At 42.8% G+C, this 933,264-nt stretch overlaps 3 protein-coding genes and 3 long non-coding RNA genes across 16 annotated transcripts; 3 read left to right on the top strand and 3 right to left on the bottom strand.

The window, feature by feature from the left end:
* Positions 1-209,617: 209,617 nt before the first annotated feature.
* CREB5 (cAMP responsive element binding protein 5) lies at positions 209,618-622,359 on the top strand. Of its 3 annotated transcripts, none has more exons than XM_047763738.1 (11): positions 209,618-209,691; positions 286,309-286,380; positions 292,128-292,221; positions 302,507-302,628; positions 370,278-370,450; positions 522,181-522,307; positions 528,185-528,295; positions 608,913-609,236; positions 613,798-614,025; positions 620,495-620,603; positions 621,494-622,359. In XM_047763738.1, exons 2-11 carry the CDS (start codon positions 286,327-286,329, stop codon positions 621,655-621,657), a joined length of 1,506 nt encoding a protein of 501 aa, XP_047619694.1. In that variant the 5' UTR covers positions 209,618-209,691; positions 286,309-286,326; the 3' UTR covers positions 621,658-622,359. The 3 variants fall into 3 exon arrangements, with proteins under 3 accessions (XP_047619694.1, XP_047619692.1, XP_047619693.1); XM_047763736.1 differs by having other exon boundaries at positions 613,795-614,025; XM_047763737.1 differs by lacking the exons at positions 209,618-209,691; positions 286,309-286,380; positions 292,128-292,221; positions 302,507-302,628; positions 370,278-370,450 and adding an exon at positions 492,713-492,924.
* Positions 613,863-742,985, bottom strand: TRIL (TLR4 interactor with leucine rich repeats). Of its 2 annotated transcripts, XM_047763727.1 has the most exons (6): positions 740,522-742,985; positions 726,701-726,803; positions 638,015-638,096; positions 636,958-637,114; positions 635,700-635,751; positions 613,863-613,977 (listed from the first exon to the last, which is right to left on the bottom strand). In XM_047763727.1, the coding sequence occupies exon 1, from the start codon at positions 742,949-742,951 to the stop codon at positions 740,522-740,524; it is 2,430 nt and encodes an 809-aa protein (XP_047619683.1). In that variant the 5' UTR covers positions 742,952-742,985; the 3' UTR covers positions 613,863-613,977; positions 635,700-635,751; positions 636,958-637,114; positions 638,015-638,096; positions 726,701-726,803. The 2 variants fall into 2 exon arrangements, with proteins under 2 accessions (XP_047619683.1, XP_047619684.1); XM_047763728.1 differs by lacking the exons at positions 613,863-613,977; positions 635,700-635,751; positions 636,958-637,114; positions 638,015-638,096 and adding an exon at positions 690,267-690,374.
* Positions 740,920-802,533, top strand: LOC125117690 (uncharacterized). Of its 2 annotated transcripts, none has more exons than XR_007132686.1 (4): positions 740,920-740,986; positions 795,301-795,531; positions 799,695-799,871; positions 801,330-802,533. It is a non-coding gene; the product is annotated as an uncharacterized LOC125117690 (long non-coding RNA). The 2 variants fall into 2 exon arrangements; XR_007132687.1 differs by lacking the exon at positions 740,920-740,986 and adding an exon at positions 778,121-778,144.
* LOC125117691 (uncharacterized) lies at positions 767,050-771,850 on the bottom strand. Of its 2 annotated transcripts, none has more exons than XR_007132688.1 (4): positions 771,546-771,850; positions 770,953-771,069; positions 767,960-768,055; positions 767,050-767,833 (listed from the first exon to the last, which is right to left on the bottom strand). It is a non-coding gene; the product is annotated as an uncharacterized LOC125117691 (long non-coding RNA). The 2 variants fall into 2 exon arrangements; XR_007132689.1 differs by having other exon boundaries at positions 767,960-768,052.
* On the bottom strand, positions 777,287-906,672 carry CPVL (carboxypeptidase vitellogenic like). 6 transcript variants are annotated; one of them, XM_047763730.1, is made up of 14 exons: positions 906,363-906,669; positions 895,010-895,134; positions 888,993-889,181; positions 880,746-880,864; positions 865,842-865,956; positions 864,815-864,873; positions 862,770-862,849; positions 857,634-857,700; positions 842,553-842,675; positions 841,325-841,456; positions 837,251-837,349; positions 835,489-835,662; positions 812,731-812,913; positions 777,287-777,444 (listed from the first exon to the last, which is right to left on the bottom strand). In XM_047763730.1, exons 2-14 carry the CDS (start codon positions 895,101-895,103, stop codon positions 777,424-777,426), a joined length of 1,455 nt encoding a protein of 484 aa, XP_047619686.1. In that variant the 5' UTR covers positions 895,104-895,134; positions 906,363-906,669; the 3' UTR covers positions 777,287-777,423. The 6 variants fall into 6 exon arrangements, with proteins under 6 accessions (XP_047619686.1, XP_047619685.1, XP_047619689.1 ...); XM_047763729.1 differs by lacking the exon at positions 777,287-777,444 and adding an exon at positions 779,968-780,211 and having other exon boundaries at positions 906,363-906,668; XM_047763733.1 differs by lacking the exons at positions 777,287-777,444; positions 812,731-812,913 and adding an exon at positions 779,968-780,211.
* Positions 906,673-910,861: 4,189 nt separating this feature from the next.
* Positions 910,862-920,568, top strand: LOC125117721 (uncharacterized). Its single transcript, XR_007132697.1, has 3 exons — positions 910,862-911,010; positions 915,043-915,194; positions 919,732-920,568. It is a non-coding gene; the product is annotated as an uncharacterized LOC125117721 (long non-coding RNA).
* The last annotated feature ends 12,696 nt before the right edge of the window (positions 920,569-933,264 follow it).

The following is a 933,264-nucleotide window of genomic DNA, read 5'->3' as shown; positions in this document are numbered from 1 at the left end:
AGAATAGTTTCCTGCGCCCACTTGGGGGTGGAGACAGGGCCCGGGTGGGCCTGATAATGAGCCAGGGACCCAGTGGCAGGAGACTGGAGCCAGGGCCAGACAAGGGTCTAGAGAGCAGGAGTAAGAATTCTAGCTCTTGAATTAGAATTTTGGCAGCTGTGCAGTGCATTCAGCTGCCCAGTCTGGGAAGGCCTTCAGCTAAAAGCAGGCGGAATACACATCACATGGAGTAATAGGACAGGGAAATGCAAAGCAAAAGCTCCAGCCCCAGTGGTGCCAAAACAGCTTCCCCCAAAAGGAAGCGCCAAGAGCTTTGGAGAAGCAGCAACTCTGTCTTCTGGAGGAGAAACCGTCCAGGTGGAATCATTAACTCAAGAGAGAGTGGGGAAAGGAACAGAGGTGGCACAGGCAAGAGAGCTCAGAGATGGAAACTGCCAGAAACGTGCAGATGAAAGATGAAGGAAGTATGGGGACTGGGTTTCACGAATGTCTAAGTCTCTACTACCTGCTGTCAGTTTCAGTATTCCTAAAATAAAACCTTGATAGGCCACATGAAATAAATAGCATTTTAAAAATGAAACAAGCCAAAATAATCTTAAAATGAATCAAGATTTTGATTTTTAAGATTAAAATTCTTTATCTTGGGCAATTATGAATATTTTGTAAGGACTCAGGTTATTTTGCGTAAGGTAACCCACTCTAACTTTTCATCCATGAACTGAAACTCGTATATGCTTATGTGACACTCTTTGCCTCCCGTTTTTTAAAAATCTGCACACTTGAGGCATTTCTGGCCTTTATATTAGCTACCTAGTCTTTTAGACCTGAAGGATACTCTGGCCATCAGACCCACTGATTTTGTAGACACAGTAAACTGGGAGGCCAGAGGCATGGAGTATGTGCTCTCCAGAGACACATAGCCAACTCTCCTCTCTGTATCCACAGTGCATCTCATAAGGCATCAATAGACAAGAGAAGGACAAAGATATAGTAACCACAGGCGGATTTTTAGAAAAATTGCTTTACAGTGTCATGCTTACCATTATGAACATGCATTTATAAAAATGTTTGTTTCAAGGGCATCCCTTTGAAACAAATCAACGTGGAATTCCCATCGTGGCTCAGTGGAAACGAATCTGACTAGCATCCGTGAGGACGCTGGTTCAATCCCTGGCCTCGATCAGTGGGTTAAGGATCCAGCATTGCCGTGAGCTGTGGTATAGGTTGCAGACACAGCTCGGATCCCGAGTTGCTGTGGCTGTGCCGCAGGCCAGCAGCTACAGCTCTGATTTGACAATTTGACACCTAGCCTGGGAACCTCCGTATGCCGTGGGTACAGCACACACACACCACCCCCACCCCCCGAAAAAAAAAAAAGAAAAAGAAACAAGTCAACTTGAGGCTATAAAAATATATAGAACAAATATTTCAACCAACTATGTCCCAGAGAAAGTGATGGCTGACTTGAGTAGTAAAATTATCTCAAAGGAAAGGGTCAGTGAAAGAACTGAGGAGGCCAAAGGAGATGATGTGGTTGTGGGCTAGAAGTGCTCTCTGGGTTTAAGAGCCTTTTCTTGGGAGTTCCCATTGTGGCTCAGTGGGTTAAGGACCTGACATTGTCTCTGTGAGGATGCCAATTCAATCCCTCACCTTGGTCTGTGGGTAAAGGATCCAGTGTGGCTGCAAGCTGCGGCCAAGGTGGCAGATGCGGCTCTGATCCAGTGGGCTGCTGTGGCTGTGGTGTAGGCCACAGCTGCAGCTTCAATTTGACTCCTGGCCCAGGAAGCTCCACACCCTACAGATGCAGCTGTTTTTGTTTTTTGGGGTTTTTTTTTTGGTTTTTTTTTAAAAAGGCCCTTTTCAGGAGAAGCCATTTGCCTCTCCTGAAATCACTGTGCCTCCCAACGTGTCAGCCCACCCAACAGGGAGGATAGTGGTCCCATAGCTTGTGCTTAGCATTACAATGCTTTGCGTTGCAGTAGCAGTCTCCAAAATCCACCAGAGCCACCGCCCACAAAATGGGTCAGCTGCCAGGCAAGTGTGAATCCATTGATCTAAGGGAGTCAGTCAAAACCACCAAAGGATTCTGCTTCGTGTCTGGCCTCCACATACAGGATTTGGTTAATTTAGGGAGGCACTGATCATCAAAAGCATGCACTTCCTGTGCCCTGCAGGGACATCTATTAGGACCACAAGGTCATGTGTATGAACCCTGCATTCTATTAACTCTCCATGCTGCCTTTCTCAAGTTTTCTGGGTCATTTCCCAGGTCCCTCTTAAGGTGCTTTTCAAGTTTACTGGATGTAAACAGGCTCTCACAAAGCTTGAAGCATTCGTTTTAGTGCCACCACTATGTAGACCGAGTAGATCATGAACCCAGGTAGGTCTGCGTCAGCTCATGCCAGTCAACGGCCACATAAGAATGTCTGACACTCTTAGCTCTTGAAGACTCAGGCTGCCATTTCTGCCAACAAACCACCTTTGCCTCCACGGAATGTTTTCTTTAGGGTTCACCTTCTTCCAAGGAGGACGATGTCTATTCCAGATTTTCTCGTTTACTATTTCTGCAACCCAGTCTTCAAGTTCTTTGTACGGCTTTTATTCCAGCTCAGAAATGAATCAGCATTATCTGCTTTTGGGTGATTAATTCTCATTTTGGCCCCCAGTCTCATTATGCCTAGAATGAAGCATTGGCTCAGAATGAGTAACGGGGGTTCTCTAGCTGGATGCTAGTAGTGGTCACTCCTCATGGTTGTTACCCTTAGCTCTCGACTCTCCTGCTTCCACTTACTGCCTATATACATCCTTATGCCATTACCTGTCTAGTTTCTTGCAAGGTTTCTCCAGAATAACAGTGAAATGACTGTAGTTCTAATTGAGCTCCCGTGTTTACTTCCCTAATGGCAGGCCCCACACTGCCGTCCAGAGGATGCTCCAGCCCCACATCTGATGGGATTTGCCCAGCCCAGCCAGAGGTTTAAGTAAGGTCATGAGAGCAGCGCATCAATCACTGTTTCATCCGTTCCTCTGACAAATCTTGATTGACTGTCTATGCCAGGCTTCTTTTGCACAACTCCCAATGGTATATTTGTACCGGAACTGCCTGGACAGTGACCTCAGGATTTGTACAACCGTGGAGCCTGACCCACTGTGCAACCTATGAAGGATACAACTTGAATAAGACTACTGCAGCCTCTCCTCATGAGGGAATGCCAAATGCTTTGCAGGTCCTCCAGAGTCGTGTCTTTAGGCACTGTTGGTGCTCAACCAGCAATACCCAGTGTGGAGGATTTTCTATCCCTTCCAAGGCTGTTAGCACCTTTTTTCTGTTCTGGCCTTCTGAGGTTGTCTCAGCTCCCATGGGCGCAATCCTTTTTTTTTCTAGGACTCAGAGAAGTATCAACGGAGATTGGACGAGAGGAACAAGTTGGGAACACTGCTGCATGAACTCCCCTCCCCTGCTAGAATCCCTCTGCACCATCCTTCACCATCAGAATAAGCTTCCCAGGAGTTCCCGTTGTGGCTCAGCAGTAACGAACCCAACTAGTCTCCGTGAGGATGCAGGTTCGGTCTCTGGCCTTGCTCAGTGGGTTAAGGATCCAGCATTGCCATGAGCTGTGGTGTAGGTTGCAGACACTACTCTGATCTGGCGTTGCTGTGGCTGGGGCATAGGCCTTCAGCTACAGCTCTGATTCGACCCCTAGCCTGGGAACGTCCATATGCCTTAGGTACAGCCCTAAAAAGACAGGAGGAAAAAAAATAAGCTCTCCATTCAATGACCTTCAATAACTGGATGTCTGCAGAAGCCTCCCAGCCCTACCTCCAGCAGTTCCTTCACATGTACTGACAATTCAAGATGAATCAAATTATTTTCATTTTCAAAATGCATTCACTATCCATGCACAGGCCACTCTGCCTTTGCATGTGTTGTGTAACCTGCCCCCACCAAACACACTTCAGAAGCTCATCCTGTCACCTCCTCCAGGAAGCCTTCCCTGCATCCTGTCTCCTCTTCCTTCCCTGCTGAGCAAATGCTCATCATCTGTGCTCCACTCAAGCTCCCTCAGCATTTGATTTTTTTTTTTTTTTTGTCTTTTTGCTATTTCTTTGGGCCGGTCCCGTGGCATATGGAGGTTCCCAGGCCAGGGGTCGAATCGGAGCTGTAGCCACTGGCCTACGCCAGAGCCACAGCAACGCGGGATCCGAGCCGCATCTGCAACCTACACCACAGCTCACGGCCACGCCGGATCGTTACCCCACTGAGCAAGGGCAGGGACTGAACCCGCAACCTCATGGTTCCTAGTCGGATTCGTTAACCACTGCGCCACGACGGGAACTCCCAGCATTTGATTTTGATTGTCGGCTTACTGGTCTTCCTTCCCCTCTAGATCAGTAGTTCCCCAATCTTTTGAATCAAGGACCCCATCAATTCAAAAATTTAAACCTTGATCATATGAGTATTTTTATTTATAAATTATATACAGACACTACTATTCACATATATACATGTAAAATAATTCAGGTGCTTTCAGAAGATGATATTTTAAAAAACAGAAGTGGAAGGTCCAATATCTTCATCCCACACCCCAGAGTATTATCTGGTCCCCATCCCGGGTGAATGCATTCCATCTTAGGAATCCTGATCCTAGCCCCTGTGAGAAAGGAGAGCATCTTTCACTGTGCCTGCACATAGGGCTCAATAAACGTTGTATGGGGGTATAGCTCAGCACTGTGATAAACAATGCATTTCAGTTTTGCTTGGTTTTTTTTTGTTTGTTTGTTTTGCTTCTTGTCTTAAGGGAGGCACCTCTGGCATATGGAAGTTCCCAGGCTAGGGGTCCAATGGGAGCTATGGCTGCTACCCACAGCCACAGCCACATGGAATCCAGGCTGCACCTGTGACCTATACCACAGCTCACAGCAATGCTGGATCCTTGACCCACTGAGCAACGCCAGGCATACTCCTCGTTACTGCTGAGCCACAAGGGGAACTTCCTGCATTTTAGTTTTTAATGCCGAAGTAATTTCCAACAATTTGTCACTGTTCTCTCTTTTTAAAATTTACTCATTAAAGTTTTTGTTTGTTTGTTTGTTTGTTTGGTCTTTTTTCTTGCTATTTCTTTGGGCCGCACCCGCGGCATATGGAGGTTCCCAGGCTAGGGGTCGAATCAGAGCTGTAGCCACTGGCCTACGCCAGAGCCACAGCAACGCAGGATCCGAGCCGCGTCTGCAACCTACACCACAGCTCACGGCAACGCCGGATCGTTACCCCACTGAGCAAGGGCAGGGACCGAACCCGCGACCTCATGGTTCCTAGTCGGAACCATGACGGGAACTCCCTAAGTTTTTTTAAATTAAAGTATGGTTATTTGGTTACTGTTCTTCTCTTGGGCAGCACCAGTGAAAGACAGGTTTCAGTCATCTCTCAGCTTGGATAGAGTACAACAGTTCTGTCTTCCCAGGATCATGGCCCAACCTTTGGAGAGACCTCTTTTCAGGTCTAGCCCAGTGTCACTGCCCTGTGCCCCTAACAGGCACTTATGAAATGCTTGTCTCATTGGTTTTCATAGCACTGGTTTCCTAGTCTCTGCTGAGGCAGACAGAGCTGCTCAGTTGGACAGAGATAAGCAGGGAGGCGCTGAGCCATGACATGCGATCTGGCACTAGCTCTTCTTTAATTTCACCGACTAGGACCCTTTCACAGATGTTCAAGTTCCTTCTGATTATTTTAAATAACAATTACCAGCATTTATTGAGGGCCTACCACCGGGTCAGGCACTGTTGGACTAGATGGCTTAACACAGATCTGGGTTTTTGCTTTGTTTTGTTTTGTTTTGCTTTTCTTTTTAGGGCTGCACCCATGGCATGTGGAAGTTCCCAGGCTAGGGGTCAAATTGGAGCTACAGCTGCCAGCCTATGCCACAGCCACATCCAAGCCGGATCCAAGCCATGTCTGCGACTACAACACAGCTCATGGCAACACCAGATCCTTAACCCATTGCGAGAGGCCAGGGATTGAAAGCATCTTGATGGATACCAGTTGGGCTCGCCAATGCTGAGCCATGACGGGAACGCTCACAGATCTGTTTTTAAACCCTATGAGAGAGACACATATTTGCCCAAATCATGGATGAGAAGAAACAAGACCCAGGGAAATGAAGTGACTTACTAAGGTCTGTGGAGCTAACAAGCGCTAGAGCTAGGATCTGAACTTAGGCCTGTCCGACTCCAGAGACCTGGCACTTAACGTAACATCCCTACCTGAGTCTGGGTGCTCCCCAGCATCTCCTCCTCTCCCCTTGAGTCTGAGGGACAAGTTGGGCTCTTGGCAGGACCAGGCTCAAGTACATCACAGACACTGAGATTTAGAGGCAAAAGTGTCCTACTTTGCCAAATGCACTTAGGAGTGGGTCCTCAGGATGGGTCACTGATGATAGAGAGGGGCTTGCAGTCTCCAACAGGTACTGAGGATCTTGGTGGAATTCCCATCGTGGCTCAGCAGTGAAGCATCTGACGATTATCCATGAGGACTCGGGTTCGATTATCCCCGGCCTCTCTCAGTGGGTCAGGGATCCAGCGTTGCTGTGAGTTGTGGTGTAGGTCGGAAGACTCGGCTTGGATTCCGTGTTGCTGTGGCTGTGGTGTGAGCTGGCAGCTATCCCTCTGACTTGACCCTTAGCCTGGGAACTTCCATTTGCCTCTGCTGTGGCCCTAAAATGACAAAAAAAAAAGAGCTAGAGAGAGAATCTTGGCCTGTCTTTTCCCTTTTCCTCCCTTTTGGAAAGTCCTTTCATTGCTGTTGCCAAGTTGTTGACAGGTCTTAAATACCTGGTTTTAAAATTGAACTTGATAGAGAAGTAAGACTTTGAAAAAATACCATTATTTTGTTCTTCAGCCAGTTCCTGACTCACCCCTCCATTGTGTACCTTCCTACTGTTGATTTTGGGGTGGGGTGGGGAACACAGCCATTCCCCATCACGTGGAAAGGTGCCTCTTTCTGCTTTTGTCACGCTCTTTGTCTCCTATCTGTAATGACTCTAATTACGTTGCTTTTCAGCCAATTGTTTGGCCTAATCATATTTTCTGCTGCAGTCTTCGTTCCTGGAACCGTAGTACAGACAACCTGCTGAATGCCATCCTGAAAGGCTCTGTCCCTTCTCTTCCAGCACTAGACCTGTGTGGAAGCTACTGCTGCCTTTCACAAAATGGACCCAGATTCTGGTAACTTCTCCAGGAAACACGTTCATCTTGATTTTATAACTAAATTTACCTTTCTAGAATTTCCATCTCATGATGCTTTTGCCACCATAAATGATTTCCTCTTCTCTTGGAGTGCCTCATATATGGAATGACTTTTGTTATCTTAAAGGCGTCCAACGTAGAAACTCTAAGGGCCAGGAAGGGGAAGCAAGGAGAGAAGAGGGTGGTGTGGGGGTGCACATGTGCGGATTGTATGTGCTGAACTGGAGAGCACTCTTCTCTTAAAACACTGGAAGGCAAACAAGTTCCATCTCGGCTCCTGCGCCCAACTGTTTGCAACCTGTTTTTCCCTCCAAACTGCCATATAAAATTAGATTCCTTTTATTGTCACAACAGCCCAAGAGTATCCATATCATTTCTAAATTTCTTACCATTAGGAAATTAGATGCAATCTAATTCTTGGGGCAAAAAATTTAAAAAGAACCCTTTGTGCCTAAACAGCTCCCCAAGGTGATGTAAGAGCTGCCCAAGGACTGGTTAGAGGAGACAGAAGAAAGAGTTGGTCAGGGCTTCTCCCAGGCACTAACACTTCTTGGTTCTCAATTCTCTTCCATGTTTCCCAACGCAGATCAGAGTCTTAAAATTAATTTTCAACAAACTGAATATGTAAATACTCCAAATTTATCTAAAATGAATGCTGTTTATAAAGAGAATGTTTTATAATTCATGACTGGTGTCCAGATACACTTTAAAGTAATTAATAAAACCCTTCAGTTGGTAGGTTTGGCTTTTCCAGTCTTTGAGTGTCCCCACTCCTGGGTCTATAGGTCAAGGTTATATTGCCTTGAAGGTATTACTTCTCTTAAAAAATGTATGAAGTAATCTGAACTTTTTTTTTTTTGTCTTTTTAGGCCCACACCCTCGGCATTTGGAGGTTCCCAGGCTAGGGGTCGAATCCTGGAGTTGTAGCTGCCAGCCTACACCACAGCCACAGCAACACGGGATCCAAGCCGAGTCTGCGACCTACACCACAGCTCAAGGCAATGCCGGATTCTTAACCCACTGAGTGAAGCCAGGGATAGAACCCGCATCCTCATGGGTACTAGTAAGATTTGTTCCTGCTGAGCCACAACGGGAACTCCTTATTTTTTGTTTTTTAACCTGAACATTTGGGGGTTTTTTATTTATTTTATTTTATAATGATTTTTATTTTTTCCATTCTAGCTGGTTTACAGTGTTCTGTCAATTCTCTACTATACAGCAAGGTGACCCAGTTACGCATACATGTATACATTCTTTTTTCTCACATTATCATGCTCCATCCTAAGGGACTAGACATAGTTCCCAGTGCTACACAGCAGGATCTCATTTCTTATAATCTGAACATTTTATTTATCTATTTATTTTTGCCTTTTGTCTTTTTAGGGCCACACCCGTGGCATATGGAGGTTCCCAGGCTGGGGGTCTAATTGGAGCTTATAGCCGCCGGCCTACACTAGAGCCATAGCAATGCCAGATCTGAGCTGCGACTGTGACCTACACCACAGCTCACGGCAATGCCGGATCCTGAACCCACAGAGCAAGGCCAGGGATCGAACTCACAACGTCACGGTTCCTAGTCAGATTCATTTCCACTATGCCACGACGGGAACTCCATAATCTGAACATTTTAGTTTACAGGTAATCTTTGGTGTCAGAGTCAACTCATGATTCCAATTTCTTTCTCTTTTCTCTTTCTTCTGCCATCCCATTCTTACCCACCTTCCCAATCCTATAAACCTTCCTCCATCCTGACCCATCCCCTCACCCCTGGCCCCAGAATTTCTATTCAGAATTGATTTTTGGGGGGGGGAGGGGGGGGGTCACACCCACAGCATGCAGAAGTTCCCAGGCCAAGGATCAAAAGCTGTGCCACAGTGATGACCTGAGCCATAGCAGCAAAAACACGGAGTGCTTCACTGCTAGGCCACCAGGGAACTCCAGGATTGATTCTTTTTTTTTTTTTTTTTGTCTTTTTGCCATTTCTGGGGCTGCTCCCGCAGCATATGGAAGTTCCCAGGCTAGGGGTCGAATCAGAGCTGTAGCTGACAGCCTACGCCAGAGCCACAGCAACTCGGGATCCGAGCCGTGTCTGCAACCTACACCACAGCTCACAGCAACGCCAGATCCTTGACCCACTGAGCAAGGGCAGGGATTGAACCCACAACCTCATGGTTCCTTGTCAGATTCGTTAACCACTGCGCCACAATGGGAACTCCCAGGATTGATTCTTGAATCGGGCCTGGGCATGGAAAGTATTTGGTATAGTATTTCAGAAAGTTGTACCATAGAAGAGATTTTGAAAAAAAACCAAAAGAAAAAGGAAATTGGGAAAGAAAACCAAAAAAGGGCCAAAGCAAAGGTTGAAAAGAACACTTCTAGCTTCTCTTTCATGGTTATCAAAGGCCTGCAAGAGAGGAATCCTCCTTTCCAACCACCCCTACTCAGTCTTACACAAACTTACATCTTTCTTATCTTTCTCACTCTGTACCCTGGTCTAAAATACTAATCAGAAGAAAGGTCTCCAGGAAAGTTTAGCATCACAGAGTCCTAGATTCCAGGGCCAGCTCTATCACTGGCAAGCCCTTGACCTTGGCAAAGTCAGTCATTCGTTCTCGCTGAGATTTCCTTATCTACAAGCTAGATATAGCAGCGCAGATCCTACCCAGCTCCCAGGGGTGAAATGAGACGCAGCATGTGAAACGCATTAGAAACTGTAAAATGCTAATCAAAGATGAAGCATTCCTATTGTTATCATCCTCATCACCCTGGGTCCAGTGCTGCAGGTGCTATGGCATGTGGTCATCTCTTCTCACCAAATACCCCTGGATTTCTTGAGAAGAGGGGGGAGCGTTACAGTCTGGGACAGCAGAGAGGCAGAACTTCATGTTTTCAAAGGGAAGTTAACATTTCGAATTGCCAACCTTTTCAGTTATGCAGACATAGTAAGAGGAAGCTCCCATTCTGGGAGAAGGTGCTACAGGAGTCGTTTTTTTGTTTGTTTATTTTGTTTGCTTCGTTGGGACTTGGGGCTTCAACTCTGTAGGCAGATGGAGTTTCGCTAACAAAATGACTGGTTCAGGAGGTGGACCCTGAAGGTCCCAAGAGTTGCACTCAGAGCTTTTAGTCAGGGGTTATCTGGGTGAAGGTCTGCTTCTCCTGGGAACAAGGAGGCAGGTTGGCAAGCTGATGCCAGCAGAGGTCTTACAACCAGGAGGGACTTCTGCCTGAGGATAAAACCAACCTGGCAGAGAAACTGAAGGGGAGCTCTGATAGAACTATGCCTGAAGCCCACATTCGTCTTTGCAGTTCTATAAGCCAAGGACTCACATTTATTGCCTGAGCCCGTTTGTGTTGGGCTCTGTAGTACCAGATGCGAGGGGTGAGGTCATCCTAAATGGTAGGAAGTTTGAAGGTTTCTGGAGCCGGGGTGGAAATGTCACATAGTGTAAGGAGCTTCTGAGAGCAAGCTACTCAAGTCTCCTAATCATTCCCAGATAGGTTTCCAGGCATAAGCTTGCTTCTGCTGGGCGGAGGTGGGCCGCCTAACATCAGTCGATGGTTAGGACAGGGCTGGACGGGGGTGTCAACAACGAGGCCTGCGTTGTCATGGGGGAGGCAGGCAGGAGTGGGTGCTAGCGTGGGGAGATGGGTAAAGCAGTGTCAGTAGGTTGATGGACAGGAAAATGTGGGGTGTGACTATGCCTATGTTCTGTGTTAGGAGATGCTGCCAAGCCGTTTTCCAGAGTCGATTTACCAGTTCGCATCCCCAGCATCAATGTTTGAGAGTTCCCAGAGCCTTTGACTTTCACTTTGACCACAGGCTGACAAATGAGGTGTTCTGGTTTCACCAGAGCACAGCAGTTTCCAAACAGCAAGTTCAAAAGTTGCTGCTAGAATAAGACATACACACACACACACACACATCTACACGATCACACAAAAGCGTAAGAATTCAAGTAGCATAGTAATTTGGAGCGATGATTTAGAGGTAAATACATTTTCATTATGTTAGTGAAGTTATAAAAAAATGCAGTGTAACCCAAGTGCCTGAGAACCTGCTGGTTATAAATTGTCTACCATGAAATGGGGACACTTCACCACTTTGTCAACATCTCCCATCCTTATATTTAGCAGTGGAGTTGGGAAGGGAGTGTGTGGGGCGTGTGTGTATGTGTGTGTGTGGCAGATGGTGAACAGTTGGAAAATAGTAAGAAAGGTGGTTTTCCACACAAGAAGCAGCCAGACGAAAATGTAAAATTATAGCATATTATTCAATATATGTTGATAAAACAGGCAGTAAGATATCATATCATCTCTACTAATACTTGGAAGCAATATGTTCATGTTAAACCCAATATTTCCCAGCCTCCCTTGCAGGATGGGTAGCCATATGACTGAGTTCTGGCCAGTGAGGTGTAAGTGAAAGTTGTTGGATGGGGTTTCTGGGAAGGCTTCTTAAAAACCATATTGACTGGACTGCCAGGAACCCATTTTCCCTTGGCCTTTCTTTCCACTTCCAAGAAGAACATGGTGTGATAGCTGGAGTTACGGCAGCTATCTCATGAACATGAAGATAAAAGCCACACTCCAGAATAACGCCCTAGAACTGCCACATTAGCCCTGGCTGCCTACCTCTGGAATTCTTATTCTGGGAGAAAAATTAATCCTTGTCTTATTTAAACCACTGCGTCTCAGATTTCTATTACTCATAGTCAAGTGCAACTCTGGTATTCAAAATATTCATTCATTTGTAATCCTTCATGTGATTTGTTCAACATTTTATAATTGCCTTTGAACAGAAGACATACAGCAGAGATGCATCCAGCTCATTTAGATTCCTGGCCTGGATCATCAAAGATTAAGCCTTAAAGGCTCCACCCAGCTGAATGATCCACTATGAAACCAGGGACTAGGTGGCAGGGCAAGTCCTTCCATTCCCGGGCAGTATGAGGAAGTCTGCAGGGCAGAAGCAAAGGCTGAGGTCTGAGAGCTGTCATACAGAGCTCTCAGCCTGTTGTCATGGCAGCAAAGCGAGATCCATGGCAATATGTTGGAACAAATAGGAGACTTCCTCCTCTCTTTACACTGAGTTGTAGGCCTTTCTGTTTAATCAAGACGCCTGATTAAATGTTAGGTAGGATCTTGTGGAAGGTATAAAATAATTCTGTAAAATAATTCTGTAATCAGCCCATGGACACCTTCTCTCTGGAGTTGCCTTCCTTCGCCTGGCCTTGGGCTAGCCTCCATGCCAACACCACCACCCGTGGAAATAATCCCTGCAGTCAGCAATGAACCTGATCCCTGGGGTCGGCACCAGTTCTACTCAGTCTCTATCCCTCCCTCCGTTTTCCTCCTTTTTTTTTTTTTTTCATTTCGTTTTCCCAAATCATCATTAGATGCAGAAAAATAAAGTTTTGCCAATAGAAAATGTTTACAGAAACCAACAAACAAAAAAGGTCAACCGCATTCTGAAATATTTTTATGAAGTACAACTTCCAAAAAAGCAATTTATAGGTGCACGAACCAAAGCAAACTGAGGATTAAGGCAGGAAAAGAAGAGCAGAAAAAAGACACGAGTTCAGACTTAAGCCTGTAGAGACAGCCATCAGATTTGTGATACCAGCTGTGGGGCGTTGGGTGGGGGAGGAACTGGGGAAGATTTTTCCGAAGGCACAAACTTCCAGTTTTAAGACAATGTCTGTGGATGGCTAGAGTGAACAATACTGTTATTGGAAAGCACCTGAGAGAATAGATTTTAAAAGTTCTCATCACAAGGGGGAAAAAATAAAACCTCTTTGGGACTCTGCCAGGGGTTGGATGTTAACTAAATTTATTGTGATCATTTCACAACATGCACATGTATCGAATCATCATAACATTATATAACCGTTCTTCCTCAAGAAAACAGGGAAAACAACCCCAGCGAAAGCAAGCCTGACCTACGAGTTTGGCAAATAGATGAGCCCGTTTCCAAAATAAGAACGTCACCTCCAGTCTGAAACTAAGGACCCGAGCCATCTCCCGTCACACTAGTAATGGTGCAGCTTTAAACTTTTCACTCTCCTGTGGTTTCTGAAGCTGAGCTGGAGACAGTTTTCAAACGACATTTAACTCAAAACCGCGTTAGAGCCCACCAGGCTAGAGGCTAAGGGATGATGGGGACCGCAAGTCACCTTCTGAGTCCCAGCTCCCAGGCGCCTCCTCCTGACCCGGCTGAGACAGCGGGTCACTGAGGGCCCTGTAACAGCTTCCATTCCCGCCACCGTCAATGGCCACTCCTGGCAGGGTCTCTGGACTACCAGAGTGCCCCACTGCTCTGGCTCCTGCCCTGGAGCCATGCCAGGGCCACCCTGGCCGCCTTCACTCTGGGAACATGGGTGAGAAGTCCCAGCATCCTAGGGTGCCTCAGGGTGACCCTGGACCTGACTCCTCCCCACAACTGCCACTTTTCCCCATTCACTACAGCAAGTGCAGGACCTCAAACCTGCCCCTGCAACTGCTGAATTCCTAGACAACCACGCCAAGCTGCTGGAGTGCTTTGTCCCTCAGTTGCTCCATCTGTAAAAAGGGAACAATGAGCCTGCCATGCAGGGCTGTTGCGGAGCTCATAGCATACTGTCTACACAACACAGTGCCACAGAGTTTGGGAAACTCAGTGACAAGCTCTGTTAACCCTCCCCATGTAAGTAAGAAAAATTATTTATTCTCATCGAACAGATAAATAAACTGTAGTTGAGAAGGATGCAATGATTCAAATGTTAAGCGACTGCGCATTTCAGGACCTCAGGGGCTTCTCTCCTTTTCTCCTCTGCTTTGAGAAGCCCTCGATCCCACGGCAGAGGGGTCATGGCCTTACATCCCCAGTTGTGTGGGGCCTTTCAAGCTGTTTCTTCACACCTCAAACCTAACCTGCAAATCCATTCCCTCACCTTGTCCCAAAGCCAACTCCCATCATCGCCCCCAGCCAGGTTCCTCCTCTCTCCCGGGGCCTCCTGCGTCAGAGTCTCCCCCGGGCCTTGCCGTCACGTCCCTGGGATGATGGGAGGTGCCTCATGCAGCATCTGCTCAGATGCTGTGCGCTGTTCCCCGGACCGGTGACACGTGCGTTGGGTGGTGACGACACCAGGTCGCAGGAGTGGCTGGTTTCCTCTCCTCCCGGTTCACACTTAATCAGCTGTGGCCTCACCACGGTTTAGGTGTCCTGTCCTGGGTTCCCAGCTCACAGAACTCACATCCTCCTCTGACACTTCCTTCGTGGCACACCTCTGGGGAAAAGTGCAGCCTTGTCCTTCTGAAAGGTCTGATGCTCCACGTGGAGTTAATGTCCCTTTCTTCACAATGACCTTGGGGCTTTTCCTCTCTGCTTCCATCTGACCTTCAAGTCTGGCTGCTCTGGAGCACACATAGCTGTCCTCACACCCAGCAGCTCATTGCTCATGTCAGGAGTGTCATTTATCTACTCTTTCCCGAAGTTCAGAACCATACATCTGCAAAAGGCCTCGGGCACTTAGGGTTTTTTGTTTTGTTTGTCATTTTTTTTTTTTTTTGGTTGCACCCACGGCATACAAAAGTTCCCAGGCCAGGGATCAAACCCAAGGCACTGCAGTGACAACATGGGATCCTTAACCATTATGCCACCAGGGAACTCCCAAGGGTGGTTTCTCTATCTGCCTCCCAAAGAATTTGATGTGAAAATTGATTTTCTACAAGTGGCAGTTCTCAAACTGTATTACAGTGTTGAGCAGCCTGCTGCGAAAAGTAAGTCTCCCTTCTGACACTGACACCCTTTCCTCAGGGTACCCCTTCCCAGAGGCAGTCGCTAATATTCATTTTTTGTTTTGCCTTCCAGAAATACATGGGCCTGTGTGTGTATCCTTCGGGTTTTTTTGTTTCTGGCTTTGTTTGTTTTGCTTTTTAGGGCCGCACCAATGGCATATGGAAATTCCCAGGCTAGGGGTCGATTGGGAGCTACCCTACATCCCAGCCACAGCAATACCAGATCCAAGCCACATTTGCAACCTACACCACAGCTCATGGCGACGCTGGCTCCTTAACCCACTGAGCGAGGCCAGGGATCGAACCTGCATCCTCATGGATACTGGCCAGGTTTGTTACCACTGAGCCACAGCAGGAACTCCTAGCCTTTGTAACTGAGAAGGTGCCACGATATCACGTTGCTTTGGACTTTTTTCCCTTTATTTAGGTCTATGTCTTGGAGAGCATTTCATCTGAAAATATACAGGTGTTCTTCGTGCTCTTCACTTTTTTTTTAAACGGCCACACCTGCGGCACCTGGAATTTCCCAGACCAGGGGTCGAATCAAAGCTGCAGCTGCCGGCCTGCGCCACGGCCACAGCAACGCCGGATCGGAGCTGCATCTGCAACCTACACTGCAGCTTGTGGCAACACCAGATCCTTAACCCCCTGAGCAAGGCCAGAAGTTGAACTGGCATTGTCACAGAGACAACACTGGGTTTTAACCTGCTGTGCCATGACGGGAACGCCTGTCCTTCACTCTTTTTAATGGTCACATAGCATTTCACCATACCTATGGAGAGTACGCACATAGTTTCCTACTGCTGGAGTAACAAATGACCCCAAATTTAGTGGCTCAAAACAACATAAATTAATATTCAGTTCTGGAGCCCAGAAGTCCAACTCGGTCTTACTGGACTAAAGTCAAGGTATTGTCAAGACTGTGTTCCTTCTGGAGGCTCTAGGGGAATTTCCTTTTGTGTCTTTTCCACATTCTGGAGGCCACCCCGTTCCTTGGCTTGCGGCCCTAGCCAGCAAGTGTCTCACTCTGACCTCTGTCTGTCAGCACGTTTTCTGACACTTCTGCCTCCCGCTACAAAGACCCTTGTGGTTACATTAGGCCCATCTTGATAATCCAGGATACTCTCCTCATCTCAAGATCCTTAGTAAATTCATTCCAGGTTCACGGATTCCAGGGATTGGGAGGTAGAGATCTCTGGAGGGCCGCTGTTGTGTCTACCACAGCACTGTGGTTTATGTAATTTGCTTCCTCCACATGGACTTTTAGACGGTCATTTGCTATTATTACTTTAATGACTATCCTTGTACGTATGCCTTACAGCGTGTGTCAGAATAGAAGCAATTCCTAGAAGATGAGCTGCAAGTTCAAAGGGGATATACATTTGAAATGTTGATATCTCTTTGATACAGTAATTTAAAAACTGCATTTTACTTGAGATACTCTGAATGCACAGTTATCCTAAAATCGTTTAAAAGGTAAAATAATTTCACTCTCTGTGGCCTCTTATCTGGAACTGCTAGGTCGAGGTCCTTGGCTTTAATAACGGCTTTGAATTTCAGTCAGGCAACGGTTTTAGAAATAGGAACGCAAATCAATTTGTTTGGCTGAACACCTAATACTATAAAGCTATGGCTATTTAAATTTAAAGTTAATTAAATTTAAGGACAATTAAATATTTAGTTCCTCAGGCACACTGGCCACATTTCAGGGCCCAATGGCCCCATGTGGCTAGTGGCTCCCACATTAGACAGCACAGATATAGAATAATTCCTTCATTGTAGAAGGTTCTATGGGACAATATTACTACAGTGATTTTTTTCATCTCCTACCAGATTGGAACCAACCTACTGCCTGAACTGTATTTGACTCCATTAATTTCATTGAACATGTAGTGAATGGCTACATTATACAAGGCATAAGATGATGATTTTTTTCTAAAGATTCCTGGCTCAGGTAGGTCAGAAACCAATAGAGGAAAACAGGTGTTTTCTGGACTCACTGCCTATAACTGAGAAAACAACAAGTACAATCGTTACGTTCCAAGGCAATTTAGAAGCACAAAAGAAGAACGTACAGTGTGTGTGGGTGATCCTGAAGATGATGACACAGAAATTATTCTCCCATCTTTCAAAATAGCTTGCTCATTGTCCATTTTTCTACTGCTATTGAAAGGCTGGAATGTTCTTTGGTATTTTATTTGTAAATCACAAAACGAGAAAGCATTTCAAAGCGTCTTGATAAGGCCTTATAGAGATTATAACACAGACTCTGGAGCCAGTATGCATAGGGCTCAAATCCAGACTCTGCTATTGACTAGCTGTGTGACCTTGGGCACGGTACTTAACCCCTCTGAGCCTCAGTTTTCTTATCCCTTAAATAAGTATTTATTGTGATGATTACATGGAGTTTATGTCTGTAAGTGCTTAAGACAGGGCCTGGTCCTTATTGAGCAGCAAGTGCCAGCCATTATTTTTATCTGAACATGAGTAACTATAATGCTGGAATTTCAGACACCCAGAAAGACTCGAAACATTTCAGCTGGTTCTGAACAGACCATGGAGGAGTTCAGTGGTTTTGCAGGCATCCACCCAAGTCTGACCGATCAGTGAGGCAGATGTGACATACATCTGGCTGTCCTGGCTCAGGTTCACTGCCTGCCCTCCGTGGACCCTGCATGGCACAGTGGCTCTAAGAGAAAGTGCAACCAGACAGCCTGGATTTCCTTTCTGACACTGCTGGAATTCTACATTCTCACGGTAGTTAGTTCCGGCCTGGTCATTCATCCATTTGGCCAAATCCATTTCATAAATTTGGCTAAGAACCACCTCTCGCCGCTTGCCGTGCTTACTTACAAGCCGGACAGACAATATGTCCTGTTATTGATTCTGACACCCCCTCGCAGACTCTGTGCAAGATGTCCCCTCCTCTCCACCGCCTAGAAATTCAGCTTTCTGTGGTGATCACAACTGCAGCCGTTTCCGCGTGCCTTCCTTTGGATTTCGCCTATTTTCCTGCTCCTTTGAGTCTGTCCTTCTACAGCATTCCCCTCTTCCTGCCTCTTCCTCCTTCCTGGTAACCTCTCCCTCTTCCTCCCCATCTTCAAAAGGATGCTAATACCCAGGATCTGGCCTCATCAGATCATGAAAAGATAATTAAAGGCTAGAGGACACCCAGCAGATACAAAGTGATACAAAAATGTGAATAATGCTTTGAACTATAAAAACGTACATTCCACCGCTTTTATTACAATATGGGTTACCTGACTCATTTGTATTTTCAAAGCCCACCTCTTCAGTACTGAATTCATCATGCAGCATTTGGAACTATGCATCATCAAAGCCATTTGGTGTCCCGACTAACCACTTAGCATCTGCTTTGAAGTGTCTAGGAGTGTTGTTTATCTTTTTGCAACTGTCAACTTCAATCTTAAAGCCAAACTGCAGAACTTTAGGTTGTGTTCACCAAAGAAAAAGTTAGAAAATACATGTAAGAGAATAAAACACACCATACTGCTTCAAGTTTCTGTATTGCAAATTAGCTACAGTGCTCTTCAGAAACGCAGGAAAGATGAAGCAATTTGCAGGTGGTCCTACTGCACTCAGTACCACCTCTGCTCTGAGGCAGGTGCACCCGAAAGCGAATGACACTTCCGTTTCAGGGCCCTGGAAGTTGCAAGGGTCTTTGCCAAGTCCCTGTGTCTAACCAATGCAGGATTTTCTTTCTCAAAGAGCTCCCCCTTCCACGTGTATAAGCAGCAAGCTCCACAAAACTTAACATCCCCTGTCAGTGCCCTAGTAGTTATCACACATGGCCACTGGCACCGGGCAGCTGCAATGTGTTGTGTGCCGAGCGATGGTCTCTGTCTTCCTGGAGATTGCGCACAGTCTGGTTCAAGCGTTCACGGACTTGCGGACCTGGGGCCCAGGTCACTGTCTCCATCTCTCTGTGGGCTGAGAAATCACTCTCCGAACTCCACTCCAAACTTGTTCTTTAGAATCTTGCAGATTTGAGAAAAGTAGCTCAGGAAAGCACGAGAGAAGAGAACATTAATGAGAAGCTATTCCTTTAACCCAATCTCAGCACTACTGACGTTTTGTGCCAGATAACTCTTGGTTGGAGGGTGAAGTGGGTGGCTGTCCTGTGTGTTATAGCATGTTTACCAGCATCCCCTGGCTTCTCTGTATGACGAGAGTATCATCATCTCCCCACCCCACCCCTCCCCAACCCAGTTGTGAAGACTAAAAGTGTCTTCAGAGTTTGCCATTGTCCCCTGGGGCAAAAATCTCCTCCATTCAAGAACAGCTGCTTAATCGAACATTCCAGCAAAACCCTAAGATGAAAACTTTCCTTTTGTCTTAAATAACAAGATTGGCACTTTGCAGCTCACTGGCAAGCCTTCCTGGACTCCAGTGCAGGCAGGACTTTTGACTGGCAAATTTAACATTCAAAAGCCAATTGTTTATTCACAGATGACATGATCTCATACATAGAAAATCTGAAGGAATTCCAACACACACACACACACACACACACACACACACACACACACACACACACACATCTATTAGAACTAATAAATGAGTTCAGCAAGATTGCCAGACACTGGATCAATATATAAAAATCAATTGTATTTCTATATACTAGCAGTGAATAACTAAAAATGAAATTAAGAAAACAATCCCATTTGTAATAGCATCAAAAAGAAACAAAATCCCTAGGAATACATTTAACAAGGGAAGTACAAGGTGTGGACACATAAAACTGTAAAATAAAACACTATTGAAAGAAATTAAAGGCGTAGCTAAATGAAAAGACATGTCACTTAATATTGAGGTGGCAATTTTCCCCAAGTTGATCTCTAGCAATACAACCCAAATCTATCGGCCTAATTCCTAACAAAACCCCAGCTGCCATTTTTTTTGGTAGGAGCAGGAATTTACAAGTTGATCCTAAAATTCATATGGAAGTTCAGAAGACCTAGAATAGTCAAAACAATCCTGAAAAAGAAGAAAGCCGGAGAACTAATACTTCCTAACCCTAAAACTTACTACAAAATTACACTAATCAAGCCAAAGTAGTAGCGGCCTAAGGACAAATATATAGATCACTGGAATAGAACTGAGAGTGTAGAAATAAACTCCTACATTTATGGTCAAATGATTTTCAACAATGGTACCAAGGTGATTCATTAAGGGAAATAATAGACTTTTCAACAAATGGTGTTGGGATAATTGCCCAACAAGAGCCATGTGAAAAGAATGGAGTTGGACCCCTTCCTCATACCATATACAAACATTAGTTTTAGAATTAAAGACCTAAATGTAAGAAATAAACATATAAAACTCTTAGAAAAAAAACATAGAAGTAAATCTTAGATTAGACAGTGGTTTCTTAGATTGACTCCAAAAGCACAGGCCACAAAAGAAAAAAATAGATAAACTGGACTTAACTGAAACTAAAATTTAAGATTTTATACTCCAGAGGACACCTCAAGAAAACAAAAAGGTCAGCCACAAAATGGGAGAAAATGTTTGCAAATTATGTAACTGATAAGGGACTTGTATCCAGAATATGTAAAGAACTCTTACAACTCAACAATAGAAAGACAAATAATCCAATTTTAAAAGAAGCAAAAGATTTGAATTGATATTTCCCCCAAAGAAATGGTATCCTATGAAAAGATACCCAACATCACTGATTATCAGAACATGCAAATCAAAACCACAATGAGATGTACCATTTAACACTCAAAAAAACAAAACAGTACAAAGTGTTGGCAAAGATGTGGAAAATTTGGACTCTTCATACATTGTTGGCGGGAAAGTAAAATGATATAGTCGCTTTGGAAAATAGTATGATAGTTCCTCAAATTCTTTTTTTTTTTTTGTCTTTTTGCCTTTTCTAGGGCTGCTCCCGCAGCATATGGACGTTCTCAGGCTAGGGGTCTAATTGGAGCTATAGCTGCCGGCCTGTGCCACAGCCACAGCAACATGTGATCCAAGCCACATCTGCAACCTACACCACAGCTCACGGCAATCCCAGATCCTCAACCCACTGAGCAAGGGCAGGGATCCAATCTGCAACCTCATGGTCCCTTGTCGGATTTGTCAACCACTGTGCCATGACGGGAAATCCTCAAATTCTTAAACATAGAGTTATAATAACCCAGAAATTCCACTTGTAGGTACTGAATTGAAGTACAAGAATGTAAGTTCCCATCGTGGCTCAACAGTAATAAACCCAACCAATATCCATGAGGATGTGGGTTCAATCCCTGGCCTCACTCAGTGGGTTAAGGAGCTAGCATTGCCATGAGCTGAGGTGTAGGTCGCAGACACGACTCAGATCTGGCATTACTGTGGCTGTGGCATAGGCCAGTGGTTACAGCTCCAATTCAACCCCTAGCCTGAAAACTTCCATATGCCACGGGTGCAGCACTAAAAAGACAAAAAGAAAAGAAATGAAAGGAATAATATTCATGAGAATGAATATTATTATTTGGGTCCTGTTCAAACAAGTTTATTTTTTTTCATGCATTTGAAGTCATTTGGGCTCCAAGAGGAGACAACAGCCAAGCTGGCGGCAGCCAGTGTGACCCATGACCACAGATTACCTGAGACCAGGAGGTTTCCCGGGAGATGAGACTTCCAGTGATAAATCTGGGAAATCCTGGGCAAATTGGAATGAGTTGGTTGCCCTAGGGGCAGCCCATCTCTCTCTCCTGCAGAGAATCTGACTGCAGGCTTGTTCCTGGCTCAGGAGTGTCACTTCCCTGGCAGGTCCAGAGGAGGCATCAGTGAGGGATTCAGGTTGTTTTGTGACAGAGTGACAGGATGCAGGAAGTGTGCAATTTAGGGAAGGAAGCGTATATGGTATGATTTGTGTTAACAGTGTAAGAACAGATGAGAGGATCCATCATTACCTACCTCTGTGTGGTACCATGTTGCTCAGAATGTCTTGAAGAGTTTTCAGAGGAGAACCAATAGCTTTCATTAAATTTGATAGCTAATTCATATGACTCAAAGATTACTGAACCATGTAAATACATATGCCCCCCCAAAATCTTCCTCCACTCCTAGCCCCTAGCCAGTCAGCTCCTGACACACAGAGGTCACCCTTCAGAGTTTCTTTAGCCACCGACCAGAAAATATAAATATACATACTCATTGCACCTTCATTCAAGCATCAGATGACTTTAAAAGTGGATGCAAGCATGCTGGTCATGGAAGAAACTATACTTTATAACAAATGGAAAACCGAAAGCCAATCTCAAAAGGGCAGTTCACTTTGGGACCACTGACAAATTGGAGTTTGGGACCTGCAGAACTGAAAGTCAAACCTAGAGAAGTGGCAATAGCATGGCCCAGCCACCTCTTAGGGTACAGTGACATGCCAGCCAGCCTTCACAGATGACGTCTTTATGTCTTCACTCTCTCATTTCCATATAAAGACTGCAGGTTTTGTTTTTTACTTATTTGTCATCACCATTTACAACCACTTTTATATAGATTGGTTCCACTGCTTTCAATATTGTTGGTGTTCATTTCACTTTTTTTTTGTCTTTTTGCCTTTTTCTTGAGCTGCTCCCGTGGCATATGGAGGTTCCCAGGCTAGGGGTCCAATTGGAGCTGTAGCCACCGGCCTACGCCAGAGCCACAGCACTGTGGGATCCGAGCCGCGTCTGCAACCTACACCACAGCTCACGGCAATGCCGGATCGTTAACCCACTGAGCAAGGGCGGGGACCCGAACCTACAACCTCATGGTTCCTAGTCGGATTCGTTAACCACTGTGCCATGACGGGAACTCCTCATTTCATTTTTATTCCCTTTGTCACAGTATCAGTTCAGGATGTTTGACAACCACCCCCTCCCTTGCCTACCTATGAATGTCACTGTCTCTGGTTATCTTGGTTTTCAATGGGTGGTTTTAGTTTTGTGATGACTAATCATGTTTTTAGGTATTTGTCAATTCTGCTCCAAAAGTTGCGAGGGAGGAAGAAGACGCTGTAGATGTGGGAGAGCTTTACCCAAACACTTCGTCCAACCCTCTTGCTTCACCCTCTTATGTCATCACCCCTCCTTACCTTTTCACTTTCATTCTTTTTTTTTCCCCTAGGGCCACACCTGCAGCATATGGAGGTTCCCAGGCTAGGGGTCTAAAACATAGGATCTGAGCCACATCTTCGACCTACACCACAGCTCATGGCAACGTCGGATCCTGAACCCACTGATCGAGGCCAGGGATCAAACCCGCAACCTCATGGTCCCTAGTTGGGGTCGTTAACCACTGAGCCACGACGGGAATGCCTTCACTTCTATTCTTATGTCCTCTCTCTTTATTTTTTATGGTTAACTCCTTACATTGCAAACCTTCCATCCAAGTTCCCTTACATTCTGACTGCAGTACCTTCTTTAGAATTCCTGTGAATGAGCTAGTAAGAAATTATCTGCTTTTGTTTCTTTCAAAGGTCTTTATTGCCCTTTTTATTGAAAGCCATTTTAACTACAAAATAAATAAAATGTTACATTGGTGGCTATTTTCTTTCAGCACATGGAAAATATCATTTTTATTACATGTATATTAGACCTTAAGGCTCTATAGTCCATGCTTTTTCATCTCTCTTCCATTTTTTCCCCATCTTGTTTTACGCTGGCTGTTCCCAGATAGTTTTCTTCTTTTTCTTTTTGTCTTTTTGCTGTTTCTTGGGCCGCTCCCGCGGCATATGGAGGTTCTCAGGCTAGGGGTCAAATCGGAGCTGTAGCCTCCGGCCTATGCCAGAACCACAGCAACGCGGGATCCGAGCTGTGTCTGCAACCTACACCACAGCTCACGGCAATGCCAGATCGTTAACCCACTGAGCAAGGGCAGGGACCAAACCTGCAACCTCGTGGTTCCTAGTCGGATTTGTTAACCACTGCGCCACAACGGGAACTCCTAGTTTTCTTCTAATATTACTGTTGACTACGTTAAGTTTTTGAGTTACTCGTTTCATTTCAAAACATTCAGTTTAGTTCTTTTCCAAATACGCTAGGTCACTTTTTATATTTTCTATATCTGTAGCTTGTGCCTTTTTTTTTTTTTTTTTCTTTTTTGGCCGCCCTGTGGCATATGGAGGTCATGGGCCAGGGATCAGATTCCAGCCACAGCTGCGACCTATGCCAGAGCTGTGGCAATGCTGGATCCTTAACCCACTGTGCTGGTCCCAGGAACCAATTGCATCCTGTTGTGCCATAGCAAGAGTTCCAGCTTGAGCCTAAAAATTCCAATACTTCAATTACTTGTGGGTCTGTGTCTACTTTCCGGTGTTTCTGCCGTTCTCACATGTGATGCCTAATTTCCCTGGGCGCTTGGTTATTTTTGACTATGTGCTTCTCACTGCCTTTGGAAAGTTATACGTAGGGATTCTCTGAAGCCAAGAATAAAAGTGGTCCTTCTAGAAAGAATGTGTCCTCATTGTTGCCACATGAATAACTACTGTCAGTCTGGGATTACTTTAAATTCATGTTCCCCCACACCCCCGTTCAGCCCGGCATGAAGGTAACTTCCTTGTTTTCCCTGGGCTGGGGTCAGTGTTGGTTTTACTTCTGTTAGGTCTTACTGTGGGGTCCCTTTTTTTTTTTTTTTTTGCTTTTTAGGGCCACAACTGCAGCATATGGAAGTTCCCAGCCCTGGGGTCAAATTGGAGCTACAGCAACGCCAGATCTGAGCCATGTCTGTGACCTACACCACAGCTCACAGCAACTCGGGATCCCTGATCCACTGAGCGAGGTCAGGGTGGGATCCAGCCCATGTCCTCATGGATACTAGTCGGATTCATTTCTGCTGAGCCACAACGGGAACTCCTACCTTTTTATTCTGGGTTTTGTTGTTGTTGTTATATTTCCAGTTTGGGATGAGCTTAGGGCTTCGATTTCTCTTCTTTCTTTCACTCCAACAAACACAAGTTCAGTTGCTGGGTTTGATAAATGATCTCAGGGCACAAGCGGCCGCTATGCTCACTTCCCTCAGTTTCCTGCTTTTGCTTAGATATTTTTTCATTTGTCAGATTTTCCTTGTCTTAAGGGATATGGCTTTTTTAAAAAATGTTTTTCTCCCAGCATTTGTAATTGCTTCCAGTGGGAGGGTTGATCTGAATAACTTAGCTTGCCATTAGCAAAAATGGCAGTATAGGAGGTCACTGAGTTGTCACTGCAGCAGCTTGGTTTGTGGCTGTGGCATGGGTTTGATCCTTGGCCTGGGAACTTCTGCATGTCAAGAGGAGGCCAAAAAGGAGTTCCCGTCATGGCACAGTGGTTAACGAATCCGACTAGGAACCATGAGGTTGCGGGTTCGGTCCCTGGCCTTGCTCAGTGGATTCAGGATCCGGTGTTGCCATGAGTTGTGGTGTAGGTCACAGACGCGGCTCAGATCCCACGTTGCTGTGGCTCTGGCGTAGGCCGGTGGCTACGGCTCCGATTAGACCCCTAGCCTGGGAATCTCCATATGCCTCGGGAGCAGCCCTAGAAAAGGCAAAAAGACCAAAAATATAGCAGTATAATCATCTATTTTTTTTAACAACTGCATAATTTTCTTTTATATGCATAAGAGAGTAATTAATCACTCTCTTATGAGGGATACTTTTTCTAATCTTTTGATTTTATAAATAATATTACAGTGAATGAATCTTCACATCTACTGCTTATACAGACACATACATTTTTCTGTAGAGTAAATGCTCAGAAGTGGATTTCAGGACCAAAATGTATCATATATTTTTACTTTTGATAGTTATCACTCAGTTACATTCTAATGCACCAGTAATTAAGAGAGTTTTACCACCGCCTTCCTAGCATTATAATACTCTTGGACCTAGGAGAAGGCAACTCATAAAGCTGTGTTCTCAAATGCTGTCTTGGCTTCTCTAGAAATCGTGGCCAGGAGATTGTGATCAAGGTGGGGACTTGGACTGGATCACAGTTGCTTTTAAAACCCATCATAAGATGAATACTAATTGAGCGTTCAGTCATATCCTTGAGCCCCATGTGTCTTGACTTAAAAAACAAACAAACCGTTAAGCCCATGAAGGACAGAGATCATGTTGGAATTTAATGATAATGCTGATTTCCCTAAGATTAAGTGCAGAGAGATCTGATTGGAATCTGAATTGGGAAGCTGGGAAACATGACTTCCCCAACACTGTAGTTGTCCATACGGTTCTGAAATTTTTCTAGAAACTCATTATGATATGAACTTTATCTCTTTTGAAAAGGTGCCTATTATTGATAAAAGCTCTAAGCCAGGCAACAGGAACAATTCTTAACCAACATTTAGTGTTATGGACTGAGTTGTGTGTGTGTGTGTGTCCCCCCCCCACACCTATTCATATGTTGAAGTCCTAGCCCTCCCCCCACTCCACCTCACCCCCCCCCCCCACCTCTCCACCCCATTATCTCAGAATGCATTTGGAGATATGCCTTTAAAGAGGTAGTTAAAGTGAAATGAAGTCATTAGAGTGAGCCTTAAATCTTTTGGTGTCCCTAAAAGAAGAGATTAGATAGACATGAACATATACAGAGGGAACCCCTTGTGAAGAAACAGGGAGAAGACAGCCACCTGCAAGCTAAGGAGACCTTGGAAGGAAGCAACACTGCTGACACCTTGATCTTAGACTTCTAGCCTCCAGAACTATGAGAAAATAAATTTCTGTTGTTCAAGCCATGCTGTCTTTTATGACAAACTTAGCACATGAATACAGCTGGGGATGGCCAAGAAGTTGTACGTAATGTCTGACTTTAAATAACCTACAGCTTGGAGATCAAGAAAATATGGTGGATGGAAACTTACTTGCCCGTCTCTGCTCTGTTTATTTTAATACACTTCTTAAAGAGTCCACAAATTCATTCAATTTTGAGATAAATGGAAAATCTTTTCTGAAACTTTCAGAACTGTGGTATTTTCTTGTTCTGATTTTTTTGTTGTTGTTGTTCCATAAAAACTTATGGAAGCAGTATTATATGAAATTGCATAATATATATTGATAACTAGAACTGCTTTTCAATGTAGTTGTAAGTCAGGCAGGGGCAGGACTTCAGTTCCCTTTATACTGTGTTCCCCTGTAATGAATAAAGAGTCCAGCTTGGTCCTGGGTCCCTGGCACAGGTAGAAATTTAATATAAATGCCTCACGGGATGACTGGGGGTTACAGTGGAATGGACTGTATGTACTTTGTGGATGAAGGCAAGTGAAGGCTCGCTCAGAGGCCAGCCCTAGACAGTAAGCTAAGATTTGAAACCCCTGTTGTCTCCTTCGGTATATGAGGTTAGAATTTGGCCTAGAAGCTGTCGGGAGATGCATGTTGGGATTGTCAACAGGATACCTGTTTGCTAGCAAATTGAAGAGCAGCCTTTGGAGGCATGATCTGCAAACTATGATGTTTACTGAGATAGAAAAATAGCTTTTTTCATTAATAAATTCTTCTAATGTTTATTTTATAGATTGCTTATGACACAAAATATTTTGCTTTTTTTTTAGGAGAATTTTCAAAAAATCTTCATTTGATATCCTCTGGCCAAATGAAATTTCTTATGTTTAGCATGCAGAAAAAGCTCAATGCTTGCAATCTATTTTTCTTTTCTATATTGAATTTAATAAGCTCTTCAGTCATATTTTTTTGGTGTATGCTATGCTCTGCGTAGCCATTCACGTTACTAAAGACCTGGATGAAAATAATTTCTTGGTAAATCCGTTGTATTATACACATGCCTAATTGCTCAACCCATATTCCCCTAGAATCCATCCCTGTGCTGAAAGCATTAAGTGATTTGCAAACTTAAGTGAGGATGAACTTAATTCCTTACTTATTTACGATCCCTAACCTCAGGTACTTTGTTAAAAAAGGTGGGGAGGGGCATAAAACACATCATAGCTGAACCGAATAATTAGGGGGTTCCTGCAAACTTCCTACATCGATTCACTTTATATGTAAGCCTGACTAGGAAGTCTATAGAAGCATTTCACATTGCAACAATATTAATACCTTTTACTTTTGAAATAATTTCAAAAGCACAGAAAAGTGGTAGGAATAGTTCAAAGAACCCTTATTATCCATCAATCGGAAACCCTAGTCAGGTTTCACCAATTATCCTGCAATGTCCTTCAGAGCAAAAGGATCCAATACAGCGTCATCTGTTGCCTTCACTTGTCAACCCTCTTCAGTCTCTTTCAATCCAGAACAATTCCACAGTCCTTCTTTGGCTTTCAAGACTACAACTCCCCCCCCCTTTTTTTTTTTAACACAACAAGCAAGTTATTTTACAGAATGTTCCTCAGTGTAGGGTTGTCTGAGGTTTCCTTATGTTTAGGTTCAGGTTATGTGTGCATTTTTGCCGGGAATATCACCAAAGCAATGCTAATTCCTCCTTGCCTCCTGTCAGGTGGCACATGATTTCAATCAGCTGATGTTACGTTTGATGTGAACACTTGGATAAGGTAGTGTCTGCCAGCTTAATTCACTGGAAAGCTTTTCTTTTCCCCTTTATAATTGTTAAGCAGGCAGATACTCTGAGACTATGTAAATATTCTATTTGTCATCTTTTACCTGCAAGTTATAGCATTCATTGATATTTCTTGCCTGGACTAATGATTACTAAGATCGTTGCTAATGGTGATTTTCTATTTTATTTCTCTCACATTTAATAGTTGGCAATCTACTAAATGGAAAAGCTTTTCCCTCTCCCATTTATTTGTTTGTTTAAATCTGCATGGATTAAAAGGATATTTTGTTCAATGGGGGGTATAATCCATTCCAATCGCTTTTGATTTTGATGCTTAGATTGTCCCAGAGTTGCCCAGTGGCTGGCTCTTCACACTGGCTTCTGCATCTTTTTCATGTGTCCCTGTCATTTTTCAAGTAATTCATTCCTTCCTGACATTAAATTACCTTTTACACTCATCTTTTGCTTTTGCTGCCCCAGTTCTGAAATCGGTCCTTTTTTCTAAGACTTCTGCAAAATGGGTTTTAGAAATAAAAGGTCTGCATCTGAGTGTTTTTACAGCTATGGGCTGCTGCAGCTTCCAGGATCTCTCAGTGGACCCAACTACAATAGAACATAAATACATCTATATTCATGTTACTGTCTGTCTATCTATCTATTTATACAGACACAGACACACACACACAAAATGAGTTCACAACAGTACTTCCAATTCAGTTCAAACACAGCACAGCACCGCAAGGTTCATTATCCTTCTTCCTTTTTATACTTATAATTTCCTTATCTAACAGCAAGAAATCTGGCTCCATAATCCCCAATATATTTACTTATTTGCTCAATCCCCATATATGCAACAAATCCTCTAACCTGCTGGGCCACCAGTGATTCAACAGCTTTCTCACCGTCCTTGCTTGGGCCTCCCTAGTGACTTCCTAAATTAACTATTAAGGAGGGAAGGAAGGAAACGAGGAAGGAGGGACAGTCATTCATTGTAACACTCATCATGGATAAATATATGAGTAGAAAATCTGTGAATCAGAGAAAGAAAATAGAAAAATAGGGATCCACCCGACTGAGAAGGTCGCATAAGTCAGGTGAGACTAGGTCATGCTGCAGCAATAAACAATCCTAACGTCTTAGCCCCTTAAATCAACAAGTATTTCTTTCTTGAGCCTGCAATGTCCACTGCAAGCCTGTATGGCTCTGCAAGGTGACTACTCTTTGTCTGCTGGCTCAGCCCTCAAGACTGCTTTGACTTCATTGTCTGGGCATCATCATCTCCTTTTTTTGAGCGGGGGGGCACACCTGCTACACATGGAAGTTTCCAGTCTAGGGGTCAAATTGGAGCTGCAGCTGCTGTGCTTCAGCACAGCCATAGCCATGCCAGATCCGAGCTATGTCTGTGACCTACACCACAGCTCAGAGCAACGCTGGAGCCTTAACCCACTGAGTGAGGCCAGGGATGGAACCCTCGTCCTCATGGATACTAGTTGGGCTTGATACCGCTGAGCCACGATGGGAGCACCATCTCTGCATCTTCCGACCCTCCCATGTCAACAGTGGTTTTCAGGGACCTCTGAGGCAGGGGAAGAGAGCATAAACTGAAAGTTCTGAAGCACTTACCCATGGAAGGGACACGTGTCAATTCTGCCTGCATATTATTGGTTAAAGAAAGTCCCATGACCACTCATAATTTCAAAGGCTCAAAGAAGAACAGTTTTCCACATTGCCCGTGAGAGGAGAGCAGACAATACTGGTAATCACAAGGATGATTACTACAAAGCATTTTTTCTCCCCACTGTTGGGAAGTCTACCAACAGACTATTTAGATTCATCTATTTTTTTGGTAAAGAATATTTATTATCTCCCTGCAGCCATAAATATTTTTGAATTCCAAGATAATTAAGATAAAGGTCACATGATACAAAGAAAACCATTTTAAAATGATTACCTCTCAATTTACATGAGACTTAAATCTGAATTTAGAGATGGTTCATGTAGTTTCCATTCTGAAAAACTTTTTAGTAACTATTTAAGTCTCAAATCTGGCCATGCATTAGAATCCTCTGGGGAGGTTTATAAAAGTTGTTGCTGGGCCCTCACTTGCAGAGATTCAGATTGAATTGGCATGGGCGGGGTCTGGAGCACAGTTGCTGAAAAAATTCCCCAGGCAAGTCTAACGCAAAGCCAGGATTAGAATTCCTGCATGCAGCCCGGGCACTGTTGTACTCAGTCCTTCGGCCTTTAAACCACCTCCCAGGAAAACCTCCCCACCCCCTAGGTCCCAATTGTGTGCTCCTGAGCATCTCTGTATTTCCTCTGTGATAGCCTTTATCACCTGACACTATTTGCCTGGATACTTTCCTGTATCTGGCTGTAAGCTCTAGCATGATGGGGCATGTCATCTTCATTTATTAAATGCTCAACTCCTATGATGCCCAACACATACAGTAGGCGCTCCTTTAATGTGTGTGAAATATATTAGTAAACTGGTACATAAAACTGGCCTTAAACCTTTTTGTCATAATGCTTTCTATTCCAGTATAAAACTTAAAGGTGCAGACACACAGTTAGGAAAGGAGCTTGTTTGTATCCTTTGTTAATGACTAAAAACGACCTCTGGCAGAAAGATCCTGGCCTGACTGCATGATGAACGTTTGTAAAACTGGATAAAAACAGCAAGTGAAAGAGTTGATGTTATTATGATGCTCTGAACCCATTTGAGGGTTCTAATGACATATACTCAGGAACTTTTCTCAGGAGCATCAGAAAGGGCTAATCTATTTGTCCAAGCATATTGAACCTGCAAGCATTTGGATAAGATAAAAATAATAATCATATTGCCTGCCGTGTAAAGTATAAACTTATCTGCAGTTCAGGGACCTCCATAACTTCTCCCCAGCCTGCCTTTCTAACCTCTCCTGGTTGAATATCAGTGGAAAGAATGCTTGTGCATTTTGAATCCAGAAACGTTGGAGCCAAATCGCTGTACCATGATATTCTGTCTGAGGATCCTGAGCTGGTTTCTTAATTCCTCTGGACTCCGGATTCCCTATCTGTAAAATGGGGGGAGAGGACCCACCCCTCAGGGTAGATCTGAGGGTTAAGACATTCACTGGGAAGCCTATTAATGTCGCCTGTTGTTACTTGCCAACGAGCTGCTGAGAGAGGCCACCCTCAACAAAAGTTTCTCGACTCGGTGACTTCCTCAGCATAGAGTATTCTTTCTCCATATTTCTGTCCATCCAGTTATTATGCTCAGTAACTGTGAGTCTCCATCCCTTTCCTCTTAAATTATTATCACTGGAATTCCAGTTGTGGCTCAGTGAGTTAAGACCCTGACACAGGGGAGTTCCGATTGTGGCTCAGCAGGTTATGAACCCGACTAGCATCCATGGGGATGTGGGTTCAATCTCTGGCCTCACTCAGTGGGTTAAGGATCTGGCCTTGCCATGAGCTGTGGTGTAGGTTGCAGACGCAGCTTAGATCTGGTGTCATTGTGGCTGTAGTGTAGACCGGCAGCTGCAACTCTGATTCGACCCGTAGCCCAGGAACTTCCATATGCCGCAGGTGTGGCTGTAAAAAGAAAAAAAAAAAAAAGCTATTTCTAAATAAGTCTGAGCAATGGAACCCAAGCAGAGAAGAGGGGGAGCTGTAGCTAGGACAACTGTGTTTTCTGTTGTGCCTTCAGTAGGGAACAACGGGGTAGAAAGAAAAGAATAATGCCTCCACAATTTGCTCACTAATTTCAAATGTGCCACTCACTTTTAATTATTATTTTAGTACTTCAAAGCCTATTCTGTCACATTAATAAAGCCCGAATAATTTTGGAACGGCTCCCATTTAGCCTGCCAGTACCTCTAGGCTGAGAAGTGCCATCAGTGGAATTCTGAGAGAATGACTTCATCTATGGGTCGGGGACAGAAGGATTACTGAGGAGTTTTATTTGTTCTTAGAGTGCCTTTCTATTTCAGGAGGAAAATAATACAAATTCCATTTCTCAGGGGCGAGTGGCGTTATACCGGAGAATTACCTATTTAGTAAAGGAGGGAATTTTTACTCTAAGCCAAGCTCACCATGTTTATAGGTAGCAACCACAGAATGAAAAGAGTTTAGAAAGCAAGAACTTTGCGACTGAACTTTTAAAAAATGAATGCAGGTGAGTAATTGAAAATATTTCAACTGGGTGAAGGCCTGTATTAATTTTACATTGCTACGCTCGTTTCCAGGGTTTCCTGTTGAGATTACAGACTTAACCAGCCTTTACCAGCATAAAGTCATGGAAGACTGATTCGGCACGATGCTCTGTGACGAAAGCTTTCAAGATTAAACCAGTCTGGTAAACCATGCATGCTCGTATTCCCCTCTTGGAGATTCACAATGCATGTCAGCGTATTGAAACTGAGCACTCCAACAGCAAAGATCCTATTTAAATTTAACCCCAAAATGCTTGACTGTGAAACCTTCTAAAAAATAATTATTATGCCTCTTAGCCGCTGAAAACCTAGTATCCTCTGGGGTGCCCACAGGGAACCTCTGAATTGCATACATGGATTAAATGTATTCACTTGCCCACCTAACCCACAGGGTATCCTTTCTGGTAAAGAGTTGCAATAAAAATTATGCGAACAATTTTTAAATTTATTTTTATTCAACTACAGTTGATTTACAAAGTTGTGTGAGTTTCAGATGAACAGCAAAGTGATTCAGCTACATACATATATTCTTTTCCAGATTCTTTTCCATTATAGTTATTACAAGATATTAAATACAGTTCCCTGTGTTATACAGTGAGTCCATGTTGTTTATTTGCAGTAGTGTGTGTTAATCAAGTCCCAAACTTCCAACTTATCCCTCTTCCCTTTTCCTCTTCGGTAACCATATGTTTGTTATCTATGTCTGTAGGTCTATTTCTGTTTTGCATATAAGTTCATTTGTATCATTTTTTTAGATTTCACATATAAGTGATATAAAATTTGTCTTTTTCTGACCTACTTCACTTAGTATGATAATCCCTAGATCCATTCATGTTGCTGCAAATGGCATTATTTCATTCTTTTTTACGGCTGAGTAATATTCCAGTGTGTGTGTGTGTGTGTGTGTGTGTGTGTGTGTGTGTACCACATCTTGTTTATCTATTCATCTGTCAGTGCACACTTAGGTTGCTTCTATGTCTTGGTTACTGTAAAGAGTGCTGCTATGAACACTAGGGTGTATGTATCTTTTCAAATTAGAGTTTTCTCTGGATAGATGCCCAGGAGTGGGATTACTGAATCATATAGTAGTTCTATTTTTAGTTTTTTAAGAAATTTCTGGAGTTCCTGTTATGGTTCTGACTAGGAACCATGAGGTTGCAGGCTCAATCCCTGGCCTTGCTCTGTGGGATAAGGATCTGGCGTTGCCATGAGCTGTGCTGTAGGTCGCAGGTATGGCTCAGATCTGGTGTTGCTGTGGCTGTGGCGTAGGCTGACAGCTGTAGCTCTGATTTGACCCCTAGCCTGGGAACCTCCATATGGGTGCGGCCTTAAAAAGAAAAAAGAAAAAAAAAAAAGAAATTTCCACACTGTTTTCCTTAGGGGCTTCACCAATTTGCATGCTTACCAACAGTGCTAGAAGGTTCCTTTTTTCCACACCTACTCCAGCACTTACTGTTTATAGATTTTTTTGATGATGGTCATTCTAACCTCACTGTGGTTTTTTTTTTGTCTTTTGTCTTTTTTTTTTTTGTGGTTGTTGTTGTTGCTATTTCTTGGGCCGCTCCTGCGGCATATGGAGGTTCCCAGGCCAGGGGTTGAATCGGAGCTGCAGCCACCGGCCTACTCCAGAGCCACAGCAACGCGGGATCCGAGCCGCGTCTGCAACCTACACCACAGCTCACGGCAACGCCGGATCGTTAACCCACTGAGCAAGGGCAGGGACCGAACCCGCAACCTCATGGTTCCTAGTCGGATTCGTTAACCACTGCGCCACGACGGGAACTCCTCACTGTGGTTTTGATTTGCCTTTCTCCAGTAATTAGCGACACTGAGCATCTTTTCACATGCCTGATGCTCATCCCAATGTCTTCTTTGGAGAAATGTCTATTTGGGTCTTTTGCCCATTTTTTGATTGGGTTACTTGGTTTTCTGATATTAAGCTGTATGAGCTGTTTCTATAGTTTGGAAATTAGTCCCTTGTTGGTAGCATCATTTGGGAATATTTTCTCCCATTCTGTAGGTTGTCTTTTAGTTTTGTTTATGGTTTCCTTTGCTGTGCAAAAGTTTTTAAGTTTGATTAGGTCCCATTTTTTAATTTTTGATTTTGTTTCCATTACTCTAGGAGACATATAAAAATTGCTCTGGATGTTTGGGATCTTTGGCATTTGCATACAAATTAAAAAATTTTTCATTCTAGCTCTAAGGAAAATTCCATTGGTAATTTGATAGGGATTGCATTGACCCTGAAGATTGCCTTGGGTAGTATGGTCATATTTGACAATATTGATTCTTCCAATCCAAGAACACAGTATACCTTTCCTTCCGATGGTGTCAGCTTCAATTTATTTCATCAGCATCTTATAGTTTTCAGAGTACAGGCCTTTTGCCTGCTTAGGTTTATTCCTAGGTATTTTATTCTTTTTGATGCAGTAATAAATAGGATTTGTTTCCTTGATATCTCTTTCTGATATTACACTGTTTTTACATGAAGAATAATATGATTTAAAACTAGCCTTAGGGAGTTCCCTTCATGGCTCAGCAGTTAACGAACCCGACTAGGATCTGGGAGGATGCACGTTCAATCCCTGGCCTCACTCTGTGCGTTAAGGATCCGGAGTTGCTGTAAACTGTGCTGTAGGTTGCAGATGCAGCTCAGATCCTGCAATGCTGTGGCTGTGGCTGTGGCTGTGGCTCTGGCTGTGGCTGGCAGCTACAGCTCCAATTCTTCCCCTAGCCTGAGAACTTCCATATGCTGTGGGTGTGGCCCTAAAAAGCAAAAAAATACTAGCCATAATGTTTTGTTTTTATTTTTGTTTTCTGGTAATAGCTTTTTTTTTTTTTTTGTCTTTTTGCTATTTCTTGGGCTGCTCCCGCGGCATATGGAGGTCTAGGGGTTTAATCGGAGCTGTAATCTCTGGCCTACACCAGAGCCACAGCAACGTGGGATCCGAGCCGTGTCTGCGACCTACATGACAGCTCACGGCAACACCAGATCCTTAACCCACTGAGTGAGGCCAGGGATCAAACCTGCAATCTCATGGTTCCTAGTCGGATATGTTAACCACTGAGCAACAATGGGAACTCTGGTAATAGCTTTCATGAGACACAATTCACATACCATACAAGTCGCTCACTCAACGTGTACAATTCAATGGTTTTGGATGTTCACAGAGTTGTACAAACATCATCATAGTTAATCTTAGATTATTTGCATCATGTCAGTAAGAAACTCCATATCCTGTAGCTAACAATCCTTCTTTCCTCCATCCCCCCACCCCAGCCATAAGTAACCATGAATCCACCTTCTATTTCCATAGATTTGCCTGTTCTGGATACTTCATATAAATGCATCATATAATGTGTGACCTTTTGTACCAGGTTTCTTTTACTCCACATAATGTTTTCAAGGTTCATCCATGCTGAAGGATGTGTCAGCCCTTCATTCCTTTAATAATAAAGGAATGAAGGTTGAGAGAAGCCTAGGAAAGTAAGCCAGTAAGCAAAGGGCAAGACTAATGAGTTGTCAGGTTGAGAACTCTTTACTGGTGGGTGCTGTGGGAGTAAGCTCCCTGGCCCTCCCTCTCAGGTCCCCCCGGCCTATCCTGGTTAGGAAAGCATATGCCCTACCAGGGAGAGGAAGGCCATCCTTTTTTTTTTTTGTCTTTTTGCCTTTTCTAGGGCCGCTCCCGCGGCATATGGAGATTCCCAGGCTAGGGGTCCAATCGGAGCTGTAGCTGCCAGCCCACGCCAGAGCCACAGCAACGCGGGATCCGAGCCGCATCTGCAAACTACACCACAGCTCACGGCAACGCTGGATCCTTAACCCACTGAGCAAGGGCAGGGATCGAACATGCAGCCTCATGGTTCCTAGTCGGATTGGTTAACCACTGAGCCACGACAGGAACTCCAGCTGTTTCCAGCTTATTCACTGACTTTAGGAGGGAATTTCCAGAGCGACTGCATGGGAGCCTCAGTGAAAACTTTTAAAATGTATAAAGAGTCAGGGGAGAGAATGCTGCTTCTCTCCTGAGGCATCTACTAGGATCACATAGGGATATTATATTTTCTAATGGGTCTCATAGCAATTTTAAGTAATTAGCTCATTGGAGCTCTGGGGGTGAGAGGAGTTTTTTCTTAGCAGAGCAGGTAAAGCAGGATCTGGGCACAGAATTTATCTCCCAGTCATACTCTCCCCCCAGAGAGAAAAAAAGAAAGGAAGCCTTCATCTCTCCCGGGTACCCGGGATTTAAGTTGGTTTCACACAGGTTGTCTCTGCTTTGCCATGATGTGACTTTCACTGGCATCCCATTGCCTGCTGCTTATTTTATTTTTCTTTTTTGGCCATACTCGCAGCATGTGGAAGTTTCTGGGCTAGGGATCGAATCCAAGTTGGAGCTGTGACCGACACCACAGGGCAGCAATGTCAGATCATCCTTAACCCACTGATTGGGGCTGGGGATCAAACTGGCACCTCCACAGAGACAAGCTGGATCATTAAGCCATCGCGCCACAGCAGGAACTCCAACCCGCTGCTTATCATTGACGGCTGAGCATCATGACCTTCTTTTAGGTTGCAGAGATTAAGGATCCTGAAACAGCTACAGAGGGCATTTTGGAGGTTGCTCTGGCATTGGCCTAAGGAGATCCTAATATAGGTGTGACTGATCAGCTCACCTGTAACACTGGCCTATGTTTAGTGTGGGTTACATTCAGGGGAATACTGGTTTTGGGCATTGGGGCCATGGAACTTACCATGCTTTCATGAATTCATTCAGCCAACATGCCTTGCCAGTAGAAATACAGCAATAAATAAGACAGCCTCTGCCCTCATGGGATTTATAATCTTGCTTAAGTTCTTCTAAATCACAGTTGTCTCCTGTGGATTCTATGAAATACCCAAGGATGTCTCAACTAGTTTCTAAACTGATCTCCCTAGAGAAACCTCAAATGAGCAGGAAGAAGCATCTATATGCTAGGTGCCAGCTTCTCCTCTGTATACTTCACATGCTCCATCTCTTCTCATCTTCCTAGTTAGCCTGGGGTAGGTTTTGTTATGACCCTTTAGCTCAAGAAGTTGGAGCTCAGCAAAGTTTATTAAGAGACAGAGCAAGGACTGACTATAAGATGGTCTGACTACTTCAAGAGACTGGGAAACTTTGGCACCAACCCCCAAGTTCTGGGGACGCTTATACACGAACAAGTGACAACAAAAAGTGTGCTAAATTCAACAGTCATGACAGAGGCATTGATGTACCTCGAATTCTGTAATGTAGTGGAAAGTGAATGGACTTTCATAAATCAGTGAGGATTAATCGCAGAGTAATTGAAATTGCAAAAATAGTAGCTTAAAATTTAGAAGCATATTTATCTTTCACGTAAAAGGTGGTAGGAAAGTCACTGGGGTCCCCTGAAGGGTGAGAGAGGCCCTTCCAACTTTCTGCCTCTTTTTTCTCATTGTTCAAGTTGGCTGCTAGAGCTCCAGATATCACATCCTAGTTCCAGGCATCAGGATAAAAAGGGTATGGCCCTTTCCCTTTGGGAAGACTTCAGCTGTTCTATGTATTACTTCCACTTCCATCTCAGTTGGAATTTAGTCTCATGGCCAACTACTACAAGGGAGAGTTGGAAGTATGCTCTTTTAGCTGGATGGCAATGTGTCCAAATGTGAATTAAGGTTCTATTACCAAGAAGAGGTATCTGGATGTGAGGAGATAACCAGCACTGTTTGCAATAATTTATTCTATGCTTCTTTATTATATGGTAGAAATCTTAGCTATAGCCTATTAACTAAATTGAATTTTTTCTTTCATTTGACAAATACAGGTTGATGTCTGCTCTATGCTTGGCACTGTGTTAAGTGTTTGGAGTACAAAGACCAATAAGACACAATTTAACTGGACTTCATCAAAATTTTTAAAAAATGGTGCATTAAAGAACACCATTAGGAAAGGGATTCCTAGGGAACTCCTGCCATAGCTCAGAATGTTAAGACCCCAACTACTAATCATGAGGATGTGGGTTAGATCCCTGGCCATGCTCAGTGGGTTAAGGATCCGGCGTTGCTGTGAGCTGTGGTGTAAGTCGCAGAAGCAGCTCAGATCTGGCGTTGCTGTACCTGTGGCGTAGGCCAGCAGCTGCAGCTCCGATTTGACCCCTAGCCTGGGAACTTCCAAATGCTGCAGGTGTGGCCCAAAAAACCAAAAATAACTAATGAAATAAATAGAAGTATATTCATCTTTCATGTAAAAGGTGGTAGGGCATATTAATGTCACAGGGCTGAGGTGAAAGGGATGGGGAAATCAGGGTGATGGCTATAAGGGATGTGGGGTAACTTTCACAATTCCAGAGTTGACTGAGGTGATGTGTACACAACACTGTGACTATATTAAAAGTGATTGAACTGTATACTTCAGTGTATATAATTATGGTATATGTATTATATCTCAATAAAGCTATTTTAAAACAGACACAATTTGTGTCCGATTATGATTGATCCTTTATGCTGATGCTTAGGGGTGCTTAGGAGGGGAAACAGAGCAGTGGTTCTCAAAGTGGGGCCCTGGACCAGCAGCATCAGCCTCACTTGGGAAGTGGTAAGAAATGCACATTTTCAGGCTTCAGTCCGCATTTACTAAATCAGAAACGCTGGGAGTGGGGCCCAGCAATCTGTGTTCAAACAGTCAGCTAAGTGATTCTGGTGCCGGCTCAAAACTGAGAGCCAGTGGATTTAAAGGGACGGAGGGGAAACATTTAGGATGCTACTTCACTAATCTAGGTCAGAAATGATGGTGGGGGTTGGCGGCTTGAAGCAGGGTAATAGAAATTGGGGTATACAGATGGATGGGGATTGCCTGGGTTGGGGGAGAGGAGTGAAAATAACTCCCTCTCCCGCCTCAAATGATCCTGCTCTTAAAATTATTTTTTATCGAGGTGTATCTGGGAATACTTCTAAAAGGGTCCTAATGTACTTATCTATTTCAGCAGTGAGTCAAGAGGTCATGGTTAAAACTGATGTGAAAAAACTCGAACGTTTATTTAAATGGCTATTGGACCTTATAAAAAGAGCTAAAGAAACAGTCATCAACATTGTGGAGGGAGAAAAAGAATAATGAATATTAATTTGGTCTCCATCTTAAATCTTTTTAAAAATATTATATTATCTTGTGTGATTATCATTCTAATACATTTAACATTTTTTTTGGCTGTCCTTGCAGCATGTAGAAATTCCCAGGCCAGGGATGGAACCTGTACCACAGCCGCGACCCAAGCCCCGGCAGTGACAACGACAGATCCTTAACCCGCTGCACCTCAAGAGAACTCCTGATCTTGAATATTTTTTAAAAACTTTTATTGAAGTATAGTTGATTTACAAGGTTGTGATAATTTCTGCTCTACAACAAAGTGACTCAGTTTTACATGTCTGATCTTGAATCTTTTGAATGATAATCTCTTAAACTGACGATGAAAATTTTGAAAAGAAACATAAGCCTGTTATGTAAAAATAACCAAACCCAGAAATGATTAGAAGACATTTCCTCTGATGAGATGGTCTAGGTGGGGCTTTTTACTATATGTTTTTCTGTACTTAAAAAAAGGTACAAAAATAAAGTGCTTATTTTTTAAAAAACCCACAGCCTTCTAATGAGGCAGATTATACTTTCTATTAATCTCACTAATCTGATCCTTCTTAAGGTATCAGCTACAGTTTATGCATAAATCTGAAAAACCAAAAGTTTTAAGAGGAAATGCCAGAGAATTAAATATGAGGAAAATTCATCTAACAATAACACAAATAATCCAGTGTTTCCAGAGCCTCAGTAATTGATATATTTTCAATGTGAGTTAATAACTGCAGCATCGTTGATTTTCTTGCTATTTTCTTTGCCTAATTTTGAGGTGCTTTTGCCCTGTCTCCCAGGTATGAAACGTATCTCTCTATAGACTTGTTTCACTAGGTCCACCCAAATCAATAACATCTATTGGTTCCGTCAATGCTCATGTGACCTGTGACGTCACATTTCATCAATGTGACATGTGAAAACAGTTCTGTGCTTTCACATTTCATCAATGTGACATGTAAAAACAGTTCTGTGTTTTCACATGTCACAGGGGTAACCAGGCAGCCCAGGAAGCTCGAGACACATTCTGGTCAGGCTGTCAGCTCCATCACCCCTCTAAAACCTCTCTCTTCGAGGCTCAGTGACCTTCACGTTTCCAGACTCGGGGGTCCCTTTATGGTGCACACCTGTGCTATCTATCAACCCCAGCTGATCATTTACTCATTATCTTTCCTTGGCTCCCATGACCCCACCATCTTGCTTTTCAGACTTTGCTGATTGCTTCTTTCCAGTTCTCCTTTTTTGGTTCTGCCTCTAACCACTGGTTCTTCAAGGATGAGTCCCTCAGACCTCCTCTCTAGATACACTCACCTACTCAGTCCCTAAATGATCCTGTCCAAGCCTCAAGGCTTTAAATGGCATCTATAAGCTGATAGATAGCACTCTGCTTTATACAAACTGCTACCTTGCACTTCCAGCTGCCTAAAAAGTGTCTCCATTTGCATGATGAATAAGTAGTCATTTCAAATTTAACATGTTCCAAACCCCCACCCCCCGCCAACCCTTATTCTTTTGCAGGCTTTCCCAGCTCAATAAATGGAGACATGCTTCTTCCAGTTGCCTAGCCCAAGTCACATGGATTTATCCTGGTTCCTCTCCTACCCCAGGTGGCTCTTTTGGCAACAGTGCAGGCTTCCCTTTGAGTATTTTCAGAAAACCTTTCTCAACATCTCCATTGCCAGAATCCCGGGCTGAGCAGCCAGCCTGGATTATTTGCAATAAATGGTCTTCCTCTATCCACCATTGTACCTTTCCAGTTAATTCTCCACAGAGGCAGAGCAAGACTCTTAAAGCACGCAGTGGATCATCTTACTCCCCTGCTCAAGCCCTCCAATGGCCACCATCTCACTCAGAGAAGAAGGCAGTCTTTATATTCCCCCCCAGGTGTGACCTTAACTAGCAAACAATACTGTGGTTCTCTTTCTTTTATTAGGATTTGTTTAGGTTTTGTTTCACTCTGTTCTGCTTGAATCCTTTTCCCGCAGCTAGCTGTCTTGAAAACAGAGGCCACTGAACACAGAAAATATGAAGTGAGAGTAAGTGGCTGAATCAGAGTATTTCTGCTCAAAAATAAAGAATAAAGTAAAAAAGAATAGTGTTGAATATGCCCCAATAATGAATGTTTATGATATGTGTAACAAGTGACAAGGCCAGTCTATAAAGTAGGTGCTCCAGGGATATACTTTATTTTTCTATAATTCAATTTATATCTAGAACCAGTGCTGTCCTGGAACACTTTCTAAGATGTTGGAAATGTTCTATATTGCCATTGTCAAATATAGTAGCCATCTGCCATCTTGAAAAGGACAGGAGTTCCCATTGTGGGTTAAGGATCTGGCATTGTCTCTACAGCAGCTCAGGCTGCTGCTGGGGTGCAGGTTCCATCCCCATACTTCCATATGCCACCAGAGGGAAAAAAAAAAAAAGGCACAGACCCAGAGGTTGAAAACACAACCAATGTTGAACAAACTCGCTCAAGGGAAAGATTTCTTGGTCAGTTCAGCAGACCCTTGTGCTCCCTTAATCCCATCAGTGGCACCTCAGTTTCATAAGGCTCCTTGAAGGACTAGTTCTCGGTCTCCCAGTTGTCATTTGCTGAGATGTCTGAGTTCTTATTTGGTCTCGGGGCATATGGTCTCTCAGGAGTCTATAGCTTCTGGTTTGCTGGTTAACCCCTAAGTATTACTTGTGACTTTGTGTGTGTATGTGTGTGTGGGGGGAATATGTGTGCAATAGGTGAATATGCATTTGCTCTAATATTTGAGAACATTCAATTCTGCTGCAGAAAAAAAATAACACTCATTAAATGTGCTAAATACAGATAAGGTAACTAGTAACTTATAAGTCATGCCAAACAGATAAAATAAGTAAGGCTTATGTGTACTGAACACAGAAGGGAAGAACAAAGAAGCCTATTTTTCACAAAACACAAAGTGTACATGGGGCACCAGAGGCGCCTAATCTTCAGATACATTAAATACACCGGAGGTATGAAGCACTTGGTATTTATAAGGTCTTAAAGCAGCCAGTCATTGGTGACACCCATTCTGGCCCCAAGTGTCCTCTGCCAGGTAAGACCACAGCTGCTCATCAGGCTATCTGGTGAGCCACAGCTCTGGCCAGGCTTACACATCCCTGTGGCTCTCCTACGAACAAGTGTCTGTGTTGGACCCAGGCATCTTCTGTCTCTTGGTCCTCTTTGCTCAAACCTTATCTTTGGTTCTTGTAGCCACACCATTAGCAGGAAAGGCTGATGAGCCAGGGAGAGGGGTCCTATGAGCATCACATAATCCAGGTTTCAGGTAGTGTAATCCTTCTACCGTTAGTATCACAGTACTAACACACCCTGTCCTTGGTATGTTACCTGACCCGGCCGGCTCTTTCTCTTTGTCTCTGGGTGCATGTTTTAAACTGATTTAATAAATTGGGTGATTTGCACATCTTAATTTGGCCTTTCTGATCCAGAACCTCTGGGGTAACTTGCTTGCTGGTGTACTTAGAGACTATCATGGCATCAAGGTAACTTCCCTCATGACTGTAGGACAAAATCAAAGACTTCCAAATACTTTCCTGAGTGACCTGGGGAGTGAGGCTGCTGAAAGCTTTCTCTGCCTAGACAGACTGTCCTTTGTCTCTTGCTTCTGTCCTACTATGCTAGTGTGGGGGACTGCGGCAAGATTTGCTACTTCTCTGTGCCCCACCTAAGGAATAGACACAGCCATTGCCTGCTCTCAGATCCCCAAATTTATCAGAAGGCTCTACCTACGTGACTCCCTCTTTGGAACACCCACCAATGTCTACGTAGCTTTCTTTCTCCTCCTCTCTCAGTTTGAAAGGTCTGTATCTGCTTTGGAAAACATTCTTTCCCCAAATCTGCGAATAACAATATAAACTTTATGCCTCTAGTCCTTAAGGATCTTGGTGTTGATTCTGATAATCCAGCCTTTTGAAACTTCCAAAAATGCTTTATCTCAAACTATTGTCTCTTGTTTCAAAAGTCCAATTTGACAGGCAATGTCTCTTTATCACTTTGCATTTCTGTTACGGCAACCCCACTCTGAGGGAGAGCAATGGGAACACGTGCAGACACAGGTGCACACCCTGCTGCCTGAATGGGGACGGATGGGGGAGCTTGGGAGACTGGGGAAAGCAGCCGCACAGGTCAGTATTTCAAAGTACCCTTCTTCCCCATTTGTGAAGGATCACACACAGCCTTTCCAGCTTTAGTAAAGCAGGTCCAAGGGATGTCCGCACCCAGGGTTTGGATGATTTCGCAGGCTGCTCCTCTCTGTGTCATAGTCCACTCTTCAGCTTGTCTTTTTGCAATAACAAGATGGTTCTGGCAGTTCTACAACATTATCAGTAGAGTTCAAAGGATGCTATGCTATCTCTTCTGAAAATATTTTGCTTACCCTCTATCTCATTTTATTTTTTTTTCTTTTTTGGCCACCCTGCAGCATATGGAGTTCCCAGGCCAGGAATCAGATCTGAGCCACAGTTGCAACCTGAGCTGCAGCTGCAGGCAAGGCCAGGTCCTTAAACCCACTATGCTGGGCCAAGGACGGAACCTGTGTCCCAGCACTCCCAAGGTGCTGCTGATTCCGCTGCACCACCCGGGAACTCCTCTAATTTTACTTTTAAAGTCTCCTGACTTTGGTTCTTCAAGGGAATGGAGATAACACTTACTGATTACCTTCCACATGCTGGGCACTGCTTTCCAAGAGTTCCCTTTTTAAAATGTAAATTCCCTCTGGCATGGAAAACCCCCTAAGCTCTCATTATCTAACCCCTAGAATTAACTTATTAGAACCATTTCCATCTGTCAGGGCCAGCTGTGATCAAGGCCACATGAGGCTGGGGTTGGGACAGCCATCCTGGGAGGGTGTAGGGTAAAAAGCCTTGAGAAAGAGGAATGGGCAATGAAAGGGGGCAACGGGGGTGGATTTCCAAATCAAAGTTGGCCTGCTCCACAAACTGTGCCCTCTGGTGGCTCTGAAGTAAGTGATGTGCTAATTGAAATCCCTGTGGATTCATTAAAGTAGCCCCGAGAAGAAAATCTCTGCTTTGCACTAAGGGTAGCTACGAGTTCAGGTATAAATATGAAAGGAATGAAATTCATTGCTTTAAAAAAAAATTCTCTCCTTTTGGCTTTTTTTTTATCAGTCCAAATTATAGAGTTTTAACATCAGCTTAATGATTCCAAATGCAAAATATTGATCATCCGTTGAAAGAAGAAGCGTAGGTCATATAAACAGGCTGGCCTGTTTGTATGAGGTAGACTAGTCATGCATAATTGATTCACATGCATAAAATGAGTTATGCATACAACAGTATACTACTCAGCAATGAAAAGGAGGAAATTACTTACTGATATATGCAAACATGTAGATGAATCTCAAAAACTCAAAAGCTATTGAGCAAAAGAAGCTAGGCACAAAAGGATATATCCTGTATGATTCCATTTACACAATGTTTTTGAACAGGCAAAATTCATCTAAGCTGAAGACAGTCTAAATGGGGGTTACCTTGGCAGAAGTCAGAGGGGAGGAATAAAGCATGAGGGAATTTTCTGGGGGGATGGAATTGGCTATCTTGATTCCGATTTTGGTCACCTGGACACACACGTGTCAAACCCCAAGAACTGTACAGTTCAGATAGGTGCATTTTACCATCTAAAAATATATCACAATGAAAACAAGTTCAAAAAACATTTCCTGGTATTCTGTTGGGCTAGCCTTCGCCAGAATTGGCTGACTGCACCTTGGTGGGCTGGCTGGGGTAGCTGACAATGTAGGTAGATCCAAGTGCAGAGCCTAAAGGGCAAACTGTGCAACATGCAACCTGTACTACGTAGAAGTGCCACACCTGTAGGGTTGCTGACATGCCATGTCATCAATCACTTTACTCTGGACTACTTGCTCTAAAATACAGATGACACAAGCACATTCCATCGATAACTGTTTTGGATTTTTTATTAATCCAAAACGGTTTTTAATGGAAAAAGTGCAGACTAAATTAATCCCCACTTTATTTAAAGAAATTATTCGAATGGCTTATTTTTCTCTGTCCTACTCTCCATGAATTCCTTTTGTTCTAGAAAAAAAAGTAGATTAAGAAATAAAGTAGTTCAGCTCTGCTCCTATAGTGTACTTACTATACCTATACATATTTTTCTTTCTTTCTTTCTTTGTCTTTTGCCTTTAGGGCCACACTCGCGGCATATGGAGGTTCCCAGGCTAGGGGTCTAATTGGAGATACAGCTGCCGGCCTACGCCAGAGCCACAGCAATGCCAGATCCAAGCTGTGTCTGCGACCTACACCACAGCTCATGGCAACGCTGGATCCTTAACCCATGGAGTGAGGCCAGGGATTGAACCTGTGTCCTCATGGATACTAGTTGGGTTCATTAACCACTGAGCCACACGATTAGAACTCCCATATCTTTCCAATACATAACAGTAAGTTAAAGTGTGATGGAGACTTTATTAGGCTTCCCTCCTCCATCCTTCTTTAAGGCACATAGTGGACTGTGATATAGGAGGAACTGCCTCCTAGAATAACTACTGCCTCCTGGAAAACTGAGCTGAAGTCGTTTTTTTAAGGCTGAAATAATTCTGAAAGATCTATAACATATTTTCTCATTCTAGCATTTTTCTATTCTTATTGAGAATAAGAATCATGATTATTTTCATTATTCATTCTCTCCTGTTGTTTATTCCTTTCCTGAAGTCATAATTTTCTTCTTGAGACATCCCAGTTGGTTGCTATGGAAATGATTATTTTGCTACAAACATAAAATTATGACACGCAGTAAAGAATAAGCATCATGAGCAAAAGAACTCTTGGAAAAAAAAAACTTATCTTGTTAAAGCCAAAATAACACTGAAAATTGTTAATCTGTGAGAGAAGTTGTCCCAAGTTTTTCCTGAGGCAATAATTTACCTTGACATTTTCTTGAATGGTTATTCAACCCACAGATGAAGAATTTAGGGTTTGAACACATTTGTGGGCACTCACACTTCCAGAAGTAAAAGTCTATCCGAAGTTTTGAACTTAAATGTTCAAATGACTCGATATTGGTATAATCATTTAATTCTTCTACCTATCATACCTCAGAAATATAATTCTGTTCAAACTGAGCCTTTTAAATTCCGGTGGAGTCATACTAACTGTATCTATATGCACAATTACAATTAAGTTTTATGTTTCGCTTTTATTACATATGTTATTTCTCCTGTTTCCACATCATCTCAATATTTACTGTTTTTAATTACATTTGAGAAACTGCTTACCCTGGTTCCCTATAGTTAAATACTGAGGTTGTATCACGTCTTTTTGTCATTATGAATGAAACTGCTATGTACATATATGTGTGCATGAGTGTGTACATGTATCTTGATAGTAGGTCTTGAAAGCAATTCTCAGAGTTAACTCAGAGAAGTGGGGTTTCAGGGTAAAGAGTAGGCGGATTTTAACGTCTAACACTGCCCTACATACACACCCCCATAAGACGTTTGTTACATCGGGGTCCTTGCCATCTCCACTACCTTTATGGCAGGTGCTGTGGATGGCTCTTGCAGGTGAGGGAAACCAGGACAAATGGAAGCTCCAAAGAACTTTGCGAAGAAAGCAAACCTTCTATACACTGAGGTCAGGGAAGCGACGCCCCTTGACTCAGGCCTCTCTTAGAGAAGGGCATGTTTGGAAGCTGGTCTTCCTTTGTCCCCTTACTTCTTCCTATTGCACTGAGCTGTGCTTCGCAGGGAGCTCCCAGAGTCCTGGGAAGCTGAGGGAGCTCAGTGTGTTCCTGTTTCCGTTTAATTTGTTGGGTTTTGTGTCCTTTCTCTTCCAAAATGATTTCAGGCAGATTATATAAAGAGACCTAAAGTACAGTAGAAAAATGCCAAAACCAAAAAGATAATCAGGTCAAAGAGAAACAATGAGCAAGCAAAATACATATTCCTTAGATAGATACTTTAAGATCACATGGAGCTGGAAAAGCTGTGACATGAATTTCACTCTGAGGAAGGAGGGAAATAAAACCCAGCTCCTGATAAACTAGTTGCCCAAGAGAACTCTCAGTGAATTCTGTCACTGAATCCGTGTCTTAGCACCTCTTGAACTTCAGGACATTGCCACATCATACTTTCATTTCAGCCATGTGGTTGTCAAGTTTCTCTGGGGTGGCCAATGCCGCCACTGAAATAGCTGGATTTACAAAGCCTGGTCCCAGAAGCTCCTTGTACTTGATGACCAAATTTTGATGACAGCCACCAGGTGGGTAGTCATATAGGCTGAAGGGGGAGAACTTAGGCATACATACCTGAGAGCCTCAAGGTGTTTCATTCCATTTGAATTTGATTTTAAATACTTTCCTGATGATGGAAGTAATATATAATGCAGCTTTATTGTAGGAAACGGAAAAATTACAAAGAAGAAAATAAATGTCGCTAAAATTTACTGCATAGAATTTTTTAACCTTTATATATATTTCCTTCCATGGTTATGGTTTTGTAGGCATGTATGTTTCTATGCATGCATACGTGTGTATGTACATGTACGTCTATATAAATACACACACATGTCTAGAAACTCCATACAAAGCAAACAGGAAAGAAACAAATGGAAAAGATTCTCTGAAGCACTGTGGTGTGACTGCTGGGTGTTTAAAAGAGTCTCTTTCACTTTATCATGGTTAGAAATGGAATGAGGTTGAGGACCAAGTCCGTTCACATGGCAGTCCCTCCAGTTTTCCTAAGACTTATATCCCTCAGGAAAACTTGGCAGTTTTTGAGATATGGGTACCACACATTTCCTGTTGGGGTTAACAAAATTACATTTTTTTTTTTTTTTTTTGCTTTTTAGGGCTTCATCTGCAGCATATGGAAGTTACCAAGCTAGGGGTTGAACTGGAGCTGCAGCTGCCGGCCTACACCACAGGCACAGCAATGCAGGATCCGAGCCGTGTCTGCGACCCACACCACAGCTCATGGCAACGCCGGATCCCTAACCCACTGAGCAAAGCCAGGGATTGAACCCACAACCTCATGGTTCCTAGTCAGATTCATTTCCGCTGAGTCACAATGGGAACTCTTCTGTGTGTTTTGTTTTGTTTTTAACATGGCAAACAAAAATATTTGTTGTATTATATATTCCCCTTACCATTTCTAATATCTATAGACTTTTATTCTTTTCTTTTGTATCTGGATGTTTACCTAAATTCTCTTTTAACTACAAGATTGTTTTCCTGCAGAGGTTTTCCTCAGAATGAAACATTTCCTGAAAATCATGATGATGTTATCACCTTCCTGCCAACTGGTAAGTTTTAAATCACTATATTTACTGATTATCTTTCTAAATGTGAATGGTATGCTGATATTCTTTTTTCATTATTCCATCTGTGAATCATAGCTTTCATATCTATAATTACTATTTCTATTATCCTTTAATGAATACGAATATGTGACCAGTGACTGGAATTAAACAAAAGTTAAGCCAACAAGAAAAATAAAGAAAAATTATCTATTCCATTAATTCTTGCTTTTCTGGTCACAGTTTTTTCCCCTTGTCCTATGGATTGGCTTCTTTCCAGCCTTACAGGAGAACAGGACCAGCAGTCATGGAGAAAAACAAATGTCAGCCCTGGAGGCAGCTAGATCTTCCTGAATAGTATAATGTGCTCCACTTTACAGGGACCCTATCATGATATATAGAATTTGCCAAGAATTTTAAATTATACTTATTTTCCTTTAAATTACCTAAATGACACAACTGATATAAGAAACTGAGAACATTAAAAAGTACAAATTAAAAAATCCAAACTACTCAGAATGGTCATATCTTTAAAGAACTTCTGTTTTACCTTGGCTTTCCCCAGAAAGAGCCTTGGACAAGGGCTCTTGAGCAGGTTGTTTCTTTGGGGAAGTGATCTCGGGGAACAAGAGTGGAGGGCTGAGGAGAGGGAAGTAGGGAAGCACGGACAGGCAATCAAAGGTGTACTGTCAAATTGCTGACCACTCTGGGCAAGATGAGCTCAATCACTGGGTACCGTTGGAGGAGAGGAGACACATAGAAGGTGCTGTAGATTGTTCACTCAAGAGATGGAAGAGGTGGGTGTTATTCAGTGGTGTGTTGGGCCCTGCGTGTCCCAGCTTGGCCCAGTCTACAGTGCACATCTCTTGCCAACTTTGTGTTCGATGACATCAAGTTGGTGGTTTGAAACTGACCACAGAGGGAGTATTTCCAACAAGGAAACTGGTGAATGCCCCAAATCAGGCCTCTTTTTGGCAGCAAGCTGGATGTTAAACATTGGCCAGCACGTGACTTGAAATATTTATTCACTGGCTTCCATCTTCCCTCAGTCAAGCGTCATTGTACGGGGCACGAACTCTCTTGTTCTTCCAAATCTGCACAGAAGGCCAAGAGGGTTTCTGCAGATGAATCATGAGGGTGAGAAAACCTTCTCTCAGCAGCAGCAGCAGCAGCAGCAGCAAGCTACTGTCAGGTTACACCTGCTCACCTGGTTTCAACAGCAATGACTGAAGTGAAAAGTCTAAGTAAGGGGATGTGAGGCTTAAGAAGCATTCAATCCAGTGCTATCAACGTTTAGATGGTTCTCTTCCCATTTTTAACGGGTACCCCCATGTTCACACACACATAAAGGCAGTTTTGAACTCACCAAAATGGCACCATACCAGCCATCCTCTGTCTCCTTCTCAGCTTTTTTTGGTCTTTTTGTCTTTATAGGGCCACACCCGAGGCCTATGGAGGTTACCAGGCTAGGGGTCAAATTGAAGCTCTAGCCCCCAGCCTATACCACAGGGACAGCAACATCAGATCCAAGCCACGTCTGTGACCTACACTGCAGCTCACGGCAACGCCAGATCCTCGACCCACTGAGCGAGGACAGGGATTGAACCCGCAACCTCATCGTTCCAAGTCGGATTCGTTTCGGCTGTGCCATGATGGGAACTCCCTCCTTCTCAGCTCTTGGTTACTTGACAATAGTTGGCAAACAACTATTGACTTTTAGTGGCTGCAAATTATTAGTGGTACCATAAAGTATGTTACTAATCTTCCACTGTTGCATAACTAGGCTGTTTCCAATTTCATGCTACTACAAATAGGAATATAATGTATATATTTGTATCATTATGCATATTCTGATAAATTCTTTGAAGCAGAATTACTGGATCAGAGGTCATGCATATTTTTAAGACTTTTTACCACATTGCTTAGCCCCAAATATATGTGTCAATAAAGCCCCTACCTTATGAGATTTTGAAGTCTTTTCTAACTTTGTTATGTTAGAATTCTCTCATTCTAACATGGAAGTATAATGATTCTTGTAGGATTAGCGTGTCCCCGATAAGTAAATAGATAGATTGCCAACAACTCTATGTCCAATAGCCCTGAATAGTATATACTTTTGAAAACAAAGCCATTTTACTTTAAGAGCTATACCTGCATAAAGAAATCATATATTTTCTATATTTATGATCCTTAGGAACAAACTTGGAGCAACCTACAGATTGATTCATTTTAGGCTTTAAAACTTAAGTACGACATTCCTATAACTGCGATTAATCACTACTCAAATAATTATTCTAACATGTCTTTAGACTCAAAAAGGCTTTTGTCTATAAATCCACTCTACGTAGCTATTTTATTTGGAAAAGAGCATAATGCGGATGACAAGTGATTCATTGTTCCTGGAGCCAAGTAACATCATTCTGGAACAAAAGGAAAGAGAAAAATAGTAACAAACATTGTTGTGATATTTTGAATTTGTATTTAGTTGATTCTTCAACACTGTTCTAATCTATCATACTTTGTTTTAGTTCATTTTTCTAGTTAGATCTCTAGTAACAAAAAAGAATATTTGAAATCTTACATATGGGCTCAGATATTTAACAACTCAAGGCACTGTCATCGGGTTCAATTCTATCACTCTATAAGAGGTAAGAAAAAAAATCACTGTAACAAAGTCGACTGTAGTGTTTTCTGAAAGGCTTCAAATATGGCATTCATCACAAATGTTTAGTGAACCAGCCAGACGCCTTTCCCAAACTCACAGAGCTTGGAATTAAATAACACTCTCATGAAAATAATGAAATTAAGGACCAAAGGCCTAAACTTCTACAGGATCCCTCCCCACTTCCATTGCCTTTTCAGATGCTGAACCTTATCTTTGGAGTCATTTCCTTTCTAAACCAATGAAGGGCCAGGTACTGGCCTAACGTTAAGGAAAAGCTCAGAAATGTGATTTGCCAGGTTGAATCACACCCCCAACTGCATCCATTTTTATACCAGAGATCAACCAAGCAGCAGCATAAATAACAATCATACCTATTTTAATTGATATCAACCGTATTCTCAGCCTGTCTCCAGGTGGTTAACATCTCCTCGCTTTTCATACACACACACACAGAGAGATCCTCTGAAAATCTCAGTTATTGGGGGAACAGGACTGTCCTCAGTGACCATGAAACTTAGGAGGCCAATACTGGCTTCCCGTGCAAGCTGGTCCTGGTAGAGTTGTGAGGATAACAGCCACTTATCAGTGGTGCTCTCTTCTCAGCGTGGCCAGAGGCCTTCTTCCTACCCCTTACATACAACCTCTTACATTTCTGCCACCCATTTTCCTTTCTTTTCTTGCGTTTTGGGGCCACACCTGCAGCATATGGAAGTTCCCAGGCTAGGAGTTGAATAGGAGCTGCACCTGCCGGCCTACGCCACAGCCACAGCAATGCAGGATCTGAGCTGTGTCTACAACCTACACCACAGCTCACGGCAATGCCAGATCCTTAGCCCACTGAGTGAGGCCAGGGATCGAACCCACACCCTCATAGATACAGTCAGGTGTATTACTGCTGAGCCACAATAGGAACTTCCAGCTAATATGATATTAATCTGAGTGTAATAAAATGCAAATTTTAGCAAAAAATAAAGCTTTACGTCAACGGGATAGCTCTGAATAGTAACTGAAGGTACTGGAGAGACTATAGAATATATTCAGGCAGAACAAAAGAAAACTCGGGGTGGGCGCAGGCACCAGGCCACAGCAAGAAAAGCTCACATTTCAGATGACAAAATACACCTGGGTTCAAATTCTTTCTGTCAGTTTCTTCGAAATGGGGATAAAGGCAGTTCCTTTGTGAGATTTTATCTTTTTATAGTGTGGATTATGCATGATAATGTCTGTACAGTACACGGACCACTGTGCTTGATAAATATTGGCTATTATCGTTACGCCTTTGAAGTCAGATGCCTTTGAAGTTGTGAATTCTGTATAAGACCACGTCTTCAATCCCTTTTCCTATATGTAAAGTGGGATACAGAAGGGTTCTTGAACTGAGTCCAAACTCCAATAATTTGAAATATAGAGAAAAACATCGGAAGGGAGAGTGGAAAGAGCGGTTTATAAAACTTTAGTTTATTTTTCTAGAGAAAATAGTGGCTCTTACACTTTAGTTTGCATTAGAATCACTAGGAAACTTTCCCTCTTTCTATGTTAATTTATTCAGCACATTTTAACTGCCAACATACTGTGAACCACATATATTCTTTCCTCAGGAAATCTGCTTTTAAATGCAATGTCTGGGGCCCATTTCTAAGAAATTCTGATTTGGAAGATCTTGAGCAGGACTCAGGGACTCCGCATTAAAAAAAACAAAAAAACAAAAAACAAAAACCTAGTCTTTCTGAGACTGGACAACTGTGGACAAACTTGGAGAAACAGGGCTGGAGAAAGTGTGCCTTGATTTCCACTTGGCAAATACACCGGGGAGAGTCTCTTTCATGAGACTTTTGGTAATTCGAAGGAAAAACAAATCCTTTCAGAAGTGCAAAGATTTAAGATGATGAAAGCTAAATAGATCGGGAAAGGAAACTAAAGGCCATCTTCATTGTGAGTGAGATGAAATCTTGGCAGACTGTTACTTGTAGGAAATGCTTCTTTGTTCTTAATATAGATTTAGACTCCTATGAATCTGGACATTATTTTGCTCCCCAAAGAGTTACCAAATAGTTTCACCAGGAGAGCTGGCACAGAGGCAGACGGGAGCAGAAGGAAAGTCTAGATGGCCTTTGTGGGTGTGATGCCTTCCAGAAGGGTGGAACTGGGCCGGGAGGGAGTGGCTCAGCATCTTTAGCTCTGTGCATGACTCCCTTTGGTGTTCCTTTAGACAAAATGTCCCAGACTTGGGAAAAGGTACCATGTCAGGTTGGATGCTGAAGTCAGGGCTTCTTGGGTAGTCCGCCATCCCAGAAGGTAGAAGATCCTCAACCACAAAGTCCTCATTCAAGCGCTGGTGGGGGCCTGGGCTCTGGGAGAAGAAATCTGGTCTGAGGTGCTCTTGCTGGGGAAGGCGCCAGCCGTTGCAAGATGGTGGCTGCAGGCCAGGGACTAAAGAGGAGAGCTAGCCGGTGACTCCAATTTGGAGAGGCTCTTCTTATGGTTCAGCTTGAAGGTTTTGCTTTTATTTTGATCTTTCATTTGCTGCTTTTTGTTATTTCTAACCCTTCAGTGAAAGTGGGTGCATTTGGCAGATTTTTCAATTCCCAAATATTGAGTCAGTACCATATTCTTTTTTTTTTTAAAGCATTTTTGTTTATTACTCAAATGGATTTATCACATCTGTAGTTGTATAATGATCATAACAATCTGATTTCACAGGATTTCCATCCCACAGCCCAAGCACACCCCTCCACCCCCCAAACTGTCTCCTCCAGAGACCAAAAGTTTTTCAATGTCTGTGAGTCAGCATCTTTTCTGCAAAGAAGTTCAGTCTGTCCTTTTTTCAGATTCCACATGTCAGTGAAAGCATTTGATGTTGGTGTCTCATTGTATGGCTGAATTCACTTAGCATGATAATTTCTAGGTCCATCCATGTTGCTAAAAAATGCTGGTATTTCGTTCTTTTTAATGGCTAATATTCCATTGTGTATATGTACCAAGCCTTCTTGATCCACTCCTCTGTCGATGGACATTTAGGTTGTTTCCATGTTTCGGCTATTGACAATAGTGCCGCAATGGACATCAGAGTACATGTGTCTTTTCGAGTTGTGGTTTTCTCTGGTTAGATGCCCAGGAGTGGGATTGCTGGATCAAATGGTAGTTCTATGTTTAGTTTTCTGAGGAAACTCGATACAGTATTCCACAGTGGTTGCACCAATTTACAATCCCACCAACAGTGTACTAGTGTTCCTTTTTCTCCACACCCTCTCCAGCACTTTTTGTTTGTAGACTTTTGGATGATGGCCATTCTGGCTGGTGTAAGGTGGTACCTCATAGTGGTTTTGATTTGCATTTCTCTATTAATGAGTGATGTTGAACATCTTTTCATGTGTTTTCTGGCCATCTGTATGTCTTCTTTGGAGAATCATCTCTTTAGGTCTTCTGCCCATTTTTTGATGGGGTTGTTTGCTTTTTTTTGGTATGGAGCTGCAGAAGGTGTTTATAAATTTTGGAGATTAATCCCTTGTCAGTTGATTCACTTGCGAAGATTTTTCTCCCATTCTGTGGGTTGTCTTTTCGTTTTGTTTAGGGTTTCCTTTGCTGTGCAGAAACTTTTCAGTTTGATTAGGTCCCATTTGTTCATTTTTGTTTTTACTGTCAATACTCGAAGAGATGGATCTGCCATTTATGTCAGAGAGTGTTTGGCCTATGTTTTCCTCTAAGAGTTTGATAGTGTCTGGTACTTATATCTAGGTCTTTAATCGGTACCATATTCTAAGACAGAACAGTGAACTTGCCATTCTACCTCCATGGGCCTTTCTTTTTAAATTTTAGACTGGAGATGTCAGGGGAATTAAGGAGTGAGCTGGTGTCCAAATTGGACCAGGCTGTATGGGGAGGGGGGGCGCTACAAAAAAGACCAGCACTTTTCCTGAGCGCCTGGCAGGATCTGCTTCAGACCTTGAAAGATCTGACTGTTAATCCCTGTTGAGGCTATGCAATAGAAATTCCAATAAAAAATCCTTTTTAAATAATGACTTAACAAGAGAGAAAAATATTTTAAAAGTCAAATGAAACCTGGCTTGTCAAATAGTCATTTTGGCAGAATGTACCGTAATGGAATGCATGTATCATTGATAAAAATTTGGGGAGCTGTTACTTTGGAACTTTATTGAAGATTAGTGTTTAAACTACCCAAGATCATGAAGAAGATGAATAGAAAATTCATTTTTTTTTGTCTTTTTGCTATTTCCATGTGCCACTCCCACGGCATATGGAGATTCCCAGGCTAGGGGTCGAATTGGAGCCGTAGCCACTGGCCTAGACCAGAGCCACAGCAACGTGGGATCCAAGCCGCATCTGCAACCTATACCACAGCTCACGGCAACGCCGGATTGTCAACCCACTGAGCAAGGGCAGGGACTGAACCCGCAACCTCATGGTTCCCAGCCGGATTCATTAGCCACTGTGCCACGACGGGAACTCCAATGAATAGAAAATTCAAACTGAAAGATTAGCAGAGGAAATGAAGCAGATTAAAGGAAGATGCTAAAGCAAATATCTTCAAGTATGGTCTTGGGACAAAGTATGAATTGTCAGCATCACTCTTACCCCACTCTTCTCCCTCCTCTAACAGTTCCACTTGCCCCAGACCAGGAGACAAGAGAAATAATAAATTCTTGCTAAAATGAAATAATTACTAAAATTATATGTATGAAAGAACAGAGAACCTGTTCAAGTTAAAAAGCTAGGTGCTTTTCCATTGTTCAGACTGACCAAACCTCAATAAAAACTCATATCTGCTCAATTCCGCCAAATGACACTCAATGAATTACAACCACAGAATGGCCAACGACTTGAATATCTCTCTTTGAAATGAAGCCATGTAAAATAAATGATTTTAAAATTAGAAAAAAAAAATACTTTTTAAAAATATGTACTTACTCCATTCAACTTTTTACTATGCTCTTGAAAAGCTTATGTGAGCAGTTTGAACTCTAAAATATTTATAATATTTGCTCTTTCCAGCTAAAAACATTGGCTTCTACTAGAAGTATAAGTAGATGATGAAATGATCATTTGATGAAAATGAGAATTGTTTGTAATTAGCAATTACTTTTTTGGCATCCATGTAACATCCACAGAGCAATCTGTTTGCTCTCTTTAAGAAGGCTCAAATCACTCACCATTTTATTTTAAGAAAAAAAATTTTGAGGAGTTCCTGTCTTGGTTCAGTGGTAACAAACCTGACTAGTATTCATGGGAATGAAGGTTCAATCCCTGGCCTTGCTCAGTGGGTTAAGGATTCGGTGTTGCTGTGGGCTGCAGTATAGGTTGCAGACGTGGCTTGGATCCCACTTAGTTGTGGCTATGGCGTAGGGTGGCAGCTGCAGCTCCTATTTGACCCCTAGTCTGGGAACTTCCTTATGCCATGGTTGTGGCCCTCAAAAGACAAAAATAAATAAACAAATAAATAAATAAAAAGAAAGCAAAAATTCCATTACAGACATCATACCTGCTCTTTTTGAAATTTTATAAATAAAATAGAAGGAAAAATGTCCAACTAGTCTCACAAACACTTTGTGATGTATTTTCTTCTTGAATACATTTTTACATAGTTGCAATTACATGGTATACATAAAATTGCAAATACTGGTTTCTTTAAAAATATGCTTTAAAAATATCGGCTAACTACCTAAGTGCTCGTCAACAGATGAATGAATAAAGAAGATATTCCATCACACACACAATGGAAGATTACTCAATCATAAAAAAGAATGAAATACTGCCATTTGCAGCAACATAGATGGACCTAGAGATTATCATACTAAGTGAAGTCAGACAAAGACAAGTATTATATGATATCACTTACATGTGGAATCTAAAAACAATGATGTAAATGAACTTATTTACAAAACAGAAACAGACTCACAGACATAGAAAACAAACTTATGGTTACCCAAAGGGATAAATTAGGAGTTTGGGAATTAACATATACACAGCACAGTAGTATATGTAAAACGGATAAACAACAAGGATCAACTGTATAGCACAGGGAACTATAGTCACTATCTATAATATAATAATAATAATCTAATCTAATAATAATCTATAACGGAAAAGAAGTTGAAAGAGAACTTTGCTGTATACCTGAAACTAACACAATGTTGTAAATGAACTATACTTCAATTAAAAAATGAACACCAAAAAAATGATCAATTATGTAAAAAAAAAAAAAATCTGCTAACTCTATGAAGCAGGAAGAAAACATTTCTTAGAAGCCCACTGCCCATACATATTGTCCCTTATTTTAATCTCTGTGTGCTTTTCTTTGTAATTCCTTTTCCATACTTTCTCCCCCCTCCACATGATTGTGATTATGTTGGAAATAAGATTGTTAACTCAGGAACATTTGCAGATCCTGTAAGAAAGAGGGTATGAAGAGGTTCAGTGACTTATCTGATCTGTTACTTGGTGGTTTACTGGTCTTTCCCAATCCAACGTCATGACTCAGGACTCTCACTACGACTTTTAAAGGTACAGAAAATCATCATTCATGTTCCATGACAGAAAAAAAAAAAAAAAGCAGCCATTATGTTGCACTATATTATTCTACTTTTGTGCAGGGAAAGCACCTTTAAAAAGCAATTCTTCTGGTTCAGTTTCTTCACACAGTGACCAGTATAGCCACTGTTAGCAAGTGCTGGGAGAGAACATGACCCGTTACTATTGTCAGTGACCATTAAGCATGCAGAAGATTTCTTCTGAACTGAAAGTTTTAGGATATGACTCAATGGGCCCATTTCCTGGAACTGGAAAGTAGAAAGAGCAGCCACAGGAGAGGCCATGTTGAGGGCCAAGTGGGCTGAGTGGGGTAGGGCCAAATTTTGCCCCAGCACTCAGACCCCCACTGGAGCTCCTGATTTCAGGTCTTGACCTGAGTAGATGAGAATCTTCTGACCTTTTAGCTACAGCTTCCTCTTTCTGCAGTTCTTAAGTTTTGTTGATATAATGGTCACCTGAATGTCTTCTAGAAATTTCCTCAAGTAAGACAGTAAGACAAAGAAATGATTTATGTTCTTTTTTTGGTGGGGGGAGGGGTGGTGCACCTGTGGCATATGGAAGTTCCCAGGCTAGGGGTCAAATTGGAGCTGCAGCTGCCAGCTACAGACACAGCAACACCAGATCTGAGCTGCTTCTGCGACTACATCACAGCTCATGGCAATGCCTTGTCCTTAACCCACTTGGCAAGGCCAGGGATGGAACTCACATCCTCATGGATACTAGTTGGGTTGGTAACGTACTGAGCCACAATGGGAACTCCCTGATTCATGTCCTAAGATGTCACATACTTGAGAATAACTTAGGCAATTACATGTATATGTGAAATTCTGGTGTCACAACCCTTTTCCTAAAGTCTGTAGACACAACTTTATTGTCTTCTAGAATTTGCTATCATAGAGGTCAGGTCTGAGGCAAGGTGATTTGTATCCCCCCCTTTTTTCTTTGTCTTTTGTCTTTTTAGGGCTGCATGTGTGGCATATGGAGGTTCCCAGGCCAGGGGTCAAATCGGAGCTGTAGCTGCAGGCCTACGCCACAGCCACAGCAACTCAGGATCTGAGCTGCATCTCTAACCTACACCACAGCTCACGGCAACGCTGGATCTTTAACCCACCAAGCAAGGCCGGAGATGGAACCTGCATCCTCGTGGATACCAGTCAGGTTCATTAACCACTGAGCCATGACGGGAACCCCGTTTTTTTTTTTCTTTATATCCTTTTGTAAGTAAACTTTTATTCTCTCTGCCTGTCTGGATTGTTCTTTGCTTTTAATTTAATAATTTTCCTAGACTATGCATAATGTAAATATGATTTTTATGAACCTCCTAGATATACTTTCCTCTGTGTCACCCATTTTATTATTATTTTTTCTTTTTTCTTGAAAGCTGCATCCCCAGGGACGGAGAGGTCGGGACTGAAGAGGTTCTGGAGCACAGGAGGAGGGTGATACGTTGTAGATATGCTGTTGACAGCAACAGCCGGGCCTTGACTAAACTGAAGGGACGTACCACGAGTCACTCAGAGCCCGGACGTGGAGGCTGGCGCTCACACACAGGCTGGGACTCTTCTTCCACAGACACCTGCATGGCTCGCTTCCTCACTTCCTTCAGGCTCTGCTCACATGTCACCTCCTCGGAGAGGCCTCGCTGACTGCCCTCTCCCCACTTCCACCTCTGTCCCTGCATTCCTGTCCCCTCACCCTGCTTTTGCTCTTCTCCACAACACTTACCCCACCTGATGGAGAACAGTTCACTTCCATGCTGTCTAGTGGCTTCTTTCGGGTTCTGCTTTGCTGGGCAGCATTAGGCCCACTTCCCAGTCTTCATCACTCTGAATGGATGGAACACAAGCAAAACTTCTTCTTCTTCTTCTTTTTTTTTTTTTGTCTTTCTGTCTTTTCTAGGGTCGAACCCGTGGCACATGGAGGTTCCCAGGCTAGGGGTCATATCGGAGCTCTAGCTGATGGCCTACACCACAGCTCACGGCAACGCTGGATCCTTAACCCACTGATTGAGGCCTGGGATCAAACCCACAACCTGATGGTTCCTAGTCGGATTTGTTAACCACTGAGCCATGACGGGAACTTCAAGAAAAACTTGTGATTTCCGTGTTCCCCCCACTTTTTCCTCGGGGCCACACCTCCCAGGACGCACTGTCACTCCTGTTTCTCTCTTACTTCCTGCTGAGTTTTCTGAGTGTCAGTCTGTAAATGGACATAAAATTGATGTTTTGCTTAATGGAAGCTCCACAAGAGCTTCCTTATTTTTGTTCATTCCTGTATCCCTAGCTTCTAGAACAGTGCTGGGCATGGCACATTGTAGGCACACAATAAATAACTGTTGAGTAAATTTATGAACGTATCTAATGGACAAGTTTGAGAGAAGAGGGTTAGTTTTGAAATGAGAGTGTAGCAGAAGAGACAGCGCCTTGACGGCCTCAAAAAGCAGCCATCATGTAACAGGACAGAAGTCCTTCTTTATCACTTGGCCTAGGCCTATATTTGTGGGGCAAGATGGTGGTGAAAGGACAAATTCATTTCTTCCCAGATAGACAATCTCATCTTCCAGAGGCAAGAACTGGCGAGGCCTGCCCTGCCTGTGGGTTGACTGTCCTTCTTTTTTCAGCATTGTAAATTTTTGTTTCCTGGGTCTTCATATGAATTTTAGCAGGAATGTGGGAGATGCTGTTTCAGGGTTTCTACCCATATTTGCCATTTCAAACTGGACATGGAGTTACACTTTTAATTTACTTAATGAACACCTCACAGAGAATGAAAAGGTGAACTAGAGGCAGCTCAGTTCATTCCCCAAAGGGCGTGCCAGAGACTGCAGGTCTATGCTGTGTCTGTGCTACAGAATCCTTTACAAGAATATTTTGTTATTCTACTGTACAGCCCAGGGATCTATATCTAATATCTTGGGATAGACCATGATGGAGGATAAAATAAGAAAAGGAATGTACATATGTGTATGATTGGGTCACAAAGCTGTAGAGCAGAAATTGGCGCAACATTGTTAAATCAACTATACTTTAATATAAAAACTTAAAAGAATATTTTGTTATTGCTCCCAAGTACATACCAATACTTTTATTAATTTATATTGGCCACATTTATTACTCTTGCTTGGTGTACATTATTGAGTTTTTACTGTTTTAAAGAAAAGGAACCTAAATGATTAACTAAACCATTTGGATCGAGATTGTACATCGGTTTTATCTACTTACAAAATGCAAGAAGTGAAGATTAAAAGAAAAGTAGCATCAAAACCCACAGAAACAAATGAAAGTACTTAATTGATCAGTACTTTGGCAGTTTACTGATACTGAGACTCCTCTTTTTTTCTATTAAAAAAAATAGGAAATTTCCCTTTTATCTTCCCTGAAGCATGTCAGAATAAATTGGTGACTGCATAATTAATATCAGGTATTTTGTGATATTTCGATAATGGGCTCCCCCCTTCCTCCAATCTTTTTATATTTCAGACCACACATTCTCAGTTTGTTGATAATGCGTGTGGTTGCAGCCTGAGAGATTTCCAGGTCTAAAGCCAGGTTCACATTTTTGCTTTGAAGAGGCAGAAATTCCAAACAAATACAGATGGTCAAAGCATAAACTTAATTAAAATTTCAACTTTACTGGATGCTACATTAAATATGGCCATAATGCCAAGAGAAATACATGAAAAATCCATTTGTATCGACATGCTGCTGCTTCCACATAGGATAAAATAACAGAATGCTAAGTATGTGTTTGTGTATGTGTGACGGAGCATGCGTGCCTTAATCGAGCTCTCTCTTTTGGCTTGGCTGTCGTGTGAGTCATGTTTTGACCAATAAAAGATGGGTTTTAATTAAAATCTGGGATTGGCCAACTGTACATCTGTTAACTTTTACTATGTAATTCTGAAGCGCTAATTTAGATACTTTCTAAGGGACTGTGATTTTCTTTTTGGTGCAAGTCTGGAACATTTTCATCTTCCTAATTAGCTCAGAGTATGTATTTATTTTAAAATTATATGGAGATAATCACTCATTTCAGGAGGTTCATTCACAGGAAGGTGAAACTGAGCTTTCTTATAGCACGTGAAGGGGAGGAAGAGACTCACCTCTGCTATCTGAAGATGAGGATTCTGTCCTGGGGAGGACAAGTGAGAAGGCAGAGTCCAGGGTGGCTAGGTCACGCTGAGCCCTCTGCAGGCTGGGCAAGGAGGGTTGAAAGGACAGCTGAGGTCACATCTGCCCAATCTGATTGGCCCTCTGGTGCTTCCACCAGGTGTCTTAGGCCGATTTCTCCAGAGAGATGAGACTGAGGCCAAGGCTTATGTGTAAGAACTTCATTGGTAATCCCAAAGAGCAGCAGAGATGCAAAGCAGGGAGAAGGGGATACTTCAAATTGGCCACTGCTGTGGTCAACTTGGTACCCTATCCCATAGGAGCATCTGAGGAGCCTAATAAAATATGTCTTAGTACCACCGTTATGGGCTGAATTGTGTTCGCCCAAATTTACATGCTGAAAGCCAATACTTCAGGACGTGGCTGTATTTGGAGATGGTCTTTAAAAAGTGGTTAAGTTAAAATGAGACTGTTAGGTGAGCTCTAATCCAATCTGACTGATGTCTTTTTAAGAGGAGGAAACTTAGGGGGAGGGAGTGGGATGGCCTGGGAATCTGGGGTTAAGAGACACAAACTACTGCGTTTGGAATGGATAAGCAATACGATCCTGCTGTATAGCACTGGAAACTATATCTAGTCACTTGTGATGGAACATGATGGAGGATAATATGAGAAAAAGAATGTGCATGTGTGTGTGTGTGAGAGAGAGAGACTGGGTCACTTTGCTGTACAGTAGAAAATTGACAGAACTGAAAAACACTCTCAACCAACTATAATAGAAAAAATAAAAATCATTAAAAAAAAAAAAAAAGGAGTTCCTATCATGGTGCAGTGGAAATCAATCTGACTAGGAACCATGAGGTTGCAGGTTCAATCCCTAGCCACGTTCAGTAAGTTAAGGATCTGGCCTTGCTGTGGATGTGGTGTAGGCCAGCAGCTGTACCTCCAATTCAACCCCTAGCCTTGGAACCTCCATATGCTGTAGGTGCGGCCCTAAAAAAGAAAAAAAAAAGAGAGAGAGAGAGAGAGAGGAAATTTGGAAACACAGAGTCACCAGGGAGATATAAGCACAGAAGAAAGAGCATGTGAAGACACAGGGAGAAGGTGGCTGTCTCCACCAAGGAGAGGTTTCAGGAGAAACCAATCCTGCCCACACTTTAATCATCTCGAACTTCTGGCCTCCAAAATGGTGAAATAATACATTTCCCTTTTTTGGAGGGAAGGGGCATGCCCACGGCATGTGGAAGTTCCTGGGCCAGGGATGGAATCCACACGTCAGCAGCAACTTGAGCCACTGCAGTAAAAACGCCAGATCCTTAACCTGTTGCACCACAAGGGAACTCCCAATACATTTCTGTTGGTCAAGCCACTCAGCCTGCGGTGCTGTGCTATGCCACCCTAGCAAACAAACAGATCCTCTGACAGGGAAGAAGAAAGGGTCAAAGTTTTGCCCAGGAGGGTTCACCGCCAGTACATTTGGCTTGCATACACTCAGATGTCAAGCAGTTTCCCATGGAGTCGCATGCATTGATATCAACAGGGATGTCTTAGGGCAGGAAGTGACGGGGCATAGGTGGGTTTAAGGTGAGACCCTGGTAGGTAGCGGACGGGAGAAATGGATTAGAACCTGTGCAGGACTGGGCTGCAGGGGGTGAAAGGCCAGTAAGGGAGGAGGCTGGAATGAGGGAAAGGTAAGGCTGAGAGTAGCTGAAACAGAGCTGAAGTGTGTCTGATACACAGGGTGATAATAATATTGATATTAATAATGACAACGAGTGATAATTCTTGAGAACATTCTATGTCCCAGACACTGGGATATGTACTTCACATAAACTATCTCATTTACCCTCAGCATCGCTCTAGGATTTAAGTAACATTTTTATCCCTGTTTTACAGATGAAGAAACTGAGGCACAGAGAAAGGTTCAGGAATGTGTCCAAGGTCTTAACAGCCCATCACCGAACTCAAGTTCTATTGAACCTGGCTCCAAAGCGTGCATCCTCACTCATGTAATTTTGCTCTCTTTTGACGCTGCGATTGAAACAGTGTTTTAGAAAGATAAATTTGAGCAGATATCTTAACCTTTTAATTTTATAGACAAGTTACTTAAGAACACATAAGACATTCTATGTAGAAGATTACCATTAGGTCTAGCAGAGTGGTTAAGCATTCAGACTACAGAGCCAATATGCCTAGGTGCAAATCCTAGTCTGTTCATTGGCTGAATGTGAGAGTTACACAACCTCTCTGTGTCTCACTGCAAACCTCCGGGGTTATTCTGCGATTGAGTTATTTAATATACATAAAGTACTCTTTGTGCCAGATGTTTTATTATGACGTTTATAATTACAATGTTTAAAAATATTGACCAGATATGGTTTGTTTCGTATCTCCTTATTCATACAAAATCACTGAACATTACATGTACACCTCTAAATTTCCGTAGCATTTCTGTTGCAATTAAGCTAAGGGATAATTTTTAAAAAGCAGTCAAATGTCAGCTGTTAAACATCACATGGCCAACATCATAAATGAAGTCACCATTTGGCAAATAATTTCTTGGCAGGAATGGTTCTCACCAACAGGGAAAATGAAAGCAATTAAAGTCCCCACTGTGATTTGTTAAGCATTTCAGACACAAGGTTAGCAATTTTTCCAACTGCAAAATTCTTTCCCTCCCGTCTTAGAACTCAGAAGGCTGAGTTGTGTGGAGGAGGTGGACTCTTTGGTAAATTCCTTTTCTCCCCCTGTAGTTGTCATAAGGCTGTTCACAACGGGGAGAAGAAAGCATATTATTCAGACAGGGGCATGGTTCTGGCTTAGAGGCCATAGTTTATTATCTACTTGCACTAATTTAATGTGGGGACCCTCGCTGAATGGCTGCAATAGTCGTTCTTATCTCATTTCCTCCCTTTCAAGGGTAGACAGAGCAAGTTTCCTCATCTATGAAATAAGCGAGTTGGACCAGATATCCTCCAAGGTCATTTTTGGCTCTGACATTCTGTGGCTTCAGATTCTCTTCTTCTTGGGTAATATTCTTTGTTTTCCAGTGCACTGAATGGGCCCAAACATTTCTACATGCTTATTCCAGTTTTGGTTGCTAGGAGAGCAAAAGGCAACATCTTATATTTCAGTAAAGCTTTACAATTTATAATGTAAATTCACATATGCATCCTTTATAAAATCTTCACCAAAACCAGCAAGGAATTTAGATGAGTAAAATGAGACCCAAGGAAGTGAAATGATTTGATCAAGGTCACACAGCTAGTAGGTAACAGGACCTTAAAACAAGTCCTTCTGTCAGTGGAATGGTATTTGCAGTCTGCCACAGTGCCCTACAACCCAAGAGGATGAAGACATTATAAAGACTCTTTTAGTTCCATCAGGGAATGGTCCAAAGGTGATGCCATTGGTTCTGAGTAGGTCATGTGTACAATCCTGAACCAATCATTATGGCCAGGAGAGGATAAAGCTTCTTCTTCTTCTTTTTTTTTTTTGTTTTTTTGTCTTTTTGACATTTCTTGGGCCGCTCCCACAGCATATGGAGTTTCCCAGGCTAGGGGTCTAATCGGAGCTGTAGCTGCCAGCCTATGCCAGAGCCACAGCAATGCGGGATCCGAGCCACGTCTGCAACCTACACCACAGCTCATGGCAACACCAGATCGTTAACCCACTGAGCAAGGGCATGGATCGAACCTGCAAGCTCATGGTTCCTAGTTGGATTCGTTAGCCACTGCGCCATGACGGGAACTCCAGGATAAAGCTTCTGATTTGGCCAAGCCTAGTCACAGCATCTTCCTGAAACTTAGATGGAATCAATCCCTTGAATCATACAACTCAAAATGGGTGATGGAAAACCAGGGGCACTTATCAGATAAAGTGAGGATAGGTGATGCACAGAAAAATAAGAAAAATTCCCATTATACACAGAGAAAGAATTTCTCCCAGAATATACTTCAAAAATAAGTTGTTTTCAAATGTTTTATTTTCTATTTTGTCTTAATTGGATTTAATGTTTGCAAAAGCAGTTCTCCCCTAGAACTTAAATCAAATTCTACCTCTAGGGTGGTTAAGGAAACACAGCAGAAAAGTTTAGTGATTTCAAGTACTGGGATTTCTGGAAATTCGTTTCTGTTGAGTATGTTCGGGTCTCAGCTCAAATGACACAAGTTCATTCTTCTTTGGGACGTGAAATAAGGATTTGGAGTCCAATCAAATTAAACCAACAAACATTTCTTAGATATTTTACGCATAAGATGCCCAAAGTAAAGAGGTGTTTGGACAACCACGCTTCTTGCTTTGTCCATCTGACTTCGCCATCTAGTTTTTGTTTCTTGCTCCATGACCCCCAGATTTTATACCTGTGAGACATTATGCTTTTGGGGTATCATTTGAATCCCCCTTGGCTTAAAAAAAGTTGCTCAAAGGGTTTTTTAAAATTGTTTTTTGATTATACTATGTTGACCAAAACTTCTCCTCAGTTGTCATGGCAACTTTCATGTTGCAAAAGCTAGATGTTAGCTTAGAGGTTTGACAAGCAGATGACTTCCAGACAGAGGGGCTGATTTAGGACTTTGGGGCTGAGACACAGGGATTTTACTGTGCCTTTTAACATAATTTTTAAATCATTTCAATTCAAATACATTAACCTCTGAAGTGTCCACAGAGTGTTTGGTTCCATCCCAAGTACCTACAAGGCACTATTTAACTTATGCATTTATATTCTCCAAGTTTCAACAAGTAACTGGCAAGTTGCCTGTCATTTTGCAGTTGCTGTTAGCAAGTTGAATACTACTGTACTTTTGCCTCCCATCCCATCCTCAAGGTATGCTGGCTTCCAAGGACACAAACTGATCCCATTGCTAATCCTCTGCCCCCAAGCCTGGCCCCTGTGTGTGATGGAATATGATTGGCAAATCACAGTTTGCTCAGTGAAAGTAAAATGTTTCTGTTTAATTTAGGAACTTTTTTTTTTTTTTTTTTTTTTTGCTTTTTAGGGCTGCACCCCTGGCGCATGGAAATTTCCAGGCTAGGGGTTGAATTGGAGTCACAGCTGCCGGCCTATGCCACAGCCATACGGAATCTGATCTGTGTCTGCGACCTACACTACAGCTCATGGCAACACAGGATCCCAGACCCACTGAGAGAGGCCAGGGATCAAACCTGCATCCTCATGGATACTAGTCAGATTCGTTTCTGCTGTGCCACAACAGGCACTCCTTACGAACTTTTTTTCAAAGACTCTTTGCTCCATATTCTCACTCAAATTTGCCTTTTAGTTATTCTACTTCTTCAATAAGAGTTTGTGTATTTATTTTATTGTTGTCAGTGTTTGCATTGTTATTGGAGGAGTTATCTGTGGTTCCAGTTCTTGAAACTAAAGCTTATTTCTTTAAATTGTCATGTAAAAGAAGAATGGGTTTTTTAAAGCATTTTATTGAGGGTATGTATAATTATTTAAAATTCACGATTTTTAAGTATATAATTCAATGAGTTTTAGCAAATTACAGACTGGTATAACTGCAACCACAACCCAATTTTAGAGCATTTCTAACCACCAACCCCCACCCCCCCAAACATCCCAGTGATTTCTGCTTTCCACTCCCAACCCAGGCAACCAATAAGGAAGAATGTTTCATCCTTTTCTACTTGGCTTTACTACTAACTCTTGGAAGCTCCTTTGAGATTTTTTGAATGGCTATTGTTCTAGGAAAAAAAAATGAAACAAAAGCCTTTGTTACTTTTTTTTTCTGACTACAAAATAAGACATGTTCCTTGTGAAAAAAAAATTCAGAATTTAAGTAAAAGTTTTGAAAAATATGTGTGTTGTAACAGAAATAACCACTGTTAGTCATTTCATATGAAAAAATCCCAGATTATTTTTAAAATTATCAATAAGTAGAGAATTATAGAAAAACTGGAAAATATTTTAAAGTACAAAGAAGGGGAAAAATTACTCAATCTCACCATCCAGAGAGAAGCTTCTGTGTATCAGTTTTTCTTTTCAGTGTAACAAATGGCCTCAAAAAGCTCACTGGTGCATAGCTACTAGCAATTACTTCTTGATCACAATTCTATGGGTCAGCTCCCACGGCTGCTTCAGGCAACAAGACAACTTTAGCTCTGTTCTACAGTTGTCCTTTTGTGGCTCAGGCTCAATGGATACCTGCAGCAAGTCTGTGTAGATGATGAGTGGAAACATGGGATGGCTCTAAGACTTGAGCTCAGACCTGGCATGCTGCTGCTTCTGTCCATGCTCCACTAGTAGCCAAAACAAGGAAGGGGAAGTCCAAGTTCAGTGGGTGGGGAAGTATATCCTCCCGTGGTGATGCTAGGGAAGAGAGTCAATATTTGCTGGACAGTATTTCAGCACACTGATAATATTTTGAGGTTTATATTTTCTTTTTTCCTCTCCTATATAATAGGTTTTTATAGAAAAGTTTATTTCTTTCATAAAAGTGGTTTCTTTCCAAGATGCCCATGAAAAGGTGTTCAATATCATTCATCATTAGGGCAATGCAAATCAAAACCACAATGAGATACTGCTACACACCCATCAGGATGACTATTACTAAAAACAACAACAACAACAAAGACAAGGACAAAATGTTAGCAAGGATGTGGAGAAACTGGAACACTTGTGCACTGCCAGTAGGAAAGAAAAATGGCATAGCAGCTATGGAAAACACTATGATGGTTCCTCAAAAAATTAAAATTAGAGCTGCCATATGATCCAGCAATTCTACTTCTGGGTGTATACCCAAAAGAATTTAAAGCAGAGACTCAAACAGGTATCTGCAAACCAATGTTCTTAGCATATTTCACAATGGCCACAAGGTTGAAACAACACGATTGTCTATCAGTGGATGAATGCATTTAAAAAATGTGATATGGCCATCATTCGGAATATTATTCAGCTATAAAAGGAAGGAAATTCTGACACATGCTATGGTATGGATGAATCTGGAAGATACTATGTGAAATGAAATAAACCCCTCACAAAAGGACAAATACTTTCTAATTCATGGAGTCAAATTCATGGAGACGGAAAGTATTATGGTGGTTTCCAGGAGATGGAGGGATGGAGGAATGAGAAGTTGTTGCTTAATGGGAATAGAATTTGTTTTTCAAGATGAAGAAAGTTCTGGAGATGGATGATAGTGATGGTTGCAATGACACTGTGACTGTACTTAATGCCACAGCCACAGAACTGTTCTTTGATGTTTGTTTGCTTGGGTTTTGTATGCTTTCTTCTTTTGTAGTCATTACGTATTTTAGATACTAATCTCTTGCTAATTATATGTGTTTGCAAATATCATTTGGGGCTTCACTTTTTACTTTGGGATCTTTGACAAATAGATGTGATCAAAGATACCATCTTTTCTTATATTAGGTTTTATTTTAAAAGTTCTTCCTTAAGATTTTAAAAGATCTTCCCCCCATGTTGGCTATTAACAGTCTTATTTTGCCTTTTATAGTTTAATCCTTAATTTCTGAATTATGAAATAGAATCCAATCCAACTTTTTTCACTGAGATAAATTTACATTGGTAAAATTGACATTTTGTAGTTCTATGAGTTTTGACAAATGTAGTTGTGGAACCACCACTGTCAAAATATAGAATAGTTCCTTCACCCCTACAAGTTCACCTATGTTCTTTTGTAATCAATTTCTTCCTCTACAATCAGTCCCTGGACACCACTGATCTATTTTTTGTCTCTCTAGTTTTGCCTTTTAAGAGCCTATGAATGGAATCATAGAGTCTAGAGTATCTTGAGTCTGGCTTATTCTGCTTTCTCAAATGATTTGAGATCCATAAATGGTGTATGAATCATTCATTCATTCCTTTTTAATCGGTGAATAGTATTCCACAGAGTGACTATACTAGAGTTTGATTATCCCTTCATACACTGAAGGATATTTAGGTTGTTTCCAGTTTTGGGTGATTCCTACCAGCAATAGAGGAAGATTTCTGGTGTTGGGCATCCTCAACAGCACTATATATTGTCTTTTTTGGGGAGGGGGTGCTGTGTGCCCAGGGCATACAGAAGTTCCTGGACTAGGGATTGGACCTGAGCCACTGCAGTGACAAGAAGATCCTTCACCCTCTGCACCACCAGGGGAAATCCTTTGATACTGTCTCTCTCTCTCTCTTTTTTTTTTTTTTGGGCCACCCCATGGCATTATGGAGTTCCCTGGCTAGGGATCAGATCTCAGCCTCATTTGCAACCTACGCCACAACTGTGGCAATGCGTAATCCTTAACCCACTCTGCTGGGCAGGGATTGAACCTGTGTCCTGGTGCAGCAGAGACATCATTAACCCATCTGAGCCCTAGTGGGAACTCTGATACTTTTTTTTTTTTAAAGTTTTATTGAAGTATAGTTGATTTACAAGGTTGTGATAATTTCTCCTGTACAACACAGTGATTCAGTCATGCATATACACATTCTCTTTCAGATTCCTTCCCCGCATAGATTATCACAGAATACTGGGCAGAGTTCTCTGTGCTATACAGCATGACCACGTCTCCCAGTCATTCCATACACTTCAGTGTGCATATGTCATTTCCAAACCCTCAGTCTATCCCTCCCACCCTCACCTGTTCCTTTGGGTAACCGTAAGTTTTTCCACAGTCTGGGAGTCTGTTTCTCTTTTGCAGATAAGTTCATTTGTATCTTCTCGTTTTGATTCCACATATAGGTGATATCATATGATGTTTGTCTTTCACTGTCTAACTTCACTCAGTATGATAGTTTCTAGGTCTATCCATATTGCTACAAGTGGCATTATTTCATTCTTTTTTATGGCTGAGGAATATTCCATTGTATATATGTACCACAGCTTCTTTATTCCTCTGTTGATGGACATTTAGGTTGCTTCCATGCCTTGGCCAGTGAAAATAGTGCTGCAGTGAATACTGGGGTGCACGTATTTTTTTGAATTACAGTTTTTCTCCAGATAGATGCCCAGGAGTGGGATTGCTGGATTGTATGGTAGTTCTGTTTTTAGTTTTTTGAGGAATCTCCATACTGTTTTACATAGTGGTTTCAGCTAGTTGATTCAAACTTTTTAAGTGATGACTAAAGAGAAGATGGGTATTTCCCTCCACTTACTATGGACTTTATTTTTTTTTAAACCAGGATAACATGCTAAAGTCCAAATCAAATAATCTACGCATTAGCCAACTTCTCTTGTAGCATGCGAACTATCAGAAGGAGTATTTCCAAGTGTGCAGAACATTTTTATTCTAAATATAAAAACCCTTGATATAATTAAGTTGAAAATATGTCTCAGAAATATCTAAGGCTTGCTTTACTTTTTAAATTTCAATGGAAATATTCTTTTCATTACTTCCTTTCCCTTAAAATTCCTATTTTCTCAGTAAATTCACTTTAAACCCTCAAGAAAGATTTTGTAATAAGGTTCATTTTGATGTAGGCTCAGAAAGAAGCTTCTCTTTAGCAAGATCTACCTGCTGGTTTGATGATGGCAAGGCTAGCTGACAGAGCAGTGGACTGCACATGGGCCTTAACTCTTCCCATCAACCCTCATCTTTTGAAGACGGTTATTAACATACGTGTGTGTTTGTGGGCGCATGTACATGGGCGTGTCTGCGTGTGTGTGCCTGAAGAGGCCTAATGGAAATGAGAAGTTCTTTCACTTTAAGCGCATGGGGAGCCAGCCCTTTGAGTAGTGACTGTGGTTGAAGAGGCTGCTAACAAAAAGGCCTCTTGCTGCTTATACTGCCTCTTGGTCTCACCATTGGCCTGAAGCCTTTGTCCACAAATAGCAACTCCATTCAGTGCTGCTAAAACTGTAGCTATGGTCCGCCTTTCCTGGGAAGTTTCTTCAAAGTATAGTGTGACTTACACTTTGAAATGATAACCCTTGCAGGTGGCAAGCAGCATTCAACACACTCTTCGCAGAATCCCGCAAGTAAACATTCCCATGGAAAAGTGGTATTTTCTACCCTTTACATATTGGATCTAATAAGGGGTTAGTGTCAAAGTCACACACAGAACAGAGGGAAGGATGTTATTGAATGCTCGGCATGGTATCCTCAGAAATTGTCTGCTGAAAGCAGCAGATTCTTTCTCAGAGCTGATGAAAGCCAAAACGGGCCAGAATGCTGATATGAAGGGGAAACCTATACACTCACATTTTGGCTTTGGGACCGATTCTCTTTAAACTACATCTTCTTTTGAGAGTCATGGGGAACAAGGATCAGATATGGGTCATTCACATCTCTTACTTCTACCAGTGTGGGCCTGCCACAACTATTGGTGACCAGGAATTCATGAAAAGAAAAGACTCTCTTTGAATTTCCATGATACTGTAACCCAATGAGAGAATGGCTAGGATCTTAATGTCCTTGAAAAACTAAAGAGAAGCTGAATCTTTATGTTCAGCTCTGTAATTTAGTTAACTTATCAAAATAAATATTGTATATTAAAAAACTAGATGGGGAGTTCCCATCGTGGCGCAGTGGTTAACGAATCCGACTAGGAACCATGAGGTTGCGGGTTCGGTCCCTGCCCTTGCTCAGTGGGTTAACGATCCGGCGTTGCCGTGAGCTGTGGTGTAGGTTGCAGACGCGGCTCGGATCCCGCGTTGCTGTGGCTCTGGCTTAGACCAGTGGCTACAGCTCCGATTTGACCCCTAGCCTGGGAACCTCCATATGCCGTGGGAGCGGCCCAAAGAAATAGCAAAAAAAAAAAAGACCAAAAAAAAAAAAACTAGATGGAATTAAGTAAAGCTTCTCCTTTTAAAATTTATCTGGTTTGTCTGTCCCTGAGAGCATCTAGGTGAATTCTTTACATCTCTGATTTCCTGATTTCCATGTGCAATGAACTTTGACTCTTGCCAGTTCTGTAGGTACAAGCCTGCCTCATTTGCAGGAGAGTGAACTTGAGGTCACAACTTGAGTTTATCCTAGTAAGTGGCATATGTGACTGGGTGCCTTTAAAATACCAGGATTACAACAGGAGAGAGATAAATTAGGAGTTTGGGATTAACATACACACACCAATACATAAACCTGGTAATCAACAAGGGCCTACTGTTTAGCACTGGGAACTATACTCAATATTTTGTAATAACCTATAAGGGGAAAAGAATTTGCAAAAGTTATAAACATATAACTGAGTCACTTTGCTCTACTCCTGAAACTGACACAACATTGTAAATCAACTATATGTCAAATGAAAAAAAAAAATCAGGATTACAGAAACGCTCCAGAAGGAACAATGGCTATTGGCTATTAGGGGATTGTATCTGTTTTTTTGAGTGATTAAGATTTCAGATGTTAATGGGTAGTTTCTAAGAAATTGTTGCAATAATTTTATTATTTTATTAACTGAATTACAGAAATATATGCATATATATATGGTAAAATCATTGTCATAAGTTCATTTTTGGATGTCACCTCTTAGAATTGAGGATTCCAAAGAAAAAAGCTTAAGTGGTACCATTGCCTTGCATTGCATGAAAAGCCTTGCAGATAAAATTTTAAATTATTAAATATATATTGCAATAAGGCAATACATAACAAATGCAGGTTCTTTTAAACCCACATTTGAAATATCCTTTCCAGTAATTCAACTTCTGAGGATGTTTTAAGGACATAATCCAAAAGAAGAAAAAGCAGTATGCAGTTATATTTTCATAGCCAGGTTATTTATTACAGAGGAAAAAAAAAAGAAAAGACATGTCTCATGAACAGTAGATGCTTAAGTCAATTGTTAAAAACCCAATGGACTATTATGGAGTTGTAAAAGTGACATTTATTATTTCTATTTATAGATTTATAAAATGCATGTGATTCAGTATTAACTGAAAAAGCAGAAGTATGTGTACCATATGACTGAAACTACGTAAGGATATATATGCACAGGAACAAAGAACGGAAGGCTATTAAAATAAAAGTGTAGTAGTGATTGGATTATAGACTATTTGTAAAATATTGAGTCTTTTAAATTTTTTTTTGCAAAAAAGGATATTAGAGTATCTTTAAATTACTAAACCACAAAAATTGTATCAAATTTACATAATCTTAAACTCCTTCAATATTCTTTATATATTTCTGCAAAATTAAAAAAAGAACATGTGCCATAAGAGAAACAATCATTTAAGCGCACTGTTCAGTTCACCTTTTTTTTTTTTTTTTTTGGAGCAAAGCTTCTGTGAAGAAGGAACGGTGCTTGGATTTGCACGGTGGCACAAATTCCACCTGTGCTTGCAGACAACTCTCTGAGCAGCCCTGTTTTAGCCACACACACCTTCCATTTCTCAAGCATGCCAACCCCCTTTCTGTTTCCAACAGACTGTTTCTTCTGTCTGGAGCGCTCTTGCCAGATTGCCCTGTTCCCGAGTCCTCCTCAACACGTCTCCGTTCAAATGGTACCATTCGAACAAGGTCTTCATTAACCTACCCCAGCAAAGGCCGAGCCATGAAATTCCCTTTTCCTTTTCCTAGAACTCTTCAGCAAGATCCCCATCATTTGTAGTTTTTGGGGTTTTTTAACGTCTTAATTCTCTTTTATAGTTATTTTTTATTAGTAAAGTATAGTTGATATACAATGTTTCATCAAGTTCTGGTGTACAACAAAGTGGCCCAATCACACACAGTTCCCTGTGCTGTACAGTAGGATGCCATTGCCCATCCATTCCAGATATAACAGTTTGCAGCCAAAAAGCCCCCCAATGCCCGTTCCCATCATTTGTTTGTTATTTTGGAGGTGGATTGTGGGTAATTTTTTGGATCTAATAATAACGTGCTCAGATTGTATCCCAGGTGCCACCAGGGCAGGAGCAGGCAGGGCCCTAGAAAGTCAAGTCACACGGCAGTTTCCAGTGTGGGGGAGAATGTGTATTTTTTATTTGCAGTAGGAGGACTCCAGAGATCTCACCATGAATCTGGGAAAGGTCCACACTTAGGACAGAGGACGAAGCTCCTACTCAAGAAAACAGAGTAAGTCATGTGTTTCCAGAGGTGCTTTACTTTCTAAGCCCAGCAAATGACTTGTATTATCATCCTTCTTCCAAAGCAGCTGATCACCTGTGTTTTATATGTATCAAGAAGCCCCAAGTACTTGGGATAGACCATGACAGAAGATAAGAATGGGAATGGAAACATATGTATGACTGCGTCACTCTGCTGTCTAGAAGAAATTGACACAATATTATAAATCAACTAGACTTTAATAACAAAAAAGAAGTCCCATATAGAGTGGTGGTGGTGGAGGTGGTGCCTGTACAAAGAAGACACTCCCACTGTGTGAAAGAGAGACAATTTTTAAGTGTATTCTTGATACATCTTTCTTTTCGCACAGAACAAAATCCCAACACACTATTCTGGACACCGAGAGATGTCCTCTGAGGTTGCCTGGGCCTATTCTGCTCGCTATCCACCCACATGCTATCCTAGCCTTCCCTCTCCTCCTCAGTCACTCAAAAACTAAACTCTTGTACAAAGCATCAACAATGAAACTTTTCAGGTTTCAGAGGGTACAGGACAACCAGCTTTTACCCTAGAATGAGTTGAAGCCACAGAAAGTCCATGGAGTAGAGAGGGACCAATGCAGAGCTTTTCAATTTTGAATTCACAACCCCTGTCATTGCATGTGTTTAGTTAACTACATACATGCTGGTAAATCAATAATTAATATTCATAGAGAGTGAGTAAGCCAGCTAACCAGAAAGGGTCTGAAAAAAACCATAATTAACATTGAAAATAAAAATCATGGAACTTGTAGTAAAATCTTTCTTTCCACTTATTATGTTCACTCTCTGGGTCAAAATATGACAAAACAAATGGGGTAGATGTTTGATCAACTGGTGCAATATGCCTTCTGGTGCAGTTTTTTATTACACTTGGGGATAAATGCACTACTCCAAGGGGAAGATCATAGCATCATTTGGAGATAGGAGAAAAAAAAGAAATTGCTTCAGAAATAGCCTCATCAAGTCTTAAAATTAGTAGATACATGAAATCATCTAAGCCTGACATCTCCTCCAAATCTCCCAAGAACAAATGAAAGTTTCTGAAGACTCTGAGTGTCATGATAATATATTTAGAAGGACTGATATTTGCCTCTTATAGATTGACTGGCTTGACAGAAAGGATTAAAATTCTTCAAACTTCTTGGGTAATTTTTTTTTTTCCCTAAGAATACTCCCTTAAATAGATTTCCTTTGAAAAGTTTTTGTCTGCAAGATAGTCTTACAGTTAGAAACTTGGACTCTGGACTCAAGTAACCTGGATGCAAATTTCATTCAGTGACTTGGGCAGGTTTCCTAACCTCTCTTAGCCTCAATGGCTTTATTGACACAAAGAGAAGGAATAGCACACATCTTACAGATGGTTATGAAGACTAAATGAGTTAATCAATTTAAGACACTTAGAACAGCATCTGGCACATAGTAAGTCCTTGCCAGGTCGCAACTGTTATTTTATTTTTTAATTTTTTTATTTTTTGTCTTTTGTCTTGTTGTTGTTGTTGCTATTTCTTGGGCCGCTCCCGCGGCATATGGAGGTTCCCAGGCTAGGGGTTGAATCGGAGCTGTAGCCACCAGCCTACGCCAGAGCCACAGCAACGCGGGATCCGAGCCGCGTCTGCAACCTACACCACAGCTCACGGCAACACCGGATCGTTAACCCACTGAGCAAGGGCAGGGACCGAACCCGCAACCTCATGGTTCCTAGTCGGATTCGTTAACCACTGCGCCATGACGGGAACTCCAGCAACTGTTATTTTAAACCTAGTGGATCAAAGCATTAGGTTAGGCACCAAAGCATTTGGCTAAACTGGAGGAACACTCTTAAATTTATTAAGATTAATGTGCCATGAAGATAGGTCCGACATTTAAACAAGCAAATCTCATTTGTAATAAGTTATGTTGATCAGAGTTCCTAGCAGTGGAGAAAATAAACTCTGAAACAGTGGGTCCCAAACTGGAGCTTGCACCGGAATCACCCGGAGGGCTTGCTAAAGTGCAGGTTGCTGGGCCTCACTCCAGACTTTGTAATTCATCAGCTCTGGAGTAGGGCCTTAGAGCTTTCCCTTCTAACAAGCTCTCAGAGGCTGCTGGTACTGTTGTTCCAGGGCCCGCACTCCGAGAACCACGGCTCTAAGGGCTTGTGCCGGTCACGGTAATTACATGGAGGAAAAACCCTCCCTTCTCCTCTCTCTGTGAGGAACCCAGCCTTCCTGTGGTTTCCTGGGAACTGCAGTGTTCTTTGCAAACCACTCGATCCCTTTGATTGAATTTAAATCTCCCTTGATGACTTTGCTTCATCTCTGCAAGTATTTCCCAGACAGCTCAGCTCTGGTTTAGAGACCTGGGGTTTTGTTTTTGTTTTTTAAAATTTGGTTAGGAACATTGACTGTAATTAAGACAGACGACTTTTTGTTTCCTGGTGGTGGTTACTTACATCAGTTACCACAGGAAGACCCCGGGCAGGTTTCCTAACCTATCTCGGAGTCTTTCATGGGCTAAGTGGGTATCACCTCCCGCTTCACAAGGGCACCGGGAGAATTCAGTGAAAACATGTAGGCAACTCTCAGTGTAGGGTCTGGCCCAGAGCAATGGCTCAGTAAGTATGAGTTATTAGCATTTAATAAACAAACCAGGAAGCTGAGACCTCAAGACATGAGCAAAGAGTAACAGACCAGACAACAGTGCCATTTCTAAAGAAAAGGGATAGGAGTGAGGAGGATTTTAATTTACATCAGATTAAGGCAGCCACATCACCAATTACTTCACTTCAGCACCTAATAATGTCACACATGAGTTAAGGCCAATTTACTGGAGTATTTTGACTTGTTTCGACTTGAGGGACTAGAAAAATTTTGCTGGGATTTACCATCATGTTGTTGTAGAAGTTTTACTGATTTTCTACATAACCTCTAGATAAAGAAAACACTCATTTGTCTTCCATCTTTTCATAGCGTGAGTGCAATGTTTTCTCTCTCAATTAGTTTATTTCCTTGGAGCACACATTTCCCAAACAACTTTCAGAAACATCACAACTTGACAAATTTGGCAGGGGTTACCACCAAGGCTAAATCGCACTTTTGCAAATGTTTAGGATTCTTTGGAAGAAATTCTTCATCTCACTTTTGCCTGATAATATTAAGTTTATTCTTTTCATACATACACATTTATCTTCTGGTGGCACCAGACAGTGTAAGCATATGTCTACAAAAGTGGATCTCTGCAGTAGATATATTACAATTCTAAACAAGTCTCCCCAAACTCGCTTTTAGTATAGGAAAAAAGAGGCTATTATTGTTGACATTAGCATTGTTGCAAAACAATTTCTAAATGTATGTTGTACAGGAGGCCCCATAGAAAGAAGGGAATTTTGATAAATAGAATCTTTTGTGGAGAAAATTTTATATAAAGATCTTCTTTTATAGGGAGGCTGTACAAAGCATTCAATGACATGAATGAAATGGTAAACTTTAACTCTGGGGGAAAATCTGAACTCAAGGGTTTTCCTTTTCCTTCTTAGCTTAAATATTCAAAATATGCATGTAGTTCCCAAAATACAAACACTTAAAATGACTCACCAAACTCTGTTATGGCTCCTCATATTTTTCATTACTGGAGTCCTGCTCATGAGAGTTTTTCAGGGAAGAGTCTAAAAAAGAAACAACAAAAAAATCCAGTTGGAACCTTTTAAGCAATGGTCCTTAAACTTTAGCCTGCATCAGAATCACCTGCAGGGCTTGTTGAGACACAAATATCTCTCATGACTGAATGAGTAAATGCACAGTAGGATACTACTCAACCTTAAAAAGGAAATTCTGTCATATGCTACTACATGGATGAAACTTGAGGAAATTAAGTTAAATCTGCCAGTCACAACAAGGCAAATATTGCATGATTCCACTTGTATGAAATATCAAGAGGAGACAAATTCAAAGAGACCGAATGTAGGATGGTGGTAGCCAGGGACTGGGGGAGGGACAAAGAAGAGTTGTTTCATGTGTATGAGTTTCAGTTCGGGAGGTGGAAAAAGTTCTGGAAATTGGCTACATAATACTGTGAATATACTTGACACTATAGGACTGGTTAAGATGGTAAATTTTTATCTAACACAATTTAAAAAAATTTTTAATTAAAAGGAGAGAGACTGGGGAAGAGAAATTAGAGGCAGCAAGTAGAGAAACTTCCAAGGAGTTTTCCTGTGATTGGAAGGTGAAAATGGGGCACACTTGGAGGGAGAAGTCAGGCCAAGAGTTTTGTTCTTGCGTTGTGATCCTAAGTTGTTCATATTATGAAGAATTAAGGTTTTTTTTCAGTCATCATTTTTTTTTTTGGCCATGCCCACAGGTTGCGGAAGTTCCCGGGGCCACAGCAGTTGATAATCCCAGCTCCTTAATCTGCTGGGCCATCAGGGAACTCCCAAATTGTTTGTTAAAAAAGCTTACATAGGAGTTCCCACCGTGGCGCAGTGGTTAACGAATCCGACTAGGAACCATGAGGTTGCGGGTTCGGTCCCTGGCCTTGCTCAGTGGGTTAACGATCTGGCGTTGCCGTGAGCTGTGGTGTAGGTTGCAGACGCGGCTCGGATCCTGTGTTGCTGTGGCTCTGGCGTAGGCCGGTGGCTACAGCTCCGATTTGACCCCTAGCCTGGGAATCTCCATATGCCGCGGGAGCGGCCCAAAGAAATAGCAAAAAGACAAAAAAAAAAAAAAAAAAAGAAAGCTTACATAGTCTTTCTCTTTCAGTGGAAAGCCTGCCAGAGCAGAATGTGTTGAGAAACAAACCTGAATTTAGCAATGTCTGGGTAAGAAACAGGTAGATGAGGTTTTTGCATTTATAAAAAAGGGAAAAATAGTATTATCTACACTTATGTTCATGGTGATTATTTTATTTTGTCTTTTTGCCTTTTCTAGGGCCGCTCCCACAGCACATGGAAGTTCCCAGGCTAGGGGTCAAATCAGAGCTGTAGCTGCCGGCCTACGCCACAGTAACACAGGATCCAAGCCACATCTGCAACCTACACCACAGCTCACGGCAACGCCAGATCCTTAATCCACTGAGCAAGGCCAAGGATCGAACCTGAAACCTCATGGTTCCTAGTTGGATTCATTAACCACTGTGCCACAACGGGAACTCCATGGTGATTATTTTAAAACATGTGAAAAGTACTCGGCATAACACGTGGCACTTAGTTCTGAAAACGCGTTAGGTACAGTTACCATTAGCTGTTAATTATTTGCTACTTGGTCAAGGCAAAACCTAAATTTTAATCTTTATTCTAAATTTGAGAATTAGTATATTAGAAAAACTCAGGTTTCCACTTATGTGTTTCCTTTGCTCCTCACATAGAGCCCTTCATTTTTGGTCACCAAATGTGTGGGTTTCTTCCCTCCACAGCAAGCAACCTGGGGGTCCTACAGTTCAGCTCAACTCTGCCAGGCCCAGAGCCAGCGTCAGATCTCCCAGCTTAAGTGCTCAGTCCTACAAGAGTGTCTCCATCCCCACTGCAGGCGCCAGTCGCAAGCCCAGATTTTCACCAGTGCTTCTGATGGACCTGCTATAGATTGGAAGTTCCAAAGACCCCCAATCGAGTTCAGTGAATTTGCTAAAATGGCTCATAGAACTCAGAGAAATATTTTACTTACTGGATTACTGGTTTATTACAAAAGGCTATAACTCAGGAACAGTCAGATGGAGGAGAAGCACAGGACAAGGCACGGGTAAAGGACATAGAGCTTCCACTCTCCTTCCAAAAGCTGCCCTCCACAAGCCTGCACTTGTGAACCAGGAAGCTCTCCAAAGCCCTGCCTTTATTGGTTTTTAAGGAGGTGGGCATTACGTAAGCATGACTGATGAAATCATTGGCCATTGGTAACTGAACTCTCTAGCCCCTCCCCCAAACCTCCAAACCTCTAGTCACTTGGTTGGCCCCACTGGTAACCAGCTCCCATCCTCAGGTGTTTCCCCCTAATCACTCATCAACATACCAAAAAACACCTTTACCACTCTCATCACTCAGGAAATTCTAAGGGTTTTAGGAGCTCTGTGCCAGAAACAGGAGCAAGACCAAATATGTATTCCTCATTGTCGATCACAATATCACACTCAGGAACCACATTAGGATACTTTATTAGAATAACTCATATGGTTAAACAGTTATAGGTTAAATAATTTAGATGGCTAATGTAGTTAAATAACTATAATGTAAAATAGTATATATATAATATATATAAAATAGTATAGATGCAGTTAAATAAATCTGAGCTAAAAAACTTATATGGTTAAATGTAATTCCTTTGTCTATATCTCTAGCACTTCGGTTGATTACAAGATTTTTTTTCTTGGGGGGGGAGTTGTAAAAACATGAATTTCTTTTCCCCTTAAATTCGACTTGGTTGACTTGCCACATGTGAAAAAATGAAAAAGATTATCCTTGTAAAGCAGTGGGTGCTTGGAGCTAGAACAAATCCGTTTGGGAAGGAAAATGTGTCAAATTTCCAGAACCATTACTTTGGATTCTGAGGAAAAAAAAAACAAACAATTTGCCTTGGCCTTTTTGAAAGACCCTAGGAAAAGGCACATTCAGTTTTGAGAATTACCGTTTCATGTGAACAAATCAAAGTCTTTATACTGTTCTTAATTTGGTTTCTGAAAGGGATTTAGATAATTGGGGCAATTTGCAGAAGGGTATGTTCTTTTAGGGGCCAAGCCCGCTTTCTCTTTGGGTTGCAGGTTCTCTGCCCCCTTGTGGCCTTCCGCTGGGTTTTTTCCTATTGTGGTTCACATTTCCAGGCTGGTTTGAGGAGCAGCAAGACTGCCCGGTTCCCTGAACACCAGATGCGATTGCTAATCACATTTGCCCAAACGGGGGAAGGGGCCCCTCAGTCTACGGGACTTAATTTCCGAAATTTACTTTCAGAGTGAAGTGAGAGGATTGCTTTCCAAATATGAAGGGAATTATGTTACAGGCATTTGATTGTGTGAGGAGGCCGAATCCCAGAACAGGAAGGAAATCTTCAGAAGTTTCTTAATTCGATTTGGACTCCTGAAGACATTCAGGACAGATGGGCAGGAGCTTAATCTCCACGTTCTATCTCCCTGTCTCTCTTCTCGCGGGCAGTGAAATTATTGCTTTAAAAACGTTATTTATCCGAAATACACATTTATTGTAAAAATTTGGAAAATGCTGAAAAATTAAATAAAAATCACTCGTAACTCTATCACCCAAACATAGTCAGTATTCATATTTTGATTTAACCCCTCCTCGTATTTTTTGATAGAGAGAAGTTATGTATACACTTCTGCACTGTATCTACAATAAGGTAAGTGTTTTTACTTGGCCTTATTATAATAAGACAGTGTAGAAAAACACGGCCAGGGGGTCAAATCTAGCCCATCGCCTGTTTTGGCATGGCCTACAGCGTAAGAATGATTTTACATTTTTAAAAAGTTGAAAAGAATAAAAAAAAAATCATTTCCTGGCACGTGAAAATTATATGCAATTCAGACTTCAGTGTCCATAATAAAGTTTGATTGGAATACAGCTGCCCGTATTGTCTACAGCTGTTTTTACAGTGTTTTACAGTGGTAGAACTGAGTAGTTAGAGCAGAGACTATAGACTATACAAAGTTTAAAATATTTACTACCCAGCCCTTTACAGAAAACATTTGCCAATCCCTGATATAGAGGAAGCATCTTCCAATACTCTTAAATATTTTCCAAAAATAAGACAGCAAAGTGATCATATAGTTTGGTGGGATGGGTGCTACTTTCTTTTCCTCCCTCATTCTCCTGCCCTTAAAAATATTTTTCTTACAGTGGTCTTTTAAAAAACATTTATTATAAAGAATTTAAACATACACAAACGTAGAGAGTACAATATGGCCATATTCTACCCCCTGCCCCCTTCAGTTTCAATGATTATCAAGATTTTGCCACGTTTATTTTCTCCTTATATTTTTTTGCTGGAATATTTTATTTTTATTTATTTTTTTATGAAATCTTTTATTTTATTACTCAAATGAATTTATCACATCTGTAGTTGTATAATGATCATAACAATCTGATTTCACAGGATTTCCATCCCACAGCCCATTTGCTGGAATATTTTAAAGCAAATTATTGAAACCATGTAATTTTATCCCAGAAACTTGAGCAGTGGTTTTTAATTATAAAAATTGTACCTGCTCAGATTTCCTGCTGTGGCACAGTGGGTTGAGGGTCCAGCTGCAGAAGCTTGAGTTGCTGCAGTGGCCTGGGTTCGAAACCCAGCCCAGCATAGTAGGTTGACGATCCGGCATTGTTGGAGATATGGTGTGAGTCATGGCTGCAGCCCAGATCCAATCCCTGGCCTAGAACTTCCATATGCTGCAGGTGTGGCCATTAAAAAAAAAAAAAGTAGTACCGGCTGATGATGAATACTAAAGTAAGTGAAAACAATATAGATGTATGTAAATACATGAACTATGGTGAAAATCCCTTTTTACTTCACTCCACTCCCTCCTCTGCCAGGTTAGTGGGTATCCTTTTCTTATGTATACATTTTTTAATACATAAAAATACATTTTTATAATATAAAAATATAAAATACATATATAAAAATAAATATAAAAATATAAAATACAATATAATGTAAAATACATTTTTTATAATATAGCTTAACAACTTCAAAATAAATTGGAATAAAGAAACAGAAGAAGAAACCCAGATGAAAGCGCATGTGACAGTACTCCAGACTGGTGCCTTGACCAGCTAAGACTGATGACTGGGATGCTCTTAGGTTACTGGTTGGGGCAGGATATGCTTTCTTCCTCAAATGCCACCCATCACTAAGAAGCCTACGCCATAAACCAAGATCAGGAAGGTGGCATGGTGGGGACATTCTTTTTTACTGCCCTTCGCCACCACCCCCATCTAATTTTTCAGTTAAAAGAGGAGTGTACACAATAAATTTTAGGGACCTTGTGTTAGGTCCCCCAAATAAGAGTTGTATTTAGTTTACCTCATTATTTTTTTAAACAATTTATTTTGAAAACAAAACTCCAATTTAGAGGAAAGTTGCATGAATTGTATAAGGAACTACTATGTATCCTTAACATGGGCTCGTCAGTTATTATTCCTGTGTTTTCTTTATCTGTCCCTGTGTGTTTCTACTGATTGCTGTCATTATTATTATTGCTGAACATTTTGCGAGTAGGTTGTACATCTCATGATTCTACATTCCTAAATTTTCGGGGTGTAGGCACACGTTTTTGAGAAGCATTTTCGAGTGTGTACTGAAGCCTCATGCAAGAGCCATAGAATTCACTTGAGTGAATTGTTTATGGAATTATCTAACCATTTTTGAACTATAAATGGATAAGTTAAGCATTTTTTTTTAGCTTTTTCATTCTTCTGAAGGAAAAATATTTACAGGAAAAGTTTGGGGTGTTAGGATTTGAGGCGAATTTTTTCCATCCATTCTGTTCTTTTTCTGAAATGGATGTAATTTTTTTTAAAATAATAGCTTTCTGAGATATTCACATAACATAAAACTCATCCCTTTAAAGTATACAATTGTAATATGATAAATACAATTAACGCTACTATTTGTTATATATGAAACTTGTTAAGAGTGTAGATCCTGAAATCTCATCATGAGGAAAAAGCTTTTCTTTAATTTTTTGTCTAAATGAGATGACGGATGTTCACTAAACTCACCATGGTCATTATTCCATGAGTATGCAAGTCACATCGTCATGCTATACACCTTCGACTTAAAACAGTGCTGTATGTCAACTATATCTCAATAAAACTGGAAGGAAAATTAAAAAATGAAGTGTACAATTCAATCTTTTTACCCTATTCACATAGTTGTGCGATTATCACGTTACCTAATTATCGGACATTTTCATTACTCCCCAAAGACCTAGTACCCAGGAGCAATCTCCCATTCTCTCCTCTCTCTAGTCTTGGCAATCGCTAAATCTACTTTCTGGCTCTATGGATTTGCTAATTCTGGACATTTCATAGACACAGAATCATACAATACAATGTGGCTTTTTATGTCTGTCTTCTTGTACTGAACATAATGTTTACAATGTATGTGGCAGCAGGTACCAATTCTTCATTTTTAGGGCCAAATAATATTTCATCATTCAGACACAGTACCTTTTTTTGATGAGTTTATGAGTAGGTGGTTTCCATTTCTTGGGTATTATGAATAATGTTGCTATGAACAAGTTTTTGTGTAGAAGTATAGTAGTAGTTCTCTTGAGGATATACTTAGGAGTGGAATGGGTCTTATGGTAACTCTATATTTAATCTTTTGAAGAGTTTTTTTTGAGGAACTACTGGACGGATTTTTCAAATGGCAGCACCATTTTGCAATCCCACTAGCATTATATAAGGATTCTTATTTTTCACATCCTTACCAACACTGGTTATTACCCATCTTTTTGGTTATAGCCATCCTAGTGCATGTAAAGTGGTATCTCACTGCAGTTTTTTTTCTCTTTTTATAGCCACACCTGAGTCATATGGAAGTTCCCAGGCCAGGGGTCGAATTGGAGCTGCAGCTGCCTGTCTACATCTGAGCTGCATCTGCAGCCTACCTTGCAGCTTGCAGCAATGCTGGGCCCTTAAACCACCGAGGGATGCCAGGACTGAACTCGCATCCTCACAGAGACAATGACAGGTCCTAAACCCCCTGAGCCACAACGGGAACTCCTCACTGTAGTTTTGATTTGTATTTCTCTAACGGCTAATATGATATTGAGCATCTTTTCATTAACTTATTGGCCATCTGCATACTTCTTTAAAGAAATGTCTATTCAAATTCTTGGCTCATTTTTTATATGAGTTACTTGTTTTTATTGTTATGAGTACTTTATATATTCTGAATACAAGTCCTTTATCAGATATATGACTTGAAATATTTCTCCCTTTTTATAGGTTGTCTTTTCATTTTAATGGAGTACTTTGAAGTACAAAATTTTTTAACTTTAATGAAGTCTAATTTATTTTTTCTTCTGTTACCTCTGCTTTGGGGATCATCTTTAAGAAATCACTATCAAATCTAAGGTTACAGAGATTTATGCTTACGTTTCTTCTGGAAAAGTTTGGGTTTTTTGCTTGTTTAATTTTCAGGGTCATTCCTGCTGCAATAGAAGTTCCCAGGCTAGGGGTGGAAAGGGAGCTGCAGCTGCCGGCCTACACCACAGCCACAGCAACGTGGGATCCAAGCCGCATCTGTGACAATGCCAGATCCTTAATCCACTGAGCAGGGCCAGGGATCGAACCCATGTCCTCATGGATATTAGTCGGGTTCATTACTGCTGAGCCACAATGGGAACTCCTGGAAGAGTTTTTAAATTTTAACTCTTACATTTAGATCTATAATCCACATTGAGTTAATTTTTGTACATGGTGTATGTATACAGAGAGGCATATGATTTTTTTAGGAATAAAAAATTTTTTAAATATTTTGGAAATAAGTTTATACTCACAATGAGCTAACATCTTGCAAACTCCTAAAATGTGTTGCTTCAAGATTTGTATGCCTATAGACTAGAATTGATCATCATTAGACTAAATTAGAAAAAGAAATATGAAAACAAAGGGAGCATTTCCCTTAGTAAAAAGATCTGGGGATGGATTTGTCAGATGGCTTCTGCCTGTGACATTTTGCATGGCAAAGCATTCCATATCCCCATTGTTCTACTAACTGTTTTGTTTTGTTTTATTTTGGCCAAAAGACCTCACTTATTTGTAAGCTAAAAACTGTCACAAAAGTCTAGAAATAACAAAATAACAGAAGAATAACAAAATTTGAAATATCCAACTAAAAACATATTCAATAAATAGCCTATGAACCCCAGAATAACTTTTATGCACCTTCTATGCAGATGAGTGGATTTTAAACTTTCTAGTTCCCATTTTCATAGGTCACAAGAAACTTGAGCTTTCTCCTAGATGAGTTTTCCTAGCTACTTATTTTTACATCAAGGTCTAAGTCCTTAAATATAGGCACCTTGTCTTAACCGCCTTTGTTTTCCCCCAGCCCCAGCAGTGTGTGCCGGTCTGGATGGCACAGTTCATTTTAAAGGTGCCCAGAGTGAGGTCGTGTCTAACTGTCCGGATGGTCATGGAGGATTTACACTGTTCAATAAATTGTAGGCAGCAAATCTCACTATTTCCTTGTTGAGCTGAAATGAATTCTCAGAAGTTCCCTCTAAAATCAGTGGCAAGTTCTTAGTGGGCAGAATATATAGAGGCAGGCAGTAAGAAGGGGCCAGATGACAGTGTGTATTGAATGCCTCTGTCAAATCTTTTTAAGATGGACTCTAGTCTTTGTTCTACTAAAACTATAACCGAGTTAAGCTAGGAAATGCCCCCTGAAGAGTGCCAGGAGGCTGGCTTCAGACATGTTCAATGTTTTGCAAGGAACATTTTCTATCGGGAGGCTGCAGTATCTGACACCCGCATCCTAGTCATCCACCTTGTGTCCCTTCCTTTTCATCACAGAATTGAACTTGGCTTTTGAGTGATCCAGCAGCTGTTACACTTTAGTGAGAACGTTCTGCTCTCCCCATCACTTTCTCCTCTATCCCCAACTCCTCCGGCTTACTATACCCAATTACCACACCAGAAACCGCTCCTGTCTCTCTCTTTTCCCCAAAGAGACGCTTCCTTTATTCAACTGCTTAAACAAATAAAACAAAGTTTCCCCTTTCCCTGAACCACCTGCTCAAAATACAAGCGGGAGACCAATTATAAGCGAGGAGACAAATCCCCTTTGAACAGCTGATCCAGGGCATGGATTTGGAGGCTTATCTTCGGTCTGAATCACAGGGTCATGCCAGGGTCATCCCTGGAGCAAATCGTCCCCTTGGCTTCACTGAGCTTACCCTGAAATGTGCAAACTGGGTCTCTTTTCCCATGGATTATAGAGCTATTTGGTGAAGGCTGCTCATTTGATGTACTAATCAGCATCTTGACATAACACATGGGAAGAGTTTAAAAGTTTGCCTTTGTATTGCAAGGCTTCTAGGGTAGTTTCTAATTATGTCCTTACAATTGCAGACAGAGGCCTGTGACTGTGAACCTGAAAAAATAACTTCCAGAGAAGAGGGCGGTACTTCTCAAACTTTCATGTGTGTACAAATCATGCAGGGATGGGGCTTAAAGGCAGACTTTGATTCAGTTGCGCTGGGCTGGGGATTCTGCATTTCCTACAGGCTCCCAGGTGATGCTGCTGCTGTGGTCCACGGGGCACACTTTGCAAAGACTATGCACAGCTGGCCAGGAACCTTACTGTTTGAGGCATAATTAGTGAAATTTGGTATTCCTTAACTACTACACAAGGACCTCCTCTGTGTAGTGTCCCCAGCTGCCAAAACTCAGCTGGATATTTCCTCATTTTTACCACTTTCTACTTAGTTCAAATCTCTGTTACTGCAGTAGTCATACTGAATTATATTTGTTTGCATGTCTGCCTCCTAGACTGAGCACACAGGGATGAGGGACCCACTCTCATTCGCCTTACTGAGGGCATTTAGAACAGCACCAGGGAAACAGAAGGCACTGAACTGATATTTACTGAAGAAAGACTGATAGATTAAATTCTTGAAATAAAATTTAAACCACCTCTATCCCAAATACTATAAAATAGGAGTTTTCATTGTGGCTCAGCAGAAGTGAATCAGACTAGTATCCGTGAGGATGCAGGTTCAATCCCTGGCCTCGCTCAGTGGGTTAAGGATCCAGTGTTGCTGTGAGCTATGGTATAGGTCGGCAGCTGTAGCTCTGATCTGACTCCTAGCCTGGGGACTTCCATATGCCACACTTGTGGCCCTACAAAAACAAAAACAAAATCATAAAATAGATAAAAAGGCAAACGACACACTAAGAAGAATATCTGCAGCGTGTAAAGATCTCTTATGAGCTGTTATGGGTTGAATTGTGTCCCCTAGAAAGATATTTCAAAGTCCTAGCCCCAGAACCTCAGAATGTGGCCTTATTTGGAAGTAAGGTCACTGCCAATGTAATTAGTTAAAAAATTGTATCCAAGTAGGACCCTGGGAGGCCTCCCCAGAGTGGACCCCCCCCACTCATGTCCTCAACCTGCGTTTTTAGATATAGAAAAACTTTAGTCAAAGAACCAGTTTAACTGGACAAGCGTAAAAAATACAGAGAAAAAAGGAAGCAATATTAATAATTCAGCCATTCAACAAAATCAAGGACCTTCAGTTCTTCAAAGACTATAGATAATATTCTGGCCCATGTCCTTGAAGCTGTTTTGCAGGTGCTGAAGCCCCCACTGGTGGAAGAAATCAACTGTATGCCTGCCCACAGGCATGTTGACGCCAGACCCAGTTGGAACCAGAAGGCTGATGACGCTAACTCCCAGTGACCTCACCACCTACCAATCCAGAACATGCCCATGAACTGACCATACCCTGCTCCTCAAACACGGCAGGACTCCTCACTACCCCCTCTAAGGGGTAGGGGGGCACAGTCTTTGAGGCACTAGCCTGCTGTGTTCCCCTCTTTGCCTGGCAACTAAAGCAACTTTTTGTTTCCTCCAACTCTGCCTCCACGTTTCTCTTTGGCGTCGGTGCACAGAGGCAGCCGATATTTCAGCAACAAGATGAGGTTTAGCCTAGCGTGGGCTGTAAATCCAATATGACTGGTGTCCTTAAGGGGGTGTGGGGGGAGATACAGACAGACACACAGGGAGAAACTCACGTGGAGATAGAAGAAGGGGAAGCGATACGTCCACAAGCCAAGGCACACGTGGGCTGCCAGGAGCCGGAAGGGACAAGACAGCGCTTCTCCTGGAAGCTCGGGAAGGAGGACAGTCATGCCAACACCTTGATCTTGCCCTTCAGGCTCCAGACTGTGAGAGAATAAACTCCTGTTATTTAAGCCACCTAGGTTGTAGTACTTTGTTCCAGCCGCCCTAGGAAACAAATACATGAACAACCAGAAAGAGAACCAGTTAGTAGCAAAGGGAAAATAAAAAAACCTAGGCAGGGCACAAAAGAATACAGTCAAATTGCCATAAACAGGTAAGTGTTCAGGGGTTAATGATCAACACAATACAAGTGGAAGCGGCACTGAAATTCTATTTAAATTGTTTAATCCCTATTTTTGTACTTAGTATTTTATTGATTTTAATTATTTTTTAAAATAAAAATAGTATAGTAGTATGAGGGCCCTGGAAAACTGTCCCTCTCGTGCACTAGAGCCCCCATTGTCTGTGAGTGTGACCTCCAAATGCATCTCAAATCCATTCGTGTCTTCTGTCTTCTGCCACGGGCTCCTTCAAGATAGCGTCACTGACCTTCTCAGCAGCAGCCTCACTGTGTTACATCCTTGGCAAGCCTCCTCCAGCCCTGTCGAGGGGAGGCTTTCTCACATGCTCTCTTCTTGTCCCTCAAGATTCATTTTTTTTTTTAATTTTTAGGGCCACATCCATGGCATATGGAGGTTCCCCGGCTAGGGGTTGAATGGGAACTGTAAGCACTGGCCAACACCACAGCCAAAGCCACATGGGATCTGAGCCTCATCTGCAACCTACACCACAGCTCACGGCAACGCCGGATCCTTAACCCACTGATTAGAGGCCAGGGATCGGACCCGCAACCTCATGGTTCCTATTCGGATTCGTTAACCACTGAGCCATGATGGGAACTCCTCCCCCGAGATTTGTTACAGGTGGGTGTTCGTGTAATACCTCACTCTGTCTAGACTGTAAATTTTGTAAAAGTGAGTACCCTTCCTATTTCAGTCCCCACTGTAACCCAGACTCCGTATGGAACTGAACCACACAGCAGATACTCTCTGTACGGGTGCTGACCGAATCAATGGAGCTAAATTTGTCAAAATAGACCACAGGACTTAGAAATGAATATATCCTTTTTAATTAGCAATCTCATTGATGGGAATGTATTTCAGGAAAAATAATTAGGAATATGTGTTAAGACTAGTTACATTGCAACTTAAGAGCACAATAAATAATAGCAGTAAAGTAAGAAAAATGTCTAAAAATGGCAAGGTTAAAAACTTATGGCTTATACATTATACTAATGGTATGCAGGTTCTCAAACTGATGTTGCAGAGATATAGTAGTGGACATCATTTCTGTGATCATCTGTTTCTGGAAAAATAAAATGTATGTGATATGTATGTTTGCATTGTTCTCTAAGGCAGAGGAGAACTTTTGGAAAGGTTCATAGCAAAATGTTAATCATGGTTCCCTTTTCAATTCGTTTCAATTTATTTAAAAAAATTCTCATATGTATATTTAAAAAGTTGTATAACAATCATATTTCTTTTTTTTTTGCTTTTTTTTTTAGAGCTTCACATGCAGCATATGGAAGTGCCCAGGCTAGGGGTCAAATCGGAGCTACAGTTGCCAGCCTACACCACAGCCACAGCACCATGCCATCCGAGCCACGTCTGCAACCTATACCACAGCTCACGGCAACGCTGGATCCTTAATCCACTGAGCAGGGCCAGGGATCGAACCCATGTCCTCATGGATACTAGCTGGGTTTGTTACTGCTGAGCCACATGGGGAGCTCCTCCTATTTCTTATACAATTAAAAATAATAAAAATTGGAGTTCCTATCATGGCTTGGATCCCTCAGTGCTGTGGCTGTGGCATAGGCCGGCAGCTGCAGCTCTGATTCGACCCCTAGCTTGGGAACTTCCGTATGCTACAGGAGGTGCAGCCCTAAAAAAGGGAAAAAACATAATAAAAATTACATTTTTTGTTGAATGAGAGTTAGCCAAACATTTGTTTCTACAAAACATAAACTAATTCATATAAGCAGAAACAGTATCATAAGATACACCACATATCTCAGATAACGTTAGTCATTTCCACACAAGCTTGTGCTACGAAGGGAAAAAGTCCCAAGTGCAGCTAAGTCCCAGATCATCCACTGTTTTTCATGGTTGAAAGATTGTTCTGTATCTTTTGTTGGCTGAACTCTTTCTTTTTTTTATCTGTACAGGAGTTTTTGTTTTTTCTGTCTTTGATTTTGGTTAAGAATTGAATGCAGAAATTTGCCATATCTCCCATCAAAGGAATTCTAGTACTTTGGTAGGGATCCAACAACAAATCCTATTGTGTAGACCAAATATTGTGCAGAAAAAATTGGACCCTGAATCACATTTATGAAAACATATGAATAAGCTTTCATTTGAAAATTTTCAGAGACAAAATTACATGGAACCTTCAACCTTTATTTCCGGAACTATCTTTCCATCAGGAATTTGATGACCTTGGGTTCTCTGGAAACTCCTGTTCCAACTCGGCAGAGGTGAGCTGTGTCACTTCTCTATCTTCTCCTCTGGCCTGGTCCTCAGTTATATGCAGACAGAGCACCTTTCATATTCATGGGACAGCACAATATTGGTTTGTTTCCAGTTTTATGTCACTCAAAATCTCCAGATTTGACTGTGTGACACTGTTTTTCAACAGAAACAACAAGTTAAAGGAACATATAATTTTGTTTATTTACTTGTGTGTGTATATACATATACATAACATATACAAATTTACGTATTAATAATGAATCAATAACATGTAAAATTAGGACAATTTTAAATCAAGGTCCTGCAGATAATGATGCTGTAAAAATGTAGCAAAAAATTAAAGGTGTTTAGAAACCAAACCTAGACCCATCTTGTTCCAGGGCACACAAATCTCTCCCTCCTTTCTCTGAGTCTGGAAAGTTATTATTTTGGAGGGTGGAGGAAGGAAGTAGCAGGGGTGTAATTTAGAGGAAATAAAGAGGAGTATAGGAGTGAGCGCATTAGGAGAAAATTCTTACATATGCTCCCAAGTTCAAACTAACCAACCAAATTAGTAAAATAATGACCCCTCCCCGCTTTGGAATGGCACCTCCTCTGTATCCCCAGATTACTTACTTCTTTTTCTTTTTCTAAATTTTATGATTTTTATTTTTTCCATTATAGTTGATTTATAGTGGTCTGTCAATTTCTACTATACAGCAAAGTGACCCAGTCATACATACGTATATATATGCATTCTTTTTCTCACATTATCCTCCATCATGTTCCATCACAATTGACTGGATATAGTTCCCTGTGCTATACAGCAGGATTTCATTGTTTATCCATTCCAAATGCAATAGTTGGCATCTATTAACTCCAGATTCCCAGTCTATCCCACTGTCTCTCTCTCCCCCTTGGCAACCACAGGTCTGTTCTCCAAGTCCATGAGTTTCTTTTCTGTGGAGAGGTTCATTTGTACCATATGTTAGATTCCTTATAAGTGACATCATATGGTATTTGTCCTTCTCTTTCTGACTTCACTTAGTATGAGAGTCTCTAGTTCCATCCATGTTGCTACAAATGGCAGTATTTTGTTTTTTATGGCTGAGTAGTATTCCATTGTGTGTATGTGTACCACATCTTAATCCATTCATCTGTCAATGGACATTTAGATTGTTTCCATGTCTTGGCTGTTGTGAATAGTGCTGCAATGAACATATGGATGCATGTATCTTTTTCAAGGAAAGTTTTGTCCAGATATATGCCCAAAAGTGGGATTGCTAGGTCATATGGTAGTTCTATATGTAGTTTTCTGAGATACCTCCATACTGTTATCCACAGTGGTTGTACCAATTTACATTCCCACCAACAGTGTAGGAGGGTTCCCTTTTCTCCACGCCCTCTCCAGCATTTGTTATTTGTTGACTTGTTAATGACGGCTATTCTGACAGGTGTGAGGTGGTACCTCATAGTAATTTTGATTTGCATTTCTCTAATAAGCAGTTCAGATCATTTACTTCTGTGGGTAGTTACCAGCTCTCACCTCACTGCTGTAATAAACTTCACATCCCACACTTACTACCAATGAGACTTCTAGGTCTCAGTGGCCTCATAGAAGTTTTGGGTGAGAGTTAAAAGTATAACTTGGTATGATGGATACTAGCTATTAATAACTTACTGTTTTGCATTTCTGTGTTTGTCTTCATTAGGGGTTATGTCTATTCCTCTGCATCCTCCTGGGTACCTAGCAAAGTGATCAGAACATCACAGATGCTCAACGAATGTTTGTACAATTTAAAAGAAATTCATCAAGATTTCTTTTTACTGGAGTTTCCCGTCATGGCGCAGTGGTTAATGAATCCAACTAGGAACCATGAGGTTGCGGGTTCGACCCCTGGCCTTGTTCAGTGGGTTCCTTAATGTTGCTGTGAGCTGTGATGTAGGTCGCAGACTCGGGTTGGATCCTGCTTTGCTGTGGCTCTGGAGTAGGTTGGAGGCTACAGCTCCAATTAGACTCCTAGCCTGGGAACCTCTGTATGCTGAGGGTGCAGCCCTAGAAAAAGGCAAAAAGACAAAATAAATAAATAAATAAATAAAGATTTATTTTTACTAACATATGTTCAAATTCAGGTTAACTTGATAGGAAGTTCAGCCACTTCTTAATTCTCAATCAACATATTTTGGGATTTGGGTGAATGGGAAAAAACTTAACATCCCCTATCTTTTTTTTTTGTCTTTTTGCCTTTTTCTAGGGCTGTTCCTGCCACATATGGCGATTCCCAGGCTAGGGGTCTAATCGGAGCTGTAGCTGCCAGCCTACGCAAGAGCCACAGCAACACGGGATCCAAGCCGCGTCTGTGACCTACACCACAGCTCACAACAACGCCAGATCCTTAACCCACTGAGCAAGGGCAGGGATGGAACCCACAGCCTCATGGTTCCTAGTCGGATTCGTTAACCATTGAGCCACGACAGGAACTTTCCCTATCTTTTTTGACATGACTCCTTTCATCATTTTCTTTCCATTAAAAAAAAAAGGAAAACATTTACATTTATGTGCATTTTGATTTCAGTCCTTCACTATTTATACATTTCCTTAGCTATTAGCTCCAGATCCTGCTTATTTTGATAATAGCAATTATGTCTCAAGTTTTCCAGTTTAAGTACATAGTTGTTTTTCTCTATAATTTATTTCAATGTTTTCTTTTTTTGATTTTAATTTTTTCTATTATAGTTGATTTACAATGTTCTGTCAATTTCTGCTGTACAGCAAAGCGACCCAGTCATACATATATACATTCTTTTTCTCACATTATCATCCATCATGTTCCATCACAAGTGATTATTGGATAGAGTTCCCTATGCTATACAGCAGGATCAGATCTTTTCTTTGCTTTTCTTTTCTTTTTTTCTTTTTTTTTTTTTTTTTTTAGGGCCACACCTGTGGCATATGGAGATTCCCAGGCCAGGGGTTGAATCAGAGCTACAGCTGCCGGCCTATGTCACTGCAACAGAGGATCAGAGCAGTACCTGCAACCTACACCACAGCCCACTGCAACACACGGATCCTTAACCCACTGAGCGAGGCCAGGGATCGAACCTGCAACCTGATGGATCCTAGCAGGGTTTGTTAACCTCTGAGCCACGAAGGGAACGCCTGATCTTTTCTTTTTTAACAAAGCTAGCCCTGAGCATCCCTGGAAAGAGTCACAAGAGACAGGTAACTGGGATAACCCTCAGGGAAAGGGTTTGGACTGGGGAAGAGAAGAGGGACAGGGGAGATGTACTTTTCTCTGTATCCCCCCTTTATGTCTTTGAAGTTTGTATTACACGTAGGTATTACTGTTCAAAAAAACAATAGATAGTTCATTTTTTTTCACAAGATTAATATCTAGATTCTTAAGTCAGTCAACATATACATTCTAAAAATTTCTTTAAAAAATTACTGGCTTCCTCTGACCTTTTTCTTGAAACAATGGTCTTGGTTAGTCCATGATTGCTTGTCTTTGAAGGTAGTGTTCACCTTCCCTCGAATATATAACTTCTTCATGTCCCTACACAACAGGCCACCACCTCAGTCCTTCAAACCCAAGCATATAACATACCCAGTGACTTTGGAAAGAAAAGTACTGCTCACAGCATTGAGCCTCCTAGAGAGTGGCCAGTTTTTTAAAAGCCCTCCCCACTGCTAAATTGTTCCTGCATTTTGTCCATCCTGACAAAATGTGCTCTGAAGGCCCTTCTATTCTTTCCTCTTCAGTCGTTAGCCGAGACTCTAATTTTAACCTGGAGAGACGGTCTGGTGCCTGTGTTCCGGACTATTATGTGTCCCTGCCCATGGCTGAATAGAGGTTTGCATCTGGGAGGTGAAAGCCATTAGCAAATTTGTGAATTAGAACTCAGATATTTTGGGGAAGGACAAATCTTTGTAAACTTAACTTTTTCTGAGATACTTGTGCAAATTCAAGCACATCCAAAGAATACCAGTGAGGGATACAAAAGCAGAAGCATTTAGTTTAGTGTTTTTTTTAAACCCAAATAATTAAAGAAGATAACATAAAATTAGGAGCTCCTGTCATGGCTCAGAGCTAATGAACCTGACCGTATCTACGAGGATGCGGGTTCGATCCCTGGCCTCACTCAGTGGGTTAAGGATCTGCTGTCACCATGAGCTGTGGTATAGGCTGCAAAGAGAGTTCGGATCCCATGTTGCTGTGGTTGTGGCGTAGGCTGGCAGCTGCAGCTGTGATTTGACCCCAGCCTGGGAACTTCCATATGGCACTGGTGCAGCCCTAAAAAGCAAAAAAAAAAAAGTTACATTCTTAAGGAATAATTTTACTAATCAGTATTCCCTATCCTGGATCAACTACATAAGTTCTAGGCCCAATTAAAAATGGAAATGTAGGGTTCCTTGTTCAAAATCACTAAGAATTTTAAGACAGTGACAGCACTAAACCAAGCATGGGCCCTTCTGAGCCCAGGGCCCTGTGCCTTGCACAGGTGTAAGCCCATGAGGCAGGTCCATGAAGCAAGCCCTGTCCCTAGCAAAGAAATTGCCTCTGTCCAGCATGAATATTAAGAGGACAGATTTTAGAGGCCGAAGGTCTGAATTTCAATCCCTGCTTTGTTACTAGCTGAGAGGTCTAGGGCAAATCATTTACTTCTTCTGGGTCTTCATTTCCTCACCTGGGTAACTGGGAAAATAATATCACAGGGAGGAGTATTAAAGGAGTGAATACATTTAAAGCGCTTTGAGTAATGCCTGATATAGTATATGCTCAATAAACGTTTGCTCTGAGCACACACACACATACAGTATGTGGGCAGCATTCACATCTTTAAGTTTCAAGGCCACAGCATTTTCCCTTTTATTTATTGAAACAATGTCTGTGTGTGATCACAGTCCTGTCAAATTTTTTTCTGTTCCTTTTCAATTCCAAGAATTTGAAACTCTGTCAAATCGTCATCATTTGCAAACTTGAGGAAAAATCAAGCGTGTTGCTTTGTCTGCATCTTGTAGTTAGAACACAGCAGGTGGGAAAGGGCACAGAACTCAGATCAGCCTGTTTGTTATTTCTCGCTCCATTATCTGGTCAGGGTGGCCTCAGATAAAATCCTTCTCTAGGCTTTCCTTCCACTGCACAATTTATGCTATTAGTGCCTACTAAAGTCCCAAGTAAACATTTCTACACCTGGTTCTAGTTTGATATGCTATTTATTTAGTTATAGGTGCCATAGAAACAACACAGATCACAGCAGTTACCACATCTCCAAACATGGGGCCAAGGCTACAAGAGGTCCGGCCAACTTACAAATTGAACTCATCTCTGGAAGGGTTTTCCTGATGGGAAGAACGGCCCATGGCCCACTGGAAGTGCTTCCAGAAACTACTGAGAAGAGCTGAGAGCACAAGGCTTGGAGAGAAGCCTGAGCACCACTGACCAACCAAATCCCTTCCCTGGGCCTTTTCTCATCACCTACAAAGTCAGGACACTGTCCCCTCCTGGGACGGTTGTTGTCACGACCGAGAAGACATAGGGGAAAATGTGTTGTGAGTGTATTCACATCTCCTCTCTTGTGAAATTTCAAGAGAACAGGTAAGGAATATGCATCTGGCTGGTGAACAAAAGCCACTGCCTGTTAGGATTCTTCTTCCTGCAGTAGCTGCAGGGTTTAGATATTTGCATACAAAGACAACAAGCCATTCCACAATGTAGAATATTTACACAAAGAAACAAAAGCTTGTGCACTGCCATCAGATGGACCAGGATTTGGGTCCTGGCCTGGCTACTCGCCAGGTAACTGGGTGACTTAGTGTAAATAAATCCTCTTGGCCTCAGCTTCCCCCCCTGTAAATTGGGACTAAGAACAGTGCCTCAGGTAGTCCTAGGGTTGTTATTTTATAATTGAGATCATGCAAAGCAGAACACATGGTGCTATGCTATTGCTGTTGAAGGATTACATTTTGAGTAGAAGAGACTAAATTACAGTGACAGTGGCAAGCTCCAGCCTGTCACAACCAGCCCAGCGAGCATTTTGCCAGGAATGATTGGGAACTGTCCCGTTATCCTGTGGAACACTCACGATGGCTCAGAGAGTCAGAGGAAATTTTCTAACTTTATTCCTTCACAAAACAAATCAAAATCAGTACCCACTGATCATTTCCAGGGGGGAATGGAAAAGGCTTTGAAGTCTTTCTGAAAGAGAGCTCTAGTTAGCATGGTTTAAGGCAGCATTATCAGGCAGTATCGTGAGTTTTATCGATACTCTAACCTCTAAAAACCAACTTATGAATCTATGAAAATTGCAATCAAATTAGATATATTTAAAAATGACTGGAGTCAGAAGTAGCTTTTTAAACATTTCTTGGACCATCACAGCACTGGATTATGAAAGAACACTGTGATTGTGCAATTGAGGCCTTGTAGCAGTTAATTCTAAAGACAGCCAAGCTCAGTCTTTATGACCAAGACCTTGAAACAGTCGAAACTCCTCTCTCCTGACAGCAGGCGCTGTGGTGTTTTGCTTAGAGTTTCCTTCAAGACTGAGAAGCTCATTCGCCCGATGCCAGGAGCACAGGTCACAGCTGGGTCCTCCTGGGGCACTACCCTGGATGGAACAGAGCCTTGACAAAGTCATGTCCTAGGCGACCAATTGGAGAAGGGAAGACTCAGCCCCTTGCCTGGATCTGGGACAACCCCAAATGGCCCCAGAGTTCATTGCACATTGTAATTGCAACCGCATCTCTGTTCAGCATTTCCCTCTGCCCAGTCTCGCTTCCTCCACCCCCTTCAGGTGCTGTTTCCAGGAGGACTCCCAGCACACTTCCTGTACAGGAAACAGGACCCACGACACTTCTCTAGGACTGTCTTTTGGGACTTTCAATAATCTTGCAGCAATGGTCTCAGCTGGGGGTGATTTTGCCCCCCAGGGGGACATTTAGAAAGGTCTGGAGACTTTATGGTTGTCCTGACCTGGCAGGGCTGCAGACATCTAGTGCATGGAGGTGAAGAATGCTGCTAAACATCCTACATAAATGCATAAGACAGCTCCCCACAACAAAGCATTATCTGGTCCCCCGTGTCAGTCATGTGGAGGTTGCAGTACCTGGATTAGAGGTATTTGGGGGGCATGGCTCTATTTCGGGTATGAGAATGATGATGGAGAGTAAGTGCTGTAGTTCAGACCATCAGATGTTGCTTCAGGTGAGCATGTCCATTTCCATGAGCCCAGCTTCCCGCCCCCAACCTCATTTCTTCTTCCTCTGCGCTTACTGAGTCTTGACTCTGATTTGTTCTGGAAACGCCTCCTGTGCCAGAGCCTCAGCTCTGCTCCTATCATCAATTACACACAGCAGAGGACACTAGAAAACATGAAGCAGCACTTTCCGCTGACAGGGTTTTAGTTTTTTGGGGTTTTTTTTTGTTTTTTGGGGTTTTTTTTTGTCTTTTTAGGGCCACACCTGTGGCATATGGAGGTTCCCAGGCTAGGGATGGAATCAGAGCTTCTGCTGCCAGGCTACGCTACAGCCAGAGCAACATGGGATCTGAGCTTCATCTGTGACCTACACCACAGCTCACGGCAACGCCAGATCCTTAACCCATTGAGCGAGGCTAGGGATTGAATCCACATCCTCAAGGATACTCGTCAGGCTCGTTGCCACTGAGCCAGGACGGGAACTCCGCACAGCCAGTGTTCTTAAATGATGCTTCTTCCTCTGAGAGCCTTCTGCTTTTCCCTCCCACTTGCACGTCACAAGTAACACTACTCACCTATTGCTTTTCTGGAAGGAATCTTTCATTAACTACGAAATAGCTTCTTGGCTCTCGTGAACTAAAGCTCTTTCTCAACCCATATCAGGCAAGACTGAGTTTATGTTACAAATGTGCCACATTCATCAATGGTTGGCTGTGTAGACTGTGCCTTTAAAACCCACTGAGACTCCCCAAGGAATCAAAGCCTTCACCCCACTAGGGCCCAGGCAGCTGGTCATGTCTGTAAGCTCCCCCTCCTCTCTGCTAAGAATGAGATACACTGGGGGTATAGCACATGGTTCCCAGAGGCGTTCTTAGTCCTAAAGTTGTTCTCACTGTGAGGGCTTGCCCAAGTTAAAGATGTGAGAGAGCCTGAACTTTCATGTGTTATTACTGGAAAATAACTAGAATCCAAGCCAAATTCCAACAAATACAGTCCATGGAGATGTTAAAAAAAAGAAAACAAAGTAAGTCAAGTATGTTATTAGAAATTTGTTCTACAATCCTAACAGGACATAACCATTTACTTATGGCTTGGAGGTGGGGCAGGATATGAGGGGAAGGATATATTCTCCACAACTCTCACATCTATCCTGGAAGGATCTTTGATGATAACCAGCAAACATCAAACAAAAATAATCCTAATTTTTCAGTCATTGGTCGCTAAACTGATACTTTGCCCACTCTGAAATCGCCTGCAGGCTTTGGAGGCGATTAGTATTGGCCAGTATTTGTAACTGGAAAATAAGAAACAGACATTACCCGGAGTTTCAAGATAAGTGATTTGTTTACATTGCCATTGCAACTAAGTGGCAACCTCCCCTGCTGACATAGGAAATCATGGAATCTAAGCTCTGCTTCAAATGTGGGACCTTCTCTTTTTGGCCTTTATGCCTATACTATGGAATCAGTGATGACTTATTCTTTTTTTTTTTTTTTGGTCTTTTTTGCCATTTCTTGGGCTGCTTCCGCAGCATATGGAGGTTCCCAGGCTAGGGGTTGAACTGGAGCTGCAGCTGCCGGCCTACGCCACAGGCACAGCAATGCAGGATCCAAGCCACGTCTGCAACCTACACCACAGCTCACGGCAACACCAGATCCTGAACCCACTGAGCAAGGCCAGGGATCGAACCCATGGTTCCTAGTCGGATTCATTAACCACTGAGCCACGATGGGAACTCCTGTGATGACTTATTCTTAACCTCAATTAAAAGATTAAAAAGTATTCATCGTGAGATGTCTCCTACTACCTCTAGAGAGTGACTGGGGTTCCAGAGCAATGGCATGAAGAATAATAGTAAGAATAGTTTTACAGCTCTTATACTCAGATGGATATTATGATTATGTATCATTTTTGCATTCATTCAACAAATGAATGACTGCGCCAATATTACCTTCTGGCACTAGAGATCAACAGAGTGCCAAACAACATGAAAAGCTGTCCTGCCTTCATGGAGCTTACATTCTACTGGAGAAAAGGTGTATTAAGAAATAAATGGACAAGAAAATTCCAGATTATGAAAACTGCTCAGAAGAAAGTAAAATACTGTAACATGACAGTGAGAGAAGATCCCTCTGAGGAGGTGGATTTGAGCTATGACTTAAATGGTCAAGACCTGCCTCTGTGAAGTAGCAGAGGAAGTATTTTTCAGGTAGAGGGAAGAGCATGCAAAGGCCTTAGATGGGGATGAATTGGCTTCTGGGTTCCCCTAGGAGCAGAAAGGGGGTAGGTTTGTCTGGAAGCCAAAAATGAGCAGGGGAGGAGACAGAACCATGTAGAACCAGATTTCACCAGGCTTCGGGAGTCTGCGGAAGGAATTTAGATTTTATTCTGAGAGTAATGGGAAACCACTGGCATTCTGTGACACGATCTAGTTTGCATTTTAGAGATTCCTCCGCTGTTTTGCGGAAAACAGAGGATGGGCAAGAAGGAAAGCCCCCGATCTAGTTTGAGAGAAGGATGGATTAGACAAGGGCAGTAGCAGGGAGGCAGAACAGCTTCCAGATGTACTTTACGTAAAGGCAACAGGATTTACTTATGGTTTGGATGTGGGGCAGGATATGAGGGGAAGGAAAAAACTATGGATGATTCCTAGGTTTTTGGTTTGAGGAGCTGAATAGAAGATAATGGATTTTACTAAGGTCGGGGGAAAGACAGGGTGCGAGATGGAGTTAAGTTCTGCAGCGGGGAAAAGTAAATCATGAGTGCTTTCATGGACACGTGGAGCACAAAATACTTCTCAGCCATTAAGTGGAGAGCAGGTCAGAGGAAAGAAGAGATGGGGGTGAGAGAGAAAATCTGATTGCGAAGCCCTTGCCCAAGAGAGGAAAGGAAACTAGTAGATTGTAGGGTTGAGGAAGCAGAGAGGGAAGGCGTCTTAAGCAGGAGAGAATGGCCAGCTGTGTCCAGCGCTGAAGAGACGTCTAGTAAAGTGAGGGCAGAGAATGGAAGACGGATTCCAAAATTCAGAACATCTGAGTGACAAGGGAACAGGAGCCCAGCACCTTTGGCGTAATGATGCAAGGGGTCTGCACCTGGGTTGCAAGCTGTTGAGACGGTCCCTAAAGGTGATAAGGAACATCCTCTGCCAGTGGCATCTTCCTCCACCTCCCTCTTCAACTCGCTGCAATTGCAAAGCCCTGTGATTTCCGCCATCCAAAGAGTGTTTAACACCCTCTCCCAATCAAGAGGATTTCCCCAAGAGAATTAGTAAGGGAAGGCTGACAGGTCCATGGTCTTGCTCTATGTTGATGGTCCCTTGAGCTGCCTCCTTTCTACATCATCCCCTCATGCATGGACAGAGCTGCTAGACGTGGCGGAAAGACAGAGTGTTGGCATGCAGTCACGTCACTTCTTTGAGCCCCAGTTTATGGCAAGTGAGAGTTTAGAACTGGAGGATCTTTAAGGCTTAAGTTCCAGTATTGTCTAGATCTGAAGTGGTCCGATTTCATTTCCCAGCAGTGAAAAGAACCATGCCAACCAGTTGTGTAGCCAATTTAGTCAAAGCAATCAAATTCCCCTTCTTGAATTTGCCTTAAACAGAGTGGAGAAATATAGGCTGTGTATTCCTAGCACATGGAGGCTCAGTCAGAGAGTTTTAGTATTGCAAGGTACATGTATGTCTTGCTAATGATCCCTGAGACTGATTTTGGTTTTAATTGTGTGAGCCTAGCAAAGCTTAGACACTGGGGTTTGTAATAATGACTGTGAAATCGATACAGAGAAACCTTGGGTTATATGAAACTGCTACCACTCAGTGAATCATACTATGTAATATTTCCTAAAAGATAATGGGTTTCAAAACCAAACATAAATCTTCAGTGACATGTTGGCTATTTGTCATGTTTTCTGGCGGTGGAATTACAGCAGCTTCAATAAAATCCACTTGGTGGTTGAGTTGCAGATTAATATCTGATACAATCGTGGTTTTAGGACCACAAGGAGTAACGCACAGCGGGAAGAGAGCAAGTTTGCAATTATTCTAGGGCTTTAGTAACCCTGGTGCCAAACCTTGGCTCAGAAATTGCTCAAAAATTGCAAAAAAGCAATAATAATGTGGGCCTTTGAATATTAAGCACTGTAAAGTGATACTACGTTCTTGAAATAGTAAACACGACTTCCATATGGGGCCAAGTGTGCTCAACACTGCCAACTGTAATGCAAAGCAAATCGATTTGCATCTGTTTTGTTCACACCATTTAACTCCTGGCTTCCCATCTGAATCCTTGATACTGTATAATCACCTCTGCATATTTCTCGACTTAGCAGAAATAGTTTCCTCATGACAAGGAAAATGAAATTGATTTTCTGATTAAATGACTTTGGTTAGTCCTTCTGAGTTAATATTGCTTCTCTGTGACAGATGAGTCAGCAACATTTATTGAGCCCCCACTGGGCAAGAAGTATTTACAAGGTGTTACATGAATCTATAAGAACAGTAACTTTGCAGCCTTCCTGACCCATCCACGCTTGGAATTAAGCTGCTAGTTCTGTCCAGATGCCAGGTTAACACCTAATTTTCTCAGTGTTGTGGAGAAAGGGAAGGTTGTCTTGACAACAGTTTGGAAAAAGTCAACCAGAAGAATTTATTTAACCTAAAACTGCTGTCTTAGCAATTGAATATGGATGCAAGTTCTCTCGGTAATTTAGGTCACGATCTAGGCAGATACTTCTTTTTAAAAAAGTTAATTAAAAATCAGTAATGTTGCAAAAGCCAGAAAGGTACAAAGAGTATGAAGTAAAGTTTCTCCTTTCCACCCTAGTCCCTTGTGCACCACTTCCAGCACTAAAGCTCTCCACCGTCTCTAGTTGCCTATGTGTCCTACAGAGATATTAAATGCATTAAAAGCAAAAACACATGTATGTTTTCTCTCTCTTTAAAACCACAAATGGTGGCACATTTATTTTTCTCATCGTGTTTTTCAAATAATAATGTTTCTTGGAGATTCTTGCATATCAGCACAAAGAAAAATGCCCCCATTGCACCTTTTTTTTTCAACTGAGATATAACTGACAAACAATATTGTATTAACCCAAGGTATACAACATAATGACATAATGATATATGCATATATTATGAAATGATCACCACAAATTTAGTTAACATTCATTGCCATCCAGTTACACCTTTGTGTGTGTGTGTATGTGTGATGAGAACTTTAAAGATCTACTTTTCTTTTTTCGTTGTGCCTGTGGCATGCAGAAATTCCTGGCCCAGGGATCGAACTTGCATCACAGCAGTGACCTGAGCCTCTACAGTGCCGCCAGATCCTTAACCTGCTGCAACACAAGGGAACTCCAAGATCTGCTCTCTTTACTTTCAAGTATACAATACGGTATTGTTAACTACAGTCACCATGTTGTACATTACACCCCCAGGACTTATTTCTTATAACTGGAAGTCTGTATCTTTTGACTTGCTTCACCCATCTAGCCTCCCTGCTTCTACCCTATCCACCTCTGGCAATCTGTTCTTTGTATTTTTTCTTCTTCTTCTTTGAGCCACACCTGCTGCACATGGGGTTGAATATGCAGGCCAGGGGTTGAATTGGAGCTACAGCTGCCGGCCTACACCACAATCACAGCAACGTGGGGTCTTGAGCCGTGTCTGTGACCCTCACCACAGCTCATGGCAACGCCAGATCCTTAACCGACTGAGCGGGGCCAGGGATCCAACCCGCATCCCCATGGATACTAGTCGGATTTGTTTCCACTGCACCACAACAGGAACTCCTGTTCTCTGTATTTATGACTTTGTTGGGTTTTTTTTTTAATATTCTACATATGAAGTGAGATCATCGCATTTTTTAAATGACTCCCAAGTAGTCTACTGTGATGATGTACTGTAATTTATTTAACCAGTGCCATATCAATGGGTTTGTTTCCTATCTTTATTATTACAAACAATGTACAACGGATAACTCTGAGTAAATGTAAAAAGACATTATGCACGATTATATTGATAGGGATAAATTATTAGAATTGGAATCACTGAGTCAGAAAGTAGGGTAGGTTTTTAGTCTTAATCAACATTGCCAAGTTGTCCTCCACAGAAGCTGTATGACTGTAATTTTCCACCAACAGTATATGCGGGTATCTATTTCTCCATACCCACTCTAACACACTCCATAACTTCCTCTCTGTAGTATGTTATTCTAACAGCCTTTTTGAGTTTTGGCAATCTGAGAAGGGAAAATTGTATCTCAAGGATTTCGGGTGGGTAGGGGAGCTAGATCTAGAAAGAACCCAGGTTCTACCTGACTATATTTCAGTCCAGAGCTCTTTGCTTCTGAGCCTCACACAGTGTGCAAAACCAACACGTAGTAGGCATGCAGTACATGTCTCCTGGATAAATGAAGAGATGGATGCATGGACAGATAAGGGTCAACTTGATGTAGATGGAATGGTTAGTCTTATTTTAATTTACATTCCTCTTATTATAATTGTGCTTAAACCTTGTTTTGTGTTTCGTGTCTTCATGTTTCATCTTTTTCTTTCTTCTACATCCTGTGCAATCATATTTTTCCAACTGGTGGCTGTTATATATGTCAAAGTTGTATCCAGCTAACTTACTGAGTTCTCTTATTGTTTATGATAGTTCTTTAACTGATTCTCTTGGGTTTTCCAGGCACATATTCTATATCATCTGGAAATAATGGTTATCTGATTTCTTTCTGTCCAATTATCATACTTCTTATTCCTTTCTCTTGTCACATTGTGTTGGCTAGTAGCTCCAAAACAATATTATGTGACAATAGTGATAGTGGATATCTTGGTCTTGGTCCTGGCACTGATGTAAATATTTTTACTTTCTCCATTAAGCATGATGCTGGCTTCTGAGTTGACATGAAATATGCTGTGATAGAAAGGAAGTATTCATCTATTCTGTTTCCTCTCATTAAGAGGGCTTATAAAATAAGATGAAGAGTGGATACTTATCTTTTAAAATTAAACATATTATTACCTCATGATCCAACAATTTCACTTCTGGGTATATACTCAAAAGAATTTAAAGTAAGAACTTGAACAAATATTTGTATACCTCTGTTCAGAGTAGCTTTACTCACAACAGCCAAAAGATGGAAGTCACCCAATGTCTATAGACAGATAAATGGAAAAGCAAAATGTGGTATATACGTATGATAGAATATTGTTCAGCCTTAAAAAGGAAGGAAATTCTGGAGTTCTCATTGTGGCTCAGCAGTAATGAAGCTGACTAGTATTCACGAGGATGCGGGTCCAGTTCCTGGCCTCACTTGGTGGGTTAAGTATTTGGTGTTGCTGTGAGCTGTGGTATAGGTTGTACATGTGGCTTGGATCCTGCATTGCTCTGATTCAACCTCTAGCCTGGGAACTTCCAGACTTCCATATGCCTCAGGTACAGCCCTAAAAAGAAAAAAAAAGGGAAGAAAATTCTGACACATAACTGTAACATAGATGTATCTTGAAGACATTATACTAAGTGAAATAAGTCACAAAAAGGCAAATACTGTATGATTTCATTTTTATGGGGTACCTGGGGGAGTCAGATTCATAGAGACAGTAAGTAAGTGATTCATAGAGACAGAAAGTGATTATGATGTCGCTGAGTCAGAGAAAAACAATCCAGCTAGTAAGGAGAATTCATGAGAAAAACATACAATACCTAGCACAAAAGAAGGGAATAAAGAAAAGAAGGGAAAGAGGAAAGGAAGGAGGAAAAGAGAGGAGGAGGAAATAAGAAAGGGGTGAAAGGCAAAGCAATATCATTTATGGACTTCAATTTTTTAAAATCCAGAATATAATACTAACAAACAGGGAGTTCCTATCATGGCGCAGCAGAAACAAATCCGACTAGGAACCATGAGGTTGTGGGTTTGATCCCTGGCCTTGCTCAGTGGGTTAAGGATCTGGCATTGCTGTGAGCTGTGGTGTAGGTCGCAGATGTGGCTCAGATCTGGTGTTACTGAGACTGTGGCGCAGGCCAGCAGCTATAGCTGTGATTAGACCACTAGCCTGGGAACCTTCATATGCCACAGGTGTGGCCCTAAAAAACAAAAGAACAACAACAACAAAAAAACAAACCAAAAATCCTAACAAATAGAATCCAGCAGCCTGTTTAAGAACAAAGCTGGAGGACTCACACTTCCTGATTTCAAAATTTACTACAAACCTGCAGCAATCAAAACATTGTGGTACAGGTATAGCGATAGATGTATAGCTCAGTGGAATTGAATAGAGAGCTCAGAAATAAACCCTCCCATATATGGTCAAATGACTCTTGAGAAGGGTTCTAGGACTATTCAGTGGAGAAATTATAGTCTTTGTAACTAATCACGCTAGGAAAACTGAATATCCGCATGCAAAAGAATGAAGTTGGACCTTTACCTAATACCATATGGAAAAATTAACTCAAAATAGATCAAAGACCTAAATTCAAGGCCTAAAACAATAAAATTCTTAGAAGAAAATATACGACAAATATTTCATAACACTGGATTTGGCAATGATTTCTTGGATATGACACCAAAGGCATAGTAACAAAAGAAAAAATAGACTAACTAGACTTCATGAAAATTTAAAAATTTTGTGCATCAAAATACACTATCAGGAATTCCCTGATAGTCTAGTGTTAAGACTCAGTGCTTTTATCACTGTGGCCTGGGTTCAAACCCTGGTCTAGAGACTAAGATCCCACATCAAGCCACTGCAAGCCACAGCTGGGGGTGGGGGAGGAAGACATGGAAAATATACTATCAACAGAGTGAAAAGGCAATTCACAGAATGGAAGAAAATATTTGTAAATCATGTATATGATAAAGACTTAATATCTAGAATATATGAAGAAATTTAAAATTCAACAACAAAACAAATAACTTAACAGTGGGCAAAGGACCTGAATAGACATTTCTCTAAAGAAGATAACAAATGGCCAACACGCACATGAAAAGATGTTCAACATCAGTAATCATTGGGGAACACAAGTCAAAACTACAGTGAAATACCACCTCACCCCCATTATGATGTCTGCTATCAAAAACTAGAAAACAACAAGTGTTGACCAGGATATGGAGTGACTGGAACTCTTGTACACTGTTGGTGGGAATGAAAGATGGAATAGCCACCATGGATTGACAATACATTGTTGATTCCTAGTGCCAAGAAACAAATTTGCCAAGTTCCCACAACTTTCCTCTTCACACTGGAAATTTTTAAGGCTTCCTGTGTTCAGTCAGTCTTTATCTTTCTGCTAAAAGTGCCAAAAAAAGTGTCAACCCATGGCAACTGGGCCAATGTTAAATTCATGCTATTTTTCTTATGTTTATGCTCATTCTTGCTCTGCATTTGTTCCAGGGAAGATTTGTAGCTTTTGTCACTTTAAAATGTCTTCTGGGGTTATATTTTGTGAGATCCTGATTACCAGCACAATTCTGTGCTAAACATAGTGGGCTCAGGCCCTCTGAGTCACGGAGACCAAAGGTGTGCCATTTGCCTATCTGACAATGGTAATAAATGCTGCATGATGTCGACTATTTTCAGTTATTTAAAATTTTTGCCCCTTAGACATTTGCTTCTTAGAATTTACATCTATAGGACACTTACCTGTATTTCATACTGAGCATTTTTTCCCATTTGGGGGAATTCTAAATTGAAAAAAACAACTAATCCCACACACGATTCTATAACAGTGTATTCTAAGTAAAATGCAATATTAGAATGCCATTCAAAGGATTAACTACAATAGCCAGATGAGAGCAGTATCACCCTGATACCAAAACCAGACAATGATGTCACAAAAAGGAAAATTAAAGGCCAATATCACTGATGAATATAGATGCAAACATCCTCAACAAAAGACTAGCAAACCAAATCCAACAATACATTAAAAGGATTATAAATCATGATCAAGTGGGATTTATCCCAGGGATGCAAGGATTTTTCAATATCCACAAAACAATGTGATACACCACATTAACAAATAGAAGAATAAAAACAATATGATCATTTCAATTAATGCAGAAAAAGCTTTTGATAAAATTCAACATTCATTTATGATTAAAAACTCTCCAGAAAGCTAGCAGAGGGAACCACCTCAACATAATAAAGGCCATATATGACAAACCGACAGCTAACATCACACTCAATGGTGAAAAGCTGAAAGCATTTCCTCTAAGATCAGGAACAAGACAAAAATGCCCAGTCTCACCATTCTATTCACCATAGCATTGGAAGTCCTAGCCATAGCAATTAGAGAAGAAAAAGAAATAGAGTCCAAATTGGAAAGGAAGAAGTAAAACTGTCAATTTGCAGGTGACATGATACTATACATAGAAAATCCTAAAGATACCACCAGAACTACCAGAGCTCATCAATGAATTTGGTAAAGTTGTAGGATACAAAATAGATATACAGAAATCTGTTGCATTTCCATACAGTGGCCAGAGATTAATGTGACTTTTAGAATACCTGTTTAGTATAATTATAAAAGTACACAAGTTGATGATTCATGAACTCTCAAGTTATACATCCGCATTTAATTTTATGTTGAAGTGTTTTAAAACCCTCGGAAAAAGATATTACCAAGTGTTTCCGGCTAAATATTGTATTTTAAAAAATTCTTAATCAGAGATGAAGACCCATCCAATATCTTCATGTAAAATATGATGAATAAGAAATAAATATATTTTTAAATTGAGTTATAATTAACAAACAATATTATATTAGTTTCAGGTGTACAACATAGTGATTTGATAATTTAATATATTACAAAATGACCACACTAATACCAGTCTTATATATATGTCTGTTTATATATGTGTGTATATATATATACACACACACATACGTGCGTACACATACCATATCTTTATTCATTTATCTATGGATGGACACTGAGATTGCTTCCAATCTTGGCTATTGTAAATAGTTTTGTGGTAAACAAAAGTGCATATATTTTTTTCTAATTAGTGTTTTTGTTTTCTTCAAATAAATGTCCAGAAGTGGAACTGCTGCATAGTGTGGTAGCTCTATTTTTAGTTTTTTTTAGGGAACCTCCACACTGTTTTCCATAGTGACTGCACCAATTTATATTACCACCACTAATGTGTGAGGGTTCCCCTTTCTCCACATCCTCATCAATACTTGTTATGTGTTGTCTTTTTAATAATAGCTATTCTGATAGGTATGAGGTGGTATCTCATTGTTTTGACTTGTATTTCCTGACAACTAGTGATGTTGAGCGCCCTTCCATGTGCCTGTTGGCCATCTGTATATCCTCTTTGGAAAGGTATCTATTCAGGTCCTCTGCCCATTTTTTTTTGTCTTTTTGTTGTTGTTGTTGCTGTTGTTGTTGTTGCTATTTCTTGGGCCGCTCCCGTGGCATATGGAGGTTCCCAGGCTAGGGGTCGAATCGGAGCTGTAGCCACCGGCCTATGCCAGAGCCACAGCAATGCGGGATCCGAGCCGCATCTGCAACCTACACCACAGCTTATGGCAACGCCGGATCATTAACCCACTGAGCAAGGGCAGGGACCGAACCTGCAACCTCATGGTTCCTAGTGGGATTCGTTAACCACTGCCCCACGACGGGAACTCCCTCTGCCCATTTTTAAATCAGATTTTTTTTTTGATACTGAGTTGTATAAGTTTTTAAAAATACATTTTGAATATCAACCCCTTACTGGATATATCATTTGCAACTATTTTCTCCTACTCAGTAGGTTGCCTTTTCATTTTGTTGGTGGTTTCCTTCCTTGTGCAAAAGCTTTTAAATTTGATGTATTCTCAATTGTTTGTTTTTGCTTTTGTGGTGCTTGCTTGAGGAGACATATTCAAAAAAATATTGCTATAAAATACCTAAGAATAAACCTACCTAAAGAGGCAAAGACTTGTACTCTGAAAACTATAAGACACTGATGAAAGAAAATGAAGATGACACAAACAGATGGAACGATATGCCATGTTCTTGGACTGGAAGAACGAACATTGTCAAAGTGACTATACTACCCAAGGAAATCTATAGATTCAGCACAATCCCTATCAAATGACCAATGGCATTATTTATTTCACAGAACTGGAACAAAAAAAGTTTAATTTGTATGAAAATACAAAAGAACCCAAAGAGCCAAAACAATTTCGAGGAAGAAAAATGGAGCTGAAGGAATCAGGCTCTCTGACTTCAGAATATACTACAAAGCTACAGTCATCAAAACAGCATGGTACTGGCACAAAAACAGAAATATAGATCAGTGGAACAGCATAGAAAACCCAGAAATAAACCCATACATTTATGGTCAATTTATGACAAAGGAAGAAAAAACATACAATGGAAGAAAGATAGCCTCTTCAATGAGTAGTGATGGGAAAACAGGAGAGTTACATGTAAAAGAATGAAATTAGAACACTGTCTAACACCATACACAAAAATAAGCTCAAAATGGATTACAGACCTAAACATAAGACCAGATACTATAAAACTCTTAGAGGAAAACATAAGCAGAACACTGATCTGCAATCACAGAACACACAGTAATATCTTTTTGGACTCACCTCCTAAAGTAATAGAAATAAAAACAAAAATAAACAAATGGGACCTATTAAGTTTAAAAGCTTTTGCACAGCAAAGAAAACCATAAACAAAATGAAAAGACAGCCGACAGAATGGGAGAAAATATTTGCAAACGAAGTGCCCAACCAGGTCACTCATGCAGCTCTGTTTCAAAAAAAATAAACAACCCAATCAAAAAATGAGCAGAAAATCTAAATAGACACTTCTCTAAAGAAGACATACAGCTGGTCAAAAAGCACATGAAAAGATGCTCACCATCACTAATTATTGGAGAAATGCAAATCAAAACTACAGTGAGGTATCACCTCATACCAGTCAGAATAGCCATCATAAAAAGTTTACAAAAAAATAGGAGTTCCCATCATGGCTCAGGGGAAATGAATCTGACTATTATCCACGAGGATGCAGTTTCAATCCCTGGCCTCATTCAGTGGGTTAAGGACCTGGCGTTGCCATGAGCTGTGGTGTAGGTTGCAGACACGGCTCAGATCTGGTGTTGCTGTGGCTGTGGTGTAGGCCAGCAGCTGCAGCTCCAATTCAACCCCTAGCCTGGGAACTTCCATATGCTATGGGTGCGGCCATAAGAAGACAACAAACAAACAAACAAACAAAAAGCCTACAAAAAATAAATGCTGGAGAGGGTGTTGGTGGGAATGAAAGCTGGTGCAACCACTATGGAGAACAGTATGGAGGTTCATTAAAAAACTAAATTTACAACTACCATATGATCCAACAACTCCATTCCTAGGCATATATCTGGAGAAAATTATAATTAAAAAAGATACATGCATCCCAATGTTCATTGCAGCAATAGCCAAGACATAGAAGTAACATAAATATTCATCCACAGAGAAATGGATAAAGAAGATGCGGTACGTATATACAATGTACTATTACTCAGCCATAAAAAAGAATGAAATAATGCCATTTGCAGCAATATGGGTGGGCCTAAAAATTATCATACCAAGTGAAGTCAGTCAGACAGAGAAAGACAAATATCATGAGATCACTAATATGTGGAATCTAATGAACAATTATACAAAAGAACTTACAAAACAGAAACAAACTCAAAGATTTTGAAACCAAATTTATGGTTGCTAAAGGGGAAACACGTGGCAGGGGAAGGGTTAAAATAGGAGGTTGGGATTGACATATACACACTACTATATATAAAATGGATAGGTAACAAGGACCTACTGTGTAGCACAGGGAAACTACTCAATTCTGTGTAATAACCGATATGGGACAAGAATCTGAAAAGGAATGGATATATGTATATGTATAACTGATTTACTCTGCTGTACACCTAAAAACGAAGAATCTTTGTAAGTCACCTATACTCCAATAAAATTTATTTAAAAAATTTTTAAAAAATCACACAAAAAGTTGCTAAGACTGATATGGAGGAGGTTGGCTTATGTTATCTTCCAGGAATTTTATGCTTTCAGGTCTTTCATTTAAGTCTTCAATCCATTTGGAGTTTATTTTTGTATATGGTATAAGAAAGTTGTCCAGCGTCACTTTTTTTTTTTTTGCATTTAGCTGGCCAGTGGAAAATAAATTTCTTTTAATGTAAATACTTTGGGGTGAGAGAATTCTGAGAAAAAACTCTTCTTGAATAATTCCTATTTTTGTATTTCTTAAGAAAGGCTACAAAGTGAAGCCTTGATTAAGATGGAAATAAATGTAACAGAATTATGGCGTGAATGGAGGGGAGGTCACCCATGCCATCATCCTTTCCCATCTCAGCCCGCTCCACTTAGCATCCTGATCTGATCAGGCAGGATTCTTCTCTTGCTAGAAAGGATCCTGTTGGAATCAGAAATTCAACCAAGCATACTGCCACTGGGTGGCACAATTGGAAGTCTGTATAGAGTCCTGGGCTTTAAAAAGAGCACTTTCCCCTCCCTCCCAAGGGCTGGGATTTATAAACACAAAAGCTGCTGCCCATTGTGATTGCTTTTTCTTAGGGACTGTTTATAAAAGGGAAGGAGTCTGTGGCCTTTCAAAGAGTGTGGATTTCACATGGGAAGTCTTTGTGTTGTTATTCTATATGAAGTTAACTGGAGTATTTTTTAAGAGTTGTCTTCTTTTTTTTTTGATCTGGTAAATGCAAGGAGTGAAGTAAAAGGCACATTTTGAACTTGGTTATAAGCTTATTTGCAGAGGAAGTGGCTACGGCTTTTATGCTCTGGCATGATTCTTTTTTTTTTTTAGGGCTGTACCCACAGAACATGGAAATTCCCAGGCTAGAGGTCGAATTGGAGCTGCAGCTGCCTGCCTACGCCACAGTCACAGCAGTGCCGGATCCGAGTCACATCTGTGAACTATATCACAGTTTATGGCAATGCCGGATCCTTAACCCACTGAGTGAGACTGGGGATCGAACCCATGTCTTCAGGGATACTAGTCAGGTTCCTTACTGTTGAGCCACAGCAGGAACTCCTTGGCATGATTCTTTATATGTGGTTGTCTAGTATGGTAGATGACAATTGTGTGTAGCTACTTCAATTAAAACTCAAATTCATTTAAATAGAATATTAAAAAGGCAGGCCCTTAGTCATATTTCATCACTCAACAGCCTTGTGTGACTAGTGGCTACCATAATCCACAGTGCAGGCAGAGAATGTTTCTACCATCACAAAAAGTTCTGTTGGGCAGGGCTGCTAATCCTTTTCTTATTGTCCCCTAAAGAGTAGAGAAAAAAATGGATGTTTTTTGTTCTTGCAGAGTAACTCTTTGGGAGAGCACTGTTTGTGCAATTTGAACCAATACACATTTGCTTAACATTTAACTAATATTAAATAGATATTTGTTTATCTGCACAATTCTGCAACACTGTGTTACCAAAATTTAGGAGTGAGGATAGATTAATATACATACTGGATAGCATGTTTGATTGATATAAAAATTATCTTAAAATTAAATTCCATAGTGCATATTGTAAGAATCAGTTCAGAATCTGTATCACCAAGATTTTGATAGTTAAGTATAATTATTCCTTGATTTCTAATCTCTCCAGGTCCATTTTCATTAATTTATTATTATTATATTATTATTACTATTTTTGTCTTTTTGCCATTTCTAGGGCCACTCCTGTAGCATATGAGGTTCCCAGGCTAGGGATCTAATTGGAGCTGTAACCGCCAGCCTACACCAGAGCCACAGCAACGCGGGATCCGCGCTGCATCTGCAACCTACACCACAGCTCACAGCAATGCTGGATCCTTAACCCACTGAGCTAGGCCACGGATCTGCAACCTCACAGTTCCTAGTCAGATTCATTAACCACTGAGCCATGATGGAAACTCCATTTTTTGCTTTTTTTTAAGGGCCACACCCATGGTATATGGAGTTTCCCAGGCTAGGGGTCAAATTGGAAAAGTAGCTGCCAGCCTACACCACAGCCACAGCAACGTAGGATCCAAGCTGTGTCTGTAACCTACACCATAGCTCATGACAACACCAGATCCTTAACCCACTGAGCGAGGCCAGGGATCGAACCTGCATCCTCATGGATGCTAGTCAGATTGGTTTCCGCTGACCCACGACAGGAACTCCTCCAGGTTTGTTTTTATATTACATGTTGTCTTTTTTTTAATGTTGTCTTTTTGATCCTTGTCATATTTCCTATTCATTTTGTCCTTTATACTGCCTTTCTTTTTTTCCCCCCAAACCTTAGGTGTTTCATTTCAGTCATGTAGAAAGGGCTTGCTCCCCTTCCTCATCCCCAGACTCTCCATTACCTGGAAGGGGACTGCTCAAACTACGCCTCCACCTTCCCCACCAAATGCTGGCTTTTAAGCTCTGGCTCCTATTGAGAATATCATGTTGATATGCTGACTACACAGGCTGTGAGAAGATAATTTGCTTGTCCAATATTTGTGGCAACATTTAGAAGTTTTGCTTATGTTTATATGCTTTTGGTGAAAAATGAAAATTTCAGGCAATTGTGTCCTTTTCTTGATGGAGCCTATGCCCATCTCTGGGTAACTGATAGATGCAACTTGTAAACAATTACTGAACATGTCTTTTGAGCCAGGCGTCATGCTTCTTAGTACTTAGGGGTAAGAAGGTATATTCAAGACATAATCCTTGCTTTTGAGGATATACTCGCAGTAGAAAGACAGTTTTTAAAAAACATCACTGAATATTTTATTTTGCCAAGAAGTTTTGGAACTGTGGATAGTTGGTCCTGAAATTGGTCCAGTGTTAGGCTGAGATCTAATATGATGAAACACGTTTTACAAAATGTGTGGGAAACCAGTCTCATTTTTTAATACTCATCTTTCCCTAGGACAGTGGTTATCAAACTTGACAGCAGGTTGGAATCTTATGAAGAGCTTTTAAAAAATACTGAAACTTGGGCCTGACTTCTTGAGCAATGGTTCTAAGAGTGTTCCAGAGACAAACGGCAATAGCATAACCTGGGAACTTGTTAAAATGCAGATTCTCAGGCCTTGCCCCAGGCCTACGGCATCAGACTGGGTTTGGGGCCCAACAACCTGTGTTTTAACAAGCTCTTTGGTGATGCAGATGCTGTTAAATTTTAGAATATTGGAGCATGGTCTAAGCTTTGGTCTTTTTAAAAAGGTCTCTCAGATGATTGTTAGGTTTGGACAGATTTGAGCACCACTGCTCTAGGAGAAAAGTTGGTCAGACTTTCTTTTTGATTTGGAACTGTGCAGGTTTCCTGACATCAGAGAGCCAGTTGTTCCAGCTGTCTTTAGACTGTGGTCAAACCTTCAGAAAGGGACTTTCATGTTTTTAAAGGGAAGAATCTACTCACTCTAGACTAGGGTGTGTGGGAGCCAAGTTCAGAATCAACCAAAGCCCGCTGGGAAATAATCCCCTAATAAACTGGGCTGGGCCTGAGATTCTGCATTTCCAACAAATTCCCAAGAGGTGATGCCGGTGCTGGTGGCTTGGAAGTGTTGAGTAGTAAGTTAGAAACGAAGACTGAGGTCCGTCTTCAGATCTACTGAATCAAGATCTCCACTTTAATGAGATTCTTATTGTCGCAAGGTACTCTGTACCTAGAAGGAAAGAAAGCATTCTAATTTCTAGAAGCTACAGCCTTGGGATGAATTTTTGTTGTGCGAGGATTTGTTTTGCATCCCTTAGAAGAGAAGGATGCATAAGGTGCAGTGACATGACTGGGGATTTGCTGGCTAATGTGACAGAAACTACTGTTAAGAAACACTTGCTTTAAAAAAAAAAAGAAAGAAAAAAAGAGTGGAGTTCCCGTCGTGGCGCAGTGGTTAACGAATCCGACTAGGAACCATGAGGTTGCGGGTTCGACCCCTGGCCTTGCTCAGTGGGTTCTGTAATGTTGCTGTGAGCTGTGGTGTAGGTTGCAGACACGGCTCGGATCCCGCGTTGCTGTGGCTCTGGCGTAGGCCGGTGGCTACAGCTCCGATTCGACCCCTAGCCTGGGAACCTCCATATGCCGCGGAAGCGGCCCAAAGAAATAGCAAAAAGACAAAAAAAAAAAAAAAAGAATTAACTATATGAGGTGATAGATGCGTTAATTATCTTGATCTCAGTAATCATTCTACAATGTACATGTATATATAACCATCATATTTTGTATCTTAAATATATATTTGTCAGTTATTTGTCAGTGAAGCTTTTGAAAAAGTTTCTTTGGATTTGTTGTTTACTCTTTAAAATTTTCACCTTGAGACAAAATCCCTTGGAGATTTGCTAAACAGGAAAAGCGAATGAATGGAGTTAGATTTTGATTTTTTTTTTTTGGAAATTGCTTCAGAAAATAATGTGCCTGGGGAGCTCCCATTGTGACTCAGTGGAAATGAACCCCACTAGTATCCATGAGGATGTGGGTTTGACCCCTGGCCCCGCCTCAATGGGTTAGATATGGTGTTGCCATGAGCTGCAGCATAGGCTGGCAACTGCAGCTCTAATTCAACCCCTAGCCTGGGAACTTCCATATGCTGCGGGCATGGCCCTAAAAAGAAAAATAATGATAATGATGATGATAATAATAATAATAATAATAATGTGACTGGGTTGGAAATTAAAAAAAAAACCCAGAGAATATTTGGTAGTGAATTAGAAAATTTACTTTCTCTTATAATAAGTGTGGTATATTATTTAAGCTAAATGAAGTGTGATATTTCAATATCCCATATACAACATGAAAATATTAATCTTCTAGTTTTAAAGCAGCAAATAAAAAAACTGCTTATTTCACATTACATTAAGTACTTCATTAATAATTTGAGGGTTTAGGGGATTGATTTTTAGCTTCTACCGAGAAGAAATACTAATGCCAAATTATTGTAGAGACAAACATATCATACATGATTCTCTGGAGTGAGTATCACAAGTTGAAAATCTGTCTTAGTTTGATTGAGTCATCTGTAGTAAGGCTAAAATTTACAGTGAACTTAATGTGCTTTTATTATATAGAATATAATTATCTACGCCATGGGATTTTAACAACTTTATAGCATTTAGAGCTGGGAGAGATCTTAGGTGTTGAATCCAATCCCCTCATTTTATAGACGAATCCCCTGGGAGCCAGAACGTTTTCATGCCTCTTCCAAAGCCCCAGACAGCTGGGATCTCAGTGGAGTGGGCTGGGGACTAAGGGAGCAGGAAGGGCCTTGACTGTCCTGCTAGAGTGTAAGGTACGACCTTCTACCTTCCATGGAGAGCCCACCCCCCTTTCCAGAAGAAGGCGGGCTGTGAAGCACCACCTTTAATGATGAATGTGGAAAATCACATTGGAACAGAAAACCACATCTGCTTGGCTTTGGAACCATAAGAATTACGGAAATCACTTCTTTGCCCATGAATTATGGTGGTTAAATTACTATAAAAATCAAACTTGAAAGAAAGGGAAAGCTGTTTATGCTGTTTTACAAGATGATGGCAGAATGTAGAGCTGCTCTCCCATCTTCTCACACTGATTTTTTTCTTTTTTTAATTTGGAGCAAAAATCTAATTTGCTAGTCTAGTCTTGGAATTATTTGCAGCTTGTCTAATCCCAAATGTTTGTACAATATCTATTTAGTAAGTAGACTTATCATGAACCTTATCTATTTGGGTTAAGTGCTGTTGGCCCTTAGAAATATAATGATTGACTGGCCCAACTCATAGGCACAATTTTTGAGGCCAGCTGAAAATTTAGGCCCTCACTTACATGTTGGCACAGTTAACTAAAAACCCAATAGAGAAACAGTAACATACGATTACAGTTTCATTTTACTACAAGAAAAAAGCTATAAAACATTCTTTAAAAATACTGGAACAATAATCAAGAGGGAGGAGTTATTCAGCCCTTATCAAGTTAACCCTGAAGCATTTTCACATAGAGAGACTGTTCTCTTTGGTTTCCTAACTTTGCCATATGTAAAAATATAAGAAGACCTAATAAGTATATACATGCCTTCTGATTAGGCTGTTTGACACAAATATTTGCATGGTTGTTGAAGATGAATAGGAATTGTATATTGCGTTGGAACTTCTATGAATCAGTAAAAGAATAGGATTGATATAAATATCCAGTTTTGCCTTTCTCACTAAAAATTTATGGAAACAGTCCAAAGTATACACATACACATACATATTTAACTTACTGCAAATAAGAATTTGAGAAATGTGGACCTGATTAATGTTAACTGGATTTTATAATATCTTATGCACAAGTGTTCAAAAATAAAGTTTAAATAAATGCAAAGAAAAATACCCATTTAATTTACATTGGCAATAAAAGTGAAATAAAATAAATATAGTTTTAATATAAAAATCAGCCAATCTTGTTAATAAGAGAATAAACAGCTCAAAAGAACAGCTGCCTTTTTATGGGTCCAATATTGGCATTCAAAATGCTATAATCCAGCTCAAATACACAAATGAAATAAGTGTTATTATAGTACATAATCATAGCAAGAATAAACAGAGGGCTTAATCCTATTTTATCTAAAAGTCTTCTATTAAAGATGTGATCTCAGTGTCAACCTAAGTTAAGAGGTAAACTGAGGCAAGCTCGAATTACCAGAAAGTAAGTTTATTCAGGAAGAGCAGAGGAAATGCCATTTGGAAAATGCAAACTGTAGCAAGCTACTTTTGAAAGTTTGGGACTGGCCGTATTCATGGGTCAGGAGTACAAAGAGGGAGAAGTCCAGCCAGAGCCGGAGAAGTAAGTTCATTGGCTTGAGGATGGGAGAGATTCTTGGCAGATGTTCATTGATCAGGAGACCAGTCAAGGTCTTCTGTAAATAAGATATTTCCGCGATCAGCCTTCAGTAACTACGTTTGTTCTTCTGGAGGGCACATGAGTGAGATTTTCTGCTTCCTATCCTTGGGTTCCATGTTACACTAAAATTCTTTTCTCCCTATTAAATTGCTCTTCTTTATCTCCTTCCTCTCTCCATCATCCCCGAACCCAAAGCAAATGCTAATACTCAATTTTGATGAGTTTGGAAGGATGGAAGGCAAAGCACTTTCCTACCCCTGGTGGTAGAAGTGCCTACTGGTTCTTTTCTGAAGTACAACTGGGCAAGTTGATGGAAAACTGCAAACCTGTTCATACCTCATTCACCTAGGAAATCTCTAAGAAAACAAGAGGCATGTGTGAACATTAATAGTATTAATAAATTTAAAAAGAGAGAAATAAATATCCAATAATGGGGAACTAGCAGATAAATTATAATATACCTATATCATGGAATACTACATAGTTATTAAAACTCACACTGTAGATGATTTACTTGAATAGAAATATTTTCATGATGTATTATTACATCGGGGAAAAAAGGTAGTAAGACAGTAAATACTGTATCACTCTGATAACAACATGTACACATTTATAAAAATAAAAGGCTGGAAGTATACCCACCAAAGTTGTGTACAGTGATTACCTCTGGGCAGTATATTTATGTATTATTTCCTTCAATGAGTTTTTTTTTTTCGTATCTCCTAAATTTGCAACATGCTTGTTCAATTACACAGGAAAAATAAATTTTCTTAAGAAGTTTTTCTCCTCCAGTCTCCTGTTCTAAGTCACAAAGCTATGAGTTTCATCTCATCCTAAAACATAACCTGGGAATATTTAGCATTCCTCTTTTAGTGAAGTTCAAGTCCCCTTCTTTTACAATTCACTTCAGAGCCTCTCCTGCTTTTCTTCCTGGGGGAACACAATTCTGAATCCACGTGTTGGCTTTCTTATCTCCAATCTTTTGGGCTTCTCTTTTGCAGCCTTCAGCTCCTTCCTTCTTCTCCAAGTGTCCTCAGACAACATCCCAGAAAAACCTGCTTCCCACTACTGAGCAAAGTCTGGAAGACAACCCTGTGTCTCCTTCTATATCCAGGCAGGTGTTAGAGTAACCAGTGCCCCTTGGGAATTCTCTCTGTGGCTCAGTGGAGCTGCCTCAGTGGTTCCGAGAAGGAGTGAGCATTAAACCCAAAGCTGTTGTCTTCCTTTTGGGCTTTCCTGGTGACACAGAGAAGAATGTAACCACAGGCATGAACTTGCTGACACTCCAAGGCCTCCTGAAGCGACTTCATTGAGTTTTGGGTGACTCATCCATTCATATCTCCCAGTAGCAACACTTTTCCATCCTCGCCTGGCTTCCTCAGTGTTAGCCTCCTTGGTGAATAGCTACTGTCTCTTCATTTATTTTAAGATTTCATTCTTTTAATTGACTTTTTAACTGTGATATGGTGATTTATAATAAGAAATATATATTTGGTCCTCATCCTATTTCTGGCACAAAGCTCCTAAAACACCTGGAATTGCCTAAGTGATGAGAATGATGGTGTCTTTTTTCCTGCTAATGAGTGACTTTTGGAAGGCCCCTAGGTCACATAAGGATGGGGCTGGTTGCCAGCGGAGTCCATCTTGTGGATATTATTAATTTATTACTTTTTGGTCATGCCCACAGCAGGTGAAAGTTCCTGTATTGAACCTGTGCCACAGCAGCGACCTGAGCTGCTGCAATGACAATGAGAGGTCCTTAACCCACTGTGCATAAGAGAACTCCCTGGAGCCCATCTTGGGATTAGAAGTTTGGAACTTTCTGTTCCATTTCCTGAGCTCTGAGGAGAGAGGGGTTGATACTGAGTTCAATGATTTATCAATGTCTAAGTAATGAAGCCTCCATAAACCCCCAAATAGATGGAGTTCAGAGAAGTTCTGGGCTGATGAACAGGTGGAAGTCTGGTGAGGTTCACCTGATCAGAGAGAGCATGGAAGCTCAGCAACCTTTCCCCATATCTTGCTCTATGTCTCTCTGGCTCTTCCTGAGTTAGATCCTTTTATAATACACTGGTAATCTAGTGAGTACAACAGTTCTTTGAGTTCTGTGAGCTCCTCTAGCAAAAAAGAAAAAAATGAACTCAAGGAGGGGGCGGTTGGAACCTCCAGTCTATAGTCAATGGGTCAAAAAAGCACACATAACAACCTGGCCTTGCAGTTGGCATCTGAAGGGTGGGAACTGTCTTGTAGGACTGAGCCCTTAATCTGTGGGATCTGATATTATCTCTAGGTAGATGGTGTCAGAATCGTGTTGATGACAGGACATCCAGCTGGTGTTGGAGAACTGCTTGGTGGTGTGGAAAAACTACCCCTACACATTAGAAATGGGTGCAGAACAATTATTCATTCATTTATTCATTTACTTATTGGCTGATTGATTTACAAATGAATACATTAAATTGTTACCAATTCAAATGAAACAAAAGTATATAAGCTTCGTCAGAAGTCGCAACTATTGGAGTTCCTGTCGTGGCTCAGTGGTTAATGAATCCGACTAGGAACCATGAGATTGCGGGTTTGATCCTTGGCCTTGCTCGGTGGGTTAAGGATCTGGTGTTGCTGTGAGCTGTGGTGTAGGTTGCAGACGCGGCTCGGATCCCCATACTGCTGCATCTCTGGCATAGGCCGGTGGCTATAGGCCGGTGGCTATGGCTCCGATTCAACCCCTAGCCTGGGAACCTCCATATGCCGTGGGAGTGGCCCAAGAAATGGCAAAAAGAAAAAAAAAGAAGTCATAACCATTGTTATATTATGTGGGAATCTACCTAGGTATTTGTCTAAACATCTAAAGCATTGTATGTGTGTGCGTGTGCACCTGCACCTGTGTGTAAATGAACATGACAATGTTTTTTTTTTTTTTCTCCAAAAAAAAAAAAAGATCATTCTTTTCTACAACTTGCTTTTATTTAGTTATTCTGGTGCTCTTAGCAATTTAGGTTAATTGCAGTTTTCCATTATTACAACCAATGATACAGTGACTATCCCTGTATGATACCTTTGTACTACCTGTTGGAGAAAGCCAGACTCTTTCCTGGGCTCTAGCTGTGGCCAAGTGAAGTGTAATTAATTGTAGCAGTTACTGCTTGTGTCTATGGCCAGCAGAAATTCACCGACTGTCAAACTGGATACTAGCTATAACAGTTATCATTTATCAAGTACTCTCCATGTGCCTGCAGTACTCTTCTTTTTGATGTCCCATTTTGAAGAGGAGAACGCTGAAGCTGGGAAGGGATAGAGCCATGCCTTAGGTCCAGCACCTGCCCCCCCAGTCAATTCTCTCCCGACCATGGGAGTATCACATCAGGACCTGCACCTTCATCCAGGTATAAGGCCTATCATCAGTCTTCCAGTTCCTGAAGTTAGTTGAGACTTTCCCTGTTTACTATTTTTGATGGTTAATTTTATATATCAACTTGGGTGGGCCACCAGATATTTGGTTAAATATTATTCTGTGTATTTCCTTGAGTGTGTTTTTATTTATTTATTTATTTAGGTTCACTACATTTATTTTAAAAATCATAAAACGTTTCTTACAAAAGAGCATTACATTCTGCACACTGCTCTGAATAGATGCCAGGGACATATGGACTATCGCTACTTTTTTCCCCTGTCCCCCGACCCCCCGGCCAAATGTTACAGTGACCACAAAGCAAAGTGTTCACAATAATTACATGGGGGGAATTTTTTTTTTTCTTTTTAGGGCCACACCTGTGGTATATGGATGGAAGTTCTCAGGCTAGGGGTCGAATTGGAGCTGTGGCTGCCAGCCTATGCCACAGCCACAGCAACTCAGGATCTGAGCCATGTCTTCGACCTACACCACAACTCATGGCAACACCAGATCCTTAACCCGCTGAGCAAGGCCAGGGATTGAACCCATATCCTCATGGATACTAGTTGGATTGTTTCTGCTGTACCACAGTGGGAACTCCAGGAATATTTTTTAAACCACCAACAATGAACATAAATTAAAATTCACTCACTCTGCTGCTGTTTCATAATTTCAACGTTAGTTTTTGCTTGACCTCCCCTACCCACCAACCCTGTCTGTAAGAACTAAAACATTACATCTGGTGAACAGCAAAGATTTCACTACACCTCAAATGCAGAACACCTATGAAGCAGAGGAATGCTGGCTTTTTAAACAAAAGCAGATTTAAAAAAAAAAAAAGATGCAGGACTCCTTCAGTTCTTCACTAGTCTTAGAAAAACTTTCCAGAAGACTGCTTCACACTGTTCTGCAGCAAATACTCTGCATTCTGTATCAGTCCTGTGCTCCTGTAATGGTAATTATCCAAGCTTCCGACCCTTCTAAACAGGTAGGAACTTGTCCTTGACCCAGACCTCTTAGCTGACGTCCTGCTTAGCCCTCTCCAGCTTCCCAGTTTGAGGGCCTGGTAGGTGTTGCCCTGCCGCCCAATTACTGAGCTACCTGATTTGATTCTATCAATGCTAGGAAAGCTCGCCTACTGGCCTTTCCACCTCCAAAGCTGGTTTCTCTCAGATCCTTATCTTCCTGCTAGAAAAAGCTCTGTCTTCTTCACCCATTGGAAATTACATTTGGATTTTGGCCCAAAGCTCTACATCCCTCACTTGCCATATCCTGGGGATAGTTTCTGGCTCTACACAGGCCTCTTTGGTCCTGGCTCCCTTCTTTCCCCTCTGATTTCTGCCACTACAGTTTCAGCATACCTGACACAAGACGGTCAGAAGGTAGGATAGACATGAGCCTAACCTGAAAGAAGGAAGGCAGTGTGGACTACAACAGAGGCTCAAACCAAGGGCTGGGGGTGTCCATAGAAGGGAGAAAACACCTTCCACTGGAAGGGGTAGGAAGACTTCATGAAGGTGGCTGAATTGTGCTGAGCTTTGAAACCACGCCAGATTTCAGCTGGCAGAGCTAAGTACTGGAGATTGGACACAGATGCCTCAACAATGTGGCATGAGTTCCAAACCTGCAAAAGATGCAAAGAGGTTGGACAACGGGGGTCCTGGGGCCTAAAGGAAGAATGGAAGCTAATGGGGTGGGTAAGCCTGGGGAGAATGGCAGAGACTCATTTAATGCAAAAATTTACTCAGAATGAGAAAGGAGGTGTTCCTGGGTCCCTTCAACAGATTCACTTCTGCAAAATAATTGCAGTGAGGTACCTTGTCCCAGAGTTAATAACTCAAGGATATAAAAGCAATGTTTGTTTGTTTTTGTATTTTTAGGGCCACATCCATGGCATATGGAGGTTCCCAGGCTAGGGGTCAAATGGAGCTGTAGCTGCCGGCCTACACCACAGCCACAGCCACACCAGATCTGAGCCATGTCTGTGACCTACACAGACCCAGCTCACGGCAACACTGGATCCTTAACCCACCAAGCAAGGCCAGGGATGGAAACTGCGTCCTCATGGATGCTAGTCAGATTCGTTTCCACTGAGCCACGATGGGAACTCCTGTTTTTGTTTTTTTGGTTGTGCCCACAGCATGTGGAAGTTCCCTGGCCAGGGATTAAACTCAAGCCACAGTAGTGAGCCAAGCCACAGCAATGATAACACTGGATCCCTAACCCGCCGCGCCACAAGAGAACTTGAAAGCAATGTTTTTACACTTTTGGTGGTGGTTTGGTGTAGAAGCGCTAGTCTAAGAGTCTGAAGGACCCAAATTTTAGTCCTGGCTAAGCCACTAAAGGACTGGAAGAGCTTTGCTGCGATCACAGAGCCCTGGTCTGGGAAACAGGGATGGGTGGAGTGAACTGGATAAGGTCTAACATGCTTTTCGCATATGAAACTTTTGATATCAACTTTGTTCTAAGGAGTAATTATAAGAGCAGGGTTACATGTTTACACGTATTTGCATAAGGATTTATAATTTAGAAAATTTCTAACATACACAAAAGTCTGTTTACCCAGTTAAGATCTTACCATATTTGCTTGAGCTCTTCCTTTTCCCTCCCCTCTTTCTTTTTGGCTGAATTACTTTAAAACATTGACATCATGTCATTTTACTTCTACCTCTATAAGCTTCTAAAATATTTGGACATTTAAAAAAAATAACTACAAAGTCATTATTACATTTAACAAAAAGGAAAAAGAACCTTTGTATCATCTAAAATTCAGACCATAATAGAATTTTTCCCAATTGTCTCAAAAATAAATGTTTACTCAATCAGGATAAATGTTATTTGAATCAGGATACACATGTGACATGGTTGCTATGTCTTTTAATCTCTTTTAAAGAACAGATAGTTCAAATGCAGGCAAAACGTGTTCCTGTGAGACCAGTGAGGGGGGGCCTAAGCAGCATTTAAGGAGACACTGCAAATAGCTCTGTGACCCTGCACTCCTTGCTTGGGAAAGCAGGCACTGTTTCTCTTTCTGTATCTTTTTCATGGACTCTTGGGCCCTCAGGACCCGTTCAAAGAAATACAGAGTTTTAGCAGTTGGCTACATCATTAAAATGGATGGGAACCAAGCAGTTAAACCTTGTACAGTTCTTTGAAAATATCCTGTGGTCTCTTTGTCACTCGTCTTTTGATAAGAAACAGACCTTTGGAACTATCTTCCTCTTAAATTAAAAAAAAAATTTTGGTCACATAGAATGTACTTTATATTCTATCCCAGCAAATTAGTGTAGCCACTGATGTGCGTGGCCTCTTTCTTTAATTTTCCTCAGTTTCCCACTGACTTTGGTCCGGTTCCATGTCAAGGCACATTCCTTTAGAAAAGCAAGACGTCTGGGAGCTGGTCTGGCTCTGCCAATGCCTGCTCAGTGTGATCTTGGGCAAGCTGCCTCACCTCTCTGGACCCCTGCTGCCTGCAAGTGAAGACCCAGGGTAAACAGCCAGAGCGTGGGGGAACTGCCCAGGGTGGGATTCCCTCAGCACATCCTCTATTGGCAGGTTCTGTCTCTGCTGTCATCCCTCCCTTCTCAGTGACGGCTTCCATGCTCGTGGGGCCCCCTCCACAGGCCCTCTGTACTTCCCATGGTGCTCTGGGCTGTTCCCTCCATCCCTGCGCCTCCTTCAAAGCCAGTCCTCCTCGCTTGCTTGGTACCCCTTTGTTCCTCGACCTCACACAGAGACCTGTTTCGAGTTGAAGAAGATCTAATTCGTGAATTCAGACTCTTAAGACATCATTGGCTGTGACCAACTTAATGTGCACCTCCTTTAGGGCCACTTTCATTTTCAGGGATGAAAACAGCTAATTGAGAGAAGAGTAGGATTTTAGTTATCAGTGCCCAGGCGGCTTCTAAGAGCCTTCTGGCTGCCCTCATATCACAACCCAAATAGAGCCTCTTATTTTTGCTCATGGAGGGTGGGCTGGAGGATAGCCAATGGAAAGCATCTTTGTGAGGGATTAAAACACCCAACTCCAGGATTTCATATAGGAGAGGGTACAGAGAGGCGGAGAGCTGCAGAAATGGTGAGCATGAGCTGGGGGCTGCTGTGACAAGACCTGTGTGGTCAGAGGGCAGCATGGGGGCTTGGGGGACCACATGCATCAGGAAAGTCTCTGAAGTGGGAAGGAGGAGAGATGTGTGTGGAGGAGAAAAAGTGTGGGTATTGAGATCTGGGTTTGAATCCCAGTCCAGGCACTTCCTGGCTCTGTGAAAATGGACAAGTCACTCAATCACTTACAGCTTCAGTTTTCATCTGTAAACAGGGGGAATTTATTACATAGTAATAATATCTGTCTCACATGACTATGGTGGACGCTAAGTGAGATAATTAATGTGAAAGCACCTGGTAAAGGCAGACCTGGGGCCCTGTCTCTAGAGATTCTGGGGGGCCAGGCATTGACACTTTTAAAAAGCTCTTTAGGAGATTTGACTGTCAGGGTTTACGACAGCTGTGATAATAAATTTCAGCTCCTTTACATAATTCAGTGTTGCCCAAGGGTTCAGTGCTGCCTGAGTGTTGGGAGGCCATTGATGTTGGGAGGCCACTGGTTCCTCATTTCTAAAAAGAAATCGTGCAGGCCAAAGAACGTTATTAGGCTCGTGAAATTACAGGGTTGAATGGTCATCCAGTCTAATCACTCATCTCTTGGTTATATCCTCTTTGTATTATTCCTGCCAAGTGATAGTTTAAGTCAGTTTCTCCAACTTTAGCGGACATCAGAATCACCTGGAAGGCTTGTTAAAACCCAGACTGCTGAGCATCAGCCCTAGTGTCTCTGAATCCATAGGGCTAGATGGGGCCCAAGGATTTTCATTTCTAACAGGTCCCCAGGGGATGGTGATGCTGCTGGTCTGGGTGTCACACTCGGAGAAGCACTGATCTGGACAATGCTTGAATACCTCCAGAGCCAAAGAACTCCCTACCCCATGAACCTATCTTCTGAGATCCTGTTGCACTGACAAACAACCTGCTAGGAAGTTCTTTCTGAGGTTAATCTGAAACCTGTCTCCCTCCCCTTTTAACCTACAGGCTCTTTGTTTTGCCTCTTTAACAGTAGAGTTAAAAATTATTCATTTTAGACTCTCAAAAATCATTTTCATTAGTTTTGGTTTATGATTCACTATTCTAAGGGCAAAAGACAACTTGACTATTGATAATCTGGAGATATGGTAAGAAACAAACAAACAAAACGGAGGAGTTCCTGTCGTGGCGCAGTGGTTAACGAATCTGAGTAAGAACCATGAGGTTGTGGGTTTGATTCCTGGCCTTGTTCAGTGGGTTAAGGGCCCAGCGTTGCCATGAGCTGTGGTGTAAATTGCAGATGCAGTTCAGATCTGGTATTGCTGTGGCTGTGGTGTAGGATGGAAGCTATAGCTCCAATTAGACCTCTAGCCTGGGAATTTCCACATGCTGCAGGTGTGGTCCTAAAAAGCAAAAAGAAAAGAAAACAAAACAAAACAAAAAAACCCAAAAAACCCAAAGAACAAAAAACCAAAACAACCTTTGGTCATTCTAAGGAGAAAAAATTCTGATTTTCTATTCCTGGGATAACAGCTTCAACTGAATAAATGCATTTTGAATGCCTAGTGTGTTTCAGAAGCAGGGGATACCCAGATTAACAGCCACATCAGAATTCCTTTTTAGTGATTTGTCCATCACTAAACATCCAAACCCATCACCCAGGACCATCCGGTTTTCTTTTCCTTGGGGAAAGTGATGGATGTGGATGTTTAGTGATGGACAAATCAGTGCTCCTTGATGGTTCCACTACAGCTTTGTGGACTTAGACCATTCTAGCAATGAAATGCATATTTTGGCACCCATGCAACTTGCTCAAGAAATAAAATTTTAATAGACATATATCTGAAAGTTTCTAGCACTTGAGGGAGATTTTGAGATTTATTCTAGCATACCATACAATGAGTTTTATTGGGAACTGCAAAAATATATAATTTTAATAGGAATAGGTAAGCACAAAACCTTGACACCACTGAAAAAATACTGGCCATGCCAAAGCAACCCCCATAAAAAGTTTGCAGAATGTTTCAGAAAAGAATTATTAGGGACTGATTTTTAGTGGAGTTTCAACCAGGACCTCATTTTTAAGGAAACGTCTATGTTTCCAAGGAAAGAGTAAGTATTTGCTGTCTTTGAAGTGTGGCTATCCTGCTGATTCTTGCAGCTATGTGAGGAAAGATCCTGGATATTGTCTTCTGCATATCTGGTGAAAAGGCCTAGTTAATAAGCAGAGGTACAGCAGCCTTATTAAATCAGGCATGTTTTGGGGAAATACTTTAGGGTGAAATGACCGTGCTCTTTTGCATTCAAAGTATGGAAATTTAAGTATCAGGCAACTAGGCATTTTTCTCTTGGAGACGGCTTGGTCTTCACGGCTCATCTTGAGCACGGGGCCAAGGAAAGATGGTTGACTTCTTGCTGTTGATTGCAGGGTGCGAATCTTTGTCCCTCGAGGTACAGACTTCGAAAGCACCATTTCTTTGTGAGGTTAACATCTCTGAGCTTCACTTTTACTGTCCTTCAAAAACAGGAGAGTGATAACTGCCCCCAAAGGTTGTTATGAGATATGATGAGGCTGTGCATGACTCACTCAGGTGCTCACCCTGGTGACCAACAAATGTTCCGGTAATAGTTCACACACTTTGGGATAAGGGTCAATGAGCAGTGACACACTTTCCCCAAGGGAAAGAAAACCGGATGGTCCCTTTCGGAAAAGGACTATGGCCCTAGGTCTCCACCATCTCTTTTCTGAGAGCCTAGAGCAGTTCTTACCAGACTCTGTGCCTTGGATCACTGGGGTCCAATTAAATCTTAAGAACTATGTTGTAAGAAAAAAAGAGCTCTAGGGTAGAGAAACTGGCAAATGCTGCTAACAAATGTATTAGCATATTAAGTTCTGTGAAGAGCCCAACAGTAATGAAGCTTGTTCCACTTTGTTTAAGGTAGCATTTTTTTCCAAATGATTTTTATTTTTTCCATTATTGCTGGTTTACGGTATTCTTTCAATTTTCTACTGTACAGCAAAGTGACCCAGTCACACATACATGATGCATTCTTTTTCTCACATTATCCTCTATCATGCTCCATCATAAGTGACCAGATATAGTTCCCAGTGCTATACAGCAGGATCTCATTGCTTATCCATTCCAAAGGCAATAGTTTGTATCTATTCATCCCAGATTCCCAGTCCATCCCACTCCCTCCCCCTTGGTGACCACAAGTCTGTTCTCCAAGTAAGGAAGCATTTTCTAAGCTTATTTAAGTGGTAGGAACCTATCTTTATGACAAGATGATAAACACCCTGTGTGACACTGGTACTCCCCAGGGCACAGTTTGCTTGCTGCTGATCAAAGGTAGGTAAGACTGTCCTTGGTGCTTTGTGGAGTCCCAGCCCAGAGAAGGTGTAGAACGTGCTTGGGTTGTATGTGCATGTCAATTTCCTGACGATTCTGGCCAAAACAATGACTTCCTGGGCCCACAATTTGTTTGCAATGTCATCATGAACAGGGATTAGAACACGAATCTTCCTCCCATGAGCCCTGTTCCTACAATTCTGCCAGGTTAAAGAACTTCATTGAACAGACTCTGGACTAACCAAGGTCTCAGTCTGACCAATCTGTCTGGAGAAGTCATGGTGAGGGCTGTTTGTCCAAAGTCATGAAGAGGTGGCTGCCACTTGTTAATCACTCCTCTAGGTCAGACCTGAGTCGTAGCCAGGTGCCAGAGAATCCTGAGGAAGAAGATGCTTCCAGCAGGGCTCTGCAGAAAACTTGTTCGCCAAAGGCAAGCGGGAGACACTGAATAAAGGGTTCTGTTCTCAACAGCCCATTTCATCACTGCAAGGTTCACACGGGGTGTGTTTTTATTTTGTTTTCCCCTGCAGTTTCAATCCTCTTTCCTCTGAGAAAGGAATCTTTTGTGTCTGGCCCTGTCTGGAGGCTTTGGTAAACTTCCTGCCTTCGCCAGCTCTCGATTCCCGTTCGTGCGCTGACTTGCCATGGTGAGGGCACACTCACTCACACGTTTTCCCTCCCTGGGCTCTGCACAGCACCGGGCTACACATCTTCAAACATGTTCCCTTCAGAGGAGAAATGAGCTGTTGCCAGAGCCAGGCTTGGTGACACGGAGGGCTGGCTAACTGGCTGGCTGCCCTGAATGATAATCTGGAAGCGATCAGTGGAGGAAAAAGATAACACAGCTGTGATTTTCAAGGAGACAGGTCCCGGTTTTTCTACCTGCCAACCGCGTTTCCTCTGAGGAGTTTTTCCGAGAGTGCTACAAAAGAGAGCTTTTAATCTTGTTTCAAAAGCCTGGAGACCCAACTCTTTCCAGATCTTGGGAGGAAACCGGGCCAGGGGAACGTGTGTTGCTGAGGAGCCCAGGTTTATGAGGAAACACAGCAGAGGGAGAGCAGGCAGGCAGGGTGCCACTGCAACTCATGGCTTAGCTTTGCATGTGCTTGAGAGGACCTCAAGCGCTTTCAGCCACAAGTGTGATACAGTTTGGGAGTGGGGGTGGAGGATGGTTCAGAGGATGATGACAGCCATAAATCTGTCAGTGGGTGCTTTTCAGACATCTGCCTGGAGCAATTGCAGACAAACACAAGAGTTACTGGAGCCACAGATACAGCTGATGATGCCTGGGAAAACCAGAGCTGAGCAGATCACCTGGGAGACTGCTGGGCTGGGGAATAAGGGCTGTCAGTAATAAATAGGTTATCATTTAACGCTGGATCACAAAGCAGATACAAAAAGAGAAAAATCAATCAGGAGCAGGAGCTTGGCAGTTAAATGCCATTTCTATTAGGAGCCAAGACGAATGCTATAGGGACACAGCCACATCCTGGCAGCGTCTGCATATACGGGACATCTCAAGTTGTTCCTGTCCCACCAGGCCAGCTTTAGCTCAGCAACAAGGCCTGAGATGTCCCCAGGATGTGGTTTCAGAGATTGACTCAACCAGGGTATTTCATCTTTCTTAGGAGGTAAATGTAAATGGCAGTTACTATTTTATAGAAGATATTTCTGCTGCTTATTACAGTACAGTTGATTCAATAGCTATTGCTATGGTTACACTTAAAAATACTTTAAATAATCACTGTTGATTCATAACAGTAGAAGGCAGCTGGGTGCCTGGGGCTTCTCCAAGCCTTAATATTCTAATTTTTAAAATGAGGATAAAAAGACTTGTTTTGCGAAGTGGTTGAAAGAGCTGGCCCATAGTAGGGCCAGCAATAAATATGACTTTGCCTCTCATTTGGTGTCAACTTTTCATTCTGAAGATAAGTCATGACTTAAGAGGCTGGCATACTTATGGCCTTGATATCCATATAGGTATTTGGCAGGAACAGAAGAAGACTCTGTGTTTTGTGAGATCCATTCTGTCTCTTCCCCTGACAGTGCTTCTACCTGGTGATTATCTGCTTTCTATTGCCTATGTCTGTTTTCAACGAGTTTCTTCTCGTTGCACAGTGCTACATTGCCATTTCATAGGAAAAGGTTGAGAAATGCTGTGTACAGGTTCAGATTTCCCTCCAAGAGTATTATGGGGAGGAATCCCCACCAGCATGAAACCAGAGTGGCACAGCAGCGACAGCTCCTGAAACAGAGATGGATTTCTGGCTGTTTCCCAATTGTCAAAGAGCAAACAGCTGGTTTCTCCCTTATTCCACTCTGGGCATCCCATAAACTTCAAATCTCAAAACATAAAACTTCAAAAAACACTTTGGGTGGGGTAAGGAGAAAAGGCATCTTCCTCGTGTCCTTGACTTCCTGCCCCTCTGAATCCCTGCAGCACCAAGAGCTGATGCTGTGCTATGTGCATTAAGAGGCAGAACACAGGAGCTAAAAGCAGTAGCTTTGTGCTTATTTGCAGACATGTCTGAAGCTCAGCTTCACCATCCACAAGTATGTGGTATGGGCACATTTGTTTATTTTCCTGACTCCTAGTTTCTGTATCCTCCTCCTTCACTACCACATGCAAGGATTAAATTAGGTGATTCATGAAAATATTTTGCATAGTGCATTGCACATGAGTAAATCTTAGATATATGTTTATTAATAATAATGTACAGTGTGTTTTAGATCATTGTTCCATATGTGTTGCTCTAATTTCATTTCAGTTTTAAGTACCTTTAGGAGAATCGCGTCTCATGTTTCTTGAGTCCCACGTGGGGTCACCGCAGCACTGACTGAACATGCAATGCAGATGGTCTTTGCTATTTGAGACATTGGTCTCTAATAACAAGGCAAAGTCAGCCCTTAGCATAGAAGGACTGGATCCAGAACCTATTTAAGAGACATTTTTTTAAAAGTTCTAAATACAATTCTGGAATTTTCCAGTAATACCATAATAGTGGTTTTTCTAATAAATCCTTAATATTCCCAGCCAATTTTTTTCCAGATAAATGAAGTTATCTAGTTTTAAAACCTGCCAGACATTCCTAGTATTCAGCCTTAGGATTTTTTTTTTTTAAGTTTGGAATGGTTCTGACATTGCAATTACCACAGTCTGTATTTCTTTTCCATAAATTCTCTGATATTCAGCTAGTTCCCTTAGTTCAGATGACCACATAGGGATGTCCAATATGATATGCAAAGGTTGTATTACCAACAGAGCCAATCTTCGATGTACTGGTTCCAAGAACAGGCGGCAATAATGATGCCGCAGCAAACAAGATGCAGATGTTCTAGAAATAGCTGTTCCAGCAAAATGTGTGTTGCAAAAATAAGTGCTATTATAAGCGTATGTGAAATTCTTTTTTAAGTTTCAAAGTAGGTTTACTACACACCTTGAGGTATTAGTGGGCTAAATAAAAAATACAGCTATTATTTATTTCAAGAAATGATTAACAAAACAAGTATTTTCAATCACACTGACTCTCCATAAGGCCTCTTTCTCCAACTTGCTCTAGAGAAGAGCTGGACCACTTGGCTTGACTTAGGGGATACATTCAGGCTGGAAGAGACTGAGAAGCAAAGCCAGTTTCTGGTCCAGGGATGATGCCAAAAATGTCCTATATTTAATTGCACAGAGTTAAATACTGGACTCTTAGAAAAGAAACATGATACCATTTTAAATTCTAAGTCATTATGCTGGAGAGGGAGGAATTTTGTAGTTCATGAAAATCTAATTGCTTTGGCTTTTGCAGATTGATAACACCTTGAAATGATTATGTGAAGAAAAATGAAAAGTGTCAGACAAGTCCTTCCAAACATCCTCTAGTCAACTGATTCTGATTCTGGGCTGACATTCTTATCTGCAGCATTTCAATCAATTCAACTAAAGGAAGGGGCTTATCTGTATGTAAAACGTGCTAATTCAGTTGGCAGACTGACACATGAGGTCATTCCTATCCTCATTTCTAGTTTCTGTGAGGTCAGGGGCTAGAGCATACTTCAAGTCCTGAGCCCTAGCTTGGAAAGGACGAGGAGCTCTAGGGTAAAACCTTAGGGGAGGGAATGGAAGAAAAAAGCATCCCTTATTAGGTCTGCCATATTACCTGGTTCATAGAGAAGGCCTCTGGGTCAAAGGCAACTGAACAATGACCTCTAGGTTTTGCTCATTGGTGAGGCCAAGAGGGATTGTGCGACTTAGGTATTAATCCCTGTGTGCCTTATTGATTCTTCACTTATATGACTCATTTACATAGGATACTTTTACCCATAAGTTGGATTATTTTTACCAATGTTAATAAGTTACAGGGTAGCCTTGAGTAAAGAGTGAAGGTGTGATTTGCAATATTCTTAATAGAGGGTAGAGAGCATTTTCTTTGTTACTCTCTGATCAAAGGACAAAAGAGGAGGCTGGACCTTCAGATGTTCCTGGAAAAGCCACTTCTGGCTCTCAATCTGCATGTGGTCTCCTGTGTATTTGGAGTTGACAGAGGTGGATATGGCTGAACCCTCCACTATACTCTTCTCCACTGCTCAATCCACCACCCACGTGGAAACACTTCACAATTTTTTTCATTTTCAGGACTAGCACCATAAAGAGTAGAGGCATCAGTTGGGAGCTTGCTTCCTCAGTTATTATTTACATAGTCTATCCCAAGCGTTATCCCATGTGTTTGGAGACAGTATTAATTGATCAAAGCTTTTGAGTGGCAGGGGTCTAGTATGGTAGCTACACTTTTTAATATTTATCTTAATGGAAATAATTCTCCTCTACAAGGCTTTACTACATTTCTTCCCCTCTAACGTAATCTTGATATAACCAACCCCATATACCCAGCACGGATTATAAAGAGTGTTGATGTCTGATGAGGAAATGATTCCCTTCTCAAAGAGAAGGAAATGCCATAATAGGGAATCCAGAAGTCTTAAATACCAGAGGGTCTCAGGAAAGCTGGTGGTTGCAGAGATAAAAGCCAGGAGTTTGGAAAAGAAACCTAGACAAAAACATTGGCCACATAGGAGTCTAGTGCCATAGATTTCCTTGTTAGGCTTCTCTCTTTCTCTGCTGAATTCTAGCTCTGGATCCTGCCTGAATCCTAAGGGCCTTATTTGCATAAAGATTTTTTTTTTTCTTCTATTTTAGAGCCACACCCAAGGCATATGGAGGTTTCCAGGCTAGGGGTCAAATCAGAGCTACAGCTGCAGGCCTACACCACAGCCACAGCCATGCCAGATCCAAGCCCTGTCTGAGACCTACACAACAGCTCATGGCAACACTGGATCCTTAACCCACTGAGCAAGGCCAGGGATCGAACCCGAATTCTCATGGATCCTAGTAGGGTTTGTTAACAGCTGAACCACGGAGGGAACTCTCAATATTTCTATCTTGAGTAAATACCTAGTTTCAGGATTTAGGAAATGGCATGACAACTGTTCTACATTAAGGTTTCAGGCTAAGTGCAGGCCCATATTCTCAACATAGTCTATGGTGAATTACTGGTGAGTGAATAAATTATGCTTGCCTATATCTGTAAAGACAACGTTTTAAAAATTAGAACTCTCACTTTACACGGCAGAGCCAAGATTATTCAGCACTTTCATTAGGTGTGGGTTACTAAAGCAGATGACAGTCCTTACGTGAAGTAGGAAATAATTAGAAAAATAAAGATTTATGTGTAGGAGGGCAAACATAAGCAAAATGAATTCATATTCTGGAAGTTTTATATAAAAATAACATATTTAAAGGTTAATAAAGATGCAAGTACTAGTATCTATAATTGATTAAAAAACCCAGAGAGGTGGAATGGGAAAAGCATAGATAACACGGACCCTGGGTCTGAATCCTGGCACTACCACTTACCACCTGGGACCCCCTGGGCAAGTTACTTAACCTCTCTGGGCTGCGCTTTCACCTCATCTGTGAAATGAAACAATTACAGAACTTATCTCAAAGGGCTGTTGAGAGGCTTAAATAAAGCACTTGGAACACTGCCTTACAGTTAGTGCTATAAAAGCATTAACTTTTTAGTAAAAGCATTCGTCTTCTTCCTCTTTTCTCTTATCCCTTTCCTCCCCCCGTTTTTCTTCTTCTCCTCCTCCTCCCCTCCTTCACCACCATTGTCTCCATCATCATCATATGCAATGGCCAGGGCTGGCTACATAATTTGTAGGCACACTGCAAAATGAAATTGCAGGGCCTCTTGTCCAAAAGTCAGGAGAAAAGCCTTCTCCTTTCTTTTGTGGCCTCTCTATCATGGTGTTCTTTACTTGCTACCTAATAACACACACAAACGCAAGGATATTCCTGTAGTGAGTGTAGACCCTCACAAAGGCCTGGGGCCTTTGTAAATGGGCCCCTAACTCGAACCCATCCTCTCTGCAGGATGGCAGAGAGCCCTTTCTGGGGAGGCAGAATAGTGGGAGGGGAAGGAGGGGCTGCACATGAGCAGAGGTTCCAAACTCTGGCGAATGCTTCATTGTCCCACAGGACCTCACTTACAAAAAAAAAAAAAAAAGTATTAAAAGACAAATTATTAAGATTTTTTAAAGATAGTGACCACAGAACATTAAAGCCTCAAGTGTGGGCCCCCTTCTGAGCTTAGAGCCCTGCGTCACAGGTCCATGAAGCCAGCCCTGAAAATAGAAGAGCCGTGGAACTCCTTAGCAGTGAGTTAAAGCCTCGTTTTGATTATCAAGGGATTGGTTTAAGAGGTAGAAACTGGATTTTGCTCTCAGTTGTGGTGAGGCCAACACAAACTGGGTAAGTCATTTTATCCATTTGTGAAACGCAGGGCAGGTTAAAAGGTACTATTCACCAACTGGTCTACCCCAGAGATATAGTTATAAAGTAACTTTCACCAAGATCTTTATGCTCTCCTAACCAAAAGCATTAGGTCAACATTTTCCACAGTGTGTTCCCTGAGAAAAGGATTCTGAAGGGAAATATTGGGTCACTGGGTAACACAAAATTAACTGATTTTAAAAATCAGATCAAATCAGCACTACTTCCTTAGTAGAAATAATTTTTTTTCAGACCATTTACCTTGTATTTCACTCTTTTCTAAATATTCTTCTTAGTCTTAGGAAGGATCAGGGGAACATGGAAAAAGAGAGTCCATTTGGCAAACTGAGATATTACTGAATTTCAAAATGAGTTTATCTTGTAATTAAACTTGGTCTCACAGTTCTTCAACCAATGATCTGGTCTTTCATCGTCCACGGCCGTTCACTACCAAGACCACATTCCTTCTGTCCTTTAGCTCACCTAGTTTAGCACTCACTAGCAGTTTATTGACCTTGCTGAGTTTTCCAAAGCATTTACCATCACTTTCAGTCGCCTCCCCTGGTGCCCTCACTTCTCTCCACAGTCATGTTTCATTATTATGGACGTCATTAACCTCCTTAATTCTTGCTTATTCATCCCCACTGAACATGGCTAGTAGGGTCCAATTCTGGTTAAAAACATAACTGTGCTAGCACTCGGCTGGAGGAAAACTCACACCTGTGCTGACTGTTGTCACTTTAAACTCTTGGTCTCAAATCTCAAATGGACAGGTTGATAGCATAGCAGCATTTACTTCACTTTCCCACTCTTCAAAGTTACTATTTTATACCTTCTCCTCCTCACCTTCTGCCTATTCTTACCCTGTGACCTGTTTCATTCTTCATTGAAAAAACAGAAGCAGCCAGGTAGGAGTTCTCTTGTTTTTCCCATCAGCTAATCTATGCATACTCCTTCCCTTCCCACCTTGTATCATAATAAAGTGTCTCTGCTCCATCCTATCAAGACTGATTTGTACTCAGCAGCTGTTGCTTTACTTTTCAGTTCATTGACTTGACATATCTCCTCTCTTGTAACACTGCATCACAAATGTCTAGGGGATACACAACTAGATAAAAAAACGTGCTCTAATATTAGTATCTCCTGCCTAAACAATAAAATAAAAAACCTTCCTCGACTCCATTTATCTTTCTGATCCATTTAATTTAGCTTCTGCTCCATTTCTTTGCTTCCCTTCCTAGCAAGTTCTTAAAGAGTTGCCTACAGCTACTGACTCCACTTTCTTGTCTCACAATCTCTGCTTAGCTCACTCCAGTTGGGTTTCTGTCCCCATTACTCCTCCTGAGACTGCTCTTGTCAAGGACATGGTTACCTCCATGTTACCAAACATATGGTCTTACATTATATGGCTGTTCTTCCTTTTAAAAATCCCTTTAAAATACATCTTGACTTCTGATGCCACGTACTCCTGGTCTTCCTCTTACTTACTGGCTATTCCTTCTCTGTCTCCTTCATTGCTCCTTCTCCTTCCTAGACAATCTCTAAGTGCTAGAGGTTTCTGGAGCACATTTTTGGGTTCTCATCTAATCCCTAGCGATATTTTTTCCTGTGGGTGATCTTATCTAACTTCAAGGTCTTCAATATAGCCTACTCACCAATGATTCCCAAGTCTGTGTCAATAGCTCTGAACTTTACTGAGAATTTCAGGGTTTCTATAGCCAACTGTCCATATGACATCATCACATGGATCTTTGATAGGAAGTTGAAACTTATCATGGCTATCGGAACAGAACCGCAGATATTCTTCTTGCCTCCAAGATCTGCTTCTTTCCAAACCATCCCAGCTCAGTAAGCAGCCCTGACATCCACCTAGCTGCTGAAGCCCAAAATCCAGGAATTATCTTGATTTTCTCTTCTTTACTTTCATGTCAAATCTATCAGCAAGAACTGTCAACACTTCCTTCAGAATACATCCCTAAACTGCCTGCTTTTTCCACTTCCAATACCACTGCTCTACCATGTGCCATCCTCCTCTCTAGACCGCAACTGCAATAACTTCCCAATTAATTTCTTTCCTTCCACTCTTGTACCATCATAATCCTTTCTTTACATAGCAGCCAGAGAGCTGTGTATCTAAAAAAGAAAGAAAAAACTAGGAGTTCTCGTCGTGGCACAGAGGAAATGAATCTGACTAGGAACCATGAGGTTGCAGGTTTGATCCCTAGCCTCGCTTAGTGGGTTAAGGATCAGGTGTTGCCATGAGCTGTGGTGTAGGTCACAGATGTGGCCTGGATTCTGCGTTGCTGTGGCTGTGGCGTAGGCTGGCAGCTGTAGCTTCGATTAGACCCCTAGCCTGGGAACCTCCATATGCCGAGGGTGCAGCCCTGAAAAAAAAAATCTAAATCAGAGCATGCTTAAAAAATTCCAAAGTCTTCCTCTGACACTGCAAGTAAAAACCAAACTTCTTGTGCTGACTATGAACTCTTCCTGCTCTAGACACCTCTCAAGGTCTCCACTGACCTCACAAAGCTCTTCATGTGCCCATCTGCATACTTTAGCCACACTGATTTTCTCTCTTCCTCAAACATGCCAAGGTCATCTTAACCAAGGCACCCTTGTCATAGTTGTTTCCCCTGCCCAGAATTCTCATGATGGATCTCATTCAGTTGCTTCTTCTCATTCAGATATTGGCTTAAATGCTACATTTATTATTTATATCACTACGGAATCATGAATTCCTATTTTATTTGATGTTTTATAATCAATTGCTAGCATTATTCATTTTGCTGCTCAAATTGTTCCAGACTTGGTCATCAGGAGTCCCTTCAAGTCGCTTCCTCTGTCCTTTAGAGATGCCTCTGTTATACTTTGCATACATTATTATGTTCTGGCACAAAAAGATGTTTCAGGCTCATTTTATTTATTTATTTATTTATTTATTTATTTATTTATTTATTTATTTATCTTTTTCTAGGGCCGCATCCACGGCATGTGGAGGTTCCCAGGCTAGGGGTCTAATAGGAGCTGTAGCTGCCAGCCTATGCCAGAGCCACAGCAACGCAGAATCCGAGCCGCATCTGCCACCTACACCATAGCTTATGGCAACACCTGATCCTTAACCCACTGAGCGAGTCTAGGGATCAAACCTGCAACCTCATAGTTCCTAGTCGGATTCGTTAACCACTGAGCCACGACGCGAACTCCTCATTTTATTTATTTTTAATCAATTTTTTTTTTTTTTAAAAAACAGCCACACCTGCTGTATATGGAAGTTCTCGGGCTAGGGGCCAAACTGGAGCTGCAGGTGCCAGCCTATGCCACAGTCACAGCAACGCCAGATCCAAGCCACATCTGCAGCCTACATCACAGTTTGCAGCAACACCAGATCCTTAACCTACTGAGTGAGGTTAGGGATTGAAACCTACATCCACACAGAAACTATGTCAGGTTCTTAACCTGCTGAGCCACAACAGGAACTCCCAGGCTCATTTTATACTTCATTTTATACTCTGGAATCAGTCATTTCTTCAAGAACTTTCATTCCTTCTAGTAAAGAATGGTGTCTTGTAAACAAGATATGGGTTTGAGATGTGCTCATCGATCCTGGCCAATCTCCTGGCACACAGAGTGTCTCTGTGGCCACACTAAATTCACTCGAGAATCCATGCAACCAGCCCTAGTGTTGTTCCAAAGTAACCACTTACAGCTTTCCAGTAGATATTCATCCATTTGTGGTCATTCTTTCATTTGTTCATCTAGCAAATGTTTACTGAGTATCTAGGCTATGTCAGGCACAATGCTGAAATGCTGTGGATACACCAATGACCAGAATATCTGACCTCATGGCTATTATCCTAGATCACGTGTCTCTGCTCTAGACATATTTGTTTTCATTAAACTTTAGAGTGTGTTATATGTCAGTGTATCTATGTACCTGTACTATGTATAATTCTTATTCTAGAATTAGGGCTCAGTCATTTTCATATACCCTTTTGAAGTCTCCACGCAGTCCCAAGTTAAACAATGTTCTAGGTAGATATATGTGGATAAACGTATAGACACCGTATTTGGTAGACTTTGTCTGACTCTGATTCTGAAATACAGAGTAGGCATAATCAAGTAAGCAACGCTTACTTCTCTCTGGCATGTTATGTGATAACCACACCAAGAGTTATACATTTCGGCTTTAAGAAAAGCTTCAAATCTGTGAATCTGCATTTTGTCATGTATCTCAGAGTGACTTAATGACCTGGTTCATTTTACTGTCATAAAACACAATGGTGCTTAAAAAGAAATGAAATTTAAATATATAGCCTTAAAACTCATCTATAAGTCAGCAGTGTCCCTTGAACATGGTAGGTTTTTGATAACAATTGGTTACTATAATTAAAAGTTTACATGTATATATATATACACATATATACACACACATACATATTTACACATATATACATATATATTGCATATATACTGCTGTAGTATGTGTTAAGACACATTAACAGTTATTTCTCTTTTGTCTCGGCTCTTCCCAGTTCTTTCATGTTTGGCATTTCTGTTGCTTTTGTAGTGCAACCTTTAGAGAACTTTTAATTTTTTCTTTCATTTTCCTATTTACGGTGGCCACACATCCTGCTGAAGAGTCCTGCAAAAACATTCTTCCAGTTTTTAACATCTATAAGCATAGGTTTGCAGAATTTCACTGGAATAACTTTTACTCCTTCCCCTGAGAGAGGAAATGCTAACACAGGTATTAGAAATTGTTTATGAGGCCTGATTTGTGGCAGATAAGATGGCTTCTTAGAGGCTCGATCTGAGGATGAGTTACTTTATATTCCATTTCCTTTTCTAAAAAAAAATGAGTCTGGTTTTGTTCAGACCCCTTATTACATTTAGCTTCTGTTCTCATAATCCATCATAATAACCAGCTTAAAGATCAAAAAATAAAAGTATAAGTGTTCCTGTTTTGAAGGATACTGTTTAAATAACTCTGACACCCTTCAAACATGTAGACCCGCCTCCTATCTGCTTCTTGGATTTCCTGCAAACCAGAGTCAGTTGTCTGCTATATCCAGTGAACTCTGAGGAGGGGATGAGGGCAAGCCATTCTTTGGATGGCAGCTTTCTGTAACTGTCTTCAATATAAGCCTGATGTCCTCAATGGTTTTAGCTTCCTTTTTAATAAGATTCAATTTACAAACTTTATTTTTATTACATGCCATGCCTATGGTTGGCCACAAAAAAGGAACTAAGAAACACAGAGCAATTAGAACAGACAAAAGGTTATGACTAAGCCTCCTTTGTATTTTTGGTGAGGTGCAGACCTCACTTTCAAATAGTTTCAAGTATCCACGGCAAGAGAAAAGTCTTCAGCCAAAGTGTGAGAGTGCCTAAATGCTATGTATTTTTAAGGTGTGGCTGGGTTTCCACCTGGCTTTTTTTCTTTTCCATTCAGATGCCCTTACTGGAGCTCCCGTTGTGGTACAGTGGGAATGAATCTGACTAGTATCCACGAGGATTCGGGTTCTATCCTTGGCCTTGCTCAGTGGGTCGAGGATCTGGAGTTGCCATAAACCATGGTGTAGGTCGCAGATGCGGCTCGGATCCCGCATTGCTGTGGCTGTGTTGTTGGTTGGTAGCTATAGCTCCGATTCGATCCCTAGCCTGGGAACTTCCATATGCTGCACCTGCAGCCCTAAGAAAGAAATAAAAAATAAATAAATAAATTTTAAAAAGGCAAAAAAAAAATGCCCTTACTGCCAAAAGGCTCTTAAATACTTGTTTCCAATGACAATAAGATTTGCTGAGTGTTTATTGTCTGTACAGATTCGCCCAAGTTGAGGCAAAGTCCTTCTGAATGTACCGCATATACTACCAGCAGACGCTCCGCTTTCGGAAGTGCTTCGCAAACTTTATCAAAATTAATCACCTGGCAGAGTGTTTGAAAGGGTATACTTCTGTAATCCACACTTTGAAAAACACTGCTTAGGGTATTGACGGGACTCTTGGCTGTCACCACATCCATCGTAATGTGATGAGTGACATTCCTAGAGAGCTATATGCAAATACATTTTTGGTGAAGCCAGTAGAATTCTGTCTGTGACTGACACTAGCCTTTCTGAGGTATTTTTGATTTGATGTCTGGAAACACTTGAGTGTAACCAGCGAAGCTCTCTGTTCAAAGGAATATCTTAGCGGTTTATTTTCTAAGGTCCAGGATATATTTCTTATGTGAATACATATTCCCCTTCTAATGGATTAATACGGATTAGCACATGGGAAAGTTTCTCGCAGAAAAGGAGCAATCATCCTTGTATCACGAAATAATGATGACTGTTGAATCTACTGGCTAAAATCACTATGTCTCCCTTTTCTGTGTCATTTTCTGTTCTTCATTATGGAGATGGTTGTAGTTGTGCTGCTAACAGGTCATAAGCTGGAGAGGGGGCTGAATTTGTGATTGTGTTTCCAGAAGCGTCGGTCCGTGGGGAGTTCACCCTCCCCTTGGCCTTCCAGCTACAAGATGGGGTGACATTGGGGAGAAGAGACTTTGAATTGGGGCTGTTGATTCTCAAGTTGGCTCTGGGCCCAAGGCTCCTACACTCAGAAAACAAACCCAGATTCAAATTTTAAACATTCATAAAAATCAGAATGGTGATATTTTTGACCTACTGCCAACTTGTTTAACTTTTTCTTTTTTTTTTTCAAAATCAAATTGCTGGAATATGGTGTGTGAGATTTTGGAGCCAATTTTTTCCCTCCTCCTGTTGGATAAAGTTCCCCAGAGTGAGAAATCTTGTGTCAGGTTTTAGCCATGAAAGGGTGCAGCTCTTTGTCAATGATAAAACTGCAATTCTCTGCATTTAATGTGACGATTTATGCCCTTGGCATCTTACGGTGTTAACAGGGCTGAGGGGCATAAATTCTCCTGTTAAGGCAGGCGGAGACCTCACTACTTTGGCTGTGCCATCCCATGCGGCTCTGGTCGGAGAAGTAAAACCAAACCAAACACATTCAATAAGAGCAGATGCTTAAGTACTTTTTAAACCGATGGCTTTGTGAGCTGTTTTCGCTTAAGGAGAGACTAATTTGAAACACCTTTCTCACCAGTTCATCCTGTTCGGGCAGCAGCTAAGCAACTCCATGGGGCTGCTCCTGCTCTGGGTGCCTGCAAGATTAGGTCCAGGGAAGGCTGAGCATGGCCCAAGCCGCCCGCTCTTGGCCACAGGTTTCAGAAGACATCTGCAAATCATTGTGCAAAACCAAAAAGTACAAATTCACCACAGCCTGACTCTCTAGAGTTGAGTCTGATATTTCCTGTTTTGAAGGTTTCCTTGGTATCTTACACATCGACTGTGAAACACCAGCTGCTTTAAGTGACTTAAATTTATAGACTCTTTGATCAATTATCTTACCCAGTTTCTCAATAATTGAGAGGAGAGTTGAACCATCTCCTTATGTAAATATGACTTAATTTTTTAAAAAATCTAGTCTTTCAGCAAATGCTATAGACAGAACCTTGCCTTTGTTTTCCTTAATTTGCTTTAGCAGTGGGATCTTTTCTAATGATATTAACGCCCTAACCCGGCCCCGCCCCAGCGCTTTCCAGCTAAATCGGATTGGAAATGTTGTCAATGGCAGATTGAAGGGAAAAATTTGCCTTATCGCTGATTCTCACTCTTCGCTAATTCATTGAATTTGTAGTATCCTTAGGGTTATTTTTTGCAAAATAGAATAGTGAAAGTGAAGCAGCAAAAGAAACCACCCCAGACAATGGGCTAGATCTCCTAGCTGAAGGACAAGTTGAAAGCAACAGTACCAGTTTTCATTAGGCCGCTGTATTTCCTTTCTAGGTGGGCTAAAGTGATGGCTATGGCTTACATCTGGTCAGTCATTGACATGGAGAACCACAATAACCAAACTTGGCTTGTCTAGAAGCCAAAGCAGCTGAGCAAATACCCCATGGTCTTTATGGTATTGTGACATTTGTGTGTCATGTACTGATGAAGCTTACCAAATACTTCTATACTCATTCAGACATTTATCAGATGAAAATCCTCACTTATCTCTACTTGAATACTTCCAAGGAAAGAGTACTTAACATTCCTGGGGCAGCTCTAGTTCACTACTAGTCAGTTTTCTCTGTAGAATGCTTCTCCTCACTAAGAAGGCCAAATTTGTTTCCCTAAAGCTTCATCCATTTGTTCGTTTAATCAACTAACAGTTACTAAGTACTTTGTCTACAGGTTGATGGCTATGAGATGGTCTTTGGTTTTGTCGTGGTTCTGGTCTAGTTCAAGATTCCTCAACCTTTTTTCCTCATTATTATTCTCTTAAGAAGTCTTTTCAGACATTTTTTTTCTTAAGTGGCAGCCTCCATGAAATTTAATATCATAGATAAGAAACTATCCCAGAGGATGAGCTAGGTCTCCTAGCTGAAGGATATGAAATTTTAACATAATAGATATACTATATATCTAATTATATACCATATGTATATTTGTGTTTTTAAAATAAAAAAGGTCCTTTTGCTTTTCCAGAATGAATTTCTGCCCTGTGGGAAGAAAAGCACCCCTACTGAGAATGCATGGTCTAGTGGGGTTGCAGATACATAAGCAAATATCTAAATCCCAATATATCCGCCTAAGCACCCTTTCCTCTACTTTATTCTCTGCCCCTTCTTGCACAGACATCCAGAAAGACTATATATTTCAAGTACTTGTTTAGCCATTTGTAGTGGGTTGAATGATTGCCCTCTGCCCCCCCCCCAAAAAAAAGTTGTCCACCAGGAACCTGTGAATATAATCTTCTTTGGTGATATTGGTCTTTGTATATATAACTAAGGATTTCAGAGTGAGATCATCCTGGATTACTTGGATGGGTCCTAAATCCAATGACAAGTGTCCTTAGAAGAGAGAGGCAGAAGGAGATTTGATACAGACACAGAAGAGAAGGCCACGTGAGATGAGACAGACTGGGGCGGAGGAATGCCAACAGCCACCAGAAGCTGGGAGAGAGTCTCCCCTTTAGCCTTTGCAGGGGGTATGGCCTGATCCAAACCTTGATCTCAGACTTGATCAAGATCAAGATCTTGGCTTTTAAAACTGTGAGAAAGTAAAATTCTGTTGTTTATAGCTACCAAGATTGTAGTCATTTGTTATGACAGCCACAGGAAACAAATAAGCCGTCTCTCCTCCTCTTCCTAGAGGCACACACACAGCGCCTTGCTCACCTGTATGGTCTTAGTGCATCGCCTGGTGATGGACGCAAAGCCAGTGTTCAGTTTACATTGCACAGTGGGAACAGTGAGTAGGCGGCAACTCTAAGCCTACTGCCTCCTCTGCTAGATGGAGTTATCTGAGGGTTACAGCCACGCACTCCTTCCCGTCTGCCTGCCCTCTCCAACAATCTTTTGTGGAGGCAGAATAGTCCTGTCTCTCAAATTTTCATGTTAAGAAATATGCACTTTTAAAATTTATTCATTTATTTTGGCCATACCCACGGCATGTAGAAGTTCCTGGGCCCAGGAATCAAACCAGAGGCACAGCCATAACCAGAGCCACAACACTGACAACGCTGGATCCTTAATCTGCTTAGCCATGAGAGAACTGCTCAAACATGCATTTTAAAAATTCAAGAATGTTAAAAAATATAGACACGCATTAACTTTACATAAACTGGATGATATTATACAGGTTCTCCTGTAACCCGCTTTCCCCTCTCATTAAATAACATGTCATGGGCATCTCTCCATGTTGGTAAGTGTAGCTACACATGATCACTTTAACAGCAACTGGGTTTCCATTGTGGGGATTACTATAACTGATTTAACGAATCTCTTCCTGATGGGTGCTAATGTCCTCTTAAAATCGAATAGCCTTTTTGACACAGGGTAAATCTGGCCACGCCAATAGAGTGAACTATCATTACTTTTTTTTTTTTGTCTTTTTGTTGTTGTTGCTGTTGTTGTTGTTGCTATTTCTTGGGCCGCTCCCGCGGCATATGGAGGTTCCCAGGCTAGGGGTCGAATTGGAGCTGTAGCCACCGGCCTACGCCAGAGCCACAGCAACGTGGGATCCGAGCCGCGTCTGCAACCTACACCACAGCTCACGGCAACGCCGGATCGTTAACCCACTGAGCAAGGGCAGGGACGGAACCCGCAACCTCATGGTTCCTAGTCGGATTCGTTAACCACTGCGCCACGACGGGAACTCCCATATCATTACTTTTGATTTGAACGCTATACTTAATGTGGCAGATAGTTTCATTAGTTTTGTGAGCTAGTTGCTACCTTTTCATGGGACAGCATATTGCTATCTTCTTTTGACCCTGTGATTAACTAAAACCCCTATAAACTGTTTTTAACCTGAACAGTTATGAAGTGCTCCTAATTTGTGTTGGAGCAATTGATTATACATACTCAAAAATAATCCATGTGGGAGTTTTATATACACTTAATCATAGCTTAGGCATGCAGGTTTCTGCTTTTAAATTGAACTCCACATCATAAACATTCTTCTGGTACACTACTGATTTTTCATTAAACTTTTAAGATTTTACATTTATTTCTGTTTATTATTGAGAAAAATGGATTTTCTTCTGTCATTTCAATCCACTGAGATAGTTCTGGAACTACACTTTGTGCTCCATTATACAAGTCATTCACACCTAATAAGCAGGTACAGGCAGACCTCAGAGATATTTTGGGTTCGGTTCCAGATCACTGCAATAAAGCAAATATCACAATGAAGTGAGTCATGAATTTTCTGGCTTCCCAGTGCATATAAAAGTTATATTTATACTATACTGTAGTCTATTGAGTGTGCAATAGCATTTTGTCTTAAAAAACAATGTATATAACTTAATTTAAAAATATTACATCACTAAAAAATGCTATCACCTGAGCCTTCAACAAATCATGGCAGTAACATCAAATATCGCTAATCACAGATCACCATAACAAATACAGTAGTAATGAAGTTCGCAATACCGTGAGAATTACCAAAATGTGACACAGAGACATGAAGTGAGCGAATTCTGTTGGAAAAATGATGCTGATAGACTTGACACTGGGGTGCCACAAACCTTCAATTTGTAAAAAAATGCAATTATCTCTGAAGTACCATTGAATGAGGTATGGCTGTATTTTATTTTCTCCTCTCTGTTAGGGATTGCAGTGTTGAGTAATACTAGGTAAGAGAAGGAACTCTCTTACCTCAAAAGGCTTTCCCCCCTGGTTGATATTAAACTCCTAATGGAATCTGGTCTTCCATTATTTTCCTCTCATATAATATCTCTATCAGATCGTACTGGCTTTCGTCTTGTCCTGTATTCTCCAGAATGCTTAATACAGTGCCTGGTGTGCAACATGAGAAATACCCATTAACATTCATTGTTTTAAATTGAACTGTCCCCAAGAATATAATGAATTCAATGCGGTGGATCTACACAACCTCTTAGCAATCAGCACTTTCTTTTGCACTTGCTCATTAATCATCTATTCAATAATCCATTTCTGGAATTCACGAGGGACGGATGCCAAGCTCACTGGATTCCAGCCACCTTTACCCCTTTCTTGAAAGTCAGGAGCTGGGAAAGCTTTGTGCAGGAAGTGGGGCTCTGAGTTGGCGTTGACGGACAGGCATGATTTGAATAGAGGGAAAAGGAGAGGCCATTTGGAAATGAGAATCTCTTCGCAGTACATGTGGTTGGAAGACAGAATTGTTCACAGACACAGAGAACAGTTTTATGTTAGTGAAATCTTGGTTAAGTGAGCACAAGGATAATCTGGAAAAAAAAGACTGTGGCGTTGGAAGCAGAAAACAGCCTATGCCCCCTGGGGACAAAGATGGAGAGAGGCAGAGGAAGCCAGGCCCTTCTCTGCTTCCTACACCACATTCCCTCTGCAAGGCTGTTCTGGTGCTTGCTTGGCCAAGACTTTGCTAATCCCACCATCTTTAAATGTAAAAACCTCAAATATGTAAAAATGTATCATCAGCACACTTGTGTTCTCTTTTATTTCTAGACGTGGCTGTAAATGCCTCAGTGTGGAAGCATAGGGAGGGTTGAGTAGGAAGACCAAAGTGGGACAGAAGCCCCTTTCTGTCATGAGCTGGGAATGGTTAAGAAAGCAACTATCTGGGATATAAACCTCACTGATTCAGACTACTTAGGGGTAATACAAGTAGGAGTGCAAATTCTGAATTACTAAATACTTAGGAAAAGAAAGGTGAGCTGTAGCTGTTCGGTAACTCTAAGTAACGAATGTTTGCGCCAGCAGCGTTCCTCACAATGCAGCATTGCTGGTGCCGAGTTAAAATGGCGAGATCACAAACATTAAGATTTCTTGAGTTTCAAACTTCTGTAAAGTTTTTATTTTATTTTTTATATCATACCACTTTATTTTTTATTTTCTTTATATAATGATTTTTATTTTTTTCCATTACAGCTGGTTTACGGCTGTAACGTTTTAAGAGCCAAAAAAGAGCAGTTTACTCCATTAATATCACCCCCCGTGCATCTGCAACCCCTCTGTCCCACCTTCTGCCAGACCTACAAAGACTTGAAAATCACAGGTTACAAAGGAGCAAAACAATATGTGAGTTTCAGTCGTCACTTCTGAGATCCCACCGAGCCCTCTGCGTCATCTGTTGCAAAACAGGGGTGTTTGTTGAGATGGGGGTCAAGTGGTGCTGGAAGGAGAAAGGCTGGGTCTCAATTCACCCTTTAGAGCAGGACAGGCCTTGTTCATTGCAGAGGCTCAGCCAGTGGGTGAACCAGGCACGCACAGTGGTTCAAGGGGGCAGGAGGTAGCAAAGGCCTGTCTGGCATCGGGCAGATGCCCAGCACAGGGCCAACGGGGAGGTGAAGGCGTTGCCTACTGGGAAGGTAGGAACTGCTGATGTGCCATGCAGATCCAGCTATTGACCATGGCCTTGTGCAGCAGTGGTGCAGCTTAACCCTCAGTGGAGGGCAGACCATCTCAGCATAGTTCCCCAAGCAGAAGCCTGGCTCTACAAAGTGCAGAGACAGGGATGGGATAAAGTGGGGTCTCGGTTAAACTCAAGATTTAGGTACAGACACCACCTTACCACAAGGGGGCCAGTATGAGAATGGGTGACACAGGGTGGGTTCCCCAGGAAGCAGATTCTGTGACTCAAATCAGAATACAGGAGGTATACTCAGGAATGCTCTTGGGATCAACTTTTCTGTGAAAGGAAGAGATGGGAATGGGACTGAAAAGAGAGATGGGAGCTGAGATGCTATCCCAGCAAAGGCCATGGCTGACTTGGGAGAATTCCTCAGCACTGTCCTGAGTTGCAGGATGAGACCTGAGGGGGTCAGGCCTTTATATTCCCATATTGATTGGTCATCGGATGCCAGTTGCTGCTGGAAGGAGGTGTGGATTTGGGCCAGACCTTTTTCTCCAACAGAAGCAAGTCTCAAAAATGGTAAATAGCTGAGGGCCATCTTCTGGCTGCACTCCCAGCAGCTGGGGGATTAAGTTCTTCTGACCTGAAAGGGGATTTGGGGAGCACATCACAACACCCACCTCAGTTAGTTACAGCCTGGGGGACAAAGTATCCTCAATAGCCATGAGTGACAGAATGGGGATATTAGAACTCTGAGCAACATGAAAAGGAAGACATAATATTATACTAAACCCCACTGCATTGACCTTGATGGGAGGGGAGCCAGAGGGAGGGAGGGGGTTATGAAGGAGTGGGAGGAACAGTCCATTACTATTTGCATACTTTCTCTCTCTGAACCCAGTTGCTCTGGACCCTTGGATGGGACGGCGGGGAGGGTGGGCAATGGTGGCTCAGTTTATATAGGTTAAGGGATCAGTGATCCCGTCTATGAGAAACGGGGAAGTAAAAGGACCTCTGTGGGACATTTCTCCCTCTTCATTCTAGCAAATCTTGTACATCATGACCCTGGGGCTTATAATGCCATAAAAATATTCACACAGTCAAATCTAGTCACCATGTGCAAACATGCAATTTTAATTTTAAGAAGTATTTGTCAAGGCATTGATGCAATTTTGTTCCTTAGGCCTAAATTAATAGTCTTTTATTGTAAGATTTCCATTGTGTTGTTCCAGCCATTCTGAGTTTTAAGGCCAGAGCAGGAGATTTTTTTTTAATTAATTAATTAATTTTTAGAGAGACTTATCCCCTCTCTGCACAGCTCAAAGTGGTCTTTGATTTAATACCACTTGGAAGGCAGGAAGGAGGGAAAATTATTTAGATTGAGTCCAAGAATAGAAAATTCTTATACCCCCCCCCCCAAAATTTCCCCTTTAAAAAAACGAAGTGAGTAAGCCATGGGGAACTCATAATAGAGCATGTTTCAATGTCAGCATTTAATATGTCACAACATTTGGCTCATCTTGGCAAATTACGAGATTTTTCTAATTCCTAAGGTATCATTAAACAGCTGTTGTTTCTTTTCTAAATAATATTAACTCTGCCCCCTCCCCAATCAGGATTTTCTAGGTTTCAATAGCCTGAATTTCCAATGCAATAGTGTCCATTTCACTTTGGACTCCTTTCTCAGATCATGGATGTCCACTGCTCATGCAGGGGTGCGACTCCACAAGAAGTGGTCAGGAGTCTGCTGTTCGTGAAAAGACTCAGCTGTAGCAGCATCTGGACAACACACTTTCAAAATGGGTTATTTCATAATTGCATCGACTCTGTCCAAGAAAAGAGAACACATTCAAATTCCCTATAATTCAAACCATTTGTTAGCGGAGCTCTCCGTCCTGAGCTAGAGAGGACTGGTATCCTGGAGAGACTGTGGTGTTCCAAGTGTCCATCTCCACTGGGTTTCAAAATCTCATCCTGGACTTGGTGCTCCGACCAGAGAAAGTGTGGGAAGAGATGCTTTCCGAGTGAGAACAATGAAATGCTGCCCTGGGTTGGGCATGGGCTACGTCCATGTGCTGAGATCTGTGTGTTATCCAACCCAGCACCCCCAGGGGTCCATCCAGAGGCTGGTGTTCATAGGAGCATCTGTTATTTATGCGGCTTTTTACTCTGCTCGGGCAGAACCCTGCCGTGGCAGGAGACAGCATGACTTAGGGAGAAAAGCACAGGCTTGGGAGCCCGAAGAAAACTAGGTCTGATCTCCTCTGTGGGACATTCCTAGCCTTAGGCAAGTCATTTAACTTCTCTGAACATCAGCTGCCTTGTTTATAATGATCACACACACACACCCTCACTCACCTTACACGGCAGTGATGAGAATTAGACATAATATATCTAAGTTGCTCAGCATACCGCCTGGCACATAGAAGACACTCAATACCTGGAAGTTATTATAATTGTTAGCTATTACAAAATAAAGTCTACAAAAAGGGTCTTTCTGTATAATCTAAATCCCCATTATGCTCATCTTATGCCCAATCTGGCAGCAAAAAAGGGCCTCTGACAACATCCATCTTTCCATTCACAAGTCACACGAAATATATGGCCTTCTTCTTAATGGGTTCCCAAAGGTCTGCTAGGTTTCCTGGCAATGAGTCAGCAATTCAAATCGGTCCAGGTACAGAACAAAATTGTGCCAATAGCCACATTCCGTGCACAGAACACTCCCCAACTGGGCCATACATGTAGCAGCCGTGTGTGCCAGTCTCTTAGGCCTGGCTCACCAGGCAGCTGCATAAATTGCTTCGAACATGAGGTTATTTATGGCATAACCAACCTTGCCTTTGGCCTAACTCTTTTCTCATTTCTTAAATGATAGTATTAGTGCTGGGGTAAGACATGCAACGTAGGAACCCGAATTCCACAGACAAACGCTGCCAGGTGCAGACTTCCTGACTCCGACTGCGCTGGACCTTGTCAGTGTATTGTTGGCTCTACAATTCTAGGCTCTAAGGTGGCAAGAACTGCCCTAAGTGGAGACAGTCCACAGCACATCAGTGACAGCCAGGCCGAGAGCAAGAGTAGGATCTTTCTGTCGTTTTGCAGTTGGGAGAGCTCTCAGCAGGGTATCCTGGCAGGGGTTATAACCTTAGAAGTAAAGTTAAAGGAAACTACAAACAAAAGATTACCTAGGACTATTTCCAACTTTTGCCTTTCACTTTACCCTTCATCTGAATAAACTTTAGATGGAATGCTTTTTTATTCTTAGCTTTCCCTAATTTTCATGTCAAATTAGCAACTTACTGGAGCCACACTTGAAATGTAATGGGTTTTACAGATTTTTTTTCTGATCCAAATTCTCCCCATCCCTCATCAGTCCAGTGTCCTTTTGCAGCAGGAAAAGCGAAAGAGGGGTGTAAGCCTTGGCACTGATTTTAGGAGGAAGGGCCAATAGGAGAGGTGTGAATTTTTACAATTTTGCTTTTGCTCCAAGTCCTTATGCCCTACGAACCAACTGAGAAAGTAGGTCCAATTATAACTGGCCTACTGGGACTAAAATGAGATATTTTTTAAAGCCATGTCCATGTGAATGGTCACCAGCTTCATCAGGGACCGCAGCTCCAGTGATGCAAAGGTACCAGGAGGTGATGTACAACTTGGGATTGTGACCAAGTCTCTTTTCACTTTGACACCTGCATTTTTACCTTATTCAATCATTCATTCAAAGGAATAGTCATTTCAAAGGAATATGTGTTCAAATATTTATTCACATTGTACTATGTGACACACCTTGTGCCAAACACTGGAGAAATCACTGTGAATTTTGTTTCCTGTGTGCTCTGGGGAAAGGGTGCTATGATGCCCATCAAAAAAAAAAATCAATTCTTACTTTATTTGTGGGTGAATTAGTTAATGAAATTATTGCTGTTGGTTATAGTAAAGGCCTTTTAAATCATATACTTGGTGTTATACAGAGGCAATTAGAGAGGAAAGTTAACACCCTGAATATCCTGTAGGGATTCTGGCATTTTACCATCCATGGTGAGATGCAGGGTAAAGTGCTGCCTTTTGTCCTTCAGAGTCACGAAGGTTAACCTAAGGAATATACTAAGGAAATATATCTATATCCACGTTCATATATATAATATCTGTATCTACATCCTTCTAAGGATATTTCATTGCCTTTTCTGACACCTCCAAAGAGTGACATTCCATGACATCTCTGAGATGGAGAAGAGTGCCACTTGTTGAGGGTAAGCTACCTGGGTAGATATGGTGCTACCACTAGCTGTTTAGCACACTTGGCTTCTACTCCTTCAAATTTCCTTTGAGAAAGTGCCCTTCCTCCACTTCTACCACGTGGTGTGGGTGGAATTTTACTCTCCTAAAATTTCATGTGATTGGCTGAAGCCAATCACATCACCTGTTTCCTCTGGCTCTGGTATTGCTTTAAGGAGAGACCATTAATTCAACAATATCCATTGAGATGACAGGGAAAAAACCCCACACCTTTGCTAGAACTTCTAGAAAAGAGATTCCTTTCTCTCCTCCACGGGATTTACCAGATGGTGTGGTGTAGTGTGTGAGGATGGACACAGACATTCACTTGTCATTCCAGGAAGAGCCCTCAACTTCGGGGGTGATGCAGGGCGCGGAGGACACTGTGGAAAGCTCGACGATAAAGCCCAACTCACAAGGAAGAGCACAGACATGGAGAGAAGCCTACTCTTTTGTCATATGAGTTTTTAAAAAAATTGCAGTAGAGCTGACTTACAATTTCATATTAATATCAGGTGTACAACAGTGATTTCTAGATTATACCCCGTTTAAAGTTATCACAAAATAATGGCTATATTTCCCTGTATATATTCTTCTTATTTATTTTATACCTAGTGGTGCGTGTCTTTTCATCCCCTACCCCTATCTTGTCTGTCTCCCCTTCTCTCTTCCTACTGGTAACCCTCTATATCTGTGAGTCTGTTTCTGTTTTGTCATATACATTCATTTGTTTTATTTTTTAGATTCCACATATAGGTGACAACACAAGGTGTCTGCCATTCTTTGATTTATTTCACTAAGTAATACCCTGTAGGTCTATGTATGTTGCTCCAAAAGGCTGAATTTCATTCTTTTTTATGGCTGAGTAATATTCTAGTGTGTGTGTGTGTGTGTGTGTGTGCACGCGCGTATGTGTGTGTGTGTGTATATACACACATCTTCTTTATTCATCTGTTGATGGAACACTTAGATGCTTCCATATTTATATAAACAGTGCTGCTATGAACACTGGGGTGCATGCATTCTTCAAATGAGTGCTTTCATTTTCTTCGGATATACACCCAGCAGTGGATCATATGGTAGTTCTACTTTTAGTTTTTCGAGGAATCTCCATACTGTTTTCGACAGTGGCTGCATGAATTTGTAATCCAACCAATAGCGTACTAGATAGAGTTCCCCTTTTTCCACATCCTTGCCAACATTTGTGTTCTTTTTGATGAGAGCCTTATTGACAGGTGTGAGGTGATATCTCACTGTGGTTTTGATTTGCATTTCTCTGACGATTAGTGATACTGAGCTTTTTTTTTTCTTTTTTTTTTTCATGTGCCTATTGGCCACTGATACTGTTTTGAGCCTCTAGATGAAAGCCTTACCTGAAGTTAGCTTTATCTCTGGCCTTTCCAATCATGTGAGCCACTATATTCCCTTTTTTGGCTTGAGTCAATTTGAACTGGACTTTGTGTCAGTTATGACATATAGACACAAATATGACATAAAGAGTCCCAATAGGTACCATGAATTTTGAACTCTTCCTGAACTCCCATCAGACACCTTTATATAATGATAGGAGTAAAATGCATTCCAAAGACACTCATCAATGCATCCAGAGGTAGATTATATATATCTCTGCTTAGGCAAATTAAGAGCTAACTGTGCTAAGTGGCTGGGGTGGCAGGGTGAAGTGGGAATAGAAACTATGACTGCAAAAAAGCATTTGAGATTTTTTTGGGGGGTAACATATGATTTTATGGAATAGCTTTCATCTCCTAAATATTTTCATGAAACATATGCCCTAGAAAAACAATCTTAGGACCGCATAGTTCCTAATGTTAGGTTTCCCAGTGTTCTCCGTGGTCTTTCCTACTCAGAGGAATTAGTTCCCATTCGGGACACACACCCAGTGGCTTCAGGTCCACATCACTGGGCTGCATGAAGGAGGAAGAAAGATGTTTGTGAAGGAGCCAGGAAGAAGACAGGCTGCCTCTGCCAAGAATGGAGTGTCTTTTATGTTCTTTGATAACTTTGAGATTTCCCTTTCCTATTCCTTTCTCCTCATCTATTAATGAGCATGAACTACATCCTGGCCTTTAATCATTGATATCATTTCATATACACTTTTTCATTATCCTCATCTCTCTTTTGCTCCTACGAACATCTGTTTCCCAGACCCACTCTTAAGGATTGAGTGTATACATGGCAGCTTTCCCCATCTCTGAGCCACGGAGCTAAATTTCCTATGCACCTTCAAGCATTAAATTGAAAATTAAGCTAAATGTACCATATTTTGTTATAATTACAGTTTAGAAGAAAATCCTTGTTAATTAGGTATCCAAGAAAGTTATGTGGTCCATATGCTGTGCAGGAATTTATAGTCCACAGTAATAAAGTTTGGTAATAAAGGGATAGTGATGAGTGAAAGGGACAAATGTAAATTAACATTCCCCCCAAATAAATCAAACAGTTTAGAAAACTGGGCCATTCATGGCAACCACATGCAACTAGTTATAATTGCCAGTTTCCAAGTGTTTTCCAAGATTTTTCTTTAAAAATATTTTTTAAAAAACAGACATGATTTGAAGCTTAATATTCTGGTATCATTTGATAGTCATAGAGCTGATGAGACTGCCACATTGTAATCAGAAATCATTCTAATTATTCTTCATAGAGTCTTTGGCATTGGCCTGGATAATGATAGGAATTAGTGACTTTGACACAGACAAGGTTCCTTCCTTCGAGGAATGCATCCTCCAGAACTATCTGCCCTGGCGTGAGCTGCACTGGGAACAATCTCTCTTCACTGACCCAGAAGAGCCATTGGTTGATGACGATGACTGACATCATGTTTCAAGGGCCTTCTCTGCGCCAGGTCCTGCACTGAGCTCTTTATATGCATTAGTTCTTTTTATTCGCACAGTCTTTAGAGGGAGCACATTACCTAAGACTTCTTTCCGTTGTAAGTATGAAAAATGCCAACTAGAAATGACTTCTTAAGTGATAAAGAAATGAATTATCTCTAGGAATAAAAGGTCGAAAGGTAGGGCAGCTTTAATATTGGTCAATTCATCATTTGATACCATTAAGAACCTGGATTCTTTTTGTCTTTTTGCTCTGTTTCCAGTATGTGACTTTGTCCTGGAGTTGACTCCCTTCGGGGTCATAAGGTAACTGCCATGATATTTCAGCGTTTGTGTTCTTTATGTCTAGCCCCAGAGGAAGCAAAGGGGACTCACTTTTCCTTGCATCTCATTTTCTTTAGGGCCACCTGTGCTTTTTGCAGAAGATGCTCATGGTGGGGGGAAGAGATGTTGAGTAGACAGCCAATCACATCTAGTTTAGGTAAACCCTACCATTACCCCATCTGACAGATAAGGAAACTGAACCTGAGAAAGGTTAAGCAATGTACCCAGCATCTCTCCACTAATAAGTGATGAAGCAGGGGTCTGAACTAAGGCATTTTGACTTTCAGCACATGTTCTTACCCACTGCACTAAACTGCTTGGCCATGGTAAATACCTTCCCAACTCTGAATGGGGACTTGGGGTCAGTTTAAGTGAAAGAAATAGATAAAAACTGTTTTTCATTTTTCTCATCCACATTCTTTCCCTTAGAAGTGCCTCTTTTTCTCCCCAGAGTCCAGTCCTAGATCCCACATGCTGATAGAGTAGTATGGGATGGGAGAGTCTATGGGAGGGGCAATGAACTTGCCATTGGAGTGAGGGTAGCTTCCCAGAAAGAATGAGTTACAATTATTTCTACTGAGATCTGAAGGATCAGCCACATGAAGAAGTCCTGGGGATGTAACCTATAGCATGGTGACTATGGTTAATAATACTGTATTGTATACATAAAAGTTGCTAATGGAATAGATCTTAAATGTTCTCATCAGATTAAAAAAAATTTTAACTGTGTGGGGTGATGAATGTTAACTAGATTCACTGTGGTGATTATTTCACAATACATACACACATTGAATCATTATGTTATATACTGGAAACTAATACAATGTTTTATGTTAATCATATCTTTTAAAAAAAGAAAAATTAGCCAGGTGGAATAGTGTGTATGTGTGCATGTCTGCAGGATAAAATGTTTCAGGCAGAGGGAGCAGCATACAAAAATGGGAGATTGGGGTACAATTGGAAAACTCGAAGTAGGTCAGAATAACTTGCGTCAAACTCAAAGGGTGGTAGTGTTGAGAGATAAGGCTCTAGAAGTAAGAAGTGAACCATTAAAGATAGTGTTAAGCACATTAAGGCATTTGAACTGTACCCTGAGATCAGTGGTAAGTGTTTAAGAATTTGTAGCAGAAGAGGGTCTTGATCAGAATAAAACTTTAGCAAGATCTCTCTGACTGCAAGGTGGAGAGTGGATTCCTGCAGTACTAAGGCCGTGCTTCTAAGTTTATTAAGTGGAGGAGGAAGGCCACTATCTGGCTAATTCAAGTGCCCTCCCCCCCCTCCCTGACTGGCCCCCTGCATGACCTGGGGTCTTTCAGTGGCTGATTTTGCTGGTTGACTCATCAGCCATTCCCAATTCCTTTCTCCTCTGTGCACATCTCACTTCAGACTGAAAAATCTAATTATCTGCTTTCTAGATACTTTCCTGTGATCCAGTTAGACTGTGGGCTTCTGGAAGAGTTTAACTTCTTGCCTGGAGCCATCTTTTGACCCTGAAAAGCCATGACTAAGGATGAATGTGTACATAGAGCAGAAGGATGGAAAGGGCCTAGGTCCCTGATGACATCCAAATTCTTCAATGGGACCGAGCTACATCATTCAGCAAGACATAAATGTGCCTTGATTTAAGCCAGTGCTGCTGACCTCTTCTGTTACCCACAGGAAAAAGCATTCCTAGGAAAGTGGCATGTATTAATCCAGTACAAGAGATTTTCACTTCTCTGTTTCATTTTGATTGTGTATACACATCTTAAACTCTTCAAGCAAGAGAAGGAAGTTTCTATATTGTGCTTATTACACTAGCAGGTTGGAAGGCAGCTCTGTAAAGCTTCTGCTTCCTTGGGGACAAAATTTCGTGTGCAATGTAGTACCTACTTGGACAGCCCGGAGGAGGCCTGGTGAATTCCATCAGCCATGTCTCCATTTCTTGCTGCCCACACTTGGCGTGGCATTGGAATGAAGTCCATTTGGCCTGTGACTGAATCTGAAGAACCAAAAGCAACAGAAGAGAGAATCATGATGATTTAAAAAAAAATCTTGAAGTTTTAATAAGGCTTCATGTTTGGAGAAAAATATTACTTACAACATGCTTTTCCTTCAAGCAATTTATGTTAATAGAAAAGTGTCCTAAAGAAAAATTAAACACAGCCGTGGAGCATTTTTCTCAGACACGGCACTTTTATTAGAATCCTAATGAAATGTATACCCATAAAAAATGCTTTCCCCACCTCCTGCCCCCACAACTTAAACATGGCTGACAGTAGTCACAAGCATAGAACACCCAAGCCAACTCCACTGATTAACGTGTCGTCTGAGGTCTGCCATCACCTGACAGGATAAAGCTAATCCGAATTGACTGCACGCCTTGTTTTTATGACATGGAGCTATTGAAAAGTACAAGAATAATTAACTGGAAATGTAACAGAGGAAGCTCTCTCTGAGCTCAGGCTGTCACAGAGTATAACACCTGATATGGCTTCCCTGAGCACCAGACTCACAGCAATAACACTTTTTATGCTACTTTCTGAAGAAACTGGTGACTCAAGTCGTCCATCAGTGCAATTCGTTCTGAAGACAGCATGACAGCTGTGGCAGGTACAAAACAGAGGTGCCTTGTTTCACTGAGTGACACTAATTATGGGTAAGGGCTTTGTAAACATGCCTCTCTGTTCGGGGGAAGTGAACAACATATAGTAAAGCACCGGCATAACCAAAATGACGTCTATAAATAAATAGAAAATAAGGGCACTTTTCTAATTGAATGCAGATAGGTAAATAAATCAGGGGCACTTAAGCCTGCTTTGGATACAATGAGTCATTTTCTACTCTCTGACAAAGTGAAAAAGGCAATTGGCTCTTGGAGTTTACCCAGATGTGGCATGCTGGAAAGAAGGCTTTCCACCTATACAGCTGCTATCTCAATGAAAGTACGTATATGTTATAACACACACGTGTGTGTGCTTACATGGGTCTGTGTGCAAGGCTCTCTCAGAAATAAATTTTATGTTACAACATCATGTTAGGCAATGTTAGGGGCACTCTGGCATTTAACTAGAGAAAAGCGATAAACATGACGATTATTTAACCAGGCTAGCCCACCAAGCATGAGCTGAACTTAAGTACAAATAAGCACGACGGGCAATCAATAGGATTAGTTAGTGAGCTTTAGTTAAGCTGAGACATTACACTTATCTGTTGTAGGCTTGTTGGCAGGCTTGCATTCAGCTTTAAGAGCGAGGAACACCCCCCCCCACACACACACCCCCAAATAGCTTGGAGAGAAGCTTCTTTCCGTCTATTTTAAAACTGTAGGCAGATGGTTCAGGGCAGCTATGATCTCAGGGGGCCAGGCATCCAGGGAACCAGGCTCTCTCTACTGCACTGCTTCACCATGGATGACCCACACCCCAGGGTCAACACAGTGAGTGCTGTGTTTCAGCAATAGGATGAAGAAGCCTTGACAAGGGCACAGGTGGAACGTGACACTGGCACATGACACTTCTTATTGGCCAGAGCTAAGTCACATGACCCTAGCTAGCTGCAAGGGGGCTGATGATGTGTCTCCACCCCTGGAGGTCAAGAACCGGTGAGCGTGGATACTGAGAGGTCTACTGGTGAGCTCTGCATACTTGTTTCTATCGAGGAGGAAAGCTGTTTTGTAGCATGTTATAAGACAAAACCTCCTGCAGCCTGGACCATTCCCATCTTCCTCATTCTTTCCCTAAATCCCTGACTAAAACCCAGAAAGAGATATTTATTGCAAGCCAAGAAGCAAATCCTAAATGGAAGAATATTTCCTACTCTCCAGGGAGGGGTAATGGGAAGTCTGCCCTCCCAAATCTCACTTTGCTGACGTCCAAACTCCACAGCACAACTTTCTTCAGCATGAGTCTACTTTCTTGATCAAACAGCAACTTCCTCTAGGAAAAACTTTCACTATCAGCTTTTTATGCCTTAATTTGAATGGGTTTCTGACTTTCCTATCTTGAGAGAAGTCTTTACTAGGAGAAAATGAGATTGGGACTGCCCATATAATTTACCGGAGATGAAAGGAGATACAGTAAATCAGATATTTGTATGAATTTTTTTAGGATTTTGCTTAAAATTGGTTAAGAATTTCATTAACCTGGGTTTTTTAAAAGAAGAGTCTCCCCCCACGGGATCTTTTTTCATCTAAGCAATTAAAAAATAAAGAAGAAAACACTGTCCCCAAACCTTCTTTTACTTTCCTGCTGAGTTTTTAATCTCTCTTGTTTAGAAATGTATGACTTTGTGTTCATCAGTATATCAGTGAGGACAGGAACTTTGGGGGCCTGGAGTGTATGCATTAGAATTATTCTGTGCATGACAAGAAACTGTCAATACAGTGTTGTGCCAGGAGTTCACTGTGGAAACAACTGCTTGAAATAGCATTTAGTGCCACTCTATCCAAGTCAGAGCCTTCACTGAGGAATTCTCAGAAGTGGCTCTAAAGGAAAAGGCGAGGGCATCTGGGGATGGGGGGTGATGACTGAGCAAGGGGCAGGAGCAGAAGTGAAACTCACTTCACCACATTCAGTGTGTACTGACTGACAGCAGAGAAGGAGGCTGTGTGGAGGAAACCCAAGTTGGGTTCTACAGTAAAGGAGTTGAAAACCTTAACTGAGCATCTATTGTATGACACGCATTTCTCCTAGATGTCTTGCAAACAGACCTTCATTAAGTTGTCACAACAAGTCTGGGAAACAAGTACAACCATCTAGTTTTACAGACAAAGGAACAGAGACCAAAAGAAAGTAAAGACTGAAAGTCAAAGCTGGGGCTTGAATATAGTCTGCTGCCCTCACAGGCTCTGTCTACTGTACCACACTGGGTTGACATACGAGGCAGAAAAGAAGAGCTGGGAAGCTGGTTTAAGCTCATACAGCCCTCACATCTCCCTCTCCCCCAAAGCCACACTTTCATCAAAGCTGGGCCAGATGCTGTGTCTCCAGGACTTGCCATGGCCTCTAGCAGCTGGGGAGGTCAGTGGTGATGGTGGATGGTGAGCAGCAGGACCCTTAGCGGTTCTTAGATATCATTGCTGGTCACCACTTCCCAGCAGATGGGACCAGGTTTGGGAGCTCTGGCGGTTAACCAAGGCCTGTTGTTTCCTTTTTAGGCATTGTCTTGGTTCCCAATTAGCCAGGAGTTTTGTTTTGCTTTTAAGTCACGAACATCTCAGCTATCAAAGTCTTTCCTTACCAACCATCTGCAGCCATTCTGCCTTGGGCCATGAACTCATCTGATCTCTTACTCCAAGCTTCCTCGAATTAGACCTGGTCTTGGCCATGAGACTTTCAATGAAAGGTTAAGTGGTAACGTGGTATTTGTGAGTCAGTCTTCCCTCTGAGTCAGAAATAAAACAGTGCCTGAGCATGTCAGATGGAGTATGGGGCCATTCTGCAAGGAAACCCAAAGGAGTCTTTCCCTTTAGTTCTTCTAGGGTACAAAGTGACTTGTGATGTATATCGAGAGTCTGTTTTTGGTGAGAGAGGATAAAACCTTGGGGCAGCGAGATGAACTTATTTTCCCTTCTTTCTTTCCTCTCTCCTCCTTCATTCTTTTTGACTTTTTACTTGTTTCAAAACAGTAAAACTTCGTCATTCAAGGGGAATTTATATTTCTCCTTAACATCTGATCAAAGAAGTTATTCCTAATATTTTTTTGCAGTGAAAATTGGATTTTTAAATTTTTTTACAATGATTTTTTTTTCCATTATAGTTGGTTTACAGTGTCCCGTCAATTTTCTACTGTACAGCAAAGTGACCCAGTCACACACACATATATATACACATTCTTTTTCTCACATTATCCTTCATCATGCTCCATCATAAGTGACTGGATATAGTTCCCAGTGCCATTCAGTGGGATCTCATTGCTTATCCATTCCAAAGGCAATAGTTTGCATCTATTAATCCCTGATTCCCAGTCCATTTCACTCCCTCCCCCTCGGCAACCACAATTCTGTTCTCCAGGTCCAAGTTTCTTTTCCGTGGTATTCCTAATACTAATTCTCTTGTTTAGTAAAACTGTGGCAGAATGGAAAAAAAATCCTGGGTTAGAGGTAAAGAAAACCAAACAAACTAAAAGCCAAACAACCTAAAAAGAGGTTTTTTGAGTGGTGGCTTGACAAACTGAGAACTGAGAGATCTCAGTGAAGCTTCATTTCCCCAAAGGAAACAGGAAGACAACCAAACCTGTCTCACCTCCCCTATAGGAGTGTTAACAGATACTAGAGAAATAATCTGTGTGAAGATGCTCTGTATGTGGGTAATGGGGGTCAAGAACACGGTTGGCAGTTTAGGTTCTGGTTTCAGACACATCTGAGAGAAATCCTTATGGGGTGTGACTTGGGAAAATGACTTTATATCAGTAGGTTCTCAACTGAGGACAATTTTGTGCTGCCCCAGGCATATTTAGCAATGTCTGGAAACATGTTTAGTTGTCACAAGTGGGAGGTGGGGTAAAACAGTGTCTAGTGTGTAGAGGCCAGGCTGTGGAACATCCTACAGTGCACAGGCCAGCCCCCCATAACAAAGGATCAACTGGCTCCAACGTCAATGCTGTCCGCATTAATAAACCATTTTATCTTTATAAACCTTAGGTTGTTTTTTGTTTTTGTTTTTCATCTCAAGGTAAGACAGAAATAACAGGAAGAGTACTTACAGCATAGAGTTGTCATGCAGGTTGAATAAAGTGACACAACTAAATCACAGCTGAGTGCCTAGCCAATGTCAAAGACTCAGGGAAGCTGTTTCGTGCTCAGTGTCCCTGCAGCTGCTCTCCCCAGCATCCTTGCTATTTGTTGGCAACTCTTATCAATCCTTCCTCAACTTACAGTAGTAAATATCCATACAGTTGTAGCTGGCTGGTATTTATTCATTGCTCTTCTTCAAGAGTATACCAGTTTCCTTTCTGAGAATTTCTTTTCCCTAGTTATATAAGTTCTTGGTGGGAACCTAAGTCCAGACACTTCTCTCTAAGGACATGAATGAGGCTGTGTTCTCCTCCTCTCTGCCCTGGCCTAGCCCATGAGTGGTCATGCAACCTGACCTTGGCCAATCAAACAATCTCTTCCAGGAGGTTGACTCCTGAGCCTAAGAAGTGATGAAAATTTGCAGTAGCACGCTGGCCTTGGGGTTTCTGCTCCTACAGGTGTGTCTGCTTCTCCATGCCACAGAGTCCCTTGGTTCCTGTCTTTCCAGTAATTGTTCTTCAGACTTTGGTGGACCCACTAGTGTTCCCACAGCCTTCCAACCCATTACAGTTGCATAGCTGGTTCTGTCTGTGGCAACCAAAACCCTTGGCTGATCACTTACTTATCAGTGATCAATGAATACAAACATAGGACTATATGTATGGTGTGTGTTGGCAGAGGCGATCAGGATGGGTGAGTGGGTCTGTAGCTTAGATGAAAGCAAAACAGGGAAGAGCTTTTAATTGTATTTTTTCCAAGTAGTACCGCAGCAATATTCAGTTCCAAGTTCTAACGCTCACATTCTTTATCGAAGTAAAAGCTGAATCTTCCTCCTCCAGCCAAGTCCTTATCAATAAACATAAATTAGCAAAGTGTATTAACTCTGTCCTGTGGTGAACCTTTTACATTTGGCAAATAGAACTGGGCAACAATATGACTTAAAAATATTGATTTAAGCAAATTCTCAGAAGTACATGGTACATTTATTGTAAAATACACATTTGAAGTTATCCTTTTTTTCACTTCATCCTTTGTCTTTGCCAGATCCTATTTTAATATCTGTGCAGAATAGAAATTCACATTTTGTGTACATTTGGGAACAGTCTGGCCAAGCAATGACAATGGCTAGTGATAAGCACAAGGAAGAACAATTAAGACATTCATTAACTGTTATTTTTAGATTATTTTTCTGGACTGGAAGTATGAATGTTTAGAAAAGAATTTAGATGAGTTTCACTTTCTGATTTGAAAGAATAGCTTAATAGTAAATTATATTTGTTCAGTGGCTTAAAATTTGTCAAACATTTTTAAGTTAATAAAAATAGTATGCATGTATCTTTTCTCATTAGAAATATAACCTATGAAATTCAAGGGTATGAGAAATTAAAGCAGCTTTTCTTAAAATTTTTTTTTTAGGGCCACGCTTGTGGCTTATGGAAGTTCCCAGGCTAGGGTTCGAATTGGAGCTGCAGCTGGCAGCCTACACCACAGCCACAGCAGCACAGAATCCAAGCCACATCTGTGACCTACACCACAGCTCACGGCGACATCGGATCCTTAACCCACTGAGCGAGGCCAGGGATCGAACCTGCATCCTCATGGATGCTTGTGAGCCACAATGGGAACTCCCTAAAAATTTATTTTGTTAAAATATAGTTGATTTATAATGTTGTTAATTTTTGCTGTATAGAAAAGTGACTTGATTTCATATATATATTCTTTTCCATTATGGTTTATACAGGATATTGAAAATAGTTCCCTGTGCTGTACAGCAGGACCTTGTTGTTTACCCAATCTATATATGATAGTTTGCATCTGCTAATCCCAAACCCCCAATCTATCCTTCCTTTACTCCCCCTTGGCAACCACATGTCTGTTCTGTGTCTGTGAGTCTGTTTCTGTTTCTCAGAGAAATTCATTTGTGTCATATTTTAGATTCTACATAAAAGTGATATCATATGGTATTTGTCTTTCTCCGCCTTACTTCACTTAGTATGGTAATCTCTAGGTCCATTCATGTTGCTGCGAATGCCATTATTTCATTTTTTTTTTTTTATGGAAGCAGTTTTTATTTTCTAAGGGCACAGAGGACAATACTTGAAACCGAAATGCAGAGTTGCAATTCCTGAATTTGTCGATCATCCTCAGTACGAGAAGTTATTCTGAGTTTAGATTGGATAGCAAGACTGTATTAATATGCATTTGTAAAGTCAAATTATGTGTTTACATCTGCCGGTGGTGTTACTTACCATCTGCATGATCACTGAGTAGAGGCATAAAAAGGAAAACTTGATAAACTTTGCTAATTAAAAAAAAAAAATCATTAAGTCCCTGATGAATCTAGTTAGAAGTTCAAGACCTCTGAGGCTCAGTTTTCTCATCTCTAAAGTGGGAATAATAAGAGTAATTATCTCAGCTGGTTGTCTGGATGATCAAATGAGATCATGTGTGCACAGAGTTTTAAATTTATTTTAAGAGTTTGTTTATAGACAAAAATTTTACAATTTCAGATACTTCATATCTGACTTCATGTCTGACTTCATGTCTCAAATAACAGAGTTTATAGTAAAGGCATATTCTAATTAAAAGCTGTACACCAAATCAGGTTTAGAACTAAAGTTTAAGTAAGCTGAAATGGAAAAGTAAAAATCTATTTTATTGCTTATTTTTCTAATATTCTCAGTCTTATCTGTATATGGTTTAATGATTAATATTTTTAGTGCTCATAATGAATTTATGTTTCCTCAATTGGAAGTTAAAGCTTTATGTCAGGAAACTGAAGAGGCTTGAGCAGAAAGATCCCTGAAATAAAAGAGAAAATGCGTCTTTTAAGATCACATATTTGTGGCACGACTGCTCCCTAGAGGTAACATATCCTAATTGCAGGAACATCAGAAAACAAATCCAGTCCTTTGAGGATGCGATATAAGACTGCTCACGGAGTTCCTGCTGTGGCATAATGGGATCAGCGGCGTCTTGGGAGCGCTGGGACGCAGGTTCAATCCCCAGCCTGGCACAATGGGTTAAGGATCTGGCATGGCCGCAGCTGTGGCTTAGGTCCCAACTGTGGATTGGATCTGATCCCTGGCCCAGGAACTCCATATGCTGTGGGGCCGTCAAAAAAAAAAAAAAAAAAAAGACTGCTCACAAGTACAGTTTCTCCTTGACCAACTCCCCCTCATCTATTGGTTTTCCTATTAGTGAAAAATTGGGTTGAATGTACACTTGCCCACATATCTTGCAGCTAAGTCCTCTGGACTTTTGAATGCACTGATGGCATGTCTTGCCAAAAGGGAAAATTCCGTCATTACTGATATTGTCCATAGAAGCACAAGCCTTCTGGGCCATCCAGCATCATTCAGACTCCCTCCTAGGTCCTTCTAATGTTCATGTGCTCACTCTCTATCATCACCAAACTTCCTCGAATTTTCACCTTCTTCTCTGAATAGCCCTTGACCCTTGTGCTCCACCTGCATCTACCTCCCTGACATCTGCCTTAAGTGATGGCGGCTTTTACTCTTTTGCTTCGTATACATCAGGACATTGACATAGGATAGATGTCTTTCTGGTTACCTGTTACCCACTAGAAATTACTTGTCTTCCTTCATCTTTCAAAACCCAAATCTTTTAAAGTTTGTGACATTATTACTATTCCACCCAACACATTTTCTTAGAGCCCTCTTCCACTAGCCTCCCAGTTAAGCCCTTTATTTATAAGGTTGGTACCTCATTCACTGTCTTATTCTTCATTCTATTCCTCTTATTATTCCTGGTGGCTTCAACATTCATGTGGGTGATCCATCTAATAGCCTGGGCTCTCAGTTCCTTAACTTCATCTGATGACCTTTTCCTCAACTCTTCCTCTCCACCAATTACTGGGTCAAACCAGTAACTGCATCTCCTCTAAAGTGTCAGTTTAGGACATTTTTCTCTCTAGTACTTTTTCTTCTCATTTATTCTATTATCTTCACTCCAATAATTTTTGACCTTATCAAGACATCCAATCTTTTGATGTTATAACATTTTTCACTACCTATCACCCTCTTTATCTATAAAAATAACAGCACTGGTTTCTACAACCACATCCTATGCCTTCTTTTCTTCAACAATGGAAGATATGCCCACGTTTCACTGTGCTCCAGATCCCAATCTCTCACTTTTGCTCCTGTTACCTCCTTTCCCTCATGCATTATCAGTTTTTTCCTCTCTATTTGGATTCTGCCCATCAGCATATAAACATATTCTGGTATCTCCTTTTTTTAATCTACTTTCTCTTGATTCCTCCATCCCTCTAGCTAAGAATCCCTTTCTCTGCTCTCCTTCACAGCAAAATTTATTGACAGTTGTCTTTAACTGCGGTCTCTATTTCCTCACCTACTACTGTCACTTCAACCTACCCCAACTAGGTTTCTAGCCCCTTCACTGTACTGAAACTGCTCCAATCAAGGTCACTGATACCTGTTGCCAGTCCAATTGTATTCTCTTCTTTATTCCTATGGCATTCAAACAGCTGACCATTTTCTCTTTGAAACCTTTTTTCCTCTTGCCTTACCTGTGTTGTTTTCAAATATTTTTCCTCATGTAGCCCCTAAAAGAATTTTGCAAAACTTTCTAGACCGTTGCACATTTTTAGAGTTGACATCTTTGTTTTTCATCATAAGTTTAAATAGTTGCTAGGGATAGAATTTCCACTCTGTTACAAATACTAGCATCTTAAAATAAAACTGTTATATTGTTATTAAATGTGCCCAGTGGAATCTAAACACCATAGAAATTTGATATTCACTCTCAACCATTTAGAAAATACACAGACTTCTTTGACAGTTAGATATTGTACACTATTCCCATTTCCCCTCGAATTTACATTTTAATTCAACTTGCTACACTAAAAAATTTCCCAATGTAATGTTTTATCATTCTACCAACTTTTTTGTAACTAAACTAAGTATATAAATTAATTTTAAAATTTCCTATATTTTTATAGGAAGGCTATAAGGCTTCTATCAGGCTCTATAAATTAAAACATTTTAGATTCTGTTATCTAAAATTAAATAATTATCTAAAATTAAAGAATTAAATAATACAATTAGTATTTATACACTTGATCAAAATAACCTAAGTACGTATGATACAAATTTTGATGAAAAAGTATTAACCTAAAAAGAAAAATTTATTATAAATACAAATTCTTATGAGTTGGCTAGAGCTTCTTTCCCAATTAGTTCATACTTCTATAGATATTACAACTTATAATTGTCGAGACAGAATTCAGCATCAATTCCTTATTTTTCCTTTTCAAAAGATTTATGCTCTGAGAAAACCTCTTTATATACATAAGTAGATGGAATACTGTCTTAGAACTGTATGCAACTCTTTGAACTCCTGCATTATATGCCAAAAATCACAGAGTAATTTATCATAACATTTTAAAAATAATCCACCAGTTCTCAACTCAATTAGATTCTTCTCCAGTTTTGTGGAAAGCAAAATACTGGACATCACCTGACTTGCATAAGGCTTTGTTACCCAGATATTACAGTCATGAAGTTCATCGAACTGACACTGGTATTTCTGTTTATTTTTGTGTGTGTGTGCCTAGGATGTCTGTAACACTGCTGGGCACCACACTCTAGTAAGATTTGGGAGAGATGAAAGTGGGAGACAGGTGCCTGTGAGAGGAAGTAGGCTGGAGAAGCTCTTCCTTTCACTAGGCATATTCTCAGGCATGTAAGCTTTTGGAGAGAATGGATATGAAGTTGAGGGTCTAGAAATCATCCTCCTTAGAACTATCTATGCCTGTATTCCCCTCAAACTTTGCATACTCTGAAAACCTCCGGTTTTCCTCCTATCTCACAGCCTTTACTTCTCAGTCTCTTGGCTGAATATTTCTCCTCTGCTCACCTCTGTTGAGTGCCCTGGGCATCATTCCTGGGCTCCCTTTATTCCTTTTTTTGGGGGCCATCTCTTTCCCTGGGTGATCTTAGTCCCAGTGCTTCAAATAATGTCAATAAACTGAGGATCTCAAACGTATACCCCCAACCATGACCCCTCCCTCCCGGCAAGCTCTAATTCACACATCCAACTTCTGAGTTGCTTTCTCTGAGCAGATGTTTGATTAGCATCCCCAATGACCACGCCTAAAGGAGAACTCATCATTCTCCATGACCCTTCTGGCATCCAGACTTCCACAACCTTCCACACCTGAGAAAATGGTAACATCATTCTCCTAGTTGCTAAATATAAAAACTTAAAGAGTTTTCTTGATTTCTTTTATCTAACTCCCCCACCCCCCACAGCAAACTATCAATGCTACCTATAAAACATATCCCCAGTCATCTCAACAGAGATGACACCTCTTTGTCATCTTCACTGTTCTCTCCCTAGCTGGAGACACCATCATCAGGGCTCACCTGGAAGTCTGTGATATCCCTTTGCTGGTCTTCCTGCCCTCACTCTGCCACCTCCCACCTCTCACCAAAGGATGCATGCTCCACAGCACAGCCACGCTGCTTCACTGACTGATGCACTGTATGAAAAATAATCCCAGTTCTTTGTCTGGGTCTTCAGGAGCTATGTGGTTTTCACCCTGCCCACTTTTCTAAGCCCAGCTCCATGTGCGTGTCTCCCTTAGTCACCAAACTCCAGCCACACAGATGCTCTTTCTTTCCTGAACATGCTGAGCTTCCTCTTCTCTTCAGGGCCTTGCGTTTGCTGGGTCCTTAGTCTAGAATTCTCTTTTCCTCCACTCCCATTGCTATCTAATTTTCCTTCCTCAGACCTCAGCTTCATCACATCTCCTTTTAGAGGCCTTCTCTTACTACTTTTCTCTCTATCCTATTGCCCTATTTTTAAAATAGGATCCTATTATATCCTATTTCTAGTAGGATCCTCTAATGTACCCTATTAGAAACAGGTTATTTCTGCTGTTATGTATGTAAGCTTCCTGAAAGCAGAGGTCTTGTGTCATACTTATCTCTGTATCTCAAATTTCAAAAGTGTGTAAAACATACAGTTAGTCCTCAATCTGTATTTGCTGAATGTATGCAGAATTTTTCAGTGTTTGCTACATTTTTTCAAGTACAGAAGCATGTCTCAGTGCTGTTTCTAGTTAGGAATGTAGGACCAGATAGTAACTACCATCTCATCCCACTGCTGACCTAGAACTGGAGCTGGTATCACAGAAGAGCAAACAGTCATGGGCTTCAGAGTCAGGTAAGGATTTATAAGGATTTAACCCTAGAACTGCCAGTGTCCAGCTTTAGACCTCAGACAAGTCACATCATTCATTATACCTCAGTTTCTTCATATATAAAACATCACAACTGTTGTAAGAATTAGTAAGCAACCCACATAGTAGACACTCAACTAATGGTATTTGTTGAATTATTGTTGTTATCATTATCACCCATTCTACTTCCTCTGGAATTTCTTTAACTGGTCTGTCCCATGGCCAGTGGCAGACTGGAGGGGATTACAAAATCCTGCTCCCTTGCTTCAGACTGGGGAGCCCTGTAGCAGTGGGGTAGGCCTTCAGTATTAGCAGATCTCCCTACAGTTCAGGCTAATGCTAGTTTTCACCAGACGCCACATCTTCCCCATCCTGATTCCTTCACGCATTATCAGTTTTTCCCAGGAGCAATGCCTCAATAAACATGTGCATGAATCCCCATCTCAGGCTCTGTACCTCTGGAACCTGACTAGGGCAGTGGTTATCACCTTTTGTTCTACTAGAAGACATTTATAGGGTTTATAACCCTGGCAGATATTTTTTTTTCTCGTCATGCCAAATCTATTAGTTGTATTTGCCTGCTCATAGTAGAAACCTTATTTAGAAGTGAGAATTATCACAATGTCTTTGCATTAGTTTAATAATGGTTGGAGGAGTGCTCTATTACTAGAAGAAGAAAGAATGGAAAGAAGTCATTACATTTCTCACGAGAGGAATAAGGGGCAAGGCCCTAGAGCTTAAAAAGTATGGTCTTTCTATCCTCTGACATTTAAAATAATACTAGCATGTGCCCTAGTCTGAGCCTTAGCAATGTGCATTCATGAGGCCACTGCCCCTCACAGCCTCGCTGGGGAAAAATGCTCAACATCTCTCTGCCCCACTTTTGTCAATTCTAAAATGAGAAAAAATAATACGGAGCTGTTGAAAGAAGTAAATGAAATCTCGTATGTGAAAGAGGTTAGTAATTATAAAACACATCATAAAGGTGAGGTGTTTGAGGTATAAAAGTGACATTCTGGTTAGTTCAGGAATTGGAAGTGAAGGCATTAAGATACTGCACAAATGTGAGCTTCTTTAAATATGTATAAATAGGGGAAATATGTTAGAGTCACATACATTGTGTTTTAAAGAAAGTATTTTTGTGGTACACGTGTTTCCCTTACTTAAATAAAAGCAGAGTAAGGTAGAAGTGCTTTGTAAATGATAAAATATATACACACTGCGGGTTCAGTGACTTCTGAGAATGATTTAGGGGAGCTAAATTAATTGTATTTCATAGAGATTTATCTCCAAAATATATAAACAGCTTATGCAGTTCTATATTAAAAAAATAAGCAACCTAATCAAAAAATGGTCAGAAGATCGAAATAGACATTTCTCCAAAGAAGACATACAGATGGCCACAAAGCACATGAAAAGATGCTCAACATGACTAATTATTAGAGAAATGCAAATCAAAACTATAGTGAGGTATTACCTCACATTGGTCAGAATGGCCATCATCAAAAAACTATACATAATGAATGCTTGAGAGAGTGTGAAGAAAAGGGAACCCTCCCACACTTTTGGTGGGAATATAAATTGGTACAACTACCACGGAGAACAGTACGGAGGTTCCTTAAAAGACTGAAAATAAAACTACCATGTGATTTAGCAATCCCACTCCTGCGCTCCTATCTGGAGAAGACCATAATTCAAAAAGATACATGCACTCACTTCAGTGTTCACTGCAGCACTATTTACAGTAGCCAAGACATGAATGCAACCTAAATGTCCATAGACAAATGGATGGTTAAAGATGATATGGTGATATACACAAAGGAATATTACTCAGCCATAAAAAAGAATGAAATAATGCCATTTGTAGCAACATGAATGGACCTAGAGATTATCATACCAAGTGAAATCAGATAAAAGACAAATACCATATGATATCACTTATATGTGGAATCTAATGAAAAATGATACAAATGAACCTATTTACAAAATAGAAACAGTCTCTCAGACTTTGAAAACAAACTTATGGTTACCAAAGGGGAAATGTGGAAGGGTACAAATTAAAACTTTATGTATGTATAAAATAAATAATCAACAAGGACCCACTGTACAGCACAGGGAACTCTGCTCAATGTCTGTAATAATCTACATGGGAAAAGAATCTATAAAATAAGGAATATGTGCATATGTATAATTAAATCACGTTGCTGTACACCTGAAACTAACACAGCATTGTAAATCAACTATACCCCAATAAAAAATAAAAATTAAATTAAAAATAAAACAACATTTCATAGGATTTATTAGTCATAAAATGTCCCCCAGAGCTGCCTACATAAGGCTTTAGTTATTCAAAGATTGCACTTTGGCACCTTAAATATTGCCAAACTCAGAAATAAGAAAAATGAACACTTTTCTTGGTGGCAAAGAGAGACATTTTTGCATAGGAAGCAGTAATGAAAATGAGAATCCCAAAGTTCGAGGAACCCACAACTTGAAGGTAACTTAGATACCTGGTACTGAATTATTCCTTAGCAAAAAGGAGGGAAGCACTTCAAAGGGATTGGGAAAAAGCCAAGAGGCAAAAAAAAAAAAAAAAAAACAGGAGACAGAAAAGATAAGACAGGCAAAGGAAAGCTGTTGGAGCAGAAAGGTTAAGAAAGTGGCAGACAGTGATGACTGAGGAAACCAGAAGAGGCAGACGGATGCTGGCAGTCGAAAACATTCAAGCAGAACCAAGAAATGCTGGGAAGCCAAGCCTGAAGCTGGTACAGGTCCTCCATTCCTGTAAGCCACACTCCTTGGTGCCCCCTGCAGGCAGCACAGTGCCAGTAAAACGTCCTTCCATGCCCGCCCTATCCACATAGGTGCCACACATGAAAATAAATGACCTTGTTTCTCTGTTTTCATTAGAGAAAGTAATTTACTGTTATTTGTCCGCTGGGGCTTGGAACACCCTCCCCTGGCACCACCTTCAACATTCAGGACAAAGGCTGCTGTTTAAAGTGATTTTGTTTCCTCCAGATAGAGTTGCACGCCACTTTTCTCTGCTTCTGCACTTCTTTCCTCACTGTGGTTCCAAGACACGGTACTCATTTGTTTCTCCAGTATTTGCCTACGAGCTCTTTGAGGGCACTTAAGACTTGGTCTGGTTCACACCATTTCTAGTGAAAATCTGATTCAGAAGGTAAGGAGAATCTTCCTCTGAGACTGTACAATGTTAATGGCTCAGAACTTAGATGGTTATGACACCAGATATTCTAAGGAACCACATATCCATCTATTTTTGAGTGTGCCAGATTCTGTTCTGGGCAGCAGTGAGCATTTAAAGTCAATAATAAAGATGATGATAACAGCAGGTAATATCAGGTCATGCTTGCTCTGTGCCAGGAGCTGTGCTAAGTGCATTACATATACTGTTAGTTAATCCTCAAGCAAACTCTGCCCTCAAGGAAGGCAGATGAACGATTTAATAAGAGAGGCAGATAAATACATTACTAATAAATAACAAATAAATGGTAATTCAATGCAGCAGGTAATATAAAAGCTTTGGAACTAGGAATTGGGGGTAACTTTACTTCCTTGCATTTGGGAAGGAGCAACTAGGTAATAATAGAGGTGTCCCTGTAATTTTAAAGTTATTTCTTTCTCAAGCAGACAAATAGTCCAAATAGACCAGGAAAAGTCCCTCTCTGAGTGTCAGCCTTGCAAAAAAACAAAATAAAGCTCAGTAATATATTTTATCCCACTGAAAAACAAAAGCTCCATGTTACAATCTTATTATTTGGGAAGGATATATGAATTGCTTAAAGGCGCAAATATTATTTATGGTGCTTATATTTAACTAGGACGATAGTAAGTATTATTGCTCTTATTTCTCCTATTTATTATAGATTGGTATTAAGGCATGACTATAAAGCTCTTTGAATAAATCATTTTAATTGCCTAGTAATATGAGTGTTCATGTTGATTAAGTGGATATTTTGCACATGGCTAAGAGAATTCTTTTGAGCTTTTTCTCTGGAAAGACAGCCTCATAAAGTGCCCTTTGTGGAATAAATGACTTTCCTATTATCAAACCGAGTACCATGCAACAATTTAAAAAATTATATTTAAGCATTTAATTTTGATCTTAAAATAGAGAGATGCCTAGCAGAAAGTGGGCTCCAAATTAGCTAGAATGCACAAGGTTGAATCATGCTGTATGAAGCAGTGGGGTGAGCTGGGAGGGTGCTTAGGTGGGCAAGGTTACAGCAATAAGTCCTGCTGAATGGTTGATCATAGGGAAGTCGCTCTCTTCTCTGGGCTCCAGTTTCCCCATCTGTTAAGTGCAGGATGGGGACTCCAATAGTTTTTTATCTGCTACTAAGCCCTATCCTAGGACTTGATTCCTATTTCCTCTCAAGGAGTCTATCCAGACTCATGATGTCCCTTCCTGAATGGGCATCATGATAGTAGGGCCATATCCCTTCTAGGACAGCCAGGAGAGTAGGAAAACAGGCAAGGAAAAAAGATTTCAGAGATTTCAAGGAAAGTTCCTCTTTGTTATTTGGATTTTAGAGAGTATCAGAAAGTGATTTTTTAAAAAATATGTCCATATGTCCATTACATCAAAAAATATATGTAGATAGAACTTCCATATGACCCCACAATCCCACTCTTGGGCATCTATCCGGATAAAACTCTACTTCAAAGAGACACGTGCACCCGCATGTTCATTGCAGCACTATTCACAATAGCCAAGACATGGAAACAACCCAAATGTCCATTGACAGAGGATTGGATTCAGAAGATGTGGTATATATACACAATGGAATACTACTCAGCCATAAAAAAGAATGACATAATGCCATTTGCAGCAACATGGATGGAGCTAGAGAATCTCATACTGAGTGAAATGAGCCAGAAAGACAAAGACAAATACCATATAATATCATTTATAACTGGAATCTAATATCCAGCACAAATGAACATCTCCTCAGAAAAGAAAATCATGGACTTGGAGAAGAGACTTGTGGCTGCCTGATGGGAGGGGGAGGGAGTGGGAGGGATCGGGAGCTTGGGCTTATCAGACACAACTTAGAATAGATTTACAAGGAGATCCTGCTGAATAGCATTGAGAACTTTGTCTAGATACTCATGTTGCAACAGAAGAAAGGCTGGGGGAAAAATGTAATTGTAATGTATATATGTAAGGATAACCTGACCCCCTTGCTGTACAGTGGGAAAAAAATAATAATAAATAATTAAAAAAATATATATATATGTAGAAGTGACAAAATGTTAAAGAGTAGTTTGCTCTGCATGGTAAGAGAGTGGAGTCATTTAAACTTTCTTCTAAATATTTTTCTACATTTTCCGAACTTTCTGTAATGGATGTATATCACATGCATATGCATATTCATATATTCCATATATTCAGGAAAAATAACAGCAATTAGAAGTCTCAGAAATGTTAATCACCAGTGAACCAAACTCTACCAAATACTTGTTTTTAACTCCATGGATGACTTTTTAGTTTTATAAACACTAAAATAATTGGCAGGGAGAGATCAGTACCTCAGGTGAAAGGGTGAATTCCAGGTTACCAAGGTTACAGAGGTTAACTGCCTAAGACCATATAGCTAGTGAGAGGCACAAGTGGGGCTTGAACTCAGCTAGTCGGCTTCCAGAGCTCATCCTTTTCCCCCATGTTTTTTCCAGCTTCTCTAGACTGCAGTCGCATGTGGATTGCAAAAATCCTGGGGCAGGCTCCTCAAACACTGGCTGCGTATCCAATTTGGTTCAGAGTGCCAATCATCAGCTGTTGCAGACCTTGAAGGCTGGGACTGTGACTTGTTAAGCACAAGCAAATGGCCTTTCTTTATGAGCTGCTTTCATTTTGAAAAACACTTCGGAATTCTCTCCAGAGAAGTACCTGTATGTTCTTAACACAGCTACACATTTAATTTTCCATTAATGAGCTTAATGTAAAACTGGAACTAAAGGTGAGCTGGTTAGATGAGTGCAAAAATTAAGTGAGTGTGTTAGACACATGTTTGGGGTAGGTTATTTCCAGGCTGAGCTTAGCTCAGTGATGTGATAATGGTCTCTCTTCAGCTGCATGTCAGAGCCTGAGCCAAGCATATGGACTGTCTTTATAGATAACTTAGGCTGCAGCTCCACAACAGAAGGGGCAGATGCACACTGGCTCTGTTGCTGTGACCTGGCATGTATTTGCATAATTAAGATTGGCAAGATCTTCTTAGGAAAGGCTGGCTGCCCACTTGTCCCAGAATATCATGAAGTTGATGGTCAAATAACCTCAATTCTCAAACCTGACAGTCACAGAATGAAAGCCTCAGAATGAGAATGAACTTCAAGATTATCCATTCCAGCTCCCATCCTATGCAGCCTAAGTAACTCCTGACAGGTGGTCACCCAGTCTGAATTAGAACATATCCAATGACAGAGACCTCACTGCTCTACAAGCGCACTCTTTCCATCTGGAGGGAAGTTCTTTTAGAAAATTCTTCCTCTCGAACACCTCTTAATTGACTCTCTCCTGCCCTGGGAAGCTAAAGAGTTAGGCCATCCAATACAGTTGCTACTAGCCACATGCGGCTACAGAGCACTTGAAGTGTGGGTCATACTAATAGAAATGTGCTCTAAATGTAAAATACACACTGGATTTCAAAAACTCAATACAAAAAAGTTTTACATTGATTACATGTTGAAATGATACTCTTTGGTATACTGGGTTAAATGCAATATATTAATAAAATTAATTTCACCTGTTTCTTGTACTTTTAAATGTGGTGACCAATTTTAAATTATGTATGTGACTGGTTTTATATTTCTACCGGGTAGCACTGCTACAGAATATTTTAAGTTGGCAGCCTCTTACAAATGGCAGCCTTCAGATTTTGCAAGACTGCTATTGCGTTCCCCTAATTAAAAAAATTTTTTTTTTGTCTTTTTTATTTCTCCTAGGGCCACACCCACAGCATATGGCGGTTCCCAGGCTAGGGGTCTAATTGGAGCTGTAGCCGCTGGCCTATACCACAGCCACAGCAACACCAGATCCGAGTGGCATCTGCAACCTACACCACAGCTCACGGCAACACGGGGTGAGGCCAGGGATCGAACCCGCAACCTCATGGTTCCTAGTCAGATTCGTTAACCAAGACAGGAACTCCTATTTCTTACTTTTTTGGGTGTGTCTTTTTAGAGCCGCACCCATGGCATATGGAAGTTCCCAGGAAAGGTGCTGAATTGGAGGCAGCTACTGGCCTATGCCACAGCCATAGCAAATGCCAGCTTCATCTGCGAACTACACCTTAGCTGATGGCAATGCTGGGTCCTTAACCCACTGAGCAAGGCCAGGGATCGAACCCGAATCCTCATGTATTTGTTACTGTTGAGCCACAACGGGAACATCCTCCTCCAATTTTTTTTTTTAAAGAGTAAATGTCCCTGAAGTTCCTGTTGTGGCGCAGTGGTTAACAAATCCAACCAGGAACCATGAGGTTGCGGGTTCAGTCCCTGCCCTTGTTCAGTGGGTTAACGATCCGGCGTTGCCATGAGCTGTGGTGTAGGTTGCAGACTCGGCTCGGATCCTGCTTTGCTGTGGCTCTGGTGTAGGCTGGTGGCTACAGCTCCGATTAGACCCCTAGCCTGGGAACCTCCATATGCTGCGGGAGTGGCCCAAAAAGATTAAAAAAAAAAAAAAAAAAGAGAGTAAATGTCCCAGGTTCTTTCAGTGCTCTTTATTTAACATAATTTCTAGACCTTTCAGCATTTATTATATTCCAGCTTTTTTTCAGTCTCTACATTCAGCTGAATACTGTGGACTGAAGACTATAATGAAGATGAGCAAGCCCTTTGGGGCTATCATCGCCATTGTTTTGATAGTACACTTTTGTAAAAGCACATAGTTTGCTGTAGTTTTTATGCGGCCCAATTATACTATTCAAGGATTCTTATCTTGGGGTCTGTGACCCCTGGTGGTCACAGATGGGCTTCAGGTGAAATTGTAAACAAAATATCATAACCATGGGCATGTGTTTATGAGATAGTCTTTAGCTTTTGTCGACTGAAAAGACAAAACAAAATTGCACAACCTAAATGTTGTGACATCCAGGAAGCTCACTGAGGACTACAGCCTGGGAAACAGGTCTCTCAGCTCTGAGGAACTGTTTCAAAGAGGCAAGGGAGGAACCAGGATATACAGGAAAACAAATATGTAGTTGAACTTACTGCTGATCATAAAAGACAGACATCGCAAGTTAATGATTTTAGTGCTTTTCTCTGTATGAGAAGATGCAAGAATCTAGGATCATTGAAATTATTCATTTGATATGCATTTTCATTAACTTGGGCCAGATTCCTGTTTTTCTCCATTATGAATTCCCCTCAGGGTGCAGCATCTGTGGGGGTTGGGGGGAGGGCAGCTGCAGTGGTTGATGCCTTGATGTCGGGCATCATTCTTTGTTTACTGAAATGGCAGGCAGTATTTTTCGTCTACACATTCACAGATTTTCAAAGAGATCTAAGACCTACTAGATTGTACCAACGCCATGGTAACTCAAAAATCCTGGGATTTCTTCTCATAAAACCATTTTTAATCTCAATCTCCCGTCACTCAATCTTAACCTCCCACACTTTTGTGCTTGATTTTTTTAATGGTTTTATATTTATCCCTTTTAAGTTTATTCTTATACATGTTAGTCTGTCCTTTGAGTTTATTGAGATCTTTTGCTGCTCTCAGTTCATTTGACATTTACTGAATTAGGATTCTCTCCCAGCTTTGTCATATTTGCAGTTTTGATAAGCATGTCCTTTGTGTCTTCATCCATAATTAATTGAAATTTTGGACTGGATAAACCATAGATTGTGCTTGGGCGTCTGTCATTGTGACTGCCCTTCAGGGAGGCAGCGATTCATTAAGCAGTCAACATTCCTTGGGTAAAGTTGTTCAACTAGCTACAAATCTACTCAACTGTACTGTCATTCATGTCATTCTTGTCCACAGGATGTCAAATTCTTTGCTGAAATTAAGATATATTTTTGTCTATGATATTCCCCTGATCGCCATGACCTGTAAACCTGTCAAAAAGGGACATGCGACTGGTTTGGTGAAAGACGGACTTCGGGAACCTATACTGGCTCCCATCAATCCCTTCTCATGTCTTTAAATAGTTTGTTCCAGAATTTTGCTAGAGATTTAACATCAAACCCACAGGGCTGCAGTTTTTGGAATCTACTTCCTCCATTCTCTAACATCTTTCTGAAAACTGGAACAATTGTCTTAACAAAGGCTTTGCTGAAAATTAAATTTACATTGGATTGAAAATGAGAGATAACACAGGCTTTTAAGTAAGCTGAGCCACAGTAATAAAAGGTGATGATGAATAATGATGCATGAAGTTAAAGGATAAAGTTATGTGACGCCAGGGGCCTGGATAAGACACAACCTTCCCCCCTAATATGTTCTGTCCACCAATTTAACCATTTGCCCCCCCCCCCTCAAGCAACTGAATTTATTACATTTTGTTCCCTGTTGACTCTTAATGTTCTTTAAGATTCTGGAAGCTATTATCTTTAAGATAGCTACAGTTTATTTTGTTTTTAAGTCTAGAACAGCTAAATGCTTTTCTACTAAGAATCATAAACATTTTCTCTTCTGTTAGAAAAAGCAGATGTCAGGATGCTTCCTCTGCTCAACCCTTAGGGGTTATCCAGAAGGACAAGGCTTGGCTCTCAAACATTCCAAGCCTATGGTTCCCAAACTGAAATCACCTGGAAGTTTTAAAATCCTGGTGTCCAGATATTATCCTCAGAAACATGGATTACTAGCTTGGGTGTGGATGGGTGTCAGGATTTTTTAAAGCTCTATAGGGAATTCTAGTGTAGCCGATATCAAGACACTGATCTCTGCAAACAGTTCTCAAAGTGGAGTCCAGACGAGCAGCATCAGCATCACCTGGAACTTGTTAAAATGCAAATTCTCATCCCCCACCCTACTTCTCTCAACTCTGAAGCCTCCAATCAGCTCCAATACGCCAATCTACTGAATCAGAAACCCTAAAGGAAAATCCCAGGAATCTTGTGTTTTAACAGACCCTCCAGGTGAGTTTGATATATTCTAAGGTTTGAAATCCACTGCTTTAGGCTTTCATTTCTCTTGGAAAAAAAGATTGCCCTGTCAAGTGCTATTGACCCTGAAAATGTCTGGTCTGAAGCCAGTTAAAGCTCTCTAAAGCTGCAGGAGTTGGCAGGTAAGCTATGCAGAAAGCTTTGAGCCCTCTACTCCCCCTCAGACAGTGAGCAGGCCTGCAGAACAGACCATGAATGCCTTCAAGCCAGGATGGCTCATACAAGGGTTACTTTTAACAGTGCTAGGTTGCTACAAAAGAACCAAGGAAGAATACCACTCTGGAGGTTAAAACGCAAATTTCACAGCCATTTCTGGCACTTGGAAGAAACAGAACTCAAACATCATCAGGCAGTCAGAAACTAGTGGAACATCTTGGGCATCATGCCTTGGGGTGGGGTGGGGAATGGACTGTTCGGAGGAAACTTTGGCCTGGAGCTGTGCTGTCTGCAGCTGCAGAGCCACTTGTTTTAGCAGGAGCTGGCACTGGAGGAACAGTAGCCATTTTTGGATCTTCTTTCTGGCAGTGTGATTTTGGCTCACATAATTTCTTTGAATCTCAGTTACCTCTGATAAAATCAGGGAACGATGATACCTACCTCATGGGGTTGCTATGAGGATTGAGATCATATTTGTGAAAATGCCCAATACTAGTAAGTGGTGGTTATTCAATAAGCCTCTTATGCACCTGCCACGAAGTCAGTTTGGCTTTTAGTTAGATTTTCAGAACTAGGCTTTAGCAAAACTATAGAGCAGAATGTTTGTCTGTAGAGCCTCATCTCACCCTGGTTCCAAAAACTTCCTTTTTTTCCCATGGCATCCTTTTTCTCAAGCTAGAATCTTGGCCTGTCTTTATTCTCTTGAAGTTCACTTTCACTTACCAGTTGGAATAGAGGAACATGCTAATTGAGATGAGGGTGTCCAGGGCTTAGAATTACTGCTGTTATTACCCCATTTTAATGGTGAGGAAAGCAACAGTAGAATTTAAGACAACTTGCAGATGGTTGGGAAGTGGAGTATTTTCCCCAGAGCGCCTCAAAACATGACAGAGGTTTCAGACTTTGATTTCCCATACAGTTGATATAGGATATTGGCAGAATTAATAGACGAAAACTTAGTTTTCAAACCCATGCTGTGTATCTGCCTAGTTGCAGAGCGATGTAAAACTACCGGGAACTTTCCTCTACGTGTGGTTGAAAACCATATATACCGCAGCAGAATGAGCTGCACGGGGGTGCTGACCGTTCCAAATCAATCTGACTCTTTCCTAGCCCACCTATAACCTACTCTTAAGTAATAATTACACCTAAGTACAAAACAGAACTGTACCAAAGTGAGTATTTTCTCCCAGGGAGGAAACCGGTGGTGGTCGTATTTTGCCTACCTCTTTTATGACTGGTAAAGCCCATCGGGGGTCCCCAGAAAAAGCCAGATGGAATCCAGGTGATTAGGCCTAACCTCTTTTTCTGTGCCTGGTCTACTTCCACTAGCTCACAGGCGGCCGCCTATAGAGGCCTCGCACCAGGCCCTTCAGGCCAGAGGGCCCAGCAAGAAACCGCCAAGGGCCCAGACGCGCGGCAACCCAAGATGGCGGCGGGCAGGCGGGCCGTGCGCAGAGACGCTGCGGGCGGCCTGTCAGTCTCGCGAGAGCTCCGCCCTCCTCTTCACAGCTGAGACCCTTAAGCGGCAGCCCCTTCCCTGCGGCCTGTGCCCGAGCGTGTGTCTGCAGTGCTGGCTTGCACAGCTCTACTCTGCGATCAAAGAATAAAACTTTCCTTTGCTTCTGAACCAAACCCGGTGTTGTGCTACTGGCGTGGTGAGTGACACTGGGCGGGAGGACCCTAACCGGGGCCTGACTCGAAAGGGTTGGTAGCCTTATTATATTACTCGCATGAACACTGACAGAGTCTGCTGCTCATTGCAGGATGTTCTGGGAAATAGCCACTTCTCAGAATGACAACTCATTTTTCATTTTTCTATCATCTGCTCTCCAAAGCTTTTCCAACCCTGCTCCCCCTGAAGAATCAATCCCTTAGCCCCTGTTGGTGTGCTCACAGCTCTTGTTTGTAACAGCACCTGAAACGCCGATTAGCTTATTTGGCTCCCCACACCCCATCCCCACGAAGCTACACTTGTCAAAGAAAGGAGTCAAAGTCTTATTCAGCCTAGTTCCTTTCTCCTGGGTTACCAAGCAGAAAACGAAATTTTATGAATCACTGGGAAGTGCCTGGCGGTACGGAAGAGGGAAGGAATGTTGAGAGTTGTGGAGAACAACGCTGGGTAGTTAGGCTTTGAAAACTAAGCAGAAGGATTTATACTTAAGGTTGAAGCAGCAGAAGGCTGTTGTAGAGGGTGGAGTGAGTGGTGTGGTGAGGAAGGCAGAAAGAGGCACAGACTGTATAGTGTGAATCCAAGAGAGAGAGGCTTGCAAGCCTGCCACTGGAAACAGACATGGGCACCAGGAGTTGTTTCAGGTGCATGCATATTAATGGTGAGAAAGAGGAAGCCAGAGAAAATGAGGACAAGATGAGAATGTCTCCTAAGGGCTGCACCAAAGGGAGAAAAAAATATATCACTCCCAAACTTCCAGATCAGATAATTAGCAGAAGAATGGAAACGGCTGGAAAAGGGTAGCAATTTGGGGAGTACGGAAGCTGAGGGAGGAAGTTAGGATCTATTTCATCAGTTGGATTTCTCTTTCTTTGCAGTGTCAAGTGGGCCTACAGATCTCTTAAGATTTAAATTTTGCTTTTTCCTGAAAGCATAACTTAAGAGTGAAATAACCTCATCACTCTTTACATTTTATAGTGTCCTTATTTTATATGCTATCAATGTAGGCTTTACTTCTCTTTGGAAAATGAATACTTTCCTGGGTCCCATGGGAGATGTTCCTTGTGGCATTTGCACAGACGACCATCTGAGCTGAGTGCTTGTTAGATGGGATGAAATATTGTTTAAGGTTAGCAGAGGGACATCACAGGCCACCCACTGGACACCTTGGGAATGAAAAAGGGGCCAAAGGTCCACCGTCTTTAACTGGAAAAGTACGATTGCAGGATTAACAATGGTAACCCCAGTGTGCATTACTGCTAGTGGAAACAAGGGTATGATATCATAACAGAGGAAGAAAAGGCAGCAAATTTGCTTTCAAAGCCCAGACTTGTGACAGCTTTACAGTCGTCTTTTGAGTGGTGTCTGTATTGGTTTCCTATTGCTGCCGTAACAGATTACCACCAATTTAGGGGCTTAAAATTACATTGCCTATCCCAGTATTGCAGCAGTAGGCTTCCAGGGAGAGTGTTCCCATCCTTACCCTACAGATAACCAGGCATGAATAAGCATTATTAGCATCTTCATATTTGCAAATGGATCATTTAATTTCAAAAAAGAACCCAGGAGTTCCTGTCAAGGCTCAGACTAGCATCCACAAGGACACAGATTGGAGACCTGGCCTCGCTCAGTGGGTTAAGGATCCGGCGTTGCTGTGAGCTGTGGTGTAGGTCTCAGATGTGGCTTGGATCCCACATGGCTGTGGCTGTGGTGTAGGCCAGTGGCTACAGTTCTGATTCAACTCCTAGCCTGGGAACCTCCATGTGCCACAGGTGTGGCCCTAAAAAAAAAAAAAAAAAAAAAATCACCAACAAAAAAGAACCCAAACTGCTAGTTACTTATCCTAAGCTAAAATACAAAAGGTAGACTATTCATTTAATTAGTATCCTGGGAACATATGAATGAACATATGTTCTCTTTAATAGCTATTGTCTGACAAGGAGATAAGTTTGACACAGTATAGCAATCATTTGAGAGCCACAGCATACTTGGTGCAAAGAGAAAAAGAGGCCATCAAAACAAGGCCACTTTGGAAGTATTTTCCAGTTTTTATGTTTCCTACTGAAGTAAATCAAAAGAGTTAATCTGAGTCCCTGCTCCCAGGTAAGAATTGCTTTCAGAGGACATCAGTACCCTTTGCTAGTGACTGCTGTGATCAATTTAAATTCAAGTTTGCAAATTTCCTTCTTGTTAAAACTAAAATAATCTCTCTTTAAGAAATAATAAAAATATTAACATTTATTTTCTTTGAGAAGGGTCTTTCACTAATTATATACACCTGTATTTTTTAAAAAATAAACATATATAACTCAAAGTTTAAAAGAACGATAAGACAGCACCACAGCATATATGTGCACTTAGTTTTAAATTGCATGAATGTGTCTTAAGTAGTTGAAAGACGAAGAGTACTGATGTCCTCTGAAAGCAGTTCTTACCTGGGAGCAGTTGTTTTGTTTGTTTTTTCCTGTTTTTCTTTTTTACTTTTGTCTGCATCCGTGGCATGAAGAAGTTTCTGGGCAAGGGATCAAAGCCACTACAGTGACAACAATGGATCCTTAACTCGCTGTGCCACAAGGGAACTCCCAGAGTTGTATTTCTAAGTTAGATTAAAAAGAGAGAGAGAGGAGTTCCTTCTGTGGCACAGTGGGTTAAGACTAACTGCAGCAGCTTGGGTCAATGCAGAGGCTCAGGTTTGATCCTTGGCCCAGTGCAGTGGGTTAAAGGATCTAGCACTGCTGCAGCTGCAGCATAGGTATGACCATATGCACAGATACGATTCCTGTGCAGCTTTGTTAAATTCAATTGTTCTCCTTTGAAGTCAGTGGAAGAAGATTTACGCATGAGAGTGAAAAAAAAGAGTTCAAGAGTAGATAGGGAGTTCCCATTGTGGCTCAGTGGGTTAAGAACTCAACGTAGCGTCTGTGAAGATGTGAGTTCCACCCTTCACTCAGTGGGTTAAGAATCTGGCCTTGCCACAAAACTGTGGCATAGGTCACAGATGCAGCTTGGATTCAGTGCTGCTGCATGGCTGTGGTGTGGGCTGGCAAGCTGCAGCTCTGACTCAACCCTTGGACAAGGAACTTCTATATGCCGCAGGTGTGGCTATAAAAAGAAAAAAAAAAGTAGATAGGTTCTTATAATTTTTAGAATAAAAATGTGAATATTACAAAAACAATTACAAAAAAAAACAAAGAGGTACAGAATATGAGCATTACAAAAGATATAATATGGCTTAGTGAGTTTCCAGCTCATTCTTTTGAGACTTATGGCTTCATGGTCAAAGCTCCTGGGTAAAATGGGTGCTGTCTTATCGTTCTTTTAAACTTTTTTTTAATACATATTCCTTTCTCTCTCTCTCTCTCTTTTTTTTTTTTTGGCTGCAGCATGCAGGGGCTTGAGGTGGGATCTCAGTTCCTAGAACCCAGGCTGCAGGGGTAAAAGTGCCAGGTCCTAACTGCTAGACCACCAGGGAACTCCCCAAATATTCTTTCACAAATACCATTTCCTTTTTTTTTTTGTCTTTTTGCTATTTCTTGGGCCGCGGCATATGGAGGTTCCCAGGCTAGGGGTCGAATCGGAGCTGTAGCCCCCGGCCTACGCCAGAGCCACAGCAACGCGGGATCTGAGCCATGTCTGCAACCTATACCACAGCTCACGGCAACGCTGGATCGTTAACCCACTGAGCAAGGGCAGGGACCGAACCCGCAACCTCATGGTTCCTAGTCGGATTCATTAACCACTGCGCCACGACGGGAACTCCCACAAATACCATCTTTGTCTTCCCTCCTTCACAGCTACCAGAAGAGCACCATTCAAAATGACTTCTATATTTATATACACATATGTATGTATCTAGGTATCTGCTAAGTCTGATCACTCCTCTTTCATCTAACTTAACAGTGTTGTCCACTATTGTGGGGCCACGTTTTTCTACTTTACTGATTTAAACATTATTGCTTTATGCTGTCAATGTTTGTTAAGATTCACCCACTTATCTGTATTTTTTGTCTATTTTTCATCCTGGCTTCTCAGACCTTCCTTCTACAATCATTATCCTTTCTGACAGTTACCCTTCAGATTTCCTGAATTGAAGATCCTCTGGTTATATACTGGATGCTTTTAGAAATGTCTGTTTTACCTTTGTATTTTCACCAGTCGTAAAATTCTAGTTTGATTATTTCTCTAAACATTTTGTAGATTTGATTCCACTACAGTCTGGTCTTTGTTGTGGCTGTGAAGAAGTCTGCTGCTACTTTAATTATTCTTTTATGGATAATGTCCTTTTTTCCTCCAGATGCTTTCAATACTGTCTTTATGTCTTTGCTGTTTTGCAGCTATACTGTGATGGGTCTTAGTGTGAGTTTCTTATTATCCTTTTTGGGACTTGTGCTTTCTGAATCTGAACATTCATGTCTTTCATCTGTTTTCCAAATTTCTATGTCATTATTACTGGCATGTTCTCTGAAATCATCTTGAACTTCGCTGAGACATTCATCAAATGTCTTATTGTATTCTCCATTTTTTAAATACATATTCCTTTCTCTCTTTTTTTTTTTGGCTGCAGCATGCAGGGGCTTGAGGTGGGATCTCAGTTCCTAGAACCCAGGCTGCAGGGGTGAAAGTGCCAGGTCCTAACTGCTAGACCACCAGGAAACTCCCCAAATATTCTTTCACAAATACCATTTCTTTGTCTCTTTCTCCTGAGTTCTGGTCAATTTCTTGAGTGATATCCTCCATTTTGCCAATTTGTTTTTCAATTCTAACCTATAAAGTTAAACATTTTGCTTTTAAATTATCAGTTTTAAAAATATTTGGTTCTTTTTCAAATCTGCCTAGTGTTTTAAAGTATATTATTACTTTATTTGAGTTTTTTTTTATTCTGTATTTATTTCATTAACATTTCATACCTGGTTATTTTATATTCTGTACCATCCATTCCAATATTCAAAATTCTTGGTGGTCTAATTCAGCTGTTATTGCTTCTGCTGACTCACTCATGGGACCTGTTACCCCAGGTACTCCATAATTTTGGATTTTGAGAGACTATTCAGCTTTATCTGTAGGAGTCCTGCATGACCTGCGTTGAGGGGGAGCCCTCCGAGGGAATCTGTGTTTATCTTTGCCAGGCCCTGCAGGTCACACTACTCATCTGGGTCCACACTGGGTTAACTTCTCTTTCTTTCTTTCTTTTTTGCTTTTAAGGGCCACACTTGCGGCATATGGAGGTTCCCAGGCTAGGGGTTGAACTGGAGCTGCAGCTGCTGGCCTACACCACAACCACAGCAACTCGGGATCTGAGCTGCGTCTGCAGCCTACATACACTCCAGGTCATGGCAACGCCAAATGTCCAACCCACCAAGGGAGGCCAGGAATCAAACCCTCGTCCTTATGGATCCTAGTCAGGTTCGTTAACTGCTGAGCCACGAAGGGAACTCCTGGGTTAACTTCTTGACTTGAAGTTTCCTGAATTGCACAGGTAACATAAATTTAACCCCAAATCTTCTAAGGACAGACTTGTGGTTCTGCATTTTCAGGGAAGATGTAATATTCCAACCTACAACCTAGGCTGAGATGGAGGACTTCCTTGTTATTTCCTTTTACAAGGTTTAATTTGGAAAGTGCATCCCTTCACTATTTTGGTTTTCTATGAAGGCTCAGTTTCAAGTCTGCATCTTGCTTAGGCTTCAGATGGCCATTAAAATTCCAGTCTCTTGGTTAGAAAGATTGGCAAATTCCCTAAAAAAAAAAAAAAAAGATTGGCAAATGCCTACAGGATACCCTCGGATTCAGCTAACACCTGTTCTCCGGCTCTCTTCAGTTTAACTATTTGTTTATCCTTCCTTCCTTAATAGCTCGACTATGAAAGAGATGTTTGTGATATTTCATCTGGCATTTCTAGGTATCCAGTTCTAAATACTTCCCCAAACAGGAGTTTCTAATATTTTTTTTTTTTCTGATGAAGAAACTAAGTGCAGAAAAGTTCATCGATTTTAAAAAGGCACAGCAAAGCGGAAACTAAAACTCAGCCTCCGAACTCCTTATTCATGTGCCTTCATGGATCACACAAAATAACTGCTGCTGCTTTTAGAGCTGGCATTTGTTGTGTCACTCCTAGTAACTCTCAAGATAACTCTGAAATCAGAAATCAATTTCCTCCCAATTGTGATAACTTGCTAAAGTAAGGTGAGATTAAATCATTGTCACAAGGTCATTATTACAGCTGTGAGATAAGAAGCCTGGATCTCTGCCTTCCAAGGCTATAGTAGAGATTTTAGCTGTAACAACTTTTTCAAGCAAGTTCTGGCTTCTGAATCTGGATTTGAAAGCAGGGATCACGGAGAGGAATGATCTGTAGTTATGAAACAGCCACTTTTTCAGATTCATACAGGCCTATCTTACCAGCATCAAGACTTTCTCATGTGCAAAAACCCAAAGTTAAGCATCTTTAACGCATACTAGGAAAATAAGCATAATCTGAAAGGTATGTATACTTATCAATGTATTCCCCCAAAGTAAACTATTAAAAGGAATCTGATTGACATTGTAGAGTACTGCAACTAGCAAATCTTGGAATAGGGAAAGCAGTATGTTTTTAAGGTTTCAATATAAAGAAAAAAAGACACCTTAGGATTTCAGTGTTAGTCTCAAATGACTACATGTTAACAAACCACCACTGCCAATATATATACACACACCCCAATATAGAATAACCTAAGGCTTCCAGCTGTGGTTTTGTTTTGTTTCATTCCAAGTTCCTAAATATGCCATGAAATGAAGACATCATAAGTATTTCACATTTTTCTTCAATTTTTATCAATTTTTATCTTGTTCTCAGATGGTGTTCACCTTACTTAGCCTTTTTCAAATTTAAGAAAACTCAAATTGTGGGTCTGAAACTTCCTGTAGAGGGCGCTATTGATATTGTCAACTATATACCAAATATTAAAAAAAAATACATGGTTCATAAACTATAGTCTCTGCTTAGAAGTTGTTAGGTTGATATTTGGGAGAGTTGAATTAAACCAAAACCCTAAGCACACTAATAACTCTTAAACTCTTTAATACTTGTGATACCAGCGTGCCACTGCTGCAGGCTTTTTAACGCTGGAGTCTGAGCATTCCCTCCCCTCCCCCTTTATTATTTAATGAACAATTCCTCTTCTGGTCTGTATTAACAATGGTGCTTGGAACTCGGCATCGATAACACACTGTATGCCCTGTTGTGCTACATGTTGAATGATTTGTGTGTCTTTGAGAAAGTCCAGCTTCTCTTCTTAATCTGGTATCCTGGAGGCTCTGTAATTTACTCCCACAGTTCCCTGCCATAACATATTTCATGTCAAGTGGGAGTTTTTTTTTTTTTTTTAAACTCTTAATAGAGATATTTTCAAACAAAGACAGAGGGCAAAGAGGATCTTTTTAGGATATTAAATGAGAACATAACCATAGCTTATTTTTCTTTTGTATTGTTATGAGGCAATTGATGGTTGCCTGGGGCTTTGTGGATGAATCAGACTTTTAATAAGTTTCAGTGAGAACAGTGTTCACCGAGATAAGTTAATTAATTGCTCTGCTGTGTGAAAGCTCATGTAGATAGTGTTTTATTCTACTGTGTAGACTGTTCATAAAAAAAGCACACAATTCTTTACTACATGAACGCTTATCGGCCAAACTTCACAGAAAATGTTACTTTGCTTTTTTAAAAAAAGAAATTGTTAATAACCTTATTAAACCAGAAATGAAATACATTCCTGATCACTCTTCAAAGGTGGCACTGAAAAGAAATCTTGTCTTTTAGAGGCTCTGATGTCTTGCAACTATTGTTTACAAAACTATTTTGGATGGTGACAGATACCTCTCCTTAATACATTTAATCTTGGAATTTTGGCAAAATGCTTCTTTTTCTTCTGCATCACTTGGGTGATTTCAAACCAGAAGAATTCTCTGTCCCATCTTTATTCTGTCTCTGTGGCAGCATTGTAAGGGACTGGAAGAAAATGACTTCGAAAGCATCACTTGTTAATACAGTGGGCTTTTCTCCTGATGGCTACAATTTACATGCCAGGGGTCCTATAAGCCCTCCAGCATTTTCTTGATGCTATGAAGAGAAAAAAAAAAAAAAATCAAAGTTTCTTAGAGTCTGGAATGCTTTCCCTGCCAATTGACAACAGAGTTCAAGTCGAGTTTATGATTTGGAGTCAAACCCAGACTTTCCTTATGCATTTTTAACTCTTTGAAAGATAGGTTGAAGATAGTATAGTATGCATTGCATGCCTCCTGCCACATTCGCTTTATTACTGATTGGATTTTTAAAGTCTTTGTTGATAACTTTGTTTTTTAGTTTTTTTTAATAGACAAAAAAACCCCACACATCAGTTCACTCGGAGGCTCATTTAGCACCTTAATGCACTTGCTTTAATTTTTTTAATTAAAAATTATAGGATAAAACTATATTTATATCATCACTTGATTTTTCTGTTCTAATTTGGTGTTCTGTTCAAATGTAGTATTATATAATAATTTTATCATAATTTTTCATAGGTGTTGGTATAGACTTTAGACCTCTTAGGGATTTCAATAAGTGCAATTTACATGTGGCTTAGGAAATCAGGCACTGTTCTCTCATCTAAGAGAGTAATCACATCTCTCTCAAAGAGCAATGGGAGGATTAAATGACCTCATCTGAATAGCCTAGCACAGTGCCTGACACATAAGCACTCAACAATATTTTTCCTTTTTCTCCTTCTTCACTCCCTCATCTTAGTGGGATTCTGTTTGTCACTACTAATATGCTGTTACCTATTATAGAATGAATCTTTTGAAACACAATTATGTGAGCAAAAAAAATGTGTATTTAAAATATTTTGGGGGGTTCCCATTGTGTGGCTTTGTGGGTTAAGGACCTGACATTGTCTCTGTGAGGATATGGGTTTGATCTCTGGCCTTATTCAGTGGGTTACAGGTCTGGTGAAGCCATGGTTGTGGCATAGGCCAGGGAAAGGAGGCTGTGAGTGCCTAAGAGATTTTCTAGGTACAGGTAACACCTCAGTCCTGTAACTCAGACCTTGTCTGTCTCATGGCACAATTTCAGCTTTCATGAATTCAGGCTTAATGCGGTTTCTTTGTTCACTCACTTATTCGTTTAAAATATAGCCATCTTGGAGTTCCCATCATGGCTCAGTGGTTAACAAATCTGACCAGGAACCATGAGGTTGTGGGTTCGATCCCTGGCCTTGCTCAGTGGGTTAAGGCGTTGCCGTGAGCTGTGGTGTAGGTTGCAGACGAGGCTTGGATCCCGAGTTGTTGTGGCTGTGGTGGAGGCCAGCAGCTACAGCTCCGATTAGACCCCTAGCCTGGGAACCTCCATATGCCACTGGAGCAGCCCTGGAAACGTCAAAAAAAAAAAAAAAAAAAAAAACAAATAAATAAATAAATAAATAAAATATAGCCATCTTAAGCCACAAAGGAGTGGTGTCTTTAGCCAAGAAATACCAACTATTTCTATTGGCTCTGACTCTCTTCTCAGAAACCTTGTTTCCTCAGACTCTGCATTTCATAAAGAAAGCAACAAGCTTAAAGTTTTAGATTTTCAAACATCTCTCCCCATCCCTTCTCTCCACGATATTTCCCCTACCTCCCCACTTGTTTCAACTTTTTTTAGTTATTCTGATAGTCTATTGATTGATGATGGATTCTGGTCTCATTACTATTTCTGCTAGATCCTAATTACCTGTTCTCTCTTAGTCTTGTAAATATGATATAAATTAAGGTCAACTTTGGGCTTTTGGTCCAACATGTAAAGAACTTGGAAGTCATCAATCCCACATCCACAATTGAAAATAAGCAACTATCTGAGAGAAAACAGTTTGTTCAAAATAATAACAGCCAAGATACACTGAGTAACTATAGCTTATGGATAAGAGAAAGGAAAGCAAAGTTATAAGGGATGGGAAGGAAGAACTGGGAATTCTGTTCCAAGGTGCCTGTACTACCCATGAAGTGGTTTAGTGTTAATGTGGAACTTGAATTAAGAGGTGAACACATATTGCACATTCTAGGGAAACCACTCATTGTTTGTCTTAAAAGTGTAACTGATTGCTGTACAACTATAAATGTAATAAAATTCGAGTAATTAAAATAAAAAATTTTTAAAAGTGTAATTGATAATGAAAGAGAAAAGAAAAGATGGAATCATATAAAATAGTTAAAAGTAGAGAAAGCAGGAGCTCCCACTGTGGTGCAACAGGATCAGCATCTTGGGAGCGTTTGGGATGTGGTTTCCATCCCTGGCCTGGCACACTGGGTTAAGGATCCAGCATTGCAGCAGCTGCGGCTTAGGTTGCAGCTATGGCTCGGATCTGATCCCTGGCCTGGGAGCTCCATATGCTGTGGTGTGACCAAAAATAAAAAGGGGGGGGGGGAGAGAAAGCAGAAAAAGAGTGGAAGGCAAAAAAAAAAAAACAGAACAAGAGCAACAAATAAAACACTTGCAAATATGGCAGATATAATTCCAACTACATTAATAATCACTTTAAATGTGAATGGTCCAAATGCACCAATTAAGAGAGAAACTGTCAGAGTGGATAAAAGGGACAAGACCTAACTACATGATGTCTACAAGAAATGTACTTTAAATATGGAGACACTAAATGGGGAAAGATATACCGTGCTAACACTAACCAAAAAAAAGCTAGAGTAGCTATATTAATTTTCAGATAAACTACTCCTTAACACAAATCATGCAGTCTTATATAGTCAGATATTCTTTAGAAGCTAGCCCTTGCTTGCCTCCTTTTCATATAACTCATATGAAGAGAGTTCCCCATCTTTTTTTTTTTTTTGTCTTTTGTTGTTGTTGTTGTTGCTATTTCTTGGGCCGCTCCCGCGGCATATGGAGGTTCCCAGGCTAGGGGTTGAATCGGAGCTGTAGCCACCGGCCTACGCCAGAGCCACAGCCAACACGGGATCCGAGCCGCGTCTGCAACCTACACCACAGCTCACGGCAATGCCGGATCATTAACCCACTGAGCAAGGGCAGGGACTGAACCCGCAACCTCATGGTTCCTAGTTGGATTCGTTAACCACTGTGCCATGACAGGAACTCCCCCCATCTTTTAATATTGGGCACAAACTTCACCTGCTTTTTACTGTGCCTCCTGTAATTTAGTGATATGCTGTGCTAGTTGAGTGTTCAGAACTGATTTGGTTTCACCTAGGATTGAGAATTATTGCTCAAAATTTTGTCATGAAAAGAAGTCTGGTTGGGTATTCATCCTCTAACCCTTCAATTTTTATTTGTTTATGTAGAGGAAGACTAAAAGAATTATCAAACATTCCTGTTTTGTTTTAGCACACTTGGTTTTATACCTTTTTTTGAATTGGAGTGACTTTTATGTATTTGGCAATATTCATCAAAGTTATCTTTCTTCTCCTTTGAAAGGATAGAGCTTCCCTCTTTTCTGAAAGAGTAAAGGACTGCAATTACTTCCCTGGGGGACAGGGAGTTATGAAAAAACTATTTGGAGGTTTTCAGGTGAAATTCACTGTATACCTAGAAACATTCTCTAAATTTCCCTTCAAAAAGGGCCTGTATTAGACTTTTCTCATGGAAGACAAACACAAACCCTTTTCAGTGATGTCTGTGGATCTCATCATAATCTCAGATTCCAAGATTCAACTAGCTTGGGGTACTCACCTATTCTCAAGGGGAACAAGCCCATTCCAAAGCAGGATATGGCCGTTTCCATTAGTGGTCAAGGGCAATTTCTCTCCACACTGGCTTTGCAGTATGAACTTCATACTTTTATATAGTCTTCATTCAAGTGACATGATTTAGAGAGGGTGAAGATGAACATTTGTTAGGAACAAAGTAAAGGAAGGAGAGGCCCTGCCTTCTCACTGATCTTCCTGATGTTTCTGTTTTCAATTTTCCTTCCTGCTGTAGGCCTTGGTGCATGTCAGGACAAGGCTGGTGTTAACCCAGGTTCCCCCCACCCTTGTCTTTCTCCAACTGGCTCTGTTGGGGAGCAAATATCTGACTTGCACTCCAGGTTGCAACAGGTTGGTCTACATTGTGTACCACATGCAGCAGGATGTGCTCCAACTGCAGAGAGCATCCTCCACATCTTCATTTCCATGAAGACAGAAAACTCTCTTTTCCGCCGGGGCCAAGAACGTCAAGTCAAAGGAGGTATTCGATGAAATGGCCTGCAAAGTAGGGCGAGGAGTTCCTTTTCTATTTTTTTCTTTTTTCCTGTAACAACTCTAGGCAAATTCCTCAGAAATCAGATTGGCAAGGGCAAGGAAGGGGTGGGCTGGGAGTCGGGAATTTGGGCTTGCTGACTGCATGCCATTCCCTTGCCACGTAGCACAAACTGATGCCAACTGCCGAAAATAAAGATCTAAGTCAGAAAAGCAATGTAGGCACAAGGCAATCATCAGCTCAATTAAACTGGTTATTCCACAAATAACCTAGAAACAGCAAGATTGCCAAACAATCTCCAGCCCCTGAGACATTTGCAAATGAGCATGACAAACTGAGATTTTTTTCTTTCTTTGTAGCCATACACTGTCACATTTTAATGATGGATTATAGACATGGGCTTTTGGCAGCAGACTGTGGCAAACATGATTCTACCCTTATTTTCTTTTAATCAGAAGATACAAAAGCTTATGGGTATATGGCACTGTGCCCAAGAAAGAGTTAGATAAAGCTCTAGAAAGAGGAATGTGAGATGATGGGAATATACATATATTTACCCTTCTTTTTGAATGCAGGGCAGATATGCTTTTATTGCTATAAGACACATTATCTTCTGTTTTATTTTAGGTGGTATTTTTGCACCTGTTGGTGATGTTTATAATAAAGTATAAAACTAGCTGGTACAGCATATGTATGTAATTCTATAACATATACTAATCTATAGCAATGTCATTTTAAAATGGCAAATTAAACATTTTTTCATAAGCGAGTAATATAATCTCGTAATGTCATAAATATGAAAGTAACATGTTATTTCTATAGTCAGGATGTCAGGAAGATATTATTTAAGCATTTAATGGGATCAGAGGCTTAGTGCGCAGAAAATATATTTTTTCTGTAATGTTTCCTGTGTCTGTTTTACTTAGTTTAATCATTTTAATTGCAATTTATTTTTATTTTAAAAACAGAGCCATAACTCTTGGGTTCTAGTATTTTTTTATTTTTGGCAAGTTGAAGAATACCAGGTAACACTGTAAGAATGAAACCATAACTTCTGTATTCTTCTGTTTTGTCCCCGTCTCGGTCTCTCTCTCCTCCTCCTTCTCCTCATATTCCTCTCCTCCTCCTCATGTTCCTTTCCTTTCCTCCTTCTCCTTATATTCTGGACTATTTACCTTTATTAATTTCACTGGGCTATGAGTAGAAAAAAGAGGAAAAAATCTGGGTCTCTTTTTATGAAGACAGACAACCTTATAATACATTTTTTTTCTTTTTTTTTGGCTGCGCCCACAGCATATGAAAGTTCCTGGGCCAGGGATTGAACCTGTATCACAGCAGTAATCTGAGCTACAGCAGTGACAATGTCACAGATCCTTAACCTGCTAGGCCACCAGGGAACTCCTGTAATACGTTTGAAATGCCACGATGGTATACATTTTCTTGCAAAGTTTTCTTGTCTTGGATGGGAGGGTTAAACAATATATGGAAAATGATTTCCCCAAAAGAACTTACTCTTAAACAGTAATGTAATAAATCAAAAACACGGAGAAAAACATCTAAAATGTGGACTGGAAAAAAACCCCACAGCTTTGGTTTAGGTCCCATATGTGTGGATGTGTGACATCCATCAGTGGGATAAACAGTGCCTGGTGGCTGATTTACAGAGTGAGATTCCTCTCCAAAAAGGCAGCCATTTAGCCCTTGACAATGCAATGAGTGATGGCTGCTGTATTCCAGAAGGATCTACTCAGGGAAGCAAAATTTGGCACAGGGTGGGACCCACATAAAGAGGTGGGGAGACGAAAGAACCCCATCTGTCTGGACCTCGGGTTGGAGCCAGCCTCTGGAGGATACTTCACCTCCCTCTCCTTCCATTTGTGGGATACTGAGGATTTGCCCTAAGGGGGCCCATACCTGCCACAGCTGCCCCTTGACAGGTTCTTCGGATTAGTGAATCAGGATAGAAATGGTTCCTCTTTAAAAACAACAGCCAAAAACAAACAAAAAAAACCCCTGATTCATCAGCCTAGGTTTAAAACCCTGGTCTTCATGTTTGGCAATTAGAATGACCACGGGTGAGTTCAGTAACGCTAACTCAGCAGTGCTAAGGCTTGACTTGAGCCCTCACAATCCCACCTTTGCCACAGAGCTTCCCATTATTCTGGAAATATTCTATGGCTACCATTCCTTTATCACACAAGGCCCTACCCACAAAAAGAAAGCACTAAAATCCAAGTTTAATTCAAATGCCCCAGTGAAGGAGAATATGGTAGGACCATCAAAGCAGTTAGACTCTGGTATTTAAGTCTTGGGCTTTCATGAATTCAAATCCCAGTTCCAGAAGGAGAGGTAATGAGGAGTTATTGTCTATTATACATAGGGTTTCCTTTGGGGATGATGAAAAAGTTCTGGAAATACATGACAGTGATCATTACACAACAGTGTAGATGTACTTAACGCTACCAGATTGTACACTTAAAATGACGAAAAAGGTAAGTAATTTTTATGTTCTATGTATTAACCACAAAAATTAACCACAAATAAATGTTGGAGAGGACGTGGAGAAAAGGGAACCCTCCTACACTCTTAGTAGGAATGTAAATTGGTGCAGCCACTTTGGAAAACAGTATGGAGATATCTCAAAAAACTGAAAATAGAAGTACCATATGATCCAGCAATTCCACTCCTGAGTCTTTATCAAACAAAACAAAACCACTAACCCAAAAAGGTACATGCACCCCAGTGTTCATAACAGCATTATTTACAATTGCAAAGATAGGGAAATGACCTAAATGTCGATCCACGGATGAATGGATACATAAGATGTGATATAATATATACAGACACACACACTCACAATGGAATACCACTCAGCCATAAAAAAGAATGAAAATTTGCCATTTGAAACAACATGGATGGACTCGGAGGGTATTATGATAAGTGAAATACATATCAGAGAGAAAGACGAATACTGTATGATATCACTTATATGTGGAATCTAAAAGGTAAAACAAACTAGTGAACATAACAAAACAGAACCAGACTTTCAGATATAGAGAACAAACTAGTGGTTTTCAGTGGGGAGAGGGGAGAAGGGAGAGGCAGGACAAGGGTAGGTACAAACTACTAGGTATCAAATAAGCTACAAGGATATATACTACATGGAGTTCCCATTGTGGCTCAACAGGTTAAGAAGCCAACACAGTGTCCATGACGATGTGGGTTAGCTCCCCGGCCTTGCTCAGTGGGTTAAGGATCTGGGGTTGCCACAAACTGCGACACAAGTTGCAGGTGTAACTCCAATTTGGTGTTGCAGTAGCTATGGCATAGGCCTGCAGCTGCAGCTCCAATTCAACCCCTAGCCCAGGAACTTCCATATGCCACAGGTGCAGCCATGAAAAGAAAACAAAAAAAAGATATATAGTACAACACAAAGAACATAGCCAATATTTTATAATACCTACAGATGGAATATAACCTTCAAAAATTGTGAATAACTGTGTTGTACACCTGAAATGTATATGATATTGTACACCAACTATATCTCAATTTAAAAAAATGAAAAAAAAAAAAAAGAATCCCAATTCCACCTCTTGTCAGTCATTTAGGCAAGTTGCTGCACCTCTCTGTAATTCAGTTTCCTCTGTAGAATAGAGGATGATAATAATAATACTAACTTCACAGGGTTATCCTAATTGAATGAGATGTGTAGGACAGACTTACACTGATTGCTGACAAAGTTAGCTGTTGTTATGATTTATAGTATGAATTCTGTCACTAAAATATCTTGCATTTGTGATATAGTCCTTTATTTGCAGGTTTCTTTGTAGAAACCACTAATTTCAGTTTTGCTTATAAGACAGACTTGCATCTGTTTGATATCTCATGTAAGAATTTAATTACTCTTAAAAGGTGCTCTATGCGTAAAGGTGTGGGGACAGGGGATACTCCTGCTCATTGCGGGTTGGACAGTAAATTGGTGCTACCATTCTGGAAGGCTATCAAGCTATAGATAACATTTAAAACATGCATAGCCTGTGACCCTGCAATATCATTTCTGTGAAAAGTACTTATATATGTGTGAACAAGTACGTGAACAGGTGTCCACTATAGCACTGATTATAATAGCAACAAATTGGAAACTACAGGAATATCCATTCAAAGTGAACTGAGTGACTGCACCCAAACAAAAGAATCTTATATAACCATGAAAAAGGATCATGCCATATTATAACATTCCTATGGACAGATGTCACAATACATTGTAAAACTGAACACTAAATTATGGGAAAAAGCAGTTTGAGAATAGAATATGTAGTCTGACCACATTCAGGCAATTTCTGTTTATAGTATAATATAATCTCTAGAAGGATATTCATCAAAATTTTTAGTAGTTATCTTTAGATGGGATTATAGATAGAAATTTTCTATTTTAAACCCTTTGTGTTACTTAAGGTTTTTACAAGCATATATTAATTTTATAACCTGCAGAAACAATAAAACATTTCCATTAAAAAAAAAAAAAGATCATAAGGGACCTCTTTGGCTATGGAGAGAAAGAGAAGAGAAAGCTCTCATATTTCTCAAGACATTATTCTAATGTAAAACTAGATATTTATTTATTTTTGTTGTACTCAGGGCATGCAGAAGTTCCTGGGCCTGGGATTGAACCACAGCAGTGACAATGCCAGACCCTTAACTGCTAGGCCATTGGGGAACTCCCCAATTGAAACCTTTTATTTTTATGTAGCATGCCCCCAGATCTGAGTCCATAAAAAGAAAGCAGATGAGTGACTATTGAAAGGAAAGCCATAAATAGGGTTCCAGAAATCTTAACTATCTTTGCATCTGTCTTCTTCTGGCAAATTTAGTGTTTTGAGTATCCCTTCAGCCACCACGCCAGTGACCCCCACCTTCTCTGCCTTTGCTCATTTGTCTTCTCAGTGGGGCTAAGGTCAAAGTCATGTTTGGAAGCCCTCTGTCGTAATAAATACTCAGGGCAGCTATTGGTTCTCTTGACCACAATCCCCCCAAACACAAATGGGACTTTTATATGCCTGGATCACCTATGATGGCCAGGACTTGTGATACAGGGTCCTCCGGTTTTCATCAAACAGGTTTACTGCTCCTCTCTACAAACACAGGATTCAGCTTATGAAAGGTTACAGCTCCCACAAAAAGATGATGGAGAGGCCAACAGCTTTCAGCCTCTGCTGTACATATGTGTGCATGGGTTGCTCAACAAAACAAAATAATGTTATGCGGAGAATGAGAGAGATGGGAGTGTCTTGAAATAAAGGCCACTGTAGCAGGATATGATGGACAACGGGGATTCTAGAGTTAGAACTGGATTTGAAACCTAGCTGCCTTACTTATTAGCTGTGTAACCTTGTCAAATTACTTAGCCTCTCTGAGCTTTAATACTTCCACCAATAAAACAGGAGTAATAACATCTTTCACTCAGAGCTGTCAGGATTCAATGAGATAACATATACAATGGGCTTGAAGCACAGTTTGTGCTCACAGGTAGTAGTGTTTTTTGCTTCCCCTCAGACTTTGGTGTAGCATTAAATAGCAATAGCAGCCCTGAAAATAGATGGTTTTTTCTAAACAGCACAATGTTCCAGGGTACTGTCTGTGTTGCATTCTCATGTAAGGGCACTGTTGTGAAAGCTATAGAGAGAATATTTTAAAACCAGGGTGGGGGATGGGGAAGCTTTATATTTTCTGACTCTCTCAGTGGGCAATTTTCAGGATTCAAATGAGGTTGAGAATCACTTTCCAGGTTTTTAAATATTCTCTATCATGTAAGAATGAGGAGGAATCGCTGATCAATTAGGTTTAAAAGCTACTGAGATTCTCAAGAATCATTTAAATAAGGTACTTATAAATGCCCCTAAAGAGATGAGAATAACCTTTCATGTCAGCAGTACATGAGTTAAACATGTGGTTAACGATGATATAAAAAGAGGTTCCATGTGAAGTATCAGTTCATATGAGGCGACACTCAATATTAATTTATGTGATATCAATAATGTTTTAGTCTAAATGAACCTTCCCTAGATATAAAACACTCCTAATTATAGTAAAACCGTTACTTTCCACTTACCATTGATCTTAAGGAAATGACTAAAATTTTTGGAGTGTGCTGACACAGCGCTTCTCTTCTGGGTCATTATTCAGAGCAGGTGTCAATCTCTTTCACTTAATCCCCAGGCAGGAGAGAAAAAGAGAGAAGTTTTTTGTTTAATCAGGTCTCTCTTTAAAAAAATAAAAAGAAACATATTAAGATAAGTAACTTTTATAGGAATGTTAACACTTTAATATTCTTTGGGATAGGTGAAGCTTTTGATTTCCAGCCCAGTTCAAGAGAAAACATTACATTTTATAAGGTGATGAATACAATAATCCCCTAAAGGAACAGGTCAAGCCATCAGCAACTGATGGCTTTCCAGATGAGGTCTCCCAAGCTCGCCAAGTGACCAGGCTCCCCTTTGTTCAACAACACTGCAGACCTGACATGAACTCTCACCTCCACCGCAAGAGTATGGCATTTTCAAGCTATACCTGCTGGGATTTTAAGAAGTGATTCCAGAAAACCTAAACCACACAAGAGTTAATACACAACTGCTGGTGTAAAAATGCATTTATATGTCAAGACTGGAAGAGATCATTGTGATGGTTTCAACTTGAACAGGAGCCAGTGTAAAACTGCTTTGTTGCCCACATCTGCCCAAATTTAGGGCAGATGTGTTCATCTAACTCCTTCAAATGCAAGTGGCATATACAAAGGCCCTTAATTTGAGGTCAGATTGGATTGATTCCTCCATTCGAATCCATAGAACTTCAGTATTACCGCTTACCTGCAATTACATGTAATGGACATTTGCTGCGAACGTTCTAGGTGACACGCCTACATGCTAAGCCTTGACATGGATTCTTTTATGAAATTCTCCCCTAAACCTCATTAAGGCATCACAGGCTCTAACATTTTTTTGCAATATTCCAGGCATTGTTTTAAGCACTTTACATATATTAACTTATTGAGTCCTTGCAATATCCTGGCAGGTTGATGCTGATAGTAGCTCCATTTTACAGATGAAGAATCTGAAGTTCAGAGAGGTTAAAAACTGGCCAGGGTCACACACTTCGTAAGTGACAAAGCTGAAGCTGCTAGACCTCCTGCTGTGCTTGCCCTTATTCTCAGCCTGTTGAGTGTGGCTCCAGGGGCACGGTGGCTTGCATCAATCATTTGTCTGTACTTAAGGATGGCTACATAATTCTTGGACCTGGTGCCAACTGAAGTTGCAGGGCCCCTTGTTCAAAAGACTGGCGAAAAGTGCCATTAAAGATATTAAATAGAAAGGTTCTCCTCTCTCCCACAGTCAATCTCTCAACTTGTCACAGTTTTTAATTTGCTATTTAACGTTCAAGGCAACAAAAAAACTAAAATATTATTAGCACTCATTTTACCACTCATCTTTATACTGTGCAATACCAGTTTTGAATGTGAACATGTTAGCTCGTCCGTGGCATCAGTGAAGTCACACAATTTGTATTTCCCGGCTCCTATGTGCGTATGTATTTCGTTCTTATCCGCGCAGGGGAAATGCTACACAAAATGAACTCAGCTGTCTTTATCTCATTTCTCCGTGTGCACACACTACCAATACTCTGCCTTCTGTGTACTCATGAGTAAAGAAAGACTGAAAGGAAAAGAGCTGCTCTGTCTTTCCCTTTCCTTCTGTGGCATCATTTTCAATGTAAATGGTTAGTTGTCCGATACAGAGACCAACACCAGTAAGACAGGGCTGCTTCGTTTTTCGTGTGTCTTTGAGCGCCTCTGCCTTTTTTCTGAGTTCCAAAAATGTTCTGGTCTGAAAGGAAAACAGGACTTCTCAGGGCTGTCCGCTCCCGCCTCACCACCATCCCACCTGCCGCACAGGGGAAAAAGGCTTACCTGGTAGCGGCTTCGCAACCCTCCGAACTCCCTGGCATCTTGGGTCCCCCAGACCTTTGCGCACGGGAAGCCTCAGGAGCGCTGAATGCAAATGAGATGGGAGGATACAGTGGGCACGCTTGGCGCTCTGCACAAGCGCCTGGGTTCCACGCATGCTCTATGTCCCATTGGACTTCCGGGAGGCCCTGGTACTGGCGCCTGTGGTCTGGGTGGTGCTGTGGCGTAGGTGTGCTCTCTTGGGTAAGCTCTGCGCTGCTCTAAGACTCGATCTCTTCATTGCAAATGAGAACAGGTCCAACCACCTCCTAGAATTATTGTGAAAAGTAACTGAAAGAACACATTTAAAGCTCTTAGCCCAAGCCTTGGCCCAGAGAAAATGAAATGCTTGGTAAGTGTTAGCTAGCCTTGCTGTAGTTGTTGCTGTGTTAAGATGCATTTTGCAATTCCATTTATTTGGAACTCTTTATCCGTTAAAATAAAATAATGAAGACACTGGGGGAAGATTCCTCTTAGAAGAGAGAGAAACTTCCCAGTGGTCCCATAGCAAGGGATTTAACCAGAAACCTAGCAAGTGTTAACTCAGTTAAGAAAAGCCTTGCTGGAGTTCCCATTGTTGCCAGGCAGAAAGGAATCCAACTAGTATCCATGAGGATGTGGGTTTGATCCCTGGCCTGGCTCAGTGGGTTAAGGATCCCACATTGCTGTGAGCTGTGGTGTAGGTCGAAGATGCCACTGGGATCCTGTGTTGCTGTGGCTGGTGTAGGCCAGCAGCTGCAGCTCCGATTCCACCCCCTATGTTGGGAATTTCCATATGCCTTGGGTGTGGCCCTAAAAAAAAAAAAAAAAAAAAGTAAAGAAAAGCAAAAAGCCTGGAATGACAGAAAAAAGGGGAAAGGTGCCTCTGAGTGGTGCACATAGGAGGGACAGGGAAGCCTTCTCAGGGATATATGTGTCTTTAGGGGAAGTAGCTAGAGGGTTTGTCTTAGGCATGTGAGCCCAGGGTCATGTTTTTTTGTTTTTTTTTTTTTTCTTTTTCAATGTGGCAGGCAGCATCCTCTCAGGTCACTGCCCATCTGTGAATTCACTTGACCAGAGTCACTTGAAGTGGGGTCCCCAGACACATGCGTCAGAATCACAAATGCAGAATCCTGGGCCCAATGCCAGATGTTCGGACTGGGGAAGTCTGACTCAAGAAACCGTCTTAACAATTTGCCCGAGTACTTGTTTTGCCGCCAAGTTTGAGAACTTCTGCAGGAACCTAGGAGCTGGGAAGGAGACCTTTTTTTTTCTCCCCAGTACTGGGCAGACCTTTGTTGAATGTTGGCGAAATGACTGGATCCAAAGCATGATGATTTCTCCTCATCCAAGGATCCTTAGGATCGTTCTCCTCAGGCCTCACATTCCGTAGGAAAATACTGGTAAGGCTGTAAATTGGTTAAAATATTAAAATTCTTCCATGGCGGTTAGTAAATAATCCCTGCTTTGACCTCTGTGCTATTCTACTGGCCCAGCTGCCTGGGCCTCTTCCTTGGGCTGCCATGTGATCCAGTGACTAAAGGGTTAACCTCTGCTCTCCCAGGGGGTCAGTGTAGGTGCAAGGTAGCTCTTTCTAGGTCCAACCATTGTGGTGCCTTATGGTTAGCCTTGTGCTTCACCTGTTCTCCTACTCTGTGGAGGGTGGTGAGGAAGGTAGGAAGGGCCCTGGGTGGGTGGTACCCCAGCTAGTTTACCTTGACTCTAGGGTCCCTGTCTCCACATATCTCTCAGGCCCTAATGGACAGAGTCCTACTAGGTAATGTGGCATTGCTGGAGGTGGTGCTGGCACACCAGCAGGCAAATGCCCCAGGTTATGGCTGCCACTTGCTAAGGTACTCCTTGAGATGCTCTTGCATGGCTGCTTCTAGGAATTGCAGCCTCCATGGGACTTTGGCTCCGAGAGATCCTGACAGACGTGGTGAGCACGAGGCCTGCAGAGATTCACACCCACAAACCTGAGGGCTCTGTTGGCATGGTTTGGCAGATGAGAGCCTGCTTGGTACAGATGGTGCATGTAGGGGTTAGTGTGGGGCTGGGATGGGTCTGGGGACACAGGTTCTTTTTGCATTTATTTGGTTAAGTTTGCTAAAATCACTGGCTCTCCTTCTGTCATGGCATTGGCCACATTAATTTCATTGATAAAAGTGAGGGTAAGTACTTATTTGTCCTGTGCCAGCCTCACTTTGGAGTCCACATTCATAAATACCACCTGTCTTTTTCATTTTACATTTAAAAAATTGTATGTATGGGTGATTTATTTGGTAACAGAGATCTGAAATATACAGAAAACTGTAATGCAATGGCTAGAAACATTGTGAATGAAATTGCTGTCAGTTCAGCAGAAGCTAAGAGATGAGTCAGCACCACAAACAATATGGCTGATGTGGAGAAATTATCTGTCCATTGAGACTCCAAGTAACCTAATGATTATCAAGTTTTTGGGGAAGTCATTGGAAGAGTCCCATGTGTATTTTCTTGTCAACCGTGGTGTAGACAGGGTGATGTTTACCTGGTAACAGCACATCAAACAAAAGATCAGCAACAATTTTCAAGGATGGACAACTGATGATGAGCTACTTGCTTTAAAACTCAAATATATGCTTCTGTTTAGAGAATATTGGGAATTAAATGTTTTAAATTTATATGTTGATTAACTAATTACAGGTTTTAAACTCTTTTGATCATCATCTCAGTTTTGCTTATTCAATTCTCCATTCTATTCCTTTGGTCCACACCTGTCAGCCGGAAGAAGAGATGAGCTCTCTGACTGAGCATTGATAAATTAGGCTGTCTGCCTTTTCTGTCTCAAGGTTGCTCCTTGTCTGGTTCACGCTTTTTCTTTAAGGGAGAAGGAGGTAGATCCTTGCTTTAGGTGGAAAAGGATGTCCAGCTAATTGAGTAGGAATGTGGGCAAGGAGGCTGTTCCTCAGGAGGCTGTTGCTTTCTTCTGTAAACACAGGTAATTGAGCTGTCATTTTAAAAGTTTTATTAGTTAAGATTCAAGTTAGGACTGGAGCCCTTCTTTTGCAATTCCTTCAGGGCTACATGTGGAAGAGAACAAATAGGAAACGCAGTGATGAGTTCTGAATCAAGCTGTGGGAAAGGAATAGTCAGCAGTCCCTGTGGTCTCAAGAAACACCGAGAAAGAGAGTTGTTTAAACACTTAAAAAATAGAAAGGAAACACAGAGCTCTTCCATTTAGTATGGCAAAACCAGCTCAGAAGTATGTGACGATCCAGGCAAAGCACGACAGTTTCTAGCCAGTCCAGTCATGATTCTCTGGCAAACTGCACAGTCATGGTTATGATGCATTGGGATGAGAGATGCTATATAAATGTCAGATGTTACATAAATGTCAGGAATGATTATTGTTTGTTAATGGGGGCTAAACTGTTCCTAAGCAAAGCTTGGACTCCCAGCCAACACGTCCTCAGCAAAGGTCCTAACCATCAATAACCCATGAGAATGGAAAGCTCCGCCCTGGTTCTAGAAAGGAGCCCAGTTAGGATTTGGAGTTTTAAAACAGGGGCGGTAGTTATCCAGTGGCTTCAGGCCAGCCCCCTAAGCTTCTGGAATTTGCCTTGGCTCCCTGTAAAATGGGGATAATTATAACACCTGCCCTACTTCTCCTTGTGCTGGGTTGTTGTGAGAATCAGGGGAGTTCCACGTGGGTTCCAGTGCTTTGCAAAGTGTGAGCTGCTGCAAGGATGACCGTGGTGCTCTGAGATGTCTGGCATCTCCTGGATTTAGCCTATGCCTTCCCTTTGAGTCCGACTCACAGAGAGAACATCCGAATGGAAATTAAGCTGGGGATGGCCACGGTGACCTGGCTGATGCTGAAAACACCAGGCTCCTTCTCTCACTGAACTGTCAGGAACGTACTGCAGACCAGGGCCCCGAATCCTGCATGCCGGCTCTGGCTCTGCCACTTGCCAGCTTATGAGCTTGGGCAAGTAACAGAGGAGGCTCTGGAAGTGAGCGCCAAGGGCCCTTCCGGATCTGACGCTGAGTCTAAATCAGGCTCATCATTTGGCTCTAGCTGTAATTCACCTTTCGCCTGCAGGAACAACGCTCCTTCCAGCTTCTCACACTCATGAAGCAGGGGTCTTGGGAAGGACAGGGGCATCACATTCCAAACGAGTGCGCACAATAAAGAAGTTATTCCTTTGGAGGTGAAATGGGGCGCGGCGGGGGGGGGGGGAGGGCACTGAAAAGGGGTGTCGAGTGAATGCTCTGAGAAGCCAGGATGCAGGGAACACTGTAATGAGGTCACGACTGTCGCAGGCAAAAAGGAGCTGGACATCTGCTGGTGGGGGAAGGGGGAGCGTCCCTCATTTCTGTTTGTAGAAAGTCTCTTCCCGCATTCGTCTGCACCCCCTCCCCACCCTTCCTCTACTCCCCATTCCCACCCTTCCCCTACTCCCCGTCCCCACACCTTTCAAATGCCACCAGGCCCTCCTCACGGGAGAGCCCAGGTCCCTGCCTCCTCCGTGGTCCCGTCTGAAACCGTGACGATTGTTTCCAAGCTGACTCACACCACTAATGTCAGGGAGCCGTGTCACACGGCGCTGGCCTTTGCAAGCTGTTGCTCGCGCGGTCGCCGCTGCCGCCGCCGCTCCCCCGCGGGTGCACCCGAGTCGGCTGGTGGGGCGGTGCGCGGGCGGGGCCCGCCCCCTCGGCGCGCCGGCCCCGCCCCTCCCTCCTCCCCCCACCCCCCCCACGGGCCGCAATGATTTAGAAGTTCAGGAATCCCACGTGACGTCACCGGGGGGGTGATGTAATGCACTCTAAATAGAATGTATTGTAATCTTTGCTCAGTCCAACGTGGTCCCTTCACCCGGGCTCCGCTCTTGCCTTCTCCACACTTGTTTGGTAAGTTCCTAAAAATACGGCTCGGCCACTTCTGGGGCTTTTGCATTTAGCCACTTTTGTTGCACTTGCCGCGGGAGCCATCTCGGGAACGTACTTGTTTGCAGGGGCTGGTTCTCGGCAGCAGCCGCGAGGTTACTTGGTCTAGTGGGCAGGTCACAGGGCAAGAAGTAGGGGAAGATGCGATGCATTTTTTTTTTTTTTGGAGGGTGATCTGTGTTTGTAAACACTCTGGCGGACCAGAGGGAAGTCCGTCCCCCAATGCTGGTGGACCGTGGAATTCGGCTGTGTCCTGAGGCTACCCCAGAGACCCCACGCCGAGTCCGTCCCGGAGCGCGTCTCGGTGGCCGCCGCGCCGTGCGACTGGAGGGATGCTAACGTGGAGCGAGCGCCGTGTCAGCCCCGGCGTGCGTGCGTGTGTGGGAGCGCGCGTGTGTTTCCCTAACACGGGGAACAGTTATGAATCGGGGGTGTGTGTTTGCCTCCAGAGACCTGGCAAGGTGCGGAACCCTCCAGAAGTGCGGTCAAGCGGCGTCAGCGGTGGCGGCAGCGGAGACGGCGAGCCAGGAACCGCCCCCCGCGTCCCCAACTTCCCGGTGATGCGGCGGAACCCCCGGAAAAAGTTTGCAAACTTCCAGCGGGCGCGGCGAGGACGCCGGGTCACCTAGGGGGCGGATGGACGGGCGCGCGGGGGGCTCGCTCCCTCCCCGGTGCTGAGCCTGCTGCTGCCACCTCTCCCGCAGGGCTGCCCGCCCCAGGTGGTGGGCGCGCGCGCCCTGGAAGGGGACGTCGCTCTTGGAGGGCACTTTGCTTTCACTCCGGGCGCGGAGGGCTGGAGAGTGGCGAGGCTCCTCTCGCCTTCATTCCTCCAGCCACCTCTTGCCTCCGTCCGGTTCTCGTCGGCATCATTACCTCTTCTCCGCTGCTGCCCCAAATGACAGCTCCCGCTTTTGCCGCGGCGGCGCGGTGGCAGTTCCCAGGATACGGCGGCGGCGAAGCCCTCTTCTCCAGGCAGATTCTTCAAGGAATCGCTTAAAACTTTTCACGACGGTCTTAGAGGGGCAAGACGCACGAAGCAACCAAAGAGATGTTTTTTCCCCGTCGGCTGCATTTCGCTTTTCTTTTGCTATAGGTTTATTGGGGGGGGGGAATGCTAATCTGGTAGATGAAGCCCCCGATCTTGATCTTGTCCACTCCTCCCTAACTTTCCTTGAACGGGTGCCGCCCCCACTTGAGGCTGGTACAGGGCCGGGAACTCAAGTGGGTCTCTTGTATATTTCGTTGTCAGAGCCCGCAGAGTGTATGATTTTTATTTTTCCCTCCCTCTCTGACATGTGTCAAGGAATAAAGGCTGGAGACAGGTCCATTACGTCATTCTGCAGGCCAGTAAGTGTTTGATTAACAGCTTCAGATACTCAAGGGTTAGGGGCTTAGAAGTGCTGACAAAGCAACTATGCTTTCCATCCCCAGCCCCCAACATACTCGTACAATCGCCGATTCCCTGGGCATCTTTATTACCCTCTCCCTCTGGACCCCTCCTTCTCCACCCGCTCTCTCCCGCCCATACCGTTATCACTCTGGCCCCGCCTCCGCCTTTTACTGCTTTCCCTGGGGCGGTCACAGTCCCTGGAGTGTGGGTGAGAGCTTCTGGTGGCTGAGGGGGGCACAGTACCTGATCTGCGGGCACACAAGCTGCCCTTTTCTATTATTTAAGAAAGGCGCTAGCGAGCCCTCTCCTCTAGGGCAAAAATAACTTAGTCCTGATAGAAAAGGCATCTCAGGAAATGTTTAGAGACGCTACGATGGATAATACCACGTCCCAGTGTTGACTTAGGAAAACAACACACCCACAGCAAACAAAGTACTTAATTTTACATAACGCCTTCCTCTTTCCTTCCAGCAGTTAGCCGGAGGGGGATGACGAGGTTATGCTGACTAAATCAAATTTATCCGAAAGGCTCAAGATTAAATGTTTCATTTCCAAAGTGAGGGAATGTGAGTCTTGGAACCCGAAGTACTATACAATAAATTGGGGCGTGTGTTACTTTCTTAATCTTAACCTTAAGTTTCTTTATTTAAAGAGGAAGTTAAGTATGTAAGTCACTGAATCGAGCCAGAATCTCCGTATCTGGCAGTTGAAATAAAAATACTGTTTGTGACACGTTTAAGGGATAAAAGTAAAAAGATCTCCGAGGGGTGGGGGTGCGGGGGTGCAGCAGGAGTCAAATAAAAGATTTCCTAACAGGATTTTGGATGGAGGAGGGCAGAGAGTTTCAGTGCTCTCTGATTTGATTTGGAGTTGGTGAAAGTTAAATAAAGGAAAATTTATATTCTGAGTATGTGGGAATTTCTTGAAGCATGCATGTCTTGTTATAATCAAATCTACTTTCTTCAAAGTGAAAGCCGTGCTGTAGAGTAGGCATTTGTGAAACTCCTGTCTGGGGTCTAATTGACATCTCCTTCCCCAAGTTTGTGGCAGTGTTTATTATTTATTCACATCTAGAGATGAAATAGTATAACCCCCACACAATACACGTGCATCTAAAATGTTAAACTTCTTGTTTGTGATGCATACATAGACCCAAAGGGAAAAATGGCCCGGGTCACCAGCACTGGAGAGTGTGATTAATGATCAGTGATTTAGTGATCAGTGATTAGTGGTTTTATTCAAACTGTTACCTCTGACCAGAAGCACACATCAGAGGATTAACAGGCTCTTTAGATAAATGCTCATTAGTGGAAGGGGGAAAGCAAAGATAATAGGCATGCACCCAGGGACAACTTTCGAAGAAAATCATTCCCCGTCTTCAGAATAATAAGCTCTATTAACAGAAAGCCCTTTTAATTTAAAACTTGCTTTTATCTTGTAAATCAAAGTTAGATGTAAAAGTTTGTAGTGCCATTATAACCTAAATTTTCCCATATCCACTTGATGTGGATTATCTCAGTAGCGATATTTTTTTTTTATTTAAATAAACAATTGGACCTTTAAAGCAGCTGGACCCTGACAAGTCCTTAACTCCCAGGGTTTGAAGGTGTCCCCCCTTCTAGAAGGGAGAGTGCAGCTTGCTAACTAGATGGCGCACTGCTATTTGGTGTGCTGTGCTGTGTCCTGCAGGAGTCCAAAGGAGCAAGTAGCTGCTTGCGAGGTGTTCTCCCACACTCACAACAAAGTTGATTCTGTGCAGGGTTGGAGGCTAGACAGTTCTACAAGTTTTTAGTCACATTTTCCATGTCAGTTGAATCTAGGGAGTTCAAGGCTTCTGGAAAAATTGGTCTCATTACTAAAAGAAACGTAGAACCCAGGAGGAGAGGAGGTACGGGGAGACCAGGAGGTACCTCTGGGTGCAGCAGTGATTGTAAAATACCAGACCTGTTCTTTTTTTTTTTTTTTTTTTTTTTTTTGGCTAAGAGCTAGCTTCACAGTCTTGTGATCTGAACTACTGAGGCAAGCACTCAAAGCTTTATTTTCTTCCTAATCTTGCTGGTGAAAAAGAAGTTACTAGAAAGACAGGAAGAAAAAAAAATCTTGATTGGGTGACTGCAGGAAGCAACACGTTGCTGATTTTATTCTACAGATAATGGTAAGATGATGTTTGCTCCGCTTATTAAGCAGAAAGGGAACTTTGTGGTTGGCTAAATGAGAACAATCTTGTATTTTCATAGGTGAAATTCACAAATGGAATTCTTATTTTACGTTGACTTTGAATGTGGCTTTTGCCAGTTTCCTGGATCTTGATAGCATTTTTTGTGTGGAAGGTTTTATGTGTATTTGTGTGTGTGTGTGTGTATCTGTGAATAAGACCATTACTTTCTGGGTAAAATAATTTTCATGAGCATGGGAACTGCAGTGGCGGAGCTACAAAGCGTGTTAAATAACGTGGCAGGTAAGAATTCCCTTTTCCACAAGCTTTTGTGAATCACTTCAGTAAGTACTTAAGTGCTGATGACAAAGGAGTTCCTTATAAAGAAACTTAAAAATTAAAACAAACCAAAAAACCATCCTAGATGTGGGTTCCTCTGAGGAGAGATGCTGTTGATTGAATAGTAGCTATTACTTTAGTTATAAAACTTAAAAAGAAAACAATAAAAGAACTCAGTCGTGCCTCCCTACAAGTTTTCTCATTTTTCTTCGCTTGTAGCATTTTATATAGTTCGGTTAGTTTTAAATCCTGACTGATTCATAGTGATTTTTATTGTTCGACTTGACTCAGGCTAAACATGTTTATTCAGATATGTTCTGTGAACAGGTTTTGAATGTCAATTACTGATATCTAGAAACTGCTTGTCAATTAGAAGTCAGTTGTAACCTTATACAGTTTATATATGAGAAGACAGTTTATTAGAACATTCCCAGAAAAAAGTGGAAATGGGTGCCTTTATTTTTTATCTCTGGGCTGTTGCAGTTTCTATTTGAATAGGGATTAAGTGAATGGTAGTTTGTCAGAGAGATTTTTCCTGTATGGATTTTCAGTTACAGTAGGTTGAAGATTTCGGTTACAATTATTTGTCGATTTCTTACACCTGTGGATTCAAAAACTCATCCGTCATGGACTTTCCATGGCTATTTGTACTAATGTCAGGCTCTTGATCTCCTGATTTCTTACCATAATTTGTTTTTTAGCAATGATGCATCACTATCCTGTCGTATTTCCTTAGCATTGCTTTGCTTTTTATTATGCTGAAAATTATTTTGTGGGTTGTGATGTTCACTGGATCACAAAGATGTGAACTTTGTGTCTGTACTTGGCTTTCTTCTGGTTGTGCTATTAGATTAAAATTGGGGATTTGAGTGGACGAATTATTTTTGTCATCTTTTTCTTCTTCTTCTTCACTTCAAAGCAGTGCTGTTAGCCACAAAATTAATGTGATCATGGCTGGTGTTTCCCATCTATATGCTTCTTTTGCCTCTTACAAATTGGATTTCTACAGCAATTTAAGATCTTTTTTTAGCGGCAGCTTTCTTGGATGAAGATGGAACAATGATCTCAGTCAATTCATTATCTTGTGCAGTTTGACTACCAGCTGTATTATGGGAATCAACCAATGCTTTTATAAATTAGTGTTTAAAAATTTAAATCTCGGACTCTTTCCCTGAATCCTATTTAAGAAAATTATACAATTGAGATAAGGAAATAAACTGGGCAGGGGGTGTGTGGGTAGGACAATAGCCCCAAATATTAAAATGTGAGAAAGAAGCACGTTAAGATATGCTGAACAGACTTCAAGAACCTTTTTGTGTTGCTATTTGTAAGCTAAAGAAGCTATCTATTTTATGGCATTGCTTTAAATAGAAACTCTGGCACTTTAAAAATGACATCATGTTTAATGTTTTCACTAAAGTGTTCTTACATTTTGTAATTAGGAAAAAAATGGGCAATTAGTGTTTTTTGAGGATCCATTAGTATTCCATTGTTGGGAATCACAAATCATGGATTTAATATAAGAAAAGAGAAGAGAAAGAGAAAGCTTTTGCAGATTTCCAGGTAGTGATAATATATTACAGAAACAAAAGTAAAAAGCTCTCGTTGAGACGCTGGGACTTTCAAACTAAAACTTTAAAAGTTAAGGATAAATTCCTGAATGCGTAAGATGTTACAGTCACATTTCCGTACTTTGCTCCTCTAAACTGACTCTGTTGCCCATTATCTTTTCTGAGAAACAGAACAGAATCAACTTAACACTTTAAAAATACATATTTTAGTTGCTTCCTTTTACTTCCTCAAGGTTCGCCTTTGTAATCTCTACCCTAAAATTAACAAGGGTTGAAAACTACCATGTTGGCATTTGGCTTGAACTAATCTTAGGAAGAGTTCCTTTTGGCCTAGAGGTTCTGTTATGAGATAGAAAGATTTGTGTGGTAGCGATAGGCAGAACTGGAGCTGGGGGAGGTCTTCTCCTTGATAGACCTACCTCGTTACATGACAGAGGAGAGCCTAGGACCCGCGGGTTCTCCTGGCTCACCAAGGCCCCGAGCTGGAGAGTGCCAGACTGAGCCTAGAAGCAGGTCCCTGTCTCCAGGTCGGGTTGTCTTTCCAGGAGTCAGACCACCGTAAATGCCCTCGGCACGAATGCAGCATAACCCATGGCTTTGGACGCTTTGCTCTTTTCAAGCCTTTTGTTCACTAACCTTTCAATGACAAACTTTTTTTTTATCAGATCTTTTGAATGAATGCCCTGACAGTATAAACCATAGTTTCTATTCTAGTTATTTGTACATATCTTTCGTGTTAATTTTTCTAATATTGGCCTCCTTATTTGAAGGCCACTCTTCTTCCCTGTTATTACTAGACATGCCCTGTAAAATGATACCATTCAGATTTCACTGGAGACTAAAAGCCAGGCAGCACTAAAAATTGTAAGACCGTCTCAGAATAAAGCTGTAACTCTCTTTACTTTCTGTCTTTTCGTCTTTGAGGAAGGGATCTCCCCGAATTAGCTAAAGTTGAAATAAATACTCTTTCTTGTTGTTGAGTAGAATAGCAAGTGCTGTTTTCACCCTGGCAGATGTGCCTTTGCCCAGATCTGTCTGTAAGATAGTCTCTTTGCAGGTTGGTGTCTATGAGAGTGTTTAGAAGTGAATATCACTACACGAGCAGTGAGTTGAGTCTGGAAGTATGCTCTTTGAGGTGTGACTGGCAAAACTTGACTGCTCTTAGCTAGTAGAAATCATGCATGCAACATAGGGGGCTCCAGAGCACCAAACATTTGATTTAAGATGACATTTAGGTTATGCTGTATTTAGGATGGAGCACAAGAATGTCTCAACAGAAATCTTGAATGCATCTACTGTATGTGTAGTTTGGCCTGATACATAGGTTTCCTTTCCAGCTCTTTACGTGAACACTTTATATCAGAATTCAAGTCTCTTTTATTCTTTGATTACACCGAGCAGCCCCTGTGTTGCATGATTTCTCAAATATAACACATTTTAGCCAGTTCTAGCAATTCTCTCTCTGCTGACTTCCCAAGAGGGGAAAACCCACACACAACAAAAACAGCTTTGTTTTTGTTTGAAATAGCTGATTATTAGGAGAAATACATTTTATCTCCATTTGCCAGATCTGATGGTACCATTTTACTTTATCAAAACAAGATTTTCTTCTTTAACTCAGCAATGATGCAGTTTGGCTTCTGAAGGACCAGGTACTAATCCATGCACCAGAGGGTAGAAGGCTTTGAGGATAACGTTTACTTCCAGCAGGGTACCTAGCTATGACGTAGTGTGCCATTATGAAGAACCCGATGTGCCTCACTGCAGTGACAACATTGTCCAGAAAAACACTGCCTCCTGGGAGGAAAGAAAATAGTATGGGCTCAGACTTCTAAATTCTGAGCTAGGGCTGATGCTGTGCCAGAGATGGTGCTCAGAATGCTGAGGATCGCCAGGGTTATTTATTAAACTCATGGGCAACACTCATGGGCGAGGCCTTGCCCAGCTACACCGTAAAAGCCTTAATAGCCCTCTTCATCCATTCTCTGCATTTTCCTTATGTCAGTATTTTTCCAGATTTATTTGTAAACATCCGTTCTAGTTGCTGTGCTTTCATGAGTGACCCTACAATAACACCATCACAAGTGTGTGCACAGACAGAGCGAGGCCATTTTTCCATAAGGGAAATAGATTTCAGTATCAAATCCTAGAAGAAACGATGAGCAGAAGGAAAAAGAGAAAGACTTGAAATCTGATTGGTGGCAGGTGGGGCTCTGCCATTCCTAGCTCTGCAGCCTTGTGGGTTAAGGCAGCAGGAGAAGCCTCACACTGGAAGAGGGCATCCCCAAAGTGCTGTTTTGAACGCATTATGCTTCTCTTGCCAAGATCAACAAAAGAGTGTTGGTCTTGACCAGCACTGTCCAATAGTGGGAACCACAAGTGTGAGCTGCATATATAATTTTAAATGTTCCAGTAGCCATGTTAAAAAGATTAAAAAAAAAAAAAACCAACAAACTGGTGATGTTAATTTGAATAACATATTTTATTTAACCTAATGCGAAATATTATCATTTCAACATGTAATCTACATAAAAATGCTGACGAAATACGTTGCGATGGGGGGGGTTACTAAATCTTTGAAATCTGGTATGTATTTATAATTACTGCACATTTCAGTTCAGAGTCGTCACATGTTTAAGTGCTCAGTGGCCGCAGGTACCATAACCTGTCGGTGGCATCAGGCAGTATAAATCTATACACTGTATCGATAGTTCTAATCCTGGCAGCCCGATAGAACTACCTGTGGAGTTTATAATAAAATATGAATACCTCCCTCCCTTCCATTCTGATTTAATTGGTTTGGGGTAGGGACCCGGGCCTCTCTCTCTCTCTTTTTTTTTTTTTTTTTTTTTTAAAGCAGCAGAAATATTTCTAAAGTTTAGCCAGGGTTGAGACTTGCAATTCTAACTGATCTCTAAGGAATCTTCTACTCTAATATCCCATGATTCTATTTAAGGAAAGGGATTGCAGTAAAGCATTTAGAGTTCAAAGGGCAGCAAGTGGTTGCTTATCGGTGTGCTGCATGCTGCCAAACATGTTTCAGAGAATGCAATTAATAAAAATTACAATGTACAGGTTACATCTTTTAGAAGATAATTCTTTGTGCCACGGATGAGCTCGGTTTTGTGTTAAGTTTCCAATATGAATTGTGTAAAGTGGCTTGCTTCCTGGGAAGTCTTAATTTATGATTTGGTTCACATGCAAACTCTTCGAAAGCCTCTGTTTTGGAAAAAGTCAAGATCACCACATTTCAGTTGTTTGCTAGCTTACCGCTTTGCCCCAGATACGACTTGCCTTTAGCTGGTCTTGGAGGGAAACTCTGAACTCTATTTGAGACATCTGGATCCCTTTGTGTGTCTTTCTTCTAAGCTTTGTCTCATTGCAGCGACCAAACTTGTTCTCTGCTCACCTTAAGATGTTAGTTATAACCCCCCAGACCTGAGGTGCTCATTCTCTTTGTCATCCTTTCAGTGTTAGAAGAATCAATATTTCTCAGTGTGCACCAGAATCTTTTCCTTTCACAATTTTTAAAAAACAGTGTACTAGCCTGTGCAATCAGTAAATGATGTGAAGAACCAAAAAATAAAAAGAATGAAGAATTTCTAAACTCCTCACCCCTCTTCTCTTGAAGTCAGCAAACAGCATTGTTTGTGGCAGGGAGGAGCGATCTCAGGGACGGTCCCTGGTGACTTCATTCTGCTGAGCGCCTCTGCATTCCCGCCTTCGTGAGTCATTTCACCCTGAGCCTCTCTCCTTATCCCCTGCATAGCAGTCGGCTTCCAAGTACATGTCTCCCTGACCACGTGCTTTGAAAACATGACTTTAAACCGTTTTTAGGTACAAAATCACACGTTTCTCTACACTTTGTGGGGATAGTATTGGCGTTTTCTGTAATGTCGTTCATCCAAAGAATTTTAACCTCCCTTTTTAAACACACAGTTTTAATTCCCATTTTAAGGGTGGAGAAACTGAGGGACTGACAAAGCCAGGCATCTTGTTCATTAATTAGAAGGGTGGTCAGTGTGAGCAAAAACTCACACTTCTTAGCGCCTAAACACTCTAGATGGCTTCCAGGTGGGGGTTTCTCACCTGTGTATACTGTTGCGTTCGTCTTTGACTTATAAATAATGTTCTTTCTGATGCTTTTCTGTGCATTATTTTCCTGTCACTTTCTCTGCTAATAACTCTTACTTCCTAGCTTTAGGTTACATGTCCAGACCTAGATGGATTAACAAATCAATATGGGTATATCAGCCTCTTAACATGGAATGTGTTGTAACAGTTGCATGGAGGCATCTGCTACAAACCTGTGTTTTGGGTGGTATCTAGGGAAACTTTCTTCAGGCTACTTCGTGAGTGACTCTTAGAGGTCTTTGTGGAGATACCATGAGATTAAAGATATAAGTTTTCAACTCTTCTGGGTATCAAAAGGAGAAGGTTTTAGGTATTGGTTTTTTGAACAGAAAGCCTGTAGGCTTAGCTTCTGAACCATCTTTAATAAAACATTTTAACTCTTGTTTACCAATGTCCTGTCTTCACACTTGACCTGGAGCCATCTGCTTCGGAGTATTTGGTTTTTGTTTTCTCCTAATAATGACTAGGGTTGAGCTTGGCCATTTGCAGTTTCTCTCTGCACCTCGGCCTCTTCAATGGCTGAGAAACAAGCTGCGATTAATTGTGCAATCTGTGACCAGTGCCTGGGAGGGGTTATTTTGAGTCCCTTTCTAAGCATTATACTGCAGTTAAAGCAATTTTAGTGTCCACACATGTATGTGGTTATGGTGGTTAAACTTGTATGTAAATAAAATCCTTAGCTAATAAAGACCAGAGTGTCACAAGCATGTATACCGGTAAATGGAGTGGTCATCTTTTTGTCAGGAGGCCCACGGGTAAATTGTTCCTCCTTTTGAGCAGGTATCTATTTGTCACGTTGATTTAGATGCACATATTGTTGATTAAAAGATATTGCTAGATTAAAAAAAAATGAAACCATCTTTAAGACACTCTTCTAATAAGGCCTGTCGAAGCACACGCTGTTTACAATCTCATCTTCCAGCTTTGCGAAGCCAGATGACTAACCACCACCGTCCTCAGGGCTGGGTTGGTGGACGTCATCAAAGATGACGGTGGACAGTGTTTTGGCACCACGAGGCAGCCTGTAATTTGAAATCGTACTTTTTGCTAAATACCCATGCTAATCTCCAAACCCTTCAAAACATTAAACACAAAAACAAAACAAAACAGTGATGTCTGCCTATTGGATGGAGGCAGCACTGGCAGGGAAGCGCAGTTATCTTGTGCCTCAGAAACACTCACAAAAATCAGGGAGGAAAAAAACATTACACGTAAATTCCTTGATATGCCTTTTGGAAGGGATAGTCTTAAAACAGACAGGTTAACCCTTTCACCCAAGATGCATTTTTACTCTTTCTGGGACATATGCTTTTTTTTTTTTTTTGCTCCTGAAGCACAAAAACTATAATATCTTTAAAAGGAAGGCTGTAAATGGATGTCTCATCTTTGTTTAACATTTAGCAGATATTTTAGGAGGTATATTTAGGAAATCTTACATTCCTCTACAGAATTCTAGTTAATGTTTGTTTAAAAAATGGGTGATTCTGGAGATTGGTTGCACAACAGTGTGGATACACTTAACGCTATTGAACTGAGTGCTTAAAAATTGTTAACATGGTACATTTTGTTATGTGTCTTTTGCAGTGATTAAAAAAAGGAGGGATGGGAGTTCCCGTCGTGGCGCAGTGGTTAATGAATCCGACTAGGAACCATGAGGTGGCAGGTTCGATCCCTGCCCTTGCTCAGTGGGTTAAGGATCCGGCGTTGCCGTGAGCTGTGGTGTAGGTCGCAGACGCGGCTCGGATCCTGGGTTGCTGTGGCTGTGGCATAGGCTGGCGTCAACAGCTCCGATTAGACCCCAGGCCTGGGCACCTCCATATGCCGCGGGAGCGGCCCAACAAATGGCAAAAGACAAAAAAAAAAAAAAAGGAGGGATAAGGTTTGCTTGTACCCATTCCCAGGATGGAAGAATAGAATGCATAGACTACCAGTTCACAGTTAGGTCTAGCAGCTTTAGTATCTTTTAAATTTTTTTTTTTAAATTAAAGTATAGTTGATTTACAGTGTCACATCAATTTCTGCTATACAGCAAAGTGGCCCAATCATACATATATATATTAAAAATATTTTTTATTAAAATATAGTTAATTTATAATGTTGTGTCAATTTCTGTCACTTCAGTGTCTTAATGAAAGGAACAAAAATCTAAAGAGGACTTCTGTACTTCAGGCCAATGCAGAGAGGTGACAGATGTGTGATATGATTCTGACATATTAGAGAATCCAGGAAGGACAACAGCTAGGCACATGTAGCACAAATTGCCTCTTTTCTGGAGACGGGCTTGGATCTAGATGGGACCTGTATATAGAGAGCTAGATCATTTAATTTGAAAAGCACACCATTTGGCATTGTTTGAACATCTCTGCTTGTACTGACTTGATTGGCTTTCTCAGTACAAGGATACGCTCAACCGAGAGCAATGAAAAAATATAGCCTTTAGTTATGTAAAGGAATATAAATCTCCAGTTTCCTCCCTTCCTTCCTTCACCAGCTATTTACTGAGCCTCTATTATGTGCCAGGTACTAGAGATGCATGATCAAAAGAAGACAGAGTCTCTCCTCCCAGATCTTACTGGTAGGAGAGACAGCACATAGATCATTGAAAGAGAAGGTTGTGGGAGGGTGGGGGGGGGGTGCAGATCTGGAGACAGAAGAGCCCAGCGAGGGTGCTAGTGTGGTTGTCCAGGCAAGAAGTGAGAGTGGCTTGGGCAACGATGGTGCCAGATTTAAAAGCCATTTGTGAAATAGGATTGATATGACTGGGGGATTGATTCACTAGGATATAAGGAAATGGACAGGGGTTTCGTCATGCAAAGGGAAGAGGGAGCCAGGCACGATAAGCCTGACCCAGTAACGAAGTCTGGGCTGTCCTTTGGGATGGCAGAGTGGGGGAGGCCTTCTGGCCCAGTACCCCACGTGGCTTGTGTCTGAGTGCTTGGAAGAAAAGAGAAAACAACTGAACAAAAACTCAAAGAGCAGCCAGAACTAAAAACTGCAGCACAGTTGTTGGGCTGTAAGGCAGTGCAGTTTCCACCTTTTGTGTCAGAGAGGGGTACGCACCCCCTAGGGCAGCCCCAGCTCTAGCACTTGTGGGGTTCAGTACAAGGCCAGGGGTGTTGGGTTGCTAGGCTGCTATAACAAGGTACTATAGACTCTGTGACTTGAGCATTTGAGATTTATTCTCTCACAGTTTGGGGGCAGAAGTCCAAAATCAAGGTGTCAGGAGAGTTGGTTCCTTCCGAGGGCTGTGAGGGAAAATTGTCCCAAGTCCTCTCTATGGCTTGTTAGGTGGCTGTCTTCTTCCTGTGTCTCTTCGCATTGTCTTCCTCAGGTGCGTGGCTGTCTCTGTGTCCACATTTCCCCTTTTAATAAAGAGGCCAATCATTTTAACTCGACTACCTCTGTAAAGACTTTATCTCCTCTTTGTCACATTCTGGGGTACTGGAGATTTGGACAATTTGGATTTCATCTCATAACAAGAAGTATGCCCATCAAGAAGGCAGCACCCAGGACAAGTAGTAGTGGGCTCCTCCACGGGCTGGCAGACTGGGAGTTGTGTGAATCATGGTCAGACATTTTTTAGCACGAGTTAAAAATAAATGTCAGAAGGACCCCCACAAAAACTTAGAAAAAGTCTCCAAAGTTGGGGGTTTATACATGACCAGGAATGGATGAAGCCAACAAAAGAAGCCTATTCTTTAAAACAGATGTGTATGTACGACACTGATGAATGGATTTGCTGATGTGGTCATTGTCCTTGGTTTGGCCTTGAATTTGTCTCCAAAGTTTGTGAAAGAGCAGTGCCAAAAGGGCAACACCAACTTTTAACCTTGAGAACAGAGAATGAAATACAACTGCAGTTTGTCACCCTGCCAGGCTTAACAACCATTGTTTTGATGTGCTAATATTTACTGACGAGGACAAAAGCCACTCATTCCTATAAACAAGAGACACACCAAGTTGAACATAGATGATTTGATGCAGGAGGAAAAGTAATTCTGCTTTTCTAACTGTTGATAGACAGTTTATGCCTATGTGCTACCTCTCTTTTACACAGTGGCAGCACAGAAGAGAAAATTCCATACTTTAAAAACATATCAGGTGTTCCTGTCATGGCTTAGTGGAAATGAACCCGATCAGTATCCATGAGGACAAGGGTTTGATCCCTGGCCCCGCTCAGTGGGTTAAGGATCCAGCATTGCCGTGAGCTGTGGTGTAAGTCGTAGACGAGGCTCAGATCTGGCGTTGCTGTGGCTGTGGTATAGGCCATCAGCTTTAGCTCTGATTCGATCCCTAGCCTGGGAACTTCCATATGCCGCAGGTGCAGCCCTAAAAAGCAAAACAATAAAAAAATAAAATATAAACATACCATAATAAAAAACAAATAACCAATTTAGAAATGGGTAAAGAATCTGAATAGACAGTTCTACAAAGAAGATACACAGATGGTCAATAAGCACACGAAAAGTTGTTCAGCATCCTTAGTTATCAGGGAAATGCAAATTAAAACCACAGTGAGATGCCACTCCTTACCCACTAGGGTGGCTATAGTAACAACAACAAAAAGACAGACAATAGCAAGTATTGATGAGGATGTGAAGGAAACAGGAGCACTCATCCGCTGCTGGTAGGATGGTCAGATGGCACAGCCACTTTGGAAAACAGTTTGGCAGTTCCTCAAAAAATTAAACATAAACCTTATGACCCAGCAATTCCACTCCTAGGTATACTTCCAACAGAAATGAAAACATATGTCCACACAAAAACTTGTACATGGATATTCACAGCAGGGTTATTCGTAATAGCCCAAACATGGAAATCACCCAAAGCCTATCAGCTGATGAGCGGATAAACAAAATGTGGTCTATCCATATGTTGGAAAATTATTTGGTCATAAAAAGAAATGAAGTCATGCTGCATGCTACAACATGCATAGATCTTGAAAACATTTGTGCTGAGAAACAGAAGCCAGACACAAAGGACTCCATATTATATGATTCATTTACATGAAAGGTCCAGAATAGCCAAATGTATGGAGACAAGTAGATTAGCGCTTGCCTAGAGCTGAGGGTGGGGCTGGGGACTTGAGGGTGACTGCCGGCTACATCGGTGGGGAGGTGGGTGTGGGGGAAGTGTGGTTTCTTCTTGAGACAATGAAGATGTTCTAAAACTGATTATGTTGATGCTTGTGTGAATCTGTGAATATTCGAAGGCCATTGGATTGTAAACTTTAAGTGGTGAATGGTATGATATGTGAATTATATAAGTCCATAAACTGCTAAAAAAAGATAACACATAGAGAAAAATATAGGATGCTCAATTTAGTTAGCAAATATGCCAGGTAGGGTGTTTTGATCCAACAGCTTCTCTATGTATTTGAGATATGTTAAGATGAGCTGTGGAGAAAGGCCGAGAAGAGCATTTAGACTTTGGTGACAGGAGTGGTCAACTATTGAACATCTTGTAGATCATGTCATGTGTCTCCAGCCCATACCTCTCTCCCAGGTGAGTCCTGACCTCCACTTCACCTCGGTCTTTTTTTCCTAGGTGGATGGCTGCTGTTCCTTAATGTGCAAGTTGTTTGAACATGAGCGAGTCCTATACCATTTCTCCTTCTTTTTTTTTTTGTTTGTTTTTTTTGTCTTTTTGTCTTTTTTTGTTGTTGTAGTTGTTGTTGTTGCTGTTGCTATTTCTTGGGCCGCTCCCGCGGCATATGGAGGTTCCCAGGCTAGGGGTTGAATCGGAGCTGTAGCCACCGGCCTACGCCAGAGCCACAGCAACGCAGGATCCGAGCCGCGTCTGCAACCTACACCACAGCTCACGGCAACGCCGGATCGTCAACCCACTGAGCAAGGGCAGGGACCGAACCCGCAACCTCATGGTTCCTAGTCGGATTCGTTAACCACTGCGCCACGACGGGAACTCCGCATTTCTCCTTCTGACTCACCCATTTCAGTGAGGGCTACCATCGTTCTCTGAGCCCCCAGCTCAAACTGTCATGGTGGTTGCTGACTTTGCCTTTTCCCTTGGCCGTCATGAGATGTCATGCCGAGTCTTCTAGATCCCACGTGAACAGTGTCTTTGGTTTTGTCCTTCTACCCTCTCTTCTTAACCAGTTCCTTCTCCGAACTGAGAATGAAGGGGACCAGAATTATCTATTGAATCTTTATTGCGCCTACTCTCTTGCTCTACCATGTCAACCTCCATGACAAATCTACCAAGAAGCTGAAGTTATCCTTTTTTATAGATAAGGAAAGTGAGGCTCAGAGGTTAAGTGACAAACCAGATAATGTGGTAAAACCTGTAGATGGAGGAGTTGGGGTTTGGAACCATTTTGTTTGGTTGCTGAGCTCAGACTGTTCCCATTCTGGGTACTAAATGAATTGTTTCACTCTAGGGCTCTGAACATCTCATTTCTCTGCTCAAGAGCCTTCACCAGCATTTGTTTTGAGACCTCTTGGTCAGCTCCAACCACCATCCCTGTGGTACACCCTATATTCAGGTCAGACCCATAATTAACTCTTGCTTGTGTTGACTGCCTCTTTGCCCTGTTCAGACTCTCATCTCCTCTGGAACATCTGTTCTTTCCCCCCCAACCCCTCACTCACCTTCTGCCTAGGGGAATACTCATCTCTAGATCTCTCAAACCAAAAACTGGATGCAAAATTACTTAATTCCTTAGTGCTGTGTCAACATTTTTTCCTATGATTTAAAAAAAAATCTTATATCGTGGTTATTTTGAGGTTTGTCATAACTTTTGTCTGCTGGATCATAGGTTCCATGACAGCAAGAATTGACTCTTGCTCAGTTTCAATTTCCCTCTTAGAACTTAGCACATAGTCCTTTACATAGAGTAGATGGTTAATTACTCCTGAGTGAATTGACTGTAGGAGGACTCAAACATTATTGTTTGTCATGAATTTCCTCTTATCAGCATGAGCTGTTTAATGTCTGGCGAGTGCTCCTGGGAGGACCAGCCTTGGGAGATTCTTCAGGTATATTGATGGATAGTCCCATAGCTTAAGAACTATTGTAATAGTATTTTAGAACTCCAGAGATGGGGTGAGATGAGTAAATCACAGGTTTTCACAACCCTAAGGAATCACTGATTTTTCATTTTTATAGTCTCTTCCATACCTTGTCCAGAGGTGAATATGATTTTTAAATGGTTTCAATCGGAACATAGACACATTTAAAAATTCTGCTTCCTTCACTTAAAACTGTACCACAGACATTTTTTTCATGTTGCTACATAGTTTTCAAAACTATGATTATGCATCATATTCCATTGAGTTGCTATACCATAATTTCCTAACCATCCCCTATTGTTTGACATTTAAGTTTGCTGTGGATTTTTTTTTTTATGATTATAAAAAACACATGACCAGTCTTTTGGCAAGAGAAATATATACTCTGAAGACCTTAATCCCCTTCCCCTTCTGCTGGCAGAAAATCTTCCTTTGGAGTTGGAGTTGAGCATAGACAACAGAGATTATGACAGAGACCACGTTTGCCTTGGGCAGCCTCTCACTCCTTTTATTCCTCTTATTTCTGCCCCCTCTTCATCTCAGCACATTCTGTTCCACTTCACTGCCTGTCATAGAGCCTCGGCTGCCCTCCTCCCCCAGACCCTGACCTATTTATCACAAACCATGCCTTCCTTCCTCCTCCTGATCAGATTTCTCTCTCCTTCTCTTACTTCTCCAGAACTTCAAGCTTAGGAAGGTATTTGACACAATCTGTTTCCTAGGAGTGTGACATTTTATATAATCTGGCCATGGCCATGTAATAGACCAACCAAGTACATTAGTAAAGGTATAACTTCGTGCTTGCTGTTTAGGTAGAATTCTTCCAGCTTCTAAGGGTATGGTGGTGCATCAACAGACAACTTCTCTACACAGAGATACACTTTACAGCAGTTAAAGAAACTGCTAAAAAGAAAGATGGAGCCAAGTGAATACAGTGTGTGCTTTCATCTTTCCAGATGGAGTAGTCGCAGAATGCGACAAGTAGAGGACTGCTGAAGGGAGGGCACAATTCCTGCTAAGATCTGCAGAAAGAGCTCTCAGGCCAAGCGAGCTTCTCAGACTAAGGCTTTGGTGCATAGGCAGAAATGGAAACAACAAGGAGGGAGTGGACGGCCAGATCATGTCGGGGAGTGTGGACCATGTTATGAATGTTGGATGTTAATCTCAGTAATAAAGGAAGCCATTGGGGAGTTTCTAGAGGAGAATCCATCACTTCTAAAGACCTCTCTTGTTGTGGCTGGAGGACAGACCGTATAGGGTGTAGGGGGGCAGCAAGGAGACCTGTTGGGGGAAGAGGCCCTGGCAGCTTGGACTAGAGGATGGTGGAAGAGGTGGTGAGAAGGAGTTTGGCTTATTTTGAAGGTAAAAGCAAAAGGACTTGCTGACAGATTGGGTGTGGGAAGAAGTAAGAAGTCAGGGAGGGTGCTAAGGTTTTTGATCCGAGACAGTGGGAGGATGGAGTTGCCATCAACTGAGATGGGGAAGATGGTATGTGGAGGTTTGGTGGGGAGGACGCAGAACTCAATTTGGGGCATGTTACGTGTGAAGAGCTGTACAGTAGACAGTGGGATGCTGAGTCTGCTGTTCAGGGGAGGAGTTGGGTCAGGATCCCTGTCTTTGGCACCACATAGGCTTGCCTCATCTCATAACATACAGCCCCAGCTTCATTGGAATTTTAGGTGCTTGAAAGCACCAAGTCCTTCTCAGCCACAGGGCCTTTGCATGTGCTGTGCCTTCTGCCTGGATTACTGCTGCTTTTCCCTGGTTCTGTAATCTAAATTAGGTCCCCTGTTGAATACTCACGCTACCCTCAACTTTTCCTTCACAGCATTTATCAGTTTTCAAATGTATATTTCTTTAAGTGATTTTTAATTTTTAAAACTTTAAGATCCATATGTCTCAGTAGTATCTAAATTCCGGAATGTCAGCGATCATACACGATTGGTTCATCACCATTTTCCCAACACCTAGTGCAGGCACATTGCAGACACTTCTTCAGTATTTGCTGCATGGGTGGATGGCTGTTATTAATTTATTACCATATATGTGATACGCTGCATTTCTTCCATTTGTAATCCTGCAGTTCCAAGGATAATTGTACCTAATGATTTTCTTATCTTCTTAAAGTGTAGACTAATTTATCCTTTAATAGCTCCACATGGTTTTTGTGAACACTTTTTTTTTTATTAGGTAATAGTGAGTAGAGACTGGACTATGATTGAAGATTGAATGATCACTTGACTGTGAAACTTTGAAAAGAAAAGGAATTTAAGGCTTATATAAACTTCCTAATCAAAATCCCCCCACCTCCTGTTTCCTTGTCAGCAGTTTCATTGCATTTCCATGGACTTCTCTGTCTAACATTGCCCGAGGTTATTTTATAGAGACCTTTGGCGAGACCTATTACTTGCTACTCACCTCGTTTATCGGGGGAACAAAGGCCAGGTGTGGCAGAGGAAAGGTGGGAGTGTCACCAGGGAATGGGGGGCTCTGAGCCAACTAATGACCTCCTTTGGTGGCTCTTAGGAAGGTCTGTTGTCTACAGCTTCATCCTGGAAGATTGTAGGAAGTGATATGAGAGGGAAGAGATTTGATTTACTGAGAAAGGGTTGTTTGCTCATAAAAGAGCTCTGGGTCTCTGTCGGTGTAGAACTGTATGAAAAACAGGATTAAATTAGAGATTTATCTCTTTACTGTCTTTAAAGCTAGAGAGAGCTTTCAGAGGAGCCTGTGTTGTTTGGGAAACACAGATGCTGGTTCCATGAATATTAATTTTGTGTTACACATATTATATATAGAAATTGATTGGTTGATTGATAGATGTATGTCCACTGGAGAACTTCGTGAAAAAAAGTCACCAGCTCTATAGATAATGTTGTGGAAGACATCCACTCTACAAATATGTATTGTGCAATGACAGAGCTAGGCATTGGGGAAAAGAGATGTTCCAGAGAGAAAAGGTCCTTGCCTTCATGGAAGTCATGAAATCTACTGAGTCTCAGGCTCCTCTTCTGTAAGATAAAGGTCATAATAATACCTACTTCTTAACCTTTTCAAGGGTAGTAGATGGTCCTGAATGTGAAAACACCAGTTAAATTTTAAAATGCTATATACATTATGAATGGCTATTATAATTAGTGCACCGAATATAGTTATTATTCCCTTTGAGAATAAATCCTGATTGATTATTTCTAACTCTGAATATCCTACATCCTCCTACGACCTTATTTTATCCTTATAATTTGGGAAGCTGAATTTCCTTTCATTACAATCCTGACAATAAGAAAAGAACATGTCAAATATATAGTTTGGGTTGTAAACAGTTGTATTAGTTAGCTGCTGCTGTGTAACAAATTAGCCCCCCCATGTATTTATTAACTCATAGTTTCTGTGGGTCAGGAATCTGGGGGTGGCTTAGCTGGGTCCTCTGGTTCTGGGTCTCTCCTAAGGCTGTAATCAAGATGTTTGGCCAGGGCTGTAATCACCTTAAGCCTCAACTAGGGGAGGATCTACTGCCAAACTCACATGGCTGTTACAGGCCTCTAAAGATCCACATGCAAGCTTATTTGTATGGCTGTTGGCAGTCTAAGAGTAAGCCGTGGTTCTAAGGGGGAGAAAATAAGAGATGGAAATCACGGTCTTTTTTTTTTTTTTAAATCTAATTTCAGACATAACATCCCATCACATTTGCTATATTCTATTTGTTAGAAACAAATCAGTAGGCCAAGCCTGTACTCAGGGGAGATTACACACGTGTATACCATAAGACTGGGATTGTTAGGAGACATTTCAAAGACAGTCTGCTGCAGCAGTACTTATAAATAATACTATGAGTTAATGCTATAGCTATGCCATTAATAATGTTACACTTTTCAAAATAGGAGAAATAAAGGAAATAAACACCATCATTCCCCTAAGACACAACAGTGAAGGCAGACAGGGGAGGCTGGTGTTAGAGCCTTCTAGATTTTGAGTTGCAACCTGTAAAGAATCCTGGTTCATTCTTTTGCTTCTGCCATTGGCTCATGCTCGGACATTTACAACCTCTGTATTTTTCAGGAAAGCATTTGAAAGGTGCCTTCCAAATATTGGAAATAAACAAATGTCAGTCTTTCCTAAGTAAGAATACTGAATTAAAAATATGTTCATTGTAATTTGCCATTTCACAGGATTACTAAGCCATCCGTTCCCTTGATTACCTTACCCCCCCCCACCTGAAAACAAAGTTGGTCTAATCATTTGGAGATTAAAGGAAAGAACAGTCTCTTAAAGCATAGAGGAGACCTTGTGCTATGGGAACGAGCTTGCCAGGGTTGAGAAAAAGAAAAAAGACCAGTATGGCCAGAGTGTAGGGGGAAAGGGAGTAGATGCAATGAGATGACCCCGGAGGTGAGGTGTAGTAAGCCAGGTTAGGGGTTTAGATTTCAGGCTAATGCAGTGGGGAGCCATTGCAGGGCTTGGGGTAACTGCAAACAGCGATAACTTTTTCTGAGTGTGTGATTCTCATTGCATTAGTTATTGCATTGAACTGTTCTTGAAAGAAAGATTCTGAAGTCTATTAACTAAAAGCCATGCTTGGGCAAAGATAAAATAAGCACTGAAACTTTATAATAGGATGTTTGAATTCAGCAATGCATTGAACACAGAGTTGAAGTGTTGTCTATTTCGACCAGCCAAATGGCAAAGGCAATGTGGTAGATGCACTTGGAATGAGGTCCTCATATCATAGGGGATTCCTAGTATTACATTAGTTTCATGTGACAGGACTTACAAGAAATTCATTCAGAAAAACATCCAGTGTAGGAGTCTTTTTGGCATATTCTCTGCATATTTTCTCAAACAAGTGGCAATCATTTTTCGGCTGTGTCATTTATGGCTGCTGCCTGTATGTATGCGGGTGGCCCTTTTCTAAGCCGGCCGGCATCAAGGCAGCTTGGCGGTGTCATCTAGCTTGTAAAATTAGAGCACTCCATTTAAAATAGTGGTCTAGGTAACTTCTCTTTCGCCCACATTTCCCCCAAAGTTGACCTTGTGAGAAAAATACCCCAAAGAGGAACAATAGGGCATCTCTTTCCTGAAAAGGTTACTAGGAAAGGAAAGTTGCAAAGTTTTAACACAGGAAACCAGCCAATCCTGATGCTAAAATCTACTGGCTGGTGCGTTCCTTTCTGCATTAAGACAAATTTTAGCTGGCTTGGACAAAAATGGCAAAAAGATTGTCAATTAGATCTGAAGTTCAAGGATTCCCTTACTTGCCTTTTTAAAAAAGAAATTTAGAGATAAATGTACTGTTTTCAAATTTAAGAAAAAAACTCATAGAAAATACAGAAACATGTAAATAAGAAAATTCTAACCAAAAATAATCCCTGTTGGTGACTTTGATGATGCATATCCATCATATGATCTTTATTTTTATCCATCCATATCATGTAGCCTATAATTCATAGAGTATTTGCACTTTTGTGTTTGGATTTGTTTTTTGTTTAACATTATTTTGTGATAATTTCTCCAAGATCATGATTTATTTTTGAAAATACGATTTTAATGACCATGTCACCTTGTATTTGTCATAATTTACTTAAGCCATTCTGCTTATTTTTAGATGCTTAGTTTGTTTTGAATTTTTCCTTGGTAATGCACAATATTTGATGACTGTTCTTGCACACAACTATTCATCTGCATCTCTCATTTTTCCAAAGGAATTATTCCAACAAATGCATTTTAATACATTTTATTAAATTGCTTTCAAACAGCCTGTACCAATTGCCTCATCATCAAGGCTGTACAGAGCACCTATCAAACTTGACCTCTACCCAGGATTTAGTCACTAAAATAGGGGTATTTGCCAATTTATTAGATCAAAAGTGTTTTAATTTGCTTTTATTTGATTAAAAGGGACAGCAAACATTATTTCCATTTATCTGCTGGTGTCTGTTTATGCCTTTTGGCCATTTTTCTTTCATAGTCTTTATGTTTTGCTTATTGAAATTTACATCTCTTGATATGGCAAGGGTATGTACTCTTTATCTTAAACATTTAGAGGCATAAATATAGCCATAGACTTTTTGCTTTCAGAGTAAGGTCACTCCTGCTTGTTACAGATTCAGTTACATGAAATCTTCCTTCTATTTTTTCTGCTTGTTTCCCTCTTCCTTCGCCTGTAATAAAATTTGTTTTTTTTTTTTTTTTTAAAGATTCAGACTTCTACTTATCTCACTTTCTTCAACTACACTTTTAGGTGGCAGCTTGCCGAGGAAACCAGAATCTGAAAAGAATCTCACATGAGAACCGAAGGGGGTCAGCAGCTCTAGGGAGAAAAATAGTTGAGACAAGAAAAAAGACAGCTTCTTGTTTATGCCATGTAAAAATGAGCTTCCTGATGCCAGCTCAGAGTGAGCAGGCTTAGTTAGGAGGCCTGGGGCTCAGGAATTTCAGGTATCTGACAACCCATGGCCAGAGGCAACAGGTCCATCACGGCTCCATCTCCGCTCCTGGCTTTATAATGGAGATAATAATACCTCAAAGGTATGTGCTAATTAATTATTCTTAGAGCCTCTGAAAATATAATTGCTAATTACTACAACTATTAGATCATTAATTCTTCATTCCTTGTATGGAATTTCATTCAAATGCCCCAAATTCAACACCCAGATTCAGTTGTTTGTGGAGGCTTTGTTGCCTAGTAGTTTCACAGCTTCTTGTGTATTTTACCCCATGCTAAGTGAATTCTTTAACATGTAGAAATTTGAAAGTCTGTCGAAAATATTTAGGAATTTTGAAGGTCCAAGAAGAGGAAATGCCAAAAAAAAAATGGTATCATTTTATATCTCCACAGATCAGTGTAACTCACTAATAAAAACAGCTAAATATTTGAGACTGTTGGTTTTTAAACCACAGTAACTTTTTCCCTTCAATGTGAGCCATATAATACGGTCACTGGTAAATAATTATACCTAAGTCTATTACAGTCTATCTCAATATTCAACAGGAAAGCCTTTAGTAATTTAACAAATGACATGTTCCCATCAGTGGCCCTCTTCTCTTACTGTGTTGTTTTAAGTTTGAAACCGTATGTTGATGACCAAGAATCTTCTTGTTAATTTCATAAATTCAGAAAATTTGGAGTTCCTGTCATAGCGCAGCGGAAATGGATCTGACTAGGAACCACGAGGTTCGATCCCTGGCCTCGCTCAGTGGGTTAAGGATCCTGTGTTGCTGTGAGCTGTGATGTAGGTCGCAGACATGGCTCAGATCTCGTGTTGCTGTGGCTCTGGCACAGGCTAGTAGCAACAGCTCCGATTAGACCCCTAGCCTGGGAACCTCCATATGCGGCGGGAGCAGCCCTCAAAGACAAAAGACAAAAAAAAAAAGAAGAAAGAAAATTAATGTGGCTTTTCCAAGAGTCAAAAGAGGGTATCTTAGCATTGGTGGTTTTTCTTCAATGGCATCATTTGATTTAGCGTGTGAATCTCTTATTTTTCTAATTCGGTCACATGCACCATAAGAATAAAGACCATGTGTTGTGATTCCTCTAAAATCAGAGGGGTGGAATGAATGCTGGAATTATCACCTCGGCCACCTGGCTTTTTTTCACCTTGATGCCACCGATAACCAGCTGTGAGCCTTTGCATGCTGCCTCAGTTTCCCAGTCTCTAAAATGAGATATACCTTCTCTAATTTAAAAGGCTTATCGTGAAGTTCAAGTGATGAAAGTAACTGCACAGGAGGGAGTGGATGCTTAAAAGCTTGGTGTAGCCTCGTCAAAATTCAGTGTCATTGTGTCAGGTGGTTTTATTTCCAGATGTATGATTGTCAGCGGAGATGTGTGTTTGACCTCTTCCCCTCCATTTTTGCCTGGGAGATTCTGCATGCTGGTAAGAGCGGAGGCTTGATGCAGCAGTGTTATTATCAGATGTTTCCAGCTCTCCAGGCCTCTAGCTTCTCCTGGGTTGGCCTTCCTATGAACGAGGGCCGTCGTACCACCGGCCTCTTAAATTTAAGTGTCAGCTGCCTCATCTTCATCAGGAGAAACATCTCAAACATTTATTTTCTTTGCAGAAGGCACGTTTTAGTGGGGGAGTCAATTTATTTCTGAAACGATCTCATTTACCTGAATGAGGAGTGCATATTTATTTTCAGGGTAAGTGGTGAGGGTGTGTAATTCTCGTGTGACAGATGAACCAAACACTCCGCTGTAAATTACATTTGGCCGGGAGAAGACGCTCTGGTATGAAACCACATCTCTGCCTCGCTTGCTTGCTCTTCTTGGGTTGGGGCTGAGAGCTGGAAGATTGGTGACTCTTTGATGTACCAAGAGAAGGAAAACCATTCCTTAGAGAAACCAGGAAGGGGTGAGTAACACCATCTATACTTATTTGTATAAAAAAGAGGATTTGGGTTTGTGACCTGAGTCCAGCCTTTCTCTTGCCAGGAGACTAAAAGTGTCACAGAACATGTCTGAGCGGCTTGTGGCATTACGGTTTATTTTCAAAGGGCTTTTGATAACACAATCAAGCCTTTCCCTTTGTTTTATTTTAAAGTTGCCCTTCCTGGCTACATTAATGGGTCACAAAGTGGGAATTTTTTTGTTGTTGTTTCTGGGAGCCTTCAGTCTCATAAAAATTAAATGTGTGCATTCCTGTAACCTGATCTGCCCTCTCCAGTGAAAATCAATGCTTCGTGCCCTTGCTGCTCAAGCTGCAGAGGTCTTATTATGTAGCCTGTGTCCGCTGTGTGCATTTGCGCATATGGCCTTTCATCACCCATGTTTTCTGATGTTTCTGAAACGTATCTGAGACCTCAGCCCCACTACAGACAATCTGTCGGCTTATGTTTTTTCTAGCAGAGGATGGTTTTGTTTTGGTTTTTTTCTCCCAGCATTTGCCCTGGGGAGTGGCCACGGAACGTGACCCGTTTCCTACTTGTCTATGTATTTTTCCTTCAGTTGGGGGTGTCGAGAACATCTGAAGAAGATTGCTTTCCGGAGGGGGTAGCAGAATTTAAAACCATTTCGTTCCCCTTCAGACTCGAATTATACCATCTTAAATATGCCAAGTACGAAGAGTCTAAGACTCACGATGACCAGTTATTTGCCGGTGCTTAGGTGCAGTTAACATTTTTCTCTACCCAGTGGAGTTTCCATTGCATCTTTCTTCTAGGAACTAATCCAGTGTTGAATTGTAGGACTGGGTTCCAAAGTAGAGGGAACACTCTGAGATTCTGTCAGATTCTCCTTGAACTAATCTGATGAGTTGGACCAGTCCAACCTTTCCCGGCATTTGGCGCTGAGATTTAAGGAAGTGTTACCAAGATGATGCCATTTGGGGGAATAGGCTGCATTTATTCTGCTGCATAAAAGTCCCTGGAGGAATTGTGTCGTCTGCTTTTGATGTAACTCAAAGGTTGTATTAGAACAAATACTAAAGGGTCCCTAATTGTCCTTTCCCCAGTTTTAGAAGGAGAGGAAGCCTCAAAAAGGCTTTGGTTTGGTGCAATCCGGTCATGACTGTGTCTGATGCCACTTACTCAATAGGACAGTGTCCCACAGAGAACTCCGCTCTTACTCACAAGGTCCCTCTTACTCAATCAGTCAAAAGGATTCTTAGGGGCATGGTTAGAGACTTCATACTATTGCTCATGATTAATGAGTTAATTTGATCAATGCCTACTGTATGCTGGGCACCATGTTAAATCCTTTCATTACATTGTTTTATGTAGTCAGTGTTGTTCTCTCTCTTCTGATGAGGAAACCAAAGTTCAGAGAGACTGAAAATTTTCCCCAAGACCAGCTAGCTATTAAGTGGCAGAGTAGCATCCACTCTGCCTATGCATGCTTCGTGTACACTGTATGGTACAGTATTAGGAGCACAAGGAGGACTCTGTGAAGCTTGCCTAGAGAGACCACCATTCCATCTTCTTCAGATAAACCTATCTGTATGGCAAAATTCTACCCAAGTCTTGAGTCCATAGATCTTCCTTCCATCACTTTCTACGAAGACAAGATACTTTTTAGTTTGTCACCAGATATGTTACTGCATGCCTCCAAAATCCTAATTTATATGGCCGTTGATTTCAAGAAACACAATAAAAGCACAGCTCATTTCACATAACTACGGGTAACTTAAGGTGTAGTTGGTGCTATCATCTAACTAACTGGAATTGCAGCTGCTGTTATTAGCAGTCATAGTATTAATAGCTGTGTTTAAAGATACAGTCCTACTAACTGTAAGCAGTGTCATATCATCCCCCACTTTTTTTTTTTTGTCTCCATATCCCCACGGCATATGGAGGTTCCCAGGCTAGGGGTCTAATCGGAGCTGTTGCTGCCAGCATACACCACAGCCACAGCCACGCCAGACCCGAGCCACGTCTGCGACCTACACCACAGCTCACAGCAACGCCAGATCCTTAAGCCACTGAGCAAGGCCAGGGATTGAACCCGAAACCTCATTCATCCCACTTCTTAAATGCAGTCCCTCAATGATTAACATGTTCTGTGTTCTCTGTGTGATGGTTTTTGGAATTACAGTTCTAAATCTGTTCTGGAACAGAAGAGCAAAGAGACGTTGGTGGGATTAGAATCTGATAATGTTCAGGCTTTATAAACACTGGCATTCATCCTTGCATGATAGTTCCCAGTTATCCAAAAAGGCTTTTATTCAGGAACCATTTGTGGTCGGGATGCATCGCGATGCATCATTTATGCAGTGCCTTAAGTGTTTACTGGGTAGAGTGGGCAAGAGACAAAGCACAAGAATCTGCCCAAAGCCCTTACTGTCTAGAGACACGCTGACTGTTATGTAATAGAATTTCATCCGGGAGTAGCGACTGCTTAACTCATTCATGTCTTGAGAGCTGAAGTTCAGGTTTCCTTTAAGGTTTAGACAGCTCTGCACCCAGTGATTTATATTTCCAGCAGACAGTCACACTAAAGAGTATGCTTTGCACTCAAAATAGAGGCAGGAGGTGGGGTGGGAAAGAGGATGTGAACTCCGCCAGCAAGTTATTGTGAAGTGGGTGTTGGGACAGGACAGCTGAGGGTGAACCGGAGACCACTGATTCTCAACTTTAGACCGTAAACGAATAAACGACCTCTTTGATTTTTACTTTTATATTTGAAAGGTTTTTTTTTTACTTGATAAAAATTAGTTTTCTTGAAAATTAAAGACATTCATAATTGTCCATCAGAAACTGTGATAATCACGAGGTGACTGTTGTTACCATGCTGAATCAGAAAGTTTCCAGCCAGAAGTACAGAAAGTTGACATTTTACTTGGCATGTGAGAGTGTTCTTTTGTGAATCACGAAATGTTTAAATATATGTTAAGCTTTTGGAAATACTGAAAATAGAACCGATCTCTGTTATTACTTTCACAGGCTGCTCAGGAATCCAGAGACCCCCACGTGGGGAGCAATTGGTTTTAGCAATTGCCATAAATTCCCTTGTACTTCTAACATTCTATGATTTGTGAACACCATTAAAGCTAATAAAATCGGCCAGTTGCAAATGTACTCCCAGCAGCGAGTTTTGAAACCCAGGTCTGACATTTTGTGGGGTGAGGGAAGAGGCAAAGTTAGATACCCCCAAAATGTGGAGAGCAGGATAAGTGTGTGGGAATAGCTGTGCGTTGGGTGTACCCCGTAGTTTTTCTTGGTCAGCAACCAAAAGTAGCAGTGCCTACTTTGTCACTGCTGACCACAGACAGTTCTTCTTGTGATAGAAAATAAATAAAACCCAAACCCAACCAGACCCTTCATCTGATGCTTCCTCTCCACATGTGCAGTGGACCTCATACAACCCTTTAGACTGGACCCCACATTGCAGGTAGAATGATCTGGAAAACCAGAGCTGACTGTATCAAACCTCTCTTGGGTCTCAACTGCCCATGGGCTAAAATATAACCTCCTTGGCTTGAGGTATAAGGTCTTTGACAATATGATCCCAACCCACACCTGATTCCTCTCCACCTATACATTATGAACGTGCGACACTGAATTTTTCATCATTCTTGCAGCTACCAGACCTTTTATTAACCCTTACCTTTACACATTGCTGTTTTGCTAACTGGAATATTTTTTTCTGCTCAATCTCTGTTGGATAAGTTCCTATAATATGCAGCTAAGATAACACTTATTACGTACCAGGCACTCCTTTCAGCTTTACAGTGAAGTGGTTGCCATCATCGGTATGATTTTGCCGAGGAGGAATTGGCCCAGAGAGGTTAAGTAAACTTCCCAAAGTCACATAGCCAATAAATGGTGGAGCTGAGATTTGAACCTCTACAGCCTATCACTGCCGGATCTGTACTCTCACCCCCCCCATGCCACACTGCTCCTCCCCTAAGATTCCCTAAGATCCTAAATCCTTCAAATGGAATAATCTCTTTCATTCTTAGGATTCCCAAGGTGCTTTCTAAAGTAGCCTCGTAACAGAATTTAGCAAGTTGCATTATTTTGGTCTTTCTGTGCTTTTGCTATTTGTGAGTAATTTTGAGTATCATTTAGCTCGTGTGCCCCAGGCTTAGCAAAATGCCTGCCACCGGGTAAGCACCTCGTAGATTTATGTCTTCAGTGAGAGAATGAATGAGTGAATGAACAGAAGCCCTTGTCTGTGTTCAGGTGGGTCAGGATCATCTTTCCTTCTACGGCATGCTTCTGGGATGTCTGTTGAAAAATACTTCCTTCCAGTAGACTTTACCTGTCTCAAGGGTGTAGAACATTCCAACAGGAAAACTTCGAGCTCTCAGCTGTCATCTTCACGTGACAGTAAATCACTTCCAAATCTTGCAAAGATGCCTGTGAATTCTGCTGAGTAGCCATGTAGCACTCCAGTCCGACAATGTTGATTTATTTAAGTATAGGCTTGGTCTCTGTGAGAGCAAGCCATCTGCTTAAGTTGTGTTTACTTTAAGTACCAGTCAGCGTTTTCCCGACGAGTTATAGAAAAACGGTAGTTCAACTTCATTTTTAAGCTAAGTCTGTTTAAGAATAATTTGTTAATTACCAGTTGGTTGATCCCGTTTCCTTAAATTAAGGGCTTCAGTTAATATCACATGCTTATTGCCAGTTTGCTGGAAGCCACTGCAGTGGTGCCCATAGTCGCATGATCTATTGGAGTCCTGTTCTCCTATGCCAGCCCCTGCCCCAGCTTTTAAATTCATCTTTAGCTAATTTTACAAGACTGGAGAGTAACCTGATGGTTTACTTGCTTTAGGATTGCAAGTGGGAAGCGTAATTTAATAGCCACTTATAAAAACCGTTTAGGCAGAAATTGGTTATTAGGCCTTTAGAATGATGGGTGCACAGAGCCATTTCATCAGGGCCGATGATTCAAAATACAGGAGAATTGGAGTTTGTACCCTTTGGACTGAAGGTGTTTCATCAACCGCACCAAAGACAGGATCCAAACCTTGCTGGTGGTTTAGAGTCCAGTGATTTTTTGGCAAAAAAGGAAATATTTGGCAGCCTATTACTGGGGAGGCCCAAGGAGGCTGGCCAAGGCAGTTAAAGAGGGCATACTGGGGTTGGGGGCATCTGGATGTGTAATGGTTTTGTAAATGTTTTGTTTTCAGTGAAATCCCAAGTGCATTTTATCAATGTGTTTCCCCCCCTTAATTTTCAGACGTTTGTGTATTTCAAAGGCTATTTACTCCATATGTTTTCGATTCATTTATACTCAACTCATTATCAAAATGTTCTTTTCTAAGAGTTATTTGATGTTCACGAAGACCTTAGAACTTGATTTAAATGCCCTCCAATGTTCTCCTCCCTCCTTTTTAAAAACAGAAAGCTGTCTACTACTCTTGGCAAAACCTAAAAGCACACACACCAAAACTTTGCATTTGGTTGAAAGGTCTAAGCCCATAAGACTGTAAAGCTGGGCCAAGTGCATTCTCCAGCTCCTGGTAACATGTGACTCAAAAGGGCAGAGACATCTTTACCTTTTGATAAGCTCTGGTGGCTGTGCATGTGGAAAGAAACTAAAAAATAAAATGCCTGCCATTTTCTAAATCTTTGATCTTGGGAAAGCCACTTAACCTCTCTTAGCTTCAGTTTTCCCATCTGTAAATTCGGGCTAGGAGCTCCCTGGGTTAAGGATCTGGCATTCTTGATCCCTGGCCTGGGAACTTCTGCCTGCTGCAGGTATGGCCAAAAAGGGGGAAAAAAAAAAAAAAAGTCGGTTTATCTTTGTCTTGCCTATCTCCCAGAACTATTGAGAGGATTAAAAAAGCTTTTATGAAAATAACTTTGGAAAACACAAATAGCTCCACAAATAGAATCCCATCTCTTTTCTTGATATTATTATTCTTTAAATAAAATAATAGATATTCAACCTATAGTTAATGTTGGTCATGTGCCAGGTACTGTTAGACATTGTACAAATTACTATCTTGTTTAATCCTCATAGTATCTGGTAGATGCTTTTAACTTCTGCATTTCGGAAGATAAAACTCCTCTACATGATTTACCAAAAGTCTTATGGTTTGTGAAAGAGCTAGAATGTAAATCTAGCCCTTTACAAGTTTTAACTGTTAAGTTGTATAGTGTATGGTATATGATATATAGTATCATGGTAATGTTGACTCAATATCAGAGCTTATCTTGAGTTATAACTGAGTCTCTCCGTATGGTTAAGAGCTGACACTTTCTATTATGCTCTCTTATTGAATAGAGTGAATACATATAAAATATTATGCTGTTTGATTATGTACATATTAAAAGATCATTCCTTACATCTAGTACCAGAGAAGCTAATTTTAAATGAAAATCTACTTTGGACCAGACACTGCAGAGCTCACTATCTACGCCCATCTCCTTTAATTCTCATAACAACTCTATGATGTAGAAACTGGGTCAGAAATAAAGTTATTGCTGGAGTTCCATTGTGGCTTGCCTAGTTTCCATGAGGATGAGGGTTCGGTCCCTGGCCTCGCTCAGTGGGTTAAGGATCCAGTATTGCCGGAAGCTGTGTCATAGGTCACAGATGCAACTTGGATCCTGTGTTGCTGGGGCTGTGGTTTAGGTTGGCAGCTACACCTCTGATTTGACCTCTAGCCCAGGAACTTCCATAGGCCACAGGTGTAGCCCCCTCCCCTGACCCCCCCAAAAAAAGAAAGAAAGAAAAAACATAAAGTTAGTACAGCCAGCGAGCAGCATCAGCTTTATCTCTGCATCAGTTGCCCTTATCCCCTAGGTCCTACCAGGGTGTTGTGAACTGGCTCGAATGGGTGCTGCATGCACAGCGGGCTTAGGTTATGGCTGAAGAGCCAAATCAAAGCTTCAAAAAACAGACATTATTATACTGGCCAGTAAGCACACCTATCCTCTGCTCCCAATGTACACGTTAAGTCTGTCTTCCTCTTCGCTATACAAACATGTTTGAAAAGATGCCAGCCATCAGTGCCTCTGCTTCTGAAACGTACGTAATGGCAGGAGAGTTGTCTCCCAACCATCATTATCTTCATTTTATGGACAAGGAATCTGGGCTCAGAGAGGTTTAGTCATTCATTCTTTTTATCGAGCACCTGTGTGTGTTAAGGTCACACAGCTAAACAGTAGAGGAGGGGGAGCCAGTGCAGACCGTAAGCCACTAACTTATCCCCTGACCCACTTACCCCTCACCTCCTCGGTCGTTATCCATCTTGCCTCCCCGTCTAATGACCAATGATAAAAACAGTCATTAACTTAAGAGGATGATGACTCTTTGGGACACGTGCATCTCTTGCCATCAGGTGCTCCCTCTGCAGCTTGACCCAGCCCTGGATGCCCAGATGCAGCAGGGTTGCCTGAGATGTGGGTATGGAATTGGCAGCCCTGGAGAGGTCAGAGGTCACATTTAGCAGCACAAGGAAGATGGTGGTGCTTGGCGATCGGAACGTTAAATGTGAATAATTTTGAAATGGAAAATTGAGGTTTGGGACTTGGGAATAATTTGGTCTCTGTACAAAATTCAGAAGGTTCCCCCCCCCCGCCGCCGCCCCCGCCGTTGATCCCTCTACCAGTTAATCAGCATTATTTTAGGTTTGTATAATGATGCCACGAAATGACTTCAAGGTTGTGGTTGTGCCCATGCTAGCTTGTGGGATCCCTCTTGGCATGTGCCTGAGTCAGTCTGTCAGGAAATATTAAGTGATTATGAACTTGGAATCTGGGGAGAGGAAAAAAGTTTTGGCATCAATCTGACCAGAAGCATCCTTTCCAAGCAAAGAGGTCTCCTCCACTCCAAAGGGGGGCCTCCTAGGCTGTAACTTCTCTCCTCTGTCAGCACAGGCTCCCCTGAGAGAGCTAGTTTGCCAGTTTTCCTAGGAAAAGAATAAAAGCGGACACAGAATAATGAAGAGGGCTGGTATCTAACTTTGAACTGTGTTGAAGAAACCAAGTAAAACTTAACCAGTCAAACTTTGCCTTTTTCAACCAAGAGACTTCAGGGGGAAAAGTTCTGCTGGCATCTCTCTCTGTCAGAGGGGAATCTGTACCTTAAAAAACCAAATGAGTGGGAGTTCCCAGCATGGCTCAGCAGAAATGAATCTAACTAGCATCCATAATGACGCAGGTTCGATCCCTGGCCTCGATCAGTGGGTCAAGGATGCGGCATTGCTGTGAGCTGTGGTGTAGGTCACAGATGCATCTCAGATCTGGCATTGCTGGGGCTGTGGTATAGGCCATTGGCTATAGCTCTGATTTGACCCCTAGCCTGGGAACTTCCATATGCCAAGTAGCCCTAAGTAAGTAAGTAAGTAAATAAATAAATACTGTGGCGTCTCTGTTGTGGCTCAGCAGGTTAAGAACCTAACATAGTGTCCATGAGGATGCGGGTTTGATTCCTGGCCTCTCTCAGTGGATTAAGGATCTGGCGTTGCCGCAACCTGCAGTATAGGTCGAAGATGTGGCTTGGATCTGGCCTGCTGTGGGTGTGGCATAGGCGAGCAGCTGCAGCTCTGATCTGACCCCTAGCCTGGGAACTTCCCAGGTGCACCATAAAAAAAGGAAAAAAAAAAAAAAAGAAAGAAAGAAAGAAAGAAGCCTTCACCGATGCTCATTTAGCCCCGCCACTGTGCTCACATATTAGCATAACACAGTGAGAAATTTTCTCCTGCTGGCCTATTCCTCAGCACCTGGAGCTATTGGCCTTGTTTCCTGAGCTTATTTCAACTCCCTGTGATGCCAGAGAAAATCTAATTAGTGAAGAATTTGAAGGAAGGAGTCTTAGAGAGAACTCTGCCACCCCAGAACCTCAGCAGAGCGGGGCCATGACTCTTCCTTGTGAAGCCGTCACAGTCAAGCGTGGCTTCCTCGTCTGAAATGCTGAGGGGAAGGTTATACCCTAACTCTGTAGTGGAGCTGGGCCTCCTTCAGAGCACCTGATTCCAGAGCCATTCACCTTGCAAAAGGATTCTCTCTTCAGACAGGCTCTGTCTATCTAGTTCTTGCAGAAAGAGGAAATTCCTCTGTACACCTCAACAGCGAAGTCAAGGAGAGGAAGAAAACAAGAATCTTTGGAACCGGGTTTTATTTAAGAATAGAAGTGGCCCTGGGAGCTAATATTCTGTGCATATACTTGATGGGGTGAGGAGTGAACATTTGCTGCTTTGCTCTGAGTACCTGAGGCCTGTTCATGGCCGTGGCAAAGCAACCTCAACAAACAAAACCCGACAAAAACCCTGACCCTGTGTTGTTACTTTCCTAATTACTTGGTTCTGCTCCTTTTCCCTTAGAGGAGCCAGGGTGCCTTACCTTGAGGGAACCACGCAAGATGCCCCTGAATCACACAGCTCCCAAGGAACCTTCAGTGCAGCCCATCGTCCCTCCCATTTTCTTCCTCCTGATGGTTTCGCCCACAGTCTCTTTGTTGTTGTTTTCGGTTGATCTGTTTGTTTTGGGTCCCCCACCCTACCCCCCAGCTCTGGGAGGCTGTACACACACTGGAGCATTTGGGGCTGACTTGGCAGGATAATGTGACTGCTGGCAGCTTCCAAAACAATGACACCAGTGAAAATATGAACCAAATGTTCCTTGTATGCTGGGGTGTGAAGTCTTCATCATGCCTCTCTCTGAGAGCAGAGAGCATGAAAAGAACTAGACAGTTTTGGGTCTTGGTCCTGGCTCTGTCCCTTAATAGCTGGGTGACATCTCTGAACCCAGCTCTGTGTTATAGAATAGCAGTCTTCTCACCTGTTTTGTCAGGGTGCCATTGGGGTTAAACAGAGTCATTTATTGAGTGCCTGTTATGTGCCAGAGAGTGTGTGCTGCAGTAGCTCCTCTCCTGCAGCATGAGCACCTCAAAGGCAAGGCCATTTCTTACTCCCATTCGGCTGGACATGGAGAGTCTGACAGGCTGGGCTTGGATCTTGACTCTCTTCCTTTCTAGCCTCGTGACCATGGGCAAGCTACTAACCTCTCACCCCGCAAGTGACAAGCACAACAGCACCTACTTCAGAGAGTTCTTCTAAGAATGAAATAGGCTATTACCCAGAGCCCGGGGTTTTAGAAGGCGCTCCGTGAATGTCAGCAGTGGTTATTACTTAGAAGCCCGGTGCCTGGCACATATCTGCCTTTTAAACTATGGTAAACAGTAAATGCTTAACAAATGCTAGTTCCATTTTCCATAATCCTTCTTCAACAAGTCTTCCCCTTCACATCTGACAGGCTACGGTGTTGTGTTTCATTGGGGTTGATCCCAAGAAAGGACGATAATCTTTTAGGATTTTCCAGAGGGAGTTTAACCCTGAAAATGGTCTTCATCCATGCGTTCTTTAGTTGCTGCAAACCTACAAAGGGAGCGATGTGGACCAGCCAGCTCAGTGTCTTAGGGTGTTTGTCCCCTTCATGGAGCCGTTTGCTTCGGTTGAGCCTGACCTCAGGGATCCTCGGCCGTGTTTGCAGTGGAGAGAAACCAGTGCCAGAGAACGTCCACTCAGTGTGTGGCTAGGCCGTGGGCCCCACACAGGCACCTGCTGGGGGTGGGGGGTGGAGGGTTGTATGTATTGGTGGTGGGGGTGGGGTGGGTGGTGCATCCATGGCTGGGAGAGCAAAATAAAGACGCTGATGTCTCTTATTTTCCCTGGCATTTCCAAAAGGTGGCTTCTGATTACAAAACTGTTCCACAATCCCTGGCAACCCTGGGTGCACCTCAGGCCTTCTTTTCTTCCCATTGGCTTCTCCCTTTGACATGGAGCCGGTATTTATTAAGATTGGAATCTACTAAGGAAAGGGACAAGAAGGAGAAGAAACCACTTCAGCGGGTGACCTTATTTTGTGTGTGGGGGGAGGTGTATGTGTGGTTTCATTTTTATCCCTTCCATTTTTTTTTTTTTAGAAAAAAAATTTACCATTGGACACTTCAGAGGCGTTTGGCTCTGACCAGATCCCTGACCCCAAGGCCCTTCTTTCTTCAGATTCCATTTCCCTTCTCAACTCAGGAGCCCTCGGTGTTAGTGATAAGGAGCTGGCAGGTTTGCCATAATCTTCATGGCTCTTCCTGGGGCCTCTGCAGATCCTGGAATGGGCCTCTAACCTCCTAAATTCTGTGGGTGGCTTGACTGATCACCAGCTGTGACTGCCAGAACATGCATGCCCTGAATCTTTTGGTCCCTGAGGGATTGACTGCTTCAGAGGAAGGGGGAACTGGTCAACCACTAGGGTTTATCGCTGCATTTGCTTTCAAATCCTGAAAACATAAACCAAACAAAACCCCAACAAATAACATGTGAAGTGTTACTTTCATAAATACTTGGTTAAAGGCAAATGCAGTTATATGAGCCCTGCAAGCAGGCGGCATTCGAGATGATTCAGTCCAACCTTTTCATTTCACACATGTGGAAACTGAGGCCCAGGGAGGTTAAGTAAATAGCTTGCCTCTGGTCATAGTGCCAGGAGCAGAGCCATGGCTAGGAACGCAGGCCTTGTGATTCCTTCTTCTGGGTTCTTTCTGTTCTCCGCTCACACCCCTATCCTTGGTCGAGGTGGTGATAAAACTCTGCTCTGCCTTCTTAACCAATTCTTCTCCCCTTCCCTCCCCCGCCCCCTTCTTCTTCTCCTTCTTCTTCTAATGGCTGCACCCATGGCACATGCAAGTTCCTGGGCCAGGAACTGAATCCAAGCTGCAGCTGTGACCTATGCGATAGCTGCGGCACTGCTGGATCCTTAACCTACTGCACTGGGCTGGGGATCAAACCCGCACCTCTGCAGCAACCCAAGCCACTGCAGTTGGATTCTTAACTCATTGCACTACAGAGGGAACTCCTTAACCAATTCTTAGCCATTCACCAAACCCTCCTACCTTTTTAAAAATGGCCTTTTTCTGCTCTTCCTCTTGACCAGGTTTCTTGTCCTTCTCCTTCACTCCTGTAGCTCGTCTGATGTGCACATGGAAGCAAAGTAAATCACATGCAAAGGAACTGAAGTTAAAAAACCATCCTTTCCCCTTGGTCACTCATCAAAGGTGATTTTTTTTTCTGGGTGGTTCTGTTTTTTGTTTTTTGTTTTTTTTTTTGCTGCAAGTGATTGTCAGGCTCTAAATCATACACTCTTATGTATGTTTCTTTCTTAACCCTGTGTTGATAGCATCTACTGTTTACAAATGGGGTTTTAGTCCACTTGCCCTGCTTCTTCTCTAGCCCTTGCCTTCGCTCAGTGCTTCTTCGCTGCTTTCATTCCTTCCGTTGTTGCCTGTGCCTTTGCATTGTAACTTGCCCCTTTGCTTTCTATTCTGTCAGTTTTCAGTGAAGTGTCCTAAGATGGAGCTCTGAGTCCTTTGAGGACCCATTCTGTACCCCACACTCTTTCACACTCTACCTTTTCTCAGCTCTGTAGGTATTTTCACCTTGTTCAGGTGGTTTACCTCAACCATTCCGTCTTCAACCACAACCATGTCTTCTGTGCTTTGATTATCTCTAAAAGTTGGAAATCAATGGGTAGCATTTCTATATTGAGACAATGCAATTTTTGTTGGTTGGTTGGCCAAATCATGTATTAGGATTTTCTCTAGGGAACTTAATGTCATAACTTGAGGGCCTGCCAAAGAGGACTAGTCTTAACTTCAAGGTCATGATTGGCTTTTTAATGTTTCATTGGTTGCTTGAAATTGTTTGACCAAGATTGATAACGCTGTCGCTTTCTCCTGAGAAGAGCCCAATTGGGCTTCCCTCTCATTTTTTGTCTCATTCTTTCTCCTAGCCCCCTCTCACCCTTAACAGTAAAAGAGAGGCAAATACCACTGAGTTTTCTTAGGTTGAGAAACTCAGAATTTGAAGATGCACTCTATGAGGTATGCTTAGTCAACAATGAGATTGAATCTTTGGCCTTCTTTTGGACAACTAGAATGAAATCATAGGTGCCCTATAGTAATCAGAGAAGCTGTAATTTTGGAGAATCAATTGGTATTGCTGATGAGTTTAACTTTCTTTGTCTATTTATTTTTGGTCTTTTCTTCCCAAAGGAGGATGTCGGTATAATAGATGCTGTTTGTTTGATGGATCCTGTTGTGATTGATAATAATGATTCTGATGCTTTCTGTTGGACCAAGATAATAAAAAGCCTAAGGGTATTTATAATATGCCTAACTGGGTTTTGAATCAATTAGCGGGTATCTGAAGGCTTTTTATAATACGTCACTAGAAACAGCCACTTAAGGAAGAGCCTGGAAAAATCTCAAAAATTATCCCAGTTCGAAAGTGTGATACCTGCTGTTCTAAACTACCATTCTGATACTTGATTTGTATATTATGTGAAATATTGAAATAGATAATTTACCAAGCATGCAATTTCTCATGCTGAAGAAAATATGCAATTAGGAAACACCCAACATAGATTTAGAAAAGAGTATTTGCAGCAACTCAAATGGTTGATGGTAAACCATAATTTTCCCCAGATAATGGATTACCACAGGAGCTGAATCTGCTTGGCCAGATGCTCCACCTCATCGTGGCTTTGTATACCCCTTCTCTCTCTGTGGGTCTTGAATGCGAGAAGAGAACATGGAATAGCAGGAGACGAAAGCTGACTTTCTAGATTTGTGTCGAGTCTTGACAAAATCTTAAAAATAGGTTAGAACATGTGTTCTCTGCAATTCATAAGTCCTTTTTTCCACACTCTAAATAATGCTTTAAAATTTTAATTTTTATTGACAGAGAGTTGATTTACAGTGTTGGGTTAGTTTTAGGTGTACAGAAAAGTGATCCAGTAACACATACGCATATATCCATTCTTTTTCAAATTCTTTCCCATTATGGATTATTACAAGATATTGAACATAGTTCCCTGTGCTACACAATAGCCTTAAGGGTATGCATCTACCACATCAGAGATGACTCCATACACTGCACCATTTACCCGTTTTATATGTAGTAGTATGTTAATGCCAAGGTCCTAATTTATCCCCCTCTTTCCCCTTTGGTAACCATAGGTTTGTTTTCTATGTCTATGAGTCTGTTTCTGTTTTGTAAATACATTCATTGGTATCATTTTTTTTTAGATTCCACACATGACCGATATTATATGATATTTGTCTTTCTCTGTCTGCCTTACTTCACATAGTATGACAATCTCTAGGTTCATCCATGCTGCTGCAAATGGCATTATTTCATTCTTCTTATGGCCGAGTACTATTCCATTGGGCATATACACCACATCTTCTTTATCCATTCATCTGTTGATGGACATACAGGTTGCTTTCTCATAAGACCTTTTGAAACAGTAATTTTCTTTTTGATAAGGTGCAGTGTTTGGAGTCATTTCTGATGAGGTTGGGTGCATGTCCTTAAGGCGTTATAAACCTGGGAGCAGAGGAGACATTGCTATGTGTGCATATCTGCCATTTGTAGGAATGTAAGGAGTTCCGAATCTACAAGGGAGAACCAAACTCTTTCTTTGTGCCTCCAGTCAAAGTGATTTTGTAGAAAGAAAAAGAGCTTCTGATGTGCTTCCTAAGTACCCTAGCACTAGTTATAATCTGGTGAATGATAGGGGTCTTTGGCGTGTGTGTGTGTGTGTGTGTGTGTGTGTGTGTATGGAGTGGGTGTGGGGTGCACTAAGGCAGCAGAAGGAAGAATACCATTGGGAGGGTCCCTGCTCGAGAAGCCTCTCTGGAGGGAAATATCATGATTAGAAAGTAGCTAGTCTACATTGTGGCTGGCATCTAACATGCCTCAGACTTCAAGTGAACAGCAACTCTGTTAGGCTGTGTAAGCCTTTCTGTGGTTTGGGTATAACAAGTAGGGCCCGGGCTCTTCTGGTCATTCAAGGCTGGTCTGGATTCCACTTTCCTGGGATGCTATTCTGTCCTTCTGCCAAGTGTTTGTGCGTGTATGTGTGTATACCCCCTGGAAAAGTAGTCTTAGGTAAAGCCAGTTGTGGGGCTATAACTTAAAAAGGGTGGAATCTGAATCTACCTAGAGGTGGCATGGTGTGTGTGTGCGTGTGTGTGTGTGTGTGTGTGTGTGCACATGTTGTGGATATACAGCGAGGTGAGACAAGGAAGATCCAGGTTGTTTGTGCACAGAAGTAGAGGACTCCTAAGGAGCATCCCTACTCGGGTACCCCTCTCGAGAGAATGCTGCTAGTAACCTGGACTTTCTAGCTTGGGTCCTGGGAACTTGAATATAAATATGGGTTGGGTTTCTATACAGTAGAGTTGGCTCACTTTTAGAAAAGCGGATGGGTTTATGGGGATCCCTGAGCTCACGTTCTTGACCACCTTCCATAGGGTTTCCCAAACAGGTCATGTGTTTTCAAGTGTGTACATACACAATGGACATACATTTATAGCAATTGCAAGTTGTGTGTAGGTGTCACTGCTACATGTTCTGGCATGAGCTGCCAGCTCCTCCTGGCAAGGAAATAGGTCCCAGCCCCCACCCTCTGTTTTTCCCGCGTCATCTGTCAGCCCATCTCCGACCACTCCAGCCCATCTTGGACTGGTGAGTTCTTTCTATCATGGACCTTAACATCACCACACAACCCTGGTTCTTTGCCTGAAGTCACTCAATGTTATGTTTCCCTATTTCCTGTGTCCTCATTATCTATGGGGCCATCAGATACAATGATTTCTCTATATGACAAACATTTTACAGTAGACTGTTACATAATCTTGCAGTAAGTCTTATAGATAAAACTCTGCCACGTGCTTACCAAAAATGCCCTAAATATATCCTAAAGAAATAAAAAGGTAATTTTAATAAAATAATATGTATTTCTATCAGTCAAGGTCCTGACAGGAAAGAGCCCAGTAACAAAGGGACTTTTTTTTTTTTAAACCAAAAAGACTTGAATAAATGTGAGGTTCAGGGTTAAGGGAACCAATCAAAGATAGAAAGAGACGCAGAGACCAGGGACCAGCTGAAAGCTCTTGTGACCTCTAGGCTTGCTCGAGCCCCACAAGAGCTGGAGCTAGAAGAGGGGAGGCAGCCACCCCCAGGGTTAGGAGGAAGGGAGACTCTACCCAGTGAATACCCCAGCCTCTTCTTCCTGTCACTCATGGCTCTCTTGCTGCTGAAATGCTAGAAGCCAGAGGGTCAGGGAGCTTGAGGGTTGCAGTCCCCGGAACTCAGCCTCCTGAGGCAGAAAGGACAAAGCCAGGCAGAGAATGGATCAAGGTCGGGTGGGGCAGATGGAGAATCCAGCACAGTATCTCAGTCTGCACCTGCCAGGTGCTGCTGCACTAGAAGACTTACCGAAGGGTCCAGTCCTTGCATCTTGGTGTAGGATTTCCCCAGGAAGACAGCAAACGTATAACCTTGCGTTGGTACTTCTGTTCTCGGATGGTGAACAACTTTCTATAAAGTTCCAAATTAAACCAAATACAGTTTTCTCTTTCCAGGTTGCTTTTCTAGCAAAAAATATCAGCGTCTATTAAAATCATGCCAGAATTCATTATGTTTATACATACAAAGCTGCGTTAGTTTCTTGGATAATTTTAAGTGTATTTTTCTTCTAGGTGCATGGCATTTGAGTTTGATGTAGGGGTGCAGAGCAAGGATCCGTTCAGCAGCAGAGTCTTTTCTATTACAGGTCGATTGGCATCCCTGATGCCCACCCACTAAATAAATGCTCAGAGCACCCCTTCCAATCATGGTAAAGAGCAAAATGAGGCACCCAAGAGTTTTCAGAATGCCCTTAGTGTAGGGCCCCTCCTGCTATCAGCCACTGCTCTGGCTATTCCTGGTGCATTTACTGGGTCATCACCCATGAAATTGCTAGAAGTGCATGTTTTCTCCAGTGCAGTTGCGGAGAAACAAAAGGAAATCTCTGTAAATTGAGATACTGGCTTCTTCCCCTTGCTGGGTTGAGAGAGGTTTTGTAAATCTTTTTGCTGGGAGAGGACGCGGTCCAGGCCAGCTATTCTCTGAAAGACACTCTCCTGCAAGTCTCATTCCTGCAAAAGTTTCCTCATCACTTCTCTCCTAACATGTTCCCACTCCACACACCCTCCCCTGCCGGAGCTGTGTATTTAGAGCTGCAGGGGCCCAGTCACTGCTTCCTGGGACATCGGGTCAGCCTGAATGTGGGCTCCTGAGGCACCTGTGGTGACAGGGGTCAGCATCTGAGCCCCTGCGCTCTGCCATCTATCACTTCTTCCGCCAGGACATCTCTCTCCCAGTTCCCTCCTCATCTCATGCTGCCTCCCACTGCCCCCTCACAGCCTCTGTGGAGACCGCATCTCCACCTGAGCCCAGTAAGCCGGGCCATTTTATGTCATGATTGGTCTGATGGGTCTACCTGGGGCTCCACCCTCCCCTTACTACTACGAGACTTGCCTGGCAGTGTCTGTGTCTCAGGGCCCCAAATCCCACTGGAGTAAATATTATTCCTAGACTATGCTAGTAAACACCTAAACTCCCTTTCTAAAGGGCTTTCTAAAGGGCTGCCATGCTGTGTTACAATTGGAAAGAGCTGGCGTTCCATCTCAACAGTATTTTCATCCCTTGCAGGATCTGGCCTATTGTAATAGAATGCGTTTTTATCACAGGGCTGGTCAGCCATGGAGGGTTATGTGTACTGGTTCCCGCTGCCGCATCCCTTTCTGTCCGGGTTGCTGAACGGATGCCTTTATGGTGGCTTTGGCATACCACCTCACTTTTCCTCAAGTGAGGCTCCCTCCTAAGTGTGCAGTGGCATCTGACACCTGCTCCACCCCTGCGCCCCCCAGCATACATTGAGGCAGTACTTCTGGAAGGTGGGACAGCTTGGCTCGCTCCTGTGGCACTGGTTTGATCCCTGGCCTGGAAACTTCCACATTCTGTGGACACAGCCAGAAAAAGGGCAGTACTTCTGTCACCTTCAGTTCTTTTAATCAGGTGATGAACAGAAGCTTTAAACATAGCGTTTGGCAAAAGTGGGTGAGAGGCTGCCCATGAAGCCTGTTCAAGTCGTCAGTCACATGTGTTGAGGCATTAGAATGGTTCACTTATTAATGGGCATATGTCAATCCCCAGACAGTCTTTGCAGTGTAGGCGATGTGGAACGCTCTAGGCTAAACTCCACAGCGCTGCAGAGATGGACATGACTGCGAGCTCTCCCTGACTGGGGAGGAAACAGGCAAGCAGACAGAGCCGTTCAGGATGCTTTGGGAGTAGACAGAGGGGACAAGGGGGAACATCCGTGCTTTTTAATGGGGGCGTTTGAACCACGTCTTGAAGGTAGTGCAGGATTTTAATGAACAAAGAGGGGTGGAGGGGTGCTGTTGACTTAGCATGAGAAACATGCTGTTTGTCAATTAAATGCTAAGCTTGTGTGGTTGGCCTGCGCAGTGGCAAGAGATTCAGGATGGTGGAGCCGTAGGACTGATGGAGCCCTGAGCCTGGTGGGGGCAAACGCTGGGGTGCACAGCAGAGCGCCCTGACCGACCTGCCAAGAAGTGTAGATGGCACTTGGGGGCTTTGATGTTTCAGATGGGAATTCAGAAGGGGGCAGACGCAGTAAAACCAGGATTCTAGGAAGATGGCCCTGGGACAATATGAAGGCGGGATTGGAGAGGTAAGAAAGCAGGAAGGAGATGGTTAATAGGCGATTTAATAGCTCTGGCCAGGATGATATGGACAAAAGGTTTGCGTATGCTCGTCTCAGATATGGATGGAGAGCTGCATGCATTTTACTTCTTGGTCACATTGGAGGAATGACTGATACCTTTATTGCTTTCCTTACTGTGTAAGAAGTGTTACTGACCTGGTCAGCTTTTAACCTCTCCGTCTCACAGAGGCCAGACCACATTTGGGAATGATCGCATATCTTTTTTTTTTTTTTTTCCTATGCTCTCACTGGTGTTGGGAAGAGAATGGGATATGATCTGATAGTGTGAAATCATAAATGGAATTCAGATTATTCTCAGGCAGGCCGCTGACTTAATGTTCCTAAGCAATAGCTAGAGTTTACATCCTCGTCTTGAGGGAAAAAAAATGTTCCCTCTGAAGCATGTACTAAAGAGAGAGGCTGAGAGGATTGATTTTTTTTTTCCCAAAGAATCCATAAATATTTACATAAGTGCAAGTTACAAATCTGTGGCTTGGAGATTATCGAATTTCACTGCTTTTACACTCGCAGCATATAAATTTCCAGCCGGCATTTGCTGGGTTGTGAATGCTCAGTCTTTGGAGAATTGTCTCCTAGTTTGTTTCCTTTGCTCTTGGAAAACAAATCTCTCATGTGCTGTTTTTAATGCTCTCACTTATGGGTATGGATTTGTCACTGGCGGACACGTGACGATGGTCCTTGGCCGAGGGGTTTCATTGTGATGGACTGCCTGCTGATGGAGGCTTTTAAAGACCCTTTTGGTTACACAATCATTCTCTCCAGAAGAGAGCCCTAGTTGATGGTATAGTTGCAGGGTCTTTATACAGTTCTCAGGTAAATGAAAAAACCTCTAAAGATCATGTCCCTTTAGCAGAGAGACAGGTCAGCAGGGCTTCCTTAAATATGAGTGTCCTGGGAGTTCCCGTCGTGGCTTAGTGGTTAATGAATCCGACTGGGAACCATGGGGTTACAGGTTCGATCCCTGGCCTTGCTCAGTGGGTTAAGGATCCAGCATTGCCGTGAGCTGTGGTGTAGGTTGCAGACTTGGCTCAGATCCTGCGTTGCTGTGTCTCTGGTGTAGGCCAGTGGCTACAGCTACGATTCGACCCCTAGCCTGGGAACCTCCACATGGCACAGGAGCGGCCCAAAAAATGGCAAAAAAAGACAAAAAAAAAAAAGAGTGTCCCAGCCGCCATTTTGCACATGGACAGACCTCTGCTGTTTTATTACAGAACTGGGCCTGGGTACATTCTCTTCTTCTTTGGCTGCTCAGAACGATCGTTGCCCAGTAAGGCTTTGCACTAAGATTCTGACTGCTTACAGTTGCTAGATTTTGGACTGGCCTGTTAATCTCAGGGATCTAAGTCTGTATAGGCTGGGTGGCACATTTCTTCCACAAGCAAGGGACAAGGTCCTCCCCTGCATCCTGCCTGCGGCAGGCAGTTCATACACATTTGTGGAAGTGGGGAGTAGTTGACTGGAAAGTAGTTCCCATCTGTCTTCTTTCAACATAATTTTAACATTTGTTTTGAAATTTGAGAAGGTGCTACACAAAAAGTAAACAACACGAATTTAAAGTTCCTGCCAGTGGACCATGCCAGGGGGATGGCTTTTATGTGGATGTGCTTAGGCAGAAAAACTTAAGTGTGTAGAAGATTGGCTTTCTGGCTGAGAAACAAAGGGACCATTTCTGTCTTGTCTTGGGATTCAACTGGGTAAGCTTGGTCACTTCCAAAAGTGAGATTGTTGGTAGGTGGCCTTGGAACCTGGTTTACGTGTGCCTCAGAACAGAACATGGCTGGCCTGGGGAATTCTAGTTGTGGCTCAGCAGTAATGAACCTGACTAGTATCCGTGAGGTTGCAGGTTTGATCTCTGGCCTCACTCAGTGGGTTAAGGATCCAGTGTTGCCGTAATCTATAGTGTAGGTTGCAGACTTGGCTTGGATCCCTCATTGCTGCGGCTGTGGTATAGGCTGGCATCTATAGCACTGATTCAGCCCCTAGCCCGGGAACTTCTGTATGTCACAGGTGCAGCCCTAAAAGGACAAAAAAAAAAAAAAAATTAGGACACATTAGCCATGAGGAAAATAATCCATGTCTTAGATTTAGGTACTAACTCCTTAATGAACCCCTTCATGAGATCAGGCTTAGTTTGGGGTCTTGAGGAAGGGCCTGAGACTGTGTCTTATTAATGTGTATGTTTTGGGGTCTAGCAAGATGCCTGACAGTATCGTCCTCCCTAAGTAATGGGCTGCAATGTAAGCGGCATGGGTGACGCTTTAAGAATGTAAAAAGGCAATGAAAGATTATGTAAAGTTGCATTTAGGTCTACAGCACTGTTTTTTTAAAAGTCTTACTAATACTGAGTTTAGGCAGGTGGTAAGGGGCTGTGTCAAGAGAGGGACCCTGGAGTTCCCGTCGTGGCGCAGTGGTTAACGAATCCCACTAGGAACCATGAGGTTGCGGGTTCGGTCCCTGCCCTTGCTCAGTGGGTTGACGATCCGGCGTTGCCGTGAGCTGTGGTGTAGGTTGCAGACGCGGCTCGGATCCTGCGTTGCTGTGGCTCTGGCGTAGGCCGGTGGCTACAGCTCCGATTCGACCCCTAGCCTGGGAACCTCCATATGCCGCGGGAGCGGCCCAAGAAATAGCAACAACAACAACAACTAAATAAAATAAAAAAAAAAAAAAAGAGAGGGATCCTGAACCTACTCTGGAAGCTGTATCTTCTGGTGAAAAAAGAAAAACAACAATAACATGGGTTGTGGTTTCTGACAGATCTGAGTTTGAATCTCAGCTTTGCTAAACACCAATTGTGTGATCATGGCCCATAATTTCACCTCTCTGAGTCCAACTTAGTCACCAGTAAAATATGGATGCTTTTGCATTCTTGGAAGGAGTGTTGGGGGAATAAAATGTTTTAAGATGAGTTAAGTATGTAGGTGGTGCCTGAGACCCAGGGGGCCATGGGAATGGCAGTTCCCATCGAGAGTCTTAAAAGAACCATGAAGGCGAGAGGCGAGAGGCTTTTAATGCCTTGCTATGGGATTTGATGACCCTGATGGGCCTTGTCCTTCTGCTCCCGAGTGATGTGATTCTTGCTGATGTAATGGGCTGGGTCAATGTCCTGCAGATCTGATGACAGGACACCCACACCCTGTCACCCTTCCTGCCAAGATGGACTGTACTCCTTGGAGTCTCCACTCCCTCACTGACCCCTCCACATGAGTTGGGCTTCACGCACGTCCTCCTGGAAAATTCAGCCTGGGTGCTTTGCAGTGGTCACGTGCTTACAGGAGGACCACCTTTCAACCACTTCTGCAAACCCCACCCCTCTCATCTGTCATCCAGTCATCCAGTTTTGCTGTTTTATCCATCAGGCTTTGCATTTGCATCATAACCATCCTTTCATCTGGTTTGGAGGAGTGGGAGAGCACTGAAAATAAGAATCAGGAAAAACTGTCTTTTTCCTCTATTGTCAGGACTCTCAGAAAACCAAGGTTGGTTGTTGGATCGGAGTCAGGTAGCTTTTTCATTAGGTCGCCCATAGAGGTGGGGCCCATGGAGCGATTTTAGATTCTGGAATCCTGTCATATGGGATGCATTAAATTCCCTCTTCTGTACTCCAGCCCTGCCCCATCCCTCTGTTTTTCTCCCAGGTGAAGCAGAGAGCAGGCAGGATACAACTTTATAGATGACTGACTTGTTCTACTAAAAACATGACCGGGCTCTGTTCGTGAAAAGGTGGGCTGACGTGGTAGAAGGCGTATAGTCCAATGTGGGCTTGTGCTGGCCTTGCCTTTGCCAGTGACCTTGTCCTTGTCAGATGTGGTTGTCACTGTCTAATATTTACTGAGTGTTTAGTATATTCCCCGCATTGAACAGATGCTTCCGGTATGCTGTCTTGTTTGATATTCACTATGATCTTCTGTATGTGTCATTATCCCCATTTTATACATGAATAAATGAATAATATGTGCCATCATCCCCATTTTATACGTGAATAAATGAAGCTCAGAGAAGTAAATGAGTGGCATGGCGAGAACTTTGAAACCAATGATTTTCCTCCAACTACAGTTCCTGCTCCTACTGTTGTATCTTCTACTGCTTTTGCTCTCACTAAACCCATCTTCCCCTTGCAACTTGCCCCCTGCAGTCATGCAACATATGAAGATATTTGATATCTCTATAAAATGATTTGTCCTATCTACTTCACAGAATTGCTTCAAGGAAAAAGAATTTTGAAGAGGACTAAATCTTTTACAAATATAAGGACACACTTTTACAAATATATGAAGTTTATATAAAGAAAATGAAAGTTGGCAGGAGTAGCATAGAGAGAAATAAAAAAGGATGAATGAGAGAAGGTAAAAGGAAATCTTTACATATGAATACATACGTGCTTACCGTATCTAATTGCTTCACATGTGTTATTTAAACTTCATAACAACTCAACAAGGTACATGCTAGTGCGATTATTATTCCTGATTTACAGATGAGGAAACTGAGACACAAAGAGGTTAAGTATGTTGCACAAGATCATTCACCTGGTAAACAGCAGATGGGAATTGGAGCCTAACAGTCTGCCTCGGAAGCCTGCAGTTTTAACGCTGATGAGCTGGTGTTCTGCCGCCCAGTGGCTTTCACAGGAGTAAGGGCATGGGGACTGGGAAACCCATGGGAGGGTCTCCTAACTAATTTTTTAGGTGTGGTATCTATCATGGAGGTGGTGACAACTAAGGTGATTGCTGAAGGACTCTTGGGAATTGGCAGTAAGTAAGACAGGAGGGTTTAAGCAAGAACAACATCAGGCAGAACCTTATTAAGGGTCTGTAATTTACCCTGGAGGGCAGTGAAGGATTGTATGCAGGGAGTACCGTGTTCAGCTGTGCGTTTTAGAAATACCACCCTGGGAGTTCCCGTCATGGCGCAGTGGAAACGAATACGACTAGGAACCATGAAGTTGCAGGTTCGATCCCTGGCCTTGCTCAGTGGGTTAGGCATCCCAGTGTTGCCATGAGCTGTGGTGCAGGTCAAAGATGCAGTTTGGATCCTGCATTGCTGTGTCTGTGGTTTAGGCCCGCAGCTGTAGCTCCGATTCGACCCCTAGCCTGGAACCTCCGTATGCCACAGGCGCAGCCCTAAAAAGCAAACAAAACAAAACAAAACAAAAACACACAAAAAGTCTCACCCTGGCAGCCACACTGGCCATGTGGAGGGGCTGGGAGCAGGATGGTGTGACAGGCGAGAATGAAGGCTTTGGGGTCCAACAGACTCAATTGTCAATACACGAGGGACAGGTGACTTAGCCTGTCTGATCCTGATTTCCTCATTTTAAAAACAAAGAATAATGACAGCGCATGCCTAGGAGGGCTACTGCGAAGATGAGGTGGGAGCTACTTTGCACGGTGAGGGCTTCAGAAAGGGCTGCTGTTCGTATTGTGAGCCGCTCCAAGAGAGCAGTTGAGGATGAAGATGGTTTCTCTGGGACGGGGACAGTGGAAATGGAGGAAGCGGGACATATTTAAGAGAAGCGGAGTTTGACCACATGTGGGGGTAAGAGAGGAGAGAAAGAGGGAGCTGTGAGAGGAGAGGAGTGGCAGGAAAAGGGGAAGAGAGCACAGAAAGGGAAGGAGAGGTGGAAGGGATATCAAAGAGATTTTGAGTCTATGAAAATACCCAGTGTTTGCAAAGGTGTCATCACAGGAGGAGGCAGACAAAGGAAAACACCAGTAAGGAAATACAGCTGTGATTTGATGAGGGGACCATCCATGTATTCATTCAACCATTGTTTATGGAGCACCTCTTATAGTGGACAGCAATCAACAGCACAATATATTCTGGTTACTGCTTTTTTGGGGATGGGTATTTGTGCTCATTAAATGTTCATATTGTGAGTTTAGAGTAGATAATGGGTGATACGTATTTTCCTGCATAAATGCCTTTTGGTAGTCACAATTTTCCATGAACTCATCATGATTAAAGCCTCGAAATTAGTGTGTATTTTCTGGACTAATGGCTGACATGAGGCTGTACTAGGGTTTTCTGTGACAGCTCCATTTCCATGTCATTGTAACACTTTCCCAACAGATGATTTGTAAAATGACTCATTGTGATTCAATGTGTAGATATTTTCATTTAAACAAATTAAAAAGAAGAAACCTCTAGCATCAGAATGTGTCCTGATTTTGTTTCAGAAGATATGGGCCTTATAGCCTTAGAGAAAGCTTAACTTTTAAATCCATTGCCATTTTCAAACTGGGGTTGAAAAATGGAATAAAATGTAGTGAACCCACTTGTAGACTTTTAAGTGGATATAAAACAGGTTTTTTTGAGATATAATTCACATACTATAAAATTCCCTGTTTTAAAGCATACAGTTTAGTGTTTTTTTAAAAATATATTCATAGAGTTGTGTAACCATCACACTCTCTAATTTTAGAACATTACCCCGGAAAGAGACTTAGCAGTCACTGCATATTTTTCCTTTCTCCCCTGGCAACCATGAATCTTTATTCTGTCAATATGGATTTGCCTATTCTGGATATTTCATGTAAACGGAATTGTACAATGTGTGGTCTTTTGTGTCTGTCTTCTTTCACTTAGTATAATGTTTTTAAGGTTCATCCATGCTGTAGCACATATCAGTACTTTCTTCCTTTTTTTGGCCAAATAATGCCTTAACATAAGGGTAGACTACATTTTGTTTATCTAATTGTTAGCTGTGGACACAATGCTGCTCTGAACATTTATGTGTATGTGGACTTAAGTTTTCATTTCTCTCAGGTGTAGATTCAAGAGTGGAATTGCTGGATCATATGGTAACTCTATGTTTAACATTTTGAGAAACAACCAAATTGTTTTCAAAAGTAGCTGCCTCACTTTACAATCCCACTGAGAATGTACGAGGGACTATAATTTCTTCACCTTACCAACACTTGTTATGTGTCTTTTTGATTTTAGCTGTATTAGTGGGTGTGACATATCTCAGTGTGTTTTTGCTTTGCATTTCTCTAGTGACAAATAATGTTGAACACTTTTTTAATGTGCCTTTTGGCCATTTGGATACCTTTAGAGAAATGTGTATTCAAATCATTTGTCTTTTTTCTAATTAGGCTGTCTTTTTATTGTTGAGTTGTAGGTTCTTTATATATATGTGCTGGATCCTAGATCCTTTTGAGAGATATGACTTGCACATGTTTTCTCCCACTGTGTGAGTTGTCTTCACTTTCTTGATGGTGTCCTTTGCAGCACAAAAATTTTAAATTTTAATGAAGTCCGATTTACTTATTTTCTCTTTTGTTGCTTGTGCTTTTGGTGTCATATCTAAAAACCTATTGACCAATTCAAGATCATGAGGATTTACACCAATATTTTCTTCTGAGTTTTATAGTTTTAGTTCTTCTATTTAGTTTTATGATTCATTTTGAGTTAGTTTTTGTATATGATATGAAGTAGGGGTCCAACCTTATTCTTTCACATGTAAATATCCACGTGTCCCAGTACCATTTGTTAAAAGGACATTTTTTTTTTTTCTCCATTGATCAGTTTTGGTATCCTTCTTGAAAATCAATTGACCATAAATGTAAGGGTTTATTTCTAGACTCTTAACTCTATTCCACTGATCTATGTGTCTTGGTTACTACTGCTTTGTAGTAAGTTTTGAAATCAAGACGTGTAAATCCTCCAACTTGGTTCTTCTTTTTTGTGATTGTTTAGGCTATTCTGAGTCTCTTGCATTTCCATATGAATTTTAGGATCAGCCTGTTAATATCTGCAAAAAAGACACTTGGCATCATGATTGGGAATGCATTGAATCTGAAGATCAGTTTGGGTAGTATTGCCATTTCACAAAATTAATCCTCACAATTCTCAAACTTGGATTTCCATATATTTAGGTATTCTTTACTTTCTTTCAATGATATTTTGATGTTTTCAGCACACTAGTCTTGTACCTCTTTTGTTATATTTATTACTAAGTATTTTTTTTATTCTGATGCTATTTGAAGTGAAATTTTTTTCTTCATTTTATTTTCTGATCATTGCTAATACATAGAAATACAAAGGAGTTTTGTATACTAACTTGTATAGTACAAGCCTGTTGAACATGTTTATTAGTTCTAATAGTTTTTTTTAGTTGATGAGTTCTTCAGTATTTCCATATATATGATTATGTCATTTGTAATTAGAGACCATTTTATTTGTTTCTTTCCAATATGGATGATTTTTATTTCATTTTCTTGTCTAAATATCCTGGCTAGACCTCTAGTGAGATAGACGTGGTAAGATCTGATATCCTTCTCTTGTTCCTGTTCCTAGGGGTAAAGCATTCAGTCTTTCACCATCACATATGATATCAACTATGAGCTCTTGTGGGTAAATTTCCTTTATCAGGCAGAGGAAGTTCCCTTCTATTCCTAGATTTTTGAGTGTTTTATCATGGAAGGGTGTTGTATTTTGTCAAATGCTTTTTTTTTTTTTTTCTTTTTAGGGTCACACCTGCAGCATATGGAAGTTCCCAGGCTAGGGACTGAATCAAAGCTACATCTTCCAGCCTATGCCACAGCTACAGCAACACCAGATCCGAGCCTCATCTGCGACCTACACCATAGCTCACAGCAACGCTGGATCCCCAGTGAGGCCAGGGATTGAACCTGCATCCTCATGGATAATAGTCAGATTCATTTACACTGTGTCACAACGGGAACTCCATCAAATGCTTTTTCTGTGTCTATAGAGCTATATATATTTTTTGCTTATTCTGTTACCTTGATGTGTTATTGTGATTGATTTTTCAAATGCCAAGCCAACCTTGCGTTCCTTGGGTAAATTCCAGTTGGTCATGGTGTTTAGTCCTTTTTATATGTTGTTTGATTTGGTTGGCTGGTATTTTGTTGAGGATTTTTGCATCTGTATAAGAAGCATTGGTGCATAGGGGTTTTTTGTTGTTGTTGTTGTTTGTTTGTTTGTTTTTTCCCTTTCTTGTGATCTCCTTGTCTGGTTTTGGTATCAGAGTAATAACAGCTTCATAGAGTAAGCTGGAAAATATCCCCTCTTCTTTATTTTTTGAAAGATTTTTGAGAAGGATTGGTATTAATTCTTTAAACATTTGGTAGAATTCATCACTGAATTCATGCAGGCCTGAACTTTTCTTTCCGGAAAGTTTTTTTTTTTAAATTAATAATTTAATTCTTTTACTTTTTATAGATTTACTCAGGTTTTCTGTTTTCTCTTCAGTCATTTTTGGTAGTTTGTGTCTTAAGAATTCATCCATTTCATGTAGATTATATAACCTGTTCACAGTTCTTCATAACACATGTACTTTGTTTCAAGTTATGAAAAAATGTTATACTTTTTATACTAAGGGCTTCTGCAAGACAGATCTATGTAGCTCCAGAGTGTAGGCCTGTGATAATAACTGTTATGGAGTGCTTACTATGTGCTGGGTGTTTTGCTAACTACTTTGCATATGTAGTTTCATGCGCTTCAACAGTTTGAGGTAGGTACTATGTTATTGGAAGACAGGCTTATAATGGGTATGCAGTTGGTATGTGGTGGGGTTGGTAACCACACCCAGATAACCTGGGCACTTAGAGTAGAATCCATTGAGCAGAGGTACTTAGTCCTGTCTGCACCAAGTCTTATGTTGGGAGAGGAGGAATTCTTAAGCCACCTTTTTGTTTCATTTATTTATTTTTTTCTTTTTAGGGCTGCACCCGTGGCATATGGAAGTTCCCTGGCTAGGGGTTGAATTGGAGCTGCAGTTGCCAGTCTACACCACAGCCACAGCAATGCAGGATCTGAGCTGCATCTGTGACCTATACCACAGCTCACAGCAGCACCAGATCCTTAACCCACTGAGCGAGGCCAGGGATTGAACCCTCGTCCTCATGGATTCTAGTCAGATTCATTATTGCCAAGCCTCAACAGGAGCTCCTTAAGCCACCTTTTTATATAGAATGTCAGGAGGTCCTGAGGATAGGCTGCCAAGTGGAGAGATGTCAGGATTCCTGCAGCTTCAGGGGAGCTCTGGGAACCAAGATTGTAGTAGGTGCTGCCAAGGTAGGGAGCAGGACAGAAGGATCCTTTGAATTGACACAAATCATTTTCCAGAGGCTGCCTTAGGCTATGTCTAGGGGGGTATACGAGGAGCTTGGAATGGGGACACAGCATGGAGAGTCTTGCAGCTTGATCCAGGGCAGAGGATGCTGGAAAGCTTCACGATATAGTTTCTCCAGCTTCCAAGGTAAAGGGACAACTTGCACCCCATCTTTGGGAACACCCCACAGGGCCTAGAGCTTTGTAGAACCATACTTGTGTCTTTGTGTCATAGAAGTATTTTCAGGACTCACTGGCAGTTAGATTAATCCCCCAGGGGCAGAAACATCCCAAAGCCCCGGCACATTGCTTGTTCTGCTCTGTTCTAAGAATATCGTAATATTTCAGGGGCAGAGGGTTTGAATTCGAGTCCTAGCTTTGCTTTTCACTGGTGGTGTGACCTCAGTCCTATTACTTTCCCTCTCTAAATCTCAGATTCATCATCTGCAAAATGAGAAAAAAAAATACATCCATCTCATAAATCAGTCTAAGAACCAAATTAAATTAATGTATGGAAAATGGCTTTGTAAACTGTTAAACCCTGCAAAGGTTAACGAATGGCTCTTTTTTCCCCCCATATGGAAAAAGCCACTGAATGAATAATCTGTTGCATGAGTGTCCATTTATGTCAGCCCGCTGAGGTCATATGGTGTGGCTTTGAAGTGGAGAAAGTGTGACTGTCGGGTTTTAAAAAGGAAGCAGAGAGACTGTATTTCTCTGGCCTCCCTACAAGGTAGCAAGCACAGCTGTAACGGCAATGACTTCACAGAACCTGCAGCACCTTGCTGGGGCAGAAACAGTCAAAATAAGGACAACCGAGAAACCAGACTTGGGCAGGTTGGAGAAATGAAATAAAAACAGACCTGAAGGCCATAATAGCACCTTCATTTATACAAAGCGTTTAAATAAATAGGTTCTTATGTTTTCTTTTGTGGTCTTTCTAGTAAATTCCATCTCGTTATTACCTGATCACTTTTATCCTGATTATATTTTGCAAAACAAAAGCTCTGAAGTTTTTAGCTTGGTCCCTCATGAAAATTGAGAATGATAATGTTTCTCAAGATCATGCTGTATTAGAGTTCCCTAGTGGCCTAGTGGTTAAGGATCTGGCATTGTTACTGCTGTCTCTTGGGTTCAGTCTCTGGCCTTGGGAGCTTCTGCATGCCAAGGGCATGGGAATTTGGACTGATGATTTTGGAAAAGTTTCAATCAGGCTTGAAAGAAAAAAAGCGCTTAGGGTGGAGGAAAGACTTCAGGCGTTTGGGTTGGCAGATATGTATGTGTTTGGTTCCTGGCTCCCCTTTTTCTTGCTGGGTCCTTGGGGAAGTTATTAACCTCAGATTTTCTCATCCGTAAACTAGGGAGAATAAAATACCTTTTCAAACAGGGTGTGATGAAGACTAAATATACAGCAATAAATCTTGGTTGCCTTCCCTGCCTTCATTTTGATTTAGCTTTTCGTATCATAAGACTGACATCACTTAATCAGAAAACATTTCCAAACATTTCCAAACATTCCACCTTGTTCCAAATATGCCCTGAATGGTCTGACTTTTCTTTGTCCAGGATTCTGGGAGCTGCCCTAACAGGGTAGTCAGATGACATTTATCTGGTCCATTGACTCTTCCAGAGAATCCTGAAATCCCCTGGGTCCCCAGGTCGAGACCTTGCAAATCTGGGCTCTGGTCTAAGAGAATGCATGGTCACGGTGGTTGTAGGCATATGAGCATGATTAAATATTCCTCAAACACCAACCGCTCTATCTTTGTCAGGGTCTTTTCAGGAACAGATGGCACTCTTCTAGGAATAATGAAAGAAAATCTAGTAAAGGGACTATCTCAGAGCTGTGGTCGGGCTAACAGGGGGCTAACGGGGGGCCTGAAGGGCCAAAGGGGTCCAGGGAAAGCCCACTGGGAAGGGCTTAGCTGTGGGAAAGGGGCTGCCTGCCATACATGGACACACACAGTCCCTGCCACCCGAACCCCAGCAGAGAGGCAGTGCCAGGAGTGGATGCCTCTCCTCTTCCTCCCTCCAGTCAAGGAGTTTAGGGGGCAATTGGTAGAGGGCAGCCTCCTAAGACACAGGAATGGGGGGCAGAGAATAGATCTATAGGGACAGAGGAAGACCCCCCAGCAGAACTGTCCTCTCATTGAAGGAGGGTCCTTAGGGCTGGCTCTGGCATTCTGCAGACCAACTCCAGTCCTGGAACCACAGGGCACGGGTCACACACACAAAGACAACCTTTTATTCAACGTTTTGTTTGTTTGTTTGTTTGTTTTTCCTATCCTTCTGTACATCTAGAAAGGAAAAGACATAATATTACCCAGGTTTGGTTCTGAGAAGTCCTGTCTACTGTTTGCAACACATTTGTGGCCACAACTCTGGTGACACATAGTTTAGATCTAGCACCTATTTGCAAGACCCTGTTGAGGATTTATGAAAATGGGTTATTGCTCCTGGTGATGCTTGCAAGCCTTCCTTTTCTTTCTGTAGACAGATGACGAATTGCTCTTATGAGGCAATAGAAAGTGTGCAGAAGTCACCCCAGATTGCATCAGCAGCCTAACCATTGGGCAAATTCTGCCCACATTGCTAACTTCTGGGGCTTCTTACTGTGTTGAAACCACCTCAAATGCAAATATTCCCTAGGAGGGATGACAGATAAAAGCCATCATCAGCCTCATGCCTGTATCAAGTTGACCAGGGTGGCATCTTGAGAGAACATCTCAAAGGCAGCATCAGAAGCAACCTGGAGATGTTAGGTCTGTCTAAGAGAAGAGGAGAGCGGCAGGCAGTTTGCCACTGTAAAGGTTTGAAACTCTTCCATGTTAAAGAAAGTTCCTGTCATGGTACAGCGGAAACAAATCCAACTAGGAACCATAAAATTGCCTGATCAATCCCTGGCCTCACTCAGTGGGTTAAGGATCTGGTGTTGCTGTGAGCTGTGTGTAGGTTGCAGACACGGCTCAGATCTGGCGTTGCTGTGGCTGTGGTGTAGGCCAGCAACTGTGGCTCCGATTGGACCCCTAGCCTGGGAACTGCCATATGCCATGGGTGTGTCCCTAAAAAGCAAAAAAAAAGAAGAAGAAAGAAGAAAGATTATATTTCTTCAGGATGACCCCTAGGCTGAGAAAAGCCCAGTGGTGGCAGGTTATAGGGAGATGGGGTTGGAAGTTCTTAAGCAATGAGAGCACGTAAAGATGGGTAGGTGGCCTTAGAAGGTCACTACATGCTTCTGCCAGGAGCGGTGTAATTCAGAGGTCAGAACTCAGGAAACTGTGGCAGAGAGTAGACTGGGGCACAGAGCCTAGGAACAGAGCATGAGGCAGTGTCCAATGCCCTGAACAGAAGAGCTTACTGAGCAGGAGAGCTTAGCTGCAGAATAGACATGGGGTCCTTGCTGTGGCAGACAAGGCTTGGGCATGGGGTGCTGAGCTCATTTCTGGGATGGAGTTTATCTGTCTCAGGCTGCTTCAGAGACCTGGGTCAAGACCTGTGTGCTGATGCTGCCCAGCCTCTTAACGACGGTGTCTAGTCCCTCATGGAGACAAGGTCATTATCACTTGCAGGTCCTCCGGCTGCATCTGGTTGATGAGTTCTTTGGGATGTTATTGAATAGGACTTCAGCATCAAATGCATGGTTGAACAAGATAACCTTGACCTTCCCGTTCATTGAGGATGAGAGTAAGCTTTGATTGGGTCTGGGATGAGAGTGTGGAGAATGGGGCCGTGTTTGTCTGAGACAGGGCAGATCTGCCCAACTAAGGATCGTGGTCATCGGGTTGGGACGGCACCAGAGTAGGGAATAGGAGATGCTAAGAAGAGTCATTTAATTCCCTTGTCCTAAGTCCTGACATCTACTGGTAAATTGAGTCACTCCCTCTTCTGTGCTCTCATAGTCTTCTTTGAAACACTTTTCACCTAAGCATGCAGTTATCAGCTTGTGCCTGTCGCCCTTGAAGACCACATGACAATAGTCAATATTTACTGAAAGTTACCATGTGCTGAATGGATCACAGGCAGCTTTTCATTCAGTCTTTACAACAAACCAGTGAGGTGGTAGTAGTAGCAGTAGTTGTTGTTGTTACTGTTACCCCTGTTTTGTGTATGAGGATAGATCAGAGCGATGGGGAGAGGATGAAACTTGGTTCTATTATTCCGAACTTTGACCACTATGTTATCTCTTGGGGACTAAGTCATTTTTCATCTAGGTCTCCCCAGTGCCTAGGGTTCTGGAGAAGTTAGGCTTTCAATAAAAAACGTTTTTGATAAGTAAGTGGACCACATAAGTCGTCTTTGTGCTTTGCCGCACTATGGGATTACAAACCCCAACAAATATACATGCAGACGTACTGAATCCTGTTCTGTGCTGGTGGAACAATGTAAAGACAGAGTGATGGTAAAGAAAACGCTCATTGGAGAAATTAGCTCAGGGAATTAAGTTTGCTAGGTAGTCCTGAAATTATAGGTTGTGTTTAATACATGGAAACAAATAAAAAATTAGGACTTCGTTTTTTTTTTTCCTTGTCATATAAACGTAACAAGTTTATACATGAATAAAAATTAGTGTCTCTGCCAGTGAATGATACTAAAATGCCATGCTATTCTTGCTTGTTATTTTTGTCACCATAAAATAAACCATATTTACATGATTATGTAACCGTATGCTTTTCAGAAGTTTTAGATTTAGATTTCATAATAGTAATAAGAACTGGCAGTTACATAGCACTTACCATGTGCCAGGCACTGTTCCAAATTGTTTACATATGTTGACTCCTTTAATCCTCATATACTTTTGTATCCCCCGATGAGGTAAGTGCCATTGTTAGACGACAGGAGGAAACTGAGGCCCAGAGAGGCTGAGTGACTTGTATAAGGTCACACAGGTAATTAATGAAAGAAAAAAGGTTTGAAATCAGATACTCTTAAAGACTATACTGTACTATGGAGCTGTGGTTTATTGAGTAATCACTATGTACTGAGAGTAACTCTTTTGTCCATTTAACAAATAAACTAAAATTTAGGGAGGTTTAGAAATTTGTTGAGGATGAAACAGACAGCCGCCAAGGGCTAATAAGGCAGTTTCACGGACTCTTATAGCGTCCTTGCCATTATCACATGCTTTTGGATATGTTTCTTTTTATCTTACATTGAGTTTTTGATTTATTTTGCACATGATCAGTGTTCATGATAGAAAGAAAAAGAAAATAGAGATACACAAAAAATGCGTACCTAGCTGCAGCCACTGTAAACCTGTTAATGTTTTGGTGTATATCCTTCAAAATTTCCTCTGTACATAAAATCGCAACTTGAGATAAAAACATGATTTGTCAATTACCAAAGTTTTCTCTACCAACTTTCAGTGGATAAACTGTCTTTACATTTGAAATCATTATTTAATCCCATAAAAACCAAACCAAACAAATACAGCCTATTGAGAAATAAATATTATATGCTTAGTGCCCTTTCTCCTTTTATTGAGGAAACATTGCTTTGTAACATTACATACGTTTCATGTGTACAGCATTCTATTTCTGCTTCTGTACATACTACATACAGCGTGCTCACCATCAAATTTTCAGTGCCCAGCTATCACCACACGGTTTATCCATGGTGATAGATGGGCCCGCCCCACTTCCCCTCTGGTAACCACTGCTCTGATCTCGTTATCTACTTGTTTGTTTTGTTCATTAATTTTGTTTTTTTTTAATATTTACATATAAATGAAATCATATGGTATTTGTCATTCTGCATATGACATTTCACTTAATGTAATACCCTCAAGGTCCATCCATGTTGCAAATGGCAAGATTTCATTTTTTAATGGCTGAGTAGTATTCCACTGTGTATGTGTGTGTGTTTGTACGTATGTATGTATGTATCTCTCTCTCTCTCTATATATATATATATATCCATTCATTCACCCATTGACACTTAGATTGTTTCCACATCTTAGCTATTGTAAATAATGTTGCAATGGACATAGGAGTGCACATATCTTTTCAAATTAGTGTTTCAGTATTCTTTGGGTAAGTACCCAGAAATGGAGTTTTTGAATCACCTGGTAGTTAATTTTTTGAGGACTCTTGCATACTGTTTTCCATAGTGGCTGCACCGCTTTACGTTCCCACCCACAGGATGTAAGGGTTCCCTTTTCGCTACATCTTCACCAACACCTGTTATCTCTTCCCTTTTTGATAATAGCCATACTAACAGGCTACAATACATGAAATTTTGTTGTGGTTTTGATTTGCATTTTCCTAATAATTAGTGATGTTAAGCATCTTTTCATTGTACCTGTATGTCTTCTTTGGAAAAACATCTGTTCAATTCTGCCAGTTTTTAACTTGGGATTTTTTTGTTGTTGAGTTGTATGAGTACTTTATATGTTTTAGATAGTAACCGCTTATTGGATATATGATTTTTCAAATATATTATCCTGTTCAGTAGGTTGTCTTTTTATGTTGTTGGTAGTTTCATTTGCTGTGCAGGTGCTTTTTACTTTGATGTCAAAAATGTCCTTTTAACCAAAATATGGTATTTAACAGTCAAAGCAAAAGAAAAAATAATTAGTAGTTGAAATTGTCCTAAATTTGGTTATATGAGATTGAAAAGACTTTGGTGTATTGTTTGAAAGGCAAATCAGTGTCTCTTCTGATAGAAAAAAAAGCAATTATTACTATGATTATACCTAATATGTATTGTATATTCACTGTGTTCCAGAGACTGGCCTCTCTCTCTATTCTGTGTATTGATTTTCTCCATATTCTCTATATAATAAGATTAATATACATTTATATATCTATATATAAGTCCTCAAAATAAGCCTAGGAAATACCATTCTCTCTATTTATAGAAGAAACATGCACAGAGACCTTGTTACCTCCCCAAGGTCACATCCATGGTTTGAAACCAGGCAGTGTGACCTTAAGCTACAACTAGAGTGGTGACTGAGAGAATTAATCCCAGGGCCAGTGTTTAGACTTTCATATTGTCGGCTTGTGTTAGTCATGTCACAGGGACTGTTCATTCTTTCTTGTTTTCTCTCTACCTCTCACTCCTTAGCAGCATTCTTACTTTTGGGGGGTGGGGGAGTCTAAATATTTGTTTATGCGTGAGACAGGCTATGTTGTTGAATTCATGAGAGGGTGAGGGTCTGCCTTCTGTTCCAGCCTCTGTCCTAATTTTGGGATGCCTTTAACCCTCACAACAGCCCCAAAGTAAGTTATTATGAGCCTCGTGTTTCCTATGAAGACTGAGAACAGAAAAGTTAGCTGCTCCAAGGTCCTTTCTCTCCAGCCTGGAATTCTGTAGCGCTTTTCCTTACTTAGAGTAAATCCTCCTCTTGGATGATTTGAAGTCAGCTTGCTTCTCAGAGACCGTGGGACTCTCTGTCCCTCACCTGCCACACTCCAGGCCCACTGACTCCCCCTTCAGTCCCACAGACACCCCAGCCCCTTGCTTCTGCGGTCCCCGCCCCTGGACCACCGGCGTTTGTTCATCAGCATCGTTGCGCTCGTTGGCATCCTTCAGGCTGACCTCTCCCTTGAAAAAGTTCCCTTGGCCACCTTTTTCTCGAGCACTTCACCCTCTTTATCTCTTGCAGTGAGTGGACTTTCCAAAACGTGCGGTTGTTTTTCTTGGTCACTCCCTTGCCGTGGGTGCCGCTGGCTTTCCCTTACTCTGCGTGGCGTCGGCGTGCTTGCCTCGCTGTTTTCCGTGAGCCCAGGGACCTCCTCCGTCTCCTTCCCCCACGCGCACGCGCACCCCACGAGGGCCTCCAGAGACAGGTCTTCTGGAGGCAGACGGGGACAGGAGGGCAGAGAATGACGCTTCAGTCACCCGAAAACCTGCATCCTGCGTGGGGCTCGGGTGCGCCAGGGCGGTGCGGGGGCGGCCAGCGCAGGGCTGCGGCGATGCGGGCGGCCGAGGCTGCTGCCCACCATCTGGAAGGGCCCGGCCCCCCGCTTATCGGGCCGGCTGTTCTTGGGAGTGCCTCATTGTCCCCTTTGGGTCCGGGACCCTGGCCAGAGCAGGGGCGCCTCCCTTGTACCTTGAGGCTTTGCGATGAACGCTTTGGGGTGCGTCTTAACGCGGCTGGGGTGCGCTCTGTGGAACTGGGCTCCCCAGAGCCGCATTTTTTAAGGGACTCCCTGAAGCCCGGTTTTGTTGCTTGTTTTCCTTTCTTTTTCTTCCCTTAGTTCATCGAATCGCCTGTTTTTGGGGGGACATTCAGATACCAACTTGACTCAGCGTCCAGCGCTGACAGCGAGCAATTTCTCTCCTTCTGAGAAGTCCGCTGGGTGCTGGGCCGCTGGACGATGAGGTTGGAGAGAAGTTGTTTCTCCGCCTCCTCCTCTCTGAGTTTTATTAGCCCCAAACTCTCTGTGAGTTTTACTAGCGGGAGACGCCTTACAGGGATGGCTTGGATGTGAGTCCTGGTCTGGGTGGGAGATCTCGAGACTCAGGGTGCAGGCTGGCGAATCCTGACCTCAGTTTCCACAGGCGTTGCCGGGTAACTATTGGTTTCCAGTGAGAGAGGGGAGCCTTAATCTCACCATGTGTGGGATGTGCCCCGTGGGGCTGTGTTTTGTAGGCAGTGAAGTTAAGGCTTGCCCAGAAAAATAACATGTTTTTCTCGCCCGGTGCTTGAGCTGTTTGCCCGGTGACTGGCTGATTGGCGGTTTGGGAAGAAAGGAGACATTGGTTAACTTGGGTGTCCGGAGGATTTGTGTGTGTGTGTGTGTGTGTGTGTGTGTGTGTGTGTGCGCGCGCGCGCGCGCGCAAGTGGTTGTTTCTGTTTCTTTGGAAACAGTAGAGGGCAGATGAAGAAATAACGATGGCCTCACTGCTTTCAACTTGTGTTCAAGGGCCTTGAAGCATCTTACAAACGTTAGCTGGATGTCACTCTTTAAATAATCCCGTCACTTCAAGAGTTCCAGAACTCCTTTGATGTGGGTAGCGCAAAAGGTGGATAGGAAAACTGAAGGTTTAGGAAATTACTGAGAATTCTGCCTTCCTACCTCATATTCGAACTGCTTTATCCGGCTGTGTTTCCTGCAGAGGCACTTAGTGGAGAAGATAAATCAGGGCTGTATCTAATCAAGGCTTGCTTTCAGCCTTGACGGAAAATGCTTCTCAGAGATTAAAAATGGCTGACACATAAGATGTGGTGGTACATGGAAGAGATATGTTCACCAAATAAAATTTTCACTGCTTCTAAGCATTAGAGACACTCAAAATGGGTCAAGCTTTCTGTATATACAGGCCTTTCCGTCTTGGGAGAGTGATCTGCTTTCAGGGACAGAGGGCTCAGGCTGATCATCACGAACAACCCAGTTTCTTGGATTAGGAAATGCTGCTTTTATTGAAATATCACCTCCCCTTTTTTCCAAGGGCTTGAATTGACCAGATCTTTGTGCTATGACTTCCTTTTTTTTTTTTTTTCCACAGCCAACTAACTCTTACTGCCTTATTCAAAGTATTTTTTATTAAATATCACATGAGATATTCTGGTAATGAAAAGGAGAAGGAAGAAAAGGAAAAATAAGGAAAAGCATGAACAGGAATAAGCATTAAGATGGCAAAGGAAAATGTAAGGTGCTAAAGAAAGTTGAACAGTGAAAGGAAGATTTGATTTCTTTTCCGATAGTCCAGGTGGAGAGTGGAGATAAACAAATGTCATAATCTCTATTAGTCTTTTTTCTTTTTTTTCAGAGTTTATTCATTTTCGCATAATATAAACACATATCTGTAAAATCTATATTTTGAATATGATCAAAATTTCTATGTCTGTTTTATATCAACTGCATTTTTTTTTTGTCTCTGCCATTTCTAGGGCTGCTCCCGCAGCATATGGAGGTTCCCAGGCTAGGGGTCTAATTGGAGCTGTAGCCGCCAGCCTATACCACAGCCACAGCAATGCCAGATCCGAGCCGTGTCTGCAACCTACACCACAGCTCATGGCAACACTGGATCCATAACCCACTGAGCAAGGCCAGGGATCGAACCCACAACCTCATGGTTCCTAGTCAGATTCGTCAACCACTGAGCCACGACTGGAACTCCCTCAACTGCATTTTTTTTTAACCTTCTTCTCCCCTTTACCCACTAGTCATATACGAACCTTATTAGTCTGCATTAGTCCCGTTTCTAATGACTCCAGGTGAGCCTAAAAGCACCCACTGATGAGAAGGCCCCGAGTTTCTCAGTTTATCCCAGGTGCCTCCCAAACTCTACTCTTCTTCTGCCACAACGTGACTGGGGTCTGGAGGGTAAGGACAGCGTAGCCAGGCACGGATGTTGGGGTGGACTTTCCTAGCAAAGAGCTTTCTTTGAATTTCTGTGGTCGAGAGCGATGCTCCAGGAAGGCAAACAGATTCATGTGCCTTTCCAGCTCTGGCTCCTCCGAGTCCAGGGCGAGGTGTCTGGTGCTCCCTGGCTTGCTCAACCAGCAACAGCCAAATTTATCCCTGGGTCACGTGACCCATTACCCAAGCTTATAGTTCAGCTGGTATATCACAGAGCGAGCGTTTGAACACAGACTGGACTCCAGAGCATTTCTTGACATCACATCTCAACTGGAGGACAAAGGAAATAATTCTACTTGGGAGCTTACAAGTAAAAAGCTGGTAGAGAAGGTTTGGCTTGGTAACTGCACGATTATCAGAAAAGTGTAGCAGGTCAGGATCTTTTTAAATATCACCCCTTCCAACGTCTTTCAGAATCTTTAATCTCTCTGCCTATGCTGTCAAGTATAGACATAACTCTTTGTACCATGCAGTACTTTAGCAATTCCGTGTGCTTATTGCAAGGTGACTATATGATAAAAACAGCAACCAATATTTCATAGCACTTCGCAGTTTATGTAGTAGGGTTTTAATATCATACATTTGATCATCCCAATTTTCCCAGAGGCAGATAATGCCCATATTGTCTACAGTCTCTTTTTGTAGTGAGGAAAATAATGTTCAGAGAAGTTAAGTAACTTGCCCAAGATCACACAGCCAGTAAGCAAGATTGCTGAGGGTTTTTTTTTTTTAACCTTTCCTTTTCTTTTCTTCCTTTTTCTTTTCCCCCCATGGCCACACCCACAGCATTTGGAAGTTCCCAGGCTAGGGATTGAATCCAAGCTGCAACTGTGACCTATGCTGCAGCTGCAGCAACACCAGATTCTTTAACCCACTGTGCTGGGCCAGGGAACAAACCTGCACCTCTGCAGTGACCTGAGTCACTGCTGTTGAATTCTTTTTTTTTTTTTTTGTCTTTTTGCCATTTCTTGGGCCGCTCCCGCGGCATATGGAGGTTCCCAGGCTAGGGGTTGAATCGGAGCTGTAGCCACCGGCCTACGCCAGAGCCACAGCAACGCGGGATCTGAGCCGCGTCTGCAACCTACACCACAGCTCACGGCAACGCCGGATCGTTAACCCACTGAGCAAGGGCAGGGATCGAACCCAGAACCTCATGGTTCCTAGTCGGATTCGTTAACCACTGCGCCACGACGGGAACTCCTGCTGTTGAATTCTTAACCCACGATACCACAGCAGGAACTTCAGGAACTGAGATTTAATGATTGATTTTCTAATATAAAATCTGCTCCCCTGGCTACAGTGTTAGGTTTATTGCAAATAATGTAGTCTTAGGATTAAAAGCCAAATTAAAACAAACAAAAAAACCCTTACTTCTAGTACCACGGAAAGAGAGCCTGGAGGTGTGTGGGGGGTGTGTGTGTGAGAGAAATGTTTAGCTGTGAAAGGAGATTATATGGTATTTGATGTCGTTAATGAAACAGCCTTGCTTTCTCCTGGCCTCCGACCTCTCCTAGCACTTTGCTGAAACGACTTTATGGCCTTTGAAGTTCTATTCCGCCGTGGACATCTGTCCATGCCTCGCCTCCCTACTGGATGGTCAGTGCTTAGAGGACAGGGCATATTTCTGTGGCACCTTCAGGCCTCTGGCATGGGACTTAATGCTTGGGAGGTGCCCAGTGACTCTGTGAGGAAAGAATGCATGAAAGAGACCAGGCCTCTGAGTCTGATCCCACCCCAGTGCACGCCGAGGTTGAATTGCTTTGGAACAAGTTCTGGGTGACAGGTAATCAATCACTGTCCACAGGCCACTTTCCCCGAAGCGGCCAGCGAACAATGCCCTATGAAGATCCTAGAAGTCGCTTGTCGGACAGCTGCAATGCGCCCGTGTGGACCTGGGGGCTCGTCCCTTTGCTTGTACCCAGCCTTACAGTGGGAACATCGGAAGGCCTCCCCCAAGTCCCCTCTGGGTGTCACGGGCACCCTGTCTCTGCTCACTTTCCCTCTCGGAAGAGTCCGGGTTCAGGGTGTTTCCCAGGACCTGACCTGCAGCCCCCGAGCAGAGAGCCCAGTCAAGCTCAGGGAAAGGTCCTAAGTTTCGGAGAGCAGGGGCGTTAAAAACAAAGTCCCTTTCCCTTTCCGTGCTGATTTGTCGTGTTGACTGAAAAATGGAGCTGTTGTCTGGGGGCCGAGCCCTGGGGATGGAAGGAGCTGGCCCCTCGTCTGTTTGTTAATGGCTTGGACCTTTTGATGAATTGGAGTCTGGTACAGTATAACCTCTCGTGGGTGGTGGTTCAAGGAAAAGGCCTTTTCTTTCCATGTCCTTTTTTTCCAGGGTGTTTCAGTGGGTTTATAGGCTTTAGTGAGTGACTCTTTTGTTTAATAGGAAGTTGAGAAAGACACGAAGGACTTTCTAGTCTGTGGAAACAACCTAGTGGCTCTCGAAAATACATCTGACTTCTGCACTTTTGAAATGCAAGGTTAATGGTCTTCAACTGTATGAACTTGTGCTGGGAGGCAGACCTGGATTTTCTTATTCTGCCTCCTTGGGAGCTCAGTAGCCTCCTCTGGGTTACATTTAGGACTAGGCTTTGGTTCTGAGGCTTGGGCTGGTTTGTGGAGATGAGATAATCTCGGTAATATGGGTGTGACTAGATACATACACACACACACACAGCCCAGCTTCTCAATAAGAAAACTGAAGCCAAAAGAGAAAAGAAATTAAATGCATATATGTGTGTCTGTGCCTATGTATTTATGTATGTATATATATGTGTGTGTGTGTGTGCATTTGTGTGTGTACATATATGTATGTATGTATGTCTGTATATATACACGTGTGTGTGTGTGTGTGTGTGTGTGTGTATGCCTACATAAGTTTTTGGGCTATTAATAAGTTTCGATCCTGGTTAGGAGGCCAGTGTTCCCCTAATAAGAATTCTCTGAGCTGATGGCTGATGGTACCAATCATATTAAAACAGTTTAGAAGCTTGCGACATTCTCTACTTAAATTTTAAAACCAAAACAAAACATGTCTTTTTTGATGGAGCTATCCTCAGCAATAATATAAAATAAACAAGACAATTATCAGGAGTGAAAGGGCATCTGAACAAGAGCCATTCCCACCTTGGGCCAAGGCTTTCTGTTGCTACTGTTGAGTCAACACAGCTAGGACCATGTGGTAAGTGAACTGGAGCGTGGGGCTTTTGGTATCCAAATGGGGTAATGCACTTAAAAAACCTGCTCTAGTTTACTCATCTGTCTCCTCTATGGATTGAACCTGAAAGGGGATGCTTATGCTTAGTTAAATTTTGGCAACCGTCCCCAGCCCGCCTTCACACTGAGAGGGAATGATAATTTCACATACTTTTTTGAATATTCATAAAGTTTTTATTGGCATCGAATCTAGCCTCGTCCGAAGCTTAACTTTGCCTGCGTTTTCCAGCGCTGTTTGAAAATTATAAAGAGGTGGGTATGTGTTTAGTCTCTTATTTTCATTTCCTCTGCTGTATGCTGACTTTGTTTTTATTGTCTCACGCTTACTATTTTCTTACTCTTATCTGCTTTCTACCTCTAAACCGGGGGGCAGTGGGACTCATGTTATTATTGCTCTTGTAAAATCTGCAATCTTGGCTTTTGGGTCAGGAAGCTTTAGCGTTGCCCGGGGCAGCCCATCCTGCATATCACAGAGGATTTCATCTCCCTGACCCCACCTATTAAATGACAGTGGTGACCCCCAGTAACAGTGGCAATGAAAAACCGGCTTCACTTATTTGCAAGTCCCTTGACTGGGCTGTGCAAGGAACTTGTGCCTTCCCTAGGAAGGTGGATGAGAATGTGCTTTTTGCTGGTATTTGGAATGGGAACTTTATTAGAATGATGACAGAATCTTCAGATGACTTCAGATTTTTGCCTTAACATGGCCTTTAAATGACCTGCTGGTGCTGTCAGATGCTTGACATTTGAAGCATAGTGTAGTAGGAATCTGAATCAACGCTTCAAGTGTATTTTTACCTTGCCTTCAACTGACATGGTGAGAAGGGGCAGGCTCTGAACAGGACTGCTGGCTGCTTTAGATAGAACTTGGGAATGCCTAGCTTTCTTCTGGGGTCCAGGGGGGAAAAGCACCCCATTTGATACCGTCTTTCTCAACTGTCTTTTACTAGTGAGTCAGTGATGGTAACTGTAAGATTTAATGCTGAGATGAGCTAGTCTCTTCCCAAGTCTTACAGAAAGCAGAGAGGTCTGGCATGATCACCACTGTGTTTCATACACAGGGTCACGTTTTGTAGCTCTGATTCACGCCCAAGAAGGAAACTTCTCAGATAGTTTGTTCAAGATGATTTCAGTCCATACATTGGATGGACCAAACATATAGTGTTGCTGGTGATGCAAGGATCCTTATATAGAAGAAAGATATGAAGCCATCAGTTCTAGCCAATACAAATCATTTGAATGTGTGACAAGCAAGCTAAGACGAGAGAGTTGTGATTTTGCAGAATATTTTAAAATGTTCATTTTACCTGAAAACAGTTTAAAAACCAAATGTGCTCAAAATGTCTTTAAAATTATCCAGAGGCACGATAGTCCCATTTGGGAACATGTTACAACTTTAAAGTCACATTGTACATTGTAGAGCAAGAATGGAAAAGAAAGAACTTTTTCTTTCTACTGCTACCTTTTTCCTGAGTTTCTAAAGGCAAGCAGCGCTTGACCAGAATGAAGAATATACCCAGTTTTGCACAGAATTTCTTTGCTAACATAGTTTTTCCTCTCAGGGTTTCATGGAGCAATTATGTTAAATTGCAATGGGAGACTTTCTGGAAAGGTACAGATGACAAGGTCTGCTGAACCCCTGGTCACCTCATGTTCCAATTTTTTTCTTTTCTTTTCTCTTTGTTTTGTTTAGTGGGAGTAGGTGAAAAGGAAGAGTTTGCCTCTCAGCCTGTCATCTGAGAGTGGGTTCAGCCTCATTAGAAACAAGCCGCGTGATTTCATTACGATCAGTATTTCCTTCAAAACCTGAGAATCTCGATGCGAGTGTTTTGTTAACCACATGCACATCCAATAAACGTTTCATAGAAACGGGGTGTGTCCTGCAAAAAATATATTGTGCTAGGTGCGAGCAGGAAGAGCAACACCACAGACTTCAGTATACAGCCTCAGGCCCAGACACACACTCTGCAGAGACTGACACGCTGCACCTTGCATGCCCCGCACTGTTGTTTAACAAATATGTTCCTGAACTACTGAAGCCAGCGATAGGAAGGCTGCGAGACAGGGCTGCATGAAACAGAAGTAGAAATTAGAAGTTGCAAAGAGGCCTCATGTCCAAAGAAACATATGGAAAACTTAAAAAAAAAAAAAGAGAAAAAAGAGAAAGGAATCTAACATATGAAAATTCAATCCCACTGGAATGTTTTTTCATACACAGTATAAATGCCACATAAATAAAACCACAAACCTCTGCTAAAGTACACGAGAGGATGGGAGCCCTCAGCACTCTCTTCTGGGAGGGCCCGGAAGCAAGGGGCCTGGTGAGTTTCCAGAGACAAAAGCTCTTTGGCGGTCCTTCCTCCTGGAAACCTTGGGTCTGGTTCAGCGGGAACCCCGGACAGTCCCTTAAGCGGGATGCAGCGTGTGAAACGACCCTGAAGAGGTCTCTGGGTCAGGCTGTGAGACCCTGAACTTTAGGGATACCAGTGGAGGGCGAACATCTTTTATGGACAGTAATGTTCTGGTTTGACTAGGACGGCCCATTTAACCACACACGGTGTGGGTAACATTGAGGACTTTCAAGGGAAGAGTTGTGGCTGAAAGATGCCCTGCGACATACCCGACATACCCCATTCTCGCCAAGTTCAGCTGAAATTTTCACTTAGAACGTATAGTCCCCCACTTGGTCTTGGACCCTGTGTAAATCTCCGGTTTGAAAACTTTGCAGCATTCAAGGCGTTTCAAGCTTCAGGGCTGAAATGTCACTTTAAAAGCAGGGTTAAAAAGGTCACACAGCTGCAAATAATAATAGCCCAATGAAATTCAGATTCTACTGCAGCCCACTTCAAGAATAACACTGAAACAGGAAACAAGCCTACTAGATCTTTTTACCAGTAAGGCTACTAAGAACACATCTGATAAAATGAGTGTATGTGTGTGTGTCTGTGTGTGTGTGTGCAAGAGAGACAGACAGACAGAGACAAAGATATACCTAACAAGACAAAGACAGAGAAACAGACAGAGAGATGTAGGTTTTTGGTTTTTCTTTTCTTTTTTTTTGAGCTTTTTATGGCCTCACACATAGCATATGGAGGTTCCCAGGCTAGGGGTTGAATCGGAGCTAGAGCTGGCCCACACCACAGCCACAGCAACTCCAGATCCTTAACCCACTGAGCAAGGCCAGGGATCGAACCCACATCCTCATGATTCCTAGTTGGGTTCATTAACCCACTGCACCACAACAGGAACTCTGAGATGCTGGATTTTTGAGAGAGAAGAAAAGGATACTGTATCAGAAAGGCATACTGAGACATACCCACAACATAATTGGTTTTCTTGGCCTGAGATTCAAGGGAGTTTATTTTTCTATTGGAAGTTATGATATTAAAATAATTACTGTTCAATAATTTAAAATTAATTTAAAAAGTAAGTATTTTTTCAAAACATACCTCTGTAAATGGTCTTACGTTACAATGTGTTACTGAAATGGTCCTGCTTCACAGATGAGCCAATAAAATAGTGAAAGGTACCATATCTTTTGAAACAAAGAAAGCCGTAATCTCACATTAGTTATATGATTCCTGTCCAACAGCTAGCCACGTGTTGGGGGAGCCATCCTGCATCCTAGCTTTCATAGTAGAATCAGGTCTCTTAGAATAATGTACTTGAGTGAGTGTTTTTGATGCATGTGTATTGTGACTCTTTGCCATTCTGACCAACTCATTGAGAGAAATATTTGCTTCCCACCCCCCACACATTGAGAGAAGTATTTGCTTCCCACCACAAAGTACAAATTGGCTATGCCCTTAACTAGTTGACTTAATAAACAACCTTTGTTCCCAGAAACAAAGACGGACTGATCTAGACTCGCAGGCAGTGTGGTGAGCTCAAGATGTTGATCCGCTAACCTTGGCGCTTGGGAAGGACCCGTTTCCTCCTCTAGAACCCTTTCTGCAGTCTCGTGAGCTCTGCAGGTTGGCAAGATCTGCTTCACACAAGTCCTGCGAGGAAGACCCAAGTCTACGCTCATGTAGGGCCACAAAGGCTGAGGTTGTTAATATCACTATTAAGATGCAAGCCCCCCTTTCCGATCTGTAATGCACTCGCCTCCAGACTAACAAGCCAAGCTGATGAGGACGATCAATATTATTATTAGTGCTCCTTTATATTTACAGTTTGTAGCTTTGAAGTTCCCAGAACTTTGGGAGTTGATAAAAGTACATGCCAGATTTTCAGATTGAAACAACATCTGTAGTGTCTTACTACTCCAATTCCCATATCACTTTCTGCTGTTATTGGGGGAAATTGGGTCCATTCCACTGAGACTGGGGTTTGCCGTTAACTAAGAATCAGCAGTGGTTTATTATGATGTAGACAGGGAAGTCTCGCTCTTGGCTGAGTCCAGCAAAGAAGATGATGTAGGGTTTTTTCCCCCCCCCTTTGGGCTCATTTGCTACTCTTCAGTTTAAAATACATATTTACAGTATTTTGTGTAGACTCTCCAAGTTTTCTGTAACTTTTTTTTTTTTTTGCATCATGTGTGCCCTTCATGAAGGGATAATTCCAAGTATATCCCTAAATGCCTGGCAAAGCATTTGAATGGATTGCATCAGCCATTGTGGAAGATTTCCCGTTTTAGACCAGGAGGAATTTGTGGGGTCAAACGCTGAACAATGAAAGAGATTCTTGCTCATTGGGAGGCCAGAGGAGCCCAGTGGCAGTTTAGGGTTTGAATTGTAAATCAAGGCTGTCATCTCCTTGTCAACCTCGGGGGTGGGGAGGACCTCTCCTCGCTGCGTACACCATTAGGGTTTGTTATTAGGGTTTTGTATTGTTTTCCAAAAATTTGAAGGGAAATTAGACTCTTGAGGCATTTGTTCTAAGTGAACACTGAGTCTGAACTTAGGAAAAAAGGAACAGAAAATAGTACTATTTTTTAAAGACATTCTTAAATGATTAGACAACTCCTGCCACAATTATAACTGTATTTAACTTAAGATATGGAGTCATTCAGTGTTACTCAAAGGGCCCTTTCTGGAGTGGGGGGATATACATAGTCCTCCAGGGGTTAATAGACTGGACTCCAGTGGTTTCAATGTCTATAATACTATTAGCAGACTGAATTCATAGCTAATACATTTGCATGTGAAATTTAACGAAAACTAGCCTATTGTTTTTCGCCAAAGCAACTTTAACTTTTTCCCATTAAATCTGGAAAGATTTCTTCTCTGGTCCTAACTGGGAACAGGTGGAATGATTGGTCTGCACAACCTCTTGCCTTGTTGAAAACTTGGCTGTGGGCCAAAAAGTTTGAGAACCACTGCCTCAGGAGTAGGAAAAAAAAGCAAGCTGTTTGAGACGGTTTATTGTGATGATTCAGGATTCATTATCCATTCCACAAATATTTATTGAACGCCTACTAAGGCAGCTCTGTGTGGTGGAGTCTGGGGTAGGGCGGTTGCCAAGCAAAATCTGGTTCATTAAAACATCCCAGCTAGTAAAACAACTGAATGGGAAATGAGAAGATGAGGCCTGACTTCTGAGGACCAAATGCAGCACAACCTGGGTAAAATCATGTCTGAGTAATTTGCCTCCTGCTTGATGGATGATAAAAGAATATACACAGGGCTTTAGTCGAAGTCTGTTTGAGGGAATAATTATTACAATATGTGCTAGAAAAGAACCTTAATAATAGGCCATAAAAATAGACCCCGGCTCTTGACTAATACATCAGACCAGATCATGCCGGCTGATAAAAGCAATGAAGCCTGTGTGGTAGAGTAGTGGTACTATTCAGTAAAACTACCACCAACACCCACACGGAAAGGGATGAGCAAGGGTGTGCTGTTTACAGAGGGCTGCATGCAGGACTGCAGAGCATCAAAATAAAGCAGTTGTGGTTCACACACGTCTATATCTACACCCACTCAGACCTTATTAATCACTTTAAACTTACTTTATTTTAGCAACTGCTGTTTTACCTTAGGTCTCTTATTCCAGTAGTATGCTGCCAAAACATTTGGTCCATGGGATCCATGGCATGTAATGAATTGATACAGATTCATTTATGTTTTAGTAATAAAATAATACAATGACTAGTAACTCAGTTGAACGTAATGGGCTGAACTCAAAACTATTTGAGGGCAGACTCAGTAGTTTTCTGATTGATCCTATTCCTCTAAATGTGGCATCCAGACTCTGAAGACTCAATAACACAGTGTAAATCTATACGAGCCATTTTTTGTTTGTTTTGGGTTTTTTTTTTTTGACTGAACCTTGTCCTGTATCCTATCGCTAGCACAGAAGTAAAATTCCATGGTGTTTGCTGCAGCTCATATACAATTATAACCAACAATTAAGATAAGGTAGCTCATGTTGATATTAAGAAGAATTACTAACCTGTTACCATTATAAGCCTGAATGTAAAGGGAAAGGCAGTACTTTGTTAGACTTAGTTTTGGGATAGTCATGAATGAATATGATAGAAAAATACTTCCTGCTCATACTTACGTGGCAAGGCTTGGTCAGTCTCTTTCTTCACTCTGGCTTGTTAATGAATCCCCCTTACCTTAAGCATTAGCAGTCCAATCTTGATCATTTCTATTGGTTAGACATTTATTTAATTATTATCACTAATTGCTACTTACATTCTTTTTTTTTTTTTTCCTTTTTATGGCTGCACCTGAAGCATATGGAAGTTCCCAGGCTAGGGGTCGAATCAGAGTTGCAGTTGCTGGCCTATGCCACAGCCACAGCAAACGCCAGGTCCAAGCTGAGTCTGTGAGCTACACCACAACTCACATCAATGCTGGATCCTTAACCCACTGAGCAAGGCCAGGGATCAAACCTGCATCCTCATGGATACTAGTCGGGTTCATTACTGCTGAGCTGAGCGGCAATGGGAACTCTTCTAATTACTACTTTCAGATGTAGGCTATGCAGGTATTTATGTGGAACTTTTGCATTTTACCATCATGTCATCTTAATGTTGGTTAGTAACATGACTAATGTTGGCATTCCTTGGTTACTTAGCAACTGAAACTCTTAGGTGATGTCCAAAAAGACTTACCTTATAGCAAATTCCCTTTTATACGTAAGGGGTTATTAAGATTAGCGTGAGGCTCCAGTAACGCTTGTCCATAAATCCTCCTCCCAGCTCCAAACACACGTGCTTAAATACACAGACCCAATTTTGTAATTTGGAAATAGTACAGGCCCCCAAAATGACCGGTGCAGTTACAGGAATGAAGGAGCTGGAGAGTGATATTCATACCCCGCCATTGTAAAGGAGAAGGAATTGAGGCGTGAAGCAATCTAGGGACCTGGTAATGGTCAGGCAGATCAGGGACACAGAGACAGGAAAGTTCCAGGAAAGGATTTTTAAAAAATCTACTAGGAAAAACAAGGCATATTTAATAGTAACGAATATTAACGGGTAACCCAGTTACTCTGCTGTTTGTTCTATCTTGGACCAAAATCATTTTCTCAGCTTTAAAGTGACCCTTTATGCGGAGGCTTAGAAATAAGTTGTCAGCACTCACAGGGGAGAGGAAGGATGCTCTGTGACAAGCGATGGCAAACACCAGTGAATAAGGAGATACGAGAGGTCATTTTGGTTGCTCATGACTTTCCGCAGACAGGGGCAAGTGGAAAGCTTCTAATGATATCTGCATGTTTCTCCTTCTTCTAAGTATAATAGAGTAAAAAAGTTTAAACCACGTGCCTGATACAGGAAAGCTGTAAAAGGATGCTCCATTACAGCCTCGCTAGGCTGCCGGTCATTCCGAATGGAGCATGAAAAGGGCATTACTCGGTGAAAATTACATGAGGAGGAGGAAGAGTGGTGCGAAGAGAGTTTACATTTTTATATTTGTTTTGTTTTTAAGGTCTGAATGGGGAGTGTTACCTCAGACAAATCTTTTCACTCTGTGTTTCAGAAAAGCGAAAATATGCCTCTCTTTCTCCAAGACTATACATGGATGTATTAGTGTTTGGGGGAGGGGTGTAATGACATACACATTGCAATTGTATTTTCTTTTTTTTGTCCAAGATGATAGAAGTTTTCTTGGATGAAGGGTAGCTATTCTAGGAATGAAGCAGAGTTCCCTCCTTCGAGGGCGAAGGCGATTGGACTCCTTTGGGATAACTTACAAGTAGCATTTTAAGGAAGCAAATCATTTCTTTCATTCAGAGACAAAGCAGTAGGTTTTAGTTCTGTAATGAACCCATGTCCCACCAGCAGCACATGGAGCTTATTTAAACTCAATTCCAAAATCAATGAAAAGAAAAGTATGATTTAGAAAACTAAATTGTTCAACTTCAGTTGTCTCATACTTCTTGTGATATTTCAGGCAAAGTTTGTTTCTGTATAGATTAGAAACCACACAATCATGTATACTGTACTTTTATCAGCTTTGGGGGGGATTTGCAAAGGTAATTTTGATTACACTCAATTTTTGCTTATTGAACTTATGTTAGAACCTAACTCCGACAGAAAGCAAAAGAAACTCCCACAGAAAGAAAAGACCACGCTATAATTTAACATATGTCTGCGATCATAACATAAGGTTTTTCCCTATGCAACTACCTTATTCCAGATAACTTATCTAGATCAGAGGGGCAGTTGCCTTAATGTAATTTTAATTTCAAATCCTCGTAGTAAACCAAATTAAGGAAATACTTAAGGTAATGCTTTTTTTTTTCGCGTTTTCTGATTCCTCGTTACTGTTCCCTAACTTGGATAATTTTTGTTGAAGCATCATTAAATACCTGAGATGAAAGGGAATTTAAGACCGTGGCTTGTCACCAGGGTCATTTGCTGAGCTGGCTGTAGGGCTACCTTGTGTCCCTTGTTCAGACTGAAGCAGCATGGGCGAAGCATTTGACCTGATGCTCAGGGTTGGTCCTCACACTGAAAATTGTCCAGTAACTGCCCCTTCTCTTACTCTCGTACATAGCCAACCCCAAAGGACGGGCGCCAACTTCACCTTGGAATCTTCCTGCACAGGTGGGGGTCTTACCTGGTAGCAACACCCACCAAGTGTTATTTCCACAGGCAGAATTTCTGCTGCAACAGAAATTTTTCATGGCATTTAGTAGGCATTTTTCTTCAGAGTACGGAAGATATCGCTCAAGAACACATCATAGGAACTTGGACTGCAGGGGGCCTAATGAACTTCAGCAAAGCAAGACCTGTTTTTCATGTTAATGTTTTTCTTCTTTAATTTGGGAATTGGCATAGGAGGGGGCTCTGAGCCATTGCCTTTCTTGTGTTTCTCAGATAGAGGCAGGAGATATTCATGGATGTCTGTTTTCCTTCCTCCCTCTTCCCCTGACCCTTCAGATTTATGAGGAATCCAAGATGAATTTGGAGCAGGAGAGGCCGTTTGTTTGCAGTGCGCCCGGCTGCTCCCAGGTGAGTGTGTGTGTGTGTTGGGGGGGCGGGGGGGGGGGCTCTGCTCTGGCCTGCAGGGGGCGCACCTGCCTTCCTACAGGGAGGCAACTCTCCCTTGGCGGTCATGCCTGCCGCTGGCTGTTCTTCTTCACCAAGACATCCTCAAAGTCCCGCTCACTGTCATCAGCATCATCACCATCTTCCACTTGGAATGGGACACCTTCCCTCACAGCCTCTGAAATTCGGCGCTGGCCGTTTCCACCTATAACTTTCCCCTGGAAGTCAGCCAGCCGCATCCTGCCCGCCAGATGTTCAGGACTGTTATTTCAGACAGAGGGGCAGAGGGTGCCTGCTTTGACAAGAGCCACTTGAATCCTAGGCCATTGGATTGCTGGTAAAATAGTTCACCATCAGAGACAGAATTCGATTTTGTTTTGTTTTCCCATTTGTGTAAAATAACCCTCCTATAACTCTTCTGGAGCCTACAGTTTTTCATTTATCTAAACTTGAGAGGAAATTGGCCTGCTGTGCTGGATTAACCCTCTCTTAGCCTCCGATGGCTTCCATCAAGTGGATTAGATGAGGTGCTGTGTATGTAGTGTTTAGACTAGGACCTGCGCATTGTGCTCAACTGAGGTCCACTGTTGCTGTGACGACGGCTGCCACAACTGTTGTACTAGAACCCATCTCTTTGAAAGAAATTGGAAATATCCACCACCTAAAGTCAGAATTTGGCATTTTCCCTTTGGAACTTGCTGGTGACTTTTTTCTGTACTTGACCCTTTAGGTATCTCCAAGTTGTAGCCATGGGAAAAGGTCCTCAACATGGTTGTTGCTCTCCTGCCAGGATCTTTGTTTTATGGGATGTAGGACAAGCTTAGAACTCAGAGTGCAGCCATGTGGGTAGTGATGCTCTCTTCCCCTAAAGTGTCTCGTAGTTTTAAGTGGAACGAAGCCCCACTCTTTGACCTGTTTACTCGGTAGGGTTGGAGGCACAGCATGGAGCAAAATCTGGGAGTCAGTGAGAGGTGATGTCCACTGAGGATCCTTTTTATTCTGTCTCTCCTCAGAGTTTGAGGAGGGTTCTGGAAGCCTCCTGGAAGGAAAATGCCATGGAAACATGAAATATTATTGCTAGTGCCACTGGTGACATTAGCCACCTGCTGAGAAACCAGTCCTTTGCTTGGGTTTTGGCCGATTCTGCTGGGGGTTTTCATGTGAATGTTGGTTTTCAACCTATAAATAAGAAAAGCAGTAGAGAAAATGCTTTTGAATTTCAACTGTTTTTTGGCAACCTGGTTTTGGAGGTCATTTTGAAATAGAAAACACTGGGAAAATACAGGTTGAAGTCCTGGCAAAACTTCTGCTAGACCAAGACCCTTCATTGTGAATGCAGAAAATTGCCTTATCTAAGTTAAAACTGATTTCCACTTCGTTTCCTTAAGGAGGAGTCTAAATAGCCAGAAAGAATCTGACCATTTGTGCAGTTGGCTTTGCTTTGGCTGTGTGAATGTGACATTAAGTTTTGTTCAGTTTGAGTCACTCAGCACATTTTTGGCGGGGGGCGGGGTTCTGCTCTGTGCATAAAACACCTGTATCCCTGCTTTCACAGAGCTTCTAGCCCAGGCATCACATGTGTAACCATGTGATCCATTCATCAATTAATGAATTGCAGTTTTCCATGATGGAAGAGCACAGGCCGTCTTGAAGAATATCATAGGAGGATTTACTTTGCTTGGGGAGGATAATGGGGGTCCCTCTGTGGAAGGGACGTTTAAGGGAATGGGACCCTCAAGAGACTTACCAAAGGCCAAAGAGAGTTCATGGTGAGCTCCGATTCCAGGTCCAGGGTCATGAATGATGGTAGAGGAGAGCCTTTTGAGGAGCAGGGTCTTCAGCCGCATCCAACCTTTAGATAAGTCAGAGCAGCATCCCTGGCCTCTTCCTATTAGTTCCCCATAGCACTCCCCTTGGGGAAAATCGTGTACGTATCCAGGCAATGTCCCCTTGGGAAGCAGCTTGTCTCCGGTTGAGAATGACTGCCCAGTGGCCTGCATTTTGGCTTTTGTCTTGTTGCTTTTGGGATCCCTTCCCTTGTGGGCATTACTTCTAAATGATGCTCTCCCACTCTGGTTCAGGCATTGCTTTAAGCCGTCTTGTCTCCTTGTTGGAATCAGGCAGGGTATAAATAAATAAATGCTACAGACGCACAGTCACTGGTGTCGGATGCTGCTCGAGCTGGGACAGCAAGAGGCCTGAGCTGGGGCAGCTGGGTTTGGCAGTTGGGCACTTGCCGGCGACCTATGAGAGGAGTCCAGACGGGGGCCAGATTGGAAGGGATTACGGAGGGAGTGGGTGGTGAGGAAGTGGAGGTGGCCAGCATAGAGGTCTCTTTCAAGAGTGCTAGGGAGTGACGGGAAGCAGAGTCATATAATGGTGGCCTGAGAAGGAAGCAGCTTGAAAGAGCTTCTTTTTAGAATAAAGGCTTGCCAGGGTGGATTTCGTTAAGGGCAGGGAGGAGGGAGCATGCTGGCTTAAAGGACCACAGTTGGAGCCAAACCCTCGAAGATCTGGGCTGTAGAGGATTCTGCTGAGGCGGTGGGGGAGCTTATTCCTCTGAGACAGGAGGCGACGGGCATGGAACCTATGAAGTTAACGCCAGTTCTGTGATGGAGGAGATAACCAAGGTTGAAGGGGTGCATTTCGAATGACCTTGAATTTTAGTGAGGGAGCAGGACATTTCCTTGAGGAGGCTGCCTGGCCTGAAGAAAGATTTGGACAAACATGAGATTTAAGAATTTACATAGTTTCTTGGTTTCAAAGTGAATTCTAAGCCTCTTCCCTCAACCCCCACTAAATTCAAATGTAAAGATGTTTCTAAAATTTTATGTCGTTATTTAATGCAGACCTGTTTCTTTTCTTTTTGCTTTTTTCTTGTTTTGTTTGTTTGTTTGTTTGCTTTTTAGGGCCAGACCTGTGGCATATGGAAGTTCCCAGGCTAGGGATCGAATCAGAGCTATAGCTGCCAGCCTATACCACAGCCACAGCATGGCAGTTTCTTTTCCTTGACAAGCTATTATAAAAATATGAGCATCTTTCGCTTGAAGAGGTATTAAAATTGAGAGGATTGTAGTAGTTGGCCAGTGATTTCCCTGGTCTCCTGGTAGGGTGTTAGGGAATCAGAGTGAATCCTGGCGTTTACCGTAGTGACGTTCCATAGCCTGGAAATCAGCATGGAGAAGGAAGGATGGCTGGGAATTGGATGGGGAGTAAATATGGATTATGAGTGTTTGTGCTGTGTTGAAGGTGATGGATGGATTTCCCACCCCCACCCCCGCCTTTTCCCCTCATTATAAAGAACCTTTGATCTATCCAGAATCACCTATAGGGAGTCCCCGTCATGGCTCAGTGGAAATGAATCTGACGAGTATCCATGAGGACACAGGTTTGATCCCTGGCCTTGCTCTGTGGGTTAAGGCTCTTGCGTTGCTGTGAGTTGTGATGTAGGTCTCAGATGCGGTTCTTACCCTGTGGCTATAGCTCCCATTTGACCCCTGGCCTGGGAACCTCCACGTTCTGTCAGAGTGGCCCTAAAAAGACTAAAAAATAAAATAAAATAAATTTTAAAAAGAGTGAAATGAGCCAGAAAGACAAATACCATATGATATCACTTATAACTGGAATCTAATATCCAGCCCAAATGAACATCTCCTCAGAAAAGAAAATCACGGACTTGGAGAAGAGACTTGTGGCTGCCTGATGGGAGGGGGAGGGAGTGGGAGGGATCAGGAGCTTGGGCTTATCAGACCCAACTTAGAATAGATTTACAAGGAGATCCTGCTGAATAGCATTGAGAACTTTGTCTAGATACTCATGTTGCAACAGGACAAAGGGTGGGGGAAAAATGTAATTGTAATGTATACATGTAAGGATAACTTGATCCCCTTGCTGTACAGTGGGAAAAAAAAAAAAAAAAGAGTCGCCTATAATACCTGGGAGGTTTTTTGTTTGTATGTTACAGCTCCTTATATATTAGCTTTGTCCCAGAAATAAAGACAAACTTCTCTTGCTCTTTCTGATCTCACAAAGTCCACTGTTAATTTCACCGTTCCTTTGCGCTCTGTATTAACCACGTGTTAAGTTCCAAGTGGCCTCTCTCAGCTCTACTGTACATTTGGCTTATTTACAATTTGTTGCTGTTTTCCTACCAAATTAAAAAAAAATCGCAGATACATTATGTCTTTTGGAAGGTAATTGTAGTTAACATGAGATATTATGGAAATTATTGTTAGTATAAAAAAGTATTCTTGTTTATATTCTATTTTAGGCTATTATTTTATGGAGCCCACAATGGCAGCAAATGAAGGCTATTACCGTGTTCTTTTTTGATTATGTATTACGCAAAAAATTATAAGGCTTTTGACAGAAAGACTAAGAAATTTAACCTATGTGTCTAAGCCACACATGGTATCACCTATTTGATGTAGTCATTCTACTACAGTATTACAGAGGACCAAGAGAATAGGTGATACTTCAGTAAAAACCTACATGTATGAAGACTTCAGAAATAAGGCATAATCACCAAGCTTTACAACTTCTGTACTCTCCACCTTGTAGTATACAAATGATAAAGAGATAAGTGATATTTATTTGAATAACTGCATTTAGAATATTCCAGAGGATTTCGTCCAGTGAATTCCCTCGTTTGCATGCAAATCATTTGCAGAAAAGATTTCTGCCTTAATATACAATGGTAATTGAAATTTATAATAGCTATCCTGAGGTCCTAGGACACTGATTTTCTAGATTGGAAACAAAAAGTGACAAAAACAAAAAGCGACAAAATTTTTTGTCAAAGATTCAGAAATATTCAGCAGATTTTGTGTCTTTTGTTATATTTTCATTTGAGTTTGATAAAGCAGATACTCTGTGACATTTAATTATTAAAATGTGCTAGTCTGAGTCAGGATAGGCTGGGATCTGCAACAGTAACACATTACTCTGAAGCTTCAGTGATTTTAAACAACAAAGGCTCATTTCAGTTATCCAAGCATACATTTTAGATTGGCAGGGAGGACTTCATAATCCTTCAGAATTCAGAGATGCTCTTCATAATCCTTCAGAGATTCATGCCAAAGCGGAGAGGGTCTTGCACCTGGAAACAGATGTTCACATTTGTGTAACATGTCACTTCCATTCATGACTCAATGGGCAGAACTACTCACATGGCCCCACCCAACCACAAGAGGGCTAGGAAATCCAATCTCACTGTATGACCGCAAGCCAGACAGCTGAAAATATTGGGGTGCAGCATTTTTGACAACAGTAATATCATTCTCTGAAAATCAAAAATAAAATGTTGGTTTAATACACTGTACACAGTAAGAACACTAAAAATAATTTGTCACATTACTATAAATCATACGTATAATTATAATTAAGCAGATGATCAGTGTGCTAGGTCTTCATAAACGGAAACATACTATGTAAATGCCACGGTGTACATTTGTAGATATATATGTCAAATAAGCATGACATGTAATTCTTTCCAGGAGTCTGACATGAACATATATGTGCTTGCATTAAATAATTTGTCATTTTATTTACCATACTTTCACACTTTTTTAGAGCTAGTTTTTTGTTTTGCCTGTTATGGTTTTTTTTGCAATGCTGATTGAATCTTTTTCTCTATAATGGCAAATATATATTACAAAACTGAATGGATCCTCTCCTCTCTCCCTTTTTTTTTTTTTCTGTTTGATTGACAGCGCTTCCCAACAGAGGACCATCTGATGATTCATAGGCACAAGCATGAAATGACTTTGAAGTTTCCCTCAATAAAAACAGACAATATGTTATCAGGTAAGGAGCCATCAGGCAAAGAGGCTTTGGGTGGTCACATTAGCCACCTGTGAGATACTTATTCTACATGATGGGGTGATCTCCACTGGCAAATTCAGCACTTTGAAAATATACATTTCCAAGGTATAGCGGAGGCTTAAAATAATGGTAAGCAGAAAAGTAATCAGCTAATGGAGTGTTCGCTCAAATAATTAGAGAGCTAAGACTTCTTATTTTCTGGAATGTGAAATATTTATTACTATGAAACTTAGCTCCATATAAATAGTCTTTAAAATCACACACCTGTAACCACTTAAGCAACAAATATTGATTGAGCACCTAGCAGGCACACTGCATTCTTCTGAGTGCCATGGAGGCGCAAAGACTGTTGTGATTCCTGGTGTTTTTGAGGACATTGCCGTGTAATGTGTGTGTGCAGACCTAGCTAGAATAGAGGGCTGCCTGTCATGTATATCAAATGAACATTGTAAGGAAAAAGGCTGTGTGACTTCAGTGGGAGGAATTTTCTTTCTGGACTCAGGTGCAGGTTTCTTTAAGAATCAGTACCTGCTTCATCTTGGGAGGTTAAATGAGATAATACATGGAAGTATTGCAAGTGCTCAGCAAATGTGCGTAGGAATAAATATAATGATAATCCTTCAATTAATTGCCATTTCTTCCCATTTTAGGAGGTAGTGTGGTAAATTAGAAAGAGTGCAAGGAGGAGTTCCCACTGTGGAGTAGTGGGTCAAGGGTCTAGCTTTGCCGCAGCTGTGGTGTAGGTTGCAGATGCAACTTGGAGTCCATCCCTGGCCCTGGGAACTTGCGTATGCCACAGTGTGGCTAAAAAAGCAGAAAAAAAATTTTTTTAAAGAAAGAAATTTACCTTAAAAAAGAAAGAAAGAGTGCAAAGAGTGAGGAAACGTGAACTCTAGCCTGGTCGGATGACCTTGAGCAAAATGGTGCATGCTTTTGGGCTTCAGTTTCTTTTTCCATAAAGTGAGGATGATTTTATTTGTCCGGTCTCTTTCACAGCCTTCTTGTGACCCAATGAAAGAATTTTAGAAAGAGTGTTTCATACACCCTAGCAGGGTAATTGAAGCATTTTCTGTTGCCCTTCTTGAGCTGGAGATACTTTACCCAAGCCACTCTCTCCCTGCCATTATCAAAGAGATAATATGCCCCTAAACATGTTTTAAATGATATCAGGAGAGAACCTGACTGCCAGGCAAAACTGGCTCATATACTTGAGCATTTCTATGGCAGTTAAATTTTGAAAGTATTTTATTATCGCTGTTATTAGCAAAGCCTCTAAGAGTTTTGTGGACAGGGTATTATGAAAGCCCACATTTTACCGATAGAGGTGGAGAGGCATCGGTGAGGGAGCAGCTTTCCCAAGCTCACCAAGAGGCCAGATATAGGGCCTTTGATCCTACAGTCCTAACCCTCTGACGTGCACCAGCTACTGCATTGTCAGGCCTCATCAGTTTGTGTATAGGATCAAATACTCTCAGTGATGGGACCGTCCATCCCTCTTCACAATCCAGCCCGTGACTTGTTCATAGTGCAGATAGATCCCCTGTGGTTTCGAAGACTCTCAAGTTCAAAGGCGGCCTCTTTCCTCCCCTCTCCCCCGGCCCACCACCACAGATCTCTTGCTCTGTTTTTATTGAACTAGCTGGCTCTTCAGAAACAGTTTTTGTCTTTCCTTAAGTGTAGAAACAGAGATAGAGGAAGTCAAATTTCTAAGAATTACAAAAGCCCAGAAGGGTTAGGAAGGGCGGTCTGTTCTTTGGTTTTTGTCATCATGTTCTATAGAATCCGCATATAAGGTAACCTTACAGTTCCGTCACGAACATGCATATGCAAGTAGCAAGGCTGTAGACGTTGGAATTCCCAATATTAAAACAGTAAGTTCACCCTTCTTTTCCTCCAAACAGGATCCCTAAAATAGGCTGCCTGGTGGTGGAGCGGGAGGTGAGGGTGAGGAGAAGTAGACTGTGCCGTCTACTGAGGCGGGCTGCCGGGATGGCCCTACAAGGAGCCCCATCTAAAGGTCTGAACAAAAGTAGCTGAGGATATGCGGACGTTTCTATAGATTTCCTGTGAACAGGCTTTTCATGAAGCTCTTGCAGCTTTTCAGTTGTTCCTACCAGACTCTTGTTAGTTTGCGGCTGTTGGAGCCAATAACTGGCAGTGCCAGGTGGAGAATTATTGAGAGAAAAGTCACTCCAGTTTTTATTATGTCAAACTTGGAATAAGAAAATGGAGGGAGAAATAAATGAGGAAAAACAGCATGAATAATACAAGAGCATATTTTCTTTTGCTTTCTCAGGTTTTCTGTTGAAGCTGGTATGAGGCCATTTCATACTCCCAGTGAAATTAAGTGCTAAATTTTTTAACTTGCTACCCTCTCTACATGTCTGTAGTCTTGCAGAATTTTCTTGCTGGGACAGAATACTGAGCTATCCAGTCCAGCTCCAGGGGCTGAGGTCAACTGCATGTCCTATGCCAAGACTGTCCACACCAAATTGTAATAGGCTACTTGCTGGGTATTTTTGCTTTGCTATTTTTGTTTGTTTGTTTGTTTACAGTCAAGTCTTTAATATGTATTTATGTTTGGACATAAATCCAACCTGTTTTTTCCTTGTATTATTGGATTACCCCTTCAATGTCATGAAATGGAAAAAAAACAGTCAAATGTTTTTAGAAGGAGATTATAACACACTAGCATTTAGAGGAATGAAGAGTTGTGTTTTTAAATCAGGCTTTTTTCATTCATCATGACAAGTGGCTATTGACATTGAGGACATGTCAGCTTCTCATTCCTGTTTTTAGTTGGTCAAGCAAAACAGAATTTTGAAAATTTGCCTGAGTACATCAGAGGTCCTCTTCTATATGAAAAACTGGCTTCCAGGTTATTTAATCTGGGAGCCAGTCCCTTCTGACCAAGAGCATAGGAGACCTCAGGCAATTAGTGATGAATTGGAAATGTTAAGCTTTAGGCTTCCACTATTTAGGCCAGGTTTTGAGCCTTTCGTTCACATGGCCAGCAGAGACATGATTTCACAGGGTTTACAAACCATTTTACCAGCTCAGCTCCTCTAAAGAGAATTGAAATTGAAGCTTGATTGCTGTTGGAACACTTGGGGGTGGGCCATGGCTGATAGTATGTTGGTGTGGAATATATACTTGTATAATTTAAATCCGTATCTGTGTCTTCTGGAGCCATGTGCCTGCCATAAGAAAGGCCCTCGTCAGAACATTTTCCAGTGGACTCACAGCCTCTCCAAGGGTCCACCAGCTCTCCACCTTGACAATAAGTGGATTCCAGCACGTGACCCAAGAGTATATGTGAGAGTGTGTTTCACTTCTCACGGACCTGGATCACGATCCCAGTCCGGGGTCAGTTTTCAAGCACTCCACAGCTATTGTTTAAAAATCAGATTTGCCTTGGTCTGTCCCATGGTAGCCCTGCCTCTTGGGACAGATGTTAGGGAGATAAAAAGTGAGTGTTAGGGAGAGGACGCTATTCCTCCTATTGTATATTCACACTCAATAAAAGGCACATTTATTGCAAAGAAGCCTGTCTAGAATTCCATGGAATTCTGTCAGTTGTTGCTGATGATTGCTTTTATAAAGGATGATGTACTTTAAAATCCATTTAATGTTAACTCTCTTAAATAGGACTTCATTAAAAATTCATGTAGGGACTAAGGATATTTTAAAGAAAGCTTTTGCTAAACAATGCATGGGGTAAATAAGACCGTAAAAAGTAATAGAAGTCTCCAAGAAAAAGCCTTTTCTGAGTACCCCAACCTTACGAAAAAATATAGGCCAATTCCAATACTGTTCACTATTGATTTGGTGGCACTGGTGAGGAATTTTATTTAGCCGCATTTTGTTGGCCAAATTTGAGTCATGCACATAATCAAACTGCATTGCCTTTTACAATAATACCCTGTAGTTAGTTCAAACTGACCTTTCTTATAACTGGTCTGAATAGTGAGGCTTTTATAGTATTACTAGCTACCATCGATTTAATACTAAGTGATGTAATATTACTTTACTTAATCCTTTAGTAATACCATAGAGGAGAATATCAGACCAATAGGGAAAAAACTTGCTTAGAGGAATCATATTTCTCCCCCTTGGTATATGATGAGAACTCTGCTTTTCTTTCTTTTTAGATTGATGACTTGTCACCTTACCTTTTTTTTATCACTGAGGAAGATGAAACAGACAAACATATAACTCAAACACAGCTCTGAAACCGAATAAGACAGCAACCTATTATTAAATGTAGAGCAGACTAAACACTTTTAAAAAGAAGAATCAGGTTTCATGCTTGAGCTTTGTGCTTGTCATTTAGGCTTTGGCATAATCATACTTGCTGGAGCTGAAGCACTTGATGCTCGACAGACTAGGGACTGATTGGAAAACTTAGTGAGTTGCTTTTACTTCCAAGTCATTCTAGCCATACACGTGTGGTCCTTCCCAGATGTAATGTAATGCAGGATTTCCCAGCATATAAATAGTGGATGAATTCCTAGCTCATGCCAAATTTGTGCCTCTTTTAGGCAGATATACAAGTAGGGTCTCTGCATGGCCGATGTCCTCTATTTACAGAGATGGTGATTCTATGGAAAGATGCTCCTGTTTTCAAGAAACAGACTCATCATTCCAGGAAAGACACCAGGTATTGAACCATGAAAAACTATACAAAGGATACTTTATCCCTTTTAGTGCAAATCGTTCACATCTGATTGGTAAAGAAATACCCAAGGACATATGAGAGAGGTACCCAAGGAGATAACGATTTCTTCCTTGCATTGGCCCTGGGTGTCCGGGTCTCCTGAGAACCTGCTGTGCTCTTTGCAAAATCCTTTTGAGAAGGTAACACGCAGGTGTTTCTGTAGCACCAATGCAGATCTACAGAGGTAATAACAACAAAATACTTTCAACTCGGGTCAAGTTCAAACTCAAAAGCTACCAACTTTTAGCTTGAGATTTGGGGTTATCTCCTTCTCTCATGTAGGTGGTCCTCCCTGGAGTGGAAGCGCTGAAAGAAAGGGAGGCAAAAGTCCTTAAAGGATATCTCAGCTCTGAGTTCCCAGTGGAACCAGTTCATGTAAGTCCTTGGAGTGTGGCCTGTCACTACTGAGCACACCTTAGATATTATGCACCGAAAGAGCATCAGTCACTGCTATTCAGGACATAGAAATTGCTGCTGCCATAGCTTACGGGTGCATGCCTTTGGTTCTAAATCAGGTGCCTTTTACAAGAATTTTAATTTACGGCCATGGATATTACCCACCTACTTCAGGTCTAATTTCAGCTGAAATCGTTATTTGACAAGGCATTCATGTGGCCGAGGAACTCTGCCTCTTTTAGTTAAGCTGCTGATAGATTTAGCTGTCCCCCCTTTTGAAGATTTGCACATTTCCTGGCTTACTTGGAACTGGTACCATGTGGGATCAAAGATGACTAGAGTCCCTGTATTAATTCTAATAAATGTTAAAACAAAAGTTAAGCTCCATTTTCTGGTTCCTGTTGTAACTGGAAAGAATAGCTCATTCACAAGAAAAAAATGCATTAAATATTAGGAACAGTGTGCCTTATCTGTTCCAAATGTGGATGTAGATAACTGTTTTGCTTTTCCCTCACTCTGCATCATACAGCAAAGTTACATTGGGTTACAATTCTGGGGCCCACTTCTGGGTCTTCTGCTCTGGGGATCTGAGGGAACCAGCTGTCCTTACTGCCCATGGCTCCCCTTGTCTGCTAGCTTTTGTCTCCCTGTTGCTGCAGAGAGGCTCATTGTGATGGACAGTGCCCTTATATCCTTGTGCCATGCTGCTTTAGCATCCTTTGCTGATATCTGTGGGTGTAGGCTGGTGTCTGGGAATAATTTTGCTTTCAAGGAGACAGAAAACATCTCTCAGCTTTGCTTGGGGCTTGAGCCCTCAAATGCCAGCCTGAATTCAATTTCATGGACCATCTCATGAACTTGTCTCAGAGTTCAGAACTCTTATGGAGCCTCTGGGATTACTGTTCTCTCTACCCGGAATCGTGGCCTGCAACGTGTAAATCTCCAACATAGAAGTATAGAGGCATAAAAGGAAAATTAAAACCTGGCAAACTAAATTCCTGTTGATGACAAGTGGTCTAATATTTCAGTTCTGTTATGTGATATTTTCTCAGGTTTTTTTGGTCACAAAAATGTTCCTGCCGGGTAGTAGAGAGTCTGTAGATTTGTAGGGCAGTTCTATTGTGTGATGGATATGAATGATTCCAAGATTTTTCAGAAGAACCAAGCATTGTTAGGATTGTTAATTACTGATACAGTGCTTCAACTCAATTTCTAAATGGTGCCCAAGGCGAGTTTCAGCTTTCCTTAAGTAAAATGGGGAATATAGTTTTTACCCAATGTGGGTTGGTTTGAAAATCAATGAGATGATGCATGCAAAGAACTTACTTAGCATTATGCCTGGCATGGAATAAGCACCCAACACACACACACACACACACACACGCATTCTTTCTCTCTTTCTTTTATTTCCATTCTCTGGCCTTGTCTGTTTATACCTTCAGTTCATAAAACTCCTTTATCTATACATCTAGCCCTTACCTATGCCCTAATTTCTGGTGTCTAACCAGCTGTTTGTTACCTGTGTTCCCATTCAGCTGTCCTTTACATGGTTGTATGTTTCTTTGGTCTACTGACAAAGACTTTTGAGGGGAACCCAGTTAAGCCAGTGATTTTAGAATTCACAGAATCGTATAACTTTAGAACTTTATTTGAAAGATGAGTATGAGGTCCAGAGAATATAGGTAAATTCCCCCAAGTCACACAATTTTAAATCTAAATTTCTGAGTTGTTTATGTTGTCTTTTATACATACACCAGAGACCTTTGGACCTGGGAGGAGAGTCTGAGCACAGCATAGGATTTAGGTGGAGAAGGGATTACATCTGAAAATGAGAGCAAAGACCTAATAGTGATAAGGTGGTTACAAATCATGTGACTTTGTGCAAAGCACTTATTTCTCCAGTTCCAAAATAATAGACATCTTGGAGTTCCTGTTGTGGCATAGCGGAAATGAATCTGACCAGTAATAATGAGGGATGGGGGTTCAATCTCTGGCCTCACTCAGTGGGAAGGGGATCTGGTATTGCCGTGAGCTGTGGCGCAGGTCTCAGATGGGGCTTGGATCCTGCGTTGCTGTGGCTGTGGTGTAGGCTAGCAGCTGTAGCTCCCATTTGACCCCTAGCCTGGGAACTTCTACATGCTGTGGATGCAGCCCTAAATAATAATAATAATAATAATAATAATAATAATAATAATAATATACACCTTGCTTACCTCATAGGATCTTGTGAGATCTAGATTCTAGATCATGTGGGTGAAAATGTTTGTAAACTGTAAAATGCTGCATAAATACTAATTTTATATTTTATAAGCACATAACACATACCTGATATAGGTATGTATTGGGTGTATAGGCATATATGTGTATCTTAGTAAATTAATTAATGTTCTAATAAAACCATCTTTAGTAAAACTCAATCTTCTGCATATATTCTATCTGCAATGTCCAATTTATGATTGCCTGTGGTGGGCTTTCTATATACTGCAAAGAGAGATCAGTATCTTGGAGATCAGGCTAAGAATGGGGGGAGATGCAGGTGGGTATTTTGTGGCACTGGAATCCAAGTCAACCATCTGAGTGCTTAACAGGTAGGGAAAGCCCGTTGCCCATGGGGTATCAGCAGACAGCCCTGGAAAGGCTGATTAAATGGAGATATCGAGTCATTTTCAGCTTTGTGTGTGTTAAAATATTCTTTGACTCTCTGTAGATAATTTACTGGGATTTACTGCTCTCCTCGTGACTTAGAAAAGTAAGTAGGGGGAGTTCCCATTGTGGTGCAACAAATCTGACCAGTGTTCATGAGGATGTGGGTTCAATCCCTGGCCTTGCTCAGTGGGTTAAGGATTCGACATTGCCAGGAGCTGTGCTGTAGGTCACAGACTTGGCTCAGATCCCACATGGCTGTGGCTGTGGTGTAGGCTGGCAGTGGTAGCTCTGATTCGCCCCCTAGCCTGGGAACTTCCACATGCCATGGGTGCGGCACTTAAAAAAGGTAAATAGGATTCTGGTTTCTTGTCATATGGGAAATTATAAAGAGAATACAGACATTGCAAATTAATTTCAACTCGAGAGCACTTTTCAATTGACTGGTGGTGACGGCTTAGAGGACTGGGCGGAAGGAGATTTGAGACTGAGTTTGGCTTGAGCTGGACAAGTGTCAATCAATCTAGCAGTGTCTGCCATAGGCTCAGGTGGGAAAAATGCATGTACTTAATGGAAGTAGCACCAAGCCCTGCATTATAATTCTGGTCTTGCTGCATCTGCCTGGGAAACCTTGAGCAAGACCTTTCCTCATTTGGGGCTTTGTTTTTCTTCACTTGCAAAATAATTGGCAGGGCCAGACTTCTCCGGTCGAAAGTGGTCCTCTCTGGTTCTTTTCATCTTCTGTTTCCGAGAAATAGCAGTTTATAGTTTTGTTCAGGTTCACCTTTACCAGGGAAGATGACTGTCTGTAATGATTACAAAGGTTGGAATTCCTGTCGTGGCACAGCAGAAACAAGTCCGACTAGGAACCATGAGGTTTTGGCTTTGATCCCCGGACCTTGCTCAGTGGGTTATGGATCTAGTGTTGCCATGAGCTGTGGTGTAGGTCACAGACGCGGCTCAGAGCTTGCGTTGTGTCTGCGGTGTAGGCTGGCAGCTGTAACTCCGATCAGACCCCTAGCCTGGGAACCTCCATATGCTGCAAGTGCAGCCCTAAAAAGCTAAAAAAAAAAAAAAATTATCGCAAAGGTGTAATTGTGCCCTACTTACCTTACAGGATCTTATGAGATCTAGATTCTGGAGAAGGTGTGTGAAACTATTTTATAAACTGCAAATGCTGCATAAATATTAAGCCACAAATGGTGGCTTCACATCGTCCAGTTTTTTAAGTAGTTAGCTCTCCAGACCATCAAGACTATGAAAGAAATTCTATTCCTTTTAAAGAGTCTTCTCAGAACATTCTTTTGGCTATAGCAAAGGAAAACAAAATTAATAATTATATTTTCAAGGGATGGAAACTGAATGTGTTTGACTTGGAACCTTGCAGCATCCTCCTGTGACCTCAAAATGAGAGAGAGAATTGCTAAGTGTTTATTCCCCATTAAGAAAAAGAAATCAAATGCTTGTTTCTCTCTTTCTGTTTGATATAAAAATTTACAAAATTGTTTTTCCTCTCAGCCGTCTAAAATCAGCCTTCACATCGACTCTGTAGATTTTTTTGGCCTTGTTTTAGCTAATCCATTTATTTTCCAGTTAAAAAAAGTTATTTTAGGGAGTTCCCGTTGTGGCTCAGCGGTAATGAATTTGACTAGTGTCCATGAAGACTCCGGTTCAATCCCTGGCCTCACTCAGAGGGTTAATGATCCGGCGTTGCCTTGAGCTGTGGTGTAGGTTGCAGATGTGGCTTGGATCTGGCGTTGCTGTGGCTGTGGTGTAGGCTGATGGCTACAGCTCTGATTCGACCCCTAGCCTGGGAAGTTCCATATGATGCGGGTGCAGCCCTTAAAAGCAAACACACACACACACACACACACACACACACACACTCACACACACAAGTTATTTCACATGTTGCAAAGTATAGAAAAACCATTCAGACCCCGACGGCTGTTGGTGGGACCAACTCACCTAACGTCGCCCAGAGGGAGGCTTGGCAAAGCCCTCCCTTCCCTTTTCTTTTTTTTTTTTTTGTCTTTGCTATTTCTTTGGGCCGCTCCTGCGGCATATGGAGGTTCCCAGGCTAGGGGTCGAATCGGAGCTGTAGCCACCAGCCTACGCCAGAGCCACAGCAACGCGGGATCCGAGCTGCAGCTGTGTCTGCAACCTACACCACAGCTCAGGGCAAGGCCGGATTGTTAACCTGCTGAGCAAGGGCAGGGATCGAACCCGAAACCTCATGGTTCCTAGTCGGATTCGTTAACCACTGAGCCACGACGACGGGAACTCCCCTCCCTTCCCTTTTCTACACGTCATATTCAGCCTCTGGGATTCATGGTTTCATTCTCTCCCATAGTCTCGTTTTCTTTCAAGGGCTGGAAGATGATGGAGGAGGGCCCGTCGGCATGGCAGTCAAGGCGAGGGGAGGGGATTAGTAAATTTAGCTCCTATTTGCCACTGACAAAGTGGCAAAGGGAAGGATCCTGTTTCTGATCCCTTGGTCTCTGCTTACAGATCAGACTCCGACCCCAACGAGATTCCTGAAGAACTGCGAGGAAGTGGGGCTGTTCAGTGAGCTGGACTGCTCCCTGGAGCACGAGTTCAGGAAGGCTCAGGAGGAAGAGAGCAGCAAGCGGGTAGGTTCACCTGCGCAGGCGCCTGCTCTAACGCCTGCTGGGAACGTCCTCTTGGGAAGGTGGCACTGCCATTGTGCTGATGCGACCCGCACATGGCCTTTTATCCAGTTGCAAGTGTTTGTTGTCTTCTTCTTCTTCTTTTTTTTTTTTTTTTTTTGAAGACTTCTTGGTTGTGGTAGAATCCTGAGCTAGGAAGATCATGAGAAAAGCAGATATCTGAAATATGAAATTCAAACACCCCGCCCCAAAAGTTACCTGATTCTTGAGCTTGAGTCAGATAAACTCCCAGAGTTTTTTTTTCTATTCCAAACTAGTTGTTTGACTTTTGCTAAATAATAGCAAGCCTTTCACGAGTGGTGAGTGTGGAAAGCAAGGGTCAAGTGGTAAGGCGACAAGCGATGGAATGATGCTAGTCATAGGACAGGTGATTTCATCTGATTTTTGGCCCAGGTTGTCACCGTCTGATTTCCACAGCCACCTGGTATCTCTCCACCAGGTTCACAGTTCCTTCCTGGTTGTATTGTTGAACATCTGTTGTTGCTGAAACAAATAGGTTAACTGAAAGTGTGGGTTACTTGTCCTTTCAAATGTAGAAAATCCACTTTATGACTCCCTCCAAAATGTAGTCAGTTTTTATTGCAATGTTGTGCTGGTATTTAAAACTCACTTTGGGTTCCCATTGTGGCTCAGTGGATTAAGAAGCTGACTCATATGAGGATGCAGGTTCGATCCCTGGCCTTGCGCAGTGGGTTAAAGGATCTGACGTTGCCCCAAGCTGAGGTCAAAGATGTAGCTTGGATCCCACATTGCTGTGGCTGTGGCTGTGGCTGTGGCTGGCAGCTATAGCTCCAATTAGACCCCTAGCCTAGGAACCTCTTTGCTGAGGGTGCAGCTCTATGAAAATAAATAAAGAATAAATAAATGGTTAAATAAATAAATAAAAATTAAAAAAATAAAAGGGAGTTCCTGTTGTGGCTCAGTGGGTTAAGAACCTGACTAGTGTCTATGAGGATGCGGGTTCCATCCCTGGCCTTGCTCAGTGGGTTAAGGATCTAGTGTGGCCCCAAGATATGGTGTAGGTTGCAGATGAAGCTCAGATCTGGTGCTGCTGTGGCTGTGGTGTAGACTGGTAGCTGCACTTCCAGTTCAACACCTGGCCTAGGAACTTCTTTATGCCACAGGTACAGACATAAAAAGAAAACAAAATAAAATTTTAAAAAATTAAAAAAAAATCACTTTGCCAGATTAAGGAAAGGAAATGGGGTCACAAATAGGAATGATACTGAAGATTTTCGTGTTTTTTAAAATTGTTTTGATAGATCATTATCGAACGCCCAATAATGTACTAAATGTACAACTTAGATACATTCCATGAACAGAGAGTTAAACTGTGAAAGTCAGTTGAAAGGAAGCACCAGCTACAGCCTAATGGATTCTGAAGTTCCAGCTGTCCCATCCGGAAAAGCGTTTTAAAAGGCTTTGATATTTCTCTAAGTGTTTCAAAACCTTTGAATCTTCCTCCATGTGAAATTATAATAATCCCCTCCACCAGATTTTTCATGTCACATTCTCACGTCAAAATTGCCAAGGGCTTGTAGTCAGTCTGTGCGGCTTTAGGAAAAATCCTGACAATAGGTGAAGGTTATAAGAGGGGTATAACATCTTAATCAACTCATTTGATTTATAAGTAGTCATTCAGAGGTGATGCCCCACCCCATCCCCCTCGCCCAGTGACACGAAGGGCCTTTTGTTCTTTTTTAAAACAGATCCTTACGTAGCACTTATTTGCCAGACACTGTTTTGAGCACTTAACATTTTTACCTAAATAACAATGCTACATTCTCTATCTCATTGCAATAGCATTAGATTTTCAGAAATTCTCTCGTGGTACCATGGGCTAAGGAGCTGGTGTCATCCCTCTAGTGGCTTGAGTCGCTGCTGTGACGCTGATTCGATCCCTGGCTGGGAAACTTCCACATGCAGCAGATATGGCCACACACACACACACACACACACACACACACACACAAAATAAAATAAAAAAAGGAAGGAAAGAAAGAAATTTTTAAAAACTGGGAAAAATAGCAAAGGAGAGAGGAAACCAAAAGATCTAGTAGGTTTCCTCTGGTCGAGTCATAAATTTAGCTCTCCCGGTAGATGTGACATATGTAGCAAGAGAATAAGTTCATTCAATCCTCAAGATACTCAAGCTTGGCGTCTTAAACTGAACTCCAAGAAAGGCATGTCCTTGGACCCTATCGTCCTCATTTCTGATAGGATTCTTTTAGTGGAAGTGGATGCCCTTGATTTTTCTGAAGACATTTTCCAAGAACAGCTTTAGGAGCCCATGGTATGGGCGTAGTTTCAGATCTTCTCCTTGGCATCGTGCTCATGGTCTCCTACATGAAGCCCCATTGGAGGATATTCTTGCAGATCTAAATTCCAGGAAATAGTTTTCTTCCCCTGAGGAACTGAAATATTTTCTCCTCATGGACATGAGAAGCCTGTGACTGGTTCTGTTTCTCTTTTCACTTTGACTGCTTGGCTAACACGAAGCCAAGGAGATGCCAATGCTGAGAACTTTTTAGAACACTCTAATGAGCATTTTACTTCTCCCACAGACTAGACGTTCAGTTCTAGTTTATCTTTCTTCTGGTCCTGATTTTTAATTAAAAAAAAAACACACATTTTCATGCTATGCATTTTTTGTGAGTTGCTTTTGATCCCTTGTGGGTTGAAAAGAGTATGAATAATTAGATGTTAAAAATTAAAATAGTCAGGCAAGCGGAATTGAGGAGGCCTATTGTTGTTGTCACAGAAATTTGTATTTTTCTCTTTCAAGTGTTGTTCTTAGCCATGTGATGACTTTGTGACGGGTATGTGTGGGGATCCTGCAGCCAGCTTCCCCCATAGTCTGGGAGTGGGCCCTTCAGGTCACACCCCAACCTCACTTGCAGGCACTAGAAGCATTCCTAGTAAATGGACAGCATTCAGACTGGTGAGGTCTATCCTCTTCCATTGCCTCACTCAAACCAGAGGGGCCATATCCAGCCTCGGTGGCCATGGCTACCCAAGAGGGCACCTTCTTGAGGTCTAATGCATGGTGACGCATCCAGCAGCCAGAGGGGCCGTGTTGGTGGCTTCTGCTCTAGCATTTCCTTGAAAGCCGCGGGGTGGGGAGGTAGGAATGAAGAGTAGGAGGTGCTCTTTGGTCTGCCATCAGACTTTTACTCATCCCTTTGACCACATTTCTCCGACTCCCAACATCCCCGACACACTGCCACCACCAGCTCATACTTCCTTTATTTGTTCCCTGCTTGAAAAGGAGGAATACAGGTTCTTTGTTCCGCGCATGCCTTGTCATCACTGACGTCTGTCTTCTCCTTCTTCCCTTTCGCTCTACATTTTGATAACGATTTCATTTTAATTCTATGTTCCAATTCTCTTCTAATTTATTTTCCTCTGAGTCTTTTAAGAGCAAACTTGCATGAGATCCCTCAGCAAGTTTTAGTAAAGTGGGAGATGGGTTAGTTTACCTGGAGAATTTGGTTTAAAAAGGTTCTTGCTTGAACTTTCCAAGTATTTTATACAAAAACCCATTAGAAGGACTGGGCTGGTCCTTCCCTCCACCTTTAAATTTCTAGCTGAAGTTTAGTCTAAAAAATTGTATTAAAGAGCAATTAGAGAATTCATCCTTGTTTATCCCGTTTGGCTATCCGTTGGGAGAAAAAAATCTGTTCTATAGACTGTCTCTAATCCTGACACCCTTTTCCAAAAGCATCCCAATGTGTGTATAGAATGAGGACGGGCCGGAGGCAGGTCATGACCAATCAAAAAAAGCCCCGGGAGTTCCCGCTGTGGCGCAGTGGTTAACGAATCCGACTAGGAACCAAGAGGTTGTGGGTTTGATCCCTGGCCTTGCTCGTGGGTTAAGGATCCACCATTGCTGTGAGCTGTGGTGTAGGTTGCAGACGCGGCTCGGATCCCAAGTTGCTGTGGCTATGGCTGTGGCTGGCAGCTACAGCTCCGATTAGACCCCTAGCCTGGGAACCTCCATGTGCAGTGGGTGCAGCCCTGGAAAGGGCAAAAAAAAAAAAAAAAAACCCACACCCAATGTCTGTACCCTTAGCATATATGGCAGACAACACATGCCATAATTACCTCCATCTTCCACCTTAGTATAAACTCATAGCTTCAAAAATCTTTAATAAGAGATTTTTTTTCCCCCTTGGAAAAGAACCCCTCACTAGCAGCATCACAAATGTCAGCTTGCCTGTGGCTTAGAAGTCAGGCTAGTATATGTCCTGAAATACTAAACACTTTTGTTCATCATTTATTCATGCAATAAGTACTTTCAAGAGCCTGCCATGTGCCAGGCCCTGTCCAAGGCGTGGGCTAAAATTGACTGAAAAAACAAAAACAAAACTCTGCCTTCAGGTCGATTACTTCTTATGGGCAAGACAAACAGTATGCAAGTAAAAACAATAAAATGTGTAACGTGTCAGAAGGTGATAAGTGCAGCAGAGACCTGAAGGAGGAGAAGGTGTGTGCTGGGGAACAGGGTGGAGAGAGCAGTAAGTGCAGAGCCCTGACGCCCGAGGGTGCTCTGTGGGCTGAGGGGCACAGAGAGGAGGGTAGGTGGTGCTGTAAAGAGTGGGCATGTGAGAGCACATCCAGGAAGGCTTTATTCTGAGTGAGATGGGGAACCCTAGTTGTCAGCAGAGGTGTGATGGGATCTGACTTATATTGGAAGGATCACCTAGGCTGCTGAGTTGAAAGTAAGCTGTTGCAGGATAGTAACAAAGAGAGACCAGGTAGGAGGGTATTCAAAGACTCTAGGTGAGAAATGAAATTGGATATGTAATAAGAACACTCCCTACAACAAAAGTCCAGGACCAGACGGCTTCACAGGCGAATTCTACCAAACATACAAAGAGGAACTTATACCCATTCTCCTTAAACTTTTCCAAACATACAAAGAGAAACTTATACCCATTCTCCTTAAACTTTTCCAAAAGGTTTAAGAAGAAAGAACACTCCCAAAGATGTTCTATGAAGCCACCATCACCCTAATACCAAAACCAGACAAAGATACTACCAAAAAAGAAAATTGTAGGCCAATATCTTTGATGAATATAGATGTAAAAATTTTCAGCAAAATTTTAGCCAATCGAATCCAACAACATATAAAAAAGATCATTCACCACGACTAGGTGGGATTCATCCCAGGTTCACAAGGATAGTTCAACATATGCAATTCAATCAATATCATACACCACATTAACAAAAGTCAAAAACCACATGATCATCTCAATAGATGCAGAAAAAGCATTTGACAAAGTCCAACATCCATTCATGATACAAACTCTTACCAAAATGGGTATAGAGGGAATGTACCTTATCATAATCAAAGCCATTTATGACAAACCCACAGCCAATGTAATACTCAATGGAGAAAAGCTGAAAGCCTTCCTGCTAAAATCTGGAACAAAACAAGGATGCCCACTCTCACCACTTTTATTCAACAAGACTCTAGATTAAAGATGAGAGCAGGAGTTCCTGTTGTGGCCCCAAGGTAACAAACCCAACGCATGAGGGTGTGCGTTCGATCCCTGGCCTCGCTCAGTGGGTTAAGGATCTGGTGTTGCTGTGAGCTGTGGTGTAGGTCGCAGGCTTGGCTCAGATCTGGTGTGGCTGTGGCTGTGGCTGTGGTTGGCAGCTGCAGCTCTGATTCAACCCCTAGCCTGGGATTTTCTGTATGCTGCAGGTATGGCCCTAAAAAGCCAAAAAAAAAAAAAAAAAAAGGACAGCAGGTTGGAGGGAGTGGTTAGATTCTGTATCTAATTTGAATAGAGCCCATAGGAATTGCTGATGGATTAGATCTGGGGAGTAAATTAAGCATGAATCCAGGTTTTTGGCCTAAGCAATTAGAAGGGTAGAATGGCTTATGGGAGAAGCAGTTTCAAGGGGAAAATTGAGGAGTTTATTTGCAGACTTGTTACGGAGATATTGAATTGGCAGATGGATATTTGGTCTGTAATTTCGGACTTGTGTGGCGATATAAACTGGGGCCGAGGGGAGTTTAAATGTATGAGACTCCTTGGGCTCACCTGGGGCCAGGAGTGGATGGAGATGAGGTAGAGCAGAGGGCTGAGCAGGGAACGAGGCGGAACCCTCCGGGATCCTCCAAGACAGAGCCTTCAGCTCTCCTCAGTGGCCAGAGACGACACAGAAGACCGACCAGGAGGCGGGAAGACCCAAGTCAAATACGGGACCCCTCACAGTAATGCTGAATGGATTCCAGCAGCTGATAGTCAGCGTGCTGATTCCATCCTTCATGTCAGAGGAAAACACAAAAACAAACCCAAAAGTTGTTTTATTTATTTACTTATTTTTAAAGGAAGCAAATTGACTTTTTTTTTTGGTCTTTTTAGGGCCACACCCATAGCTGCATATGGATGTTCCCAGGCTAGGGGTTGAATCAGAGCTGTAGCTGCCCCCCTGCACCACAGCCACAGCAGGGTAGGATCTGAGCCGCTTCTGCAACCTACACTGCAGCTCACGGCAGTGTAGGATCCTTAACCCACTGAATGAGACCATGGATCGAACCCACGTCCTCATGGATACCAGTCGGGTTCGTGACTGCTGAGCCACAATGGGAACTCCTGACGTTTCACATTTGATGTCTTAAAAAAATAAATAAATAAAATAAGAGAGCGATCCAACAGTGCATATCTCGGAGGCGGGAGAGAGCTTCACCCTATGCTAGCAGCTGCGTGCGAGTGTCTGTGTAAGAAGGGGAGTGGAAAGGACTAGAAATGACCTCCTTTGTCTTGCTAAGAGAAATAGAACATTGCTGCCTAAGGTGGTGAAGGCCCCTGAAGATGAAAAGCGTGGTGTATAAGTGCTAAGTGTTGTTATTCTCCCCTAGGACCTAAATCTGACTCTTAATGCTGATGCAGCAATAGCAAATTAGGACATTTCCATGCTCTAGAATTCCTACCCAAATGATGAAAAGTGCACTCTATTCCCAGAGGGTGTTGACTGTTTAACACATGGGAACGAGGGACAAGCTATACTCTTAAGATCTTGGATCCCAGCTCAACAGGAGTCTTGGAACAGGGCACTGCCAGGTCAGCCTCCACTCAGAAACGTCAGCCGCGCAATCTGATTAAATTCTGTACCTGGACATCGTGTTATCTGACACCACCAGTTACTCCGGGAGCGAGGGGGGCGCTTTGCTGTCGTCCCCTGGTCTTGCTCTGTCAGCCACTGGCTGGCACGGCTGCTCTCTGGGGAAGGTGTGGGTGGTGCCGGGTGGAAAATAAAAGATACCAGGTTGAGCAAACTTGCAACAGCTGCATGTTTCCGGTTATGTTAACATGTTTCTTCTATGATATTTGTGTAATACAACCCCTCCCCCAGCCCCAGAAGTCTAAAGAAAAAGAATATTCTGAAATATAAAGTTGGTTTTATCCAGGTTTTGCAAATGTTACCATGTTTGCTAAATCCTTCTCAATGAGACAGTGTTTGATGTGTTTGGCTTTTTTTTTTTCTTCTTTTTAAAATCAGCGTGACTGAAAGGAAACACCCATTGGCAACATTATGAAAGATGACAACCTATTTCTTCCCCCACCCCGATAACTGGAAAACTGAACCCTTATATCATAAGAATTCTCCCCCCCTCCCCATTTCAGTACATTACGAATGTGACGCCCTTTCCGCTTTCTCCTTATAGGTTTAAATTATGCCCTCAGCTTAGGTGGAATTTGAAGCTGGAAGCGAAGTAGGCTTGGTCTTTGCATCCCACTCAGGGGAATGACTAAACCAGTGGATAAACTGGAAGCCATTTCATGAGTTTTGGTTCCCTGGGATTTAGGATTAATGAGGACAATCTTAAGAGATTATTAACAGTCGGTATCCACTTCCGCATATGTCAGTGAATCATGATGTGATCTCAGACTCAGACTCAATTTTGAAGTGGAGTCCAAAAGAAAAAAAACAAAACTCATGGCGTTGTCTATTTTTTTGGTCTTTTGAGGGCTGCATTTGTGGCCTATGAAAGTTCCCAGGCTAGGGGTCCAATTGGAGCTGCAGCTGCCGGCCTACACCACAGCCACAGCCACGCCAGATCCTTGACCCAGTGAGTGAGGCCAGGATCAAACCTGTATCCTCATGGATACTCGCTGGGTTTGTTACTGCTCAGCCATGAGGGGAACTCCTTGTTTTTTGTTTATTTGTTTGTTTGTTTTATGGAAAGTCATTGTATCCGCAGAGTCACACAGTGTATCATTGTCTGTGGCCTTGCAAAGAGCGAGCACACAAAATCAGGTGCGTTCAGTGTGGATGCTGAGGGTGGGAGGGCCCTGAGTCTTGGAGGATTACTGACCTGGGGAGGGGCCGGGTGTTTGTTCATTTCCTCTCTTGGACAGTTTTTATATTTGGCTGATTCCTAACCTTTGCAGATGAGTCTTTACAACCTAACGTTCACATTAAAGAAAAAACTTTTATCTAGTGAGGCTGAGGATTTAGTTTCTAATGCTAAACCATCTGGCAGTTCATGGCCCTGCCTTCAGCCAGTCTTAGGAGCCAAATTAAAGGGGGGTGATAGTAGTGGCTGTAATGGCAGATGAATGTCTCTTCGCCTCTGAGTGGCAGGTTTTATTATTCTCTGAGTTCATTATGAAGTGTTTTAGTTTTTCGGTCATAGTTTAATTTATATTTGCTATCACAGGGAATCTGTTCTGCCTGAGGTCTTTTGGAGAACCGATTACAAGGTTTCAGAGGCTAAGTTTGAATTAGAAAGTTTTGCATTCATTTTTTGCTGTGATAGGTATTCAGTTATGAACTACTGATGTTTCCATTTGAAGCTATGGAGTAGAAGAGATCGGGAGGATTGGGTCCTACTTAAGATACAACATGAAAATTGCTAGAGGAAACTTGGCGTTGATTTTGGGGACCTCTACAAGTGTTGGAAGCATTGCAGAATAGAATCGTATTTTCTTGCACAGTATTTTCTTCTGTTCAGTTGTGATTGGGTATGGTAATAAAGCATTTATATATCAGGAGGCATATTCAGGCTCCCATCTGATATTTTGAACATGTTATTAATAACAGTTTGCAAAGTTCCCGTCATGGCACAGTGGAAACAAATCCGACTAGGAACCATGAGGTTGCAGGTTCGATCACTGGCCTCACTCAGTGAGTTAAAGATCGGTGTTGCCGTGAGCTGTGGTATAGGTCGCAGACGTGGCTCGGATCCCACGTTGCTGTGGCTCTGGCATAGGCTGGCAGCTACAGCTCCGATTCGACCCCTAGCCTGGGAACCCCCATATGCCATGGATGTGGCCCTAAAAAGCAAAAACAACAACAACAAAAAGTTTGATTTTGGTCTCTTTAGTTAACAGGGAATAATTATAGGCAGTGATGGCAATGTTATGTTCCCCATTTTAAATTCAGAAGAATAAGCTGTTGAGAGAGACCAAAGGAATTGATAGGCGTTCACTAAGGAGGAGCAGTGGTGGGGGTCAAAGTTCTGGCTCTTCTCCTGCCTCTCTGACTGTGCTCTTTCTGCCTCCTCCTCTTTGGCTCTATCCACTCTCAGGTATTTTCTGTTTACACCTTCTCTTCAGCAAACTCAGACATTCTCATGGCTTAACCATCAGCACCACTCCGAGAGTTCCTTCATCTGTGCATCTAGTCTTTACCGTGAAGAGTAGGCTCTGATCTCCAGCTGTTGCCAGCATTCTCATTTGAGTGTACTTGGAGCTACCATTTCTGACGCAGCCTGCTCACAACTGTGCTCAAGGCTTTCCTGTACAAAGTCACGGCCAAGGCGGCCTCCCCTGGTCTGTCGGAGGCGTCATTCCTCCCCCACAGGAGCTGTGCCTCCCTCCTCTCTTCTCCCCACTCACTGCGTCCCATCAACGTCCTTAGGATGGAGTCCTCATGTCATCTCTTTATTTCCATTTCTATCCCCTCAAGTCCAGCCCATCATCACTTCCTAGGGAGTTATTGCCATGAATTCCAAGCAAATGTTTTGTCCACTAACCCAACTTCAAGAGTCTCATGCTCTACCGATGGAGCTAGCCAGGCGGGGGTTAACCCAACTTTAAAGAAAGTACTATTATTGCAGAATTTTAATCTTACTACGTAAAAATAAACTGTTTACATGTAAACAAACAAAAAAAATTGTTCTCAGAGTTCCCATCGTGGCTCAGCGGTAATGAACCTGACTAATATCCATGAGAACTCCCGTTCAATCCCTGGCCTTGCTCAGTGGGTTAAGGATCCAGCGTTGCCGTGAGCTGTGGTGTAGGTCGAAGACGTGGCTCGGATCTGACATTGCTGTGGCTGAGGTGTAGGCCGGCAGTTACAGCTCTGATTTGACCTCTGGCGTGGGAATTTCCATACGCTGATGGTGTGGCCCTAAAAAGACCAAAAAAAAAAAAAAAAAATTGTTCTTGAATGTGTTTACCTCTCACTTGTGGTTAAGTTGAATGATCTTCCAAACATCGTCAGTGTTAAAAGGTAGAGGGGTTCACGTGGGATATTATAGGTAGAAAGGGGTGGGGGGTGCACTGGGAGCTGTTAAACATGGTCTTGATTCTAGGATATTCTGTGCATAGAATGCATCTGAAAGATCCAAAGCAGGGATGGGGGTGGGATGGGGAGTGGCCCTAAAAAAAAAAAAAATAACTGAGAAACAAAAAATAGCTAAAAACACAGTGGTGCTCTGGAGTTCCCCAGCCACTGTAGCCAACCCAGACTGGAGTTGTGAGGATGGCTTCTTTGGTCGCTTTCCTGTCAGGTGGTCCTACTTGTAGCTAAAAATTAGCCTGATTGAATGATTTGGCCAGGAGGCCCCTCCTCGCTAAACCGGTTACAAAGCTCAGCTTTAAGGGCTGAGAAAAGGGCGGCTTTTCCCAGCTGGAGACTTTCTCTTAGGGGTGATTTTTCTGTGCACTCCTTACCTGTCCCGAGGCAGGCAAGCCAGGCTGGGATTTCAAGGCATTAACAAGCGGGATCTGAGCAGCGAAGGGACACTCTCTGAAGGCGTCCATTTCCAGCTGTGAGTAATTCAGGACCCGACAGGGCAGCGTGTACCTGGGGCAGGAGGCTTTGGCATCTGCAGAGGAGCACGTCCTGTCCTCCTTGAGGCCCTACATTAATGCTCCTGAAGGCAGAGCAGGAAAACAGATCTATTTTCTGGGCCAGCTTAAAACAAAATGACTAAAAGATGAAGCTTCCGTTCTGGGCAAACAACCACACTCGCATTTAGAAAATTGGTCCAAATGTTCAAGGCGCTGAGCATCTGCAGCTGAGAATCACTTACCTGGGCCCCTCACAGTGAGAAAAAAACAGTGACATGGTGGAAAGAGAAAAGGAAAATAGTAATTGCAAGAGTCCCTGCTTCCATCATCTCGTAAATCCAGGTGAATGTTAAGTATGGTTGGGAGCAGGTATGGGAGTGATTTACTCTGAGAACCTCACTTTAGCATTTGTGTGTTGTTAAGTTATTTCCATATTGATAAGGCTGCGGGCAGGAACTGGGATTCCAAGCATTCCTCCTGGCCTTATTTCCAGCATGTTGGCTATTGACTCAAACCTGGGGTGCGGTGACTGATTTTAGCACCAGGATCTTGGAGGGACACTTGCCTTGTTCTTAACCCAAATACCACCCAAACTCCAAAGCCTAGGAAAGCTTCTGCAATGGCAGACTCCCCCCACCCATACTGCATTCCTACACTTTGGAGAACTGGCTGTCCTGCTGACCAGGAGAGGCTGATAAGCTGATTGGATTGGAGATGGGATCAGACCCTTTCCGGGCACATTGTCACCTGTGGGCTCCTCACTGGTGCTCTGCGATCACCCTCGCATCTCAGGTGGGACGGGATGTGGGCTGCAGACTTCTCCAGAACACCGTCTGGTTTTGCTTTGTTCTTTGCCTCCTGGGATATTAAAGGCTATTTTTAGCCTGTTTGAACCTGTGCCTCTTCTACATGATGGGGCCAGTTTCTCATTTTGGACTGGAGAGTGAAATGGAACGGCCAAAGGGCTTTATGCTCAGCATCCCCTCTGAGCACATATTTCCCAATAAAACTCAGCAGTGTTGGCAGCATCAGATTGTTGTGTATGTAGATGATATTTTGACTTTTGACCTGAAGGTGAATGTGAGCTGTTTTATTGGACAGTGTTGCAGCTAGAAGGACGGATTGTCCCACCTGCAACTCTCCCTTATTGTCTGGTACCATGGGGGCGGCCCCAGTCTTTGTGAAGTGGGGCAAACCCCACATTGGGGGTTTCATGTGGGTGCAGCCGCAGGCATCCCTGGGATCTGAGTTGTGGGCTGAGTGCACCATCTGTTACCGGAAAACTTTGAAAGTTGATCACAGTGCAGACTGAATCCTGCCTGAGTCGGGGCCGGGCGCCACCTTTCTCTGTGGCTTTGTGGTTGGGTGGGGGCTTATTTGGGCTCTGTCAGCAGTCCTGTCCCCAAAGAAGAAAAGCGTTCCTGTTTTGTGTGCTGGTCGGGTTGATTGACTGCAGATGATGCCTTGCCAGGCATTTGAATCACAGCCGCTCTCAAAGATGTCTTCCCCTTCCTGCCTTCACCCCGTGCGATTAGTTATGCGCCGAGAGCTTGGAAACCTGGAGGATTTGTGAACTTGAGGCTATTGCTGGATTCTTTGGCACAGTTGGTCCAGGCATCCCTGTCTTTTCCGGGGCGAGCCCGGAACCCGCAGTGCTCTCAAATGTAGAACGGGCGTGAGCCCCACTTTCCAGCCCCATTGGGTTGGTCCCCACATGGCCAGAAGGGAACAAGATGGCCCAGTGTTCTGGCGGCCCCTTTTGTGGTGAGTTGTGTCAAAGTATGACGTGCACTGTCAGGTGTCTGTGCCGTGGGCCTCCTGAAAGTGGCCTTCCCGCACTTCCTAGGCTAATCACGACAGCCCTGGCGTGGATCGAGAAGTAGCACAGAGCGTTGTCTGAATTCAGAATGAGAGCAAGAAATCCAGACTGCATCCCATCACTCCCTAAAAGCCATGCGTGACTTTTCATCTTCTCGCTGGTAACTACCGTAGAGTTATAAACATACACGTTTGTTCAATTACACTGAGATCCGGAGCATGGATAGTAAAGCTAAGTCCTAGGTAGACGGCGTCAGATTCACGTATCACTGCGGTATCCCACCTGGAATGTTCTTTCTGATGGTGACCGAAAGAAATGTCCTTAAAGGGTCCTGGGAACAGAAACCCAAGTCCAGTTTTACAGAGACAGTGAGACAGTGGTGACCTCACTGCCTGCAAAAGCGTCTCTCCCCTGCCCAGCAGCGGGAGAGGAATAGCTCCTTGTTCCAGGTCTCTGCTAGATGTTTCCCTTTATTTGCATCAGAGTCATGCACACGGCCATGAGTACAGGTTTTAGGCAAAGCGGCCATCAGGCTTTGTGAATAATTCCTCGCCTTCCTGACCTTTGCTAGCACTGCCTACAGAGTCCCCTTCACCACCAGCTTGACAGACATTCGATGTTCAAGTATAGCTACCTGCTGCCCTCTGGTAGCGAAGGCGACACGCCCGATGTGCCCAGCAGCTGGGTGTGAACCTAGGGGTGATTTTCCATTAGCGGTGATGGATTCACCCAGATCCAAACACACACCCCCTCCCATGGACCCCCTTGTGACCAGAAGCACATATTGCCAGACAGCTGGCCAGGCCCAGGGATGCAGCCGGTGATCACGAGAGAGGAGCTGCTTTGAGCTCCTTCCTGCCATTCTTCTGATGGAGTCTAACACTCAGACTACAGCTACCCGTGCTGCTACCCCTGATACAAATGACTGGTGTAGTTTACAGAAAAAATAGCATGGATGGAATAACCCAAGCACTGTTTCCTCTTCAGAGAGTTTGCATTTTATCCTTCCCGACATCTTCTGCCTTTTGACAGACTCTCACAATGCCGCAGCAAACTTGCCTCTCGATTGGGTAACAGTGGTTTGCTGCCTTTAAAGAACCCGAAATCGCACATTTCTGTCTCAAACTGCAAGTAGACATGTAGAGAAAAGCCCGAGATGCTCCCGTAGAGCAGGGGACATCCTCCGTGCCTCTGATCATTGCGTGCGGGTACAGGTGGGCGTTAGAAGGGAGGCTCTGCATGGGGCTGCGTGTGTATGTCAGGAATGGCTAGAAAGGAAGTTAGCCACTAAAAGACTTTCCTTTGATGCTTCATGAGACTTGTTCAGCTCATCCTCCTGGATGTACTGGCTTTTAATCAAAGAGTAAACACGACTCCAGCAGAGCCGTGCCCTCTGAGCATGAAATGGTTGGCTCGGCGTCCTGTTATGGCTCCCTGCACTCACCCTCCTTCACCCAGTTCCTCCTCTGCTTTTGGAAGTCCCGCCCCAACTTCCTCATCCCCCGCCCAGGGTGTTGGTGAAGCGCCTTTCATGTGTGCCGCTGAGACCATTGGACATAGCCAGTCGGAGAATGAAGTCTCGACCAAAATGACTAATACTTGCATTCATCTTGCCTTTCCATGGAAAAGAAGAAAGGCCAATGCTGATTCTTAAAGTGGTCCCCCTTTTCCACACCCCCCTGGCAGAGGTAACCTGCTCTTTGTGCCAGATGCCTTGCCCAACAGCTGTTTGGTGATTCTGTGTCACTGGGCTCGCTGTAAAATCAGGCATATCCTTTTAATGACCTGTTCATATTTCAGCAGTGCCGAGCTCCATGGCACAGAGAGAGGGGATAAACCTTCATTGTAATGGATTTTTAGTAAGACTATCGCGGAGATAAGAGTCCTAAATCTTGGCAGTCTCTTTAGAGCACACACTCTGTGATTACACACAAATACTTGGCTCCCCAGAGCCGCGTTGTAAGTAGAATGCCCTGCGCAGGGCTGGGTAATAAGATACTGCAGATACATTTGAGAGCAAGGTACACTCTTGCTTTATTTATGAAGATAGACATGCTGGTTGAGGGCTTAATCACAGCTGATAAATCATTTTAAGAAAGCCTATTAGAACCATATGCTGATTTTTTTTTTTTTTGCATTAATATAGTGTGTCTGTTTCCAGTCTAATAAGACAGGGTTTTCTCTCATGCTCTCTGTGTCTCTCCAGTATGGACTATTTATCTGTTTAAGTGGTATCACTTGTGTGGGAGCATTTATCTCTCTAAGAGGTACCATTAATAAAAGAAGGTGAAAGGAAAGGGGGAAGGAAAAAAGAAATGAAGGCACCCATTGCAAAATGCCTCTGTGTGTGTGTGTGTGTGTGTGTGTGTGTTATGGCATTACAATGGAAAGAGTCAAAAAGCTGAGAACAGGAAACATCTCAATTAGACTTTCGGAAGACCGTGGATTGGTCTTCCCTCGGCATAAGGTAGTCATTTCAGGCCAGGTGGTTACAATACTATAGTAAAAGATTATCTGAATATGGGGGGGGGGTGCACTGACATTTTGGTTACCTCACTTCTCCCCAAGCTAGCAGAGGTCTGCCCCAGGAACAGGTCCCAAGGCTCTTTAATGAGAGCCATATTGGGGCTTCAACTCGGAGCCAAGTTCTGTTTATCACTAATTGCAGGGGTGCCTTGCAGATCTTTTCTATTATTTCCTGATTATACCCCTGTTCTTTTTATTATCTTGCCAAAATTCAAACAGTAATAATTGCATGATTTATTGTTTATTTGTAGCCCCTTCTACTGTGTCAATCACTGTATTTAATAGCTTTTTAAAACAGCAATAGCCTTTACCAAATGACTGGATTTCTTTTACCTTCCACAGAGAAGTCATGCATTTGTGACTCTCCTTTGGCATTCTTCAGAGCACGCCCATGGTCCTCCCTCTCCAGAATCCTGTCTTTCTGACCATATAAATAAGGGCTGGTTTGGGGACACAGAGAGAGCTTGAGTGCCAGGAAGATGTTTCAGGAAAGGACATTCATTTATCCTTTAGGATGACATCCATGTTGGGTTATATGGCACCTAAATTTCTTTCCAACTCACGGTCTCCATGATTCTCTGGAAACTGAGTTTGGAATATCTGAAGAGCCCATTTTATACAAATTTAGACCAAACTGTGAGACACTGAGATTGTGAACTAGTAAGAATAAAATTCACTCCCTTCCATTTATAGGTTTCTACTCTACTATCTGTCAGACATGATGCTAGAAGTTTTGTTTACATTATTCCCTCATCATTGTAATGATCTTATGTGGTAAGTGTTCTTACCTTCATTTAACATAATAAGATAAAGCTTAAGAGTCTTAAGAGTTTAAATAATTTGCTGAAGGCCACAAAGCTAGGAAGTTACAGATTCAGTATTGGTACATAGGACTATCAGCTGGAAAATTCATATGCCTCCCACAACTTCAGACTGTCTCTTCCCATCTTTTTTTCCTTATGATACATGTATATTTTAATATACATGGTAATTTACTAAAAAAAAAAAAAAAAAAGGTCAGTGGAAGCTTTGCTAAATATCATACTGTGCGTGATCTGCCCAGATGCATGAAAGAAAGCTTGACTACATCACTCTATCCTGGTCTTTAAAAATTCTTCTAACAGCCTCCAGTCTCAGCCTCAGATTCTTCCATGTTCTATAGCTGTGGCTGCAGCAGCACCGCTGGTCCTGAAACCTCAGGGAACAAAGCAGCTTCTCTCCATAATGCATTTTCCAACGTCACCAAGACCATGCAATCCACCACCACTGCCCTACTCCCCAAAATACGTAATTCTTGGTCCAAACCAGACCTGGGGCCATCCTCTCATCTCTGGTGTTTTGTGAGTAAGATCCTCCTGCTATAGGAAATGTCCTTCCATGCCTGGTCCTAGTGACCACTGCTTTCCTTGAGTGAAATGAACATTCGCCGAGTGGAGTTGCACTTGGAGCTTACATTAGATTCTAATGGAGCAATGCCTGCTTGAATGACTGGCCATGGGGAGAACTCACTTAGGAGAAGGCTGCTAGGGTTTCTGAAGGCACTGCCTTGGGATTCAGGGGGGTTGCCATGCCATTATCTTTGGGGGGTCATAGGAGTTTGAGCAGGAGGATAAGGAGTAATGGCTTGTATATAGGCTGTGGTCAGGTTCTATATTTAAACTTTGGATTTAATTAATTAATTCTTTTTATGGCTGCACCTATGGCATATGGAAGTTCCTGGGCTAGGGGTCAAATTGGAGCTGCAGCTGCTGGCCTGCACCACAGCAGTGTAGGGTCTGAGCCACATTTATGACTTATGCTGTAGCTTGTGGCAACACTGGATCCTTAACCCACTGAGTGAGACCAGGGATCCACCCTACTTCCTCATGGATACTAGTCAGATTCTTAACCTGCTGAGCCACAACAGGACCTCCTAAACTTTGGATTTTAAAGGAAAGCTTTGCCATGTACTTTCCCTCCACCCTCAACTTTCACCGCTGGAAATGTTTCTATTATATCCTCCCAATTCAAGCAAACAAACTTTTATTGAGGCTTAATATGTCCCAGGTGCTGTGCTCAGTGGGCCAGGTGCTAAGACTATGTTCTCGTAGGGGAGCTGCTAGCCTAAGAGTATGAGGGGAAGTTAGGCTTTCTTGAGGGGTCTGAGCTCCTCCAGGATCGCATGTACAGTGGAACCAGCAAGGGCTGTGGCTGCTCCATTTAGCTGTCTGTTCTCCATGACCTGACCTTGACCTAATTTACCAGTTTTCTCTTTTGCGTTATTTTCTCTCGTGTCCTTTCTGCTTCAGGAAAATAAAGCTCCCTTCCCTGAGCCTGTCTGTGGCTTCGCCACCTCACCGTGCTTTTGCCCACACAGCCATCTTCACAGGGAGGTTTCCCCCACCCCCGTCTTTGACCAAACCCAACCCACCCCTGAAGCCTTTGCTGATTTCCCTTCCCGTGATGCAGTCCTGCCCTCCCCTGAATCCCCCCCTTGCTCTTCAAGCACTTTTTATGGCACTTCTGCCTGTCCCGTTCATGCTCTTCAATTTGCTGCATCCTCTCTCTCCCTGGATGGTCCGCCAAGTTGTGGCAAGGCATTGCCCACCCCCTCCCATCACTCGGGCGCCGTTACCTCACACGTGGGAGAAACCACATGAAGAATTACTGGACCGGGTGAATGAATGAACATAAACACATGAGCGAATGTCTTCATGCAGCAAGATTACGTTACCTGGTTTATCCAAGGCAAGGAGAGCTGAAGTGCCTTCAATGGCACTTTAAGAGCGAGATCTCTTAACGAGTTTCAGTATCCATTTTCTTTCAAGGAATTTGCTAATTCCTTGGGGATCTAGGATGATGAAGGATGAAAAATACCCAATAGCATAGTTATTGGTTAATAGCCATACTATGTAGAGAATCATGAATTCAGAGCAAGAAAGCTTTGGGAGGGAGTTCCTGCTGTGGATAATGGGTTAAGGATCTGGCATTGTCTTTGCAGGAGCTCGATTGCTGCTGAGGCGTGAGTGTAATCCCCGGCCCAGCTCAGTGGGTTGAGGATCTGGTGTTGCTGCAGCTGTGGTGTAGGTTGCAGCTGTGGCTTGGATTCTTTTCTTTTTTTTTGGCTGCCTGATTTATTTTATATAAATCCAAAATCCCAGGGTTTCCCCAATGTTTCCTTTCACGACCCAGGTAGTGAGTATACCCACTTTGCAGTAACCCAAACCTCTGCAGTCAGATCCTTAACCCATTATGCCACAGCAGGAACCCCCTGGAAGCTACATTTTGATCTCTCTCTCTCCTTTTTTTTTTAAGCTGCACCTCTGCAGCAATCCAAGTGCAGCTTAGATTTTATCCTTTACCCAGGAACTTCCATATGCTGCAGCTTTGGCTGAAAAAGGAAAAAAAAAAAAAAAGCAAGACGGCTTTGAATGAGAAATTCGGCTATTCATTCAGCAAAGTTTTATATGTGTAACTCATTGGGATTCAATAAGATATCACTTAAAATGCTAGCAAGTGTTTTGTGCCATAATAGTATAATAGGGCTAAGCTAGGGATTTCCTAGTGCAGTACTTTGTATGTGTGTGTGTGTGTGAGATGGGGAGAGTGGTAGGTTTGGTAGATTAAGTAGCCTAACATTGTGAGACTCAGTCTTCTCACCTGTAAAATGGTGATAATTATTTATCACATAAGGTGTTATTGATGATAAATGAAATTTCCTATGTTAGGCTCTGTAATGTGTATGCAGTGCTGCTTGTAATTCTTCACTAGACATATACTCAGGGATCAGAGGCTGCTGAGACTTTAGTGCCAAATCTGGGATGGGAAATTAAGCAAATGCTCTAGGCCCATAATTTTTCCTGGACTTTAGGTGGTAGTTGTGACTCAGAGGTCCCTTCCATCACTGCAGTTGGGCCAACAGACTAAAACCTTCCGAAGGCTTTACTCAAAACTCAGAGGTGGGTCTGGTGTCTACGGTCCATACCTGGCAGGAGATAGTCATCTGTTGTTACAGGTGATTCTTATATAAATCCACAATCTCAGGGCTTCCCCAGTGTTTCCTTTCACAACCCAGGTAGTGAGTATCTCCACTGTTTATTTTTAGGGAGGTTTGGCAGATGTTGGCAAGGCTGACTTCCAGGTCCGAAAAAATGTTCAAGGATGCTCCCTTCTGAGCAATGGAATAGAAGTTCCCATGGGATGAATTGATATTAAACCTTAACATCTTTAGAACATGTTCACCTATTCCTCAGTTACTTATCCACAAAATTGCTTATCCCACCAGATTCCATCTCCCCTCGTCTTCCTTGGCATTTGAGTAGCTTCTTGGAAAGATGAACTTCCTCTGGCATCTGCGTGTTGAGAGTCACCAGTTCTTCAGTTCTTTCTGAAGAACATTGTTGGTAGAGAAAAATGAACCTTCTTTTGGGCAGATCAAGCATCAAGGTTGAGTTCATGGTTTAGGCAAGTTTGGAGTGATTGGAGAGAACAGTCCGCGTGGCTGTGCGGGCTGGCCGTGCTGGACATTTCAAGGCCCGATGTACACAAAAGAGGTGCTGCTTGCCGGCCAGTCCCAGTCCTTCTGGAATAGGGCTCTGGGAGGCAATATGAGTGTGTGCACAAGTCCACGCCAGCTTGGAGCACAGGCCCTGAACCACACAGTTCACTCATTCTTGTTTTCTTTTTTGTTATGGATATCACAGACCTAGTGAAGCCCTCCATTATCTCCTTGTGGCGTCTAATTTATCCATACTTCATTACTTACGTGACAGCTGTTGCTTAACATCTGGACACAGGCTCTACGCAACACCCCCAAGGATGGGAAAGCTGGGAAATGTTAGATCCGTGATGGAGGCAGAATATTGGCTCTTTCACCTTGTATCGAAAGAGGGCAACTCGGAATTCCCGTTGTGGCGCAGTGGTTAACGAATCCGACTGGGTACCATGAGGTTGTGGGTTCGATCCCTGGCCTTGCTCAGTGGGTTAAGGATCTGGCATTGCCATGAGCTGTGGTGTAGGTCACAGACAAGGCTCAGATCCTGTGTTGCTATGGCTCTGGCCTAGGCCAGTGGCTACAGCTCTGATTGGACCCCTCCATATGCAGGGGGAGCGACCCTAAAAAAGACAAAAAGACAAAAAAAAAAAAAAGAGGGCAACTCATTAGGGAGTTAGAGCTGAGACTTGTCATATACCTTGGCCAGTTGCCTTGAGGCATGCTGAAATGGGCTTTTCCAGCTTCTTCCAGAAACTAGTTTGAAACCATCACAACCACAGCTACTGTTATCCCTTCCTAAGTAAGAGCTAAAAAAGCAACCTTCTGCCCCCAGTGGAAACCTGTCCCTCTGTTTTTCCCTTTGCTACTGGAACCAAATAGCCAAAGGTCAGTGGCACACAAGTACTTCTATTCCCGGGTTTACGGAAATGCCTTTCCTGGGAAACTACTCCTGAGGACATATGCGGCCTCAGAATCACCCACATCACCGGCATCACCTGGGGACTTGCTAAAAGGACAAATTCTGGGGCCCCACTCCAGACTGATTTGCTAAGTCTGGGTGTGGCGAGTCCCAAAGTAATGCTGATGCTGCTGGCCTGGGGACTGAACTTTGAAAACCACTGTTCTCTGAGAATTCCTCTGTCGTGACATTCACTTATCTTTTAATCTTACCAGCTTCTCTTGGGGATTCACAATGTGCATTGGCATTTTAAAGCCTTCAAGGGGTCCTGCGTGAAAGAAACTTTGTTCATCCCCCCTTTTTTCTAACTTAGTATTTGACCCCAGAATGCTTTTCTTTCTGTGGAAAAGCTGTTAACATCCCATGGAGCCATAATCCTTTGGAACTGACTTTGCATGAATGCAATGGAAAGAGCTGGAGATACCTTGACTTATTGGTTTTGTGACTTTACCAAGTCACCCAGCTTTTCTGAGCCTCCCTTTCTATCTACCTTTTATGGTGAAATTTAGGCATAATTATAGGTAAAGGGCCTAGAAAGTTGCCTTGCATTCAGAATATACTATTTATTTATTTATTTACTTACTTATTTTTGCTTTTTTTTTTAGGACCGCACTCACTGCACATGGAGGTTCCCAGGCTAGGGGTCCAATTGGGGCTGTAGCTGCTGGCTACACCATAGCCACAGCGACACGGGATCCAAGCCACGTCTGCGACCGACAGCACAGCTCATAGCAACACCAGATCCTTAACCCACTGAGCAAGGCCAGGGATCGAACCCACGAACTTATGGATACTAGTTGGGTTTGTTAACTGCTGAGCCATGAAGGGAACTCTGAGAATATACTTAACAAACAGAAAGTATGTTTTGTCTATTCATGTCAGAGCTGTGTTGACTTTTGTTCCACTCTTTCTCTCTTTGTTTTTTGTCTGCACTCGTGGCCTGCACTCCCAGGCCAGGGCTCCCATCTGAGCTTCAGCTGTGCCCTATGCCACAGTTGCAGCAATGCTGGATCCTTAACCCACGGCACCACAGCGGGAACTCTCTACCCCTACTCTCTTTGAACGTACTGTCACTTCAGGATATTTTGAATGTGTCCAAAGATTTCTTGAAACTCGGGCCCACAGTTTCTGTCTTCAGGTGAGCAGGTCTTCCTGCTATGGGCTTTAATTGAGTCAGCACCAGTTGTTCTGCAGTTGTCAAAGGGAATATTTCCATGACGCAAAAAATTAGCCAGCGGGATGGTTTCTGAGGATACTGTGACATCTAGAGTACATAGCATTTTGATGCTATGTGAAAGTAGTGCATCAGCTTCAGAGTGCTATAAAAGTGGTTGTGATTGTAATTATTATTACCTTAACAAATGTCTTTGGTTAAAAAAAAGCCTTGCTATTGCAGAATCGGTGCGTTTCTCTGGAAAGGATGAAAATGCTATTTCTCTCCCTTCTTTGGCCCTCCTCTGACCATTATCCAGCTCAGAACCTCTTTGGGGGAACCTGTACAACTCTATAGGTTATATATGGGCCTTTCACTTCGAGGCTGGATCTCAGAGAGGCGATGAGAGGGGAGAGCATCAAGTGTCTTTTCAGTCAGTCCCCATAACCAAGGAAACAGCTTAGTCCTTTTGATGTAACCCACGTGGAGGCAGGGGAATGGGATTGATAAGAAAAGGCCACAGATTCCTGATTCTTCTGTGGGAGCCCCTGGAAGACTCTGGTCTGAAGCATGCAGCTGGTTTCCCTAACCTCAGTGTGTGCCCAGCTGGCCCCCTGGAAGGAGAGGGGTTCCAGTATTCCCAGAATGCAGGGAAGAGGTTGATTGTGAGGCTCGGCAAAACCTGAGGCCCAGGGAGTCAGGCCGCCAGCAGGAAGGGAGCCTCCTCAGCATGCCTCTCTGCAGGGAGCCCTGCTGGCAGCCGAAAAGGGTGGATCAGGAGAGTAGGAAAGGAGTGAGGCGAGGAAGAAAAAAAAATCAGATGTCCCAAGTTTCCACAATTTTATCAAAAATTTTTCCATGACTCATCTTGTGACTCTTCCCCAAATTTAATATGATAAAACCACTGCCCTAAGTATAATTAAACTGCAATTATCCCAGACCAAGAGGGTGGTGCATGTTAATCAACCTCTCCCTTCCCTCAACCCACCCAGTCCAAGGTGGCAAGAATCAAGAACACACATTTGTCTCTCTCCCTTCTTCCATCCTGATTCCCTTTGTGCTGTGACCCTCTCAAAGGGAGAACAAAATGGAAAGCATTCCAGAATAATTTCCTCCCACTCAAAAGCAGTGAAATAAAGTGAAAGCTGCATAGAGGGAGCTGGAGGACTGTGGTTTGTGCTTGTTTGTTAACTCGGCCCAACTTCAGGATATCGGCTCCAACGCGCTTTGTATTACCTTTCTGTAGAGTAATCCACCAGGGAAGTTGCCTTGAGGGTGGGGGTGTGTGGGACACTGGGTCACAGCGCTGGCTACTTCTTGCTTAGCACTACACGACCTGCCAGGTGTCCTACAGACATTATCTCTTACCCTGATAAGAGGTCCATAAGGCGGGTATCGCTTAACAGTTTTGCCGCTAAGAAAGGAAGCTCAGAAATTCAGCTACTTGTTCTTAGTCACCCAGTGGCAGAGCTGGGATTTGAAAACTCAAGGCAGTCCGATTCCAGAAAGCCTCTCTGACACTGGAAGGAGCAATGGGGAACAGAACAGGAACAAGAGCAGTTCAGAGTCGCTGTTCCTGCTTTTGAATGCCTCCAGACTCTTTGTCACAAGCTCCCAGTCCACCCGACCCTTGTCTTCCGCATGACAACCGGGTAAGGAGAGTCATGCTTGACCTGGAAGGTGTTGAAAGACCTGCCGCTGAGTGCAGCTCATCAAAGGGGACCAGGTTCGCCATAGCCATGACCTGGGAAGGTGCTGTGGTCCAGCTGGACCCCTCTCCAGCTGCTCTGAGGTGGCTTGGGCTGCTGTCCAGACTGCACGAAGCCACAGCCAATGTCAAGGGCTCCTCACGTCCAAGCAGGAAACTGTGACTGAAAAGCTGAAAAAACATATGATCCCATAAAAAGCCGCCTCTGGGGAAACAAGCCATTAGTCAGCCTTATTTATTTATTTTTCCTTCTTGGGGCAGAGTTCAATACAGACGAAGGGGCTGTGATTATCATATAAAAGGCTATGCAAAGTTGCCCTCCCTGTAAGATGCTGAAAAAAGCCTCACCCTGGCCCTTCCTTTACCCTGGCCCTTTGCCACAGTTAACTTTGTTTGTGTTCTTCAGAGTCCTAATGCTTTGACCACGATTGTGATGGCCCATGTCGGAGCACAAGTGTGTCTCAAAATAAACAAGCAGGGTTGGAACTCTCCAGAGCCCCCCTCTCATCTCCACCAGCCTTTCATCCTGCCTGATGACTGAGGCCGGAGGAATGGGGTGTCGGTGGCCTTATTAAGACAAGATCTTGTGCAGGAAAAATGTGCTTAATGAGCTTAGGAAATACCTTGTGGTCATGAAAGAGTAATACAATTTCTGCTTTCTTGGGCGAGAACAGGAAACCTTGACTGTCCACTCTGAGTTCTTGCCAGTTTTACTTGGGAGTGTACTTTTGGAAGGTCAAATGGGTTTTTTGGTTTTTTTGTTTTTCGTTTTTTTTTTTAATGGGTGGCAGGAAAAAGACACAATATAATCTTTTGAGCAAAGCCCCATGGTCAACCCAGGGATGCAAGATAACCATGCCTCCTGTCCTTTAAAGATCTCTTGGTACCAAAGATGTCCAGTTTTGGAATTTTTTCCCCTTTACCCTCTATATTAATTTCCTAGGGCTTCTGTTAACAAAATACCATAAACTAGATGGCTTAGAACAACGGAGATGTATTTTGTCTCCCAGTTTTAAAGGCTGGAAGTCCAAGATCAAGGTGCCAGCAGGGTTGATTCCTTCTGAGAGCTATGAGGAAGGATTGGTTCCATGCCCTTCTCCTAGGTTCTGGTGGTTTGCCCCAATCTTAGAGTGTTCCTGGGCCTGCAGAAGTATTGCCCTGAGGTCTGCCTTCATATTCATGTGGTGTGCTCCATGTGAGTGTGTCTCCGTCCAAATTCCCCCTTTTTATAAGGACACTGTTAGGTTTGCCGAGGAAGGAATGCCCAAAGCCAAGTTGGTAAAGCAAGAGAGATTTTTAAGGCATCAAAGGGGCACTGGCTGAGCTCAAGATGGCACCAGCCCTGACTGTGAGGAGGTGCTAGGCTTATAAAGGATCCGTGGTAGAATCTGTGGCCGGAGTTCATGGTGGGAACTTGTGGCAGGAACAATGAAGAAGGAGGAGGAGAAGGTCAAGGGAGGGGCAGGGGGTTGAGTCCCATGGCAGAGAGCAGTTAGTCCTTGTAGGAGGTTGATCTGTGCGGGCAGTTGTTTTCCATAGGCCATGGTTTCTTGCTGCCCAACTTGAGCCTTCACATTCCAGCAGAGGGTGTCCACAGCAGGTCTCCAAGGGGAACAGACCCATTTGGGGTTTGAGGAGGGGGTCTCTCTCCATTCAAACATTCGTCGTATTGGTCAGGGCCCCACTCTACCCTATCTTACTTACATAGTTACACACATCTGCAGCAACCCTGTTTCCTAATAAGGCCACATTCTGAGATACTAGGAGTGAGGACTTTAACCAGTGACTATGGGGAGGAGTGCAATTCAACACATAACACCATCTGTTGGACTTTTCCAAGTTCTCTTTTACAGAGGAATTCGGGAAGTCAGCCAATAGAGAGGAGTGTCGAGACCCTAACTAAAAACTGAAGTTGAAACTTTATCAGTGGGAAATTATTCATTGCATTTGAGACTCCAACATTTGCTTGTGAAGCGGGGTTTTGTAGGGTTTGACAGCAGCCTGTGCCCTCTTGGAAGGACACTTGCACAGCCCCGTGGAGAGGTCCATGTGGCCAGGAAATGAGGCCACCTGCCCAAACAGCTATATGGGGGACATCTTGGAAACAGACCTTCCCCAGTCAATCCATTGGATGAGTGTGGCCCCAGTTCACGTCTTGATGGAATCTCATGAGAGACCCTGAGCCAGAGTCACTCAAGTTAAACTGCTACTGCATTCCTGACTTAGAGAAACTGTGAGATTATAAATGTTTCCTGTTTCATGAAATCTGAATTTGGGGTAGTTTCTTTTGCAGCAATAAGATCTAATACAGTTCTCCTGCTCCCCAACCCGGGAAAAGCAAATCTGTATCTACTTGGTGAAACAGGATTAGCCTGACAACATCAAGGGGAAGAGTCCCAGACATCAAGAGGGACACAGGCTTAGGGTAAGGAGGGCTTCTGGTTTTATTTGCTTGTTTTTTGTTTCTTAAAGAAATGAAGGATATATACTTCCAAAGCAATTGCAAATAGATATATTTTATCAATGGTGAGCACTTCCAGCTAAACTGGTGATTCTGTCCACTTGAGCCTCAGGATGGTATCATGGTCAGAGCACAGAGTTCTGAGCCAAGCTGTCTGTGCTCAAATCCCAGCTTTCCCCAGCTGGGCAGCCATGGGGAAATTACTGTACTCTCAGCCTTGTTTTTTTTTGGTTTTTGTTTGTTTGTTTTTGCTTTTTAGGGCCGCACCTGTGGCATATGGAAGTTCCCAGGCTAGGGGTCCAATCGGAGCTACAGCTGCCGGCCTACACCACAGCCGTAGCAATCCTGGATCCTTAACCCACTGAGTGAGGCTAGGGATGGAAACCGCATCCTCATGGATCCTAGTTGGATTCATTTCTGCTGTGCCACGACAGGGACTCCTCAGCCTCGGTTTTCTCATCAGTAAAATGAAATAACAATAATAGTACCCACCTCATAGAAAATAGTTAACAAAAGATACTAACTTGGAATTGTGTTTGGCACACAGTAAGATTAAGTTCCTACTTTTGAGAACACAGGGCTAGGGCGATAATGTGGCATGTCCCGTGGTTGAATTAGGGCACAGGTTGAGAGAGGCAGCCTCTTAGGAAGTGGGAACTCGGAACTTGTGTGATGAAGGTAAGACTGTGCTTTCCTAACCGAGCTTCCTCAACCTTAGACATACATGAACATAATAAACCTCAGGAGGAAAAGTAACTGTCCCCTGTTACGAAAGGGACACTAAGACCAGAACTTGTTCGGGGCCCAAAGACGCATAGAAACTATGGTCATGGCTACGTCCCTTCCAGCAGAGCTGCTCTCCTTCTTTCATCTACACCTGCACTGTACGTGGCAATGGTGACCTAAGTCACAGTGTCAAGAAGTCACGTCAGAAAGTGCCACACGGATTTCCTGGGGATGTCGTGATTTAAAATCTGCTTGATAAGAAACTCATAATTTCTAAAAGGCTAAAGGACATTTTTGTAGGCTTTTGAACTCGGCATTTTATGACATTTTCTAAGAAGCCTTCGATGGGCTTAGGGCTGCATTAGGCAACGACAACCTTCTGTTCTAAAGGAGCTTGAAATTCCAGTGCCTATTTTTACTTCCTGGTACAATAACCCAACCTGAGCACATTGTGGGGTGTCCATGCTGAGCCAAAGCCCTGAGAGGTTGGTTCTTGTCCCTCCTTCCTCCCCTCCCCCTCTCCTCCTCTCCCCCCCTTCCACCCCTCTCTCCTTCCTCCTCCTCCTTCCCCCCCCTTCTTCTCCTAAAGGGTGTTACATGGGCTGGGTCAGTATCTCTTTTTTAAAAAAAAACCAAGTGCAAACATTTATAAATGCCAATGGCAGGTCAAATTTGGGACGCCAACATTTGCTGTTGGTATGGAGTTTTTAAGTTACATTCTGGGGACCCAGCTCCTGTTCCTCAACCCTGGAACAGCAAATCTGTATCTGCTTTGTGAACAGTATTATCCTGACAACTTCTGGTGAAAAGAATGCCAGACCAGCAGTGCCTCTGGCCTAAGGGACAGGAATTTCTAGAAGAGAAAAAAGAGAGAGGCGTTTTGATCCAGTCGCCCTTCGCATTGTTGTCTCCCTGTCCCATTTGCTAGAGAATTTCCCACTGGCTCTTGGCTCTTTCTCAAATTGGAAGGCAGTCTTTCAGAGATTACTCTGTATGCTGAGAGACAAGGACCTCTTTATTACACAGAATGGGGAGGCCCTGGCTTCTAGGAAGGGCAGATGGAGGCTCTGCCCTCTGCATCTTAGCCCCGCCCCTCCCTCCAGGGCCCTCCGGGCTCCTCCCTCTCCCAGTGGATGGAGGGTAGGGGGGACCGCCTGGACTCTTTTACTTAGGCTGGAGGGAGAACACCATTTAAACGAAGTAGCAATTAAGGCAATCTCTCCCCCAACTGCGGTGGGGGCTCTCAAACAATAGATGACACTTCCAACTGGGCATTTCAGTGGCAGTGGGGGGGGCACTCCTTTTTTATCCACTTTTCTCAAAATATGCAAATTTTCAAACAGGAGGAGCCGTTTCAGATAATATTTTCCTGTCTTTGTGTCGTCCACTTCTCTTTTCCTTTATCCTGCTTTCCTTCGTTTATGCTTATTCAGACGGCCTGGATTTCCAGACACCTCCTTTGTGGTTATCATAACCAACATTTATGTGGTGCGTCCATATTCAATCATTTAGACCTCAAGACAACCCTCTGAGGCAGGCACTATATTGCCCCCATTTTAGAGATCAGAAAACTGAGGCACACAGAGATGAAGCGACTGACCCAGGGTCACAAAGCCCCAAATTGAATCCAACTGGTTGGACTGTGAAGTCTTGAGTTCTCAAAGTCCTGGTGACCCACATCACTTCCCTCGCATTTCTTATTGCTTTGTAGAAATTGATTCGGCCCCACGATTTTTTTTTAAATCTTTTTAGGGCTGCACCTCTGAAAGATGGAGGTTCCCAGGCTAGGGGTCGAAGAGGAGCTGTAGCCATTGGCCTACACCACAGCTACAACACAGCCTACCACACAGGATCCAAGCTGCATCTGCGACCTACACCACAGCTCATGGCAACGCCGGATCCTTAACCCCCTTGAGCGAGGCCAGGGATTGAACCCATGCCCTCATGGATTCTAGTCGTGTTCGTTAACCTCTGAGCCACGAAGGAAACTCCACAGTTTGCCTTTAGAGAAGGCTTCTGCGCCGTAGCTCCCACCGTAGGTTCCTCCCAGTCCTTGGTGAATTATTCAGTGAAATAAGGTGAAGCCTCTGCCAATAATGTGATCCTTGCTAGGAATGCTAGATTGGGCCTGATCTGATAACAAATTAACACTTTCTGAAGGACTAGAGCCCTTCCTCAGTATCTGTAGGGGATTCGTTCTAGGACCTCTGAGGATTCCCCAATCTGAAGTGGCTCAAATCCTTTATGTAGATTATATTTGCACATAACCTGAGCACATCCTCCATATTCTTTAAATCATCTCATTATTTATAAGACCTCATACAATGTAAATATTGTATAAATTGTTGTCAGTACACCATAGATACTATGTAAATAGTTGGCAGTATGTGGCAAATTCAAGGTTTTGCTTTTTTGGAACTTTTTGGTGTTCTCTGCTTCTCCTCTCCACATACTCGCCCTCCCCCCCCCCACCCCCCCCACCAGCACCGTAACTTCTATTTGCAGATCATTGAATCTGTGGATGTGGATATGAATCTCCAGATACAGAAATAGAGGCTCTGTCCTCTGCTGGCTGCAAATATCAAAACCCTTCAGACTTAGGTTAAGCTATTTGCTTTAGGAAAAGTGGACAGAGGGAGGGAGAGAAGAGAAGGATGGAAGGAAAGACGATGAGAAGGAAAGAAGGGAAGACTAGAAGGAAGGAAGAAGGCAAAAAGGAAAGGAGGGAGGGAGAGAGAGAAGGGAATGGGGAAGAGAAAGAAGCAAGAAGAAAGAGTGTGAATTGGAGCTCCTGTTGTGGCGCAGCAGAAACGAATCCAACTAGGATCCATGAAGGTGCAGGTTTGATCGCTGGCCTCACTCAGTGGGTTAAAGATCCAGTGTTGCTGCGAGCTGTGGTGTAGGTCGCACGCCTGGCTCGGATCTGGTGTTGCTGTGGCTGTGGTGTAGGCTGGCAGGTGCAGCTCCAATTCGACTACTAGCCTGGGAACTTCCATATGCCGTGGGTGCGGCCCTAAAAAGCAAAAAAAAAAAAAAAAAGAGTGTGAAGTCATGAAAAGAAGAAGGCAGAAAGACAGGAAAGTAAATGTCTTGGCATGGCAACCATGGGTTTCCCAGGGAAGGTACTCTTGCAGCCTCAGGAAGCCCGACCACTTCTGCAGCACGCTTCTTTTTCCCTTTGTGGGACCTACTATCTTTTGTCCCACCATTTGGAAGTCTGGTTATGGTCTTCGTGTTTCTTCTCTAACAAAAGAGGGAATAAAAGAAATTGTTGCAACTTAATTGAAACACGTCAGATCAGATCATGGTTCCAAGCCCAGAGCCATAAACGGGTTTCCTCGGAGACCCGGAGACTTTGAGGGGAAACTGCCAAAGTGTTTATCGTGGAAAGTCACTCCTCGTAGGGTGTTTTCCCATCTGGGTAACAGGCAGTGGCCTGAGAAACCAGCAGACCAGTGCTCGAAAAGCTCCTGGAACCCAGAGGGCACATGAGGGACTCTTTCTAGCTTGCTCTATTCCAAAGATGTGGAACCATCTCAAGAGAACAGTAGGAAATGCAGGCCTTTAGACCTTGCAAAGGCTCTAGGTCATGGTCTCTGTAACTCCGTCCTTTCTTGGGGTCTGTTTCTCCTCTTTTTGCTCCTTTTCTTCTACTCCATCGAGGAGTGTGTTTCCCTGGAATGTCATCTTTGCTGCCCCCCCCCCGCCACCTGCCACGTACAGAATTACCTCCCAGTTCTGAAACTCAGTGGTGGGAATGCTGTCTCTGCTGTCCAGGCCTGATCCAGCTCCCATCTCGAGCTCCTTGCAGTAACATTTGACACCTTCAGGAGGCAGCATTGTGTTGGCCTGACCAGCCAGGGGTCTGTGGAATCACGTAATGAGTAAGGCTCAGTTCCAGCCTAGTCCAGGGTCCAGGGTCCAGGGTCCAGGGTCCAGGATCCGTCATCAATTCTAAATTATTAACATTATTTACAGCATCAGGACCATTTCACCTGGTCCCTACCGCTGGTTACCGGACATTCATCAGGTGCTGAGTATATACTAATTGCTTGTGAGTATTACTTGTCCATTCAGGAGTATTTATGCACTTGATCTTATTTAGTTTCACTTAATCCTTATACCACCCTAAAAGGTGGCAGTCTGATGCCCATTTTACAGATGAGGAGCCTGAAGCCCAGGGTGGTTAAGTAACTTGCTTGAGGTCACCCTACCCGTAAGTGGAGGTATCCGAAGTCTAACTAAGCCTGATTTGTTTTCCTCCAAAGCCAGTACTACTGTTTGACTACGTTATTATACCTCCAACAGTACCAGCTATCATGTATTACACATGTCCCATGTCCCATAACTACACTGTAAGTTTGTTGTGTGCAGGTGGGTGATTTAATCTTCATAATCATCTTGTGAGATGGGAGGATTGATGCCGTTTTCAGATAAGGAAAATGAGGTCTTGAGAGATTGAAAATGGCCACTCTGGTAAATAAACCAAAGTCCAATACGTGTTTAGAACAGCTCTGAACTTCACTGCCAAAACACAAAGGAAGTTTCTATAACGTGCATTTAAAGACTTTTTGGTTTTCAACATAGCTGAGTGCCTGCATTTATTTTGAGCACATGGTCGTTTAAAATTACACCCTGCGGTGGCTCACGTGATGGGGGTGCCTCGGGATGGCGTGGAGAAAGGTGCAGACTGCTGGGATGACCGGAGGCAGTGGAGTAACAGTCTAGGTAGATGCGTTTGGGGGAGCTACCTGGGGCAGCAATGGGAGGCTGCTGGATGCTCCTGGGAGTGAAAAGAAGGCGAGATTAGCAAGAGAAACATGAACTTTCAACAAGATTTCAAAATTTGTTCACAGGTCTTGCAAATTCTTCAACTGATTTGTTGGAGGCCAAAAGTAAAGAACCGAATCTCAGGTTCAAACCGTCTGCGTCACACTTGATGTATATGCATACCCTTCTTTTTCTCATTCAGTCTTCGTTTTATGTTGAGCCGTTTGGGATTCTAACCACAGACTTACCGGACCTTCCCTACGGCGGCGTACCTTTCACTGATAAATCTTTGTAAAGGAATATGACCAAGCTCAAGTGAAATATTTTAAAACGTCACTTACAAAAATATTGGGGGAAAAAATCTATACGTTTCCTCCATGGCTTCTTAATTCACTTCAGCTAGGCACATGGACCCTGTCCTAGGCTGAAATCTCCCACGTCGCCGTTTCCTGAAAGTATTTGTAGTGGAGCTAACATCATTTGCTCAGCTGTAAATCCTCTATTCTGGGTACTATGTAAGTCTTCAGAGGGACATTTTGGTTCAGATGCCAATGTTTTGCTTTAAAGAACAGTGAGCAAAAATAGACTTTGATTTTTAAAATTTAAAGCCAAGGTAAAGTTAGAAGTGATGATGGACTGGAAGAAGAAAGCTGCCTGACAGGTGCGTCTTGTTTTTTCAAGAGCTTATCCATGTGCCAGTTCCTGTTCTAAGTGCTTTTGTGTTTCTTCTCATAAAAAGCTCCCCCCCCCGCCCCCAAACAACAGAGAACACCTATAAGACAGGTGCTACTCTCATTCCCATTTTACAACTAAGGAAACTGAGAAAGAGAAAAATTAGGCAGCCAGGTCCAAATTCATAGAACTGGTTCATGATAGAGCTGGCATTGGAACCCAGGAGAGCCTAACTCCAGACGAGACACTGTCTTTATCATATACCGCACTGTAAGGACAGGAGACCCCTGTATCACACCATTCACTGAAGAAAATTTTATTTCACAGAAACCCATAGGAAATAAGCAATCTTTAGGACCAGCTTCCCACAGCCTCTGCTGATGGATAGCTATGCTTGCACCAACAATCTAATAGACTTTGTGCTGTGAATAGGTTAAAAATTCATAGCAGAGGCTGGCTGCATTTTGGGCTCTCTAACAATGAGTCAGAGAAATGGAAGGAGCACAGAATCTGGAGTCGGAAGCTTTGTGCTCAGATTCTAGGTGCATCCATCCACCAGATGCCACTGGAACCTTGGACAAATCACTTAAATTGTTCAGTATCAATAAAATGGACAATAACCTTTCTGTCTACTTCAACTCTAACCGCCCCCCCCCACCATCTATAGAGACTGAGAGAAGGGAGTAAAATCCAGCATCATTATGATTTTGAGACCTTCAAACTTTAGATGAAAGGAATCTAGATGCCGTGTCTTTCCCAGACATCGGAAGAATGGATTTTAATTTCCTTTTAAGTAAAATCCTAGTATTCAAAAGTGGGTGATTTTGCCACAGACAGAGGCACTGGAAGTGTTCTTGCCTTCCTGAAAATGCTTGTAACTACTTCAAATATGATTCTACAATAATATTTTAGCTGTGGTCAACACATATTTCCACCCCTCCTTTGCAAAACAGCACCTTAAAACACTGGGGAAAGAATATATCTTTTCTCTCCTTCTATCAAGATGTTCTATTTATTTATTTATTTACTTATTTATTTACTTATTTTGTCTTTTTAGGGCTGCCCCTCAGCATATGGAAGTTCCCAGGCTACGGGTTGAATCAGAGCTGTAGCCACTGACCTACACCACAGCCACAGCAACGTCAGATCCAAACCAAGTTCTCTGTTTACGCGGGATCCTTAACCCATTGAATGAGGCCACGGATCGAACCTGCCTACTCATGGGTGCTAGTCAGATTCATTTCCACTGAGCCACGACGGAAACTCCAAGATGTTCTGTTTCTTTTAGTGTCAATTTTATAAATTGAATGTGTCTAGAAACTTATCCTTTTAAATAAAATTCCAAACTTATTGGCCTGAAGTTTTAGAAAAATATCCTCATTATCTTTTTGCTGTCTGTGGCACATGTAGCAATAGGCCTTTTTTCATTCCTGATATAATGTATGCCTCCTTTCTTTTTTCCCTTGACTAGTCTTGATGGAGGTCGATCAGCTTTATCAGTGTTTTCCACTGATAAAGCTTTGGCTTTGTCAGTTTTCTTGATTGTCTATGTATTTCCTATTTCCTTGATGTCTACTTTTATTTTTCATAATTTTCTTCTACTTTGGGCATAATTTGCCCTTCTTTCTGTAACTTCTTGAGGTGGATACTTAGCTCAATTGAGACTTCAGCCATTCTTCTTTTCTAACATATACGTTTAAAGCTATACATTTCCTTCTAAACACAACTTTAGCTGTATCCCACAAGTTGTTTTTTTTTTTTTTTTGTCTTTTTGCTATTTCTTTGGGCTGCTCCCGCGGCATATGGAGGTTCCCAGGCTAGGGGTCGAATCGGAGCTGTAGCCACCGGCCTACACCAGAGCCACAGCAATGCGGGATCCGAGCCGCGTCTGCAACCTACACCACAGCTCACGGCAACGCCGGATTGTTAACCACTGAGCAAGGGCAGGGACCGAACCCGCAACCTCATGGTTCCTAGTCGGATTCGTTAACCACTGCGCCACGACGGGAACTCCCCACAAGTTTTGATATATTTATTTTGATGATCCTTCAATGAAAAATATTTTCTCATTTTCACTGTGATTTCATCTTTAACCCATGAGTTATTTAGAAGCATAGTGTTTCAATTCCAAACATTTGGGAATTTCCTAATTATTCTTCTGTTACTGAGTCTAGTTTAATTTCATTGTGATCAGAGAATGTATCCGGCATGATTTTAATTCCTTGAAATTTGCTGAAACTTGATGGTATGCAACACTGGCAAGTTACTTAACCTCTCTGTGCCTTGGTCTATAAAATGGAGCTAATAGCAGTGTCTTCCTCAAAGAAGTCTTGTGAGCATGAAGTCTGGGAATATGTTAAAAAACAGTACCTGGCACATAGTAAGTACTCAGGAAATGTTAGCTATTATTAATTACTAATTAATGATATTATTACTGGTTATTGTGTTGGATCTAATATCAACATCCACTTGCCTGTCTGCTCTCATTTGCTATTAAACTATAAGGCATGGGTCTTAAATAGCAGGTCTCACGGTGTTCCCAAGAGGTAGGTACCATTAATCTGTGTTCTACCAATGGATTAAGGTACAAACTAGATAAGGAACTTGAATGGAAGACTCTGTTTCTCGAGATATTAGCAACTGCTTGTCCTCTAGTTCACTTCTGCATTCCCAATTCATATTTTATTCATATCTTATTTGAATGGAATAAAATAATACTTTTAGCAATAAAGTAATACTTTTAGCAATCAAGTGTTTTTAAGGTTGTTCCCTGTGGATGTATACACCCTTCAGGCTAGGGGAACGTTTGTTCCCCCAACCAGTGGTTCAGCTTCCCCTCAGCCCCTCAATTTCAGTCTGAAAAAAGGCAAGAGTCCTGGAGAGCTGAAAATATGTCCAGGTTTCCAGCCTTTAACACCCTCCAAAGACAAAAATCTATCGTCGTCACCTCGTGGGAACTCAACAAATGGTGGTTGAGAGATCGTCATGGTGTCAGTTCTGAAAATAAGCACAGACATTTTTGGTTACCAGCCCACCATCACCCAAGTCGTAAAGCAAAGTGAAATCAACATTCTTTCCCATTCATTGGGCATAAATTGTTATGGCTGTTTCCAAGGATGCATGATACACGTGTAATGTGGGGGGCTTTCAGGGAAATTTGACATCAAGCCTAGAGTCTTGAGAGACCAGTTTGTATTTTCAAGGAACATTGAAGACTTTAACATATTTTATAAACGGCATTTCCAAAATCATATTGGTTTAGTTTCTCAACCTATTTTACAACAGGGAGCACCTGATCTCTTGCTTAGGGTGATTTCAAAGGGGCTGGTATAATTCTTCTGTGTGTCCTTAGTCTCCCTAGATGTCCTGTAATCGCAGTTTTATTCCCTTATTCCTTGAACATGTCACCTTGCTACTTTGTTTATTGGTTCTAGTATACAAGCCCTTGAGAAAGAGAGCGTTACATTTCATTAATTGTTCATACTGTGCGTGAGTGAGTTTATTACCTGGGCTCCTAAGAGTGCGTTGAGGTTTGGCCTGAGGAGAGGCAGGGCAGAAGGAGGAGAATACAGGTATAGCAGGTATCTGCGTTTGGGGGTGCTAGGTGAAAGAGCCCTGTCTTCTGAGGGCAGGCATGTGATAGCCGAGGAAGCTTCAAGTTTTGCTTGAGGCTGCCTCTGCCCACATCCTCTAACTGCACATCCAAATGCCATTTAATTAGATAATTGTTCTCTGCCTTTAGCATAACAACATTAATGTTATGTCACAATATTCTGTGTTTATATTAAAAATTGCTCATTCTCGGCAATTTTTAATATATCTTTCTGTTTGGTGCACATTTGTATTCGTTCTTGAAGCTTTTTTTTTTTCCCCCCCACTGTACAGCAAGGGGATCAAGTTATCCTTACATGTATACATTACAATTACTTTTTTTCCCCCCACCCTTTGTTCTGTTGCAACACTTGGGTTGCTTTCAGTGTTGATGACAAAGAAAGGTTGGAAACGGGAAAGTGAGGGGATTTGAAGTAACCTTGAATGCTCATAACTGCCAACTCTTTAGTGCTTACCAAATGGCAGTTGTATTTATTTCCAAACCCGACAATGCTGGTTAAACCTATTATTAGATCTCCATAACTTAATTAAATAATGTGTACATGAATAAAATATGAGCGTGAAAGGAAAGCCCTAATTTGGATGCTTGCAAAGACTTAATACAGGAGACTCTCTTAGAAAAGCTATCAAATTAAGATTGGACCAGAACTGTAAATGACTGGGAATGTATTTGTGGAAATGCACTTCTATGCTCAGGCTGCTTCTCTGTGCTAAGTTCTTGCTCTTCTGTTAAAAATCCAAAACTAGAAATCACTGAGTATACATTCAGGGTGTAGTCTTTGACAGAAAGAACAAGCAGAACTCAGTCAGCCAACCCACACTTAGTAAAGGCATTGGTCCCCATCAGAAGATGGACAGTGCCCTTGCTTTTAAACATTTTTTTTTTCGTCTTTTTGCTATTTCTTGGGCTGCTCCCATGGCATATGGAGGTTCCCAGGCTAAGGGTCTAATCGGAGCTGTAGCCGCCAGCCTATGCCAGAGCCACAGCAATACGGGATCCGAGCCGCGTCTGCAACCTACACAGCTCATGGCAAGGCCGGAATCGTCAACCCACTGAGCAAGGGCAGGGACCGAACCCGCAACCTCATGGTTCCTAGTCGGATTCGTTAACCACTGCGCCAAGATGGGAACCCCGCTTTTAAACATTTTAAGTTAACAAATGTTTAAAGTATACACCTATTATGTTTTTGCTCCTCTCTTTATTCACCTTTTCAGTTAATCAACTAACTCCTTTGTCTCAGTGTCTTCTGCTGTAGTTAAAAAGGTCCCCGATAGTTTTCTTTATGTCGAACTCAAAGGTTGATGGTATCCTGGCCATTCTTTCTAGTTTTTTCCTCAGAGTCCTATTATATATCATACTTGTACAAAAATCATCCATGATTCTTAAATTCATTTGTGTCTTTCTTGAGACGTTAAAGTTTTAGCTTGTATTATTATCAAGGAGGCTGCGAAATGAAGATACCAATGCTGCTGATGCTCTGACAGTAGTAACATGTGGCAAGGGGCTTACTTTGTATCTAGACTCTGTACTAATGATTTAACCAATATTATCTCCCGCAATCTCACACAACCAAGTGGGCTTCATTACTGTCTCCATTTTACAGATGGAGACACAGAAAGAGAAAGTATGTTGCCCAAAATAACACAGTAGATGGTAGAGCCAGATTCTAACCCAGACCTACCCTCTGCTCATAACCTTGGTGCTATTTATTTTTCAACATCTTAAGTTATTTTTACAGATTATTATGTTTGTGGCTCCTTTTGGGGGGCAGGGATGCTAGGGAGCAAAATCGACTCTGGTCAACATTCCTTTATGTCCAGAAGGGGACGAAACACTGGTTGTTTCAGACACCGTGTTCTCTGAGAACAATTCTGTTCAATCTTGCCAAGGAGACCATGCGGAAGACGCAGCCCCTTTGCACCTCAGACCAGTCATCATGAATGCAGACAGCTCCAAGCGCGCACGCACTTGTGCGTGCGTGTGCATGTGCGTGTGTGTGTGTGTGTGTGTGTGTGTGTGTGTGTCCGCACGTGCACACATGTGTGCTCGCCCCCTGTGGCTCACTAATGAGGAACTGGTATTTTAGTGCCCTTTTGTGCCACTGTGCTTTTAACTGCTGTTAAGATAAGGAGTAATGTCCCTCCAGCTGTACATAATAGTGTTGTAATTCCATCAAGGGGCTTTGATAACTTCATAAACCCTGACAGAAAAGCTTGAGTGGATTTTCATGTCACCATAACACCAAGATGGAATTACAGCCTTAATTTACTGGGTGTGCATTTTGGGGGGTACATTACTTAATGTTAAATCCTGTTAAAAACAAATCAGCTGATGCCATCTGGCTCTATCTATTTCATAGTGACATCCCAGCCTCCCCGCAATTTTGGATCTTTGTTCTCCTTCATCCTGCGTCTTCTGGTTATGATTTTCTTCATCAGCCTAATCACCCCGCTCATCCTCATGACGCAGCTCTTCCATCCATAAGACCTTTCTTTTTAGTTTATAGAGCGCTTTTGCTTCACTTTCTCCATCCCATTCGCCTTATAGGAACCTCAGAACATGCTTTTTTCCTCTTCCCTGGAACATCTGAAATTTTGGTTATTTGTATTATATGGAACAAATGTCCGCTGGCCATTTTTTAAGGATAAAAGCAACATGTGCATGTGAGGAATTTCAGACAGTGCAGGAAGGCATAAAATGAGAAATAAAGTTCCTTTTCCTCCTGGCTTCCCAGTGTGCCTCTCCCCACAGGTGATCCCTGTTAATAGTTTCTTTTATATCAGTCCAGAAAAATTATTCATATACCATAATTTATAGCATCCCCAAAAAAATAGTATGCATTTCTTTGCCTGTCTATTCATTTATCTGTCCATCTCCCCTCTTCTGTTTATCCAAATGAGAGATGATCTGGCCTATGTCATTTTAACATACTTAATTATACATCCTAGGCATCTTTCCATATCATTACCAGTAGCTTTCCGTCATTCTTTGTAGCCACCACATAACAATGTCGGCCACTTAAAAGTCTGTTTTCCAGATATTATTTTAGGTCATAAAATGTGTGAGTCAAGGGTACCTGAGGTTGAAGAGATGGGTTTACATTAGCCGGGTCTTGTCAGGACAGAATCCAATCCAATCCACTGGAGAAAAAAGGGAATTCATTTTTTTGTTTTGTAAATGATTTCCTGTATTTCGTGTTTAATATAAAAGTAGAGGAGGTCCCATCATAGCGCAGTGGTTAACGAATCTGACTAGGAACCATGAGGTTGCAGGTTCGATCCCTTGCCTTGCTCAGTGGGTTAACAATCCGGCGTTGCTGTGAGCTATGGTGTAGGTCACAGACACAGCTCGGATCTGGCGTCGCTGTGGCTCTGGCGTAGGCTGGCAGCTACAGCTCCAATTCGACCCCTAGCCTGGGAACCTCCATATGCCGAGGGAGTGGCCCTAGAAAAGGCAAAAAGACAAACAAATAAAAAAATAAAAGTAGAACCTCCTGAAAATGTCATCCAGTGCCAGATTCCTATTTGCTGAGAGGAGTTCAGACAGAGAGGCATTCTGGACCAGGTGCCTGGAGATTAGCCATATAACCCTGCATCTTTGGGGGATTCCGTTTTGTTTTTTGGGGAGTGGGGGAATACATTTATCTAGGCCTCAGTTTCTCTATCTGCAAAATAGGGCTGTTTGATAGATCTAATAAAGGCTGAATGAACGTTACGAGTGTGGGCTCATTTTGAATTCCACCGCCATCATGGATTCACCATGTTGGGCAGGTTACTTAGCCCCTCTGAGCTCAGTTTTCCCACCTGTAAAATGGGATTAATCGTATCTACCTCATGAGTGCTGTGGTTGTTCAAAGGGATTCTTATTTTTGCCTTGCTAAGTGGAGAGTTTTATGAGTGTTCTAAGTTGGCGTCACAGTTTATAACTGATGAAGTAGCTTTCCACAGAGAAAGATGGCTTCTTTAACAGCTATCGTCTTTCCATAACTTAACATTTATTGTTGTCCCATAGATTGTAAATTTCTAATGTAATGAAGTTGGTTTCGAAATGCAGCCCATAGGAGCTGGTCTCATTGCCTTAGAGGTACATTATTGTTTGTTATTTTCCCACTCACAGCCTGGCACATGGCACGTGGTTGCTTTGTAATCCTGGTTGGTCTGGAGATTTGTGAACTTTGGATCTTGTGTTGAGAGACACTGGCTATAGGAGGCTTTCCATGAATTCCTGACTTAGGGAGAAGAGTCTACACTCTCAGATGTGTGTTCCAAACCAAAACTCTAGTACCTTCTGTTTTTTGGTTTTTTTTTGGTCTCTTTTTGTCTTTTTAGGGCCACGCCTGTGGCATGTGGAGGTTCCCAGGCTAGGGGTCTAATCGGAGCTGTAGCTGCCGGCCTATGCCACAGCCATAGCCATGCCAGATCCGAGCCACATCTGTGACCTACACCACAGCTCACGGCAGTGCCAGATCCTTAACCCACTGAGGGAGGCCAGGGATCGAACCTGCAACCTCATGGTTCCTAGTCGGATTCGTTTCCTCTGCGCCACGGCTCAGAGGAACTCCTAGTACCTTCTGTTTTTAACAGGGAAGAATCATAGTCTGATGTGGATTTCCTAGTCTGCATGACTTTTTAATTTAACTTTTACTCTAATAGACTTCCTGCGGGCTGATGTGTGCTCTGTAAAGCACAGATGCTTTAGCCGGTGACACACTCGCCTAGTACTTTGCGTTATGTTAAAAGAGAAAAAAAAAAGGCAGCAGTATATTTACTTAGGAAAACAAGTTTCTCTGGAGGACAGGTATCCTAAGATAAACAGTGCATTCTGGAGGGACACACAGGATAATGCCTAGGCTCGGCCCTGCACAGCCCTGAATCTGCAGAGCTGTCATTTGCAAAACACACTGTTGTCTCTGGTAGAGACTGCCCGCGTCTTGCATCTTGAGCTGGAGGCAGGGGAGGGAATGTGGGGGCAGGGCGGAGAGATCCATTAACCGGCTTGGTGTGCAGAGGAGGCCAGAGACAATATAAATCTGGGAACTGCTCTGTGCGGTGAATGCCCCTGCAGGAGTCAGAGTAACAGACAGATTAGCATAATGTAATTGGCTGGCAGGGTCAGGCCCTCTCTGTGAGCAGGAGCTGTGGGGATGGTAGGGAGAGGCAGAAAAAGGATGGCAGGGGGTGTGTGCAGCATAGTGTCTGTCACTATGAAGAAGGGGTTTTCAGTTCAGCACTGCATAGATCAATATGACAGTCCTGGAGACAGCCCTCTCCAAGTTAGTAATGTTCTCATTTTTGAAAAATTCCTTTCTTCAAAATCTCAGAAGTCCGCTTCATTCCCCCTGCCCCCCAAACCCAAAGCAAACAAAATAAAAGAAATAAGTAAAAATGAATAGAATAAGATTTTCTTTTTTCTCTCTTCACCTACCTTCTCCATCAACTTTTGGAAGCTCCTTCTGGAACTTTGAGGACTGTGTGCTCTCTTCTAACTAGTGTGTCTCTGGGTGATTAACTTGTCTCAATGACTTCACTCACTGCCTTACTTGTACAAACACTCTCTTTTCCTTTCTGCAGGGAAGCTAAGATACAGGTCTTTTCTTCTGGCCTAAGTGCTCCACTGTCCTGTGTAGAAAAGGGTGCAGACACACTTCCCTGCTCTACAGGGGTGTTTGCCCTGTGCCATTGTGTTGCTCACGTTGTTTTTGCAAACTTTCAGAAACTTGGGAGAAGACAGTCTGCTGCAGCCGCCTTGTATTTTTAAAAACTTCTTTTGCTTTCTTTATCTTTCCTAAATTTTCTTTCAAACTTTGGGTGCTGGGTTGAGTTAATCCCCATTATTGACTGACTTCTCAGGTCAAGGCACCTTGTCACCACTGGTCTGGGACGATCCCCACTCTCGTTCTGTCCGTAGTCTCCTCTGTCTTCGAGTCCCATTTCCCTCTCCTTCCATAGTCACCCATTGCCATGTACTCATTGTATATTGCTAGGTCTCCGTGTCTCCTTATAAAAATAGAGTTGCATGTGTCTGTGAGGGTGTGGGCATGTGCTAATTGAATGGCGCCATGCTGTAGATCTTCTGCTGTTGCTCTTTCCTGCAACACCCTTTTAAAGATTCATCCTTGTCGTGTACTTCTTCATTGCTTCTAACTGCTCTATGGCGTTTCATGATACGGAGCCACTCATTTTATTCCTCTATGACCACCATCCATTGAGAACATTTTCATCCCCCCAGGAAGAAACCTCACGTCTGTTAGGCATTGCTCCCCAGCCTCTAGCCTCCATCCCTCTGGTCCTAGGCAACCATAATCTACTTTCTGTTTCTGTGGATTTGTTGATTCTGGACATTTCACGTAAGTGGAATTATATAATACATGGGCTTTTGTGATTGACTTTCATTTACCGTAATGTATCATGTATCAGTACTTTTTATGGCCAAATAATAGTTCATTGTATGGAACTACTGGGATAATCCACATCATGCTTCATAAACTATTGTCCAAAAATGAGTGCACAGAAAAAGCGGCTTTTTGAAAATAACATCAAAGTAAATATTTGGAGTTAAGAATTGATCTTTGGTATTTTGTATTATCTTTCTTTTTACGCCCACACTCCCACCCAAGTTACAAACCAAAAGACTTCAAGAAACCCTCCACACAATTTTTGACTAGAATTTTAGTAGGGTCATTTTTTTTTTTGGCCAGGCAAGCAGATACGTTCCCTTCTCCGGTATCAGCTTGAGTTTAAACTCTGACACTAGCTTATGAGTCTGATGCTCTTCTCTTGGTCTTTTCTAAACCTGAAACACTTGGCTGTTGGTGAAACATTCTGTGTCTTGAAGGTTCCTTTTGATTCTTGCAGATCCATCTTTTCCTATTCCATGTCCTAGATGATTAAATGCATCATGCCCCAATATATTGCGGAAGGTTGGATCCCAACTTTGGTGACCTGCAGTAGAGCTCTGTGACTTTCCTCGTCATTGGCAAAATGTCTCTTATGATGTATTAAACTGTCTCAAGCTTATGCAATAGAATGAGTGTTGTTAATGATAGATGACATTCCTGGTACCACCCTAAAAGCAAAGAATCATTCCAGTCAGAAAAGAAAATGCCAAGGCATTGGCGAAGCCAAATGGATGTAGAGAGAACTAAGCTTACAGAAATGTCCGATTCTAGGTCTCATGTGTGTTGGGAACTTTAGAAAATTCAGATCACAGAAATCTCCATGCATGTTAGCTAGCTCAGTGGATAAAGTTTCCAGAACATCCGAATCTTTACTGCCCTTTGAAAAACATAGCAGATTCTTTTACCCATATGGCCAGCTGTCCTGAGGGCTAATTAACTCAAATCATGTTGCCTTTTTTTCCCTGACTACTTCTGTGTTAAATTTTACCACACGTTATTTTCTCTGTCAGTTTTCCCTAGGCCAGAGACACCCAAACTTTCTCAGATCCAGGCACTCTTAGTGTTTTAATGATTTTTTCATGGCACACCTTGGCCAAAAGAAATAGCATATCATTCTGCTTATTAAATAATTAGGTCCAAACAACTTCCTAAAAATACAAACATCTCAGTAGCTATTTGAAATAAATAACACAGAGGTATTTTTTAAAAAAGAATATTTTTATTTCAGTCTGAAATAACTCTAAGTACTAATGGAGTATTTGCACCTGTTGGGCTTCCCACAACTTCTCAAACCCTTGAGTCAAATTGTTTGCTGTTCCACATTTTTTTCTTTTGTCTTTTTGGCCGCATCCACAGCATATGGAAGTTCCCAGAGTAGGCGTTGAATTGGAGCTGCAGCTGCCGGCCACAGCCACAACCACAGCCACACCAGGTCCAAGCTGCATTTGCAACCTACACTGAAGTTCTTGGCAATGCCGGATTCTTAACCCACTGATTGAGCCTGGGGATCAAACCCACATCCTTATGGATACTAGTTGGGTCCCCCCTCTTTTTTTTTGTCCTTTGTCTTTTCAGGGCCGCACCTGTGGCACATGGAGGTTCTCAACAGCTAATTGGAGCTTTTGCTGCTGGCCTAGGCCAGAGCCACAGCAACACCTGATCCAAGCCGTGTCTGCAATCTACACCACAGCTCATGGCAACACCGGATCCTTAACCCACTGAGTGAGACCAGGGATCGAACCCGCAACCTCATCATCCCTAGTCAGATTTGTTTCTGCTGCGCCATGACAGGAACTCCACTAGTCAGGTTCTTAACCCACCAAACCACAACAGGAACTCCCCACATTTGTTTTTTGTGTGATATTTACTTTTTATCATGGCGATCACCAGAATCTGGCTTTGGAAAATGTGATATAATCAAAGGAATGTAGCGTGATCTAATGTTGAAACACAGACAGCCTCAAGCTTGAACAGCGTCCAGAAGACTGCCGTGTTCCCCTCAAACTATACAAGATCCGGCAACAACTTTGAGCATTCAGTGTGGCATCCTGGGGCACCTCGGTGCACGGTTTGGGAAATGCAACCCTAGGCATTAAATATGAGTTATTAGAGCAGGCATTAAAATTCGTTCAATCTAGGAGTAACGGGACTTTCTGATTTGTCCTTAAGACCACAATTTCTCTTCAAGGAATCATATTCTGAAATGTTCACCAGTACACCTAGCTGATTCTCATTTTCATAGGAAACGCTATGCTCATGTTCAGGACAGCATTTCTCCCCCTCTCCCTTTGAATCCTTTATCTTTAGAAATACACACAACTGGCTCTTTCCCACCCTTATTCCTTGTCAACAATCACATGAGCCCAAACGACCTGGTGAGCAGTGGTGTTTATCTTATTGGATGCCTGTTGTTTTTGGACTGTCAACTTTCTGTTTTATTTTGGCTTGCGGTTATTATTAAGTATCCTAAGCATGAGGAGCCTAGTGCAGAAGCTACATGTGGGGAAAGAGGAAAGGCTGTTTTCTCACAGAGGTTACCCATTCTGATACTTGTCATTTCTGATGCTTTGCTTCAAAACCCTTAGTCCCATTTATGAGCCGGCAGATGTCACCTGAACTAAGACCCTAGAGTGCATCAGCCGCTTGCTTGGTTTCACAAGCCTGCGCTCCAGCCTCTGCAGTGGGTTTTAATACCTTGGCCTTTGGCTGCTTTTCTGAAAAAGGCTCATGACATCACTAAGCTTCGGGCTCAATGATATTTTAGCCTTATTTTCTGTCTCTCTTTATTCTAATAAAGATTCTGCTCCTGCTGCTTCTGCTATTGCTGCTGCTGCGATTGTTTTTCTTCCTCCTTCATATCTTTTTCCTCTTCCTTTCTCCTCCTCCTCTTCCCACTTCTTTATCATCACCTCCTCCTTCCCTTTATGTTTCTTTTGAGCATGTCCTCTACTTCCCTTGCAGTATCTGGGCCACTGAAGGGCTAAACACCAAACCCATTGGATGAGTGGCGACAGCAGCTGGAAGGCCATGGCATCTCTCAGGTCTCTGCACCCCAAACATCTTTCTAGCAGCCAGGGAGACGGGGGATCACTGCCCAGTTGTGGAAGTGGCTTCAATCCACGTTGGAATGACAATGGCCATCGGTGGCAAATTGTGTTGCTTTACACCTAAATAAGTGGCTCTACCAGAGGCTGACCCTGCTTGCCTCTGTCCCTTCTGCCTTTCCCCCAGCTCTGCCTCCTCTTCCAACTCTCTCAACCGTCCTTTCCTGCCTGCCTCCACCTCTCCGCTCCAATTGTATATTCCCCCTCCGACTCCAGCCCATAAAGTGTTCTTGCCGCTGTCCCCAGTCAGGTGGAGGCCACCATAACTCCTGTGTGATATCAATAACCCATGCTGGTGAAGCCAATGAGGTAATTTTCCCCGAAGCTCTAAATATAATTTAACAAGTTAAACACTGTAGCATTGTGGTGAACGCGCTATTAAGGGACTGTAAATTGCTTACATTGCATCAATAAACACAGTGCCCCAAAGCGAGGGGCTGTTAAGACTTTATAATCTAAAGCAGCACTAGGAGTATCACCCCAAGGCTTTAACTTCACGTCAGATAAAAACAAAGCGGCTCAAGTCTTTAGTTGATGCCAAATGTACACAGGAACCTAACCAGCTTTAGGGGGTAATTACTTTCTGAGCGCTTGATGTGGATTCACTAAGAAACACATCTGTTATCGAATTTGCCAATGATTAATTCGATTCTTCCATTTCCCCAGAAAATGGGGGAAGTAAAGTTGGTGGTAACAAGTGCCAAGCCCATTGGTATAAGGCCCCCAGAGAATAACGTATCATTTTCTGGGGATGAGAACAAAAGTTTCAGTATAATCTACTCTCACACTTTGGTTATACCCCGTAGAATTATGTGTATAGAAAAAGGTTTTATGTAATTAAGTTATCTCTGGTGGTGTTGAGAGGTGCAGAGTTTTGAAAGTTAATGGCCTCTTTTGCAAGTGAAGTAATTCATGTTTCAGATTTTTGCAAGCCCTAGAGCTTCTTTGCCCTTCTTCTCCCTTCCCCTGATGTCCACCCAGCCCTAGTCAAATCCTTTCACAAAACACACTCCTGCTGCAATTTCTTCCCAGGTTCGTATCCTCAGCCAATTGGTGACTAACCCTTTTTGTGCTTTAACTATTATCCAGAGTATTTGGTCTAAAGTATTTGCATTCAAGTTCTGGAAAGCTCTTAGCATTTTACAAATGTTACCTCATTAATCACCACGACCATCAGACTGACAGTGTTTGCCTTATATTAAAAGTGGTGGAAAAAAGAAAGCTCAGAGTGGCCTGGAGACCTGACCGAGGTTTCTCGCTGGGTCAGGGTGGGGAGAGAGAGAGAACTTGCCATCTCAGGCTCTGTTCCATCTCCCAGACCTGGCATCCTCTCACTGTTGAGCCCTCTGGGGCAAGGCCGTCAGGTCTGCAGGATCTCAGGGTCACCTTTGTGATTTCCGAGTATTTTTCTTTTCTTTTTTTTTTCTAACTGGCTGTCTGAGTTACAGTTTAAACCTGATCCACAGCTCCTGAGTCGGATGAAAAAGTTCCTTTACTTTGGTTATAATCAGGCCCATCTTAGTATGGTGGGGACTTTCCACCTGTGCCTCTAGGCTCTAGTGCAAGGTACCATGGCAGGCGGTAACTATGAGAGAAGGATGGATCGCTGGGATTCGGGAGGACAAGCAAAATGTCCTCAGCTCATTTTCTGCCCTCAGCAGTAGCCACTCCCCTCTCAACTGGGCGGTCCTGAGTCCGCCCCTCTGCCTTTTCAGCCCCATCCTTTGGGCCGTGTGGCGTGTTGTCTTGAGACTGTGCCTCAGGGTTCCTCTACCTGAGTTCATCAGCAGAAAGGCATGAGCAGAGATGCTTGAAGGAAGGAGATGGCAGCATTGTTTGACCTGAGCCTGGCCTTGGTTCTGGGGCAGGGTTGAAATTCACCCTCTGTTGTGAAGTATGAAGAAGGCAAGATCCAGGAGAGAATTTTTTATACATAGATGACCAAAACCACTTCCAGGTGGTCCAGGCCCCTCTGCTGGGAAACAGGCCACTCTCCAGGCGATGTTTCCATTGATGCCAGCCCTCCAGGCTTACTGTGCATTATCTAAGCATGGTGTCAGGATTGTTTTCTCTCCCAGCTTTCTTCATGACAATAAAATACACTCCAAGTGGGCTACTTATGTCTTGATGATAAATTATAAAAATCCCAAGATTGAAAAAAAAATGTCTAAACAAGAACGACTTCATCTTACTTCTTCTGAGCGGCTTTAGTGGATTTCCAAATTCTGTGGCGCTGCAGGCCTCCCCTCCACCCCCTGCCCACCCATTGCTGATTTATTTCTTAAAACACAATCTAAATCTATCAGGGGAGATGCACCATCACTTTCCCTTCTTTCGAGTAATGCATTTTTGTGTAAACATGTTGTTTATGACAGAACCTTTTACGGATGCTTTGTGTTGCCTTTGCTCAAGAAAATACATTTTAAAAGAATTCTCTCCAGCCTGGCATGTGATGTTTCATTAGCCAACATAACCTTGTTTATTTGCTTTTGAAAATTTTATTTGGGAAAGGAAATCAATTTGCACCCCTGACATGCTGCCAGGTTCCTGTTTATAAGCACACAATAGGCAGCTTGGAGGGGGCAAAAATAGATAGTTTATGATTTCAGCATTAAGCATGACACAATCTGTATATGAAACCATAGAGGCAAGAATGTTTTCCTGTCCCCCAGCCACACTCTGCAGTTGAAGCTTTTTATCAGAGCATTATCTAAGTGACCATGGCATCAAAGGCCCCAGTTGTGCCCAGCACTTTACGTGTAAGGAAGCGTTGTCAGAACAAAAGGAGCTCTTTGCTGGTTTTTGTTGTTGTTGAATTTTAGAAACTGCTTGAAGCAACTGGCTGGGACACAGCCTTATCACTAGGCTGTGCTCTGAGGAGGCTGAAAGTATCGCTGCAACATAATTCAGAGTGTCCTCAGACCCTGTGCAGTCAGAGGGCCTGCGGGGAGAGGGCAGGACCTGAAGGTCAGTGTGTCTGTTGTCAGAGAGAATCCCTCCCCCCTCCCTCTGGACCCTCCTGGTGATGCTGATGTCATCCTCTGGACTTGGCCTTCATTCCTGCCTCCTCTGAGTGTCTGTCGGCCTTTCTCTTCCCCAAGATGAAACCGTTACCTTGCTGGTCCAACATGTTCAGGTCCAAAGATGGCCCTGAGATAAAGTTACTCTCTCTGCCTCTCAGAAATGAACCTCTCTGCACGCATCCATTCTAGCAGAAAGAGCACTGAATTAGGAGGCCAGAGTTCTAGATCCTAGACCCGTCTCTGCCTCCATTCAGAGGCCTCTGGACTGGTTGCATGTCCTTCTCTGGCTTCCATTTTCTTCTCTATAATATCAAGGAGCTGGACTCAAGACTCCCTGCGGTGGCTTTCAGATCTAAAGTTCTGAGAGCAGGTGCTAATCAGCGCCATGAAATCTTCTCCTTGAACTCCAAGTTTCTTCCTTTCTGTCCTCCCAGCCCGCATCCAAGCTGGACCCTGTTTGGGGTTTATCCATCCGCAGGCAAAGATAACGTCATCCTTCCTTTTCACTCTCCCCACTTCCACTGTGTCAGTAATTATTTTATCTTCCCGTGCATTTTCTTTGTTCCTTTTCATGTGCCTAAGTTACCTTTGAAATCAACAATGAACTCTGACGTTTTTCTGCTGGCCAACATCTTTTTGGTTACAGACACGGTGCCTGGAGGCAGGACAGGGTCCCTTGCTGTCCCACCCTGCCAATTGCAGGGTCAGCCTGTAGCCACAACCTCTTATTAAAGCCCTGACGTTCTTTTCAAATTTCCCTCTAAGTGACTCTGCTTGGCTGAGCATGCCGCAAGCTCTAGGTATGCTCTGTGTGTGAATCGAGAACACTCACACAAGTGAGTGTTGGAGGGAAGCCCACTCGGGGGGCGGGGGGCGGGGGGAAGGCTTGAATACAAGGGGTATCTTTCATGGTTCATCTCTGCTAGTAATTAGAGGGCACTATTGGATAGATGTAATTGGATCATATCACCAAAATGAAGATAAAAGACCATAAGCATTTCACTCTCCCCCTTCCACCCTGGCTGAGCGTCCCTCCCCTACCACTCCTCAGCTTCCACTTGAATTTTGTTCAGCCCGTGCTAGGGCTCAAGGTACCCAAGTTGTTTTAGAAAGAGTTAGCAGCACTGTGTGTGTGTGTGTGTGTGTGTGTGTGTGTACACAAAGCTTCTCCAAAGATCCTCAGCTGCCATTAGAACTGCACTAAACACTGTGGGAAGAGTTCTTGAGGGCTTTAATGCCAGGAAAGGAGAGGGAAGAGAGAAAACGGGAAGTGGTACCTTTTCACCTGGTCAGCACATCTTCGGACATTGGAGCCTAAGCCTCTATCAAAGGTAGAGATGTGAAAGGCTGTTTAAATAAATGGAGCAAGGGACAGGACAAGACTTTGGGGAGTGGCCTCTTCTTTTGCCAGCAGATGATTAGATTTGAAGCCTAAACATTGTCATTGTTCCATGAAAAAGGGGCTGGAGAGTTAGTTAGCGACCCAGAGAAACCCAGTATTATGTATAAGTGCAGAACTTACTTACAGGCAAGGCTGCTTAACCAGGGTAAAGTAATACAAGCGAGTCAGACACTTTGTCCTTCCTCTTTTGCCCTGACTATGCCCTTTACTGACAATTACAATCCTTTGAAATGGCTTTTTGTACTGAGATTCTGTGTGACTTTTTTTCTCTTTTTTTTAAAATTATTTTTATTGTTATTTCCCCAATGCAGTTTTTTTCTACTGTACAGCATAGTGGCCCAGTTACACATACATATATATACATTCTTTTTTCTCACATTATCATGTTCCATCATAAGTGACTAGATAGTTCCCAGTGCTACACAGCAGGATCTTATTGCTAATCCATTCCAAAAGCAACAGTTTGCATCTATTAACTCTAGGCTCCCAATCTGTCTCACTCCCTCCCCCTCCCCCTTGGCAACCAAAAGTCTATTCTCCAAGTCCATGATTTTCTTTTCTGTGGAATGGTTCATTTGTGCCATATGTTAGATTCCAGGTGTAAGTGATATCGTATGGTATTTCTCTTTCTGACTTACTTCACTCAGTATGAGAGTCTCTAGCTCCACCCATGTTGCTATAAATGACATTATTTTGTTCTTTTTTATGGCTGAGTAGTATTCTGTTGTGTATATATACCACATCTTCCTTATCCAATCATCTGTCGATGGACATTTGGGTTGTTTCCCTGTCTTGGCTATTGTGAATAATGCTGCAATGAACATGTGGATGCATGTGTCTTTTTTAAGGAAAGTTTTGTCCAGATATATGCACAAGAGTGGGGCTTCTGGGTCATATGTTCTATGTATAGTTTTCTAAGGTACCTCCATACTGTTCTCCATAGTGGTTGTACCAGCTTACATTCCCACTAACAGTGCAAGAGGCTTCCTTTTTCTCCACACCCCCTCTAGCACTTGTTATTTGTGGACTTATTAATGATGGCCATTCTGACTGGTGTGAGGTGGTATCTCATGGTAGTTTTGATTTGCATTTCTCTAATAATCAGGGGTGTTGAGCATTGTTTCATGTGCTTGTTGGCCATCTGTTTATCTTCCTTGGAGAAATGTCTCTTCATGTCTTTGGCCCATTTTTCCATTGGGTCATTGGCTTTTTTGCTGTTGAGTTGTAGAAGTTGCTTGTATAAGTTAGAGATTAAGCCCTTGTCAGTTGCATTTTCTCCCATTCTGTAAGTTGTCTTTTTGTTTTCTTTTAGGTTTCCTTTGCTGTGCAAAAGTCTGTCAATTCAATTAGGTTCCATTGGTTTATTTTTGCTTTTATTTCTGTTGCTTTGGGAGACTGACCTGAGAAAACATTTGTAAGGTTGATGTCTGAGAATGTTTTGCATATGTTCTCTTCCAGGAGTTTGATGGTGTCTTGTCTTATATTTAAGTCTTTAAGCCATTTTGAGTTTATTTTTGTGCATGGTCTGAGCGTGTGTTCCAGTTTCATTGATTTGCATGTAGCTGTCCAGGTTTCCCAGCAATTCTTGCTGAAAAGACTGTCTTTTCCCCATTTTATGTTCTTGCCTCCTTTGTCAAAGAGTAATTAACCATAGGTGCCTGGGTTTACTTCTGGGTTCTCTATTCTGTTCCATCGGTCTGTATGTCTGTTTTGGTACCAGTACCACACTGTCTTGATGACTATGGCTCTGTAATATTGCCTGAAGTCTGGGAGAGTTATGCCTCCTGCTTGGTTTTGGTTCCTCAGAATTGCTTTGGCAATTCTGGGTCTTTTGTGGTTCCATATAAATTTTTAGATCATTTGTTCTAGTTGTGTGAAAAATGTCAATCTCCAGATTCAATGCAATCCCTGTTTGACTTTTAAGAGCAGACTTAAGTTTCTAAATTCATCTATCAAAGTTTGACACCATTTCATAAAGTGGCTGGTAAACAATATAGGTATGAAAAGACATGAAAAAAATTTTTGTACCTAGATCTCCAGGTTTCTTTAAAAGTAACCAGACACCACTCAAATATATATACATATGTGTACAAATTTACATATATTTGTTTGTGGACCAAAAAGCAAACAAATGCACATATAACATCAGCTTAAATATATAAGCATCAGTGCAGCAGGAGAGATATAGGCTTTTTGTCTGATGACTCACTAAAACTCCTGCAATTTGAATGTATTTCTTTTCCTTCTTTCTTTCTTTCTGGAATAAGAATGGCTTTATATGTGGGTGTCACAAAAGGCAGAATTTGGCATCTGGTGTCTCTCTCTCTCTTTCTTTCTTTTGGCTTTTTTTCTTTTTTGCTGCATGGGGCTGAGAATCAAACCCAGGCTTCCCAGGTGTCACATGAGAATTCTACCACTAAACCACCCATGCACCTGGGTGGGTTCCTTATGTTGGGTCCCTGACTGCCCTGAGATCTCCTCTTTGTTAAGGGGTTAGAAATACTGTTTGTATATGTATGTGTGACTAGGTCACCTTTCTGTATGGTAGAAAATTGACAGAACACTGTAAATCAGCTATAATGGAAAAAAATAAAAATCATTAAAATTTAAAAAAAAGGAAATACTGTTTCTTAGCCTATGAACTAATCAGTAAATTTGTTCCACCTTAAAGTTAATAGATGCAAACTATTGCCTTTGGAATGGATTAGCAGTGAGATTCTGTGGTGTAGCACTGGGAATGATGTCTAGTCATTTGTGATGGAGCATGATAATGTGACAAAAAAAGAATGTATGCATGTATGTGTAACTGGGTCACCATGCTGTACAGGAGAAAAAAAATTGTATTGGGGAAATAATTTAAAAAATTAAAAAAATTAAATTAAACAAAACAGACACTCCCTCCCAACACACACACACACACACACACACACACACACACGCACACACAAAGTTGTCAGTAGAGAAGTGGCACAATAGGATGAAACTGAGCTCACGGTGGCAAATCATAGAATGTTCAAGTTGCCAAAGACCAGGGCCCTGTAGATTTGGCATCCTAACACAAAGAGTGAGAGGTTACAGACGGAGATCATCTAAATACAAATATTTCATTGGCCTTTGTGCTTCTGCTTAGCAAGCCAGGCCCGTAAATTCTGAGTGTCTAGGGTAGAAAAATGCAGCTTCTAAATGTATTTACTTTCCTTCCAGCCACCAACTGGCAGAAAGGAGAGTTGAGCTCAGCGCCGTGATGGCTTTGTGGTACATAGACACCAGGTGCCAAATTCTTCCTTTTGTGACGCCCACATGTAAAGCCATTCTTATTCCAGGCCCATTGGTTTCTCCAGGAGGAATGTTGACACATGGGAAGCTGTGGCCTAAAAGTCAGACCTTGTTTTGAGGCTGTGTAACTGGGTTCAGAAGAGCCATGCCTGTCCTGGCTCATCTCTGTGGGATGGAGCTGGGTTACCTGGGCACAGCATGGGATGGGTGCATCTCAGCTCTGCCTTCTATTGTTTTTATTTGTCCAATCTTAGGCACATGGGTAAATACAGAGCAAGTTCAGTTAGTGAAGTCCTGCCCTTAGATGTTTCAAATTAAAGATAAGGAAATAAAGATACAGATAACATTTTTAAAAAATTATAGTAGGTGGGGTAGAATGAAAAATGTCACTGGGTCCTAAACTGGGGGTTCTGATCTTTTGAGTCCCTTGGATAGCATAAGGTATATATAAATATATAAAATATATATAGTGTATATACACACACTCTTCTTTGTGTGTTTATGCACACAAAGAAGAACTATCTAAAGAAATATAGTAAAAGATTAGTCTTTTCTGCATGTTAGGATAATGGGTAATTTTGTTCCCACTTTTTTTATTGGTATACATTTTCTCTAGTAAACAAGTATGTCATTAAATACATTGCTTGTCAAATAAAATAATGCAAGTTTAATCAATATAGTCATACTGCATATTTTCTGATTATCCTTTCAGGTCCATTTTCCCCCTTTCTGGTCCGCTGTCTGTCCTGCAAAGCTGACCTGTTTACATCATGTGAATGTGTACCTTTATTAACCTGTGTTCTCCCACTGGATCTGGACCAGTGGCCACAGGGTTGCCCCAGCAGGTTCCAGGGAGAGAGGAAGGGGCTCTGAGGGTCTCTCCTCTCAGCTTCTTTGGTTATTTGCTTCTTTTGACCAAGGGTCACAGTTGTGACCAGATGCCTCTCCACATAGCTCTCTCTACCCACCCTGGTCCCACTAACCTCCTGTCTCCCCTGAGTCCTGGTAGCCTCTCCCTTCTCTTACTCCTGGAAGCCTCAGGATGCTAATAGCTCTCTGCTGAAACTGACCCCAGGGTCCTGCACTATGCCTTATGCTTTGCAGCACTCTGCCCACAACTTCACAACTAGTTCTTTATTAATCACTCCTCAAATTATCCATTTCAAGCATGCTGTCTGTTTCCTACTGGGACCCCTGTGATACAGTAGTCAAGCTCACTAATTGAAATTGCCCATTTAACTCGTAAGTCTGCCAGATTAACTAATGCATCTGTTTCCTTCTGTTTGACTAGAATCTTTTCAGCATTGTGCAACAGGAGGTCTGATGTTACAGGACAGTGAAATGAAATTTTAAAAATTAAGGAATGTGAAAACTTCAAAAGACAAGAAATGGATAGGAAAAATGAAGGCATGACTTTTAAGGAAATGTTTTTAAAACATGAGATCCAAAGGAGGGAATTCATAAAAGAGATCCTTGGTGGTTAAAAAAAAAAAAAAAATAGAGCCACGGGATTTTTTGTGTATTTTTCTTTTGTTGAATTCTTGTTTTAAGTCTAAGGATCAGAAATGGTCTGGTGCTTTTGGATTGGAATAAGTGAGGTAGGAGTGGGTATTATGAATGGGAACAGCTGGGCTAGGTAAGGGACGTGCGGACTCAAGGAGGCAGAGTTGTAACATCAAGCAGAGTGGCCTGGCTGGGACCTCAGACACGGACTCCCAGGGAGGTAACCTCTGAGCAAACATTTGGAAGATGGGAGGGAGGGAGCTGGAGGCTAAGAGGAAGGAGCCAAAGCTCCACATGTTAGCAGAATTCTGGGAGGTCAGTGCAAGCCTGGAGCAGAGTGAATGCGTAAGGGGGGTAGGAAATGAGGTCCAGTGATGGGTGTTCCCATGTAGGCTTTGGGATGCACCTTGCAGGCACTAAAAATGTGCAAACTATCTCATCGATCCCTATTGCACTTTTCTGGAAACCTAAGGATCCTGACAACCCAAGTTACTGCTAGGAAAATTTTTAAAAATTGACTCCTAATATTCAGACAGGAGGTCCCGTCGTAGCTCAGTGGAAATGAATCTGACTAGTATCCACAAGGACGCAGGTTCAATCCCTGGCCTCGATCAGTGGGTTAAGGACCGACTGTTGCCATGAGCGTCGGTGTAGGTCACAGGCGCCGCTCGGATTTGGCGTTGCTGTGGCTGTGGCACGGGCCAGTGGCTACAGCTCTGACTCTACCCCTTGTCTGAGAACCTCCATATGCTATGGGTGCAGCCCTAAAAAGACCAAAAAAAAAAAAAATCAGGACTTCCAGAAGCTTCTTTGGGGACTGCCATGTCCAGTTGTGGCCAGTTCTCCTGTGCCACACAAGTGCTGTTTGGTTTGCTATGGTCTAGAGAAAAATGTTCTCTCTTTATGTTCGGATTCATCAAATAAAACAGACCGAATCTCTCACCAATTTCCTCTATTGCGTTGTGTCATTTGGGGTTTGCTCTAAGACTTCAATACCGGTAGCTCTGATTCAGTTTCCTTGGAAGCAGTGGCAATTCAAGGGTACTTATTCAACAGCCACTTCCCAGGATAGAAATATGCTACTTAATTAACATCGATCATTAGAACAGCCTCACAGTAACTCATGTTTGTGAAGCACTGAACAATTTACAAAGCAAAGCCACACACAGTTCCACCAGCATCGAAGTGAAGTGCAGGCTCTTCGTTCTCCATTGTTGCAGAGGGAAGTCCGTCTTGTTGCCCATTTTCTTGCCACTGAAGGTCCCATTTCCATTTTATGTTCAGAGCATAATGTTGCCAGATATTCAGGAAGGCAGATGCCCAGCCAGTGCCCCAGGCAGGGGAGTTTTCCAGCAAATTCATTTTAGGGGCCAGCCCCTACCTTCCAGCGCTTTGTGCCAGGAGAGCATAGCTGGGAGAGGGGGCCTGGCAAAGAGTCTCTCCTGAGACCTGGGACGTATCATTAGCAGCTTTCAAGAGAGCGCTCCGTTCTCTTTCTGGCCGTTAAGTAAGGCTTTGATTTTCCTTGAAATGCTGAAGGAATAGACCTTCAGCACTCCCTGTGGTAGTTTTGAGCGCACTCTTATTTTTAGCAATTTGACATTTTCTGGTAAGGAAGGGAGCGAGATGTGTTCAGTCATTCTAGAATGGGCTGCTTGCCTCTTGCACAGCCATACAGGTGCTCAGTGTGGCTTCTCAGCATCTGCCTGTATGCTCGGCGCTGCTCTCCTGACACGAAAGCCGCTTTTCTTCCCTGTGCCACACAGAAGTGCGAGCCTGGCAATGCCATCCGTGCCGTCTACTTACCCTTCCTGTACCTGCCTCAGGACCCCCAGTTTTTTGCTGGTTTCTCATCATTTCGCATTGGTTTTTCCTGTTTTCCGATTGCTGAGAAAGGCCCGTCTGGTGCTCGGGTTTGAGTTGACTGGACCCGTGGTCCATTCGAGGAGCCTGCTGAGTGTGTTCTGGGCTCTGTGTGTTGCCTTACCAGACTCAAACCAGCACATAGTCTCTCTTTATGTCTTGGGCTTCAGATGACTGTGTGCCCAGCCACGACAAGAGGAGACTGTAGATTGATGGCTCATTACTCCCATATCGTCACCTCAGAGATTGTAATTCATTTGTCCTTTCAGTCATCAGTCACTGAGTCATGTGCCAGGCACGGGGCTAGGCCGTAGTGATAAGAAGAGGACACGGGACGAGCACCGTCCCTGCCTGCCTGGAATTTATAACATGGTGAATGGACCTAGGAAGCTGCTGTGGGGTCAGGATAAGCAGTGCGAAAGCTCTCTTGTGAGAAATCAAGAGAAGCCGGCTGTGGGACTCGTGATGGAGGCAGCATCAACAGACTGAAGAAGTTAAGCAAGATCATGTGCTTAATGGTGGATCAGACGGAAACCCGGACCTGTTGCCCAGCCCTTTGGCCTCCAGACTGGAGTCTGGTCGGCTCTAGATGATGTGTCCTTTCCTCCTTCTATAGCGTGTGTGTAAAGGAATTTTTCAGATTCATTTGTTTTTCATCCCCTTCGTTCCCCTAAATTTCCATATTCCCTCCCAGTGGTTGGTCCTCTAAGAGAGGTCTTAATTTTTCTTTTTTCTCTTTCCACAGCCTGAGCTACATGTACTGTGTACTCAGTCAGTAAACATCTATGTGACAGGTGATAGGCATTGTATTAAGCCCTGAGGACAATGATATGAAATCAGACTCCGTCCCTGTCACCGAAGGGTTCACAGCTAGAAGGGGAAAACTGACCTTAAGCGTATAAGCAAATGGACCAGTGTGTGGTAGGAGCTTGGGAAGAAGTATGTGTGGTACGGGGTGGAGGGCAAAGGAGTGGTTAGTTGATTATGATACGGCAACCTGGAAATAGTACTGACCACAGTTGCACGTTGTGACAAGGCTCTAAGGGAGAGGATTGGGGTGCTGCGGTAGAAAGTAGCAAGGGAGGGTGTCTTTAGTTAGGGCGGTGGTATCAGCACTGGCCGTCGTCATGATCCTCCTCCTGAGGGTGGTAATGGCTGCGAACGTTTATTGGACATTTAATGTGCCCAGCATTGTACTCAGCTCTCTGCGTATATTACCTAATTTAACCTTTATAAAAATCTTACGAGGTAGGGGTGTTCCTATGGGACAGATGAGAAAACTGAAGCAAAGAGAAGCTATAAACGTACTCAAGATCACCCAGAACTCGTTTATTCCCCGAATAATTGAATTTATTGCACATCACGAAGTGCGTGTCATGGAGCAGACACTGGCTCTTCTCAGATAAACATGGAATGTTCCCTTTTTCAAGTGTCCTGGAGGAAGTATTCTTGGAAATACATCAGGCCTTCTAATGGAGGCGTGGACCAGGTGCTGTGGGAGAGCAGAGCAAGGAACAACCAAGGGGGCCAGAAGGCGGGGGGCGGGGGGGGGCAGGCTCCACAGAGGAGGGGGCATCGGAGCTGGATCTTGATGAATGAACTGACTGCCCAGAGGAAGTATTATGTGCAAAGGTGAAAAAGAGACATGACGCAACTAGTCAGGAGGCATTAAGGTCTGTGTGTGAGAGTGGGAGGCGAGGGGATGGGGAGGATGGGTTGCCAGGAGGTGATGTGGGGAAGATCGATTGGGACTAGATTGGAAAAGGCTGAAGTCGAGGCAAAAGTACAGGTGGGAGGTAACGGATGGCCTGCAGAAGGGTTTAAGAAGGCTGGTGCCAGGCTGGAATGCACAGCTTTCTGCAAGAAGATGCTTGAGAAATGAGGAAGCTTTTACCAGCGACCAGTGCATTCCATATCTTTTTCAGTGTGTTAGACTAGTTTCTAACTTCCAGGCTATCTGTAGATACAGCAACTCCAGAAATTTGCTCCACTGTAGTTCTAAGTAACCCAAATGAAATACTTGCATCCTTCTGTCCCTTGTATCCCACATGATTACATTTAGCAGAAGCTACCAAGCCTGTAACACGGAGATGAAGGTGGAGGCCCGGACGGTCTAAGACCCTGAGAATCTTAATAGGAAGGAGCAGGATCTTTGAGAGACACCCCAGAACTGTTTCTCACAGTCAAGGGTGGCACCTGAGAAGACATTTATTGTCTTGAGCATTTTTTACTACAGTACTAAATGAATAGCTATAAAATGCTTACAAGGGATGGTTCAGGGCTCCATTGCCTCAAACCCAGTATTAGAAAGGAGGGTTGGGATTGGAGAAGAGCATAGACCAGTCAGACGGGATCTTACTGCTTGTATCCTGCAGACTGAAGTCTAGAGCCCCCACCCCCCATCCCCTGGCCTGGGCGGGGAGTTGGGGGGCTGCCTGCTCCCTGGGGGAGTGGACTAGGGCCACCGAGGGATACAGCCGTGTGCAGGCTGCCTTTCTACCCATTGCAAGGGATGTTGCCTTAGAGGTTGAACTTGACCCAGACATCAGGGAAACAGTCTTTCTCAGGCTTTTTCTGAGTTTGGAACTCTTACCAATGAGTGAGCTCAGGACAGTTGTTTGTTTGTTTTGGTAGTTTGATAGAAGTGTTGTTCAACCCTATTTTTTTTTTGACAGCTTCCCTCCCCTAATCCTAATCTGCACTATTCATTGTAAAGCAGTTTAGAAATGCCTTTGCCAGAAACATGACCTTCAGACAAGGGCTGCTAATCAATCACTTTGAAATGAATTAATGGTGTATTCCCAGGCTTTTCTAGGTGTGAAGACAGTGGTGATGACATTGATCCAGATTAGTGGTATGACAGACTGCAATTCTCAGGTTCACATGCCAGCATCAGTTCATAACTTCTTTTAATATCCATAGAAAGGATATCAGGTACACTTTATTTTTTACCGTGTCACCTTCCACCAGAAAATATTTTTACAGAGAGACTGTAGAGTCAGCATGGCTTAGTGGATAACAACATGGATTCTGCAGCCACACTGCCTCATTCCAAGCTCCTCCACTTATTGGCTGCGTGACTTTGAGCAAGTCTCTTAACCTCAGTTTCTTCATCTGTAAAGTGGGAATAATAATCCTACCAAACTCCTAGCCTGATGATAAGGATTAAATCAGTTTTCTGACATGGTCATGCTGTGTCAATGTTAGCCATTGCTTATAATATTTGTTAATATCAGTCATAGGGAGTAGCCAACCCAGAATGAACCATCACTCTCTGAGCCTCACATTCTGAACGTTATGAAAAGGAAAGAAGTACACATTTGCTGTCAGGCACTGTGATGGAACATCTGTTATCTCATGCGAAGCACACTGCAATCCTGTCCATTAGATGGTTATGTCCATCTTAAAGATGAGGAAGGTATGGCTCAGAGAACTTAAACAACATGCCCTAGATGATACAGGGCTGAAGGGCACTTGAGCTGGAGGCCAGTGCTCATGTTTTCTTCCTGTACCTTTCTTCTTTTCGAATTCTCCAGAGATAAGTGGCAAACTCTGGAAGAAAGAAAGAAAGAAAGAAGGAAAGAAGGAAGGAAGGAGGAAGGAAGGAAGAAGGAAGAAGAAGGAAGGAAAGAAGGAAGGAAAGAAAGAAAAGGAAGGAAGGAAGAGGAAGGAAGGAAGGAAGGAAGGAAGGAAGGAAGGAAGGAAGGAAAGAAAGGATTTAAATGTGCATGTCCAGGCTGGAGTTTTCCCAGTGCTCTGTGCTCTCCTTTCTTGTGGAGCTTGTTTGAGATGGCTTCTTATGTGGTCCATCTTGCACTGTGTGACTATGCTTAGGAGAGAGAGGCAGGCTGTATGGCCCCTGGGCTCACCCACCCCCTGCCTAGCCTCTTCTAATACCTCACTGTCTCCTCTGTCATGGAGCAGCCCACCCTCTCAGTAGGATGCAAAACACTCATACTATTCCAGCTCCTGAGAGCACCAGCAAGGAGGAGTCAAGACCCTCCAGAATCCCTCCTGCACCTCCAGAAAGCCTAGGATCTTCCAGAATGTCAGAACCTTGGTGATTCCGTGACTGTGTCAGACATCCTTTGGATGCAGTTCAGGGATGTTTACATCTGGGAAGTTCTGAAAGTCTTCCTAACTGCCCGGGCCTCATTAAGATGCAGACAATTCCAAGATTGCACAACTCAACTTGTAAACGCCTGTCAGGATGACCCTGGCTCTTTGTGGAGAAACTTACAAAGTCTCCACACTTTGGCAGTTGGAAAGAATATAGATTTGAAGATAACATTTGGGGACTCTATGGGAATCAACATCGTTTTTCCGGGTATGCTCCAACCTTCACTTTCATTTGTGGTCCACATCCCTTCATCCTTCATTACCACACCCTGAAATTATAGTTATTTGTAAGAGCATGGACTTATATTCCTATACATCAGGTTGTTTTTTTGCATATTGTATTCCAAGCCCATGCATGCACAAGGACAATTACCACTCTACCTCAAGCTCCCTGACTGTGCAATCAAGACTCATTATTACCCTTAAGGTTCTCATCCCATTCACACCCTTTATGTCTCAGAACAACAGTGAATGGAGAGTAGGGTATAGTGCAGGGCATGAAGGGAAGGAGAAAGCCAGGGACATGCGGAGAAATTTGAACCACAGGGGATGAAAACTTAGGTGAAGATGGTTTGTATGAGAAGCTTTCTCACCTTTGATGTTTGAGAAATTTTACTTTTTGTTGGATCTGTTTCTTGACTCGGGATCCCTTGGGTCTGGTGGAAAGCTATAATTTTCAGGAAGGCTCATTTCTGCAAAGGCGTATGGTTATAGAGAAAAATCAATGTTTGTAGGCCCATGAATCAGAGTCTAAAAAGTCTGTTTGGATATTTAGTGTCTCATAAAATGTAACACAGAAAGACTTGTGGTGTATCAGAGCTGGAAAATATCATGGAGCCCATGTGGTCCAACCCCCTCCTTTTAGTGATGAGGCAGTGGAGCCAAGGGAAGCAGAATGATTTATGCAGGTTACATGGCTACAAGAAGAGGTAGAGAGACTGGACTACAAGCGACCTCCTAACTCCTAAGCCAGTGTATTTTCAATATTATCACACATTACTAATCATTTGGAAGCATTTGAGCCAAAGTATGAACTATGTACTACAAAAGCGAGAATCTTAGCAAGAAGAGACCTTGGAGGTTACCTAGTGCCATCACCTTCCTGCCACCAGGAATCCTCTTGGTGGCATCCTTGACAGAGGGCTACTAGTCCCTACTGGCTTCAATCTAATGCTAGGAAGCTTAGTATTTTATAAGGCAACTTGTTTTGTCTTTGGCTCTCCCTGCATATTGGTAAATTGATGACAAAAGAAGGTCGAATTTCTTCTTTTAAAGCATCCGTCCAGAAGGAGGGAGTGTGGCCAGAGGTGCATGGAATGGTATTAGTGATGGTATAGAGTTTTACTCTTTTTTTTTTAAATCTTAAAATTAGGAAAATAATGCCTATCTTACAGGGTCATTGTGAAGATTAGAGGTGCAGTTTATAAAACATCTACCATAATAGCTGCTTCAATAGGTGCTTAAATTGTAGTTATTGTTGGCTTTTGTCGTTATGATCCCATTTTTTGAAATTATGCCCTCTGGAGCAACATAGACTGTGTCTAATCCCACAAATATTTGAAGGCAGTTAGCATGACCTCTAAGTCTTCTTTTATTCAGACTAAATTTTCCCTGATTCCTCTACCATGCTTCCTGCCATGCATTTTGGATGCCTCCATTGCTTTCCTTCCCTCCTATTTGTCAATTTCCCCCTCAAAATGTGGTGCCCAAATGTAGTCAGCCCGATATGCTCAACAGTGAAATAATTACTTCCCTTGATCTGGACATTGCCCTTCTCCTACAACAACCTAGATTTATGTTAGCATTTTTGGAGGCCAGATCACACATTTGGCCCAAGTCAAACCTTGTTCTACTCTCCAGAATCTTAGTGGTGGCTCCCAACATTGTGTCAACTGCAGATTTGACAAGCATGATTTTTACATCTTCATCCAAGCTGTTGATAAAAATGTTGAACCAGAAAAGGCCAAAGGCTGAGCCTCCAGCAACAACTTCAGATCCTTCCCTGTGTATTGACATCAATCCATCGATTTGGTGACACTGTTTCACCAGCTCCAAGTCGAAGCACCTATACTCACAAAAATAGCTCAGCGAGATATAGTCACTCTTTGTGTTTTTGAAATTGGATATTTAATTTGTCTAAAGATAAAATGCCATTCTTTTATCAAGGAAGACAGGTTTTGAACCCATAATTGGGAAAATGTGAAAATAATTTCATGTTTGAGTTACTATGTAATGTTTAAAGAAAAAAAAAATCATCTTCTCTCAAAGTGGAATGATAATGCTTGCCTAAATTGTTTATTTTTCCAAAATGTTTTAAAATTACTTTCTGGGTCTGGGGGAAAGGAGCCTGGAGACTTTGCAGATTGCATGTGTAAGGGAGAAAGGAGATTTTTGAAAAATTAGAATCTAATTTTCAGAAGCCTTTTCCATCTCAGATGGAAATCACAGAGACAAAGAGATATCCTAAAAATGCTGGTGGGGGAGAGGGGGAAGTGTGCCCCTGACGGTCTTTTTAAAATTAATTTTAATGATTCTCAAAGATGATTTTTAAAACTTTTGGAGAGGAGACATACTTCTTTCTCTCATTTAACACGCTTTACTCTGAAGAACTCACACCAGTTTTTTTGCACCAAGTTTTAAAACTTTGAACCAAGTTTTTCTTGGTTTTCCTGGTGGAGATAAAGAATGGTTATGGACACCGCTTGAGCCAGAGTGCTCAAAGACTTGAAGCTCATTTCTTGTTATCTTCCTTCAGGGTCTCATTTAATATTTTCTCAAAGGCTCTACTTGAACAAATGCTGTTGGAAAATGTTTTAAAAAAAGACTTTACTGTCTAATCTTTGTTCCATGTTTGTGGCTGGCTTTCTTTCTTTCTTTCCTCCTTTCTTTCTTTTCTGGCCACTCCCAAGCATATGGAAGTTCTTGGAGCAGGGATCGAATCCAAGCCCCAGCTGCGACCTATGCCACAGCTGCGGCAGCACTGGATCCTTCACCTGTTGCCCTTCCCTGGAGATCGAACCCACGATGCCTCAGTAGGAACTCCAAGTGGCTTTCTTCTTAATTTTGGTCTTCTCTATCTCTCTAGACCATAATGAAACAAGTATCTTAACATCTAACATATCTTTTTTTTTTTTTTTTTTGCTTTTTAGGGCTGCACCGCAACATATGGAAGTTCCCAGGCTAGAGGTCAAATTGAGCTGCAGCTGCCAGCCTACACCACAGCTCACGGCAGTGCCAGATCCCCAACCCACTGAGCGAGGCCAGGGATCAACCCAAACCCTCATGGACACTAGTGGTGTTTGTTTCTACTGCACCACAACAGGAGCTCCCAGCATCTAACATATCTTAACATCTATTATTGTGAGCATACTTTGAGATTTCAAGGTAAATAAATGAGAAAGTTAGCATTCTCAAAAACTACCCAGGGAATACAAGATAGGATTTCATCATACTGAGTATTCTAGCAATGTCATTTTATCGCTCACTCGTTGTCTCGATATTCACTGTGTGCCTGCTCAGTGCCAGGCACTGACCTGGGCAATGGAAACTCAATGGGGAGTAAAGTCAGATTTAGTCCCTTATCTCGTTGTGCTTATATCGATCAAATCATTGAAAACAATTGTAAGCTTGTGAAAAGTGCTGTGAAGGAGGGGCGATGGTTCCTATTCTTGGAGCTGCTGGGGGAGGCTTTCTCACATGATGCTTCATTTGAGATTTGAAGATGGAGTCGGGGAAGAGCACGGGGAGCAGAAAACAGCACATTTAGCTCTGTGCTGAAATGCAGCATGTTCAGTATGAGAGGAGGAAAATTCCAGTCGGTGGCATGAATCACAGAGAGCAAGAGTGAAGTGGTGTGAGATGAGCTGAGGAGGTGGCAAGGATCTCACACAGACTTTGGAGATCACACAAAAGAGTGCTGGCAGTGTCTAGTGAACTGTGAGAAACCATCTAAGAAGCAAGGCAAGGGTGGCCAAGGTAGGGGGTTTGTGCGCAGTGTGATGAGTTGGGCCTTTTGAAAACGTGACTGTGGCTGTGGTACGGGAAAAAGGAGGAAGGGATGTGAAAGTCAGTGACAGGAGACCAGTTAGGAGATCCCTTGTCCAGTCCAGGAAAGAAGATGACAGTAGTTGGGTGGAAGAAGAGATGGAAAGATAGAAAGAGAAGAAGGATGCTTACAGTGAATTCATAGAAAGTGGGGACCACGTATGGGGATGATAAGAAAGAGGTGCCAGGGAGTTCCCATCATGGCTCAGTGGTTAACGAATCCAACTGGGGACCATGAGGTTGTGGGTTCGATCCCTGGCCTCGCTCAGTAGGTTAAGGATCCGACGTTGCTGTAAGCTGTGGTGTAGGTCACAGACACGGCTCGGATCCCGAGTTGCTGTGGCTCTGCCGTAGGCCAGTAGCTACAGCTCTGATTTGACCTCTAGCCTGGGAACCTCCATATGCTGTGGGAGCGGCCCTAGAAATGGCAAAAGAAAAAGAAAAAAATTAAAATTAAAAAAAAGAAAGAGGCGCCAAAAGGTAACTTAAGGAGGTTTCAGACATTTTATATCATTGTTCACGAACTTAAAGAGATTATTATTTTAAAAACTGTCAGACTCACAGCCATGGAAAACAGATTTGTGGGTTGCCAAGGAGGGGGGAAGTGGGATGGACTGACAGTTTGGGTTCTATTACATTAAAATGGATAAGCAGTGAAGTCCTACTGTACAGCACAGGGAACTATATCCAATCTATTGGGATAAACCATGATGGAAGGTAACATAAAAAATATATATGTGTGTGTGTGTGTGTGCGTGTGTGTTTATGACTGGGTCACTTTGCTGTACAGCAGAAATTGGCACCACGTTGTAAATCAACTACACTTTAATTAAAAAATATGTACATCAAAAAAAAAGAATAATAAAAAGTTATAATAACAAAAAAAGAAATTATCAAAGCTAAGAGTTGCCTAAGGAGACTTGACAAATAAATGTACCGTGATATCCTAGATGGGATCCTGGACAGTTAAGTGAAAAATAAGCATGAATAAAGCATGGGCTTTAGATAATTTTTTAAAAATGTTTATCTCCGTCGATAACTTTCGCTAGCACAGCATTGCAGAAGTAATTCCAAAGAGAGAGCCAGAGATCCTTCTGTGCCTCAGATCTGTTATTGTTAAAGTAAGTGATCATGAGCCAGATATTGAACATTTTTCAATATCTTTAAGGATCTAAACAATGGCAAAAATAATACTTATAATTGTTTACATCATTACAACCTCCTTAAGACCTAGGAAAATAAGTTCGTTAAGCTTCACTTTTCAAAGAAACCGCAATTATCCTTACTTGCGCTATTATTTTTTGTGTGGTTCTCTATGCCTCTTGAGCCTATAAAAAGAACCCAAGCATATCCCTGCCCTGCCACCCCAATACAAGTCACCATTTCCTTTCATCTTACTTTAACCAACCACAATATTTTCCCATGTCAGAAAGCCCTGCCAGGATATAAGAGGAGCCTTTGGGTCGTGTATATATGTGCCTGTTCGTGCCTCTGGACTCCCACGACAGCACGGTCGGCTCACAGTCCAAGCCAGGTGCCCAGTTTCCATCTGGACTCCTGAGAGATTGTGTGGTCAGGATTTAGAAATCAGAAACCAGGGAAAGGTGCAATGTGATGGATACAACCACCCCAAATACCCTATATGTTATCACCATCACTTAACACGTAGTGCAGGAAATCCTGTTCTTTGCAGAAGAACTTCAAAGCGCCACTTCTTGTACTCCTGGGTAACATTTGTTTATTTTTTTCCTTGGCTAATCCCAAAGCGCAGACAGATACATATTTTTCCTCTAGGAAATTACTAGTGACACTCCATTTCTTTCCTGTCATCCTCAACCCATTGTCCAACTGACCTCTCAGATTTCGCTACCCTTCTGGGCTGAAGAGCTGTACCTGGCTGTTTACAGAGGCCCGTTCACTTATGGTGCTTTGCCTTGCACCTTTTTTTTTTCCCCTCCAGGTTCTGAATTTCTCACATTTCAGCCCTCTTCTGCCTCAATGTGAATCCTCTCTTGTTGTCCCAGTGACATTCATTTCTGGGAAGAACTGTCCTTTAAGCAGCTTTATCATGCCTATTGTACCTTACTTTTGACTTTTAAACAAAGAAGGCTTCATTCAAGCCACTGGCAATAAACACATGAAGTTAGGTCTCTCAAGTTGTCTCATTTTTCTCTTCACTACGTTCTGCAGGCAATGCGTGTTTACTTGCTCTTCTCCAAGCACCATGGGATAGAGCGATGAACACAGCGTTCTATGTTCTAGAGGAAAAGGCAGTAAACAAGTAAACAGACAAGCAATCGTCTGTATTCCATTATTCCGTAAAATCGTTAGGGATTGATCTTATAGACGTACAGCCGAGAGTCGTCACTCTCGCTCTTGTCACTGGATCCTAGACCCCATGTCATCTGTTCAAGTCATTCATCCTCTTTCCCTGAGTTGTTGACTTGGGTCACGAGGACCTGGATTATGGTTTGGGAAAGTAGTTTCCCGGAAAAAAATAAGGAGGTGGTTGACCACTCTTACAGGACTGAAAAAAAATGGCAAGTGTGCTTGCCATTCAAAGCAGGGTGCTGAATGGCTCTTGACTCAATCACAGTATTATGGACTTATCACAGAAATCATTTTCAAATGCAGTATATACCACACCAAGTCAGAGCAGGTATACACTAAACATCCCTGATGTAAACCTCACACCAGGATGGCGGCAGGGCGATTAGTGAACTTCCAGGTATTTTCTTATGTGCTTTGCTCTTAAGGTGAATAGTTATTTTTCATCTCCTCATATCTGTAAGTTAAACAAGATAAATGGACCCATGGCTTGCCAGAAGCCATAACTCTGTATTTAGCTGACATGGCCAGATTTCCCATTTTGGCCTTTGAGAGCTTGAAAGTAGAATAAAGCATTAATCTCTTCTGACCCTTTCCCCTCTGTCTTCTCTGGGCAGAATATCTCGATGCATAACGCGGTTGGTGGGGCCATGGCGGGGCCTGGAGCTCACCAGCTCGGCAGCACCCGGATGCCCAGCCATGACACCAGCGTTGTGATTCAGCAAGCCATGCCGTCACCCCAGTCCAGCTCTGTCATCACACAGGCACCTTCCACCAACCGCCAGATCGGGTAAGGAGACCTCCTCGGCTGTCTCTGGGTCCTGGCTGGAGCTCCAGGAATGTTCTGGTCTTTCTCCTGGTTTCTAGTACCGAGGTTGGCTGAGACAGACGTTGGTTTTCCTGGCTGGTGTGATACTGCCTAGAGCGCAGAGTGGTGATTTTCATGGGAAAAGGGAGGAGGGAGTCTTATGTTTGGTGGACACTCTCTGACCCCCACTTTGGGGAGAAAAGCAAGTCATTGGGTCATTGTTTCTTCAAATAAGATTCTTGAATTTTTTTAAATGATCACGGGGAAACCCCATGGAGAGCAGAGCACTGTTCTCAGGACACATGGTTGGGGATGGCAAAGGGAAGTTTCACCCAGCCTCCTCCCCAGCAGAGTGAGTCCCTCCATTCCTAAGACCTAAGCCCATCACCTGTGTCTTTGGTATGTTTCCACAGTCCCCCTTCCCTCGAACATTCCTCTTTGCTTCTCTTCCTTGTTAATACCACCTGTTGGCTCTCATTTCTCTGCTCAGGTCCATATTCATTCCTGGAGTAGACAACACAAAGAAAGCAGACCCTATCTCTCTCATTTATGTAAAAAAATACCGTACGGAGGCTTTGAGAAAAATTGGTAGAATGGTCCCAGACACTGCGTGTTCTGAGATGGAAAGGGCACTCGGTCCTGAGTATCGTCTTGTTACTCTAGCCCTTGTCACTCAGAGTGTGGTCTGAGGCCCAGCGTCACCCAGGAGCTCCTTAGACATGCAGAATCTCTAGCCCAGCTTTCCTCTCTCCAGAATGAGGGTGGTGTCTCTACTTTTCACCCTCACAAGGGTCGAGGAAAAAAGACATAAAAGATTTAACAGTGCTTGGGATCTTAGGAAGAAAAGATAGTAACTTAAGCCAAAGAGCTATGATAAATTTATATCGCTGGATGCTGAGAACTGCTTGCTCTTTGTTCCCAGAATTCTCTGTTTAAAATAGGAAAGGGAACTTGCTGTGTTTGATATATGCATCAGAATTAAGTTTGAATACTCCGTTGAATGTTATTTATGGTGATTTTAAGAAAAAAAATTAGAAGCTGTCCCTATTTATAGCCAGTGTGTCTTTTCCCTTCCTTGTTTTAAATGCCTGTAAGAATTCCCTCCTTAGAATGTTCTAGAAAGGGCACCTTGTCACTCACACTTCTCAGCCCCTCAGGATGGGTTGTGACGTATGGCAATAAACCTTAACAAATGATAATTGTGGGTAACGACCGTTTTTTGTGAGTTTGCCACGGGTGCTTTTGGTTTCCCATTCAAGAAACAGAAAATTTCATCTGGTCATTTGAATGCTCGGCTTTGTTGGAAGAAGCCAGTGCCAAATTCACTGTGTCTCTGTTAAAGATGTCCCTTCTTTTCAAATGACTGTGGGAGCAAATGTTGCCACCATCGAATGCAAGAACCTGTAGTATACTAAGAGGGCGGGGTGGTTAAAGACAGCATCGCAATCTCAAGGGACTCCTTCACACTGATGGCCTGGCTTTGGGCAAGCAATTCACAGTTAGGCCAGCTAATTATAATTATTTTATTTTTCTTTCAAGGGGGAGAAAAACATAAAAATGTGCTGGAGTTTACTAGCGGTTTTACAGCATTCTTTCCCCCCAGAGTTCTGCCTCCTGCCCACCTCTGCCCCCGGAAGGCCCTCAGTGTTTTGGCCATTGTTGTCATGGCCATTGTCATGATGGTTTTCCTAAAGCAATCTTTTAGAGGTCAGCACTCAATTCTAAGACGGGTGTTGACTCTGTCAATAATTTCCCCAGCTAGCCCCGGGCTGTCCAGTTGGGTGACATTTCCAGGCTGTGTCACTGTGCCCAGACAGGTGGGGCTGTTTCTCTGGTTCTTGGGACCCACTCCGTCTTCCGTTTACTCCCAGTCCTGGAAGCGTGATGTGCCTTTCCTGGTGGGTTCTAGGAGATAATTGTCACTGCTAGGACCTGTCTCAGTGCCAAGCTTGAGGGAGGCTCTTTGCTTCAGCTCCTTCCCTGTCGTGCTCACCATGTTGGTTCCAACTCACACAGCCTGTCATTTCCATTTTCTCCACGTGACCCATCTCAGACCTTGCCCGGATGATCATGGGGCTCAGCACGGAACAACCCAACCCATCTCGTCAGTGGATTCAGAATGAAACTCTAGGTGGTAACATTTGGGGATGGTTGCCTCTTTTATTTCTCTCAGCAAAGAGGAAATGAGTACTTATTTTAAAACATGCGTTCCCTCTGGAGACTGTGTCTTTAAATGAGCATTTGAAATTGCAGATAGTTTTCTTTCTTTCTTTCTTTCTTTTTTTTCCTGAGGCTGCACAGAACCATATTGTAGTAATATTCTGATTTTTATCACAACCTCAAATATTTAAGTGTCAAAATCTGGCCAAGCCACCTGCAAATGTTTGCCATGGCTACTGGCCAACAAAAACAGCAAACAGCAATGAAAGTCTTCATTCAGGCTCAGCGCTTAAGCTGCATCCAGCCAGAGAGGCTGGGACCCACCTGTGCCCACGCACAGGGCTCCTTTGCTGCGGCCAGTGGGTGTGTTCAGGACTGGAACTTGGTGGGAGGGGGAGGGGACCTCTAGTCTCTGGCTCTCGCTTCTCTTTCCCTTCCACCGGGACCCGTGCTCAGCTTCTGCCCCTTTCTGCCCCTTCCTTTCTGCCTCCTTTCTGCCCCCTCCTCTCATGCTGTACTTAAACTTCGAGGTTTGAACGGATTGGGAGTGGCATTGACACGAAGGACTGGGAAATGGAAGCAGTGCCTGTTCTCAGGGAAATTGGAGGACAGAGTGTGGGCATCCTTGCGAGCATTTGGTTTTCCTACTTTTGGAGCAGGCACGGAGCCAAAGGAGAACACAACAGGTAGAAATGCAAAAAAGCCGCAGAAACCAGGTTAAAAGGAGGTAGCCAAACAACACGGGCAACTTTCAATCCTTCCCATATCATCCCTACTGTGCCGGTGCCCAGTGCTGTCCAAGGAGCACTTTTATCCCAATAGAATCTGGACGTATGTATAAATATCCCAAATTGCACTCGTGTGGTTAGGCAGGCTAGAAAAACACCCAGCGCTCGAGAGTGTGGGAGGCATCCCCAAACTAGTGACTACTTGTGCTTAGTCAGACTGGCAGACGCTCTGTCGGGAAGAACGTCTTTGGCTGATTGATGGTAGCATTTTAGGAGATAAGTTTTCCAGATGGAAACAAAACAAAACAAAACAAAAAAGAGTGAGCCACGGGCTGTGTGGGAGACAAGTGAGACAGAAAACAAGCATGTGTTAAATATAGATGAAATCAATTCAGCCTTGGACCAAATATGCGGCAGATTCCAAGCAGTGTCTCTACACCAGTCATTTTTATTGGATATCGTGTAACAGGCTCTTTAATTCAGGATCAAGTTTGCAAAACCTGGGAAAATGGGGGATGAGCAAGCATTAAAAAAAAAAGAGAAGTCAAAGGAGGAAGTCAATGGAAATTCCCTCTTTCTCTGTCTCTTCTTGTCTTTCTCTGTCTCTCTGTCTGTCTCTGTCTCTGTCTCTCTCTCTTGGCGCACATGAGACATTTTTGTAGAAGCCAACAATCAGTTGAGTAGGTGGCTGTAATTTTAAGAGATCCCAGCTTTCCGAAAGAAACCTATTTCTCTTTCTGGAGTAAATGGGATTAGAGAATTCATGCTCGGTAATTCTTCAGGAGAACAATGATGATAATACAGAGCGTGAAGCTTTACAAGAATGGATAGCAGTACAGAGTCTGACAGCTTATGGGAGGCAGTGCCAAAATACTCCACCAGCTTTCTTCTCGTACTCATAATGTCCTATCGATTTAGTTCTCTGCGTGCAATTGGGCAAATACATAAGCTTGTTAGATTATTGGTGAAAATTACTTGACAGCAATTGTTTGCAATGGAGGTGTGATACAGCTAACATCAGAACAAATGTTCCTACCCAAGGCTGATACTTGAACAGAAGGTATTTGGTCCATTGTGAAACATAAAAAATATGTTCAACTTGAACCAAATACATATACATGGATATATATGAAACTTCTCCCTGATTTTATGCCAGTTTTCATCCTGGCACATATAAGTTTGTGTGATGTGTAGCTATACTAGCTGTTCGGTCATAAACCCTATTTGCCTGAAGCTGTACTTTATATAGATCTACGACTTAGCCAGAAGCTTATATAAAATATTGTAGAAGCAAATCTTGTTTTGTGTAAAAATAAAAAGGAGCTGATACTCATCATAAATTGTATTTCTCTTACCCTTCCCGTGCTTGTTTTTATTATTATTATTATATAATGATTATAATTAATAATAACAATAGTAATAAAATGCTTATTCCATCTCAGAACTTATTGGTGTAAAAAGCAATGCCACCTTGCCTATCGGGGAGAATCATGTGGCTTTGTTGCAGGAAGTGCTGTTGCTGCTTGAGGTGTCCATTGAGATGGGAATGTCAGTTGATTCAAGGGTTTTTGTGTCATTGTTGCTCTGAAAAAATAAAAGGAGAGAAGTCCATAAATGATGCCATCACGGAAAGGCACAGCTTAAAGTACGTAATGAAGCAGCTTACCGTTGAAGAATGTGCTTGCTCTGTAAATGCATATGTGAATAAATCCATTATTAGGAGTTTTCCTAAACTCCACAAACCAAAGGGCCATAATTAAGACTGTCACTGCCCACCACAGGCTGGTGCTAGCAGCGTTCAGGCCAGCCTCCTTCCTGCTGGAGCAGCAGCTAGCGGTCCTGGGTTATCACTCCCTCCCCTCGTCCCCTCCCCTTCTTCAGGACAGCTCGACCCCCCCCCGAGTAATTCCGACCAGAAGCCATTATTTCCTGCTTTGTGTTTTGCTGAATATCATGGCTATGAACATTGCTTTATTGTTAGAAATTTGCTGGATCTTTCACAGCCCTGAGAACATTTACGAGGGCTCTTCAGGGGGATGCTTTCTGGGAGGGTTGACAGACTTAACCATATGGCTCCCGTTAAATCCCAGGCAGAGCCTTGAGAAATTACCTCTGACAAGGGGGCCAGCAGCCTTCCACTCACAGAGTTTTATGTGTGGAACGAAACATTAAGTACTGATACTTGAGGAAATATAAGGTTTCTTAACATCCAAAAGTTGTAATACCACATGGTATTGTGGCCACAGGAAGGGGGCAGAGCCAGAACGCCAGAGCACATGGCCACGTATTCCAAGAAGCAGAAAACACCTCTGCTCTCTGCTCTGAATCTGGTCCTTGCCTGGGATGCCTCAGGCCAGCCTTGTGCCCCTAAGTGTCTCGGCTCCTCACCCAAAGTACTGCAAGGCTGGTACCTTAGCTCAGTCTGCTATGGAAAAATACCATGGACCTAGGGGCTTAAACAATAGACATTTATTTCTCATGGTTCTGGAGGCTGGAAAAATCCAAGGTCAAGGTGCTGGCAGATTTGGTACACCGAGAGGGCCCTCTGTCTGCCTCACAGATGGCTGTTGTCTCACTGTGGGCTCACCTGACCTCTTCTTTGTGCTTGTACAGAGAGAAACAGAAAGACAGAGGAACAAGAGACAGATAGGGTGAGACCTCTGGTGTCTCTTTCTCTTCTTATAAGGACACTAATCCCGTTATGGTGGCTCTGACCCCATCTAAACCTCATTATCCCCTCAAATGTCCCACCTCCTGTTACCATCACATGGGATTTAAGGCTTCAGCATATGAATTTGGGAGAGACACAAACATTCAGTCCATGACAGCTAGTCTTCTTGGGAGAGAAAATTGGAAGTCACTTCAATGGCTCAAGCCCTTTGTTAGAAAAGCCTGTGATTAGCAGGCTGATACCAAAGAGAAGAAAGGAAGCCAACATTTATCCCACATCCCCTATGTGCCAGACACTGCTCTAGCTTCTGTGTTGTTTTCCATTATTTTCCAAAAGCCTGGAGCAGTAGACATGAGTTGTGCTAGTTTTTTTGCTTAAGGAAGAGAAGTAACTTCTCCAAGGTCACTTAGCCGGTGGGATGAGAGGGCTTTTGAACATCAGTCTGTTGGACTTTGCACACATGCTTTTGGTGTGCTCCTGCCCATCGCAATCCCAGTGCCGTGGAAGATGCAGAGCGAGTCTGACCATTTGGGAGAGTCATCTACCCACAAGAGTTGGCTAATGCTCAGTCTCTGGTTACAGTGTGAAGAGCTTCTGGCTTTCACACACCTGCAGGGTGGTCGAGGGCGGGGGTAGACACACTGAGTTGCCAGCAGCTGCTTTCGTCCTTCAAGAGAAACATACAGGCGCTCCCTGGCCCTCAAGGAGGGAAGATGACAGGCTGTTTGAACACATGGATGTAGAGAGAGGGCCTGTTCCTGGGAGATCTCCTGGCCGGAGTCCCTGCTTTGTAAGAAAACTAGAGTCACCACTGAGAGGGACTGCCCTTTCTCCAGCCATTTGTTGGTTGCTCTACATTTGGTCTTGTGGTGTGCCGAAAGACCCCCATCTCCTGCCCAGATGAAGTGTGACTTCCAGGCTCATTCTCATTCTTGTGTGGTTAAGTGACTTTGTCTGTGACATCCTCTTGGGGGAGAATTTCATTGCTAGATCTTATAAACGGCAGCCCTGCTCTCAAAGTTCTAGAACCTTCCATATGAGTGTCTCTGTTCCCCCCCACCACCCCCCGCCCGGCACCATTTTTAGAGCAGATAGACCAGGTTAGGGTCAGTTTCTAGAGCCAATGGCCCAGGATCATTGTCTGCCATAAACCTAGACACTTGGTCCTTCATGCAGCATATTGAAAAGATATGCCTGGAAAAGAACTTGCTGAGAGCCAAGCCATGTCAGGTCAGAGGGAAGTCTTGGAAAAGTATAGGCTGTGGGTTCAGAGCTCATGGCTTTAGGCTCTGCCCCTTACAAGGTTTACAACCTCGGCCAAGTGCACAACTGCCCTCACCCTAACAACTGCCCTGGGCCTCAGTTCCTTCAACTATACACAGAAAGGTTAACCAGCTGATTACAAGCCACTGTCAGCAACATAGTCCTCATTCAGTGCTTCTTTTCTGTCTCAAATTTATTTTCCATTTCAGGCTGTTTCCCTCCTGGAGCTGAGGTTGGTAGAGACTCTAGATTTTCTGAGTTCCAGGGTGAGTTCACATACCCCCATGTGTAAGAGCAGGATAAGACTTGGGAAGAGGAGACCAGGGAGGCAAGAGAAGGGTCCTAACACATGGAACCAGAGAGACCTGACGTCTCTCTGATTAATGGCAGGTCATACTGATCAAGGGCAGGAGACAGAATGAGAAGCCAGGCCACCTACACTGCATTGTCCCATGAGTCCAAATGAACTTGACTTCAGATTTTGGCTTCCTCATGTGTAAAATGAGGAGGTATCACCAGAAAATTCTCAAAGTCTTGCCCAGCACTAGAAGGCTAATGATTTTCATAACAAATTTAATTTTGAAAACTACTTGGAAGGTATTGTTGGGGCCAATGACTCACTGCCCCTTTCTGTACTTGTCAGAGTGCCTACATGGGCATTGGCTCAGTATTTTCTGTTTTCAGGGCCAGAAGCATAAATGTCTAGCTGGCTCACCAGTGTAGGTTTACATGAGTCCCAGTGTTGTGTTTAGAAAGAATCCCAGGACTGAGCGTACCCATTTCTTAAAGAACACCAAAAGAGGTTGTAACATGGGAAAATGATTGGCGTGTGCCGCACTTCTCAAGGTGAGCATGTTAGGAGAAATGAACTTGGTAAAGCAGAGCTGGTCCTTTTCAACTGGGATTAAGTACACTTTGCTTTTTTGAAGGCTGAGCATGTGCAAGTAACACGGTGGTATCCCGGTGGGCATTTCTGATTATTTGTAACTTTCACGTTCTTAAAGACTATATGTCTCATAAAGTATCAATGGCTCTTGTCTGAATTGATGGATATAAGTCATTTCTGAGTGGAAAGAGAAGAACTACCTATGGTGCCCATTACCCATACTGTGTATTCATATAATTTGACATTTTAGGATTTCAATGATAGGCTATTTACTAGGTTCTCTTATATGTATTTTTCAGTAATATTAGACCAAATGGATTTTTGTTATGGTCATTTTTTTATATCCTTTCTATGGTGGATTTAGTTAAAGGTAGTACAAACTCTGGGGACCTTTTACCTTTGATTGGATGAGAATGTCACCTAACTATCCAATTTGGTCTCAGATTTTGGATCTAAAGGGAATCCTTTACATGGAGTTTCAGTTACATACCCATGGACTCCTGTTTCAACGAGGCAGTGCAGTCACTGCTAGAGACTGAAAGCCATGGCCGGTGGTCCTGACTCCACCACTCACAGGTTCTGTGGTGTCGACCTCTTGACCTCTCTGGGCCCTACATTTCCATCTTATAAAATGAAGGACTGAAACTAGACTGTCACCCACGTGCCCTTTCCTAGCTCTTAGGAACACATTGGTTTCCTTAGACTTGGCTGATGGGAATTAGGGAAGAAGAAATCTCCTGAAACAGATCCATCACCTTTAGCAGACAATCTGGTCATCTCTTCACCAAGTATGCCGTGCTTTTGGTAAACATCAACTGTAAAATTTCTATGGAGTAATAAACGTTCTTAATGGTACCAGACACATTTAAAAGAATCTGGAGTTTTATAGTGTTCCCTCCTTTTGCAAAGTGCATTTCGGCTGGTGAATAGGCCGGTAAAGGCTGTAAAATGATAGGACCCTTGTGAGTGTGGGGTAGAGACATGCCGGAATGTGCTCGGGTTGCTTTCGCAGAGTTGCAGATCTTTGCGGCGAACAGATGGCCCCAGACATCTTTGAAATGCCAGAAATGACTTCCTGAGTGTGCTCCTCATGCACCGCTTCAGATATGGTAATTCCTAAGCCAAAGGCATAGCACTTTACAGCTGACTTCCAATCTATTCTTTTCGGTCCATACAACCCCTAACCATTTTCTACACAATCATAATGAGAGCTGCCTCAACAAGCACCCATCCCCAAGTTACCAAGCCCCTGAACACTTGTCAGATGCAAAACGGTGTCCCCAGCGTCCGTAGGGGCTGGGGGCCAAGTGTTTGGCAGACTCTTGGGGATCACTGCTTCGTGTGACATTTCTTGTCACTTTTGCCAGAGTCTTGTTCAAATTGAGTACCTGAAGAGATAAGCAGTAAAGTGTGATATTAGAGAGAGCTAGAGGCTGCTTCCACCTCAGTACTGTTTGGGTTGTATGAGTGGTGCCATTTTGATGAACTTGCAAACTCAGCGAAACCAAAGTCTAGCCCTGAAGTCTTTCTGTAACCCCGTGTTGAGTCTGGGTACATTTTTAATGGCAAAACTGAGCGAAAATGCAACTTTACAGATGCATATTTCAAATCGCAGCCTCTCTAAAACATTGAAAGAATGAATTTAAAAATAATCTGAACTAAACTGTATATTATTAAAGGAGACTGGGAATTTTAATGTCCAGTTGCATTCAAATGAAAATTATCTGTGTGTGCATATATGTGTATGTATACACACATTTCATAATATTTTGCTTTTCTAGGACATAATTTAGGCCATTTGACGTATCTATAACCTTGTTCAAAACCCCTGAAGAAATGTTCCAGGTGTATTCTGTGTATTCCACACAGCATGGTTTTTCACAATGCCTCGAATATCCCTTTTAATCCCCCTCTCACATGGCAGTAAACTGTACCTTGGAACCACTTTTAAAGAGGAATCACAGTGACCGACAAGCCGTAATAAGATTAGAAAAGAAAAAAAATCTCATGTAGATTCACATTCGCTCCTTAACCTAATTTTGAGAAAATTGAAACAAGTCCTCATTATCTAGCAAATGACCATTTGATTGATGGATTATGTTTTCAGAAGGAGCCACTTTTTATTTCTCTGACACCTTGACATCACTGGCATGTGGGATGAGATACTTAGGTGCTAATGCAGACATCCTGGGAGGGTGGTGACAGCCAAGCCCTAGAGTAGGGGAGGGAGCAGCAGCTCAGGGGGCGAGTCCCTCCCCTCCGTGTAGGGAGCAGAGTGACTGTCTCATCGCAAACCGGCCGTGGCCCTAACCCTGAGCTGGGGGCTTCGCCTGAGAAGGCCTTGATCTTCGGGGAGATTCCCATGTAGAGCTGGAGTGGACTAGGGAGGCGGGGTACCATCTAGAGCCCTGACTTGCCTTTCTTCCTCTAGCCTGCCCTCCCTCCCATCTCCTCTAGAAGGAAAGGGTGAGTACATCAAATTATTCATGTCTGCCGTTTGGCCATGGCTCTGGCTAAAAGTCTGGAGTTGGAGAAAATTTAAAACTTTTAACTAAAAGGAAAATGAGAGATTGTGTAGGTGTGTGTGTGTGTGTGTGTCAATGACTCTCCATGTCCCAGTGCCCCTTCAGTGTGTGGATAGCTGCTATTTATTGCATTTAGCTCTGTAGTCCAGCACTTTGCAGGAAACCAGAGGAGTGAGTTTGTCCAGATATCTTTTGGCAAGTGTGTGTGTGTGTGTGTGTGTGTGTATGTGCATGTGTGTGTGTGTGTGTGAGAGAGAGAGAGGCTGATTTGTATAAAAACGAGTGTGTGAAGCTTTGGCTGCCCCACCAAAGCCACAGACAATCAGCCTTGTATTGGGTCCGCCCCGTTCTGCCATTAGGACTAATTATTATTTGCCTTGTTGAGCTGGCAGTTTGGAGCCTGCCTGAGACAGAGGCGTCTCATGGGAGCCTCGGCAGGCACAGGCCCCCCAGGGGCTTCAGCGTGTTCGGACGACACCCTCCCCTTGGTTCCCTTCACTGTGGTTCAGGCAGTCGAGCTTCCAATTGAATGAAAAGTTGACCAGATGCAAAACCGGCCTGAATGAGCGCACGCGCCCTCGGAAAGCTTCTGGGTGTGGATGCTGGAATTCTTGGCTCTTCTCAAGTCTGGAGATGAGTGTCCTTTTCACGCCACTGTATTCCTTTAATGAAAGGTAGAAAAATAACTCATAAATGCATCTTCAGTTAGAGGCTGGGCTTGAAGCGGTAGGAGAGGATGGGACGGGTCGGACACACCCAGAAGAAGGGCAGCAGCTTGTTTGCAAGGCAGAATTGATACCACCTTAATGTGACTTTTTCCTGATTGGTTTGGCCTCCTGGCCCGCAAACCCTCCAGATTCCAGATTCTGTCTTGTTTCCCTGTCCTTTCGCCTTATCATTTTGAAATAACTGTGTCACGAGTGTCCCCTCCGCCCTCCTTGGGAACCTCAGGTAGAGTGTGACCAGGTATTTTGGACAGTGAGTGCTCACAACAGAAGCTGTCCCTGGCGGGAAGGCTCAGGAGTGATTCAGGAAAAAAGAGCATGACCAGATGTTCTTCCAGAGGTGATTCTTCCTGTTCGCCTTCACTGGTTTCTTGCCAAAGTCTGTACCAGTCACAGGCCCGCGAGTGCTTCAAGAGCACACGGCCTCCACTGTGGGGGTCTGTCCCTTCCCTTTAACCTCTTCCTCCCAGACGGGAGTTTGCAGCAAAAGTTGCTGAATCAGCCTCCTCGAAACTGCTGAATCAGAAGAAGGACAAAAACCCCAGCAGCCTCCATTCCACGCGTCAGGCCCAACCCACAGACTCCCAAAGGATCTGCCCTCCATCCCGAAGCCCAAAGCCAACTGCGATTCCTAGACAAGGTCAGCGAGGACCAGGGCCACCGGGGGGCCACCATGTCTTCATAATAAATGCCCCTGCGTCAGGCAGGAATGGAAGCACCTGGGCACCTTCCTGCTCCCAGATATGGTGCCCGGATGGGGTGAGTGACCAGAACCCCTCACCTGTCCTAGGCATTGAAAAAGGACGTCTTTTGTTATGACACTTCATTAAATGAGTTCCTTCCCTGCATATCTCTGTACAAGTGAGATGCAAACGATGGGTTTCACTGCAGCGATTTCCAGGGATTTGTGGTCCTGGATAACATACGTAGGAAAACTGCTTAGCAGGGAAAGTATTATGGAGGAGCGTTCCTGTCTGGCTTTTTATAAAAGATGGCAAAATCGTGCTGGAGAAAAAAAGAAATCCAGCACTTTCTCAGCAGTACTAAAGCCTGTCTTCAGGTAAGATTTCCTGAGCGTGCAGAATTGCTGCTTTTTCGTTTTTCATTTGTTCTAGGAATTTAGAGGTAGAGGAAGGCCAGGGAAATGGGCTCCATCTGCATGGAGTTTAATAAAGATGGAACCTTACCTTGTTCATTTTCAGTGATAACCTTCACAAGGAACCACATGTTTACAAAGCCTAGTGGAGTGCATTGTTTTTATCAGTCCTTAATAACTCCCAAAGCTGCTTTTTTATTCAAAGATCCGGTTGTACCAAGTCCTTTTTAGTCTTACAATAGGAAGTAAGGGTATTTCTTTCTATAGAAAGCATCTGATCCTTCATGCTTTCATAATGAATTTCTCGGGAAAGCTGGGAGTTTTCCAGAGTCTAGTTGTTGTTACACTGTTTCTTTATAGTAGTGGGTCTGATGTTTCTTCTAGTAAATTATCAGAGAGCATTGTCTCTCCGCGAATTGACAATTTTAAGTCCTTTTCTACAGCCAAGCAGTGAGGAAAAGAGCTTGAAAACTGTGTTAATTGTTCCGAATGAGGGAGGTGGTGGGTTTGGGGGGAGCTCCCAAACAGAACTGGGTACCGTCAGAGGCTAAAGTCACATTAGATGGCAGACCCCAAGGGAAAGAGGTGACAACAGAGTCTGCCATATGACAACATTAGGGAAACAGTTGTTTTCTCAGCTGCACAGAAATTTCTCCTTTAAAAAAAAAAAAAAGACTGCTTGGTATAAAAGATGAGCAGGTAGACCCCAACACATTATAATGTGATGCCTATGTGCCACTTATTAGAATATTAAACAACTAGAATCCACTCAGCTGGGCTGTTCCGGGGCTGCCCACATGAAGGGATGTGGAGATGGACCAGGTAGTTAGGGTACCCCATTTCCTAGGTACCTCCTTACCCAGAGCAGTTCCACATTTATTTATTTAGTTGAGTTTCTACATAAGCATTTCTTTGAATAAAGAGTTCTATAGTCAGAAAGAAAAAGTTTGAAAACAGCAGGATTTCTTTTCTCTCTCTGAGAAAAATGAATTCTTGGGTATGCTGATGCAGGCGCCACCTTGAAGACAATTCGCCGGAGAAGTCATGATACCCTGGCCGTTGCGGAAGGTAAATGAGATTGGAGAAACAAGCTGTGGCTTCTGAAGTGACGTGGGGCGAGGGGAATAAAACATGAAAGAGCTTTTATGTGCATGGGAAGGAAGAAGATTGTCCAAAGGAGAAGATGAAGACTTCAGGGGAGTCCAGCCATTTGAATCTCTCGGGAAAAGGTAGATCAACAGCCAAGGAAGTTGTACTGTTTTCCATTGACTCTTTCAGGCAGAGGCACCAACGCTTGGGATTACAAGGTCTCAGATGCTGAGACTCAGGGGGGCCAGGGAGGCAGGGTTCATGGCCCGAGGACCCCAGACACCCTTGTGTCACCCCATCCGCCTTCTGCCCTCAGGCCTCCTCTCTTTTTCTGATTCAGTCGAGCCCTCCAGGACTTCACCGTTGCCTTTTCTCTCTTCACAACTGCCACCCCCCCCCCCGCCCCCACCCTCCTGAACTCTGCCTCTCAGCACACCTAGAGGAATACCAGCGTGGCATCGACTTCCCGGAAAGCCCAGCCCCCGGGGCTCAGCGCCTAGGACAGTCCTCGGCAGGCTCAGCCATGTCTGGTCTCCTAGGCAAGACTCAGCTAATACATGTGTTGTCGTGAATCAAAGTGTGTCCCCCCAGAAAAATCTAATCCCCGGTGCCTCAGAATGTGACCTTATTTGAAATAGAGTCTTGGCAGGTGTAATCAAGTTACAATGAAGTCGTGCTGGTTTTGCGTGGGCGTTAAACCCAATGATGAGTGTCCTTGTGAGAAGGCCGTGGGGAGTCACCAGAGGATGCCGTGAGATGGCACAGGCAGAGGCTGGAGTGATGGCAGCATCAAGCCAAGAGAAGAAATTTGCCAGCAGCTTCAAGAGAGCCGTGGAACAGATTCTCCTGAGAGACTCCGGAAGGGACCATCCCACTGACACCCTAACTTCTGACTCCTCACCTTCGCAACTGTGAGAGAATACGTTTCTGTTGTTTTTAAACCACCCAGTTTGTGGTAATTTGTTACGACAGCCCTAGGAAACTAATACATGTGTCTTCGTGTAATTATGGACCTATCTGTTTTGCCAACAGAATTGTGGTAAAAAAAAAAAAAAAGTCTATTACTCCCTTCTTTTATTCAACTGTAGCAGACGTATGGATAAAAACATTAAGAGAAAAAAGTTAACTAAGAATAAAAGTAAAACTCCTCTCCGGAGAACTGGGATCTTAGAGTTGGGAACTGTTTGGGGGGACACCCCCAATTCTCCATCTGTACAGAAAGGGAGTGAAGAGGACTGCTCTCCATCAAAGAGACCCCCCGTTAATATCTCCTGATGAAAGATATTATTAGAGATGCATTTTACCTGGGCTTCAAACATGCACTGCCATAAAAATCCACTTCGAGGGGAACCAGGGAGAGTTTTTCTTTAGCCTTGCATCCTATGCTCAGTGGTACCTGCTGGATTCTGAAGCACACACTTTTTGTTGATGAAGCTGCCTGCTCTATAATTTGCAACGGAGGGAAAAGCAGCATTGCGCTTCGGTTATGGGGGGTTTAAACTCAGGCTTCTGGACGTTTTTAGCAGCTAATTGATACTCCTTGAATATGGAGGCAAGGGGCAACCATGACTGGTCTGAGGATAGACAGTCCAGGGTGATGGGTTTTTTACTTTTGTTTTCGTGTGTGTGTGTGTGTGTGTGTGTGTGTGAGAGAGAGAGAGAGAGAGAGAGAGAGAGAGAGAGAGAGAGAAAGAGAGAGTGAGAGAGAGAGTTTCTTTAGACAGTGAGCTTAATCACCAAGAGATTTCTTTTTAGGTGGTGCCTAATTCCTTTCAGCCCCTCAGCCCTCGGGCTGGTGCTCATTTTTGTGACTGATCAGGGTTTTAGCTGCTGTTCTCCTAATACATGGTTTTGAAAAAAGGAAATAGCTTATGTAGCAGTGCTGTTCTTTTGATCTATTAACTTTTCTTAATTCTTTTTGAAGCATCCTTCTGCCTCCTTCTCTGGCTCTGAGTGATTTAAAGGAAAAATCCTGGAGTTTATATGCTCCCAGAAACCTAATGCTCCGAGAAATCCAATAAAGCCCACTGCCAGAATTGTGTCCGGAGGCGAGGGGGTATGAGATGACCACCCAGAGTGAGAGCCTGGGCGGGAGGGCATTAAAAGCAAGGAGACAGAGACCTCTGTGGGTACCCACTGAGTAGGGTTTTCGGCCTGTGGATACCTAGGGATAAGATTAACACTAGACATTAGCAAATATGTGGGGTTTTTTGGTTTTTGGGTTTTTTTAAGGGCCGCATCTGCGGCACGTGGAAATTCCCAGGCTAGGGATCTAATCTGAGCTGTACCTGCCGGCCTATACCACAGCCACAGCAACTTGGGATCCAAGCCATGTCTGCGACCTACACCACAGCTCATGGCAATGCTGGTACCTTAACCCACTGAGTGAGGTCAGGGATCAGACCTGCATCCTTATGAATATTAGTTGATTCGCCACCGCTGAGCCATGGTGGGAACTCCAGCAAATGTCTTTTTTTAAAAATATATATATTTTTAATTTTATTTTATGGCTGCACGCATGGCATATGGAGGTTCTCAGGCTACAGATTGAATCTGAGACACAGCTGTGACCTATGCTACAGCAGCGGCTATGTTGTATCCTTTAACCGGCTGCATTGGGCCAGGGATCGAACTTGAGCCTCCATAGCGACCCCAGCCGCTGCCGTTGATTCTTAACCCACTGTACCACAGCAGGAGTTTCTTGCAAAAGCCTTATTTGCAATTATGGAGGTTTGTTGGCTTCTTAGTGTAAAGATTCAAGGGCTCTTTTTGCCCCCCTCCCCCCAATCCCCTTAGCAGCTTTGTTTGCATTCTCACGCCTTAAGAACTTTGAATTTTTTGGATCCAGCATGATCCTGACCTTTTTTTTTTCTCAATGGGCTCATCAAATCACTGTGTCACTTGATTCCCTTAATATTTTTAATAAACCTGAACACTGAAGCAACTCCCCTGGCCAAACCACAGAGGTGAGGTGTTGTCACATCCCCCTAAGCTCATGCTGTTTGTGTCCTCATCCTCAGTGGTCAGAACTCTGGCTGGGTGTCTTCCAGAGGTGGGTTCCTCTCTGGGTCCTGATGAAAACCCAACAGGTGAGTGGGGTGGCTGCTATGGCAGCAGAGGGGAGGAAGCAGAGAGATCCCCAGAGCTGCTCAGAACTCTGGGAGGGATCCAGGATGTTCTGGTAATTTTCATCAAATAATAATAACTGGAAAGAAACTTCCTGCAATTCAGACTAGTAAAAGAATGGGGTAAGTGTCCCTTTCAGCCCTCTGACAACTCCTCCTTCTCCCAGCTGATATCCATCATTGAACCCTTCTCAGGTCTTACTCTACGCTTTCGTGCTTTATAACTTCCATCAGAAGTAGAGAATAATAAGAGTGAAGGACGGGGCAGGAAGACTTGATCACTTTCACCAGCAAGCATTTTTCTTTGGCATGATAAATAGAATCACAAAGGCATTATAAATCTCCGACTTTGAAATGATTAAAAAAAAATTCCAACCTAAATACAAAATAAGTTTTCATTTACTAAGTCTTCTAAAAAGTGGTTTGTAAGCAAACTTCAGTAATAATCACACTCGGGCTGGTAGCAACAAGTGGGAGGGAATGGGACAGCCCCGTGTGGCCTCAGGGCATGCTTGTCCATCCCACAAAACTACCTTCTGGTCTGGCATCCCTGTTCTTACCTGGCAACTGCCTGGCTCGGAAGGGCTGCAGCCTGGAGTGTCCTGGCAGCACCCCACAGGGCATTTCTGATGGCAGAAACCCAGACCCAAAGTGGAGAGAGTGGTCCAGCCAGGGCTTCTGGCAGCGAGCCTCTTACTATGTGACCATTATTCATAAAATCACCTCGAATGTGATTGTAAGAGGTGGACTGTTAAATATATAGGATTCTAAATAGTTCTGTTATCTATCTAAGCTTGACTTTATTCCAAAAAGGGATTCAAGGAGACATACAGAAAGTACAACAATATTAAAAAGACATTAAAAAAAAAAAAAGAAAACAACCCACTATGGAACAAAGGAAAGCAGTGTGAGAAAATTCTAAATGAGTTCCCGCAGTGGCGCAATGGGATCGGCTGAGTCTCTGCAGTGCCAGGATGCAGGTTCGGTCCCCAGACAGCACAGTGGGTTAAGGATCCAGTGTTGCTGCAGCTTCGGCGTAGGTTGCACCTGTGGCTCAGATCGGATCCCTGGCCTGGGAATTCCATATACCCTCGGGGGTGGCCAAAGAAGAAAAAAAGAAAGAAAGAAAATTCTAAATGCGACCAAAAGCCGCTGGGATGGTTGCTGCGAATGGCCTTTGTCGTGATTGCGGTCATCTTCTAAGTAAGTTCAGTGTCTGAGTCGCCGGCACAAAGGGCTGCTTCCAGGAGGCATCAACTTTCAGGAGAGAAATGAAGCTTGGTTTTGGCCTTGCCGTGGTTTTTCAGGTGTAGGTTCAGCTTCATCTAACCACGGACGCTGTGCGTCATCAGCGCACTGTTTTGGTACATGTGTTTGTGAGCGCTGAAAGAGCAGGCCAAAGGTAGCAGGATTCTTTGGGAATTAAAAAAATAAGTTTTGTAAAACTAAGCAGGCCATTGTGGAGGTGGACCCGGGGGCGTGAGGCGGGGGGGAGGGCAGACTCATATTAAACTCCTGATATAAAGTTCTAAGCAACGAATAAGAGGCTTAAATACATAAAGAGTGAGGCTAAATTTGGACCAATTTCCTGTGAAATCTCTTGTGTAATATTTTCAATTTGTGCTTGTTTAATGTGGTTTATTTTCCTAAGGTTCACGGTATAGGTTTTAAATTCAGCCTTGACTACACACATGTGTCGAGAGGTTATAAAACGAGAACCAGCTTAGACCAGTCTCCAACTGGATGCCCTTAGGTGGAAAACATTACCTCTCTTGCAATACTTACAATTTCTTCATGAGCACTGACTTAGTCTTTTCCCTATCCAGTTCATGACTGTTTTTCCATCACCAGGTTGCCCTGGCACCTGTCCAGTGGCATTAGTTAGTGCAGCTAAGGATGCTACAAGGCCCCTTTACTCCAGCTCAGGACTCCTGACCCCTCTGTGAAATCTCAAGTTCTTGGAGTTCCCGTTGTGGCTCAGTAGTAACAAACCCGACTAGTATCCCTGAGGATGCAGTTTCGATCCCAGGCCTCCCTCAGTGGGTTAAGGATCGGGCCTTGCTGTGAGCTATGGTGTGGGTCGCCAACACAGCTTGGATCTGGCATTGCTGTGGCTGTGGTGTAGGCCTGTGGCTGCAGCTCCAGTTTGACCCCTAGCCCGGGGAACTTCCATATGCCATGGGTGCAGCCCTAAAAAGACAAAAAGCAGAAAAGCCCTCAAGTTCTCTTCACAAAGGGATAATTCCACCCTTCCAGTTAAAATAAAGAAACCGCCTCAGGCCTCCAGAGGGCTCTGATTTGCATCACCCTGTTCTAATTTTGGCCTCTGATGTCCTGGATCACACCTTCTCTAGGATGGGGCCATTTCCTTTATAGAGCAGTTAGTTTCAGTGACTTGAATACTGTGTGTAAGACCTAGATTGTGAGTCAGACTTCAACAAAACTAGATGGGCTCTCTCTGTTGTTTGTGGCACTTACTGTATCAGACTTTGTATTAGAGTTACCTGGTGTATGTCGCTCCCTCTAGGCTTTAAGTCCTTAAAACAAAGATCATGGTGTGTTTATTTCTGTACCTCCTGCAACACATAAGGAGGAAAGCCAGCACCGGCCAAGAATTAGGAAGATAGCGGCTTGGAGAGTAAGTCCTTGACCACTACGTTGTTTACGTAGCCACTTGGAGGATTGTACGGTTGAAGATGCGCTTATACGTGTGGGTATAAAAGGGTCGAAAAGAGACATCATATATTTGCAGAATTCCTTAATTTAAACAGTAAAAGAGATAAATGAGTTGCCGGAGTGCTTTCCTCTTGTTTACTACCATTCAACAAAATAGTCATCGTTTAGTCCCTCATTAAACATTTGTCAGGAACCAGTGTTTTTTTTGAGGTTTCGTTTTTGTTTTTCTGTAGATACACAAGCCTTCCAAGTCTAGGTCACAACCCCCCACCCCCCCAAAAAAAATACTGCTTACATTTCCAGTTTCCTTTCCAGCCCTACCTGTGACACAGGGCGCAGTGTATGTTGAAATCCAGCATCTTCTTGCCTCTGCTGTATTTTCTTTTGACTTTTGTTTGGAATGAGAGTCTTTCTCAAGACTCTGGATCTGGGCACCAAGCAGTGGTCAAGGAATTCCTCTCCAAGCCGCTGTTTTCCCTGGAAGGGACAACCTGATACTTGGCCGATGCTGGCTTTCTTCCTGGGGATGTCGGCTCTCTCTCTTCTTACCTGACTGCCCAGCTTTCTAAATAACTCAAGTGTGGTGTCAGGAAACTAGCAGCCTAGAAATGTGAGCCTCACTTTATGGTCACTTTCTCCCTTGACATTCTATCATGAGACTTTTCAGACATAAGAAGCGTCAAGAATTGTTTGTTTACCGCCTATATTCTACAATAACCATTCCATTATATGTGCTTTAGCATATATTTATGCATATCTCTCTCTCTGTATCCATCCATAAATCCATCTAATTTTTTGGATGCATTTCAAAGTAAGTTGCAGTCATCAGTCATTTTAGCCTTAACCACTTCAGCATCTGTATCACTAAATAGAATTCATTATTTAGCTATGGTTCTTTTTTTTTTTTTTGTCATTGATGTTTATAAAGAGTGAAACACACAAATGCCAAGTATCATATATTAATGTTCCCCATTAATGTAGAATATCCTTTTCTGACTTTTCATATTTATCAATAGCTAATCATGAAAATATTTTTTTTAAAAAGATTCTGTAATAGCCAAGATTAGCATGTGTAGGTGGTGAGTATTCACCTACTTTTTTCTTCTCTGGCCATGTCTGCTCTAGTCGGGAAGGAGTGGGAAGAGAGAAGGAATGTGCGAGGCTTACACTTTGCAGACAGACTCACAGCTCCTTCTACCATCTCTGGGTCCCCTTCCCTTGTCTTTGATCCCTTGTTGCTGCCATGATAGGAAAGGCCATGGACGTGGAGGTAGAGAACACTAGCTTTGGCATCAGAGAGCTACGTGGAAACTCAAGTCACACTGACCTTGAGCAAATGATATTTCATCATTACTCGCTGCCTCTGTCCCCTCTTCTCTTAAAAGGAGGCTAATATTGTCATCTAAGGTTGTGATGGTTCAATGCATAGTGGATGAAAGTTACCTGGCATGTGGTATGTGCTCAATGACATTAACGAGTATCGTTATTACCACCTAAATACCAGCTCAGTGTGTGGAGAGAGGTCAGCGCTTATGTGTAGAGTCGACTTAGAAAGACTTGAACATTTTTCAGATTACCAAAGTGAATCTGTTGTGGGATCAAGAAACTTTTGAGGAAATCCCGAAAATGTATTTTCCCCACTGTTTTAATGGAAGGGAGCACTGCTTAGTGTCAACCGAGACGTCTGCTTTAACTTCAGTTGCTTCTTCCTCAGTCTCTCCCTCCCACATGCCCAGAGTCCTGTCTTATCTAGGAAGGGAAGGGCAGTGGGCAAGGGACATCCATCGCGTTTCCTCCACTGGGTCCCCAGGGCTGCCTTTGCACAGGGTCACAGGGAGGTTTCTTTTGCGCTCACAGTATTTCTTCCAGCGCGGGGCTTAAAACCCGGGGAGTCTCCTTGGCTTCTCCTCCCCGTTGCCCTTCATCTCAGATCAGCTACATGTTTGATTGAATTTTCTGCCTACTTCCCTCCCAAGCCTCGTGCGTTGTGGTGGCTTGTGGGCTAACGCTCAGAAAATATCTGCTGGTTTGCTTAGGTCATGGGGCTACTTCTCAGAATTCTACGTGGGGAAAGTTCAGCTCTTCATCAGAACTGAACCACAGTTCATTGTGGCTTCCACCTGACCTCATCAGTGATAAGGGGAGACCAGTTTAGGAAAAGTTAGAAGCTGTGAAAGCTGTTCCAGAAGGTGGTCACAGAACAAGGAAGACTGGCCAGAGAGTGCCAGCAAGGGACCCGAGAAGGGGCAATCTGAGCCTAAAGCCTTCTTTTCTATTGAGTCAGAAAAGGACAGGAGCTGGGCACTGCTGACTCCAATGTGGAGCATGGAGGGAGGTGGCACCTCTGACGTCTGGTTAGCAATACTACATAAGCAATTTCCCGGCACTCTGTGTGGGGAACCTGTGTGCTCTGGGTGTGCCAGACACTTGCTAGCCCAGCAAGTGAAGATGCCCTGAGGGAGTATGCTACAATTTCCAACCGAGCCGAGTTTGGATAGTCACAAATGGGCTGGAGCTGTAGTATGATCAGCCTTGGTTCTGAAACTAGAGTTGAAGCAATTCAGATCCTTCAGTCCCTTTAAGTCTTATCAGATCGGGCCGTCATGGAGCAGATAGACAGGTAAGTCTCCGAGACCTCTGAACCCAATTAAAGTTATACCACAAAGAAATCAAACTCATGTGGTTTGCATTTCAGAAAGCTACATTTGGTGGGCTGTTCCTGTTTTAATTCGGTAACCTAATGCAGACCATGTGAACATTTGAAACGCTTTTAACAGTTAAACCAGCTCAAATAACACAAAACCAGAGCAGCAATAAAGAATGAATTAAAGCTGATTGCAACTGTGGCCAACATAATTTTTTTCCCTTGCAAGGAACTTGGGGGTGGGGGGGGATAGAATGCAGGACCAGTGGGGGAAGAGACTGGTATCTCCATTTTCAACTTTGAGTGAAGCAGCAGGCACTTTGACTTCTTTTACTTCTTAAGCAAATGTTTGAAACAGATGAACTTAGAAGGTATACTTAAATCTTGAAGGGATTTGGGATGAGGGAGCAAAGGGGACTGATAGAACGGATAGCTTGGTAGTTAGCAGCCCTGCATCGCCTCCCCCCACCCCTGCCCCCGTTAAGACGGTCAGCGAGCAAGGGCACAGGGCTAAGCTTACAGAGGTCAAGAGTTCAATCCTGCATGGGTCACTTAGCCTCATGCTGGACGAGGGGAAGTGAAACCCATTTGGGTGCTAAAGCCTGGACTTCCCAAGTATCTGTCAAGGGTTGCCCAGGAATGGGAACCTGAAGTAACAATAGTGATCAGTTGACGTGTTCTATGTACCAGGTACTAGTCTAGGTGCACCCATTGCCTCATATGTAATCTAGCTACTAAATCCCTCTGTTTTTCTTTTCTTTCTTTCTTTCTTTTTTTTTTTTTTTTTTGGCTCTACCTGTGGCACATGGAAGTTCCCAGGCTAGGGATCGAATCAGAGGCACAGCTGCGGCCTTATGCCATAGCCACAGCAATGCCGGACCTGAGCCACGTCTGCAACCTACACCACAACTCATGGCAGTGCCAGATCCTTAACGCATTGAGCGAGGCCAGGGATTGAACCTACATCCTCATGGATACTAGTCTGGGAACTTCCTGTGCCTCAGTTTTCTTATCTGGAAAATGGGGATATAATTATGATTCCTATGTTATAGATGAGGGGATGAGGTACAGAGAAGTTAAATTACTTTCCTAAGGAGTTCCTGCTGTGGTAGAGTGAGTTAAGAGTCTCACTGCAGTGGCTTGGGTTGCTGCAGAGGCACAGGTTCTATTTCCGGCTGGAGAACTTCCATATGCTGTAGGTGCAGCCATAAAAAAATTGCTTTTGTAGGGTTGCATAGACAATAAATGGCAGACCAGGATTCAAATGCAGGTGGTCTGGTATGAAGAGCTTTGGTACAACCGTGATATACCTCTCTAGAGCAAGTTAGGCACCTGGAAGACAGATCTGGTTGTGGATAATAGGAGCAAATGGCATAAACCTCAACCTAAGTTGTTAGCCTCTCACCCAAAGAGAATTGACTACCCTGATAACCACACCCAGACATCGCAGTGTGTGTGTGTGTGCTCCACAATAATTGCTCCATTTGTATTGGTTGAATTGAATTTTATACACACATAGAAAATGCCTTTGGAAAAAAAATGGGTGACATACTCCATCCATAGATGAAGAGATGTCTATGAAGAAAATCTGGAAGAGATGGTGAATGTGCACTGAATTTATTTCCATGTAATTCCAGGCACCTGGTGGGAGAGCCATGGGGTGTGATGAGGGAGGCTTGGGCCCTGCCCTGTGACATGTGCCATAGGTGATAACTAACTGCCTGCCCCATTTCCCAGAGTGCTGACTCTGTCAGAGATCCAAGGGAGTAAGGGGAAAGGACCCATTAATTTCAGATCCATTAGCAACAGAGAGCCTGCCAAGTGGGAAAGAGTAAAACTCCAGGAAGAAACTTTATTTGCAAACTCCTGAGAGGTTATCACTGGCAGCAGGGAGCCGAGTAACCACTGGCAGGGGAGGGGACGCTGCTCAGCCCATGAACTTCGTTCCTTCCACAGCAATGGGAAGTCGGCCGTCAGTCTCTTCCACAGGCAAGTGCATCTGCCTGGTTTCATAAACGCTCCTCTCCAAAGATGAGAAATCTACCTCCTTTCTCCTTTTTTATTGAAAATTGGGGAGTTCCCTCCATGGCTCAGCAGAAATGAATCTGACTAGCATCCATGAGGATGCAGGTTCGATCCCTGGCCTTGCTCAGTGGGTTAAGGATCCGGCGTTGCCGTGAGCTGTGGTGGTCGCAGACACAGCTCAGATCTGGCATTGCTGTGGCCGTGGCTGTGGCCGTGGCCGGCAGCTGCAGCTCCGATTAGACCCCTGGCCTAAGAACCTCCATATGCCGTGGGTGTAGCCCTAAAAAGACAAAAGACAAAAAAATGAAAATATAAATAAAATGAAAATTGGGGGTCTATGTTGCCGGCTGGACCCCCTGAACAAAACAGAATTATGAGGTATAAATAAAAAGGTAAAACTTTCTTAACCTCATAGATAAAGTCAAATGGTTAATTAAAGTGTCTTAGCCTAGGTAACTGTTTTCATAGCCCTGTTCTGTTATTAGAAGGGAGGAGTGGATTCAGATACCTGATGAATATGATGTGTGTTTGACTTGAACTTAAAGGAAATCTAGTTTACCTCCCTCTACAACTCTGGTTTCAAGGATTACAGCCCACTTAACTCTCTTTAAGGCCTGGATAAACATAGGCTGCCTTGGCTCCTAAACATTCCTCGGGTTATTAGTCTAGTTACAATTAACTTTCTAGAAAAGCTGAAGGTCCTCCTGACACCCCCAGTCGACCCTGCCCGCTCCATGTGGTGATGCCTGTGTGACTTTAGCATGTCACTTACCCAGCCTGACGGCTCATATCACATGCCTGGAGCTCTGTAGGCAATAATTAAATAATCATTGAAGAGTACATGGTATAGGAGCAGCCAGGATAGGACTCTGATTACCATTAAGGATAAACATTCATTTTCTCTATAATAAAGATTTTTTTTCATATCAAACTCTTGAGCACCTGCTTTCAGAGAACTCAACCTATGACAGGCTCTTTCATAAGTATGAGGCCCAGATAACCAAACCCCTTGACTTCCAGAGAGTTTTAAATTAATTCTTTCTCCTCATTCAATCTTCCCTGCTAGAATGTAAAATTTCAGTTCAGGAGGCTCTATAAGTGCCTCTAGCTATATAAAGACACAATAGTCTTTGAAACTTCATGTGGTTCAGGAACATGAGTTGCCAAAAGATCTCCTTACACCCTGCTTGGGTCCCTGAGCATCCTTAAGTTATTTCTTTTTCTTTTTTTTTTTTCTTTTTGTCTTTTTTGTTGTTGTTGTTGTTGTTGTTGTTGTTGTTGTTGCTATTTCTTGGGCGGCTCCCGCGGCATATGGAGGTTCCCAGGCCAGGGGTTGAATCGGAGCTGTAGCCACCGGCCTACGCCAGAGCCACAGCCACGCGGGATCCGAGCCGCGTCTGCAACCTACACCACAGCTCACGGCAACGCCGGATCGTTAACCCACTGAGCAAGGGCAGGGACCGAACCCGCAACCTCATGGTTCCTAGTCGGATTCGTTAACCACTGCGCCACGACGGGAACTCCCCTTAAGTTATTTCTAACTCAAGTCCTTCAATAAATATTTCCTGAGCATCCCCAACCTCCAACCCCCCTCACAGCTAATATCTGTGTTCTCCTCTATGGACAAAAAATATTCTACATATTATGCATGTATTTTTTCACATATATTTTATATATACAGTTGACCTTTGAAAAATGCAGGGGTAGGGCTCCTGAACCATGCTCCCCTCCCCGACCCTGCACAGTCAAAAATCTGTACGTAACTTTGACACAACAAAAACTTTTAACTGCTGGATTTCCCATCATGGCTCAGCACCTACGAATCCAACTAGGATCCATGAGGATGTGGGTTCTATCCCTGGCCTCACTCAGTGGTTAAGGATCTGGCAGTGCTGTGAGCTGTGGTGTAGGTCACAGGTGCGTCTTGGATCTGGTGCTGCTGTGGCTGTGGTGCAGGCTGGCAGCTGTAGCTCTGATATGACCCCTAGCCTGGGAACTTCCTTATGCTATGGATGTGGCCCTAAAAAGCAAAAAACAAAACAAAACAAAACAAAACTACTAATAGCTTACTGTTGACTAGAAGCCTTGTTGAAAACATAAAGTCAACTGACACATATTTTGTATGTTGTGTGTACATCTACATATATTTTGCACATTCATGACATACCATTTTCTTAATTTTTTTCCATATTTCTAGGCTATGTGGTTTGTCTGAAAATTCTTTCAAATTGTGGCACATCTCCAAAATTTTTTCCAGTGTGTTTATTGAAAAATATCTGTGTATAAGCGGACCCAGGCAGTTCAAACCTGTGTTGTTCAAGGGTCAATTGTATACACAAATAATAAAATAGATAATATAGATCATATGTTTTAATATATATTTTATATCTTTTTATAGTTGTATCATATTATATGCTAGGTACTGTGAAAATAATGGAGGGAAAAATAAACAGACATAATCATGGAACACATAGTCTAGGGAGGGTGGTGGACACTCATTGAAGATTTATACAAATACCTATAAAATTGTAACTCTCTGAAGCACAAATGCATGTTGCTATGAAAACAGCTAGTAGAAGAGCTTGATTTTGTTAAGAAGGTCAGGGAAAGATTTTTCTGAAAAATTTTGCAATTTGAGGTATCACCATACCATAGTAAATTCACCCAAACTTTATAGTCTATGTCTATAACTATATATCTGTATCTATGTGTTTTATGAATCTATATCTATGTATCTATATTTATATACCTATATCAATGTGGCTCCAATCAAGAGTCTAATCTGAAACAGTTTTCATAGTTTGACCTTTCTTTCTGCTTCTACCTCAAATCCCATGGTATACCCACTGTCTTCAGTGGGTTCTGTGTATATCTCCCATTCTATACAGCAAGCACCCAGCAGTGTAAAAAAGAATACGTCACTTTTAACCTTAGCCAAAGGCTGGGCAAAAAGAGGCCTCCTCTTTCTACATCTCAACCTTCCCACCAACATGGTCTTAATTTCAAAGCTGGGGATGAAGATTGAACGTGCAAAAGGGTCTGGCTCATGGCTCTTTCTTTTGGCAGCAGCAACCTTGGGAATAGTTTAGAGATCATGTTTCAGACCCATTTTGCACACCATCAAAGCAAAGGGGATAGGAACCGATGCTTTTGAAATTGGAGGGGCCAGGCCAGTTTTCATGTTTCTCCAGTGGAAGTTCTCTGGCGTCACAAGTTCAGCAGACGGATATCATACGCCTACCTCTGGTATGGTGTTCTGGGTTCCTTGGGAAATTTGATCCTCGGCCTCCCTTTCATCATGCCTACCACAGCGCTTTAGGCTGAGACCTCCTAAATCACAGAGTCACACAACTGTCTCCACCCAGTGGACCTGAATGTTGGGATTTCAATGACCCTTCCCAAAGAGACCACCATTCTGACTGGAAGAGTCCTCTCAGAGACGATATGGGACTTAGGAGTGGCAGCTCCACAGATATCATGAATGCATATTTCCCCAAGTCAAACATGATGAGTGAATACTCCCCCAAATTGCTTCTACTAAAGATTTAGGCAGCCAGGCCAGTGGGACAGAGATAAAGGTGGTCACTTCAAAGTTCGAGATGCTTTAAATAAACTGAAATTTCACTTTTCCCAAAGGGCAAAGAAAGGAGCCAACTGCCCTCAATATCTCAGAACTGAAATTTCTTGTTGTTGCATATATTTGAAGAAACGTATGATCTACACTGCAGCTTATTTCCATAACGGCACTCTGGGATTCAAAAGAAGTGAGTCATAGATGCTCCGAGAAGCATCTCAGTTGCTCACTTTGAACAGTTCATATGAAACTATTGAAAGAGGAGTTTGTTAGAATTGTCTTTCCTATTCTTCTATCTAAATAAAACAGTTCTTTTAGCCATGTGTGAAGTTTTGAATGGGCTAAGAGCATGAACTTCTAGCTAGATAGACCTATGTCCAAATCCTAGCCTGAGCAATTAATGCTCTGTGACCTTGGACATGCTTACATTCTGTATGCCTCGGTTACATCATCCCTAAAAGGTGGATATTAGTGGTCAACTCACATAGCTGTCATCAGAAATAAGTGAGATAATACACATGTAAAGTATTGAGCATTGTCTTCATTATGAGGACACAAAGGTATTCATTATTATTGCTGTTGCTATTGTTATTAGCATGTGATAGTGATTTTCAGCAGTGAAAAGGATCCCAGTTGTCTAATGCCTTGTGAGCCTTGGGGCTAGGACAGTGCCATATGATTCTGGTCTCAACACACCCACTAATCTGGGACCAAGATTGTGATTTAGTATGGAACCTGAAATGCATGGTGTTCTAGCCTGAACCCAAGAATGTGTTTAATGGATAGATAAACCTTCCTGAGGCAAACTCAGAAATTACCCAGATCTTTTATGTCCTTGGCAGGATAAGCGGTACAGCTCTGTTCCTTCCCAGCTACAAAATGCATGTTGACAGGACAATCTGGAACCCAAGGGTTGGCTAAGTATGCGTTGCATGAGGCCTTCCATTTGATCCCTGGTTATTCTGATGAAGTGTAGACACTTGGCCACCAGGAGCAGATGTTCTCTCTGGAGCAATACAGAAGAGCATACCTCTTTGCGGATGGAGAGCTTATCCTTGGTTCGGCTTACTCTAGCACAAGGGTTTTAAGATGTCCACTGGGGACTCTGAATAATGTCATTTCCAGTGCATTCTCCACCAATAAAATGTGATAACAATACCCTTGGAAATGTTTAGAGAGACCTGATTCCAGATCAGGAAAGATAAACAGTGGACCTGGAAAGTCTGGCCTAGATGCAAGTCATATTCCATGCAACTAATCCTTGGAAGGATCCAACTTCAGATCAGATGTTTCTTTTAATTTGACATCGGACCAGATTAAGGGGGAATGAATAACCTGTCATCATTCCAATCCTAGGACCACATCCACCCCTACCTCAACTCTAGAGCTTCTTCCTCAGTCTCCTAACTTTGGGAATCCTGATGAGCCACAGCTTAGCTGAAGCCTTGTGGTTCTCCTTGGCGAGGATTTCCAGCCTGTGTGGGAGGAGGGATGGTCTCCAAGGCATGGGAGAGCGAGACAGGGAGTGAAGAAGCAGTATGCCTCCTTGGACTGCCTTCTATCAGAGGGAAAAGAGACAAGACTTGATCTCTACCTTAGAGTTCCAAGGAGGTAGAAAAATGGACCTATAATTAGACTTCTTTGGCAAACTAGTGTTGATTTCCTTCCAAAGGAAAAGGCAAAAATGGGAGCTAAAATTAAGATTTATTTATTTGTGAACTTGGCACTTTAATGAGTTATCTCGTTTAAGAAATGTGTGAAAAGGGTAGGTAATGCTTCCAAGGGCTAGAAGGATCTTCTGTGTATGGTGGAATGTTTTTATAGCTACCCTTGAGCATCATCAGACAACTTGGTCAGTGAATTATCTCTGTGATCATTAGACTTAATGGAAGAATTATAACAACTTCTCATGATGCATTTGGCCATTCTTTGTGTCCTAGGTTAATTAGCACTGACAAGTCCATTAAGCCAGTGTAATATCACTCACCCCTAACCCAGAACTAGTGATTGAGCATCTTGAGGACCAAACTCCTTCTTTACTTCACTCTATCCATCATTGCTTTATCTGAATGCTGCTCCTCTGTTGAATTGGTCTTACTCAATTTGCATTTTGTGTGGTGACCTGATAGTATTAAAAAGCTCAATGTAGGTACACCCGGGGAGTTTTCTCGCAGAGTTTAAAGGGGATCTTGATTTAAAATAGGATGGGATTATTTTACGTTCATGGTATGTTTTAGTGGAAAGAAGTTTCACTTTTTTTTTTTAATAAGTGAGGGGTGCCTCACTTTTGGGGGGTATCTTAAGCAACTTAGAAAAGGCAAACTGGGACTCATAGCTTTTCTGGTACTGTGTTCTCATGCACAACCTCAGCCCTTCCCCTGTTTTGTTGAATGACAGGTTTCAAAGAGAATTTCTATAAGATAAAGATGCTTGTTTTTCATACACTAAGTTTTAATGGATTAGAAGCATTCCCTTTTCTTCAAATTGAGTTGACCATTTGATCTGTAAGAGGTGATTGAGGCTCCTGCTTTGAACTAATTACTATAGCTTAAGTCTATGTCTTAAAGTTTCATTTGAAGTTCATTTGAAGTATATACAGGAAAGAGGAGAGAGAGAGAGAGAGATTGTAACAAATATGGTGCATTTTCTCACATTTTATTTAATTTTTTTAACCTCAAATAATGCTAATTATAAAAGATGTGAAAAATAAACCCGTAACCACATATTCTGGGGTTTTATTCTTTCCCAGTAGTTAAATGAGAATGTCTGGAAATATTAAAATAATTTTACAAGGTGATGTTTGCAAGCATTTTGGTCTCTTATTAACAGGAGACTGTATGGGGGAGGGGGATGCTTTGGAAGGTCTTTCACAGGTACTTCCTCCAGCCAAAGTCGACCCTATTTCACAATACAGCCTCTGTCACTGATGAGTCCCTAAGTGTGTAAAGACAGATGTCCACAGCTCTGCACCATTGCCAATTAGCTAAATACTTTCTTCCTATTTATATATTTGTTTTTATTGAAGTGTAGTTGATATTACTATGTTGTGCTTTTGGTGGATAGCCAAGTGATTCAGATATTTATAAAAATATGTATATATTCTTTTTCATATTCTTTTCCATTATGGTTTATTACAGAATGTTGAATTTAGTTCCCTGTGCTATATGCTAGGACTTCGTTGTTTATTCATTCAATAAATAATACTTGACACCTGCTAGTGCCATACTCCCAATCCAGCCCTCCCCCATGCCCCTCACCCCTAACCCTTGGCAACTGCAAGTGTGTTTTCTTTTTCTTTCTTTCTTTCTTTTCTTTCTTTCTTCTTTCTTTCTTTCTTTCTTTCTTTCTTTCTTTCTTTCTTTCTTTCTTTCTTTTCTTTCTCTCTCTCTCTCTCTCTCTCTTTCTTGTCTTTTTGTCCTTTTAGGGATGCGTCTACAGTATATGAAGGTTCCCATGCTAGGGGGTCTAATCAGAGCTGTTGCTACAGGCCTACACCACAGCTCATGGCGACGCCGGATCCTTAACCCACTGAGTGAGGCCAGGGATGAAACCCGCAACCTCATGGTTCCTAGTCAGATTCACTTCCACTGTGCCACTATGGGAACTCCTGCAAGTCTGTTTTCTATGTCCCTAGAGTCCATTTCTGTTTTGTAGATAAGTTCATTTTTGTCATATATTAGATTCAACATATAAGTGATGTCATATGGTATTTGTCACTCTCTTTCTGACTTACTTCCCTTAGACTGATAGTCTCTAGGTCCACCCATGTAGCTGCAGGTGGTATCATTTTATTATTTTTATGGCTGAGTAATATTTCCTGGTATGTATGTACCACATCTTCTTCTTCCATTTATCTGCTGATTGACGTTTATGTTGTTTCCATGTCCTGGCTATTGTAAATAGGGCTGCTGTGAACATAGGGGTACATGTATCTTTTCTAATAAGAGTTTTGTCCAGATATATGCCCAGGAGTGGGATTTCTGGATCATACGGCAACTCTATTTTTCATTTTTTGAGGGACTTCCATACTGTTCTCCATAGTGGCTGAACCTATTTAGGGTTCCCTTTTCTCCACACCCTCTTCAGCATTTATTATTGGCTTTTAAATGACAGTAGCTCACTTTTGTTCTGATTTGCATTTCTCTAATAATTAGGGATGTTGAGCATCCTTTTATGTGTTTATTGGCCATCTGTGTGTCTTTTTTGGAAAAATGTCTATTTAGGTCTTCTACTCATTTGTTGATTGTGCTGTTTGTTGTTGTTGTTATTGAGTTGTATGAACTGTTTGTATATTTTGGAAATTAAGCCCTTGTTGATTGCATCATTGGCAAATATTTTCTCCCAGTCTGCAAACTGTCTTTGTTTTGTTTATGGTTTCCTTTGCTGTGCAAAAGCTTATAAGTTTGATAAGGTCTCATTTGTTTATTTCTGCTTTTATTTCTATTGCCTTGGGAGACTGACCTAAGAAAACATTTGTATGGTTTATGTCAAATAATGTTTTGCCTATGTTCTCTTCTAGTTTTATGGTGTCATGTATTATGTTTAAGTCTTCAAGTTTTATGGTGTCATAGCTTACGTTTGAGTTTATTTTTGTTCATGGTGAGAGGGTGTGTTCTAACTTTACTGATTTACACGTGGCTGTCTGGCTTTCCCAACATCACTTACTGAAGAGACTGTCTTTTCCCCTTTGCATATTCTTGTCTTCTTTGTTGAAGATTAATTGACCATAGGTGTGTGGGTTTATTTCTGGGCTTTCTATTCTGTTCCACTGATCCATTTGTCTGTCTTTGCCAATACCATGCTTTTTCGATTACTGTAGCTTTGTAGTATTGTCTGAAGTCTGCGATGGTTATGCCCACTGCTTTGTTCTTTGTTCTCAGAATCACTTTGGCAATTCTGGGTCTTTAATGGTTTCATATAAATATTAGGATTATTTATTTGCTCTAGTTCTGTGAAAAATGTCATGGGTTATTTGATAGAGATCACATTAAATCCATAGATTGCCTTGGGTGGTATGGCCATTTTAACAACATTAATTCTTCCAATCCAAGAGCATGGAATATCTTTCCATTTCTTTAAATCATCTTTAGTTTCCTTTATCAATGTTTTATAGTCCTCAGAATATAAATCTTTCACCTCCTTGGCCAGGTTGATTCCTAGGTATTTTATTTCATTTTATTTTGACATTTTTTTTTACTTTCCCTTTCTGATATTTCATTGTTAGTGTAAAGAAATGTAACTGATTTCTATATATTAATCTGGTATCCTGCTGCCTTGCTGAGTTCGTTTATCAGTTCTAGTTGTTTTTGTGTGGAGACCAATTAATAAAATTCTAAAATCAGTTTCTATCCCATGAATAAAGAAATTTGATTCTTAATGTTCCAGGGAAGACTTAGTTTTTCTTGATAGTTTTAGCTAGAAATTCATTCTTTGATCATCATATTGTCCTTATAAGCTACCTAACAGATCAGGAATGTTAGTCAAGGCTGGAGATCAACATTGTTACACAATGATCTTTAAGACACCTATTGTCCATCATTTTGTGATGTGCCTGCCTTGATAAATATGTCACCTGTGATTTAATTTCTGCTGCTTATAAAGTTCACAGGGCATCAATAGTGGAGTTATTAAAAGGAAACATGCCGCGTTGGGAGGGTGGGGACCACAGAATCTGTGATCAGAATTTGTGTGTAGGAGTGGGGGCTTAGGGAGGGCTGTGGGTAGGTAGCACCTACATTGTAGTGACTCCCACTTCCTCCCTTCCTCTCTCCCCATCTCCAATTCCATACCCCACCTTTATATCCCTGGATCCCTAGACCTGCCTTATATCCTCCCTTCCTTAACACTCACCTCTCCCTGAGTCCCCTAAGGGACCTTGGGGGTTTGGAAAGAAAATGCTATTTGAATCCAGGAGTTGCTGAACAGGAAGTAGAGACACAGTGCAGAAACTCTCTTTACCTATCTTCAGTGTGCCCAATGAAGCACCAGGCACAAGACTTAACATTAACCAAAGCAGCTGCATGAAGATCAGATGGTGGGCATAATGAGTAATTTCATCTAAGCAAAGTTTCCAGCATGGTTTTCCTGAGAATTACCTTTGTGATAAAACTCACTGTAGCAGGCCAATGCCTGTGGTGGTTTAATTGATTTCTATGAGAAGCAAGGATGGTAGAGGAGGAGTGGAGATGAGAAGGAGCAGGCTAGTAATTGGTTTATGTGAGAGCAAAATGTTGCAGGCTAGACAGTCTTTCAAGGCTTTTTGTTTGCTTTACGATTTGGTGTGAGGCAAAGGCAAACTTTTCAGATTCTTTGATTCCACTACACTTGATGGGCAAAATGTGAAAGAATTGTACCACTCCACTGTCCCTGTTGTATAAAAGCCAACCATGTTAGGGACAGAAATGGGAGTTAGCAAAAGAATACTTTCAATGCACATCCTACAGTCTTTCAATAAGGGTTCTCCTCTAGAGGAGTTGTGGGACTAAGTAAAGACACACAAATAATGAATAGCTCAACCCAAGTTAACCCATTTTGGCCAAAGAGTTATAACAGCCTCTTTTCTTCCCCTATCCCACCCCATGCCGTCAAGGGTCATTTCAGCCAACATGAGTTTCATGTTCTTTCCTTGTCCTATGTCCACCTTTAGTTGGGTAAACTCAATCCAACATGAGAGATCAAAGGACCAAAGAAAGGGAACATGTCAAATTCCCAAGAACAGATGATGCCTGGTTCTACGTAGTAAACTTTAGTAGACCTTCTATTTTACTATATGGGAAGTGTGGGGTAAAATAGTAATTGTTCTAGAGAAATAGATGATAACAACAAGGAAAAAAAATGTGAAAGGAGGAACTATGTGAAAAAACAGTGGGATGAGTGGGGAAATGAAAAGGGCATTTGGCAAACTGAATAAGCAAGCATGTACTCCTTGAAGGAAGAAAATTGGTGGGGGCTCAATGTTAAAGGCACAGATGCTAGAACTAGACCCCTGGGTTTGAAACCATTTGCTAAATGTATAACTGGGAGAAATGATCCTCAACCCCTTTGGGTCTCAGTTTCCTCGTCTGTGAAATGAAAATAATAATAGAGGCAATTTAAAGGATATTTTTCACGTATAGAGGAGTCAGTCCACAAGTGCTAGGCACAGGGCAAGTGCCCATGATATCTTCCCTGTTTTGTATGGCGTCTTAAAAGCTTTAAATGAAAGAACAGGAAAGACATCTCTTCATTTGGAACTTATAGTTGCATTGGGAATATTTCAATGCATAAAATTGTTGAGAGGATCAAAGCAAAGCAGATCAAAACCACTCAGAAATCTTGGAGATGGTTAATTCAGTTCTTTGATCCAGAAGAAAAAAATAGATATCTCTAAAAAATTCTAGACTCTGTGGAGGACATTGAAGCATTACTGTAAAAAATCTAGGACCAAAAAGGTATGTTTGGGCAGAAAGTTTTTCTAGAGGTTTTTTGTTTTGTTTTGTTTTGTTTTAAAAGCACAGTAAAACTGGGACATATTGTTGAGAACCTCATATGGTCACAAAAGGTAAAAGCCTTAAAGTGAATGTATGATATTGGTGTATAATCAATTTATGAATAGATTGTTCTTTGGGCATATTTTCATCCAGTTGGGACAGATCTTTTCTCTTTACATAGTTAATTTGATCATGGAGTTCCTGTTGTGGCTCAGTGGTTAAGGAATCTGACTAGGAACCATGAGGTTGTGGGTTCAATCCCTGGCCTTGCTCAGTGGGTTAAGGATCCGGCATTGCTGTGAGCTATGGTGTAGGTCGAAGATGTGGCTCAGATCCCAAGTTGCTGTGGCTCTGGCGTAGGCCAGCAGCTACAGCTCCAATTAGACCCCTAGCCTGGGAACCTCCATATGCCCTAGAAAAGACAAAAAGACAAAAAATAAAATAAAAATATTTTGATCTGTCATCATTCACAAATTTGGACTGTTTTAAAATAAAAATGTATTTTCAAATGTCCTTCAATGAGTGATTGGTTAACCAAACACTAGTATATCCATACTATGGAATATTGCTCAGCAATTAAAAAGTAACAAACTATTGAAACATGCAATAACTTGAGTGGATCTCAGGGGAATTATAGTTAATGGAAAAAGTTAATCTCAAAAGATTATGTACTGGATGATTCCATTAATACAACATTTTTGATATGACAAAATTATAGAGATGGAGGGCCAATTAGTAGTTGCCAGGAGTTAGGGATGGGGGATGGGCTGGAAGTAGCTATAAAGGGGTATCATGAGTAGTCCTTCTGATGATAGAACTGTCTATGTCCTGATTGTAATGGTGACCACACAAATCTATACATATGTAAAATTTTGTAGAACTGAACACATGCACAAATACATTCATATACAGTGAATGCATGTAAAACATTATATAAGTCCCGTGCATTGTTTCGGTGTCACTTTCTTGATTTTTATGTTGTACTATAATTAGGCAAGATGTTGCCCTTGGGGTAAACTGGGTGAAGAGTACACAGGACCACCGTGTACATTTTTATTCAACTTTTTGTGACTCTATAATTATTCTCCCCCCAAATTGAAAAATCAAAGATATGTTTATTTCTTTTTAAAAAAAATTTATTAAAATATTTACAATTTCGTGTTAGTATAAGGTTATAGTAAAGTGGTTCAGTTAAATACACACATATATAAACATATATAGTCTTTTTAAATACTCTGTTCCATTATAGGCTATTATAAGATATTGGGTATAGTTCCCTGTGTTATACTTGATTTTAAGTTAGTTGATTCCCACAATCCTACAATGACAAGATAAGAGTCTCGCCGTGCAGGCACTCATGATAATCACTGAAAAGATGAACTAACTGACTGCTCTTTGAATGTGAGCATCTTAGGGTCAGCAGCTACATACTACCCCGAAATTGATAAATTCACTGTATTCCATGGCTATCAGGAGAAGCTTCAATGATAGAAACCTTTACATGTAATTAGGTGAACTTTCAAAAACATGCAGAATAATTTGTCCACAGCCTCTGAGAACTTAGCCAGTATGACCCCAAATATTTTGTTTTGATCACAGCCTATCTTTTGAGGTCTTTTGATCACATTTAAAGAGGAATTTGGGCAGTCACTCATCTGAATCTTTGTTCCATGTAGTACCAGCTCCCTTATCACTATCCCTGTAAACTTCCTGTCTCAACCAGATGGCAGGACAAGGAGGAGATGCATTTGGCTGCAAGAGACTGTTCACAACTGGGGTGCCCCGACCAGGTGGAAGTTGTCTCAAAGAAGGTCTTTGTTGGCCGTGGCCGCCACTGAGCAATGACTACAATCTGAATGTGTGTGACATCCTGCCGTGGGAGTTTGTATTTAGCTTGTAGATCTTCCAAGGAGTGTGATTTTTTTGAGGAATAATAACGGATTTGTCTGGGCTCTTTTCTGCCCACATTTTGGCTTTGGATTTTTTTTTTTTTTTCCATACTGGTTTAAACCTGGTAAGCTGACTGAACATGCTGCTTTTTTCCCCTGTGTTTTAGTTCGTTGGTTGGTCAGTGAGTTAGCTATTAAGTTAGAGCCAGCTGGACTTAAAGTTTAGAAGGCAGAGCACGGAAGGTTTTGCTGTAGATTTAGGGGGTCTTTAGGAAATGTAAATGTGCGTTGCTGATGTGAAGGAATGTGTCCTCAGGAGATCTGTGGCCAGAGCTGGATTGTTTCACAAGTTTAAGGACAGTGCTGTGTGAGAACACGTGTAGCAGACAGTATTTAGAGAGACGGTATTTGTAAAAGAGTGGCAATGCTCTGCATCTGTGTGACACTTGAAAAAGTTTTCAAGCCAATTCGCATGAATCTCTTTGTTATCTCGCTCGAGGTAGAGCAGGAATGTAGGACAACTTCCAATTACTTTTTTTTTTTCTTTTTTTTTTAAACAAATAGAGAACAAAAGAAGACGAGAAGAACCATGACTTACTCAAGGTCCCTCCTACAGGAAGTGAGGAGTCAAGGACTAGCTATAAAATTTTTATTTTGGTGTTCTTTTCACCGGAATCCACTGTCTCTGCACACACCCTTGATACCAAAAACATATGACAAGTTCTATTTCCCCTTTACATTGGCTTAAGATACTTAAAAGAGCCTATGTTTATAGTGAAGTCTGGCCTTGAGAAATATCAGTGAAAGGATCATTTTTATGGCCATTGATCTTTTGGATATATGGTTTAAAGAGTTTATAAACTTCTTTTTTTTCTCTAGAACTAGATAGCATAAGACAAGACCACCTAATAAGTAGTGTGTAATGTTGACTTACTATTCAGAAGAATCAAAACTTTTTTCTTTAAAATATTCATTCTATTTTACTGGTTTGATTAGCCACCTCATTGGTCAGATAATCTGTCTGATGAAGGAAGTATTGCTCTGTCTGGGCAAAAATCCAACAGATAATTTCTTACTAAATGATAAAATAATAAATATTAAATAAATAATAAAATAGGAAAAGTCATGAGCTCAGCCCTGTCTGTAATTCATCTCAATATATATCATGTTGGTTGTTTTCTGTTTTTGCCTTAGCTTTTTTTTTTTTTTTTTTTTTTCATTTAGTACAATGCCATTCAAATAATCTTATCATTGGGATCAAAATTGTTTCAGTCGAAGTAGAAAGGTTCTTAATGACAAGCATTACTCTTAAATAAATCATTTTAATTAATTTTTCCCTTTGCTTTATTTCAAAAAGTGATGTAAATTGATTTATTGCTTGCATTATACCCCAGGGCCCTGGAAGAATTAATATTTTCTCTTCTGATTATTATGTGACAGCAGCTCAAGGAAAAATAGAACCCAGGATTTGATATTTATATAAAGACTTAGAATGCAGAACAATTTAAACCTTTTCTCATTTGAAAAAAAAAAAAAAGTTGAGTCACACAGGAGAGTCTTAGAGGATATCAGGAAACAAAATAGCATAGTAATTTTGATAATTAGGATTTTTCTGATGCTGGGATGGGCTATGGGGAGAGTATCAGGGCCATAGAGAGCTGGATGTCACAGACAACTGAAAATATCCTTGCTTGGTCCTAACAAGAAGAAAGTATTCATGTTTGGTGTTAAGTGGTGGTAAGTGAAAAACTTCTGGTTTGTAAACCCAGGAAAATTCTACTTTAAGTGAAAGCAACATCAGTAGGTTCAGAAATAAGTAATCCATAATTGCTTGATACTTTAGTATTTCCTGAATTCTTCTGGATATCATGAGAAAACCCCTCTCTTTCTCCTTTCTCTGATTTCATCATCAAACATTTATCTTGCCTCTGTTTGGTCGAAGACAGAACACTTTAAAGCATATGTAGGAAAGAGTATGGAAAAGGTCTATTTCTTTTCTAATTTTAGCCTTCATGCTTGGAATTCCCTTCTTCCAAAAATATCTTTTTTGGGGGAACCCAAACAATGTGCTAAAATTAATACCCCAAAAGGAAATGAACTGGAATTGACCTTTGCTACTTCCTGCTCCTTGTTTCCTGCTATTTTAGTGACTTTCTCAAAAATGGCGCTCGTCCATATCTGGTCTTGTTATCAGAGTCAAAGCTGATTTCCTGACCATGAGATGCAGGAGTGAGGGGCGCAGGGCTTTGAGCAACTTGGTGGGATTGGCAAATAGAGATTGGAGAAGCCAGGCACAAAAGAAGGCATCTGTTGATTCTGCCTCCAAAAAATTCTAGAATAGGCAAAATGCCTTGCAGCGACATGAGAGAATTTTGGGGGCGACAAAAATGTCTTATATCCTGATTGTGTTGGTGAAGACATAGGTAGAGACCCTTGCCAATACTCAACAACCATACACATGAAATGGGTACATTTTATCAAATGTAATTTGTATCTCAACAAAGTTGGTTTTTTTTAAATTGTGTTTAGAATTCAATTTGAACAGCATTACTGCCAACTCCCTGCTTGTCCTTTACCCTTGGTGTCAGAACAGAGGAAATGACTATTTGGAATCACTGTTTTGATAGCCACTGCCACTTTTTATGTTTTATGAGATTAAAATGTCCATGCAATACCACTGTAAGATCATTTATCTCATGGAGCAGGATTGTTCTCTTAGAGATGTTTACATTCTGTTATTTGAATTTCATATGCCCGTGGGTAGAAATATTATTTTTACTTAAAATACTTACATATTAATTTCGTGGTTGCCCTGCTAAGAGTGGGAATAGTCACCCAATGAGTTACACCCATGTCCCCTTGATTCAAATCACATACCTTTGCATGGCCTTCCTGGCAGACACCTTTGGTGCTCCCGCCCAGCTCTGGTGAGAACTGCCTTTTACCTCTGGAAAAAAAAAGTCCTCAGCAAGCAGAAATGGCTCATATCCATTTGCCCTATCAAATATTCCTAATCAGAACTGTTTCCTCTTAAGCCTTTGCAAACTTGATTAGATGCAGCATGGCTTTTCCTTGCCTATGTGTCCTTTTTTTCTTTTTAATTATCTCAGGAATACCATCTTATGCATTATAACTTCTGACTTCTGAGGTAGTCAGAAGTAAAGAAGAGATTTACCTGGTTACAGATCTAATGATCCCTTTGAGGAACTGGATAGTGGTTGCTGTAGTTAGGCTTTAAAGGCAAATATAAAAGTTGTGATTTTCTGATTATTTTGCTGGATTCATTTCAGAGATAGTCTAGGTAAATACCAGCCCTCTAACTATATTTAAAATGTGAGCTTCGGAAAGATACATGCACCCTCTTATTCACTACAGCGTTATTTACAGTAACCAAGACATAGAAACAACCTAAGTGTCTGTCGGCAGATGAATGGATCAAGATATATATATACATACACACAGTTGACTCCTGAACAACATGGGTTCGAACTGCCCGGATTCACTCATACACAGATTTTTTTTTTTTTTTTTGATGGTAAATACAGCAGTACTACATGATCCATGTTTGGTTGAATCTGCAGATGCAGAACCTCGGATACGAAGGGATCACAGATACAGAGGGGCCAACCATAAATTTTAGCAGATTTTTGACTGCATAGAGGGTCAGACATACCCTTGACTCCCACATTGTTCAAGGGTCAACTGTACAATGGAATATTATACAGCCATAACAAAGAAGGAAATCCTGCCACTCGTTGCAACATGGATAGACTTAAAAAACTAACTCATAGGTACAGAGAATGGACTGGTGGTTGCCAGAGGGGTGGGTAGGAGTTAGGGAGGTGAGGGGGCAAAATCATTGAAGGTAGCAAAAGATACCAAAAGTATATATGTATTGGAGCTATAAATACATGGAGAATAAAGTGACCCCAGAAATGTATAAAATGTGGGAACACATGACTGACTACAAAGGGAAATATGAAGGAGGAGCCTGCATGGTATGTCCTCTGAGTGGAAACGAAACAGCGTGTATGTACATGTGCTGCAGGCATGTGACACCTTCCAGGGAATGAAGAGTGCAAATCTGTCCAGCACACTGACCACCAGGAGGATCCAGTCCATAAAGACAGGCTGGATTCCCTTTGCTGCCATATGAGAAAATGGTACCATATTTCAGCTACTGCTTTATGGATCTGTTAAACCTTAAACCAGGTAGGATCTCCAAGTTTTAAGAAAGTACACAGCTCTGTGTTAGTTACAGGACCAAACTCTCAACGTATGATGTCCTGGAAGGGAAGTGGTTTAATGCTTTTTTATTTGTTAAACCACAAAGTGATAAAGACCACTGACTTACCCATGGACGGCTAGTGCCCATAGGTTTTTCTTTATCAGGTGCCTTCTTTAAAAGATTTTCTCCGTAGAGGATGAAAAAGGCAGACTTGGGATTTGGCTTGCTTCTAGAACTCAGTACAGTTAAACTGAATTTCTCTTCCTCCCTCTGGCTTCCTTTGTTTTCCTCCAGACTTAGCCCTTTGAAACAAACACTGAACAGCACAGGACTTGGTATTTCCTGGGTAATGTCATTGGCTGTGAGCTTGTTTATTAAGGATGACATTAGGGCACTCAGAGATCTTATATGGCTTCCTCTTGTACCACACAGATCTCTCTCTCTCTCTCTCTCTCTCTCTCTCTCTCTCTCTCTCTCTCTCTCACACACACACACACACACACACACACACACGTTCCTTTTGCCTTTCATTTTGGTTTGTGTCTTTCTTCACTCTTTGGGAGAAAGCAGGGCAGGGAGTGTTTTACCCCTTATGTGTGTTCACTTTTCCATTCTCTTTTTTCCTGCAGCTTTGATTTTTTCCATAGTGGAAGGATGGAGGAAGTAGAAGAGGGTAGGTGGAAAGATAGGACGTTAGCAGCAACATGCTAGAAAGATCCTTTTGGCAGTAACATAAAAAAATTACGTTTATTTTTTAACATGCAGGGGAGGGGGAGGGAAATGTTGAAGGGGAACTACTGTGCAGTTGAACCTGCCCGCTCCCCTGTGGTCAGAGCCAGGCAGAATTTGGTTGTCAAGGATGCTGCTCCACGATGTCGTATGATATCATCAGTCCCTGTCTTCCTGCCTCCCTGGTCCCTGTCTCTTCTCCCTTCCTACCTCACGGCACACACACAGGCTAAAAGCCAGGGTCTAAGGACTTAGGGCAGGACTTTTACACTCTAAAACTATACTAGAACATGAGAGTTCATTGTTCCCTCCTTCAGAAGTCATTCCTTCTTTTCTTAAAACCAGGGCTCTGAAATTCCTGAGGGCATGGGGCAACTCGATGGTTTGACATGTGTTGATACATGAGTAATCTTTAGGTCAGTAAAGGTTAATGATGGGAACTGGTCGGTTATATGTAAGCTTATATTGCCTGGCTCAAATATGAGAAGAATAAGATCTCCACGTTTCTTTTATTTTAATTTAAAAGAGGGGATTTTATAAGTATTGGCATAAGCATTAATCAAGAGCAATTAGTCAGCGGTGTTCAGTCGTCATCTATGACCTATCTATATACCTCATGCTCTATCTGTGGTTTTAATAAGAAAGTCAAATAACTCCTTCTAGAACTTACCATTTAAAGCAGGATGTCAGAGGTGCAACTTTAAATAGCCTTGCAAATATATTCTTCTAGAAATTTAGACCTGAGCTAGTTAGGCAACCACTGTCAGCAGGGAGCAGCAATAAACCGAATTCATGGTTGTTCTTGAGTAGTAGGCTGTGTATTTACTTTTGAGAAATGTATGCTCTCTGACTCATGCATTTTAGATATAGCTTTCTTTTAGGTCCTAGGGCCACAGGACAGTTTGTCCTTTGCTTTGAAGCCATTTGTGCTGGACCACCTATGGTTTCCATTGTATTGAATTTCCAGGATCTGAGCTCACCTGTTTCTAGGCTCCTTAGCTCTGGAAGCATATTTTTCTGCAGAATTTGCCCTAGGACGGTGGTTGAGTCCAAAGTGCTCTTTCAGCCTTTACATGGCATAGGGGATGGGCTTATGTACCCATGGGGCCAGGGTACCATTGTTACATTTAGTAAGTGCCTGTTTAGAATAATACTTGATGAATGAATGCAGTGCCTAGGAGGCTTAGGAAGTACTGTGCTAGCCCTTAGCCTGATGAAGAAGGTGGTTTTTATTTTTATCTATTTGTTTTAAAAGATAGCACGGGTTTGGAGTTCCCATTGTGGCTGAGTCCTACTAATATCCATGAGCAAGCCGTTTTGATCCCAGACATCACTCAGTGGATCGGGGATCTGGTGTTGCCGTGAGCTGTGGTGTACGTTGCAGACACAGCTTGGATCCCATGTTGCTGTGGCTGTGGTGTAGGCCAGCCGCCATAGCTCTGATTTGACCTCTAGCCTGGGAACTACTGTATGTCATGGATGGATGCCTAAGAAGCCCAAAAAAAAAAAAAAAGGTAGTGAAGGTTTTTTTGGCCACACTTGTGGCATGCAGAAGCTCCAGGCCAGATATCTAACCCTTGCCACAGCAGCAACCCAAGCCACTACAGTGCCAGTGCCAGATCCTTAACCCACTAAACCATATGGGAACTCCAAAAGATTGCTTTTAAGTAGGACAGTCCTCTTACAATTCTCTTACATATAAGAGAATTTTGATTTTGTTTTGTCTTTAGGTTAAGAAGAGTGGTGTGGCAGATTTTCTTCTTTCCTCCTGCAACGAGTCTGCAATGAGCTGGTTTTCTCTTTTTGTTTCAAATCTGTCAGAAACCAAGGCCACCAGGTTGAGCTGGATGCATTAGGGGGTGTGGTGGTAGTTGAGTTTCCTGGTGCCGGCAACAGCGGTGGCTGAATGAGAAGTCTTCATGCTTGTTGTGGCCGAAGCCCACAGATTTTGAACCCAGCCTGTGGTTGACTGGGCTCTGGCACCAGTGCCAGGGAGGGAGATGGCAGAGAGGTGAGCACGTGGGGTCAGGGGAGGAAGGAGGAAAAATTGGCTAAGAGACCATGGATCACCCGAGGTTACCCTTGTGGGGAGAGCTCGTGGGGGCGCCAGTAACCTGTGCCTTAGATAATGTCAGATAATGTTGATTTGAGTGGCCGAACGTTAAGGTTGTTCTCGCCAAGAGTTGGACACCTTCCAAGGGCATTTTCCTTTTCTTGAGCAGCCTCCCCTTCTGTGGCCTCTCAAGCATTACAACTCATGCAGTCAGGTCTTCAGTCCTGTTCTTTCAGGCCCTGGAGTCACCTCTTCCACTACATGTTGAAAGGCTCCTGTTTATTCATCTTGGGTCCCACTCTGCCCGCTGGGTGATCGGGGGAGCTGGCCGCACCCGAAGGGGCCAGAGGGAAGGTGGTGAAAAGCGTGTTCAGAGGTATCTGGCTTTGGGTTTTTACAGACGTTGATAGCGTTCAGCTTAGTGACCACAATTCAATTATAAGCACCACACAGCCATCCTGAGTGACTATATTCTTGCCAAAAGCTGCTGCGTAAAGGCGGCTGCATTTTTGTTAGCCGTGCCTGATGGATTTTTAAGTATATTAACCACATACATTCACACAAAGGGGAAAATTTACTGCCTAAACAGAGGGACCTAAATCCCCCAGGCTAAATAAACCCAATGAAAACACAAGAACTGCATTTACAGGCCTCCCTAAGATAAGAATTCAACCTTTAAAAAGGTTCTTTCAAATGAAAAATGGATGGCAGTGCTGCTAATGGCCCAGTAACCTAGGAATGTAACTCTTCCCTGATGTGCGAGGCCCTTGCTTCTCAGGATGGAGGATTTTCACCCTGAGCTTCTGCACAGGTCTGGGCCGAGAAGGTCCCATCGTGGCCTTGGAAATTTGAGGACCACAGACTGGGCGGTATTTCGCGTTGCCTCTGTTTTGTGAGAGAGTTGCCTATGTGTGTCAGTCTATGGGGAAAGAAGCTGGGGCCAAAGTAGGGGAGGGTGTGAGTATCCCTAGCTTTTCCCAGTTAGGATTTGGTTGAGGCGAGAGATGAAAGAGAACTTATGACGTCTTCTGGAGGAAGATATAAGTCTTCCTCTTAAACTTAGAGGAAGCGTTAGGAAGCTAAGAATTTACCTAGTATGATCACTCCTGCCTGTGTTTCTCTATCCATGAGAGCAAACGTGAGGCAATAGTTTTCACCTGGCATGTTCGCAGACTTCTGGTGGTGTGGAGGGCCCCTTAAGCTCATTACCAGTAAAGCCTGCTTCTGCCTTAAAGACGAATTACAAGGTTGTCCATGAATCAGCCTGCAGGTGAATTCGTGTCTCTGTTATAAATCATCTATTATTTTAAAATCAATATGGCGGGTAGGGAAGGGGATTAACTACACAGGGGGCAAGAGAATTTTTCGAGGTGATGAAACTGTTTCGTAGCTTGGTTGTGGTAGTAGTCACATGACTATACGCATTTGTCCAATCTCGTAGAACCACAGTGTTTAAAAAGGCAAATTTTACTATCTGTAAATTATAACAGTACACTCGACTATTATAATTACAAGTGACTATTACAATGACAAATGAAGAAATAAAGAAATGAAGGATGGATGGGTGGATGGGTGGATATTTCTTTCACTTGTCTCCTGGTCGCTTTGCCAGCCAGCAAGCCACTTAGGCAATGTTCCCTTCTCAAAGGAAGGACACCACATAGTCAGCTCTAGCCTATGAGCTCATGTTGCCAGTAAAGCTCTACCAGAAAAAGAGAGATGGTGTGTTTCCTTCTGGGGCGGATGACCTAACCCTCCAGGTAGCAATGCCCTTGTATGGTTCGCACAGGTAGGGAAATACCTAGCTTCATGCTGACTCACCAGGTAAAAAATCACTTCTCTGAATGAGTCAGAATCGCAAATGTGTTCTGAACAGTTTCCTGTGTCCTGCACTGTGAAAGGCTCAAACGCACCAATCAGAGTGTCACTGGCCCTATATGGCTAACAGCCACCATCTACACTTCTCCCAGTTTCCGGGGTGGTCCTGTTGAATTCAAGCTCAGTCACATACCCGGTTAGGCACAGGAGAAACTTACTTAAATGTATGCTCTGCTAATGTTTATTCAGGCAAAGGTAAATCTGATAATGATAGAATAAAATGTTTCAGTGGTAGGTGTATTTTTGGACATATTTCTGGAGAGGAGGTGTGTGTGTGGGGGGGGTGTGTATAAGGATACAGAGTTAAAACAGGCTTGGGCAATGTAAAATACCACAGAAAGTAGGGGTTTCCAAGGAAAACATGGGGCAACTCTGGAGGAGAACCTCATGTATGCTATAGCTTTTAAAAGGAAACATTAAGAGTGAAACATGCCCTCCAAGGGCAAGCCAGTAATAAATTTCGTGTCAGAAATTACCTGTCAGTAGGATTATGTTAAATAATGTTGAATTGTTATTAGTCGGAGGGGAAAGAGGAGAGTAACGTTCTCAAAAGTGTTCAAAGAGTGTCATGTTTCACACACAAATCCCATTATTGTTTAAGGGGATTTTTGTGCTTAACCCTTCTCAAAGACATATTGAAAATTTTGACCATTTTAGGTCATTCTCCAAATGCAGTCATTCTAGGAAAAGAAGCCAAACTCTTGATGCAGAAATTTGGAATCCCCGGGAGGACCAATGTATCTGATTGGACGTCCATTATAGAGGGTCCTAATTGATAAACATACCTGCTTGTCAGAGCTGCAGAGAAAAGTATCTTCACATCTTTGCCCAATGTATCTGATTGGACGTCCATTATAGAAGGTCCTAATTGATAAATATACCTGCTTGTCAGAGCTGCAGAGAAGAATATCTTCACGTCTTTGCCTCAGCAAAATGGTAGTGACATAGTGGAGACATCACTATTTCAACGTTTTGAGCATCTGCCTTGTTTGGGCCAAATAACGAAACGTATATTTTCCCCTTGAGAAAAGTCTCATTGCAAATGTGTGACTTTTTAAGGTTCATTGCAATAGATTTGTTTTGAAACCGAGGACCCTCATTGAGTCTGGGCTCAGAGCCTTGTCCTAGATGCAGTGGAAGTGGGGACGACTGGGGACAGAGTGGGAAACACAGCCGAAGTTTAAGTGTGAGCTAACACATTGTCACAGGGCTTTTTACAAAGGGCCACTTATGACTCATAGGTGTCAAGTCATCAAGTCATTACTCCTAAACTAAAAGATCATTTCAACTTTATATGAACTGAATGGAGATTGATTGCTGCATTGGATTTGGGTTTTTGAAGGACAAAGTTAGACGTAAGCTTTGGGATCCCTCCGTATACTTTGATTTGACCCATCAATTACTGATCATTACCCACCCAGGATCCTTTTTGGAAATTGTCATATTTGATGACATATTTGACTTCAGGACATTCACACAAGAACTTGCCAGCATGACTGCTGCAGGCGCATTAGGCATTTGTGGAAATATTTATTTCTTTAGGTCATCAAATCTCAATTGTTATAAATTACCCCAGCAGTAATTTACAAATGCTCTTGGGGTGGCTTAGAGTCATCGATAAAATTTCTCATGGACAAGCCACTGTATCCTTTGGGGGCAACTTGGAATCCAAAGAGGCTTCTTGCCAACCCAGAACATTCTGATCTGATTCAGGAATGCTATGTTTTAAGGGTTAGTACAACGGTATTTTAATGCTTATTCAGATGGCAGTCATTTGTGCTATCCATTTGGGATTTGATCTTGTGGCTATGGAATGACCTTGTAATTACATTGCAAATTATATAGTCCCATAATGTCCTGTTATGAGTTAATTATGACATTCAGAGGCTAGGCTGTTGTTGTCACCCATAACAAAGACAGTGAGACCAAGACCAAGTAAGTGAGAACATGTCTTTTTCAGGAGATACTGCCTTTACCACCCATAGGTTTCCTGCCCTGGTCTACTCTAGCTTCAGTCAAAGTGGAGGTGATATTCCACTTTGTTATCATTTCCAATAGATTCCTCATGATCTACTCATAGTGAGGGACCCTTGCATTTCTGAAAATTTCTCACCTTCATGTGAAATCCCTTCTTGGCTTTTAACTTTTTTTTTGTTTTTTAACAAGTAGGAAAAACTATCTTTGCTATAATTGTGAATGAAACCTCTTAAAATTTTTAATTATAAAAATTTCAAACATTCTGTAAGTACGAAGGTTAGGATAATGACCCAGCATGGATCTGACACCCAGCTTAAACAGTTATCAACTCATAAGCAGGCATGCTTCATTAGAATCTTCTAATTTCATTTGAACGAATCAGGCTGTGACTTTTAAACATCATGTATAGTCTATCAGTAAGGTCTCTTTCAGCTGGAACATTATATAATTTTTTCATTTAGGATCCAGGGACATAAGTCCCCATCAGGATATTTAGGATCCAGTGACCTAAAAGAGCTAAGTGTTATTTCTGAGAGTGCATTATTTTCATGCATTCATCCATTAATTTGATAGTTCTTTTTTTTTTTTTCATTCTCTTAAACAAGGGTTTGTGCTCTCTAAGTCCCTATAAAGTCTAACGCTTGGGAATGGGACTGTGATCTATAACCTTTTGGGGGTCTTCTGGGGATACCATTCTTGAAGCCTCAGCCTGAAGTTCAGAGAGTTGAGGAAAGGATGTGGGATTCCTGGAAGGCTTGATTGGCATCATCTATAAGAATGATTCCAGAAGTTACTCTGTGGCTCAGTGGGTTAAGAACCCAACTAGTATCCATGAGGATGCAGGTTGGATCCCCGGCCTTGCTCCGTGGGTTAAGGATCTGGCATTGCCATGAGCTGTGGGGTAGGTCGAAGATGCGGCTCAGTTCTGGCATTGCTGTGGCTGTGGAGTAGGCCACAACTCTGATTTGACCCCTAGCCTGGGAACCTCCACATGCCTCGGGTTTGACCCTAAGAAGAAAAGAAAAGAAGAATGGTTCCATGTACTTGAGAGCTAAATTTGGAATTTTCCCCATGGAAGTCTCCAAGGGGGAGCCGGCACAAGCAATATTTAACAACGTCCCTGAGAGGGAAAAGCAATTTAGAAGAACATCTGAAGAACTCTCATTAATTCTTTCTATGGTAAAGTCCTTTCTCAAATTGGAGGAAAAGTAGGATCCGTGATCCTACTTCCAGACTCCTCCCCAACCTGTGCCTCAGTTCTCTGCAAAGAGAACCCTCACCCACACAACTAGTGAGTGAAGACAGGTTAGAAGCACAAAGTCTTGTTTCAGCCCAGTTCCCTTGTTCCAAACAGGAAATGTGGACCCTATTTTCTCATTAGCAACCCGGAAATTCCACTCTGGTTTCGTGTATTTACAGTGGCTCAGGTCGGGGGGAGGAATAGAAGGAGGAAAGCAGCAAACGCAATTCCAAAATCTACCATTGGAATCACACTGGCTTGTGACAGAAAAAGCGCAGAAATAAAGTCGACACTTCTCACCTTTGAAATTAGGAGCGAATGGGGGCTTCCCTTCATCACAGTTTCACCCAATCCTTAATCACAGAAGGTGCTGCTGCTCCACTGGCACCGCTTAATAATTTAATAATGGGAGCAGTTCCTGGCAGGAGATGTTATGAAACAACCTTAGGAGCAGGGGAGGGGGGAAGAGCAGTGCTTCATTTCACAAGTTCAGAGCCTTTCTTGGAGGCCATGAAGTTCTCGGTTCAGGTTAATTATCGCCAACAAATATTTATTTATTCCCTTGATGAATATTTATTGAGTGGCTCCTTTGAGCAGCCTGTGGCGTAGGTGTCACCCTGACACAGAGATGACAAGGCGCATTTGCTTATAAGCTTAAGGCCGAGGCAGTTTACATGCCTCATTATGAAAGTAGGTAAACTTTGATAGCTCTGCCTGAAAGGGGTACGGATGAAAGTTTTATGAGGATGTGGCAGGAAGAGATTAGTCCTAGGTGGAGATTGAGAATCAGTTTAGGAAAGGAGATGACCCTGAAACTGTACATGGAAAACTGGGTAGATCTCCTGGGAGAAGCCAGGCCGGAGGCACGCAGGACGGAGCATCCAGAGTGAGCCAGGAAGGGGCACAGGGAACAGCTGTCCCCAGGGGGACGAAGACATTAGATGCTCAGAGGCCGTGTGTATGTCACTGGGCGAGACCATGATATGCTGGAGGAAAAGGGGGAGGGTTTTTTTTTTTTTTTTTTTATGTTTCCCTCATTTCTATCAGTTGCACTGCTATTGCTCTTGTCAGAAATCACGTCGGGAGTTCCCGTTGTGGCGCAGAGGTTAATGAATCCGACTAGGAACCATGAGGTTTCGGGTTCCATCCCTGGCCTCGCTCAGTGGGTTAAGGATCCCATGTTGCTATGGCTGTGGTGGAGGCCGGCAGCTGTAGCTCTGATTAGACCCCTAGCCTGGGAACCTCCATATACCGTAGGTGTGGCCCTAGAAAAGACAAAAAAAAAAAAAAAGAAATCACATGTCATCTTAAGCTCTGAAAAAAATCTGTCTCATTCTACTTTTTTTTTTAAATCCCAGATTGACACATCTGCTTCTCGGTCACATGTAGCTCTGATGTCAGGACTGGTGTCGCCCTAGGCTCCCCTGAGTAGCCATCCACACAGTAAGCAGTTGTCCCACTTTTCAGGGCTCCAGGCAGCCTGTGGCTTTGCCCAAGTAATCCTGCAGGACCGGTAGGGCCCTTGGATTCTAGATCTGTACTCAGATACAGCCCCAGGCAGCTGGGGCAGGCCGCCCATCCCAGCAAGCACAACCGCTGTGAGCCTGTTCTGGGAGGCAGAGACTCACCAGGCCTTGGGTAAACACCCACCCTGGGCTAGACACTAACACGACATATGAGTCCTGCCTACCAAGATACCAGTGGGGTTAGGCAAGGGATCGCAAAATAAATCACTTTCTTTGGATGAGAAAGGGGAAATTCCTTGCAATAGGAAGGCAGGTATAATTCAGAGCCTGCAGCTTTCTCTTCAGGACCACGGCAGTTATTCTCTAGATGCACAGAGCATTTTATGGTTTACAAATAACTTTCAAAAGTCAGGATCTAATTTGATTCTTGTTAGAGAGTTTATTATTATTCCCACTTTAGATGTGAAGAAATCAAGAGGCTCATTCATTAAGACAATAAAAATAATGGCTCTCGTTGGACACGTTGCCAAGTCTCCTTCTAAGCACTTCGCATTTAACTCACTGAAGCGCCTAAATTGTCCTACAAGGTAGATCATCGTCATCCTCATTTTGCTGCTGAAGAAAACGGGCACAGAGGAGTTACAGAATTTGCTCGAAGGCGCGCAGCTGGTCAACGGGAGCGGTAGGATTTGAATTCAAAATGAATTCAGCCAATGTGCCCCCAAGATCGCCCCAGGTGGCCCGCAGCCTGGTTCTAGAAGACAGTGGTTCTCCAAATCTACCATTTGCCCAGCCAAGAGGATTCCTGGGGACCACAGGGCGTGTTCCCCAAGGACACACCTCTCTGCTGGACAGATGTCTTCCCTCTCATGGGTCTGCTCTAACCCAGGTGGGACTGGAGAGGGCCGTCAGGGAGAAGATGGCCTGTGCCTGTTTACTTGTCACCTGTCGTTCCGCGTGGAGATAGACGCCATGCTCTTCAGTGAGAAAACCACGCATCTAACCCTGCCCTTGTCTCTCCAGGACGGCAGTGAAGCCATTGAGAACAAGGGGTGTTTCCATGTCTTGTGGGGAGCAGAGGCCCGTGGGGAAACAGCCCTGAACACAGCACTAGAAAGCCTGGATTGTGGCCATGTGCTAAAATGTGACCTTGGGCTGGTTGCCCTTCACGGAGCCCCAACGGTAGTAAATGGTGACTCTTCTGCCTATCTCAGGTTTTGTTTTGTTTTTTTTAAAGATTACAAGAATTACTCTGAAAACTGAAGCATACCGTACAAATGCTAAGGTTCTTTACAGTTTCTAACCAACGTTTTATTCCTCAAAGCATATCCTTGTACCTCAATGCAAAAGATTTTTTTTAAATGAGATTTGAAAACAGTTTGTAAGCATGTGCATAATTTAGGGATTATTATTTATGGATTTGATTTAGTGAAGATTCTCAGAATTGTAACTTTTTTTTTTGTCTTTTGTCTTTTTAGGGCTGTATCCGTGGCATATGGAGGTTCCCAGGCTGGGGATCTAATCAGAGCTACAGCTGCCAGCCTACACCACAGCCACAGCCATGTCAGCTGCATCTGTGACCTACACCACAGCTCACGGCAACACCAGATCCTTAACCCACTAAGCAAGGCCAGGGATTGAACCTGCAACCTCATGGTTCCTAGTCTGATTTATTTCTGGCTGCGCCACTACAGGAACTCCTCAGAATTATAACTTTCAAGATGGTACAATAATTCATCCCTTACAATTTGAACCAGGGATATATTTAAGCTGCATAGATAAGAAAAGCAACTTTTGCAGTCTTCTTATGGATTCTTCTAGAAAATTCAGAATAAATCAAACTTTTAATATTTAAAAAAATTTTAATTAATTTTTTTTTCCTTTTGGCTGCCCTGTGGCATATGGAGTTCCTAGGCCAGGGATCAGATCTGAGCTGCAATTGTGACCTAAGCCGCCACTGCAGCAATGCTAGATCCTTAACCCACTGTGCTGGGCCAGGGATCGAACCTGCATCCCAGTGCTCCCAAGACACTGCTGATCCCATTGCACCACAGGGGGATCTCCTTTCTGATTTTTTCACATTTGAAAAGATTCACATTTGAGGAACTTAAGTCTTGATGAATAGAAACAATATCAAGTGGTAGGGAAGAGTGTGTGAGCTTCAGAGAAAAGCACAACTTATTTGTAGTCAGAAGAGTTGGACTTTGAGTGTTGGCTCCACTACTTACTATTTTGAACCTGAGACTGATTATTGAGCTGCTCTTAGCCTCATTTCCTCCCTTGAAAAATGAACACATAATAGTAATTAACTACGTAGGTGTTTATGAAGATTAAATTGAAAGAGTGCATGTGACCCTTGAGCATGGTAAATGCTCAAAAATTGTTAGCTTTTCCTGAAAAAAAAATTTATATTACAAAATTCCTTTTTTAAGGCTGTGTATTATTCTGATGTATGTATACACATTTTCTTTATCCACTTAGCTGCTGATGGACATTGAGGATGTCATCATGGCTACGGTGAATAATACCACACTGAACAAGGGAGTGCAGATACCTCTTTGAGAGCCATTCTTTTGAATAAATACCCAACAGTGGATTCCTGGATCCTATAGTAGTTCTGTTTTCTTTAGGAACTTCCATACTGTTTTCCATAAAGCTGCACCATTCTGTGTTCCCATCAATCATGTGTAGAGGTTCCAAATTCTCCACAGCCTCACCAACACTTGCCATTTGTTTCTTTGATAATAGCCGTCATGACAGGTATGAGGTGTTATCTCAGCATGATACTAATTTGCATTTCCCTCATGACTAGTGACAATGAGCATTTTTTTCATATACAAGTTGGCCATGAAGATATTATATTAAGTGAAGAGGGCCAGTCACAGAAAGACAAATACAGCGTGGTTCTACTTATACAAGCTGTCTAAAATAGTTAAATTCATAGAATCAAAGAATGGAATGGTGATTTCCAGGGGCTCAGGGGAAGAGAAGGTAGGGCGTTACTAACCAACCAGCATAAAGAATCAGTTAAGCTTAAGGTGAATAAGCTTTAGAGATCTGCTATGCAGCATTACGTAGAGTCAACGATAACATAAAAAGTGTAATAATAATGACATGTAATAATGTGCAATAAATATAATCTACTTAAAATTTTATTAGAAGGTTATATCCCATAGTAAGTATTCTTACAACAATAAAGTAAAAATTTTAAAAAATAGTTCTGAAAATTGAAAAGATCTAACCCTTATTATAAATACAGGGAAAAAATAGTTCCAATATGGTCATCCAGATCCTCCTTACAGAACTGTTCAGTGCCTAAAATTGATATGATGTAAGCCTAACAATGCACTTTGGAAGTAGATACAGCATTGGCTAGTGACCTTTTGATAATGCTTAAGTAAGAGATTAATTGTAAACAATAATGTGGTAGAAAGAAGAAAAGGCGTTAAGATGGTAAATTGTTTTGTACAGATTTATCAATAACATAACCCTGGTACCTTCCTAGGTGAGCACTCAGTCTTCTGGCATCATTTCTAGGATAGGAGGCTCTCGTTAAACCCCAGATTTGGATCACCAGCTTCCATCGTAATCGAAATCCTACTCATTGTAAATAGATTATGATTTAATATCCTTAAACTGATGAGTTTGCTTAGATTATTGTGTGATTTAAACAATAAATAAAAGTTGTCTCCATTCAACATATAGTTGGAACGGAATCAGTAAAAGACTTAAAAATTAATAGCTCGATGGAGCAGTCAATGCCAGGTCTCGGATGTATTCTCTCCTATTGAGGTAGCAGAATTAGAAGGCAACTGCTCTTGGGACATGCCCAAAATAACTATTCCTGAACCCTTTATGCTAAGATTGTTGAGGTCTTTGTTTTGGAGCCATCCACTGAGAAAAGCTGCCTTGTAAGAAATTCTCTTTCTTTCTTTGATAACTAAATCCACTTGGAATGGTGGTTCCATTTATACGGAGTGTCTCAGTGAACAGTGCCGTAAAGGAATTAAAGTGCTATTAAAGAGCCCACTTTTCCTGTGAAGTCACGTGCACCAAGGTCATGTCTTGGTATTTCCAAGACATGTTTACACAGGCCTGGTGCCTAATAGAGGTCGCTGCTGTCTCCAGAAGGAGTCTTCTTAGATGATGGAGATGTTCATAGGGTAACAATTTCTAACCACAATTTGTACTTGGCCTTATGGAGATACTAGGAACCATATATTCATGAAATGCCGATACCATTCACTTTTCCATACGAAGCCCCAGGCTCCTCCCCATTTTACCTTTTTTGGCATCCAGCGCCATCTTGGTCAAGGGGAAGGGGGCCACAGAGTAAAATCTGCATTTAATAATCAGCTTATCCAGCCAGCCATTTTAGAGTCAGAAGTATCTGTAAAGATTGTCCTGCCCTCTGCCATTGAAATGCTGTTAACCAAAGACAGAATAAATGAAAAAGAGAGAATTAGGAGTTCCCTGGTGGCCTAATGGTTAAGGATCAGAATTGTCACTGCTGTGGCTCAGGCTTGATCCCTTGCCTGGGAACTTCCTGCATGATGTGGGCACAGCCAAACAAAACAAAACAAAACAAACAAACAAACAAGAAAAGAGAATTAAATGCAAATCTATGATCCAGTTGGTATTGAAGATGAAGTAATGCTTGCTGGCATTAAAGTTTTACAAAACCAATGAGAAGCTCCCAGAATGAATTTCACCTAAAAACTAATCCCAAATTTGGAATTGAATGCTAATCAGAAAAGTTACATTCAATCCCTATTTCCCAAATAATTTCAGAATGACGTGGACATTTCCACATGCCTAATACGGCAGCGTCTCCCGAGGGCCATTAGAACTTAGTGCCCTTGGAACTGTGCGGTGAGTCTAGCACAGTCCCAGAGGTGTCCAGTCTAGGCTTAGTCAGGAGGTCCAGTCTAGTCTTGGCTGGCCCTGGACGTTCAGGGGGATCCAGGGAATCCTGCGTCTCTGGTAGAATAATGTTTGCCTTGTCAGGCGGTGTATAAAAAACTGTTGGCGTGCAGGGTTACTGAAAAATGCTGAGAGCCAGAAAGTTTGGGTTATGATAGTTATGAACAAAGGAAAGTATTTACAATATCCCTTTTGCCCCCAAAATAGATTTTAAGCACTCTGCAAGCTCGATGGAATGTGTCCATTCATTTCTAAATGGGTCGCCTCCTACCCCCATGTTTAGGTCATTGCTATTTCTAGATCTTCATGTGACAAGACCTTCAGAGACCAAATTCAGTAGTGTCACCTCTGGAACCAAGTGGCTGCACGCGCTGTGGTTTTTCCCTTGTTTATTTTGCCTTGTTTTGTTTTACACAGCCTGGGTCACTTAGCCTCTCGATCAAGGTCAGTATATTGAATTCAACCCCATTCATTTAAAGAAGCGATAAATTCATGCCAGCGCCATGATCTCACCCCTCTGAGGAGCAGAATGTGGCCGTGCTGTGAAGTCAACCTCCCGGACACACGTGTTCAGTGTGACCCTGAAACCACACCTGAAAGACAGGATGGGGTTATCATACCAGCTTCTTTTAGTCAGAGCAACATGTAGCTAGAGGAGAGGGGGAAAAAAAATACAATGGCTGATGTATTGTTTTCATTGAGGAAGTGCCTGTAATCCAAATAAACATTATCACTGGAAAAGGCTCATCCGAACACCAGCATGGAATTTCCTAATCCTTGCTGCCAATTTGCTATCGAGTAGATGGTTAGGAAGTCTCAGGTGGATCCTAATTGTACAAGGGCCAGAAAAGATCCTATTACCAGGGCAGAGGTCAGCGATGAACACGGTGATATGAAGTCATATTTCTTGCAGTACAGCTCTTTGCAGTGTGCCAGGTTTGAGATCGGTGTGCAGGCAATGTTGAATGTTTCCTGTGCGTGAAACTCGGGTGAGGAGAGTGGCAAGTTCCTCTTGTTGCCATGTGACTTCCTTTTTTTTCACATTTTATTAGAGTCCAGTGGATTATAGTGTTGTGTCAATTTCTGCCGTACAGCCTAGTGACCCAGTCATACATATGTATACATTCTTTTTCTCATACTATGTTCCATCATGTTCTATCCCGAGAGATTGTATCTAGCTCCCTGGGCTGTATAGTAGGACCTCATTGCTTATCCATTCTAAATGCCAGGTGAATTCATACACACACACATATGCCCATTCATTTCCCTGCCTCTCTCTCTCTCTCACTCGCACACACACACACACACACACACACACACACACACACCCCTTTCCTCCTTCCAATTATATGTCCCTTTAAAGATGCTCATTACATCTGCCTTTTAGGAAGGGAAAGAAAACCCTTAACCCCTTTGTAGCCATCAGACTTGCCCCTTAAGGCAGCTCCGCTCTTTACAAGACTACAAAGCATCCTCCAGCAATGAAGGGGCTCCCAAAGAGGAGGGAGACTGCACCGTCCCCTAACAGCTGGGGCTGAGGAGAGCTCAGTGGTAGCCGATATCCCCCCAAATCGTATAATGTGTACTGAGTGGTTTATATGCATCATCTTATTTAATCCTCACATCCACCTCCTGAGGTAAGGGCTGTATTTATTTTCATCTTACAGATGAAGAAACGGAGGCTCAAAGATGCCAAGTAACTTATTTATGGTCATACACATCTACTCTAAACCACCGTGCAATGCAAGTCAAAATCCCCCCACCTACTTCTTTATAGGAGAGTGCATCGAATGGCAGCTTGTTCTGCACCAGATATAGTCTCCACTTACATATGTGTGAATATGGATGCATTCTACTGCGAGCGTGCCCAAGGTATCATAGATGGACGCGTGCATGCTCTCACACTAGTGGTCTTGTTATCACATGTTTTGACCTTGAGGTAGCCTCTGTTCATATTCTAATGTTTTCAGCCAGGGCTATAGTAAAAGAAGCTTCTTATTTCAAAATAGCCTTGCAGATCAAACTCTGCACAATCCGAAATGCCTGTTCGCTGTTTGGCAGGGGTTAAATGGCTGTCTCAGGCCAGTGTTGAGTTCACATTCTATAAATGGCTCTTACTCCTTGATCTGACTCACTGTATGTATTACAGCAAAGTCACTTACAGATCAATTTATTTTTAGAATCTTAAAGAAACAGATTCAACGGGGAGTGTTTGTTTCTGACCACAGGCTAATGCGAGGGAAAACATATCTTGGTGAGGAGCTAACTTTCTGTTTGATTCCTCTGCCCACAGCTTTCTGTTAGTGATAGGCCTTTGCATGTTGTATTGAAATGTTTTGAATTATTTAAATAGCAGAGTGGCAGAATGTTAGGCCAACATCTTACATAATACTTTTGCGGTGTGCAAGTGGGAGAGCCTTTTGCATTTTAAGTGAAATAACATCAGGAATTAATGAGCACAATTAATCATTATTATTGAATGATTTTATGATTGATTGATTGATTTTATTATTGATTTTTTTTTAAATCTTTTTAGGGCCACACTCATGGCATATGGAAGTTCCCAGGCTAGGGGTCCAATCACAGCTGTAACTGCTGGCCTACGCCACAGCCACAGCAACACCAGATCCTTAACCCACTGATTAAGGCCAGGAATCGAACCTGCGTCCTCATGGATGCTAGTCACATTTGTTTCCACTGAGCCACGACGGGAACTCCAGATGACTGATTTTATTATCGATTCTATTATTGAACAATTTTATTGTTGAATCGTTATTATCAAAGCTCATTATCGAAGAGAAAGATTGTAAACCTGTTGCCTACCTTGCCGCTTGGTAATGGACATTTTCTCTAAGATCAAAACCCGGGAGTATGATAAGAACAATGATGCTGCTGCTGCTGCTGCTGATGTTGATGATGATATCCTAACGCTGCTGCTGACGTTGGCAGTGATGGCAAAGATCACCACGCCAGCACTGGGAGAGAGGCTGCATCGATCCATTAAATAAATATGACATGCTGCCCTCTGCAGGTATTCAGTCTAAACCAGGTAGTATCAAATTCATACAAATGGATAAAGCATTCTCAAACACACAAACTAATGCACAAATGCAAATGGAATACTGAAGCCAGTTATATAAAGAAAACTTTTCTATTCCATAGGTCTCTCTCTCTCTCTCTCTCTTTTTTTTTTTTTTTTGGTCTTTTTAGGGCTGCACCCGTGGCATATGGAGGTTCCCAGGCTAGGGGGGACATCGGAGCTATAGCTGCTGGCCTAGCCATAGCAACGCAGGATCTGAGCTGCGTCTGTGACCTACACCACAGCTCAGGGCAACACTGGATATCCTTAACCCACTGAGCAAGGCCAGCGATCGAACCCTCGTCCTCACGGATGCTAGTGGGGTTCATTAACCGCTAGGCCATCATGGGAACTTCTATAGGTCTAATTTGTGTGAATTCTGAACCCAAAGAAGAAGCAAGTATTTAGAAACTCATTTATTTTAAATTTCTCTTCTGAATTTTGGAGGATGTATATTCGAGGCCAATGTCAGAAGCAGAGAAGACCAGCTGGGAGTTTGGTTTGTGACTAGTTCTCTGCTGACACTTGAAAAAGCTAACTGCTCTTTGGCTTGACTAAGACCTCTTGTTTCCTGATAATAGGTATTTAATGAATAGTAAATAAAAACAGGTTTGAAAATCTCAAATCCGTTTTCATTTCAGAAAGTTTGGATTTTACACCACATCCAACCAGCATTTCTAGTTACTAAACTAACAGGCTTTGGTCCACCTGGCTCCTTCTTTTTTCTTTTCCTTCTGCCTTACCCCAGTCAGTACTCTTGCTATTTTGGTGTCTAAGTTGAACACTTTTCTCAATTTCTTCTTTGCTCTTCCTTGTTGGGGATATGAACCAAAAGAGAACTGTTAGGCAAAGAGTTTTTAGAACTGATGTCTTGTACCCACTTTCCATCCTTAAGTTTAGTTAGTTTGGCCAAATCACCAAACTATTCTTAATTTTATTCCTTCTCTATAAAAGGAAGGGCTGACTCAGTGGGACTGAGCACCCACTAGTCCTGACTTCCTGGGATTTGCCACATGGGCCAGTGATTGTGTAGAGCAGTCCTAAGCTTGCTCTAGTTTTCTGCTGGGTGACTGTGGGCCAGTTACACAGCATGTCTGAGTCTCCGTTTCCCATCTCAGAATAAGTACAATAGCATCTACCTCACAGGAGTTTTCGGAGGATTTTAAAATACGCTACAGGATAAAGCACTTTATAAGTGCCGTCTTGTTTCATTCCCATGACTACCTTGTAAAGAAGAGACTACTCTTGCCCCCATCTCACAGAATGAGGAAATGAACTTGGGGTGGGGGGTTAAATCAATGAATCCAAGTTACAGGGCTGGTGGGTGTGGACCTAGATTCAAGCCCAGGCCCAGGCCATGCTTTTGATCCCTGTGTCATTCTGTCAGATATCTGGTGTCCAGCTTCCCTTCACATTTTAATAGGATGAGTTTCACTTCACTCTTTTTTTTTTTTTTTTTTTTTGCCATTTCTAGGGCCTCTCCCGCGGCACATGGAGGTTCCCAGGTTAGGGGTCAAATCGGAGCTGTAGCCGTCGGCCTATGCCAGAGCCACAGCAATGCGGGATCCAAGCTGTGTCTGCAACCTACACCACAGCTCATGGCAACGCTGGATCATTAATCCACTGAGCAAGGCCAGGGATCGAACCCGCAACCTCATGGTTCCTAGTCGGATTCGTTAACCACTGAGCCATGACGGGAACTCCTCACTTCACTCTTTAAGGCAGCCACCTCCCCCATCGTTCCTATGTCTTGCAGTCTCTGGTACCTCCAACTACTAGAGGCACAGATGGCAAGAAAGTCAGTGTCTGCCACCTATACGCTCACAGTGCTTGGGAGACATGGAAGAAACTACAGAAAAAATTCACTCAACCCTGTGACTCTCAGAGTTGACTTATATAGTCAAAAAGAAGGGGATCCTTGTTAGTGGCTGGAGTTAAAATCCCAAAGCACAGTCAGCCAAAACCTCCTCCAGATGCGAGTGTGTGGTCACTGGTCATGCATTTCTGTTTGCTGAATTCCATACAGCCAAGGCAACTGCCTGGCCTCGCTGAAGATCCACAGGGGAAAAAAGTTATGTGCGCTAGTACGAAAAAACATGCAAGCAGAGTTCTCCCTCGCTGTCAGGAATGTTTGATACGGCCATGTTTATTCCGTGGCCGCCATCCATGGTAAACGTGCCATCAGTTCTCATGCAGGGAAAGCTGGCCCAGAGCTTCCTTACTGGCTGCCCATTTTCTTAAAGTGACGTAGCATCATAGAGGATACTCTATTGCAATCAAAACGATTTTTTGGAATTATAAAAGCATGTGCATTTTAGTGAAATAACTACTGTTAAGAGTCTTTGGGGCTGTTGGCCTTAAGTCCCACATGCTCCTTTTCTTCACCTGTTTCTCACTTCCTCTGGGAAAAGTTTACGATGCTGATAGGCTAACGGATCATGTCTTCCTTCATCTTGGTACATGCATGTGATTAGGTCCTTCTTTGCAGGTGTGTGATTTTACATGTAAAATACATACTAGCCATTTTAGGATAATACCAATTCATTATTTCCTGGCTATTCTTATCATAAGATTACTAGAATAAGTACCTTCATTGTGTATAAAAAAAAAGACACAGTTCTGCCTTGAAATATCATTTTTTGTCCAAGGCTCCGCTGGCTTTCCCATTTCTGAGTTGGATGGTTTTTAACGTGAAGTATGTAGAAAGATTAAAGTATGGAAGAATTCAAATCTAAAAATTTCCTGGTGGTCTCTTTGCTAAAAACCCTAGCAAATAATGACTTTTCCAAGCTTTACGTGTGTGTTAACCCATCAGTTCCCGTAACCATCCTACGAGGTGCGTTACGGTCATTATACCCATTTTACAAGCAGGAATATCAAGACATGAGAGGTAAAGTAACTTGTCCTTGGTGACACAGCTACTAAATGCTGATTCTGGGATTCAAACCCAAGGGAATTGGGCCCCGTACCTGCTCTCTTCACTCCTCCCCTTCAACACTGCTTCAACCGTGGAGTGATAGAATCCATTTTATTGCTTTTAAAGGACATTTACCTATTTAGTTATTTATTTATGGTTTTTTTGCTTTTTAGGGCCACACCCACAGCATTTGGAAGTTCCCGGGCTCGGGGTCCAATCGGAGCTGCAGCTGCTGGCCTGTGCCACAGCCACAGCAGTGTGGGATCCAAGCCATGTCTGTGATCTACAGCACAGCTCCGGGCAATGCTAGATCCTTAACCCACCGTTGGAGGACTGGGATCGAACCCACGTCCTCATGGATGCTAGTCAGGTTCGTTACTGCTGAGCCACAACGGGGAACTCCTGTGCACTCTTTTAAATGAGCACAAAGTACAAGTAGACTGTTACCTTCAGCCAGAGAGAGAAGGAAGAGCTTATTTAGGTAGGCGTCTAAACACTAAGCAAGAATTTGTTTCTCATGCTCTAATTGAAAGGCCTGGTGAGGGATGCCCACACGACTTACTCCCCCTGGTGTTCAGAGAGGGAGCCTATGGGGGACCGTAATCAGACGAGGGAGAGCAGTCCCGGGAAGGCTTCATTTCTTTTCTGTTCCTGAGCTTGAGAAACGAAAAGCAGCCAGCATGTGCTACAGGAGTTTCTTTCCTCATCTGTTTTTGCTCTCAAGGTTTGCAAGACGGTAGGAGCCATTCAGCATCCAGTTGCAACTCTTTAACAGCCAAAGTTATTGAAATTTCTAATTTCCTAAAATTTCTTCGGTCCCCCACCCCTTTCCCTTCTGCCACATCCCTGGCTTTCTGCCAGGGAGTCTGGTTTTCCATAATTAGCGTGGTGGTTCGGATAATCTTCTTTCCCTGTTTTCTGCCCTGGCTGCTGGGCTTTTTTGTTCCCTGAACCTCCATCACAGTTTTCCTTATTACTGTCTGCTTGGAGTTTGATAGCCAGCATTCCGTGGATTCCAAGATCACCTTAAATTTTCAAGTCAGCTTGAGCTTCAGTTGTTGGTATTAGATAAAACGGCATTGGAACCTTCGTTTAAAGAGTAATTCAGTCTTGGCTACCTGTGGCTCTCACTTAGGAAGCTTTAAAAAATACCACTGTTTGGGCCCCACCTCCAGAAAGTTTGAATCATTGAATCATTTCTTCTGGGGTGAAGCCCAGGCATCAGCTTTTTCATTTTTTTTTTTTTTAACATGAGGTCATGGTTAAGAAACACTAAATTACTCTTTGGGCTTAAATTTGAATACCAAGACCCTGAAAGTCCTTGGCTCAGAAATATATTAAATTCATTTAAATGGACAGTTGTAGTTCCTGTCTGTTTTAAGCTATCTGTTAAAATGTGAAAAGGGATAGAGGTTTTTGCTATACAGCATGGTCACCCCCAGTCTGAAGGGAAAGGATGAAGTTCATGGCACTTTTGAAGTGACCCCCACCCCCAGGCACCTCTGGCCTCATCCTTTGCAAGAGGCCAACAGGTTTCGGGGCTGAGATGTTTCAGCTTATCTTCAGCCCAGAGACAAACCAGGACAATCACCTGAGGTCATTTTCCTGTCAGTGCCTGGTACATACTGGGTGTTCAAGAAATCAAAATTTGTGTGTGGCTTAGTACACAATGCAGGGGCTGTTGTTACTGTGTGAGTTTGGAGATGAATCTGGTTACTCATCTGTAAAATAGATGTAACGATGCTGGCCTTCCAGGATTGTTTACAAATTAAAGGGCATAATTTATGCAAAAGTTCCCAATCTACCTGTTACTGGAGCATCCCAGTTCAGAGGGGGGGAATTTTTCTGTACCAACTCTCATCACGGTGATTTTGGCCGACATCATCAATTTACCTTTCAGAGATGTCAGTGAGTCCTCTCCCATCTCCCATCTTTAAGACACTAAAGACAGACAGCCACCAGGGACTTTTGTGGTCTGTGCTTGCAGCACACATGAGAAGACCAGGCAGGTTTCCTGGGCTTACCTCTGTTTATTTACTGAAACTTGTTCCTGCCAGTACTGCCACAGCGACCCCCACCCCCATGCATGCTTATTGTCCATCTCCTGTCTGGTCACCTCTCCTAGTTCTGTGTCCCCCCAGGAGGCTTAGCATCTGTCGATTTCCTTTGCTCCCAAGCCCTTCCCCAAGATGTTTCAGCACCCAGGGGAACTGAACAGTCTCCTCGAGGACTTGGCTAAGAAATCTGCTTTTCAAGGGGCGAAAGAAGGAGGAGAGGACTGCAGAGAAAACCAGCAGCTTCTATGTGGGCAGCCAGAGGGGCAGAACTGGAGAGAGGACAGTGCGAGCTCGGAGAAGGTCACAGCCTGCAAAGGGACAGTGGTGGTCAAGGCATAGACTCATGAAGTCACTTGTTGCACCTGAGACATTTGAGATGCTGTGCTGCATGTTAGTGCTTTGACATGTCCTATTTCTCTGACTTTTCTAGACAAATCCTTTGTAGACATCTCCTCTGCTCTTCATTCTTTGCGCAAACTATGATGAAGCGCCTATTCCTGGCCAGACACTTTACTAGTGGTGAAGAAGCAGCAAGGACAGCCCTGGCTCAGGGAGTACAGTCTGGTGGGAGGAAGAAGATAGTTAAACAGGCCTTGAATATTGATCGATTTAACCAGGGTAAAAAAGTCGTATTAAAATCAAATAAAAGATGAAAAAGCCAAACTTCAAATGCCTTTTCTCTCATGTCCCCTTTCTCCTTCTCACCTAGTGGGCAGGAGTTAAGAGCCTAGATTTCTAAATGAGGCTCTCTATTTAAATGGTGGGTTCACCACTACCTGTGTGATCTTGGGCTTTACTTCTCTGAAAACGGACATAATAAAAATAGAGGCTGGGAATTCCTGTCACGGCGCTGCAGAAACGAATCCGACTAGGAGCCGTGAAGTTGCGGGTTTGATCCCTGGCCTCCCTCCGAGGGTCAAGGATCCGGCGTTGCCGTAGGTCGGTGGCTACAGCTCCGATTCGACCCCTAGCCTGGGAACCTCTACATGCTGCGGGTGTGACTCTAAAAAGCAAAAAAATTAAAAAAATAAATTAAAAAAAAATAGAGTCTGTGTGGAGATTAAGTGAGATGAGCCATGAAAAATCCTCTGAGAAGTGTTGAGCACGTAGTAGGCACTGCACGAGGGTTAGATTATTGGTGTGAATCCCCCAGACTGTGTTGAGAAAGAGAGCTAGAGGGTGGACACACACAGAGGCAGGTCCTGTGGGGGAAAATCTCAATGACTAATTTATTGCCCCTTCTCCTGCTACCTCCTCCCTTCCCTCTGAGACTTGTTCTGGAATCACGCACCCGGTGGACAGGTCAGCCAAACGGTTCAGCTGCTGCTGGTTCCTCAACTCTTCTTTCTGGCCCCAGTCGACACAGCAGAGAGGCTCTGGGGCAGCCAACAAACAGCTCTGCATTCGCAGTTGAGCAGGCGGCTGGCAAGTGGGGCACTTCTTTGCTCCAAAAGATAGCAGGAGAGTCAGGGTTGAACAGTCTGTGCTGCTTTCAGAAAACTCCTTGGCTTTCCAGAGGTAGTCAGGACACCTTCCACAGAGGGCCAGAACATTCTCCTTCTGACTCCTTTACCTCTCAGGAGTCACAGGTCTTCTCAAAGCTTTGATCCTCCCCAATTCACATATTCTGAATAGCTGCCTCAGCTTTGTATGAGGGCTGGTTATGTAATGAATTTCAAAAGTTAATCTTTGTTTGTCAGAGGCATCATTAACATACAAAGGCTCTTTGCTAAATTGAGTTTCCACCATCAGAGAAGCATCAGTATTGATTATGTTTCTATAACCATAGAACTTTTGACCAATGATGGACAAAGGAGCATAGATTTAGGACAGGACGGACTTCTGTATCACATTCAGGAAACACGGACTCCCAAGATTTATAGGATCCTCAGAGGTCTCCTAGTCCAAGCTGTCCATCCAATGGCTAATTCCCAAGCAGCCCTGAGATGTGGCCGTCCAGCTTCTGCCCCAGCCATCCTGAGATGCCCCGTGCTCGCTGGCTCCTATAGCAGCTCGCTCCTGTGCTGGCTGTTTGGACCGCTTAAGTTGTTAGAGAGTACTACTACTGTGGAGCCAGTTAGGTTTTTCTGCATTTCTACCCATAAGACTTAGCTCTGCTCACTTAATGTAACACTAAATCCATTTATTCCTGCTCCAAAATGTTGCTCACTTCTAATAGCAGCTGCTTAATTACCCATTCCTACTAGCGACTTCGGGAACAATTGGAGATCTACATTTCAGTATAGTCTGTTTGCAAATCTTATTCTCAAATCTGTGTTTTCTGGAAACCCAAGAATACTTGAAACCAAGTACTGAAAAAACATGTGTTTTTCATTTTCACCTGACATTGCATCTTAAGGTATCATGCTGGGTGTGTAGCAGCTGAAAAAGTTTGAAAAAATGTAGTCGCTCAAAACTCAAGTGATCCAGGGACACATGGTGAAGCAAAACGGTCAATGCATGAAGCACTTTGGTTTATGGCTTGTGGGCTGTAATCATTCTGATTACGTAGATTACCGTATAAAAGAGCAAGAGCGTGGTTGAAGGTCTCAAAAATTTCCAACTACATTTTTCACCTCAGTCACCACCCTGCTAGCTAAGAGAGTGACTTGTGCACAGAGATACATCTATAGGTTCCTCTAGGTCTATAGGTTCAACATTTATTTATTAAGTACCTCCCTGGTATTCTAGGCAGAGTATCAACACTGAGAGATATAAATGACTATTTTCTCCATGTTGCAGAAGAGAAAACTAGGTACAAATGTTTGTAACTTCCCCAAAGTTACACAACTAGTAAGTGATTGCACTGGGGTTAGAACCACAGATCTGACCACAAAACACATAGTCTCGACTGCCACCCCCCCGGTACCAACAGTGGGACCTGCAGACATATGGAAACTTTTCAGCCCTGAGCTGCAGAGTGTACCCTGGGTGGGACCATTTTTCTCTGTGCTGAGGACTTCAGGATGCTGATTCCAAAGCATCATTGGCTTCCATCTGCCTCTAAAAATGCTGCACCCCAATTCCAATGTGTGAGGTTCTCCCTAGACATCCAAAGCAATTCTCCAACACCAGCTGGGTGTTCTCTAATTCAGCTCAATTCTGACAGTATCTATACAGAAATAGTGTCAGATTCCACAGGTTAAGGGTTCAGTCCCACAGGACTGTTCTCCACCCTATTTCAACTGCCAGTGGCCACTCCAGGTTGTCACCTATGATTCTGACCAGCCAGCTATAGATCCAAGATCCCCATGACCCCTTCCTTGGGTTCAGTTAATTACCTGGAGCGGCTCCCAGAACTCAGAGAAACATTTTTAGTTACTAGGTTACTGGTTTATTATAAAGACATATAACTCAGACGGAAGAGGTGCACAGGCAAGGCGCGTGGGAAGGAACCCGGAGCTTCCATGCTCTCTCCAGTGGTACCACTCTTTTCAAATCTCCAGCCTGGAAGCTCTCTGAAACCTCTCCTTTGGGGTTTCTCTGGAAGCTTCATTGCATAGACATAATTGATTTAGTCATCACCATTGGTGACTGATTCAACCTTCAGCTCCTTTCTCCTCCATGGAGGTCTGGGGGTGGGATTGAAAGTGCCAACCCCCTAATCACGTGGTTGGTGGTCCTGGCACCCATTTGTATCCTTAGGTTGGGGGAGGAGTGTCCAAAAGTCACCTATTAACATAACAAAAGACAGTTTCGGAAATCCCAAGGGCTTTTAGAGCTCTGTGCCAAAATCAGGGATGAAGACTAAATATTTCTTTTTATAAGTCACGGTATCACAGCCTCCCAGTGGGATACCTGGAAACCCCACATCTCTCTTTAGTGCCCTGACAGTCATTGGGAGTCACTGTGTGTGGTGAGCAGTAGAAAGAACCCTCCCCTGAGCATCAGAATTCCTGAGTTTTAGAGTCCAAGCTCTGCCAGATACCAGGAGCTGTGTGACCTTGGACAAGGTGCTCCATCACTGGAGATTCAACTTCTTCACTTCTAAAAATATTCACCCCCATGACTGTGGTCAGGATTCTTTTATTTTAACACATGGTGCACGTGTTGAGCATCTTGTATGTGCCGAGCACTTGGTGAAGTTTTGGGTCCACACTGATAGATAAGAAAGCATGGGCGCTGCCTTTTTATAAAGCCTGCAGTCAAGTAAGGAAGCTAGACAAGAAGGAAGCAAACACAGGGATCACTACAAATCGGGATCGGGGTTCTGATGGAAAGGAAAGCGCTTAGCACAGGGAAACTGCGTGGGTGGGAGCATCTGTTTAGATAAGGCAGCCAGGGATGGTGTCTCTGGAAGAAGGTGTCCAAAAACCGAGGAGATACCGGGCAAGTGAAGAGCAGGACGAGTCTCCGGCCTCAGAATGGCTTTCTTATGCTCTAACCTGGGAAACAGGATTAATGAACATTTATCATATATGAGTATGAGGGCAATTTGTAAAGCAAGATAGGATAAACACATGCAAAAAACTTGTATTGCATGGGAGTTCCCATTGTGGCTCAGCGGAAACAAATCCGACTAGGAACCATGAGGGTGCAGGTTTGATCCCTGGCCTCGCTCAGTTAAGGATCCAGCATTGTAGTGGTCTGAAGCCCCCTGCCCTGGCAAGGACACACAGGAGGACCCTGAATTTGCACTTAGGGATCTCTTACTCAGGACAGTGTACAAGTTAACTTGCCACATTATGTCTCACTTGCCCATTTGTCAAGGGCTGTAATAACAGTGCCAACCTAATGGGGTGGTTGTGGAAATTAAATGAGATCATGCGTATGGGGCAATGAGCACAATGCCTGGCCCATTGTAAGCACTTGATAAATAACATCTAGAAAATAAATGCTATTATTAAAAAAAAAAAAAAGGATCCTGCATTACCATGAGCTATGGTGTAGGTCACAGATGCAGCTCGGATCCTGCATTTCTATGGCCATAGCATAGCGCAGCAGCTACAGCTCTGATTTGACCCCTAGCCTGGGAATATCCATATGCCGCGGGTGCAGTTCTAAAAAGCAAACAAAACAAAACTCGTATCACAGAGTTCCCATGGTGGCGTAGTGGTAAAGAACCTGACTAGTATCTATGAGGATGAGGGTTCAATCCCTTACCTCATTCAGTGGGTTAAGGATCCACAGCATTGCCATGAGCTGTGGTGTAGGTCACAGACGCAGCTGGGATGTCTTGTAGCTGGGGCTGTGGTGTAGCCTGGCAGCTGTAGCTCCAATTCAACCCCAAGCCTTGGAACTTCCATATGCCACGGTGCTGCCCTAGAAAGACAAAAAAGCTCAAACTTTTATTGCAAATGAAAAATAGTAGCCTCGGCCTCCTGCAAAATCCAGCTCAGACCATGTTCTTCCCGTAAGAGTCAAGACTAACATTCCAACCCAGTGAAGTTTGTTCCATTTCCACAAGATAATAGCCTTTATCCACACCCCCCAACATTTTAAGGTGCCTGGACTGAACAAACACAAGCAGTAATGTTTTCCCTGATTGCCATCATCTACCAAGGAGCAGAACTTCCTCCCTCTCTCACTTTTCCATTTCCTCCACCTCCTGTCCTTGCAGATTGGGCAACAATTTCTAAAAATTTCCTGCAGTTGACTGATGACAGGACATGGGTGTCTGGAGTTTGAACTGCCTGACTTGCGCTGGGACAATATGTTGGAAAAGGAGCAGAAAGGGTCCCTGTGTGATGCTCGGCTCCTTCTCTCCTGTTGGTGCCTTGACTTGGAGGTGACTTCCAGTAGGGCTGAGCTTCTCATTTTCTTTTCAAATGTTTTGTTCACCAGACTTAAACTTGTCTATGATATGTAAAGAACATTAGTGATGCTAAGGCAGGAAGGACCTATTGTAATGAGGTGCTTGGAGAACTGAGAAAGCCATGGCTTAACTTCTATTTGGTGTTTCTTACACAGGAGATGTCACTGAGGTCTCAGCAACAGTGTCACCAAGAGGGGACTTTCTGCCCACCCCCTTGAAGGTTAGCCAGCCCCTGGCCCTAGTCATCCTCTATGACACCCATCGTCATTTCCCTTACAGCATCTACCGTTCTCTGAAATGATACTGTATATTTATTTTTTTGTATATTATCTGCCTCCCCCACTACAATATAAGCACCCTGAGTTTAAGGCACTCACCCTCCTGTTCACCCTGTGTACCCAGTTTTTAAAACAGTGTCTATCATATAATGGTTACCCACTGGCTGAATGATGAACATACTGATAGATGAAGTTATAATAATGAGAGAGAATACTTCCATGGCTCACATCAAGTTCTAGGCATTCCTCCAAGTGCTTTAAACATCTTAATTCACTTCATCCTTTTGATAAACACCTGAGACAGGCACTGGTATTATTCCTATTTGCAGATGTGTAAACTAAGACTGAGGGAAATGGAGTATTTTGTCCAAGCTCACACAACTCATAAGTGCCAGAACTAGGATTCAAACTCACACCGTCTGGCTCTAGAAACTGCACTTCTATCCACTGCACTGATATCCCATAGACCATGTTGCTGTTCCAAAAGAAATATTCATGATACCAAGGCCAAACAAACAAAACTCTTATAACAAAATTATTTTCCACAAATGAGACGCTTCATCAGTGTAACTAAAGGAGGATTCAGTAGTGTGAGTGTGTGTGAGTGTGTGTGTGTGTGTGTGTGAAAAAGAAATGAAATGTAGAAAATTTGGCACCACGAATGATGTTCTTTTGGCTTGACCTCTTGGATTATCAGAAATTATTTTTGCCTCTGCCTACATCTCACACCTACAAAAATACTTCTGAGACCCCCTGAAGAGAAAGTAAAGCCCATATCCCTTCTGTTAGCAAATACCATTTCTACCCCATGCAGGGCTCTCACACGATAGTTAGGCCTCCCGGCTCCCTTTTGACTTGCTGACCGCCTGGTGTATGGATCTCACAGCGATGGCAGTGAGGATCCGAGCAGAGGGAGGCAGGAAGGCAGGTTATGAATGTATGGGCGCCCTGAGCTTGTCCAAAGAAACAAATACAGAGACAGTGGCCCGACATCTCTCTTTGGGTCCCCCTAGGTCTTACATCTTCAAATCGAAAAGATAATAATCTAGCCTGTCTCCAGTTATTGGACAGCACAAATTCCATGCTGACTATAACATGAGACCAAATCTCTAAATCACTGTTATCTGAAGCCAGGAGTCTGGCTCTTAAAAGAGTGAAAAGAAAATCAATGAGTCTGAAACCTTAGCCTGTCTTCTTGGCCATCTGGTTAGTTAAGATTCCCAGAATTAAAAGTAAAATGAAGGTAATTGATAACAGTTTGGAACCTCGTCTTTTTCTCAGAGGTTGGCGGTGTTCTGTAAGTGTAATCTTGGTGTTTTCCATTCTAGCCATGCAGAACGGCAGGCAGACTTCCACGGGAGTTTCATTTGAGCTTTAATCTACCAGTCCTGCCTGTAACGGAACAGCCACCGGAATCTCTTGGCTCTGAAGGAGTTTCTTTAAAAAAAAAAAAAAAAAAAACTGGTTTCACCCAAAGCTTTAATCATGTCATTTCCCTTTCAGACCAGTGGAACAGATAACATGCATACTTATGAATTAAAACTGATATTTTATAATGAGGACAAAAAAAGGCACAAATCTCATCATGGGCTTCATTTTCTCCTTAAGGAAAATATTTAATAGGCTACATCGTTTTGACAATTTTTATTTTAAAATTATTGTGAGCTATGCATTACAAAACTGCTTTTTCGTTATACCATTTACTGCTTAAAAAATATAGTTGGCCTGATGGCTAAGGACCTTGCAAGCCCTCCCCTGTGTATCCTGCTTTGTTGCCTCAGTTGTCAAACTGGTTCTTCTCAATGACTCATACCTAGAGCTTCAATTATGTGCTGCTTCTCTTTTTTTTTTATGAACCAGAAATCCTACCACCCATCCATCAAGCTCTGCCTCCTTCCCTCCCTTTCTAGCTGTGGTCCATCTTCCTTTCTGAACTCTTAAAGGAACTGAATCTGTATCTCTAGTATCTTCCTTTAATTTTACATTTTCATTCAAAAAAGGTTTTCTACTATTACAATTACCTTTTGAAGGCGACACAAGCAGCTTGAGGGTAGAGCTCTGTGTCGGTGAGGAACACATTCACCTGCAAGTAAGAAAAAAACACAAAAAGAGGTTTCTTGTTCTCAGGAAACAAGAAACACTTAACCCCCAAATAACCAAAGCAATCTTGAGGAGAAAAAAAAAAAAGTGGAAATATCATGCGCCCTGTCTTCAGACTATACTATAAAACTGCAGTGATCAAAACATTATGGTACCAGCACAGAAACAAACACATAGATCAGTGGAACAGAATAGAGTCCAGAAATAAAGCCGCATACCTATGATCAAATTAGCCTATGACAAGGGAGGCAAGAAAGTACAATAGAGAAAGACAGTCTCTTCAGTAAATGGTGCTGGGAGAACTGGACAGCTACATGTAAAAGCATGAAAAAATTAGAACATTCTTTCACATTATACACAAAATTAAACTCAGCGTGGATTAAAGACCTAAATGTAAGACCAAAAACCATAAAACTCCTAAAAGAAAACATAAGCAGAACACTCTTTGACATAAATCATAGCAATATTTTTTGATCTATCTCCAAAGGAAACAAAAGCAAAAATAAAGAAATGGGACATGATTAAACTTAAAAATGTTTGCATAGTACAGGAAACCATTGACAAAACAAAAAGACAACCTACTGAATGGGAGAAAATATTTGTAGATTATATAACCAATAGGGAGTTAATATCCCAAAAATATAAACAGCTCATACAGCTCAATATAAAAAAAAACTTATTTAAAAATGGACAGAAGACTTAAGTTGACATTTTTCCAAAGAATATATACAGATGGCCAACAGGCACATGAAAAGATTCTCACCATCACTAATCACTAGAGAAATGCAAATCAAAACCACAATGATATATTACTTCTTGCCTTTCAGGATGGCTATCATCAAAAAGTCTATAAATAACAAATATTGGCAAGGATATGGAGGAAAGGGAACCTTAGCACACTGTTGGTGGGAATGTAAATTCGTGAAGCCAATATGGAAAACAGTATGGAAGTTCTCAAAAAACTAAAAACAGAACTGTCATATGATCCAGCAATTCTACTACTCCTAGGTATATAGCCAAAGAAAACACAAACAGTAATTTGAAAAGATACATGTACCCCAGTGTTCACAGCAGCATTATTTATAATGGGCAAGATATGGAAGCAACCTACATGTCCATCGAATGGATAGAGAAGTTGTGGCATATACATCCAATGAGATACTATTCAGCCATAAAAAAAGAATGAATTTCTGCCATTTGCAACAACATGGATGGACCTATAGGGTATTATGCTTAGTGAAATAAGTCAGACAAAGAAGGGAAAATACTGTAGGTTATCATTTATATGTATACTCTAAAAAATAAAACAAATGAATATGAAAAAACAGAAACAGACTCACAGATATATAGAACAAATTAGTGGTTACCAGCAGGGAGAAGGAAGGGGGAGGGCAAAATAAGGGTAGGAGACTAAGAGGCACAAGCTACTGTGTATAAATTAAATAAGCTATAAGTATATATTGCATAACACAGGAGGGACTATAGCCAATATTTTATAATAACTTAAAATGGAGTATAATTTATAAAAATATTGAATCACTGTGTTGTACACCTAAAACTAATATAATATTTAAATCAACGAACCTTCAGTGAAAAAATTAAATACCAACTAAAAAGAAACACTTAACATGAACCTAAATCAGCAGACCCATCTTGACAGATCTTTCAGTCTTTTCTTATCATCATGAAAACGGTACTAGAATGTTTGACTCATCTGACAAGCTGCTGAAACAAGAGCTGTTAGCCTTTTTAAAACCATAAATTCCTTAATTTAGTCAGCATCTTCTAACTTGATACTTCTTCTATGCTCTATCTTATCCATGCCCTCTTCTAGACTGTAAATTTCATGCTGGCAGGTGTTAATGCCTGCCTGTTAAATCATTTGTGGAATGAATAAATCACCATAGTCAACCAGAACTCTTCTGCATAACCTACAACCTGGTAGTTTGTGTTCTGCACATTATCTACTGGCTTTGAAAGTCTCTATCATCTATATGTATTCATTTTGGTTTAGGGTTGCTTATTTTTGGACCAGCCTATTTTTTCTACTTTGCAGAGTCTTTGTTGATTCTTTCATTCATTCCTTCATCTTGTTTTCTGGGTCCAGTCACATTCCAGAAAGGCAGGTGCCAGTTAACATGGTGCATCCTGAACTCTTGGCAGCCCACCTGAGAATTCTCAGTTGCCTCCAAGCCATGCCATTGTTGCATGTAGCTCAGACCTGTGTGCCAAGCCTTCTAAAGAGATGAACAAAGCGTGTCCAACAACTGAGCATGCCAAAGGAATAAAATAAAATAAGCAAATAGTTATTGAGCAATGAAAACATAGGATTACAGAACTGGATGAAACCTTAGCGATCATCTGTTCCAATTTCCTCCTTTAAAAAAAAAAGTTTAATGTGCTGGTTTTTTATTTTCATACTTTAATCTCCTTTTTACATAAGCAAATAAATTCATGCAATACCCCTCATTTAACGAAAGAGGAAAATGAAGGGCAAAATCACATAGAAGCCATATTTGTGCATCCAGCTCACGCCCTATACCTTAGAGGGATGGTGTCTGGAAGTTCTCTGCTGGGGAGATGAAGGGTACGGAGAGGAATAGTAACAGCCTTCATCTGTGGAATGTGGTGAGCACGTTTGCACATGTGATCCTCGCGTTCAAAAGGACTGCAAGGATTATTACCACCACGTCACTGATGAATCTATCAGCTTCTTCCTCCTCTGGATTTGCTCCTCCTATATTCCCTGACTCAGGGACCGTAAACCTGGTCCCCTTTTATTTCCATGTAACTTTTCAGCTCTCATTAAAGAATTTATTTATATATAATGATTTGTTTAAAGCCCCCTCTCCTAGACTATGGACTTCATGATGTCAGGTGTTATGCCTGTCTGTCATATCCCCAGGTATTTGTGGAATAAATAAATCACCATAGTTCCATCTAAAACTCTTCTCCATAACCTATAAGCTGGTAATTGGTGTTCTGCATATTATTTACTGACTTTGAAAATCTCGTGTTTGTTCTTTTGTCCTCATTTCTGCCATAACCGCCTTGACTCAGCCTCTCATCACCCTTTCTCTAGTCTCCTAAGTGGTTTCTCTTATTCAGCCTCCACGCTCTTCAGCTGGAGTTACTTTTCTCAAAAGGAAACTTGATCACACAATGTTTCTGAGCTTGGAATATCTCCAGCTTCAGTGGGACCCTATAATATTCATTTATTCATTCAACTGTTCATCCCAGAAATAGTTCTTGAAAGGCTATCATAGGGTAGATGGTGTATGAGAAGCTTGCTATGTAGAGGTTAATGTAATAGTTTGCTCTCAAGGAGCTTGTAGACAAGTGAAGATGACTGATAATAAACAAGTATAAAATACTTAATTATAAAGCACAATTTGTGATGATTGTCACCACAAAGGAAGCAAGTAGGGTTCCCAAATAGAGACTAATAGAAGAGGGCAAAGGACAAGGGAGCGGGATATTTAGATGGGTTATGCAGGAAATGCTTATCTGAAACATGACACTTTAGATGAGACCCCCCAAGGATCAGAAAGAGCTGTCCACACGAAGATGCAGAGGGAAAAGTGTTTGTGCAGAAAGAGCAGTGGGATGAAGACCCTTTGGTGGGGAAGAACTTGTGTGTTTCAGTCTGTGGATTGAGGGTGTTGCTTTAGATACTGAGTCCTTGAGTTCTATAAGTCAATCAATTTAGAACTTATGTTTAGATGTAAATTATTGGGTGATTTACCATTTTTATTTTTATTGTGTCCCTGTTTTTTTCTAAAACCCTTGATAAGTAGTTTGACCAAGGGAAATTAGTAGATCTCAGGTCTGGAAATTAAGACGAATTCAGATAATTAGTGCTTCAGATTGCCTAGTCTTATCAATTTATAGCTGACATATATTTTTTGGTTAATTAATATACATCTTTGGGAATCTTTGTTATTGTATTTGTTAGCCTCCTTCCTTGGGTATAAACAATGACTTACCATATTTAATTAATAATTTTTTCCTGGGTTTTTCCAATGTTTATCAAATTTCTGGGCTTGTGTATGCTGGATGCAGGGGTTCTTGTGAGGTATATGGGCAGAGGTGTGGACTAAAAACCTGTAATAGGTAACAATCCCTATAGGGTTGGTCAAGAAAATCATGATCCAGTCTTCATTTGACCTCCTATCTTAAAGAAAGAGATCAGACATGTATGTATCATATACAACATACATAACACATAAATACAGTGCTGGCTGCTAGGAGGGTACACTTGTTCTCAAAGAGAATACACAAACTCAATTGCTACTGTTACAACTTATCAGTAATATATATTAGAAATTAACCCCTTGGGGGGGGGGAGGGGCACATCTGTGTCATATGGAGTTTCCCAGGCTGGGGATCAAGTCAGAGCTGCAGCTGCTGGCCTACACCAAGACCACAGCAACTCAGGTTCTGGCCATGTCTGCAACCTACACCACAGGTCATGGCAATGCCGGATCCTTAACCCACGGAGTGAAGGGGATTGAACTCCCATTCTCATGGACAGTGGTCGGGTTTGTTACCGCTGAGCCATGATGGGAACTCCCTAGAAAGTAGCCCATTTTCTTTATGAAAACTGAGACTGATCATCTACCAATGACTCTTTTCAACTCACCTAGCAAATTTGAGAACAAAACCTGGACATTTTGTTTCCTTTGAACTGGGGGCTAGTTCATCAGTGAGGAATATTTTGTGCACTCCTTCCCAAACTTCAAAGAAGTAAAATGTCTGTATCAATCTTTTTTATCCTGATTATGTATTGCATGAAAGGAAAATTAGCACCTCTAATTATCTGAAATACATTTTTGGTTATACTTTTTGAAAAAAAAAAAAAAAAAAACGCTTATGGAAAATATTGGCCTGGGAATGTGTAACGCCCACACTAGCCCAGTACCCAGCGTGCTGTATTTCATGAATACTTCATACATTTATTTCTCTGGACCAATCAAATGGTAATGACTCAACTTAATGATTTCAGTTTCTCCTGATACTCAACAAGGTCTTGTAAGTTTCTCGGCCTTAGTCTTATCTTTGTTTGGCCTCTAGCATTTTCTAGAGTAAGTCCAACATTCTGATACAAGCATGGGTCTCTTCTTAAATTAGGGTACGCCAAAACAAAATTGCTTAAAACAGATGTGCTGTGCTAAAATATCAACAGACATGTAGCCCGAGAAAAGGGGGTAGGCAGTTCAGTAGGTTTAATTTTTGTGTCCCAAGAGATAAGAAACAGAAATATGGACTTCTGTGGAATTCATTATATTCTACCTCAACTATGCACTTTTTATTTCTGGAACATGAACAACGAACATACATCTAAATTCAATAAAAGAAATCCGTATTTCAATTTTTCATAGTATGTGAGAAAACTCAAAACAAAACATCCGTCATTCCTTGCTGCTGGTTTTTCATCAGAACCTGAATAATGCAGCTAGGCATTAGACATGGACTCAAAGACCATACAGAGCCTTATCTGAAGCTCATCAAGACCAAATAACGAGGAATCCTGGTGTCCTGTCTTATCTACTATGTAAGAGAACCCAGTTTTCCACTCAGTTTGAATTGGGACAGGCAAGAGTTAGTTATAAAGGAGGTTTATTTGACGCCTGAAGGAATTTCAACCCTGAGGCCAGCAGTGGTGCTGTGGAGTCGTAATAGATGCCTCTCAATCCTTCAGGAGACCACAGGAACTCACAACTGGCCAAGTTTGTGGTCTTATATGCACCCACTGCGGCAAAACCTTGAGAGCGTGTGCATGCGTGTGAGCACACACACACGAAGCAGCTGGACGTGGAAGAGGAATAGAATCCCCCTGTATCCACAGAGTACAGGATAAAGCCTGGCCTCCCAATCTCAGTCTGGGAAGAACTTGTTTGAAAATGTTACCCTCAGTGCTTACCTGGGCTAGAGCATCATAGGCAAGTGAGTAAGATGCCCTGTTCTGTCAGCTCAGCGCCAGACTGTGAAGGTCTAGGTAGTAACTCAAGAGCCTGAACCACAGAACCTGATTCTCCACCAGGCTGCTCACACCACAAAGCTCTGATGCTCACCCCTCACTTACCACTTGGACATTTTCCATTCTTACCGCATGAACTCAGTGACAACACCTCTGGGGTGTTTTGACTGTGATCGCATGTGGACAGAAAGAAGCCAGACAGAACACTGTGATGATGCTCGAAGTTTATCAGAGATCTTCCAAAGCAACAACAACAACCATGCAGAAGTAGCAATTTCAGCAACCGCTACCCAAAACTAGCGGGGAAAAAAACAAAGTACTTCTTTTATATTATTTCTATCAAAAGATTTCTTCTGACAAAGTTGAATTAAGAAAATCAGCTTGAGTGCATTTTTTTTTTTTTTTTAGCAGTGATCTTAGGAAGACCTATGGACGTAACTTTCATATGATGAGCACCATAATTAAAAGGGATTACAAAATGTGAGCTGGCCACATCCCGGAAGAAAATGAGCCTTGAAATTGAGAAAGTGACAGGACAGCATTTTTAAATTATATACCTCCTGTAAAGGCATGAAACTCATGTCTCCCCTTCTTCGAGCTGATTATTTCTACCTAGCTCCCCAGAGCGAGACCCCCTTCCCCAGTGTACTGAGAGAAAATTACTTCCTCACCTCCAGTTCATTGGTCATTGTAACAGCATGTAAAACTCCTGAGAAGGAGTTTTAATATCCAGTTCTGTGTTTCCTCAGAGCTTCATTGATAGTGCTTTAAAATTCATTCTCAAATACATTTTGTTGCTTACTCCAATTCTGACTCTTTGGCACAGCTGGGGTTGTTTTCAGAACGTTGGTCTTCTCCAAATGGTTGATGAGTGTCTTACTAAAAGACATCACCCCAAACCACTCCTTCACTTCTACCTGGATGAGGGACCAAAATTTCATTATTAGCAGAAGCTCATTCTGGTCTCTAAGAAGCCCTAGTGGAAATGCATTGTTCCTGGGAGCTAAGAACCTTGGGTCAATGTTAGTTAATGCCCTGGAGGTGATTGTTTGTCACCAGCGACTCCCATACAACTCAGGACCTGATGGTTAGTAAGTTTGAAAGGAACCATCCAGAAACTAGAATCGAAGGGCCATGGCAAATGAGCCACCATCAGGTGATGGCTGGAGGGACCTTTTTTTTTTTTTTAAGGGCCACACCCATGGCATACGGAAGTTCCCAGGCTAGGGGTCGAATCCGAGCTGTAGCCGCAGGCCTACCTCAGCCATAGCAACAGAGGATCTGAGCTGCATCTGCAACCTACACCACAGCTGACGGCAACGCTGGATCCTTAACCGAGTATGTGAGGCCGGGAATCAAACCTGCATCCTCATGAATGTTGGTTGGGTTCATTACCACTGAGCCACAACAGGAACTCCGGAGGGACCATTTTTGAGTGAATGGAAGATGCGGCCAAATGTTCAAAGAGGGAAATGTGGAATCAGGAAATATTGGACCCGGACAAGTCCCTTGGAAAAGTCACTTCTCAGATAAAGGAACTAAGGATTAAAGAGTTTGGTGATTTGCCAGAATCCAGGTAGCAGTTTTTTGGTGGGGCAGAATCAGTATCCAGGTCTCCTGACTTCCAACCATACTCTCCGCTCTGCCGGGAGGACTTACCCTCTGGCACGGGAGGGGTAATGGACCGCAGACATGTGTTTTCAGAAAACAACTGGGCTTTGCATCGCCCACATTTCTAGAAACATCATTTTCTTTTCTAGGATAAAGGAAATGATGAGTTAGACCAAAGTAAGAAGAGATTTTATAAATCCAGCATAGTAAGGACTATTGCCACCTTCTTGTTCTTGTCTCAGATGAAATGCCCTAAGCCCTCCAGGATTTCTCCTTTGTGCTTTACTTTCTGCCTCTCCAGTCCCCATCCCATTGGGTTTTATGGATGGAGCACGGAAACCAGAAATACACGCAGAGCAAACATGGCTGCCCATTGGGTAAAAATGAAAGCATGTGTGCACATGCAGGAGTCTGTGTTCGTGTGTGTGCAGATCATGATGTGTAGCAAGTTCAAGAGGAGCACCAAGATTAGTGAGTCCTCCCACAAATAGCTGGGTACAAGATGCCCTTTATTCAACCCAGCAATTGCGCTGGAACCCCAAATTAGAGTCTTCATTGTTCTTTGTTGCCTTTGTTTAAGCTCAACACCAACTTTTTTTCTTTTTCTTTTTTTTTTTTTGCTATAAAAAAATAAATCTGAAAACAATAAGTCTTGTTCATTGACATAAACCGGCTGTCGGTTCCTTGTGGGACCCGTGCTGATAAAAACCAGGGAAAAACTATTTTATTTGCAATGTAAAGAATTTTAGCCTGTGGAGATTTTTTAGTTCAACAGCAGTAAAGGTAGGGACAGCAACCAAATAAGCTGTTAAAAATCTGTATCCCCCTGCCCTCACCCTTCTCCCAGTCCCGAGAGACATAATTAAAACTCCAGAAAGTGAGAAGCTGTTACTAATACTAACATAACTATTTAGTGCAACAGAATCATGTATTTGCCAACTTCAGTTTTTTTAAATAGTTCAAGCTGAACTTTATTTTGCTATTTCACATACAAAGGCCTTTTCTCCATGTAAGTGCTTTCATATGATTTGCCAATCAGCCTGTGAATAGTTGTCATGGGTAGACATGTTGGCCAGCAGTGGGGCCATGCTTCTTAGGGCCGCGATGCATGCATCAAAGTGCACTTCGCTCCTGCTGAAAATGATCTAATTGATGGCTCACCTATTAGCCTCATCCCAATTCTGTTCAGAAAGACTTGTCGCTCTGGCTGACTGAACTGTCCTCTGTAAGTTTTTTCTTTTTCCTTTCTAAGTGTTTGTGGCAGTCCGAATAGAGATGAGAGCAGATGGAAGTGTGCATATAGAAGAACTAGCATTTTTGTTAAGGGGGATGCAAACAAGTATCTAAAGATCTTGTTCAAAATTTGCCGGAAGGAGATAGGAAGGAAATAGATTTTTAACCTTGTTTTTCATGTTCTGGCACTACTGTTAAAGGGTCAGCTTCTTTCTTCACACACACACACACACACACACACACACACACACACACCCTGGCCTGACTGGCTTCCAAAGTTCTAGACATCTTAAGAGGAAGCCTGTCTTCTCAAGGTGTTATTCTCCGTTGTTGGGTTCTGAAGACGTTCAGCAGGAATTGTGTTGATTGTTTAGACTTTCTGAACTTTTAGTCAATTGATGTAATAATGTCACTGTATGTAAGAATCCAAGAGAGTCCTCCGCTGGAGCCAGCTGTCCTGGGAATTTCTAAAAACACTTGCATATTCTTGAAGGGAATCTTCTAGCTAACTGCAGGGCCTAGTCATGCGGGGTCACCGAAAGGGTTGGAGTGTATGTCCAATTTCTAGGTGGCTTTGTGTATCTGGAATTTCTATTCTATTCTAAACTGGTTAGCATGGATTTTCCTTCCCCATTCACTTATGGTGCACAACTGGTTCCCATGGTGACCTTTGGCCCCTACATTATTCACAGTCTCAGACACACACCCTCTCTAAACTGAATGGAACTGTAATGACCTTAGGGAAGTGAAGGCTTCTCTATCTGGGTCTGCTTATCTGTAATGGGAGATGATACAGGTAACTGCTTCAACCGGTGTTGAGAAACTGAATGAGATAATACATGTAATGAGTCTGGAAAGTGGTAAACAGGTTTACCAGGTACCAGGTTTACCATCTTCATCATCACAACTTTGAGCTAGAGGCAAATCTCTACAAGAATACTGTCCGTTGGATTCCCATCGTGGCTCAGCGGTTAATGAACCCAACTGGTATCGGTGAGGATGTGGGTTCGATCCCTGGCCTCGCTCAGTGGATAAAGGATACAGCATTGCTGTGAGCTGTGGTGTAGGTCACAGACACTGCTCGGTCCTGCATTGCTATGGCTATGGTGTAGGCCAGCAGCTACAACTCCCATTCGACCCCTAGCCTGGGACCTCCATATGCTGAGGGTGTGGCCCTAAAAAGAAAAAAAAAGAATACCATCCATCTAATGCAGCAAGCACACCCTCTTGGGCTAAGTGTGGTCTTACTGGTAGGTATGAAAGAGCCTTGAGGTGAGTGATGGCTGGTTATCTTTCTATATGAATACCTTTCCTTTAGACTTTCCAGAATAGCACCAGCGGAAGTGTTTTCAGCTTATCCATAGGAATTTCAGGTTTTTCAGATGTGAGGTCATTCTGGAGGCTAGACTTTATCAATGAAAATCATTCCCATTATGACAAAAATGCAGGTCTCTCTAGAAACATAATCTTTTCTATAGGCCCCAACATTCTACCCAGCTGCCCACTAGGAATCAAAGGATACGTATGTGAATGAACTTAGGTAGAGGGAAGGGAAGGTTACGGAGTGAAAGATTATGATCCAGTTTGAAGTTTTATTGGTTTTTATTCTTGATGGTTACAAAAAAAAGATAAAGAAAAGCCAGCAGGATTCTAGTGCACCTGACTGCACCTAAATTTTTTTATCTCTTAAGGCTAAATGACACAGACCCTCTATATTAGGGGTGCATGTGTGTGTTTCTCAAAATGCTTGTTAGACTTGCTGTCCCACATATACCATTTTGTACCAGTTTTTGTAAATTGCTCTTCGTTATGAGTGATGGCACTTAGTATACACATCCAGGGAGCATTTAGGCTTATTAGAGCAGACACATGAAGAGGCTTGGGGAAACCTCTCCCAGCAGTCCCTGGCCAACTCTTTGTTTTCAGATGGAAGAGCTCCAGTGCCATTTTCAAGATGGGGGTATCTAAACCAAGTTTTGCTACAACTTCCAATGGCTCCCTCCCCTTCTTGAGTCTCATGACTAGGTTTTGGCCCGGCCTTCAGACTGATAATAAAGAGTAATCACAGTGTAAGTAGAAGCCATGAAAAAGTAGGTGGCTCTAAGAATGATTTTTTTATCTTATTCTATAATGTATGAGTCTCTTGATGCTAAATTACTACTGTGATAACATCCTAATTGCCTTTGAATCTTCAGGAGGGAGATTTCAGGCTGAAGATATGATCTCCCTAGAGGTTAGCGTAAGCTGTAGTTGTTCTGTTGATGGTGATTTTACCTTCTTTTGAGGAAATCTTGTGAAGTATCCTGTTTGCTTGTAGGTTTTGGATAGAACTGATTGTTAGTGTGATATGATACTGTGGCCAATCAGAGTCGTTTTTCTGATCTTATATTCTGTTATGTGGATATAGCATGTGTGTGTCTGAGCTTATGTAGATTGTAGAATGTAGAAATGTGGGCAGAGAGAGAACATTTACTCTTCTGCTATGATTGTTTGGAGACTTTCGTTTCTCTGAGTGGTTCGAGGAAGACCTGGGTGCACATAACCAGTGTTTCTATGATGCTGATACCAGGCAACAGGTGGACCTGCACACAAGGCTGCTTCTGTCTGGAGAGAAATATCTTGGCCAGGGAGTTAGGTAAACCTGAAAGTCCCTCTTCAATGGAGAAACGCTTCCAACTTTGTTTTTTCCACAAGCGATAGTTCAGCCCAGAGACCCAAGAAAACAGAGAGGAAGTGGAAAAGATAAACTCCAGTCACCCCTTTCTAGAAAGGCCCAGGGCTGTCATCTCCTGAAGTATTTTGAAGTAACCATTTGAGGTCAAAGCCATCTCCACCCACACTGGGGCATGACTGCGTTAACAATGCAAAAGGCCAGCCTCTGAGCGCCTTGGGTTCAGGGTTATAGCGTGTGTTTTGAAGAGGGATGGTGCCCATTACCATGAGAGCATTAACCAAGGAAAGCAGAGAACAAAACTTTCACACTTAGAAGAAAGAAATCTTTCAGAGAGGGAAAAACGTTTGTGACACAGAAACCCAAAAGGCAGGATGAACGCACCACTAAGAATTTGAAATGTGTTTTCTTTATGGTTTCCTTTTTGTTTGTGAGCTGAAATAACCCTGTTGTGAGCAATATTTTATTATTATTATTATGATTGTTCTTATTACTATTACTATTATTGGGCTGAGATGTTATTGATTTTGCAATTAACAGCAATTGTAAATTTTCTAAAAAGTAGCCCTTGGTACAGCAACAATGGCACCAGTAACAAAAACCTTTGCATCTAAGTTTATTTGTTTTCATGAAAACGAGATTAACCTGAAAAGATTGTTTATAGAATATGGAAATAACAGGTAGTAACAGTGGTGGCTCTTGGTGGAGAGAAGAATGAACTAACTCCTATTATCTGAAGCCAAAAAAGAAATGTATTCAAAGGATATTTGGGCTCCCAGAATCAACCAGAGAGGGAATCGGCATTAGAAAGGGGGCAGAGATCAGAGTAGCTGCAAAGGGCCTAGAAAGCTTGTAGCACAAATAGCCTGACCAAGGAGTTCCCATTGTGGTTCAGCAGGTTAAGAACCTGACATAGTGACTGCGAGGATGAGGATTTGATCCTTGACCTCACTCACTGGGTTGAGAATCCAGCGTTGTTGCAAGCTGCAGCACAGGTCACAGATGTGGCGTTGCTGTGGCTGTGGTGTAGGCTGGCAGCTGCAGCTCCCATTCAAACCCTAGTCTGGGAATTTCCATATGCTGCAGGTACATATGGGGAAAAAAAATAGCCTCACCAGGATATCATAGCTGCCACCCTGGGCACTGCCCACCATCACTATTGGACACTGTCGCCAACAAGGCACAAATGACTCAGTCTGCCCTCTCTTGGTCTTACTTGCCCCAGATTATAAGCTAGGGTGGACCATTCACCTAACCAAGCCTGCCTCACATGCTCCACTACAACCCTACTCAAGAGGAATTCCCCCCAAAGGAGGAAGGCAGATCCTCCCTAAATGCTATATGTTGACCAGAGGTGATATGATTGAAATTACTTTGCTGATTCCTGGTCCTAAACATGGGAAATAGAAGCCTTAAAAGGAAAAGCGTCCTAGCCTATTATTAGAGGGTAGGGTCTAATACTAACACATTGTTAGTACTTGTAATTCAAAAAATCTGTAATTTTATTCTGGAGAAATAGAGAACTAAGCGATCCGGATAATTCTGATATAAATACATCAAGAAGAATGACAGTCACAACTGCTCGTCTTCCGTTTTCTCATCTGAATAAAGGCAGTGCAGAAGCACTTTCTGCCATGATGGGAATGTGGCTATAGAGCACTTGAAATAGGACTGGAAAATGAGAAACCAGATTCTTAATTTTATTTGATGTCACTCAGTTTAAAGATAAATAGCCACATGCAGCTGGCAGATAATATATTGGACACACAGATATCAGATGAAATCTTCTGAAAATCATAGCTATATAATGTCAAGCTGGGAGGAATTTTTGAGATTCCTGTAGAAAGTTTGAAGTTTGTTATTGTTAAAGTAGCATGGGTTGAATACAAGATAATTAGGTTTATACCTGGTGAGAGGGACTGGGAGGATGCAGAGACGGTCATTCTCAGTGGTAAGATAAAAGATAATCAGGCTCACAGAGAATTTACATTGAGATGGGACCACAGATTAGCAACAAAATGTGTGACTTCTTTTTATTTATTTTTTATTGAAGTATGGTTGTTTTGCAATGTTATGTTAGTTTCAGGTGTACAGCAAAGTGAGATATATATATTTTCCATTATAGATTATTTTACAAGGTTTTTTCCCATTATAAGTTAGTACAAGACACTGAATATAGTTCCCTGTGCTATACAGTAGGTCCTTGTCTGTCTCTTTTATAGTAGTATGTATCTATTAATCCCAAACTCCTAATTTATCCACCCCCCCCACCTTTCCCCTTTGTTAATAACCACGTTTGTTTTCTATGTCTGTGAGTCTGTTTCTGTTTGGTAAATAAGTTCATTTGTATCATTTTTTGAAGATGCCACATATAAATAATATCATATGATATTTGTCTTTGACTTACTTCTCTCAGTATGATAACCTCTAGGCCCATCCATGTTGCTGCAAATGGCATTATTTCATTCTTTTTATGACTGAGTAATATTCTGCTGTTTATCAATCCTCTATTAATGAACATTTAGGTTGTTTCCATGTCTTGGCTGTTGCAAATAGTGCTGCTATGAACATCAGATCTAGGTGTCTTTTCTAATTAGAGTTTTTGTCTTTTCCAAAGACGAAAGGATGGCTGGATCATATGGTAGTTCCCTTTTTAGCTTTTTAAGGAACCTCCATATTGTTTTCCATAGTGGTTGTACCAATTTATGTTCCCACCAACCGTCTCCACACCGTCTCCAGTATCTCTGATTTGTAGAATTTTTGGTGATGGCCATTCTGACCAATGTGAGGTGAAACCTCATTATAGTTTTGATTTGCATTTCTCTAATAGTTAGTGATATTGAATGTTGCTTCGTGTGCCTATTGGCCACCTGTATATCTTCTTTGGAGAAATATCTACTCAGCCCATTTTTTTTAATTGGGTTGTTTGGTTTTTTTGATATTGAGTTGTGTGAGTTGTTTGTATATTTTGAAAATTAAGCCCTTGTCAGTGGCATCATCTGATGTCTGTGATTTGTCTTGATATTATTTCATTTGAAGAAGAGCTAGAAGAACGATGGACTATGACCTTAGAAAAGCAATGCCTGACTTCTGACTCCATGCATAGATTAGAACACTGGTATGGGGACAGTGAACAAGCCACGCACTGTTAACTATTTGATTATCAAGAGTTACTAAAACGTTACTGGAATTTTCATAATATACTTGAGGCTCCTTTTATTTAAAAAAAAAGTTAGTCTGTGTTTTTCTGAAGTTTCTCTTATTTTGCTCTCTCCCTTTTTTTTTTTTTTTTCTTTTTAGGGCCACACCCATGGCATATGGAGGTTCCCAGGCTAGGGGTCAAATTAGAGCTACAACTGCCGGCCTATGCCATAGCCACAGCAACATGGGATCTGAGCCTCATCTGTGACCTACACCACAGCTCACAGCAATGCCAGATCCTTAACCCACTGAGCGAGGCCAGGGATCGAACCTGCAACCTCATAGTTCCTAGTCAGATTTGTTTCCACTGCACCATGACGGAAACTCCCTATTTTACTCTCTTTTTAATTAAAGCTACCTTGAATACTTTTGTGCTACCAATAAAGCGTTTGTGCTTTGGGAGTCTAAACATAACACTACCAGATGCTCAGTAGTGTTCAGGTAACTACAACTACCAGAGAGGAAGGGGCTGGTTTTCAGCAGGTATGCAGAAAGCCCACAGTGCTTTTCCTGGAAGCCATGGATTATCAGTGTCTTCACATATGTGGTCAAAGGTGAACTAGGTACAGAGCAGGTGGTTGAAACTCCCATGATTCCTGGCCACCAGCAAATCCTTCCTGAGAAAGGAAGCCACCAAAATGCCTTCATTCAATCTAGGACAGTAGTTGACAAACCATAACTCCAGGCCCAAATCAGCCTGACACCTGCTTTTATATGGCTCAAGAGCTAAGAATTGTTTCTACATTTTTAAATGATTGATAAAATTAAAGAAGACTATTTCATGACATGTAAAACTTAGATGAAAATTTTTTTTAACTTACATGAAATTTAAACTTCACTACCTACAAATAAAATTTTATTGCAATATGGCCAGGCCCTTCATCAACATACTGTCTGTTGATGAAGGGTAGAAGAGTTGCTGTAGAGACCATATGGCCATATGGCTGGTGAAGTTGGCACTTTACAGAAAAACTTGCCAACCCCTGGCCTTGGAGATGGCATAAAGTGGGGGTCACCCTCCAAATCACCAGAAAGTATTCAACATATTTGGATGGCATTTGACTCGGGATCAGAAAAGATAGTTTTACCTTTTCATGAGAGATTATTTTTCACCATCCTTCCAGTAAACTGGAAGGATAAGCTTTTTGAGGAATAGACCATATCTTATTATATCTTATATCCTCTGTTAAGCCTTACAAAGAAAAGGTGATCAATAGCTATTTGGAAATGCTATGAAATTGGGTTGTGATGATCATTGTTCAACTGTAAATGTAATAAAATTCATTGAGTAATAAAAATATATGTATATTAAAAATGGGTATTTGATGAATGAATGATCAAATGAATGATCAAATGGATAAAGGGAGACATGAGATAGCTAGATAGCTAAATAGACAGATACATACATATTCCTTGGGAACAAACTACTTACCTTTTTATTATGGCTGCATATGAAATATCAGAATTATTATAGCCTTGAAGTAATGATCGAACGAGCCAGCTAATTACTAGGAAACACGTAGGACAATAGCAAGAACAGTGAAGTGGAACATAAGCAGCTCTCTTAATTGAAAGTCGTCTAACCATTCGCTTTGAAAATGTGCTGACTCATGAGCATGTCCCACAAGATGTGCCAAGTCAGTAGGTAGCTCGTTGGCTCCCATTTACACCAGTTGAGTCGTGTACATATCAATAATCGGCAATATCTGCTAATGGTGCTTGTACTTGATACTGAAAATACGTAATCCAATTAAATTCTTGAAACATTCTGTGATCAGAATAAAGTGGGGGAAAGTAATATTTAAACACCTTCCCTGAGACAGGTGCTGACTTGGGCATTTCACCTACATCTAGAAACCCAGATTCTCTGAAGCAAGGTTTTCTTTCACATGCTTTGTAAATTATATCTACTTGGAACCACTGAGTGCGACCATAGCCCAGCAGACCTGCTCATTTTTTGCTGCCTTCAGAAGCAGTATTGAGTGCCTTGGTCAAATCAATTGTGTGGCCATTTCCATTTACACATCATTGAGCTGTCTGTACTGATTGCTCCTGCCAGGCCACAGTTCTGCTCTTTCAGTCATGTAAATTCACGTAGTCTCAAACCCTTCAAGGGAAATGCTAAAACCTCAAAACACCAAGCTCTGAAGAACTAGCCTAGCATTTTTTATTCATAAGAAATTCATGTTAAGATGAGGAGGAGCCTCATCACCATGCGATGGTGCCGTGCAGTAGCACCGGATAGGTGAGAACGTTCCAGAAGGCGTATTTCTTAATAACAAAGAAAAAGAATATCGCCAATTGTTTTCCGAACCAAGGACGCATTCACCAAGACCGGTAAACACCTTTGGTAGCAGATGGCTCTTTAGATCTCCAGTTCAATGATCTTTTTTTTTTTTTTTTTTTTTTAAGAGAGAAAACAAGCGGTGATTTTAATCATCTTTGATTATTGGATGTCGGCATATTGGACTAAAGTTTTCTGCTGCATTGATTTGAATCACATAAACATAAGCAAGGGAAAAGCAAAGTACCATGCTGAATGGGAACAAAACCCCCTTTGCAGGTTACTTGCAGTGGTGGCGGTGATCCAGAACTGGCACTGCTGGTAAAGGAGGGATGGGAATGTAAAGACAGCTCGTCGCTGGAAGACATGATTTTGCTTTCACTGTTTCTTTCCCTTCCTTCCTTCCTTCCTTCCTTCCTTCCTTCCTTCCTTCCTTCCTTTCTTTCTTTCTTTCTTTCTTTCTTTCTTTCAATTAGTAGGAGAAGCAGGTTTACACCTCCTGGCAAAATAACCTGTAAAACAAATATATGGTTTAACAAATAGACTTTAGTATGGGCCAGGTAAATTTTATTGAAAATCACAGTAGTGACTAGAGGCCCATTTACTGTTGCTGTCTTTTTAGCGTGTGGTGGAGACTATGCTAAAAATAACACAAAAGACTGTGACTGCATTCTTGGGGGAAGGGGCAAAAGGAGAGAAAGCGTGTTTCTCAGTGAAAACATTCAAAAAGTGGCCTCACCAGATGCCTTATTAATGTTATAGCAGCGTGTGTGTAGCAACATACAGAACAAGCCCTAAATGAACTTGAATCACAGGTTTAGGAAGACTTTGGGGCCTTTCTGTTGGTTTTAGTGTTTTTCTGGTCCATTTTCATCCTCTAGGCACTGGGTACCAACCTATGCCAGACCTAATATTTTGCTTAACTTTTTTTCTTAACTCTCATCACTGTTTGCCTGTTCGGTGTGTTGTTGGCATCGTGAACTGTGTACGTTACATTTGAGCTGGAATTCGTCATTCTATCCTCAGAAGTGCTACCCCTGTCTCTTGTGCTGTCACTCTGTCAAACTTAAAGTTCCCTGTTCTGTGTAGTGTGGTGGAGAATGGACCTGATGAGAATGGTAAGAGCTGTGTTTCAGTTTGCTCTGTTCCTTTACACTCCTGAACCCTAAGTCCTCATTTGTGAAACTGGAAAATTGACATTTGACCTATTTGCTTTTTGTAGTTAAAAGTGAAAGGCGCTAACATTATTATTGTGCAAAGTGGTAAAAATAACCAAATAGTGTACTTTGGCTGTGGAGTAATCTCTTGCTTCCCAAGTAATTAATGAAAACTTTATTTTAAAGGTAAACTTCTAGGAGTTCCTGCTGTGGCTCAGCAGTAACGAACCTTACTGGTTACTAGTAACAAACATGGGTTCATAATGGGTACTTGTAATGAGGACAGGAGTTTTTCCCTGGCCCTGTTCAATGGGTTAAGGATCTGGTGTTGCCGTGAGCTGTGGGGTGGGTTGCAGACGCTGCTCAAATCTGGTGTGGCTGTGGCTGTGGTGTAGGGTGACAGCTGTGGCTCGGATTCAACCCCTAGCCTGGGAACTTCCATATGCTATGGGCGTGGCTCTAAATTTTTTTTTTTATTAGAAAAATAAAGGTAAACTTATAGCAAGCCATGTTTCAAAGTTTTTATTCCTTTCTCATATCTAGTATTTTAAATAATGACTTTTCTGCTCTCAATACTAGTTATTACAGTTAGAATAACCGGATGACACTTCACAATTCACAAATTTCACTCCAAATGTGAAAGCTCCCATTTTCAAACTGCTTTACAGCTATAACGGAAATATTTTCACATCACGTTTTTAAAAAAGTTTATTTTAGTAACCAAAACTCTTAATGGTTCTAATTTTATTAATGTCAAAAAAGACTATTTATTAAAAGCAGATCTAGAAGGGAGGGCGAGTCCATGATCTCGTTCAGATAGCATCGTATTGAGGCAGGTGGTGTGGAGGAAAAAGGCTAGCTAGAGCAGGTCTGAATTCTATCTCCTGTACTTTCCAAGTGGTACTTTGTACACAGATTAGATGCTCAATAAACTGTTATTATAAAACTGTCCACCCCCGCACATCCACCTGGGCATTAATTCTCTTCGATTCCCCTTGACAATGGGAAGATCATGATGGATTCCTCTGATACCATCCAGATGTGCAGGTTCATTGCTGGCTGTCATGGAGGTTCAAGGAAAATGTGCCTTTGCGGCTGCCTTTGCACACATGCCCCCCAAGTGAAAACTGTGGCGATGGCTATTCCAGATTCAATCTTGTTGCGTCTATCTATAACAGTCTTTTTCAGTGAGGTGTGGGATGACATTGAGGCCTTTCCCCCCAGACATGAGTGAAACAAAAATTAGGAAGGAACCAAAATTAAGAAGAAACTAAAATTAGGAAAGTAAGTAACCCAGTGTGTTTGATTTGGCAGGGAGTCGGAGTAATTACTTTGGACCATTTCCATGCAAAATGTTAACATCGGATGGAAAGTATTTCTTTTAATCACAAGATGTGAAGGTACCACTTTGACAACAACTTTTACTCTGGAAGAACCATCCCTAAATAATTAAATGAGTTACTAATTGAAAAGTAGACCTGGGCATTTTCACTAAATGTCTATGAACCTTTTCCCTTTGAGGCACTTTGAGTTGATGGGATATTGAGGTGTTGGTGATTTTCTTGGGAACAGAAGTAATTCTGTAACTTGTCAGTGTGTTGACATGGCATGCCCTTTCAGATTTCCAGCATGAAGGCAAAGAGTGTTTTATTGAGCCTGACCGAACGTGGGTGAAAACATTCATTATACATTTATTTTATTTCTTTAGAAGTAGTTATTTCCATGATAGCCATTTCCTGATTTACACTTTGGGAAAGTATGAGCTTTTCCACTCATCCAGGAGAACATGATAGACACCACCTCACATTATTTGCCAGCCAGGTACAAAGATATTTTTCCATAACAACTATCTGTGAATGAATCCATAGGCTGCTCCAAAGACTCATTTCCAAATCCAGTAAAAATTAGGTTCAAGCGCAAACTCCGCCACCTAAAGGATGAGTAGAAGTAGCAGTGTGCTGGCAAACCAGCTTCATGCAGGGGCTAGTCCTGATTTTAGGGTTTACCAATTTTTGTGCCTCTACTAGTGTGTCCACTTCAGCATACCAACATTTTAAGAAGCGATTACAGGATTCCTAAATATTTAACAATTGGCTCCCCCCAAAGCTGGTCCAACTGGCTTTAGCATATCACAGCCTGTGAAACTGACAGGTGCCTGTCACTTGAGGTTACCTCTAAGAGCATGTGGATTTTCCCCATGTGCTCCTCTCCTGCATGGATTAACTCAGTCTTTCTTTTCCTGTAGCCAGTCCCTTACACCTGTGAAGTTTCCAACACACCAGACCTCTAATGAAAACATGGATTTATACACATAAAAGATTCTCTCTCTATCCAAGCAGTTAAAATGTAAGATACTCTAGCACATATTTCCTCGCCAATTAGCCAAGATGTGCTGCTTACAGGAGCCAATGCAAACGCACTCCTAGTTCTTAGCTTGCCTTGGAGTTTTGCTGACACCACCCTAATAGCCAGGTACTGCCAGCCTGTCGTGGCTGGTGAACTGATTTGATGCCTTTATGGATGTAATACAGTAAAGCGCTTTGAGGCTTGCAAATGGCACTGTTTAAATCAATACGCAATGATTTATTACATATTGTGGAGTGCTTATAAATATATTATGAAGCACTAGAGCACGAGAGCATCATAGGTTAGTGGGAGGCATGTGTGGGAGCCGTCCATGCGGTATTCTTCATTCTGCTAGCCAGATGTTGTGTGACCCTGGATGATTCATTTACCTTTTGTCATACTGCCTTTTGTATTTGAGAATGAGGTCACCAGTGATAAGATGGCAGGTGGTTTGAAGACATGGGGTGGCTTATGCCTTTCCAGCTAAAAAATTATTAGATTTTTGGTATCTCCCGCAGAACCAGGCATCACAGTGGATATCAACTAGGTATCCTGGCTGAAAAGTGAGAGATTCCAAGGACACACATGCATAGTAAAATTAAAAAGTAGATATAGGATGCTGACCACCAAGTTCAAAATTCCATGACCTCTCTAGCTGGGAGAGAGTTGTGACTAGGACCCAGGAGGAGGTTAGAGGTGAAAATCCAATCCCATTTTCCCATTTGTAACATTTTCTCTGTTTGAGTGGTGGGTACTGAGGTTTTTGTTGTATACTTTTTAAACTTTTTTTTTTAATGCCCGCACCTGTGGTATATGGAAATTCCTGGGCCGGGGATTGAATCTGAACTGCAGCTGCAACCTACACCACAGCTGTGACAGCCCTGGATTCTTTAACCCACGTCCAGCCCAAGTCACTGCAGTCAGATGCGTAGCCCACGGAACCACAACAGGAACTCCTACTTTTTAAACTTTTGCTGCATAAAAATTTACAGCAAAAAATCTTTAAGTAAAATAAAATGTCGAAAGTTTCTGTCAGTCATGATATCTGTGAGTCTAGCTTTTATAATAGTGTCATATTTACCAAGGAATGAATGGGAGTTTTTGCTTGTGTTTTTGTTTTACACAACCATGCAGTTTGGGGAGCTCTGAGTGTCCTCCATCAACTGAGTTTTATGCAAAGATCATAACAAGAATAACCCGCCAGAGTTTATTTAATCCCCGTCAAAGTCAGCAGCTCATTAACACATTCTAAAACATTTTTGAAATGCAGGAAATGGAGCCTATTGAATAACATTTCAATTGATTAAGGGAGAAAAAAATGGAGCTATATTGGGGACTTTGTCTAAAATTCAGCCCAGGTGTGCCCCTCTGTGGGCTGGTCGTATAACAATACATTGCAATTATTCATAACAATAATCAGCAAGGCACTATTGACAAAACCTGCGCTCGAATGGAGCATTAATTTATCTTTTTAGAGTTCGCTCAGCTGAAGATGAAAACAATGAAGAAAATACTCTACGAAGACGAGGCTAAGAGAGAGCTGAATTGGGATACTCTTTATGCCTAAAAAAATTAAATGTACCCCCTTTGGCAGAGTATTTCTCATTCCCAGAGGCACGACGGCCATGTGGTTTAGGTTCTTGGATGAAATTACTGAGTACAACATACTTATAAACTGTAAAGAGATCACTCTCAATTCTTTGCACCCAGTAATTTCTTCCTTGGCTATGAGAAAGGCAGTATTCTGTGTTAAAATCAGATGATGGTCACAGCAGCATGATGTATCAATGATCTGGACTCCGGATTCAGAGGGTAAAATGGGAAATAACCCACGTCCCACCCGGGCTCATTGGGATTTGTACCACAAGAAGATCGTCAGGTCAAGCACCTGACCTTCTGTCCCTGGAGGGAGGGGCCAAGTTGTCAATGAACAGGAGAGACCTAAGTATGTATTTCTCTGCTCTGTTAGCACCTTCACTCAGCCTGGGCCTTAAAAGAGGGACGTTGTTGCCATTTTATTCCAGAACACGTTATTTGTCATGCGTTGCTCCTTGATTATAACAATGCCGTTTTCTTACATTGTACATGTGCCTATAAGAAGATTTTAACTCCCCTTTTAGTATCCTTATTTTTTGCAAAATATTGCAAGATAACCAACTCGCAGGACAACACATGAGACTATTTAAAGGAAAGAAAGTAGAGGAAAAGGCACTTTCCTAGAGAATGTCAAACCATGGGATAATGGGATATGTTTCCAGGCAGACGTGATCCCAAACACACATCACCCCTTCTGAAAACACACCTGTCCCAACTCTAAGGACCAACCTTGTTCCCCGCATCTGCCATACTCACAAAGGGTCTCAAATGTATGGTGGATGTGGTTGTGAAAATCAGTTTTCACACCATGTATTGGACGAGTAGAGGACCACTTGAAAGTTCCGCGGAGCGTTCTCTGGATGATTGGTTTCCAAATATAACCTTTCAGGTCAGGAGGATATGCTTTCCTTAGTTCTCTCTAGTGGCATTAGAACTAAGGTGATTCTCAGTCCCTTAGGTCTCTGCAATTCTACTCTGCCTCACGCACACACCGCTACCCCACCCCTTGGCTACACATTAAAAAAAAAAATGCTCCAAAGCTCTCTATTCTGGTCACCGTGTCTCCTTTGTAAAGTAGTGGAACCAATCAGCTATCAAGCCAGCTGCTTAGATATATGCCAGCATGGCTCATTAGAGTGTAGTCATAAACTCATTCATAGAAAGATTCTGAAGGATGTTTTTATTGCTTTATTGTGCATATAAATCTCTTTGTTCACACACAGAGAACACTGAACAAAAAGATGAACTGCTGGTTCCATTTCTTGTCTGCTCACTGAGCAGGCACATGATGGTCTATCTTCGGTTACTCTTGGGTAAACAATATTAGTGACCGCGAGCACCATTCACTCCACACCATTGTCCTGCTTAATACAGAGCATGCAATATCAATAAACGTACTGATAAGGGTGGAGCATGGCTTGCACACCTAAGGATAATTATGGCTCCAGGCAAATGACAGGATGAGTTTTCAATTGCTTTTTTAGAGCCATTTCTCCTGTGCATGCCCCAGACTTTTGTTTTCCAAAGAGAGTAAGGGTCAAATTTCCAAAGTCAAGGAGTAAAAATTCATTTCATGACTAACTCTGTGGTTGGGTAAACCCAGAAAGAAACAGAATTAGGGTCCAAACAATCCCTCCTGTCTACCTCTGCCCATGAACAGATCGGAGCCTTTGTTTTGCTTTAAAGGCTTCTTTGGGGAGATTGACTTTCATGTGGGGTTTCACACAGACTAGAGGTGCTTAACATTGGTGGCGGAGGCCAGAGTCTCTGTTCTGTGCCTACAGTAATTATCTTCATTTGCAAGAAAGAGCAGTCCTTGCAGCTGCGCTGGGGAGCTCAGGCATCCTTGAATAAGCACGTCTGCACTCAGACACAGAGAAATGTGAGAGACACTATCATATAGACAGCTTGCTGAGGTCTGGCCAAGTAGCCCACCAGCAGGTTCGTGGCATTCCCAAGAGGATGCAGCCTGGCTTTCTCATACTCAGAGCTGATTAAAGCAAGGGGTGATGGGAAGGCCATGTTGAGTCTCTGGTTTGGGGAGGGGGATAAGAAAAGGGCTGACAGCTGCTGCACAACTGGAGACAAACATGGCTAGAGATAGCAGCCTCTTGTTGCAGGGAAAAAACAGCACCAAGATAGGCTCAAGGCTATTTGCCTTAAATGAATGCTCCCTCATTTGGCTGGGTCTTTCATCTTTCCATCTCACTGTGAACTAAATATGCATCGATAGGCACTAAATATGACACATATAGCATAACTGATACTAGGTCTTCAGGTAGAGGGATCTCCAAAATGGGAACGAGCATTTTATCTGGTCCTCTGGCCTCAGGACACTGACCTACTGATTCATCCCTTTCACAGACGTACCAGAGAGTCAGCATTTTAAATAACCTACTCAGTAAGTGTGCTGGGCGGATGAGATTGTTCCTGTTTATTAGGCACGCATGAGGAAAGCCTTTGCAGGAGATTATTCAATATCTGGAAAGTCCCCTCAGCAGCTGGAATCGGTTCCTGTGGCACTTTATGGAAACGGTGTTCAGAGCTAAATGCCTGATGGGATGTTGGATATTGTAAGCCAAGGAGGGCAACCTGGGTTCAAAAAAGCACTTTTTTCACTAAGGAAGAAGTTTAAGGTGTCAGCTGCACACTCTTCCTAAACCCATTTCAGGAGTTTTGTTTTGTTTTGTTTTTAAATTTTTTTATTCTTTCAATACTCTATGACACTGTCTTGTAGCCAGATATATCTTAGGTACAAAGAGCCTAAAGCCTTTGACCAAAATTTTATTGTTAATCCTCATAGTATCTTTTGGCAGAAGGAGCTGGAAACCATCATTTTGTGACAACACATTTTACAGTGTTTTTTGGGTTGTTTTTAAGCTGCTTCCTAATTTACACACATAAGAAAATCTACTGCAGTATGGATTATATTAAATTGAATTAAATGTCAGTATGATTTGGATATCTCTAATAAATGATGAGTTTTAAAAAACAGAAATGAAAATACAAATACAGTTGTTCAAGGTGGCAAACCCAGGGCAATTCCAATCTCCCCTTGAAATGAGAAAAAGTAAACATATTTGTATGTGAAACTGTAACAATACTGGGAAAAGACAAAGGATATCATTATTGGATCAAAAATTCTTAGAAATTTCTAGAAGATAGGATTAGAACAGAGGGAAAAAATGTAGCTGAAATTGCTGCCCAGAGTCTCTCAGCCATGTTCCAAACTTCAAGTCAGCAGTCCCAAAGAGTAGGAGTGGCCTTGGGACCAAAAAAAAAAAAAAAAAAAAGAAGTACATTCAGATGAATTGGGGATCTCCTTTCTCCTCTGTAAATGGTATCGTTTTTCCTTATGATAATGCCGAAAATGTATTCTCATAGAGAAACATAAGCTGTTACAGCTTATCTACAGAAACAAAGAGAAAATTTTCTAAGTGTTTAAAGGAAAGAAAAAAGCCCTGGTTACTCTTAAAAGAACAGGATTCAGAATGCCCTCAAACTTCTCATCAGCAATACCAGTGATCAGAAAACAAGGAACAGTTGTCCTCAAACAAACAAACAAAAACTGAGGGAAAACAATTTTGAGCCAGGAATTGTATACCCAGCCAAACTATCATTTATTCATTCAACAGTTTTGTGAATACCTACTGTGTGTTAGACATTCTGTTGTTCACAGGAGATACAACAGTGAGCAAAAACAGAATTAGTCCATGCCCTGCTGGAAATTGAGATAAAGAATCAAATAAATGCATAATTACAAACAGGTCTAAGTTCCACTATCTAGTACTGCCCACAGTGACTTCCAGGTAAAATATTATTTTATTAAAAACTGAGAAGTCTTACAGTAAAATGCCTGGATAGATAACTTTGTTTAACCTCATGTCTCCCCCTCTTCTCTCCTCCCAACATTCTTCTTCCCATTCTTATTCTTAGTAATTCGGTGGAACTCAATGTCCCCACAGCACACTCTGGGAAGTGCTCAATTCCAGAGAAAAAGCTATCCTCCTTGGCACTACCTACAAAGCTTTTCCACCGTGTGACCTCAGCTTATTTCCCCCCTTTTTCTCTCCCCTCAAACCCTACCCTTAGCCTTTCTCCATTACTTGCCAGGCCTTGAAGATGCCAATCACTTTGGCAATTCCTCGTCTTCTTTGGTGCTGTCTTCTGTCTGAATGCCTTTCAACACCCACTCACTAGCCTCAATTGAGTTTTTGCTCTAGGCTCATCTTAGTTGTAGGGGTGAGGGTGAGGTATGAAGAAGAAAATATGGCCCTTTCTTCAAGATCTTATTGCCTCCTGCTTCCTTTCTCCCTGGTTTCCAAACCCCAGTTCAGGAGTTGCCTCTTGAATAAAGCCTTCTTTCATTGCTTCCTTCCTCTTCAGCCCCAGTGCCAGTGGCCCTTCTCCTGACACAACATAACTCTGCTCCTATAGCATTTATTATGTCATATTTATTTACGTGGTACAGGTATCACTTTTGCTGGATGCTCAATATTTCTTAAATTAATATCCTGAATGGGAACAAAGATTTTCCTCTAAATAATCTCTCTTCTTTTCCCCAGCCTTCTCCCCCAGCTTCCATGGAACCTGGTCTCCATGTCATCGGAAGCTGTTTCCCCCTCTATCTGTTTGAAAGAACATTTTTCTTAGCTCATTATCTGTTTTCTCTTGGCTGTGTGCATACTGTCAGCATCAATTATTCACTAGGTTTAGAGAGACTAAACTTCATATATAAAACTCCCTGTCTTTATTGAAACAGAGTCACAGAATTCATGAGAGCTCTGGGATTTTCTGAATTTTGTTTTTCTCCTAAGTAAGCCACGGTTGACTGATTTTGTAAATTCATTCTGATTCTTTCTAGCTTTCAAGCACTCACTCACCTGGGCTTGTCGGGGGCTTCTGCTTACTCAGGTCATACCCTCTCTTGCATTTACACAAAGTTGGAAATTTAATACATTATTTTTAAGGGGAGGATAATGAGGATTTAAGGTGAAAGTTGTAGAAAAATTGTAAACCCTATAAACGACCACTGCCTTTCCTGTCGTAATAGGCAGACACGCCAGCTGTAAAGGAAACTGACCCGGACAGAAACATCACATAATAGGGAAACACAATTCTTTGTTTGGATCCGTTTCCTATGAGTGCATTTCACATTAGATCTGTGCATGCCAGCCCCAGGGACAAGGTGGTTGCCCCTTAGTGAACAGCAGGAAAACGGGCTGCTCTTCTGGCTGTGCAGACCCGTCATCCCCTAGAGGAGAGAGTACCATTGCAATGAGCGAATGAAAAGAAGCAAACAGAAGAAAAGACAGGTTGTTCCTCTGATGGTCTAGGGAGTTGAAAGGCTGCCTGACGGCCACGAAGAGCCACTAGCCCTGATTAAAAAGGTGAGAAGAAAACCTTAACGTGGTTTGGACAAGATGTTCTAAAGGGCCTGGCCTTTGGGGAGGCAGAGAGCCCCTGAGTACCTGCAAAGCTCTTATGGTGGGTGACCTCACCAGGTGGCTTTACCGCAGCTCTGCACTTGACACCAGCACCGAGAGGCGTTCCAAACACGATGTGGCTAAGTGTGCTCTCGTGCCGGCCTCGGCAGGAAATGGCGGTGGTTAAACTTGGCCGCTGAAACCTGTACAGCGCAGGCTTGTTGATTTTTGCTCCCCACAGCAAGTCTTTAGGGGCCAAACCATAAAGCTGACTTGTCATCTCTCTCTGATGTTTGATTTAAGCACTTACCTGCAAATGATGACCCTTTCACACACACACACACACATGCACACACGCGCACACACGCTCACACACACACGCCCCAGCCCTGAGGAGCAGACTCATGAACGCCACGCTGTGAGCTGTGTGAGGAAGTGTCTCTGGGGCCTTCCGCCCTGGATGAGTCCTGTCCCTGCTTCTCTCAAGGAGGATAATGAAGGGATGAGAAAGCCTTTGGTTTATGAGTTAACAGTTGTCTGCCCATTGGGTTTCACTCTCAGGTTTCCTAGTTAATACTCATTTGCTGCTGAGGAAGGTCGATGTCGAGAGCATCCGTTTGGTTGAAAGATCGCAGTTTCCTCTATTAGTAAAATCCTCTGCTGACACATTTCCATTTGGTGGATAGGCCAGCACGTGGAGGGATGTCTCCCCACCCCTCTGTGTGTGAAGCCTTGAGGGGTCTCTAAAGCAAGATGGGACCATGAATCCCTGGTTTAAGAGTCCATATTTCTGTTTTCCAGTTGGAACCATCTCTGGCTTCTAGACGGAGGTTTCTGAGACAGAACACCTGTTCTCATCCTGTGATTGGAGTCTCTCCTCAAATATTTCTGGTTATTTATTTTTCTTCCAGGGATTCCGTGAATCTGCTCTCTGGATGTGTGTGTGCTCATTTCTTCTATCCTTGTCTTTCCTTTGCTCACAAGAAATGAGGCCTTTTACACCTTGTCTTGTATTCTTTCTTGTGCTTTAGTCCTACTGCTATTTCATCGAAGGAGGGCTGGATAACAACGATTCCTTCCCCAGTGCAGGCTAAAATCTTTGGGGGGAAGGGTGTTTAGAGAGCCTCTCAAACAGCCTGCAGAAGAATTACCTGGAAGGCAATTGCGCAGACTCCTGGGCCCCATCCTCAAGGATTCTGATTCGCAGGTCTGGAGTGGGGCCCAAGGATTTGCATTTCTAACAGGTTCCCAGGTGGCGCTGATGCGGCTGGTCCCAGACCTCAATTGAGAGCTGCACTGGCCTCGAAACCCATCATACGGGACTTGTCAGCTTCCTTAGTTTCTAATATCTTTCTTTCTGAGAGCTTTCAACCTTGTCATGAAAAACAAGCCAGACCAGTCATCTCCTTGATGGAGGCGGAATTAACATTCTCGTCTCCCAGCTATGTATCATATCAAGGAGCACTGAGCTAATTCCCCTTCAAGTACGATTTGATAATTCAGACTCCAAATCTTTTCCCTTTTCAATTCCTTCCAGGGCTTTAAAAAATAGTTTCTGCCTATGGAAAGAGAAAAATATTACAAGTCACATTTTTTCCTTCCTCTCTCTCTCTTTCCCTCCCTCCAGCTCCCCCTCCCTCCCTTTCTCCCTTCCTTCCTACCTTCCTTCCTTTCTCTGAAAGCAAGGGGTTAAATAAATGAATTTTCCTGTTTCATTCTTCTGATTCCTCTTGTGCCTGCCCCTTTTCCATCATCCTCCTTCCTGTGTTCCTAGGCAAAGAGTAGCAATTGAGTTGGAAAACATGATGCCTGTGTATTTAACATTTTCTCAAATGTGATAATTGGTGATTTTCCTGAGGCTTGCCACAGAGGCTATTTCAGTACGCAGTTTGTTTTTATATCCCAAAGATTCACCAAGAGGCATAAAAGATTAGAAACAGAACTCTTTTAGTCTACATTCATGCTTTTTCATAGTAAAACGGGCAGCGTTTTTCAGGAGAGTGAGCAGGAAGGTGGGGGTGATTAATACTGGAAGAGCAAAGGAAAGGAAAAGTGAGTTTTAGAGATAGTATATTCTCCCCAGAAGTCACACAACATGTACAAATAACGAGAGTTCTGGAAGAAAGACAGACCTGGCTAAATATTGTGTCAGGGAAGTCTGTGATCTCAAGCTATTAAATATGGCCCAGCTCTTTCTGACTGTCATAATTCAGAACTACAGTGACACTGTGCTAGCAATAAGTGGTAATCTTGCTTTTGCCCAAAAGACTACGAAGAAGACAAAAGCTAGGAAAGATCAGAGAGCATACTGAGTTGAGATAAGAAGGTTATCTCATTTTTCTATGAAAGCTTCATGAAATGCTCAGCTTGACCTCTGCTGTGGGATAATGAATTTCAGCGAAGGGGGGGGGGGGGTGGGGGAGGAGTGAAAGGCATGGGTGGGGTGGTTTGAGTGGAAGAGAATGGGGGGCCCATGGCCAACATATCCTGCCTTGCTATAGCCCAGCTGAAAGGACTGGGCAGAGTCACATGAAACCTGATTGGAAATCTCTGCTTAATATATTAAAGAAACAACTTGCAGAAACCTCTCTCTCCCTCCCTTCCTTCCTCCCCCAAACAGTAATGAGTCCGAATTGCTAATAAAACATAAAAACTCAAAGATGTTGTGCATGGGCCATTTTTTTTTTTTTCTGAGCTGGTTATTTTTTATGTTAGTTTTCCCACAGCTGTGAGCATGCTATAACTATCAACTTACCAAATGCTCCAGTTTAAATGAAATTTGAAAGAATGTATTTAGGGACTTTTCAAAGAAGGTGGGAGAAAGAAACAGAGAAGTTTGAGGAATTCGGGAAGGATGAGGGGGAAGAATGGCTTGGACCAATAAGTGTCAGCAAATGGTTGTTGAAGGAACAGGTAGATATATTCCTCTCCTTGCAAAGCCACCATTCCCAGATTGTGCTCAGCCTGAATGGAAAGCAGGGCAGGGGTACCCAGTAGAATCTCATGCACGTTACTATGGACACGACCTAGCTTCTGAGGTTAGACTTAAGTAGAGTTAAGAGACGAGTCTTCAGTCTCAACAAAGAATGTTTCTTACACCTTTAGACACATACGTGATCCCACGTAAAGGGCATCCCACCCGTGATGGATCAAATGGTCCAAACCACCTACAGAAACGGACTTTGCGCTCTTTTTTCACTTCCGCCTCTCAAAAAATGGTAAACAGTCTCATTTGGAAATGTGCGAACGTTGGAACCAGGGGCAGTTGCCAAACGTTTAGGTGATAAACAAGAACCGCATGTGGCGAAGCTGAAGCGTGCATGTTATACCCGGGGTGAGCCGTTGAGCTCCATTACTCTGTGGCTTGGTAGCATCATTCAAGCTGCAAAACACCTTAGGGATATTTCATGTTCTGTGCCCACCCTTATAAATGTATATGACTCAATATCCCCAATGAGTAATATGGCTGGCGGCCATACCGCCTTCAGCTAAGCTCTTATAAGAAACAGGGCTGGGCTAGGTCGGTGTTCTTATGGGAGACCTCCTAAGAAACCCTGGAGGTGTCAGCGATGATTCAGTGGGTAGTTCCCTGCCTTGAGTCAGTCCCAAATCACTTTCTTTTCCTGCTGTTAACGGGTTTTTACATATGCAGGTGCAGCTTTTTTGAGAATCAGTCCAAGGCCTCTTTTTCATTTTTTTTTTTTTTAAGATTTTTAAAAATTTAAAATAAAAGTCAGAGCACGGGGTGGCCCAAAGAAAGGGAAGGGATGGGAGCAGCAAAAGCTGGAAATAAGTGATCCTCTGAAGCCAAACCCATGTCAAGAAACTCGCAAGGACGCCCCTAATTATTTGATGATTTCTGGGACCTGGTTGTTACAAATTATGCTTGGAGCCAGTGGGTCATCAGCCACAAGATTTGAGGATCTGCTCTTCGAGGGAGAGAGTGAGACAAGGACTGATCCTCTTAGGATCTGGTAGAAAGTTCTGATTTTCCCCTGAAAGATCCACCCTAAACAAACACAGATGATTTGCACAGCCCCATCTAAAAGTTCTTAGATGTATGCTGTCACTGGGTGGACCAGATCAGTCCCAGAGTGACCACTGCAATGCCAGCCAGAGCCGTCAAGGATACTATTGCTTAGTTTATGTTCCTGTTAGCACTTACCTTGCCTTTCTAGTTGCTTGAAACTACTATCAAGCTTTGTTGAAGTCAGTTAAAATGCTACCATGACCTTCTCTAGAAACTGCTCTTTTGAGGGTGTTTAAATTCTTTTTTATCTTTTTAAAATTATTCTTGTTAAAGTATCATTGATTTACAATGTTTCATCAAGTTCCGTTGTACAACAAAGTGACCCAATCACACACATTTCCCTGTGCTGTACAGTAGGATCCCATTGCCCATCCATTCCGAATACAGCAGTTTGTATCCCCAAACCCCCATCCAGCCCACTCTCTCCCCTCCCCCCCACCGCGGAACTCCAAGTCTGCTCTTCTTGGCCATGATCTGTTTCTGTTTTTTGTTTGTTATTTTTAGATAGGATCATCTGTTTCGTGTTTTAGATTCCACAAATAAGTGTTATTATACGGTATTTGCCTTTCTCTTTCTGGCTTCGCATAGTATGAGAGTTTCTAGTTCCATCTATTTTGCTGCAAATGGTATTAGTTTGTCTTTTTATGACTGAGTAATATTCCATTGTGTATACGTACCATATCATCTTAATCTATTCATTTGTCAATGGACATTTAGGTTGTTTCCATGTCTTGGCTATTGTGAATAGTGCTGCTGAGAACATAGGGGTACATGTACCTTTTTTCAGTGAGAGTTTTGTCCAGATATATGCCCGGCAGAGGAATTGCTGGATCATGTGATAGCTCTATATTTGGTTTCCTGAGGTACCTCCATACTGTTTTCCATAGTGGTTGTATAAATTCTTAAACATATAGAATGTTTTGGGGTTTGAGGAGTCAAAAGCACTTGCTAATATGTAAAAGGAACTGTGGATATATTTCCTTTCTTCAATGAAATACGCTTAGACTACTTCTATCCATATTAAACCAAGGATATGAATAAATCTGCCTAAATATTTTCTTTGGGATAGGAATCATTTTCTAAGTAAATCCTATTGGATGATGTTTAAAAAAAAAAGAGAAAGAAAAGAAAAAAAGATTAAACAGTTAGAAAAAAAACCTTCTCAGTGTTACATAAGAGAAGAATTTGTTCTGTTTATTTGTAAGTTTGCAAAATATTTCTAAGTTTGCAAATAAAATAAACATTTTTCTATACAGTTGTTTTTGAAGTCACATCCAGCCCATCTCCCCAAGATGACAAAGCCCAGGAAACAAAAACAAATATCTGTTCAATGGAGTTTAAATTAATCCACATTTGTACTTTTATTTGAGGGATGTGTTAGACTTTTTAAAAACTGCAACTGGTAAATACTCAGTTCTTATCAATAGTTGTTTTTTTTTTTCTAAACTTTTGCTTTGCCTTTTAAAAGAAGTTACAGTGAATAAGATAATTAAAGGTTTAAAAACTGCATGTCTGCCTTTTGGTCACATTAAGTTAATCATATGTCTTCTTGCATAATTTCCCCAGCCTGGAACATTGCATAGTCATATACAAAAATCAAAACTTTTTCATAAAATGTTCTACAGTCAGGTTATATCCTGTTTGAATCTCTATTAAGCTCTACTTATTTCAGAATTCATTGTGAGGATATATAAAGAAAATTCCTGATGTTTTCCTTCCTATGTCTAAAGCATGATCTCACTTTATACTGTTCGGTTTTTATTAAATTTCTTTACTAACTTAATGCTAAAAGATATGTAAGAAAACTAATAAAAAGCAAATCACATCTTTTCATTTGCAGGAAAAAAAAAATCAGTGTTCTGCATTCCAATATGAGAGATCACGTCATACATTCCTTTTCATTGTCTGAGTTTTGAAAACATCTCTGGATATGTCAAACTTTCTTTTTTAGTAGTCATGTTTATCATATATTGGTAACTATACAAAATTCTATTGTAATTATGCAAATATGAATGTAGAATTATAGAAGTATAATACAATTGCTATAGTCAGGAATATTTGTATGTTTTCCCCTAAAGTGGCTACAGAAGAAAAAAAATTATTTCTTATAACCTTTGACATCCTAAGAAAAGGAGGACAAAACACAAAAATTAAAACAAGAGAAAGTTTACAAAGATTTAGGATTGCCTGTAAACAAGAGTTTGGGTGAAAACAGACTTTATTCCAATTAAAGTCATGGAAAGAAGGAAATAACCTGATCTTTTTATATTATTTTTATGGTATGATTTCAGTCTATATCAGAGCCTCATTCTGTTGTTGTGCCTCAAGCACTCCAGTGGGTGAGAGTGTGAAGTTTCTTTTCAAATTCACTGCAGTACTTACATCCAGGGACTCCCGTTATCTCCATCTTACAGGGATCAGGGCCTCCTGTCTTTCTGACCTCAGCTGCCTTGGTCATACCCTCCATCTTGCCCTGCTCTGATGTCCCATTTGGTGGTACCCTCAGGATGCTGCACAAGCAGTGCACCAGTACTGCCCACCAGTGATCCTTAGGCCAGCAAGAATACGTCTGAGGAGTGCCCATCAGGGCTCAGTGGCTTAAGATCCCAACTAGCATCCATGAGGATGCAGGCTGGATCGCTGGCCTCACTCAGAGGGTTAAGGATCTACCATGGCCACAAGCTGCAGTGTAGGTCACAGATGCAGTTCGGATCTGGTGAGGCTGTGGCTGTGGTGTATGTAGACTGGCAACTGCTGTTCTGATTTGATTCCTAGCCTGGGAACTTCCATATGCTACAGGTGTGGCAAGAAGGAGAAGGAGGAGAAGAAGAAAATATATATCATTTATTTTAAAAAAAATGACAAAAAGCACCTCTGACTTGAGGCACCAGGAACATTTTATTGAAGTAGAAAGCACTTGTTTTGAGCCTTAAAGAAAGGATAAAACCATGAGGCCCTGGAAGATGTTTCTAGCAGAGGAAACACCATGAGCAAAGTTGGAGGTGTAAGAAAGATTGGGATATATTATATTGAGAGAAAGCAACATGTCCGATTTGGCTCTAACCAAACCTTATAAACTATATGTTGGTGAATTGTGGCAGATGATTCTAAAAATATAGGATGCAACCAAATAACTGCAGAACACTTTGCTCCTGTTAGCAATTGAGAGCTTATTTTTTGAGCAAGGGAATAAAATTACATAAGCCGCATTATGGTGGTATCCTGGTGAAGAAGAGAAATTAGTGAAAAAGATGATGAAGTCTGTAACTGAGTCAACAGTATCGCACCAGTGTGAGTTTCTTAGTTTTGATCAATGTGCCAGGGTTCAATAAAATGTGAACATTAGGGAAAACCATGAGGGACATCTGGGAAGGCTCTGGATTATCTTTGCAACTCTTCTGAAGATTATTTCAAAATAAAAAGAAACAAGAACAAAACACCACTAGGGACTTAATCTCCAACACAGGACCCTCGCATCAGGGGCGTCAGGGGAGGGTTTGGTTGTGGCTACAAGCCAAGCTCCTAGAACAGAAGTAAAGCATTTGTTGTTTTGCCCTAAGCTCTGGAAGTCTGTTTCCTGTGTCAAGAATCTTTGTTTCTGTAATTTCACCTGCTCCTGGGGCCTGCTTCTTCCTGTGCCTGCATAAGGATGTACCTCTCCGCTGGAAGCCGAGGGCAGCTCTGGGGACCCAAGCACCAGCCCCTGTGTGGAGTCCCAGCTCCTGGGGGGCTTCTTTTCTTGTTTTCTTTGACCAGTTGTCCCTCTTGATGTCATTCTGAATATTCTCTGCTGCATACGAAAAGATGCATGTTGATGCATTAACTGTAAAATGTTTTTAAGACCAGTTGGCACCTCATTTGAAAAGTGCCTGTTTGAGTTCACTACCTTTTCATAGATGCTGTCAGCGGACCTCCACCTGAGCTGGGAATCCTAGGGGCTATTAGGTTTCTGTCCTTGGAAATATTTTCTGTAGTCATTAATGCGGATTAAGAGAGGCTGACAGTTCACCCAGCATAATATAAACAGATTTCATCCACAAAAACCTGTATCCAGAGGGGAGCATGAGGAAATATGTAGCTGATATGAAGTAACTGTTCAAAGTTTGTTTTTAATTCCTCCTATCTCCCATGTGCCATCTAAAAAGCCCGAGAGGACAGATCTATACAAGCCCAAACAACAGAAGTTCGCTAATATAGAAATAGGCAGGCATGTGCATATTTACACCATGTGCCTGTGTGATTTCCACCAGTCTGTAGCAGCCTGCTTTGCTGATGAAGTTATAATTACATTTCCTACCACAGCCTCTTATCCAAAAGCGTGTACTAGATTGCTTGAGTTATTTAATGACATTTATTTCGAAATGAATTCAGACACTTCCTATGTAGAAATATGTTTCCTGCTTTTCATGGTCTTTTTCCAAAAAATGGAGGCTCTCTTACAATTAGCTTTAGCATAAGCATGGTTTGGGTATCCTGGGCCAGTCTTAGATGTTGCTAGCTTCAACTAGAAGACAGCAATCTTTTTTTTTTTTAATGTAATGTTTTTTTTTTTCCATTCTAGCTGGTTTACAGTGTTCTGTCAATTTTCTACTGTACAGCAAGGTGACCCAGTCACACATACATGTATACATTCTTTTTTCTCACATTATCATGCTCCATCCTAAGTGACTAGACATAGTTCCCCAGTGCTACACAGCAGGATCTCACTGCTAATGAAAACAGCAATCTGAATTTTGCAGATTGTCAGGAGAAAAGCAGGAGACTTTTGGTCTTTTTCCCTGGCTCCAGTGCTTCTCAGATTCGGATAGTACTTGGGTTATTCAGTTGCCAGTCTGCATGGGAAGGTTCAAAACCCTGATAGCGAAGCCAAGGAAGAAGAATCGAGCCTTTCAGTTCTCTGTTTTAATAGCAGCCTCAAAGGAAAAGCAACAAGGTGTGGTGGATTAGAGTGGGAATGCATTAGTCAACTGCTGGATTTGGGACTTGACTCTGTCCACGTGCCGGCTGTGTGATCTTGGGCATGTTACTTAACCTCTCTGAACTTTCGTTTCTTCATGTATGAAAGAAGGATGAGAATTGCAGCAAGATTTGCTTTTACAGTTTAGTGAGAAATTGCAAACTAGCTTCTAGCACATTGGTTAGCATTTAGTAAGGATTTACTGATTAGGTTTTTTTGTTTGTTTGTTTGTTTTTTAATAGTCACACTCTCAGCATATGGAAGTTCCTGAGCCAGGGATTAATCTGAGCTGTAGCTACCTGTGCTGCAGCTGCAGCAACACCAGATCCTTTAACCCACTGCATGGGGCTAGGAGTCAAACCTGCACCTCCACAGTGACCCGGGTCACAGCAGTGGGATTCTTAACCCATTGTGCTACAGCAGAAACTCCCTGATTAGCTTTGCTGTTTATAATAATTTTTATTACACTTCCCTGTTCTTCCTACCTCCCTCCAAAGTTCAACCATGTACTGCATGCCACTGAACTGTAGATTTTAAAAAGGTTAAAATGGTAATTTTGTTTAGTTTTGTTTTGTTTTGTTTTTAGAGCTGCACCTGTGCCATATGAAAGTTCCCAGACTGGGGTCAAATAGGAGCTATAGCTGCCAGCCTACACCACAGCCATGGCAATGCCAGATCCTCAACCCACTGAGCGAGGGCAGGGATTGAACCCCCATCCTCATGGATACTAGTTGGGGTTGTTTCCACCACACCACAACAAGAACTTCTAAAATGGCAAATTTTACATAGTGAATGGGGAAAAAAGTTCCAGCCACTACAGCCAACCAAATGCAAAAATCAGTTTTCGCAATAAAACAATACACATCCAGGAGACTAGACAAGGAGAAAAATTATGGGGGAAAAAACACTGGACTAAGATGCCAGAACACCTGGGATCTAGTTAATAACTCTGTGTGCTCTTGGCCTAGTCAGTACACCTTTGTGACCTCAGCTTTCTCCTTGGGAAAAGTTCTAGGAGGATTAAATGAGGTAACAGATTGCTTTATAACAGATAAATTGGCATGATTGTGGCCAGAGTCCCTATTGCCTTGTATCCACTTCTAAGAACAGAGCCAGGATGTTGTACAGAACTGCAGGAAAAGTGTCCTGTTCATAATGCATTTATTTGGTTACAAAAACATCAGGGCATTTAATAATGTGCAATGAAATAGGCCCTGATAAATTCTGATTGACAGAGACTGGCCGTCTTGACTCAGTTAAGGGGAAATGCCCTGGACCCCAGCTGTGGATTCAATGGGCCATTTCCAATGCCCCTCGGCTGACATCTTGTTCAGAGCACAGCCTCCACTCCCAAGAGCCCAAAGCCAAGAACGAATTAAGGAAAATCACCCAGCGAGACTCTGTCTCTACAGCCCAGAGATGCCAGCAGCTCCTCCTCCCCTCCGCATCCCCCACCTCCATCCAGGGTGTAAAAGAAAGAAAGAGCTCTAAAATATGCGCAGGGGGCCGGAGGGTGATTTTGAGCTAATGACCCTTTTCCATACTTTAGTTTCTTCACCTGCAAAATGAGGAAAGTTGGACTTCAACATCTTCATGGTCCAACACCCTATGAGGTGTTTTTTTTTTTAAACAAATATGAGGTTGTTTTTAACAAATATGTATTTTAACGAATATATCAAATACTTTGATGTTGTAACAAATATTTGTAACAAATACTTTGTGCCAATATTTATACAAAGTATTGTAACAAATACTTTGAAAATTGTAGCATATTTTTCTGCTTTTCCCCTACATTTAAACATTGTAGCACTTGGCCTCACAATTACCTAGGCTTCCTGTACCCCAATACCCACCCACCCTCTATCTCCCCCCTTTTGCCCTTTCTAAATCACATCTGCAGGGGAGGGACAGATGTATTTAGACCCAAGGCCACAACAGTTTAGGAAAATTTGGATTTACCTGGAACAGCTTAAGGATTTTCATAAAAACATCCACCATTTAGCTTTCAAATTTTTAAATGTATTATTTGATTTTAAGTGTGGGGTGGTAAATTTGTCAAGTCTCCATTTTTTGAAAATCCGGGGCCTCCCGGGTCTAGTATAATGGACAGCATCACACATTCCAAAAGGACCTCCCCGTTTTAAAACTTGTCCCAGGATACTTGTTTTCTTTAGAAAATGTCTGCTGGAAAGCAGCTTTTAGAACCTATTGAGCAGCCCACATTCCCAAAACCCCCTGGGATCATCTCCAAGTTGGAAATGTCTTTGAGGTATTAAAATCACATACATTAGTAAAGTTTATTGTTTAAAAACATTTTTGTAGGATTTTCTTTTTCTTTCTTTCTTTCTTTCTTTCTTTCTTTCTTTCTTTCTTTCTTTCTTTCTTTCTTTCTTTTTATTAGGATTTTCTTTTTAATCTAGCTCCTGAGCCTTTGAGACAAAAGAAGGTCTCCATCTAATGCTCATGGATAATTTCAATTTTCTCATTTCTGCTAAATCTCAACACTGGTATTGGATAAAGCAGAAGCCCTTGTTGACAGGAAGTTTATCTCTTGCTAATAAAAACTACACATATTTATCTGGGTGTGAGAGCCATGTTTTAACTCCCTTGGGAACAGCGAATTATAAAAGGGGAAGGTACCCGGGCAGAGGGTATTGAAAAGCTTTGGCCCCCAGATAGGATTTTTTTTTTTTAAGCTCCTTATCTTTTGCTGCTTGCAAATAAAATCTTCAAGTCCTCCTCACTACAATGAGTTCTTTCTGGATGGTTAAGAGCCTGGGGAGAAGGGGCCCGGTGCTTGCAGGAAGGTGACAGGCATGATTCTCTGATTCAGCTCTCTGTTGCCTTTTAATCTTTTCCTAAGCAGCGCACGGCCACAAGAGGGACTGGACAGGTGGTGATTCTTAGCCAATGCGTACTTCCTGGTCATCTGAAGTGATTATTGTACTTATTATACTGATATCAAGACTCTCCTCTGCCTCTTTCCAGATTTTTCTCCCACCTCACTAGCTGATCCTGCCCTGCCCACCTCTTACTGCAAGGGTGGCCTGTGTGACTCAGTTCTGAGGCTCACCCAGTCTGTGGCTTTGAAGACGGTCCATCAGAATTGATTCCTGATGGATATCTTCAGCCTTAACCGCCCTGCTGAGCTCAGATCTTCCTGCCTTTCTGATTTTTCCATCTGTAGGTCACTGGACAGCTCAGATTTCACTTGTCCAAAGCAAAGCCCTCCCCCTCCCCAAGTCATCTACAACACCAGTCTTCTTCCTCAAGGCCGATAGCAACCCTTGATTGGGTCAACATTTCGGAGCCCTCCCTGATGCTTCCTCTTCCTTCCTCCTGTGCCGACTCAGGTAGTGCAGCTGGCGCCACTTCCATCCCTCCTGGCTCTGCCCTCTCCTCACCCATTTTCTGCTACCAGCCTCGTGCCAGTCTTCATAGCCACTCATCCAGACTATTGCACAATCTCTCGACTGTTCCCCAGACTTGAATTATTACTCTCGGGCGGTGCATTTTCCATACAATGGTTAATGCAATTTCTTGCAAATACAAATCAGTTTAGGGCACTCCCTTCTTTAGATTTACCAATAGCTTCTCTCTGCCTCAAAAGAAAATAGAAACCTTGTCCTGTGGTCCTCAAGACCCCTACCTGCCTCTTTCCCCTCTCCCTCTCCCTCCCTCGAGGCCTTCTTTCTTTCCATGCAGGAAACACACACAGTCCTTCCCTGTCCTGGGAGATCAATCCAGTTTGTTCTCTTGAATACTTTCTCGTCCATACCTATACCTACCCCTCTGTAGCTCATTATTTGCTTCTTAGGTAAAAATGTCGTCTTTTTGGAGCAAACTTCCCTGAACACCTCATCTAAAAGACTTCCCTGGAGTTCCTGTTGTGGCTCAGCGGTAATGAACCCTACTAGCATCCATGAGGACATGGGTTCAATCCCTGGCCTCACTCAGTGGGTTGGGGATCCGGCATTTCTGTGAGCTGTGGTGTAGGTCCCAGACCCAGCTCTGATTCCACGTGATCCCAGCCAGCAGTTGCAGCTCCGACTGGACCCTTAGCCTGGAAACTTCTATATGCCTTAAGTGTGGCCCTGAAAAAAAATAAATAAATAAAAGATTTCACTACAGCCAATATCCCACCTCATCACCAGGCTTTGTTTACTTCATAGCTGTTATCACTATCTGTAATTATTTGTGTGTTGTTTACTTGTTTATCCTCTCTTTCCACCCATTAGAATGCTGTTTCCCTGAAGTCTGAGACCTTGTTGGTTTTGCTTTCTGCAGTTTCTCTGAAATCTATAACCTAAGATTCCTCAGCATCCTTCTACCAAATCACCTGCCTCCCATTTTCTGTCCTAGTGCCTCCAGTACCATCATGAGACCTTGTGGCTTTGTGTTTCCTTGGGTTCTTGGTATATATTATGCAGTACAGTTGCCTTTATCAGCTAAAATCTTTTGTGAGATGACTTGAAACCAGCGAAGAACAAAAGGGCATCAGGAAATGTCCACAGAGATATCGAAAGGGGAGATGAGAGAGAAACAAAAGGATCTCAATTTTGCTGAGGTTTGGCCAGGCCAAGAGATATCAGGTAACACCAAATAGCCTTTGTTACAATAACAGCAACTTTGACAAATTAATATGAAGTTGCCCCAGACTGAGTTATGGGGCCTTCCAGACTCAAAACCATCTAACCTTGCAAAATTGTGCTACCCTGTGCAACCTTGCACCAAGGATACTGTTTCAGTTTGGAATAAGGTTCGCATGCGCTCACACACTCAACAGGCAGCTCAGATTTGAGACATGGACGACTCTGGGTTCAACTATGAGAAATCAGCCAGAAGGACATTTTTTCCTACCAAATGGAAAGGGCAGTTTGCCGGCCATTATAGACTATTCCGTTCTGAAAGGAGTTTAGAGACGGTGGCTACTACCCCCAAACTATTTCATTCAAAGATTAGAGTCATTAATAACAAACAGTATCTCTTTGTTCCCCAAATCTTGGAGGCCTTCCTCTTCTTGTCAACAGGAGGCTTCTCTAAGTCAATGGATGTAAAAAGCTTCATCAGTTGTCTGAATGGAAGGGGCATGATGGCCCCTGGCTAGAAGGGTGGTAAGTCACCAAAGAAATGCTTAAGACACCGCTTTGCTTTTGGCGTCACCGTCATTATTTTTGATGTTCCCTGCCCTTTATCTCTTAGAACATTGCTACCTCCTGTGACAGCCTTATTTCCCAGACATTCAGCACCTACCAAGGTTTTTCCTCCTGTCTGTCCCCTGGGCAGGCGGGTGGTGTCTCTTTAGTGGTGCCGTGACCATATTAATATGGCAGAGAGTTGGTCTAGCAGAAATTACAAGGAGCATCATTGTAATTCAGACATTTAATTCCCACTTAGAGCAGATGCAGCCCTTGATGACTCACGGGTCCTGATCCTCATTCCCCTTCATCGGTCTCTCTTGCTTTTGGGTTTGCGGATGGACTGGCACTTTACAAGGTTAAAGATGAAAGACTTCTGAAAAAAGTTGTACAACATCCTTTGGAAAAAGTGCTGGGTGAAGAACACCAGAGAAGGAGACTCTGTGCAGAATTCCGTGGGCTTCTGTGGTGTACCGAACCAGGACCGCACGTTCAGTGAACGTTCTGGAAGATAACCAAGTCGGGCCAAAGGTGCGGGTGGGCTGGTACCATGAGACTTACGCTTCAGTTACCACTACTATTCCCTTCCCCTCCCTGAAGTGCCCTCCCTGTGGTTGTCGTTAGAAGACTGGAAGTATTGCAAAGTAAATATCTGGAAGCATTGATAGTAAACATAGGAGAGACATGCCTTGCTAAGCCAGCCGCAGGTCAGGAAACCCTAATCTTATCGGGGGTCCTGGAGACCATAATTCCATCGACCATTTAGACGGCGTTGTGTTACTGGGAACACAGATGTTTTCTTTCCATCCCTTTTTAGGCGTCCTGTTTTGGAGAAGCCCTTTTCTAAAGGCTTGATCATTTTAGGGCCAATTATTCTGCTTTTTCCCTTTAAAAAATTGCAGCTCCTTTAGACCCTGAACGGCAGGGAAAATACACATGTAAACAAACAGTTTTTCTCTTCCCTAGTTCATTTGTTTGTGGTATTTCCATGACCAAGGATGACCACTTCGAATGCAGCCTTTCTTCAAGTGTGGTCTGCGGAGCACTAGCATCAGAATCTCTGGAGCGTTTTGCTTTGTAATACATTCCCTTCGTCCCCATCTTGGCTGTTAAACTTTTTGAGGTAGCGCTTGAGAAGCTGTGTTTTAACCTGTTCTCAGGAGCACCACACCTGAGAACCACTGAGCTAGAAAAAGACCCTGGTCTGCTGGTTGGTGATGGCGCCTGGCTGGGGGGTAGCCTTTAAAGGATTGGGATTCACCTGTCCCTGCCTGCTTTACTTTCCCTGTAAAAGGGCATAGATTGAAGTTTCATACAAAGAAAGTGTGTTTTTGTTTTTTGTTTTTTTGCCTTGAGGATTTTTCACCTGAGGTCCAAGGTTAAAAGCCGGGTTCCCAGCTGTCGTGAAATTCTCAGGGAGGATCATGGCTCATATGCATGAAAGGTGTGTTCCAAGCAACTTAAAAGTGTGCTTTCCAGTTTGGGTAGGAGCCCTGGGCACCCTGACTGGCCCAGAGGGTGCTTGAATCTCTCTTTCCTTCCTATTTCTATTCATGGCAGAGGAATTCTAAAGCTTATGAAGAATGAGAAATTTAAAATCTTTTATAGCCAAACCTAAAGACCCCTTGGGCATCCTAATAGTGGCTTTCCCTCTCAGAAGAATGGAGAGGACAAGACTAAGGTATTTATGAATCATACAGGCACATTGAGAAGGACAGGAACTCATACCCATGCCTGTGAAAGCATCCCTGTGATGGTTTTCTTAATTGAGGTCGGAATCGCAGTATGCAAGGCAGGGTTAACTGCACCTTTCTGCCTGGCATTTCTGGTGTGAATACAGGCACCACTGTCATGCACAGGCCTGAGACCAGGGACAGCAGAATGTGGAAGTGGGTTTGGAAACCCAAATATTATGTCAGCAGTTTTCTCTTTCATTGATTCTCTCTTATCAAAACCAACTTTTTAACTCAGGGGCTCTGTTAATAAAAACATAGATAATTTCATTTGGAAGGCCCAAGAGCTTCATGTTTGGGGTTTAAAAAAATATATTCTTCTCATCCCCTCCAGGCAAGAGTGTTAGAGGGTTCATTCTCTTGCAGAACACCCAGTGCTGGTGAACCTCTCTGCTCAGAGTAAAGGGAGGTCAGTTATTAAAGACACGCAGAGCCCTGGAGCTGGAATCTCTGTGAAAGGAAAAACAGCCACAAATAGAATTCCCATGTTTAAGCCTTCCTTCTTATTTCTAATACCCTCCAAACCTCTTCAAACTCATTCTCACTTTTGCAGGGTCGTCTTCTTTTTTTTTTTTCATTTTAAAATGTTTAACAATGAAAACAGCTCTGAACGTATGGTTTGGGAGCTTTTATCCAAACAAGTAAGCCATCTTTTCCAGAAGGGTTTTTTTGGTGCAACTGCAAAGTATTTGGCGGGGTGGGGGCGGGGGGGATATTCAGAAAGAGACACCCCAGTGTTTGAATTGAAAATATGCAAAGGGTAACATTCCAGATCGGGGTTCTCAGTAAACAACGATGCTCAGGTTCTAGCAGGCACGCATTTCCCTCCCCTTGAAATGGGGAAACCCAGCAAGAAAAGGAGCCTCGGAAACCAGCGGCGTGAGGGCTCTAGGAGGGCTGTAAGTATGGACTTGGCAGTGTTGGATCAGGGTGCGGCCCCTGATGAGATTTCAGCTGCGATAATGAGGAAGAGAAGACCAGGTGAGGGGTATGAGGCAGGCAGCCTCGTCCTATGACCTGAGAGAGGGACTTCCATTTCTCACTTTCTGATGTTAAACCATAAAGAGTTTCCGGTTTTCTCTGCCTACTTCTCCCCTCCTGAATCTCCTAAGACCCACATTTCCTCTCCTGATGGCTGGGAACATGCAGGTTAACCCAGGTCTCCGGGAAGAGCAGTGCGAGTGCACTGGTATGAAATAGTGAGGTGTCACGGTCACACTCCCGACTTTGGCATCAGACAGCTTTAATTCAAGTGTCATCTCCACTGTGGCTTTCAGGCAGTTACTAAATCCCATGGGTCAGTTTCTTCATCCATAAAACGGGGATAATGAAAGTGCCTATTTCATAGCGTTCCTGAAAAATTAAAAGAATTAACATCTGTGGGACACCTAACACGATGCACAGCGCAGAATATGTGCTCAGTAAATGATGGCAAAGGGTGACACCACACACACACACACACACACACACACACACACACGCATATATGTTCATCTCTTGTATGTGTATGTAAACATTCATGTGTATATGTACTTTGCACATCTGTATGCTTCTGCATATATCATAGATATATATATGTATGTGTCAATGAAACATACCATAGCTACAAAACAATGGAAAAAACATCAGTTTCCGCAAATCTAACAGAGAGAATAGAGACGTTTGTTTCACATAAGCAGCAAACATAGTGGGAAAAATAGGATGGCCAGCTCAAAGACCCGGAATTGAGAAGACGGAAAGATAGACGGAAGTGACGCCTCTGAGGGAAAGTCCAGTCTGTTGCAGGGGTCACTGTGTTCTCCCCAGCTGGCCAGGTAGACCCAGAACTTGATATTTCGATCCTAGTCCTGCTGGTGCTCGTGAAGTACAGAGAGCTGTTAAGGCTTCACCACTCAGGGCCTGGACCCGGGCAGGAGGCTGGGGACAAGTGGGGTGTCCACTCTTAGGCTTGTATAATCACCACCCTGCCCTCGAATGCCCCGTGGGGTGACTGCCTCCCTAAATCTTGCAGCCTGGGAGTTCCCGTCATGGTGCAGTGGAACCAAATCCAACTAGGAACCATGAGGTTGCAGGTTCGATCCCTGGCCTTGCTCAGTGGGTTAAGGATCCGGCGTTGCCCTGAGCTGTGGTATAGGTCACAGATGAGCATTGCTGTGGCTGTGGTATACACGGGCAGCTATGGCTCCAATTCGACCCCTAGCCTGGGAACCTCCATATGCCACAAGTGCAGCCCTAAAAAAAAAAGGCAAAAAACCCAAAAAACTTGAAGCCTGGGCATCCCATTGGCTTCACCCTAAATGAACCAGTCACTGCACTTTTCTAAAGGGATGATGGGAATTTGGTGATGACTTCTCCTAACCAAGGTGACCCCCAGAGACCACCATAGAGGCCTCTCTCACTCCATCACATGCCAGCATCTCCTGAGCAGAGCAGGATTGTTCCCCAGCTGGTCCTGTTCATGCCACATCCTGGGTCCCCTCAAGACCAGAACATGAATTCCGTGCAGTCTGGCCACACCATTAAGATAGGACCATGTGTGTTCTTCTACCCACCCATGTTTGGACCTCTCCCATTTTCATTCTTCCCGTAGCCCTAACCCTGAGTTGTAGGAACTGGTGATTAGAACAGATACCCCCTAAGCACTTCACTGTATATGTAAGTCAGACCGTCATGCTCTGCATAGGTCTTAAATTTAGAGAGTGATGTAGGTCAATTACTTCTCAATGAAACTGGAAAAAAAAAAAAAAAAAAAAAAGAACTGACCCCACCATTCTTTGGAGATGGGTAAGTCCCGTGGTGGCAGTCTCCCTTTCCTTAGAGTGCCCCAGCAACCAGGCAAAAGGCACCCCAACCAGCAGGAGAAAACCAGTTCCTCTCACCTCGAGTTTCAGTTCCTCTGGATGCTTCATGTAGGAAACGCAGAAATCGTTTAATGTCAGCTGCTCTCATGACAAAGACCCTGGGGTGCTCATCCTGGCATGGCTGCCATGTGGCTTTTGGAATGGGGAGCAAGAAGAATTCTAAGGCCCTTGGAGGAGAAATGGCAAGGCCAACCGGTACATTTCCTAGGATTGCTTTATATTGTTTTTCTAGGTTTTCTAGACGCTCCAGATCTTAAGGCAGCCACAGAAGAACTGTAGTGAGAGTGCAAAAGGGGAAAAGGACTGCTAGGAGGGAGAAGATGCAGGGAAGACTGAGCAGCTTATGCAGCCACCCCTTCAGGTTCAGACACATTGCTTGAGGGCCTACTGTGTGGGAGTCAGGTGCTTACTAAGTGCTAGGGATGCCAAGGTGAATCGGCTGCCCTGAGGAAGCTAAGGACTCCTAGAAAGACAGGCATGGCAGTGGGCACTTTCCATAACTGGCTTATTGCTGGAGTAGAATCTGGTCCAGGATGCCATGGGGGCTCAGAGGAATGGACACGCCTACCCAAGCCTGGTGGTCCTGCCAGGTGTTCACGGAAAAGGTAGTGCCAGAGCCGAGGAGTTTATTCATTCGCTCATTCATTTTTCATTGAATGTCAGCTGCCTTTCTGCTATGGGGATGGGTTCGAGTGATGCAATGACATACGCATTTTAAAGTGGGAGAAGCTAGGTGGAAAAAAAGCATTTAGGTAGGCAGAATTGAGGATACTATTTTAAGGCTGATCAAAGGGCTCTTCCAATACCTACTCCTGAGGCTTCCTGATGCCTCCATCATTAGAAATGCATTCTTTTGCCTGTCACAGTAAACATTGCCACTTCAGAACATCAAAAATAGGTTTTGACACAGGAAGGCCAGCGAGTTGCCTGAGGGTTCTAGGAGCCTGAGCTGGGGTATAGGGATTACAGCAGGTACAAGACAGAAGAAAGCAAGGACTGACCACTCTCTTGCTTTCTCCCTGTTAGGACCGGGAGCTGATTAGAGCAGCCCCAACCATCCAAACTAGTGAATCCCACTGGCACACAGTTTAGGATCATGCTGCACGGATTGACCCAGACAGCCCCTCAGCCTCTGTCCACTACGGAAGCGCAGGACACCCAAGTTGAAGGGAGGGCTGAATGACACCACGTGGGTGTGCAGTGGTCTGTGACCGGAAGGTTCGCTGGAAGCAATTTGCAAAGGAGGCCTTAGAAAACCACCTGGATGGTTATTGTAAATTAAAAAAGGAAGAGATGCCACTTTTTTTCTGAATAATTTTTAATACTAGGTTTATGCCTGGGTACATGTGATAGTCATTAGAGCTTATTTAACTCTGAAATTATCTGGCCCCTCCAACTCCCCTGGGACTGTAGGAATCGTGGGTTAAATTTTAAAAACAATGTCTGAAAGAAGATGATATGCTTTTCCTTGAGGAGACTAAAGTCCAACTGAAAAGGAAAAAAAAAAAATCAGCTCTGTCTAGGAAGGATGATTAGCATCTCTTGTATTTGCTGTGTGTTTCCATAATGTATCTGCGCTCAGAAATTCACCCGGGCACACAGAGGGGCCTCGACGTGGCTCTGGTGCCCTTCGGTCCCGCAATCCACGTTGTGCTTTTCTAGTGGGGTGTTTTGGAGATAGCCCAAACGCATTCTGAACTCTGAGCTCAAATCTCAGGGGTTTTTCACTTCTTCGGAGCCGAACATTTCATCAGGAGCTGAGAGGACGTGAGTTACACCGAACAGCTGCGCGGTGCGGTACCCACCACCCTCTCCCCAAGGATGACACGTTCGGAAAGGAGGGTGTTGTACGCATTCCTGAGCAAGCCAGCTAATCTGGAGGCCTCGCCTGTTGGCCAGGGGCTACTTCTAAGAAGGCTCCCACTGGAATTACAGCATCTTACAACTCGGATCTGCAAAGCCCCCTTCTTCAGAAGAGCAGCAAGGACACACGGAGGGGCCGCACGGGGTGGGGGAGGCGACCAGAGGGTCCAAAGGATGAAAAAGGAAGCTCTTGAGTCAGAGGGGGAATTTCCTTTTGGGAACAGGATATTCTCTATCATTAACGGCTCACAGGAAGGGAAAGAGAAAAGCAGGGTTTCTTTTTGGGGCCCGGGCGGGGGAGGGGGGGAGAAACCCAACAGCCAGTGAAAATGCCTGGAATGGCGGGGAAGGGGCCACTGTTATGTTCGGAAGCCAAGTGCACATGTAAATACTCAGACCCCTTTGAACTCTGACGTGGGTTCCGACTCCGGCCAGCCCAACAAAAAAGGTTTACTGGAGTGTCCGTGTGGCCCACGTGTTGTTGGCTCAGTGGCATCTTCATCAGCTACAGAGTTCTCGGAGTTTGGCTAGAAGCCCTGAACCCACTGGCCCCATCAGTCCCTGACCAGAGGCACCCTCACCACCCTGGAATCTCTTGGCCTCTTCCTCCTCCCGGCAGGAGCAGAGGTGCTGGGGTGTCTCATGACAGGTCTGTACCTGGCCTTGCCCCAAACTGCAGTCTTCTTTGTTACTTTCCAAGGAAGGCAAAGGAAACAGATCTTTACATAATCTTTACCTACAGCATAGGGTCCCTTTTGCCTACATCGCTGGGGGGGAAAAAAAAAAGAAAAGAAAAAAGAAGAAGCAGGAGCCCACTGAGTAGCAGCCTCACCCAGCCCCTGGGATACATTCTAAGAAAAAGTCCTATATAAAGTATTTCCCCCTGTGGTTACAGGAAGATGCCAATTTAGAAAGCTGTATTGCATATCCATTTTGATATGCCTAAAATAATAACATTTCCATATGAAATCTAAGGAGATTTTTAGGGCATAGAGAAGGAAAAGTGAAAGCCCTTAGCTTTGTATTAGCCCACATGGTCAGAGGCTTTTCTAAAAAGGCGAAAGTCATTTTTATAAAATCTTGTCATCCTTTCTTGAAGTGGAAAGGCTGGTAGGCTCCGAGGCAAGATTTTGTTTTATTTATTCGCTGCATCAGAAGAAAAATCAATAGCTGCTTGGCGAGTCAGACGTAAGTGAGTTATACAGGCCACTGACATGGTGGACCAAACTTTATAACAACCACATTTGCCGCTGTCAGGCCACGGGCTTTGGTGGCGCCAGCTGTAATTATGGCTGATCACCTCTAATTCAGAGCTGCCTGCCTTGATAAAGGTGTCACTGGAGCAACTGTGGCATCAGCGTCAATTGGGGATGTCGTGCCCCAGGGCAGACTGGGAAAGAGAGCTCTTCCCCACCCCAGCCCCCCGGGTCAGGAAGACCGTTGGGAGAACCTGGCTTTTTAACTCTTTCGCCCTGAGTTTGATGATGTTCCCTAAAGCTCTGATTGAAATCCCAAGGCACCCGGATGAGCAACAGCCCTGGCCGATGGCAGCAGGTATCTTTCTTAAGCTAAGAGATTTCTCTGAAAGCAGGTTTAGAAGCTGGGATCTTCTCTGCCTGGCACCCTGCAAACAGATCAGGGCTTGTATCACCTACTGAAGTCACTGATCACAAAAGCCAGGAGTGGCAATTGACGCTGGCAAAAGCCACACATAGTTAAAAAAAAAAAAATGCGATGCCATGCCTGTCTTCTGCTTTTGTGGTATTTAAAAAAAATTCTAGCGAACTTCCCATTTTTTTTTTAATTTTTTATTTTTTTTCTTTCTGAAGGAGGCATTAAGGGTGAGGGGGGAGAGAAAACGGAGAGGAGAGAAAGTTTAAAAAGACCTTGCTAACCAAGCCACCCAGGGTCTGGACTGTCCTGGTGAAAAGTCCCCCAGCAGGAGAGGAGTGACGTGAGGACCAGAATTCCACAATTAAAAGGACTTCACAGTCATTGGTGAAGGATAATGTTTGACTCCCTTCCCCCACCCCCACCCCACCCCCCCACCCCGCCACCCCAGGCTGTTTTTCCTCCCTCTGTAATTAAAAAAGAGACACACTCTTAGGGTTTGTTCTCCCAGTGTTTGAAAAACTCACAGTCAGCATCCCCTCTCCCCGATGCTCCCCCAGCCGTTGGGGGAACTCACCATAGCTTGTCTTCATTTTGACAACTCACCTGAGAGTGGAGGCTAATCTCAGGAAGCCAAGCTCTGTGTTGAGTCACGAGGGGTTTTTTGTTTTTGTTTTTTGTTTTCCCCCTTCTGCATGTAGAAGAGCAGCCCACCTGGGCCAAGGGAGCAGTGACTGATCTCCCCCTCTGGAGGGCTGGATTTGGCCCAGAAGCGGGTTTGCCCTTGTTGACAGGGAGGTCAGAGGCGACGCATCTCTGGAGGGCTGGTGGTTGGCACTCAGCAACAGAAAATCCCATCCAGCTCCAGGAAAAAAAGAGCCGTGGGCCATGGAAACGTGTCACCTGGTTCTGAAGAAAAGCCTGGGCTGGTGACCTGTCTCGGTTACTCCTGCTCCGTCCTTCCCCCAATCCGCTCTTTGACCCCTTCGCCTCCGCCTCTTGCGTGTGTCTCCCCTGTGACTCCCCCTCCTCCAAACTCAAGGACTTTTTTTTTTTTTTTTTTTCTTAATCGGAACCAGTGGATCCCTGCCTGCACAACTCCCGGGTCCCTGTCTGCGTCCCAGGCAGCTGTTGGGCCAGCCCCAGGCGGTACTGTTTCCCTGCTCTGTTTACTGGTTTCTAAGGGCAATTGCACCACTCAGGCTCCCTGAGTCTGGAACTCGGCCTGGGGCTGTTTTGGTTACATTGAAGTTTTTGCTTCAGTTCTGCCAGATTTAAATGGTGACTTCACCAGCACGGAGCTAAAAAGGAGAAGGGGGAGGAGGGCGAGCCCAGGAGAAAGAGAGTGAGCGAGCCGAGCCGGGCGCTAGAGAAGGGCCAGCTCATGACATCATCGCTTGGCCTGGAATCAAGTGGGAAGGATGTGACTCACTCAGGCTAGTTAAGCTTTGGCTCAAATTCTACACACACTCATTCCACAGCTCTCATGTTCTGCACCTCAGGAGGGAATTCAGCCTCAGTGATGTCCATGAGGTTTGTTTTTAATTTTATTTTCTTTCTCCCGATTTTATAGATTTTGGGGGGGGGGGTGGTCCCTACTGCCTTCTTTCCTGGAGTCTTCGTCCTCCTCCTCCTCCTCCTGTCCCCCCCACCCTTCCTGCCCGTCTTTGTTTCTCCACTCCTTCCTTCTCCTCTTCCCCCAGCCCCTCCGCTCCTCTTCTGGTCCCGAAGAGGCATTTCTTTTCACTTGGATCAGAGTTTTTGTTCCAGTAACGGCAACCTGCATGAGTTGAACGGAGGCTGGGTTGGGCACACACGCAAAAAAAAAAAAAAAAAAAAAAAAAAAATCGGAGCGAGCCGGAGGGACAGGCGCAAAAGGGCCACACAGAAAAAGCGAAGTGAGAAGGAGCAAACTCTTGGGCGAAGTTTCTTCGCTGCGGTGTCGCTCCTAATCGGAGGAGACAGGGAGAGAGTTAAAATGCAGGAACCAATCGCTTGAATGGTGATGTAATGCAAGAACCGCAGGGTAGTTAAGTAATGTGAGAGCCAGGGGGTCAGGGTTGCAAAGCATTTACCTGCTCTCAAGGGGTTTTCAGTTTATTATCAATTGCAGGGACTGTAACTGGCTTCAGACTACAATCTCTAATTATTCACAGACGCCCCTTTTTTATCTTTTATTATTAAAAGTAAAACTATATTATGGTGTTTGAAAAAAAAGTGATATTATCACAGCTGTGTATTATTTTCCACCAGGATTCTCTCCCTCTTTCTTTCTGAAATGGCTCAAAAGGGTTGTCTTTTCGTAAAAGGTCGAAGGAAGTGAAGTGACGGTGGGAGTGGGGGGTGGCTTTTGAGGGAAACTGGTGAATTGCAAATGCCTGGAAAACTCTTTGGTGTGCCGTGCTGAGTAGAAAGAGTTGTGCCACTGTGTTTCTTCTCAAGACTGTACTGTCGCTTTTTCACATAATAGATGATGCTCCCCAAAGCAGCTACAGCCCTTCGCCTATCTGTTCAGCTCACGTTAGCTGCAGTTAATTTTAACTTTCTGTTTTTTCACATGCCAATGAACTTAATCCAGTGCTAACTTTAAAACGTGTATGTTCTTGAATTATTTTCCAAGATGATACTCTGCGGTCAAGGGAGAGATGATGAAAACTTCCGGACTGATTGGTCTAGAAACAGCTAGTTAATATTTGTGAGGAAGGAATTAACAGGAAACAAATGGAGTGAGGGACAGGCGATGGTGTTCTTGATGCTTTAAGGATCCAGGATACCCAGAGAGAGAGAGACTGTTACGTTTTGGAAATTATTACCACGTTTCTGTGCGTTTCATAAATGTATTTAGTGCCATGATGCTCGGTCTGGGCCCAATGCTTTCTGAAACCACCCAGCATTATTAGATAGTTGTCAGCTGAAGGCCTCCACACCTGGAGGGCCAGTTCAGGGAGAGAGTCTACCCTGACTCGTGGCTACTTCCAAACGTCTCTGACTCAGTTAGCTTTGATCATCATACAGCTGGATGCAGAGTGAGGCACGGAGCATGTACCCGAAAGGTGTTTCTGTTTATGTATTTAATGCACGCTCGGGATATAACTAATCATGACTTTTTATGGGTCTTCTCCCCTCTCTCCTTTTATCAGGGGCAGGGGGGTGGACAGAGATGGAGGGGGGAGGAAAGTGGGGAAGAAACAGCGTGCTGTGGCGGAGGTCAGGAGGCCTGAGTGCTAAGCCTGATGACCTTGAGCGAGTCCCTTAAAGCATCATTTCAAGATGACAGAGCAGACAAAGTGGGCAACCAGCCCCCCCTACCCCCACCCCGTGTGGAACCAATCTAAGGTGACCTCGGAAGTCCCTTCCAGCTTGAAAGTTCTGTGTCTGTGTCCGTGTTCTGTAAAAGTTTTGCTAAAAGGTATTTGGCACAGCCTTTCAGCGAAAAGTACATTTGAATTCAAGAAAGACACGAGCTGGGGAGGGTGAAGGGGAACGTGTCTTTCCCCACTTTGAAGCTAGCTTTTTGTTTTTCGCATTTTGGCATGAACGCTCCTCTTGTGAAATCCTTAGTTTCCACATGCAACCTGCGAGGAGTCCTCAGTGAGAGATAATTACCTGGGTAAGTATGTCCCAAAGAAAGGCGGAATAGAAAGGAAGGCCCATCAACGCAGTCAACTTGTCGAAAAGATCCCACAAGGCCCTCTGATGTGTAAAATGATGCTGAAATGTAGGAGGCACCTGTGCTTTGTGCCCTCATATTCATCTGCATATTCAGAATAGTACTTTTAAATAATTTATCCCCCCCCAAAGATTTTGTGACTCCTTGATACGTTTTGGTAATTTTAACATAAATTCAAGGTTTTAGATGAGATTGAAGGCTATTTAAAACCTTCAAAGAACTTGAAAGGCAAAACTATATATGCGCCTGTTCGAAAGATAATTTTACCAAACAATATCCCTATTCTTCAGCCAAAGGCCAGGGTAGTGGCTTTATTGTAAAGTATGTATTTATGGGCCCAGCTTAATTGTGCACAGGGAATGATCACAACTATGCCTGTGGGGGGGAGGGGGAATTACTCAGAGCTGAAACGAAACCACTGCTGAAGGTTATTAGTCATTGTGCAGGGTTTGACGAGTGCCAAGTGAGTGCTTGAGACTCTTCAGGAATAAAGAGGGCATGGTTTCTTTTTTTAGTGCATTACAATTTATGTTGACTTGGCTCCGAGGTGTTCACCTATAATCAGAGAGGTCCGGAAGGACTGACAGAGAGGCCAGGCAAGGAGTGTGAGCCCGGCTGTGAGCCCAGGTCAGACTTGGTCACCCCACTTCCTCCCTGGGATAACTCAGGAGGGTGAGGATCACCGGCTCCCCTGTTTGGTGATGGTTTCGTTGGGAGTTTTAATTTTGATTATTGCTGTTTTCAAATTGAAATTTGTATTGCGGTCCTTGTAGCCCGACATGCACCTGTAAGAAATCACACAGAGACCCCGGGTACCATTCACCCAGTTTTCCCCATCGGTGACATCGGACAAAACTAGAGTAAATATCACAACCAGGATATGGACATTGCTCTAATTTACTGCTCTCATTCAGTGTTTCCTGGATTTACCTGTATCGTGTGTGTGTGTGTGTGTGTGTGTGTGTGTGTCTTGTTTTTGTCAATGTGAAAACCAAGGGTCAGACTTGCCCTGGTTCATACGAGCTCTAACCTGTTGAGTCCAGTCCACACAGGGTCTAGCTCTAGCTTTGCCATCACTGATAAACCTTCCTCCACCGTCAGGACCACCATGGAGCTAATGGCTGTGCTTGTCCGTGTAGGATCTTGGTGACGTGGTTCATGTTTTACATTCCCTCGGGGCATGGCCTCGATGGAAGCTTTGGCCTCCACAGGGGTCTTTGGGGCCATGCCTCACATATTAGCAAGTGAAGGCAGGCGGCGGGGCTTTGGTGGCACAACAGAAGAGGCACAGATCTATACAGAACTAAGGGATACCCACTGTCCACGCTCAAGCTTACCCATAAGTTGCAGCCAAGCTCAGCCTTCTTCCCCTTGCCCTGCCATTTCCCCCTTGGTGGACACATCTATGGCATGCAGAAAGGGGGTGACGCCAGGAAGTCAGGTAGCCATTGATCAGAGAAGTAGTATAGAATCTTCTGAAAAGAGCACGGCTTTTGAGGTCAGAAGTTCAAGTCACTCTTTTACGTGCTAGTTGGGCAACTTTGGCCAGTCACTGAAACTCACTGTGCTATAATTTCTATTTTTTTGGTAAAATGAGGATAACCATACCTACTGTGTGGAGTTATGAGGCCTGGAGACATATTTTAAGGGCCCTGGCACACAGTGGGATCACAGGAATGCAGTCTCAGCTGCTGCCATCATGTGGATACAGGAAGGGGTCCTATGGGGAAGTGTCTGTGCAGGCGACCAACTGCAGACTCTGGCGGGCATCCTGCTCCCGGCATCACTCAGACTTCTTCCTTTTCCAGCCTCTCTTCCCTTCTTTTTATTTAGAAAATCAAGCAGGTCTGAGCTCAAGTCAGGTACTAGAAGCAGAGGTAAAAGGTCCATTCTGATTAAAGTGAGATGAGGAGAAAACCTCAAAACCTGCCAAGTTTCCAGTGACCTGAGTGGAAGGAGAGAGAACAATGCAGGTTGGAAAAAAAGACCCTCGCGTCCCCATTCATGCTCAGCCGTGGCTTTGTGAATGGGAAAATGGAGTGAATTGGAGAAGAGCGAGTTTGGTCGTGAGAACTGGATTGCATTTGGGGCTTGACAAAGAGGATTTCTCTGTGCAGTAGCACACGTGTGTGATGCATGTCTTTGGTCAGGTGAGGCTGCCTTTGAAGCCTGCTGTCTCTTCTCACATATCTTTTCTGGTCGTAAAAATGATGTTTTGGAGATTGAAGAGAAGGGGATCCCCAAGGTGGCAACCGTTATGATGGTGAAGTTGGTGGGATCATGCCACGGTGATGGGACCCAAGACTGCCATCAGGGGTTCTATTCCACGTCCCCAAGTCTCTGCCGGAAACAGGCCCCAGGCTGTCTCAAGCTGCATTCTAAAGATGTTGTCTCAGATTTTCCTCAGTATGCATTGGGCAGGAGGGCAGGTCCACACTCAGAGGCAGAAATGAGTGTGGATTTGAGTTTGAACCCTGTCATGGGTCTGACAGAAAGTAGGGTGGGGACACCTGAAACTGTGTTTAGAAAAGTAGAAACGGTGGATGGAACATGGGCTTCTTCTTTCTGCTCTCTTTTTGTTTGGTCTTCTTGGGCCTCTGACCTTCCAAAGGGACTCTTTTTGCATTGGGTTTGCCAAAGCTGGGTGTGCAAGCATCTGAACCAGCAGATAGAGCACAGAGATATGGTAGACAGCAGAGAGGAGGAAGGGAAATGGGCCGCATTGATAAATGGGGGCCAGGCCAATAAAAATCCTCTGGCCCAAATCAAAGTTTGTGAATTTTGTACAGATTTTGCTAGTCTGATGAAACTGTACGTTAAGGCTTGGTGCCTTCAGAGGTGTGTATTTCACAAATTTTGGATGCAACCACAGCAGTTCCTTGACTCCTTACATCCTGGAAAACTGAGATCGACTTTGACTTAGGACTCCAAAGTCCACGACATAGTACACACACACTTTATAACCAGTCCATACATCGTTTCTTCCTGTGCCTACCCCAGCAGGAGAGTTTATTTAATGATGAATGAAGCAACGCTGCACCCAAGAAGAATTAATCAACAGTTTACAATCATTATGGAGGGTGCGACAGCAGATGTGCAGTAGCCAAGACCCATCTAGCTCTCAGCAAAATCTTCCCTTTTTCCACACCATACCAGAAATTGAATTTTACCTTATAACTTGTTTTCCTTGCTGTCTTAATGACCGAAATAGAACTGGAGGTGTTTGGAACAGCCAAGCCTGGAAAAAAACAATAATAAGGCTTCAAAGAAATGCCAAGGTATCTATTAAAGCACAGACTCAATCACTCATCGTAATGGGAGAAGGAAAATGGGGGCCAAGAGACTATGCTGGATAAGCTGGAAGGCCTGCCATTGAATTACAGTATTTTAGGAGCCTGTGAACTTTCAAAATCAAAGATCTTTAAAGAATTGAAGTCATGTGGAGCTGGATACATGTGCTGACACGGCAGAGAGGCCAGCTGGGCCTCTTGTAGCCTCATGGGCCTGGCTTCCCACTTTCTGCCCCTCTGCCCTCAGTGGGGCCCATCTCACTGCTAAGGAAGGGTGCCAGAGGAAGCTTCTTTGCAGAGGCAGAGCCGGATTGTTCAAAATCTGCAAGGCCCAAGTGATACGCTTTGAGAATCCTTTTGGAGTCAGGCAGCTCTGTGTTCCAACTCTGGCTTTGCCACTTGTAGCTGCGTGATTTTTGACCATCTGTTGAAAGTTTCTGAGCCTCAATTATTTCATCCATGAAATGGAATCCATGAGATAATGACTATAACACACTTAGCATAGTAAATGTTCAGTCAGTGTTATGCACTTAGCATAGTAAATGTTCAATACGTGGTAGTTATTTAATCATGGGACTAGTGGACTCTTTTGGAAGTCTGGATAATGGTATATTTGGGGCTTTAACTGCATAGAGAGAAACACTGTCGTCCAGCGGTTCCTTCCCAGCAAGGAAAACTGAGTCCCGAGATGCCCGGGAGACTGTGAGCAGGAGGAGAGGTGAAAAGAGAGACAGAACACAGCCTCTCTTCTGTGGGACCATCTCCTCACGGGCCAGAAAATGAGGTTTAAGACCACACGGTAAAACAGTTCATTTCAGAGCCAAGAAGACTTGGGTCTTTTTCCACCCCCCACAGCTTTTAGTTAAGTAGCAGATTTCTTTTTCAGATGTTGCATAAAGCAGTTCTTCTTTTGCACCTGCCTCTTCTTGACATTCTTATTTACCATCATGCTTCAGGCAGCTCAGCAACGCTCTGCAACAAAGGGCTGAGGTCCTTTAATTCCTCTGGAATTAATCATAATAACAGCAATTATGATAAACCCATTTAGTGTAAATGGACACGTAAATTACTCTTGCGTTGCATTTTCACCTGTAGTTTTTCCGCTCTCACCAGCATCCACCCTAATATGGGTTATAAAGTGGCTTCTCTCAAGCCACATTACCTTCCTTAGTTCAGACTTTGCCCTAGCTCAGTACAAGGCTGCCTTGTTGACATTGCCTTCCCTTCCACCGAGGGTGAAGAGGGGGCTCCGGTGTGCAGTCACAAGGGATGGCATTTGCACTGGTTTTACTCTGGGCATCCAGAACTCTTAGTGGTAGATTAATAATCCTGTATCCCTCTAAATGCATGGATAGGCGGGAACGTTAGAGATCCTTCAACTTACTGAGTCCGAAGTTGAAGCCATCCTAAAATGTGACATATTACCTGATACCATAAAGCTACTTGCTGGCAGTGCCAGGACCTGGTTCCAACACGGTGAGGAGCATGTTTCTGCCCTGCCAGGCTCTCGGGCTTCCTGGAGCCCAGCATGGCATCTTTCTGCTCAAGCTTATGCTTCTCAGTCCCCTTTGAGGCTCTTGAGGATGGTGTGGTGGGAAGAGCACAGAGAAAGACCGAGAGGTGCAGGGGCCAGAGGGGCAATGGCCAGGCTTGGAAAGCTGGGAGTCGCTCAGGCACCTGGCTGTGCAAAGACTCCACCCTCTGGTCAGGAGGGAGGGGAGGGGGACTAGATAGTTTGCCTTCTGCCTCCAGCCAAAAGCTCCCCAGTGTCTAGTTAGTGGGTGGGGCGTACGTCCCTAGTCCATTAGCCAGACGAGGTAAATGTCCAGGAGTCAGGCTCTCTCTGCTTCCCCCATGCTCTGCTCTCTCCCTTCCTCCCTCTGCCTTCTCTGGCCCCCCTCGCTGCTCCACTGAGTGCGTGTCTGATGAGGCCAGAGCTTGGAAACCACCCCAGATCCAGCACCCACCCACCTGCAGGATGTGACCTCTGGGCTCTGAAACTTGCTGCTTCCTCCCTCTCCCTCCCCACCTAGGGAACGGTTTTGGACCACAATTCCCAACCCAGCCCCACTTTGCACTTTAATCCCAAAGAGACTCCAGCACTTTGTGACCACAAAAAACTTGTCACTTCATTACGATTCTGAAAAAAAAGGAGAGAGAGAGAGAGAGAGAGCGCGCGCGCAAAGGGTAATTCATAGTTGTTTTAATGACTTTGCATCCTTTCCCATGGAGGCAGCTTTCAGCTGTTAGGCACGAAGGACTCCAGCGATGACATGGAAGAGTGCGACAGGGGCAGCATTTTTCATGATGCTTTATCACAAGATTCCTCACAGCCAGTTAATCCAATTAATCTTCCCACAGTAATTATCCAGGTGCTGTATGGTTTGGCTTCCCTAAAGTCTCCAAAGCTCTGTGGTGTGGAGATGAACTATTGTGCCTCCCGACCTCGAAAGGATGTTTCTAACTAATTGATGATTGTTAAGTGCTCGGCGAATGCGCTTTGGAAACATGCTGGAGCTAATATGTCTGGATCGTGCCCCGTGCAGCTGCACAGTGTGCAAGTCGGAAATCATTCTTGCCATTTGTAAATCATGTGAAGATGATAGGACCCTTTCTCTTCTCAACTAGGTATCTGTCCCCGCATGTCCCCCTCCTCTCCGCATCACACATTTTGTTCTTTGTTCTTTTCTCCCAATCGGTGTTAAGCTGCCTTTGGTGAGACAGGCCGGTGATTCTTAGGATTTCTTCCCTGAAGTAAGAGGGTCCATCATGCTGGATCTTCCAGCCACGTGGCCTTTAATGAGGCAAATGGAAAACTCCAATCGGCTGAACTGCCAGTGAAAGAAATGTGATTTTCTCTATGGAAAAGGGCTTTTGAAACTTTTTTTTTGCTATGAACAATAGTAAGAAATATATTTTATAGGAGTTCCTGTCGTGGCTCAGCAGTTAGTGAACCCAACTAGAATCCAAAGGACACAGGTTCCATCCCTGGCCTCGCTCAGTGGGTTAAGGATCCGGCATTGCCATGACCTGTGGTGTAGATTGCAGACGCGGCTCAGACCTGGCGTGGCTGTGGCTGCAGTGTAGGCCGGCAGCTACAGTTCCCTAGCCTGGGAACTTCCATATGCCGAGGGTGTGGCTCTAAAAAGACCAAAAAAATAAAAACCATTTTTTATATCGCAGCCCAGCATATGCACATGTATGTATGTTTACATCTGTGTGTGTAGGTCTGTGTGAGGCAATACTTAATCTTTACTGTGTATAATTTCTTGGATATCATATCCTATAAAATACTAGTCATGTCGGATTAAACTGATCTCACCAATTCCTCACTAATTGACCTCACTAATGAACTGCAGCCAGAGTTCAAAAGGCATCGGCGCCATGGAAAGGTCAGTGGAGGACTGGACAAGGGTCAGGAGACCTGGGTTGTGTTGCCAGCTCTGTCCCAACGCCAAGCTTCCGTCCCCAGACCTCAGCATCCTCATATAAAATTCAGATATTTGTTTTCAAAGTGAATTTTCCCTTAGAGTCCTTTTTAAAACAATCTTCTTATGTGGAAGCCCGGTATGAAAAACTAGAGCCTCCGATTGGCCCATAGCTTCCGTCTCAACACATGCCCCCACCTTCACCCTGAAGTCCTTGAAACACCATCTTAATATCACTGGAGCAGAAATTACCCAAGTCTCTTCTTGTTCTGGCGTTCATTGATTATTTTATCTCCTAGGTAATAGGTTTATCTCATGAAACACACCAAATTTTACTTCCATTGATTCTGAGCTGGGATTTTGCAAGCGGTGATCTCCAGAATCAGTGGGTATTTTTGTGGCAGAATCCCAGTTCTTGCCCACTTCAGTTTTATGGCTTGTTCATAGGCCTCCTGGGATAGGCTTCTTCAGGGAAGGAAGAGTTTGAAAGGCCTTCTGTTGATGTGCGAGCAGGCAGACCTAGGATGTTTATTTATGTCATTGTGTCTGCTAGTTTCTTGCCTCCTCAATTCGGCAGGTTCTTGATTCTTAACGCAGCTCCAATCATTTGGCTTACAGCTGGTAAAATACAATTTTCTGGTTCTCAGAAAGAAAGGCTTTTCAGACTTACAAAAAGAGAAGCTCATAAGACTTCTTGAACATCAAATAGCTCTTACAAAACACCATTTTGATGAGTTAAGTGTAAATGAATCAGAAACATACGGATTAAATTTCCCTTGAAAGACACATGGGTTTAAGAATTAAGGGGGGAAAGTGCTTGGCAGGATGGATTTCAGGTTTTTGCCAAACCTCAAAATGTTTGAAAAATGGTTTGAGACATTTTTAACTGAAGGCAAAATGCCACGGAGTTCACCCATCCCAGACATAATAGCGAATCTTTTTGACAACAACTTTGTGACAAGAAAAAAGGCCTATGGGGCTTAGCCATTTTCCCAGTTCTCCTTTTATACTGCCCCCTAACCTCCCCCCTACCCTCCCCCCAAAAGCTCCACATTTCTAGGGCTAGGAGAACGGTCTGATTGACAAACTAAAATTTCAAGTCAGGCAATTACTGGAAAATAACCCCAGTACTCAAAAATTCTTGGATTTTTTTCTCCCCATACTACCCAAAGTCAATTATACCCCTTTCTAAGTGGAATAATACACTCTAGGGATATGCAGCATTTGGTATATTTTATTCGCTGGTGTCTAGAGCAATGCACAGTTATTTAGTCATTTGTCTGACATTATAGTGCCAGCTTCTTCAGAGACGGCGAAAAAAAAGTTCACTAAAAGCAAACAGATTGGAGGGAAATATCCATTGGTTTATTAAAACAGCCACAGTGTGGAAATGCTATATATTATAGAGGCAGGGCCTGGGTTGAGGTTTTCAAGTTGCTGGGAATGGTCCTGGAAACTTGAACGCTGTTATAGTTTCTTTACTCAATAAGCTCTATGAAAACATCGCCACACTTCAGAATTCTTTTTTTTTTTTACATTCTTCTATATAATTTTAATTTTTGCTGTTTACTACAAATCTGTAGTGCTCTTTTGTTTTTTTCAAATTCAACACATTTTATCATATTTATAGTTATACAACTATCATCACAACCTCATTGCAGGACATTTCCGCTCTTCAGAATTCTTGCTGGCAGGTGGAACCTCAGGAGCCATGTATGAAGGACCCACGGACCAGTTCTCTGATGAGAGCGGTGCATCTTATGTATGAGGCACCCCCCCATTCTCTTTTACTAGCTATTCCTGTCAGAAGCCGGCTGATGCTTTTACAGTCTCATTTTTCACATGCGAAAGCACAGAAGGAGTAGTTTTATGGGCTCTGAGCTGCACACCGCAAGTCAGGGAAGGGACCTGGGAGAGAAGGCTTGAGCTGGGCCATTTGCTCTGTGACGCTACCTTGTCTTAAGCCCTTGTTTCATTTTCATGTTTAAGCCGGGAGGACCAAGGTTTGCTTGCCCGCTTCCTTCCTTCCTTTCTTTTCCTTTGAAAGAAAGGGGGCATTCAGTGACTGCCAATATCGATTTAGAAACTAGGGGACAACAATATACTTTTCAAAGGTTTCAAGTCAATGTGGTCCACCAAAAAAAAAAAAAAAAAAGCTATGCTGTCTTTCAATCTGTATGTTTAACTCTATGCTGGAAGTAATGGGAAATCTATTTATTAACTTGGTACTACAGCATCTGACACTGTGTTTTGAGGTAGGACTTTGCTCTTCAGGACCTAAAATTAATTTGTCGCAAAAGGAGCACCCCAAAGGGAGTGTAAAATTCACAGGAAATGCAGAAAACTAGCTTCAGTACCTCCAGTGAAAGCGCTGCATCACAGTGATTGTTAAAACTATCTATGAGTACCCCCCATCTCATGCCTATTTATATTGATTGAGCTCAAAGTAGGAAATACATGAAAAGTAGGAATATTGGAGAGAAAACTCAGTGATACCAGCTTTCTGTCTTGGAAGGCTTCTGAGTCCGAAAAAGGAGGGCCAAATTCTGGCTCCATTTCACCTTTTCTGAAACAGCTTAATATAAGAAAATAGGGCCAAGAAAGGTTCCTTTGATTTTGGAAAATGCTGAGACCCTGACCCATACCCTAAATCTCTCTTCCTTTTATTCCATTGCTCACTACCTCAAAAAGAATTGAATTTGCACAGTTCTGTCAAGTGGGTCTTTTCGTTTGTAACTCAGCCATCTACATGAAATACTGGAAAATCAGTTTAAAAAATTCTCAATGTATATAGTCACCTACCTACCCTGTTTGTCATGTACGGGGAATCGGGCTGAATAGTCGCACATCAGATAGCATGCCTTTTTCTAGATAGGGATTCTTAGCACCCAGAGAGAGAGTTTCATCTCATGATAAGCTATGCACAACAGTAATTATTTAATATCTTCTTGGCCTGTCTGTTTGTACTCTAATAACGTGCTTTGCACAGATGATTAACTCTGCTTTGAACCCCTTCCACCAATATCCCTTCTCCCTCTCTCTCTCTCTCTCTCTCTCTCTCTCACACACACACACACACACACACACACACACACACACACGTACATGAATGCACACACGTGTACACATGCAGTGAAGGGGGTTAACGTCTCCTCTTTCCTGGAACAATTCATGTTTCTCCTCTCCTAGAATCCTTCCCCTGAACTCCCCAGTATCAGATATCAATTGGCATGGGGGGTGGTTCTCCCATTACACCTGCTCTGACTTCCATGCTTTATCTGTTTCTCTCACTAAAGGACGGAATTCTTAAGGGCAGGGATGATCTTTTATTCACTCTGGATTCCCAGCACAGTTCCTGAAACATAGCAGGAGCTGAGTAAATGTTTTAAAAAAAAAAAACTTGAAAAATAATTTTAGTTGTGTTTCTGTTGGATTGTATTCATACTGAAGCCACAAAAAGTAAGTGGAACTGCAGTGGCCCCTCTGCAGGCCCTCTGGGTCCTTGTAGAAAATTCAAGCAGTAAAATGCAATGAAGTTTTTGCTTAGATGGTGCGTTCTCGGCTTGATTTCAATTTTCTTCCCTAACCTATGTTTATCTCCATGGTTTTATTTATATCTATTTCCTTTTGACAAAAATAGACGCTCAAAAAAGTGGATTGACCACGCAAGAGGTGACACTCTTGACTCGTGCCTGGGTTCACAGATATAGTTAAGATGCTGCCCTGCCTGTGGATATCCAGGTCGTTTTCTGAGTCATCTGACTTCAGAGTTTTCACTTTTTTAGGGGTATAATTAAGATCGGTTCCCAGGGATTTAAAAAAAAAAAAGTGAGTAAAGCAGACAGTCTATAGGTCCAGATCCATATAAGGAGATCTGTGGGCACCTGCCCAAATTGAGAGAAGCATTAAGAGCTATTCAAAACCTACTGAAATGTCAACACACTTTTGAAAAGAGTCCATTAGGGATGCAAATTTGTGGTTCCCTGATTATGATAAGCACTGGAAAGAAAACAGTGAAACCCATTAGGAGGTTTTGAGAACTTGGTTTTGAAGAGTAGGGAAGGCAACTCTAGTTTCTGCTAAGGGCTGGGCTTCGAGCCCTTCTCCGCATTCTGAGCCAATAGTTCTCATGACTTAAATGGTCCTAAAAATTCCTCCATTTTTGGAGAAAGCCAATTAACTCATCTGTAAACGGGCCACTTTTGAAATTCCATCCATGTCAGATAAAAATTTATTTTAATAAGATTCATTCCCCGGATTACAAAATGTAACTTGTTTGTGTAAAGGATCTGACACTAGACGCTCACATCAGGCTCTGATGTGTTTTGGTGTGTTCTTGCAGGGGGGTTTCTTATAAAAGGTTAAGTGTAATTTAAAACTTACAATTCTGTGTTGTTTTTTACAAATCAACTCACACACTTAGGGGTATGTTTCTATTTCATAATCATTTAGGGCTTTTCTGTGAAAATAACTGATTCACCTAATCTGAAGGACGCCCTTAATTCTGGCTGTCTTGAGTTGTTCACACATGACGTCAAATGATATTCAGCGTAATGGATAAATTAAATTGGGGCATAATTTTTGGTAATCGCTCTCAATGCGAAAAAAAAATGTAATTGATTTTCCCATCTTCCTTGATCTAGAAGGAATTGTATCAATTTCCAGGACGTCATAAAACAAAATATTTAAAGTATGTTTCAAATAATAAAAAAAGAAATACTTAACTTAATAAAGATGTGGAATCCATTTATGAAGAAAAACACTGGCTGTGGACCAACAGGCCAAAGAGTTTGCCAGAAGTCTGCAGTAGACCGTCATCCTTGTACGTCCACTCGCTCCCCAGTCACTCCTGAACCCACTCCATATTAAGAAAATGAATTTTCTCAGCCACACTGGACTTGGAAGTCACTGATTTTTGTTTACTTTGTTTTTGAGTAAAAAACCAGAAGATCTTTTTTCAGTTTCCTGCCTTATAAGGAAAGCAATCCAAGGCACTTAAACTATAGTTCTTCATGCCCTATTTTAATGGAAGAAGTTTGGTTGGCATATATATTTGATGCTTGGGAACCTTACCTAAAACTTAGGGGTTTTGACTCATTTGGAGAGCTTTAACAATTGGAACCACTGGCCGAAAAAGAAAACACTTACCTGTCATAAGAACAATTGAATGCTTCAGCATTAACCTAGAGCACAAAGTAGAAGTCCTGGAATGAATATTCCCATCTGGCCTTTGTGCTCTTCAAAAGAAGGACCCCAGGCCTCAGAAAGGCAGAAAGATCTATGACTAAAGGCATGTAGGTGATTACTATGGTACTCACTTATGTTGGATCAATCCTTTTAACTTCTAGAAAGATTTCTAGCTATATTATGGTATTTGTCTTTCTCGTTCTCCATCCAAATGGGGTGGACGATTCCAGAAAATAAGCACAGATTTTCCCAGTGGTTAAAAGAAATCAGAATAACTTTACCTCTGGTCTTCAAAAGAGAGAGAGCCTCTGCCATCAGGGAGATATGTGTCTAGTGGGAAAGACTGGCGCTAAATAAATAATTGTACCTGTAAAATATTGTTAGAAAAGCGTGAAGGAGTAGCACATGGAGCTGTGTAGTCCTCTCGATTAGAGGACCTGCAATTTGGGGGTCAGAGAAAATTTTAAGAAAGTGATATTTAAACAGAGATCTAAAAGATACATAAGAGCTGGTCAACAAAAGAGCCAATGGCTAATCTGTCCAGGCAAAGACAGTGGGATGTGTGAAGGTCCTGGGGTAGGAAAGAGTTTGGCACATTCTGGGAAATGAACAAAAGTCAGGATGGGTGAAACATATCAAGTCAGGGTGGAAAGTAGTAAGACATCTGAGCAGTGGAATGCTTACAGGATGATTTTATTAAATCCTGAATGCTGAGCAAAGCCGTGGGAGAACATTGAGCAGGTAAATGTCATAATTAGGTCATTCTGGCTAATCCAGTGCAGAGACTGGATTGGAGAAAAGCAAAAATGGAGACAGAAACTGGGAAGAACCAAGTGAGACTAGTTGGTGTTTTGGACTGGAATCTTGGGAGTGGGGATGAAGCTAAAAGGATGGATTCCAGGTCTATTTGGAAGGTAGAATGAATAGAACTTGGTGAATGATTGGAAGTGAAGGATGAGGGATGTGAAAGTTAATGCCTAGATTCCACTAATTCACGGTTATCGGATATATTTAAGAAGGTATAGAAGGTCCCATTGTGGCTCAGTGGGTTAAGAACCCGATTGATATCCATGAGGATGTGCGCTGGATCCCTGGCCTCACTCAGTGGGTTAAGGATCTGGCATTGCCGCCAGATGCAGTGGAGGCCGGTGGCTACAGCTCCAATTCAGTCCCTAGCCTGGGAACATCCAGATGCTGCAGGTGCAGCCCTAAAAAGACAGGAAAGAAAGAAAGAGAGAGGAGAGAAAGAGAGAGGAAGGAAGGAAAGAAAGAAAACATAGGATACTTTCTAGGGAGAAGGTTCTAAAGAGGAGACACTGTATTAGTTAGGGTTCTCCAGAGACAGAGAATCAATAGGCAGTAGGCTAGGAAGATATATGTGACTTAGTATTTAAAAAATTGGCTTATGCCAATTATGGGGGCTGAGACATTCCATGTTCTTCTCCCTGTTAGCTGGAGTCCTAGGAAAGCCATGGTGTAAATTTCAGTCTAAATACCAAACCCCAAACATCGGGAAGACAGATGGTTTAAGTTCAAGTCCAGTGGCTGGAGAAGGCTGATGTCCCCATCAGGCAGGGGGTGAGGGGTCGGGGCAGGGCAGGGAGGAGACCCTCTCAAACTTCCACCTCCTTTGTTCTTTTCAGGCCCTCAGCAGGTTGAATGCTGCCTATTTACCTGAGGAGGGCAGCTTGCTTTCCTCAGTTCACCCATTCGAATGCCACCCTCTTCGGAAACACGTTCACAGACACACCCAGAAATAAGGTCGAACCCGATATTTGCACATCCCGCAGCCTAGTCACGTTGACACGTAAGAGGCCCCGTGGACAGGCCCGTCCATAAGGCTCCATGTAGGCCCTTAGAGCTTGTTATCTCAGCTCTTTAGCAGGTAGGGTCAGATAGTACTTACTCCTCGGTAGTGAAAATGGTTTTCCTGGCAAGTCACAGGCTTGGAGAACCTTGATCTTCCTCAGAACGCCCAGTGTAGTCCCATCCCAAAGGGCCTGATGGTACCACAGTGAAAAGACAGAACTGCTGCTGATTTCGGGACCTGCCCAGCCTCTCTCAAAGAATATTTTTCTGTTTAATGATAAGGACTAACTCAAGTGCCCAGAAGAGTGAAACCTTTATTTCAGGCTAATCAGAAGGATCATTTTTCATATGTGAGAAGAAATGGCCCCTCCTTTTAGCCCTCAGGACTTGTGGTTCTGCCCTCCTTGGCTAAGTGGTACTTGCACCCAGGCATCTTTGGAGGAAAAAGAATGTCCAAAAAGAGGCTAGGGACAAAGTACCCATTTGTCTGCAGCTTTGAGGAAGACCCACTCACAACCAGTGGGCTGCTTCCCCAAAATAACTAGTTCTGGGCTTCTCCATGGGTCAGGTTATGCACTCTTGAGCATATCTAATTAGATAATTTTGGAGTCAAAGTGTCCTTGAAGATGATTGACTCAGCTGCTTTATTTTATTCATAAAGAAATGGAAACGCAGAAGTCTTGAGAGCACAGCCTACAATCGCCAGGCAAACCCATAGCGGAGGAAGGGAAGTGACACACTTAGTGGCGCCTTCAGATTCAAAGCCATACCATGAAGGGCTCAGTTCCTTCACTGTGTCTTTTGTATGATGTTCAGATTGACACGTTCTGTTCCGGTGAGCGACTGATTTTCCAGGGGCCTGAGGAGAAACCAAGCTGTCGTCACACACCCGTGGAGGGATGTCTGGGGGAAGGCACGTGTCCTATAAATGTACCACCAGTCGCTTTCTATTTCTGTTTCTAGTAGGGACTTACTGTCGATAGCTAAAATTGACATTTACTGTGACCATAACCCTACCACAAATTAAAATCAGACCCCACGTCCCTCTGGGGAAGATGTTTATTAAGCTGTAGGAAGACATCTGAAATGATACCAAATTACATTTAAACTCGAAACCCCAAATACCACATTTGTTTGGGAGCAGGACTAGGACTGTCTGGGGAATAATATGGGAAACTGAGCAAGTCACTCTCTTTGGCAAAATGCAAGGCCACCAGGGAAGGGAGAAGTGCCTTCGAAGAGATGCTTTATACATAAAGCCCTGTGTGGCTTTTAACTAATCATTTAAGCCTAAACAAAATTTCCTCCGGAATGAGCTTCAAGGAAAAATAAGCCCTTTAAAACGTCCATGCCTTTACAGCACAGACACAGATGTTCCGATTGTTTTTATAAATATACTGAGAAGGAGGTTGAAAGAAATATCACTGCAAAACTAATCTATCAAAAGGCAAACCCGCCTCCAGGGTTGGACCTGGCTGATACAGACAAAAGTATGTTTGGGACCAAGAGTCTTCATATCACTTTTGCGTTGAGCATGTAGACGTCTGAGGTCTGTGGGTGCTTGTGTGTAGCGGGTGTGTCTATATACATAACATGGTCATTATCTCAATCTCTGAGCCTAACAATAGCACCAACTCGGCCAAAGAGAAGCTCTGCCTCAGTGGTTTTTTTGCTTGTATGTCCAGCCCATGAGTAGCTTTGAAAATAGCAAAAGCCGGGAGTTCTTCTTGTGGCTCGGCAGGTTACGAGCCCGACTGATATCCATGAGGATGTGGGTCTGATCCCTGGCCTCGCTCAGTGGGTTAAGGATCCATCGTTGCTGAGAGCTATGCATAGGTCACAGGTGCGGCTTGGATCCTGTGCTGCTGTGGCTGTGGTGTAGGCTGGCAGCTGTAGCTCCAGTTCGACCCCTAGCCTGGGAACTTCCATATGCTGTGGGTGCAGCCCTAAAAAGAAAAAAACAAAGGGAAGGGATGGAGGGAGGGAGGAAAGGAAGGAAGGAAGGAAAGAAGGAAGGAAGAAAGAAAAAGGAAGAGAGAAAGAAAATAGCCAAAAGCCTAGTTGCTAAACCCTTTGAGATCTGGGGATGCAAAGTGCAAAGTAAATGCCAAGTGTCATTATCATGAATTTTATTGCTATTTTATTAAGTGTTCCAGACTAATATCAATTTAGCTCCCTGATAAGTGCTTCTACAAAGTGGGAGGACTTGAAAGGTAGCTCAGGAAAGTGTGCCCAAGGAGGACACACAAGTTTCATAGAAACTCCACCCCTCCTCCAACCCCCCCTTGCTCAGGTCACTGATACGGTGACTGTCCCTGTAGGGTAGTGTTTCAAGTTATCAGGATCCTTAAAAAAAAGGTCTGGCATGGATGAGTCATAGGAGTGTTGCTTCCAGGAAGCGAGAGACCCTGTACAGTGAAGTAACCTCATTAAGTCATTCAACAAACCTCCATAAGTCTCCTGTTGTGTGCCAAGCTCTGTGCCCCCTGACACTTTCCCTCCAATCTAAAGGAGAGCCTGAGGCATGCAGCAGACACTAGCCTAGACTGGAGAAATCAACAGGTTTCTCTAAGAAGATGATAGGCCAGGATGCACCAGGGCTGCCAGTAATGGAAAAGACATTCAGATCCTCCTAGAGGCCAGATGTTTCTGAGTCTTTTCCCCAAACCACTTCCCCCTGAAGCGGAGGAGACTATAGGTTTACTTTGTATTTTTAAAAGACACTCACTGCAATTTGGTTTTCTGAAATAGATGAATCATTGCTTGAGTAGAATATCTGATCATCTTGCGAGGGACAAGCACACACAGAATGTTGTACCTGGTTATCGAATCATCCTCACGCCGTACCTATGGAGTGGCTCTACTAGTCCCCTTTGTGCCAGTGAGAAAACAGAGGCGTTCAGTGGTTTGTGCAGAGCACACACGCGTGGTGCGTGGCAGGGCCAGCAGGCGACACAAAGCCTGTGCCTTGTCAGCTTTATTCGATTTTCTGGTTAATGATGGCAGCCAGCATTATCTCTATCATTTCTGTCAGCCACTCTGACTGGAATAAGTGAAAATAATAGACCTAATTTAGGACTAGGAGAGGTCTGCCAGTTCCTCCTCCTCCCAGGAAACCCTGCCAGACCGGGACAAATCTATTTTTTAAGAGCCTAAGAAGAGGAAATTCCAAAACCTCAGTAAGCCATTTAATTGTTTTACACCCTTCGCTCTCTGGAGATGTTCTTTCTTATAAGTTAAATCCCATGTGCTGTTGCTGTATTATTGTTATTATTCCGCTCCAGTTGGGTTTGAAAGTGACTGGTCACCATGCTCTGAATGTAGCCATTTGGAAATTTGAAGCTGGTTGTCAACATCTCCCAGTCTGCTTTTTCCTTTTCCTTTCCCAGTTAGGTCTTCCCTTCTGGCCTTTTAGCATTTTTTCGCGGCTCCTCCATCCCCCAAATGATGTTCAACCCCTGCCTGACCAGGGTTTCTTTCGGATCCCACACCGCATCCTATGGTTTCTGGTTATTTGGTTACAGCCGTGGTTTGGAATTGGCAGTTGTTAGGTTGTAACCTAGTGAAGAGTTTGCCAAGCCTCGAGGCCACGTCTCTTTCCTTGTCTGTGTTTCCCCAGTGAACGTGTTACCCTGCAGCATCTCAGTTACTTTATCATTAAGAACAGAACTTGAGAAATCAGGCTTTCAGCAGCTGAGGGTTGCCGAGCCCATGCCTGTCACTTCAGCTGCCTGAAGCTGCTCCTGCCTTGCTGACACATCCCCTCTCTTGCCAGTTTAGCTGTGGAGCTAATCATTTCTATCACCTCCCCCTAAAGAGCTGAAATAATCCTGGCGAGCGGCAGGGTGGGACCTGTCATAAATCTGGTCTCCCAGGAGAGCCATTTGAAAACTGCCCGAGAGACCCTGCCTCGTGACCCAAGAAGAGGTTAGATGGAGACATTAGTGGGGGTGACCTAGCAAGGATGAGTAAAGGTTGCCCAGATGATCCTTGCAAGAGCTCTCTGTTTTTGCTGGCTGAAGTCTTTTGCGCTTGGAGCTCCCGTCATTCAGCAGCAAAACTGAGCTGTCTATTTGGAACATGAGTACTGGGGGATTGTGCTGGGTGTGGAAGATGCCATGAATTACGCACTCAAATATGGTAACTGACCAGCCGAGCATCCAGAAGAAATCAAAACGGGAATTGCCGAACTTAGAGTCAGGGGGAAGGGAGCATCTGTAAGTGCAGGGAGCTCTCAGCCTCTGCAGAACATCCAGGCAAGTGTGTTAGTGAGTGTTTGCATGAATTATTCATGTATGGTGAATGAATGCAAGCAGCAGTCACATGGAAACAACAAGGCTCATAATCAGAGGGCTACTTATTTGTCCTTAGGAAGCAAGGAAGAAGCTTATTAACAACTCACAAACAGGAAGAAATTTTCCTTAGAGATATGTTTCTATGGAGAAAAAATTTCCCTCCAGCCAGCTAGATAGATATATATCATTTATTTGAGCCTGCATTCAAAATCTTTTATATCTTTTGATGTGCATTTACTTGCCTTTTCTAAGTGTAACTTTATGAATAATTGATGCAACTGAGAAGTTATTGGCTAATTGAAAAGCCATCTCTTCATGTCTTTAAATCTGACCCATGGCTAATGCCAAATTGTTCAGCCATTTAGAGTTTTTTATAAAGGGTCTTTATAAAGAGTCTTTTGCTCTTTACAAGGAAAAATATCAGATTTTTAAAAACTTTTTTTTTTTGGACAATAATGCATCAGAAACCAATCAGCCATGTTTTTGGTTAACTTAAATGAATCAAGCTGACTGCATGGCTAATTCAGATTAATGGTGCAGAAATCAGTCATTAAAGAAGAAGAAAAAAGAGATTGATTGACTAGCCTTAACAGAATAGCCATAAATTCGCATCTCTCCTTCCATCACTACTCTCTCTGTTTAAAACATTTAAAAGCACCAGTAAACATCTCCTCTGCCTGAATACACGCAGCACAAATGCTATAAAACCCAGCAAAGGCTCCAGCAGGAGGCAGCTCTGTTAGCTCTATGACATTTTATTATGACCATTGGCTCTCTCACAGTCAGGCTTTCATTTAAAGAAAGAGAAGTTACATTTCCAGGATATCAGATACTACATCTATATGATAAAGGCGGCAGTAGTACAAACTTGATTTTTTTTTTTAAAGACCTAATTTTATCTTCTGTGGTAAATTTAATTTCCAACACCTCTGGCCATAATGATTACAAAAACGTTCTTGTCAATATGGCTAAGTCAGTACAAAGCAGAGAGGTTTAGTTGACCATGATATGGGTGTAACTGGTACCCCTGGACCCAGAGCTCTGGACATTATAAAGTGCAACCTTATTGCAGGGCAGGCATTCAATTTTTAAAACATTATATAGGTTAGAGACAGATGAGTGTTTCTGAATTATTTGTGACCTTTTCTTATGAAATGCCCCCAAAATAATTTCAAATGGAAATTAATTTAATTCATGCAAAAATAAATGGGTCTAGAACTCATCAGAAAGCTCGAGGTTAATCTAAGGGGCACTGATCAAAAGTACAGATTACCTTGGAGGTAACCAACTATGCTGGTTCAGAACAGAAGTGGGTTAGATTAGGCTGTTAATATAAATTGGAGTTTCACTTACAACTTGTAAGTCAATTAAGTTCTCATTAGTTAGCAGAGCAAATTTATTGAACGCTATTCCTGCAAGGTCCATTGCTAGTGGAAGAAATTCTTGATATCTATGCTTTCATTAATTCAAGAAATATTTATTAAATACCTGCCAGGTATTGTGTGCTTCCTTAGGTTTCAGAAGTATCTACTTTAGTAAACAAAGCGGACACAATCTCTGACTTACAACGTGTATTGTCTGGTTGGGAGCAGAGATATTTTTTAAAATCATTTAAAATCATTAATGAATAGAGAAGGGGTGATGGTAAACTCCGGGAAACCATGAAACATACCTGTTTTGTTTATCATCATATTGTTACCAACTGAATGTTTGTAAATGAATTATTATGCAAGTGACCTAATTTGCCAAATCAGTTTTTCCCCCTCTGAAATGAAAGTGTACAGAATCTGACAAATATTAGGTGCTTAATTGGTTTTTGATGATTGATTGAATACATGGTGATAAATGTTACTAGGGAAAAAGTACTAGCTACTAGGGTGCACTGAGAACACTCCAGCAAAGGCCCTAGCCTGATGGCATTGCCCAGAGAAGGTTGCAGGATTACTTGTGTCCAGGGTCTATAAGGAAGTCATTATGGCAAGTGTGTGGAGCCCAGGGCCATGAGCTGGGGAGGCAGCGAGGGGCCAGATGACACAAGGTCATGGAGCCATGTTAAATTCCATCACAAAGATGTGGGCTTACTGGCATCTCTGATGAGCTGGAGCATTTGCTATTTTGCACTGGAGATTTTACTAGCTTTTCAGGACAAGATGGAGGCTAAAGCTGGGTAGGAGACTGGATGCACATATAAGGCACAGTTCTCTTCCTGGACACCCAAATGTCTGCGTCATCAGATGAAGCGTGGGGGTGGGGAACAATTGTTGCAGGGAGATTCCCCATCTTTATCAGAGGTCCTTCTTGAGCGTGAAGAAGCTTTGAAAGAGAAAAATACATATTTTTATTGAATTCTGACAATTTTTGCCTTTTCTAAGGCTATTTCTACTTTGCCTCAAATTCCTCATTTTTTAAAAGGGGAACTACTGCATTTGCCATCCAACTTCAGGAGCTTGGCTGTAAGACTTGGTACAGAACATGAACTCATTCAGAAAGATACAAGTAATATGATGTCTTGCACGATGTGGGCCAGATAGCTCTCTTGTTTTCCTAGTTGTTGCTTCTGTTGGATTTTTGTCATTGTTTTCAGGAAAAACAAGATACTAAGGACTGATCTCTGGGGACCTGGTTTGGTTCCATTTTGAGGAAATATTTTCAAGGATCCTTTCTGAGGCATAATGTGAAGGCATTTTGCAATTCTGTAAAATTGTTGGTGGAAGGAATCCATTTGCCTCCATAGAAGGGTTTGGGATTCTAAAGTTGATGGATTTTAAAAGAAATAGCTTATATATGCAGGGAGTTGGGGACATTTTTATATCTGTTAGATTGTAATTCTTCAGTTAAAGCTAAGGACTGATGTTCTTTTTTTTTGCTATTTCTTGGGCTGCTCCCACGGGGATATGGAGGTTCCCAGGCTAGGGGTCGAATCGGAGGTGTAGCCACCAGCCTAAGCTAGAGCCACAGCAATGCGGGATCCGAGCCGCGTCTGCAACCTCCACCACAGCTCACGGCAACGCCGGATCGTTAACCCACTGAGCAAGGGCAGGGACCGAACCCGCAACCTCATGGTTCCTAGTCGGATTCGTTAACCACTGCGCCACGACGGGAACTCCAGGACTGATGTTCTTAAGCCACAGTTTCTTGGTAAAAGTGTTGTGATGAATCGGTTGTTTGGTCAGTGTTTCAGAAGAGTAATAATAGCAATAACCACAACTAATTTTGTTAAGCATATTCAATATATTTAATATGTGATAACTCATTTAACGTCATGAGGTAAATATCCCATCACCCCATTTTACAGTTGAGGAAACTGAGGCACAGAGAAGCCAAGTAACTCTGCCGGAGGTTACACAGCTACTAAGTGGCGGAGTTGGAACTCCAGCTTTGGCAGGCCAGCTCCTGAGCCCATCCATGTTCTTCACTACCCATTTCACAATGTAGTTCTCACCCAGGGAAGAAAGGGACCGTATTGTCTTTCCAACTCACATGCTACTTGCTTGTGCCGGCAATTTGCTCTCTTTATGAAAACAGGAATTTTACAATTTTTAAATTCCACTTCTAGCCAGTCTCTTGGGATAGACCATGATAGAAGATAATATATAATATATATAAAAAACTGGGTCACTGCTATACAGCAGAAATTAACACATGAATCAACTATAAATATAAATAAATCACTGTAAATATAAATAAATATATACAAATATAAATCGTTACAAATAAATGTTTATTTATAAATAAACGTAACTGTTTATTTATAAAGAAATATAAATTTTAAAACTCTAAATATAGATACAACACTATAAATCAACTATACGCTCATCAAAATAAAATTTTAAAAAATTCCATTTAGGAGACGAATGAGCATTTCTCATTACAAACCACCCTCTCTTAAGATTTAAATAAGCATTTCTTATTACAAACTGCCCTCTCTTAAGATTTAAGAGTGTTGTATTCCCCTCTTCAGTTTCCCCATCCTGGTAGAGGCTCGTTTGCTAAGTTAGGCCACAGTACCTCATTTAAAAAAGGTGCAAAGGAAGCAGAGTTTTCTTTTCTTAAGCATACACAAAGACAGCGGGCAGTAGGCTTTCTCTAGTCTGTTTATGAAATCCTGTAACATTTAAATGAGAATAAAACATGGGCCCCATGGAATGGATCGTGTCCATTTTTTAGCAACTTCTCTCCCTTTTTAGGAACCCTGTCTCTTTGGGATTTATTCATGTTTCAAATGTAGCGGTGGTATTAAGAACTAAGTGCTGTGCTAGCTCAGTTTCATTTACTATAGACGTGACCACCTACTACATGCCCGGTGCTGCTTGAGGGTTGTGGACGCATCAGTGAGCGATAAAGAATATGCCCTTATCATAGTAGAACATACAGTCTTGCTAGATTAAGACCATCTCATTTTCAACTGGATCCCTAGAATCTGAATTTTAGAGTGATTTCAAGGCATTTCCAGGTGGCCTATTGCCTGATCCCTTCATCCAACAAATGATGAGATGGAGAACCTACAAGTTAAGGAGTCAGAAACTCTAATATCAATAGCACCTGGGGCCTCTGCTCCCTGAGCACTATTCCTGCCAGGTTATTGCTTTCAGGCTCTTTTTTTTTTTTTTTTTTTTTTTCCAGTCTGTCCCCCCCACCCCCAAGACCAAGTCCTTTTGTTGTTTTATTTTGTTATCTGCTCAAGCTTTCTTAGATACCTGTGATCTCTAATACTGATCTCCAAATTTTCCAATGTAATTTTTTTGGTATCATTTGCTTTTTCCCTTTGTCTCTCCACAAACCTGGCCTCTGCCTGTTGTTAGAGGGTAATAAGCAATCTCAGAAGGTCATGGATCTTTTGAAAACCTGGAAAGGAAGAGCAGTCTGCAATGACCCTCTTGAGATCTTCGAAACACAAACTCTGGCTTGTTAAAGATAGTTAGTCTTGGAGTTCCCGTTATGGCTCAGTGGTTAACAAATCCGACTAGGAACCATGAGGTTGCAGGTTTGATCCCTGGCCTCGCTCAGTGGGTTAGGGATCCAGCGTTGCCGTGAGCTGTAGTGTAGGTCACAGACACGACTCAGATCCTGTGTTGTTGTGGCTGTGGCACAGGCCGGAAACTACAGCTCCAATTAGACCCCTAGCCTGGGAACCTCCCTATGCTATACCCCTAGATAAGACAAAAAAAAAAAAAAAATATATAGTTAGGCTTGCCCAAGGGCGAGGAAGACCAGCAGACAGAGTCCTTCTTTACAACCACCTCTACACTGAAACACATCCTTTGGTGGGAAAAATGAGGACATGAAATCCCTCGCTGTGGTACCCATCATTCTGTTAAGGACAGTGAAAACACAGTCTGTCATCCCTGACATTTTAATTGAAAGAAAAGCTTACATAGATTTCAGCCATAAGCAGTATGTTTATACAAGTGTATGAAGAGGAATCATCTGTCAAGTTGGAAAACTCTTAATGCTGCGAGACTCCGTTTAGTAATTGAACAATCCAACATGAGCTCACACATCTTACCTTGTTCCATGCCTCAATAATTTTTAGTAGAAATACTTTACCTAGAGGCATAGGGTTATTAAAAAGGAGGCTCGGCTTGCTCAAAGTCTGGAATTATTAGCTCATGGCAACAAGCCTGCACTGGAGAAAGACTGTTGGGTCTTTGTTTTCACAACTTTACTGCAATTTGCCGTCTTCTTTTCAGAGCCTAGCTGATGTGTCGTTTGGGAAGTTTTTTTGTTTTTTAAAAGGAAAAAAACACAATTTCCCATGGATGAGTGACTTCTCATATTAGCAGTATTCCAGAATTTTACTACTTCATTGGAAAATCCAGAGAGGAATGTGAGTATCAAAGGAAATGGACCATGGATTTATTTTAGTATTAAAAAATCAATAATAACTTAGTTTTGGGAACCATCAAGGTGGGATGAGGGAAGCCCTATATTGCAAGTTGAATTTAAGTTCCGCTTTTTTTCGTGACCCATATCACCCTGGGCACATTTAAATGTTTCTGAATTCAGCTTACTCCTGAGCAAAATGGGCTTAATATGACCTGCCTACCACATTGTGTCAGTTCAAGTCACACGAAGGTGAAAATATTTAGAAAAGTATGAAGCGATATATAAGTGCAATATAATTCTTGTGCAAGCACAGTGTATTAAATAATAGCTATTTCTATATGCACGAAGGGAATTAGACAATTAAAGCAATTATTCCAATACCACTCTTGCCTCAGCGTTCTCACTACTCTAGACATAGGATTATTTATTGGGCCGAGCAGTGTAATTGCCTTATTCTAACCCTTTGCATATCTAGTGATAGGTAGGCACAGATTTTTTTTTTTTTCAGTTTTTGCAGTTTTAAAAGTTCAAGCAAGAAGCCTAGAAAACTCCATAGGCTTTGTAGGTGGGGTTGAGGAAATTATTTATAGAATCTATGTAAGACAATAATTCAGAATTACTCAGAATTCAAATATATAGGGTCCTCAAATAATCATTTTTCCCTGCAAGTATACATTGCTAATTGGTCTGATTGGTATCATCAGGTAATTATTATTATAACCCCAAGGGAACCCAGTACCCTGAAAGACTTTCTTAATTAGTGCGAGAATATTTGATATTTTAAAATCCAGGAGATCTGTGCCTGGCATAGAAATAACTTTCCTAATAAGAACGGTGAAGTAAATGAAACATACCATTTCCCCATTAGTCTGTACAACTGGGAGTTTCCTGTGGTTTGGGAAAGAATGAAAACTTATTTTAAATTAATTACTTTTGCATCATCCCTGGCATACCATTAAGTTGTTTCATTGATTCCTTTTTTGAAAATAACCCATCAATAAAAACTGATACCCAAGATTATCATTAATATGTTGGAAACAAAATGTAAATGATGACAACGTGTTACCTTTGTTCGTGAGGGTGACACTGCCCATCAACATAATGGAATATTTTTAGTCGTCTTTCCTGTAACAGTTTTTGCTTGTCCTTACCTGTCTATACTCAAAGCGTTATCCCTGGTGACTTGCTAAGCAGACATGTGGTAGAAGGTTGTATGTATGTATGTGTCTGCAGAGGTCTGTCTGTCTCTATCTGGGTATCTAAGATGAATGGGTGAATGGATGATTAACTGTCTGTAGGGTTTCATTATGAAAGTGGGGAGTTCGTATTATTAATCTTGTACTTGGAGGAATTTACCATTATTAAAAATCGTATACTTTAATATACGGCTATTTTTTTTTTTAGCAAAGGACCCAAACAAAATGTTAAAACTGGAGGATATAAAACAAACCTTGTCTCTTGACTGGGTGGCATTTTATGCTTCTCCGTCTTGAGCTCTTTATCCCTGAGTGACATAGACGTTAAGATCCAGTGACATGAAAACTATAGAATTTTGGAGCCATTAAAGCCAGCCATTTCCTAGAACTGTAACAACACAAGGACATGGACCTGCAAAGGCCTTACTAATCCTTACTGTTAATCCGTACGCCAGAAGTCTCAAGCGTACCTGTCAAGGAGTACCCATAGTACTTCATTCGCTTTTCTGAAAACACTCGTTTCATTGTTCCAAGCTTCTTACGTTAGCCTGTCTATGCAACCCCTCTCACAACACGTTCTGTTAATAGAACTGATTGTAATTTTGCTACAGTCATGTTAACTCTGGGTCCAAGTTTTATATTCGCCTCTATTTTCATGTATACGCCTTCCTCATCATGTAAATCTAGGAGTAATTTGGACCAATCCCTCTATGATGTGTGTGACTTCGATAGCTAGCTCTCTTTCCAAGGAAGAGTTCAGGCACAAAGAACGGAAACTTTGGAATGGTGAAAGCAATGCGAAGGACTTCCCCCCATTCAGTCTCCACGTGTCCCTCATGGTAGACAGGTGAGCTGCAAAGAAGAGACTTCTCTGGACCGGGGAGTCCTACCCTGAAATACAGGAAGGCGTTGGAACGTCGCTCTGCAATCCTTACCCAGTGTGTAGCCCCCCAGTGTGTAGCCCAAGGGGATTTTTTTTTTTTTTTTTTTAAAGAAAACACATTAATCCAGGAAGCCCGAGTTTCTGTGATGACGTTCGGGCTTAAGATGGTTCAACAAGGAAGACTCAGAGGTCCTAAGGGGTGTTTTTCATTTTGTTTGATTTGTTTGTTGTCTTTACTTCATGGATTTAACATGTATACAGCTGTCCAGAGCAAGAGCTTCAGGAGCTTGAGAATCTAGCCAGGGAGGTCACTTGTTTGCCATTTTTAATAAACACAAATAATTCCCTTTTTTTTTTTTTTCCTCAGCCCCATAGTCCCTGGCTCATGAAATCAATGTAAGGGCCTGAAACTTTTTTTTTTTTTTTTTTGGTAAATTGAAGGAAAAGCTCCAACTGTGTACCCCTCCCCACCTCAAGAAGTGCCTACGCAAGTCTTGCAGGTCAGGCCCTAGTCAGGTTCTGTCAAACAGCCTAACACTTCGAGTTATTATGAAATGAGGGGGTGGGGGTAATTGGGGCCCAGCCTCCAGACTAGCCTCGAGAAAGGCTCACTGAATTGCTGTGAACCACGATCTGGCTACTTTGATTTGTGACCTGGCTTTTTTTTTTTCATTCACAGTGGAGAACCATGACAAAGTCAAAATGGATTATTTGGGGGAAATTATGAATGAAGTTGACTCTGCAAATCCAGTTAGTGAAAGTATATCCAGGCAGGCTTCCAGGCAGAGGTGTGAAGTGTGGGCAAAAACAAATGCATGCAGATCTCAGGCTCTAAGATCCTCCAGAGGGCAGAGACTTCAGAGTAAACACACAGAATTTCACCACCAGGTCTCTTTCCAAAGATACAAAAGTTGTTGCAGATTTACCGACTTGCTGTCTATTGAGTATCAGTTAGATAACAGAGGTCAGGAAATGAAGTGGAATTTGATGTATTAACTAGGAAACAGCAAAGGAAGCCAGGCTTGTGTTATACTTGTGATTATTTCCCTAATATCCTCAATTATGTGGCTCCCATCAGAGGATCTGATCTGTTGCTCGTGTAATGGTATTGTCCCTGTTGGATCTGGACCTGGGAAAGAGGCAGTGAATCTCCTGCCCAGGCTTTGGGAATAATGTTTGCTTTTTGTTTGTTTGTTTGTTTCCAGGCCTGTCCCAGGCTCTCTATCTTCCCTGCTACATCTTCACAACAGACAGAGACAGCCTATGCCAGCCTCCATGCCCGGGACCCTGCCCAACCCCACCATGCCAGGATCTTCCGCCGTCTTGATGCCAGTAAGTCCTTCTCACTTCTGTCGAAGCTTGCTCCCCTTGAGGGCACAAGAAAAGCTGAGATCTAAGCTGATGGGGAAGAGAGTGGCTTCTTCTGGATGGGAAGTCAAGCTCCATGCTGGTTTGCTTGAGTGCCCGGTGGTGCGTCCCTAGGCGTCTTGCTGGCTTCCTTGTCCTTCACTGCTTCCCTCATGAGGCAAGGTCCCATCTTCCTGCCGGTGACAAGTGAGCTTGTCATACCCAGGAAATGTAATTTGTTCAGGGACACAGGGTTTTAGGACTACTCCAAAGTCTATAGCTTGGGCCATATACGCAGTGTCCTTAAATTGCCGGCGAGTGATCTACCAGGACTCAGAGTGGTCATTATTGTAATAACAATAATAATGATGGGGAGTTCCCCTTGTGGCTCAGCGGAAACGAATCTGGCTAGTATCCATGAGGATGTGGGTTCGATCCCTGGCTCTGCTCAGTGGGTCGATGATCTAGCATTGCCGTGAGCTGTGGTGTAAGTTGCAGACGCGGCTCGGATCTGACATTAGTGTGGCTATGGTGTAGCCTGGCAGCTGCAGCTCCGATTCAACCCCTAACCTGGGAACTTCCACGTGCCTTGAACGCAGGCCTCAAAAGCAAAAAAAAGAAAAAACACACACACACACACAAAAAAAAAAAAAAACAAAGCAAAAAAACCCCAAGACTGATAACGATGATACAGAATAACTGATAACATGTATCCACGCTTACCGTGTTGTGTTCTAGCTGTGCTTATTGAGTGCTGACCATGTACCAGTCACCCTCTAAGCATGTCAGCAATACGTGAAACAACCTTCTCAATTAGGTACTATTACTATCTCCTCTCAAATAGATACTATTACTTTTCAAATGAAGAAAGTAAGGCAAGTAACTAACTTCTTCGGCTGAGAGCAAAACAGCTGAGTTTCGAACCCAGGAATTTTCCTTCCCTGGAGCCCACCCTCTTGACCTTGATGTGATCCAGACATTCTTAACCTTTGAGGGGTGCGCTGTCATTACCCTTATTTTGCCAATGAGGAAACTGAAGCACAAGAGGCTGAGGAACTTGGTTAAGTGACCTGGTCCCTAAGAGCTAGTGAGTGACAGACTCAGAATTTAAATCCAGGTCGTCTGACCCGCATTTACACGCATATGTGACATTACACTGCCCTTTCTCTGAAGACAACAGGTTGGTGCAAAAGGCAGATATGGACTGTTTCAGAGTGAACTTTGCTCTCCGGCCACAGATCCCCGCCCTGGACGTCTTCCTCTTCCCTGGCGTTGTGTTTTGGTGCACGTGGCTGGTGTTAGGACTCCCTGGGCCACGAGAGTCCTTAAAAGTCCTAGAGGCCACGTGACAATCCAGTTAAACCCCTCCCACATCAGCCATGTTTCACAGAGCGTTCCAGCATTCTAAGGAATTGTCCGATTTGCTATTTCCTTTTGTCCTCACAGCCATCCTGTGGGAATAGGTTCACAGGCATCCTTTATTTATGTATTTCACCCGTGGAAAGCCAGAGAGTCAGACACAGAAGCGAGTTGTCTAACGTCACACAGCTTGTGCGTGAAGAGTTGGGACTAGGGTGCCCTTTCATCTCCTGCCGAGCAGCCTGCATCATCCCAGGACGAGCAGTTTGCCCATTGATCCCAGTGGAAGCAGGGGGATGGAGAGGGGCTTATAGTGGCCCAATTGTGGCGACAGGGACCTGCCCATTGCAAGTATTCAGGTAGTTGAGGCTAGAAAGAGTCTTTGTAAATTGGGCCAGAAGGGCAGGTGAGCTGACTCATTTTACCTGCGTTGCTCACCATAAACATCTTTTTTTTTTTGCTTTATTTTTTTTTAGGGCTGCACCTGCAGCATATGGAGGTTCCCAGGCTAGGGGTCGAATGGGAGCTACAGCTGCTGACCTTTGCCACCGCCACAGCAACACCAGATCCAAGGTGGATCTGTGACCTGCTGCACAGTTCAAACGCTGGATCCTAAATCCACTGATCGAGGCCAGGGATCGAACCCAAGAACTCATGGATACCAGTCGGGTTCGTTACCGCTGAGCCACCATGGGGACTCCTTCACCATGATTATCTTTAAATGAAGGAACCCGGCACCATCGATGCTGTTATTCACCCCATTAATTGCAATAACATTTTTACCACAGACCGTCTTCATCTAGGCTTTAAATCCTTCTTGTCCAAAATAGTTTCCTTTCGGAAATTCTGTGAATTGTCCATAAAAATATCATCCCATGATTTTTTTTTTTTTCCCATTTGACTAACCTGTGTACCATTCCCAGGAGCAAAGATGGGACACTTGGGCTGAAAAGGCCCAGAGAAAGGGTGCCTGGCACTGGTTTCCACTACATCACTTCATTGTACAACTTGCCTCCTGTTGATACCTTATTAGGGAAGCAAAGGACCAGGTGTGTGTTAAAGAGCCAGTGCGGACAGAGTCAGGGCTGCTGTCCCCATAGGAGTTCCCAGACCCATGGCTGCCATGTGGATAGTGCCAGCCTAGAGCAGTGGTTCTCAGCTGGGGGCAGTTTTGTCCCCTAGGGGACATTCGGCAATACCTGAAGACACTATTAGTGGGTTGTCACAACTTGGGAGCAATGCCACTGGCATTTAGTGGGTAGAGGCCAGGGATGCTCTTAAACATTCTGCAGTGCACAGGACAGTTACCCCAACAAAGAATTAGTTGGCCCCAAATGTCAGTAGTGCCGAGGTTGGGACATGGTGATCTAGAGTGACATTAGTGTAGCTAATGAAAATTAATACAAGATATCTCAAAGCACATGCTGAGAGTTCTAGGCCCTAGAAACCTGAGCCTTTTCTTCCTTATTATCAAGTCTCCAGCTCCTGTGCTCTAACGTCGGCATGTCAAGCATAGTCTTCCCATAGAGTTCTTGCCCAGAGAAACCACACTTCTCTTGCTCTAGTAGATTAGTTAACGTCTGTAGGTCAAGGTGATTTTCTTAACTGATTTGTAGTGCGTGCTGTCAGGCTCCATATTTCACAAAGCCCTGGGTCTGAAACAAATGGTGAATGTGTTCCTTTATTCATTTCTTTCACACTTTTGTTGAGCACCTCCTATGGGCCAAGCTCTGTGCTGGATGCTGAGGATGTGGTGAAGGAAGAAGCAGGTGTTGCCTTCCAGGAGTTCACTGGGTCATGACTTAAGATCCTGAAAGTCAAATGCTGAAATAATTTGGGAGTATGAACACCCATTTATGAGAAAGCTCAGTGAACGATGGTCATTTTAGCTCCCATTTTCCAATTTGTTTTAAAGGAAAAGAAGCTTTAAAAAAAAAAAAAAAAAGGTGATATCCTTTACCTGGATGTTTTACCTGTAGGGCTCAATGTCAGTTATTATTTGGCAAAGCCACTCCCATCTTCTGACCTCTTAATTCTAGTCCACTTACTGAAGCCACACTCATGGGCAGAGCCTTGCTAGCACAAAGCACCAAATAGTTGTTTTGAAGAAGCTTTTGCTAACCCACTATAATTACTTAGGTGGGAAAAAAATTGTAATTTTTTAAGATAGAGAAATCAGCCTGTTTAATTTGTGAGTCACAGGTAGAAGTGGTCATAGACAGTAACTTTTCCAAAAAGTGGGAAGCTTGACTGACTTTGGATCCACAGGCAGCCAGCAGGCTCCTCTCACTTCTTTGTACAGCACGAGAGCTAGTAGCTTGAAAAACACCCTGACAATGGTGTGTACTGCTGAACCATCTTCCCGCAGAACACTGAAGCAAAAGCTCCTCCAGACCTGACTCCCCTCTAGGAGAAGGTCACTAATTGGACTAAAGAGTCAAATAAAGAGAGTTCCACTCTCTTATCCCGCAGCCTCTGGAAGTGGGAGTGGTTAAGTAATGAGCACTTTTTAGATAAACCTCAGTGACTGAACAATTAGCAGACATAAATGTACCTGATGGCACTGAACTATACCTCTAAAAAGTGTTAGATGGTAAACTTTATGTTATGTATGTTTTACCATGATTTTAAAAGATTATTTAAAAGATGAGCGTATGTAGGCTGCCTGGAGACTTAGGGTCATATGAGAGTGAATATATTCTGCCTGTGGATTCCTCATCTGCAGATGCAACCAACCATGGATTGAAAAAAGATTTTTTTTGTTTAATTTCAGAATGTTCCAAAAAATATATCTCTTGAATTGGCCAAGTGCTGGCAACTATTTACATACTATTTACATTGTATTTACAACTCTTTTCATAGTATTTACATTTTGTTAGGTATTATAAGTAATCTAGAGAAGATATAAATTTTATGAGAGGATGTGTGAAAGTTTTATGCAAATACTGTGCCATTTTATGTAAGGGACTTGGGCATCCTCAGATTTTGTTATAGGAGGGGGTTCCTGGAACCAATCCCCAGCGGATATCAAGGGACAACTCTATTTTACTTTGTTGAATTGAAGCCACAAAAAGTTTTGCTAGAGTGTTCTAGAAGGTTCTCTGTCATTAAATAACTCCTTTGGAAACAGTTTCACATATGCAGATGCTGCTAGATAACTGATAAGCTAATTCAGGACAAGGTAAGGGCTGATGGTGCCCTGATGTGAAGGAAATGCTCCCCAATCATTCATGAGAAGGCTTTTAACAGCTCCTCTGCCAATCCACACATTAGTGTTATAATTATACCCCTGCCCTGGGGTGGACACTGCAGGAACTGCTGTAATAGAGTCTCACCAACGGAAGGGACCTTAAAGGGCCATTTAGTTCACATGTGAGGTTTTCATCCTCCGCTCTTTGACGAGCTCTGGTGATAAGGAACCCTGCTTTTTCTAAGACTACCTAGGCTAACTGAGCAGAAACCTGGTTTCCTAAAATTTCCGACCATTGTTTTCATTTCCATCCTTTGGCAAATGGAAAAACTTCTGCTTTGAAGAAACAATTTCCCCCCTGAGGAAAGTCTAATTATTTGCTGTGCGATGTGAGTATTAAGTATTCTTGCATTATTTTCCTTCTTTGAAAAGTGCTGATTTTCTACGAAACAGAAGATATTAATCAGACACACCCTTCCCCAGCTGAAATAGAGATTTTTGGCCTGTCCACTTTTTAACAGGGACACCCTAGAGACAAAAACATGCCAGAATTCAATTCAGGTGTTTGGATGTTCACCCTGGACTCCATGGCAGAGCTGAAGGACAAGGGGGGAGAGTTGATCACATGACACACTACACCCTCCCTGCTTCCTTCACCTCCTCAGAGGCCTCTCCCTGCTGGGAGGCCTACAGCTGTAAGTCATGGCCAGGTAAACAGGGAAGAGAAGATACGCCTGGGGCAGCAGCTCAGATACTTATGCTGGATCATTTAGGCTATGGTCATGAGTTAGAGCAAGGGGAAGATGCACCGTATTTAAGAGGGTGGCCTTTAAAATGAATTTTTTCTTATTGCTAACATGATTCTCATTTCTGTATAAAATTTAGGGAGAAAAAAAAAAAAAAAAGCCCCAGGTAACCTGAGATAGCCAATTGGTATATTCTGTATCCCTCCGGCATTTTTCTATGCATATGTTATTCTTTATAGTTCTAAAAATAAACATGATGAGAAGCAGTTGGAGTGTTTGCAAAAATGGAAATATTCCATACTTTTGTTTGGAAATGACCTACCATGACAACGTAGTTCTCTCTGGCATCAGTCGTATTCTCTAGAAGGTGCAGCTTTGGATGAATCTTTGATGTGCTTGAGTTCAAGGCTCAGGAATACATTGCCTACCCTTCACCAAACCACAGGCTTTCCCCGGAGTTAAACGCAGAAATTCTAAACGGGTCCATTGGAAAGAGAAATGCAGCTTTGTCTGTGACCAACACTGCCTCTCTGAGACTTCTGATTCTCTTACTTTCCTTTCTCTTAGATGGAGAGACAAATGTCAGTGAACTCCAACCTCCTGGGAATGCAAGGTCCAAATCTCAGCAACCCCTGTGCTTCTCCCCAAGTCCAGCCAATGCATTCAGAAGCCAAAATGGTAAATAACAGTTATAATCATCCTTCTGTTATGGCATGACTTTTTCTTTTGATTTCTGCTCCGACTTCCAAAGTTCAGTTGTCAGGTAGACGGCTCCATCTTTGTTTCAGTGAATAAGTCTTTCTGTGGAAAGGCAGTGCAGGGCTTGGCTTTCTCTTTGAGGCTATTTGTTACTGAACCTAGTGAACCTTGGCATTGGGCGCCTGTGTAACAAGCATTGGATCAGCTTGTGGCCTCAGTGAAAGGGACATTTAGAAGTTCGGGGAGACCCAAAGGAGTTGAGGTGGGACACACCCAAGTGTGTGTATGTTTGCTCAAAAAGTGAAATTAACGAAAACAATCCAGAGTTTCTCTCCTTCGAGGTGGTTACAATTTCAGTGCTACTCCTCCTGTCACCATAGCCACCAAAACAGATGTGTGACTTTCAAGCACACACTATTATGAAAATATTTTTCATTTTTTTGTTAGAGTCGTCAGACATGACGTTGATTTGAAAGGACCAGAACCTTGTTTTCTCCAGGGGTAACTGCAGCTCAGACCGAAATGCCTGATTTTAGGTGACAGCCTTCAGTGACTTTTAATGTATGAGACTGATAAGCAGTAAGATCAGTCTTTCCAATCCAAGTGATAAATTCATGCATCCATATTCTACTAAATATTAATAAAAGCAATGCTTGTCAGTCTTGGCAATATAAAGTCAACTTGCTAGTTGTATTTGGTGGAATTACTTGAAGTAGTTCATTCAGTTTTCTCGTAAATTCTGACACCAGTTAATAAGATATCTGATGACAACAAAATACAGCAAAGTTTTTAGTATCTGATATTGGAGAAGGAGAGCTTTTGTTAGAAGTTGGAGATTTGTTTGGTTGGCTGAATGACAGCATCGGGGACCGTGTCTGATGGCTGGTGGGAGGATGTTATTGACATCTCCAAAAATGAGCTATCAAAACCCAAAGATTTGGTTCTCGGTGGCAGCAATTTTTTTTTTTTTTTAATGCCTGCTTTGGTCACTTTCTCTTGGAAAGTTCTCTCATTTGACTTTCAGCTTCTTAACCCAAGGGAGCAACTGAACTCCCAGTGTTGGCTGCATTGGGCAAATAAAATCTGTGGTTGGGAGAGTTCTCTTTGCTGTGCCACAGTCTCTGTGACGTGCCAGATGGCACCGGGATCTTCAGCAAAGCTCGTTAAATCTTTTTGGAATTGGCAAATATTTTTTCAACCCAAGCCCTGCTGAGCCAAACCAAATACTTATTGGAAGAGTCAAGTCCAAACTGGCATCTGTTTTGGAGACCAGAGTAATGCCATTTACATTTTTTGAAAGGAAAATTAAAAAAAAAAAAAATGAGCTGTGAAGGTACTTAAGAAAAAAACAAAATTAACATTCATGTGTATGAATGTGTTCTGGGTCTGAGCATCCGAGGCTACTCCTGCAGCTGGGTTATTTCTGAATCATCTTGTTTGGTTCAGGGTCTGTATCCCTTTTGAGGGACCTCCCAGACAAACTTTAGGTGGATGCAGAAACACAAGTCCGCACCAGATTTCCCTGCCAGCTGAGTTTCACTGGAGGTTTATGCCACCACTCGACTGAAGAAGTGTCCTACCCCTTCCCTGCTGGCAAAGAAGAAAAATGCTTCCAAAGGGAGGACAGGTTTATGGCTATTTATATACAAATGAAATAGAAACATGATGTGGCAGATTAATAGCGAATAATATCAGCAGAAGACAAAGGGGAATTGGTCTGTACCTATAAAAATAGTGTTATCCCGCAAATGTTTGTCAAGTTGAAGTTTGAGCAAGCGTACTACTCTACTGACTCATGTTCTACATGAATGAATGTTTCCAGATCCATGATGTCTGGGTGGATGAACTGTACCATGGAGTTGGGATTTAAGGAGCACAGCTTTCCCCTCTGCTCCAAGCTCCCACTCCTAACCCCATTATTGCCAATACAAATTTGGATTATTGTTGATCCAGAGGGGAAAATGGTTCTATCAGCCACTTATAGTTTGGAAAAATAACATTTCTAGTAGCTGGAAAAGTGCTAAGTGAATGCTGTTTAGTACATGACTCAGCAGCTCAGTTTTTATTTCTGCTCGCTTTATTCGCTGCAGATATCTCTCATTCCCGTCTCCTAACTGTACAGTATTTTCTAGCAGCTTTGGGTCGCTTAGATGAAAAGCTTTTATAAACGACAAAGTAGAGAAGAAGAAAAAAGTCTTCCACGATTTTAATGTCAGCCAGAGCCTCCCCAGGTTTCTCAGAACCATGGGCTTTGTTGTTCTATGCCTAATTTTCTTCCTGTGTAAGACTGGAATGGATTCCAGATTTCAACTAAGACTCTTGTTTCACTGTTTTCAAGGACTTTTCCAAAGGTCACACATGGGCTATTGTGATGAAGAAACTCTGTGGGGTGTGTTAGAGCCTAGGAGAAACCAGAGAGCTGCCAGGGAGCTGTCACCCACCCCACAACACTGCAGACCTGTTCTCCTGGGGCCAGTGGTGTCAGAGTGTCCATTTTACACTCCTTCTTGGCCACTGAAAAAGCCATCATCCTGAATCTCTGTTGAAACTCTGAGGTCCTGGAGGTGGATTCAAGTTTAAAACAGAATTGCTTTAAATGTACAGCTTTGTTAGAAGCTGTCGGACCAGTGATGGCTCAATAAAATACATCCATTGTCCTTGCTCCAAATCAGTCATTTCTATTGTAGGAGAGAGCAAAATAAGGGTCCCCAATAAGCTCCGTGGTGTATTAATCTGTGACATTCTAAATCAAGAATCACGCATGTTCTTTTGATTTAATGTGTAAGTATCAAGCAGTGTACCTCAAGGCAATGTAGTCACATCTGTCCAAGCTGATTTTATCATAGTTCTAGCAGATAATAATTTAGTTTTATGGATCTTTTTCTGAAGAATTAAGCCAACAAATGTGTGGCTTCACCATTATGCAAGTGAATCTGTGAATATTGGACTTCATTTGAGGGTCAGATCAGACTTAGAGCTGTGATAGCCTTCCATCTTTCTAACCACCCTGAATAATAGGCACTTCCTCCCAGATTCCTGGGATCTGTAGGTGTCTTCCAAGAAAGTGAGGTCTGCTGGAAGGAAATGGATATCTGGTGGATCGTTTTAACACTCAAAGCAGGGAGGGAGGGAAGGAGAGGGATGAGCAAAGAGGAATGGAGAAGGAGATAGAATGAGTCGGGGAAATGCTCTCTAGACTGCAAGCTGTTTTTAGCCTCTGCTGGGTGCACGTGATTCTGCACAGATGTGGATGTGCTGCCCTTAGAGTTGTGTAGATTTGTGTTTATTTCTATTCGTGAGAGTTAAACCAATTCTAGCTAACCCTGAAAAATGTTTACCTTTTCTTTTCTTTTTAAAGAAGTCAGTAATACGGTTGGAAACTCAATAAGAGATGAGGAGAACTTGTCCATACACCTGTCTTGAGTCTCAAGTCTCATTAATGATGAGGTGAAGGTTACCACGTTGAAACTGACTGAAATGAAGGATGCCATATAAACACCCATTCTTAGAGGGCTCTGGCTGCTCTGCCCAGATTGCACCTTCAATTTGGATAGGGATAGTCAAGCCTATGAGGTATGGTTGCCAGAAAGAAGGTATGCATAGCTATGACCTGATTTCATCCTCAGCACAGCCCCCTAACAGCAATAGTGTTCCCATTTTACAGCTATGGCAACTGAGGCTTTAAGAAGTTAAAAAACTAGCCCAACAACATATCACCAAGCAAAAGCTAAAGTATCAGACACGAATGACAAAGCTTTTTCATCACAGCATAGATTCTTTAGATAAAAATATACAGCTTCCAGATATCAGTGATCAACAGATTAAATCAAATTCTTTTTAGATTAATGTATATTTACATACTAACGGGAGACAAGGGTAATTTAGACCTCCAGATAATCTGGAAAGGATGTGGAATGGTTGGTTAGTTAGTATGGAACTTTCCTCTTGGCTTAATCAGAGCTCTGTGGCCTCACTGACTGATCCAGCTTCACTGCCTCTTATTCAAACACATTTTAATCTTGACATTTCTTGTTTTACATGTGTGTTTCTCCTACTTGATTGATTGGAAGCTCCTTGAAAATAATCCTTGCATTGTGTAAGCTCCATGTACTGAGAAAGGTCCTGTGAATGAGAACTGAATTTAATTGAGTTGAGGTGAATTAAAATTATGAGAAGGAAGCAAACCCTAGCTCTGGAAATGAGGGTGGGATGGAGCGGGTAGGGGGCAAGGGTGGAGCTAAGAAGAGGAGGATAAATTTTGTTAAATGCTAAGTATTTAGCTTGTAAAAAGTAGCTGACTACATTTGATTTGTTTGAAAGACATCCAGAAACAATATCCATCATATTTTTTCCTTGAGAAGAAAGCAGTGTGTCTCTTCCTTAGAAAACAGAACTTGGAATATCATTGCCGTCCTAGGAACTGAAAGCAATGAATACTAAATTCTGTTTCTTCCATTGTGATAGGCCAGTTGTGCTGTATTTTGGTCACTGACTGTTAATACTTCATCCACAGTTAGGTTTGCAGTTTATTGAATGAACACATAAATATATGCATTAATGAATGAATGAAAGAAACCAAAATGATTGGAGTTATCCAGTTCCTCCTTTGACAACTGAGGACACCAAAGCCTGGTAAAGACTTAGGGAGGTCAAGCCATCATTTAAACACAAAAGCTGGGTCCCAACTCAGACCTTCATGCTTCTACCCAGAATGGTACTTTTTCCATGAGCTGTACTGATAAATTACTAACAGCGCCTCTTTTTTTGGCTCCTAGTTTCCTCCTGGCAGATTGGCAGATGAGAACCAGGGTGGTATAGTGAGCAATCCATGGTTAAATCTCCACTTTGTTTTGAATGTCAACCTGGGTGTGTTTGTGTTTGCCTTTCCCCTCCCTAATTATCAAGCTGGATAACTGTTTGCCTACCGTGCCCCTTGGCCACCCACTGTCCAACAGATAAATCACAGGGAAGCCTGGCTCCATATGGAGTTGCCTGGAAAGTTTATACACATGAAAAGACAGTCTCCAGGTAACATCTCCCTGGCACTCTTGAGAAATGCAGTTCTTCAATTTGCCTATTTGCTTTCATCACCCCCAGCTTTGCTTCCTAAAAGTCCAGGAATAAAAAGCAGTGATAAATAGCATGTCTGCTTCTCAGAAGCTTTGTGGCAAGGCAGGAAATGCTGTTGGCTTGGAAGAAACTTTTATTAACGTTTGAATGGTGCCAGCAGTCCTGTGTCCCTGCAGCCAGTGATCAAAACACAATGATGGGCTGAACCAAGGTGCCCACTCTTTGAAGAATCCTTTTCCCTCACGGTCCAATATGCAGATGAATAGGAATTCAGTAAGACTCCACACTGACCACAGCAAAAATCTAAGCTCTCACTGCTATGTACAGTGGATCTCATTTTAAGGGCAATTTACCTTAAAACATCATAGTAGAAAATGGTAATTGATGACATTGATGAATCACTTGTGTATGTGGCGGAAATTATGTTAAACATCTTGCAGTGTATTAGCTCGTTTAATTCTTGAAGCAATCCACTGACGGAGGTACGGTCCTTCATCTTGTTTTATGAATGAATAATCGGAGAGATTGAATAACTTGCAAAGAACATACAAGCTGATTAAAAAAAAAAAATGGTGCTGGGATGTGAACCCAGGCATTGGGCGCTTGGTCCTGACTCTAAACCATAATGTTTTGCCAGCCAGGGGGATGATCATCCTGTGAGTTTATACTAGTAAAGCACTTTCCAAATTCTGAGTGCTTCCGTGCCCTTTGTCTCATTGGAGCCTCATAACAACCCTGTAAAGTCGACGGGAAAATGTTATTATTCTCATTTTATAAACACTGAGAAGTTCTTTGTGACTTTTCCAGCATTATCCAGTGGCACGATCAGGCCCTGAGCCCAAGTCTTCTTTGATTTCCACCCTGTTTCTACTACATTGTGCTGATTCTGACATCCCCATGATAACTTATTCTGAATCAAAGCAAATTCTTATCGAAGTAAAACTCAGGTGTATAAAGGAAGTCTTGGCTTAAATTAATAGCTGGGCTCAGCCTCTCTAGTTCTTATCATCTAAACACTGGAGAGCAGGCTAATCCATATTTCTGTCTGGCCAAGACAAGGGCTGAATTACAGAGCTAAAAGCAACAACATACCTCTAAGAGCTAATGGAAGCCCCAGGTCCTTTCTTTTGGCTGAAAGTATAACTTTGTACATACCTCTGCCTTGTTGCCCACTTAACACAATGTAGAACGTTTCATTTAGGAATACATGGTGTCCATTTTTTTTTTTTTGGTACAATGTAAATGATTAGATTATGAGATCATTGATAAGAGCTAGCAACCATTTATTTATATTTCTACAGAACAAATTCCTATAGGGTTTACATTCCAGGTGCTGATCAGAATTCCAAATACATGGGATTATTCATTGGATTATATTTGTTTTGAAAATGAGAATTTGAGAGATTATCTGTTGCTATGAGTCACTAAATTCCAAAGCAGGAAAGGAGCTCAGGGATTATTTTAGCAAAATTCTTTCCTTTGAGAAACAAAAGCCTGACATTCAAGTTAACAACTGGTTTAAGTTCATGTAGCTAATCAGCAGAAGAAATGGAATGGGAACCCAGATTCCAAGTTTTCAAGGTTAGAGTACTTCACTTTCCAGGTGCTGGTCAAGAATTGACACAGAAAGCCATCTGCTGGTTGCTGTGATAGTGAACCTTCTAAGCCAGTGTTTCCTGAAGCATTTTCTGCAGAGTTGCATTAGTGAAACAGAGCGCCTGGGGAGAAGAGGGTCAGTCAGCTTTTGTATGAAATAGAAATTGAAGTTCATCATCAGAATGCCTGAAGAAATGGGTGGAGTTCTCTGCAGTTCTTTCTGAGACTTTGTGGTCTGGGCTTGAGATCACTAAGCTGGTCTTATTGACCCCCAGGAGAATGGACATGCGCTGAGTTTTGCATCTCTTGGTACCCAGTACTAACTGCCTTGATTTTGCCTGCCACCAAGCAAAAGTAAACGTCCCACGTCTCACTGCCGTGTTCTTTGGGGCTTCGTGGATCTTCCTTGGGCTTTTGGAGATCTGTTTTGTGCTGGTGTGGAGGGATGACCAAGCTCTCTGAGCACCCAGCACAAAAGCGGTATTGAAATGGCCCTTTCCATGGGATATTCTCTTTTGGCTCACCCTCCTCCGCCCTCACCAGCGCCTCCGCGTACACACATTCAGTCTCCTAGGACTCATTGTCTTTCCAGTTTTCTTTCTTTCTCTTTCTGCAAGTATCCACCCTGCTTTGGTAACCATGGCAACAGGTGAAATACAATCCCAATATTTGCTCGCTGCCTCTGTCACCCAGCCCAGCACGCGCATCGCCGGCTCTTGTTTTTGTGTTTGTTTAATGTTCCCAAGCCTGAAGTCAGATGCATCTGGGCAAGGACACAGCACACGGTCGGTCTGGTTCGGAACACTCCCTCTCAGACAGTCTTCAGGCACGTCTTCTTTGTGTGTTTGTGTACGTGTGCGCTCGCGTGTGTCCCTGTCTGCTTTGGGACGTTGTGCAAATAAGTTCAGCTTGTGTCAGAATAGCGGCTGGGGGTGGGCGGTGGAGGGCGGAATTTTACAAATCTTGTTACAAGGAAGTTCTGCTTTGCAGAGATATATTTTGGTCTTTTTCTTGGAATTTATGTAGCTTACACTTTCCAAGATTTTTGCCAGCACAACTAACAAGAAAAGTTTGCTTTGCACTTTGGGATGATCGCTGTGCGTTGGTTTGGTTTTTTATGTGGGAAGTACAGAAGATTCGTCAGAAAATGTGTGCCCTGAGGGGGATGGAAGGTGGGGCTTTGGGGCACATAGAGAAGGCAAAGTTTTCCTAAAAGTTTGGGAGTTTTAAAAGGAAATTTAAAAAAAAAATAATAATAAAAGGGAGAATCCAATCTTCAAATCCAAAACTAAGAGAGAATGTATTTTTCCCATTGATATCTTTTAAAATGGTCTTTCTCCCCTGTTTGTTTGAAAATCTAGCTGTACTGCAGTATATGACCGATTCCCTTGCCTTCTTTGTAGTGTGGATAAGATGAATCATTAGGTTCTCAGAATCAATGAGTCCCAACAAAAACAGAAATAGATCGAGTATTTTTATTTCGAAATGGTATTTGCACTCACCAGGCAGGAGATATCTTCAAGGAGGACAAGATTTTCATTCAACTCTGGCCTTGGATTCTAAAGATTAAAGGTGCAACCAGAGAGGCAAGGCAGTGACCTGATTTCAGTAGGTAGCCAGCATCTCAAGTAGAGATTTCAGAGTTGGCAAGTGTTTCACTTGTACCCTTTCCTGGACTGTCTATCTCCCTTTTGTCACCTCTACATGGGAATGTGCCCGTGATTCCGGGGAACGGGTCCCGTGTCCCTCCCAGCCTCGCCTGCTCCACTCAGCTCCACACAACATGGTCCCTCTCCGAAAGCCCCTCCCAGAAGCCTGACATTTCTTCTGAGGACTTCTTGCTCTCTCTGGCTGCCTTGCCTCTCCTATCCTATTTCCTTTGCTCTGCAAACTCCACTTCTTTTCTTTTTTTCTAAGACTTAGCTCAAATGTACATTTCCTGCGAAGTCTTCTCAACCTCCTCAGGTAGACAGGAGCCATGCCTTCTGCTGGGCTAGTCTCCATTTGCATCTTGTTTATCTCTTCCTTGTAGAGGCTTTATTACATGTCATTGTCTGTGAACCTGCCCCATGGCCAGCCTGTGAACTCCTTGAGAACAGAGGCCAATTTGATGCCATGTCCCAGGGTTGGCAGCTTTCCTGAGTGTTCCAGGCACCCAGTAAATATTTCTTGATAGAAGGGAGGAGGGAAAAATCAGATAAACTTTTAGATGGAGATGTTACTGTGACTTAATACGCTGCCCTTTGGGCTTTTTTTTTTTTTTATAAGTTCCAGAGATAAGGTAGGACTTAACTCAGATGGTTGACTCACCAGCAGTAGAATTTTAGGACCCAATGGCAAGTGAGTGGGGGAGAGATATTTGAGCAGGTGAGAATCCTTGCCACAAATTTCCCAAATCCCTGCATTGGTATCTGGGGCTCTGCCAGCCACAGTCAAGCACAGCTCTGTAGAGCAGCCCTGCATGCAGCCTCTGGTTTGTGTTCCCACTTGTGAAAAGTTTCACATGGTATTTTGTGCATTTTCCCATACCGCTCGGTATCTTTTGAAAACACTTCAACAATCGTATAATTTATCCTATGGATATCACATAAAATTTTTAACTTCCTTTATGTCTATTTTTGGGTATTTAGATTGTCTCTGCTAGAAATAACCCTTTGATTATAGAAAATAAATTAAACAAAAAGCTGATCTGAAATTATTTGATTACATCTTTGATTATTTCCTTAGGATATAGTCCCAGAATTAAAATTACTAGGCCAAAGAGAATAAACATTTTAAAGAATATATATATATATTGCCAAATTTCTTTTTTTTAAAATTTTTCCGTTCCTTTTTTCTTTTCTCCTCCCCCCCTTTTTTCTAGAGGGGGAGCATGCCCATGGCTTGTAGAAGTTCATGAGCCAGGGATCAAACCCGTACTGAAGTTTCGACCTGTGCCACCCCTGTAGCAATGCTGGATCCTTAACCCATTGTGCCACAGGAGAACTTCCCAAATTTCTTAAAATTAATACTGATCCTCCTTCCTTCCTATGTTATAGGAGGCCATCCATCTTACAGCATTTTCAGAAGTATTAAACATCCGGATTTTTAAACAAAATCTGGAACAGCTTTGGTTGGCATTTCTTACCCTGTGGGTAACGTTGCACATCTTTTTCCATGGTCGTTGACCACTTGATTTTCTTTTTTGATAATTTCTGTACTTAAGGCAACTTGTCTTAATTGGGGTGAGTCTTTGAATCCAGAGGACAAATGACAGAGCAGATTGTCCATCCTCTACTGCATTTTTTAAATTCTTAATAATTAGCCGGCATGGAGTTCCCGTTGTGGCTGAGTGGTTAACAAACCAGACTAGTATCCATGAGGATGTGGGTTTGATCCCTGGCCTCTCTTAGTGGGTTAAGGATCCAGCATTGCCATGAGCTGTGATGTAGGTCGCAGATGTGGCTCGGGTCCTGGATCCCAAGTTGCTGTGGCTGTGGTGTAGGCCGGTGCTGCAGCTTTGATTAGACCCCTAGGCTGGGAACCTACGTATATAGCCCCCGGGTGTGGCTCTAAAAATGCAAAAGACAAAATAATAATAATAATAATAATTAGCTGGCTTTATTACCTTTCTTTGTTAATTATATTTTTGTTTCTAAAACTAAATGCATGTCTGAAAGTATATTTCGTCGTTTTTTGGTGCTCTGTTTACCTGAGTCTTTTGCTTGGAAGCACAGTGTTTTGAAGGTTTACAAAAAATCTCTTTAAGCTTTCTGATTCTTATAGTTATTCAGCTTATTTATTGCAAAAATATTGGCTTCCTTGGGAGTATAAATGGGGCTCTCCCACATTTTCCGTGTCCATCTAACTGAGGCTTTGTTTATTTATATATAAACCTGAGTACCTTGAATAAACTGAAGATATGTTTGTGTCTCTCCCATTTACCTGAGATAGGATTTTATGGATCCTACTCGTAGCCCACTTTTGAGAAATCAACCTCTGACCATTTTAATTTCACCAGCCATGATGGAAGTATATGGATTTATATAGATTGAACTTTATCATTATTACTAGATGGTTAAATGTTGCTGAATCCCTTCTCAAGCAAGAAAAGTTAAGCTGAAAATACGAAACGGCTTAATTCCCATGGGGAGATGTTAATGGAGCATTATTTTAAGGTTGAGTGAGTCTTATGTTAACCAGACTGTAACCTCCTTACTAGTACCCAGGCTCCCTCAGGGGAGGGATCTGACTACCCAGCACATAGTTGGCACAGAATATCTCTTTGTCGAATGGATGGATATGAGTAATTACATAATAATATCAAACACGCATGGAGTGTTTATCATGCATCACGTGGCCATGCGATTTCCATGACGTGAAGATTTGGTGAGAAACTGCACTTTTTAAAGCACTGAGACTAGGCATTTACAAATATTCTTTTATTTAATCCTTACAATTATCCTATGAGGTAGGTGTTCCTGTTTTTACAGGCAAATTAACTGATGTACAAAAGACATAGCCCAAGAGCACTCAGCCAGCAAATGAGGGTTGGAACCCTAATCTGGAATATGACCCTTCCATGCTGGATCTCTGCTTTGGCAACCTAGAAACTGCATGGTGCCTGGATCCTTGGATGGGTAGAAATGTGGAAGTGGTGACGACTAATTGGCAAATATTTATTATTTGTGTCGACTTTGCACTAGGCTTCCTTTTTTTTCTTTCTTTCTTTCTTAAGCAGTAGACTCCTGACATTCTTGCGTGTTTTGCCCAGCATTGTTGTGAATTCCCAAAGTCGTGCCTGTAACACGTCATGTCCCTGCACCCAGGGCAACAGTTAGAGAAAACCACATTGCAGCCCTGACCCTGGATGGATGGCCAGACTGACAGTCCTATTCCTGCCGGGAGCAGTATAGCAAACAGTTTAAATCTGCACCCCAGCAGAAACTCAGATTATTGCTATATAGATCATGGAATTTGAGGTTTATTTTTTAACGTTGAAACCTGGAATGTTAAGTCTCTGTGTCTTTAACAATAAGGTTAATAATGACTGATAGCTCCTATTTTAAGATAGGTGGACCATTTTCCCATCTTTCATGCAGATGAGCAGGCTCTTGGGGCGTGGGGTGGGGGGGGCACAGCGATCATTTGGAATTAAGAATAAGTTTTTTTGTTTGTTTGTTTTTTGTCTTCTCTTTGAGAAGCAGAATGAACCACTTGTTGAGAACAAAGACCCTGGAATCAGACTGCCTGGCTTTGAAGCCTAGCTTCCCAACCTGATTGCTTAACCTCTCTGTTCCTCATTTTCTCAACCATAAATTGGGGCTCATGGTAGGGCCTCACTTACAGAGTTACTTTCAGGATTACATGAGGTAGTACAGGGAAATCATTTGGCACAGTACTTGGCACATAGTAATTTCTCTTTCTACTTTATATAATTTGTTCTTTCCTTCTTTCCCCCCTGCTTCAAAGGATGCTTATCTTTTCCTGATTTAATTCATGATGTTTAAAACATACTTGTACAAAGTCCATAGTTTCATAAAAGAGAAAACTGAGACTAAGAGAGATTAAGTACCTTACCTTTGATCATTCAGCAAAATTGTGGTAAACTCAGTTCTAGAATTCAACTCCTAGGTTTGATTAATGCAGTAAATTACTCTGCTGCTCCTTATAGGGACTTAGATATGGAAACCTTTGGGAGTTATACAGCTGTTGCTTTGAATTCACCAATTAAGTGCAATATGTAAGAATGCAAATGACTTCACAAAAAGTTTTTAAGTAGTTAAAAGCTTATTTTAGAAAGAGGAGTTCAGTGCAGCATATTTTTGAATTTCAAACACATGTTCTTGTTTTATGCTTTGTTAGTTCACAAACATATGAATATGAAAATGTTTTATAACATTAAACATTTTAATGTTAAAATAATATGGATAAAATTACACAAAAGACGAAAAGCTTACCAAGAAATATGTATTAAATTCCATTGCCTAAAATAGACTTTTACCATGTCGGTACAAATTACTTTAAATTATACAAATATTTGGAGTATGTCTAGCCACAACACTCAACTATGTACCCTAAAATGACAGAAGTGGTGCCATGCCAACTTTTGGCATTACTTTTTTCCCCCGCAAACACCTAGCCTTGTTGTTGGTTTGAATGGGGACTTCCCTTATGCTCTGCAAGTGGATTTGGAGAAAGTGCTGGTAAAGGAGATCCCCCTAGCCCCTTGCATGGAGGTGGTTGAGTCTCTAGGACATGGTTAAGAAGGCTCTTTGCCAACATACTCTCTGGAACAACCCTCCCCGTGATAACAGAGTGTGAAGACCTGATTATTTTCAAATCTGATGAATGAGTCCAGCTGTTCTGTAGACCAGTATGGGCTATGTGAGAACATGGGATCACAGCTAAAGCATGTTTATCTCACTCCATCATTGCAGTGAACTTTATCTCCTGGGAATTTTCTGAAAGAGCAAGTCTGGATAGAGTCATGGCTTAATGACCAAGAGCTCTACAAGCAAGTTGTTCCTCAGTCACAGTTACGTAGAAGATAGGGCTTGCATTTGCAAGGAAAGATAAGCTAGAGAGCCGTGCATGCTCCCTAGACAAAGATAATTTGTCACATCACCACCATTAATCTCTTAGTTCCCGCTCACATGGTTCTAAGAGATCTGTTTTGTAGATTTATTACGTATGAAGAAGCGAGCCAGTCCACTGAGCCATTGAAAAAATACCATGCCCCTCCAAAATGCCAATATGATATTTGGTCTTTGGGAATAAAACTGTGAATAAGTCATACCTCAAGCCCACAGGAACGTACAGTCCAATGGAAACATCAGGTGAATACACAGACAACTAAGTATACTGTGATGCATGTTATGATAAAGTCCAGTACGAAGTGTGGCAAATCCACCTTGCTGGTGACGGTGCTGAGCCTCCAGAGTGGCTCTCCAGGAAGACTTCTGGGATGAGTCAAGCTCCTGGGCTCTCCAGCACAGTGGCCACCAGCCACATGTGGCTATTTAAATTGTAAATTCATTAAAATAAAATGAAATTTAGAGCTCCATTTCCGAGTTTCTCTAGCCTCATTTTAGGTGTTCGGTAGCCACCTGTGACCAGTGACTGCCATGCTGGACAGCACAGATAAAGAGCGTTTCCAACATCACAGAAATTTCCATCTAGCAGCGCTGGTCTAGCAGACTGGAAGGGTGAGCGGGAAAGGTTTTCGAGGGAGAGCAAACAGAATGAGCAGAAGCCTGGGGATGCTCGAGAAGAAATAGCGTTAGAAAGTTAGCTTTAAAAAATTATTTTAAAAATATGTATGTGTGTGTTTATTCAAGAAGCATTTATTATTTATGCTATGCCAGCCTCCAAATAACATACATATTGAACAGGGTTGGGGGAAGTCATAAAACATTACCAAAAAACGATATTTGAGTTCAAAAGAAAGACTGATTATTGGGTGTCAGGAAGGGAGTCCTGAAGGGTCAGGCCAGTCTTCAGTCTTCATGAAGCTGTTGCTTTTGATCTGGGTCTTGAAGAGCTGTTAGGATCCAGACAGGGAGGTAGAGTTAAATTCCTTACCTTGGTTAAAAAAACATTCAAGTTTCTTCCAGCGTTAGGGTCCAGCAACAGCTGAGAAGCTGAGGGCTCTCCCCACTGGCATATTCATTAATGTCTTTCTCCTCAGACTGCCCTGGATACAATGGGGAGCTTATTCGGCTGTGCCAACTTACACGGAATCGTCTCCCTTCTAAATGGTGTTAGCATGGATTAGTTTAGGGAAGCTTGAGCCAGATCTTGTTTGCATTAGGTGGCTGAAAAAAGGACCCGGGAGCAGTGGGTATTAAGGATTATGCAAATCACTGGCTGATACGTAGGCTGGAAACTGGAGACTTGTGTAAAAGCAGCTTTTATATGCCACTAGGTGAGGGAACTTGGAAGCAGTTCTAGGCGTGTTATGGGCGGATGACTTAGGCAGATCCAATGAAAATATCAGTAAACGACTGTGTACATATATAAATTTTATTCTCTGGATTGTACAGTCAGATCTCATAAAACTCACCCCTGGCCACTTATTCCCTGAAGTTACAGACAATGAGCACTTCCCTTTTCTGTTTGGTATTTTCCCTCTGCTGGAAGTGTCTACCAAGTGCAATTGAGGTCTTGCTTATCACAAAAGCCACTTGGGCTTTCATTCCTAGGATTATGATAGACTTTGTTGTTTGGGAAACACCAGTCACAGCAATCTTTTTGAAGGAAGAGATGGACTCAGGGGATAGACAGAGAAAGGTCTCCATAACAAAAACTATTCTCAAGTGTGCTGAGACTCACGTGGAGATCAGGTTTTTAGAAATCGTGTAAAATGGTGAGCAGAACAAAGGGAAAGAAACAGTTTTGCAAATCACTATTCGAAATCTCCTTTAAAATGGGGTAACCCAAGCTTGCTTTTGTATCCCTTTTCAGTAGAAAACCCTCCATACATCTAATTCGTAAGGAAACAAAAAGGCGATTGATTGGAAAGATGGCATGAATGGTTTAGGAGACATCGAGAAAATTTCTTCCGTTATCACTCGGCGTGCAATTTCTAAAATGTAGTTCAATGTAGTTTGATATTTTTTCAAGCCAATGTGATTTCAGAGGACAGTGTTCTAACTGGATTTTATGCTTTGAGTTTCTCAGGTCTAAGAATACCTTATCAACACATTACCCACACAGTGGATTTTCTACGCACTTGTTAAATTAACAGATGTCTACTTGACTGGAGGTTGTTGAATTACCGAAAGTGCTGTGGGATTGAGCACCTTTCAAAAGGTTTATAGTGTTGCCTTTGGAACTCCAAGGTGGATCTTCTGCAAACAATTCTGTTAAAGGCAGGCCTGACTCTCACACAGGACTGTGTTCCCCAAGTGTGTTTAAAAATCAGTCATTCAGAACTCAAAACACAATTTTTTTTCACAAGAAATGTCAGAGATGGTTACTTTCCCAGGGCTCCTCACAAAAGCTTTTTATTCGTAATGTACCTGAAAGAGCCTGTCTACATGTGTTGAGAGAAGTCGTTGGGACAAGGCTTCCCTCCCACCTTGGAGACAGTGCTTTTTACTTGCCGTAGAGATTGAGCTTCCTGAGGTTCCTTGAGAAGGACAGGAAACACTTTTCGCTCTGAGAAGGAATCCTTGGAATCCTCTCTGGTCCAGGCTTTTGGAGAGCGAACTTCTACAAAGTCAAGATGTATTCCTTTTCTTAAAAAAAGACAACCCAATACCTCCGGAATTAAGTATGTCTTGAACTTTCTCTTCTTCTATTACCGCGAGCTCTATTATGGCTATTTGACACCATTACTGGATTTAGAAAGCCGAGGAATGATGATCAGGTGACCATAGAAATCAATGTCCCTAGGATTCATCATTAGCAAAGGCAGGCATCTCCGACCGGCTTAAGATATTGACGTTTTCATAGCTCTTAGAAATAGCCACAGCGTGCGGTTCTCACATTCGATTGATGTATTGTGACTTTTTGATGTCAGAGCAATTGATTGATTGATTCTTTTTAGCATCAAAACTAAAGACAGGCATGATGGAGATGAGCTAGAGAAAGATTAAATCTCCCCCTGCCAGGCTGAACTAATTGAAGCGCTTCTATAGGCTTTACTTCATCTTCGAGAACAAGCCCTTCATCTCCTCCTCATTATTAATAACCTAGCGTTTTCTAACATTCTTGTCCACCTAGAAATTATATCTGTGAGTTCTTAAAACATAAATTACTACCCTTCCAAGCGTCTTTCACCTATAATGATATACTTGGGAAATGTTCTCTCCATATCCCAGACTATTGCTTTTTCTTGCTTTGCTTTCCCTGGATGAGAGCTGAGACCTGGATGGACGTGTAGAGCCAAAGTGTCGATGGCTGGTTGTCCTTAGTGATTGAGGCTATTTTTAAAAGAAGGGGGAAAAATATCAAGTGGAAATTGGAGCACGGAAGAAACGGTTTCTGTATTGGTTTGTTAGAGCTGCTGTAACAAAGTACCAGAGGTTGGGTGACTTTAGATGACAGAGATGTATTGTCTCTCCGTTCTGGAGGGTAGACGTCCAGGGTCAAGGTGTCAGCAGGGTTGGTGCCTTCAGAGGGATGCGGAAGAAGCCTCTGTCCCAGGCCTGTCTCCTTGGCTTACAGGTGGCCGCCTTCTCCCTGTGGCTTCACATGGTCTTCCTGTGTGTGTCTGTGTCCTGATCACCTCCCCTGAGAAGGACATTGGTCATGTTAGGTTAGATCCCACCCATATGACTTTGTTTTATCTTTAACCTCTTTAAAGACCTCATCTCCAAATATCGTCACATTCAGAGGTACTGGGGGTTTGGACTTCACTGTTGGGGGGAGCACAATGCAGCCCATATCAGTTTACCGAAGTAATCTGAAGATTATTTAAATCTTAGAATCTTAAACAAAATCCTGACACAACCCCGTGGTTGGCCTTTGAAAAAATCTAGTCTCAAATTCCAGTGGCTCTTCTATGGGAATCTGTAAAGCCCCAGGGTCACATGGGCCTTCCCAATGAGGAGCTGTCCCTCGGTAAACAGGTAAGCGTAGAAGCTTGCGGATTGGCCCATTTATGAAGCTTGAAAGCAGGGCTAGGATTTGGGTGAACGGACAAGAGAGGTACCCAAGGTACAAACTTGAGAAAGCATGCCTGGGAGTTCCCACTGTGGCACAGCAGATTAAGGATCCGGTGTTGTCTCTGTAGACGCTTGGATCGCTGCTGAGGCTTGGGTTCTGTCCCTGGCCCAGAAACTTCTGTTTTCCATGGGTATGGCAAAAAAACCAAAAAAACCAAACCAAACAAACAAACCAAAACAAGCACTCCCTCTAAGGGTTGTGTAACTGATGACTTTGCACTGACGCATTTGCACAACTCTGAGACTGAGTGGCCCCTTGAGCGTTGTGCCCTGGGCATTCTCTTGCTTCACCCTCATCCAGCACTTCTTCAGAGGAAGGAGAAAGCTGACCCTGTGTCACACGCACATAGCTCTTTCAACCACATCCTGGCCAGCTTCTCAGAAGTAACTGAAAGTGTGACTGTTAACAGAGATGGGGCCAGGGAACATGGGTCCTGAGTCCACACCTGTTGTTAGTGACAGCCACTGAACCAGGAATAGATTTTGAGGTCCCTGTGCCACATCTCTGCATTTATAACCTGATGGTATGCTTGCTCTTATTTGGCCAGATTCTCAGCTGTGGGCTCAGTGGCCTAGAGAACAGCACAGAATTTGGAAAGTGAGCCAGTGCCCTTTTGCCTGAGTCTATGCCCAGGCTCAGAATGTGCTGAGGGTTTGGTATTGCTTCAGTGCCCTGGCCCCGTCTGAAGGACCCAGCTCTGTTCCGAGAGCTGAGAAGGAGCATATCCACCCTCATCCCGGCCCTTGGCTGTTGCCTCTGCCATGAACTTGAGAAACCTTGATGCCACATTTCTGCCATGGCAGAGTGGAGCCCTGCGGCCCAGAGCAGACATGTCTGTGCTGCTGCCTCCACCTGCTGCTCTCGCAGTTGGCTTGGTGCTGTTGAGGTAGGAGAAAGACTTCCTCCTTGCCCCTGCAGTGACTGATGTGACTGATGCCACCTCTGAAGCAGTGCTGATGTTCTCCTTCCAGAAGTGGCGTGATTAGCAAGACAGTGAAAGCTGCTGTTTTCTAAGAGACCAGCCAGAACCGCTCATCCAGGGCTTTCGGGGTTGTCATTTTCATGCTACCCAGGATCCTTCGGCTCCCTGCTTTTGCCCAAGAACTTGTGCTTGCTCTGAGAGCCTGCAGGAGTGCTCCTGTAGGAAGTCCAGTTCCATGCTAGCTCAGTGCCTGGATGTGCAGGCGCACAGCCTGACTAAATATTTCCTTGTTCGGAGGGGAAAATAATAGCTATCTCTATCTACCCTTTCGTCTAACTACTAAAAACGTGCGGAAGCATTTCCTTTAGAAGTTGGTCTCTCTCAGAGATACAAAGCTAGTTTTACATCAGGCTCCCTCTTTTTTTTTTTTAGTGTTACATGAAAGTTTCACCAATATTATTAGTGATAATAAATTCTCTAGCAACCTGAGGGGAAAGAAATTTTGGTACAAAGGCAGCCTGCCTGTACCTTTTTCATTCTATCCCACCATGTCAAGCAGCAAGAAAAATTAGGTTCAACGTGGCATCCATCTGTAGCAGTCCATTTTAACACCAGCAAGGCTACCTGAATTGTGTTTGGGGGCTAAATTGTATTATCTGAGACCTCGCTGCTCAAAGTGGGGCTTCTGAGCTGGCAGCATCAGCATCACCTGAGAGCTGGCTGGAGCTGCAGGATCTCAGACCCCACCTCAGACTTACTAAATGCAAAGTTGCATTTAAATAAGAAAAAATAAATAAATAAATAAATAAATAAATAAATAAATAAATAAGTAAGTAAGTAAGTAAGTAAGTAAGTAAAAAAAAAAAAAAAAAAAAAATTGGAGTTCCCGTCGTGGCGCAGTGGTTAACGAATCCGACTAGGAACCATGAGGTCGCGGGTTCGGTCCCTGCCCTTGCTCAGTGGGTTAACGGTCCGGCGTTGCCGTGAGCTGTGGTGTAGGTCGCAGATGCAGCTCGGATCCCGCGTTGCTGTGGCTCTGGCGTAGGCCGGTGGCTACAGCTCTGATTCAACCCCTAGCCTGGGAACCTCCATATGCCGCGGGAGCGGCCCAAGAAATAGCAACAAACAACAACAACAAAAAGACAAAAGACAAAAAAAAATTAAATAAGATCCTCAGGTGGATCACAAGAAAGTGAGGCGAACTGGTTTTGGAACCTTTGAACCTAGGGGAATTCTAGCCAGGGAGAGGAATATTTTGAATTATCCACTGTACTCCAAGGCTGCTAATTAACTTTAGCATTTATGTTATAGAAGATGCTTCTTTCCTGTCAAGTCCTTTTGTAGTTGGTCCCTGACTTGTCCAATCTTTTAAAGACCCCCTTCAGTTTCTAATGAAGCTTAATTGATTAGCTCTATTTGTGAAAAGCTCAGGCCCTAGTAAGTACACATTCTCATTGGGTACACAACTAAATAGTTTATGAGGTAATTCGTATTTTAATGTCTTTCCTAATGAGCCCTTTCAGTAATGAAATCCCCTGAGACAATGTTACTGGTTTATAGACAGTTCTTAGGATTCTGCGGAAGGAAGGAGCTGGAAGCTTTAGGATCCAGTGTAGAAAAGAGTTTCAGTGCAAAACAGGTCTAATTTTTTTTTCTCAAGAAAAAAAAATGTATACTTCATTTTTCATACCTTATTTTATAAATGTTTTATAAGCTCCTATCTTCTAAGTTGTTCTCCATATTAGAAGTAAGACTTTCTTTCCTGAGGCAGTTCTGGAACTCCTTACTTCTGCTGTAAGCAAATAATATGAAGGCTGCCAACTTGTATCATCTTATATGAACAAGAAGGACAGATGGAGAAGAGGCAAAAAAGGGACACAAACCACAAACATGCGTGCACGTGCATGTGTGCACACACAGAGCACCTGGTTGGTGATCTGATGATCTTTCATTGTCTGTATTTTACATATTCTCAGCAGCATCATTTCTATAATAGACGATGAATGCATCAATCACTCCTCATTAAGGCTAAAGCCAAAATGAATCCCATAATGAGAAAGAGGCATTTAGAACTGCAAAGTGGCTGAACAACAAGGCACTTCTCTGCAGCGAGGCAGAATTCTATCCACGGGGAGGGACAGCCAATCCCCTTTAAGGGAGGGAGGCAACCATGTCATATGGATTTGCTGGCAGCTGTCTGGAACCCGTCACATTGAAGGGACTCACCTTCCTGTTTCCAGGGCCAAGCAGAGAGACGACATTCACTCTTGAACCCTAACTTGAAGCCAGATACCCAGGCAAGGAGGACCAGCCCCCGTGCATTTTTTCCAGTTCCATCCTCTGAGGAAGGTTCAGACCTGGGCTGGGCTGGCCTGCTGACAGGACGCCTGTGGCCTGTCCTATAAGTGATGGAGAGGCAAAGCTTGACCCTACTTTCCTTGACACAAAGATCAAAGCCTCCCAGCTCATAACGGACGATGAAAAACAGTCTTTGTTTACCAGTGTTCCCTTTCATTTGTGAACCACTTCCCTCCCTGAAGGCACACGCTTTCTCAGCTGGATGAAGGAGGTGGAGGAGATCCTGAAAGGTGTGGGGAAGGCCCTTCTAGAATCACAGTTCAAGGTGGTGTGGTGTTGTCTGTTCCTGTAGGAGAAAAGCCAGCACAATGTGACAGGGTCAGTGGATGTATTCCAGTTGCACCTGTGGCCATGTGGCTGGCTTCAGATGATGGTTTGTTACCTGATGGCGTTGGATAAGTAGGATAAAAAATAATGACTTAATAGGCCATGTTTTCATAACATGTCTGTAGGTCACTTGGAACAGGAACAGTGAAGAGCTGAAGTGAAGTGTTTTGTTTTGTTTCCCTGCAGCCCGGGCTGCCTTTGTGGTAGTCTAAGCAAGTCCACATCTATACAGGGCACACTGAAGGGTAAATTCCTGGATCTGTGGGCATCTTGGCAAACAAAGGCAAACAAAGAGATGTATAGGACTCTTTGGAACTTCAAGTTGTTACTCTGGTTGTCATCCTAAGAAAGAATAATGTGCAGGTAGGGGAAATCTCTGTCCTCAAAGCCAGAGTTGGCGATCTTGAGGGCAGAGCCTGCCTTCTGAGTGTGACCCTCTTGCAAAGAGAAGAGGTGTGTCCTGGCCAAGAAGGATGAGTTTCTACAGCTCAGTGCTGTGAAACAAGAGGAATCTCAGAGCTCCGAGAAGACTCTTCAGTGCCCTGAGCAGGCTTTGTGGGGGCAACTTCATTCTTGAGAAGTGAGACTTCATTATCCATGGAACAAATGAAGCTAGAGTTTGGCACTGGAGGATATTGCTGACTTGACTTACTACGAGTGGCATGCTGGGGAGGAAAAGAAGCCGGCCTGTGCCCCAGCATGCAATCAGGATTTCAGAATGGCTTGTAGGTCTTGGCCCTGCAGACAGCGGGCTTGTGTATCTCTGTGAGATGTTGCCTGGAAAGGAATAAAATCAAAGAAGGGAGGAAAATCTCAATGCCTTTTTTTTTCCCAGTGACACAGCTGCTTTTGTGCAGAGACAGAAAGCAACCCGAGAGCAGGTGGCTGTGATTTTTTTTTTAATTTGTTTTATTTGACAATCAAGGAAGATGTAGTGCATTTGAAAGTTCATGCTTCTACTGAAGCTACTGGTAGCCAGTTGCAGCTCTTCTTGAGGAAGAAACTAGCAAGGGAGGATTTTTGAGCAGAATTCAAGCCTGGCCTTGAAAGGCCCCTGTTCTCTAGGTATTTCAGCATCTGTGAGCATCCAGGCCTCAACACAGGGTGGTAATTTCAGCACTGTTCAACTTCTCGCCACAATGTTCTGATGAGACAAGTCAGCTCCTTCCCATTTACTTATGAGTTAATTGGCATTTAAACTCAAGTCTCTAGGCCAGTGATTTATTTTAATAATAAGTTAGCCCCATGGCAGGCCCATGACTTCATGACTGCAGCAGTGGAGAAAGGGCACACTGCCCTGATGGATGTCTCAGGGCTGCATGTGGCTGATTTACAAGGCGCTCCTCTGATCTGAGTCACTCTTGCCTCCTCTGCTTCAAGCCTCATTGGGTGGCACCCAGCTGTTGGGGGGTCTACCTGCTTAAAGGGACAGTGAAAAGAAGTGGGGGTTGAATACAAGTAACTGGGAGGAAATTATTCTTGAATAAGAAGTCATTGGCTCCTACAAATTGCGAGGGCAGTTCATACACTGGCCATATCAAATCAGTTTCCATATGTTCATTGTATGTTGCCTTTATTAAAACAAAGACCCATAGATGCTGGCATTAACTCAGACTTTAAATTATTGTTTTGGGTTCTATCAGATGTTCTCTGCACTTTATAGGTCTCATTACAACAATGTCCATAATGATGGAATCAGCCAATTTTTCAAGGCAATCTTTAAGGTTATTTCATGTTTACTAGGTTGCTAGGGGTACCTAATACATAAGTACCAGGAGAAGAAGTGTTTAATGCAGTTGCCAGGATTTTGTGCAAGATAAATAATTTTATGTGTCTCAGAAGTAAAATCTAATTGGCCAAGAAGCTGGCTAAGAACTGTAATTTGACATCATTCTTGGCAACTAATCTTTTTTTTTTTAATGTGCATAATATAAAAATATATGCTATACCCTTTCTAGATATATTGGACCCCAAATATAACTTTTAATAATAAACCTATGTATGCAAATGATCAAGTATTTTTCCTAACTGTTGGTCATAGTAATAGATAGCATTTCAAATGGAATACACTTTTTTCTTTTTTTCCCTTAATGTTCTTAAAATGAGAACATATGCAGTGTGCGTGCGTATTATAAAGCACAAGTGGTAAGACAAATACCCGTGAAGCCCCAGCCCAGCCCCAGAGCTAGATCACCAGTCATTTCTAACCACCTGTGTGCTCTTCCACATCCCATCCTCTGCCTTCCCCTTTCACCACTATCCTGAGATTTGCGCCCATCGGTCCTTAGCATCCAAAAAATTGCATCTATCTGGGAGTTCCTGTTGTAGCTCAGCAGGTTGCAAACCCGACTGGGATCCATGAGGATGCAGGTTCAATCCCTGGCCCCGCTCAGTGGGTTAAGGACCCGACATTGCTGTGACCTGTGGTGTAGGTCACAGATGGGGCTCAGACCCTGTGTTGCTATGACTGTGGTGTAAGCCGGCAGCTGCAGCTCTGGTTAGACCCCTAGCCTGGGAACCTCCATATGCTGCAGGTGCAGCCCTAAAAAGAAAACAAACAAACAAACAAAAAAGCATTTATCATGCATATGTGAGTTTCGTAGCAACAGTATTTTTCATTTTGCTTGTCTTTAAGCTTTATATGAAATGGTTTTCGTATAGAGTTATCTGGACTTGCTTTTGCATTCAACATGAAATATGTCTGATAAGAAAACTCATGAATTTCATTTTAAAAGAATCGGATAGCTCTGTGTTAAACATTTTAAAACCCATACGATAGGTATCTGGTATACAAGAAATATAAGAAATACAATTTAAGCCTTAATGTGAGATATGTAATTCTTTCCTTTTGGAGTTAGAGATGCTTGTAGTTTCCATACTTATTATGTTTTAATTAGTAAAAGATGATTAAAACATATGAATTAAGTCTTATTTTGATGTTTCTGCAATGTGGTAATTAAAGCCAGAGAAGATATATTTTCCATGATACACTTTCACCTAATTAGCATGAAATAATTATCAAATTAAATACTCATTTTAAATATGTAATTGAAGTGTCATGAGTTGAAATCTAATTTTTTGGAATGAATTTACCAGGTAATGAAATTTCAGGCTTCCATCAGCTTTCAGAACTGGCCAAACACAGGCCTAATTATCCCTATGGAATCTTTCAATTATCCCTCTGGTTGAGCACAGATTCTGCAAATGTTTAAGGGCAGAAAGAGAATAGTTGATAATCTCACCAAGAATTTAAATAGCACATGCCCGGATGAACTGTTTTGGTATAGATTCTCGAGGTTTCTCCTAAACATCAAGGCAACTTTTTTCTTTCCTCATTCGCCAAAAAAGGAAACAGTTTGGTTGCTCACAAACCTGGCAGGTATCAGCTAGCTCACAGACTGAACATGGGCCCGTGGGGATGGCGTGGAGGAGAGAAATGTCCCTTTTTCCTATGTGTCTTATTCACTAAGATGCCGTTCTCAGCGTTCTACAAAAACCATGACTCTGTCCTGAAGGGATGGACACAATAATCATTTGGTGAGAAGAGAAAAGCTGCCGTATTTGGAGTTTACATCTTGGCCATGTGAAGAGCCACTGGATTTTGTCTGTAACATGTTCTCAGGTTTCTGTAAAGACAGGTTAAATGAGCCATTTCAGAATGGAGAGTAATTTTGCTACTCAGTCATGGAGTTGCAATCATCTGAGAGGATCCAGTGCCTTCCAGATAGAACGTGCCTCTTTATGTGAAATTTGTTATGTTATAGGTGCATAGTTTTTTCCTTTTCATTACTAATGTCACAATTTAAAAAATGTTTTAGGAGTTCCTATTGTGGCTCAGCAGGTTAAGAACCTGACATAATCTCCTTGAGGATGTGGGTTCGATCCCTGGCCTTGTTCACCGGGTTAAGAATCTGGCATTGCCGCAAGCCGTGGCATAGGTCACAGATGCTGCTTGGGTCCAGGACTCTGATTCCACTCCTGGTCTGGGAACTTCCATATGCCACAGGTGCAGCCCCCCCCAAAAAAGTAAAAATTAAAATAAAAAATTAAAGAAAAATGTTTTACCTTTTATTTCGGGATAATTTTAAACTTACAGAAAAGTTGCAAAACTCTATGGAGTTCCCATATACCCATCATCAAGCTTTCCCTAATGTTAGCATCTTCTATAACCTTAGGATTATTATCAAAACCAGGAAATTAACATTGTTGCAATGCTATTAGCTAAACCCACAGACTTTTTTTTTTCATATTTTCCCATTCCCACCCCCCACCCCCCGCCATTAATGTCCTGTTTCCGTTCTATCCCCCCAACTGAGGATCTCACACTGCAGTTTGTTGTCTTGGTCTCTGTACTCTATAACAGTTTCTCAGTCTGTCCTCCATCTTTAATGAACTTGATGTTTTTAAGTCAAGTTACTTTAGAGAATGTCCCCCAATGTATGTTTATCTGAGGTTTTCTCATGATTATTGAGATTACGTATGTTTTGTTTTGTCTTTTCAGAGCTGCACCGTGGCCTATGGAAGTTTCTAGGCTAGGGGTCAAATCAGAGCTGTAGCTGCCAGCCACAACCACAGTCATAGCTGCAGCAACTCAGGATTCAAGCCATGTCTGCAACCTGCACCACAGTTGACAGCAACACTGGATCCTTAACCCACTGAGCAAGGCCAGGGATCGAACCCATGTCTTCATGGACACTAGTCGGGTTCATCACCGGCAAGCCACAACAGGAACTCTTGAGGTTAGGCGTGTTTTAGAAGAATATCCAGAGGTGATGTTGTGCCCTTTCCTCGGTTTCATCTCAGGGGTAAGTACATCATGATGATAGATCTTATGACTCGTGGCGTTAACCTTGATCATTTGGTAAAGCTGATATCTGTCCGGCTTCTACACCATTAAGTTAACCATCTTTCTCCTTGCAATTAGTAACTGTCTCAGGAGAATATTTTGAGACTAAGGTACTCCCTGTTTTAAGGAAGATTTTCACATAGAAATCCAAACTTGTGAAATAAATACTGATGTAATTTCCTGCATTAACAAAGGATTCTTCATTTCCCCAAAGGATTCACAACCAAGATTTCATTTTTTTTTTTGTTTTTTTAAATCATGATAAGTAATTTATTTTGATGTTCATAAATCTGCAGGTTGACTGAAGATTTCATTTTAAGTAGCAATCTCAGTTCTAGTCTCTTTAAAATACCGCTCAAGAAACCTTGAGTTATACAACTCTTTGAGGCAATATCTTTTTTTAGGATAATATATGTCTTTTCCAATAAGGCACGAATATATTCTCATCCCCTTATATGATTAGAAACTAAGTAGAATTTCTCATACCTGGCAGGTCATCGAGAGAAGGAACTGGTGTTTATGTTCCACTCTTTATCCTTTACTGAAAGGAATCTTTTGTTGTTACTGTTGGAAATAGTTAGGAGGCTAAGGGAAAATATATGGTTTTTGGTGGAAAATGTTTTAGATGCTGTTCTGTAGCATACTTAATACTCAAGTGAATAGGCTAAGAGGATTTCAATTATTTGCCACCCATAGTGATTCTCTTCTCCGGAAAGCAAATTGGCAAGATGCACCAGGCCCTTCGAGGTTGTTCATTAGCCTTGAGGATATCCGTATCCTTCAGTTCTACTTAAAAGAATAAATTCAACAACATAGTTGCAGACCTAGGTAGAGCTCTGTGTTCAGGGGTCTTCACTACCCTGCTATAGAAGGGATTGGGTAAACTGGGTAAATGCCCAACAACAAGCAAATAGTGCAGGGCTACACCACAGTTAAAATTATGTTTTCAAAAAACAATGGCGGGAGAAAATGTTCTGGTGATTACAATAATATACAATGTGAACAAAAATAGAAATAATAGTGTTTATACTGTATGTCCCTAATCTCCCTGTCTGTCTGTCTGTCTCTCTCACATAAACACACACCGCCCTCCCCCCCTCAACACACACACCAGGTAAGATATACCAGAAATTTATCTTTAGGTGTCAGAATCATGAGGGTTTTTTTATTATTATTTCTTCTTTATGCTTGTTTTTCAACTCTTTTACTGCAGGTTTCTTTTATTAACAAGAAAAAGATATTTTTGAGAAGTTGAAATTAGCAATAATTCCACAGGTATCCTTTGGGGGACCAGACTCTTTGAAACTTCTTTCTAAGTACTCTTTTCAACCCTGAGTAGCTTACAACCTTGAAAGTAACTGAATGCACTTTCTGAGTTTATTCTAAATACTTGTTTGCATGTGCACACACATGCTCAGAGAAACCCAATGAACCGCTTGGTTAAATGAAAATGAATAAAAGTTTAAAAATTAGATCTGTATTTCAAGGAAAGTTTCAATATCTTTATTTTCCAAGGTTGACTTTCTAACAGTAAATAGAAAATCTGCGGGATCTAAAGATTATGGTGCAATAAAAGATGAGTGAAGGGTAACTCTACCAGGAAATATAGATTATTCCCCCCCCCAAAAAAAAGGGTAGAGGGGCGTGCTGAATATTTTTTCTATTATTTTCTTCAAAGTTAGTCTTTAAAATTAAACTTATTTTTAAAAATACTCATTCAACGCCATGAAATTGCAGAAAACCAAATATCTAGCTTTCATTTTTAATCAAAGAGCCTAAATATTCATGTTTCTGTGACTAAATGAAACTTTTGTATGCAGGGTTTCACTCCTTCTGCATGAATAGTAGCATTGTGGTGGGGTGAGGTCACTGCAGAAGGGAAAGTGAGGTAAGAACACAGCTGAGTCTACAGGCTTTTCTGCTGCAGGGCGCACCAGCTCCTTCTTAAAGCCACAGCACTGCCATTCTCACACCAAAGGCCCTCGGTTTGTTTGCGCTGGGCTGCAGCACGGCTCGCCTGTGTGCCGTGATGCCCCATGGGTCATGCATCATTCAAGTGACCCACGAGAGAAGCAGAGGTGCAAGGCGGTGCCCGTGGCCAGAACAACAGTAGGGGATAGTTTCCGTCCTCGGAACATCCATTTTGGCCACCTGCTCTCAGAGGAAAAGATGATCCCATCAATTTCCGACAGCTCCGTCGCAAGACCCAGGAAGGAATTTGGCTGTCGTTAGGTGATGCCACTGGGGTGTGTTGCCCTCCCAAGCAGCAGCAGGCTGGCATGTCAGAGCTAAGTCACCAGCAGTGTGGTTAAAGGTGCACTTCAGTTCATATTTTACCTACGGTTCCTACCAACTTAGAGAAGTCAGTTGCCAAGAGCGTGCTGGCAGACAGCCCCTTGCCAACATCGTCATCTTATTAGAGCTGTGAGAACTTGAAAGAAAACCCACTCCTTCCCCTCAGCCCCCAACACGCTCTCCAAGATTTTTGCCTCCTGCTTTACACTGGAGAGAGATCTTTCACTCTGCACTTGGCATCAGGCAACATCCAATTTAAATAATAAGATATTTTAAAGATATGGATACCAAGCCTTTGCTTGTATCTGCCTTGGTAGGTGCCATGATACCAAAGATAACATCAGCTTCTAAAAGGCTCTCCAGGAAAACTCTCTCACCTGAGGTCTGAGCTTACAAACCCCCATCCCATACAGCGGTAGCCCTCTCCGAACCTAACTTGGAAGAATGGGTACGATTTGATTCTTTAAAATGATCACATCTTGTAGATTGCATCCAGGATTCAGTATTGAGGGGAAATGACTGCTGAAGGTTGACTAGGTTTGTTAGTTGGACGAGGGGTACAGGATCCATGCCCTTGAGAAGATTATAGCCCCGCTGAAGTCGGGGAGCAGGAAGCTAACGCCAGGCAGTTTGTGACCAGTGTACCACAGGCATGCTATCAGGACGAACTGCTGTAGAAATTCGGAGGAGGCAAACATGCTTCTGGACCAGGTGGACCTGGCGCAAAGACCTGGTAAAGGAAGCAGGTAGGGCATTGAAGGAAGAACAGACTCTGGCTTCCCTGGTTGAGGAAACCATATGAAGAGAGAGGTGGCTAATGCCTTCTCGGTAACAGCTGCTCCCGATACAAACTCTCGAGTCAATGAATCAACTGACAGGTGACTGACTCTGCGTTCTGGCTTGAGCAGTAGGTAGACCTGTTGAGGGGTCGATCTGTGTGAAAGAGACGGGGAGGTCCCTTGGCCAAGGCACGCTGGGTGCTAGCCAGACCCTGGAGGCTCTGGAATGCCAGCCTGAGGAAATGGTCATTATCTTCCCGGCAAGAATGAGTCACTAAGGATTAAGAGTAGGGAGGGACAGGATGAAATCAGCTTTTCTGGGAGATGAATCTGGCAGCAATGTGCAAGAAGCACATATCAGCTAATCATAATAAGGAAAAGGCCGCACTGGGTTAGGAATATTACAGGTTCCGTGCTGGGCAGCGTTAGACCATGATTAAGCGATGAACTCTGCTCACTGCTGGTAGTGGCTGCAGAGCAATGATCTGGGCAGTGGCTCACTATGAGAAAAATGAAATGGACACTGCCGGCCAGACACCCAGCTGTCACTCAGGTAGCCTCTCAAATGTATGTGTCTCAGGAAAAAAAAAAAAAAAAAAAAGGAGTTTGCTCAGCTCTTAATGAACCTGACTAGCATCCATGAGGACGTGGGTTCGATCCCTGGCCTCCATCAGTGGGTTAAGTATCCAGCATTGCCATGGTTGTGGTGTAGGTCGCAGACGTGGCTTGGATCCTGCATTGCTGTGGCTGTGGTGTAGGCCTGCAGCTACAGCTCTAATTGGACCCCTAGCCTGGGATCCTCCACATGCCGCGTGTGCGGCCCTAAAAAGACAAAAAAAAATGTACATGTCTGAGGGGCTAAAGTGTATTTCCGAAGTGTTCAAGAGATCTCTAAGTCCATTTGTTCATTCATTCCTTTAGCAAACATTTGTTCAAACCTGCTGTGTGCTGGGCACTGAGATAGGCCCTCAGGGTATAATGAGAAGCAGCACACATTCTATCTTCTGCAAGAACTTATATCTAGAGACTTCCCGGTGTGACTCAGCAGTAACAAACTCGACTAGTCATGAGGATGCAGGTTCCATCCCTGGCCCCACTCAGTGGGTTAAGGATCTGGCGTTGCTGTAAGCTGTGGCGTAGGCTGGCAGCTGTGGCTCCAATTTGACCCCTAGCCTGAGAACTTCCACATGCCCTAGGTGTGGCCCTAAAAAGGCAAAAAATCAGTAAAATTTAAAAATAAAAAGAACTTAGATCTAATCATTATAGAGTTTTGTACAGAGCGTAGGAAGGTGCAGGCGCCCACAGCTTACAGCATACGTCATCCCACTCTAGGCAGACCCGCTTCTCTCGAGCGACTTATACATCAGCTGGGAAGCACTTGCTGGCCTTGCAGAGGACCCGGTCCCTGTGGCCCTACGCAGAAGAGAGACAAGTGCAGTGGGGGGCAAGTCACAGCCAGAGGAAGGGCCTTCCAGCTCCCTTTCTCAGTCAAAAATAAACCAGGTCTAGGGAGTTTCCGGTGTGGCTCAGTGGTAATGAACCCGACTCATATCCATCAGTATGTGGGTTCGATCCCTGGCCTTGCTCAGTGGGTTAAGGATCCGGCATTGCTGTGAGCTGTGGTGTGGGTCGCAGACGCGGCTCGGATCCCGTGTTGCTGTGGTTGTGATGCAGCTGATTCGACCCGCAGCCTGGGCACGTCCATATGCCGAGGAAGTGGCCCTAAAAAGAAAAAAAAAAGTAGATTGTGTCTAAGTACCTCTTACATTTCAGTGGGATGGAGACCTGTTTATTTTGCACTTAGAAAGGAATCTTTTCCAGAAGTTTGAGAACCCAAACTTTCCTGGCTGACATGCCGGCTGTTGGCCTTCTCCAATGCAGCCCATCGTCTCTGGTTATCATTTTCAGCTGCAACCAGATACTTCAAAGTGCATTCCTGATATTCAGAGACATTTGTTGGGAGTTGACGGCAGTTTTCAGAGAAAGAGAGCGAGAGAGGGAGACGAGGGGGTGGGGCAGTTGGCTATCCTTGCATCCCGTTTAAATTGCTGGTTACGACCCAATGGTTTTATGGAGAATGGGTTCAGGCACTCACCTTTCTAATGTTGTATGACCAACCATTGATAAATGAGTTTGACAGTCCGCAGTCTGTGGGTGACGCGTCCCAGATTACACACAGTCAGTGCCCATCACGTTGCATTGTTGCCCGTTATCAGTTATCCATGCTAGTTTTTGTCAGCATCCTGTTCAACAGTGTTTTCTCTGAGCCAGGCACCGTCCTAAACGCTTTATAGATATTAGCGCCCTGCATCCTCATAACAATCGTATGAGATATGTACGGATACCATTCTTATTTTATAGAGGAGGAAACTGAGGCACAGTTTAAATAGCTTATTCAAAGTCATGCAGTCACACAGGGTAAGTAGCAGAATTGACGTGTCACCCCAGGAGTCTCACTGCTCAAGTTTATGCCTTTAACCACTAGGCTGCCATTACAGTGGAAAAAATAAAAATCATAAAAAAAACCAAATACAAAATACCCCTAAAACAATAGGCAGCAATATGAGTTGAAATAGAGAAGAGTAACAGTGTTAACAGTACTAGGGACAGTAGTTGAGTAGCAGTGGGAGCAGTAGTGTAGTCGTAGCGTTATAGTAGTAATCGTGTGGCAGCATCAGCATGCATAGGAGGAGCAGTGGGAGCATTGTGGTAATTATATTGGGGTATCATAGGCCCACAGCATGGCAGCAGCGGTGTAACAGTCGCAGCAGTGGCTGTAGTAGCAGTAACAGCAATGGGGGGCATTGTATTGCTGGAGTATTGTAGCAGGACTACCGTAGGAATGATAGTCTTGTAGTATTACTGGAAGGAGCAATGTAATGGGAGCCGCCATCATGGTCTCTGCCATTCTGGTCCCTGTAGTCCTTTTAGAGATGAAGCTATTGAGGCTAAGAAACACCTAATAACGAGCAAGTATCAAAGCAGGGTTTGTGCCCACGTGTAGCTGAGTCCTTTGCTGTTTCTTAGAATGAACACTTAAGTTAACAGCTGTCCCTGAAGCCTGTAGAAATCCCTGCTCGGAGGCGTGTGAGCCACGTACAGCACGGTGCTGGACTTCTGTGGCTCAGTGGAGTGGTTCTGCTGTGGCTGTAACCCTTGGTTGCATCTCTGTCAAAGGCAAGCTACCGGTTTGCTGGGGTGTAGCTGGTGCACGCGAGGGCTGGTGCATGAAGGGAAGGGAGTGTGTTAGGGAAAGCCAGGCGAAGTAGTTGTGACGGAACGCATGTGTTGATTCATGAGACAGATCAACCCAGTAGCCTCTGACGCTGCTGGGCTCTGAGCCCCCCAGTCTGTCGGTCACTGAGTCAAGCCCCTGTGAAGTGCCTCCACCGCTTAGTGCAGTAAAGACTGATTAAACATGTTTATATGTAATTTGAAAATGGCTCTTTCAGGAAACGTGCGGTTCTTTAAAGGCACTTTAAAACCTGAGATTTTCAGTTTATTTACATGCTATAGCCCCAAAGAGCCCGAAGTGGAGCCCAAAATCCCGTGATGTATGGAGGCCTCCAGGAGAATTGTCAGAGCTGTTTTATGTATTTTTACTTTATCAATATAGCCTTTCACAGTTCCTAATTAGTTTTGTTAGTTGACTTACAGAAAAGTGTATTTAAAGTGAGACGTCAGTAATTCCACCGAGGGAATGGCATTAGTGAAAAGCACAGTGTCAGGAGGCCAATGGGAGAGCAATTGGTTCCGTCCTGAGCACCCCGAATTTGTACTGGGAGTGATTAACTCAACCGTTTCCCTTGTTAGAACACACTTCTGTAGAAACCGCTAGAGCTTATCCAGGCAATGGATATGTGTGTTTTTGTGTGGGTATATAGGCACACTCACACATGCACGAACCTCCTTTTTTTCCCCTTAAAACAAGAAAGTAAAGATTAACTGAGGTTTGGGAATTCCTACCCAGGGTGCTTCTGTTAACAGATATATCACAGCAATTGTATTGGAAACTCAACTGAGTTTGGGCTAAGGTACGGCATATCTTGCCAAGTAGAGAGGAAATAGCTCCAAAATAAAGAGAAGGAGCAATGAAATATAAATTTACCCAATTCTGACATGCACTTTTGCCAGATGTGTGAAGTCTGACTTTGGTTATTTATACTTATGTGGTATTTCTTAGAATAATGTATTTGAAGAATGCTGTCTCAGAGTTTCAATAGCCAGAGCAGATGTGCAGCATACTTTTGAGGTTCTTTCAGTAGATATGTGTGTGCAGTCTACCAGAAATTAAAGACGTACAATTTGATTTTAACAGTGTACACAGTCATGCAGACCAAACCGTGTTCCTTAAATGAGGGCTTCGTTTGCTTTATTTCCTGCTAAGTTTATCAAGTGGAGCCTTGGCTGCCCGTGTGTCTAGCTAAGTAAGTTCGCTGCAAAACCATTTCTGCTCATTTGTGCTCAGGCTTGGACAGCGGCTCACTGGCCTTTGTAGAGAGGATGCAGAATAGGAAGGTCATATGTCATCACTCCATCTCGTCTCTGCTCCTGCAGCCTTGGCCATGGGAACTGATGGGAATGCATGTACCAAGCAACTTTTCAGAATGCCTGACATGGTCAGGTTTATGTTTTTCTGTGGTGTGCCGTGGTTGTTGATTATGTGGAAGAAACGGAAAGCTTGCCAATCCGCATCGCTAATGCAAGTCTGACGAATGACATCAGCAGTAAACTAGAATTTAGCTTCTAACCACATACAAATAGGTCTCGGGCTGCTGGTTATGCTATGATGTCAGCCCTGTGCCCCCTTCATTAGCTGATGTGCTTTTCAAGGTAGATGCCAAGAGAAAGAATTTGGTTTTGTTTTCCTAGTGCACAAAACATGTTTTGAACAATAGAAATCCTTCTCTATCAACAGTTTTCTGGCTTGTTGATTTCCCAACTCTGTTAATTACACCCTCTGAGTCTGTATTTCCAGGTCTTTATTAGAACACAACATTACCTACCGGAGAGTTGATTTCTAAATCAGATTGAGTTTACACACACACACACACACACACACACACACCTCTTTCTCTCTTTCCTTTCTCTGGAGATTCCATTGGGTATCTACGTGTGGCAGCAAAACCAGACCAGCCAAATTATTCTGCACTTCTGATGCATCCTGACAGGTTAAGACAGTAGCCTAACCAGTGAGGAAGGATGTTTACTAGGTCCTACTGATGATACCACCTTGAAGATGCGAGGGGATGATTCAGACCTTCCAGAGCTCTTGCTTCAGCCAACGCTGTCTCTGCACATTTGTGTTCATCTGATGGGCAGTCTTGCCATAACTTCTGCAGGGCACATGTTATCATTTGTGGCTGTCTCTTTGTGAATCAGCATTTACCTTATCGGTTGCCTGTTTTGCCACACACATCAAAATTATTTATTAAAAGGCATTTCACTATGATATCGCTTATATGGGGACCCTTTAAAAAAAAAAAGGATGCAAATGAACTTATTTGCAGAACAGAAACAGACTCACAGACTTTGACAAACTTATGGTTACCAAGGGGGACAGGTAGGGGATTTGGGATTGGACTATACACACTGATGGGTATGTAATGATTGGCCAACGGGGACCTGCTATATAGTACAGAGAACTCTGCCCAATATTCTGTGATAATCTGTGTGGGAAAAGAATCTGAAAGAGAATGGATGTGTGTGCACGTATAACTGAATCACTTTGTTATAGAGCCAAAAGTATCACAACCTCATAAATCAACTCTACTTCAATAAAACTTTTTTTTAAAAGGCATTTCAGTTCAAAATGTAGCATTGACTTACGAAGATGTGACATGCAGCACAGATCTGTGTCTAGAGACAAGAAGTGATAAAAGAATAGAAATTTTTAAAAAGGAAAAAGAAGCAAAACCTTCGTAGGGCTGATTTTCATATCCTTGCCTGTATAAGCCTACACAGCTATTTTCTTGGCACAGAAACAAATACAAATGAAATTGTTGCTGAATATAGAAAAGAGAAATGCAATTAGGTGTCATAATAGCACTTTTCATTTTTCAAAGCACTTTACAAATGCTAACTAATTAATCTTCCGTAATATTTCTCAGTGGCGGGAACGTGCCTTCCTCCACTTGTGCGGAGAGGAGCACGTTTGGATGCCCCGCTCACAGGAGGACCCAGGGACATTGTCTACCTATGCTTCCCCCTGCTTCCCGCACACTCCACCAAAGGGAGTATCATCAGGTGGGGAACTGCAACAGCCCGGAACAGACTGACGGGCTTAGGAACAGAGACGAAGGCGGCACACACTAATATACAGAAATGCCAGAACGAGCTGTATATGCCTGATGATCTCAAGTTCAAGAAGAGAAAAATGCAGATAGATAGAGGAAAAATTCAGATGTGTTTAAAGGTAGTCGTTTGCTTAGGGGTGCAATGTGTTTCTGAGAGCAGAGAAGGGCCAGGAGGAGACCACAGATGGGGCTCCATATTTGCAGGTAACCATCAGTGGGTCCTGGGGCACGTTATTAACTGCTCTGAAGTTTCTTTGCCTATATTGTGGTGGGTGTCCAACAAGATCTCTAAAAGTCCTTTTCTCCCTCACATTCATGGGTTTCTGCCTGAAGGAAATGGTGAGTGAATGGACATGTTTCCATTCTTTGGAAGGGTCCTAGCAGAATGTTTTCCGAGTGGCTGCCTCTCTAGCTGCTGAGCTGGGACGTGGTATAAATCTCCAGGCAGTCCATTTATCTAATTAAATTTAAACTCCAGACTTAATTAAAGATTTCTCTCTCACGGGGCGGTCCCCATATCACAGATGCAAATAGGGTGGGGCTTTTTCAGGTGGAGAAAGTCATGTAGCTAATATTGTACATGATGGGGAGAGAGTATTTGCTTCTGTATGTGGTCATTTTAAAAGTGTGAGGTGTGTGTGTGTGTGTGTATCATTTCTCTTATGGAAACACGTGTGTGGGGGATAAAAATGATAACTTCATGAAAATAAGCCAATGGTATATGCCAAGAGTTGAGAAATTTTCAGCGATCCCTTAAATATTTGTCCTTTTCCAAAATAGTGTGATTCTGGTTGGTTTTGGAAGCAGAATAATTTTTAGAAGTGAACTTGTGACATAAATATAAAATAGTGAGAAACGTGTGAGTCCAAAAACTGTAACCTAACTGGTTGAGGATAAAACTGACCTCATTCTCTAACTTCTTGAGGAAGAAAGTTTGTAGTGAGGAGAAAAGTAAACTTATCAGCCAAGATATTAAAATGATAGCTTTCTAGATTTTCTCCAAACAATCCATGCCGCATTGCAAGAATGCAACCCAAATTTATTTGTTCTTTAAACTTGGCTTTCACATTTAGCATTAACTATTGTTTGGATCTCAATTCGAGTCAGCTAACTTCAACAAATCACATTTCAAATAAAATCCTAAGGGAACAAATGTTTACAAAAAATTTTAGCGATTTAGACTTCAAAATGATGTGCTTAAATTTTCAGGTCACAGAGATTAAATTACTTTTAATTTTAAAAGAATTTTCAGTACCTGGTATTTGGTGGTTTGAGTTTTACAGCCAATACTTATTAAAGAACTATTTGTTGTTGCTGTTATTATCAACATGGACAAGGACTTGAAATTGTATATGCAGCATTCAATGCAAATAGCTTGCTGACACACAACTAATGCTATGGAACTCACAGCAAACTAATGCTGTGATGTAATTTTAGTGGCCGTTTTATCATTGTTTCTCGCTGCTCACTACACACCCAGAATTAATACACGTCTGCATCTTGAACCCTCCATCCTACTCAATACAAAAAATAAAAATAAAAACTTGATAAACCTAAGTAGATTTTTCTGTTCTTCAGCAAAATTGTTATCTATCTTAAACTCTGGACCTTTTTTTTTAGACTCTCAGATGACCTCTAGATAGTATAAAACTGAGAGCACATTTTTTTCATTCATTTCCTCATACTATTTTAGTGCTCTGTTTTGCTTTGGAGCTCAGAGATGTAATAAATCTGTTAGAGAACCTTGGCTTTAATCCCTCATTCATATATAATACCTGCCTTCCAGAGGATCTTATATCTAAAATGTTCAGCTGAAATGTGGGACTTGTTTCTTACCTTTGCAGAGTTTTATCCAGGGAAGATACGGATTCTCAGGAGCTTCAAAAAAGGTGGGAATTGGGAGTTCCCATCGTGGCTCAGTGGTTAACGAATCCGACCAGGAACCATGAGGTTGCGGGTTTGATCCCTGGCCTTGCTCAGTGGGTTAAGGATCCGGCGTTGCCGTGAGCTGTGGTGTAGGTTGCAGACGCGGCTTGGGATCCCACGTTTCTATGGCTCTGGTGTAGGCCAGCGCCTACAACTCCGATTCGACCCCTAGCCTGGGAACTTCCATATGCCGTGGGAGTGGCCCAAGAAATGGCAAAAAGACAAAAAAAAAAAAAAAAAAGGGCATTGTAATGGAAGACTAACCTTCCTTAGCGGCTCAAGTGCCTTTATCAGCTCCAGAGTTTCTTAAGTGTGATCACATCAGAAGCTGTCTTGTTTTTCCCATGAACTTTGCTGCATGATCTGTTCTCCTCTTTAAAATGAAAACATTCCCGCTCTCATAAGCAAGAAAATCTTTTACATAGACCTCTGCCTTCTCAGTAATTTACTAACAGATATTTGTATTATGAGGTGTGTATGCATTAAATAAGCATATTTATCTCACTTTTAGAGGTGCAATAGGTGCTACTTCAAAGGGAGTCCCTTTTTTCTTTCTGTAATTTGTTTTTTTCTCAAGCAAGGCCACTATTTCTTAAGAGCTTGGGATGGGAAGAAAATTGTCATCTTCAGGAATATCTTGGGCTTGTTACTTTAGTATTTCAAGAAATCTCTAAGTTCCCCTTGTAGTTAATTGAACACCTTCCACGGCTATAACCCCCGTTATCCTGCCACACTTCAGCCTTGAACATTGGTCCTGAGGCAAGGCACAACTTTTCTTTCCCCGGTGCTTAGTTATTTTACAGCATAGGCCTGACAATAAGCAGAGCCCTTGAATATATTTTCAGTGGATTTTCAATATTCTTATGAATTATCCTGCTCTTATTCTGGGATTTCGTGATTGATAACATATATTTCTATTACGAATGTTTACTGACTTTTTCCCCTATTCGTAAGACTCGAAAGCATGATATAATCAGGAATGTAGAGATTGTTTTGCTTGGCATAGTACATAAATACATTCGTGGTGCTGGAGATGTGTTTTTCAATACTGGCTCAATAGCTATAAAAACTTTTTTTTTTCCATTGACCTGAATTCACCCCAAGTTCTCTATCATTTTTATGTCACTCATTATTTTTTAACAAATTTCAACTGAACTATAAATTATATAATGTTAACCTTATAACAAATTGCACAGTGTTATAAACAAGCCAGAGCTGAAAGGCAAGGACAGTCCTGAGTTTCTTTTAAGAAGAGTGACCTAGAAGTTGACACTTCTAGTCTACTGCTAGCCATCGGGGCTTTGGATGGCAAACATAACACTTTGCCAAGCTGTAAAATTCATGATGTTTAAGAGAAAGATCACAACTAAAAACGAGAGGGTTTATATGTATAAATATTTGCTTGGTGCAAATATTCCTGTTGGCTAGTCTTAGACCATTTGATTCTGGTGGGTTAAAGAAAGTCTGAGCCATAATTTATTTGTTTTCTATTTTCATAGTATGCTTTTCCACTTTTTAAAACTCTTTGCAAACACTACTGGTTTGTAAAGCTGTTATCTTCCTGTGAGAAATAAAATCCCTCCTCATGGATTGACTGTTACATTTTAAAACGTGGGTCAGCTTTACATGTTTGAGAAAGTGAGACCTTCTTTTCTTCTTTTCTTTCGTGTCTATAGTTACAAATCTTGAGGGTGTTTTCTATTTCTCTTGCTGCGAAGAATTTATTTCTGAGAATGGCAGGATTTAGAAGGGTCCCTGACGCCCTGTTGATGTCACATAAATCATCTTTGGTCACTTCCGTCTTATCTGACCCAACACAACTTGCCTGCACATCATCTTCCAGAGGTGTATACCTAATAAAGTTTATAGTCAGATTCTCTGCTCTTATAGCCAGGGAATAGCTAAGACCTTGGTCATTTTCATGGTGACACACATGAGCTGATTATCTCACTGTTATTTACATGAGTGACATTTTTACTATTTTGAATTATAATATTTGCTAGCAGACTTTATTACAATTTAGCCTTTGAATATTTCATCTCTTGTCACATGTGCCATGATAGAAACCGTAAAGGGTGGATGCAGTGGTAGACATTGTCCATAGTCTGGTCTGATTTTCTCAGACACAATCCGAGTTCTTTGTTAAAGGTCAGTAACACAAGAGTCTGTATTTCTTAGACGTTCTACCCTTGCCTAAATCTAGCTCTTTAAACTGTAAAAAATATTTATTCAAGATTCTTTATAAACTTTTCATTCAAAGAGCCAGAATTGCATTTTAGATGTGCAATGAAATATTTAATTGTTGTTCCTTCCTTTGGTGTTCTTCTCTCCAGTAGAGCAAATACCACAGAATCACATTGGCCTTACCCATATTTTTGCATAAATTCTCTTTCCAATCTTTTTTTTTTTTTCTTTTTAGGGCCGTACCTGTGACATATGGAAGTTTCCAGGCTAGGGATCTAATCAGAGCTGCAGCCGACAGCCTACACCACAGCCATAACAATGGGGGATCCAAGCTGCATCTGCAACCTACACCACAGCTCATGGCCATGCCGGATCCTTAACCCACTGAGTGAAGCCAGGGATCCAACCCATGTGCTCATGGATACTAGTCAGATTTGTTACCGCTGAGCTACGACAGGAACTCCCTATGTTTAATCCTTATTGTGGAGCCATGACTTAAGTAGACAGGAAAGGAGGGAGGAAGGAAGGAAGGGAGGGAGGGAGGAAGGAGGGAAGGAGGGAAGGAGAGACAAAAACAACTGAAAAAAGAGGGTCAGACCTAGAAATAAAAAGAGAAAAATATTGGTCAATTCATGAATGACCAAAGAGAAGGAATCTCTTCTTTGCCTGTTGTATTTACAGCAGAAAATCTGTTTCTCATACGTTGCACCAGATCTCAAATCCAGAAATATTTATGGCGGACACTTAGTAATGTGCCCTCAGAGAGTAATTGGGGTAACACGGTGTGTTTCCAAATGGGGCCACCACCTTGCTGCAGGTCCCCTCTCTGTACCCAGCTGGTGGCAGATTGCTGAAGTTAATGTCTATGTGTAAATAGGTTTAGGAAGGAGCCACAAGTCATCATAGACTGTAATCGCAGAAGTTCTCTTTGGGTGGTACAGCAGGAAAAAGCAGGACGTCAAAATCAGACTAACATGAGTTGAATACCTTGGACACATTACTTAGACTTGGAGCTACAGTTTTCCAGAGAGTAAACTAGAAGCCTCAAGACATACTAAATTAAAAAATAAATGAAATAATAGCTGTGTGTTCCTTAGCATGTGCCCAGTGCATATTAAGAACTCATTAGGGATTTCCCATTGTGGGTCAGTGGGTTAAAGACCCAACCCTGTCTCTGTGAGGATGCCCAACTCTGGCCTCATTTAGTGGGTTAAGGATCCAGCATTGCCACAAGCTGCAGCATGGATCACAGATAGGGCTCTGATCCGGTGTTGCTGTGGCTGTGGTGTAGGTCACAGTGACAGCTCTGATTCGACCCCTGACCTGGGAACTTGCATATGCCACAGGTGTAATCATAAAAAGAAAAAAAAAGAACTTATTATATAGTGTTTGCTGGTTTAGCCACTGTGCTATTTTCTTTATGTTATACTTTGTCTCTTTAAAGTTATTTACAAGTCATTTGGTTAAATAAATGAGAAATAAAACACAGTCTAGTGAAAAGAAGGAAAAGCGGTGTTCAGGTCCCAGGATTTATTTTCAGTCTCTCTTAGTTTTGGTAAGGGATTTAAACAGCCCGTCTTGAGCCCCTTGTAATTGCTGTCTAGCTTCCTCTGGAAAGTGCAGGAGAAGTTGATGATTAGAGTATGACAATCACTTGAGAATCTAGGATCGGGGAGGTCAGGTTTTCAGCCACAAAAGTGAAAACAGTCCATCATCTGTGGCTGTTTGTTGAGATGGAGACCTGGGAATGGCTTTCATGGGTAACTAAGCCTTAAATAACGATGAGGAGGACACTTCCTCAGGCTCCAGGTCAGCCAGACTTGGTAAACCTTCTAGACTTTCGGGCGCCCTCACCTACGAGTCTCCACTGGAAGGTGAGGGACAATCGTGTCCCCTTAGCAAAGTTTCATTTACAAGGTAACTCTTGAGGTCAAGGTGATATCAGGTTTTGAGCCCCTTTAAATAGGAAACATGTGCAAGTCATTTGTGCACCAATTTAAGCACAGAGCCCCAACATTATTTCTATACTGATGTCTAGTTGTGCTTCTTTTTTGTGTATGTTTTAATGAGGAGTAATACACACTCTGCATGCTCAGAGAAAAATTCTGGAAGGAGAATCACTCTGGACTCTATGTTTTGTCTTCACATCATGACTTAATTTAAAAAAAAATCAGAATGACACTATTTTAAAATTCTTGCTGCTCCCCTCTGTATATGAATTTTTGTATTTATTTTCACTGTGATTATGTGTTTCCGACCCAGCTATAGGCAGTACATCACTGACAAGTCAAAAAGCATAGCTGAGAGAGAGAGAGAATAGAAATTCTGAGATGGGTTAGCCAGGCTTTCTTGTGTTGCTATATTCACAGCATTGTTTTCTTTGGTTGAACTTTGCTCTGTCCTTTTAGGAATATTCCTCTTAGTAAATATCTTAACAAACCTGGCTTCATTTTGAACTTGGCAGTTGTTCTGATTAGAGATGTTGCAAAATAACCATTCAGCCCAGCATGGCCCTAAAGACTCAGAATTTCCAAGATGAATCAGGACAGACAAGGCATAGATTGAAGGACATTTTTAACCTTTAACCTAGGGGTGGGGAGAGAAGAGGCACATTATGAATTGGCAAATACCCTTTCTACAACCCTCAATTTTACTTCTGTGGCTTTTTCCATGTGGCAGTTTCTTTTCAAAATAATGACGTTGCAAAGCATCTGTATCTATCCCGCCCTCCTACAAAGTTCCCAACTAGGGGACAGAAGCAGGCCATCTTGCTTAAAGCCTCTGCAGCCTAACGCAGGTCCCTAAAGATGCATCCATTCATGACCCATCTAAAGTGTCATTCCTGTGTAAGAGATTTTGCATTTATTCAGGTGGTCCACAAATAGGTTAACATTTAATTTCATTGTAAAAAGAAAAAATCAAAATGTGAAAAAAGGTATTTTAGAAAAGCTCTCCAGATGTCCTGAAATTATTTAAAAGTTGGTCAGTTGAGGAAAGAAAACAGTCCTATCATTTATAAAATCTTTGGATTTTGCACATATTGGACTCATTTGGTAAAAAATGCAGAATGAAGTCGGAGTTGGATGAAGTATGAAAGAGGGGCGTGAGGGGAGGGGAGGAAGAGTCTGAGGGAGCAGGTTCCAGAGCGTGGAGTGGGGGAGGGGCACCTCTTCCCTTTCCTCAGAAGAGAAAGAGGAAAAGTTAGTGAAGAAAAAGACTTTCGTGGGAGGTGAGAGGGTGTGGAGATGGAGAAGTTTGAAGGAGGTGGCCAGTGACAATGGAAGGCTCTTACATCCCATGCTTTAGTCTTAGGGATGCAGAAGTGGGTGAAGCCCTGGCAGAGGGCAAAGGGTAGGGGGTGGTTTGTCCTCACCCAAATGGGTAGAGAATCTGGTAACCATACTGTGTGGGGAGTGAGAAAGCCCCAAAATCTAAAGGTGATGATTATCTTCTTCTTCTTTTTTTTTTTTTTTGGAAAGTCTGCAGTGTGGGAAAGGAGTTAGGTTTCAGAAAGACAGATTTTACCTCAGGGTAGAATAAGTTGCTTCACAGACATTGAGGTTTTCCTTTCTGAATCAGAGGATAAAATGGAGGCCTTCTGAGGATACTGGGTATGTGTTTGGGGAAAAGGGATTCCTGCATAGAACCTCTTCTCGTCCTAGTTCTTTATGAATAAGTTAAGGTTTTAAGCACTCACTTCTGGGCAATCTATGGAGAGAGTCCTGCAAACACTGAAGTTTGGTCAGGAGCTCCAATCTAGTCCCACCATTTATGACACCTCATAGAGAAATTCTCCCTACCCAAACGAGTTAACCAAGTTGGCCATCTTCCCAGAAGCAGGCAGTTTCAACCAGCTGATAAAATCTGAGTTGAGCAGCTTTCATTGAGGATAACCTTCAGTCAGTCTCACACTTTTCCTGCTCAGGCAGCCTCCTGAGCCAAGCAGGACCTCTCTTATTCTTCCAGACCATCCAGAAGACCCTGTCCTGTAATGAGTGGGCACTGACCTATAGTTATGTATGCTTGGGTGTAAATACTTTGACACTTAAAGAGAACTAGATGATGAAGCATTAACATGCAAAGAGTTGAGAAGGTTTTAAAAGGTGGCATTTATCTTCTTGAGTGAATAATAAACTATTCAATTTATTTAAATGAAAACATTTCATCCATTTCTTCCTCCATCTCTCCCTGTACCGCCCCCCCCCCCACCCAGCCCCTGCCTCTGACAAACTACCAATTCAGTCCATGCTCTATGAGCTTGATTTATTTTGATTTGGGTTTTTGATTTTTTTAGATTCTACATAAAAGAGAGGTCACACAGTATTTGTCATTCTCTGTCTGACTTATTTCATTTAGCATAATGCCCTTGAGATCCATCTATGTTGTTTCAAATGGCAAGATTTCATTCTTTTTGTGGCTGAATAATATTCCTGTCTCTCCAGCTCTGTATTTGTCTCTATCTCTGTCTCTGTTTGTGTGTGTGTGTGTATAATGATGTGTATATACATATACACCACAATTTCTTTATCCAGTCATCCATCCGTGGACACTTAGTTTGCCATATTTTGGTCATTGTAAATAATGCTGTAACAAACATGGGGTTGTATGTATCTTTTAGTGTTTTTGTTTGCTTCTGATAAAAAGCAAGAAATGGAATAGCTGGATCATATAGTAGTCTATTTTTAATTTTTTGAGAAATCTCTATATTGTTTTCCATAGTGGCCGCACTAATGTACAGTCCCTCCAAGGGTGTGCAACGGTTCCTTTTTCTCTATATTATCCACAACACTTGTTATTTCTAGTCTTTTTTTTCTCTTTTTTTTAGGGCTGCACCTGTGGCCTATGGTGGTTCCCAAGCTAGGGGTCGAATCAGAGCTGTAGCCACTGGCCTACACCACAGCCACAGCCAACACCAGATCCAAGCTGCTCATTTCCACTGAGCCATGATGGGAACTCCTGTTTCTAGTCTTTTTGATCACAGCCATCCTGACAGGTGTGAGGTGGTATCTCATTGTGGTTTTGATTTGCATTTCTCTGCTGATTAATGATGATGAACACTTTTTCATGTATCAATTGGCCATCTGTATGCATCTTTGGAAAAATATCTATTCAGATCTTCTACAAATTTTTTTTTTGTCTTTTGTCTTTTTTGTTGTTGTTGTTGTTGCTATTTCTTGGGCCGCTCCCACGGCATATGGAGGTTCCCAGGCCAGGGGTCTAATCGGAGCTGTAGCCACCGGCCTACGCCAGAGCCACAGCAATGCGGGATCCGAGCCGCATCTGCAACCTACACCACAGCTCACAGCAACGCCGGATCGTTAACCCACTGAGCAAGGGCAGGGACCGAACCCGCAACCTCATGGTTCCTAGTCGGATTCGTTAACCACTGCGCCACGACGGGAACTCCAGATCTTCTACAATTTTTTTAATCAGATTGTTTTTTTTTACTATTGAGTTATGGGGGCTTTAATATATTTTGAATATTAGCCTCTTATCAGATACATGATTTATATGTATTTTCTTCCATTCAGTAGGTTGCTTTTCATTTTGCTGATAGTTTCCTTTGCTGTGCAGAATCTTTAGACTTTGCTGTAGACCCACTTATTTATTTTTGCTTTTGTTGCTTTTGCTTTTGGTATCAATTCAAAAAGTCATTGCCAAGACCTATGGCAAAGAGCTTACTGCCTATGTTTCCTTCTAGGAGTTTCATGGTTTCAGGTCTTGTTCTAGTCTTTAATCCTCTTTGAGTTGATTTTTGTGTAAGGTGTAAAAGAGTTGTCCAGTTTCATTATCTTCCATGTGGCTGTCAAGTTTTCCCAACACCATGTATTGAAGAGACTGTCCTTTACTCATTATATGTCTTGGTTCCTTTGTCATAAATTGATTGACCATGTATGCGTGGGTGTATTTATGGGCCCTTTATTCTGTTTCATTGATCTGTGTATCTGTTTTTATGCCAATACCTTGCTGCTTAAATTACTATAGCTTTGTAATATAGTTTGAAATCAGGGAGCATGATGACTCCAGCTTTGCTCTTTTTTAATCAAGATTGCTTTGGCTATTTGGGGTCTTTTATGGTTCCATACAAAGTTTAGGGTTGTTTTTTCTACTTCTGTGAAAAAATGATATTGGAATTTTGAAAGGAATTGCATTGAATCTATATATTTCTTTGGATATTATGGACATTTTAATGATATTAATTCTTCCAATACATGAGCACAGACTATCTTTTCATTTTCCTTTATTTAGATAAACTAGTCCTGTTTTGACCAGGCCTGCAGCCATAACCCATTAGGTGGGTGCTTTATTTATTAACCTTCCATGCATGTAAAGGACATGTCCTGGAGCCTCTAAGCATATGTCCTGCTACAGCTCTGAAGCAATTAACTGTAGATTCAAGTGAATGCAAATAGGCTTCAGAGTTAACACCTATTTAAGGAGACTGGGGGAAGGATCCCTGACTGAATTGTCGTTTTGGGGGCACCACGGAGAGAATTGGAGTATGACCATGGTCAAAATGAGATGATCCATTATTTGGAATTCAGGAAGGTGGGATCAGATTTAAAAAGTGAAAAGGATCATTGGAGTATTTTCCAGCTTTAAAACCAGGCATTTCCATTACAATGCAAGAGGGCGCAATTGCCAGAGGAGAATTTAGTCCACTTACTGTCAGGCGGGCCCATTGTCCTATACACCTCTGTGCACTGAAGCTGGCCAGTGACAGACATGGAACCCAAGCTCAGACGGGGCAGGGGGGCCCCCCACAACAGCTTCTCCCATCAGCCTCATTCTTGCCTCTGCTGGGGTGAGAGCTGTGAAAAAGGATCTGTGAGGAAGGGAAGCCAGTGGAGAGAAAGAGAGAGACGAGGGCTCAACTAAAATTCCATCTGTTGTCCTGCCCGCAAGAGCAGAGCTGTGGCCACTTTGAGGCACAAGGTTGTTTCAAGCTTTCTTAGGTATCTGTGGACGTCTGGTGTACTGGAGCTTCCAGTTGCTGCTGAGCTTAATCCCACCACCAAAGTTGGGACTAGGGAAAGAGAAACACAGCAAAAACCAGAACATTTACACATTTCCTTGCAGTCTTGCCCAGCATCTTCTTCATTAGCCAGCCTTCCTGAATAAAGTATGAGAAGGAAAAAAGAACTTTTTATTGGATATGCGGCCAGGGGAGCAGGGGTGTATTTTAGAGTTTTCATCATGATTCTTTTTTTTTTTTCATTCATTAGTCTGCTTACTAGTTGGTTTTAGTAACCAGGAAAATAACTAGGAAAAAGGAGAGGAAACCCAATTATGGTAGAGACAGTCATACCATTGATGCGACTATGAGTTGACATCTGTTGGTGGTTTTTGCCAGTGAACAAAATGTGGGTGGGCCTTAAATTTTGAGTCACATATCCCTGGTGATTTTTTCTTTCTCCTGCTGATGGGGGTGTTCTCTCTTATGTTAAAAAAATTCTGCAATAGTAGCAGGACTGAGAAGAAGAGCTTTGCCAGTGATTAGTTTCTGTCTTTTGAATAAATCACCCTACATCTCTATGCATCAGTTTCTTTCTTTGTTCTATGAAGGGGTTTGGATGAACTGAACTCGAAAGCTTCGGTGGTTCTGGAAGCAGAAAGAAAAAGGCTCATACTTAGGGGAGGAACACAAGACTTGAAATGCCATGGTTACAATTCCCAGTATTTTTTAAGGGAAATGTTTAGTCAGTTAATGCTACCTAGTCAAGGGAGCCATCTTCGAATAAGGGGATTCTATTCAAGTAAGTCTGGGTAAGTTCCTCCTCCTATTAAGGCCCCCCTTCATCTTTGATAGGAGGATAACAACACCTACCTCAGAGAGTCGTGTGAATGCATGAAACGATTCTTATCAGGCTCCTTGTACTTGTTAGAAGCAAGACATTCCTTCCCATATCATGTTCTCTCTGTGTGGGCATTTCATCTATAGCCCTATCCCTTCCAGAAACTTCCAAGTGTATTTTTAAGTAGAGAGTCCTTAAAACAAAAAGGGATCTGTATTGAGGCCCAGACCTGGCACTTCATGATGTTTAAATCGTCGGCTGCCAATTTGCCATGTCAGTAACACCTGATTTATAGGGCCCCATGGGTGGGTAGGTGGGTGGTGAGTGGAATGTTAGGGTCCAGTCTCTCAGAATAAGGCATTTTTTTTGTCTTTTTGTCTTTTTTTTTTTTGTTGTTGTTGTTGTTGTTGCTATTTCTTGGGCCGCTCCCACGGCATATGGAGGTTCCCAGGCTAGGGGTTGAATCGGAGCTGTAGCCACCGGCCTACGCCAGAGCCACAGCAACGCGGGATCCGAGCCGCGTCTGCAACCTACACCACAGCTCACAGCAACGCCGGATCGTTAACCCGCTGAGCAAGGGCAGAGACCGAACCCGCAACCTCATGGTTCCTAGTCGGATTCGTTAACCACTGCGCCACGACGGGAACTCCAGAATAAGGCATTTTTTACACTTATAACTTTTTTTTTTTTTTTGGTCATTTCAAAAAATGTTGAGTGGGGAGTTCCCATTGTGGCACATCAGAAACAATCCGACTAGCATCCATGAAGATTTGGGTTCAGTCCCTGGCCTCACTCAGTGAGTTGGGGATCCGACATTGCCATGAGCTATGGTGTAGGTCATAGACTCAGCTCAGATCTGGCATTGCTGTGGCTGCGGTGTAGACTGGCAGCTGTAACTCCGATCCAGCCCCTAGCCTGGGAACTTCCATATGCTGCAGATGTGGCCCTAAAAAGAAAAAAAAAAGTTGAGTGACTGTGCTTCCTAGAGTCAGAGCATCCCGCGCCTCTGCGTGGCTGGTGCGTGAGCATCAGTTTTCCCTAGGCAATACATTTCTCATGAAGGGCAGGTCACCTCTTTGTTCCTGGCCTGGTAGAAACTTGATAGCAAAGAGCAGTTCTCCTTCTGAAACTCGCCTACCTAGCTTGGCTGCCCAGCCTAGACTTTTTAAGGGATGTGGAGTAGTTTCGCTTACAAAATCCACTTCCTCAGAGAGCAGAGGCTGGTGGAGTTTCCCGAATTTGACAGAATCTCTCTTCAGAGAGACCCCAGTTCAGGCTACAGACCTTAGGACCTATGAGCTCAGGGTTAGAAAATGCTTAGGTTAAAGGCAAAAAGGTGTTGGAAGCTGGTGCGTAAGAGCAATGAGGGCAGCAGTGTGACCTGGGCAGGCTGAAGGGGCAGCTGCTTGGGGCAAAACTGAATGGGAAGCAGGGTGTCCCTGAGGGGCCCTGAGGAATGTGAAGCCAAACCCACCAGCAGAGGCTGTGAGACAGGATCCCCGGAACCCTGACTCCCTGAGGCCGCAGCAAGTGAAGAGAGGTGGGGGCCAGTGTGTCCACCACAAACGCACCCCATGTTTGAAACTACCAGTTCTTCCGGCTGAATACTTGAGAAGGGAGCAAGAATTGTTATGAAGGAAACACAGGAAGGTAAATTCTCTTTTAGAGGTCTTTTCAAACTACATGTGGTAAAAGTCTCGATTGTAGATTTCATAGAGCAAAGCAGTAAAGCCTTTTGGGAATATGATGACTCGTTTTTTGATAAATTACCTGAGAGCCAGAAAGACGGAAAGACTTGTCCAAGCTCACTCAGGTTTAAGATAAGAGGGCTCAGCTTTCCCAAGCAAGACCTCCTTCCAAGATGCACTGCGTGGCAGGGCACGGTGGAGTATGGAGAGCATTTGGATTTGAAAGTGAGTCTTGTGATCTGGACCTGGCCTGCCGTTTTGCTCGTCCACAGTCCCAGGCAACTTTCTCATTGATCTCAATGTTGTCATTCTAAAAGGGGCCATGTAACATCCATGTGTGGGCTACTTTCAAGTATATTAACTTCCCCTCGAGGCCCTCACCCCACATTTCTTTTTTAATACTTTCTTAATACTTTCTTAAGTAGCTTGGTTTCCAAAATGAATCACTTTAAGATTGGCTGCATTAGATGCCACCAACCTCTACTGTCATTCTCTCACGCAGAGAAAAAAAAAAAAAAAGTTAAGACCCAATTTCAAATGTTACAGCCTAATTTAATACGTGATTTATATTTACCCCGAATTAGAAAAGTAAAATAACCAAAAAGAACCCAGGGAGGTCATTTCTCACTCTAAGTCTTGAGCATAAATGCCTAAAGGTTGTGCCCAGTTAGATAGCTGTGTTATAAATTATTCCTCTAAAGGGATTTTAATAACTGAAGCTGTTCCAGATCATTGGTAAATTGTTTCTGAAAAGGGCCAGATAATCAATATTTTGGCTTTGTGGGCCATATGGTGCCTGTAACTTCCTGAGTTACAGTTACATCTCAAAAGCCTCCAAAGCCAATACATGGATGAAAGGGCAGGGCTGTATTCCAATAAAACTTTATTTACAAAATCAGACAGCTGGCAGGTTTGGCCCAAGGGCAGTAGTTTGCCAACTGCTTCCATAAAGAAACCCATATCTTTCCCTGATTTCCCTGTTTGGAATGGTTTTCATTGACACCTTTGTCCCCCAGCTCACACAGTTTCACCTGGGATGGCTCCACCCTGTGGGTGCCTTGAGGGACTTCGGGAACACTTAAATTCAGAGCTGCTTTTTAATGAGCAAAGTCAGCCTGTAAGAGCCTTCGTGACCTACTCCCTTCCTCGCATCTTTCATTCCAGTTCCCGTGCCAGGGCTTTACCGTATGGTGGTAGGTGGAGGGTTGTTTTCTAACATGAAGATTTAAGCTGGACCGTTGCCCAGGTCATTTCTCTCATATTTCCCTTGACTTTAGAGGTTGTTCATTAACTGATAAACTTCGAGGGGAGCGTTTCATGCTCTTGACTACTGAAGAATTCTTTCATCTTTCTTTAATTTTTTTTTTTTTTAACTGAAAGGTCTCCAGTATGAGGGGGGTTTTGGTTTGGTTGGTTTGGTTTGATTTGGTTGGGTTTGGTTTTCATTTTCATTTCGTAGCTGCCATCAAGACTTGGAGAGTTGTCTGTTTTCTATCAATAAGTTGCTTTCACATGTTTAGAATTTGAACCGATCGGTAAAACCAATGGCTATTGTCGCGCGTAGTCGTCGGAGCTGAGCTGAGACAATCAACAACTCAGGATTTGTCCCAGTTTCCGGCATTCATTTTGTCAGAGTCCGTGTCGCTTCACTCACTCGAGCTTTCATTTCCTGGACCATGAAAGTATTATCAGAGGCCAAGTGTCATTCACAGAGTTGTCTCTGGGTCCTTTGAAAAAGCCACCTTTCCCTTGGCTTCTTTTCCAAGACCCTGCGTGTTCTTTCCAGAATTCCACATTTACAGTATGGACACTTGTTATTCTGAGCCTTACTCTTGCCATAAGGTATTACATAATTATTTTCCCTTTAGGTATAATTACGGAATTGCCAACCCTGAGACTCTGTTCTGCATTATTTCACACGTATTTTCGAGTTTTGATTTAAGTCTCTGCGTGGTTTGCCATAAATCAACAGAGTGGGGGTGGGTAACGAAAGGACATCAAAACACAGCCCCCACTGCTATAGAATGTTACTCAAGTGACACTCCATAATTCAAATTCTGCAAACCACGGGGTAGCCAGAGCAGGGCACGGCGGCAGTGTGAGTTGTTTTTGTTAATAGAGATGAAATTATGGGTGTAACTAGCTGGCAGTCCTCGAACAGACTTCAGCAAACTGTTTACTCAGCTGTCCTCAGGCAACAACTTAATACTTGCGGATAAAATTATTCTCCCACCATCTCCCAAGTGGTATATTCCAGGGATCCCAATTTGTTCTCACTATGAAAAAGAAAGAACAGGTTTGCCACTCTCCAAACACAGTTGGAGATTCTGGTTACGTTTTGTTTTTAGTGTATTCATTAAAATGTGCCTGTCCTTTGTATTTGGCAGTTCAAAAATCTGTAAGAAGCTGGGGATCTAAAAATGCTTTGTGTGCCTTAAAGAGACCTTGTGGTTCCTAACACCAAAGGCTTGTTATTTTCTCTTGGCTCCCACTATTCCCTTCCTCCACAAGGCCGTCCATTCCTCTCTCCCTGTCAAAATCATGCACCCTTTTTGGTCCAGCTCCGGCACCTCTTCCTAGAAGTGTTCCCTCATCCACTAGCTTCACCCACTAGATATTGACCTATAGTTTCTCTCTAATACAATTTTTTAAAAATGTCATGCAGTGCTTGAGATATATAAAACTGTACAAGAAATGATGTAATAATCACCAATTTGCCCACCATCCATAGGGTAGAAGCCCCATAAGTACTTAGAAGAACCACGGTCTGATTTTGGTATTTGTTGTTCCCACAGATATCTTCATATAGTTATATATTATGTAGGTTTATATAATACTAATATATATTTATACAATATTTGTGTAATATAATTATATGTTCCATTTTTAAATGTTAACATTTTATATTAACAGATATTTAATATTCAGGGATTCTAGTAGTAATAATATAGTATTTCAGTACATTTAAGCTTTAGAGAAATGTTTTTATGCCACATCTGTTCTTCTTAAACTTGATCATTAGGAAGGAGGACTCATCTTTAGGTGTATCAGATTTATCATGTTGCTACTCCTGGTTCATTCATTTCTACTGCTCTATGGTATTCCATCATCAAAATTTGTTTTTCACTCTGTTGGTACACATTTAAGGTGTTTTCACCTGAGCCCATAATAAATCACTGTGATGACACTACTATTATATCTTAAGATTATTTACCTATACTTTTTTTTTTTTACCTTCCATGAGATTAACGTTTTCTTGAGAGCAGAGACCACATTTTGTTCATCTTTATATTTGCTGCAATGCCTGCTACACTCCCATGAACCCAACAGGTGATCCATGTGTGTTTGTTCTTTTGAATCAAATCCCTCCGAGAAAGCCAGGAGTTATCACTTTTTTTACAAATGAGGAAACTGGCACCATGTACCTGCCTGGGGCTTAGAAGTGAGATCTCCTGGTTGCCTTGGCTACGAAGTTAAACAGTGCTGTCTTAAAAATCATTCTGAGAGTTCCCATCATGGCTCTGTGGTTAATGAATCCGACTAGGAACCATGAGGTTTTGCAGGTTCGGTCCCTGGCCTTACTCAGTGGGTTAAGGATCCAGCATTGCCATTAGCTGTGGTGTGGGTCACAGACGCGGCTCGGATCCCGTGTTGCTGTGGCTCTGGTGTAGGCTGTCGGCTACAGCTCTGATTAGGCCTGGGAACCTCCACGTGCCTCGGGATGGGCCCTAGAAAAGGCAAAAAGACAAAAAAACAAAAACAAAAACCATTCTCATTTACTAGAGAATTTTTTAAAAAATACAGAATTTTTTAATCTTTGTATTTCTTTATCAAAATGGATTCCTAAGTGTACATCTGAAGTTAACATAACATTGTAAATCAACCATACTCTGATAAAAAAAAATTTTTAATGTATTCATAAGACTCTGAATGTTTTAGTCCAGAACTTGAAACTTCTTTGAAAGAATTTAAGTCACATTATTTCTGCTTTTCACTCGGAAGAACTGCATCTCATAATAATAAAATATGATTGATTTTAAAACAATTTTTGAGGTATAAGTCATATGCCATAAGATTTACCTGTTAAAAATTTACCTGTTTTAGTATATTTATAGAGTTTTACATTGGTACTATCTAATTTTAGAACATTTTCATCACCCCGAAAAGAAATCCCTTATCCCTTAGCAGCCACTCCTTCTCCCATCTCCAGCCCGGGGAAACCACTCAAATTCTGCCTCCAAAGATTTGCCTACTTTGGATATCTCATATCAATGGAATCATACAATATGTGGCCTTTTGTGAGTGGCTTCTTTCACTTAGTATAATGTTTTCAAGGTTCATCCATGAATCTTTTCAAGGTTGTATCGTGTATCAGCGCTTCATTCCTTTTTATTGTTGAATGACATTCTATTGTACGGCTGTACCACATTTTATTCATCCATCCATCAACTGATGGACATTTAGCTTGTTTCTAATTTTTGGCAATTGTGAATAATGCTGCTTTGAATCTTCATGTACAAGTTTTTGTGTAGACCTGTGCTTTCAGTTCTCCTATGAGTAGAATTGCTGGGTCATATGATAACTCTATGTTTAATTTTTTGAAGAGCTGCCAAACTGTTTTCCAAAGCAGCTGTACCCTTTTGCATAGTAGATCGTTATAAGGAACTCAACACCCCAAAGACATCCCTAAATTGCTATCCTTGTGGTCCCCAATTGAAGGTTCTGAATTGTAAAACAATGTCTGAACTCCCTGTATTATCCCCTGATGTCACTACACTTGTATTTCCCTAACTTAATTTCTCATTCTTACCCTTCCAGTTATGAATGAAACAGTCATTCCAGATTGCATTTATATATTAACCTCAATTTGGCAGAGTTTCACTGTATGAAAAATCCTTGTAGTAATTTCCCTCCCACATTCATTTATTTTATCTCAAACTTCAATGGCTCTGGTATAAAAAGATTAGCAGAAAAATACCCCCTGATTTTAAAATGTAGAGATTTTCATGCGACTGCATTGCAGTAACAATGTAAGTGATTCGTATTCAAAGCAAAAAAATCAAATCAAATAAAAAATAGACAGTGGGAAGTGTAAAGTCCTGCGGACACCACCGCAAAACAATCAGAACAAGAACAACTTAATCTGCCGTCCAGATGTTTGCCCATCAAAAGTCCTGGGATCTGTGACTCGTCTTTGTTTTGGAGACTTTTTTTAATTGCACAAATATAAGCCTTCACACTGTTTCTTTTAAGTGTTTTGATGCGTGGTGAATCTTGTAAATTATATTGATTGTTCTCTAATTGAAAGTTCTGTGTTAACTCCAAAAGCAATTTTTAGGAATTGCAGAAAAAAAGATAGAAGAAAAGAAAAATTAAAAGTAAATACTCAGAGACAACTACACTCGATAGAATATTTTCTTTTGGTCTTTTGTCTATGCATAAATAATCTTTGAATACTCGGTCTCTCTGGTTGAACGGCATGTCTCCATATGAATGTACCGTGATTTATGGAACCATCCCCCTGATGGAGAACAGTTTATTGATCTTTTCTGTATTGTTTGTTGATGTTTCCATGCTGAATTGTGCATACCTTTAACTTGCTTTCACATTATGGTGGGAAAGATAACCCAGGCATTCAGAACTTACCTACTTTTCCCATGGAAAGAATAGGAAACAAGAAAATTTCATAAGAAAATACTGAGAACTTGTAGGAACTAGAAAAACATCTTCATGTAAACAGCATTTTCCAGTTGTACTTTTAATTTAATGTGCAATTCATTTAAAAAGTTGCATAATATTTAAGTCTAACAGTGACAAGGCAATAGATTGTAACTTAAAAGCAGAGGATTACAGTAACTGTGCATAGAAAGAAGCCAAACAACACTTTAAGGGCTTCTTGGCATATTAAATATGTAGGGATGGGAAATTGTCCCACCCTCTCCTTTTAAGATTTGACCATCAGTTATCATCAGAACTGATTATTGTTGTAAATTTGTGATTCCCGATCGTGTTGGAGATATAACACAAGTTAATTTAATAAAAACCTTCATGCCTTCCCTCTTGAAATCCGCTTACAGATATAGGGACTGTTTCCATGGGGATATAAATAATAAGGACTCTGAGTATGAAATGAATTCAAATTACATTCATCATTATCATTTTTGGAGACTCCTTAAGGAAATGAAAAACGTCCTAGTATGTTGCCAAAAACAACAAAAAAATGACTATGAGTAGAGAATAAATATCACTTTTATAATTAGTTAATATGATTCAGAATAATAAATCTTATTTGGGTAATTAAATAAGACTGAAAAAGAAAGTTTGCAAAACAAACTTGTTTCAAAAGGCTGACTTCTTTTTTCCTCCAGTTCTTCCCCGTGAGTCAGATATATCAAATATATCTTGACTTTATGTTTGGATTTAATAGCATATTTTTATAGATTTTGAAACTCATCTCATTCATTCTAAACCGAGGAAACCAATCATTTTTACCGTTGTTATGAAATACCAGCCATGCCAAGACAGATTTCTTCCTTCTCAATGCATTTGCAATCTTATAAAGAGCTTCTGGTGACTCAGAAAATCCCATGCATCAATTTTCCAAATTGGATTTTATGTGATTAAAAATAAATTTAAATCCAACAGAGACTTTGGTGTGCTTCTGAGAATTCCCATGTCAGGAGTTGGCGAGTGTCAGCCGTGTGTAGGTGTATGTGTGCTCGCTAATACTGTAGGAGCCTTTAGGACCTTATTTGAAAAGTTCTTTCCTGGAAGAAGAGCAAAGGATACTGTTTTGGAACACAGCCTGCCACATCCAGCCCTGCTTCAGAGGAAAAGAAAGGGGGGGGGGTAGACACCCAAAAAGCCCACAGTTTAAAAATCAAAGAAACGGGCTGATCGGACCTATCCTGGGATATTTATTAACTGGAATTATTTGTTTCTGCATAGCCTTTCTTCAGAAAAGGAAAGGGGAGAAAAATGAATCTTCTTGTAATACAAATAATACATTTTTCTAAATTATACTGACTCCTCGTCCAGGCCCGCTAACCATGACTGTCATCAGTTGGTGGCTGGGACCAGGTTTTTCTATTTAGAGATGAAATTGACCAAAGGCATAACCTGCTTTTGGTTAGTGAAAGAGAAGGATAGACCCGCCTAGATAATAAGCACCTGGGGTCCCTTGAAGTCAATAATGAGTGTTGGCAATGAGTAGCGGAAGAGAAGGGGACCTTTTCGGACGCTCATACGGCTGCTCGTCTAGATGAGCTCGCTAAGCCTTGTTAGCAACTTGGAATTTGTCCCTCTCAAACCATCCTAAAACCTCCTAGTAACTCACCTTCCTGCCACCCCAGTTGCCCTCCGGCTCTGTCTCCTTTGACACTTTCTGTGCCTTCTACTAATCTGGCACTGAAGCCTACCCAGCTATGGGAGGTGTGCTTTTTTTCTTCCAACTAGACAGTAAGTCTCTTGAGGGTAGAGCCAGGACTTCTGCATCTCTCCACTTCCTGCCATCTTTCTCACACCGTCAGCCTGGTGGACTGGTTTCTGTGTCTCAGGCAAGGAGACTGCAGTCTGCAGGGTAACGCTGACGCCTTCATACTCGGGAGATGAAGAAGCTGGATGTCAGTTGAAGTGTGCAAACAGACAACCCCTGGTGAAGTGGGTCTGCTCTCCACCACACAAAACACAGCTCTCCCATCCTAAATGGCGGAGATAGCCTTTAAGTAATAGAAAAGGCCTTTCACAATTCAAATCATGACTGATGCTGTATTAAAATGATTCAAAATCAAGCCCCTTCAGGGAACCTGTGCTTTGGTTCTTAGTGGGCTTCTTTCCACTGTTTGTCTTTCAGATATACTGAAGTGTATACCCAATGTACAAGAGAATACTTTTGTTCTCTCAGTATTCGGGAGCTATAGCCCACTTTTTCCCCTTTGGCACTATAGTTTATAGTTGTGATGGCAGAGAGGTAAAATATATGCAAATTGTCTTAGCCAAAATAGTGCTGGATTGAATGCCTATTAAATTAGAACTTGAGGAATAGAATTATGTTATTTCTATAACTCTGAGCTCTGAGAGGAGAAATATGCACACGTCTCCAAACATCTTGCATCCTAAGGAGGCTGGTTCTGCTGTGTTTCACTGTATGGGAGGCCAGAGGGTGCCCGAGTGACCTTCCTAGAGGCAGATGCCCTGGAGCATCCAGGGACAGTGATGAATGAAGCCATTTGGAGAGATCAGTGCCCTTTGATTGCTCTGCATTCAGCCAAGCAGATGGGATACCCATTCTCCAGGGACAATATGAAGAGAAATCCTGAAAAAAAATCCCCAATTTGCCTGATCTGTTCTATCTGCAGAGACATGAAATAGTCTATCAGGGGGGAAAAAAGAATCTCTAAAATGTTGATCTGTAGTCTTGACAAATCTACATTGAGTGGCATTATCTATCTGACAAGAGTTTCTATTTCCCAAGGCATCAGGTTTGAAATGTAACATTGCATTCTTCGTAAGAACCTTCTGGAAGCGAACTCCAGAAGTCAGTCTGAGAATACCGTTGTGAAAGGTCAGGCAGTGTTTGGGGGAGTGTCATCCACAGCCTTTCCTACCCAAGGTGAGAAGCCAGACTTTCAGTGCTAAGGTGGCCACAACACAATAAAAGATACTCCTCTCACCTTTGGGAGATTTCTCTCACTTTTAAAAAATAAAACTTAATCATTTGAAACAAATTGAGAGGTCAGATAAAATAGTTACAAAGAGAAGCTATGAATTCTTCCATGAAGTTTCCTGTCAATCAAGCTTATTGTTTTATATAATAATTTTTTTCCCTAGAAATAGTATATCTAGTGCTTAGGCTGTGCTGAGGCAGAGGGTTTGGGCTTTTCCATAATTTTAGAAATGGAAAGTGAACTTTAGAAACTGAACTTTTACTAGAGATATTGCCCAATCCAAAAATACACATTAGACTTGAACACTGCGAAGTTTTATTTTTTTTAAGTTTAAAGATATTTATTTTTAAGATTTTTGTTTTTTCTATGATGGTGGATTTACAATTTTCTGTCAATTTCTGCTGTACAGCAGAGTGACCCAGTCATATATATGTGACTTTTTTCTCACATTATCCTCCATCATGTTCCATTACAAGTGACTAGATAAACGACGTGAAATTTTAAATTGAGCATTTTTTCCTGCCTATGAATAAACTTCTCAATCAAAAATAAACGTGTGCATACATGTATATCCATCTGTTCCTTTGGTGGAAATACAGTAAGAATTGACCCTTTGACCCAAGACTGCTGAAGAAATTTTTGGAAAGGTTTCCATCTTTTAAGATTAAAAAAAAGTAATGTCAGGATGATCATTATGTTGGCCTTGCCATCTCCAGACATAACTGATAAACCAAATTTTTAAAGTCTCAGGTTGATACACCATCAACAGCAGAAGTTGACAAAAGCTTGTTCAACTGGAAAAATTGAACATATATGAAAAACAGAATATCCGAAGTTAGGCAAAATATATCAGTTTTTAATTTTTTTATTTAATCTGAAAATAAAAAGAAGAAATGAAAGAAACGCTAAAGGAACACCAGTGTGTCGTCACATAAACTTCCTTCCCATTTTTGAAAGCAGACACTCTCAAGCAGTCACAACTGAGGAGACAAAAGATGTTAATAGCAAGGTGGGATTTAATTCCACTTGATTTAATCCAACTCAATAGTCATCTACAAGTTGGGGGTAGGGTGGCATTAGAAGATAAGTATTGAAATACCAAGAAGAATTTGCATTAAGGATTTAGTATTTCTTGGGGCATTTTAGAAATAAGGAAATTTTCAAGGGAGAAGCCAAGTTCAAGGATCCAGTGGCTGAGTTAGCCAATGATGAAAGGGAGCTGACACCCTGGGCTCTTCCTCAGGCTGCACAGAGCAGAGAAGCCAGCAGAGTCACAGTGAGGTGGCATTGCTCTGAGTGCACTTGAGGGTTTGTTTTATTCCCAGAGCTGGTACTGCATGTGTACAAGAAAGACGGAAGGAAGGAAGAGAAGGAGGAGGGAGGAAAGAAAGGACAGATTAAGATGACACTTCAAGAAGCTGGGGGAAAACTGTTGTCCCCATATAATTAGTGACTGAGATGAACAACGAAGCCTGAGACACAGAGGCCTCCGGGATACTCACCTTCAGTGAAATCCTCAAGGGTCTCCCTCATCTCATGCTCAGGTTCGGCCCTGATTGAACAGGCTCCCAAATCACATTTCCCCTTAATATGCAAAGTTCCCACTCAAGGCTGATTTGGTCTTATCATGGGCTCCAATGTCATGTCACATTTACTGCTTGATTAACCAGAATTATTTATCACGCTCTTATGGTTCCTTTCCCCTCTTTTTAATCCAAAATATCACTTGTTCCAAATTACGTGTGAGAATTCATAGACATATATTAGTCCAAAAGTTATTTTCCTTCCAAGTTTATAAAACACTTTCTTTGTCAGGCTACTGAGGAGAATTGTTACATTCTGAATAAAAGCAGAATCAAATGTATACATCATAACCATTTGTTATGATTAGGTTATTTTGAAATAAAACATAAAATTGTAGCCATCTCTTCCTCTCCCTCCCTCCTCCCCCCCCCCCCATTCTTTTCTACTCACCACCCACAGGATCCACAGACAATGCCCATTTCGGTCACCAAGTAGACATTGGCTTAGACCAGCCAAGAACAGGGTCAAGAGTATGGGCACCTGCCCCACAAACAGAGCTTGGCACAAAGCAACAATTAATAAACTTTGCATGGGTTTTCTTCTTATTAAAGTAGAAAAGTAAGTGGCATAACACCACTTAGTGTAGGAATAATTCCTCTGATCCTGGGCAACAGTGGTCTGGACAAACTGCTGATACACTGGCAGCCTTGGGTATAAAAACGCCCATGAATGAGAAAAAAACAAAAGCAACTACCAAAATGAGTTTGGAAAGGACGCCATATTGTCTCTGAAAGTGGCCCCTGAACGGGTGAGGAACACTGCTGACTGTCGCCATGCAGATGACTTTGTCCCATTCCGAGCATCTTCCCACCCTCGTATTTTATTACAATTGATGGGCTTTCTGGTCGCAGACCAAGCATTCAGGGTAAACACAGCTAGTGCGACACTCAAAGTCTTGAGGGGTAAGGATGCGTGTCTCCACTTGCCTGCAGGGCCTGCAAGAGACAGCTTGACACCGGCATCTTTTGGCCTTCTCACCGCCCCTGCTAACCCAGCCCTGATAAATAAGCCAGCTAATTGAATTAATAAACAACTCTTTCTTTTCTTTCTTTTCTTTTTTTTCTTTCTTTTTTTTTTTTTTTTACAGCCAGCTGGCATGCAATCAAAATATGTGATAAATTATCTGTCACTGCTTTAACCACAGCGGGGGGAACGTGGAAAAATTAGCCACTTCAACCCTTTGTGCTGCTCCCAGCCTTCCTGCTCCGTTTGCTTAGCTATAGGATTTCCCGCCCTCCCTGGTCTCCTCACGTTGGCTGAGGGCCAGGACAGAGTCGCTAGGGGTGGAGGAACGTATCTGGCTGCCTTCGATGATGGAGCCTCAAGCTCGGGCCCTGTGGTGGGATGCAGACATTCCGAGCCGGCTTGTGGGAAAGCAAGATTTGTCTGCTGCCCTGGCAGGGAAGGTTCGGTTATGAGCCTGTGGTTTAAGCCCACAAGATTCTCGTTAAGGGAGGGGAGTGTGACGTGGTTCACGGGCAGAGTGTTGTGATGTCTGCTTTTTTCTCGCCCCACCTCTAATGCCAAACAGCTTTGGGGCCTTTCCGGAATGAGTGCAAGGGCTGGCCAAAGTCTTGGGGAAGAGAAGCAGCACCTGACACGCTGTTGCACTTGTCACTCGTTTTTGCACCTTTGCCGTTTTCTTCGGTGTCTCCTTCCACTCTCTTTTCTTTGTCTCCAAAGACCTGATTTCAAGTCCCTATTGTTAAAGATATGGATGTTTCGAAGCTGTTCTTCGGGATTCAAGTTTTTGTACAGCTTAAGGGGACCTTTCTTTATTCATTTTTCTGCTGGTCCCCAGGGCAGTCTCTCAAAGTCAGAAAAATAAACAGTCCCCATCAGGCTAAACCCATGTGGAGGCATCGTTAGCCTTTTCTGTGTCGTCTCAGTCTGTCGGAGGCAGAGACCTCCTGGGGTTCACCCGAGTTGGGAAGCATCTGGATTGTATATCCCAGTTTAACACCGTAATTCTCCTAGAGGTGCTTTCATTTTAGGATGTTGCGTCGTGTAATAATATACAAGTCATCCGCAGGGTACGATCTGGAACTGGCCACAGATGTAGACGGGGTGAATACACGAGTTCTTGATCTATTGGATTCGTGGGCTTCCAAACATTTAGAAACTTTTCCCAGAGTGTGTGTGCTTTATTGACTATATAGAACAGAACCTTCATTTTTTTTTTCATCTTTTTGGAAAACAGAGCTTTTGGGGCAAACTTCATGTAATTGCTAAAGTCAGACCTTAACCATTATCAGGAGAAAATGGGCAAAAATTTGATTATAGTCTCATACTAGGATGTTTACTGAAGGTCTTTTTCCTGCTTTCATTGGTGTTTCCAGCCCTGGCTGTGCTAGGCTTCTCTGCAGATGCAGCAGCTTCTTAATGGTGATGGGGGCGGGGTGGTAGAAAGAGGAATTAAAGTAATTCAGAATGAACAATGTGAAGTATTGTGCTTGTGAAACTCCAGGACATTCACACCTCTGTGGAACAGTAACTGGCTGCCCTGAAGAATGCACTTGAACTCCACTGGACAGAATCCAAAAATTCCAACAAGGATCCTGTTTAAAGGGCCATAGGAAAATCTCTGGGCAGACTTCGGCATTATTTCTGGGACTTGGTCATGGGCCAGGGTACCTTTCCCTCCACTTTCCCCCTTCTTCATCTTCAACAAACTCTCAGGTCCCATGCTTTGTTCCATTTCCTTGGTCATGAGGCAGATTCTGAGGGTGGAGGGCGACAGATGGTGACAGTTTCAAGGAGAATATTAGTGATGGTGTCCGAAGGCTGAAAGAGGAGCCAGCCAACTTGCATGAAGCTTCTTGACCACCCATTTTCCATGCCTTGTGCCCAGTACTTCCAAAGAAAATGTGAAACAGATTTCAAGCTTGCATTCGGCCTCGACATACCTTGTATTTATCTTACAGAAGATCCGAGAGGAGAAAGGAAGGGAAGTTATGTAATACCTTGATTACCGTATTTCCAGGCTCCCCTCTTAAAATTCTTTATAGAGAAAAGATAGCGTATGAATGGGAGGGAAGTCCTCCTCCCTACGCTGAAAGACTAAATAAATGTAAGCTCTATCTATGAAAAAGGTTTATCAGACTATTTATCAGAATCTCTGGATGTGGGTTGATGATTTGCAAGTAGAAGTAGGAAATTCACTATCTAATCCAGAGCCTATCATCATTCGTGTTCTGCAGGCAGGTGGAGTCTACACCTCTTCTCTCACTGGATGGGCCAAATTCCATGTGCAAACCTAAGACGTTACTGAGAAGAGAATGCCAGGACTGAAGCTTCACATAATTCCGTTTAAAGACCTTTACAGGGATGGGATTATTTGAAGGATAGCAGAATGCAATCCAACAGCCAATTTAGGAGCTAGAGGGATAAAAGTGAGAGAAGTGCCCCAGCTGCCATTGGGAAAGGAGACTATGGTTAGGCCCTTTCTGACACCCCCTGAAAGGTCTTGGGATCTGCCCTTGCCTTCTAGTTTGGCAGACCTGACCCAGAGCATCCGCTCCTGGAGCACCCAACCTGGGGCACCCGTCTCCTCCATCTGAGGAAATGCAGAGGACTGCCTGTTTCAAACACTCTGCCCTAGATTCCCCCAGTGCGCAGTGGCTGACAATGGGGAGAAGTAGCCCAGCTTTAGAACTTGTCTCAGGACCAGCGAAAATACACAGCCCGTGGGCTGTTAGCACTTTCAGGTGTCACCTCTGCCTTTCTGAGTTTAAGATGCACCTGAGTCCCAGTTCAGTCTCCAGGACAGTAGAGGAAGCTTGGACTGGCAGTCAGGAGGTGTGGATGCTAATTTACCTTCAACCTTGAACTTGAGGAACCACAAAGTCTTTTCAATCTTGTGAACCCCCAATTTCTTAATCTATGAAAGAAATCTTACAGATAAATTTAGAAAATGTAATTGGTGTTTTGGTCCAAGTAGGCCCCCAAACTCTTCCAGTTATTAGAGCCTATGTTTATAGAAAACTAAATTCTCAGTATCCTTACTGCCACTTCCATTCATGAGCCTGAGAGAACTGATCAATTTCATTAAAGACAGAAAGTAATGTTACACAGAAGATATTTTGCTATTAACTTCGATTTTGATACCAGCTCATTTTAATACCTACATCACAATGGCCTTATGGTGTCCCCCTCAAAGTAATAAAATAAATAACTGATTGGTAAATGTCATTGAGTCCTGGTTTAGTTAATCTGGGAGTCAGGTTAAGGCAGTGTTTCTCAGCCTCGACGTTATTGACATTTGGGGTTAGATAATTCTCTGTAATAAGGGACTGTGCTGTGCATTATTAAATGTTCACCAGTATCTAGGCTGTACCCACTAGGTCCAAGCAGTACCCCCATCCAAGCTGTGACAATCAAAAATGTCTCCAGATATTGCCAAGTGTCTCCTGGGGCAAAATCACCATCGGTTGAGAACCATTGGGTTGAACCATGACAAAAAGTCCCGATTTAAGTCAGGTTTAAATATGTTGCCATCCAAAATGCTAGTTAGCCCTAGAACACCAGCAGGATGTATTTAGTTCAGGTTAGAGCAATCAAACCTTGATCTAAAATACCGCTAGAAATAACTCATTTAATCCATAATGTCCCAGGACCTCAGAATAATGGAATCGACTAGATCTCAAGCTCTTTGGAAAGGGCAGGATTGTCTTTGTATTTCTTACCATGCACAGAGTAAATGCTCATTAAATGTATATTGAAAGAATGTACAGCTTATTCCAAAACATCAGGGGAGCACCGAAGAAGCTGCCACTCCCAGCCAGTTATTCTGGGTGATCTTTATTCTACTTGAGAAAATCAAGCAGGTGTTGGTCAGTTGAAAGGGTAGAGGAATCCTGGGGAGGGAGGCTGCTACTACCCTAGCTGAAATGGAGCCAGGTTAAAACTCTCTCCTGATTTAAAAAAAAAAAAAAAAAAAGTCATGGAACATTTAACGGCCAGCCACAGTACATCAGAGCCCAAGCTATGTATGTCACCCATGCTCCCCACGAGCATAAAAGAGTGAAAGATTCAGTTACCTTAAGTTTTCTGTATTCCTAAATTGGCATCTATGCTGTTGGCGTGGGATGTGGAGATCTCAGATGTGCATGTTGCATGTTCATTTCCCTGATCTTCTAATGCCCTTAAGGAGTGTGACCTTAAGTTGCATTTAAAGTGTCTCATTCAGTCATCCTGACAGTTTTCTCATCTCAATAAACAGAATCTACCTGTATCTGTCGCCAGAGACATGGGTACCATATGGAATTTGTTTTCATGTTTGATGTTTTATAGGTATTCTTTAAACCACCCTTCAAACTCAGAACAGTAGTACATCTAAATCCATGAATCAGTTAATGCAATCATTAGGTCCTATTCATGAGATTTGTAGATTTCAGCTGATATTATTTTGTAAGCATTAAGTTCTGAAGTGATCAAAATCGACTTCATGTAAGGAATTTTGCCTCTTCCTTAAGTAATTATTGTCATTCAGAAGGGGATCAACCAGGCTGGTAATCTTCCTGTCCCATCTCCTCTTAAACTTCGAATGGCAAGTGCTTTGGAAAAACATTACCTTCTTCGCACCAGCTGAAAGGTTCTTTGCTGTGGTATCTTTTTGATAATATATTTAATTGATAACTGATGTTACCAAGATCTGAATTTTATCTGCAATCAAAACAAAGCAGAGAGCCATGGGATGAGGAGAGTTCTTTTGGAGGGCTTCTCCTCTCTGCACATGAAGTGTGCAAAGTTAGGATCCAAAAGAAATGTAACTGTTATTTCAGCAAGTAGGTGAATATAGTATTAAATACCAGTGTACTCAGCATGAATCATGAGTACCCACGCCTGGAGTCCCTGATTTTTATCCTGTGACACATGATCTGTCTTTAAGTGAAAAACAGACTAGTTAAACATTTTAAACCTGGGATGATAGAAGAAAGAGACTTAAAAGACATGTCCCTTTTCCATTCATTTTCCCTCTGTCCTTATCTCTCCAGTCTTTTGTCCAAGAATGCCAGCAGAGGCAATGTTATAGACCCAGAGTGAATTTAAGATTTGGAATAGAATGAAAAAGGAGAATTAGATGTATTTTTTTCTTGTTAGAATCTGATTCAAAGATATCCCCTGCCCATTCCACCCAGGGAAAATAGTTGTGGTTGGCTGCAAAGGAGTGTAAAATTTATTTCTTTGTTTATTTACACACTGAGTGTACATATCCCTCCTACTTCCAGAAAGAATTTTGAGCTACTAAATAATACAAATCAAATCAGTTCATTAAAAGACTACTCCTCCTCTTAATAGCAAATGTTACTGGAGTATAATAAATTGAGTGTTTGACAACTGGCAGTTGTCCTCTTTGGCAAGGCATACTATATGTGGCGTCCCACCAAAGAAGCTTCATAGTGATATGCTTCCTATAGTGAATGGGTTTTGGAAGGAAATTGAAGGATACTTTCAAGCAAAAAAAAAGAAAGAAAGGAAAGAAGAAAGAAATCAAGAAAGAAAAGAAAGAAAGAGAAAGGGGGGAAGTAGCAAGCACTGAAATGGTAGCAAGAAAAACAATCTATCTCCTTTAAAAGATTCCCACTGGGGAGTTCCTGTCGTGGCGCAGTGGTTAACGAATCCGACTAGGAACCATGAGGTTGCGGGTTCGGTCCCTGCCCTTGCTCAGTGGGTTAACGATCCGGCGTTGCCGTGAGCTGTGGTGTAGGTTGCAGACGCGGCTCGGATCCTGTGTTGCTGTGGCTCTGGTGTAGGCCGGCGGCTACAGCTCCGATTGGACCCCTAGCCTGGGAACCTCCATATGCCGCGGGAGTGGCCCAAGAAATAGCAACAACAACAAGAAAGACAAAAGACCAAAAAAAAAAAAAAAAAAGATTCCCACTGGATGGGCTAGGTCCCAGCACTTAGACCAGAACTGAGTGTAATATGGGCACGATGGAGAAAGCTCACAGTCTACACCCAGAGTGGCAACACTGGGTGAAAGCGCTTTGCTATGATATCTTTTTGATCGTTTCCTTAATTAATTGAGAACTGATGTTGCCTAGATCTGAATTTTACTTGAGATGAAAACTAAGGCAGGCTGAGTGGGATGGAGAGAGTCCTTTCAGAGGGCTTACCATCTCTGAACATGAAGAGTGTGCAAAATTCAGCACACTCTTTCGGAAGAAGTCGTTTGTCCGTGTAGATGGCCCTTCCCCTGGTCAGCTGGGCTTCCCCCATGTGAAGTCTACAGCCTCCCCTATGCTCTTTCAAACTTGATGTCATTCTGAAAGTCAGGCTGGATGCATGTGTCACAGAAACAGAAGAACAACCCCCCATTGCTAGTGCTGCCATCACTGTTTCCACTTGGCTTAGCAGATGACACATTTGGTTAACCATTTTGTTAGCCTCTGGTTAACCACGCATGGTTTGAAAACCTTACAGAAGTGGGAGATTGTCTGTGTAGAAAGTTATTCATGTAAAAAACAACCCTACAGGATGCAGTTCCTTCCTTATCTGCCACACCAAATCCAGCCTCTCTTTAACTGGCATATGGTGAAAGGCAGAAATCACTTGCTAACACTCTTGGTGATTAATTTTTCTGGAAACTAGGGTGGAGGGGATAGTTCTCTAAAAAAAGGGAATTGAGCTTGTTTGAGTTTGCAGTACTTTGAGTCAACCTTGTATCCACTTCTCTTTTGCAATGATTCTGCCTGATCATAGTATATTTAGTGTATGAGGAAATACAAGTCTTAGAGCCCTTAGGTAAAGCATGTTTTCCATCTCCAGCCAGAACTGACCTGCTTTCTTTCCTGCTTCTCTCCTCTATGTCTTTTCCCCTTTCCTCTAGCTTTTTTCCTCTTTCCTCCTTTCTTGCCTTTTCCACACACTTTTTTTTTTTTTTGGTCTTTTTAGGGCCACATCAGCGGCATATGGAAGTTCCCAGGCAAGGGATTGAATCAGAGTTACAGTTGCCGGTCTACACCACAGCCACAATGACTCGGGACCTGAGCCACATCTGCAACCTGCATCACAACTCTTGGCAACGCCGGATCCTTAACCCACTGACCGAGGCCACAGATTGAACCCAAGTCTTCACGGATACTAGTCACGTTGGTTACTGCTGAGCCACAACAGGCATCTCTCCACACTCTTTATATTATCCACCATCTTTCTTCTAACTAGGCAAGCTGTCAGACTGCAGCACAAAGAACAAGATCAGATTCAAATCCCTTGCCTACACTGGCTCTCAAGCAAGTGACTGGGCATTTTTTTCTTCAGAGGTATTTCCTCCGTCTCCAAAACATGGGGAATGATTTTCATCACCTCCTCCGGAGGCTTAATATCTGCAAAGAGCTTTGCTCTCTCTAGAAGGATGGCACTGATTTAAGGCAAACTACTGTATTATTGTCACTCCCCAGTGAGCAGTTGCTTAAGAGAAGTTTGGAGTCAGAAAAGAAACTGCTTAAGCTAGAAAAGAAGACAGATCATGAAAATGATATCCTAGGCTTGTTACAAGATAAGTTCCTAGACAGGCCATTTTCAATTAATAAATCAAGCAGAAAGCTTTCTCTTTGGCATTTTTAGAATGGTACTCAGTTGTGACAATGTGATTTAAAGAGATGGTTCCACATTCCCCACCCCACCACCCCGATTGCTTATGTCGTAGGCAGTAAAAGAGTAGATTCAGGTCTCCGGTTTATTGAATTGTACACCGTGGAGACAATAGGAATGAAGAGGTAAAAAGATGGCTTAGCAAGGGACTGTAATTTCACTCTTAAAAATGTGCCAAATAGTTCATGTGTCATGTTGGTCCTACCTCTTGAAACAAAAAGAAAAATTCTCAAACTAGAAAAGAGCCCGGTAAACTTAATGTTCTTCAACCCCAGAATATTAGTGGAATTTTTTAAAGGCGCGTGAGAATCAACATGATTTGGAGGCACATCAGCTCAGAAAAAAGCTGTTCCTCGTTTTTGGCTGGAAACTCTGCACCATCCTCTTCTTGGGCATAATTCAAAAGCTCTCCTTAAGCCTAACTTTTTATAAGCACACAAGCAGCCAGACTCTCCATAAATTATAAATGGCTTCTCTTGGAAATGTGCTTTATAAAAAATATTTTTTTGCCTAAATGTAGACATGTAGTTAAAAAAAAAAAAAAGATGCTGTGTTTTATTTTGGTCCCTCCACCACCACCCACACGCATACAGCTTTGTTCTCCCTGGTATGGTTTGCCTAAAAAATCAAGGAGTAGGCTGTGATAGAAACCTCTATTCATGACGGTGCTCCTTTAGCCCAGGTCGCTCACAGGTGTGTCCTGGTCCTTCCTGCTCAGTGAGAACAGGCCCTTCGCAATGGCATCTCTGATTCTCAGTGTGCTCAGAGCCGAGGGGCTATTTGTGGATGTGCTGTGTTTATTACTCCAGGACTACTGAGTTGAGCACCATAGAACCCAGGCTACTTGCAGGCAGACCTGGAACTCTTCTTTAGCAGGATGGTAGAACCATCACTGCACGTTGATTTGGCTATTGGTCCAGTGGCTTTGGACCATGGGCACTTACAAAGCCCCAGATGGAACGTAGCACTTAAGAACACACACTCTTCCTCTTGCCCACCTCCCCTCTCTCCACTCTCCTCCGATGTCTGTGTTGACATGCTTTGGGGCACTCAAACAGGGATCAGATCAGAGGCAAAGGAGAAAGTGGGGAACCAGAATATAGTGTTCCTATTCTACCAGGAAGAAAAACAGAACTGGATATACATAGCACATTAGATAGGCGTGGGTATCGATATCAAGGGGTACGAGGTACATGTAATCTACTACACATGGTTGGAGAGGAATACCTGGAGACTTCCTACCTATCCTAAGCTTGAGGCCCCCTTGGGCCTCAACATCAACGTCTCCACCAGTGCCACACATCTTGCCATCTCCCAAAAAGTGGCATAAAGCCAGAAGATGACAATATTGAACAACTGCCTTGGAGAAGTCTTCCCAGGACCAGGCAGAGGTGTGTCCAGGGAGGTCCTTTTGGTCAGACTTTCAGATGCAGAAGTTTGAGCATCTGAGTTCCTGAGAGGTGCCCTGCAGGGATGGAGTGGGGGTGGTAAAGCAGTGCCCACTGAACACAGCTGCTTTTGGGAGGGTGTGGGGAAGGATCCAGTGGGGGACTGGTGATGGGGCGCCTGACTGCTCCACCCCAGCCACACACTGTCAAGTCGTGGGCCTCCTGCCTCCAGCTCTGCGGTGGGATTGCTCTTCATGATGGTCACCAAGCACACAGCCAGGGATTGCCGTGCATTTAAAAGGGCACACTTTCTGTGGTTAACATTGCCAGATGTCCATTTCGCTTGGGATGATGGGAAATGTAGCAAAGAGGAGCAATCCTTTCCATCACTGTTTATTGCATCACTTTTTGGCCAAATAATTAGATCACCTCCCTCAGAAAGAGCCCTGGGGTGTATGTACAGAGTAAAGTTTGCTGTGGGAACTTGAATCTGAATTTCCTGACTTCTGTGCAATTAAAACCCCAAACTTAGTGTTGCAGTAACATGGATTTTCCAGTGAGTTATAAATGCAAAGTTCTATGTTTCATATGTCTTTTGCTAACATATGTTACTGCTTGTGTTTCTGATTAAAAGCTCGTCCAAAATAAAATAACAAAGGATTACTTTTTTCCAATTGAACTTTTTTCTTCTATAAAAGCTGGAAATAAGCCCTCACTTAAAATTACCCAGGCTTGCAGGTGCTGGGTTTTGGGGGGTGAGTAGGGTTTGCTAGCAAGACAAAGGGCATTATTCTCCCTGCCACCACCACCAGAAGGTGTTCTTTCTGTGGAGAAAATTATAGGCCAGCGCTTCAAAGACATTCCACGGCTAGGCACCACTCCTGGAGACTTGCGGGCGGCAGGCAGGCAGGCAATCAACAAATATTTATTCTAAGCCCACTGTGTATTCAGCACCTTTAAAATTACCAGGGAAACCAGCCAGGAGCATATGCTATCTGCTAGAGCCATGTTAGTACCGAAAGTCATTCCACAGTGCTAAAGAAGCTCAGTCATCTGAGCTTCTAAGTCATCTAAAACGGGGGACCCTAAAACTGTAATATGGCAATATCTCACCTGGATATGAGGATATTGATAGAAGGAGAAAATGAGACCCAAGAAAGGGCTCAATAACGAAAACTGATACTTAACAGGTGCCCCATCCTTTCGGTACAGATTCCCTCTTAACAGATACCCAGCTCCCATCCCCCCCCGCCCCCCCTACACATGCATGCGCTACTCCTACCATTCACCTCTGCCCAGAAAGGCGATACAACTGGGTTGATCAAGTCATCCGTTTGGGGTTTTTTTTTTTTTAATAATAAACACATTTTAGAAATAATCAGGCAAATATGTCAAGATATGCAAATACAAAGATATTCATTGCAGTGTCATTGAAGAGGGAAAACAATGGTAAGAGGGTGTCTGTCGTATCAACTGACAGTTGGGATACTCCCCGAGAGGAAATCCAACACGTATTAGGCCTGATGTGAGATCTTGGTGGGCAGGCAGGGATGTGGGGACCTGGGCTTGTATAGCACACATCCTGGCCTCTGCAGAGGTGAACACAACTCTTACCCTCTTGCATTAAAGTCTCGAATCTAGTTTTGTTGAGGCAGCTGAAAAGCCACGTCAGTTGTTTCGACACGTGCATCGCATAAAGGTGCTTGAAACAGGTCGAATGAAACCCCTGCATCCGTTTATATATGTAATCACCATGCTACATCTCTCCTGAGCTGCTTTTGGACAGTTCTGGAGTCTTCTGAGTTTTGTTTTAGTTTTGTTTTATTTTGTTTTGTTTTTGTCAACCAAGCATAAGATCTTACGCTGATCCCCGTTAAATTTCTCTTACTGGATTTCTTGATGCTAGGCTGCCAAGATCTTTTGGGAAACCAGTGCCTTATGCAGTGTATTTAACACTCTGTACTAGCTCTATGTTATACACAGTTGATGGCTGCGGCTTCTGCATTTTCTCTTTAGTTCTGAGCCAGCTAGGAGATGATAGAGTTGTAGGAGAGAGAAGGTGCCAGTGTCTTATGGAGTCAATTTCCTGAAACACTTACTGAAAACCCGGCATGGACCTTATCCTAGACTAGGGCAAAATGTCTCTTTGGCTTTTATTGTTTGCATAGTGTTTCACTTAAGGTGACATCATAATGAATAGTAGTCATCCTCAGAGGTCAAAAGTTTCTATTAGCATCCTGTTAAAGGAAAGAGATTCCTATTTTGCTTTAATGCGCTTTATTTAAAAACAATTTTTTAGGACCACACCCACGGCTTATGGAAGTTCCCAGGTTAGGAGTCAAATCGGAGCTGCATCTGCCATCTTATGCCACAGCCACAGCCATGCCAGATCTGAGCAAAGTCTGCAACCTACACTGAAGTTCACAGCAACGCCAGATCCTTAACCCACTGACTGAAGCCCGCATCCTCATGGATACTAGTCGGGTTCATTACTGCTGAGCAGCAATGGGAACCCTGTTTTTAAACTATTTTAATGGACAAAATTCATATATTCCATCCTAAAGAGTACATTTCAGTGGCATTTAGTACATTCAAAATATTGTGCAACCATCACCTTTATCCAGTTCCAAAATATCTGCATCACCCAAAAGGAATCCCTGTCCCCATTAAGCAGTTACTCTCCATCCTCCCCTCCCCTCCATCCCCTGGCAATCACTAGTCTATTTTCTGTCTCTCTGGATTTATCTATTCTAGATATTTTGTGAAAATGGAATCATACACCACGTGACCCTTTGTGTCTGGCTTTTTTCATTTGATAGTGTTTTTGAGATTTATTTGTGTTTCAACGGGTATCAAGACTTCACCCCTTGTTTATGGATGTATAATATTCCATTGTGCTTTAATTTGAATTTAAAAAATCTAAAGTTAACTAAACACATTTTAATGATAAGAAAAAGGTTTTTACTATCTCATTTTCTTATTTTTCATCCAAAGCTTGTCTTAATCTCTGCTCTTAAAATAACTCCACTCTGTCCCACTGATTATTCTGCATATCCTTACTGCTTATACAGTTTTTTAATCCCATTATATATCCCCATTTCATAAAAGAGGAATTTGAAGCTCAAGATGACCAGCCACGGTGATGAAACCAGGCTTTCAAACCTAGATTTCTCAGTCCAAGTCTCCTGTTCTTCTTCTGAAATTCTCTGCAATAATGACTTTTCTTTATTTTAGACATTCCTACAACTCACTCTTGCAATAGATTCCTGCCTTAACATCAACTCAGACCCTTTCCCTGATGGAATAGGGAGCTCAGAATCCTGCCTTCATTTGTTAAGTACATTAAGGCACGTAGAGCCAATAGTTTACTTATTTAAGGACTTACCTAAAACTAAAGTAAAATGAGGACTAGCTCTTGCTCTCAGAACAGCTGTTGGTTCTGAAATTCACTAAAATGCACAGCCTCTTAAAATGCCCACTAGCCTGCTGAATTATAAAAGACAGCTCTGGCGTCAAAGAGATGCAGGGTATCTGAAGTAAAACAATGCTATAAATGTGCATTCATTAATTTCCTCACTTAACAAGAATAAATGGAACAGTCACTCTTGCAGAACTGTAATTAGTATATAATTTAGATATTAACATAAAAAGGCTGTCAGGAAAATTGCTTAAGACTTATCTTGGGGTTTTTTTTTTTTGGGGGGGTTTTGTGTGGGTTTTGGTTTTGGTTTTGGTTTTTTTAACCACTTAAGTTGAACATGTCACCCAGCACTTAGGTCTGCTGTACCTCACTTTAGAAGTTATACCCACAGGTGGACAGTGAAAGAGTGAACAAACACCCAGTTCTTTTCCTTGCTTACTTTAGAACTGTCCAAGTGCCACTTTTCTATGGTACCATCCTTGTTTGTGAGATTTCCTGGCATCATTTTCCAAAGGACTAGAGTATTGATTTATAATACAATCCCTTTGTGGCTTTTTCCTAATTACATCATTTCTAATATCTTTAGAGTTAACACATTTGAATGACAGCATGACAAAGAGTATGAGTATCTTCCCTCCCAGACCTGTAGCGTCCTTCTCTCTCCCTGATAATCTCTCCTCCCAATCTTCTAGCCTTATTTGAAATTTTACTACCAAACCAAAACCTAAAGCAGAATACTCAAATTGAGAAACCCTCAGCGCCGAGATATAGTATGAAAGTTTTGACAGGAGCATATTTTATTCCAAGTGATTAAGCCAGGTGTGATTTTAGTTCATTGTCTAAACAATGATCACGAAATAATCGTGGATTTTAAGATCCACTGTGCCATCAGGCTTATATGATCATTCTCAGCAGACATCCCGAAGCCCGGATACGAATCTGGGCCTTAAAAGTACGTGTACCTTGGCTAAGTGAAGCTCCAAGTTCGTGTAACTGTCCCATGGCACCCAGGACAGTTCTCACCCCTACCTCTGTCCAAGCTTGGGAAGGATTTGGGGATCCAAACTGGCTACATATAGTCAGAAAATTCAGTGGCTAAATATCAGTTATTTTTTGTGAATTCAGGGACGTCATTTCAGAAATCCTAGATACCTAGAGTAAGTCAGTAGACTTTGATGTTGCCAGCATTCCTCCGGTGAAGTGTTCTGGAGGTGTACACTGCTGACCCTTTGGATCATTCGAGAAGCCTGTGCTGACCACCTCAGCTGAGCTGCTGTGTTCTGGGAGGAGAATGGAAGAAGAAATTACATTTTACAGAAATACCTTGGGGTGGCCAGTGGTGGCAGTTTTTGTGTATTCAAAAGGAAATATGAATATGGATTTTTATCTTATTTTTATTTAGATGGTCTCTTGTGGTCAACTCAGCAGCACTACATTTTGGTATTATCCTTTTCCAGAACAAAACCCAAGAGGCATTTTTAATGAAAATCTTTCTGAAGGATTGTTTCAACCGTTCCCATTCCCCATCCAACTGAATTTCAAGTAACATTTAATTCTGTTTGGCTCTCAGAGTCTGCAAGGCGTAAGCAACCTGCTACGCTAAAAATGGAGAAATATTTTTACAGTTCCAGGAGAGTTTCTGATTGGCAAGAGCAAGCTGCAAAGGGGAGATGCATCACCTGGGGTAGGTGTGGGAGGGTGTGTCATGCGTGTGCTCACACAGGCTCACGTGCGTGCACCCACGTGGAGGTAATGACGTTTGTGTGTACCTGGGCTTCACACAATGTGTGGCAATACAGAACTGAGCTAAACCCGAGATTAAAGAGGCCCTGGGATTGGGCCATCAGGGCAGCGGTCCTGCACGGTATGGGATGAGGTTGACAGGTGGTTTCTTACCAGACTCCATCCCAGCAGCAGGTCCATTCTCCCATTGGGAACAGTGAACAAGGAGCTTATAAAATATACAGACCAGAGTTCCCCTCGTGGCTCAGTGGTTAACAAATCTGACTAGCACCCATGAGGACGAGGGTTCGATCCCTGACCTCGCTCCGTGGGTTTAGGATCTGGCGTTGCCGTGAGCTGTGCTGTAGGTCGCAGATGTGGCTCGGATCCTGCATTGCTATGGCTCTGGCATAGGCCAGCAGCTATAGCTCCTGTTTGACCCCTATCCTGGGAACCTCCATATGCCACGGATGCGGCCCTAAAAAGCAAAAATAAATAAATAATAAAATAAAATAAAGTACACAGACTGAATGAAAATGACCCCTATTGCCTGAAACCAGCTGTGTCGGGCTTCCCGCTGTCTCTCCTGATTTGCTCTCTCGAGTAAATGGATGTGGTAGAGGTGGAGAGAAAGTAAACAGGATTATTTTCCCTTTCCTGCAGTTGCACCTCAGGAATAGCCCCGGGTTTCGTAGCTGAAAAATAGATGTTTATTTGCTCACTAATTTGCCTCTCTATTCCTTGCCTTTTCTTGGCATTGGGTAGAATGCTATTTAACATAAGACCCAGTTCAGCTTCAAAATGAAAAATCATTCAGCAAAATACAGCTTGGATTCATCTGCTGGTCATTTATCATCCCTCAGAGAGTGGGGTACGAATATCTATATTTGGCATGTTTTCATGATTTGCAGTGTGATGACTTTTGTTGGCACCAGGATGTAGGGAAGCGGCGGGCTCCTTGGGACTTTGAGAAGTGCCCCCAAACTGTTTAGAAATGGCATGGAGAATATTAAATGTGGCATATGCAAAGGAGCTCAATCCTTTATCTTCAGCGGCTTCCTTCAAAGATGACATAGGCTGGTGCTTTAGGGGTGGACTCCGCCCAAAGCCCTCAGAGTCTGTAAGGAGCGCCGGCAAGTCTTTATTTTCATCCTCAAGTATGTGTTTTTTCCTTCCCAGTGATTTGAAAAACCTTTGGTTTTGTGTGTCTCCCACTTCCTTCAGGTCATGGGCAAATAATAAGATGCCTAACATTAGTGCCCAATAAATATTTGTTGTATGAATGGGTAAATGGAATGTTATAGCCTTATTAATATGATTGCCTTGGCATGAAACATGCAAGAAGAGACTTGAGGCAATCAAGTAATTTCCCTTAACAGTACAAGCTAATTATTTGAGAGATGAAGATCTGGTGCTTAGTGTGCATTTGTCAGGCTCCATTTGCTCCTAATTAAAGGTGGAAAAGTTGTTTGTAGCATTGAAAGGATAATAGAGTGACCCACTGCTAGACAGCTTTTCAATTTTCTGTGCGTGCCACTCTTTCAGGGAAAATATATCAAGATGAAGTTAATGCACATTCCTCTTATTTATTTATGTTTTCCTTTTTCTGTTAGAGGGGAGGCAGGGTATGGAGTGGGAGCTCTTCGGATGGTACTTTGATGGCCCATCTGCCTGTATGAGTTCTGTAGTCATTCTGCTGACCTTGGTTGATAGTAAAATTATCCTTTCATACCAATACCACCTGCAGTGAGCCAAGATGAAAAATGCTACATTCTCATCAAAAGACTCAGAAACTTTCATCCATTCATTCATTCCTAAAAATATGAATTCAGTGCCCCATAAGTACTAGCTAAAGCTTTGAATTTTAATACCGAGCAAAATCCAACATGGTTTCTGCTCTCACGAAGCTTACAGTCTGGGATGGTTGATGAGTATTAATTTAATGATCATACTAAAAATCAGAACTGCGGGAGTTCCTGTTGTGGCTCATGAACCCGACCAGTATCCACGAAGATGCGGGTTCGACCCCTGGCCTCACTCAGTGGGTTAAGGATCCCACGTTGCCATGAGCTATGGTGTAGGCTGCCAGCTGCAACTCTAATTCAACCCCTAGCCTGGGAACTTCCATACGCCACAGATACAGCCCTAAAAAGCAAAAAATAAAAATAGAAATCAGAACTGCAAACTGAATTTTTAAAAGAGGAGTATGGTTCTACTAGGACCATGTAACAGCAGGAATTAATGTAGACCAGGAGAGTGGGGAGAATTTTACTACGGAGGATCTTGGAGCAGAGAGCTATAGAACATTCGAGGAAAAGGAAAATCACCCCGGACAAGAAGATGATCAAGTGCAAAAGGGTTAGTGGGAAGGCTGGGTACACACTGCAGTGCCTATGCATAGGCCACATTAAAGGCTGGACTTTCATCCTCTGAGCATTAGAAAGACCTGAAGTTAAGTCATAGACCTGCGGGTTAGGACATAAGGCTAGGGAGAGGAGATTCATGGACCTTAGGAAGTTAAGTCGTAGACCTTAGGAATTCGTGGGCCTTGGACCTTGGACCTTGGGAATTTGTGGATCTTAGAGATTCATGGACCTTAGGAAGTTAGGTCGCAGACCTGAAAGTTAGGAAGTAAAGCTAGGGAGAAGAGATTCATGGACCTTTTCAGATCTGTGTTTGAGGGGAAATTTAAGTAACCATTTTTTCACAAATGTATTAAGGGAGGTAAGCTCTGGATGGTCCTTCGCTGCAGCTGAGCTGCTTAGAAATTCTTACACCCATCCTTGCCTCTGCCAAGTTTCGGAACAAGTGTATCTGGAACTCTATTTGTGTGCTGGAACAAGCAGTAATGGCATCTTGTCATTTTTTTCTAGGCCCTTCTTTCTGCCTATGCTTTTGATGAGGAGGTGGCATAACTCAGTTTATTTCTGTTTTTGGCAAAGTTGCTTAGCAAGCCTTCTGGCACCTCCTCTCCAGGTGTAGAGAACAGGCTCTAGAAGTAGCCCGCCCCCACCCCCTCTAGTGGCCAGGGCTTGGGCATGTGGCTTAGCCTCTCTTTGTGCCCTGCGGGGTGGTTCTGAAGATTAGGGAAGTTATATTTGTTATTCTTTTTTTTTTTTTTTTTTTGCTATTTCTTGGGCTGCTCCCACGGCATATGGAGGTTCCCAGGCTAGGGGTCTAATCAGAGCTGTAGCCACCGGCCTACACCAAAGCCACAGCAACGCGGGATCCGAGCCGCATCTGCAACCTACACCACAGCTCACGGCAACGCCAGATTGTTAACCCACTGAGCAAGGGCAGGGACCGAACCCGCAACCTCATGGTTCCTAGTCGGATTCGTTAACCACTGCGCCACCACGGGAACTCCGGAAGTTAATATTTGTACAACACAGAATGAGACATGACATGTAGTGAGTGCTCAATTAATGCCAGCCATTATAATAAGCTGTTTTTACTGATAAAGCAAGATGTCAAATATATATATTGTTGAAGTGGAGAAAAAGCAAGATACAAAACAATATATCATAAAAAGGGTTTGCACAGACACATTCTGATAAATGCTAAGGATATGTCTGTGAGTACTTAGCGGTTTCATCTGAGGAATGGGGCTTAGAGGAAGAGGTAGACAGGTGGCTTTTACTTTTACAACTCATATTCTTTTTGGGGGGGAGTTAAAGTTTTGCCAAAGTGCATTTGATTTACCAGGTTGTGATGATTTCTGCTGTACGAGAAAGTGATTCAGTCATACATACACACATATCTATTCTCTTTCAGATTCTTTCCCACATGGATTATCACAGAATATTGGGTAAATTTCCCTGTGCTATACAGCAAGCCCCCACTGGCCAATCATTCCATATACCTCAGTGTCTATATGCCTCCAGTCCATCCCCCCCGACCTGTCCGCTTTGGTAACTATAAGTTTTTCAAAGTCTGTTCTACAAATAAGTTCACTTATATCCTTTTTGAAAATTCCACATATAAGTGATATCATATGATGTTTGTCTTTCACTGACTAGCTTCACTTAGTATAATAGTTTCTAGGTCCATCCATATTGCTGCAAGTGGCATTATTTCATTCTTTTTCATGGCCAAGTAATATTCCATTGTATATATATGTACCACATCTTCTTTATCCACTCATCTGTGGATGGACATTTCTACCTCATATTCTTATAGTTGTCATTTGCTTTTTTTTTTTTTACTTTGCATCTGTATATTTTTATAATAGTGAAATTATAAAAAATAATTTAGAAAATCCATCAATACTATCCAGTATGTCAATTAAAAATAGTGATTTCAATGCAATTTTTCATAATTTTCTTCACTTTTAAGTTCAGAGATATCATTTAGAAACTATTCTTGAGTAAAGAAACATGTATGTGAAGTCCAGTGATTCATTCAGTTTTCACTTCTTTTGCTTACGTTCTATTCAAATGAGAGGTTTTTTTTAAATCACATGCTATTATGACTCCACTGTTATGGAATTGTTCTGCTTGTTCCTCCATCTCTACATGTGCATGGAGAGAGTTGTCTGGAATGCTGCTCACCCACCAGATATAAACAATGCATTTGGTTCATTGGTTGCTGACTTCATTGTACTTTTAAGCATTGCTTAAATTTTTTATAATGAGCATTTGTATAAAAACAATGAAATCATTTCTGAAAATTGGAGATGAGGAGCATCTGGTCACTTTTCTGTTTATTGTTATTTCATTTAGCAATTAACACAATACACAGCATCTACTCTTTCCCAGGGATTCAGTAAGCTTAGCTTCTTTGGGATTCGGGTCAGGCGCTGCTGTACAGCAGATGCTGCTCATCAAAGAGGAGGCAGGTGGGTTCAGTGGTTACTGGATCAGGAAGTAAGAATTGTTTTCAGTGGTTATGGAATATGAACATAGTCTGTCAAGCTGTGCCCCCCCCCCAACTTTTTTTTTAACAAGTGGAGGCTATGTCTAACTACAGATTTCAAAGAATTGAATTGGTATTTATCAGTAGTTTTCTCTGTTTGGTTGAGACTCATTCATATTGTGCATGCTGGAGCATGGTTGCTTTGATCATCATTTTAAATGCAGCTCTTCCATTTTGCAATGATTACACCACCATCATCAATCAGAGAAGAACACATTATCAGGAGAGAACTTGGAGCCCCCTAGTAAATACTTTAAGAAGCCAATGTGAGCTTGCCAACTAGACTTTCATCTCCGCAGAAGATACCTTTCCAAGGAGTAACTGTATTATAGACAACTTTGTATGTTATGCCCCTCAGGATAGGATGATAATTGTCTGTGTACAAGAAAAAACAATTTTGAAGAAACTGTGACTAAGCTGATTACCAACTGATTCTTTAAATCGGGGCCAGATTCTGGGCCCCTTCTGGCCCGCTGCCTAATTTTGCACAGCGTAGGAGCTAAAAATGGTTTTTATATTTTTAAATGATTGGGGGGAAAAATCAAACCGAGGATAATAGCATTTCATGTCATGCAAAAGATATATGAAATTCAGATTTCCTGTTCCTGAATAAAGTTGTGTTGGAACACTGCATAGTCATTTGCTTACATCTCATCTATAGCTGTTTTTGTGCTTAAAGGGCTGCACTGAGTAGTTTTGAGAGACTCTACGGCATGCAATGATCAAAATATTTGCTATCTGACTTTTTATAGCAAAGTTTTCCGACCTCTGCTTGGGGGTTAGATTCAGGGAGGAGTTATTTGTGTACATGTCTGTTTGCTTGTTGGTGGATGAGGCTTGCGTGTTCAACTTGAACTTAGCCTGCGATGTAATCGTCAAAGAGGCTGTAGAAGTGCAATACATCATATTCTCCTACTTTCTTCCTTGCCTTCCTCAAATCAGAAGAACAGAAGCACATTACTGTGTGAGAAAATTAGATTATCTGAGGGACTATGAGAAATATCATAGTAACAAATGGCCTCCAAAAGTTGTGTATTTCTAATCTAACTTGAAGACTTAAAATAACATGAGCACTATTCCTGTATTCTAAAATTTGAAGTTATGTCCTCTGTGGGTCTTAGAAATCTTTTGGGAAACAAAAGTCTTGCATTCTTCTGACTCATTATTAAGCACAGACCATATCAGATGGGCCCTTTGTTCAGGGGTATTATCGACTTGAATGGTTCTATTGGGTTCATGCTTGCGTTTGGCCGTCAATAGGTTATGATGAACAATTGGATAGCAGAAGTACCTTTTAGCAGAATGTCTAGGATATCCTGATCGTTTGCCATGACCGTTGAATTAAGTAACATTTACGGTTGATATTGACCCTCCTACCGACTATAACACGCATGAAAAACTGAAATTAACAGAAAAGCCATACTGCTACCAGTTTAAAAAAAAAAAGATGTTAACAACAGTACCGGAACACATTATAGAATTGAAAAGATGAGTCATTTGGATTCAAAATCCCTATCGTGTACTTCGTGACTGACCTCTAGTTGTCCCCTCTTGTTTTGTTCTGTTTCAGAGGTTGAAGGCTGCGTTGACCCATCACCCGGCTGCCATGTCAAACGGGAATATGAACACCATGGGACACATGATGGAAATGATGGGCTCCCGGCAGGACCAGACGCCACACCACCACATGCACTCCCACCCACATCAGCACCAGACACTGCCAGCCCATCACCCCTACCCGCACCAGCACCAGCACCCAGCACACCATCCTCATCCTCAACCCCATCACCAGCAGAACCACCCACACCATCACTCCCACTCCCACCTTCATGCACACCCAGCACATCACCAGACCTCGCCACACCCACCCCTGCACTCCGGCAACCAAGCACAGGTAGACCTTTTTCATGACTCTTTCCTCCTTCATGTTAAAAGTACAGGCTCTAATGTGGGCTCATTGGCGGCAACGTGGTTTGACAAGTCCAGGTGTTCTATCTGACACTCTGGGGGGCTCTGTTCATTACCTAGGAGGTAACGGTTACCCATAAGACCCTACCAGATCATAGTTGCTATAACGAATACAGTGAACATCAGGTCTAGTTTCTAGGGGAAAATGTAAACTTCACGTTCTCCAAAATCTATTTTGGCAGTGTTTCGCAAAATTAACCCTAAAAAAAAAAATAATAATACCAATGGGAGGATTAAGAAGCCAGTAAGCATTAAAGAAAGATGTTGATATAGAATGAGGAAAATAATCATTGCTGTGGTGCAGGTTCAATCCCTAGCCCAGGAACTTTGGCATGCCCTGGGCATGGCAAAACAAACAAACAAACTTAAGAATGAGCAAAATAAGTTAATTCTAATCGTGGTTCTAGCTTCAGTGCTTTGTAATATCATAGAAACTCTTTTTTTGTTGTTGTTGCTGTTGTTGTTGGTTTTTTTTTGTCTTTTTGCCTTTTCTTGGGCCACTCCCGCGGCATATGGAGGTTCCCAGGCTAGGGGTCTAATCAGAGCTGTAGCCGCCGGCCTACGCCATAGCCACAGCAACTCGGGATCCGAGCCGCATCTGCACCTACACCATAGCTCACGGCAACACTGGATCCTTAACCCACTGAGCAAGGCCAGGGATCGAACCTGCAACCTCACGGTTCCCAGTCGGATTCGTTAACCACTGAGCCACAATGGGAACTCCTAGAGACTCAATTTTGTTACCTGTAAGTCAGAAGTTAAATATGATGCACAATCTTCTGAATAACAGTAAATGTTAAAAATTTAAAGAGTAACAATTTCAGGCAGACAAAGAGGCTTGGTAATGGCTGTTAGGGTGTAAGGTACTGTGTAACTGGTGAAGAGGGGTGACTCATCCTACCCAATGTGAAACGCGTTGGAGGGAGCAGAGAGCCAAGCTCTGTAGATGATCGGTTCAAAAGAAAGGCCAAATCCCAGGGGTGGAGAGTCACCAGGAGTGGCTAGAAAGAACAGCTTTTAGACTCAACTGGAAGAGGGTCGGGGGACCGGGCAGACGTTACATCACCTAGCCCAAGAAGAGAGGCGGGTCCGTGTTCCCGAGTGAGTTTTAATAAATGAATGGAGGACATGTCTAGGAGCATGGCTAGCCCTCCACGCTTTGGACCTTCAAGCAGAATGACCTTTGTCAGTTCTCTCCACCCATGCAAACTACCAGGTTCCAACCAGCTGGGTCAGAATGGTGTTGGAAGCTTGGGATCGCCAAATAACACTTATTCACTGTCTCCTCCATCATCTGCCACCGCACCTCTCACCAGGCAGCTTTTAGAGCTTTTGCAACTTCTCCGACACACACCAAACCTGGTCAACCATTCACAAGCTGGGTGATCCACAAGCAGCTTCCTAATCTATTCAGTAGATAAGCTTATTCACCAGGTAAGCTTACTTTTGCAAAGGTTCTTAGAGGTATCCTATGGAGCAGATAAGAGTGCAGGCTTTGGAGTAAGAAAACTTTCATTCTATTCCTGTCTTACTTGCTGCATGACTGCCATCAGTAGACTCACCTCCCCAAGCATCAGTTTTCTCATCTGAAAAATGGGGTAATAGTAGACTAAGCTCATAGACTCTTAGGAGTATTAGACAAGAGAGTGTTTATCCTTCAGCACAGTTTTCCATGCATGTTCGCCATGATTAATTCCAGACGGAAGTAATGTGCTAGAAGTTTAGAAAGTATTTTAGCAATAAAATGTTATCCAGTGCACCTTTTTCATCACAGGCCATGGGAGGACATGTATTTAGAAGAAAAAAGCAAACTACAAGGTCAAAGATAGGTAGATAGAGTCACATGTGTACTTACTTTTTTAAGAAAATGGATAGCACCAAGTTTTGGATGCCTTTGTGGGCAAGTTTCTTCACAGACAAGTTTAACAGTTCATGAAATATAAAAGCCATTCATAAACTAATTACCAATTAGCCAACTGCCATCCATTTCAAGTCCATAAGTGGCCGATTGTATATGTGATTAATTAATTAATTGCCTTTATAATTGGCTGCACAAAGTTGCTTTTTTATTCTATACTGCTAAAAAGAAAGAGTCCAGGTTTGCCTTGCTGACATTTGAGCAAGATCATTTAGACAGCATTCAAAATGTTACTCTTAGATTGTATTACCTCACCTGATTACATGAGATTCTTGTCATGTAGCCTAATTGTATGATTGTCAGAACAACCGGAGAGGAAATTTATTAAGGCCATTCCAACTCTGAGATTCTAAGATGACTTGGAATAAATCTTTTCGAAATCAGTTATATTTGATCAAAACTTTCAGATCAAAACTTATGTGAACGGAATGCCATTTTATTTATTTTTTATTGAAGTACAGTTGATTTACAGTATTATGTTTCAAGTGTACAGCAAAGTACAGTAAACGCTTATTTATCTATTTTATATATGATAATGTGCATCTATTAATCCCATGCTCCCAGGGTACCTCCCCCCTCCCCCCAACAGAATGCCATTTTAAAAAGATGACGAGTAAGAATAATTACCAGATACATAGATTCTCATCTTAGGGTTGCAATTTCTTCTGCCTTCTTGTGATTCTCTTGCATATAAGAATGTGATTTCAGAGTCCTATTGTCGCTGCTCAACCACCAGGAATTTCTCTTAGCCAAACCACAGGCTGACCCCTGAACCTGGACCGAGCCTGAACCCCACCACACACAACTTAACCCCTTTAGGTGAAGGCACAGGAAAAGTTTCAGGAAATAAAGGTTGGTTAAAGTTAGCATGGGAGAATACCGTATTGAAAGAGCGATCCCTGCAGTGGAGATTCAAATCTAGTTTTGCCTGCTTTAGAGTCTTGTCTAGGTCTGGCAAGGTGAGGTCAGTAATTCACAGGAAGAAATGGTACAGGCAAAAATAGCCAGGTTAGTGCGTCGGGCTTCGCTTTGTGGTGGTTAGCTCAGAAGTTAGCATCTGAAGTGACTCGTGCTAAATGTTTGCTGGGAACAAGGATTACATCTTCAGCAGCCGCTCTGATGAGTAAGATCTTCGTTTGTTACTCCTCTGAGATCGGGGGGAGAGGAATTGCCAATAAACAGTTTTAGAAAATGTCTTCACTTGAAACAAAATTACTGAGATGCAGTCTGACCTCAGTCCTGAGCCTGATTCTTTTACAGTTAGTCATGTAGGGCTTGATAGAGTTTAGGATTAAACTATATCACCGTCCGTCAGCGGATGTCAACCAGGAGCCATTATTACTGCAATTACAGTCATTCTGATTGATTTCAATCATAGGGTTGGAATGTGGTACAAAAGGCTGCTGGGTTTCGTTTTAAAAACTTTTTGCCTGTTACTTCTGCAGGTTAAATGTCTCTTGTAAAACAGCTTTATAGGTACTACGGCCATAAGCCTGAGTGACTGAGAAGGAAGGAAAAAAAAAGAAAAGAAACGGCCTTTATTGAGAATGAAGAAAGGGGGAAGGAGTGAAGTGCATTAAGGAAGCATTAGGTGTCCAGACACATAAAGAGTCCGTCATAGACATTTCACTAGGTGCTGAGTGTCTGCTGCATGACGGGAAGTAAAGCTATAGGTGTGGGGGTCCCCAAAACCTCAGATGTTGCTAAGCCCCTTGCAGACCTTACAAGGAATCTATAAGCATAGTAACACTTTTTAATAAAGTGCTTTGCCACTCCTAAGATTTCCTTGTAATGTAAGTTTGTGGTGATCCAGAGCCACCTCTCCCTGGTGGATGGGCTCCTTGCTGCTTCAGGCAGGGACTTTCAAAGGCCCTGCTGTTCAATCACCTTGAAAGCCCTCCTGTGGCTCCCTCTGCCTCGGTCAAGCTCTGAGGAGGAGGCAGACCCACCTGGAGTTTGCAGGTCCAGCCAGGCCTTTGGATGGAGAACTGTGATCTTGTGACAAAAGGATTTCAGCCGCTTTCCAGGCTTCGCAGGGTTCTTTTGAGAGGCGTCGCAGAGGTGATGCTGGCCCAGAGGTGTGTTCTAGGAACGTGGTTTTGACACCATGAAAGGCATTCGCCGCCTGCCCCAGAGGACTTTTCTGTACCTGCCAGAAGACCCATCAATATGAGGACCATCACCCTGCCCTCTCTGTTTTCACCTGTGACCATCACCACACGGGGGCGCTTTCACGATTTACAACGCCCCTTAAAACATTTTTAGCATCAGAGGAGAATAAATGTTTCTTTCATCATGATTCAGCCAGATGCCATTCAGGGTGGGGGGGGGGAATCTGCTTGACTCCTTTTCACAAGGTATCGCTTTATCTGGCCAAAATATCATAGAAGATAGCCGGGCGATGCGTCTCCTCCTCCTGAGCGTGGTGGCGTCATTGACTTCATTCTTAGAAACCACGTTGGACGTGCTTTACGCACGCAACCGACGGCTCTCTGTGCTTTGCATGTCAACACCTTACCCCCTCGTCCCTTCTCTCTCCCCCTCACCCCCTCCCTCCCTTTCCCAGCAGGTCTCACCAGCGACACAACAGATGCAGCCCACCCAGACGATACAGCCGCCCCAGCCCACAGGGGGGCGCCGGCGAAGGGTGGTGGATGAGGATCCCGACGAAAGGCGGAGGAAATTTCTGGAACGGAACCGGGCCGCCGCCACCCGCTGCAGACAGAAGAGGAAGGTCTGGGTGATGTCACTGGAAAAGAAAGCAGAAGAACTCACCCAGACAAACATGCAGCTTCAGGTGCAGGCCACTGTCTCTCGCCCCACACTCAAAGGCCCTGTGTACAGTTGGCATGTCCTGCCCCGCAGGCGCTTGTTGACCTAAGTAAGGCCACCCGTTAGTCCACAGAGCAACTGCAGGCTTACTCCCCAAGCCTGATGAATTCTGAGACTCTGCCAAACAAGACAACTGTTCGGTTTTAAAGCAATCTCTTCTGGGGCGGGAGACTCTGCCCAACTAAGTTTTAAGACTGGCAGCAGAAGCTTTGGTCAGAGGTTCAAACTCTTGTTCAGCACCTATGTGCTGTGTTTAACCTCGTTGGCTCTCAGTGTCCCCATCTGTAAAATAGGAATAATAACCTCATAAAGTTATTGGGAGGAATAAATGAACTAACGTCTCCAAAGTCGTTGGCACAGTGCCTGGCACATCATAAATCCTCAACTGAAAGGCGGTCCCTTACGTTCGCTGGATGAGGAGTTGCTTCAGTTTATACCAGATTATCTGTATTTTTGTTTAATGGGGGAGAGGGAGTTTGTGTTTATTATTTTGTTCCATAAGGCCTGTTTCCATCTCATTTTAAACTTGACAATATTCGACTTTTGCATGAGTTTTGCATTTCATGGGTGGCTCAATGGGGGGCATTTTATAACAAGGCCGTTTCTAGGAGTGTTTGAGAAACTCAAGGACCTCGGGCTTCTCCAAGTGGACTTCATGCCTGACAGATGATGCAGTTCAGGGCATTTGTTCTGATATGGAAAGGAGTGCACGGTTCACCAGCAAATGAAAAAGCAAGTATTAGATTATGAGAAGCAGTGTAGGGATAGCAGTAAAAAATGTGGATTATAACCCAGTGCTTCCAGGAGCAGAGAGAATGGCTAGAGAGTAGAGGGAAGAGGGCACAGAGTGCCCCAAACAGGGAGAATCCGCTCCTCAGTAGTTCATAGGTCACCTTCCCCCCTACCCCCTGTTATCTGTGCATCCTTAGAAAGGAGCAGTGAGGGTGCCAAACCCACAACCCTTTGAATATTTCATTCCGTGACATTGAAATGGCCTTGGGGTGTTCAGTATACAAATGGAAAGTATACGAAGAACGTGTGGGCTATACATGGACCAACTGTCGTAATTTATGAAGGTTGACTTCCCCCCCCCATTTATCATCTTTATATGATAGACATAAGAAAGAACTGGGAAACCTCTATCGCAGACATGGGGGACATAAGATCATTCCTTCCACTGGTGTGCATGCTTCATGAGGGTGGGGGCTATGTTTTGTTACCCTCTCCCCTGACCTCCTACCCTCCTTTTCTAGTGTCAGGTCTAGCATGGAAAGTTCCTGAGAGTCTGTATTCAATATCTATTTGTTGAATAAGTGAATGAGTTCCCCGTCTCTGGAGGGTCCAAGAACTGGCTGCCTGACCACTTGGGCAAGGATGTGATTGAGGGAATCAAGCCACAGGGGGATGGCTGGACTCAAACACCTCCGAAGCCTCTCTGACTTAAAAGTCTGTAATTCTAGAATCTGGCAGGCATAGTAGTATGTGGGAAACTTTTAAGTAGAACACGAGTACACACTTTTAATATTAATAATTATATTTCAATGTTCATGTGTATCGCAAAGTGTAATTAGAACATCAGACCTTCAATTTCACAGGTATTTTTGGTAATGACCAGACTAAGTCATTAAAAAAATGAGTTAAGTTGTATAAACACATTAAGTAAATAAAAGTCCTGGTGTATGTGACCCAGCAAATAATAACTGCAGTGGTTTTGTAATGACTGAAGTATGAGAACCTCTGGAACTTGCAGCCAGTTCCAAGGTCCACAAGAGGACCATGGACGGGTGTTGGTTTTCTTAATCTTGGCGCTACTATTTTGGGGCTCTAGAATTCTCTGTTGTCTCCTGCACATTGTAGATATTTTGCAGCATTCTTGACCTCTAGCCACTAGCTATCAGTAGCACCTTCTACCCGAATCTCAACTTGTGAGAACCAAAACATCTCCTGACATTGCCAAATGTCCCCTCTAGGGGGCAGAATTACCCTCAATTGAGAATCACTGGCCTAGATGAAGGAGCCATGGGCAGCCAGCTGACATGGAGTCAGAGGCCGATACATTTTTAAATCAGTTTTAACTAAAATGAATCCCTGCAGAATGACTCTAGGGTATTGACTATCATTCTGGAGCATGAAGATAGGGAGGGGGTCATGGCAGAGAGCCAGGAAAAGTAAGGACGCTGGTTTACTTTGAGGTCAGAAGGTTCATGACTTGACATATGCATGTGTTCTAGCTTTTACTTAACATGTCAGGTAAACATATGAGAACCTAACATATTGATTTTCACATCTAGAGCCAAAACAGCTAAGTTTAAGAGATGCTAGAATTATAGCTCCTGAATATCAGGGGGAAAAATAAGTTCTATTTGGGCCGTTCAGCAGGCACCAATGTTTTGGTTGTTCAAGCCATGCCTGGGGAAGGGATGGTCTCCAAAAAGACTAAGTTGTTGGTGTCTTCCAACCACTGCTTTGCTTCAGAGAGACAGAAACCACAATGGCTCCACGTTTTCTAGGATGCTGAGTGCGCTGCCTCGTGCCTTGTGATACTAGAGAGGATATGCAGATTCTGCCACCTTTGAATGACCCTTTCCCTCTCACTGGACCTTCGTCAAAAGAAAAAGGTGTCTCTCTTGAGGCTGGTCCAGTGGAGCCAAATTTTAAGTAAACAGAAGTGGAAGGTGCTAAACAAACAAACTCCAGCCAAATGGAATATCCACGCTCTGGATGGCCAGCTGCCACTTTTGAGCTGTTTTCCAGCATAGAGCCTTCTAGTTAGGCTGCAGAGTTTCAGCTTGGAAAAATCAGACCCGAGAAAACAAAATCAAAACTCCCAGACTTCATTTCCTCGTCTTACAACAAATACCTACCCAGGAAGTCAATACAGGTATAGGAATTGGGGGAAATATTTGAAACCACTCAATCTGACATTTCACTGAGGGAGAAACCAAGGCTCTGGCGACAGGAGGTGTCTTCCCAAAAGTCACACAACCAGCCAGTAGTAGGATGGGGACCCAAGCAAGTCTTTTCTTGACTTAATCCATTGCTCTGTGATCTTTCATTTTAGAAAGCTCTTCAACTATGAAGGAATCCACATTCTTTTCGCCAACAGAGTGGCTAAGATCAGCTCTAAAGTCACCAAGTGCTAAGGTGGTGCCTAGTGGATTGTTTGTGTTCAACAGATGATAGGAAATTATCTGGCCGCCCACGGAAATAATTGCTTTTCTTTCTCATTGCAAAGACACATGGCCTAAGTCGCTGCTGAAATTTTAGACACATGAGCCCAGGTTTGGGACTTGGCAAGAGAACAGGCCAGATGGGAAATGTTGCTTTACAAATTGAAAGTCCTTTGTTTTAGAATGAACCAAACCTGGCCTCAGCTAATCTACCAAAAAAAGGGCTGGGGCTGGGGGTGCTATGTTGCAGGACCGTTTTGATTTGATTTGATTTGATTTGATTTTTGGCATGGACTGTTGCTTGCATCAAAGCATCAAAGAGCATTCTGAGATTAGCATATTAACAAAATGACATGCCCCCCAAACCAAAAACTGAAAATGTAGCTACCAGGGACTTCTTGGAGTACTTGTTTACAGCATGTTATTCTAGTATTGAATGTCTCTGTAAGGGTGCTACTTCATCTCAAGGCAGCCTTATGGGTTTAAGAACAGATTGATCTAATGGCATCTATGGTCTTACCTTCTCTATTTAAATGACCAACCTTTTTAGAGCAGCAAACCTGAACTTGCTTGCAAGTGAAAAAAAAAAATGAACTGATTTCAGCTGATTATTAATATTCTGCTTTTGCAAAGTGCTTTCATATGAAGACCTATAGTTATTATTATAACCCACACAAGGGAGTAAAAAAAAAAATAGTGATTTGCCTCAATTCATAAAGCAAGGTAATTCACAGTAAGAAAATGCCTCTAGAAGTCCTGGTTTTTACTTTCCTACTAGAACTGCAGGCCACTTTTGATTTCTTCCATGCATTTTGAAATGTTCACTGTCTGGCTGTTCTCTTCCAAAATGTATTCAAGGTGATTTCTATTTATGTTACCTTGAAAAGGATTTTTACTTAAAAATATCTTCTAGGTATTTGTACATTTCCTGCATCAAGCACTCTGTTACGATGGAGGCTTTCAGCTGATTGTGCACATGCACAGCACACACACGATTCACTCTGCTCTCTCTAGGGCAGCAGAAGGTTCTTGACCTTTCTGAACCCCAAGGCTCCTTTATGGAATCTGATGAAGATTCTGTAAAAGCTCTCACAATACGGACACATACGTGGACTCAGTTGTTTTTTTCAGAAAAGTGTTCTTTCTAGAGTCCAAATACAAATAATATATTTCATTTTGAGGCCAAATGTATATACATTCACACATCTTCGTTTTCTTTTTCTTTTTCTTTTTTTTCTGTTTTTTTGTGTCTCTTTGTTTTTCACCAGGGGTGCCTTCTCTTCAATGGTCTAAAAGTAACTTTCTTTTACACAGCCTATTTTAAGCAGAGGGAGACCTGGGGAAAGCAAGGAGGGCTGTCTGAATTTAAATGGGCATAAAATCAAAGAAAAAAATAGCGTTTAAGGCTAAAATAAATTGTCCTATAAATAAAGTTGTCCCACTGACCCCCGAGTTGACAAGGGACACTTTCAGCTTTGACAGGGCCCCTTATCAACCACACTCATTTGGAGGTGGGAAATACAATTCACCTTCCTGAATGTTCTCAAATTTAAGAGCAATTTTCCTGTGAAATGAAGTGATTTATTCAGCATTCATGCTAATTTCGCAGCGAGGCATTTTTATTTTGTTAAGCTTGGAGGGAAAAAGAGAAGAGCCTCTGTAGATGAGCTTGTTATTATTTTTGTTTATGCTACTCAACATTTGGTTGGTTATATCTTGCACATCAATATGGAAATAGGAGGTATTCTTTGAAACAAGTCCCCCCACCAATTTTTTTTAATTAACTTCTGGAATTCTAAACTTACTTTTCTAGGTGATAAATACATGCCTGAAAAGCCAAGTTCATATTGCAAGTGTAGATACAACTTAATGACAGCAAGGTTAAAACACCTTTTTCTGTGTGCATGCTTTTTTAAAGTCTCCTCCATGTGGAATATAAAGTCTGGCAGCCACAAATGAACATTGGCCAGAGAAAGGGTATTATTTATCACAACTGTAAACTGGCTTATTTGAGCTAGTGGGACATTTACAGTTTACTTTTATCAAGTGGAAGCACCTTGGAACCATCTATTCTGCAGTTTCTATCAGTGGGGGACGCTGGTTCCAAGACTGGCCTCAGACACCAGAATCTGCTTCTGCTCAAGTCCCATACGTGGTTCTGCATCTCAGATTCAATCAACTGCTAATCATATAGGACTATATCTATTGAAAAAATCCACACAGTTCAGACCCATGTTGTTCAAGGGCCCACTGCACTTTACACAGTAGGGCCAAGTACATTATTCCACAAAGCTAGGAACTTGTCTTTGTGAATTACTACCTACTATGTACTATCTAAAGTGGAGATTTGAGGCACGTATCTAAGTACCTTTTAAAAATGCACACGCAACCCACAACACCTTGATATTGAGGGGGGATAGAGTTTATAGAGTGAAATGAGCCAAACTAGTTAATGGACCAATCCCAATTCTTCAGTCATGGCCCCAAACTCTATTGCTCTTTGCTCCCTGGGCTGACCTGATCCCACGAGTAGAGGACCATTATTTGCTCCATATGTTTCCATGGCTTCTGCTAAGTGGCATCAGGCAGAGGAATGCGCTCTGTTGAACGCAGCCCACTAAGAACTTCTTTGGGGAAATCTGTGGTAGATGAGCCAGCTTATTCTGAGGGCGTTGCAGTCTGAGGCCACTCACCAGGCCACGCGATTCCTCCCAGTGCCTCACGTTCACCGTCTACTCCTGATCAGTGTCCACTTGAGCTTGTAAGACGGCGCAAAGATGATTATTACGAGAGCCAAGTTTACTGAGAGCCTAGTGTGTGCTGGGCATTGTTCTGTGTGTTTTGCGTCTCTTCCCTCATTTAATCCTCCCAGCAACTCCAAGAACACAGTACTCTTTGCATCCCTGTCTGAAAAACAAGGTTGCTGGAGCTCGGCCGGGTTATGTCACCTGCCCAGCATCCCCCGGTCAGTGTAGAAGGCAGGGTCCCACCCAAGTAGCCTGGTCCCGAGTTCACCATCTCAACTCGGGACTTTTAATAGGATTCAGCTCTTGAGTTAAAACCTAGTCTCTTCAGAAAGCCCCTGGTAAATGGGAGGGCCAAAGTGATGGCAAGCTACACATTTTCAGGTAAATCCTGTTAAATAATATTATTAATGTCGTCCAGACGTGACAGAAGGGTGCCCGTTGTATTGTTAAAGTGCACAGGGCCTTGGGCTTGTGTTCTCTGGTCTTCTTCATATGGCTTTGATCTGTCTCTTTCCAGAACGAAGTGTCCATGTTGAAAAATGAAGTGGCACAGCTGAAACAGTTGTTGTTAACGCATAAAGACTGCCCCATAACAGCCATGCAGAAAGAATCACAAGGATATCTAAGTAAGTCATTGACTTTTTGCTTTTTTTGTGTCTTGGTTTTTGCTGCTAATTTCACCTTGGCTTGTATTAAAAGAACAAACATAGAGTGCACACCCAGGCAGAAATCCTGCTAGAATTCTGGAGTGGCTGCTGTACTGCTGCCCAGAATCCTTCTTTGCTGACCCCTGTTCCTCACCATTTCCACCACCTTCTGATAATTTCTAGCCAGACTTTCCCTCACCTTTCAGACTGTAAAATCCTACCAAATTCCAATTCCACAGTCAGTAGGAGCCCAATTCCAGTGGGCTTAGCAGCCTTCCAGAGAGATCTATGGGCTGGGAAACAGGCTTTGGGTGAATCATATCCAGTGTCTCCGATGTGCAGTATGGTATTCAATGGGCCACAAAGCTAGTGACCAGGTCTCAGTTTACCAATATGCAAAGATGGGTCCCTTTTCCTAGATCCCAGTCTCTGCACCTGGAAGGCCAATAGGCGCCATGCTAATTGAGTGGGGACGGGAGGAGGAGCAGGGATTCGTGGCTGAAGGTCAGTGTCTCTTCAAATAATTTTTTTAGATTGAACAACACAGATTCTCCCACCACATCTGAGTATTCTTCCACATTTCTTAGACGGATGGCGACTCGAAAAGACCAGATGGGGCGTTCACGCGCCAAGACTCAAGCACATCAAATCATGTTGCTGATCTAGAAAGCATGGCTTTGCTGTGGCTATAGACTGGGAAGGCCTAGCTTTGTGACAGCAGTTTAAAAGATGGTTTGGAAATTAACCTCAGGGAGAATATGTGTGAAACCCTCCTATTTCCAGTAAACACCTAGCGCTATCTTTGGAGTCACCCCCAACCCCCCCCCAGAAGGAGCTATATTGGGGTGTGTGTGTGTGTTTTTCCCTAGGTCCAGAGAGTAGCCCTCCCGCCAGCCCTGTCCCCACGTGCTCTCAGCAGCAAGTCATCCAGCATAATACCATCACCACTTCCTCGGCCGTCAGCGAGGTGGTAGGAAGCTCCACCCTCAGTCAGCTCACCACTCACAGAACAGACCTGAATCCGATTCTCTAAAACCCGAGGGTCAGACCTTGCCTCCAAGAAGAGCTGTCGCGTTTCCTGCGTCCTTTCTTTTAAGGGCATTTTTAGAATTCACTCAGACCTGGACGACTCCTCAGCCCTTCGAAGACTGGCTTTCATTTTTATAGTTATTATTGGAAATGTTGTCTTTTATACTTAGTTATATAAGAAAAAAAAGGGAGTTATGCAATTAATAATCTATCCGCTTGGGAAATGCTTCGGTGCTTTTCTCCAATTTTCTGGTACCGGTTTCTTGTTTATAAACTGAACTCTTTCTGTATATAGTCATTGTTTCATTCTTATCAGTCCAACCCTTTGCCTAAGAAATGGTGAATCTTGTTAAACCGCAGCTTTTAGCCAAAATGAGGCTTACCTAGATGTCCAGTAAACAGATTGCAAGGCAACTGGGGGAGAGGTCTGATGACATCATAACTCATGTTGAGTTTGCTGTGATGTCACCAGAATCCCCCACAACTCTTTTATCATAAAAAAGTGTAAGACCCATCGACATCCACATAAAACCACCAAGCATCTTACCACCTCTCCTCCTCCTCTTGGTCCACTTCCTAGAATGCCCAAATTCCCTTTTGTACTTTTACCTCTGGGCTCCCTGTTGACTCTTCATTTTTACTTTCTTCTGTTGTAGTCCCCCCCCCCCCTTTAGCATTGCATGTAAAGAAGAAAATAATATTTAAAGGAAAAAAAAAAAAAAGCTAATGTGGACCTAGCCGTGGCTTCCCTTGCCTGTGACCTACAGCTGGATTTCATTCAACTCTTGCTTTTTACAAAATAGTAACCGGGAGATGTTTAATGTGCCTGATTTAATGTTTTTAATAATCAGAGCAAATAAAAGTTGGCTTAGCCATAGGTGAAGCACTGTTGAATGCCAGCTGTGGAGACACTGGGGAAGGGAACTTTGTAAGCGTCAATTGTGAAAAGTCCAAATTATAATGCCAAGCTATAACGTCACACCCTCGAATTAAAACTGGTTTTATATGGCGTGTCTATAATGTTGAAAATCCATGTACTATATAATAATTCAGAAGGGCTCTGTGCACTACACAGATTACATTGTTCAATCATCAGCTGCTAATAGCCTAAGATTATTTTTTTTTTCCTTAAGCCTATGGAAGCAGCTTGGCTGTTCTAGTGGCTGAAAGTAGATGAACTTCTGGAAGAACAAAGAGAGAAAGAAATCTAATTTCCATGGAGGTGCTTTCTGCCCTCACACAACAGTTAAAGTGCTCTTCAGCTGCTGACAGAATCCCATGGACATGGCTACTCCACTTTTCTGAATAATTCTGATTTCTATTTTCAGCAATTTGCGTGGACTTTGCCCATTAGAAAGAGCAGGTAGTCCTGAACCACAGTTGTGCCTCCTTGAAACAAGCCATTCTACTTATGCTAAGGTTTTAATAGTGCATCTCACAAATCGCTGGGGCTAATGATTTTCTCTAGCAGTGTAGGCAGGTACTGCTGTTTCATCTCCATTTGAATGCTTGACCTTGGGACGTGAGTGTGACTGTGCGTGCGTGCTTGCGTGTGCATGTGTGTGTGTGTGTGTGTGTAAGAGAAAGGGAGATTATGGAATTTAAAAGAATAGTATTTTACAAAAGGTGTAGCTTTTATAAGAGTTCAGAAAAGGGAAGGATTTTTTTTCTCTCACTATAGTGTAAGAATCTATTTTGGAGAAAAAAAAATATGAGTCATGAAGCATGGTTTTTATAACTAGTTTCAGTTGTATCTAATAACTTACTTTTTAAATCAGTATTTGTCAGCGATCTTTTCATGTATGCAGTGCTTTCAAAAGAAAGTTTTGAGTTTCCAGTGAAACTCATAACTTGAATATAGGGTCTAAAAAAATCAAAACAAAAGCAAAAGCATAAAAAAAAAGAAAAGAGAAAAAAAGAAAAAAATGCAAAAATGAAAGGATTTTCTATTATATTTTAGACAAACATATCATTCTTAAGTATTTTAAATACTGAATTCATAGTTGTTTTGTTTTGTTTTGAATCCCAGCAGTAATAGCTGAATGGTTTAACCTAACTGGCTTCCTAAGAAGTTTAAGATTTAGCTAAGAAAGAAGTTATCATACTTGTCTCTACTTAGAAATTAAAAATAATGTTTTCAAAACTCCTTTCTTTGACCATTTATATGTCCCCCTAAAAAGGAGAAATTGCTCACTGAAATGTTTGGGTTCTTTAATTTTTTTGATTTTTATTTTATTTTTTTGCTTTAAGTGACTAATACTTTCTTCCTTTACTGCATGCATAGCACTTAATGAAATGGGTTTGTTTGTTTTTTTAAATCCGCTGGTAATATCAGAATGTCCAAGGAGTAGGCTGTCACTAAAATTATGGTTTACTTTCCTTCTGTTCCACCTCTCGATTGAAATATTTTGTTAAACCGAAAGCCTCTGCAGTTAAGAACTTGCCTGAGTTTTCTTAATTCAGCACCTTGACAGTTTGACTGATGTGCATTATGTATAGCTCATTATGTCTGTTTTTTATGCTAAGTAGGCAAACCAACCACACACACACACACACACACACACACACACGTTAGCAAACGGGCCTCAACGTATAATTAGAATAAACTATGTTCTTGTTCTACTCAGGGCCTTTAGGTATGTTCATTAGCAGAGTGGAAATACAGTCAATGGAAGCTGCCAGCCAATTGTCAGAGCTTCTGGAAATCCTAAACAGAAAAGCTCACGGGTCCAATCTAACACTCGGCTTATCAGTATGAGCTGTTTCACTTGAAGGCCTAACTTTCACCAGATCGTAGACTAGTCGGCCTGCCTGAAAATCCCTCCTGGTCCCACACTCCTTTGCCAACCTGGGGAAACAAACCTTTCTACCCCGTTGTCTTCTCCCACTCAGTTACGGGGTCACCCATGCATACTGTCCCAGGTCAGTGGCAGTGACCTTCAGAGCACCTGTCCTGAGGAAGGAGGGCCCGCAGCACAGCCTCTCCTCATTCACACCCAGGATCTGCCCCTCGAGTCACTGCCAGCCTGCCTGGCAGCTTCCACGGCACCTCTCCTGCCTTCTGGGGCAGGAGTCGGCCGCTGAGATGGGGACACTGAGAGCGTTTCTACCAGGTGACGCCGCACCTAAAGTGAGACGTGCCCATCTTCCTTGTTGCTCGGGACATTTCTATGAGGTCAGTAGAGTGAACTTCCTTCCTGTGGATGAGTGGACTCGTTTCACAGCTGGCGTGAGGTTGGATGTTTTCCCTTTACACCTGTCTCCACAGCACTGTATGCCAGTCCCAGCCTCAAGACGGCCCAGGGGGACAGCCCGTTTGTGTGCTGTCCCTGCATGCGTTCTCATAATTAGAGTGACTTGGAGCAGTCGCTCTTTGGGGGCTCTGGGTCAGGGAAATCATATGCAGAGCATGTTTTGAATTGCGAGGCATCCGTGGTGAATGTTTAGGTGGTTGTGGCCTATTGAGTACATTTTCGTGTGTTCGGTGGTGTTTGTCATGAAAACCTTCAACCAGCTGCGATAAAAAGACCAGCCCTCGGCTAGAGGGTTTTAAGCATCTGTAACTGCTATAAAACTAGCCATCCAGTTAGGATAGAATGTGCTTCTTTCTGGTTAATGAAAACCATCTAAGAAAATATATATGTATGTATGTGTGTATACAGTGGAATTCAAGGACCAAAGCAAAATTTGAACAGGAATCTATTAATTTAGAATTTTATAAGATATTTATTAATAAATGTTATTTTTAAACATTCCATTTGAACAATATTCTTCTGTAGGATCTGCTTGTTTTTAAAGCATTAGTTGGTAATAAACTACTCTAGTCGCGTGTATCTTCATTTTTCAGGGTTTCAAATGGCTCTTTCCCATCATTGGGTGGAAATGTCTGTTTAGATCTCTGTGCATAGAAATTTCAAGGATTTTTATTGCCGTGTGAGTTATTTTTTTAATCTACATTCAGAGCAGTTTTGAAACATCTATTTCTTTTCTCATTTTTAAAGTAAGCTCTTTCTTTTAGGAAGCAGAGTTCCGCTAAAGGGAATCAGTAGCTATAACTGGAACGGCTCTCTCATCAACATGTAAAAACAACTTCATCTCTGCTTCTCCCTACCCCACCCCACCCCCAGCTTCCTAGAATGCCTTGCACTATTTAGCTTCCTGGGGGCTCCTTCTTGACCCTTCCCAAACAATGTGCAGTAGCTTTAAGCCATTCAAGTTCCATGATGCAGTATATCTGAGAAGGGAAAGGAAACAACTGCTTAAATTGGAATAAAACCGTGCCTATGCGAACAGTAGCAACTTAGAATCTGTCTTCTACTTTTAAAATAATTTATGTTTTAAAATTGCACTTTAGCGTTTTTCATCCCTGTTGGTTTCTCTCGTTCTCTTTGGAACCTCCTCCCCTGTCCTCAAACCTGCCTTCACTCTCCCGTCCCTAACACCCCCCACGCTGCCTCTAAGGCTCTGAGCTGCATCATTTAAAATACTTTATGGAGTATTTGCGCCAGGTACATTTGCGTGTGTTCGCAAGTAGCAGAGCCAAGACACATTGCTCACATCAGCCTAGATGAAACCTGCTATGAGAATGCCAAGAAGAGCCAGTTTATACTCTTTATCCCTTTCTTCATAGCATGTTTTTTTTTAATGTTATATTATGCAACAGATGTGAGGCAGCAGCTATGCTACACTTAAGAAGTTTCTATCTCATTCTCCAAACCAAAGTGTCCTGAATGAGCCAGGAGACTTATTCTTTTGTGCATCACGTTGCATGCTGGATGTCGTCCTTGCCATCGTCTCTCTGGGCTGCTGAAAAAATGGTGGCCCTCACTCTTTCATTCCTAGGTCTCAAAAATACAGTTTTGCCTTGTACCGTAATTAGGGACAGCACCTCTGTTTGACAATTATAATCTATGAAAGGACAAGAAGACACTGAAGCAATAAACTTATAATAAAGTTCAATACCAAAACAAAGAGAACCCTACCTAGCTTATCATGTCATGGAAATGAAAAGTGTCTGTCCGTTCAAAATATTTTCCTATTCCTTGTGGAGTTTTCAGTGATGTAATGCTTAGAGCCAAATTGCTTGAAGAATGTTTATATATTTTTTTCCCTTATAAATTGTCTATTTTTTAAAAAAGCTATTTAACCACAAGTCAAAAGGGGGGGGGGGGATTAGGCCAAATTGCCAGCATTTGTTAAAAGATTAATATTCTTAAGTGGTACTCTGATACCTTTCCAAGCTTATCATCAGAGGGGGATCAATAATTATCAGCTGTTATATTTAGACCAACTTACACTATCTAGCTCATTAGAAGCCAGGATTTAGAAAGCTTTTCTTAAGCCATTTAAGATTTTTCTTACATTGAGTTTCATCTTATAGGACTTTATAGGATTTTTTTTTTTTTAACAGAATCATTTTAGCCTCAGGACTGAGAATGTGGAATCGGAATAAATTAGCTTAAAAGACATCATTTAACTCATGCACAATAAGCTCATTAGTTTGTTCCTTTAGAATAAATACCAAGGCTGTAGGAGATGATGAAAGGTATCAGCCATGCTGAAGTGGAGGGGGTTTCAGAGAAGACCCCTTCCCCATCAGCCAGCAGAACAGAAGATCGGCCCTCCCTCTTTCCTTCTTTTTCTGCTAAATCACACCTGCCTCCTAGAAAGAGGAGTTCTGCCTTTGAGGTTTGTCTTAGAGAAAAGATAAGCTTGAAATGTTCTCTCTGGAGAGGACATGGGGTTTGGGAATCTTCTGAAAAGACCCAGGAAATGGTTCTGTTCAAACACAATGTTCTAGGACAATTGGAATAAAAATATTGTCCAAAAATAGAACTAAAAGAAAAAAAGTTAGCATTGTGCAAAGTAAGTGTTAACTAAGGAAGTCCTCAAAAAAGGTGCTGTCACTTTAAGTTCTGGACTGGGGCGGGGGGGCGGGGGGCGTCTGTAATTGTAAACAGTAAAGCATTTGTGTTTGTTTGTCTATTTGTAAAGCAACCACCTTCCTTACTGGAAGGAGAAAAAAACTGGGGGGTACATACGTGTAAATACTTGCTGCAGCATTTAATATGTTTAATTTTATGTTAAGCTTTTTGTTGCATCGTGAACACATTTATTGTTACCGATGGACAATGAGTTCATTAAGACGGTTCAACTAGGTCAGATTTTTACATCTCTTTCTAGCAAGAAGAGACAAGATTTTGTGCATTTGTACAAATGTTAATAATATCACTGCAATTCCAATATAATAAAGCACTCAAATGCAAATAATATATGTACCCTTTGTATGATAAAATTGGGGTTTGGGGATAATGACATCTATTCTGTACAAAGTCTTGTTCATACCTTGTAAACCAAGGCTTACTCTTTCAGGGTCAGCAGCATGTAGGGACAAAAGCAGGTAAGATGTTTCTCCCCCCAGACCATCATTGCTCTCCCATTGCCTCTTCCATCCAACTTCCCACCTGAGGCCACCAGTCTAACACACTCACAGTGGGTTGGCTACACAACTAAACTTCCCTTTGGGATTAGCAGATTCTAACAGTCAAGAAATGCAGCCAGGAGTTCCTGCTGGGGCTCAGAAGGGTTAAGAATCCAACTAGTATCCATGAGGATGTGGGTTCCATCTTTGGCCTTGCTCAGTGGGTTAAGGGTCCAGCATTGCCACAAGCTGCAGTGCAGATGCAGCTCAGATCCCTCATTGCTATGGCTGTGGTGTAGGCCAGCAGTTGCAGCTCTGACTCAATCCCTAGCCTGGGAACTTCCATGTGCTGCTGGTGTGCCACCCACCCCCCCATAAAAGGAAAGAAAAGAGAAGAGAAGGAAAAAATGCAGCCAGTATAAAGTCACATTTAAGGAGTTCCCATTGTGGTTCAGCGGTAACAAACTCGGCTAGTGTCTATAAGGATGCCTGTTTGATCCCTGGCCTCACTCAGTGGGTTAAGGATCTGGCATTGCCTTGAACTGTGGTGTAGGTTGAAGACACGGCTTGGATCCTCCATTGCTGTGGCTGCGGTATAGGTGGGCAGCTATAGCTCCAATTCAGTCCCTAGCCTGGGAACTTCCATATGCTGATGGTGCAGCCCTAAAAGGGCAAATTCATTAATTTATTCATTCACATTTAAGTTGTGTCCAGGTACCAAGAATAACATGCTGGCTAGTCAGCAGTCAAATCCTGGAGTTCTTTGCTTGACTTCCCAGAAGCCCTACGTACAGTCTTAGACCCTGTAAGCATGCACTCTTGTAGCTATGACCCTGCCTCCATTTTCTACCGCCTGCTTTCCTCTTCTTTATTCTTTTGTTTTTTGTTTTTTTTTTTTCCAGGCATGCTCCTCTTTTTCTCACACTCAGTCTGATCCATCAGCAGGGCCGGTATCCAACCATCCAAGATGGCCATTTTTACTGTTACAGTTCTGTGCAAACTACCAGCATCCCCTCATCTGGACTACTGTAGCACTCTCCTTCTAACGGGCAGCCGTAGGGAGTCTGGAAAGTGGAAATCAGACCGTGTTCTCTACCAATTAAAACCCTGCTAGGACTTCGCCACTCATGCAGAGCAAAAGCCAAATTCCTTACTATCAAATTTCATAAACTTGACCTTGACCTCACCCTATTCTTTCCCAAGCTCATTTCTTGCTCTTTTCCTTCCCCACTCACACCTCTCCAGCTCCATTAATGCCTGCGAGGTTCCTCAAACATCCCTCCTCCTGTCCGCTGGACAGCCTTTTTGCACACTATCCCCTCTATCCAGAATATTCTTCCCCTGTCAGCGTAGCTCACTTTCTCATCCGTCTCCCTGTCAGACAAGCCTTTCTTGACCACCCTACGTAAAATTACATCACCCTCACTCTTGCCCAGACCACTCTTGCTAGCATTAACTACCATCAAACATAACTTATGTTTAGTTGTTACGTTATATCATCTGTCTCCCCCAAGTAGAATGTAAGCTCGACAAGAGCAGGGATGTTTTCTATTTTCTTTACCCGTGTGACCCAAGCTCTAGAACAGTGTGAGTTTGTGGCTCAGCGGATTCAGACTCCAGCTAGTATCCAGGAGGATGCAGGTTTGATCCCTGGCCTCACTCAGTGGGTTAACGGAGCCGGCGTTGCCATGAGCTGTGGCGTAGGTCACAGACATCGCTTGGATCCCTCGTTGCTGTGGCTGTGGTGTAGACCAGCAGCTGTAGCGCCAATTTGACCCCTAGCCTGGGAGCTTCCATATGCCACAGGAGTAGCCCTAAAAAACAAAACAACAGCAAAAAAAAAAAAACCTAGCACAGTGGATACACAGTGGGCACCGAGTATGAACATTTGTGGAATGGCTGATGTGTTTCCTTTTTGCCTTCTTTCTCCCTTGTTCTCAGAATGCTGACTCGACCACTGGGTTCTGTGGCCACAGCACTTGGACTTGAAAACCAAGTACCAGGGCATGTCATCTGACACACGGCCTGACACGGAGACAGGATATTTGAACTGGGGACAGAAACAATTTGGGGTGTGGGGAGATGATGGCTGTGCTAATGGCAATCTCATCTGTTACACTTACATTAGGACCCACTCAGTACACTCATAGCTCCCAAGAGAGTCTTTGTAATACCCATCCCACACTCATTTGCAATTTAAAGCCATTACTATTGGTTAAGAACTGTTACGATCCCACATTTATACTTTGAGGATAGACAGCACTAATCCCCACCCCACCTTTCATCCCCGTATGTCTCCTGGGCTTAATAATGTCCTCTTATCTCACACTTGCCATTGTGGTCGATTCCTGGTTGGTGACTGGATCTCATTTTAATTTTGTGATACATATCTTCTTATCCAAGAAAAATAGTTTTTCAGCAAGACAACCTGCCTTGTGGTTTGGCATCCTAAGCATCCTTACTATGAGATCATAAACTCCTGGAGCACAACGGGCCTCCTTTTTAAAGTAATTGAAAGGAAGACACTTTGTGAGATCTGTTCCCGTGGCAGTAACACCACCTTAAGCAGAACAAGCATGAGAATTAGGCCACAAAGGAGAAAAAAGTTACTGATTTTAAAGATACAGAATCTGGGTTTAGATTAGCCTACTTCAGAAGCTACTTCCTTTTGGCAACTGTAGATGATTTTTCAAAATGGCTGAAAGGGTGGATAAATGAAAACATCTGGAAAATAGTTTTTTCGCTGGTAGATCTAGCAAAACTATTGTCGTTATGATTATTGCTGTTGTTATTGCTACTGAAAATGGTTATATTTAAACCTGGAAATTAAGTCATGAAGCTTTTAGTAACTACTAAGTTTCACCTTCTATGTTGTCAGACACTGTGTGTTGGCTCACATCATATGTCCTTGTACCAACTGGAGCCAATTATCAGTAATCCTCCATAAATTTCTTGAAACCAGTATTACTACAACATAGGCCCAATGAGTGTAGAGCCAGCAGGTCACACAAGTTCTCCATAGATCACTTGCACTTTGTCAAGAAGAGATCTTCCTACATGTTCTTTTAAATGAATAAAAAGGGGAAATCCTACATTCACAATATATTCTAATTCCTCACTACTCCAACAAGAAAACTGCTCTGAGTATCTAAACCTGATTGTATTGCAGTGACACAGGACAAGTCTTCGATCTACTGTTATTACATTGGTGTTATCTTACATGCAGCACTCTGTTTAAACTGGCTCACTGACTGTTTGACCTGCATCAACTCACAGTGTAGTCAGAGCGGGCTTGCTTAAAGAAAGAGAAATCCACATTTCCCGTTGTGGCTCAGGGGGTCAAGAACCCAACTAGTATCCATGAGGATGCAGGTTCGATCCCTGGTCTCGCTCAGTGGGTTAAGGATCTGGCATTGCCACAAGCCATGGCATAATACGCAGATGCTGTTCAGATCCCTCATTGCTGTGGCTGAGGCGTAAGCCAGTAGCTGCAGCTCCGATTTGACTTCTAGCCTGGAAGCTTCCATATGCTTCAGGTGTGGCCCTAAAGGAAGGAAGGAAGGAAAAAGAATGATAAACCCTATCAAGTAGGCTGGAGTGAAGGTGATTCTCCTGTAGGGATGTAAGAGGTAGCTCATGGGGCCCAACCAGGTAGGGGTAGCAACTATAACGATGACCCCGGAAAGTCATTAAAAAGCTAATCTCTCTGGCTTGCCTTGGTCCCTGAGGAAAGATGTTTCCTCATTCTACTCTGTCTATTCTCTCCCTCTCTCCATATACTGGTTTGTATACTCACCTAATTGCTTCTATGTGGGCCCATTCATTTTGCACCAAAATAATACCTTCAACATCCAACATCTCTGGTGTTTTAGTTCTAACACCTAACACCAACTCACTTTCCACCTTTCTATTCTAATTTCTCAGGAGAGAATCTGATTGACCATTTCGGGTGAGGCTTTTATCCCTAGTATAATCAACTGTGTCGTGGGAAGTAGGGTTACATGGATTTAAAGCTCCTGCTTCTGAAGGCAGATCAAGACTTCTATAAAGGGAGGGGGGAGAAAATGATGGCTGGAGAGAAACAGTTGTTATTTCTAAAACCATCTCATGGAAGTCCAGTCATTTACCCTTGAGACATATTAAGAGAAAAAAGGACAATGAGGAGACAGTACAAAGCTGGGCACAGAATGGATATTAACACATGGTTTTTTGTTTTGTTGTGGAGGTTTGTTTCTGTTTTTTTGTTTTTGCTTTTTTGGGCCACACCTCGGCATATGGAAGTTCCCAGGCTAGAGGTCAAATTGGAGCTACAGCTGCCAGCCTATGCCACAGCCACAGCAACGCAGGATTCAAGTAGCATCTTCGACCTACACCACAGCTTACTGCAATGGCAGATCCCTGACCCACTTAGTAAGGCCAGGGATCGAACCTGCATCCTCATGGGTACTAGTCAGATTTGTTTCCATTGCATCACTACAGGAACTCCCAAATGTTTGTTGAATGAATGAATGTTAATGAATCATGTTATTGAAAGCTTGAACTGAAACAAACTGAATATTCATTAACATTAAATAAAATAAATTTTCTGGGTGTTATGGCTTAGCCTGCAGGCCATAACATTCAAAATATAAAAAGTAACCATCAACAAAAGGGAGAAAGACTTAGCTTGTCATGTTTTACAACTTCCCACTCTTTTGATTTAAACTGATTACAATTATACTTTTCAGGAAAGATCATTGCTCTATTTTTTTTACATTCTCCATAAATGATTCCAGTGTGTTTGTGTTTATAAGGATGTCTCCAGAATGAGGTTAGAAAACACTCTTGTCCCCAGATTCCCTCCAGGTACTGTAGTAACTAAAGAAAGTTTTGTGACAAGGACATAAGGCAACTCTCATCAATAAGAAAGCAATGAGAATTACTACAAAAAAGGCTAAAATAAGCGAATAGAACAGTCTGGAATAAGAATTTATAGTTCTACATTTTCATACTAAATTGTCTCTTTTTCTGGCCACTCCCACAGCATGTAGAAGTTCTCAGGCTAGGGAACAAACCCGTGCCAAAACAACCACCTGAACCACTGTAGTGGCAATGCCAGGTCCTTAACCTAATGAGCCACCAGGGAACTCCATACTAAATTATCTATTGATTTCCTCTTTGACCTTAAGCCAACACAGATGTCTGCTCCTTACTTGTCTCCTTTGTCAGTATAAACATACACAGAGTGAGGTGAGAGTTACCTCTGTGGTGGCTATCTAAAGAACTCTGCACAATACTGCAACCGTACCCTTCTCTGGAAATTTCTCTTCCCTCCACTCCATCCATCTGGCTCTGACAGAAGATTAATGTCTGGCCTTTGGCCATAGCTTTTAGTCTAGTACTCTGCCCTGGCTCCCAATGAACAATGAGCCCAAGCAACTGGATACAGGAATGGGAGGTAAAGTCTAGGGAGTCAATCTCCCTCTGGAAGCTGAATCTAAAAGAGGTAAACTTGGGGGGTTCCCATTCGTGGCACAGCAGAAATGAATCCGACTAGGAACCATGAGGTTGCGGGTTCGATCCCTGGCCTTGCTCAGTGGGTTAAGGATCCGGCGTTGCTGTGAGCTGTGGTGTAGGTCAAAGATGCGGCTCTGATCTGGCGTTGCTGTGGCTCTGGCGCAGGCCGGCAGCTACAGCTCTAATTAGACCCCTAGCCTGGGAACCTCCATATGCCGCAGGTGCGGCCCTAAAAAAAAAGGACAAAAGCCAAAAAAATAAAAAATTATAAAATAAAAAAACAAAAGAGGTAAACTTGGGAGCTACCAGGAGCCAAGTGTCTGCCAGATAAGGGGACTAGTCTGTAGCAAGAGAAAGAAGTAAAGCCAAGACAGCAGAAGCAGGAGCCAGAGGCAGAAAGACAGCTCTGGAGATGGTCATTTCCTGTTGAAGTGGTCTCACCTGACTCACTGCATCCACCTCTCTCTGCATTGAATGGTTCTACCATAAAACAACCCAAGGTCCTTCCAAAAAACCTCTCCTTTTAAGGTAGGTGGGTTTCTTGGAAGTGATAGAGAACTAATTAATGCTCTATTCCCAGCACATTCTCAGCCACTGCCAGCAGACGCAGCTCATTCTCACCACGCACCAGGGCATCACCACCCTGGAAGAGGCATTAGAGGTGGCTCCCTAGACCGATAAGTGGCATGTACTGAAGGACATTCACACCTATTTCACAGATGATGAGTCAAGTTTAAGTTCTTAACGTTTGCCAGACTATCATTTTACTTGCACAGGAAGGGAATTGTTCTAAATTTTTCGTTGAATAGATAAAGAAATCTAAAGTCCTTCATTCCCTGTGTGTCTCTAGGGGCACAGTAAAATAAACAGGTTAAGTCATACTTTTGACTGCAAATAACAGGCAACTCAACTTCTAAGGGCTTAAACAAGTAAAAGTTTATTTTTCTTACAAAGTAGGAAATTTGGAGATAGGGCTCTTGGCCTTAATCTGGAAGCTTAATGATGCCAGCACCAGCAGCTCTGCAGTACTCTTGCTTCTCCCTGATGTGTCTCACCTCTTAATCATAAGACAGCTGCTGAAGCTCTAGAGCACACCCCCAGTCAAGGGAGAAAGGGGGCAGGATCAGTACCAGGCACATTCACTTTGGTTCTCATTTATTCAAAAAACAAAAACTGTCCCTGAACAAATCCTACCCCTGGCCAACCCTGTTGTGTTTCATTGGCCAGAACGAGGTCACTTGCCTCTCTTAGCTTCAAAAGAGGCTGAAATACACCATTCACAATAGCCAAGATATGGAAACAGCCTAAATGTCCATTGACAGATGAATGGATTAAGATGTGGTTTATATAAACAACAGAATACTACTCAGCCATAAAAAAGGACAAAATAATGCCATTTGCAGCAACATGGATGGAACTAGAGACTCTCATACTAAATGAAGTAAGTCAGAAAGAGAAAGACAAATACCATATGATATCACTTATATCTGGAACCTAATATATGGCACAAATGAATCTTTCCACAGAGAAGAAAATCATGGACTTGGAGAACAGAGTTGAGGTTGCCAAGGGGGAGGGGGAGGGAATGGGAGGGATTGGGAAGTTGGGGTTAACAGATGCAAACTATTGCCTTTGGAATGGATAAGCAATGAGATCCTGCTGTGTAGCCCTGGGAACTATATCTAATCACTTATGATGGAGCATAATAACGTGAGAAAAAGGAATGTATACATGTATGACTGGGTCACCTTGTTGTACAGTAGAAAATTGACAGCACACTGTAAACCAGCTGTGATGGAAAACATAAAAATCATTTTAAAAAAATAAAGAGGAAATAAAAGAAAATGAATAAAATAAAATAAATAAAGAGCTTGCAAGAGTGGGCACAGGATCATCGAGCTTGCCTAGTCCCATGCTTTCCAACTCATGTGCTCTGTTGTGCAAGGCCTCTGAAACAGGCCTTAGGAAAAAGACAACAAATTTTACTGGATTTGAAATACATTCACATGATCACACAAAACTTTAATACCATACTTGCCAAAGAAATATTAGATTTTAAGAAAAAACCTTTTCAACTATCATAAATTTCAAATCATTATAAATACGGTTTTGTTTTTTTTTTTACTCACCAATTTGTGCGACCCCAAATGACGATAACCATCAGGAGTTTGAAGAGAAAATCTAGAAGAGAAATTACAGTATGCTTAATTAACCATTCCAAGTCTGCAATCTGCTTAGGTTTGTGAAAACAAGATTGCATTTCTTATTTACAAAAAAAATAAGAAATAGTTTATTTGGAAATTGTATTCAAATTTAATAATGTCTCTCTTTGTAAATATTTGAATTCACTGTGCAAATTTAATCACTGACTATGTGTCAAGTCATGAAAAACATTTGGAAGCGCTAGCTGAGATCACCGACCACCTGTTCCCAGAGGTGGGCACACCACCATCCCAAACACTCTGAGGTCCTTTTTTGCAACAAAGACTTGGCGAGTGGATGGCAGCCGGGCAGCCCAGCAGCGCCTGCCGCAATGGGTTATAAGTTTCCATTGTATTGAATTCAGAGCATTGCGTAGCTGTGTATGCTTATTTCCTTTGCTCTCATTTACAGGTAAGCTAAGATGTGGCCCCTTGTACAAAGCAATTAAATGAAGTCTCTCCACGTAGAGCTCTTTCCTCCAGGATGGAGCATGGTCCACTTACCTTAAATAACATTACAAAATAATTCCATTTTAAACAGAATTGGTTGCCCACCATAAGCCAAGCTTCCCAGCTAAACTGGGAGGCAACCCTGTTTCTTGTTCCTTCACCATCTTCCGGCCCCTGAGAACAAAGTTTCAGAAGAACAATGTCTTTCGCAAAACCATTCTGCCTGCATCTCACAGAGGGAGCCGAGTCTGCTTTGACCACCTTAAATTCTGTATCTATAACTCGCTCTTCCCCTCACTTTTCTTTTTTTACTTTTCAACTGAATCTTATTAAGTATGCAAACCCATGAGTTGGTACAATGGGCGTCAATTAGCATTTCCAGGCCCAAATGCTGGCTCCTTAACTGGCTGTTTAACCTGGCAAATGAACCTCTCAAGGTCTCAGTAACTACATCTGCAAAATCAGGACAAAAACATATATCTCAAGAAGTGTCCACGAGACACTGCACGAAAGCCAGCACAGTGCCTAGGAAATGAAAGCCTTCAGACCGAGAAACTTAAACTTGCCCTGTAACAGCTACAAAACATAATCACTGAATACACTGACTGCAGAAAAAGAAAAATTTCATGAAAGTTGCAAATTCCATGGAAGTAGCCAGATCCATTTTGCCTGATATGGATACTGAAAACCTGGGTGTTGGGGGGATTCTGACAGGAGCAGGAGGAAGAAACCTTACCTGGTGATCCTGAGCCTTGCAAGGCCGCTGTTATTACACCAGCAGTGGGTCCTTACATGCCGGCTTACTGCTCAATAGAATCAAGCTTTCAGTCTTCACCTGAAGTAATTCCCCTTCCAGCCAAGTGTTTCTCCTGGGTTATAACCACCCTGAGAGCCTAGAATGGTATTCTCATCAGTGCCTTAAATATATAAGGTACTCAATTAAAATGTATTAAACCGTCCCGATGTTGGATACACATCAGGCATGGAAAAGGACTGAAACCGTGCAAAAGCAGAAAGCTGGTGTGGCACGTACAAAGAGTCACCAGATGGCATCCATTTTCTAGGCTGGGGCTACTGATGATTCAAAAACCACCACGGGAATCAAAGCATGTCTCGTGTCAGCTGTGTGAGCCAGAATTAGAAGAAGAGTCCGAAAACTGGAGTTGACTTCAAACCCCAGAAACCAGTTAATAAGATTCACCTGAAAAATGAAGTCAGGAGTTCCCACTGTGGTGCAATGGAATCTGAGGCATCTCTGCAGTGCCAGGACACAGATTAGATCCCTGGCTCAGCTGAGTGGGATAAAGGATCCAGCGTCGCCACAGCTGTGGCTCGGATCTAATCTCTGGCCTGAGAACTCCATTGCCGTGGGTGGCCAAAAAAGAGGAGAAAAAAAGAAAAAGAAAAAAGAAGTCAGACTAACAATTTAGCATAAGAAAAATGGTGCATGTCTGGGAGTTCCCATCGTGGCTCAGCGGAAATAAATCTGAGTAGTATCCATGAGGCCACAAGTTTGATCCCCAGCCTCCCTCAGTGGGTTAAGTAACCGGCATTGCCGTGAGCTGTGGTGTAGGTTGCAAACAGCTCAGATCCCGAGTTGCTGTGGCTGTGGTGTAGGCCGGCAGCCATAGCTCCAATTGAACCCCTAGCCTGGGAACCTCCATATGCCTTGGGTAAGGCCCTAAAGACCAAAAAAAAAAAAGTGCATGTCAGAGAGATTTGAAAAAATAGCAAAGGAGAGCATTTGCTGACCAACCTCCATATACAAACTAGGAAGCATCAGGATCACTTACTCAAAGGGGTCAGTTGTAGCTCTGGTGGCTTCATGTGCGGCGGCAGCAGTTACACAAGCCAACCAAACGTTTGATGGCGCAGCTGTAAGAGAAAAGGCTACATCAGAAGAAAGTAATGTGACGTGTTAAGTTTCACCTTAAATGACAGGATGCACAGCACGACACCACTGATGCAGGCCCGTGAAGGCAGCCCTGGTGATCAGGGACCAGCCACACTGGCGTCGCCTGGGAGCTGGTTAGAAATGCAGAATCTCAGGCCCCACCGGCGACCTAATGAACCGGAATCTTCATTTTGGTAAGAACCTCAAGTCACCGACAAGCAGTTAAGAGTTTGAAAAGCATTCCTTTCGACAGACCTCGTCCATCAGGTGGCTTTGGTCAGGAAAGAAAGTAACAGGCAAGGAGCCAAAGGGTCTGAGAAGACCACGTGTTGTCACTGGTGCTGCTGATACAGGTTTCATTCATTCCTTAACACACAGCTCCCGCTGCTTACTTCCAATTCAGCTTTTCCTGCTCCTTTCCTCATCTCCACCCCAACGCTTACCTGGAACTTTCCTTTCATACAATAACCCTATTTGGTTGTAACTCAGGCCTCCAGGCTACATCAAGGGGAAATATTATCAATATTGATTGCTTCCTTTAAATTTTTTGTAATGCAGCCAACTCATTCTGCTGAGAAACAAAACCCACAAGAAGTTCAACAGCTAGTTAGCCCTTTTCTTGGGACCAGAATCCAACGTTTAAGTTTACATCAGTCTACCATTTTTTAACTTTCAAATTATTTATTATTTATTTATAATTGAAATATGTGTGACTTGTATAAATTGAAGGTGTAGCCATGCCGATGGGACGCCGGTGTATATCGTGATATGACTGCCATTGTGTCGGGGTAGCCAGCATGGCTGTCACATCTCATTTCTTTTCTTGTGGTGGGAATAATTAAGATCTAGTCTCTTAGCAAGTGTGATGATTATAATTCAGTATTGCTGTCTCGAATCACTATGCTGGGCATTAGATCTGCAGGATTTTTTTTCTCGATGAGTTGCAAATTTGGGGCCTTAAACTGATAGGGGTAGAGTAGGCACAGGTGTTTGTAAAAGCCCTAATAGGGGATCACAGATAAAGAGGGAAACCTGGGGGAGGTTGGGAGACCCCTGCAAGTTCAAGGAAGCCATCAGAACGAGGCAGGCTTGCTTGACTAGTCGAGGTGCGCAAATTGCCTCAAGTCGTTGGGTGGGGGATGCTATGAGGCCTGCACTCATTCAGATTCAGACCGTGGTCAAGAGTTTGAAAAACTTATGGTCTCCGGAGGAGACAGTCTGGGGGGCGAGGGGATGTGCTTGGGTTATGGGATGGAAATCCTGCGAATGATCATTATACAACTACAGATGTGACACATTCATTTGAGTAATAAAAAAAACTAAATAAAAAAATAAAGAGTTTGAAGACAGCCCTTCAGCTGATTTGAATACACACCTTCCCGGATACTGAGGAGGAGCTACTACTCCCGGAAAGGAAGAGGGGGGGCCTTTCCAACCCCTGCTCCACTTGGATGATAAAACTGTGGCCCCCCTGGATCCTCAGGGCAGAGCTTCCTTGCCTGCCTGCTTGTATCTCTTACAAGCATCCTATCCTGATAAATCTGTTTCTTACCTGTTACTTTGTTGCTGGCTGAATTCCTTCTGTGCAGAGGCATAAAGAACCTGAACCTTAGTGCGTCCAGTTACAGGGGGAGCAATTCTAATGTAAAACCGTGGGTTTAAGTCCCAATCTGGCTTTGGGTTGGGTTCGAGTCCCAGCACGTGGGTGCAAGTCCCAGTCTGTGTTCGGGCTAAGTTCAGGCCGTTAGTGCTGTCAGTTTCAAAACCACATCTCTCTCCCACAATCGCAACCCTGGCAGCCACCATTTTACTCTCTGTTTTAAGGAGTTCGGCTTATTTAGAGTTCACCCATAAGTGAGATCATATGGAATTTGTCTGTCTTTGCCTGACTTCTCTCACTTAGCACGATGCCCTTGAGGTGCATCTGTGTATGTGGTTGCAAATACTCTACCACTTCCTCTACATACATGCACTGTGAAAAATCTACTTTCCAGTAGAGATCAGAGAGTTTTCTAATAAAAGGAAGTTGGAAAAGGCGCCACTATTTTAAATTGATCAGTTATCATGGCAGAAAAGCCTCCATTAAGTTCACTGGATTGTTCAGAGTCACTAAGAGTAAGCTTAGAAAACACCAAATTTGGGGGTTCTCAAAGTGTGGCCTTGGCACCAGCCCCAGCAACGTCACCTGGGAACCTGTATGAAATGCAAGATCTCAGGCCCCACCTTAGGCTTTTTAAACCAGAAACTCTGACGGTGAGGCCGGCGATCTGTCTTGACACGTCTCCAGGTGACCTTGATGCCTGCTGGAATTTTAAAATCACTGATAGAATCTAAGAACAGATTAACCCATCAGGAAGACGGATGAGGCCAAAGGAACCAAGGCACTTTGATATGAAAAACTAAAACATACAGCAAGTATTTCCAGCTCGGATTGTGGCCCTCATCCTCAGGGCCAGTTTAGTCAAAGGCAAAACCTGAGCGATTCCTTTGTTCAAAGAGTCAGGGAGAAATACCTCTTTCCTAGGGTAATTTGAATTGGTTGCAAACATTCAAATATTCATTTATATGCAGATGTTTTCTCAAGCAGACACTGTTTCGTAATCAGCTAGCAGCCTAGAACAGATCTGAAAGGATCCTGGCAGTTTCTCTGGTGTTGCTTCTCTCCTTTTAAAGTTTACAAAAGGTCTGCTCCCGGGTCACGTCATTTTATTCTTCTTATACTTTCCGATTACCAAACACTTAATAATCAAAGAGAGTGGCTCTTCTGCATCCCAGAGTGCATTCGGCTCTTTCGGCTAATGGACAAATTCCCATCTCCCTTCTAAGTGTCCGTGGATCCTAAGGAGCATTTGAACTCCATCTTGTGCGTGAACAGCCCAGTCGCACAATTAGCCCCTGCCTGGTTCTCCCCAACCAGGGGCAGCCTGGACACAGGTCAGGACTACATGATTTTTATGTCCAGGAGTCAATTACACTAGCTAAGGCACTTAAGTAAAACACACTATGCTTCAATAGCTGTCTTTACAATTCAGGGGAAACCAACATCTTAATCCCTGCAGTCTTGTTATCAAGTTAATCAAAATTTTCATATCAGAATGCATATTAAAGTTATGTCACTTAGCACAGGCCAAGACCCTTCTTCCTCCCCTCTCGTCTGTTCTGCGGGCCACACAATACCGTGTTATGAAAACTACCCTTTCAACCTGATAAAATATTTAAGCCCTGTGTCCTGATAGTGTTATGTAAGCAAATACCAAGGAAAGTCCAACCATTAGTGAACCCGATCAGGCTAGTCTCCAAGGACTGGGAAAACAATTCAGCTGCAGAGCTGACCTGCACGGCGAGATTGCAAAGGTGTGGACCCTGCAGGCTCAGAGCCCAGACACCCCACATCCTTCCTGAAAAGCTGTTCTCTACTTTATCTCCTGTTACTTTAATTAGGTTCAAGAGGCACTGAATCTAGATGACTTCAGAAAAAAGTATCTGTGTCTACAGCATGGAAATCAGGGGGGAAAAAAGGACCTGGTCTTGCATGCAGACGAACATATATGTTCATATAGAGAGAGATCGTTATGAGCTATATATATTGTTACATAAGATATATATATATCTTCATGATCTTTTTCTCAGCAAAAGAACTATAAGTTCCACTAAGAAAGGTTGGAGGATCAGATAATTTTATGAGACCTTCTTCCCACTGGTGAACTTCCTCCTTGACTCAACCCCCTGGAGTCCCCGATTGATTATAGAAGGACAACTCCCAAGTCTATACCACAGAACCTAATTACTCTCGGGATTTCCTGACCCCAGTTCCCACACCCCTGGAGCGCCACAGCCGTCTGGGTCCTCCGCGGTGTCCCAGTCCCCAGCTCCGTGCCTGCACATGCTCAGCAACAGTGTGCTCTGTGCATTAACAGATGGATACCTGGACACACAAAGTGGTTCCTTCTCCTTCCCCATCCCAGGCCAGCGCGGTGCCATGGAGCCCTCGTACATATTTTGTACGTGTTCACCCTTATCTCTAACCCTCAGCTCTACTCTTGGTAAACCCTGGCCACTGTGCCTTCATGAGAAAACGTGAATCTGCCTCCTCTCTACCCATGCCCGCTGCCGTCCTGCAGAATCGCACTGTCTCTGAGCTGCGCAAGGGCAACACCCTGCGAACCAGCCTCCCTGCTTCCATTCGTGTCTTTGCATGGCCCAAACTGCCAACCCACATCCTTTTTAAAGCACAGATCTCCTCTCTCTCCCCCTCCTTCTCTCCCTCTCCCCCTCCTCCAGCCACACAGATATACACACAACTACACACACACACACACTCCTGACCCAACTCAAACACCTTCCATGGCTCTTCACTGCAAAATCAGCAAAGTCCAGATTCAGTAGCTGGACGCCTCCAGACAGGATTCCACAATATCACCTCAACCTCCCTTCCCTTCCATCCTTGTACATCCTCTCCATCCCCCTCTCCACCCCGCACCCCAGGGACGCGTTTCCCCGGACAAGGCTGGCCCCTTCCACCGCCTGGCAGTTCCCTCTGCCAGGAATCCTTCTGCCCGCCCCTCCACCCCGAGTGAGGCTGCCTCTTCTTCCACAAAGCCTCTCCAAGAGATTGCCAACTAAAATTCCCTCCACTCCACTCTCATGGTGCTCGGCTTGCTCTTATCACAGCCCCTACCGCAATGTGCTGCATGTCAATATTTGCCTGTGCTGTCTCCCCACTCCATGACAGCATCTGCAGGATCCGAGTTGTATTTCGCTCATTTCTATAATCCCATCTGGCTTAGCACGCAGTTTACTTAGCACTGAGGGAGCGCTAAAAGATGTGTTTGAATCTATACAATAACTTCACTAGTAATATCAGAGATAGACCCTCTCTCTCTCTCTCTCTCTCTCTCTCTCTCTCTCTCTCTCTCTCTCTCTCTCTCTCTCTGTCTCTCACACATACACACACACACAATTGGCCCAAATGCAAAATAAAAATTTTACCTAAGAACTCTGGAATCTACAAACAAGAATATTCTTCAGGAGTTCCGGCATGGCTTAGTAGTAAGGAACCTGACTAGTATCCATGAGGATTTGGGTTTGATCCTTGGCCTCACTCAGTGGGTTAAATGATCCCGTGTTGCCCTGAGCTGTGGTGTAGGTCACAAAATGGCTTGGATCTGGCATTGCCATGGCTGTGGCGTCTGCCTGCAGCTGCAGCTCCAATTCCACTCCTAGCCTGGGAATTTCCATGTGCCGCACCTGCGGCCCTAAAAAACAAACAAAAATTCTGCGGAACAGTGTGTGGCCTTCAGCCTTCACTTTTCTGCAACATCCCCAGGCAATTAGTAGCATCGTCAGTCATGAGCAGAACATCTGACCTGCGGGCTCCCTGAAAAGCACGCGTAGATGGAAACGCACAGCACAGCTCCAGGCCATCTCCCTGGTGCTGGACGCTGACTTGGAGCTGGGAGAGCCGTCTACCCCCAAGCGCCACGGAAGAGCTCCTGTCAACAGTCAAATTTGCATCCAACCCTAACCGGGCGAGCATCCCCTTGAGTCAATATGAGTCACCCTCTCAAATCAGCCATTTTCTGATACCTGCTCAATAGCTGGCCTAGCGATCTCTGCCAGATAAGCAGGTGAAATGTCCTTGTGGCTGGGAGGGGCTTCCTAAGTCTGCCCCCTTGGGTGAGACCCTCTTGTGACCCCACAGATGTGGCTGTGCTCAGAGCAGATGGCCGACGCGGCCTTGTGATCCGGGCATCCTGATCCGTTTACCCACAAGCTCAAACATTCGCCTACGTTTTCCTCAATTTAGCAAATAAACTCCTCATTCTAGACAATGGGCAAACCTCCAAGGTAATAAACTGCAGAAATGTGATTAAAACACCCCCCAAATTACATGAAAATCCTCGGAGTAAAAAATAAAATCTAAAAAAAAAAAAAAAGACTTTTGGTCTAAAGGAAAGAAATAGACACTGGAGAGCTGAATGTGGAATTTTAAAATTACTAAATGTTAGACCAAAAATATTTGTTTTCATATTTTTCCTACTCCTATTTTGAGGTGGAGAAAATTATTTTTCTTCCAGATCATTTCCTCCCAAGAGCTTGTACTTGGCACCCAGAGCGGTTCTAATCCTTTGATTGGTAAGAGCTGCTGAAGAAAGTGTGTTTAATTAAATCCTATTTTCTGGAAATAAACAGGCTAGTTAGCTGCTATTCACAGCTCTTCAGCGTCTCTCTTATCAGGTGAAGAAGGTGTGGATTTGGCTCACCCTCCTCCGCCCTGATTCCAAATAGGAAAAAGTCTTCCTGGCCTTACCCTCAGGTTTTTCTCTTTTTTTTCTTTTACTGGTTCTTTTCATGAATCTGTAGGGTCAAGTTCCTGGAATCAGGGTGACATTTATTCATTTATTAAGTCGATCACCATAATTAAGATGAGCTACAAATTTTTTAATGACTTAGTTAAAAATCAGAGAAATAAATAAGATACAGCTCTTGCCTCAAGGCACAGTCCATCAGTAAGGATGGGCAGGTAGCCGGAGAGCAGGCTGACAGGTGATAACAGGGGTGCACCCGGCGCTGGAGGCTGGAAAAGGCGTGGCAGTCTGCCTGGTGGTTTTCACAAGGAGGGAATGCTTGAGCACAGGTGACCTGCATGGAGAGTCCCAATGGGCACAGATTCCAAAGGAGTAGGATTCATGACAGAAATGCAAATCCGTACATCAGAATGGAAAAGGAAGACTTTATAGGTCGTGTCTTAACAACTAAACTTTCTTTAGACCTCTGTTTTGTGACAGATTATAGTTTCTAAAAGTGACAACAATATCTCCCATCCCACGTATCCCTCAGCAACGGACCTTGGCCCATCTCCCATTAAGAGGAGGAGTCTACAGCTACAGTCCTGGCATGTGGGAGGGCCCTGCGACCGCTTTCGCCAGGAGCATGGCATGGAAGAAACACTGAGGTGGTCCTAGACATGGGTCTTCAGTTGCTTGGCTTCTTTCAAGTCTTACCTCTTGAAAGCCAGTCCCCATGTAAGAAGTGTGCTTCGCCATGACTCCATGAGCCCACCATGCTGAGCAGAGGCCCAGCCACATGGAGAGGCCCTGGAGGATGAGAGGCCACAGGGAGAGAAAGAGAGAAGAAGGAGAAGGAGGAGGAGGAAGAGGAGGAGGAGAAGAAGGAAGAGGAGGAGAAGGGGAGAGAGGGGAGAAGGAAGAGGAGGGGGAGGGGCAGAGGAGCAGGAGGCAGAGGAGGAGGAGGGGAGGGAGGGAGGGGGCAGGGAGGGAAGGGGCAGGGGGAGGGGGAGAGGAGCCCAGTATCCCAGTCCCAGAGGTTCCAGGCATGTGAATGAAGACACCTTCTTGGAAAGGATCCTGCAGCCCCAGCAGCCCCAGCAGCCCCAGCTGACCTCCTAAGGATGGGTGATCAACTGCCCAGCCAATCCCTTCCCGAATGCCTGACCCCCAAAACTGTGAGCAAAATAAAATCATCGGTTGAAGCCATTAGCTTTGGGGATGGTATTTTTGTGCAGTGAAATATTTACCAAAATACAGAGGGTTTAAGGTGGGTATACAATGCTAAGGGAAAGAGAATCCTGACATGCCTTAGAATGTCATCTTGTTAGCCCATGAATATGGAAATAAAAGAGAAACCCAAGTGCCTTTGTGTTCTCTGCTGATTTGTGTGTTCCTATTCCACTTCTAGAACCGATCTTCTCCCTTTATGTAAGTCAGAGGCAAGCAATACAGCAATTCATAATAGTCCTTCCCGATGCTTAAAAGATCTTGGTAGAGCCTACGTGGGTGCTGTCTTTCCCGTGCCCACCCTCTAAGGAAGGAGCTGTTTCAGCGTCAGCCAGTCAAATAGTGGAGAAGACCCTGCCAGTCCATTTTTCATCTTTGCTATAAACTCCAAAGGTATGCTCACACACAGATTAATAGAGACTGGGCTATTCATCACTCATGTGACCTCAGAAGCATGACTGCCTGCTTCGAAGGCTTTTAAAATCTCCCAGAGAACACTGTACTATTTCATTGCACTACAGGGAAAGAGTCACTCAACTTGTTATGCATGGTTAATATGAGAGAGAGAAAACATCGGCTGAGGGCATTGAGTTTTCTGCTAACCAGGGACTAGTTGAGTCTTAGAAAGAGCAGAATAGGCTAGAATCACTTGCTGTATGACTATGGGTCCACACCTCCCACAAAACCCTCTGGGGATACCTCAGAGCTTTCCCAAATGCCATGAATTCATCCTAAATGTTATGACTGGGAGAAGGTATATTGAACATCTCAGGCTTCTGTCTTCTTTCCTTGCTCGCTCCAGCTTGGAGGCCTGGATTCACGGACTCCAATTTCACTCCCACTTGGAAATTAGCAAATGGCAAGACTGACCAAAAAACTTGTCATCAGGCAGGACCTTTGTGAAATGGCTCTCTAATTAGCCATTTCATATTTTTGTTATTTCTTTCGCGATTCATGTTACAAATATGTTCCGTGGATGCCAGGCTGCTAGGATGCAGAGAGCCCTTGTCACTCAGCAGTAATTCAGTGAAATAATAAATAACTGCACCAGCAGCCGTGCCGCCCCCCATCAGTCCTCCCCCACACCCCCCAGGCCAGGCAGCCAGGCTCCCCACCCGGCACCCAGCTCGGTGGCAGGTGGGGGTGGGACACGAGGGGGTCACCACAGACAAGGAAGGAGTCCCGCCCTCCCAGGAGTGGGCCCTGGCAGAGACACGAGGGCTGTGGGTATGGCTCCCCTCTCAGAGGTCACCCAAGGACTGGGTGTAAAAAGCTGCCTTCTCCGACGCGCTGTTATCACAGGAAGCACATCTCCTGAGTGACACTGCAGGAACGGGGGTCCCTAAGGGAAAGATGCCACTTCGTGCACGAAGCCAGATCAGCTGGAACTGGGAGGCAACGGCTGACATCTGCAGGACAGCGGGGACCAGGACCTTGTGCTCGGTCAGCTTGTAGGTGGGGTCCCCTCGCAGGCTCCCGCCAAGATTTCAGCTGGGTCCTAGCCCCACCCTGGCCCACAGTCATCGGCCTTACGGAGCATCTCAGGAAAGAAACAGTAACTTCCCCTCCGAGGCTCACCCTTCCTCGGCTGTGTTAGAAAAACAGTAGGGAAGTCTCAAAATAAGACAGAGAAAGATGTCACTCAGGCGACCCTGGGCCAGAGTCAGCGTGCTCAGGAGGGGCAGCCAAACGCGGCCTGACACACCAGACCGTTGGTCAGCGGGAGATATCGCGGCTCGAACGCAGCGAGGCAGAGCGAATTCAGCCTTCTCCCCACCCCCCGGAGAGCTGGATTCTCACTCATGGCCAAGGGTTTTAATCCAGCCCATGGCTGGAGATGTCGAAGACAGAAGAAAACTCCATGGCAGCAACAGAATTTCTGCTCACCCAGGAACACTCAGAAACACACTTCTTCCTTCTAGAACCTTCTGTCCACGAGGAACACAGGAGAGACTCTCATTTAGCTTATTTTTTGTACTCTTCTTGGCATAGCATCCCCAGGGAGCGGGTCTACAATGCTTTTGACTTCGTCGATTTCCAGATACTGTCAGTCTTCTGACCTGGGGGCTGCAGGCGAATGACAATGGAGATGGCCATTGAAAAATCACCTCTCATGTGACAGGAAATGAGCAGAAAGGGAAGCGTGGAGGAGAGCAATTCCCTTATTCCTTCAGGGCCCTCGGGATGAGATACAGAAAAAAGGCAGAGAGTGAAACGTCCTCAGTCATTTTTCTTTTTGCTCTCTTGATTTTTTAAAGAAATCATTGTGTGATTTGGGCATCTGCAAAACAATAATTCTTTTGAAAATCTCCTTATAGCCATCATGTATCATTTCTAAATAAAGAAGAGGTTTTGCTTCATCAGAGCTGCTTGCATGACAAGGTAATTGATTTTAGAAATAGGTCTTTTTTTTCTTACAGCCATACGAAGTTTCACTGAAATCTTAAATTGTTAGCATTTTCTGATTATTTGGTGTAAGTTTGCTGAATGCTGTGCTTTCTTTCTATGCAGGAAGACTGTCTCATTCTCAGATTCATGAGGAATGCAAGCAGAACCTATATGTTCCACGATTTCTTTTCCTGACACACCCAACATTAAAGAAACAGAATTTACTTTAGAACTAGAACTAAACACTTTAGAAAGAAGGTCCGTGGAACAAGCTAGGAAAACAGAAAAATGATGTGGCCACAAATGGCTTCTTGATTGTTTGCATGGAGTTTTCGAAATTGGCCCTTTCTGGGGAGAGCTGAGGCACAAAGTCACTGTTTTAAAATTGCATTTCAAACCAGGCGTTCCTGTCGTGGCACAGTGGTTAACAAATCCGACTAGGAACCATGAGGTTGCAGGTTCGATCCCTGACCTCGCTCAGTGGGTTAAGGATCCGGCGTTGCTGTGAGCTGTGGTGTAGGTTGCAGACGCAGCTTGGATCCCACATTGCTGTGGCTCTGGCGTAGGCTGGCAGCTACAGCTCCGATTAGACCCCCAGCCTGGGAACCTCCGTATGCCACAAAAGCGGGCCTAGAAAAGGAAAAAAGACAAAAAACAAAACAAAACAAAAAACTTACTAAAGAGCGAGTAGTTCTTTTATTTTCCTAAAAGAGCCACTGGATTGCATCTTCTAGAGGACAAACTGCATCCTTCTTTTTCTTTTTTTTCTTTGTCTTTTTAGGGCCATACCCGAGGCATATGGAAGTTGCCAGGCTAGGGGTCAAATAGGAGCTGCAGCTGCCGGCCTACACCACAATCACAGCAACGCCAGATCTGAGCCACATTTGCGACACACCGCAGCTCACGGCAATGCTGGTTTCTTGACCCACTGAGCAAGGCCAGGGATTGAACCTGCCACCTCATGGATACTAGTCAGGTTCATTACTGCTGAACCACAACAGGAACTACGAAATTGCACCCTTGTTAATTCTTGTGTGAGCCTCCTCTGTGCGGTGCTTGACAAAAGGGTTGCTGTTAGTATTGTATTACATGTGATATTACTATAATGCACATAATACTGCACTCCTTACCTGCAAATAAGGCTGTTTCTTACAAATGGAAGTTATCAATAGGTCTTTCTGTCAAACCCACTTGGACGTAAATCTGTGAGTTAGGGTTTCTTTTTATATCAAAAAGTATTACAGCTGCATGCTATTCAGGCTTTGAACTAAATTTCTTCCCTTGATTAACCTATCAGATGAACAGGTTGTGCAACTTCAGATTTAATTGGCCAAATTTAAAGAAGTAGGACCACATCAAATGAATAGTACTCAAATACACTACATCTGAAAAACAGATTATTATACATATTTTGCTTCTTTTGACCGTTTACTATTGGATTAGAATACATTAACATTCTCTTAGAGTTCCCATCATAGCACAGTGGAAACTAATCTGACTAGGAACCATGAGGCTGTGAGTTCGATCCCTGGCCTAGCTCAGTGGGTTAAGGATCCAGCATTGTCAAAGTGAGCTGTGGTGTAGGTCGCAGAAGCGGCTCAGATCTGGGGTTCTTCTGGCTCTGGGGTAGGCTGGCGGCTACAGCTCCAATTAGAATCCTAGCCTGGGAACCTCCATATGCTGCGGGTGTGGCCCTAAAAAGGACAAAAAGACAAAAAAATTCTCTTTTCATCATAATCAAATTAAATAAATCTAATATGAAATGTCATTTTCCCGCAAAGTATTCTTATGGTGTAACATTCTTTACACGCATCACATTGTAGTTGGTATTGTTTGCTGCTGACATTGAATTATATTCATTAAATAGAGGTATCAATTTTGCAAAGAAGGAACATGGGGATACAAAAAAATGAGATGTTATTCACGATTTCATTGTCAGCCAACTGTGCTGATATTCAAAGAGAAAGAAAAGGTGTGTGTGTGTGTGTGTGTGTGTGTGTGTGTGTGTGTATCATGCACACAGAATAAGCCATAGAATGGAAACACTGCATCTGTACAATCATGACACAGAGTAGTTTCCTATAACTGCAACCAATTTTGAAAAACAAAGGAGGGATTTGCTTCTGTAAATAAGACCCTTCTTTAAATTCACCATGAATTAAGATAGTGGAAAAGAAGGACATGTAATATCCCAAAGCAGAAGCTTTCTGCATTCCCAGTTTTTCCTTTTTCCCCTGCTGCTCTGTCTTCTTGTGGCCTCTTCCTCTCTCTCTCTCCTTCTCTCTCACACACAGGATTATAGGAGCTAGAAATTTACCAAAAACATAGCAATAGTGAAAAAAAATAATGAAGACATTCACGTACTTAACTCTAAAAACAGCCTGAAATGATGAACCAGAAAAATCTAGCTTCAGACTTGCGGCTCCAGCCTGCGGGACTTTTGCAGGTTTCATTGTGTGAAGTCAGAGGTCTGTCATGTACGAAACACAGGAGCACGAAGTTATGTAGAAAATAGCCATCTTGATTCCAGACCTTGCCCAACAATTGAAGAGAAATACAGCTCTTCTTGAATTGGAGACTCATAAATGGGACAGACCCAAGATTCCCTGTCATACCTGAATCTTTTTTTTTTTTTTTTGTCTTTTTTAGCTATTTCTTGGGCCGCTCCCACAGCATATGGAGGTTCCCAGGCTAGGGGTCTAATCGGAGCTGTAGCCACGGGCCTACGCCAGAGCCACAGCAACAATGAGGGATCCGAGCCACGTCTGCGACCTACACCACAGCTCACGGCAACGCCAGATCGTTAACCCACTGAGCAAGGGCAGGGACCGAACCCGCAACCTCATGGCTCCTAGTTGGATTCGTTAACCACTGCGCCACGACGGGAACTCCATACCTGAATCTTGTTTTTATTTTTGATGTTAGCTGATAAAGTCCAAACTGTTATCTAAACATCAGAGGAAAGTTAATCAGAAAAGTCCAAGAGAATTGAACATATTTCACATTTGAAGTTTGTTGAGAAGCCTGATGTTTTTCTCTTTCTTTTGTTTCTTTTATTTAGAAAATGTTAGCATCATCAAGTCAGGCGTTCCAGCGTAAACTCCCATCCTCTGAAACATCTCATTAAGGAAAAACAACCTTTCTTTGTATTGGAATTCACCCTTTTTTTTTTTTTTTTTTTTTTGGAAATGGGGAGAAAGGGCAGTGCTTCTCAGAAGCTGTGCTTTTGGGCAGCTTACTTTAAAATGTACGTGGGAGAAGTTTCTAGACTCTGCCTTTCCACACCTAATAACTCACCGTGCAAGCCTTCATGCCTGTACTTATCAAGGTCAGGAATAATGTTTTTGGATTCTTTAAAGGTCTTCATGGCAGCTACTTCCTCTGAAACAGACCACCTCTTTCATTAGGAGTATTTATGGGAAATAATATATTTGTACAGTTGAAAGCATCACCTGTTTTGCTAAGTCCGTTCTTGTCTGAATGTAAATAGACTGTTAGAGGGTTTACTCCACAACACTTGCTAATGGAAAGGACTAATCAAAACTTTTCTACAGCAGTAAATTTTTATATATTTTTTAACCACTGGATTCCAATTAAATGTATGCAATATAGCAAGCTTTGATTAAAAAAATTTTTAAAGAGATTATGTATACAGCCCTGTGGAAAACAAGGCAGCCTAGGTATGCAGGCACTTGTACATTCTTAATAGAAGTCTTTACCTGAAGGTAAAACCCAATAAAGTGGACCCTATAATGTGCTGTGGCCTCTATGTTGATTTACCTGTGTTACCCCATCAGCAGAAAGCAACTTTACCAGGTACACACAGCGCTTATATATTTAGGGCATATAAAAATGCATATAAAAGATCCTTTTTTCTTTTTATAAAGAAGGACTGAATTTCATTAGGGCACATTTTTTTTTTCTTTAAAAAGTTCTTTGTTAAGCATGGGATATACCAATTGCAAATAAAGGAATTTATGGCACTGTGCTGATGTTTATAAAGGGAGGGAAAATCCTTAATGTGAGCCTACAATTTCAAAGACAAAAAAAAAAAAAAGCATAAATACAAGCTTTGGCCTTACTCAAATATACACTAGCAATATCTTTCAAAGAGTCTCCTTGATTTCACTGAGATATAAATATTTTTCTAAATGACTCAAAAAGATGTGATTTTATGTAATTGAAGTCTATGAGGAGAGGTCTGGGAACAGACGGCTAAAAATCATTTGGGTTTTTTTGTGGGGGGAAATCCCAATTTTTTTTCTCATCTGAGCATATTTAAACACAGCATCTTTGCACATTTCCTGTAAAAATTTCACAGACCTTTCATAGGTAGGATTCTGTCTCCTATATTTAAGTTTCAGGATTAGTTGCAGGCTTAAAAAAATATTTAATTCTCTTTGCTCTGTGACATGGCTTAATGAATCTAGGCTGAGTTTCTTTAGGAAACATAAGACGCTTCTTGACAACTGAGAAGTCTCCCAGACACTCGTTGCTGTCAGAGTTTTCCAAAACCACATATAAGCTGAGGCCACGAGGTGCCTACATGAGACAAGAAAAGAGCAGCGGCCTCCCTCTCTGACCTTGGTTATGTTTGAGTGAGAAATGTGTTTATTGCTCAGGCTCGCTGGGTGTTTAAACGTCCCTATTGTGCGAATTATGAGTGCTTGGAGCGCAAATTATGAGCACTGCAGCCGCTCTTTATAATTTCGAACTGTCTGATCTACTCTCCTTGTCTTTGTTCACCATCCGCCTTCGAGAACTGCAAAAAGCCAGGCCTGTGATTATTTTTAATAACGCCCATGGCTTTAAAACCTTGGTTGAAGCCCTCTCGTGATTTTCCTTGCCCTCAAAATCTATAGTGCTTTTAATAGCTTTTCATGAAGACTCTGCATCTTTAAGGAGGAAAGAGAAAGCAGAGATGGGTGACATGTGTCAGCTGTGGCAGACATGCTGTTTCATCCCGAGATTAAAAAGACAGAAAACCACGGAAAAGAACTGCGTCTCTGCCTTGGGCCCCTGACTTTAAGGATGTTGGGCTGCCAGTGAGCGGGGCGGTTACGTCGGGGAGACACGCAGATCCAGCAGCGGGGCTGTGCGCGAAGCGGGGCCCCTGGTCTGCGCCCAGCTGGTCTGTGCGCGCCCACGGGAGGGGGCCGGACGCCAGGTGCCTTCCTCTCCGGACGGTGGGCCTTCCGATGTCCGGAGGACTGAGACATGGCGCCCAGGGGGTTCAGGAATGGGACGTAGGGGCCTACAGCTTGAGAGTGAGACACGAGGTACGCCCGGTTTCTTCTCCTTGTCCCCGGGCCACCGCTTCCCTCCCCAGCAAACGCCTCCTCCCATCCTCTACAAAGGAAAGCAAATCTATCAGCTCTTTGCTCCCAGGAGTCCTGTCTGCCCTTCTCCGAAACGTGCACAAAAAAGTGACAGCCTTGGTGGGGGTTCTGGGGAAGGAGAAGTCCCCTGGCCAAGGGTCCCAGGTCTCCACAGTCGCCGCGTCGCAGCACCGGCTGCCTGACGGCTCCGGGGGCCCTGCGGCGTTTTCCTCCGCTCGCGCGCCCTCTGGCGGCGCTATGGAGAAATTCACCACGCGAGGGGGCGTGGCGGAAAATACAGCGCAGCGCTTTGCTTTGAATAGGAAGGAAGGTGGGCGGCAGTTCTGGCGGAGGCGGAGCAATACAAGCAAGGTGGTGGCAGTCTAATAACGTTGGACTGGCCTTCTTCCTCAGTGTCGGGGCTACAGAACCTGAGGTCATGGTTTTCCTCAACAGAATGTTAGTCACCAGTGACTTTCCCCAGACTTTCATGAGATCCCAGATTAAAAGGGGAGAACAAGGAGGTTCCCCGATTTTCAGCACCCTTCTCCCTGCCAGCCCCACCCCTCAGCGCTGTCTCTCCACACACGGATACACGCACACACCATCTATTTTCTTTACTCAGTCACAGGGTCTCCAACACATTATTCTTACACCCATGTAATGGCTTTTTTGATGTCAGCTTGGCTAAGCTAAAATTCCCAGTTATTCCATCAGACACTGGTCTAGATGTGACTGTGAGGGGCGTTTACAGATATCATTAGAGTCACGATTCTGTTGGCTTTAAGTAAGGAAGATTATAATGTATGACCTGGGTGGGCCTGACTTAATCAGTTGGAAGCCCTTAAAAGCTGGGCTGAGTCTTCCCAGAGACAGGGATGGAGAGACAGAGAAGAAATACTGCCTGGGGACCGAAGCTTCAGCCATGCCCACAGAGGTCTCCACTCTGCTTGTGATCTCTTCCTGATTGCCTCCCTGACAAATTGGGGACTTGCTCAGCCAGCTCTCACAATAGTATAAGCCAACTCCTTGTAATATATCTCTTAATATATATGAATGCATTGGTTGTGTGTCTGGTTGAATCCTAGCTGATACAATTCACGTAGACCAAGTCAGAAAAAGTACTAAGGAAATTCACAGTGCCAGATGATTCTACCCCAGTTCCTCCCAAATGTCAGTCTACAGACAGCTTCTGAATGTCTACTGGTGGCAGGGACAAGGCGCTATAAACTGGAGAAGCAACTGAGAGCAGAGCTAACGGGGTTTCTTCCCTTACTTGTGAAGCTCTCTCATGGGTACACACCCAGCTCCACAGGACAACTCTGAGCTTTTCAAACCTGGACCAGAAGCTAGTTTTAACTAATGCTTTGTTGTGGGTCCTGGTGCCCTGCTTAGAGCCCTGCAAAACTTTAGTAGGAGGAGGACGCCAATGAGGAAAACCAGACAGCAGTCTTTGCCTTGAGGGCCCTCAATCTATCACCACTAAAGGTAAAATGCTCATTTATCTCATTGCCAAAGATCCTGAGTCATCCACCCCCACAATGCGTTTTTTTTTTTTTTTTTTGCACTTACTGTTTCTATATATGGCAAAGGGGTGACACTTACTGATAATGGATCAGGGCTGTAGAATGTTGGCAAAAGCCAACTTAACTCAGGCTGGCAAAGGGGACCCTCCTCTCTAGATTCATCAAGAGAAACACTGGTCTTGAGCCAGATGGAGAAGCCCAGTAAAAGACCTCATTCCTTCTCCTACACCTCCTACCTCTGCCTCAAGGCTCAAGGCCTATCCCATGATGGCAGTAACCCAGTGCATTTCAATCCAACCAGTGTTTAATGAGTACCTTCCATGCTGCAAGTTTACCTTCTACAATCCAGTGTCCTAAAATAGCTTTTGTAATCACCGTTGGCCAGCCAAGGAGTCCCTATATTTAGTAATAACATTCATGGGTATCCTGTTGACTGCACCATGGTTTTTTGTTTTTTTTTGTTTTTTTTACCTTTTTGGTTATTTTCCCCTTGATATTCACACCTTCCCTTGGGTTCGGTCAGAACTCTTTCCTAATTTTACCTCCTGTTTGTTTGCTTCCTCTCAGCCCTCTCTGGAAGGATTTTATTCTCAGCCCCCTCTTGGGGCTCTCTATTGGTCACCCTGTTGTCTGAACTTATTCCCTCACATCAAAAGATGAACTATACACCAATGGCCCCATATCTCTCTCTCTGGATGGACCTCTCTCCCGAGCCCACGTGTCCTATTGCTGTAGACACTCGGGTGTACCACCAGCACCGGTTCCCCAAAAGAACTTGATATCTTCTTTCTCACATTTCCAATCTGCTGCTCATTCTGAAAGCCCTAGCTGAGTTAATGGTGTTAAGATCTGTGTCTACCCAAAAGCCCACTCCAGGAACTCAAGAAGGCCTCCAGCTTTCCTCTTGCTTACTTTGCGCATCCAATAGGTATCTGAGTTTTATCAGTTCATTGCAGAATGTCTCCGGTCCCTGCACTGCCTTCTCCCATACTCACTGTAAGTGCCTTAGTCTAGGCCTCATGAAGTTCACGTCTGGAGAAAATGGTCTTCTAATGAAATCCCTGCCTCCATCTCTGCTCTCCCCACCCCTACCCCCTTTCATCTTTCTAAAATGAAAATCCTCTTGGGACACTTTCCTGTTTCAGAGGTGTCACTGGTCGCCTGAAAGCTCTCCATGATCCTCTCTGGTACCTTCCTGCACCCACTCTGAACCAGCTGATGGGTGGCCCTCTTCTCTATGCCCTCTGTCTCCCAATCTTACCCCCATCACAGCACTTAGCACGGGGTAGCATTTTCTTTTTTAATGAAATATTTCAACTAGAGAAAAGTGCAAACAATAACAAATACCAACATGCTCACCACCCAAATTGAACAGGTCTTTGATGGAATGATTTCAGGACTTCTTTTTAAAAGAAACGAGCCATGATCCAAAGAGTCAAGATCCCTTGGTGACTCATCTCTCACTGAAGCCACCACTGTTCAAGTTTGGGGTTGGGTTTTTTCGCTTAGTTCTTGCACTTGATCTTCACCTCCCCAGTAAGAGCTTCCCTCCCTTGCTCATCGATGATTCCCCGGGACTTGCCAGAGGGAAATAAATAACGGGATTGAATAAACATTTGTTAAACAGTTATATTAATGGTAGATCCACACCCAGGACGCCTGTGGATCACTGCTCATCACATTGAAATGCTATCTCTTAAAATTTTGCCTGATTAACGGACCATGCTTTTAGAGGTATTGGATTCTAATAAGTTTTTCCTCTTCTCCGGAGGTGGTACCCTTAACTCATGGCTCTCTACGTTGACTGTACATTGGAATCCACTGGGGAGATCTTAGAGTGCTAATATCTGGATTCCGCCCCAGCAAGTCCTATTTAATGGGTGAGATGCCTCCTAGGCACTGGGTTGTTAAAGCTCCCAGGTGTTTATAATGTACAGATGAGGCTGAGAACCTCCATTACCTCCCACAAGGCATCATTATCATAAGCGCCATCATTATTACCGACCCTGGTGACTGGTGAACATAAACCGTTTGCTATTTATGTACATGATCTCGTTTATTTCTCACCACAACCTAAGTATTTTTCTTATCCTCATTTCACAGATGAAGGAAGTGACACTCCAAAGGGTTAAGTAATTTGCCCAGAGTCAAAGAGCCTCTGGTCCCTGTTGTTCTCACTGCATCACCCGTCTCCACCCTTGACCATAGTTCCAACCCTTAACTTGGCTATGGCTCTTACAAAGCCCAGGATGAATAGAATTTCAAATATCCCTTAAAGAAAGTCGTTGGAGCCTGGCATTACCAGTGCTGTCTAAAACCCTGAGCTTTCATGGCTAACCCTGCTTCTTGCTTGAGTCATTTCCTGAAAGTTGGCCATAAACCCCTTCCCTGAGCAGCTGCCAAAGACTGGAAAAGGCGGAGTCCCTCCTGCCTCTGCCCACCACACCCTTTTTGACTATAGGAAGGACTCCTCTCAATTACACTCCTTAATGCTCTGTTCCTCCCTCCCTTATGCTGGACTGCTTTTTCCATCGCTCGCTGTGTCTTGTTCTTCTTTTACTAGACTGATTACACTAAAAATACTAAAGACTTACAATCAAAGTCATACGACTGCCTCTTTATTCTCCTGCTCTCTCTAAGGCAAGCATAGGAGGAAAATATACACCAGTATTTACTCTGCATGCTGATTTCTTTATGGGTCTAATGTACATGCTTTCAACAATAGTGTTCCAGCAACAGGAATTTTATTGTAGGAGAGATCAAGGTGCATCATCTTGAGATCATAGAACATTGGAATTTAAAGGGGTCTGGGAGATGACCTAATCTGGGTGCTACCATAACAAAAACAACAACAAAAAAACAACCCTCAAAACTGAAATATGTGGCCCTGCCTCAATGGCTGAGCAGTGCACAGGAAGGAAGAGGAAGTCAGATCTGAGGGAAATGGTACTCCATGCTATGCAGTCTATTGGCCGCAACAATGCAGAAGACAATGGAGATCCCTGGGTAGGGAGCCTACCACTCCCAGGGAAGAGGTTGCTGTAGACTATGTGTGGCAAAGTGTTAGAAGTAAGAGATGAGCTCAATAAAGAACTGACCATTTGACAAACAGTAAAGAAAAAGTACACTCTAGAAATGAGTTGGTCAAGGGACAATTTCTTGATTCCTGATGGTACTGAGGAAACACTCAAGCAACAAAAACCCAAAGCAACTCAGGGGAATAATCAGACCAATCATGTGGTACTCAAGGAAACCGTTCTTAATAAAAAGACTCAGCATAAAAATCCTATGAAAGAGTATGTTTCCCACCAAAGCAGACAGGACCATGAAGGTGAGACATGGAGGGCCATGAGAGGAAAGGAAGCAAGGAAATAAAGACTAGATCATTTCTCAAAAAGAAAGATGGATGTGGTTGCTGGCTCAGAGAATTGACTGGAAACAGATAGATGAGAAAACTATTGCTTTGATGAGCTCTATTTGAGACTATTTGAGACTTAATATCTTGTGAACAGGAAATGGGCTGAGAAAGCCATGCATCTCTCTAACAGGACATGTTCCCCAACACCCAATTTATATTTGGCCAAGAAAAATAATGAAAAAGGAAGGAACTTCCAGAGGTGGAGCCAAAGGCTATGAAGCACCCTGGACCCTGTTACTGACTACATCCTGCCATATGTCTCACAATTGTCTCTTTTCCAAAAGGGACTGTGCTTTGGGATTGGCCCTTCCCTGTACCACTGTTGTATACTGGGTATTGGGGGAAGGAGCAGATAACTTGTTGTTTTAGTTCACAGGTCTCTGGACCATGCTGAGCCTCATCCTGACTCAACAGATGTTCTAGAGATCCAGGGCTAGGAGCTGGATGCAATGACTAGGTGGGATTTCAGATAATCCCCTTTGGAGAGGTGTGAGTTGTTTTATGTGTGTTCAAGGATAGAATATTGTAGAGACATTTTCCATTCACCAAAAAGTCATTGACTCCTCCATACTGCAAACCCCCTTGCAATTAGAATCTCGTGAGCACTTCTGGCTAATGGGCTGTGATCAGAAAGAGTGTTTGTTGCTTCTGGGCCAAAGCATTTAGAAGCTGGTGTGTGAACTGCCAGCTCTCTTTTTGTCTGCTAGGAGACCAGGAAGCTATTTATGGTGATGTCAGCATCATAATATCAAAACCATCTAGACTGCTGAATTGCCTCAGGGAGAAGTACCCTAGAGAGCAGCCCAGTCTGCTCTAGAGTTTGTGAGCATTAAAACCTTTTGCTGTATTCAGCTGCTGAGGCTTTGAGTATATTTGTTATTGCAGCCTTGCCTCACCTAGCCTAGCTAACACAATGGCTATGACTTCTGGTGTGTTATTCTGTTATCTTCATGGCTGTGAGGCTAGACAGAGATAGATCCAATAATGGGCTGATCCTGAGTGCCACTCAGAAAATCATTAACTAGAGTTCCCATCATGGCGCCATGGAAACAAATCCGACTAGGAACCATGAGGTTGCAGGTTCAATCTCTGGCCTTGCTCAGTGGGTTAAGGATCCAGCGTTGCCATGAGCTGCAGTGTAGGTCACAGATGCAGCTCGGATCTGGCATTGCTGTGGCTGTGGTGTAGGCCAGTGGCTGTAGTTCTAATAGGACCACTTGCCTGAGAACTTCCATATGCCACGGGTGTGGCCCTAAAAAGACAAAAAACAAAAAACAAAACAAAACATTAACCAATGATTCTGGTTATAGGAATGAATTTATAGGCAATAGGAATGTATTTACCGAGGGTCTGGCATATAAATGTTCATGTGGGAGCCCTCCTTCATTCATCCACCCAGTGGTTTATTGAGGTTCTGCCATGTACCAAATATTTACAGGCACTGGAGATATGGTGTCCAAGAGAGAAGGTCCCTGGTCTCATGGAACTGACATCTAAGTTGGAGATAACCAAAGGAACAACAAAAACAGAAAAAAAAAATCGAATATCATTTCAGAGAGCAGATAACTGCTACTAAGAAAAAAATTGGGCCAATGTGATGAAGAGTGGATGGTTGGTCAGTGACGGTCTCCATGAGAAAGTGACAGTTTAGCTGAGGCCCTAATACCAGGAACCATCCATGCAATGATCTGGAGGTGGAACTTCCAGACAGAAGGAACAACAGCTGCAAAGCCCTGAAGGTAGGTGAGTCCTTATTTGGTGCATTTGAGTCTTTGGTTTGATGGAAGTCTGGTTTGGCTAGAATGCCATGAATCAAGAATACAGAGAGGAGTTCCCATCATGGCGCAGTGGTTAATGAATCCAACTAGGAACCATAAGGTTGCATGTTCGATCCCTGGCCTTGCTCAGTGGGTTAAGGATCTGGCATTGTCATGAGCTGTGGTGTAGGTCACAGACGCGGCTCAGATCTGGCATTGCTGTGGCTGTGGTATAGGCCAGCAGCTACAGCTCGGATTAGACTCCTAGCCTGGGAACCTCCATATACCATGAGTGCGGTCCTAGAAAAGACAAAAAAGAAAGAAAAAAAGGAATAGAGCATGCGTACAGCATTGGTGGTATAGTGGTGAGCACAGCTGCCTTCCAAGAATACAGAGAATGAAATCGTCTAGGACCTTTAAAGCTAACTCCAGGTGGTTAGATTTCATTTTAAGGGCAGTGGGAAGCTGTTAGATGACTCTAAAGGGGGAAGTTACAAGATTCGATCAGAGACTGATTGGTAGCAGCCCAGGTAAGAAAGGATGGAGAAACAGCCTTTGCAGATGGTTTGGATGCTGCAAATGAGAACAAGAAAGAAAGGCTTTGAGGACCACTCCTAGGTTTTCAGCCTGAGTAATGAACAGCAGTGGTGCCATTTACAAAACTGTGAAGACCCAGAGAAGCCTGGACCAATAGCACTGGAGAGCATGCAACACTCTTAGTTTGAGATGCCATTAGGCAGTCACGCGACTAGGAGAGGGAAGCAGGTGGAGTTTCAGGGCAAGGTTTGGCCTGGAGATATAAATTTGGGGCCCATCAGTTTCTAAATGTTATTTAAAGCCAAGGAACTGAATGAGATCACTTAGAGAGAGTGTGTAAATATAGAAGAGGTCCTAAGACGGGGGTCCGGGATCCAACATCCATCTAGAGGTCGGGGAGGGGAGGAGCTGTCCTTCCCGAATACTGAGACCTTTTCCACTCCAAAGGGCTGTCTGCTTTGTAAAAGATGTTCTAAGACATATAGATTTTCCCACATATCTTAGTAATAAATGTTACATCAGAGTCTCCTGTGAATTTTAAGTCATACATGTCATTGTGGGGAAGCAGCTGTGGTCGAGTGGGAAAAGCAGGCAGCCGAGGGTCAGAAAATCCCGGAGGCTTTCAGCCACTTTGCCACTTACTGGCGATGTGATGAGATAAGGCACAGATTCTCCAGGCTTCATTTTCCTCCTCTGCACTGGGCTGTCGTCAGAAGTAAGGAAAGCAATGGATGTGAACCTACTTTGTCTGCTTGTGGCTGCGCTGTCCCTACCAGTAGCCACTAGCCACATGTGGCTATTTCAACTTAAATCAGATCAAATTAAATATTCAGTTCTTCCAGAAGATTTGATGAGTAAAAGCAATGTGGGATCCCAGACTGGATCCGAGGCGAGAAATACAGATGCGAGTAGTAAGAATTGGTGCTACCCGAAAAGGGGCTGTAGGTGTGTTAATCGCCGTGTATCAAGGTGGATTTCTTCATGTTGGAGATTCTTCGTGATGGATATAATGTTCATGTAACTTGTCAGGAGAGGCTGGGGGAAGGACAGGCAGGAACTCTCTGTGCTCACACGACAAAAAGTTAAAGGAGATGCAGTTTCTCGGCCACACCAGCCGCATTTCGTGTGCCCGTCAGTCACACGACTTGGACCTTCCCATCACAGCAGAAAGTTCTGTTGGACAGTGGCGCCTACGGCATTAAATGAATGTACTGTTTTACCAGGTAGGGCACAGCACCATGCCTCCAAATGATTTCCGTGGGAGAAACGCAGAGGCCTTAATGAAAGGATTGAAGTCATGTCTAGAAATGAAAATCCAGTCTGCCCTCTCATATCCAAATTAAACTGTGTTATTTTAGACTAGCCTCCGCGTTCTCCTCCAAAATGTGACAGGGTTAAACCAAATGGTCTCTCCAGTACCTTTTCCATCTAACATGCCTTGGATCTAGGAGGAAACAGCTCATTATCTCAGGAGCCCATGGCGAAGATGCTCTGGTGGCAAAAATTTAAGTATGCAGGGGTGGCAGGGGAGCAGCAGTTCCCTACTGCTCCAAGATCTGCCCCGGTGCCAGGTCATTCGGCCCCATGGAGAGTACACAGAGGACCTAGAACCAAACCCCCTTTGTCAGAGAGAGGTGGCACACACAGGGTTTTAATGAGCAGACAACAGGGGAGAATAAATAAGAAGTGCTATTGTTTTTGTTTTTTTTTTTAAGGTTCGAAGCATCTTCCTTTATGCTAGTTTTTGTGCATCACTCTCAGTTTTTAAAAAATGGAATAACTCAGGTGAGACTGCAGAGGAATTTAGAAAACAATATTGACCAGGGAAGTTAGGGACTATTGGTTATTTTTCTCCTCTTCGTAACCCAGTGAGCAGGCACTAATGGTCATACCAACAAACACTTCTCATCCAAAGACATTTAAGGTGAAGCACGAATATTAACCCATTTCTTTCCACCGTGTTCACTGTCATTAAGACACGGTATCTTAATCACGGACAAAGAGTTAGGGTCTGAAATGCCAACCGCTATTTCCTTCTCTTCCTTGTTCTTCATAAAGTATATATCCCTTAGGATCCTTGGCTAAAGGGAAAAGAATCTTCTGGCAAATTTAAGCCAAATGCACAAAGATATATTCAGATGTCCTGGGAGACTGGCCCTGAGATTTCATAATTCCCCCAAAGGAAACTGGGGTGCCAGCAGGAAGGAGCAGCGGGAAAGGAGGGAATGCCCACCACAGGGTTCAACCCAATAACATTTGGGGTTTTCATGCATAGTCATTAATTTTATAAATTAAAGAAATCATAACCCGAATTCATAAATACAGAACTTTTTATGGCCATGCCCAAAGATCCTGGGCCAGGGATTGAACCCGAGCTACAGCAGTGACAATGCCAAATCCTTCACCACTAAGCCACTGGGGAACTCCTGATGTGGAAATTTTAACTTAAATTGTTGGTATTCTCTCTCTCTCTCTCTCTCTCTCTCTGTGTTCATCATGGAAAGTATATGTAGTCACTGGTACTCATCATTGTCTTGAGTTAAACAGCCAATAAAGATCGTATTAAAGGCCCTTAATCTCGAGACACTATATTTTTGATGGGACGAATTAGACATATGAACAAGGAACAGACCTCAGTATAACATACCATTTGCTGAGGCTTAATAAATTTTGCTTGGATGTGTCAGTAAGTCCTATAGCAGAAACTATTGTTCAAATAACCAACCACTAGGTTAAACAAATAAATATTAAAAGAGGCAATTTATATCAATAACGATAATTAATGATCGCTAACCATGGACTATATGGCATGGCTAGCTGGAAGATGACGAGAGGATTCTGCTGTTCTTTCTTTCTTTCTTTTTTTTTCTTTGTCTTTTTAGGGCCACACCCATGGCACATGGAAGTTCCCAGGCAAGTGGTCCAATTGGAGCTACAGCCGCCGGCCTTCACCACAGCCACAGCAATGCCAGATCCAAGCCTCGTCTGTGACCTACACTGCAACTCATGGCAACGCCAGATCCTTAACCCACTGAGCAAGGCCAGGGATCAAATGTGCAACCTCATGGTTCCTAGTCGGATTCGATTCTGCTGCGCCACCACGGGAACTCCACTGCTGCTCTTTCTGAATGCACGCTTGTGCCCTATGTGCATCTGGAATCCAAGTTCTCACATGTAAATTAATAGCTGATACTCATAAACTGGGTCTTGTAATAATCTTTAAGGGTTTAAGAGAATTCCTTCTGCCCTACCCACGCCTAGAAGAAGGTGATGCTATTTCTCTTTGCTAAAATATTTGCGTTTCTTTTCACAGCATGTTAAGGCAATAAGAAAGAACAGTGGCTTCACTACTTCTTCCACCTGCACCATTGTTACAATCCTTTCTACCAACCCAGAGAAATGGGTGGTATTTGTTAAAAGCCCAACTACCATGGAACCTCATGTTATTTTATGTGTTGTGAGATTAAGTGATGTCTTCTTAAGGGAACAGCAAACATTTGTCCAATTCCAGAGGAAATACAGAACGCAGCCAATGAGAGCCCTGATTGTCACTAAGCATTAAGGTATATTTCTGAGGGAGGGGTGGCATTCTTCATATTCCAAACCCCTTTCTATAGCGTATCATCCAGAACAGACACAGAGAGCCATGGATGGTCTTGAATTCCTTCCCCTGGGAGATAGAGGGCTGTCAATGACATTGCTAGTCAAGGTCAGTGTTCTAATAAGGTAGAGACTATAGCAGGGATGTGACTTAAGCGTGCTAGGCAGAGACAACCCCTCCCCACCCCCGCCATGGCAGTATCTCCTGCATGCTTTTAAGAAGCACTCACTGGGTTTGAAAATTTCTTGAATATTTTTGACACTGATGTTTTCTCTGGAGGATGAACACTGAAAGTCTGTCAGATAACACCTTGGCAAGGATTGATGATGGCTAACCCATGCTGATTCAGCTCCAGCATCCTAATAAAGTCTGAGGGAACACCTCCTGAGAAGGGGTCAGTGCCATGGAGAGCCTGATGTCTAGGTCAGGTCAACCTGACAGCCCTAGGTTGAGTGTCAAGGTCAAAAGAAGGTGAGGGTACTGCTGGCAGACAGGCATAATGGGTAAGGTGAGAAGAGCCCGATGAGAAAGATGGGCGGCCAATAGGTCAAAGTTAGGGCAGCATCAGGTGCAAGGTTCCCTGAAGCTCCTGGTTGCTGGATAATTTTAATGGGTTGCTGAGATTCCTCACGGCTTAAAGGAGCAGGCCTTCTCCTCCCAGGTCCGAGAGAACTTAGCCAAAGAAGGCAGGACAGCACTAGTGGGTGAGAACAAAGATGAAAAGCCCCGTCTCTGGGGAAGGAACTTGCATTCCTCCCTATTTCTCTACCAAGCACACTGCTGCCTCAGGGCCTTTGAACTTGCTCTTCCTTCAGCCTGGAAGTCTGTTACTCTGGGATTTGCAAGGCTCCATGCCTCTTTTATGTCACTGCCCCATCAAAGAAGCCTTCCTTGACCACTCTATCTAAAATAGCACCTTCTGTACTGTCTCCCTCTCATTCGCCTTCATTTTTCTGCATAGCTCTAGGACCAGCTTCTACATTAAATATTTATTTGCAAATATAAAACTTAGGCTACCTGAGAGCAGGAACTTTGAGTGTTTTGTACATTGCTGTGTCCCTAATACTGAGCACAGTTCCTGGTAAATGCTTCAGAAATATTTTTTTGAAGGAATGAACTGAGAAATTGTCCCTGTGTCTTTACATGCATTAAGTTTACATGGTATAATTAATTCTCTTGTATTGGGGATGTAATTCCATGATCCTTCTTTGCTTTTGTACAATAATTAGGTTACACCTTGTAGTGTAACCTGCCTCTCTTTCTCTTTGCTTTTCTCACATTCCCTTCTATTTCTTCTCTTGCCTACTCACTCACTTCCAAGTCTGGCCATCAGTAAAATATGTTTGCATCCTTCATGCATGAAGCCATTCGACAAATGCTTATGGCGTGCTCGCCACGTGCTGGACACAATGCTAAGTGCTGGGGATTTCATGGCAAAGCAAGAAAAAGGAAACTCTGCCACTAGGAAAGCTATGGTCTAGTGGAGAAGCCAGGAATAACATTTTTAAAGGTCACAGAGAAATGGAAAATTACCACTTGATGGGGGCTGCCAGGATTGGTGTGGGTGCTGTGAGTGCCATTCCTGGGGGATGAGCAGGTCTAGAGAGCTCAAGAAGATTCCACTGAGGATATGATGAGGCTCTACCATGGGGATGAGGGGCTTGAGGGGTCCAGAGAGGGGAGAGGCCAGGGTGGCTGCAGAAGTTGTTGGAGCAGGTCACGCAGGGCCTGGGAAGTGACCCAGAGGACTTTGGCTGTGGTCTTGAGGTCTGAAGAGCCACAGGGGTCCACTGATGGGTTTTAGCGCATATGGGGGGTAAGCAAAGACCACATGGGGGAGAAACGTGATCATACTGTGTGGAAATTCAGTTGGGTCCACATAAGACCCTGGGATTCATCCTTCTAAAAAGTGCAAGATAAATGATCCTTGTCCTCAAAGATCTTTTAAATCCAGAAAGCCCCACTTACTAAATAAAGGAAAAGGTACAAGGTACAAACACATGACTCCTGGCCAAAGGCTCTGAACAATAATTTATGCAGAAAGTAGCCTTGTCAAACTATCTTTCTGATGATCCCTGTATGGTCCCAAACCAGTCTGTTGAAGCCTACTGCTCTCAAATAATAAGGAAAGGGCTATTTCAAAGATGAAAATTTAAGTTCCCCTTGATTCTAAGATGGCAGATTGAGAAGAAACTTAGCATTGGCCTCTTAGAGGCATCGGCTCTGCCTAATGCGGTTTTGTAATGAAAGGCTCTGGGTTTGTTTGATCTGGATAAACCCACTGGCCAAGTTCACTGCTCCCATTAACTACAATAAAGGAAACTATCAATTTTACTGTAGAAGCACGAGGACACTTTAGCGCCTTCTACGTGAGGAATATTATCACTCTCTGAAGTGTCTTGGGAAAATAAAAAATGTTATTTTATGTCAGACTTATTAATGTATATCTATTTATTTGACTTTAGAGCTATAGGGGATTTAAAAGACTCATCCTTAAGTTTCCTCCAGCACTGGTGGAACATTACTAAATAAATATATATGTAGGACTGGGTCACTTTGCTACACAGCAAAAATTGACAGAACCTTGTAAATCCACCACACTTTAATTAAAAAAATTTTTTTTAAAGAGATCATAGGCATGGAATAAAAGATGGCAGAATTAAGATGTGAAAAGAGGGAAGTCTTGTGGTACACTAGCAACTTTTAAAAGCTTAATTTTTTTTTTGTATGCTCCCAGATGTGCTTATGGCTTATGTGCTTATGATATTATTTCTCCAGAGAAAAAAATAGACTGAGTGTGGAGTTGGGGAACCCTGGGTAGGGAGATGATATAATACACATTCTCCCTTTGGGGAGGTGGGGGGAACTATCCCTCTGTCACCAGAAGTCCCTTGAGCAAATTAAAGAGATAAAGAGCATGAAAACCAGTCCCAACCATCCCCGCAGGGATGTCTGCTTTCTGTGATGTTGGACTTCATTTTAGTAACTACTTAATATTTTTTTAATCTGGACTGCCTTTTATCTGACATCCTGGAACATTTCCCTGTACTTTCTTTATTATTTCCTTTCCCACTAATGATGTTTCTGGAACTGAAGTATACTCCTGATATGGGTTCTCTTCATTAACAAAGGGAGCACAGGGTTTGATTTATCTGTAAAACCCCTGGGATGACTTTTGGGTTTAGATGTCAAAGAAATTCTCCATCCCCTTCTAAACTATTAATTTTATCACTATGGAACTAGCTTCCATAATTGATAAAACATTGTCAACTGAGTTTGACAGACTATTAAAACACTTCTGAAGATTTGTAATCTCAAGCTCCTGTCCCTGGGGGCTTGCTTAAAACCTTCACACCCATATTTATATTTTCTCTTAAATGTCAATGGAAAAAAAAATCTTTGTGATAAGATCATTGCAGTGCACACAGACAGCAATCAAGAACCATTTCCCTCCAGTCCTGGCCAAGTCATGCTATTATTAATAAAACAGGGTAAGCCATTCATCTTTTCCCACTAGCTGAGAAAGTTGACGCTTCACCATAAAGAGCAAGAAGACCACCCTGGTGTGAAGCCTGGAGTATCTATTTTTTTTAATTAAACTTTTTAATCTTGAGAGAATTGTAGACTCACATGCCATTGTAAAAAAAAATAATAGAATTCCCACATGCCCTATAGCAGTTGCCTCTAGAAATAACATCTTGCAAAAACTATAGAACAATATCCATAAGATTATTGACATTGATATTATTCAGATGTCCTGTCTCACTTGCACTTGTTTGTATGTATATATAAGTCCCATGCAGTTTTATCGCATGTGCATATATGTGTAACTACCACCACGTCAAGTTGCAGAATTGTTCCAACGCCACAAGGATCCCTGTGTTATTCTTTAATGATCACACCTCCCTCCCTCCCTCTCTCTTCTCCATATATCTACTTTTCTTTGAGATTTTAGGCATAATAAAGAGACATCAAATTATGAAAATTAGTTGTGTTTTTTAAAAGCTCAAATGGCAGCATTTGAGCTTTTTTTTTTTAAAAAAAAAAAAGATGTCCCCTGGTGGTGGGTGCAGCCAGAGCTTGATTTCTAAACCTGGGTTTCCACCCCACTCACCTACCTGGGTGGGCGGCTTTGTAAGGGGTACAGCTGGCACAAGTATGTGCGTGCTTTGCATTCAAGGCAATAACAATGATAAGAAATGAGGCATTGTGTGTTAGTAAGCTTCATCTTTTTCCAAAAATTCCATTGATAATATTCTACCAAATGATGAATTTTCAGATTAATCAAGAAGTTGCTCCCAATCTCAGGGGTTTCTTGGAAAGTTATAAGTGGTAGCATCCAAGAAGCACAAGTTGCTTCTAACTGGGATATGGATAATATGACTCTCTGGAATTTTATACTTAGATGAACATAGATCATGAGAATGTTCCAAAATTCTTTTTTAAAACAATGTGGAAAGTCAGCTTCAGTTTCTATCCTTCATTGCAAGCTAAGATTTTATGTATATATAAACTCCCAGGCTGACACTTTCCATCTGCTACTGTAGGCATTTTTGCCCATCTGATATGAAATGACAGCAAGTAAGTCCTCAAAGTCAGCTCAGTGGCTCAATAAAATATGGTCTTCTTGTCACCCTGGGCACTTAAATCATTTGTTGTCAAACTGGGTGGCTTTCAGAGTTGACATTTACTGCTGTTTGCTGCAAAAGAGATTGTAGTCCCAAGGAGAGGGCCAGAACTGTCATTAAGCACTGCCAACTCTGAGAACAAAGGCCTTGGTTAATTTTTTGTGATTCTGTTGCTGTCCTATGGTTCTTAAGACAGATGGTTTTTAAATGATGGATTTTCAACAAGATACACTCAAGAAGTATTTACCCAGTGGTCCCGATGGCCTCATGCATATACAGACACTCAAACCCACACAAAGAAACATTAAAAGACCCTTTATCTTTCTTCTCCCCCCCCACCTCTCACTCTCTTTCACTCAGTTCTTTTTCCAAAGTCTCTAGGTTAGCTCCAACATGGATAGCCCATATACGTATGAGGGATTCCTATCGGTAGTAGGGATGAATTTATAAAGAATCTTTCAAACATTCAACAAAGATGTATCAGGTGCCTTATATGTTTATGGCACTGTGACAATTGCTCTGGTGGACACCAAAATGAGTTTCTTCCCTGAAAATGGAGGAAACTAGTATTATGAGTCAAGCACTTGGCATTTGTCACTTCATGCTATTCTCATGACAACTCTGGAATACCATAGCACTATGATTTCCCACATCAGGAAACAGGAACCCAGTCGGGTTGGGGAGGTGGCCCAGGATCACAGCTAGTAAGAGGCAGAGCGGAGATTCAAGTCAGGTATATCTGAAATCCATGCTCTTTCTATACTGTATCCTTTAACTTGCAAAGAAGGGGATCATACAGATTTGGAAATGCAAGTATACACAAAACTATAATACAGAGCAGATTATTGTAAATTGCATAAGAAATTTCAAATAAAAGAAGTACAAAGAAATTCAGCATCTGGTTGATGTGGTGGATGTTGTCATGATTCCCTTTTGATGAAAGACTCATTGTCTCAGTTGCTAGGTAGTGCTGAAGACATGCAACCTCTGGCTGTCAGCCCCTTTGGGGACTGGCCCATTTACAGAAAGCTACCTTGTTCAAAGTCATACCCTTTTCCAAGAAGCCACATCTATTGACTAACTGATGTGGAAGCAAAAGCTTGGACATCTTGGCTCAACTTGGGATACCTCTTAAGGACCATTCTAGCTCCAGAGCTGCCCATGTGATGGCTAAATCTGTTGTTGAGCTTTCATAACTGTTCCTGCTTTCATCCCCTTCCTTCCACAGGGTTGACTCCAAGAACATTTCTTAATAAACATCCTACATACTTATCTCTGGCTAAGAGATTACTTCCCCAAGAAGTACCCAATCCATGACGGTTGGGTAGATTTGAAAAGTCTTCACAGGAAATGGCATACGAAGTGGGTCTTTGGTGACAAGTATGATTCCAAAAGGACCACCATGTAGTTATTGTTGGAAAGGCAATTGTGAATCTGCTGTAGAAGGTCTTGAAAACTAGATAAGGAGTTCATACCCAGTTGAGAAATAGAGTACCACTGATGGCTTTGAGCAGAGACATGACATGAACAGGCTATAACTTAGAAAATGGTCTGTGGTTATTTATGAGGACAAATGTTGAAGATGGAGGCAGAAGATTGGGAGTTCATGGAGGAGCCAATGGTCCAGATAATGTTCATCATTAGATTTTTTTTTTCTTTCTTTCTTTTCTTTTGGCAAAGACTTAGGTTTGAATCCTGGCTCTCCACTTACTATCTATGGAACTTTTCAAAGTCACTTAATCCCTCCAAATTCAATCTCTTCTTCTGTCAAGATAATACTTGCAGTGTTGAATGGTTGTGAGCTTGTAAAGCATCACACACACAGACTCATACACATACACACATGCTCACACACACAAGCAGTAATCAATGTATAAATCCCTAAACAAATGCAGATTTTACTTATGGAGATAAAGAAAGTTAGCCAGAAGTAGGAGCTAGCAAACTACAGCCTGTTTTTGCAAATACAATGCTATTGGAACACAGCCTTGCCCATGCATTTAGGTATTGTCTATTGCTGCTTTCAAGTTACAATGGCAGAGATGACTATAGGACTCTGTGAAACCTAAAATCTCTACTATCTGGCCCTTTAACATTAAAAGTTTGCTACCCTTGACCCGGAGCATCAGAAATAAAAAGGAGATGACTAATGTAAAAGACAGGACAGGGGTCAAGTCTATAGACCTGGTAAATTCTTGGGCTCAAGGCAATAGAGTGAGCTAGAGAAAAGACCAATAACTCAGAGATTTCTAGGCCAACAAGATGGCATTGTCATCAATGACATTTAAGAAATCAGAAAGAGGAGTTCCTGCCATGGCGCAATGGTTAACGAACCCAACTAGGAACCATGAAGTTGCAGGTTCGATCCCTGGCCTTGCTCAGTGGGTTCAGGATCCGACGTTGCCGTGAGCTGTGGTGTAGGTCGTAGATGCAGCTTGGATCCCGAGTTGCTGTGGCTCTGGCGTAGGCCGGCGGCTATAGCTCCGAATTGACCCCTGGCCTGGGAACCTCCATATGCCGCGGGAACGGCCCCAGTAAAGGCAAAAAGACAAAAAAAAAAAAAAATCAGAAAGAACAGTTTCACTTGATGATTGGTTTCATTCTGGACATTCTGAGCTTCAAGTACTGGTAAAAATGTTCAGCAGAAGGATGAAAATGTGAATCTTGTACTTTGGCAAGAGCTCAGAGATGAAGTTTTGGCCTTTGGAACAGGGTGCATTGACATGAAAAAAAAATAAAGGAAAATTGGGATTCTAAGGCAGTATAATTTTGACTTTCATCTTTCCCTATTAAACAGATTGAGTTCTGTCTCCTATTTGAAAAGTATTTATTGTCTAAAGTGGATAGTTAAAGCAAGGCTTTGCTGATCATTATTATCTTAAGCAGAAAATGAGAAAAGGACAGTAAAATTTTATTGTTGCTAGAAAGGAAATATTTTAGAACCAGGCAAAAACTCCTCTGCATCAAGGGTGTTTGACCATGTTACTGGCCACTAAGCAACACTTGAAAACCAGTTCTCATGTCCCAAGTGATATAAGTCCTGTGAGATATTAAATGGTTTTCTGCAAATAAAAGAATTTCATGGTTAACCAACTTGGATAAAACCAGGTTAAAGAAAGTGAAAGCTTTCTTCATTATAGAAGTTCTCAGAGGCTGCCTTGTGTTAATAAGCACTGGAATTCCCAAGAGGTAGACAAAGTAACTACATAAGAAAACTGGGGTTTAAAGCAGTAACTTGCCCAGGACTACAGAGCGATTAAGAAGCAGAATTAGAAAAAAAAAAAAAAAAAAAGCAGAGCTAGGAATCAAACTCAGAGACACTGCTTTGGTGTTCGCAGCAATGACCCTTTCCTAATCATGATGATGACAGGGGGGTGGTGATGGTGATGGTGGCAAAAAGTGTGATGACTGCCAAGCGGTCCCTGTGGTACTTTTAGATTCCTGGGAAGCTATGGTGATCCTTAGACCAGTGTATCAGTCACCTGGTGACAAAGCAACACCGCATCAACCACTCAAAACTCAGTGACATATACTAATAAGCATTTATTCTGTTACACGCATCTGCAGGTCGGCCAGGCAGCCTTAATGATCTCATTTGGCTTTGGCTCCAGCCTGCAGGTTCAGATCAGGTCTGCCTGATGGAGCTTTCGTCTGTCTGAGACGAGCAGGCCGCCACTGGCAGAGTCCTCTCATAGTAGAGGCCCAAAGGTCTCCATGTGTATCACTAAGTCGCACACCTGCCCCCTAGTCAAGGGCCAGGGGTTTCCCTCCATCTCCAGTGAGAACTGCAGTGGCAAATGGCAAAAGCGGTAGATACCAGGAAGAGGGAAGAGATGGAACTGATTCCATCTCCCATGACCATGTGTAAAATTCAGCTTGGGACCATATCATAAAAAAATCTAATCTGTCTGAGTAACTCACAGAACACTGGCACCACGAATTCAAATGCAGTCAATGCAGTATGTGACAAGAAAATTCTGTTACTCCTACCCCTGCTTATTCAGAATCTGCCCAGGCCTGGGCTAAATAAACAGCTTTAAGGGTCTACTTACTGTACTAGTCAATGGTCTACAAGTCCCTTTGCCCGGTGCACTAGAACTCTTCATTCGACCTCTCTGCTAATGCTTCTCTGGGTCCCGCCATGCTTGGGACCTGCTGTCCAACTACCTCTCGCAGGCCAGTGGGAGCTGAGGCTCAGACTGAGGCTGAAGTCTTAGGAGAACTAGATACAGCCAGCCCGAGTGTTTTACACATATCCCTGAGCCTGCAAAGACGGCTTGGGCAGAGAGTCCAAGGGGTTGGTCAGAGAGAAGGGTGAAGAGCAGAAAAGTGGCATAAGGAAGGTGGCACTGCTGAGAAAAAGTATACAAAGAGGGTGAGCTTTTTGTGAGAGTCTGGCAACCTAGCTCTCAAAAAGGGAGTGACACTGGCAACTACATCTCTCAAAAGTGTATGATTCTTTGATAACAATGACGATGAAATACCCGATACACAAAAGAGAAGGTATGTAACACATACTAACTTTGAAAGAGAAAATGACACTTGTCACCTCACCATTCACCTTAGAAATCAGTATATTACATCATCTACCTGTATGTTCCACCTCTTTCCTAAAGGAAAACTCTCGAAATGCTGTATTGATCATTCTCTTGTTTTTTTAAAAGAATATTATATCCTGTACATACATTCTTGAATATGCAGGATACAATTGCTTTGTTTTCCTGGTAGTTGAGTTTTACATGTAACATGGCACCTTGTCGTAATTATGTTCCTGAAATTCTCCCTGGTTTGGAGTCAGTGCGGTTTATTCATTTTCACTGCTCCACCTTATACTTTATTAGAAATATATCACAGTTTATTTATTTATTCTGCTGTTCATAAACATTTTAGGCTGTGTCATTTTTTGCTATTACAAATGATTTTGTAATTTGTATGTGTCTCCAGATACACTTGTCTAAGAGTTTCTGTGGGCTATGTAACTCCAAGTGGAATTTCTGGTTTAAAAGCTTTTAAACTATTGTTTGCAATTGTATTCCAGAGTGGTTCTATCAGTTTATAAGCCATTAGCAAGGTATGAGAGTTCCTGTGGAATCACGTTTTCACCAGTACTGTGTATTGTCAGACTTCTAAATTTTTACCAATCATGAAGATTTGTTTACAAATCCACTGTAATTTAAATTTGCATTTCTTTTTCTTTTTCTTTTTCTTTTTTTTTTTTGTCTTTTCCTAGGGCCACACCTGTAGCATATGGAGGTTCCCAGGCTAGGAGTCTAATCGGAGCTGTAGCTACTGGCCTACACCAGAGCCACAGCAACACCAGAATCAGGCAGCATCTGCGATCTACACCACAGCTCACCGCAATGCCAGATCCTTAACCCAATGAGCAACGCCAGGGATTGAACCCACAACCTCATGGTTCCTAGTCGGATTCGTTAACCACTGAGCCATGACAGGATCTCCTTAAATTTGTATTTCTTGATTACTGATGAGGTTGAGCATCTTTTTCTGATTTAATTCACCAAGTATGCTTCCCCTCCAGTGACATGCTTTTTTATTTCTTTTGCTTATTTTCTTATTTCTATCAGTTTTTTTCTTATTGATGTATCACAGTTCATTATAAATACTGGATCCTAATCTCTTGCTAATTACATTTAATAAATTATATTTTCCCACTATGTGTTTGGCCTAATTATTCTTTTTATGATGTCTTTCGATAAACAGAAATTTTCGGCTTTGAGGTAGTCAAATAGATGGAACTTTTCATTGTGTTTTGTGTTTTCGTTTCTTTTCTTTTTTTTTTTTTCTTTTTGGCCATGTCCACAGCAGGTAGATGTTCCCAGGCCAAGGATCAGATCCACACCTCAGCTGTGACTCAAGCTGCTGCAGTGAAAATGCCGGGATCCTTAACCCGCTGAACCACAGGAGAGCTCCTTCTTGTGTTTTCTTAAAGAGACAAATCCCTGCCCCAAGTTCATAAAGATATACTCTTCATGGATCTTTTATTTTGCTTCAAACACTCAAGTTCTTAGTTTGTTGGGGGTATGGTCAGTGATAGGGCTGTGATGTGACGTAAGGATCAGAGTGGATTTTTTTCCAGGTGGATTACCCGTTATCTTAACATATTTAATGACAGTCATTCTCCCACCCATCCACCTCCTTAGTCATCTGCAGGACACCTCTTCCAAGTAGCAAGGTGACCTCATGTACAAGGGATGTTGCACTGATTGGTATGTCTTTTCCTACACCCAAACCATACCATCTCAATTACTCCGGCTTTATGAGAAATCTTGCTATCTGGTGGGACCATCTGGTAACTAGGTTACGACTTGTCTTTCAGGCAAAGAATGAGCTTAAAACATTTTAATTAAGAGGATAAGAGAAAAGATATTAAAGATTTTAGCCCACTGTTAACTTAAAAATAACATCTATTATTAACTTCTATTCCTAAGGCTAGACTAAGATTACTGTTATTGGAAATGCATGTGGTTATTCTAGCTGATGTACAAAAATAATTCAGACTTCCAGGGAGGCAGATGAAGGTGCTGAAATTTGACCTCACTTTTCTGTTTGCTTTAAGGCATGGGCTGAAGTACATTGCAAAATGATCAGCCATTTATGCCCCTTAGAAAACAAGGCCACATTAAAACGTTACGTTTGTACTTATTCTCAAGTATCTCTAATGCGGTTGCATGTCTTTGCACTTCTTCGGGGTTATTTATAGAAGGCTTTGTGTTTATAACACTAAGACAAGGTGACGGGATGAACTTGAAGTTTCCCTGGGGCGGGGTGGGGGGTGGGGGCTTAGGGACTCTGCCATAAACTCTGCTCTCTATGGACCACACATTTTATAACTCATTCTGTATAAACAAGCCAAATCTTTTGAGAATTTTCTATCCAATGAGTTGAAGAAATTCCTTTCAGTGGTGACACTGACTCTTTAGGCTATTTGTTTGGACTTCTTCATTGGAGATAGAGTCATACAAATTGAAGAATCTTTTAAATGGGATGCCCAGGATGCACTGTAAGTCACGTTTATATATGAGGGTTTGTATTCCTTTACGACGGTGCAGAAAGAGATGCAACATCATACACATAGTACTCACAATTCAATCCAGTACATGGTAGAGTGCCTAAAAAGTAGCCCTGAACTTGCTAAATGTCTATTTTAAAGAACTTTGAAAATAGGTTTACAAAGAAATATTAAAGTTGCAAAGAATTAACAATAAAGATTTAAATATCACTTACTAGAGAATGCACTCATGGTGTGAGAGCAAGAATCAACGGCTTAGAAAGAAGAAAGTGGACAGAAATAAGAACAATGAAAAACAGGCAGGACATATATTCAGGCAGGAATATAAAGACAGCAAAATTGAAACCAATAATCAAGAAGCCTCTTCCACAACACATGAAAGTGTTAAGACGATAGGGAGATGACTTTTCAGTAGTTTTGGCTTGGGCAGGAAAATGAGTGTGCATTCTATAGAATAGCACTTTTAGCGTGCCCTGAGGTGGAAAAAGTCACAGTTAATGAGCTTCAGCTGGAAGAAAAGCAGTAAAACGAAGTTTGATTTTTGCCGTAGCTACAAATCAGGAGAAGCACAGAGTCCATTCTCTAAAGCGTGTGTTGGATACTCTCAGCTTCTCACCTTTTCTTCTCTACCATCCAGGTTCCCGAGGCTCCTATAAACTTGCCTCCCTCTCCACCTGTAAAACCTCCGTTCAGATCCGACTTCTCTGGGGCCCTGCAACACAGGATAAGCTCTTCACCGAGCAGTCTATCAGCAACACAAACCATGCATTCAGAAGCACACTGGCCACAGTGAATTAAAAGGAAGTCTTCTCAAAAGAAAATATTACTGAAAAATTTTTTGCATCTGTGTTTATATCTACTAAAATGCAAGCCGACACGGCCATGGATAAATGACGGTGATCCTATAATAAAAAGTTTCCCATGTCATTTATGATTCTAATATTAACAGGGTTGCAAGATTTACCAAATAAAAGTATAGGATTCCCAGTTCTGTATATTGCATATAAACAACCCACAGTTCTTTTAGTATAAGTAGGTCCTGTCAAATTAATTAGGCAAAGATGCCATTAGATGGCTATGGCTTTAATGTTGTGGTGGCCTGTGTAAGCAATCCAAATTCTAAGCCTGTAAATGCCTCGAGCTTACAAAATTAAAATGCTAAGAGCAACCAATCACAACCAACTAAGCATTAAACTGTAGCCAATCAATAAGGTCCTTGCTTTGCTTCTGTCTTTTCTCCATGAAAGTCTCTCCCCAGCTCTTCTAACCATTTCTGGTTGGTCACTACCTGATTGCAATCAATTTTTGCTCAAATAAACTCTTACAATTTTTAATATGCCTCACTTTATCCTTTAACTGTCCAATGCAATATTTAGGACACAATAATACCAAAAAAACTTAATTGTTTATCTAAAGTTCAAACTCAACTGGGTATCCTGTATTTTATTTGGCAACCCTAATTAGAGTACCTTACATATGTAGCTGGACTAAAACTGGGCATTTTTGCCCTTCCTCCAAAAAATACCTTTTAAGCCTTGAAAAGTAAGATAAAATAGGTCTTCACTGGAACTCTCTTTCTAAAAATCCACTTTACCCATCTTTCCCCTACAGATTCTACTAACTTTGGCTGCTTTCCAAGTCTTTCTTCTCTATCCCGCCCCCCAAACAGAACTGGCCCTCTGGGTTCCCTTTCATTTTCCTCTGTCCTCTCTTTTATTCTCTTCCAAGCATTGATACCCCTGGGGAATCCACCCTTCAAAGGACTAACCCTTTCTTGAGGTTCAGCTACCTTGGGGCACCCTGGCATTCCATGGTTTTGCACCTCCCAGTACAATTTTGAAGGAAGCAATGATGTCACATGTCCTTATCTTATTTGAGATCTCACACAGCAAAAGTTTTCAATGTTTTCCCCGTAAGTTGAAGACCAAATTTTTTTTGAGATACTTTCCAAAATGTGATAAAATTGCAAAAATTCCCTTCAATGCCTGTCTTTTTTTATGACAAATGAGGGTCTATTCTAATACTTTTTCTGCAGCTACTCATTTGCTCATTTGGGTGTTCCTTATTCTGACAGTGATGACAGATTTCATAGCTTTTCAAATGTTAAACCAGCCTTGTATTCCTGGAAGAAATGCAAAGTGATCATAAAGGGACATCCTTTTTACATATAGCTGGATTCGTTTTTTCTGACACTTTGTTGGAGATTCCCAAAACCTATTTTTACAAGAGAGATGAGCCTAAGCTTTTCTTTCTTTGTAATGTACTTTTTCAGATTTTGTTATCAAGATTTGTGGCCTCATAAAATGAGCTGGAAATTATTCCCTTTATTTCAATGCTTTGGAGGAATTTATGTAAAATTGGTACTATTTCGTCCTAAATACCTGAGATATTGTGTAGAAATGCTCCTTCTTCATTCCTGATTTTGATGATCTCTCACTTTGCTTGGTTTCTTGAATAATATTTGTAGGAGTTTACCAATGGAAGGGGGTATTTCAACAAATCAACTTTTGGCTTCGTTGATTTTTCTCTAGTATATATATTTTTATACACATTGGTTCTGCTTTTATCCTTATTCTTCTTTTTCTAAAGAATTTCTTTTTTTTTTCTTTTTTGCATTTTCTAGGGCCGCTCCTGCAGCATATGGAGGTTCCCAGGCTAGGGGTCCAATCAGAGCTGTAGCTGCTGGCCTACACCACAGCTCATGGCAACACTGGAACCTTAACCCACTGAGCAAGGCCAGGGATCGAACCCGCAACCCCATGGTTCCTAGTCAGATTCGTTAACCACTGAGCCATAACAGGAACTCCTCTAAAGAATTTCTTTACTGTTCTTTTTCTAGCCACTTGAGATAAGTGCTTCTTCATTGTTAGCCTTCTTTTCTAATATACAGATTTGAAACTATCCCTCTAAGCTCAGCTGTAGTTGCAGTCCATTGGATTTTATATGTTATATTTTTATTATAATTTAGTTCAATTTATTCTCTTTTAAGTTTTTCATTATAATTGTTCCTTTCCCTATGGGTTATTTAGATGTGTATTGCTAAATTCCCAAACATTTGGGGACTTTCCCATACTGGCTCTTTATTATTACTGATTTCAAGTTTAATTCCACTGCATTCAGATAACTTATTTCCATTCTTTGAGATGTGTTGAAACTTGTTTTATAGATAAGCATATGGTTCTTTTGGTAAATGTCCATTGGAAAGAATGCATTCCACAGATGCTGTGAGCAGAATTTTTTATATGCAAATTTGGTTAAGTTACCCCTGCTTTTTCAATTGCCTATGTATTTATTGAATTTTTTCTATGTATTCCATCACTTACTAAGAGGAGTTTGTTAAAAAAAATACAAATATGATTGTGCATATGGCTATTTCTATTTTTAGTTCTGTCAATTTTTGTTTAATACAATGTGAGACTGTATTATTTATTGCACAAAAATTTGTGAATGTTGTAACTTTTATCATTATAAAATATCTCTCTTTATCTCTAGCAATATTTTGGTGAAGTTTAATTTTTCTCACCATAAGATAGCTATATTAGTTTTCATTATTTTATTGTGTGAATTTTATATTCTTTTTTATCCTCTGATTTTCAACACTTCTGCATCCTTTACGATGAATCTCTTCAAGTAGCAAGTACTAGGGCTTTGTTTTATTATTTGTTAACGATATTTGTCTTTTATTTGGAGTTTTAAATCAATTCATGTTTAATTACCAATATGTTTGAGTTTTAATCTGCCATCATGCCATTTGTTTGCTTCCTATTATTTTCCTCCTGTTATTTATCTTTTTAATTTTTCTTTTCTTGCCATCTTTTGGTTTAACTTTTATTTCTTTCCCCCTCTTCTAATAGCTTGTAAGTAATATATTATTTTTATTACCCTTTACAGTCCTCCAGACAAGCTCTTGAGGTCAGTCTGTTAAAGAATGTTTAAATGTGTCCCTTTAACATTTTATCAATGATGCTTTTAAAAGGACCAACACCCCTAAATGATTCACACCAGAAAACATTTAGCTGAGAAATATGAGTTCATATTAGACTTCAGAGAGAAAAGAAAAGACCTTCCTGTGTGTAACAGGCTAGAGCGGTTTCTATTTTTATTTGTGGACAATCATTACAAACTACTGCAAATTTATAAATAAGATCTATTACAGCTAAAAATTCCAACACAAAAGACTACTGGCTGAAATCTTCTAGGTGGAAAAAGTGTACAAAAAATAAAAGGGCTGAGGCTTCTGGGAAGGAGAGAGGATTGTGAAGATGGAGTTTACTAGGAAACTGGAGTAGATCTGGAGCTCACTGGAGCTCTGGGCCCCCATGAGTCACCCCATGGTGGACCCCAGGTCTTTCATCTGAAAGGTCTGTGGACTTCCTGGTCCACCCACTGCTTCCTGTGGGAGACCTCAGCTCTCCCAAGGAACCACCATGAGTCTAAACGGTGACATGGCTGGTGTACCACTGGGATATATAAAACCCTCAAAGAAGTTAGCCCTTGGAGCAAAGATGCTTCTCTGTTGCCTCTGGCTTTTTTTTCCTACTTGTACAAGGGAGGTGCCTGCCTAAGAAAGGAAACTCTGCCTGAGTGTAAAGTTCACGAAAAGCCTTGCCAGAAGCTGGAAGGGCTTCGAGATGAGGTGTGAGTCCTGTGTCACTGGACTCCCACACTGGACTTCCTTTGGGCGTGTCACACATCTGCAGAGGGGGGCCCCCCCGAAGGAAAGTTTTATGACCTCTAAGGGAGGACCATGAACTAACCCATCTACAGCTTGTGAAGCTGATTTTTTTTTTACTTTTTTCCATAGAGTCCCTTTCCTTCCTTTTCCCCTCCCTCCCTTCTTTTCTTCCTTCCTATCTTTTTTCTCGCTCTCACCCTTTCATTCTCAACCTGTTTGGTTTGGGTTTTTTTCCTGACTTAAATTTCTTTAGCCTTTCAAACCAGTCCCCACCTTGGCTTATGGCACATATAGGATAAACATGCTTTTTCCCTTGGACGGCATTCATATTCCGACACTTCAGCATCTGAACAGTCCTCAGGAGCCTGTTCTCCCTTTTCCGCACTGATGTGGTTCTCATTATCTTCTTGGCCAGGTGTCTTCACATTTTTATTCCTGCTGGGGCAGTTTTCTTCTCCCCTTTGTGCATCCAGAGAACCGAGAAGAATATATTCTGTGTCACCCAGCTGGTTATTTCATTAAGTTCTCAGGGCTTGCTCCATATCACCTGAATAAAAATATTTTCTGTGGCTAGAATGCAAGCTAGTATAAAGTATGTATAGAGGGTGTAGAAGTGAAGTTTCCAATGGAAAGGGATTCTAACTGGGGGTCATAAAGCATGATGCAAAACATCTTAACTGTGTCATTAGTACCACAACTTTGTCATTGATCCTTGGTTTGTTACTGACGCATTCATAAATACCTGCTTGGTCCACAGCCATCCCCTACACAGAGAATCTCAAGATGCTAAACTTCAAATCGTCTTCAGAAAAGAATGGGCAGCATCCATTTGGAATAGATGGTGTATTAGTTAGGGTAATAAAGGCTAAGCTTCTGTAACAAAAAGACATCCCTCCAATACAATGGCTTAAATAAGATTTGGTTTTGGAGTTCCCGTCGTGGCGCAGTGGTTAACGAATCCGACTAGGAACCATGAGGTTGCGGGTTCGGTCCCTGCCCTTGCTCAGTGGGTTAAGGATCTGGCGTTGCCGTGAGCTGTGGTGTAGGTTACAGATGTGGCTTGGATCCTGCGTTGCTGTGGCTCTGGTGTAGGCCGGTGGCTACAGCTCCGATTCGACCCCTAGCCTGGGAACCTCCATATGCCGCGGGAGCGGCCCAAGAAATAGCAACAACAACAACAACAACAACAAAAAGACAAAAAAAAAAAATAAGATTTGGTTTTATTTCTGTCTCATGGAAATAGGGGGAGGGCAGCTCTGCTCCACAAAACCATTTGAGGGACTTAGATTCATTTCATCTTGCTGCTGTGCCATCCTTAAAATGTCTTTTTTTGTCTAAATGATTGAAACTGAGCTATTTCTTTGCCTGATTTTAAACTCTTGAGAAAGGGAAAGAGAGGAAATAGAAGGCAAACAATTTCCCCTGAGATACGGGAGGTGGAAATTGTTCACATAATTAAAGTTTAAGTTTCATTGGTGAAAATAGAGCTGTTCTTAACTGCAAGGGAGCCTGGGAAATTTAGCCTCCAGCTGGGAAGAAAAGGAGACGTTTAAAGAGACAAACAGTGCTCTGTAATAGGCACTCCGAGGTATCAAATATGGAACCAATTCCGATTATCATCCATTTTTTAAGACACTATAGTAGGATGATTAACTGCTGTAGCTCTGGGGACAGAAAGCCATGAGTTCTGGCTTGGGCTCTACCACTTACTAGCTGTGGGGCCATAAGCAGGTTTCTTAACTTTCTTAAAACCTCAGTTTCCTCAGCTGTAAAATGGGAAACATAATAGAACCTGTGTCAATGATTGTATGAAATATACAAGTGCTCACATGAGGAGTGGTCAGTAGATGTTTCCTCCACTTCGTTTCCTGAAGGGAGGAATTGACCTCTTGTTAAGAATGACATCCAGGCCAATGGGAGGTCATCAATAAAGAGCTTCTTTGTTTCAGCAAGACTGGTAAACAAGAGTCTACGTTATAGAAGGCACTGAGAGAGAAGCTACTAATTATCAGCTAGTTCTGCACTTCAAATGACATGGATATAGCACTAGTCCTTTTCTCATGGAATTTGGGGGGATAAATAAGACATGTTTTTCAAGAACATACTGGCACTCATATGTGTTAACTCTTAATATTATGCAAGGTAAATGCTAAGTATTGTTACAAGCAATGCTATGAAATACAAAGGAAGGAAAAATTAATTCTGACTTGGAGGAACAGGGAAGGTTTCAAAGAGGTCATGGCACTTCAGTTGGACTACTAAGGATGAGTAAGATTTCAAAAATTTGAGAAGATTTTAATGGGCGATTTCATCAGAGAAAACTACATGAACAGAGCCTGGAGGTGAGCTGTGGTGTGGCATATTCAAGGACAGAATGTCTAGGTCACAGATGCTGGAAATGAGAATGAGAGGAGCTGCGGAGGATAATATAATGGGAGATCAGATAGTGAACACCATGCCTGTGATTTTAGACTTCACTCATGAAGCAGTGGAGAGGTTTCTAAGGAAGAGACTTTCATACGCTGAGCTGTGTAGTAGGTTGATTACCTCTAGGAGCAGCATACAGGGTAGATGAGAGTGGAGACAGATGAGTGAAATGAGAGGCTGGGAATCCAGACAGGTGACCACTGCAATCGTCCAGGAAAAGGATAATAAGGTCTTAATCTGGGCGCTACCACTGATAATGGAAAGTAAAGGATAGAACAGCGTCATTGAAGAGGTAGAGTCAGTAGGTCTTTAAGATTGGAACAATAAGAGAAGTGAAGGAGAGAAGAGTTTAAAACTCATACGATTTCTAATCTGAGTACTGTCACCCAAGAAAGATGTACAATAACTTCAATGGACATGCTAAAACTAACACCTACTAGAATATTGCTATTAAGATTCCCAATATAGATGACCTGAGGCAATGGTATTTCTTGCATGACAGTGCTGTAATAAGTTTGAGGGGGGAGGAAAGCATAAATTCCCAATGTGAACACCCACTTATATTCAAAAGTTAGACTGACAAGATCTTCAAATGTCACCAGAGAATAACATTCACTTTAAGAAAGATAATATGAGGATGACGTCTGCTCCCATTTTAATGGCGTACCTGGTATCGGACTACCCCACCTGCTGAGAACAGCTGTCAAGCTAGATAAAATACAAACAAAACAAAACAAACAAACAAACAAAAAAACTGTTTGAAGCTGTAAGAGAGTACTCAAGAAAAAGGAGACTTGAGAGGCTCAGATCCCGGGGAGAGGAAAAGTGAACTGAGGAGAGCACAACACTCTATCCTGGCTGCCCCTCGAGGTATTTGCTGATTCCTAAGACATATATATGCAGGGTGAAATTTGTGAAACTATACCCAAAGTACCTGCTAGTTAGAGATTTTGACATTTTCACATCTACTAGGAAGACAAAACTGGAGCGCAGAACCTACAAAAAGGAGCTTCTAATGATTTTTAAGCCTGAAAGTGATACACCTTAAAAGTAAAGGCAAATGAGAAATAGCCAATCCTCAACTGGATCAAGGTGACTTTTTAATATGCTATATGCTTGCCAGAAGAAAATTAACACCCAAGTTCAGGAAGATAACACTATCCAGATTCTCTATAATTTTTCGTAATCAATGTCCATGATCTTGCATAAAAGACCTAACAGGCAATTTCATGAAAATAAGGAACAAGGCGAGGATGGCCACTGTCTCTTCTAGTCAACACTGTACCAGGGTCATTAGCCAGGGCAAGTGGACAAGAGAAATCAAAGGTATAAGAATGAGTAAAGATGAAGTAAAATGATCTTTATTTGGTGCTGAAATACTAGCAAACCCCAGAGAATCAATGATGAAACTAACTCAAACAATAAAATGATTCCATAATGTAGCAGGATATAAAATCAACATTACAAATCAACAGATTTCATATACACAAACAATATAAAGTTAGAAGGTATAATAGTAGAGAAAACTTCATTTACAATAGCATTAATAAGGCTAAAATGCTTAATAATAAACTTAATAAGAAATGTGTAAAACCTATACATACAAAAGATATTTTACTTGGAGTTTCTGTCGTGGCTCAGGGGAAACAAATCTGACTAGGAACCATGAGGATGCAGGTTCGATCCCTGGCCTTGCTCAGTGGGTTAAGATCTGGCATTGCCGTGAGCTGTGGTGTAGGCCAGCAGCTTTAGCTCCAATTAGACCACTGGCCTGGGAATATCCATATGCCTCAGGTACAGTCCTAAAAAAAATTTAAAAAAGAAAAGACTCTTTTAATAAATTCCTGAACTGTTTGAAAGACTAAAAAGTAGATGTGAACAAATAGACATTTTCTTTTCTTGGATAGGATAACTCAGCTTTATACAGATGTGAGTTTTCCCTAAGTTAATTTACTCATGCAATGCATCCTAATAAAAATACCCACAAGCTATTTTATGGGGGTTAAGCTGGTACCAAAGTTTATATGGAAAAACAAACATGCAGGAATAGCCAGGGAATACTGAAAATAAATATTTATGAGGGGGAACTAGCAGACACTAAAACATACTATAAAGTCTCTATAATTAAAACAGTGTGGTACTGGCATATGGCCAATAGGATAGAATAGAAAATTCAGAAATAAATTCAAAAACATATGAAAATTTAATACATGATAAGGATGTTATTTGAAACCACTGGAGTAAAGATGGATTTTAAAATAAATAATGTTGGACAACCGAGTAGCCATTTGGAAGAAGATAAAATTAAATCCACATCTCACATTATGTATGAGAATAAACTCCAAATGGTCTACAGATATAAAGGAAAAGAAATGAGACTATAAAGTTCTAGATGTTTATATGGGTCAATTCTTCTTTAGACATAATGTAAGAGAGGCTTCCTAACAATGACCCAAGCTCCAGAGGTATTACAAAGAAGAGATGGAAAATAAATTTTGACTAATAATAATTTAAAGGTTTTGCATCACAAAACAAACAAAATACAATTTTTAAAAATCCAAAAGACAACTGAAAAACTGGTAGAAAGCATTTCCTCAATATATTTAAAAAATGCTTAAAATATAAATAAAAGTTTTGATATTTCACAATCCATTACAGATTGAATTTATGAATTCTCACACTGCTTTTAAGATGGGTGATCAGTATATTATATGATACTTTCATATGGAGAAAAGGGGGCAGAAATATTAGAAAATCAGCCCAAGTCGCATGTAATTTCTATCTGCAGCCCTACTTTTCCCCAACTTAACCCTTCTCTCCATGTTCACATCCTTCCCACAGGGCACCCACTCTCAAACCCCAAGCCTTTTTGTTCCTCTTTCCCTTACACCAGGAACAACCTCCCTCCTTCTGATGATTTCAGTACAACTCCTGGCCACCTCACCCTGTCCCTGAAATCACAGTTCAAACCCCACCTCCCTCAGACAGCTGCCCAATCCTGACCCTATTACGCGCCATGTTAAATGTTGGCTGCAAATTGACTGTCTATCTCCTGAACATCTTCATCTTGTGTTGACATGAAGCTTTCATGGCTTTCCTCCCCAACTATACGCCTCCCTGTGGCAGCTTCTATGGGAAGAAAACTCTTTGGAATTAGGAGAACAGAAATCTTAGCTGAATAAGCGGTAGCCTTAAAAGCCACACTTGATTGAGTAAGCCATTTCTTTTTGCTCTTAGTTAACTATGGCATATCTGATAATGACTGAATGGACTACTAAGATCTAAGCTCTTTTGAGGGAGACAGTACACATTCAGGCTGTGGAAGATATGGGTTGAAGTTTCGGGGTTTTGTTTGTTTTTGCTTTCTATGGCTGCGCCCACTGCTTATGGAAGTTCCCAGGGTAGGGATTGAATCAGAGCTGCAGCTGCTGGCCTATACCACGGCCACAGCAACATCAGATCCAAGCCTCATCTGAAACCTACACTGCAGCTCACGGCAACCCCGGATCCTTAACCCACTGAGGGATGCCAGGGATCAAACTACATCCTCCTGGATACTAGTGGGGTTCATAACCCACTGAGTCACAACGAGAACTCCCGGGATTGAAGTTTTGCCAGGCTAGGGTTCCCAGATCACCAGCTTAATTTCCTGCTGTTCAGAGAGAGCTTCTGGACAAGTGGGGCTTAATTTAAGCCTCAGGGCCTGCTGCTGCCCCTGTCTCCTCACTCACAGCTCCTGGAATCACAGGGCAGGGGTAGGTGGAAGGTAACCAGAAAGACAGCGATTCCCCCTCCCTCACCAGAGCCTTGTCTTGCCAGCACTCCCTCTCTTCCACCATCTACCCAGTGATGCCTCCTTAGAAAAAGCTGGAAGGTGCTCTCTCTAGCACCTTTTAATTTTACACTTTAACATCATTCTGCCGGGTGTTCAGAGCATCCATCCACATTCTCCATGAAAGCAAACAGCAGGGAGGGAAGAAACTGAATTAGGGCTGCTCTTGCAGAGGGGCGAATTTTGAAAATATCCAGCAGTGTTAGTTATACATTTTGTTTTGTTCAACCCCAAACTCAAGATTTCCTTTTGTGTATGAGTATGTGCCTATGAAGTTATTAAGTAATTTTGTAGTTTATTAAGTAATTTTTAAATTCATTCTAATTAGAAAATATTCAAGCAAATAGAAATACATATACAAAGCAAAACAGAAAATTCATCCTTTATCTACTACCTTTCCCTCCATCCTAGTCCCATTTCCATTTCCTTACTAAATCTAAATTCCTGGTGCCAAGTGGAAGCCTAGCTTTATTGTTTTCCAAACGGCAAGTGGACTACCTCAGCACTATTTACTAAATGGACATACTTTCTCTCTTCATGTGAAGATTTGAAAAATTCCAGTGTACACATGCATGCTTTCTACTCTGCTCCTTTGACCTAGCCTTGCTAAACAAATACCCATTGATTTAATTACTATATCTTTATGATATGTTGATAGCTAATAGGAAAAGATTGCTTTTTTCTAATTTCTCAAAAATTGTTCATTTCCTTCAAATTTTCTCTTCTAACTTTTAAAAATCATCCTACTAAGCCTCATAAAAAACATCCTGATGGAAATTTCATTGGAATGACACTGAATTTTCAGATTAATTTGGGGGCAGCATTGTCATTTTTACAAGTGACTTTTCCTATTCAGGAACATGGTACATTTTTGTATACTTAAGTTTTTTTCAATGTATTTCAGTAAAATTTTATCATCTTCTTTTTAGAAATCTTGCATAGATGGGGTTGTACTTATACTTAGTATTCATTTCATGTTTCAAGTTGGTATTTTGAATTGGATATTTCCCCCCAGTACAATAGAATATAAAGGCACAAGTGATGTTTACACATTGATTACTCTCTGCTCATTTTCTTGACCTTATTTGATTCACTTGCATCTTTTTTCTTTTTCTTTTTAGGGCTGCAGGGCAGCATAGGGAGGGTCCCAGGCTAGGGATCGAAATCGAATCAGAGCTACAGCTGCTGGCCTACGGCCACAGCCACAGCAACACCAGATCTGAGCCACATCTTCAACCCACACCACAGCTTGCGACAATGCTGATCCCTTAACTCACTGAGCGGGGCCAGGGATCAAACTCACATCCTCATGGATACTAGTCCGGTTTGTTACCACTGAGCCACCATGGGAACCCCTCACTTGCATTTTAAAGTAGATGTGTATTAGTTTGCTAAGTCTGCCAGCACAACGAATACCACAGAATGGGTAGTTTAAACAGAGATTAATTTTCTCACAGTCCTGGAAACCAGGTATCTGAGATAAAGATGTTCAACAGGCTTGGTTATTTGAGGCCTCTCTCCTTGGCTTGCATAGAGCTGCCTTCCCCACTGTGTTCTCACGTGGGCACACCTTCCTCTGCACATATTTCAGTGACTCCACGTGTCTAAATTTCCTGTTCTTACAAGGATACCAGTCATATTAGATTAGGGCCCACCCTAAGAACCTCATTTTAACTTACCTCTTTAAAGGCCTTATCTCCAAATATAATTATGTACATCCTGGGGATTAGAACTTAAACATATATATTCAAGGGAGGGGCACAAATCAGCCCATAATAACAATCATATCTGCCAATAATGACAATTTTATTTCTTCCTCGTGTTCTATCCTTACTTCTAATTTCTTTTTCTTGTCTTACTACATTGGTAAACTCTCTAATACAGTGTTGAATTCTATGGTAATAATGGACATCTTTTTCTTTTTTCCAATTTTAATAGGAATACTTCCAATGTTTCAGTGTTCAGTGTCATGTTAGCTCTTGTTTTCTGGTAGATAATCTTTGTTAGGTTGATCAACTTCCTAGCTAAAGGTTTGGTGGGGTTTTGGTTGGTTGGTTGATTGTTGTTTCATTTATTGCTTTTATTTTGTTTGCTAGAACTGGTATTTGGTCCTAGCTGAGTTTCACTTTTCCCCCTACCTCGCCCTGATTTCAATTAAGCTTTTAAAAAATTTCAAACACCAACAGGAGCTACAAGGAGGAGATTTGGGGTGACATTAAGGTCTTTTTCTCAGTCTATTTTTTAAAGTTTTATCCTCAACAAATAATTACATTTGTGAATGACACGGAATTTATTCCAAAGATGTATTTTATAAATGCAATGTTTTATACAACCTGAAATTTTGACAGTAGCACTGCAGAGTGAAAACCATACCTCAAATATTCTTTAATCCACAAAATATAAAACATTCCTTTATACTCTCCCTGCCTCAATCTTCATCATGCCCCCTCATTCACCCTTTGTCTTTTGGCTTCTCTAAAAGACAAATAGAAAGTCTTATAGTTAATATAAGATTATCTTGCCACATAAAAGTAAGAAAGCCCAAAGAGGAAACTATGCTATTCAACCCTTCAGCAGTCGTTACTGAGTACCCAGTGATAATGCTAAGAGCTTCCACTGGTGCCTCTCAGTTCCAGTGTTTTTCAGAGTGCCAGGGAACTAACAATGAGTAAGACACAAAGGGCTAACAGTCCAGTTTTAGAATCAATTGGCTAATGCAGGTTTGTTATATTTTTCCTTTGATTCTGTTTAATTTGTTGGCAGTGCTTGGGTAGGCCCGATAGCACTTAATTGCAAATAATTCTGGAGCTTCTTGGCAATGCAAAACTAATTGAAATGAGAGAAAAGCAAGTGTACTTATATGATGAATAATATTAAGACCCAGGGGGCATTTAGAAGATGGAAAAAAGGAGTGGGTTAATTTTGAACCATTTTCAATTTCCATACCAGTCATTACCCACATTAGTGGATTTATTATGTTCTTTTTCTTTCCCTAATAAGAGCCTTGTAAAATTCAGCACATCATCAGGCAACCTAATAATTACTGTATTTAGGGACAAATGTTAGATCTTAGACAGAAACTATTTATTAGGTCCCACTGCCTAAAGTTTGACTGAATGGTCATTTTTTCTGCTTCCTCATTAATAATCATAATAAGTAAACTGCAAGAAAGAGGAGGAAAGAACTCAGCAAATCAAAACTTAGAAAACTGGAAAGGTCAGTGCAATAAAGCATCCTGCCATTACTCACAGACTGTGTGAGATATTAGAGTTACGATTCTTAATTTTCATGACCAAAATTCTAAGGGGAACGAAAATGGCACCAAATGAATCCATTCAATTAATGTGGAAGCCCAGATGGAAAAAGAGCAAAATAAATAATTCCCTGAATCTGCCTTTTATCAACTCAAATCCAAAATTGTAGGCCTCCCTGGAGCCCAAGAACCACAAAACAAAAGCTTAATGTGACTGGTAATTTAAGTGTTTGCTAACCTTTTGTCCTTTAAGCTCTCTGGAACAACCAGAAAAACATTACGTGATGAAGTTGCGCTGGTTGAGTGTGCGCTGGGTAATGGCATCAATCTTCCAAAATTCCCGATCCAGGATCTGAAATACAGAAACAACTCCACCCTGACGATTTTTTTTTTTTTTTAAAGAAAGCTCTTTTGTTTCTTTGGATTGCACTCAAAGATTTTTCTTGCTGACTTTCCAAAAGCGCATTATTCATTTAGTAAGCTTACCCCTTGCTTCATCACAAAAGATGCTATAGATACCTAAGCTCTCACGCAACACAATTACACGTCAAGGAACTATTTTGGAGCTACCACATAATTTTTTGGTTACCCGTTGTTTGGCTTTCAATTTGAAAATGCCTTCTACACAGACAAACATAAAAGTCTGCTCTAAAAGATTTTGCATTTTTTTTTTCCTGCCTTTCTGGTTTCTTATCCAAATGTGAAACCAATAGCTTTGTTCCCATTATAGCTTTCTTTCCTCCTCCTAAAATCTGGGCATTTTGAGTGGGTGTTTAAAGACACCTTCCAGTATTCCCTAAGGCTAAAGCAACAAAAACTCACTCTCTGTTTTTGAAAAGTTAGAACAGTTGGAAACTTTTGAACAACCACTTAGTGCCAATGCTGCCCTTGATCTTCTTCTTACAGTACATGGGGTTTACACTTTGTGAGCCAGATTCAATCCCCATGGACCTCTGCTAGAGAACTCAGGAAGACATCTCCCCACATGTCTGCAGGGAGTATTTTCCGGCCAGAATGCATAAACCATTGAGACCATCTCCCATGGAGTCTGCTGAGAGAAAGATAATCCATTACCCTCCAGGCATTTGGCTGGGGTGAGAAGGATGGGGGAGCCCCGTCTCCAGTGATGCTAATGGGAGGTACATTTGAAAAATCTCTCAAAAGCCAGATCCTGGAATACAGTTCTTTCTCCCCACAGGTTTTGCATTTCTCAGAAAGCAACATTAGGAGAGACACAGAACCAGAATGTAAATCATAACATTTAAGACAATCTATAAATCAAAAGAAGGGATAAATATATTCTATTTGCATAGCCTCTCTGAAGAGTTGCATTAACCAAATCGAGACACGTGCCCTGGTTTCAGAAAGCTTCCTCACATCGGCCCAATAAAATCAGCATCTCTGAGAGACCTTCAACCTGAACACTTCAAAGTGACACATGGCATTGCTTTTATTGTTACCACAGCATCTGACGTTGAAAGTCAATGAAAACCAGGACCAGAGAGGGTTAAATGCTTTCATAGAAACAAAATGCCATTTGCTGACGCTGAGTGCCAGCACATCATTAAGGGAAAGATAGGAGTGAGGACTTCTTAAGAGCTGACATTAAAAATTGAAATCCATTCTGTAAAAGACAGGCCTTGTGTATTTTTTAAAGCCCAAAGCCATAGCAGCTAAAGGGTAATAAAAATCACATATAAGAACATTATGGTGGTTAAATTATTCCCAAGAACCCTTGATCCGGGATTTGGTATATATTCTATAAATTTGGAGTATATATCTCTATGAAAACTCCACCCAAAGCTATGGAACATTTCAAATCTCAGAGTGGGGAAACCCAACAATCTGGTAGAAAAATGGGCAAGTCATCTGCAAGCATGCTGTTCACAGAAAATGCAGTTTAAGCGAAATGCAAGGATTTGAAAAAATACTTAACCATCATCAAAATTAAAGAAAATCGGAGTTCCTGTTGTGGTGCAGCAGAAACGAATCCGACTAGTATCCACAGGGACACAGGTTTGATCCCTGGCCTCACTCAGTGGTTAAGGATCTGGTGTTGCTGTGAGCTGTGGTGTAGGTTAAAGACACGGCTCGGATCCTGTGTTCCTATGGCTGTGGTGTAGGCCTGCAGCTGTAGCTCCGATGTGACCCCTAGCCTGGGAACTTCTATATGCTGCAGGTATGGCCCTAAAAAGAAAAAAAAAGAAAGACCATCAAGTCAGAAACAAAAAGTATGTTTTTCATCTGTGAGAAGAGCAATGATGAACTAGTTTGGTGACAGGAAGATGTAGGGAAAAGCCATGTTTAGTCTCTGTGAGTTAGCTGTGTATTTGGAGATTGAGGGGAAATAGAGAGTTTGGCAATATTTAGCAGGAAAAAAATGTATAAATCCTTCTAAAGGTTTACAAGTGGATATACAGCAAGTTTTTAACAATAGAAAGCAATCTAAATGTTTAGGACTGGCCACACTGGATGAAGTGCATCCATTAGTGAAATACTTGGAGCATTCTTTGGTACACCAAGGAAGATCAACAAATAGACACTGACTTGGAAAGAACTTCAATGTGTTAAGTTTGGGGGGGGGGTTACGCTCCCTTTTGTGTAAAAAAGAAAAAAAGAAACATATGCAAATGTTTATATGTTTGCATAGACATAGAAAATTCCAGAAGGAAACATAAGAAATCATTGATCATGGTTGCCCCAGGGAATGGGACAGTAATTTGTGATGGATGATATGTTTTTTGTAGAGTTTTCAAAGATTTTATCATGTCACATCACATCGTATTATTATTTATATACATTGTATATATATATATATATATGTTCAAGGAGAAATGCAGACATGTTCAGAATGGGATGAAGGTGGAATTGTGAACGCTGCCCTGTTTCTCTTGTTTAAGTTGCTGGAAAGCAATATGGGCCCCCCCGCATGGACAGCTTAGAATGGAGGGAGCCTTGTCCTCTCAGCAGCCGCCAGAAGACAAGCTCAGTCATGCGTATATGGTACTCCTGGAAGTCCTTCATAGCAGAAATTGTCCTACACCTCTTTTCCTTTTTTTTTTTTAACTACAGTTACTGTGCTGTACATTGCATCCTCAGGACTTACACATCTTTTTTTTTTAATTTAATTTTACTGGAATATAGTTGACTGGAATATATGTTGTGTTAGTTTTGGGGAGTGAGAACCCAGGACTTAGATATCTTGTAACTGCAGGTTTGCACCTCTGACCACTTTCATCCATTTTACTCACCCCTACAGCCACCTCTGGCAAAACCAATCTGTTCTCTGTATCTGTGAGCATGGTTTTTGTTCTTTTTAGATTCCACATATGAATGAGATCATTTATTTGTCTTTCTCTGTCTGATCTCACTTTTAATTGATGCCCTGGGCGTAAAGAAATGATTCCCATATTTAGAACTCCGTCTAAAGCAGTAAGTACATCGATTCGGACAAAGTAAATGTTTTACCAGCTATTGGTTCCCATTGAAAGTATGCATTTTGACAGACATTTTTGACCCAACAAATGCTTACTTTGCAGGCAGTATTTCCATGAGTTTCAACAAATATTCGCAAATGTTTGTTGCCTTTAGTTAACTTAAGTCAGTTCTATAAATTTAACTTGGAAGTATATGACATAGTGTCAAAAGAGGAAGAGGGATTGACAAGTAATAAACAGTGGTGGTACAGATTTTCATTTTTAAGTAAGCATTTGATGAAACACTGGATTATCACTTTCCATTGAAAAATCTATTGTCAGTGTTATAGCAAGAAATGACCTGCTCATCCAAACACCAATCACTGACAAACTTTGCCATCTCTCCTGTATGAACTGCATTTGGAAATACTAAAAAGGAAGTAAAAGGCTAAAAGCCAACAGAGCTATCACAAAACCATGAAAGAGTCAAGGTACATCTCATATTTGCTCGTGAAATTAACAGAGAAAGGAATGAGAAATGACAATGAAGGGAAGCAATTGAAAAGCATCAAAAATCTCTTCTAGAGGCACTCAATTTCAGGAAAAGACTCCCGGAGAAGCCACTCAGATGCACAATGCAGGGAGGGGTGTCTGGCTACAGATTTGCAACCCCATAGATGGCCAAGGTGGATTCCATGTCTATTTTTCCTTCCTCACGACTCAAGCTCTGAGCTTCCAAATTGGAGGAGGGCTGTTCTTCCATTGTGGATATAAGTCGGCCAGTTTTACCAGGAGTGGTCCTGGGTCACTCCTGCAGTTTCTAATGTCATCCTGTCCCCTTTCACTATCAAAAGCGTCCTAGTTCGGATACATTATATAATCACCTAATATAAGCGGATTGAAGTGGGAAATGAAGAAGAGGGCCCCTTGGGTTATGATTGCTGCACTGGAAACTTTTCTGAACACCTTCTCACATTCAAAGTAATTGATGAGGGTTTTGTTTTTGGTCTTTTTGTCTTTTTAGGGCCACGCCCACGGCATATGGAGGTTCCCAGGCTAGAGGTCTAATCAGAGCTACAGCTGCCCACCTACACCACAGCCACAGCAACGCCAGATCTGAGCCACATGTTCGACCTACACCACAGCTCACGGCAATGCCAGATCCTTAACCCACCGAGCGAGGCCAGGGATGGAACCTGCAACCTTATGGTTCCTAGTCAGATTCATTTCTGCTTTGCCACGACGGGAACTCCTGATGAGATTTTTTAAAAATTTCTTGGAAATCAATTGGATTTCTCTGTAGATACTACTCTACATGGCTCAGAAAAGAGAAAAGGATTCTTCTCTGTTATTTACCTAAAGTATTTTGTCTGTAGGATGTAAAACACATCATAGTATATTTTAAGTCTTATCATTTACTCTGTAGGGTAGGTAAACTTCTAAGATAGCTTGCAATAACCCCCACCTCCTGGAATTATTCTCTATATAATCCCATCCCGTTAGTGTTCTAATAAAAATCCCCTCTCCTTGGCTGGACCAAATGACTTGCTTCTAACCAATAGACTATGAGAAAGATTATGGGGGGGGGGTCACTTTGTGATTAGGTTACAAAAGATATGATTTCCCCCTTATTAACTCACATACGAACTTGCTGGTTTTGATGAAGCAAACTGCACCTTGAAGAGGTACATGTGGCAAGAGATAAGGGGAGGCTTCCAGCCAACAACCAGTTAGAAACTAAAATTTTCAGTCCAACAACTTTAAGGATCTGGATTCTGCCAACAACTATCTAACTGAGCTTGGGGAGCTTGACTCTTCCTCATGCAAGCTTTCAGATGAGACCCCACCCCTGGCTGATACCTTGATTGAAGCCTTGTGAGGAGTCTTTGAAGCAGAGGATGCAGCTAGACTGTGCCAGATTCTGGGTGCACAGCAATGGTTAGATAAGAAGTCATTTTAAGCTGCTAAATTTGGAGGTAATTTGTTACCTACATAGATAACTATTAGATTCTGTGTGATGCTGGTAAAACCACTTAACACACCTCCACGCCTCAGCTTTTCTCTTCTGCCTGGTGCAGAGTAAGGCTGAATGTACCAATGTTTGTGACCTAAATGAAAAGGATACATGGGTTGGACTAGAAAATCTATAAAATCCCCCCGAGGCAAACACTTGGCAATGTCTTGTTTCAAAAGTGACAATCCTTGCTGACAGATTTTTTTTTTAAATAGGTGTCGCACTACTTTTCCTTCGATGCTCCATTTTTCAGTGTGCTTTATACTGCCTTATATTTTCATTTGCTTTTAAAAAGATCCTCAAAACAGAGGCCTCTTGTTTGAAAGGTTGCCTCACCAGCTTTTTTTTTTTGTTTTAAAAATATTCCAACCTGTGCGTGTCTGCGCAGCCTGGCTAAGGATCACTGCAAACCTTTGATGGAGACGGTCATGCGTCCTGCAACTTTCAAGCAGAGATGTGTGTGTTTTACGATCACTGTCTCACCTGGCTCCAGAGCAACACCTGCCTCTCATTTAGGATGCACGGCGACTGCAGCCTGGCCAGAGTGTTCAACACATTTCGTTTCACCTTCCTCTGAATTCACGGGTAGAACCTTTTTATAAATCTTCCAGATCATTTCCAAGAAGCTCTGGTACTAAAATACCACAGGTCTGTGCTAACGCTGCTTCCATGAGGATTAAACTTTGCTTCGTTGTGGGTAAAAATGGTGTTTTACAGGCTGGAAACAATGTCTTTGATGCTAAAATCATTCCCAGGGTGAACTCCAAAAATCTTTTTGGAGGAGACACTTTAAAACTCTTTTACCAAAAAGTCTTTGAACAATTTTAAAATTTATTTTATTTTGGAGGCAGTTATTTAAACTGTGAAAGAAATGCACTACCATCCAGTGCCACGTTGCACATATACACACACAGGTCCACACACGCAGCTCCAAAGAGTCAACCAATTATGTCACTGTCACAACGTGCCTGGGCTCAGCAGTACAGAGGTAAAATATTCAGACTTGGGGTGTGTTTTCTTTTATTCGTACGTGGATATTCTTTCTGGCTTTATCTGATGAGTCGTTGACCCATCATATTATTCTTATGATGGAGAGTTCCTGTCGTGGCTCAGTGGTTAACAAACCTGACTAGTATCCATGAGGACGTGGATTCAATCCCTGGGCTTGCTCAGTGGGTTGGGGATCCCGAGTTGCTGAGGCTGTGGTGTAGGCCAGTGGCTTGACTCCTAGCCTGGGAATTTCCATATGCCATGGGTGCGGCCCTAAAAAGACAAAAGACCAAAAAAAAATTGTTCTTATGGTGGTTTTCTATGAAACGGCCTGATTTTGGTTTAAATAAGTAAACAAAAACACTGCCTAGAAAGGTCTCCCTTCTTGAAGAGAACAGTGGGAGAAACAATATGAAATTTGTGGAGTTCCCGTCATGGTGCAATGGAAACAGATCCGACTAGGAACCATGAGGTTGTGGGTTCGATCCCTGGGCTCGCTCAGTGGGTTAAGGATCCAGCACTGCCATGAGCTGTGGTGTTGGTTGAAGACACAGCTCAGATCCCACGTGGCTGTGGCTGTGACTCTGGTGCAGGCTGACAGCTGCAGCTCTGATTTGACCCCTTAGCCTGGGAACCTCCATATGCCACAGGTGCAGCCCTAAAAAGACAAAAAAAAAAAAAAAGACATTCGGGTACCTGAAAAGAGATTGTAGGTTATAACTTCCATTTTCTAGAATCAATGATGTCTCTAGAATATCTTTTATCTTTTGGGAGAATTTAAAGGATTCCTCTTACCCCCACTGCAGGATATTGCTTGTCCCCTAAGTGTGGATTAATATGTTAGCCATGCACTGTTTCCACAGAAGCCTTGTGAGGTGGCAATGTCCAAAGTCGAATAAATAAGTGTATCTAGTGCCGATGCAGTAAGTCCACCATCCTAACTAATGAAAAGGTTCAGAGCAGGTGTGCTCTGGACATGCACAAGCATTTCACTGTCACAATGCCAACTGTTTCTGGGCAGAGTCAACGAAAAGAAGTTGTTAGGAAGGAAAGGTTATTAATGCCAGTGCCTGCGATTTCTGCAAGCTGGTTTGGTTTGTGTTTTTTTTTTTGTTTTTTTTAGTGTAGTTTAAAAAATGGGATTTCACATTGTAAAGCATCTTTCAGGTAAATTTAATTCAATCACCTTATGGTCGGAATTGAGAAAACCAGGATCACCAGTGGGTGTGTACTTGAACTAAATCTACATCTAGTGGAAGATTCAAGACTGGCTCATAAAGGAGGCTACTGCAAGGGTGAGTGAATGACCCTGAATAATTAATCAGGAATTAATGAAGATCCAAAGCTGAAAGATGGCAGAAACACAAAACCTCTAAATTTATAGTTTATATTAAAAAATAGTTTATTAAATATTTATTAAATTTAATAATAATTTAATAAGTTATTAAAATTTAAATACATTTAAATTTTATTTTAAAATATTAAATTTAAAATGATTAAACCTAGTAATTTATTAAATATAAAATATTTTTATTACAAAAATATTTGTGGAGTTCCTGTTGTGGTTTAGCAGGTTAAGAACCCGACTAGTATCCATGAGGATGTGAGTTTGATCCCTAGCCTCACTCACTAGATTAAGAATATGGCATTGCCACAAACTGCAGCATAGGTCACAGATACAGCTTGGATTCTGAGTTGCTGTGGCTGTGGTGAGGCCAGTGGCTACAGCTCTGATTCAACCCTTAGCCTGGGAACTTCCACATGCCTCAGGTGTGACCCAAAAAAGACCCCCCCCAAAAAAAGACATAAAAATATATTTGTGAAGAAGCATATTAGAATGATGTATTATATATGATGCTGGAGGGAGAGGTTCAGGTACCCCTGGCTGTTGGCAACAGAGAAAATCTCTCCCAATGCTTTATTAGCATCCATCCTACTTAACAGATAATATGAGATCCCACAGCTGAAAAAAAAAATGAAAACTGAGAGTGAATTTATTGCCATAACTAGGGAAGATTTTTCCATTAACTTATGAACAGCATGAAGCTGGACCGAAAACACTAATCCTTTAAAGCCCAGAAAGTTTGCTAGCAACACAGGACCAACCTGCCAGAGGAGAAAAAAAAAAAAAAAAAAGGTAGAAATCGGCTTTATTGCCTCCCTTGGGGTCTGATTCCTGGCTCAGAGACTAAGAGACTAACCAAAACACTAGAAAACTAAAATTACAATAGCGCGAATAAAGTTGATGGTAATATGATCAAGAGTAAAAACGATGCTTTAGGACAACAAATCACTGAGGTGAAGAAATCCCTTGAAGGATCAGGAGAAAGGACAAAATAATGACACCAATGCGAAGTGATTGTTACAGAGGCACAAATAAGATTCATCCTATAGGAGTTCCTGTTGTGGCGCAGTGGTTAACAAATCCGACTAGGAACCATGAGGTTGCAGGTTCGATCCCTGGCCTTGCTCAGTGGGTTAAGGATCCGGCGTTGCCATGAGCTGTGGTGGCATTGCTGTGGCTCTGGCATAGGCCGGCAGCTACAGCTCTGATTAGACCCCTAGCCTGAGAATCTCCATATGCTGTGGGTATGGCCCTGAAAAAGACAAAAAGACAAAAAAAAAAAAAGATTCAAGGTATAAAGCACAGGGATTCCAACCTACAGGGTTCAGAAAAGCTCAAGGTAAAACTGCCACAGACTTGATGCCAAAGTTATGACTGAAAGGGCATTAATACTTATGAACTTACTGATTTTAATAGTTATAATTATTTAGTTTTGAGGTGTTTTAAAAATAAGATTAACCAATGAGGAGAAAGTAAACATTAAATAAATCAAAATAGAAACATGAAACTAGGTCATATGTATCAGCTATAACAATAACTATGAATGGCTTAATAAAACTTCTTTTTTAAAGACATTATTTTCGAGGTGGATTCAGAAACCTAAAGGCAGTTATAGGCTGCTAATAAAGGAGATGCCTAAACCAAATAGACACAAAAAGTTAAATTATAGGCCATTAAGAGAGTGTGCTCATGGCGCAAATATAAACAAGTAGACCAGGGAACAGGACAGAGAACCTAGATGTTTAATATCATCAGCTATCAGGAAAACTCAAGTTGAAACCACGAGATACCACAGAAAAGCCACTGGAATGGCTGGAAGTAAAAAGTCTGACAATACCTGGTGCTAGGAAGCAACCAAAGCTCTAATCCACTACTGCTGGGAGTGACATTGGTACGACCACTTTGCAACATGATTTGGCACCATCCATGCAGCCTGAACACCGGCATAGCCAATTATCCAGCATGCCAGTCCCGTTCAGCAAACTGAAACGTACACGTGGGCACACCAAAGACGAGTACAGCAATGTTCCCAGCAGAATGGGGCCGTGGCCGAAAGCTGGAGACATGATCGTAAACTGGGTAACTGGTGGCGCAGTTAAGAATGGATTTCTATTCAGCAATCAGGATGATGGTGCCATTTCTACGTGCCCGCCCACGAATGGCATCAGAAACATGCTGAATGTGAGAAGTCAAACACGGAGCCGTACAATGGTACGATTTCATGCGTAAAAGGTACAGAAGCAGGTAAAGCTAATCTTTGGTGTTAGGTGTCAGATTATTGTTTATCTTTGGGGTGGGGCTGTGACGGTTAAGGGGCTTCGGGAACCTTTGGGGTGGGGCGCTGGCGATGTTCCCATTTCTTGATCTGCGACCTGGTTACACCAGGGAGTTACTGGGGCCAATTCATCAAGTTACACATTCTCATTTCTGTATAGAGGATATATGGCAATACACATTTTTAAAAATTTAAAAGCAAAGTATAGGCAGGTTTGCCAAGCAAATACCAACTAAAAGTAAGCCGAGGTAGCAATCCTGATATCAAAAAAGTCAATTTTGGAGTTCCCGTTGTGGCTCAGCAGTAATGAACCCAGCTAGTATCCATGAGGACGTGGGTTTGACCTCTGGCCCAGCTCGGTGAGTTAAAGGATCCAGCGTTGCCATGAGCTGAGGTGTAGGTCACAGATGTGGCTTGGATCTGGCATTGCTGCGGCTGTGGCGCAGTCCAGCAGCTGCAGCTCTGGTTCGACCCTTAGCTCAGGAACCTCCATAAGCCACAGGGGCCCTAAAAAAAAAAAAAGAACTGGACCCCAACCTCACCCTGTGCCTCCAGGGCGCTGACACGGTCTCATGTCTCTGGAAAGGCCATTTTATGGCATGCAGCATTACATGAATCAAAGAATGTCATTTTATATTGACAGAAGATCAATCCACCATAAAGGTCATGCGTTGCAAACCTCTATGCAGCTAATGCACTAGAATCAAATGATACGAAGTAAAATTTTTGAAAAAGAAATTTACCAAAACAGTATTGTCAGGTACACCACGTAGATTCCCATATAAACATGTGCCTACTAATTGATGAAGCTCGAAGCATCGTCTACAACTTGAACTCTCTCTCACAAAGGCTAAGAGCACAACTGCCACCTCTTTGGTCCGAAAACCTGTAGCCTAACACAGCTCTGCTCCAACCTATAGTTCCAACCAGCTAATTGATGGCAGGTCCAATATACACGGACCCTCTCTAGAGAAAGAGTGGCAATGTGTCCTCACTGTGCAGCGTATATTTGGGACAGGCGATGACACAGCAGACAGGAGGCTGCATCAGATGGGCCAGAGTGGGACGAGAAGGTTTCCGGGCAACTGGCAGCACTGATGCCTCCCCAAAGCCATCACTGATCTTGGTACCCGTGTGCCCACTTTGTAAAGTCTTCTGCTTTTAGACCTCGATCGTGCCCTCGGCACCAAAAATAACTATAGGGACCACTGGTTCTCAAAAGCACCTCCGGTCTTTGAATTGGCCCAGCCATTACCTGGTGTGTGAAACTGCATGGACCCAGCACTGGTTTCCTGTCTTATGTGCAGGAAAACTAGAAGCAAAGAATGCCAGCGCCTACACGTTGGGCACCTGGCCTAATTTTCTTGTGCTGTCTGCAAAAGGAAATGTGGACGGTTCCACCTACACCCACTCACAACTTTGTTTATTTTCCTTTCAAGTCTCCTTCAGGGGCCAAGACGTTGGTGAGATGAATAGTCCATTTATTGCCCTGGGTTAGGACATCACAGTCTGTCATTGCACCATGTGTTTTTATGTGTGAACTTGGATGCTATATGAACACTTAAAGTGAGGGAGACAGCGGGGGAAGGACACACACAGCCAGTGGGGATGAATGGACTCATTTCAAGACTGATTTAAAAGAGGTCCTCGCAGACCCTACCCTGGATTATCAATGGGTGGCAGCTGTAAGAAAATAAACAATTCGGGAATGAAATATGTGGAAGATAGCACCAGGACATATTAAATAAAGCTGATGCATTTAATCGGCTAGGGTGCATTTGTGACCTTCACAGCCAAAGGAGAATTTGCAAATACTGTGGCAAGCCAGAGGAGACGCTAACGGAGTGAAGGGGAGCGACTGGTATAAACGATGGGTAATGACACCCACCTGCCCGGCTGCCATCATAAGACAACAAAAAATAAAGGCAAATGCCCTAAGTGGGGAGTGGGCACAACTGCATTGCTGATCATGAGCACAGGAATACAAAAGGGTCTTATAGAGCCGTCCCACTGAGCGACCGGACTGCGAAGAAACGGAGAAAGCGTCAGGGCCCCGGAAGCAGAGGGTGAGGTTGGGCTCCACATCCCGGCAGACAGAAAATGGAGACACCAGAAAGCGGATGATGAAATGTTCTGGAGGATGAAAGACTGACCAACAGTAGCTGCCTTGCCTGAAGCCCAGGATAACCTAGGGGTGGCTTCAGCACTGGTACCCCGTCTTCCTCTGCAAGGACAAAAAATATCTTAAGTTCGGATAGATGCCCAAGAGTGGGGTTGCTGGGTCATATGGTAGTTCTGTGTATTGTTTTCTAAGGTACCTCCATACTGTTCTCCACAGTGGTTGTGCCAGCTTACATTCCCACCAACAGTGCCGGAGGGTTCCCTTTTCTCCACAGCCCCTCCAGCACTTGTTATTTGTGGACTTACTAATGATGGCCATTCTGACTGGTGTGAGATGGTATCTCATGGTAGTTTTGATTTGCATTTCTCTAATAATCAGGGATGTTGAGCATTGTTTCAAGTGCTTGTTGGCCATCTGTCTATCTTCCTTGGAGAAATGCTATTCAGGTCCTTTGCCCATTTTTCAATTGGGTTGTTGGCTTTTTTGCTGTGGAGTTGTATAAGTTGTTTGTATATTTTAGAGATTAGGCCCTTGTCAGTTGCATCATTTGAAACTATTTTCTCCCATTCTGTAACCACTCTTGGGCATATATCCAAACAAAATGCTCCTTAAAAAAGACACATGCACCCACATGTTCACTGCAACACTATTTACAAGAGCCAAGGCATGGAATCAACCCAAACGTCCACTGATAGATGACTGGAGTAGGAAGATGTGGTATATATACACAATGGAATACTACTCAGCCATAAAAAGAACAAAATAATGCCATTCGCAGCAACATGGATGGAACTAGAGACTCTCATACTAAGTGAAGTAAGTCAGAAAGAGAAAGACAAATACCGTATGATATCACATATCTGGAATCCAATATACGACACAAAGGAACCTTTCCACAGAAAAGAAAATCATGGACTTGGAGAATAGACTTGTGGTTGCCAAGGGGGAAGGGGAAGGCATGGGAGGAACAGGGAACTTGGGGTAAACAGATGCAGAATGTTGCCTTCGGGATGGATTAGCAATGGGATCCTGCTGTGTAGCACTGGGAGCTCTGTCTAGTCACTTATGATGGAGCACGTAATGTGAGAAAAAAAAATGTATACATGTAACTGGGTCACCATGCTGTACAGTAGAAATATATATATATATATATTTATATGATAAAAAAATTAAACTTCCTTCAAACTGAAAAAAAAAAAATATATATATATATATATATACATCTTAAGTTGATCTAGAAGCCAGTCAAGCAGGGACCATTTTTCTTGTCTTCATCGCCCAGAAGCTGTTGTTTCTCCTTCACTACTGATGTGTTCTTCTCCTAAGGACCTGGGACTCCTGGAATGCATGGTGTTCCTCCTTTGTTAAAATTGTTAGCAAACTCCAAACTAAGCCTATGATTCAGCCTCCCCGAAAGTCTCACAGAACTTCCTTTTCTGCAGCAAGCTTTGTGGACTCTCTCCAGCCTGGGTCTGTTTTAGGTCTCTTTCCTCTTCTCCCTTTTCCTTGTGCCTCCTGCCCATTTTTATGTTGTTTTGTATTTTATGTCGATTTCAAAAAAAAAAAAAAAAACCACCTTAACTCTTTTGACACAAAGGCCTGGTATTAATAAGTGGCTTTGGGGCGACTTTTCATAATTGTGGTCCATAACCTGTTATTTGCCTTAAAAAGGACATTTTTTTTTTAAACAAGATTGACAAATACGGAAATTGTGAAATTTGGAACTTGGAAGAGGAATCCAAATTTCTTGCTTTCGCTGTTAGTTTACACTCCTCAGCAGGTAATGAAAATATTTTAGATCTGTGGTCACCTTCGGGAGCAAGGAAAATACCAGGGAATTCATACAAATTCTACCAAAACCAATATATAATGATCCATATTTTAAAGGTTTACATAATAAAATAAATTACAACACTTCCTTAACCTGTTTATCATATTTTCAGGGCATGTTATGTTTCAGGTGGGCATATGTTTGACTCTTTATTTGGTATCTGTATATTTTACTTAAGATTGTTTTATTAGGAAAGACACACACGTTTATGTTACTATGTGAATGAATGATAAAGCAAAAGTTTTCATTCCCTTTGATCTCCTCATCTTGGACCCCAGAGGTTAGGGTTATTGGCAGTCTGACACCTGTCCTTCGGGAATTTCCTAGGTGTCCACACACACAAATGCATAAATATGTGATGTACATTTAAAACAGAAGCTTTCAAGTGTAAACGGATCAAATGAACACACCACAATCAGCTTCCCCTTTTGGTGATCTTGGTTGATATTTTCAGTATTTGCGCTCATTTGATTCAACAGCTAAAGTGGGAAAACAGACAGTGGCCACGCTAACCCAGCATCTACCCACATCATTTTGTAGACATTCCACACTGAATCCTAACTGGTGTATGTAAAATCACTTGCTGATTATCTCGTTCATGTACAGCAGGATTTTTGTTGTTGTTGTTGTTGTTGTTGTTGTTGTTGTTTGGTCTTTTTAGGGCACACTCGAGGCATATGGACATTTTCAGGCTGGGGGGTCGAATCAGAGCTGTAGGTGCCGGCCTACGCCCCAGCCACAGCAACGCAGGATCCGAGCCGCACCTGCAACCTACACCACACCTCACCGCAATGCTGGATCCTTAACCCACTGGGCAAGGCCAGGAATCGAACCTGCATCCCCAAGGATACCAGTCGGGTTCCTTTCAGCTGAGCCACAACAGGAACTCCTACAGCAGGAATTTAATGAAGACAAACATGGTTGTATTTCACGTACTTCACTGGTCACATGTCAGTGGCTTCAGATTCCTTGGACAGGACTTGGTTCTCACCAGCAAACATCTTGGTGCCAGTAATGGTCAAATTTGTGTTAAATTAGTAAATTCCCATAACGGCCACCAGAGGGCATCAACCACCCAAAGCGTTCAAAGCTATGGAGCCCCTAGCCCTGCCGGCAGATGGCTATCTCCTAGCTTGAATGTGTGCTTCTGGTCACTGGCTAGTTTTGAGTTGTTCTTTTTTAACTCCCATAATGTTTTAATGGGACATGATTGACACCCTTCCGCAATTACTGAAAGAAACAATGCAGGAAAAGAGCTTTACACAATGCACTGCAAAATAAACATTTAGTTATTATTTTCATTCTTATCTCATGGCAGGGGGGTGGAGCAGGGGGAGGGTGGGCAGGAAAAAACAGAACCATCCCTTGCTGTGATAGTCTCCCTAACAAATTTATCCTTGCCAGGCCCTTCCATTTAATATACGTCCAATATAGGATATCCCATTTCCAAAAGTGCTTCTGCCTTGAACTGCTTAACTGATTAAATATAGATGAGTAAATCTAGCTAAGCACACTTTAAAATTTTATTTTGATTCATATTTCTTTTTAAAAATGTATTACCTTATGTACCCCCCCCCCAATAAAATGTACTTTGTGGAAGATACGTATTATATGTAATTTTTCATCAGCCAATTGGGGGAGATATCTTTTAAAAGTGAGTTTTCTTATTTTCCACCATCACAAAGGCAGGATTGTGGCCCAGATTAAGTTTGTTATCACTCACAAACATTACTCAAGCACTTTCATGCCAAGAACAAATGGAAACTTCCACTAATAGTTCACAAAAGCAGCTGAAGGGAGGCTCCACCGAATTTTTTAAAATTTCCACATAATCTATATATTTTAGAGGTAAAATGGGGAAAAGTGTTTTAATATAAACAGAAAATAGACGTTTTGATACTTAATTGCCAATAATATTAAAAAGTCAACGGTTTAAATGAGTAGTGAAGGACAGTAAGTCATGAGGCCACACGATGGCGCCATTTCACCGACTTGAGAAATGCTCGCCAGGAAGCAGGTGAAATAGAAAGACCATGGTTATACAGGAAGGAATCACCTGCATATTACTCCAAATTTGAAGGAAAGAACCCAATAGAGCTTAACATTTAAAATTAATTTTTATAACCTATATAAACAATAAAGAAGGACTGAAGTGTAAATATAAGAAGTATGAGGAAATCTCATTACTGAAAAGTGGATTAAGAAATTGTGTAGAAAGACTCCATAATGCTAACTTACAATATTGCTTTTTTTTTTTTTTTGCTACCCCACGGTATAGGGAGGGTACATTCCACGGTATGTGGTGTACCCTATGGTAAATGGAGGGAACCCCACGGTAACTTTCGGCAGAGCTCAGATCTGAGCCGCAGTTTCCACCTACGCTGCAGCCACGCTCCATCCTTTAACCCAGTGCGCCAGGTCGGGGATGGAAACTGCGCCCTGGCTGCAGAGATGCCACAGATCCCTTTGCGCCAAAGCAGGAACGCCTACTATTGCTTTAAGAGCAATATTTTATAGCTCTCTCTAGAGAAATAAGGAATTTCCACTTGCATTACTATGTTTTGTTGTTCCAGTGAAGCAGGCAAGGGAGACTTTATCCCCATTTTACAGCCAAGGAAACTGAGACATTAAGAACTTAAGTGATAGCTCCTAGCATCCAAAGACTGCAAAGCCTTCTGCAGCACTGAGGAGCTTCTGGGGTCCTAGCCCCTCACTGATGCCTGTGAGGAGGGTAAACTCCACAGGCCCTTCACCAGAGCCATTTGGACACTCCGGCTCTTAAGCGCGCCCCACACCTCACCCAGGTGGATCCGGTCACATCCTGAGGTTTCCATTCATTCCCATCAGCCAGAGAGGGCTGCGACCAAAGCAGTGATCATACAGAAGACCACAGCTTCCAGACGCACAGAATTCCCAAGGAGCCTGCCTTCCACGCCAGGAACGTAAAGCAATTCGTTATCTGCACCCTCCCATCAGCCACGGAGCAGAAACCTGCATCCTGGGTCTAGTCTCCTGAGAGGGGACCACAGAAAACAAAACACCATCCCCTCATTGCTTATTCCTAGAGAAGGCAATGGATAATATGATCACGTACACGATGGATTGGATCCGAGAGACAGGAGAAAAGGCAGAGACAGGAGAACATTAAATAGGGAATGGATTTTCCCCCAATATTCAATGTCTCCTGTAGTCAACAGGGAAGGGGGGTGGGGGGACGGTGAGACACATGCAAAGAGACACACACATAACTTTCAGTATCCAACGCTCTAATAAATCCCCCCACCAGGCAAAGGCTGGTCAATGCCAGGCGCTTGGCTGGGGGCTTTATGTAGCTCGTCTCTTTTCATCACCCTTGTTTTACAGACATAGGGGAACAAAAGAGGTTCCAAGAAGCGAAGTTCACACGCAGAGACTTGGAACCCATCTTGCCAAGCACCCTGCACCAATATTCTTGACCACGAACGACACGGCCTGGCAGTCCTCTTCCAGGATGTGGGTTCTGAAACGGTTCAGGACCTTCCTGCATGGACACAGGCTGCTTTCGGCTGCTGATCACTCTGAGTGAAGGCTCCTGAGACTAGATGCAGAATTTGAAGAAGGAAATGAAGGCGACGCCTTGGGACTTCTTTAGCTCAGGCCACTGGGAGTGCTAGGAAGAGTCACCAAGGGCTCCCGGGGTGGGGGGTGGGGGGGTGCAGGGGAAGCCGGGTTGCACTCAGAAAGCATTTCTAAATAAGCATTTTAGGTACCTTGTATAAAAGATACCAAAGGACTGAAACCTCCAGGTTTCTAGTAATTTGCTGTGATATATTTTTTTCATTTTCTGTAAATGTTACTATCATGCTTACCTTTGTATTTGTCATTGCATAGCCTTCTTTTTTTTTTTTTTTTGAGCTCCCCAAATGACTTCACAGAGTCTAGGTCTGCCCCTGCCTGTTCCTATGCTGTTAAATATTTTGCCTCTCTTCTCCTGATAGGCTGAAACAATTTCTCATAAATCGTCAGGCTGCCATTGTGGGCAGAGGGCCTGAAACAGCCTTGTCCTGGGAAAGGAGGGGGAAGGAAAGAGAAAAGGAATGGAGAGACGAAGGAAGTGGACAGGATTTTATGGAGCTGGAAAATCAGTTTGATCCTTGGAGGAAGAGTGAGCACAGGTAACGGCCCCCCTTTAAAAAAGCCGGCCTTCTAAATCAACTGGGTCTCGGCTCTTCTGACAGTCCTGCCACACTCAGAACAGCTTCAACAGGCTATCCAACAACAGGCCAGAGGGTCCCGTTATCAGGGACTCCGTATGGCTAGGGACAAGACCTCGACTTTACTCCTTCGATTTTTGTTTTTTTTAACATTGTGTTCATAGGAATCACCCAGTTATATTAACCACTGATGATCAATCATGTATCAAGTTCCTGAAATGATTCAGCCACTAGTTCTGGACGTTGCAGCAGCCCCTGTCTCTCACCCCCAGTCATCTTCGATGCTGTGTCTGCAGAGCTGTGAAGGTCGTGCAGACCCCTGGATCTGCAGATGGGTAATTCAGCGACTGCACCAAGGTCACTGGCCCAAGCTACCTGGGTTCACCATCCATGTTGATCATATTGACAACTCCATGGGTGATGACTCTTCTTTTATACCTCCACGGGTGTCACTTTTTCTTTTAGGTATTATCACTAGAGTATTAGGGCTCAGGCTTGTGTCAATTTGGGGTATCAGAGTCATGCTACGCAAAATGGCAAGGAAAAACAGATCATATAAGCTTTAGAAATATAAACCAGCACAAAGGAAATGCCTATTCTTTCCCATCTTTTTAATAAAACACCTATGCATGTTTTATGGTCTTAAAACACATTTACTTTTAAGCCATTCACACTGAGAGACACGAAGAGAGAAGGGGAGTTTTTTCAAACGTGGGGCATTTAAAGGAGGTAGTGGCGTATCTTCATCGGGAGTGTGTTCACAGAAAGCAGAAATAAACAAGGGCATGTTTAGTCTGGTAAGCCTGTAAATCTTAAGGAAACCCAGCTGCCGCCCATCCCCAAGGCTTCGGCAGATTTCCTGTTCACAATATCTGACCCTGCAAGCTCTCCGTTATTTGCTGTTCTTGGTTGGTATGGCCTAAACGCCGAACTACTTCAGGAGTGCCAGTCTACAATTAAACTTTTGGGGTCATTTGTTTTACCTAATTGTTAAGAGAAATCCTAGCTCCCATAGTCTTCAGTACAATTTTATCGTATGCAAACAGAAAACCCCCTTTGCAAAAATAAATAATTACAGAAATAAGAAGTAAACATCTATCGTGAATTCGCCGCCCAAGCAGGGGTGGTGTTTGAGCGTTCTACTTGGGCATCATTAAGTATATAGTGGAAGCCCACGTGAGTATGTAAAGCTACTTTTGAAAATGTCCTCTTGGAAGACCGAGTTTAACTCTAGGCAGAGCAGCTTTCTTTGACTCTGTTCTCTTAGCTCCTACCCTTTTTTTTTTTTTAAGCTACTCCCAAAAGCCTCATGGGATTACTGAAGCTTCCGGAAGTTACCCAATGTCACCTACTGACAGAAGCAAGCCATTAGAACGGTGTCTAGTGATCTGAAATTCAAGTCGGCTCATCCAAAGCTCTTAAGATGACAAATGCATGCATTTGCAGGGCTGCTGCTGTCCCACGGGGTTAATTAACTACAAGGTCTGGACGTGGCCAAGGAGGATAGAGGGGCACTGGCAAAGCAGAGCCGCCCTCCACTAGGGGAAGTTTTTGAGGTCCAGCTTAAAAGCAGCAACAGCAAATGATTATTTTTTCAGCTGAATCATGCCTATTTTTCACGTAGCAGCTCTCTTCAGGGGATTCCTCGGATATTTCTAGCCACAGGATGCTCTTTTTATTTAAAATGGAAGCAGCTTTGCATTCTCTCCACAAAGAGGCCCAGAAGGGGCCGGCAGGAGGGAACAGGGGGTCACGGGGTGCTGGAACGCCCCGGAGTGGGGTGGCAGGAAGGCCGGGTGGTGCTGTGGGAGGAAAGGGCGAGGCTGGGAGGAGAAGGCGGCGGATCCGCACGCGGCGGAGCCAGAAGCTACAGGGTTGTTTGCACCCGCCCACTTCCTCAGCCGGTCCCCTGCCTGGCTTCATTCTGAAAGGCAATTTTCTCTGTGTGCCATAGCACGAAGTGACCGCTAGAGGGCAATGTGGTGCAGGACAAGAGCTCGGGCTCACGTTGCGGTGAAATAACACATAGTTAAATAAAACATACAGGTGCTGTAAAGAAGTGTGCCGCCTGTGTATGCTTTCCCATCCCTCTTCCCCTTCACGCCCCCAAATATCCAAAGTTAACTGAGGGATGAAGTACCGTGGATGGTAATCCACTATTTGTTCCCTCTTAGGTCCTGAGAATTAGAAGGAACTTTAGAGAAAAACTGAACTCCTCAACCTCAAAACAGTCTAATTTCTGGAAGGGTTTTCTGCTCATAAGTCCAAATGACCAGATCAAAGAAGTGCAACTCAGCTAGTAGGGTTTTTGCTCCTCAAAAAAGTGGATAGCGTGAAAGTTGCGGGGTCCTGGTGCAAAGCAATAGCAGAGTTTGCAGATGCATTTCTGTGCAACAGGAGAGTAATCTAGTCCTGTCGCATTTTAAACCAGGCTCACTCTCCTCGTCGTCTATACGCATCTCCTATGCACTGTGTATCTTTTCCCTAAGTGGACCGGTCAGTATGACTGGAACGTGTAGAGGCAGATACACGGGGTGTTTCAGATCCTTACTGGCCCTATGAGACCCTCCCTCCTCTGTACTTGGCTCCTTCCTCTCAGGTGATGAAGCGCTCAGGGAACCCTCCGTGTCCCCAGCAAAGCTGTCACCAGCTGCCCTTGCACCACATCCGGACTCTTGGGTCCTGGACTGACTGACAGCAGCGGATCCTCTGGCCCCGCCCCCACCCCCACCAAGCCAACTCCGCCCCAAGGCACTGTGGTCCAGGCCCTGGCTTCCACCACTGAGCATCTGCGTGGCCTTACGCAAGTCCCTCAGCCTCCTCTGTAAAATGGGATGATAACAGGCCCCAGCCCCGCAAGGCTGTCGTGAGAAGACGAGCTGATGCATGTAAAGCCTGTGGTCTGTAAGCTGACAGGCATTTTCCCCCTTCTCTCTCCGCAGGGCATGATTCACTGTTTCTTCTCTCACAGGGCTTCGCCCAAGTGCACCTGCAACCTCTGATTGTCTCATCGTTTACTGTTTAAAAAATACTTATTTTGTATGTCATCACTGCATGTCTCCTCTTATTATTAGCTCATTCAACTGTTTTGGCCAGAGATAGTGCCGAGCAGTGACGGCAGTCTCAGCCCCGGAGTGCCCGAGGCTGAATCTCTCTGCCCCTCAAGAGATTTCTGATCTTGAACAAGTTACTTAATGTCCCCGTGCCTCATATTTCCCATTTCTAAATGGGTGTGATAATAGTATTCATTGCTATGATAATTAAATTAATATTGTTAACATACCTGGGTCGGTGCCCGCCCAGCACACAGTAAGTACTAAATAAGTAAAGGAAAGCAACACTGATGAGGTTACTACTATGTCCCCAGCCCGTAAAAACAACAGTCAAATGTGCCAGAAGAAGCAATGATGGAACGGCCGGGGCTAAACTTTGAGGGCAAGAACTCCAAGGTCATCCATGCTCCGTGGGTGGGCTTGAGGGGAAAACTCCCTTTGTTTGCATCCAGGACGATTCATGTGCAGGAAACACATTTGGTCCAACCTTCTAATTTTTGCAAGAAGTCACCTTGAACACAACTGAGTTGGTACTGCCCAGTTCAGCGGGAAGAGGGCCAGGACCAGGGCCAGACCCACAGCGGCCGCCTTTCCCCCTCTGTTCAGTACGTGCCGTAACTGCAGTGTGGATTCAACACTGTTATTAATGACTTGCCACCCAGCTTCCCCACATCCTGAAGGGGCATCACATGTCTCATCACGTGGCCCTCCAAGGATGTTTGAGGTCTCAAGGGACACGAAATCCAAAGTACCTAGAACACATTAGCTGATTCTTTTTCCTTCTACCAGTGGGTTTCATTAAGACCATGGAAAGAAACATGGAAAGGAGATAAAATCATAGGGTGAGTAAGCAGAAGTAGGACATTATGGAAGCGGTCTTTCAAAATCTGCTGTCCTGTAAGGTCACTCCAGTAACATCTTAGAGTCCCCAAATGCTTTTCATATACTGCTGGTTATTTCTTGGTCTCTCCAGTTTCTGAAATCTAAGGGCAAGGAAGGTCACCATAACCTCTGCCCACAGCAGCCAGAGCACAGTGCCAGGCACATGGCACATCTTAAAAATGTGTGCGGCTGCCTTGGAGGGTGACGTGGACCCAGGCCCATGAGGACAGCATTTCCTAGAGGGTGGCACATGGACCACTGCTGTCCATCTGAAGATTTTAAGTAGAAAAAGAAAGATGATTTCAGTTAGGACGTGGATAAAGTACTAAACAGCATCGAATTATAGAATGAGAAAATTCTTCCTCTTTCAATCATCCTTCAACCTTTCTGATTCCTTCAGGGAGAAAGTCTCCATTTGTTCTAAGATACTGCATTGTTTTTGTTTTTGTTTTTTTTCTGGTTGCTCCCACGGCATGCAGAATTTCCCGGGCTAGGGATCGAACCCATGCCATAGCAGTGACAATGTCGGGTCCTTAACCCACTAAGCCACAAGGGAATTCCAATATGCCAACAGGTCTTAAGGTGTCTTCAACTTCCTCTCTCTGTCTCTGTATCTCTCTCTATATTTCTATCTCTCCCTCCACCCTAACCCCAATATCTTGGACAAACTAAATGAATCTAAGAATCAGAATGTTTAGCAAGCAACATATCTACCTAGAATGTAATACACTGTTCTCATTGCATCTATTTAAGAATCTCTGAGTTCCCACTTGCTGCAGTGGGTTAAGAATCTGATTGCAGTGACTCAGGTCACTGCAGAGGTGCAGGTTCCATCCCTAGCCTGGCACAGTGGGTTAAAGGATCCAGCATTGTCACGACGGCAGCATAGGTCACAGTCTGTGGCTGAAGTCCACCCCCTGGCCTGGGAACTTCCATATGCCACAAGTGCAGCCATAAAATTAAAAAAAAAAAAAAGAAAAAGAAAAAGAAAGAAAGAAAGAAAAAGACTGTCTCATTCACAGCATGCGACAACATCAGTTTTGCATTTTCCATCTTTGTGGCAGAAGCAGTTGTGCTCAGCAGATATTCCACATGCTGTGCTCCACTCTCCAGCCCCTCTGCAGTCAGGAGGGACCCTGTGACTTTTCCTCTACTTTTCCAGGTTCAATAACTCAGTCTATAACTGACAGGAAGATTAACAGAAGAAAAGGTATACAGATGTATTGTTTTTAAATGTTATATCCTTAGGGGAATCAGAAAAAAACCATAAATATCCCCTAAAAGCATTGAGATTTGAGAGCTTACATAACTGTCTTAACAGGGGAAGGGCGTGGGGACTCGGGGAGAGTATGTGGTTTTTGGGAAGGACGAATGGACCCTTAGAAGAATGGGTGGGAGATGTGATCACCTGTGACACTGTCTGGATGTGGCGCCCACCACTAGTCGCCTCTCCTGGGATAAGGGTCAGTCGTCCTGGTTGATAGAAATTCCGGGGGAGGAGACATGACAATTGAGCTGCTTTCAGAGCATCTGTCTTCAGGCAAGTTGGGGGGGGGGGGGCGGGATTCAGAGAAAGTCTTTCCCTGCATTTGCTGTTTTTCGAACACCTTCAGCTCAAAACAGTCAATACGCCAAAGCGGCACATTTGGGGGCAGCCCGTCCTGAGCTCCTTCTGCACATTCTCAGAAGGTGGCATTATAGGATGGAAGAAGCCTGGGTCTAAGAGTCACCACCTGAGAGTTATTTTCAAGAAAAGCTGCCCTGGAAAGTCATCTGCCTCACACTGGCTTTTACATGAGTGAGAAATAACCCTTTGCTGTGTTAAGCCACTGAGATGTCAGGGTTTATTTGTCACTGCAACAAAGCCCAGCCTGCCCTGACTAATACAATGAATTTAATTTGTTTTTAAATTTTAAGTGAGTAGATATGAAGAAAATATTAACTAAATAATGGTCCCGGATCTAAGAGATTGTGAAACTGGTACTCAAATGCCACTCAGAGTTGCAGAGTCTTAGAGCTGATCCTTCAAAGGAGTTGAAAGCCAGGGCCCACCTGCCCTCATGATGTCCTCCCAGGGACCAGGACCAGGCTGGGGTCATGGGCAGCCTGGGGCTACAAACAGAACTAAGGGAGATAGTGTCAGGCACCAAATCTGAGCCTCGGTCTCCTCGGAAAGCAGCTGAATTACCAACTCTTTTATCATTAGAATCATGAGGAGGCTGGCAGAAGACACCTGAACTTACTCACTTTTCCTTGGGCAGCATGATGTACTCTTACTACTTTTTCTTTCTTTCTTTCTTTCCTTCTATCTTTCTTTCTTTCCTTCTTTTTTTTTTTTTTGTCTTTTTTACCAGGGCCGCACCTGCAGCATATGGAGGTTCCCAGGCTAGGGGTCTAATCGGAGCTGTAGCTACCAGCCTATGCCAGAGCCACAGCAATGCAGGATCCAAGCCACATCTGTAACCTACACCACAGCTCACGGCAACGCCAGATCCTTAACCCACTGAGCAAGGCCAGGGACCGAACCCGCAACCTCATGGTTCTTAGTCGGGTTCATTAACCACTGAGCCACGATGGGAACTCCTACTTTGTCTTTTATGAAAGTCAGCTTTCCTGTAGCCCTGTCCTGTCTCTGGGCGGCATGTATGATTCAATACCACGTACTTCAAGGCCAGTTTTTCCCTTTTCAGTCTTCATGCACTGATTTGAAGTCCAAACTATGTGCTCATTCTCATTATAAAAGACATGGGAATAGACACACATATTTTCATCTTGGGGATGATTTAATTCTAATCAAAAATTATTCTGTTTCCAAGTGGGAAATGAGGCACATGGAGTTGATGGCTTCCAAATAAATTCTCTTTTCAAAAGAAGGAGCTGGGTGGATTCATCTTGAGACTTAGATATCTCTGGGGCCCAGTGACAAAGTAGGAAAAACACAAAACAAGTCTGACGCCAGCGTTGGCTGTTGGTCTTTGAGCAGGTTGGCTTCCTTCTCTGTGCCTGTGTTTTCCACCCTCGTCATGGAAGGATTAACAGCTACCCCAACCAGGTAACAGATGCAGCTGTGAAAGCAGATGATAACGATGGAAGCACGAACTCAACTGCTATCACTACTATCGGCTAACATGTCTTGAGTTCTTCCTACATGCAGACATTAGACTGAACACACTGCACAGGGGAAGTCCTTCAATCCTTAGAACAGACAAATGCAAAAACCCTTATGTTATCATCCCCTTACATAGATGAGAAAACTGAGACTGAGCTGGAGAGGGTGAGTGACTACTATGTCACTCAGTTACTCAGTGCTGGGGCCAGAGCGCAAAGTCAGGCGCATGTAGCCACAAAGACCGAAGCCATCGCACTTCCTTCCCTCCCAGAAAGGACAGGCTGCTGGGGAACACAAGGTGTGGGCTGTTACTGACTCCTTGATGTGTCCTTTGGACTGTCACACAGCCCCGGGTACTTAAACTATGTCCGGCAGCAGAGGGTTGATTTGAATAATCTGAGCAGGGCAGGGGTGGAGAGGCGGCAGCCGGCACAGCCAGAGTGCAGCAGGCTGCTTAGCAACGGGGAAAACAAGTGGCATCGCAGAAGGAAAGGGAATGAGCCTCAGGGCTGGGTGGAGGAAGGAGGGCGGAGAGGGGAGGGGCTGGGTCGTGCTGGATCTGGGAGGGTGTGATGGGCACTGTGGGTGCTGGCCCTGGCAAGCGAGGAGAGGATCTTTGGGGTGGAGGGAGCGGGGGCTGTAGGACACGCCCACTGCCAAGCCAGAAAGGCTCTGCCAGGCGTGTTGACATCCAGACCCTGTGTCTCTTTGGTGCCCTCTTCCTGGCTCCACGGATGGTGGAGGTAACATCGGAATTCTAAAAGTCTAACCTGAATGCTATTCACTTAACTAACCTCAATGCTTTCTGCTTAGTGAGCTTAATGGGTCACTGTGCTTATGAGGTGCCAGGGCCAACAGGGAAGACAGGAAATGGAAATCCCTGGTCATCTAAGTTCAACTTAACCTTGGCATACAGGTGCTCGCCATGTAGATGGTGAGCGGGGGGGTGTCAGCCTTCAAAGGACTTGGACCATGGAAGCCCGGCTTGAGGATGGGCTGGGGAGAGAATGTTCTTCAAAGCCAGTGTCTACTGAGGGTCTTGAAAGGAGAAAAGTTCAGATGAATAAGAAAGCCTCAAGGAGGCCCCTCCTATCAGGAAATCAAGTATGGGGCATTTCAAGCTTCCATCCGAAATGTGTAAGGAGGCAAATTGGATACCTCCACCCTTCCTTAGCGGGAGTGATTTCTGTTCTGCTATATAATTAGAGAGCAAGGGAGCACCTCAAATACCTCCATGAAAATTGCATTATATTTCCAAGGAATCATTTTAAACTTTGTTAAAGATGATAAAGGGCCTATGGTTAGTTTTTTTAAAAAGAGTTATTTTGAAGTAGGATAAGATGATGCGATGTCTGAGATATGTTTTAAAATACTTCAACATAGAATAAAAAACTAACAGGAAATGTTGCAAATCATTGATAACTGTTCATCTGAGTGATGAAACTTTCAGGCTTATACTATTCCTACTACTTCTATGTGTATTTGAAGTTTCGCATGAAAAATAAAATGTACTCATGGAACAGACACACACACACACACACACACACACACACAAATCTTGCAAATGTGCCTGGGATGTATTTCTTTGGTGTGAGTAACTTCAAAACATCTGCAAATCTCAACAAAATCTTCCCGCCTAAAAATCTCTCTGCGCTTCAACAACCACTTTGTGAAAATTAATCAGATGACATTGTTAATGTAGGCAATTAGAAGAATGACAAATTAAGAAAAATTTGGTTTTGAAAGAAAACAATATTGGCCAGGTACCAGGAAGCTAGAGGCAATTAGAAGAATGACAAATTAAGAAAAATTTGGTTTTGAAAGAAAACAATATTGGCCAGGTACCAGGAAGCTAGAGGATGTAGAAGCGCAGATGGTACCTTGTGGGTTTTCATGATGTGGGAAGAATGTCTTCTAAATGGTTCTCTGATGGAAATAAAGTACCAAGGATGGAAGACCAGAGTATCTGGGCATTACTCTGGTCCTTGGCACTAACTGGTTGTGTGTTTGGGGGCATATCATTTGTGTATTCGCTCATCAAGCATCTGAAGCCCCAGGGTGGGGGGAAAGACCCACTAGGCACCATCTGGCCCTTGCTTAGCATTCCTGGGAGAGAATGCTGACAACCCTAGCCCCCATTAGCATGGTCCAGCACTAAGTGTGCACTGCAAGAGGGCATGATGGGGTTGTCAAGGCACCAGGGGATAGAGAAGGATGGAGGAGGAGTGGCATATGTAGAAAGATAGGGATGGCAGGGGGAAGGAACTGTATGCACGGTTTTCGGCGGCGTGATACAGATCGGCACAGATCCAATGTGGCTGGAGCTCAGGGTTTAAGGACGTGGCTGGGGACACAGCTAGAGAAGCAGGCAAGGCTCTAATCCATTTGACAATTCACTCAACAAATGACTAGCCAGCTCCTACTGTACACCAGGCAGTGTGCCAAGGATGGGATACAGCAGCAAACAAGATGGAGAAAAATACCCAACTTGGCAGAAAGTATATTGGTGCAGGTGAAGAAAAGGACCATAAAGAAGACAAATGAAGACTGAGAGTGTCAGCCCACAAGCTAAGCACAGAAAACACACGGGGAGGGGGCGGGGGCTGAGGAGTGGGGAGAAGGATAGGGAGTGTCGGGGGGCGCTCCGTCTCAGTTTGAATATTCAAAACATCTTCTGAAGGACAAGAGGAGTAAGACTTGCCGGTAGCCAGGGAAAGAACATTCTGGAAAGAGCTTTTAGGTCCTTGAATAACAAGCAGGAAGGCTTTATCCTCACAGCTATGGAAACAATGGATTTTAATGCAAGGGTCCAAACCCATATATTTTGGTTTATAAAGGACTATTTTCATAGTATTTTCGATGTAGCAGGTAAGCAGAAGGCGGCAGGAGGACCAATTGGGAAAAAAAGTCCAGAAATTTTCAGATGAGACACTCAAGGGTGGAAATTAGGAGTGTGTGGGGGAGGGGGAGGGTTTGAGAACAAACCCAGAAGAACCAGGAGTTGGTAGGAGCGCCAGAGGCTGCCTGGCGAGGAGGAAGGAGGCCTGAGGCGGGAGACGAAGAAGACTGCCCTGTCCTGATTCCCACGGAGGGACAGCTACGGGGCATGTTTGAGTGGGCCACCTATTAACCTTGCCTGACCCTTGGTCACGTCTTACTGCCAGGGACACAAGTCTCATCGGGACAAGAAGAGCTGGTCCACTCCTAGGGCTGCCCCAGCCACCTTAGCACACAAAGGGTAACTCCTCCTGCTCATGGCCAGCATCGCTCTGGGGGTCCCCCACGCCCTGGAGAAGGATGCACCTCCTTTCACCTGCTGGAAACCTTGCCAATATTAAAAGGGATGCCCTATCCTGAAAGGCACATTGCAATGAAAATGTCCAAGCAGAGAAGACGGCCATTGTGTCGGTTAATTACCAGAGCCATGTTTTGTTTGCTGGGGCAGGATGTCTGTACAGCCATTTGTACCCGTTCTGCTCCATTAGGCTAATTAGTTTCCAGATATAAATTAAAGCTGCTGCCCTGAACCCACTGTGCTGCCTTTTCACAGAAACACCCCGTTCTCTGTTGAACGACTTAGCTGGTTTTGTAGATGCAGAAGATATTTCTTTGATTGAATATTCGAGCTAAACTAGAAAACCTGCCCAATGGAGCACAGAAATGATTAAGCAGTGTAATTGAGAGTAATCTATGCAAAAGCCACATGCCTGGGGCAGGTCAAGGGTCCCACTGCTTCCTGATGTGTCATTTGCTCTTACACTCTCTGCATCAAAAAGCACTCATCCCTGAGAAGATGCAACAGGAATCCTCCTGCCCCAGGGCCCTATGTGAAAGTTCAAATATAGGACTCATGGTGAGGGGCCTGTGGCCATTTAGGCAGGAAGGGATGGTTAATGCAGGAGAATAAGCACCCCCCCTGCTCCCCCGCCCCTTGGCTGTAAGTGCCTAGGATGGCAGAAGCTCTCCACTCCCAGCACCTCTTTCCACTCTTTCTGCCCAGGTGTCAGAATCGCCACCATCAGTGGCTTCATTAAGACAATAGGTCTTGACTAGGGGTCAGCAGAACTGGCTACGCATTTTGTCAGACCCAGTGCAAAGTAAAACTCTGGGGCTTTTTGTCCAAAAAGTAAGAAACAAGTACAGATGAACTAAAATAAAATTTGTTTTTGGAGTTCCCATCATGGCTCAGCGGTAATGAACCTGACTAGTATCTATGAGGACACCGGTTTCATCCCTGGCTTCGATCCGTGGGTTAAGGATCCGGCATTGCCGTAGGTCGCAGACGAGGTTGGGATCCCACGTTGATGTGGCTGTGGTGTAGGCTGGCCAATTCAACCCCTAGCTTGGGAACGTCTATATGCTGTGGGTACAGCCCTAGAAAGACCAAAAAAAAAAAAAAAAATTTAAATACAAATTTTTTCTTTTCCTTCCGTCTCTACCTTCACTTGTTATATTTTTAATTTGCTATTTTAATGCTACGCTAAGTAAACGTAAAACCTTAAACTGTTAGTGTGAACTTCTCTGTCCATCTTTACACAATACAATGCTAGTTTTAAAGGAAGATAGAAGTACGCATGCGAAATCACTAAAATCACACAGTTTCCATTTCATAGCTCACGCGTGCATATTTGCATTTCATTCTGAACGGAACGGTGGAAACGTTACACACGATGAGCTCAAATCACTCCTTGATCCGCACCATCTACCAGCACTCTCTGCCCTTGCCTGGTTGAGGACAAAGGAAAGAAAAAAGGAACTATGGACTGTCCGAACTTTCTCTCTCCTTCTCTGTCATTGTCATCGTTTCCAGGGTAAGTGGCGGCCACACGCAGTTTATAATAGCTGATCCGTGTTAGTTTCTTAGTTTCTGTAAGATCCTAACATCAGAGATAAAGAGGTTGGAGAAGGTATATGGGACCTCTCTGTGTGATTTTTGCAACTTCTCAAAATGATTCCAAAATCAAAAGCTTGTTAAAAGAGAAAAGGCTTTCTTCGCAAACACCTTGCCAAGAATTACTGGGTTAAAAAAAGAGGGAAAAAAGCATTGAAAGCCTGACAGCAGCTTTTATCTAACTTGCCTGATAAGCTTCACCTGAGATGAATTCCTGGACCCATTTCTAGAAGATGCTGATTTATTTGATCTGCAACAGGCCCGGGATGGGATTTTTAACAAGCACACACCCTGAGATGTCTTATCAGACATTAGAGGGTGGTAGAACTAGTGCTTTTAAGAGTCAGGTAAACTTGGGGCCACACTCTGGCCGTGTGACCTTTTCTTACCAGATTTTTTACTTACCATCTATGTGACCTCTTAGGCCCTGACTTAACGTCTTAAAAAAAATCCGTAGTAAGATGGCCCTACTCTAGTGACATTTAAATGAAGTATGCACGGAAGTACCCAGCACGGGGCTTGATAGGCCATGTGTTATAATCGGCACAGGCACCTCGTATTCTGATTTTTCCTTCTAAAGAGAACTTGGGGTTGATGAACTGTAACTGTAATTCGTAAACAAGTTCTACCAAGACCGTGCCTTTTTTTCCAGAAGATAACTAACACCAAGAAAATCAGAAATATAGTCTTTTTGAGTTTCTCTTTATGTAGAGATTGTGCTTACTGCTCATTTTCTGAATAAACAACAGAGACAGTTGCCCTCCATTGTGCCGAAAGATGAGAGTCAGACTGGACATTTCCATGGGCTGTTGCCCTGAGGGAAGCGCACTTGAGCACCTGCACAGAGGCCCCCACCCGCTTCTGTGTCTCCCCTTCCCCGACAGCCACCCCACTGCAGGCTCCAGAACAGCTGGGGCACCGGATGAAACGCCTCTTTCGGCAGAGGCCAGGAAGCAGTGTGGGTAAAATATGAACCCTGCTTAGCATTGCATTTCATGGGAAATAAAAAAGACAGTAAAATCCTTTGTCTCTAGATGTCCTGAAACCTCTGTCTCTGTGATGGAAAGAATCACCCCTAATTTAGACAAGCCCTAAGACAGTCTGCCACAAATTGCAGATTCCCTTACCTCCTGATGAGCTAATACGTTTTTATCATCTCTGAACATCTTAGAAAAAAAATTTTCAAGGCGCTAAGAAGAAGGACATGGAGCAGACATTGGCCGAGAGGCAAATGAGATAAAGACATAATGACGGTTTGACGCTTTAAGAGGCAGTATTTGGCACAGGGTCCTAGGAGAGAGGACACGCGCAAGAGCTGGGGCGGGGGGGCACAAGGGAAATGGAGGGTTATCCTGTATAAAGGTAAGACCGTCCCCACTGCCATCCTCTGAACACATGTGTCATGGTACCCGCCTACTACATTCCAAGTCTCATGCTAGAGCCATTCACTTTGCTGTTCCCAGAGGTCCTGCAAGCCCAAGGAAATGTTAGATGGTAATGGTGTAGGTTAAACACACACACACACACACCCACACCCACACACACACACACACACACACCAACGTGTTATGATCAACCAAAGCAAACAGGGAGACTTTATTGGGAGACGCTAAATGTACCCAGTGAAGAGTGGCCCTGTTTCACCAGGTCTGAAATTAGGAAGCGGATAGTCACTCTGAAACAAGGAAGTGACCTTGCCTATCTCCAGGAAGGCCAGTCTGGCGTCTGCTTCCCTTGACATCTTTGATTCCTGGCAAACCCCCCCAACACCCTGGCTTTCCACGTCTCTGGACACATGGCTGAAAACGGTGGCCCTGAACTCCAGAGCTCTGCCTTCTCCAAGCCCTGGCCCAACCAAACGACCTGCCCACATTGCAGTTCCTGGAGCAAGGTCCTTCTGTGTGCAGCCTGGGTCATGCATTGACCAGCCTATGGGGTCACACAAAACAAGCATGATCCACGCTTCCAGTCCTTCAAGGGGGTGTGGGGGCTCAGGACCAATTCTCTAAGAAAGGGGCTGGGTCTCAGTAGATGCCTCAAAAGACATTTACTGCAGGTGAAAAAAAATACCATGCTGCTAAGTCAGGACATTTTTTTTTTAGCACTTCTGCCATCTTTTCCATATCTCCTCTGTCCATCAATTCTGAATTATATACTTGGATGTTGAGATCTGGATGGGAAAGGAAATAAAGTGAAGGACACACCATTTAACCTTCTGAGTATCTGCAAAATAGAGTCTGCAGAGATATCAGACTGCTTTAAATGGTCTTTCTCCATTCATGTGCTTGAAATTCACATTGGAAAAGAAACAGCAACCAACACCGCAAGTTCAGCTTAACGGAATGCGGGGAGGGCAAAGGCACCTCTCCCCCAAGAGTGGCCTTCCAGGGCACAACTCACAGGCGGAAGAGGCTATAAACTGCTCACAAAGGAAGAAAGACAGAGGGGAAAGATTAGGCATGAAAAAGGATCTGATTGCAGGAAAGCTGGTTCAAATTAATGAGACAATGCGCGCCTTGACATTCTTGATGGATGTCAGTGGTTAAGTGCTAGCAGGACCTTCTGAGGTTACAACCTCCATTCAGACCTCAGCCCGGGATGGCAACCTGAAACCCAAGGCCATGGGTGGCGAGCATCTGTGAGCCCAGCGTGGATTAGTGCCGTGGCCTTGGGAGGCCCCCTCCAGCCGGCTGCTTCCTCCCTGTGTACCAGTTACCCCCAAGCCAGGTGTGCTCTGGGGGCGACAACAATGCCAAGTAATTAAGACAAAATGTTCTTGGCTGTGTCTCAGACATCTTCCTTTATGACAAGAACAAAGGGGTAGTTGATGAACTAATTTTTTGGTGGGGAGAGAGGCAGCATCTATTATTAAATGAATGCTTAGGATTTTTGTTTGTTTTTCAATAGCTCCATTATAATTTCAGTTCAGATACTCCAAAGCTCATGTTTCTTAATTTATTATCGCCAGCTCCCGTCCTCTAGGATCCAGTAATTGAATTTTACTGGCGTCATTACCATATCCACAAACAAGCATGTCTTCCTGCACTAAAGCAGTCAAAGCCTGTTGGTTGGCCCACAGGAGATGTGCCTGGAGTGGAAGTGGATCTCAGCCTAGAAAGTGGGCATGTTTTCCTGGCCAGGGACACTGGCTACCGCTGGGTGCCAGGGAAGCTGCACATGGTCAGCTCGGGACATCTGCGGGAGCAGGAGGAGCACAGAGGCGGAAGAGATGAAAAGAAAAATATGAGTCTCCAAAGACCAGAGCCTCCAAATAACCAGATTATGGTCCCTTTGCCGTCCAAAATAGATGAACTTCTGAGAAACGAGATCTACATACTTGGTTGAGAGCCAGGAAATTCCAAAAAGAGATGTTGAAATTCCATTAAAAAAAAAAAAAGCAGATTGACAGCCTACATCTTCGCCTTCTTATATCCAAAACAGGAAAATAAAACTCATAATTTGAGATGGGTTTTAGGGCTACCCAGACACACAGAGATCACCTACAAAAATCCCATCTCCTCAGTTTACACCAGAGGCTCCAAGGAATAAAACAAATTCTTATCTCAATGTGATATTTAAGATGCTTTTTTAAAAATCCACATCCTTCAAAGATGTACCTCAAAAACTGAGGGCAGCACGGAGGCAGAGTAAAAAGAATAGAGAGAGAAATCGAGTCTCTCTTGACTCCTCGGTGAACTCTGAGCCTTGATTGCTTCCTCTGGAAAATGGGAATGATACCACCACTGGCTTCTGTGAGGACTGACATAATGCAAACAAAATATTTCACCAAGTACCCAGCGCCCGGTCTCAGCTAAACATCATGCTACCTTGGCATTTGTGAAGGAACTAAATCGCTCATTTTGAAAACACTGTACTCCTAGGAAGGCACGTGGCTGAAATGATGGGACTTTCCTGAAGGATGGTCTCCTTCGGAACTAGGACACGGGAAAGGAGAAAGGCCCCTCAGACGAGCACCCCTAAATTTCTGAAGACATCAGGAAAGGACTTTGGGTAATTGTGCCTGGGCGGCTGACACCCACATGCCACTGGGCATTTGCAAAAGCTCTGAGGACTTAGGTGTTCTGACCTACAGACCATATTTCAACTCAGATACCGCTGGTGTCCTCAAAACCATGACTATCCTGATGAACCATGAGGGAACCTTACCGATTCCCCCCACAGGCTTGTCTCTCACATTCTTCTTCTTTATCAGAAAAAGAGAAATCAACCACTCCACCATCGCCTCCCTGCTTCCATGTCCCATCCCTGGTTCCTTTAAGGAATAATCAAGGAAATACCCCCAAGTGAATCAACCGCTGACAGACTGCATCCAGTGAGGGGGCCAAGGTGTGTCTCCCCCGACTCCAAAATTCAGGTATTGGAGCCCTAAGGTTCCAGTACCTTAGGATGGGACATTCTTTGTAAATTGGGTCACTGCAGTTATAATTACTGTTCAGACGAGCTCCTATTGAAGTACGGTGGGCTTTTACTTCGATATGACTGGTGTCCTTATTAGAGGAGGAAATTTAGACACAGACAGGGACATAGGGAGAAAGTCACATGAAGACGAAGGCAGAGCTCAGGCTGATGTGTCCGCAAGCCAAGGTAAGCTCACGATGCCAGAAGTCCACCAGCAGCCGGGGTCAGGAGCTGATCTTTCCTGACAGTCTTTAGAAGAACCAGCCCACTGACACCCTGATCTTGTAGCTTCCAGAACTATGAGATAGTCCATTTCTGTTGTTTAAGATGGCCAGCCCATGACGCTTAGTTACAGCAGCCCTAGCAAACTAAAACACATGGCAACCGCTTCTTTCTGGAAATAAAGCCTCTTTTACCTCCTTATCCTCACTCTAGGACCACTGTGGCCTGAGCACCCTATGCCCTGCCACTTACACCTCCCTTTCCACAACAGCTTCATGGGGCTCAATTCCACCCACCACCCAAGCAGGCTTGGTGCTGCCAGTGAACTCAGGTCCCAAAGTATGCCTCTAAACTCCAGGCCAAGAAGCAGTTAGGACCCTGCTGGGGTAGGGGGGGCCGGGCTGACAGCCCCAGCATCATCCAAGGTCACATCCCTCACCTCTGGCCTCCCCTAATTGGATGGCGATCATAGCCTGAGAGATGATAACACAGATTATCCATGTTTTGCAGCTTTATTCAGCTCCCTTATAAGGAAAAATATGCCCCTTGAAGTCTTGCAGACTGGAGTAGCTATTATAAATCTGAGCTTGCATGTGAGAGACTCATGTCTCTCAGTAAAAAAAGAAAAAAGTTAAAAGAGGAAAGAAAATGTAAGAAACCACCTCTTGCTCCCCAACCCCCCATCTCTTATACACACACACACACACACACACACACACACACACACACCCACCTATACACACAAGTTCTTTTCCACTGGACTGTGGTTCCTTTTATGGATGTGTATTCACAAGAATAGAGATATTGGCTTCTGTCCCCTGGGATAATGATGATAAATACACCAAGGTCAGCAGCCCCATCAGCCATGGGAGCTGCTCCCTCTGGCAACTGCAGATAATCACTCACCTGCGGGACTGGTTGCCTGTACGTCAATCTGTGCGTCGCCATGTCGCTGAACACATCCCTTATCTCACAAAGACACTTGTCATACTGTGTCTTTCCAGTGCACAAAGAAATTGATAAATGATTGTTTTGCCGTGGAATTTTTTTTTTTTTAAGTCTCAGTCATGATTTCGTGGGGGTGAGGGGTGGGGAGAAGCTACTAAAGAACGGGGACCAGGTGGAAAATAAAATCAGTGTGTTGACAGCAATATTCTGTCCCATATCCTAGGAAACAATAACCCAGACTTTGGCAGATCCAAAAGATCTTCGATGGAAAATTTCTCCTACCATAACTCCGTTCCTAACAGAACTAATGCTTAAAGCTTTTAAAAAATCCACTGGTATTTCTTGAGAACCTCTGATGTGAAAGGCACCCTGCTAGATGATAGGAATACCAACATAAGTAAGATCTATTCTAAGCAACATGTCTTAGGCTGTATTCGACATAAATTCTAGACAATTCTTAGAATTGCCTTAGACATAAATCACTCCAGATTTATGTCTAAGCAACATAATATACATAGTACCCAGAGAGAAGAAATGTATGTTACATTTCCCAAATGTTGACTTTTTGAGAACTGTATTCCTATATTAAAGGTAAAAGGAGTAGAATCAGGAGTTCCCATTGTGGCTCAGAGGGTTAAGAACCCGGCTAGTATCCATGAGGATCCCAGGCCTCATTCAGTGGGATCTGGCACCGCAAACGGTAGTGTAGGAGATAGATACTGCTCAGATCTAGCATTGCTCTGGCTGTGGTATAGCCTAGGGCTCCAATTCGACCCCCAGCCTGGGAACCTCCATATGCCTGAGGCACAACCCTAAAAAGACCAAAAAAGGAATCATACTGTACCCCTGGTCCAATGTACCATCTTACAGTACTCATCAGTTTTCGACCATTGCGATATAAATGTACCTTTGGGTAGAATTACAGCTATTAAATGACCTGCCCCCAAACACGAATGTACATGACTTACATAAACAGTCTGGCCTGTGGATCTCGGTGGGAAAGGGTGAAGAGCTGCCTTGCAGCCCTCATCAATAAGCAGGGAGCCAGCTCTCCTCTGAGCTGGCCAGGCTCTGTGGAAACATAAAGAGAAATACAGCATGGAGTTCTTGTCCTAAGAGAGTTCATAAACCAACGGAAAGATCTAACCTCCCAGCACACAACAGGGACCCATGCATGTCAGGACAGAGGGGAGCATTTGCAGCTCTGAGATGGACTACAGCTCTCTCATCAAATATTTATGGACCCACACGTTAGCTCTGGGGATTGCCCTGGATGTTTTATACCGATTAAAAAAAAATGGGCAGCGAAAAAAGGTCAAATTCCTTAGAAATGACTTTTAAATGTATTGGGGAAGAAAAGAAAGGTTCACAGGGAATCCTGAGAACAATCCCTTGCTGTTTTGTCCATTGTCATGTGTGCATGCACGGCCGCAGAGTGTCGGGAACTGACAGCTAGGATTCTGGAGCCAGCCTGGCTTCCAGTCAAGACTCCAACACCTCCCCAGTCAGGGGTCTTGGTCTGAGTACATAATTTCTCTGTGCCTCCATCTCCTCATCTCTAACGTTAGGAGCGTAGTGGTATCTCCCTCAGAGGATTTTACGAGGATGGAATGGGTTAGTGTAGGGAAAGCTCTTAAAAAAGCACCTGGAACAAAACTAAATGCCCTCTGTCTCCAACCCATTAATACGTGAGAGTCTGAAATACTTCCTCTATGCAATATCCACTTTAGGTCTTAACACAAAATAAGACTGGTATAAAACTGAGATAAAAATCTCAAATACAGCATGTCCCTTCTATAAGATGATCTGTATGGCCAATTAATAACCTATGATGTAGGTAATATTAAAATTGGGTGTTTTTATTCAATCCATGACAATGGGCTAATGTTTGTCTATCTAAAAGTTTGAGATCTGATGATTATTATACAATAATGGATTTGCAACAGTCCTTTCCTGGAGTGGGGCATCTGTGGATTATTCCAGGAACTAGGACTCCTACTGTATCTAATTCTTTGTGCTCCTCCTCTACCACCTTGGTTTCAGGTTAAGCATTTGTTTAGAGCTCAATGTGTACAATAGAAAGGCATTGCCTTTTACAAGTCAGGGCTTCTTCCTAAGCAAATGCTGTATATGGCAAGACATCTAATTGAGAATTCAGGATATCGTGATTGATGCTGGTCTCAAGTTGACACTAAAAGTTCCAACCACAGGGATTTAAAAAGCACACAATTCTTCACTCTCCTTCACTTGAACTCTTTCAGATGTTACCTAAATATAATGCAGTCCACAGAGCTCTTCATTACAAAAGGAAGCTGGCGTTACTGTTTGCAAAGGAGTCCCCATGCTTTACATAATGTTGAGGCGGGGAAGAGTTAGGTAAAAACAAAACATGTTCCTGGGTGCTAAATTTGCATGTATACTAGCATATAAATCATTACACAAGCTTGACTAAAAAACATCTGTCCGTGTGTGCAAAAACTCCAAAAAACACAGTCTGTCAAATCCAGAAAATCTCAAATTTACATAATAAATGCTTCTGAAAATAAACAATTCTAAAAATCCAGGTTAAACATGCTATTTGACAAATAAATCTGCATATGACTGAATAAATTTGAAGTCTGTGGTACTCTAATAGTGACAAGAAAATCCAAACCCAGCTCAAATACTGACGTAATTGATTCAACTCCTCACAGCTATTGCCTGACAGAAGAAGAGTATTATTCACTTCTGGGCATAAAAACTATTTACCTCAGTCTTGAGTATTCTTCTGACACGATGTTTAGCATTCAGTTAAAATTTATTAGACTTGGGGAGTTCCCATTGTAGCTCAGCAGCTTAAGAACCTGACACAGTGTCCGTGAGGATGCAGGTTCAATCCTTGACCTGGGAACTTCCACAGGGCGTGGGTGCAGCCAAAAAACAAAAACAAAAGGCAAACCACAACAATTCGTAATAGTTACAAAGTAGAAGACAAAAAAGCATGAAAAAACAGCCTAATGTCCTATTGCTAAATAAAGCAATCAATAAAACGACTCAGAGATGCCCACGTGTTGAAACTATTAGACAGAGACTTTAATATGACTAAGAATTAACGTATAGTGACTAAGTAGGATTCATCTTAGAAATTCGAGATTGGTTCAACATTACAATATAAATCAGTGTTAATTCACCATATCAAAAAACTAAAAAGGAAAATCAGACGATCATTTCAATAATGCAGAAAAAGCAACTGACAAAACTCAGCATACTTTCATGATAAAAACTGTCAGCAAATTATAATTTCCTCACTCTGATAAAGGAATTTACATAAAATCTTGAGCTCACATCATACTTAATGTTTAAAGATTGATTGATCTCTCCCTAAGGTTAGTGATGAGTCAGGAAGTCTTCTCACACAACTTCTATTTGACATTGTATTGCTGTTTCTAACCAGTGCAATAAGACAAGAAAAAGACATACAGATTAGAAGAAAGAAATAAAACTATCTCTATATTCATAAAATCTCCAAAGAACCTAATAAGAAGTTACTAGAAATAAATAAGTTTATCAAATTCACAAGATGCATGGTCAATGTATAAAAAACAACTTTATCTGTATATGCTAGAAATGGACAATGGGAATTGAAGGTTTTTTAAAATACCATTTACAAAAATAATCAAAACATGAACCAAAGAGCTGACAATATAGGTGCAAGTTTTGCAGGCTGAAAATTATAAAACATTTGTGAGAGAAATTTAAAAGAAACTAAATATGTTGACAGAGTTCTCTTGTGGTGCAGCATGTTAAGGATCTGGCATTGTCACCATAGTAGCTTGGTTTGCTGCTGTGGTGTGGTTCAACCCCTGGCCCAGGAACTTCCACATGCCATGGATGTGATCAAATAACACACAAATTTTAAAAAACTTTTTTAAAAAACCTAAATAAATTGAGAGATTTATTTGCATTCACAGATCAAGAATCACTATTAAAATGTCAATTTATCACCAATTGATCTACAAATTTAATGTAACGCAAATCAAAATCCCAGCAGGCATTTTTTTTTTTTTTGGTTGCAATAACAAGCTGATCCTAAAATTTTTAAGGAAAATAAAAAAGCTAAAGAGTCAAAATCAATTGTGATAAAGGAGAAAAATTGGATGATTCACCCAACCTGATTTTAAGAAAATTTGATATTGGCACAGGATAGACATATAGATCAGTGGATGAGAATAGAGTTTCAAGAAATAGACCTATATATAGGGTCGATAGATTTTTTTTTTTTTTTCAACAAAGTTGTGGAGATTTTTCAGTGGAGAAAGGATTGTTTCTTCAACAAAAGTTGCTGGATGAGTAGATACACATAAGCCGAAAAAAGTCAACTTGACTGGATTCATACCTCACACCATATAAAAAGATCAATTTGGAATGGGTCATAGTCCTAAATGTATAGAAAAACACCTCTAGGAAAATTAAAAGGTAAACCATAGACTGGGAGAAAATACTTGCATAACATATATTTGACAAGGGACTTGTAGGCAGAACACATAAAACATTCTTATAACTCACTTATAAGAATAGAAAGAACGCGATGAAAAAATGAAATATTTGAACAAACACGTCACTAAAGAAACATAAGCGGCAAATGCTTCCACAAAAAGATTCTCAATATCCTCTGTCATTAGGGAAATACAAATTAAACCAAACAAAATAACACTACACACCTAACAGAATGGCTTTTTGGAAATAGGTAAAAACCTAAGTGCAGGCAAATGTGGGAAACAATCAGAAAGTCTATATACTGCTGATGGGAATGCAAAATAGTGTGGCTACTTTGGAAAACAGCTGGCAGTTACTTGTGAAACACACTACAAATATCCCAGCAATCCCACTCCAGGGTATTTAGTGAAGAGAAATGAAAACACATGTTTATACAAAGATGCGTATGCAAATGTTGGAGCTGCTTTATTCCTAACAGTCCCAAACTAAAAATAAGTCCAGGCCATCATTAATAAATCCACAAATAACAAGTGCTGGAGGGGCTGTGGAGAAAAGGGAACCCTCCTGCACTGTTGGTGGGAATGTAAACTGGTACAGCCACTGTGGAGAACAGTTTGGAGATACCTTAGAAATCTATACATAGAACGTCCATATGACCCCGCAATCCCACTCTTGGGCATCTATCCGGACAAAACTCTACTTAAAAGAGGCACATGCACCCGCATGTTCATTGCAGCACTATTCACAATAGCCAAGACATGGAAACAACCCAAATGTCCATCGACAGATGATTGGATTCGGAAGAGGTGGTATATATACACAATGGAATACTACTCAGCCATAAAAAAGAATGACATAATGCCATTTGCAGCAACATGGATGGAACTAGAGAATCTCATACTGAGTGAAATGAGCCAGAAAGACAAAGACAAATACCATATGATATCACTCATAACTGGAATCTAATATCCAGCACAAATGAACATCTCCTCAGAAAAGAAAATCATGGACTTGGAGAAGAGACTTGTGGCTGCCTGATGGGAGGGGGAGGGGGAGAGAGTGGGAGGGATCGGGAGCTTGGGCTTATCAGACACAACTTAGAATAGATTTACAAGGAGATCCCGCTGAATAGCATTGAGAACTTTGTCTAGATCCTCATGTTGCAACAGAAGAAAGGGTGGGGGAAAAATGTAATTGTAATGTACACATGTAAGGATAACCTGACCCCCTTGCTGTACAGTGGGAAAAAAAAATAAAATAAAAATAAATAAAAAAAATAAAAAAAAGTCCAATGTCCATTAACTGGTGAAGAAATAAACATGGTGTGGTACATCCACATGATGGAGTACTACTCAGCAACAGAAAGGAATGAACCACGGACGCACACAACAGAATGGATGAATCTTGAAGCACTATGATAAGGGGAAAAGGCAGACACACAATGTGACATGCTCTATGAGTTCATGTATGTGCAATTCTAGAACAGGCAAAACTACAGGGACAAAAATCAAATCTGTAATTGCTTGTGGCTGGGGTCGGGGGAAGGGACTGACTACAAAGGAACTTTTTGTGGTGATGGAATGAATGCTCTGCATCTTGACTGGCGTAGTGGCAACATGATTGCATGTATTTGTGAAAACTAATGAAGCTATAGACTCCAAAAGGGTAAATTGGACTGTATATAAATTGTACCTCAATAAATCTTAAAAAGGAAAGAAAATCAACTTTAAAAGTGGAAAGAGAGGGAGAGAAAGAAAGAATAACATGACATGTAAATGCAATACATGATTCTACATTGAACCAAGGGGACAATAGCGAAGAAGGGCATTATTAAGATAGTTGATACATTTCGAATATGGAATGTAGATCTGATAACAGCATTTTTAAGATCCCTGGGTAGTCTGGCAGTTAAGGATTGAGGTTGTCACTGCTGTGGCTTGGATTCCATCCCTGGCCTGGGAACTTCTGCATGCCATGGGTGTGGCCAAAAAAAGATAATAGCATTTTATTAGTGTTAAATTTTCTGATCTTGAGAATTTTACTATAGTTATAATGAGTGACACCAACAGGGAATAATAAAAAAAAAATAGCCTAAGTAGAATTAAGCACAAGGCAAAAACAAACAGAAAGTACTCTGTGTGTGTGTGTGTGTGTGTGTGTGAATGAGAGAGACTGGCAATCAAAATAGAAATAGAAAAAGCATACAGCCAAACAAGGTACATGAAGGCAGTGAGAGCACATAAACAAGATCTTCCAAGAAGACAACTTGTAAGATGCGAGAGCAACCCATCCTTTTCCTTGGCACAAAGAATGTCAGAGAGCCTTTCAAAATACAAAGGAAGCAGGAGTTCAGCTGTTTAAGGATCCAGCAATGCCACTGTTGTGGCTTGGTTTGCTGCTGTAGCACTGGTTCCATCCCTGGCCTGAGAACTTCTGCATGCCACAGGAACATGGCATTTATAAATAAATAAATAAATGAGACAAAAACTTGACGCCTTCTGAAAAGTGAGCCCAGAGCAAATGGAGTCAGGGATACACCTAGCTCAGGGATACACTTAGCCCAGGGATATACTCAGCCCTTTCTTCTTTGTGGAGCCCTTTGAGAACTGGGGAAGCGGTTAAGTATGCAAAGGTAAGAGAAGACACAAGTAGGGACATTTTTAATGTGTGATAAGAAGCCCCAAGGAAGAAATAGAAACTGTGCACATGCAGCAAAGGAGAAAAACACTTTGGAAAGAATAAGTAGAAAATATCAAACAAATTAAAACTCATTTAAAAAACCCTCCAATCTTCATCCTTGACACACACATACAAAGCTACCACCATCAACAATACAACCACACCTATCTGGTTACCAATTTAAAAGACAAAAGATTGTTAACAATAAAACTACTGTATGCTCTAGCTATCCACTTCCGGGTATGATTCAAAGGAAATGAAAACACTAGCTTGATAAGATACATGCACCCCTATGTACACTGCAGCATTATTTACAGTAGCCAAAATATGGAAACAACCTAAATGTCCACTAACAGATGAATGGCTAAAGAAGATGTGGTAGACACATACAATGGAGTATTACTCAGCCATGAAAAGAAGGGAAATCTTGCCATTTTCAACTACATGGATGGACTTTGAGGTATTAGGCTAAGTGAAATAAGTTAGACAAAAATACCAATATTGTATGATTTCACTTATATATGGAATCTAAAAACAAAACAAACAAACAAACAAAGCAACACAGGATTCCTAGCTGCAGAAACCAGACTGATGGTTACCAGAGAGGAAGGAGGTTGGAAGGTGGGTGAAATGAGTGAAGGGGGTCAACTATATGGTGATGGGTAGTAACTAGACTTGTGGAGATCACTTGGAAGTGTACCTTGTATACAAAGATCCAAGAATTATGTTATACCCCTGAAACTAATGTAACATTGCATACCGCTTTTACCTCTAAAAAAAAAAGAGAGAGAGATTGGTCAAGGGGTAGAAAAGATAACTGAGGCATTGAGCAAAGGGCAAAGGGGTGTACAGGAGGAGGACTGGGGAAGATGAAAGTTACAGTTGATCTGCATTATTCACGGAGCATGCATTTGTGGACTCACCTACTCACCAAAACCCTAGAATTAATACTCTGCAGCACTTTCATGGCCATTGGCAGACCTGTCCAGAGCAGTGGAAAATGCAAGGTGCTGTGCGTGATCCCAGCTGGAGCTGAACAAGACAATGTTTTGCCTCCTTGTTTCATAGCTCAGCTGCAAACAAGGGTCCTTTTCACAGTCTATTTGGTGCCACATTTTTTGCATTTTCATGCTTTATGTTGACAATTTTGCTGTCTTAAAAGGGCTCCCAAGCATAGGGCTGAAGTGCTGGCTCATGTCCCTAAGTACAGAAAGATGTGTCTTGGGGGAAAACATATGTGTTGACACACTTGCTTCAGGCATGAGTTACCGTGCTCTCCGCCATGAGCTTAATGTTAATAAATCAATGCTATATATTAAATAGGTGTCTTTAAACAGAAACACATATAAAATAAAGTTATATATTGACAGCTTGATGAAAATGGGACCGGAGGCTTGCAGGAACCTAACCCTGAATTTCCCCTGGGAGCAATGGTTCAGTATTTGCTAATTCAATATTCGCTGTAATCTTATACAACGTAACTTGGGTGGATAAGGAGAATTGATTGTTAGAAGGAAGCACATTCAACTCACAATGGCAGCTACTTTAGAAGACAGAGTGTGGGGAAGGAAATCAGCGGTTTTGTCAATAAAGACATTTATTAAGGCTGAAAACCAACATTGCAAAATGTTAACTGTTAGTGAATGATGCTAATATGGGTGTTTGTTATTATTTGCACTCATTTGAATTTCCTAAAGTAAATGTCCTTAGAAAGACATCAAAATTGAGAGAGGAGTTCCCGTCGTGGCGCAGTGGTTAATGAATCCGACTAGGAACCATGAGGTTGCGGGTTCGGTCCCTGCCCTTGCTCAGTGGGTTAACGATCCGGCGTTGCCGTGAGCTGTGGTGTAGGTTGCAGACGTGGCTCGGATCCCGCGTTGCTGTGGCTCTGGTGTAGGCCGGTGGCTACAGCTCCGATTGGACCCCTAGCCTGGGAACCTCCATATGCCGCGGAAGCGGCCCAAAGAAATAGCAAAAAGACAAAAAAAAAAAAAATTGAGAGAGAAGGGACTAAGAGGGCAGTCACCACTAAAAGTACGTCTCTTCATGCTACAGTGTACACATGCTAAGAGTTAGGAATAAACTCAACTTAGGGTAAGAATTACTTCGTCAAAAATTAGAACTCAGAAGGTGCATAATTGCTGCTTGGTTACGGCTGATCTTACATGACTGTGCTGCCCTGTCTCAGCATGAACTATGCGGCAGAGCTAGTATTTAAAACACTTGGGTGAGTTTGAAAGAAATGTTATGAAGTTACATAGTCAGGAGATGCTGTTTGTTGTTTGCAATGCTGGGGCAATTTGTCTAGCATCTGATGCCAGCTCACAGCCAAATCACAAAGCCACATTTCTGTGTCCATAAGTGAAATAAAACAGTAAATGGTGGGGCGGGGGGGGGGGGGAGAACCTACAAAGAGATTAAGAGAAAGAAGGTTATTCTCAGATGACTAAAATTCCTTCCTCACATCCTTAAAAACCTTCTGAACTCTGATGCTGTAATTCTCTGAGATGGTGAAGATACAAGGCTCAGGAGGACTCTGTCTTGATCCTGGGTCATGGTCTGGAATTGTGAATATATTCCTGGCATTAAAATGCCTCACTGTCACTTATCTCCACGTCTCAGGAGCAGAGAGAGGAGGGGTTAAGTACAGATACCAAGGAATCCACTGTCTATTGTAATAGTTTCTCAGGGTACAGTAGCTTAGAATCTCTCTAACAGATGCAATAGGATATTTTGGTATTTTGTCCCAAGATAAAGCAACCAGATCCTCCGGAAGCTACATTTTTTTTTTCTAATTGTTTCAGTTCTCAATACAAGTAAGTACAATCTCTAAAGACCTGAATCTCCCATGCAAAATGAAAAGAATACTATTTGCCACATGATTGAGAAGGAGGAAGGAACCTGAAATCCCCAGGGAAAAAAGCATGTGTGCGTGCAAAGTATCCTTCTAAGTAAACTGAGAGGAAAAAGACACTTGGAGATGCTATCGCTACGTTAATGGGGGAGGAGGGCACCATGTAAGCAAGACCATTTACGCAGCCTTAGTTCCGATCTAAAGCCTGACTCAACTTGTGCTAAGGGTTTAATAAATATAGGAAAGTTTGCTCAAATACCAGTATAGTCACTTCCTTTTCAAATAATGAGAGAGTATTTCAAGAGCCATCCTTCCCCACTAAATTAGAGAAGAGCCTCGATTAACCAAAACGAGGGGAGGGAAGAGTCACTATGACCTCATTATCTGAATTTTCGGATGGGTTAGGGCTGAAGCAGAATGCCTTGTCCATGAAACTTCTCAAACGTATCAAATAACTGTCACCCTGAGCACAGGAGAATACTGCTACCAGTAAGACCTCTACTCCTTATTAAACAATTTCCTTGTAACCGGTGCTGTCCAATGCTCTTTCCTTATTTATTCCTTAAAATAGAACTGTGCAGTCAGGACCCAGCATTCCCATTTTAACAGTTGCAGAAGCCATAACATTTCCAAAAACGGCTACGATAAGAGACGGGTGGGAAGACAACAGAAGGAAAAGGACAGAAGCTCCATTTCCTGAAACGTCTCGTTTTGCGGATTTGATTTCAGAACCAAATGAATTTTTACCTAACTATAAAATCAATTTAAATGCTGCAAAACCAGTTCCTTAAAAATTGGAAGTAAAGTGAATTTGAGGAGTCTCGTTGGTAAGAAACCACCCTAAGAGGAACTATTCCTAGTGGAATGACGGGCGCTTTAAAAAACAGTATTTTGACTGTAAATCGCTAGAGAGACATACCCTAGCCAAAAATAAACTGTCAAAAAAAAGAAAACTTGGAGTTCCCTAGTGGCCTAGCAGTTAAGGATCCTGCATTGTCCCTGTAGTGGCTCAGGTTGCTGCTGTGGCATGGGTTCAATCCCTGGCCTGGGAATTTCCATGTGCTACAGGCACAGCCAAAAACAAAAAAGAAAGAAATCTTAAATAGTACAGGTAATCACTCTTACTGTATTCAGTAATATGGGACAATTTGAGCAACAAAATCGCAATAGTATTAGATTGTGACTCATGGAATAAAACATATCCGTGAGTCCCTATCGCGATAAATAAAACAGCAAATGCGGCGGGGGAGAAGCTACAGCACAAAGAGATTAAGACAAAGGTTATTCTCAGATGACTAAAATTCCTTCCTCACATCCTTAAAAACCTTCTGAACTACAGTGATGCTGTAATTCTCTGAGATGGTGAAGGGGGACTCTGTCTTGATCCTGGGTCATGGTCTGGAATTGTGAATATATTTCTGGCATTAAAATGCTTCATTGTCACTTATCTCCACGTCTCAGGAGCAGAGAGAGGAGGGGTTAAGTACAAATACCAAGGAATCCAGTGTCTACTGTAATAGTTTCACAGTATATACAGCAGCTGCCTGTACTCCTGGTGAAAACCAGGTGTTTGGCAAATCAGTGAAGGAGTTCTGATCACATGCTAATTATTAGTTGGCAGCATTGCAAAATGATCCGCCTCATGAAAGCAATGATCTTACTGGTTGCACTGAGGACCCCACCACTTTCCAGACTGTGTCAATGACTCTTGAACTGACCACTCCTACCTCGAGCAAAGTGTATTCTTTTTACGTTAGGAATTTTACCTTTTCCTAAACTTTGTAATGGCAAAGATGGCCTCCAGGTGAAGATAAGTCCTTCTTTTTCCAGGTGAGTCCATGGGTTTGACTTTTAATTGTTTCCTTTAAACAGCTGAAACCTGCTGAGACCCATCATGTTGCCGTCACTGGTGTTTCAGCACCATTCTCACCTCACAGCTGACCATCTGCTTTTAGAGCCACTGTTTCTTTGGGCAGAAGGTCACACAACCATTTCTTAAAAATTAAGCCCACACTCGACTGTGGAAATGGAAACTTAAAAACACTGAAAGAGGACAGAAAGACTTCCAGCTTCTGTTTCATTTTCATTGATGAAAACTGCTACAGAAAAAGGCAGGGTGCCATTATGAAAGCATATAAAATATTGGAAACTCCAACACTAAGACATCTCCATTAGTAAGTGGGTTTATTGAGATCACTGAACATAACAATGTATGACATTTATTCATTTCCCACTGAAAGGCTCTCCAGTGAAACTGTTTTTACATGGATTCAGGCATTAAGCATTTTCAGTGATTTTTTGCAGTTGAAAGGGTAGGTGGTGGGAAGAAACAGAGGACTTTTCCAGACTTTCAAGGGATTCACTTTATTACACTGCTGTGGAAAAGCAAGAGCTAAGAAATGCAATTGTTCTACCAATGCAACACCTAGGCGCACAAAAGCTGCAAGATAAGTGCAAGGCTGCAAATAAGAGCAAACGACTTCACTGCTCCCAAATGCCAATAGGCCTGGAATCTGAAGCAAGCCCTGGCAGCAAACTAAGAATGACAGTCCATTTCCTGTGGTTTATTAAGTTTAGGCCCCATGGATAAGACCGCCAGAAAAGCAGCTGTATTTTAAGTGGTCTGGACATTTACTCATCTGAACATAAACAAAGATCCACTCATTGAAATCCCTGTGTCCCTCTTCGGCTGTTGGGACAAGGGCAGGCCTGGCTCAGTGGAGGCCAAACATAAACGGGATGGGATGGGGTGCAAGGATCCCTGGACTATGACAGATTCCCTGAGTCTTCAGGACCCTCAGGGGCTTACGGCCCTAAACAGAAGATTCCCTGTTAGCCTTAGCACCGTTGCAGTGGCCTCCCCGGCACCCCACAGCCAACGACTCCATAACCACGGTTAACATAACGAGATCGTGCACACGCTCTAAGTGACTGTGTTTCAGACCACACACAAAATCATTAATGTAAACCAAAGCACTACATTTAGTGATAAACATCTACTTCATAAATATCAGGGAAGGAAAATACCCCAAGTAGTTGAAAACAACTGAACAAATAAAGGAGCCTAGCCCTAAGTTTAAAACAAAAACATTTCAAAGAAATACTGCAATGACTAGCTAAAAGATAAGATTTAATCACAACAAGGACACAAAACACTGGGTAGTGGAGGGAATAATTTGCAAAATATAGAATTATTTCACAGTGAGGTTTAAGTACTCATACCAATCTTCTGGTTTTAGTAGAAACAGACAACCACTGATGCACATTTTTCTTTCACATTGTCCCCCTCTGCTCTTTATGTAAAGTAAGACAATATGTGATCAAACATTACATATCAATGGCAAGTCGCCTTTTGCTCACCCCCATTAGGAAATTACCTAACTGTGCAACCATTTATCACCTAACTGTGCAACGCAAGAGCCACAGGGCACAGTCAACCGCGTGTCACTGACAGAAACACCAGAAGTACCACATCACAGTTATTCCGATCTGGACAGGTTGTCAGAGATGTGGTGAGTGAACCAGAACGGTGGCATTCCCTAAGGGGTCATCGGATATATACACATTACATTCTTTTATGGCATTCGACATTGATATTTCCTCTTCCGTATATAGGTTTAGAAAAATAAAATTAAAAAGGCACAGGAGCAACCCTGACAGAGAAGTCTTGCATGAAGCCTTCTCCTAAGAAAGTATGTAATCTTAGTTAACTTTAAGGTCTGCGAATGTTCTTGTGATGTGACTGTTACAAGGGAAATAGCTGAATTACTGAGCTCCACTAAAACAGTCCTTGAGTTTATTGGTCAGTCTGTTAAATGTCAGAGTTCTTCACATTGTTGAAAACAAAACAAAACAAAAAAAACACCGCATCTTTAATTATTTAAACATTAAGTTATCCTGAATGTTTTACCAACCAACATAAAAGAGTTCCCAGGGAGTTCCCATCGTGGCTCAGCAGGAAAGGAATCTGACTAGCATCCAGGAGGATGCAGGTTCGATCCCTGGCCTTGCTCAGGGGTAAGGATCCAGCATTGCCATGAGCTGTGGTGTAGGTCACAGATTCGGCTTGGATCCCAAGTTGCTGTGGCGCAGGCCAGCAGCTACTGTTCCGATTGGACCCCTAGCCTGGGAACCTCCGAAATGTGGAGGGTGCGGCCCTAAAAAGACCAAAAAAATGAGTTCCCGGGCAAGTGTATTAAACTTTACCACTTTACCACCTGTTTGCGACATCACCCCTCTTGGCAGAGACCACCAGACCCGTGGAGTCAGTTGCCAAGCCTTCTTTGTAATGGTAATAAGTTCTTTTTTCCTTAAATAGAAACAAACCTCCTCTGTTTCATACTGAACAAACTAAAAAGCATGCATCCAAATCTCTTTCTGGCCACTTTGAAGGGCACAAGCACCCTTTTCTACCCCCAAAGGGGCCAGGCCATTGCATTATAATGCCAAAAAAAAAAAAAAATCTATTCTTATAGCTGCACCAATGTGTCCACGTAGAGAAGACCTCCCACCTCTGGACCCCAACATCCATTTGTCCCCTACTCTTGGCCTTGACCACCAATAATATCCATTTACTTCATGAGTGAGTACTGGGATTGGGGGATGGTGCAGAATTAGCTATCTGTCCCCTTTGGCCTCTCTGGTAAAGGCACAAAAGCCGGGAAAGAGAAGGTCTCATAAAATGGGGTATTCCCCCGAGGTGGGTGGCGGGGTCCCGCGGATAGGTGGCTGCTCAAGGCCAATGAGATTGTCTCCACACCCCTGGAGGCCCTGGATCTACCTAGTCTGCAAACCGCTGCAGGAGATGGTCCTCCCGCCTCAAGCTGCCGCCCGCGCCGCCGCCCCCGCTGTCCATGAAGCGGTCGCACGGGAACTCGATGAGGTCCGCCTCGCTGAGCGCGCACACGGTGGTGCGCGGTCGGTGCGACTGGAATCCAGAAAAGTCGGCCGAGACGCCGGTGCCCATGGAGCGCAGGGGCCGTCGGGTGGAGTACATGTGACGGACGTGGACTGGGGCCCCGCCCTTCCGCCTGGCCCGCAACTTCCTCCGCAGCCAGCGCGACGCCCAGGCGGCCAAGGCCAGGAGCACCAGCAGCGCGTTGACGGCCAGCAGGGCCAAGGTCAGCAGTTGGTAGTCGACGCTGCTTCGGCTCCCAGACTCTGGCAGGGTGACCAGCCCCGCGCAGTGGTCCCGGGGAGCCACAGGGCAGACCCGGCCGCCGAGCACGCCCTCCACGCACACCAGGTAGGGAGTGTCTCCGCGCAGCTCCCGCAGCGTGGCCGAGTCGCTGCGCTCGGGCAGGTAGACGAAACGGTGGAATTTAGGCTGCTGCCCAAAGCGGTCGAAGAGCAGTCGGAAGCGCGCGCCGCCCAGCGGCCGGGGGCTGCGGTGCTCGCGCACCGCCCAGCGCACCGAAGCGCTGTCTGCGCCCACCGCCTCCACTGTCAGGTTGCACAGGATGAACTTGTTGAAGTCACACGGGTCAGATACCAGCGGCGGCAGGCCGACCCCGCCGTCGGATTGGGCTGCGGTTTCTAGTTGCGGCGCCGCTAGGCGCTGCTTCGCTGCGCGCTGCCATGGGTCTCCGGCTGGCGCCGAGCCAGCCGCGGCCGTCTGGGTGGGCTCCGCGTGGGCAGGATCCAACGCAGTCGGACGTCCCCGCTCTGGCTTTTCCAGCAGGTCCTGGGGGTGTGGCGCCGGGCCTGCGGCAGCAGCGGCGTTCAAACCCGGCTGCTGAAGGCCCGGGCCTCGTCGGCTCAGCCTAAGGGCACTGCGGTTACCCAAGAGCTCCCTGGCAGCCCCGTCCCAGGCCACCCCTGGCAGAAATCGACCCCGCTGCTGCGGCTGGGGCTGCGGAGGCTCCTGCGCAAGGGCACCTGGAGGGGGCGCCACCTCCTCCCCTTGGGCTGTGGGTAGGGGCAGCTGCTTGCCGTCGGCAGTTGGGGGAACCGAGGGCGAGGGATCTGCACAAGACCCGTTCTGCAGTTGTTGGTCATCCAGGTAATCCAGGTACTTGCCCCGCAGGGCCGGAGGGTGGCGACACTGCACGAAAACGGTGAGGAGCCGGCCTTGAGAGTGCCAGTCGCCCATCCAACGCTTCAGGCCCCGCAGCCGGCAGTCGCAGGTCCAGCCATTGCCGTCAAGATCCAGCCTGTAGAGGGCTGGGCTGGCGGCGAAAATGTCCCCGGAGAGGGCGCTGAGCGCGTTGTCGCGCAGGCTGAGCTCGCGCAGCCGGCCCAGGTGGCCAAAGACAGTGGGGTGCAGAGCGGACAGCTCGTTGCCGCTTAGGTCCAGCGCCTCCAGGCTATGCAGAGGCTCCAGCAGCGCCACGGGCAACTGGCTCAGCCGATTCCCCTCCAGGCGCAGCTCGCGCAAGGCTTCCAACCCCCAGAAGGCCTCGGGCGCGAGGTGCGTGAGCTGGTTGCCCCTGAGCGAGAGTAAGCCCAGGCGCGGCAGGTGCTGGAAAATGCGCGGCCCGAGGTGCTGCAGGCTGTTGGCTGAGAGGATGAGAGTGGAGAGGGAGCGCAGCGGTGCGAAGGTGGCTGCATGGCGTAGGGAGGGCTGCAGCTCGTTGGCAGAGAGGTTGAGGAAGCGCAGCTTCCCCAACTGGGCGAAGGCGTTTTTGCCCAGAAAGCGGATCCGATTGGACTCCAGATGCAGGTAGAGCAAGTTGCCCAAGGGGGCGAAGACGGCGTCCGGAAGCGCCCCCAAGGCGTTCCCGTCCAGCCGCAGCTTGACGAGACTCTCTAGGCCTTCGAAGGAGCCGCGGCTGAGGCGGCCGATCTCGTTCCCGTTGGCGTAGAGGATGCGCAGCTTGCGCAGCGGCGCCAGTGTCCCGGGAGCGAGCGTCTGCAGGAGGTTGTTGCCCAGGTAGAGCTCCTCCAGCCGGGAGAGCTTCTCGAAGGTCTTGGGGTGCAGAAAGCGGATCTGATTATACTGCAGGTCCAGCCGTCTGAGCTGCCCCAGGCGGTGGAAGTCGAAGGCCGTGATGTTGGTTATGAAGTTGCCGCCGAGGCTGTAAGTGAGCACGTCCTGCGGGCTCGGCAGCGAGCTGGTCTTGGGCACGGCTCGGAGCCCCCTGTTGGTGCACAGAAGGTGCTGGGGGTGCTGGCAGTCGCAGCGCTCCGGGCATACCGTCTGGGCCCGCGGCGGCAGCGCGAGGCAGCCGCACACCACGAGCAAGAAGCGCACGGCGCGAGCAGCCTCCATCGCCGCCCGTCCTGCGTGCTGAGGCCGGATCGTCCTCTTGGCCCGCCGGCTCTGTGTCTCCTCTGCATTCCCCTTGGCCTGGCCAGAGTCGCTAAATGGCCTCTTTCGGACTTTGCAGCGCCGTCCAGCCCCTCCTCCGCCCTTTGTCCGGTGGCTGGCCCGGGTCTCTGCAGAGGTTTTGCCTGGCCAAGTTAGGCGGCGCGGGGCGCCCCGCGAGCTCCGAGTGCTACTTGTTGCATTTCTGCAGAAAACTGTTTCTCCGGGTGCGCGTCGGGGGGCGGAGGGAGGGAGCAAGACCTGAGCTTTTTGTTTGCAGTTTGAGTCCGGAGAGCTGGATTCCCTGGCACGGATTCTCCCCGCCGAGCGGATTCCCCAGCTGCAGGCGGGAGCCCTTCCAAGAGCTCCTCCCGGCGCGGCTCGGCTGCTGCGCCCGGGAGGCTCAGCCCCCGCAGCCTGCGCCTCCTCGCTCCCGGTCCGGGACCGGTAGCGCGGCCTCGGTGGAAGAGCCCGCGGAGGAGCCGGGGGTGTGCGGGCTGCGTCCGGAAGGGACCCGAGTCGGCGAGTGGCGAACTAACCCGGCGGAAATTCGTTCTTCCCACACTCTGCCCCCCGGGGATGCAGGCGGGGGGGCGAGGGAGGCGGGGAGGAGACGGCGGAGGGAGGACAGACCCCGGCAGGGGGAGGAGGAAACGCTAAGTGGCTCCGCGTCTGGTCAACCCGAGCCCGGGACGCCAAGTGAGAAAAGGAGGGATTAAAAACAGCTGTACGGGTCGGACACGCCGGGGTGGGGGCGGGGGTGGATTACCGGGCGAGCAAACGGGATTTGCAGACAGAAATCTTTTTTATTTTAGAGGAGTACACCGGTCGCTTCGAAACAACGGATGCGCGGCTCGTTTTGTTCGTTTTTTGAGACTTGCTCTTCCAGGTGCTACCCTGCAAGAAGTTCTGGCCGCACGGAGTCCGCCAGCGGGAAGTTTGGGGGAACACAAAGTTGTCTGCCAGTAACTGTCTCTGGGCTACTGTCCGAAGAAGCTAGGTCAAGCCATTCTGGCTGTTGCGTGCTTGGGTTTTTGACACGGTCGTGGTCCTGGTGGCCACTAGCCCAGGGGAGGCACTGCCCCTTTTGGGGATCCGGACTGAGTAGCTGATTGGCCTGGCTGTAGGCAAGAGCATGAAGAAAGCTCAGAACTGGTTCTACCACCATGAAAAGTGTCCGTCAAATTTTGGTGATTTAGTTCCATTAATTCTCCAGTCTTAGAGCCCTTGGGGTAGGCTCTGCACGTGTGTACATATATATATATACATACATATATAAAATCTTCACAGACTCTCTGCTGACTGCGACCTGCTGGGCCCTCCCCTTTATGCCTGGGCTTGCCGGTGATACTAGTTTTTTGACCCCCCAGTTTTTCAGATCTGGTTTATTTGGGGAAGTATTAAGCTCTGTTATCAATAGGGAGTGGAACATTTATTAATGGCACCATTCAGCAGCCCCAGCTGAGAATGAGAATGGACAAGCAAGAGCTGTTACTTACTGTTTGTTCCTGCCTGCTGTTCCCTCCCCCTCATCCAGAGGGTATTCAGAAAATGTCATTCTAAGGACCCATTCTGTGGAACATTAAAGGAAAGGGACATTCACTTCCTTACTTCAAGAAGCTGACAATCCAGTGGGGAGGACAAGGCATGGAAAAGTTAACTAATAATGTAAGGCTCAAGTGGGAGAAAGCTGCCAAGAGGCAAATGATTTTGAATAATTCCAATGTTAGATGGTGATTAATTGCCTTATTTAGCAATTCAGATAGACAAGTGAATTTAAAGAATGATGAGACCTTAGCAGCATGTTTCTTGAAGCCTTATACTGAGGGACCTCCGCTCCAGGGAGATGGGATTGGAGGATGGAGAGTCGGTAGCTGGTGAGATGTCCCTCCCGGGCCCAGTGAGCAGAACAAGTTTGCTTGTGATTATTTGCTTTGAGTTTTTGAATAAAGGATGCACGTGGGAACAAGGTGTCTATCTGAACAAGATGAAAGATGAAGTTGCCGAGGCAATTTGGTAAGTTGGGTTTTAGTTCTCATTGTGAGAAACTTTAAAACCCCCTTTAGTCTTGACTCCATTTCTCCTTGTGAAGGTCTGGCTGCCCTAGAGGGTGAGACCTAAGCTTGTGCTGTGATGCACAGGTTCTCCTGATCTGGGCCCTAGACGCTTCTCCAGGGACCCCAGTCCTTGCTGGCAGCAGAGATCATTTGATTTTTCAGGGGAAAGAACACTCAGAAGCTGCTGGCTCACAGTGTGGGCTGGTAGATCTACCTGGAAGCATCACAGCATCTGCCTTTGAGCCCCCAGCCTGGGGACGCACACACAGCCTTCTGAGTGGGGAACTGAGAGGTGTGATGGGCAGGAGGGAGAAGCAGAAATCAGACCCTCCTCTGCATAAGCTTCCTCTTCTGACTCTTCCGAGGAAGTGTGTGTGTGTGGGGGGGTACTTTCAGAGTAAAGGAGGGGACCTTCCCTCTGAGGCCACTAGGAGTTTGGACTAATCACTCGCTCTACTGGGGGTGTCTTTCCTTTATAGATGCCTCTATATAGGATTTATAAAGTTATCAGATCCCTAAAGATGTTCAGTATTTTTAAACGTTGTGGCTGTTTGGAGTATTAGTGCCCGGTGTTTAATATTTCCACCAGTAGTCCTGGATTGCAGGTAGAAATAACACCATCCATGGCTTCATGTCCAACGACAATTGGTTTTCCATAACATTCTGTTGTCTTAAAGAAACCTATCTGCCTCATGTAGTTAACCTTGCTTAAACTTTCAAATAAGTAGAAACAGTTTCTGATAGGCATTGCTAACCCTCAATCCAGTTTCAGTAAGAGTAAGATTTTGAGATGTGCAGATAAAGTGTGTGTGTGTGTGTGTGTATAAATTCTTTCTGAAAAAAGTGATTGCAATTAAAAAAACAAAAACAAAAAACAAATGCTTCCCTTGTTAAAGGCATATAACCTGACGTCAACTTTACAAATGAATGACAGTGAAAATTCGGAGCACACATATGTGATATCCGTATGTGCCCTCAGGGGTCTCCATGTCTGTAAGGCAACATGTTCGGGGGTTTGATTTATCTTCAGACCATCCCTCTTTTCTGGGAGTTAAAGTGGTATTTTGCTTGAATCTGGCAGTGCTTAGAGCGCCTGGTCTTGAAGAACTATAAAAGCAACTCCAAAACTGCAGATTACTGCTGGTGATCAGGCAGGAAGCATTTAGTGAGAATTTAGCACGTGCTGTATCTCAGGATGAGCGGGAATGCAGCGCTGATAAGACACAGAGCCAGACCTCAGGGTGCAGCAGCTTAGTGGGGAGGCTGATGGGCAGGAAGCATTTGCAGTGCCAGGTGTTAGGAGCTGTGGGAGCCTGGAGCGGGGCACCTGGCTGGACTGAGAGGATGAGGAGGGCTTCCAGAGGAGGGAAGTGCTGAGTGCCACCTAGATGAAGGTAAGCAGGGCATCAGGAGAGGAAGCCTGGGGACAGGTGCCAGAGAGTCACTTAGGAACCTCTAGATCTTTTGTCTGAATCTTTGTTGGTGAGATTCTTTTGACATCTGTGTTTTTTTTAAAATACTATCACGCAGCCTTGCTCATACAATGACTTCCAATAAATGTGCCCTTATCCCCCTTGAAGGCTTTCAGCAGGCAGTTGATGCTCATACGTGCACTGCCACATCGAGGTATCTCTGCCTAAATAAAGTAGGTGCTACGTAAAGAAAATGTTTTCTTGTCAGTCCTTACCTTCTCAAACCTTGAAACTGGTAACAGAGACAGTGTGTAGGATGTGTGTTGATAGAACACCCAGACCTTGGATGTAACATACATGTAGGCATCATATAGATACTATGTGTACAGCACCACTCTTGGACCAGGGCAGCCTGGGACCCTGCCTTGGACCCTGCACTCTATCCTCTGCTCCCCATAAGAGCAGGGTTTCATTTTCAGGCTTCCAAAGAGATGTACCCACCCACCGCCCACATCCCTATTACTCCTGCTCAGGGTTCCTGGGATCCTGGAATTCCTTCCTTAATTGCCTAAGTCTGTGCAGGCCTTTTGCCCATCTGTCCTCCTGGGGACCAGTCATGCCACAAGTGTATATACCCCGAGGGCCAGGAGAAGGCTAAAGGGCAGCTGTTCAAAAGAATCTGGAGGTGTGGGTTGGGATTTCCACTCTAATGCCTGGGAGGCTCCAGGAGACTCCTGATAAGGCAGGAGCCGGAGCTAAGAGGGAACCATGGACCAAGGCTCTAACCCTAGGCTTTTCAAACACCGGAGACAGGTCTGTCCATATGTAACATTTTAGGAGGAGAAAGTACATGTTCTTGGATTAAAGAAGAGGAGAAAAATTACAGGACTTTGGAGGAAAGCATTTTTTAAATGTAAATTCTACTTTATTATAACATAGCCTATACCCAATTTTCTATAAAAAGCACTAATTTTTAGTAAGAGCAAGGGCAGAGTTGTCTCCATTTAAATGCCTGCCTCTGAACTATTTAACGTCTTTGCGTATAGATGGATCCCAGCTTGATCAGGTTCCAGGAGAGTATCGATTATGCTTACCTGTATAATTTGCATCATCACAAGCAGCAACAGAGGAAGGAACTGTTCATAAGAGAAACAAGAGCATTGTCCTCTCACTTTTGGAAAGCTCGCCCTTTAAATCTCAAGCACGCTGGGAGTGTTTCAGAGGTCAGAAGCACAAGCAGGTTTGGGCTGGTTCCATGATACATATATGTGGCATAAGGTTTTTCAGCTCTTCTTGCCCGGGCATGGAATCTTCCCGGGCTTGCCAGGGAGGTACACACTTTCTTCCCAGGCAACCTGTGGTTCCCTTGCATTTCACCTATAGGAGCAGGAAGGATTCCAGGCCATGTCTTTCTTCAGCAGCTCCTGGAGCTGGCATGAGTTGGCCCAGGTTGCCTTGGTGCAGGACAGGTGAGGGGCAGGAGAGCTCAGGGCAGCTCCTGGCTGCAGGGAGGGGTGGGCCTGCCAAGCCCTACTGGAGCCCCGTCCCTAGCTTACTCGGGGCGGCCTGCAGAGAAGGCAGCTGTTCCCTCATTCCTCATAAGCCGATCCACACAGGCGGTGTGGCCCCTGACACAGATGAAGAAGGAAACCCAGAGCCCTTGATGGTCCCTTGGCATGTTACCAAGTGATTCCCCAAACTCCTTCTCTCTGTCTTTTTTTTTTTTTTTTTTTGCTATTTAGGGCCACACCTGCAGCATATGGAAGCTCCCAGGCTAGGGGTTGAATCAGAGTTGGAGCTGCTGGGCTACGCCACAGCCACAACAACGTGAGATCCAAGCTGCATCGTCAGCCTACACCACAGCTCACAGTAACGCTGGATCCTTATCTCACTGAGCAAGGCCAGGGATCGAACCTGTGTCCTCATGGATACTAGTTGGATTCCTTTCTGCTACGCCACAACGGGAACCCCCAGCCCCCAAGTTCTCTATCTGAGTTGAGCCTCGTCTTTGCCCCAGTCTGAGAGGCGTGTTTCTTTGCCTTGGCTACTAGAATTGTGAATAAGAGAACCCCTGGTTTACCATTTATCTGCTGATTCTTCATTTTTGCCCTTAAGGAAATACAGGAGTGCAGGTTCGTGGATAGGTATTAGCCTTGTGAAATCAGAATCTCTGGAGACAAGGCCCCGCACTGACGTTTATGAGCCACTGGCTGATTTTTACACACACTTAAGTTTCAGAAAATTAATAGTATTAATAGTATTTTCAGAACACCTGGTCATGATTGGCTTATCTTATTCCAGTCACAACAGTAGCAATACTGGCATGGAGGCAGGGGTCTAAACACCCTGCATGAAGTCACTCGTTCATTTCCACAACTACCTTGTGAGCTAGGAACTGCTGTTCTCTGCATTTCACAGAAGAGAAAACTGAGGAGCTCATTAACAATACAGGATCCTAAGCCCACCTCCAGAAAATCTGGCTCAGAATGTCGAGAATAGGGCCTAGAGATGTTTATTTAGCACATTCCCAGGTACTGTCTTAAGTATTTTGACTGACTGAGAATTCTTATGGGCTTATTCAAACATTTCGATGTCTCCTTTGCTAGGAGCCTAGGGGTTGAGAGAGTAGACAAGGCCCTTGCCTTCTGGGAGCGTAGCACCGCCAGCGAGTTAAATACAAAGATGATAATCCTGGGAGTTTCCGTCATGACTCAGCAGTTAACGAACCCGATGAGCATCCATGAGAACTCGGGTTCAATCCCTGGCCTTGCTCAGTGGGCTAAAGATCCGCCGGCGGCGTTGCTGTGAGCTGTGATGTAGGTCACAGACTTGAGTCGGATCCTGCATTGCAGTGGCTGTGGTGTAGGCCAGCAGCTCCAGCTCCGATTGGACCCCTAGCCTGGGAACCTCCATGTGTGGTGGGTGCAGCCCTAAAAAGACAAACAAAAACAAAAACCAAAGAAGACGATAATCCAGAAGGATGGTGCCATCATAAATAAACACAATGAGCACCATTTGCAGGGCTCGTAGTAATTGTCTTTTGAGAAGAAAATAATAAAGAACTAAAAACCTTCGTAGAAAGTGTCAGCCCACAGAATGCTGTATATGTTTAAGGGCATTTACAAGGTGACTGCTTCCGAAATTTCAAGGAAATTATGTCCTTGGGAAAAAAGTCCAAGGATTTTTTTGTCTAAGGAACGTCCTCATCCATCAGTTCAGAGATGCCTGGCTATTTGAAACTGACATGTATAAACAGATAGCGGATCTATAAGAACTACAGTGAACGCTGGCAAACCAAAAAAGGAAAGGCAGTTGTTGGCAGAGAGGAAATAAGGCAACTCCACACATTGTTTATGGTTACGGTATAGAGTTTGCTTTTGAGTACCTGAAATTTTATAGCAGTAAGATAAAGATGTTTTCCCTTAGAACTGAACCAAATCCGTCTAAGGAAATGCTTTAGGTATAAACCTGTCTCTTACTCTTAAATACTCAAATATTTGTCATCTCCGGGAACCAGACCTGTAGTTGATTTTATGCCTCAGATTTTCACTCTTCTTTCATTTGAATTTCTTTTCTTTTTTTTTTGTCTTTTTGTTGTTGTTGTTATTGTTGTTGCTATTTCTTGGGCCGCTCCCTCGGCATATGGAGGTTCCCAGGCTAGGGGTTGAATCGGAGCTGTAGCCACCTGCCCACGCCAGAGCCACAGCAACTCGGGATCCGAGCCGCGTCTGCAACCTACACCACAGCTCACGGCAACACCGGATCATTAACCCACTGAGCATGGGCAGGGACCGAACCCGCAACCTCATGGTTCCTAGTCGGATTCGTTAACCACTGCGCCACGACGGGAACTCCTCATTTGAATTTCTTTATACTGCAGTAGTAACATTTATTTAACCATTTGATATCCCCGCCCAGCTGGAAGGACATCAGCCTTGTTTTATTTCATTTTTGTGAGATCCTCAGCAACTGTGGTTGAATTGTCAAAGGGTTTTCATAAAAGGCTAGAAGAAAAAATTTGAAATGTTAACAGTTGTCTTTACATGAGGAGAAAATGAATAATTGTTTACATCCTTCGCTTTGGCATTTTTTAAATGATGTGCCATTACTACAGATTTCTTTGAAATTGATAAAAAAAAAAAACTTGAGAACAAATGCTTTCATATCTGATGTCCGGTTTCACCCTCGGTACGCCTCATGAGTCAATCAGGTGGGGGTTATTCATAGCCCCAATTTGGAGGCGAGGATGCTGAGGATTAGAAGAGCGAGCTAACTTTGGGGTTGAGCCGCTGCTGTAATGATAGCGTTCACACCACAATCTAAACCATTGACTTCTGACCCAGGATTTTATAGTTGGACCTCACTAGGCTCCCTGTTGATACATGCCTATATGTACAACTAATGAGGCCAGTTCGGGATGATAGTCAAAATATTTAGCAACCGGAGCAGTAAGAGTACCAGCCAACCAGGCTTGGAGCTGCCCAGTGAGGACAGACAGAAGCCGAGCAGGCGCCCACCAGCTGGAAGTAGACTGGCCTGCACTTGACTAAACTTCCTGAATGATGCTTTAGACATCTCTCTCTCTCTTTTTAATAACTGCATAATTAAAAATAATGTCCATAAGGCTTGGGCACAATAAGCAGTAACCATGAGAAACGGCACACAGAGTCTTCCTTGGTCCAGCTCCTTGCAGATTGCAAGCTTGCCTGAGGCCTGTCTGTCTGGGCCAAGGGGCATGGCAGTTTCTCAAATGGAGCAATGCAGTGTGGGTGAGAGGGTCAGGATAATTTACTTTGCCAAAAACACGAGTTTTGCTTGCAATTTACAATCCAGAGGTTGTCTCCCACTCTCTTCAGTGGGCTGACAGATCTACGTGAAGGGAATTTAATTTAAAAAATACTGTTTCTCTAACACCTTGATCTGAGTTATAATTCATGGCTTACAAAAATTTGTAAGGGGGGGCACCCCTTTGGAAGTGGATCAACTGCAAGGATTCACAGCTCATCCTGAAAATTTTCAATGATTTATTGTCAAAATCTGAATGTGCATGTGTCACGTACCTTCCCCTCTATCCCACCCCCCCTCCAAAAGCCAGAACTGTCAGGGTCCCCTTATTCTAATGTCATTGTGTAGGGCCAAAATAAGGGAGGCAATTTCATAACCAATGGTAAGTGGGTATGAAAACCGTGGCTCTAAGCTGGCAAGAAACATTGCCAATCTCAGTAATGGAAATCACCTTGGACAGTCAAATAATTGACTGTATACAGTGTAAAAATGCTCCCCAACTATCTGCAGATTTCATCAAAAGACCAAATGTTTTTCTACTTAAGACCAAGAACATGGCAGGAAAGGAAATTAGAGGAAGGAAGCATCCATCCCCCTTTCAGCCTCTGTAATTTCTATAAAGATTTGCACTTTGATTATGCTTAGTAGCACCATATGCTGGAGTGGGACTCAAGATCAAAGCTTCCAGCCACAGCACTGGAGCCTTGCTGTGGGCAGGATCAAACATTTCTGTGGCTAGAATGCTAATGGATCTGTAAGGACACTCCTCCAGCTTCCATGCATCCCTATTTAATTTCCAAAATATAATTGCTATACCTCAAACTTAAATGCTTTTAGCATCTTTTTCATTTCTGGTTTATACGTTGTTGGTTTAAAAAAGAAAAAGTGGTTGTTACCAATTAAAGATGTTTAGAACTAAAGAATCTTCAAAAGCTTAATGTAAGTCATCAAGTTTGATAGTGTGTATGACATTAAAAGTTTGGGAAGTGAGGGAATGGCTGAACACTGCTTTGCTTTGGTTGATGAAATAACAGATTTTTTTTTTCATTCTACTTTTCTCTGCAATCAAAATTTTCTTTAGGGAACATGTGTTTTTGCTGTTAAAAAGTCTTCTGTACAAACATGCATGATACTGGGAGTCTTTGGTGGCCTAACGGTTAAGGATTCAGCGTTGTCACTGCTGTGGAGCATTGTCACCGCTGTCGCTTGGGTTCAGTCCCTGGCCCTAGAACTTCTGTGTCATGGGCACAATCAAAAAATTAAAAAAGAAGACCTAATACCATCTTCACTCTTGCTTTCTCCATTGCCCTGCCATGTCCTCCTTACCTTTTTACAAGTGGCTTTCCTTATAAACCTTTTTTAAAAAAACGGAGTCTTGATCGTGGAACTAATCATGGATACAGTCAAACAATTTACTGTATGCATTGTAAACACCCCTGACAACAGTGGCAGGTGTCATCAGAAAGTCAAGTCAAATGTTTGTTGTAAACTGCCTATATGATATGTTTGGGGTGGTTAGAAGATGGTGGGTCTCTGACCTTGAACCATGGTGTAGTCTCTTGGATCAGGTTCTCTCTGATCTGGTTTGTTTTCTCATCTATAAAAAGAACAGATCATACTTGCCCAATGGATGAGTTTGGAGAAGTATATGTGAAAGTGCTTACAAGCTACAAAAGTGTTAAGACAATAGGATTGTTGCTAACATTTTAACTTCATGTGTGCCTTCTCAGTGAGAATCTGAGGCCTTCCAGGGCAAGACCAAGACCTTTTGTAGAAAAATTATTTTATTGGAGTTCCTGTCATGGCTCAACGGGTTAAGACTCTGACTAGTATCCATGAGGGTTCGGGTTCGATTCCTGGCCTCTTTCAGTGGGTTAAGGATCCAGTGTTGCCATAAGCTGCATGTGCCATAAGCAGCTCGGATCCCATGTTGCCGTGGCTGTGGGTAGGTCGGCAGTTGCAGCTCTGATTCGACCCTGAGCCTGGTCGCAGGTGTGGCCCTAAAAAAGAAAAAAAAAATATTTTATTGAAGTTTAGTTGATTTACAGTGTTGTGTTAGTTTCTGGTCTATAGCAAAGCAATTCAGTTACACCTATATGTTCTTTTTTATATTCTTTTCCACTATGGATTATCACAGGGTATTGCGTATAGTCCCTATGCTCTGCAGTAGGACCTTGTTGTTTACGAATTCTGTATGTGTTAGTTCGCATCTGCTAATCTCAAACTCCCAATTCATCCCTTTCCACCCCATTCTCCCTCAGCAGCCCCAAGTCTGTTCTCAATAAGACCAAGTCTTGTGCACAGCTTTTTGGTGCCCTCTGTAACCCCCAGCATCATCTTTCTTATATTTCAGATCTTTAATAAATGTTCGGTTGAGCAGAAAGGCAAAGAGGAGAAAGGCATATTCTCAGTGACTGCTTCTCCTCCTTTTCCTTATAGGTTCTGCTTCTATCTTTTAATTGTTCCCTCGCTCCACTCCAGGCTGCCCAGGCCCAGTGCATACAGTCTGTAGCACAGGGGTTCTCTCTGGATAGCTGTAGGAACAAACCTAGATTCCAAGCCAGCTCTAGATTGGGTGGTGTACCCAGTGCATCATGTTCTATAAAGTGTGATTATCATCCAGCCTAGAGGGTTCTTATCATCTGTAGGAGCCCTTGCGAAATTAAAAAATGATGAGATCGAAAGTGAAGCAGGTTCTGTAGTCAGGATGGGTCATATTCCAGGTCTTGGTCTTGGAGAGTCACAGTGTACAAGAGTGTGCTCAAGGCTTGGAAAAAAAATCCTGCAGAAATGAAAGAGAGAGAGGGAGGGAGGAAGAAGAGGTGGTGGTTAGGACCATTAATCTAGTCTGAGATACACTAGATTAAAATGATCCCTAAGATCCCTTCCAGTTTTAAACATTAAGGAATCTATTACATTGAATGATATGGAACATTATTCAATATCACATAGAATTTGTTAATGAGAAAATCCTTCAAATGTGGGCTTTATGCTTGACTGATCTCAACAACTCATGGTATCCGATTAATTTAATATAAATTCACAATGAGCAGAATAACATATGTGGAAGCTGTCTCCAGTCTCTCACAGTCCTGGCAAACTTGTTTTCTTTGCCCTCAAGTTGTCAAACTAGCACATATGAGGCTTTTCTTTCTAACAGGAGACGTTGATTTACATGCAGCTGATTTACCACTTGCTGAAGAGACTGTCTTTTTCCCATTTTATATTCTTGCCTCTTTTGTCAAAGATTAATTGACCATAGGTGTCTGGATTTCTCTCTGGATTCTTGATTCTGTTCCATTGGTCTGTATGTATGTTTTTGTACCAGTTACCACACTGTCTTGATTACTATAGTTTTGCAATATTGTCTGAAGTCTGGGAGAGTTATGATTCCTGCTTGTTTTTTTCCCCCAGGATTGCTTTGGCAATTCTGGGTCTTTTAGGGTTTCATATAAATTTTTGGATTGTTTGTTCTAGTTCTGTGGAAAATGTCATGGGTAATTTGATAGGGATTGCATTGAATCTGTAGATTGCTATGGGAAGTGTGGCCATTTTAATGATATGAATTCTTCTGTTCCAGGAGCATGGACTATCTTTCCATTTCTTTGAATCCTCTTTAATTTCCTTGATTAATGTTTTATAGTTCTCAGTATATGTCTTTCACCTCCTTGGTCAGGTTTATTCCTAGATATGTAATTTTTTTTGGTGCAACTTTAAAAGGTATTGCATTTTTGTATTCCTTTTCTAATATTTCGTTGTTAGTATACAGAAATGCAACCAATTTCTGAATGTTAATCTTATATCCTGCTACTTTGCTGAATTCATTGGTCAGTTTGAGTAGTTTTTGTGTGGCATCCTTGGGGTTCTCTATGCATAGTAGCATGTCATCTGCATAGAGTCAGGTGTTAGAATCTCATAGTTTTAAGTACATTTGGAATATTGATGATTCTGGGCTAAATGACTGTTGATGCCTCAAAATTATTATTTAGCCATCGTGCTAACCCTGATAGGGTGTTTCCTGGGAACCCAGCCGTCTGGGAAAAACTCCAATAAGTGACACCCTCAGGGTAATTACTCTAGTATCCTGGGGTGTAAGAACCCCATTGATAATTAGTGCATGACTGTCATGATTTTCAGAGGTGATGGAATATAAGTACCAGCTTAACTAAAATTCCAGAGTGGTTTTTCCATCCAAAACAGGTGGCTACACACACCTGCCAGAATAATAACCAATCATGACTAGCATTTACAGAGTGTTTGTCATGTGCCAGGCATCGTTCTAAGCCTGATGAGGTATTAAATCATTTACTTATTCAGTAACTCTATGAGGAAAGTACTTCTTTTATAGATAATGTAATGGAAACAAGGAGAGGTTAAAAAACTGGCACAAAGTCACACGGCTGTTAAGTGACAGAGCTAGAACTTGAAATCACATTTTGTGAAAATTGTCATTCACTTTTCAAATGAATCTTTGACCAGGGTCCTTTGTCATCACTAGAGTCATTTTTTTGATACATAACATTTTTTCAGACTATATCATCTGCCACTTCATACACCTTAAACTACAGCATTTTAAAAAATAGGATTCTGTCAGTAAAAATTTTCCAAGCCACCCATCCTTATTTACATATAATTAGGGACATGTTGTCTCCCCCCCCCCTTTTTCTGCTTTTTAGGGCCACACCCGAAGCATATGGAAGTTCCCAGGCTAGGGGTCAAATAGGAGCTACAGGTGCTGGCCTACGCCATGGCCACAACAGATCTAAGCCGCATCTGCAACCTACACCACAGCTCACGGCAATGTCCGTATCCTTAACCCACTGAGAGGCCAGGGATCAAACCCACATCCTAGTGGATACCAGTCAGGTTCATTTCCACTGCGCCACAATAGGAACTCTGGGTCATGTGTTTTCTTTATTCTTACTATAGGTGTGTAGCCATGCTCTCCATAATATTACTGTACTTATTTTTAAATGAAGAATAGTTTTTCGTTATTATAGAAGCAGTATTTGTACATCGTAGAAACCCAGAAAATCCAGAGAGCAACAATGAGAAAATAAATACCATGTTCCCACTGTGGTAGGCTAGTTAGTAGCCCCTCGAAGGTATCTGTGTCTTGATCCCCAGAACTTGTGAACATGTTAAGTTGCATGGCAAAGGGGAAGTAAGGCTGCAGGTGGAATTAAGGTTGCTCATCAGCTGACCTTGAGATGAGGGAGTGCCCTGGATTATCCTCATGGGCCCAACTATCACAAAGATCCTAATAATTGGAAGAGGGATGCAGAAGAGAAGTTCAAGGCGAGGCAGTGTGTGAAGAACTCAACCTGCTGTTGCTGCCTCTAAACAGGGAGGAAGAACCATGAGCCAGGGAATGTGGGCAGTCTCTAGAAGCTGGAAAAAGAAAGGAAAGGGAGCCTCCAGAAAGAAGGGCAGCCCTGCCAGCACCTTGATTGTTAGTACACTGAGACCATGTTGGACTTCTAACCCACAGAACTGTAAGACAGTACATTTTTATCATTTTAAATCACCATATGTTTGGTAATTTGTGTGGCAGCAGTAGAAAACTAATACTCCCACCAACCAGAAACTGTGAAGCATGAGTCTTTTATTATATTTATTTCTAGATCTTTTCATGCACACACATATTTTTTATGCTCGAACAAGATCATAATTTGTAAATAGCTTGCTTTCCTTTAATAATCTTTTTTTCCCTATCAATAAATTTTCATGGCATCTAATACTGCAATCATATTAAAATAACCCTAATTGTTCCCCAACTATTCTCCCAAAGCTGGCTTGTCCAAATCAGGATTTACGTCTGGGCCGTGCATTTTTAATGCTTTGTTATGTCCCTTGGGTATTTTAAATCTAAAACAGTCCTTTTTTCATTTACTAATTTTCCTTCTCGATGTTTGTCTGATTGCTTCCTCATGTGGTCGCTTAGCATGCTCCTCTGTCCCCTACATTTCCTGTAAATCGGAAGTTATATCAAAGAGCTTCGTCAAGTCACATGAATACATTTTGAGTGCTGTTGTGTGTTTCGGATGGCATTCCATCAGGAGGCCCATGCCATCTGGGTTCCACTCTCATGTGCCAAAACTCAGACTGTCCTCTGGTTATGGGATAGCAGCCTGAGCTTGCTGCTAGAGAAGGATGCTATTCCCCTGTGACCAGAAAGTATGCCATGTGGATTTCCTTTAACCCCATGCAGATGTGCGGCTTCCCCTCAGCTATTCACCTACTGGCCAGCTCCATTTGACAATCCTTGCTGGAGTTAATATGCCTTAGAGATCACGAAATGGTGATGTTTTTCAAATGCTGTCATTTTTCTACATTAATTAGGTGCTTTTCTTAGTGACGAGATGCTTTCCCCAGTCAACCAGATCTGTTTGGTTACCCTGACAAACATTTTCGACTGGGGAAGCCTTTTGGACTGCCTCTTCCTTTCATTGTCAATTCTTTCTTTTTTTTTTGTTTTTTGTTTTTTTAGGGCCACATCCACTGCATATGTAAGTTCATAGGCTACGGGTCGAATTGGAGCTGCAGCTGCTGGCCTACACCATAGCCACAGCAGCTCGGGATCCCAGCCGCATCTGCGATCTACACCACAGCTCGCAGCAACACGGGATCCTTAACCCACTGAGCGAGGCCCGCATCCTCATGGATACTAGCTGGGGTTCGTTACTGCTGAGTCAGGACAGGAACTCCCTAATTGTCAATTCTTTTTTTTTTTTTTTTTAATCTTTTGTCTTTTTGTTGTTGTTGTTGCTATTTCTTGGGCCGCTCCCGCGGCATATGGAGGTTCCCAGGCTAGGGGTCGAATCGGAGCTGTAGCCACTGGCCTACGCCAGAGCCACAGCAACTCGGGATCCGAGCCGCGTCTGCAACCTACACCACAGCTCACGGCAATGCCGGATCCTTAACCCACTGAGCAAGGGCAGGGACCGAACCCGCAACCTCATGGTTCCTAGTCGGATGCGTTAACCACTGCGCCACGACGGGAACTCCCCTAATTGTCAATTCTTAAAGGGAGGAGTTTAATAATCACCTCAGTGATGGCAACTGATTTTTTTTTTTTTTTTTAGAGTATCATTATGAGCTTAAAGATTTTCACAAATCAGGGTATTTCTTTCTGCAATTCTTCTGTCATCATTTTACCAATTTGATATATGTTTGGATTTTTCAATTCTAGGATTTTTTTTTAGTTGTAATTTTTCATAGGTAATGCATTTATAAATTTCAATATCAAAATTATATGGAAAATATTCATAGAGAAGTCTTACTTCTGCCCATACTCCCCTCCCTGCTTCTATACATAACCCTATTTTATTAGATTCTTATTTATATGTCCAGTGTAGTAGGGATTTTTTTGCATGTATGAGTACGTGGATGTGGATGTGTTGGGGATGTAGCCTTATTTTAATGCCCCCCTTCATTCACATACCCCTTGCTTTATTTATTATTTTTTTTCATTTAATACTATATTCTGGAGATCTCTCTGTCTGTATCAGTGCATGCAAACATTTTTTATTCCTTCTTTAGAACTTCTCATAATTCCATTGTGTAATGTACCACAGTTTATTCAACCAGCTGCCTATTATGGAACTCGTGCATTCTTTCTAAGCTTTTATTGTTGCAATCAATGCTGCAGTGATTAAGTGTGTGCCTTTATTATCTTGTACATGAGCAGATATAAATGTAGGCAGGTTCCTAAAAGTTGGTTGCTAGGTCAATGGGTTACTATATTAGTAATTCTCTTTATGTTTCCAGATTATACTCCAAGGACTCAATACTCAACTACTATGCTAAATTGCTTCTTGATTATCTTGATCTCATCACATAGATGAGTGCATGACCTTTAAAACAAAGTGGAGCCCTAAAATAAACAAACAAAAAATATTGGCGTTCCCATCATGGCTTATCGGTTAACAAATGCAACTAGCATCCATGAGGACTTGGGTTTGATCCCTGGCCTCGCTCAGTGGGTTACAGATCCAGTGTTGCTGTGAGCTGTGGTGTAGGTCGCAGACACGGCTCGGATCTGATATTGCTGTGGCTCTGGTGTAGGCCGGTAGCTACAGCTTAGATTAGACCCCTAGCCTGGGAACCTCCATATGCCTCGGGTACGGCCCTAAAAAGACCAAAAAAAAAAAAAAAAAAAAAAGATTGACAGTTCTTAAGGTGAGAATACGGAGCAACTGGAACTCATGTTTTGTTTGTCTGTTTGCTTTTTGTAGGTCCACACCTGCAGCATATGGAGGTTCCCAGGCTAGGGGTTGAATCGGAGCTACAGCCGCTGGCCTGTGCCACAGCCACAGCAACGCCAGATCAGAGCTGCTTCTGCGACCTATACTACAGCTCATGGCAATGCTGGATCCCCCTGACCCAATGAGTGAGGCCAGGGATCAAACCCACATCCTCATGGATACTAGTTGGGTTGGTTACCACTGAGCCACAATGGGAACTCCAAGAACTCTTGTATAATGTTGGGAGGAGCATAAAATGATACAGTCATTCTGGGGAACTGTTTTGCTGTTTCTTTATGAAGTTAAACATACATCTATCTCAAGAAACATCACCTCAAGGTGATGAAAGGCCAAGAAACATGACCTGGAGATATTTACCCCAGAGAAATGAAAACATGTTTTTAAAAATTTTTTTAAGAAGAATAGTCATAGTGGCCTTATTTCTCATAGCCCTAAACTGGAAACAACTCACATGTTCCCTAACAATTAAATGGATAAACAGACTGTGGTATATCCATAGAATGTCGCTCAACTATAAAAATTAATGACTTTGTGTTGATACGTGTGGTAATGTGGGTACATCTCAGAATAATCATGCTGAGTAAAAGAAGCCAGATGGAAAGAAGTGCATACTGTGCAAGACTGTTTAAATGGTGACCCAGCCTTCCTCTCTCTCCCCCCCCAACCCTGTCTGCTCTCCTGTTCTGGATCTCTTAATACTCTTTACCTCTCTAACCCAGTCTTATACTTGGCTACCTATTACTTTTATAGGCCCAAGTCTTAACTCCCCAAATAGGTCGTAAATATCCTAAAACAGAGTTGTGATCATGCCACCTCAGTACCCTTTACAACAGTGGTTGTCAACCTTGGCTGCATATTATTAGCATCACCTGGTATCTTAGCTCAGCCTGCCCTAACACGACACCATGGGCTGTGTGGCTTAACAACAGATTTGATTTCTCACAGTTCTGGAGGCTAGAAGTCCAAGATCAGAATGCCAGCATAGTCAGGTTCTGATAAGGCCTCTCTTCCCAGCTCTTAGACAGCTGCCTTCTCACTCTGTCTTACCTGGCAGAGAGAAAGAGCAAGTTCTCTAGTGTCTCCTCTTGTAAGGGCCATGCTTATAAGAGCTAATGCCACCATGAAGGCCTCACCTCATCACTTCATCCAAACCCACTTACCTCCCAAGATCCCGTCTCCAGATACCACTGCACTGGGGGGTTATGGCTTCAACATATTCCATGGCACTTGGGGAACAGTAAAAAAAAAAAAAAAGCAATGCCCGAATCACATGCCCAGAGATTCTGATTCAGTTGATCTGAAGTGGGACCTAGACATCTGTATTCCTTTTAGGTTCCCCCATAACATGCAGCCTGAATTGAGGACCCCTACTCTATACCTTCCTATTCAAGGTGAGGTCTGTGGACCAGCAGCATCAGCTTGTGAGATTTTCTGGTCCCATCCCAGACCTGTGAATACAACTCTGCCTGGCAGCAAAATCCGCACCTGCTTCCTTATGCACCATAATGTTTGGAAAATGCTTATCTGAAGCATCATGCATAGACTTGCATATAGGTATGAGAATGCTCCATCAATCAATTCCTCTTGGAATTCAAATAGATGAGCATTTTGTCAGCAAACCAAGTTTCAGCTTTTTTCATCTTGGACGCCTGTCAAGGTGTAGCTCTTACCTACAAATAATTGTACCTTAGTGTGAAGATTTTATATATTGCCTGTATATCATTGTCTGTTCACAAACAAAAAATCAGCAACTAGACCCAATGTTAAAAACAAAATCCTAATGTTTTTGACAATATGCTACCACCCCAGAGAGTCCATCACAATGAATGATTACTTCCTTAGCTTCAGGTAAGCTTTAAAATGGATAATGAAACAGAAGAAGGTACTTGTATTCCAGCTGCAAAAGAGAAGTGGCACTTAGCACAGAGCATGAATATTGTGTAACTTATAAATAATTCCATAAACTAGGGAAAGGAAAAACATACAAGCTTAAACAAATAGCAGAAAATTCCTAATGCTTAAAATATGCTTAAGGTTGGGAAATGAAGAGCTTATTATATATAATGCTATTATGTTGCACAGTGTACGAGCTTTCAAAAGATTTGATTACCGTAAGTATGCTTAATGCTAAAAACAGAAAGGAATGCCGTCTTACCTGATGTTTCAGGAGGCAGTTCAAGGTCTGTCATCCATCAAGATCATCAATGTGGGCTTCAATACGAATGTGGCTCATGAAAGTATTAAATGAGAGATTCCAGGCTGACAGACTGAAAGTGATGAATTTCCACTTTCTCTTTTCAGAAGTACCCAATGGATATATATATAGATAGTTCTTTATTTTTTTAAGAACTATTGACTATGAAAACCTTTATGTTTAAAATATCCTCTGAATTCAGTATAGATGTATTTTTAAACTCCAACCTCAAGGATGACTTCTGCTTCTGGAGATTGGTCTCATTTTCCTTTCCATCCCTAATTGATAACTTCCTCATTGTTAATTATATGATCAAATGGTTTGCTAGTTCATGGCACCCTTATATTCTATTCACTAAGCTAAAAATAAAAAGATGCTCATCTACCTTCAATACACATATGTATATACACACCTACAAACTCATCTTTAAAAGAAGGCATAGGGGAGTTCCCGTCGTGGTGCAGTGGTTAACGAATCCGACTAGGAACCATGAGGTTGCGGGTTCGATCCCTGCCCTTGCTCAGTGGGTTAACGATCCGGCATTGCCGTGAGCTGTGGTGTAGGTTGCAGACCGGCTCGGATCCCGCGTTGCTGTGGCTCTGGTGTAGGCTGGTGGCTCCAGCTCCGATTCGACCCCTAGCCTGGGAACCTTCATATGCCACGGGAGCGGCCCAAAGAAATAGCAAAAAGACAAAAAAATAAGAAGGGATAATGTTTTGTATTTAAATTCCATTTCCCAATGCTTAGGGTTGATATTTATCTAATTACTGATCTGATTCAACCCAAAACATTTTTATGAAATTCCTATTGTATGCCCAACAGAAATACATTTTGAAAGTAGAAATCTTTTTTCGTAATTGAATTATAGTTGACTTAAAATATTATATTTAAAACAAAAGATCATTTATATTGGGTATACATAATGAGAATTTACATCCCAATACTGCAAATTATTGAATAAAGACGCTGCTGGTTCAGTAAAAATCAGTTTAAAAGGACTCTTTCCCGTTATCTTCCAAAATAACTTAGAAAATAGTGGTATTTCTCTTTTAAGCATTATATAAGAAATTTGTCTTTACATTAGTGAAATAATGCACAGACAGAATGTTAAATTTACTTTTTTCCTTTCAGCAAAATTGTTTTTCTATTTTTATTAAATTTTAATGAAAAATAATAAATACACTTCTTAAAAACAGCTGAAACATTGGAAAAGATATTCAGAGTCCCCAGTGTGGCTCAGCAGGTTAGGAACCTGATGTAGTCTCCGTGAGGATGTGGGTTCAATCCCTGGCCTCGTTCAGTGGGTTAAGTATCTGGCCTTGCTGCAAGCTGTGGCGTAGGTTACAGATGCAGCTCGGATTCCTCGTTGCTGTGACTGTGGCGTAGGCCAGCAGCCTCAGTTCCAATTCCACCCCTAGTCCAGGAACTTCCATATGCCACAAGTACGACAGTAAAAAAGAAAGAAAGAAAGGGAGAGGGAGGGAGAGAGAGAGAGAAAGGAAGGAAGGAAGGAAGGAAGGAAGGGAAAGGAAATCCAGTGGAAATAAGCCCACATCTCTCAGAAATGTTCATGCACATATAAGTATATATGCTTTCTATGTAACTCTATGTATCATCTTATTCCCTGCCTTTTTTTTTTTTTTTTTTCAGATAAAAGCTTACCATGTACTCTTCTTTACCTTGATACTTTTCACTTAAGTAATTTTGGAGATTTTTTTTCCAGACCAATACATGTAGATCAACCTTAATTTCAATGCTGCATGCTATTCCTGGTGACCCCTGAGCAGTTGTCCACTTTATCTGGATGGAGAGATGGCCAGAGGCAGGGGTTTGTACCAATTCGTGGGTGACCAGAGGTTTTTTTGGTACATTGGGAGTCTAAGGAAGTGGTTTGCAGATGAATCTCTCCATATGGTGCCATCACATGTGAACGCTCTCCATGGGGCATCCAGGACAAGGCTCTTAGCAATCAGTTGGACAGAGTGGACCATTCTGTGGATGTCGGTCAGCTCCTTTCCCAGTCACCCTGAGGCTTGTTCAGTAGCCTTATGTAGAATGCGGTGGGAATGGAGGCCACGCATGGCTCAACAGTATGCACCTGTCCTCACCAAGGCTGTTCTGGCTATTGTCACTGCTGGATGCCTAATCTGCTGACAGCAGAAACCAATGCTGAGCTGTCATGTGAGATCATTCCTCGGGCAGAATAGCCAGCCACCTGGTAGCCGGTTTATTACATTGAACTCTTTACATTATGGAAAAAAATTTTATTGGACTAGTATTGCAACCTGCCAGACTACTAAAAACTCTCGGATGCTTTAGAAATGAAGGTTTAAATCATCTTCCTAGGAAGAAGCCCCACCCAGACAACTGAGGTGTTGGTTACAGGCAAAGGGAACATGGAAGAGATAGTAGAAGAAGCTCATTAACAATTATTATTCAACTGAAGTTCCCGTCGGGTGGCTCAGTGGTTAACAAATCAACTAGGAACCATGAGGTTGCCGGTTCGATCCCTGCCCTTGCTCAGTGGGTTAAGGATCCGGTGTTGCCGTGAGCTGTGGTGTAGGTTGCAGACGTGGCTCGGATCCCTCATTGCTGTGGCTCTGACATAGGCTGGCAGCCACAGCTCCAATTAGACTCCTAGCCTGGGAACCTCCACATGCTTGGGAGCAGCCCTAGAAAAGGCAAAAAGACAAAAAACGAACAAACAAAAAACGATTATTATTCAACTGTTATCACTATCAATCAACTAGGTTTGTTACCAGTTACCAAAGCAAGAACTATGGCGGCTCTGCATATTTTCTTTCCTTGTTATGTGTAACATTGAGTGTCAGTGGTGGGTCACTTTACGATTTAGTCCTTAGGTTGCAGAATATCCGAGGTGTTAGGGTGACTAAAAGAGAAGAGGAATTGACATCACTCAGAGGTGAACACAGTGGTTGAGGCTGCCTCCTCACAGTCGTCACACTGCATTTCCCCCTTTGGGGACAGAATGAGAGCCTGCATTCATTTATGTGAGGAATAGAGTTGCATTCTGTTAGGCAGAAGTATGATGTTGGATGGATACAATGGAATGTGTGAATATGAGTTGCAAAAGAGTGGATGTACTGGATTGTGTCTCTTGGCTCTTAGGTCCTAATTCATCCTCCTACATATCCTTCATCTTCTTTTCCAGACACTCATCCAGTTGTTTCCTTGTTAGGTTCTTCAATGGGAGGGATAGGTAGTAGGTTCCTGTGTGGGAAGAAGAGGTTTCCTGTGCCACTGGCAGCATCAGGGACATGCAGCTGGCTTTGACTGCTTGTGCTACAAGCTCCAGAAGCCTGGGGGTATTCCAGCAACTTTGGCAGTGAGTATCCATTCATAGGATCCAGCCAAGGGACAGTGGCAGCTTCCCAGTCTTTCAGTAACAGCTGTCTTCTTTCTCTGCTCCTCAGCCCTTCCAGCATTTTTTAACCAGTTCCCTCCATTGCATCCTTCTCTGCTTGAAATACATTCAGTGATTTCTACTCTCCTGTCTGAACACTGAGTGATACAGAGCTCTTTCTGTGTCAGCACAAGGTGAACTTCCTCATTCTCTAGTTTTTTGTTCTTTTTCTTTTAAGGCAGGCATCATATTTATATAAGAAGACTCAGATAATGGATATTTAAGTTGCTTTCAATCTTCTCTTTCAATCAGTAAGAGCAATAAGGACATTTCCATTTTAAGAAAGTATCGGGATTCCCATCATTGGCTCAGTGGTAACAAAACTACCTAGAATCCATGAGGATGAGGGTTCAATGCCTGGCCTCTCTCAGTGGGTTAAGGATCCAGTATTGCTGTGAGCTGGGGAGTAGGTTGCAGACACAGCTCCGATCCCCATTGCTGTGGCTGTGGTGTAGGCCGCAGCTACAGCTCTGATTTGACCCCTAGCCTGGGAACTTCCACATGGTGCAGGTACAGCCCTAAAAAGGAAAAAAAAAAAAAAAGTATTGTCTAGGCATATACTTGGCAATGTTTGTCTCATTCCCAATTTGGCATTTTACCTGCTAAAGTTCTTATGCAGGGATCTAAATGGCTGAAATGGAATTAAACTAGACTCTGGGATCTGGAGAGTGTCCACCTGCACTGGTTATTACCTGATAATAACTATTCTAAACTATCATGCGTGGATATCCTAGCCTTTTCTCTTCCAAATGAATTTCAAGCACCTTGAGGCTTGATCTTCAGTCACCTCTTGCAGGTGTAAACGTGGTATGGGGGTGGGGTGGAGGAGGCTTCCGTAGTACCTCTTGTCTCTGTCATTAACGTCATCTGAAGTTGTCTGGAAAGAGCCCTCCACTTCTTCATGTGAAAAGGACTCAGATTTTCTCTTGAGGAAGAAGCTGCTGACACAGCCAACATTGCCGCATAGTGCAGTGGCTCAAACCGAGGTCCAGTTCATTCTATCATTGGTCTCATTCCAAATCCCTTTTATGGAGGCAATGCTCCTTAGAAACCATTTTCCCTTAATTACGAAGCACTTTAATTGACTCATGGGCAGTGGTCATATTCAGCCTGTGCAGCCAGTCCCCCTTGGTCCACCTCCGAGCTGGAAGGCTGCCTGGCCCAGCACAATGCCCACTGGCCCATCTCAGCCCTCTGATATTCTGCTTCCACTGGACTAAAGAATGAAGGCCTCTTTAGCTCTTCGCTAACATCACCCTTCGACTCTGTTTTCTGATGGCTTGTTCTTTAAGTCATTAAACAGCACTTTTGCTGTCTTCTCATCTTTCGATATGCAGATCATATTGGCATTCCACGGTCCAGCTCTTAGGCTTGTGTGAATTTTCTAAAGTGGGAAAGGTTGGGTCCTGTTTACCGTTGCCATGCCAACTCCCAGCCTTTTCCTCGGGAGGATTTTTCTTTAGCGGCTCTATGCTTTCACGGCAACTTTGAGCGTGACAGAAATCCTCAAACATTCACAAGCAACTTGGCCAGGAGGGACACGGGGCTGCAGTTCCTAAGGTGAATATCCAGCCTTTTTCCACGAGGGTTCCACTTGCCTAATCGTCAACATAATCCCTTTAAAGCACGAATTCCAGGGAAATCCAAGCCGCTATGGTATGAAAATTCTAATTAAAGGCAAAAATCAAAGCTGCTTTTGGTGGTAATGCTGTTATACTGTCAACCTCACTGTCAGCCCCATTAACAAAATACATTTCTAATAACCCTGCTAAAGTGGTAAGAAATCAATAGGCAAGTCCATTTAACTCTCAGAAGCTTAGATGCTATTAAATCACATTTCCTATGCGGGGGGCTGAATCCCAGAAGATATGCGTGAATTACATTTCCACCTGGTCAGAAAAAATGAGAAGGCATGGAAAGGAAGATTTTTCATTTTTTATATTTCAGTAATAGGCACACCGTAATTATAGATGGTCACTTCTGCTGCCGTGAACAAAATAGTTTATACTGAACAGTTAATTGATTAAACAGCAGTTGTCTAAGATACATGGTCCATTGATTTGCTCGTTTTCTAGAGCGCCACATCCGCAGGTGAAGTCCCCAACTGGATCGCATCCACATTTCACGGTAATTGGTTTTAAAAGTATTAAAACAGGAGGGACGTGGAAATTCCATCCGCAAATCCTCAGTGGCACATTGGAGATCTCTTGATGCATATGCTGTTCTTTTCACTGGAATTCCATATGCAAGTTTCGAAGTGGAGAAAGCGCTCTTAGAAGCAGGTCTGACATCATCATCAATTGGTTTTACCTCTGGCTGGTACATATTCCCCACGCTCAGGTTCAAAGAAAACCCAGAAAACTCTTAGGTCCCCATCTGAACTTCAGTCCAAGGATTCAGTTCTGCCTCTTTAATCCGAGCCCGTTTTACTGTTGAGAGCCCCACTGGTTTTCTCTTTAGCTGTCAGCACCTTTGGAACAGACTTTTTTCTCTCTGGGAAATATTATACGGCAGTCTGGATTTTCATTTATAATTTCATTATAAATATGAGAGAGACTTTGAAAAAGTCACTCAAGAATCACCGCACAGCTTCCTCTGGGATTTGGCCAACAGTCGTTGGCGTTCTATTAAATCAGCGTTCTTCTCAGTGAAAAGCAGATGGAGAAATTTTATATTTTCTCAGATTCTCAACCACTGGGTCATATTGCTAAGAATGATTAAAAATAAAACAATGGGGAGTAGTTTCAGAATGATACATCCTACTTTACTCAAAGATGAAGAGAATTGAGAAAAATTCATCTTAACCTATGTAATTTGAAGTATATCCCTTTACCTGAGTCCAGAATCCTCTTGATAGGCATAACAGAGGGTGAGCAGTCTGTTTGTCATTGCAGGCAGGGCTTCGCTGGTAACTGACAAAGGGCTGCTGCTATGACACAAAATGAAATTTTTATTTGTAATAGAAGAAAGGGTTGACTTTCTAAATACCTAGTGGTAGTCTGCACATTTAAAGTAAGCTAGATAAAAATCTATTCGAAGAGTCTGGTGGCTTCCTAAGGGTGAAACTAGGTCAGAATTTTCCTCCTTAACCCCAGCTTAGAGAAACACTTCTGTTTCACACAACACACCACAGAATTCAAAGATGGCCAGACTTTCAGTTTCCCATTAGGAAATACCTCAGTTCCTCCTACAGCAAATATTAATGAATGCTTGTAAAGGCATGCCAGCTACTCTACTAGAAGCTGTGAATACAGGGTTGAACACAGTGGACCAAAGTCCCTGTCCTTATAGAGCTCATGGAGCTTCTCGGAAGGGCTTCCAGCATGAATTGAAGCATTAACAAGACTGTCGATGTGATGGGCAGACTCGGCTCTTGACTAAATAGTTGAAGTCCCACATGTGATAAGGGGCATAAATTAAAAATTACCACACAAAGAACTTTTGCATCTGGAGCACCAAGATCCTGAATTTCTTCACTCTTGTGCTGATTGTAAGGAACAGAACTTTTATATTTGTGTGTCTTGCAGAAAGGGTTGTTTGTCGGAAACCATTTCGCCAAAGGAAAAAAAAAAAAATCTCTTTTCTGGGAAGATTCAGACCTGGAGCTGTAAGTGATTCTGGCAGGATGAGTGCTGAAGGGAGAGGATATTAGCAATTGGAAAATGGCTTTGTTGCCAGAGGCTACATATGAAGGCATTAGAAGCCACATGATAGAATTAGACGGAAGATATGTGCAGGTCTGGTTAAGCTCAAAGAAACACCCCACCAGGAATTGCTTGTAGGACAGCCTTTGAGCCACCGAAGGTATATTTTATTATCTCTGAGACGAGAGTCTTATTTTGAAATCCAGAGTCTGGGTAGGTGATCATGTCTCAAATCCCAGATGCTTTGCTCTGTTCCATCTGCCATCTGCCCCGGCTCCTCAGTCTTGGTACCCAGCCCTGTCTCCCGGTGCCTCCTCATTTGGAAGAGCTCCAGCCTGGAACATCCCCATTGCTATGGGGAAAGATGCGCGAGCAAGAGAAGCAGGAGGAAGAGAAAGAGGCAGTAAGGGACTACTTCGCGGATACTTGAAATGATTTGCAGGTTTAGGACTGTGCTGGCCAAGGCACAGCCCCTTCTGTCCTTTAGAAACGTCCCCACCATCTGGTCACCTGGGCTCCCTCCCCCCGTCTGGCTCTAATTATCTCAGCCAAACCGAGGATCGTTTGTTGGTGGTTGTAATTTTTTTTTCCCTTAAATTTCCTACTAATTTTGTCCTGCTTTGGTTTTGTTTTCCTTTCAGTGATGCAAGTCTTGAATACATTAATTCATTGCTCATGGACAAAAAAGTAGCTTCAACAACCAGCCAAAACATCTTTAGGCAGTAACAGTGTTGGTCCACTGTAGTATCTGCATTTACTCCAGAAACACTTAAGGGAGTCCTCCCTCTTGGCCGTGAACATGCCCATTATATTTCTCCCAGGACTCAGTGAAAGGAGAGAAATCCGCGTCAGGAAAGAGCTGGGGTTTTGCCTGATTTCTGTTGAGCCCTTTCCGAATGTTTTAAACCCAGGCACATGTTTATTTTTCATAGTTGAAGAGTTTATAATCCTGGACATTGAAAATAAATATGTGTTATGTTTGCTAACGTATGATTGTTCTCTTAGGTGGTTTGACTTGGGTTGAGGTACATGTCCCTGTGTTACAATGTGATCTGGCTCATTTGGAAGCCACAAGTTGTGGATTCCAAATCAAGCTGAGTCATTCACCCAGAGAGAGAATCAGGAGCAGGTGGAGGCAGTTACTTGAGGAAGAAGCAGACACCTAAGAGGAACAAAATGACTCTCCAGGAAATGTTCCAGTGCCTCGAGCCCTAATGGACAGAGGCAGGTTCAAGGCACCATCTTCCTAATGATGATCAAGCCCTGGGCGCTGTGAAGCCCGGCGGGCATTCCCCATGTGAGGGAGCAGAGGGCATCCTGCAGCCTGGAGCCACGTGGGCTGGCATGCTGTCATTCCCCTCTCTCTACAGGTGGCCCTGGATCCCTCTCCTCATAAAAGTCAGTGGCTGCTGAGCACCCACTGTGGCCCTTAAGAAAGAGCCAGTCACCTTGTGACTACTTTGTCTGAGTTGCTGAAACCAATTAAAGATACACTAAAGTATCACTCAGGTATCTTAAGTGAGTTAAAGGATATTGAAAATCGCAATGGGATTAAGTGAAGAACACAGGACATACTATTGTCTCAAATGTGAAAAAAAAATAGGATCTACAAATAATAAAAGACTAGAAGGACTATAGTAAAAGCTTAAAAGTGGTTACATCTGGGCTATGAGCATATGGGTCATTTTTATGTCACATGTATTTATGTATATTTTTGTGTGTTATCTGTTACTTCTCAATGCAGCATCAATAGCAATGCGTGATGCTCGGTCCCCCGGTGATTCCCTAAGTACTGCCTGAGCCGTATTGTGTGTGATGCACCCTGCGGGGGAACAAAGCTGAGCACGTTTCCAGTCTTTACCTGGATCTCCTGCCACCCGGGACTCTGCCAGTCCCGGCCCCTCCTCCCAGACAGATCCTGAGCTTTATTCTCTGGGCAGAGCCTGGGCGCCTGGCTGGTCCTGCCGTTTTGGTAGTGAGCTCTCTGAAATACAGACTAGCTTCCCTCCTGTCCTTCCTTCGGACTCTGCTCAGGGTCTGCTTGTCAGGAGGGCCTGCCCCCACCAACCCCATACCCTCACCTCCCGCCACGCTTGCTTCCCGCGATGCTTTTCTTTTCTTTCTGGCCCTTGTTGATATGTATCTCTAGAGGCATGTGTGCGTTTGAACACTGACCACTCACCAAAATGCCATGCCTTTGAGGAGGGGTCTTTGGGCTTGTTCATTGCTGCATCTCTGTCCGTCTAGAGCAGGGCCTGGCACGCAGTGGGTCTAAAGATTGTTGAAGTCAGGTTCTCTGCTGCAAGGGAAACGTTGTGATATGAACACCGATGCATAAATTCAGGTGATGAGAAAGGTGGTCTCTGTTTTTCACAATAATCTAAAAATTCTCCACCCGTATCCTGCTGGGCTAGGGGGAAATTTCATGTCCCTTCTTGCTCTGCTCCCTTCCTCTCCCAACCTTGGGGTTGGCGTGGTGGAGGAGGAAAGTGTATTAAAGTTTCAAGGTCTTATACGGGGACAAGGGCTTTGGGGAAGGTCCCCTCTAACCAGCCCATCACACTGTGTCTGTTCCCACAGCCCCTTCACACCTGGTGGCCCTCTGCTGCCTCTGGCCAGCACTGAGAACGTCCTTGCCTCTGGCCTCAGCTCCCCCGAGTGCTACCCTAACAGGGCCCCTGCCGCAAAGCAGAACCTGCCGAACTTGCTCCCACCGCAGCTGGGAGAATTTCCTTTTAGTCTAGTGTTTCTCCCCTGTTTTTCCAAGCTACTCACCTTTTCTCAAACTCTGTCCTCCCTGTGGGCCTCTGGCTGCTTTTAGAAAGCAAAAGCCAGAATCATCTGCTTCTCACCCTGCTCCTGAAGCCGGGGATGTGGAGTCTGCTACCTGCTCAAATGAGGAACAAAATAGGAAAACTTCAGACAATTCTGACACAAGGCAGAAATGTGTGTTACAGGAATGAAACAGAAGAGGCAGGAAAAAAAGCAATTCTTTTGAAGCAGGGGTGGAAGGAGAGAAACTAGGCAGGAGGAAAGCTTAAGCCATCTTCCACTTTTTTTTTCTTTCTTTCTTTTTTTAATTCTTTGCTTTTCAGGGGTGCACCTATGGCATATGGAGGTTCCCAGGCAAGGGGTCAAATCAGAGCTGCAGCTGCTGACCTACACCACAGCCACAGCAATATGGGATCTGAGCCTCATCTGCGACCTACACCATAGCTCACGGCAATGCTGGATCCTTAAGCCACTGAGCAAGGGCAGGGATGGAACCCACATCCTCATGGATACTATCTGGGTTCATTTCCACTGAATCACAATGGGAACGCCAAAGGGTCTTCCAGTTTTGAGTGAGACTTTTGAAGGCTGGGAGTATTTCATTTCATTTCAGAGTATGATGGATAGAAAGAGAGAAATGAGCAAAGAGAAAATAGAGGTGGTTATAGGTGAAGACAAATAACCTCATCTGACTGGTGGTATTTGAGCAAAAGGGGAAAAGAAGCCCCACCCCCAGCCCCCCGCGTGCCCAGAATAGGTGGAGTCAATTTATGACAGGCTTTCAAAGCTAAGGTATTTTGACATCAACTTGAAGGTACCTGGCAGCCACTGGGTGGTAGAGCGAGTGGATAGGTTTGAGCTGTGCACCAGGAAATGAAATAGCAACGCTGTCTAGGATGGATCAGTGGGTGGGCCTGGTGATAGGAAGGCTAGGAGCAGAGAGAGCATTCAGTAGGCTCTGCAATAGCCTGGAAACAGGAAGGAAGAGGAGAACAGAGATGCAAAGGTATTGCTAAAGTAGAATAAACAGGATTTGACCTCTGACTGAACACAAGAGAAAGGCAAGAGAAGGATGGTGATTGCAAGAAGGGGGATGTCTGCAGCTGACAAGGGACAGCCAAGAGGAACTTCTGGTTTGGGGGAAAGATGAGCAGTCTGGTCATGTGAAGTCTGAGTTCCCATCAGGCAAGTTGGAGCTTTGAGTAAGGAGCTGGGAAGAGAAGTCCTGATTTCGCCGTGGCAGGCAGGGGATCTGGGCAGTGCTGCTGCAACAGTCTGGTGAGATGATGGAGGGAAACCCAGGGATCCAGTGTCAGATCCTTTCGATCGTCTCAGGGAGCAGGAGGCAAGGCCACGCCCTGAGAGTAAGGGGAGCAGTCACTGAGTCATTTGAAGCCTGAGCTTGGGCACAGTTTGAGCAGTTGAACACACAGGGTCAATTCAAACAGAGGAGCAGACCTATGCAGCCTCAGGTTTTCTCCCCAGGAAATGCAGAATCCTTTTTATGGTGGTTTTATGAAATCCATCCAGGCAGATGTGAGAAGAAATGGGCTTTACGTTGTCTGTCTAGTCTAAGGTGTAGAGTAATTTGATCACTCTATTTCCAGCTAGACAGTTCTCTCTCATATCTACATGGTGTTATGCCATTCATTAGGAATTTGTTTTGGGGGAATTTATTAAGATGCCAGACTCCCTCAACATCATAAACACGGGAAAGTAGCAACTGTCTGTTGCCAACAGTCCCAGCTCCTGTGCTGTCTTTCCTGGTGTGGAACAGCTGTCCCCAGGGAGGCCCAACGTCACCTGCTCTCCACTCCTAATGCCAAGTTGCTTTCTTTACTCAGTGGCTTTGGACAGAGCGGGAGAGAGAGCTCATCACAATGACCAGCGGCCCTTGTAGATTCCAGGCCACTGTTGCATCTACAAGGGGAGCAGGGGAGACAGGGGGACCCTCACATCCATCTCACTGGGGCAGGCGCCTCATGCTGCCCTCGGGTGGTTCAGGAACCCACCTCTACTTACCTCCTTTTGGTCTTTGCTGAGGTTTTCCATGCCTCCCCTGTCCCTAGATCTCATCTCTGGCTTTTATTTGATAGCACCTCTGTTGGAAATTTAGGGATTTGTGTGGAATGAGAAATAGGAAATAACAGCACGAACCTCTGAGCAGTTTCAATCTTATCGGTGTTGTCTTCACCAAGAAAACACGTCCATGGGAATTGCTGGCACTGGTGCTTTTAAACCATCCAATTCCAGTTTTCATAACCACGTGTATCCTAATAACTCAAGATTTACAGAATTCTTTTTTCTTTCTTTTCTTTTTTTATAACCACACCCACGGCATATGGAAATTCTCAGGGCTTAGGGGTCGAATCAGAGCTGCAGCTGCCAGCCTACACCACAGCCACGGCAACACTGGATCTGAGTCACATCTGCAACCTACACCACAGCTTGTGGCAACACTGGATCCTTAACCCCCCCAGGCAGGGCCAGGGATTGAACTCACATCCTCATGGACACTCTGTTGGGTTCTTAACCCACTGAGCCACAATGGGAGCTCCAAGATTACTGAATTCTTTTTCTCCTCTTTGTGATGTTTCCAAATTGAATATGTGACTATTAACTTTTTTTTTTTTTTAACTCTACTCCTGTCCAGGGAGGAAAAAAAAAAATCCACTCAAAAGTTGGAAATCTCAGAAAATTTGGAATTGGGGTTCAGAATCACATGCTCCCTGGGCTGGTGCATCTTTTTTTACTCTCTGGAACCCAACAAGGGAGGGGTATGATCTAGAAGCAAAGCTCCCTGGAGTTTTGGCTCCCTTAAGAGGCCAAAAGAGAACTGCATGTTTCAGTGCTTAAGAAACTAGAACACTTACAGTGCTGTCCAGCCTAATAAGTGTTGGGTTTTCAGGGGCAGAGGAGCTGATTGCAGGGAGCCGTGTCTTACTAGAGATCCCTCACAGCCCTACCCTGGAACGTATGTGCCAGTGAAAGTTCCCCCTGAACAAGCTGCCTCACTTACTAAACAAAATCCTCCCCTAGATCAGCGTCACATGTCCAGGGCAACACCGCTCCCAGCCTTTTTTGGGGATAGAACGGACGTATTTTTTCACTTTTGTTTATTTTTGCCCCCAAGCCTTCGGCATGTCCCTCCAGTGAGTCACACTATGGGACCTTTTCAAAATGACCTCCTTAAGGGATGTTTCTCTTCCCAGGGGAGATGGGAAACTGGTAAAAAGACAGCCTGTCCCAGTATGTTGCTGTGGTGCATGTGAGGATTTTACTAAAGAAGTGCCATTTCACATGCCACCAAAGCCTGCTGATGGATAGACCTGCAGGGAGATGGCCTTCTAGATCTTTCCCCGACTCTGCAGAGAAAAGATGGAAAAACAAAACGTTGTTGTTGTTGTGGGGGGGGGGGTTATTCAGATCCATTGAGTATGGATGGGAATCAGTTCTACTTTTTCCATTATAGAAGTTTAGAGTGAATTCCTTTGAGAATTCAGGTTTTGCAACAAAATAATTGAACTGTCAGAGGTGGGGAGATAAACATGAGAGAGGAGAAGGCAGACCGTGGGTCCGCTCAGAGCCCCACCTTTTCCCAGGCACACCCACGCATGCTCTAGGCTTCCTCCCTGCTACCCCTCAGTTTGGAAAATTCCTTCTTCCTAGGAGTCATTCATCACTCCCTGGTCTCTGCTCTCAGAGCACTCCAGGAGTTCCCATTGTGGCTCAGCAGAAATGAACCCGATTAGTATCCACGAGGACATAGGTTCGATCTCTGGCCTTGCTTAGTCAGTTAAGGATCTAGCATTGTCATGAGCTGTGGTGTAGCTCACAGCCGTGGCTCAGATTGGTCGTTGCCGTGGCTGTAGTATAAGCTGCCAACTGCAGCTCTGATTCAATCCCTGGCCTGGGAACTTCCATATACTGTGTGTGCAGCCCTAAAAAGACAAAAACAAACAAACAAACAAAAAAAAAAGAAACAAAAAAACCCCGCTCTGGGACTCTAGTTAATTGTGTGGTTGTCACCCACCTTCCTTCTAGAGGGTCTCAGGGGCAGGGGAGTGGGCCACAGTTATCTCTGTGTCTTTAGCATCCAGAACAGTTCCTGTCACACGGGAGACTTTAATACGATGCATCCAGGTGCAACCATGATGGAAACCAGGATTGGACCAGGAATCCAGGGGGATTTCGAATACTCATGCTGATGTGGGTATCTGCGTTTTCCTGTCCCTTACACAGCACTCCTCCTCCCCCCTTCTCAGTTCTCTCAGGGACTTCCTTTCTTCTTCCCCTTGGGTTCATGTAAGACCATTTAAAGGATCCACAAAGACTATTAGATGTATGTTAGTCTTGATTATAAATATGCATTGGGAAATTAGGAAAATTACCAATGCATGTGCCCACCACATGTCAAAGTGTAGAGGCTGGCTTTAATCTTTCTCCTGAGCTCTGACTTGTGCGTATGGTGAACATTTTTTTTGGCTCTTGGCTGCCCACCATCCAGGCTTCCTTTTTTCTAGAGACACCTTGTTTTGGTTTGGTTTGGGGGGGTCATGGTCTCCCCCCAATGAGGGCAGTCGTAGTGGCACAGAGTTCAGAGTAGCCCACCCTCCCTCAGCCTGGGGTGAGTTATCAGCGGACACCGCTGGGTATGGCATGGGGTTGGGGAGGGGATGTTTCTACTTAACTTTTGCAACCAACAATTTGCAAATAAAAGATTTAAGAAAAAGATTAACGTGGACCCCAAAGATCTGGCTAGATGCAAGGAGTTTTCCTGTTCCATCCGTTTGAACAGCAACCACAGGCCTGGCTTCTTCTACTCAGTTGTAGAGCCGGGGGAAATGCACACAGCCCACGTCACACTCCTGAAGTTGCCAACACTCGCCTTCAAATGATTGAACAGATGTCTTTCCCTGGGGTTGAGCGGATATAAATCACAACAGCCTGCTTTCAATCCCTAAGCTTGGTGTCTCAGGGGCAACAGAACCCATCACTCTCCCGTTTGTTTTCTGAATGTTTTTTAAATCTTCCAAATTATAACAGCAATCACCATTACAGTATGCAAGAAAACATAAACACATCTGTGCAGGTAGCAGTATTTCATCCCAGGGTACAAACTTCCGGCGTGGCAGTGGAGTCGAGCGGGCCGAGGTCACTCAGCTTTGCAGCCAGTCCCGCAAGGGCTCAGCATGAAGAAAGAAGGGGTTTCCAAGCTTAGAATCGGGGGCTTACCTGGCCTAAAGATCGACACAGCCACGGCTCATACATCATCCGCGGGAAGAGGCAGGGTCTTGTCATTCACAAGAAGAAAGGATGGGAATGTGGACTTTCCCAAAAAAATAACAACAAAAAAAAAAAGACAATCAGGGCTCCAGTCAAGCAGTTGGTCCTGAGATCTGTCTTGGCTTTCCGGCTTTATCTACCAGGGTTTTGGTGGCTGAAGAACTTTACATCATAAATAAATAGTTAAATGAAAGCTCTTAGTACTTCCAGAGAATCACGATCCAAATTTACACTCGTTCCTCTTGGGTGGAGCCGATTGTACATCTAGTTTCCAATAATATGATTTATGTAGTTCAAAATAAAGCCTTTTTTTTTTTTTGGCATTTTAGGGCTGCACCCACGGCATATGGATGTTCAGAGACTAGACGTGGAACTGTAGCTGCCAGCCTACACCACAGCCACAGCAATGGGAGATCCTTAACCCCCACCGAGCGAGGCCAAGGATCGAACCCGATTCCTCGTAGTCCAGTTCATTACCAATGAGCCACAACGGGAACTCCTAAAGCACATTTTTCAGGCTGGTACAAACCCTAACCCCAAATGAGGTCGCCTGATGCTTATCCGTGGCTGTCATGCGGTGAGAGGAGCTTCGGGGTCAGGAGGCAGGATGCCTGCTCTGGGGAAAGAGGGTAGAGTTTAATGAGACAGCTAGGTTTGAATCTGAACCGTCTCTGCCATTGGCTGTAGAAACTCAGGCAAGCCTCTTTGTGTGCGTGAACTGGCATGAGTCCTCTGGAATGGGAACACCGTCTACCCAGTGATGTCTTGGTGAATATATGGTAGATTTTAGGGGCTTACAAAGGATAGCTGTTCTCATTACCTCTGATTTCACAGAATTGGGTGTCTGCGGCTAAAATGAACCTCCGGGGGGGGCCTGTTTCACACGTTCTTAGAGTCTGAGGCTGGGCCTTCCCGCCCTACTCCATGGACTCCCATTGCAACAGAAGTGCTTTTCTGCCCCTTTACAACCCAAAGTCAAATCACCTCACTTCCCCCACGCCCCCTACCCCAGTGCAACACCACCATTCGGCAAGCCTCCCTCTGCCCTACTTCCTGCAGAGTTGGGGCAGGGAGGTCAGGGCGAATATTGCTCCTAGTTCCAGATTCCACAGAATTTCTAAATGTCTAAATTTCTCTGGTCTCAGCCAACATGTGGCCAGTCTCCCTCTTTTTTTTTCTCTTTTTTCTTTTTAGGGCTGCACAATATGAGATCGAGCCGCACCTGAGACCTCCACCACAGCTCACGGCAACACTGGACCCTTAACCCACTCAGCGAGGCCAGGGATCAAACCCACATCCCTATGGATACTAGTCAGGTTTGTTACTGCTGAGCCACAATGGGAACTCCAAGTCTCCCTCTTTTTATCTCCTCAAATCTCCCCTTTTCTTGAATTTTTGGCACCATCTTCTCTTCACTGCCAGGCTGCCCAGGGAACCCAAACACTCTCCTTCTGGCTTTCTGCTGAGCAGACTTAGTCCATAGGCCTACCTTCTGGGCTCTGCTTCCACAGCAAAATGACCCAAGGGGCAGTTCTTTCTCTGAGATTCTGGACCAGATGTTTAATGTATGTGTGTGTGTGTGTGTCACCTAGGCACAAAATTGTATAAAAATCAAAATATACTTTAAAAAATTGTTAGAATCCCCTGATGGCACAGCAGGTTAAGGATCTGGCGTTGTTACTGCTGCGACATGGGTTCAGTCCATGGCCCAGAAACCCACATGCTGTGGGCGTGGCAAAAAAAAAATTTGGGGGGGAGTTCCTGTTGTGGCGCAGCTGAAACGAATCCGACTAGAAATCATGAGGTTTCGGGTTTGAAAAAAGAAATAGTTTATTCTCTCTGTTCGCTGTAGATACTTTATATAACGTATCCCTAAACAATGAATTCGAGTACTGAACCATTGCTCACAGGGAAACCCAGGATTGGGTTCCTCCTAGCCTCTGAGCACCACATTTTGGTCAGCTGCTCAATACATGACCTTGTTTTATGTGTATTAAAGAAATCTTATCTAGCATATATTGTCGCGTCGATAATACCGACCTCATAGCCAACAGCATCTGACTCACGCGTGAAGGAAGTTTATCCAACACACATCTTTTCCCCCAGGTCACACCAGGGTCTTCCTGTGCTCCAGAACGCTAGTCAGCACTTCAGCACTAGGCTTGGGGGCCCTTTTAAACAATAAAATCAACAAAAAGCAAGAAGATACAGAAAAATGTGGCACTCAGTAGACTGCCAAAAGGACACTTGTTTACAGTAGGAAGGCTGAAAACGAGAAGGCTGTGTAGCCTCAACCTCATCTGACCTCAGCTGAGGACATGCATATCGGATGTCTCAAGTTTTTCATGGCTCTGTGTGTGCTCCCGAATGAGCACCAAAGCGAGCAGGCACTGATTGGAGGGTTACAAAGCAATTTTAGTAAGTAGGTGATGCAAAATGGAACCTATGAAAATGAGGACACCTGAGTGTGTCATCTCACAGCTCCCTGATGAAACGGTCTGTATGACGACATATGAGCTGGGAGGAACGGCAGAAATCTCTTCTGGCTTTCGTCTTTGAGACTTGGGGAGGCTGGCACAGTGAGGAGACCCGTGTGACACATCTGGGACGAAACCCAGATCTTCCAGCCACAGCTGGTACCCTTTCCACTACATTTATTGGCTGGGACCAAATGCAACTGTTTTAACTTGTAGGTGGGGTCATATGCGAAACTGTGCACACTTCTCCCAGTTTATTTTTTGCAATACTTAAAATTAGCTTTTGATAAGAATGTTTGACTTGAGGTCTTCTAATAAATGGGAAACATGAGCAACATGTATAAAAACAGAAAGGAAGATCTCAACCCTGAATGAAATCAGGCATAAAATGAGAAATTAAAAGACCTCAAGAAAATATTTGCAGAGAGAATAGGCTTTGACTTTTGAAATCTAGTTCCCCAGGGAGCCAATTAATAGATGGGTGATATGAGGGGGAAATGATGTGGAAAAAGCCAAATTTACAGTACAATTATTAGACGATGTGAGCACAAGGTACATAAATAGGAAAGATGTTAGATTCATAGATTCATGCTAACAGCGTTTTCTTACAGTGAATTTTGTGGTGAACAATTTCCCCCCAAACGAGAACCTCATTTTTTTCAAGCATAATTTTTATTGATGAGAAATATTTTGCCGATTTAAAAAGATAGTTTTTTAATTTATGCGACATTTTCAGTTTTGAAAAATTTCTTTTCAAAGATTAAAACCCATTAAAACTCGTTTAGGCAAGTAGCTTCTCCATCAATAAGGATCCCATCCTCTTTCAAAAACGAATCGATTAATCATGTCAAAAGATCGCAAAGGCTGGTCATAGGGTAAAATGTGTCCTCCACCCCGAACAATCACCTTCAAGAGGAAAGACAAGAGAGAAGCTGAAATTTACAAAATTGGATATTCTAAATACCTGGGAAGTTCTATTTGGATTAAAGTATTCCTAAAGCTTACATGAAATGAATATATTCTATCAATTCATGCCTTTGGAGACGCTGATTGCTTTTTTTTTTGTTTTTTTTTTTTTTTACACTTTTTTTTAAAACTATAGGTGATATTACAATGCTGTGCCGTACCACAAGTGACCCAGTCATATATATATATTCCTTTTCTTATATTATCTTTCATAATAGCCTATCCCAAGAGACTGGATATAGTTCCCTATGCTGTGCAGTAGGACCTCTCTGCCAAGGGGGAGGGTGTGGGAAAGCCTGGGAATTTGGGGTTAGTAGACACAAACTGATGCTCTGCTTTTTTTTTTTTTTTTTTGTCTTTTTTGTTGTTGTTGTAGTTGTTGTTGTTGCTGTTGTTATTTCTTGGGCCGCTCCCGCGGCATATGGAGGTTCCCAGGCTAGGGGTCGAATCGGAGCTGTAGCCACCAGCCTACGCCAGAGCCCCAGCAACTCGGGATCTGAGCCGCGTCTGCAACCTACACCACAGCTCACGGCAACGCCGGATCGTTAACCCACTGAGCAAGGGCAGGGACCGAACCCGCAACCTCATGGTTCCTAGTCGGATTCGTTAACCACTGCGCCACGACGGGAACTCCTGCTCTGCTTTTTGATAGCATTAATAATAGGTACCTTAAGGTAAGAGAGTTTTAAAATGGTGTATTCACCATTCATTATAAATGGTATTATCTGTATTCATCTCTCCATTCATCTTTCACGTTTATAAAACTGGAAATTTTCCTGTCTTTTTCCTGCCCTCCATGCTAGGCCATCATTCTTACCTGGTTAGGCTCCTGAGGTTGGGAAACTTAACCAGCGCCAGCTCTGCCTGCAACTGGGGGGAGTATCTGCCTAATTCCATCCTTACTAGCCTGTTCACTTGGCCCTCATACTAAGCTATACCTTCCACCTTAGCCTTTTCTATGAATAAAGGGGATATTTTGATTCTCCAAGAAAGTAAGACAACAACAAAAAAGAAATCCTTGACACTGAAATTTTAAAAGGCCATTTTTTTTTTTTGAGTAGCAAAGAGTTAGAACATTCTATTTCCTCCAGTATTTTATGAAACATTTTCAAACACACAGGAAATTTGTTAGAATTTACATATATACCGACATTCTAATGACTACTCCCTTTACTCATTTTTTAACATACCGATTTCACTATCCATTAATCCACCTTATATTTTTGACACATTTCAAAGTAAAATAGGGATATCAGTACATCTCCTCCCAGATTTTAGGTAAAATTAACATATGATGGAAACCACATAAGGGTAAACTTACCAAGTTTGGATATCCATGGGTCCCATGTGTCCCACCTCTTGGGATGCATAAAGCATCCTTAAAACTCTATAGTTGAGGTGAGTTCAGACATAAGGGACCCCCTTACACCTGGCTGCTAAGAAGGGGTCTCGTCTCTGCACTTGCAAAGTCTTTGGTTTCAGCAAATGTCCCAAGGAGAGGACAAGGGCAGGCCTTCATGTTGGGAAGCTGCATGCAAGAGAGCTTCTTGCCCATGTGGAGAATGGACAGGAGCCCGTGTGGAGAATGGACAGGAGCTGAGTAGTGAATGAAGTGAGTGAACACACACTCACATTCAGTGACTTGTAGTGGCTGAATCACAATCAGCAATTAAGGACCATGTTCACCAACCCTGGCCTTGTTGTGCCTCCCTCAATCTGAAGGCAACTGAAGCAGGAAAGAAAAACAAAACCCATATATATTTACATAGTGTGTGGATTATATTAACCCACATCCCAACATCCACCATCTTCCAACTTTGCTGCAAGGCAAATGGATCAACATTAGATGGATTTTACTTTGCAGTGCACTGCTGTAGAGGTTGTGCACTGAACAATGGCAGAGAGCACCTTTCACAGCAGCATCCAGGTGACTGAGCTCTTTGGAGCTATTTAGGTGGCTTATCTAAGTCATACAATTGTTAAGTGGGGGAATTAGCTAGAATCCTGGCCTCTCATGCAAGCACCAGTGTTTTGAATCACATTATAGTACTTACACAGTAACTTCTCACTTCGAATGGAACTTTATGGCTTAGTCACAGAACATTCCACCTGCCTCCCAACAGTGCTCTGAGTGAGGCAGGTAAGGACTGTGAGATTGGAGTTACCCCTCATATGCCTTTGGGGACATCTGCTTTATGCTACCTTCTATCAACTGTCATCTGTGCCTCAGGCAATGACAGTGGGGCCCATCTAGCGTTTGTGTTTGAGCTTGCATCTGGAAACCCAACATGTCCCACTGGTCACGGACCAAAAGTAAACAAATCTATGACAAGAGTCCCTGTGTGTGACTCTGGAGGAACACTTTTGCTGCCCCACCACCACCACCCAATCCCAAGCTAGAATTCTCTTCCTGTAGCTTCCCATCCAATTCTTTGGCCTTGGCAGGAATCTGATGAGTGATTTCTGTGCAGTTTCAGCTCAGCTGAGGACACTTAAGGAAGTCATGTTTATGAGAAATCACAGCTGCTTTGGCTGGAAATGACTTTGGCAGCAATCGTCCAGAATGGTAATAGACCGAATACACAAGAGCTAAAGGTCATCCTGCCTCCTGGAACAGAGCTGCCACTAATGGGGAGCTAGCATAGTACTTGACGGCCTGGGCTCGGGAGTCAGAATGCAGGAGCATGACTCCAGGAACACAGGCAAGCTGTGTGACCTTAGACAAGTAACTTAACCTCTCTGAGTTTCAGCTTCCTTACCTGTATAAAGGGGAATGAAAGAGTATGTCCTGGGCAGTTGTGTAAGGAATTAATGAAATAATATCCAAGGAACATTTGGCACAATGCCTGGCCTGGATTAGTATTTAAGAAATGTTAGCCATTGTGGAGTTGTGGCTCAGCGGAAACGAATCTGACTGGCATCTACAAGGATGCAGGTTTGATCCCTGGCCTTGCTCAGTGGGTTAAGGATCCAGTGTTGCCGAGAGCTGTGGTGTAGGTTACAGACACGGCTCAGGATCGGGTGTTGCTGTGGCTGTGGCGTAGGCCGGCAGCTACAGCTCTGATTTGACCCCTAGCCAATTTGGCATATGGGAACCTCCATATGCCTCAGGTGCAGCCTTAAAAAAAGACGAGAGAAAAAGAAAGAAAGATTAGCTATTATAATTTTTCTTCCAATAATTACCTCTGTTCAAAATCCAAGGTCAAAACACTTCATTCAGGAGTTCCCGTCCAGGCACAACGGAAACAAATCCAACTAGGAATCATGAGGTTGTGGGTTTGATCCTTCGCCCCGCTTAGTGGGTTAAGGATCCTGCATTGCTGTGGCTGCGGCGTAGGCTGGAGGCCACAGCTCCGATTAGACCCCTAGCCTGGGAACCTCCATATGCCGCGGGTGCTGCCCTAGGAAAGACATTTAAAAAAAACAAACAAACAAAAAAAAACCTTGCTTCATCCTAAATAACCTAGAACATTTTTTTCCTACATTCCCATCAAAAAACCTTGGTTTAAGTGAGTTTTTTTAAAACAGTGGTTCTCAGACTTGAACGTGCGTAAAAATACCTGAGCTCCTTAAATCACACTGCTGGGCCCCCATCCCTAGACCTTCCAATTCTGAAGGTCTAGGCCAGGCCTAAAGAATTTGCATTTCTAGCAATTCCAAAGTAATACTGGTGCTGTTGGTCCAAAGACTACTCTTTGCAGACCACTGTTTAAAGGAACTTTCTATTTTGTCACAAACCAAGCAGTTCTCTTTTTATATCAAGAGAGAATACAAAGAGAAATCTGTTTACCATCCACTCATGACCTCACCTTAGTGGTTTTTTCCTGATCTGCTCTCCTATAGTTTACACACACACACACACACACACCCTCTCTGTCCATGATAATCAAGTAGTGAAGAAGAGATAACAGGGGTTGGGTGTTATAATTCTTTTTTTGTTTGTTTGTCTTTTTAGGGCCGCACCCGCAGCATATGGAGGTTCCCAGGCTAGGGGTCTAACCAGACCTGTAGCCCCTGGCCTACACCACAGCCACAGCAACACGGGATCCGAGCCGTGTCTGAGACCTACACCACAGCTCACGGCAATGCCGGATCCTTAACCTGAGCAAGGCCAGGGATGGAACCCGCAACCTCATGGTTCCTAGTCGGATTCGTTTCCGATGTGCCACAACGGGAACTCCATGTGTTATAATTCTTATTCTCAGTGACTTGTCTGATCCCAGGCCTAATTCTGAGCTACCATATGTAATGACCAAATGACATCATAAATGGTGTCATTAGAACTGGAAAGAGGAGGTCCTGTTGGGGCTCAGGAGGTTCTTAAACCCAACTAGTATCCATGAGGATGTAGGTTGGATCCCTAGCCTTGTTCAGTGGGTTAAGGATCTGGCATTGCTATGAGCCGTGGTATAGGTCACAGACATGGCTTGGATCCTGTGTTGCTGTGGCTGTGGTGTAGGTCTGCAGCTGCAGCTCCAATTGGACTCGTAGCCTGGGAAATTCCATATACTGCAGGTATAGCCCGAAAAAGAAAGAAAAAGAAAAAAACGACTGGGAAGAAAAGCTCATTTAGGAACCAAGTCTTTAATATGCCACAAAATTCTCACAGTATGTGTTCTCCAGTGGGTCCCCGTACGGTATTTTATGATGTTAACCTCAAAAATAAATTTATGGAGCTCCCATTGTGGCACAGTGGTTAACGAATCCGACTGGGAACCGTGAGGTTGTGGGTTCGATCCCTGGCCTCGCTCAGCGGGTTAAGGATCCGGTGTTGTCGTGAGCTGTGGTGTAGGTCTCAGACACGGCTCGGATTCCATGTTGCTGTGGCTCTGGCGTAGGCCGGTGGCTACAGCTCCGATTGGACTCCTAGCCTGGGAACCTCCATATGCCGAGGGAGCGGCCCAAGAAATGGCAAAAAGACAAAAAAAAAAGAAAAAATTTATGGGTAATGAAAAAATATCAACCACTCTGTTGTTTATCGCAAAGCTACTCACCACTCTCCAGGACACAAACCACTCCAGTTTTTAGAGGTGAAAACATGTGAAAGGGCCATGATTACATATTTAAATGTGAAAGATTAATCTCAAGGCTCTCTGGAGAGAAATGGTCTCCTCACCAGAAACTGTATATTTTGGGTGTGTCTATAGTAGAGCTGAAACCCTTAAACTCATATGTTCCAGATGTTTCAGGGTTCACAACTGTGTCATGAATTTTAGAAGAGTTATACCGACTACTTTAAAGCTTCATTCCACTTTAGTTTTTAGAAAACAGTACACTTCTCCCTGGAACTAGAAACAGAGACCTGGCAATAAAGGTTTCCCAGGGGTGCCTTTTGAGATGACAAAATAAAGAGGGAAATTCACAATGGGTGGGTTGATATAGATGTGTCAGGGGAGACATCCTAGGGGTCCCGGAGGAGCAGATCCCTGGACAGACAATGTGGGGGTGGGGCAGGGAGGGAGAGATGCACAAAAGACAGGATGCAGAGTTCAAAAGCAGCAGGGCGTGAAAATGCATGGCACATGCAGTAATCTCCAAGAGCTTCCAGTTATGGAGAGTTAGAGGAAAAGCAGAAAAGACAACTGAGCAGGTAAACCCCATATGGCATGCTGCTGGGATGCACAGACCTTATCCTATAAGGGTATGTGTGTGTGAAAATACACACAACATAACATTACCATTCTAACCCTTTCACAGTGAACAATTCAGTAGCACTGAGTACACTCGCAATGTTGTGCAACCATCACCACTATCCCTTAGCAATCCTGAAACCCTGAATCTCTAACCCCTGAATCTATCAACAACCACTTTCCAATTCCCCTCTCCAGCCAGCCCCTGGCAATCACAAGCCTACTTTCTCTCTCTCTCTCAGTTTCCCTATTCTGGATATATCCTTGAGGGTTTTAAGCAACATAGTGATGTGCTCAGATTTGCATTATAGAAAGATGATTCAGGAGTTCCTGTCGTGGCACAGCAGAAACGAATCCGACTAGGAACCATGAGGTTTCGGGTTCGATCCCTGGCCTCACTCAGTGGGTTAAGGATCTGGTGCAGCCATGAACTGTGGTGTAGGTTGCAGACTTGGCTCAGATTTGTCATTGCTGTGGCTATGGCGTAGGCCCGTGGCTGTAGCTCCTATTGGACACCTAGCCTGGGAACTTCCATATGCCACGGGTGTGGCCCTAAAAAGACATAAGACCAAGAAAGAAAGATGATTTAATACTTAATGAGGAGACTGAATTGGAAGGAAATGATACTGGAAGGAGGCAAAGTAGGAGACTGGCTGAACAGGGAAGACATGACGCAGGCTCAAAGGACACATGGTGAGCAAGGGAGGGGAAGAGGGATGTTGGGTGGAAACAATAAAATTAGTAATTAATCAGATTTAAATCAGATGTAAAAGTAAGTGAAAGCACCCCACCACCACCACCCCACAAACATCCTTTCCATGTCGGGCTTCTGACGTGTGCAGCTTTGAAAGAAGTGATGTTATTAAACCAAGAAATAAGAAAGAGGCCTATGACAGAAGCAGGTGTTGGAGGCAGGTGACATAGGATAGACTTATTGTCCTTGTTTTCTACTCCAGAATGATGCAGACACTCAAGGGAATCATGTTGGTTACAGTTGCTGGTTTACAGTGAAGTGCTTTCATTATTTTTTATTCCATTCCACATTTACAAACTCTTGCCTTTTAGCTCTCAGATACTCACCATGAGTAGAAATAAAATAAACATGCACTCAGATAAAAAATATTCTACAAAGAGGTTCCTGTCATGGCTCAGCAGAAATGAATCTGACTAGTATCCATGAGGATGCAGGCTTGATCCCCGGCCTCTTTCAGTGGATTAAAGGATCTGGCGTTGCCGTGAGCTGTGGTGTAGGTCTCAGACACGGCTCGGATCCCACGTTGCTATGGCTGTGGTGTAGGCCAGCAGCTACAGCTCCAATTCGCCCCCTAGCCTGGGAACCTCCATGTGCTGCGGGTGTGGCCCTAAAAGACAAAATAAAAAGTATATATATCCTACAAAGAATGGTACTTGGGAATGAGAATAGAAATAAGCCAAAGCTTGCTAGCAGCCGCCTCCTAACAAAGAGCCTGGCAAGTCACTTTCAAAAACAAAAAGCCAAGATCAAGGTTCAGAGTTGCTCCCACAGATCCCAGTTTTCGGGGAAACTCCTCCTTCGGATTTACCACTAAGTTCTCGAGTAGCAAATGATCACTGAATAAGAGGGAAAAGGTGTGTGCGCCAACCTAAATGTAGCCATTGCGGTATCATTTCTAGAGTGGTCACTGCCTTGCTTTGATGCCACCTTACAGTTCCCAAGGAGCTTCTTAGATGCACCCCCTTACTCAATCATTGTAACAATATCATAATACAGGACTTTCACTTTTGATTATGACACAATAACAGCATGTGTCAAACCACCCCACTCTAGTAAGAACAAGAATAAAGCTGAATTAAAAAGAAAAGGAAGCTCTTTAAAAGTATCCGAAAGCAACCAGGTCTTGAGAGGCCCAAATCATGGAGGAAAGAGAATTCCAGATAAGGGAGGTTACCATTTTGTGTTGCTTTTCTTTTTAGGAAATTCACCAATTTCTAAGCTTTTATGGTCAAGAAGCCATGAAAAAAAAAGTGACAGGTGAAAGGAAGAAAAGCTAAACAGAACTTACGGTTAAAGAAACTAAGGCTAAAGAAAAAAAAAAAAAAAAGAGTTCCCATTGTGGTGCAGAGGAAATGAATCCAACTAGGATCTGTGAGGTTGTGGGTTCGATCCCTGGCCTTTCTCCGTGGGTTAGGGCTCTGGCGTTGCTGTGAGCTGTAGTGTAGGTCGCAGACGCGGCTCGGATCTGGTGTTGCTGTGGCCGTGGCACAGGCCAGTGGCTACAGCTCTGATTGGACCCCTAGCTTGTGAACCTCCATATGCCGCAGGTGTGGCCCTAAAAAGACAAGACAAAAAGAAAAAAGAAAGAAAAAAAGAAACTAAGGCTCAGAAAGGTTATGTTACTTGTCCAAGGCTGTGCCTCCAGTCATACTCCTGCACTCTGACTCCTGGCCCAGCCCATGAAGCACTTGCTGTCTTCCCAAAGTATGCTGCTAAAACCAAAGACAGGGAAATCTTAAAGCTGTTAGAGAAAAAGGAACAGTGCTTTCAATACCTTCAAGAAACAAGAAGGCCGACTAGTCAATGGAAACTAGGAGACAGTGAAATATACGATATTTAAAGTTCAGAAGGAAGGAGTTCCCGTTGTTGCTCGGTGGTTAACGAATCTGACTAGGAACTATGAAGTTGTGGGTTCGATCCCTGGCCTTGCTCAGTGGGTTAAGGATCTGAGCTGTGGTGTAAGTCACAGACATGGCTTGGATCCCATGTGGCTGTGGCTGTGGTGTAGGCTGGCAGCTGTCGCTCTGATTGGACCCCTAGCTTGGGAACCTCTATATGCCGAGGGTGGGGCTCTAAAAAGACAAAATAAATAAATAAATAAATAAAGTTCAGAAGGAAAACAATGGCAACCTACAATTCCTACAGAAGTGACCTCATAAGATATTTTCAAGGAAATAAAAAACTGGAAAAAAAAGTCTTGCCAGCAGACTTGCACTAAAAGCAAAAAAAAAACGTTCAGAAGGCAAAGTATCCCTAAAGGAAAGGTGGGAAAATACAGAGGAGAATGAAAGCAACAGATCATTTACATCTGTGAGTAAAAAATAAATGAACATCAGTAACCGTAATATTCTGTGGAGACTGGACTATGGAGAAGTTAAAAAAAAAAAAAGACAACAAACCATAATGGAAAAGAACATGAATAAGAATATATACATGTGACCGAATCACTTTGCCAACAGAAGAAATTAACACAATACTGTAAATCAACTGTACGTCAATCGCTTTTTAAAATTTGTGAAAAATAAAAAATTAGCCAATAAAAATGCCTATCACATTCCCCTCCCTTCAAAAAAGACAACAGTGGCACAAAAGGTGGCATAAATCAAGTTAAACTATTATAAGGTAATACATCTGGAAAATGATAGACATTATTTTCAAAGCCATCTCTCTTAAATCAGGATGTGTGTTATAATCTCTGGGTAAACACTAAAAGAATAGATAATAAAATAATATATTATGAACAAGAGGATAGTAATTTTTTTTAAAAAAGTGTTATGACCCCCAATGAATAGATGGGATAAAAATTTATGAAATTAAATGATAGAGACGTTTCTGTGTGGCATGAAAAACAGACTTCTGACAGGGAATTTTTCCAAGTAGGAGAAATCTTGTGATCAAATAGCAAACTCCTTCTTTTTAAAATGTACAGAATGAATGTTTAAGAGGTGAAGACCTTTTGATCAAATCTCTTGTCTCATCTCACCAAATCAGATGCTTCGGTGTGCTCTGAATGTGTCTAATTAAAAAAAAAAAAGTCATGGAAATTTCCTCTATATCAACTCCAAGGATCTCTGTGTTAATTTCAGCAACGTCGGAACGAACGGCCAAGGTCAGAGCCTCCTCTTTCCTTGGTTACTATGATCAACGGGAACCTAAAAGCACAGGTCAGTGTCGCAGGAAGTGACTGGGCCCGGTGATTAGGGGCACGGACTCAGGATGCAGCAGATGGAGATGTAAGCCCTGCTCTGTGACGCTGCCTTAACTGCTGCTCTGTTCCCACCTGTAAAATGGAGATAAGAAAGGGCGACCAGTTGTCCCAGTTTGCCCAGGTCTGAGGACTTTCTGGGAACGTAGAATTTTGGTGGTAACACTGAAAAAGTGCTAGGCCGTCTGGGATGATAAGTCACTCTAAGAATATTCAGCTTTCTGTGAGAATTCAAAGAAAGAATGCATATAAAACGTTCCATGGCACTCAGTCCACACTTTAAGCCTGCACTAAGTACCATATAGGCAAACAATAAACCCTCAACCACAGGTCATCATACTATTATTCTCTGAATTTTTATGGTCAAAGGAATATTTTTTCCCTTTGAGAGCAGAGAAAGAGCAGAAGTTACTAATAACTGTAAATTTCAATACCATACTTTTTCAGAAAGAAAGATCATAATATTTTCTTTAGAAGGGGAAATATTTCTCTTCTAGGCTTCTTTCATTTCCATGCTATGAATCCTTCCTTCCCATGGGAAAGACAGTCCCAATTACAGTAAGAAAGCAACTTGAATAAGAGATCAAACTTCTGTCACTATGCTTAACTCTAGCGTGAACTGGATCCCTTAAGCTTTGCCAACACCAGGATCCATCCCTTTCTTTCCCTCCACCACCTTTCACCACATGCCATGCCAAACACCCTGCTCTCCCCACACAGAAATGTCAAGCAAGCAAGCCCTTACTTGTTTTAGCAAAATGGCAAAAAGCCGTTCTGCCTTTTTTCCCTTTTAAGAACCCACCTTACAACACAGGATTTGATGCAGTTAAAACGTAATCAAAACTTGACCCCCTCCATGTCCCGTTTTGTATATAGGATGGCCACAGAAAGAGGAAGAGCACTATCCAGTTCCGTCCCGACCCTTACTCAGTATCTAGCTTTGTAATGTCCATTTTCAGGCTTCTTTTGGACGCGAGAATGAGAGGAGGGGAGGAGAGGGCTGAGGTTAGAGCAGCCAATGCTCTCTGCCAGCAGCGTTGTGAGGACTTAGCTCCTGGCTCACTGTCTTCTGGGTAACATGAAAATAAGAGCCAGCCCACCGACCCAAATTCTGCTTCCTGCAAACAGGAGTGCAGGATGGCTCTCACAGTGGTGTGCTGGAGTGCTTTCCCACTGGCTCAGGAGATCAGATTGTGCATGTTGCTGCCCCCCTCCACATCTGGCGAAGTCACGCTGGGAGTGTGAGATCAGCCACTGTGGGAGTATTTATACCACGGAAATTGGCAAATATTGCAGCCCATCAACTCCTCTCCCTCCCAGCCAGTTTACCCTCAGACCATGGCTTCTCTGATTTTGGCTCTCCTGGGGGGAACATGGTAGGGCAGTCTTCTTTCCCCAAATGAATCAAAGGACCATCCATCCAAATGGATAAATTATAAAGTCCAAATCTTCTCTGAAACCTTGGCTCAGGATATGAGATGGGCTGGGTTTCAAATATTTGCAGGAAGATAAGAAGGTCCTGTTGTTTGCTTCCATTCTGACATGTCCCCACTGAGTTCTAGTATTATTGGCAGGGATAGTTTCAAAACCATACCAACATGTTGTCAGGATCCTTCTGCGTGTATCAGAGCCCCTGAGACACCCCCTGTCCCAGACCCAAAGGTAGTCTGGGACAACTCTGCAGCCAGAGAGGAACCAAGTTCCTGACCCACACAGCCTAAGGGGACCCCAGACCCACAGATGTCCCCAGGTTCCTGGAATTTGGGATACAAAACATGCCAAAAGGTGCCACATTTTCATGATGTCATTTGTTAGAATAAAACAAGGCACGCTGTCTTTACTACTAAACCAAAGGCAGTGCCAGGAAAAAATAGTGTCCTTAGTCCAGATGACAACGTGTCAATATTGCAACACAACCTTATTTTGTTCCTTCATGCTGCCCGTTTCCCTACCTGCCTCTATCTTACAGCTTGTTTGTTGTTTGGCTGCATTTAACATTCACACGAACAAATGTGTGAATCTGGTTTCACTTCCAATTAAAACAACAAGAAGGTACTGTTTAAAAAGCAAACCCCAATTCCCTCTTTGTTCCTCAAAGATCATTAATTTTTAAAACCCATTCTCCATGTGCAGATTATACTTTAAACGTTAGCCTTCTTAGCATTTATTCACTTCCCATAATGAAATGGTTCTCTGTTAAATTTCAATAGATTATTAAAAACCACTCAACAGCTAAGAGAAAATTATGCATCATTGGTTAGCTGTTATACCTCAGCAAATAGCTCTGCTATCCAATTTATATTTTAAATAATACAATAAATTAGCTCCCTGAGTATTAACTAAGTGCATATTTGGGTAGCTTAATTTAGAAGCATTCTTTTTATGCTAATCAGGCCTCTCTAATGAAACAGAACCACATGAACTAAGAGGACTCTTGGCAAATAATCAGAGTAAAATTGGGAGTTGCTATTGTTTGTTATTTCCTTTGTTTTCAGGAAGCAAGCTGTGTCTTTTTTTTTTTTTTTTTAAGAAAAGGGAAAAAAAACCCTCAAATACTGAGAAGTCAATTTTTTTTAAAGGGGAGGACACTCCAGTCAGCCACTGAGATAATCAGATTTCTACAACTCCTTCCATAAATTTGTTTCCCAGACTATTCCTCCCTTTTTCTCTTATGTAACACAGAAAGGAAATAGTCTTTGGCTGACATAAACAATGCATCCTTTCGTTTGATGGGAATTGTTTGGAACTATTCATTATCTCAACATGTCTAGTCTATTTCCTAGAAGCCATTCTGGTGTGTACAAATGGTAAGCGGTCACTGCATTCCTTGAGAACTGCAGTATTTGAAGACACAGACAAATGAGAGGGGTCTAGGCCTAGGGTCAGGGCCAATTTGATTTTAATTCTAATTCCCTGAACATCTACTGAGTGCCAGGAACTGTGCTAAGGGGTTTGCACAAGCAGATGTCGTACAGTATTCCTGCCCTCAAGGAGCTCCGTGTTGAATAGGGGAGGAAGGCGATTGGAGAGTTAAATGAAACCCCCCGTGTGGTACCCGCCACAGGTACCACGTACAAAGAGAGAGATGCTGAAAAGGGGGTATCCTGACAGAAGGGATTCCTGGAGGTAATGGATCCAAAGGCAAATGGGGCTTTTCCAGGCAGTCAGAGGAGCAGGACGAGCCTTGTAAGAAAAGGGCAGGGACTCCCATGGGAACCGATGGCTGACAGAAAAGTGAGGTGTGTTTGGGAATTGTAAAGGTGTTTTGTTTTTTCAGGATTCTGACTGAGAAGGAGGGCAGGTGAGAGTTCAGGTTGGGGAAGGAAGCCAAGGCCAGATCAAATATCTCGACTCTTCTCTGTTCAAAAGTTCAGACTTTCTTCTTCAGGTCACAGCGAGTTTAGTGAGAAGTTTTCAACAAGGAAAAAACACGACCGGACTTGCACTTTGGAAAAAGCACAGAGACACGAAGGATAGATTAGAGCGAAGGAGACGAGTTGAGACTCGCTGAAGAGTCTGCTGTAGAAGGAAAAAAGCCTCATCGATGACCTGAAACACATATTCAGAGTGTTCTTGAATGGCATCTTTTAAATGTATGTCTTTTCCTAAAACGCCACAAGGCAAAAATGGTTTCATTTTAGAATTTACAATGTAGGGTAGCCACTGGGTTTTTTGGGCTTTTTTTAAAATTTCCTCAAAATGTTGTACTTTTTTACTGGTGTGTAAAATCAGTGTTTTCCTTTTTTAGGTAGTTCTTTGTGGTTTCTGTGTCAAGCGCTAGGAAGTGAGTAAAATCAGTCAGCGAGAAAGTTACTATAAAGCAGATATGAGGAGTTCCTGTCGTGCGTGGCACAGTGGAAACGAATCCGACTAGGAACCATGAGGTTGAGGGTTCGGTCCCTGGCCTCGCTCAGTGGGTTAAGGATCCAGCATTACCGTGAGGTGTGAGGTAGGTCACAGACACGGCTTGGATCCTACATGGCTGTGGCTGTGGCGTAGGCTAGCAGCTGTAGCTCCGATTGGACCCCTAGCCTGGGGACCTCCATAAGCAGTAGGTGCGGCCCCAAAAAGCAAAATAAATAAAATAAAATAAAATAATAAAATAAAGCAGATGTTAGAAATGCTAGCTAAAAAGCTGAGCGAGTAGTATTTGCCAATTACTAGTCAATTTTCTGGTAAGACTCACAGCAAAGAGATTGACTAAAAATCTTCACTTCCTTGTTTCAGTGGAAGAGTGATGGGAATGAGGGGACTTGTGCTATGTTAGAAAAAGATTTAGGTTCTTCTCCTATGGTCTATGCAAATCCAGGCATACTCTCTTATTAGTTGTCTTATACCAAGCCGCTGTTGGTAAGCTGCAGTGAAAAGTGCTGAAGAAATACGTTTCTAATTTTTTTCAGCTGGATATTTTGATAGCCAACCTCAGCACAAGATACCCAAAAAGAAAAGTGCATCTACACAACCAAAGCAGCACCAACACTGATATGCCTTTCGCTGGGTGTAGATGCTGCAGTCTTTCAATCTGATGGTAGCCAGAGAAGAAGATGGGAAAGATGGAAAGAGAAAAAGAACTCAGACCATGAAAGTAAGACATGGGAAAGGACATTACACCTCCTTCCACTGAACAAGCCCAGGTGGAAGATGCCCAAAGACAAGTCCAAGAGTTGGTGAAATAGTGGAATAACCAGAACTCTTTTATGTTACTGGAAAAAAATACAATCAATCCGGAAAACAGTTTGGCTTTATCTAAGGAAACTGAAGATGCTCAAGCTCTGTGAACACATCCATTGCACCTCGAGGCATTATTCTTCAAGAAACTCTTACACACAAGCACAAGGAGATATGTGCAAGACTGTTCATAGCAGCGGTATCTGTAGTAGCAAGGACCTGAAAACAATCCGAATGTCCATCAGCAATGAAACAGATGAAAGATATAATCATACAATGGAATCCTAAGCAGTAATGAAAAAGAACAAAGCACAGTTTTGAATGTATCAACATAGATCAATCTCAAAGTACTGACGAGCAAAAATATGTTATTCCAAAATACGTACAGAATGATTCCTTTTATATAAAACTAAACATGAAAAGTAAAATATCATTTATGGAGGTGTATATGTGTAGTAAGACTATTAATTTTTTAAAAAGCAAAAAGATGATAAAAGCAAAATCCAAGGCAGTGGTTTACTTTCAGGGCCAATGAGGAAAGGGGATGGGATTGGGAGGGCAGGCCAAATGACTAGTAAGCACAAGAATATTCATTTATGATCATTTGTTTTATCTTATACAAGTATGGTATACACTTTTGGTTATTATTCAATTTTTAATTTAAAAAGAAAAGGAAAAAACCCCACCTACTAATGCTGCCAAACTCACAAAAATGATTCTTTGAGAAATTTAATATGTTCTCTGTTGTGTGTTTTCCTTTTGCCCAACACAGAGATGATGAGATGGACCATATGGCTAAAAACAGTAAGTGAGGAGGCTACGGAGAAGCAATTGAATCGAAACAAAGGCAGCAGTGGGAAGTCCCCCTCTGGCAAGGGACTCCAAGACACAGAGCTGGTGCCAGAATGGAAACCTTGGGACTCCGGTTGCTGCATAGAAAAATAAATTGAGGAACAAAAATAAACACCCACATCTCCATGCTGGACAGCAGAAGAGCAAGAAGGTGCCAAACATTTGGTTTTTTGGTTTGGCTAGATTATTTTTTGCTCTCTCAATCTAAGCTCCTATATTTCCTTTCTTCCCTTTTCTATGTTAGAAGCTCAGTACAAATGGGAAAAAAATGAAAACCAGAACAAAAGCATAAAGGCTGGATGCTTCATTTATTGTCAACAGGGATGTTTCAAATTATCGTTATGCTAAAAGGGCCTCAATGCCTTAGAAACATCTCATCACTCAATGTAGCGCCTTTTTTTTTTTTTTTTGCTATTGTTAGACCGTCATGCAGCAAAATGTGGAACTCCTCCCCGCCCCTCTACGTCTTCCATCTCTCACCAAGACAGTTTCCTTGTCACGGTGAAGTGAAAACTAGATACAACTGCAGTTGTTCTAGGTCTATCTGATGAATCATTCTCAGCCTGTTTTTACTGTCTGAGCCTTTAAGACATGAGCATTCTTAAGGACCTATTAGATGGGGTTGGAGGGAACCTGCCCTATGAAAACAGATTCATGTGGAGTTCCCCATCGTGGCTCAGCGGGAAATGAATCTGACTGGTGTCCGTGAGGACACAGGTTCGATCCCTGGCCTTACTCAGCGGGTTAAGAGCCTGGTATTACTGTGAGCTGTAGGTTGGAGACACGGCTCAGATCCCGAGTTGCTGCGTCTGTGGTGTAGGCTGGCAGGTGTAGCTCCTATTGGACCCCTAACCTGGGAACCTCCGTATGCCGTGGGTGGGGACCTAAAAAGACAAAAGACAAAAACAAAAAAACAGATTCGTGCTAGGAAAGGTCAATAAAGGCAATAAAAATAAATATTTATTACATGCTTACTAGGTGCCAGGCAGAGTGTCAAGTCATACATAAACATTACTTTAACTAGCCCTAATAATTAATCCTTCTGTGAGAGAGGCAGGTATTAATATCATCCCCACTTCACAGATGAGGAACCTCTTGGAGAGATAAAGTAACTTGCCCAAGGTCGCACAGCTGGTAAGCGATGGAGCTGGGTTAGCTAACCCAGGTCTAACCCAGTACCCATTCTCTTAATCCCTGTAATATAAGGGCACTTGAGCAAGGTCATAATGGAAGCAGCGAGAATCATCAAGGTAATAAACAAGAAGTAAAATTCAAGCTCATCACTTCTCAGTCTGAGTTCACCAAAGATGGTCCATGCTTTGGGTTGAGGAGGGGCTATACATTATCCTCACCAACTCAAATAGTCTAACACATGGATTCTTCATCTTTCTTGTGCCGTGGACTCTTACGGGTATTAGCGTAGCCTACAGACACCTCTCAGAATGTTTTTAGATATATGAGTCATATAGATATGTGTGTATATATATATATAATGGTATCATATATCATCGTGTATGCATAATATATATACAGTATAGATTACAAATGAAGCCATTACATTGAAATGATCAAAACAGTTAAACATGAATTTGTGAAATGGCAACATAACAGACTTCTATATGAACACACGCAAAAGAGCAAACCGTGGGTCTGATAACTGATGTAACCTTGAAGTAGTGATGGTCCTAAGCATCCTGCAACAGCACCTGTCTTCGACATGAAAACATCTCTGCTTTCTACGGCGACAAGGTCAATGGCACCGTTAACACTGCTGTGGTTTGTTGCCTACATTCATAATGGAAGGAAATGCTAAATTTCATAATTCATAATGGAAGGAAATGGTGTTTCAGTTAGTGGTGAGGGAAAATAAAGGTGCAATTTTTTTCCCTTCTAAGTTCATTGACCCCTTGAATCCTAACCACAAACCCTTACACCAGGTTAAGAATCTGTTAAATAACCTAATGATCACCCAATGGAAGTGCTAAGCTTACCCGATAAGGCTTCAGTCTAAATCACTGCATTTTTATCTTTGCTTTGACATGGGACTAATTGAATCAGTCCATGACAGTGTTTGATCAATAATTAACATCCAGAAACAAATTCACTGTGAATGGTGGGCAACATCTTTGCTGCGATATCACCCAATAATGTTTGTGGAGACCTGGCTTGATCCAGTTGTATCTTCGTTGGAGAGTAACAAAGACACACTACTAGCTGAAGGCTTTGCACACAAGGACCACATCATTTCAGTACAGGACAGAACTCTGCTGGGAAAAGGAAGCTAATGTTTTGAGTAAATAAAAGCTTTTTTCTATGAGTCTAAGTTACCAAGGGTCTATCAGTGTTTCAAGAGAACAAAGACCACTTGTAAACCTACAATGCATGGCAGGGAACTGAGGTTTAACATTTAGTTAAAGGTTCTGGCTGAGGATTTCAGAGACCCAGAGCCACACCAGGAAATACTGTTGACTAGAGGACGCTTTTCTAAAGGTGATGCTTCAGATCAATGGCTGGTTTGTTAAGAGTAAAACTATGTTCTTAGGTTTCTAGTTGGCCTATAGGTAAGTAAAATAGGTCAGGATTTAGAACTCTATTGTAGGTGTCAGAATGGAAGTTTATCCAAACATGAGCCACACTGAGAGATGGAAGCTATTTCAGTATCAAAAGAGGAACAGAAGACATTACAGTTTAGGGTTCTCCCAAACTAGCTGCATATGAAATTCCTTAAGGAGCATAAACATTGATGCTCAGGTCTACCCCAGACCAACAGGGTCAGAATATCTGGAAACAGGCCTTGGGAATCTATATTTGCAAAGGTTGAGAGACATCGGTTTGGATATGGATGGTTCCAAATTCTTTGTCATTCTTGCCATCAAGAGGAGTCTGGTTGTGCTCTGTGATTTGCTTTGACCAAGAGAATGCCCCAGAAATAATATTCTGGGACTTTTGAACCTTGGGCTTAAAAGGATGGGTGTCTTTTGCTTCTCAACTTAGGAGACCTGCCACCATGCTGTGAAGTCCAGACCGGGGCCCTGCATAGGTAGAGGTCACGTGTAAAAAGCTCTAGAGGAGAGGTGATCACTCTGGATGTCCCTCCTTTAGCTAAACTCTCAGCTGATTGCAGCTGCCATGTGTGACCTCAGCCTACCCCATTCAGGACAATGACCCTGTGAGCCCATTCCACCCACACAGTTGTGGGAAATAATACATTGCCGTTGTGTTAAACCAGTAAGTTCTGGAGCAATTTCTTCTTTTGTAATAACTGAAAAAAAGGATGTTATTTACTGACTCTTCCCCAAAAGATCTGTTGTTCCTACCTTGGAATCTTTTTTTTTTTTTTTTTTTGTCTTTTGAGGGCTGCACCTGCAGCATATGGAAGTTCCCAGGATAGGGGTCAAATTGGAGCTGTAGCCACCAGCCTACACCACAGCCACAGCAACACCAGATCTGAGCTGTGTCTGTGACCTACACCACAGCTCATGGCAACACCGGATCCCCAACCCACTGAACAAAGCCAGGGATGAAACCCATATCCTCATGGGTACTAGATGGTTTCACTACCACTGAGCCACGACGGGAACTCCCCTATCTTAGAATCTTGATGTAAATTGAAAAATAAGGTGGAGTCATCATCCTAAAGTAGATAGAAGAAATAATTACACTGAGAGCTTAAGCAAAAGATTACATTAGGCAAACAAAGGAAGGCCAATATCCATGTGGTCTCAGGCAAACCACTCGTTTCTGCTGCTTTCTACCCCCTGAAAACGCCAAGAACTTCTGACTACATTATCTGAGTGGCCTTTGTGGTAGACACAGAAGGTGTATCATCAGATCCCTTTCAAGGATGGACTTGGGGGTCCAGCTGGAGGGAGTCTAGTCAGTAGACAACTTCCAGCTGTCAGCTCCCTCAGGGTCTGCCTTGGCTGCAGAGCACGGCCTTTCCCCGAATGATGCCCTTTCTGGGGCATCCCACATTTGGGGACTAAGTGAAGGGAAGGGTAGAAAGGTCTGACCACTTCTGTATGACGGAAGATGATCTGATGGAAACCAATCTCTCTGGCGTGCCCTCCCGGGTTGGCCAAAGTTCAGCAGGCCGCTATCACAGTTTGATTTCCTCCTCTGACAGTTCTGCTTCCTGTCCCTTACTTTCTCAGGTGTTAATCCCTGATAAACATCTTATACCCCAAACTCTGCCTCAATGCCTGCTTCTGGAGAATCCAACTGGGAACTGCCTTCAGGCTCTCTAATGATGGCAGGTCTTATTACGGAGGGCAAGGGTGTGGTTTGATTGCTATGTCCTGCTTTTCTGCCCAGAGTCTGATTCCCATAAATGGACAGAATCTGCACAGGTCTAGAAGATGGAGACAAAGAACCCATGGATCAGAACATCCCTCTTTGTAGAAGTCAGCAGAGCTGGGAGAGAGATGAAGATTCTGGTGAACGACTTCTGTGACGAAGCCAAAACAGTTTCCCAGAAATTAGCTGCATTTGGTAATCATTGTCTCAAATCTGTTTAATAGCTACTTTCCTCCATTAAATACTGTTTTAACTCCTCATTGCCTAACAACTAGTTGAATACAAAAGTTACATTTGTTGCCCTTTGCTTGCTTTGATTCTTGTCCATGCAACGACTTGTCGAAGACCTTTCTGGAATTGTTGGTTCCTTCAGAAATAATTCCTCATGCTCCCTGAGCTGTTTAAAATTCTAAATTAAAAAGAAATGAATTGTTTGCAGGAAATCCAAGAGAGGCAAGTGGCCAGCTCTCTGTCATTCCCTCTGTAGATTATCCGTGGAAATGTTGAAATCCTAGCTTGATCTTCCCTCCTACTCAAAGGACTGTGGTTATTCTTTTCACCATTTTTTCAGTTGTGGGTAGTGTAAGAACTAAAACAGTTAATGTTTGTTTTAGAAAAGCACAGTTAGGAAGCTGCAGTTGTTACCGCTTTGTGTCTGCACACCAGGCGCTCCCCATCCTCTTCCTCATAAAAACTCTGCCCTCCTTTAGAAAACAGTTTCTTCTGTGTGGACTGGATGTGCCGCCAAGTACACTGGCCACCACCAGCACTCCACCCACCTTTGTTACCGCCACCACATACACATCCCAAGGACAGACACGGGACCTCAATTTGATCAACCAGACTAGCCCATCCTTCCAGCTCCACGGCCCACACAGGTACTTAAAGGCCAGTGATGCAGGGGAAAGACAGGTACAGGCATGTCAAATCTCTGATACTGCTGGTATTTGAAACCTTAAGCACGCTTCCCAGGTGAAACTTTTGCTGCTTCATTTATAAATGAGTAAAGGCAACCACATAATATGCAGGAGAGCTGTGAGTGTTCCATAAAATTGTGGATAAGTATGCTGCAGACCATTTGCCCGAGGGCTTGCACATGCTGGAGGATCAGCAGCCATCCTTAGCATCTCTTTTGGCCCTCCCGACACCCCCATTTAACCAGCCCATAGCTGTTAAATGGCAAAAGTGAAATTCACACAGGTGGGTCTAAATCCACAGTCCCCCTTCCTCTCATTACTCCAGACTGTCTCCCACTGGGCGCCACTCTCCAGAACAGCCACGCTTTGAGGGTGGTGGGCTCCTTCCCTTTGGTTTCTCTGTCTGTGACCCCCAGTGGCCGGTCTGATCCCTCTTGGAAAGTCCAGGAGAAGCCCCTGAGGAGTGTGTGGCAGACACAGGCCTGAGGACTCCATAAGTCAAGTCCAGGTCAAGGTCAGAGTGTATGAAAGTCATGGCTCAGGCCTTGTGCTTTGAGGAGCAAGGGGGTTCACTACAGCTGCCTGAGGAGGGCCCCAGGATGACACCAGTGGGCCAGGCAACTCCCTGTGGATACTTAGCATTCGGGTTGGCTTAACTACACTGTAAACATCATCACTCAAACAGAAATTGGTCCTTATAGCTTGGACATTCCAAAGCTTATCTCCTCTATTTCAGGAGCTCAGAATCGAGCACGAAGAAGTGGTCTCAGGAAGCAGGTGGAGAACCTTCTTCCAAAACAGCTCCTCATGTGATCTTCCGCGGCCCAGGAATCCCCTTCTCTGACCTCTTTGCATCCTGAAGTCATCCTACTGCTGCCTCTTGAAACGTTCCGAAGCTCTGAAAACATGCTTAAACATCCTCCACGGAGACAAACACTGTGTCCTGCCACTTATATGAGATACTTAGAGTAGAGTCACATTCACGGAGACAGGGGTACAACAGGGGCTGCCAGGGGCTCAGAGAGGGGGGATGGGGAGTCGATGTTTTATTATGGAGCTTCAGCTTTATAAGATGAAAAGATCTGTGGAGACGGATGGGTGGTGATGGCTGTACAGCATCATGAGTGCCTTTAATACTATATATTGAAAAATGGTGAAGATGGCCAATTTTGTTATGTATATGTTACCACAATAAAAAAAAATGGGAAAACCCCTTCAATGACCCCCTACTGCTTAAACAATGGAACACTCATCCCTTTGCCTACCGTGGAGCCCCACAGTCCCTTTCCAGTTTCTCTCCCAGCTTTCATCCTCCAGGCTCCAGATTAGAAAGCAGACTGTGTGTCTTGCCTAGGCCCTGCCTCGTACGCTCTCAGTCTGAGGCTCTGCCCACCCTGTTTCCTCTGCTCATTTTAGCCAATTTCAGCATCTGTTCCTTTATTAACATCAGAAGTTCTGAGGTAAAGCTATAACATTCTCAGCAATGCCTGAACTTTGCCTCACCACCCACTAAGCTCTAGCATCTTTTCAAACATCCTGATACTCTGTCTATAGAGGGGCACGTGCATGTGACTTAGGAGTTAAGAGTAGAAGTAAAACACGCTATTTCTCAGGCCTGCTTTAATTTCAGCAGACATGTATGCAGGCTCCAATGTTAACTGTACTAGGTTACAGCTTCCAATCCATCATTCCAGAGGTGGGTGCCCTTGGTGAAGTAGGAAGCCACCAGGCTGGATGCCAAGAGGCCTGGAATCTAGTCTCAGCTCAGATGTGAAATTGGTAGGAGACTTTGGGACAGTCACTGAACCTCTGGGCTTCAATCTTCCTACCTGGAAAAGATCTAAAATCTGTTCCAGCTGGAAAATGCTGCCCAAGGATGGAGATAATCCATTCCTTAATTATTGAATGGAACAGAATAGAGAACCCGGAAATAAACCCTGACACCTATGGTCAATTAATCTTTGACAAGGGAGGCAAGAACATAAAATGGGAAAAAGAAAGTCTATTCAGCAAGCATTGCTGGGAAACCTGGACAGCTGCATGCAAAGCAATGAAACTAGAACACACCCTCACACCATGCACAAAAATAAACTCCAAATGGCTGAAAGACTTCAATATACGACAGGACACCATCAAACTCCTAGAAGAAAACATAGGCAAAACACTCTCTGACATCAACATCATGAATATTTTCTCAGGTCAGTCTCCCAAAGCAATAGAAATTAGAGCAAAAATAAACCCATGGGACCTCATCAAACTGAAAAGCTTTTGCACAGCAAAGGAAACCCAAAAGAAAACAAAAAGACAACTTACAGAATGGGAGAAAATAGTTTCAAAGGATGCAACCGACAAGGGCTTAATCTCTAGAATATATAAACAACTTATACAACCCAGCAGCAAAACAGCCAATCAATCAATGGAAAAATGGGCAAAAGACCTGAGTAGACATTTCTCCAAAGAAGATATACAGATGGCCAACAAACACATGAAAAAATGCTCAACATCGCTGGTTATAAGAGAAATGCAAATCAAAACTACCATGAGATAACACCTCACACCAGTCAGAATGGCCATCATTAATAAATCCACAAATAACAAGTGCTGGAGGGGCTGTGGAGAAAAGGGAACCCTCCTACACTCTTGGTGGGAATGTAAACTGGTACAGCCACTGTGGAGAACAGTTTGGAGATACCTTAGAAATCTATACATAGAACTTCCATAGGACCCCGCAATCCCACTCTTGGGCATCTATCCCGACAAAACTCTACTTAAAAGAGACACGTGCACCCGCATGTTCATTGCAGCACTATTCACAATAGCCAGGACATGGAAACAACCCAAATGTCCATCAACAGACGATTGGATTCGGAAGAGGTGGTATATATACACAATGGAATACTACTCAGCCATAAAAAAGAATGACATAATGCCATCTGCAGCAACATGGATGGAGCTAGAGAATCTCATACTGAGTGAAATGAGCCAGAAAGACAAAGACAAATACCATATGATATCACTTATAACTGGAATCTAATATCCAGCACAAATGAACATCTCCTTAGAAAAGAAAATCATGGACTTGGAGAAGAGACTTGTGGCTGCCTGATGGGAGGGGGAGGGAGTGGGAGGGCTCGGGAGCTTGGGCTTATCAGACACAACTTAGAATAGATTTACAAGGAGATCCCGCTGAATAGCATTGAGAACTTTGTCTAGATCCTCATGTTGCAACAGAAGAAAGGCTGGGGGAAAAATGTAATTGTAATGTATACATGTAAGGATAACCTGACCCCCTTGCTGTACAGTGGGAAAAAAAAAAATTATTGAATAACCTGAGCTGCTATTGATAATGAAAACATAAAACAAAAATTGCATTTTCAGATTGCAATCAGGAAAAAGAGATTTTTTGGAAATAAAGCAAAACTCATGGTAGAAGAAGCTAGGCCCTGTATGACTGCATAGGAATGAAAAATGACCAGTGACTCAAATCTTCCTTTTAATGTTTACATGGAAAATAATTAGTTTCAATAAAAATATTTCCAGTGAGATAAAGATAGAAAAATGCTTTTCTCAGAAAATTTAGCTGAAGTCTTTTTGTACAAAGATGTTTTTCAAGAAATTCACCTGGATTATTATTCTGATGAAAATTTTATATTTATAAATGTGGCATCAAAATGTCTTTGGAGTTGAAATAACAATTTGATGATATAAGAACAAAACGTCCTGCATTTCAAAAGCGGTGGCAATATCAAACAAATCGTGACCAGCAATTACGACACTGGAGAAAGGCAGAAAAAGATCCCAGAAAGAGCAGGAAAGTGGCCTTGACAGTGATGGACATGGGTTGTCACCAGCCAAGGAGAAAAAGGATTAAACCTCTGATCTACGCTGTTAACACTAGTGAGTCATACACACACACACACACACACACACACACACACACACACACACACTGAAGGCCACTATCTAGTCTCTATTGCTTGTTAACTGAGCCCTTCTGAGGATTAATGAAAAAAAAAAAATTTCTGATCTTTTTCTGAAGATATCTTAGAGATAACTCAAGTCCAAACCTTGCCTTTTACAGATGAAAACACCAAGGCTCAGAAGAACCCTTGTCTCTCAGATTATATCACAAGGGCGCATCGGATTCTTAGTACAGATAGGGATGGCCAGGACCCACAGGGGACAACAGGAAGCCCGCATTTTTCATCTGATCCCCAAGGCTCGCTGGAACGGGCTGATTCTGCAGGTATCCCTTGCCATGGACCCAGAGACAACACACTCCCCATCTCAGCACCTTGATGCTCTCCCGGGACAGCTGTCATTCCTTCAAGTGGACATTTTAGGGAACCCTCTGGGGACAAATCTACTTTGGTCTTGATTTTTAAATTAAGAGCTGTGGAGTTTGGCAGAGAGCGGGGTTTCTTTTTTGGCAGACGCATATGCCGGCTTCTGTTTTGTGTGTCAAATGCTAAAAAAGCCAAGTCCCGTTTTCTTCATCATCAGATGCCTGCCTTTGTGAACAGGATCCTCGATCTGCAGAGAACGCCTTTGTGACCACGGGAGCTCCCTCCCCTCCTTCATCCCGCCTCCCCCATCCCCACCCGCCACGCCGATCCTAGGCTGAGGCATTCGTGGGAAGGAGTGCTGCCAACATCGTAAAAATCACCTACATAAAATGCAGATCCCTCGCCGTGCAGTAAAACACTTCTATCACAAACATATGTGAGCCTCGCTTCTTTTGTTACCCGGGTTTTGGCAGCCGGAGGAGTGCCATTTCGTCTCAATATGTTTTGCATTCACAAGAAAAGCCAGCGGGCTCAGGGTGATACTGGCCACAAGTTTCTGAGCAGCGGCCAATCCCTTTCCCCACCTTTGCGACACATGCTGCCCTGCAGCCCCCATCTCGCCTGAGCAGGACACATGTGCGATGCCAGGCACTGGAGCGTTTCACACGGCTGGTCTGGGGGACATAAAATAACAGGTGGCTGAGGCAGCCATCGAAGGACCTGAGGACCCGCTGAGTGTGCCTGGTGGGGTTCTCATCATAACGCAGAGTCGCAGACGGGGTGGGGGGGGGGACGTGCCGATGGCTGCCTGACAACCCTGGCCCATATGTCTGCCTTTAATGGCCTGAATGTGAATATTCCAACTTTCCTCTGAGGGGAAATCAAACATTTTCCCTGATCTTTTACCGTTTCTAATTTTCCTTTTGTTATGCATGTTCTTACAGGTGATCCACAGTGACAACAATACCACCACCACAATAATAATAATAACAAATATTTTCTATGAGTCAGGGGCTGCTCTAAGCTAATTAGCTTATTGAATCCCTGCAAAAATTCTATGAGGATCCCATAGACTGAGTGGCTTAAACAACAGACATTTCTCACAGTTTTGGCGTTTGGGAAGGCCAAGATGAAAATGCCAGCTGATCTGGTTGCCTTCGTGCTGTGTCCTCACGTGGCAGTGCAGGGGGTGGCAGGTGGGGGGGGGGGGGGTGGGCAAGTGAGCTCTCTGGTGTCTCCTCTTAGAAGGACATTAATTCCATAGAATCAGGGTCCTGCTCACGAATGCTGTAGGTATGTGCATGTATAGCACACGCACATACACATACACACATGTATCTATAACCTGATATTGTACCAAGATTGATTCAGTAACAATGATCATTCCTAAACTCGTCAGCAGTTGTGCTGAAAAATTCTCCCCCCCCAGAAAGATGTCTACAAGCACATTTTTCCGTGTGGGAGAAAAGAATCTGCTTCAGGACGTGTGTGAAGAGGCTCATGATACCAAAGAGGGTAACTCAGAATTTGTACTGGAAGGGATCTCAAACCAGAACAAGAGGCTTAGAGCTTCATCTACGGGCTGAGGTTTAATGAAGTTGGACAAGACAGGAGCTATATCTATATAATTTATACGGGCTGTGATGAACTTTCTGCATACAAATTTGACCCCACCTACCAGCTCCCACACGATGAGGTCACAGCCAATCCTCCAGCCTTGCCTCCTCCGCTTCCCTGCGCCTCACCACACCTCAGACCCGCTGGCCCCCCTGGCTGTCCTCGGACACATCCAGCTTGTTTCTGTCCCTTGGCACATTCGGACATTCTCCGCATGGAAACGCTGGCCCCTGTGTGCACATGGCAGCTGTCCTGCTATCTCAGGTCCTCCTCCCTCGCCTCTTCGGAAAGGCTCCCGGGACCCACCGTCCAAAGAAGTCCCTGTCCCAGCTGCCGCTGATGCTCTTTCACGTCATCCAGGTTTATGTTTTGACATCATCTTAGTTACTATTGTGTACATTTGCTTATTTTCTGCCTGTATGTCTTCCCTCCTTTGGGTAAAATCTCCTCGATGGAAGGGACATTTTAAAAATCATATTCCGCCTGCTGATCGTGCAGCAGCCAGGCCATCTGGTCAGGGAATGGGAGGATGCAGTCGGAAATAAAAGAATATGGGCATTTCATTATAGAACTCATATTTCTTCATATCCAGCCACAGGCAAAGTATTACTATGTTTGGATGATGGGAGGTAGGAAGTTTAGACCCTCATGAATGTGGATTAACTCTCTGGTTTGTATCGTCTCTAAGGAAGGCCTAACAAATGTCTTTCAAACACATGAAATAATTAAATAAGGAAGTTCTTTTCCTGGGCGTTTCTCTTTTACGTAGCTAAAACTGCCCACCTGACTGGCAATTAAATCCCCCAGACACAGGCAAACAGGCTCTGGGAGCAAACTGAACAAATGGATGATACCAGAGTAACTGGTCACCCTCTGAGTCTGTTTCCTCACATGTAAAATGGAAATGCCATTATATAATTTTCAGAAGTATTCTAATAATATCCACGAAGTACCTATCACAACAGCTGGCACATATTTAGTGCTCAAGAAACAAAAGCTATCTTTATCATTATTGAATTAAAATATAGGTAGATAAGTCCATCCCTTATAACTCCTAGCTTTTATTTCCCTTTTTTCTCTCATTATCTTGCACACAAAAAAAATCATATTCTATCTTTTGACTGATTTGTTTAAATAGTTTATGTAGATCAGTAGGACTATGGAAACGATTAGCTGGAAAATTAGCTTACAGTTAATAATAATAACAATAACAACAACGAAAGAAAACAACCTTAAACAGACAATAAGAGAGTATTTAAGAAAATTAATTATATCAATTCAATGGAATATTGCTTAAAAATAGGCTAAGAATCTATACTGTAACTTTGAAGATACATGTGATATAATGTTAAAAGAATAAAACAGCAAGTGGCACATCCTATGCTGGCAGAGACACTCGCTCTCAGTCCTCCTGCTAGGAACAACTAGAAAAATTGGACAAAATACAGAACACACCCACTTAAAGATCTTGAGAATCTAGCAAGGCAGCCAGGACATTAGGGGTGTATTTCCTCTTGTTGCTGTAACAAATCACCACACATTTGGTGCCTTAAAACAACAAAAATTTGTTATTTTATAAATCTGGAGGTCAGAAGTTAGACATGGTCCCACTGGACTAAAAGCACCATGTTGGCAAGAATCCATTCCCTGTGGAATCTCTAGGGTGGAATCTGCTTTCTTATGCTTTCTAGTTTCTGAATGCCAATCGCATTCCTTAGCTCGTGGTCCTTCTCCATCTTCAAAGCCAGCAGTGTGGCATCTTCAAAACTCTCCGACTCTGACTCACCTGCCTCCCTCATTCAATCATAAGGACCTTTGTGATTACACTGGATCCATCTGGACAATCCAGATTAATCTCCCCATCTCTAGGTCAGAGGATTAACAAGCTTATTTGTAGCCTTAATTCTTTCTTTCCACGGGACATAGCATATTGACAGGTTCCAGAGATTATCAGGAGGAGGACCTCTTTGGGAGCCCACTATTCCGCAAGGGAACAGGTTTGCGAAGTGCACGGAAGGGCAACAGGCTGAGTCTGACATTCTCTGGCCCTGTCCACATCAAAGCAATAGTTAATTCAGGGGCCAAGGGGCTACAAAACCAAGCATAAAGTGGGTAGTTAAGAGACTGGAAACTTGAATGGAGCTTTGGCGGCGAGATACTGGTGTTCATGCTCTGCCAAAGGGTAGAGACCCTGGTTAATGCCACAAATATCAACTTAGGGCCATGGAACTAGACCACCTAAGTTCCAGATTTAAATACACTCGACTCCAGACTTGATAAAGGTGCTTGCCCCTATCTTAACTGCCTGATAGAAGCAAATAAAATCTCTCTGAAGGTAAATATCATCAGCCAAAAACTCAAACTATTTCCATAATTTTACCTGTTTAATGCCTGAGAGTCAATTGAAAGCTTCTAGGCATATCAGGAAAAAGGATCAAATTGCCATAAAAAACCCCAGTAGAATCAGGTTAATGGGTGATGCACATACAAGAGGTTCAAGAACTGGGTGTCATTTGTTGTTTGTTTGTTAGGGCTGCACCTGCCATAGCTTCACAAAGCTCAAGAAACCTAAGCTGGGTAAACTAATTAATTAGTTAAGATATATGTGTATATACACATGTATACATATACATATATAAACAAATCACACCTATGTACAACACAGTAAAATTTTTTGAAAATGCAAAAGAGAAAATCTTAAAGTAGTTGGGTGGGGGTTAAAAAAATCACCTTCAGAGTTCCCGTCGTGGCGCAGTGGTTAACAAATCCGACTAGGAACCATGAGGTTGCAGGTTCGATCCCTGCCCTTGTTAAGTGGGTTAACGATCCGGCGTTGCCATGAGCAGTGGTGTAGGTCGCAGATGTGGCTCAGATCCTGTGTTGCTGTGGCTGTGGTGTAGGCCGGCAGCTACAGCTCCGATTCGACCCCTAGCCTGGGAACCTCCATATGCTGCGGGAGCAGCCCAAGAAATGGCAAAAAGACCAAAAAAAAAAAAAAATCACCTTCAAGGAAGCAGCAATAAAACATACTTATGGTCAGAAGTCAGCGGACAGTAGAATAACATCTTTTATGTGCTGCAAGAAAATATCTGCCAAACTAAAAACCAATTCCATGGAAAATGTCCTTCTCAATTAAAGGCAACATAAAAGCATTCTCATACAAACAAAAATGGAGAAAATGTTTCTAACAGAATTTTACTACAATAAACACTAAAAGGATTTCTTTAGGCAAAGAAAAGTAATCCCAGTCATAAGCATGGAGATACTTATGACATTGCAGATCAACTGAGAGGATAAATATATGGGTCTCGATGAGCACTGGCTGTATACATTGAGAAAATAATGTCTTGTGATATTTAGACTATATGCGTAATTGATGTTTTTTTTAAAAATATAATGATAATACAAAAAGCAGGAGAGTAAGCATGAAAAATAAAGTGATCTAAAGCTCTGGCATTTGTCTGGAAAGTGGTAAAATTCTAATTAATACTAAGATTAAGTAAGTCTAGAATTTGTATAGTACTCTCAAGTATAATCACCAAACAAGATTAAAAGAATGTATAGGCAACACGCTTAAAAAAGATAAAAAACATAATGATATAAAACGTCAGTAATACAAGAGAACGTTAAGAGAAATGGGGGAATACAGTACTTGTAGGATAAATAGGAACATGGTTAAACAATATATTTAAACACAAATATATCAGTAATTATAATAAATGTAAATAGACTACTCCATTTAAAAAACTATCAATATCTATATTAAAAAAAAAACAAAATACAACTGTATGCTGCTTAGAAAACACACACCTTAAATGTAAGGATTCAGAAAGACCAAAAGCACAAAGTTGGAAAAAAAAAATCCCAGAAAATACTAATCAAAAGGAAATGGCAAAGTTATACTATTATCGACAAATTAGACTTTGTGATAAGAAGCAATATAGATAAAAAAGGAACATTTTATATGATGAATATAGTTAATATGCCAGAAATGTATAACAATTCTACAGTTTTATGTACTTAGTGACACAAAATAAAGTAAAAATGTATGTAAGAGAATAGAAAAACTTCAATTACAGGAGATTTTAACAGACCTCTCTTGTTTACTGATAAAACAAGCAGTAAGAAAGAAGAAAGGATATGAAGATTTGAACAATAAAATTAATAGACTGTTGTAACTGACACGACACTACAACCAACAAGTGCATAATACAAATTCTTTATAAATCTACATGGACTATTTACCAAAATCAACTGTTTGGCAGGCCATAAAACAAGTTTCAACAAATTCCAAATAATCAGAATTATGAAAAGTATGTTTCCTGACCACAAACCAAAAATAGAGTGTGTTTCCTTATGCCTGAAATAAATGCAAGGAAACAAGACCAAAATATTTGAGAATTATGCAATCAATACACTTTAAAATAATCCATTGGTCAAAGGAGAGGGAATGGAAATTATCAATATTTTAAACTCAATGCTAATAAAACTATGACAAATTTTCAGGTGCAGTTAAGGCCATGCTTAAATTCAGCACACTGCGTGCATATATTAGAAATGAAGAAAGACTGAAAAGTCATATTCTAAGTATCCATGTTAGAATTTTAAAAAGAATAGTAAAACACACACAAGGAAACAAGAGCAAGAAGATAAGTAAAAATACACTAAGGAAAATCGATAAAGGACTGGTTCTCTGAAAAGAATAACAGCATTTTTAAACTCCAGGCAAGAGAAGCACAAATTACTAATATCACTACAGATTTTAAGAGACATAAATGATAGTAAAGGCAACTGGATGCCAATGAATTTTAAATTTTAGATCAAACGAATACATTCCTGAAAAAAATGCAACTTATGAAAACTGACATAAAAGTTGGAGTTTCCATCATGGTGCAGCTGCAGCTCTGATTGGACCCCTAGCCTGGGAACCTCCATATGCTGCTGGTGCAGCCCTCAAAAGACAAAAGACAAAAAACAAAACAAAACAAAACAAAAAAACACACCTGTAATTCCAAATACTTGGAGGTACAGAATTGAGATCCCAATGTTGCCTCACATAAAAAACTAGAGGACAAAAAAATCAAGTCCAAAAGACTAAATTTTTCCTCTTGAGACTAACTATACAAACTTAAGGTGCTTTTTTAATTTCTCCAAAAACTTTCTGGAGGTAAACAGTAAAATCACCAGTACAGTCATTGAGGAAGACCTATTCATCTTTGAGGAGCCAAGAGCTTCAAACTGGAGGTGTAGTGGACAGGCTTGGCCAGAATAACATCTGACCCCTAAAGGAAAGGTCACGCTAGAGCATCAGTTAAGAGATTTTGTCCTCGGGCTCCATGTGATCATAGGTTTGCCAGAGGAGATTACATTGAACCTCCTCATGTAACTTGTTCAAGCTCTCTTTTCTCTTTTGGGAAATTAGTCTATTTCCCAAATAGACGAATTATCTCATGAATGATTTATATTTCGGGGTTAAGTATTTTATTTTTAGGGCCGCACTTGTGGCCTATGGAAGTTCCCAGGCTAGGAGTGGACTCAGAGCTGCAGCTGCCAGCCTACACCACAGCCACAGCAATGTGGGATCTGAGCCGTGTCTGCGACCTACACCACAGCTCACAGCAACGCCGGATCCCCAACCCACTGAGCAAGGGCAGGGACTGAACCCACAACCTCATGGCTCCTAGTCAGACTCATTAACTACTGAGCCACAATGGGAACTCCAAGTATTGTCCATTATTATTTTTTTTTTTTTTTAGAGCCATGTCCGTGGTATATGGAAGTTCCCGGGCTAGGGGTCAAATCAGAGCTACAGCTACCGGCCTACACTAGAGCCACAGCAACGCCAGATCAGAGCCGCATCTTCGACCTACACCACAGCTCATGGCAACGCCAGATCCTTAACCCACTAAGCAAAGCCAGGGATCAGACCCTCAACCTCATGGTTCCTCGTTGGATTCATTTCCGCTGTGCCACGAGGGGGAACTGTCCAAGTATTGTCTTTTAAAGTGTTACTTTATCTCTTATTAAACAATACCTACCCTTGTGTCTGTCAACTTCTGTCTGAACATTGAGTATCTGTATTTTAATAGGAACTCCGACCACCCTTCTCTCCAACAGAAGACATGCTGGCTGCTATATGACTTTGCTTAAGGTGACCAAGCCTTATCGGTGTTAGAGCTTTAGTTTCAATCCCACTATCCCATTCCCACATCCGTATGCCTGGAATTTTCATACCTGGCAGAAGGCATCCACTTGCCGTACGTAACCAGCCACTTCACGATCAGATTTAAAGATCTTCCAAACTTTTCTTTCTGCGTTTTTATAATCCTGGGATCCTTTCCAGTTCATGGCCATCAAGGAGCGCTCGGTCAGGGAAGCTGCCAAGATGATGTCCAATTGGCCATTGTAGATTAGAACCTGAAAGGAACCTGAGCTGTGGGCAAATGCAGGATTCAGCCGGGGAAGCCAGTCAGTGTATGTAGGTACAGAGAGCACATGCGTGTGAGAAAAGGGGGTGTGAGTTTCTCTGATGTCCTGCTCAGAGAGGCCAGCCCAGCAGACCAGCGAGATCACGTTTTTTCTCCTTGGCGACCCACATCAACGACCTGAAATAAACTCAAGCCTTGTCGCAGCCATTGCCTGCTTCCAGAAGCTTGGTTCTTCTTAGGAATCTGCACGCACCTCTCTTGTGTGCAGAAGCATTTGTGCTGTATTACCCGGGGATATATGCTTTCCTTGGATGTAGGGCTGTTGAAGAAGATGGCTGTGGTTACATTTCAGTGGAACTAAGGAACCCTAGGATTTTCATGAAGCCTGCATTTCATTAACTTCGCTTTCAGGCGCTGCAACAGCTGGCAAGATGGGCATTCTCTCTGCTGTTACTAATCCCATTGATTTCCCCTCCTATATTTCAATGGCAACTATAAGTTTTTGAGTCAGACAGATAGATGCAGTTGCCTTAGATTTGTTACTGGTTGGAGGCACCACATCTGCCAGCGCTTCCCCCCCCCCCCCCCCCCGCGCTTTTTTTTTTTTTTGCCTTTTTGCCTTTTTGCCCTTTTGCCATTTCTTGGGCTGCTGCCGCCACATATGGAGGTTCCCAGGCTAGGGGTCGAATTGGAGCTGTAGCCACTGGCCTACACCAGAGCCACAGCAATGCAGGATCCGAGCCGAGTCTGCGACCTACACCACAGCTCACGGCAACACCGGATCCTTAACCCGCTGAGTGAGGCCAGGGATCGAACCCGCAACCTTGTGGTTCCTAGTCGGATTTGTTAACCACTCAGCCACGACGGGAACTCCTGCCAGGCCCCTTTCAACACCTCCTTTTCTTAAGTATGACAGTCACGTGTCAACAATGAGGAATGTCCTTCAAAACACTTTTTTATTAAAAAAGCCGAATGGATGGGTGTTGTAGGAGAAACCCTAAGGCCACTCTTCTCTCCTCTCCCCCAATAGCTTTCAATTTTCTTGAAAAAGAATTCAGACAATAATGCTGATGAAGTTGTAACGCTTCTGGGGACAGTATTAAAATGGCACTACTTTTCAGAAAAGTAATGGTCAGTTTTTAATGCAAAAACTTTAAACTGTTGAGACTCTTTGTCCAGTAATGCCAGTTTGGGGGATAAATTCTATGAAAACAAGCCCAAAGAAATTAAAAAAAATTATTTAACTGTAGTCACTGAAACTTTATGATGACAAACTTGAATGCAGTCTGGAAGTTCTATATTAATGAATGGTCAAATAACCACGGTACAGAAATTTTACAGAATACTGCAAAACCACTTAAACTGTTTTGCCTAAACCACCAAGCAACGTGGAAAAAGCTTATCACATAATGGCAAGTAGGCAAGCTGAATGTCAACCATAAATCACAATTATGAATACGTAAAATCAATATAGTCATTTTTATATATGGAATGAAACATTAAAAAATGAAACTTTTGGTGCTGGACATCTGAGTAATTTCCCCCCTTTCTACTCTTCTTGTTTGCGATCAACACAATTTTCATGCAGTATCCTCCAACAAAGAGATTTCCTTCAACTCCATGCTATGTTTGATCTCTCTGGAAGTTCTTGTTTGGCTCCAGTGAAGGCCTTGGTTGAGTCCTCAAATTGGATATAAAATGTCTCACCACATGTTTCCATCTCTGCCCTCCTGGTACAGGCCTCTTAAAAGGCTTACACATAATTAAAAAGCCCAGGACTTTTACACACTCCAAATCCTCAAGCAGCAGTGGGCCAGGATTCAGCCTAAGATGAAAGACCCCTGGGCCTCCCCTATAGGAACACAGGGTCTTTCATGTTACTCAGCCACCATCACCACCTCCACTCTCCTAAGCAGAACCCCGTCTCCTCCGACCAAAAAAAAAAAAATCCTGATAGATTTAAAGCCTCTTAAAAAAAAAAACCAACTCAACGATAGCAATAAAAATTTGCATTGTTTATACAAAGACACTGACTTGAAGACCCAGAGTACTTATGGCCCATGCAAAACCTCTCCAGCTGTTTGCCAACAGTATGGAAACAATTACATATGATCTGTACCAGCAACCAGGGCTTAAGTACTTCCCCATTCTAGGAAGGCCTGATTATCGCTGATTAACAAAGATAATCATCTATAAAGTAATTCCTCCTCTAGATTTCAATGAAAAGAGGCTAATTAACTAGCACATACAAAGTGCATCTCGATGTTTCTCCTCTGTGTGGCCCCTGTATGAAGCTTGCATCTTTCTGAGAGCCTCTTGCTATCTTACTATCATCAGTATATTTTGAAATTGATTTGGATTTTTTCTCTTAGAGGGATGTTAGTAAAATCCACAGATCAGAGCAAAAAACAGACTGATAGGTACAGCCTTAGAGTCCTTGTCTGTTGAACTGAACTGAAACAAAGCCCATCCCTAAACTGTTTCCTTTGTCTTTTAAGACTCATCATAAAGAGTACTAGCCCTTCGGAATGAGGCAGTGAAGGGCTGGACAGCATAATTCAGTGCACACGATATGCAGAAGGCCTACTTTTTTTTGGGGGGGGGGGAGATAAATGGAAAGCCTTTCTTTGCAAAGCAAGGGAAATATTTTTAACTTCTAAAGGGTGCATAAATCACATGCCACCAAAAAAAAAAAAAATCAGATTAATGATCAAGCAAAGTGATTTCAGAGCTGGCATTTAAGGCTGCCGTATTCAGAATTCCAGAGCTGCTATTTTTATCTAAATGTCATATTTACTCCCATCAGCCCCTACAGGAATATCCCAGTTGGGTGTCTCCGGGGCTGGGTGAGTGGGCGAGAAATCCCTGGATCCAGTGACAGTGAGCTGAGAAGCCAGGTGGGTGGAGCGCAGGGGTGGGTGGTCCTGAAGGCACGTGTTGGTCACCCACATCCTGAAAGTCAGAGAAGTGCCAGGACAAGGCCTAAGCCCCAACAGGTTGGCCACCGGTGAAGGATCTGCACACACTCGCCCACTTCTTCCTGGTGGGGGTGATCCTCTGTCCCAGTTTGCCCTGGATGGAGGAGTTTCCCAGGATGCAGGACTTTCAGGCTAAAACTGGGACAGTCTGGGGCAAACCCTCCCCGGAGGCTTGTTGGTATTTTAAGCAACAGGGGCTACAGGCAGAGAGGCGGAGACAGAGATGAATGCAGCTTTTAGCTACACTTCCCTTGTCAGGAGTCACTCTGACCCAGCAAGTGGCAGAGAACGCTGTTTGGACTAGGTTTCCAGGGACAGACCAGGTAGCGCCTCTGCATATCCAGGCTCCTCACTTTCCTTTCTGGTCAGCTGCGAAGCCTCAGTGAAAGAGCAGAGGGACTCCTTGCAGAGAGTTCTCTTTTCTTTTACTACTTCGAGATCTGACTGGTTAGCCTGTCGAAAGTGATGGTGATGGGAAGACACGGAAAACTACTTCTTGTTAAACACATCCATGAAAAATTGACTCCACCGCTCATGCACTCTAATTATTACATTTTATGAAGATGCTCACACTTGGGAAAAGAATACATCAAAATGCTCACAAGCTAAGGTCGTCAAAGTATGAGTGATTTGTTTTCACTTGACAGTATTCTAGGTGTTTTTGGTATGTTTGGTTAGGATGCATCTATAATGAAAAAATAAGAGAACAAACAATGTCATTAAGAGGTTGGGCCCCTCAATTTGGCAAAGATGGGTCTTTATTGAGGAATAATTTACGGCAACTCAAGTATTACCAGCTCTTATTTTTTTCCTTTCACGACAACTAGGTAAACAGCATAACTTTAGCTAAGTCATGGGTAATCTTAAAAACTCATCCCAGAATTCAAGCATTTACAAGAGATGGCACTGGGTGATTTGGATAATGATCATTCTTTTTTTTTTTTTCACAAGAAAGAGATGAGAAAAGCATTTTATGATGTCCTTTACTTTTCAGAGGGCTTTTATGTACACATGGCTTTATCCTCATCCAGATTCAAAGAGCAGGGATGAGAAGTATTATTAGACCTGTCTCCATTTTACTGTGAAGGGGCGAGGTGATCCCACACTTCCAAACTTCTTCCCAGTATGCCTTAAAAAAGGAGCTAAATTCCTGCAAATGGACAAGCATTACTGACTCTCCACAGTTGTGATGTTTAGTGCTATCCAAAGTCTTAGGGAGCAGAGAGCTGGAAAAGGAGACAGAGTCCACATCTCCAGTCCAGAAACCATCCTGTTTCTGTTTGTCCCACTCTGGAAACATCTCTCGATCATTTCTCACGTTGGCTCTAGGGATCAGGATATGGGTACAAGGACATTATTCAGCTGGTGACAGATGCCTTACTTCTGCTGCAAGGAGCGGCTTTGATTCTGGAGCTGTGAAACAGCATCAGCTCCAGGAGAACTCTCTTAGCCCTGACTCCACCCACTGCCTTTCCACAGTGCCTGACACCCCATAAGACGTATCCACACTTGAAGGGTTAAGTCAGCTGTGCTCTTTAAAGGTTTTCAGTAATGCTGTATAGGGATTGCCATTTTGGCTTGCCTGGGACCACTCCCCCTTCCCAGGTTACTGTATTCCCATTCCCTCCCACTCCCTCAACAGACACAGCCCTAGCAGAGGCTGGCAGTCTGTGTCCTCCTGCTCTAGGCAAGGGATGAGTATGTGACCTAAGCTAGGGCTCTCAAATGCCCTTTCTCTAGAATTTAGACAGAGGAACGCAAGGTTCCTGAAGAGTCTGCCCATTAGTTTTGCTACCTGGATTCCCAGAATTGCCCCTGGTTCCTATCTTTATCTCATTCCAGTTCTTCAGTTTGCCCATGATTTCTCTGACCTATCCTGTCCTCTGATCCATTCCTTTTGTGCTTCAAGGAACCAGAGTTGTGGATGAGAAGTATTATTCTGCCCAGAAGAAATGAATCCAACTAGTATTCATGAAAACGCAGGTTTGATCCTTGGCCTCCATCAGTGGATCAGGTATCTGGCATCGCCATGAGCTATGGTGTAGGTCGCAAATGCGGCTCAGATCCCTCATTGCTCTGGCTGTGGTGTAGGTTGGCAGCTACGGCTCTGATTCAACCCTAGCCTGGGAAGCTCCATATGCTGTGGGCACGACCCTAAAAAACAAAAACAAACAAACAAAAAAGTAACCAGAGTTGCTTCTGTTGCTAAAAGGATGAAATCCAAACCTACACATCCTTGGACGAATGCCTCAGATGTCCCGGCATGCAATTCCTGGGAATCCCAGGACACTCGGCTTAACTTCTATGAGCTGTGGTTCCCTTTCCTGGACATGCTGATGTAAGACCTACACCTCACTGTAGTGAGGATTAATGAGAAAATGTGACAAGGGTCTTAGCACAGCACAAATTGGCAGACGTCGGTGAGTGTCAGTCCTCCCCCTTTTCAAGTAATTTGATGATGGGATACTGCCTTGGAAGATGGTCTACAAAGTACTTCTGAAATGAGCCTTCAGAATATGCAGATGGTCTTTTTGTGTCAAATACCTGGTTGCCAATCTCACTCTTTTAGGCAAAGGCTAACAGTAAGGGAATCCAGCCAAGGTAAACTTGAACTCTGTGTACGCAAATGAAATAACATGCCTTACACACATTGGGTATGGTGTCTCAGCAGCCTTTTCTTGGAAGTCAGAGCCATAAGGCTCTAAATTACCCTTTCAAAGAAACTTTTAGTTTTGAAGCACGGGATTCAAGATCCCAAGAAATTTCCCCATACAATGCCAGAAAAATATGGTTAAGAGCATAGCTTTTCACTTTTAAAAGGACATTTTGGAATAACAGTAAAACTCCCTCATTCTTCCTATTATGTTGCGGGAAGTGTGCTGAGCATTTTACACTCATGATTTCCTAACACTCCCAGAAGGCGGGTATTATTTATCTCATTTTAGGAACAAGGGGACGGAGGTGCAGGAAGGTGAGCTGACTGGGGACACAGCGTGTCCCAAGTGTGTACTTCTAATCCCTCTTCCACACTGCCTCACTGTCTAAGTCACTACCCATGCCCTCCAAAGGGCACACTGAACAGGTGGTTTATTCTCTATTTGTAATTACACACGCAGAGAGAAAACTTAAATGCAAAGCCTCACTCTTTGTTTACAGTTAAAAATCACAGGCTCTGTGGCTGGGTTTGATCCTAGCTTTGCCACTTACTAGCAAGATCATCTTCAGTCGTTTAGCCTTCTAGAGCTCAGTTTCCTCATTGGTAAAATGGGTAGAAAAGAAACATATATATGAGAGAGGGTCATTTGGAGAATTACATAACATAATGCAGGTACAGCTCTCTGTATTCAAGGCACGTAGTAGTAAATATTCAATTAATGCTAGCTATTATTATTACCACTACATTTGAATAATTCAACATCGCTATTCAAATAGCTACACAGGAGTTCCCGTTGTGGCACAGCGGAAACGAACCCAACTAGGAACCCTGAGGTTGTGGGTTCGATCCCTTCCCTTGCTCAGTGGGTTAAGGATCCAGCATTGCCGTGAGCTGTGGTGTAGCTGTAGCTCCGATTAGACCCCTAGCCCGGGAACCTTCACATGCTGCGGGTGCGGCCCTAAAAAAAGAGAAAAAGAAAAAAAAAATTGCTGCACAATTTTCAAATGAAATGTTACCTGTGGATTACAACCGTGATTTAGGATGTAAGAGCTGGAATTCTAACATAATTGCACTAGGTCATCAATTTGACAAGACAAATGGCAGGGCTCATAAAAGTAGTGTGACAGGTGCAGACAGGAGTCTTGAGCTCCAGCCCTGGCCCAGCCTCCCAAGGCCTGTGTACCGAGTGACCTTGGAGATGTGATGTACTCACCTGAGCCTCCTATTTTTCCTCTATGAAGTAGAATATCTACATCCTTGGGTTCTTAGGAGAAACAAATGGAATACGAGATGTAAAAATATCCTGTAACCTGAAGGGCAAACCTTTTTGCTTTTTTGGTTTTTTTTTACTTTTTAGGGCCTCACCCCCAGCATATGGAAGTTTCCAGGCTAGGGTCCATTTGTAGCTCCAGCTGTAAGCCTACACCACAGTCACAACCATAAACAAGGTTCGATCCGAGTCACATTTGCAACCTAAACACCTGCTCATGACAACACTGGATCCCCAACCCACTGAGCGAGACCAGGGATCAAACCTGCATCCTCAAGGATACTGGATTCGTTTCCACTGTGTCACAATGGGAACTCCCTGAAAAGCAAGGTTTTATCCATGTCTTTCTTACTTTTTATCAAGAATAATCTGAAAAATCAATTTCTATAGTGGAGTGTAAAAATTTTAAATTGGCTGCCTAGGGCCTGCATTTAGTTTGGACGTAACTTCTAGTCCACACAGCGTTGAGGTTGTTTGTACAATTAGGTGCTGGCATTTAAATACTGGGAGATTGCACCATGCGGAGCCTGTATTTCCACTTGGCCACAAGGAGCTAAGGCTGGGCAGTAGTTGTGCCCCCGAGACACAGCCCTGCCACTTTCTGAGTGTCCTCTGCCCACCCCCAACAGAGGTGCAAGGACAGCTGTCATTTATTCAATGCTTGTGCTATTGTTCTTCTTAAAAGAGAAGAATGTTCTGTGTATCCCTGTCTTTGTCATGGTAGAGAAGAAAGAGCAATAGGTCTCAATCCAACTCAACTATTTATTTCATTTCCTTCCTGGATCCACAGGCAGCTAAGTTTCACTTCCATCTGAAATGGAAGGGAAGTGGCCTTTTGTCTGAGTTGGAGAAAAGGGTGCGTGCTCACTTAAATACAGAATGTGTTTGTTTGTTTAATCTGCTCATAGGAAATGTCTATGTATTCAGCAATAATATTTATGGAGAGCCTAAGGATTGGGCGACAAGGGAACAGATGTAGAAAGATGGGCCCCTGTCTCTTAATACGCCAGATTTTTTTTTTTTAACTTTTTCAAAACAGTGGATAATCAGAAGAGGAAAAGCAAGTTTACTCTTTCATTCTTTGTTTTCCTTAAAAAGAGGGGCTAAAAAAGTTTCACTTAAATCTTTCTAGAATCTATTCATTTTCACATTTCAAACCATCAACTTTTAGTTTCTGGATGTACATACATCAGCAGTTTGTTCATGGATTTAACTCTCTCAGTAAGAAAACCTCCCTCTAGGAAAAATCTAGTGAATGGAGTCAGATGATGATTAACCCTTATTTCACAGAGCATTTGCTCCTGAAAGATAAACAATGTCCAGGCAGACATAAAGCAACCAGCTGTGTCAGCTAATATACCTGCGGGCCTGTTTACCTCTGTCTCGGCTAAGAAGATCCCACACCCTCTAAACTTAGATTTTGTCTTCTCCTAAGTTAAAGGATGTACATGATACTCAAAGGGGGGAAAAAATCTGTGCTTTTAATGGTGCCTGTACAACTGAATACTTGAAAGATGGAATTTGGGGCAGTAATGTACATACATGTGCATTTTGTTATATTTTCACTGTCGCCTGTCTAACAGCATAAGACTGAAAATAAATCACATGGAGGCCACTTTCTAATCTAAACCCTAACTTTTTAGAAATCCAAAACAAAACACACGTGTTGCCGACAGAGAACACAAAGCACTTATTTCCCCCATTACCCCGCCATTTATTAGGAAAATTACAGAAAGGCCACAGAAGGAAGCTCTGGTCTCTCGGTACACCAGGAAAGCAAACTGAGCTTTTGCGAGAAGGCTAGATTTCTGTCGGTGCATTTTTAGACGAAAGATTTATGCTTATATTTTGGCCCATTTACAATCCATCATAATACTTTGCAGACAAAGTTATGCTCTTTTCCCAATGATCTAGTGACCTTAATCTCTAACATTTTGTGGTTTCCTGTTTGGGGAAATGATTGAACAGCAGCCTAAGCTATTCCAGGCTGCACAGCGTTCCCAGTTGGCCCCTATCTGTCTTAGCTTTGAATGTTCTCCTGTTCACTAATCAAAAAAAAAGAGAAAAAGAAAAAATTTTTTTTTCAAAAGAAGCTTTCCCTACAGATGCTAAATCAATGAAACTCTTACAAAGCAGCCCTCTACACTTCCTCTTCTGGCTGCCTTACTCATCATTCTTCTATTACAAACTCCATCGTAGCCAGGAGTTCTTTCTGCCTGGAGCAATTAGCATGACCCACCAGTGCCTTTCTCCTGAATAGAAGAGAATTAGTTTCAGTAATATCCACCTCAACCCAAGGCAATGCCCAAGGGTTTCTCAAGAGCTCAGCTGCAAAAGAAAAACAATTTCAGCGGTGGACTGCAATGTTTTAGCAACATTCCCGCTAGAGGTAGAACTGTTATCCTTTTAGGGACAATGCCTGGTCCCCCCTCACCCCACCCCCATTGCCCATTACTCACACTCTTGGCCCTACTTCTTCCTGGTGACTTTAGGGCTGTCATACCCAGGAAGCCTGAGTCCCCAGGGCCTGCCAAGAGGATACGGTGGCAGAAAAAAAATGCAACCACCGAATGAAACAGTAGTCCGTTCTGCAACCATGCCATTCCTCCAAGGAGCCATACTTTGTTTAAGGAAAAGGGAAGACAAAGAAAGAGAAAATGAATATAGAATAAACACCCCCATGGGCCTGCCATTCCCCTACTGGCTGGCTTTGCCAAGATGAGTAAAGAAAAAATGGGAGGAGGGCAAGGAGTCTGAGTGAGTGTCCAGCGATTACACAAATAATGTCTTGCAGCCAAAGAAAATTATTCCAGCTTTTTTGAAACTTAACTCTAAATAATTTAGTTGCTTTTAGAAAGGAACCAGAAGCAAAGCCAACTTGAAAAGGATCCAGGAAGCCATCACTCCAACCCAAGCATGTTTGAAAACATTTTAACTAGCTAGAACAGCACACTTAAAATGACTTTTAATAAATGACCCAGAATAATAATTTCCTCCCATTTGAATAGAAGAGTGCTGGAGGCCCACTGTAGGGGGTCTTTTGCTCTGCTTCTTGTTTCAGGGTCTGTTCTCAGAGCCCTTTTCTGATCCCCTCACCTCTGATGATCACCTCTCAGGTATTGCTCAGCATCAATAACTGGATTTTATGAACTGGCAGTGCCCCAGGAACAGGCCTGCTTCTCCTCCAAACAACTCCTCCCAGAGAAGAGTGTCCTCCCTGGCTGTCAGAATATCCACTTCAAGGTCATACCAAGGTCCTCCCCAAAGACTGTCACATGCTTTTGCCAATATTATCACCCTACTACAAGGTGGGCCAAGGACCAATTTCTTTCTCTTTCCACATTCTTCAATGTACTTAATTAACAAGCATACATTTGCAGACCCAACCAACCAACAACCAGAAAAGCAAACAAGAAATGTTGTGATTTACAATAAGCCTATAGGAATTGACTCACACTCAACAATACAGTAGCCACCAGCCAGCAGTGGTCAGTGAGGACTTGAAATGTGGTTAGTCCAAACTGAGATGTGCTCCAAAGATATACACGGAACTGTGAAGACTTAGTACAAAGAAAAGGATGGATGACATCTCAATAACTTCTTACTATTGATTAAATGTTGGTATGATAGCATTTTGGATATACTGGGTTAAAGAAAATATATTATTAAGGTTAATTTTACCTTATTTTATTTATATATATATATATACACACACACATATATATATATACTTTTTTATATATTAAAATATATATAAATATTTTTTTTTTGGTCTTTTCAGGGCCGCACTCATGGCATATGGAGGTTCCCAAGCTAGGGGTCCAGTCAGAGCCGCAGCTGCCAGCCTACGCCACAGCCACAGCAACGCGGGATCTGAGCTGCATCTGCAGTCTGCAACACAGCCCACAGTAATGCCAGATCCTTAACCCACTGAGCAAGGCCAGGGACTGAACCTGCGTCCTCATGGGCGCTGGTCAGATTGGTTTCCATTAAGCCACCACAGGAACTCCCTCTTTTTATATTTTTACTGTACCTTCTAGAGAATTTCAAATTGCACATGTGGCTTGCATTATATTTCTATTGGACAGCTACCTTGGTACATCCTGCAAAGAAAAGTGGTCCTTTGGTCAACAGTTGCCAAACACCAGCAGTAACTTCTGAGGACGGCCCCTAGCAGAGGAGCAGTCTGCAGGTCATGAAGGTGGATTAAGGAAGCTGGAGAATATTTCACAGGGAGGAGTGGAAGACACTCCCATGATCTCAATCTTTACAGCGGAAATCAGCAGGAGCTGCAGGAAAACCCCTTGCAGTCAGGTGCCCCTGCCAGCTTCCCATTCCCTAACACTGCCCCCATCGCTCAAGTTCGAGAAAACCAATAGCATCGTGATAAAACTGAATGGTGCGCCAAGGATGCTGAGGGGGATAAACAGGAGAGCTGAGCCCCTGTCACTAAACAGTGTCACTGCTGCCCTACTACTACCCCTTGGCCCAAGTAGAACAGGGAATGGATGACCTCTCTCCGAAGTTATCCCAAGGGCCGGTGGAGAGCAGGGTAGCCTTGTTGCAAGAGGAAAGCTAACTCAGCAGCAAAAAGCATCAAGTTAGAGGTGCTTGGAAGTTCCCAAAGAAATATGAGCAGTGGGAAGGGAGGCCCTAGAGACTCCAGTGCATGGAGCGCTCAGCATGTGGCAAGGTGCAGCCCACTTTGGATTCTGGCTGCCCTTTAAGAAGCGTCGGCCCGCTGGCATCCCCTTCTTCCATAACAAACTTGCCTTCCGGCTTGAGAAAATTCTAGTTTTCTGTGAAGGAAGATTACTTCGCGTTTCTCTTAGGAGAGGACTAGAGTGACAGTAAGTACGCTGTCACCCAAGGAGCCACAAAAGCCACTTCTACAAGCTTAATTTCCGCTTGTTATCTATCCCCAGGTGAGCAGCAAATTTCCAACCAGGACAGTCTCAGGAAAGAAGGCACGGACCTGATCGTACAGCTGACTTCTCTTTGCCAATTAAAAAACAAAAAAAGTCTAACTGCTGCTCTGTGTTCTTTATGTTTTCATCAATGTGGGAAAATCTGGTGATATTCATCAAGATCACCTCTCTGGCTTGCAGTGAGGTTTTGGTGTTCCCCCCTCCCCAAAACAACTCCCCCTTGTTTGGTAAGGAAAGCGTATTTTCCCCTTTTCTTCCCAGAGAATGTCAAATGGGCTCAAACATATTGTACAAATCACTGTAACCAATAGCGGGGCTGTCAGGAAGCAGAAGAAATAGACATGAATATGCAGAGTGAGAGGACCACAGGGCAGAAAAATCAAGACAGAGGGGGCAAGGCTCCAGCCCAGAGCTCTTCTTTCAGAAGCTTGGGTGGAGGGGCTCCTGGCTTTCATTCGGTCACATGTCCTTCAGTACAGGAATTCTGGGCTGGGGCTCTGACTATTATCCAGCAATAACCCTTGGGAGCTGTTCATAATATGCAAGCAGATGGCACAGGCTGCCCCACAGCAGGGGCTTGGTTGACAATTTCTACAATGCAGGCCGGGCAAACCCAGTGTTGAAAAACCCCTAGGAAGAGGAGTTACCACTGTGGCACAGTGGGTTGAGAATCTGCTCATATTGATGCAGAGGTGCAGGTTCAATCTCCAGCCCGCCACAATGGATTAAAGGATCTGGCTTTGCCGTCGCTGTGGCATATAGGTCACAGTTGTGGCTTGGATTCGGTCCCTGGCCCAGGAACTTCCATATACCATGGGTGCAGCCATTAAAAAAAAACAACTATGAGGAGCCCTAGAGGTCAGTGATTGAGACTTTCTCAGGCAGTGGGAAGTATGCAAATACTGCTTTCCCTATTGGACTAAAGGGTCAGGGCCACTGAATTAAGTCATCCACACTTAGGAAACTGCAGGGCAAAAAGCACTGGACCTGGAGTCAGATTCTGCAGCAAATGGACGTAAATGATGATGGCGATGATGACTATGCTGAGAAAAAACAAAGCCAAAACACTGGCGGGGCATCCTGGCTCTATCTGGCACGTGACTCTACCGTAAAGACCAAATGAGTGCCCTAGTGCCCATCCATCTATTAAACACTAAGAAAGCTTATATTTGAAATAAAACATTCATGTACACCACCGTCCTCCCACAGCCCACAGGATGTGGTAGGCACGTACTGCTTTGAAGACCACTGGCTTCCACTGGGCCAATATTTTATTTATTTATTTGTCTTTTTGCCATTTCTTGGGCCGCTCCCGCGGCATATGGGAGGTTCCCAGGCTAGGGTCTAATCGGAGCTGTAGCTGCCGGCCTACGCCAGAGCCACAGCAACGCGGGATCCGAGCCGCGTCTGCAACCTACACCACAGCTCACGGCAACACCGGATCATTAACCCACTGAGCAAGGGCAGGGATCGAACCCGCAACCCCATGGTTCCTGGTCGGATTCGTTAACCACTGAGCCACGATGGGAACTCCCATGGGCCAATATTTTAGAACACGTGTTGTCATCATTTTGCATCTTCCGCATCACACTAAGACACCTGCAATAAAGACGGAGAGGCCAGGCCAGCAGGGTGACATTTATTGCACAAGAAGAATTCTTCATTGCATCCAGAAAGGAATACTCCCCTCCCTCTTTCCCTATTTATCTTTGCAAAGTCAAGTCAACCAATGTAATCACCTGTGTTTCCTAACAGCTGGATTGCACAGCAACTGGACTTAAACGTGCATTTCTTAGCTTGTTGATTTTTTTTTTAGGTCTCTGGAATCTATGTAGCAAGTGGTATCACTGCTTAACATCTTTCTTCTCGTACTGCCCTCCCCCTGCTGTATTTGGGTGGGTCCAGATTAAATTCTTTTCCCGCTGCCATAAATTATAAGTGGACCTTCTAATGTTCTGAGCATGAGGTACTTTCAAAGACCAACAAAATAAATCCCATGCAACACAATTTATTTATTTATGTATTCATTCATTTTGTCTTCTTAGGGCCACATGTGCAGCATATGGAAGATCCCAGGCTAGGGGTCAAATTGGAGCAGCAGCTGCCAGCCTACACCACGGCCACAGCAAGGTGGGATCTGAGCCGCATCTGCGACCTACACCATAGCTCAGGGCAACACTGAATCCTCTAACCCACTAAGCAAGGCCAGGGATTGAACCAGTGTCCTCATGGATGCTAGTTGGGTTCGTTAGTGCTGAGCCATGATGGGAACTCCAAGCAACGCAATTTAAAATAAACCACTTCACATGGCAGAATATATTATCAAATGGCTTAAAGAAATAAGAGTAAATAAAAATATGCTGGTTCTCATGTGAATATTTTAGTTTAAAGGACAAATAAGACAAGGTGCCAACAGCATGGCAAGTTCGAGTGCAACTGAAGTCTGTTTAATAATTTATGGGTATTCCTTTTTCCCCTTTACTCACTGAAATGCTTAAAAATCAAAGAAGCCCAGAAGAATCCGGCTTCATTTAAAAAAAAAATTAATGCTACTCTTGCATTTGGATTATAACTAAAACAGGTAAAAGTAATTCACAAAGAACTCTGCGGTATGACTGATTTTCAAATGTACACTACTTTTGTTTGCTTGAAAAGTGATGACTGCTGACTGATAGTATGATTTTATAAAACGAATGTTCCAGGATTAGCTTCCCTCTCTTCTTTTATGCTTCCCTAGAAGCTGCTTCCTCCTCCCAGAGGTTTTTCATGGAATGGCACTGGCATTCTTTTTATAGTCTTCAAAGGATTTGGAAGAAAATGATCAATCGGGTTACAGTCAAAAAAAGTCAGACTTTTCCTGCCACAGTTTGATGGAAGCTCAGGGTCCAACTTAGCAGTTGAAGAATCAGGCCTTAAATGGGGTGTTAAATTTTTCTTGGTATATGCTAGATGTGCATCAAATCCAGTTTCGTGGCACTAGTAACACTGACATTTTGCCGTCAGAAGATGTTATTAAGGAAAATGCCACAAGCAATTAGAAGGACGGCTAAAGTGAGTGAGATTTACTAGAAATATTTACCTTTCAAACTTCTAAGTCACATCCATTAACCAGGAATTGCCCATTGCTCATGAAGATTTTTTGACAGCCTCGGATAAGTAAATAAAACTCTAACGACCTGGGTGTTAAGATTTCAGTCTGGTGGTAAAGCCGAGAAATATTAAGATCCTGAATTCTGAAGATGCAATTAGTTGAAATTTAATGAGCTGCAGAATGATAAGTGACAGGGAAATGTAACTTTATATTTACAATTTCCTGACCAGATGAACTTTTAAACACAGCGAACTAAGCCCTACCCAAGGGCAATTTAACCTTTAAAAGCAAAAGCATGTGGAGGTATTGGCCTTTGGAGATGATACCTCTTAAAACTGCAATGGCCTTCCAGACAACGTAGCACCAAAGGCAACCTCAGTCCAAGGGCAATGTTTTGGTTTGGATCCAAATGGCCTTTATGTATAGAGCTGTAGCTCTGTTTTTATTTATTTCTGTATTTTGAAATAATGGTTTCACACAGGAAATAATACACACACACTCGCACACTCATATTCTCTCTCATGTACTCTCAGTCCTTTTTATAACCCATATGTTTTTAGGAAGGCAAGAACTGTAATCAGACAGAGAAAGGGGGAAAACACCATCGGCATCTTTTGCAAGAATCTTCATGAGAACAATGTAACTTCTTCATCAGAAAGGAGTAAGGGCCAGGGGACTTCCACAAAGAGCAAAGGATTCAAAATCAGTAGGATTTACGGGGTATGGGCTACATTTCCAGGATTTTAGAGATGCCGTATTTACATCTATCTATCTATCCACCCCCTACTGCATTTTATTATTTTTTAAATCAGGATACATCTTACAGTCAATGTATGAGAGGGTATTTGTTTATCCTCTTTAAAAAGTGCTACTTAAAAAGAAGGAACATAATAAAAACAATGTGTGTGTGTGTCTTTTGTGACCTTTTGACAAGTACTAACTAGCCAGTATTTTGTAGAATGTCCCCTAATTGGAGCTTCTCTGCTTTGCCTCATGATCAAGTTCACGTTATATATCTTTGACAGTTGTCCTCAGCACAATACATCAGGAGGCACATAATGCTGATTTGTCCCATTACTGGTGATATTAACTTAGATCATTTAATCCATATGTCAGGTTTCTCCACTGTCAAGTTACTGGTTTCCCCTTCATTGTAAATATTTTGAAGGAAGATATTTTGAAACTTTGTAAATACCCTGATTCTCATCATACTATCGCTTACTAATGTTAGGATTCATTAATGATTCTTTCCTAAAACAATTATTACTGTACTATTTATCAAATAAGGATTTTCTATTATACTTGTACATTTTTTTGGGGGGGGCTTTTTTTTTTTTTTTTGAGGGCCACACCTGCAGCATATGGAGGTTCCCAGGCTAAGGGTCTAATCAGAGTTGTAGCCGCCGCCGGCCTACGCCACAGCCACAGCCACAGCAATGCACGATCCTTAACCCACTGAGGGAGGCCAGGGATCAAACCCGCAACCTCATGGTTCCTAGTTGGATTCGTTTCTACTGCACATTTTTCTTTGTGAGTAAATTTTTGTTTGTTTGTTTTTTTTGTCTTCTTGCCAATTCTTGTGCCACTCCCATGGCATATGGAGGTTCCCAGGCTAGGGGTCTAATTGGACCTGTGGCTGCCGGCCTACACCAGAGCCACAGCAACATGGGATCCAAGCCGAGTCTGCAACCTACACCACAGCTCACAGCAATGCCAGATCCTTAACCCATTGAGCAAGGCCTGGGATCGAACCCGCAACCTCATGGTTCCTAGTCGGATTCGTTAACCACTGAGCCACGATGGGAACTCCTTTTGTGAGTAAATTTTTTAAAATAAAATACTTTGCAGATGTGATTGATTTAAGCATCTTGAGATGGGGAGATTACCCAGGAGATCCCTAGATGCATTCTCATGTATCCTTCTAAGAGGGAGGCAGAAGGATACTCACCACAGAAGACAGGGAGGCAATGTGACCACAGAGACAGACACTGGAATGAAATGGCCTCATGCCAAAGAATGCCAACAGCCACCAGAAGCTGGACATGATAAGGAATGGATTATCCCATAGAGACACCCTACTGACATCTTGGTTTCAGCCCAGGGAAAGTGACTTCAGATTTCCATTCTCCAGAATTGTGAGAAAATAAATTTCTATACTTTATGCCATCATGTTTATAGTAATCTGTTACAACAGACATAGAAAATGAATACAGATTCTACTCCTAGTTTGCTAAAAATTTTATCCTAAATGGACTTTAATTTTATCAAATCCACTTTTTTTGCATCAATTAAGATAAAGAAATTTTTTCTCGTTTAATGTTTTAGCATGGTGAATTATACGATAGAACTCCTAGTGCAAAAATGTCCTTGCGTTCATGAGATCAGCCTGGCCTTATCTTTTTTATTCACTGGTGGATTAGGCTGTTATACTATTTGGTTTATGCTTTGTGCATATATGCTTATAAGTGAGATTTTTCTATAGTTTTCCTTTTCCTTCCTTACTTGTTTTTGGTAATAGGATGATATAATTCCTTAGAATGATTTGAAGAATATTTTATCTTACTCTCAGTAGAAGTTAACTAAAATTTTTATTTCTTGACAGTTTGGTGGAACTTACATGTATACGGTATGTGGGGTTTTTTTAACATGTATGTGTGTGGTTGGTATAATTTTTGACCAATGACTCAATTTACTCAACAGTTCAGGACCATTAAGTTTTACTTTTCTTCTTTACTCAGTTTTTGTAAATTACATTTTTCAAGAATTTCTCCCTTTTCATGTGTTTAGAATTTGTTGACCTAAGTTTTCATTCTAGTGTTCCTGTATTATTTTTTTAAATCACTGCTGTATATGAAGTTTTCCTCCTTTTCTGACCATAATTTTCTGATCTATGTGCTATATAGAACTACATTTTTATTTTGATTTTAATGGGGTTTTTTTTCACTTGTTTTTTAGGGCCACACCCGCACATTTGGAGGTTCCCAGGCTAGGGGTTGAATAGGATCTGTAGCTGCTGGCCTACACCACAGCCACGTGGATTCCAAGCCGTGTCTGTGACCTACACCACAGCTCACTGCAATGCCAGATCCCTGACCCACTGAGCAAGGCCAGGGATCAAACCTGAATCCTCCTGGATACTAGTCAGATTTGTTTCCACTGTGTCACAACAGGAACTCCCTTATGTATATTATTACTGTTGATTTCTAAATTAATTGTATGTGGTCAGAGAATATGGGTTATAAGACATCATTGTACCTAAAGTCATTATCATACCCTAGGTTATCTAGGTTTTCTCCTGAAGTTACCTTCTAAGAATTTTCTAGTTTGTTTTACGTGTAGGTCTATGATCCATTTTGAGTTAATTTTTTTTGTGATGGGTGTAAGGTCTATGTCTAGATTTGGGTTTCTTTCTTTTTTTTTTTTTTTCATACAGCACCATTTGTTGAAAAGCTTCTCTTTGCTCATTGTATTGTCTTTGCACTTTTGTCAATGATCAGTTGACTATATTAATGCAGGTCTATTTCTGAGCTCTCTATTCTCTTCCATTGATCTACTTGTCTATTCTCTAGCCAATACTGTACTGTCTTGATTACTGTAGTTTTCCAAGTCAAGTAGTGTCATTTTTCTGGCTTTGTTGTTCTCCTTCAATACTGAGTTGGCTATTCTGTCTTTGCCTCTCCATATAAACTTTAGAATTAGTTTGTCAATGTCCAGAAAATAACTTACTGAGATTTTGGTTGAGATTGCATTGAATGTAAAGATCAAGTTGGAAAGAACTGTCATCGTGATAACACTGCCTTCCTATCCATGAACATGGACTATCTCTCCATGTGTTTAGTTCTTTGATTTCACTCATCAGAACAGTGTCATTTTCTGCATATGGGTTTATACACATTTTCTTAGATTTACACCTAAGTATTTCAATTTTGGGGGTGCTAATGTAAATGCTTTTGGGTTTTTAATTTCAAATTTCACTTATTCATTGCTGATGTATTGAAAAGTGATTGGTTTTTGTATATAAACCTGTATCCTTCAACTTTGCTATAATCACTTAGTTCCAGGGTTTTTTTTTTTTTTGGTTGATTCTTTTAGATTTTCTACATAGACAAGCATGCCACTTCCACTTACTCTGTAATACTCTTACTTTCTTTATGTAGAGCTGAGTTTCTGATCTGTAACATTTTCCTTCTTTATGAAGAAGAACTTTAACATTTCTTGCAGTTAGGTCTACTGAAAAAAAATTCCTTCAATTTGTGTTTGTCTGGTTCAAACACAAGCAGTATATTAGGACAATTTCTGGACAGAAATAGAGTATCTTGAGGAGAGACTGCCTTTTGTCTAACTCATGTGTTCCCAAGAACTCACCTGTAAGTACTATTATTATTTCCATTTCCCAGACGAGGAAGCTGAAGCAAAGAGGACTTTAGCATCCTCCTCCCGAGGAACACAGGCAGTGAACAGTGGAACCAGAACTCAAACCAAAATGCCTAACTTGAAGACTCATTTTTATGACCTAGGTACCTCCTAGAAATCCTGATAATATTTCACCTGACCTGACTTAATCATGAAGGATTCCAATATCCCAACAGATTATTTCTCATTCTAGTTATTTTGGAAACTGCTGATATGATATGACATTTCAATTTACCACCCAAACATCTGAAATTACTGAAAAGAGAATGACTTTGAGGACACGCCCCCTATAGGTCATAACAAGAAAAGGATTATGTGTTCATGCAGTCTATGAAGAAACTAATGTGCTTCCCAGAAACTGACTGAAGGTCTTCCTTGCTCATCAGACACTCTACATTGGCTAACATCAATCCAGTACTAGAAAAGGACTTCCATGTTCCTATGAATAGAAACATGTGCACAATTTTCTTTGACAAATTAGCACTGAGGCTTACATAAATATAATCTTGAGGCTACTGATGTTTTAAGCCAACCTAGGTTGTTCTGACTGTACCGCATACACACTGAGGTTCACCACCATTAGCAAACAAGCCAAAGATAATCACTGCCCTGTGGGCTATGCCAGCTGTAGCCATGAATATACAGTCAGTTTTAGCAGCAGCTACTTTCTGATCTACACTCAGAGTGGCTTTGTTCTCCTTCTTTATGGAAATGTGGTTCATCTGCACCACTAATCTATTCTCTTTTTCAGACAATTGATTCAGAGTTTCAAAGTTGAGAAAATATTCTGATTTCATTGGGATTAACATGAGTATCTTTAGGATACACGGGAAACTGGGGCAGAAATGTTTAAATATCAAAAGGCAGGACCATCTTTAATCAACATATTCTCCTTTATCAAGCAAGTGGACACTGCATGGCAATCAGCCAATAACCGGAGCATTTACATCAGGTGAGCTGCATATCTCACGCTATCCTCACTTGGCTGAGAAGGGAATCGCATTCCAGTCAAATTTATACAGTAAGAAAATGTATCTTCCACGGGCACATGCAAAAATATGTACACTGGAACTTATCTGCTTTCCATTCAGAAACACCATCTTGCATTCCTTAATGCTATATTTATGCCCACTGTTTATGCTTTGAAAACACAAGTGCTAAGCTCTTTTTGGTTTAATAAGTGTGTGGGTAATAAATAACTAATAGATTATGAACAAGTTGATTAGATATATTTTTATTAGATATAGCACTAATGGGTAGAATGATTTTTCATTCATTCATTCATTCATGGGTTACTGACATCTACTTGAGGCTGGGGCTACAATGGGCAGCCCATAATGGCAGTACAGTGTGCTAAGCGCTAAGCATGACCACAGAGGAACAGACAGTGTGGTCTGAGAGCTGAGACAGAAGGACCAGCAGTACGTAAGAAAGGTGCTCAGAGAGGGCTCCAGGCAGGAGGGGATAAGCCACTACATTTCCCTGACAGAACCAAACACAGGGATGGCTGAAATTCTGACCTAATCTAGTTAGACTCTTTCTTTCCTAGAAAGTATTTCATCAAGTTCTGAAGATTTATAATGGGTTTGTACCCTCTGCATGCCATTGACTTTAGACTCTATGAATAAAGATTTTATGCCTGGGCACAAACTCTTGCGTACTAGAAGCAGGACCAGAAAATGGGCCTTCTAGGTCAGGCATATGCTGAAACACAATCTAGTAAGGGTGCATTTGGCCAATGACTCCCTGGACAGTGCTGTAGGTTGCACACTGAACAACCCCAAGGGACACTATTTCCACCATAGACATCATAGAAGTGTGTGTTCCTATGTCAGAAAATGGCAGCAGGGAGTCTGGTTCAAATAGAAGCAGTATTTTAAGACAATTTCCGGACAGATAGACATAAACTGTCTTGAGGAGAGACTGCCTTTGTCTAACTCACGTGTTGGTTACTGGCTGCCCTGTTTTTTTCTTCACCCCAAACTTTACTCTTGCCTCTGCCAGGAAACAGAGAGAAAGTGGGTCCCCTTGGGTGGTGACCTCCTCTGTCATTAGCACGCTCCTCCTGACCGTGCCTAGGACAAAGGCCAGCAGTCCTGGAGGACTGAGGAGGAGGCGTGGGAAAGAAATGCCCAGGATCACTGCCCTGTGGGCTATGGCAGCTGTAGACACGAATATGCAGTCTGTTTTAGCAGCAGCCACTTTTTGGTCTGCAGGATGCCTCTCCTTCTGTCCCCTGCTTGGGGTCCTTCCCTCAAAGGGACAGTTCTAGGGTCCACAGCTCCTTTGCCTGAACCTCTAGTATCTCCAGAAGCAAATCACATCGCAAACAGCTACCACAGTGCTTGACTTTACACACCTCGAAACAGGGACCCTGACTCATTCATCCCTTCAGTGTGACAACCCAGGATAAAGTTTGGCTTAAAGCAGACACTGAAGACCCTGCAGCTGAGTGACATGAATGGATGCAATCATCAGGCCAAAAGCATTTTGGGAATAACCATTTGATCTCATTTATCGCTGACTTCATTGGCATTAATATCATAAAGCAAACAATAAGGGACAATTGGCCTACACAAGGCCAGTCGTCTTCTCAGCTCTGCTCTCCCTCTTTTCTCAAGAAATGATGAGAGCTGGCACGGGCCAAAGAGAATTTCATTTTCAGGAACTATCAGGGGAAAGTGATTGAATCAGATGGGAAAAGAAAAAAATCAAAGCCTTTAATTCAAAGAAATCAAACAATGCAGTGGTTGTTTTATATATATGTATATATATATATATATATATGTGTATATATATATATGTGTATATATATATATATACGTATATATTTTTTTTTGTCTTTTTTTTGTTGTTGTTGCTATTTCTTGGGCCGCTCCCGCGGCATGTGGAGGTTCCCAGGCTAGGGGTCGAATCGGAGCCGTAGCCACCGGCCTACGCCAGAGCCACAGCAACGCGGGATCCGAGCCGCGTCTGCAACCTACACCACAGCTCACGGCAACGCCGGATCGTTAACCCACTTAACAAGGGCACGGACCGAACCCGCAACCTCATGGTTCCTAGTCGGATTCGTTAACCACTGCGCCACGATGGGAACTCCTATTTATATTTATAAGATACCGTAAAGGTAAAAAATGGCAAGTCAAATCCCAAGTGGAAGAAGTCATCTCTGCTCTGGGTCATCTGAAAAGTTCCTAAAATAGATAGTAACAGAAGTAACTCTCTTACCTTATAATTATTCATGATTTCAGTCAACCACGGTTTCACAGACTTGACTGTATCTTCTCGCAAGTACTTTTCAACTTTGGATCCATCACTAAAAGTCCGGTTTCCCACATGGATGGCTTGTCTCACTTGTGGGAGGGACAAAAATTTCCCATAGTAGCTCTGGTCCTCAGGTTCCTGGCAAAAGGGGGGCATTAAAAAGATATTAGGGAACTGGACTGGGTGGTGGGAACAGCATGCTGGGAAAGCTTCAAATTTCTCATAACACACATCACAGTGAACAAGATGTGACAGGACTATTAACTGGTCTCCACCCTGAACATTTTAACCTGGGGGTTTGGGGGAAATTTAAACTTTACTAAACAAATCTGGACGATCTGATACTCTCAGAGCCCATGTCCAATTTGCAAGTGCTGGAGTTTCCTTTTTGTAAGAACAAATCTTTTGCGATCTCTGACTCCAATTAAAAACCCCATTCAAGGCAAAGATAAGGAAAATGAAGAGGTGAGATTATCAAAATCAATTTGCTCCTGGCTGGAGGCTCTTGGAAAGGAAGGTAAAATGGACCACAAGGGGCCAGGGAGGTGATGTGGTGGATTGAAAGCTGAGGATTTCTTTTCTGTTTATTAAAACCACACATGCAGAATAAGGAGATGACCATAATTTAAGGGGGGAAATATATTAAGTGTAAAAACAAATGATACTTTATGAAGGACATAAGACAAAAGAAAAGTTGTCCATGAGTCTTACTTTTAAAAAATACCGCATAAAAGAAAATATCCTAAAAGAACAGAAAAAGGAGTAACCGGTTTTAAAACGTTACAAAAGGATTTAAAAAAAGTTGGACATCAACAATTTTGTGAATCATCAAAAATTTTTGCTAACTATGAACACATTACTTTGTAAAGAAAAAAATGTAATCACAGATTTTCTTTCTTGTCTAGCATGTGTTTCTCCTGGTAGAATCTAAATTCAAAACCACAGGGTTGGCAAATTCCACTGAAACTAGTTTTATATTTCATTTATGAAATAGTTCATACAAAATACAAAACAAAACAAAATAGTTCATAAATGAGGCAATTTTATAAACAGAACACACTGTCATATATGCTAGACACAAGATTACAAAAATCTAAATCCCCACTCTGGCTCCCTTTGTCTGATTTGATTAATTCTACATTAAAGACATCAACTGTGGCCTACTCTTATGAAAGAAACTACTCGGATACTTTGAGAAATATCCCAAGAGGGCTTGAAATGAGGGCCATGCTAACTGCATGAAACATCTTAAGTTAAAAGCACGACAAAGCAAATATTTTCATAAAGGTTTGGCAGGTTGGGTTATCCAAACTGTCTTAAGTATAGAACAAATAATGTGGGCATTTTCAAAAACCTCACTATAGGATTGGAGCTCTGGGACCTGATACCCAGAACTTCAATCCTGGCCTCTGTCCTCCACAAAAGAACTTCTGTATAACAAGCTCTCCTGGGGGGGAAACTGTTAATCAAAGGGTTTTTTTCTTTCTTTTTTTTTTTTTGAGTTATCTGGAATATCACACATTCTCAATGGTCAGATTATAATGTATACAACATGGGCTAGGTAAAAAAAAAATCCTATAGATTAGTAGAGCAAATAATGCAATACAGTTTGGACATGTTTGTCTAGTGTAAAGTTAGCTATAATATTTCCCAAATCAGAGGAAGGTTGGTTTTGCCAACAGTTTTAAGCAAACACTATTATGGTTTTCTTTTAAAATGTCATTACCGTGCACTGTAAAAGGTTGTAGTAATTAGGACATCCTGTAACATTCTGGAAGTAAGAAGGCTCTCTTGTTAAGCCACCATCTAGTAGTTTATCCAGTAACTAGGTTGGAAGAGAGGGGAGAAAGAAAGAAGGACAAGATCAGGGTGGGTAAAAATATCTAGGCATTTGTCTTTTCATTTATTCAATTACTGCTTCATTCCTGCCGTGTTTCATTCAACAACCATTTACCCACATCTCTGTGCTGAAGACACTGTCCTAGCATGGGAGACACAGCAGTGAACCAGGCAGAACAAAAGGGCTCCCTCACAGAACTTCCGTTCTAGAGAGGACAACAGACAAGCCTTAGGAGGTAAAATGTGCAGTGGATGAGAGAGTGATGAAGGGCTACGGAGAAAACTAGCAAGGAGAAGAGGAGTGGGAAGTGCCACGTGTGCCAATGGGCATGCGTGTGTGCCCAGGTACAGGGGACACCCCAGGACGGAAGAAACAGAGGTCTCACTTAGAAAGCGGCATTTGAGTCAAGACCTGTTGGAAGGGAGGAAGCAGCCATGCAGACATCTAGGGAATAACCTTCCTGGCAGAGGAGAAACAGTGAGCTCCAAGGCTCCGACCGTGGGAGTCAGCCCGGTGGGGAAGGGTTACCATAGCCCGATCATGGATCAGAGGACGTGGATATACATGCAGGGGCTTGGAAACGGGTGGGAGTTACCTTTGGACTTAAACAAACACCCGGTCACGAGCTGAGGATGGGAGCCGTCAGCATGGCTGTGTGCTTTTCCCTGATCATGTGAAGCTGCATGGAGGCAGGAGGCAGGGGCAGAGAGGTGCATGTAGCCAGGGCTGCGGTTGGGCCCAAATTGTTGGAGGAAGTGCGAAGAGGGCATAGGTTGAGAAGAGGGGGGAAGAATGACCTTGGGTTTAAATTGGGTGATTAGAGAAATTAAGACTTGCGGGCTGGGGCATCAGAAGAGGAAGTAGGATCAATGTGGTGGAGGACAATAGGGTTGCGGGACTGTTATTCAAGCTGGCAAATCACACGTCGTCAAACAGAAAGGTGGGTAGGCGAGACCTGGGGAAGCCAGTTTTTGGTCAAACCTTGTTTCACAAAGAGAGCTCTGATGCCGAACCCTGTCCACAGGAAGAGAGACAGAACAGGACCGGGGTCGGCCACAGTGCAGCTTGCAGAATCGCTAAGATGTTCGTTCGGAGGTTTTTATAGAACACCTAAAAAGGACCACTGGAGCAATACCAGGGTGGGAATAATTCTAGCCCCAGGCCTGCCACCATCTATGATGTGGCTTTTGGCAATGGATTGCACCGCTCTGGGTCTCAGCATCCTAACCAGTGAATGTCAGTTGTGTATCTGCGAGTCGGGAGAGAAGACGGTCTAAATGTCCCTCCAGCTGTGAGTTACTGCTCTTTGATTAACGAAATCATTTTAAGCGACTGGAACATCGAAAAGGCTTTATTATTTAGGCTTCAGACTTTGACATTTGTATTCTCTTGGGTTTCGTGATTTCTTGGGAGTCTCCTATTGCATGAGTTGAGACACATTTTCCGACTCTGGCTTACTTTCCCAAGTATCATTCTATCTATTTCCCTTGAAAAAGCAGCAGTGTTTTAATTTACCACTCAAGATTTTGGACCCATGGTCACAGAGACATGGTATACCCTCGCTTTTTTTTTTTTTTTTTTTTGGCAGGGTCGGGGGGGTAGGCAAGGGGGTGTTCTTTTCTCTGTTTTCTGGCAAATCTGGTTTGGGAGAGGCTCTATTTAACCTCACTGACCATCTTCGCCTTATCTCTGAATACACAAATTATCTGAACTTTTCACAAATCCTGTGGGTGCTTAGGCTGCTGGATCACACACAGCACAGACATCTTTCTGGTTTCTATATCCCTTTGAGTCGATATATCAAATGTTCTTGCTCTTGAGAGTTCCTGTTGTGGTGCAGTGGAAACGAATCCAACTAAGAACCATGAGTTTTCGGGTTTGATGCCTGGCCTCGCTCAGTGGGTTAAGGATTTGGCATTGCCGTGAGCTGTGCTATAGGTCAAAGATGTGGCTTGGATCTGATGTTGCTGTGAGCTGTGGCGCAGGCTGGCGGCTATAGCTCCGATTAGACGCCTAGCCTGGAAACCTCCACATGCTGCGGGTACAGCCCTAAATAGAAAGAAAAAAAAAAAAAGTTCTTGCTCTTGACATTGGTTAATCCCTGTATGCGTCTTCAAAAACACATCAATTAATTGTCTCACTTTCAGATGGGTCTCATGCAATGCAACATTTCATATTATTTTTTTTTTTGCTCTTTTTAGGGGCACACCTGTGGCATATGGAGGTTCCCAGGCTAGGGGTCCAATTGGAGCTGTAGCTGCTGGCCTACACCACAGCCATAGCAACGCCAGATCCGAGCCATGTCTGTGATCTACACCACAGCTCATGTCAACACCAGATCCTTAACCCACTGAGTGAGGCCAGGGATCGAACCTGTGTCCTCATGGATGCTAGTCAGATTCATTTCCACTAAGCCACGATGGGAACATCCATATTAATTCTAAATTCTAAAAATTGAATCCTTTCCTGTTTTTGTTTTTGTCTTTTTAGGGCTGCACCTGCAGCATATGGAAGTTTCTAGGCTAGGGGTCGAATTAGAGCTACATCTGCTGGTCTACCCCACAGTCAGAGCAACATGGAATCCGAGCCGTGTCTGCAACACACACCACAGCTCATGGCAACACTGGATCCTTAAGCCACTGAGAGAGGCCAGGGATCGAACCGAAAACCTCATGGTTCCTAGTCGGGTTCATTTCTGCTGCGCCACAATGGGAACTCCTAAAAATTCAGTCCTTTACATCCATTCTGCCTACCACAGCAGACAGCCTGAAGCCAGTCTTGAAAATACTGGGATTGCAAGTTGAAGAATGACCCGACCTTTCCCTGAGAAAACAAGCTCCTTCGTCTTTCCTTTGCATTCACAATTGCACAAGAAATTCTGACTCCACACTCTGCAGCCACAACAGATGTCCTGACACCAAAAGGGGAGCGGGCTGGCTTGGGACTTCCTGAGCTCCCCCACTCATGGGCGGGGGTGAGTGGTCCCCTGTGACCGCTTGCTGCTGTCAGAATTCATAGCAAGGGCAGCCACTGCCCTGGGGGATTTCGGGCAGGGCCCTGGCACCCTATTTGTAAAATGGAGCACAACTTTGTCACCCCACCTTCTCCATAAGTTGGTATGTCCCCTGTTTTGAGCTGGGCCAGCTGACCTACGGCACCTAAAAGATTATTAATATCAGGCCTTGGCCTTCAATGCTGTCAGGTGAACTGTGACAGGCTGTGCCTCCAATAACAAGAAGATAAAGGCTCCAAATTCAGCCTCTGCCTCATTTACTCGTGTGTCAAACATGCCAGCTCTGTGGCAAGGAGGCAAAACCCCCCCAAGGAAGATTGTTTGCACCTGATCTTGTCTGCATTGGTAAACAAACAACCAACCCCCTTGTATCCTAATATTTAGTCCAGGCTTATATTTTCAACAACCCCCCAAAAGGGTGACGAATGTAACCCTATTATTCCATCTTTAAATTCAATTTCAGGAGAGCGACTTGATGATATTTCCAAATGCCAAAGGCTCTTCACAAAAGTTTCAAAAGACCACCCCTCATACTCTTTGTTCCTGACATAGGAACATGTGCCACTTCTTACACTGCAGCCACCTCTCCAGCTGGAGCCCCGTGTGAGGATATTACCCTCGGAAGGGTTCGGAGCACATACGGACGCATGTGCATCCACCTGCTTCTGATTTCCTTATGGTAGGGCTGCCCTGAGGGCCTACACAGTGTTGAAAGAAATCAAAACAGTTAATGAAAGACACAGTTAGATCAACACCCCAAGGTGATCTCAGGCTTAACATATTGCCAAAGTCAAGTCACAGAAACCCAGGCTGTTTTCTTCCTTCGGAGCCCACCGGTCCAGCCTCCGGCTGGGGGCCGGCGCCTCAGATCACCCCCCTCACAGCAGAGGGCCAGGCCCCTCTCAGCCGGAGCGCGCTGCTCCAGGGCAGCGCGGCCCAGAACTCACTTCAAAGGCTTGAGACCACTTCTCCTCCTGGATGTATTTCACGCACACGTCGCACTGCTTCTGGAAGTACTTTCTCTGCTTCTCGTCCAACAAGCCGATGTGGAACAGGAATGGCGCGTAGCCCCCTATGACCTGAGGAGAAGAGAGGTGAACACACACGTGGCAGGAAGAGAGAGCGACGTGAGCGGGGCCCACCTGCCTGTGAAAAGCCTTTGTCGTTTGTCAATCTCATGCTGGAATTAGCAGAGCTGGACGATACACACATACACACAGTGCATATGCACCACACAATGCACACATGCAGAAAACACACACACACCACACACACCACCTGCCATGCAACACACATCCACACGACCCACAACACACACCACACACAAATGCACAGCACACATCATCTAACACACAACACGAATACACATGTCACACAAACACACACATAAAACACACGACACACCACACACAAACGTACAACACATACATCATCTAACACATAGCACAAATGCACATATTACGCAAACACATATATACATGAAACATACAACATACACAAATACACACAACACACAAATATATCACACAAACACATTACACACATACATGAACACACAACATATAAAACCACCTACCACACGACACACATACACACAAATACGCAACACACACATCACCTAACACACAACACACACTTGCATGAAACATACACACGACACACAACACACAAATATATACACATACCACATATTATGTATAAACACACAAATACACATACCACACAAACACACAAATAAAATATACATAAAAACACACATACACAAACACATCACACTACCTACCACATCACACATATACACGTAACATATACCACATAAACACACACACCACACAAACACACATCCATAGCACTCACACCATGCATGCACAGCACACAAATACACACATGACATACAACACACATACACACAAAACATACACAAGCACATCAAGCACATGCACACAGAATGCTCACACTTACACTCATGCTCCCAGCCAGCCTAGGCTGCCATCGTAAGCTGACACTGTAAAACATTTGGTAAAAATTAGAAGATTTAAATCATTAGGAAGTCAACTGAGCAACAGTCTTTCCCTTTGTGAAGTTCAGTCTCCAGGGTGAGAGGAGCCTCCCTCTGACCAAAGGGGATTTAATCTCCTTAAGGAACCAAAGGGAAAGGAAAAAGGAGCCACCTACTGACTCGGGATCAAAATACGCGTCTCCGAGAGCGATGCCCTTCAGGTTGATCTTCAGGGTCACCGCGGGGTTGAGCGCGTGGATGTAGTGAGCGAGGGCGGGCACGTACTTCCCGGCGTAAGACTGAGGAGGGGAGACGGTGAAATCAACCATCACAAACCGATGCTACGACAAGGAGGGGTTTTTGTGAATGAAAAGCACAATAAACAGGGAGTGCCCCTTGGGGCTCAGCGGAACTGAATCAGACTGGTATCCATGAGGATGTGGGTTTGATCCCTGGCCTCGTGCAGCGGGTTAAGGATCTGGATCCCGCGTGGCTGTGAGCTGCGGAGTAGCTCACAGACATGGCTTGGATCTCGAGTTGCTGTGGCTGCGGTGTAGGCCGGTGGCTACAGCTCCAATTTGACCTCTAGCCTGGGAACCTCCACGTGCGCAGGTGCAGCCCTAAAAAAAAAAATCACCATAAACAAGCAGAACTTCCACAAGACACACCAAGTGTTTCTTAACATTCCAAATTCCAAGAGCAAAGAGCTCTGTCCCTTCCTTCTCTTGTCATACTTAATAGCAGCAAGGGACATGCAAGCCACAGGTTAGGAGCGCAAAAAATAACAAGGGAACAAGCCTAAGTGAACGTTCTTATTTCCTTCCAAGAGAAAATAACACGGACACCAGTGAACACAATTCTGCCACCCCCGGCATTTTTCTTATCAGAAAGTTCCATGGCAAGCTTTCTTTAAAAAGAAAAAAAATCTCACGGCCAAAATGAGGATGTCAATCTTAAACCCCCAAGCCCCACGGGGCACTCCCTTGGTGCCATCCTTCACCTCTTTCCCTTACACCCCACGAGAGACCACGAATGAATCTCATCAACGCTGCCTATCCTATCAGCCCATGTCCACCGCCTGAGGTCTTTTTCTTGTGGCAGCCTCCTCGATGGGCTGCTGCTTTCGCTCTTACCCTCATCCAGTCTGTTTCCAAGACAGTGGTCTGTGAAACGAGCTCCTGCCACACCTGGGCACAAACGCTCCAATGACTTGCCATCGCTCTCAAAGCAAAAGCAACGTGCTTTTTCCCACACAAACAAAGGGCTGACATGATCTGGTCACGTCACGAACATTCTCCCTTGCTATCTTCTTTGCCCATTCCTCTCCAGCCCCTCTTGGACCAAATCATACTTGGAATCCCCACTGTTCCTTCCACCAGCGCCTCTGCATTACCTGTTTCAGCCACTAGGATGTTCCCCTGATATCCATACAGTTAACTCCCTCGCTTCCTTAAATGAGGCCTTCTGTGGGATGTCTTCCCTGGCTACCTTATCGAAAATGTTAACATACCTTTTTTTTTTTTGCCTTTTGTCTTTTGAGGTGCACACCCATGGCATATGGAAGTTCCCAGGCTAGGGGTTGAATCAGAGCTGTAGCTGCTGGCCTACAGCACAGCCACAGCCACGTGGGATCCAAGCCATGTCTGCAACCCACACCACAGCTCATGGCAATGCCGGATCCTTAATCCACTGGGCAAGGCCAGGGATCAAACCCACATCCTCATGGATGCTAGTTACATTCATTAACCACTGAGCCACAACAGGAACTCCGACATACCTTTTTTGGATAGTTTATATTCCCTTCTCTCCTTTTCCATCCTAATTTTTATTACTCTCCAGCAAACTTTTCCTTGTGTGTTGTTATTCCCCTACCCATGCTAGAAGAGAGGTTCCACGAACACTGGGATCTCTGTCTGCTTTTTTAATTAGTATGGACCCTGTCCTGATGCTGTTTATTTTCAGTGCTCAATAAACAGTTGGTGAATGAATGAATCTTGACTTAACCTACATGCACGTGAAAAACAGCCATGCACGTATGTTCTAGACAGACTAGAGGCATTATGTGGGTACATACGAATCTGCAGAACCTTCGCAGTATTTCCAAGGCTCTCTGGGGGTCTGCAGTTCAAAGACTGGGAATTCCAGAGAGCTCTCATTTATTCCATGCCATAATCACATGCTGGAGTTACCATTATTCCCATTTCAACATGAGGACATCGGGGCTCTGAGAGGTTAAGTGGTAGAGTCAGAATTAGACCTGGTCCGACATTCCCCAAATCCTAACTAAACCCCTTCCAAATTTGATGGAAGGATGTAACTACGTCATTTACACAAGATCACCTCACTGAAGCAGCCCTCTTGTGTAATAACAATGCTTTAGGCAAAGTATTGAATCAAGGCCACTTATCCATTCACATGCGAGTACATTTTAGCTTCCTCGTGGTGATGTGAAGACGTGTTTACATGTCTGAAACGTGCTTTGATGTATAACGGTACTATATTCTCTTGCTTGGGACAATAAGTGAACATTTATCAAACAGAATTTCTGTACATTGACCCAAAAAAGAAAATTTCCTTGAGTAATTATTTCACTGCTAAAGATGTATTTTATAGTCTTCATTCAACGATGGTTTACTGGGCAGCTCTTCTGTCAAAGGCGTCGTGGTAGATACTTGTACGGACACAAAAATGAATAAAGCACAAAACTTGTAAAGTTCACAATTTCTTTTTTGTCTTTTTTTTTTTGGTCTTTTGTCTTTTGAGGGCCGCACAAGTGTAATTTTTCTCACATTATCCTCTATCGTGTTCCGTCGCAAGGGACTAGATATATTTCCCTGTGCTACATAGCAGGATTTCATTGCTTATCCACTCCAAATGCCATAGTTTGCATCTATTAACTTCCAACTCCCAGTCCATCCCACTCCCTCCCCTGCCCCCTTGGCAACCACAAGTCTGTTCTCCAAGTCCATGAGTTTCTTTTCTGTGGAAAGGGTCATTTGTGCTGTACATTAGATTCCAGATATAGGTGATATCACATGGTATTTATCTTTCTCTTTCTGACTTGACTTCACTTAGTACAGAAGTCTCCAGTTTCATCCCTGTTGCTGCAAATGGCATTATTTTGTTGTTTTTTTATGGCTGAGTAGTATTCCCTTTTTTCCTTTCTTTTTCTTTCTTTTTTTTTTTTTTTGGTCTTTTTGCCTTTTCTAGGGCTGCTTCCATGGCAAATGGAGGTTCCCAGGCGAGGGGTCCAATCGGAGCTGTAGCCGCCGGCCTATGCCAGCGCCACAACAATGAGGGATCGAGCCATGTCTGCAACCTACACCACAGCTCACGGCAAGGCCAGATCTTTAACCCACTGAGCAAGGCCAGGGATCAAACCCACAACCTCATGGTTCCTAGTCGGATTCGTTAACCACTGTGCTATGACGGGAAGTCCTAGTATTCCTGTATTTTAAGATAATGAAAACAAAGGTCTGTGCATTTCAATCACATGCCCACCTGGAATTCTATCCAAGCTTAGCTGCTTCTACACCTCTCACTTCTCATATCAAATGACATTTCAATCAACAGTCCTGGAATAAACTATGGGTCTCTGGCCCCCCAGGCTGGGACCCACCCTTGGATTTATCAACTACACACTTGCTAAGGGGACAGATTCTGGCAAAAGAGACAGTGAGATGGATATTTCTGTAACCACGTCCAAAAAATCCATTCCTCAATGTTCAGCGCACATCTGCCAACCTAACCATGATGCTCTTTGCCTCAGTTTTTGCTTTCTCATGACTATCACACACTTCCTTGCCCTGAGTCAGTGTGACAAATCCTTCCCTGCCGTTTTCATTAATCGTTTCACTGGTTGAGTGACTCGGGCTGTCACACAGTAGACAATCAGAGGATTATTTTATGGAAAACAGAAACCGAAACATTATAATGAAATTTCAATTATTTTCTCTCTCCTTGTTGAGACACATTTCCTTTCTTTTTTCTTCAGGATCAGACTTGTTTATTCCTCCTGAACCATTTGTTTCTCAATTTAATGATGCTCTGACCCCTATGAGCACTTTAAAAGACAACCAGACACAATCATCCTTGAACTTAAATCATCCTATGTTTTATTTTACCCAGTTTTCTCTTTTCTGGATAGGTTTTAAATAGAACAGAACCTCAGACTGTTTTTTTGGTTTTGTTTTGTTTTGTTTTTTGTCTTTTTAGGGCTGTGCCCGTGGCATATGGAGGTTCCCAGGCTAGGGGTCTAATCGGAGCTGTTGCTGCCGGCCTACGCCACAGCCACAACAATGCCAGATTCGAGCTGCGTCTGTGACCTACACCACGGCTCACCGCAGTGCCGGATCCCTAACCCACTGAGCGAGCCCAGGGATCGAACCTGCGTTCTCATGGATGCTAGTCAGATTTGTTTCTGCTGAGCCACAAGGGAACTCCTAGAGCCCCAGACTTTGGGGGGAGAAGTCAGGTGTGGTTGTCTGATGGATCAGAAATGGACTCCATGGCCCCTTAGGACTTATCATTGTACTCCTGTAATTCTATGAACTCTTGCTTCTTTTGTTCTGAATTCTGGCCGCAACAATAACTAAAGCGAAGACGACCACAACTATCAGCCCCGTGGTTTCTCTGATCTCTGGCTGGTGTCCACCAATGTGGGCAGCAGCTGGCCAGTGAAGCTCCCGAAGCCTGTGAATGAACACCAACCTTCTACCATCGCATCTGACCCTGGCCTCATAAAAGCTCAGAACAGCATCAAAGCAATTATAAAAGGAAAGAGGAAAAGCACGGCCAGAAACTATCTGAACACACAGTATTTTAGAATTCAGCAGTGACCTTCAAGGGAGGAACTCGGTTGGATAAACATATTTACATAATGTAATAATTCAAATAGGTTAGCAATCAACACATCAGGTCTGCCCTTAGTAATTATTCCTTTCCAATAATTAAAGAAGCTGCGATTTCCAGCACTACTCCTGTATGGCTCCTTAGCCCCAGGGTGCTCATATTTTGAGCTCACCTCTGACACGAAGGGCGGGAGGTATTAGGGTATGTTTGCATGTGCCTGTGTTTGCTGAAGCTAAAAGAAGCAATAAACCTCCAGTTCTCCTCTTACATCAGAAGGATCTCAGAATTCAGTTCTCAATCTTTTATTTCCCCCATGAGAGAGAAAAAGGTCTCAGCAGCACAGTTGCATAGTGGTTTTTGAATCTTGGTCTGCAATCTTTCTGAGTTCTTAACTAATGTTTGGAACAGCCTAATGGAAATCACGTTAGGAGCATATTGTACTTGTAAAAATAGTCTAGAGAGAATGTAATGCTTGGTTAATCATCCAGATGTGTAAAAGCACAATGAAATTGGACTTAAAGAAACTTGTAACTGTGTATTCCGTTTGAATCTCTCCCTTCTTACATGTTTCAACAACATTTATAGCAAACTTACTATACCCCTGCCACCCAGTGACTTTTAAGGGAGGAGGAAAAAAATCATATCTAAAATCAAACTTCAATCCGCTCCTCCAGAAGAAAAAAAAAATGTCAGAGAATAATACTCTAATGGAAACAATGTCCTCGTACAGAAATTTCACATATGTTAGCAGTTACTATTGTTTAAGCTACTCTCCGTCGGCTACATTTCTTACTAAACTTTAGTTTAAAAAAAAAAAGTGGATGTAGTTATATTCATTCTCGGACTTGCTTTTAAGTATCCCTTTTATGGTAAAACTTGCAGAACCTTTATCAGCGATCATGAGCAACGGCCTTTGAACCTGGGCGCCATGCGTCGCTATCCTCTGGCCCTAGCTCCTCACTTGGACCTGAAAGTGGAAAAAGGGAGCTGTCAGCTTCGGTAATGGCATGTCGAGACGGTCAGGGTCGTTCTCCGCCCTTTACGCTGCTCTGCTCCCAAACCTCCAGCCACTCCAGCGGGAAGGAATGCCTCTGAAGAATCCACTTCACGGCTGATCAAGAACTCCTCCATGTCGTCCAGGGGGCACAAGTGGGCTGCTCTTTGGGAGAAAGTCACCACTGGCGTCATGTCCTCTAGCTGTCCCCAAGGACAGACCATGGTAGAGCCACCCCCATGTGCGGGGGCGATCAATGGGAACAGGGGGACGTGCCTTGAAGAGCATTTTATACACACATTGAAAACCACAAAAACTGGAGAAAAGCCTCAATGGACTAGAGTTGCACAAAACATAGCAGTTAAGAGGGCAGGATTAAGCTAAGGCGACCTTGACTTCATAGGAGAGAAGAGGTGTGGTCAGCTCAGAAAATTAATGAATGAGGAAAGCTGGAACTTTGGTATGGTGGTAATCTCCACAACTTCCTAGACATTGCTAGACCATGCGTCATCTAATTTCAAGACCACACGGCTGCAATTAAAAAAAAAAAAAAAAAAGAGCTTCTAACAAGAACATGACTTTATCTAAACATCTATTTCTCTTGACTGTGAGCTTACAAAGAAATGCAGAATCTGCAGGATTAGACACATAACAAAAACTTTTTGATCTGTATCCAACGTTTAGTCACATAAATTTATGCAAAAGTATGTACTGCCTTCCAAATGATGTACGCTTATTTCCTTTTAAAAGGATCTTTAAAAAACAATTCCATCAGTGACAAACATAGGTGAAAAAGATGCGTCTCACCTCCCCCCAACTCTGACCGCAGTGCCAACTTTGGAGAAACCCAGCTTGAAGCCAGGTGATGTGACCAGATGAATAAGCCCTTTTGTTTAGAGACCACAGGTAATTTGACTTTTAAACAAAAGTATGAACATAGTGGGTGACAGTCAACAAACGAGCCCTTCCTTTGCTCACCAATGACAGAACTTAGAAGGTTGAAGCTGCGTAACAGATGTAATTTAGCATTTCCTGTCCCCAGCCTATAAATCTCACCCCATCAGGTACTATTTGTGTCACCATGCTGCTTGGTCCAGCATGGTAGCTCACTTTAGACAAAGCTTATAATGACTTCTGATCCATGTAACTAACGTATTCTTTTCCATGTAACTAAAGAATCAGCACATATGTGCTGATTTGACTTAGATATGCGATCCAAAAGCCAGAGGCCCAATTTGCAAACATTTCCATATGCCCCTGTTCAATTCTTCAGGTTGCCAGCTTAAACCTTGATTTTCCTTTTTCTTTTGTCTTTTTAGGGCCACACCCGCTGCATATGGAGGTTCCCAGGCTAGGGGTCGAATGGGAGCTGTAGCCAGGGGCCTACGCCAGAGCCACAGCAACATGGGATCCAAACCGCATTTGCCACTACACCACAGCTCACGGCCACACCAGACCCTTAACCCACTGAGCAAGGCCAGGGATCAAATTTGCATCCTCGTGGATGCCTGTCGGGTTTGTTAACCACTGAACCACGATGGGAACTCCTGATTTTTCTAATATTAAACTCATTAAATAGTCACAAATCCATTTTCAATTCTGAAAGAAAATATTGGCAAGTCAGAGGAACATGACTGAAAGTAGACATCTGTCATTAGCTCAAGAGTCAAAGCAGCTCCAATGCTATCTAATAAAATTCAGCAAGTTCCAAGCTCTGAGAAATAATTACATTCCAAGGACTTCAAGCCTTTATATCACTTGAAACTTCCATTTACTCCATAAAACTTTATGATCAAAGCCAAGTCTTTACTATTAGAACCAAGTTTTGGCCAGAAAGACAAAAACATCCAAGAAGCTACGGAACTTCTTTTCGGTTTGCAAAAGGTTAGTAACCCTTAGAGATTCTGTGCAGAATAGGAAAGGCAGGTGTGACTCCCTAGCACAGACAGCGGATTTGTTCTGTGGGAAGAGGCGGGTCTTGGAGACAGAACAGTTTTGAGGAGAATGCAGCCAGGCTCTAGATAGCATCTCCATGCAAGGGGTTACAATCCTTAGCCTGTCCCTCTTCTACAGTCTTTGGGCTGAAGTCCGGCTGCATAGGTTCCAATCCTGGCTGGGTGAGCTTGCAAAGCCAACCTAACCTCTCAAAGCCTCAGTCATCTGAGCTGTAAAATGGGGCAGCTTCATAAAGATTCAACAAGGTAATGCATGAAACAGTGCTTTTGCATCATTGCCTGTCCTATGATCCACTCTCAATCAGTATTCTCAACGAAGATCGGTAAATTGAACAAGGGGACTAGACACGCCTGAAGGCCCTCTTCTAACTTCTGAATTCAATGATCACAAGGCTGGGCTAATAGGATAAAGGCGTAGCCTACAGAAAACAAGTCAGACCTACGGCTAGGACGGTTCTCCCAGGCCACCCCTTCACCCGTGTATCTGGGCTTGAAATTCCCGTTACAAGCGGCTGTCTATGACTCAGGCTCTGTCCTCTATCCAAAGACAAGTGTGTTGGGCGTATGTTTAATCGCTCAGATTCTCTCTAAGGGACAGCGGGCTGACGAGTCAGAAGAGAGTGAGAAGCAGAACGATCCTGATGAGGATGGAGGAAGCATGAAGCAACAGAACCTGAGCACGAGGCAGCCGAGCAAAGGGAGGCACCGGAGAGCCCTGGAAAATAAAGGAGTCGAAAATGGTTTCCAGGGAGAGGGAGAGCCATGACAGGGAGATGAAAAGACGCCAGAGAGAAATACCATCCATATCGCTATTTTATCTGGCAACAGCCTTGCACAAAGCCACTCGCTAACATTCATTAAACACGGCGCCTCGTATTGTATGAAAGAAATTCAAACAAACCTGGCTCTCGCCTCCCAGAAGCCCGCCACCCGAACCCAGTGGACCATGATGATTTCAATAAAGAAATCAGACTCCGTAAGCCCAGCAGGACTTCCTTCATGCAGATGAAAATAAAGTAACCCATGAAGCTCACTAATTTTTAAATAGCTTCAAAGTTTTGTCTCAGATGCGGCCCTCAAATTAACCATGGTTGCAAAACTGCCTCTAAGGACAGTAGACCCCCTCCTGCTGATCGAGAAGAGATGCCCAGGGCTTTTGTGGGGGTTTTTTAATTCATTTTTTGGAGATGCCCAGTTTTAACCACATGCCCTCTCATTTTGGGAGAACTCCCACCCATGGGCACCACAGCCCCTATGTGCTGAGTCTTCCCCACGAGGGGACACGAAGCCCTGGGCTCAGAGGATAACGGGCAGACCTCTCCCTCCGAGGTCCCGTCACCCCCCGACCCTCACCTTCCAGCGGCTGGGTTGTTTCGCTTTAATGTTTAGCTGAACCCGTGTACACTGGAGTGGATTCTAAGTGTGTCTGTACCTCAAGAAAAAGAGCAATCTCCCTAATAGTTACTGGCTCAGAAAGGATAACACTTATGAAGAAAGTTAATTATGTGAATTAAATGCAGCTTGTTTCTCTTTTTGAAGTACATTTTTTTCATGCCTCGAGGAGGGTGATTTACAGGCACATTTGTCTCTCTTTAGAGAAAATTAATTCCAGTTGGGGTTCTGGGCAAAAATGGAGAGAAGAAGGGAAGAAGACAAAGCCATTCTTCCTCCTCTGCTGCCCCAAAGGAGGGTCCACACTGCGTCTGCTGTGGCCTCGCCGGGGTCCCCGTGGCAGGGGCGAGGGGCCTGGGTCGGTCCTGACACATGCTGTTATCGTCACACACGTCTAAGCTCCACCGTTAGCTTCTAGATGAAGTGAACAACTTCTTTTAAGAGACGATCTTAAAATAAGAGGGGAGACAATGCCCCACCCCCCACACCAGAGAGCAGAGCTTTTTCAGCATAGCCCCTGTTTACACACGTAAGGCCATATGCTTTGGAACCATAAGATATTAATCCAGCTTTTCGACATGAATGGTAATAATAGCCGTCATGTGTTGGGTACTTAGCACAGCTAGTCACCCTGTTAAATATTTGAGGAGGATTATCTAATTAAATGCTCAAAACAACCCTGTGCAGTAGGTACTGTTATTACTTCCAGATTCCCTTACACCAAAGTCAGGGCGCGGAACAGCTGTTCCGGCCCCTCTGAGCATCAGACTACCCTCATTCATAGCACACAAATGTGGAGAACTCTTTCTGAGTTCATGCATTTATTCTCCAAGAGCAGTTCTACGAATCTAGGAGCATTTTCATTTGTTCGGTCTCCCCAAGAGTGTGAGGAAATTAAGAATCCACAAGAGAAGGCTTTCTCTTTCTTGAAGAATCCACTGCAACATTTCTTTTGGGGGTGGACACAGGGAGGGTGGGTGGGTATCATGTTAAAACTGCAACTGAATACAGGCGCTTTCAGAGCATATCTAGGTAACTACTGTTGGACAACGAGTAAAGGAAAATATCCCTGGAAGTGCTTTAATCTAAAAACCAACCCTCCTGATTGTAAGATGAAAAGCAGCGGCCCAGAGAGGTTAAAGGGCAGGTTTAGAATCATCCAGAGAGAGACAAAACCAGTATTGAATCTCAGGTCTCCTGATTATTAATCCAGAATTCCTTTCACTTCTCCATTCTGCTTCCTAGCCTTAGAACAGAAGACAAGATGGAACAAACCAGACTAGAGAAACACAGCAGTCTATGAATAATAAACCGCCAGGGCATTATTCAGTGCTCTTCCTTCTAGAAAAAGACATGCCTCGACTTACGGTATCCTGTGCAGTTCTCCTGAAGACGGTGCTACCACCATGTGCAATTCCACCCCAGGCCCTGCCTGCCCTCATTTACATCTTCCTGCATCATTTGCAGGGCACAAGTTTCCTTAAAAGTATCCATCCTGGCAGCAGAGAATGTAAAAAGAAAATTGTCCTTTACTACCCACACTCGGAAATGACACGCACGAAACCATCAGGCAGACAAGAAGTGGACAAGTCAAATTTTTCATCCGGAATGTGGCAGCTCTGCTGAAAGTTCAGCATCGTGGTTAACAACGTCAGCATGCTGCTTGCAAGACCAGGAATTAGACACTACGCAGATCGCTCTTTAGCTAGAGGTGGAGACCGGGCGCCTTCCAGGGTTGCTACTGAGATAATAGGAGTCCACTTCCTGCCCAGGGCCCGCCTCTGATGTGAGTTAAAAGGAAAGAAACAGCAGGGAATTATTAGTAGAGGTCCTAAACAATCCTGACCAGATAACTGGCTTAAAAAAATTTGAGTGTAATATGCTAAGCAGTCAGGATATCCTTTCCAGGCAGTTCAGAAAGAGAAGAAAGCAGGCGAAAAGAAGGAAGTCCCTAGTTCCATAACTGGCCATTCCCTTAGAAAAGCTGAGGCTGTTTTTCACTCCGACACTCTTAGAATGGACACCTGTGGTCTGTGCTTGCCTAGCATCCTGCCAGCTGTCCCTCTGGTACCATCACTCAGAGCTTCCTCTGGAGACCTCTCATCTCCCACTCCAGGTTTTGTGGTTCAGGGTGAAGGACCTGAGATGATCTCTGCCTCCCAGGGCATTGGATGGACATTGGGTACCATTCTGGCCAACGTGTATACTCCATCCCCGTGACCCCGGCTATTAGTTCTAGAATGGGCATGGGATCCAAATGGATCATATGCAATTCAGGGATATACAAAAGAGAAGTTGAGCTGATAGGCTATATCTAGAGCTCTGGAGTTGGGTGGGGGGACAAGAGCACAGGTGAAAAGAACTCACCTAAGAAGGAAACCAGTAAGTGTCAAGCCAACTGAATCAATGGAGAGAACATGAGACAAAATCCTAGTGATAAGATTTGAGCATCCAGATCCAGCTATGCCTGATGCCAACCAAGAAATCCCATTTTCCTTAAGCCACTAAGAATAGGCTTTCTGTCACTTGTAAGAAAAAGTGCCTTGACTAATACACCCATATTCATTCTTAAAAATCCAAGTTATGGAGTTCCCGTCATGGCGCAGTGGTTAACGAATCCGACTAGGAACCATGAGGTTGCGGGTTCGGTCCCTGCCCTTGCTCAGTGGGTTAACGATCCGGCATTGCCCTGAGCTGTGGTGTAGGTCGCAGATGTGGCTCGGATCCTGCGTTGCTGTGGCTCTGGCGTAGGCCGGAGGCTACAGGTCCGATTCGACCCCTAGCCTGGGAACCTCCATCTGCCGCGGGAGCGGCCCAAGAAATAGCAAAAAAGTCAAAAAAAAAAAAAAATCCAAGTTAACTGTTGCCTCTCCTGACCTTTCCTGAGGACCCCATAATGAGAGGTGGCTATTTGCGCTCATCTGTGCTACTTGTTTTTACAGCTCCTTTTCTAATTGTACTTTTCATTCTGTATTGTCAAACTCTCAGATTTAGGGTAGAGTCAATGTCGTCTTAATCACTGAACTTCCAACTTGTCCAATGCCTCAGACAAACTAGATATGCAATATATGTGTGTTGAATTGAATTGAACTTGATTCTAAATACCCTTTCTGTGAACACTGAACCCTTCAATATCGTTTCCTGTTACACTTAGAATAAAATCCAACCTCTCTGCCATGGGCAACAGGACCCTACATGATCTGCCTTCCTTTCGCATCCAAGCTCCTTTTACCATGGCTCAATGCTTATCCTCAAGGGCACCAAGCCTGTCCCTACTTCACAGTCTTTGCATTTGCTGTTCCTTCTTCCAAGAAAGCTTTTCTCCCAGACACTGCAGAGATCACCCCACTACATCACTCAGGACTCTGTTCAATTGTCTTCTTACCAAAAAGTCCTTTCTCTGACAATTTTATTCAAAATAGCACCTCCATCACCCTCCAGCCCTCACTCTGCTTATCTTTTTCAGGCATGTCACTGCCTGACCATTTAGTACATATTTTTTTTAATCACTTTCTTCACCTGTGGAATGCACGAAGGCAGGCAATTCTTCTGTCTTGTTCATAATTGTATTCCTAGCACCTACGAATTTCTGTGTTCTCAAAATATTGGCTACTATTAATTTTTAAAACAATCTTAAATTTAAAAGGGTGAAAAAAGCAAATCCTAAAATTGAAACCAACATATGCAAGTGAACCTGTATATGAAATTGCAACATAGTCACCCTGGGGGGAAAAAAAAAATTCTTACACAGTTTAAACGAGCTTTGATTTGAAATCTGCAGTGAGATACAAAGGATAAAAATAATTGTTGGCAAAAAATACCGAAAGCAACTTGGAGGTTTCTTATTGGTAGTGGTACTTAATGTAATAATTCTGAAGCCATTCTGAATGCATCATAGGATTGAGTAAAGAGTAAATTCACTGATGCTGTTGGGAATCCCAGTTCTCAATGCAGGAGGAGGAGTGAAAAAAATATAGAACGGGAAGAGGAAGAAAAAATTATGTTAAATTAGAATTGTGAGCATCTGTATGAAGTCATTTTGTTTCTGAGCTCTGCCCACAAAGTCTAAAAGATATGGCATCCCAGCAGCAATATGGTATTGGTTTTTAAATACCATTACCCATTAAAACAAAACAGAGTTCCTTGAAGAAATAACTATTTCCAGGGCTGGACAGGGAAAGTACAAGTTAATCCTAGAGCATATATTTGTGCCAAAAAGCAAGGAAATGCCCAAAGACTAATGGGGACAAATGAGGACAATGTATCAAAAGAAGATAAGACAGCCTGAAGGGGTTCCCATTGACCAAATATGGGACCATATATATCAGAGAAGAAGAGGATGACAGATGATACCTGAAGGAAGAGAGATGAGAAAAAAAATCATTTTACAGCCCCCAGTGTAAAAACTGATTCAGACAGGAATCATCAGTGGGTGCTAAAACTACTTGGTGGAATATTTGGTGGGGGGAACAGATGTTCACATGGTCTCAGATTTTTTATGAATTTCAAAGGGAAAAAGATACCTTTCCAATGGCAAGATCTGGCAGACACTACTTGACTGATCAAATTTGGAATTGCCAGTAATGGAAAAAGGGACATTATGTGTGATTCATGATGTGATAGAGTAGAAAGCATATACAATATCATCTATGTAGTATTCTTCCTAAATGTTTTCACCAAATCTAAGCATTAAGGAAAGAATCAGACAAAGTCAGAAAATGGAACATTCTATGTCATTTGACTAAGTCAATATGAAAACAGTATGGAGGTTCCTCAGAAAACTAAGGAACAGAATTACCATATGATCCAGCAATCCCACTCCTGGGCATATACCCAGACAAAACTATAATTTAAAAAGATACATGCACCCCTATGTTCAAAGCAGCATTATTCACAACAGCCAAGACATGGAAACAACCTAAATGCCCATTGACAGATGAATGGATTAAGACAATGTGGTACATATATACAATGGAATACTACTCAGCCATAAAAAATATGAAATAATGCCATTCACAGCAACATGGATGCAACTAGAGGTTATCACACCAAGTGAATTAAGTCAAAAAAGAGAAAGATGAAAAACATACAGTATCACCTATTTGTGGAATCTAAAATATGACACAAACGAACCTAATTACAAAACAGAAACAGTCCACAGTCTCCTTCTGTGGCCAAGGGGAACAGACTTGTTATTGCTAATGGGGAGGAGGTTGGGGTAGGGATGGACTAGAAGGTTGGGGTTAGCAGATATAAGCTATTACACATGGAGGGGATAAACAGCGAGGTCCTACAGTACAGCACAGGGAACTGCATTCAATACCCTACGATAAACCATAATGAAAAAGAGTATTTTAAGACAAAGAATGTATATACTCATATTTACAAATATATACATACATACAAATATATATACATATACACACACAAACTGAATCACTTTGCTGTACAGCAGAAACGAAAATAACGTTGTAAATCAACTACACTTCAAATTTTTTTTTTTGGCTTTTTAGGGCCACACTCGTGGCATATGGAGATTCCCAGGCTACAGCTGCCGGCCTACACCAGAGCCACAGCAATGCAGGATCTGAGCCGCGTCTGCGACCTACACCACAGCTCACGGCAATGCCAGATCCTTAAACCACTGAGAGAGGCCAGGGATCGAACCCGCAACCTCATGGTTCCTAGTCAGATTCGTTTCTGCTACGCCACGATGGGAACTCCACACTTCAATTTTTAAAAAAAGAAAAAAAAAATAGGACATGCTACAAAGGGTCTGCTCTAGACTCCTGAAAATCATCATCACAAATGACTACAACAACAAAAAAGACATGGGACTGAGACATGACAACCCATTATAACATACGAATCTTTATTAGGCCCAGAATTTTTGTAAAAAATGTTACAGAGGACATTTTGGAGCTAAGAGGAGAATTGTTTATATGTGCCAAATTAATATTTGTATGTGTGTGATGTATATCCTGAGCGAGTAAACCACAAGTGTCACCATACATTTCAGTTCTGATGATGCTGGAAGCATGCACGAAAACGTGGCTTCAACTCACCTCTCCAGTGGCATAAAAGTCATTCTCTTTATAGTCAGAAAACAGCAGGAAAAACTGAATTAGTGCACTGCAAAAGGAAGAACCATGATAACAATCAGACAGAATCATGCTATGCGACCCAATTTTACCCTTGGACAATAGGTTTCACATGATACTCTTATGCTATAAGCTCCTGGAGGCATTTTTTCAGTCCCACATGCGTAACACTCCATACTCTGTGGATGGTTTGAAAATACTTGAGGGCTACCTTGGTGATTCTCCGCAGTGGAGACAAGTGGACACCAATGCTCTGGGAAATTTTCCAAATCTCGGGGTTACCAACTTGGATCGCCTACCTGTTGAGCGGACCCTTGAACAAAGGGCAACAGGCTTTCACTTCTTAGCTCACAATTTGCAGAGGTAGTTCTGCAAACCTCTGACCCCATTAACCTTGGTTTGTGGTGAGGTAACGTGAACCTCAGTTGCTTACCAACCTCTCTTTGGGGAACCCTGAACATTTCTATGTTCTAATGGGGCTCCCAGAATTTCATCGTTTTAGTAACCAAAGAACCAAAAAGCTGTAAAACTGACTACAGTTCAAAGGAAAAACCACCAAATGGCCATAGATTGCCAAGTAAATGTACAGTGTCCTTCAGGCTCAGAAAATCACATTTATTAAAGACTGCCAACAGCCACTTTGGTACACTGAAATAGATTTAAACAGACTCATGAAATTTATTTCATAATAAGCAAGAAAAGGGTGGCTTGTTGAATGATTCTCTCCTTGAACAAAATCTTTCAAAAAGGAAACAAAAACTGGTGAAACTCAGACGCTTTGGGAATGTTGTGACCCAGATTGCCATGCCTGAGAAGCGAGGCAGGGTTTTTTGTTCCAGTTTCCTGCTGTGGGACTAAAAGCCGTGAATCACCCAGTGAGGATGAAAGGCCAGGAGGCCTTTGCAAAACCAGGAGAAGGAGAGAGGTCAAGGGTTACACATAGACAAAATTGGGCCATTCCAATCACCATGATCCTGGCAATATTTAATTTTCAAAGGCTCATAAAAACCCACAGTTAAATTCTACTGCAGAGTTTGTGTATTTCTCTATTATTTATAGTAGCTAGAACCTTTGTAGCAACTAAATCTGGGAAGCTGCATTATATAGCTTCCATGTTTGTGCTGGCAATAAGCTGGCTTTAGAGTTGAGATAAAAATAGGAGTTTTTTAAAAAAAAAAAAATAGGAGTTTATTCTCCACCCTTCCCACTTCAACCTTCAGGCTAAAAATGACTTCTCCTTCTCTCTTCCTTCTCTCTGTCCTGGAATGGCAATGGACAATTTAATATAGTAAGTCTCAACTCAGCCGTGTGCATTAGCCTCAGGCTGATTTCCTTAGAGAATTTGTAGGAGAGTTGTTGCGGGCGCTAGGTTTAGCAAATAAACACACAAGATGTCCACTTAAATTTGAATTTCAGATCAACAACAAATAAGGTTTTGGTCTAAGTAATTCTCATATATCACATGGGACATACTTACATTAAAACATTACTTGTTGTTGATCTGAAATTCAAATTTCTCTGGGCATTCGGTATTTTATCTGGCAATCTTGGCTGAGAGAGAGAATCTCCCAGGTTGCTTCTAGCTCAAAAAGGACAGGATTCTTTAGGCAAGGTCCCACTTGAGAAGATTATCAGAGTTTTAATTTCACAGTAGGATCTGAACAAAGTTTTGGCTAATCACAGCAAAGTCTTTGTAGGTCTTTCTTAAATGGGAAGGAGGAATGAAAAAGGTAAATTTAGTAAGTTACATGAACCTATGCATTTGCTCATAGAGCTGCGTTTCAGTCAAGGACTATACATAGTATGATGCGGGTTTGCTTAAACATAAAACCTAGGAGTTCCCGCTGCGGTGCAGTGGGATTGGTGGCGTCTCTGGACTGCTAGGATGCAGGTGCCATCCCCAATCACTGTTAAGGACCCTGGGCATGGGTCACACCTGCAGCACGGACCTGATCCCTGGCCCAGGAACTCCATGTGCCGCAGGATGACCAAAACATAAAAAATAAAATCTAGAATCATGTCCATATAAAATTTCAAATTTTAGCAGTAGAATTGCTAAAAAAAAAAAAAAAAACACAGTACACAAACACACGTGTGTGCGCACCTGCTCCATGCATTTATTCAGGCACAAGTGCTGTACAGCACAAGAAACACCTCTCTTCCAAGTGATTCCATCTGGCAAACTTGTTGGCATTGTGCCAAGGCCTTGTCGGTTAAGTAGAATTTTAGTCAAAGGCTCTCTGGTGGCAGAAAGGTACATTAAAAGACAACTGGATGAAACACATTGCAAGGGCAAAAATACCACTCAGTTTTTGTTTTGTTTTTTTTAAGAGGACGTGAGTTTGGGGCAGAGACGCTAGATGTAAACGACAATGCATTACAGATCCAAAGACAGCCCTGAACTTCAGTCAGCTCTAATGGAGTCAAGGGCATAATAAATACAAGACAGTCAGGAGAATCAAGGTTAAAATAATCTCAGCAGAAGCTCCATACCAACAAAAGCCAAACAAGGTGCATCCTTAGTCACTGAGGGACGGACTGAAAGAAGCGTGGCAACAAGAATCGCGGTGGTTTGGTTCTGCTGCATCAGATGCGGAACCAGCCACCTCCATGCACTTGTTCCACATCTAGTGTGGCCGGGCGGTGATCTTCTCCGCCTGCTCTGATCATGCCATGTTGTCATTTAATAACCTGTCTCATAGTCACGTTGTCTTGTAGTTCTGTTTAGCACTAGATACTATTTCCCATGCAAACCAATATGTGGATTAGAACCGTAGCCTTTCTATTTGGCTGCTAAGAAAATAACTTCAGGCACACCAAGAGAGTGGGGACTGGGGAGCTTGCCTATGACTCTATCAGCAGCACCAGGAACAGTGTCTGGCACAGAACAGGCCAAAAAATAGTGGTGGAGGGAGAGAGTGGCACCAGCTGGTCTACTCCAACTTAAAGGTAATAAACTTATTATCCTTTAGGAAATCTATATTTTTCTAAACCCAGAGGTACTGTGGCTCCAAACACATTCCAAATAGTTTAAAAAAAAAATGAACATTTTATTAGTGGAAAAGTTTCATTTCTAAACACACAGAAAAGCAGCCTAAACGTGAATGCCAAATGTCTGTTTAGGAGTCTGCTCCTTACAGCCGGGCATTAATAACGGAACAGGATTTTCAGAAAAAAAGAAATGGTTTTCGAAGGGAGGAAAAAAAAGGCCTACTCTTCAAACCTGTAGTAGCCCGTTTCTAGGTTTCAAAGCAACCTTCTTATTCCAAACATCCATCTGGACAGCTGGAGAGAAGAATGCAGTCAACAAAGGGAAATAAATAGTATAAACTATAAAGGAAACAGCTGAAATCAGTTTTCTGCACTACCCCTGATTAGCTATTTTCCAGTTCTGAGAGCCTGAAGCAAAAAGAACTACAACAGCTATAAACAATGGCTGCTTTGAAATAGGTTCTCTTTACATGTCTTGCAAGAGGAGACGAACCACATGTCAGCAGTAAATATCCACGCAGAGGGTCAACTGGAAGCTGCGACCATCTCTGGGGGAGGGGCAGGAGAGACAGCAAAGGAAGGGCGTGCGTGCCAGGCTCTGGCTTCCAGGGTCTGATGCGTTTCTTTAACACAGACCCTCCGCCCTCGGGGTGTTTGCTAGTTAAACCACTTTAGTTGTTTGGACTGGAGCCAAAAGAGGGTGGGCGTAGGAGGGGGAACAAGGGAGAAACAGGTTTCCATCTGAAAAAAGAGAGCCCACCGTCAGTGCTAAATGAGAAAGACATGGTGCTTGAGTAAATTGTAAGGACAGCCGTCGGGATTATGTCTGCGGCGGGAAAGAGGGAGCTGCTGAGCAGGGGAGGGACCCCTGCCAGAATCTGGCCAATCTGCCCCCAGGACCCTCTGTATCTGGAAGCAGAAGGGTGGGTCCTAGTCAAGCCGCCTGGAGACTGAATGAAAGTGTTAAAATAATGGGCCATGTGGCACATGAAAGCGTGGCAGACAAACAACAGCCATATCGTTTTCTGGGTCAGCAGAGAAGAGAGAAACACCTCCAGGAGAGAAGCCGGAAGTTCCTCTTTCCACTCCCCCTAGCCATCTGCCTTGGGGAGAAAGAAGAAGAAAACGGGAAGCTTTTGTCAGAGATCAAAAAACTCTGACTCCTATTAGATTCACTTTCACTCTGGGGATTGGTGGGGTTTGCTCACCAAATAATTAGCAGACTGCGTGTTCAGGGAAAGTGGGTGGGGGGGGTAGGGCGGTGGAGCTAGTTAACGCTTTCTAGCCACTAGGATTCTTTTCGTAACGTTATTATTATGCACCCAGAAAGGGGGTGCCCTAGTGATCAAAGAGAATCCAGAACTTGGTCTCAAGCAATAATTTACAGATTGGAAAAAGTGTGACCAAAGAAGAAAGGTCATTTACTAAAAAAAAAAAAAAAAAGTACTAAAAATAGTGAACGTCAGAAAAAGAAAAGAAGAAATTATAATGGATACCGTTGGATCAAGTTTACAACTTGACATTTTTTCTTCAATTTTTTTTTTTTGGAAAAGAATAATTTGTAATATGAAGGGAAAAGTAAGACGAGCTAACAAACGGAGCTTTCCCTCTGAAAGTCACAAAGCTGAAACACGAGTAAAAAATTGCATTTTGTGAAGGCCACAAAAGGAGAAATCCTGGGAAAGAAAACAAACAAACAAACATGGGAGATGATGTTTCTTGGCAAATGCAAAGTTAAATATAATCTTGGAAAGCAAGCAGAAACCTCTTAGGCATCTAGTTGAAACACTGGAAAATAATCTTTGGTTGAATAATTCTGCTCCATTTCTATTGTTTTTTTCGAAGGGTATTTTTATAAAATTAAAATAGTGCCTTCAGATGTCAGCTCTTCTTGCTACTTTCTCTGCAGGCCACTTTCACACTCATCAATGATAGTTTAATGAAGTGGAAAACAGATCAAGCTCTTCATGTGGAAGCATTCTTAAAAGATCTTCAGGTATTGGACTATGGGGACCAATCAATAATACTTCTACTACCAGAAGAATTTTCCTTCTGAAAATGAAAAATCGTTCAGTCTGAAGGCGGCCAGGAGAGCGCCAGAGCCTTTACCTGTATAAATCTCGAGCCACATCATCCTCATCGACTGCATATCCCTGGGGATGGTCGGTAAAACTGAAGCCTGTGCCCACCTGCAGGTGAAATAAATAAGCAGGTATAAACGCAGAGCAACACATGCGCTGCTTGGAGATCCTGAAATCAACTTTATTCCAAAGACCATGCCTTTGACCTCAGATTTCTGCCATCACCCCACTTGCGCTCAGCCATCCTCACAGGCGGATGCTGCATGTCACCTATTTCCCCCTCCCTCCTCCAAGCCCAAATAAAATAGCAGCACAGAGCTCCGCCCTAGGGTCAGTGGCTGAGCTGTTCTGATCTCACAGTGGAGACCCTGCCAGGCCTTGATTTAAGGACCAGGAATTCACCTTTCCTGGCCCCTACTACAGTATCAAAGGACCCAAAGTTGTCTCCTCTCTGAAACCTGAAGGAACTCTCTAGGCTGGAGATAAAAGAGGTGTGTGTGTGTGTGCGTATGTGTGTGTGTGTGTTCCCCCATTTCTATGTGGGAAATATGGCCACTAAGCGCTTTCACCTTCATTCAGCAGATAAGGGGCTTTAGAATAAAGATTAGCTTTAAACTAATATTTCCTTATACCTACAAGGACATAGGTATAAGGACCTTCAAGTTCATGGACAACTGAGCTGTAAATCAGTAAGATAACCTACTACTTATTTTGTGTCAATAATATGTATAAGGAATCCCCTCACAAACACACACCCAGTTGTGAATATGTTTGTTTTTGTTTTTTCTCCAAACACCCAAGGGAATAGGATATTTAATTAAACTTTTATTTAAATATGAAATTATAGGAGTTCCCATTGTGGCTCAGCAGGTTAAAAACCTGACTAGTATCCATGAGGATTCAGTTTCAATCCCTGGCCTCATTCAGTGGCTTTAAAGATGCAGTGTTGCTGCAAGCTGGGGCATAGGTTGCAGATGTGGCTCAGACGGTGAATTGCTGCGGCTGTGGTGCAGGACGGCAGTGGCAGCTCTGATTCGACCCCTACCCTGGGAACTTTCATATGCCTCGGGTGCACCCTAAAAAGCAAGAAAAAAAATGGAATTATAATAATAGACTAGGAGAGAGGATAAAACATGGGAGGAGACAGGGAAAAAAGAATGTTGGATTTCTTTTCTCCTTATTTATGTTTTCTCTTTGAACCATCCTGGAAGTGAAAGAAGTTAGAGAAATTAGAGGACAATGACACCCCCAATCTGCAGAAGTTGACCTTAAAGTTAACTTTCCTATTTTGCAGTGTATTTAATTCAATTTCATAGGAACTTCCCAGACTTCCCGTTGTGGCTCAGCAGTGAACGAACCTGACCGGCATTCATTAGAATGCAGGTTCGATCCTGGGCCTCGCTCAGTGGGTTAACGATCCAGTATTGCCATGAGCTGTGGTGTAGGTCGCAGACGTGGCTCAGATCCTGTGTTGCTGTGGCTGTGGCATAGGCTTGGCGGCTACAGCTCCGATTGGACCCCTAGCCTGGGAACCTCCATATGCTGTGAGTAAAGCCCTAAAAAGACAGCAAGACAAAAAACAAAACAAAACAAAACAAAACAAAACAAAAACTTCCCAAGGAGATTTCTGCATTTTACTCCCCCAAGGGGAGACATTCTGCTTACTGTAATAAGTGAAGGGGACCACCCTTGACTTTTTATATCTAGAACTCTACTCAAAAAATCAGGAGTTCCCATGCTATACGAGAGCCCACAATATGGAGACAGTCATATCACCAGTGGGAAGAAACGGATCCCTTTCCCCAGATGGTATAATCCAGGAAAAACGATGTTTCATAAGATTAAAAAAGAAGGAAGGTGAGACGGTAGCAAGTAAAATTCCCAAACGTGGATGGAATGGTACATGTTAGAAAAATTAAACCTCTATTGTGTTTTTCTAATAGATAATTATATTTTTAAAATTAAAAAAAAGGAAATCTGTATTTTTTTTCTATTTCTCAAATGCACTTAATGAAAGAAAAAAGACAAGTGAGGCCAACACTGCCCTTTCCTAGGCCCATGGGGGGTACTCACTGGATTATCAATGTAGAGCATGGAGAAGGTAGTGGTCCAGGGAAAGTCTCTGGCAAGCACTAGTAAAGCAAAGAGGAGGTGTTAGACTGGGTCCTTAGAAAAAGCATCCCACCTAAGTAAGGTTTAGCTCTGGTTAGGAGCCAACATGCCCACCTGTCCTCTCCATGGCAACAAACCCTTGGCGTCCCTCTGACACCATGTCATACTCTCATGGTGGGGACCAGACACCTGCACCTTTTCTTCCCCCCCTTCTCTCCTTCACTGTCCCCAGAACCAGAGAGTTTCGACATCTAAGATGTACTTTGGAAACAAAACTCCATGCAGCTGGTTCAGGCAGAAACACCCAGTAAGCATGGATGCAATGAACTCATCTGTCCAATTGGGGGCATCATCCTTCAGACCTGATTCTCCAGAATCCGCTTCCTCCCATCAACGCTGAAGAGAACCACAACTTGGACAAAAGTGTATACAGGAGTATACTGACTTCACAAACGGGTTCGCCCTTCAAATCCCGACTCAGGAAAAGTAAAAAATGAGATGGAGGTAAACCTGGGTTACAGCTGGACGTGGGCTGCCCCCCTCCAGTCTTTCCTTTACCCAGCCCAGCCCACAGTATCTTGTTTCTAAGATATCTGATCATTTACATGATGGAACCATACAGTGTTCAGTTCATGTGACTAATGGTGGATATAATTCCACCCATTATTTCCACGCAAAAGGGCTCGCCCACATAGTAATAAATGCTAACTGTTTTCGTGAGCCCGATCGCGTGAGTCAGCAGCAGACTGGCAGAACACAGCTTAGAACCTTCCACCCAAATTTCAAGGGAGAAAGCAGCCCGGCCAGGACACTCGTCCTGCTGGCTCTTTCTTCTTGGACAGATGTTGCCAGAAAGTTATGTTTTCATAACCTGGAACTGTTAAGCCATTCACAGTAGTTCAGTGTTCACTCTAAGTTATTTCTAGAGCAGATAGAAGCTTTAAATAAAGAATTCTCCAGGGGAAAACGGAGTCCAAGCAGTACTCACCGGTCATGTTTCTTCTGACAACATAAGGTCCGTGTTCCACAAAGAGGCCGAACATGGACGAGCCTCCCGGCCCACCCTGCAGCCAGAGGACGACTGGAGCATTCCATGGATCTATCTAGAAGGGACAAAGGACCCAGTGACTACACAGAGTGCTAAGAATAGACCCAAGCAAACTGACCCAAATCCTCTGTCTTCCACAGCCTTGACTGAATCTCACCCAGCCTTCCCAGACCCCAATGACCACTCCACAAGCCAAGCGCTGTCATCGCCTGTTGTTCTGAATTAGTATTTGTCTCTCATGCTGGTATCTACCTTGTGCAGGTAAATCTCTTCTCGCCAACAGCCAGAAACCCCCTGCATTGTAGAAGCATTGCCTCAGAACGCCCCTAGACACCCAGCATACCACCTAGGGCATGGTTTTATTTTTGCAGCTGTTTAAACTTTCTGGGGACTCCCAGAGTTCCCACTGTAGCTCAGTGGGTTACAAACCCAACTGATATCCATGAGGAAGCAGGTTTGATCCCTGGCCTTGCTCAGTGGGTTAAGGATCCTGGCGTTGCTGTGGCTGTGGTGTAGGCCAGCAGCCGCAGCTATGATTCCACCCCTAGCCTGGGAACTTCCATATGCCGTAAGTGTAGCTGTAAAACGGAAAGAAAGAAAGAAAAACAAAACCCTTTCTGGGGACTCTTCCCCTGGACCAACATATTCCCAAAGAGGTGCAACAAAGAATCCATCCTCCGCAGTAATAATTCGCCCCTTTAACTGAGACCCCAAACTCCCTTTCCGATTTTATTTACGCAGCAAGAGGTCACAGAGACAACTGTAACTTCATTCAACACGACGAACCTGAGAATAAGCAGACAGGCCCCCAGTCATTCAGTCCGTGCAAACAACAGCCACAAAACCCTACACAAGGTATTTAGGAGACGTGTGAGACGTAAATAAGAAAAGGTCACTGGCAGGGTTGGGGTGCTGGAAGTTAGCTCCTGGCAGTAGTCAACGCCATCACCCCTGATGACAACGGGGCCTTTACTGCTCTCACTCAGTACCTCACTGGGGTCAGCACTACGCAAGGAGGAAGTCCGAGCAGAGCAGTGAGTGAAAGGGACAGGTCCTTGTCCTCTTCGAGCTTACATTTCATGGGCAATACAGACAGTTAAATCAATGATCGAGTGTGGAAGATGAAAAATTTGCTCTCATGTTAAGAGAGCAAATAAGGCCTAACAAAGAGGCACCTCCCGTAGTCACAGTGATCAGAGAAGTTCTCAATGGGAGCCTCGGAGCAGAACTGAGACTTGGAAGCTGAAAAGGATTCGGCCCCAAGGAGAGCCAGGGAATGATGCTGTAGACAGAGGGGAACTGACGGGGAAATCCTCAAATCAAAGAGACACTGCCTGGCCCAAGGTGGATCCTCCGGAGCGATCTGAAAGAGGCTCCACTTGGCCTCCGCAAGGCTCCCAGTAAGATGTGACGGCCGGTCCTCGTTCGATGTCATGGCTCATTTGATGTCCCGTCAGCCAGGCTTGGCAAGACAGGACCCTACTGTTTCAGCCCAGAACGAAATCCTGCAGCCTCATGCTTAACCCAGTCACACAGATCCTGGGTTGTATTGGGAGCCGGAGGGGCCTGGTTCATCCACCCGGATGATGTGAGAAGGCTGCGGGCAGAAGCCAAGACTAACTCACGGGAAGGTGATCTGGGACCCACAGCCAAGGGCCTGGAGCAAGAGCCGATCACAAAGGGTTCTAACCATAAGGACAGCAGGGACCGAGGGATTTCTCTTCTCTAGTCACCAAAAATCTACAAGGTCCTTTGACAGCTTTGGGAAGGGCCCAAGGGAACGTGCTGAAAGAGATGCAGTTGTCAGAACCGTCAGGAGCTGGAGGAGAGCCTCCAGCTGGAGGGGCCACTGGAGTCTCACTTCCCAGTGTGCAAGGATTAAATGAAATGGTATTTGTAAAGCATAATGCACGACAAAAGCACATTAAGCCCACATGATTGTTATAACTAAGGAAACAGGTAGAAAAGAGAGGAGCCCAGAGTCAGTCTGGGAACTCAGATCAGTAGGGCTGTAGCTCCAACAGTCAGCACAGTGTAACGGAGACGTGTGTGAGCTCTGGTCCCAAAGTGGATCCCAGCCTGGGCTTTACTCCCCACTAACTGCGTGACTTTAGGCAGGCTGCCTCTGCCCTCTGGACCTCAGTTTCCCCATTTGGAAAAGAGGGATCCATAAGCGTACTCATGCCATGTGTTTGTGGGAAGGACTAAATAAACTCATCATCATCAAGTCCAGTACAATGCATATTCTACAAAGGTCAGCTATTGCTGCAACAGAGACACTACAGGCAGATAGACGATTGTTATGTAAACCATAAAAGAGAGAAGAGGAAAAGTGAGTTGTTTCCTCCCCCAGGGAACAGTTGTTTGTTTATTTGGGCTTTTTTGTTTTTTTTTTTTCTCCTTTGGTCATCTTCTCTGGTCATTTTTCACTAGTTCGTTTTCTTGCCTCAATTGTTGCAAAGGTCCCTAAAGAATTCAAGAGAACCAGGGACTTACAAGCTGAAGCAGAAAAAACGAAACTCAAAGCCGCTGCGGGGAAGCAGAGTGTCTCCGGAACCTGCAGTCAGACAGGTTCGTTCTACTTGGCTACATCATAGCTGTGCGATCCCGGCCCTCGCATTTTCCGGCCTCCACTGCCTCATCCATCAAAGGGTGCTAATGCCCACCTCACAGGCTTGCCTGAGGACCCTGAGGAGAAAGTGTATCATTTTCCTAGAGTTAAAATGATATTGTCAACTCTACTGGGCTGAATCAATGGAACCAGCTCTGCTCTAGTCTGCTTGGCCCCAGCTGTGTGTGTTTGGTTTGAGTAAGTGATGTTTATCTCCCCATGGATCCTCCACCTTGTTATATTCACTACCGCTCTCCAGGGCCACCCTCCTCTGGGATTCACTCAGCAGCAGGAGTGCATCAGAGGGGAAGAGACCCTGGAATCTGGAGAGAAGCAGTTCCAGCCTCTGGCGCATGGGAGATACTGAGAGTCCAGGGAGCTCCAGCTCCGCAGTTCCTTCCTCATGTGCAGCGGAGCATCGAGAAGCCGTGGAGGGTGACACAAGAGCCAGTGGGTCTCAATCTTGGCCACCTTAGAGAGCTTCTTGAAATGACTACTGCTCAGGACTTCCTGCGTAGCTCCGTGGGTTAAGGATCTGGTGCTGATGCTGCTGTGGCCCAGGTCTCTGCTGTGGCACGGGTCTGACCCCTGGCTCAGGAACTTCTGCATGTCACGGGTTTGGCCAAAGCAAAAACAAACAAACCAAACCAAACCAAACCCAACTACGGTTCAGGTCCAAATCCCAGAGATTCCAATTCAAGTGGTCTAGGGTGAGGCAGCATCGGTCTGTTTTAGAAGCTCCCAGGGGGATTCATGTGCAGGCAGGGCTGAGAATCTGGAGGATGGGGGAGCGTTTGCCCTCTTGGATGCCCCAGGCCTTCTGGTCTGCACCCTATTCTCCCTTGCTTTTCAGGTTCCTTCCTGTGACCTGGCACAATGATGGGACCTCCGGACTCTCAGAAAAATAAGCTGATCCTGAGAGGCCACACTACAAAGTCAAGTCAACACCTCAGGTGCCAAACATCTTTATTATGCAACTTTGAAGCACAGGACACTGCATTCCTGGAATGCTTAAATAATAAGAGATCTGCATACACACCTCTAACCTCAGCTGACCTTGCTCCTCAAATTTACTTTCCTGAAGGAGAGGAAGGAGCCCAACAACCTCTGAAGAAGCCCATTTCTTAAAGAAAACTCCAGATACACACATCTTCTTACTCTGATGAGCCAACCAACCTGTGAACTAATACTGCCCTTATCTGGAAGGAGATGCAAAAGTCAGACCCTGGAAATGAAAGGTGCACAGGTTCAATGCAAAAAAACCCCAAAAGTTCATTATAACAGAGCCTGTGGACTTCTGTAAGATGATATGGTATCACAATGTCAGGACATATAACAATAACTAGATTGATAATGATGCCATAAAGTTCTTATGCGATAATACCTCAGGTGATACACTTCGCTCTCAACTGTGAGAATGAAGCCCTTCTTTGGCTCACCACCCCTTGTTTAGGAAAGAATAAACGTAAATGCAGACTCCTAAACAAAACCACAATGCAAAACGCGGGACCAAATAAAGTAAGACTGAGTGCTTTAGTTATATACAGAGTTACAAAATTCAGGACTTTTAAAGTCTCTATTATTTTGAAGCTATCATTTAAGAGTGTATGAAACAAGAGAGAATGTGTTTATTTTTGTCAAAAACTTGAAAAATTCTACTTCAAGCTTTTTATATTACAAAGCAAGTACTTATTCTTAATTTTTTTTCAGAGAGGGTATTAAAAAAATCCCCCTTGTTCAACTAATCCTATTTCCTAGAGATGATCATAGGAGCATTAGTCTTCCAGATTTTTCTCTATGCCTGCCCCTCTCAACCTCCCCCTATATAAATATACATATATCTTGTAGATGTTATATGTACTATATATATAAGCAATTTTTTTTTCAACAATAGAATCAGGCTATACAGAATACTCTATATTTGCTGTATTCACTTAACAGCATGTTGTGGAAACCTCATGTCCAGTTCATATCATTATTTGCTTTTTGTTTAAGAATGATTTCTATTTTTTCCATTATAGCTGATTTACAGTCATACTGTTATTTGGCTGAAGAGTCGGCACTCTGAATTCACCACAATATATTCATTCCTTCAACATATAACACCGACGGGCTTGATTCTAGGGCTGGGGACACAGATCAATGTCCACTTATGGACAAGTAGGATACTTAATGACTAATGATTAAGCATGGATTTGGGCACCCGACTGTCCAGGTCTGAATTCTAATTATGCTATTTTCCAGCTGTGTGACTTTGGACAAATTATGTAACTTCTCTGCATCTTCAGTGCCTTCTGCTTAAAAAGAAGAAGAAGAAGAATGTCTATTATACCAGATCGCTGTGCAACTTCCAAGTTATTCTATTCCCCGCACGTGAACAGTGCCTGCCACGGCCACTTCAATGTTAGCTCTGATTATTGTTCTGGTCGGGTGGGAAGACAGGCATTAAAAAAGCAATTACATAAGGGGGGTGATAGGAAAGGGCAAGGGAGAGACATTAGATCCAATACTGAAAGAAGACCTATGGTGATGGGCCAGCATTTGACCTAAGACCTGAAAGGGGAGCAATCCCCTCCTGATAAGCATTTACATATTTAATTGAAAAGAAAAGAAAAATCTCTCCTCATGACATATAGGTCAGGGTCGTGTAGCAAGATGACCCAAAAGAAGGGACAAGGCAACTCCACATAAAAAAGAAGGGACAAAGAATCCTTCATAATGAGGCGAGAAGTCTCTCTGTCAAGAGCAGGGTGAGGGCACACAGGTCCCACAGATCTTCCCTCTTCTTGGGGAACAGGAGTCTGGTTTTGCCTCAGGAGCCCTTTCAATTCTTCTGGTGACCCCTGGTGGCCAATTCGTGAACTTGGCCACTCCTTCCTCAGGGTTCCTTCCTGAATGAACCGCCCAGGACGCAGGTTACCCATTGTTTTTCAGATCTCCAACAAAGATGTCACCCTCTCTCACAGTAGCAAATTTATTTCACCATGACCGTGAAAAAGTCAATCCTCTGTGTTAATACACTGTCATTCCAAGTAAGCGCGGCTCATTTATTTGGTTGAACATCCTGGATCTAAAGAGAATCTTAGAAACACCCAGCTTCTTCCTTTACCCTTGCTTCTAAGTGGGCACAGAGGAGGCTCTATATGGTGACATGAACGAAATGACAGCAGTACTCAACCCTCCTGCCCCACTGCTTCCCACGTGGTAAGCACCCCCTTATGCTCGGAGTCTTCCTTTTGGCCCTGCCCCCACCCATCTTCGGGTATCACGTGGTAGAGATAATCTTCCATCCAGGCCATGGACGTTATCCCTGAAGCAGACACTCGTGCACCGGGGCCAGGGGAGCCCTAAAGACAGGCACGCTCAGGTAACAAGACTGTATTCTCTGCAGAAGACTTATTGGCGTAACCCTAGAGAATTTTAGGAACCTCAGCAACTGGGAAAATATTTTCTGCCACTGCCAATGCCTAGGGCTGGGAACCTACTCCAGCCACCCCTTCCTCCAGCTCCCGACAAGGAACACCATACTTTGTAAGAAAACAGCACCCTAACCCCTGTAGACCCAAGTCACTGGTACCGCTTAAAATAAGAAGTGCAAGGGCTAAATGAATTAAGCTTCCCTTCACACTTCTAAATGCAGAGACTGCTCATTTGCTTGGTGTAAGTACTGTGCTCTGTTGTGGCTGAAGTCATTGGGACCCCAAGTGAATGTCTTAAAACTCCCCACGTGTGTTTGAATGGACTCCCATTTTGCCACACGAATCCCAGTTCAGCTGATATTTCAGCAGCTACACTAAGGGTATTACCTTAAGCCAGAACTTTTTATTTAAAGCAATTGATTTTGTGATGAGAATCATTAACTAGGTACCTAATAACACTTTAATTCTACATACATACCCCGGCACATATGAACAACTTGCTTAAGACCCTCCGTGCTTTTCAGAGGCATTTTACTTAGAGTGGTTGGTTTCGACCACTCACTAAAAACTTCCTATGCTATGACTGTTGCCACTGCATCATCATATGGAGAAGGACCTTTTCCCAAAATTTTTCTGTCCTGAGGCCTCCTTACATGCCTCCCAAGCTCCCACTGATGCTCATCGAGCTTTGAATTGCTTCATCAATTTGAGTCAACTTACACCTCCCTAGAATCCTCTGTACCTTTCTCCTCCCTAAGCTTTCTGCCTGACTCTCGTTCTTTCAAGACATAGTTCTGGCCTCTCTGTTTATGCCTCCTTTCAGAAAGCTGGACTTTAGAATGAATGGGGAGAGAGTGTCGAAGAAAAGACTTGATTTTCTTTCTCTCTTCCTTCCTTCCTCCCTTTCTTTTGCCATGCCCACGGCCTATGGGAGATCCAGAGCCAGGGATCAAACCCATGCCACAGCAGTGACCCAAGCCCCTGCAGTGACAACACCAGGTCCTTAACCCATGGAGCCACAAGGAACTTCCTGACTTTCCTTCTTGATGCAAAGAAAGAAATGGCTGAAAAAGTTACTTTCTTCTCCATGTTAACATTTCATTTCTCAAAGGGAATCAGGCACACTAAGCATGCTGCAGCGTGTGAACACAGCTCTGGACGTGGTAATTTACCATTTAGGTACTTCCTTGTTGATTTGTCTCACTCAACTACCTTCTAGTCCAGATCCCTGAAGCCATAAATCCATATAAAAGGGAAGATAAACAGTGAAAGTTTAAAGAAGACAAATGTCTATGACCTCTTGTATATTTGCTGAATTACAAGTGGTAGACATATTTTAAGAGATCTGTCCAGCCCATACCTTCTTCTCTAAAAACAGACCCTCCAATTTGCCAATGGAAAGGACCCATTAGCTGAGTGTATTATCACATGACCAGGCACACTCAGCCTTAGCTGACTGGACCAAGAGGGAACCCATGACCCCAACTGGGCCAGTCACACCCTGCTCCCAAGAAGAGCCCGTTCATCTTTGTTGATTGCATAGCCCAAGGACAGGTAAACTTGGATACTGTAGTGTAGCCATTTTCTGCCAAAAGCATGTGGAAGCAAAGCGTGTTGATCTGCCAACAGCTGAACGAAGCACAGATGAGCGATCCACAGGTCTTGGCAGAATAAGGCTGAGAGAGAAAAGTTGACTGGCTGCCCTGCCTCCTGACGCCTTCTCAGTAACCACACCGTCATTTTAACTCTTCATTTTTTTCCCATCTTTTTAACTATTATTTTTTACCTGGAAACTTTGACCTTTAATTCTGCCACGAGTTCTAGGGTTTGCCCTGGCCCCCATCAACCGTGAGTATCACATCCAGCCCAGGGCAAGAGTGGGGACAGAACGTCAGAAGGTCTGCTTCTCGATGGGCCACTTCCCCAGTGTTGACCAAAGGCCAGCCTGGGAGATAGCTTCCTGCGTTCACTGAAGAATAGGGACATTTTACGAAAAAGAGGTATTCAGTATAATGGGAGAATAACCACAAATACGTAAAGAAAACTCCAACGAGCACCCTGGGCTGAGGGAGACAGACTCCTAAGGTGAGGTGTGGCCCTTCCCATGGCTATGATCCCAGACAGAAGGTATGATTGTGGCCCACTGGGTGGCTGGGAAGCTCACTGAGGTTCCCAGGCAAAGCTGGCCCACATCCCCTAGGCAAGTAGGAAAGGCCTCCACGGACAGTGGGCTGTGACTGGTGGGGTGAGGAAGGCAGTGGCCGTCAGGATGTTGGGAGCCTGTTTGCCTGAAGGCTCACAACCAACACCGCATGATGTCCACGTCAGAAGGGCTGTGGGAAAGCATGCTCGGAGGTGCAGGTGGTCCAGGCTGGCGAGAGGACTCCAGAGAAAGTTGGACTGTGGGAAGCCTGCTCGCTGGCAAGACCTGGAATGAATGGTGCCTACGCTGAGAAGGCCGCAGCCAGGTCGGTCCCTGGAGACAGAGTCCAGACTATAAGCTTGCTGAGGGTCGTCGTGGTCTGGGGAACCAGCCAAGTGCCACTGAATATCTGTCCCCCCTCCCGCCCCACCACTTGCATTGCTGACAGTCTGGGCGGCAGGCCGGAGAGGAATCACGACACAGGGCAAGGGGCCAGGAAAGAGAAGCCAACTTCCTCCTGCAATGTCCTTCCAGCACCCTCTACTGACAAAGCTTAATATGGTCACTGTGTAGGAAAAAAATATTTAAAGTATTTAAAGTATCGTGGAGCAGGTAAGAGGGAAGATTTGGAGCCGAGAGGCAAAAAACACAAAGAACAACAAAAAAAACAAACACACATACACACAAAACAACCAAAAACTGGCACAGGAGTCACCAGTCACTCCCATAGTTCTCGATGTCACAAGATATCACAGTCACAGCACAAAAGTACATGACTAGAAGCAATATTAGCTATCACATGCGGCATAATGTGTTTTTAAGATGTAGTGGCTTAAGACAACAATAGTCAGTTTTTATCTCCCATGCTTTCTGTAGGATTCGAATCTGGGTATATCTGGTTCCAGCTCAGGGTCTCTCGTGATGCTGCAGTCAGGGTATCAGCTGGGACGGCAGTCACCTGAAGGCCTGGCTCCAAGGTTGGCTGGAGGGTGGAGGCCTCGCTTCCTCTGCAGAAGGGTTTGTCTATATGGTTGCTTCAGCATCCTCTCCGCGTGGCATCTGGCTTCCCTCAGAGGGGTCCAAAACACCAAGGCACAAGCAGCATCGCCGTTACCAGTCCAGCCTCGGAAGTCACACTAACATTTCTGCTTTAATGCGTTGGTTGCAAAGGCCAGCCTTGCTTCGGTGTGGAAGGGGACAACGCAGGAGCATGCATACAGGAAACGAGGATCCCGGGGGGCTCTGCTGGGGGTTGGTGACCTGGCTAGTTACAGAGGCTCCAAATTCAGGAGTTCCTGCACCCAACCTAGACCCTGATTTAGAGTTCCTGGATCTTGGGTTGTACGCTGAGCCATGTCTTATAGGCAGCCGACTCAAACTAGAGATACCAGAGGTCGCAAGCCTGGGAAAGGACCTTCGGCATCAACTACGTTTGCATCTCTATTTCTCTATGAGGAAACGGAGGCTCAGAGAGGGTAAATGCTCCGTCCCAAGTTATACAGCAAGGGACTGCAGACCTGCGACGAGAATCCCAGCACCCTGACCCCCCTTCTCTCTTCCCAAATTCAAGTGCACGGACTAGCTGCACTGGAATCACTATGAAGCTTGACAGAAATACTGATCCCTGGGCCCTCTGCAGATCAAAAGAGTCAGAATCTCTGCTGGGAGGGGCTGGTCACTGAGCTCTTTGTAAAGCTCCCCAGGTACGCCTGATGAGCTGTAGCAAGTTTGGGGGCCCCTGCCTTCTACCTCCCTGACTGTTACTGAAGCAGTCCAGACACCCAGAGGGAGTGAATGGAGCCTGTGCGGAGGCCCTGGCCCCAAGCCTGCCCTCTCAGGGGCGGCTGTCCTGCTTGTCCAAAGGACACATTATCTCATTTCAGGGACCTTTGGAGACCTGCTCTTCTGCTCCCAGAGAATGCCTTCTGCTTTGGCGCATGAGCACCAGAGTGGCTCGCTGCCCTCGCACGGCACTGTGGACGTGGGGACCGTGTTCACCCAACCCTGTGCTCTCTCGCTTTCCCTGGGGCCTGCTGGGGCGGGCCAGCAGCTGTGTGGTCTTAAGACGGAGGGAGCACCTCAAATGTTGCCTCCAGGTGCCCCCATGGCTCCCCCTGTCCTGGCCTGGCTGACCCCCCAATCTGATGCCGACCTTCCTCAGACCCCAGGAACCCCAGCCGCTGTCCTTGGCCCGAGAAGCAAGAGGGGTCCCGAATAAAGGGGTTTGGGCCCAACTTCAAACATCTCAGCTCTTGACTCCATGACCGTTGAGATAAATGATCGGCAGGTTTTGGCTGAATGCATCCAACGAATTACCTCTACTCCCACGTCTACAGGACAACGCCAAATGCGAGTTATCTTTTTTCCAGCGAGAGGGATGCTAATTTCAAAAAGTAATAATCTCTGTGCCATTTTATCTTCTTAAACATGACAAATCCCAATTTCACTTTGTAATTTCCTTGCCCAGTAACAATTAATCCACATTCTTGGCTGCCATCCAAATCCTTCCGATTCCAAATAAGGAACTTGCTCCTTATTTCCTGCCTTCTTTAAGGGCCCAGCTTGGGACTGGTTTTGTTCTGTACAGTATTTGTGTTAATACTAGGAAAACTGATAATAATGATGATGATAATGATGATGATGATGAAATAATACCAGCAACTCTACTGACTACGTACCAGACGCCATTCAGACTTTAATCACATCATCTCATTTTTCTCTAAATCACTGTTCAGTAGCTATTTTGAACCTCACTTGAAACAGGAAACCAGTGCTCAGAGAAGTTAAGAATGTGCCCGAGATCACGCTTGGCAATCCAAGCCTGACTAACTCAAGAGCTATACTTTTTTTTTCCTTCTCTTTTTCTCCTTCTCTCACTCGTGGCATATGGAGTTCCTGGGCCAGGGATCATCCACCACAGTTGCAGCAATGCCAGATCCTTAACCCACTTGCTGGGCCAGGAATCGAACCTGTGTCCCAGCGCTCCAGACTCACCACCAATCCTGTTGCGCCACATCAGAAACTCCTCAAGAGCTTTACTTTCAATGCTTTATTGTGGCCTTCCATGACTAGTGTTCTCAGGATCAGCACGTGCCAATCAAGAGCCAAGATTCCTCCACCAGGGACCTAGTTTTAAAATCTAGTTCTGCCACAACTAGAGTCTCTCATATTACGTGAAGTAAGTCAGAAAGAGAAAGACAAATTCCGTATGATGTCACTTATATGTGGAATCTAAAATATGGCACAAACAAATCTCTCCACAAAACAGAAACAGACTCCCAGACATGGAGAACAGACTTGTGGCGGCCAAGGTCGGGGGGAGAGAGTGGGATGGTCAGTAGATGCAAACTACTACATGTATCATGAATAAGCAGTGAGGTCCTGCAGCATAGCACAGGGAACTATATCCAATCTCCTGGGATAGACCATGATGGAAGATTATATATATGTATCTGAGTCACCTTGCTATACAGCAGAAATTGGCACAACATTGTAAATCAACTAAAATACAAATTTTTTTTTTTTTTTTTGGTCTGCTTAAGGCCACACCTGTGGCATATGGAGGTTCCCAAGCTAGGGGTCCAATTGGAACAGTAGCCGCTGGCCACAACCACAATCACAGCAACACCAGATCCAAGCCATGTCTGCGACCCACGCCACAGCTCAACAGCAACACCAGATCCTTAACCCACTGAGCGAAGTCAGGGATCGAACCTACATCCTCATGGATAGCAGTCAGATTTGTTTCCACTGAGCCACCACAGGAACGCCAATAACACAAATCTTTAAAAACTAAAACTAAAAAACCAAAATCTAGTTCTGCCCATTACTAGTACTAGTTGGCTAACTGGAGGCTAATTATCTCCTCTCTATAATCCCCTTCATGCATAAAATGAGGATAATCATTCCTCCTCACGTAGTTTTGTAAGCATTACAGAAGAAGGTGCACAGTGCTTATTAGCACATAGCCAACGTTCAATTAAGAAGAGCTATTGTAATTGTTACAATTTTATTGGCTTCATTGTACTTTCCATTTCATGCAAAATGCCTATTCATTTCTCTGGCAGACTGTGTCCCCAACTGCACACCAGTTTCATGCTCTGGAATCCATTAGGCGCTGATTTGTATACAATAACAGGGGAGTCTCACAGAAGTAACAGGAACACACAATTTGAGAAACAGCAGTCCCAAAGCATCGCCCAGAGGATATGACCGGTGTGGCATCCTTCCTGCATCCCTTATTCTGTCTTCAGTTTTTGGAAAGGGTCATTTCTTTCCTGATGAGAATATCAGCTGCTTCCCCGTGGCAGGCAACAAACTAAGATTTCTACCAAACGAAAGGAACTCTTGCCCCATCTCGGTGACCACTGCTTCTCCTTCTCACGTGCTTCGTCTCCTTCACCCAAATTAGCCCGGTCCGTAATTTACAGCCTGACTGGCTTGGCAGGAATGGTTGCTTTGGGGCCTCGGAGACCTGGCTGTGCGTGTGTAGGCTCCCGTCTTGGAAGGCGGATGACTTGGAACAATCGCTCATGGTGACACTTGTCAATGGGACCATCTTTTCATCCCCGCCTCTCTCCCTGGAAGCTCGGTCTATCACTTCCAATAGAAGACTGCGGGCTTAGGCACCTTCTTTCCTGCAGTGGTGGCCTTATGTTTACCTCTTCTGGGATCATCTTAGAATGTGTTTAGAGCTACAATTCTGGGCCCAGAAAACCATAATCTGATCGGGGGATGCATGGGTAGGTCTTCATTTAATTCAAAGGGGGCCCCAATAGGCCATTTATTGTTCCCTGCAGGGGGTTTCAGTCTGCCGACCAACCAGGAGCGAGAGCAGAACCCAAGTCCATTTCCCTGACTACCTTTAGAGCCCCAGAGCATCACTGATATTCTAGACAAAGCTGTCCACCTGCTCAGATGCAATCTGCAAAGGAAAAGACTGGGTTCTTTGGGTTGTTTTGTTGAATCCCTTCCCTCACCATTTATTCCTGTTTTCACAAATCTCAATCATTACTAAAAAAACAAAAAACAAACAAACAAAAAAAAAACACCACCAAGGAGAGGTCAATGAGGGACGTACTGGCCTTATAACCAACCACCAAAGCAGAAGAGAGAGGAAGGAACTAGGTTTGGCGGGGGTGGGAGAGGTGGGGAGGGTGGTGGAGCTCCAGTGGGCCTTTGGGGAACACCAAGCAGGGAGAGGAGAGCTGGCCCCGCAGGCTGCACTTGCCCTTCAGGCTCCTGTTCTAGCCTTCATCCCAGGAGAATGCGTGCGACAGCATACCACCTCCATCGGGATGTGCCTGCCCGAGGTGTTTCTTTCTGGCAATGTGGGTCACATGGGGACTGGAAGCACGGAAGCCAGGTGGGGGTCCATAGGCTCAGGCGCCAGCCTTGCACTTGTACAACCCTGAGAGCGAGTCCTTCCTTAAATCCTGTGCTTCGGACACTTTACCTGCCTCACTCAACAATAACAAGGAGAAAGAAACAAGGGGTCCAGGAGAGGCTTCCCAGAGTGGGTAACAGTCTGAAAATGACTCTGAGCCCCAACTACAAAGTATCTAGAATTCCTCGCCATTTCTTATATGCCTCCCCTCATCCACATCTACTTGGTGAACTGTCAGAGGCCATGGGTGAAAAAACAGAAATGAAAAGTGAAAAAAATACTAGCCAACAGGACCAAGAGAAGCAATTTAGTTTCAACTACTCTGGATTAAGCAATTTACTCAGGCATTACGTATGCGATACTGCTATATGCAAATCATATGCAAATATAAACCCTACCCTCCATAGGGATAACGTTTTCTTTGTTTTCTCTGGCTTCTAAAGCAAATCCAATTTGGAAAATAAAAATAGAAAATTACCCTGTGGTGGGATAAAATTTGTTTACGCATCTCAGCATCTCTTACAATAAACCCAACAGTACCCATAAGCCTAAAGTAATTTGCTCGTGCTGAAGAATTGTGTGACCTTGATTTACATTAAACAGAGGTGATAAAGTACAAGAAGATATGATCCTGTGTCGGTATGGATGGGTGAGGATGAATGGCCCCTTTCTCCAGAAAGCCTTTCTGGATCACCAGTCTTTCCCACCCCTCTTCTTAAGACCCACAGAGTGAGTTTGGTTCTCTCTCCCCCGTGTCCTCACAAACTACTACTCAGTAAATGGGTACCGGATGCATGAGGGAGTGAGTTTAAGGATAATAACTAGCACAGCAAAGTCCATTGACAGAGCAGCCCAGTAAGACCATGACCACAACAGACTAAATTGAGACAGGCTTAGACATGCATTACCTGTGAACTTCAGAAATCATCCCCCCTTTTTGTCCTCCCTTGCTCCCCACCACCCATCCCTGCCCCCCAAGTATTTTTAGAACAAAACAAAAAGATAGGAAGAAGACCGTGGCAGGAAGAAGGTGACAGCGCTAACATTCTGAACAAGGCTACAAGGAATTTAAAAGTTGGACCTCCCCCACGAACATTTGTTTCCTGCATATAAACAGGAACAGCACACAGAGTCACTGGCACTTATTTTTAGAAAAAAATCTGAGAGGTTTTTTTTAAAAAAAAAAAAAATCGCTGAGGTTGGCCATAGACAAGTATTTCTACCTGGAGCAACACAGTCAGCTCCTGAGTATCAGGGAGCTGTGAGAGCACTGTCGCAGGCCTACCTTAGCTGGAAAGAACCAGAAGAAAAGGTTGCTGTTGTAAGTCTTATTCACAGTGATGTAGCCAGAATAACTCGTCAAATTCCATCCTGGGAAAGGAGCCACCAAACTCAACCGTCTTCCTAGCAGGGGGGAAAAAAAATGTACCCGAGGATTAGAGAAATGAGAGAGTATTAGCCGTCTTTGTTGTGGCCAGACTTCTCCCAGGGCCAGCTCTGTTATGGATGATCAGAAAGGATACAAGGGATTGGCAGGAAGATGCTTCCTGGAGCACCTTGCAGCCTGCCCCGGCCAGCTCCGCACAGTTCACATTCACCACTTAGCCAAGAACAGTGGCACTTTTTTTTTTTTCTTTTTGGTTGCCCCGTGGTGTATGGAGTTCCCAGACCAGGGATCAGATCCAAGCCACAGTTGTGACCTAAGCTGCAGTTGAGGCAATGCTGGATTATTAACCCAGTGTGGGCCGGGAATTGAACATGTATCCCAGCACTTCCAAGACATCTCCAATCCCTTTGTGCGACAGCAGGAACCAAGGATAAGCGACATTTTAAGCTTTTTTTTTTTTTTTTTGGCCTCAAATGTATTTGATGAACTATAATAAGATTTTTTTTTTTTTTAAGAAGGAAAGAAAATCACCTTTCCTCAGCTCCACTCTAAAGAGTAAAATAAGTGTTCGCATAGGGCCACCTGGAAGGCCCCAGAGCAGGATAAAGTCACCCGACCCTAAAAGGTGGGGGTGCAAGCTCTCAGCCTGGGGGAGGCTTGTGCTCTCCACACCCTCCTTACCAAACCGTGAAAGAAGCAAAAAAGCCTGACCACTTCCACCAAGAGAAATGGACTGAGACACGTGGAGGGTGGGGATGGCTGGGAAGGGTGGGGGAGAAGCAGGTAGTGAGACTGGGGGTGAGCATGTGGCTACTCGGAGGGAGCCAGATAGGACAAGAGACAGCTGTAGAGGGCAGAGGAGGTCTTGGTTTTCCTGTGGTAGCAAAAGGACAGGGACAGGGTCAGGGAGAGAGGGGATGCTTAGGCAGCTGAGGCCGCCCAGGAGTGAATACTACTAATAGAACTAACACACACAAAGCCGCTGTACCAAGGGCTTTACATTATGTGGTAGGTATAGTTAGTATCTCCACTGCACAGATGAGAAAGCTGAAGCACAGAGAGGTTAAGTAACTTGCCCAAGGTCACACAGCTAGTAAAGGAGAGCTGGGATTTAAACCCAGCTGTCACACTGCAGAGTTACACAGCATCTCACAGCTAGAGAGTTAGGAGGTAGAGGTGGCCAGGTGGAAGGGGCAGCAGTGACTAGGAAAGGAGCGGAGGAGGAGTAAATAGGTAGGGAGCAGGGGGTGGTGAGCAAGTCTGGGTGAAGAAGACTCCTTGAGAGTGAATAAAGCAAGTGTCCTCAAGAAAAACGAGTCCTTCAAGGAAAGCTACTTCAGTCTGAGACTTCCTAAGTTGGAGCCTGCTTAGTAGAGAGTAGGTAAGAAGCTCGATCCTACACATGTGCCACCAACTAAAGATGCTTTCAGTGGGGTACCAGAGCCCAGGGGCCCTGGAGGGCTGATCAACAGCATCTCTTCCCAGCTCGGCGTTCAGGGACGTCACTGATAGGCCGCAGCAGGCCGTGGTGAGAATACTAACATTCAGGGGTCTGGCAACCCAACTCCAGTGCTGGTCGTTGAACTTTCATCAGCACACCTCTGGCTGGCAGGAAGCACGGCTATTATTCTATGCAAAATGCACCTACTGATTCGGAGCAGAGAGCCCGTGGGAGCAGGAGAGATGATAGGGATGAAGGAACAGTCTCAGCGGGTAGTTTCCAGAGGCTCCTGCTAGGCGAGGAAGAGCCTGGCTGGCAGCTGCACCGACCTGGGGTTGCAGCCCTCACTAGGCTCCCTGGCAAGTTGCTTCCTCCCTCTGAGCCTCTCTTTCCTTTTGTGCAAAGCATGGATACTGATACCTCCACCCTGGGCTTTCCATGAGGATCAGATGGAAACACACCTCTGGCCCCTGAGCACAGAGGTGGGCAAAAAACAAGGGCTCAGGCAAAGAGAGGGGTGATCGCCTGTGGGCCGCCTCAAGAACAGTCTAAAAGACTGCCTTTGGGGTGCTCAGTCTAGTTCCCCCAGGAAAGATTGTTTAATCCAACCTCTCTAGCTCTTCCCCGTGTCTCCCTTTTGAAATCTATCCCTCCCCAGCAAAAAAAAAAAAAAAAAAAAAAAAAAGGCAAGGATAAAAGAAAGATCTTTAAGCAAAAGAAAAGAACGATGTTTAGGGGGAAGTGGTATGTGCCAGGTCCCCCTCACCGCTCACCCCTCTCTCTCCTTTTCAATGTTTTAATTTTTTTTTTTTTTTTTTTGCTTTTTAGGGCTGCACTTGGGGCATATGGAGGTTTCCAGGCTAGGAGACGAATCAGAGCTGCAGCTGCCAGCCTCCACCACAGCCACAGCAATGCCAGATCCAAGCCATGTCTGAGACCTACACCACAGCTCATGGCAATGCCAGATCCCCGACCCACTGATGGAACCCGAATCCCTCATGGATACTAGTCGTTTCTGCTGGGCCACGATGGGAACTCTTTTGCTTCCTTTTCAATTAGCCCAAAGAAAGATCACCTCCAGAGCTGGGCAGCTTTTAAAACATTCTTAGGGCCATTCTTTTGTTGAATTATACTTAACACATATTACATTAGTTTCTGGTGTATAACATGATTGAATAGTTGTATATGTTGTGAACTTATCACAACAAGTCTAATTAACATCCGTCACCACACACAGCTACACATCTTTTAAGATTTACTCTTAGATGGAGTTCCTGTCGTGGCTCAGTGGTTAATGAATCCGACTAGGAACCATGAGGTTGCAGGTTCAATCCTTGGCCTTGCTCAGTGGGTTAAGGATCCAGCGTTGCTGTGAGCTGTGGTGTAGGGCACAGACACGGCTTGGATCCCTGCGTTGCTGTGGCTGTTGTGTAGACCGGCAGCTACAGCTTCAATTAGACTCCTAGCCTAGGAACCTCCATATGCTGTGGGAGCGGCCCTAGAAAAGACAAAAAGACAAAAAAAAATAAAAAATACAGATTTACTCTTAGAAACTTTCAAATAGGCAATGCAGAATTATGAATCATAGTTACCACGCTGGGCATTACATTCCCAGGACTTGCTTTTGTGTAGTTGGAAGTCTGTACCTAAAATACTTTTGAAATTTTTTCACAAAACGATTCATCGTCTCGAAATCCTCCAACAGAGACCACCCCCACCCCCATCGCCTTTAAAAAGGGGGTGCAGAGAACCAGAGGGTGAGGGGTTGGGTGTGAGTGAGATGTGAATCACGGAGGGGTAAGTGGGCATTCGAGAAAGACAGAGAAAAATGAGAAAGGTCAAATAGAATGAGAAAAAGAGGAAATATATAATAGAAAGGAGCCGGAGGGAATGGAGTAAGGGAGCGGGGTGATTGAATCAATCTGTCTCTCTGAGACCAGCGCAGCACAGGGTCTGCTGGCCAGCTCTGAAAAGGACTCAGATGCCCTCATCCAGCCCTTCCTCTCGGAACCATCCAGAGTTGTTTCTCTGCTGCCTGGTACTGACTGGGATACATTTTCTACCTTGCATTCTGCATCGGGGGCTCCTGGAAAGCCAGGAGTTTGTCTTGTTTATCTTTGCACACCTGGGGACACAACATGCTGACCTTTGCACCTAAGACATTCTATACACACTTGTCGGTAAATAAGTGTGCAGCAATGAATGAAAACATGACACACCGGCAATGCGCTAGGGTTAGCTTATTTCTACAAAAACCTCTAAAGGCAAGCAGGCCTTATTGAGATCTGAAGAAATACAGAGAAACTTTTCTCTGGCCCGTTTAAAAAAAAAAAAAAAAAGTGTTTCACCCTGTTTTAAATTTTAAATTTCCTCTAACAAACCCACAGTACAATAATTAAAAGTTCTTTCAACTCAATTGAGGTTTCCCATTTTCAAATGTTCTGTTCATCCTTCCAGAAACTATTAACAGCATGTGGAAAATAAACTCCCAAGCTGTAGGAGTTTCATTCTTCCTGGAACTGTGACTCACAATACAAATGTTTCAAACAGTTGAAAAAAGGAAAAAGGTTTTCTCTGAAGCGGTTTCACTTCCTACGTGTTATGTTCTGTGGTTACACTTTCAGGAAGATTGGAGTCTAACCAAAGAGCTTGAACGAGCTAATCAGGCATTTCATATTCGCAAAGACTTGTGCCGTTGTCAGGATAGACAGGACACTCCCAGACCACAAGTAATAATGAATGAAGACCTCACAGCAAAATATTCTTTAGGGAATGCCCCCTGGGGCTCAGCGGTAACGAACCCAACTAGCATCCGGGGGGACATGGGTTCAATCCCTGGCCTTGCTCCGTGGGTTAAGGATCCAGCGTTGCCGTGAGCTGCTGTGTAGGTCGCAGATGCAGCTCAGACCTTCTGTTGCTGTGGCTATGGTGTAGAGCAGCAGCTGCAGCAGCTCTGATTGGACCCCTAACCTGGGAACTTCCATATGCCACGGGTGCCCAGCCTTAAAAAGAAAAAAAAAAAAATTCTTTGAAGTTTGTGAAAAGGCAGTATTTGGAAAATGCTAAAGTTGGCCTTCTATATTCATTTGGTTTCAGAGAGTAACGGCTTATTCTAGCTGCAGAGAAAGCAAACATGCAATTACAATTACACAAAACGAAGCCAGTCAACCGGAGAATCTTTAAAAAAATCAAAATTTCCCTTGTCTTTTTGTCAACTACTGTTTATCTCAACAGTGTTCCACTGCGACATGAAGACTCACGTTCCTAAGGTTATGACAGACTTGATAAACAAAAGCCGTGCAGGGAAGTGAGCTGACCATCTGTCCAGAGCTTCCTGAACTTTTGGTAAAGCGGATGAATAAAATTATCCTTAATTAGGCTGTCAGGGCTGCATCTGAATACCCAGATGTACCAGATTTTGGATCAGCCCCTTATAATTCTGCTCAGAGATTTCTGACTTTGGAACAGAATTTTTTAGAAAGTGACACTACACCAGATTTAATGTTTTAAATGTTGTCACTCATCAGATGGTGATCAGGCTTGGCACAAGGGGACGGAAGACAAGACTCTCTCCCTGAGAATCTTTCTTTACTACTGCTGACGCCCATAACTGCGAAGTATTTGTAGGCGAGAAATCCAGGAATGGGAGGGATGTGGACGGTCTCTCAGGCAGGTTTCTCTGCAACTGCTTCTACCAGATGTACGATTCTGACACGCCACGGCCACTGTCCCTGCATGCTTTGTTGAAGCAGACTTCCTCTTATTTGCCCAGATCTTCCTCCAAAACCCTCAAGTCTGAAGCTGGTCACATAGCACAGGGATTCAAACCTTGGGCACAGTGAGGTTTTAATTCCAGATCTGCCACTTAACTAGCTTTGAATGGCCCTGGGCAAGATACTTAATTTCTATGGGCCTCAGTTTTCTCATCTGTAAAATGGGGACAGTAATTATTCCTTCCTCATTAGGGTTGCTCTGAGGATTAAAAGAGCTAATGGGTATAAAGCATTTAAATTTAAATTCAACGAAGATGTATCGAGTAATTACAGGCACCGTGCCAGGTACTACGGATATAATTACTACTCAATGTTAGCTATTTCTTATTCTAACTACTACTACTACTATTGCTACTACTGCTGTTGCTACTAGTGGTGTTACTATTCTACCTGGATGATGCCAACCAAATGGAATAGCTTCCTTCTAAAAATTCTCAGCATGGAGTTCCCTTCATGGCTCAGCGGTTAACAAACCCAACTAGCATCCATGAGAATGCAGCTTCGATCCTTGGCCTCACCCAGTGGCTTAAGGATCCGGCATTGCTGTGAGCTGTGGTGTAGGTCGCAGACACAGCTTGGATCTGGCCCTGCTGAGGCTACAGTGTAGGCCAGCAGCTGTAGCTCCTATTCGACTCCTAGCCTGGGAACCTCCATATGCCAAGGGTTCGGCCTTAAAAACCAAAAAAAAGAAAAAAGAAAAAAATTCCCAGCATGTCTACTTCAAATGCAATACTTTAGTACATTAGCATGCATTGCCTTCTTTCACTCCAGAAGAGCTCAGGCTTCTTAAACAATGGAGCATAAAGTACAGCAGGCAAATCACAGAGCAGGAGTCAGAAAGCTGGGTCTTCAAGCTATTTCTGCCACTATTCCCTGTGTCCCCTTGGGCAAGTCACATAAAATATCTGAGTGTCAGATTCCTCATCCGTGGGTTGGTAGGGTTTTGTTATAACCATGTTACTCCTTTCAGCTCTACATGAAATGATTTACTTCCAGTTGTTGCAAGTGAACAAAATCCAAGTCCTCAGTACCCACTTACAAAGGAAGCCAAAGGAAATGCATGCGACCCAATTTGGTGGATTTGGCTTAATGATATTTTGCCTCTTCATTTACATCTAGTGATATATCAGCCTACCCAGTGGGCTACCTTCTTTTCATGACTTTTCTACATCAAACAGAAATGAGTCTTTAAAAAAAAAAAGACTGACAACATTGCCTTCCAACATTGTCACTAAACATTGTCAAAGTTTTTCACCTTTTCTTAGAAGAGAGATGGTGAAACATGGACCCAATGTGTATGCCAAAGACGTATGCGCAGGAATCAAATGGACCCTTAAGAGGGGAGAATGTTTTGGTTTTAAACCAAACCACAAATAGAATTGATGAGAGCATACTAACTATGAGAAATATTCAGATGGAGAAAAGATGCTTTCATTTAACTTTCATACAGAATGTTTTCTCTTTTTAGGGCCGCATCTGCGGCATATGGAAGTTCACGCTAGGGTTGGAATCAGAGCTACAGCTGAGGCCTATGCCACAGCCATGGTAATACTGGATCCTTAACCCACCGAGCAAGTCCAGGGATTGAACCTGCACCCTCGCGGACACTATGTCGGGTTCTAACATGCTAAGCCACAATGGGAACTCCCAAAATATGTACAGTTATTTTTGATGTTTACCTCATTTCCCTGAAATTTCCAGTTGTTTCCACACTCCTATGATATCTACCAACCTACCAGCCTCAGAAGCATTAACTCTGCCTTCCCACTGTGACTAGGGATAAACATCAACACCACCATCCATGGATGTTCATATCCTTCAAGAAAAATGCTCCAGGAACAGGTGTCCCACCCCCATGAACCTTCCCCTTTTTACTGGGCCATTTCCATCATTATCTCCTACCCTCTTAATGACCCTTCTGACTCTAACTCTCTCCAGCTGCCACCCCGTTTCTCTCCCTTTTACGAACAGCTTCTCAAATAGCTGCCTCGATACTATTTTCTGGAGCCTCCTGATGTCCAGAAAGATTGCATAATTTATCTTGCACAGTGATTTTTTTCCTAACCATGAAGAAGCATTAAGAGCAGAGGCAGGTCATACATTTTTTGTCTCTGATGACATCAAATGACAGTTTTTTCCATTCATAGTAATAGAAAGCTCTATAATCTCTAAATAAAAGCCTTCAGTGGAGTTCCCATTGTGGCTCAGTGATAATGAACTCGACTAGTACCCATGAGGATGGGGATCCCGTGTTGCTGTGAGCTGTGGTGTAGGTCGCAGACACAGCTTGGATCTGACATTGCTGTGGCTGTGGCGCAGGCTGGCAGCTGTGGCTCTGATTCAACCCCTAGCCTGGGGACCTCCATATGCTGTGGATGGGGCCCTTAAAAAAAGTGATTGGCTATGAGTCAATAATTGTTCAAGCTGGGTTTTGGCTCTACGGGGGGTTATTATACTATTTTCTCTACTTCTGCATATGTTTGAAATTTTCTAAAATGCAAAGTTTTTTTAAGAACCAGAGGATGAAAAGGGGATGAAGCATCTGGGTGTGAATCCTGTATGTACCAGCTGGTGTCTATATGACTCTGGCAAGTAACTGAGATGCTTAAATGAGTTTATAGCAGATGGATATAAACTGGAGTCAGTCGCTGACATGTAGCAAGTTCTAACCTTATTAAGCGACCAGTTGTAGATAACTACTACACTAGTTTTATAAACAGACGGCAGGGACTCAAGCGCTACTCAATCTGGCCCTGATGAACTCTCATTTTAGTTCAAAGCACTGACACTATATGACATCAAATCACTCATATATGAAATAAAACAATTGAGTACAATACCAGAATGTATTTGAAATCCTGTGAGGGAACAGCCTAAGAAAAACCTCCACACTGTTGAAAGCATACCAGTGGTTTTCTGATTTGCACTCACCTTCTGCAAATTTGCCAGCTTCGATGTAAGGAGTTAGAAATAATGGCTCTCCTACGTTTCCCTTAGGTGGTTTGAAAACATGGGCTTTTCCATATATTGAGCGAAACAGGCCATCACCACCAGGGCTGAGCATCAAGAGGGCTAGCAAAACAGGAGCCTTCCACATGGTACCAACTGTTTCCTCCGGGCCTAGGATGAAAACAACAACGTTCCACAAATGAGGCCAAAGAGTAAATATTTACTGAACCTCTTTGTATGTAAGACACTCATTTGTATTCTCTCTCTCTCTCTCTCTATATATATATATATATATATTGCCCTTTGCTAAGCACCTTAGATACCACCTAAATAATAGAGACCCAATCCTTGCCCACCCTGATTTTAACTGTCTAATGGAAGGCTATTCAAGGGATTTGCAATGTAACTACAGAAACATTTCAAAAACTGTGGTCTGGAAAGTAAATTCAACGCAGGATTCCATGAAGCATCAAGACAACGGGGACTCTGTCAGTGGATCACCACATGAGCAGGAGAGAGAGTCATTGATGACAAGTACATTTCGGGCCAAGAGAACCTGGGAAGGTCCTACCAAGCTGGAGGATGAATGAAGGGTGGGTGGGATTCAGCTTGGTAGGAGAAACGGGGAAGGATCAGCTTCTTTTGAGAAAAAGGACACATTGCAGGGAAATTTAAAATAAACAAAATGGATTTCTGGTCACCTTCCTATCATTGACAAATCAGTACACTTGGCATCAAGAATAAAAACGAAAGAAGGCCAAGAAGGAGGGTCCTGAAACCATTTTCAGGCCCTTGTCCCTAGAACTAGCTGACGAATGAACTCAACAGTTACACCTCAAGCATTATTAACACAAAGCTTTCCAAGGGTCTTCCAATCCGATATTTTCTTAAGAGTATTCATCTGGGATGATACAAATAATGGCTTAAAATGGTGAATTCTCTCAACTTGTAAACTTGTTAACTGCATTTCGAATGGGCTTTCCTGTGTATTTTCAGCTGATCTGAATATCCTAATAGCTTAACCAGGAAAGCAAGGACTGTTATCATCAATCTTAGACAGGGAAAACTTGACTCAAAGGAATGCGTAGGGAGTTCCCATTGTGGCTCAGCAGAAATTAATCTGACCATGAAGACGTGGTTCAATTCCTGGCCTCGCTCAGTAAGTTAAGGATCTGGTGTTGCTGTGAGCTGTGGTGTAGGTCAAAGATGCATCTTGGATCTGGCATTGCTGTGACAGTGGCGTAGGTCGGCGGCTACAGCTCTGATTCCACCCTTAGCCTGGGAGTCTCCATATGCCGCAGGTGCCACCTTAAAAAGGCAAAAAAAAAAAAGCCTTATCCGTGGACGTCAAAATGGAGAAATTGGAACTAGAATGCAACCGGGGCCAGGACTCGTACAGATGCAGATGCAAGGTGGGAACGTGTCTCTCTCTCTTTTTTTTTTTTTTTAATTTTGAAATTTGGTCTACCATGGATTTTTTGCGTTAGTTTTGATTTTTTCAAGTATTGCATTAAAACACTCTTTATCTTGATTATTGGGTATATTAGCACTCTTGAATTTTACACCCAAAGCAGGCGCCTCTCTTGCTTCCCCTTAATCCTGACTCTGCTAAGTGTTCTGATGGCCACATCAGTGCTGTTACACGACTCTGCACTACCGGGATTTAAATACTCTGCTGGCTCAGATATCTGGATGCAAAAAGAAATACACAATTTATGCAAATACAATGACTGCTTTTGATTGTGCAGTACTATACAATACCAAGCCATTAAAACATCTTAAAAACACAAAATGTGTGAAAACCTATTAACCACATGCTTATCACAACCCAATTTGGCCTAATATGAAAATACTGGTTGTAGCAAATGTAAAAAGCTTTGCAGCCACATTTCTTCAATAAGATAAAAGTTTATAATTATAATTTGATTGAATATATAATCCTTGTCAAGTCTTTCATGGTTAACTTAATAGAATTCCCCAGACTTAATGTAAACAAGTCCAACCAAATAGAGTATGCAGCTAAAAAAATGCTTTTGTCTGTTATTGACTATAATGAGGAACAGAATGAATTTAGAAACTGAAATTAGGTTCCCAAGAAGCCCAAGGGTAATGACCACTATAGCACTGATAAAACATTTTTTTAATTATGTGAACTTGTTACACTCATATTTCAGTAACAGCTACTTTCAAAGAATGCTTGAAATAAACAATCTTACTCTCTAACTGATTCAGGGAGGAAAAAAATATCTGTAGTATTAAAAACATATTGGAAGAAGCCCTTCCATTTAGAGGGGTTTTTTTTTTTTTTTTCCTGGGGGCAGGAACAAGAAACTAATCATACCATCTAATTTCTCAATCTTTCTGCTGCAAACATCCAGCCCCCTTTAATGGAAGACATTAATATTTAAATAACCAGGGTAGTTATAGCACTTCCCTTGGAAGCAGATGTTGACTCAAAGATGTTAAAGACAGAAACGCAAACCTAGTCATGTTTTAACTGACATAAATCTAATACATAAAAGTAGAGTTGGGTCAATTTAGGAGCTTCTGCTAACTAGCATTTAATCAAATAACTACTGGAGTCACGGTTTCTTATGTAGGTGAATTAAAGCCACAACATACTTCATTTCACAGTTTCATTTAATGGTCAGAATTCCTGCACTGTGCTTAGCTGTCATCTCTCCTAATGAAGATAAAAGCCATATGATGAATGCAGAAGTTTTTTTTTTTTTTTCTTAATATCGTTCACAATTTTTTTTGTCTATCCTAAATTAGCCAGAATCTTTTTATGCATTGAACATTTATTGAGCCCTTTCTAAATTAATAAACCCCACACTGGAAGCTATTGTTTGCAGAAAGTCGAAATAAAAAATATTACCCCTACACTGCATCATATGTCTACTTGAGTTGATATGAAAACATCAGTGCTATTTCCAGTTCAAATATATTATATCAAAGGATTCAGGCAAGCTATTCCTCTTAATAAATGTCCAGAAATAGAATAAAACGTAGGCAAATACAAAACAATACTGGCAGAATCAAATAAGCTAAAGGCCAAAAGCATATGATTCACTAAAACTGTCTTAACTAAACCTTAAATATTATCATTGGAAATCATGTATCCAATGCACAGTTTTTGATACCAACAAAGCTATTTCTCACAGTGTTATTTAGAATAATAAAAACTGTCAACAATGTAAGCAATATAAGTAATTACTGTACACCAAAAAAGATGGAATTACATACAGCAATTAAAATGACTCTACCAAGAATGTTTTGGAAAATATACTAATACTAGGTAAAGAAAACCAGGCTATTAAACTGGATACATGGTATTTTCTCCTTATTTAATACGTATTAAGAATTTCTAAATGTTCTACAATAATTAATCATAGAAGAAAATTATTTTTGGTTTTGCGTCTTTATCAGATGGTGAAGCAACTGGTAGGCATGGCTTGTTCCTTATTCCTTATTCCTACCTGGTTATGACCTCTTGCGTTTCCTAGGAATAAGGGTTCTGTTTGTTCTTTTAGAAGAGGTTCTTTCTCTAACATTCTGTGAAGAGGTGTCTTGATCTCCGAAAGCCATAGACCCTCAGAGACTCAACATCAAGTTTCTCTTTGGTGAATTAGAAGGCTCTGCATTCATGTGAGATGCTGTTCTAATAATAATTACTCTTACTACATTTATTTTTTAATTCTTCCGGGAGTAGAGTCCATAACAAATGTGCATATAGTTGGTACTAAGCAAATACTTGCTCAACTGATAGGTCTAACTAATGAGCCATGATATGTTAGACACAGAGGAGGTCGTAGACCTTCATATGGCCCAACCCCTTCATCTTACAGACTAGATAACTGGAACCAGAGAAGTAAGTAACTTGTAAGTAAGATGACACCACTGGCCAGCAGTACGGCCAAGACGCAAAAACAGCATTCATCTATGGCTCTAAATTTAATCCACTTTCCACTCTCCCAACTTTGGTTACAACTGTATGTATTTGGATATTGTGACTCTTACTGTTTCAGTAGATAGTAACCACCCGTAATAGCCTTAAACCCCTTTCTTTAGATCACTGGAGCATGCAGTAAAAATAGTAATAGGAGTTCCCGTCGTGGCGCAGTGGTTAACGAATCCGACTAGGAACCATGAGGTTGCGGGTTCGGTCCCTGCGCTTGCTCAGTGGGTTAACGATCCGGCGTTGCCCTGAGCTGTGGTGTAGGTTGCAGACGCGGCTCGGATCCCGCGTTGCTGTGGCTCTGGCGTAGGCGGGAGACTACAGCTCCGATTCAACCCCTAGCCTGGGAACCTCCATATGCCGCGGAAGCAGCCCAAAGAAATAGCAAAAAGACAAAATAATAATAATAATAATAATAATAATAATAAACAAATGAATAAACAGAAGCATTAATAAGTAAATCTTTCTAGAGAAATGTGGGTTTTAGAAACAGGGTGTGCTAATCCAGGTTTGACATGACTCATTCACTGAACCTTGGGCAAGACAGTGACTTCTCTGGTTCTCAATCAATGTATTTCCATGGTTAGACTTCTAGGAACTATGAGAGCCATTGTTCAAAATTAAACTATAAAAGCAAACCATTAAATGTTATATTGGGGAGTTCCTGTGTGGCTCAGTGATAACGAACCCAACTAGTATCTAGAAGGATGCAGGTTCAATCCCTGGCCTCACTCAGTGGGTTAAAGGATCCAGCGTCGCCATGAGCTGTGGGGTCGGCGGCAGATGAGGTTCGGATTCTGCATGGCTGTGACTGTGGTGTAGGCCAGCAGCTATAGCTCTGATTTGATCCCTAGCCAGGGAACTTCCACATGCCTCAAGCGTGGCCCTAAAAAGAAAACAAAAACAAAAAACAAAAGTTATATTAAAAAACATAAGTAACATGTACTCAAACACATCACTTCCCTATTTTACTACATTTTACTATCACCTATGCTCTGGAGTTATAGTTTTCATATTTTTCTGCTGGACAGATTATATAATGGTTTGCTAATTGCATTTCTTCCCAATTTGGTGTTCTGCAACATCTCATAGCTTGAAATTAGCCATGATGGGAATATTTACACCACAGAAATCAGCAGACATCCCAAATTGTGGCTTCAGATGTTAAACATTTACCTGCACTCGTTGGTTTCATGTTCTTTATTTGGTATGTGAGGTGGAAACTACCTTCCCTCAAGTCATACCCCAGTTCCAATGAAATGATCAGAGGAGACAAAAAAGGAAGCTCCTGCCAAGTTTTGATCTATGTGTAGAGGCAACCAGCAGCGTGCCCAGATAGGCAAGGCTTTGAGAAAATAAGCCTGAAAAAGCCACTGGAAAGTGAGTGTTCTACCACTGAAAAAAAAGAATCGAAAACAAAAACTCCAGAATGAGGACAAAGAAACAAGAAGTAAACATGTCACGTAGCCCATACATTTTCCTCTTCTTTCCTTCCCATGTCTCCATTTTATATTACAGATTATTCCAAACCAAGGATAAAACTAATCCATGTAATAAATATCACAGCTGCAATTAAAATGATTATCTGGAGTTCCCGCACATATTTAACTGTCTTTAGTAACTCCTAACAGAAGAAAAACATCCCCCAGACAAAGGAACAAAAAGAGGCCAAGTAGTAAGAGGCATTTCCATGAGATCTGCTGTTAGAGAAAGGCACAGGAAAACGGCCCCTCTATTTAAAAAAGATTCATTCAAGATTATTCAGCTCATATCCAAAACATTTGAATCCTGTAATGAAGCGCGACTGTGTGCAACCCTGAATTAAATACCAACCCAAATGCCCAATCTAGCCATTTTTCCTAAAGGATTTCCATACAAACAAATGGTAAAAGAAAACCTTTATTGGGAAGGCTCTCGTATTCGTGTTCCTTAAGACATCATTTTAATTTCGAAAATTGATATTTGAGGTGCTCTTTTCCCAAGGAGGACACGACACACAAAGTGATGGGCAACCGTTTGCTGAGGCGACGCTGAGACTTACATGCCTGTCTCCTTTCCACAGGCTTCCCCTCCGGCATCAGACAGGGGTGTCTCATCTCGCTAACTGAATTAGTCATCTTTATCTCTGCCACCATATCCTTGGGCTCACAGGAAAGGCAGGCAAACCTGGGTTGTGTGGCAGGTGAGAATGAAAAGAATCAGGAAGAGGAGAAAATAATATTATCTGATGCTATAGCGGGGAGCTTTACCTTGAAGTTTCACTCCAACCGGAAGGAAAAATTAATGAGGGTGGAAAATAAAAAGCAGACAAGTCCCAAAATGTTGTTGACACTTTTGAAACAGAAAGACCGTCCCCAAGATCCAAAGCATCAGCATGACTCTGACAAGAGCCAGTGACTATTGAATGCCCTTTATGTCCAAGAACTGTGCTAACTGCTTTGTGGTTTTATTTGTAATCTTTGCCAGGTAGGTACTATTAGCACCCCATTTTACAGATGAGGAACTGATCCTCAGAGAATTTAAGTTCTTTGCCCTTGGAGTTCCCCTTGTAGCGCAGTGGAAAGAATCCGACTAGGAACCATGAGGTTGCGGGTTTGATCCTTGGCCTTGCTCAATGGGTTAAGGATCCGGCATTGCCATGAGCTGTGGTGCAGGTCGAAGATGAGGCTCGTATCTGTGGCTGTGGCATAGGCCAGCAGCTGTAGCTCTGATTAGACCCCTAGCCTGGGAACTTACAAATGTCATGAGTGCAGCCCTAAAAAAGCAAAAAAAAAAAAAAAAATTCCTTGCTCAGGGTCGCACAGCTGGTAAAGAGTAGAGCAACAGATTGCAGGCCAGTCCAAATCCACTTCCAAAGACCATTCTATAGTCCCAATACCAGCATCTCCCAAAATATCCTATGCAGGCCAGGGGCTCGCCTCCCTATGTAGGTAAGTTTGGAAATACAACATACAAAAGTAACATTTTTGCTAAAAGATAGATGAGATGAGGAAAGATTCTTCACTACAGTTTCAGAGGGAACATGGCCATTGATTTGGGGCTTGTAGCCTGCAGAAGTGGGAAACAATACATTTCTGGTATTACAATACCATAGCAGCCCTAGAAAACTAATGCCTTGATAGCTGGCAAGACTGTGGAAGGAATCAAGATACAGGGGGTAAAGGGACAAAAGAGTAGAATTTAGTTATCATGAAGCATCCAAGAGAAAATTCTGGAGTTCCCGTCGTGGCGCAGTGGTTAACGAATCCGACTAGGAACCATGAGGTTGCGGGTTCGGTCCCTGCCCTTGCTCAGTGGGTTAACGATCCGGCGTTGCCGTGAGCTGTGGTGTAGGTCGCAGACGCGGCTCGGATCCTGTGTTGCTGTGGCCCTGGTGTAGGCCGGCGGCTACAGCTCCGATTCGACCCCTAGCCTGGGAACCTCCATATGCCGCGGAAGCGGCCCAAAGAAATAGCAAAAAGACAAAATAAATAAATATCCTGTGAACAGTAAAGTGGCCCAAAGAAATAGCAAAAAAAAAAAAAAAAAAAGAAACGAAAATTCTGAGTGGCCAACAACAAAACGGGAACGAGAAGCTAAACTGATTTTGTATTTAGGAGATGTCTGGCATTACGGTAAGCCAGGATTTCCCACCGCATCCCTCATGGGATATTAGTTCCACAAGATATTATTAGATTTTATAAGAACAAAAGTTTGGGAAAAATCTGGGCAAAACAAACTTAAACGGGTTTCCTGGTTACAGAATGAATATTTCAGAGCTTTTCACTTGCTTGTGGATCACGTGTGTTTTATCTGTCACTCTTCTTAGAAAGGTCTGAAGTCCAGAGATTTATCTAAGATATACTCAGATGAGGAAACTAAATCCTAATTGACTGGTTTCTCAAGTCCCAGATTAATTTCTCCAGCTCCCGACTCAACCACTGAACAGTAAAGTTCAACTTTGAAGAAAGAGCTAGAGGATTCCAATGTCTGCGTATTTTTCACACATCATTGTACAAATGATAAAATACAACAAAATCTGCCTCCATGCAACTTTGGACCAAATCAGAACTCTGGGTAAACTGGATTATCTTGGTATACCCTTTGCAAAATTTATAATTGCTAAAATTGCAAGTGATTTGAGGGCATGTTTATTTGCAAAGAATTGAAACTTAGATGCCCAGAGATTGCTTCAAAATGGGTTTCCGGGAGTTCCCGGCGTGATGCAGCGGAAACTAACCCAACTAGTATCCATGAGGAGGCGGATTCAATCCCTGGCCTCGCTCAGTGGGTTAAGGATCAGGCGTTGCCGTGAGCTATGGCATAGGTCGCAGGCGAGCTTGGGTCCTGTGTTGTTGTGGCTGTGGGTGTAGGCCAGCGGCTACAGCTCTGATTGGACCCCTAGCCTAGGAACCTCCATATGCTGCGTGTGCAGCCTTAAAAGACAAAAAAAAAAAAAAAGGGGGGGGATTTCTGGCTTCCTTTTTTTTTTTTTTTTTTGAAAATAAACCTTTTTTTGGGAGGGGTGGCTGACTCCCTCAGTCCTTTAAGAGTCATGGCAAAAGCAGTGGTTCTGCTGAGAAATTCTCTATTTTTGCTGCAGTAAATGCAGCCCTATTCTTTTTAGAACTGGCCTCCTTTCTGCTCTCCACTACGACCAAGTTTTTTAAATAAAATAATTAGGATACACAGTGTGGCAGATACGAGGGTAATATCGGACAAGACGAATGAGAATATTTCACATGAGGATGATCCTGGGAAATGCATCAACACTGTCACCTTAACCATCCTTTGTCACTGAGTTGACAAGAACTCCTCCGTGATTCCAAAGAGATACTACTGCGACTGAGAGTGAGCTCCGTGCAATACTCCTGGATTACTCCAGGGCTTCCCTCATCTCTCTTCCACCTACTGTCTCAGCGGACCCCCGCCATCACCTTGAAAGGCGTTAGAGCAGCTCTTCAACAGAGACCCATGTGGGTGGAGCAACTCCCCAAGTCCCGCTCTGCTACCGTTAGACCCCAAGTTCACTGGACCAGCCGCTCACTAGATAAACAAATTTATCTTTAATTCCTATGATATGTCAGACGTCAGGGTAGGCACAGGGAACAAAAGAGACAAAGGGTTTGCCTTCATGAAACTTCCTTTAAAATGGGGAAGAGAGAGAGAGAGCAAAGCGATGGCCACCTGGAGACTGGCACTTGCCACCTGCCTCTACAAGGATTAAATCTGCTGCTGACCCTTGACACCCCCTGACAAAGCTCAGGGTGACGATGAGAAGTGAGGCACTCTCTGCTCTAGGAAAACTGGCCGAACACGTCTTCAGATAGGCAGCTATTTCAGGAGAAGATTGTAGGAGCCCAATTCTTGCATCTCTTCACATCGAGAAAAGCACTAAGATCCTTCAGGGTAACATCTGCTCCTCGTGACGAGCAGTGACCTTCTGCAAAATGTGGGCTTGGTTGCATGAACCTTCCCCCTTCGCAAAACTCACATATATATGACACCTCCCTAACTCTTTGGAGTGGGTTTTCGGAGCCATCTGAAATGCTGCCTCCTGGGCTATAGTCCTTATTTTGCCCCAAATAAAACTTAACACACACTCTCATACTTGTGGGGGTTCCCCCCCCCAGTTGACACTATTAAGAACATTAAAGCAGAGTAACGAATTAAGAAGGGATGTGGTTGAGAAGCCGAATTATTGATACTGAGCGGTCAGGCAAGGTCCCTCTGAGGAGGCGACGTGTGAACAGATGTGAAGGTATCTGAGAGTTTCAAGTGACTTTCTAGGGACAAGAAAGTCCCAGGATGGAGAATAGGGATGGCAAAAGCCCTTTAACTGGAGAAATGAGGGCAGAAGCAGCATGGCTGGAGTCCAGCAAGTGATGGGGGTGGGGGTGGGGTGGTACAAATGGGATCGGGTATCAAATCATGTATTTGGGGGGCTCACTTCCATCAATGGGAAGGCTGGCCTCTTGCGGCAGAAAGACTCATCTGATGGATAAATTGGGCATGCCGGACTCAATTCTCTCAATGTTCCCTGAGAAAGCCAAGGTTTTCTTTCTCCACCCAGGGGTGGGCTGTGCCCGTCTGGGCACATCTGCTCTCCCTGGGCTTCAGTCCCCTTGCCCAGAAGTAAAAGCTCCAACCCAGTCCAGACTCTCAGTAAGAAAAGCGAGATTATGCTCTCCCCCTGCCTTGCTCTTTTGCCTTCTCAATTTCTCCAGACCTCAGGTGAGAGAAAAGAGTTTGCTATTTGGTGAGTCCTGGAAAGAATGGATGGTGAAACACGATTTTTAAAAGCAAATCAGCCAAAACATCTTCACACAGCTAATCAGAGGGCAACAAAATCACAACTGCCCTCTTTAGCAAGAACAAAAGGATATTGAACTGGATCCCCTCATTAAGTGTTTGTTTGCTTGTGTTTTAGGGCTGCATCTGTAAGTTCCCAGACTAGGAACTGAAAATCAGAGCTGCAGCTGATGGCCTATGCAACAGTCACAGCAACACGGGATCTGAGCAGTGTCTGCAACCTACACCACAGCTCACGGCAACGCTGGATCCTTAACCCGCTGAGTGAAGCCAGGGATCTAACCTGCATCCTCCTGGATACTAGTTGGGTTCTTAAGCTGCTGAGCCATAGTGGGAACTCCCCCATTAAGTATTTTAAAATCAGGTGTGCATAGTATCCAAAATGGAGACCGTCGAAAAAGCCCACAAACTTGTTCATCTGGTTCCTAAGCCATGGAAACACCCTCTATTATTGCCTCTGTCAGCAATTACTGAAAGCAAAAAAACCTGTTTCCACTCTCGTGCTGCATTCTGACTTGTCCACACCATCTTGCAAAGTCATTTGTGATCTCCAGATTCCCAAATTCCAAAGAAAAGTTTCAGCTTTTACCTTAACTGATTTCTCCGACACGCTGACACTACCCCTTTGGTAAATTTATCACTGCCTTTCGCGTGTTTCACAGATCTCGAATGTTCTCCTTCACGGTTCCCCCTCCCTCCGCTTTCCTTTAAATACTGGATTTCCCAGGAGTCCACCCGTGGTACACAGCTTATCTCACTGCACACACTCCCTCCCGGGTGGTCTCATCACTTTGAGTAGCACCTTCTACTGACACGACTCAAAATAATCGCTCTTCTTAACAGCAGCAGGCTCTTCTATCCAACTGCCGGCTGAACTTTGCTACCTGATGCCCTACTGTATATTAAACTCAACTTGTCAAAATGGAACGTAGTTCTTCTGCTAAAACATAGTGAACTGAACACATCTACCTCTGCCCTTCCATAAAAACCCCTCTAAGATGAAAGCAAAGACACTTTGAAAAGGTATAAATGCCATCGCCCGAGAAAACAGGAAAAACAACAGCAAATAAGGCGCATCAATATTGTTGCTGTTACATGGAAAGTGAACAAACAGTGTGCAGAGAAGGAAACCAGAATATACATGAGAAATAAACTAATTCCCATTACAAACACAGAAAGGCTAAACATTAGTAAGTACCTGATACACTGAGTGTAAAACAAAGCAGGTAAAGCCTCAGATCCCCTTGCCACACTAACAGGAGAAAGGAGAGGCTTAGGTCTGCAGAAAAATTATTCTTTGGAAAATTAAACCAGAGAAACTCTAGGCCTGGGAATAGGAAGCACAGTAAAAGTTGGGGAAAAGGCACCCAACTGAAAACTAAGCGAAAGTCTACCTACCAACACACCCTGAACACACCCCTTGAACCCTCAGCTCTAAGAAAGCTTGCTGAGGCACAGCAAGCTTCTATCCCTCTATCCCTCACCCTTTGCAGAAGAATCCTGCAGGAGCCTTCCCTGCGGGAACTGAATTCTTTTAGAGAAAGGACACACATTCAGACACGGGAGGTCCTCCAGAGAAAATTCTTGCACCCACCCATCGCTTCCAGGGAACTCCTGACAAATTCCTTCCACACAATGGAGCTTCCTTCCAGCAACTCGATTTCTCACATTTAACATATAACCAAAGTGCAGAGAACCACTAGACATTGGAAGAAAGCCTCTCATTTGAAAGAAAAAAAGAAACTACTTGAAGAAAAAAAGGAAAGAAACTGTATGCATAGTACAGGTAGCGCTTCAAAAACAAAAACAGTGTCTTAAAGGAGATGGGAGAAGACGATACAGCATTCATTCAACGACAGAACGCTGTCTTAAAAAGGAATAAAGAGCAGGAATGGGCTCCACGCCAGTTCTGGGTGCCATGAGCTGACGATTGAATGTCTGCAAGCTTGGAAACCTAAGAAAGGCTATTTTTGTATCTGTGCTACGAAACTGGTTACTGTATGCTTTTTGAGTACAGACTTTAAAAAACAAACACAAAAAACTACCACCAAATTTTAACGCAATGGCTTCCAGTAAGTTCAGTCAGAAACAAGTCTCAGACTTTCTCGACACTAATGTTAGCTGCTGGGATACTGGGAACTGTGGAAAGAATCTTGGTTTCACATCAAGTGCTGCAGGCTGCCAGGTCCTAAAGCACCCAGGCAATGGCACAGGGGGTTGCCTCTCCTCCAAGCCAAGTGGATTCTACAAGCATTCCAGTTCTTAGAGGAGGAGTAAAAAAAAAACAAAAACAAATTATTTCCAGTTGATTTCTTGATTGCTAATAACATTCTTCATCAAGAAACCCAGGCAGGAAAATGTTTCACTTTCAGAATTAGCTACGCCTGCCACTTTCCCCTTGTGTCAAATGTAAACTCCACCATCTCCAAATGGAGTCTTCTTTATTGAGCCATCTACACTTCTTGCTGCCCAACTTGGGAGCTTAGAGAGCTTTGCCCAGCCCAGCCGTTCCCTGCAAGAATCACATTTCCTAGACTTTTCAAATGTAGAGACTCCTCCACATTCTCTTGCCATTCAAAGAGTTTTCTCTCCTTTAACAGAACTCAATACATTAGGGATTTTTCTGGGTATAATTAAAGTGTAAGATACTTTGCTAAGACTTTTTCATCAGTCAAAGATGAAAAAGGCACAGGACTTGCCTTTAAGGAAAAGGAGATGGGCTGAACAAAACCCACTAACAGGCAGACTGGGTAAGTGCTCTAATAAAGACGAGGGATGCCTTGTTCTCTAAGCCACTACTAATGAACGCTGTGCTTATTCAAGTCTGCACTGGCCAATGACCTCACTCCCCATGCCAATCCCACTGCTCACTGGGCAACTGGCTACTTCCAACCTCAGGAGCAAAGGATGGAGAGAACAGACAGGCACACTTCTTATGCATATCAGAGTCAATTACAACTACAGAGTCAATACAGTCCTGCTGTAAGCCTGTATCTTATCTCACCCTCTCTCCAAAGACTCAGGATGGAAGGAAAGGAATGAAACGAGGGAACATGATCAAATGATAAGAGGGATAATGATAAGATAATGATATAATTAATAAGATAATAAGATAATAATGGGGGATAATGATAAGAGGGACGATGGGAAAAGGAGAAGAACGATGGAGAACAACAAACACGTAAAACAAATACAACATAGAGCTTTTCTCTAGCTCACTCTGCAAAATCAGCAGAGGACTGAAGGTGAGATCTTCAGGAGAACTGATGAACTGATGGTCAAACTCCCCCTTGGGGGTGGCGTTTCTCAGAGGGTTTGATTCTTCCTGCAGAGTTAAAGAAGCTGAGTGAAAATAAGACAGGGCCAGAGGGTCGATACTCCACCAGCAATAACCAATTGAGTGATTTTGGTGTGAGCTTTTCTTGCTGGGTTACCTATCAAACCAGAGGGTGGACAAGAAGAAACCTACATATGCAGAGCTCACACAGCGCCTGGCACACAGTAAGCATTTGGCACGGTAATACAGTCCCATGGGAAGGGCACAAGGGATTTAGACACAGCTTCAAATGTGTATCTGCCACTTGAAAACTCTACCACCAAAGTACTCGTATTCTCAGTGGACCCACACTATCACTCCTTGTTACGGTGACAAAGATATACATACTTTATAAACTCATACCAGGTACCGCCCTCACCATCTAACTGAGGCCTTAGAACAGTCCCTGACCACAGAATAGATGCTAATTAAATGCAATTTCCCTTGCCTTGTCAGTGGTAAATTATTGTAATAAGAGGATTATAATAAGAGGGATTTAAAGAACTGAATATTTATTCAGCACAAAGAGCATAGACAAAAGCAATAAAGTGGAAAGGGAAGGGGAGTTTTGGTTGCTAAATATTTGGATAAAGGCTTGGTGACAGAATATGCATCCCATCTGAGGTTTGGTGCAAAAAACATGGCCACCATCAAGACAGGCTGTTACAGTTCCCAGATTAAGTAGGCGTGGTTTTCTGAAAAGATAGACAAATTCATTAAACTATCTGACTTCCTGACATTTGGAAATGAATATTCACACTGATAAAGCACTAAAAGACCCAGACAAAAAAAGAATTTCACTTTCCCGCTTCCCACCCCTCTGCCACTTTATGTTCCACCCTGTTTTCACACCCTCTCCCCACCCTGCACCTCTATAGCGGGAGTAGGAAAGACGCCACCCCGATCCTGTGGATATGATTTTTAGTTTGCTGATGTTATATCAAGGAGAACTGTAGCTACAAGAACGCTGTAGATAGAGCCATCAAACCATCGTTAAAACACAAACTGATAATTGAACACCCCTATTTTTTTTCTGTACCCAAACTCTATGTACTCGGATTTTCCTCAAGGTCTCATCCTGCTTTTCTCCTTCTGTACCTTCTCATTCAACCACCCCTGGCTCACTAACTGCTAGTCCAGAATTGTGCTCCATCCTGACCTTGCTGCTGGGCTCCCCACTCTCGGCAGGCTCCTCTGCACAGGTACCCAACTGGTCCCTCGAACTTATCAAGTCTTAAAACACCAGCATCCCTCTTGAACTTCCTCCTCCTCTGACTTCCTGATTCTCAGGGGCGCTGGGGCTCTTACACCGAGTCCTCACCTCAAATCGCTCACAAAGTCCCACCTCTCCTCTTTTTTTCTCCTGTGCAATCCTTTACATTCACAGTTCAATCCTTACTTGCCCTGGGGACACTTGCAAACCCTCAAGTGCCTCTCAGACTTCCGGTCCTCTTCATACCAATTCAGTCTAACGCTGGTGCTGAAATGAGCTCTCTAAAGCACAGGACACTTCCCTCCTCAAATGCCTTCAATGGTTCCCAAGTGCAACCAGGACAAGGTGTAAGCTTCCTGCCATGAAATTCAATGTCTTCCACAATGTGATACTGGCAAAATTTTCCACAGTCATCTGACCTCTTTATAAACACTATGCTCCAGCCAAATCAAACCTTTTTTTATTCCCTAACTTTACTCTGCTTTCTATGTCCTTACAGGTAAGCATAACTCTAGGTAAAGAGTAGGCACTGAATCAGTATCAGTTGAATGATAACAGAATGTAGATAGGAGTTTACGGGGCACCGTAAAATTCTTTCAACTTTTCCGAAAGAAAATTTTCATAATCAAACACTAGGAAAAATATTAGTTCAGTGAATAAATGGGCAAGGGAATGAATCCCTTAGAAGCTGGGTTACCTCTCCCAGATAATCATAGCTTTTATGAAGAAGGTACCTGATTAATGTCCTGTGAACTGAGTCTATTGCTTAAATCTTCGAACTTACAACTGTATAGCATAAAAGTTCAAACTCCATTTCTGGCTTCGACCAGGAAAGTACAGTTCTGAGCTCTCTGTCCAGCTTAACCCTCTGCCAAGTCAACATACATATTAATGATTTGTTCTTCTAAAGGCACCTTTTTTCATTATGGGAAACTTTCTCTACCTAAGTTCTTTCAAATGTTAGTTCAGTCCCTGAAAACTCCACATCATTAAACCCATGGGACTATTAAACAAAAATAACCATCTCTGGAGTCTCGTGGTGGCTTAGTGGTTAAAGACTTGGCACTGTCACCCTGTGGCTTGGGTTACTGCTGTGGCTTGGGTTCAGTCCCTGGCCTGGGAACTTATGCTGTGGGTGTGGCCAAAATAATAATTATGTTTGCTCTTTAAAATGAATTACATTTCCTATTTTTATGGCTCATTATCTATTTATCTTGGGTATGTGGAGATGATAAAGAGGTATCTGATGTTACCTGAGGCAATAACTAAGCTCTTTCTCTCTGTCTAGTTCCATGAATACCAGAGTAGCTGTCAACACAATTTTTCCTCTAACAAATAGGCGTTCTAAAACAAAAACAAATTCATTAACAAAATACTGTCCTGCTGTTTTGTCTTGTTGCTATTTTTTCCCAAGGAGAGTGAACTGATAAGCCCAGTGGACTTGCTTAACACTCTTCTAAGTCATTTGAACTGTCAGTCAAAGCCCACTTATTTCTCAGGCTATACAATCAGCCTAGTAGAACCTCACTGTAAATTGGTTTGTAAGCTGGATGCATATATATGGTGGTTCCCTCCAAAGGAACCAATTCCGATAAAAGAATAAAACACCTTCTTGCTAAGAACACTAGCATTATGCTGTAAAGAGTCTCCACAGGACTTAGATTAGCCTGGAGGACAAATCTAGAAAACCCAATCAGAGAAAGGGTTTTGACAGCGTTTCAAACTTTCATTCGCCAACAAAGCCAGTGCATCTACTTTTCCAAAAGTGCTCCAATTCCTATTTTGAACAACCTTCTTAAAAGTTATTTTTTAAGTTAATAAAATGCTCATCGGATTTTTTTTTTCTCCTTACAGTTCTGTTCTTACTCATCCCACACCAGAAAAAGTAAAAAGTAGTTGCACATTTAAGGGGAGGGTGACAATGGGGAGCCTGAGGCTCAGGAGGCTTAAATAGGTCACCAACTAGCCAAAGGAAGAACTGAGATTTTAATCAATACGTACGCCAAAGCCCCTGTTTTTCTAGAACACCAAGCTGACCTGAAAAGCGCTGGATGCTTCCAGTTTACACAAGTCTCCACGTGGCCCCCTGGCTCCGGAGAAAACCCCTGCAAGGACTGAATCCACGTGGCAGGGAGCTCCTTCCACCTGTCCCACCACGCCCCTGGTTTTCTCCTAACCCTACATTCCAGGAAAAATAGGATTTTCGTGGCTTTCCTTCTTTCGCTCCAGCCAAGTCTCCTTTTGTGGGACCCTCACAAACTGAAGGCATTTTCCGTTTCCACTCCTCCACAGCTCCCAGGAAATCAAAACATCCCGAAGAAACTTGTTGCGGGAGGAGGACGCCGTGTCCTTCGCCCCAATCCCTTGCATCCACAGTGATGGAGGACCTCAGAGCTTGGCGCTCTTCTGGAGAGTCTCGTGGTCTGGAAGAAGCCGGTGGTGACCTCCTCAGACTGGGTGGGGAGGCTTTGGGAGTGTTTCTGGGCTGGGTGTGCCCAGAGGAGGGTGTCAGGCATCCCCAGGCCCCCGACTTGAAAACTACGAGCCACCCGGGACCACCGACCCTGGACTTACCCCACCAGGCTTTTCTCCCTCCTCGGCGCGGAGGGCTTCTGAGACCGCGCTCCCTGCGCTCCTTGCGTCCGGGACCCGGGGACCCCGCGACGCCCGCGGAGCCGCGCGCTTACGCAGCGCACACGGCGCTCCTCCCGCCTCGCGGTGCGCGCAGACCCCAGCCAGCCGGTCCGCGGGGTTCCCGAGTTGGGAAGAAGGGAGGCGGCCTTGGCCGTCGCCCCTCGCAATCGCGAGCACCTCGCAGATCGCGAGGTTTTGAGTGCTCCTCTCAGGAGGAGGAGGAGGAGACCCACGTGACTAGACCTATATTGTCAAAGGTAGGTCCCCACCTCTCCCCACCCCCGCGACCTGGCCGCGCGCGCCGGCTCCGTCGGCGCTTCCCATCCTGGGAGAAACCCGCCGCCCCAGTGTGAAATTGGAAAAATAAGCAGAGAAAGGTTGGCCGCGGGGCAGCTCCGTTTGGTTTGTTCGTTCCTTGGAGCTTTTTTTTTTTTTTTTTTTTTCCTCTTCCACTTTTTTGAAGCTGCTCTCTTGGAATTTGCATACACTGTTTTGGAATTTCAGTAATAGTTGCCTGCAAGCCTGGTGTGTGCATCTGGAAGCCGAGAGGTGTTTTGCTCCCCCTGTTTAAAAGGCCCACGTGCATTCCTGGATGCCCACAGGCTAATGACACAAATATTGGGGCCACAGGGAGCGCCAGCACTATAGTAGGTGTTAACCACCACCAGGGGCTGGCCACTGAGCCAGACACTGGGGAAAGACAGAGACTTAAAAAAAAAAAAAAAAAAAAGGTAAATAAATAAGCAAGCAGGCCCAACATGGGGTCACTTGTTCTAAGCCTCTGTCACCAAACAAGGATTTAATACCTAACCTAATTGCAATCCCAGCCTTCCCCCATTAACATAATCTTAATTAGTCAATGTGGAATTTCCTGGTCAGCACCAGTGAAATAATTCACCTAACAGACCCTTCTGTCCCCTCAAAGAAGGCGACCTTGCCTGAAATAGCCTATCATGTATTCTTTTTGTCATTTGTGACTTCCTGTCCCAGCCCCCTCTGCCTTAAAAGCCTTTCCTTTTCTCTAGCTCTTTGGGACTCCCCTCTGCCTTAAAAGCCTTTCCTTGTCTCTAGCTCCTTGGGATGCCTTTCTGTTTGCTAGATGGGATGCTGCCTGACTCACAAATCGTTTAATAAAGCCAATTAGGTTTTAAAATTTACTAGATTGAATTTCTTTTTTAAGACTAAGAAGGTAAGGAGACTAAAAAGTGCGAGGAGATAAGACAAAATACGGGAATGTTATCATTCCGAGTCCAAGTCCCCACATGTGCCATGGTTCAGAGGTGGCAGTTATGAGAGCATCCCAGGGCTTTGAATTCTGGCTCTGCTCTGTAGCTACTAGCTCTGACCCATTGTTTTCAGGGATGGTCCAAACAAGGTCACCATATGCTCCTTTGCAAGGTGACTGGCTGTTCCTCCCATCAAGAGGTCAAGTCGCTCTTCTCTCCCCTTGAATCGGGACTGGCCTTGTAACTCGTTTTGACCATTAGATTGTGGGCAAGTGCCAGGTCCATCCCAGGAATCAAAAAGCCTCACAACTTCTGCTCTGAGCCAGCTGCCCTGGGACCGCCATGACAAGAAGCCAGTATGATTCCCGGGGCGTGAGAGGTCATGTGCAGGAGAACCTCCGTGTTCCAGAGGCAGCAGCACCCACTGGCAGGCTGGGGAGAGAAACGACTGCGACCTACCAGTCCAGCCCATCCTGCAGCAGAGGGCAGCTGCGTGAGCTAGCCCAGGCAAAACCAGCAGTGCAGCAGCCCAACCAGCCCACTAGTTGGGGGAAAAATTCAGTGTTGTTTTAAGCCACTTCAGTTTGGGAGCATTCACTAAGGCAACTAAGGCCGGCATCAGCCTGTAGCTTTAACTCTAATCTGGAACAAGTTACTTAATGTCACTGAGTCTCAGTTCTCTCCTAAGAACTTTATTGGGTGGTAGGGGGGCCTAAACGAGAAGCTGCATGTACATCACCCGGCCTGGGGTGTGTGCTGGTGACTGCAGCCATCGCTGCCTGCCATCACACCCTATGCATGGAAGTGCTGTTCTTTTCATGGAGAAAATGTGTTGGTGGGGGAAAAAAAAATTCCCTTTGAGATCGAGATCCACCAGCCTTTAAAAATTATTAGATAAGATAGGTTCAGCCTTCCTACCTTGACAGATAGACTTTTGTAATGAACCTGAAAGGCCAGATGCAAACTCCTTGATGATCTGCCCCTGTTGGGGGGGTGTGAGGGGGAGCTGGTCTCTTATCCCTGGTCTGCAACCACCCCCCTCCTTTCCCCGCTAAGCTCCAGTCCCAATGTGGGGGCTCAGTCCAGCTCCCCAGGGACAGCCGTGCCCCTGGCCTCTTCTTGGGCCTAGAAGCATGCACACTAGTTACTTATGCAGTGTAGACACTGGCAGGTAATACTTTTGCTCATGTGTAGGCCTTTGAAGCAGGCTTAGGGCCACTTGGGGAGGCAAACTGGGGGTCCTAGATACTCAGAACAAGGTTTGGGGAAGTAGGGATTTGGGGGCAAGAGGCACAATGGACTTAGCCCTGTGGATGCATCATCCTATAGGAGGCTGTACAGCCAGTCAAGGGCCGGGGAAGGGGGGATGGTTCCTAAAGTGGGGGCATTAGGCAAGAGCACCTTTGGCCTAACTGCAAGGAGAGCCACTGGCCTAGGAATACATGTATCCAAAATGGAGCCACCTAAGTGAAAATCAAACTGGTTCTATACTAGATACTAAACCTAGATTCAAAAAGAAAAGGAAGGAGTTCCTGTCATGGCTCAGTGGTTAACAGACCCAACTAGTGTCCATGAGGACATGTGTTCAATCCCTGGCCTTGCTCTATGGGTTAAGGATCTGGCATTGCCCTGAGCTGTGGTGTAGGTCACAGATGTGGCTCCAATCTCAAGTTGCTGTGGCTGTGGTGTAGGCCAGCAGCTATAGCCCTGATTCGACCCCTTGCTTGGGAACCTCCATGTGCCACTGGTGTGGCCCTTAAAAAAAAAAAGGAAATAAACAGTCTTTTTAAGAAACCTGGAGTTTAGTTAGACGATAGGGAGAGGGAGACACTTAAATTGATCCCTTAAATTGACACAGATAAGTGCTGTCATTGCGTCCTATAAAAGTGCTGTAGGAAGAGAGCAAGGACCACATAAGCCTGCCTAAGGAGCCAGGGAAAACACCCCAAAGGAGGTGACATATAGCTGAAAGTTAAAAACGAGTTGACACTGAGGGGAAAAGGTATTATAGCACAAGCAAATGGCACAGCATGTGAGAAGCACCATTGTAATCTGGGACTTGACTGTTCAGGGCTATTGTGGATGCATTTGGGATGGGTCAGGGGTTGGCTCAGCGGAGGTTAAGAAATTAAAGTGGAAAAAGCTTGAATGAAAACTGATGTCATTCAGAATTAGTACACTGGGAAATCCGTTTTCTTAGTGAAATAGAATAGAGTGGAACGGAACAGAACAGAATGTATTAGTTTGCTAGGGTTGCTATAACAAAGTACCCGAAAGCCGGGTGACTGTAAACAATAGAAATGTATTGTCTCTCAGTTCTGGAGGCTGAACTTCTGAAATAAAGGTGTCTGCACGACCATGCTCCCTCTCCAGGAGGAGAATTCTTCCTCGCCTCTTCCTGCTTCTGGTAGCCCCAGGCCCTTCTTGGCTTATGGCATCGTAATTCCAGTGTCTACCTTGGTCTTCATAGGACAGGCCCCCTTTTTATAAGGACACCAGACCCACTGAGTTAGGGCCCACCCTAAGGACCTCATTTGACTTGACTACCTCTGTGAAAACCCTATTTCTAAATAAGGCTGCCTCCTGAGATCTGGGGGTGGGTGGTAGTGATGACTTCAACATATTTTTTGGAGGGGACACAATTAAATTCATGAAAATGGGAAAGAAAATATGAGAGTAAATCGTGTGTAGTGAAACTTTGTTTCAACGTTTGTACAGATTTATGTATTAGGTCATGGTGTTTGTTTCCTATTGGCAGATACCAAATGACTACAAGTTTAGCGGCTGAAAGCAACTCAAATTTATTATCTTATAGTCCTGAAGTCAGAAATCTAAAATCAGGGCTTCAGCGGGGCTTCATTCCTTCTGGAGGATTCAGAGGAGGTTACGATTTCTTATCTTTTTCGTCTTCTGGAAGCTGCCCGCGTTCTTTGTCTCATGGCCCTGTGCTTGTGTCTCTCCAACCCCTTGCTTCCCTGCTTCCATCCTCACATCTCCTACCAATCATTCTGATCTTTCTGTCTCTCTTGTAAAAGGATCCTCACGATCACATTGGGCCCAACAGGTAATCCAGGGTGTAGGGAAGCAAAATTTGCCACTCCAAAATTCATCTCTTGGGTCTAATTTTTCTCATGGGGCTCTTATAAGTATGTAATTAAATTTGATTTTCTCCTGTTAAGCTGTCTCATATCAATTTAATTTTTAGACAAGCCAGAAGAACCTAGAAAGGGTAGAAGGAAAGTTTTTTTCCTCCCCCAATAGTTGGTGTATCCGGCAGAATCCTTCACTGGCTGGAAAAGCTGTTTTCCGAAGACTGCTGCAGATAAAGAGATCCTGGGACATTTGACAAAAGCTGGCAGAAGGTAGGATTTTTCTATTACAGCTCCCAGAATCTCTGTCTGTAGGGTTTGGTAGAATGGAAGTGGCACTTCTCTCTCTCTTTCTAGATTTTGATTAGTAGGATAAAATATTTGCGGAACTATAGTACCTTGGACTTAGTGACTGGTCAATTTGGTCATGTATTCTTGGCTTTATTGATCCATTTTCTCCCAGAGACAGTCACTGTTTTTTCTTCGTCCTTGTATTTTTTTTTTTTTCTGTCTTTTTGCTATTTCTTTGGGCCGCTCCCGCGGCATATGGAGGTTCCCAGGCTAGGGGTCGAATCGGAGCTGTAGCCACCGGCCTATGCCAGAGCCACAGCAACGCGGGATCCGAGCCGCGTCTGAAACCTACACCACAGCTCACGGCAACGCCGGATCATTAACCCACTGAGCAAGGGCAGGGACCGAACCCGCAACCTCATGGTTCCTAGTCGGATTCGTTAACCACTGCGCCACGACAGGAACTCCCGTCCTTGTATTTTATGTTGTTTGTCATAAGGAAGAAAAACCATAGGGTAGTAGCACAGGCATAGGCCCTACAGGCCCCATAGGGCCCTATGGCCTGCAGTTCGAGCCTTGCAGACTAGTGAGTTCACAGTTCTCACCAGAATGGCACCTGTTTAGACAAACTTTTCTGTGAATGAATATGCACATGAGGTAAAAGCCACTGATAAGAGATGTCTTGGAAGACAGAGCCGCAAAATTGGTTGGCCTGGATAGAGCAGTTAAGAGCCATTAGAAAAAACATATCCCCATCAAATAAATAAGTAAATAAATAGAAAGAGCCATTAGCGTGCTCACCACCTCAAGGACGCACTCATGAGGGGATAAACTGGTCAGGGAATGGGGGTAAATGGATACCCAGTCACCTGCTAACCTCAAGAAAATTTCCATGCAATGAGATACTCTATAAGCCAGCACATAATCGCCAAGCCCATGGCCTGTTCCTCCTACAGACTTTCCTTGTAGGTTTCCTACCAGCCTTATCTGGTGAGTAAAAAGGTCACTTCCTGGAAGGCATGGGAACTTCTAGGTTTTGGGGGGACCTCTCGAGAGGAGAGGAATTCACTGAAAGGTATCAGTATTGCAGGTGAGTCTGATGGGAAATTCTTGGCTTGGCTTCCTGTTCTGGAGAGGCATTAAAAAGTCCAATCTGAAATTCTGTATGAAAAGTTCCAACAAAGCAGATTAAAGAGTTACACGGGCATTTTCTGTTCTCCCTGTTTCTTAGTTAAACAGGCCAGGTTTATTGCAACTAAACTTATTTTGCAAATAAATTAGTCTATCTTTGGTAAAAGTAGTATGATTTTATTTTTTAATTTTTTTTATTATTTTTTTCTTTTTAGGGCCACACCTGCGGCATATGGAAGTTCCCGGGCTAGGGGTCAAATCGGAGCTGCGGCTGCTGGCCTACGCCACAGCCTCAGCAATGCCAGATCTGAACTGCATCTGCAACCTATGCCACAGCTTGTGGCAATGCCAGGTCCTTAATCCACTGAGTGAGGCCAGGGATTGAACCTGCATCCTCATAGAAACTATGTCAGGTTCTAAAGCTGCTGAGCCACACCAGGAACTCCCAAGGGTGATTTCAGAGAGAAAAATTATGTTTCAGTAATACACTGTGGATATTAGATTCTAATTCTGTCCCTTGCCTTTGAGGTTTGTTTTCTACCTGTAAACTGGACTGGATCTCGAATTTTTCTGGTTTCCTCCAATATTTGGCTACAACTTTCCACACTAACATTTCTAATTTTTTCTCCTACCCTTCAGACTTGGAATCATTAAGAACTAAAATTCCCCTTTTTTCCAAAGTCATCCAAGCTAAAATTGGACCACTTGATCTAAACTTCAGAGAAATCATCACAACAGTTCATGTAGAGAGGCGTATTCCTATCTAGTCCCATATAAGCCCTCAGAAAGATCACAAGAGACATTCAGACTGCAGACTAGGAATATCTGTCAATTTGCCACTATCTGCCCTTACTCTCTCTGAAAACGCTTTGAGCCAAACATCCATATATCTTTATTGGCTGCCTTCAGAACTCAGAAACTGGGATTATTTGGGGTTTCATCATTAGCCCTTGCATCATGTTTGTTTCCATTGATGTGCCCCCTGTTTTAACACCTGATTGCAGGTACCATAGGCCTTTGGGAGCCCACCTGCATGAAATTCCTGAAATGAATTTAACTGAAGTGACATATCTGTCAGGACTAAGAAACTGGTTCAGTGAAATAGAACAATCTACCAACTGAACTTTGGGACTGTGAGACCTCTTGGGGGAGTTTCAAAGGCACAACTCTAGTTGTGCAAAATTTGCCACCCTAAAATTGTCTCTTTGCCATGAGGATCATTTTAGGTTGATTGCTTTTAAGAAACAGAAGACTCAGGAAATCCTTTTTTTTAACCTCCCCCCGTAAACTGCCTAAAAGAATTTAGATAAGGGGTGTGGTCCTTTAGACTGTAGTCTGCTATAGTCATAATGCAAACCATGTTTGTTACTAGGAGATGTGCTCAAAATAGCTTGAAAACCGCTGAACTGATAGTCTTCTGAATTTTGGGAGTAAGCCATATTAGTTTTTTTGTTATAATGATCATAATGCATGATCATTATAGAAATGTGAGGATATATGAAAAGGTCAGATAAAATCTTGTGACCCCCTCAGAGATAACCATATGGTATATTTTTGTCTAGTCTTTTATCTGTACAAACATATGTTGAAAACAAAACTGGAATCACACTGGAGTTCCCTGGTGGCTCAGTGGGTTTAGGATGCAGTGTTGCCACTTCTGCAGTTTGGGTCACTGTTGTGGTGGTGGGTCTGATCCCTGGCCCTGAAATTTCTATATGCTGCAGGCACAGCCAAAAAAAAATTGAAATAATATTATATGGAGTTATTTATTCTTCTGTAGCAGTTGGCATATTACATCCCAATTGTTTTCACATGTTGTTAATTCAAACACATAATATTAATAGCTGCATAATGTTCAATTATATGAATATACTATAATGTATTCCACCATTTTCCAACATTTGGTCATTTGAGTCACTTCCCATTTTTCCTCGCTATTAATTCACTAAAAATAATCCTTGCAAAAGATGCTGAGGGCCTGGGCCAAATTGTGTGTGCTAATCCCTGTATTAGTTTCCTAGAACTGCCGTAACAAATGACCACAAACTGGGTGCCTTAAAGCAATAGAGATTTATTTTCTCACAGTTCTGGAGAAGTCCGAGATGAAGGTATTGGCCGGACTGCTCTCTCTCCTGAAGCTCAGGGGGAGATGCTTTTCTTGGCTCTTCCAGCTTCCAGAAATCCCTGGCATTCCCTGCCCTGTCGCTGCATCACTTCCATCTCTGCCTCCATCTTTATATGGTTTTTTTCCTCCATGTGTCTTCTCCTCTTCCCAGAAGGACACCAGTCATGGGATTTAGGGCACATCTTAATCCAGTTATGATCTCATCTTAACTAGTTCCATCTGCAAAGACCATATTTCCAAATAATGTCACTTTCTGAGATTCTGGGTGGATATGACTTTTGAGGGGGACACTACTCAACCCCCCACAGTCATGATAGAAAAGAGGGTACCGGAGTTCCCGTCGTGGTGCAGTGTTTAACGAATCCGACTAGGAACCATGAGGTTGCGGGTTCGGTCCCTGCCCTTGCTCAGTGGGTTAACGATCCGGCGTTGCCGTGAGCTGTGGTGTAGGTCGCAGACGCGGCTCGGATCCCGCGTTGCTGTGGCTCTGGCGTAGGCCGGTGGCTACAGCTCCGATTCAACCCCTAGCCTGGGAACCTCCATATGCCGCGGGAGCGGCCCAAGAAATAGCAACAACAACAACAACAAAAAAAGACAAAAGACAAAAAAAAAGAAAGAAAGGGTACCACTTTGAAGGGTATTTAGATGCACTGAGAAGATTTGGGGACAGCTCCCCATGGGATGGGCAAAAAGGATGAGTCTGTACATTGCAAAAAATAATAATTTCCCTGTCCTTGTTAACACCCATTCTCCATCAGACAGTGGCTTCCGAAGTGACACTTCTAGTGGCCCATGGAGCAAGTTCTGTTCAGAAGCCACGCGGCAATGGAGGAGACCATCTACAGGCTGTGCTTGCATCCAGACTGTGCAGGTGTAATCGGCAGCAACACGGCAGAGATGAATGACTTTGGTATGTGTCATTCCTTAAAAGCAAACGTATTCCTTCTCTACTCACTAGCATGTTTTGGCAGAACTGGTCAAATATTTCTACTTTAAAGAGTATTCTTTTACATTTATCTCCAAATGACCATAACTGTAATTAACTTAACAGCTGAAAGACTCAAAATATATAACTCGCAGAGGAGGATCAAACTGCTAGAAAGAATATTTTCCACCTGTTTCTTATATCAGGAGTTCTCAAAGGCAGACAAAAGAATGGCTTTGTAAAGAGATTTGGATCAGCCTTATTCTTTGATTGGCTTTGCTTGATGGTTTGTTTATTTATTTACTTATTTATTTTCTTTTTCCTGCTGTACCTGTGGCATATAGAAGCTCCCAGGTTAGGGGTCGAATCAGAGCAGCAGCTGCTAGCCTACACCACAGCCACAGCCACAGCAGCACTGGATCTGAGCCTCATCTGCAACCTACACTGCAGCTCACAGCAATGCCGGATTCTTAACCCACTGAATGAAGCCGGGGATGGAACGTGAATCTTCACAGAGACGGTGCTGGGTTCTTAACCCACTGAGCCACAGTGGGAACTCCAAATTGGCTTTTCTGAAAACAATTTTAAATGGACAGGTTGATCAGTCCAGATGACTTGAGGGTTCCCCTAAGCCTTCTGTTCCTGCAGATTCTGGGGAGGTTCTGGTTGGTTAAAAGCCCTGGTGGTTCAGAGCATGAGTTGGACCCAGGTTCCTATCTAGAACCTGCCATCTGGTGACCTCAGGCAAGTTACTTAATCTCAGCTTTTTCATCCATACTTGATAAAAATAATATTCGCCACCTCACAGTGTTATTGAGAGGGTGAGATGAGATGTCCGTAACGCACTTGCCATGTAGGATGGGCCCAGTAAGCCACAGCTGTAATGATGAGCATGACAGTCTGTGAGGTTCCAGGCCTACGATTGTCGTTCGTTGCAACTGCCTCACCCAAAATACTGAATTGAGTCCTTTTCCCCAGTGTTTCCTGTTGTAGCTGGACACCGCAGAAAGGCATGGCCCTCCCTGACCTATGGCGGGAGCTTTGCAGTAGGCCTTGCATTCCAACTAAGAGGACACAGGAAATAGCTAGTTTACATGGCTCAAGCAGGTCAAGACGATTCTAGTCTTGAGTTTCCCATTTGTAGCTGCTGCCACCAAGCTAATGTGATCTGGAATGAAAACAAGAGGAACTGACTAACCTTGGAGACAGCCATGCCCCTGTTGGAAGTGTCTGCTGGGTCTCTCCCTACCCTTGTCATGGTTTCTTGCATTGCTCCTTTTTGGGGGGCGGGGGGTGCAGGCCATGCCTTCGGCATGTGGAAGTTCCAGGCCAGGCATGGAAGCTGTGCCAGAGCAGCAGCGCGAGCCGTAGCAGTGACAGCCTTCGACACCAGCAGGGAACTCCTGCCCTTGCTCCTTTTGAGTGGTGTTAGCCTCTTCAGCAGCACCTCGGGGCTCGCGAACACGGCTTGGAGGCACACCAGGAAGAGGAACCTCAGGGCCTGCCCATTGCGTTCATGTGCTCTGCAAACACGATGCTTCAGCAAAGACAGGAGATGTGTTGCCTTCACACACATGCAAAAAGTCTTCGTGCTGATAGCAGAGGAGAGGGGATCCAGCAGAAGAGGCCCCACAGCTGTCCTGCACCCTGGCCCTCAGCTTTGAGGAATGTGCCCAGGAGGTGGGGACCCCGCTGTGAGGCCCAGACACATGCCCTGATAAATTTGTGGATGCGCTTCAGTCTCCTTACACTTAGTAAGACAGGCCACCTCCTCAGACCAGCCACAGGTTACAGACTCAGGGAAGTCGTGGATAATTACATGGTCATTATTTATAATAAGTGCTTCCACTCTCAGCACAATGATCCTTCCCTGGGTTGCTTGCCTCCTTGTGCCTGGTTTATGTTGGGAAATCACGTCCAGATTAATCTACATCTTTTGTAAGTGAATCTCTTCTCCTCTGATGATCCAGCCGCCTTTGGCAGCAGGTGTTAAGTCTTTCTTACAAAAGCCATATTTTCAGTTTCCCTTTGGTTGTTGAGAAAGCCAGGCAAACAAGACTTGGGTGGATTAAGGATGAATTATGGGATTAATAAAGACATGGCCACCAAGGACAGCAGAGCTAGCTCTGGGTAAAGCCGTGAGAAACAATCACAGCTAAGCTTTGCGGGGCCTCATGGTCTGCCAGACACTTTCCATCTATATCATCTCTTTAACTTGCTCGCCAGCCCTGCAAGGTGTGTATTGATATTATGATGAACCTGCCAGGATGCTCACTAAAATATCTGGTGAAGGGCACAGCATGGCTTTAGGAGTAGACTGATGGGAATTTGAATCCCAGCTCAGCCACTCATTTGCAGTGTGACCTTTGCTGTGTTAATTAACCTCTCTAAGCCATTGCTTTCTCCTTTAAGGAAAGACGACAGCCCTGCTGGCCTGATCTGAGGATTTACTGACTTGCATGTAGAGCTGATAGCACAATGCCTGGCGCATAACAAGCAAGGCAAAAAATTTACAAATGATAAACAGAGATCAAAGAAACTAAATAGGTGAAATGGCATGGGGTGTCTCCTCTTTTTCTTTTATTCAGATTTTATTTTCCTCTAAAGCCACTAGTGGCTAGTCCAGCTGCTCTACTTGCTAACAAAATACTGTGCATGTGATCAATTGCGTGAGTCAAAGCAGAGCTGGCCTAGAAAAATGCCTCTCTATGCTTCAGGGTCTGTAGCTTCTTGAGGGTTTCCAAGAACTTCAAGAACCAAGTCATATCACCAAATAAAGGGACACAAATGGAATTGGTGAAGGGTAGACGTTAGCAGGAATGCTCAGTCAGTTATGTAAAACTTCATCTTGTTTTTTATGCATGGTGGTTCAGACTGCACTGCTCAGTAACCCCTGCGTGGCTAACATCTGTGGGTTTAGAGGACTCTCCTTCCTTGCATCTGAGATGGCTGCAGTCTAGCCGCACACAGCAGTTGGGAAGAGAGAATGCACTAGGGGACCAGTCCCCAGGTCTGTTCCTTCTCTGTTCTCTGTCCCTGGCTACAGCCTTTCTCTTGACCCTGGTTTCCGAATCTGAAAATAGACCTTGTGACAACTCATGGACTCCATCTGCCCCTACTACCCTCTCTCGGCCCAGAGGGAGGAGATGGATGCGCGGGCAAGCCTTGGAGTAAGAATGCACGAGTAACTGTCCAGCATGTCTTGGGCGGCGCAGTGATCACCCAGGGGATGTAAACCACTTGTGCTTGGTTGGGCCTCCTCCACCCCACCCAGAGATGCGACGGCAAAAAGAATAGAAAAGGAATGGTCCTTTCTCCTTTTCATACGAAGTCAACACTGGATTCTTGGAAAGGAGTAAACCTTGGTTGATTCAGGTTACTAATATATGGGAGCATCATAATCTGGCTTGTGCTGACTCTTCCACGTGGGTGGTGGGTTTCTCAGTTACAGGACCTCTGTAGCTATATGATCTGGTAAAAGAATGGCCAGAGTTCCCGTTGTGATTCAGCAGTGATAATCCAGACTAGTATCCCTGAGGACTCGGTTCCATTTCTGGCCTCATTCAGTGGGTTAAGAACCCGGCATTGCCATGAGCTATGGTGTAGGTCACAGATGCATCTCTGATTTGGTGTGGCTGTGGCTGTGGCATAGGCCAGCAGCTGCAGCTCCAATTTGACCCCTAGCCTAGGAACTTCCATATGCCACAGGTACAGCCCTGAAAAAAAAAAAAAAAAAGCAATTATCAAAAAAAATTAAAAATAAAAATAAATGTTTTCAAAACTAGAAGGAGAGACCCTCTGGTCCTTGAAAGAATTTCGCAAATTTTATCGAGCTCTTGAAAAACAAACAAAAAGATACTGAGCCCTAAAAAAACCCTCGACGATATTGAGCCCTATTAGCCAAAAACCATGCTAAGTGTATCACACACATATTATCTCAATTAGACCTCATCCTAACCCTAAAAGTTAGGTATTGTGTTCTCCCTTCTGTATCAGAAGTAACTGAAGACCAGAGGACGTTCAGTAATTTGTCCAAGGTCACAAAGTGTCAGGACCAATATTCGAATGCGGGCCTGTCTGATACGAAAACCCCCATCCTCTGCGCATCTGTGTCCAGGAGCCTCTATTCTGAAGCTGAAAATGAATGATGGAGTTATTCACATGACCATCCCACTTCCCTGTTTCTAAATCCTCTCCCTTCAGCAAGGTCACCAGGGGACAGTCCTTCCTCAACTGGGACCAGGAAGGTAGGCGGGCTGGAGGGGGGCCAGCTGACAAATGTCGTCTTCGGGATGGCTTTCTTATAGGGTACAGAGCAGCTGGAGAGACACTCCTTAAATACCCTCTGTTTGTGTCCGGACAGTATTAGGGCATCATGTCAGGGTCTGAGAGCTGAGCAGTAAGCCGGGAGCCGATGGGTCCAGAGCAGGCCACACTGTCCTACACAGTAGATCAAGCTTGTACCCTTTGGCTGTTGGTTAGCAAACTCATTTTCCATGCACCCTTGTTCTTTTCCTCTCAGATCTAAAGAGGGCCAGGGGTGGAGCAGCCAAGCATGATACGATGGAAGAAAGTTCAGATACAAGGTTATTCCCAGACTTTAAAGAGAGGCGCTTTGAAAATCATGCATGTATGTTGAATTTTTTGACATCGAGATCTTTTCTGTCTTCTCTTCCCCCATCAGACTAATAATGTGTTTTTCCTCTGTAAATTCTCAGGCGACATGTCACCTTCCTTGCAAATCTATTGCGAAGTAATCGCATCTCTGTATTAGGTTCCATGTTCTAAAAATGTCAAAACAAATCTCAATGATTAAATGCCATGGGTTAAGCTTGTTACTTACTTTCCTAAAATTGATGTGAAGGATACATTTTAATTAGAAAATTATAAACCTGAACTGCTGAATCACCAAACCATCTCCAAAATATGTATGAAGCCCTAACTCTGAAAAAAGAAGTTACGTTCTCTCTGATGACAAGATCTTGTTAAATAATCAGCCGCATCTCATCCCATTTCACTTTGGTTGAAATTTTGCCCTGAGGCAGCTGAGAGGAAGACATCTTTTATAAAGGTCATTTATGAGAGAACCTTTGAATTTTTTTCTCTGTCTATAAACTCTGATTAAATATGCATTTAATGGTGTGATTTTGACCAGGGAGCTTTTTGCTAGTATCGAAGTGACTGTTACTCCCTGGCATAGTTTACCCACAGCACTAGACTAGATTTTCAGATTTTTCTGCTTCTTCGTAGCTAAAGACAAAGTCCAAGAAGTTGTAATACTTTATGAAAACTGCCCCTTATGTTATGCATATGGGGGGGTCTCTCTAGGGAAAGCTGCCCTGCATTAAAATGCTATGGCTGTCAGTCACCAATATGTCTAATTTTTTTTGTCTTTTGCCTTTTTTGGGGGACGCACCCTCGGCACATCCCAGGGTCCCAGGCTAGGGGTCTAATTGGAGCTACAGCTGCTGGCCTATGCCACAGCCACAGCAACGCCAGATCCGAGCCGCGTCTGCTACCTACCCCACAGCTCATGGCAACGCCAGATCCTTAACCCACTGAGCGAGGCCAGGGATCGAACCTACAACCTCACGGTTCCTAGTCGGATTCCCATTTCCACTGTGCCACGACGGGAACTCCAGTACATCTAATTTTAACACAAGAAAGAATGCCTAGCAAGCATCAAAATAAAAGCTACCCTTCAAGCTTAATTTTCTTTTTCACACATTTATCCATCCTGCTCCCTCATGCTGGCAGCAGGAAGCAATCTCACCTAGGGAAAGGAAGCCAGTATCCTGGCTGTGCTGACAAATCAAAGGGAAGTGATTGCTGAATTTTATCCCTCTTTATTTCCAAAAGAGGAATAATGAAGAGCTCTTTTCTTCCCCTTAACATCCTCATCACCCGCATCTGCCTCTGACAGTGCAGCTACCCCCATCTCGGCACCAGAATTAAAAAAAGAATGAGCTGTGACAGTAACTCCCCCCCCCCCCCCCGCCCCCACCCTGCCACACCCATTGGAACCTGTCGCTAACACATCCTTAATCAATCTCTGAAGTTGCTGTGGGGACTTTACAATCCTCCCCCATTCAATGCCCTGCTGGTTTAGGGAGCTGCACAGCTTGTGGTAAACTGCTATCCATTATTCCTCTATATTTAGAACTTCTCTAGAGAAATGGCATTATCTCAGTCACTAAGCTGAAAGCTGCTTAAAGTTAGTTTTTCACAGTTGTTTATTCACAGTCTGTTTCCTGCCCCCTTCGTTCACATTGCTTAAAAAAAAAAAAAATTCAGATTGATGCACAACCCCAGAAATGCAAGCCACTGAAATATCACCTCCTTGAAAACTGACTATGATTTGCATTTTGCTAATGTTGGAGTAGGTCAAAATGTTATTTTTCTCTCTCTTCTCAATAATGTTTCATTAAAGGTAAATTCTACTCCCTTCTACCAGTGAAAAGCCACTCAATGACCTGAATAAGATCTGGTGATAGGAAACATATTTTCGATAATACTGAATTCATTTTTCTGCCAGAACAAATTAGTCAGTAGCTATCGTGTATGTCACAGAGGTTTTCAAGAGGCACTTAGGAAGATGCTAAAAAAAAAAATCCTTCTGGGTAGATTATTAGAAATGTCATGGTGCTAATGGAAAAACGCTGTGGTAATCTTTTTGTTTTACTCCCCTCTCTTAAAATACTGTTTCTCTTTCTCAGTTCCACTCCTAAAAGAGAAGATGTCTTTTGAAAAATGGTTGCAAAGGGAAACAGAAAGGAAATTTTATAATTTATCCCAGAAAAGGCGAGCTACAGGGGTACTCAGATAATGAAGGCAGAGGCACAACTGAGCTAATCATTTCTCTGAGTTCTGTTCTTCACTGCAAACTGCGTAAGAAAATGGAGGTAGGGGTTCCTGTCGTGGCTCAGCGGAAACAAATCCGACTAGGAACCGTGAGGTTGTGGGTTCGATCTCTGGCCTCGCTCAGTGGGTTAAGGATCTGGCACCACCGTGAGCTGTGGTGTAGGTGACAGACACAGCTCGGGTCCCACATTGCTGTGGCTCTGGCATAGGCTCACAGCTACAACTCCAATTGGACCCCTAGCCTGGGAACCTCCATGTGCCACAAGTGTGACCCTAAAAAGCAACAACAACAGCAAAAAAAGAAAGAGAGAGAGAGAGAGAGAGAGAAAAGAAAGAAAGAAAGGAAGGAAGGAAGGAAGGAAGGAAGGAAGGAAGGAAGGAAGGAAAGGAAGAAAGAAAGAAATAGATGGAGGTGGGATGCTTTAATAAGATGCTTTCCACAGAGTAGAGTGTGTTAGAAGTAGAATGAGTTTCGGAAGGAAGGAAGGAAGGAAGGAAAGAAGGCTGTGATCAAGGACTGTCTTCCTTAATGTTTTTTGGAATTTGAAGGAAAAGCAGTTTGTAGCAGACACATAATCTCTTGGGACCTCAGTTTCTACTGCCCTGTAACAGAGCAAACAATTGCTACTGTTAAGGGCTGCTGAGAAGAACACTTACTAGGATGTGAATAAAGCGTCTAACGTAATGTCTGGTCCACAGGCAGAGAGAACCAGAGTAAAGTGTGAGGCTGTGATGCATGTTGTCTAGGGGCGGGGGCAGCTAAATCGTGAAAATTCAGGCAAAGAGGCTTTATTTATTGTGTAGCCTGGTCTTTATGTGAACGCATTACTATCCAAGTGTATCTGAGAGGAAAGGGGGACGCTTCAGCGTCCTCTCTGTGATCCGTTTTCTCATGTGCAGAGTTGATTTTGTTTGTATCTGGACAATTTATGCGTTTTTCCCCAACTCTGTGTTGTAATTTGAGTTCTTATATATGACCGTAGAGTTAACAGTTTCATGTCATAATGTTCCCTGGTATTTTGCTGGCTCCTTTGGCTGCTACTCAAATGTAAAAGAGGTCATTAGAAGGCATATTTGTAATTTCACCTGGTCTTAAATATTTACAGATGCTTAACTCTTGGGGAGACACTTTTTCATATCCCAACGTATTTAAACTCTAGTTTATAAACATTCTTTTGGGGGCTTTCATTTTGTTGATAATGAAAACCACCAGAGAAATGTGTCTTAAACCTGATTTCAAAATGAGATCTCCTCGAGCAATCAAAATATCCTCGGTGGATATTTATTATTCCACTGGAAAGTGCAGTTTACTGTGCTGTAAAGAGGAAATTAAAATCCAGGTGCCCACGTTGAAGCCTGTGTAGTCCATAGGTGGCTCTTTGGTATCTGCTGGCCTTGTTGTCCTCTGGGCTGCAGGGCCAGCGAGGCCTCCCAGGGCTGGTGAGAAGAGCCTCCCTCCTGACGGCTCCTGCAAGCAGATTTCCTTCTCTGGGCCGGAGGCAGAGAATGTAGACCTCAGAGGAACCTGAGGTCCCCAGCTCCTGAAATTTGCAGAGGAGGAAACTGAGCACACAAGAGGTTAAACGGTTTTTCCAAGATCCACAGCTGTTTGAGGAAGGCTCAAAGTTAAACCCCAAATCCCTGAGGCATCTTGAAATCATGAGCTTACTAGTTCTTCAGGTAGGGTGAGTTTCTCCAGATGAACTTGCTTTGAATGGTGGAATTTGAAAGCTTTCTGGGTTATTCAGTCCCCAGCCCCAGGAACATCCAGACGCCATGGGTGTGGGTGTTAACGAAACAAAACAAAACAAAACTTTGGAGTTCCCTTTGTGGCTCAGTGGGTTAAGAACCTGACATAGTATCTGTGAGGATGCAGGTTCAAACCCTGACCTTGTTCAGCGAGTTTGCCTCAAGCTGTAACATAGGTCAAAGATGCGGCTCAGATCCAGTGTTGCCATGGCTGTGGTGTAGGCTGCCAACTGCAGCTCCGATTCAGCCTCTAGCCTGGGAACTTCCATATGCTGCAGGTGCCGCCCTAAAAAGGAAAAAAAAAAGAAGAAAAGAAAAGAAAAAGAAACCTTTCTGGATTGATAGATATACCAAATAGAGTAAAAACCTGTTCTTTTTTAAAGGTGGTGCATTTAAAATGTGTTCTACTTTGTAACATATGTACTCTCATTGAAATTGAACCTGAGTTTCAGGGTGTCATGATAACATTTAATCTGTATTTTGTATTAAGAAAAAAACAAAAAACCTGCTAGCGGTCACTACCTTAAGACAAACAGTTTGGAAAGCAGGGTAGTTTTAAGTTATGAATTTATTAACTCTTTTGAAAATGCAGTTTTGGCCACAATAAATGTCTGCTTCAAAGAAGCGGAAAGCCAAGTCTGTGCGTAGCTTGACAAAACTAATTATTGAAAGTTGAAGGAGCTGGGGGCGGGATGGGATCACACAGGTCAGCCCAGTCCAGCCCTTTGTTTTACAGAAAAGGAAACTGAAGCCATTGCATTTCCCCAGTGTCACACAAACTGATCGTTGGCACCACTGGAATGTGCAGAACCCCAAAACAAGACCGTTCTCTTTTCCCTCGTAACTTAAAAGTCTCACTTAGAGAGCATCAGGATGGAATCATGGTGACTTCATAAGTATTTTCTAAATTTTTGTAGGATTTATGATTTTCCAGATCTCAACTACAGTGCCTTGATCCAGCTTACGTGTCAGGGGCTAATTTTTTCTCATGACATTGTCCCCATTATAGTTCTCACAAAGAAACATTAATTGAAAGAGACATATTAAGGTGATAATAATGAGCCACAATAAAATTAAAGGGGATTCATCCTTAATTAATTAAATACAAGCACTATATTTCAGTGTCAAATGTGTGAAATGGCGAAGAAATAACAAAATCCAGTCAATGCAAAAAGTCAAAACTTGTGTACTGAGGTCCTCAACTTTGTTTCAAAGAGAAGTAGTGAGTGGCTCTCTTCCCTGACACGCTGAGATCTCTTGGGCAGGTTTGGGAGGCCCATGTTTCTAGAAGGGTGGAGGCAGGGAAGGTGCCAATAATAAAGTCTCTGTGTAGCGTGGAGAAGTGGGGTTTCTAATCTTAGACACAGTGTTCCCACAAGTTTTCTTTTTTCTCTTTTTTTTCCTTTTCTAGGGCCGCTTCCTGCAGCATATGGAGGTTCCCAGGCTAGGGGTTGAATCGGAGCTGTAGCCACCGGTCTACGCCAGAGCCACAGCAGCGCAGGATCCGAGCTGCGTCTGCGACCTACACCACAGCACACGGCCCTGCCGGATCCTTAACCCACTGAGCAAGGCCAGGGATTGAACCCGCAACCTCATGGTGCCTAGTTGGATTCGTTAACCACTGAGCCACGACGGGAACTGCATCCCACAAGTTTTCTTACCCTCCTTTGCCTCGTTGGAGAGTTTGCTTAGTTGTCACCTTCTTCTCAGTGAGATGTCTCTGACCGCCCTGTTTAAACCCTCCCATAGCGCCCGCCCCAGGATTTCTGACCCCTTTTACCCTCTTCTGTTTATTTTCCATAGCACTTGTCACCTGCTAACTTCATTCACTTTGCTAACTGTAATTCACCCATTCTTATGCCACAATATAAGCTCATGGAAGCAGGAAATGTTTTGTTTGTTTGTGTTTGCTAATGTATTGCAAGTACCTAGAACAGTGCCTGATGTGCCATATTTATTATGTGCCATATTTCTTATGGTCTCAAGAAATAGGTATGGAAGGAATTAATGAGTTGTTTGTTCCCCTGATGGCATTCTTTGGGCTGTCAAAGATACCTGCCTTTTTCGTCTTCTCATTGGTGGTCACTGTCTTCTGCCTGGACAAGCCTGTCCATCAGCACCCAGGCGTGGTGAAGAGCCAGGCATCATGATTAGCTTGCCTCCCTAAAAGAGAAACATTGCAGTTTTTTTGGCTCTCTGATAAAGAAAGCCCACTTTCTTAATATCAGTGTGATTTCTCAGCCCTCATAAATATTTCTGCATGTTTAAATCCTACTCAGTTTGTCACCTCCTCATTCAGTTATCCTAAAATGTGTATTGAGCACCCACAACGTGCACGATTGGTGCCAGACGTTCAGTGGTGACCGCAGACATGAGTGGTACGTTCTGGAATTTATTGGACTGCTGTCCCATAAAGCTTCTCTACTTCCCTCATATTCCCCCTGGTCAATTCTTTTGTCCTTCTCTGAGACAGACAAGGTAACTTGCTTATCCATCGGTCATTCCTCTTCCTGTTTACTGTCTCAATTTAATTTGGGCAGGATGGCAGTGTGCTATGAGTTGAGTCATGTTTGACCTTAGCCATGATTGGCAACCCATTTCCCCTTTGCCAGTGACTGTTCTACACCTGGTCATGTAATCAAGTCCTGGTCAGTGAATTGTAATGAGAATCCTAGTGGAAGGCTTGGGATAGTTTCCCCCTGAAAAAAGAGGGGAAGTGCAGACATCCCCACTCCAAATCCCAACATCTTGATTCCTAATGTGGGTGGTGTCATGTGAGAATGTGATGCCTGGTGCTGTGACAGCCATCTTGTGGCCATGAGGAATAACCATCACATGTGCACTAAGGGTGGCAGAGAGCAAGGACTGAAGGTGCTTGGGCTCTTAATAAGACTAAGCCAACAAATCTACTCTGAGACCACTTTATCTTCTGACTTATTGATCACATTCAAATGATGTCTCTTAGTCAAAGATATCAGATCTGGAGTCTTTCCTATTTTTGATCAATATGAAAAACTGTCAACTATTTTTGTCTATAAATGTCTGTCAACATTTGGATAATAATATTAAGCAAAACTTTACTTCCTTGAGCCTCTCCTTTATCACTGAATTTTTCTTACTTTCGTTAACTCTGTTTCCCCACTCTTCTTTTATAAAAACTTTTTTTCTATAAACTGATATTCTCTACAATAATACCTCTAAGCTCTCTCACTTCTTAAGGTATTATCTTAAGCCTCTTCATTGTGCTTTATCTGTGATTAACAAGATAAGGTGCTCAAGATTAGGAGAAAAACTTAAATGTTTTTGGCATTATCCCTGACTGGGCTCTCATGACTGAGTTTGGAGAGGGAAGCAGGAGGAAGGAGAGGAGAGCATGGCTGCAACTTTTCCTAGTCCTCTGAACATGCTACCCATGAATCTTCCAAAAACATTGCCTGCAATAACAGCTTTCTCCTGTTCGGAAGATCCCTGGTGCTCTGCAGAGGCTACCTGGTGAGGCTTCAACCGTCTTCTTGGTATTCAGCACCTTTCACAGTCTGGATCCAATTGACCTTTCCATTTGGAGTCCCTCTGCTCATCCTGAATCTCAGACTTTACCCAATTAGGTCTGTCTGTTTGTCTCTAACTTCCCTTGCCCCATCATGCTCTGGTCCTATTTATATTGGTCCCTTACCTGGAATGATGCCCAACCAAATTCCACCCTTCCTCTAAGCTGTGCCATTCAATAGATAACCACGAGCTCCATGTGGGTACCTGTAATTTGCATAGTGAGACTGACCTTTTTACCCAAATTGTAATTGAATTCAAATTTAAAAACTGGTAATTGAAATTTTGAAACATTGGCTCAGTAAAAGACCCTATTAAGAGGATGAAAAGACAGGCCTCTGACTCGGAGAAAATACTTCCAAATTCCGTATCTTATAAAAGACTCAAAAGTAGAGTATACAAGAGCTCTCTGAACTCAACAGTGAGAAAATAAACAATTATTTAGAAAATGGGCAGAGGTCCTGTCGTGGCTCAACAAAAATGAACCTGACTAGTATCCATGAGCACACAGGTTCCATCCCTGGCCTAGCTCAGTGGGTTAAGGATCCAGCGGTGCGTTGCTGTGGATGTGGCGTAGGCTGGCAGTTACAGCTCCCACTCGACCCCTAGCCAAGGAACCTCCATATGCCATGGGTGTGGCCCCAAAAAGAAAAAAAGAAAATGGGCAAAGGAGTTGAACAGATATTTCACCAAATATATGGTTGGCAAATAGCACATGAAAGTCGTTCAATACCACTAGCCATTAGGAAAATACAACCCCCCGCAGAAGATGTCAGTACACATCTATTAGAATGTCTAAAATAAAAGAAGTACCACTAATAACAAATGTTGGCATGGATGCTGGGAAATTGGATCCCTCAGACGTTGCTGGTGGAAATGTAAAATGATACAGCCACCCTGGGAATCTGGCAGTTTCTAATTAAACATGCAGTTACCCCATAGCTCAGCAATAGAACTTCTAGGCGTTTATTCTAGAGAAGTAAAAAGTTTAGAGTTGATGCTGGAATGAGTTAAGACTTTGGGGGCTGTTAGGATGGAGTGAATATTTTGTATGTGATAATGATATGAATTTGGGGGACCAGTGGAAAAATACTGTGGACTGAATTTTGTCCCCCAAAATTCATATATTGAAGCCTAACCCCCACTGTGTCTATACTGGAAATAGGGTCTTTAGGAGGTTATTAAGATTAAATGAGGCCGTAAGGGTGGGGCCCTGGAGTTCCTTGGTGGTACAGCAGGTTAAGGATCCAGTGTTGTCACTGCTGTGGCTCTAGTTACTGCTGTAGCTTGGGTTCTATCCCTGGCCTGGGAACTTGCATATACTGTGAGCAGGCTAATGATAATAATAATAATAATAATAATAAGGATGAGGCCTTAATCTGAGAGGACTGTGATTTTATAAGAAGAGGAAGAGAGCAAGATATCTGCCTGCCATGTGAGGACGTAGCAGGAAGGTGGCCTCGAGGAGTGAGAACTCAGCAGACACTGACCTGCTGGCACCTTGATCTTCAACTTCCAGTCTCCAGAACCATGTGAAAATAAATTTCAGTTGTTTAAGCACCCAGACTGTGGTACTTTGTTACGGTAGCCTGAGCAGACTAAAAGCTTTTCAGATTCTCACTTTCATCTTGAGTGATCTTTGGGAGATTGTTTTTTTCAGAGAATTTGTTTCATCTAAGCTGACAAATATATTGGCAAAAACTTGTTCGTAATAGTTTCTTTTAAGAGTCTACAGCATCTGTAGTGCTGTCCCCTGTCTCATCACTATAATTGGTAGTTTGTATCTTCTCTCTTTTCTTGCTTTGATCAGTCTTCCTAAAATTTGATCACTCTTATTGGTCTCAGATAACCAGCATTTAATTCCATTGATATTCTCTATTTTTTATTTCCTATTTAATTGTCTGTCTTTTATTTCCTCTGTTATCTATATTATTTCCTTTCCTCTCCTTACTTTAATTTGTTTTTTCTTTAGGTCACTGGTGGCTTTTTGCTTCCTCTTTTTTTTTTTTTTTTTTTTTTTTTTGCTTTTCAGGGCCACACCCACAGCATAGGGCATTTCCCAGGCTAGGGGTCAAATTGGAGCTACAACTGCCGGCCTTTGCCACAGCCACAGTCACATGGGATCTGAGCCACATCTGTCCTACACTGAAGCTCATGGCAATGCCAGATCCTTAACCCACTGAGCAAAGCCAGGGATGGAGCCCATGTCCTTATGGATACTAGTCAGGTTCCTTTCCCCTGAGCCACAGAGGGAACTCTGACTTTTTTCTAATGTAAGGACTTAATGCTCTAAATTCTCTCTAAACATGTGCGATATTGAGATTTGTCATTAGGAATATATATTTGGTCTGTCTCAGTTCCAAGTCAGAGCTTCTAAAACTTCCAGAATGGCCTAAGTGATCAGAGTGATAAAGTACCTTTTGTTATTCAGAACAAATCCTTTTCAGTCAGGCCTGCGTTTGTGTTAATGGGGTGATTTTAAAGAGCTGCTAAAGATAGGGCGGTGGGGGGGGGGGGGAACCTGGTTGCCAAGGGGAAAACCCCTGTGATAGAGTGTTGTGTTTTCAGCCCCATCTCCTGACCTCCAGGGAGGAGAGAAGGGCTGGAGAATTGAATTAATTAGCAAGAGCCAGCGATGCGATCAGTCATGCTCAGGCAGTGAAGCCTCCTTAAAAATCCCTAAAGTATGAGATTCAGAGAACTTCCAGGTGGGGGATGCGTGGAGGTCCTGGGAGGTGGCAGGTCTGGCATGGCATGGAAACCCCACGACCCCTTCCACACACCTTGCCCTGTGCACCGCTTCCATATGGCTGTTTCTGGGGTATATCCTTTGTAATAAACCAGTAATCTAGTAAGCAAATTGTTTTCCTGCGTTATCTGAGCTGTGCCAACAAATACTCAAATCCCAGGTGGAAGTCACGGGAACCGCCCCCTTAGAGCTGATCTGTCAGAAGCACAGGGGGCAACCTGGAGTTAAAATTGGACTTAAAATTGGAGTCTAAAATGGGGACAGTGTGTGGGACTGAGCTAATAACCTGTAAGGTCTGATGCTATCGCCAGGTAGATAGTGTCAGAATTGAGTTAAATTGCAGGACACCCAACTGGTATCTGAGAATTGCTTTGTGTGGCTAAGAAAAAAAAAAACCTGTTTGGTGATGAAAAGTGAATTCTATTAAGAGTGGAGTGTTGTAGTGGAGTAGAAGAGAAACAGGAGTGATTTTCCTTTACAATATTACTTTAGCAACATAACATAGAGTTTGACATATCTTGTTTTCATTTGCATTGAGTTCAAAGTAATTTCTAATTTCCCAAGTGACTTTCTCTTTGACTCATGCGTGTGTAGGAGTGCATTTTTTAGTTCTGTTTCGTAACATGCTTCTTCTCCTAAAGGACTTTTTTTTCAATGTTTCTGGTAGTGCTGATCTGCTAGTGAAGTCTTTGTTTAGCTTCCCCATGCATCAGAAAGTCTTTATTCTCCATTTTTGAAAGATATTTTTTTATTGGGTAAAGAATCCTAAGCTATCAATATTTTTTTCCTACTAGTTTAAAGATTTTACTCCAGTCTTCTGGCTTTTTTTTTGTTTTATTTTTTGTTGTTTTTTTTTTTTTACAAGACATCTACTGTAATTCTTATCATTATTTTTCTGTTTGTAAACTGTCTCTCCCTTCCCCTTCTCAACCCAGCTTTTTTTTTTTAAATGATTTTTATTTTTTCCATTATAGCTGGTTTACAGTGTTCTGTCAATTTCTACTTATAGCAAAGTGACCCAGTCACACACACACACACATATATATATATACATTCTTTTTCTCACATTATCTTCCATAATGTTCTATCATAAGTGACTAGATATAGTTCCCTGTGCTACACAGCAGGATCATTGCTTATCCACTCCAAATGCAATAGTTTGCATTTATTAACCCCAGACTCCCAGTCCATCCCTCTCCCTCCCACTCCCCCTTGGGGACCACAAATCTGTTTTCCAAGTGCATGAATTTCTTTTCTGTGGAAACGTTCATTTGTGCCATATATTAGATTCCAGATATAAGTGATATCACATGGCATTTGTCTTTCTCTTTCTTTCTTTTTCTCTCTTTTTTTTTTTTTTTTTTTTTTTTTTTGCTTTTTAGAGCCACACCTGTGGCATCTGGAGGTTCCCAGTCTAGGGGTCGAATTAGAGCTACAGCTGCCGGCCTGCACCACAGCCATAGCAATGCAGGATCTGAGCCACATCTGCGGGCTACACCATAGCTCACGACAACGCTGAATCCCTAATCCACTGAGCGAGGCCAGGTATCGAACCTGAAACCTCATGGTTCCTAGTCAGATTAGCTTCCATTGGGCCACAATGGGAACTCCTCTCTTTCTCTTTCTGACTTACTTCCCTTATTTTGAGAGTCTCTAGTTCCATCCATCCAAATGGCATTATTTTGTTCTTTTGATGGCTGAGTAGTATTCCATTGTGCATATATACCACATCTTCTTAATCCATTCATCTGTCGATGGACATTTGTGTTGTTTCCACATCTTGGCTGTTGTGAATAGTGCTGCAGTGAACATACAGATGTATGTATCTTTTTCAAGGAAAGTTTTGTCCTGATATATGCCCAAGAGTGGGATTGCTGTCAACCCAGCTTCTTTTAAGATTCTTTTTTACTGGTTTCCAGCAGCTGATTATGATGTGCTGTGTTATAGTTTTTATCATTAAAAATAAATTTGTTTGTAGGTCTTTGAACTTCTTGAATGTATATGTTTATAGTTTCCTTTTTATTGGGACACATTTTGGGCATTTTTTAATTAAAATATTTTCTGTCACCCCTCTCCATTATCCTCCTGAAACTCCATTTTTTTTTCTTTTTTGTCTTTTTGGCTTTTCTTGAGCCGCTCCCCGGGCATATGGAGGTTCCCAGGCTAGGGATCTAATTGGAGCTGTAGCCACCGGCCTACACCACAGCCACAACAGTGCAGGATCTGAGCCGTGTCTGCGACCCATACCATAGCTCACAGCCATGCCAGATCCTTAACCCACTGAGCAAGGCCAGGGATCAAACCCACAACCTCTTGGTTCCTAGTCGGAATCATTAACCACTGTGCCATGATGGGAACTCCTGAAACTCCAATTTTGTGTATATACACAAAATATATATATTTGGCCACTTGATGTTGATTACAGATTGATGCCCCATTCATTTTTTTGGTCGTTTTTTCTTGGTGTTTCATTTTTTGCAGTTTCTATTGCTATATGTTCAAGTGCACTAAGCTTTTCTTCTGTTATGTCTAGTTTGTTAATCCCATTCAGTGGATTTTTCATATCAGTTACAGTTTTCATTTCTAGAAATTTGATTTGGGGTCTTTTTAATATTTAAAAGTTTTCTGTTTGTGTTCTTGCTTTCCTCTACCTTCTTTGACTATTAATTCTACTATTTGTGTCATTTTGTTGTTTCTGTTGGTTGGTTTTTCTTCACAATATAGGTATTTCACTGGGTTTTTTTTTTGCATTCAGTAATAAATAAGAGTATGTATAATGTATATGTACAAGTTAAAGAATAATACAATATACACATATTTAAAGCTCCATTATTAATACAATAATAAGTTTATTATAAAAAAATTACTGGCACCTTTTCAGTCCCTTTCTCCCCCAATCCACTCAGAGATAACATCTCTCTTGAATTTTGTGTCACATTAAGATGTGTTTATTTGTATATTTATTTATGTCCCTAAAACGATATATTATTTTTGTTTTGTTTTGTTTTGTCTTCTGTCTTTTTTAGGGCTGCACCTGCTGCATATGGAGGTTCCCAGGCTAGGGGTCTAATGGGAGTTGTTGCTGCCGGCCTACGCCACAGCCACAGCAACGCCAGATCTGAGCCATAACTGTGACCTACACCACACTCA

Source organism: Phacochoerus africanus, chromosome 16 (assembly GCF_016906955.1).
Source record: "Phacochoerus africanus isolate WHEZ1 chromosome 16, ROS_Pafr_v1, whole genome shotgun sequence".
Classification (NCBI taxonomy): domain Eukaryota; kingdom Metazoa; phylum Chordata; class Mammalia; order Artiodactyla; family Suidae; genus Phacochoerus; species Phacochoerus africanus.
Note: the sequence above shows the minus strand (reverse complement) of the source record. Positions and strands in the feature narration are given on the sequence as shown.

Coding starts and splice junctions, on each gene's coding strand:
- CREB5 (XM_047763736.1), top strand. CDS start 286,327: ATGAATTTGGAGCAGGAGAGGCCGTTTGTTTGCAGTGCGCCCGGCTGC. Junction 292,222..302,506: donor AACAGACAATATGTTATCAG/GTAAGGAGCCAT, acceptor CTCTGCTTACAG/ATCAGACTCCGACCCCAACG. Junction 614,026..620,494: donor AGACAAACATGCAGCTTCAG/GTGCAGGCCACT, acceptor GTCTCTTTCCAG/AACGAAGTGTCCATGTTGAA.
- CPVL (XM_047763729.1), bottom strand. CDS start 895,103: ATGGTGGCAGAGATAAAGATGACTAATTCAGTTAGCGAGATGAGACAC. Junction 862,850..864,814: donor TGCTCTACATTGATAATCCA/GTGAGTACCCCC, acceptor TTTCACCTGCAG/GTGGGCACAGGCTTCAGTTT. Junction 812,914..835,488: donor AAATCATGAATAATTATAAG/GTAAGAGAGTTA, acceptor GGTTCCTTTCAG/GTTCTAATCTACAATGGCCA.
- TRIL (XM_047763727.1), bottom strand. CDS start 742,951: ATGGAGGCTGCTCGCGCCGTGCGCTTCTTGCTCGTGGTGTGCGGCTGC.